The sequence below is a fragment of the Ovis canadensis genome, chromosome 13 (assembly GCF_042477335.2).
Source record: "Ovis canadensis isolate MfBH-ARS-UI-01 breed Bighorn chromosome 13, ARS-UI_OviCan_v2, whole genome shotgun sequence".
NCBI lineage: Eukaryota > Metazoa > Chordata > Mammalia > Artiodactyla > Bovidae > Ovis > Ovis canadensis.
The window spans coordinates 33,075,480-34,228,912 of NC_091257.1; the positions used below are offsets into that span (position 1 = coordinate 33,075,480).

Below are 1,153,433 nucleotides of genomic sequence, written 5' to 3' on the forward strand. Positions count from 1 at the left end.
GTCCCCTGTGTGTGATCACCAAACAAAACTCTGGCATGGCCCAACCAGTTATCTCCTTATCATCCCCTTGGGGGTGGCAAGAGCCGTGCAGGCAGCAGCAGATCCCGTCATGCAGAGACTTCTCAGCCTGCATGTATCTACACGGCTCCCAACCAGCTTTGCAACGCACTGCAGACATTGTACAATCACCTGGGAGGTAATTACTGACTAGTCTTGCCGGCTGCCTCGCAGTGAAGTCAGAGAGAAGGACTTCACAGCTCAGCCCCCAGGATCTTCTTCTGAGCCTGAGTTTAGAACAGGAGAACTGGTGAAGGTGGAAATACAGTCTTCTGTGCAGCTGTCAGGGCCTTTTGACCTCATCTTGCAAAAGCTGCAAAAATAAAATTAAAGTAAAATGGAAGTGAAAAGATTTCCCAAAGCCTTTGAAAGTCTTTTTTAATCAGATGCAGAAATGCTTCTCAGTAAATGGTGAAGTGCCAATGAAGCAGAATCTGTTCTCAGTGGACCTGGGTGGACCTGGGTTTGGTTCTTGCCTTTGCTCCTTAAGAGCTGTTGGGTTCTGTTAACTTACTTCCTCTCTGCAAGCCTGTTTCCTAAGGTATAGGGGACCCGCCTTATCCTTCTTGGGGAATGGTGAACCTACACGCCCAGCAAGCAGGCTGTGCACTCTAAGGGATTAAGCAGGCAGCAGGGCACCACCCCCGTGCCTGCTCCTAGGAGATGTTCATGTCTTCACTCTGGTCCATCCTGTTTTAGGCAAGATTGGGCCAACACCGGCAGACAGATCTTGTTTTCAGATGTGCTTTTAGAGTTTCTGGTAAGAATTCCAGCTCTCTCTCTACTCTATTAGTAATTTTACCAACTGGAGTTCTTAACTTTCAAGATATTTTTGCCTTTCTCAGGTGGGCTATAAATAACAGCATACTTTAAAATTTCCTGATGGGCAATACTGTAAGCATTTAAAGTTATGTGTCTTCATCTCAGCCAGTGTGAGCCTCAGCAAGTTGGAGAGAGAGAGAGTTGATATATATTCTGATATTTTATGATTGTTTAATAAGATGGAGATCCGCAGAATTTGTGTATGGGTTCCACATGAGGAAGCATAATACCTGCATGGACCTCATTTTAGTGTCGGGATTAATTTCTTGGCCAGGTTTTTAAAAGGTGTTCATAAATAAGAAAACTTTTCCAAGATCCTTCCAGTTTCTGTTGAGTGTGTATGAACAGAAATGATACCAGAGAAAATACAGGTATCTCAGCTGCTAAAACCTGTGAGTAATGTGAAAGTAATGGTCGTATTTTGGTAGGAGCACAGTGGAAAAAGAGTTCTCAACATAAATATTGAACAAGCATGCGAGGTGTCCTGTGATTCATTAAGGTTACAGTTATCCTTATCCTTTTCTCTCTGTGCTGCAAATAAGTTCTCCCATTTAAAAAAAAAAAAAAAAAACAAACAAGAAAACAATTCATTCTCTGCAGTAATCAATCAAGAACCTTCTGTGTTCTCCTATATTCAATGTATCTTCTGGCCAAGGACTGCCAAAAACTTACTGTATTTCCTTTCTTATCTGTGGTGTTGGTGACTAGATTACCTGGCGTGGTCCTGTACTCTCACTCTTCGAAGCCCAACAATTTCTGAGTGAAGCCAGGTCAGATCAAAGAAGCAACAGGAAGATGTTTGGGAAGTATCTCATGACTGCATCCCATGTCCATACTGTGCAGCTGTGCTTGAAGCAGAAGGGATTTAGCATAGGGTATTGACTGGCTGAAAGGAGCAGGGGGAGAACGGAAGAAGCAGAGTTGGGCTGAGTGGCCAGCTCCCACAATCCAGCAGTGGGCACAGAGAGCCGGGGGCCCGGCCACATGTGGAAGCTGCCTGCAGACCTGGGAGACCTCCCCTGCAGCGACTGGCCCCAGATTTATAGGATTTGGCTACTGTGCATGCCAACAGGCTGGGGGCTCTATGCCCTGCCTTTCCCCCATATAATTCCCTTCTAAATTCAAGTCTTGCATGAGTGCCTCCAATTAGCAGCAGCTGAACCTCATGTAGAGCCCTAGCTGCCTAGGAGCTCAAGAAGCACCCTCTCCTATCCTAGGTCCCAGGACAGGAGGCACAGATTAGCCCTGGGATTTCTTTGGAAGGAACAATGCTGAAGCTGAAACTCCAGTACTTTGGCCACCTCATGCAAAGAGTTAACTCATTGGAAAAGACTCTGATGCTGGGAGGGATTGGGGGCAGGAGGAGAAGGGGACGATGGAGGATGAGATGGCTGGATGGCATCACTGACTCGATGGATGTGAGTCTGAATGAACTCTGGGAGTTGGTGATGAACAAGGAGGCCTGGCGTGCTGATTCATGGGGTCACAAACAGTCGGACACGACTGAGCGACTGAACTGAACTGAACTGAGCACAAACAGTGAGCAGATCCCCAGTCACACCTCACAGGCCTGCCAGTGTTGTTCCTCTGAGGGATAGGGCTGCAGTGGGCCTTAACCCACTGCAGAATAAGAATAAGACTAAGACTTCCCAGGGCCAGTTGTGGGCGACACTGCTACATTCCAGAAGTCCAGCCCGGAAGACTTCCATTGAGAAATGGAAGGTCAGAGCTGGCAAATGGAGTGAGTGATGCTGCTGAGACCTCAGGTCCCGTCCCAAAGAGTGAAGCGCTGGACGGAGGGCTGAGTGTCTGGGGCCCTATGAGGTGAGAATCTAATTCAAGAGAAGGACAGACGATCTGTTTTCGTTCCCACGTTGCCTGTGATTAATTCTTAATGGCTTCTTGGAGCACTAAATTAAAATTTTTCAGGTTCAGTGGAGAAGAAAGCTGCGATGTATTAGGAATATCTGCTGTAGGCACAGTTAGGGGCGACTTGAGTGTAAAGAAGGAAGTGTGGGAAACTCAAGCTTGGGCTTGTGTCCAAGAAGAGAGAGAGTGGGGAGGTTGGAGGGCCTGAGGAGTTAGAGGTGCTTTGCTTGGAGAGAGAGTGGGCAAGAGAGCAACACGAGGTCCCTCCTTGATGGAGGAGGACTGTACATTGAACCTTACATGGAACACCACGAATGCAATACAAAATAACGCTTGACTATTCATCTTGAAGTTAGCAATGAAGGCTTTCTTATTTTGGTTATAGGATAACCAAACAATTTAAGTGCACACAAAAAAGGCCGGTGGTAGTAACTGGCTTATTTAAAAAAAATTTTTTTTAATTGAAGTTGCTTTATAATATCGTGTTAGTTTCTGCTGTGTGGCTGAGTGAATCAGCTATACGTATACATAGATCCTCTCTTTGTCACTGAAGAGCACTGAGTAGAATTTCCTGTGCTATACAGTAGGTTCTCATTAGTTATCTGTTTTATTCATAATAGTGTATATATCAATCCCAATCTTCCAATTCACCCTACCCTCCTTCCCGGTCTTGGTGTCTATATGTTTGTTCTCTATGTCTGTGTCTTTATTTCTGCTTTGAAAATAGGTTCATCTATTTGTGGTAACTGACTTATATAATGGAAACATCCATCCTGAGTTGATTCCTAGTCTCAAGTGACGTCAGCAGATGACAAAGCCATGTGCTCACCATCCTTAAACCCTGAAGGCAGCAGGTGGCTCCACATCGCTCACTCCATACCTTCCTCAACAACCTTAGGCTGTGGTGCAGTGAGGCTGGAATTCTGCACAACCCAGTTGGACTTTTCAGTTCCGTTAAGAAAAGAACAATATGAATGATAGGCTTTTTAGATATCTGTACAAAATGACTGAAACAAAAGTAGCCCAGAAGTGACTGTGCAGAAATTAACTCTAAATCAATGCTGAGGCAATTAGTAACTGAATATTTCCAAACTGTTTTAGAATGCTTGAAAGGTTATTCCCTAAAGTTGCTCAAACAAACTGCCATCAACCTTATTTTTACCTTAGATTTTCTTTTTCTCTCACTTGTCTTCGCTTTTTCTGTCGTTCACTCCTACATTATGTGATCACGATTGAAAGGGAAATATACAATATTATTGTCAAAATATCATTTTCATTTCAAAATCGACAATGCCATTTTCAAATGCTTGGGACCAAAAAAATCAAACCATAGAAGTATATAAAAAACATAAAAAGAAAAACATGAAACTTCCTCCCCATACTCGTCCCCAAAGGCGCCTTTTGTTAATAGAGGCATATTTGAAAAAATCTTGTCTACCATGAATAGTTTAATGTTCTTTTCTGTGAATATAGAATTTACATTTTCCTCTCAAAGGAAAATTTCCTTAATCCATTTGTTATAAACCAACAAACCAGTAAGTGAGAGAATATGTTTTTAAAAACCAGATTTACTGTCATCTCCAAAATCACTGCAGATCGTGACTGTGCAGCCATGAAATTAGAAGACGCTTGCTCCTTGGAAGAAAATTATGACCAACATAGACAGCATATTTAAAAGCAGAGACGTTACTTTGCCAACAAAGGTCCATCTAGTCAAAGCTACAGTTTTTCCAGTAGTCATGTATGGATGTGAGAGTTGGACCATAAAGAAAGCTGAGCGCCGAAGAATTGATGCTTTTGAACTGTGGTGTTGAAGAAGACTCTTGAGTCCCTTGGACTACAAGGAGGTCAAATCAGTCAATCCTAAACAATATCAGTCCTGAATATTCATTGGAAGGACTGATGCTGAAGCTGAAACCCCAGTACTTTGGCCACCTGATGTGAAGAACCGACTCATTGGAAAAGACCCTGATGCTGGGAAAGATTGAAGGTGGGAGGAGAAGAGGACGACAGAGGATGTGATGGTTGGATGGCATCACCAACTCTATGGACATGAGTTTAAACAAGCTCTGGGAGTTGGTGAAGGACAGGGAAGCCTGGCATGCTGCAGTCCATGGGGTTGCAAAGAATTGGACATGACTGAGCGACTGAACTGACTGATTATGTATCTACTTATCTATCCATCTATCATCTCTATCCACATAGAATACACATATACACTAACATAAATATGTATTAAATATCATACAACCTTTAGAATGATCTTAATTAAACTTTTTGTGGAGTTAGCCTGGTATTACAACTATTATTAGCAGTTATACCCAGAGTTCCTCCATCTCTCCCAGGATCCCCACCACCCATGGCCTGAGTAAGCACACATCAACTCAGGCTTCTGAGGAAGGTTGTCTGCATCTCTTGACATTGTTACTGATATCTGCTCTAATGCCTGCATGCATGCTCGGTCACTCAGTCATGTCTGACTCTTTGACACCACATGGACTGCAGCCCACCAGTCTCCTCTGTCCATGGGATTTCCCAGGCAAGAATACTGGAGTGGGTTGCCATGCCTTTCTCCAAGGGAATCTTCCCAATCCAGGGAACATCTCTTGCGTCTCCTGAACTGGCAGATGGATTCTTTACCCCTGACCACCTGGGAAGCCCACATGCTCTAATATCTGTCTCTTAACAAAGTGTTTATTACTCAAACGAATATGATTTACATTCAATGGAAAATTACTCTTGACTACATTTTAGGGATGGCTCCAGGGTATGAGTGATGAGAAATGTCAGGCTTCATGTGTTGTCCAGGATGAGCCCTGAAGCTCTGGTGAGGGCGTGAGGAGTGCACTCCGTGTGCGGTCTCTCTCGTGGCCTGGAGTCTTGTCTGCTTGCTATAAAATTCTGAGTGCATTTCCAAAGCCCTGAAAATGAATAACAGCACAAGGCAAAATCTTTTGAAGTGTCCCCGTAGATCACAAATCTAATTAGAGTCCAGGCAGCCTTGTGGAGTATTTCTCTCCCCACTGACAGAGGGCCTCAGCATTAAAGGTGTTTCTCTGGGGTTTCTAAGTGACTTCTGAGCAGGTGCCTTAAAAACACCAATGTGTGGCCAGAGGAAGGTCATAGTAAACACAATCTCTTTGTTAGTGTAAATTCTGGAGACGCAGAGGAGGGAGCAGGAACCAGGAAAGCTTAGGTATGTATGTTCCCACGTGACGAGTGGCCAGAGAAGATAAATAAGGTTGGGGAGAAGATACACAGAAAGACCTCGTGTTGGTGGAGGGTCTTCCCAGAGATCACACTCTAGCTTTGCATTCCCTAAGGTCTCTAAACTCTACACCAGGGGGCTGGCAGACTCCCAAAAGTTGCTGTTCCTGTAATGTGGTTTACTGCTTAAAAGATCCTATTGAGTCTAGTTCTGTTGGAGTAGGACCCAGCCTCATACATCTACTTGTTTAACAGTGTCATCTCTGTCCTAATATTCTTCAGCTTGAAGAAAGTAAATTCTGGGTACTAAACGTAGATAAACTGGAACGGTTCATGTACAATTGTCTTGGCTCAAGTTCAAGGGCACTGGGACTCTTGGCTTAATAAAACCTGTAGGTTATTCTCAGCGTCTATAAGAAGATGTTGGTTTTCCGGTTAGTCTCCTATAAGGAAATTAGAAATGAAACATCTTTATTTTCTCCAGAATTTTTAAGTAAAGTTTAATTACAAGGTGTTCACCATACTTTCAAAGATGGGTCACCATCCTGTCTAGCTGTTGGATTCCTCCAAGTGTAGAAGCAAGTAGTGTCAATGTCATTCACCATTTGTACATTGGCAAGGTATATGCTCTACTGCTGCTGCTAAGTTGCTTCAGTTGTGCCCGACCCTGTGTGACCCCAGAGACGGCAGCCCACTAGGCTCCCCTATCCACGGGATTCTCCAGGCAAGAGTACTGGAGTGGATTGCTATTTCCTGCTCCAAGGTATATGCTCAGTGGGGTTAATAGCAAGGAAATAGACGGAACTGTTCTTTTGGCCAATTTGACGATATTAATCTTGATCTGCTGATCTGAAACCATACATGTGAAAACAAATAGAGTCTTGGCTTTGAAGCATGGTGCCCAAAGGACAGTGACTGATCAGAAAAATTCCAGCACCCTTTCTTCAAATATACTTTTAAAAGGAGTTTTGCAATGAAAATACCCATCTTCCTATGGAGGGTGATGCTCTGGGGCCCACTGAGCTCAGCACTGTCTCCAGTGGCCCTTGTCTGGGCTTTCAAGGGCCGGACAGACCCCTGAGGGGTGGCTCCTGTGGCTGCTTCTCTCTCATCAGCATGTATGGACACAAGCCTTGTGCCCCAGTGGTGTGTGCTCATGGGCAAGAGCACTGAATTCCTGAGTGGAAGTTTCACTCATTCATGGGACAGTTATCATTCAGTGCCTGCAGTCTGTTGTTGAGGACTGGGCACTCTCTAGGCACCACAGATAGAACAAGAGAGAATGTTCCTGCCTCTTGAAGCTTATATTTTAGTGAGAAGACAAACAATAAATGAGGAAAGTAAGCAGAAAGGTGTGAGTACTAGGAGGGAATGAAGGTTTATTGAAGGGATGGGGAGCATGGGCATCGTCTAGCATGGCAGTAGGGGGTGTTATTTGCTTGAATGTAACCATTTGTCCATCCTGGCTTGTGACGAGCAGGTGAGCCCTTCCAGTCTCGGGTCCGCCACTTGACAGAGTGCTCCCAACTTTGAGTAGGAATCAGTGTCTGCGAGTTGCATGTCATTAACATGAACTGGGGTGCCAGCTGTCACTGGCCATAATTAAAATGGAGTGTTATGGCCTTATAATTTTGTTAATGCAAAACCATCTTGCTGGGAGTGGGAACAAATGAAGGATGAATTTTATTAAATGCAAGTACTTGCTCAGACAATTCCTTAAAACTCCCTCAAATGCTGCACACAGTGTGCCAGGAGATGTGGGTGGAAATGCACCTCCTTTGATGTGTGGTACAGAGTGGCAGCTGCGCAGAGAGGGACAAAGCTTCCATGCGTCCATCAGATGTCCAGCACCAGTGCAACATACAAGGGATGCGTGAAGACACAGCTGTGCTCCGAGCGGTGGGCATTTAGCAACATCTAAGGGGACGTCTTTGCCTCTTAAATTCATTAGTCTCTTGATAAGACTGTGCAAGTTCTGACTTCTCAGGAAAAGGCAATGAGAACAAAGTACTTGGGAGTGGGAGGTGGCTCTTTCCTGGGGCAGCTGTGAAGTCCTACCAGGGGGTGAACTACTGATTACACAAAAGGAGAGCAGCTGCAGGGGAGCCTCCGGGGTGGGGGGGTCACTGGCCCAGATAGCGCCACCAACCTGGCAGGCCGGGAAGGCAGGGATCTGGGGTTGAGCTGCCAGGTGACAGCTGTGGCCGCAGCCCCAGTGGACCCCCCGGGCCATCCTCCAGGCCGGAAGCTGGGGAAGTGAGGACAGCGACCCCGATTCAGCTGTTTTGGATAATTCCGAACATTTGGCGTCACATCTGGTGTCGGTGATTTGGTTACTTTTCACATATTTCATTTCACGTTGGGTATTAAGGGATGAAGCCAGCCGTCCACAGAGGCTGGGAGAGTGGAAAAAGAGCCCACTTCTGAGCAAGTCCTCAGGTCATGAGGTTAATCCACTCCTGTGGCTCCTGTAAAAACTGCTAATTGAGGCACGGCTCAAGTCCTGGAGCACAGGCGGCATCCTTGCCCTGGCTATCACCACAGCCTCACGGATGCTCCTTCAGCTCCTGGCCCAGCTGCCTTTCCATGGATGCTGTCTGGTACCCGGACCGACATCTCATTTTTTCAGAAACGGCTGTTGGAACATTAAGTTTTTAGTGTCATTTCCCCATAATTATTGGTTCTGTGAAAAGAGAAGAGAAAATCTATAATGTGACAATCGGGCGGCAGTAATAGACCTGTGATCAGAATGAACAGCTGGGTGAAGAGTCACACATGTGAGGCGCTGTCGTTATTACTGGACCACAGGTTGGAAAGGGCCTGGCCAGGAATGACTGTTCCTCCTGTGAGCAGCGGGTCTCCGTGCAAAGAACACAGAGCATTTGGGGTTGAACCTGGGTTGTGTAGGTTCTGCGTCTTGCAAACCGTATGGCCGTGGTCCTGTCCTGGGCTCAGTGTCCCCACCTGCAAACAGGGACAGGACAGGTTTCAGATGGTCATTTGGAGTCGAGTGAGGGGAGTGAGCGAAGTGGACGATCTGTCCGCTGTAGTGGGCAGTGCCAACTGTAGGGCAGCCCTTGTGCTGGGGACACTGGGCTTCCGGGAATCCTTGCTCTGGCCCAAGCTCCGCCCCTCCGGCCCTCTCCCGCGGGCCCCCCCACCCCTCCGCGCTCACGCGCACACGCACACACACACACACACACACACACCCCGCTCTTCCTAGTCATCTTCCTGCCATCTCCACACCTTCCCGCTGTTATCTTGGTCTCCCGTTTCCTCATCACCTTTCAGATCCAACTCTCCCTGAGGCTTAGCTGTGATTGTCCCCCAGGTAGGGTGTCGCTGATTTCCTCCGAATTTCACACTCAGGAGTGACAATGTGTCTCTAACTGCCTGCCACATCGGTCAGTCTGCCTGAGTAGATTCTTAACCCCAAGGGCAGAAATGTGCCATCTGTTTGGTGGAAGTAGCCAGTGGGGAGATCTAAGGAACCCCTGAGTACCTGCTTTTTTGGTCACAAGATAGAAAATGTGGTGTTGACAGAATATAATAGTTTTGCAGAGGGTCCTGTTAGTCTAACCCAAGTTGGAATTAAAGTGACTGCCTTTGATAAGATGGTGGGACCATCATTCCCTGGACAGAAGTGGAGGGAACCCCAGACTGAACATGCAGGGACCAGGGACTGAGGGGAGATGGTCCTTCATGGGCTCAACCAGTCCAGCCCACCTGCATCTGGGCATCTCAGAGTTCCCTTGGGGTTGGGGAGGGGAGCTGGCAGAACCCAGAGAGCTCTTGTGTTTCCAGAAACAAAGGACTTATTATGACTTTTCTTCTAATTCTAAAATATCTATTAAGCTTTCAAATGAGCCAAATACTATTTATAGTGTATCTAATAGGATGGTTCTTGCTCTCAGAGTCAGTTTTGAAAGCACAGTAATCACAGTTTTTTAGATAGTAAAGAAAAAATTTCTCCCTGATATTGGAATGGCTGAGCCCGCCCACGCTGCTGTTTCTAGCCGGGTGGGCCCACAGGGGCTGCCCTTGGCCAAGTGGGGAAGTGGACTGTGCTGGTCTTTCCCACCCAGGTCCAGCTCTCAGGAACCTCCGTCCAGGACTGAGTGTCCGCTGCTCCCACAAACCCCCGTGGCTATCTGGAACAAGCATTTTCTTCCCTGGGGAGCTCAGCATAGCCGTCTTTCTCCCCCTTCGTGGATCACGTTCTAAATAAAGTAGCTTTTCACTACTAGGATGATCCATACAAAATTGAAGGCAGCAGTGGTCAAAAGTCAGCAGTCTCACAGAGTTCACCTAATAGATGTCAGATTGAAAGAAACATAAATTATTTTAACTAATAGCCTAAGGGACCACAGAAGTGATTAGGAATTCAGTTTGAGGAGTCAGAAAGGCCTGAGTTGAAACCCTGATGCTACCCCCTGGCTGTCTAATGTGGGTCACTGTCTCCCTCAAATGGAGGTAATAATACCAAATTCAGCCTTAAAATTCATGATCTGGAAGAATGCTCTTACTAACTGATGGGCGTTTACAGATGAGCTTTGATGATAAGTTGGTAACAGAGCAGATCTTAGGTGGGTGTCCTTTGTTTGGAAGGCCTGCTGAATGCCAAGTGCATCCCAAATGCCCAAGGCTGATCAAAGTGATTGACATGTATTAATGTGTGGAACTCTCATAACAACAACCCTCCAAGGTAGATACTGTTATTATTATTCCCATTTTAGAGATGAGGAAATGGAGGCGCAGAGAGGTCAGGAACTTGCTCAAAGACGCACAGCTAGAAAGGGGCGGATATGAGTTTCAAATCCACCCAATCTGCCTCCAGAGTCTGCACTTGTAATCTCCCTGCACCTGGCTTCTCTCTGCGGCCTATAGTCTACTCTGATTTTACTGTTGTTGTTGCTTTAGTCGCTAAACTGCACCTGACTCTTTCACAGCCTCATGGACTTGTAGCCCTGCCAGGCTCCTCTGTGAGATTTCCCAGGCAAGAAGACTGGAGTGGGTTGCCATTTCCTCCTCTAGGTAATCTTCATGACTCAGGGATCGAACCCATGACTCCTGGATTAACAGGCAAATTCTTTACCACTGAGCCACCTGGAAAGCCCAATCTATTCAGTTAAGAACTGGATTTTCAAAAGACTGTCTTATTAAAAGGTGGGCAAAGGACCTAAACAGACATCTGACAGATACAGACAGATACAGATGGTATCTGTATATGTTCAACACTCAGGAAAAAAAAAATTCCCTAACGTCAACTCAGAGTTCACCAGACTAACACAGCATTTTGCCAAAGCTGTGCGCGTGTCTGTAAGGGAGAACCCCATGTTAACACAGCTCCTCTGAACAAGAAGCTGAGAGGTGAGGGAGTTGTTAGACATTAGAGTTACTGGAATAGTTTCCTGGTAGTTTGGACCCGGGGTTTTCAGGACAAGGCTCTTAAGTGAATGAGATCTTCGACATATTTGTGAGCAAATGGTGTGGGGGCTCATGTTAGGCACCACCTGTGCATGAGTCAGAAGCAGTTTTTTAAAAATTCAAGCTGTTAGTGAAATCACGAAATCCAACACATGCAGAAACATCAACACTATGTCACTCAGAGGCCAGTCTCAGACGCATGTCACGTGGAACTAATAAATTCAGATGCTGAAATAGTCCTTCTGTCCTTGTTTTCTTTCTTGTGTAACGCTTTCGAAACTCAGAACATTGTAGGTCTGCGCTACAGATTGATTTTGACTCACTGTTTCAGGGCCTGAACGGAACTGAGCCAAGCCGAAAGGAACTCGGATTGAAAGAAAAAAGGAAAATACCATTTTTTACGTAGATAGGGGGATTTCCAGGTGGCATCTCTGTTTGCCATCAGTGACAACTTCTACTTGGTCTGCAGAAGGGAAGAAGTAGCTAGAAGGCTTATAAGCCGAAACCTCTAAGCTCTGTCTGTAAGAATCTGAGAAAAGTAAGTCTGCTGAGTTAAAGCTCTTTCGTGGTCTGTGTAGGAATCCTGGTCTTCGGTGAGAGCAGAGGAAACTCATTTTTTTATCCTGTGGACTTCAATTTTCTTTAAAGGGTACATCTTCTGGATCCTTCTCCCCTTGTGAGGTGGTCACACATTTGTAGAAATAAACTTACCATTGAGGACCCACCCTTGCTTTTTGATTAGAGTAGACAAAAGTGTGTCCACTCAGTCATGTCCAACTCTGCAACCCTATGGACAGTAGCCCACCAGTCCATAGGATTTCCAGACAAGAACACTGGAATGGGCTGCTGTTTCCTCCTCCAAGGGATCTTTCCCACCCAGCAATCGAACCCGAGTCTCCTGTGTTACATGCAGAGTCCTTACTGCTGACCCACCAGGGAAGCCTCAGACAAAAGAACACCCCCCGCGAAAGTCTGAGGGCTTTTTCTGGTTTTATAATTACTTGGCTGTAAATTTCTTGGGGTTTACCTTTTGCTTCCATTATTATCCACATAATACTGGACAGTTTTCCATGCTGGCGGGTTTAGTGCTTCCGTTAAGGACCAGTGCAATCCTGTTTCCCTGAATAACTAGTTTTAGAATGGAAAAGAATGGGTAGAAATAACTCACCATCTTTTGACTTCTTCAAAAAGTGCATACTGTCAGTGGGATTGGCCTTCTGGCATAGATTTGCACCTCAAAGGGTTCACAGCAGGCAGGGTTTTAGTTCTAGAGAACGAAAGCAAGTTTTCAGTCTGCCATAAAGAAGCAAGTAAACACCATTAAGATGACTTTCCTGAAAATGAGTTGTATATCTCTGTGACTCTACTTCAGAGATGCTCAAGGAAACAGTTACCATTAGAAGTGCTTGATCATCTCCTCAAAAATGGGCTTCCCTGGTGGCTCAAATGGTAAAGAATCTGCCTGCAATGCAGGAGACCTGGGTTCAGTCCCTGGGTTGCAAAGATCTCCTGGAGAAGGAAATGGCCACCCACTCCAGTATTCTTGCCTGGAGAAGCCCATGAAGAGAGGAGCCTGGCAGGCTATAGTCCATGGGGTCACAAAGAGTCGGACAGAACCAAGCGACTAGAACTTTCATTATTTTTCATTACTCAAAATGGTCAACAAAATTGATCATTTAAGGGGCCAGGTGATGCTTTCCAGGTGCATTTCTCTATTATGCTAGTGTAATTGAACAGATGGAGGCTACTCTGAAAATACATTAAGATGAAGCTAAGGGATGATCATTTTTAATCAAAATGAGACATGTGTGGCCCTTTCCCTCCTCCTAAGCATCCCACAAGCCTGTCCCTCACGTTTGAGGCCAGGTGCTCAGCCATTGGGGAGGAAAGGTCTAGATTTCAGCCTGTGATTCATCATGACAATGCCTGTCACTGTCCCTCCGAGTCCACTTGGAGGAGTTAACTAATTCTCAACCAAACTGGCTCAGCTGGTGGCTGGAGTGAAACTTGGAAGTTGATCCACCTAGATAGTCATCTCGGCGGTTGCCTTTGCTGAAAGCTCATACTTGTGGCGTCTGTTCACCAGGGTTCATATATGGATATGATGTGGATCCTACTACTTGGGGACATAGACAGAGTCCCTGAGTCCTTTCTGGCTGGGACACCCCTGGTGTGAGGGGCTGGTGGCTGCAGAGCCTGGAGCCCTTGCCCATGCCCTGCTAACTCTGGGGAGCGGCTGCTCCAGACACACCATGCTTCCACACTGTCAGTCTCCTCTGAACTTTTGCCTTCCCCAGAACGTCTTCCTCGCGTTGCACTGTTTGGTGTTATTTCTGAATTAGGCTGCTGGCAATGAGTCAGCAAATACTGCTTTTGTTTCCTGGTGATGCAGCGGCCCCTCTTTTCCACTCACTCATCTTCACCTCCAGGCACGGTGTGCAGAGTGCAAAGAGCTGGGCAGTTGGCAGATGCTCAGTAAACAGAGAGAGGGATCAGTTGATTGAGTGAGTGGGTGACTAATTGGTTGATTGATTGGAGCTCCCTGCTTTTTGCTTAGGTCACAGCAGTGCATTCCCCCAGGGACAGAGTGATGGACAATGTGCTTTTGAGGGATGGGCTGCACCCAGCTTAGCCTCAGAGGCCTCTTCCTTCAAGCCACCCAGCTCCAAGACTCACAATTGCATGATTAAATCCAGAGGGGCATCAAAGTGCTCAAAGCCTCAAGCTTTGGTGGAGGTTGGGTAGGGGGCAGGAAAAGAGATTGTATCTGTGGCAGACCCAGGCTTTGCTGTCTTCTCTGGCTCAGGGCTCTCTGCAACCAAATAAAAATAAGTGCTAGAGGTCTGCTGGCTTCTGGCAGAATGAACTAATCAGAAATATGGTCAAAATGCTCCCCTTGGATTTTTCTAACTCCTGCTACAAGGGAGCTAGTGGCTGTGTATATTCAAACAGCAAAGGGAAAGTCTAACTCCCCTAATGTTTATCTTCATCTTTAGGTTTAACCTGGAACACCGAGGATCTGAATTTCGTTATAAGCCAGTGACATTTTTAGCTGGCATCTCTTTGCTTGGAGCTGCCTCCGTATGTGTATGGGTTTTGATTTTTGGAATAACGGTGCCTGGCAAAAATAATTATACAGAGGACTGTTCTTTATTATAAACTCTTCTTAGATAGTAAAAGATAATTTGGTCAGATGAATTGCTAAATTGAGCTTGCCCTAATCAAGCTCAGCTGATTAATTTTAAAGGTTTTTGACAATGGACATTTTAGGAGTGTTTAACCAGGCTAATAAGTGCTCTTAAAATAGCAATCGTATGATAACCACACTGTAAGCTGGATAAGTAAAAATATGCAATGGACACCTCACCCATTAGCCACAAAGGGAAAAATTACAGCTTATACATGTATGCACATAGATCTTCTTTTAGCTGAAATCCTGTAATTTATTGTATATGATTATAGAATAGAAACAAATACAGAAATGGTTTAGGCACTGATGAAATTTTATCAATAAAATATGTTGGAATGGTTTGTGGTAGCAGAGCATAAATAAAGTTTAAAAGAACCCCCCCCGCCAGCCCAATATATAAGCAATGCAGACATACACAGTCTATTTTACTCTGTTTTTGAATTAATAAAATTTAGATACACAGGGCACCTTTAATAGCCAAGGCCTTCTTTAACTTTGAAAATATGGTCCTTTTCAGGAGATTTCAAAATTCACTCCACATATACCTGAAAAACACAAATGCTCAATTGGCTGGTTTTCTTTGTGTGATAATAAAATGATCTGTTCTCTAACCTCTCATTTTTATCGTTGGCAGAAATGTGACTGTACTGTAACCCAAAAGACATCTGTTAGCAATTTGCAGTCTCCAAGCGGCCCATGGTTTTATAGGAGCTTCATCTGAAACTCTGATTCATTTGGTAAGAAGTCAGCTAACAGCTAACCTAAGCAGAGTGGGGGCAGCCATCCCACACTGGGATCTGGGGAGGGGCTGGTGAAGAGTCCAGGCTCTGCCTCACAGCATCTGCCTGATCAGTTCAGTTCAATCCCTCAGTTGTGTCTGCCTCTTTGCGACCCCATGGACTGCTGCATACCAGGCTTCCCTGTCCTTCCCAACTCTACTTTCTCTCACGTTGCCTCTTCCTGGCAGCTCGGTCCAGTAAAGGAGCCCCTAGTTGTGCACTCCCGGGGCAAACACTTTAGTTTCTCGTGGCTCTTTCTTCCAATCTGTACCTTCATATTTCTCACTTTCTCTGCTGTTTTTCATTTCATCACATCCGGACATTTTCTGCGGACTTGTAACAGCTGAGCATTCTCTGTCACATAGTCTTCTTCCTCCCTCCTCCATTCAGCTGTTGTATCTTGAGAGAATTGCACGGATGCAAACTAGTACATATAGGATGGATAAGCAACAGGGTCCTGTTGTATTGCACAGGGAGCTATGTTCACTATCCTGTGTCAAACCATAATGGCAAAGAATACAAAAAATAATGTATATACGTGTATAACTGAGTCATTTTGCTGTACAGTCAAAATTAACACAACCTTGTAAGTCAGCTATAGATCAATAAAGTAAATTTTTAAAAAAGAGAAGGCTGTGATAATAGTGTCAGCATTGTTAGGACCTTGTAATTACTGTGCACTGCTGAGCCACGGAGGGTGCCGTTTCCTTTCTCATACAGCATTTCCCTTTTTCCTGGAATAAATAATCAGGGTTTTGTTGTTATGGTTTTTTGTTTGTTTGTTTGTTTGTTTTGCTTTTTTATAAACTGTTCCCCTCTGTACTGGCCTGGACAAAGCTGTCCTCATAGAAAAGACCTATACTACTTACTGCTGTCTGTATTGAATCCCGCTTCCTAGAGTGCTTTTCTTCTACATTAATGCTCTTGATTTGCAGGGGGAGATGCTTCATTCTTGTGGAAGAATGTATGGTAGGTAAATCTGAGTCTGTGCAAAACTCGTTTTGGAGACTTTTCTCAGGTGCTCTTTGCTCTTTGCCTGTCCATTTGTTCTTGAGAGGGATGTCCTTGGGATGTTCTTTGGAAGCTCTCTATGCAGATGGAGCTTGTCAGCTCAGGAACTTGCTCACTGAATGATTGTGTGGCCTCTTTGTTGGCCCCTAAGTCAGCATTTTCAGGGTGTTAGGAGAAGATTCCTACAACTGCTCCCAGCCTTCACTTTCCAAGGGGCCAGAGGGCATCCTGCTGAGATTCTGGAAGCAAATTAGGAATGAAGGGAGTCAACTAGAAGAATTTCACTTAAAAACCGTGTGTTCAAGCCCCAGGCTCATCCTGCTTTCTATCTACTTCTAGTCTCTTGGCATTTGGGGTGGTAAGGAGGGTGCATGGGTGGGGGTGGGGTGGGGTGAACAGGCTCCTGATTTCTGGGCAGAGTTGGGGGAATGAACTCCACCTCCCACCTCCCTGTCTCCAGTTCTGAGCCTTCCTGAATCCCATGGAAAAAACTGATGTTTTTTTTAGCATCCCCTCTTCAAACTATATGAGCTTCTCGGTAGCTCAGACGGTGAAGAACCTGCTTTCATTATGGGAGACCTGGGTTCTCTCCCTGGCTAAGGAAAATCCCATGGAGAAGGGAATAGCAACCTTCTTCATTATTCTTGCCTGGAAAATCCCATGGACAGAGGCACCTGGAGGGCTACAATCCATGGGGTTGCAAAAAGTCAGCCACGACTGAGCAACTAACACTTCACTGCAAAGTACTGACCCAGTGCTGATCACTATTCCAGTGGTCTATTCTTTCACTCTGCATGTTAACTGCCTGTAGCTTTCAGAAATGTGTTCAAATCTTTCATCTTCTGATGTCCCCTCTACCAAAATCTTTGTCCTTGTGGCTTTGTATATATTTTATTTTAAAGGGAAAGGAGATGCATGTATGTGGCTAATTGATCGCATTTAACCATGAGCCTTAGACACATCAATTTTGCTAAAGTAATTTCACTGGCACCGGTGATGAGGAAGAGAGCAGAGAGTTCCTACACTTCCAGGTGGTGACCTGTCCAGTGTCCACGCAGCACCCAGTGGAACTGGATGGGTTATTCTCCCAACTGAGGCAGGATAAAATTCTGTTTCTGGGACCTTGCTTTCATTTTTTAGACCTCCCCTAAGTTGGTCAGCCCCATTCATGACTTTGGGCAAAAATGATACATCAGAAAGGCAGAGAAAAATCTTTTGACTCACACTTTCTTAACTTGGGATCCATGAATGGTGGTAGTGGGGGGAGTCTGTGGTTAGAATGTGCATGAAGTTGGATGGGAGAAATATCATTTTTTTTTTCATATCTGTATTTGCAATAACTTCTAGTTGAAATTCAATCATGAATGCTGCAAGAAACCACAGAGGTAAGTAATGGAAATATTCGTAATTTCATTACCAACAGAAATCACTGATGTTTTCGTATCACAAAACAGTGGTTGTGGATACGTCTAATTATGATTTGGAAATTATGATCACTGGAAATTATGGTACTCATCAGACCTGTTGGTCTTATTTTTTTAATAGAAGCGTGAGGTAACAACTTAATTTTTTTTTTTTTTTGGTCATGCCACTTGACTTGCAGGATCTCAGTTCCCTGATCAGGGATTGAACCTGGACCACAACAATGAAAATACTGAGTCCTAACCACTAAGTCACTAGGGAACTCCCCTTAAATATTTTAATACATATATTTCCATATATTTGGCTTATTTTGTAGTCCTATGTATCAAGATCATGTTTTTGCGATCACAATATTTTCTGAGAACTTTGGGGCTGGTTTATTTAGTCACTGTCAGTGGGGCTCTCCATTCTTTCCTCCCTTGCAGCCTCAGCAAAAACTCTGACTACTCACCCTGTGTTCACAAGAACATGATGGTAGAGCCAAGCCTCACATCCAGATACGGCCATGTGGGTGGAAGAAAAATGATCATTCCTTCACCTGTGACACTTTTCATAAACAAGAAAGTGTTTCTTAAAATTCCCTCCTCCTTCAGAAGACCTCCCCTTATGACACGTGACCAGAAATGGGCATAGGCACATCCCTAGATAAATCACTGTCCAGGGGACGGAGCCATTAGAACTGGCTTATCCATGAGTCACAGAGAAGCCCAGACACTGTGGCGGCGAAAGTAGGGCTCTCTGGAGAGTTCCCCGGTGATCCAGAGGTTAATACTCTGCGCTTCTACTGCAGGGAGCCTGGGTTTGATCCCTGGTCAGGCAACTGAGATCTTACAAGCCTTGTGATCAAGAAAAGAAAAGAAAAAAAAAGGAGGCAGGGTTCTATCTGCAAAGATGAAATGGGGAGTCGTTCTGGTGGCCAGGAAGCTGTGCGTTACACTGGCTGATATTTCTCCAGTTTGCATAGGGAGCATTTCTGTTCTTGTTAGGATGATGTCAATGGACTTGAATTGCTCCCCTTCCACAGAGAGACTGAACACCTCAGATTTTGTTACTTCCCAAGTCTCCCAAGGCACGTGCTGAGCCTCTGGTTCCATCTCAGGGATGAGAGAGCTGCCTTGGGGCCCCTCTGGCCTGGGCTGTGACGTCAGCCTCCTCCTCTTTGCCACACTTTGTGCGCCCTGACCGGCTTGTGGGCTGGAACCTTCACTCCAATCCAGTGTCCCAAATGGCTCAAATGGTAAAGAATCCGTTTGCAATGCAGGAGATGTGGGTTCGATCCCTAGGTGGGGAAGATCCCTTGGAGGAGGAAATGGAAACCCACTCCAGTATTCTTGCCTGAAAAAACCCATGGACAGTGGAGCCTGGTGGGTTGCAGTCCTTGGGGTCGCAAAGAGTTGGACACCACTGAGCGACTAGCATAGCACATCTGCATCACAGGTCGGGCTCCCCTGCCCACGAGAGGCTGGAGTCCCCCACCCCACCCCACCAAGATTCCTCATAGATGTGTCTTGTGGTGACCAGGTTTATTCTAAACCACACAGGCCCCCATATTGGTGAAAGACTTGGCATCTTCCAGTGGAATAAAACCATTTTTAGTCTCATTTGTTCTTATGGCTTAAACTCAGGTAAGCATTTATCTCAAGTCTGCCGATATGACGCAGAGGGCAGGGCTTATCCACCTATCCTAAGATGTCTTTGGATTTCTTTGTGAAGGCAGTTGAAGCCATCGAAATACTGGAAATCAAGCAACTCCTATGGTTTTAAAATGGAATTTCCCTCTTGTCCCATCCTAGGTGTTCTGATGGGATTGTGTCTCCAGCTTATTATGCCCACAGCCCAGATGTTTAAAGCTGATCTTCTACCACAGTCTCTTGTTTTTCTAATTTCTTCTTCTGCCCACAGTGGCAGAGACTGCTGCAGGAAAGCAGGAAAGGCCCTGGGTAGGCTGGTTTTCTCCCTGTGCCCAGCTGATGTGGTCAAGAGTCAGCCTCCTGTTCTAAAATCCTTGTAAAGCTGAGGTGCAAGAGGAGGTGATGGTCTGTTTGGAAGACCATAAGGTGGCAAATGTTTATGTCTGTAGACCTGAAATCCATTTTCCCCTGAAAATCTCTTTGTGTCCTTCCCCTCTGTGCTTCTAACACAAGTCACTCTGTGCCTGGGGCTATATACACAGACCACAGCTCCAGGGCAGAGGAAGGGTGGACTGCAGAAACTAAAAAGCAAATCAGCAAATATGCCTTGGTGGTGGGTGCTGGGACAGGCGCAGTTGTCCACAGGCAGGCCTGGCAGAGGGCTGAAACTCTGGGGTGTCTGCGGCCCTTCCCTGAGGCCGGATCCCACCTGGCCAAGCAAGTCCAGCCTGAAACAGAGCAGCTTGAGGGGGCTTCTTCCAAAGGGTGGGGACTGCTGAGTCTGTCTGCCAGTCCCTTTCCAGCCTGCTGGATGCACTCCATCCAGGTGCAGGACAGGGAAGGGGCTCTGAGTCAACCTGCAGACTGGACCATTGATCCAGTTTGTCTTCCTTTACTCTGCAGATTGGCCAGCCTTCCACCTGTAGCTCTCAGAAGTGTGTTCACATCTTTCATCTTCTGGTATCTCCTCTACCAAAATCTTTGCCCTTGTGGCTTTGTTTATTTTTTATTTTGAAGGGAAAGGAGATGAATGTATGTGGCTAATTGATTGCATTTAACCAGGAACTGTAGACTTGTCAATGTTTTAAAAGTTAATTTATTTGTTTTAATTAGAGGATAGTTACTTAACAATGTTGTGATGGTTTTTTGCCATACCTCAACATGAATCGGCCATAGGTATGCATGTGTCTCCCCGCCACCAGGTACCTACAAGCCTCGGGGTTCTTTTTCTTAACATGCCGCAGTGTTGCTAGAGCTAAAATCACTTACTCAACCAAAGAGTCAAGGAAATCCACCCATGGTTATCATCGAAACCCTTGTACATGTGTGTGCTCAGTTGCTCAGTCGTGTCCGACTCATTGTGACACCCAGGACTATAGCCCGCCAGGCTATTCTGTCCATGTCCGTGGGATTCTCCAGGCAAGAATACTGTTGTGGGTTGCCATCTCCTACTCTAGGGGATCTTCCCAACCCAGGGATCGAACGTGTGTCTCCCGTGTCTCCTACACGGGCAGATAGATTCTTTACCACTGAGATGGACCATAAAGATGGGTGAATGCTGAAGAATTGATGCTTTTTGAATTGTGCTGGAGAAGACTCTTGTGAGCCCCTGAACAGCAAGGAAATCAAACCAGGCAATCGGAAAGGAAATCAACCCTGTATATTCACAGGAAGGACTGATGCTGAAGCTCTAATACTTTGGCCACCTGATGCAAAGAGTCGGCTCATTGAAAAAGACCCTGATGCTGGGAAAGACTGAAGCCAAAATCAGAAGGGGGCGACAGAGGATGATATGGTTAGATAGTATCACTGACTCAATAGACATGAATTTGAGCAAACTCTGGGAGATAGTGGAGGACACAGGAGCCTGGCATGCTGGGGTTGCAAAGAGTAGAACATGACTCAGCAAGTGAACAACATCAACCTGATACTCAATAAAAATGTAATCACTGCCCCTCAATAGAAAGAAGATAAGAATACTCTATGTGTAGAGAAGAGAGTTTGATACATGTATTAATCAGAGCTATCATATTTACTATATGCTATACAAAAGTTCTATATTATTGATTTCATTTTACCCACTTGACTTATAAACCACAGAGACAAGGGAGGAGGCCAGCATGTTTCTCTTTATTTCTCCTTTCCTCTCCTGTAATTTCAAGTTTATGGGCACTATTGCTTGGCTATTTGGTGCTTTATAACTGTTTTATCTATTTATATTTATACAGACTAATAGTTGTAAATTTATAGCTATTTTATCTTCACTGTGAATCATGCCCTTTAGCTTTATAAGGTGCTTTTATTGGTCTTGCTTAATCACTTTTTTGGCCTGAATTCCAACTTGTCTGAAAAACCAGGACCCCTGCTTCCTTTGGGTGTGCGTGTGTGCTTAGTCACTAAGCCATGTCTTTGTGACCCCATGGACTGTAACCCACCAGGCTCTTCTGTCCATGGGGATTCTCCAGGTGAGAATACTAGAGGGGGTTGTCTTGCCCTCCCCCAGGGACTGAACCCAGGTTTCCCACGTTACAGGGGGATTCCTTACCACCTGAGCCACTAGGGAAGACTTTGGGGACATTTTCCACTAAACTACCTTTACTTACCCTTTTACTTTCAATATTCTGACTTGCTTTAGTTGTGTCCCAGGTATATAGAATTCAGCTCTACTTTATAATCAAATATGAAAATATTCTTTCTCTTTGAGCATTAACCCTGTTTGTATTTGTTTATTGATGAAACTAGGGCATGTTTAGTCTTAGTTCTGTTATATTATTTTATATTATGATTTGCTTTTAGAGTTTCTTTACAAGTCAACATAATTCCATTTTATTTGTTGGTCTGTTTGTTTGCCTTTGTTTTTTAGTGTCATCTTTGTGATATTTAGGAAGTTAATATATTTTCTAGTAGATATCTTTATAATAATAATGTTAACATTCTACTGGGTTGGCCAAAAAGTTCATTTGGGTTTTTCCATCTGATGTGACAGAAAAACTTGAACAAACCAACCCAATATTTGTATAGAAAGTGTCTATTAGTTCCCTAAGCAACTTATCACTGTTACTAATCTCTTCTAGACAGCATATTAAAAAGTGGATACATTACTTTGGCAACAAAGGTCCATCTAGTTAAAGCTATGGTTTTTCCAATAGTCATGTATGGATGTGAGAGTTGGACTATAAAGAAAGCTGAGGGCTGAAGAATTGATGCTTTTGAACTGTGGTGTTGGAGAAGACTCTTGAGAGTTCCTTGGACTGGAAGGAGGTCAAACCAGTCCATCCAAAGGAAATCAGTCCTGAATATTCATTGGAAGGACTGATGCTGAAGCTGAAGCTCCAATACATCGGCCACCTGATGTGAAGAACTGATTCATTGAAAAAGACCCTGATGCTGAGAAAGATTGAAGGCAGGAGGAGAAGGAGACAATAGAGGATAAGATGGTTGGATGGCATCACTGACTCGATGGACATGAGTTTGTGCAAGCTCCAGGAGCTGGTGATGGACAGGGAGTCCTGGCATGCTGCAGTCCATAGTGTCACAAAGAGTTGGACATGACTGAGCGACTGAACTGAACTGGTTATTTCCCTACTACAAGCAATGGCAAAATTAGTATGTTTCCTCTTTCTCATCATTCTACATTTTCAAGCATTTTAGCGCATTTTCAAGCAGCTCATAATTTGATATTTGTTACAATCCATCTTTGTTCTTTAAACAAGTTGCTAGTTTTTCACTTGAGTTGTCAGCTCTTATGTCAGCCAGGGCCTAGGAAAACAGAAACCATGAATAACCAAAGTGACTGGATCAGGAAGAACCCCTGAAGGAGGAAATGGTGGCCCACTTCAGAATTCCTGCCTGGAAAATCCCATGGACAGAGGAGCCTGGTGGGTTACAGTCCACAGGGTCGCAAAGAGTCGGACACGACTGAACGACTGAGCGTGCATGACTATAAACCAAGGAAGTGGGTACACAGGTGGCAGAAATGCTAAGAAGTCCCAGTAAGACTCTGCAGATTAGTAAAAGTGATAAGTTGGTACTTCCCCTCGGGGCTGGGAGGAGGTGATGTTACTGAGTCAGGGACCAGACATACCTTGAGGTGCTGCCCCAGGAGAGATGCAGCTGCTGTTGCCCAAGGCTTCCTGCCCCCACCCTCCAGCCTCCCACAGGCTCCTTCTAGCAATCCAGCCACAGACATCAGGCCCAGGCTGCAGCCACACAACTTGCTGTAGGAGCCAAAGGGCAAGGACTGTACCTGAGAACAAGCAGGCCAAAGACGGAGGGGCTTTAAATGGTGTCCTTTGTCTACTGGTTGCTGTGGATGAACTGAAACATCCAAATACTCCTCTTTATTCTTGGTTTTTAACAGTTTGACCTGGATGTAACTCATAAGCTTCTTTACGTTTATCCTGCTTGGTGTTTGCCTATCGTTTTGCCTCTACAAAGTTCTATACTTCATCCAATTTGGGGAAATTTTGGCCTTTATTTCTTCAAAAAAATTTTTTCTGCCCATTCTCTCTTCTTTCCCTTTTGTGTCCCAATGACTCAAGTATTAGACCACTTGATATCATTTAACTGGTCCTTGAATTTCTGTTCAAACTTTTCAGAATTTTCTCTCCTCTGTATTCTTCGTTTTGAATCCTTTTAATTGACCTATCTTGCATTTATTTCACTTATTACTCTGGTATTTCTATTCCAGCATAAGTCTATTCCTGTGAAATTTTTATTTCAGAAATTTTGAAGGGTTTCGGTTCTAGAATTTCCATTTAGGTTTTTTTTTTTTTTAATTGTGTCAGTATCTCTGATGAGATGTCTTGTTTTCCATTTATTTAAAACATATTTCTTTCACTTCACAGACAATAGCTACAATAGTCACTTCAAAGTCTTGCCTGTGGGTTCCATCTTGGATTCATACTGAGATACGGCTTCCTTGCTTCTCTTTCCTCTTGAGAACAAATTCCATTTTCTTGATTTTTCAGAGGACAGGTCAGTTTGGACCGATCCTGGACACTATGAATGTTAAGCTGTAGAGATTCTGGATTCTGCTATTGTTCTTCAATGAGTGTGTTTCATATGTTCACAGGCGAGTTTTATGGGGTAATTCAGTTTTTCGATATGAATACTGGTCTCCGTCTAGATCTTATTTCCTTAGCTGAGCTGACTTAAGCCTGTTTCACATACACCTAGCTCAGGGTCTGTCAGAGACCAATGGAGGATCCCACCTCCGAGTTTCTCCCTCCTGGGACTCCCCTGTCGCTCTCTTCACCACTCATGATTTCTTGCCTTCATTTCTCTGGCTTCCTGTCTTTATTTATTTATTTTTTGTTTCCCAGGATAGAAAACCTGTGGGGTTTTCCTTGTTTGCCACAGTGCTGCTGCGCGTGCTGCACAGACAAGCCTTAGCCCCTGGCAAAACGCCAGAGTTGGGAACTTACTTGCATGGCCCTCCCCTCGCCTTCCCCAGTAAATGGGTACCCCTCCCCACACCGGCCAGACTCTCAGCTTCTGTTCCGTCTCCAGCACTTTTTGTTTCATGTTCAGATTTCCTACAAGGAGGATGGTTGAGGGCTTGTCTGATTGTGTGTTAGTCCATTAAATCTAGAGATAGAGTCTTTTTTTTTTTACTTTTTTAAGAGAAGAAGAAATTCTAATGAGATTTTGCTACAGAAATAGTGACAGATGGCTGGGAGGACTGGAGAGAGCAGCAGCTGTATTTTCTCCACGCGGGTCGCGGAGGAACTCACGGGAGCCTGGTAATGGCCAGAGGGAGGACCCCTGAAGGCCATGTGGCTTGAGGCGTCTGATATGTGAGAGCGAGAAAGAAGGAATGAGAGAAAGAAAGGAGGGAAAGAAGGCGGGAGGGGAGGAAGGAAGGGAAGCAGAATTCTGATTGCAGGTTTGCTACCAGAATAGACATGATTAGACCTTTAGTACCCAAAAAGGAGACTTCTGGTTATTAACTGAAAGCTAACTGTGAGATCTGTGTGAACTTGTTATCCTAGATAGCGAAAAATAATTCAGCTAGAGTGTATCTGAAAAAAGGGCAGTGGTTTGACAACAATAAAATTTCTCTGTGCTAATTCATTCACTACACTGGCTGTAAGTGGAAGAAAGGATTTAATTTCTACCCTACACACATTATCACTTCCTATTGACACCCTCATCTTATCTGTGGGGTTATATCACAATTTTTATTAAATTTAAATTCATTGTTTATATTTTATGATCATATGTGATATTATTCACGACAGAGTTGCTGGTTCTACTAGGAATACATTTTCTTTCTTGTACTATTTTCCCCTAGTGATAGTAATTGACTTGGATTTTGTTCCTTGGTTCTTCTGAGTTTTTGTTCACTTTATTTCGCATTTACCTATTGCTGATTCACCTCCTAACTTCCACAATAAATCTCTGATATGTTCAGAATCATTAAATAATCTACTTTTTTTATGTTTGTTTTTTCCCCTTGAGGACATGTCTTCTGAAATCCTCCACCTCAGCCTCACTCCCTTTTAGCCGTTCTCCCCACAGTTGTCGTCCTCTGATAGCTCTTCTAGAAATTACTTTCTTTCCCTCCCATCCTAGACTTCTTGTGCCCTGAGTCTCATGTCTTCTCTTTTGGTTTATTCCCTCATTTGATGAAGCATATCCCCTAGGATATTCCTAAGAAAGTACATCAGTTCAGTCGCTCAGTCATGTCTGACTCTTTGCAACTCTATGAACTGGAGCACACCAGGCTTCCCTATCCATCACCAACTTCTGGAGCCTGCTCAAACTCGTGTCCATTGAATCTGTGGTACCATCAAACCATCTCATCCTCTGTCATCCCCTTCTCCTGCCTTCAATCTTTCCCAGCATCAGGGTCTTTTCCAATGAGTCAATTCTTTCCATCTGGTGGCCAAAGTACTGGAGTTTCAGCTTCAGCATCAGTCCTTCCGATGAATATTCAGGACTGATTTCCTTTAGGATTGACTGATTTGATCTCCTTGCAGTCCAAAGGACTCTCAAGAGTCTTCTCCAACACCACAACAGGATCGAAAGCATCAATTCTTCGGTGCTCAGCTTTCTTTATGGCCCAACTCTCACATCCATTCATGACTACTGGAAAAACCATAGCTTTGACTAGACGGACCTTAGTCAGCAAAGTAATGTGCATAGAAGGAAAATTTTTTGGAGACTTCACATATCTAAAGTTGTCATGATTCCCCTTTGCAAATGATTGACCATTTGGCTGGGTAACTCCCTATTGAGTCCCTGCTTTTGTTATGGAATGATACAATGAACCAGAACAAATATATTTATAAAGAAAGGGATAGAAAGAAGAAAGTTCTAGCAGACTTCTCTATCCAGTCAATCAATGGACTTTGCTTTCGTTGAGACTGAGGTTGTGGGTGTGGGTCTGGAGGGACCATGTGGTATTTGTCTGAGAGCACTTCTTAGGAGAATCACCATCCTCTCATTTGTGGGGCTGGTCAATCATGGTGCCCTCCGTCTGACCACAAAGACAGTCATGGGAGCTCAAGCAAGGCCAGTATGGTTAATATTAATAACACATCTGAGGGGGGAAAACCCCTCTGTGCTGCCTGTCTTCTGTTGCCTGTCCAGAGATGTTCTTGTCCTGTGTTTGTCCGGAGAGGCTTTCTGATCTATCAGCCTCCCACTGGACTAAACCTGTGGGGCACTCCCTGGAAACCAGTGAGAGGGCAAGTAAAGGCCAGATAGCCTGGGTTCACGGTGCTCCCCCAAATGCCGTGGCTTCTGCTAGTAAGCCCTCTCCACACCTCTCCCCACTCCAGCTGCTCCAAACCACTTCTTTCTCCAGCATCCTCAGGCCTGGGAATAATATTATATTAATGATAGGTTCTGTGGTTTATAGCACTAAGGACAGAACTCAGTTCAGTTCAGTTTAGTCGCTCAGTCATGTCCGACTCTTTGTGACCCCATGAATCACAGCACGCCTGGCCTCCCTGTCCATCACCAACTCCTGGAGTTTACCCAAACTCATGTCCATCGAGTCGGTGATGCCATCCAGCCATCTCATCCTCTGTCATCTCCCTCTCCTCCTGCCCCCAATCCCTCCCAGCATCAAGGTCTCTTCCAATGAGTCAACTCTTCACATGAGGTGGCCAAAGTACTGGAGTTTCAGCTTTAGCATCAGTCCTTCCAATAAAGACCCAGATCTGATCTCCTTTAGGATGGACTGGTTGGATCTCCTTGCAGTCCAAGGACTCTCAAGAGTCTTTTCCAACACCACAGTTCAAAGGCATCAATTCTTCAGCGCTCAGCTTTCTCCACAGCCCAACTCTCACATCCATAAATGACCACTGGAAAAACCATAGCCTTGACTAGATGGACCTTTGTTGGCAGAGTAATGTCTCTGCTTTTGAATATGCTATCTAGGTTGGTCATAACTTTCCTTCCAAGGAGTGTCTTTTAATTTAATGGCTGCAATCACCATCTGCAGTGATTTGGGAGCCCCCCAAAAATAAAGTCTGGCACTGTTTCCACTGTTTCCCCATCTATTTCCCATGAAGTGACGGGACCAGATGCCATGATCTTAGTTTTCTGAATGTTGAGCTTTAAGCCACATTTTTCACTCTCCTCTTTCATAAACTTGCACACCCACCATGAATAGCCCCTTCATTAGATAACCCTCAAGTCACCTAACTTGGAGTGTGCCGTTTATTTCCTGCTAGGACTTCAGTGGAGCTATTCTTTCCCCTTAAAGGACTTAAGGCTGGATTTGTTAGTCACCACTTGCTGAGTGGGGCTTCCCTTGTAGCTCAGCTGGTAGAGAATCTGCCTGCAATGTAGGAGACCTGGGTTTGATCCCTGGGTTGGGAAGATCCCCTGGAGAAGGGAAAGGCTACCCACTCCAGTATTCTGGCCTGGAGAATTCCATGGACTGTATAGTCCATGAGGTCACAAAGAGTCGCACACGACTGAGCGACTTTCACCTGCCGAGCAAGCAGAAACAGAGCCAAGAGGTAGAGATGAGCCTGATAACATCCTCTGAGCATCTGAACTCAGCTTGGTCTGCAGCTAGCTGTATCCCAGTCTTCCCAGAAGTATCAGCTAACAAACTTTCTTTTTAAAAAAATTAATTTAATTGGTCCAGGATCCATGAAATTTAATGGGAGCCTGCTGGCTGTCCGTGACACACAGGAATGTAGTCCTTAGCTTGACTTGGTGTTGCTTGGCCATGAAAAATCACGTCATCCTTGACTTCATTACCTTTATCTCAGCTAAATGTTTACTTGCCCCTACTGGCCTATTACATAGTCTATTGAAATAAGATCTTCAGAGCCATATCAATTCATATTTTGTGCCCAAGATATTGGCAATGCAGTTCAAGGTTTGAAAAAACATTATTAGAAGAAATATGTATCATATTCCCTCAAGAGACCTAGAACATTACGTAGAAATTGCATATATGCATCCTTATGCTGGTGATTCTGAAGCCTAGGGACAGTGGACTTATTTAAAAAGTAGAAAATGGTTGATATGGCTCATAATACCCTGCCACATTCTTTTCAGCCTTGCAGGAGCAATCTTCTCCTCACTTACTCTTCTGGCGCCTCTTTTGTCAGGCACATCAAATGGTTTCCTGCCTCAGGACCTTTGCACAAGCAGTATTTTTTTTTTTTTTTTAAGCAGTATTCTTTAACACCAGGCTCTCCCCCCACTACTGGTTCTTCAGGCTGTGTTGAAATACCACATTTTTAGAGAGGCCTCTCTAAGCCCCTTATCCAGTGGTATCTCCCTATTATCCTGTCTCTTTTTCACCTATCTTTTACAACCATGGCACTTATCACAATTTGAAATTTTTTTTTTTTTTTTTACAATTTGAAATTATTTTCCCTTCCTGTGTGTAACTGGTATGACCTGCTTCACCAGCTTGGGGTGAAAATTAAGTCACAGTGTTTAATCTTCAAGTCAGAACTGGCTCTGGTTCCATTAGCCAGATTTCCAGGAAGCTTACGCCCTTCCTGAGGTTAGGGGAGATTCTTTTCCCATCAAGTTGTCCAATAACTTCAGGGGTTTACTTGTTTCGAAGGGGCCAGTCCTGGCCCCAAACATCTTGTCAAGAGTATTGTGTATAAAGTAGAGGACTAAGGAGGACCTGCTGTGAAGCACAGGGAACTCTACTCAGTACTTGGTGGTGACCCAAATGGGAAGGAAATCCAAAAAAGAGTGGATCTATATAAACAGAGCGGATTCAATTTGCTGTACAGCAGAAACTAACACAACATTGTAAAGCAGCTATGCTCTGCTAAAAATTAAAAGAAAAAGAGTCAGTTGTAGCCTCTGAAGAGTTCAATAGTTGGCTCCCTTGTTTTACTTTTTATAAAGTAGTAGACTTATTAAAAATTTTTTTAAACTATTTATTTATTTAAAAACAAATAACTATTTATTTAATATAAATTATTTAGTTGGGGCACACAGGTTCCAGCAGTTTCAGCAGTTGTGATATGCAGGCTTAATTGCTTCTCAGACAGCATGTGGAAAGTTAGTTCCCTAATCAGGGATTGAACCCATGTCCCCTGCATTGCAAGGCAGATTCTTAACCCCTGGATCACCAGGGCAGTCCCTGGTTGTAAAAGGGCTGTGCTCCTTGTTGAGAGCTGACCCCATGCACCTTGAGGGGTCAGTGTCCACTGCTGCTGGTCCACCTTCATTGGCTGAGCTCACACTTTGGGGCACAGCGCATGAGGAGGTGTCTGGTATGACTCCAGGGCTCAACCCCGGCATCCCACCCCTGCCCAGTGGCCATGGGTGTCCTGGTTCTATAACAGGCCCAACAGCCGGCATAGCTGCTTCGAGACATTGGAGAATGGGTTCAGGGAGATCCCTGAGGACTCCAGCCGCCTGCAGTGTAGACAGCTTACACTCCAGTGTCCCTTACAGGATCCAGCTACTTTTCCTCCCTCTTTGCCTCTTTGCGGTCCTGCCTCCCACACACAAGCCACACCCTGGAAACATGTACTGATAATCCTTTCACCTCAGGGTCTGTGGCTGCAGGAGGGGACTTGAGACCCCCTTCTCCAAGATGAGCTCCCATCAGCACCCTTGAGATTTTCTCTGCTAGCTGATGGCTGAAACCATCTCATCCTCCAGCCCTATAATCTTCACCCTCTATCAAGGTCTCCTTCCCCTTCATCCCAGGAAGGCCTGGCCCCTGTCTGAGTTGCCCTCGCCTGCTTGCTTGGAGGAGGAGAAGGAGAGCAGCTGCAGACAGGCACACAGACATGGGCCTTCCATCCCCTCGCTCTAGAGTAAAGGTGTCGCTCACCTCCTGTGACCAAGAAAGACCACTCAAGTGAGCCTTTCCAACACAAAAACGATTTATCCCTGAATAACTGAGAGTTTGTCTAGATAGAGACTGTGAGAAACTTTTAAATGGAAGCTCATTTTAGGTTTCAAAAAAAAAAAAAAAGACTCTATCGTACTGCATGGCTGTCTCCTATTTAAGCCTCAGAACCTCAGCTTCATCTGAGCCCATTCATGGCACATGGAGGGCAGACAATCAGTTCTTGCTGAATGATTGTATCACCAATTCCTGAAAAAATTCATGCCAATCAGTAAACTAGGGTTTGAGAACCAAAGGATGGGTGCAGAATGATCTAATAACCCTGTTAAATGCTGCTGATCAGGGATTTCCCTGGTGGCCCAGTGGTAATGACTCTGAGCTCCCAATGCAGGGGGCAGGGGTTTGATCCCCCTGCTCAGGGAACTAAGATACCACATATGACACAGCCTAAAGATAAATAAACTAATAAAAATAAAGTAACAACAAAATGCCATCAAAAAATTAATAATAAAGGAGCAGGAAATGCAAGTAGATACATAAGTAAACATTAAAAATATTTTTAAAAAACTGATCGTGGGTAGAAATGTCAGTGTCCATATACATGCAATTTTATTCACGTTTTCTTCCTTTTAATTTCAAGAAGTGCAATTTTCTTTTCATTTGGAAACTTTCAAGAAGGATTTCAGACATTCAAAATATTGTGAAAAAGAATATAACAAACACCAGGGAACCCAACACAGAATTTAAGAAATAAACCCAAACTAAAATAGTTGCAGACACTTGGGTACCTCTCCTCACTTCTTCCACCAGAGGTACCATTGTCTTAATTTAAAGAAACTTCCACAGCCCTAGAAGCCACAGACCAACACAGGTGTGATCTTGCCCCTCCTCCTCCGGCCGCAAGTGATTAAACCAGGTGGACGCCCCACACACCTGGGCCAATCAGCTGCTGCGTCTCAAGAGTTCAGACGTGAAGGCCTGAGCTGGTGTGCTGTGATGAGCAACACTGACAGGTCTTGCTAGTTGCAGGACTTGGACTCATTTTGGGTGTGGCCACAAGGAGTCTTGTGAGCGAAGGTAAGTGAATAGCGAACAGTGTGAAGGGATAAAAAGAGCAGGTGTAGAGGGAAAGGAGGGGAAGGCTGAGGGGGAAGGGGAGACACCGGGAGGTAAAGAGAGTAAGTGGGGAGAGGGTGTGTCCAAGCAGAAACGCTGCCAATTATCTTGTCTGCTGCTGCGCTCTGTTGTGTCTGACTCTCCGCAACCCTGTGGACTGCAGCCTGCCAGGCTCCTCTGCCTATGGAATTTTCCAGGCAAGAATACTGGAGTGGGTTGCCATTTCTTTCTCCAGTGGTCTTCCCTACCCAGGGATTGAACATGAGTTTCCTGCGTCTCCTGCACTGGCAGGCAGATTCTTTAACACTGAGACGCCTGGGAAGCTCTTTCTGCATCTATCTCTGCTTAAAAGACTCAGTTTAATTTCTTTAGGGAATGATATCTGCTGTTAAAACATGCCTAGTTTTTCATTATCCTTATTTTTATTGGTGTCATTTCTTTGTCCAGTTTGCTCTGATTATAAACATATACGTATACATATATATATATCTCGCTTTGGCTCATCTTTACCCCTGTAATCCTCTCCCTATCCCTGCAGCATAATCGTGATATAAGTTTTAGGGATGTTTCCCTCTTACTCACCATTATTTGTTCATTCAATCATTTATTCATGCTACAAATAAAATGTCTGCTATGGTAAGAGTAACACAGTAATACAGACAGATTTAAAAGAGTGAGCTGTGGAAGAAACCAAAGCAGGGAGGAGGATAGAAGATGGAACTGTCTAGGGTTTCAGTTTAGCACTGGGGTGGCTGGGCTAGGATTCCTGAGGAGGTGACATTTTGTATAGATTTGAAGGATTCAGGGGACTGTTCGCGTATCATGCAGAGCCCCAGTCCAGGAAGCAGAGATGGTAGGTGCAAAGGCCCTGGGGCAGAGAATGAACTGGGGGGCAGCATGAAGGAGAATAAGCAATAACACATGGGGTCACAGTCAGTGCAGGGCCTCAGGGCCATTGTCAAGACTCACTGGCAGACATGGAGGCTTCTGGTGAGAGAAACGGCCCAGTCAGACGTCTGCTATAAAAGGGTTAACCCAGCTGCTCTGTTGGCAACTGTCTGAAGCAGAGCTGTTCTTCAGCCAGGAGGCACTGGGGCCTGGCGTGTGTTCTTGTGTATTTTCATATCACCTTAGTGTGACGGAGGCAAGCATGCATGCAAGGTAACCGGGCAGGGGGCTATGATGACCGTTCAGGTGAGAAGAGCAGGTGGCTTGGACCAGGGAGGGGACAGCAGAGGAGGTGAGAAAGGGTCAAATTCTGGAAAGAGGTGAAGCATAGCCCTTTGCCAATATTAAAAAATTGTCAGTGATCTACATGGGAAGTGTCATACGACATTGGTAGTTTAAACAATTCCTTTTATGAGAAGGAGGACCCAGGAGGCTGGTGTAGATCCTTGACTCTGATGCTTCATCCCAAATTCCACCCCTCTATTTCAACCAAGTCATTCTCTCCTCCATGCATCCCGTTGGCTCGCCTTCCTAAGTCCACGGACCCATTGCCAGTGAGATGTGTTGTCGTTTTTGAGGCCTGCTTCCGAATGGTCCTCCTTCCTGTGTTCCAGCCTCTGGGATTCAGTTTCAGTTTTCAATACAAACTTCGAGAATTTCCAGTATTACTTGGTAATTACTGCATGCTAATTACTGTTGAAATTTTTCTTTCCAGCAAACACCAAATGAACATGCCTTTCTGCTATCATGATCACATTGCAAATCTAATTTAACAACCTGTGGAATAAAAAAACATAGAGATAAATAGTACATTGTCAAGTGATTTTGGCAAGTTAGAAATTGAATCAAGTCCTTGTAGGTGGCAATATTTAGTTTGGATTTGCTCTGTCTTCATGGCACTTTAGTTACTATGATCCTGGGGAACTTTCTAGACAAAAAAAAAATGCTCCCTGTTTTCAAATTCATCGATCCATGTCTTCTTAGTGGCTGTATTTATACATTTATTGTTGTTGTTGTTCAGTCACCCAGTTGTGTCCGACTCTGGGACTCTATGGACTGCAGCACACACCAGGCCTCCCTGTCCCTCATCATCTCCTGGAGTTTGCCCAAGTTCATGTTCATTGCACCAGTGATCCCATCCAGCCATCTCATCCTCTGATATCCTCTTCTTCTGCCCTCAATCTTTCCCAGCATCAGGGTCTTTTCCAATGAATCATCTGTTCGCATCAGATGACCAAAATACTGGAGCTTTAGCTTCAGCGTTCAGCAACATTTACATGTTTAATTGTCTGTAAATAAAGGGTATGGTAAGGGAGAGCATTTGGGACAAGACATGCTTCTATAAAAAAGAATCAGCTTGAAGCATTCAACTTAAATGAGGGTTAAGCACACAGATAATTGTGTTAAATGGTAATGAAATGTTTTATTTTGAAATGTCATTTTGTTACTGCAAACTCAAAGTCCTCCTGTGAAGTACCTCATTAAGCAGAAAACAAGACCAGACGTGAATTAATGTTTTCCTCTGAGCACCTACACTTTCTCTATTCTGAGCTCTTCAAAATTCAAGGTGCTTCCTTTTTTCTTTTTTTATTGATGTATAGTGGATTTACGATGTTGTGTTAGTTTAGGCGGACAGCCAAGTGATTCAGTTATTTACACATGCATTCTTTTTCATATGCATATATTCTTTTTCAGATTCTTTTCCATTATAGGGCATTACCAAATATTAAATATAGTTCCCTGTGCTCTGCCGTAGGTTCCTATTGATTATCTATTATGTTTATATAGTAGTGTATATAAGTTGATTCAAGGTGCTTCTGAAGCATATAACATTTAGATTTTTTTTTTTAATGTCCACAAAATCAGCGAATTCTTTGCTTTTTAGAATTTAACCTTTTGAAAGCAAGTGGTTCTGCTAGGTTTTACTTAACTGCATGAGACTTTTCTTGTATCATTTTTGACGCATTTTCGATTGACTTTCATATATGAACCCACTCGTGTTCTCTAGATTTTACCCAGCACCTTTTACTGAAGGTAAACTTTTCATGGTGAAAGACTGCACATAGAATGAGACTCCTGCAAGATACTGTATGTACATGTGGCTTTTGGACTAACAGTTTCTGCTGTTTTATGTATAGTTCCTGACAGGGATTGAACTGACTTCCAGATACAGAGGAGAGAGATGCAAAGATACACATTCATTAACATTTACGGGTACTTTTTTTCAGAGGAGTTACTCATTTAGATGATAGTACAAGAGACACTTTCTCTTTAATGGCCAAACTACACAGTAAAAGCAAGTGTTTAGAGAAAAGACACCCTAATGAACCATTTCCTGTAGTATCTTGTCGCTCACATGCTCACACGTATTAAGCTCTTTCTTCTACCTACAGACTATCCAGGCTATTTTTATGGTTTCTGAACCCATCTGTTCCAACCTGTACTCACTGCTATTTAGAATACAGATGTTAATTACCTCCTTAACATCTCCCTGCTCCTTGCTAGAAGCCTCGAATGCCCCCAAGCAGCTATGAGGTTCTCAACACCCAAACCTTGCTTCTGGTTTTTCAGAGCAGCCCAACTCAGACTCTTCTCCCCATCAGCCCCGGTTAGAGGGACATGGATATGCCCTCCAGGCAGAAGTACAGACCTGATACTTCATCTCTCTTCACTGAAATCCCGACTAAGGCAGACCTTCTTGCTCTGAGTTGAATAAAATAATCCTAATTCTAAACATCTTAAACATCTTATTAACAGGATGTGTCCAAACACGTCAGAGAGGCTCCTTCTCACCCCAGGTCTGTCCAGCTTGTTTGAAAGCTATGGTTTCTCTCCATGCTGTGTAACCCTGGCTGGGTTTGTTCCCACTGCTGGGCCATCCATAGCTGAAGGCTGGTGCTTCATTATGGTTTGTTTTCATCCTTGGGCCCTACTATCTTTTCCCTCTGATTTTAAATTCCCTAAGGGGCCTAACATTGAGTCTGTGATTCCCATCGGTTTATCAACTGATTTCCCCCCTTTGTTTCTGTGGTAAGCTTCAGAAAGTTGCCACTACAATGAGTGAAATGCAGCTTCCAGTGGGCCTCTGAGAGCACATAGAAACCCCACTTAGAATGAAAACCTCCCTTTCTTTATTTTTTGTTATTTTTGGTTGCATGTTACAGCAGGTGGGACCTTAGTCCCACCAGCGGTTGAACCCATGGCTCCTGTGTGGAAAGGTAGTCTTAACCACTGGACCACTGGGAAGTCCCCCAAACAACACTTTAATATGGGTCATGGAGAATGAGTCAGTTTTACCCCTTGAAAGTAACGCATTTTAGTAGAAATTAAGTATTTGTCATTTGATGAGTCTTCTAGAACTTTGTGCTAATTATAATGCCTCATTTTATCCCCAAAAGCTGTAGAAAGAAGAGCGCCTTACAGCTGCTAAGAACGGATTGTTTTCACGTGAGCTCTTTAAATTTATTACTCTACTCATTCCTTGTAGTTGATAATTGAATGGGAAAGGAAATAAGTCAGAAAACAGAGGAAAAAGAAGAGAGCACACTGCCAGGCAAGAATAGATTCTCAACAAATATTTGCTGAATGAATGAAAAGGAGCCCTGAAAATTTAAAAACAGTCATGATGTAAGATCTCAGCTCCTGGGATGAAATTCAGTTAAAAACATTCAGACTGTTGTGAGCATGAGTATGATTTTTGTCATGAGGAAAGCATGTGTTTCTTTTTTTGAATAAAATTTTAGAGAAAGAAAAGGGGTGAAAAAAAGATGAATGCCAGGAAAATTTGAATGAGGTGAACAGAAAATAAAGGCGAAGAAGAAAAACAGATGAGTTTGGTAAAAGGAAAACAAAAACAAAAATGCGAGCACATTTCTGTTTTTCTTTTCTTTTTTTTTTACAGAGATAAATCTCCCACCTTTATTCTTCAAACTTGAGATCAGACATCTGATCTCAAGATGTGTGATCAAACAGATACTATTTAGTAGTGATAAATATGGACTTCCCTGGTGGCTCAGAGGGTAAAGAATCCACCTGCATTGCAGGAGACCTGGGTTCAGTCCCTGGGTTGGGAAGACCCCCTGGAGGAGGGCATGGCAACCCACTCCAGTATTCTTGCCTGGATATTTTTAATATTACAATGAGCAAATAATTATGGAGGAGGTACTATAGCTGAGTCACTTTATTTTTTTTATGTTTCTTTTTTTTAATTAAACATTTTTTATTGGAGCATATTTGCTTGTGTTGTGTTAGTTTCTGCTGTACCACTGTTTTTCTTTCTTCTTACTCCCTCTCCTTCTTTCTAGTATTTATACTCAGAATTCCAAAGGGAGATTTAAGAATAATTTGGAAATACGTTAAGTAAGACAACACCAGGTGGCAAATAGCAATTTAATTCTCCTTGCCAACAGAGCTAAAGACTTACTGCGCTTTTTATTATTAGTAGAAGAGCCAGGTGGGAGGGAGAGGGGAGGGAGGAAGGAAAAAGCCATTTAGTGTGCGGTGATGAAGGCGACGCGGAGTTGATAGGACCCAGATAAGAAATCTCTTAATGCACGCATGAATTCTCCTTTTCATTCTGCTGCCTGCTAGAAAATTGGGTGAACAGGCATTTAAGACTTTTCTTTTCCTGCAGCAAATATTTGCATGGGAGCCGTGCATTGACACTGTGTGCTTTGGATTTCAGGGAGCAGGCTGATGCCTCTTGGGGCATGTAAGTACAGAAGGCAGGGCCACACCCCTGAGAAGGGAGCTGGTTTCAGAGGCAGTTCCAAGAGTCCTATTTGCCCAAACTGAGTCAAGTGTGGTACTTGTCACTTTGAAAAATAGGATGGGGGTCTCCTTTGAAGTCTTCCATGTGATTATGTCCTGTTTGTTTTTTATCTGATAGAACACTGGATTTTCTGGGCCCCTAAACATATACTATTTCAGTTCAGTTCAGTCGCTTAGTTGTGTCTCACTCTTTGCAACCCCAGGAACTGCATCACACCAGGCCTCCCTGTCCATCACCAACTCCCAGAGCCCACCCAGACTCATGTCCATTGAGTTGGTGATGCCATCCAACCATCTCATCCTCCATCATCCCCTTCTCCTCCTGCCCTCAATCTTTCCCAACATCAGGGTCTTTTCAAATGAGTCAGCTCTTCGCATCAGGTGGCCAAAGTACTGGAGTTTCAGCTTCAACATCAGTCCTTCCAATGAACACCCAGGACTGATCTCCTTTAGGATGGACTGGTTGTATCTCCTTGCAGTCCAAGGGACTCTCAAGAGTCTTCTCCAACATCACAGTTCAAAAGCATCAATTCTTCAGCACTAGGCTTTCTTTATAGTCCAACTCACACATCCATACATGACTACTGGAAAAACCATAGCCTTGACTAGACAGACAGACCTTTGTTGGCAAAGTAATGCCTCTGCTTTTTAATATGCTGTCTAGGTTGATCATAACTTTCCTTCCAAGGAGTAAGCGTCTTTTAGTTTCATGGCTGAAATCACCATCTGCAGTGATTTTGGAGCCCCCCAAAATAAAGTCGGCCAGTTTCCACTGTTTCCCCATCTATTTGCCATGAAGTGATGGGGCCGGATGCCATGATCTTAGTTTTCTGAATGTACTATACTACTATAAACTATTTAGTAGTGATAAATATGGGCTTCCCTGGTGGCTCAGACGGTAAAGAATCCGCCTGCAATGAGGGAGACTTGGGTTCAATCCCTGGGTTGGGAAGATCGCCTGGAGAAGAGCATGGCAACCCACTCCAATATTCTTGCCTGGAAAATCCCCATAGACAGAGGAGCCTGGCGGGGTATAGTCCATGGGGGTCGCAAAGAGTTGGACATGACTAAGCAACTAAGCACAGCACACAGTGATAAATATATACCATTTAACATAAATTAGTAGATCCAGCCACTGTTATTGCTGTTATTTCAGCTTCTGTACCTGGCAGCATCTTTAGCTCCTCTCGCTGCAGAGGTCACCGAAGTTCTGTCTTCATTCTTGCTGGGAGAATGGAAGAAGCCCAAACCCTGTCTACTGACCTGAATCAGAAGGAAGGAAGGTTTTCTTTCTCTTTCTCTCTCTCTCTCTTTTTTTTTTTAATTTTTGAGTCACGTGCTTCTTTTTTGTGAGGTTCAGTAGGTACGAATGGAAGAAGCAGGCAGTGAGCTCTGTTCTCCAAGGGAGCTGAACAGAAAGAAAACCTCTTGCGGATGCATCAAGGTCCATGTCAAGAGCTTTTCGGGTAGCGGGCCCTCGATGCCCTGTCTGACCAGACTCTCATCATGGAACAGGAAGTGGTGCTCCAGGGCAGCTGGACACACCCAGAGAGGCTGGCTGTGCCTTCCCTCTGCCCCATGGACAAACGGGCTGTGTGGATATGGTGGTGGGAGGGCACCCTCGAGTGGGGGACTGCCCGTCTTACCATGGGTTTGTGGGCAGCCGCCTTGTCAGGCTTTAGGATTTGAGTGCAGATCTCATACTAATCGGAGTTTCCTTTTAAAAAAAGCAATGCTGTGAGAGACAACATTAAGATTGTAAATGTTGCTCTCAATAGAGAATTTTTGAGTTCTTTCCCTTTTTTGGGGAGTGGGGGAGGTACAGGATTAAGTTCCAGGGCCCTAACTGGGGATCAGACTGGGGGTTTATTCAGTTTACTTGTCTGTAAATGGGGTTGTCATGATGATTGCAAGAGCTGAGTTAATGTATTTTAAAGCATTTAAAATGCTTCTCTCACAGTCAACCTCAGATGCACTTTAACATTAATCTATTATTATTACTTTTGTTCACTTGCCATGAGGTTTAAACCCTCTTTCACTGCAGGTCTTGCAACATTCTGTGGAGGACAGCCCACAGTCAGAACGCACTTCACATTTCCCTAGAGATTTGTTTTCAAGACCCCATGTTTATTTCTCTAAAACTCTAAAATAGCAGGAACTTTTGCATTTTACTGAGTTAGCCCAGGGGTCTAGATTCACACTGTAGGACAACCTTCTAAGGTTCTGTGTAGCTGGCCCTTCTTGTCAGATGCCCAAGGACCTGCCCCCCACACACAAAGCCAAGCAGAGAATGAAGGTAGCTTTCAGATAGGTCAGGTTAGTGAGATTTATCTGGGAACTTGTTTCAAAGCCCTGGGAACCTGCCTTTTGTAAAGAACTATTTTCTACTTTCCCAGAACACAAAGTCTTAAAACTGTGACTTATCCATAAAGAAAAGAAAAGCAAAAACTCCAGCTTTCAGGTTAGATGGCATCACTGACTCAATGGACATGAATTTCAGCAAACTCCCAGAGACAGTAAAGGACAGGGAAGCCTGCCATGCTGCAGTCCATGGGGTCGCAAAGAGTCAGACATGCCTTAGAGACTGAACAGCAACACGTATTTGTTGAGAAATTATTATGTTGTTTGCCAGGGGTTGGATATCCAAAGATGAACAAGTTCCTTAACTTTGAGGAGCTTAAAGTTAGTGATGGAAGCATGCTCAGTGGCTCAATCATGTCCAACTCTTTGAGACCCCTGGGACTGTAGCCCACCAGGCTCCTCTGCCCATAGAATTTTCCAGGTAAGAACACTCAAATGGGTTGCCATTTCCTACTCCAGGGGGTCTTCCTGACTCAGAGATCAAATCTTAGTCTCCTACATTGCAGACAGATTCTTTACCACTCTGCCACCTGGGAAACCCCAGGTATGCATGTAAGAACAAGGTGATATGAGTGGGTGATATTACTTTGAGGAGAAGTAGGAATTTGTCGAGATGAAAATGGGAGAAAAGGCCATTCTAGAGAGATGCTGTATAGCGTGTGCCAAAGGTTAACCATCACCCAAGACTGCGGATTACTGATCAGACGAGTGAGAAGTCTGGGGTGACCAGGGCACAGTACCCTTCTCTCTCTGCTGAGCAGGTACCCCCATCAGCCACACTACTCAGGGCTCAGCAAAAGATGAGAGCAGCGATCACCCATAACCCTGATGCTCAGATAGGGAGCAGGGTACTAATTCATTTCCAAGAGGGACCACCAAGCTTATGAGGTCCCAGAAACTCGTGAAATGACTCACCTGAGTGGAGGTCATGGTATAACCCCTGACAGCTGGAGGGGAGGGTGAGCTTGAGGGGACTGGTTTGCAGAAGCCAGCCCAGGGCAGCACAGGCACTCTGGCAGCTGAGAGGTGCAAGCTCAGGATTCATGAAGCGCCTTTGATGACTTTTCTGAGGTGTTGCATTCTGCCTTTCCCTGCAGGTGAGGGTGAGCTGGTAGACTGTCTGTGCACTTCTGCAGTGTGGAGAACATTCCGGAAGGAAAGGAGCCAAGACAGGAGGTGATGTTTAGTTAGGAGGCTAGAGTGGTGCTTTTGGGGACCCCTAAGGTCTGAAGGAGGATGGTGCTGGTGGTGAGAGGAGGGGTCAGTAGAACCAGGAGCTGTTTCTGGACTAGAAATGGCAGAATGTTGCGATGCTGGATGAAGCAGGGAAGGAGGATGATGCTCAGGTCGGAGTTGTCCTGTGGTCTCAGGGTTCTGGGTGTGGAGCAGTGCGCGCTCGCTCAGCAGAGCTGAGCTGGCCCTTCACTGGGTTTGTGCCATTGGCACTTACAGCAGCCCCTGGAGGGGAGGATCCCCGGGTGAGAGGTGGACCGGGATGTAGAAGGGTGGGGTGGCTGCCCACATTTACACAGAGGCCAAGCCGCATCTGGCACCCACGTCTGCCCATCTCCTCCCTTCGTCACTGTGTATTGTTTGCTGCCTTTCCAGAAGTAGGAGGTGTAACCTCAGTCTGAAAGTCTGAAGTGTTCCAGCATTTTGGAGAACAGAGTGGGCCGATCCCCCATCTGGGGGACAGAAACGGGCCAGGAAAGGAGGGCTGGTACAGGAGCACTGAATCAAGCAGGTAGTAAAAATGAAAGGTCTATTTCCAGGAGGGCTGTTTAGGAGGCCATGCAGCAGGGGTTGGGGGGCAGAACGCCCTGGCCACCTTGGAAAGACTGGAGGCCCGAGGCTCGGGGAGGATATATGGGTTCTGCAGCCCTTGTCAGGGTGTTTGGAGATGCAGGATTCATCGGGGATGGCTTCAGGGACCAGGCGGAGGAAAATGAGGTCTCTTTTGTAGCAGCCAAGAGGGTTCAGTTCTCAAACAGACCAATGACACTCCTAGGGCTTCTGTGAACCACTGGGACTTCTGTCCACCGCTGGTTCTTAAATTCTGCCAGTGGACAAGGTCATGGACATATACTTTGTTACCGTGACCCTATTTCCCCCTCGGGCAAGTACAGGCAGCTCAGTCCATGCAATAAATAATAACAATGACAGCAACACCTGTGCAACATTTGCCGGCCCCAGGCGTGGCACTGAGTGTTTACATGCACAGTCTTACTTAACCCCAAAATAATGCACAGAAGTTAGTGTCATTGCTTCCCATCCTACACATGACGGAATGGGACAAGAGCTATTCCTGTGTCTGTCCCAAGTTAAAAGGTTAGGAACCAAGGATCCTACAAGCTTACTGTGATCATCACCCTCTTCTTACTCAATTAAAAAGCCCAGTCTCAGGACTTCCCTGGCAGTCCAGTGGTTAGGACTCTGAGCTCCCAGTGCAGAGGGTGTGGGTTTGATCCCTGGTCGGGGACCTAAGAGCCCACATGCCTTGGGGCCAAAAAACCCCCTAAAACAATAAAAATAAAGCAATATTTTAATGAATTCAATACAGACTTTTAAAAATGGTCCACATCAAAAGTCCTAAAATAATAAAAATAAAACCCCCCAAAAGTCCAGTCTGTATGCATCTTACACAAATCCTCAAGCCCAAGTGTTCTCTTTTTCTTCTTCAAGTTTGTTTTCTCAGCTGACTAGATTGTGGGCGAAGTGACATCACCGTCTGATCAGCATCTAAAAACATTTCGGCTAAGTTAAAAAAAATAGAGATCTCGAACGCTCTCCCTTAATTACATTTGACCATTTGAGCAGCTGCGTGGAAACCCCGGGTAGCCGGCCTGTTCTGCACTTTGTTTTGAAAACAAGCTTTTCAGTCTCTCGGCTGCGAGGATTCTGTGTAAAGGGTGTACACTGTGAATCACAGTTTCAAAGGAAGACGACAAACACTGATCTCAGCCAAGTAATTTGTAAAGCTGGATTGCTGACAGAAATTCAGGAAGCAGCAGAAAACAACCCACACAAAGACACAGTCAAGAGGCTGGATGCGACCTGAAGCCATCACGGGAAGAAGCTCCGCAGCGAAGGAAAGACAAGGAGCAGAGACCCCGAGGGGTTGAGAACACGTGTTCCGAATGCAGGATGCCTCGCGTTCGGGACCTGCGCTGCCTTCAGCTGTTCCTAACGTGTGTTTAGTTCCCTGAGGGAACAGGGAACGGAATGTTTCTTCAGTTAGATTTGCAGCTTTCATCATCTTCATGAACTCAATCAGTCCAAATCTCTTTAATGATTACTTCATGGGTTTTGTGGTCTTTTTCTCTAATAATAACAATAACAAAATAAAAATAAGTAACACTTAAACTGAGCTTTCTACCTTCAACAAGTATCAGAGAGACTTTCCTGGTGGTCCAGTGGTTAGGACTCTGAACTTCCAATGCAGGGGACTTGGGTTCAATCCCTGGTCAGGGAACTAAGATCCCACATGCCATGTGACATGGACAAAAAATAAAAAAATGAAAGGTCATTTGGATTCAGCCAAAAAATAAACAAAAACAAGAAAATCACAACAAGTGTCAGAGTCCATTGGGGACTGAATGGATGGATAAACAAACACCTGTTGCACGTCGGCAGGTAGTACTCTCAGGACTTCACTGGTTCATTTAAACTTCATCACTATTCTATTCAGAAGATATCTGTGATTCTTTCTGTTTTACAGATGAGATAACTGAGTTCCAGAGAGGTGACTTAAGATTGTCCAAGGTTACACGGCTACAGGGGCAGAGGCAGAATTGGACTCAGGCAATCCCACCCCAGAGTCCCCTTTTCCAGACTATTGGTCTTCAAGCTTCATTCACTCACTTTTAAACCTCTCCAATTGACTAGACTTCTGAGATAATACAAATGTGAAGTCTGAGTCATATTGAATGTGTAGAAAAGTGCACCACGAAATTGTCAGATCCCAAAGCCCATTGCTCCCCTACAGACTAAACTAGAAGAATCTCTTCCATGAGAAAGCAGTTCATCTCCTACTTTTATTTTTCAAACAAATATCAGGAAACTTGGCTGAATATTTATGTCTCACATTATGAGAGACTTTTCATCAGTTTTCTCTTTTTGTAATTGTAGAAAATTCTTTCTTTGTAAATGCAGACACTTTGGAAAAATACAAACCTTTTTCTTACCAGATAATTTTCATAAGACTAGTTTTGTCAAGTTTCCTTGTTAAAAACATTAGATTTTTATCTTTGATTGATTTTATACTCCTGTGATTGGATCTGAGGATATTTAAGTGGATGTAGACCTCAAAGTTTCTAATCCAGATCTCTATATTTTTAGCTTTTATTGGGAAAACCATGTTCCTTTTCTGCATTTCCCCAATTAATTTAACAGATCATGCCCTCCTCCAAAGACCATTTCCAAATATCTGCTGAGATCTCTTCTCCTTCATATCCTCAGGATCCTCCCAAGGGCCACCTCACCACTTCCCAAAAGCATATATTCACTGACCTAAGATTCATCTCCTGCCCTCACTTTTCAGCTTTTCTTAGGGAGCTTTCTGATCATTGAAAAGAAATACATTCAAAGATGTATTACCTCAATAGAGTTTATATGATAACACCATAATATACAATATTTATATTGAAGTGATACAGTTAAGTTTTTTTTTTTTATAACTGAAAAAACTGTTTTTTTTTTTTCCCGGTAAAGTGAGTTTTATTACAATGTTGTTGATAAAGGGCAAGTGGGAAATACTTGGAAATGTGAACAGATACAAAATAAGAGGCTGGGGATTTTACAGCATGAAGTCAATGGGCTACATCCTTCTTGAGACTCATGATGATTCTCTTTGCAGATGGAAGTGAGACGAGGAGAAGGCTGTGCAGATACGTGGAAGCAATGACTTCTGTGTGCCAAGCATGCAGAGTGAGCCCAAAGGGGAATGCATTGCAAGAAGATGGTCCTGCTCGCTTGGGATGGTTTTATTTTTTTTTATTTTTTTACTTTTTATTTTATTTTATTTTTTTTTAGTTTTTTATTTTTTAAATTTTAAAATCTTTAATTCTTACATGCATTCCCAAACATGAACCCCCCTCCCACCTCCCTCCCCATAATATCTTTCTGGGTCATCCCCATGCACCAGCCCCAAGCATGCTGCATCCTGCGTCAGACATAGACTGGCGATTCAATTCACATAATAGTATACATGTTAGAATGTCATTCTCCCAAATCATCCCACCCTCTCCCTCTCCCTCTGAGTCTAAAAGTCCGTTATACACATCTGTGTCTCTTTCCCTGTCTTGCATACAGGGTCGTCGTTGCCATCTTCTACAGTTAAGTTTTAAAAGAAGACCATGGTAATGAGGTGACAAAAATATTGTTCCTTTATTTTCCAAAATTCCTTGGAAAATGAGTCTACATGGTTACACTTGAAGCATGTTGTACTTTGCAATCACTTAATAAAGCCCTGACTACATCGACATCACTCTGAAAAGCTGGTGATGATAAAAGCCAAGGATATGGTTCCATTATATAGGTTAAAGCAAGTTTCATTTACCTGTCTGTGTATATTGCTTGCTTTTAGTTAACTTAAGGTGTTTTTTTCCTTTGTTAGCCTTCAGATAGAGATACCATCTGCCACCATATAGACTCCAAAGAGTCTGGATAGGGAAATATTCTCATTCTTCCCTTTTTCCTAACCCTTTAATCCAACAAATCTCAGAACTTTCTGATTATAACTACAAAGTATTTTTCGTTTTTGTCCGCCACATGAAGAGTAGAAAGGAAGAAATAAACCTCTTATTATTTATTGATGATATGCTTGTCTACATAGACAATCCAAAAGAATATAAAGAAAAATTATGAAAACCAATAAGCGTTTGGCTAGGCTGTTGAATACAAAATCAACACACTAATGCCAATTGCCTTTTTGTATACCACTGAAAGTAAAAAGTATAATTTTGGGAAAAAAAAAAAAACAACCCAGCAGCAAAAGTATGAAGGAGCAAGGCAGGAATCTTGCAAAATGAGTACGCTCTTTAGGAAAACATTTTAGAGCTTTGTGGACTGACAGTAAAGAAGGGCAAAGTAAGTGGAAAGATGTGTTATATTCACAGATGGAAAGAGTCAATATCAAGTGTTCCTATAATGGTCATTTTAAATCAAGGTCCCAAAGGTTCTGCCCCATCCCTCCCTGACAGAAACTTGACAAAGTGATTCAAAAGTGAATGAAGAAGAGCAAAGCGTGGAGAATGGTTAAGAGACTCCTGAAAATGTGTCTTGACTAGTTACATAAGACCCATCATATGGCAGCAATGACTGTTGGTATTGGCACAAAGCTAGACAGACAAATGGACTGCTGCTGCTAAGTCGCTTCAGTCGTGTCTGACTCTGTGCGACCCCGTAGACGGCAGCCCACCAGGCTCCGCCATCCCTGGAATTCTCCAGGCAAGAATACTGGAATGGGTTGCCATTTCCTTCTCCAGACAAATGGACAGACTAATGCAAATATGGAAGAAATTTGGAAGCTCTATTTATGACTGGAGAGGCATCAAAGATTTGTGAAAAAAAGAGTGGACAACTCAGCAAATGCTATTGATCCAAACAGTCGGCTATCCATATAGAAAAACATGAAGTTGGATTGCTTCCTCTCACATTAAAAATCCATTCTATGTGAATTTAAAGACAAAATCAAAAGGCAAAACTATGAAAAAATTTAAAAGACAATTAGGAGAATATATAAGCTTGAAGTAGGTACAGATTTTTAAAATAAGATGCAAAAAACAAACTGCAAAAGAAAATAAAGATAAGTTGAACTATGTTAAAAATAAAAATGTTTGCTCATTATAAGACAACTTATGAGAGTTAAAAAGAAAGTAACAACCTGAGGTAGGACATTTGCAATACATACCACTGACAAAGGATCAATATACAAATTAATAAAACAAGTAGGTACAAAAATAAGACAGACCACCCAATAGGGAAACAGAGAGAGGCATGAAAATGTACCTCATAGAAAAGGCAACACGGATGGTCCATAAATACATGAAAAGGCGCACAATCTCATATAGCAATCAAGGTAAGGAAAATTGCTGCTGCTGCTAAGTTGCTTCAGTTGTGTCCGACTCTGTGCGACCCCATGGACTGCAGCCCACCAGGCTCCTCTGTCCCTGGGATTCTCCAGGCAAGAACACTGGAGTGGGTTGCCATTCCCTTCTCTGCAGGAAAATTAAAGGCACCAATTAGATACGATTTCACACTCACCCCCAAGTTAAATAGTCTAACAATCCTACATACTGGAGAAGATGTAGAGACATGGAAATTTCCACTTGGGAAACAAATTTGGCAGTGACTAGTGAAGCCAACATGTGCAGGACTTACAACCAGGAAGCCCAACTCCTGAGAAATATATCCTAGATAGTGCTCACAAAGAATCTGGACCAAACTGGGCAAATTCAGGGTAGCTGTGCCTGTGGAGGGGAAGGCAGGGGAGGGAGAACTCTGGGTGATTTTCAGGTTTAGGGCTGGAGCAGATGGCAGTGCCACTTACTGAGATTTGGAAGCCTAGAAGAGTAGGGTGGGTATCCAGGGTTCTTTTTAGATTGCAGATGCCTTTTCTGCATCCAGGATGTAGTATCTTGTAAGTAGATGGAAAAAGGAGTCTGGGAATCAGAGGAGAGCTGGGGGCTGGATTCCTATGCCCATCCTTCTATCCTCCCATCTGTTTTTCTCTCCATCAGAATCAAGATCATGAATGCTATTTAGGCCCATGGGCTGGATGGGATATCTAGGCAGCCAAGAGAAATGGAGCAGATATTGGGACTGAACCTTGCTGTGCTCCACCATTTAATGATTCTTCAGACTTGAAATATCCAGCCAAGGTCATGGAAAAGGAGTGGCCAGAATGGCAGGAAAAAGATCAAAGTGTGTGATATCCTGGAAGCTCCTGAAAGAAGTGCTTCCAGAGGACAGGACAGTGCCAAGTACAAGGGTCAAGTGAAAAAGACCGTTGGACGTGGAAACAAGGAAGGTGTGTGTGACCTTGAGGGATCTCAGTGGAGTTGTGGAGACGGGAACATGATTCAAGCAGATTCAAGAGGAAATGCGGGGGGTGGGGGGTGCAGGCAGGGAGGCCTCTGCGAGGGTCTTCAGGGGCCCCAAAGGGGCTGCCGGGGTTGGGCATCCCAGCAGATGCGTCTCAGCAGCTGATTTCTTTTGCTCTGTGTTGCAGCCTCGCAAAACTGAGCAAATCAAGGACTTCCTGCTCACAGCCCGCCGCAAGGACACCAAGTCCGTCAAGATCAAGAAAAATAAGGATAATGTGAAGTTTAAAGTTCGATGCAGCAGATGCCTTTACACCTTGGTCATCACAGACAAAGAGGCCGAGAAGCTCAAGCAGTCCCTGCCCCCCGGTTTGGCCGTGAAGGAGCTGAAATGAATCACGTACGCTGCTTTGAACTGTATTAAAATTTTTAAAATTCTCCATAAAAAAAAAAAGAAAAAAAGAGAAAATAGGAATGAGAGTGTGGGTGGCTGAACCAAGTCAGTCCTTTACAAAGGCGTGCTCTGAAGAGCAGCAGAGAAATGGAAGTCCTTTCTGGGAGATGTGGGGACAAAGGAAGGTGTTGGGGTTTTTGTTTTTTGTTCAAGATATGAGTTTCTGGAACTTGTGTGTATGCTAATAGGAATGATTTAACAACATAGGGAAATTCTGATTAAAAATTTGGGGACCAATGTTCTCAAGGCAAAAGGATTACATAAGGAACATAGAATTCAGATTATTGTCAACATGCATGTTACTAAAAATGTATTTTGAAAAAAATCATTCTCCCTAACTCTATAAAATAGACTATAAAATAAATATTAATAATAACAATAATGACAGTGTGAGGTAAGAACCATGTTTATCAAGTACCTTCTGTAAGTCAGAGACTCTGCTGATTTAGTCACTGTATTACTCTGACAACACACAGATGAAAAATTTATTAAGATTTTTTTCTTGATGTGGACCATTTCTTAAAAGTCTTTATTGAATTTGTTATGATATTGCTTCTTCTTCTTTTTTTTTTTTTTGCTTCTGTTTTATGTTTTGGTTGTGAGGCATGTGGGATCTTAGCTCTCCAATCAGGGGTCAAACCCACACCCCCTACATTGGAAGGTGAAGTCTTAACCACTGGGCCACCAGGAAAGTCCCCGAATTTATTCATTTATTTTTTGAAATGTTTACAAATGAAGAAGTTGAGACTCAGAGCATTTCATGTGCTGGCAGTGAATAAGTGGCAGATAGGTGATGAATAGATGGCCGGTCTAGGATCCAAATCCAGACTCTTAGCTAATGCCCAGGTGCTCTGACTGCCCAGGGATGTTCAGCTCTGGGTCTGGCAAGCCCCACCACCTCCCTCCACCCTGTGCTTCTGCAAACCCCATAGGCCCTGAGCTGTTGCTCCCATAGAGCAAGATGTACCACAATTGGGAACCTGTCTCACTGTTCTGTTTAGAACATTTTTTCCTATTTGAAATGGTTACGTTATCTCTCCCATGACTGAAATGGTTACCACTGTTAATGCAAGAGCTATTTTCACATACCAGCTATTGCCTGAAAACAAAAAGTCCCATGAGAATAAATATGACCTGTCAGGACAAGTTCTAGCAAGTTGTGTTTAAGGTTATTTGTACTTTCCAAAGGCTCCTTATTTCCAGTTCATAGATAAATGTGCATCTTTGTATGGCAATCTTCTGGAGATCAGGACTTGTGTTTTTCACTGTTTTTATATTTCCTTTATCATTCTCTAAGAGCTTGGTATTCTGATGAGGTGTTCAATAGTGGAGTTGCTGTCTGGTTGATGGCAAGTGTGTGTGGAAATCTCAGACTTACTGAGTTTCCTCCTATCTAGGTCATGAAGAACTCCAGGAAATGAGAACCTTATTGGATTGGATCCTTGATTGAACAAGTTTTTAACATCAACCTGGGGAATGATCAATTGATTGCTAAACTTTGAAAAAAAATTTTTTTGGTGCATGTATGCCATAGAAGAAGCCCTCATCATCTTAGCATAAAAAATTAATACAATGGAATCCACTTCCAATGTGGAACAAAATTTTCATATTAGTTAAAAAAAATTATTGGGGTTAGTAGATTAATAGTGTTGTATTAGTTTCAGGTGTACAGAAAAATTAATGTGTTATATCCACTTTTATTTATATTCTTTTCACACATAAGCCTTATATTAATTAAATTTTTTAGATATTTTTGATTGGGATTTATCTAGAAAAATGAAACGACAGCAAAAAAAACTAAATTGTAAAAAATGTGTATTAAGAAGGTTTAGATTAGGTCACATTATAATATGAACTATGTCCTTTTTAAAAATAATGTTATTTATCTCTCTATTTTTGTCTGTGTTGGGTTTTCATGGCTGCTTGCGCTTTCTCCAGTTTTGGTGAGCCAAGGCTACTCTTCAGTTGCAGTGTCTGGGCTTCTCATTGCAGTGGCTTCTCTTGCTGCTGGGTTTGAGCGTTCAAGAGCTTCAGTAGTTGCGGCTCCCAGGCTCTGCAGCACAGGCTCAATAGTCGTGGTGCACGGGCTTAGTTGCTCCGGGGCATGTGGGATCTTCCTGGATCAGGGATAGAACCTGTGTCGCTCCTGCATTGGCAGGCAGATTCTTTACCACTGAGCCACCAGGGAAGCCCTGAACTAAGTCTCAGAATAAACCCTAAGGAAATTATTTAATCTGAGGAGAGAGAGAACTTTTCTGACACAATCGAATAATCCTCTGCTGATTTTACACTGTGACCATGAAAAGAACTGTTTCTACAAAAATGTGCCCTAGATTCATCAGTTTTCCCAAGGGCCTTTCTTAATCCTTTGATATTCAGATCATTCTTTTCTGAAGCTCCATCTTCATTACCCTTGTGGGACCTTCTTCCGTCTTCAACAGTCCAACCCAGGTGGACCTTCCCTGGTCCACAGCGCGGCTTGTGATGAGGATGTTTGTCCATATTGTTTCCATGAAAACCCAGCTATTTTATGAGATTACAGTTTTGCTCTGTGCACATCTAAACCAGATGTTTATAACCTCAGACCATCAGATTCCTAATGTCTTATGACCTTGGTGACCTAGACGGCAATGGAGACGTGGGCATGGAGCAGAAAGGGACATCATCATGGTTGTGCATGAGCTCCATTAGTGGCCCATTTTGGTTGTTGTTTCTCAAAGTTATGTGAGTTTGGAGTTAAGAGAAAAATATTTGCCCGTCCCAACTTGAAGTGGTGGGATGGAGGGAGAGGAGGGAAGAAAGAAAAAGTAAGGCTTCCCAGGTGGCACAAGTGGTAAAGAATTCACTTGCCAATGCAGGAGATATAAGAAATGCAGGTTCAGTCCCTGGGTTGGGAAAATCCCCTGGAGAAGGAAAAAATGCCCACTCCAGTATTCTTGCTTGGGAAATCCCATAGGCAGAGGAGCCTGGTGGGCTACAATCCATGGGGTCACAAAGAGCCACACATGACTGATCACTCACATATACGGAAGAGAATTCGCTTTTAACTGCCTTTCTCACTTCATCCCATTCAGCTCTCTCAGTGTTCCATATTTCTCTGGAATAACATCCTTCCTCCTGTTTCAGCCCCAAGTCTATTAGCCACAGTTACTAATGTTTCCCTACCACCTACTCTTTTCCCCAACCCCAAGCACTGGGGGAGAGAGCCTAGAAGGGCCTAGAAGATAAAAGTGCTTCTCCAAGAGACATTGGGCCCCTTAAACAATGAGGACATGGATTTAGGCCCTGAGAAAAGGTAGGAGGATTGCACCTTTAGTCCCCATCCCATAATTTAAACTCTCAGCACACCCCGGGGACCAAGGCGTAGCTCCCTGCAGCAGCTGCTCTAATTACAGCCCTTCGGGGAATGCCGTGATGCTCCCTCCAACCTCCCTCTCTACCACCCCACCCACTGAATCACTGCTGCCCAGCCCAGGCCCAGAGCCACCACTTCCAATGCTCTCCCAAGGTCTAAACCAATGTTAGATGACCATCCTTTCAAGAAGCACTGTCTTAAACCACTGTCTTATGTCTGTAGGTTATATGCTATCCAGAGTACAATAATCTCTGCTAATGAGATGAATCTACTTGTACTGATGTGAAAAGCTGCCCAAGATATATTAAGTGAACAAAAATGTGCAAAACTGTATCTGTAACAGAACGTTTTGCTAAATGATTGGTATTGACATATATATTAGTTCACGGAACTGGACATTAAAATGGAAGATTCAATGACATCAACACTGTAGGTAGGATAGATGTCAGATACCATGCAGAGAATGACACAGGTCACCCTGGAGGAATCTTCAAAGTAAATACAGAAAACTAGTTCTGGGACCGTTGAATCCTGGCACCCATTTTGAGAACATACTCAAGTGGAGATGGAGGGCTTTGGGAGAAAGTGAATTTGAAGAGTTCTGCTACCGAGGCCAGGAACAGGGAAGTGCTGGAGCCCCTTGAGGATGGGCTCCTCCAGACCCTTGCAGAGTTGGGTTTGTGTCCCTCAGAGTTGGGGGACCTCACGGATTGGTGCCTGATTCATGCCCGACAAAGCAGAAGCGGCTTGTGGCAGGGCAAAGAGCAGAGGGCTGTTTCCGCAAAGTGACCATGCTCCCATGGATCTGTGTGTATGGAGATGTAATGCATGGCTGTTTCTTGCAGATCCTGGTAAGAGAGCCAGTCTGCTATCACTTAAAGTCCACTGAAGTCCAAAAGGAGGGGTGGGAAAGGCCAGGGCCTCCCTCAAAGAGTCTGAGCCAGGAGTGGATCCTGAGACCTGAATTGGGCAGGATCCCATCGAAGCAGAGGCATCCTCTAGGCCTGAGGGCCTAGCAGGGGACCCACAAGGTGACCCTGAAACACCCCGGGAAGGAGGTGTTGACTGGAAGCATTTTTTCTGCCCAGTGTAGTAGCCAGCAGCTGAGTGGGGTGGTCCGCATCTCTCATCACTTGTGCTCCCCACCCTCGACTTGGCCAAGCCAGCAAGTGGGAATGAAAGAAAGAAAGTGAAATCGCTCAGTTGTGTCCAACTCTTTGCAACCCCATGGACTGTAACCTACCAGGCTCTTCCGTCTATGGAATTTTCCAGGCAAGAGTTCTGGAGTGGGTTACCATTTCCTTCTCCAGGGGATCTTCCCGAACCAGGGATCGACCCCGGGTCTCCCACACTGCAGGCAGACATTTTACCATCTGAGACACCATGAGGAGAAAAAAAAAAAAAGAGAGAGAGAGAGAACCAGATGCACCATTTGCCGGAAAGGAAGTATCTTCTTTGAACGAAAGGCTGAATTGATGAACCAAAGCTTGGACTGGATATCTAGTTTCTGATTTGCTACTGTGTTTTGAGATTGCATGACAGTCTAGTTCCTAAAGACTGAGCAAGAAAATTGAGGAGACTGCCCAGTGATTAGCCAGTGGCAGGGGAAAATTTCCCTGCTGGATCAATTTTAAGGGGCCTTGGAAACAAAAATACAGCAGTGTTATTCTCACACCTCTTCGTTGTGCTTCATGGAAAGACTGGTTTCATAAACAAGGTAAGAGGTCCCAGAAAAGAACCACCAGCTCCGGTTATCTCCAGCGGGGTGGGGACAGGAACTTGCCCCCTTTTCCTCTTATCTGTTTCCACCGTGTTTGAATTATGGAAGCAGAGCATGGGGACTTTTGTAATCAGAAGAGCCGTGATGACAAACATGCCCATCTAAAATACTAGGGCGAAAAGTCATCTCTGTAAGTGAAAAAAAAAAAAAAAATGGTGAGAAAGAGAGCAAGTTGAAAAACAAAATAGCAATCATTGTAGCTAACATTTGTAGAGGCCATTCCATTTTCCAAAAGATTTTCATCTTAATGATCTCATCTGGTTGTTTCAGCAACCCTGGAGATATGCATTTGAATTATTCACATTGTGCAGGTGTAGAAACAGAGACATTCATAATTGTTGGTTCCTTTGCTTGGCCAACAACACTGCTAGTAATAATAAGGCTCAAATTTAAGTCTCTGCCTGTGAGTCCCATATTCCTCCTATTGCATAACATCAAGGGCTGCCCTGAAAGAATATTTAGTTGTCAGGGAGCATTCGCCCAGCCCACTCCCTGTGGAGGGTACGTGGTCCCCTGGTGCACAGGACACGATAAAGCCGTGTTGGCATGGCCTGCATTGACAGTATTTTCCTGAATTATATTCCACTTTCCTCTTTAAAGAGGATCTCTATGTGTTCCCTCCCACCTTCAAACTGATGTTCTTGCTGGATGCCTTGCCTGTCAATGACTCCATCATTTTTCTAGCATCACAGTCTCAAACTTCAGTTTTTTTTTGATTTCTCCACCTCATTTTATTCCAAAGTTGGTCATTTTTAAATCTTTTAGCTTCTCTTCTAGAAGAACTTAGATCTGTTCATAATCCATTTCCATGGATTGGACATCCCCCCTTGGTTCAGACGTTTAATTTCCTACTTGGCTCACTGCCAATTGTCCATTTTTAAATTTGCCCTTTTCTGGAAGCTTTTGTCTGACTACTGAGGCTTCAGCCTCTGTGTTTCCATTTATACACTCTGTGTTATAACAGTCTGTTTACATCGCTCTCTGGCTGTCTCCATCCCAAGAAGAAGGCTGTCCTTGAGGACATGATTGCGTCTTACCTTTTATCACTATTTAGCACAGTGCTTGGCAAAACACTAATTTCCCAATGAAAGCTGAAAGAGTGAATGAGTAGATTTTTTACAAAGGGACATCTTTGAAGCACATGAACTCTGGGTGTCACAAGCGGGAAGAATAGTGCTGGGTGTCAGAGGGAGAGAGACAGCAAGCTGTATCACTGTATGTGGGATATTTCCAGTCCAGGGACTGAACCCATGTCTCCTGCATTGGCAGGCAGCCTCTTAACCGTTGGACTACCAGGGAAGTCCTAAAAGAGAGACCGGTATAAAAGGCCCCTAACACACATTTTCACCCTTTACTTTCAGCCACTCACTTCCAAGAGTTCCACTTCCATAAGGCCTGTCTGCTCATCACTGCTTCGCCCAAAGCCTGGATCATCCTGCTTCTTGCTCAGTGGGACTCCCTTCCTGAAGTTCCTGGGAGCCACCCTCAGGATGCTGGCAGGAATGTCTCCATGCTATCTCTGAGCTGAGCAGAGACCCAGGGCCACAAAGGGCAGCTTGCCTCGGAGAACTTCCCCATCCGGAACAAGCTGGTAGCCTCTGCTGAGATGCTGAGCAGATGACATTCCAAAGCACAGAGAGAGTGAGCTTTTGAAATTGAACTCCTAGCTTAGCAGCATTTTAAGAGGAGGGAGGGAGACTCAGCCGTCTCATGTCAGGGGCAGAGGAGCAGCTGGGCTGGGTGTGTGCTGCTCAGCACACTTGCATTACTGCCTAGAACACCAGCACCCGGGTGCTGGATTGTATCACGGAGCAGCCTTGAGGCCAAGTGGGTCCTTCTGACATGAGCAGTCTGGCTTTGTGGAAGGAAGACTTCCCGTTGTCAGCTGGGTGAGGTTGGGGGGTGGAGGTGGAGAACTTTGGGTGGAGGTGGAGGTGGGGGACTCTGGGTGGGGGTAGAGATGAGGGGCTTTGGGTGTGTCTCAGGTGGGGTAACCCAGGTTGGCCCACTGCCCAGAGGTCCTCGGCGAAGGTCCTGCATGGTTGGTTGTTTTTTTAACATTGATTAATTTGGCCGCATCGGGTCTTAGTTGTGGCATGTTGGCTTAGTTGCCCCTGGACAGGTGGGATCTTAGTTCCCTAACCAGAGATTGAACCCACATCCCCTGTATTGCAAGGTAGATTCTTAACCACTGGACCACTGGGGAAGTCCTGCCGCATGGTTAATTCCACCACAGTGACTGCAATTAAAGCTTCCCTGTCACCCAGCCTCATTGTTTCAAGATTTGAGAATTTCAGACATTTAATCTTGACAAGGTCAAGAAAAAAATATATTGTTCCAATGATCAACCACAATGCATTTTTTCCCTTCTTTACTGAATGAAGCTGCTCAGCCACATTTGCTAAAAAAAACAGTCTTTAAAAGCAGATTCATATCCCCTGACCCAAAGTCCTTTAGAGCTGATTATCTAAGCATGGGTGCGAGGCTTCATGTGAACTCATTTCATCCTTTTCCTTTTAATCATCAAAGATTAAGTATCCTCTGGGCGAGGAGAATTTTTCTTCTTAAGAAATGATTACAATCATTTCCTTGATCTGTTCCCCTTCCTACCTCATTTTCTCAAAGTCTTGGAGTAAAAATAAAAAACAACCAATGACTTCAGTACTTCGTGCTTCTAGGAGAGCCACACCCACTTTGGAGAGACTGCAGAGTGGTCCTCCCAGCTGGGAATCCCAATTCAGACTACGAGCCTCACTTCCTGTGCCTCTGGACTCCTCCAGCTTAGAAGGTCAGCACTCTAGGCTTTGCTGGAGAACTTGACCCAGGACTTTGTTCTCAAAAATTCAGCTGAAAGAACCTCAGGTGGAGACACCTCTCCACACTACTGGCTGCTCCCATCTGCCTTGGGTCAAGTGGCCACTGGCAAGTAGGCAGCTCAGACTGCTTTGCTTGACTCTCCTGCAGATCTGTCTCCAATAGCTCAGTTGGTAAAGAATCTGCCTTCAATGCAGGAGACCCTGGTTTGATTCCTGGGTTGGGAAGATCTGCTGGAGAAGGGATGGGCTGTCCACTCCAGTATTCTTGCGCTTCCCTTGTGGCTCAGCTGGTAAAGAATCTGCCTGCAATGCGGGAGACCTGGTTTCGATCCCTGGGTTGGGAAGATCCCCGGGAGAAGGGAGAGGCTACCCACTCTAGTATTCTGGCCTGGAGAATTCCATAGACTGTGTAGTCCATGGGGTCACAAAGAGTTGGACATGACTGAGTGACTTTCGCTTTCTTACAGATCTGTCTTCCAATAGCTGGGTTTTAACATCACCAGTGGTGCTGCCTTAACTCTGCTCCATGTGTTTCTGGGCTGGCCTTTGAGGACTTGATTGACAAGCTCCCTCATTCTTAGGCTTTGGAGCATGGGAAGCAGAGAGGCATTTGATGAAGGAACCATGGCTCTTGAGCGGTGGATCATGATGCTGGATGGATGGATAGAAGGATGCAGGAGATGGCTTTCTGTAAGGAACTTGGGATCTCTTCCTGCACACTGAGGTTGGGTGACATGGGGGCATCTAGAAGTGGTTTTCCAAGCAAGGTAGTGGGGCTGACACAGCTTCCAGGCATTTCTGGGAACTGGCATAGGACAGCAAGAATATGGTAGATAGTCTGGTGACTACCGATGGACTGGTTGAGGGCAACCTGGACTATTTTGAAGGGAGGACTTGGATGCCCCATGGTTGGGTGTGAAAGTCAACACCACCCCATTGGAAATCACAAGCTGGTGAGTCAGGTGCCTTTTGGATTACACCAGCCTCTAGGGTAAAGACATTGTCAGATGCAAGGGAAAAGGAGATGGGCCCACCGCATCCCATGAGATTTTCTTCTGATCGGAACCAGGTCAATCTGTGTACTTTTCATGTCTGATGATGAGGGATCATTAAGGCTCCTCCTGTTTCTTGTTCTTTTCCTTTTCTTTCATTGACTTATTCTCACCTGAACAATTCGTATGAACTCAAGATTCATTAGAAAAACCACTGTTTTTAGACTTCTGTTTAATGTTGCACAATAGGAAGATCTGTGGAATCTAAATGCCATTCTTTTTTTTTTTTGGCTGAAACTGGGCCTTGGATCTTAGTTTGCTGACCAGAGATTGAACCCATGTTACCTGCAGTGGAAGTGTGGAGTCTTAATCAAAGGACCACCAGGGAAGTCCCTTATGTGCCATTCTAATTTCCCTCAATCTTTGCATTCTATCCTAAACAGCTTTACTATTACAATATTTGTACATATGTTAAGAAACCATCTTTCTCCCATCCCTCTGTATTCATGCACTCATTCATCACACTTAGAAGCTAGTATGCAGATAGCCTTGGGAGAACAATTCTGGGAAAGTGCTGTCAGAGAGGCACTTGTAAGTTCCTCAACAGTGCATGTGGCTTCCAGCCATTAGCAGTTCCATCCTGTAGAGCTTTGCTGTCCAATATGGTGGCCACCAGCCACATGCAGCCACTGAGCTCTCAGAAGGTTAGACACATGCTGGTTACTCAGTCTTTGACGGAAGAGTGAATGCATGATGAATGAATATGGAGGACTGGTTCAAAGGAAGATGTGCTGTATGTTTAAACTATGCACAGGGTCAGGAAGAATTAGTAGGCAAAAAAAAGTATGAAAAATAGTGGTTAATAGACATTTGGTTCTGTCCAAAACTTTCACAGGACATTTGGTCTACACCAAAAGGTTCTCGATATTTGGTCACTTTTCAGTTCAGTTCAGTTCAGTTGCTCAGTCGTGTCCGACTCTTTGCGACCCCATGAATCGCAGCACGCCAGGCCTCCCTGTCCATCACCAACTCCTGGAGTTCACACTTTTGGCCCTGTCCAAAACACCCATGGGGACATTTGGTCCATGTCAAAAGGTCCTTGATATTTGGTCCTGTCCCAAACCACCTGGCATGGATCAAACACGCCCATGATGTTTTGTGTGCATGCATGCTATATCGATTCAGTCCCGTCTGACTCTTTGCAACCCTATCAACTGTCGCCCACCAGGCTCCTCTGTCCATGGGACTCTCCAAGCAAGGATAATAGGATATACTGGGTTGAATAGAATATATCACTGAAATCCATTTCGTCTGCGGCTACTGGAGGATTTATAGTCAGGAAGACGGTTCGCTTGGTGTTTCTCTTGGACAGTTTCGCTCTAGATGGCTTGCTTCCACCCCCTTCACTTCCCTCTCCCCCAGGAAGGGGCACTTCCTCTGGGTACCCTCATCATCTCCATATGTAGCACCTCTCATACCCTGCTGCTAAGCTGCCAAGTCGCTTCAGCCGTGTCTGACTCTGTGCGACCCCATAGAGGGCAGCCCACCAGGCTCCCCCGTCCCTGGGATTCTCCAGGCAAGAACACTGGAACGGGTTGCCATTGCCTTCTCACACCCTAGTGGCTGCCTATGCATGTCTGAAACCATTTCCAGCGTCAGAACCTCTTGAAGGAGGAACTTTCATACCCAGCCCACAGTGCTGTGCTTGTTATAAAATAGACAGACAATAATTAATTGGTGAATACGGATCAATTGCTCCTATTAGACGAAACTTGTGTGAGGCAAGGCATTTACGATTGTTAATGTGGTCTTAAGTATAATACTGCATAGGCATTCAGTATGTGTGGGAAACATTTCAGAGATAATTTCTAAAATACATATGATTTTTAAAATTCCTGGAAATATTTTATTCCTAATTATTAAAACTTTTAAGGGTATGCTGTTAGGTAATTCAATACTGCTCCTACACACATGGGGTGTGTATTTATTTCACACTGTACATGAATGCTGCTGGATAGAGTTGAATTTATGGTCCATGTGGTCACACCTGCCCATTTACAAAATAGGCACAAAACCCAGCTAGATTCTAATCAATTTTCAGAATTCTCTGATGTTTTCAAAACCAATTGAAATCAATCAATTATAAAATAGAGAGATATTTAAGGTAAGAGTCATAATTTTTTTTTAACCAAAATAAGCAGAATTTAAGACAGTAAACACACTAGAAAATATTTGCTTAACGTTTGACCATTAACTGTGATGAGTTTGCTTCTCAGGGGTCTGGGTTTGCTTTTATGCTCATCTCAGGTCGGAAGCAATACAGTCAAACTGAATATTTCGTGGATGTGAGTGCAGTCTGACCCTAATGCATCTTTATGGTTAGACACTAGATAAGTATCTTCGTGAAAACAGGTTTATTGTTTGTGAGAAAAGTTTATGAATTTGACTCAAGACACCAAAGCGTCTGGTATCTAAAACTAACACAGCATTAGTTTTTCATCAGTTATTAATATAGAGGGAATCACTGTATCTAGATAAACTAGGTAGATTTAAAGAAAGACTTAAGGTTTTATCTGGTTAGTTAAATCACATTGTAATTATCAATCTTATGATCACATTTTTGAAAAGCTGTCTAAACATATGAATGATTTAATGGTGGAAGGCATTGATGTACACAAAATGGTACAGGAGTACTTGGATGCTGTCTCTTTTCTGAATTCAGGCCTCCTTCCCCAGTTCAGCTGTAAACACTTTGCTGGCTTGAATTTGTAATGTCTGAATTATAGTTATTGGAGTAGCTATCTTATTTTAAAATCTATATTTTTCTTACTCAAAAAAAAATTCTGCTTTCCACATGGAAGTTCTCTAACTGTGTGTGGGATCAAATTAAGGGAAGTGAGCAGAGATTTGATTGAAGGTCACGAGTCCTGGTCCACACACTAAACAGCTGTATCGCCGATTCGGCAATTTCTCAGAGCCTTGGACTCTTCTCCCAGGCGCTCCCTCCCCCTCAACACCCTCCTTTGGTATCTGGTCCTGACTTTGTTACCGTTCACCCAACTTCATGATGTGTGTGTGTGTGCTCAGTTCCTTAGTCGTGTCCAACTCTTTGTGACCCCATGTACTGTAGCCTGCCAGGCTCTCCTGTCCATGGAATTTTCCAGGCAAGAATACTACAGCCAGTTGCCATTCCCTTCTCCAGGGGATCTTCCAGGCATAGGGATCAAACCTGTCTCCAGCACTGGCAGGTGGATTCTTTACCACTGTGCCACCAGGGAACCCTACATTACAGTAACTGGACTCTACAAAACTATACACTCCCATGTGGCAGCATGCACTAAGTATCTTAACACATTATTTTATCTTAATAATTTATCTCATAATTTATGGAGACCATCAGCCCCACTTTTCAGCAAATAAAACTGAGGCTGGAGAGAGATTGAGTGGCATTTCTAAGGCACAAGTAAATGGTACAATTACTATTTCTACCTACCTCCCAGCATTGTCTGATGTCCTCTGGCTATTCCTGAACTTGCCTTTCAACCAGAACTATTTTGAGAAAGCCCCACTCTAAACTAGTATACTCCTCTCTTTCCAAAGCATTAAAACAGAGACAACATCTATAATTATCAGTAATTGTTGTTGTGGATCCAAGTATTAATACAGAAGCAAGGAGACCTCTGCAAGATTTGTTGTCGTCGCTGTTACAAACTTAATTATTGGGTAGAAATGTTGAAGGTTGCCTCTAAACAGAAGAGGAGTAAGAGAGCCTTTCCCATGAATGCATGGCAGGAAATGGGTTCTCTTTCTGGGTCATCCTCTAGCTTTCTCTGGCTGGCCTTGGGCTAGTGATTTCAACACTCCTTAGCATCTTGGAATAAGATGGGATGATGACACATGGTGCATACTTATTGCACTGCTTTGCCAGGATAATTGATTGTACTGGTCAAGGGTTGCAGAGGAGTGGAAGTACCTTGTGTATGACAAACCGCACTATACCTGGGGCAGTGGAAAGTGCAGGGATCCAAAAAGCAGATTAACCTGTCTAGTTTCCTTAGTTTAAAAAGGGAAGTGGACGGTCACCAACTGTACCTGCTGAAGTTCTCTTAGAGCCCACGGAGCTGTTGATCACTTTCACAAGCCCTAGAGACGCTGGCAAGAATGAATCCACTATCGTTTGGGGCAGACCCGGGCCAGCGATGACTCTGTAGACACTTGCATTCTCTGAACAGAGAGACACACAGTTGCCAGGAACACTGAGATTCCTGCCATAACAGAGGAGCCTCAGTTACTTTTCTTGACGTGGTGTCGGTTCCTCTATTAACTGTCGCGGGTCGCCACACAGGTGACTCCATGCGGCGCTGCTTTCTTCCCCAGGGCTGCGGTGGCCTTCCTAGTGCATTGTTCCTGACTTTGCGTTCAGATTGCTTGGGTTGCCGAATTCTAAGAAATAAAACGATGCGAACTGCTGATGTCGGAGTTGCAAACGACAAAGCGGGTGGGTCACCACGGGGTCAAAGGAACTTCAAGGAAAGTGGTGGCCTGGGGAGAAAGGACACCCCGCAGAGCAGCCCCCTCGCTCCTGGCCTCTGGGGGCGGGGTGGGGGGGAGGTTGGGAGTTGGGAGGGGGTCGGGCGGGAGCCACCCCCCGCGCCCCCCGGACCTTTGGGGTAGTGTGGAGTCAGCCGCGATTCCGCCTGGGCCCCTTCAGCGCCAGGAGGGGGATCCACAGCGACAAAGGAAGCGGGGTGCGGGAGGCGGGGGCCGGGGGCTGCGGCGCCCAGGCTTGCGGGGCGGCGGCGGAGGGAGGCCGCCCCGCGCCCCGCGCCAGGTCTCCGCGTGTGCAGTGTGTTGTGCGCCGGCCGCGCCCCTCCCCTCCCCTCCCCTCCCTCCAGTCTGGTCCCTTCCCCTCCCTCCTGGTCCCTCCCCTCCTCTCCCCTCCCCTCGCCTCCTCCCCGTCCCTCCTCTCGCCGCGTCCCCTCCCCCGCGGCCCGGAGCGAGCGCCGCGCCAGCGCCACACGGCCCGGCCGCCGAGCGCGACGACACACACCGAACAGGTGGCCGGAGGCTGCGGCGCCGCGCGGGCACAGGCGGGCGAGCCCGGGGCCAGGCCGGGCTAGGCGCGGCGAGGGCCACAGGCCGGGCATGCGAGCCGATCGGGCCCCCGGCCGCGGGCCCTAGCCTCGCGCCCCGCGCCCCGCGCCGCGCGCCCCGCGTGCAGTCGCCTCGGCCCAGGGCGCTCCGGGCCCTCCGGCCGCGGTCACCGAGGGGCGCGGGCCGGCCCGCGGCGGCGGCGGCGGCGGCGGCATGAAAGTGACCGTGTGCTTCGGGAGGACCCGGGTGGTCGTGCCTTGCGGCGACGGCCACATGAAAGTTTTCAGCCTCATCCAGCAAGCGGTGACCCGCTACCGGAAGGCCATCGCCAAGGTGAGGGGCCGGGGGCGCGGGCGGGGGCGGGCGGGCGGCCGAGGGGGCGGAGGAGGGGCGGAGGCGCGGGAGGAGGGCAGGCGCCGGGATCAATATGGCGCTTCCTGGAAGGGGAGGCGGCGGCGGCGGCGCGGCGAGGGAGCGCGCGGCGGCCGGCCCGGCCTGCGCCCCCCGGCCGGGCTGCGGGCCGCAAACTTCCCCGCGCCCGGCCCCCGCGCCGCGGCCCCCGCTGTGCCTTCGAGGCCTGGCGGCCGGCGCCCCGAGCCTCCGGGGAGCCGAGCCCGAGCCGCGGCGGGGCGTGCGGAGCCTGCTCCCGGCCGCGGACTGCGGCCCCGGCTCCCCGCCCTGGGCCGCGGGCGGAGGCCGGGCGAGGGAACTTTTCCTGCTGCAGCGGAGTTCGGCCCGCGCGCGGGGAGAGTGGCTCGCTGGTGCCTCTGCGCCACCCCCACCCCCGCTCCTGCGTGCCCTGCCGGGCGGGGGTCCCGGGGCGGGTGGCGGCGCGGCGCCGGGAGCGACCAGCTCCAGCTGGCTCGCGATCGTCGCTGGAGCCCAGCACTTCGGAGACCGAGAGGCCCGGGAGCACAGCTGGCTTCTGGGAGGAGCACGGCCTGGAGATGGGTCACAGGATTCCGAGTGTTCCTGCCGGCACCTCCCCGTGGACCCGTCTGCACCGAGCTCCCTGCGGAGCCCGGGCCGCGCCCCGGCCTCGAATGGAGTGGATTTCCCTTTTCCCGGTGGAGTGATAACATTGTCTCCACTTCCCTGCATTCCTCTACAATGTGTCAGAAGTGAAAAGGCTTTTTGTTAAATTGTTTTATCGTCTGTGTCTGTTTGACAACAGCCCACGCCTCCCAAGTTTCTCTCAAGCACCTGAGGATATTTCCTTTGCGCCAGAGGAACGTTGGTTGGAAAGCACAGTCACTTTAAGAATTCCCGTTTTGTCCCCGATCTTGGAGTGGTTTGAGCTCTGTGGGTCTGAGGGCCACAGAGGAAAAAATTTTTTTACACTCCTGTTTTGAGGAGAGAGGAAAATTAGCCCATGTTTGGCCTTTTAAAGATAATCTTGGGGAAGTTCAAGAACATGACAGTGATGGAAGATGTTGACTTTACTTCACGGCTCTAAGATGTTCCTTACAGTTTGTTGAACTTTTATTGAAAATCAAATAAAATTAGTGGAAATTGGGCACCTGCTTATCTTGAACCACTGTCAACCTCTGAACATACCTTGAGCATTTTAAAGGGTTGTTTATGGGTGACAGTTTGTGATCTAAATGTTCGGTACCAATAATTAGATTGCACATGTACTCAGGAAACCAACAAAATAAACCGTGAGAGGAAAGAGAATAATATATACTTTGCAGTGTGCCCAGGTTCTGAGTACAGAGGAGTGATGGATGTTTCTTGGCTTACATGCTTAAAATGGACCTGCTTAACATTAGTCATTTACATGCTTAAACATTAACATGCTTAACATTAGTCATATTTCCTTATGCACACGATGCATGTGGGTGGAACAGCTTGTTTGGGAGATACAAATGTAGTTGTTTGGGTCATTTGTATGCTCCACAGAAATTCTTAAGCATTTACTGTGACTGAGGCATTGTTCTGGGTGCTGGACATCTGTGAGATCCACTGGCTGCTTGTGGAAATTGGACTGTGAGACTCAAGGAGAGAGGCTACACGGTCCTGCAAGTGAGGGTAGCCAGCCTTCGGACTGGCGAGTTACATGCAGTGGGGAGAAGACAGGCCTCTGGGGTTTTGAGTAGATGGAGTTGAGAGGCCTCGGTGAGGGAGCTGGACTTTGTCTTTAGGTATCAGTGGTGGTGGTTTTGCAATGACTGGGGAGCATGAAGAAGGAAGCGTCGGTTTCTGCAGGGCACCTGGGAAGGCACCCAAGAGAAGCAGCATCAGAGCTGAGTTTTGAAGGGTAGGCGTGAGACTGATTATTGTTCCTGGTGGAGATGGAAGGAAGGAAGGATCATGCTCAGAGAGTGACGGTGTTATTGGAGTTGGATATAAATGACTCAGAGATGATTCAGGGGCTTCCAAAATTGTTTAAATTCTCTTTAAGTGCAATTCACAGTTCAGCAGGTAAATTTTAAAATGGGCTTTGTGGTCTACAAAGTTCGGTCATCGGATCACAAGACTGTTGACTCTCCAGTGTTGGATGAGCTGGAGTTTCTTCCAGGTCCATTTGTATTTTTTTCCTCTTAAATGATTAGGTAGTGGCTAAGATGAAACTTAGTGGTTCTTTCCATTTTGCCCACCTCCTTTAAAATGGTTATGAAGCAAACACTTATTAACACTTGTTTTAACTTTTATCGTCTTATCTCTTCCTTACCCCTTACTGTTGAATAGAACAAGATAAATTTTGTATGAAGAGCTGGGTAACTGGGTAGCTGTAGAGTGGTGTTTGGTTGCTAGGTGACATGTGCCATCCTGAACTCCCATCTGGTGGGGGAGAATGGGGGAAGATCATGTTTATGGCTTTGTATAAAAACCAGCTAAGCTGGAAAAAGAAAGAAAGAAATTAAAGGAAAAAGGAAAGAGAAAGAATGATCCCAAGCCACTAAGACTTTCTCTGCGGTGAGCATTTTGTGGTGTGGTGGGGCTAATTTTTGGCATTATATTTAAGCTGTTTTCAGGTTAAACAAATACGTTTTTCTGGGCAGTGGAGTGGTGTGACTGAATACCAGAAATGTCCTCAATAAACAGATATTTGAAGGCTTACAGTTATTCATAGCACTTTTTTTTTTTCTCCAGTTAAAAACTGTTTTTCTGTTTATGATCCCTGATGGGTGAAAATTGGTTGGCTGTTATTCCCCATCCACCCATCCTCATCCGGACCATCTCTGAGGAGGGTGCCCTGGAGACATGGAGGACCCTGTCATATGGACTGTTCTACTCCTACCTGTGGCCTGAGTCATCCATGGTCCCTGATGGACACAGGGTGCAGAGCACCAACTGCCCGGACTGTATAGTGTGGTCACTTGGCTTCTCAGGGCTTTGCCTGCTCGCTCTTTATTCTCAGTGGATCAGGGCTGGCCTGAGACTTCCCATTTTTTCCTGCTGTGCACCTCAACTCTGGTTAGCAGGAAAAAAAAAAATCTCCATTTTTTTTTTAAAATTGTTTATTTGTTGAAGGGCTACTGTGTGCAAAATGCCATGCTCTATGAAGAAATGTAAGGCTGAATTCATGCTCTCAAGAAGAATGTAATGTGGGCAATAGGGTGAATATATTAAACTATGAATAACAGTAGGCAGTAACATTAATTAGCAACAGGGTGGTGCATACAGAGAGTAGCTGCTTCTGGATTTCAGAGATGGAAGTGGTCATTATAGCCTGGGGGTGGCAATCTCCTGGAATCCCTGGGGTTTGCATATACTAGGCTTAGTCAGTGGGAAGGCTGGCCTGGATTTAGGACGACACTTCCTAACTGGGTAGTGGGGTGACCCCCAAAACCACCTGCCTGGCCTAGGAGTCCTGGTTTGACAGGTGTCCGGTGGGTCCCGGCGTCTGAGTCTGGAGCGTGTTGGCTGCCATGCTGAGGGGTGAAAGGGCGGGCATTGCCGGTGAGCATCAGAGCTAGTTTGGCTCCTGGGCTGCTGTCCCGTCAGATGGCTGCAGGACCAAGCTGAGGAGGGCCAGGAACGCCAGGATGAGACCCGAGGCTTCGTACAGTCTGATGGTCCAGGGGGACTGAGGTGTTTGGGCAGGACTAGTTCTCTTCTGGGCAGAGGACCAGGATCACCTTCAGTCCACAGAAACGCTGTTTTTTTCACCATTTAGCCTTGGGTAGACCAGCCCTACCGAGCCTCATTTCCTCATCTTGAACAGGTTCCTCCCCTGCAGGGTTCCTGTGAGTGCTGAGGGGTGATGAATGGGCAGCTCCTCAGCTCTGCATCTGGATCCCTAATTGGTTTCACTCACCAAATGGTTTCACTCACTTGACTGCCTGCAAGACTTTTCCCGAGTAGTCTGCTAGTCCTGTTTGGGTTTTTCCTCTTTGCTCAGAAGACAGTGTGTAATTTAATTAAAGAATAGGTAGGAATGTTAATATTTGCCTAAGCAACACCACAGTCAGAAGAGCACATTATGTGTGTGTGTGTATAAAGTAGAGAATGTAAAAATCACGGCTGTTACAGCTTTACTCTGGGTTGACTTCTGGGCCTCCATTTTTTGTGTGTGTGTAGGGGCCACTGCTTCTGTTCCTTGAGCATGGAAACCTTAAGAGTTATTTAATAGCAATTTATCTGTGGCTCAGCTGGTAAAGAATCCACCTCCAATGCGGGAGACCTGGGTTCCATCCCTGGGTTGGAAAGATCCACTGCAGAAGGTAAAGGCTACCCAGTATTCTGGCCTGGAGAAAAGAGTCAGACATGACTGAGAAACTTTCACTTTCAGTTTAATGGTATAAAGAAACCCCACAAACATAAATTTATGGGCGGTAACTTTTGAAAATATACTTTTCTTTTTTTGGGGTGAGGAGGACTGTTGATTACCAAAACCATGTAAGTCATGGTTTGTACGAAGACTCTTGTGTTTGGTGTGTGATTTCTTGCGGACAGATGGATGACCACATGTTGTTACACATTCGCAAGGTTATTGAAACTATTAGGAAAATAGGAAACTTTTAGGAAATTGTTGCAGAGTTTGAATGACCGTATTTTTGAATAGTGAAATGAAGTACATTTTATTATTTTGTTAACATTTTCTCATCTTCCTCTTCAAAAGGAAAAAAACAAGAAACATGTCTGAATGGTTGATCTTTCTAAAATGCACCTTTCCATGTACTCTTCTGCTTAAGGACCCCAGTATCAGCTTTCCCCAGAGGCCAGGTTCTGCCGCCTCAGCAGAGCCTGTCCCTTGTAGGACCCCTTCTGCCTCTTCCACCCCAGACCCTCCCACTTCACCCCTACCCATTCGGCCTTGCTTGCACTTTCCTGCCTTTGCTCTGGCATTTTCAGTCCCGCGTAGATCACTTGCTTGCTTCACATCTGCTACTCTCTTGAGCCTCAGCTCAGCTCAGGCTGGCCCCGCACCCAAGGCTTGTGGGGGTCTGCCCCCCCCCCCCCCCCGCCCCCGCTTCCCACAGCTCCCATACTGACCTGGAGGAATGTGCTTTGTTGTGGGTGCTTCAGGGGGTTTGTTTTGGAACAGAACTATGCCCCTTCTCCTCCTGGTGAGGTGCTTGAAGGTGATGGTCCTGCCTCAGTCTTACTGGTGGTATCTGCCACGTAGTCATCTTACAAGCTGAGTAGGTGCAAAATTGAGGATAAATACATGGCATGTATTCTCACACAAAAAGTGCACTTTTGCTTGGAAGACTGTATGATTTTGAAGACTTTAAAATTTGGTATGTTTGGTGTATTAGGACAAAGAGATTGATTTAGTGTGGTTTCAGGGTACCTGGAAGTTATTCTTTGGTATCATTTGTTTTCAAGGAGTTTGGTCCATTTTTCAGCCAGAGCAGAGGAATCATCCTGGGGTTTGCTTCTGGCCTGTTTCAAGGCTGGTGGCCAGGGCAGTGCAGGAATCTGGCCTCAAGACACACCTGTGCTGGGTCTGGCGCTTCTAATTCTGTCAGTTGGGATCCGTGGGTAAGTGCCAGGAGTAAACAGAAATGTTTAGGATCTGAGATTCATAGGGAGAATCTGGCGATGAGACTTGCTTCTTGGCTTGTGGCGAATGTGGTGAATTGGGCACGGGAGGTAATGTGTGCATACGTGCACAGAATCTTCATCTGTGCTGGAAGGTTTGTTCAAGCCTAGAGTTGGATGCAGGTGGGTGGTGGTTAACACTTGAAAGATGACCCGAGCCCTCTGCCCTTTTTCAAGGATGGAAAGAAACATCCATCTTGGAAAGTGCTTAGTCTGGGAAAGTGCTTTCCCCAAGTGGAGGTGCTTTTCCATGGGGTAGAGGTGGGCAGCCCACACAGGTGACTTTTCTCCCACTTGGCCACTCACGTAGCAGTCCAAGTGGCCATCAAGGTCAATGGCAGTGGAACAGGGCTCAGAAAATTTATGTATTTTACCAATTTTTGGTATCTTTTCTATTTTACATGGAAAAGAGAAAAATCTTAATAAAAAGAAATGCAAAGTTCTATGATCATAATAGGAAGGTGATTGTTTTTTGCCTTATAGTCATTATTTTATCCAATTGAAAAATTTTTTCCATTTGGAAGGATTATGGAAAAATGCTTTTCCTTCATGGCTCTGTCTTCCTATATCTGACCTTCCATCTTTATGTGTTCCTGCCATTAAATATTACTTTTGTTTATTCTTTTCTCCTCCATCAACTAATATTGTAACTTAGAAATACAATTTCCAGCTTCTTTCCAAATGACTTGAAATGTGAATTATTTAGTTTTTTCACTCTCAACACTAGCTTATACACACACATGAGAAATTGAAAACACATCATGGAAAAAATATATACATGAATGTCTATGACATGATTCATAACAGCCAAAAAATAGAATAAGTCAAATGCTCATCAACTGAATAAAATGTGGTATATCTATACATTAGAATATTATTAAGCTGTAAAGATGAACGAAGCTGTGATGCATGGCTTACTAGAGATGTACCTTGCAAACAGTATGCTTCGTAAAGGAAGCCAGTCATAAAGGCCCACATACTATGAGTCCATATTTACAAAATGACCAGAATAGACAAATCTGTAGATATAGAAAGTAGACTAGTGGTTGCCAGGGCCTGGGGGTTGAAGAATGGTAGGTGACTGTTCATGGGGATGGGGTTGATCTTTGGGATGATGAAAATGTTCTCAGTTTAGATAGTGATGATGGTGGTATGCCTCTGTAAGTATACTATAAACATCACTGAATTGTACACTTTAAATGGGTGAATTTTGTAATATATTGTTATGTCTCAATAAAGATGCTAAAAAAAAAAAGTCTGCATAAGCCCCTGTGGGCAGAGCTCCATTTTTAAGGTATTTTATGAGAGTCCCATAAAACATGTTTTCTGTGTGAGAGATGTTCAAATGAAGAAGGGCTATTTTTAGGAGTTTTCCATACAATGTGTGAACCTGCTTTCTCGAGGTTGCCTGCTTTCTCCCGGTGCTGTCTGCTAAGCCCCTGACTGCTGAGAATCCGCGTTCCCTAGTGCCTCCGTAAAGGCTTCGCCAACTATCCATTCACCTGTTCTGCCTTGTTCTCCCTCAGCCCAGTCCACCAGCTGCCCTGGCGGTTGATTCAGATGACCTAAGATGTCCATCATGGAAGGACTTTTCCAGTTCTTGGTTTTGAGCTTTGGCAGGTCCCACAAGCTTTGTGCGCATCCGTTTTCCCATCTTCATCTCCCCATACTCAGAAGGTCTGGGCCGGGCTTCTGCTTTCTGTCCCCCTGGGCAACAGCCACCCTGAGTCTGCATGGTTGGTGGTTGTACCCGTGGGACCATCAGGCATGAGAGGCTTTTCAGAGGCGCGAACAGAGTAGATCTCAACTCCCCGGACCCTCCCTATAGAAGGTTTTGCTTCCTTTACTTTGAAATGATGGACTTGACCCACAGGTCAGACGTACGCTGTTTGAAAGTTAGGATGTATTTTGCCTGGACTGTCCCTCAGAATTCCTTACTGTCCCAAGGTAAATATCTTTTAAAATGAATTACATGTTCAGAAGTAACTTAATAAGACTGTGTCCTTTGTGAAGTGTAGCTGAAGGCATGATTCTGCATGGTTCTAAATGTATGGCATGTGTGTACACATACATGCACAAATGTATTCATGAGTTTGGTATTTTTATGGTGATATCAGTTTAAGGGGTTTTAAAGATGACTGTTCCCTACTTTTAATGTTCTTTAATATTCAGAAATGATAAGGCAAGTTTTTGGAACTCAGGTTTATTTTTTCCTGGTGTGTAGTTTTTCTTATTTTTTACTGCATCCCTGTACAGGGATCTGAAAAGACCTCTTAGAGATATTCTATGATACAAAGCAATATTTCCTTCTCTGTTTATTTTAGAAAACAACTCACTATATATAAAAAAACCTAAGGTTCCTAAATACTAAAAATATGTGGTATTAACAGATGAAAAACACAGAAAGGCTGTTTCTGTGTAAGTGTTTGAGATGAGAGTGGGCTATTTTGTTCTAGTTCTTTGCAGTATACAATAAAAACTGGGAAATAGTTTTTCATGTTCATGATTTAATTTTTTTCAAATCTAATATTGAATCCAGAATTTACAAATAATCCATTTCCCAGGGAACACAGGAAGGCTTTTAAGATATAACATTTGTAATTCTTTTTTTTTTTTTTTTTTTGAGAAAGGCTTCTCTAATTTCTTTATTATATAAAGATGAAAATTTGGGGTAAAACGTTTTAACAATGTTACTGAGATATAATTCCCATACCAAACAATTAACTCAGTTAAGTATACAAGTCAGTGAATTCTAGCAAATTAGCAGAGTTGTGCATCCATCACCTGCAGTCAATTTTAGAACATTATTGTTATCCCAAAAAGATACCCTACACGCAGTTAGCAGTCACTCTCCAGTTCCTCCATCCCCCTCAGCCCTGGGAAACCACTAACCCATTTTCCTGTCTCCATTGATTTGCTATTCTGATCATTATAAGTGGAATCATACAACATTTGTAACTACTTTGTAACTAGTTTCACTTAACACAATGTTTTCAGGGTTCATCCCTGTCATGTTATATGGTAATACTTTGTTTCTTTTTATTGCTAAATAATAGTATATTATATGGATATGCCACATTTTATTTATCCATTCATTGGCTGATGGACATTTGGGTTGTTTCCATTATTATGAATGATACTCCTAAGAACATTCACATACAAATTTTTGTGTGGATGTATGTCTTCATTTGTCTTGGGTATATACCTATGAGTGGAATTGCTGGGTCATATGGTAGCTCTGTATTTGACATTTTGAGGAATCCAAGGTGTTTTTCAAAGTGGCTGTACTACTTTACATTTCCACCAGCAGTGTTGAGAGTTCCAATTTCTTCACATTCTCATCAACACTTATTATTATCTGTCCTTTGATTATATCTTAGTGGATGTAAAGTGAAAGTGAAGTCGCTCAGTTGTGTCCGACTCTTTGCGACCCCGTGGACTGTAGCCCACCAGGGCTCCTCCGTCCATGGGATTATCCAGGCAAGAATACTGGAGTGGGTTGCCATTTCCTTCTCCACCATTTGTAATTCTGAAACCTGTTGTGCAAAGTCATATGTGAATAATATTTAGCCAGATTCCTGCCCAACAGGGGTATAGTCTAACCTGAGATTCTCTCATTCCAGCCAGCAGCACCTGTAGAAGAAGGAGGTGAGATGTGCAGGTTATTGGTTCCTGGTGAACCACCATATAGGATATAACTAATCACTAAATCCATGAAAGCTGAATGTAGAATTTGGTATTTTTATTGCTTTTTTAGAGATCTAGGCGGAGAAGGCAATGGCAACCCACTCCAGTACTTTTGCCTGGAAAATCCCATGGACGGAGCTTCACTTTCACTTTTCACTTTCACGCATTGGAGAAGGAAATGGCAACCCACTCCAGTGTTCTTGCCTGGAGAATCCCAGGGACGGGGGAGTCTGGTGGGCTGCCGTCTATGGGGTCGCACAGAGTCGGACATGACCAAAGCGACTTAGCAGCAGCAGCAGCAGCAGCAGAGATCTGGGAAAAAACCGTTCAGGCAAATCAAGGGGCTTGCTACATGAAAGCGCCTCGTTTGGCTTGGTAACTACTTAAACAACTGCATCTGGAAGATGGTGGCATTTCTGCATTTGTACTGCCTGAGGAATATGAAATGAGTCATATTTTAAATTATGAAGGCATATACTATTGGGAATATTTTTTTTCAAGGAAACCTGGAAAGCTAATAAAACCCTGAATTGTTAATAGTGGAGTCAGTTTTATCTTTTGTATTTCATGACCCACTTTTTAAAAACACAGATGTTTGGTAAAACACAATTAGCTGGAGGTGGAAAGTTTGGTGGTGGGTGTTTTTTTTGTTTTTCTCCTTCTAGGAGGCAAGCACGTCAGTATGACACAGTCTGGGCCAGGATTCAGAAGAACAGATTACATCATTTGTGTATCAGAAAGCAAGAACGGTAACTTCTGTCAGCCTAGGGTCCATGTCCTTCATGGGACTGTTGTGAACGTTTAAAGAGAGAATGTTATAAAAAGGCCTTGCAGGAAGTAAAGCAGAGAGCTTGAGAGCTGTTCTGTTCTTTCGCTCTTGCTAAGAAAGGTCACAAGTGATTAAGGCTCACTTGAATAAATGCTTCTAAATTGTTTCTTCTCATCTTCCTTAGAACTGTTCTAGATGTGGAATATTGAATATTTGGGGGGAAAAAAGAGTTCTCCCTTTAAAAGTCTTGAAAGCATTCTGCTGTTTGAGAAATAAAATCCCAGTGACATTGTTATAGATGTTCCAAAGATGTCCATAGAGGAATATCTTTCCTCATTTTTTGGTTTTGGCCATGGTAGTTTTGGACTTTGATAAGTCTCCCCAGCTCTCTGAGCCTCAGTTTTCTCATCTGTAATTTGGAAATGTTTTCTTTAGTCAGCAGTCATGGAGATTAAGGGATTTAATATAGATAATTCCCCTGCCGTGTTACAGACTCTTAGTCAATTTTAGATCTTTTCCTTTCCTTCAAGTTTCACACAGAAATTAGACACAGTTTTAATGGCTAATTCATAAAATCAACTTGATTTTTACTTGATTTATAATTCTAGTTGTCATTTTTCAAGATGGTTTGTCAAAGAGTTAGCACTTTCTTCTTAAAAGTACTATAGAAATTCCAGTATTTAGTTTTCCAGTTTTGGTACTTTTACTAACTCAGTTGGAAATAGGGAAAAAGAAATGTTCTAATAATCCAGTAGCTGGTTCTTTTACAGATCAAGAAGTGTGTTTATCCTAACTCTGTAGCTTTTTCTGTTGTTAGCCTCTTCTTCTTTTTGTTAACTTTATTTATTTTTGGCTGTGCTCGGTCTTCGTTGCTGCCTGTGGACTTTCTCTGCTGCCTGTGGACTTTCTCTGCTGCCTGTGGACTTTCTCAAGTTGTGCCGAGCTGAGGCTACTCCTTGTTGTGGTGCTCGGGCTTCTCATTTTGGTGACTTCTTGTTGCAGAGCGCAGGCTCTAGGGTGAGTGGGTTTCTGTAGCTGCACACTAGCTTAGTTGCTCTGTGGCGTATGGGATCCACCTGGACCAGGGATTGAACTCCTGTCCCCTGAATTGACATGCAGATTCTTAACCACTGAACCACCAGGGAAGTCCTATTAGCCCTTCTTATTTTTAAAAATAATTGCAGCTGCCATACTGCTAGATGAATGGAGATTATGGAACCTTTCTTTGCTATATTTACAATATTTTAAAAGGCACTGGTTACACATTTTTCCATTAAAGAAATCTTATGAAAGTTGGAAAAAGTAAAACTAGAAATTGTAAATTCTGATATTTTAAAAATCCTAGAGATCTTTCAGACAGCTGTTTTAAAGACCTTTAGCCTTTATTAACTAGTAGCAGCAGCAGTAGTTCTGAGAGTACCCTGGAGCACAAAGAGATAATCTGAGTTATAAAAAAAATGCAAAGGTTGACAGTTTTGTGACCCCTCTAATCCTTTATTCTATAGGCCTCTATAACTCACATGCCCATAACACTTCTTCACTCTTTTCTGTATCTTTAAGATGGTGATTTGGGGCAGCTAAATCAGCAGTAAATGAACACCAAACATCTTTTGCTTGGGTAGATAGTTGTAAGGCTTGACAGGTTGATACAGCTTTTAATACTTTGAAGTGAAGTGAAGTCACTCAGTCGTGTCCGACTCTTTGCGACTCCGTAGACTGTAGCGTACCAGGCGCCTCTGTCCATGGGATTTTCCAGGCAACAGTACTGGAGTGGATTGCCATTTCCTTCTCCAGGGGTTTAATACTTAAGTTCAGCGAAAGGCACCCAATGCCAATCACCTGAAGACTTCACCCAAGAGTTGACCTATTTATCATTCTGAACCAGGAGTGGTGCCTGGGAGGCTTCCTCAGGGCTCTGGGTGGGGCTGTGCTAAAATGCCAGACTTGCCAACTCATCAAAACTCAACTGAGTTCATGCCCAAGAGGACCACTTCTTACTTACCTTTTCCATTTCACAGTATTGAGAGTTGTCTTCCTCTCTTTGAGGACTTTAAACACCTTGTTAATTCAAGCTTCCTCCCTCTCTGCATGTGTATTTAGGGAAGTTGCTAGGTAGTGCTTAAAACAATAAAGCTTATCTAGCTGTGTAGCATTCATATTTTGACTTTGATTCCTTCCAGTCTTTGTTTATAAACATTGTGTCAGGTGAGTGCATTTGAAATCCAAAGCTTTTGATTCACACAAGGCCTAAAAAGAGATACAGCAACACGGTTGGTTGGAATATATATATATACTGTTTCCATTGTTTTTGTGCTTTGTAATGAAAGTGATAAATAGTGCTTTCAGAACCTTTCCAGAATACCCCAGCATTTTATAACAAAACTGTAGAGAAATAGCTCTGGGGGAGTTTTTTCTCCCCAGCTTTATTAAGGTGTAATTGACAAATGAAGTTGTAAGATATTTAAAAGTGTGCACTGTTATTTGATACACCTGTACATTGTGCAGACTTCCTCCCATTGAGTTAATTAACACATTCGTGTCATCTTGAGTATTTCTTTATGTTCTCTGAGAACACTTAAATCGTACTCTTTGACTTGGGAGCATTTTAGACAGATCTGTTCTGATGGGTGATTGAGGTGGAGTTTTAGTCTAAAACAGAAGAGTTTTTGGTCCTGGGCTGTTTTCGCACCGATGAGGAGGGAAGCCGCCTCCTTTATAGATTCAGGGGAGTGGTATTTTCAGGTCAGTCTTTTGGTGTCAATAACCTTTTTTAGGTCAGAATGGATGATAGAAAGCTCTTGCACAAGAGGTGCTGTATCAAGGGCGTTATTTATCTGCCTGTCACATTGGGGAGCTGTTGAGAAAGTACCTTTAACAGTGATACCCATCACATCTCAGTCCCAATTTGTTGAGGAGTTTCTGACAGGTAGGAGGGTAACCAGGACACAGTGGTATGTATCAGGTAAGAGTAGCAGTGTTAACACTTATTATCAACAGGCATGGTTAGCACTCTGGGGGCATTTTGTAACATCAGGCCCTAAGTCTGGGCTCATGCTCATTAAACCCATGGAGTGGTAGTGAGGCAACTCTGAGTTTATGGGTGAGGAAACTTGGGCTAAAGAAGATTAAGAAGGTGGCAAACAGTTGTACATCTGATGTGACCCCTCTGGCTGGAGAGCCTGTACTGTTCTATAGGAAAGAATGAACAGTGCCCATTGGAGAAGACAAGTTCTTTTCTGATCTAGGTTTCATCTGGTGGCTCATGAGTGAAGGGAAGAAGTGCACATTTGGGATGATGGAGCTGGCTGGGTCAAGGAGGCTAGATGTCAAAGCCCCTTGCTGCTCAGGTGTGGCCTATGGATCAGCAGTGCTGGCTTTGCTTGGAAGATTGTTAGGAATGGAGAATCATGGACCCCATCCCTGAGAGATGCTCTCAAAATCTGCATTTTAGTCAGATCCTCAGATGATTCCAAGCTTCTCTGGTAGCTCAGCTGGTAAAGAATCCAAATGGCTACCCTCTCCAGTATTGTGGCTTGGAAAATTCCATGGACAGGGAGCCTGGCAGGCTACAGTCCATGGGGTCACAAACAGTTGGACACGACTGAGAGACTTTCACTCACTCAGATGATTCCAGGGGCTTCCCTGGTGATTCAGTGATAAAGAACCTGCCTACCAGTGAAGGAGACTTGAGTTTGATCCCTGGGTCAGGAAGATCCCCTGGAGGAGGAAATGGCAACCCACTCTGCTGTTCTTGCCTAGAGAATCCCATGGAAAGAGGAGCCTGGCCGTCTATAATTGATGGGATCACAAAGAGTTGACCACAACTTATTGACTAAAACAACAACAGATGCTTCAGAGCAGTTGCTCTCAACTCTGGCTGCAGGTAGGAACATCTGAAAGGGTTTTAAGAACTGGATGCTCAGGCTCCCCACGAACCAAGGGAATCAGATCTCCGGGTTGGAGTGGATACTGGTATTGCTCTGAAGCTCCTCGGGGTTTCTCTGTGCTTCCAGGGTGGAGAACCACTGGTTTAGAGCAGCCTCCAGGCCCTTAGGGGTTGTTGTGTTATGTGACCTGGGACCTGCCGCCTTGAAGCTGTACATGGAAATTTCCAGAACAAAAGTTGAGAGGATCAGCCAGGGTGCTCACAGGCTGGTCACTTAAGTGACAATGGCTCCACCTGTACATTTTTATTTCTGACTTTTGAAGTCACTCCCCCACTTAAAAATTTTCTATTTTCTATTGGAGTATAGTTGGTTGACCTGATGTGAAGAACTGACTCATTTGAAGAGACCCTGATGCTGGGAAGGATTGAAAGCTGGGAGGAGACGGGGATGACAGAGGATGAGATGGTTGGATGGCATCACCGATGGCTGGATGGGCATGAGTTTGAGCAAGCTCCAGGAGCTGGTGATGGACAGGGAAGCCTGACGTGCTGCAATACATGGGGTCGCAAAGAATCGGACAAGACTGAGCGACTGAACTGAACTCATAGTTGACTGACAGTTTTGTGTTAGTTTCTAGTGTATAGCAAAAGTGATTCAAGATATAAATATATAAGAATCTATTCTTTTTCAAAATGAAATCACTCTCTTCTCCTGCCTGTTAATTAATTTTGAGTTTTATTTGTGGACGCAGTTGACAGCATCGGTACTAGGTATTCCTGAGGTTTCAGCCGTTAACTCTTAAGGACATCTAGTCTGAGTTTAATGACAGAAATGGCTTAAAAGGTTCAGAGGAGCAGTAAAATTGACAGCCCACGAGATAGAAATAAGGGGGGAAAGGAAAGGTCATATTGAGTCACACATGTGAGATTTGGTGCGAGTCATGGGCTGTCCTCTTGGTGTTTGTGATGTGTAGTGACAGGACAGCTAAGACTTCTGGTTCTGGGTAAAGCAGGCTTGTGAGCAGTGGACTGAGCACTCCTTTTGCTAGAGCTCCTCTTCAGGCTTGTTTGTGGCTGTGCCTGCCTGTGTAGGAGAAGGCACACCCTCACCAGGCCAAAGGGCATTCCTATCACACACATCCACTCTCAGCTTGCTGGAATGTTCCAGTCAGTCCCCACCCCCACACCAGGGAGCAAGGGCAACAGGTGCCTCTGGCCTGAGGCCTCGGGGACCTGAACGCGGGTCAGAGAATGTGCCTGCCCCCCGGGTCCATTTCATTAACTTGGGCATGAAATGAAAAGACGTTTGCTCCTTGGAAGGAAAGCTATGACAAACCTAGACAGTGTATTTAAAAAGCAAAGACATCACTTTGCCAACAAAGGTGTGTATAGTCAAAGCTATGGTTTTTCCAGTAGTCATGTATGAATGTGAGAGTTGTACCATTAAGAAGGCTGAGCAATGAAGAATTGATGCCTTCAGATTGTGGTGTTGGAAAAGACTCTTGAGAGTCCTTTGGACTGCAGGGAGATCAAACCAGTCGATCCTATAGAAAATCAACCCTGAATATTCATTGGAAGGATGGATGCTGAAGCTGAAACTCCCAACACTTTGGCCACTCGATGCGAAGAGCCATCTCATTAGAAAAGACCCTGATGCTGGGAAAGATTGAAGGCAAAAGGAGAAGAAAGTGACAGAGAATGAGATGGTTAGATATCATCACCAACTCAGTGGACATGAATCTGAGCAAACTCCAGGAGATAGTAAAGGACAGAGGAACATGACATAACTGCAGTCCATGGGGTCGCAAAGAGTTGGACATGACTCAGTGACTGCACAACAGCAAAGACAGCAACAAATGGCATTGTAGTCTCTGCTTTTCCTGGCATTGTAGCTCCTTATACTATCCCTACATTTTTATACATTTCCTTTGTTAGTAGGAAAAAGAGGACAGATGACCGGCTGTCATTCTTCACATGGATTTGCCAATCGACCTTCATTTGGAAAGTTTGCACATGGGATGGGGCTTCCTGCCACTCCCCCCCAACCCCCCAACCCCAGTCATAGTGCCAAGAAGACCCAGTACAGGGCTCACCAGCCAGAGATGATAAGGACAGGACATGCTTTCCTCAAGGGAGATTTCAGAGATGCAAAGTGCAATATTTAAAACAGTGTCTTCAAAGGTACTGCAGCCATAAGAACTTACTTACAGACCTGTTAGAAGTTACTTTAGTTAAAGGTGTAACGTGTTTGGGAGCACTGCCCTTGTGAGAATTTTTTTCTTAATTGGCGGTTTCAAATAGCACTTAACCATGAGTTGATTAGTAAAAATGTTTGAAAATTTATGTATGTTTAGGTATTGCTGCTTAACAAACTACCCAGAACTTCATGGCTTAAATCAATAACTAATTATATATCATGATGTAGTGGGTCAGGATTTGGTCAAGGCTCAGCTGGGTGATTCTTCTGCTTCATTTGTAGTTACTTGGGGATATTATATAGCTGGCATGTATAGATGCCATGTAAAGGTCCTAGATGGCTGCATTCATTCACATGTTTGGTGCTGGTGGGGTTGGTAGCAGTTTGAGGTTCACTGGGACTGTTGACCAGGGCACCTAGTTTTTGCATCTCCAGCAGGGAGGGCTTAGGGCTCCTGGAGAGGGTGTCCTATGAGTCAGAAGAGGAAGCTGTCACTCTATAAAGACCTTAATGTGGAAGCCAGCACAAACTCACTAACCTTATATTCTCTGTGCCAAACCCGTCACTAAACAGCAGAGATTCCAGGGCAGGGGATGCTGGCTGCACTTTTCAAAGCCAGGAGAGTCCAGGAACTTGTGACCACCTTTATTCTGCTGTCACTATAGAGGTGTGTGTGTGTGTGTGTGTGTGTGTGTGTACTGCGGATAATATCAAAAATTCAGTCTTTTAATTGTTCTGTGTCATGTTGTAAAGTTCTCCTTTTCTTGGTCTGGGCACAGTAATAAAGTGTATATCCTGAACTGTCAAGGCTGACAAATCTAAGAAGTCATTGGAGTTCCTAATTCATGAGGCCAGAAATCTGTCAGCTTTCTCAGGCTGTACAGCAGAAAGAGATAAAAATAATAACACCTTGGGTTTACATGGCATCTCCTCTGAGAGGTTCAAAGTGGCTATGCTGCTCAGGATTCCTTTATTGGAATGTCTCGTGAGGTAAATTAGTCATATATCTTCGAGTTCATGTACCAATGAGGAAATGAAGTAATTCCATCAGTCTGCTAAGCAACAGTGTTCAGAATGCAGCTCTTCTAATGTTCCATGTACTAATTAGAACTGGAATATGAGTTTACCTTTCTTAGAGGGGATTCTGGAAGATGGTGGAGATGGACTTTTGAACATCTGGTAGTGTTTTGAGTTATATGTCTCCTGCCAAAACCAGTGTCAAGTTTAAAGAAGAGTTAGTTATTTTTCTAATGTGGATTTTTTTGGGGGGAGGGGCGGTAAAAGCTTATGGATATTGCATCACTGGGGTGTTTTACTATAATGAGTTAAATTCCCGTGGGTTCAGCAGATAGGCAGACATTAGGCTTGGTGAAGGCAGCCACTCTCTCATGAGTGTGTGCTGTGGATGGAGGGTGGCTTTGGAAGTGGGAGAACCTTGTCCCCTCTGTGGTGTCCATTCCCGAGTCCTCTCATTGTGGGAGCATCCCCTGGTGCTTATGGGTGATTCAATGGAGTTTTCAGGGGGTAGTTTAACCATATGTTAAGCTCACCATGCTATTTAGTGCCTTACTTTTGGGTAATATGCTGCTCCACTGTAATGCTCTAAATGTGGTGCTGGTTACATACATTCTGTTTTACTTAAAATGAAACACTTTACATGTAATTGATAGGTATCAGGCTTTGGGAATAAAGTTCTCCAGTCACTACTTGTTAAGGACATCTCCTGGTTCATGACTCCCTCACCCCACCCCACCCCACCCCCCCAAGTGTGCAGTAACCCACCCCGCATGTTCCCAGCAGGGAAAGTCCCCAAGGACAGCTTTCATCACAACTCTCTCCAGCTCAGAGAAGTCCATGAGGCTTGGCAGGGCTTCCAGGCAAAAACAACCTGTATCAGCCTGAAAACGGCCCCTGCCTACCTTTCCCCTTGACTCCCACCACCTCTCTTCACCTGCCCATCTTAATAGAATGGACTCTTATATTTCCCCAAAGCTGTGCTGTTTCCTGGTTCCCTAGCCTGGAATCCTCTTGCCCTCATTTCTCTTCTCACTTGGGTTCCCCCATTCTTTCCTCTGTGTTGTTGACAGAGCTGTGCCTTTATGTTCAGATAGATTCAGGGCTTCCCTGTTGCCCCTGGGACAGTATTCCTCCCACCCTCCCAGGGAGGATTCAGGGCTCTGCCCCAGTCTCTGTTTCTCCTTGCCTGGCACCATGTGCCATTGCCTAGACCACTCAGGGTCATCTATGCCACAGACCCAGGTGTGGCCCAAAAGGTACCCTCTGCTCCTCCCCACCCACAAACTAGAGAGATCCAAAAATAGACACATCCGGTTATAGGGATATAGAGCGTCACTAACACAAACATCTTCTTTTTGAAAGGCAGTTACCCCAATAATTTTGACTGTGTTATTACATGTTTTATTACTTGTAAATAATTAGAAGAGGATGAACTTTTAAGGGGCTTCCCAGGTGGCTCAGTGATAAGAATCTGCCTGCCAATGCAGGAGACACAGGAGATGTGGGTTCAATCTCTGGGTCGGGATGATCCCCTGGAAAGGAAATGGCAACCCACTCCAGTATTCTTACCTGGGAACAGAGGAACCTAGTGGGCTACAGTCCATGGGTTGGAAAGAGACATGACTAAGTGACTGAGCATGCATGAACGAATTTTCAAGAGACAGTGTGCTGATACTATCAAGAAGGACCTTTTGAATGTTCCGTTTGCAGCATGGTGCTGGTTCTCCACTGGGAATCCTTGGTGCTGTCCAGATTCCCCTGCTGACAACTGTGGCTTGACATGTTGGATTTACTGTGCTCAGATGTCGCTGTAAAGATTGTGGGTGGATACTCACGTTCCAGGAGGTGGATAACTTTTCCATAAAGTGGCTAAAAGAGGGGGAGGTATGTCCTTAGTGGAAAAACAGTGTCCTTGGAAACTGCACCGCAGCTATGACTAATGCTTGGAATTGATTAAGAAATACTCCGCTGGCAGTGAGGAGCCACTTTTTTTATGTGTCTGTGTCTTTTATCGGGGCTTCCCTGGTAGCTCAGCTGGTAAAGAATCTGCCTGCAGTGCAGGAGACCCCGGTTTGATTCCAGAGAAGATTGTCTGGAGAAGGGCTAGGTTACCCACTCCAGTATTCTTGCCTGGAGAATCTCATGGACAGAGGAGCTTGGCGGGCTACAGTCCATGGGATCGCAAAGAGTGGGACTTGACTGAGCGACTAAGCACAGCACAGCATTAAACTTGAATGAATATTAAGGTTTTTTTTTGTTTTTTTTTTTTTGCGTTTGCTATGCTGAGGAGTGGAGTCTGTGAAGCGTCAAGAGAGGGAGAACAGGTGCTGCTTGATTAATGACTATTTTTGAAGTGAGGGAGGAAAGTGAACTGGTAGCCTGAGCCAGGTATTTGAAATGTTCATCTCTTCTTACCTCAGGTAATTGGCAAGACCCTTTGGACTCTGTTCTATTATCACCCATCTCCTTAGCCCCAGGGTTGGGCAGAGCAGGAGGTACATGCAGAGTGAGTGGTGCAAAGGCACCTTCCAGAATGCTGTGGCTGCATCCCGATGGATCGGAGCAGTTAGACAGTGGGTCAGGGACAGGTAGATGATGGATCAGGGCAGTTAGACAATGGATCAGGGGCCGTTAGATGATGGTGTAATAGAGCATGGCTGGGCACAGACCTTAGCACTGGCCATTGCTGTGCTGCCATTAACCTGTACCCCATTACTGCATGAGTGTTAGTGGTCCGGCTCAGCCATTGATTGGCACAGCTGTGGGCCCCTCCCCCAAGCAACCAACTGTCAGTGAGGGACCGTTAGTGGTCTTGCTCAGCCATTGGTTGGTGCTAGGCCCCACCCACAAGCAACCAACTGTCAGTGAGGGCCCATTAGTGAGGCGTTCAGTCAACTTCCTGTAGAGTGGTGGTCATCAGGCTGCGAGAGAAGTAAGAGGCAGATCCTGGCCTTCTCCCCCCGGGCCCTCCAGCTCACCTGGCCTCAAACCAACAGGTGAGCTGGGGGCCCAGGGAACAGGCTGGGGGCCATGTCCTGCAGGCTCCAGAGCCCTCACTAAGGCCACCCACTAGCTGTGCCCAGGCCTTGAGGTGGTGATGACCCTCTCCTCCATCCCCACCTCTGCAACCTCATGGGATGGGTCACCATCTGTGGGACCTGCTCTTCCTCCCACCGTTGTGTGGGTGGCCTGAAGAGCCTGAGGACTGGTTGGATCCTGTGCCCTTGCTCCCTCAGTGATGATGGCTGGAGAGGGTCTGGGACCTGGCCCTGAGGGAGCCGCCCGCTGAGATCTGCTCATCTCAGCCAGGACTGGACCTTGGAGGTGACGGTTGTGCCTGGGGACCATGTCCTTACTCGTCAGAACAGAGAATAACATTCAGTTGGTGGAGGTTTACAGGAGCATCGTTCCCTTACTGTGTGTGACCTGATCTCAGGAACACAGGCTCTGCCACCAAGACGTTTGCAACAACTTGCTTGCCCTTCCCTCTCCTTCTCTAGGAAAGGGCTTTGCTGAGAGTTCTTGGGGGAGTTTGGGGTTTTTGAGGGCATGAGCCACTCATCTCCTTGCATGACCCTGAAGTAAACCTTTCTCTGCTCCAAACTCTGATGATTTGGTGTTGTTTGGCCTTGCTGTGCATTGGGCCCATGGACTGGTGTTTTGGTAACAATGGGTCAGGGACAGTGAAATGATGGGTTGGAGCAGTTAGATGATGGAACGTTGTATAGGAGAGTTCAGTTCAGTCGCTTAGTTGTGTCTGACTTTTTGCGACGCCGTGGACTGCAGCACACCAGGCTTCCCTGTCCTTCACCAACTCCGGGAGCTTGCTCAAACTCATGTCTATTGAGTCGGTGATGCCATCCAGCCATCTCATCCTCTGTCGTCCCCTTCTCTTCCTGCCTTCAGTCCTTCTAGGCCTTTAGTTTGGTTTGTTTTTCTACCAGTGGAAAGAAAGTGAAAGTGAAGTCCCTCAGTCGTGTCCGACTCTTTGTGACCCATGGACAGTAGCCTACCAAGCTCCTCTGTCCATGGGATTCTCCAGGCAAGAATACTGGAGTGGGTTGCTATTTCTTCTCCAGTGGATTTTCCCGACCCAGGGATCGAACCCAGGTCTCCCACATTGCAGGCAGACTCTTTAATCTCTGCACCACCAGGGAAGTGATGATTGTCTATTTTGTGATGCTATCAACCAGTGTGGGTGCATCATGTATGTGTGTCTGTGTGAGAGGCTAGGGTGGAAGGTGGTTACTGCACCGTGTGAGTTCTTTGGTCAGAGACTTGGGATTTATTTCACAGTCAGAGATGGGCTTTTTTTGTCTTCCAGGGAATAAATACCTCTCATGTAATTCCATGGATTAAAGAAATGCAGTCAGTTTTTGTATGGCTCATTAAATCTTTTAAAAATCCATTTATACTTGGGTGCATTGCTGAAATATTTAGAAAAAAATTCACAAAAAGCTTCATCCCCGCCCCGCCCCCCCGCCAGTTTGTATTAGCTCAGCTGTAACTTGATTTTCCCTGCGTCATTTGCAAACTTATCATTTACTTACAAGTGCTGTGTTGCATGAATGCCAGTTCCACACAGGGCAGAGCCTCCGAGGCCCCCTCTGCCTCTCTGCTCCTCTGTGCGGGTGCTCGGTGCGCCCGTGAAGTCATTTCAGCATCTTTCTCCCCCTCATTTACGCATCAGCATCATTGTGCCTGCCTCTTTGGGGATCTGACTGATTGGTAAATTAGAGCTGGCAGAGGAAGTGGAAGACAATGCACAACTGTTTTACTTAAACAAACACACTCTACAATTTATTTTATTGGATTTTGTCCTTTGAATGAGAACGCCACAAGTAATCCTATTACAGACTAGAAACTGCTTGCTCACACCAGATTACAAGCCTCAGAGTGTGTTGCTTTGCCTTTGGAAGCACATAAGTCTTTAATAAATGAGGCAATTTCCACATTCATCAATAATTAACCAGGAATATGAGAAGTTTTATCCCAATCCAAAGCTGCAGAGAGTTTGAGACAGTCTGCCTGTGCAGATAAAATCTCTCTGAAGCATCTGTGAACACTCAATTCTTCTTCAGAGATGCTGGTTTGAGAGGTGTGATGAATGCTTTCTTGAAAAATGTTTGTTTGCATTAATCATTTACAAGAACATAAATACTTATTATAGGGAGTTTGCAATGTACAGATGTTTTTGTAGAGCAAATTACCTCACCTACAGTCTCACCACCCAGAATAATCTAAAATTTGAGTATTTTCAGTCTGAATTTCTGTATGTTTGTGTGTATATAAATACAGATGCTTTTTAAAAATAAGTTGAAATCATGATGTATGATTGTTCCGACTTTGTTTCCTTGATATGTTTATGTTTTCCCATGTCTTTTTCTTTTTTTGTTTTTGGCCTTGTTGTGTGGCATGCAGGACCTTAGTTCCCTGAGTAGGGACTGAACATGGTCCCCTCCCGTCCTTCTCATGTCTTTTAAAAATTGTCATAACAAAATTTAAAGGCTATGTAGTGTTTCACTGTGTGAATATATACATATTTGCCTGTTGTTGGAAATTTGTTGCTCCCTTTTTCACCATTTAAAAATATTGTAACAATCCTGGTGCATAAAATTTGGTCAGTGGTTTGGATTATTTATTTAAATTAGGTGTGTAATTTTTTTTGCGGTGAGGAAGTCATGAACTTTTCTTAAGGCTCTCAGTTTATGCATTTTGCCAGTTTGCTTTCCAGAAGTTGCACCAGTGTATGCTTGGCTGGCCTGGGAGGTGCTTCCTGATTCTTCTGGGAAGGCCTAGTGGCTTAGGTGGTACACCACACTCACAGCTGTGAGCCCCTGGGCCCAGGAATGAAGTCTGCAGCCTCGTTTTGATCATCTGTTAACTGGGCTGTAATACATCGCAGCTTCTCTGTGAAGATTAAAGAGAGACACTTGTGTAAAGGGTGTGATCTTGAGCTTGTCCAGTGCAGGCATCTGGTGCTTGGTTGCTGTGGAGATGACTGATCTAATGTGCAGCGTTTAGATTCTTCCCTGATGCTAGAGTAAGGCAGTGACCAGAGATGAATGGTAACTGTATCAACTTGTCTTTCAGGAAGAGGCACAAGTGCTTTTCTGAACTGGGATTCTGTGTAAAACAGTTTGACAACCAAAGTTTAATTTAACAAACCGAAAAAAAAATAGCTTTTTTTTCCTGAGAATGCTCTGGGCATGAAATGCAAAGGTGTCCCCACGTCTAGAGCATCTCCCACCTGTCCACATGGACCCCCTGCATTTTACGGACCCCGCGGTGCTTCATCAGTGCACCACGGTGCCCCTCTGCCCTGTGCTTTGGGTGTGGAATGACATTTTCCATAGCTTTCCTGCTAGTCTGACTGGGTTATGACTGCACAGTGTCTGTTTTCCACTTTAAGACTTAAAACATTTCCTTTGCCATTATGGTTTTCTAGGATTCCTTCCATCTTGCCTGAGATACAGAAACACTCCATATCTTCACCATTGTTTGTCCAGCTTACATGCTCCCAGACCTCAGTGAACTGTAAAGCACATCTGGTCTCAGCATTTCCATGACAGCTCTAAGCCCACTCACCTCACTGAGGTGTTATGTGATCAACATTCCATCTTTTGTTCAGATTCTGCTGTTGGAATCATACTTGTTTCATTCTTTTAAGTGTGTCCGATTTCCCCATGATACGGAAAGGACGTGTCCTTGTTATCTACTGTGTTTGGATCAGTCTGTACTACCTTAGTAGTGTTCATATGAACTCAGTTTTATCTTTGTATTCTTGAGGTGCATAATAGATCTATGAGGATTTTTGTTAAATTTCCTAGGACTGAGAAAAGTTGGCAAACACCCAGTAGGTTTTCAGTTACTTGACTCTGAACTGGGTGTGGTGCTAGTTTTTAGACTAATTGCTTTGGAGAACTCTTTGCAAGCCTTGAAGCTGTATGTCCCACTTTTGGGTGTTTGATTCTCCTGATATAATGATGCCCAGCAGTCACATTTTCACTTAAGCCTGCATGATATCTTTGGACTTCTGAAAGCAAATCTGTATGTACATATTGGAAAAGAAATAGACATAGAATCCTAAAGCCCATTTTTAAGTTTCTAACCAGGCAGTGAATGTCAGAAATGGGTAGATTTTAGTGAATCTTTTGGGCTTGTTACTTGAATGGGATAAGAATCTGTGTGTGGCTCTCCTGTACCATTAGACACTGGCAGGCGCCTCTGTTCCTTTCTAATCCCCAGATGTAACAGGATGCCTCTGACTCTTGTTACTTCCAACTGCCATTCATAAAACTGCTGGCCAGTCCTCCCAGGTGGTGGTGGTTCTAGCGCCTTTCAGACTGGCAGAGCCCACTTGCCCTTCCCTTGTGAGACTCACATCACTCAGACCGTTGGGGTGTTGTGTGTTGACTTGGGCTTTTCCAGGATACAATGCTCTAGCATCATGTGGCCACTTTCAGTCAGTGATTATGGGTCAAAACGTTGGCTAGAATCAAAAAATGGTTGCCAGAAAGAGTCTGTTGGGTTACCCCAAGCTGCTCCGTGCATGCGTGCTAAGTCGCTTCAGTCGTGTCTGACTCTTTGCAGCCCTAAGGACTGTAGTCCGGTGGGTTCCTCTGTCCATGGGGAGTCTCCAGGCAAGAATACTGGAGTGGGTTGCCATTTCCTCTTCCAGGGGATTTTCCTGACCCAAAGATTGAATCTGCGCCTCCTCCGACTCCTGCATTGCAGGTGAATTCTTTACCACTGAACCACTGGGGAAGTCTCATCCCAAGCTGCTACTGGAGTATACATTTCAAAGTGCAAAGTTAAGGAAATAAGAAGAAAAATGTTAAAATTACAGATTTAGATATCTGGGTTTCAAAATATGACTATGTGATACTTGTGCTAGTTTGGGAGATTGAGGTCATTTGAGATTAGAAAAACATTTTTTAAACTTTTTTTTTTGGTTGGAGGATAATTGCTTTACAATGTTGTGTTAGTTTCTGTTGTACAAAACCATGAATCAGTTACAAGTATTCATATATCCGCTAAAACCATTCCTTTTTAAAAGTATGAAGTCATTTTTCTTTTGTGTTTAAGTAAAAATGTCACCTGATGTCCCAGGTAGCTTCACTGTGTGAACTGAATGATTAGTGACATTTTTATGAAGCTCTAGCCATTCTTTTCTAGTATGACGCACTTTAATATTCCCATAAATGAACTTAAATAAACTCCAATATCCACTTAAACCATTTCCAACAGTTTTAGGGCAGTGAAGAAGCTTAGTTGGTGATTGGATTTCTGGCACCAGTTTTTAAGAGGACGTTGAGGTGAAGATTGAGAAGAATAAATACTAGGAATTATTACTACTGAAATGCATTTATTAAGAGGGTTTCAACAGTTATGTTCATGTGTGGGAAAGTTCAAGATACATTTCCAGTCCCACAAGGTTAGATAGAGACATAGGAAAAGAAAAGGGAAGACAATCTTAAAAAAAAAAAAAAAAGAAATTGAAAATACCAGGAGAATGCTCATCTCCACTTACACCTGCTCTTTTGTTATTCAGATCTTCTTAGGACAAAGCAAAACATCCTAAAACACTGGAGTCATTTTCTCCTGTCTACTCGCAGGGAACTAGTGTTTTATTTAATTTTTATTTACTTATTGCCTACTTTAAATATTAGAATGATGGTTATAAAAACGGTAGCTGTTTCAGAAACCACTTATAAGATGCACATTTAATACAGAGTTTGCTTGCAAGTAGTTAAAGGAAGGCGTTAGATGATTTGGAACATATCAGACCAACAGCAATATTTGCTTTAGAGTGATGAAATAGGGTGGTTTTCCCTTTTTCTATTCTAAAATTTTTATAATGTGGTTATATATATTTATGATAAATGAAAACTGTATACTCTCTTGTTTTTATTTTAAATGTGCTAGAGGACTTATTACAGTCTCAAATAGTTTACACCCTGAGGCAATTATTCCTCATTAAAACTGAAATCAAATATCTGAAAATTCAAATAAATGTACCTTACAGAAAATATTTAGAAACCAAAATTTCTAGGTGGGAGTTACATCAGACCCAGATTAATGCTTTTTAACTATTGTCCCTTGGATGAAAATAAATTCAACTTGACCCAATTAAGGTTTCAGTTTTAGCACACTGATAAAAATGGCATTTAAAAAATGTTTTAAGCTAAAGTTTAAATGTACAAGCTTCTATATTTAAAATAGATAACCAACAAGGACCTACTGTATAGCACAGGGAACTCTGCTCAGTACTCTGTAATAACCTAAAATCTAGTAAAAAAATTTGAAACGTCTGTGTCTAACTGAGGGCTTCCCTGGTGGCTCAGTGGTAAAGAATCCACCTGCAATGCGGGAGTTGGGGGTTCAGTCCCTGTGTTGGGAAGAACCCCTGGAGGAGGGCACAGCTACCTTCTCCAGTATTCTTGCCTGGAGACTCCAGTGGACAGGGGAGCATGGTGGGCTACAGTCCATAGGGTTGCAAAGAGCACAAGTGAAGTGGCTGAGCATGCACACATATGTAAAACAGTCACTTTGCTGGATGCCTGAGACTAACACAACATTGTTGATCATCTATACTCCAGCATAAAAGTTTAAAAACATGCTTACTGTAAGTTCTTCTTGGAATATAGTTGGCAGGTAGGAGGAAACCTTTGTATGCAAGTCATTGGGTAAAAGTGGCAGGACTGATGTGTTGGGGGCATAATTGCTAGTACTGAAGATCTGAGTATCTGGAAGTGGAGTGGCCAGCTCTTAGGTATGTGGATATCATTGTGAGAACTGCAGTTAGTTATAAAGAACAGATATAGAGCTCACCTCAACACTGGAGATTATGGAAGACGGAGCTCCTCAAAGACCTTTCTCTGTGCCCCAGTGTTGGTTGAGTACCTCGGAGGGTACTGGAGATTCCAGACTTCATCGCAGCCTTTCTAAAACTTATCTCCAGCACCCAGTGAAGGAGGCTGGGTGCTGCCTCTCCTCCTCTAGGGCCTCTCAGGATCTTCAGATGGGCAGATTTTCTCAAGCTGCTTGATCCGAGTGGGCTTGGCTTACACCCTGACCTTAAATCAGGCCTCTGCAATTTGTAGGAGACTTCTGCTAGGATGCAGTTGGGTCCTGAAGCAAGTTAGGATGATATTTGAAGGACAATTATGTGGTAAATAGTGGAGTTAAAGTGCATTCCCTTACTCTGCATTTTACAAGTTAAAAATATCTAAAAAGTATGGCAGGCATTTCACAATTTCTCATAGGTGCCAGATTTAGGTATATCACTTTTTAGAGTGCTTAAGCTCTGTGAAGACAGAATTCCATTAATCATAAAGTTCTGTTTTTCTAATAAGTTAAAAAACATCCCTATTGCTGTCTTGCTGGGACCGTGTAGTTCGGTCCTAGGTGTTCAGAGTGGCTCGTGCGCTCCCCTGGGTTTAGGAGCCCTCTTTCCTCCACGGAACCGTGAGCTCCAGGCCAGGGGTGATGTTTTGTGTCTTTTATACACTGAGTATGGACTGTGCTGAGAGAAATCATTAATTTCTGTCCTGCTTTTACTCCCAGAAAGCCTTGTTTATTCAAAGAACTAAAGTTAAATGTCTTATAGGAGAAGGCTTGATGAATTTAGAGAATCAGATCTAACTTTGTTTAAACATTCTGTTGTAGGATCTTGGTTTTAGGGGTCTTCACCTACCAGTTTACTTTTGCATCAAGTACTAGCTGCGAAAGAAAGCCAAAATCTGGTGGGCCTCTTTATTTCCCCTCCCCCCCTTTTTTTCTCTGCCTCACCCCCGCCCAATTTGGAAACCACCAGAAACCAATAAAAAAGAATGGGAAGTGACTGGAGCAGACAGGAAATACCAGTTTCCCCAGCGAAGCACCGCAGCTCATCCTGAGCCCGAGGTCAGGGGGGAGGGAGTAGCACAGCTGCCTCTGCAGGGGGCGTTCTGCCCCGACCCGCAGCGTCTGCAGCTGGGCGGCCTCTCGGTGTCCCCCAGATTCCTAGGTTGATGCTCCTGTGAGCCTCTGCAGATGCAGGCACTCAGGGAGTTGGGGAGGGGGAAGGTGCTCCCGGGCCCGAAGGGGCAGAGCTTCACTTGGATGCTGTGCTGGGACTGGGAAGCCTGGGATGGGAGAGGCATCTGCCCCACCAAGTTCAAGAAAAGTACAGAGTAAACGGAAGTACTTCCCTTCAAATACAGGAAATCCCTAGTCGCTTTTATGTTTCCCCTCACAGCTGTGTGAAATAATATCTTGCAATTTAGCCGTAACATTGAACTTCAGCTCCTTTTACTGTGTGGCATCCTAGGGGTTGATTTTCAGTATTTCCTTATTACAGTGTATTGTATTTCTCACCTGCATGGATGATTGTTCTTTGTTAGTTTAGAAGTACTGTTTTACCCAGAGAAGGAGAACAGAAAAATAACAGCAATTTTGAATTGCCGTTCTCTCCGTTTTTATTTTTAAAAGATACCACTTCTGTAAAATCTGCAGCAGGAGGAAAGAAGGGGTGTTCTATTTCTGGGGATAAACTAGGCAGGGGACCAAAGGCAACTCCGTTTCCACTTAGCAATGGTTTTATTAATGAATCCCAGTAGACTTTTAACAGCAGAGCAGGATTTCCTGCTATTATGATTCTTGATGACCTCCAAGATAACAATTCTTTAGGAAAGTACTCATATGACTTCTTTCTGATTACAGGCTTGTAATAATTAGATGTTTATCTCCAGAAAAAAAAATACCATAAAATTTTATTAGTAGTGCAAGGGAAATGTTTGTGTACCTTATCATGTAAATTGTTATCTTACAGTCTCCATCATTTCAAAAAATGTACTGAGAAGGCTGTTGACCAAGAGTTCTCCCATAGAGCAGTACTTGGACTTATAGACAGTATCCATCATGTCCACCAAGCGCCTAACAAGTTGTACCCACATTCCCATTGTTGAATAGCATCCAACTTTTTGGGAAGAAATGGGAAACCAGGGACTTATTTGGTGATTGGTTTTTGAGGTTAGGTTAGGTCAAGGGCAAAATAAATGTGTCAGCAACTTTAAAACCATTCATATAAACAATGTAGATTCAAAACAAACTCAGTGTTTCCATGGGGATAGCCAATAGGGATCAGGCACCTCCTGTTCAGAGACTGACGGAGAGAAGATGCAGAGTGTGACGGTGAGTGCTGATTACATGTGTCACTTGTGGCATCAGTGTCATCATTCATTCATTTCTGAGCATCTGGATCCTCAGTTACAAGGGGTCAAAGAAGACGGGGATGCAGGAAAACCACGGAGGATTTGCCCCATGTAGGAATTTCTCTGAAATAAGCACACCTTCCTGAAAGTGCCACGTGAGAGAGCCGGGCTGGGTTTTTTCAGGTGTGACTCTCATCTGGATAGTGTTTGCAGTTTTGCATGACGTGATTGAAATGTTACGAGTATCTCCTCTTGCTTTCACTGTCTATATGTCACTTCATAGAAGTGAATTCCATGGGTTTTTATAGCAAATTCAGAAGAGAATGGTTTACACATAGTTGCTTTATGTTATATGGGTGGTGACTGTAACTTTATCCATAGTAATCTTGATTGATTACATATATTGTATATGCTGTAGGACGCTAGGTTATTCTAAGTCAGAGTCTGTCAGTTTTGACAATTAACTATTATTTACAATTAACCATCCCTCGTGAGCAAAAATCCTGGTTTATCTGCCTCATTTTAAGGGAAAGGAGATGGATTTTAAGGGAAAGGAGATGCATTTTTAAACAGAATGCACTAAGAGGGAAAAAACCACACTAGGTTGTTTAAACAACAGGTTCTTCATTGAAAATATGATTTGTCATTTACATCAGTTCAGCATACATGTGACTACCTGTGTAACTGATAGAATAGAGTGTGGGGTGACTGTGGATCCTAAGAGATGGCTTCTAAGTATGGAGGCCTTCTGAGCACTGCAGACATACTTTCTTCACCAAATGTTTGCCCGGGGATCACATCTGTGGTGATACATTCAGCACTGCTCACAGCAGCCAGTTCAGAGGGTTAAAAACTTACTGGAAAAGTTCTGTTGGCCTGATACCTGCTTCATTTGCATCCTTGGCAATTCATGTTGCTTATCATTCAGCAAGAGAGACAAGTCTCTTCACCTCCATCCGTGACACTGAGATCTGGAAGCTAAGAACCCAACGTGAGAATCAGGCAGCACAGAGATATTGCTGTTTGCCAGACAAGGGACTCCACACCCGCTGCCGTCTTACATTTGTCCTTGGCCAAGGGGTGTAGAATCGAACAGACTGCGAGTCAGACCTGGAGGTTACCTGGTGCTCCCTCCCTTCCTCTAGCCCTCCCTGCCCACTTATGGGGGACACCAGGAGACCCCGCAAGCTTACATGTACTGTCCAAAGCCAGTTGGCTGTGAGCTCAGTGAATTTTGTTTCAGGTTTGTATTCAATAGTGAAAACGTACTTTGATCTCCATGTTGGAAGTTGCTAGCTCTTGTTTCTGAGTGTGATTTCGACCAGGTTTGACACTCAAGGACATTTACTATTTGTTCACGGTTTCACTGTTTAATGTAATAATAGTAACTGGGGAAATTTTTAAAGTACCTTGTTGACATTTGACAGCCATAGTAGGAAAAAAACGACACTAGTTTCATGTACCTGGCCTGAGTGGTCCTGGGGTAGGTCACAGCATCCCTGCCCCTGTTGGGTGTTGAGAGTTCATTGGAATCTAAGGGAGATGGGAGAAGCTTTAGAGACATGTGGACATGGGATTTGGAACCATTTCTTAGCTCAGACAAGTTACTCAGCCACTGAGTTGCAGCTTTTTCTTTTTTTGAAGGTCAGGGCACTCCTTCCCTTGGAAGGATGTTGGAGAATAAAGCTCTAACTCAGAGCCTAAGTGGTCTCCATGTCCTTGGTGAGGCAGCACTGCTCATCTTCATTTTCTGATCTTTTTCCTGGTCTCATGACCATTCTTCAGGGATTCAGTCATTAGTTGATCAATTAAGAAATGAACATCTCTTACTGAGTTCATGGTGTTAGTGATATGAAGATGTCCACTCAGACCCCCAGTCTGGTGGGAAACAGCATCAGCAAGAGTGGGAAATGGGGTAGAGACCCAGGCCCCATGTGTCGTGGGGCCTAGGGAAGGTCTCCTTTGTTCTTCCTGATCTGATGGCAATTAAGAGCCCATCCAGAGAAGATGATGTTGGAAGTGGATTTGGGTGAGTCCTCTAGGGGAAGAGGGACTGACCTTGGAGGGAAGGGGCTTATTGTCCAGCAGAGGAATTTGTACCTGCCTCCAAGCAGGTGAAGGTTCTAAAGTTGGGGAAATAGCACAAAATTACTGAAAATGCTTTGGAAATGTTCTTAGTTTATTATTTTTATTATTTTGGAGTGAGAGAGAGGCTACTGATTTTCTTGTTCCTTTTTTAGCTTGAAATTCTGTTTTAAAAGACCAGTAAGAAATACAATTGGTTAGTAGTAGCCTACACTCTCCACACTTTAGCCTGCCGCTTTCAAGCTCCAAATATAGCTTAGAATCTTACTTTCCTCCTTTAGTTTCTTAAAAAAAAAATGTTCCTGCACTTCAGCTAATTCTGGGGTTTATCTTTCTGACAGAGTTCTTTGTGGTTCATACCACATTTTTGTTTCCTTCTTGGCCATGGGCCTGCCCCTCCAGTTTTTAGATAAACTGTTTTAAAAATGGAACTACTCAGTTAGTCAGATTAATTGCTTTGGGTAATGCTGATTCATCTTCCTCAGATTGTCATGCTTTAGTGTCTTGAGTGCTGCAAAAGCAGTGATTCTTTCAGGTGTGTAATTTTTTTTTCTTGGACTTTTCAAATTTAAGTCTAGAGGTGGTGTCTGCTTAGTTCCTTGTATTGTTATTACTAGTTCCACAACTGCATTCTCACTTTCTTCCAGGGGCCTTGATGGTCTGATCGATGAGTTCCTGTTTGGTCCAAATTATGGGTGAATTTGATTTTCTCCATACTTTCCTAACATTTCTTCAATGAGCTACATTAATTTTGTTAAAGAACAAAGTGTTATTCATTACAAAGAATGAAACTGAGAATGATAGCTTTTCTTACTGCTTCTTCAGAGGCAAGTCAAGAGTTCTTATGACATGCTCTTAGAATTCTAGAGTCATACCTGGAGGTTTCCCTTATGTCTTAATTCTGTGCAAATTTGTGGTTAAAAATAAGAAAGGTTGATATATTACTCAAACTCATGTCCATTGAGTCGGTGATACCATCCGACCATCTCATCCTCTGTCATCCCCTTCTCTTCCTGCCTTCAATCTTTCCCAGCATCAGGGTCTTTTCAAATGAGTCAGTTCTTTGCATCAGGTGGCCAGAGTTTCAGCTTCAACATCAGTCCTTCCAGTGAATATTCAGGACTGATTTCCTTTAGGATGGACTGGTTGGATCTCCTTGCTGCCCAAGGGACTCTCAAGAGTCTTCTCCAACACCACAGTTCAAAAGCATCAATTCTTTGGCGCTCAGCTTTCTTTATAGTCCAACTCTCATATCCATGACAACTGGAAAAACCATAGCTTTGACTAGATGGACTTTTGTTGGCAAAGTAATGTCTCTGCTTTTAAATATGCTGTCTAGGTTGGTCATAGCTTTTCTTCCAAGGAGCAAGCATCTTTTAGTTTCATGGCTGTAGTCACCATCTGCAGTGATTTTTGGAGTCCCCCAAAATAAAGTCTGTCACTGTTTCCACTGTTTCCCCATCTATTTGCCATGAAGTGATGGGACTAGATGCCATGATCTTAGTTTTCTGAATGTTGAACTTTAAGCCAACTTTTTCACTCTCCTCTTTCACTTTCACCAAGAGGCTCTTTAGTTCTTTTTCACTTTCTGCCATAAGGGTGGTGTCATCTGCATATCTGAGGTTATTGATATTTCTCCCAGCAATCTTGATTTCAGCTTGTGCTTCAGCCACCCCAGCGTTTCTCATGATGTACTCTGCATATAAGTTAAATAAGCAGGGTGACAATATACAGCCTTGATGTACTCCTTTCCCAATTTGGAACCAGTCTGTTGTTCCATGTCCAGTTCTAACTGATGCTTCCTGACCTGCATACAGATTTTTCAGGAGACAGGTAAGGTGGTCTGGTATTTCCATCTCTTGAACAATTTTCCACACAGTCAAAGGCTTTGGAATAGTCAATAAAGCAGAAGTAGATGTTTTTCTGGAACTCTCTTGGTTTTTTAATGATCCAGTGGATGTTGGCAATTTCGTCTCTGGTTCCTCTGCCTTTTCTAAATCCAGCTTGAACATCTGGAAGTTCATGGTTCATATACTATTGAAGCCTGGCTTGGAGAATTTTGAGCATTACTTTGCAAGCGTGTGAGATGAGTGCAATTGTGTGGTAGTTTGAGCATTCTTTGGCATTGCCTTTCTTTGGGATTGGAATGAAAAGTGACCTTTTCCAGTCCTGTGGCCACTGCTGAGTTTTCCAAATTTCCTGGTGTATTTAGTGCAGCACTTTTCACAGCATCATCTTTTAGGATTTGAAATAACTCAACTGGAATTCCATCACCTCCACTAGCTTTGTTCATAGTGATGCTTCCTAGGGCCCATTTGACTTCACATTCAAGGATGTCTGGCTCTAGGTGAGTGATTACACAATCGCGATTATCTGGGTCATGAAGATCTTTTTTGTATATCCATCCATCTATCTATCTATCTATGTTTTCTCTGGACAGTAAGTGGCAAATGCTCTTACGAGGGCTTTTTGTCTATTTTGTTTCCTTCTTATTTGCACCCAAATTTCTTCATGCTCCCACAAGTACATCCAATATTTCCCCTTATGATACATTTTCTGAGCAAAGGGTTACCTTTAACTGGCAGCCTTGTGTTCCATTGTCTGTCCAGCTTTGATCCTATAAAGCATTTGTTTTTTTTTTTTGTTGATCAGTCTTTAACGACACATAAAGGTTAGAGTATTGCCATATTTTGAGCAAGTTCTCTGTCGCATAATGTTGAACAACTGGGTACTATGTTACTTCTTTCTGTGTTGTACCAGTCTCCAGAGGAAAGGGATTTTGGAGTTAAAATTGCTTCTCTTATTCCTCAAAGTATGTTTCCTTTATCTGGTTGGTACTTATCTTCAAAGCATAACTTCTGACAAGCCTGAAATGCTGATGCAGAGTATCTCTTGGATTTTTCCATTTCATATACTTTCATTTTTTTAAAAAAAACTAAGTAAACATTTGAATTACTGAAATTTCGTGTCTGTAAATGAAAAATTAGTGTGTGATTTGAGTTCAGTATTTTAACGTCTGGATGTCAGTATTACATTTGGCAGGATTGCAAAACAGTGACAGGTATGTACATGCAGTTGATTTTAATTCAGCTAAAACTGTTTTACCATCATAAGATCAGTGTGGTCTTTGAGTTGGTTGTGGTTTTCAATGGCTGCTTTTAAATGACAAATTAGTTCATTTGACATCATCATTATCCATTTACAGTGTCATTGGGTCATGTGTATTTAACTTAGGCTAATTTAACTGTAAATGTTTGCTTAAAATTAATTAATAGTATATATATATTTTCCATGCAGCATTCTCTTGAACAAGTCAGACTTGTATTTACCATGCTTCTTGTATTCAACAAAAGTGCAGTCTCTTCCAACACCACAGGAAAAACTGGCAGCACTGGTACCACAGGCGAACTGGCCTTTGTGAGACAGAACGCAGTACTCAAAACACCATGCACGCTGTATTGTGTGGCCTCTTCAAGTAATTTTCGGGGATAATTTTGTCCTAAACCTTAGCCTTGGTCTTAGAAGCTCTGCATCAAAGGTTTGCTGTGACTTCTTTGGCCAGATCTATAGGGTGTAGTGATGTACTTTGTCATCAACAGCACTGAAGGACTGTAACTCTTCAACACTGAGAGCTTAAGCTGGGCATGCTTTGCTGCCCAAGCGTGAACCATCCATGGCCCTATTTAAGCAGCTGTATACTTTCACCCTCAGCTTGTCCACAGTGACAATGCATGTTTGTCATTGAGCTTGTTTTCAGTTGAGAAGCAGTGATGGCTGAGAAATGTGGGCTGTGTTAAGTGAATTGGAGAGCCACTGTTTTAAAGCAAAGAGGAGGGAGTCCCTGGGAGCAGCGATGTGTTGTTTACTTCTGAACATTCATCCAACTGCAGTGGTAGAATTAAGTCCCTATCAATCTTTGTCTAACACGAAAGCTTCTCATTGAAAATGCAAGGTGCTTACGGGGCACTTCGACGCCATCAAACTAAAGAGAAGGATATTAAGAGCCCAGTGGATGGTTGGCCAGAGGACTCAAATGAGCAGTTTAAAAGGAGAGAATCAACTAGTAAAAAACCATGGAAAAACATTGAATAAACCTGCTATTCACAGACTCACAAATTAAATTATCATCTATCTTATTAAATTGGTAAAACAAAAACTGCATAACACACTCAGTGCTCCAAAGTCACGGTGACCGTGTGTTTGGATCATCGTGTCATTGCTGGTGCTTTTGTGCAACTGTATATTTCCTCTGAAAAGCAATTTGGCAAGATTATGAAGATCTGCAAAAATGTTCCTACTCTTTCATTCAGTTCCTGGAATATTGTCCTCTGAGATACTGTTTATCCCTAGGAAATTAAAATCATGGGTGAGGATATTCAGCCAGCATTATTTAAAGTCTGAAATCCTCAGCATGACTTCAAAGGTCTAACATCAGGAAAATCATTATGTAAGCCACAGTTTATTCATTAGAAGAAATAGTATGTAGCCTTTAAGTGAATATAAAGGCTTTATAGTAAAGTGAAAAAAGGTTATACTAGGCTTAGTGAAAAAAGGTACAAAATTAAAGTGTACCCTACAGTTAGAAAAACATTAAACATGCTCAGGTAAAACCCGAATGTTATTTGTTGAAGGGTGGAGAGTTAATAGATTTTTTTGTTTGTTTATAATTAAGACCTTCATCAAAGTAAAGAGAAAATTAAAGAATTAGATAAGGCTATGATAGGATGAAAATGAGATGCTGGGATGACTATATTTTGAATCCAAGGGAATGTGTCAGCTTCTTTGGTGTGCCGCCTGGTTCTGCCAGGAGTTCATTTGCTGTCTAAGTGGATTTTGCTTTCTTATCACCTGGGTATGAATGAGAAGTAATTTTGGTAGCTAAATGAACATGTTGAGGCCATATTTTAAAGTTCCAATTCCATCGGCTGAATGTTTTTGCTAAAGGTATTTATTGTGTCTTCCTTTGCTCTAATGAGAATACAAACCAGAGAACCATATAGGAATAGATGTTTTTTTTCTTAAGTGTTTTAGAGTAAATCTTGGACTCATCAAATATTTTGACTCTCTTTTACTCCTCATTTTGGATCATTTCTATTATCCTGTTTACAGAAGTTCTGTCCTACCTTTGAAATGTAATTGATAGATTAATGACATGCTTTTTAGTGAAGTAGTTACTACATTTTTCTTTATACAGATCTCTCAAAGATACTCTATCTTTACCAAGTAATTAAGATCACACGTTTTTGGATGAAGGTTGAAATTTGCACAAATGCTTGTTCATATAGTGTAAGTGGGTCTTAGCCAAAGTGGCTCAGTAGTAAAAAAAAATCCACTTGCCAACTGGAGATGTGGATTCAGTCTTTCGGTTGGGAAGATCCCCTGGAGGAGGAAATGGCAACCGATTCCATTATTCTTGCCTGGAAAATCTCATGGACAGAGGAGTCTCGGCGGCTACAGTCCAAGAAGTCGGATATGGCTGAGCATGCATCCACAGTGTATATTGGTGACCTCCCAGTTGTGTTTTTTATTTTAAAGTGGATTTATAGAGAAAATGTTACAGGTCAGGAGGCAAGTCTGAGCAATGAGGAATCCGCAGGGTATTGTGATCTACATATGACAGGGGGCCCAGTGCACAGAATGGGCAGTTGGTGTCCTGGAAGTTGAGGTGGGAGAGACCTACCTGTGTGGCAGGCTGCATGTGTAGCTTGGCCTTTTCTCCATTATTTCTCTGAGAAATGGAATCTTGTGAAGTTTGGGGCAGATGGGATTCCTGATGCTACCTGAGCAAGACTGTGGGCAGGGCCCTGTAAGGTGATCTCAGTTGCAGGGATTAGCCAGAGGACCCGGGGGAAGTATGTTGTTTTAGGCAGCGAGTGATGAACATCTAACTAAGATGTCAGTGGGAATAGAAAGGGCTAATGCAAGAGACATAGATGCTTCTTTGATACAACGTGCGAGGAGGGAGGCAAAGATGCCGCTTGGAATTTGGACTGAGAGACAGGGATAGAGAATTATTCAATCATAACTCAATTCCAGGTCAGCAATCATTTTTGTAACCCTGCATATCAATTTCCTCACTTAGAGACTACAAAATTAACCTGAAGGTTCCCTTAAACTTGGAAGTGCAGTGATTATCCACTTTTATGTAATCACACTTCCTGTTTTCTGAGGACAGTCCTAGGTTGTGATTGAGGATAATTTCTGACTCCTGAGTTTTGGTGTACACATTTTGTTGGTGGGATATTATAGGAAGACTGTTGGGATTTCATCACTGCCACATGTGGGAGTGATCCTGTTTGATGAGTTATACTGTTTTGCTGCTAATATTTTATAACATTTTTTCCCTGTGGGTTTAATTTTTTCTAAAGAAGAAGTTTCAGTTATTACTGGCTGTGCTGGGTCTTTATCGTCTCTATGGGCTTTCTTTAGCTGCACTATGAGGCATTGTCACTGTGGTGGCTTCTCTTGTTTTGGAGTTTACTGTGTTTTCAAAATGCCATACTCCTCTAGAGCAGTGCTTCTTCAGCTCATCTGCACGCTGGCGATCTTGTGAAAGTGCAGATTCTGATTCAGCGGGTCCAAGATGGACCAAGAGTCTCCACTTCAGACAGGATCCCAGGTGGTGCAGGTGATGCTGGACCTTTGATGGTCAGGCACAGCAAGGCTCTGCAGGGTGCTTCTGCTTAAACTGCATGCTTTGAAGATTACTTTTTGATGATGGGAAGGAACTCCACTGCTTCAGGCTTTTAGTGTTATTTGAACATTGCTGTGAAGGTGGATTTCATTTGCAACCTGATTTCCATATTACTGAAATATCAAAAAGAATCCCCCCTATCTCCCTTCTAGAACTTACATTATAGAAACGTTAATATTTAGAAGAAGTTTTACCTATTAAAATAAACTTGAGGTTTGAATAGTGATACTTTCTAACATTGAAGTAACCTAAGATGCTTGATAGTAGCTTCAGTATATGTATAGTAGTTTCCAAATGACTTTCAGCAACCTGCAGTTCAGAGTAGACACAAGAAAAATGAGCAGGGTTTATTTTAACAGTTTCAAGCAAAATGGCTTCCTTTTATTTTGAATCATGACTTCACAGTGGAATAAAATGATGTCCCATGAGATATTTTGAATTAGGTTAGTGAAATTTTCAACATCACTGTATATCTGTCATATTTTGGTAGAAAATGATTTGAAGCAAAAGTGATTTTAGCTGTTTAAGAAGGTAATCATGATACAGAATGAAATTTTTCTTTCTTTGGGAGGTTAGCTCTTGATTTTATTATTTTTTTTAAGAGAACTATCTATAAATAGGCATTTTAAATAAAAGGAAATACAGAGAAATCAATTTTAAAAAACAAGTTGGGGGTTCAGGTGGGAGGTGACATGTATACCTGTGTCTGATTCATGTTGATGTATGGCAGAGGCCAACGCAATACTGTAAAACAATTATCCTCCAGTTAAAAAAAAGAAAAGGAACAGGTTAAGAAAGTATTAAACTTGTCCAATTTCTAGCATCTATTTTTTAATTACCTGGTATTTTGGAAAATTTTAATCTGTTTATCATTTAATTGCTAACATTTAGGTACTTAAGATACTTCATATCTATAGTTTTAAAGAAATTTTATTTTACTTTTTTGGTCATGCTACTTGCGGAATTCCCCAACCAGGAACTGAACGCATTCCCCTTGCAGTGGATGCACAAAGTGCTAGCTGCTGGACCACCAGGGAATTACACACACACCTAAACGTATATATTTCATGTGTTGGTGCTGCTGCTGCTGCTGCTAAGTCCGTGTCTGACTCTGTGCGACCCCATAGACGGCAGCCCACCACGCTCCCCTGTCCCTGGGATTCTCCAGGCAAGAACACTGGAGGAGGTTGCCATTTCCTTCTCCAATGCATGAAAGTGAAAAGTGAAAGGGAAGTCGCTCAGTCGAGTCCGACTCTTCTCGACCCCATGGACTGCAGCCCACCAGGCTTCTCCATCCATGGGATTTTCCAGGCAAGAGTGCTGCAGTGGGGTGCCATGCCTTCTTCATCATGTATTGGTAATCGACCTTAAAAGGGATCACTTTATTAAACTGATACCTACTTTTTATTGTATTAAGAGTTCTTAAGGATGTGTTTATAAAAACTTGAACAACATCCTTGATGTACTGAGTTGTAGATACACTTCTGAATAGGAAATACAATGTTTTGACAGTCTGGTAATAAAGTCACTTGGATGATTTCCCATTCACATTTTTAATATAATTGAATCTCTCAGGGAACAACTTGATTTTTGCCAACTTTAGTGTAATTCCGTTTGTTCAGATTCTAGTATAGTTATATTTGCCCTGGCTATTTTAAAGAGTTACTGGCTCAACTTCTAGGTGTCATCCGCCTATAGTGGCAACTAGAAAACAATATGTATACTCACGTATAATGCAGGGCAGACATTGCTCCTGCCCCAGTTCTGTTAGCTCTGGCTGCTGCCGATGGACCAGCCTGCCTGCCAACTGCTTTAGCTGCTGCTTCCATAGCAAATGTGGGAAATTTTGCTCCAACACAGAGGATTTCAGAGAGATTAGCTGCCTTGAGAGGGTGGGCTTCAAACCTGATAATGTGTACTGTCCAAAATCTGTTTTTTATCTTTGAATCCTGTTTATATCCAACTTTGTTCATTTGGTTTATTCATTCAGTTCACATGGGACTGAGTGTCTATTTTAAGCAGGTATTGTAATCCAGTGGGTATATTTCTGCTGTAGAGTGGACTGGGGCATTACAGAGTTGTTGGAAAAAACAGAACCCTTTGCTAGTTGGGATGAGCATAGGCAGTTCTGCCTTCCAGGTTGAAAAACTTTCTTGGTATTTGGATCCATGACTTCTTCCCACTGTCAAGGGCTGACCTGAGCTTGTTTCTAGGCATGACCTGTCTTTGTTGGCTTATCCTGTGAGCTGTTGGGAAATACTGTCATTTTAATTTGCTCTATTTCTGTGAGGCTCCATTAAACAAGGTCTGAGCTCACCCCATGGAAAAACTCCTTTGTTTCTGCCTAAAAGGACAGGGCGTTCATTTATATCAGATCAGTTCCTTTAAATATACCAGCCTGGGCATGTGTGTGTCTTTGCTTAAACATCTATTGCTTCATAAGATATACCACAGAATTGGAAGAGGCAGAGAAAACTGTTCCTCAGCTGGCATTAAAAGCAGACACCAAAAAAAAAAAAAAAAAGAAGTAACAAGTTGTTGTAAAGCTTACATGGGTGGGACTGGCTGACATTGCTTTTCTTTCGTAGTTCTGTGCTAATTATTTTTGGCTTTAGAAAATTGTTTTGCACTAACAACATGCGGACTGATGTGCCCTGCTAATTGCACGGCTGTGATCTTGACAGTGGCGGTAATAGGAGCAGCAAATGTCCGTTGCTTGTGCCCATGTGCCAGGTACGGTGCTTCACACAGGGAGACTCCTTCAGGGTCTCCCATCTGGTGGGTGCGATGATTACTGTTGTTCTCAGAAAATGAACCTGGGGGGCCGAGGGATGCTGAGTCTAACAGCTGGGATGGGCAGAGCTGCACCCCTGCCTTTGCAGGGTACCCATCCTGGTGAATGGCTTCATTACTGCTGTGCTTTGTCCACATTTGCTTTCAGAGGCCAGAACACTTAAAATCAAAGGAATATAAACTTAAAAACTGCTATGAATTTTGTGTAGCTTCTTGAAGAAAATCGTGAATGGTTGCATATTTTAAAATGTCAAATTCTATTTTTTAAGCTTTTTTTTTGATGTGGACCATTAAAAAAATTTTTTTTTGAATTTGTTAAAATATTGCTTGTTTTGTCTTTTGTCTTTTTTTTTTTTTTTTGCCATGAGGCCTCTGGGATCTTAATTCCCCAGCCAGGATCGAACCCATACTCCCTGCAGTGCAAGACTGGAGTCTTAATCACTGGGCCTCCAGGGAAGTTCCTAAAATGACAGATTTTAATACCAGGTCTTCCTCCCTCGCCCCCTCCTCCTCATCAGCCAGAAGAGCATTTGATTGTTGTTTGGTTGTTCATTCCAGAGCAACCTCATAGACTTTTAGGGTTTGAGTTCCCAGAGGAACATCGCAAAACCTCCCCAAATCCGGTGACTTTAGACCTTGAAGGTCATGGAGTCCGAGGATGGCAAATCCATGGCCTCTTGTTGCTGCCCAAGTTTCGAATCTGGTGGTTTTTGAGAACTGGTCGCATGCTCTTTGTCTGGAGTCCCCACGTAACCTCAGTCATCGCAGACGCCACCACCGGGACATTGACACTGGAACTTGACATGCAGTTTATTCATCCCCTCTAATTTACTCTCAGAGCAGACATTCTGGGTCAGGTTCCTGTGGTCTGCGGGGTGAGTCATCTGTCCACAGTTACATACCTGGTAAGTGGCAGGCGAGTTTGGACTCCTGGCCTCATGCTTCCCTCTCTAGTAGGCCACCCTGCTGCTCTGCGAGTGAGCTCCAATCACATGATGCACCTGCTCAAAAATGGCTACCCCACATGAAAAGTTGGGTGAAGGATGCTTTATCAAATCCAGGCAAGCCATTCTGTTTGGGGTTCTTAGCAGAAGTGATGGGATGATCAGAGCTCAAAGCTCTGTCTTCAGGGAGTTTACAGGCAAGCTCAGGGCTAGAGGTATAAGTTGAGTTCAGGAATATTAAGAATACTAGGCAAAAGGAATGCTTTTAAACAGAGGGAGGAAATGCTTTTGCAGCTCACATGCTGAAGAGATGATCATTGGCCGAATAACGAGGAAAGATGTTGGAGGGGAGATAGCACTTAGTAGATCTTAATAGAAGAACAGATAAGTGGGCATGTTGGCTGAGACAGCGTTGGCGAGCCACAGAGGTGGCAGAATGGCTCATATCTGAGGTGCAGGGAATATTTGACTGGATGTAGCTGCACGTGGCAGACAAGATGGAAAAACAGCATCTGTAATAGATGGTCTTGAATGTAGGGCCATCAGCTGAAATCTAATTTAGAAGTTATTGGGAGCCACTGAAGATTTTTGAGCAGGGGAATTAAGTAATTGGGGCTATATTTTAGTAAGACAAAGCTGGCTTTGGTGGAAAGGGCAGATCAGAACAGAGGACCCCTCCCCCTCATTCTGAGTTAATGTCATTTAGAGAAAGAGCCACAAGAGACTCAGCAGCTGAGGGTTTAGGCCTTAGAGGCACTTAGGCCTCGCACCCAATTTCAGACACAAATGGATGTTGTCAGTCTAGAAGGAGGATATGCTGGAGTGAGCTTTTTGAAAGTAAATGGCAGCAATTGTGCTGCTGAAGCGAGTGTTAATTAGAAGGCACGGTGTGGGGAGTTGTCATTCTCGGGAGAGTGGCATGGTTGTGGCGTGTTGTGTGTGATGTGGATGGATGTATAATTGAAGAACACTGGGTATGGTTTTAAACAAAGAAAAAATGGACGGGTTTTTGTCTAATGTCATTCTTTAAAAGTCTCAGTAATCAGTCTGTTAGGGTTAATGACTGTGCTGATGTATAACCTAGTTTTTTTTTTTAAAGACCTTTGAGTTATTTGTAGTGTTTTGGTTGTTTTTTCATGGTATGTAAAGTGCTAAAAGTATTGTTCTTTTCTTCAAATGAAAGGACCTGAGAAACTTCGAGGCCTTTTTATTTGTATAATCCTTTCCCAGCTGAAGTAGTTTGATGGAGAAGAGGGCGGTTCTATGTTCTGTTGTGATTTTCCTCAGTGAATCTCCATCAGTGTTTGGTTAAGAAGTCCTTTTTGACCAAACCCATATTCCCTAAATTGCCCCCTCCCACTACCTCCTTAAACACACTGCTCAGTCCTTTTCTCACCCTGCCTCACCCAAGCCTGCTGTTCTCAGGGACCCCTGAGAGTTTCTGGTGTGCTTTCACTGTATGTAGCGTGTTGTTATACGTGCTCTCCCCCACTTGTGTTCCTGTTAGACCATGGTCTCCATGAGAGCACCGACCCTGTTCATCTTCCACCCCGCTGTGTGCGTGCTTGGTGGATGTCACATAACCTGAGGAACCAATATGCACTTACCGTGAAACTCGAGTGGGCTTTTGGGAGTAAAATGAGAGCTCTTGTAATTGTTGGAATATATGCAGACGCTTCCGGAGAAGGCAATGGCACCCCACTCCAGTACTCTTGCCTGGAAAATCCCACAGATGGAGGAGCCTGGTGGGCTACAGTCTATGGGGTTGCTAAGAGCTGGACATGACTGAAGCGACTTGGAAGCAGCAGCAGCAGCGTGCAAACGCTTCAGTATATGAGGGAGGTAGATCCTGTCGAGCATTCCCTCCCTTACGTTATAGATCAGAAGAGTGAGGCTTATAGGTCACCCAGAGAATATCAGAGGATACCGAAAAGGCACTGGTGGACCTCTTCATTTTCGTGTCTAATGCTTGTGAAAAGCCTTCAGATAGATTATTTTAGGGCACTCGTAGGGTTTGGAGTGCTGTGCAAAGCATTGGAGTGTACACGAAAAAGACTAGTCATGCCTTGATCCTGGAAGGGCTGTCACTGAAACGGTAGTGTAATATACAAATGTAGAACCCATGACATTTATGAGAGCGTGTCTGTGGTCCAGGGATGGTCTAATTGAAGAGTCACTGAAGACACTCTGGACAGTGGGCAAAAGCTGGGCTAGCTCTTGCTCACCAGTTTAAGACTGGCACCTTTTGAATGGGGGTGTAAATGTGACTATGGTAGAAAGGGGGCTCAGAATGACTTCAGGGCTGGCTGCGTTCTTCGGTGATGCTGAATTTTGTGTTCAGAGACTTTCAGTTAAATCCGTTGAAGGCAGCCTTTTAAGTGAGAAAAAACTTGGCTGTAGCGGTGGGTCAGTAGGCAGTGATAGCGTTGGTCAGGGTGGGAGTCCCAGCACTGTGGCTGGGGCTGCAGTGTGCCGTGTCCCCGGCAGAGCCAGTCCTGAGGTTCAGCCACGTCCTCACCCCTGTTGGGCAGCTGCAGAGCCTGCCTCAGAGCAGAATGTGGGCCAGTCTGGCTCTGTGGAGAGCCTGGCCTTGTTGACAGTGACGTCAGTTTGAGGTTGAGATGGGATGGGATGATGGACATCATTCAGCTTTGACAGGAGGCTGACATCAAAGGAGTTTATTGAATTTACTGATGGAAGCCTAGGAAGGGGAGGTGACATGCATGCCTCTTCTTTGGTTGATGAGCTGTGAGGGCTGAGCAGAGTTTGACAGTGAACTTGGGTCAGCGCTGAGAACTGGCTATCTACCTGTTTAGACCTAAGGCAGTGACACCTATTAGAGCTCTGTCTCTGTGCCGGGCTGGAGCCACACCCCACAGGTGGTGGCATGTGTGCAGGGCTGCAGCCAGGGCTGGGAGCCAGCGGCCAAGCTGTTTGAGGATAAAGGTGGACCAGGGCCAAGTCAGGGCTCTTTTCCCTTGCCCCTCTGTGGTGACACTCTGAGCGATACTTTGAGGGCTGTATATGGTAAACTTGGACGTCGGAAGGTCCTTTGAGCACTGAAGCCCAGTGAAGTGATGGAACAGACGACATAAGGAGACAAAACAGCTGTGCGTGTCCTTTCAAAAAACAAACTCATGCTTCCTTCAGATAGATTGGAGTCTTATCACCTAACGTTTTGTAGTTTGATTTTTTATTTCTCTCAAATTCTTAGAAATTTGGAGTTCACACAAACATGATTATTTACTACTTTAAAAACATAATTTATCTTCTATTAATATTATTTTAAACATTCTCAAAGCTTACATGTTTCTTTGTATGGATATACTATTTAGTTTTCTTCCGAGATATTTTAATTGTTTTTATAAATAACCTTGCATTGAGCTTGTTTGTATGTAAATACTTACATAAATGTCCAATATAGTCTTTAGATTCTAAAAGAGGAATTATTCTAAAGAAACAAACTGCATATATTGCCGTGTTCTTTTTAGAAGGGCTGTAATTATATAGCCTCATCAACATACCAACATTTATGAAGGTAATGCTTCATTTCACCTTTCTCTACTAGATTATAGCATTTAAATGTTTTTTGCTAGATTTATTCAGAAATCATAATTAAAAAGTCTTGTCCTGGTGGTCCAGTGGTTAAGGCTGGGCTCCCGGTGCAGGGGGCACGGGTTTGTCCCTGGTTGGGAAACTAGATCCCACATGCCGCAACTACAGGATCCACAGGCTCCAGCTAAACGTCTGCACGTGGCAACCGAGGCCCAGCCTAGTAAGTATATAAGTAAATATTTTTTCATCTGCTGTCGTCCTAGCTCTCCCGTAACTTTACCGAGGGAAAGTGTCCCCTGCTACACTTGTGTCCAGCGGTGTTGGACTGCAACAGTAGCAGGGGTGGACATGTTGGTCAACGAGAACCCCAGAGAGAGTGGGAGGCCACTTTTCAAGGGGCTTCAGTTTGAGGTGGCAAGAAGTCATTATTGACGGCCTCGAATTAGTTCAGTTGATTGAGGTTGAATTAAAAAGACATGGAGCTGGTTGACTTTCTTGGGATGCTCAGAGTGCAGGAGCACTTTGCGGGGGCCTGTTCGTCCGTCAGGACCCCTGAGCTGCATTTGTTTCTTGCTTCCCTGCGCCCAGAGGAGCGAGGTGCTGCATTGATCAGCTGCTGGGCTCCTCCTGCCCTTCTGTCTCCTTTCCCCATCTAATTTTTAAGTGCCCGTCTTCCAACTAAAATAATTTACGTCTTTGATTCAGTCTTGTCCCCTTAGGATCCAGGCTCTATTATAACAAGCACTTAGTTTTTTTGGCTTGTGCAGCCTCCCCAGAATCTGGCCTGTAAGCGGTGCTGAAGGAGGCTCCCTGTTGCCCGTGGAGACAAGTGTAGACTGCCACCCCATCTTCAGTTTGCCCCAGTGGCTTTCCCAGAGCATCTTCCTGAATGACACTGCCCTGTGTCCACATGTGCACGCTGCCTGTGGTGCCCTGATGCCCCGTTCACATGGGGCCTGGCAGAGGACTTGTTGTGTGTTTAGCATTCAGCTCAGTGTTTTGCTGATAATCCCTGACAAAACCTTCCCTCACATCCGAACTGGCTCTAGTCTTCTGTGCATCCAGGAAAGTCATCCTGTGTCTTAAAAGTGACTTCCGTGTGTGGATGTCTTTGTGTCTGTAGAGTGGGGACTTCCTGCTCACCCAAATTCCTGGCCCTGCAGTGCTTGGGGCTCAGGCAGCTAAAGGTCCACTGGACTTTTCATTCAAAAGTATTTGTTTCTCAAATTATCTCCCCCACCTCCTCCAATTTCTCAATTTGTTTCTCATTTTACCTCTTTAGTTGTATATTTTTTGGTCCATGAAATAGTTAAAATATTACAGCCGGTGGGGATCTTGGCCAATATCTAGGCTCATTGGAATATGTACCTGTACTGGGGTTTTTCCATTAAGCTTTGCCCCAGGAGTTTCGGATCAGCTTTGGGGCTGGTAGCAAATGTAGATAATTGTTTCCTGATTAGGAGTCAGATTTGACACTTCCTATTGAAATGTTTTGCTGTCTGGGATATGAAGCAGATGGTTGCTTATGACAGAACAGATGTCTGTGTTGAATCAGAGTGTTTTAATCTGCTCTGTACCTTGAGGTGTTTCCCTTGGCAAATGCTCACTTCTGACCTACTTGTTTCAGTTTTGGGTGTTTTTCCCTGCTGAGGGGCTATATAGATCCTTACAAAGAAGTCTGATAAAGTATGAATAGAACATGCTTTAGTATTTAGTATTGGTTAATCCACGTGCTTATCTGAGTGCAAGTCCAATGTCTTGATTGACTGGGTAAGTGGTAATTTGTTGATCAACACACTGTTAACATGAACTACGGATCATAACTCTGAAAACTCATTTCGCTTAAGCATAGTTTGACTCTTCAGATCATCTGCTGAACCCAGGCTGTTGGTGGACTGCCTGGTTTTGAAAGTTAGCTGTGTCGTAAGACCAGTGTAGATTTAGGCATGACCTCGCAACGCTGCGCTTCGGTTTCCTCATCTGTGAAATGGGAGTGAGCAAGGGGGGGTAATAACAGTATTGCTTTTCTGACTGAGTAGGGGTTACATGAGTTTATGAATGGAAAGTGCCAAGAATGCTTACTGGCTCGTAGTCACTGCAGAAATGTTAGCTCTGTCACTAATAGCATCGATGTATCATCATTGCCCTCCTCATCTGAGAAGCTGGAGCTCTCGCTGCCCGTGGGCACAGTACAGAGACTGGAACAAGGGCCAGATCTGAATAAGGAGTGTCCAGCTGAGGCCTCTGTGTGGCCTGCCCAGCTTGGCTTTGTTTCCCTTTGTAAGGTGCTGATTGTGCCAGCTGTTCCCTGGGATGTGTAATGTCTGTGGACAGTTTTTGTTTGGAAGTATAAGTTTTCGAGAGTCACAGACATAGAGAACAGACTTGTGGTCAAGATGAACTTGTTTGTGCCGTTACAATTATGAATGTAAACTAGCACATCTAAATAGCACTGTTAAGTGAACTTGAATTCTCTTTTGTGGGTGTTGTTCATATACATGTATGTGTTATCTTGATACATCTCATGGATTCTCAAGCGGTGTGTGTAAAGCTGCCTATGCATGTGGGAGCAGTTTTTCAAGCACCATCCTGGAGCCCTCTTCCTTCCTCGTTCCTTTATCATGACATCCATCATTTCCTCTGTCATAGCACTTTGTTCCTTTGAGATATCCTATTCTTAAATAGAAAGTAATTGACCTTTTTAGGGAGAGAAGAGCATAAAATACTACGAAGATATCACAGAAGGCCGGCATATGTCTTTGCTTAATGTTGATTCTCTAGGGAAATCTACTCATTTAAGTGTCATGGGAGGGATGCTAGTATCATTTATGTGACTTGGTAGAAGAAATGTGCCATCATTTGCCTCTGAAAATCTAGGAATACTATAATTTGGCTATACTTCTAAAATATTTCACTGATCATTTTCTTAGAGTTAAAGAATAAATCCTAATTGCTTAGTTTTAAATTACCTTAGCTAATAAAATATGTGTGTAACCTTTTTTTTAATGTTTGAAAAATAATAAATTCAAATTAGGATTCTTTTTTTTTTTTCACTAAGGCCATTTACTTGAATATATTTGTGCCTTAAATAAAAAGATGGGTTGGAATTTATGCCCAAATAATGTTTTGTCTTCTATGATGGGCTCTATATAAAAAAGTCTATTAATTATCTAATTTATATAATTTATCTATTGTGGAATAAAAATTACTCCAAACTATAATGGCTTAAAACCCCAGGTGCTTACTAACTTGTTTCTGGCGGGCAGGACTTGAAGCGTGGCTGGTCAGGGGGCTTTGGCTCATCTCTTAGGAGACTGAAGGTGAGAGGGGGACTGGGGAATCTGTTGAGCTCCACTCATGGGGCTGACGGCTGGAGGCCCTGGTTCCTCACTACAATCAATGAGCACCTAACATAGAAGCCACCTGCTTTTTATAACCAATTTGGAAGCGACAGTCTGTTCCTTCTTCTATATTCTGTTCATTAAAAGTAGACCAAGGAGAAGGGACAACACAGGGGCATAAACAAGAGATGAAGATCATGGGGGTGTTTTAGGGTCTGTCTCCCATATTACATTTACTTATATAATGTACAGTTTGCTAGATCTTGGAATTATAGTGAACTTGTTGAAAATTGAATACCTCATGGCAACGTGAAAGATTTTGATGGGTCAAGTTATGTTTCTGAAACTTAATTAAGAATCTCCAAAGAAAATGAAGGACTTTTAAAATTCATAAATGTTCAGAGCTGATCTTGAAAGTAAAGGGGAAACAAAATGGTAGTGGTATATGCAGAGCTTCTCACTATATTAAAACTTTACACCGTAAGACTTGTATTTCATATGTGAACTGACTTGTGGATCACCACTGGCGGTGAGCTTTGATTCAGTCATCTTCTCTAATGTTAGTTTTACCCTGGCATTATTATGTGGGCTGAAATCTGAGCACTTAACATGTTGTTTGCTTCAAAGAGTTTTGCCTTGATTTTGGGTACAGAGTGATGAACTGGCTGCCCTAAATCAGTTCTCTCAATTCTTTTTTAGACTGATACTTTTTCTTTACCCTCTTTTCACTTGCTTTAATTTGGAATATTTGATTGCTAAGTATGTCATGCTTAGATGAAATGTCTGTCGCAGAAAGTTCTAGAAGCTTATTTTCTCTTTCCGCTGGGGTGCTGAATAGACTACAAATCTCCTGGGAGATAATCTGGAGGATTCTAACCAAGGAGGAGATGTTCTCCTTGAGCAGGGCGCCTTGTGAAGCAGGTCTCAAGAGTACGTTGTATCTACTCGGAAGTCCCTTCGGTGCAGGTACAGTATTTATCGGTTACGTTTAGACTTAGTTTCCTCTGAAGATGGTAGTTAGGTCCTAAGTTCAGAGGCTCGACACTGTGGCTGAAATCCTCTGTCAGGTCTCTTTGTGTTCTCTTCTGTGCAGTATGTCTCTGTGGCTTCCTATTTCTGCTCGTAGTACTGAGTGTTGACTAATGGAAGCAGCAGTGTTTCCTCTCTGTTTATTTCAGTCCTCGCTTACCTTCGGTGCGGGTGCGTCCATCGCTTTTCTTCCCTCTCTCCCCTTTCTGCTCTTCTTGCGCAGCAGTATCTGAAAGCATCCCCGTGAATCCTCTGTTTGCATAACCTATTTTGTCTGACACAGCTTTCTGTCATGACTTGGTTTAGCTGTTTCGGTCACACCCTTTATACAATGGGGGATTTCCAGTGCTGTTAAGCTCTCCTTGTCCCTGGGGTCCAAGGTGTGCCTTTCAGAGGGCAGGGCCAGAACTCTCCAGGTCTTATATTTTAGCTGGGAGCTCATCTTAGGGATTGTTTTTTCTGTGAATGAGTAACAGTGAAATTAATCCAAGCTCAGTGCTGAAATGAAAACACATTTGCATATGACACTGTAAGTCGAAGGTCCATAGTACTTAGCTGCCCCAATGAGAAAGTGATTCATCGTCAGGCGTAGTTATGTAGAGAGCACGGCGTGATAGAGCAAAAAGGAAACTGCCGGTGAAACAGCGACTCTGAAATTCGCTCGGCTTCTCTAAAGTCCTTCGTTTTGAAACGTCTCTCCTTCACTTGAGTGTCAGATGGGCCTCAGGGTAGTGGGGAGGTTTTGGAATTACCTACCACTTTGCAGCCACAGTGCTTGGAAAAATTACTTAATCTCTCTGGACCTGGGTTTCCTCATCTGTAAAATGGGGAGAATGCCAGTTTCCTTGAGAGCTTGGCTGGAGGTTCTATAAGAATGTGTGAAATAACATCTAGCACAGGGGGTGGTGATTGGTGGGTATTCCACACTCTCTCCGGAGAAGGAAGTGGCAGCCCACTCCAGTATTCTTGCCTGGAGAATCCTGTGGACGGAGGAGGCTGGTGGGCTGCTGTCCATGGGGTTGCACAGAGTCGGTCATGACTGAAGTGACTTAGCATGCATGCATGCATTGGAGAAGGAAATAGCAACCCACTCCAGTATTCTTGCCTGGAGAATCCCAGGGACAGAGGAGCCTGGTGGGCTGCCATCTACAGGGTCGCACAGAGTTGGACATGACTGAAGCAACTTAGCAGCAGCAGCCACACTCTCTCTTTATTCAGTTGATTCCTTCCGTGTCAGTGCTACAGCCTGAGTTGTGTGAGGTTTTGTTGAAGTGGCACCTGTTGATGATGGTGGTAGCATGTCCAGCATGGTCTAGGCAGCTAGTGAATAACAGAGAAACACCGAGCAGGTATAGCGGGTCAGGAGCAGATGTGATTTAGAAGTAAACAGCAAGGTGGGCTCATAACTGAGTTGACAGTAAGGAGTTAGTTTTAGAAGAGTAGGTTTCATGCCCCCAAACTTCATGTGTAAAAAGGCAGCTTTGCCTTAAAAGAGAGATTTTTAGAACATCTCTGTGAAGCACCAACAGTGAATCCATCCAGGTGTAAGGGCAAAATGAGGCATCACGTGTTGGGTTATTTTATGACAATTGTGAGAAAAAATGTGTCCCTTACAAGGGCAAGAGGGGGCCAGAAGCTTGGGCATGGTTTTAGATTGTCCAGGGGAATTTATAGTGGTTTTCGGGATGTACTCTTTAAGAAAACAGATTGTTGCAGAGTCTCAGTGAGTGGATAAGGAAACAGGAGGTGAGGGACAGGTAGGTCCCTGAGCTCACAACTTCTGTGAATTTCCTTCATCAGATACTGTTGTCTAAGAAGGCAAACTTTATGTATTCATTTATTTTTTAAGTTCATACTAATGTTCAGTTTGAAGTCTCAGAATCCAGGCTGAGAAACTAGCCCTGGAAAGCACATGGGGGCACAGAGGAAGGAGGGCTAAATCATCTTGTTTTTGGTGAATCTTCTACCAAAAGATTCAGCCCAGATCAGTTGTGGATTGTTTAGGTTAGAAACAAAATGCCCACATGCTTTAAATGAAGGCTTTAACCGTGCACAGTAGAACTTGCATTTTGTGGGGTGAAGTCACTGGTGTGTATACCTCATTTGGTGGGTTAGGGTTGAAGGGAGGCGGGACGAGAAGAAAGCATTGCTAAGTCAATGACAATTAAAACATTTCCTTTTACCCTTTCAGTCTTAGTAAAAACTTTGCTTCCAGTCCTCTGCTAAAATTTGTGCAGGCTCTAACTGGTGTCCTGTTACAACTGTTGTAAGTAGCTAAATACTTACCTGTATCCCAACTGGTATTTTGATAGATAGGCAGCAACAAACTACACAATTGCATTAATTAACCAGACCGGGAGTTCCTTTCTGTGTTACTTTTCATGCCACATGGTAAGGTCTCGGAAATATTTGTGCCTTTGGCATTTTGAATGACTGCATTCAAGACTTTACTTACAGTGGTCTGGCCTCATGTGGTGTGGGGGACGTGGAGGTAAAATCGGCGGTGTGTCAGGCAGAAGTGGCAGCCCCGGGTCATGGTTGGCAGCAGCACACGTGTTCTTCAGGGTTTGCCCGGAGCTTGGCTGCCGGCCTCTCCACGGGTGCCTGGTGCTCTTGGTTTCTCTTTCTGTTTGCCAGTCCCAGTGCCCTTGGGGCGTGGCTAGTGTGTCATCCAGTTCTGCCCCTCAGCATTGTGGGTGGAGAGGAGAGGCTTCCTGGGTGCACACCTGTAGCCGGGTTGGGTTCTGAGGCCCGTCCTGGGTCCAGGACCACAAGGCCGAGGCTGCCGAGCGCATCAGAAGGGCTTCACCTGCTGCCCTCATTCCTTTCTTCCGTTATGACGTCTCTTGATGGGACATTCGGAAAAATTGGCTGTGGTGGAAGACGCGTTTCCACTCTGAGTTGGAGACCATCCCTGTCAGTATTCGGATTAGTAAGTATAGGTTTCCCTGGAATGAAAACTTTTGGCTGAGCTATTCTCAGACAGCCCCTGGCCGTGCACTTGGGGAGAACGGCCATCCTGTCCTGCAGGGTGGCCAAATACCAGTCTTTTCAGGTTTAGTGGTGTGACAGGTGACAGCATCCTCCTGCTGGTTAAGGACAGGTGTCATGAGCTGGATCTGCCTCTTGAATTTTGTTTGGGTATTTTGTAAAGAGATTCCACTGAATTGAGAGACAGAAGTAATTTGAGGTCAGTGATTACACTTGACCCCATAAGATACTCTAAAATGGTCTTCACATCCATCAGCTCCAACAACCTCAGTGTAAGTACCTATATATATATATATATTCCCCCCCCCCCCCCACACACACACACCAATACTTTCTTAGCTTTTGCTCTGGTTTCGGGGCATTTAAATGACTTTGTAAAAACTTATCCCTTAAATAATACAAAAAGCTGCCTTAAGTTGGTGGAGCTGCCAGGTCGGAAATGCTATCTGCACAATAATAGGCTGCTATTAATACGTTATTTTCAGGTTGTCTCACTGAGTTTGAATTGGGGACAAGCAGGAGATGGCCTTTCTTGAACATGTCTGTGATTAGCAGATGAGTTGCTGTCTCCTGGCTAAGCTTGTCCCCACTGGTACTTCTAGTTCATGGTCACCTGAGAAATTGGGTTTTTGTTGTTCCACAGAAAAATCTCCCACAAAAATAAATTGTTATTCTCTAAGAAAAGAAAACTAAATTTTAGTTTACTGGGATAAACACTAGATTAACAGATTAGGAGAACTACGTATCTCAGATATGTAACCAATTTGACCTCCCTGTCTTACAAGTGTGCAGTACTTACTACGCAGGGTTGAGTTGCTCTTGTGGTTTTTTTTTTTTTAAATAAAAAATTAATTTTTTCTTTGATGTGCCAGGTCCTAGTTGCAGCACGTAGGATCTTCGGTCTTCCTTGCAGCATGCGGGATCTTCAGCTGTGTTGTGTGGGATCTGGCTCCCTGACCAAGGATCAAGCCCCGGCCCTGAGCACTGGGAGCTCAGAGTCTTAGTCACCGGACCACCAGGGAGGTTCCCCTGCTCTTGCTGTTTTACCCATAGTCCTCATCAGCACAGCAGCTGTTTCCTTCTATTGGGTAATTATGCGCCAGGTACTAGGCTGAGTATTTTTGTGTTTAATACTTAGAGCAGCTCGGTGAGGGCTTTGTCTTTGTCCTGCAGACGAAGTTGCCTCAGCAACTGCCCCAGGCAGCAGCGCCTGGAAGGGAGGGGTTTTGAGCCTGGTTTTGCCTGATGTCAATGCCTGCGCTTCTTCACGTGCCTTCCGCTCCGAATTTACAGTACGAAGGGGTTATAAATAAGATAAGAAAAACGTTTCTTATTTCACCTCCAAGAATAATCCAAATGGACTTAGTGTATAAACATTTAGACAGCTTAATCAGGACCAACAAGAAATAAAGGCTCCTGCTCTAGCTCTCGCCTCCAAATGTAACCGCATTAATTGTGTCTTCTGCGTAGCCTTGCAGCCTTCTAGGCTTTTAGGTGGGAGTGTGTGTGTGTGTGTGTGTGCGTGCGCATGTGTGTCAGACAGAGGAGAGGGGGACGATATAATCCCAATTTTGGTAATACTACAAGTGGGTCTGCTGCTTTCTAGAAGTGGAATTGCTGGGCTATCTTTCTTTTCATAGTCTCTCATTTTTACCTTTGCTTGAAATGTTGTATCTTCCACAAATTTAGATATGTTTATTTCTTTTTCTGTATTCTGTATCTATTCTGTGTATTTTTCCTCCTTTCCACCCCTCAGTCCCAAACTATTGTTAATCCTGGCAAAGCACCTCATGTTACTTTTTGTTTTCATAATTTTTCTCAATTTTTCATTTTTTCTTTTTAAGACTATAACTTTAGACTCATTTTGCCAAAAGTGACCCGCTCCACAGAAACAAGACAAATGGAAATCTATTAATATTGTAATTGAGAATGCATTACAATGAAGGAGTTGAGATCTTTATTTTATTTATTTAATTGATCAAATCTCCAAGTTTGCGAGATCTTAGTTCCCCAACCAGTGTTGGGACCTGCTTCCCCTGTAGTGGAATCTCTGAGTCTTAACCATTGCACTGCTAGGGAAGTCCTGACATCTTTAAAACAGTTAACTCTAACCAAAAAAAAAAAAAAAAAGAGAGAGAGAGAAAAGGAAAGAAACAAAATAAAATCCCGAGAGTATGTGTAATTTACCTTTAACTTAAGTCTTTTTTGGTCGCTTCTTAGAATTCTAAATATCGTGTAAGTCTAATACATTTATTATTTCCTAGGTACTTAAACCCTTTTGATTGCTATTGTCAACTTTTCTCATAATGTTTTTACTTTTTCCTGTCATCATATTTTCATATGGCTATAATTTATATATAGGGAAGAAGTTATTGTATTTAATTTTTATAAAATTTATCATTTCAGTTTTATAGTAATTCAAGTTATTCTTTTGGGTTTTCCAGGTATGTAATTTTATCATATGTGAATAATGATAATTTGGTTCCCTTTTCTGTATTCTTAGCAAATATTTACTTCTCTGTTTATTGCCTGACTAGCACTTTCAGGGTAACGTTAAGTGAGAGTGGTGTTAATGAGCATCCAGTCGACTATATGCCAGACACATAATAATGGTTTTGGTATAAAGGATATCAAGGTCTACCATAAAAATACGTAACTGTTAAATTTATAGCTGTGAAAATGGATAAAGAGAAAGTAAATTGAAACCCAAGTACAGGGCGCAGGTAATAGACTAGGACTAGAATTCGAGGAATAAATAATGAGAAAATCTAATGGAAGAAAAGTAAGGTCAATCCAGGCAGAAAGATTGCACCAGAGGCGTCTGTCCACCTGCTGAGTCAGTCTGGATTCTGAAACCAGCTCTGCATCAGGCTTCATTTCAGTTGGATGCTCTGAAGATGGCATCCTTGTATGAAGTGCCTGTGACAGCGGGAGGCTCGGTAAATGAATGGAAAGGAAGGTGGGAGGAGAGGGAGGGGCTGCTGCTCAGAGGTGGAGAGCTGGATGCAGGTGAACTGTTCCAGATGGGGTCTGGACGGGGGTCCTGTTTGCCATGTGGGGCTTTATAGGGGCAGGTGGATTGGGGGCAGGTGGAGGGCTCCTGGTGGCTGAGATCGGGTTGGAGCCCTCAGGATGAGGGTGGAGGGGCTGGCTGCCTTTGGCTTCTGCACCCACATTTTCCCTGTGTTTCATGCTGTGAAGACAGGAAAGCAGATGGTCCAAGTGCTGCCCAAAGCCCGCGCCTACACTCCAGCTTCGGACAGCTGGTGTCGGGGCTCCTGGGTCAGAGAGCAGTGGGCACAAGGCTTGAGCTTCTCTGTGCACCTCAGGGAAGCCCGCAAGGGCACAGGGTGTCAGAGTGGACGTAGAGCAAGGCATTTGCAGGTCTGCCCACAGAGCCAGGATGTAAGAGTGGACGTGAGCCATCCTCTGACTGTTGGGAACATGTCTCAGTATCTTTCTTTCACGAATGACTCTCAGTCACTGTTAGTCATGGGTCCTTTGATAAAATGAACTGTGAGGAGAGAGAGCCCAGTTGGATGAACATATGATGAAAAGACTGCTTTGAGTTTGGGGAAGAGGGAAGGGAAGAGATGAGACCATCTGTCTGGGAAGTTTGAGGGTGTTGGGCCGGGTCTTGAGGATGCTGCTGGAAGCTCAGAAAGAATGTCAGCAAACTTCTGTAGAGTTGAAAGGTGTAATACTCAGTTTTGGATGAGCAGCGGTGAGGGTGGCAGAGAAGTTAGTGCTATATAAAGTCAGCACCCAGTGTTTGCTTTTATGTTGTTTAAGGATGAAACGTTTGACTTGCATGATTTGAAAATAATGTTTTCAATATTTTAACAACAGTATTAACTGTTTTTTTTTTTTTTAATTTAATTTTTTGGCCGTGCTGCAAGGCATTTGGGATTCCAGTGTTCTGGGGCTGACAGTGGTGTTGATTGCCAGGATATATCACAGTCTAGGGGTTTTGTGTATGTTATTTGATTAAGTCCTCACACTGATCCTATGATGTGGGTGATATTATCCCCATTTTGACAGGAGATGAAATTGAAGCTTGGTGTGGTTAAGTAATTGTCACCGTCTCTCAGAGCCTGTGGGTGAGACAGGCAGGACTGGAACCTAGGAATGTCTGACTGGAGTTCCTAGCTGGGGTGGAGGAGGTCAGGTCTCGGGCTGTGAGGTAATGTGACCACTTAACTGCAAAGCACACACTGCAGTGGTGGGGGCTCACCTTGAGTGGGAGAGGGAGCCTGGGATTTCTCCCTGATCTGAGCACTCAAGGTTCTGTTGCCTGTTCCCCTAGATGAGATGCTGTATACTGAAACTGACCTCTATGGGAGCTTCTCGGAGGAATTGTGGACCACATGTGATCACTTAGCACGCGCTATAAACAGCACCTTCAGGAGACTTTTACGCCGCAACTTGGAGATCTTTGTAAAGTGGGAATATCTGCTAACTGCTGAGAGATTTTAAAAAGTAAAACCTAACGATGCATTTCCCAGTATTTCTCATAATGGGAAACAAAAGGGAGAAACTTTGGCACTTGAAGAAAAGTGTATTGGTCACCTGACGGTTATATTGGGACAGAGAAAATACTTGTTTCTGTTGATGATAAATACCTGACAGTTGCAAACTGTTGGACGTTTTGCTGGCACTATTACAAAACTGTAATCTGCCTTTTTCAAAGCTGCAAAGCATCGGCTCTTTAGTTTTTTAGCCAAAAGTGTCATATGAAATGGCCATGAAACAGGACTACCAGTAGGTTCAAATAGTAGAAATGTTTGAAAGAAGTTAAAAGTTTAAAAGTTGCACGTATGCAATTCCAAAGCTGTTCCTGCTGGAATGAGGCAAATAATTCTATTAGAAGTTCTAGTACATTAGAGAGTATTATTTAGTTAGTTACTGCTCTAGTTTTGATTTTTGAAGAGTTGTAATTGAAGAGGACAAATGAGGAGAGCTTTTTTGCATAGAAAAATTTCAAGGTTAATTACTGTCATGCAATTAACATACAGTAAGTCCCTACGTGCAAATGAGTTCTGTTTCGAGAGCACGTTTCATAAGCCAACCAAGTTAGCCTAAGTCTCATCTAACACAATAAGGCTATATAGGACTGTATTGTAATAGGTGTATAATACTTTTCTCATAAATAATATATTAAAAAACAAAAATTAAAAAAAATTTTAAACTCACAGTACAGTACCTTGAAAAGTATAGTGGTACCAGCTGAGCCTCTTCTGATCCCTGGTGGGGAGCAATGTGGCCTGTGATTATAATGAACATTTGGAGGGAAGTTTTCTAAACTCTCCTCAAATGGTCCTGTTTTTATTTGAGATTTTGACATTTTATTCATCATGGATGTTGACATTAATTTTGACTTTTCCCCCCAAAATTTTCATTAAAAGTGCTTATCACAACTACTGAGATTCTGCCCCCCACCCCACTTAAGTTTTGTCTCCTAGACAGGTCCCCCTTGTCTCACCCCAGTCCTGGCCCTGCTCCAGTCGCAGGCTTGTAAAGACTATAATTCTTTGTTGTTTGTCATAAAGGGTGGTTATCAAAGCCAGGTAATTTGGAGGTGTAGACAAGAGATTTCACTGATATGCTGGTAAACAGATGCCTGTTTATGCTGACTTAGTGGCCAGGCAATAGCAGTTGCAAAACCCTGAAGTGAAGACAGAGCAGTGAGGTGGGCAGTGGTCAGGGCAGCAGTCTCTCCCATTAGTGGTGAAAGGAAACCTTTCAGTCTTTTAATCCTGGAAGGTAAACAGCCAAATATTGGACTAACTTAAAAATGTTATTACTTTTGAGATGGGAAATATAATGGTCTTGCTACTGAATTCCTCTTCGCAGTGAACATTTTTTTTTTTTTAACTGGAATTTCTTACGGCAAATATTTCAAGATTTACATGGATAATGCAAATCTTCCTCCAGCATGACTGATGTTAAGAGAAGCATAGCCACCTGGTTTGTTGCCTTTAACTGTAAAATCGAGCTGTTGTGCTATTTATGATCATTTCGTAGTGATACCGTGGAGGGTCCATGGAGGAGAAGGAGATGCAGGAGTGGGGCTGTGGTGGCTGTCTGCGCCCTGGGATTGCTGTGCTCCGTCTGTCACCAGGAGGGCCCGGGCTGGCTGTTTGCTGCTGCTTGCATGGGCTCAGTTGTGTCTGGGAACCTCTTCGCCGGGCAGAGGCACGCTTCTCCTTGGAGCAGTCTTGCAGGCGGTCCTGAGTGCCAACGGTATCTATGCCAGGTTCCCAGCGCTGCTGTATAAGGCAGGGATGGGCCGCAGTGGGAGGGCCCACCAGGGATGCAGAGCCATGCAGGGGCAGTCATGTAGCTTGCCAGCCCTCAGGTCAGCTCTGTTTTCCTCTTCCCTCCTCTGACCGTGGCACTGACTTTTTTTTTTTTAAACGTGGACCATTTTTAAAGTCTTTACTGAACTGATTACAACACTGCTTTTGTTTTATGCTTTGGTTTTTTTGGCCAGGAGGCATATGGGATCTCAGCTCGCTGACCAGGAACTGAACCCGAACCCCTTACATTGGAAGGCAAAGTTTAACCCTGGACTGCCAGGGAAGTCCCCTGATGGTGGCATTGACTTTGGGCAGCTGATATGCAGGATCAGTCTTCATGTTACCTGCAGCCATCACTTTAGCTTCCAATAGCCACTGCTGGTCAGTGCTGCATGTAAAAATCCATCACAGCTGGTGAGGGTGGTCTGGTGTTCAGAGGACGCAGGTTTTAGGTCGAGGAGAACTTGGCTGCTTGCTTTCGGCTCTGTGTGCCGCATTATTTGGCAGTTTTAAGGGTCTGAAATTTAGAGTTGATTTCAATTCATTTTGAAAGACGAGTGTGAGGGACAGTTCTCAGTATGTCAGGTACTGATCAAGTGGGGTCTTATCAGGATTGATTTATCCTAAATCCAGCTGTTTGTCAGATCTGTCACAGAAGCTGGTCTCAGGCTTCTGTCCTGAGCTGAGGAAGCTCTGCTGGGTCTTTGACTCTGAGCTGTGCAGATGAGAGGACTGAGTTACTGACTAGACCTGTGGCTCTGGCTCCTCAGGAAGCTGCTCTGATGGCTCAATGGGTAAAGAGTCCCCCTGCAGTGCGGGAGGCACAGGAGGGTCTCCTGCGGGAGGCAATGGCGACCCACTCCCGTGTTCTTGCCTGGGAAATCCCATGGACAGAGGAGCCTGGTGGGCTACAGTCCAAAGGGTCACAAAGAGTTGGACCGGACTGACTAAACACACGCACACACACACACATGCACACACACACGCGCACAAGTGCTGAGGCCTGGGTGTGTGGTTTTACACACACACACACACACAAACACACACACGCACACACACACGCACACGCACACGCAGACAGGGGCAGACAAGCGCCGAGACCTGGGTGTGTGGTTTTACACACACACACACACGGCCTGGGTGTGCGGTTTTACACACACACACACACACACACACACGAAGACAGGGGCAGACAAGCGCCGAGACCTGGGTGTGTGGTTTTACACACACACACACACACACACACGGCCTGGGTGTGTGGTTTTACACACACACACACACACGAAGACAGGGGCAGACAAGCACCGAGGCCTGGGTGTGCGGTTTTGTTTGGCTTTTTGTGTGCATGTCCTGGAACCCAGACGTTCCGAGAAGTTTCCTGTTTGGGAGGAAGGTGTAGTGGAGAATAATGAGAAGATGATAATACACTCTAACTGAATGCCGTCTAAGTCCAGGGCACTCTCCTAGACCTCGGTAACCCAGATTTGTAGCCCATGGGCTAGGTGCTATCTTCACATCATACTGGAGGGCCTTTGGCAGTGAGTGGAGCCTGAGACGGTCCGAAGTTGAACTCAAGAGTCAGCGGTTTGAGGAACTTCCTTGGCGGTCCAGCGGTTAAGACTCTGTGCTCCCAATCCATGGGAGGCAGGTTGGATCCCTAGTTTGGGAGCTAAGATCTCACGAGTTGGGTGGTATAGCAAAAAAAATAAAAAACCAACAACACCAGCGATTTGAGACCCCTCCAGTGTTGTGTGCCCAGTGGATTATTGATGTATTCTTCATAAATAGACTTGTAGAGTTGTTTCACATTTTAAACATTTAAGATCACTGTTGAAGTAAAAAAAAAGATACATGCCAATTAAAATTTTTTTTTTTTGGCTCAGAATAAAAATTGGTTTCTGAGCCCTCAGGAGGAGAGGGAAGGAAAGAGATTTTGTTGTTCATAAAATACAGAAGAGGCTGGTAGGGGAGATGATGCGAAGCTTCAGAACAGACTGACATGAATGAGGAGGAGACCCGGGGTGACAGGTGGGGGGAGTGTGAGTGTGAGATGGGGTGGAGCCAAAAGGCATTCTTCTTACAGTCCTGCCAAGAACCCATGGTAAACCTCTGTTTTGTTGTAACTGCAAAGGCGATTGACAGAGAAAGTTGTCTAGAGCCACTGCCACCGATTCAAAAGGCTGGTGACTTTGAGGTCATGAAAGAGGATGAACCCTAGTAGCACATGTATTTCTCAGGAGACAGATCCACTGATACACTTTTTCCTCATTTTGCGTTCAGAGCATCTGTGTCTGCTTGAATCAACTACTGTCTCCTCATCTAGGAGAGCTGTTAGGGACATCTCCTGCCACTCAGCTTGGAGCTTTTTCCAGGGAGATATGTCTGCTTCTCAGCTCTTGCTGCACTGGTGGTCATCTGGAGAGGACCCCAGCCCCGCCCCCTCATCGCCCGCTTGCTCTGGTTTCATGTTTCCTTCCCTCCTGCTTTGGGGGTTGGGGGGCTGACTCCCACCAGCTGCTCTCTTTGTGCTTTCTCTCTTGAGCTAAAGTCTCTGACATCCTCCGCGCTCGCTTTGCCTCCTGTGAGCCCGTGGGAGGTGAACCCTAATGGTTGCTTGTCTGTGCCCCGACTTCTAGCACTGCTTGCCGTGGCTTGTGTTGCTCAACTCCAGGTTTTATTTGGTTTTCACTCATTTTTCCATTAATGTCCCCTTTCTGTTCCATTTTAGTTAGTTGTTGACTGTATATTAATAAAACCTTGTGTTTCAGTGCTTAGTTGTTTTATTTAGGGGGATGGTGATACGGAGAGAAACCTTCTCTTGGGTGTCATCTTTCCTCACTGCCTCTGGTCGGTATTTTGTTCAGGTACATCATCCATAGCCTTTCACTGAACACCCTCATTTGTGTTTGCTCTGGTTTATGTTTTGTAGTAGTGTGTTCTTTAAACACTTTATATTTACAAGTAAAATTAGCAATATTGTGTATGAAGTGGCAACATACTTCCTTGCATTTTAATGAGGTTTGAATACCCAGTAGTTTTGTGTGCCATGGAGCTGATTAAAAGTGGGATTTTATCAATATTTTGTAACAATTTATAAGGAAGAAGAATCGGAAAGAGAATGTGTGTGTGTGTGTGTGTATATGTATATAAAATAACTGAATCACAGTGCTATACACCTGAAACTAACACAGCATTGTAAATCAACTATACTTAAAAAGAAAATCTAGGGTTCTGTTTGTATGATGGATGAGTAGTACCAGCTTTTCCAGGACCAGTGGCACTTGTAAAAGTGTGATTGTTATGTCCAGCTAGCTAATAAAGGTATTTTCCTTGAAATTATAGATGCAGGCATCATGTAGGATAGTTCATCTGGGAGAGGGAGGGGAGTTTGTTTCTTAGTAGGTTAAAACTGGCCTTAAAAATAAAAAGAAAATAGTTGAGGATATTGCATGTAGTAAGACCCATAGCCTTTAGGGAAAATGCAGTCTTCACTCGCCCAGTGAGAGCCCACAGCTGGTCTCGCCTCCCTCCTTGCCCTTAGCCCAGGCATGCACTCTGGCCCAGGCTTCTGCGCGTGCACCCGGCACGCTCATGCCCCTGTTCTCTTGAATGTGCAGCAGACTGCCTTGCTGTGGTTTTGTCTCCACAGCAATATAAGTGTGTTGAGGAAGGGGATCTGCCTTTCGTCTCTCCGGCCTCGGGATAAGTGCTGCTCTGGGGTGTTTGTGGCAGACCTCTTTTCCTTTCCTTGTTTGGGCCAAGATTAAGGGCATGACTTCACCTGTCCTTGAAGCTGAATATAGCCAAGTACCTAGAAGGGCTTTCTACTTTTGCCTATTGTGACTGCCGAAATAGGAACTCCTCCTTGCCTGACCGCATAATCACAGAATAAACTTTGGCTTCTGTTAAAAAATGAAAGGCAAATTGTACGAATGAGATACCTTTGACCTCACAACTGTTAGCTCAGCCACCTAAATACACAGGGAGTCCCTGGGACCAGATCCACGCCGCACACTCCCACTTCTCCCTCTGGCTCTGGTCGCTCACATTTCTGAGCCTGGATTTAGATAACTGCGGTTCTCAGTTGAGATTGTGGAGAGTCTCAGCTATAAAAGGGGATGGAGACATGAGACTGGTTGCTTCCCACGTTCTGGAATGTCTAACCTGTTTCCAACATTTCGAGATCATTCTTCAGGTGTATTTTCTGTAGTTCTCACTTTTTATTGAACATAGACAATAGTGCAGAATTAATTATCTGTCTGCCAGTGTAGGAGTTTCAGGAGACTTGGGTTCAACCCCTGGGTCAGGAAGATTCCCCTGGAGGAGGAAATGGCAACCCACTCCAGTATTCCTGCCTGGAAAATTCCATGGACAGAGGAGCCTGCTGGGATATAGTCCATGAGATTGCAAAGAGTCAGACACGCCATGCAATTATTTAAGTAATCTGTTTCTGTCTGATTTCTTTTATAACACAGTTTGTTAATGAGAAAAATCAACTCTAAATTCAGTCTAACCAAACATGGACTATCAGTGCATGGGGTACATTGACTGTTTCTTAGTTTTACATTTTCATTAGGTTGCACATCCTGGTGGTGTTTCCTCTAATAGCTCTTTCATTGGCTCTTTTAGATTAGAGAAGGGGGGCTTCCCAGCTGTCTGTTTTTCAAAGAATAGTTAATAGCTGTGATTCAGTTCAGTTCAGTCGCTCAGTTGTGCCCGACTCTTTGCAACCCCATGAACCGCAGCACGCCAGGCCTCCCTGTCCATCACCAACTCCCGGAGTCCACCCAAACCCATGTTCATTGAGTTGGTGATGCCATCCAACCATCTCATCCTCTGTTGTCCCTTCTCCTCCTGCCCTCAATCTTTCCCAGCATCAGGTCTTTTCAAATGAGTCAGCTCTTCCCATCAGGTGGTTAGAGTACTGGAGTTTCAGCTTCAACATCAGTCCTTCCAGTGAACACCCAGGACTGATCTCCTTTAGGATGGACTGGTTGGATCTCCTTGCAGTCCAAGGGACTCTCAAGGGTCTTCTCCAACACCACAGTTCAAAAGCATCAATTCCACAGCAGCTGTTGCTCCTGTGCCAATAGCTGTGATTAATCTTATAAAAACTATTCTTTTAAACATTTTTCCTTGCAAGATTATCCCTTTTCCTTTTGTTTTTACCCTGTCAATTCTGAGAAACAGAGACCCCTGAACCTGAGGCTTATTTTGTATTATGCCTGTCTCCTTAACTTTAGTTGACTTAATTCTTTGCTCTCCTCTTGTAAATATTTGCAAATTCGTTACATATTTACTTTCCCTGTGGTTTAAGTGTGTTTTTTTTTTTTTTAAAGATTTTGGCAAAATGTGTGGCATGCTGAAGAATTATTGAAATAGTATTTGGGAGTTGGAAGTTTTTAGATCTTGCTCTCCAGTTAACATTTAATTTTGAGCCTTGACTTTCTCAGTTGTTATTCTTGATCTACAAATTCTTTGTGTTTGCTTAAATCTTAGTGGTTTTAATTGCAAATCAAATTTGTTTTATATTCTTTTATGGCCTAAAAACTGTTATTTTAGGAAGAACCCTGATTTATAGGACATAAAGGGGTTTTTGCGCTGCTTCTAAAAAATCTTGGTACAATACTTCAGGCAGCAAAGTCAGCAGTTAGTGTAAAGGACTTGTGTAAAAGAACCCCTCGCCAAATAAGAGTTGAGTGGAATTTATAGGGGAACTGAAGATCTCATGCTAGAATACATTTTCTTTGCATACAGCCTCAAACTCGGACCTGCTCTATAAGAGAGTTCTTGAAAGAAGATGATCAGTCATCATTTTGCATTCTGACAGTTTTCTGAATCAGAGAAAAATGATAAGCACAGAGAAAATAGTTTAAAGAAATAGCTCAAAGCATATTTTACAGATGTTTATAAATGTATGCATTCACACAGATACAAATACCTTTATGACACAGAAACCTTGCTGATGGCAATTTGTAGCTGTAAAATTCTTAACTTTGGGATACAAAGTTGGGTAACTTACAGTGGTAGAGATATGTAACCAGATCAAATTTCAGACTCCTGTGCCTCCCCCATTGCAATAGATCATTTCCTTTTAATTGGGAGACTGTAAAATAAACACACACATGAAACTCACTGTTGGGTTTATTAAAGAATGGCTTTGAGGACATGAGTTTACTGTGTCTCACACCACATTCATCCTGGGAATCTGCAAGGGAAACTTCTTCCTGGTGACACACACTGTGATGGTTTGCCTCTTACATGTATGCACTCAGTGAGAGAGATTCAGTCCCTCCTAGGCCAGGCTGCTGGATTTCCTCCTAAGCCAGTCTGGAGACTTCATGGAAGTCATTTTGAATACCTTTGTCTTCATTATAGTTTTCCAGATTTGATTTCTCTGCTCTTGATTTTAGATGATTAAAAACATCCTACTGTATTATGCAACTTTGTAGCTGTATGCTGCTGCTGCTGCTGCTGCTGCTGCTAAGTCGCTTCAGTTGTGTCCGACTCTGTGCAACCCTATAGACAGCAGCCCACCAGGCTCCCTCGTCCCTGGGATTCTCCAGGCAAGAACACTGGAGTGGGTTGCCATTTCCTTCTCCAACGTATGAAAGTGAAATGTGAAAGTGAAGTCACTCAGTCGTGTCTGACTCTTAGCGACCTCACGGACTGCAGCCCATTAGGTTCCTCCACCCATGGGATTTTCCAGGCAAGAGTGCTGGAGTGGGGTGCCATTGCCTTCTCCGTTGTAGCTGAATAGTACAATCTAAAATTCAGGCTCATTGATTTCCACACATAGTTAATTTATCCATTAGAAAACAAAAAAAGATTTGGATTTTGGAGAGGGAGAGAGTCTTAAGAGTTGTGGTTGTGGATGAAATCACTTTATATCTGACTGCTTTTATATGTTGCTGGCTTTACTTTGCTAATATTTTGTTAAGGATTTCTGTGCCTGTGTTCATGAGGGAGATAACATATATTTTAATGTCTTTGTCTGATTTTGGTATCAGGTTATGCTGACCTTTCAACATGAGTTGAAAAGTTTTCCTTCATATTTACATAGAGAGTTTATGTAAAATTGACATTAATTCTCCCTTAAATATTTATGAGAGAATTCAGCAGTGAAACCATTCGTATTTGGAGTTTTCTTTGCGGGAAAGTTTAAAATTATGAATCGTTTAACAGGGTTATTCAAATTTTCTATATCTTTTGGTATCAGTTTTGGTAATTTGTGTCTTTCAAGGAATTGGTCATTTCTTCCAAGTTGTCAAATTTATCAGCATAAAGCTGCTTTTAATATTCTGTTATTAACTGTTTAATATCTAGGATTTGTAGTGATGTCCCTTTTGCATTTACAGATATAATCCGTGATTTCACTTTTTCTTTGATTAGTATAGCTAGGGGTTTATTACTTTTATTAATTTTCAAAGACCCAACCTTTGGTTTATATTCTGCATTTGTCCACTTTCCATTTTATTGATTTCTCACTTAACTTTAGTATTTCCTTTCTGCTTGCTTTGGTTTAATTTGCTTGTTTGTTTTTCAAGCTTCTTAAGCTAGAACCATAGATAATTGTTTTTAGGCCTTTTTCCTTCCTTTTTAATTGGAGGATAATTGCTTTACAATATTGTGTTGGCCTCTGCCACATATCAACATGAATCAGCCACAGGTGTGTATATATAACCCCTCTCTCCTCAATCCCCCTCCCAGCTCTCACCCTATCCCATCCCTCTGGGTTGTCACAGATCACTGGACTGAGCTCCTGTGTCACACAGCAAATTCCCACTTGCTCTCTGTCTTGCCATCTACCTTTTTTTTTTTCTTTTTAAAATAAGCACATAGACCTATAAATTTACCATCAAGCTTTAGCTCTAGTCCACAAATTATGATATGTTGAATTTTTATTATTATTTGGTTCAAAATCTTTTAAATTTCCCTTAGCCTTGGGTTATTTAGAAGTATGTCCCTTAACCTTCAAATATCCAAACATTTGGAGATTTTCCAAATATCTTTATCATTGATTTATAATTTAACTCTGTGACTAGAGAGCATATGCTGTATTATTTCAGTCCTTTGAGATTTCCTGAGGCTTGTTGGATAATTCAGCCTGCTGTTGAGTCTGGGTGAATGTTCCATGTGCACTTGAAGCTGTTTTCGCTTCTTATTTTAGCCAGAAAAGGAAAGACAAGTTGGACTGAGAACAAAACAACATCTTTCTCCAGGCTGAGGTGTGGGAGTGATGCAGGCAGCTCTGTTCACAATGACTTTCTTGGTGTATTTTATGTGGGAGGGGATATGGGGTCCCCTCGCTGTATGATTGACCGCAAAACTGTAATAACGAAACAGGAGGCAATTGTAGTCTATAGAAGGAAGATTGCTTAATAGGTTCCTTCCTCAAATTGCAAATTTGCTCATTCTGTGGGCAACTCAAGAAATGATAGGAATAATTCACCTTGCTGAAATTCCATTTTTTAGCAGGAGGGCTTTCATGTAATATTATACATACAACTGTCCCTCAGTATCCATGGGGGCTTAGTTCCTGGAGCTCCTTGGACACCAAGATCTGTGGATGCTCAAGTCCCTTATATAAAATGGTGTGGTATTTGTGTAAAGCACATCCTCCTGTATACTTTAAATCATCTCTAGATTATTTATTAGATTACTAATACAATGCAAATACTATGCAAATATACTGAAAGATGACAAATTCAAGTTTTGCTTGTAGACCTTTCTGGAAAAAATTTTTTCTCAAATATTTAGATAGTTGCGTGAGTCCTTGGATGCAAAACCTGGGGGCACAGACAGCTTAATATACCTGTGCTAAGGATGATAATTTCATATAGGTGGATAACTCAGACTGTTTTGTTGTGAAATAACAATTTATCCACTATGCATCTCCTATTAAAATAAATACTAAAATTTGATGCCTTGAGCCTTTTCTGTCTTAACTTAGGATTCTGTAGCTAGAGTGAGGCAGCTAGGATAAGTTCTCTGGGATAGTCAGGACAGAAATGATCATCACCTCCTCTCATGGAACTTGGATGAACAATGGACTCTGTCAGGTAAATGAAGCTACTTGGCAACATACATTTCGTTTTCTAGGGATACTGACCTAACTGAATTTCACTAATCCCTTAAGAGTGAATGTTTAAAAAAGCATTTTGCTCATACTGAATTTTGATAATTTTAAATTCATGGCAAATCACAACTGCAACCAAAGATTCTACCTCAGTGCTAATGTATTGTTCAGCTCCCGTTAGGGTGAATAAAGGGCAAAGGAGGCACTGGTGTAAAAGTCTGATTTCAACCACTCGTCGATTTATTACCTAGTTGAAAGCTTTGAAATATTAACTATATTTTTTGGAAACCTTGGTAACATTAAATTTTCATTGCCTCTTGGTGTGTTTTCCAGGCCCAGAGTCTCACTCTCAACAGTCTGGCTTTCCCACATCTGTATATGTTTGTCCAGAAGGGCATAATTTCTAAAAGATGAGCCTGAAGATTAGATCTGATACAGGCATGAGAAGTATGTCACATTTCAAAAGCCAAACCTTGGTATTTCTCTGTGCTATGAGATGCTCTGGGACTGATAACACCTATCTTGGGTCAGGATATAGCCCTGAGAAATTGTTTTCTTGAACATTTTAAGAAACACACAAAAATTATTTATGAAATGCTCTTTAGTTCTGACTTAGATGATAAGACCTATTAAAATTCTGTAATACATATTGGAAAGCCCATGGTTTTGCAAAAGTGAGGCAAGGGGGATGTTGGGAGTGTTTTTTCTAAGAAGGATCCTCCCTTCTTTTCCCATCCTTTTAAATTGAATCTCTCCCTGGGGATAGATCACAGATGTGAGCACAAGCGCCAGAGTGAGCACAGTGAGCTGCAGGGCTGCGGTCAGATTCCTTTCTGGCTCCTGTAGAGGGTTGCTCATTGCATAATGAGTGAATTTGTTGTAACTTCCTTAGTGTATTTTTAATTAAGTGAAGTTTTTGTGAACATGTACTGGTCAGATTGGTGGTGATTTAGTTGCTAAGTCGTGTCCAACTCTTGTGACCCAATGGACAGTAGCCTGCCAGCCTCCTCTGTTGGGTGGAATTCTCCAGGCAAGAATACTGGAGTGGGTTGCCATTTCCTTCTCCAGTGGATCTTCCCAACCCAGGAAAAGAACCCGGGTCTCCTGCATTGCAGGCAGATTCTTTACCAACTGAGCTACTGGTCAGATTGGCTTATAGTAAACTTTCTATATTAAGTCAAGTCACACTATTTGAAGATGTTTAGCGTATATTTCACATGCAGAATATTTCAAATCCTTACAAGAGATTTTTATTCAGAGCATTATCTTTTTAAAAAAGGTAGAGTACTTTCAGCATTTGAAGGGTTTTACATTTGAGGATAATTCGATAATTTTGTCTAATGTGAGGATTCAGAACATTGTGTTACAGATGGTGGCGCTAGTGGTAAAAAACCTGCCTGCCGGTGCAGGAGACTGAGATGTAAGAGACACCGGTTTGATCCCTGGGTCGGGAAGATCCCCAGGAGGAGGGCATGGAGATCCACTCTAATATTCTTGCCCGGAGAATCCCATGGACAAAGGAGCCTGGTGGGCTACAGCCCATAGGGTCACATAGAGTTGGACACGACCGAAGTGGTGTAGCACACACACAGGACAAACTATTTTAAACGTTACTGGGCTTCCTAAAGTGTGGAATCTTTGTTTGCTGCTTCTAGGTAATGAGAAAAAAATAGTCAAGTATCAAAATGGTTGTGTTCTATTGGAAAACAGAAACATTTTTCTCCAGCCTGCGATGAAATGAGGCTGTTGGGGAGCATTTAGAAACAAGCAGCAATGTGGCACAGTTACTGTGAACTGGGTAGTGCCTGTGTGCGTGCTAGGTCGCTCAGTCGTGTCCGACTCTTTGCAGCCCTATGGACTGCAGCCTGCCAGGCTTCTCTGTCCATGGGATTCTCCAGGCAGGAGTACTGGAGTGGGGTGCCATTTCCTTCTCCAAAACTGGGTAGTAGCTTACTGGAAATGAATCTTTTTAAAGTGGAAAGGCACTTTTACGTGCGTATGTTCCATTCTCTTCTATTCATCTTTTAGGAGATGTTTCAGGATTGAAGAGAATTTTGCTGCTTCAGTTTCTGACTGTTGCAATCAGTCAGTGGAAACATTTAAGACTGGGACTCGCTGGCTACTAACCTGGCTTTTTGTAATCTGTGAAGATGTTCACTGATAACACTCATTATCGGAGTCTGTTATAAGTTTTATTTGTTGTGTTCCAATCTACAGGTTTCCCAAAGGCTATTTGTATGTATTTGAAGCACTGTATACCTTTATTAAGCATTTGACAGCCAAAATGCGGGAGCATTTTCTAAAAACTGTGCTTTATTGATGATGAGAAATTGAGGAAGACAGATTGAAGGGCTTTTCCTCTGCGTGATCCTTGCCCATGATCTATCATACAAAACACACTGCTGCTGCTCCTGCTGCTGTCGCGTCAGTTGTGTCCGACTCTGTGCAGCCCCATAGCCGGCAGCCCACCAGGCTCCTCTGTCCATGGGATTTTCCAGGCAAGAGTACTGGAGTGGGGTGCCACTGCCCTCTCCAACACAAGACACTACTGAGCCGCAAATTGGTGAAATCTAATCAAATAGATGAAATAAATATGGTCTTTAAACTAGAATGCATGCAGGTGTCTGGTGTTAGAAGGGCCGATGTCAAATGTGCCCAGTACACAGTGGTGATGGAGGGGCATGTGGTGGTGGGGTGGGATGAATACTTCCATCATTTCTAATAGGAAACGCACAGTTGTCAAATACAGTGTTTAACAAGAGGGCCAGAAGAGCTTTATTCTGGCACTGGTAAAGGATCTGGGATGGAGAAAGATGTGATCAGAGGCAGAAAGAAAATAAAAAAGGCTTTGAGCTGCCCATAAGTCACTGATGAAGAGAAGAACTCGGCGATCTCTCTGGTGGCTGTGCTCAGACTTGTTCCAGTGAAATGAATTTTGACCTCTTTCCAAAATACCAGGTGGGAATTCTTTGAGCTTTCAGGCTTAAGCCTGGGAGGACAGGCCTGCTTGGGGTCCCATGGGACTTGCCCTGCCTGCAGGTGGAGCTGGTGTGGACAGCAGGGCATTGATGGCGTCTGCCACGGCCACCTGAGCAGTTGAGAAGACTCCCCCCCCCACCCCCCCCCCATGGCCCTCACAATGCACAGTTTCTCCTGAGACCTGGGGCATCAAAGCAGGAGCAAGCCCACTCCACACGCCTGATTTTCCCCTCCAGGCTGCTGGAACCCCCATCCTGCCCCCATCATTTGCTTTCTCGGTTCTTGTAGTCATGTGCGCTTGGGACTCCTGTGCCAGAGTGTTTAAGCTTGACTTCTCCCAACGAGGGACTGGCCCAGCCCACTGTGAGGGGGAATGGGTGGTCCAGGTTTTGTGGCTTACAGGAGGATATATGTTAAGGGTAGTGGGGCCCTTAGATCTTGTGCTGCTTCTCTGTGATTACAGATGGGGAAATGGCCAGAGCTTTTAATTGCCTGAGCACACACAGCTAGTTATTGGCAAAGCAGGGAGTAGAGCCGACTCCAGTCCGAAGAATCTCATGGAAAGCTGCCAGCCGTCAGGGCTCAGGGATACCGTGGCCGTAAGAGAGCCCGTTCCAGGGCTGGGGTCACAGAAGATGCTGGACAGATGGAATGTTGGCCAGTCCCCTACGTCTAAAAGAAATCAGCTTTTGTTTTAGGAAACCGCCAACTTCTAAGGATAAACGTAGTTATCACTAAGAGCTTTAGGAATGTTATATTACATCTGGCTCAGAGACAGTTGGCTGTTGATGGTTAAATTTAGGCCGAAATCCACGAGGAGCTAATTGATGATCTGTACTGACCCTTAAGCTTGGATCAAATCTCAGTCTAGAGAAATTTATGCTTAGATAGTGCGTCTAGCTGTTGCAGGGCTGAGAATAGAACAGGGGATTTCTTTATAAACCAGGAGTGCACTTACCCAGGACAGCAGAGTCAGTCCACACCAAGGAAATCGTATTCTGGGTTGCACAGAACCTTTTTATTCAGTTATCACCCTTATGGGGTTGGGGGAGAGTTTCCCATGCTCATTTGTAGACCAGATGGTCTGGGTTGGGGTGTTGGGTAGCTAATTAGTAAAGCTCTGTGGGTGTTTCGGATAGTCAGGAATGAGAACTCCTGTGAACAACCTCACTCCTTTTTGAAATAGATTGCCCTAGATATTTGCGCCCCCCAAAGGGTAGGGTTTGCAATGTACAATACCCATCCACAGTTGAGGAAGGAACCTTGGCTATAATAATAGTAACTAAACTTACTGAGCAGTGACTCAATCCCATGAGCTATTTTAACTGCTTTAAAGGTTTAGACTCCTGTAATTGTTTTAACCACTATGTGTGTTGGGGACTCTCTGTTACTCTCATTTCTCTGCCGAGGAGAGTGCTGTGAGAAGAGGGTCAGGAGTCAGCTCAGTGAGGCCCAGAGTCTGGAGGCTGACTCCTGGCTCTGTTGCTTGTTTGGAAGCAGCTAACCCTCCCTTTATATTGATGATCCACAGAAGCCCCTTAGCTCATGAGGCTGATTTAAAGCGTCGGCATTTCTACTGCTTGTGCACTTGCTCCACAGCATGTCTTAGACCATGGAGGCCAGAACTCTCTGTGATGTGCAAGAGTTCTGGAAACACCTGCTGCAGCGTGGGCTTATCCCGGAGTTGTTCTGCTCCATGTGTGTGCGTGTACATTCTTATGAATATATATATATATTCACCGTAGCATTCCTGTGGCTTTCTGTGCTATGTTTACTGTGATTATAATTTTTATTTTTAAATGTTTCTAAACAAATATTTATTGATTCGGCTGTACCCGGTCTTAGTTGTGGCACACGAGATCTTTTTTTAGTTGCAGCATATGGGATCTAGTTCCCTGGACAGAAATCAAACCTGGGCCCCCTGCATTGGGAAGCTGGAGTCTTAGCCACTGGACCACCAGGGAAGTCCCAGTAATCAAGTTATTTAAATAGTTTATTGAGATTAGGAACAGAGAGGTTTATTACATATAATTTAATTTTTACAAGCAATTTTAGAAAAGTACTAATAAATTTAGAAACATTTTACTAACAAATATAGAAATGTATGAGCTTTTTTAAAAAAAATGTAGGGAACTGAAGGGAAATAAAGAGCTTTTTCTCTACCGTCATGAGACAGTGGATGGTCGTACAAGTCTTTCAATGTGGGCGTGATTTGGAAGGACATTTTAATTCCATGGTGAAAGCCATAGGCCACAGTGCAGCTTCTGGATGCACTGCTCTGGGTTTCCCCCACCCTTAAAAAGTGTTTTATGTAGAAAAATGTTTTAAATAGTATAGGATTTATTTTGTAGCATCTTCAAATTGCCTGTTTATTTTCTCACGAACATGAATTTATTCTAAGTTCTTATTAAATTGCTCCCATGCTAAACATGAAGTGTCAGTTAAGAATGCATTTTGCCTTGATTGGCGTGAAGAGCTGTTTCCCTCCGCAGAGGAAAGGAACCTCTGCTCACAGAGTGCACTCTGCTGGTGGCTCTGGGTTTTAGTAGTAGTCACAAAGCCAGCATCCTCTAAGTGACAGAAGGAATGTGGGACTTGAGAGTCAAAGGCACTTTAGCACCCACTCCCAGCAGCAGCATCTCTCTGCCCTCGGGCCTAGAGTGTAAGGCAGCCCCTGAGGAGGGACGAAGCAGCCCCTTCCTGGTCCTGCCTCCCCATCCCCGTCCTGCCTCCCCATCCCATTCCTGCCTCCCCATCCCCGTCCTGCCTCCCCATCCCGGTCCTGCCTCCCCATCCCCGTCCTGCCTCCCCATCCCATTCCTGCCTCCCCATCCCATTCCTGCCTCCCCATCCCCGTCCTGCCTCCCCATCCCCGTCCTGCCTCCCCATCCCCGTCCTGCCTCCCCATCCCCGTCCTGCCTCCCCATCCCCGTCCTGCCTCCCCATCCCCGTCCTGCCTCCCCATCCCGGTCCTGCCTCCCCATCCCCGTCCTGCCTCCCCATCCCCGTCCTGCCTCCCCATCCCCGTCCTGCCTCCCCATCCCATTCCTGCCTCCCCATCCCGGTCCTGCCTCCCCATCCCCGTCCTGCCTCCCCATCCCATTCCTGCCTCCCCATCCCCGTCCTCCCTCCCCATCCCGGTCCTGCCTCCCCATCCCCGTCCTGCCTCCCCATCCCATTCCTGCCTCCCCATCCACGTCCTGCCTCCCCATCCCGGTCCTGCATCCCCATCCCGGTCCTGTATCCCCATCCCTGTCCTGCCTCCCCATGCCAGTCCTGCATCCCCATCCCTGTCCTGCCTCCCATCCCCGTCCTGCCTCCCTGTGGAGTTGCCAAGCCCAGGACAGCGGGCACTTTCAGTGCCTCTGCTGCATCACTGTGGTCAATACTTGAGTGTATTTTAAAACACAACGTACCAGGATAATGCAAAATTTATGAGGTAATTGGGTTTTCCCCCCCACCTCCAAAGCATCAAACTAGCGAAAGTGAGAAGTTTCAAAGTTTTCGTGACATAATAAAGGCAAGATTAATTACTCTGATCTGATTGCTACTTAGTACATTTTGTTTTTCAAGAGATTGCTAGAATTACACAGTGATCTGAGCTGAAAGAAGTTGAAAGACGATCTCTGACAGAGAAGATCTGGGGAGTTAGTAAGGCACTGTGTTTGTTTAAGGGGGAAAAAACTCCAGAAAGTCATAATAGGCATGATGACTTTGCTGCTGCCGCTGTGTGTGCGTTTCAGCTGGCACTGACTACTTTTCCTCTTATGGTTTTATTGAGAACATGTGAATCAAGGGCAGCTTCTGCCCTTCAAGTCAATATATGTATCTGGCAAACAAGACCAGTGAACTAAGAACACCCTGCTCTTGGCTGTGCTTTGTAAAGACGATTCTATTTTGGAAGGGGGTTTTAAACAAGCTCTGCGATATGCCAGATGCAGAAGCAAACAACTTGAAATTAAAAGTTTTTGAGATGGAGGCCTTGAGCACGTGTCCTGACATGCGGAGGAAGTGTGAGTGGCCCTGCCCACACTGGAGATGGAGCAGCCAGGTCTTTCCCTCTGTCCCTGTCAATCAGGACGCCTCCATGGATACTTCTTGTGATTGTGGTTGGCAGGGCTCCCTTGCACTGAACCAATTTATTCTTAAAACATGCAGTTGATAAACTATAACTTGTTTTCTCTGTAGGTGACTTTCCGTGGAAGTGCAAGGGTGAAAGGAAGGGTGGTGGTGGGTGAAATCTTACTTATTACTATTTAGAAAATAACAAAGCCAGTGGTTTTCTAGTGTTACAGCTTATATGATTGCAATTTAATATATGCTTCATTAAAGGTATTGGTATAACCCCAGTACACATTTTTTTTTTCATCTAACGCAGATTGGAAGTAATATTTAATGCTTTGTTTGTATCTTCCATCAGTTACTGAATCCACCTACTTGTTAGATCTCTCACATTCTTCTTCAGTTTTGTCCCGATGGTGAAAGCGTGGCTTCTCACAGCTCCAGGAGATGATGCTCCGGCAGCCTCTGTGGCTTGAGCAGTGGAACCTCAGTGCCTTGCTGTCCTGTTGACCTTGTGGGGATTGAGTTCCCTGATCACTTGCTCATCCCTTGTGCACACTGGACACTCCCAGGGAGGTGGACCCCCCTCCCACCACCTCTCAGCCCCAATCCTGCCCTGCCTCATCCAACTTAGCATGCTCACCCTGTCTTTGGAGAAAAGGGGTCAGTTCTTTTGTGTCCTCCTGCTTGCCGTCTTGCTAAACCCAGGTGCCAGTCAAACATCCCTGCAGCATTAGCCTCCATCACTTTCCTTCTTTTCATATGGTTTAATTTACACTGTATTCTTTCCACAGTTGTTTGACTGTTTTCAAAAACAGCATGGATAGAAAGAAACCTAATTTGAAGGTTAGAATTCTGTTATTTTTAGAATGCAGCCTCCTCAGCCCTGGAATTGATTTCATTTGGTTGTCACTGGTCTTTGTGGAGAGTGAACCTGGCTTAGGATTCACATGTAACCTAGTCAAGTTGCTTCAGTGTTGTATTACTTTGCATAAGCTTTGTCAAGGGGGCGTGAATATTTGCTGTAGATTCAGAGTTAATGCATCGCCCTTCTCAAGGTACTTCCATTGTCCTTCTGCTGTGATGGGGCTCAAAACTGCGTCGAGTGCCCTGAAATCAGTCTGAAAAGTTCTTTCTTAGTGCATAACATTGTGACTTCTCATTAAATGGCAGTGGCAGTCCTTAAAGGCATGTTATCTTATTTAAATTATGATGGATTTTGCTTTCCTAAATAAGTGGGAGCAATTTTAGGACTCTAGTGGCATTTATATGTGTATATATAGGTATTATTTTAGGTGCGTTGAGAAGAATTCTTGACAAGGTACAAAATGGCATCAATTCCAAGGCACTTTTTTTTTTTTTCCCCAAAAAGTAAGGGGAAAAAAAGAAAAGCGAGTGTCAGTAGTCTACGCTTGATTTATATTTACTGTGGGAGCAATGGTTTCCCATATATCTTACACCATAAACTGAAATTTTGGTGCCAGTACCCTGGTGTGCGGTTCTATCCAGAATGGAGACAGGTTTTTGCAGAGATGTCATGTGACTGTGAGATGGGCCCCAGAGACGTTTTGTGTCAAAACAAACACTCACCTGGTCCAAATGGAGTTTGCCCCTTGTTTGTTGATTGGAGATTTTTAGTTAAGAATGGGCTCTGGTGTTCAGATGCTTGGATATGTTGATGTTATGCCGCTTCAGTCTCCTCTGTGCTGGTCCAGGCTCTGCTGTGATGTGAACAGAGCCCTGTCTTGGTGTTGGGAGGTGGTCAGAGGGCTGGGCTGGACACGCCTGATGCCGCCGGTATGTGGGGCTGGTGACTGAAAGGTGGGGGTGCTTCTCTGGCTCACATAGCACATGTCAGACGGGTTTTCTGTTTTCCTTGTGGAGTTTTGTTGACCTGCTTTTCACTTTAGTCTGTTGATAAACAGGAAGTGCTGTTGCAGGGCTGAGAGGGGGTGTCTGAAGGACTTTTACTGTTAAGCCCATATAGGATTTCATTTTAAAAAGAGGAGAGGTGAGGGGTTGGAGAATGTAACCCAAGATAATCCCACAATCCTTAGTTTTGGGATTTTAACCAGTGTGATTTGGGGTCTTTCAAAATGCTTGTTGGATCTCCAACTGTGGGTTCACACCTGCAGCTTCTGTGGGTGACAGCTTGCTTAAATAGTTGTTTAGAGCAAACACGAAGCTGGAGATGATGTTTGGGTTGGGGGCTTGAGTGTCAGTGATTCCCACTCAGGTTTAGAGAGCCTCTTCTGCAGCCTGGCCCCCAGAGTTCCTGTGTGTGCGCCTCAGCTCTCCACATCCCGGTCCTGTGAAGAGAGGAGTCGGGTACAAGACAGGTGCTGAGGGGGTGTGTGTGTGTGCTGTCTGGGCTTTACTCCCCACTGTCCAAACATGCCATGTACATCTTGGCCTCCTCACCTTTGTCTGAAGATGTCCCCCACTTGAGGGGGCGTAATTCCTTTGTGAAGTGTTCTTTGTCTCTATTTGTTTTTGTAATTCCTGTACCACTTGATTGGCATTTAATTTTGATACCTAGGAATTGTTAGTGAACTTTCCACACACCTGTGGTTTGCCTCCCAAAGTTGATTTGAAGTCTTGGAGGGCTCGGGCCTCCATAGACCTGGCTGGACCCCTTTATCCTAAAACACAAGCTCAACTTTGAGACTGAGTGTTAAGGTTTTCACTGGCTGGTGGCATGTCACATGCCAGCCTGTCACCTGCAGCTGTTAAACTGGGTAATGAGAGCACAGTGTTTTCAGTCATTAGGAGCCGCTGAACGGATGTTCTTCCCTATCCTCGACTGTTCCTGCTGGCAGGAGTCTTTAACTTGGATGGGCCTGTGGCCTTGCTCCCTGCTTCCTAGTCTGGATGGTGCAGAGCGTGGTCCTGCTGCCATCAGGAGGCTCCCTGTGTTTGGAAAGGTGGATGGATCGACAGCTCAGAACTCTGCTACTGCTAAGACATGTCTGTAAACACGTGCTCAGCAGAGGATGGTGTAGGTAGGGGAGGTTAGGTAGTTTTAATTTTGTATGATGAGTTGCTTTCAAGATCAGATTATGGTGGTTGTGAAAATGCTTATCTTCCCTCCACTTTGAAAAGGAGAGCTATTTGGAGTGTGTTCAATTTTTGTGTCTGCTTGAGCAATGTGTGACCCTCAGTGACAACTTACCTCCTTCCTTGCTACACACACGGCCTCGAGTGTCTGCAGGTGGGAAATGACTGCATCGTTGGGCCACTGAGTCCATGGGGTCTTTTTTTTCACTGCCTTCTCGTTGTTGCTCTTGGTAGACGGGCTACATGCCTGTGTCATTAAAGCTCTGCCTTTGTGCCCAGTCCACTGGATCTGTACATCTTCAGTGCTTCACAAACCAGCCTTGCTTCTGTTTCGCTGTCTTCCCACCCTGCCTGATAAGTTTATAGTGACATGTCTTACTGTTGTTTGAGGTAGTCCATTTCATGCTTTAATTACTAGTTGTATAATTAGGTTTTGCCTGAGTTCCCAAACAGCTAATTTGTTTCTTTGCATCCATGCAGGATTTTTATCGGAGACTTTAGGTATGATGCAGAATATGTTGGGTCTGTGCCTGCTATATTTCCTGTTTTAGTGCTTCGATTGCACAGCTTAGCATTTTGTTTTGTTTCTTTGGGAACACTGTGCACTATATTTTCTTAGAAGTAATACATTGAAGGCACAGTTAACTAAATTTCAAATGCCTCATAACGGAAAACTTTACAAGGACAGCAAACTGTGTATCTAAGGGATTAAGAAACGATATGGCGTTAACCTCTATAATCTGCTCACATATTTCATAAGGTATCTTGAAGCCCTTTCTTTCAAATTCCCCCATTTCAAATCAATTTGAAATTGACCAGATAAAGCCAGATAAGTTTGTGAGTCACACTAGGGGTTTTCAAGGAAAAATTTTAAGTGCGAACACACTTGGAAACCTATGAGTTAGCAAAGGAATACAAATTGACCTTTGGTATTGGGTCACCAGTAACACCGATGAGTTTTAGGGTGTGGGGCTGTGTTTAAGTGACTTGGGGCTAGGGACCATTTGCTGCTGTAACCCTGTGTCTGTTCAGTGCCTGCCATCGAGTAGATGCTCCTTGAGTGTGTGAATCAGGTCCTGAGGCTTGATTAGGGTGATACTGTAAACATGCACATCTTCCAGACACTGTTGTGAGTGCCATGGAGAGACAGGGCAGGAGACAAAATGAGACTGGAGGCTGCTGCTGTGCAGGGTAGATGTTAGCAGGCACTGACATTTGGGTGAGCTTTCCCCGGGGTTTCCAGGAGGGGCCCAGCGAGCTATAGCAAGTCCGAGTGACAAGGAGACCCCGTGCATTCACTGGCCCGGGTCTCGGTGTTCGTGGTGACTGTGTGGTTTGTCGGTCTGTCGCTCTCTTCTCTGCTGAAAATCATCCTAAAAGCTGATGCAGGTTCCTCGCCTGCACATATGTCTAAGGTAATGAGACTCGGAGAGGACTCTGGTCTCTGGCACATCTTTTGAAGATACCATCATAGCTCCCGCCCTGGACCCATGCTGGGAGTGTCCTGGGAGGAGGAGGGTGCTCCACCTCTGGCATCAGCGGTCCCAGGAAACACTGGGACAGGCCTTTCCACCTCCCGAGTGCCTGCAGTTGGAGCCACGTTCTGAGCACCAGCATCTGCTGTCCCCCATCTTGGGGCCACCCCTGTGATGTGGTGGTGCTGTGGCCTTCCTCGCCGGACCCTGCGCAGCGGGGGCTATGCTGAGTTTGAGTGTAGGGGCCACAGAGTGCGGCTGGATGGCTGTGTGCCCAGGCTTCTAAAAAGGAGACCCCAGGTAGGTGCAAATTATCTATCTATCAAAACCCACCGTTTCCTCACAGTCTCCTCTGTTAGTTCACGAGTCATTCTTCTGATTCAGTCCAGTTGGGTACTGCCAGATGTAAGGAATTAATTGTGGATTTTTAAGCAACTTGAGATAACATCTTTAAAGAAAAACTGGGAGGTGGTTTTTGGATTAAGTCATAGGATGGGGGTGTCGAGAGCTGCTTTGGGGTCAAATTTGGTTGGTTTGTTTTAGAATTTTGCACTATTAGAGTTTATCATGTTTCAGGGAGGCTTTCTTTCTGTCGGAGAAATTCCTTTTTGTCTGAGTCAGCCTCTCTTGTTGGCTGGTTGGGGAGTAAATAGGAGAGGGGAGGTTTTTCTTTTGTGAAGCTGGGTAAGAACCTTGAGGATCTCTTAGGTTGGTTATTTCTTTATAAACAGTAGAAAAACATTCAGCATCTTAGTTCACTTTAGAAGATCTCAGTTGTTGCCTGATGTGTACAGGTGCTGTGGGCTGCTGCTGCCCCAGGATGGGTCTCTGCCCTGAGGGGTCTGAGGCCTGGTTTTAATGGTTGTATGTGTGTGCTAAGTTGCTTCAGTTGTGTCCGACTCTTTGCAACCTAATGGGCTGTAGCCTGACAGGCTCCTCTGTCCATAGGATTCTCCAGGCAAGAATACTGGAGTGGGTTGCCCTGTCCTCCAGGGGATCTTCCCCACCCAGGGGTCTCTTATGTCTCTTGCATTGGCAGGCAGATTCTTTACCACTAGTGCCACCTGGGAAGCCCTTTAATGGTTATGGGATTTTTGCTTTTTTCCCTGCAGCTTGGAATCCAGCACTTCCAGGTGCCGACATGCTTCTTAAATCTGTATGTCTTTATAGGTGACACTGGGGGTGAAACATTACTTCCTTAAACTGAAGATAGTCTAGTCTATATACGTGTAGACTTGGGTTACATATTTTTCGTTATTGTTATTTTTTCCCATTCTAAGTGAAAAAAAAAAAAGAATGAAAGAAAGAAAAGACAAGACTCTATCCTGATCAGATTTTCCCTTCCTCGTGTGTCCTCCTAACAAATCCATTTGATCCTTGTGCAAGAAGCAGTGCGTCCAAAAGAGCAGAGCAGTCACTGAGAAGTCAGAGTGACATCTGAGCTGAAATGCCCTTTCTCTTCCATGATCTCAGACAGGTTGGGTTTCCTGCTCCCCTGGCCTCACACCTGCACATGGAGCCGGAAGCATTTACCTCGAATGAATGTCCTGAAAACCATTGCTGTGTATGAGTGGCCCCATGCTGGCCCCTCGTGGAGTCGGGAGGGTTAGGGAGGCCCAGGGAGGCCTGGTGCAGGCGCCCACCTTCAGCTCTCTGGTGGTCCCCAGGCCTGGAAGGAGAGGCTTGGAGTTGGGGAGGACACTCCTGTAGGTCCATGTTGTTTTTCGGGTCTCAGCCTCATTTACTGTCTCACGCCCTTTCCCGGTGCCTCTGGCCTATCAGGTGACAGTACTGCCCACCGTCTGCCCTGGGCATCCTGACCCTCCCTGGGACGTAATCGGGGAGAACGTGGCTGGCCTCAGTAAGCTGTTGTCTGGCTCTCCTTTACCTAAGTTGTAAGCAGGTGTGACCAGCATAAACTCAACTTCTGCCTGGTCCTCCAGGCCAGCGGTGCTGGAGATGCAGCTCTGCGCGTGAGCATGAAGGTGTTTCTGCAGGAAATTGGGTTCCTTTACATTGGGAGGATAAAGTACCTGGAAGGTTTCTTTCCCCACAGCTCAGGCCATCTGGAGTGTCAGCCAGGATAGTCACACTGAGGTTCTTGAGCGAGCTCTGAAGTCAGAGGATACAGGATAAAGGGAGCGTTGATCCCAATAGGCGCCCGTGTCCATGGGGTTTCTTTTGGTGGTTAGGGAAGCATAAGCCTCTTTGTGGATTCTAGTTTTCTGAGAAAGTCTTGTTGAAATTTCTTTTTTGTCCAATTGGGTTATTTATTATATGTATTTTATACATTATTTGTGCAACAGCATGGTGTTTTGTTCATTGTTTTGTGCTAAAGAGCAGAAGATGATCCCTGCATTTGGGGAACTTATCTAGAGATAAAAAAGTATCTCCATGCGTGTGCAAGGAAACAGGCTATCATGTGACACCTCTGTGGTCTGGATGAACACCTTGGGGTCGGAGGGCATTTCACAGGGGAGGTGGTTGTGATCTCTGTGGGAGAGGGAAGGACAGCCTGGGTCACTGGAATCGTGGGGTGAATGCTCTCAGCTGTGTGGAGGGGAAGGGACCAGTGTCTACTGAGCACCTGCTCTGTCTCGGGCTTGGCTCTGGGTGCCTAGGGTAGGATCCACAGAGAGTCCGGAAAAGCAGGCTTGGAGAGTGTTGAGTGCTTGGCCGAGGACGTTGGGTTTTAGTGGTTAGGATGTAGTGAGTCACTGGAAGTGACTCATCCCAGGGCAGGGACACGATGAAATAGGTGTTTTGTGAAGATGAATGCAGTCTCAGGATGTAGAGAGGATTAAGACAGGAGCCTGGAAGCAGTGAGATGAGTTAGAAGGTGATTCCATTATTGAGAACAAGAAAAGAAGGAAGGGGAAAGGAAGGGATGTATTCACTTGTTACTTAAGGTGATAAAATTATGAAATTATACATATATGTTTCTTATGGAAAATCAGAAGGGTGGCCAATTGAGTTTAGCAGTTCTTTCCCATTGTCTGTGGCTGCAGATTCTACTTCAGACTAAAGATGAGATGCTACCTTTCATGGTGTTCTGTGCACAGCATTTAAATTGCGGTGCAGTATTTCATGGATTATATGTCCTCAATTTCTAATTGTTGGGTGTGTAGCTGCTTTCCTATTTTGTAGTACTGTTTATTAAAACATCTGATTTTCTATATACATCTTGACCATGTAGACAAACATTTTAAATTCCTGGGTCACATACTGATCACTTCCAGGAAATTTTCTGTTAATTAATTCTGTCATGATAAGACAGATTCTTCAATTGTCCCAGCTTTTTTTTTTTTTTAAATAAAATTTCTCTCCAGACGCAGGGTCCACTTCAGTATCATACATTGCATCTAGATACTAGATAATGTGCATTTCAAAAAAAAGAAATCAGTGCAGTTGTGTTATTAAGGTCTCAACTTCTGGACTTGTCTGGTTGTTTCCTTGTGGTGTCATTTGACTTTCTGTCCCCCGTATTTCCTGTGGGGAGGTGAGGTTTATGGCTTGATTAGGTTAAGTCAGAGGAGGATGGTACTGCCAGTAGGAATGAAGACAAAATGTTGATTTTATGGGCAAGATAAGGGATAAAAGCTTCATAAATTAGAATTAAAATAGGACTTGATAAAAATATTGTTTAGTTATCAGTTATTCCCAAAAGAATATCCTTTTATTCATCGCATTAAAATTTCCTGGCAAGTAATCAAAACAAGCTCCCTGGGGAACTCAGACAGCTCCCAAAGTCACGTGCAGTGAGAGAGGTTGATGATTGCATGTCGAGAGAGCTTTGAGGTGAAATGGCTCTGAGAAAGAGTTTGTTTCCGACACTGACTGTGAATACATATATAACCATCTATGTGATTGTGAAATATCTATGTATGTATTCATGGTGATGTTTTGTAAGATGTAGTAACAAACATCTGTTTCATTTAAGAAATGTTCCTGGGACTTCCCTGGCTACCCAGTGGTTAGGATGCCGTGCTTCCACTGCAGGGGGCACGGGGACTCAGATCCTGCATGCCACATGGCATGGGAAAGAAAAGAAGTGTTCATGGGGGCATTAGCCCATGAGTTTATGAGCTAAAACATAGTAATAATAGTACCTAGAAGAAATACAAAGCATTTCAGCCTTGAGAAGTTCTGATTCAGTAGAGCTGAGGTTTGGAACTTCTGACTAGTAGTCAAGGGGTGCTGATCTGGGATGGAATCCTACTTAGAGAACCACTGCTTCAACTAGGATGAGGTTCAAACTGTAATACAATACTTAGGTGAGTGGGTTTTCAAACTTGATTTTTTTAAACAATCAAAACTTTTTTTATTAAAATAAATATTTTATGGACCTACTCACTGTGCAAAACATTAAAAAGTGATGCTATTGGGAAGAGATTGGGAGGAGGGGCTGTAGGAAGACAAACAACTGTGATGCTGCTGTTGGAAACCACCCGTATGGGTCTTAGAAAGGGCTAGGAATCATCGGCAGACCTGGGGCCGTCTTGGCTGACAGCATTTATTAGTTGTGACTTCTTGGCAGCAGTTTATGCTCTCTGAGTCTTAAATTTTCTCATCTGAAAATAGGGCTTATAAACCCTCCCATCATGTTAGATAGTGCGCGTGAATGTAATGCAAATCTAACTCAGGGTTACCACATTCTCATTCTTGCCTTGGCTCTGTCCCAGGCCAACCCTGTGATCTCTGTTAGATGATTTCTATGGAGAGAAGCAGGAATTGGGGAGCATCTGTGGCTCGGGTGATATCTTTGCTGTTGTGAAAGTAATGTCACAGGCACAGACGTCGATCATGGGCTGATCTCCCATACTACTGGGCTAATGTGCGACTGTAGAGTGATCATGTGCTGATTCTAATAAAGCAGAATGCCAGACAGTTATTTCCTTGGGGTTGGAATTCACCTTTGGTTTCAGGCTGCCTTCTTCTTTTTTGATCGACATGTTAAATGCAGCCATCCACCCTTCAAGGGAGGCAGCAGGTTTGTGGTTTGCTCTGTTGTGTTGTGGTGGTGAGGTGGTGTCATGAATGTTGGGTGTGGTTTGGGGTGGAAAAGGGGGGCAGCAGAGATTGATCAGTTGGTCTATAGATTTCAATTGAAAATATTTTTTAAAATCCCAGAAAATTCCCAAAGCATAACTTGAATTTGCCATCCACACAGATGACTCTTTACACAGTCCTTGCATTGTTTTAGGTAGTATACATCATCTAAAGCACACAGGAGGAGGTGGTAGGTCATATACAAATACTACATCATTTTGTACCAGGGATTGAGCATCTGGATTTTGATGTCCCCATAAGTCTTGGTACCCCATACTGTGGGGGGACTATATCATGTCTATCTTGAACTACCAATGTTCATTTAAAAAAAAAAAAAAGAACTTTACAGCATACTTAAAGTTTCTTGCTTTTGGTTTAAGTAGATTGAAAAGATACTTACCAAGATAATCTAGCATGAGGCATCAGTCCTACTGACTTTATATTGCTCTTCTACTGACTTTAAATAGAATATGCTTTCTATTTGTGATGTCATTACCAGTGACTTCATTTGTCTCTGCATTATAACTTTCCTTGGCTCACAGGATGGACAAATGCTAACCTTGAAGCCCTGTGCCACCATGCCCATTATTTTATTTTCCAACAATTTCTTGTCTTTTGGTTTCTGGACACTATAGTTGTGCAGAGTCAAGTGGTTCTACCAGGATTCTCATGAAAAAGAGCAGCATCTCCTAGAGAGTTTGTCTTTTCCAACTTTGTGCCTGGTCCATGCCACATTCTCCTCCATATTTCTGTGTGAACAGTTATGTTACTTCTTCTTTTTGTCTGTCTTTTGACTCAGTGTGGAAGATTGAACCCTGTTTCACTGCCCTGTGTGTGCTTTGCCTCCCTCTCTTGCAACCGCTTCTTGGATTTCTGTCTCTTTCTCTCTCTCTCACACACACACACGCACAAATGTGATGTTTGATGTCACATTATTTTCTTTTAAAACTGCTCAGAGCTGAACCATGTAAGATACCTTTATTGCTTATTCTTGGACAACTTGTATGTTTTCTCTAGAATGAACAATTCACCCCCACCCCCCACCCTCCTTTGGTTGGTCTTCTGTGAACTTGCAGCTAATTCCATCCCTACTTGGCCAGCTGTTAAGTAGTGTCTCATTGTGTTGAGGTGCATGGGGTCCTCTCCCGGCCTCGTCTGACGACAGCTCCCACCATGACCTGCCCTTCCCACCCCTGGTAAGCATCCTGTGGGTCCTCTCACAGGTCTGTCCTGGCTTCACGCGCCACGGTGTCCTCATTCGTGGTTAGGTCTCTGTCGGCACACATCTTCTAGTACCCATCTGAGAAAGAGAGAGGGGAACTTTTTGGCGACACTTCATTTCTGAAAGTGTTGTATTCTACTGGAGCTCATGCTTTACTGATAGTTGGTCGGTGAGGTCCAGAATTCTATGTTGTAGAACATTTCTCTTAGAAGTTTTGAAGTCAGTGTGCTGTTATCGTATAGATTTTGGTGTTGCTCTTAAAAAGGTCCAACCCATTCTGATTTCTGATTCCTTTTCCCTTTGTTGGTGACTTGTATTTTACTTTCTGGAAATTCCTTCCTTTCTTCATTCCGTCCCACCCTCTTCTGGGATCTGATTCTCTTAAAACCTCATTATCAACCTTTCTCAAATGTTCTCACTGAACGTAATCTTTTTCTCTTCAGAACTCACAAAGCATTTTTTTAACTTACTTATTTTTAAGTGGAGGAAAATTGCTTCACAGTATTGTGAAGCCTCTGCCATACATCAATATGAGTCACCCGTAGGTGTACACGTTTCCTTTCCTTCTTTAACCCTCACAAATCATTTTTATGTTTCATTTTCTTATGACCCATGGTCTGTCTGTTTTTTAACTATTTGCGTTTTTTTTTCTTATCTGATACATTTTAATTTTTCACAATAGGTCTTGATTGTTAGTGCTTATACTCAGTTTTTTTTGGATCAATGTGAATTTTCTAGTTACACAAGTCTATTCTCCTTTGAAGATTTGGCAGGGTATAGACCATTACTATACACCGTGATTGAGGCAAGAGTAGGGTACTGTTTCTATTTGCAGATGCTTTTCTTGAAACTCACTTGGGCATAAAATATGTACCACTTGTGTGTCACCACTTGAAAAAGCTCATTACCTTGTTGTATGGTGTGGTGTCTTACGAGTCCCTTGGACTTCAAGGAGATCCAACTAGTCTATCCTAAAGGAAATCAGTCCTGAATATTCATTGGAAGGACTGATGCTGAAGCTGAAACTCCAATACTTTGGCCACCCGATGCAAAGAACTGGTTCATTGGACAAGACTCTGATGCTGGCAGAGATTGAAGGCAGGAAGAAAAGGGGACAACAGAGGATAAGAAGATTGGGTGGCATCACCGACTTGATGGACATGGGTTTGGGTGGACTCTGGGAGTTGGTGATGGACAGGGAGGCCTGGCGTGCTGCAGTCCATGGGGTTGCAAAGCGTTGGTCACGACTGAGCAACTGAACTGAACTGAACTGAACAGTGTGATGGTGCTTTGTGGAGTGGTGAGAGATTTCTTGAAGTCTGGGTAGGAATCATTCTTTCATTATGACTTTCCCTCCCCTGTCTCTCTTCCTGTGTCCTGGGATAGAGTGCGCATCAGAATTCTTTGCAGTTTGCATCTTATCAAATCTCTGCTTTCTTTCTACCTGATCACAGAACTATCCCCTCCATCTTTCCCCAGTCGTCTTGGGTGAGAAGCAATGATTCCGTGTGTGGGTTTGTCTCCTGGTTTCTTCTCTGGGCTCCGATCCATCTTGGGGAGTGTTGCCTGGCGGGGACATTTGCTTCTTGGTAGTCCTCTATCCAGCCACTTGTTGAGAACCTTGTCTCTCATTTCTGGATTTTTGTTCATCATAATGTAACCTTATTGGTACTGTTCAGATCTTTGGTTATTTATATGCACATACTGTAAGTGAAACCTTTTTAAAAAATTGAGTATGTGTCACGTTTGTTTTTTTAATCCAATGACAAGTCTACCGATTGTAGAATTAATGTTTTTGGCATTTTTAAAAGTGGCTTATCACTGCTTTCTGTTCAGTTGTATGTATAAGTTTCTATAGCCAGGACAGCAACAGCAGTGATTTCTGTTATTAATTATTTCTTTTTTTTTTTTTCCAGAAAACATCTGTTTCTGCTTTATTTTTTTTTAATTTATTTATTTTTTTAATTTTAAAATCTTTAATTCTTACATGTGTTCCCAAACATGACCCCCCTCCCACCTCCTTCCCTGTTATTAATTATTTCAAACTTCTTAGTGAAAACTACCGTGAAGTGGAATCAACGAGTATGTGCCAACTTGTTTAGAAAACAAGTTTTTCTCCTGGGTACTTGACCTTTCCTTGAAAATACTGCCAGTCCTCTGGGTATTTAGAGAGAATTGTGTGGACGAAGGCTGTCAGTTAACACCTCCTGAGAGACAGCTCTTCCAAGGAGATGTATTTCTCAGCGGCGAAAAGCATCCTGGTTTTATACTCTTGTGGGAGGACTTTTTTTCAGTGTCCTTTGCTCTGTTGGGATTACTGATGATTCCCACTTTGTGTCTTCTCTCCCAGCTGTTGTTTCCATTCAGCACATAGTTCAGCGTGACATTAATAAGTACCAGCCTGATGAAAGCCTTGACATGGTGTTGTCGTGGCTACTTGGCATAGCTGACCGCTGAATCAGGACTTCTCTAAAGTCAGGAATCAACAACTGAATCTCAGAAATGGACACACCCTGGTCAGGCAGTTGAAGGATGATAAGCCAAGTCTGGAGAATATTTCAAGGAGGAGGGAATGACCAGCAGTGTCAGATTCTGCAGATAGACCAAGGAAGATGGGTCTTGAGAACTCACTAGCAGCATGGAGGCTGTTGGTGACCTCGATGGACAGTTTTGGCACTTGTGGTGGGGAGGAAGCCTGACTGGCAGGGGGCTATAGGAGAAGAAGAATCTGAGATGACAGACCCTTAAAATATTTTGTTGTCAAGGGGATCAAAGTGTGGTAGCTCAAGGACAAAAGTAAGGTCCATAGTAGATTTCATACAATTATTTTAGCATCTGCAAAAATACAGTATTAACAACTTTTGAAGACTCTGAGTTGACAGCTGAGTGCTATTTTCTATGCTGTTATGGTTTTAAAAAATTAATTTTATTGAAGTATAGTTTATTTACACTGTTGTGTTAATTTCTACTCTACGACTGATTCAGTCATATACATATATACATTCTTTTTAAAAAATACTCTTTTCCATTATGGTTTATCACAGATACATTGTGCTATATAAGGGGACCTTGCTGTTTATCCATCTGATATGTGCTAGTTTGCATCATACTGTTAACGGTTTTTAGGAACTCTAACAGTAAGGCTAGAGATAGACTTTTAACCTTTCTTGGGATGTTCCAGTCAGGAGAAGCTCTTGGGGAAGAGGATGGCTGAGGAGTCTTGAGGGATGGAAATGGTCAGCCTGCGGGTAAGTGGGTCTCCAAACATTGGGCACAGTGGGGAGGGGTGCCTTTATACAGGACACAGTGCAGGCTGGTAGAGAGGAAATGGTGCAAAGGAGGCGGGACTGTGGTAGGTTCCCCTGTATCAGTTTAAGAGATTGGGACATCTTTAGGAGGGAATTTATTTCCAGGGAGTACCTCCAAATGTTATAGAAAGGCAGTAGATTATGATCTCATGTGGAAAGAGTGAGGAGGGTCAAGAGGCTTTAAGAATGTGTTTTATAAGTTACGTTTTAGGGGTCAGTTTGCATCTGTGTTGGAGCAGGAAATGGCAACCCACTCCAGTATTCTTGCCTGGGAAATTCCATGGACAGAGGAGCCTGGCGGGCTCCATGGGGTTGCAAGCAATCGGACACAACTGAGCATGCACACATTGCTTTTTGTGTGCATAAAAGTGTTTCAGAAATGAAAGCGGATATTTAAGCTGGTTAGGTCATCCTGCTCGGGGGAAGCAGAGGACAGGGTGGATCAGTGATAAATGGCTGGATATGATGGTAAAGGACCACCTTCTCTTTATTCACCCCCGGGTTATTCACTCTTCCCCATTTCGCTTACAGAGTGAATGCCACTTGGGAAGGAAGAGTAGAAGTACAGTTTGTTTCAGGACTTTGTTCTTTAACAGCTGAACAAATCTAGAAATGAAAAATTCTGGAGCCTGGCTGGACAAACAGCAGCGGGTTTCCTAAGAACTCTCTAGGTGACGTGATTAATATAACCAGGGAATTAGCCGAGTAAGGCCCATGTATGAAGGGGATGCCAAGAGAGGTGTGTGTGTGTGTGTGTGTGTGTGCGCGTGCGCGCGCGCGCTCGTGTGTATTCTAGAAGCTTACTGTCTGTGTTCTGGATGAACAGTTGATTTCAGTACTGAATCTCTTTCTCTTTTTAAATGTTTTGGCTGTGTGGCATCTTAGTTCCCCGGCTGAAAGGGCTGAGTCTTAACCTCTGCACCTCCAGGGAATTCCCTGAATTTCCTTTTAAAGAAGTCCAGATAAATGAGGGTGCATGCAGAGCAACTGTGGAGTGTTGGCGTAGTGGTTTCTGTGGTCGTATTTAATAACTTTGAGAACTGGAATCTGAACGGTTTTCTGTGCTGGTTAAAAAGTGACAGGGATTGATAATACATGTTCCATTGTAATGATTGCCTAGGGCTTTGGAGTCCCTGGCTTTGCCCTTGGAAGGTCTGAGTCAGTAGATATGGGGTAGGGTCCATAGTCTGTGTTTTATTAATAACTGTCATTAATCTTGTGCTTCCTCCACCCCAGCCTTTCCTCTCAGAAAGAGCTGTACCTGACATCACTGTTTAAGTTGGTAAAATAGAGTGTTAATGTGAATTGAACTTTTTATTAGTAATTCTGTGCTATGGATGATTCAGTAGCTAATGGCAAAGGTTATAGTTTAGTGTATTTTCATTTTTGAATATACAAATGAGAATGATTGTAGAAGTTGAAGAACAGCTATGTTTTTTCCTCACGTCATTTTAGAACTTGGCTTGATGTTATATTCTGTGGTATATGTGTTGTGTGTGTATGTGTGTGTGCATGTGTATATGTGTACATGCGTAAGTGTGCACACAAACCCAGGCAGCAGTGTGTAACACTTACAGTGAAGTCCTTTGTCTTCCTTCTTCCCCAGCCCCACCCCTCAGGGATAAGTATTAAAATGTTGGTGTGTATATCTGGGGACATTTTTCTGTGCACACATACGAGTGAGTGTATGTAATTTTGTCTTTATAAAACAGACTCAAGCATGCACGCTGTTCTGAGCTTGCTTTGTTCACTTGTGGTCTTAACATTCTGCATCAGTATATTTTAGACCTGTTTGTAGTGATTACACAGAGCCACCAAGGCAGACAGCCTCCTTTTCTTCAGATAGGCTGCAACAAGAGTTTTTCAGACACACGGTATGTGTTGCTTGCTTATTAGGATGTCTCAATAGATTGGATTGGGGAGATTATGAAGTATTTCGTATTGGACCATGGGAAACTCAGCATACTTCAGACGAATTACTATTTTGTGTGCCGTGAGTTGTGCTGGTGTCTGCAGCTCCTATCACAATAGTACATCAGTGTCTGAGCCAAAGGGATGTACATGCGTGAGTGACCCCATCATAAAAAAGCTAAATGGACTCAAACGTAGGGAGCCACCTGAATTTTCAGTCAAGTGCCGTATTGTTGATGAGGTCAGTTCCTTTTCACGGCAGGAGTTTATCCCGGTTTAAATGGTTGCGTTCCCTTTTGGTGGTGCTAACTTGCTGTATGCTCTCATACAGGATCCAAACTACTGGATACAAGTGCATCGACTAGAACACGGAGATGGAGGAATTCTGGATCTCGATGACATCCTCTGTGATGTGGCAGATGACAAAGACAGGGTGAGTTCAAGTCCAGGGAAGCGGCTCTGGTGCATTTTGTGAAGACTGGGGAGGGTGTGGGTGGAGGGGAGCACTTTCCTTTCTGTTTCAGACACTATTTTAAAGAGCGTTTGGGCCACTCATACTGGTTTGCTTATTTTATCATAAGTATCATGAATCTTTGCTTTCCTGAACCCCAGGGACTCAATACTAGGTTTTGGGAATTTTAAAATTGCAGTGTTTAAATGGAAACATTTTAAGAAGTTTCCATGCCATTCCCCCCTTATTTTCGCCAAACGTAACATCTTTCTTGACAACTCAGGCCTGTCATTATGATCACCATCTCTGTTTTGATCCCAGTGGCTGGCATTCCCTGGCTGCGTTCCAGCGTCCTCCCAGTGGGCTTGGCTTCCAGGAAGCCACCCTTTCCTCTGCAGCTCCTCTTCGGGTTCTGTCATACTGCAACACCATCTTCACTGTCAGCACTGAAGCCATTTCCTGGACCCACCTCCTGTCTGTCCTCACTGACAGAGGGGGCAGAGGAAAGACTCAGGGTGTGTTAGGAGCATGACAGGATGCTGGGCTCTGGCACAGGAATTCAGATTCCGCCCCTCTCAATCTTCCCCCGCCACCTCCGGCTTCATTTTAGGCAGCTGGTTAAACATATGATTTTATTTCAGTATTTACTTAAGTTTTAAATATAATCACAATAAAAACCAAACATTTCAAAAAGTGTGAAGTATTAGAAAGTTAATGAGTGCCATTGATCTTTCCATGCAAACAATCTCTTTTTGCTGAGATAAGCAATACCAATTCTGCAGCTGGCAATATGTATAACGTGATACTCTACCAGAGTTTAAAAATAGGCTTGATCAAGAGATTGCACGTGATACAACTGAAGTAGTGCAGATTCTTGATTGGATGAGGTGCTGACTTGAGCAGGCTGTGGTCATGCCCCTCATGTCTGGCAGTGAGATGATGGGGAGGACTGGCCGCCGCATCCTCACCTGTTCATCATGGCTTGTGATATAGCTCAGGGTGGGCTCTGCAGTGATGTTACCTCATGGGATCAAGGAAGGTAAATCTCCCAGCGATCACTCCTGTTCCTCCCAGGTGATGGATCACGCCAACCACCAGCCCCTTGCCTCCTGGGCTGTGGGCTGCCGCGTCTTCTTTACACCTGCATTCCCGACAGTTAGCATGGTGCCTGGTGCAGAACCAGTTGATGTCTTATGTGTTTTCTTGAAATCTTAAGGAAAAGGAAAATTTCCAGGTACCAGGTATTGTGTAACGTCAAGGTTATTTGATTCACTAGCACCTGCCATAGTGGGGTTTGTCCCCTGCAGCTCCCATGGGCTGGGAGCACATTGTGTTGAAAATACAGAACTTTCCTGCCCACATGTGATTTGCTGCTGTTTCTTCAGGTGTCACTTCTAGTCATGAGGCTCCAGGAGCAAGAGGCTCTCAAGTCCTTTTGCTGCAATCCACATGAAGAGGCCCCTCTCGAGACTCAAATTATAGTCACTTTATTGTGCAGCTCAGCTCCAGAGCTTAGACAACTACAGAGATTTGTGAAGGATTTAAACAGGTGTCCTTTCCCAGTCATAATGCTGCAAAGAGATGAGCTAATGTTGTATTGATCTTTTAATATTTTTTCTTCTGCCTTCCTCTTCCTTCTTTTCTTTTTTTGGTTGTTTTTCTTAAGATAATATGGCTTCTTGTGCAGAAAGAGAAAAATACCAGCAAAGACATAGCTACCCGTGACCCCATTGCTGCCTGAAGCTCATTACTGCTGCTCTTTGAGTGGGCTTTGCTTTTCCTGACACTCTTTTCCTTCAGACACACACACACTGTTTCTCTTAAATAGGAGGGAGTGAGCCTGCCTTTTTGGAGTTGCTTATAAATATATTTCCATGTCTACCGATGGTGGCTTTGCTGACAGAACTGCACAGTGTTCTGTTTTAGGGAGTTTTGTGCTGGTTCTTTCTTCCTGGTTTGGATTCTTGCATTTCTGTGGAGGAGGCCCTGTGGTCTGGGGCGTGTCCCTGCCCACAGCGGCAGTGATGAGCATGCCTGTTTCTCTGCCTGTTTCCTTCAGTTGAAGTATAGTTAATTTACAATTTTGTGTTAGTTTCAGGTATACAGCAGAGTGATTCAGTTATACTTGTGCATATATTCCTTTCCATTATTGCTTATTACAGGATATTGCAAACTGTTTCTTTTCTGCATTGAGCACAGATGTAGGTTTCCCCCAAGTTGGTGCCTTTTCACTCTGTGTTTTGACTTTATGTCCAAGTAAAGAGAGGGAGTAAGAATTGGCTCTGAGACTGCCTCCGTGCTGTGTCTTGCCCTGGTGTGTTGTCGGGACCACGGTTGCCATAGGAGCAGGATGATATAGCACCTGGCGGGTTCATGAAGCACCCCCATCAGCATTCACACTCCAGACACAGTTCACATTCTGAGTTGGTATTGAGACGTAGGTGTTCGGCTATTGGGTTATTGAGACTTATTTTACGGCCCAGTGTATGGCCTTTTTGGTGGGTGTTTGGAGAGAGAGGAGAGAGAGGGAGAGATAAGGAGAGAAAGAGAAGGTGGGGGCAGGGGGAGAGAAAGGAAAAAGAGGGAGAGAGAGAATAAGGCAAACTGATCTAAAACAGTTGCCTATTAAAATCATAGGGTACTTAATAAACTGTGTTTTAGATTTTATAATCATTGTTTTGTTTCAAAGTATTTAAATGTGTGTGTGTGTGCATGTGTGTTAGTCACTCAGTTGTGTCCGGATCTTTGTGACCCCGTGGACTGTAGCCCACCAGTCTCCTCTATCCATGGGATTCCCCAGACAAGAACACTGGAGTAGGTAGCTATTGCCTTCTCCAGGGGATCTTCCCAACCCAGGGCTTGAACCCAGGTCTTCTGCATTTCAGGCACATTCTTTACCATCTGAGCCATAAGAGAAGTCCAGATATGTATATGTGTAAAATTAATTTCAGTTTTTGAAGGAGCATCTTCATGGACCCACTTTAAGTTGTAACTCAAAACATATAAGTAATCCAGAATCTCAGCACCACATGAGTGTTGTTGGGTGATTGTTGTATTATTTTATGTATTATTTTGAGTTCAAAGAAAAGTATATTATTTGAAGCGATAAAATTATACAAAGTGAGGGATTGTGTGTAGTCAGCTGCATGGCTGTTTTCCATGGTTCTGAAATTTGATTCTGTATAATCACCTTGGAGTATTTTCAACTTTTTTTTGGCAGGTTCTCTGACTAAGAATCTTGACACCTATTTTGCTTTTAGGTTAGAAAAGCAATCTTCTAAATAAATAATACATTTCCTCTTAAAAAAAAAAAGTCCTGTTTTTTGGAACTCCTCTGGGCTCCTGCATTTTATACTCTCCACCCCTCAAGTGAGCCAACTCATTGGAAAGGCCCTGATGCTGGGAAGGTTTGAGGGCAGGAGGAGAAGAGGGTGACAGAGGATGAGACGGTTGGATGATCCCTGAAACAATGTGCATGAGTGTGCACAAACTCCGGGAGACGGTGAAGGAAAGGGAAGCCTGGTGTGCTGTACTCCATGGGATTGCAAAGAGAGGGACCCAACTCAATAACTGAGCAACAACTCCTCAAGTGCCCCAGGTGCTGTTTTTGCTCCCAAACTGTGAAGACAAGACTTCATTGGCTTGTCCACCTGGCAGTCCTGTAAAAGGGCAAACTCAGAGATACAGATTTTATACCTGGTCATTGAATTTGTAAAATTATGAAAAAATATTTTTAACAGAGGGAAATTAGGGTTGAGAGGAAATAATTCAAATGATCACAGGAAAAAATTGAAGCATCTATTAGCTGTAATTTTGGTCACTATCCTTTAGTTATTAATGTTCAATGCATAGCACTGAGAAGCTTTCATTTAGCGCCTATATGATTCCAATACCAGGGCTTACCCAAATGTATTCAAAATGGTGTGAGTGTGGGTTGTCTTGGGTTCTTGGAGTAGGTCTGATTTCCTAAGACACAGAATATTCTAGAGTTAGGTTGAGCATGAGGATGTGCCCTATGTGTTCATCTCTTCTGGACAGTGATTCTTCCAGGCAGGGTACAGAGTCAGCCTGTACGTGCTGTTACACCGGTCTGTTTACTCTCAGAATCTGATTCTCAGTCTTCTCATTGACATCCTGCCAAACTGTGAAGAACCATAGTGGCTCTCACGCATTCTCTAGCACGGTTGACAGCAGCTATAACTCGAGCCTTCCTGAATGGTGCGCTGTTCTGTCTGAATTTCTCCCTGATTTGCTGTCCATTATTCATTATTCACTATCTCTGAGCTTCTCTTAGTTCCCTGTCCCTCCTGGCATCCCCTCTGTAAACTCTAGTAAACTGGGTACATAGATGTCTGGGTAAGAATACTGGGCGTTTACTTCTCCCTGCAAGCTGGCACCTTACACTGACTGAAGGGTGGAAATGGACGTTTCAGGCGGAAGTGATCAGCAGTTAGAGCTGGGAAAGGATGCTTTGTTGGGGAGCAGTCAGCAGGAACAGAGTCTTTTTCTCACTCACAGCATTGTCTTCTCTTAAGTCCTTGGTGTTGAAGGTGATTTAAGATGTGGTATCAAGCATTTCCTCTGTCACACTGGGATGTGGTTTTGTTTTGACCAAGGATGATGTCATGTGGTTCTAGCTTTGTGATGACCTTGGGAAATAGCTTTCATTTATCCATATCTAGCTCTTTGTAGGAAGAGTTGGATGGGATAGCAATTTCAACTCTTTGAAGAGTTTGTATGTTTAGAATGGGGTCCAGGTTGTCAAAGGGTTGGTTGCTGTGGAGCCAGCTGTCTGCTGCTTGTTGGAAAGAAGCCAGGATTCTCTGGGGGACAGTCTGGCTGGCCAGTGTCCTAATGTAGAATAATATTGAGAAAAAGAAACTCTTAAAATGTATTGGCATTGTGGACAAGCAACCGTCTCCACTTGTCGGTGGAAGCTAGCACAGAGACATTTGTGGCATAGACAAATAAAACTGTGTTGTTGAACCAAAGCCAAGTGCCCCTCCTGCTGTTGAAGAAAGCTTAAGTAGAGACGTTTTCAAACCAGGGTGCTGAATAATAATAGTAATAATATAATAATAATAATGAAAAGACAACACATGTAATAATTTCCTTTGAAGGATAAGACTTTTGATATATATTTTTAAAAATTATTTTTAGGTAATTTGACCTATTTATTGACTGTGCACCTATTGTGTGTCAGACGTTGTGCTTTGTGCCATGGTATATTGTTGAACACACAAGTAGATATAGTTCCTGCTTTCTTGGGGCTTAGGATCTGTTACAAGAGTCAGACTTACTGATAGATAATGATTTTGAGGAAAAGGAACAGTCTTGTGAAATATGGGATTAAAGTCCCCTGACCATGCTCAGCGGGAAACAATACTTAAAAAAAATGTGAGTGAGCTGGAATTTGGACAGCCAGGTGAGAACAAAGAAGTGTTAGATTTATATTTGAGAAATATCCCTAGCTGAATGTGTCAAGAACGAATGGGTGAACTTCCCTGATGGTCCATTGGTTCAAATTCTGTGCTTCCAAAGCAGCAAGTTATAGGTTCCATCCCTGGGCAGGGAGCTAAGATCCTACAAATCGGGTGGTTTGGCAAAAAATTAAAAAAGGAATGAATGGACAGGAGACATAGTGGACCCAGGGGGGCCAGTTGGTGGGCTTTGAGGGGGATGCGAGATGGGTGGAGGTTGGATCTGGTGGTGAAGTGGGAAGTGGGTAGGTAGGCAGATCTGAGGTAGCTTAATAGGTAAGTTTATTGGTGGGATTATTCCCCAAGGTCGGGAGTGTTGGGGGGGACCCAGGTGGGGGATCAGGATTTAGTCCTGACTTTAGCTGGTTGAGGTGCTCTGGAGGATCAGTTTGGCAGGTGAGTATTTGGAACCAAAGCACAGATAAATGTATGGGTCTGATATAAAATTGTTAAAAAATCAGATTAAAACAGCGTTGAAAGTATAGTCTAATTTTAATGAAAATAATTATACACCTTTGAAAGCTTTTAAGGGACCAATTGAAATAGTTATCTCTGAGGGTGGAATAGGTGAATAACTGGAGATTTTGTTACTTTATTTTTTTTAATTTCTCCGTAGTTCTCCTTCTGCCTAATCCCAATATGAAGAGAGCATTAGTCAGTTCTAAATTTGGGTTATAATAGGAACATCCTTTTTTTTTTTTTTCTTAAAAAAAACTTGTGTGAATTGGCATAGTGATGATTTAAAGAAATAATTAGAAATAATTTGTATAAATAGACTTCATTTAACTAGATGACTTGATTAATTTCCTCCTAGATGGATTTATTTGAGTTAGGTTCTAAATAAGAAAATATTTAAATTAAATGACTGCAGAGCACCAAATGGCTAATTAATTAACTCGAAGGGATTATTTCCCAACATTTAATTATTTCGTGAGTACTGGTTCACCCACTGCTCATTAGTTTGTGGGTGGGTGGGTCGGGGAGCAAAGGGCCAGGTGTATCCGAGGTGGTGGTGGGTGAGGGGAGTTAGCTGAGGGGGACGGAAGCAGTAGGACCTTTGCTGGTGGGGGCTGCCTGTGGAATCATGGCTGGGCAGCTTTTCTGGGGGAGGCTTTGAGGACTTAGCTTGGCTGGGGCCACCCCGTGAGTCAGGGGGAGTGGGGCTCAGTTATCACTGTTACTGGCAGGCTGGGGCTGGGTTCTCTGGGCTGCTGCATGTTGCTTTTCTGTTGCTTCATCAGCAAGGGGTATCTTGGGGGTGGCTGCTCGGGGGTAGCTGAGAGGCTACAGTGCCCCTGTCTGAATCCTGGCCTGACTTCGTATGACCTATGGCAAATCCTGATTCTTTATGACCTGTGGCAAAGTATTTAATCTCTGTAACCTCAGTTTTCCCATCTCTAAATGGTGAATAGTAATTGTATTACCTTGTAAGTTTGTATTAAGTTTAAACCTGAGAATTTGTGTTAAGATTTTAACATTGTGCTCGGCAAAAATAAAACCCCAGGAAACAGTAATCTGATCATCCTTGATCACTGTTGCTGCCACCATCTTTGAATTAGGGAAACTAGAAGGAAATGGCAACCCACTCCAGTATTCTTGCCTGGAAAATCCCACGGATGGTGGAACCTGGTAGGCTACAGTGCATGGGGTCACAAAGAGTCGGACACGACTGAGCAACTTCACTCTCACTTTCATTCATTCTTAAATACCACCTTCTAATGATTTAAAAACAAACATATAAGCTGGGCTATCTTAGGTATTTGTTTTATAAAAAGAATTTCTATAGATATTCATTTTCATTTACTTATTTTAGTATTTCTATCAATTTGAAGAAAACTTGGCACAAAATAGATGCTCGGGAATAGTTGAGGGGGGAAATAGGTTGTTTTCTAACAAACCAAAAGTCTTGACATCAAAAGCAAAGGCAACAAAAAGCAAAAATAAATGAGTAGGAATGAATCAAATTAAAAAGTTTCTGCTCAGCAAAGGAAGCTACCAATATTAGGAAAATGTAGCCTGTAGAATGGGAAAAAATATTTGGAAACCATTTATCTAATAACTCAAATAACTAAAAAAAGAACACCAAAAACAAAACCCAACTGGGTCATGTAATGGACTGAGGAAATGAATAGATATTTTTCCAAAGAAGCATGCAAAATTACCACCGGGTATGCAAATATGTGCCCAACATGACTGATCATCAGGGGAACAACTCAGAACCACAGCATCAGTTCGCACCTGTCAGAGTGGCTGGTATCAGAAAACAGGAGACGGCAGGCTTTGGTGGGGATGTGGGGTAAAGGGGGACGGAGGCCTTGTTCACTGTTGATGGGAATGTAAACCGGTGCAGCTGCAGGGAAAAACTGCATGTACAATTCTCAAAACATCAAAACTAAAATTACCAAAGGATCCAGTAATCCTTCCTCTGGGTGTTTATGTAAATCAAGTGAAAACACTTGTCTTGAAATGATATCTGCCCTCCCATGTTCATTGGACTATATTATTTACCATTGCCAAGGTATAGAAACAACCCAAGTGTCATCCATGGATGAATGGATAAAAGAGTGTTTACACACACACACACACTCACAGGAATATTATTCAGCCATAAGGAAGAAGAAAATCCCATCATTTGTGACAACGTGGGTGGACCTTAGGGAATTTATGCTGAGTGAAATAAGTCAGAGAAAGACAAATATGTATTGCATGATCTCATTTGTATATAGAAACCAAAAAAAGCCAAACCTGAAGAAGCAGAGATTAAAAGAATGGTGGTGACTAGGGGCTGGAAGTTGGGAGAGAAGGGGTGATGTTGGTTAAAGGGCACACAATTAAGATGAATAAGAACAACATAATGATTAGAGTTAGTAATATTGTATTACATGCTTGAAAGTTGCGACGACAGTAGACTTTAAATGTTCTCACCCAAGAAAGATATGGTAATTATGTGCTGTAATGCAAATGTTACTAATACTCCAGTGGTAATTGTTTTGCAGTATAATCAGTGCGTCAAATCAACACTTTGTACACCTTAAACTTATATAATGTCATATGTCAGTTACATCTCAAGCTGGGGAAGGACGGGAAGGAAGGCCTTGTTTATTGTTTTAAAATATTACTTGGCCAACACCCACAGTTCTCCAGAAAAAACAGCACATCTCAAAATAAGGGCTCCTGAATAAATGCTGTGAAAAGGTATTTTATAACAAATTTCATCTTTTAAAGTATTTTGTGTAGGTTTTCCTTTCTCTCATATCTCAAGTGCAATGTATAAAATTCAACTTTTCATGTATATAGTAAACTGTTATCATCACAAAAAGGAAAAAAAAGGAGGAAGGTTGATGACTGTTGGCTTCTTCCTCATTGATATTTTCTGAATAATTTTGGAGAAGTAATTATAAATAATAAACACGATCATCCCATTCATTCATGCAACTATTAATAAAGGATAGAAATCATGTAGAAAGTAGCAGTTTTTTCCCCTTCCTGGATTGTATAGTAAAGAAGGAGGAAAATAGGAAAAGTGTAGATCATTTGACCCTCTTATAATTCCAAAATAAGTCAACTAATGAAACTGAAGCCTCCTGTGCTACATATGATAGCAGGATAGAGATGTAACTTTGCATCAGCCCTGGGAGTCGGGTATGGCAGTGTCCTTGGTTTGAGAAGTGGGAGAACCAAATATACTTTCTAAACCCGCAGATCTCTTTCACTGCCTTGGGATCCTGCCTGGCCTCAGATAACAAACATTTTAATTGCTGGTTGGGGATGGAAAAGAGGCTAGTTTAGCTAGTAAAAATATATTGATTTTTAACTACTATATTTAATTTTGTCAGACTACTTGTATGTAATCTTTTTATATGAATATTCAAATGCCAAGAGTTTTGTTGTGTGTAATTGTATCACAATGATTAATATCACAATGATTGATTATTATCACAATTATTGATGCCCCATGTTCCTGTGTAAGACTAAAATTACAGCATATGTTTGAACAAAGGTTAAGCAGACCTTACAGATTCACTCATTCTTCACTCGTTTCATCCTTCTGATGTTCATTCAACAAATGCTTTTCAGTCTTTAATATACTGGAGAAACAGATGGAGGTGCTGAGGGCATGTTGTGGCGTGATGTCCTCTTATCTCACAAAGCTCTCCTTGCAGTGAGAAAAAGAGACTCTGAAGGCAGTGAGTCTGGGCTGTAGTGGAGCATAGGATGGAAGGACAGCTCTCAGGACACAGTTGTGCTGATTTCAGTGAATGAGAAGGAGCCGATGTGGGAACAGCCGGAGGCAGAGGGAACAGCAACCTGAAATGGAAAAAAGGATGCAGGATCTGAAGGGGATGAGTGTGGCTGGGATGCAGTGAGCAGCTGGGAGAGGGGAAATGGTGGGGTTGGAGAGGAAGGGTGGGTACTGAGGACTATATTAAGCTACTAAATTCAATAGAAAGCCATTAAACTGTCAAACTGAGAGGTGACACAGAGGTATAATTTTAGAATATGGATTTGGGAAGAATGCATTCTAGGTGTGAGGAATGAGGGCAAAGAAGATATATTGAGAATGATTTTAGAGTCTTAACTGGAGCAAGGTGGGTATACAGAGGTTCCATTTCATATACGTGGAAGCTGTCACAAGTGGAATAAGGATTCAGGGTTGGGGACAGTCAAGTATTCTTCCTGTTGAGACACTGAACTGATTTTGCAATGCCTGTGAGACATCCAAACAGAGATGTCAAGTAGGTCATTGGACATATAATTCTGAAGCTCAAGGGGAAGATCGTAGTTGGAGATATGAATTTGGAAATAACTACTACATAGAATAGATGGTATTTAAAGGCGTGTGACAAATAGTGTTTCCATGTGGCAAAGTTTGCAATCATTCTAACCTGGTCACCTTTATTGGTTCCTCCAAGAGTATACACCTTCATCTTATTGCTTGCCTTCACTGTGATGGAAAATACTAGTAACATTTTAATTAGAAATTAGTATTAAAATGTGGAAAAGAAACTCCTTAAATTCTTCTGAGTCAAAACATTTGACTTAGAATAACGAGGTTTAGATATTGGGAAAACAGCTGAGTGTAAAAAGCTATAAAGAGACAGCTCAGGGAGATGACGCCGCAGACACAAGACTGGTAGTAGTATTTCTAAGACATGCACAGAAATTTGTGAATGCTGTAACCATTTGATCTTAGATGGTCCAGACATGATTGCCTCCTAGGAAAGAGCTTATTTAATGCAATAAAAGCACATAGTTAAAATCAGAAACTCACCTGGAATAGCGGGATCCTATAATCTGTATCCTGTATTTCAGAATTTTGATAGTCCCTCCATTGGAATGCCCAATAGATTGCTTAATTTCTTATAAAATATTAAGCAACACTTCTTTTTAAGGGGATAGTCAAATGCTGACTGTGCTCAGGCATTTTGTTATTAGCAGTAGTGTGTAGTGTCAGCAGAGATTTCTCAGTTCTAGGAACTTGAGACTGAAACCTAGCTGCGCTTACATTTTCTTTTTTTAATAACAGTATCATTTTCTTTAATTTAGCTCAGATGTGTTTTTTGAGCACCGGTTCCATGCCAGGCAGAACTTGAGATATTGAAGGGAATAGACAGACGCTTACTTTTCACCATCCGTTGTAAAACAGGAAGATGAAAGTGCTTCTAATCCTATGCGCCATTTCTGACTTTCCCTCTTACAGAGCTGCAGTCTTAAGTAAAGATAATTCTACCTTCATCTGACATAGCAGATGATTGCTTTGTTTAGTATTGTCCCCATTAAAGTTCTTGTACTTGTATGATTTATCAGCTATATATTCTGGTATAATCTAATGTTTGGTTATGTGGTTTTTACGGTTATGTAGTTTCTTTAATGATTGGTATATGTGTGCTTTTAAAAACAATAATGTTACAAAAATGAACTTTTAGGATTATGAGCTAAATTTAAAAATATTGCCTTGACTGCACTTTCTTTCAGTCCTTGGGTTAGGCTGTGTGTGTCCCAAAGCATTGAGTTTTGTGGCAGAGTCTAGTATTAACCATGCCAGAAGCATTCACTGTGTCATGAATATTTGTAATTGAGTTCTCTGGTTTTTCATCTTTCATTTTCCTGCCCCCTCCTCCCACTAAAGCTTCATTCAGTTGGACTTGAGACAAGCTGAAGGTATGATGCTGCCTTTGGAAAGGACGTAAAACACCCTCCTCTCCTTTCTGGGGCAGAGGACAGGTATTCCAGAGTCCTGTTCATTTCTCCTGTGACTCTTTTGTCCTATACTTTTCTGGGTAAAAGTGTTTAAGCATCGGATCGCTTCAGTTCTCATTCATTGGAAGAAGAGCATGTTCAAGGAGTTTAGAAAAACAGTGTTTGCTAAGTAAGAGGGCTCTGACTTTGAGGTAGGGGTTGGGGCTCCATCCTGTCCTGGAACCAGCTGTCTGTTTTGGCAAGGAATGAGTTAAAGAGACTTCTTTGAGCCTGCTGTGTTTACTCACACCCTGCTGACTCCTAGGTGTGTTGTTACACCCTGTGTCACTCCTGACAACTACTTCTGGCCTGTTTAACTGGTGGAGGGTGTTTTCATATGGTACAGAGGAAGCCCTGTCCTTGGTCTCCCTGCCCTAAGCAAAGCTCTCGTCTTCCTGGGGGCTTATATATATGGAAAGGGTTCTTTCCTGTGTTTCCCACCTTTTTCTCATCTGTTGCCCTTTCTAGAGGACTGAGCAAAACACAGGTCTTGTATCTGGGTTTGGGGGATCAATTTTTTTTTTCTGTAGTTAGTTTTGGAACCTGAGTCACTGTGGATTTTGCCTTCTGATGGACTGAGATGGCAGACAGATTGACAAGGAAACCTGCGAAGAGATATTACTCCTTTTCTGGAATCTCTCGGAAAGATTCAGTGAAGGCCCTGAGGTTTTCAAGGTCATTGAACCTTAAAAGAGCCACTTCAGAAATCAGCAAGAGGAAGGTTGGTACAGAAATTTCTGATTCCTTCTAGTTTCATTTGGGGTTGAAAGTAGTTGAAACTTTTGAGAAAAGCTTTGAACATTTGATTTGAAATTTTAATTTGAAAATTCTTTTAAGGTTTCAAAAACATGGCTACTTTCTGCACCATCTGTCAGTTAATGGATGTTTATTATTTATGTGTATGTTTGTTCATTTATTACATGGGTTTAAATTATTCACTGTTACAACACAAAGTTGTCATGGTATCAGAAGATTCTGATTCCTAATATGAATTCTTCTCCTAAAAGTTTGTTTCAATGAAGACTCTCACACTACCAAAACATCTCACTGAAAGGATTAGTTGACTTTTGTGCATAAACGAAATATTACACTGAATAAAAATTAATGTTTATGTACTTTCATAGGAATATTGTTCCATAGGACTATGTGGAATTAAACTGAAATTTTAAAAAAGTATGTTTTATATTAAAAAAATAATTGGAGGCTACTGCTTGGGAATATAAAAAAATGAAAGGAAGCGATTCTGGCTGTGTGCTTTCTTGTTTAGTTTTACTATCTATGTGTTGAGTATGTAACTTAACAGCTGTTAAAATAATACATGTGTGTTGTGTGCTGTGCTGTGCTTAGTCGCTCAGTCATGTCCAACTCTTTGTGACCCCGTGAACTGTAGTCAGCCAAGCTCCTCTGTCCATGGGGATTCTCCAGGCAAGAATACTGGAGTGGGTTGCCAAGCCCTCCTATAGGGGATCTTTCCAATCCAGGGATCAAACCCAGGTCTCTTGCATTGCAGGCGGATTCTTTGCCGTCTGAGCCACCAGGGAAGCCCAAAATAGCACGTAGAATTTAAAAATTAAAGATTCCTCTTCTTAATATTAATATTTCTGGAGCTCCCTTTCAGTTACCAAATAGCAGTAATAATTGATAAAAAGTCAACTAACATCTCACATAGAATGTGATTTTCTTTTTACTTCATTTATTTTTGGACAAGGGCCATGGGTTACGTGTGCCCCCCAGTGGTCTTTTGTAGAATGGTCACTTTTGAGCTCCATTAAGAAGCAGTCGCAATATCCACACCACTCCTAGGGGAAGAATTGTGCCTTCAACATTACAGACAAGTTCTTCAGAACAGCTTTCTTCATGTAGTTCAGACCCAGCTCAAATATGTGATATTTATTTGGATACTTTCTGAAGGATGTGTGTTTGGGAACATCTCTCAGTGGTTTGTAGGAGTGGACAGTGAAAACTCATGTTAATATATGGAAACTCATGTTAATATGTATCATCATGTCGACCCTTATTTTGGACCTAACTGCTAATATTGAGTAATTTTAATTTCTTCTTTTTCCCCTTCTTTTCCTTTTTACCACGAAGAACTTTGACATGTCAGATACAAATCAAATCCAAGACCTTCCAAATCACTAACCATTTTCTCTGGCAGAAATCACAGCCATAGTAGATGTTTGTTGACTAGGGATTCTCAACAATCCTGATTTTCTTTTTCAGTTATTTATGCACAGCTCAGTGTAATTTGAATTGCGGACACAGATTAAAACCTGTTTTTAAGAAATTAAACCTTCTACGTAGAGTGTACAGAAAAGAAGATGAGAAATTAATGAGGAAATCAAGGGCGCTGATTCAGATGTCAGAATCTTTTCTCTACGTCCTCCAGGAAGTACAGAGTTGAAAACTCTGCTTGGACTTGAGGGTGGGACCTGTGTGTCGGCATTCTGTGCTTGAGAATTTCAGTAGGAGCACCCTGTCTTGTCATTAACGATTCCTCGCATTGTTTGCAGAAGTAGGGTGTTCACCTCCAGTTCTCCGCCACAATCCAATTTGTCTAATTAAATTCTGCTGAGCATTTCTAACTTCCTGCCTGAAACACATTCTAATTGCTTGTAGTTCCAGTGGTGATAATAATAGTGATGGTATTCTGCTCTGGTAAACATGTATTGAAGTGATTACATTCCAACCTGTCGGGGAAAATGAGGGATGAAAAAGACTTAGCTTTTTGGAGGATGCATGGGGATGTCAGCTGTATTGGTGATGAGTTCAGATTCCTATGCCGAGTTTCTGGGTCATCTTGTATGTACAGTTGGTGACACTATTGACCAAGAAAGGCACCTACCCTCCCCCCAAGGAAGACACATCGCCTCCTCAGAGCTTTGTTGAAAGCCAGTGTGTGAAATGTCAGCAGCCGTATAATTTCAGATTCCTGCATTGTTTTGCTTTAGGAAAGGTTTCCATAGGTTTCAAAATCAGGGTTTTATATGCTTTTGGTTGCGGGTGGGGGTGCGGTAGTAATGGTTAGGACAAGAGTGTAATACCTTTGAGACTTGTCAAGGGAATTAAGATCTCATATTAAGTGGAAAAAAACTAAGAAAAGCAGAAATGTTCTATATTGGACAGTTTGCTGGGCTCACAAGGCAAAGCAGTTTAAAGTGTGTGTGGTTGAAAAATCTGTCTCAGCAAAAACACAACCAAGGCTTTTGGAGTAAATGGTCAGAGTTTGTACATCCAGGATCTGTGTGTGGCCCGACATGTGGATTTCAGTCATTTGCTATGACACCATCATTGCCGTCATTCATCTGTATGTCTCTGTCTCTATGCTGACTTACTTCTACATCCTGATTACATAGAAAATTAGCATGTAGACTCAGAAGTCAGCAGAATGACACATTCTGCTTAATGATTAATGACGGAAAAACAAGGAAGCCAACTCAGAAAGTTAGATGGTTTTTTAATTCAACAAGAAGGAACTTTAAGAGCCTTAAGTTATATAGACATGTATTTTATCTGCTAAAGAGCCTTCATTTTTAAGTAGAAGGCAAAGACCTTAGAATAAAGTTGCCTTGGTCTTTTAGGGCCTGAAGGTAATTATTTTGGATCCGTTTATTGGTTATCTTCAGGTACAAAGCAAAGGAAATTGTATGGATTTTGTATCCAAACAAAGAAAATTGTATTATCTATAGTGTGTATGTGAAGATAACATGCTAAGTCTTTTTCCATGTTCTGTTAAGAGTGGCTTGTAGAAGGGTCATAGTTGGTGAAAGTGTAGCTCTGGCTGAATGAAGTTGTCTTCTTATACCAACCATTCCTTAACGATAGACAGTGCCACTACTCATCAGTGAGAGATTGCAGTTACGTCCAGAATAATTTGACGTATAGCACTGTTTATTGTAAAACACTAAAACATATGTCCTTGTTCAGTGCTTTTTAGAAAACTACTTTGAAAATATTTAACAAGTTAGGAATATGTAACGGTTCTCTTATTTCATAAAATGTAGCCACTTTTTTTTTTTAAAGAGGGAATGATTTAGAAATAGAATGTATGTGTCTAGATAACTTGGAAGAATTTTTTTTGTTTGTTACCAGAATAGTTCTCTAGTCATAGCAGAAAAGCTAGTGCTGCGGACGTCACCCAGGTGGGAAGAAGCGTGTTCTTGATGAGTTTTGTAACATAGCTTTGCTGTGTACATAATAAAATGTCATCAAGTTCTATTCTCTTTCACTTTTGTGTTGCCAAAGTTGTATATTCTTGGTTTTCTCACAACCGCAATTAATGAGAAGCTCCTAAACGTAAATGCAATTCATGTTTTCAAGAATAGCTTATGTATTTTTTAATATTAGGTTTAGCTTTACCCTATGTAGTTAGGGGAAATGTGCAGGTGGTACTACACAAAGTATCAGTTTAAAAAATACAAACCTTTAGTATTTAATACCCTCACATTATTCTAGGGCAAATACAGTTTCTTTCCAAAACACACTGTCTCCAGATTGAGAGAGTTCTGATTCAGATTAAAGTAAGTTATCTTTAGTTATTTTTTAGGGGTTTGTTCCAGCATTAATTGTACTCCTTAGTTATCCTTTGACATTTCTCGCTTAGGTAGTTTGATCTGAAATAGCAGTCACGTTAAAGTAGGCTGAGATAATTTTGAATTTAAGAATAGATTAATCCAGAGCTTTTAATACATTAGGGGAAGTGAAATGCATGTAGGTGTTAATGATGAAATGTATCATCCTTGAGGTGAGCAAAGAAAGACTGCTGAACAGTGAACTGCTGAAAGAATCAAATGGGGCCAGGGTCTTTAGCTTCTCCTGTTCTATACCCCTTCCTGTAGTTAGCATCTCACCACATCATGTGTGTTAGCTGCTCAGTCCTGTCTGATTCTCTGTGACCCCGTGGACTATAGCCCGCCAGGCTCCTCTGTCTGTGGAATTCTCCAGGCAAGAATACTGGAGTGGCTTCCCATTCCCTTCTCCAGAGGATTCTCCTGACTCAGGGATTGAACCCAGATCTTCTGCATCACAGGTAGAGTCTTTACCATCTGAGCCCCCAGGGAAGTCCTCACCACATCATAACACCAGCCCAAGCAGGCCTTGGTGACCAAGAAAAAAGGACCAGCATGAAATGTGGCTCATTTTGGGTAAAAAATTAAGGCCATGTAGTTGGAGGATGTATGTTCTTTCGAAAGGCAGCAGCTCTTACATAGGGAGTGCCTTCAAACAGGGTAGAAGCAATGCAGCCCATCCATGCAGTGGATGTGATTTATATTTTCTGTACTGTTGGTTATACATGTTCCCAAGGAGAAGTCCTCTCTGTCGGATTAGAATGAACGGTTGTTCCTACCACGTGGGACCTGCGGTTGCCTGGTGAGAGTGACTGGGTGCTCCGCTGGTGGTAAATTCCTTGTTTACCTTTTTGGGCTGTGAACTAAATGTAGTGTAATTTATGTTAATTTGTGCTTTTAAAAGTCTTCAATTTTGTACTTGATCATAAGGGCGGGTAAGAAAGATGAAGAAGTGCGTATGAATAACAGTGTTCCTGGGGAAAGGGAGAGTGGTTAACCTTTTGAATCAGAGTCACAGGTAAATAAACTCAGCTTTTTTTTAAAGTGATATATCGATTGTCAAGCTTTAAAACCACAAAACGAATTGATTTTGAAATTTGTGACCTGTTTCTCTGTCCCTTAGGGACTCTGCTCCTGAGTTCTTAAGCCCTTACAGCTTGTGTGGCTCTTTGTAACAGCTGGAATGACTGACATTCCTTTTCAAACAATCAGTTCTCTCTGATTTGGAAACACATATAATCATATTTTGGCAAGCATGTTCCCATTCCAATTTCTTCTAACCCTGATGTTTTAGTGTCTCTTGCAGCCATGTTAACATTGGCTCTTAGTTTTAAAATGTTTTTGAATTTAATTTTCACATGAAGCTTGAAATACATATTACTATGATGCAAAGAGTAAAACAGGTTTTAAATGGTTTTTAGGACTGTGTTCTAACTATGAAGAGCCAAACAAACTTTCAAGGTTTTGTTCGGTTTGTTTTTGTTTTGTTTTTAGTTTTTTTAACTTTATGGAGGAGTACAGTTCAGTTCAGTTGCTCAGTCATATCCGACTCTTTGCAACCCCATGAACTGCAGCATGCCAGGCCTCCATGTCCATCACCAACTCCCGGAGTCCACCCAAACGCATGTCCATTGAGTCGGTGATTCAATCCAACCATGTCATCCTCTGTCATCCCCTTCTCCTCCTGCCCTCAATCTTTCCCAGCATCAGGGTCTTTTCAAATGAGTCAGCTCTTCGCATTAGGTGGGCAAAGTATTGGAGTTTTGGCTTCAACATCAGTCCTTCCAATGAACACCCAGGACAGATCTCCTTTAGGATGGACTGGTTGTATCTCCTTGCAGTCCAAGGGACTCTTAAGAGTCTTCTCCAACACCACAGTTCAAAAGCATCAATTCTTCGGTGCTCAGTTTCTTTATAGTCCAACTCTCACATCCATACATGACTACTGGAAAAACCATAGCCTTGACTAGACAGACCTTTGTTGGCAAAGTAATGTCTTTCCTTTTTAATATGCTGTCTAGGTTGGTCATAGCTTTCCTTCCAAGGAGTAAGCATCTTTTAATTTCATGGCTGTAGTCACCATCTGCAGTGATTTTGGAGCCCAGAAAAATAAAGTCAGCCACTGTTTCCCCATCTATTTGCCATGAACTGATGGGACCAGAGTGCATGATCTTAGTTTTCTGAATGTTGAGCTTTAAGCCAACTTGTTCACTCTCCTCTTTCACTTTCATCAACAGGCTCTTTAGTTCTTCTTTACTTTCTGCCATAAGGGTGGTGTCATCTGCATATCTGAGGCTATTGATATTTCTCCTTGCAATCTTGATTCCAGCTTGTGCTTCCTCCAGCCCAGTGTTTCTCATGATGTACTCTGCATATAAGTTAAATAGTAGGGTGACAATATACAGCCTTGTCGTACTCCTTTCCCAATTTGGAATCAGTCTGTTGTTCCATGTCCAGTTCTAATTGTTGCTTCCTGACCTGCATATAGGTTTCTCAAGAGGCAGGTCTGGTATTCCCATCTCTTTCAGAATTTTCCACAGTTGATTGTGATCCACACAGTCAAAGGCTTTGGCATAGTCAAGAAAGCAGAAATAGATGTTTTTATGGAACTCTCTTGCTTTTTTGATGATCCAGCAGATGTTGGCAATTTGATCTCTGGTTCCTCTGCCTTTTCTAAAACTAGATTGAACATCTGGAAGCTTAAGGTTCATGTATTGCTGAAGCCTGGCTTGGAGAATTTTAAGCATCACTTTACTAGCGTGTGAGATGAGTGCAATTGTGTGGTAGTTTGAGCATTCTTTGGCATTGCCTTTCTTTGGGATTGGAATGAAAACTGACTTTTTCCAGTCCTGTGGCCACTGCTGAGTTTTCCAAATTTGCTGGCATATTGAGTGCAGCACTTTCACAGCATCATCTTTCAGGATTTGAAATAACTCAACTGGAATTCCATCACCTCCATTAGCTTTGTTCATAGTGATGCTTCCTAAGGCCTACTTGACTTCACATTCCAGGATGTCTGGCTCTAGATGAGTGATCACACCATCGTGGTTATTTGGGTCATGAAGATCTTTTTTGTGTAGTTCTTCTATGTATTCTTGCCACCTCTTCTTAATATCTTCTGCTTCCGTTAGGTCCCTATCATTTCTGTCCTTTATTGAGCCCATCTTTGCATAAAATGTTCCATTGGTGTCTCTAATTTTCTTGAAGAGATCTCTAGTCTTCCCCATTCTATTGTTTTCCTATATTTCTTTTCATTGATTGCTGAAGAAGGCTTTCTTATATCTTCTTGCTATTCTTTGGAACTCTGCATTCAAATGGGTGTAACCTTCCTTTTCCCCTTTGCTTTTCACTTCCCTTCTTTTCACAGCTATTTGTAAGGCCTCCTCAGACAGCCATTTTGCTTTTTTGCATTTTTTTTTCCTTGGGATGGTCTTGATTCCTGTCTTCTGTACAATGTCACGAACCTCCGTCCATAGTTCATCAGGTACTCTATCAGATCTAGTCCCTTAAATCTATTCCTCACTTCCACTGTATAATCATGAGGGATTTGATTTAAGTCATACCTGAGTGGTCTAGTGGTTTTCTCCACTTTCTTCAATTTCAGTCTGTATTTGACAATAAGGAGTTCATGATCTGAGCCACAGTCAGCTCCCGGTCGTGTTTTTGGTGACTGTATAGAGCTTCTCCATCTTTGGCTGCAAAGAATCAATCTGATTTCGGTGTCAACGGGATTAATGCATTATTTGAGGAAATTGGTTTGAAATTCTAATTCACGCTCTTTTAAAGTTTGATTTGTGGGATATCACTTTATTTTTTCCTTATTGAAATTGGCATTTCTATACAATTTGAATATCTGCTGATACATTTGGATTTTCCTCGATTCAAAACTATTTCTTAAATGCAAAAGCAGTGGTGTGGCTTTATCATTGCAACTTACCCTTTCATTAAAGCCATGACTTTAACAGAAATAAGACTCTTAGCTCCTTTAAATTGAAGACCATCTGAGGAGTCTAGACACCTTAGGTAAAATGTGTGTTTTTGGTTTTTTTTTTCAATAACATGATGCTGATCTTGGGAACACTCAAATCACCAAAATGTGGGAAAACTGGCATTTTTGTCAAAGGATCCTGTTTCTTTTCATTCATTCTAAACTAGCACCTCCTTTTCTTACAATGATAGTTACATTAGTAAATATATTATTTCATAAATAAAACAAATCATTTTTAGTATTTTAAAAAAGCAATTTAATACTTAAGCCAGGCTTGAGGAAAAGCACAAAGTTTACCAGGTTACATTTTTTTACTCCCGACACCTCAAGCACCCATTCTGTGCACAAGACTATTCTGGTTGCAGTGAAAGTGATTCTTAACATTATACACCTGATTGCACCTTCTGAAATTGTGTTCTCTCTCTTTGCAGAAAGTAAAAATAAGTAAAATCACTATTGTTTACTACTGTATATGCGTGCTAAGTTGCTTTAGTTGTGTCTGACTCTTTGCGACCCCATGGACTATAGCCTGCCAGGCTCGTCTGTTTATGGGATTCTCCAGGCAAGAATACTGGAGTGGGTTGCCATGCCCTCCTCCAGGGAATCTTCCTGACCCAGGGATTGAACCCGTATTTCCTGCAGCTCCTGCATTGCAGGTGAATTCTTTACCGCTGAGTCATGGGGGATGTCCTTGTTTACTACTTACCTGCCCCAAATCTACTCTGACTCATGATATGTGGTTTCTGTCACATTTAAGGTATTTCAATGAACTCAACTCCAAATAATTATCCCAGTATTATGGGAATTCCCCTCCCCCCTTTTCTGTCTCCCATATTTTCATCTCTGTATCCTCAACCTAGAACAATGCCTGGCACATAGGAAGTGCTCAAATATTTGTTGAATGAATCAGAATAGAGATATTGCCCAAAGTATCTTTGCTTTGAGAAGGCCTGATCATGTGAATACATTTTTTTCTTTTTCTTATCTAATTAAATATTTGCCATTGGCTTCAAATATAACTACAAAGAAGGCTCTGGAGACATTTATATTGTGTGAATTTACAATAAAATCAAGTTTTTATGCCTTGGAAATGGACTTTTTTTAAAAATTACAACCAAGAAGTTGACCCGAGTTGTGGTTTGTCTGGGCCTGTCCTGGTCTTTGTTGTTTTCACTTGTCTTTGTAGGTTAGACTGAGAACAGGTAGTGGTTACTCTTCCACCCACATTCTACCTTAATCACTGCAGGCTACTGGTGAAAACCATGTCCGTCATCAGCTCATCCAGGAAGGTAAAGGACCAAGGAGGGAAGTGCCACATGGCTGTGCGGTACCTCCTTCCTCCCTGGGTTTTTGGAAAATCCATCCATCTCACTCCTTTCTGTTATGACCTTAGAACAGTGAAGAAGCAGGCAGTTTTTCCTTCAGGCCTTACAAATAAGGATGGAACTTACGATAGTAAAGCTTATTATAATTACTTTTAACAAAGTCATCATAGTATAATAAACACTTCCTGTGGAATTTAAGAATAAACATTGGCTACGGTGGCTACTATTTACATTTGGCTTAATTTACCAAGAGCAAGTCTGCCTCGGCTGGGCATTCAGCTGTCAGTCACTGGGTGCCTCCATCTGGACTGGGCTCGAAAGGGGAGCACTCTGGCTTTGTCCCATGACACCCACCTGTGAGCACTTTGATGCTTAGAATTCTCTATTGCAAGCATTTCTCACATATGCGAGATACAAAACCATTTAAAATCAGTGTGCATTTTTCAGTGCTAAAGGCTGGCCAATAAAAATATCTCATTGCGCAATGTTCTTTTGACTCCGTGGTGAATAAGGTGACCTCACTGTGGCCCCAGACTGTCGTGCTGCTGCTGTTGGTGCCCCCACAGAGAATGCTTGGAGGTGCCGGTGGCCTCAGCACCACTGCTTGCTCTGGATGTCGATCAGTATGTCTTGAGGAACTGTGGAATGACGCTGGGAATACAATCCATTCTTTCCTTAGACATCAAATTCTAATTTCTGACATTGTGTAAACAGAAAGTTTGCTTCTTCCAGCTGATTGGCCCTTGGTTGAGTGGTTCATTTTAGTGTTTTGGATTTTATTCTTGAATTTCCAAACCAGTTTCTCAACTTGTTTGTCAATAATTATGTTATAGTTTACCTTAGCGTGTTTCTGAAAGACCTGGAGCAGATATTTTGGTTGTTGGATATGCATATCAAGGTCAGGTATCAAATTAGGTCCAAACAAGGTCTTGTTCAAAACATCCGTCTTTAGTTTCTAGAACTCCCAGTCTTGTGTGATGTGTACATGTCCTCCTCCCACGCTTCCTGCCTTTAAGGATGAGGAGGAGGTAATCAAGTCCAGGAACAGAAGAACAAGAAATGAGGAGCCCTCACTGGACGGATGAATGAATAGGACAAACCTCAGTATTGGAAGTTTGGAGTCTTGTTGAGTGATTCCTATAGCACCACCTAGAGTCTGAGAGCAATACCGCATTAGCTCCTGCTGGCCAGCACCAGGCTTTCCCCTGGCTTTGACAGAAAGAGAGGTTGAGATTCTTAGATCCTTTGTATTGTGTTGGGAACCAAAAGCAGCAAGTCAGCAGCATTTTCTTGCTCCTTGATTAGCCACATAATTAGTCAATATATATTGCATGAATACATATGCTATGGTTTCAAAAATAATTTATGCCTCAGTAATATATTTCCTATATTTAAACTGGGGTTTTTGGAGGATTAACTTTTATTTAAAAGTAAATTAGGCAATTCATCAGAATCTCTACTATAGTTTCATTATCCTCTAGCTTATTTGAATTGCTATACCTGTTTTGATAAAGACAATCTAGAAATCTTTATTATTAATAACTTGCACAGATTGTATTAAAACAGAGAACTTTTCCAGGCAAGTTTTCTTTTTACTCAAAAGATATGATTTTCCTGGTAGTTGTGGTTTTACCTATGTTGTGTCCCTATTTAATGGGATGCCTTTGTAGAAAGTTGCTTATTCTATCTTTTGGGCTATCTGTCCTTCTATCTAAGACATATATGTAAACACGTACATACTTTAAAGCATTTCTGAACTGCCTGCAGATTCTGTGTAAGCTGTTACAGAGAGTAGGATAGAGTGTGCTTGAGAACCCAGAAGTCTTTAGAAAGAGGTATTTAATATTTTGCACAGAAAGACTTGCTTAGGATGAGCCTCTTAATAGCCTTGTCTAGGATGATGGAAGCAGTGGCCACTAATTTGACTAACAAACAGGTTCTGATTGCATTTGCTATTGATACTGACATTGACATAAATATATTAAAAGCACTCTTTTTGGAAAAAAAAGTAGAAAGTGGAGTGTTTTGTGGATGAATAGGATGATACAATGTCTTTAAAACATTTGCCATGCATGGTGCCTCCCAGGCCAGGTGGATCACACATAAGAGCCCACCTCGTGTTAAGTATGCCTGCTTATCACAGCAGTATTTGCCTATAACCAAGTGTCTGGAAGTGGAGAGAGGGGGTGTTTTGAGACTGAGGAAAGCTGATCATACCGTTCTTGGGGTTCTTAAGGCAAGAATGCTGAAGTGATTTACCATTCTGTTCTCCAGTGGACCAAGTTTTGACAAAGGTATGACCAACCTATACAATGTGTTAAAAAGCAGAGACATCACTTTGCTGACAAAGGTCCAAATAGTCCAAGCTATGGTTTTTCCAGTAGTCATGTATGGATGTGAGAGTTGGATCATAAAGAAGGCTGAGCACTAAAGAGCCGACTCACTTGAAAAGACCCTGATGCTGGCAAAGATTGAGGGTGGGAAGAGAAGGGGTCGACAGAGGATGAGACGGTTGGATGGCATCGCTGACTCAATGAACATAAATTTGAGCAAACTCTGGGAGATAGTGAAGGACAGAGAAGCCTGGCGTGCTGCAGTCCATGGGGTCACAAAGAGTTGGACACGACTGAGTGACTGAACAACAAAAGCTGATCTTGGAGAGAGAAAGGGCCACCCTTTCAGCCAGCCTCAGATGTCAGCTTAGCCTGATTTAGAGAAATTGATCACTGGTCCCATGATGTGTGTACCTCCAGGAAAGTGGGGGGCGTGGCTCTCTGCCTGCACATTTTAGGGACTGAGATCAGAGGAGCAAGATCCGTCCCTCTCCCTAAGGGTGTGCAATATTTTCAGGAGGTGCGCCCCTTTCTGTGCACCGCTCCCTCGCTGATGGGGAAACTTAATGCATCAGTGACTATGCCAGCCCCTCCCTCCCGTGAAGGGCTTACCTGAAGGTCAAGGGCTCTTGTCCTTGTCTCTACTGTAGCAAAGTTCACTGACCCTGAGCTCTGTGCAAAGCCATGGTGATAACAGCTCTCTTTCTGTGGTTCTTTCCTCTGTGTCACTGAACTTGGATGAAGGCCTGTGGACCACAACCCAGGCCCAGTTTTGGCTACAGATGAATAAATAGATCCCGTCCTTTGTTTTTTCTTTCCCCATTATTTTATGCAAAAAATGATGCTTAATTGTGGTCACCTACTTTCCTGACTTCCATAGAGAGGGGTTTGTCTCAGTTTCTCTGCCATGACCCTCAAGCCCTCCTTTGACTAGATGTGAGCAGTTTGGGAAAAACCACAGGTCCTTCATCAGGCCACTTCAGGGAAAAAAAAGGTTTGCATATTTGCTGAACAGAAGTCCCAAGTTCCTTTATTCGTTCGTTTTAGGGTGTTTGCAAGTAAGTTTTATTTCCTAAGAAGCTGTTGCTTTATTAGTTACAGAAGAACTAGTTTTATCAGCTTGTTGGGTGAAGGAGATGCATCTTTTCTGTCTCTTGTTTCTCAGGGAGAATAACTGCAGCTTCAATTAAGAAGTACTTTTTGACTTGAGGTGTCCACTATGACCCGAAGGGCTGTATTATGTGTAAAGATGAAAGCATATTTGTTCGACCAAATCTTCACATTATTTCTGTCAGTCCAGTTAGTTATAATCCTAGCCCTTCTGCCACACATAAGAAGGGGCTTTTGGTAGATAATTTAATGTGTGGAAGAACGTCTGTTAGTTCCTTGCCGACGGGGTCAGCAGGGTCCGTTCTTATACACCAGCGCAGAATACGAGGGGCAGATTGGGTTATAGCATCTCCCACTGCGACACTGGCTTAGAATATTGAACTAGAGCACCATGCTTCTGTGTCGTGTTTTAAAATAACTTTCCCGTCTGGACAGAACTGAGGCTGGCTGTGTTGCGTGGTTCAGTTCCTAAGTTCTTGCTGCTGAAGGCACTATCCTGGGTGCTGATTGGGGCTCACGGGAGTCTGGTCAGGCTGGTTCAGCCACAGAAAGCCTAATGGGTGCTGCACCCACACGTGGAAACCCGAGGCTGTCTATCCATGTGTTCACTACTGCATCCTGGGGTCAGTGAGGGAATGACAGTCTTCATCCCCACGTGTATCTTCACGGTGCGCTTTTCAGCTGTGACTTTCAGTGGCTCTGCACTCAGGGCCCACCCCACACAGCTCCCCCTCTACAGGGCTGGGGGGAAGCACCCTGTGCACCCCGTGTACGTGGCAGCCTTGTGCACAGTAAGTACTGTGCACAGAAAATACTGCGACGTTTAAAATGTCCTTTATGTTCTACAGTTTTAATCTAAGTTTCAAATGATCTGTCTTTTCAGAAAAAGAAACGTGCAGTTCAGGCATTTATGTTGATACTGTATGTGATTCAACCAAACTTCTGTCCTATGAGATGCCTTCATTGAAACAAAAGATTTTATAATTATAAAAATTTCAAACACTAGAAGGAAGTTTAGAAATTAATGTTTATCAGGCTCCCTCCTCTGGGGAAAAAACCACAGGCCCAGGTGGTGTGTTGCAGGCAGGACTTGCCTCAGGCCAGGGTCTTCTGGGTCCTCACTCCTTAAAACCCACCTCCTTTTTAGAGTTTGCTTCCTGCGGGTAGTCCACACCCAGGCTATGTGTGCTTTTGCTTTGCATGAGAGTTTTCTATTAAAGTGGATTTTGTGTGTGAATTCTAACCGATGAAGTTATACACATTAAATAACAAGTACTTTGAAAATAAAATAATGTCATGTATAGATTTGACACTTCTCCTGTGCCAGGCATAACTATAAGGACTTTTTAACAAACATGACGCACACCATCTGTGAGTGGGTTCTGGTGTCTTCTCCGTCTCTTCTCCGTGGGTGAGGACACCGCGGCACTGATAGGCGTTCTTTCACACACTGAACTGCTTACCAGCCCCGACCAGGGCGCTAAGCGCTGCACTGCACGTCTTGCTTGCCTGCTGCTCCCTGCCGTTGGTGCTGGAGGAAGTCTAGAAGGAAGGGTGGAGAGGAGGCACCTGGCTTTTCCTGTTTGCTCTTCCTGTCAGCATTGACCAGCCTGGGCAGTTCAGTGGTAACTGATTCTAGTTTTCGGCTCTTTTTCTGGAAGCCCCAGAAGCATCCCAGGAGGCAGCAGCCAGGTTTCCCTCTCAGATGCCCCAGCACGCGCTCTGCTGTGAGCTTCCTCTGAGCTCCTAGGGGCCAGCCCATCCTGCTGTGTCCTTGTTCCACAAAAGCCCTCCACTAAGTGCCCTACATCCCAGCCCCAGCAGGCAGCACCCTCTGCTCTGGCCTGGGTACCAGCTGCCCAGGACCTCCCTCCAAGGGTCTTGGTTCTGCGAACCCCTGTCTCCCTCCTTCTCTAGTGTTCCCAGCTCCAAGCTTACCTGCTTACCCTTCCTTATACTCTCTGTTGTGACTTCTGTTTTCCTTACTGGACCCTGATTGCTCTTTTGGCATATATTAAATAATATTCAGGATTAAGCATATTAGCTCATAAAATAGTTTTGGTGAACTTATCCTAAGAAATATTATAATTTAAACTAGTATCTAATTATGAATTAGTACGAGTATTTATTTTCAGATATTTGCCAAGGGATATAAAACCCAAACCATCTTTTTTTAAAAAATGGAATGATTCCTTTACTGAGCTCCAAAAAAGTTAAAATGAGGCTGGAACAAAGTAGGAAGGAGATAGTTCTCAATTATTAATTAGTGAAAATCTGTGGCTTTGGGGAAAGCTGCTGATCCATTTAGAATAAACAAATATCAGTTGATTTTGATGAACTCCAGTTGGACCTAAAGAAAATTATTTCATCAAATGAATTTCAGATTTCATGATCTTTCATCACAAACCTCTATGTTTGTTCCTTTCTCATCATCCTCAGTTTAAGGAAGCGTGAAGCAGTGCTTGAACGTGTGTGCTTGTTCTTGCTTTTCTTATTTGTGCCTTTGCCAAGACTCTAAAAGACCCGGTCACTGTAGCAAAACTTTAGGGTCCAAGTTTGCATCTGAACATAATCCCTTGTGGAGGAGAAAGTAGAGCTGTGACAGCTTGGTTCTTCCCCCTCAGGCATAGTTTGGAATGTTTAATAAAAGGATGTTTCTGCACACCGAGTTTCCATCAAGCTTGCATGCATGCCTTAGCTTGGTGCTTTTGCAATTTTTATGTAGCATCTGTTCCCCAATCCGAGGGCGCTAACAAGACCTTAATACAGATAGCAGTCAAGACAGCAGGGAGCTGCCCCTGTCGGCTTCTGACTTCTCCTGTGTCTTGAGTTATTATTCATAACGTAAACTCTCTCCCGGTTCCCAGCATGTACATAATTAATGGAAGAGACTATCCCAGGAAGTTTAGCAGCCACAAGTAGGTCACCATTACCAGATGTTTAATTATTGTCATTAGAAAGCATTTGGAAATACCTGGTGAGCTTTCTAAAAGCATAACAATAAGCAAATCCCTTTGGATTTTGACGGATTGGTTCTTCTGTGTTGAACAATGATTAAAGTGATTGCAGGCACAAGCTGGAGCCTTCCTCTGAATATCTTCATCAAAAAGAGGTAATAATTATGTTACACTCAATGTGAAATGCACGCCGTCTTCCTTTTCATTTGTTTCCTGATTTTCTTCAGCTGTGCCAAGTTTTAATTAATGTGCTTCAATAGTATGAAAACTTGAACATCTATAAGTACATATTTAGCAGCAATATTTAAATCTTTACTGACAATACATTTATCAGATAATATTTTCTAGAATTAAGGTCAGTTGTCTGGAACCTCAAGAAAATATTGGAATGGAATGTGTTCCAGATTGTTTTTTTAATTTTGATGGTTAAAAATAAAATGCAAGATAGGAGAGGTCGAGAGAAATCTGTTAGAATGAATTTACAACCATTCTGTTAACATTATAATTTTTAAAATTTTTGGTGGCGTATGAGGTGGTCCTAGTAATGAAACTTGTCAAAGGAAGGACATTTTGAAGAAAATGCTTGTTTATTTGACTTCCTTCAATCTCAAGTTTGTAGGTCATAAAAAATTTTTATTTTTAACTACTATGTGAAAGGGCTGTTGTCAAGCCATCCGTCTGAAATGTTTGTTTCAGAAACACTCACACTGAAGATTACTCTAAAAAGTCCTTTTCTTTTTTGAATTCATTTCTGAGGAGCATAAGGAATTCCTGTATGTTATTCTTTACTGATTATTTTCACTGCTCCTCTTGTTACCCTTAGTATTTTTTCATTGCCTCTCGTGGTTTGTCTTAGTGGAATTTACAGTTTAGTGTTAAGGTAAAGTTTTGGTTTGTAAAGCAAATTTCCTAGTGTCCACTTACTTTGAAAATGGACCCACTGGCTCCCCCTTGTGGGCAACCTCTGTATTGTCACTCCCAAGGCTCTTGGTAAAAGGCCCCAGCGCAAATAACCATATCCTCCGGAGTTCTCATTTCCTTATTGACCCTTCCCAGCATTCTGCCCTATTTCACACATTTTCTAGTAATATCACGCACATGACACCCGTTACCGCACCCTGTGATCAGGAGAAACGCAGACTAGGGCCATTCCTGTTGTTTTTTACAGAGAAAACACACAGAGAAATCTCTGAGAACTAACATGCTGGAAAGATTTATAGACAAACATTGTACAGTGTGCAGATGCTAACCAGGTGAGCCTAGGAGAGACCTTCTCATCCAGTCTTTGTGTTAAGTAGTTCAGGCTCCACTTTTTAGGAGTTTGCAATGGCTTGATAGGAAGCTAAGCTCACTTCTCTTTCGAGTAGTGTCACACAGGTAAGCACCGAAGAATCACTTGATTATGTAAGGGGAGTGGCTGTTTTCGTAACAGGGGTTTGAAGGGCAGATATTGTCCCAAGCTGTGCTTCGTGGATCTTGGGCAGAGTTTTGGGCTCCGAAAGCATTTGTCACGTGCCCTTCTACTTTCATCATAGGAGAGACTAGTGATTTTTATCACAGATTTTATGGTTCTGTTACTAGCCAGTTGGCAGGTGGAAGGGGATGAGCAATCAGGAATGGACTGTGATTTTGGAAAGGAGAGGCCCAGGGTTCACAAGTGTCGTGGGCTCCAGCACTAGGGGAGTACAGCTATGGAAATGCTCGTGTGCGTCTCGGTGGGCTCTGTTTATAGGAAGCAGCTGAAAGGGAAAGTGAAGTCGCTCAGTCGTGTCCGACTCTTTGCGATCCCATGGACTGCAGCCCACCAGGCTCCTCCATCCATGGGATTTTCCAGGCAAGAGTGCTAGAGTGGGGTGCCATTGGAAGCAGCTGAAGAAGAGCCCAAATGGAAGATCTTGAAAGGCAGACGTCAGAGCTGAGTTTAGGAAAAAGTGCCAGGTGCTCATGAGGAAAGGGACGGAGAGACAGAAGGAAACAGATTGGATTTGGTGCTCGGCTTGATCGAATTTAGCAGCATAGCCACCATGGCGCTCTGGTTTTGTTTTTCCCCATCACAGATATTTTTCCATAGAAAGGCTGGGAGTGCATCTTGGAGTCTAGAGCAGAGTCTGGATTCAGATGGCTCGGGTTCAAGTTCAGCCCAGATATCTGGCTTTGTGACTTTGGACAAGTTACCAAAACTTTCCGCCCATCTGCAAAAAAAGGCAGTGATTATAACAGTTCTATTTGCAAGGGGGTGGTTGTGAGGGTGAAAACAGTATGTGGTCTGTAGCATTGCCTAACACACGTGGGTGGTGACTTAGTCGCTCAGTCGTGTCCGACTCTGTGACCCTGTGGTCTGTAGCCCACCAGGCTCCTCTGTCCATGGGTTTACCAACAAGAATACCAGAGTGGCTTGCCATTGCTTCCTCCAGGAGTCTTTCTGACTCAGGGGTCCAACCTATATCTCCTGCGTTGCAGTTCGAGTCTTTACTGCTGAGCCACTAGGGAAGCCCCTTTATATATGTTAGCTGTTATTATTTCATTCTTTTTGTATTTGCATAGCCTTCCCCAGAAACCAACAGTGGCATCATCTTTATGATACTTCTGAACTGTTTTTCACAATTTTACTGGCACCAAATGTGTTTATTTTCACCCAGTCCCTATTAGAACCATGTAATTATATTCATATTTTTATAAAGGTTGTCAGTTTACTATTAGAGCAATTAATAAAGACAAGGTGTGAAATATTCTGTGAGCTCATGCCTCTGTGTTAAGCAGATTTAAAGATTCTACCATCCAGTGAGTGTGTGTACAAGGGTATAAACATGTCTCTTCCAGATTTCTTTCTGCCCTGTGATCGCATCTCCAGGTAACAGGTCACAGAGGATGGACTCTTCCTTCACAGCTGGGTGCCCCATGGCCACCCCAGGAGCTGCGCCAGGGTCCTCTGGGCTTGTCCAGGCCATGGGTTTCATCTCTGTGAGCATCTTTGTAGAGGTGTTCCGTGCATCTGAGTCCTTCATCTCTCCCTTCCAGATGCCCCTCCACGGGCACACCGTGCTATTGTTATGTTTGTTGTGGGAGCATTTTCTTTTCAGAGGAGGCAAAGTTTGTCAAAACCGGGGAAAAGATGAGTAGGTATGATTTTTACAGTCCTTAAACACAGCGAGCAGATCTCTGTGGGGACTGACGACGACATGTATTAGGGGGCGTGTGAGGGGCGGGCTGACCCCAGGTCACAAGGAAAGACGTCGGCTTCCAGTTTAAGTGTCTGACCCTGAGGTTCTGCTTCTCGGGTGGCTCTGCTCCCAAATATCGTCTCCTTTTTAAAGGTAAGAATAATTTGTTCCCTCCTAAGAAACGTAGTCCTTGTACTGGCCCCAAATATTATTTTTCTGATTATTATTCTTTATGTAAGACCCTCCAGATCTTTCTTTTCCTTAAAAGGGAGGATCTAAGCTACCACATTTTCCCCTCTCAAGCGTGTGATTTGTCTTTTTTAAAATTTATTTATGGGCCCTTACCAGCCTCAGAGCTCTAGGGCTTGTCATTTAAATGAGCACTTTTGGTTTAACATGCTGTAGCTCTTCATTCCCTTTGCCTTAGTGACCAACTTTTTATTTGAAATGCAAATCTCTAAGGAACAAGCCAAAGTCTGACCTGCTTATACAGTTTGTTGCTTTCCATGTAGGCTCCTTGTTACAGCTGAGGAGTTTGCACATTTGTTGCATATGGTTGCAGCGAGCCTGGATATGAGTGTGCTTCATTCTCTAGAATCTGAGTCTGTATTCCCCCTCCGGACCTTCTGGTGACTCTGCAAGCTCAGAGCTGCCCTGCCAGCTGAGACAGGACCCATCCCACAAACAGCACACACCCCAGTCAGCCCCCAAGATCCTGCCGCACCCCTGCTCCTGTGTATTACTTGGCAGATGTTGGCCGTTTTGGAGTGTCAGCATTTCTGAGCTGTCCTCAGCATCCATGTGGTTGGTTATTTGTAGAACATCTCAAACCAGGTACCTTCCCTGTTGTCTGGGATCTACTGTTCAGATTTGGCAAAAAGTGAAAGGAAATCTCTGTCTCAAATCCCTTAAGGAAACAGGATTAGAAAAAAAAGGGTTATCATCCAAACTGATAATAGACGGAAGTGTGGGCAAGGGGGCTCCAGGCTGCTTGCCTGTTCTCTCAGAGATCATTTCAGGTTGTGAATCATCTTGGTTGAGCTGGTGACTCACTCATAGCCGGATTATCAAAATAGTCTGTAGGTCTTTGCATAAAGATAGGAGGTTTTTTTTTTTTAAACTTTCTTTTCTAGAAATTTAGGGAAAATGATGTATTTACTTCTGAACTCTTTAGAAGTAAAACGTAGATTTTTAACAAAAAAAAGGAAAAGAGAAAAAAGCATGAAAGCTTCTGGGGCCATCACCTTGTTCTTGTCTTCAGCCCAGACCATCCGCATACACTGACCTGTCTCTCCATGGCCAACAGTGGACTGTGAATTGGCCCTGTGTCTTGAACTTATGCATAGACTGGGCATGTCTACACAATCAGAGCCGGCTGGCTGGTGGCTGTGGGAGAACTGGGAGGGAGATGCCGTTGGTGAGGGGCTGTTTGTTTAGCACGAATAAGTGCTGTGTCTTCTCCTTGGGACTTGCTTCTCTCTGGGGGCCAGCTACCAACCACAGGACTGCGTGCTGAGTGTGACATTTGTGAGGAGGGTTGGTAGTGTGTGCTGCGGTCTACAGTGTGAGTAGGAGATAGGGGACCGATTGGCTCATTTTGTTCTGAAAAAAGCCCCGAACTCTTATCTGAAACAAAAGAGACCCTAAAGTAATTCATCTGATGAACACTTCCTAAAGCCTGTCCGTGTCTCTCACAGTAGTAAAATTGCTCAGCCTCCTGGGTGGTGTGCCTTTGTGACTCAGCAGCTGAGTTTCTGGTCTTATTCACTGAAGGCAGCTTGGTTCCAAAGGATGCAGTTAGTGGCTCCATCACTTGGCACCTCTGGCCAGAGGGTGGTCTCAGTGCTGTGCGGTCCCAGAGTCTGGGAGGCCTTCCTGAGGCGGCTGTGCGGACAAGCTCCCGGGGTCCTGGGGCCTGAAGGTGCTGCCACTGGGTCTGGCCACGGAGTGAATGTCAGGCTCGTGGGGACTTCTCTGCAGGGACCCTCTCAGTGAGGGGGAGCCTTCTCTGAATGGGGGTGGGGAGGGGAGAGGGGGCACTGTCGCTCCCTGTGCAGCTGCCTGGGGAGGCTGGTGGGCTCTTCTGTGGGAGGAGTTCCTGAGAGAAGTAGGGTGTCACATGCCCCCATAGGAGCCGTGTGAGGGCGGGAGTCTCCTTTTCAGAGAGGGTGTTGTTCTCTGCTCAGATCAGTGGAAAAGCACATGGGACGCCTTTGGCTATGTTGATTTCTGCCTTTTGGAGTAAAAAAAAAAAAAAATCTCCTTTTAGTGTCAGTGATGGCGGGAGCAAGTGAGCTATGCCTGTGGGTCCCTGAGTTTGGCTGGGGTGTGGGCGATGCCCTTCCTCCCTGTCACAGCAGGGCAGGGCACCGCGTGCAGACCCCCAGATTGTGATCGTGGTCCTGGGTCCGGGCTTCTCAGCTCTCGTCCCTGCTCCTGTGTCCTCTGACCCCAGTGCTGGTAGCAGCTGCACTGCTGAATGAGTGGATGGTGAAGATAGTTTCTAGGCTCACCCTGAAGGCTCTCCGTTTTCCTAGGCCTTCTTCGGTATGTAAGCACCTTAAAAGACATGCCCTCCCATCTGCGGGGCTGCTCCACCGCCCAGCCAGCGGCTCCACTGTGCTTGAGCTCAGCATTCGAGACACATTTGGCCTCTGGGCGTGATGGCCACTCACGGGGATGCCACACCGGCGTGGGGCAAAGGAGCTTACCGTGAGTCCCAAAGTGCAGGAATCTTCTGACTCAGCCTCTTTACCTCGGAGGATGCATAGCTCCACCGCCATGCATAAAGCCAAGGACATGGCTTCCCATTCTGGAGGTGTCATTGGACAGTGACTGTAATAAGTTCATCCCAGCCGCTCCCCAAGGGCAGTGCCCTGGAAAGTGTGAGCTGATGCCCCAGCCCCTATAAACGTGTCATGTGCTGGGGGAAGGTGCTTGCAGTTGGCGTGGGGCTCCTTAGATCTCCATGTGTCATGGGGTCTTATCACGGGTTCCTCAGAGCGTGGCCGACATGAAAAGAGGAGCTTTCCCACAGCTCTTGGCATTTGTTTTCAGATGAAATGCATCAATATGAAAAATAAAGCATAAAACAGTCATGAAAGTTTTTGGAGCCCTTTTAAGAATTGCTTTGAAGCTGACTTAACATTGTAGCATTTACTCTGCAGTTCAGCTCTGCTTTATAGGTTTCTAATCTTGGGTTCCATATGTGTTTTAAGATGATATAGCATTATATGCAGTTTCAGTCTGTTTATAAAAACCAAATGCAGTCTTCAAACCCATGTGGGTGCCACATGGCAGTATCGGGCTGAAGAATATGTTTCTATTTATAAACAAATATGCTGGTGAGGATTTTAGGTGTGATTTGGATTTGCAGATTGCATGTCTACCTAGGAGCAATCTCTACAGAGTATAGTAATAGTAATGATTCCCACCCTCCTCTCTCGCCACACACATACACCTTGAACCCTATTCTTGAAGGTTTTAGTAGAAACAGCGCTTAAATGCTCTCACTTCCAAATGCAGTTTCAAACAGTCCAAAACTCAGTTTCCAAATATGTTTATCATTTCTTGATTGAATATTTTCAAAATATTTTCAAAAGCTGACATGTCCTAGAATTTCTCTCACATAGGTCTTAGCTGGTCATATTGATTAGAAGACAAAGAGTGAAGGTATGTTATACTTGCTGGCATTTTAGCTCAAACATCACAAGGAAATTAAGGGTGCCTGTCAGCCTGGTTCCGACACTAAAAGGGCTTTTCAGATTTTTTCTGGATTTTTGTGTCTGGTGTAGATCTCCTGGGGGCTTGAAGGGAAGGCTTTAAAGATTCCATTGTCAGCCCCTTCCTACTGGTTATATCTTAGAATACAGAACAGCTATAAGTGGGTGGAATTGTATTGGTAGGGCTGCTGGTTTTGTGAAAGCTTCACCCAGCAGACATTCTGAAGTTGCCTGCTTTATTTAATTTAGCCAGACCATCATTTGTGAGTCTTGTAATGTGTCCTCCAGACGAGGGGCACGGCAGCCGGGGGACAGAGCCCTGCCCTGAGCGCCCGCACGCCAGCTGTGTGCATGGTGACGGAGGGTTGGGGAGGGAGGTGTTGTGGGTGCAGTTCAGGATGAGGTTCCACTCTGTGTAGACAGAACGAAGTTTCACGTGTGAGCAGCTGTCTGGTTACATTTAAAGCAACTTGCCCTCCTCTCTTTCCTCTGAATGTGTGTAGTAGCAGTCAAGGTGGAAGAGTAATTAGTAAAGCTCTCTTAAATAAGAGCAGATACTCCCACATTTCCCAAAAAAGCAGTCCTAAGTGGAAGGCATATGGCTGTGATGCTAGAGAGGACCATGAGAGGTGAATGGAAATTTGGAGAGGGAACCAGTAATCTCATAAAAGATCCTGCAGTTACTACATTAGCAGCATGATGGGGACGTGTTCCCATCTAAGTAATGACCAGAATGTGCTTTATGTGAAGAATATTCTGTGAGAGACATAAAGTCCTAGCAGGGCCCCCTCTCAGGTTATTAGTGGATGATGCTCACACTTCGTTTTATTGCCAAATGACTGTTATGCTCTCTGAGGTATGAAGTGATATTAATGACCATTTGCAATGAGAAATAACACTTTATAGCATTGCTATCATTTACACATATTAAAATATGTTGTAATGTGGAAGAACACCCTGGGGGGGAGAGATGAAAACTTAGGAGTTTAATTTGAAATGCAGTTTGGAAATTATTTGGACAGGAGAGAAAGCTTCAGGGCAAAATTTCAATAAAAGTGTGTTATTTTCTAAACTATTCATGAAAGTCTGTTTTTTTCATGTACCTGGACTTAATTATGGCTACTCACTGTCCCCGCCCCCCCCCCAAAAAAAAAAAAGTTTGGTTAATTTTAATCACTCATATGTACTAATCCAAAAACAAAAAAGAAAAGTTATTAATGTAGTTATTTAGAGAAAACACGATGAATCATTTCACTGTAAGCACTTAGATATTATAATCACGTCCTTAGTATTTTTATCTTGCCTCTTTTGTGAAAACTCACATTTCTGCACTCTTACTGTGTTGGGGGAAATTATGTCCTACTTCCTATCATCTATACTTTTATCAAGCTTCAGTCTTGTCCTAGTGATTCTCCAGAGACCTAATCAGTTAAAGAGATTTTCTTTTCCATTTCAGATTGTAGCCTGAAGTTTTACTCTTCGTAGTCAAATGCTCTATGACTATGTAACAGGGAGAATTAGAACATGTCAAGTACAGTGACACACTTTAATAGTTTGCTCTAAAAATTTGTTAATAGGTAATCTCTGCTTACCTGAATTTCGTCTTTTTCCCCCCTCATTTCTTAGGAGGGCTTTTATTTGCACATTGATCTAATATTTAAAGGAGCCAAGAGGGTCTGGCTGTCCTCACATTGAGGCAGCTGCCCCCTTGCCTCCCCCCTCACTGGGTCCCCTTCCAACCATGAGGCAGGGGCCAAGCTGGACTCGCCCTGGCATCAGGCCTGCTGGGATAATGGGGGGTTGCGCTGGCTCCCTCCCTGAGTGCCTTGCAGAGGCCCAGGAAGCTGCATGGTGCCCCGTCTCTGCTCTCCCCAAGAGGAGGGGAAATGGTAACCCTGAGGGGCTGGGCAGAGTCTCCTTGAACCCCTTGGCTCTAGGGACTGAGACCAGGAGCCCCAGGCTGGCTCATTGCCAGACTGCTATTTCTAATTTGAAAAACTTGGTTTCTTTCTTTGTTGAAATTGAAGTATAGTTGGTTAACAATGTTGTGCTAATTTCTGCTGTACAGCAAAGTGACTCGGTTATACACATGCACATCCTGTTTTCATATTCTCTTCCATTACAGTTTATCACAGGAGGCTGAGAGTAGTTCCCTGTGCTGCACGATAGGTAGGACCTTCTATCCATGATAGTTTACATCTGCAGGCCCCTAACTCCAGTCTATCCCTCTCTCCCTGCCATCTCTACCCTTGGCATCTACAAGTCTGTTCTGTATGTTTGTACGTATGAAAAATTTGGTTTCTTAGTGTGCTGGTGGAAACAACATGCCTGCAAAAAATTCTTGACTGCTTTTAGTGACAATGTTGAGTCTGGAACCCCATTATCTTGGTTGGGATTTATCTTTATCATTATATTTATCAGTATCTTTATTGTCACTTTCTTTAAACTGTATGTACTGTCTGCTGCTCTGATCATGACAGACATCCCCTCTTCCCTTGGAAAATTTGGTGAGCATCCCAGCACCATGAAGAAACTTTGTGAAATACACAGGCTTTCTTTTACTTGTATAAAATATGTATTTTTACCCTCAGTTATTCAGTAAATAAATTTCTTAAAATTCATAAATGGCTTAAGACACTGAATGCCACTTTCCTTATCACTGAGAATGCTATGGCACCTGCAGAGACCCTCAGGCCAAATGGATGCCCAGTCCTGTTGGTCAGGGGGGTATTTAGTGTAAAGAGTGCATAGCTGTTGTGTACCCTGTAAACGGCATCCTGGAAATGGGGTGCGTGCTTTATCCTTATTCCATAGAGGGGTGTCTGGAATGGGCTGCCAGGAAGAATCCCAGGGCCCTAGGCGCACAGCGATGCAGGTAGCATCGCTTGGAACCGGCTGCCCCTGCAGCCACCCTTGGCCGCGCCCGTCGGCACCAGTCACACTTGCATCTCAGTGGTCAGATGGTTGTCAGGGCGCTGAGCTGGGCCCTGGAGACCCAGCTGCTACCTCTGTGAAGCAGTTTTAATATATTAAGCTTGGAAAGCTCCTGCTGAGCTGGATAAAGACTTGGTATCCTTTGGGTCTCGCCTGTTTTATTGGTTTCCGGCTGCAGGGCAGGCATCCCCCACTCTCCCGCCCTCGCCCCCCTCCCCCAACCCTGGCCGAGGTTCAGGCCCTGGGATGTGGAACTGGCAGGTTTGACTCTGGAAGCCCTCAAAGGCACAGGGAGATGGTTCTGAATTTGGCATGTTTGTCTCAGAGCTCAGTACCCAGCCACTGTGGACAGCTTTGCCAGGTTTTGCAGCCTAAAAATATCATGTAGGCAGTAAAAAAAAAAAAAAAAAAATCTGACACACGGACACAACATACATATCTCGCCACTATGGGGTCTTTTGTACAGGTTATACTTCTCTTCCATTTCATTTTATTTTTTTAAAAATTCTCTGTTAGATTTACATGAGGAAATATATTATTCTAAAATGTGGAGAAGGAAATTCAGTGTTATTGTACTTGTAAGTATGAAAGCAGAAAGTAACAGAATTAGAAAAGGTCTCTGTGCTCCTTTGACTTGTTTATTTTATACTTCTGTTAGTAAAGGACACTTTAATACATTTAGGCAATGTAGAACTAAAATGTACACAGAATCTCCTGTTCACTCACTGCATAGATGCTCCCTGAGCTATTTATTTTTCTCCACCTTTATTGAGATGCAATTGACATATAACACTGTAAGTTTAAGGTGTGCAAGGTACTTACATGCTGTATAATGATATCACACTAAGACTGGTTAACACACCTATCACTTCACAGAGTTACTGTGTGTGTGTGTGTGTGTGTGTGTGTGTGTGTCTGTGAGGTGAGATTGACATTTCCTGTCTGTGTAACCTCCATGTATAGGACAATACACTACATCCCCAGAATTTATTTATTCACCCTAAAGCTGGCAGTTTTGGCCTTTTGGCTAACATCTCCTCTCTTCCTCCTTGCCACCAGTCTCTGGTAACTACCAGTCAGCCCTATGTTTTGATTCGTTCAGTTTTTTAGTTTCCACTTATGAGTGAGATCATACAATATTGGTCTTTCTCTCTCCGACTTATTTTTCACTTAGCACAACGCCCTTCAGTTTCATCCACACTGTCACAAATGGCAGGACTTTCTTCTTTCTCATGGCTGAATAATATTCCATTGCACATACATAGCATATTTTCTTTATCCCTTTATCCATTGACAAGCACGTTGTTTTTCCATCTCAGCTGCTGTGAATAAAGATGCAATGAACATAGGGATTCAAATATCTCTTCAAGAGAGTGATTTCATTTCCTCTGGATATATAACCAGTAGTGGGATTGCTGGATCATAACGTAGTTTTCTTTTAATTTTTTTTGTTTAGGAACCTTCATACTATTTTCCATCTAGATAGCTTTAGGGAGTGTAGGCATTTCAATAACATTAATTCTTCCAATGTATGTGTCTCCTTTAATTTTTCACTATTATGTTTCACTTCCTTGGTTTAGTTTATTCCTAAGTATTTTATTGAAATGCAATGGATATTTGTATATTGGTTTGTATGGTGTAATCTTACTGCATTTGTTTACTAGCTCTCACAGTTTTTTTTCCTTTTGGTGGAATCTTTAGGGTTTTCTGTATAATATAGAAATCTTTATAATATATAAATTTTTAGGGTTTTCTGTATAATATAATATAATAATCTTTCGGGTTTTCATGTATAATATCATGTCATCTGCTGATAGAGACAGTTTTCCTTTTCAACTTGGATGCCTTTAATTTCTTTTTCTTGCTTAATTGCCTTGAACCCTTTCTGCGTATGAGCTGTTAGGGGGCACCAGGCCAACCCCAGGCAAAGGACACCCAGGCCCTGCTGTGTGCAGCCCACAAGGCGCCCCTTGCATAGCAGACGCTCACTGTTGAGGAGCTGAGCTTGTGCCATCAGGGCCCTCACATGTTCCCATGACTCCATCCTGGGGGCTTGCCAGGAAAGTCGCCCCTGAGATGCCTACTTTTAGACCAAATGCTTGGGAAGGAGTCAGCAGGTGACTGAAGGTGGGGGGAGGGAAGCTCGGAGGGGGAGGACGGGTCTTTCCTTCCGGGTGGGAAGCCAGCAGTGTTGGAGGGCTCCCCAGCAGAGTGGGAGGGCTCAGGTGGATGGTTAGGGCAGCAGGGCCACCCTGTCCCTCAGCAGACATCTGAGTGACTGCAGGGGCCAGTGCGATCGGAGGTTCAGGGAAACTCTGATCTTCATGTTTGGGGAGCAGGCACGAGCAGTTGTAGAAATGACATGGAGGGCTTCAGGAGGCTTGAGTCCTGACAACACCCGTAAACAAGGGAGACAGAATGACCAGAGGTGGGTGCTGGTCTGATAGGCTGCCTGAGTCCCTTTTCTCTGATGGGGCCACATGTCAGCAGAAGGCGTATTAGAGTTTCTGGATCAGTAATAAGAGCATAGGAAGCACGGAGCGGGCTCTGGGGAGTGACAAGATGTGTCTTTATAAATGTGGTCTGGCTCCTCTGTGGACCATAAAGCAGTTAGGAGGCTCTTGCAAAATCTAGGAGGTGTGGGGGAGGGCAGCTCTGGCCAAGGAAAGAGGGAAGAGCGGGTGGATCTGAAAGGCTAGTTAGGAGGTGGAGTGAGAGGCCACAGTTTCTGGCCAGTACAGCAGAAACCGGGTCAAAGTTAGGGGTGCTGGTGATCATGAGGGACATTTTGGCATGTGCTGTGTTGTGTTCAAATTGCTCTATTGAGCAGATGATCAGGTTTGGGGCCATGAGGAGAAGTCTAGGCTGGGTGGTGAACTTGGGTATGGCTAAGGATCAGGGAGCCGGTCTAGGGAGAGCCTAGGTCAGTGAAAGTGATGAGGTCCCAGGCTGAGCCTTGGGGCCTGCAGCGAGGGTGAGCCCCCCACGTCAGTGGGGACCCTGGGGACAGGGGAGGGTGGGTGGGGAGGGATGCCTGCTGAGTAGGCCTGGGTCCACAGGCTGGGGGAACCATAGTGGGGAGGGGGTTGAGGGAAGCAGCTGGGCTGTGGCTGGGGGTGCAGCGAGGAGCCTGGGAAGGGTTGGTGGCAACAGCACGTTTACAGGCAGCTGGGGGGCGGGTGGGGGAGCAGAGGAGGCGGGGCAGAAGGGCAGGGCTGGTAAGTGGTCCAGGGCGCTGAGGAGGCCGGATGGCTGCGCGCCTGAGACGCAGGAGACCCGGCGCCGCTTGCAGGGACCTGGTGCCCACATGCCACTGAGTCCTCCCAGTCCCGTGGGAATTTGGTGGGGAGATGCCTGCCACCTGGAAGGGAGACCTCGGTGCACCTTCTGGTCCCTAAAGTGCATCACCAGTGCCTCTTGCGTGGGCACTTTTGCTCTCAGCGCATCGCATCCTACACTTAATAACACACAACACAGGATTAAGAGTCAGCAGTTAAATGCCGAGTGCTGCCCTACGACACCTCCCTTCCAGCCTCCCCACTTTACAGACCAGGGGACCGACTTAGAGACGAGGAGCTGCATCCCGGCGGGCCCAGCACTTCCGGTGGCCCTCGGAGCCCTGGACATGGCCTTGGGGCAAGTTGTGCTCGCAGCCTTCTGCTCAGTTTTCTCCGCGCCCCCCTGTCTCTGGGGTGTGTGCTCTGAGGATGGATCACCCTAGGGCCCCGAAACTCTGAGCGAGTTAGATTGTGCGGGTTAGAATCACACAATCTGCCAGCCAAAGCCACTGTCTGGAAGGAGATTGGATGGGAAGGTAGAGATTTTGGGAAGGGAAGATTTGGGATGGGAAGATTTTGGATGGGAAGGATCGAGATTTTGCGCAGAAGGAGCAGAGATGGGCCCGTCCTCCCCCACAGACAGGCTGCCCCAGGTGCCTGCAGGAAGGCAGCTCCATTTAATTGCTTTGTAGTTTTGGCCTCTGTGGTTTCCTTGCCGGCCTTGGATGTGTTTTAGCCCAAGCAGGAATTCAAGATGGGAGTTGTTTTAATTATATAACACAGTGTGCTCATGGTAAGAAAGTCATCCATCACAGGAGAGCGTGAGGAAGCAGCTCGAAGCCGCATCATTTCCGCCTCCTGCAGCAGAAGCCCTTCTGCTCGCTAGACCATCTCAGGGGAGGACCTCTGCATGGGTGGACCTCTGCCCTGAACAGGGAACCTTGGGAGACGTCGTGGGGAGAGGGGGGGAGCTCTGTCTTCTCTGTGTGTGTGGGTGTGCGTGCGCGCGCGCCCGCACAAAAGTCTCCTGTTAAGTGTGGGTGTGTGCTGGTGAGGTGCATGCATGGATTCTCACAATAGCTCTGCTCTCTGGCTGCCGGTTCCCGGGGAGGGGAGGAAGCAGGGCTCTGGCCACTCACCTGTGAGGTGGTCCCTAACGCTGTGCTGTCCCCCATGCAGAAGATTTTATTTATTTTTACTTTATAGAATTATTTCTATTTTTCTTTTTTTTGTCCCCACTGCAAGGATTTATGGGATCTTAATCCCCACCCCCAACCCTCCACCCGTCCCCCTCCATGATCAAACCTGTGTCCCCTGCAATGTAAGTGTGGTATCTTAAACATTGGACCACTAGGGAAGCCCCTCCTGTGCATTTTAAAAAAGAGTAGTGGTCATAATATATGTTGTGTTTTCCTATGCACACTCTTTCAAGAAGAGGCGTTTGTCATCTTTATGTATCCACCTTCATGGCTCATCAGATCTTGTTTCGTAGATTAGAATGACTTTGAAGCCAGAGAAAATCTTAGATATTATGCCAGTGGCACGAGGACCGTAGGCCTAGTAAGAAATATTCTTTGAAATGAACTCTCACAGGCGTATTTCATATTTTATATATTCTCTTCTAAGAATTGGAAAGGAATTTAATTTTATTTTTCCTGGAGGGAGAACCATAAATCACATAAATACTAACAGAGATGTTTGTGGATGACAGAACTCAATTCATAACTGATTTTCAAATCAAAGCAAACCCACTTAAAAGCTAAGCTTTTCAAGTGCTTTGTAACACCCGGTTGAAGGGACTATTATAAGACTAAATAGTTGTGCTGTTTGGTGATATTTTTATTTCAGAATACCCACAAATGAAAGTCAATACCCTCTTGGTTTTCAGGGTGCGATTTCTGGACCTTCCAGCAGAGGGCACTGCCAGTTTGTCATTGAGTTTTACTGCTGGCAGTTCAGTGAACCTGTGTATGTGGTGCTTTCCAGAGGAAATGGATCTGAGTGTGATGTGCAAATAGTTATATTTTATTTTAGGATGTTATCATGAAAATTATTATAGGTGTCATAATAGCGTTTGTAAGGTATCTCAGAAGATGGGACTGTTTCTTATTACCTGAATGTAATGAACATTTTGTAGTTAGCTACCCAATGAGGTTTGACATAAAATTGGTTGGATTTCATCACCGACTCAATGGACATGAGTTTGAGCAAACTCCAGGAGATAGTGAAGGACAGGGAAGCCTGGTGTGCTGCAATTCATGGGGTCACAAAGAGTTGGACACTACTTAGCAGCTGAACGACAAAAGGGGTTGTTACTATGGCTTGAATCTCTACTTAGCCCACTCCCTCCCCTGCCCCCTCCCCCAGCTTGATTTGGGTTTTATAAAGGAAATCTTACTAATTTGAATTCAGGGGATGCATACAATTTGGGGGGTATAATTTTTACTATGTAGCAAAAAAAAAAAATGCATGCAAATTCCTTATTGGTGGCTTTGTGATTTCCTGCTGATTTTTAATTGTTCTTAAATTTCAAGTATTTCTTTACCAGTTCTGGGTCCTGGTGACTGCATCTTCAGTGGAGACTTACATGGCTTTGTTACATCCACTTCCCCACTCCTTACAGTGTCCACGTTCTCTCTCCTGTACTTTGTCTGCCAGACCCGTACAACCCTTGTATTCTGTTGACTTGACTTGCCAGTGTTTTCTCAGCACGAGAACGGTGGGTGCAGTAGATGTCTGTGTGTATATGTGTGTTTTGTCTATGCACACGCATATGGACGCAGATACCTTTTGGCTTAAGTTCTTTGGTGTGAAAAATTCTAAGTGATGTGTTGGCATGTCCATACATTTCTGAGGTTTGAGTATCTTTCATGCTTGTAAAACTTGATTATTTGATGTCCATCAAATGTCGAATTTTTAGGAGAGACCTCTTTATATTTTCTGGGGTTAGCTTGTGTTTCCGTTTTCTTTTTTTTTCCCCCTCATTGATCCAGTTCACAGGCTTTCCCTGCCTGTCTGCCCTTCTCCTTTATAGGCGCTGGGCCGGCATGGTCCGCTGGAGGGCAGCACGACTGCGCACTGCCCGGCAAAGTCTAGCGGCTTTCTTTTCAGTTGGCAGGTGCGAGGGGCACTTGTGAGAACAAAGCACATTATTACCGAACACAGAAACCCCCAGCGACAGAGCATTGCCGTGAATTCAAATACACGATCCGGGAAAATTCTCAGGGTCCCCGGGACTGGTCTCTAGGGCGAGCCTGAGACACTGATCACTTGTAATTAAAGCTCACACTTGTGGATGGGGTGAGCGCCGATGTTACCGGGCGGCTCATTGTGGGGCTTTGGAAAGCTGTGGCAAGCCCGCGGAGCCAGCGCCTCTTATCCCTTGAATACTTATGAGGTACAGAAATAAGAGCTAGTTGGGAGGAGGCTTGTTATCTGGATTCGTCCGTTTGTGAAAGGAATGGAAAATACTCGCAAATAAAGGCATATGGATCACTATCCGTCTTGCAGGAAACGACACTCACAGCACCTGACGGAGTCCTTGCTGACAGACTTATTTTACTTGTTGATTCCTGGGAAATGGACCATTTAACTAGTAAATCTCTGCAAAGGGGTATAATTACAGTATCAGACGTGTTTCTGTGTTACTTGTGTAACTCGTGGCTTGGACTATCATCTTGATTTTAATTTCCTTCTTTAGGTTTCGTGTTTTTCTTTTTTCCCCAACGATCTTAGTGCCTAACATAGAGTTTTGAATGTAAGTCATAGCCAACATTTGTTTGATAGGCTTTTATGTGAAAAACTGCACCATCCTCCCGCCGGCTCAGTTTCCCTTTTAAGATACTTTTCCCTCTCTCTGCGCGGATGCGCCTGCATCCCGGTCTTCCTGCCTGTCCATCACGGCCGCGTGCCACGCCCACTGGCTCTTTCCTTGCTGGTCCCACAGGCAAATTAACGCGGGGACATGGAGCATCGTGAAGTGGATCCGTTTATCCTACTAACTGGTTGACAACAGGCTGACGGGAACTGTGGGCTATCTTCAGCATCACTGTTGCTTTGACTCTGGGTGAGATGACTTGAGGTTCAGGGTGGCTTTGTTTGTCTTCCACCAGCCCTGCAGAAGCGCTTGTGCAGTCACCGGCTCAGTTGCGGCTCAGCTATTTGCCCAAGGTTTTCAAAACCTCCCACCCGCCGGTGTGAGATCGTCTGCATGCCAGTGGTGAACTGGTGTCAGGGGCCGGTAGCGCCCCGTAGCCCAACAAGGTGCTTGCCTCGGGCCTGGTGGAGAAGGTGGGCTCCTGAGGCCACATGGATGGCCTGGGTGGCTGAGACGTGGCTGAGAGCGGAGCAGCTAGGCTCGACTTGGGGAGGGCAGCTCTTGAGTTTGGGTGTCCAGGGACCTGCGGCTGACTATTGGTTTCACTAAAACAAAGCTTGCATATAAATTCGGGCAGAGTAAGAAAGATGAGTACAGAGGTTTGGGGTTTTGCTTTTTTAAAGAACAATGCATAGAGACAGCATCCTCATCCTCATTAGACCAGACCCCATGGTGCTGTGGTGCTGTTCTGGGGGCGTGTGGGCTTGGAGGTTTGGTTTGCTCTTCACCATCACCTTGTGGCCAGATCCTTCCCCGATTTTGTCCGCTGGTGTGTGTGCTCTGTGCCCACACAGCTTGTGGGACAATGTCACATCGTGTTTGTAAAACCCCAGCACGCTGCCTGGCTCATTCCAGCAGGCGCTCACATGTTCTCTCTCTCCATCATCCTTTGCAACTGAATTAATGGAAAAAATAAGCATCAAAACAACATTACTTCCTATGTGCTAGTTGTCTGATCTCAAGGAATGAATAGTTCTGGAGATTTGACTGATGTGTGACCTGGTACCAGGTTCTGAGCGCTTTCTTATCTCACTGAGTCCTTTTAGCCACCCCCATCAAGTTATCACCCTCCATTCACCCCTGAGGTCATTCGGGACAGTCAGGAAGCCCAGGAAACCTTTCTTGAAAAGAAGAGGGTGGGGACTCAGATGTCCCCTGTGTGGCCCAGGGCCAGGCCCCCACCCACAGAGGTGGCCCGGAGCTGACCTCGCGAAAGCAGGCTGAACTCAGGAGTCCTGCTCCAGCACTCCAAACCCTGCACCTGTGGGCCTTTCCTGAAATACACTGGCGTGGCCAGTGGCCCACGTGGCCACTGGCGGCTGCCGTGTGGGAGGAACCTGTGTGGAGGCCAGAGGGGGGCCCCTGGGTCCTCCTCCCCTTGGAGCCATGAGTTTGGTGAAGATCTAGGGTAGAGAACCTGGGGGGTACCCTTGCTGCCTCTTGCCTGCCTCCACCTCTTTCACGTCGGGCTGTCTCCGCTGTGTTTCTTGATCCTTTTGTTCCCAGCACCACAGCTTCAATCTTAACTAGAAATCACCCAACCGACTGAAAAGACTCTGAATTGTGGGAATGGACTTTTCTGGCTTTCACTCCATACGGGAGTATTCGGAAGCACCACCTGTAGGATCTCTGCAAAAAAACAAAGCCATCCCCCTGTTTCACTGGAGGTTGTTACTGTTACTGTTTGTGGTCTGTTACTCCTGGTGCCTGCAAGGGGACTCTGAGCCATGGTGTTCTTTTCTTCTTATTCAACAGAACAGCTCTTAAAAACCCTACTCTCAGAATCTCTCTGTTCCTTTAAAGTCTGAGGGTTTTTTTTCTCTTCCCTCTAAATTGTAATACTGATGGGGAAAAAAAAAGTGTATAAAATGGAAAATAACAAAAAATGCCCTGAATACCACACCCCTACCCTCCCTTGGAGGGAAAACATAATCATGTTTTTTCTGTTTTGGCAGCATTCTTCTAGAAATTTCTGCACATATATGAGCATTTTAAACACACCCCCACACACAAATGGTTTCCTGCTCTACATACTGTTCTGCCAGTATATCTTGGATGTGTTTCCACATCAGCAAATATAGATTGACTTCATCTGTTAGCAGCTCCTTAGTAATTAGGGGATAATTTCTTACAACTCTCCTATCTTTTGGTTCCAAAGCAGGATGCTCTGGATCCGTTCCCATGCTCTCTTTGTGCCACTTCCTGTGTTCAGTGCTCGTCCAGCCCTGCTTCCTTTACGGAGAGTTCCATCTACTAATGTCACCCACTCAACTTTTTGTGACTTTCAATTACTTAGGTATGTTACCAGTTACATTTCTAATAAGAAAGGTATGGGTCTCAGAACTTAAGTTGGCCACCAGAGGCGAATGCAGCTGGACAGGGAATTGGGGATCAAGATGGAGCAATGACCTGTTATGCACAATGTTAAAAACTGGAGCCTCCAACTCAGGAGAACTTCTGGAGATGAAAGCTCTGCCCAGTTATTTGACCAGCGACCTGGGTCCCCCTTTAGGTCTCACCCTCTTTGTCCTTTCCTGAGTTGTCTTTGGCCGTGGGGCTCCATTCACCATTTGAATTCAGTGGGAGATTAAAAAGGCAGTCAAAGAGTGCATTAGAAAAAAAATCACAATTAAAAATATAGACTCCTGAGCATCCAAATCCAGGGCTTGCCTTTGCCGCTTCCACCAGCTGTGCCGGGACCATGTCGACCGAGACCGTGAGCGGCCCCACTGAGGACCAGGTGGAGATCCTGGAGTACAACTTCAACAAGGTCAACAAGCACCCTCCCCCCCCCCCCAAAAAAATATATATATATATAGACTCCTTTTATTTGAACCAGTGTAAATATTATCAATGTTTCTATGACAGTAGAGCCTACTAGGTTCATTTTCTAGAACTGTATGTGACCGAGAATTTGTATTTGTGTATAATCAGTATAATTAGCTTTCAAGTGCTTAAGATTCTTGCTTTCAAAATATGCACTTTTAGCTAATCCATTTTCTAATTTCCCTTTAAAAGCAACATTTCTGAGTGTTAGCTACCTGGTATAAATGCCGTAGAACTAGTGTGAGTACCTTTATCTACGATCATCTGTGTCAAACTATCCAGACCTTCTTATTGACTTTTGTTTTCTGGATGTTTTGCGTCAGGCTCTTAAAGTCAACATTAACTCCTTTATTCTAAGTCTGTCTGAAGCACTTGGGGGAAAGGCAGCCCTCTTTTGACTATGAAGTGACATGAAGGTTATGGCGTCCCCTTGGCATGGATTTTGAGTTGGATTCTGGGTTTGGGCAATGGGGCCAGGAGGAGACCCACAAAGTGGAACAGGTAAAGCCTGCGAAGAGCCAGTCACTGTGGCTGTAGTAGCTGAGGTTTTTCCTTTTTTATAACTGACAGCACTGTGAATTTCTAGGTCTCGCCCAGTGATGTTTGAGGGTGGGTGCCCAGTCATTCGGGGGCTTCCCAGGTGGTAAAGATCCTGCCTGCCAATGCAGGAGATGTAAGAGACACGGATTTGATCCCTGGGTCAGGAAGATCCCCTGCAGGAGGGTGTGGCAACCCACTCCAGTATTCTTGCCTGGAGAATCCCACAGACTGAGGAACCTGGCAGGCTATATGGTTCATAGGGGCGTGAAGAGTCAGACATGACTGAAGTGACTCAGCACATACAAGCACAGCCAGTTATTCCAAGCCCAATCCCAGCCCTGTATGCGTTATGTCAGAGTAGCAGGATTTGTTTGCAGTTCCTGTGATGCTGTGGATGCCAGTTACTGGGGCAGCAGCTGGTGGGAAAGTGGGGTCAGGTCCTCACTGGAACAGAAATAGAAAAACGAGGCTCTGGGATCCCCTGACATCCCCAACCCTGCTGAGGTGTGCGGGCTGACTGCTTGGCCTGGAGAATATTCTCTCTCCACAGCCACCTGCTTCTCACATTATCCTCACCGGTCCACTTGCCTTCCCATCTTTATCTTCCTGGGCCACATATGACTGTGGTTTCATACCATAATCAGAAGGAAACAGCTGGCCGGTGGATGGAGGGCAGCAGGGGGAGGCCAAGCGGGTGCTTTTGGCAAGTTCACTGCATGGGTGCTTTGCCTGTGTCACTCAGCCAGGATGGGAATGTGGGAAAACAAAGATCTTTGTTCACAGAAGTCACCCTGTGTGATTGCTCCTTCCAGTGGGTCCTGAAAAGAGAGAGGCTGAGTAAGGGGCCAGCCTGGGATCCTGGTAGTGTCTTTGGAGGTTGGAAACCTGGACAGGGCGGGAGGTGGCTTCTCTGTGTGCCCGCCAGATCTGGGTAGGGGCTGTGGCCATGGATTAAATCTCTGTCAAACCAAATATGGCCTGAGGGACGCAGAGGGAATCTGTTTTCCAGTTTTGGTGACCTGGGGACCAGCTCTAGGCTCCAGGAAGTTGAAATGTTAATCCCAAAGCCCTGGGTTCCTGTGTCTCCTGTCCCACCACTGGCTCCCCGTCCTCTTCTCGACTGATGGTCTGTATGGTCAGGTGACTTCTGCAGGGGTGCTCATTATGGAGGGGATACAGGCCACTTTCACATAGCACAGTGGGGACAGCTACGTGTATTCCCAGGCATGTTTTATCCCAGGCATTAGATATTTATCTAAATGTCTACATCCTGCATATATTCAGTATCTAAAGATCTATAATGTGGCTTAGTGAATAACTAAACGCTGTGTACTGTTGACCCCAGGAAAATGACAAATTATTTAAAAAATAGTCTTAAAAGACTAATGAGAGCTGAGGGTCTTGAGTATTTTGGTGCTTGTTATTTTAATGAGGTCACTAAACAGAGGTTACGACGACTGGATGAGTGTTTTATCTGAAGCAGTTGAGTGACTGGGTGGTCTCTTTTCCCTGGCTTCCAGATAATGCAATGTGATATTAATTTTGATGGATGAAATATGCTTAGCTGAGGCCCTCTCTGAGAGGCTCTCTGCTAGCAGACTGGAGGTTGCTTTCTTTCTGGGCTGCAGTCAGTAGATGTCCTGAGCAGGAGACCATAGCACTACACGGTCCCCGTGCGCACGTGTGTGTGTGTGTGTGTGTGTGTGTGTGTGTGGTGTGTGTGTGTAAGTTAAGAGAATCCCCCACCCCTGTGCTTTGGGATTACTGCTTTTGTGATGGAGACTGGAAGACTTCCTCTTTTTTTGGCAAGGGCTATAAAGAGAGATCACATTAGTATAACCTTTGCCCCTTAAGGTGTGGATGAGTGCATTGTGGTTAGAATTTAATTTGAACAGGTTTTATCAAACTGCTGAAAGATATTGAAAATGTTTAATATGGAGCTGAGGCAGTAAATTACCCGTGGGCTTGTTAAATCAGCATCCTTGGGGGCGGGCGCTCAGGTCCCTCCCGGGACCCTCATTGCCCCGACCAGCACGCTGCAGTTACCTTGTAATTCTGCGCTATTGAACAGCTGCTGGAGACCGCGGTGAAGGGGGATTTAACACCTTGTCTGCCCCTCCTGGGGGAGGGTTTATGGACCTATTCTTAGATCATTTGGCTTTTCACCGGGATTTTAAAAATCATATCTGAAGTATGTAGACACATCATATTAGTGTCACCTCTGACACTGAATGGTGTCTTTTGACCCCCTCCCATCTGTAGTGCATTTTGCTTCATCTTTTTTTTTTTCCCCTCTCCTTTCTATGCTTTTCTTCCCTCTTTTTGTTGACTTCCAATTTTGTTGGAAGATGCTTAGAGCACAGGTATGGCCATGCTTGTTGTGGACACATTGCTAGTCTCCATCATCAAAGTTGGGGTGACAAACTACAGCCCACGTGCCAAACCCGCCCAGTTGTTGGACCCGGCTGCTGTCCCCATGCGCTGCCCGTGGCCGCTTTCACTGTGCGGCGCTGGGCGTTGCTGAGAAGTGGCCTCAGAGCCTCCAACACCTACTATCAGGTCCTTCTCAAGAAAAGGTTGCTGACCCCTGATCTAAATCAGAGTAGATATTTACTGGAGGAGGCAATGGCACCCCATCCCAGTACTCTTGCCTGGAAAGTCCCATGGATGGAGGAGCCTGGTGGGCGGCAGTCCATGGGGTCTCGAAGAGTCAGACACGACTGAGCGACTTCACTGTCACTTTTCACTGTCATGCATTGGAGAAGGAAATGGCAACCCACTCCAGTGTTCTTGCCTGGAGAATCCCAGGGACGGGGGAGCCTGGTGGGCTGCCGTCCATGGGGTCGCACAGAGTCGGACACGACTGACATGACTTAGTAGAGCAGAGAGAGAGATTTACTAGCCGCTGAGTGAACTGGTGTATGAAGGACTCCCAATCAGGTCCTACTTAGTATACAAACAAATCCGCTGGTCCTAGGTGCTTGGACTCCTGGTGCACCTGTGGTGAAGATCCATCAGAGCATGTGCTTGAGTCCACACAGGTGTGTATCATCCTGTCACGCCACTGTTGAGTGTGAGCATTATGTAAGCTTCTGTGCGGCACCTCTCAGAGGAAAAGGGAAGACTTGGGGAAGTAAGTTTCTGGGCTGGAAAATGTTCCCAGGTAGCATGGATGGGCATCCCACATGCATTGAGGATTAGTCCCTTAGTGTTGGTGGTGCAGGTCCCTGGAGAGTCAGCCAGGTGAGGTCGGAACCAGGGAGATGCTTGCCGTCTATGTGCCTTCAGATGAAAAGACAGGCCATGCCCATAGAGTGAGTTGGTGAACATGAGCTTCAGACATTTCAAAAAACTGTCAGGGCAACTTCTGTGTGTACTTCACGTCCTGCTAAAATCATTGATATTATTTCCCACATGAAACTTGAAAAGCTGTTTTAATCAGAGTGCTTATGGATGCTCTGTTCATTTCGGAGGGATGCTGTAACGGAGGCCCCAGAGCTGGGTGGGTTAAACAGCAGAAATGTGTTGTCTCTCAGTTCCTGAGACGAGATAGCTGGCCAAGGTGTCAGCGTGGCTGCCTTTCCTCTGAAGCCTCGGGAGAAGGAGTGCTGCCTGGCTTGTGGTGCCGCACGTGTTCCTTGGCTTGAGGACACATCATTCCAGTCCTGTGTGTGTTCACGTTGTCTTACCTCGATGTCTGTCCATCTCTGTGTTCAAATTTCCCTGATTTATAAGGATACCAGTCGTGTTTCACTAGGGCCTGCTGTAGTGAATTCATTTCAACTTAATTGCTTCTTTGAAGACCTTATTTCCAAGTAAGGACACCTTCTGAGGTCCTGGGGCTCAGGACTTTCGCAGATCATTTCAAGGGGACACAATTCAATGCATAATAGATGGGTATCTCAGATCAGTATAATTCAAAAGGATGTTTGGCCTCAAAAGTGAAGTCGTACAGAAACACGGCCAAGAAAAGGTAGCCTGTCATTCTCTGAGCTAAGACAGTGTTGGATATGACTGCCTGGGCTTCATAAATGGGCTCATGTGTTGGCTGTGTTGGTCACGACGTCTCTTTCTGGATATGCGCGTTCATATGTTTGGATATGGTTATAAAGAAGGGAACTGTTTTTGAAAGTTTGCCCTGAAATCACAGTGTCCACAAGTGTGTTAGATGTCACGACTGTAACCACGTTCTTCTCATATGTTTTGTCATGTTCTTGGCCAGTTATCAGATATTTGTATCCAAATGTGAGTTTCACCCCTCAAACCAGTCAGAATTTTCTTCTTGATTTTGCATCTAAGCCATAACACATATTCTGTGAGTGCTTCCAGAGACTCTGTACTGCCAGATGCAGAACTGTGAGTTAACCACATAGTCATGTTCAACGACATTGTTCTTTTGGTTGGATTTCCCTCCCCTGTCCTCTCTAGAAAGAAAGAAAGAGATTAGAAAAGACAAGTTTTATTCTTGGAGAGAGAGAGGATGAGAGTCAGAGAGTGAGAAAGACAGAGAGTACCTTTCCCCACGCAGAGAGGAGGAGAGAGCAAGGACGCACACACGGAGGGAGGGTGACTCCAGAAGGATTGCCTGTGGACCTGCCCTCCCAACTCAGCGGGTGGATTGAGAATGAGCATCCAGTGAAGCCTGCTCTTCCCTCCATCCCAGCTCCTTCTGGCCGCCCAGTGCCAGCATCTTGTTGCACTGAATGAATTCCACTGTTTACACAGACACCCCCCTGTGCCAACCCTCCCTCCCCACACCGCACGCCTTTAGACACTTTTGTTCAGATGATAAAACACTGTTGTCCTAGAGGTTTTGATTTCAAATGCCTTGTTCATGATTAAAGTTGAAGATTGAAGTTACTTAAAACTGAACATAATTATATAGAAGAAAGTTTGATAGCCTATTAAAAGATGCCTAGAAAATCCCCATTTTGGTTTAGTTGCACTGTTAAATAATGCATATTTAATGTGCATAAATAATCGTGTGTCTGGAGTAGGCAGGTCTGCTATAAATAGATGCCGTCAGACAGGTTGCGATGCTCTTCCTTCACATGTGGGAACAGCCTTGGGGGCTGTTCCGTGGCTCCCTGCCCCACATGCTGCAGACACAGCCCTGTGAAGTGTCAGTTTTCACTTCTGGGCTGCTTAAGCCCAATGTATATTCCCATATGCTGTTGTGTGTCTTTGTAGAGCACTTTGGAGTGGATTTTTGCTATTTCATCACTTTTCTTACTCTGCGTTCAGGAGCCAGAAACACTGACGTTTCACACGTGACCTGCAAACTCTCAAGCTTCTGACACGGTACTGAAGGGCCAGGAGAAAGAAAACAGTCTATTTGTCAGGAAAAAAAGAAATAAGTGACAGAGCTCCCCCCAAAGCTTAATTCCCACTCTTCTCTAGTGATTTTCTCAGGAGGATTATGAGAAATACTATTAATATGGACTATGCTTGCCCTGGGCACTAAAATCCAAACGCATCCCAGGCAGTATTGTCCTGTCAGGCATTTGATCTTTGCAGAATCTTTCCCCGGAGCTTCTTGTTTTTATAAAAGACACTAAAAGCAGCTGACTGAAGTTTATCCAATTTATTCTCTCAACCCTAATTTATTCAGTGTTTGTATGTAGCCCACTGGGACTAATTGTAATTGTTATCTTGCTTACAGATACAAACTCATCTTTATCTCTTCAGTGGCTCCTCCCTGTCCCCATAGAAAGGAGAAAAAAACCTCTTCTGACAAATATTATCTGTCATCCTTTTGTAAGAATTGAAATGGCTGACATTTTAGGTGAAAATTATAATATAGAATTATTTTCAGAAGCTTCAATAAAGGAAACATAGTTTCCTTTCTCACATATAACTTTCTTATTTGATATCTCTTTTCTATGTTAATTTAATTAATATCTTGAGACTTTGGGTTTTAATTTAAAGCAGCATTGGCCTGCAAATCCAAAGTTGATGTTTCTATGAAATTTATGCAAAATGGGTAAGTCAGAAAAAAATGAAGTTCTTCTGAATAAATGATGATCTTGGATTTCTGTCACTAGAGTATTTTCCAAATTAAGTTCTGTAAATGTATCTTTCTTTCTATATGTTTCTAATAGATTGGTAATGTTGCCCTGCCTAGAGGATTTCTGTTCTTTGTTTTTAGCAAGCAATGTGGTCCGACATGAGTGTGACTTGGGTTAATAAGTAAAAATCTCTAGTTGAAAACAAGTGTGGGAATGGCCACCTGTACCTAGTTCTTCTACTGAATTTTAGGAAAGGTGTGAAAATTGAATAATGATTAAATAAATGATTGGGATTCATGTGTTGCTTGAGAACTCTTTCTCCCTCAGCTGGCACAGAATGTTATATAAACATGAGCACCAGGGTTTTGATACTTATTTCATCCACATATATTTAGGTATGCAAATTATATTTAAATATATAAATTTTTTTTTTCAGTTTATGTACTGCAAAGTAGACTTAAAAATACAAAAGTCTGACACTGAAAAAAAAAGAAAGAAATCTGTGCATCATATGACTGTATTTGTCCTTATTGGTATAGCCTGCCATGGAAACTTCTAGAGCGTAGAAACATACTATACATGCTTCTTTAGAGGGCTTATATTTACATGAAAAAATTAATGTGATCATTTTAAGGAGGTGAGAAGGCAGCTGCTGCTGCTGCTGCTAAGTTGCTTCAGTCGTGTCCGACTCTGTGCGACCCCAGAGATGGCAGCCCCCCAGGCTTCCCCGTCCCTGGGATTCTCCAGGCAAGAACATTGGAGTGGGGTTGCCATTTCCTTCTCCAATGCATGAAAAGGAAAAGTGAAAGTGAAGTTGCTCAGTTGTGTCCGACTCTTAGCGACCCCATGGACTTGCAGCCTATCAGGCTCCTCCATCCATGGGATTTTCCAGGCAAGAGTACTGGAGTGGGGTGCCATTGCCTTCTCCGTGAGAAGGCAGAGGTGCTGTTTATTTCAGGTCATGGTGTGAGTCTAGCATCTGGATTCTGTCTTAACAGTTTTCAAGGGTTTTCTTGAGCAGCTAGGAATGTGCAGGTAAGTCCTATTCTGTTGTTTAATGTTGGAACTATGAATTCTTTAATGGGCCCTGCCTGATTCGATATTTTTTTTGTGTGTGTGCAAACCTAGAATAGAGTGGGATTCTCCTTCCATCTCTGTTCAGAGGTTTCTCTTCATTGGATCATGACAAAGGAGGAGGTCATGCCAGCCCACCTGGGGGAAAGGAGACCATCTGTGGGCTTGAGGGCACTTGCAGGCCCGCAGTGAGGTGCCTGGGCATGCACGTGGCCCTGCTATTCTAGTCTAAGATTGAAGTGCTTCTCATCTCCTGTTGCTTTCATAAAGAATGAGAGCTGGTTCATCATGAATGATTTAACTTGGAATACGAAAATTTCCACTTCTCTTTCAAGCTTTGGAATTAGTTTAATTAAAAAGTGCCCTGAAATTGCAGGGTGAGCTTCTGTCTGTTTATTTGTGAGACTTTTAAGCTGCTGTCTTGGAAGCAGAACAGAAATGCCGAAACAGGATTCTGAGGTAGATGAAACACTCAACCCGTTTTGACTTTTCTGCTGTGTTCATCAAACAGCAGCATTGTTTTCTTCCCTTGTCTTTTTAATAAGAAATGATATATATTCCAAATGAAAAGATAAATTTATGTAAGTCTAGATTTTAGCTTGTCTTTGTATGAGGACTCTGTGAAAGGTTTTTATTGTACAGTGATTCCTCTTGCTCTCCAGTGATAGAGTTTGGAGCAAGTGCGTCTGGAAGCAAGGTGGGAAAAGGTGTGGATGAAATCTGTAGAGCACAGACTTGGTGTGGGTTCAGCTGCTCTGAGCTGTTGATGGCCTGAGTCACCTCTTGGTTGTTAGGGATGCAGGATGCATTGTGTTGCTTTTTTTCTCTTTTTGGTAATAAGTTGGTGGCATTTGAGAAGGAGAAGCCAAAGGGAGGCAAGATGGCATCATGCACGAGTGACTGATGACCTGGGGACACCTCTTGTGTGTGGTTGTCTGAGCAGTGCCTGTTTTTCCACTTGTTTTCACTTCACAAGAGCAGGGCCCATGGGTCTTGCTGCAGAGCTGGTGGGTGCCTGCATTACATCCCCGGTGCCTGGCATAGGGGTGGGAGCTCATAGTAGGTCCTCAGGAAACATTTGATGAATAAATAAATGAAGTCATAACACCTAGAAGCAGGTTCTGCTATCATGCAGATGCAGACCCAGGCTTGCTCGGCTCAGTGCCAGGGGGAACTGCACTGTCCTGTGTTAGGAAAATCTTCTGAGTCAGAGCTCCCTGAGATTGCTGTGAGCTGCCTGGGCGGGGGGCGGGGGGGGGGGCGGGGGGGCGCGGGGACTGCAGGCAGAGTGTGAGTGGTAGAAACAGAACAGAGGGCACTCAAAGAGTTTTAATGGGCAGTTAAGCCAGATGATTCTAAAGTGCTATTTATATTCTGAGACTCCATTAAATATTTGAGCACTCCTGTTTCCATAACAATGTGTGAGTCACCAGGGAGAGATCCCATAGTGTGTGCAAGAGATGCCTACCTAGGCTTGGGTATTCCCAACTGCATCTTGATAGTAAGATAAAAATTTAAAAGTTAAACTTAGTGAATAACAAATTATAAATAGATATGATGAAATTTAAGATAATTTAAACCATTCACTCAATAAAAATTTGAATGCCCATAGGCATTGTAGATACAGTGGTCGTGTTTGCAGTTGGAGAGGACAGCAAATCTTCTGAGAGGGGATGGGGTCTGGCTGACTGTGAAGAAATTACAGAAGAGCATCAGCAGTGGGCAGTGGGAAGTGCGGAAAGCTGGTGCGGGGATGAGGAGGTGCCTCCAACAGTGAGGAAACCTTGCTTAAGAAATAATGCAGGGACACCAGGCGGGAAGCTGGAGTCGCATCATGGTTGACCTCAGGTGTCACCTAGACACTGAGTTGATCCTGTGATCCACTGTGGAGGGAGAGGTGTGTGTGGTTCAAGTGCATTTAGAAAAGTTTTTGCCCCCGCCAGAGAGGAAGGAGGACTAGGTGAAAATGACATGGAGAGCCAGCTGTACAGAGTCCATCAGGGATGTATCATAGCTAAAAAGACCTCTTGTGTTTTGTTGGTGGCTCATCTGTTTGCCAGTTTAGATGTACACTTAGTGCATTTGGGGTCTCTTCTTTTTGGGGTCCGTTTTCCTTTCACATGGGTCCGTTGGCATTCATCACCTTCTCATTTCTGCACTAATTGTGACTGACGGTCACTGTTATGCAAGTGTTCTCACATGCTGGCTTCACTGGTGTAAGATGTCACTTGATGTCACCAGGAGCCGAGAAAAGCTATTTTAAGTGGGGTGGCAAAGGAAATGTATTTCAGGCTTTAAAGGAGCCCCTAAGTTTTCAAACAAAGCTGAGGATTTTTAAGGAGCTTGGGCACTTGTGCGTTCTCGGAACATCTTGTTAAAAGGCTTTGAATTATATTCTGGTCCTTTGTTTCTAGAGCATTTTTGGTGGAACACCATTGGACGTTTATATAAACAAATAGAATCGAGTGTGAAAGCCCTAGTGTTTTAAAGTAAAGGTGAGGAAGCCTGAATTTTAGAGGAAGTGACGGAGGAATTGTGCCTTTCCTCCCTCCTTTTCCTTCCTCCTCCTTCCCCTGCCCATCTAGTGCTATGGCTTAAAAAGGCCATGGTTTGGAGGATCCTGTTATACTATAATTTTGCACCAGATGAATACAGTTGAATATCAGTATTTTTAGAGAAGCCATAGCTGATACTTTCAAACCTTTTCCTTAAAAAATTTTTTTCGAGCTGAAATGCATTTGAGTTTTACTTCTCACAGTTATTTTACCAAAACTGAGAAGTTAAAGAGTTTAAAAATAAAAATGTAAAGCTCTAAGTTTGATCTCTTTAAGCTCTGAGTCCTGGAGACTAGCCCCGTACTCTCTGAGGGTGGCTGTCCCTTTGTGGACCTAAGCGTCCAAGACCAGGCCTGTGAAAAGGCTGTTCCCTACCACGTGAACTCTGCTTCAGTTTGTGCGACAGTAAGCTGATTCGGTTCTGTGGGCCAGATTACCCATTGAAGTGCACTTAAAAATAACTTTCTTTTTTGAAAAAGCTAGGTAAAAATGTTAATTAGTATTAGCAGTGCTTTAAAAATACATGCTAGGCATTTAGAATATCACTTAAGTGATCTGGGTACCTTTAGATTATTTGTTAATAAATGTTGTCATTATTCATTAGTTTTTTTTATCCTTGAACAGCATACTTTTTTTGGTCTCACTCTAATGTTCCTTGAACTTTATATTCCTTTTCTCTCAATCTTCTGTCAGAGAACTTCCTGATGTATTCAAATTTGTCGTCTCCAGAGCTTCAGCTCTTATTAACTCTTCTTCATAGGCAGCTGTGAAATAATTTCCCAGAGGATTCTGTCTCTTCCTGGGAGACCTGTGGTCCTTCTGCCGCCCCACGCAGAGGAGCAGGAGGAGGGGGTCTGTGCACTTGAATGACAGCTGTTGGCTGACTTCAAATGTCACGAACACTTTTCCCCAGAAGAAACAAAACTTTAAAGGAGAAAAAACATTTTTTTCCCCCCTCTCTTCAAATTTAGCTCTTTGCCTTTGAAAGCTGGATCCAGCCAAGCAAACACATCTATATAAACAAATATGTGTATATGAGTATATTTGTTAACACATTTCAGTGTTTATAAACTTGTCCTATTAGTATGGCCTTGGAGTATATTCTTTTATTTTTTTTCCCTTGGAATATATTCTTAGTGATTGCTTTAATTTTAGTAATTTCTATAAGTTGATTCATGAAAGGGAGGATCTGCTGATCAATAGAGCATTATACATCTGTAGCTTGTGATGTATCATAATGTCAAAAAGCAAATTAAAATAAGAAGTGACTGGTTTTAGAAAAAGATGCAAAATGTGTGTGTGTGTTTTATTTTAGAACTACATGGGACTTAGTTAAAGCTTTTTTTTTAATTAAAATTTTTTAAATTAATTTATTTTCATTTGCAAAATATTTTTGGCACTTTGACCCTAAAGGGTTTCCTCCATAAATTTAGAAACTTGGAAGCTGGTCCCTAGAGAATATTGGGCAGAAAACCATTTTTTAAAGGCTTTTTTTATTCTACAGGAAATGAATGTGTTTGCTCTTTTCCTGTGGTGCCATATTGTCTGAATTTCCATTCTGTACTCATAATGGGCAGAAAGAGTAAGAAGGCCACACATTTGCTAATCCTCTTGATGCTGTGTGGTGCTATGCTGTGGGGTTGAATAATTATGATTAATTGTGAGCTAGACCATGTGCATTTCTGAGAGTGGGTTGTAATTAAATAAAACTTAATGATTTTAACATTGGGCTACCGGTACGTATTTATGATACATAGCTCTATTGTTCATATAAGATATGCTTTGTAATTGCACAGATGTTGCTGAGCTCACATTTCACGCCATAAAAATATTCTGGGACTGCTTTCTAATGAAAATAAGGTTTCATGTATCTCTGTGTTTCACAGGTTAGACCTCAGAATGCTGAAAACTGAGAGGTAGGTGAGTGGAAAAGAAAGCAGGTGTCCAGTAGCACACATGTGATGCACTTTAATTGGGATGTGTGTTGGCTTGATTTGTGTGTTGTTTACATACTTTTCTAAACGTGCAAAAGTAAGTTTTTGTGAGTGATTTATTTAAGTCATTTTTTTACATATCTTTATATGTTTTTACATAGTTTTATAAGAGTGCAAGAGTAAGTTTTTGTGAATGACTTAAAACACTTGAAACAATTCAGCCATTGTAGAATTGTTCTGAGCTCGCTTTTGAATTCAGAAACAAAGTTATTTTGTGTGATGGACTTTAAGTTTAAATATTTATTAGTACTTGTACTATAAGTAGCTTTGGTAGAATTGTGGTCACCTATATGGGTTTAGGTTTTATAGCTGCTTGGAGAATTATGTACATTAACTTGAAAGATAAATTACATTAAATTTTCATTTAAGATTGATTATTATTGTTGGCTTGATTGGCTGGCAGAGTACTTTATCATCTCCCCTTCAGCTCGTTTCCAGCCCAAGGCTGCCCAGTCTTTTTGCAACTAGCTTAGTGTCCTGGGTTGTCATTTTTCCCGTAAAGAGAATAAGGAGACTCACCTTGCTGTGTTCTTGTAGTGAGTAGCAATGGATTCCACTCACTAGGTCCAATACTGTGCATCAGAATTAAGAGGCTTTCTGCATCTGTTCTGTCATTAAACCTTGCTACTGCGCTTTTGGGTAGAAACTGTTGCCCTAGTTTTCCCACGAGGGAAATGAATCATGCAGGCTTCCCACGCTTGCCCAGGGTTGCACACAGCTCCTAAGACGCTGTGCTGGGACAGTGCATGTAGAGCACCCAGTACCATCCTCTCACGTCGTTGTGGTTGTTATAGAGCCACAGTAACCACCTGAGAAAAGTGTGTAGAGAGGTGGAAACTAATTTTTTAAATATGACATTGTCTTGGGCATTTTCTTTTGCCTTTTCAAAAATCATGGTTTTCCTCTCCTAAGGGATAATTTCTCACTGATAGGGCAAAAGTCTGTGTGTTTAAGGATTTGGGGGTATATTTGCAAAAGGATTTTATATGTTTTAAAATTTTATATTTTTAATGCATTTTAAACATAGCCTTAGAACACTTTGGTGTATGCATGCAATTATTTACACATATTTCTTACTTCTGTCTATGTTTATATCTTACCCACTGTGTCTATAGTTGTGGACTATATATATGGAAGACTTCCCGGGTGGTGCAGTGGTAAAGAATCTGCCTGCCAGTGCAGGACATGCAGGAGATGTGGGTTCAGTCCCTGGGCCAGGAAGATCCCCTGGAATAGGAAATGACAACCCACTCCAGTGTTCTTGCCTGGAGCGTTCCATGGACAGAGGAGCCTGGCGGCTACAGTCTATGGGGTTGCAAAAAGTCGGACATAACTGAGTGACTGAACACACATTATATTTGAACTACTTTAGTCTAAATGTCAGACATTAAGTTTATTTCCCACTTTTGTGTACATGGATTAAGATAAATTTAACAGTTTTCAGCTGCCTCCCCCTGATTTCATTATGCACAACTGGGGCCTCGAGGGTGGAATTCTTGTGTTTCTTCCAAGATCTAAATTTCTCCCTGGACCTCTTATACTTTTACTCTAATTTGTCCTATTAGAAGTTCATAGGAAAGTAATTCTAAAAATGATATTTTTTAATTTGCCAAGTTAATTTTTCTGGCCATATCTGAAATTTGTAAAGGCATTAGGAGGAAATAGCAACCCACTCCAGTATCCGTGCCTAGACAATCTCATGGACAGAGAAGCCTGGTGGGCTGCAGTCCATGGAGTTGCAAAGAGTCGGGCACGACTGAGCAACTAACATATACATACACACACATAGGAGAATCTAAAATAACTCCCTTATGCTTCTTTTCCTTGCCTTCCTCAATATATGAGTACTCCTGTGCCTTTTAATAGTTTGGTTTTTAATCTCTTCTGTCTTCCAGTTTTGTCCAGATAATGCTTGGTTAGATAATGCATCTCTAAGGGTCTTATTGTCTTGAATTTCTAGAAAAAGTTAAAATTTCACATTTTGGTTAGCTTACCTTCTCTCTATTTTTAGGTTGAGGAATACAGTTGTTTTAACAGTAAACTGACTTAGTTGTTAGGCAAGGTTATGTTCCTAAAATGGTACAAAATTGGGATGGAAAAACATTCATATTTGTATGACCTTTTGTTTTACAAGTAACTAGTAAATACAGAATACCTCTGAAAACTATAATTAAATTTCTTAGCCATCACTGATTTTTACTTTTATGTAAGCACTGAACAATGAATGTAAAAATAAAGTGGTCCTTATTCTGCCTAATTGTAGATTCATGGGTTTCTTCCATTTTTAGTGCTGAATTTGGCAGGCATTGTGGCAATAGGCTGATTTATCTCCTAAATTGTTTAGGGACTAGGATGTTTTCTGCAACACTTTACACAGAAAAGAAAACCATCCATTTTTCCCCCCTTTTGTATGAATGTAGTTCCCTTGGTGCTGCTTACTTTTTAAAGTCATGGAAGAGTTGAAAATTTTCAAGTTTGCTGTCAGTGCCCACACACAGCCTTGTCAACTGGATCTGCAAATATAAATAATCCTTGTGTTAAATTTTAAATAATCAAAATCTATGGCTATTTTCTAGTTGTTCCATTTGGTACCACATTCTATAAAACCTAGAGTTAATCATATACGACATTCAGCAATTTCATTTTACAGTCAATGATGATCATGACATGCAACAAAACAAAACACCTCCTTCCCATCATTAAAAAAACCTCCTAACAGCATGCTGTAGGAGCTCCGTAAATGTTCTTTGGAACATGAATCTAGTTTAACCCTGATCCTATTGGTTGCTTCGAATTTTCCTCCTATGACTTCTCTGCACAGACCTGCCTCTTTTCCTGTGATTGACTCCAGTCTACAGGTAACATTTTGGGGTATATTTGCTAATCCTCTGAGCTGTCCTGGTAGGCTGGTTTCTGCTGAGACTGTCTGCATCAAGATGTCTTGCTTTGAAGAGTGTCCTGGTTGCACAGTGCCCACCAGATTTTGATGAGTGTGGCTCTTTTCTGCCATTTTAAACAAGGACACAGCCTAGCATGCTTTACATGTTCACATGTAGGAGACTCTGAGGAGCAGCCAGAGACTAGTGAGCACCAGACCCTCACTTAAGACCGGCTGAGTAACTTGCTGGGATGCCCCTTGCAGAGTTATTCAAAGTGCCCGGTACTTGATTCAAAAAGTCGCCATTCAAGACATCAAGAACAGAGTGTAAACACAGTGTGGGGCTCTGTGCTGAGACCTGGGTGGGTGCACCCCTGAAGCCCGCCCTGCTTTTCCTCTCAAACAAATGAAGAACACATAAATGTTTCTCCCAAAGCTTTCTCAATTCTAATGCTGGAGGCCTGAGCAGAGTTAAGTGTTAGTCGCTCAGTTGTGTCCAACTCTTTGCATCCCCATGGATGCCAGGCTCCTCTGTCCGTGGGATTCTCCAGGCAAGAATACTGGAGCGGGTAGTCATTCCCTCTTCCAGGGCATCTTCCTGACTCAGGGATCGAAACCATACCTCCTGCATTACAGAGAAATTCTTTCCCATCTGAGACATCAGGGAAGCCCTATTCCAGATCTTGGAATTGAGTTTTCCCTGCTGATTCACCCCCAGTCTTCCTCCAGCTACAGAATGAGCTCTGAGAGGTGCCAGGCACACAAGTAGAAATGTCTGAGAGGTGCCAAAAGAGGAATTCACCTTTCCTTCCTTTTCTCAACACACTTGGAACAGAAAAAGGGTCATAAAAACAGACATCACCTCGGATACCTGCCATTCAGAATTTGTATAATTAGTAGAGTTTGTATAAAACACAGAGGATCCCTTTCTTTTAATCTATTCATTTTCCATTCATACTGTTTTCCCTCCCAAGAATCCCAGGAAGTTACTTAATTATTTAACTGTGCTTCTAGCTGTTACACATTAAGAATTCCTATTGTTGGCACAAAACCCATCACTTAAGCCTCGTCTTGGGAATGCACTCATCCTTATTATTTCTGATATGACCATGAAATGTGGTTTTTAGCACATTTGTATGTACCCTGGAGGGTTGTTTGCAAACACAGATCACATATGTTGTGAATTTATCTATAAAATGATGGAATATTTTTATATGGTTTTAATGTACCTGGAGTAATGACTTTGTGGGTGGGACGAGGTGAAGCTCTGACAGTTTTAAAATGTGTAAAATGCAGACAGCTTGGTCTTGCCTTCTGAGGCACTTAGATGGGCCCCCAAAGATGAAGATTTACGCCAAAGCACATTTCTCAAGTTCTCCTCGCGCCACAAAAACAACACATCTATCTGTGGATCTGGGCCACTCCTTCCGTGTTCCAGCTGTGTTAGGGCTGTCTCCTGGATACTGTTAACTGCCCCGCTAGACCCATGAAGAACCAAAGAACCACCAGAAACGAGAATCCTGGAAATGCATGCCGCACAGCGTGTGCATCTGATGGAGGGAATTGGGTCAGGCGTGTTTTCCCACTTCCGGCTCGTCTGTCTCCACCTCCCCTTTCTCTTGGTTGCTCTCTTGGTTGGAGGCACCCAGGCTCCCACATGTGTCCCCCTCTCCCCTGCACCTGTGAGTGTGAACAGATGCCATTTCTCCTATGGAAACCAGCAAGACTAACAAGAAATCACTTGCATTTGCTGGTTGGCTGGGCACAGTTTTATAACTCTCAGAGAGTATGTTTGGGTGTGTGTCCTTTGCTTTGGGGGCCCTTTTGTGAAATAAGGGAATCAACTTCCTTGTTAAAATGTCAGGGTAGCCATTTTTGGTGGGGGTGGAGGGAAATGAGGTTTTCTGAATTTCTTGTTCTGGGACTGAAGTATCTGGGACCTTATTCCTCCAGAATTTGGATGTAAAGGGGTTGGTGGCATGTCAGATGAATTTCTACGTGTAATTGTCTTTCTCTGAACCTGGAGCGGTGGTTTACACCAGCTTATCATCTTTGCACTTTTTTCTTTTCCCCATGACTGCTATACGTACGTTTTCTAGTATGTTTTTCCTATTTCCATTTCTTCCTTGCTTTCTCTCCCCTGCTCCTTCTACTCCCTGCCTGGTGTGCCAGGTGGATATGATAACCTCCGGTCCTGTTACATGTTTCTGGTTCTGAAGTCTTTGGCAAAGAAATGAGTTGTCTGAGTCTACTCTGCTAATGGACGGCTTAGATAACTGAGATTCCTTCTATGTTTTGAACTCTGATTGACTTAGGAGCCCCATCCTGGACTGCATGTCCACTTTTCAGTATGTTGCCTTTCCCTTGCCTTCCTTTTCTGCATGATTTTGGAGGGAACTAGGCAGAAGGGACAGTCTTCGCAGATTAAACCCAGGCAAGTTAGTGTTGTTGTTGGGCAGAATATTAACCCCTGGGGTTCTTGGAATATGTCAGGTTTTTTCTGCCAAGGGCAGGATGCCATCGAGGACAAAGATGAACTCTTCAGGGAAACAAGGATGCAACTTTATTAGCACTGGAACTGCAAAGCACCAGGCAGGGGGTCCCTTCTAATTTAAAAACTTGTAGCCCACCCAGGCGCCATTGCTTCACTCTAGGACACCTTGACAAGCTGCCAGCAAAGAGTAATTTTCAAAGCACAACAAAATTTTTCGTATACACTCTCTCAGGCCCTACATGCAGTGCTTAATTTTGATAGCCATTTGCTGGTCTAGTATTCAATGGCTCTTTCTTCTTTCCATTCATCTCTTTCTACCAATCACATGAAACGAAACAACATTTTGAATTTTAAAACTACAGCATTACTATTTGTCAACTATTTTAAACTATCACAATTTTAAGTCCTAGTGATGTTGGATACATATTTTACACTGTTCTGAACCTCAGTTTCTCTTTCTGTTCATTGTGGGCATTATATGGACAGTAGAAAAGGCCTTTAAACATTGAAGTATGTATATATCTTAGTTTCCTGACCAGGGATCGAACTCTAGTTCTGGGAGGGAAAGGGCTGAGTCCTAACCACTGAGCCATCAGGGAATTCCTGAAAAGTGTTTTTCTAAACAAATTGTTGTCCCAGTAAAACAAGCAAGAAATATATATGTATATAACATATTACATTATAGAATATATAATAATATTATATAAGCAAAACCAACAAATCAGTGACAAATTATAAATATCCGTCCAGCTTCTCTTAGCAGCCTCTGCAGCCCCTGTTTCTGCCGGCACCACAGTGAAATTGAGAACTCCGCAGTCTTCTCAGCTCTCATTCCAGTGTGACCTTGCAAGCCTATCATAAGCTACTAACTCATGCCTTGTTCCACTTTAGCCCTCCAGGACCATTTCCTTGACCATTCTGTTAGGAACCTAGAGACTTTGGGACTTTCTGGTGTTTCTTTGATTAAGCAGATTCTTGAAATGTCTTTGGCACTGGGAGTGCAAAATCTACCCTCTATCCATTTAAACTCTACAGCTGGGAGCGATTTCTTATTTATGTGCCTAAAGCTAGTCAAATCCCTTCTCTCTTTTGCAGTCTCTCTCTAGATTTATTTAAGATAGAGATAATACATTGAAACACTGCTGGGGCACACCTCTGCTGCTCTTTGAGATTGCTCTATTAAGGGACGCCCTCCACCCCTCCCACCACTTTCTCATCTTCTCCACTCTAGAACTGGGTTAGGCACCTTTGGTGTGTGTTCACATTTCCTACAGGGCTTTGAAAAACGTGTGTGTATGTAATAGAAGGAAAGTCTGATGCAGTTATGTTTAAACAAGCACATATTCCAAAAAGAGGTAAAAATTAGAGTTGGATGAATATTGCTTGCAAACTTGAATGTTCCCAAGGTTATCTGCACAGACATGCCAAATCTCACTGGATCCATCTGACTGTATAGGGTTTAACTGGAATTAGGGCTCAGGAACAAAAGCAATGACTGGAACACTCACTTTTTTTTTTTTTTCTTTTTCATGAAAAAAAATTTAAAGATAAAATTAAGTTTTTATCCTCATTTATTTGATATTTGAGCAAGAAGAAGAAGAAAACTGCAGTAATTCTAATGAAAAAACCAAGGCAGAATATTTTTTGACCTAAATAATGAGCTCTATTTGAGGTAACAAAGTGAAAAATAAAATTTTACTTTGTGTCTTGAATGTTTCAATGGAAAAACTTATTATACTATACTATAATAAATTTTACTTTTTATTTAAAAAAGTGACTTAGTTATGGTGACACACTCTCCTTCCTTGAAGTATTTTAGATGGGTAATTCTGACTACCACCACCACCATAATTGGTATTTGAAATGCCATTGGGTATGCATGAGGATAAAGGAGAAAATGTCATGAAATCAACTTGAAATTTAACCAACTTGGAGACATCATACCTTGTAGGGTGCTTTATGGAGTGTAGCCATGTTTTGTAAAACATTTTGGTAGATTTCAGAAGTTGTATTTGGAAGTGAAAAAATCTTTTATTTCTAAATTTCTGAAGGGTTTCTTTTAGACTCTGAATATTCTGTGAATACTTAGGCCAATATTTTGCAGCAGAAATTTCTATTGTATAGTATTTCATATGTTCAGTTGATTAATCTTTGCTATGCTGAGAGAAAAATCTCTTTCCTTCTCCCGCATTTAACAAGAATGACTTTAAAAAATTTAGTCAAGGCTGATTTGACTTTAAAACTAGAATGAGGAGTGGAGAATTTCACCAGTGATGGTCTGAGTCATTTTTAGGGGATATTTTGATTTTGAAGCCTTAAGTAGTTCTCATATATTCCTGGACCACAGGACTACAACCTCAAGTGTAGAGTTTTGGATAAGAACTGAATAATAATGATGGTGATGACAGCGTCCTTTACTATTATCCTTTACTCTGTGTCTGCTATTTGCTTGGCTCTGTCCTAGGTGTTTTAAATGTTGCTGTTTATTCAACAGGCAAATAACTCCATGGTGCTGATCTGAAGAAACTAAACTTTCAAGAGTTGCTGGGCATTCTTGAGTTCCAGAGTTGCTGGGCAAGATGCCCTGCATTCAAAAGGCCAGTGTTAAAAGCCCAAATCTGACCTATTTTAGGGCCATGTCCTTTCACTGTCCCCATCTGCCTCCAGAGGGGCTTCATGGCCCTCTCTCTCTAACTGTTGGCATCACTTACTGCTTGTTCTCGGGTTTTTCTGTTTTCTAGCAAAGTTGTGTGAGAGGAGAGTTGAAGAGCTTTTTACCCAGGCTTCAGTGATGTATTTGTGTAAATGAGCCTCAGAATCCACCCAAGTACACTTCCTTATGACAGAACTACCTGTATACTATTCTATTGAAGCTTTCCAGTACAAGTTGGAAATAGGAGTTGAAATGTAATAGCCATTAAGTATAAATTGTGGGTCATTTCAAAGACATTGTTTTTACAAATTGATGACAACATGCTAGGTCTTTCATGTAGCAGTCTTGGACTGAACAGTCTTTACCAGCCGCACACGTTCCCAGTGCTTGGCATGGTTCTCAGGGCGTGCGACTGACTGTTGAAGTAATAAACCTTCTCTTTGCTGTCTGAGAGCTGAAAGGGAGGCTGTAGTCTGTTTGGGAAAAGGCATATAAGTCATAATTGTAGGTTGTAATAAATGTAAATCCATGAGAAATGGTTCAGCTTCAGACAGCTAAGTAGCAGAAGCTTGTAAAACCATGCCCCAGTCCTCCTTTCTGGGGCCCAGATCACAAAAGAATATTTCTTTTTTTTTTAAGCCATGAAATTTTGAAGGCTTCTTATAATCTCCAGTCTATTGGCTTCCTGCAAGAAAACAAATATAGAGTCTTAAATGACAGAAATGATTCCTAAATAAGTAAAACTTTTTCAAAATTTTTACTAAATTTGAATAATAATAATGCTCCTTACAGATGATAGCTCAGGCCAGCACTTCCTCAGTGGCGCTGAGCTAACATTCTAAATTCGAGATGGCATTCTCTCTGTTCTGCTGTTGGGATAATCACTGTTGAAACATTAATCATCTCACGGTTCTATTCAAGTCCATTGATGGAAATGCTGAAATGTAATTTAGCTCGAGGAATTGAATTAATGTTTTCTAATAGCCCTGAGGTATTCAGTGATTTATAGGTTTCCATGCTGGAAGGTGTGTGTGTTTGTGTGCAGCAGTTAATCTAAATAGATGGTTAAAAATGATACACATACTATACTATAAAAATATGTATTAACTCTATGGTGAATGTTCGTACAGTTTGTTTGTGCCTGTTAGTGTAACATTGATTATGTTATACACTCAATACAAAGTAGTGCTCCATTAAGAACTGTTTGTTGAGTTTTAATAAGACCTTTAACTATGGATATTCATATGCAGATGTGGACATGAATATCTGTCTATATATATTTGTCAGTATCTATGTTTAATGATTTATTTTCAAGAAAGTTCAGGATTTATTCTTATTTGATTATACTATGAACTGCTGTTATGTAAACACTAGTTTTCCATAATCCATCATTTCCCTCATTTATAGCTTTTATTTTCCTCTCACCCCTCATACTCTCTAATCTATAACATTTTTGCCTAAAACCACGTTAATAACATACTTGTGTCTTTCTCACTACTTGCTTCTTTCAAAGATGCAGTTTCATTTTGTTCACTTTGGCACGTATAGGATCTGAGCAGTTTCTGGCCCAGTGTAGGTATTCACCGTTGAATGAAGGTATTCAGTTTTGGATGAATGCGGAATATGAAGAAACCAGGGCAATGTGCAGGGTCCCAGGGAAGGTTCATTCTATGATTCTGCCCCTTTTGCATCACTTTGGACCAGTTGTTTCCTCTGTTTAGTTCTTTATTTGAAAAATATGCATCATTATACCCATGTCACTGGATTAAGGGTTAATAAGATTATGTAAGTGAAATTCCTTACGTGTTGCCTAGAATGTAGTAGGCTTTCATAGTTGGCTCTGTTTGAATGTTCTGTCCTTGGTGTCCCTATGTGTGAGTGTCCTCATCTTATAAGGAAACAGTCATACTGCATTAGGACCCACCCATATGACCTATTTTAGTTACCTCTTTAAAGACTCTTCAAATACAGTCACATTCTGAGGTACTAGAAGTTAGGATTTTGACATATGATTTTGGGCAGGGTGGGGTAGGGAATATGGGTAGTCTTCTAACACTGCAACACTTTTAAAATGTGATTTGAAGCTCTTGTTAAATGAATTGGGCTTTTCTTGGGGCAAAGGGAAGGATAGACCAGCTCTGCTTAACCAAACTTCTTATATTGATTTCTACAAAACAGAATACTTGATTAATCACATTAAGCTCAGAGGAACTGACCCATTGTCATGTATCCTCCATAGCACAGGATTTTGAAGGAACTTTTAATTACTTCTGACAGGGTAGTATGCCTCAGACTTTAACGTGCACATTACTATTGCAGGGATCTTTTTCTTCCTCAGAGGAAGACCTGCTGCTGGGACCACACCTTGAGAGGCAGGCAGGACTGGCTCCATAGGTGACAGGTTGCAATGCAGAATCAGAGTGTGGTCCCTCGTTTTCAAAAATGATTAATAAATTTGAGACTGTACCAGCAGAGAGTTAAACTAAGTGCATGGAACCCTATGCTGTGACACCATTAAAATGCCCATGAGCCAACCCTGAGCTGCTTTCGAAGCGCTAGTGGAAATGATCTCAGGCCACTTACTCACACTGATCTGTGAAATGATTACCCTTGTTGACCCACATAAAATCTTTGTACTGCTAACCACTGATGGTTTTACATAATGTTTGCACAAAACTCTGAAGATGTGGGGAAGCATGAGCACGTGGGAAGCATAAATAGAGTTGCCCTGACACTCTGCATATCCCTGTGTATAAAACAGAACTTTGTCCCCGCTAGCACAGTGACTGTGATACACAACTCATCCTTCATTTGGAAAGGTGCAAAGGCATCTAGGCCATGACATATGAATTCCTCGGCAAAAATGATGATTCTTCTTTTTTGTCCTTGAGATAGCACTAAGCCTTCTTTTTATAGCTGAGTTTAACTCTAGGAGCAAAATCCATTGCATTTTTTTTTTGAGATGAAGATCATTATAATAATATAAAAATTTAAAAACTTGGGTTACTCGTGTACATGGATTTGTCAATTTTCTGTGGAGGGAACACAACCACCCATGTACTGAGTTGTACATCTTAGAGTTATCTCCCCATTTTCCTGCTTCCTTCTCCCCTCCTCTCCTCTTCATTAAGAGAACTGTATAGGTAGATAATTCCAGAAGCCGAGGAAGTGGTTTTCATTTAGGATTAGCCCAAGGAGAAACCCGAAGTTTGATGAGAATGGTCTGAGGTCTCGTCCTACTCTTTCATTCTACTAGATTTTTGGTACTTTTCCAAGTCCTTGGTACTAGGTTCCTGTAATCAAGTAATTATTGCAAAGACAACGGTCAGGTTTGTATGGAACGATTACTTCTTTTATAGTTGTGTTTTTAAATACTTCTTTCCTATATCTTTATCTCCAGGTATCTTATTTCTGTATGAATTTTTCTAAATTAATTTTTTTGGTCATGCTGTGTAGCATGTGGGATCTTCCTTGTGATCAAGTACTCCCTGCAGTGGAAGCATGGAGTCTTAACCACTGGACCACCAGGGAAGTCCCTGAATTATGCAGTTTAAGGGAAAATAGTTTCTTAAAAAAATTCTGGTAAACGTCTTGTGGAGGATTGTGATTGCCTTGGTCTGGAATGGTAACCTGAATTTTTTGAAAAAGTGCTATTTCCATTTGTTGTTATTCAGTCACCAGGTCATGTCTTACTCTTTGTGACCGCATGGGCTGCAGCACCTAGGCTCCCCTGTCCTCCACTATCTCCTGGAGTTTGCTCAAATTCATGTCTGTTGAGTCAGCGACTCTAACCATCTCCTCCTCCGCCATCCTCTTCTCCTTTTACCTTCAATCTTTCCCAGCATCAGGGTCTTTTCCAGTGAGTCGACTGTTTGCATCAGGTAGCCGAAGTATTGGAGTTTCAGCTTTAGCGTCAGTCCTTTCAATGAATATTCAGGGTTGATTTCCTTTGGAATTGACTGGTTTGATCTCCTTTCTGTCCAAGGACTCTCAGGAGTCTTCTGTAACCATAGTTCGAAAGCATCAATTCTTCAGCGCTCAGCCTCCTTTATGGTCCAACTCTCACATCTGTACATGACTACTGGAAAAACTATAGTTTTGACTATATGGACTTTTGTTGGCAAAATGATGTCTCTGCTTTTTAATATGCTGTCTGTGTTTGTCCAACGGCTCAAAATTCAAAAGGTATGATTGCCACTACCATCCTCAAGCCATTCAGTTCCTTCCTTGAAGGTTCCCCACAGTTGTGTGTCCTCTAAAGTTAGTTTAGGCATGCATGAGCAAATGCGCCCATGCTTCCCTCTAGGAAACTATTTTCATGGTTTTGCACATTTAAAAAATTATCTAACCTATAATACAGGATTTTGTGAAAGGTAATAACGTTCAGGACTATAAGCAACGGAGGTGGAAGATTTGAGGGGTGAGAAGTGTGTGTGCTCAGCAGCCAGAGATCACACCTGCTGCCACAGTCGCCTTTTCTTACTGCTCTTAGGGTTGGTGCTGTTCCTAGGCTTTCAGAGTTTTGCCCAAAAAAGGGGATATTAGAAAAAGTGGTGGGCTTTTGTATTAGAAATAATAAAGAATTGCCAGGGGAAATATAGTAGATTGTTTTTAAAAAGAAAAATTATCATCCAGTTAGTTTAATTTCAGTTCCTAATAGACTGATGAAATAACATTAACAAGAATGTGTAAACATCTATAAAATAATGGAAACAGAACCAAAGACTTTAAAGCAGTAATCATCACACAAAAACCTGATTGCTTTCCTTGATAGCTTTATACAATTACTTGATTAAAAAAAGGCTATATATGTTAAATATCATGATTTTAAGAAAACGGTGTTTTTTGAAATCTTCTGTACCAAATTAACTGAATTGGATAAGAAATGGTAAATGTATAATGAATTATCCAAAGAGATAATGATTATTGAAAACATATCAAATTAAAGAGACCCGCAGGGTAACGTGTATATATTTTTTAATGATCTGGAAGGATTAGCTAAGCAGTGTATTAATGGCATCTACAGATAATGGTGAATGGGAGGGTGCCTCTTTTTTTTTGTATTAGTGAGAATGAAGCATAGGAGTCAAAATGCACTTTCAGTATAACAGCAAAAGGTGAAACAGACTTAATTTCAAAAAACTATTGCATTTGAGAGAAATCATCAAATCAATGGGTCAAGGGAAGGAAAAACATAGTGACCATTTCAGGAGATGGCAGTATAATAGCAGTTCATTATTATGTGAATTTGATAAGATCTTGATGTACAATTAACCTAAAGATTTTTAGTCCATATGATGAACAAATATCAAGTGCTAATCTAGGTATAATATTATACATATTTGTCAGTTTCATTACCATACCATCATTAGATGGCATCTTGACTGCAAAAGCAAGAGGTTGTACTGCAATAAAGGAAAATATTCTAAAAAGAAGTGTCTTTCAACTGAGAAAATAAAGTGGACATACATTGTAGAGACCCGTGAAGACTTGTTGAGGCAGATGACCTTTGTTTTATCGTGAATTGTTGGCCTGAGTTGGGTACCATGTTGCTGTCTTCCTGAAGGAACTGCACACGATCACTTGAGAAAGTCTGGTGGGACCAAGGAGCTAGCCTCTGAATGCCCTTCATCGTAGACGCTGTCCCTTGTTTCACACAGTTGGGCTTTAGCTTAGAGAAGTTGCAGCGTCTTATGAAGTGTGTGATAGACAGTCCCTGGGTGTTTAGGCATATAGTTGTCTCCTGCTTACTAGACTAGAGTCTTTGTGCTGGATTTCCTGAGGTAACATCAGTAGTCCTTCTTCATGTTAGCAAGCAGTAGGGGTTTTATGTCTGCATGGACAAGGAGCAGGATAAGATTTCAGTCTCTAAGGCAGTCATGATGGGTTGCCCTTTTGACTTATAGCGTCTCACAGCAACAAATCCATGTCTGCTTTGGACCAGGAAGAAACAGTAGTTTGAAATCTAATAGCTTGAAGAGTCAGGAGGACATGCCAGTCAGTTTTGTGTCATCAAATTTGTGGATCAAGCATAGATTTTCTAACCTGAGTGATCCTAAGAATTTATCATAGTGCATGACTCGTGTATACCAAAGGCTGTAATAATTAAATACCCCAGAATAGTAGCATTATTGATGTACGTTAAACTGGTAGAGATGCTAGAATTAAGATTAGTCCCTAATTTGCATTGATTTTTTTTTTAAAGAAGACATCAATTTTATGGAAACTTTTGAAGAATTAAAGTGATAGAAAACTGTAAAGCACACCCTCCTTCTGGTAGAAAATGTTCTCTTTCCCCCTCTCCTGATGAGTTTAGCATAGAATCAATGCTAATACTGTTTGTATTGTACTTCAGTGTTTACCAAGTGGATTCACATATATTCTCATATTTCATCTGTGTAACGACCTCTGGAAGACAGGATTTTCTAATTATGTTTTTTTTTTACTGTCTATTTCTTAACTCTGTCTAAAAGCAGATTGATTGAACTCCATTTCCTCAATTTCGAAGGCTGGTTGGATTAACTGTATGATGGGATATTCAAGGAGGCAGAGGAAAGGAAGAGCTAGAGATTCTAGATGATAGAAACCACCCCTGAAATGATTTTGCCAGCAATCTCACTTCTTTTTCCTAAGGCTGAAAACAAAGACAAGGAAAGCAGGGCGCACGTGTGGTTTTGAACTTGGCAGTGGAGCAGGGCCTTCCTGCTGTGCCTTGGGGAGGAATTTGCTTTGGCTGTCTGTTCTGCAAAGTCAACTTGGTTTTTTCTCCTCAGTGTCTTGTTTTACCGGCATATGCTTATACTGGGTTTATATTTCATCTCATTAAAACAAAAATTGAGACTTCTGTATTACTCTTTTCATAATTATGACTTCGTTGGTGGCTCAGACGGTAAGGCGTCTGTCTACAATGCAGGAGACCCGGGTTTGATCCCTGGGTCAGGAAGATCCCCTGGAGAAGGAAATGGCAATCAACTCCAGTACTATTGCCTGGAAAATCCCATGGACAGAGGAGCCTGGTAGGCTACAGTCCATGGGGTCGCAAAGAGTCGGACACGACTGAGCGACTTCACTTTTATTTTCTGACTTTTTAAGTTAGGATTAAGCATTGCAGTATACAACCGCTGATTCCCCAAATAACAGCAGGGTCTTAAATATGCTGAAAGTTTATTTCCCTCTTAGATAAAGAAGTCAAGCAGTCTGCATCCCAGAACTGATTTGTGTGATAGTTCCAGAGGCAGAGAACCAGATGCCTGACTCACTTCAGTGTCATCTTCAGACTGTCAACCTCGTGGTCCAGAGAGGTTGCTTGAGTGTCAACCATCAGGTCCACATTCTAGGCATCAGGGGAGAAGAAGGGCGCCTGATTTCCCTTTTAGGATGGTTTTTTTGTATACCAGATAGCTTTCCTGTTTTTATTCCTGCTCTAGTTAGAGGGCCGACGAGGAACACCTTGCTGCCAGGTAAGCTCAGCTCAAGACCAGAGTTCCTTACTGAGGGAGAGAGGAGAGTGAGTGCTGGTGCAAGGACCTCTCATCTTGCACATGGGATGTAGGGCACCATCGATGAGCAGGGAGGGTGCCTCTACAGTCTGTCCATTGTCTGGCTGCACCGATTGGCTTATAATGATAGGGTCCTGTGACTTACTGCTCTTCATGTAGAGGTGCACATATATTAGAATAATCACCTGATTCATTTAAACTTGTGCCTGTAAAAGGAGAGAGTATTTGTTCTCAGAAGTCACTGAGTAAGGTTAGATTTCTGTACTGTTTCTAATTTTTACATTATTTCCTAAGGCTTCAGGGGGAAATGCGAGCAGCTTGATGCTAGAATAGTTTTCTATGTGATTTCCTCTCCTTTTTCTTTAAAGGAACAATAAAGTGCATAGAGAACAATGGGCAAAATGCCAGCCACTGTGTCTTTAAGGTCTGAGATTTGGCTGTGGAGCATAGAAGAAAATTCCAGAAACACTCTTAAGAAAGTTATTATTTTCTCTTAAATGTGATTTGGAACAGCAAAGGACAATATGTTTTATAGCACAACTTTTAAGACAACTGAATTGGCAATAAATTCACGTAATGAAACTTCCAGCAAGTCTTTATATTTCTACTGGGGAATTCCTTGGTGCTTGGTGTAAATTTTTTAATAGTTAATATCAGCTTTCTATTCTTTCGTTTCTTTTTTCGTAGAGCTAGTGGGAAAAAAGCTTGCTGTGTTACAAAGAATGCCTTTTAGTGAAACTGTGAATCAACTCACGTGTGTTTCTGTGTCAAACATATTAAGTAGTAGTTTTTAGGCACTTGAAGGATTGCCCATAATGTCATAATTGTGAGATTCTCTTTTTTATCCATAACCAAGTGAAATCCTTACTTCCCACCACTGCTCATCCAGGCTCCCAGCCTTCTGGTTTTTCTTACAATCTATTTTCATCAGGTTCAGCTCTAAACCAGCAGAGCAAGTCCTAGCTTCTCAGAGACCTGGATCTTAGTTCCAGATTTGTTGTTGAAGGACAAGGTATAAGTTAAAGCAAACTGATGTGTATTTTGAGGCCTCAGTATTCCCACATTTAAAACAATAACTTGAGTTACAGTATTCTCTTCCACTTATGAAAATCTGAAACTCAGTGCAATGGTTTCTTTAAAAATTAGCAAAAAAATTTTTCTAGAACATGTTTTTCCAATAATCCAAAACATTAATTTATTTTAAACATGCTACATTGAGGTTATTAAATTATTAGCTTTGTAAAAGGAATTGAAGTAAAAAAAAGTTTGAGTATTTGTGATTATGAGCTCAAATAGCTAAGCTTAATTTTTATGATACCTGTATTTTGTGGGGAAAAAAAAGTTGCAGCGAAAATGTTACTTTCAAACCCTAATCATATTCTACATTTTCTGTTAGAAATTTAATGATAAATGTGTTGAATTAACTGAAGTCGGATAAGGAGGAACCATCTCAAAAGCCAAGTAGTCTGTCAGCCTCCTTGATGACATTCAATTTTATTTGTATTCAAACAGCAAGTCTCCTTGGATAAGCAGCTGCCATTGTTCTGAAGCTTGGTCCCTGTCCTGAGTCCAGTGTGTCTGTTGTCTTTGTAAATCATGTGCTTTATGTGTGTGATTACGATTTCAAACTTAAAGTATTTAAATATGGGTGAGTTCAGGTTTTAGAATAGATTTTAAGGAGAACAGCCAGATCAGTGAAAACTATGGGGGTATAGATACAGCCTTTAGAAAAGAAATTTCATTCTGCAGTATTTAGCAAATGGGTTAAAGTGCTTTTTGAGATTCTATCTGGAATGTTTAATTGGGAGATTTAAAATTATTTTTAGTGAAAATGGTAGGTATTATTTACTTAGTATCTACTGTCTGGCAATGAACTAGCCTCTTCACATTTATTTTTTTCATTTAATATCTCCAGAGGGTTCACACCTATTTCACAGGTGGGGAAACTGAAGTCATCCAGAATGAGGCACAGGAAGGCAGAGTTGAGGGGGGCTCACCCTTACCTGAGAGTACTGAGACACCAGTATTTATTGAGAAGGACATTGTTGGTGGCTCAGATGGTAAACCGTCTGCCTGCAATGTGGGAGACCTGGGTTTGATCCCTGGGTTGGGAAGATCTCCTGGAGAAGGAAACGGCAACCCACTCCAGTACTCTTGCCTGGAAAATCCCACGGACGGAGGAGCCTGGTAGGCTACAGTCCATGGGGTTGCAAAGAGTCGGATATGACTGAGCGACTTCACTTTCACTTTCTTTTCAAAGTGGTTTATTTAATATTTTGCTTTCCTGATTAAGCAGATCTCTTGAAATTTTATATAACTGGTATATCTTCCTCTTCCCCTACCTTAGAACTTGTAAGTAATAGGAATTCGGCCTGAACGGATTCAGAAAAAAAAGAAATTAAAAAAACAATTTTTGCCCACATAAAATCTGATTAATACGTTTCCTTGTGCTGTACTGTGCTATGTCTCTTTAGTCATGTACGACTCTTTGCGACCCTGTAGCCCATCAAGCTCCCCTGTCCATGGGATTCTCCAGGCAAGAAGACTGGAGTGGGTTGCCTTGCCCTCCTTCAGGGGATCTTCCCTATCCAGGGATTGAACCCTTGTCTTTTATGTCTCCTGCACTGGGAGGCGGGTTCTCTGTTACTAGTGCCACTTGGAAAGCCCAGTAAATGTACTTGTATGCATCCTAATACTCTTAGAAATGTAAAACATGTACGTTACCTCAGGGACTTAGTGCCTTTGGAGAGTTGCAAATGTCAGTGTGAATTAAAGGCACAGGCTGTGTAGACAGAAACCCTGGATTTGAATCCTAGCTCCACCAAGTATTGACGTATGACCACTTAAGAGCTTCAGTTTCCACGTAAGTTAAACTTACTTCAGGGCTGTCAGGTTAAAGTGAAATGATATGTTTGAATCATAACCATAGTGCTTGGCAATATTGAGTTGCTCTTGCTCTTTTGGGGTATGTTTATTATTTATTGGCATGGGAATGCCTTCTCATTTGAGTCAAGAAAAATAACGTGTTAAGAATTTTAAAAATAAGAAAGGAAGACTTACTAATTAATATTGGGTGTATTTTTTATGTTAGTTATTTTAAAGACTCTATAGAAGTCCTCTAAATAGATTCCCCCCCCTCAGTGAGCCTCAAATATGATTCAGTTAAAAATTAGTTTCCTTTAAAATTTTCAAACATTTTCAAAAAATTTTCTATGATATTTTTATTCAGTAGTAGTTGAAGTATTGAGGAAGTGTTACAGTTTTTCATTTATTCTAGTATCAACTGATACATTAAATGAATGATTCATATCCCTGAACAGTATAAAACTGTTTCATATATATGTGTACACACACACACACACACACACACACACACACATAGTTTTAAACACATGTATTTAAATAAAATAAAATGTTTTGGGGGTTCTTTTTATTGGAAAAAGTTATTTCTCCTTCACATTTTACAGGCAGGGAAGATGAGTCATAAAATAGTACTTACGAGAGCAGTGAGAGTGATGGATTTGCAGCGAAGGAAAGGGCGTGAGGAGGCAGGCATCCTTGATTCTCATTCAAATTGGATTCATTTCTGCTGTGCTATGTGGTGTTTCCAGCATGGCCAGCTTTTTGAAATGTTTTAAATTTTGCTTCTGTGTTGTCATATAGTTCAGTTCTTGTGACTGAAACGGTCTCTTGGGCAAAGATACTAATATAAGAATGTTACCAGTCTAAATTTTCCTAAGAGGATTAAACAAATTCCACAGTAAATAAACGGAAGGTTTAGAAGGTTTTTCCCCCCAAATTAATTTCCGGAAAACACACAGGAATCATTTGCTAAGCTAAACATCAGGTACATGAACGATTCCTGCTTATGTGGATGGACAGTCGTAGGGAACCTCATCGTTAGGCTTGGGTTCAATAGTAGGAGCTGCACAGTTCACAACTAGAAGCTGCTCCTATGTGTCTCTCCTCAAAGTCAGTGAGGCAGCTCCCCTCTTTGCCTGATCATTAGTATGCATCAGCCCACAGCTCAGACTCTTTTCCCTTGTTTTTGTCAGGGAAGATGATGGAGCAAGGTTGCCTAGAAACAGTTAGCCACACTCTCCACGGGAATTATCAATCTGTCCTGTGCGTTCACCTCTGCATGCAGGGGAGAAAATTGAGTTTTGCTGCTGACAACGTTAATTGATTGCAAGTTGTTTTAGATGTTGTGTGATGTTGAAAACCGGAGTCCCTTTCCTTTTTATGTGTTGGATATGGAGAAACTATACGGTGACTCGTTGCACTGAAACTAAAACGATCGCAGAGGCGTCTAAATTTGGATTTGTACGTGTTAGTATTCAGATCTTGACACTGGTCAGCTTACAGAATCCTCTTTGGTTTTGGAGACTGTTTCTGTAGTGATTTCTTTGGTTTCCAATAAATTCACACAGCCGTCTCCTTCAATAGAGTTCTGATTAGCGCAGTCAGGGAGTGACACGTGAAATTGGGGTAGGGGAGAGGGCTGAGATGAAAACCAGCCACCAGCTGATCACCTTTAATTTTTATGGTCCCAAAATTTTTTTTCTTTTCTCCACTCCGTCTGGTAAGATTGTCATCTTCAAAAATGTCTTGCCCTAAAAGGTAAAGGCATGAAAACAATGTGTTTCTGTGGTTGATTTTTTTGGACTTGAATTCCTCTTTAAAGGTTTTTCTGATTTGGCTATTACGAGCTCTTAAAAGCTGAAAGAGGAACAGAGCAGATGAGAGAAAGTTAGATAAACAAGCTGCCACCTCTCTGAGGTTAGAATGGGTTGACCTGGGGTAGGAAGAGGGGCTAGAGGCAAGCCAAGGGGACAAATTTGTTTTGGGTCTGTAGCCCTCTCCTGTGCAGTGCCTTAGCCAGCTTGTGTGCTGAAAGCATAGTGCCTTTGGTCATGAATGTGTTCTACCAAGGACTCCCATTGAAATGAATGCACTGAACTTTGGGGAGGCCCTAATATCTTTAACACACACACACACACGATTATAAAGATGTTTAACACACACTGTGTGGCCTCTGGGATCTCAGTTCTCTGACCAGGGATTGAACCCACGCCAAGGCAGCGAAAGCCTGGAATCCTAACCACTAGGCTACCAGGGACCTTCCAAGCACATTTAAAGATTGATTCTTCTTTCTTCAAGACAACACATAAGAATCACCTGTGGAGCCTGAAAAATCAGTGCTTATTCCTTGTCTTGCTCTTGACAGATTCTGATTTAGTAGAAAAGCAAATTGTCTAAATTCTTATAGGATTTATTATATTAGTCTATAATGTTAACATATATGATGGATTATATTATATGATAATTAGTGACTTATCGTAATAAGATTGCAAATACAAAGGAAGTTACTTATAATGAAAATATTAAAGTCTTATCTACCCAGAAAACAAATGGCCTCACAGTATCAAAAGACCTCTTGACGAGCTCCCTGTTAAGGTTACACTTCTTGATAGTGTTTCATGAAAAGGGGAGGCATGAAGCAGTTCAATCCAGAAACTGCATTGAAGCTGACACTTTGATTTCCTTCTAAACCACAGCTATAATGGATCCTTGAAATTTCCAGTGTACATTACAGAGACTATTTTATCCAAAAATTGTAATACTAGTGTATACTATTACGAGCCCCACAAAATATGTTACATAAGGCAGAAAACATTAGATACCTCCTTTAGTATAGAAATAAATCATCGTTAAAATTTCCTACTACCAAAATGAAATTTATATCACATTGCATCATTAGATTTGACAGCTTCACTATCATTTACTTTTCCTGTGACATCTAGTATTTTATTAAATTTTTTCAGAAAAAAACCATTTTGTCAGATCTTGTATTAGAGATGATGAGCAGAGCAAGAAAGCTGTGAACATGAGGTTGGATATTCTAAGATTAACTCGGTCATAGCTCAGCTTTACGACCTCATGCTGAAGAGGAAGTCTTGTGATTGCGTTATTTATTTATTTTTATGCATTTATTGTTATTATTTTTTTTTTTTGCCAAATGGCATGAGGGATCTTAGTTCCCTGCCCACAGAATGGAACCCCATACCCCCTGCAATGGAAGCATGATTCTTAACCACTGGACCACCAGAAAAGTCCCTGTTTATGTTTTATAGTAAGATGTACAGTGCTTGGTGCTACCTCACAGGGTTATAAAGACCAAATGAATTATATGCATAAAAGGCTTGAAGCAATGCTTAGCCCATATTAAGTGTGTATATTAATGTTAGCTGTTGACATTATCACAGCATCATCATAATTGCACTGTTATCATGATTAATCTGTTAATATTAATCCATATTATCCCTTTAACTTCTCCAGAGGAGAAAATTTAGTCTTCTAAGTGTGTCTTTGCCCAGCTTATAATCAATTAAACACTTTTTAAAACTTTCCTATTCATAGGACTATAAGTGCCTGATGTATTTACTTCTGCTCCTGTGCTGCTTTTTGGCAGAGGGTGATTTTTCTTGGGTTGATGAATCCTCAAGACACTTGATTTAGTTCTGTGGGTTCTCAGTGTGATCTGACAACATTGAAATGTTAATTTCTGAAATGGGGATGTCAACAGGTATACCCCTTGAAGGGCTCCCCCAGCGGCTCAATGGTGAAGAACCTGCCTACAATGCAGGAGATGTGGGTTCAGTACTTGGGTCGGGAAGATCCGCTGGAGAAGGAAGTGGCAACCCTCTGCAGTATTCTTGCCCAGAGAATCCCATGGAGAAAGGAACTTGGCAAGCTACATTCCATGGGCTCTCAAAAGAGTTGGACATGACTTAGTGACTAAATGACATACTCCACAGAAACAAAATCTCTGTGGAGTTTCCACTAACTTCTTAGAGCAGAAATATTCCTGAGGCGTATAACTTTGATCAAAACAGGTGAGGTGTAAGCCAGCGACTCCTCGGTCCCAGGTTATGGCCAAGCTTTGTAGCTCCATTTGCTCCCTGAGGCGTGAGGATAAAAAATTAAAAACCCACTTCAGTATAACTTTTCATAGAATCCCAGGATTTAAATTTTTACTATGTGAAGAGGAGTGCTGATTCTAACTCACATTCATCTAGCTTTAAGAATAAATGACTGGAACTTCATAACCTATTGTAGTTTTGAGTGGAGACAAAAACAGTCCATCACTTCTTAATTTTTCCTGAATAGTCCTTTGTAGCCCACCTTTACCACTGAGAAGGAAAACATTGCTCAGCTCTGTTGTAAACTAACATCAGTTCACTTCAGTTCAGTCGCTCAGTCATGTCTGACTCTTTGCGACCCCGTGAATTGCAGCACGCCAGGCCTCCCTGTCCATCACTAACTCCCGGAGTACACCCAAACTCATGTCCATCGACTCAGTGATGCCATCCAGCCATCTCATCCTCTTTTGTCCCCTTCTCCTCCTGCCTGCAATCCCTCCCAGCATCAGGGTCTTTTCCAACGAGTCGACTCTTCGCATGAGGTGGCCAAAGTATTGAAGTTTCAGCTTCAGCATCAGTCTTTCCAATGAACATCCAGGACTGATCTCCTTTAGGATGGACTGGTTGGATCTCCTTGCTTTCCAAGGGACTCTCAAGAGTCTTCTCCAACACCACAGTTCAAAAGCATCACTTCTTCAGCACTCAGCTTTCTTTATAGTCCAACTCTCACATCCATACATTCAGTTCAGCTCAGTCGCTCAGTCGTGTCTGACTCTGCGACCCCATGAATCGTAGCACGCCAGGCCTCCCTGTCCATCACCAACTCTTGGAGTTCACTCAGACTCACGTCCATCAAGTCCGTGATTCCATCCAGCCATCTCATCCTGGGTCGTCCCCTTCTCCTCCTGCCCCGAATCCCTCCCAGCATCAGAGTCTTTTCCAATGAGTCAACTCTTCACATGAAGTGGCCAAAGTACTGGAGCTTCAGCTTTAGCATCATTCCTTCCAAAGAAATCCCAGGGTTGATCTCCTTTAGAATGGACTGGTTGGATCTCCTTGCAGTCCAAGGGACTCTCAAGAGTCTTCTCCAACACCACAGTTCAAATGCATCAATTCTTCGGCACTTAGCCTTCTTCCCAGTCCAACTCTCACATCCATACATGACCAGGAAAAACCATAGCCTTGACTAGACAGACCTTAGTCGACAAAGTAATGTCTCTGCTTTTGAATATACTATCTAGATTGGTCATAACTTTTCTTCCAAGGAGTAAGCGTCTTTTAATTTCATGGCTGCAGTCACCATCTGCAGTGATTTTGGAGCCCCCAAAAATAAAGTCTGACACTCTTTCCACTGTTTCCCCATCTATTTCCCATGAAGTGATGGGACCAGATGCCATGATCTTTGTTTTCTGAATGTTGAGCTTTAAGCCAGCTTTTTCACTCTCCTCTTTCACTTTCATCAAGAGGCTTTTTAGTTCCTCTTCACTTTCTGCCATACGGGTGGTGTCATCTGCATATCTGAGGTTACTGATATTTCTTCCGGCAGTCTTGATTCCAGCTTGTGTTTCTTCCAGCCCAGCGTTTCTCATGATGTACTCTGCATGTAAGTTAAATAAGCAGGGTGACAATATACAGCCTTGACGTACTCCTTTTCCTATTTGGAACCAGTCTGTTGTTCAGTCCAGTTCCATGTTGCTTCCTGACCTGCATATAGGTTTCTCAAGAGGCAGGTCAGGTGGTCTGGAATTCCCTTCTCTTGAAGAATTTCCCACAGTTTATTGTGATCCTCACAGTCAAAGGCTTTGGCATAGTCAAGAAAGCAGAAAGTAAAAATATGTATTGGTGGCATTAGAATCACTTATTCCTGCATTTATTTTAGCAAAATTTCCATACGAAATATTTAGTAGTGGTATGGAAAATATTTACACGTAGTCTATTTTTAGGCTAGTTGTTTCTAGTTATCTAAATAATAAGGAAAGGCTTGCTTAACCAATTGTCAGCTAATCCTCACTCATTTGCATGGGGAAGAACTTAGTTTCATCATTTTTTCTGATACTACAATTTTTTTCATGTTCTGGTAACATTTCGTGATGGTGACTTGTATTGACTTTAAAAAAAATTACTGTCACTTATAACACAGGATAACATAGCATTGCATATTTATTTTGAATCATTTTCTACCTCATAATTTAAAAATCAAAACCTTGTCTATCTAAGTTTTCTTGTGGTAGTAAGATCAGCCCACCCCCTGCCCTCATTCTTCTGTAGGATTATTTTTCTACTTCTCTATAGTTTCCAAATGCTGATGTTCAAATGTTAGTGCAGTAAAACTTTTCTCATTTTGTACTTGGCTAATGTTGTGTTACTGTCTTTTCTTGTTCTGAAGGTCTCTGGCTGTTTATCTGGCATTTTAAAAGTTTTCATACATTTTCAGATGGTATGAAAAGTAGTATGATGAGTTTAGCTTTTAATATTAATACCTGTTAATGATTAGACATTCTAAGGAATGATTTTTTGTTTTTGGAAGGCTTTATTAACATTTTTATCTGGAGATAATAATACAGACTGTAATTGTAATTGCTTGTGTCAGTTGAAGTATTTCATACTCAATACTATTAGAAATAAAAGTTAGGAAGGGCATTGGGCAATTGACATTTGAGTGCATCCTTCCTTCAGCTCAGGAAATTGAAGTTCAGAGAAGCTAATTGCCTGAAGTCAAACAGCAAGCATGTTCTGGAACAGAACTTCAGAGTTTGACTCCAGTGCCTCTGTTCTTTAACTTGCAAATTGCTGCATCTGAGAGGAACAGAGTGGGTCAACCCCGCTCTGCCACCTCTTAGCTGTGTTAGTGTATTATTAATTGTCATGTTGTTATTCTTATCCTTAGACCTCAGAGTTGTATCATTTGTGAAAATAATCTCCAAGGTTTTTTAAAAATAAAATATTCCCCCATTTGTTATTTCTTAAAAATTTTAAAGATATGATTTGTGTTTCCTGGTGTAATTGGCAGAGAGATACATTTTCTTTTTTATTGTGTATTTTATTGTATATTATATTGTACATTTTATTTCAAATTGAGCAAGGTTTTAATTCATAACAAAAGTATTTAAAATCATAATGAATTCAAGCTTCTTCATAGGGTGTCTCTTTTGCCAATAATGGCACGATTCCTACAGCACTGGCTGATTGTCAAAGTGTGATCATTGTAGTGGAGGCCATTCACATCTGTAATTCTAACTTCAGTTAGTATTTCCAGTTAGGTGAATTTTGATTCCACTCTTCTGTCCAATGATAGTCTCAGCCCAGATAAAATGCAGTTTTTTAGGAAGGCAGTTCCTGAAACTCCTCCTCTATTCAGTAGGAAGTGTAGCTAGCAGGGTGGAAGGTTGGTCCTGATGGTGACTGATGGACTCTGGAAGGGAGGGTGAGGTACAATGTCTATTTGATGGCCCCACAGGAAGAGAAATGCATAGTGAATGGAAGATAGTTGGTTTCCTTGTCTTTTAGCCCACCTATCAGTTCTTTGTCAGGCAGAACCTACTATACTTGGGAGTCAACTACTCGTCCTTACTAGCTAGCTCCTCCAACAATGACACACATCTTACGATCTGAGGACAGATGGCTGGAGCATAAATCTGTAAATGTCAAGTTAAGTCTATTGTGCAAGGCTTCTTGCTAAAATATTGATAGCTTAGTGTCCAGCTGCAACTGCTGGTTCTGCTCTTCCTGTATTTATCTTATTGTTTAAATGAATAATGCTCTTACTACTTTAAAAGCCACTGGAAATTTTAAAATTAGATTAAATTGTCAAAGCACATAACTGATGTTTGCTTCTCTCTGTATTTGTGTTAATGAATGATTCGAGGTAGTACTCTAAGGATGAGTTAATCCTCTGAATGATTGAAATTCTATCTAGGCCGGTTGTTTAATGTGAAGTCAAATCAGTGTAAAAAGAAAATGTTATCAAAGGACTCAGACTTCTTAAGGTTTAAAACTGTTTTGGAAATGTCTTGGGGATTTAAATTTTTATAATAGATGCTACACCCAAGCAAACACTCATATGTATGCCCCCACACATATTTAGTTACTATTTTAATTTCAAATGGTCCTAGTTCTTATCACTATTTTTGACATGAGTGCTTGTCTATATTGACATTGTTTTTTAATTTTTTTTTTTAGTAGGTTCAGAGTTTGTTTTCAGAACATATATTAAATCAGTTCATGGTATAAGAGGACTATGCTCCAAAGATTGATATTGACAGTCTGTTGAATATCTTTTTTCTCTGTCACACGTTAAGTAGCAACCCTGTTTTCAGGGAAGGTTGGCGAGACAAGGTCTCATTAACCTCTTGTTTTCTTTGCGTGGGGCACTGTGCTAGCAGCTATGAATTGCATTTCCTGTTATTAGTTTCCTGTGTAGCAATCTTTCTTAACTAGTCTATAGTGCTCTTTATTTCTAAGTCTTTATAGAGGAAGTAACTATAAATAGAGAAGTTAAATTTTACCCTAAAATACATTTAAAAAAAAAAATCCGGGAAGTATCTGAACAGTTACAGAATTTTATTTTTAAAAAAGTTTACCCCTTAATATAGTACATTCAGAAAACATTTAAAGACATGTTGTTGTCTTAAAGCAATATTGGCTTTATAGCCATCTGAGTTGTTTGGCCTGATGCGGGGTGGATATGCCAATTGCAAAAACTTTTGAATTAATTTGTTTAATTAGTATCCAGATAGAATACCATAAATGAGCTACCATGGGACTTGTACATGACATTTTCCATTGTAAAAGCAAAAGCAGTATATGAAGAAGAAAACACACAACTCATGTTCAAAACCTGCTTTTCTTCTTTGCTTTGACGTTACACAGGTAGATTTTGCACTGTGATCCATTTTGCACCACTTTACCACTTTTGGCCAGACATTCTCACTGCATTTCCTGAATAATGTACTTAGCATACATTTCACTCCTCCTGCCCCTGACTCTCCACCTTGTTTCCCCCAGGATGTTTTTGCACTTGCCTGTCAAAGGGTCAAGTCATGACCTGACTTGGTTTTTAAGGATTTTTAATCTGTATTTGGAATTAGTCACTATCTGTGCTTTTCTGTAAGTTTACGCCTCTTTGCATATGCTTGTAATGACTGTTAGAGAAATGTGCCTTAAGGGGTGCTTTGTGTTGTTTTCACATCATTTTCAAGAATGCACAGCTCTATCTGTCAATCTCTGAAAAAAAAAAGTTCAAAACTTTCTGCAAAGTAGAAATTTTCATACTGTGCAATAGTGTTGACAGGGCTGGCCATTGTTCCCGCACCCACGCTGCAGGGGGTTGTTGACTGAACTTTGAAATCCCCCCCACACACTATGAAGAGCCCGCTTCCTGCTTTTGCCTTGGGGCGACCCTAGGATCAGTGGAATGTGTTCAGTTGGACTTTAAAGGGTCAGTTCATTGGATTTTGTTTAATCTTTGACTGGTATTTTCCTTTTGATAGAGTGGAACAATAGTTGAATCCTGACTTTTATTTTATTTTATTTTATTTATTTATTTATTTTTTTTGTCATCTAGAAAATGGGCCAAATTAGGAAAAGCCAATAATCACGATAATTTGAATTCTACATTTTTTGAAGGTTGTCTTCCTTGCACCAACTCTGGTGCTCTAATTAGTGCTGTGCACTTACGCACACTCTTAAAGGAGAGCACCACTGTCCTTTCCCATTTGAAAAGTGAAGGTCATCATCCATAACAACCCAAGGCAGAGGTTCCCAGGTGTGCTATGCATCAAAATCACTTTCTGAAAAGTCAGGAATTGGGAATAAATAATTTGCAGCACAGAGTTGCTGCAAATAACTCTGTTTTCTTGAGTTTTTTTGAAACAAGAAAAATGGTATTAAATCTTTCAAAGTTATATCTTCTATCTGGCCATATGGTTTTCAATAGTGACCAGATGAAGAACTGTCTTTATATAATTAAACTAGCTCTCCTAATTGAGTATAATTGGACAATAAGTTATCTTGGGTTCCTGCCCAGCAATTAATATCACTGATGGTCTGAATTTGTTTTAATGCTATTCCTTCCACAGACAGTATTGGTTAACAATAATGAGTGGACTTGAGAGCCAGTTTCCTGAACTTAATCTTGATTCATCAAGTTAATACTTCTATGCATCTGGATAAGTTACTTGGCTTTTTTGGGCCTCAGTTGACCTGTCTCTAAAGTGGGGATAAGAGAGATACTTACTGCATAACTTTGTAGTAAGAAATACATGAATTACAGTGAACATTTGAGAAGTGTTAGTTGTTTTTATTCTATCAGTAAATGAAAAATTATCATATTAATGACATAACTATAGACAGATTATTTCATTAATCATGAAATTCAATAATGTTCAATAAGAGGGACTCAGTTCTTTCTTTTCTGTCATCCTCAGCATCTAGGCTGGTTCTTCCCAAAATCACAAAAGAACTGTAGTGGTTCCATCTTGCACATTCCAGCAATGAGTCGGAAGCCCATCTCCAAAGCCCTAGGAAAGCTTCACCTGCTGACCAGTGGGCTAGAATCGAATCCCTTATTCTTCTCTGAGCAGACCTTGAAAATGAAAGGAAACTATAAGAAGTCATAGAGCCAATCAGAGACTAATAGATACTGAAAAATTGGGGTTCAGTTGGTGACCCAAGAGTTTGGAAAGGATATTGAGTAACATTGTTGTAGCATTTATTTTTATATTTTAATGATACGTAAATGTGTACTTGCATGCTAAGTTGCTTCAGTTGTGTCCGACTCTGCAACCCTGTGGACTGTAGGCTGCCGGACTCCTCTGTCCATGGGACTCTACAGCCAAGAATACAGAAGTGGATTGCTATGCCCTCCTCTGGGGAATCATTCCCAACCAAGGGATCGGACCTGCGTCTCCTGTGGATCCTGCAGTGGCAGTGGGCTCTTTACCACTAATGCCACCTGGGAAGCCCAGAGAGCATTTGTCCCACTGAACCAGTCAGGAGACGAACCTGGAATCTTTTGATCCACAGTCAGATGTGTTATAAAGACATAGATAAATAGTATTTATTTATATGTGAACAATCCCCATGAGGTAGAAACTATTAACTCCATTTCATGGATAGACAGGGTTAAGCAGTCCAAGATGGTGGGACCAGGATCTGCTGAAAGAAATGTGGTTCTCTGAAGTTGAAGCTCTTTCTATTATAAAATGCAGTTTCTTATTCCTTTTGGACATCAGAATATTAACTGATGCTCTTAATTTTACTTTATGGTAAACTGATTTACCTTAGTTCTTTTTGAAGACAGGTATGAATTTCATGTATAAACAGATTCTATCTCCAAGACATTAGTGTTCCATATTCTCATATTAGCAAAAATTTTCCTAATGAATAAACTGTTTTAGTAAATGGAAATTGAATATAGAACTTGTAAAATGCTTCATAAGAATCTTACAGAGAATATGTAAGTACATCTGTTTAGTGCTGTGACTCCAGCAACTCATTCTAAAGCACAATATTTTAACTTCTAATTTTCAAGATGTTAAAACAAAATCCCCTCAAAGAGTCAGTTTTGTCTATCCTCAACATATTAGGTTGATAACCTGGGTAACTGAAAGAATGGCAATACAAAATGTGGCTGCATTTAGAAGGTTGAATGGTTGCAGGGTCATGGTTCAGTGCAGTTCAGTCACGCAGTCATGTTCAACTCTTTGCGACCCCTTGGACTGCAGCACACCAGGCCTCCCTGTCCATCACTGACTCCAGGAGTGTACTCAAACTCATGTCCACTGAGTCAGTGATGCCATTCAACCGTCTCATCCTCTGTCGTGCCCTTCTCCTCCCGCCTTCAATCTTTCCCAGCATCAGGGTCTTTTCAAGTGAGTCAGCTCTTCGCATCAGGTGGCCAAAGTATTGGAGTTTCAGCTTCAACATCAGTCCTTCCAATGAACACCTAGGACTGATTTCCTTTAGGATGGACTGGTTGGATCTCCTTGCAGTCCAAGGGACTCTCAAGAGTCTTCTCCAACACCACAGTTCAAAAGCATCAATTTTTCAGTGCTCAGCTTTCTTTATAGTCCAACTCTCACATCTATACATGACCACTGGAAAAACCATAACCTTGACTAGATGGACCTTTGTTGACAAAGTAATGTCTCTGCTTTTTAATATGCTGTCTAGGTTGATCATAACTTTCCTTCCAAGGACTAAGCGTCTTTTAATTTCATGGCTGCAGTCATTCTACAGTGATTTTGGAGCCCCCCAAAATAAAGTCAGCCACTGTTTCCACTGTTTCCCCATCTATTTCCCATGAAGTGATGGGACCAAATGCAATGATCTTCATTTTCTGAATGTTGATCTTTAAGCTAACTTTTTCACTCTCCTCTTTCACTTTCATCAAGAGGCTCTTTAGTTCTTCACTTTCTGCCATAAGGGTGGTGTCATCTGCATATCTGAGTTTATTGATATTTATCCAGGCAATCTTGTATTACTTTATTTAAGTTAAACAAGTCTCATTACTTTTCGTGAGTTAAAAAGACCATATTTTTCTTTATGCCTCTCATTTTCTTTTTTCTTTTTTTTTTTTACTTTATTTTACTTTACAATACTGTATTGGTTTTGCCATACATTGACATGAATCCACCACGGGTGTACATGAGTTCCCAAACATGAACCCCCCTCCCCCTTCCCACCCCATATCATCTCTCTGGATCATCCCTGTGCACCAGCCCCAAGCATCCTGTATCCTGCCAGAAGATGATGATTCATTTGGTTGAAACTATGTTCTGATTGGTTTAAAAAATGGTTTTAATAGTTATATGAATGACAGACTTAAAAAAAACTTTAAATGGTGATCCCTCCTGTGAAATTTCCTATAAAATACTTCGGAGATGGGAAACTGAAATGGACGAATAGAGTAAGCAAGAGATCTGTATGCCTGTCCTTGGAGGAGGGTGTGCTGGCTTCCACTGATGTGTGCCTCCATTTACTTGGAGGAAGACATTTCAACATGGCTTCTACCCTGTACTTGGTTTTACTGAATATGATTTTGGACAAGGATAAATGGAAATTGGAAGTGACAAATTAGATACTGGTTTGAAATTAGAGGAAAAAGGCAAAGCAGTTGGTCAACTTTTAGCAAGATAAGATTCCCATCATTTCATCTTTGCTATTGCCATGATGAACACTGGAGGTTGGAATAATTTAATTCCTGAATACAAAATGTTTGGTAGTGGTAGAGGGGATTTCTTGTGTCAATCCTCCTCTTACCTCACTGCCGCCAAGATTGGAGACAGGGTATAATCTGCATCAGTAATTGGAGTAATCAAGAGTATTTCTGTTCCCTGTCCCCTTCTCAGAATCAGAAACTCATTCGTTGCTGTTCTTAATATTGACTAGCTGTGTCACCTGTTTTTACCAGTTTAATTTGTTTAAACAATACTATTTGTTTAATTAACTAATTTTTAATCTTTTTGTTTGTTTTTGCTCTAAAACCTTACCCTACACAGTGGTTTGAGAAAGCCCTCATCTGAGTACATTCCCAGAAGGAAAAGATAGAGACAAATTTGACCTTAGATTCTGTCATTTTTGCATAAAAATGCTGAGTTAGTTCCAAATGCCTCAGATCAAAAGGAGAGCTGACACTTTATTCCCTTGCTATCCTTTGGAACTCATGAAAACGTGATCAAAATTTAATACTATTGTTTTAAAAAGGCATAAAAGAGCTTCCTGGACCTGCGTGCCTTCTGCTGTTCCCAGTCACTCCCCCAATCCCAAACTAGATGACAGGGTACTGGCCCCATTCTTGAACGGCTTTGTCTCCCTGGAGTTTTAAGCATAAAGTTCTTGTATCTGTTGGCATTAACTTTCAAACATAGGAAAATTTTTTAATACTATAACCATGTGTCAAAAAAAAATCCTTTATCTATGACCAGATATCTAGTGTATTCTGGAAGTTTTGGGTATACCCTTTAGAGAATTGCTTATTAATTTTTTTGTACCATACAAAGCACGTGGCTGTGTTGAGACTGACAGTGTAATGTGCACACATACAGTGACAAACATTTATATTTGACAGAATAAATTTAAATTTTCATCGACTTTGTTACTTTAAAGCATTTTCTACTTGAAATATATCTTTAGTTAATTCTACTTTGATACTCTGCCTGCTGCTGCTGCTGCTGCTAAGTCGCTTCAGTTGTGTCTGATTCTGTGCGACCCCATAGACGACAGCCCACCAGGCTCCCCCATCCCTGGGACTCTCCAGGCAAGAACACTGGAGTGGGTTGCCATTTCCTTCTCCAATGCATGAAGTGAAAAGTGAAAGTGAAGTCGCTCAGTTGTGTCTGACTCTTCGCGACCCCATGGACTGCAACCTACCAGGCTCCTCCATCCATGGGACTTTCCAGGCAAGAGTAGTGGAGTGGGGTGCCATCGCCTTCTCCGTGATACACTGCCTAGTAAAGTGCATTTACTGTAGTTAATGATGTTACAGACTAAGTATACCCTGGTATACCTTGGAAACAGTTGCTTTGTACCCATAAATAGTAAAATATTGTCCTCACTGATTCATGGATTAAAAAGATAAATTTAAAAAATGCATTACTTGGAGGAAACCAAAAAATGAATGTATTTCCATTTAGCAGATTGTTTAGTTTTCTGTGACATTGTCTGTACTAGGCTTGTGTCCTTTTTTCATTATCAAGCCCTACACGTGTAATAACCCCTTAGACTCTTTAAGCATTAGAGATTAAGAATTAGAATTAACATATATAAAAGTATTTGCTTTTGATATTTGGTATCATTAACTTTTTCTGCATGGCCTAGTTTTGAAGAATAATTGTTCTGTGTTTAAGAAGTAGTGATATTACATGCCAATGTGCCAGTACAGAACTTACTAGAAAAAATATTCAGGGTATGGTAAAGTCAGCCTTCAAAAGGTTAGGAAAAGTATCCCCAAAATGCTTCTCTGGACTCTGATTCCTTCTTCAGGAATCATGGTTAGTCACGGTTCCTCATATATAATTTTTATAAATTAAGCACTTTTTTTTCTGGCCTGGAAAGCCAAACATTTACCACTATTTTGAGTTACTCAGTAGAATATACTGGTGTTTCTGATGCACATAATTAGAGCATATGACCTATGTCAGCTTCTAATTCAAGCTTAAAAGTTTTTTAACTTTGCAAACAATATTTTGTTAAAAAACAAAACTCTCTTCACAGACTCATTTTAAATGCCCATTTCTATACAACGTGAACGGAGAAGGCGATGGCACCCCACTCCAGTACTCTTGCCTGGAAAATCCCATGGATGGAGGAGCCTGGTAGGCTGCAGTCCATGGGGTAGCAAAGAATCAGATATGACTGAGCGACTTCACTTTCACGCATTAGAGAAGGAAATGGCAACCCACTGCAGTGTTCTTGCCTGGAGAGTCCCAGGGATGGGAGAGCCTGGTGTGCTGCCGTCTATGGGATTGCACAGAGTCGGACACAACTAAAGCAACTTAGCAGCAGCAGCAGCAGCATACAATGTGAAAGATCTTCATTCAGCTTTCAGGATCATCTTAAAATAAATACATCCATTTCTTCTTAAATGCAACAAATCTTCTTCACTTTGACAAGTGGTAGAAGCCTTTCAAGTATGTTTCTGTTGTTATAATCATTTCTGTTCTCATTAAGTAAGGTCAGATTATATTGCTGTCCTGGGAGTCATCCTTTTTACCAGTTATTGTGTGTCTTTCTTTTCGATGAGTAACTATTAAACAATGAAATAATGATTTACGGAGGAAACTGTGGCATTGACAAGTGGGCATTCACTTAAGGAACCTTGACTTGCTGAGATGTTAAAAAGGCAGTAATATTGTTTTTTTCTTTCATGGGTTTGTATCTATTCTGACTGGTAACTATTGTGACTCAGGTAGAATTTACAACTCAGTGTTTTAGTTTTCTTTTAGAAAGTGTTATAAAAGCTCTAGTTGCTGGCAGTTTACAATAAAATTGGGCTTAAAAACCATTTCTGTCTAATTCTCTAGACTTTATCAGTGAGTGAATGTTAGTCGCTCAGTTGTGTCTGACTCTTTGTGACCCCATGGACTGTTGCCTGCCAGGCTCCTCTATCCATGGAATTCTCCAGGCAAGAATATTGGAGTGGGTTGCCATTTCCTTCTCCACTAGATTTTATGACCCTTGCCTAAAAATGCACAGGTACTTACAAATAGTAGAGAAAGACACCTCAGCCATGGGTTATAGAAAATCATAACAAATTTGCACCAATTAGCCTACAAGCCTTTTTATCTTAGATCCATGAAAAATGCTACTTTGCCAATAAAATCAATTCAGGCAGTTCGATCTCTTGTAAGATGTGCACAATGAGCTGGAGTAGAAGGCAGGGTGTGGGGCCAGGATTAACAGGGTGTGTGGACCAAGGACAGAAGAATGACATGAGGTAGTGTTTTGGGATAGAGGCTCCAGAAAACTTAAGACTTTGGAAAAAAAAAGTCTTAATTCTAGATGAGTTGTATATCTCAGGGAGAAGAAATAGCAAATGTGTGGGTTTGGAAGTGAGCGTCTAATTGATCTCTGCTAAGTCACTTCAGTTGTGTCTGACCCTGTGCGACCCCAGAGACGGCAGCCCACCAGGCTCCCCCGTCCCTGGGATTCTCCAGGCAAGAACACTGGGGTGGGTTGCCATTTCCTTCTCCAATGCATGAAAGGGAAAAGTGAAAGTGAAGCTGCTCAGTCATGTCCGACTTAGCGACCCCATGGACTGCAGCCCACCAGGCTCCTCCGTCCATGGGATTCTCCAGGCAAGAGTACTGGAGTGGGGTGCCATCGCCTTCTCCGAATTGATCTCTGGTTCCCTGTAACTGGAATAAAAGCTCAGCGTGCACACTTAGGGCGAGGGGACGTCCTGGAAGCTGAGGCGCAGACACTGTACTTGCAGTAGACATCTTCACACTCTTGCACATTAGAGAGTCAAGGGGACCATCAGAAAGGAAATAGAACTTGTTCTCTGATTACTTAGCACTTAACATGTTGAGAAAAGGAATTAGTAGGAATGGTAAGAATTTTATCGGTCCTAAAGATGAAGGCAATGATGATAGTTTACAACGTGCTTCTTTTCTATAATTCCATACTCGTAGCTGATAAAACAAAGCAGTATTTCTGTCAAGAACTACAGCTTTGTAACGGCATTCACTCCAAGTGTTTTTGGAGTACTCCAGTCACAAATGCACCTCTGATGTGGGTGTGCTAGATCATTTGGGCTGTAACAGTGACGGGTAAAATGACTCATTCAATACTTCTGAGCAGAGACGTGCAGCCACATGCACGAGTAAGTAGGGGTTGAGAAATGTTTGGCATCTTCTACAGAGAAGTATGTTTTGGAAGATCTTTACCCATAGCTATTTATATGGACAAGTGGTCTAGCGGTTAAGACTGTGTGTCTTCACTGTAGGTGATACAAGTTTGATCCATGGTTGGGGAACTATAATCTAGCATGCTGTGTGCCACAGTCAAAAAATTTTGGGCTTCCCGGGTGACTAAGTGGTAAAGCATTTGCCTGCAATGCAGGAGATCTGGGTTCAGTCCCTGAATTGGGAAGATCCCCTGGAGAAGGAAATTGCAACCCACTCCTGTATTCTTGCCTGGGAAATCCCATAGACAGCGGAACCTGGCGGGCTACAGTCCATGGGGTTGCAGAGTCGGACATGACTGAGCTACTAAACACCAGCAACAACAACACCTACACCACAGTTGTCTGTATCTTTGATTGAGAAACAATCCTGGCATCATCATGCTTTCTGTATTTTCTAGTTATTCTGATTGGTAATTATTTTCTGTGTATGTACTATATTCTACAAGATGGTTTGGGTGCCAAGGATACAAAATTGAATAAAGCAATTTTGAATAATTTGAACTTTATTGAATAAAGTTGAATTTATTTTTTTTGAACAAATATTCAATAAAGTTCCTACTTTTCAAGTAGTTTAGGAATCCTCATCTATTTTCATGCCCAAACCACTCAGAATAAAAACACCTTATAGTGGTAACAGTGACCTCCTTTGGTATGGATGTTGTTTGGATACTCCTCTGTCCTGTGTGAACCTCTGGGTCCTTTAAGCATTGCTGTGCTACAGGCTGTGACAAAAAGTTAAACCGACTGTTATACCTGTTTCTGTCACCCGTCCCTGCTGGTGGGTTGGGGTCAGATATGTGTATGTGTTCAGAAAGATTTTGAATGAAATATGAACTATCAGTGAATCAGAAATGTCCTTGTATAGGTATTTTGGGTGGAACTTAGAAAAGTGAAGGACAGTGGGCTGGGTGGGGAGGGGAACGAGTGTGCTGGGGAGGGATAGTTATCACCCTTGAGATTCATGATCGAAACAGACCTGGACATAAAAAACCCAATCGTAATAATGTTGTCCATCTAAAAGGTCTTAAGCCGCGGGGCTGAAGAGTGGTAGCATGTTGCATATATTAAATCTTTGTTGCACATAGGATGTTAGGGCCTATTCAGTTGAGTTTCTTGATATTCCACATAACAATAGCCAAATCAGACTAGCATAAGAAAAATGGAATTGGGACAGTACCAGAGGGGTTCTTCATGACCTCAATAGTGCCAGAAGTTAATGGGAGCAGAGACTGTGAAGTCCTTAGGAAAACCAAAAGTTCTCTTTTTATGCTGTGATTTCTTGCTTGCTTCTGGAATTCTTCTTTATTTTTCCTCCCCAAGAGCAGCTTTTTTCACTCCTGTTTCCATGTTATTATTTGTCTGTCTCAACATCCACACGTGTGGCTTATATTAGTCTCAGCCCCTTTCAGTCTGTCAGTCCCATATGTAAGTTTCCTTGTAAGTTTTCAGTTGACCTAATTTAGGTCGAAGGCCCACCTCTGATGTCATCCGTGTCGCTGGAAGGGAAGGGTGTGGGTGCAGTGATGTTAGCAGTGTCTGTGGAGATGAAGTAGGCCCACACACCACTTTGGATGTGGTGGGCTGGTGGGTGTGCAGTTGAGTGGAGGTGTTCCTCAGAAAATGAGAGATGGCACTGAACGTGGGCAAAGCGGTCCTGTGATTATAAAAAAAAACACCCTGAAACATCCTGAGGACATTAGAAAATAATAAGGATAGTAAAATAATAATGGAAGGTATGTATTCAGTTGTGAAAGTTTCATGATCCACCTCTTTGGAAAAAAACTTTGTGATAGTTGAAGCAAAACTTGAAGTATTCATTCTTCTTTGATCTTATAACTTTGTTTTGTTCCTTAGTTATTTTGATTTAAATTTTTTCTAGATAATTTTGCCATACATGCAATAGACAAGATTTTGTTTTCTAATGGAATTTTAAAAATGGAAGTATAACTTCCCAACATTCTCTTCAAGTAGAATAGTGGCAGCATTGTTCTGTTTGAATGGATTGGGACCACAGTCCCTGTCTTGAAAGCTGACATTACAGTTACTATTTTTAAAAGACAACAAAACTATCTATCCATTTTCAATCAATTAAATGATCTTCAAATATTTTATTCACTACCATCAAAATATCTTACTGTTAGTAGTCTAGATTTTTCCCCTTGAATGAAAGATTTTGTGATTCATTTTTATTTTTCTCATTGTGAAAGTGTTAGTGTGGTTTAACAAAACTTTATCCGTTCCTACTATTTTTTTTGTCCCAGTCTTAAAGCTCAACACTTAAAAAATGGCCCCCATTCTGTGGTATCCTGATTCCTAACGGAAGGCTATTGAGTTGTCATTGGCCTTAATTGTAAGTTGGTTAACTTGGCATATTAAGTTTCTTTCGATTTATATTACATTTCTTTTTTTTAACTATGGGAATTACTCTTCTTAGAAAATAAACGCTTTAAATGATGAAGAATTTATCTTCTTTTTAGATTGCATAAGAAGGAAGCTTGACAGTAAGCCATGTGCCAGGCACTCTAACTTTCTCTGTTATTTAAAAAAGGCAAGCATTAAAAGTTAGTACAAAGAAAGAACCTAAGCTACCTTTCTTCAAAATTTTTCACCTTCTTAGTTCACTGAAAGCATTTGTCAAGACTTCATCACTAACATGGAGTATAAGTTAATGATGCACTAAGTTTAAAACCTCGTATATTCAATTAGAGGACCTGTTAGCTTTGAAAGCAGTAAATAATAATTGGCATTTACTGAATTTTAAATAGGATCTTGCATTGTAGTTTTGGTTTAGAGCATATATAGCATTTTGGGTTATGCCATGAAACTTGATGTTCTGAGAATATAGTTACCTTTTAACATTTAACCTAAAGTCTCTTCCTGATTTTAATGTGGAATAGTTCCTCTCTTTAATTGCTAACATGTTTTTCAAATATTTACACATGATTTTAAAGGTGCTAATTGGCACTAGAATAGCTGATGGATAGTAAACATTAACTTAAGCACATCCATAATAAGTTTTTGTATCTTGCCCTGGAATTGCTGGCATTTGTGCATTAAATGCATCCTGGTCTAGCAGTAAAATGCATAAAATGGCAGTGTGCAGTTTCAGCTTTTACCTTTCCAAGGCCTTGGATGCCAGCTACAGGGTCTGCCTCGGCAGAATTTGATGGATTCTTTTGTAGAATTGTAAATGTCATGGTGAAGCTCTGTTTTTTCTTTTTTCTTTTTAACAGAACATTGCCTGTTTATGTGTTACAGCTTATTTGGCCCAATGGACTTTATAAAAACAAAAACAAAAACCCACCTTTCTTCTAAAACCCAAATATGTGATTAATGCCGTCTTTTGTTTCTCACTCTTGCTTTTTGTTTCATGCTTGTTATTCTTCACACATTTTCTCCCAGTGTCATTTGTATGATTCATCAAAACATGCATCCTTCAGATGGGTCATGTTCCACTGAGCCAGGCATCTTGTCCGCCTCATCAGTTCATCCCACTTTACCTCTCTGTAGTTTTCCTGAGAATTTGCAGTTTATCCAGTACATCATTTTTGCAATTATTTTGTTATTGTTCAGAGATGTACAAAGGCCTTTTCTCCTCTGAATGTAGAACCTGACTTGGAACCCCCAGCTCCAGGCTGTTTTCTTGTGTATCTCCTGGGACCTGCCCTGGGGACTCAGGTTCCGGGGACCAGAGAGGAGGCCTGGGGTTCCTCTAACCGTGCCTGCACTGGTTTTGACCTGGGAGCCCTGTCTGGTTACCAGTGTGATCACAGTGAGTCATTTCCCAGCTCTGAACCTGGCTGCTGATCAATTCCTAGAGCCAAGTTCAACAACAGCAACAAAACTCATCCCATCACGTATTGCATGGATGCAAGTGTGCATGCTCAGTCATGTCTGACTCTTTGTGACCCCAGCATGGGCTGTAGCCTGTCATGATCCTCTGTGCATGGAATTTTCCAGGCAAGAATACTGGAGTGAGTTTGTTTGCCCTTTCCTTCTCGAGGGGATCTTCCTGACCCAGGGATAGAACTTGGTCTCTTGAGGCTTCTGCATTGGCAGGCGGGTTCCTCACCACTGAGCCAACAGGAAGCCCATCATGTTTTGGTCTTACTATTGTGGATCAATACAGACAGGAGATTCTCACCTTTGTAAAGTGAAGGTGTGGGGCTATATTGTATTTTCAACTTTAGATAAAAGGTGCATCATAAAATCTAAGGCCTTCAGAGGAGGAAATTATTGAACGTTGCCTTTGTTGTGTATTATTTAAATAAAACTTTGTGGTCAAGTGCTCCAAATCAAAGGGAACCATCCGAGTTCTGTTGAGATAAACCCATAGTGTATCCCAGCAGGGCTTGTAATCCAGAGTTTCTTATGGGAGAATCAGCATTATTTGTGAGTTGTTTCCAAGATACTGGATTTTAAAAGATATCACAGTTAATATATATATGGAGAGACATAGTGGCTTGAAGTTTCCATTGTTGAAAGATACCAGCTAAAAACTTTGAAAAGTGTGACTAGTGTGAGGTGAGAGCTATCTGATTGTTGCAGTTTGGTTTTCCAGCTCCTGCTCATCTTCTTTATAGATGTTAGGGTAGTTTGGTTGGTCTGATTCAGCAGAAAGAAGATCCAGTGGTGGATATTCTTGAATCATTTTGCTCCTGGTCAATTGAAAGCTGACCACTACAGATGACCTAACTTCTGAGAGTGATGAACAGGCAAGAGGATTTGGGATATGACAGAGACTAAATAAGAACTTGTAGGGGGCAATCCTGTTCAAAGTGTTTACAAAGTAAAGTCAAGCAAAGGAGACTCTACTACTTTTCTTTAGTTCTTCACGTTGGTCTTCAAATAAAAGAGAAAAACAGCACTTGTTGTTCGGAAGGCTGACGTGTTGAGGAAGATTGTTGATAAACCACTATGCTTAAGGTCAGATTTTAATGCTGTTTGGGGAGGGAGCGTCATCCTCTTTTAAACAGTGGAGAAACTTCTGTGGGAAATGATATTTAAAAATGAAAGGAAGAGAGAAAGATATCGTTTTGAATGACAGAAAACTGGGTTTCCAGGGTAAATCAATGTTATTCCTTTGAAATAGAATTTTAAAGAACAGGCTGGCTAACTGATAAAATCCAAAACATCAAATGGGGAGTTGGTGAGCTTGATCAGTAGAGACTAAGGCCCCTATTGTATAACTTGTTTGTCACCATCTTATTAGCTTTTAGAGCCCAGAAAAGCACAACCACATACATATATGAAGTCATGGGAGATTGTTTATGTTTAATGTCAGCTAATTTTTCAGTAGTTACTAGAAGTGATGGTCAAAGTTTGCTGGTTAATTAGCCATTCTAAACATAGTCATTGCCTGAAATACGTTTTTCTGTTACACAGCATATTTTTTCTCTCATCATTAAGCAGTATTTTAATTTGAGTTGCTACTTGAGCAGTAGATGTCAGGTTATTTGAGGAGAAGAAGAAAACTCTCAATAGTAATCCATCCGATTGCAAACTTAGCATTGCCTTGCCAATCTTTTTTGAAAAAATTTTATTGGCGTAGAGTTGACTTAATGTTGTAAGTTCCTGCTATACAGCATGGTGACTTAGTTACACATGTACATATATCCTCTCTTTTTTAGATTTTTTTTTCCCATTTAGGCCATTACAGAGCATTGAGTAGAGTTCCCTGTGCTAGACAGGAAGTCATCTGTTTTATATATAGTAGCGTGTATCTGTCAATCCAAATCTCCCTGCTACTTCCCCCCCTGGTATTCTTCCTCAGTCTTGATGAGCATTTCTGCGTATTATTCAGAGCTAAACGTGCAATTTCCTAACAGAGCTTAGAAGCTTTATGTCTCAGTATCATAAATCTCTAGGTGAATTCTTGGCAGTGATGCATATGTTCTATGTGTACTGTGATTATCTCCAGCCATAATTATTTAATACACACGGTATATGTAACATTTATCTTCCCAAGGGGAAAAATGATCTGTAATTCTGGCAGATTATTTATATTATTTATCCTTCAAATGTTTGGTAAAAAATTCTATGTATCTGTCTTTGAAACACCCCTACTGTTCTATTTTTAAACAGTTGTATGAAAATAAAGAAACTAAGCAGAATAATCTTGTTTTTACCTATTTCCTCTTGTCAATTACTATAAATGGCGAACATTCATTGAATTGACTGGCTGGTGGGAACTGGCTGACAGTGGTAGTGTCCCCCTAACTTTTTGATGGATAGTTCAATAATATCACCCCTTGCATAAATTTGCATGAAGATTTGAAAGTTTCATTTGCCACTGGATACTAGGAAAATTTCTGCAATCTTATCAAATATTGAATAAGTAAATTTTATAAAAATAACTCTTGTAGTAAGTTAAGCAATTTAAAAATATTTCTTGCTTTGTGTGTTTGAAAACTAGACAGCAGGCTAATAATTTTTTGCCTTTTCAGATAATTTCATTTGTGTTCTGGCAATAATTAGTTCAGTTCAGTTCAGTCACTCAGTTGTGTCCGACTCTTTGCGACCCCATGAATTGCAGCACACCAGGCCTCCCTGTCCATCACCAACTCCTGGAGTTCACTCAAACTCACATCCATCGAGTCGGTGATGCCATCCAGCCATCTCATCCTCTGTTGTCCCCTTCTCCTCCTGCCCCCAATCCCTCCCAGCGTCAGAGTCTTTTCCAATGTCAACTCTTTGCATGAGGTGGCCAAAGTACTGGAGTTTCAGCTTTAGCATCAGTCCTTCCAATGAACATCCAGGACTGATCTCCTTTAGAATGGACTGGTTGGATTTCCTTGCAGTCCAGAGGACTCTCAAGAGTCTTCTCCAACACCACAGTTCAAAAGCATCAATTCTTTGGTGCTCAGCCTTCTTCACAGTCCAACTCTCACATCCATACATGACTACTGGAAAAACCATAGCCTTGACTAGATGGACCTTAAATTCTAATGCGGCCTTAAATTCTAATGTGCTCATTCATTGTATTGAACCAGGAGAATACATTAAATGTCTAAAACAGTATAAAAGGAGAGAAATGCTACTTAGTTAATACAATGAAAACAAAAGCTATATATTTATTTTCAGTGGAACCCTGAGTCTTGTTAATAAAATGCTGCTGCTGCTGCTGCTGCTAAGTCGCGTCAGTCATGTCCAACTCTGTGAGACTCCATAGACGAGTATTGCTAATTGCTGTAATCTGCAAAGTTCTATTTTTCTTCTTTGTACAAAAATGTATTCATCTAGTATATTCAGTGTTTTAGTGAATAATATAAAGTATTAACTTCAGAATTTTAAACAATTTTTTATTATTATGTTGACATCATTCTATATGTTGAATATTTACTAGGTTCTAGAACTATAGAACATGTAATTTACATATGTTATTTTTTCTAATTTTATTTTATCGTAAATATACATTGTACATTAAAACATGCTTGTAGTGTAAGATTGGCTTTGCTTGTTGCTCAGATGGTAAAGAATCCACCTGCAATGCAGGAGTATAAGATGCTGAAAAACAAAGGAATAAAAGCTGGAAAATAAATCTCCTGTAATTCTACAATATCATATGTTGACCACAATATGTTAGTGTTTGCGGGACTTCCCTAGCAGCCTAGTGGTTAAGACTGCACCTCCACTTCCGGGGGCTCGGGTTCCATCCCTCTTTGGGAATGAAGATCCCTCATGCAGCAGGGGGGCAGCCAAAAAATAATAAAAATTATTTTAAAAGCTGTTAATACTTTGGAGTATATCATTTGCTCTCCTTTCAATGTCTGTGGATATATATTTTAATAGCTATATTGGTTTAAAATAGTATGGATGTTCAGCGATTTATTTAAAACATCTCCTACTATGTATAGTTAAGGGTGCGGTTATGAATTTGTGATAGAATTCTTCTCAGTGTCTTCCCTCTCAACATCCATGTGTCCAGATTCTCACGGAAATCTCTTCCGCATATCTGTCTCTGTTGACAAGTGCTTTCCAGCAATGTGATATTTGGTTCCTCACATCTCTCATTTCCTAGATCTTTAGGGGCCTCAGGCTACTTTGAAAGCTCTACTCCCAGAGGGTCTGTTACTTCTGTCTCTCTCAACTCGCCCCTTAAATTGAAGCAGTTGGGATTTTGGTTAGAGGTGAGCGAGTTGTGGAAACCCAGCCTTGATTTAGGAATGGGTGATCACGTTGTAAAGATGGCAAGATGGGCTGCACGTAAGTTACTCTTTAGTCAAGCAATTAAATAAAAATTTGAACGAATGGAAGAGGATTCCAGTGGCTATCTGAAATCCACACCCTGCCTATTTTTGAGGAGGAAGTAGTGTCATGGGTGTGAGACTTTCTACGTGTTATGGAAACTGAAATTACATCCTCAGGAAAGCTATCCATTTGCACAAAGCGGGTGGATGAGCCTGGTTCTGTGAAAGCAGGAAGGGAGGGACACTCCCCGTGTGTGGTGGGCAATAGTGGTTAGCAGTAGCTTTGGTTTCATACTACTTCTTAGAGCCTCAGCCTAGTGTTTAATGTGACTGAGCCAGAGCTGCTCCAGAGTCATGAGAACACAAGTTCCTACATCATGAAACTATCATAAGGGTGAAATGGGCTAAGGTGTGGATGTTGCTTAGCACAGGAAGTCATCTTAGCACTTTTGCAGGTTAGGATAGCGCTTCTCCAACTTGACTTTGGATTAGAGTTGCTGGAGGGCTCAGAAAAACAGACTTCCAGCCCCCAAGTTTCTTACTCAGTAGATCTGGGTTGAGGCCTAAGCGTTTACGTTTCTAATGAGTTCCCACATGGTGCTAATGCTCCTGGCCGGAGATAACATTTAAATCACTTCCAATTTATCTTCTAGTCCCATTTTTTGTAAGTGGTCAGATCTGAATTGTTTTGGATTATTATAGAAATTTAAAGCTAGAGTTACATAGTTACTTTAAATTTTAGAATTTAAATAAAGTCTAGAAGTTTGAGGATTTTGATAGCCTTTAAGTATATACATAATATATGAGTATGTAATATTCTATCAGTATATAATGTGCTCACTCAGTTGTGTCCGACTCTTTGTGACCCCATGGATTGTAGCCTGCCAGGCTCCTCTGTTCATGGAATTCTCTAGCAAGAATACTGTAATGGTTGGCTGTTCCCTTCTTCAGGGGCTCTTCCCAGCCTAGGGATCAAACCCAGGTCTCCCGCATTGCAGGTGGATTCTTTACTGTCTGAGCCACCCATATTGGCTTAATTTTTAAAGAAAATGGTTTAATAAGAGTCATTTTCCTTTGATATGGACTCTGTATATATTTCTGGTGGATCTAGAACATTTGAACATGAGATATTTTCCAGAATTTTAAAATAGGTGCAGAATTTAAAATAATGTTAGACTGTGAGCCTTGATTTTTTTTTCCTTTGCTTCCTTGTGAAAGATCTGCAGGGACTAGGCTCCTCTCGTGGAATTTTTTCTTCCAGCTGTTTAAAGCAACTGGAATCATCTAGAGTATTGTCATGAGTTGCCAGTGATTGGCCATCATCGTGAGAACAAAGCTTCACTTGTAATTTTCTTGATGAGTGCAAGACAAGGGCAGGCATGAATGTATCGTGTTGACACACTTAATTTAGTACTCCTTCCACAAAGCTATTACATTGACTATTAATTGGCCTTCTGATAAAATTTCTGCTTAATGCAAATGATGAAAAAAATGCACCCTTGGATACTAGCTGTTGCTTCTGAAAAATTCGCATGCCCTGAGATCTCATTAGTGACAGAAAACATATCTTCTTTTGAATGTGATTAGGTTTCTTCTAAATATAATGATTAAAATGTATTAGACCGGACTGTGGTTAAAAAAGACTTAACTTGCAACTGTATAGTTTGTGGTTCTGTTGCCTTGTCTCTTTCTCAGCAGTTTGAAAAGCAAAGAGGAGCTTGTCTGTGTTCAGTCCTTCATCAGGCTGTGCTTTTCCAAGGTAGAGCCTGTGTCTGCAGGTGTGAAGTTTAGCAGTTTCAAACCAGAAAACCTCCAGCTCACACTGTGTTTTGAAAAGCGTGAGTTGGAAGCTGGTTTCTGCTTGTGTTTTCCTGGCTTGTTTTTTTTTTTTTTTTTTCCCTGCTTTATTTCTCTCTTTCTGGTCCTCTCTTTCTCACTTCCTACCTTTTGTTTTAGGATTTTTTAGTCAACTCTAGTGACTTACTCTGGTGATTTTGATGATGGAAGGACTGTCAGGTCAAAAAATCTGAAACTGTTGGCTTCTTCACAATGTCTAGAGACTTTTTACTTTCTGAGTAAGGATTTACAGATTATGAAGCTGCCCTGCCTTGCTCTTTTTGTTAGTTTGCCACAAAACCCTTTATTCTCTTTTAGTTTCACACCTCTCTGAAGTGAGCTTCATAGTTTTTATTATTAGGAAAAAAATTGGAACTAAGTTTTAACTGTGTCCATCGAGAAGCTGTTGTTGCATTCATTTCTTAAGTATTAGCAGACTCTGCTTACAGTGGTGCACATATGTGCCCTATAGGAATGACCCTCAGATGGTGTGAGATACAGCTCAGTTAGTGGCCTTGAAACTTGTGACTGTCTCCAGGGTTGGCAGTGGTGACATTTGCGACTAGATTGTTCTTGGCTGTGTGGTCTGTCCTTTATATTGTAGGAGGTTTTGTGGTTTTCCCTGACCTGTACCACCTAGATGTCGATAGCACCCTTCTGAAGTTATAACAACCAAAGTCTCTCCAGACGCTGCCAATGTCCCCTCAACAAATCCCCTACAGTAAAAGGTGCTCTTGGCTTGGCATCCCTGTGAAGGAAAACGTAAACTTGTAAACAACGCATAAGATGTGCATTGATATTTTCTATTCTTTCCTATTCCATTTCATTAGTCCCATACCATTTTATTTAAAAATTCTTGTAAGCATATTTTTCTAGTAGGTCCTGATGGCACTTGATTTGCACTTAAAACTGTATGTGGGATAATGATTTACTAAGGGTTTTCTTAAAGTGAGGCACCAGGCTGAAGAACACGCTTTTCCGGGGCTGCCAGTAGCTGCTCCGGGCAGAGATGGTTCTGAAAAGCCGCACCAGGAGAGGCAGCAGAACTACCCAGGGCCCCTCCAAACTGCGATCCGACGCACACCACCCAAGAGGGATGGTTCTGCTCTAGAACTGTGGCTGCCATTGTTTAGGAGACAAAGTTTATGCTGTCAGCAGGAGAAGGTGTGTTGTTTTGGGCTTCAGGGATTTTGCACACGGTTCACAGTGGAAGATGCCTGTGAGGCCAGAATTCATCTGTTGTTCAGTTGCTCACTCATGTCTGACCCTTTAAGACCCCATGGACTGCAGCACGCCAGGCTTCCCTGTCCTTCACTGTCTCCCCGAGTTTGCTCAAACTCATATCCATTGAGTCAATAATTCCATCCAACCGTCTCATCCTCTGTCACCTCCTTCTCCTCCTGCCCTCCGTCTTTCCCAGCATCAGGGTCTTTTCCAGTGAGTCAGCTCTTCATCTGTAGAGCATCCATAGAACAAGAGAATGTTGTTATTCCTTTAGGGACATAGATTAGATCTTGGGGTAGAAGGCTTTTTGAGTCTCACACCACAACATTTAGTTTCATTTCTCTAAAGGAAGCGTTTATGTTACGTCTCTGTGCTTTGGAAGTTCTTCCCTTCTCTTTGCATTTGTTTTTCTTATGCAAATACTGTGTGTGAAATAGCAGTTATGCACAGTAATGTAGGAGATGATGGTCCTCCTAGGCCACAAATAAGAAACCTTCCAACTGCCTTAAAAATACTGTGTTAAGATTGAAAAAGAAGCATTAACTTTATATCCTGAAAAATCAGCTCCTGCATTTTCAACATTCTTTTGACTGTGTCTTTATGGAATGTTTCAATTATCTAATTTTTTTGGGTATTTTTTTTTCCTTTATAGTTTTACCTGTATCTCAGATTAAAACTAATAGAGCTTGTGAAAAGTTGCTATGATGAATATATATTTAGGCTTTTTTCTCTAATTTAGGAATGGATTTGCAGTCTAAAACCTCATTTTAAAATCAGTTATTCGGAACTGTTAACTTTTTTCACAGAAACAATATTGAAAGTAATATTTAGGTTTTAGACTCAAGCAGAAAACTTACTTAAACCAGAAAGGAAAGGAAAGTTCATATGCTCATTTTTCCCTCATGAATTCTCCAGTAAGAAGTTTAGCAGATGGTTTGTTTGTTTTGTACTTTTACTTACCTTGTTGTTGTTTAGTCAATCAGCCACGTCTGACTCTTTGTAACTCCATGGTCTGTAGCCCGCCAGGCTCCTCTGTCCCTGGGATTTCCCAGGCAAGAATCCTGGAGTGGGTTGCCATTTCCTTCTCCAGGGGATCTTCCTGACCCGGGACCGAACCCACATCTCCTGCTTGGGCAGGAGGAGTCTTTGCCTCTGAGCCACCAGGGAAACCCCATTTCTTACTTTACAGGGTTTGAAATATAGGGTGTATTGAACCACACGGGGCTTTGGAGGATTTATTCATTCCTGTAGTAAATATTTACTGTGTCCCAACTATTTGCAAGGCACTGGTTGAGACCCTAGCATCAAATAAAATGATGCTAGCCGCTTCCCCAGTGCCTGCTGGCAGTTGGGAGCTGACCTCTAATTTCATGCCCTGGGAATGAGGTAGGAGGCCAGGAAGGAGGCTGCCTTGAGGCCTTTTCCTTCAGTGGCTAATGGAACCCTGGAAAAGGGGCGCTGGGGTTCCTGAAGCCTCTGCTCCATCCACCTGGCTCCCAAGTTTCCCTTCTAGCTGTCTGGTATGCACGGGAGCCATTCCTGAGCTCTGCCATCCTGACTCGTCCTCGTTCTTCTTTGTCTTCACAGTGTCAAGAGAGCCTAAAGTGCTGATGTGCTTGTTGATGTCTAACATCTAATGTATTTGTAGTGTTCATTGGTTTCTGCGGTGTGAATGCTTTACTGCAGGCAATTTCAAGAACCAGTGTGATGTCAGTGAGTGTGAGCTTGGAAACACACCGTGCATACCAGTTTGTAGTGTTTCTGCCCTTTGGATGAGGTAGATGTGGTTCCCAGGTGGCTCAGTGGTAAAGCACCCACCTACCAGTGTAGGAGCCAGAGGAGACACGTGTTCGATTCCTGGGTCAGGAAGGTCCCCTGGAGGAGAGCATGGCAACCTGCTCTAGTATTCTTGCCTGGAGACTCCCCTGGACAGAGGAGCCTCACGGGCTACAAAGAGTTAGACTCAACTGAGCACAGATGCATGGATGAGGTAGATATACGTATCCTCAGATGACACATAGCAGTGAAATGCAGTCAGGTAATTAGAAAGGGGTATCTTCCACGAAACTGGCCCCTGGTGCCAAAAAGTCTGGGGACCAGTGATCTGCACAGCCTGCTACTGCTGCTGTTCTCTCAGCGTTTGCAGTATCCAGCTGAGCACTGATGGTGCAGAGGCCACAGCATCTGGGGTCCAGCCCCCGAGCTCATCCTCCAGGAAGTGGATTAGAGTGGACAGCTCCCTCTGAAGATCTGATTCCCAGGGGCAGTTCATTCCAATTGCTTGGAGTTGTGTCTTAACGAAGCTTCTTTCCTTTCAACTCCCAAGACAGCTTCAGTGACATTCTCATCAATCAGGCCCGTTTCCTTGCATACTTGTTTACAAGGAGCGTATGTTCGAGGGACATTATCTGTGGTGGCATCCATGAAGGCGACTGCATTAGGGAAGAGCAGCCAGTCTTCTGGAGTGCCCGTGCATGGTGGCATTCCGATTTCCTGACTCTCTTGTGGTTTTTAAGATTCTGCTGGGAATGTTTGAGAATGGGAACTTTCAACCAGTAATTTCAGAGGTTTTCCATTAGTATTTTTTTATTTACTATTTATTTATTGGTTGCACTGCATGGCAGGCATGTGGGGTCTTAGTTACCCAACCAGGGATTGAACCTGCACCCCTTGCCTTAGAAGCAGAGTCTTACTCATTGGACTGCCAGTGAATTCCCTTCATTAATATTATTTTCTGTGGGCAAACTAATAATTGAGCTGAACTTATGTTTTAATCACTTTATGTGGAAGTTTAATTCAACCTTTATTGGTAAAAATATTATATATTAAGATTTCACAATCTTGGGTCTATTTTATTCATTTGTTACACTTAGCAGTGCCACAATTTGTGAAGTGACTTTTCTCCCTTTTATTTTGCCACTTACCTAAGTGAGTTTCACTGTCTGACAGGATTGAATCAGGCAAGTTTTAAGGTGGCAGCAATTTATAAATAATGTGCTTCTTCCAAAGAAAAAGCAGCAGCCTATTAATGGTTTGTTTACATGAAATTTGTGTTTATTTCTGGCAATTTTGATGCTAATTGTCTCATCAGATTTGTGTTTTACAATAAACACTGATGTGGCCAGTTGAGGAGTTTGTGTTTTCCTATCCTTTAGGCTATTTTGCAAGCATAGGGACTGTGTTTACATATCCGAGCCGCGGCCTTTTCTCCTTTTCTCTCACACCTGTGTAGGCAGACCCTGTGCTCTGTGGAGTCTCTTGTATGTGAGGCGATTTTATTGTCTGAGCAGTCTCCAGCTTCTGGGTCATTAAGACATTTCCAGCATTTTCCGTGGCTTCAGAGATAAAACTGTTGATGAGGTGCGTGGGCGCCACAGCATCCACTGGTTGGTCTGCTACTGGGTCCCAAACACCAAAGTCTCCTCGGCTTGCAGATGGTCTTCTGTTGTTACTTGGTTTTACGATGTCTCTCTCACCTTTCCTTTCAGTCCTTGGGTCATTCAGACTGCTGTGTTAAATTCCTTACATCCGATGTATTGAGTATGTTCACTTCCGCAGAGGAGGGCAGGGTGATGTGCTGGGACGATGTGCCCTTCCAGATGGGGTGAAGAGTCACCACAAAGGGTCCACCCAGGACTGTTGAATCCAGGGTTCAGGCCCCTGCGTGATGGTTGGTTTTCTGGGGTGGGTGCCTTCTTCTAAAAAAAGTGTGAGATCCTTCTGTAAAGGAACCTATGGGAGATAATGGTTCTGAGCTATGTCTCCTTGTAATGCCTTGGTATAGGATTAGTATCTTTAGAAAACCAAATGGTTGAGGCTATAAAGAGCTTAGTTCTGGTTCTGATTGTCTCCTTGACATCTTTATGTCATTGGAGGCATATTGGTTTTGGGAGGGACCGCAGCCCATTTCTCCTTTTGTAGATGGTGGCGGTGATTGTTAATATAGCCTTAGCTTTTCCCTAGATTTTCTTATGTTTGGTAAATTTGTGTCACTTTTTGATTTGAAAGCATAATAGCACTCAGTGATTTAAATATCTTTAATAGACATGCTTATGTTTGAGGGGAGATAAACAACTAGAATACTTAAAATGTTATTACACTATACTGAAACCCTACACGTTGGTTCTGGTTTGTGGAAACACAGGTCGTAACTGGAGGCTGAGGTGACTGGTGTTCTAGATCCCAAAGTGGATCAGCGCTAAGCACTTGGGATGGATTGTGTTTGGAATATTTCCTCATACTTCTGACCACAGGATACTCTACACTTTTATGCTCACATTTAAAGGAAAAACACTAACAATACTAACTTAATTCCTTTACAAAAACTGGTTTGGGTAATTGTCCTATAGATTTAGTACCAATACCAACAAAAATGTAAGCATTTTGAGTTCAGTGTACTCAGATTTGACTTTTTACAGCCTAAGTATATTTTCAAGATCATTGCAAATCAGATGCTAGTTTTTTAAAACTGTTTTGCTTTAACATTGTTCTTCGTGAGTATCTGTTACTGCCCTTAGCAAGGCCCCTTTGCTTGTTGGCCATGATGGAGGGTGTGTCCTGAGCAGTATCCTGCAGGGTTTGAAGCCAAACCATTGGTCTTAAATGCGCATGGGCAGTTCTGCTACATATAAGCAGTACTGGATCAAAGCCAGTTAATGCAACCCTATAGGTTTCCCTTTCACTGTTTGTTTGTTTTTTTAATGTGGACCATTTTTACAGTCTTTATTGAATTTCTTACAATATGGCTTCTGTTTTATGTTTTGGTCTTTTGGCTGCGAGACGTGTAGGATTTTAATTCCCTGACCAGGGATCGAACCTGCACCCCTTATGTTGGAAAGCGAAGTCTTAACCACTGGACTGCCGGGGATATCCCTGCCAGTATTGAGTGGATGCGCTTTGTATTTCAAGGCTAAGAAAGGTCGGTTCAGTTCAGTTCAGTTCAGTCGCTCAGTTGTGTCCGACTCTTTGCGACCCCATGAATTACAGCACGCCAGGCCTCCCTGTCCATCACCAACTGCCGGAGTTCACTCAAACTCACGTCCATCGAGTCGGTGATGCCATCCAGCCATCTCATCCTCTGTCATCCCCTTCTCCTCCTGCCCCCAATCCCTCCCAGCATCAGAGTCTTTTCCAATGAGTCAACTCTTCACATGAGGTGGCCAAAGTACTGGAGTTTCAGCTTTAGCATCATTTCTTCCAAAGAATACCCAGGGTTGATCTCCTTTAGAATGGACTGGTTGAATCTCCTTGCAGTCCAAGGGACTCTCAGGAGTCTTCTCCAACACCACAGTTCAAAAGCATCAATTCTTCGGTGCTATGCTTTCTTTATAGTTGAACTCTCTCATCCATACATGACCACTGGAAAAACCATAGCCTTGACTAGACGAAACTTTGTTGGCAAGGTAATGTCTGTGCTTTTCAGTATGCTATCTAGGTTGATCATAACTTTTCTTCCAAGGAGTAAGCATCTTTTAATTTCATGGCTGCAATCACCATAAGCTCCTGTCATTTAGTATAACTTGGTTGTTATTGCTATTACTGTAATCACATTTTTTAAATAGTTAGGAATTTTGTTTATGATTCTCTTGCTGCTGCTGCTGCTAAGTCACTTCAGTCGTGTCTGACTCTGTGCGACCCCATAGACGGCAGCCCACCAGGCTCCCCTGTCCCTGGGATTCTCCAGGCAAGAACACTGGAGTGGGTTGCCGATTCTCTTACTTTTATTCTAATCCATGTAAAGTAAAACCTTATTTCTAAGTTTTAACATTGAATATTTATAGAGTAAAATGAGAAGATGAAGCAGAAAAAGTAGCAGGGGTGTGCTTCAAGGAAATAAGAATTTGAGGATATTGAGAAGAGATGTACACTCTGATATGTGGTTATCAGAGTGATGTGATGGAACTTACGAAATATGAATGGGTATTTTATTGAATGTTAGAAAATGAGTTTTAAATTCTATCTTCATTGTCTTAGAGGGGAGATCTAGGAACCTGCTGAAATTACATCCAGAATGCAGTGTGTCTGTGCAGTTTTGTTCTGTGGAGAAGGTTGATTCATTCATGGCTTGACACATAGTAGGTGTGTGGTGTGAGTAAAAGAATAAAGCTAGCTTATGATCTTTTATGATCTAGTGTAGTGTTGTATAATCAGCAATGCATTGTGGTCCTTCTTATAGGAAAGGGAGAAATCACAGCTGGAGGGTTAGGGAACATCCAAGACCCCTTGTTTTGCATCAGTCTACTGTCTCCTGGGATTCTAGACTCAGTCTAGTTGAAACGTACTTCTGGCTTCTGAGAATGAGACCTGGATGTTAGGGTGTTGAAAAGCAGGAGGACGATAACGTGGGCAATTGGTCTAATTCCTTGAACTGAGGTACATGCTGCATTGCTCACTTCTCTCCTCTTGCAGGCTGTTTTTTGGGTGTGTGAGCAGAGGGGTGAGGTCAGGGCATGGGGCCCAGAGGACTTGCAGTGACTCAGCTGCTGGTATTAGCTTGCCTACACTTCTCAAAGGGGTTGCAAAATCATTATGCAACATGATATTAATTCATCATGTATTTATTGCAGCATCTTTCAGACAGGAGCAGGGTGGGACACAGAGGTTAAAGAAATAGACCGTTTCACAAACACTCCAAGAGCTGTTTACAGAATCCTCATTTGTTGAGACAAGCACATTATGAAGATGAATTACCTACTTAGTGTTATTTGAGCAAATATCTGAATGTCTATATTTTGTATATCAGTGGAGTAACAATTTAGCTTTTTCCTCTTCTTTTATTATTCATCCCCTATCAGTAAAATTATTTTAGCACAAGTGTTACAGTAACTTTAGGTCCCACTTGTTGAAAATATGTATCGATGTCACCTTCCTTGAGAAAGTGCTAATGTGCTTCCTCATGGTATTTCAGTACTACTTATTGTGACTCCATGATACTCTCCTCTTCCTGGTTTCTGTGAAACCATGTTTCCTTGAGTTTACTTCTATTCACTAGTCAATTCTTAAATTTCTTCCAAAGTGAAATTGGAGGAAGAGAAGAGAAGCCTGCCATCTCAGCTTTGTGCTGGTTTGGTTTGGAGTTCCCTACATGTTCCGCATCCAGATTGGGACCTTAGCTAAACTCCTGGTTTCACCCACCCCCCACTGATGACATCGCCAGTTCCATATCTTTAACCTTGAACTCCCCTTCCCATCCTGGAACCCCATCTCCAGGTGTCTCCTGGGAACTGAATCCAGTGGGTACCTCAATTGAAGGCATCATCTTTTGTCTCAAACTTCTTTGTCCTTGTCCTTGCCCCCTGACCAGCCACCCAAGGCACACAAACCTGGAGATCTCAGGTTCGATCCTCTCCTCCGCAGTGGCACCCATCTACCAAGTACTAAAGCCTTTTAACTAAGTCTCAATTCTGATTTTCATAATTATTTAATTGTCTTTTTACTCCACTGCTCTCCCATGAGTCTAACCTCTCCTGGCTTCCTCATTATTGGGCTAACGTGTTCTGTGTGTTTACCCTTCCCGTCCTTTCTCCAAACTCCTCCAAACCTTTGCAGAATAAATGCAGATCACACTGCTGTGCATTCAGGGTTGCCTTGTGGCAGCCCTCATCTTCCTCCCTTGATAGCCTCAATCTCCTGATGCTCTCTCTCTCAAATCATCAGGGTAGCTGACATTTATTGAGTACTTGTAACCTGCAGGAACTTCCGAGCACTTGGTCAGAATTAAATACACACGAGACAGTCCTGTGCAGTGCAGAGACAAGAGAGAGGAGGAGCTGTCCAGGCCCTCCAGCTGGGGGTCATCTCTGTGAGCCTCACCCATCCCAGGAAACCCATCCGAAACAGGCAGTCTCGCCCTACCGAAATGAGGAGAGGACACTGCACATGAATGGGTGACCTTGGCTCGACCCCTAGTCCAGGTCCACTGTGGGGAAGTTTTCTGTGAGACGTAAATGGAAGCAGAGAGTTTGGCTATCTTTAGAATTCGTTCCCTAAAAGTTAAGCTTTCCAAACTCTTTGTGCTTGTCTAAATCCATTAGGTGGCACTGGATTTCAAAAGATTTCTGTGCAGTTTTAGTATTAAAGTGATTTGTGGATTGGGGGGTATGTTTAACTTCTAAGGTATTTCTTTTCATCTGTCAAATACAGGGGAGAAAGGATTGGCACACAATTAGTATTTATTCTGTGTTCATTTTTTTTAAAGAAAAAAAAAACAGTAGTAAGCAAGTTATATTAATGAAGAGTTGTTATAAAGAATTTTATTATTTAGTTACTTTTTGAATAAACCTGCCAGCTGATTAAAATGAACCTAATTTAATCAGCATTGTGTTGCATACTGAAGATAATTTGGGATAATGTCAAGGACACGTTCTCTCTTCTTTGTGGAAGGTGGTGAGATAATGAGTGTAGCAGAAAGGAGTCAGAACATGTTTGAAGTTTTTCATTTCTGCCTCTGGCTGGATGTTTAAAAATCACACTTTGTCTTTTTGCATGCAAATTAATCTGAAAGGCATTGTGTAATGTAACATTAGAGTTATATTTTACAAAACAAATTTGTTGAACTCTGATCTTTTGCTAATATTGGCTTGTGGTTGTCAGAATGAAGACTGACTCTGTTACGAATCAGCATAAACCTAACTTTGATTCAGAGTTTGGAGGGAGCAGAAGTGATGGGTTTGATGCGTTTTCGGTGGGAAAGAAATCACCCGGAAGCAGCGACTCCCAGTTCTTCCACTGTCAACTTTTCTGAGTCACCTTTTTTCTCCTGTGCCCCCTGCTGCTCCTCAAAGTCAGTGCTGTAGAATCTTCTGAATTTCTGTCTGTTAAAGTAGTTAAACTCTCTTTTTTTCCTACGATGCCTTTTAGTTGGAAGCTATCAGTGGGAGTCTGGTTCAAATTGTGAAGTCAGCAGTTAAGGGATTACTAACCCTGAGTAAGTCCCCTATACAAATGGCAAGTTGCCTTGGAAACAGGCTGGTTCCTTTAGTTGGAAGTGTGATCTTGTCTGTAAATGCCGGGGATGATGGTTTTCACCTTTATTGCACCACCTCTAGGACTAGCGTACTGAGAGGCTTTCTGCTTGACTCCTTCTCAGTGCTGATGCCTTGATGGAGCAAGAGCCAAGTTTTCATTTCTCATGCTTTTAATTTTAAACATAATCTGCAAAATTTAGAACTAAGGAAGTGATCCTTTAAATTTCTATTTTAGGATAGGAAATTTTCCTTTGCTGATTGCCAAAAAAAAATGAAAGCACTATGGCTCCCTGGATTTGACTGGCAAGGAATTTTAGTGATGAGTCATATATTCAACAGTGGGATCAGCGATGGGTGATTAGGGAGAGGATGTGAATGCATTGTTCTGTTAGGTGGTGATTTTGATGAACCGGGTGGGTTTCTCCTGGGAGCCTGGAATCACCTGATCTGCAGTCCGTCGAGCACAGAGTCAGGGCGTAGGTTGGTGGGAGGCTGTGCTTGTGACTTGATGTTTCTCTCATGCTAGGTGTAGGGGTGGGTAGGGCATATGGAGACAAGGCTTTCAGGCCAGTGGAAGAGGCACTGGCTGAATTTAACCTGGCTAAGGAGGTAAAAAGACTAAAGGGCCTTCCTGATGGAGGCCTCAACTTGGCTTCTGCAGGCTCTCCAAGTGGAGGCAGAAGTTCTGAAGTGCAGGATGGTAGGATGAGCTCTTACCTCTCACGACCCAGTGGTCCTGCCTGGGTAATTGTGATGCTGTGTTTCTGGGCTGAGCAATCGCATTGCAGCTGCCATCCCTTAGGGTCTGTGTGTTGGGGTTTGGGGAGAGTTGAGTCTGGCGCCCCAGAAATGACACATCTTTGTGGGACAAAGAAGGGAGGGTCACGCAGGCATACTTACTCCTGAAAGCTCAGGTGGCGTGGTTGGGGCTGTGGGTTTTGGTAGTGAACCTTTAAATCACAGTTCAGAGTAAGGTATTGACGGAAAGCGTCTCTCTGTGTGTCTTTTCTATGTATGCATATGATTTTGGATTACCATTGTGTCTGTCTGTTTCCTGGGTGATGCTGGGCTTTTGGTTAATAACATATATATTTTTAAATTTAGATCCCTAATCCCCAGACCACGGCATTCGTGAAGGAGTCACTATTGGTGGAATGTCTAATTTGTGATTTGTTGATGCAGCTATTCCTGAGTCAATATGTAACACTTATTGATTGTCAAGCTAAATTGTGTACAGAATAAAACAACTTGTGGTTGAATCCTGTTTCCTTACCTTGCTGATTTTTGGAGAGATGTATGTGAGAAGGTTGGAAGAGTGGCAAGGTGGCAGGGGGGTACCCATGGATGAGGACCTGCTGCCTCTCAAATCTTAAGCTCTGGAGCTGGAGGTGAAGACAGATTGAGGTCAAGGCTCCTGGTACTGGGCAGGGAAAGGACTCCCACTCTTTGCTGTTCCTAGCTTAGCCAGGAGGAAAAATAGCTAAGCCTTCAGTGTGCTTATGGCATTTAGAGTTCTTTTCTAAGATTTGGGATCTTTTGTTTTGGTCATTCGTTTTTTGTTGTTGGTGTCTTTTTTTTTTTTTTTGCATCGGACAAGATACACTTAATTCTTGAAATGCTGATGAAGCAGAGAATTAATCTTGCATACATAACATTTAAAGTTTTTCTGTGGCAAACTTGAGATTCTCTGTCTGCCATGAGTTAGCTGTTATCAGCATTACTACTATTATAAAACACCATTGGTGCAAATATATTCTTTTACTAATGTTTTGCTTACTCGACCAGTAAAAACAGTAGCTTTATTTAAATGAGTTTTTAATGAACCATGAGAGCAAGTAAGGCTCAGAGAATGGCTAAGGATTTAGTGTTGCCCCTGTCTTTAAAATGAATTCAGTCATTAGAAAGCCTATGAATTGATTTAATGGGTGGTTTTTTTTTTTTGTCATGTCTACATAATAATTTGTTATTACATCATTACATTTGGTTCTGAGGTTCATATGATTCTTTCCCAATTTTACCATCATCTCTTCAAGGGAAACCTGCCTGTGTTGTAAAGTCACAACAAATGCCACCTTCTCCAGTTTGGAGTCAACCTATATATGTTTGATTAGCCAGTTTCAGGATTACTTTGTTCTGTCTTACTGTGCAGTTTTGCTTTTTTTTTACACTTCAGCAATAGTGAAATTGAGTTGTAACCTCATGGATGGGTACAAATAGAACAGTGGCTCTTGGGGAGGGGCTTGGGAGGGGGAGAAGTTTGCATTGTCTGACAAGTGGGTCAGCCAGCTCCTGGCTACAGCCTTTGCATATGCTCATTGTGGTTTGCGGTGGACATACTCAAGGCTATTAGTTCAGCATAACTCAGATTGGGAATCTAATTAGTCTGAAGGCTCAGTGGGTGACAATGTGTCACCCTGAGGGACAGCAGAATCAAATCCCAGTTCTAAACTGGAAGCTGGGGAGTGTCATAGGTGAATATATATTTCACTGTGACTTCCGATGAAGCATAATATATTTATTAGGCATCTGTGACCAAGAAATGGTACCTTCTTAAGGGATGCTGTTAGCTCTTGTGGGACAGTGACTTCCATCATAGGCAAGTGGGAGCTTCTGATCGTGTTGGTCTCCTTACTCCCCTATGTGGTGTATTGTTTGAAATGGCACTGTTAAATATTTTTCTCGTTAGGTTCCATTTTTGTGAGTAGATAACATAATCTGCTAGTGTCTCTTCGCTTTCTTTTTGTTTTTGGCTGTGCTACATGGCTTACAGGGTTTTAGCTGTTGGATCAGGGAGTGAACCTGGGCCCACGCAGTGAGAGCACTGAGTCCTAACCACTGGGTCACCAGGGACTTCCCTAGTTTTTCTTTTCTTTTATTTGTGTGCCACAGGTTATCAAGTGTGCTTTATGGGAAACAACTGTACGTGGAATATTTTTTTTTTAAGGAATGGATAAAGCAAAATCCAGGAACCTAAATACTTGACCTACTTTACCTTGTTTTTAAAAGTGCCGCCTTGAGTCAAAAGAAAAAAAAAAAAAAAAAAAAAAGTAAAGGTCTTGATTCAATGTAATCTTAACTATAGAAACTCAGATTGACCTAGGAGAAGGAAAAGTCATTTTTGCGATAGTGGTAGTTTAGTATGTTACAGAACAGCCTCACTTCTGTCTTGAAATACATGTATGTCCAACTGCTTGATTTTTCTTGTTATTTTTGGGGAATGCTGCACTGTGCTACAGCTTTGTAATGCATTTTCTCTGTGTGGCATTTATTCTTTATAGGCACATCTGCCTATGAAACCTCCCTGCCATTGTTCAGAGAGGTGTTATGTTACATGATGTCCTCATTACATTGGGGTTCAAAAGCATCATCACCATAGTCTCCTGTTAGGAAGAGTATTGAAAAGTGTGGCAAGCAAAGTTCCCCAGCAGCACGGTCACTGTGTGTTGGTGATTGGTGATTTTGTTTTGATACTGTAGACCAAGTGATTCAGTGAAGTCTGGCTTGCTCATATTTCTTAGGTGAAGAAAGGGTCTTGAAGGCATCTTCAAGTTCCTTGTCATTTCTAGTATTTTTCCATATGCGTTGGACCTTCTCCAGGGCCAGAAATATGATGCCTTTCTAGAGAGTTATAGGTCTTTACTTCAAAGTCAAACAATTCAGTACATTAATGTTGAACATGCTAAAGACATTCATGAGACCCATAATAATCAACTCTTTCTGGATATATGCAGACTGTACATGAAGAAATCAACAGAGACAGGTGGGTTACTTAAAGGCTAGGGCAGTAAAACAGCTTTGGAGGGTGTATGGAGCCCAGGCCCAGAGTCTTGGTGACTTCACTTGGACAGCTACTTAAGTCCCCTGCCATTTCCTGTATGAAGATAGACTCCACAAGATCTTTTGATTCTAAAAAAAAAAAAAAAAATTCTTCTGGGACTTCCCTGGGGCTCCAGTGATTAAGACTCTGTGCTTCCAATGCAGGGGGCATGGGTTTGATCCCTGGGTGGGGGAACTAGGATCCCACATGCCATCCCCAACTCCCAAATAAATAAAAGGCTTTTCTGATTCAAACTGAGTGACAATATCTTTAGCACCGTTACCCTCAAGTATGTTCAGAAACTTTCACATAGTAGTATCAAAATAATGTGAACTTGGTAAGGTGGGATATTATCTGTGGTTTATCCTCAATGAACAGAATTCAATTCCAAGACTTGCAGGTGCTCATAGCCTGGAGATTCCCCGCAGGCCCTGCGATGCTCCAGGGCAGCGAGGTGGGAAGTTAGATTTGAACTTTCAATTTCAGATTCATTGTATACTTCCAGCTAAACTCTAGTCATATGAATCTTTCTGAGTCTCAGTTTTCTTTTCCCTGAAACAAAATGTAAAAAGCTGCTCCGTGTTCCTGTGAGGGGTTGAGGCAGGTTGCAGGGCATCTGCAGAAGAACTTCACTCTGTGCTTATTACGATGCTGAATTTTTCCAGCAAGCCTTCTCCTTTTGTTTTCCTGTTGTTTTTCCCTCTTATTATTGATGTCAAAGAACTTTGCCTCAGCCTCCAGTTACTCTTGGAACTGATCCTCAAAATCCCAGAAGTCTGTGTTCATCAACCACCACGATATCGCTTTAATTTTAGGTAACAGTGAGGGTGCGCTTGTGTTCTGGAAGCTGATGTGCCTTCTCCCTTATGTGTCCGAAGTCCAGGAGGAGAGGCCAGGGCTTCGAGTAGTTTCCTATTGCTGCCACAGCCAATCCCCACAGACTAGTGGTTTGAAACACCACACATTTATTAGTATCTGTCATCATTTTTGAATAGCATTTATTTGGCTGCGCTGAGTCTCCGTTGTGGCATGTGGAATCTTCACTGTGGCACTCAGACTCTCTAGCTGTGGCATGTTTGCTCAGCGGTTGTGGCACACAGGCTCTCCAGCTGCATTGCACATTTTTACACTTATAATTCTGTAGGGTAGGGGTCTGACATAGGTAAAATCCATTCTTTCCTGGAGAGGAGAATTCATCCCCTAGCCTTCCGGAGACCCCCACCTTCCTTAAAACCAGCAGCGTGCTCTGTGTCTAACTATTGTCCCATTTCTTCTCTGACCACAGCCAGGAAAGAGTCTCCATTTATCCAGACTTGTGTGATTAGATGGGGCCCACTGGACAGTCTCCCTGTTTGAAGGTCCTTTATCTGAATCACATCTTCAGGTCCCTTTCACTGTGGAAGAGCGGTACCCACAGGTTCTGAGGACTTGAGTGGGCAGTCATGAGCATTATTCTGCCAACCTCACCGCCATCGTCTTTTGAGATGAGGAGATGTAAGGCTTAGGGATGGCAGAGAGGCCAGTGGATTGGGCCAACACCTATCCAAGAAGTAAGGTTAGAGCTGGTTTTGAGTGTAGTTCTCTTTGATTGTAGGTTCTATGTCCTTAGCCACTTTGCTCCATGCAGTTTTTATTCATAGACGAGGCCACCCTCGATCCTCAAGTGATTTGGTATGCATTTGCATGCGATGTTTATGAAATGGGTTTCCTGCTGTAAGGGTCTGGTGTCTCAGGCCCCTGAAATGACGTGTTCCAAGGGAGGTGGAAATGTGTGGCCAGGTTCGGAGTTTTATTTATCAGTGGGTCGTCTTAGGTCGCAAAGGGTCGGGCATGACTGAACAACTGCACTTTCACTTTAATCGTGGCTGTTATCCTAAATTCCCTCTTTTCTTGTGGACACTTTTTGGGTGAATGGACCACAAGAGTGATGGAATAATAACTGTCGAAATTAAAAATGAACTTTCAAAAACAGTCTACTTCATGGGCAGCAGTGAAGATTCCATCTGTTAAAATATGGGTTTGAGTCACGTTTCACAAATTGAAGAGCAAGACGTTTCCTTTATTTTTTGAAGGGCACGATAGTTTTTTTTAATATGTGATGTTTCTGTGAAGGTCTTGTTTTCTTTTGCTGTGCTACTGGGTATTCTTGTAGAGTAGATTTTCTAAAATTATATATCCTTCCCAATTTAACACAAAATTACTTTATATCTGCACCTGGCACTTAAATTTTGATTTAAAAGAGAGCTGTAGAATTGTATGTTTTTGGCATATTGCAAATCACCAACTGTGATTCTGCCATTGAAATTCAAACAGCATTTGTTCATGACACAGTCCAGATTTCATAATACTTGTGTTTTCTAAAAATGCTGGAGATAATTATTGAAACTAATATGCGTGTGTAAGTTCTTCCATCATGTGTGGCATTTAAAGACTTGTTCTTTGTAATTTTCAATCTCCATTTTCGTTTGCAGAAAGGACTTTATTCTTAGGAGAACACACCATAGTGAAAAGTTAATAACAAAACTTGAATTTCATTTGCTGCCAATTAAGCACCAAAATGTCAAAACTTAATATCTTCAAAATGCATATGAAGCCACACACCTTGTAAGAAGTCTGATGAAATTAAAATCAAGTACAGAAATTCAAAATCCTGATGAAGAGCTTGAAATGAATATTCTTAGCTTAGTAGGGTTACCAAGGAACCTTGACTTTTAGTTTTATTTCCCACACGGAAATTTTTAAATTGGATGTTACGAGAGGGATGAGCAATCTAGTGCAGAATCATCAAAGTATGGCCCGTGGGTTAAGTTTGGTTCATTATCTGCTTTGTAAATAAAGTTTTATTTAAACACAGTAACTGTCATTTATTTATGTATTGTGGATGGTTATTTTCATGATAGAATGCAAAGTAGAATCGTGTGACAGAGACTATATGACTTACACAGCTCCAAAAATATTTAGTCTCTGTACATTTAGTGGCCCAACTCCTCATCCGACTTTAATTTCTTCTTACCACTTAGCCTTCCTTCAGATTGTTTAATCAGCTAATTATATAAGATGCCACAGCAGGATTCTGAGCTTCCTGTTTGTCTACATATCTCTATGACCTTATGGTGGTTTTCTTTTTTGTCTTATGAATTGATGGTTGTAAGTAGAATTAATTAAAACTATAATTATAAATACTTTTCATCATCTGTGAATTCTTCTCTCAGTCTGTTAGCTAAAAGGAGTTGAAAAGACTTGGGTTGGAAGCTGAAGGCTTGGTTCTTTTGGGGTGTGGTCCTGTCTCTTCTTTCCTTGGAAGGCTAAGCTGAGTTTTCTAGGCATGAGATTGGAGGGTGAATGGCCAAGGTGTTCTGTGCCATAGAACTTTTGTCCTCTTTGAGATTTTAAATAAGTGCTGTCACTGTTTAGTTGTAAGAAGAAATAGAGTGAGTTTAAATAGAGATAATTTATACAGTACTTGGTAATACTATATTATGAAATTTTTCAATTTTCAGAAAAGTTACAAAAATAGTACAGAGTGTTTTCATGTACTCTTCACCTATCCCTAATGTTAACATCTGACATAACCATAGAATCTTTAGCAAAGTTAGGAAACGAACAGTGCTGTACATACCACTGTTAGTACCTACCACGAACTAATCTATAGCTCTCATCTGGATTTTGCCTCTTTTCCACTAATGCCTGTTTTCTAGTCCAGGATCCAGGCAAAGATCGCATACTGCATGCAGTTTGAATTTCTCCCCAGTCTCCTCCAAGGTGCACAATTTGGTCAGCCCTTTACTTTCCTGGTCTTGATATTTTTAAAGAATAGGAGTTATTTTATGGAATGTTCCCTAGTTTGGATTTGTCTGATGTTTCCTCATGATTAGACCAAAGTTATGTGTTTTGGGCAGGAGTACCATGGAAGTAACGTCATACACTTCTTGGTGTATTTTTCAGAGAGTACATGCTGTCAGTATGTCTTATTACTTAGCGAAATGCTGTCTGCCAAGTTTCTGCCCTGCAAGATATTATTTTCTCTTTTTAATTAAAAAGCATCTTATGGGGAGATACTATGAGATATGCCCACCTCTGATCATATTCTTGCAATTAATGTTAGCATCCACTGGTAGATCTTGCCTGCAACAGTTCTGACTGTGGAAATTGCCTAGTGATGATTTCTCTTAATTTTTTCCATGTTTACTAATTTGGATGCTCCAGTAAGGAAGAGCTGTCCATTCTCCATCATTTATTTCTTCGATTATTTGATTATATCATTATGGACTTAAGGACGTTTAGTTTTCTCTTGGGTTATAATCTAATGCTATCATTATCTGTTTACAAGTGTCCCAGATGGCTTTGGTGATTCAGAGCTCCTTCAGGTTGGCCCCTGATTCTCTTAGATGTTCTCTTTAGCATCATACGGTGTTTCAGGCTCATCATATATTTTTCTTACCCTGCCCCTGGAGTTAATGGTTTTTCTTCGGGCTTCTAGTTCATTTACTGGAAAATCATATTAGAAACCAAGATCTGGTCATTCGTAGCCATTGAGTCAGTAACTTGTAACTTGACATTGAAGCAATGTCATTGCGTCAAGGATCTCTCAGTGGACAGAACTAGGACATACCTGTGTGGTCTGCACACCACACATGGACTCACATCCACCTGTGCCTGCCTCCCTACCTGCTTATGAAAACCTTGAGTTCACATCGATGCCTCCGATTCGAATCGAATACTACAGTTAATTTCCTTTTTTTTGTCACTTCTGTTTCTGAACTGTGTAAGAACTTTGGCTCTCATTATCCAAAATATTTTTTCCATTCATTGTTGAGGTGTGTGTGGAGGAGGAGGAGGAGGAGAAGCAATGGTAATAGCAGTCATAATAGTAGGAGTAGCATGAATCTCTAAACCACGTGCTGTGGGAAACAAGCTTACTAACTGAATACAATATTTCTGTTCCTGCCCTTTTTCCTTTAGATGTACTTTAAACAGTGAAAATAATTTTCCAGAGTTGCTTAGTTCTTTTCTTCCCCACCCTTTTCTGTGTGGTTGTGTTTTTCATTTGTAACAGGTTTGTTTGTGTTCCATTTTAGATTATCCGGCCTCCAGACCCCCACCTTGCCTCTTGGTTGGTTTCAATTATTTATTTGTTTTAAATAGTTTAATTATTATGATGGCTCTAAGAGTCAGAGTTACAGAAAAATATGTTCAGGAAAGTGTCACCACCCCACTGTCTTCATTACCTGCTCCCGTTCTCTTTCTTTCAGCCTCGTTCCCTCTAACTCCCTGTAGGCTACCAGCCTCGTTAGTTTCTTCTATCCTTCCTGTGTTTCTTATGCACTGTGAGCAGATGCTTTATGACAGTTCATATCCCCTTCTTCCCACATGAAGGGCCCCTTATCACCCTATGCTGTGTATACTACATGTCGTATATATGTATATGCATTTATATATAGGTATATGCACTTTCTTATCCACTTGATATACTATCTACAAAAAGATTTAAATCCACTCGATCCCCTTTAGCCTTCTGTGATACAAAACCATTGTATTATTTTCCACCTGCATAATTTTGGATATGAAATGTACAACTTAGAAATGTAAAAGTATCGAAACCCAGCGTGAGCCTATTTCTCTGAAGTTCCTCTTCCTAAAATGTAACATTCCTGGGTGCGTAAATCTCACTATCCACACCAAAGACGGTGTAAGTTTGGGGTTGTCCTTTTACACGCCTTTGTGTGTAACTGCAGATTCACCTGTCATTTCTAGCTGGTAGCCGTGTTTGATGAGCAAGACCCACACCACGGAGGCGATGGCACCAGTGCCAGCTCCACGGGCACCCAGAGCCCAGAGATACTCGGCAGTGAGCTCGGCACCAGCGTCTCCGCCTTCCAGCCTTACCAAGCAACAAGTGAGATCGAGGTCACCCCCTCAGTCCTTCGTGCGAGTAAGTGCGTATTTCATCTTCATTACAGGGATGCCAACCTCTGTTATTCAGGCATGCTCCTGTGAATGGAATTCATTATCTGTTTAAAACTGATTAAGTTTAGAATCTGCAAATGTCTTTTGCAAGAGAGATAAGTAAGATTCTTTACATTTTTGGATTGAGCTTAGATTACTTTGGACTGGTAAACTTTTAATAGCTCACTAAAGATCAATAAGGATAATATAAGGTTATATTACTTGAAGTTTTCTTCCTATGTATTTTGTCTGAATGCTAGAACAAATGGAAGTAATCAAAAGCCTTCCATTGAAACAAAGCAGAGCATGTTTGATTGACAGTCAACTTGGTTATAATCGTTTCTTGATCTTTATCTGGAGGGGGTCAGTGTTATCTTCAGGGATCTGGAAGAGCTGCTACGAGATACCATCTCAAAGAAAGAAAATATGGGACTTAGTGAGTTTGTAGTAGAAATCCTAGGATGCAGAGTGCCCAAGTTCCAGGAAGCTAGCTTGAAGAATTCTACACCACTCCGGCCATTCCCTCACTTCTTTTACTCACACATGTGAAGAATGTCTGCTAAATATAATATTTAGTGTTCGTAATTGTATAATCTTATCATTGAGCAGTTGGTAAGAGAAAGAAGGCCTATTTCAAGAAATTTATATTAGAAATCACTTATCTTTTAGGCACATCTAATTTAGAAACATTTAAGTTTTCAAGTAGAAAATTTAATCTTGTGTGATATTACTGGTAGTTTTCAGTGGATCTTCACGTAGAGATATGGAATGATATATAAAAGTGATACATAGAATATAGTTAGATAATTTTGAAAATATGCAGTTTTTTCTTGCAAAATATATCTTTGTCCCCGCTTTCTGTATAGGTAGCAGTCTACAACATCTTGGTAATTTGCTTCTAGATGTTTATAAACTATTTCTGCTTCCACTGTCCCTTGAAGATATATAGGTATATATATATATTAATATATAACTATATAATATCTCCATATTTCTATCTATCTATGGAGAATAAGGAAAGAACATCAATTTAATAGTTAACACATCTGATGATCCAAAATGTGATATGATGTGTACCATGTATGGTATATGAAGTAATATGTAGGGTGTGCACAGGTCATTTTCTTTTATTATATACTGATCATAAATCCATGCTTCAATGATTATCTGCTTGGAGCAGATGTGTGTAAAAAATGGATTGCCTGGTTTCAGTTTAAAGAAAATTTTAATGAAATAATATTGTAACTATTCATCGGTGCCTGATGTTTGGAAAGCAGTGTCTTTATGTGAGTAATTACACCAATATATATATAATGAAGTACAGAGTTTTTTTGTTGTATTATTGTTGTAGTTTTTTTATTCAAGTGTTTTATATAGCAAGATGCACCTTAAGTTTAGATATATGCTGGAAGAAAGTCCAGTCCTATCTTTAAGTTAGGAAGAATTTGAATGGCTTGTTGCCCATCCGTTTGTATCTTTTGACTTCACTGATTGAACAAAATTTCTATACCACCACCACCCACATTTGGCTGGCTCTGTGTGTTAAAATTTATATGCTGTTTTCACCCCCAAACATCTCTTTTACCTTGTTTTTATTGAGAAAAGGAAGCTATATTTGAAGTGTATATGTTGTCTTGTAGCCGCCAGTGGGAAAATACACAAATATTAAGAACAAGAAGCTCTGACTTTTATTTACTAAGGTTATTTAGATTTTATGTCCTTGGCAGGCATTGGGTAAAATGCATGTTAAACATGTACTAAATACAAGGTTTGATGACGTTACTCAATACATATGAGTCATTTTCTATAGTATTAATACTATTCATTCAGAAATAAAACAAGGGTCAGTCAGTGCTGGCCAGGCTTTGTGCTAGCCGATCAGAGTCTAGGGTTGAGTTAGTAAGTCTTTGCTATCAAGGAGTTTATGTTCAGTGATCTTCCTCATTTTCAGGTATGAAAGGAAAGAAACCAACAATATGTAGAGATCTGTTCCATCATGTAATAATCAACTGCAGTTAGAGGCATAGTTAACATAAGATTTCAGATAAATAAGCTTCAATACTTATCTTGAAGAAATAAAGTGATGATTTTTCTATAGTTAATTCACTCATCTCTTTTATTCTATAAGGAACTGATGGAAGCTAAGAAAACTCCACAAGTATCATTGTCTTGTGATGTGAGAAAAAAAATGAAAATGTTTTCTTTCTCTCCCAAAGTTTACTTTTCCTCTTCTGATTAAAAAATATCAAGACATTTGGGCCTCCAGAAGTGCTGTGAACCCTGAGCATTGGATCTTCTCTGCCACAGTGGAGAAATCCAGAGGTTTTCAGGCCAACAGAGCCATTTTAAGGAGTGGCAAATGAGGAAGGTGATGATTTCACAGCAGACACTTCAAGCTGTTGTTCTGGGATCTCTTGGCATCTCTTCTGCATTCTTCAGTCATAGATAGGTATACTTTGATTTAATGATAACCAGATGCCGATAACCTGTTCTTTTTTTTTTTTTAACAGACTTTTGATAAGTTTGAGAGTCTATTGTACTTTACACTTTTAACGTGAGCTTACTCTGCAGACACTCCTTTCTAGAACACGGTTTAGAGTATTCATGGTTCAGAAAAAGTAAGGCAAAACCACATCAACCGCGATCAGTGGCCTTGCTCGGCCTCGGTTCCTTCATCTCAGGATACCTGGCCTAGGACCGTGAAGAGTAAATGAGATGCTTGAACTCTTGATAGTGTCTGACACATGATGAACACTAGAGTAATGGGAAATTGTAGAGAGGGGATGGTGATAATGATGTCTCTTGAGTGCAGACCCAGTTCTGGATGTTCTAAAGGTTTGAGGAGTTACAGAGCCCAAGTATAGAGGATGTGTCTTCCTGGATAGAACATATTGCCTTTCTTGGTGGGGTGGGGTGGAGTACTCGCATGTGGAGTGAAATTGGACCTGTGTTCTCCTAACCTCACAGTTCTGTGATAGATACTTAGCTTCCTCTGTTTTTAATGTTCACAAATCCAGATTTAGAGAGACTTACTGTGCTCAGGGGCACAATTTTTGGAGCAGATCATTGAGACCAAGTCTTATTTTTCTCACTCTATGATGTTTTTTTCTTTAAAAAAAAAAAAAAATTCTAAAGGCTGTTTATAGGGCCAGACATTCTGAGGGTAGTCTAGCTCTAGAGTGCTGGCAGCATTCCTTTTCATCCCAGAATGCTGATTTAGTATTTCCTTTGGAAGAGCCAGACTAAAGATTCAAGATACCTTGGCAGTGGCATTTGCCCCAGTGATGGAAAAAGTCCTAGAAATAAAATTGCTCTAGAAGTTCTGAGAAACAAAGTATCTGATTAGATTGACTTTTAACTTTTTTGAGCTATTTTAATTTTATAGTGAATTTTTACCATTTCTGGCAAAATGGTGCTCTGTAACTAGTTGGTAAGATTTTATGAGCTCCCTGGCTTTTAGAACTTACAGAGACATCAACAATTGCTATACAAGCTTGTGTTATGAAGTTAGCCCCCCGGCCTCTTTCTTGAGCTCTAAATGTTTTTTCTTATTCCAGAATATACAGATTGGTTTTCTCTTGCTAGGAGATCTAAGATCTTTGGTTTAGAGATCTAGCCTCTTATCTGGTATTAGAATACTATTTTCCAGATTTAATTTAAATATGTATTGAAAATAGAAATAATATTCCTATTGTATTTCCTTTTAACTTGTGAAGTGGAGCATGGCATACAAATGGCATTCTCAGTATTTCAAATAATTACCTTCTTACTGTGCAAGTTCTATTCAGCCTATAAAACTCATCTAGTTTTGTTGTAGATGCAATCTGATTATTACATGTTGACAAGGTCATATATCTATTAATTGGATTGGAGATGGGATACAAAATTGCTGTAATTATTGTAATTTTCTAGCTAATTGCAGGGTTGGTGGTGAATATTTTACTTCTGCAAAATGGAAAACAGTATTCCATCAGAAGTTGTTCTATGGGGTTTCAGACATTTTGTTTCATATCTTTGGTGCTTTTTGCCCACAAAGTACCTCTTTTGTATCTATTTTTTGTGTATCAGTCCGCCTTTGGATGTCAGAGTGCTCATTGGCAGGCATCAGTGGAAGCAGCAAAGGCAGAGAGCCTGGAGCACTCACTGCCTCTTTGTTCTGGTTGCCACGGTACCTCTATTGTTTATTTATAAATTCGAGCACTCTCCTTTCAGACTTAAAATCAAGGTTGAATGGGTCATATCCAATTGGAAGAGGGCTCCTCCGCTCTGCTCTGTTGTCACCTGTGCACTCAGAAATACTCCCCAAAATGAACAGTCCTCACTCCATTCACATTGTTTATGTTCTTTTTTGGCATGAATAATTAAATGAATTATTGGTCAGCCCATTTCGCACTGTAATATATGGCTTATTTTGCATATCATCTCTTTTTTGTGTGTTTTTTGCTTCATTTAAACTAACCAGCTTTTAAGAGCTGGAAGCTGAATTGACATTTTAAAAATAATGGTGTGTACACAAGGTGAGTGTGTTTGGAGAGTTCCTGGTGGGTGGGGGCCGGGTTACTGAAGGGGGTGTTGGAAGCTCACTACCTAGGATGGTGCAAGCAGGCTGATGTTTATTCCCTGCTGGAGTATAAACTGGAGGCGCAGGTGAAAATTGCCAGGCCTAATGAGCAATTTGGCAGATAAGACGGGCTGTCAGGCGACAGCAGTTCAGCAGCAGGCGTAGTCTGCAGACCAAGATGCTTGTTCCAGAGACAGCATTTCAATACCATAAAGAAAGCTTTTTCGGTTGGTATCTGGTGTGGCAAATATGTTTATTTCATCCGTCGATTTTCCAGTGAAGTAACCAGACATCAACATATGGCTATTTTGGTTGCAAAATTATTGTTAAACTTGCCTTTTCATACGGTTCATCCATTTAAAAAAGAAAAAAAGGCCAATGTATGTTTCCCCCACACCAGCACACAAGAAATGTTAGGTTTTAAAATGGTGATAAAATGTAAGCCATCCTTGCTTCCTTGGGCTGAAGCATTTTGTCTGTGGTCTTTAAGTTGGAACTTAACAGTCAACCAAGAAATAGTGTAGTCTTTTCAGCAAACTGTGTCATTTATATCTGCTTCTTTAACCCAAGAATCCTTTCCTTCCATGCAGCACATGAAAGTCTAGGCATATGGATGGCTTCTCCCTACAGAGGCTCTCAGTGTATTGTAAAAGGGATGCTGGGACAGGTTTCCGTATCCTTGGAGTGCAGGGGCAGTCCCTTGGGAAACCACCAGGTCCCTCTCCCCTACTTTACCATCAGGCATCTGAGGCTCAGCAGAGTGAACTAACAGGCTGTACTGACAGTGGAGTTATTGCTGAAAATGCATGGATACTTACTGTACACCAAGGTCCCTTTGTGACATTTCAAGATACGAGACTTGGAGTCAGAGCACTGTTGTGCTTCCTGTCTGACACCAGTATTTCCCAATATCTTTCAGCAGAATAAACACTTGTTTACTACATTGTTTAATTGCATTTCTGTGAAGTACTTAATTAAAAAAAAAAAAAACCCTCCACGCATCACATGTGTACAATATTTTACCCTTAATGATGACTGTTGACCATGGGGAGGAGGAGTATATTTTAGAACCTCTCTGCCTTGGGTGGTCAGCTGGACTTTGGACTGTAGTCAGCAGGTGATCCTTGGTCAGTGAAAAGGTTTCCTGCAGGGGTCACAGCACCACCTGTATGTGGTCTCCAAACTCTAACCTTAGAGAGCTGGACACCGGTGCATGGAGCTCTCTGTGTCTGTCGCACCTGCTGAAATCTAGGGAAGAGCAGTTTTACAGATTTCCCACCTCTCCCTACCCCCGAGCCCAAGATTTCCCCATGGTCCAATCACCTCTGTATTCTTCACTTCTTTTCGTCCTTGGCTAGTATATTTTATTTGACCCTAAAGTCTTGCCTTGTACTCTTGTCTTTGTATGGGAATATACCTTATGTGCCCAATGTTTATCTGTTTATCATGTACAGAAACAGTTACTGACACTTGAAAATTGGTAAAAGTGATATAGCTATGAATACGTTAAGAAAGTACAATTTAAATCGAAGCAAGAAAGCCCATTTTCACATCGCAATAAGAAGTGCATTACAGAGAGAAAATAATTGTATGAAAATGTTTGAGCAGACACAATTGGATTGTAAACAAGCTTTCTTTTTCATTTTCATCCTCCATTCTAACCAGGTATCTAGATTCTTTTTTCTATTAGCGGATGTCACAGGGAGACCCATATGTGGATTATTTTGTCAGCATGGAAGCCTGGCAGATAACATCTTTTCTTCTCTTCTTGTTGCACTTGATATAGATCTCTTGTATAGCTCTTCTTGAAACGGTGTTTGCTTATTTATTCTTTCATTGCTTTTAATGTCAGAAACGGCCTTGTGTTCCTCATCCTGTTTGCTCCTGTCTGCAGCTAGAGACCGACTTCATCTCTCAGAATCCTTGTGTGAGTCCCAAATGGGGAGGGACCCAGAGGCAGGGTGATTTTTAAAGGCACCCCTGAGGTCGTTACCCCCTTCTGCCTTTTTCCTGGAATGGAAAGCTAGTGATCTCTGTGGTGGCCACGTTTTGAAGAAAAACTAACATGTCTAAATCACTGTATGAATTCATTAAATTATTTTGCATTTACAAATTTCATTTATATTGATGTTTGAGTTAATTGAATTATTGTTAACACTTCATTGCCTACATTTCAGCAAATTATCTTTCTCCTTAACAAAGAGCCTGGGCACTGTAGTATGTGGGCATAGTGGCATGAGTGCTTGTGGCCCCAGACACACATGAGAGAGGACAGTGAGATCATATCTATCCAGCACTTTCTGTGGCTTACAGCTGATGCTTCTGTTACGCAGTTCCCTCCTGTTGGCATTTGACAGGACTTAAATGAGTCCAGAATTTTCATAACAGCAAAAAGGGGACTGTGCATCCGTTTACCAAACCCTCCTGTTTCCCTCTCTTGGTCTCAAAAATGATCCAGACCATGGACCTGGCTTATTTTCAGATACTGTCACCCTGCTTGTTCCTCAGTGGAATGCCTTTCCATTTGTGTTCTCTCTAAAACTTGTAGAAAGCTTTCTATCTCTACATTTTTCTACATCACCCTATGTTTTCTGTCTGTTCTGAAGATTAAGCAATCTCGATATGCTCTTTTTCAGCTCTTTCTTACAGGGTCAAGGGTAAATACAGCAATGACAGCTTGTTGCCTGGGCTGCAGTTCTGTCTCGACAGTATTATATAAGTTTTCTTGTCTTTATGGTGGTACCGTAGTAATAAGTGTATGGTTAGGATTGGCCAAAATGTTCGTTGGGTTTTTCCATACAATCTTTTAGAAAAACTCGAATGAACTTTTTGGGCCCATCCAATACGTACACACACATATATAGCTGATACTTAGTGAGGTTATATGAGGAAGGAGAGTAGGAGTAGCATGTACCTTCAGGAAAATAATCATTTTTGTAGAGATAATTCATGTGTTCAAAGATGGAAGATTGCAGCTGGATCCATCTAGGGCTAATCGTAATATGGAAAGAGCAGGAGCCAAAGGGCATTTCAGACTCCTGCTAGATTAGTTAACCCATCATCACATTTAATTAAAATGTCAATTTGTGCCATAGCTGATCTACTGGTTAATTTGTTATTTAGATCAGCTTGAGAAGTATTTATTTCAAATACAGAATTTGTGTTAATGCATTGGAAAAGAATATTCTCTTGCTTGGCAGAGATGTTACAGCCTAAAGATTTATGATTTAGAACAACAAAAACCAGCTGGTGATCAGTTTGCCTAAGTAGTATAGGGTTATCTGCTAATGCTGGATAATAACTGTTCGTTTTATAACCAGAGTCAGGAAGTTGGGAGTGGGAGGCAGAAGCAAGGTCAATGATGAGTCACTGGGACGTCCCTGGTGGTCCAGCAGTTAGGAGTCCATGCTTCCACTGCTGAAGGCACAGGTTCAATCCCTGGTTAAGGAACTAAAATCTGCATGGCTTCTAGGATGATTACATAAATTAATGGAACTTGTGAGTACTAGATGTAATTTTCATTCTTGAACCTCCATATCACCTCACATCCAGTTCACATTCTTGAGCTCTCCTAGGAGTTTCTAATAATTCTGCTTTGAACAGAGGTGTTGAAGTGACTGAAGACCACTTCTAATAACCCTTCATGGGCTCATTCATCTAAAGACCTTTTATTTTATGTTACCGCATCTTCTTCGTTTGCTTGTAAAGAAGCGGATTGTTAGGCATTTACTAAATTTTTTTAAAAGAAAGAAACACTTTCTAAAACCCAGTGCTCCTTCCTGTTTCTGGGTTTCCTGATATGCTGCTTTATTTTGTAACTGCTTATGTTCCTCTCTGGCAGCTCAGTTGCTGCATAATGAAATGTGATAAAAGATTCTTTATAACTTTGAACATAAAATTTCAACTGATCCAAGTTCAAATGTGTATTTGATCTCTTAATTTTATTTACAAGGGCTAACATTCCTTTAATAGGATTTTTTTTTACACTGAAGAAATGTTTGATAACATTTGCAACTGAACACAATTTTATATATGTTTCAATATTCCTACATTCTCAAAGACTGTAAATTTATATGAAAACTTTGCAAACAGTCATGTGTGGGGCTTCCCTGGGAGCTCAGTTGGTAAAGAATCTGCCTGCAATGCATGAGACTTGGGTTTGATTCCTGAGTGGGGAAGATCCCCCGGAGAAGGGAATGGCAGCTCACTTCAGTATTCTTGCCTGGAGAATTCCTTGGACAGGGGAGCCTGGCAGGCTACAGCCCAGGGGTTGCAAAGAGTCAGACACGACTGAGTGACTAACACTTTCAGTTTTCTTCATTTATATCCTCAATTGGATATGCTTGACGCAATCCTCTATTAGTGTAGAAAATTGAGACCCTTAATTAGAAAAAATATCTACTGAAAACGCATCTAAAATGACCACTCTCTGTTTGGTGGTTACATCATCCATCTTTGTTCTCTTCCTTTATTATCAAGACGTACTGAATCACTGCATTCCTGTTACATCTTACTATAAGACTCAATTGTTTCAGAGGAGAAGTCTGGTTTAGCTATAGGTGGTTGTGGTCACCTTACCAATTTTAAAGACAGAGTATATACTTAGGGGCAAAAACATTTTGAGCTACAAATAGAGTAACTGCTAGTGGCACAGTTTTATTCTCTGGAGCTTGGCTATTGTAGACCTTGATTCCCATTTACTTATTTACAGCAAATGATGCTTCACCCTCATGGGTAACACAAATGTTGGTGTGTGGGATCTACCTTCATATGCAAGGGTCAGTGCTGTCAAGACAGTGGTGTACTACGCATGTCTGGAGAAGGTGTGTGTGTATGTGTGTGATTTGCAGTGATTCTTGTCTTTGTTTTTGTATTTTCACAAGTACTGCCCTTTTGGGCTGACAGAAAACTGAATTTTAATATGGGCTTTTAAACTTCAAATGTCCATAGCAATATTAAAGAATATTACATAACGTGAAGATATTTCTCATAAAACTAATGGGACAGTTTTTTTTTTTAATCTTCTGTATGATGAATATGTTACATTTCTAAATAAATGAAATGTCTGTCTAGATTTTTTTCTTCATTTACTCTCATAAACTCTGCCCTTGGAATAAGTACACATCAGACTTTTGAGGAAGTTATTAATCAGATGAAGCTAATAAACAGTGAAGACTATCTACTTGCGACTGGTTTTTATAATTTGCTTTCAATTTCTATGGGTTCTAAGCTTTAATGCTTTTATGCTACTCATATTTGAAAATTTTGATTTTTTCCCCTGTCTGCTCGTCTGCTAACTATATTGGTAACTGTTACATTTTTGAGCATTTTCTCATAATAAACTTTAAGACATCAAAGTAATGTAAGAATATTTTTCACTTCTCTACCATTACTTACTGTCTGGCACTCCATTGCTGCTTGAAAAGGTCTACTAGGTGTGTGATGGGAAAATGCAACTGCTTTATATCTGGACATTGATTTTGGTCAAATGAGCTTCATCTTTCTGAAAAATGGGAGAAATTAGGCTACAGTAGCCCTTGTTCCTTACCTTTTCAAAATCAAGGCACAGCTGAGTGAATGGGGTTCCGGGGCCACCCCTGGACCCACTGATCATGTTGTTAAACTTCTTGCTGCTTCTTAGCCCTGTACTTCGTGAGAAGCAGCATTTTAAGAGGCTTGACTTAGCAAATCTTTTCGGGGAAACTGAGCCTCTTCTGAACAAATGCATAACGTCTGCACAGTCTGTTTGGAGGAGATACATTCAGTTGTAGTACACAAAATATTAAAGAAACTGTCATGATGAATATGCAACTTTGCATAGATTTTTAGAAAATTTAATCCTAATTGAGAAAAAAAGACTATTACTCAATATCATTACATTGCTTATTTTCACTTGTCTTTATAATTTTCAGTATTGCAAGGTCACTTGTCTTCTGTTCAGTTTTTCATCACAGAAAATTTCAAGCACATACATGATTAAAGAGAATAGTGTAAGGAAATGCCGTGCCCCACTCTCAGTTCTAACAGTTATCAGTTGGTGGCCAGTCTTGTTTCATCTGTACTCCCCCAAATAGCATTATTTCAAAGTAAGTTCTAGATCTTATATAATTTCTTGTGAAAATATTTCAGCACTGTGTTTATTTCTAAAAAGTAAAACTTTAAATATATAACCTTATATAATACTTTCTTAATGCTATGTAATGTGATATTAGTTTTAAAATTACTCTATTTTGTAAATGTAGTTTTTCTCTTTGGCTTGTTTAAATCAGCATCTTGGGAAAATCCATGCAATACATCTGATTGATGTTTCTTTTGGTCTGTGAGTTCCTCTTTCTGTGTGTGTGTCTGCATGTATCTGTACATGGGTATGAGTGTATGTACACACACATACACACACGCACACACACTGCAGTTTATTCCTTGGACAGTTTTTCCTGTGGTTTTCCTCTGCCAAATCCATCATTAGAAAAGACCCTGGTGCTGGGAAAGATTGAAGGCGGGAGAAGGGGACGACAGAGGGTGAGATGGTTGGATGGCATCACGGACTCAATGCACGTGAGTTTGACCAAGCTCTGGAAGATGGTGATGGACAGGGAAGCCTGCTGTGCTGCAGTCTGTGGGGTTGCAAAGAGTCAGACCCAGCTGAGTGACTGAACAACAGTGAATGGCAACATCCCTGGGGCATCTGCTGTATCCTCGTGGACCCTGTGCTTCTTGTAACCTGGTAGTTATTAGGTGTCTTGATTTGTTTCTGGTTTGATTCTCTGACAACAGTGTCTCTGGGTGCTATTGTGTGGTTCACTCAGGAGACACATACAGCCTGGTTGTTGGTTCTCATTTTGTGATATTAACAGCATTGGTAATTTTTGCTTAGATCCATTATTATTATTTTTTAATGTTTGCAGCGTGTTGATATTCCAGTTCTTTCACTTATTGGCCACATTATTTCTATAAAATCTTTTTGTCAACTGGTTTGTTACTCTGAGATACCCTATGTCCAAGAAGAACAGACCAAATACCTAATTCTGTCTCTGTATTAGTTTCCACAATAACATGTTTGTTTCTTTGGTTGGCATTCTCCTGGTTTCATTTTTTCCTGTTTCCCTCTTTAAAAAAGTCACAAGAGCTCATAAACTCTAGTATAGTTCTTGTTTGTGTCTGCTCTGTTATTGTCCAGGTCATCCATATTTGTAGTGATGTGACCTCTCTAAACTGGGTCCTGAGAGCCCTTCATGACCCCATCCTCACTTTCTGCCATGAAATGTGTTCCATGCTCATCTTAGATATTTTCTGCCCCACATCTGCAGTCAGTCACTTCCTGAAGCAGCCTTGTCCTTTTAATAGGGAAAGGTATTCAGAGACTGCTGTGTGGGTACATTGGTTTTATTTTGCTAAGCCTAAAAGTGACTTAAAATTAAGAGCATCCTGGTCTAATTTCAGTTTTCAAAGTGGTGCCTCAAAGTGTCTGATGAGTTGATTATTTGAGAGTTGTTCATGGCAATTCCAGGTTTCCTTTATTTGGGTGGTGAAGTTTTATGGTAACTGTAAGACTGGGATTGTGAGTTTCCTGGTGGTCCAGTGGTTAGGACTGCATGCTTTCACTGCCAGGACCCAGGTTCAGTCCCTGATTGGGGAACTGAGATCCTGCAAGCTGTGAGGTGCAACTGGGGAAAGGGAAAAAAAAAAGGGCTCTGCTGTGTTTCCCTGGGCACTGTGCCCGCGAGTATGGTGAGGTCGTCCTTGGCAGGCGTCAGAAGCACTGGTGGGCATTCTGCTTGGCTGTCGGTAAATGCCAGAACACAGAGCTGCCGGCACGCTGGTATTTGCAGGGAGTCCCTCAAGAGGAATCCAGGGTGTTTGTATCATGATCAGCGGCCAGTGTTTTCATTTTTTTTGTAGTTATTGTTCAAGTTGTGAAGAAGAAACGGCCTCTCAGTTAGTGAATTTGACAGTATCTGTGCCCCTGGTGAAAGTAAGTGGCCAGAGGATGGCTCCAGATCCCTGTGCCATCTCTGGTGGGCACTCTAGGGGAATATGGCCTTGGCCAGGGATGCTGGAGTTTGGAGAGGCCTGTTGTAACTGTCACCGAGGGTGGTGCTGTCCCCAGCTCTCACAGCCTCCACCAGGTTCTGTGACTTCACGACCTGCCTTTGAGCTTCCAAGGATGGTGCTGCTGGTGGTCTCTGCAGTGGGGTCATGACTGGGAATGTAGGGAAACAGAATTTTAGAACTTATCGTTAGTTTATTTTTTACTTTATTGTATTCAAGAATTTACCATTTCTTGTATGTGGTTAATAGTGCCTCTATTAGTTGAGCATGCATTTAATAATAAACAAAGACCTGCATGCTCAAGATTTTGCTGTTAGTGCTCTATTGTCAGGAAAGCAGAGCTCCTGGGCCTCTCTATGGCTGTTCTCTCCTTGTCCTCTGTGGGGCAGCCCTGCAGTCCATTCTGCAATAGCAGGAGTGATTGTTGTAACCCCCACGTCTCATGCATTCACTCCATTGCCTCAAAACCTTCCATGGCTTCCTGATATTGTAAAATACAGTTAACATCAGTAACATCTGCTGCTGCTGCTAAGTTGCTTCAGTCGTGTCCAACTCTGTGCGACCCCATAGACGGCAGCCCACCAGGCTCCCCCGTACCTGGGATTCTCCAGGCAAGAACACTGGAGTGGGTTGCCATTGCCTTCTCCAATGCATGAAAGTGAAAAGTGGAAATGAAGTCGCTCAGTCGTGTCTGACTCCTAGCTACTCCATGGACTGCAGCCTACCAGGCTCCTCCATCCATGGGATTTTCCAGGCAAGAGTACTGGAGTGGGTTGCCATTGCCTTCTCCCATTAGTAACATCACTTCATGGTAAACAGATGGGGAAACAGTGGAAACAGTGGCTGACTTTGTTTTTCTGGGCTCCAAAATCACTGCAGATGGTGACTGCAGCCATGAAATTAAAAGATGCTTACTCCTTGGAAGGAAAGTTATGACCAACCTAGACAGCATATTAAAAAGCAGAGACATTACTTTGTCAGCAAAAGTCCATCTAGTCATGGCTATGGTTTTTCCAGTAGTCATGCATGGATGTGAGGGTTGGACTATAAAGAAAGCTAAGTGCCGAACAATTGATGCTTTTGAACCGTGGTGTTGGAGAAGACTCTTGAAAGTCCCTTGGATTGCAAGGAGATCCAACCAGTCTGTCCTAAAAGAGATCAGTCTTGGATGTTCATTGGAAAGACTGATGTTGAAGCTGAAACCCCAGTACTTTGGCCACCTGATGCGAAGAGCTGACTCATTGGAAAAGACCCTGATGCTGGGAAAGATTGAAGGTAGGAGGAGAAGGGGACAACAGAGGATGAGATGGTTGGATGGCATCACTGACTCAATGGACATGGGTTTGGGTGGAGTCTGGGAGTTGGTGATGGACAGGAAGGCCTGGCGTGCTGCGGTTCGTGGGGTGGCAGTGAGTCGGACACAACTAAACTGAACTGAACTGAGCATCAGTAAGTTTTGGTGGAGTTTGCAAGAACTGTCTTGTGTCTATCTTTTTTACCCTGTAACAGGTTCCCTTGCTTGAGTTTCATGGATGGGTCTCAGGCCTTCAGGGCCCCAAGCTCCCTGCTTCCCCACAAGTGTGGTGAAGCTGTTTCTCTGTCCTCACTGCTCACCTGCCTCACCTCGGCTTATCTCTCAGGACTCTGCTCGAAGTCACAGTTTCTCCCATGGCCTTTCCTGATCGCACAGACTCGCCGTGCAGTCCTGTGGTGTCTTGTGCTTTTCTTGATTCTAGGAGAAGAGGATTGTCTGGTTCTGCAGATCTACTGGTGTGCTGGTAACCTTTTCACAGCTGTGTCTCTGAAAACCGAAGAAGACCTGGCTTGTGGCATTTGCCCATTTCCGTGGTGTAAACATTCTCACTGGCCAGTTTTATGTTCCCAGGGCCATGTCTGTGAGCACAGCATTGGTGAGAGATGCACTACTATACGGTGTTTCCATCATATAGATGCATCAGTGTACCACATGCGTTCATGATAAAAACTTGTTGTAAAGGACTTGGAAAGTGATGTGTTTTGAAGTGAAAAGTGGAAGTCACTCAGTCGTATCTGACTCTTTGCAACCCCATGGACTATACAGTCCATGGATTTCTCCAGGCCAGAATACTAGAGTGGGTAGCCTTTCCCTTCCCCAGGGATCCAACCCAGGTCTCCCACATTGCAGATGGAATCTTTACCAGCTGAGCCACCAGGAAAGCCCCAAAATATTGGAGTCTTTTAATATAATCAATTTAATTATGCATGCACGTGTGGGTGCTAAGTTGCTTTAGTTGTGTCTGACTCTTTGTGACCCTCTGGATCAACACCAATTACTGCAAAGGTTTAAAAGAAGAAGGATGCTGTCAATTGGAGTATCTTTCTACTGGAAAACAAATACAGGGTACTGCAAATTTTTCTCAGTTGGGAAATACAGATAGGCGATTGGAAGTTTGGTGTCTTCAACTTTATGCAGGATTCTAAAACCTAGTCTCTTATGGGCATTTTTTTTTGGGGGGGTCTCTAAATATTAGGATTATGAAAGAAAATGCAAGCTTTGGACAAGCCAAAAACAAATTCATAAAAATTTTGACATGATCATGATGCAGAATAGATGCTAACCTTAGGTAAGTCGGAGCATCAGGACTAGGTGAGGGTTCCTCTGTGATCGTATATGCACGCATACTTAGTCACTCAGTTGTGTCCAACTCTTTGCAATGATATGGACTGTAGCCCACCAGGCTCCTCTGTCCATGGGATTCTCCAGGCAAGAATACTGGAGTGGGTTGCCGTGTCCTTCTCCAGGGGATCATTCCCAACTGAGGGATCAAACCCATGTCTCTTAGGTCTCCTGCATTGGCAGGTGGGTTCTTTACCAGTAGCCCTACCTGGGAAGCCCCTATTTAATTATAAGTTTATATCATTAGAGTTTGAATAATAGTTCTGTTCAGTGACCAACTCTCAAACATTTCTTAAATGTTTATTTTTTTCTCATAAGATGATTTGAACCAACTCTAGACATCCCCTGTGGAAGCACAGACAAGTCACACATTTTGATTTTGATTAAAAACAGTGGGATAAGGCAAGTATGATAGGTATTTACTGCAGATAGTTCCAATTGTGAGGGGCCTGGAGCAATTTTGGGACAAGTCTGTGGAGGAGGAAGAGAGAGTGTTTCAGGTAGATCGATATATAGATTAGCAACATTTGGACACTGCACTGGTTCCGGGGAAAGAAGGGAAAGAGAATGTTCAGATTTTTGGCCATGTTTGTACTAAAAATGTGCATAATCTCCTTCTCCCATGAATGTTTATTTTTCTGTCATCCTTGGCATTTATTTTCATACCGTATTTTTGAACCCTGTGTGATGATTATCCATTCTTGGATATGCATGACATAGCTGATAATGCACTCCTAGTGGTACATGTCAGCCTGCTCCAGTTAATCCTGGTGAGAGGCAAATGTAGGGTTCTTTTTCCTGCTTGCTCTTTTCCAGCGACTTAGTTATCCTAAAAACATAGTTGATTTTTATTTTTGATATTTTAATTCAGTAGGGTTTTGACATGGAGTCAGCTCTCTAATAGCCAGTTTATTCTGAATGAATCATGATTAATTCTGAAAGATACTGAATACTATTTTTTTTTAGATAGGAATTTCTCTTTTTAGAAATGCAAGCATAAAAAGTTTGTGGCTTGTCAAGTCACTGATTAATCCCTTGTAAAGATCTTACACTTAGGTCATGATAATTTTTTCCCCATAATTTGCTTTAGAGCATATGAGAGTTTTTCGAATTTGAGGATTCAAAGATTTGCTGTTACCTTTTTTTTTTTCCCCACAAAGGAAGACCTGTATTCAGTCCCAGGTCTCTTGTGAAATGTGTGATGCTTCATTGGAATATTGTTGCTTGGAATAAATAAATGCCAATTAACTGATTTCTTCAACATATACTTTTTAAGCGTATTAAGTTCTAGATATGTTAGAATAAATTGGTTGTATATATCCTGTTAATTTTGATTCTTTAAAGCTTATCTCCCTTTGTATAATTATAATGTTGATACTGTACAGACTCAGTAATGTTAGGTATGTTCTGTGATTATCTAGCACATGTGGATTTATGTTGAATTTCTAAAAATAACACTAAAAACAATAATTAGAAAATAAAAATAGAGAATTGTGAAAAAGGAAAATGTAAGTTGAAAACCAAGACAAAGAAAATTTTATTTGTATATAATCTATATATCTATACCACCTATCACATAGTAGTTAAATCTACAAACCTTTGGGCTTGCTTCCTGGCAGCTCACATGAAAGGGAAAGAAATCTTTTAACATTTCCTTCCTAATCAAGTTCAGGCTTTGTCAGACTCCTCGCAGACATACATATAATTTCAGTCTGTCTACTCATGAGATTCTTTTAGGATTTACTCTTCTCATTTTTCTTTTCATGGCCAAATCGCTTAAATTTTCTTTCAGCTGATCTTATATGTATCATGTATTAAAGAGCTTATTTCTACGGATGCTTAATGATGTTCAGTGTTCTGAAGAGTAGACAGTTGAAGAATCTAGATAGTAAGATAAAAAGCAAAAAGTAAGGCAATTATAAGTGAACTGAAATTAATTTATAAGGGTATACTTACCAACATGCTGTGCTGTGCTGTGTCTAGTCACTTAGTTGTGTCCGACTCTTTGTGACACCATGAGCTGTAGCCCGCTAGGCTCCTCTGTTCATGGGGATTCTCCAGGGAAGAATACTGGAGTGGGTTGCCATGCCCTCCCCCAGGGGACTTTCCCCACCCAGGAATCGAACCGAGTGCTCCTGCATTGCAGGAGGATTCTTTACTGTCTGAGTCACCAGGGAAGCCCAAGAATACTGGAATGGGTAGCCTATCTCTTCTCCCAGGGATCTTCCCAACCCAGGAATTGAACCAGGATCTCCTGCGTTGCAGGGAGGTCCTTTACCCGCTTAGCTACCAGGGAAGCCCCCACTTACCAATGTATGTGCTGATATTTCACAGAATGTGTGTTGTCTTAACTTTTGAATTATTAACTTTTTCTGTTGTAACTTATATTTCTTTCATTGTAATAACTTTTATATGAGAACAAGTGTTTATATGTAAAAAAAGAGGGAGGCATGTCAGTGCACCCAGATACCCAAGTTGATTTCAGGGAAGCACCTGATTCTGAAATTAAAGGGATCTAATAAAATTCAAGGGTAGGTGATTGGCTTTGGAGAATGAATTATAATATATTAATCTGACTTTGTTGGGTAGACAAGAGAGAAAAAGAAAAACTGTGAACATATTCTTGTTTGGAAGCATCATTTTGCTATTCATTCCCTTAATTCATCAATCGTTGAAAGGTGAATTATCAGAAAAACATTTCAGTGACATTTGCCTGCAGCTACTAAATTGGTAGTTTTGCCTGAATTAGTTGATCGATTCAATGCAAGTTCCTAAATTGACTAAACATTTGGCTGAAAAGACTCTTGGTAAAAATATAGACTATTTCAGAAGCTTGTAGTGACACATTGTGTGAAAATATAGATTATGAGCATCCAACACATTTTAGTTAATCCAAGTAAATGTTCCTGACCTAAATATAAGAGCAAATGCCATCACAAAAGCTGATGTAAGACGTAGACATTTAAATAGCTGTGTAGTAGAACATTTCCAATATTATTTTCTAAAGGTTAGCTGTCAAAGTTTACATCCTGTGAAGAAAAAGTTTTAAAATGGCTTAGAATCTAGCCTTTGTTTGTTCTCAGTGTTTTTAGAAAAAACAGCCCTTCTATACTGTATTTCTAAAAATCAAAAGCTGTTAGAGCCAGAAAGGGTTTTGCGATGGAATCCAAGCCCTTCTTGTTACAGATGAAGAAACAGAAGCCAGGTGAGAATATGGACAGCCTAGTGCTTTTTAATCTGTTTTGTGAAGTGTGTGGTTTGCTATTTGAATTAAGACCTAAGCAGGTATGATGAGCATGTCTTTGTAAAGAAGATGCTCAGACGCACCCTGTATCCTGTGCTACCTCGTCTTTCTGGGTGACTCTCTTCTTTAGTCCGTTGAATTAATGTACGGTCCCATTTGTCGAGAAAACTAAGGAGGCATATTAAAAATCTGTACTAATGTAGGTAAATTTTGTAAAATCAACCAAGATTGATCACCGGCCCTACTTAATTCAGAGCAAAGGAAGGGAACCTAATTTTTCTATTTTTCCACACCTCGTTTGCTGTAATGAAAATGGCTCTCTGCTTTGAATCGTTTTCAGTGAAATGATTTTCAATATTGTTGTCTTTGTGGCATTTTGACAATTAAAATGTATTTCTCAAGCTCACTGGAAATGCTGCAATGCTTTTCTCCTTTTCATTTTTTTCATTGGTCGTATCTCTGCTTGTTGCCTAGGAAACTACTCTTGGGTTGAATTCTGTTTGCTTGCTTGTCAGGCTGTCAGAGTTATGGGTAAAGTTCGTGACTTTATAGTTGGAAAAATGCTTCCTAAATATTAGAAATGTTTTATCTATATTAAAGTGCTTTATCGCCTCAATTAAAAAGCAGACAAGTAATTGTTTGGTTTTCTTAAAATAGTAAATAGAGGATTCCTCCTCACCTCACATTACTATTGGAATTTTCTATGTTGTATACAGATTTGCAGTAGGATTTGAATTGTCACATATATCAATATATATAAAATATATCAATTTAATTAAAAAATTCCAAATATTTAATAAAAAATTCTTCTGTAAATATTTGTTTCTTTGGGGAGTCATGTATTATGAGTCTCCAAATATGCAAATATAAACATGGAAATATTACATAAAAAAGTCCAACGAGATTTTAGAAAATGCAAGTTATTCACCCTCTATCTAACATGTTGAAAGATTTTCTCTTTATAACATTTTCAAATTAAAAAGATGCAGGAGGACCGTTTCACATCTTATCCTTTCTTAGTGATTAGTACTTAATAAAACAGAGAGTATAAAATTACTGATCACTTAATTACATTTTTGTTTAGCTAAACTCAGTATCTGACAGAATTGTTTAATATATAAAACCTTGCGATGGCATGTTTTCCACACTATGGCTAGTGGCTACCTGCCTGGCAGCACAGATGGGGGTCTTCCTAGTCCAAGACACCATTTGGGGCCTTATTAGAAATGCAGTCGCTCAGCCCTGCCCAGAACCTACTGAATCAGCACCTGTATTTTTAACAAGATCTCCCAGGTTAGATGTGCAGTGCTCTCTAGTAGAGAGCAGTGATTCCCCGTCTTGGCTGCAAACAGAATTTCCTGGAGAGCTTGTAAAAGTAATGACTGGACTTTGTCCTAGACCCTAGACCCAAGTTTCAGGATTTCTTTGTGGGGGCCCGGGAACCCACATTTTACAGGATACTCCCAGATCATTTTTAATGACTAGCGATTATTTGCACCCATGGGTGTAACTCAAAGAGTTACAAACAAGAGCACGGTGGGGATGGGAAGACCTTAGTACTGACCTGCATTTCTGACCTTTTATTAAGGTCAGGTATAGCAAGGCTGCAGATGAGAGAATTAGCCCTTGTTGAGTACTTAGTATATTTCAGGCATTATTGTCCTAAACAGACTACATAGTTGACTGAAGAGAGTCTTTCGGCAAATACATAGCCTACATCACAAGGCTGTGGTGACATACTGTGTGAATATATAGATTGAACCTATTAATCCCGCTCAGTGTTCCCTACATAGATATGAAGCATGAAGCATTTAGTTTTACACACACACACACACACACACTCTCTCTCTCTCTCCATAATGTCACCCCACTTCAGTGTGTGCCACTGCCCGTTTCTTCCCTCATATCCCCTAAGAATGAAATAAATTGTGATGAAGTTAAAAGTCTCATTTGTCTGCCAGTCTTAGCTGAAGGGAAATGTCTCAGTCTGAAGTTCTTTCATGACCTTTCTTTTTACCCGTGGAAAGGATTGCAAAGGTCCCAGCATGAGGGGAGCCACTAGTTTAGTGACAGTGGTGTTCCTGCATCCCTGAGCAAACCCACAAGCATTTACTGCTCTTCCTCCAGGTTGGCGGGGAAGTCAGAGCCCTGATCTTTCAGCTCTTGGTGTTGCAGGACTCCATGCTTCCTGGAAAGGGATGTGCTCTCCATGGCTTGACTGGCTTGGATTTGTCTCCACCAGTTAGTGGTAGGTTAGCTTCACCAGTTTCCCTACTTAGTAAGTGGGAGTAATAATGTAACCTGTATTTAGCCTTGTTCTGAGGAGATTATCAATTAATGCAGTAAGATTCTTAGCACACACATGACCCCACAGTAAATGTTCAATGAGTGTTAGTGATTACAGACTTAATTGGCTCATTACAAATGATCAGGATGTATTTACTTTTACATGATTCTTTCCTTGAGAAAAAGGAGGAATGGATTAGATTAGCTCTGAAAGATCTGTGCACTTTGAAGGTAACACAAACAGACACGAGGCCATATGTTTCAGAAGCATCCAGTCTTATTGCCGCCTTGCAGCAACCAGGGCCAAATGGCTTTATGAATAGCCAGGATGTATAAGGCTCGTGGCAAGGAATTAATTTGAAACTGGAACACTCAAGACAGGAAAGTGGATAATGAGCTGTTTGAATGCTTTCTTAGTGCTGCCTTCAGACTCCCCCAGATAAACTAGCATTTCTCCACCTTCCCCAGCCCCTGATTCCTTCCTCAGCTTCACTTTGCAGCGCTGATCACCTTGTGACATTATCTGTTCTTATTTGTTTATCCATTGTCCTTCTCATCACTAGTAAGGGAAACGGGCAAGGAATCTCTCTGGTGATTTGTATCACCAGAGTATATAGTCCTTGAGGGATCACTTACTGGCAGCAACTAGAAGTGTGCCTAGCACACAACACAGTAGGTGCTTATCAGATATTTGTATTGAATGAATGACTTTTGATACTTTCTTGTATAGCTTTTAGTACCATGAACATTCAAGTTCAAGATGAAGAATCTATATATGAGCCTAATGATGTGTAGCGACTCTGATGGAAGTTTTACCACCTGGGTGCTAAGAAGTGCTTTGCTTCTTAGCTGGCCCTTCCAGCTAAGAAATTCCCTCGTGGTCCAGTGGTTAAGATTTTGCCTTGCAATGTAGGGGGTATGGGTTTGATCCCTTTTTGGGCAGCTAAGATCCCATGTGCCTTGTGGCCAAGAAACAAAAACATAAAACAGAAGCAAAATTATAACAAATTCAATAAAGATTTTAAAAATAGTCCACATTAAAAAAAAAAACAAACTTAAAAAAGGAGTTCCTTGCCATTGTGAAGTAGCTGATGACGGTTACTATGCTCATGAAATAATTATAAAGGCTGCTTATATAGAGGACCTTCCTTATGTAACAGAAAGCTGTACTTTCCTTAAATAATAGAAAGGATTACATTCTTAAAGAGTAGAAAGTTGGCTCATGAAATAGGTGAAAAGCTGGTCCCTGGTTAGGAGAAAAATATTATACTTTTGTAGAGTATTATGAAATAAAGGTTAAAATAATAAAGGAATGGGAGAATAATGCTAATCAAAAGCTAACTTGACAGTTACTGAGTTACTTGAATCCTTAATAAAATAATAGAAGACAAATGTCAAAGGAGAAAGGGCAGTGTGCATTTAGAGAGTATCTCTGAAACCATCAATAGGTAACATCAATTTTGAAAGACAAATAACTTGTCAGGTGAAGCTGATAATTTCAAAATTTAATTTACATGGTGGTTGAACTAAATTGGTACAGTGGAAGTCATATAAGGGATCTGATAGATATACATATAAAATTATATATGAAGAACTTAGATTTACTCGGGCTCAAATATTCTCAGAGGAGAGCAAACACTGAGGGAAGAACAATAGTACAAAGTTAATAATAAATAGTTGGTAGAATGTTGCTGAGATTCTTGATGAGAGAGTTTATCACTAATATATCAGTTCCTAATTCTTTGAGCTTCTCCTAGCAGAAACCACCCCCACCCCCACCCCCCTTTTTTCTGGTTTTCTCTGGCCATCTAAGTTCTGTAATTGTTTTTTTCTTTGCTAAAAAGGTTGCCCTTATAATGCTTGAGACAGCCAGTGTGAAGGCATGGAGATGGGTAGTCACATTCATTCATACCACATTTTAGCAAACATTTGCTGGGCTGGGATCTAAGGGTGGAACCTCTGAGATTAACAAGGGAGAGGGGTTAAGAGAGCACTGGTTCTAGTCAGTGAAATTAACACAAGGCGGATTCACTATGCTTTCAGAACCTAGGGACTCCTTAGAGAAGGAGGTGCCCTCCAGGCTCCTAGAGTGGCCAAGACAATGGGCAAGAATGGATGGAGGGGTCTGTGGCCTCTGGTCACTTCAGAGCACTCCAACTGGATCTCGGCATTGGGTGGAGAGGTGCCAGGGCTTAATCTGATGCCTTGTGACCCCACCGGATCAACCTCTCTGAGTTGTGTCGTCTGACATGTACTTTAGTAAAGGTGTTGTGAGTGATATGCAGAGGATGCATTCATGCATTCAGAGGTCTGGGCTGGAGGCAAGGAACACACGAGCTGATGAGAGCCCATCAAAATGTTGTAGCACAGCTAAAGAAAGTTTTAACATGTTGCATAGTGGTGAAGAATCCGCCTTGCCAATGCAGGAGATACAAGAGATGAGGGTTCAATCCCTAGGTTGGGAAGATCCCCTGGAGAAGAAAATGGCAACCCACTCTGGTATTCTTGCCTGGAAAATCCCATCAACCCAGAAGCCTGGGTATAGCCAATGGGAATGCAAGGAGTTGGACCTGACCGAGCGACGGAGCACACACACAGCCCTGCAGAGTCTTCAAGTGCACTGGCGGGAGCAGCAGCCTGGATGTCATGGTTACACTAGAAATGCAGAATTCCATCTTCCGTGACCCAAGATCTGTGGCATCATCTTAACAAGATCCCGCGGTGTGTTGTATGCACATTAAAGTTGGAGAGTTTCTGACTTAAACGACCCTGGCTGGCTCATCCAGGGCTCCCCCTTGGTGTTCACTTTCTCCATCACTTCTTTAACGCTACAGTTTAGCCGCACAAATTTCTTGCAGGAATCAGGGATTTTCTCTTCTAGGGGCCACTCTGGGTCCTGGGATCAGGCATTGAGGACAGACAGAGCTGGACTTGACCCTTGAGCTCTCCCCGCCAGCTGGGCGACTGTCCCTGGAAATAGAGGGCGTGTGCAGGGTCCAACACTCATCTGTGGGGGGAAGCATTACCACTCAAGATAACACAAAATCCTCCCGGCCACAGCATACACCTTTTCCTGTCCTGTCCTGCGTTGTGTTCATTTTCTCAGGAGAGTAGCTCAGCAGTCGCTCCTGCCTGCTCCTGGCTCCCCGTGCGTGCTCTCAACTCCTCTCTTTCGGGTACTTTATTCCCCCCACGTCTCCCCTGCTGCTTTCCCTCAATCCTGCTGTATATTTGTCCTTCCTTTAAACCTCCCTTTAATTGCCTCTTTCTGAATCTGCTGCTGGATCAGACGGGTGTGAGGAGTTGGTCCCCTTTGAGGAGCAGCCGTGGGGGGCCCCTGGGCAGTGAGGACCGGGGTGGGTGGACGCCAGAGGCCGCACAGGAGGGGAGACATGGAGGCATCTGAGCTGGGAGCACATTGTGGGGAGCCATCGGTGTAGACAGTCAGCAAGGCATGTGGCTGTGTGCAGAGGTGAGGAGACTGTTCTAGAAGACGGGGTTAGAAAGATGTCTTCAGTCCTGGTAGCTACAGGCCTAGACCTCAAGACATCTTAACCTGGGGCTTTCTGTTTTTTTGGAAGGGGCTTTTATTTAATATTTAAAATTGAGAGAACTGAGAATCACATGCAGCTGTAAGAAATAATATCTAGAGATCCCTTGTCTATTTCCCTCACTGGTAAGATTTTGAAACACTGAAGTTTTAGATCCTAACAACATTGAGACAACCCATTGATCTTATTCACTTCTCTCCATTTACTTGTACTCATATGAATATTTGGGAGGTTCCTGATGAGGGTGGATGTATTATTTTTTTTCCAGAATGGGAATCCTAATGATTCCAATTTCGTATGCCTCAGAGAAATTATTGGGTTTTTCTTTGTAAATATTCACATGATATTAGAACACTGAATATTTATTTCCCTCTTGAGTCTCTCCCCCTTCCTCATATGTATCTAAGATTCAGTGGGACCTTTGAACTCATTCTCTTATCTATAGAAATGGGTTTTAAACTCAGTCTTCCCAAGAAATCTCCTGTTATTTCTAGTGAAGCGTAAGCATACTGTGGTGGCTTTGACACATCTTAATTCTTCTTGGATAGCACTGTGGTCATATCCAAATGACACGGGATGGGGAGTCCATTGACAAGCACTCCAGGGACAGCTAGGCTCAGAGGGGTAGTGTAACCTTTGACCCAGCTCTATACTCTCTTTCTGGACTCAGTGCACTCATCTGTAAATGTGATCTTTCAATTTATTTCTCAGACACCTTCCAACTATAGTATTCTTTATTTATAGCTTGTAAATTGTGTGTGTGTGTGTGTGTGTGTGTGATAACAGGGTAATAAAATTCATTTTATATCCTTCTCTCTGAGTCATTTGCTGTTTTTTCAAGCTAATTTCCTATCTTGCCTTTCCTCAGATTTCTTCCAAGGATTTTATCTCAGTAAGTGAAATACAGATAAATACTTCTATAAAAAGGGGCACTCTAATAATGAAAAGTGGCAATTCTGAGGTCACGTTTTTCTCCCCATGGCTGGTGTTAATAACTTCTCTCCTCACTGTGATATGTGTCTTTAAGAAATGTAAAACTGCCAAAGATGGTGGAGATGGTTTTCATTTTGCATGAAGCATAATTTTGCTGCTTGCATCATAAGTTCTAATATGTGTGTCAACTGCGTATTATTTTTAGATTTGATTAAATACCTTGATGGCTGGTGTCTGTCTTCTTGGAAAAGGTTTCTTTGTTGCCTTGGGTGGTTAAATGATTTAAAAATCACTGGAAGAATAAAAGAAGAGAAACATTGGGAAAACTGATTAGGAGTAGGGGTATGATGTATAACTGTTAAAAATGTATATATCTGACCTTTAAGTATTTGCTCTAATTCATTATTAGATGTTCCATTTTTTCACTTATTTAAAAGGCCCCTTATCTAGAGAGGCAAATCAATATTTACAGTGCGTTAGTGCCACAGAGAATTTGAAGGTTTATCCCCTCTTCAAAGGAAGGCACACATCAAACAGCCTCTACCACCACCCGGGACCTGGTGACATCGTCCCCATCTCTGGGTGCTTCATCCAGGAGCTTAATTATTGAAGCTCCTCATCTTTGAATTTTCTTGTTAATATTTCAGAGGCCATACTTTGAAAATCTATATATTAAATAAATCAGAAGATTACTAGGAGAGAAAATTTTATTATTGTGTTTTGAAAAGTATTGATTTTCCTAAAATGGATGGTAAGGAATCATAATAATAATGACCAAATTACCTTAAATGAGAAGCTCCCATTATTTCTAATTGCTTGCAAGAATGCAAATTGCATTGGATTATTAGTAATGCTGAAAAATTGTGAGCCCTAGAAACATGAAGCAAATTATAGGCAAAAAGGCTGTTTTTGTATTTTATTTCTCTGAGGCCAAGACAAAATTGAGTCCTTTTATCCAATATTTTGCTTTATCAGGACAGTGAGAGGTGGGGAGCTTGTCAAATGAATCAAGCAGTTGTGTTTCATGCTTCATTTTGTTGAAAAGGCCAGACATCTGGAGTCGTCTCTCTCCTTAGAATCGTGTTCAGGTCATCCAAAGACCTCAAGGCAGTTGTGGCTACTTCTGCATTCTAACACACAACTCTTGGGCAGTTTTCATTCTTCTCTGAGGCAACTGGTAATGATGCTACTTTGAGATGCTTGTATACTTTTTTCTAGTGCCTCTTCATAAATGGTTGTAAGTTCTGTTTAGGATGAGGTTTGGTGGATGATCATCAGTATAGGAATATTGATCTTATATGGAATCATACAGTTTTTAGTTTTAATGCTAAATCTCTGGTTTTATAGATGGGGACACTGAGGTCCAGTGAGGTGGACTGACATGTTGGGATTATACATCTAGGCAGGTGGTGGTTCTTGTTTTTGCCTTTTTTTTTTTTTTTGGCAGACTAATCAATTTTATTTGTGCCTTATAGTTGATATAACTTACTTGATAAACTGTTGTTGGTCAGTCGATAAGTAGTGTCTGACTCTTGCAACCTCAGGGACTGCATCAAGCCAGGCTTCCCTGTCCTTCATCTAGTAGTCCCTAGACTACTAGGAGGGAAAAGGTACAAACCAGCACATACAGTATGAGCCTGTTTTTGTAAAATAAAGCAGAAACACCCTAGGAATACAAAAACTAAAGACGAAGGCTGAAGTGAATGTTAACCAAAATCATAGAAATTATAGCTTTTTATAATTCTTCCTCCAAGTACTTGGTCAGTTCAGTTCAGTTCAGCTGCTCATTCGTGTCTGACTCTTTGTGACCCTGTGGACTATAGCATGCCAGGCTCCCCTGTCCATCACCAACTGCTGGAGCTTACTCAAACTTATGTCCATAGAGTCGGTGATGCCATCCAACCATCTCATCCTCTGTCATCCCCTTCTCCTCCTGCCTTCAATCTCCCAGCATTAGGGTCTTTTCCAATGAGTCAGTTCTTTGCATGAGGTAGCCAAAGTATTGGAGTTTCAGCTTCAGCATCAGTCCTTTCAATTAATATTCAGGACTGATCTCCTTTAGGATGGACTGGTTGGATCTCCTTGCAGTCCAAGGGACTCTCAAGAGTCTTCAACACCATAGTTCAAAAGCATCAATTCTTCAGTGCTCAGCTTTCTTTATAGTCTAACTCTCACAACCATACATGACTACTGGAAAAACCATAGCTTTGACTAGATGGACCTTTGTTGGAAAAGTAATATCTCTGCTTTTAAATAAGCTGTCTAGATTGGTCATAACTTTTCTTCCAAGGAGCAAGTGTCTTTTAATTTCATGGCTGCAGTCACCATCCGCAGTGATTTTGGAACCCCCCAAAATAAAGTCTGACACTGTTTCCATTGCTTCCCCATCTATTTGCTATGTAGTGATGGGACCAGATGCCATAATCTTAGTTTTCTGAATGTTGAGTTTTAAGCCAACTTTTTCACTCTCCTCTTTCACTTTCATCAAGAGGCTCTTTAGTTCTTCTTCGCTTTCTGCCATAAGGGTGCTATCATCTGCTTATCTGAGGTTATTGATATTTCTCCCGGCAACCTTGATTCTGGCTTGTGCTTCCTCCAGCCCAGCATTTCTCATGATGTACTCTGTGTATAAGTTAAATAAGCAGGGTGACAATATACAGCCTTTATGTTCTCCTTTCCTGATTTAGAACCAGTCTGTTGTTCCATGTCCAGTTTTAACTCTTACTTGCTGACCTGCATACCTATTTCTTAGGAGGTCTGGTATTCCCTTCTCTTGAAGAATTTTCCACAGTTTGTTTTGATCCACACAGTAAAAGACTTTGGCGTAGTCAATAAAGCAGGTAGATGTTTTTCTGGAACTCTCTTGCTTTTTCAGTGATCCAACGGATGTTGGCAATTTGATCTCTGGTTCCTGTGCCTTTTCTAAATCCAGTTTGAACATCTGGAAGTTCATGTTCAAGTACATGGTCAATACTATAATATTCCAAGTCATAGCTTCTCCTAATCTGTATTCAATTTTTTATCTAATGGTGTCATTTAATGAACATCTACTTATTTTAATGGAGATTTGGGTCCTTTGCATCACTAAGAACATCTCAGGGAGACTGTTAGGCAAAACTCTATTCATAGTGATCCAGAAACATATTTTTTGTTGTTCACTGAGTTGTTATTGAACCAAAGGTGTCCAGACACTAATGGGTAAGATGAGGCCCCTTGGAACAAAATATGATGGTAGCCCCAAATGTATTCCTCACTTAGCACAGTTGCAGTTTAGAGAAAAAAGCCATTTTATCTGCTATTCTTGATGAGGCAGCAAAATGATAACTTTTAAAAAGCCCTGACCGTGGAACATGCAATTTGATTTTTGTGTAACGACATAGGAGGTAGGCATAAAGTGCTTGTACATATTGAAAGTAGTGACAGTGTTACTCTCTCAGTGGTGTCCAACTTTTTGTTACCCCATGGACTGTAGCTCTCCAGACACAGCTCATCTATCCAAATGATTTCCCAAGCAAGAATACTGGAGTGGGTTGCCCTTTCCTTCTCCAAAGGATCCTCCTGGCCCAGGGATCCAACCCTGGTCTAGTGCATTGCAGGCGAACTCGCTCCCCTGAGCCACCGGGGAAACCACATATTCAGAAAAACTTGTATATGATGATTTGAGTTGTAAGCTAAGATAACCATTTTTAATGGAGCAGTGCTTTTATTTGAAAGAAGAATGGAAAAGCTGTGTTTTTCAGACTTCAGTTCTCTGGCAGGGTTTCTAGAAAATGGATGAACTGAGCCTGTCATTACATGGAAAACAACTTATAGTGTTCATTGCCAAAGATAACATTCGAGCTTTAAATTCTAGTAGAATTAGATTTTGGAAAACTTATATCTCATTGTGAGCACGATAATGTCCCAATACTTAATGATTTTTTTCTGATGGAATTGGTAGTGATATTCACATATGTGATTTTCTGCTGTAAAGAAATATATCAACATTTGGAGAGTTGGTTTAACCTAATTACTAATATATTCCAAGTAATTGTTACAAAATTTTTCATGGGTAGAAGATCCATTCGAAGAGTAAGATGTAACAAGAGAACAAGAAGTTTGCATTCTATATTGCAGCTAACCTTCGAGTCAAGTTTTGGTGTAGTATCAAAGATATATAGTTATCTGAGGAGATTAATTTTTATTTTATTTATTTGCCTGCACTGAGTCTTAGTTCTCTAGGCCAGAATACTGGAGTGGGTAGCCTTTCCCTTCTCCAGGGGATCTGCCCAACCCCAGTGATTGAACTCAGGTCTCCCACATTGCAGGCAGATTCTTTACCAGCTGAGCCACTTAGTTATGGGACATGGGCTTTTAGTTGCTGTGTGTGTTATCTATCTAGTTCCCTGACCAGGGATCAAACCTGGGCCCCTTGTATTGGGAGTGTGGCATCTTAGCCACTGGACCACCAGGGAAGTCCATCTGAGAAGATTATTAAAATTCTATTTCCGGTTGCAGCTGTTTGTGGAGTTCTTTTTTTCTCTGTATACTCGCTCATATTGCAGCAGGTTAATGAAGAAGCAGAAATGAGAATCCAGATGTCTGCTGCTAAGCAACATGTGAAAGAGTGCTCCTCTCCAGCTTCATATGCTTTGTTTTGTAAAATCATCTTCATAAAATTCTGTTGTTTATGTTAACATGTAATAGGTTTATTATTGTTAACTTAAAAATGAATGAGTAAATATTAAAAAACTTTCTTTTCATTTTCACTTCTAGTGTGGTATATGTGCCTAGCTATAACCCACATAAACAAAAATTTTGGGGGTTCTTCAGTAACTTTTAGAGTGAGAAAGGGTCCTGAGGTCAAAGTTGAGGTATAAATATCCCTGTGCCCTGGGGCATGCTTCGTCATCTTATGCATCATACTTCCTTTATTGAACTGGTAGAGATTTTTTATTTTTTTCCTTCATTTTTTTTTCATCTCCTTTTAACATTTTTGAAATTGGGATTCCTCTTGTTTCAGTTTATATGTATAGCTAATGTAATAGTTCTTCAACTCTCCCAAATCTAATGATGCTATTAAAATCTGTGTTTGATTTCTCAGTGTGTGTAATTTTACTTTGAAAACACTGCAGAATTCTTCCCCTTTACAAAATTGAGACTGACATTTATATCTTCAGATAGCTAGAAGTGGAGTTTATTTTTCAGTCAATGGTCGAATGATAGAATCAATTTCATGATTTGGGTGGTGATGGAGTGCTGACCAAGGAGCCTCAAGTCCTGGCCAGATGCATGTCCCCATGCTCTTCTGTCACCTCTCAGGCTCCACTTACTGGTCTGTGAAGTGAGCCACATGTTTCTCCACTGGGCCTGCACACGTGCTAAGTCACTTGAGTTGTGTCCAACTCTGCAACCCTATGGACTGAAGCCCACCGGGATCCTCTGTCTCTGGGATTCTCCAGGCAGAATACTGACTGGAGTGGGTTGCCATTCCCTCCTCCAGGGGATCTTCCTGTCCCAGGGATCGAACCTGCAGCTCCTGCATTGCAGGTGAATTCTTTACCACTAAGCCACCAGGGAAGCCCCCTTCCCACCAGGATTAATGCTTAAAATAAAGATTCAGATTCTTTCAAGTCATTGACTTCTTAATGTTATTTAATATGTGCATGCGTGAATATAAACTGGATGAAAATGACATAATTTTCACACAGCCATAAAACGAAGAAATTATAAACCAATAAAAATGTAAATTGTCACTCTCAGTGTGAGACACTGTCTAAATCGCAGCCGGCATGAGCTGGACATGCGATCTGTTCTGGTGTCTTCCCGTTTGCTGCCCGTGTGCTCTTTGATGACTCTGTTGTTACAGTTCATCAGCTGTGAGACAGCCTGACTTCCAGATCATCATGCTGTCACTTGGTATTCCTTTGCTGAGAACATAGTGTTTACTTTTCAAAAAGAGTTTGATCTCCTGCGGCATCCTTCATCGTGTGGTTTGTGTCTGTGCCCCGGCATCTCGCCAGAAGGGGCAACTGAAAGGTCTGCAGTCCCGCTATAACCCCACCTCTCCTTGAATCCACTTTCTTCCCCTGCATCTTGAATTTTGAGGGTTACAGATGCAGAGAGGTACAAAGTGCTAATTATTTGTGTCTGTTTCAAACTAACAGATTAACACAGCGATCATGACTTTTCGGAAGACGATGATCCCAATTATTTATCTAATCTGAATCGGGTCTGCAGTGTATTTCTCTTGGGGAGAATTTCAGAAGCAAGTTGAGTAGGCTGTTTTATTGTGTCCAATCAAATTCATTGAAATTTATAGTCCCTGAATTTATTTGGGGGTGAAATGTACTTTCATGTACTTTAAAATTTTATCATTGTCTGCTTTTAGTCATTATTTCTGGACCATTTTTTAAGTAGACACAGTTCTTTAACAACCAAGCAATCAGCAACCCTGTAACTGGAGGCGACAGAACCCATATCTAAGGAGCAGTATTGTAATTTCCCAGAAGTATTTTATTCTCCCTCCTCCCCATTCTGTTGCTTTTCTGCTTATTGAATCTGAGAGCAATTTTGTTAATTGGGAGAGAACTTTTTTATGGTAAGAGTGTAGTATTATTAACACACCTGGATCCTTAAAGGTATATTTTTGTGAACTTGTTTTCGAGAGTGACTGTATAGTTCTTTTTTTGTTTTGTTTCTTTTTTTTTTTTTTTGCTATAAATTGTAAGCAATAAGGACTGTCACACGTTTTTTACATACACTTAAAAACTGGAAATTATTCTTTCCTGTAATTTTCCTGTATGTGTTTCTCTTAGCAAATTAAGATAAATACCAATAGTATTAAATGTTCAGCTTATTTTTTTTCTCTGGTTATGTTACTCAGACTCTTTATTGGTTATCAAATCCTCATGATGTGGAAGCAAATGTTAAATGCAACATTTTAGTATGATTCATATGCTTTTCTGATCATTTCATATGTTTTCTCTGATCGTTTCTAATTTGCTTTAACGTATTTGAGACTATTGAATTGACAGTGGTTTAAATGTAGCCGTTAACATGTATAAATCATCTTTCCTTAGTTCCACATCCTCAACTATCTCCATAGCCACACATTTACCAGATGCATCAATATTCCAGAATTGTTTCTCATAGAATAAATGATGAGTTTACTCCTTCTCCACTAAAGCTGTTTTATTCGTGGCTTTTAACAAATATTTACCCTGCATCCCAGGTTTTGTAAACAAGTTGCTCTAAGCATGAATTTAATCTAAAGTCTTGTCGTAGGTTGATCACGCTCTCCGCTCGGTTGACATGTGGGGCTTTCGGTTCTGACTCTCAGTGTCACAGAGGCATGTGCCTCTGCCCTTCTACCTGGTTTCGTAGTGTTTCTCTTCCGTTGTCACAGTGATCACATCTGCTAGCACGTGCCCAGTGCTACCATACGAAGGCTAACCTGAGTTTGTTATTGGTTTTTGTTAGAGTAATTGCAAACAGAATACAGCTGATAAAACACCACCTTTTACGTAATTGTGTACCTGAGTATGTGGCAGGAACTACCTGAGTTTACGGCCAGGTGGCGCAGGGGTCAAGAACCCGCCTGCCAATGCAGGAGATGCAAGAGACAAGAGTTCGCTCCTTGGGTTGGAGAGATCCCCTGGAGAAGGCATGGCAACCCACTCCAGTATTCTTGCCTGGAAAATTCCATGGACAGAGGAGCCTGGTGGGCTATAGTCCATGGGATTGCAAAGAGTCGCACATGACTGACTGACTGAGCATTCACGCTTACGTATTGGTGTTCTACTTTTAAGATTTCATTATCTAAAGGATAAGAAATATGTTTGTGCTTTGTACTTTTTGATAATACTTTGTTGAACAAAAGAAATATTTTATTCAACATATTTCTTTACTAGAAAAGCCAAACCAATGTCGGGATGATATAACAGCAACGGTTATTTTTGTCACTCTCTGTTGAGTGCACACCATGTATCAGGAACTGCTTTAAGCAGTCTATCTCATTTAGTCCTTGCAGTACCCTTAGGTGAGGAGTGATGTTTTATTGCTATTTGTGTAGGAAGGGACCAGGGAGAGGACAGTGAAGCCACTTGCCTAGAGCCACACAGGTAACAGGTGTGAAATGCAAATACACCTGACCGTCTTACCTTAGAGCAGGTCATCCTGTAGATAGGTATTCTTTTATCCTGTAGACATCCTGTTTCTTTCGCAGTGAAGTCTTTTAAAGAAACGAATGGAATATCTACCTAGGATGCTGACCCACTGTCACCTTAAAGTGTTACTCTACGCTTTAATCTTTGGGATTTAACTACCTTTATTCTCACACACAGTTTTCAGGTGTTAGGTTATCTTTTAAAAACACAATGCTTTTTTGTGTTACAGATATGCCTCTTCATGTCCGACGAAGCAGTGACCCAGCGTTAATTGGCCTTTCCACGTCTGTCAGTGATAATAACTTCTCTGAAGAGCCTTCAAGGAAAAACCCCACACGCTGGTCGACAACCGCTGGCTTCCTCAAGCAAAACACTGCTGGCAGTCCTGCAGCTTGTGACAGGAAGGTGAGTGCCTCTCATTCGTGTCTCCTTCACACCAGTGAGGGCTGGCACCCAAGAGCCAGAACTTTGTTTCCACAGCATCCCCACCGTGTCCTCTGTGACCTTCATGCCAAAGTTCCAAGCACTTCCTATTTTGTATTGCCTTTGAATTTTCTGATAAAAATCTGTATTATTTTTCCATTTTTTTGAATTGATAACATGTTCATATGATTAAACACGAAAACGTACAACATGAAATATATGTACTTAAGGTCCCTCTCCAAACTTGTCTCCTGGTTACCCTTGTCTCTGTCCTCTTCAGCAACCCTCTTAGGAGCTTTTTCCATGTGCTTAAAGGGGTATTTTATCAATGTGTAAGCGTGCATTGGCCCCGGAGGTATACTAAAGAAATCACAGCGTATGGACTGGTAAGGATGGGAGTGGACGCTGTCTGTGGTCATTTGCTGTCACAATTCAATTGATAATTTTATCTTCATACAAAATGAAAGCCCACTGTCTAGTCTTAGTAATATTCTCTTCTTTGACCTGATTTAATTTTGTCCATCACCTAATTTGTTTAGTCTAAATAAACATGTTATTTTAGTCTATTTAGCCTACTTTTTTCTACTTTGTATTAATGGTCTTTGTCATGTATTCCTTATCATCCTGTTCTGTTAGACCTCTAACCTTTTACCCGATGAGCTTTAAGCTGTGCTTGTCATTTTCACTGCTGAGTTTATGAAATAGATTCTCAGAGAACATCTGTTGAATAAATTAATGACCATTTTTCAGTGCAGACTGTACCTGAGCACTGTATGTGTTGAGAAGTATGGAAACATATTCAGTTCAGTTCAGTTCAGTTCGATTGCTCAGTCGTGTCTGACTCTTTGCGACCCCATGAATTATAGCACACCCAGCCTCCCTGTCCATTACCAACTCCTGGAGTTCACTCAAACTCACGTCCACCCAGTTGGTGATGCTATCCAGCCATCTCATCCTCTGTCGTCCCCTTCTCCTCCTGCTCCCAATCCCTCCCACCATCAGGGTCTTTTCCAATGAGTCATCTCTTGGCGTGATGTGGCCAGAATACTGGAGTTTCAGCTTTAGCATCATTCCTTCCAAAGAACACCCAGGGCTGATCTCCTTCAGAATGGGCTGGTTGGATCTCCTTGCAGTCCAAGGGACTCTCAAGAGTCTTCTCCAACACCACAGTTCAAAAGCATCAATTCTTTGGTGCTCAGCTTTCTTCACAGTCCAACTCTTGAGTCCATACGTGACCACTGGAAAAACCATAGCCTTGACTAGATGGACCTTTATTGGCAAAGTAATGTCTCTGCTTTTGAATATGCTATCTAGGTTGGTCATAACTTTTCTTCCAAGGAGTAAGCGTCTTTTAATTTCATGGCTGCAGTCACCATCTGCAATGATTTTGGAGCCTAAAAAGATAATGTCTGACACTATTTCCACTGTTTCCCCATCTATTTCCCGTAAAGTGATGGGACTGGATGCCATGATCTTCGTTTTCTGAATGTTGAGCTTTAAGCCAATTTTTTCACTCTCCACTTGCACTTTCACCAAGAGGCTTTTTAGTTCCTCTTCACTTTCTGCCATAAGGGTGGTGTCATCTGCATATCTGAAGTTACTGATATTTCTCCCTGCAATCTTGAATCCAGCTTGTGCTTCTTCCATCCGAGTTTCTCGAGATGTACTCTGCATATAAGTTAAATAAGCAGGGTGACAATGTACAGCCTTGACATACTCCTTTTTCTATTTGGAAGCAGTCTGGTGTTCATTTCCAGTTCTAACTGTTGCTTCCTGACCTGCATACAGGTTTCTCAAGAGGCAGGTCAGGTGGTCTGGTATTCCCATTTCTTTCAGAATTTTCCACAGTTTATTGTGATCCACACAGTCAAAGGCTTTGGCATAGTCAATAAAGCAGAAATAGATGTTTTTCTGGAACTCTCTTGATATTAATCACATATTAATAGTAAAATAAATGTAGCTTAATATTTGCTTCATTTACCCTTTGGGTCTATGTTAAAGTACCTTTTTAATATCTTTTAACTCAGTTTCACATTTCAACAAACTCCTTTTTTGTACTAGTTTGTGTAAAGAAAGAAGAAGAAATATATAAGTTTAAACTGAGAAGACGCTATTAAGAAAAAGCAATGTACTGTAGTCTCTGCTTATTTTGGATGAGAGGTTTAACTGTTAGGCTCATTCTTCTGACCTATTTTATTAGATATGTGATGAGTATCTTATTGAGATTAGCCTGAAAATTTAGAATTTTTTGTCACACAATAAACTATTCAAAGAATCTGGTTTCTGAATAGGCCTCACGACCTTTCATTTATGTTTGGAATAGACCTGATTTACTTGGATATTCACAAATATATGGCTTCCCTGGTGACTCAGATGGTAAAGTGTCTGCCTGCAATGTGGGACACCTGGGTTCGATCCCTGGGTTGGGCAGATCCTCTGGAGAAGGAAATGGCAACCCACTCCAGTATTCTTGCCTGGAGAATCCCATGGATGGAGGAGCCTTGTAGGCTACAGTCCATGGGGTCACAAAGAATCGGACACAACTGAGCCACTTCACTTAACAAATATATAAGAAGTCAAGTTGGTAGTTTAAAAAAATTTATCCTTAGAAAGGTTTTTGCTTAGTTGTAGGATAGTGGGTCAGAACTCATTGAAGAAATGAAGGTTTTGTTTCTAAGTCATTCAACATCTTGTCTGTATGTGTCAGCTTCACTTGTAGTGAAGATAACCACAGGAGCTATTTTAAACACAAAAGGACTTAATATTGAGAATTTGTGTTTCAGAAAATCACTGGAAGGGCCGGCAGGGCAGGCCATAGTCTGGGCCCCCAGCGCTTTCTGGACAGTGTCTGGCTGGTCTCAGGAGTGGGTACAAGACCTAATGTCCCCGTGCCTGCATCTGCTCGGTAGACCTAGCACCATCTCCTCACGTGCTCACCTTGCCTCCTATCACCTGTGTACCTGACCTGAACCAGGAATACGCCTGAAAACACCACCGTCTCCACTGCTTGCCGCTAACAGTAGCCCAAGAAAAATCTCTGTTTCACAATTATCATGAACATCACAGGCCCTTGAATCCAAATGAGCAGAATGAGGTTTGCTCCAGATACTTGTCTCCAGGGGCATTTTTTTTCCTGGGAAATGAACTTTAGTGTTCTAGCCTCCAGAGCCCACAGAGGTTACCCGGAGCAGATGGGGATCCTTCTGGGCAGTTCTTTTTAAAATAACATGTATCTGTCATTGTAAAAATGTGGGCAACTAGTAGCATAGAACAAAACTATAATAGCCAATTTCGAAATTCATTGTAACACAGATGTTAATGATCACACACACAAAGTTAGAGTCATTCTCTGTCTACATAGTTGCATCCTGATGATTTCTACATTTTTTTTCCATTTCCTGGGGATTTCCCCTGGTGTGGACTTTGTTAGAAAATATTTTTGATGAATGCGAGATGTTCCAATGTAGAGTATACTTCATCATCCTCTAATTGTTGGACATTTATTCTATTTTATCACATTATAAATATCAGTGCTATGAGATAAACTTGAATATAATTTTGTTGGTTTTAAAAATGATTACTTTACCCAACAAACTTTTTTCCTATTGGGAGTGGTATTTAAAGTAGCCAGATAGCCACACTATTCCTTAGCAAAGTCCTTGATTCACACACATATCTCTAGATGACATCGTATTCACGTATGGCACACGTTAAAGGTAGTGTGCAGGGAATTTGTCTTTTGAATTATCTTTGGCTTTACTTTTCAATACCTATTTACTAAGTTTCCTTGTCTAGATTTTAAGCTGTTTGTAGTTTAGTCTGAGGAGTGGTTTTTTTTTTTTTTTTTTTTTTAGCATGTATATGTCTGATAAATGCTGTCTTATTTTCTGTAAATGACTTGTGATGTTTACAGTATTAAGGAAGAATGCTTGAAGGAAAGCATACTTGCTTATTGGTATTAAATTTTATTTTTGTTGCATCCATGAGCACTCACTCATGCTGGGCAATTTCAAGATGTTATAAATTCTTATCAGTGTGTAGAGATTTAGGTGTTCTGTATAAAAACATGGAAATAAATTAGTTAAGGATTCACGGTCCTGTGATTCATTGATCTCTGTGCTTATATAAATCATCTCTGTTCTTGTATAATTCATCTGCATATGTAAGTAGTTTTCTATTTTTCCCAGTTAAATAAACAGAATGATTTTGGAGTATCCAATCAGCTAAAGCCTCTTCTTTCTGAACAGGACAGCCACAGTGAATTCTCCCTGGTGGTTCAAAACCACAGAGGAGAGGTGGAGTCTAACCAGGTTAAAGAGTGGTGCTGTGCTGCCAAGTTTAGAGAGCACAGTGCACAGACTTGGATGCTGCTAAGCCAGACGAGAACTCGGAAACCAAGAGTGATGCAGACTTCTGAATTCCTTCAATTGTGTCAGTTTTACCTGGCAGTGAGGCATAGAGGGGGGGAGAATCTTGGCGTTTTTTTTTTTTTTCAGAGTTCTCTGGAACATTGGCTCATTCCTGTTTCTCAACATTTTGTGGCTGACTGCCCTTTCCACCTCTTTGAGACCAATTTGCTCACACTGTATGTGGAAAGTATCTCGCTAGAAGATGTATTGTCCTTTGAGATTTTGTGTGTGCAAATTAATATTTCATCTTGGGAAGAGTCAAGATATTTCAGTCAGTGTGAATATTTGAGTTGTCTTGCCACCCGTTCAGCCATCCTTGTTAGGTCCATATCCCTGTGAATGAAGTGACCATCTAGGATGTGGACATCGTTTTACTCAATGCAGTGTAATGAGGTGCTTATCACAACCAGCATCCCACGGGATTTCAGGGACAAGGTCTCTGTTCTGTTCATTGCTCAGTGGTTATAAGCTGTAGTTTCTTTCTGATGAATAATAAGAGGTGTTGCTTTTTTAAGGTAGAAGTAGATGTTTTTCTGGAACTCTCTTGCTTTTTTGATGATCCAGTGGATGTTGGCAATTTGATCTCTGGTTCCTCTGCCTTTTCTAAAACCAGCTTGAACATCTGGAAGTTCTCAGTTCGTGTTGTTGAAGCCTGGCTTGGAGAATTTTGAGCATTACTTTGCCATCGTGTGAGATGAGTGCAACTGTGTGGTAGTTTGAACATTCTTTGGCATTGCCTTTCTTTGGGATTGGAATGAAAACTGACCTTTTCCATTCCTGTGGCCACTGTTGAATTTTCCACATTTGCTGACATATTGAGTGCAGCACCTTCACAGCATCATCTTTTAGGATTTGAAATAGCTCATCTGGAATTCCATCACCTCCACTAGCTTTGTTCATAAGGCCCTTCCTAAGGCCCGCTTGACTTTGCCTTCTAGGATGTCTGGCTCTAGGTGAGTGATCACACCATTGTGGTTATCTGGATCATGAAGATCTTTTTTGTATAGTCCTTCTGTGTATTCTGCCACCTCTTCTTAATATCTTCTGCTTCTGTTAGGTCTATGCCATTCTGTCCTTAATTGTGCTCATCTTTGCATGAAATGTTCCCTTGGTTTATCTATTCAATAAGTATAGTTTAATTTCTTGCCTTTTTTTTTTTTGTTAATTTGTATTATATTGAGAGCATTTTTCTGTGTCTTGTAAATATTGATAGCTTGCACAATGTTCTGTTATGTAACGATTTTTCGGACTTGTTTATTAACTTTGGTGTTTCTTGTTGTTGTTATTTAACATACTTATATGTTTTCCTTTTTTTTTGCTTTTATAATCTTTAGAAGTACCCTTCAGAGGATATCCTAATATACCAATCAGATGTTGACATCTCTGATTATTTACTTAGAATAGATTCCTTAAGTACAATTATTTGACCAAGGAAACAAACATTTTTAAGGCTATTGATAGTTATTTCCCATAAATTCATAAATGATAAAGTGAAAAGTACTTATGTTATATAAAGAGGTTTGTGATAAGTCCTAGAGGGGTGGGCTGGGAAGTGAGAGGTAGAATGAAGAGCACCCAGAAGCAGCTGGTACTACTTCTGAGTTCCAGTACTTACTCTCCTATCGAATAGCTTAATGGTTCCATTTGACTGTGCATCAGAATTACCTATGGACTTTTAAAAGATAAAACACATTGATATCAATAGATTCATTTATCTGTTTCAGGACATTTGTGTGTGTTTATTTAAAGCTCTTCTGTTGATTCCAAGAGTCTTTTTTTAAAGAACTTGAATCCAGTTCAAAAGGGATGTCTTTGCCTTTCAAGAGAAAGCAAATAATAGTATAATTCTGTTTTTGAGATGTTTTCTTTTTAGGCTAGGTTTTCTGTCTTAGAATAGAATCTGGAACATTTAGCATATTTGATTTTTTGACATTTCACTTCATTTCACACTCAGCTCATAATTATCATTTTTAAATGAAATCTATTATTGAGTCTTTTTCAAAAGTATAACAACACCCCATTGAGATATTAGATCCTATCTTATCAATACAAAGCTAGAACAGGAAATATTTTTCTAGATAGAAGCTTTGATAAAAGCAGTGTTTTTGTTTATTTTTAATTTGTGCATCCATCCTGCCCCCTAATCTTAGTTGAAAGTGCATTTGAACACCTAAGGTCATTTTCTGGGACATCAAATTCCTAGCATTAGAGTCACCAATGCTAATCAGACACAAGAAACCTCCAGAAAACTTCGGCTACCTGTTTTATTGAGAGTGGGAGTAAGAAAACTTTTACAGTTGATATGCAGAGAATAAAATAGCAGTAATCTTTGAATCCTATTTCAGGTGATTACAAAGTAGCTGCTTGCCGGCTCAGTCATTTGTTCATTCATTGTAAAATGCTATTCTATATTTAGCTCTGTTTCGCTTCCTCCTCCTCTTTTCCAACCTTTGGCTGCTTAGTCTGCTTCTGCTCATTTTTCTTTCTAATGTGGAAGACCAGTCATATTGGTAAATTTGAAAACACTAGTCCATTTTAGCAGGAGCCTATTGAAAAAAAGTTGTGCATGCCACCTAGTTACAATAACCATCTAAAACCTCAAAGGATGGGCTAAAAAGTGTTTTAAAACCATGTTTTCTCTGTGTATAGCTGTCCTTAATTTTCTGCGAGATTGTTGTTAAGTGGCTAAGTTGGGTCAGGCTCTTTGTGACTCCCTGAACTGCAGCACACCAGGCTTCCCTGTCCTTCACTATCTCCTGGAGTTTGCTCAAACTCATGTCCATTGAGTCAGTGATGCCATCTAACCATCTCATCCTCTGTCGTCTCCTTCTCCTCTCGCCCTCAATCTTTTCCATCTTCAGGGTCTTTTCCAATGAGTCTGCTCTTTGCATCAGGTGGCCACAATATTGGAGCTTCAGCATCAGTCCTTCTAATGAATATTCAGGGTTGATTTCCTTTAGGATTCACTGGCTCTATCTCCTGGGTATCCAAGGGACCCTTAAGAGACTTATTCAGCACCGCAGTTCAAAAGCATCAATTCTTCATTGCTCAGCCTTCTTTATGATATAGCTCTCACATCCATACATGACTAGTGGAAAAACCATAGCTTTGACTATATGGACCTTTGTTGGCAAAGTGATGTTTCTCCTTTTTAATACACTGTCTCAGTTTGTCATAGCTTTTCTTCCAAGGAGCAAGCGTGTTTTAATTTTGTGGCTACAGTCACTTTCTGCAGTGATTTTGGAGCCCAAGAAAATCAAATATCTCACTGTTTTCACTTTTCCCCTATCTGATTAGCTTTGAGGGAAATCCAGCTGAGACCCAGGTCTATGACTAACCTGGTACAACATTTGTACTTTCTGCAAAATGCCACTAAAACTATAAATATCACCTTTCTATTTTGCATATTAAAAGATCTTAGTTTGAATGTACTGCATTTTTGTGCTTTCAGTACTTATGAATCTACTCATTTCTGCAATAGGCTAACCTCAAGTGCCAAGCTCTACTAGTCTGAGTTTTTAATAACCTAGATTCATCTTCTACTTCTGTGCCACATTTAGGAATGTGATCTTCCTTCACATGCTTTAAATATTATAATTTGTGTTCATAGTTATGAAATCCTAAGGTGCTATGGAGAAAATGGTTAAGCCTCGATGTGATATTTTTAGAGCTCACAAACCATTCCAGGAATATAAATCCAAAGCAATGTCAGGATTCCTGTTTAGCACCCTCAAAGTTACACATCCTACAGATAGATGGAAATGAAGATACTAAACCCATTCTCTTAATTTGAGGGAGGAGACCAGGAACTCATTAACTTACAGTGAAGAAAACTTCCGGTATTCTTTAGACGTGTAAAAGTATTTTGGCCTCATTTAGTCTTTCTCAGTGGTTTCTATTTTTAGTATTTAATACTTTAGCTCCTAAACCTACCAGTTCGGGTCATGAAGTCATGGCCTGTCACTAAAGAGCCTTGGTGGGCTGCTGGGCCTGGGTTCCCTGGTGTGTGCCCTCCGGCTCTATTTTATTAATAACTCGCACGTGTTCTAGGGGCCGTCATGTGGGCTGGTGTTTTTGTGTAGTGTTAAGCCAAGTTGATCTGAGTACTTGCAGGGTGTATTATGTGTTGTATCTCATCTGTTCACTCTCTGAAGTCTAAGTATTGTTGCAATTCATTGATCAAGAGGTAGAGTCTGAAAGGGTTTAAGTAACTCACCTTAGAGTTAAACCAACTGCTAAACAATAAAGTTATTAACCTTGACTATCCAGTTTCGTATTCTGTGCTTTTGATTTTACTACCCGGTTTCCTACATGCTTATAGACTTTGCATATTGCCCAATGTTCATTTAGTTGTATATTTTAAACTGCAAAATATTTCGTAACAACCTCATTTCTGTTACCTCTAAAACTTTCTGTTAGGAAATTAAAATAGAAATATAGGAATAATCAGCATTTGTTATTAAAAAACTGGCATAATTTTTAAAACCTTACCAAGTCTATATTATATCTTAGCATCTTAGTCTTGAGTAAAAATACACTAGCTTCATTAGTGTCACTAATCCTTTTGGTGAGTACCACTGAGCTGTGCAGTTAAATATAGTTAAAATAGTGTGTTTTATATTATGTGACTTTTATCACAGTGGTGGTGGCGGTTTAGTTGCTAAGTCATGTCTGACTCTTGCGACCCCATGGACTGTAGCCTGCCAGGCTCCTCTGTCCATGGGATTCTCCAGGTAAGAATACCAGAGTGGGTTGCCATTTCCTTCTCCAGGGATCTTCTTGACCCAGGAATCAAATCCAGGTCTCCTGAATTGCAGGCAGATTCTTTACCGACAGCTATGAGGGAAGCCCTTTTAATTAATAAACTTTATTACTTATTGCTGATTAGTTCTTATATTCCTTTTAATTGCTTAACAGAAAGTTTTAGAGGAGATAAAAATGATGTTCTATATTTTTCAAAAATATATCTGTGGAGATGCTTTACCCAAGGAAACAATTTCACAATTAAAGGGAAATCTTTACCAGAACTAAATTGTGTTAATAGATGGTCCCTGAGAACTTTTCACAAAAATGACTCAGTTGTTCTGCTAATCCACTCAGTCCATTGAATTTATGATTATAAACAGAAAAATCTAAGAAGGAGCTGTAAATATTTACATTGTCACATCAGTTGTATATGGTGCCTATTTTAGTAAGTTCTTTGGATAAAGATTGCTTTAAAATTAAGGTAAAATATTTTCAGGTTTTAGCACTCTCTTTTACTATAATATATGTTTTAAAATCAAGGTAAAATATTTAGATAGGTAAACCTAAGAGATTCACATTGCACATTTAGGCGGTATGTAACACAGCGGATATTTTGGATTCAGGTGGCCACTCTAAGTGTTTTTCTCTCCCTCACCTCTTTGCATCTGTTCCCTTCCTCCCTTGCAGTTTGCTCCTGATGCAAAATGCGATTGTTACTTGCAATTTTAGTTTGAGATATGAACATTTGGAGTTATGTGTTTTTGAAAGAAAATGAAATGTAGATGGGTATTTTGTACCTTCAAAATAAGAAACAAGTAGCACTTTCTAAAATGTTTGACGATTGTTTCAGATTCAAATTTGTTTTGCAGAGTCAAACAAGTGCCACTTGTCATCTTTATTGTATTAATTGTTTGGAAAATGAGCTAGGCTCTGCAATGTGATCTGACTCACAGCATTTGCATCCTGTTTTTTTCTTATACGCTTGCTCTTGGTGGAGGGAAGATGGTCAGAAGTGGTCACCCCAACCTTACTGACAGTGGGTGCATATGGCTGTAGGCCAGCTGGGTGGCCATGCTGATTTTTATGAAACAAAGTGAAAGAAACGAAAGGGGAGCCGCTACAACTGCTGCTTCCCTGTTAGCTCTTTTCCTTTGTTGCTCAGAATCCAGATGGAGACAGCATCTTTGAAACTTGGGAAAATATGACATTTTCCTCTGCCTCTGCCTTCTCCTCACTCCCTGATGCATATTTTCATAGGATAAAGGAGCTAATCCTAGCTGTATCAGACAAGAGATCATTGCATTTATAACAGTTGTAAAGCAAGCATTTTATTGCTCGTGATTATTCCCAAGACTATGTAGTATTTATCAATGAACCAACCATCTCTAAGATAAATATATTTTGTGATTCAAGAACTTGGGTGGTACGTTCCCATGGGAGAGGGTCATTGTGTAAGAATGGCTGGATATCAGAATTATGTCATTACTCAGGTAAACCACAATTCTGCTTAGATTGGGAGCGAGAGCTTGGAAATGTTGTCTTATAGAAACTGGGCACTGAAGTGGGGAGGTGGAACCTTGGGAGCTGGTTAAGCGTCTTAATCTCCGTACAGTATTTGTCATAACTTCCCTGAATCCCTGTCTCTTCTTTTAGATAGTAAGAGGTTCAGTTGGATGTTCTCTGCCTTTTTCCTTCCAGCTTTTAAAATTCTGTTTCTGAAGTTTTTCATGGCATTCAAACTGTTGAGGTGGGTTAGGAACAGCTGGGGACATTGGTTCGAAGAAGGAGCCTGACTGAGACTGTTTCACTGATCTTTTGCTTTTCTTGGATTTCCTGGTCTGCTCCACAAGCAGATCTGGCCGCTTCCGAGAACCCTGCGTTCCGATGGTCACCTCTGGAAGCATTATGGCGTTCATAAGTAGATGTACCTCCGTGAGAGATTTGAACACCCCCTTTAAGGTCAGATCCTTTATGTTCAAGGCCTGATGCACATCTGTGTTCCAGGGGTTATTTTTCTTACCTGATATGAAGACTATTACCAAGCCCAGTTGTAACTTATGAGATAAAACTATAGCATCAAGCTTCTGGTTTTGCAAATATACCACCCTGAAAGATTTGCTGTGTGACAGGAAACTTATTTGCAAAATTACTTTTAATTCTCAGATGTGTTCTTCCATATTGGAGAGTTCCAATGTGATTTTTTTGGGGGGGGGCATATTTAACATTCCCCAGTGTCCCACTGATCTAAATATAATTTTACAACCTATAAACTATTGCACATATATCATAAAGGCTAGAAAAGATATGAGTTATAGTTAAGAATTTAAGGCCAGAATGAGTTTTGAGAACTGTTTATAGTACTTTTAACATTTCAAGGAAAAAAAAGAAAAACTGATGAAATTTGATGTGCCTTCTAGGAGATATTACTTTATACCTTAATTTAAAAATTGGCTTGAATCAAGTAATATCTTCAATTTTTTTTTTTTTTTTTACTAACTCCTGTTCAATACTTAAACTCAGTTTATCAGGAAAATTAACATAGTTAACAGTAAAATAGTTGTGAAATTTGAGCTGAAGACATGCTAATACAGTTTTGGCATTCAAAATCTTTGGATTTTGACTCTTTAAGTTTAAAATTTTAAACAAGTTACTGTGTAAAGTGTATTTAGTGTCTCTTGTTGCAAATTCTACCACATTTTAGTAGACTATATCATTTATAAATAGATATATAGTCTACTACTAGACAAAATTTTTTTTTGACATAAATAGCATGAATTTTGAATTTCCTTTTTGTCTTGTCATAGTTCTGCTCAGAAGTAGGAACAGATTTTAAACACATATCCTTTTCTTTGTCTCCTCTACCCCTGTTATTAATAATGATTAAGACTGTGAAAGATGGCAATTATAAAAATGGAAAGGAAGGTGTATACATATATGTACCAGTATTTATGCTCATTTAGAGATGGGAATTACTGCTAATATGGAAATGATTGCTTGACCTACCAGAGTTTCAAATAATGCTTTTCTGTTCATTCCACTTGAAAATAGATGTGTGCCTAATATATGTGTGTGCTAAGTCGCTTCAGTCATGTCCAGTTCTTTGCAACTCTATGGACTGTACGTCAGGCTCCTCTGTCCATGGGATTCTCCAGGCAAGAATACTGGAATTGTTTGCCATTCCCTTCTCCAGGGGATCTTCCTAAACCAGGGTTTGAACTTGTATCTCCTGTGTCTCCTGCATTGGCAGACAGATTCTTTACCGTTGAGCCACCTGGGAAGCCCTCAAACAGTGCCTTAATAGGCATGCAGTTGGTTTAAACTGATAGGGGCCGCCAAACTTTCTGACTTCATGTACAAGTTGGCTGTTGAAACTATGTTTGTGTGTGTGTGTGAATCACTTTATTTATCCTCACCTCTCTCTCCTCCTGACCAACCCCCTCCACTCTTATTTATATCTGTGAAGTGGAATGAAGGTCAGAACAGGGCATTGACAGCAGTCCTGTTACAGACCATTTTATGGTTGTCTTTAAACTTCAGCTTTGGCATTGCTTCCAAGGGCATGCTCTGGTGTAGCCACCAAGAGGCACAAAAGATACACTCTGACCCCGAAGGGGACCGGGTCTGCCACACTGACTAGACAATATGACTATTGAAGATTCTAGCAAGCTTGCTGCAGTTAAAAAAGTGGTCTAAGCTATAACTACTCATTTCACTTCAGCCTCATAATCTCAGGTTAGACATCCTGAAAAGAGTTTCCTTTGTTTTCCATGTGTTTTTTCTTGGGGAAACGATAAAGTAGAAAATTGAATTCTCTTGTAAATTTAAAATCTTAAAACCACACAGGAATATTCAAAACCATAGGATTCATAGAGGGTGTAAAAATAAAATCTGTATGCGTTGAGTGTTTAGTGTTTCAAAACGTGGCGCAATTCCTAATGACTTTTTAAAAGACGTTTGAAATTTTTGTTTTGAGATAAAGTGGAAATAGAATTGAGTTTCCTGTGCTAACTTAGAAATATCCATTACTTCTGTAATGCTCATGAAATTTTCCTTTATTTCTGCAGTAGGGATGTAGGTCTGCCAGGAAATCTGACCATCAGCTAAATAGCTGTTTCTGAGAGATAAAGCCTTGAAGCTGCAGCTTATTATGCCAGGAATAAGCCTCTGTCCCAAGGCATTGGGTGGGTTCTGTGTGATTTCTTTTTATTGAATTGTAATTGGCTCAGGAAGAGGGGAGAGGGAACAGCTACTTAGCTTACTCCATACCCAGGGTACTGCTACCAGGGAGCAGCAAATTAATATGCATTTCTCAGCCTGGGTGGCTTTTTGACACCTGATGATGTGGCAGTACATTTAGATGATAAGGAAAATCCCTGATCACAGCAGGAACATCTGGGTTTTTCTGGCAAGAGGGCAAGTTTCCTACCTTGTGCAGAAGCTTAAGTGGCTGTTTGGTCCAGTTTCTTCTAATTTAAAAGGAGAGTAATTCCTTATGGTATTTTTCTTATATAATCTTTTAGATATAAAGTTGTGGCTTTAATAATTTTTTGCTGTTTGCAAATTTAGTACTTATTAGGGCTTTCTATTGGTCTGTTGGTCTATTTCTACTAATATATTGGTCCTACTGCTAGATTTTTACAAGTCTCAAGAAAAAGATTTCATGTTTTGCTTTAAGTTTACCAATATACAGAATTGAGACATTAATTTGATCATAGAATAAAATAGATATAAAGGCCCATTCTCCAATTTATTATAAATTCAGTGTGAAACTATCAATGATTAACATTTTGGTTGGTTTATTTTTTTCTTTAGGTTATGGTATATAAGTTTTGCAAATACATTCAAAAAATATTTTTGTCTTTTATGTAGTTAGCTATAGTTTGGTCCATGGAAAATGTGGTCTTGCAAAGACATAGTTGCTGCTGCTGCTGCTAAGTCGCTTCAGTCGTGTCCGACTCTGTGCGACCCCATAGACGGCAGCCCACCAGGCTCCCCAATCCCTGGGATTCTTCAGGCAAGAACACTGGAGTGGGTTGCCATGTCCTTTCCCAATGCATGAAAGTGAAAAGTGAAAGTGAAGTTGCTCAGTCGTGTCCGACTCTTAGTGACCCCATGGACTACAGCCTACCAGGCTCCTCCATCCATGGGATTTTCCAGGCAAGAGTACTGGAGTGGGGTGCCATTGCCTTCTCCAAAGACGTAGTTAAGAGCACCATAATTTAAAAATCACTGGAAAAAATATTTTCAAGTTGAAAATAGAACACACTATATACATTTCATTTAAAAATGGTGACTGTCCACACATATATTGTAGAAAATACAAGTAGAAACACATAGTGTGCTATTAGGTTTAAGTATGTGCTTACATCATTGAATACAAATCACAGCTTAATAGAACTATAAAGTGTTTGTACTTGATCCAGACTTCAGGCAGGATTTTGAGGAATAACGTTGCTGAAATGCCAGTAGCATGAGATGGTGCAGTCGACAAAATAACAGGTAATGTAGGGTAACAATTGGTAACATGTTTTAGAAATTCTTCACTTACCTGCTGATGACTACGGTGACTGACTGTAACTGGACTTTTCGTAAACACATTAATATATGAGTTTATTACTGACTTTACCATATTAACATTGAATTAGGAAAATTTTTTTTATGAGAGATATATTTTTCTTACCATTTAAAGGCTCAAAGTTGATTCTACTGATAGATCTTTTGATTTTTTTTAAGCCCTTATCTGCCTTAATATGATTACTTTGTGGTAGCCTGCTGCATGAATTACATGTCATAATTGACATAAATGGAGAAATGCCACACTACTTTTTAGATGCAATTGGAAATAATCATATTTTCTGCAGACGTTGTGTGCTGTAGTACTGTAGGTGTGACATAAAATTGAAATAGGCATCTAACAGTAGTATGCTGCAGTTCATGGGGTCGCAAAGTGTCGAACACGACTTAGCGGCTAATACTACTTATACTAAAAGACAGCAATACGTCTTTTAGTATAAATTTAAAAGTACAGTCTTTGTATTTCAGTGAAAGTGCATTTGCACTAAATTTTGTCATGATACCTTTATTAAAGCATTCCATTATCAATTTGATTTTTATTTAAAAAAATTTTCAGTTTTATTTCTTGAGTTGTTTCTGATGTTTCTCAAGATTATTTTATTAATTTCTTATTATGATTATTTGCCGAGCTGTGGCATGTGGGATCCTAGTTCCCCTACCAGAGATAGAACCTGCACCCCCTGCAGCAGAAGCATGGAGCCCTAACCATTGGGATTCCAGGGAAGTCCCTCAATTTGATTTTTAAAACAACTGATAGAAATATTCCTTAAAAATTATGGGATTCTGAAACCCTGTGAAAATAGGAAACATAATAAGTATTCCAGAAAAAGCCTTCCACGTAGGTGTAGGCCACTGAGCTAAGTGCTAGAGTTTAAAGGTGACTGGTGATCTTCTGCCCAGGTGTCACTGTGATCATGAAAATAGCCATTTTAAAGATTAACTAAATTATAAGTTAGAATTATAATTAGCAGTAAAATTGGAATATAGTGATAATAAAATGCATGACATTACTTGTTCTGGTGAGAATCAGGGAATGCCTCTTTGAGAAAGCAGCTTGGACACTGGGTGTTGAGGAGTGGTGAGTGTCTTTACAGAAGAAGCGTTACTGGGAGTCTAGACTCGGGAAGATCCTGATGGAGATGGGAGGCCTGTGGCACTGAGGTCCCCAGCTCGGCCTCGTGTTTGTTGCAGGTATGGCGTGACCTAGAGGGCGTTATAGAAGAATCCTCTGTGGCAGGTTGTTGGAGAGGATGAGGATTGAGTGAGCCTCCAATTTGAGGGCTGCTGTAATCATTCAGGTGAGAGGCACATTGATTCTGTACGAGGGTGATGGCCAAAATCTAAGATCTTGGCCATGAACTCTGGATTCACAAGACCTAGCAACTGTGGGGATTAGGCAGGATGGAAAGAGGTGAAACAGGTGATGCTGTTTTTCAGAAGGGTGCTAGAATTGATACAGGAGTTGGGTTTCATTTTGGTCTACTGATTTTGAGGTATCTTGGGACATCCTGTTGGAAATTTAGATCATGAATTCAGAAAAAATATTTAGTGTTGGTGAGCTGTGTGTAGATATTTTCATGGGTTAGGTTTTGAAGGGCTTCCCAGGTGGCGCCAATGGTAAAGAACATGCCTGCCAGTGCAGGAGACTTAAGGACCATTCCTGGGTGGAGAAGATCCCCTGGAGGAGGGCATGGTAACCCACTCCAGTAATCTTGCCTGGAGAATCCCATGGACAGAGGAGCCTGGCGGGCTGAGGTCCATGGGTTTGCAAAGAATCAGATATGACTGAAGTGACTTGGCATGTGTGCAGATTTTGAAACTGTACACTTTTGGGCTTGTTCAGGGAGACGGTGGTGAGTGGTCCATAGTAAGAGCCCACAGGGGCCATTTAAAAGGTGAGGAATCTCCATCATTATGGAGATTCAAAAGGAATCAAAAGCACCAGCAGCTTCTTGGATTCTAGACATCAGCAAGAGTGTTTTGTAGCATCTTGTCTCATCATTTTAAGGATAGATTTTCCCTTTTGCAAGTGGTATTTCATCATGTTGCATAAACCCTGTTCATTGTCAACTTTTCACCTAACGGTTTTAGCACCCATTAATTATCTTTGCCTGAATGAATGATTTCATTAGGAGTTGAAAATGGTGATTTTTCTAATTCTATTAATTATTCTATTATTATGTGCATTACTCTTCATGTTTTCTGAAAGGACAAGCTTTCCTCCTCAACTATTGGTTACTTTGAAATACCATTTCTACAGAAAAAGCAGGCCGTATTTTTTTAATGCTCTCTGTTTGATTGTTCATTTTCAAAGTAGAGAGTTGGTATAATAATACTTTCTAGTGGTGGGAAATGAATAGCAAAACCAGGTCCCTAGTCAATGGTAGGAGCACAAGATCCTTGATGTAAAACTTGTGCTTCTGTTTCTCCACCCTTCCATCTTTCCTCTCTTCATGGATCTTTTAGTTTCTGTCATTAATAAATTTGTCTGCCTTTTATGACTTATTTGAATGCCTGGTCAGTAAGTTTAGGGACTACCATGTGAAGCATAGATTTGCTTTGTTGTGAAGTTATTATGCTCAAGGAAGGGCTCTTAATATTTTGGGATGCAGTGAACTTTAGTTGCTTCATTTGCTTGATTCCTTTCTTTAGACTTCGTCTGTGTCCTCTACTCTACTTTACCCTTTCCGTGTTCTTATAAGCAGAGTCAGTACTTCATCGTGGACGTGGAGCAGCCGCCTAATCTCACCAGCATTTTCCTTGTACTTGTGGTTGTGCCTCATCACAACTTTGACCCACAGTAACCAGCAGGATACAGAGTTTTTCTAGTAAAAAGTAGTTGCTGCTAATTCTACTATTGTGTTTCTAATGTTTACTTTCTGTAGTTTGGTTATAAAAAGTTACAAAGTTTCACACTACAGTTTATACTGGTAAATATGTATAGATTAAATTTTTTTTCAGAAGTCACAATATTGGCATAGGTCCAGGATGACCAGTTCATTTTTAAGTTTTATCCTCTGATGGAACAGAAAACAGTATCCTGGTCTATTCTAAGGTCTGTGCAGTCAATCCTATTATGTTACATTTTTTGTTTCTGTGTGTGTTTGCTGCTAATGTGGTTTAAATAATGAAGAATAAGAATCAATCATGTGTATGAAGATTTTTACAGCCAGACTACCCTCAACAAAGTTTTTAAGGAAAATATTTGGGTATGTAATATGGGCACTGTTGTTAAGTTAGCTGAAGTGAGGCTAACATTTTAAATTTGTTCTTTTAGAAGATACTTAGATTTAGCTATTGAACTGAAATGCTCAATTTTCCTACCTTATCCTAGCCTTCTCATTTCTTTTCAGAACACTGAGATTAAGCCAAAGCTCTAAAGCCAAAGCAAGTTGTTATAAATTATTATTTGAAAGAAATACCTTGGCTGCTCTGGGGTATATTAAATAACTATTTATCAATCAAAGACATCTCATCTCAAGCATGTTGGGGTGAACAATTATGTGTATATTATGTACCATGTGTCGGGATAGGCTAATTTTTTTCTTTTCCCATTATTTGAATTAATGTTTACAACTAGCTTGTGAAGGAGGTAACTGAAGAGCCCAGAGTCTTCAATCTCTTGCCCAAAGTCGTGAAACTATGAGGATCTAAATAAAGTGCAAATTCATTCATCTTCTGTTATAAATGTTTTTGGAAAATTATAGAAAACATGTCACAACATTATTCTAAGATTGGAAAGAAGAAGAAAAGAGCAATGCCATGACTGAGTGATGTAAAAGTCTACCATGGAAGTATTTTCCTGCAGAGGTTGGCCCAGAGGAGGGCAGCGTGTGCAGTTCTGTCCGCTGTGCTCCTACCCATGGGGCCACAGCCATCAGACTCCCTTTCCCAGGCAGGTGACTGCATTTCTGAGGTCTAAACTGGAGGAAATGACCTCAGTCAGCTCTTTGGTATCGACTAGGGGAAAACATTTCAAATATGTAGAATCATTTTTCTTCTGCTACTTTAGAAAAACCAGGTGCATCATTAATTTGCAAAGTCTGGTTTTTTACAAGACACCTTTTTGTTTCTTTTTGAATAGAAAGATGAAAACTACAGAAGCCTCCCACGGGACACTAGTAACTGGTCTAACCAATTTCAGAGAGACAATGCTCGCTCATCTCTGAGTGCCAGTCACCCAATGGTGGACAAGTGGCTGGAGAAGCAAGAACAGGTAACATAAACGCATCCTTCTGCTCGTGTCGGTGGTATAACTTCCTGGCCTACCCCCTAGGCATTTCCCTCCATCACAGTGATGCTTGGAGATAAGTGGTTCTGCCCAACTGTAGTTAAATACCAGGCTCTGTATCTGAGTGTGTCTAACATAAATGTAGACTGTTTTGGTGGTGGTCCCTGAGCAAAGATTTCTCCTAAGCAGTTGCTGTAGATTCTCAAGAATTACCACCATAGAGCTTTTTGGGTTGTGAGGCACAGATATTTGGTATGAATAATGCAGTTTATAAGTAGACTTTCAAGGCCACCCGTGGGGGACTTCTCTGGCAGTCCAGGGGTTAAGACGTCACCTTCCAATGCAGGGGGTGCAGATAGGTCCCACATGCCTCACAGCCAGAAAAACCAAAACATAAAAAAACAGAAGCAATATTGTAACAAATTTAATGAAAACTTTAAAAATGGTCTATATAAAACAGAGGGGCTTAAAACAATTACCTATGAGTTCCGCTCTCTATTGAGAGGCAATAAAGTCAAAAGATCTGAAGGTTTGAAATAAAAATTTCTATTTCCCTTGACTTCACTTTATGGGAGAAGTAGACATTCTAGTATTGTTTCAGCAATTGTCAGGTCTGGGGGCTTCTCCTTTCACAAAAGACCAAGACCTGTTGGAGGCATCTCTGTTTTTGCAGTTGCTTAGTTCACTCTGCAGAGTAGCCGCCTCCAATTCATAAAATCAAAAATTGGTCACCACTCAGCATACATAATGGCTTCCTATCTTAGGAAGGGGACTGTTTGCCATTTGTATGAAAACTAAGAGGTTTTCTGCTAAGTTTTGATGTATAAAAAAATTCTTGCAGTGTCATTTAAAAAAAAGTGTTAATTGCTTATTGTTAGTTACAGCGTTTTCTCTGTAGTTTTAATAGTATTGATATTAAAAATCTGTGTGTTTGGTTCCCGCATCACTTATTTAAAAAGTTCGTATGGATCACAAACTAGGTGAGTACTCAGTGACAGGATGCTTGGTTGTGTATTTGTTTCAGTAATTTCTAAAATTATTGATAATGTGGTTGCCTAGATACTGGAATAAGCTGTTTTTCAATTTAGATTGATGATATCAGTGGAAGGAAACCCTATTCTACTGAATTCATCTCAGTCTATTTTTTCAGTATAATCTCCTAAAATAGTTCTATGTATGTGGGGTATTTGAACAATGAAAAACGACAGTTTGCCTTTGATGCCTGCAATGATATGATTTTTATCTGATTGTAAGGAGCATAAAACTTTGTGTGATGGAAAATTTTTTAAATAATTAAAAAGCCATTGAAGTTCTAGTAGGAAGAACAAGTGATAAAAACAAATGAAAAACCAGTGGAAATGAAATAGTAATACCGATTAGGTTAAAGTCCACGAGATTATCACTTTGAAGTAAAGTTTTTTTATTGTTTACTTTTTATTTGAAAAAAGTAGTACAATAAATTATAAAGACAGCACAGAGTTCTGATGCACACTTCACATGGCTTACTGATAGCAGCTAACATAAATAACCACATTATCAAAAAAGTTGAAACAACACTATTAACTATTATTTGGTTTCTGCCAGTTTTTACTTGTATTCTTTTGATGTATGTGTGTTAGTTGCTGTCATATCCGACTCTTTGTGGTCCCATGGACTATAGCCCACCAGTCTCCTCTGTTGCCATTTCCTTCTCCAGGGGTTTTGATGTATAGATTTATTTAAAAAATTTTTATTGGAGTGTAGTTGCTTCACAGTGTTAGTTTCTGCTGGACGGCAAAGCGAATCAGCTATACGTATACATACATCCTCTCTTTTGTGGATTTCCTTCCCATTTAGGTCACCACACTGTGTTGAGAGAGAGTCAGCTCTCACTGAAGCAACTTTTTAAAATGAAGATGGTTTAGCTGGGCTGGGGATCAGACTGGCAGCTGCCTGCCGTTCACCTTGTACGGGGTTTGGGCTCTTGGTCATCATGTCTACCCCCAGATTATTCATATAATAGATGAGTTTATCATTAAACCTGCCTCATCAGCGATGTAATACCTGCTGAGGGTTTACAGTCATGCCTGGTACCCAGAAAAACTCACTGTGTCTTAGAGTATTTGCTGGAAAAGCATTGGGTATGAATACAGAATATCTGGATTGTGTGATAAGGAAGCACTCCTTGTTCCTGTAACAAGAAGTCTGGGGGAAGGGCAGAGGGGGCTTCACTTTTGGCCCCGGTGGCCTCCCTCAAGGCCTGGGGTCCCCAGCTGTTCTGGGAGTCTCCCGAGGTCTCCACTAGTCTCTTCCTGCATGATTCAGACCATCACATCCTTGCAGAGGAAGGGGGCCATGCCCTTCTCTTCACTGTGGCTGACTTGAAAGCAGATAAGCTTTCCCTGCCAGCTTGCCTCTTTCCTTACCCACCAGATGCCCTCTGTGTTTTGTTGTTCAGAATTGCATGACTTGCCGGCCCGTTTCTAAATCAGAGGCAGTAAAGTACCTGTGTTGGTTTAGTCTAATCAAACTTGACCTCCTGGAACTAGGGGTGGAAATAAGGGTTTACCTTTCCTGAAACACAGTTGCTCGTCACTAAACACAACCACACACACACACACACACACACACACACACACACACACACAAAATCAGGGCTCTGTTCCAGCAAAAGTTGCTGATTCTGATCGTTTTTTTTTTCTTTTTTTTGCAAGATTCAGAGAAAAAAAGTTGGCAGCCAAGAGTTTCTAAAATATTATACATTTAATTATTTCTAAAAATATAACTTTGTCTTAATGTTGCAGTTGTAGGCCTGTAAAGAAAGTAAAATAGTTTTTCTTTGTAATTTTGGAATTTCTTTTTAAGCAAAAGGAATTCATTGAGAAGCCACACAAACACATCCCTCCACCCCAAATAAGCCTTGCTTTGCTTCTTTTGAAGTTATCTTAAGTATTTGTTCTATGATAAAAAAGTTTTTTTAAAAAAGTACTTTTTCAGTCTATGTAGCCCACTGTAGATGACATTCAGTTCAATTCAGTTCAGTCTCTCAGTCATGTCCGACTCTTTGCGACCCCATGAATTGCAGCACGCCAGGCCTCCCTGTCCATCACCAACTCCCAGAGTTCACTCAGACTCACATCCATCGAGCCCGTGATGCCATCCAGCCATCTCATCCTCTGCCGTCCCCTTCTCCTCCTGCCCCCAATCCCTCCCAGCATCAGGGTCTTTTCTAATGAGTCAACTCTTCACATGAGGTGGCCAAAGTACTGGAGTTTCAGCTTTAGCATCATTCCTTCCAAGGAAATCCCAGGGCTGATCTCCTTTAGAATGGACTGGTTGGGTCTCCTTGCAGTCCAAGGGACCCTCAAGAGTCTTCTCCAACACCACAGTTTAAAAGCATCAATTCTTCGGTGCTCAGCCTTCTTCACAGTCCAACTCTCACATCCATACATGACCGCAGGAAAAACCATAGCCTTGACTAAATGGACCTTTGTTGGCAAAGTAATGTCTCTGGTTTTCAACATGCTATCTAGGTTGGTCATAACTTTTCTTCCAAGGAGTAAGCGTCTTTTAATTTCATGGCTGCAGTCACCATCTGCAGTGATTTTGGAGCCCCCCAAGATAAAGTCTGACACTGTTTCCACTCTTTCCCCATCTATTTCCCATGGAGTGATGGGACCAGATGCCATGATCTTCATTTTCTGAATATTGAGCTTTAAGCCAACTTTTTCACTCTCCTCTTTCATTTTCAAGAGGCTTTTTAGTTCCTCTTCACTTTCTGCCATAGGGGTGGTGTCATGTTCATATCTGAGGTTATTGATATTTCTCCCAGCAATCTTGATTCAGCTTGTGTTTCATCCAGTCCAGCGTTTCTCATGATGTACTCTGCATATAAGTTAAATAAGCAGGGTGACAATATACAGCTTTGACGCACTCCTTTTCCTATTTGGAACCAGTCTGTTGTTCCATGTCCAGTTCTAACTGTTGCTTCCTGACCTGCATATAGGTTTCTCAAGAGGCAGGTCAGGTGGTCTGGTATTCCCATCTCTTTCAGAATTTTCCACAATTTATTGTGATCCACACAGTCAAAGGCTTTGACATAGTCAATAAAGCAGACATAGATGTTTTTCTGGAACTCTCTTGCTTTTTTGATGATCCAGCGGATGTTGGCAATTTGGTTTCTGGTTCCTCTGCCTTTTCTAAAACCAGCTTGAACATCTGGAAGTTCACGGTTCACATATTGCTGAAGCCTGGCTTGGAGAATTTTGAGCATTACTTTACTAGTGTGTGAGATGAGTGCAATTGTGCAGTAGTTGACATTACCTAATTGCTAATTGATTCCTGAGCCCACAACATCTTTTTCCTTAGCTTAAAGAAATGATGATTCATTCATTAAATTTAGTGGTTTACCATCAGCTAGATAATTAACCAACCTGAAAACTACTTAACTAGACAGGAAGAGCAAAAACAAAATTCATATTAAAACTTTGGCTTAAAGTAAGCACAGTTGTTTGGATAGAAGAGGACAAATAAGTTATGCTGGATACACTGGAAATCTAGTCCAGCCATTCTCATTTAATTGTAGATTTATTCATTTAGCTGTTCCCATGAGTCATCTGACTTTAATGGCCTGATTCCTTGTCTGTGGTTTTTTTTTTTTTTCTGCCTTAATTTTTACCATTAAAAATAAAGTAAAGGAGCGGCATCAGGTAGATAAAAGAATGTTTCATATGGTTTAAAGAAAAGTCAGCCCTTGCCTTTAGGATTTGAGGTCACAAGGGTGGAACTGGTATCTCCTCTTAGTTCTGCCATCTGTCCTAAAGAGGTCGGGAGAGTTCCAGATTCTATATGCCAGCACTTGTTTTGTTTTTGCTCTGTTTCCTACTGGAGTGCTTGCCTCTCATTAGCTCTGTTTTTTGAAGGCAATTATGCCCACACCAGCAGTGCCAATGGGACTAAACATCAGGGATGAAAAGGACAAAGGAGGGTGTGAGTGCTGAGCTAGCAGGCACATCTGGAAGCTGAGGTGCTTTCCCTTTTGTGGATGGACCCTACATAGGAGGGCCACTGAATCTTCCTTCCCTCAGTGTTGCTAAGTTACACCTCTGTGACCAGAGGTATGTGGTATACTGACCTCTGACCCAGGAAGCACTTGGAATCAAACTTCACATGATTATGGAATCATGACTGACCTCATTGCTCAGAATAACCTGTAGCTGCATCCTACATCAAGATCATCTCAGAAGGTAGGACTGAGCATCCTTCAAAGGCAACCTTTTCTTACCTCAGTCATTTGACTTCCTTCTTCTGAGAGCATTCAGAGGAAGCACAGAGGATTTGAAGACTAAATCAGTATTTGTTGTGTTGCCTTTAAAAAGTTCTCCTGGGACTTCCCTGGTTGGCCAATAGCTAGGACTCAGCTTTCCCTGCAAGGGGGCATTAGTTGGAACCCTGGTGTGGGCACTAAGATCCCACCCACATGCCATGCAGCCAACAAGTTTTATAAAAATAATAAAATTAGGTCTTAAATAAATAAAATGTAAAAAAAATATTCTCCTGCTTTAAAAATTTTGATTCTAAGATCTAAGTAACAAAAAACGCAACGAAGTCCTTAGTTTTGATGTGTGGCTATGTTTTAAGAAATCTGAATTTCTTTTTATGCTTACCACTTCCCTGACTCTGCATGGACTATAATATTGGCAGATAATAGATCATAAACTGCCTTTGTTCTTATATCCCCATGGTTTATTGCAGCTAATAAATTCCGCAAAAGAGGAGGCAGGATCTTTACAATATGTGATTGGGAGAATTTGGGACTAGAACTGCAGAGGGACCTTAAGGGAAATTTAAGCTAATTGGGAGCCTGCCATTTTCACTACCTTGTCTGGGTGAACAGGCCTGAAGCCAATTAACAGAAAGAGTGGTGAGGTGGAAGGCACATTCCAGCCACCACTTACGCTGTGTTACAGGGGACGACTGCCCTGACCTTTAGAGGAAAGTCCATGCTTTAAGGTTTTTCCCATCAAGCAAAAACTTCATCTAATTGGCAGGTTATACTGAGGGAGGCAGACTCAGGGAAAGCCTTAAATGTGTGGTGATGGCGAGATTCAGGCTTGACATTGAATGTGCTGCCGCCGCCCCGCTGGAGCCTATGAGGCTGTGAGGTTTAGAAGCGCTGACCTGCCTTTTTCTTTCTCATTTTGTGTACTTCTGTCGCTGTCTCCAGACCGGATGCTCTTGCTGCAGACTTTTTCATGTCGACAGGACATTTCTGACTTATGATCACATCTTCCTTCTAAAATGAAGGTGGTTAATCCAGGGAGGGATAGGTTTGTTTTTATGTCAGCCTGTGTTTGTTGAGTTGTAGAGATTATAATGAGAAAATAATTGACTGTTAAATAGAAAACATATGTAATAAAATAATGCCAGAGAATGAATGTTTATCATTGGTCTTATTCGCAAAAAAAAAAAAAAAGTCCCAACATTGTCTGCTTATCCTGATGCTTTTTAAAGGTTTTGAAAATATTTACACATTATGACTACTACTCACGTGCTACACAGTGAGTATATTCACAAATCATAGAAAAGGTAAGTTAGTATGAAAGCGTTTCACTTTTACTTTTCGTTATAATTTGTTTAAGGCCAAATTTTTGAAGATCTGGGGCAGAAGTAAATTTTAAAAATTAGAGCCTGGGGACTTTGCTGGTGGTCCAGTGTCTTAAGACTCCACATTCCCAATGCAGGAGGCCTGGCTTCCATTCCCGATCAGGGAACTAGATCTTCCACACTGCATCTGAGAGTTCTAATGCTACAACTAACACCCAGTTCAGCCAAATAAATAAATGAATAAATAAGTAAAAATAAGCATTAAAACATAAAAGTTACAGTCTGTTTTGGATGTGAATGAGCAGTGTGCGAAGAAACATTTTTAGGATGGATACGTGTGTAGGTATGGCTGGGTCCCTTCACTGTTCACTGTTCAACTGCCATGACGTTGTTAATTGGCTACAAATACAAAATAAAATAAAAAGCTTTATTTAGAAAAAAAAAAAAGAGAAACTTTTAAGTGTATCCAGATTTTTATATAGGGATAATTAAAAAAATGAGTAAGTCAGTCAGTAATTCCTCACAGTCCTAGGTCTTGCCTGTTTCGCCCTGGTGTGATGCGTAACAGAGGCCAAGGGTCACGCCATGGGCCCTGTCTGCACACCTCTCTTTGCGGCTGATTTTCCTTTCATCCACCTGCACAGGGTCAGATCCTCATTCTTTCCCAAGTGCTTAAAAGCCTTTTCTAAACAGGGAAGAAGAAAATTCTCCTTTCAATGACACTTAGAACCATCCAGATGACATAAATAAGTTGTTTTCCAGAATGTGAACTGGGCATACTTTCTTAATGACAAAATTAGGAGGTGGCTTCCTCAGAAACCTGATTACAACAGCTGCAAGCCCATCACTGAAATGACTGCAAGGTCATCCAGTTAGAACCAGGAGTCACGATGGAAATTCTGACCAGGGAACTGGTCGGGCTTTGTGGTCTCTGCCGACATTAACGGAACAGGAGGTAGGGTCTGGTGCTGGCAGATAGTAATTAGAATGTGTTTTGTTTGTTATTTCTTTAGCACATAGACACTGAGGAACCAAAAGACTGGATTGTCTGGTTAAAAATAATCGAAGGTCCTTGCCTCCCAATTCTCAAACTCTACAGTTTTCTATTAAAAGGTAGGGGATCTATTAATATTATTTCCTAGTTGGCAAAGTTTGGCAGAACTTGTGCAGAAGCAAGTATAGTTGTGTTCCCCTCCAGCAGCAGCAAATGGAGAAACAAGAAACATTGATCGTTTTAAAATTAAATTTAGCTTTCATTATAAAATGCCAGAGAGTTTCCTCATAGCAGAAACCTGTCATGTTCACAGTAACACCAAAAATAAAACCCAAACAACCTCTGAAGTGAGGTGTCATGTCTCTTGGATATGCCAAGAGCAGATTGTCTTGGACTTTGATAATGGGGTGCCTACCATAATATGACATGTCTTTACATTAGTTAAGGTTTAAAACATGATTAAAGTGACTTCTGTGTACATGACATATTATTTCTCATAAACCCTACACGGTTTCTACTTGTATTATCAAAGAACTGTGGACTCATAGCATCAAATACAAAATCAGGACTGGAAGGCAAGGGGCTGGTGGACATTTTTCCAAGAAGGGCACACGAGTTTCCTGGAGAGCCTTGCCAAAACGCATGCAGGGCCACTTTCGTGAGAGTGATAAGCTGAATTTTACCCTTATCTAAACTCATAATTCACTGGCGTGGCCTTGACTGGGTTGTGTAAACTCTGCAAACTTCATTTTCACTACAGACAAAATGGGGAAAATAATGCCCACTGTAGGCGTGTGTGCAGGGGAAGTGAGGGGACACACACCCAAACTCAGATCCAGCTTTTGGTGCATTGCAGGCACTTGCTCGGTGCTGCTTTCCTGTCTTAATTTTGGGGGAGAATGGGCTTAATGGTTACAGCTCACTTAACTCTCTCTAGTTTCGAGTCACTGAAATGTTATTTTCTCCTAGCATATTAGGTGTACCACTTGGTGTGCTGGGCTGGTTTGTTTTCATCCCTGGTGTATTCTAATGCCCTCATCATCCTTCCAGAATTGGATTCTTGCTTCCATGGCATCTTATCAGAATTAGAATACAAGTTAATCATTTTAAATCATCTCTGGTTCTTCTCTGAAGAACCTGGTCTGACATAAGAATGACATTAGTGTTAATCGGTGTGTCTGTGTCCATGTTTTATATTCGCTTCTGTTCTTGACAAACACGTGTGGTTTTGATACGATTAGACCTAAGGATACCGTTTGAGATTGCTAAGTGTCTTACGAGGCCTTCTGCTTGGCCACTTCCTGAGCATCTGGGTCCCTTGGTGAATGGAGGACGCTCCGGAGGCATAGTTCTCCTCGTTGGTTTTTGGAGTGTTGGGTTGGGGTAGTGCGGTTTAATGGGAACTAGTCAATTCTCCTGTTCCTTTATGACTGGCCCTTTTTATTGCTTCTTTGGCCTATGGAGCTAAAAGCCTGGGAGCAGCAGGGAAGTGCGTCTGAAATTCTACTGAGTGAAAAATCTTTGGTAGTGTGTGGATTAACCTTCACGGGGTGTCTGTTAGTAGCTGATGATTTCCTTGCCTGTGAATATAGCTGCTATAACTCGATGTTTAGAGCTTGTGCTGTGGATAAAGGCACATTTTCTTTTTTAGCTACGACCCTCAGGTGCCTTTTCATATATTCATTGCAGGCAGTCTTCAAGATTTTTGTTGTGAGCTGCACGATTAAATATGACTATGAAAAGAATACAAGTTTTCTCCTCTCTCTTCTACATTCACTGAGCAGTGAACTGCTCTCTTTTAAAGAAATTTGGTGAAGAAGTTGCATTAAAATCTTTAGCTTACAGTATGTGGTCTTCCCTGCCCGTGTCCTGCAGCCTGCCCATAGCAAGTGAATCCCACATAAGCCGTTTTAAATTGGGGGGTTTTGTGATCTAGGTAGGTGTAGTTTTTCAAAGTCAGTCTCATACAGGCTTTTTCCAGCTACGTTCAACAGGATTCTGGAATGGTCCTGAAAAAAATTGCTATTTTTAAACACTAAAGCATTTTGCTCAATGGTTATATGTTCTTTTCTCCCACTGAGGCCTGAGTATATGTGCCCTGTAGTATTTTCATTGGGTCTGTGTATCTGTGAGCTATTTTTTCCTTCAGTTTTTCCCTCCTTTCTTTCTCTTTCTGCTCTTATGGCTGAAGGAGGTTTTTGATCAGCTTTCTTCATTATCTGAAAAGATTTTAAAGAAGAAAATACTGAAAATAAACATGTAGTTTCCATGATATAAAGGACTTCCCTGTAGCTCAAATGATAAAGAATCTGCCTGCAATGCAGGAGATTAGGGTTTGATCCCTGGGTTGGGAAGATCCTCTGGAGAAGGGAGTGGCAAGTCACTCCAGTATTCTTGCCTGGAGAATCCCATGGACAGAGGAGCCTGTCAGGCTAGTCTGTGGGGTTGCAAATTGTCAGACATGACTGAGAGACTAACACACACATTTCCATAATATAACCTCAATAGCGTTGCAATGCAGCGGGGTTTGGAGTGGGCTTTTGGGTTTCACTTCATGTTTTTATAGAAATACATACTCCTTTGCAATAAGAACATATTACTTGTAGTATTTTTATTTTTAGCAAATCAAGCTTCATAAGATTGAAAGATGGAGTGATGTTTTCTCTCTTTCTCTTTATTAAGCAAATACTGTAATCACCAGATTGTAAGATAAAATGGCAATGTGGATGTTTATCAGGATCAAGTTAAAACTTTTGAGAAGCAGAGTGCTTCTTCCTGCCTGCTGTATTCCTTCACGTCTCTGAAGTCTTTCTTGTGTTCTCTGGTTCCTCCTGTTCCCAGCACCGTGTTTACACACCTACCTTGGCGCGAGCTGCCACCCTCCTCATACCTGGAGGAAATTCCCCTAAGGTCAGCAGCCCTCGCCGCTGCTTTGTCTGCTGTGCCTTCTCAGTCACAGGACTTTGTGTTTATTTCTTCTCTCTGCAGCCCTGAGTGTGTGCACGCGTGTGTCTCTGCACTCAGTCTAGTCAGCAGCTATAGGCTACCCGCTGCCGCATTCCTGGGCTTCCCTGGTGGCCCAGACAGGAAAGAATCTGCCTGCAATGCAGGAGACCTGGGTTTGATTCCTGGGTTGGGAAGATCCCCTGGAGGAGAGCCTGGCAACCCACTCCAATGCTCTTGCTTGGAGAATCCCACAAACAGAGGAGCCTGGTGGGCTACAGTCCATGGGGTCACAAACAGCCGGCCACGACTGAGCGACTAAACCCAGCACACAGGCTTCATTAACACTGGCCCTGTCCCACAAGCTCTTGTCTCCTGGCTGCCCTGCCAATTCACAGACTCAGTTCCTTCCTTCCCTTTTTTTTTAAATTGTGGTAAAAATCACATACTATAAAACATACTATTTTAACCATATTTGATTGTGCAGTTCAGGGCACTAAGTCCGTTCACACTGTTGTGCAGCTCTCCCCATCATCCATCTCCTGAAGTTTCACTTTCTGAAACTGAAGCTCTGTCCTCTTTAAGCAGTAAGTCCCCCTCCCCACAGCCCCATCCCCACCACCTGGCCCCTGGCATCTCCCGATGTACTTTCTGACCATGATTTGACTATTCTAGGTACCTTGTATAAGTGGAATCAAACAGTATTCATCTGCCCCTTCTGTATGTTGGAATGCATTTTTAAGGTTAGCTTAACATACATCCTAGAGGCTTCCCTCGTGGCTCAGAGATTAGAGCGTCTGCTTGCAATGTGGGAGACCCAGGTTCGATCCCTGGATCGGGAAGATACCCTAGAGAAGGAAATGGCAACCCACTCCAGCATTCTTGCCTGGGGAATCCCATGGACAGAGGTGCCTAGTAGGCTACAGTCCGCGGGGTCGCAAAGAATCGGACACGACTGAGCAACTTCACTTTCGCTAACATACATCCTTTCACTTTCATGCATTGGAAGGAAATGGCAACCCACTCCAGTGTTCTTGCCTGGAGAATCCCAGGGACGGGGAAGCCTGGTGGGCTGCCATCTATGGGGTCGCACAGAGTCGGACACCACTGAAGCGACTTAGCAGCAGCAGCAGCAGCATACATCCTACAAACAGATTGCACGTTCTGCCCCCTGCACGCGCCCCTCCTGCCCCTGCTCCGGCCGTGTTATACAGAAGGCTCTCACCAGCTGCCTGTCTCATACGTAATAGTGTACATGCATCAATCCCAGTCTCCCAGCCCATCCCACACCACCCACTTGGTGTCCACAGGTTAGTTCTTTCTGTCCTTTATCTTTCCTGTATCTGCCCCCCTCCCCCCGCCCCTCCCTAATCCTCATGCTTGAAGGAGGGGCACATTCCTGCAGCCTCAGGCTATTGTCTCTTCTTTCATCAGCCTTTTCTTTATTACACTTACAAATTTGAATTTATCTTTGTTTATATCTGTTTCCATGCACCAAAATGGCACAGACATCTTCCTGGTTACTGTTTGTTTGTAGCTCTGACTCATCCCCCATGTGTTTTTGAGTGAATAAGTGTTTTGAGAAATCTGAAGGAGAAAGTCCATAATGATTTTACTTTTCCTGATACCCTGTATTGCAGGTTGATTCTTTGTTGAGTGGACTAGATTGGCTGTTTTTATGCCATAAGATATGATCCTGTGATTTTTATTAGTTACCAGCTAAAAACTGCAGATTATAGGTAAAGCAAAGAAAACCTGTTAAATATTAAGACATGTACATAAGTCAACCTTATGCATGTGGTCATACTTCTGAGTCATCAGTGTTTGGCTACATCCTTGCTTGTTTTGCAAGGGGTGCAAGTTTTACACCAAAAACCAGGTCTGATGGAGAGCTTGGTCTTCATCATTTTCAGACTTATTTAATAACTTCTTACCTTTCCCTGAGAGTGTCTTGTAACTGAACATGGTGTTAAAAGGTGAGCTCGAGCAGTCTGTTACCAGCAGTGTCTCTGCATCCTTATAATTTTCGCTGTATCACAGGTCACAGTTGCCCTGGGAAAGACACCTGAGGCTTTTCAGGCTTTTAAAGCTTTCTAGAGAACATCATGATCACAGAAGGTGCAAGCTGCTGGGACTTACTTAAGGGAGGCATTAGTGGGACATTAAAAAAAAGCCCCCTAAAATGTTGCTCACGTTCCAACATAGTCACCGATTCTATTAGCTGTAAAGTTTTTAATTACTTGAATATTTAAAATATTTAATTATCAGAAAATGTGAAATTACTCTGTGGTTGTAGCTAAAGCGACAGATTAATTTTCCATTTAATTGGAAAACAATATTTGAACAAGTTGTTTGATTATATTTAATATTTTATAAGCAAGTGAGTTGAATGTAATATATTCTCTCCTGAATATATCATATATTTTGTTTGTTTCAGAGCTGCTTTCTTGCAGTTTAAAAATTGTTTTTCAGAGAGTTCTGAGGTTTGTATTGTCATTAGAATGAATATGAATTATAATTATTACTCTTGGATGCCAGGCTAGCAAAAATTTCATTTTCTTTTAGGGACAAATTTGCTTATTCTGGGAACACTGGAGTTTGATATTTACATGTTCAGTGTATAACATGTGGATATTATAAATTCTGAGCCTACCATTAGCATTTTAGATCTAGTATATAGATTTTTTATATTATTTTCTTCATCCAATTCTGAGTAACATTTCTCTTCTTATACATGGATATTTCATATGAAATTGAATTTTAGAAATTATTTTCAAAAAGAGATGTGATGTCCTTTATTTCTTATGGAAAATACTCTGGGCTCATTGGACATCTAGTGAGATGAGTGAGAAGAATTATGGGGTCTTCTCTGTTATCCTGAAAGTTAGTATACTCATTAGACTATATGGGGATTAATTTGATAATATGTACTTCTTCTTTTTTTAAATAAAAATGTTAGGATATGTTATTTAAGTTTGGCAAAGGTGATATATTCATAGTCTACAAATGAAACATTACACATGGTTATTACAAAATACTGCCTTCCAGTGTCCAGCTCTCCTCTCTTTATGCAATCACTGTTACTGGGTTCTTATGGTTCCTTTAACATAGTACCATTCTTTTCTAAGCTAACATGAAAATATATTCTTTTTTCACATTTTTACATAAATACTATCCATCATCTTCTGAGCTTTGACTTCTCTGCTGAGAATGACTGGGCAGTCTTTATATTGAAACATAAATAGTGTCTGTTTATGAAACAGTTTAATAATTTTCCTTTGTACAGATGGGACATTGTCTGCTGATAAGCACTCTGCTGTTCACTGGGCTTTGCACCCCAATGAATAACCTGTGTCCTTAAGCTACTTGGCATTGACTGTCTCGTGGATAGATACCTAAAATTGAAATTGTACATTTGTGGGTTTGTCCGAGAGTATATATACATATGTAACTTTGATAGATGTTTCCAGACTGACCTCAGTAGATATTGGACCAGCTTATACTCCCATCAGCAATACCCAGGAGATCCCCTGCACTCTGTCATTTTACCTTACAACATGAGGTTCTGTGAAATCTGTTCAGCTGACGAGATGTGCCTTTAAAATTCCTCCCTTTCCATGCTCTCTAGAACAGAAGTGTCGACTCAGTTGGCAGCACGTGAGCTGAGAGTGGGCTTCCTTTCCTCTTCAGGAGAGCATGTCACTCAATCCTTGTCTTCCTGGAAGGAAAAGGAAGCCTTAGGGGTAGGGGTGGAGGTTCTTGTTATTCCTTCACAGACAAAAGACACAGTAGTATTAATTTTTTCTGTTTTTAATTCTTTCCATGCTATTCTATTTATTTGTTTTTTGGCCATGCCACGTGGCATGTGGGATCTTAGTTCCCTGAGCAGGGATCGAACCAACACCACCTGCACTGGAAACGTGGGGTCGTAACTACTGGGCTGCCAGGACAGTCAGTGTTTCTGTTGTGGGTGGGTCTTCCTGCTGTTCTTTTACCGACATCCCAGTGCTTTTCCCCTTGCTCCAGCATTGCCAGCTGCCTGGACCTTCTTTGATCTCCAGATTCATGTGGCTCTTCCATCACTGGCTTTTTGAACATGCTGGTTGACTCTCCCTTCCTCTCTTCCTAACTCCTCTCCTCTGGTCAGAACTAGGAGAGCTCCATCTCTGGAGAGGTCCTGACACCTGCCTCCTGTGACCCATTATCCTATCGCCTTGCTTCTGGCCAAACCAAAAGAAGGTGTACCCAGCAACTGCTGATTCCCTTTCTTCCCAACATAGCAATTATGTTTAGCATAGCATAGCATCAGGCTTCATTTTAAATGTGTCTTTTTCTTTTAATGAGAGCATGCCAGTATTTGTTGCTCTGGGTTCTGTTTTTGAGGGAGGCATGCATTAACCTCTGGTGGCATGAAATCTCTTTCACAACCTTTGCCTCTAAACACAACTTTACTTTCATTGAATGCACTTGTAGTTGTAAAGGGCTACCTATTTGTAATTTTTGTATCTAAACAGTTCTTCTCATGAAACATTTTTGTAGCAAACATTCCAATTAAAAAATATACTATTCCTTAGATAGTATATCTTTCCTTACATTGAATGTTTAGGTTTTCAAGAATCTCTTCTAGATTAAGTTGGGGAAAATTTGAAGGGAGGGCAAGGAAAGTTAGATTATATCAGCAGAAATCTAGGCTTTTGGACTTACTCCTATTTTAAGTCCCTGGAGGAACTAATTTTCCTGAGAACTTTGTATTTTAATCATAAACAGACCTGATTCAGTAATACTTTCATAAACCTTTGGCTGAGAGTTTGGCATTAATGTCCTGAACTCATAGAAAGAGAAACATATTTCTGTGGATTGGCCAAGAAAAATAGGTCTCAATTCAAATAAAAATAATGTTTGTTATTTTAAAAAGATTTTTCCACTGAGTTATGTGTTAAACTTTTGCTAATTTGGTTGTCTAATATTGGACATGACTTAGCCAGCAATTTGATATACTTTCTGTGGCTCAGTATAATGACTATTTGAGTTTTTACAATTTTGCTCTTGAGTAGGAGTTAAGTTGAATTAGGGTATACATAATTATTTAATTAACTTTTATTATTTATTTTGTAGATTTTTATAAAAAGAAAAATCCCACATCTTATTTCCTTGAATATGTTGGAAACCGTAAAATATGCAGAGGGTTTTATTGATGGTGACCATGTCTTCTTTCAGGTGTGTGTGCATTTTTCCTTCTGTAAGTGGCTGGACTAGCACTGTGGACCTACTGCATCCCGAGGAAGTCTTTCTCTTGGCTTCTCTGCCATTCTCTCTGTAAACTCACTCACTGTTTTATTTGCAGAAATCCCTTTCTTTTGCTCTGCCTGAGTGTGTGCAGGTCATTTTTCTAAATGGAATTTTATGTGCTCTTCTTTGGCATGACCTTTTAGTTTCTCTTCCCATCCCTCCAGCCTTATGTTACCCACAAATACTAGCGAACTACTTCTTTCTAGATGTCTTTCAGCCATTTTTACACTTTCTTCCAAGCAGAGGGGAAATGGTCCCTAGTCTGAGGGGCAGTGTGAGGTAAAGCCCCTAGTTCTGGACCTGACCTGCCGTCCACATCCAGTTGTGTGATCCATCACAGCCTCTGGATGCTAGGATGACCTCACCCCCTGCAAAATGGTCTGTAGTTAATTTCCGAATGTTTCCTAGAGCTAGAAAATTCTGATTGTTGGTGACTTTCTTCTTTTTTGTCATTTTGCCATGAGTCTCCCAGGTTTCAAACTAATTTTGCTTTCTCTCTTCCTTCTACTGCTTCTTGCTTTATCTATTGCCGGGTGCTACATATTATACCTTTAGTCTGGCATGTATCTGTGCCTTTCTGCTTTCTTTGCACCTGTTCGCACTTCAGCCTCACTCCCTTCGACTGGACTCATGTAACATTTGTCTCCCTCCACTATCTGTCCCTTCCCTAATCAATGCTGCATCTTCCTGTTTGCTTCATCTTTCAAAGCACCATTTGTATTGCATCACCTCCAAGTGTAAAGGCATTAAACATCTCTCCTGCACGGATTTAAAATTAACCACATCAGCTGGGTGTTCCGAGAATTCTGCAATCCAGAACCCTGGTTAACTTTTTTTAGGCTTTATCTCCCACCATAACCTCATGCAGATCCTATGTCAGACTTCTGGGCCTTCCTTTTTAATGAATATTATCTTTCTTCTGCCTCCAGTGTCCCCCCACCTTTAAAGTCAGTGTCAGGTCCTTATTTACTTAGTCCAATCTCTGGTCTGTTTTGTTTTTGGCTGTGCTGCACCATTTGCGAGATCTTAGTTCCCTGGCCAGGGATTGAACCCGGACCCTCAACAGTGAAAGTGCTGAGTCCTAAGCCCTGGACTGCCAGGGAAGTTACGTATGTTTTGGATGCTCACTCTGAGACATCCGCCTGCTTGAGAACAGAGTGGTTAGAACAGGGAAGAGGTCCAGATTGGGTCCTCGTTCATGCTTCTTACCTGGGATCCTAAATAAGATGCTTAATCTCTAGCTTCCCGGAGGGGCGGGCATATCCTGGATGGAAATTGTCGCTTAAGGAAAACCAGTATTCCACAAGCCTCTCTGGAGAACAAGGAGTCTGGTAAATTTTGAGGAACTCCAGATCGTCGATTTCAGTTAACGATCTTTCCACAAGGCACCGGTCAGTGTTTGTCTCATGCATCCGGTGTACTCAGTGTGCCAGCAAATCTGGAAAACTCAGCAGCGGCCACAGGACTGGGAAAGGCCAGCTTTCATTCCAATCCCAAAGAAAGGCAGTGCCAAAGAATGCTCAAACTACCGCACAATTGCGCTCATCTCACACACTAGTAAAGTAATGCTCAAAATTCTCCAAGCCAGGCTTTGCAATACATGAACCATGAACTTCCAGATGTTCAAGCTGGTTTTCGAAAAGGCAGAGGAACCAGAAACCAAATTGCCAACATCCGCTGGATCATCGGAAAAGCAAGAGAGTTCCAGAAGAACATCTATTTCTGCTTTATTGACTATACCAAAGCCTTTGACTGTGTGGATCACAATAAACTGGAAAATTGTGAAAGAGATGGGAATACCAGAGTACCTGACCTGCCTCTTGAGAAACCTATATGCAGGCCAGGAAGCAACAGTTAGAACTGGACATGAAACAACAGACTGGTTCCAAATAGAGAAAGGAGTACGTCAAGGCTGTATATTGTCACCCTGCTTATTTAACTTCTATGCAGAGTACATCATGAGAAACACTGGACTGGAAGAAGCACAAACTGGAATCGAGATTGCCGGGAGAAATATCAATAACCTCAGATTTGCAGATGACACCACCCTTATGGCAGAAAGTGAAGAGGAACTAAAGAGCCTCTTGAGAAAGTGAAAGAGGAGAGTGAAAAAATTGGCTTAAAGCTCAACATTCAGAAAACGAAGATCATGGCATCTGGTCCCATCGCTTCATGGGAAATAGATGGGGAAAGAGTGGAAACAGTGTCAGACTTTATTTTGGGGGGCTCCAAAATCACTGCAGATGGTGATTGCAGCCATGAAATTAAAAGACACTTACTCCTTGGAAGGAAAGTTATGACCAACCTAGACAGCATATTAAAAAGCAGAGACATTTCTTTGCCAACAAAGTTCTGTCTAGTCAAGGCAATGGTTTTTCCAGTGGTCATGTATGGATGTGAGAATTGGACTGTGAAGAAAGCTGAGTGCCAAAGAATTGATGCTTTTGAACTGTGGTGTTGGAGAAGACTCTTGAGAGTCCCTTGGACTGCAAGGAGATCCAACCAGTCCATTCTAAAGGAGATCAGTTCTGGGTGTTCTTTGGAAGGACTGATGCTAAAGCTGAAACTCCAACACTTTGGCCCCCTGATGGGGAAGAGTTGACTCATTGGAAAAGACTCTGATGCTGGGAGGGATTGGGGGCAGGAGGAGAAGGGGATAGCAGAGGATGAGATGGCTGGATGGCATCACCGATGTGATGGACAGGAGTCTGAGTGAACTCCGGGAGTTGGTGATGGACAGGGAGGCCTGGTGTGCTGCAATTCATGGGGTCGCAAAGAGTTGGACACGACTGAGTGGCTGAACTGAACTGAACTGATCAGGTGATTTTCGAGTCAAAGATGTTCTGGTGCAAGGAGGTGAGGTCCTGTGCTTATAGCCACAGGCTCAGACTTGACTTCCGCTTTGAGGGACTTCCTAGTCTGACCACTATGAGCTGCTTTTTCCTTCTCTGGGCAATTAGGGAAATTATTAATACCCCCTCCTTTTTTTTTTACTAACACAGTTTTTCAGAAGCTCTAATGACCTCCTCATAGTGATTGACAGCTTATGCTTCTAAACCCTGAAAAACTATGGTCACTTTGACTGGACTCTTTGACTCTTAAAAATTGTCTTATTTGTAAAATAGTGGATGGTATTCACTTTGGGTCTTGAAAGATGACAGTGGTACCCCTGGTAAAGCCAGGTTACAGAAACATGAACATAGAGGAAGTTTTGTTGGCAAACATCTGATATGCTGGGTTTTAGTGACATGTTTGGATAAGAAGGATATTAGAAGTTCAGTTGGGTCCAGATTTGCACAGGTATTCAAAGATGTATTATGCAAAGGCAACACTGGTGGTGGAGAAAGGGGGTCAAATCTGTCACATTGGTTCAAACAACACATATCTTTAACCATTAAAGTCCACTGCAAATGGATTTGAGATGAGAAAGCTCTATTAAGAAGATAAGAAATAAAGTCTTAAATCCATGCTGTTGCAGCAGAGATAAAAAAGAATAAATTTGACAGGTACCAGGAGGAGAATCTGTTGGTCTTGGTATAATGTGATTATTCAAGGTGTGATTTTCTCTGGTTGAGATATTAAAAATTGCTGACAATAATTTCAGTAGAACAAAGGGCCAGGCACCAGATTTCTAGGGGTTAAGGAATAGTGGATCTCCCCAGGTGGTGCCAGTGGTGAAGAGCCCGCCTGCCAGTGCAGGAGACATAAGAGATACAAGTTTGATCCCTGAGTCGGGAAGATCCCATGGAAGAGGGCATGGTAACCCACTCCAGTATTCTTGCTTGGAGAATCCCCATGAACAGAGGAGCCTGGTGGGCGACAGTCTGGAGGGTTGCAAACAGTCAGACACAACTGAAGTGACTTAGCATGCCTGCACGAGGATTAGTAGAGGGTATAAAATGTGAAAAATTAAGAGAAAAAGAGGAAGGCATTTTGTTTTTTTCAATGATGGGGGGAATGGTTGCCTAGTTGCCTGTTGGTATGAAGAAGTCATTGCTCATTGGGATAGAGCTGTTCACTCAAAATTTAAAAAGAACCTTGATCACCTTGCATTAATAAGCCAGCTTTCATCAGGCTTCATATTTGATTAGTTCCTCCTGGAGTCTTCCAAAGGCCCTCTGGTTTCTCCTAACCAGAATGGTTTTGTGTTACTGGAATTTATCTTGTTGTCTGTTTCTCCCAACAGATTGCTATGGAAATATTAAATAACACTGGGCTTGATTCTTATCTCAAGGGATTCTGACTATTAAAATTTCTGTTCATGCTAAGGAACTTTTTGTTTGGGAGAAAATATGATATGGCTGGTGATTTTGTTTTTTCTTTTTTACCCTCCACATGCTTTGCTCTACGTAATGAGATGATGGAAACTGTTTATCATCAAACTTTATAGCTTCTTTCTTCTATTGGTTTTCTACTATTAGGTAAGAGGCTAACATGTACAAATTAAAATATTGATTTTTTTTTTACTGTAGTTTAGCAAAAAAAATTAGCAAAAATTTTTTAGTAACCAAGTGGTAATAAGGCAGTGGCTCTAGAGGCAAACTTGTATACTATGCTGCTGCTGCTGCTGCTGCTAAGTCGCGTCAGTCATGTCTGACTCTGCGACCCCATAGACAGCAGCCCACCAGGCTCCTCTGTCCCTGGGATTCTCCAGGCAAGAACACTGGAGTGGGTTGCCATTTCCTTCTCCAATGCATGAAGTGCAAAGTGAAAGTGAAGTCGCTCAGTCGTGTCCGACTCTTAGCGACCCCATGGACTGCAGCCTACCAGGCTCCTCCGTCCATGGGATTGAGTACTGTTTACAGAGAAATGTTTGCTGTTGGATAAGTATGTTAATTGTTACAGTAGTAAAAAGTGCTAGAAAGAACCTACTGTTATCCATTTATATCAATTATTTTATATTTGTATTGAGGGATACTATTAGTGCAGCCATTAAAAGAGTTGAGGTAAAAGTATTGAAAGATTTCCAGGATGTGTCATTAAATGAAAAGAACAAGTTTCACAGGGTGTATATTATATGTTTCACTTCACATAAAAATTATACCTGAGTATATGGGCATCTCATGCATATGTAAGTATAGAGAGGAAATTGGAGGGATATTTTCCAAATTGCAGGTATGATTCTAAATTGCAATTGTGAATCATTCTAAAGAGGAAACTTGGACTAGGAGCGTAGTGATGACATGGGACTTCCATGTTTTATTCTGTATACTTTAGCACCAGTTAATCCTTTATGAGATAATTTGATGATGGGGAAATGCTCCCTATGACATTAAAAGTAGTTACTAAGGAGACACGCTCCCAACATTGAGGTGGGTTGGTTTCCCCTGCTTCTGATAATGTTTCTTTGTATTACTTCTATTCTATTCTTCTCTCAACATCCAACATCTTCTTTAACATTTACTTTATGATCTGTTTTAAGTTAATATTTAAAAATTATCCTATTGTTTTTTATATTCAAGTTTATGAATGCATAGTGTCTTTCATTAAAAAGTTTAATGCAAGATTGGAGTTGCTTGCAATGGCACCCCACTCCAGCACTCTTGCCTGGAAAATCCTGGTGGGCCGCAGTCCATGGGGTCGCTAAGAGTCGGACACGACTGAGAGACTTCACTTTCACTTTTCACTTTCATGCATTGGAGAAGGAAATGGCAACCCACTCCAGTGTTCTTGCCTGGAGAATCCCAGGGATGGGGAAGCCTGGTGGGCTGCCGTCTATGGGGTCACACAGAGTCGGACACGACTGAAGCGACTTAGCAGCAGCAGCAGCAGCAGCCCTGTGAAAGGTGGCACATGACCAGATACATGTCCTCGTGTTTTGTGCCCTGATGTGAAGGTGGTCACTCAGTAAGCACTTAGTTCAGTTCAGTGCAGTTCAGTTGCTCAGCCATGTCCGACTCTTTGCAACCCCATATACTGCAGCACGCCAGGTCTCCCTGTCCATCACCAACTCACGGAGTTTACTCACACTTGTGTCCATTGAGTTGGTGATGCCGTCCAAGCATCTCATTCTCTGTCATCCCCTTCTTCTCCCGCCTTCAATCTTTCCCAGCATCAGGGTCTTTTCCAATGAGTCAGTTCTTCACACCAGGTGGCCAAAGTATTGGCGTTTCAGCTTCAGCATCAGTCCTTCCAATGAATATTCAGGACTGATCTCCTTTAGGATGGACTGGTTGGATCACCTTGCAGTCCACGGGACTCTGAAGAGTCTCCAACACCACAGTTCAAAAGCATCAATTCTTCAACATTCAGCTTTCTTTATAGTCTGACTCTCACATCCATACATGACTACTGGAAAAACTATAGCTTTGACTAGATGGACTTTTATTGGCAAAGTAATGTCTCTGTTTTTTAATAAGCTGTCTAGGTTGGTCATAATTTTTATTCCAAGGGACAAATGTCTTAATTTCATGGCTGCAGTCACTATCTGCAGTGATTTTGGAGCCCCCCAAAATAAAGTCTGACACTGTTTCTATTGTTTCCCCATCTATTTGCCATGAAGTGATGGGACCAGATGCCATGATCTTCGTTTTTCTGAATGTTGAGCTTTAAGCCAACTTTTTCACTCTCCTCTGTCACTTTCATCAAGAGACTCTTTTAGGTCTTCTTCACTTTCTGCCATAAGGGTGGTGTCATCTGCATATTTGAGGTTATTGATATTTCTCCGGGCAATCTTGATTCCAGCTTGTGCTTCATCCAGCCCAGCTTGTTTGCATAGAAGTTGAATAAGCAGTGTGACAATATACAGCCTTGATGTACTCCTTTTCCTATTTGGAACCAGTCTGTTGTTCCATGTCCTATTCTAACTTGCTTCCTGACCTGCATACAGATTTCTCAAGAGGCGGGTCAGGTGGTCTGGTATTCCCATCTCTTGAAGAATTTTCCACAGTTTATTGTGATCCACACAGTGAAAGGCTTTTGCATAGTCAATAAAGCAGAAGTACATATTTTTCTGGAACTCTCTTGCTTTTTCTTTTTTCAATGATCCAGCGGATGTTGGCAATTTGGTTTCTGGTTCCTCTGCCTTTTCTAAAACCAGCTTGAATATCTGAAAGTTCATGGTTCATGTACTGTTGAAGCCTGGCTTGGAGAATTTTGAGCATTACTTTGTTAGCATGTGAGATGAATGCAGTTGTATGGTAGTTTGAGCATTCTTTGGCATTGCCTTAGGGATTGTAGTGAAAACATCTTTTCCAGTCCTGTGGCCACTGCTGAGTTTTCTAAATTTGCTGGCATACTGAGTGCAGCACTTTCACAGCATCATCTTTCTGGATTTGAAATAGCTCAACTGGAATTCCATCACCTCCACTAGCTTTGTTTGTAGTAATGCTTCCCTAGGCCCACCTGACTTCACATTCCAGGATGTCTGGCTCTAGGTGAGTGATCACACCATTGTGATTATCTGGGTTGTGAAGATCTTTTTTTGTATAGTTATTTTTTGTGCAGTAAACACTAGTAAATTAAATATTTCTAATCAGGTTAATTTTCTAAAGAATTGTAATCATGGATATTTAAATTGACCATGAATTTATTTGCTCTCATTTATGAAACACTAGATTAAGTCTGATGGAATAACAGTCACCTCCTATTTCCATCAGAAATGTGGACAGTGTCCAAAATAAAGAATGGATAATCACCAACCATGATTACTTTAGTGTCTTGAAGAGTTTCATTATAAACTGGTCAAAATTTGCGTTTTAAATCTCAAAAATTATCACCCACCATCTAGCATGTAGAATTATGGTTTTTTGGGAATTAGTACATTCAAATCTTTGGAAGTATACAATTATAAAATGAATTTATTTTATAGGCTTAAGAACAACCTTTATAAATATGCTCTTAATAAGCAGAAATTGGATTTATTCTTTAAAATTTTATTTTAGACTCACCTAACTGCTTTCCAACCACATTCTCTGAAACCAAACCTTATCCTTCTAGTTTGGTCATTAGTCATTTCCCTCTAAAAAAGTTTATATAATCACATTATAATCTGTTAAAACAAGGGTAATTTTAGTTGTACTGTATGGGAAAGCACCTGTGAAATCTTTGACTAAATGTCTAATCTTTTGTAATGTAAGCTTAACTTCTCTCTCTTCCTCTTTTTTTTTTTTTTTTTTTAGGGAGATAGTTTAAAATATCAGCAAAGGCGAACAGAAGTACATGCATTTGGTAATTGAAAACCATCATGATGTATACTCTTGCCATTTTCTTAGAAAAATTTCTCCAAATTAAAACTAAACCTAGCCAATTGCACTCCATTTTCTATTTTCAAAAACAATTTATTGTCCTCAAGTCACCTTCCAGTTTTGAAAATAAAACATATATGAGATAGACAACAAATGTTTGCAATTAGTGAATTTAGGTGAAGAGTCTGTTGGGTGTATTTATTCAATTTTCTGTAGGTTGGACATCGTCCCCACTCCCGGCCCTCCCAAATCTGGGGGGAAATCAAGTTGCATGTCAACCAAATTTTTTGCATTTTCTTTAAAACAGCAGTTAACTGATTCCTATCTGAATGTGGTCACTGTGGCTCAGGAAGTAAAGAGTATTTCAGACTCAGCTTGAGACCTTCATCTGCAGCCGCCTCTGTTTATAAGTTCCCCGTCCTCACTGTCCGCAACAACGGATGAGCATGTGGATGTTGGTAGACTGGGTCAGGCCTTGTTTTCATTTTCATGGTGCACTTAGTTTGTTACTTTTTTTTTTTGGACTTTATTGGATTTGTTACAATATGCTGTCTTCTTTCTTTCTTTTTTTTTGAGAATGTTTTGTGTTTTTGGCTGCAAGGCATGTGGGATCTTAGCTCCTCAACAAGGGATCAGACCCACACTCCCTGCACTGGAAGGCGAAGTCTTAACCACTGGACCAGGGAAGTTCATAGGTTGTCACTTTAGCAATCCAGGGTGGCCCAGGACTGGCCTCACAAGTAGGATCCTGGAGTCAGGAGCTGAGTTGGATGGTGTGACTTTGTAAAGATGCCCCTGAGGTTCTCTGACCTGGCTCACCAGTAGCTGACTGCTGAATAACAAGTAGGGGTGATTATGGGTGTTCCTTCCTTCCCTGCCTATAGGGTCTTTTTGCATTTCACTTTGTGGTGCTGGGAACATGTGTCTGGGCCCTGCTCTGTAGGAGCTTGCCCTTGAGTCTGGTAGATTACCATGTGGACTGATGGCTGTATAACAAAGGATGGGTCACTTAGTTACTCTGAGCTGCAATTCTCTGTAGAACAGAAACAGCGTATGTATAGGGTCTGGCACATTTGTGGAGATGTTTAATATTATCACAACTCTTAATAAAGTGTTTTCTCTCTTCCTACCCATCTTTATCCAGTGAAGAAAGTACTCTCTATATAAAGTTCTTTTCAGTGTTTCTCTAAAATATCTGTAAGATAAAATATTTATAAGATAAAATAAATGTTTTGTTCAAAATGTGTGCACTTAAGAGGTATAATTATTAAACACTGAAAGCTGATGCTGGGAGGGACTAGGGGCATGAGGAGAAGGGGACGACAGAGGACGGGATGGCTGGATGGCATTACCGCCTCGATGCACATGAGTTTGGGTGAACTCCCGGAGTTGGTGATGGACAGGGAGGCCTGGCATGCTGCGATTCACGGGGTCACAAAGAGTTGGACACGACTGAGCGACTAAACTGAACTGAAATCAATGTCATGCTCAAGGCCATGACCTTTTAGTTGCTTTGCTGAAGGAAAGAATTGGGGTGAATTATAACTTGTGTTTTGCACCCCAAGTTGGACCCTCCAAGGTGATACCTTTCTCTAGGCTCACTTAGGTGCCTCAGAGGTACCAGATGTACTTCGGTGTCTAATCTCTTTCTAACTGGATTTTTAGGAAATTAAGTTACCTTTTCAGATAAGAATTGCGCTTTGCTGTCAGCGTGGTGGTGGTAGTTGTTAGAAATTCACTGGCTTATTGTCCACATGGTTCCCGACTTAGGAATGTTCAGTTCGCATTCATCAGAAACTTATTTCGAATTTTGAATCTGGGTCTAGTCATGTACTGCCGCATTCTCTCTCATGATGCTGGGTGGTGGCAGTGATTCACAGCTCCCAGTCAGTGTGTGATCAGGAGGGTGAGCAGTCAGTACACCAACAAACATCTGTTCTTCCCTTTCAATACAGTGTTCAATAAATTACATGAGATAGCCAACACTTCATTATAAAATAGGCTTTGTGTTGGATAATTTTGCCTAACTGTCAGCTAATGTGTTTGGGCACATGTAAATCAGGCTTGGCCGATGTTGAAGCTGAAACTCCAATACTTTGGCCACCTGATGCGAAGAGCTGACTCATTTGAAAAGACCCTGATGCTGGGAAAGATTGAGGGCAGGAAGAGAAGGGGATGACAGAGGATGAGATGGTTGGATGGCATCGTTGACTCAACAGACATGGGTTTGGGTGGACTCCGGGAGTTGGTGATGGACAGGGAGGTCTGGTGTGCAAAGAGCTGGACATGACTGAGCAACTGAACTGAACTGAACTGAAGCTGTGATAATTAGTAGGTTAGGAGTATTAGATGGATTTTGGACTTGACAATATTTTTGACTTCCTGTGGGTTTGTCGTAGGAGATCTATAATTCATCCGTTAGTTGGTTCAAGTGATAAACATCTGATAGATGAATAGCCCTGTTAGGATATAAAACTAAGCAGTAATCTGGCCAAGTATGATTAACTGTCAAACATGATGCTGGTATTTTTATATTGTTAATATCTGCTATTAATCTGCTAAGAGCTCTTTTTTTTTTCACTCATCCCAGCGCCACCTGGGTAATCATAGATGGCTCCTACTCGAAGGTCATGTGTCTTCCACACTGTTCAGTGACGTGATACTGGTGGTTTGCAGTCTGCCATGGGGGGAGTACTTGTATTGGCAAACATTACAGATAAGATCTTTTTCCTGTTTAACAATTTTTTTTTTTTTTTGAGAGCCAGCTCTAGGACACTCCTAGTCATGGCACATCTTCATGGCATTTTCTAATTTTTTGGTTATCCCTCCAGGTCTCTGCTTTGAGAGCCCATCATTGTATTGAATTATTCTCTAACCTGGATGATCAGGCTTCTGTTTAGCCCAGATGAGTTTCTGTGCTTCATTGCCTGCCTGCACCTTCTCTGCTGGAGCCCCGAAAAGAGCTGTGCTTAGGATGGTTCAGGTCCATCTCCTTGTGATTTTTCAGTGACCTTGCTATGCGTCTCCTCAGGACTCTGACCTGAGGAGAGTGAAAGTCACTCAGTCACATCTGACTCTTTGCAACCCCATGGCCTATAGAGTCCATGGAATTCTTCAGGCCAGAGTACTGGAATGGCTAGCCTTTCCCTCCTCCAGGGGATCTTTGCAACCCAGGTCTCCTGTATTGAGGATGGATTCTTCACCAGCTGAGCCACAAGGGAAGCCCAAGAATACTTGAGTGGCTAGCCTATCCCTTCTCTGGCGGATCTTCCCGACCCCGGAATTGAACTGGGGTCTCCTGCTTTGCCAGTGGATTCTTTACCAACTGAGCTGTCAGGGAAGCCCATGTGGATGTGATATGAAACTAACCCTTTCAAACTTGCAGTCCTGTCAGAAAAGCCAGGCAGGGTGCAAGAATTCTTTGGGGTATCATGAATTAAGTGCCTTGAGAAGACACCTGCTCCTTAGGCGTGTGCAGGACAGTATATGTGTTGCTATTTTTAACATACATTTGTACCTTGATGGTACCTCTTTAGACTGTTAGCAGTGAGTTCTGTGATTGTAGGTCTCTGACTTCCTCAAGCATGTTTGACTCAACTATATAACTTTCATAGCTCCACTAGTAATAGTGTCATTCTAAAGATTCTTTTAAGAAGTTGGAATTTTATTAATATCTGATTGCTATCCTCAAGAATATGTGCAGGCACAAAAACCACCTGCAGTTGTATTTTGACCAAGAATCCTCACGTGGAGATGATTTTCAAAATGATGAAGAATAGACAAAGGCCATTGTGCCCTGAGGAGGCTGGGATTCACATTTAATGCCCAAGGGAGAGAGGAAAGGCACTTCAGGAAGAAGAAATCTGGCCACTAGGGCTCACAAAGAGGCAAGAATCAGGATGAAAGGGCTCTGAGACTTACTTTAGACACTGCGGAATGACAGATTCAGGGTTTTGAATAGGAAATAGTATTTGGTATTCTGGATTTAAAGCTAATCTGAGCTGACTTTACAGGGAAAGTGTGGAAGGTTTCTGAAGGTTTCCCTTGTATTATCTCCATCTGAAGATACTGCCAGTTGTTCGCAAGGGTGAAATAAGTCCTTGCTCTGGGTTGTGATGCTGAAGATAGCTGCTGAGCTTTTTAAAAATACACGGATTGTCTAATACCTTAAATTTTATTTCAGTTTCTTACCAGTTACGAAGTCTGTTTTCTACTGAATCACAGTTCCGTTCAGTTCAGTCGCTCAGTCGTGTCCGACTGTTTGCGACTCCATGAATCACAGCACGCCAGGCCTCCCTGTCCATCACCAACTCCGGGAGTTCACCGAAACTCATGTGCGTCAAGTCGGTGATGCCATCCAGCCATCTCATCCTCTGTCGTCCCCTTCTCCTCCTGCCCCCAATCCCTCCCAGCATCAGGGTCTTTTCCAATGAGTCAACTCTTCGCATCAGGTGGCCAAAGTATTGGAGTTTCAGCCTCAGCATCCGTCCTTCCAAAGAACACCCAGGACTGATCTCCTTTAGGATGGACTGGTTGGGTCTCCTTGCAGTCCAAGTGACTCGCAAGAGTCTTCTCCAGCACCACAGTTCAAAAGCATCAGTTCTTCGGTGCTCAGCTTTCTTCACAGTCCAACTCTCACATCCATACATGACCAAGTAGCAGACAACTTGATCTTTTATGTCAACATCCAGGAGTAAATATTTCAAGAGTCAAACAGTTTCTATTCCCATGAATGACCTAAAATCTTAAATATTTCAAGACTTTTATTTTTGTAACTGAAAGTAACCAGGTATCTGTTACGTTTTCTGTTAATATTTTAATTTGTGCTATCGCTGCTACAATCATTTTATACTGAAAATTGTATAAAATGAGCCTCTTGCTCTGAAGACCTCTCTTTCTGGTAAATATTGATAAGACAGTCTTTAATACAAAATGAGCTCAAGTTTTTTAGGCCATGTGCAAATCACAAATTCTGGTTTTAATTATATCTCAAGGGAACAACCTGAGGAAACCAAAAGAACTGACATAATTGGATCAAATTGTGTAATCAAAAGCAAATGATGTGGTTATTAATCCTAATGAAATGATTTCCCAGCATTTAATTCATTTCTCTGATTCCAGAAATTTTAGTAATAAGTACGTTGAAAAGGATATTCTGAGCAGGTACTCTTCCTAAATAGTCCTTTTCTCCAGACTGTTTTTGGTTGAAATATTTCTGAAGGTTAAACCTTAGAACAGAGAGTCTATTCTATATATGAAGTCACATGCTATACATGAAGTTTTAGTCCTATTTTATTTATGTAGAAGGCAGTATTCCAAGCATTTTATGTTAACTTATCCTCATAGATTATCAGTAGATAGTATTATATTATTCTTCTCAGTTTATAAAATGAGTCAACTAAGTCAGAGAAGTGAGATCATTTGTCAAAACCATTTTGCATGGAGATTCCATTTTTAACCACAAGGCTAATGTGCTCAGCTGGTAGCTCAGCTGGTAAAGAATCCGCCTGCAATGCAGGAGACCCCATTTTGATTCCTGGGTTGAGAAGATCCCCTGGAGAAGGGAAGGCTACCCACCCCAGTATTCTGGCCTAGAGAATTCCATGGACTGTAGAGTCCATGGGGTTGCAAAAAGTCGGACACGACTGAGTGACTTTTACTTTCACTAAGGTTCCAAAACAACTGTAACATGTTTATTAGTTTAAATTAACATTTTTGTTTAACATCTTAATTTTTGTTTGGTATTTGTATCACATTCCAAGCATTAGGGCAATGCAACAATGCACAGCTAATTAGCTTTATTAATGTTAACCTCTGCATTTATTATAAACTTTTGAATCATGATCTAAAATTGAGCATTCAGACTAGTCATCATTGCCATGTACCTTGTTTTAAACATATAATAGGTTTTGTTTTGTTTGAGAATACGATCTCTTGATCCCCAGGAAAGCTACCAACTAGCTTTTGCATCACTGACTTTAACTAGGAAATTGAGGAATTTTTTTGTTTTGGAAAGCTACTTTCTCTAAGCCATTTCAAGTAAGTTAATGACTGTGTTTCATATGTGAATTAAAAGACTTCATTGGAAAGTAGTAAAACAGTACAAACTCTAATAGAGGTTTACATGAGTGGATTTTGTTATGGGACCCATGTGTTGTTCTTCACTTGTTTCTTAACAATTTAAAATAATGAGGTGTGGAACTTTGAGGACTACAAAAAGTTTTTCATAAGCCCTTCAGAGTTAATAATGGTGACATATGTATTTATCATCAAGGGGAAAGGGTTGCATGAGCATATGTTAGTCCCCGTTGGAAGCAATGTGAGGCTTTTATGGACCGCAAAGCTCAGCGATGAACTTGCCTTGTAGGGACTCTTCTTTACTCTTTACTCTTTTTTTTAAATTTTTTTGAAATTGAAATTTCTTCTAATTTATTTGATGTGTCATCTTACCAATCTTCCTTTTTTAAACTTTTCTACTATTCAGATACTACACCAAAATGATTAAGAAAACAACTCTCTGCTGGAACTGATTCAGTATGATATACATTCAGTGTCAATGCGCAGTTCCATCTTATTACTTACATATAATGTTCTAATTTTCTTTCTAGATCCTTAATTCTTTGTAGAGTCACATTTCAAAGGAGTTATAAAGTAGTGATATCAGAGAATAAAAAGCAATTTATGAAAGTTTTGTAACATTAAAAAAAATAAAAATACCTTTTATTTCTAGAAGATTTTATGCTCATTGTAAAAATACTCAACGTTATAAAGACACAGTAAAAATCCCTGCCATCCAGATGTAATAGCTGGTAAGATTTCCTGATGTTCATTGTTTCTATGAAGGTGTGTGCGGTTGGCTCAGTCGTGCCTGACTGTTTGTGAGCCCATGGACTATCTAAGCCTACCAGGCTCATCTGTCCATGGAATTCTCCAGGCAAGAATACTGGAGTGGGTTCCTTTTCCTTCTCCAAGGGATCTTCCCGACCCAGGGATTGAACCTCGATCTGTATCAGCAGGCAGGTTCTTTAGTGCTGTACCACCTAGGACAGCGTTATTTACACGTTTCTCCTAAAACGATGAGATGGTTGGACAGCAACATTGACTCAATGGACATGAGTCTGAACAAACTCCAGGAGATAGTGAACAGGGAAGCCTGGCATGCTGCAGTTCACGGGGTCAGAGGGAGTCAGACATAACTGAGCTACTGACATAACAGCCTAAAATGAAAATTCATCGACAAAAGTATTTTAACGGTAATTCTCACTCTATATGAAAGTACAGTTATTATATGTTCAGAGTTGAATATTTGTTACAACATGATTATCATATTTTCTCACAGACCCTGGCCCTGATTTACTAGTTGGCGAGGATCCCATCCAGTGCTGAATTGTGCTTGGTTCCTCTTCTCTGGGTTATAAAGAGTGAAACCAAAGAACCGCAGGCCATAAGACCATTCTCAAAATCACAGGGCTGCTGCTGCAGAGAAATCTGCAATTTTTTGTAGGCCTAATTTCTCCATAATAAGAATTCCTGCCTTGTTGTGAGGATTAAATGAAAGATTGTATAGGCAGTTTGTTGTGTGTTATAGATGTTTCATAAAATTAGTTCTCTCTTTCCTAAAATCTTTGCTTTAATAGGTGGGGTGCTTTGCATGTAGTGATAGCCATGAATCTATTCCAGCAAGCTCATGACATGGAGAATGTTGTATTTCTTTAATTTGAATTAATGTACTGGGTGGATCCATTACATGTCTAGTTGTAATTTCAAGTAGAGCATTCAGTAAACTTTATTAAAGAATACTTTGCATGTCAGCAACACAGCTCTGTTATCCAAGTTACGTTGGATAATAGAGCTCAAAGAATTGTGAACTTATCACATGGTTACATTGCTCAGTTATAATTGAAAAAAGACTAGCAGAAACTTAATTCACAAAAAAGATCCCATCTGTTTTGTTTACTGAAATATATTTAAGGGTTGTATTGTTGATTAAATTGAGGTTGTATTGAGGACTAGAGAAGTGTGTTCTTTAGTAATTGGCATATCAGAAGTCCTCAGTATAGACCAGCAATTATCACTTTTTGTGAATTAAAATTTAAAATTCATAAGTGCCTTGCCTTTCGAAGAAGTGATTTGTCCTTATGTGTAGCAAGAAATATTTGTTTAGACTTTTTCTTTCTTACTGATTTAAGTAAAAGTTTATTTAAACTAAAGAGTCTTTTAATGAATGGAAAGATTGATGATGAATGGGAAAGCCCTGATGCTGGAAAGATTGATGGCAGGAGGAGAAGGGATGGTTGGATGGCATCATCAACTCAATGGACATGAGTTTGAGCAAACTCCAGGAGTTACTGAAGGGCAGGAAAGCCTGGTGTGCTACAGTCCATGGGGTCACAAAGAGTCTAACACGACTGAGCAACCAAATAACAACAAGTTTCTGCATTAACAAATTGATGATTAATTTTGAAATCATTTTTAAGCCAAGGAGAAATTGACTTTTTGAGAGAAAATAGTTATAAATTGTTTTATAAATATAAATCTAGATATTTATTTACTCATGTATTACACTTATTTCACCCTGAAGATAAAGCATTTTAAAATGTCACCTCCGTAAGGATTAAATGTTAGTTAGAACAGCATGGAACAACAGACTGGTTGCAAATAGGAAAAGGAGTACGTCAAGGCTGTATACTGTCACCCTGCTTATTCAACTTATATGCAGAGTACATCATGAGAAACGCCAGGCTGGAGGAAGCACAGGCTGGAATCAAGATTGCCAGGAGAAATATCAATAACCTCAGATATGCAGATGACACCACCCTTATGGCAGAAAGTGAAGAGGAACTAAAGAGCCTCTTGATGAAAGTGAAAGTGGAGAGTGATAAAGTTGGCTTAAAGCTCAACATTTAGAAAACTAAGATCATGGCATCTGGTCCCATCACTTTATGGGAAATAGATGGGGAAACAGTGTCAGACTTTCTTTTTTGGGGCTCCAAAATCACTGCAGATGGTGATTGCAGCTATGAAATTAAAATATGCTTACTTCTTGGAAGGAAAGTTATGACCAACCTAGATAGCATATTGAAAAGCAGAGAGAGACATTATGTTGCTAACAAAGGTCCGTCTAGTCAAGGCTATGGTTTTTCCAGTGGTCATGTATGGATGTGAGAGTTGCACTGTGAAGAAAGCTGAGCACCAAAGAATTGATGCCTTTGAACTGTGGTGTTGGAGAAGACTCTTGAGAGTCCTTTGGACTGCAAGGAGATCCAACCAATCCATCCATTCTAGAGGAGGTCAGTCCTGGGTGTTCTTTGGAAGGACTGATGCTAAAGCTGAAACTCCAATACTTTGGCTACCTCATGCGAAGAGTTGACTCATTGGAAAACACCCTGATGCTGGGAGGGATTGGGGGCAGGAGGAGAAGGGGACGACAGAGGATGAGATGGCTGGATGGCATCACCAACTCGATGGACAAGAGTTTGGGTGAACTCCGGGAGTTGGTGATGGACAGGGAGGCCTGGTGTGCTGCAATTCATGGAGTCACAAAGAATCGGACACGACTGAGTGATTGAACTGAACTGAACTGAGAACAGCAAAATTGGTCATATCACAAAATCAGTATGTTTCTACAATCCATAAATTATTTTTTTCGGAAATGTTCGAAAGAATCCAATGGATATTAGTCTGATAAGGAAGCCACACTTGAACCAGATTGATTACGCTGGTTAAAATCATGTCATCTAATGGGCACACTTAGCCTTTGGTGTGTGGTAGGGAATCTGAGCAGTGAGAGCTACTTCCTGCAAAAGAAATGACTTCGATATTGTTGAAGTGGTGATAGTGGTCAAGTCTTGGGATAAACATGTTAGGAGTCAGGCAAGTGGGATGCTGGAGTTAGTTATTGAACCCAGTGATACTTAGTAAGGTTTCTTTTGTGTGTCTTGGAGCACAGGAATTGTGGAGGAAGATTCCTGCATATGACTGGATATCAGACTAAGTATGCCTGATAGGATTCCTCAGACCCCCAGTAACTCTAATAATCTATAAGAAGCAAGCTTAGATTTTGAAACTTAATTTCAGGATTCCACTGTGCATGTAACAGGTGCAAAGATACATACTATTTGTTGTTCTCTGTGGTTAGATAGCTTCATAAATCAGCACCATCTGTTCTTCTTCTAAAAGACTCTTCTCTTGCCTTGGGTTGTGTGGAGTCATGTTGTGTATGTTTCAAGACAGGAAATGTTTCATTTCTGTGGGAAATGGAAATTTCATGGACTATGTTCAGGACTGTGTTTGCCATTCCATTTGATCAGTATTAACTTGAGATGAGAGTGTTAGGCATCCTTTTGAGGGTGGGCAACTCACATATAATATTCAGCATCACAGGTACTGAATTATTCTTCATTTAATCCAAAGTTATTTGACATTGAACTCTGGAGTTCTATGGAGCAAGTTTATATTAAGATGAACTGCACTGCCTTTAGAGGTATAAGAGCTATTATTTTCCCTCTATAATATAAGAAGACAGTTTTATTTTTAAAAGTCTTGCTTAGTATCTAGTACTGTCTTTTCTAATTCTTTTTTTTTAAAGTGCTTTTACTCTAGTAGAGTACAATGATCTTTAAATAAAATTATATTACACATTTCCTGATTTTCTTTCTTTAGAAATTTGCTTATAGGTTTATCATTTCAGCAGTGAAATCTCCGCCCCCCACCCCGCCCACTCAAATGTTTTCAATTGTTTTCCACATATGATGGAAAATTATTTTTCCCTGGGGATTAGGCTAATTAATCAAATAGTGGCAACCTTAACACAAAAGCCTTCTGGAATCCAATTTGTGATACTCAGGGGACTTGAAAACAGATTCCCCTCAGAATTTATTTTCCACCAAATGTGATCTGCCAAAGTGGTTTAATTCATACTGTCAACATTCAAGTAAATACTTTCTCTGGAAGCTATGGCTCACTAAGAGTTAATGTATCTCTCATTAAGTTTGGAAAATTTTGGAATTCCAAAACTCCAAAAAGGTGAAAAAGATCATTTAGTTGAGCATTTGTGTAGCAGTGTAATTGAACTGGTTACATTATTTTACATGAAAAATAATAACATTTGAGGAAGAATATTATAAATTTGTTTAGCAAGATATCATCAGAACTTTCTTTTCCTTTCTGCTTCCTAAACATAAAAATCAGATTGGTATGCCAGAAATTTAAGTAAGCAAGTATAACTTAAGTTTTTAAAAAACATTTAGATAGTATGTAAATTATTTCTTGAAATTGTAGGCTTTTCTTTAAAGTAATAGCTATTCAAAATATTTATATCCTCAGAACTCAAGAGTATGAATGCAGAGATGCAGGTGATTGCTTTCTGGGTAAATTTTTATTGTGTTCCATAAAACAGACAATTTTCCTTGTTTTGTAAACAAACCGATTACAAAGCTTATCCTCTTGTATGAATGATGGAAGCAGGATTCAGATTTTAAGTGTTCTAACTACCAATTCTGTCCTATTTTGCAATAGTATCCACTTTTGTTAATGATGTCATTAACAAAAATCTGTGAATATAGAGAAAATATTTAGTGCCCAAGAAGGAAAAAATACAACTAGATAATTTTTAAAATTAAAAAGATAATTACAGATTTAGCCTAATTTCATTTTTTTCTCTCTCCTTTTACTACTTGACTCTTCCATCTTAAAAACATTGCTTAGATCAGTATTATATCACAGATAAAGGGTTAACAAAAATTATTTCCCCCTCTGCCCAAGAGTATAAACTTTGGTGAGGTTTTTGGTTTTGTTTTGTTCCCTTTTCCTGGAAACCTGATAAAGGTTTCCGTGAACAATCTTTGTATGGTAATTAAATTATTCTGATTGGTAAATTGTATCTGGACTGGAAAAACTGTAAATATCTGACAAGCAGCTGTCCCTTTGGTGATGTCATGAGGCATACTGGCTTCTCTGAGGCAGGAGTCTCCTGAGCCAGGGTAGCACTCTGCATCCAGCCTCTATAAGTGTCTTCCTGTGCAACTGAACTGTCATCCGGGGGACCCACAGGAGAAGGTCGTGGGCATCTACCAGGAAGGCACCTGCCAGGGACACGACCACGATACTGCCTTCCTGGCCCGTTGGGTTTCCTATCTTTTATTATTTGAAGTAAACCTGGTGCCAGATTTAAATTAAAATTAAATACAGCATACTCAAAGGCATTTAATGAAAAAACTAGCACTCTCTGTGTTCCCCCAGCCCCTCTCCCTAGAGGCAGCAACTCCCAATCTATGCACATGTTGGTTGGTTCTGGTATTTACTTCCATGTTTCTGAATAAAATATTTATGTTGTTTTGTGGTTACAAGCTATTGACATCTTTTGCTTTGTCATTATGGAAGATGGGGTTTTCCCTTTAATGCCACTTTTACCTTCCCGATACGCCTCCTCTAAGTCTTGTTACATGAAAATTCCAAGTGGAATCAATACCCAGTGTCACATTATATAGCGATGTGAGAACTGCTCACGGTTTAGCCGAGTGGGTTCTCTGATTATGTTTCCTTTCCTACACAGTTTCCTTCGCTATTCTTGGAGCTAATTGCTTTAGCATTTTGACAATTTGGTTTGTTTTCTCTGTCTATATCTTTAATCTGTGTCCCACCCCGTCATTCTCTATCAGGTCTCTGAAAATATCTCCCAAATATTAAAAAATATCAGAGTAATTATTATTATGATTTTTCTCATGGAGACGGACTTCCCAGACCCCTGTGTCCTGCTGCTCTAATCTTCTCTGGACTGTCCCCATATTCTGGACTTACCTTGGGTTCTGTCCATTGTCTCATTGAGTTCTCTGGGTTTTACTGGAAGGCATCCAAAAATAAATTGATAGGAAAGGGACCAGGGGAAGTAAAGACTTTGCTTGTCTGATTTTTTTTTTTTAATACTTGCTTTTTTTTTTATATTTGATTTTTTATACTTTTCTTTTATACTTGATATTTTTTTTTCATACTTGATTTTTGTTTTTGTTTGGTTGGCCATATTGTTCTATGTTGAAAAATATGTTTTTCCCTTGATACAGATGGTTTAACTATTTCATGTAGTAGAATTTAATGTTTTACTGTTCAAAAGACATTCTTATCATAGAGCGTGTGTTAATCACGTTCCCAGTTTTAGTTTGCTAGCAATCATACAAACGCTGTGTGTGTGTACTCAATTGCTTCAGTTGCGTCTTTGCAACCCCATGGACTGTAGCCCGCCAGGCTCCTCTGTCCATAGAATTCTCTAGGCAAGAATACTGGAGTGGGTTGCCATGCCCTCGCCCAGGGGCCTACAGATGCTACCACTCGGCGACGCTCAGATTAAATTCTGTTATTGGGAGATAATTTTCCATGGTTCTTTTGCATTTCTGTACATCTTGAGAATGAAGGCCTTTGTGCTGCACTCTTCTTTCAACGATGTGTGTAGAGCAAACAGCCTTGGAAGACAGACATGGTGTCTCCCTCCGAAGCAGTGAGCAGGCGTGCAAACTGTTTGTGTAAAGGGTTCCAGTTCCCTGGGCTCAGTTTCTCCTGTGTAGACCAGTGTCCCCGGGCCCTCTTCATATCACCTTTGAGAATTTTAGCTTAGGAATCAGTACACAAATGGAAGATACTCTGGCTGATGCCATTGCTGTAATGAACTGTCCTTTGTCTCTGAACCAAGGTGTCCTCTGTGATACCCATGAAGCTATGTGGCAGGCTAACTTAGAGCTTTCAAGCAGGATGGAATCACAGCCCCGTCACAGGTCTTCACATCTGTCTCCTCTCTGAAAATTTCCTCGACTAGCAACCCGTGGTGTTTTCTTTTTCCTGCCATTTATTGGATTGTAGAAGATTCATTGGAAGGACTGTTGTTGAAGCTGAAGCTCTAATACTTTGGCCACCTGATGTGACGAGCCACGTCATTAGGAAAGACCCTGATGCTGGGAAAGATTGAAGGCAACAGGAGAATGGGGCAGCAGAGGATGAGATGGTTAGAGAGCATCACTGACTCAGTGGACAAAAATTTGAGCACACTCCAGGAGACAGTAGAGGGCAGAGGAGCCTGGCGTGCTAATGGTCCATGAGGTGACAAAGAGTCGAACACGACTTAGTGAATGAACAACCACAGCAACACAGCATTTAGTTGTTTATAATTTTTGATATGTTTTCTCATTCTGAAACCCTTTTATGATGAAAGTACTTTGTATACAGCAAAGTGCAAGAAATTATGGGTTTTATGCAACTTTCTAAAATGTATATGATACATTCTGTATTTAATTGAGTGGGTAATATGTTTAATATTAAATTTTACTGCAAGGCATAAAGTATGAAAGGGTGAATATATACTCTTAAAATATCTTATAGTTGTGTAACATTACCCTAAAACAATTACTGAGGTATGTTTTATATGTCACGTATTCACTGTGTCTCATTTCAATAACAGCTGACATTTATTGTCCATTACCACGTGTCAGGTACTGTGTTATGATTTGTGACGTGGGTTTATCTTACTTATTCCTCTCAGTAATCCTAAGAAGAATTAGATGGTTTTATTGTTCCTAGTTTACAGAAGAAGGGATAGAAATACAGAAAGGGTATATAACTTGTTTAAGGAGGTAAAGTTGGCAGATGGCACACTCACTTTTCACATCCAGGTCTGTTTAATTTTTGAAACTGAGCTCTTGACCACTATTCTCTGCTGTAAAATAGACGGGATAGGACAAAAAGTACATTGACTCACCTGAAAAATTTTCTTCACACTGCGTAGTTTAAACTAATACTCTAGGCCTTCCATCTTGATTTGGCATAGTTCATAACCGAGCTTCATTTACTATGGTGACAATGGAATTCAGTGTAGAACTCCTGCTAAAAGTGACTGTGCTCAGTTGCAGCTCTTAAAAATACAGAACAACAAAATAAAGCAGTATAGGAGTTGGTGTGTACACATTCAGAAACTGTAGTTCCCACAGCAACTGCAGCCCAGCCTCAGGGTAGTGAATTTTGCGAAATAACTGAACACCATATGCAGCGACATGAAATAATGTTCTCCATGCTCTTGGGGCCCTGGTAATGGTCACTGTGGGAACAGTGAATGTGTCAATTATTAGTTGCTGTTTCATCACTCTAGTTTGGGGCATTTCCTTTATGTGGCTATTTCCCAGTGCCGCATAGGTGTTTCTGCCAGTTGTATATCGTGGTGATGTTTCAGCAGTGCTTAAATTATTAATGAATCCTGAATCTAAATGTCCATAACCCATAAACTATTTGTATGTTTTCCATCTGATTTATATACTACTGTGTTTCTCTCCTTTCTATCCCAACTCCCAGTGGAAAAGCTTAATTTTGGGAGTTTGTTGTTTACATTGTGAGTGTGACTCTTAGGCAGGTTCAAGATGCTGGTTCACCTTTGAAATGTATTATGTAATGGTGCTAAAGTTGAAACTCCAATACTTTGGCCACCTCATTGGAAGAGTTAACTCATTGGAAAAGACTCTGATGCTGGGAGGGATTGGGGGCAGGAGGAGAAGGGGACAACAGAGGATGAGGTGGCTGGATGGCATCACCGACTCGATGGACATGAGTTTGAGTGAACTCCGGCAGTTCATGATGGACAGGGAGGCCTGGCGTGCTGTGATTCATGGGGTCACAAAGAGTCGGACGCGACTGAGCGACTGAACTGAACTGAACTGAATGGTGCTTAAAGGAGATGAATGACTAAGAAGGACATAGCAGAGCCCCTCAAAGCACAGGATCATCACTCTTCAAGTAGCTTGGCCTCACGCAGTGCTCCACCATTGAGGATGCATGGAGTCTATCTAAACTCATAGAAGAGCTCGGCACATCCAGCTTCTTATTTTGCTGGACTCAGAGGCAATTGGGCATTAGCAACTACCTTGCCTTCATATTGCCTTAGTGACTTGAAATATCATCTGATGCTCTGTCTTGAACTTAGAGCCATTGCTTATCATTTTGTTGATTGATGTCTCTGTTAATGGCTTATACATTTATACTATGAGTTAGAAATATACAATTTTTCTGTAATGGTAGACCCTCATTAGGTGGTTTAATAAGTTCATATATAAGCTCACTGTTGTCAAGTTTATATAGTAGAAAAAGATAAACCTAACAAATTATGGGTATGTAAATTATACACATAAACCTCCAAGATGTAAATTAAATAAATTTTATTGAGTTGTATTTGGAAGCATATTACCCCGGAGACTCCTGAGGGTGATTTTGTTTTCATTAGCAAATACTTGCATACTACCTCTGGGTGTAAGACACTGTGGAGCCAAAGTAAAGCCCACGTGAGCCACTGTGTTTGGAGATTCTGAGTCTTTTCTAAGTATTCTAATTTAGATAATAAAACCGTTGATGTCATCAGACATGTTTATCCTTATTTAGATGATCCTGCAAAGCCAGCATCACTGTTAGTGAACTGCGTAGTGAAAAGATGGTGGACAAGATGACAAAGAGAGGTATATTCTTGGGTGACATTTCATTTACTTTTATGAACCGTCACATTTATTCCACATGTACTTTTTGAAGCACTGGCATATTTATTCAATTTCTACAACATGTTGGAATATAATTTTTTTTTTTTTTTTACTAACACTCTGCCTTTCTGAAAGGAAGAGTGCAATGCTGGGAGTTGGTTAGCTTACTCTTTGTCCCTTTTCATGCACCTGGTCCTTTGTAACAGAAGTAAACAGAAGTCGTTCTTCATGGCTAAGATCTTACTGCCTTTACCTCTAAATGATCGGTCAGTAGGCTTAGGATAACCTTATGTGACATTTCACAGGAGGAAGTGTTTAAGTCTAGGATTGTACTAACTTCATGTTCATTTTGACAACCTATGTTAATAGGAACTAGGGAACTGACAATTGAACTGAAAACTTTGCTAATCTTTAAGATTTACAATGGTCTCAACTGTTTGGATTATTAACATGTTAAATATCTGTCCCCAGTATAATGTACATCTATTCGCATATTATAACGTTGTAGTAATACGTTCAGAGCAGTAGTATGCATGCATGAATGAATGCTTAGTTGCTCAGTCATGTCCAACTCTTTGCAACCCTTTGCCAGGCTTCTCTGTCCATGGAATTTTTCAGGCAAGAATACTGGAATGGATTGCCATTTCCTCCTCCAGAGGATCTTCCTGACCCAGAGACTGAATCTGTGTCTCCTGCATTGCAAGCAGATTCCTTACCTGCTGAGCCATCAAGGACACCCAGTATATAATATCAATAACCTCAGATTTGCAGACGGAGAAGGCAGTGGCACCCCACTCCAGTACTCTTGCCTGGAAAATCCCATGGATGGAGGAGCCTAGTAGGCTGCAGTCCATGGGGTCACTAAGAGTTGGACATGACTGAGTGACTTCCTTTTCACTTTTCATTTTCATGCATTGGAGAAGGAAATGGCAACCCACTCCAGTGTTCTTGCCTGGAGAATCCCAGGGATGGGGGAGCCTGGTGGGCTGCCATCTATGGGGTCGCACAGAGTCGGACACAACTGAAGCGACTTGGCGGCAGCAGCAGCAGCAACAGATTTGCAGATGACACAACGTGAATGGCAGAAAGTGAAGAGGAACTAAAGAGCCTCTTGGTGAAGGTGAAAGAGGAGAGTGGAAAAGCCGGCTTAAAATTCAGCATTCAAAAAACAGAGATCATGGGATCTGGTCCCATCACTTCATGACATATAGATGAGGAAAAAATGGAAACAGTGACAGTTTATTTTCTTGGGCTCCAAAATCACTGGGGACAGTGACTTCAGCCATAAAATTAAAAGACACTTGCTCCTTGGGAAAAAAACTACGACAAACCTAGACTGTATTAAGCAGAGACATCCCTTTGCTGACAAAGGTCCATATAGTCAAAGGTACGGTTTTTCCAGTAGTCACGTACAGGTGTGAGAGAAGTCAGTTGTGAGGTTTAGAACTTTCCCAGTAGTATGAGAACTTCTTTGGTATAGCTGTTCTCCAGTTTGTGACTCGCCCGCCTGGCGGCTCTATTGTGTAGCTAATGGTCACCTCCTTCAAGATGACTTAATGCCATACGCTGGGACTCCCAGGACTGCTGTTGCTAGAGCCTCTGTCTCTGTGGCAGGCCACTGCTGACTCATGCCTCTGCAGGAGACCCTCAAACACTCAAAGGCAGGTCTGCTGCAGTCTCCTGTGGGAGTCACTGCTCCTTCCCTTGGTCTTGGTGCACACAGGTTCTGTTTGTGTCCTCCAACCGTCTCTGGCAGGTATGAGGTTTGAGTTTAAATGTGATTGGGTCCCTCTTACCATCTTGTTGCAGCTTCTCCTTTGCCCTTGATTGTGGGGCATCTCTTTTCGGTGGGTTCCACCATTCTTCTGTATGGTTGTTGGTTGCTAGTTACAATGGTTGTTGGTGGTTGTTCAGTGGCTAGTTACAATTTTGGTATTCTCACATGAGAAGATGAGTGCATGTCTGTCTCCTCCGCTACCTTGGGTCTGATTTTTACGCATTAAATATATCAAAAGGTGGAGTAAAAACAATAAGAAGTTAACATAGGTATAAGTCCTAATGTTTTCTTTCCTTATTGCAGAGGCATCTTGTTTACCCCCTGGGATATACTAACTCGGGAGACTTACTGCTTTAAAATGCAACTTTTCACATGTTCAAACCCATGCTATCACTAAAGGCCATCCTCACTAGACAAGAGATGTAGTTAACATGATCATAATGCCTGTTAGACTCCAGTTTTATCCAGTTGCTTCTCATGCGCTTTCTAAGGAGAAACCTGACCCAGGGTGTGCTTCTCTCTGTTTAGGATGAGGATGTCGCAGAGGAGGACAGCAGTCGCGTGGAACCCGTGGGCCATGCCGACACTGGTGTGGAGAACATCCCCAACTTCTCTCTGGAGTAAGTTACTGACAGTTTCAGCTGAGTTGTAGCTTCACTGATGGCAGCAAGTATTCTGAAAGCGTATGGCATGCGGAATGTCTGTGCTTATTTAAAACACGCTTTGCACTGGTTTGTTTTCCAAAGAGCGTCTTTCATCCACTGAGTTAATGGTATAATATAAGAGCTATAGCATGGAAATTCGCAGGTTCCTGCTGGGTTCCATGCCTTGGCAAATACTATTAAATGGGAGTCTGAAGCAGTGTTTGATTGAAAACACTTGTCATGCTCACGGCATTGTCACTGCTTTCCGTTTGCTTTTGTATGTCGGTGTTTTGTTTGTTTTTCAACTTTGCCACGTTGACAAAGATACTGTAGACATACTTGAAAAACTAGCTGGATCAGGTAAGCATTAGTCATTTTAGTATATGTTTTATTGGCTTGAAGAAATAGAATCTATCAAGATATTTGATGGGGACCTTATAAGAGGTTAGGGACCTTGAACATGATTTTAAGTATCCAAGGTCAAAGAAAAACTTTCATATATTGTCACAGCTTTGCAATTATCTTAAATAACGTCAGGTTTGAATGGAAGATGTTTTTAAGACTTTGAGTTACCTTAGAGCAGCCATTTCTAATTTTTTTCTTTGACTTTGGGTAAAAGTTGGGGATGGTGATATTAATAATTAGACTCTGAATTTTATCTTTTCTTGGTTTTCCAAGAAAGGGTTATAAGAATTTTCTCAGTGAAATTAAACAGACTCCCAAATCAGATTATACTTGGATATTCAGCACCCAGTGCTCTCTAAGTAATTACATTTAAGAAATATTTGTACCGTTGTAATTCTTTTGAGAAAGACTATGAAATAAATAAATGTATTAAAAATACGATACTATCCTTAGTTGACAAACAGACATTAAATAGATGTTCAAATGCTATTAATGATATCTGAAATAGCATCTTAGGACATTCTATGAAAACATTAAAAAATTAAATATCCATGTAAATAGTATTACTTTAGTAAATATTTTGCAATATGACAAAATTTTAATTTAGCTAATTAGGATATTAACTAATGTCCTAAGTAGTGTATATGATTTAATCTATATACATATTTTCAATTTTGATTTGTTTGATATTCCAATCTTTAATTTTCTTGAGTCTTTGTATTACATAACCAGGGCACTTATAGTACATAGGATTACCTCAGGTTTTTATTTAAGGCATACAGTTGAAGTATTGGCATTTTCCGGTGCATAAGAACTGTCCTGGGATCCTGATCAAGTCCATTGGTAGTTACTTATGTTTGTCCAGGTTTCCTTAAACTAGATACCTAATATCTAGTTGAAATAGTATTTCCAAATATTGATCATTGGATCAGTACTGTTTAGATTTCTGTGCCGTGCTCATACCCACAGAAATACCAACAAAGAAAGTGAAATCTCATTGAAATGGTTTAGAAAATTTACATTCTCCAGGTTACACCAATTTGCAGTAAATTTGGGCTTATGATATTCATATTAAAGTACTGTAGTTATGTAGTAGGCATCTGCAAATGAAGTCATGTAACTTCATATAAATAGTGTAAAGACTTTTAGAGTTCAATTACAAACACTCTTAAGGCAATTGTTCGATTTTTCATGGGTGCCCACTGGGGTTATGTCACCGGCATGAGCAGTGAGCTTACAGCAGGTAGGGTGTTAGGAGTAAGGGTGGTGGCATCCTATCTGGACAGCTACCTGCAGGGGCAGAGCTGTGCCCTTACTGGACTGTTGGAAGGATCAATGAGATGACCTGCTCAGAAGCGCTTTGTAAATTATAAAGTGCTGTGCAATGGAAACATCTTTAGCCCGTTAGTCTTCGTAATCCTTGATTAGATATTAGAATGGGAAACTTTCAGTGCAAGTCTAGAGATCTGATTACAAAATGTGGACTTGGAGTATACAGAAGAGCAATGTCCTGGGTGATTTTTAATGTAGTTATTTCTGATGATTGCTCCCTTCCCATGCCATCAGACTAGCGTGCCGGTATGTAGTGTTGAATGTGCTTTCATCACCATGCTTCTCTTCCAGAATGTGAATGTATATGCGTGTGTGCCCCTTGGAATTTTTGTTTTGTCTCTTTTGTTGTTCACCGTGTGTCTGTGCCGTTGCAGTTTTGTGTTTGGTTTGGTTTGGTTTTGGTTTGTGACAGTACATGTTCATGCTCCCTCATTCATCATTGTCTCACAGTGATATGGTAAAGCTCGTACAAGTCCCCAACGATGGAGGGCCTCTGGGAATCCATGTAGTGCCTTTCAGTGCTCGAGGCGGCAGGTAACGTATCTTGCAGGTTTTTAATTGAATCCTAATGTACAGTGTTTTATCTTCATTTATGCTCAGATGTAGAGTAGTGTTGAGTTAGCGTATGCTTAATAGAAGCCTCTTCATTTGCGGGCCACCGTGCCTTCCTTCACACGTATGCATCATAATCACAAAAGCACTTAGGCTGATGAAGAAATCGGGCATTTAAATTATTCTAATAATTTTATTGTTCATCACATCCATGCAAACATTTTACTACGCTGCAAATTGATGATAGCCTTTATTGCCAGAACTCCAGCTGAATGTGCAAAGGTAAGGAAGTTCTTCAAGCATTTTCCTGGAAAACATGTATCCAGTATAAGTTACCTGGATAACATAGAAAATGATTCATTGAAAATTTGTTTATATGTCTGTTTAGTTCTTTAATTTTAAATGATTTTTGTAATTGTGTTCCAAAATTTTTAAGTTAGAGAAGCTATAGATTTATTTCCTCCCATGTGATCTGTGTCTCCTCTTCAATCTGCCCACCCAAATGGCACAGTTTTGCACTGTTAGTATGACTTCATTACTTCATAGAACATGTATCCTTAAAAATGTCAAATGTTAAATGAGTTTCTTTTACCCTGCTGCTTGTTTTCAATGAAAGAATTATTGTTTGTTTTATACATATTCAAATACTAAGAACTGATTTTGCAGCTAATCACATCAACTAATCAAATGTTTGATGAGCCTTTCATCATCCATGAAATACTGCCTCCTCCTGGGGCTTGGGGAGAGGCATTAACCTTTGCGGTTTAATCTCATCCTCTCTTATTTACCTATTTAGTTATTACCAGCTGAAACATATTTATGATCTATTTGGCTTTTTAGTTTGAACTTCTTCCTTTTATTGTTATCCCTTTATCTATTTATTTTTAAACTTCCTTTATGCTGGGAAAAGAAAACAGGGAGCTGGAAAGTCGCCTTAGGCCAGCGAGTGAGAACATAGAACATTCTTTCAACTCTTGCCAAAGAATTATAAGGATCTAGTATGTTGTAAGAGACATTGGAATGTCAATTACAGGCATGTGACTGAATTATCTGTTTCATTTTTTAAAATAAGTGTTTGAACAGCTGTACCACCTTCCTAGTGTATGTTCCTGACCGTGCTGTGTCCAGACTTCATGTTTCTGGTAATGCACATGCTTTATGGAAGGTCTGGAAGCTGATGCATTGATTTACCTAGAACTCTGCTGGAGTAGGAGGCTTGAAAATGAGCGTTATCTAACAAGATGTGAAATTCTCCTGGAATTGAGAGCGGGGTGTTAAATTCACAGACTTATGACCACTTTTACTTTTTTCCCTTCTTTTCTTCTTCTTTTTTTAAAACTCTAGAGAAACATTGAACTTTCATCAAATAACTTTATTTAAATGAGCTCAGTTGTTTTCAAAATGGCCCTTGCCTTTATCTCCTTTAAAAATTATAATCTTAAATGATCTGAGAAGTTAAATCCCTTTTCCATTTATTTCATGAGTAGAAAAATAAGCTAAGAGGGTAAAATGCCTGAATGATAGCTTCCCAATATTAGTGTGCCTTTAACTGCTTGTGGAATATAACTCATCACAACTGAGACTTAATTGTGTATAGACCAGCTTTGAACCAATATTTCAAACATGCTATTTTCTGTCATTTATTACACATATTCTACGGCATTGTGTGAAAGGATATTGGGATAAAATAGGTAAAAAGCCTAAAGCAAAAAAACTGTAAGACAGAAAAATTAATCTACTGCAGATTAATTCAGTGGAAGGTATTTTTACTGGTTACCATGGCATTTCATTTTGATATACAGAACTCATTCAACTAGACAAGGATCCCTTTGCAGAACTAGGTGTCATTTTTAATCCCTGTTGATTTGGCAATGTAATGAAGAAAATCCTGTACAGCATTCTTGTACAAGGGACAAAGAGATTAAGACAATGAGATTCTTTATAAACCCTTTCTAGGCATCAGCAATTTTGAAAACAGAGCAGAATTTTTTCCCCCTAGCACCTGTAATGTGTCTTTGAGCTTCCTCATTGTCTTGACATTCCTGGTTCTCTGGAGTGAGGCGGAAAATGCAGAGAGCAACAGGAGGGCTCCTCCAGAATCCTAGCCGCCGATCTTCAGGAGCCAGACACACCCATCTCCCTTGTTCTCCGAAATGCTGACAAGTACATTCTTCCCAGTCTGTCAGAAACCTTCCCAAGCATTACTGAGTGACGGTTCCTGTGTTAGGTGTTGGGAAACAAGGATGAATGGGACATGGTCTCTCTCCAGGGATGTGCAGTCAAGATGGAGTGATAGCCAGGAACTCACACTATTATAATTATGTGATAAATGCCGACATTGTGAGTTGATGGGGAGGGGTTGTCTGAATTAGGTAACTGAAGCTGGCTTGTTGTAGAAGATGATTTTAATTGAGATGACACTTTGTGAAGGAAGCTACATCAGCTCCATGGTGACTGTGAGGGCAAATTAAGCAATGCAGAATAGTGTAAAGGAGGAAATTAAGTGGAACTCGTGAAGAAATTGCATATGTTATCCAGTGGAAATAAAAGAATACATATTTGTGGGATATAAGTTGAAATTTCTGAGAATAAGTTTCTTTGTGCAAAATTCCAGTCATACTTGGCCCCCTCTCAGTTTTGGAAATGTAATTAATTGAATAACACTTACTGAGTACTTATTTTTCTAAAAGTGACATATACATGTCAGTATTGCTTTCTGATTTCCATTTCAAAGTCAGAAAGTTTTAAGGAACAGTACAGAATTGGAATCACACATCCTACAGAGAAGAAACTCGACGCGAAACATCTCAAATATCAAACATAATTCAGGGAAATAGGAAAAAAATGTGAAGTCAATGTTAGAGAAATTTTTAAAGCTACTTATGTATTCGGTATTATTTTGGCCTGTCGTTAATGAAGTTTTTTGAATAAAGATTCTGCTGGATCAATTTTAAAGAGGCCATTTTCTAGAGTGGGTTGAATGTTCTTTAGTGACAACGGGCTTGTGGCTCCCCTACCCCAGCCATTGCTTTGGGTATTAAAAATGGAGACAAGCGGCTGCACAGGAGACACTGTGTTGATATCCCTTGATGCTCTGTTTTTCTCTAGTTATCGTCCTGTATTTTATTCAAAAATATAAAATTAGCTGATCCCCACCCAGAATTCTTTATTCACAGTTTCGCTACCTTGAAATCAATTTTCACTTCACACATATAATTTCATTTCCTCTTGATTTTAAATGTCAAACATAACCTCCTTATTTAAATCACAAGTGCTACTACTTTCAGGAAGGCTCTGCCAAGTAATTGTCATTTCCTTTGGCAGAAAAACCATGTTTCATATTGAAATTTTTTATATTTCTAGGACCTAGCCCAACAGTATTGCTCAGCGAAGCTTACTTTGACTATCCCTACTAACTCTGCATTGCTATTGAAATAAAATACATATAAAAATAAATATCTAAGGTACATTAGAAATAAAACAATAAGGATGTATCCTGGCTTGATGTTAATGAGGTTTCCCAAGCCTTTCCAATTACTTAGGAATATGATTGTGTTGTAATATTAAAAATTTAGAAAGCAAGATAAAATGTATATTCTGAAATAGGGGCTGGGCTTATGAAATAATAAGATTTTGTAGTTTTAAGGGACTTAAAGTCTAACTGAGAAATATGTACTATATAAAGAGATCTATACTATGTGTCCAAAGAACCTGATGCACGTGTGTGGTAGGATTTAGAGGAAGTGGAGGTTTGAAGCAACGGAACTTCATCTGTTCTTTAAAGGAAATATACGACTTAATGCTAGTGATGTCTGAAAAGATCTTCTTTCCTGGAAGAGGATATACGAAAGGAAGATGTTCCATATAAATGTGTGTGATTTGCTGAGAAATAATGATTCGAAACAGAGTGTATTGGAAATGGCTCTTAGAAAGCACTTTATGAATGGCCTGTGAGACTTCATTCTGTAAATAGTAGAGAAATTGTTGAAGGGTTTCGAGAAATACCATTGCATTATTTTTTAGACTAGCTATTATTCTTCTATTTGGTCCCAGTCTAACTTATAGAAGACATTCTTAATCTTTTCCCGTATGGAAACACATATGGCTAAAGCATATTATTCTTTTTTAAATTAAATTTTATTCTTTATTTTATTTTTTAAAGCATATTATTCTTAATAAAGTGCAGCCTGCTTCTCTGTCTCTTTTCTGTAATGGACATAATTGAATAATTTTTGTCTCAAATAAAAAAGTGTTTATTAAGGTTTAACTATTCTGTATAAAAGTTACTAGACATATTTGGAAGATCTTAAGAAAAATACTCATCTACCTAATAATTCAGTGAAATTCTATGAACTTGACTCCTCTAATACTTACTTGAGTTATAAATAGTGTTAGTTTTAACTCTTAGGTCACTGAACCTTTATTATATTACTTTTTGTTGCATAAGACATCAAAATCAGAAAGCTCATCTTCTTTCTAGAATTCCCAGTTGCCTGTGCTGTCTTCCCTCTTTGTGGCAGACAGTGATGGCCTTAACTACATGCTGAGTCTTCATGTTATTGGCCAAGGGCTTGTTAGGAATAGTCCAGGCTAAGAGATGCATTTTGATGCACCTTTTTTGAGGCCACAGATACTTGGGACAGTTCCTGGCTCTGCCTTTCGAGTAAGTGTGGCCTGAGCAGGTTTCCTTCACTTAGCCTCAGTCTTCATATTTGAAGGCTGGGACACTCCTGTGACTTTGTATGGTTTAAATAAGAAAATGCAGAAACTTACAAAACGCGTGTAAAATTCCTTTAGTGAGGTATTTGGCAGCGGCAGCTAATATAATAAGAATGGTGTTGACATTTCACCTTCCGCTTATCTACCTGTGATGTGCTTTAAGATTACCTCCAAATGCTGGGTGTTCTGGCTGTCTCAGTTCAGCTCAGTTCAGTCACTCAATCGTGTCTGACTCTTTGCAACCCCATGAACTGCAGCACGCTAGGCCTCCCTGTCCATCACCCACTCCACTCCCAGAGTTCACCCAAACTCATGTGCATCGAGTCGTATTGCCATCCAACCATCTCTCTGTCGTCCCCTTCTCGTCCTGCCCCCAATCCCTCCCAGCATCAGGGTCTTTTCCAATGAGTCAGCTCTTCGCATCAGATGGTCAAAGTATTGGAGTTTCAGCTTCAGCATCAGTCCTTCCAGTGAACACCCAGGACTGATCTCCTTTAGGATGGACTGGTTGGATCTCCTTGCAGTCCAAGGGACTCTCAAGAGTCTTCTCCAACACCACAGTTCAAAAGCATCAATTCTTTGGGTCTGGTTGTCTAGGCAAGTGCTAATGAGACTGTATAATAGTGGAATATGATCTCAAAATGATCTCTTCTATCATGAATATGAGATGAAAATTTACTCTTACATCATAAGTTTGAGAATTTCAGTACACACTTATTTAGGTAGTTGGGTGTATTTGTTAATGAAGAATTACAGCCAATTTGAATTTCATGGAAACAGCTCAGGTGTTAAGAATAACTTTATTTGAGACTTGTATGTTTCAGTTCACTTTAGAGTGTTTAAATTGAATATTCACTTTTAAAAGAATAAATATCCTCTTGCACTTTGAGTACTCTATTTGAATTCATTTCCCCCAAAATACAATTTATTTACTGAATCTGTATCCTTTTGTCTGGAAGACTTCAGTTGTTCATTCTTAGGTGCAGATTCATTTTGTTCAAATCAAGGGGACATATTAAATGCATTTGTTTTAGAGAGAAAAGTTGTATTTTATATTTAGACAAAACTTGCTTTTTAAAATGTAGTAGTATGATGTCTATTATTTCTGCCCTTATTTTAAGGAATTCTCTATTTTCACTTTACCATGTTTTGGTCCACTTTATCTCATCCACTAAAGGCTATATTAACTTGGAGTTCTTACTGTGGTTCTGAGGGACTGAGTGTAGGTCATTGCCAGCCCATTGTCCCGGGCTCAGTGAGGGGAGAGGGTCCTGCTGCTGGGAGCTCATTCTGCTCATGCCTTCTCTGCTTTTGCTGTAGTTGTGGTGTTTACACTGTGTCAGCTTTTATTAAGATGAATTATGATCATTTCCATACAGCTGGGTGGCAGTTGTGGGAGTTTACGTTATCAAAGCAAAACTCACACTTACTCAGCCAATTTAGATGTCAATAAAACATTTGTTACTTATTTTCAGTTTTATCATTGGCTGTAATTTATACTTAGGATTGAAAATGTTAACATGTGTGACTGAGTTTGTTTTAATTAAGTGTATAATTAGGCTAATGAACCTTGTAAAAATGTAGTGGTGCAATCCTTAATATAATCTAAGCAGTTAAATTTCTAATTACGCATCCAAAATCATGTACAGAGATGCTGCCTTTCCATGGCTGGCTCTCTGGGGCTGTGTTCTCCTTCTTTGCCCCCTTTGGGGGTAAGAAACATTGTACAGAAGCCATGGTGAAAGACTTCAAAGAAATATGTGTGTATTTACGTATTTTTTAATGTAGGAAATTCATTCAGAAGTGGGATTTGTACATAGCAGACATAGTGTGTTTTCCCCTAAATTTTTGAAAAGATAGAGGGACCAGGGAAGGGTGGTAGTTTTGGGGATGTTTTCAGTTTACCAGAAGAAATCCGCTTGCCCAGAAAGCATCTTGCCAAGTCGGGTTCACATTAAATTCATGCAGGAGGTGGAGAGGTGCTGCCCCGTGTAGCCGGGAGCCCTGATGTTGTGGCTTCCCGGCGCTGACCTCCCTGCTGTGTTACTCATGACCTGCTGGTCCTCCTGCACCTGCCAGCACAGTCAGGCTGGTGCTTTGCCCCTGGTCCTTTCCCCAAGCGACCTCCCCTCCCCACTGCCCGGCTCCTCTTCTCCCTCTCCTGACTCTTCTGTCTTTCGCAAAGCGGTTTCTTCTGATGAAAAGTGGTTGCCCCTAACAAGGAATTCTGGTACTGACTGCCAAGAAGGAAAACCACTCTCTACTCTGGCACAGAGTCATGCCAAAACGCTCTGACCTTCACGACCTTTAATTATTCTCTCTAATAAGAGTGTTAAGGGAAACACAACAGCATCGGCACTCACTTCTTTATTCCTTTAGAGGGAATTCTAGTTGCTGGTTGAATTTGCAAACCAGACTCCTAAAATTTGTTTCTAATTATGAATACTATCTGGGCTGCCTTTTCGTGGGCAGGAGGGGGTGGAGATGTCTCTGCTAGCAGACACAACTTTCCAGGAAGATGAAAATCTCTGTTATTACTTCCCATTGATTTCCCTTCAGAGGGTCCTCTTCATTCTGTTTGGCTTTCATGTTATCAGTTCAATTTTCCTGCGAAGTTTTTTTGATCGTTCCTTCCCATTCCTTTTGTAATCATTTTCACCTAGTGAACCAAATGGCATAATTTTGCGGATTGTACCATTTTCCTTTTCAATTAATCCATTCTTTTGAAGAGAATGATTCTAATAGTGTGGTCAAGTACTTAGAAATCAGCAGGCTACTAACGTCTCCTTAATTCAGTCTGTTCTGTTGCTTCCCTGATCACTTGCTGTGTCACTCAGGGTGAAATTTTTCCCTTTCTGCTCCTCTACCCCCAACCCTCAACCACCCCATCAGCTCTCTAGTCTCTAGTGCTGTGAAAGAGGATTCTGAGGTTTCCGCGACTACTTTAATAGTGTTGGATTCTAAAACCTCATTTAATAAACTTTGGCAATATTTCATGTAAATATGATAGCATACTTGTTTTTGATTTGTAGCATTTTTACTGTATGTGAGGATTACTGATGCAATTGGTTGTATAAGAGGGCTTATATAGAAAGACAAGCCATTCCATGAATGAAGCATGTCAGGCCTTTTTACTGTATGTTATTATCCTGTAATGATTCCCATGGGGCAGGGGTGGGGGGGAAGCAGATTTAAGAAAAGAAAAATGATTATCTAGATGAATATAAATCCATGGACCTATTCATCTAAAGAATATTAATGCCACTTGTAGAATTAAATTACAGATTTCCAAGTTAGATTATTTAAACTGTTATAGATACTGAAAGGTTTTATTGGAAATAAATTCATAAATTTAAACAAATGACTGATACTAGCTACCTGCTAAGTAATTTCCATTAAACTTGGTCTGACTTTCTCCATTTCCCTAAAAATATTCTATTTCAGAATACACAAAGTATTTCAGAATATATAAAAACATAATAATTTTTAGACACTTGAGATCACAGCAATGTTGTAACTGTATTGAGAAATTGCTTATGATCTCACTGATTAAAAACTAATTAACTGGAGTGACTCTTGGTAGGCCATGCTTTTACTCAGGGGCTGAACACATGAACTTGAAAGAACTGTTGTTGGTCCTTTGAGGCAGCTTTTAGCAACAGAAGTGGTACCAAGTCGTGGTTCTGTTAGGACTGCGTGTGGGTGGCTGAGTCATCTTTTCTCTCTGCTGTGCTCTCAGGTGGGTGCTTGGATAGCAAAGTGGCCTCGTGTCTGCTCCTGGCTCCACTATTACCAATAACTGTGATTCAGTTTGATTTCTCTTGTTATTTTGTCCCACTCAACAGAGACATGGGTATATCTTGATGACGTGATGCCTCTGGATAGAACACTTTGTTCACTTGCCCATGCGTGTGTGTGTCCTCAGTCACTCTTTCAGAGCTGACTCTGTGGCCTCATGGACTGTATCCTGCCAGTCTCCTCTGTCTGTGGGATTTCCCAGACAAGAATATTGGAGTGGGTTGCCATTTCCTTCTCCAGGGGATCTTCCCAACTCAGGGACCAAACCTGTGTCTCCTGCATTGGCAGGTGGATTCTTTACCACTGAGCCACCTGGGAAGCCCATAGACACTGACAAATCATAGGGAAGCTTAGGAAGGTACGCTGTGGGCTTGAGTGCATTTTAGGAGTTCACTGTGCACTTTGGTTAGCCCAGTAAGATATCACTTCCTGCCAAGCAGGGACTCTGACAGCTCTAGTCTCATGCAGCTGGGTCAGTATATTCTTACCTTTGAGCTTAGAGGATTTTTATATTGATTTAGTTCCAATATATGATGGCAAGTAACTAACAATGACCCACGCCATATTTTTCACTAGTCACCAAGTTTCTTAGACTCTTACACTAGTGGATGTTAATCCCCTATTATTAACATGACCAAAAGGCAATTTAAACGTCATCTCCTCTTAATTCTTGCGGTAGGTATACTTAACCATAGTAAGACACTGTGCCTCTTCAGTATATTTAATAATAAAAATTAGAATGACATCAATAGTGACTCAGTAAATATTCATCAAAGAAACAGGGTTAAACTGTAGAATAACACCCAAAAAACAAAAGGGCCTTCACCTCAGTGAATTTCAGCTCAGTCCTGTATTTGGTATAAATGATACCATCATGAAAAAGAGGATCTGATTCTGCATTTTGTTTCATTTATTCTATTTTGCAAAAACTTGTTAGGAGACTTGTTTGCCTCAGATAAACCTAAGCACCTATTCATTCAGTTTTCGGTTGTCAAGACCTTACTACAAGCTCAGGCCCATGTTCCCCACTTTCTAGGAGCTGACAGGGCAACAGTAGAGATAAGATGTGTGTGTAAGTGACAGTAACAGGACAATGAGATCAACAGCAACAATTACCTCAAAGGTTTAAAAGAAGGATGCAATCTATTGGAGCATCTACACACAGTATCTACATATAGTAGGTTGTACAGTACATACTGCAGATTGTATTCCGTTGGAAAATACAGATAGGTGATTGGAAATTTGGTGTCTTCAACTTTATGCAGGATTCTAAATGCTAGTCTCCATATGGGTATTTTTTGTGTCTCTAAATACTAGGATTATGAAAGAAAATCTAAGCTGGGGACAAACCGAGAGTAAATTCATAAAAATTGTAACATGATCATGATACAGAATAGATGCTAACCGTCAAGTAAATCAGAGCATCAGAACTAGGTGAGGATTCCTGTTACTTATGAAGCTGTGATCATATGTAGTGTTTGCTATTTCTATGGGGTATATGGAATGTCCATCCTGTCAGTCAAGGAGTTGGTGCTCCAGACCGAGTATGTTTGCAATAGTGTCCCCCATCCCCATCTTGGTCTCTAAAAGTTCACTCAGGCTTTTCTTTCTACTTCAAGTTTGACTTAACTCTGAGAGCTGAATGGTGACTGCCAAGATTGGAACTTGTCCCTGGCTTCCTATTTTCTTCCGAAGGGAATAATGGCAACAAATTACGTACTTCTGGGAGACCTAACAAGTTTTGAAATTCAGAACATGAGGCAATATCAAATTCAGATGCCAGGAATGGAAACTCTTCTATTTTTGAAATCTTCCCAATTCTCCTTCTCAAATGTGCAATGCACCAGGGTGAGCTTCTCCTCCTTACCTTTCCTTTCATGGAAAGATGGGTTTGCCATCAGCACTGTACCAGCTGGCTTGAAACAGGAAACTGCCAGACTGCTCACAAATCCATGCTCATTCACTCTCCCCACTGCCTCAGCCACTGAGCCGTTAGGCCGGCTCTGTTGGGAGCATTTGTAAGCATAGAGAGAAGTGTACACTTTATTTCAGAAGCATGACTCTGACACGCCAGAAACAATTGCTCATATTTATTGAAAAGATCCCTTTCTATGCACCATTTATGCCATTATGATTTTTGTATTGGTGTTATTTTAAAATGTCTGAATAGTGATTTAATGCACCCCTTTATTAGGCAGTCTTTGTAAATATAATACCAACATTAAAGCAGTAGGGTATTGTGCATAGTGGCAATATTACATTTGTAACAATTTGCATTCTTAATGTTCCAGAACCCTGGGGTTATTAGTAAAACGATTGGAGAAAGGTGGTAAAGCTGAACAAGAAAACCTTTTTCATGAGAATGATTGCATTGTCAGGATTAATGATGGCGACCTTCGAAATAGAAGATTTGAACAGTAAGTGTGGGCTGCCTCATTGCTGCTCTTTTCTGTGTCAGGCATGACAGAGTGCAGGCGATGGGAGTGCCTTGGACCACGTGTCTGTGGTCTCTGCCTTCCTGCTGGAAAGGGGAATTTTCTGCCATTCTCTAGCTTCTAAAAATTTCATCAAACTCCAGGTAATCACTACCATTAGACTATAGTCTAACAGCACTTCTTCAGATATTATGGGCCCAGTTTAGGCTTTACAATTTGGCAACTTCCTCACCTTCTAGAAAATTCACCAGGTTGCAAGTTTTTATTACACTTTTAGCTCACACTACCAACTTTTTCACACATAACATGACAAGCAGGCAGATTTTCCTTATCTTGATTCAAGCCCTTATTCAATTAAAAAGCTACAAATTCTCCATTTCCTATCAAGTAAGGCAAGAATGAGCAGGAATCATGAGGACCCGGTTTAAGACCTGACTAGGGATTCAGATGAAACAGAGGAGCTTCTTGTCCTGGTCTTGGAGTTGCTCTGCAACCAACTGCTCTTGGGTCACTGAAGCTGCATTGGCATTCTTGAGGGTTTTTTGCATGTAGAGACTTGGCTTAATTTTTCTGATAAATAAATAGTCACTTTATATAGTTTTCTAAGTGTATTTTTAAGTATGTTTCTTTAAAAACTCGATTGGTCTCCTTGCAAGGAAGTACTTAATAATGATTTTTAAAAGTCCTATTGGATAATGTTGTAGAGAGGTTATATTTAATTTCTCTTAATATTGAAATGATAATACCTCTTATGCTTAAAGCTACAGTGTAACCGAATGATTGACAGTGCAGGACCCAGCATTTCAACAGTAGTTGTAGACAGTTTTGTCATTTTTGAGAATGAAAATTTATATTGGGGTTGTTTTTAGTTTCGACAAAGTCTGTCCATCCTCATTGCTTAATGCATATACTTAATTAAGTTCATAATACCTTCGAGTCCATCAGTCTCTTTTTGCTAACTTTCCATTCTTCCTCAAACCCAGAGCACAACATATGTTTCGCCAAGCCATGCGGACATCCATCATTTGGTTCCATGTGGTTCCCGCAGCCAATAAAGAGCAGTACGAACAACTGTCCCAAAGTGAGAGGAACAATTACTACTCGAGCCGCTTCAGCCCCGACAGCCAGCATGTGGATCACAGGGGCGTGGCCAGCACAGGGCCACAGGCTCTGCCCAGGGCGTCCCGGCTGAATCCCCCACCCGAGCACGCGGACCCTCACCCCCGACTCCTACCTCAGAGCGCACAGCCCTTGGGAAAGCCGCCTGCCGCTCCGGCCCTGGCAGCACACCCTGTGTTCAGTCCCAGCAGTGGTTACAACACCAAAAAAATCGGCAAGAAGCTTAACATCCAGCTCAAGAAAGGTACAACTGATCTTCCCACTAAGTCAGCTTTCTGTCAACTAACCCCAAGCACCTGAAGTCTTATCTCATTATTACAACTGACATAACTTTTAAAGAAAAAGTATTTCAAATTGTGTTGTTTTATGCTTTTCAGATTCCCTTTGCTGTATAAACATTTACATCTACAAGTTCAGAGGATAAGGCTTTAAACCTGATGTTTCTAGGAAAGAGGTAGTGGTTATGACTGCAGTACAATTGTTGACAGTGAAGGAAATGGGATTTAGGATGTTACCATCAAGCCCAAAGCAACAGGGAGGCTGTGACTGCTTTGAGTGCCCCATTTGATGTCCAGGAGAACTAGAGGCCCTTCTTCCACTTTGGGTCTGTCTTGTGGCGATGAGAAGGGACTGATTCCTTTGGAGCTATGGGCGATTCCTGGTGGAATGCTGGAGGCCCCTGGCCCCTTGTCTTCTGTTCTTCTGGAATATCCTGTGGCTTCCCTTTCTTAATGTGCCAGGGAGAGTTGGAGTGGCCCTGGCTAATACTTCACCCATGCCGTATATCAGTGTGTTTTGTAAGGATCTCCACCTGCAGATGAGGAAATCCTGCATGCTGGGTGACGTGTGTGTCTGCTCTGGCCTTCTCCATGACTCAGAGCAAGCAAACTGCTAGGCTCTTTTCTGACTCCCTGTCACTGTCCCCTCCAGACACTGCCATTAATCATCCCTTCTAGCTGAGCATTTTTATGTGTTTTTAAATCATGTCCCTCAAAATGGTGTCACTATAAAGAATGTTTCTCCTTTTATGAGGTCAACCATCTCCCACGGTTAGTTGGAAAGGAACCCAAGAGAGGTTGAGTGATTGCTGCAAGTCATGTGGCCATTGGTGGCAGATTCTTACTAGAACCTTTTCCCTATCCTGACACTGAGACCATGCTTCTTTTCATCTGGTGTAGGGTTTCTAATGCTGTAAACTCTGAGATTCCTATTTCCTTCCTAAATCATACTCTTTAATTGGACTTTATGAGAACCACAAAAGCCTTTTTTCTGGTGACTGGCTTTTTTAACCTCCAAATACTTGGTTGACCTGATCAGGAATTGACAGTCTCACTCCACTTTTGAAGCCCCTTGCAAATACAGAATCATATCAGCTTAAACCTTTTTCCTCCTGTTAATATAGGAATATCAGGTAAATGACAGGACTTGGTTTTTAAGCAAAAGCATATCAAGGAACACGAATAGAGTTGCATACAACATAAAATTCTGCTTGGGGTCTCTCAACAGAGGAAGAATATTTTCCATTGTCAGAGAGATGTTAGTTCATCAGCATCTCTGCCTTTTTACTCTGATATAGGCATATTCATTGTTTAATTATAGTTTCCCATACAATTATTATATTACCACCTTGTGATCTAGTATGAACTTTTTAAATGAAGTGAAATTTTATTTGCCATTAAAAGAATCACTCTTTTGAATACAGAAATGAATATTTTGATAATATTTAAAAGTAAATGATCACATGTATTACAGAAGCTAATTACATATGTTACAGAAGCTAATTTAGAAAGATTATGCTCGATCAACATAAAATAGAAATAATGGTTTTCTTTTAAACATTTTTCTGACCTTGAGTTATATAATTGATATGGAGCCTCATAGAATCTGGCTTGATTTTAATTTATTAAATATGAAAATGTATGGCAAAAGGCAGAAACTGCCTGTGCATTCTGCCAGTACTTACAAATATTTTATTAAAAAAAAAAAAAGCTATGTTCACTCTAAACAACAGTGACAAAGAATGCTCATTGTCTTAGATTAGTACTACATACAGATGCTTCAATGATTTAAGTTGAACAAGCTTTCATTCTAGTTAACAGATACTATTTTTTCTGATTATTATTGTTGCATTTAACATTTTTAAGGAAGTGCATCTAAAACATAGTGTCTGTCAGTGTTAAACTTCAAATTCAGTTCAGAGTTAACTGATATAATTTGAATGACAGAAGCTCTTTATAAACTGAGGTCAATCCTAAGGAAAGGCTTCATTATAATGATTCTTTGGCATAATTCTGGAACTATGTCATATAACATGTCAAAAGAGAATAGCCCCTGTGTACTTCCTTCCATAATTATGATTTCTTAATATTTATTGTCATTTTGGCATTCTCAAGTACCCTGCTCTTTTGTAGAAATTAGCTTTTTAATAAAGTCAGAGGAGAAGGTCAGTAATCTATTTCAGTCAGTGCAAAATGTTTTGTTGGCTTTGCTAAATGAAAATTGATATCTATTTATCTTTGTTTGAAAGGTCATTGTCTGAACTTTTGGCTTACAGATTTAGGGGTTATTGCTGATATTTTAATAGTATTGCGGTTCATATAACAATCAGTCTTTGTAGTTCATAGAAATTAATATTACCGAAGGAGAATCATTTAGAATTTTCTTAATAAATGTTATTGCAAGTCATTAGAGTTTCATGAAAGCACAGAGACATATGGAAAAGTCCCAGCAGAATAATTAGGAAAATTTCATGTAGACAATATGCCATTCAACTCTTCACAAAAGACTTAAGAAATTAACAGTCCAGGCACATTAAAGTGATTTCAGACTTGAAGTAAATGAATGTTTTGTTTGAATTTGAGAATATTTACAGTAGGTTTTGTTATAAGTACCATGTTTTTTTCTCATTTCTACTTTGTTTCTTCTTTAACCCACATTTTTATTCTTACTTATTTCCCCATGGATGTTTGTTTACCTAGAGATTCAAACCCTTACTTCCCATTTTTTACTGAGTGCTACATCCAATTAATGAATTCTTCTATAAAGATTTTTCACCCCTTTACACATCTCTTTATTCTTCCTTTATGAAGAAGTATTTGTCCTCATGTCAGTTTAACTGGAATTGAACCTGATACCTTAAAAAGTAACTCTTTAAGAAACTCTGGTAGAAATTAATCATCATTGGAAGAGATAAAAATTCTGTGAATCATTAGAAATTTGTCATTATCTCTACACTTTATCCTGAGTTATTCTGACTCGCTGCATTGTTGGTTTCTTTGATATTAAACTTATTGCATTGAACTTTTCACTGTGTTGAACTTACAAGGGTGCCTTTTGAGAAAGCTGCCAAAGAGCCTGGAATTGAAATTATACAAACCAGCACAGTGATGGGTAATTGTGTCATTGGTTTCAGTACCTTTAAGCATTAGATAGTGATCCTCAGACCTGGTAGCTATGATGTCAGATGGGCAATTTGCTTTTGTTGTTTTAAAGAAATATACATGGTAAGATTTAGGTGAATTAGCAAAGAATGAGGCAAAGATAATATGGTTTATCCTGTCAGTTTGGGGAGGTCCTGTTATCCATATCTAGAAACATTTCACTGTTTCTTTTCCATCTCCCTGGACTTGTTCTCTTCCTTTTCTTTACTGCCTGCCCTTCAAATCTGAATACCATTATTGCACAATAACACTTGATATTTGAGATGCTATGAATTTTAACAGAAGGGTTTGTTTTCTGTGTGTATGTGTGTAGAGAAATTGTTTATTTTCATAATCAAGGATTTAAAAACATTCAGCAGGCATATTTGTATATTATTTTCACCTGTCTGACTATGTTCCCATTTCTTCTTAGACTAATGAATCTTCATATATGTACCACTTAAACCTGCTACAATTTAGTCTATTTTGAAAATCTATTAAAATTTTTAAAGTATTAAAAGGAATGGATACCTGAGTGAAAATTACAAAATGTCAAGATGAAGTAGAGAATAATAGCAAATCCTTTATGTGTATTTACCTGTGAAATCTCGCCTTTTTTTTTTTTTTGCCTGTTATACATTCAGGTACAGAAGGTTTGGGATTCAGCATCACTTCCAGGGATGTAACAATAGGTGGCTCAGCACCAATTTATGTGAAAAACATCCTCCCGAGGGGTGCTGCCATCCAAGATGGCCGACTGAAGGCTGGTGATAGACTCATAGAGGTGAGTGGCTTCTCTGCATCCCAAGTTCCATAATTCTTGAAAAGCTCTCTTTTTAACAGTCAAGGTTTTCCTAACATTGTCATAAAATTTGAAATTAAATTATATATTTTAGAAGTACTATGCATCTTAAAACAACGTCAGTTTTACATTTCTCCTTGTTATTTGATGAGAAATGTCTTTCATTTAGTTCACTCATAAATTTTTAGTTACTTGGACATTTGGTTTATGAGATAACATAACATTTGTCATTATGTAAGTACAGTGTCTGTTAGGTTATATTTCTGGATGACTTTAAATTTATGTCTGGCAGTATAGAAATGTTATCTCCTCTGGAATCAGAGCAGAGACAAATGAAGTAAATGAAAACAGTGTGTCTTGATGAGAAGAACAAGGAAATTTGGAAATGTCAGCGTGGAGAATGAATTGAGACATAAAAATCAAATGTCAGGGGGAAAAAAAAGATAGTTTTTCAAAGTTTCCTTTCTGTACCTCAAGGGTTTCGGTTCATTGGTCTTTGAGGCTCTCTTTGACATACGTAGGATGGCTAATTTCTGTTTGCCTGAGTTTTGTGCATGTAGAAATTAAGGTGAAGATGATTGAGAAAGAGGGCCCCTTATTAGTGGTTTTTCTTAGTGTTTTCCTTAGAAAACAGTCTGTATTTTTAGTGGTAAGTGCTGTGTTTTGTAATTATTAACTAGCATTCAAGAACTAACGTTAAATATATGGAAGGGGTAAACAGCAAGGTCCTACTGTACAACACAGAGAACTCTATTCAATATCTTATGATAAACTATAATGGAAAAGAGTATTTATTTTATTATTTTAAAAAAATTTTCATTGGAATTTAGTTGCTTTACACTGTTACGTTAATGTCTACTGTATATCAAAGTGAAACAACTGTACGTATCCATATATGCCCTCTTTGGAAAAGAGTATTTTCTTTTTTTGGCTGTGCTGTGCACAGGTAGGATCTTAGTTCCCCAACCAGGGATTGAACCTGTGCCTTCTGCATGGGGAGCATGGCGTTGAAAAAGGTTATTTAAAAAAATAAGGTATATATCTGTATAACTAACTCACTTTGCTGTACATCAGAAATTAATACAACATTGTAATTTAACTATACTTTAAAAATATGCTAATGTTAAGGTAAATGTTTATGATGTTTTCCTTTTTCCTTAACTTGTAGTCTCATATGTAGCTTGAATCTCTCCAGCTCTAGCTCTCCTCCTAAAAATTTTTTGAAAGGTAATGAAACCAAGGAATAGCTTCCAGATTTTTTCCCACATATGCATTTTAGGCCTAGATTCCTTCAATCTCCCTTTTTCCTCTTTGTCTGTTAGTGTGACACCATGTTTTAAAGGGATACAGATAGAAGCCCAATAAAAAGAAAGGTTTGAGTACAAATAGGTATTGTTTGCTGAAAGAACCTCCTGTCCTCAGGCTATGAGTGAGGGTGCATATTAGTCCCCATTTGTAGTTGTAGCTTGTTTCATTTAGAAAGTGTCTCATCTGGGACATGAGCCAGTTATTTTTTGCCCCTAAAAAACAAAACAAAACAGTCTGTTTCCCTGTCCCCCTTGTCCCCCTCTCTCCCTGCACCTCCCCACCACCCCGCCCCCACCCCACCCCACTGCCGCCTTCTTCTTTGCAGAAGGTAATCACTTTATTTTTGTGTCTCCCTTTCATCATGTAATCACTTTACTTGTGACACATTAGAGAGGCTTTTGCTCTACCTTTTGAGGAATGGAAGGGCCTGCGAGCTGTACCTCTTCAGAATTAGGCTTTCTTTTCTCTAGCCGTCAAGCATATTTTAACGTAACTTTATAGTATCTGTAGTTATATCTACAGAATACCAACAGTTCCATGGGCAAAAAGTTTTCTGAGTATCTGGATATTTTTAAGCCTGTACATTTAAAACAAGTATCATGTGATTAATTTTTAAAAATGATCTAGAAAATTTTTGCTTTCTTTAAACCTGTTACTACCGAAAGGTTCCAAAACATATTTTAACTACAGAAAAGTTTTGATGTTACTATTTAAGTGATACACTTAATTGCCTTAACTCAATGTTATTTCTGTCTAAAAAGAGTAGTATTGGATACTTTTTAAAAGAAATTTCCATTCTCATTTCTGTTAGCTATGTCCTGTTGCTGGTAATGTTATTATAATTTCTACAATGATGAGACTCCCCAGGATGTAGTTGTTTAAAATCTATCTCTGTCTTTATTGTTTTCCTGGTAGAATTCTCTTAAAACATTGAAAAATCTTGAGATGAAATACTGCTTGCCCTCTTTTTATTTTGTAGAGATTCTTCTGTGTTTGCTATTTAGTGATAAAAAGTTATTGCCATAATTTTCAATAACATTTCAATGAAAGCTAAGATGCTTTTACCAAAATATTTTTAGTGTGTTTTACTACCCCTGTAAGGGTGGCACTTTTAAATTTTGATATAAGAAAATCTGTGATGAATAAGGGCATCATGGAATCTGAGTTCAACAATAGGAAGTTTTGTGTCAATGTGGCATTGTAGCGATATTTGTATCTCTGGTTACTTGTTAATGTGCTAGTGGCTATGCTTTTGATTTATTGATGAGATCTGAAAGATTGACTGTTTCCTGCCTTGCTTCAAGATAGCTGGTATGCCTTTCATTGTTAGCCCGAGCAGCCTGGTGGTTACCAGATCAGGGCAGAATATGTCATGTAATGAGCCTTGTTCCATGGCAGACATGGTCAGTCTAGAATGTGTCTCGTCTCCTGTTAATCTGTTTGCGTGGTATCATCGCTGAAAACTTTTTGTTTGTTTTAGGTTAATGGAGTCGATCTAGCAGGCAAATCCCAGGAGGAAGTTGTTTCCTTGTTGAGAAGCACCAAGATGGAAGGGACTGTGAGCCTTCTGGTCTTTCGCCAAGAAGATGCCTTCCACCCAAGGGAACTGGTGTGTAACTTCAGAGCAGATGAATGGTTTCCGACACACATGAGTCAGGGATCTGGGCTAGCTACCTGCTAGCCAATGTTTATTAAAGCATTTTCCAAGCCATTTCTACATTTTATGTATCTTTCAGTCTTAACGTAATATAAGCATTCTTTACTCACATTTCCTCCCTTTTGGAAATAAATATCCACAATGTTGCATGCAGAAATATTTGAAAATCAAATTGCAGGAATATTTTCTGGGACAGCAAATGTTTATTACTGAACACTTTTAGATGAACTGATTGAATACAGAGATGTCGATTATTCCATAACTGTCACTTCAAAGGCTGTTGTTGAAAGCTTGCCATATTCTCCACTACATATGACAAATTTTCATATTTCAAGTTTTCATGGTACATGTAGCTAAGCCAAATAAAGATGCTTGCTTACTGTTGTATGAAAAAGAGGGCCTTAATTAAATAGTCTTACTGAAAGTAAAAAGACCTGAGATGCAAGAAGCCCTGGGGGCATTAATTCCTAATATAGACATTATTTGGAATGACATAAAAGAAAAGGGGTTTGTTTGCAAACTATTTATTTCACTTTTTATACATATGTCAATGTATCTAAATATTAGATACTGGTATTTGTGCAGTATCGGTGTGAGTGAAATATGTATATTAAATTGACATGGTTCTTGGTAATATAAGTAATCACCTTAATTTTTTTTATTTTGATGTTGTAGGAAAATCAATTTACTTCAAAAACAAGTGATATTTGGTATATTTCAAAAGATATTCTAGTTGGGTCATTTTAGGGCATTTAATCTGTCTTTCAGATAGCTTTTAGCTTTATCTAAACAATAATTAATCCATATATACTAGAGTGGGTAGGTTTTAGGGATGCAGTTTCAAAATTCTTCTGATTACCCTAATTCTCTTAGGCTAATCCTTCAAATATAGATGTGTCATGGTTAGTAAAAATTCCCCTTTATTATAAAACAAATACCTTTTAGTCATGGAAATATCTCATCCCTTGGTGACACACACATTGACAATTTACTGTGATTTCATGGAAATTTCAGATTGTGATAGGGCTGAAAACTGAACACTTGTGTTTTAAATAGATTTTAAGAAATGACAAAAACTTCTTTATTTCTGTTTAAAAATGTTTAATGCATTATTTCTCAATTTAAATTCAGTTTTCCATTTCCCCCCACTGTTATCCAATTTTGTGCTTAAAATGCCACCTGATCCTAAATCTGGAGTTGTCTCTATTAAATTGTAAATGAGCACTTAAAAAAAAAAAGACTGAACTTTCTATGCAATGAAGCTTTAGTCCTTCCTCAGTGTGTCTGAGCCTGGGTGATAGTTGGCATTATTAGGTTGCCAAAGCTTAACTGCTGCTCTTACAGCCTTTCCTGAGTTCCTGCCAGCATAGACCAGCTTAAGGTTAGTCAGGTTCTCCTGGCCCAAGTTTGATCTGCCAGGCTTCTGTTTTCCCCTTCTGCTGCCTTCTTTTTTTTTTTTTTTCTTGGTTATTTAATTTATTGCTTGTGAGCTTTTCATTAAGGAGTGAGCCAGTAGGCCGTCAGTTTATTATTCACATTGCAGCTGCTATACAAGATTTAAAAAAAGAAAATTCTGAAAACTTAAAGGTGGGGGGTGGTGTTTAAAATGATACAGAACACTTTTCCTTTCTTTGGGGTGTTTGTATTTAAATTCTATGTCTAAAGCAAAATTTATCAATAGGTACCTTTTTAGTAAGTCAACCATATAACTATATTAATTAAATCGACTCTATAGTACATGAAAACCATATCACATTTATAACCTGTGTAATATTATAAAGTATAATGCTTGCGGTTCAGACTGTGGTTCAGACTGTTATTATCTGGCCTAGCTATCAAATTACAATATACTTTATAATTTAGACTTAGTTAGGAAAATTAGAAAACAAAATTAGAAACAGTGCCAGGAATAGAGAAGCAGTTTTGTGGGATTTGTTTTCCTCCCAGTAATAAATTCATGATGTACTCCAAATGAGCAACTAAAAATTTACATCTAGAGAAAAAATTTTAAAGAACCACCCTCCACAGCACACACACACACACACACACACACAAGATAACATAACCATATCAATGAAACTTTGCAAGACAGAGTAATATATCAACCATAATTTGATCACCTTCTATATATTTTGTTGATTTTAAGAAAAAACAATTTTTCCTTGAAAGTAAAGCTTTGTCTCCCTGTGTGTTGAAGATGGCTTTGGTCAGTCTGTATTTATGTTTTTCTTCAATTCTTCTAGAATGCAGAGCCAAGCCAGATGCAGATTCCAAAAGAAACGGTAAGAGCTTTGTCTTTTGCAGGATGCAGAGATGTTGGAAAGATAAATTGAACTAACTTCTTACTAATTAATTATGAAGTTACTTGTCCTCTCTTTTCCTGGCTCATAATAGATCCTACATAGATTTATTAAATCATAAACTGATCTTGCTCTAAGTGACTTATTGCTACTACCCCAAATGAAGACTATTTCATGATTATTTTTGATCAGACAGGGCTAAAAAATGGATGTTAAAGGCTCTCCTATTCACCTGCGTAATAAGAGGGACTAAAATTGGTGAGCTTCGTAATTTCATATACACACACCCACACACACATGCACATATAAGACACACACATACACACATATATGTATATGACACATACATACATACATATATATATATGTAAAGTATTTTATGAGTTGTGAAGTGCTATATTATAACTGGCTACAAAAATGAAAAAAGAAAACTCAAGTAAAAAAAAATAGGACTATAAGGCATAAAAATGTGTCATAAATAGGAAAACTAAAATATGTCAGCAGTTAGACTAAACATATTGTCATAATAACATATTTAATAATTTTTAAATTTATTATCAGTTATTATGACATTTTATATGGGACTAAAAATTCTCCTAACAGAAGTAAGTTTTCACAGCTTTGATTAAAATGCAAAAATAGGTGTTTAGAAGACAAATCTTAATATAGGATGAAAATAAAATAATAGGCAGGCAGTACTAACATAATGAAAGAGAAAGAATTGCCATATTAGTTTCTAAGCTTATCTTTTTGTATATGTGAATGCACTACATGGGGAAAAAAAGAGAGGGTATTTTATATTGACACATGATATCATCCAGTAGAAAATCTAACAGACAGGATAGTTTATCCATTAAACATCACAGCACAAAAACATGTCATTGTCAAACCCTTGTGAAGAAAATGAAAATTTGCAAAACCATATCTACAGTGGGTATGTATTTTTCCAAATTTGGCATGCTAGACAAATAATATGTCTAACATGAATATTTGAATCTGGATGACATAATTAGCACTATTAAAATATAGTATAATTTAATTTTCATTGACACATAGCCAGACAACTTTGAACCTAATAAAAAAGCAAAATATCATTTTCAAATATTCCATTGTTACAAAAAATGGATGAGTAATCAGACTTTTGACAAGGGTCAGGAAACAAGCTGGGGAATATTACACGTTTATAAGTATAGGTTATAGGAAATTCATAGCCTCCATTTTTTATCCATTAAATCAATAGGTCTGTGATAGTTAATCAAAATCACAGTAGTGTGTGTGTGTGTGTGTGTGTGTGTGTGTGTGTGTGTGTGTGTGGTTGTGGGTGGGGTAGGTTGAGGCAAAATCAGACAAATTAATTCTAAAGAATCAAGTAGGGCTTAAGAATGTCTTTTTTATTTCCTATTTTAACAAACAACAATGCTAGCAAAATGCATTATAAAGCTAAGCATTGAAATAGCATGATGTTGTTGTAGGAACAGACAAGTAGATAATTTAAACACATTGATGATGGAAGCGGTCCCAGTGTTTACATGTGTGCACATGTTTGTTAAAGGAGGCATTTCAAAATAGTGGTTTATTTAGTATTTAGAACAATTGGCCATTGACTTAAAAAAGTTAGATTCCTTTGTAAAAAAAAAATTTAGATTCCTTTTTATTCACCATAAAAAATAAATCTCAACTGATTATTAAATTAAATCTAAAAACATACCAAAAAGTATTGAGGAAATATGTGAAAAATTTCTGTTAAATTTGGCTAGTGAATGGTTGTCCTGGCATGACAAAGTCAAAATGTCCTAAGAGAGCAGACTGATGGGTCTGATTAATATGTATTAAAAAACTTGTATAGCAATAACTGCACCATGAAAGAGTTGCAAGATAGATACTAAAAGCAGGAAGTATTTTGCAGTGTGTTCCTTGGGTGAAGAACCACTGTTTGGTGTTTGGAACCTTAATATCATAGAACTTTTTGGAAAAGTGAATGGCGTCACAAATAAGCTGTATCTGTTAATGCCTAAGATGATCTGAGATGGAGAACGATACCATAAGATCAGCGTGTTCTTTTGAAACATGTAATCAGTCCTGGTGTGGAAACTGAGGATTAGCTCTGAAGTTTTCGATCACCACTGGGAAGAAGCGGCCTCGGCTTTAAAGGTGGTATTCCATTGAGAATGCCCAGGTGCCTTCTATTCTGTGCCTCACCCCAAACCTTTTGTGGTCATGATAGATGCCAGAGCCAATACCCATTCAGGCCCCTGAACAAAAGAGATGGTATGTGCGTATGTGAATCGACTTGAGATGGAAATGGAAATGGTTTCTGATAAGGGTTTTTCCAAGCTAGGTAAAGAAAGGTAAAGGGTTGGTTTTTTTTTTTTTTTTTTTTTGGTCTAAATGTTTTGTTTTCGGTTTATTGTTCTTTCTTTGGTCGTCTCACACCTGGGTCTCTCTTTCTAATTTTGATAGGCAAAACCATTTGGGGCTGTTAGAGATTTTATGTTAAAATTACAGTTTAAAAATTGGCTTTCAGGGTCTCTCTCTACCTTTTGGTGGCAAGTCTTAAATTCATTCACGTAGTGAAGTTCTCTGACATTATATTCGTTAAACTTTCAGGTGTTTGTGAGCACCTTGAGAATGGAATGCCCTAAAGCCCAATTAGTTGATTATAATGACTCCCAGAACCGATTAAGTCTTAGAAATTGTAAAAAAGGTCATTTAGGTAGATGAGCCAAGCTGTACCAATGGCTGATAGACCTTTTAAATGTCTGAGACTTGGGATTCTTGTACATATTCTAAATTTTGTCTTAATTAGCCAGAATGGGTAGCTGGAAACCCTACTGAGTTTTAGGTTATCCATTCAAAATTGGATGAAAAGCTGAATTATTTAGCATAGGCTCAAGGTCACTTGGAGAAGGCAATGGCATCCCACTCCAGTACTCTTGCCTGGAAAATCCCATGGATGGAGGAGCCTGGTGGGCTGCAGTCCATGGGGTCGTGGAGGGTCAGACACGACTGAGCGACTTCACTTTCACGCTTTGGAGAAGGAAATGGCAACCCACTCCAGTGTTCTTGCCTGGAGAATCCCAGGGACCGAGGAGCCTGGTGGGCTGCTGTCTATGGGGTCATACAGAGTTGGACACAACTGAAGTGACTTAGCAGCAGTAGCAGCAGCAGCAAGGTCACTTATTCCATGACTTGAACAAACTCCTTGCCTTTGGGAAGTTTCTTCACTTGACAGTTTAGTTTTGTGCTCATCCAGGTTGGACAAGATAATACACGTATGTATTAGCCAGGGTTCTCCAGAGAAACAGGACCAATGGGATGTATAGATAGTTATAGAGAGACTCATTATAAGATATGGGTTTGTGTGATTATGAAGGCTGGGAAGTCAAAGTCTGCATTGTGGGCCAGCAGAGACCTAGGAGAGTCCACAGCGTAGATGAAGTTCAGAGACAGTCTGCTTGAGCATCCCCCTTGCTCAGGCAGGCCTATCTTTCTGTTCTTCTTTAACTGATTAGATGATATGGAAGGTAATCTGTTTTATTCAGATTCACAAATTTAAATGTTAATCTTATCCCAAAACACCTTCCAAATAGACACAAAATTAAGCATCACAAGAAGTAGTGAATTTACCTGCAGGCTCTTAGGCCTTAACTTACCAAAGTACCAATTTCTTCCTTGGGCTTTAAAGGACAGTGCAAAACTGCTTTAGGAAGGCCCCCAAGAACTCTTCTTAAGATCATGTAAGAATATCATTGTATGTAAAACAAATTCAGAGCTACTGGATATAAGTAGGGCTTTAGAAAATAACAGTTTTTAGAGATGATACTAGAGCATATGGATAAGATATGAAACATGCTTAAAGGTCAAAAATTTAACATGCATGGAATCTCCACTTAGGATCCCTTGCAGAGCCAGGGGCATCTCCCTGTAGAAGCTGCAAGGATACACTGAGGAAATTTGAGGATAAGCTAACTGATAGGTTTTAATCTTGATCTGGAAAATTAATGAGCTTATCAGTAAGTCTGGCCATAGGCTTATTAATTAATGGCTGTGGTGGATCAAGTAGAGCCTACCATGTTGACCCCACTGTAAAGTAAGAAAATGATCCCATTTATAATAGGATCAAAAAAAATACTTAGGAAGAAATTTAACCGAGGAGATGAAAGACCTGCACACTGACAGAGATAAGCTGGCGGACTGGAGGATCAGGAGAGTGAGGGAAAGGAGATACTGGACAAAGGGTACAGACTTCTGCTGTTCATAGGATGAGTGAATTCTGGAGGTCTAATGTAGAGCATGGTGATCATAGCTAATAATACTCTGTTGTATGTTCTCACCACAAAACTGTAGTTTTGTGAGGTGATGGAGGTGTGTTAGCTAAACTATGCTGTTGATTGTTTTGCAATATATAAATGTATCAAATGAACACTTTGTACATCCTAAGTTTACAATGTTACATGTCAAATATATCTCAAGAAAGCTGGGGAAAAAATAGCCCAAAGTAAGACAAAGCACATAGCGAGCCTAATGGGGGTTGAATTATGGGTTAGTACTTCTTCATTCAAAGCCTTGTATAAATTCTTTGGGAGAAACTGATCATCAAACATTTCTGATCATCAAACATGGCCTCTCCTGGCTAACACTGATGGAAGAATACAAAATTCTCTAATTTGAGTTTTTGTTGAAAATTTCTATAATCACACATCAATCATATGTTAACCTAATCATATGTTAATCATATGTTAAATTAATCATAATAGTTTGGCTTTGACCATCAAATGTTGCTATTATCACAAATAATTTTATAAAATATGTGCTATTTCTAGTGCTTTAAGTACTCAAGCTTTAAGTCATGATTCAGTAAAATACTTTTCAATTCAAATGATTCAAACTTACTTTAAAACAATCTTATTCCAAGATTGGGATAGAATGATATTTTCCTGATCTTACAAAAATAGTAATGATTTTGTATAATGAATCTGTATCTATTTTTAGGGGAGTCATTTGAAATTCCCTACTTTCACTAAAGTAAGTTAAAGGTTTCCTAATGTTTGGTGTATTTTCCCTTGGGAAATATATCTTAGTTATTTTTTATTGTCTTCCGTTAATGGTATAGTGATAAAAATTATCTTTGAAATTTATTCTTTTTTTTTTTTTTTTTGCTATTGAACTCAGATCATTTTAAAGGTTATTTTGGTAGTAAAAATATGTTTGTTTTAAAAATGACTGTTTTAGATATAGCAATACTATTCTGGATTAATTACTATGTGTAATTTTTATTCTAAAACATCATTCTTTCAGAAAAGTTTCGAGAATAGCCTGAGGAGCACCAGTATATTTGTCCTTTTGTTAATATTTAACCACATTTGATATGTAATTTTCTTCCATTCTTCCCTCCCCCTCCCTCTAATATCTGCATCTTTCCTTTCCATTGTGTAATTTGTTTCAGAATTGAGATAAACTGTAGACGTAATTCCCCTTCATCTGTAAACCTTTCAGTGTGTGCATCCTAAAGAATGACATTTTGCATGTGACCAGGTTATAGTCATCAAGCCATGAAGTCAGCAGTGACTTAGCAGAGTCGTATCACCTGATGTCTCAGTTAGTGTCCTTCACGGTGTGCAGACGTGAACAAACGAATGGATACATATGCCTCAGATTCTGGTCCCGTTTCCACTGTACAATCACGCCTGGCATCTCGTTGTCATGTCTCTTTAGTCTTTCTTAATCAAGAGTGTTTCTTCAGTTTATCTTTGGTTTTCATTTTTGAAGAGCAAATTACTTTGAGAGTGTCCCTCAATTTGGGTTTGTGGGGTTTCTTGGAGAAATGATTTTTCTGACTTCACATTACAGATTAACAACAGTACAAAACCTTTTTTTTTCCTTCCTCAGTATTTGTAGCATCAAGCAAAACATTAAAAAATTTTTTAAATGTTATTTATTTTAGGTCTACTGTTTGAATCAGAAAAGAGCACATAAAACCAGATGTGGCATTTTAACTTTGCTAATAAGAGGAATTAACCTTAAAGTATCAGCCCAAATATCATGCATAAACATTCATCTTGCATATGGGGTAAAATAAAATCTATAGCTTAAACTGTAGAGTTATTCCTTTGTGCAAAAAATATAAACACAGAACCATCTCTTACTTTAAAAAATCCTGCTCTTGATTAAAACTGTAAATGGTTATTATTTGTCTGCTATACTTGCATATTATTTAAACTCTAGATGTTGAATTAGTGTATTCTGTCTTTAACTTGTATGAAAACTCAAGTTAGGCATGAGAATATGATGCTGTACTTATTTTGTAAGATTCATCATAAAATTTTTGGCCCTGCCTGTCTTCCGCATCCTAGCGCTAATCGCTGTCCAATGATCATGTTTTGGCCACATAATATAATCAACTTCTACTTCCTTGCTAGCAAGTTTGCAAATTAACTGCAGGCTCAGAGTGGCCTGTGGGCCAGCTCTGTCCCCTCGGCTATTGGGACTGTTGTTTGGGGCAGAAAGGAAAACTAGGCTTTAGTGCAGATCTCTTGTGGCTGTTTTTCTGTCTTGCTGCACATATGTGTGCATCTATTCTGCCATCCTGAGGATTAGTGGGAAAATAAATAGCCTTCATACTGCCTATACATTAAGTTTTCTGTTTCTAATATGCTTAGCAAAAATGCTCTTTTTTCCTGGGCATTAGAAGGCAAAAATGCCTATGGAGTAATGGCTAAGGGAAAACATGCCAGATTGTACTGATAGAAAAAAATCACGTGTGCATATGAGGGACATGATGTGTATTTGAGTGACATTCATGTCCAAATGGCTTAAGGAGCAAATTAAAGGGAAACAAAATATTTATTGTGTTTCTTTACGAAAAATCTTGACTCAAGAAACAGTTGATACAGTACAGAATCTGGATGGAGTAACAGTTGAAGATGATAGAAAATTAGCTTCTCCTTGTATCAGAATGAAGAGATCCCATTACTAGTAAGATTTTTGGAAAAATTCTGTATAAAGTAGACTTTGAAATAGTTTTTGAAGAGCAAATTTTTAAAAAACATTTTGCTTCTGGAGAATTAAGTTCTAAAAACTGATGTTAATTTCAGTCTTATGTCAAGAGCGAAATGGATTAATAATACAGTATCAAATGAAAAGTACAATCTCTCACTTAAATGTTTTTAATGACAATAATGACTTAAGACTCGATAAGAAAGCTGGGAAAGAGTATTAAACTCCCATCCTGCAGTTTTCATAAGAAATGAAACTTTTCCATGGAGAATACAGTCTCCTTTAAAACAGGTTCGGAGCAGGGCAACATGTCAGGAAATGATTTGAACTTGATTAAAATTTCTGTTCACGTATTCAGTCAGCTCCTTATCTTGATTTTTCGAGTAGAAGAAAAATGAAAATTTTAAGTCTTAGTAGAACATTATGGAAATGTCAATATATTAAGTAAACATTAAAAAATCAAACTGAAGCTACAAATCAGTAAGTGACAATTAAGAAGCTTCCAGATTTGAGGCAAATAAATGCAGTGAATGATCAGACTTAAAAGTGCCCTTGTAAGGGACTGTCTTTGGTTTCTGTGTCTTTTCAAATGCAATTTTCCCAGGAATGTAAGTACTGGTTCTGATTCACAAAGTGAATTTTATCTTTCAGTTTCCTCTGAATTTAAATTAGAAGGGCTCTGTTGTGTTCTGGTATGATTTTGTATTTCAAACATCAGAAACATTTTATATTGAGGTAGCTATGTTCATTCATGCAAGGTTTTTATTTATGTTCTCCAATTGTTTTGAACCATATGGATGAAAATAAAATTTATAGAGCAAAACAAATATATAAAGATACTTTTGCATAGTAAATATGATGTCAGTATTTTAATAGAGTATAATGTTTATTTTTCCCCAATCCATTGATTTTTATTTGAGCTGTAATTATTCTCCGGGAGTATTTTAAATGTAAGAAGGCTTTTATAATGCACAGGTATAGGATTTATTTTGATTTTGGTACTTTGTATAGTTAACATACTATCCCTCTATATCTTCTCAAGTTCTTTTAAAAATATTCTTTATTATATAATTTTCATATTTTTAACATATTAGAGTTTTTTTTTTAAACATACCTTGTCCTGATAACTTTGAGGCTATCTTTCCAGATGGCACACAGAGTGTTAGCATTGACTATTAGTAAGTTAGAAACAACAAAAAAATCACATTATTGTGGATTTGGATAATGTACCTCTTGTATTATGATAATCTAAAAAAAGACTCTTACTGATAAACTCTGTACTTCAAAAATTATTTCATCTGATTGAGATATCTCAGATTGCATGTTAACTTTCCAAATGTCTTTTAACAATTATATTATTATGTTAATTTTGATAATTATTAGAAAATTTTAAAAAATTTGTTGTGATGCAAAGAAAAAAACTGAAGTCTACCCACAGTTCCATTGCTCTGCAGTAGGCTTACACATATGTAACTGAACAGTTCTTAAAAGTGCAATCCTCAAAGCGTGCCTTATAGTCCAGCCTCATTAAGTACCATTAGATGTTTAACCATTCTTCAAGCGTATTTTGATAATCTCAGTGTGAATGACTAGGTGGATGCAGGAGAAATATTCCAAAAGTATGAAAAGAGAAGGAGGAAAACTTGTAAGCTTAGATGAGGCATTTAGTTGTGATTCAGAGAACTTGTGCCCTATGTCTAGATGGCCAGCGTACAGTTGGGAACACTACCAAGGATTACAGAAGGCAGAGGACGTTCTCTCCCAGTGTCCAAATACTTGTATGTCATCACACTGCCTTTAATCAGGTATACCTAAAGCATTCACTTGCTCCTTGCTTTTGGGGAGGAGCTGGGCAAAGTTTGTGCATCTGCAATGTGTTGGGTTCTGCAGCAGTCTTCTTAGGCACTTGATGTCTACTATTACAAAATCAAGGTCGGCATATACAACTCTTTAATTAAATAATATTGCTTGAATACTATCCACCAGCTGCAGTATGTATCATACAGTACTGTGGAAAAAAAAAATCTCTCTAAAGTTGTTTATCTCTACTTTGTCTCACAAATGTTGAAGGTTAAAACTCTCTAGCAACTCTCTGAAAATGAACCCCTTTTTCTGCTGACTGTATTATCAGGATTTGTTGTTGTTTGAGAATAAAATGATACACCCTTAATGACCATTAATCTATTAATGACACTGAAAATTCCTAGGGAAAAACAAAGAGACCAATGAGTTATGTTTATTTATTTTGATTGCCTGCTGTTTCTGGTTTTTCTCCTGTGGTTTAGAATATATAAACAGATGAAAACCCCCCCCGAAAAAGAAAAACAGACCAAAACTCTAAGGGTCTACATGTCTTTAGTCCTTCTGCTTCATTTTTTCTCCTGTATTTCTCAGAATCTGGTTTAGGTTTGTTTCGATATCGAAACAAGTGTCACATAAAAATATTAGCAGCTGGCTCCAGGAATCATCTGGAGGGGGTGCAGTGTGTGCTGTTATGCATCCTGTTGTGGAACTTCCGTGGAAATACTGTGCCTGTTACGATGAAAGAACTGCTCATTAGCAGTCCTTCAAAAGAACAGAAACATTGGAATATAACTGTGCAATTTTGTTTCCTGTTAGAAAGCAGAAGATGAGGATACTGTTCTCACGCCTGACGGCACCCGGGAATTTCTGACGTTTGAAGTTCCGCTGAATGACTCAGGATCTGCTGGTCTTGGCGTCAGTGTCAAAGGTAACCGGTCGAAAGAGAACCACGCAGATTTGGGAATCTTCGTCAAGTCCATTATCAATGGAGGAGCAGCATCGAAAGTAAGCCAATGTCAGTCTTATCAAGCTTGTGTGCACTCACAAAAGTGTTTAATTTATAGCCCTATTCCTTGGAAACATTTAAGTGGTTGGGGTGAAATCATCCCTCTTCCCTATATATGTTCATTTCTGTGGCCTGTGAAGTAAACCGATAAAAAACAGATTAACAGAAGAAAAAGTTTACAAATTTTACTGATGGTAAAATTTCCAATTTTATGTGTATGGGACTCCCCAGGAAGAAGTGAAAACCTAAGGAAGCGTTAGATTTAGAAGCTTGTATACCATTTTAGCTTCCATTTTATACCATTTGGGCTTCCTAGTGGCTCAGAGGTTAAAGCATCTGCCCGCAATGCGGGAGACCTGGGTTCGATCCCTGGGTTGGGGAGATCCCCTGGAGAAGGAAATCACAACCCTCTCCAGTATTCTTGCCTGGAGAATCCCATGGGTGGAGGAGCCTGGTGGGCTACAGTCCACGGGGTCGCAAAGAGTCGGACACGACTGAGCGACTTCACTCACTCACTCTCATACCATTTTAGCAAATGGTGGTAAGTTTTAGAGTAGGGATTAGAAAGACTGGATTGGGCTTCCAGCTGCAGTCAGCTGTGGGATGGTAAACCTCTGAAAGGAACCCCTGGAAGAAAAGTCTCCTTTTATAGGTTTGTTTCTGAGGACTCATCTCAGTAAGTCTCTGTCTCTGTGTGAGGGTCGCCCTCCACTTCCAGGTGAGAGAGAAGAGACCTGACATCTTCACAGCAAGGACCTTCTCCCCTGGGTTCAGCCAGAGGCAGCGAGGACAGAGCCCTTTCTCTGTGTCTGACATTTCTCACTTGCCTTCCACTGAGAATAATCCTTATGCCAAAGTGGTGTGTTTTGGGGTGGCGTATTCTGATCCCCTGTAACACTTAAATGTTTTCTGGGTTTTTGCCTAATAACCTAAACAGGATCAAACAACAGGTGAAATCTCAGTGATGTGCCATTTGGGGATGAAAGTCTTATCTTCAGCTCCTCATTTTTGATCTCCGAGTTCACAGCCCAGGTTCATGCTAGTGAAATGAAGATTATCTTTGCAGAGACTTAGCTCAGGTTCTGGCACAGACCTGCCTGACGGGAAAGGTTAATCCCTCCCTCTTCTCTCCCTTCGCTTCTCATGGGTCACTTCTGTTTCCCAGAGGAGAGAAAATGTCCTGGCTGTCTGTTGGGGGGGGGGGGGGGGTTGCTGCTCTTCTCCGCAATTGTCTAATAGCCTGGAGCTTTTGCATGTCTTGGGTTGTAAATAACCTCTCTGGGTGTCTGTGGAAGCAGGAAAGTAATCACTTTGTGTCCTTTGAATTAGTATGCTATTTTGGTAAACAGATTATGATAATGACTTGATTTACAAATGTATAAATGATTGAAGTAGACACAGGCTGCAAGGGCTGCTTACACATTATTATGCTAGTGTTCAATTGGGCATAATCCATTAGTGTTAAAGCGCCCCCCCACACACACACTTTTTTTTTTTTTTGTCTTTTTGCTTTGTTTTCATTTTATTTTTTTAACGAAGGGGAAAGCAGCTTCTTTTATCACAGACTATTTAATGGCACTTATTTTTACCTGCTCCCTTCCCAGGATGGGAGGCTTCGGGTGAATGATCAACTGATAGCAGTGAATGGAGAATCCCTGTTGGGCAAGACAAACCAGGATGCCATGGAAACCCTCCGGAGGTCCATGTCCACTGAAGGGAACAAGCGAGGAATGATCCAGCTCATTGTGGCGAGGAGAATAAGCAAATGCACTGAGGTAAAGGATGAGAAAGACAAAAGGCATCTGAAATGGCCACAGGACCAAATTCTGTCCTAACACTGGACGAAGAATTACAGGTCCCTGGGCTTTGCCTCAAAAGATTCTCAATTATCTCTGGTGGCTAGAGTTTATTTCATTGTCATTAGATTGTGATTTATTTTCTTCATTCTGTGATCAAAATATTCCTGAGCATGCTGTAATATTTCTATTGCCACCTCAACAGTTACTGCCGGGATCTGGAAGGCGCCTTTGTTTAGCAGGATTCACACCTTGAAAACAGAGCCGCACACTCCTGCTCAGAGTGCAGTTTCTCTGCTGTTCAGCAGTGTTGAACCAGGAGGGAGAAACATCAAAGCAACGATTGCTTGTTCCCTTGCTTATCTAGACTGGGTGCTTCTTGCAAAGTCCCTCAAGGGGGAGAGTCTGTTTCTTTTGTGACGGTCAGAAGTGGGAGCCTCCCTTCCCACGCCTGGCCTGCTTCGTCCTTTACTATAGGGCTGGGCATTTTCCTCTGGAGAACCTGCTTTTCAGTGATATCTGCTACATGAAACCATGGTGGGTTCTGCACCTGTGCTGTGTCTAACCAGGTGTGAGTGGGAAGGTTTTCTTTCCCGAAGGACGTGAGCTTTTGTTTTCCCAGATAGCAAAAACATACCAAGTAGAAACATACTACTTATGTTTCAATAGCAGAGCATTTGAAAATTTAAAGGGAATTAAATATAGGTTTGTTAATAAATATTAGAACCTGAAAAAAAGCCAAACGATATTTTAAAGACATTTTATGAAGTATGTGCCATCTATAGGAAAGAGGTGGGACCTGCTTGCTGAAAGTATTATTTGTTGTTTTTCTCTTTACTGATGTTCAACTCCCCATACTTTTAAATCAGCTAAGAGAAAATGTTTAGCAAATTGCACAAACTGGAAAGTATACCTAACCTGCTTAGGTGTTTTTCTTAATTTTAAAATCTGTGTTTAATATATAAAGAAAGCTTTTCAGGTCATGATGATGGCTCATCCAGTCAGTTAACACAACTGGATTTTGCAACATACCTTTGAGCTCAGGGGGTAGTTAGTGGAGAGGTGACCAATTTTTGAAAAATTATCGACCACAGACTTACTTTTACATTTTTATTTTCCAAATGAAGAATGACTTAATGTTAATTAACAAGTTAATTTCCACGACAGCAAGAGAAGAGTGTCACCTTAACTAGAAACCTCATAGTGGAAAACTATGAAAGTAAAACATTAGCTTTTTTATGATGAATATAAATGCTGCTGCTAAGTCGCTTCAGTTGTGTCCAACTCTGTGCGAACCCATAGACGGCAGTCCAGCAGGCTCTGCCATCCCTGGGATTCTCCAGGCAAGAACACTGGAGTGGGTTGCCATTGCCTTCTCCAATGCATGAAAGTGAAAAGAAGTGAAGTCGCTCAGTCGTGTCCGACTCTTAGCGACCCCATGGACTGCAGCCTACCAGGCTCCTCCATCCATGGGATTTTCCAGGCAAGAGTACTGGAGTGGGTTGCCATTGCCTTCTCCGATATAAATGCGAGGCTACTGGATTGATTTTCTTGAATGGTAATTTTTATTGGTTTCCAAATCATTCCCTGATGTTTTAAACGTAAGTCCTGTAAAGAGCTATCTCCACAGTTAGTTCACAAGATACATTGTTCTTTATTAGGTCTTTTTCAAAAATGAAAGAATTTGATTTTCGCTAAGACTGTATCCATTAGACAGATGCTCACTGAGAAAATGTGTTAGGTTCTGGGGGTATAGCGGTGAATAAAAACCCTGGGGGACTTCCCTGGTGGTCCAGTGACTGAGACTCCAGTCTCCCAGCACAGGGGGTCTGGGTTCGATTCCTGGTCAGGGAACTAGATCCTACGTGCTGCAACTAAGACCCAGTGCAAATAAAAAACAAACAGAACTGATGGGGGTTCCATCCCTGGATGTTCTCCTGGTCAATATATCATATTGTTATCACCGTCTCAAAATTTTCCTTCAGAGAAAAGCATTGAAATATTCCATGGGCACTTTGACTGTAAGAAACAGACCCAAGGTCAGCATCCTGAATCTAGACATGCTTTCATCTGATTCAGGTGATTCCCTCTTGTTCCCCAAACAAACCTGTACTAGCCTGAAAATATTTTGATAAAGGCACTGATTTGATCCCCTGTCACCCTGTAAGATGCATGGAATTGAAATCCCACCACAATATCTTTGTGTCTCATTCACTTCTGCATATGAATTTATGTGAATGAAAATGATTTAAGTAAGGGAACAGTGGCAGTATGCAGTAATAGACTTTAATATTCAATATTCTTTATGGTATCACTTTCATACATTGCTGGTTATTACTATTTCTTAGGATAGAGTAAGCTTATAAAGCAATTAGATAAAAAAAAATCTTATCTCGAGTGCTGTGTTCTCTTTGTAATACCAGTGAAAAGCCTTTTGTACTGACAGGATTTAACTAAAGAATTATATGAAGACAGAAGAGCTCATTTCAGCTTCCCATAAGTCTTAAGACATGATTTTGCTGCTGTTGTACTTATATTATATATTACCTTTGGAGAAACATCTCCCTGAATTACTGAGAGGGTTTGTGTAAATTATGTTACCGTAAATATTGATGTAACCAGAGCGTGTCTTGTCATGCATGAACCTCAACCCAGAATAATGTGCTAAGTTCCCTCCTTCTGGGTCTATCCATCAGCTGTGTAGTCCGGCCTTGGACAGTATCACAGAACTTTATTTCACTGACTCATCTTTAAATCAAGGGTTTGCATACTTAATTTCAAGCTAGAGAAGATGAAAATTTGCAAAAAGCTCATCTTTTGTGCTTTGGCACATCTTTCCTTGCCCTCTCTTATATGTGGGAAGTGCTGTGTGCTATCTCAATATGTTTTCTTTACAAATTAGCAACTCTGCGGAATTCCCTGGGAGTCCTGTGATTAAGATTTGGGGCTTCCAAAGCAGGCGGTGCAGGTTTGATCCCTGGTCAGGGAACTAAGATCTCACGTTCTGTGTGGTATGGCCAAAGATTTAAAAAAAAAAAAAAAAAATCAGCAACTCGTTGCCCTAGGTACATCTTCCCCTGCACTTCTCTGTTCTTTGTTTCTGTACAGCACATTTGAGATATTTTCTAGAAGATGTTCCTCAGTCTCTTCCTCTTCACTTCTCAGGAGTCTGTGAACGCTGCCTCGTTCTTGAATCCTTTCCTGTCAATTCTCTCCGTTTTTCTCCTACTTCAGTCTGGCCCTTCTGTCTCCTCTAAGGTTGCTCTCTTCTGCCTATTCCTTTATTGGTTAGTAGTCTTCAGGGCGTTTCCTAGGCTGTGTCTTCTGCACACGCTCCCTGGGAGACCTTTGTTCCCTGGTGTTCGGGTACTGTGTTCGTTGTGATGAATCCTGTGATCGCGTTACCATCTCAGGGCCCTATTCTAGTTCCAGACCCCCTCTTCAGTGGAGACGTCTACTGGTGCGTCTCTGAGGCACCTCTGCTTTTTCCTCCTTGAGTTCCTCCTCGAGCTCTTCACCTACCTTTGTCCTTCCCCGAAGAAACAGCTCTACTGTTTCTTCAATTGAAGCTGGGGATCTGGGGTGACCCTGACCTCTCAGATGCCTTTCTTGTCTCTGTCACCTCCTCCTCTGGAATCTCTCCTCCCCGAATCTCCTCCATCCCCTGCAGTTGCCCAGTCACCTAGCAGGCCTCTGTGCTGCCGCTCCCTGAAGGATCTCCTCCTCAACCCATTTTGTTTACACTGCAGTAAAGCCCGTCTTCCCACAAAGCAAGCTGATCCTGTTCTATGTATCAAAAACTGTAAAATACTTTGGGATGAATTGAACAATGCAGATAGTCTCTGTACTCATAATTCTATAAAACATTGCTGAAGAATTAAGTTAGATCGAAATTAGTGGAGTGATACATGATTAGCAGATTCAGTACCATTGAAGTATCAGTTCTCTCAACTTGGCCTATAGATTTAATAAGCTCTTGTTAATCATCCCAGCAGGCATTTTTACAGCAATGAATAAGCTGATATCAATTGGGATTATTAATTTTTCATACTGTTACTAATATTATTATTATTATCAACATTATTTAATTTATATGGAAATCTAGAACTGGGAAAACTAGGATGAAAATATCATTGGTTGCTTTTGAGCAAGTTGGGATTGAGTGGGAAATAATAGGGAGGAATTTACTAAGGTAATGGGAATGCCTTTTATCCAAAGAGAGGTGTATGTTACATGGATTTATCAATTTGTCAAAACTTACTGAACTGACCAAGGACTACTTTAAAATGAATTCTCTCTTGCAGTTTAATCCTCTTAGAATTAGAAAGCTATATTAGAATAGAAAGGAGCCTAAGGTATCATTTATGATTCTCTTTATGTGTGAAGAAATAAACACAGGGAAGTCAAATGATGTGCTTAATGCCAGCAAGTAATTTAAGAAACCGAGAAGCAAGGTGTCCATCCCTCTTGGGCGCACAAGAGGGTCTGATGGCGTGTGCGTTGTTTGGGCAGGTGATGCTCTGGCTATGTTGGGAAGTGTGGACAGTAACCCTGAGTCAGGTAGGCCGTCTGTTCTGCGTCTGCCACGTCCAGGCTTGCTTTACACTCTGGTCCTTGCTCTCGACCACATGGAGACGTGATGGTCGTTAGCAATGGTTCTTCATAAAAGCAGAACCCGGAACTGTGCCCTGAAACTCTGGTCACTCTTTTCCAAAGTTAAACCCCATCTTTTTATCCATCGTTTTGTGTTAACTTGTCCTTTGGATATTAGTATTGAGTTGTCCAAGAAGTTCGTTTGGATTTTCCCTTTAAGAGGCATGGAGAACCCGAACGAACTTTTTGACCAAACCAGTATTTTCTACAGTGTGTGATTTTTTTATCTCAGTCAACTTTCTTTTACTTCCAGTGTTGTGCAGTGTCCTCAGCTTTAAGGGCCTGCTTCCGCATGGCCTATAAGTATGATCTCTCGAAACCATTTTAAGGAAACTCTGAGTCATTCACTCAGAAATGAATTTATTCATCCAATTATTCACCCAGTGCCTGCTCTGTGCCAGGAATTGGGGATAAAACAGAATAAGCTTATAAAGACTGAAATATCAGATAATGAGATTGTGCCAATTACTAACTCGGACCCAGATTTAGGCTTGCTGAAGGGGATTAGGGCAGTATCTGTGCCAGCTTTTCACTGTTTATAGTTGAGATGGTGGGATACATTCTCTTTATGGGAAAGACATGATTTGACCTGCTAATGCACACTTACAACAACATGAGATTTTACAAAAAGCCCTATAGATATTGTATTCATTTTTAAAAAGGAACCAATCTTTCACCTTTTCCCAGGAAGAGTAGGCCAAGTGTATAATATAAAGCATATTCATTGGACAGTATCCAGCTTTTTGTTATTAAATAGCACTTATTATTTCCTGATTATAAAAGCCACATATGATCATTTGAATATGTTTTTAAGAGAATGCTGTATTTCCATTGTTTTTAGGTATGGAGTAATTCCCAATGTTTATGCCTTCGTAAATGAAGTTCTGATATTATTGATTGGCATGAATCTTTGTTATTCACTTAGCTTCTTACTTTGTGAGGATAGCAACTGGAAAATGAAATAAAAGGACTGGTCAAAGAGTATAGGCTATTTCTTGGCCCGTGACATGCACTTGCACATTCCTTTGGGAAAAGACTGTATCGCTTCATGCTGACCTCCAGTATAGGTTATCTTGTTGCAGCCTAGAGCTGAATTCTCTTTAATGGGTGAAAAGGCATTCCTATTTTCCTAGCACTGGAGTTGATGGGGTCCCAAACTTCTGCTCCTACTTGGGACTGAATTGTGTTGCATGGAAGAACATTTTTTTTGCAGCTGAAAAGACAAAGTGAAAATTGCAGTCCTTTTATTTTGGTGTCCTCTTGGAATTAAGCTTAATTTGATAAGAGTTTCATATAAGGAAAATATATGGTCTGCCTGGGAGCAAACCATATTGCAGGAAGGCCACCCACTCTTCTAGGAGCATCTTCCTTGGAGCGGCCACTCCCACACTCCAATGTGATACACTCTTCTTTCTTAAACTCTTTGCTTGCAACAACAAAAAGAATCATCAAAAGATTTAAAACAAAACTCTGTACTCCAATCCTTTTTTTTTTTTTAAGAAATTAAAAGGCATTGTATCTTCTGTTAAATATTTATGTAGGAGGCCATTGATGTCTTCATTTAAATCTGTCTTTTGAGATGCAAATTAGACACAGTTAGGGAGGTGGGGAGGTGCAGATGCTTTCCCAGGAAAGTGCTCAAGTATGACTTTCCTAATGAATAGGCATCTTATTGTTTTTCTCTGGAAAGCCTGCGTGTACTATTCTTTAAATGGAATTTTTACTTGACTTTATAAAATTCTAAAATAGCCTCTCGGGATATTTAGGGGTTTCTCATAAAGGTGCTTTATAAAGAGTTTATTATCTAAAAAATTTGCAGTTATGTAGTTCAATTAAATGTATTTGTTAAGCAAACTCACGGATGTGTTGTCTGTCTTATGATAAAATAAATTATTGTGTAGGATGCAGGTTTTGCACGTTGAGACGTATAGCAAGTCTCTTTAATATTGTGCTCATTAAAAATACTCATGCATGTCTATTTTTAAAGATATCAGGTATTTGTTGTGTTTATTTTTGTTTTTACTTCCCCAGAGTCCCTTGGAATTACGGCATCATGTCCTTTCAGAAAATATTTTTTTATTGTTTTTATATCCAAGACCTTGAGTATTTAATTTTCTTTTCAGTAAAGCTGTCGGTTGTAATCTGCAATTAAAAAAAATAAACTAATAAAACAAATCTCATTTCACAAGTTAAACCTTATTGAGTCTAATTCACCAGCACTGCACGTTTATTATTCTCCTGCAGTTTGACGTGCCTCCAGTTGTAATTGTGTTGACCCTTCAATGCATTAAATCTCCCCAGTGCTTATCAAACTGGGCGAGATAAGTCTACAATTCAGAACTTCATTAAATATCTCATTTATATTAAACAGATGATAGCTTCTAACAGAAATAAGAATTTGTTCCAATGGAGAAGCCACAGTTGTGGTTTCCTCCGTGTTGGATCGTGCACTGTTCGCTTTGCTGTGCTGGCGCCCCTGCCTCCATGCCGCCCCCACTACCTAAGTCCTCCCTGCCTCTGGCTGTAGGTAGGCCTTTGCCAAAGCATCAGGTGATGTTAACGTTGGAGCCCCCATTGGGAGGATTTGTATTTATATGTTCTGTTCCCTATTGTTTCATGGCCTTACTAGCATAGATTTCTCTCTCCTATTATTTTTATGAAGTTCATAACTTAAAAGGCACAACTGTTACGCCACTCACTATTTTAATTCTTGGTGATGGGAGTCAACCTATATTGTCTACTTATCTAGCAGATTGTATGTTTGTAAATAGGCGTCTTTGCCTGCTTCATTAGAATACTTAATCTTTACTTCTGTATTGTCAATATCCTAAATAGCTTTTTGTTGTCATTGTTGTTTTTTAAGTCTTTATTGAATTTGTGACAGTATTACTTCTGTTTTATGTTTTGGCTTTTTTTGGCCACGAGGCATGTGGGATCTTAGTTCCCTGACCAGGAATTGAACCCACACCTCCTGCATTGGAAGGCAAAATCTTAACCACTGGGCCACCAGGGAGGTCCCTATCCTATGGTTTATTTTCTCTCTTACTTAGGATTACAATGAGAGAATAGAATTTGTTTCTAATTTCAGCAGAAAAAACGGAGGCTCAGTGTGTTGTTGAAGACACCTGAGCTAACAAGTGGCCTTTAGGTCTTAGATTGTAGGTGGTCATACTCCCCTGCACACACACCATGGTGTGCTAATGGTTAGTTGTATTTACACACTCTAAATGTAAAAAGCAGAGTTAAATTTCAGCTTCCATTCTGATAATGATAAAGCATGTGTTGCACAGGGCAGCATGTCATAAAAAAGTTCTGAATTAAACCATAACTTAAATTGACTTCAACAGATACTTAACCGTCAAACTGAAAAAATAAGCAACACGATAAGTTTGGAAAAAAGCCTTTAATATACATATTTTTCCTCCAGTGCTTGAAATCTGACAGAACTTCATGGGAGGCACAGTGTAAAGTGGCACAGAAAGTTGGTCATTAGGCAGAGCTGTCATCACAAATTATTTTGGTACAGGGTGAAAAGTTCTAGTTCATTTGGTACTCAGTTGGATGCAGGCCTTGGGCAAGTTGTTATAATTCCCCCATGCTGCTCCTGGGCCTCCACTTCTGACTTTGCCTTTCTCCATCTTTCTCTGCAGCTGAAGTCACCTGGGAGCCCCTCTGGACCCGAGCTGCCCATTGAAACAGTGTTGGATGATAGAGAACGAAGGATTTCCCACTCCCTCTACAGCGGGCTCGAGGGTCTTGATGAATCACCCACAAGAAATGCTGCGCTCAGTAGGATAATGGGTGAGTCAGGTACAACCCTGTTGGTCCCATCTTATGTTTATGCTTTTACTGGTTCACGGAGAGGTTATTAATGTAATATTAATGTAAAGGAGTCCCATGTTTTCAAGAGGAAAAGGAGCATGTTTGTTATAATTATTCAGGAAGTGTTAATGCTGAGAGAGGCAATCAATACATTGATTTTGTTAAGTGAGGTTTGGATCCTATAACACATGGAAAAGGAGAAAAAAGAAGGGGATCACACAGAAGTGCTTTCCAGTGATCAAGATATTCTTAGTGTGTCTGAGATGTTAAATGAAGCTGTGTTGTTGTTTTTTTTAATCAAAATTTAGAGGTTTATGGCATGATTTCAAAGTCATATTTTTATAATAGCACTGTTTACAGGGAAAGGAAAAATATGTAAATATGTGTATATGAAATATTCACATTTTGTGGTTGTTATGGACTAAAGTGTTACCCTGTTTTAATTGCATCTCAACTTTTTCAAAGGCTTCATTTGAAAATCCTGAAACCAGTGTTTTGCGTCCTTTGTTTGCATTCAGCACCATTCTGTCTGTGTGGCCCCCAGTGGGTAATGAGGTTATTAGCACTTGCTCTGCAGCCGTTCAGCTCTCTGCTAACAGATCTGGTTAATAAAGACTTGCTCTGCCACCAGAGTGGTTGGATTTACTGAGTTGCTCATCTTGGGATTAGCTTGTGAGAGTTGTCAAATTTAAAATGTAAGATGCTGTTTTGATTAAAATAGCACATGACCTAAAATGCTTTGATTGGTGGTGTGTTTTGCAAGCCTCTAATCTGAAGTACAAGCCTAAATTTAACTCCATTCTCAGCACATTTAATGGAGATTGAATACAGTCCATGTCTCCATTAGGAAGCTTCACTGGGACAGGAATTTGTTTCCTTCATCAGTGTATGTTTATGGAAAGCCTGCTGTTGGCAAGACACTGTATTTACTTTTGCTGTAGATGCAAAGAGGAGTGAGAAACAGTCTGCCTTCAAAGAACTTTCTACCAGGCATGATCAGAAAAATATGTGAACATGACTAGTAGAATTTTCTGTTGTTCTTCCTCTAATCCTTCTAGCTTTCTTATTTGGTTATAGTGCTAAATTCCCCATTTCTAGTTTTATTACACGTAGAATAAAGACATGCCAGCCCTCTGGTTTAATTTTGTCACCATTTTTGTTTGATCGTCTTGGTGGAGTGTGAGCAGGGGAAGAATGCTGAAGGTACTGCACACCTGTCAGACGACAGGCATTGCACATGGTGTGTTAGATTAACCTTCATTTGTTAATAGTCACTCTCCTCACTGCTGTGAGGTTTCCCCTACTTTTCCAGTTTTGGTGTGTCACTTGATCTTCATTAAGCGCTTTTTTTACTGTTGAAAATTCAGACCTCTTAAGAGAGAAAGAGAGTATATGTGTCCCTGGATCTGTATGCATACAAAGTGATTCGCTGTAATTTCCCCTCTATTATAGGAACATAGGACTTGCCATACTGAATCAGACCATTGGTCCACCAGTTCCTGTAACCTGCATCCTGCCTCCAATCCCTGATGCTTCAGAGGAAGGCGAAAAACTAAACCTAAAACACAAACCAAAAGCCCCCAGTTCACCTAGTGACCTTTGGAAATGCTGTATATATGGGCTGAGGATTCCTTCTTTTTCTTCCGTCTCGTGCCCTGCCTTTGTTAGTAATGACCTCATTAGCCCTAAGTTTGCTTTAGAGTTGGCATTGTTTTCCTTTCCCTCTGCTGGAGATGTAATGGACTTTAAAATTCCAGATGCTTCTGCTGGGGTAGCCTCCCTTTCAGCTCTGTGCTTTGTAATGTACTGTGGGCTCTGTTTTGGGCTGGGGGTGACAGACTGCTATTATGGTAGGCCAAACTGATATTGTATGATTTGGATATTTTAAGACTTTTTTTTACAAGTTAGTTGTACTAGAAACTAGGAGTCTCATATATTTTACTCTGAGAAATGTATGTGCTGAATTTGAGTTTTTATCTTGAGTTTTAAAAATTTGAGAATCCTTTAGTCTTTGTCAGTCCCTGTTTCAGCATCATTGACCCTAAGAAACAAGCAGTATTCATAATGCCACTTCCCACTTAAGAGTTAGAAATCTTGCAAAAGATAGTGTTTTACCAAAAGATACCAAAGCAAGGTACCAAATATAAGAAATTAAAGCACTGAATTTCAGTTAAGCTAAACCCGGTAGCACCATCATTTACTAATGGGCGCAGTATTTGGGTGCATGAGAATTTCTCAGACAGATCTTGTTTGGTTAGTGGTTGTCTTCTATCCGTTTTACCCCTGTTTGGACACCCGTGGAGGTGGTGGTATCTGCTTCATGATCTGCTATGATTCAGACAGAACTTTGTATTGAAATTCCAGATGACTACATTAAGAAATGATTAATTTCATGTGGACAGGGTATACTTTCACATAGAATATTCCTCCTGTGGAACTCTAGGTCCGAAAGGAGCTTTGAAGCTGACTCATTTCTATGGGAGCATAACTCAGGAGAGAAGCTTCCAAACAATAGACCAAAAAAGGGAGAGATTCTAGAGCTGGGGACATGTCAGATGTCACCAGCCACACTTTCCCACTTAACAAATAAAAGAGCTAAGCCCCAAGATCCCATGATGATTTTAGTTTTATTTTGTTCTTGGCTATTTCCTCTTTCTAAAAATAGCCCTCTCTGGGGATTAGTGGGATCACACAGTAAGTATTAGTGACATTTAACCTTTATTAACATCCATTTTTAAGTATCCACATTTTCAAGCAACTGGCATTACACAGTCTGCAGAATCTTCCGTCCTGGCCAACACTATGATTTAAATCAGATAAGTTGTTTCAGAGGAAACCACCTTACAAACCATGTGCCCCCACCTACTTAACATCTGTGCAGGGGAATTTTGGACTAAAGAAATTAAGTGACAGGTCTGAAGCCCCAGAATTCCGTGTTCCTGAACCAAAATTATGATGTATATTTTTCTGAGTCATGAATCCCATGTTATTGGAACCTGATTCATCTCCTTAGCTTTTGGTGAGTTCAGCCAGACTTGCAAACAAAGGCAGGAGTTCTCCAGGTATCTTCGGTATTGGCTGACTCTCCACTATCATGGATTTTCAAGGAGTGATCTTGGACACTCATCAAAGAGAAATCTGTATGGAGTCTACGTAGGATTTCTTCCTTTTAAAAGCCTTAAAAGTATTTTACAAATCCTGGACTATCTTAACTACTACTGCTACTACTAACAATAGCAGTAATAGGTGCAGCGAATTTCACCAGCATGTGTGCTTCATAGGACACCATCACATTTGGGAGCATGGAGCCTTAACATGTTTTCCAACATTTTTTATCTGAAGAATTTTTCTGTTTAAAGCACAACTGAAATCTGTTGACTCCATTTTCAAATGTAATTCAGTAGTTTTTATATTCATATACTTGTGGTGAGTTTAAAAAAATTTTTGTTCAGAGTAGTTTGAACTTGTTAGAAATTAAACATAGAGAAATGGAACATTAATGTTGTTTTTTATTGTGAGTCAAATCACTGGCAAAGTTTTCATTGGTTTCTAGTGTCATGCATGGTGCTGCCTCCTATGTAAATACACCAATGAATAAATGTTTGGTAAAGTCATTCTGTATCGTATTGTTTTACTCTGCTACAGTTTAAATCTTAGCTTGTTTTTTTAACTAGTTGTGGAAAGAGGAAAGTTCATTCACTGAAAACCAGATCATAGGCTTCTGAAGTCAGCCATCAAAGGGTTCACATTCAGGATGTGCCACGTACTTGCAGACTAGGTGGAGTTTGGTAGAATATGTAGTTTGGCAACTTATTTATTACCCCCAATATATTCCTGAAGTTGGATCCCAAAACAGTATTCCTGACAAGTTTGTTATTGCTGCAAAGTGGAAAATTGATGGAAAAATATGTATTTTCAAGACTTTTGAAATATTAGCCTCCAGAATCGTGGGTGAGAGAAAAAAAGCTGAGTCCTTGTTTTGCTGTTAATAGGGACAGTTTGTCCTTTTTATTTCGGTATAAAATTTTGGATCACTTAAGGATCAATATTTCTACTCAAAACAGCATGAAAAAGTACCGTCACATGCAGAACCATTCTGTATTTCATATTGCTTGCTAGACTGCCTCTCAATATATTGCATACAAGTTCTCATTTTTATGTTTAGAAATTAGTTTGCTATCATGACACCATAATAGTTTCTTCCAATAAATTTTGCCTGGGTGAGGACATGACATTTAATGCTGTGACATGTCAGTGGTGTGCTATTAGGGATAACTTGTGTTTTTTCATTGTCTACATGTTTTTTTGTGGGGGAAGTATGTCTTGAGTAGGAAATATTTCTTTGGGTAATAGTGCTGCAATGTCCAACCTTATTTATGAATAATATTTTATTGAACAGATTTCTGTCTTTCTGTGCTAATATCCTAAAACTGGAGTGGGCATAAATGAGTCATTTGAATTCAGGAAAAGGAAACAGTAAAGTATTAAATTCGACTCCCATTTTTTATTATGATCATTCATAAAAAGTTCCTCGTTTTTACAGTTTGTCAAAATGGATGTATTTCAAATCAGAATTGAGTATTTTTCTTGATAATTTGCTGAGGAGAGATTTCAGTGAACATATAGTATTTCTGTAATAGAGTAGTTGGTGCTAAGTAATGAATTCATTGGAAATTTCTAGCAATTGTGCTTTGGGTTGTCCTGAAAAACTCTCTATCAACTTTGTTTTTCTCCTTTGTTTAAATGTCTAGAACAATAGTATATACTTAAAATCCTTCAAGTCTATATGTATGCCATCCTCTAATTTCCAAAATGGTGTTAAAACAAAAATGATTATGTACACACTCTTATGAATGTTTAAAAATGAGATCTTAAGACAGATATTAAAGTGTCATGAACTGTCGTCACATTGCTGTTGTGCTGTTTTTAAAAGTAGTTTATCATAGAGGACGAGGACACCCTTTTAAAACAGTGATAGGATTTGGCAAGGGCAGCAGTCCTGCTTATTTGCATAGGAAGCAGGAGAGCTGATTTCACAGACGTGGATGTTGGACTTGCAATGAGCGTGTTTCCATCCTCCTGTGAGGTGAGAGGCAGTGTGTCCATTTTCCTTGCTCTGTTGGAAGAGCCAGACCAGCGTGACCACATCACACTGTGATGAATGTATCTCTGAGGACAGCCTTTCTCAAGATATTCATGTGAACTGAAGCCTCGCCCATGAGTTCTTGCTCAGAGGAAATACGGCACAAGGTTTGGGGAGGAAGCCAGAAGAGCTGTAGGTATCTTGGGGCAGGAAGATGGCAGCATTTGGACCCCAGATTTATCTAGAATGATTCAAGCCCTTGAATTATAATTTTATCCTAAGAAAGATAAACACCTCTCATGCTGATCCATGAACTTGAGCAGATCTCCCTGAAAGAAACTGCTCAATGTGGACAGTTCTGGGTCTTTTCTTACCAAGAACACCATATCCTAATTGAATAAATCAGAATTCACAAGCTCCTGTGTCTTGGCGTGAAAGCCCTCACGGCAGTGAGATCCTAGCCTTTTCTCTTTACGATCACTCCTGCTGTCTCTGAAGTGTCACCGGAGCGCACTGTGAGGTTTTCTCCATCGTGCACTTAAAGACGCTATTGCTGATGTCTGTAATGAATGTCATCATTTCTTCTAGCAGGATAAGTCACAGTCATCATTCAAAACCCCTCTCAGATGTTGACTTTTGCTATGATTTCCAGCATCCTCTGCCTTCAGCCACCAGCACTAGTGAATGCCAGGGTACTTGCGGGACTTCACTCACAGCACCAGTCACTTACCACTGTATCTGGTCTGTCTCCTTCTTCAGGCTGTGAGCCATTGAGAGACAGAGACTGCCTTTCTTACAGATCTGCTAGGTGGTAGGTGCCCAGTGAGTGAGTGAGTGAATGACTGATGTAAGTCTGCAGGGCTTCCCTTCAAATTTCCTGGTAAAAATTTTCAAACAACTTTAACGACTTAGAATCCACATGGCATTTTCATGTTAGAAGACATTCTAGAGATCAGCTCTGGCCTTAGGAAGCATAAAAGCAGAGACGTGGAATACCACACCCAGAGCTCCATAGCATCAGAAGAAGGAAGAGACCAGAGGTCTCCAACGGACATCCATTTATGGAAAATAAGTTTTCTTAATTCTGTTTTGTTCTACCAGGTTGAGACATTTTGGAAATTCAGACTTTTTCTGATGTAGCAAAGTATTAACGTTAATGCATCTCACCCTTAGATGGATGTCTAGAATGTCTCTTTTGTGTTTCCACTGGACAGGTAAATACCAGCTGTCCCCCACGGTGAACATGCCCCAGGATGACACTGTCATTATTGAGGATGACAGGTTGCCAGTGCTTCCACCACATCTCTCTGACCAGTCATCTTCCAGCTCCCATGACGATGTCGGATTTGTGACGACAGACACTGGCACGTGGGCCAAGGTTGGCATCAGCGACTCTGCAGACTGGTAAGGACACTCCAGGGCTGGAAAACATTGGGTAATTGCAATCACACTTGATTTTATGTTTGAATATTCTGTCATTGAGCTCAGTGAGATGGGTGTCTTTTATAGCTAAGTTCTCTTTTCATGATTTTAATACTCAGAATTATCACTCTGAACAAAAGATTTCCCTCAACCTCATAAACCTGCCCAATTGTGTTAGCCTTTCCAGGTCTATGGTTAGGAATTGAACCAAACCAACAAGAGAACTCTCACTAACTCCGAAACCCTACGCATTTATTAAGTTTCACTTTTAATTATTTTGTACTAAGTCGCTTCGGTCGTGTCCGACTCTGTGCAACCCCATGAACCATAGGCCGCCAGGGTCCTCCATCCATGGGATTCTCCAGGCAAGAATACAGGAGTGGGTTGCCATGCCCTCCTCCAGGGGATCTTCTCAGTGCTGGGACTGAACCTGTGTCTCTGTCTCCTGCATTGGCAGTCAACTTCTATACCACTAGCCCCTCCTGGGAAGCCGTTTAATTATTTTAGATCTGTGTTAATTTGATGAATTGTTTTTCTATTCAATAAATAAATTCTAAGCAAATCCCTAATGGTGACTGAGAATTTGTAACAGATAGATAACTTTGGCCAAATGAATAGTTGTTATGTTTTGGGAGTAGAGAAGAGGCTTTTACAGGTTTTCTTTTTAGAGTGTTGTGACTGTTCTAGTCTTTGTACTTCTTTCATCATTATTATTATTTTGGCCTCATGGTGCTGCATGTGGGATCTTAGTTCCTCGGCCAAGGATCAAACCTGCGCCTCCTGTATCCACTGGACCACCAGGGAAATCCCTGTACGTGTCTAACGTCGTGATTTCTGGGGCAGTCGAATCCTACTTTTTCTCCTCTCTTAAAATAGAAGAAAGTATTTGATATTATTGAGTCAGTGGGCGGCACAGAAATGAGGATGTGCCTAGTAATTATATACATCAATTACATGCCTAGTAATTATATACATCAATAAGCAAAAGGACCATCCCTCCTAGGGATGACCATGGAAGGCTTTAGTGACAATTACCACAAACCATGTGAGGCATTAAACCCGAGTTTTCTTACTGCCCTTTCTCTGGGGTCTTTTATGAATCTATCAGCAAAATGATCGTTCATTGTTGTGGCTTCGAGCTACACTCAAGTCCACGTGTAATAGCTTATCTTGGAATGAGTTTTTTGGTTCAGCATAGAGAAAGAACTGCCGTATAAAGGAGAAACCCCACCACTTGAAATCCTCAGATGCTGTCACATTCGCTGCTGCATTGTGTGTCTTTTTCTGAATGTGAATGTGATGACAAAGTAAGGACTAGATATTTGCAATATTTGTTACCGGTACGAAAGCCTTTAAGCTGACACCGTGATGGGGAATTATGAAGGCAGCCGTAGGAATAGATCTGTTTGGGGCCTTAAGAAGCTCTGTATTGGTGAAAATGAGATGAATAACGAACAAGGCTGGAGTGTGGCATTAATATCCCTAAGGGGATTCATAGAATGGTGAGGACTTGTATGATTTTGCTGTGGGGAATGTGCAGGAGTTGGAAAAGAATATGAATGAAGGGTTATCCAAACAAGAATGGCAGCTGTTCTGAATCACAGCAGAAAATGTAAGCTTTTCCAGCCTGACAATATCTCCCTAATCCTTGATGAAAATGTTATGAAAACAAAAGGGCAATAAGGCAGGATTAATAACTGGAATTTTAATAACTTTGGAGGGGGGGACCAGGATATGGTTACATTCTTTAAAGAATCAGCTGTCAGTCCTGCAGACTAGGTTGCTAAGTATGCTAGTGTATTGTTTCTTGAGTTTGAAATTAGTTTACTAGGTATATTGATAGGGCAGAATTAATTATGTTATGGTTTAAGAATTTTTAGTTATTTTAAGATGCTAATTAACTCACAGACTCATTTGACATATTCAATTGTGTATGTTTACAGTTCACTGTACAATTGTGGAAGGTTAAATATGTCAAATGGCTAAACTTTACATTTCTTCACTGACAGAGTATACTTTTATTCGATCCATGAATTGATTTAGGAAACATAACAGACAATGTTTATAAGGTGAAAAAGGTAAAAACAGCATATTCTAATCTTAGTGACAATGTAATTTCAGAGGACAGAAAATTCGTTTAAAAAATACAGCAATATGTGGTTTTCAGTAACAACAATTTGCACACCTTTGAAAAACCATTAGCCAATAATTTCTATTAAAAGTATATTGCAGATTTGCTCTGTCTGCAAATTTGATGCCCACTTGGAGTTCAGGTTTAGTGTAGTGCTCTAAATGTAAATTAATGTCATGTTTTTCCATCGCCTCCTATACAACCAAATTTTTTTTTGATGGACTGTCTTTGTACTCTTTAGTTTAAATATTTCTGAGGAACATATACAGACACACACAGAGACACATTCATACACACAGGTGTGGATGAACTTTGCTGAATGGCATGTCTCCCATTTTCAATAAATGCGTTTGTTTCTCTTTCCTCTTCACGCCAGCTCTTTGAGTCCAGACGTTGATCCAGTTCTTGCTTTTCAACGAGAAGGATTTGGACGTCAGAGTATGTCAGAAAAACGCACAAAGCAGTTTTCAGATGCCAGTCAATTGGATTTCGTTAAAACGCGAAAATCAAAAAGCATGGATTTAGGTAGTGAGTACAATCTCCGTGAATCTTTATCTAAATAAGGTTTTAGATGCTTTCAGATGAAAACTGATGGTCCCAAACACATGTCTGTTTACTGTGAGCAATAAAGAAAATAAATGTGAAATGAGGCAATTTGGCAAAAATTAGTTTTTCTCGAAGTTTGAGATAACTACATTTCTCCTAAGTGGCATGTTTACATCATGTGCAATATGTTAATATATATGTTTTCTGATGAGAAAAGAAACAAACACATGTGCGTATCATGCTCTGTTCATGTATCTCTATTTGAAAAAATGAAATGTTTTAACACTGTAGCTGTTTAAAACCAATTTCATTGGTCTTATGATTTGGTTGGTTGTGGGGATTCTTGAACTAGAAGAAAAAGTTTTGGAGAGAAACCATTATCTCAATCCATGTCTAGAGTTTGGTTACTTCATGATATTTTCCTTCCATCACTGCCCTTTAAGGTTTATTTAATGAAAACTCTTCTGTGTTGATAATTAAGGCCTTTAAATTGGAATCATAATTTGAGAGCATATTTATTGTAAAAAGTATTTGGAAGCAAATGAGAGAAGGAAAATAATCCTAGTTGTTCAATCACATACCAATCAGGTAGTGTCTCATTTTCAATCCAAATCCACCGAAAACCAAAACAAACAAACAAATTAATTAATTAATTATATCCATGCACTGATTGAATGATTAGAAAACCCTTTCTTAATCAACTGTAACGTATTTACGCTGTTGTCTGGTGGCTGTTTTTACTTTGAGACTAAAAGTATTAATTTATCCCATGCATAAATGAAAATTGGGCGATGACTGGCCTGGCTGATGATGATATGCTAACATATCAGTAACACACGTGTCATGAACTGAGATGACTGGCATTGCATGGAGACACGGCTTTTCCCCCTTTTTTGATTATGTTTGCTTGATGTTTCGTATTATTTGCATGAAATATTTAAGAATTCTCACCTAACTGGAAAGATCTGGGAATGGTTGAAGCATGTTGGGCTGTGGGACTAACTGGGCTAACCATTATACATTTACCTTTTAACAGTAGCTGACGAGACTAAACTCAGTACAGTGGATGACCAGAAAGCAGGTAAGAATGGACACTTAGCCTGTTGCCATAGAAACTGTGGTCCAAGGAGTTTATCGTAATTATAGAGCTGCCAGTCATACGGCTGTAAACATAAATATTCCAGGCTGCCATGGATGTTTTCATTGTAGGAAATCAAATTGTACAAGGAAAGGAAAATTTTCTTCACGCAGAAATGTATCAATGTAGTATATACTAAGTGGAAATATAATTTAGTACTTCAGAAATGCTAACACAGCCCAGATTCTGTTAATTATATTTGTGTAGGAATGTTTTGTCACGGTTAAGAAAAAAATCAAAATCCTGAAAGCATGATCTCTTAGGGCTGATTCTTTAAGTTTCGAAGTCATCTAACTGATGCTTAGCTTAACGTCCAAAAAAATGATTGTCAAAAGGTGATCTTGGTTAGGAAGATAACAGCACATATATAAATATTTTCACTGAAGGACAGTGTCCAATATAGCTCTCATTAGTCACTCAGAAAACCTTAGTTCTTTTTCTAACGCAGGCTTTAGTTGCTTGTTACATAGCATTGAATTAGGCTATATATTGCGTCTGTATCTTAACTTTGTGAACGTGCTTGAAAAGCTTTTTGTTTTTGTTTTTAACTATTTAGGACTTGCTGCTAAAATGCTACCTAGATCCTTCTGTAGAAATAATGGATTATGTTGACCTGGGTTTTACATCATAGATTTTACTTTACATGTTATCTTATGACAGTAATCAGAGGAAAATCTTTATGTGTAATTAAAGTCATGTGCTTTGTACAGCTGAGCATTTTGATTTATTATTATAGGTTTGGAATAGAGTTTTAATTATTGTAGATCCAGTATGATGTCGTTATACCACTTAGCACTAATTAGCTTCAATTCACCTTTTTAACCTGCAATAGTAATTAGTTTTAGGCTTCTTGAAAAGTGTGTTTCCCATATACATATGTAAAGATAACTGTGGACATGCCTGGAGTTTTCACATTCTGTAAAGATAGATTGTGAAAACTGCATCCAATAAATCACTGGATTAACTGTAGTGCAAGGCAATTAACAATAGCCTCAGCCCTTATTAAGTAGTTATTTCTTTTATCAAACATAAAATTCATTGGAATTCTGGAGCAAGGCTAAAGAAAAACATTATTTGATAGTTTACATATGTAAATTAGTAATTAATTTTTGGGAGTTAATATTATTCAGTGCTTTTCAAGAAGTAACCCTTGTCCAATTTAATGTTTATAAAAACCAAATTGAGCTGCTTAGGTTAAAGAACATGATTTTATATACTATGCCAATAAAGTGAAAAAAATAGTTAATTTAACCAAATCACTGTTACTAACAGGAAAAGAACAATTTATTGTGATTAAGAAATAATAATAATATCCAGATGTCAACTGAAAACATTAATACCTTTTATGGTGAGTAGGCAGATTTTATCATCTAATTGAATCATCTGCTTTTGTAGTGTTTAAAATGTTAGTTAGATCCTAGATAAAAAGAGCATTTTAAAAATATCATGTGCAATCTGTTTTACTGAATTAAACTGGAAAAACTTAGGACCAAAATTATGACATAGAGGTAGAAGTATTTGCTGGTCTATTGATTTTAAATCTACAATGAATAAAATATCTCCAACATCCTCCAGTATTAGACAGCAAAGAGATTTTTTATTATTTTCCTTTTTTCACTTCACTTGAATTGCTAAGATTATCATGATTTTACAGTTTAGTCCAAAGGTTTTTAGTAGAGTCACAGTGGCATTTTAGTGTAGATTGTCTGTCTAGCCATAAGCCTTTCATAATGAAAATTGAATTCCATTTCCCTTTGCCCTTGCAAAAGACATCCTCTTCTTTTTTTCTGGCAAGAGAGGTATTAGTAGATAAGAGTAGAAAAAGAGACCTAAAGAAAATAGTATGATTATGATTTCCCCTTTTATTCTTGGATTTGGGAATCCTGTATGATAGTTCTAGAGTAAATTTATTTTCTACAGGAAAAGAAAGAATGGGAATAAGAGAACTGAGTTTCTAACAATTTAACCTTTGAATATAAAAATAAATGAAGCATCCTAATGACTTAATAGATTTACATTAAGAGCTTCAAAATATTGTTTAAAAATTAAAGACATTGATTTTGTGTGTGTGTAAATAAAACTAATCTTTTGCCTATACCTTGTATAGGGAAAGACATTTTCAACTTTTATGATAAGTTTATGATGTTATAAATCTCGGTGACCATCATTTAGCAGTCTTACTAATATATTAACGGACTATTTTGTTAAAGTGTCTTTGATGAATATATCACCTTACATGAATGAAATCTTTGTTTTAGATCAGGAGTCAGCAAGCTTTCTATAAAGAACCAGGGAGTAAATACTGTAGATCTTTCAAACCAGGCAGCCTTTGGAACAATTGCTTAATTCTGATGTAAAATGAAGGCAGCCATGGAGAAAATGGAAACAAATGGACCCATGGCTGTGTTCTAGTAAAAATTTCCAGATTTGACCCATAGTTTGCTGATCCCTGTTGTAGATACACAAATAATAGATGTTATGAAAACTTTCAACTATGTATAAATAGAGAGACTGTAGTTTATTAATCTCTCTTATGCCCAATACTCACCGTATTTAATTATCAACATTTTGCCAGAATGTTATACTGTGGTATTCAGAATTAGACAAAAAAGTAGTTAGGTAAGCTTCCAATGATTCCTACAATATAATCTATTGCTTATTTTGTTACAGTTTCACTATTTATTTCTTCCTAGATTTGCTTTGTGTTTATGTTTCTTCAGAAATACATATATACAGATATATACATATCGATACTTACATGTATGTAATATGTATATGTACACTTATTTGAATAATCACGCCATTTCTGAAATTAACTGTTAAAGTTTTTGGGGTGCTGATATTAAATCAAATCTCAGCTAACTTTTTATATATAAATTATGTTTTAATGCTAATCTTTACTGGGAGCATATATACATACGTATCTTTATTGGAGAAATATACATAGATATATGTGTGTATATATATAAACACACACATAATTACACACACATACATACGTATGTCCTTTATGCATCCAAGAAAACACCAAATGTTTGCCATATAAATGTTTATAGGACCTAAATGTAGCTAGTAAGTTATGAAAATTAATAGGCGTGATTTATTCAGGAAAAGATCTTCCCAATGCTAATTCTTGAAAATGTGAAAGTAAATGTCCCTGCCCAGAAATCATCTTTTTCCATTCTCTTTGATTCTTTAATCTCTTACTTTTTCTTTAGCTCTTTGGAACAAAATCATTTTCCTTCCTGTGACATGATTTTTATGGATATTTAAAACATGAACTTGTCAAACATTATAGTGCTATCAAGAGAAAAAGTAAGATTGATTATCCTGGCAAGAAATATTCCTTGTGCATTTTTCTCATGAAATAATCAAATATAGACAAACCTGCATGGAGAAAGTTAAATAAATCATCTTTTTCTCTCAAGCACTCTAATTTATGGAATATTTTTTCTTCATTAGAATCATCTGTCTGCCTTTCTGCCTATGTTACGTTTTGAACAGACTTGTTCTAACTTAAAACTGCTACCCCATTGTGAAGATTATGTGAAAGTTGTCATGTAAATGAATTTTAAAAAGATAATTCTTGTTTTGACTCTCCCAATTTAATTTTTATTCTGTTTTATACTCTGAGCCATGGAACGACCATCTCAGAACTATTTGGTTTCTGTGTGAGAACATATCAAGGTTGCTCCTTAATTAGTGATCCACATATGGGCTGATGGCCCCATGTAGAGATAAGATATCCAGTCTCGCCTCTCCTACTCCTTGCTCTTTTTTTTTCCTTTGTACCTGTCTTTCTAAGAGTGTAAGTGAAGAACTAGTTCTGTAACCTGGATTGCCCAGCTGGTGGTTGCAGGTATTTCCGTCATCTTGAGGCTAAACTCATCTATTTGAGTGCCAGCTCAGGCAATCATTGATGAAGTTGTTTTACCTGGTTAAAGAAATCCATTTCGATTGCCTTCTAAAGCTTGGTTACAATCTTAGTGTTGCTAGATCCTCAAGTCACCAAGCCACAATTTTAGTGCTCTGAATTCTCCTCTACTGAAAATGTCTTGGTAACTGTGATGTCTTCTTCCTTCTGTTCATTACCTGTTTCTCTCTGCTGACCTGGCGGCGTAAGTCCTCACATGCAGTTCTGGCATCTTTCCCTCTTTACTTCTCTCTCGCGACGGTCCTTATGTAGTTTATTTCTATTCACATCTGGTATTGCTCTTCCCAGAGAACCACCATTTTCCAGAAATAGGTTTCTACCTGGTGCTAGGGTGCCCTGTGGGCGACATGTGGTGTCCTGTGCTTTTCTCACTTGCCGAGTTGTCTGAACCTTTGCCATATGAGGACAACTTGATGAAACTTACTGAGATAAAAGTTTCACTTCCATTGTAAATAATTGTAAACTGCTAAAAAAAATGTTTTAAGCTAAGTCACAAAGTGTACTCTTGGTTGCTTCCCTTAGCCATTTTATCATCCTGCTTTGCAGAATGATTTTCTGGGTTATTCTGGTTTTTTTAGATTATTAACATAACTTGAAGCAAATAATTTGACAAAGATTTTATCTGTTGAGCTAAAAATGAAAACTAATAGCTTAAAATGTCTCCTAATGAGAATAGAGAAAATAGACCAAATTTAATACACATTTGGGAAAAGTTAAAATTAGTTACTGTCACTTTACTTTTTATATCTTGCTACCCACGTTCCAGAAGTAGACACTGAACAAATAATTTGTCCCTGATATTTTCTACAATTCACAGATATTCAGCCATGTAATTTTCACCACTCATTCTAACATTTTGTTTTTGCCGACTTCCAAGGTTCCCCCAGCAGAGATGTGGGGCCTTCCCTGGGTCTGAAGAAGTCGAGCTCTTTAGAGAGTCTGCAGACAGCGGTTGCCGAGGTGACTCTGAATGGGGACATTCCTTTCCATCGCCCTAGGCCACGGATAATCCGAGGAAGGGGATGCAATGAGAGCTTCAGAGCTGCCATTGACAAGTCCTATGATAAACCTGCAGTGGATGATGATGACGAAGGCATGGAGACGTGTAAGTGTGCGACGTCTGAAGGAATAGCCATGGCGAGGATCTCTATAGTGAAGCATTGTCATAATACGAAGATGTTATTTACCGTTTTACTCTTATTTTCTCACAAATGCACAGTTGGTTTTTCTAAAGGCAACATATCATGTGATATTGCAAGAGACTAAATGCAGAGCAGATAGAAGAATCTTTTCAACTAGATATTAAAGAGATTTTCCATTGTTCTCAATAATTGTTTTTGGAAAATACAGGTTTCTTTTTTTTTTTTTTAATGTGATTTCTGCTAATATGAAATCTATAAATTTTATAAAATAATTTTTATTTTTAAACTTTCTCAGTTTAAACCTGAGACAGTTTTAGTTCAGTAAATATTGATAGATACAATCCACAGAAAAATTTTGAGTCCTTAATAAATTTTAGGAGTATAAAGTTATCCTGAGACCAAAATATTTAAAAACCACTGCTGTACAGTATATCTGTAATATATCTCAAATGAATATGTGTAATCATCTGTGATTTTGATAACATACATTTGTTTTGTTTTTATGAACTACTCTTTCCTTGAACTAGGCTAGCAAAATATATTTATGTATATGTATTTCCAAATTGCCAAACATTTTAAGCCAAGATTATTGACAGTTAAAGGTTACTGAGAATGAGCAATGTGTTTTCCATAGTATTGATATATTGAGAAAAAAGTAACGTTTATAAATACATAAAATGTATGCTTCAGGGACTTGTTGAAGTTAAACACTTATAAATGAGTATAAAAATACCCATTCAGTTTAAACATAAGAAGGAAACTCAGCATTGTATTTATTTAGAAGAGAATGGACTTGAGTTCTAATAGAAAACACCGTTGATTAGCTTATATTGTTCATAACTGCTGATTCATATTCTAGTTTTTTAACTTAAAGTAACTCTACCCAGCTAACCATCGTAAGAAACACTGTTGGGAAAAGAAAGAAGAAAGAAAGAAAGGATAAAGAAAAGCAGGAGACACCCCTACCCAACATTAAAGCAGAGTTCATTTAGGTGGATTGTAAACGATGACAGTTTAACTTTTGGGGGACCACTTCCATCACACATGCCTAAGGAAGATTGTGGTGGGAAAGGAGAGTTTCAAATGGAAATCACATTCTGAGGAGATATAAAGCAAAATTATATAATCTTTGCCTGTCACATATAATGTGTTTGGGAAGATGAATATTTCTGCTACAATGTAACATGCAAAGCAAAACTTAGTAGAGGAGCGCTGCATTCCCCCGCAGCCCCCACCTAATTCTTGGTTTAAATCTGGACAGCTTTTTACTCCATCCAGCCAGTGATTTCAAATATATGCAGCCCATTCTTGCCAGATGAAGAACATATTTCCTATTTTTGCTGCCAAGCTTGGTCTCCAAGCTCCTGAGTCATATAAGCTTCCAACCCTCTCGGGTTTTTCCTGGAGTCTCAGGGGCTCCTTGCCAGTCTCACCCAGTGTTACTTGTGTTGCCTTTCTAGGGTGGGGACCCTCTATCACTTAGAGATCTTGCCTTTGTCCTGCGTGCACATTTAATAAGGGAGCCAGTGCTCTGGCACCTCAGTATTTTTTGTTGTTGTTGTTTTTTTTAACAAATACAGTTTTTGTTCCTGAGCTTTTTTCTTGTCCTAGTTCACATGTTATTTAAATTCCTTCATAGAATGCAATTTTCTCACATATACCACATATTTAAAATGCAGCAGGGGATGGAATAGCGATCAGTACCAGGCATGTTCTTAATTCTGTAGCCTCTAGAGCTTCCCACCATGTGAACGTCTAAATTTGTCCCTGACATAAACTTAGCTTCCGGTTTTAACTGGAAATAACCGATTTAAGTATTTCATATTAAAACTTTTGTACTTAACTATCATCAAGACAAAACCAGGTAAGTAGATGAACTACAATGTGTGACCCGGAGGGGAAGTTCTAGGTAAGAACTGGGAGACACACCCTGACATGTGCACCTGCAACCACAAAGTGCTGGGTTTCCACAGAGTCCTGACTTGATGGTGTTTTCTCCCAGACCAGTCTGGTGAACTCTGGATATGGCCAGAGAAAGGCCACTGTTGTATATTTCAAATGTCTGCAGTGCGGCTTGTCAAAACTGTACGACTGAAGTGATCTGAGCACTGGCCTGGAGTCCCTCCACATTCTTCTCCCCCACTTGGAATTTGGGTCAAGTTGCTTAAGATTCTTCTTTAATTCCTTCCTTTGTGAAACTGAAGCTTTGGATGCCGAGGCCATTAATGCTCAGATTGTCTCAGTGTCTAGTGAGGAGGCTCGGCTCGGTGGTTTGCGGGAGTTGGGAAATTCGTGGGAGGCTGAGCGAGTGGTCTCTATCAAGGCCACCAGACCCCCCTGCACCCGCTGTCACTGCGACAGTCTTGGGGATTTATTTATTCCCATGAGGCTTGTGGGATCTTAGTTCCCCAGCAAGAATTGCACCCGGGCCCTTGGCAGTGAAAACACCAAGTCTCATCACTGGACCACCAGGGACCTCCTGGTTGTGGGGTTTTTAAATCACTCTTCATACTTTGTGATTCTTTGTCAATTGTAAGTTTAAAAAAGGGAAGTTCACAGTTTGCCAGAGAAAGCTGGAAAAGCTCTGGTTCCGTTTCTGAGTTGCTTTCCAGTTTTAACTTTCCACGACTCTGTGTCCTCCTTCACTTACCCACTGACCTCAGTCCTGCCTTCCTGCTTCGCTCACCGTCCATAAAATCCACGAGGAAAGATGCCACCAAGTCTTATTCCTGCATAACCAGGCTCAGAGCTCGGCCAAATGTCAGAGTCAGTGACTGTTTGTTGCATCAGTGAATGGGTTCCTGCTTGACTAGCGCCACTGCGTGTGTGAGAGACACACACCCAGACGCAGCGCGCGTCAGCAGCAGTGCATGGGGTGGCATTGACGTTTCACTCCTCCCGCTTGTGTCCGACTCTGGACCTGGGCGTCCGAGACCTCCGCGCCTCAGCAAACCCTTTGGTCTTCTCTAAGAAAATATCTGTCAAGGCTGGTGTTACTGCTGGTGGTTATGGGACTGTTGCCTTTCCTTATGGCTAGGTGCAGGCGTGAGAAAGGAGTCTGGCTCCCTCCTCTAGTTGCCTAAACCCCACCCTTTGCAGAGCGGATTCTGGAGGCGCGTTCTGCGGACTCTCTGTCTGCATTCGTGTCTGTGCTCATGCCCTCGCTGTACAGCCCCACCCTGCATCCTTACTGTGTGGGCGCTGTCCCTGGCCGCATGTCTGAGCGCTGCTGGCCTTGTGCTTTGTGGGACCCTGTGGCTGAGGTCCCTTCTTGTATGGAGGTGGGCCTCGGGGGCCAGTTATGGCCGCCACGTCACTGTTGTGCAGCGCGCTGATGGAGGACCCTGTCCGAGCCGACGGTCTCTGTTAGACGGCCGTCCTGTGGGGATGCCGATTGTGCACCCTAGAAGCACGGGTTTGGGGGCGGGGGCGGGCATAACCTGTCCCGCTCAGCCTATGTCGGTCCCATGCAGCCCTTTCCCTCTCTACAGGCGGAAGTCACACACGTGGAGGGCGAGGTTGGTGGTTCTTGCCAGCCGGGTCAAGCTCCTCCCCGGTGACGCTCTTTCAGGCTTGGAGCAGGCTTGCCTCTTCTCAGCAGTGCTGCAATCGCGGCATGCACACGACAATGGGGGCCAAGAGACCCGGGCGGGATCCATGTGGTATCTGGTATCTGTCATCTTCTGTAACACTTATGTGCTTCCTGTGGAGATGGCAGAAGTCGGCGTTTTTGTCTCTCATTTAATCCATCTGGCCTCTCCACGTTGTCTGTGTCTGTCTGGATCAAGATGGAGCTTTGTATTCTGGGACCCATTATCTCTGAGGCCCTACCTGTGTTTGACAGGTCAGGGCATCTACAATCTGCTCCCTCTTCTATGCAAATCATACTTCCTGCCTGGCTCTCAGCGAGCGGCTCCTACAGCCCCCGTCATAAATCAGCTTCTGTTGAAACCAAGAACATGGATGCTACATAACACTGACTTGTTTCACTTTTGAAAATATAGAATACAACCCCCACCCCCGTTTTACCCTCTATTAAAAGTCGTCAAGTCGTCAGCCTTGCTATCAGTTCAGGAACAGCTTTTTGTCGAGGTCGAGGAGGTGATACACAACAAAACCGAAGACTGTGCTATTCATTGTACTTTTGATTTTAAGATCTATCCAGTTTACAATCTTAAATGTGAGAATGGTATTCCTTGAAAACATAGAGACAGATTGCGTTTAAGGAGCTTGCCTGCTTTCTTATAGTACTCTTAACAGGAGATAAAAGGGGAAAAAAGCATCACTCTAAAGTATGCATAACTTAGGTTAGCAGTATGAGATCTGAAGAAACTGAATTTATGTTAGGAAGTTAGCTAATCTGAAAGCTTCAAGATTAATTTTCATTTATTTTGTTAGCTTCAAAATAGCAGATTACACGAGTATCTCAGATTTTTCTACTCTTAGCATGCTCTACATTCCTAGCCATCTTTTGTCACTACTTATTTGAGCAAAAATTATGTAAATTAGGTAGTTATCTTAAGAATCTCCACCAGATTACCATAAATCTATAGTGGAAGAATTCAGTGTATGGTTTTCAGAGTCAAAGTACTTTGTAAAGGATTTACCATTTGGTTAATCTATCTTTTTGGATAATTGGATGTTGATCTATTAAAAATATTTATTCTGAAGTGCCAGGAATAAGGATAACCTGTCTAATCCTCTTATGACAATTTGTATACTTGAGTATCACTTGCAGTTTAAGGAAAGGAGCTTTGGAGAATTTTAGGACATTTCTGAATGCGATGGAAGTATAACCATGTGACAGAGCCAAAGCTGTCAATTCCTTATATTTCTTTTTTTAGGTGAAAAGTAAGTTAAGCTAAAAGTATGACGAAAAGTCACATCTGAAGTGTCTGAATTATAGCTTCCTCATTTGAAGCATTTTCTGATAAGAAAAAAGTATGTAAATATTTGACTAAGATAGTACTTAGGAATTAAATCAGAATGCATGCCTTGTGATTTGCAGTCCTGCGAATTTTCTACAATATTAAACAAACTTCCTAATGGGAAAATCCGTTACATTAAAACTGCAAGAAAGTATTTATGAGTCTTGGGATCTAAAACCTGATATTTAGGCTGTAAGTTCCAGAGAGGCTAAGGGTACTTCAACCCACTGGGCAAACCAACTCTTGAGAAGCAGTATGGTTAATGGTTAAGGGCCACTGTGATGCCCAGGTTACCATGCAGCAAAGCATGGGGCACCACTCAGCCCGCATGGGAGAGGGGAGGGAGGGGAAGCTTCTCACAAGAGGTATGAGTTGAGATGAGTAATCCTGCTTGAGTGGTCTTCATCAGGGTGTGTCGGGAGCTTAGGGAAGGGGGACCATCTCTGGACCACCATTATCCTATCGAGGTAGAGCGTGGTGAGGAGTGAGATGTAAGACATATGCAGAGAACAGCTTGCAGACAGCCTTGTTTAAATAATTTTTGTTCATACTAAGGACCTTAAAGAGCATTTGAAGAATTTCAAGTGAAAGAATATGAGTGTTGGGGCTGTAGAATCGAGGGTGGGTTATTGGGGGTGGGCTGGTAAATAGCAGTGTTGGTGGCAAGATTGGTTCTAGGACAGTAATACAGTAATCCAGGTGAGTAATGATGCTTGGCAAAGCCAGAAGAAAGGGAAAAACTGCATTTACGTGCTTAGCATCTCACACATATAGACGGATGATAGTGATGAGGTTTTTCTCACTAGTACCTCCAGGCACAGAAATTTAGAATTATCATCTCACTGCATAATCCCTCCATTACCAAATTGTCTTAATTTTTCTGCATGAAATCTCATAATTTCACTTCTTCTACCCAATCTAGCCCCAATTCTCATTATTTAATATCTGAAGTTGCTATTAGGATCTCATAACTGGTCTGACTGTCTCTCCATTTGCTGAGTAAGCTCTGGAGTCACACTGTCCTCCCGGTCCTTCAAGCTCCCATGTGCGTTCTCATCCAGACCATGTGCCGTCCCTGAGGTTTGTCTTCTCCTTGCCCTGACTGTCCCCTATGCTCTCCTGTACATGGGACTGTTGTCTTCCTTCTTCAAGACACTTTCCCCGACCTAGCTAGTTTCCCCTTAACTTTCTAGCGCACTGAGTATGGATGTTCCCCGACTTAACAGTGGTTCAGTTTAGGATTTTTTGACTTTACAGGGGTTCGAAAGTGACGTGCTTTTAGTAGAAATTGTACATCTAACTTTGAACTTGGGTCTTTTCCTGGCTAGCGATAATGCAGATCTTCTCTGGAGATGATGGGCGGTGGCAGCAGTCTCAGCTCCCAGTCAGCTATGTGATCACAAAGGAAACAGCCCAAAACCATTCTGGTTTTCACTTTCAGTACTGTAGTTACTAAATTACATGAGGCATTTGACACTTTGTTATAACTTAGGCCCTGTGTTAGATGACTGAGCCCAATTGTGGGCTAATGTCAGTGTTCTGAGCACTTTTAAATAGATGAGCTTAAGCTGTCATGTTTGGTAGGTTAGGTATATTCTGTACATTTTTGACTTTGGTATTTTCCATTTATGTTGGAGTTTATTGTGCCATAACCCCACTAGAAGTTAAGGGAAATCTGTATACAGATGTGTATGAGCCTTCTTAGTGTTTTTATAACATCAAGAAATTTTTGTGAATCTCTCAATAAGGGTTGCATGGCATGGGAGTTAAGAACAGTGACTTTTAGGGGACATTCATTTTGACTTCTCATTAAATAGCAATGCTCCCCCTTCACTGTTCCATCACATTTGCGCATTCTTATGGTGTTCTTTATTTTTGCTCTTGTTTTTCCCACTTAAAAGAGTCAGAACAGTGACCTGGACTCTCTTTCCTTGACACCAAAAATTTTTTGTATATGTTAAAATATACATTGGACCAGTTGAATCCATGATAAAAATAAAATTCTTAGTGGCAATTCCAACAGTGGGGTTTATAAGTGCTACTATTTTCATTATGTAGTCAGTCCATTGGGTCTGTTGAAAGGAAAGCCTTCAGCTTCTTCATACGTTGTTCTCTGTGGACAGGAAACAGTGCCCATTATAGATCATTGTTTGAATGTGAAATTTAACTATACACTGAAAGCAAATTTTCAAAGGTTCAGAAACTGGGGGGTCCAACTGCCCTTGCATTTGTTCTGCTACATTCTCTAGGACAGGGAGAGACAGAGGAGGTGACATTCTACCAAGATCTTCAGCAACATTCTGTTTGAAGGGAGGCATTAAAGGAAACTTCAGAACATAAAGTAGAAATGAAGAATGGTTTTTGGTAATAAGTCTTAATCTCTTTGGAAGTGTGATTTTATTGTTTTTGTTCTCTCTACTCTCCTTACCCCAATGTAATTTCATTTTTTTAATGAAATAAATCTAATTTTAGAATACTGGGTTTTAGGAATCAACTATTTGAATATTCCTCCAGTCACAGAAGCCCCTTCTCTAAGACCGCTGATAAATGTCAACCACTTCCTTCATGCCTTTTTCTCCTTTCAGTCATACTCTCTGTTCTTCATAATATCAGTTATTATTCTCACCCCACATTTTAGTGTAAAAGCTGTTTAATTCTTCATGTTTCTTGCCAGCTTTGTGTGTGTGTGTGTGTTTCAAGTGTTCTGAAAAAGCTAAGTTTTTCCATTGCCAAGAGCTCATCATTCTAATGTTAAAAGTCAGGGTCCAGAAAAGCAGATCCTATTATTCGACACCATCTGTGTCACTAGCTGTTCATTTCCTACATCTTTTATTCCTTTTCCAAAGTCAATATTCCACTAAAATAAGAAACAAAAATACAATATATTTATTAATAATAAAAATTTCTTAAATACTATACTGGACTTTGCAGTACCTGGGAGTTCAGTCCTCATTTATTTTTATTACACTGTATTTTAACTAACATTAGTCAGTAGAAATTGGTAGTGGTCAGTGGATTTGCTAAATCTAGTGAAATTTTCCAGTTATTAATGCCTCATTTTAACTCATTCATTTTAAATTTTAAGCAGGTAGATTCTGAAGACTGCATACTCTTGTGTCCAATTACTACCTTTAATCCTTTGTCTTGCAAAGTAAATTTTAAATTACTCAAGAGTATGTGTTTCTTTATTCGATATTGCTATTACTAGAGTAGCTCTTTCTAAATAGGGAGCAGTAAAGGATGTTTTTCATATGATGGGCTATTTGTTCAATCTATTCAACAAATATTTAATAACACTCTTTTGAGCTATGCCCTCAAAGGAGAGTACTTATTCACTGATCAGTAAGAAGTAGTGTTATCACTTTAATTTTGTATTTGTCTGTTTTTTATTTCTCTGAATATTTGTACCAACTCATTTCACACTAGTAACAAGTCTGAGCAAATCACTTAATTTTAGTAAAATTGTCAAAGCTGCCTAGAGTGATATTAACTGCTAAATCTTCTACTTGTGATAAATAGTAGAGTTGATATTCCACAGCTGCTCTGAAGTTTGATTTATGTAATGTAACTATTAAGATGCTTTCAGCTGCATTTAGTAGAAAAATCACTTCAGAGCAGTTCAAACCTTGAGGGAATACACTGTCCTACCTGGTTCTATAGTTGGGCAGCTTCAGGGGTTACTGATTCCACAGCATAATGGTATTATCAAAGCACTGCAGTCTTTCTGATCCTTCTGCCACGCCATCCACAAGTCAGCTTACCCAGAAGGTAACTGCAGGGCTCAAGATCCGAGTGCTTTCTTGATCCCATCCAAGTGAAGGGAGAGAGTCATCTCCCCAAGCACAGGATATATCCTTTCAGGGTGTCGGGGCCACTTCCATACTAATAAGAGTGGACTGGGGCAGGGACCCATAAGCCAGTGTAAGCCTAGTAATGGATTCATCCCTCGAAGCTGGATCGCATTCCTGAGCACAATCAGAGTTCCATTAGAAAGGAGAAAGGGAGAAGTAGAGATCATTACAGTCCCCCAAATTATATTGCTTCTCAATGGAAAAAAGTGGTGAATGACTGTGTGGCTCAGAGTCAGCTCTTGACAGTGAATTGTGTGTGATGACCAGACTGAACGAAGTGTTTGTTTATGGCAGGAGTTACAGAACTTTGAGGTTCAGTGGACACCTAAGGTCATTTTCCCAATGACTGCTACTGTCTAAGGGCTTAATCTTTTCCAAACTTCATGGCCCAGTGCTAATAGGGTAACTTGCAGAACCCAGTAGCTGAATTTGTCACAGGGAGTAGAAGTTTAATTGCGCTGTATTTGCATCTGTTGAAAATATGGTAATTAGGTATGTCTTAATCACAGAATGTGCTGCCTGGAAGAGAAATAAGCAGCTTCATGTTATACCTTCTTTAAAAAGAGAAACTTCAGAATATCTGCCTTTACAGATAATCACATGGGAAAGCAACTGATAGTATAGTGCACAGAGTGGGTTGAAACAGGCAGGAATGTTAGTCAAAAATAGAAATTTCTATTTGTTTGGAAGGAGGTAATCGTCTTTCTTTAGGCAGACTATCTGCAAAAAGAAAGCAAACAACATGTAAAGAGTAAAATTAAAGAGAAAAAAATGTAAATTTATATAGCATTTGAAATAGTAAATTACCTAAATGTAGGTTTATGATTAGTTCTTTCATTGTAATTTACTGTATGAACACAATAGATCAAGTCATTTGTGCATTATATATCACCAGTGCTTTTCTTCCTTGAAAATTGTTTATCTGAGTATCTTTTGTGTTTTCTCAAGGGAATAAAGTATTTTATTGACCTTATTATAAAGCTGGTATTAATTATACAAAGATTGGTTTTAAAACTGAAAATAATTTGACTAATCTATTAATGACCTTGAATATATACATTAAAAAAAATTAAGCATATGTAACCAATTTATATAAGCTTTTAAAAACCAAAGTAATTCTGCCTAGAAATGGGGTAAAGTGAGATTCTTATTTTTCTCTATCAAATAATTTTAGTGTTTGAAGCATATATAATGTAATACTCTAAAAGAACATCTTATGTTTATACATAGGAAGCCACATATTGCTAAATATTTTTAATTAGTTGGCATTTGAAAGGATTAGTTACATCCGTACACCCCCAGAAGAATTTCTGTGATAGTGTATTATCTAAATCGGAATGTTCAGAACAAGCATAAAGAATTCTCAAATGCACAAGTACGATTGTAAAACAGTCCACTTGCTTTGAGCAGGAAACTGAGTTAGGAGTTTTGATTTTACAAAATGAGGTTACAAAACCTGGTGTTAATAAATGATTTAATACTAATTTTCTCTGCTTCACCCACTTTTGAAGATAAGTTGTATTACATACACCAGGAAATTATTGGGAGTATGAAAGGAATTGGCAACAAATGTGACTTCGGCATATAGTTAGTTATGGAGGCGCTGCCTTTTTCCTGTGTCAGAGCCAAGAGCAGACAGATGCCTCGTGTGCTTCTGCCAAAACTATCGGGCAGAAAACTAGCAGAATCGCTCCTGATCTTCCATTCATGATTTATGGTAATGGTCGCTGTGGAAGACGAAGTCATTCATGTTTATTGAGCTCATTTTTTTGTTTATAGTTTCAGACATTGTGGAGGGTCATACAGTCCATTAGACGGTCTGTATGGCATTAGCAGTAATAGTATAAAACCCTACCAGAAAGTGATGAGATAACCAGGAGCAAGGGCCTCCCTGTGGCTGCTGGCACTGGGGTGCGGCTGGTGTTGTCCGGCTTAATGGAGGAACATAGGCATCGTCCTGAAGTCAGAGGATGGTGATATGTGGAGACTGGGTAAAAGTGTGTCTGGTTGGGATAAAGTCATGAGTCAAGTTCACCACTAACCTTCCTGTTAAACAGTAGTTCACAGGCAGCTTCTATCCGACCAGTGGTCCTCATTTTAGAAGCTTAGTGAAGTCGCTCAGTCGTGTCTGACTCTTTGCGACCCCATGGACTGTAGCCCACCAGGCTCCTCCATCCATGGAATTTTCTAGGCAAGAGTACTGGAGTGGGTTGCCATTGCCTTCTCCAGGGGATCTTCCTGACCCAGGGATTGAACCCGGGTCTTCCACATTGTGGGCAGACACTTTACCGTCTGAGCCACCTGGGAATCCCTGTGATTGTATCATATGAGAAGTACAATAATAAAAGTTTGTGAAAAGCGCTTTGGACGGGTAGGTAAAATGAGTTTTGCCTACAGGACTTGTAGAATATTGACTAGCATCCCTTTATCTAACTTGAGTATATATATAGGTTTTGTAGCTCCTGAATGCTTTTGAGAACTGTCTTATCATGATTTGGTCCATTGCCTCCAAATCGAGGCCACACTCATTTCCCCCAAAGTGTGGAAGCAGTGGTTCGTAACCAGATAGAGCACAGCCACATTCAGGGATGTTTTCAGACAAGAGGCTGCAACCCTGCTTAAGCGATATTTTACATTCTGCCGGGGAGCACCCATTGGAAAAGGCTACACAGTGAGACCTCCCTGGGCCAAGACCGCTATTCTTTCCCTGCTCTGTGTGTACAACAATCACAGTCTTGACTCAGCATTTATTTGTAAGGCTATGGATTTTCTCTAGCAATGTCCATCTGAAAGTTGAAACTGGCTTTCTCTAATAAACCCTCTCAATTCCTATTTCCATATGAATTGACAGTGACTAAAATGGTCATCTTTTGAAAATGCGTGCTTGTCCCTTGAAGAAGGAGAGTGGCTCCCAGTTAGTTACCCCAGTGCAGAGGGAAGCCAGCCTTTCTGCTCATCTCTTTGGTTGGAAGCCTGTCCTTGAGTCCCTGTGCACATCCGTTCGAACTACGGGAGTGATTTCATCAGTAGCAGCTACTAGTCACAGCGCTGGACGACCACACAAGACTGGAACTGGGTTTCTTGAGATATGGTGCTGGCTGCTGGAATGATCTTCTGGGCAGAGAGTGGAGTGACTGGATGATAGATGACCTGAATCCATGCTGTAGGAAGCATGGAATTGAGCAATCACAGAGTTGATCAAAGAAACATGTAAAGGTCTGGCTGAGGTACAACTGTGCCAGAATATAGTACAGAGAGTCCCACACTGGCGGTATGCTGGCCCCAAACCTCTTGTTTCCTTAGCAAGAAATGGAAGATGTTGGTCTAAGTGACTTCCGAAGTACTTTTTGGATTTAGACACAGTGGTATTTTTACTCTTTGGCCGTAGCCTGGGATGGGATGGAAAATAGGTTGCCTCATGTTTTTAATCAAATGTGAAAACGAATTCTACACTTTCTTTGGTTATTAGCTTAATAATTAGCATTAAAAATTTTTAAAAACTTGGTTAAGGTGGTACCATCATTTGTTAGTATCTTCTAAGATCTGTGAGAGTTTAATAGGACACTAAGATACTAAGATGTACTTTTTTTTTATTTGATTTTTATTTCACAATAGAACATAGTTTATTTGCAATGTTGTGTTAGTTTCCAGTGTACAGCAAAGTAATTCAATGATGTATCAATGATGTATATACATATATCCATACTTTTTCAGATTTTTTCCCAGATAGTTTATTATAGAATATTGGATAGAGTTCCCTTTGCTATATAGTGGGTCCTTGTTGGTTATATATTTTATGTATAATAGCGTGTATATTTTACAAACTTCTAATTTATCTTCCCCCCCCCCCCACCCCCTTCCCCTTTTATAATCCTGAGTTTGTTTTCCAAGGCTGTGATTGCTTCTGTCTTGTAAATAAGATGATACTGAGACTGGTCTTATTATACTCGTAATTTTGTGTATTGCTAACTCAAGTTCTGGTGGAGGGGCAAGACTGAATTTCTCTTGAAGTCATATTAACTTGATCTAGAGGTTGGTTCTTTGTGAGAGTCTTATATGGTGCTGTGTTAAAAGAAGCTCAAAAGCACTGATTCCTACTTTTTTTTGTTGATGCAGGGGGCCAGAAATGACCTCAGATTTCAAGAGGTACCCTGGAGCTCCAATAATTCTTACTATATTTGGAAAAACCTTAGGCAACTAATCTGGAAAAGGATTTATGAGGATGGCTGTGCACGTGTGCATCTATTGCATCCTAAAACAGAAATTCCTCAAGTTCTTTCGGAGGTGGAGACTTGTCATTCTTTCAAATGCAAAAAGTTGGGGGTATACCATTGGACCATATGCTGACTAAGTGTTGTTTCAAAGGATGGAATATTGTTAACGCTAAAGTGTAGCTTTTATCTGCAGAGTTCAAAGGACTGTGAGGCTGTGGATTTATGCCTTCATGGCTCCATCCACGTCTGTTCACCTGCCATTGTGTCAACCAAAATGCAACATTATTTCAGATTAGAACATATAGTAACATTGGCTTGTAATGCTGGCCTCACAATAACAATGTAATGACAATATAAGGAAAAAGTTAGAGAGGCTGTGAATACCCAATCTTCTCTATATTGTCACAAACTGACATATTTGGGAGGCTGAGGAAAGAAGTCCTGTGTTGACATTGGTGTGCTTACTAGTGAGTGGTGCAACTGAACAAATTCATGAGGGGCTGAGGTGGAGCTTCATCCCCCTTACAACAAGAGGAAAGGAAGCTGTTGGTGAGAGGCTGCTTATTTTCATTTTGCAAATATGATACTGAGGATCTTTGGGGTCAGCTTTGTGATGAGGGCTTGCTTATCCCCACAGCAGTACAGGCTCTGTATCAACATGAGGGAATCTACTGGTCTGGGACTCAGATTACTATCACTATACTGATACTATACTATTACTAATAATATACTGTTGCTATTACTAATGCTATACTAGTACCATTGCTATTACTGTTACTGTGGCTATCACTCTCTTACCGTTGGCCCATCATCTTCACGCAGGAGTACACACATGTATGGTAGTCATCCACATCTCATGTTCCATTTTAATTCTACACAGGGTAAACAACGTTTGCAAGCCTCATTGGAAATATGGGAAAGAAACCCTCACATGACTTCAACCTCCTTACTTTTATCCCTTTGGTTCCCCATGTTCCTTATCTTTTTTTGTGTGTTTGTTTCCTTTTAAGTGGAAGAAGACACGGAAGAAAGTTCGAGATCAGGAAGGGAATCTGTATCCACAGCCAGCGACCAGCCTTCCCACTCTCTGGAGAGACAGATGAATGGAAACCAAGACAGAGGCGAGAAGCCCGATCGGAGGAAAGAGAAAATAGGCAAAGAAAAGAAGAAAGACAGAGACAAGGAGAAGGAGAAGATGAAAGCCAAGAAGGGGAAGCTGAGGGGCTTGGGAGACATGTTCAGGTAGGTGCTACCGGGCAGGAATGGCCCGTCCCCACTGTGAGTGCCAGGCTAGCGCCAGATGTGAGGACTTTGAGGTCAGCTGAGAGTCCTCTCTAACTCCCAGGTTTCACTGCTGTGTTTTTACTTTCTTGAGGATTTCGCTGGAGCTATTTCAGACCCTTTTAAAGTGCCTGAAAGATGCTATCTTGCCAACCATGTAAATAACTGTTGAGAGGAAGGAGGGACAGAGACAAAGAGCCCTCATAGCCCCTGTTTATTCTTTTGCGTGTGTGAACAATGGTTCATTGTTGACGCTGAACATGGAGCTCAAGTTAGTGGTAGTGCATAAAGGCTCATTAATAACAAGCCTAAAAAAATGTTACAAATAGAGCTTCAATTAAGCTGTGTTGATTAATTTAATACTTATTGCTTCAGTCGGTAAAGATTTCATTAAATGCAGTCTCTGGCTGTTTCCTGACAGTTGTTTTTGTGCCCCTAAATTATACTCTAGGATTACTTAGCATATCATTTTTTTTACAAATCATGGCTACACAATAAAAGTGACAAGTTGTTCAGAAGTTGCTCTGAAACTCTCCCATAAATGTTCATTGGAGGTGATTTATAATATTCAGGTATTTAATGTCAAATATAAAGATTGCTTGATTGTTCCATAAATTAAAACCCTAAACATATCAAGATGATGGTTTAAAATTGAAAACAGATGGTATCACCACTTAACTCTTCAAAAAGTCGTTATCCTGCATTATGAATCCCTTCCTTTTAGCTTTTTTTAATTGCAAAATGTGAACAAGAGTTTTTATTTTCATAGAATTTCCTGATTTATGGTCCGGAGGTTGACCTCAATAACTCAGGGAGTTATAGATAAGTCAAGACCATGAAGTTGAGGACTCAAGCCCAACCTGCAGGCTACACACACACCAGATGTGTCCTGTGGATGGACTCAGCCAGAGCTAAGTCAAGTGCGTGGAGGAAGTAAACTATAGGCATAGATAGCACAGAGCTTGGCCCATGAGCAGTATCAGCTTTAAATTAAATACAATCACATTTCTATATTCAGTGCTTCAAAACATTAGAATTAGCATCTTTTTATACGGGAGTTTATATCTTATTGATATACCATTCCTCCTGAATGCATTTTAAGTCAGATCATCTTTCATCATTATATTTTCACGTCCCAGGTATACTGACGGATGGAATTGCTCTAACTTCCACTTTATTTCTGTTTTGGTGTTAGGCAGAAGGCTTCTCAGCTCATAATCAGTTATCTATATAACACACAGAAATTAGGCTGTTGCCCATCAATTAACATTGAGGGAATTTGCACCCCTGTCTTCTTTGAATCAGAAACTATGAAATAAGAGGAAACCTCCCCTAAAATGTACACATCTGGCCTGGAGACCAGTCCTGCTTCTACAACCCCCTCCTGAGTGAAGTCTTCCTGAAGGCTTGTAGGTTTCCTTCATCAGCCAACCATTATTTGATGGAGTCAGTGCTCTGCTCTCCTCATGGAATATGAAATAAGCAAAATTCTAGTTTGTTTATAAATTATTTTAGAAATCTATACATTACTTTAACTGGACATTATTTTCTTCCTGTTACTTGCAACTCCAGAATAAGGGAGGCTTTATGGTAGAGTTTTCTTTTGGGGGCCAGAGGAATGGTGAGTGTAGGGGCACTTGGCAAATTTATTTTCTTTCGAAGGGACCCTGAATGCAACCCTACACAATCTTTTCTGAGCTAAAAGTTCCATAAAACATGTGGGCTTCCTTGGTGGCTCAGTGGTAAAGAATCTGCCTGCCAGTGCAGGAGACGGGTTCAATTCCTGGGTCAGGAAGATCCCCTGGAGGAGGAAATGGTAACCCACTCCAGTATTCTTGCCTGGGAAATCCCACGCACAGAGGAGCCTGGTGGGCTACAGTCCACAGGGTTACAAAGAGTTGCACACAACTTAGCGACTGGGAACACATACACGAGATCAAATGCTATAGGTTATACCTCTAACCCGTAGTGGAAGCCAGCTCTGTGACGATGACGACTGATTTGTAACTTCAAAGGCCTGAGTGTTCTTGAGAATCACATTTTTTGTTTAAATGCAGGGGCTGAAGTTTTTTTCCTAAAAACTAAGTTCATAGCTTAAGAATGGCTACTGAGAAACACATAGACATTCACACTTTTCTGGGACAGATATGCTAGAGTAAGCTCATGCTGACTTGTGAGAGTTGTTCAATTTTTGGAAATTTTGCCACTGACTGTTAAACCCAGCCATTATTAAAAATTAGATAGCTTCTATGACAAAGATAATGACTACTCAAAACTCATCACTTCCTAATCCTTTTATTATATGCTGTGATCTCTGCTTTTGAGGTGATTTATGCCCACCGTATCGGCAGAGCGCTGATGCTACATGCAGGTAGCTTCAAACTAGCTGTGTCGGGAGTACTTTTACCCCAGGAAGTGTATGAATTCCACAAAACAGTTTTTTTTTTTTCCTCCCAGGAGAGCCACACACCACCACATGGACAATGCAGATATATCCTAACAGGTTGCAGTATCTTGTCTCGTTCCCTAGAATGTGGCCCTCTTCCCTCTGGTTTCCTTTAGGGAAATGATTGAAGCTTGCCGAATACTCCTCCTTGAAAAGGAGTTGAGGACCCTTTATTAGAATAAAATAAACTTTTTCTTTGGTTGTCTATTGGCACTCCTTCATACCATTTTGATATGTCCTTAGTATTTGAGAAGACTCTGAAAACACTGTTAGATTTTTCAAAACATTTTTTATACTGCTTCCGTACCTACTGAATCTAATTATTTGAGACTAAATAGACTTTTGGGTTGATTCTTTTTTATGTTTCCTTTTTTTTTCTTTGGTAACAACAGAGGGGAAGATAGTAAGATTTAAAATGAATCTCTTCCTTCTTTTTTGTTCTATTGAGGAAAATAGGATGAGATTCTCTCAGTGCTGTTGCTTTAAAATACCTTAATCAAGAAGTGTATGTGCATTTAATTTCTTAGAACACTTTGTAAGGAGATGTGGGGTGTGTGTGTGGTGGGGGATGTTACCATTTGTTTCTGTTTTTGGTTAACAGGAAGCAAAGAGTAAGGGTAAGGAGTATTAGATGTTACACGTCTGGCTTTTTAGGCACGTGAACTTTTTCTTTTTAGTCTCTTGAGGGAATGATATGCTTTCCTTCAAATTAGGCTTGCAGGCTCTGCTCCCCACCGTCCCTCTCCCCTGCTCCCAAAACACACACACACACACTCTCTTCCTTTCCCTATAAGTTGTCTGTGGGTTTTGGTTACATTCGATGAGGGCCAAATAGATATACCATATTTAAAAAAAAAAATATTATTGGAGTATGATTCCTTTACAGTGCTGTGTTTCTGCTGTTCATCTGAATCAGTTCTCTGTATACATATATCCCCTCCCTCTCGAACCTCCCTGCCATTCTACCCCTCTCAGTCATCACGGAGCATGGAGCTGAGCTCCCTGTGTGATACCGCAGCTTCCCACTAGCTATCTGTTTTACACGTGGTAATATATATATATATATATTTTAAAACTGTACTGCAGGAATCCATGGCACCTTGAATAGGTATTTTTATTCGTTGGTCTATACAGATGACATGGTTTTCTACTTTGAGTATTGAATAGTAGTCATAAAAATGGTTTAATTATTGATAAACAGCTCTAGGAAAGAATATTGGGAGTCATATTTATATGCCTGCTTATAAATTATGGAGTATATGAAATGCAAAAGCTGCCTTAATGCAAGTGTTAAATCACAAATTTAAATCTATAAGGAATCAAGTGACAAATGTAAAGTGTTCCTTGTTTGTATGAATTTCTCCTTGTATGACATCTTTTCTTACCCCAAAGGCACTCCCACAGCCTTAATTAAAATGGCTTTGGATCTGAGAAACCCACGTTTCTCTATGAAACAGATAAACGTGACTTTGTTGATGTGATCATTCTTTGTGAAAGTGCAGGGCAGAAGGAGGGTCTGATTTAGAGCCTTCGTTCTTTTTTGAATATCATGGAATTGTCTGCCCTCTGATATCACAGATACCGTTGGGTATTCTGGTTCTCGAATGCTTGGCTATTCAAATATAATACCATAAAATGTTTCCTAGAATTCTGCAATTGTCTGAAATTGCCACCAAAGAGGGAACTAAGTCTATCCTTTAGAAGGAGAGAGATCTGTTGTTTAATGTTTTAAATGTGTCTGCTTTTCAAAGAAAGCAACAGCATCATTAAGCAATGTGTTTTTGGTGAGTTTCCATCTCCAGAATGAAATAATAAAAAAGAAAATAAGCTCCCTTATTTGGGACAGTATATTCAGATAATAAGATGTATTTCCCTCCTTTTCACCCTGGAATAAGTGTAATTTGATGCTACTTTGCCTGAAAAATTAGAATCATTCTCAATGTCATAGGATTGTCTGCCGTCTGAAATTGAAGCTTCCTACACGTGACCCCACTCACGCCTTATAAGGGTGCTTCGTTTACTGTTGTGACACATGATGGCTGAGGGTCCATCGCCCCCTAGACCGTGAAAGCAAAAGCCGTGGTGCTTTGTCACCATTAAAACTGAATCCTCCAATTACATTGACAATGATTCCCTGGGTCCCTCCAGCATGGTTTTATCCTGTTCTGTACGAGGTAAAGGATAATTTCGTTTGAAACCGTGTTTGGTTGAAATCAGATATATGGCTGTCATTCCCTTTTCAGTATATAATTGTCTTCAGAACATGTTGAACACGATCAGATCTTAAAACTCGATGTTGTAGTCTGGATCAAACGTTGTAGGCTTATGAGAGAATAGCAAACACGCGTTGTGGTTGTCTGCCTTACCTGTGCTCACTAACCGTGTGTCTGTACCGTGTTTCTTGTTTAGCCTGGCCAAACTGAAGCCTGAGAAGAGATGAGCAACAAGCCAGAGTCCAAATGTCTTGAGAAGCACATATTGCACAGTTTTGTTTTTTTTTTTAAAAAACAATAAATTTACTTTTAATGAATTCTTAGTGGCTGTTGACAAATTTTGTTTACGACATCAGCAGTTTTGATGGTTTCATAATGTTTGTATTAATTGCTTTGGAACTTTTTATTATTATTTTTTTATATTTATTGTTTATTTATTTGGCTGAACCGGGTCTTAGCTGAGACACGTGGGATCTAGTTCCCCAATCAGAGTTTGAACCCGGGTGCCCGGCATGGGGAGCTCAGAATCTTAGCCACTGCACTACCAGGGAAGTCCCCTGGAACTTTTTGTTCTTGATGTCAAGCTCGGGGGTTTACTGCTTGGCAGAGAAGTGTTTTTATCCCCTCTTTTCTCGGCCCCTTTTCATAGTGGAAAACCATCGTCCTCGCTGCTGGTGTACTCAGAGCTCACCCAACTATACCCATCGATTGTGAGATGGGTGCTTTGGGAGGAGGTGATACACTGGTCTGGTTTCATTGAGTGATGTGATGGCTGGGGACACAGGCAGGCAGGAACAGTCTGTGGGTGATGAGGTGTGCAGGTTGGGATAGTCACCCATCCATTGATGGACAAACGGGCCAGTTTGAAAGGCAATTTTTGGCAAAGGTTCATCCCTTGATGGATTATACAGTTTAGACCAAAAAACAAAAAAATTGGGGGTGGGGGAGCTTCTGAACAAATAAATATCTTTGGTCAGGGATGGCTGAACCAGGACGTTCTTCCAGTGTGGAAAAGTAGAGTGATATTGGCAAATAGTGACACCGAGGTTTGCAGGGGCCCCAAGGATGAGGGCACATGTTCCTTTATAAAAACTTTTCCGGACAGAGCTGCCGGCCCAGGTGTTGTCTCACAGGTGTGAAAGCTCTTGCAAGTGCATCTCAGACTATCCTTCCTTTAGAGCAGCAATCCCCAACCTTTTTGCGCCAAGAACCGGTTTCATGGAAGACAATTTTTCCACGGAGTACGGGTGGGGTGGGGATGGTTTCGGGATGATTCAAGCGCATTACAATTATTGTGCACTTTATTTCTATCATTATTACATGAGCTCCATATCAGATCATCAGGCATTAGATCCCAGAGGCTGGGGATCCCTGCTTTAGGGCAGAGCCTTCTTCCATAGCCCCTTGGATTTTCAGAAAGACTGCTGAGTTAGCTCTGTTTCCGAGATGTGTAGAACTGCATCTCACTCAAAGGGAAGTGGGATGATGAAGAGGAAAGCCGTGTCCTAAGTGGTCTTCTTCTGTGAGGAGAAGTCACCTCTGTCTGACCTGGTAGCAGTTTGCAGCCCTCCCCTCATCCCCTCGCCCCCTCCTGAGCTGAGGAATCCCTCTTTGCTGCAGGATGGAGGCACATGCAACAATGTCCATTTGCTCTTGTCAGAAATACCTGGACTTGTGGATTTTTGCCTCAGGCCCAGTTGCCCTGTGGATTAAGGTTAGCGGTTTCTCATTGGTAAAATTGAATGATATCCCTTGCAGCCTGCTGGTGATTTAGGGGACACAGTTAAAATAAATGTGGAGAAAATTAGGCCCACCTAATGAAACACAGGAGCAGTACTTTGTCATGGGGAAAGAAAGAGCTGGAAGAGAGCGAATTCGCATACTTTTGTTTGGTTTTCTGTTTGTCATCTGGGCAGAGAACAGGTCCTTTATGTAAGTACACCTGTTGGGAGGTTTCCTTGGAGTAAGTTCTGAATTCCTTAATCCCATACTTAATATATACTTCTTCTGATTTGAATGGAAACAGAGGTTCCCATTTTTAACAGAGGAAAGTAAGTGACAGACTGACCTGTTAGCAAAGATGAGTTCTTGGGCAGCTGATAGCATCCTTCTCGTCCTCGTTAGAAGCTGAAGCACAGAGCCTCTGACATCTCCAGCACGGAAACTGACTGCAGAGGGAGCCGAGGGGTGCCGAGCGTGACGGCTGGGCCTCGCTGAGACCTTTCTGACGTTCTTTAACGCTGCTTTTCCAGAGAACAGCGGCCTGAATACAGAATGCAAGTGTCAAGGATGACACCTGCTTTATAGTCTCTGTAAAGCAAACCTTTCGTAAAAGAAATTTTTGACAGTTCTGAGATGCTAAGTCAATTTCAATACCAGACTGTGTAGAAAATAGAATCTTTTTTTCTGCGATTGATGTGCAAATTGAAAGCCAGTGACTATTCACTCCTTACTGACATGGGGTAAATAAATACCACACACTATCGGAAAAATGCGCTAGAAGACAAACTTGGCTAATGACATTTACCATCGCAAAGACCGGAAATATTCTTTCTGAATGTTTTTATTTGTTACCATCAGAGAGACTCTATGACTCTCTTACATTAAATGTACTGGATCAAGTACATGTTATTCCTAAATGGATTTTTGTCAAGCCACAGTGTATTATACGAAAGAAACTGTTTGATCCTTTACAACGGTCTTTTAAAGGAGTCACTGGGGAAGTGACCTCTTACATAATTGAATGTTGGAATTTTTTTTTCTGACCTGTGTTTAATAATACTCTATTTAGAATCTAAAGAGTAAAATTTGGTTAGGTTTCCTATCATACTGAGATAACCTATGATTTCCTGTTAAACTTTCTACTTACTTTTTTCTAGGACCCCATGCTTTAAGCTTGCTTATGTCGGGACGTTGCTCCAGCAATGCTTCCTTCTCTCCTTCACCCTGGTTCTGGCCCTTCCCTCCTGGAGCATCCACTCTGTCTTCTCCTCCACTTTAGAGAAAATCTGTCTTACCCCACCTCCCCTTCCAGCTAGTGCCTCCTTTTCTTTTTTACCCAGTACAGCAAACCGTGGGATCAGTTTCTGTCTGCTGCCTGCATTTTCCTGTTTTCTCTTAAACCCCCCTTGAGTGAGGCCCTTGCACCCCGTGGCTCCATAAGGCCTGTTCTCATCTGGCCGCCAGCGGCCTCTCCTGCCGCACCTTCCTGCTGCATTTGCACCCGCTCCTCGGTCTGCGGGAGCATTCGGCACGTCAGTTCTTGCTCTTCTCTGAGATCACGCTCCTGGGGCCTCCTTCCTCCCTGCTCACCCCATCGCCTTCGCCTTTGCCAGTTCTGGTCCTGCCCCATCCTCCAGATATCGTGGTTCCCAAAGCTCAGGCCTCGGTCTCCTTCTGTGTCTCTTTTCTGTAACACAGAATGTTTGCGTTCTTAGGAAACAGAGCCTTAGAACTTAAAGACAGACTGCAGGCAGACGGTTCCCAGCTTCACATCCCTCGCTCGCGTAGCTTCTTTTGACCTCTTCTTCATGCAATCGCTTGGATGCCGAGCAGACATCTGAAACCTAATGTGTGTTCCCCACGCAGCTCAGGTGTTTCTCCGGACTGTTCCTGCCCATTTTCCTTTCTTGTGTAATGGCAGCTCGGTTCTTTCAGTTGCTTAGGTCTGAAAGTTTGGAGTACTCCGATTCCTTTTCCCCTTACACTCCACATTTAATCTGTAATGTACGAAAGCAAAGGTCTATTTGATCTGTTTTCAGCACATCTCTGTAATCCTCGTACTTTGCGGCATCCTCGTCCCTTCCTGGATCTGGGAATAGTCTCCCAGCTACACTCCCTGCTCCTGCCCTTGCTTCTCTGCTGCAGTCTGAACCTTGCAGCTAGCAGTCATGGCATATACCTCCTCTCAAACCCCAGCAGCCTCCCAAGTCTCTCAGAGTAAAAGCTGAACGTACCAGATGCTGGCTTGCCCGGATGCCCCAGCTCTGCTGTGCAGAACTGTCGGTAGCACCTGCAACAATTCCTGCTCAAGGCAGCCTCAACCAGTGACCCAAGAAAGCCCAAGGACCCAAGAATAGCCTTAGGGTTAGAAGGCTGAGGTGTTAAGTCTGTGCCCTTAGCCGTGAATGTGCACGGCAGGACCTGGGAGCCTAGCAGAAACGCAGCACCCCAGGCCCCACTCTGACCTCCTGACGTCAGAATCTGCGCTCATCTGCCCAGGGGAGCCCGGGGTAGAGAGGCCTTCCCTCCTCCAGCTCCCAGAGTTTGTCTGTGCATCAAGCTCCCTGCCTCCAGGCTTGGGAACCATCCTGCCCAGCTGTCTTTCCTTCCTTCTATCCCATCGCCACTTCCTGACCCGAATTCTTCAGCTTCCGTTAGACCACAGCCCCAAACCCTGACTCAGGATCTGCTTCTGGCAAAACCCAGACTAAGATAATGTGTTTGCTGTGTGAACAGATAAATAAGTCCATGAAATTGCTAGAATAAGTGGTGACAGGGCCCGTGAGGAATTTCTGCCTGGAGTGGTTTTGCAGGTGATGAGCAGTGGCTGTGCCAGGGCAGGGCTGTGCTTGTTCCTGCATTTGGGAGCTGAAGTCACTTCCCAAGTCGGCCTGTGACTCAGAAGATGGTCCCCAGGGAGCAAGCCTTTTCATGCTCAAGGAGCTACATCAGGTTCTTTTGTTTGCTCTGGAAGTGACCATTTTCTTTGCTCTGAGTAGCCATAAATGATTTAAGAATTTTCTGTTAACATCAAACTTGCAAAACACCAAAGATGGTAGGATTTCCAAGTTAGGTTCCTCTCGTTGGGTAGACCTGAAGTTTCAGGCTGGGGATTGTCTGGTTGAGGGGGTCATAGATTCAAACAAGGAGTAATTGTTAAGATTGCCTAAGCCTCAAATGTCAGGCTCCAGGAGATGGCGTAAGATCTTGTTCTTAAAAGACGTCGTCAGAACCTTGACTTTACTCTTCACAAGCTGTTCAACCAGCTCTCTGGGTTTTACCCAGAGAGAATGACCTGGTAGCTAGCTTTCCCCCTTCTGGGGCCCACTCCCACCAGGTCAGCTTACAGACAGCCCACGCCTGGTGGCACTCTGGAGCTTCCCCCTTTTCCCTCCCAGCCCCAGGTCTGGCATGGTCCTGACCACTGCGGTATGGCTTGGCCGGGATGGGGAGTGATGCTCACCTCCTCCGTCTCTCCTGCCACAGCATCTGCAATGTGCTTACCTTCCACCTGTATGGAAAACATCATCTCTCTTTCTCACGATCTATTGCTTTCTGTAACCATTCTGGTCCCTAAAAAAAGGAAACTCAACAACTTTACATTCTCTGTCCACACAGAGGAACAGGGACCTTGCACTGAACTGATACAAACTAACTGGAAAACATCCCCACTTTCTGTACTAAGCTCTCTCCATTTCTCCTCTTCCAGTTAATTTAGAGGGATGTCCATCCTCGACCACTTTTTGGCCCATGTTTCTGATCTAGGGGGTGATGGGCTGGTCATTACGACTCTCTCTAAATTAATTCTTAAGGACTCAAGAATGTAACCGTTAATTAAAAATTAACATCTACATCCCCTTGTTCACAATGGACCCTCAAACTTGTCTATTCCGTGTCTGGAACGCTAGTGATGATGATTTTTTTTTTTAAATTAATTTTTATTGGAGCATAGCTGCTTTACGTTTGTGCCAGCTTCACATATACATTATCAGTGTTGTGTTCGTTTCACATATACACTATTGATACTATGTATTAAATAGATGACTAATGGGAACCCACTGTACAACACAGGGAACTACTCAGTGCTCTGTGGTGACCTGAATGGCGATGATGATGATGAAAAGGCCATCTTTCCTCCTACGCCCCCGTCTCAGGATGGCCCGCAGTCCTGGGAAGGCTCTGACTTCTGTTCTGTTCTCACACCTCACTCCCCTTCTCTTTCTTTCTACACACCTTCCTGCTGGCTCCATCACTGCCCTTTTATTTGTTTATTATTTTTATTAAAATAATTTCAAGGCTGTTCTTCCTTTCCTGAGAATAAGCTCTCAGCCTCTTCTTCCTCTCCTAATCCTCCCCCCTCTCTAATCCCTGCCGCCCATATCAGCACCTGCCTGGAGCTTAGAATTGCCCAGCCCTGGGTCCCCACTCTGGGAGGCTGGTCCCGCATCCAGCTCCCTGGGAGCCTCACCCCTGGCCTTGGCAGATTCCCACTGCTGCTTGCGGGGAACTCATTGACCTAATTCCTGCGTTTATAACTGATTTTAGTCCTTAGGAAACCATCTCACCTGTACTTTTGAATTCTGAGAGTTTCAGGTTTCTTTTCTTTCCTTTTGAATTTTGTTTGCTTTTAGAAGACAAGAACATTTTTAACAGAGAAAATGAGAGCATCTACTTACTGTATCTCAGGATAGGCTGATCCTGGAACTGTTTTAAGAAAGTAACAGCACTGTCCTGTCGACAGGCAGTGTCGCAGGCGGGCGGTTTTCCTTTGGAGTGTGTCTAGGAGCCTAGCTGCAGTCGCCTGGCGGAATCAGAGCGCTGACAACCATCTGTGTTGGGCACTCTCTACTGCAGACCTGAGTTGTCCTCAGCACACAGGGGAAAGGTGATTCCCCTCAAATAAATCTGGCTTGATGTGTCTCCATGTTCAGGTAAGTATAAATGAGCAGGAAACCTCCTGATGGGCCATCATATTGATGAGTAGTTCTACTAAAGATTAACTTTCAGGGCTCCTTTGCAAACTGGCAACTGAGGGCTGTGGATCTGAAGCCAAAACAGTCCCGTGAAGGGTAGTGTGCTCCCCAGATGGTGCTTTGGGCAGGAAAGGCAGTTACCTGGTGTGATGTGGCCAGGGGCCCCTGCTCCTGATTGCTTTTTTTCTCTTGGTTTCTTTTTTTTTTTTAACTAAAAAAATTTTTTTAAATTGAAGTATAGTTGTTTTACAGTGTTGTGCCAAACTGCCATACAGTAAAATGACTCAGTTAAACACATACAGACATTTTAAAAAAATACTGTTTTCCACTGATTACTTCTGAAGGGAACTGCCTCCTTCTCTTCCGGTATCTAGTCCCGTCTCTGCGTCCCTCTGTCAGCTGTCACATCACATGACTCAGACACATGTGCAGCCACGCACTGCCCGCAAACGTCACCTGGGCAGTGAAATGAATTCTGAGAATTTTCACTGCTCACCTGGAAAGGGTTGTTTCTGAGCATGAGGGGGTGGATTTTTTTCAAGTCTGTTTATGGAGTGTGTATGATTTTCAGTAACTGAGGGATAAAAGCTTTAATCTGCACATTCCACAAATACTGGAGGCTTACTCCAGGGGAGGCTCCACATCAGGTGTGGAGGATGAAGCGGTGGGAGTAAGGTGAGCAGGAGGCAGGGAGCCAGTGGGAGAGGGATTGTGGAGGTGGGCGATCAGAGCTGCAGGCAGAGTCGGCCTCCTTCCAGAAGATGACCTCAAAACCAAGGACCTAGAGAGGTTGTGAGCTCTGTATCTGATGAGGCTTCTGGGGGAGAGGAGCCTTTTGTATCAAAGGGATTCAAACTCTTTGATATGACCTGCGGCAAGAAACACCTTCCACCTGTAACATGTGTGCGCATGCTCAGTCGCTTCAGTCATGTCTGACTCTTTGCGACCCTGTGGACGGTAGCCCACCAGGCTCCTCGGTCCAAGGGATTCTCCAGGCAAGAATTCTGAAGTGGGTTGCCATTTCCTCCTCCAGGGGATCTTTCTGATCCAGGGATCAACCCGAGTCTTCTGCATTGCAGGCAGATTCTTTACCGTCTGAGCCACAGGGGAAGCCTTATATACTCCAGTAACTCCAGTAAACATTTAAGCAGTGTGATCCTTGCCCTTCCTCCTCACAATGGGCTCTGATATTGAGAGGCAGCAGGGTACAGAGGTCGAGGGTCTGGACTTTGAAGATAGATGGCTCAGGTCCAAATTCCAGCTGTACCCTCAGCAGCCTTGTGTTTGGGGCAAGTTCATGAGCACCCTTGAGCTTTACTTTTCTCAGCTGTAAAGCATGGATCATAACAGTGCCTGCGTCACAGAGGTGCCTGGAAGCTCAAGTGAGTTAATGTGTACTAAGCACTTTAGAACCCCTCCTGGCACAAAGAATGCACTTGATAAATGCTAGCTGTTGTAGTCATTATTATTACTCTATAATTCGTTAAAAAAAATGCTAGGTGAGTCCCACCAAATCAATTTTATGTCTTTAATGGATTATAACACACAATTTGAAAGATGCTGTTTAGATGGTAGAAGTCCTCTAGGTTTGCAAAAGTGTAGAAGGAGGAGCCTGGAGGCATTTGGGAGGCAGGGTGGCCTGTCGTCAAGGTCTCGTGATACAGTTAGGACATTATCCTGAGGACACTATGAAGCTGTTCAAAAGAATGGCTTGACCATCTCACAAGTGGAAAATATTTTAATATACGTTTCTCTATTGAGTGCGATTGGACACTTTCACGTATTACTCCTTTTCTGTGAACTACTAATTCATATCTTTTGCTCTTTATTCTACTGTTTATTTTTGTCATTTAACTTTGCTTAAGGACCTGATCATTGCCATTTCCCCCCCCCCCCCCCCCCCAATTCCCATTGCCTGGCACAGCTTCTGGCACAGAAAATGCTCAGGAAATACTTATGACATAAACCTTGCTCAGTGCCTCATCTTCACTGCAGAGTCAGCACAGAGGATCACGTGTCCTCTCTTCTTTTTGTAAAATTAATATTTACCTTATTTACTTTCATGCTTTCTTCTTTTAATATGGCTAAACTAGATTTCAGTTGGTTAATGTGTTTTTTTCTAATTTTCTATAGATCAAATTTTACATGTGTCTCTTTAAGAAAAAGGAGAATGGCTTGAAAAAATGTACAGTTTTAAAGAAAACTGTAATTTTTAACTTGGAAAACTCTGCTAAGCTACTGTTGTAAAAATCATCACCAGAGATGGTGGTGATCGAGGGGACAGAGATGCAATATGTATTTCTCAGGTGGAATCTAGGGGACTTGAATCCTTGGTTAGATATAAAAAATGAGAGAGAAAGAACAGTCAGCAACAATTCTGTGCTTCGGCCCAATCAGCTGGGTGGATAGTCAGGTGCCGACAGGAAAACTCCAGAGGATCAATTTGGGGAGACATGACATGTTGAAACTGGTGTTTGCTTGTCTGCAGGTAAAAGTAGAGGTGCTGGGGCCACATGGGGAGGCCTGGTGATGTAGAGGTTTGGGAGCCGAGGATGGAAAAGAGTTTGGGGCAGAGTCAACTGAGCGGCTGCCCAGGAAGTTTGTCCTGGTCAGAAGGGCAGAGGCTGAGCTCCGAGGACCCTTCAGATGCCCGAGGGCTCAGTGTGGGGACTCAGTTGGCAGAAGGAGATGCTGGGGACCCAGGAGAGGCCAGTGCAGAGAGAGGAGGAAAACAGAAGTGTGGTCGTCAAAGCCAGGGCAGGGCTGCGTTTCTCTTTTTAAATTATTTTTATTTCTTTTTTAATTACAGTGTATGTGCTGTGTGGTATTCTATAAGTTATAGGATGTCAATATAGTGATTCACAATTTTTAAACATTCTGTTCCATTTATAGTTATTACAAACCATTGGCTATATTCCCTGTGTTGTATAATAGATCCTTGTAGCCTGTCTTAGACCCAATAGTCTGTACCTCTTCATCCCCCACCCCTAAACCCTAAATTGCTTCTCCCATCCTTCCCCCCCCCCCCGCCCCGCCCCAGTAACCACTAGTTCTCTTTACCTGTGAGTCTGTTTCTTTAAAAAAGTGAAATTTTGCCATTTGCAACAGTGTGGATGGACTTGGAGGGCGTTATTGTGCCAAGTGAAATAAATCACAGAAAGACAAATACTGTGTGATGTCACTTACATGTGGAATCAAAAGTGTGCAACGGGCTAGGAGTGTGTTTCTTACTCACTAGAAGGACTTGCGCAACGGTGCTTCCACTGCGGGGCTACAGGTGCTCGTGGCCTTGGCTGCATGGGAGCTGCTGACGACAGATGTCCCTGGGCGCGTGTTGAGTGGTTGCCGTTGTTTCGTCGTTCAGTGTCTCTGTGTGATGCCAGCACAATCTCCTGACACTAAAGCTTATTCCAAGGATATCGTGTATTAACTCCCATTTCAAGGAGCAAAGTTCTTCTCCCCCCTGGCCCCACTCTCTACACAAGTACAGAAACCTGTGCCAGATGTCTGTGTTTTTGAGCAATAGAATTGATGTTTTAAGTGGCATGTTAATCCCAACTGCAGATTTTTACAAAGGTTTCAATCCCTGGGTTGGAAAGATCCCCTGGAGAAGGGAAAGGCTACCCACCTCAGTATTCTGGCCTGGAGAATTCCATGGACTATATAGCCCATGGAGTTGCAAAGAGTCGGGCATGACTGAGAGACTTTCACTTTTCATAGAAATTAGGATACGAGGAATTAGCTTTTTTTTAAAGTAAGTTATCACCAAAATGTAATTGGAGGAAGGAGGAGTAGAGTGATGGAATGATTTTGCTGACTGTGGGATCTCTTTTTCCTTCAGAGGTGGGAGAACTTATCATCTCCGTCTCTGCCCTGTCCCCTCCTGTTGGCAGTAGTGGGGCTGCCGTGCACAGGAACAGAGAGGGTGGACCCTGAGCACTCAGATGCTAAGTGACAATAGGGCCGCCTCCAGCTTTCCCTCACGCTTGCAAAACAAGGCCTGGGGTTGGAAAAAATTGCTTGCTTCATCAAAACACCAGCTCTAAAATTACCTTGTATGAGAGGTGTTTTTTTTTTTTTTTTAAATATTGTGATACTTAACCATTACAACATACATATCAGGAATCCTCATTCTACAGTGCATACATTTTCAGACTGTGTTTTCCCAGGACTGATTTCCCCAATATTTATGAGTTCTGCCTTTCCTGTGGCTTCAAAGAAAATTTAATAAACTGTGATTTGCAGATATCTTTGCTTTTCAAGGCCACACAGCTTCATGTTTCATGTTCCATTCAAGAGGGTATGAAGTTTGGGGTATGTTCAAGCTAATAATGGTTTATATAGACCATTGAATTGGTATATAGAACAGTGCCTGTGATTTTATTTAGTTTGTAGACCTTTCCTGAAGGGTTTCTGGCTGATTTCTGTCTCTGTGCATCATTTGCTAAGAACCTTTATGTTATTTTTTACATGCATGTTTTAATATCACAAATCAATCTATGTATTCTGTACTCGATAACCATTGTTGCATTCAAAAATACTGCAACTAGATTTCTTTCTTGAAATGTATTTCCCAGGAAAGTGTAGAATTATGTGTGTATTTCCTGCTGTGACACAATTTTGCCTTGTTTTATAATTTCAGTAATAAGATATTATAAACTAATTTTTAAGGAGCAGGAAATGTAACTAGTTAGCTACTATTTGGTCATAGTTAGAAACTACTGTGATGCTTTAAAAGGTTTTTTCAAAGCTTTTAGATCTGTCTTCTCAACTTTAATGAACAGATAGAAAAATATATAACATTTTTCCTATGGAACTTTTTTTTTCTGAAAGGTCCCATATTTAAATATAGTTTTATCCATATGGGTCTTATTATCTTCACTGTCAAAGTTTTATGCTTTTTCTCTTAGAGTCGACCCCTGCTTGTCTATTTAGTCTGGCAAAACTCCTTTGAACATTATTATTCTTGTGAGGTAAGAGTTGTAGAATTTTCATATTATTTCCTAGTATTCTGGGTCTGTAATGGAAAAGGATATTTTCTTCTAGAAGTATCCTCCACTGTCCTGAATACACACAGCTGAGAGGTAGCCATCTGATTAGAGAGAAACTCTATTAACAGCCAAATAGAAAGAAGTGTGTGAAGGCGTTTTTGCACCCCAACTGGAGAAATGCCCACACAGCCTCAGGAACAATGAAGGGAAATGAAATCATTCTGACTCAGGGAATGTTTTCTTCTTGTTTATCTGCTGAGAAGTCTTTGTCAGCTGGAATGGTGGTGTTGGCCTGAATCGAAGAGGCTCTGATTGGTGGGGTTTGGGTTCTCAGTTAGTTCTGCTCATTCTCTTTTGGAAGGCTGTTGTCTCCATCCTGCTATTCTTGGCCACTGTGGACTGACTGCGGGGAGAGGCGTCTAGAGAAAACTGGTTGCTGGGAACCGTAGGACCCAACCAGCTGAAGTATTGACATGAAGATGGGATCTTTTACAAAGATCCTCTGTTGGGGAAGCCAAATCCCAGAAAGGAAACTGTCTTTCTTTCCTCCTCACCTCCATGATTTTTTCTGGGAGAAATTGTTCTGGCTGTAGCATAGACCCAGGTAACTATGGTTGTAACAAGACACTGCTTATTTTTCTCTAAAAGGAGTCTGAAGATTGACCAAGACGTGTATGGTGGTCCCAGAGTGTCAGCACTGTCAGTACCTCCTTTTCTATTCAGCCATCCTTAATGTATATTTCTTTATTTCTTAAATTGTAGCAAAGTACGTTATAACATTTACCCTCTTAACCATTAAAAATTTTTTTTGTTGAAGTATATAGTTAATGTACAATGTTGCATTAGTTTCACGTGTACAGCAAAGGGATTCAGTTATAATATACCTCCCAATATACCTCCCCTCTCCGCATCCCCTGTGATAACCATAAGCTTGCTTCCTGTGTCTGTGAGTCTATTTCTGATCAGTTCGTTTGTACATTTGTATCGTGTATTTTAGATTGCGGATATAAGTGTATCATACGGTATTTGTCACCATCTGACTTAATGTGCTCATCCCTAGGTTCATCATCCGTTTGGCTACAGTTGACAGTGTTTCATTCTTTTTTACGGACGAATAATATTCCATGGTGCATGCACACACACACACACACACACCCTCCCACTTATTTATTCACTTATCTGCCCGTGGACATTTAGGTTGCCTACATATCTTGGCTCCATCTTAACCATCTTCATTTTGTTGGGCAACCATCACCACCATCCATCTCCAGAAGTCTTTTGATCTTGTAAAATGCAAACTGTGTCCTTTTTAAACAGTAATTTCCCATTCTCCATCCCTTATCCCTAGCAACCACCGTTCTACCTTTCTGTCTTTCTGAACTTCGCTACTCGAGATTCATGTAAGTAGAATCATACAGTGTTATCTTTTGGTGACTGGCTGATTTCACTAAGCATAATGTTGTAACACATGTCAGAATGTCCCTCCTTTTTAAGGTTGAATAATATTCCACTGTGTGTATAGACCCCATTTTCCTCATCCATAGACACTTTGCTTGCATCTACCTTTTGGCTGTTGTGAATAGTACTGCTGTGAACACGAATCTCCCGACATGTATTTCTGTCCTCACTGTCACTTCGTGGTGACAACTCTGGGTGTCATATGAGAATTCTAAGCAGGAAGAAGCAAGAAGGGGAAGAGGCAGCTGCTAGTGGAGGCAGCCCCCTTTTTAAGGATCTTTCTGGAAGTGCCATCAATTTTTGTAAGCCAGAAATAAAGACTAACAATGATAATAAAATAGTTAATATGTACTGAGTGCTTTTTTGTGCCAACACACAGTTAATGTATAATTCACTTCATTCTCAAAATGAAGCTGTGAGGGTGGTTGCTTTTTAGCCAAGAGATTCAGCAACTTGGCCAAGTGTAGGGAGTCACATAGCTAGTGACAGGCAAAGCTGGGATTCTGACCCAGGAATCTGGCTCCAGTGTCATGCTCTTAACTAATATCTTCTCTTCTTTTTGCAAGAGGCTGGGGAAAATAGTTTTATCTCAACTAGGGGTATTTCCTTTTCCTACCAAATTGGAGCTACCCTTCCAAGGAGAAGTGTATATGTGAGTTGACATCAATGAAGTGAGGTTTACTAATGTACCATGATTATACTAGTTTAGACCAGACAGATCGAACGTCAACCTAGGAAAAGCAACATGATGATATCCTGTAACAGCAGCTGTAAAAGGGGCAACTTGGGGATTTAAACCAATGTGAGTGGTGTTGGCTTCAATTCCAGAAGCATTGGTTGGACACACACACGTGTTCTGATGGAGCCGCACTTTTCCTGTGTGTCTGCCAGAGAGTCCTGGAGCCTCAGACCACACAGCAGGCGGTGCAGACAGATGTGACGGCTCTTAGGAGGTGGGAGTGAGCTGGGATGAGAGAAGTTCCAGGCCAGCGCACAAATCTACAAGTTTTATATTGGAATGCTTATTGAACTCTTTAGCCAAATACGGGGAAAATGGGGTGGTTGACCAATTGTTGGATTTCACGTTGCCCTTCCCAGGAGGAGCATGTTGCGTGGGGTTGAGTCCCTAAACACGCCTCTTCCTCCTAAGCGCCTGCCTTTAGTCCCTGAACCCATCCCTAGGTTGTGGATCCTAGTTACCAGCTGGGTTTTTACCACACTGAGTCATAAGCCGTACTCAGCGCTGCGCTTCCTGATAGAATGAAGCCGCAGCACAGAAGGATGAAGAATCTTTTCTAGCCATTTGCCATTCTTTGGTGTCACATGACCATCTTCTATGTGTGCAGATTCACCAGGACCCAGTAAGAAAGCTGATTTTAACCAAATATGTGACCTTGATGCTTTGTTCTTTAAGAGGATGATGTGAGTCAGTAGACGGCGAGTATGGGCACCAAGGCCTGGGGAGCTGCACCCTCTGAGGGTACCTGCTTATTTTTCTTGGCCTAAGAATTAGGTGTGGCCTCCAGCTCCTGGTGGGGGTTCCCTCATTGCTCAGTCGGTAAAGAATCTGCCTGCAATGCAGGAGACTTGGGTTCGATTCCAGGATCAGAAAGATGCCCTGGAGAAGGAAATGGCCACCCACTCCAGTATTTGTGCCTGGGAGATCCCACGGACAGAGGAGCCTGGCGGGCTACAGTCCACGATGTTGCAAGAGTCGGACACCACTTAGCGACTAAACCACCACCGCCAGCTCCTGGTAATTTGCCTGCAGAGCCCTATTGGGCCTTAAAAGAACATGTCAGCTCCTTAATGTTAAATTTGAATATGCAAATCCACTGAAAGATAAAAAGTTTTGCTCTGTGTCCTAATTTATTCTGCAGAGAGCATTCTCAGAAATGTGAATCAACAGAAACTGTTTCCTATCATCGACAGAAAAAAGTGCTGACTGACACCTTCACTTTATGGATAATGAGCTCTTTGGGGAAGTTTTCATCTTTCAGAGTTTCCGGGAGCTATCCAAAAATCTGTTTCCTTCCTCTCCCTGCCCCCCACCCAAACTCCAATGACCACAGTATCTCTCTGTCTTTGCCTTTCTCACTTACTCAGTAAACATCAGGATATATTGGAGGGTGCTTAAGCTGGCCGTTTCGTTAGGTATCTCTTATCAAGTGTCAAAGCATTGAATTTGATTCGCAATACATATTTAATTAATGGTGAGTATTTCTGACTCAAAAAAGATACCCTGAAGCTGTATGTGTGTGTTTGCATTCCCTTCTAAGCATGTATAACCTGGATACCAGGGTGAGTATCAGATAGGCAGAGGGTAACAGAAATTATTTGGATTATCTATCTTTGTTACTAAATACTCCAGATTCTTTGTCCTAACAGGAAAAAAAAAATGTGCAGTAAAGTATCGTTCTTTCTCACCTTTTCTTCTCTCAAGTGCCCTGTTACATAGATGTGTTTTTTGACTTAGGTCTCATTAGCATTTGAGGAATTGCCTTTGGGGCAGTACCACTTACTAAATTGTTCTGATGCTTTAGGAAAAGGAAAACCATGGTAACCAGATGTAGGGTATGATTATTTGCCTCTAACCTGGCAAAAGTGTTGGGTTTAACAAAAGAAGCTTAATAGAAATGTTCAAATTGACCCTTCTCATCACTTGGACTGCTTAGTGCTCAATCAGTCTCTCATTATTATCAGAGTTATTCGAGCAAAGGCAGCAGTGATAGTGTTTTTCATAATCACTCCTTGAGCCAAATGTAATTTGCAATTTGTAGTATTGTATTATGAAACAATAATGCATTAAAATGAACCATGCAAGAATTAAGAGCACAGTGGTAAAGAAAGGATTCAGAGAAGTAGTTGGGTGGAAGACTCTCAAAAATCATGTGAAGTGGACATGGCTGATTTCAGTGCCAAATTAAGCATTTAGAAAAATCAGAATTGTGTCTTGTTTTTACCTTAAGTGTACGTATGTGTGTGTGTATGTATTATATATATAATTCATTATAAAGTCGATGTAGTAGCTAGGAGGGGAAACAAATTACTTTGCAGTTGCATTTTTGGCGTTTTGGGTTAATGTGGTTTGATTGCCTGTGTGGGTATGTTTTGAAAAAAAAATGAAGTATATCAAACCTTATAAAAATCCTGGTGTGGAGCAGTCATTACTGATTGACCTCTTTTTACAAAGAGAAAATTTCCTACAGAAAATACATTGTATGGTCCATGAACTAGCTGATGTCAGGGAAGCTTTAACATCATAATTAAGATATACTTTCACCCATCTCCTGTCACTTGACTTGAATGCCTCCATGTATAGATTATGAATATTATTTCAGGTTATTTATGTAGTCATCTTGTGTTTTGAAAGATTACTGTGCTTGCTTTTTTCCCCCGCTTAAGACATTATATCTGGATCCCACACTTTCTGGTGTGTGTGTGTGTGTGTGTGTGTGGTTTTGGTTTGGGTTTTAAAATCTTTGGAGTTTCTGATGATTCTGGTAAAGTCAAATTGATGATGTGCTAGGTTCAGTTTCTTAATTGCTTTACTGTCTCCTTGTCTCTATCCTTCCAGGACTCCTGCAGTGTCGGGTTACTAGGCGTATCTGGGCGTCCTTTACTTGATGACACAAGCTCCACTGGGGAAACACGCACTTGTAAGGACACTTAGTGGGAGTCCTAAGAAGGGCACGTTGCCCATTAAGGGACCATCTCACATCTGAAGGCTGTTCTAGCTTGGTTGAGTAAAAGCTATGTTTTCTTTAAGGAAAAAAAAAAAAAAGTCACCTATTTTTTTTCCTGGATGCCAAGCAACACAAATTTCGTTTATTAAATCTAATCAGACTAGCGCTGATGAAAACCGTACACAATCAAATAATGATCCTCAAGTTTGTGAATTTCCTTTCAAAGAGAACCCCCGCTACACTGCACTGGCTTAAAACAGCATCCTATTTGACAAAAGCACTATCAAGTTGTCATGTACACTTTCCAGGGCTGCTTCTCATCATGGTTGATTACCAAGATGTTTTTTGCCTAAATGGGAGCTTTTTCTGCTTTTCCTAATCAGATCTCTCTTCTCTGATTCATCTAGCATCACCACAAACCACTGCTGAGCAAATCAGTACATGATCATGGTAGCAATTTCTTTAAATGTCACTAAAATATGAAAGATCCTGTATCGGAAAGATACATGGGAAAGTCAGAAAGGATTTTTTTTTTTTTTTCCTCATCGATAAAATGGAGGCTGAGGCAAAAAGAAAAAAGAGCCAGAAACCATGAACCCATTATTATACAGAGAAGTACCCCCAGTGACTTCTTGCTGTTTTACCTTCTGATTGGGTGATTTGACCCACTTCTGCTGCGGCCTGGCAGGATTTGCACGTGTCACGCAGACTGCTTTGACTTCTAGAGTGTCATTACAATACTGAGTCATTGAGAGTGTCAGTAGAGTGTCAATAGAAATACTGGCAATGTTCTAGAGATGGGGATGTGGCTGTTTGTGTGATCCTTTCCAATGGTTAGGATCAGACACCCCCCCCCACCTTTTTTTTAAACGTTTTACTTTGTGTTGGAGTATAGCTCATTTACAATGCTGTGATAGTTTCAGGTGGACAGCAAAGGGTTCAGCCTTACATAGAGGTGTATCCATTCTCCCTCAAACTCAAGAAGCAGTTCTTGACCTTGAGTCTGGACTCCTGGCCTCCATTGAAAAGTTCATTTGGGAACAGTGTCTCCTGGACCTCCTTGCTGCTGGCAAAGCAAGATTTATCTCAGTAATTTCAACCAAGATGTTTGAACCAACTACTTTCAGTGTAAAGGCATAGAGTAGCTAGCTGTCTTTGGTTCCTCAAGCTTTGGAGGTGGCTGAGTGTGGTTATAAAGAGAGCCTGAGGCTGGAATCCTGGCTTTGCTGCTCAGTGGCTAGACTGCAGGTGCGCTCAGTTGTGTCCAACTCTCCGCAATGGACTGTAGTCTGCGAGGCTCCTCTGTCCATGGGATTTCCCAGGCAAGAACACTGCAGTGGCTTGCCATTTCTTCTGGGGATCTTCCTGACCCAGGGATCGAACCCAATCTTCTGCATCTCTTGCGCTGGCACGTGGAGTCTTTACCACTGAGCTACCAGGGCATGGCTCTTAATTGCTAGATGACCTGTTAAATCTCTCAATCCCTCTTTGCTTCCTGAGGTTTTCCCTAAACAGGAAGGCGAGAATACCTATCTAATATTCTGGTTGTGGGGATCAATAAGATCAAGTACATAAAGAAGAATTCAATAAATTCTAGTGAAGTGTGATTAAATGAGCAAAAAAGCCTTCAACAGGTGCTCAATTATACGTCTCACATAGGATTTACAGAGTGAACTTCACTGGTTGGGGATTTCATTTTTCTAGAGGGCCCAAGTTCAGAGCCCCCAGGGTCTCTTAAACTCAGTGAGGCAACCTGAACTCTGCTCCTTCCTTGCACGGTGACTTTGGACAGCTCTGAGTGCAGACCTCTTGGGTGTCAGTTTCCTTGACTGTTAGATGAAGACATCAGACAAGGTGGACTCATCTCCGGGCCTCTGTCTTCAGGTAGATATGCACATCAAGCTTCAGTGCACTGGGACAGGAATGCGCTAGAACAGTCTGCAGAGACACATGGCTAGATGTTTATTTTCTTCAGCTGAAGTTTAGAGCAGTTGATTTTTAGGACTTTAAGGCAAGTTGAATTGAGGGAAGTCACTGCTCATACCAAGAATGTGGGGAAAGATTGTACCAGAATCAATCGAAAAAAGACCTTCTAGAGAAACTTGGATCTAAAACCATTTATGAAAAGTATGACTCAAAGGGGGCTTCCCTGGTGTCTCAGACAGTAAAGAATCCACCTACAATGCAGGAGACCCAGGTTCTATCCCTGGGTTGGGAAGATCCCCCAGAAGAAGAGAATGGCTACACCCGCTCCGTGTTCTTGCTTGCAGAATTCCATGGACAGAGGAGCCTGGCAGGCTACAGTCCAAGGAGTCGCAAAGAGTTGGACATAACTGAGTGACTAACACTTTCACTTTTTTCACATGACTCAAAGGACTACAGACGAATGAGGTTAAAAGCCGGTGAGGTGATTTTGCTTGTGTGAACATGTGCCCTGCCCAGGGCATGCAGGCTTCTCATGGTGATGCAGGAATGCAGGACAGAGTCTTCAGTTTTGCTCTACAGGTTCTTGAACTTGGCCCACTGGGTAGCTGGCATCTCCCAGGGATCCTTAGGGCCCTGGCACATTGTTATAGCAAGCAGTGTTCAAAGGCGGTGTAGCGCAATGGCTGTACTACCCAGGTGTCTGCCAGAAACTGGAAATTTCCAGGAAGAGATGCCGAGTTCCTGGAGAAAGGAAGTGATTAAAGCGCATAATGGTGCAAGTATGCAGAAATGAAGGGCAGGGGATGGAGTCCCACACCAGTGCAGGAGTTGCTATTGGCTGGGGACAGGGTCGCGTGGGGTGTGGGCACACAAGGCTTCTGGTAGCTGATACTGAATGTCTGCCATTTTCACTTCTCTCCTCAGCCAAGTAGCGTCATTTAACCTATGCATTTCTTAGGGTAAATAGGAAGACAAATCTTTATAGCAAAGTACTCCTTAGACATGAAGACCTCGGTAATTAGCAGTGAGAAATACCAGATTTCTAGGTGACATTTCAGTGAGTTTTTTGCAAGAAAATCTTATTTTAAAAATTATTCCTCAAAACTTACAAGTTAATTGGTTCTAGTTAGTCTGTGTGTTGATTTTTAAATATTGCAGCAGATTTAAGACTTTCTTTTTCCTCTTGTGTTTTCAAGTATGACATTAGGAAAAAACCTTTCATTACAAAACTAGTTTTATTTTCTTTATAGCAGCCTGTTGTGTGTTAGCGTTCAATCTAGTCCCTCCTAAAGATCTCTGATTTTGAGGTGGATGAAACTAGAGCCTATTGTACTAAGTGAAGTAATTCAGGAAGAGAAAGACAAATATTGTATATTAATGCATGCATATGGAATCTAGAGAGATGGTACTGATGAACCTATTTGCAGGGGAGCAATGGAGATACAGACATAGAAAACAGATTTGGGGACACTGGGGAAGGAGGAGGACGACGAATTGAGAGAATAGTACGGAAGCGTGTACATTACCTTACGTAAAATAGAGAGCAAATGGGAATTGGCTGTGTGAGGGAACTCAACCCAGTGCTCTGACAGCTTAGAGGGGTGGGATGGCGAGGGAGATGGGAGGGGTTTAGAAGGGACGTATGGAAACTTGTGGCTAATTCATGTTGATGTATGGCAGAAACCAACACAATATTGCAGAGCAATTATCATCCACTTAAAAAAAAAATCTCTGATTTTAGTCGCAGTATAAAATATAGGAAGAGTTCCGTGTTATTCATACCACAGAGAGAATGAGGTTAATTTCCTAAAAACCAAAACATTGGTTGAAAAGCACAAACCTCTTGCAGTAGTTAATTTCCCACGAAAGCTCTTTCTGTAAAAAAACAACAGAATTTGGTTGCGAGCCGTTATGACTGCTGGTTTGTGGTTTTGCTTTTTTTTCCCTCCTCCATTCATCAACAAGTGCACATCTTGCCCGTCACTCTTTGCAGTAATAATATATATGGCTGATCTGGCAAACAGCCGTGATCTCATTTGTAGTGCGTCATGGTGGAACCCATTTAGCAGATTACGTGGAGATTACTTTAGCTGAATGAAAGCATTGCTGTATTCTTTGTAAAGAAAGCCATATGTTTAAGCAATCAATTTCACTCTGATAAAATGGGCTTATCCACTGTATCTTTCTGTGAGGGAGTCTTCAATGGCTTGTTGGCACTTTTTACGTTGTACCTTTTGTCTCTATAGGGCAGTACTGATAGAGAAATTTTTCCCCATCAATTTTTTCCTCAAGCTCTCTATTTGTCTTTGTCCCTGTTAAAAAACAAATAAAGGTCATTCTACTCTATTAATATATCATAAGATTTAACCAACAAATTCTTCCAGAAGTGGTGGTGATTTCTCTTTGAACATGTGTATGGGGTAGTCAGAAGGCAGTTCATGAGACTGATTCTTTCCTGGGAATGGGTTTGCTTCCTGGACATACTATTAACATAATATTTTTTCAGTTATTCTGTTCCTTGGAAAATCACCTCGTTGAAATTCATTGGTGGCTTTTCAAAGATAGTAAAATAAATGTAATTGATGTCCTCCAAGTTTCTAAGCATCTTGCTATTAAGTGATTGTCTTCATAGGCTGATTACTGATTTCAACTCTGAAACTGACTGTGTGAGTATAAGTGTGACTGGAATTTCTCGATGACCTACCCGTCCCTCTTTCAGGAAGAATTAAGCAACTGTAAATTAAGATGAACACTAGAATAGATTGGCAATTAGAGTGATGAGGATATAGCTACCTGTTTTTTTTTTCTTTCTTTTTATACTGTAGAATGGTTGGTGTATTTTTTTTTTTTTCATTTACAGTCTTTATTTCCTTCTGTCAAAAAATTACAGCCGAGGGATCTGTTTTTACCCCAATTATCAAGTAATGTGCTATGCTTTTATAGTATGCCTTAAAGAAATCACATAATTTATTAACTAAAGCAGGCATGAAGGGAAATGTCCAAAAGCTAACCTATACACATTTTATCTATGGTTCATTCACTTTTTTCCTATATTAATTTGAATCTATAATTTTAAAAAGGAAGGTATAGCAATTTGATAATAAATTTACAAATAATAAAATATATTCTGATGATTGGCAGCAGCCTGAAAGGTTAAAAAAAAAAAAGTCTGTTGCTAAGTTGTGTCTGATTATTTGTGACCACATGGACTGTAGCCCACCAGTATTATCTGTCCATGGGATTTTCCAGGCAAGAATACTTGAGTGGGCAGCCATTTCCTTCTCCAGGGGATCTTCCCAACCCAGGGCAGGCGATTCTTTACCACTGAGCCACCTGAGAAGCCCCAGCAGGCAGCCTAGGAAACAAATATTTTGCCAACAAATACAATTAAAAGAAAAATGCAGTTCTTAAATGAGTTGGGATTCACAGTTTTTTTTTCTTTTTAATTGTGTATTTTAGATTAAAAAAAAAAAAACAACTAAAAGTTTGTAGACTGAGTTAGAAAACTGAAACTTTCTTACCAAAATAGGACAAAGACCATTGGAAAAAAAATATCTTAACCATAACTAATTAAACTCAGTGTTAGATTGGGGCTGAAAATAGCTAAACTGCTTTAAAACATGAAGTCAACCACCTCAGTCTTCTCCTGGATTGTTAACTCAAAGGGCAGAGTCTTGTAAGATTAAGCTGTATCACCTACTCCAGTATTCTTTGACTTCCCTTGTGGCTCAGCTGGTAAAGAATTTGCCTGCACTGTGGGAGACGAGGGATTGATCCCTGGGTTGGGAAGATCCCCTAGAGAAGGGAAAAGCTACCCACTCCAGTGTTCTGGCCTGGAGAACTCCATGGACTGTATGGGGTTGCAAAGAGCTGGACACAACTGGGCAACTTTCACTTTCACTTTGGTTCAGATAGATGATATTGCTGGTGCCATGGTAGTGTTTCTCAAATATGATACAGGATTGAATGCATATAACCCAGAATGAGAACCAGTACCACAAAAGAAAAAGGTCAATATGGTGACAATGTAATGTTTGAAGGGTATTTATGAACTGAGAAACTATATGGGTAAATGATTTACCTTAAGAATCCCTGTTATAAGTAAATGTGATGCACTAAGATGTGAACTTGACATTTTTCTTGAAGTAGAATTTAATGCCTTTTATATTTCCAGATGCCTCAGTGTTGCAGAATTTTCACAATGGGATTCACATGGGCTTTAAATAACATCTACATGCTAATGACACACAAATTAATTTGTCCAGCCCTGAACTCTTCCCTGAACCCCTTGTAGATGCTCAATAAATTTCTGTCAAATGAATGAACATTATGTTTTAGATGATGGCTCCTCCTGGGATGTGTCAGCTGTTTTGGTTTGCTTTTTTGTTAATTCATTCTATAAAGATAGTCATTATGAAATTAAAAGACTCTTGCTCCTTGGAAGAAAAGCTATGACAAACCTAGCAGCATCTTAAAAAGCAGAGACATCACTTTGATGACAAAGATCCGCACAGTCAAAGCTATGTTTTTTTCCAGTAGTCATGTATGGATGTGAGTTGGACTAAAAGGAAGGTTGAGCACCGCAGAATTAATGCTTTCAAATTGTGGTGCTGGAGAAGACTCTTGAGAGTCCCTTGGACACCAAGGAGATCAAACCAGTCAGTCCTAAAGGAAATCAAGCCTGAATATTCATTGGAAGGACTGATGCTGAAGCTGAAGCTTGAATATTTTGGCCGCCTGATGCAAAGAACTGACTCCTTGGAAAAGACCCTGGTGCTGGGAAAGATTGAGGGCAGGAGGAGAAGGGGACAGCAGAGGCTGAGATGGTTGAATGGCTTTACCAATTCAATGGACATGCATTTGAGCAAACTCTGGGAGTTAGTGACTGACAGGGAAGCCTGGCATGGTGCAGTCCAAAAGTTGGACACAACTTAGCGACTAAACAACCACCGCAAAGATGCTCATTATGTTTACCTCCTATGCATTATTGATATATTGACAAAAACAAAGGAAAGAGAAAGTTTTTTATTTTTAAAGCTTTGTATTTATTAGTTTTAAAAGCATGCTCCATATTTTCTCCCTTGTAAGAAGTCATTAGTTTCTGGGCTTAGGTTTCTAGGGAGGTTTTTTTTGTTTTTTTGTTTTTTTTGTGTGTGCTTTTTGCAATGGAAATGATCTTCTAATTTCTAAATAACATTAAAATTAAGGGATATGTTTGCTTTGTGAAAGTTAATTTCGCAGGCAGTTTTCAATGCCATTTAATGATACAGCTAATTTTAAAGGAATAGCGGTGGTGATGCTTTAACTATTTTCTATTTTAACCTTTTCAAAATGCTTTCCCTTACTCATTTATAACATAGTGTTACTTTAGTGAACACAGGTGGTATTCCTGTGTACTCAATCACATATTTGCAATCACATTTATATGTATATATAAAAAGATGTGTGCTCCCAACCATTCTAGTAATTGAGATTTCTGTCTCTTTTTTTGTTTGTTTTTAAAGATTTTCTTTTTTAAGTGAACCAGTTTTTTAAAAGCCTTTATTGAATTTGTTACAATATTGCTTCTGTATTGTGCTTTGGTGTTTTGACCGTAAGGCATGTGGGGTCTTAGCTCCCTGACCAGGGATTGAAACCATGCTGTCTGCATCGGAAGTCAAAGTCCAACCACAGGACTGCCAGCAAAGTCACTTTTTTTCCTCTCTCTTTATATCAGCTTTGATCCTACCCTTTTACTCTTCTCTTTTTCAGTATGATTATCACCATAAGCCAAATTCCTACTTTGTGCTCAATTGAGAATTCTCAATATACTTTATATACTTGTGAATGTGTAGTTGAGTAACTGTCTATAAAAGAGTTGTTTTTTGAAACATCTGGTGACCAGATCACTCCAGACGAATGTTATTTCTGGGGATGGAGCTCATGCCTTCCAGGCAACATGGTCTGGTCTGGAGAAAAGCAGAAAAAAGGAACAGAGGAGGAAAAAGAATGGATACCAAGTCTGGGGTTTCTGAGGCATTTCGGATACAGAAGGGAATAATATCAGTGTTTTCTTGGGAAGCCTAGAATTCAGTGCCCATCTGTGGAAATGTGTGTGGACTGATTCTGAGTCACGTGTTTGTTCCTCATGTTTGTTTTTGATCGGATACAGATTTCCAAGTCAAGAGATGCCACATTCGGCAGTAGCATTTCATCAGGTTTAGGAACAGTATTTGTTGAAACTGCCTTAAAGCTTTCAGTTTAATAAGCCCAAAGTATGGTCAGAGTGTAAGTTATCCTTTTTTGCTTTGAGCCTTGCAAATATGACCTTGTTTGTCAGCGTTTAAAGTATGACACATATTGCCAATAAACCCGAGTGTGAAAATAAAGAATAGTTGTTTGTGAAGATATCATTAAAACGATGTTTGTGGATTTTCATTCTATAGTCCTAAGAGAAACCCACTCTGATGCAGATTTTTATCCTCCGATAGTCAGTTCTATACATTTGTGGATTGTCTGTTTAATAAGGATGAACCGTAAGGATTTTGTTATTTTTCTGTTGGCTAAAGAAAAACAGCTATGGAGGCCATTTCCAAAGACGGTTTTTCTCTGGAAAGCTGCAATTAAAGCGGATCAAAGTAATCTGTCTGAAAATATTAATACTGGGCAGGAGGCATTGGGGCCTCATTTTGAGGATGCTCACACTTCGTTGAGTGCATAGGTCTTATCCCAGGAGAATGACAATGCGTTTTGTATACATTGACAAGTTAGAATTTTTTGTTATCAACAGGTTTGGCAAACATCGAAAAGATGACAAGATTGAGAAAACGGGTAAAATAAAAATACAGGACTCCCTTACGTCAGAAGAGGAGAGAGTACGGATGAAGCAGGAGCAGGAAAGGTAGATTCCAGTTATTTGGGTGGACCTCATTCAAGGGAGGCGCTTCTGTTCCTTTCTACTCTTTCTTTTTTTAATAGAAAGAAATTTATTTATGAAATTTGTATTTTATGCATTTATTTCTATTTTATCTTTCTGTGTCAGTCCAAAGACTGATGGTTGGGTGAATACAACGTAAAAACAATTAAAAGGAAAAAACCTTATTTTACTTTGTGGCATTGAAATGAATTTTATTGGTTTTGGTTAAGATCTTTGCGCAGAAGATGGTAGGCCATATGAGCATGGGTATTAAGAGAAAATAAATCAGCATTAATGATCACTGAAAATGGCAAAAATATGTAATATTCTGTCTCATTCACCTATGCGTATATAGTATATTATAATAATTTTAAAGAAATGTTCATATGGAAATAAAACTGAGTTTTTATATATCATTTAAAATATTTTGATTTTTAATAAGAATTGAAGAGGCTATTGATTTTTTACTATATTATTTTCCTATGAAGTCAGACATCTTTTTCTTCCTCCTGTTTTGCTATCATATTTTGTATGACATTTTTTCCTTAAATGTTTCTCCATCTCTTCCTGAAAGATTGTTATCGACTGTTGAATCATTTCATGGTGGGGACTCACAGACCAATGAAATGGATGAAAAGTTACTTTGATCAAGGTTATAAAGCTAAATATCATCCATAGCTAGGGTTGTAACCCAGCATCTCTAAAGCTAAGTCGGCTATTCTTACTATAATTCTAGAGTTGTGGCACCTTTGATCTTATTCTTAACAAAGACAGAAAGAAAAGACAGGCTTTTCTGTCAGAAGTGATTCATGTTTGGATATTTTTCATTCATCTTTCTTATACCCCTGAGGGTTATGTTTTTGTGTTTTTCTGGAAAGGTGTGATTCTCTATTTGTAGCTTTGCAGTTTATAAAATATTTAAGTGGGGGAAAATATGTACTTTTTATCTATTTTACAAAATTGAGTCTATTCTTCCAGTTCTCCAATTAAAAAAAAAAAGTCATGGCACCTTTCTTGCTTTTCTGACTCTCTAATCCTCACCAATTTAGACATCCCCAAACTTAATAAACTCACTATTTTTAGAACAGGACGCAGTCTTCTCAGTGTTTGAGTATGGCATTTAAGTGTTCAGTAGTATTAACATCTACCTTAAAGACTTTCTTATCCCCTTAAGGAAGAGTATATACCAGGTAAATGTATGAACACAGATTTATCCACAGGCAAATATGTGATTTAGTTAGAGAATAATTTAATGGGTAGGAAGAAACATTATACTTCTCCCTATCTTGATGCCAGCTTAGGGGAAGAATGTCATTAATCCTGCACCATTTTTCATATTCTAAATATTCCCTTTTTTGCAGTTTAAGATGAACTGCTCTGTTTCAATGTTTCCAAAATCCTTTATAATGTATAGTCAAATTTTTACAGCCAAACAATGGTTTTACATAATGGCTTCACTTGTATTATTAATTTGCCTAAGGCACAGTTCACCTCTCCACTTTGCTTTTAATCTGCATCTCTGTACCTCTAATGATGCAATACTTCTGGGAACTAGGTTGGTCCTAATGAATTTACAACGTACAAGAGGCCTAGAATAAAGAATCTTTTAGGGTCAGGGAACAAGTGAATGGTCCATTAAAAAAAATCAATTAGCCTCATAATTTAAGAAAACTGTTTGACTGCGTGTTTCAATAACAGTTTTTACAAGTATGTTTTATTTAAACTCATGGATCCTGTAACTGAGCAGGGAAATGTATGAGACTCATTGAATTGCATAAGTGGTACTTGTTTAGTGTTGTTATTTTGATAAAGCAATTCTGCTTTTGTAAAACCTCTTTCCTATTCTGTCTATTGGCATTGGCATTGCTCCTTTTAAGAATGAAAACTGCAGCTTCTTTGGGAAGAACCTGACTGGAGGTAATAGAGAAAACGAAATAAGCCACAGCTTATTTCATGACAGCTTTCCTTCACTGCTGATGGGCAGTGAAACATCTCCTGTAATATTATTTACTACTGTAGCTATTTGAGTTCCAAAAATAATTTTGCCTGATTCTATCTAAAAATAGAAAACCTGATATTCCTTAGTTATTAGTTATGTCAGGTCCACATACCAAAATATTTTTTTTGTATCAATCCATGAAGCCCGAATATGATTTGATAGAATATTGAAAAATTAAAAGAACAAGAAATATAATTGAAAATGATTTTTCCTACCATGTTAATATCTATTTAGATAGTGAAAGTAAGTTAGATTCTTCAGAGCAGGGGTCTGAGAAGGAATTTGCCTTCATTCTTGCTCACTTCTCTGCCTTTCTTTCCACTCGTTGCTGTCACTGGGAGCTGGGGTCTTGGATACATGCTGTCTACTTGGAGAAAAGAGGAGAAGGATCCTGGTGTGAGTCTTGTCTTTGGGCTTCACCAGCTCTCCCCTGTCAGAACCAAAGCCTCTTTGCCTGAGGTCTTCTCTTCAGAAGTAAAACAGCAAGGGTGAAGTTTGCTGATCCTGAGATGTGCTATTTTGATTTCCAGTTTTGAGTGCTGAGCCTGGTACCCTACCTGTTCAGTGATGCTGTTGACCACATTTGGTAACCCCTATTAGCTCATTTGGGCTTCCCTGGTAGCTCAGCTGGTAAAGAATCTGCCTGCAATGCAGGAGACCCCAGTTCAATTCCTGGGTTGGGAAGATCCCCTGGAGGAGGGCATGGCAACTCACTTCAGTATTCTAGTCTGGAGAATCCACATGGACAGAGGTGTCTGGCAGGCTGCAGTCCATGGGGTTGCAAAAGGTCAGACACGACTGAGTGACTAAGTACATTTAGGGACTTCCCCCAGTAACTGCAATGCAGGAGATGCAAGAGACGCAGGTTCAATCCCTGGATCAGGAAGATTCCCTGGAGAAGGGCATGGCCACCCACTCCAGTATTCTGGCCTGGAGAACCCCATGGACAGAGGAGCCTGGTGGGCTACAGTCCATGTGGTCACAGAGTCGGACATGACTGAGCAACTGAGCATGCACGCACGTACATTAGCTCATTCCACCTCACAAAAGGATGGGACTCTGATTCCCACATAACACAGGTTCAATTACATGATCTCTGTAACCCTGGGCCCACTGAGCTTCAAGTATAAAGCACATCAATGGATTTTTCTGTTAACTCAGTGGCAGAAGTAATCTTTGGCTTTCTACTGTATTCTTGCTCTGTTGATAGCTTCATTTATATTTTAATGGTATATAAATATTGTGGTTTGGGGTTTCCCAAACAGCATTCATCAGCAGAAAAAGGGCTCCACATGCAAATATATTTGAGAAACACTTGGTTAAAAGCAGCTTATGCATATTTCTCTACTCCATTATTTCTCAACAGCCTAATTCTGTTCATGTACATTGTGAGTCACTAAAATGTGTGTGGGCATGCTCATGCTAAGTTGCTTCAGTCATGTCTGAGTCTGTTTGACACTGTGGACTGTAGCCCGCCAGGCTCCTCTGGAGAATCCATGGGATTCTCCAGGCAATACTGGAGTGAGTTGCCATGCCCTCCTCCAGGGAGTCTTCCTGACCCAGGAGTTGCAATCCATGTCTCACACCTCTTGAGCATCAGCAGGCAGGTTCTTTACCACTAGCGCCACCTGGGAAGCCCACAGCCTAGAGAATCATCACTTCCTAACTTATTCACTCATAGATATATATCCTTCTTCACTATTTTTTCCCACAAAGTACTAGTATCTCTCAGAATTAAGAGTCATTTGGGAAATACTGATGACAAGTAAAGACCATTGGCTCCTAGTTTAGCCATGTCCAGCTCATTTATCTAACTGGCTATAGAAATCAGAATTGAATTTTTTTTTTTATGATGACCACAATAAGTTTAGTGAACATTCATCATCTCATATAGATACAACATTCAAGAAATAAAAATTTCTGGCCTTGTTGCCTCCAGTTTCCAATCACTGGCATTTCTCTTTTCAGTTTTACCAACTGTTTCCAATATCAGCTTTGAGTAAGTTCTTGAAATTTTGATAGGAACTTTTTTGTGGTCTTTGTTAGTTGATAAGATCCTTTTCAGAGACGGCATGTGTTTATTTGTTAGTCTTTGCAGGATTATCATTTTAAAAATATGTATCAGAATATAGCAGTAAGGTTTCTTTAAAGGGCACGAATAAGCATTAGTGAAGTTACCAAAGGAATGAACTATATAGCAACAATAGGAGCATTCCCTGTGCATCTAAAAGAATTAACAATTTTCACTTCTTTTTGGCTTGAAACTTAGGATTCAGATTCCCTGAATTCCGACATCAGAACCCAGATATTCTGGATCATTTTTGCATGCAGGTCACATATTGTCATTCAAATACAACTCAACTTTTAAAGCTTATCCTTTTAATGGAACAATATATTTTTCTATAATTTAGAAGTGTTCTTCATTTTTTCTCTGGCCCCTTAAATCCTTCAGAAAAGTCAGTTCTAATCAATGAGGTTAGCTCATCAGACATATTTTAAGAACTTATTGTGCAGGTGAACAGATTTTTAAAGAATCTATTAACTTCATGGAAGTCCAGAATAGACCAATACTTGGGCAAATTGAAACAGATTTTATTGACAGTCTGTAACTGGAGTAGGAAAGTCCGTTTTATTTTTGATTAGAGCTTTCTTAGATTTGGCATTATAGCATCTCTTTGAGTTGGAAATAATTGTAGTTGATTTGACATTTGTGAAAGCCGGAACGTAATGTCAGTGAATGAGCAAGTATCTGTGAGAGAGAGTAGTGAGTGTGTGTGTGTGTGTGTGTGTGTGTGTTGGTTAGTCAAATATCATTCTAGTGGTTTATTAGCGTAAAAGAGAAATTTTTCTTGTTCACAATATATTAAATAAATAAAATGATGGTATAAAATTTTTATTCTTATTATAATTCTTCCTCCGTCAAGAATTTCTTACCTTTGTTAAGATGGAGAAAAGATTTAAACCTCATAACATTAAAAAATCAACATAAGACATTATAATCAATTGTGAAAGTTGATGACCACAGAGCTTTGGGGAGGAGAGAGGTTGGTGGGGCTGGAGTTAATAAGGAACACTGTACAGAGATGATAACTGGGGTCTAGATCTAGTTCTCAAGAACTCAGCATTTAGCAAAGTGAGTAATTCTATCCCCACGCCTAGACAAAGGGCTGCTGATGGGTATACATTCTTGTAACTGCGTAGATTCTGGAAAAATTGTGGTTGTGTTAGTGGATACTATTGTCTCTGTGAATGCTTTTCTTTGATCTTTTTTTCAACTTTTAATTATTTTATTTTATAAATCTGCTGTTTCCTCATTGTAGCCTTGAGGGATGAAGTTTTGACTCCACCATCCCTAACCTACTATAACCACTGTGGTTTTTAACAGCTGCCTTCTTCCCTTGAATTGGAAATGCATCTTTAAAACAATTGTTCCTATTCAAAAATTTTTTCTAAGAATCCATTCAGAACATGGAAGGCTTTTCCAGTCAACTTTTGCCCCAATACTATAAACATATTAAAATCCTACTTAAAATGATAACTTCATATTTAGTGGGATATCTTCCTTCTTTGGGGAATTCAGCATAGATACTCCATTGGCAGCATACATCTAGGTAGATGGCAGTTGTTTGATTTGCCCAGCAGGGTAAGGTGAAAACTGAAGATTTTTGGTGTCTGCCATTTGCTCAGCTGTTTTGAGGGGCAAGTCAGCATTCAGTCAGTTGACCACAAACCTCTCTTTGGTCAAACTGTTTTTTCCAGTTGCCTTGTTGCTTACATTTCATTCTGCCATGAAAGTAGGATTTTATTTGATGAATTTCTCTAATACCGGTTTTTAGAGAGGAAATGTTGTTGGGAAAAGATCCAGGAACTTTGTTCCCAGAATCAGGCTTCCATATGGTAGTACAATAAGTTGGGGGACAAAATGTTACCCAAAAGAGTTGATTTCAAGCTCTTGAACATTGTTTTGAAGATAGTTTACACTTATCTAATATGTAGCAATCTGAAATGTATTTTAATTTGTATGTTAAAGTAATATTAGTACATCCTGTCTTTTGTAGATGTTAAAAGTGGTGTGTGGGGTTTTTTTTTTTAATTAAAAACATTAAAGGTCAATTTCTGCTTCTTGGAGTTGTAAAAAACGTATTATTGAGAACATTCCATGTATTGAGCCTTCATAATGTTGGAGGTAGAAGTATTTTGAATACAGTAGAGTAATTTAAGGAACCATTGATTTTTCTGTCTTGAGAAGTTGGTTCCTTAATAGTAGTGCTTATTAAGCTTTGTGTCTTTTCTGGATATGTAAGGACTATACTTCATCGTCATAAAAAAGTTATTTTCATTTTACTCTACAGCAATTAGTGTTAAAAGCCATTTATTGTAAAAGCAAAAATTCTAATGAATAGAAATGTTACAAGAACAGAAGTCTTGTGTGTTTTATCTTCATCATGCATCATCCATTTTAATTAGAGAAAAGGGTGGTGAACACTGTGACAAGAGTCTGGGATGAAAATCATTAATTGATGTCAAGCCGAAGAGAGACTGTTAGCATGAATTTAGTGACAGCAGGAAATAAATTAACCTTATTACTTTATTTAGTCTATTACATTATTTTGTGTATTATTTTCTATGCAGGTTCAAGGCAATTTCATTATCATAATGGAAAATACTTTTTTTTTTTCTAACAAAAAAGAAAGGTGTGAATATTTATGTTTGAATATACCAAATTGAAATGATAAATTCTTTATTAACATTTTTAAAGGTCTTAATAAAAAGTTTTAGTAGCTGTTTTCACATTTTTTTCTTAACATTCCAAGAATTGGGAAATAGTGCCTGAATGTGTTGCCCATCCGTGTCAGAACAGCTGTCTGCCATCATTTAAACCTCAGAATGGTTCTCTTGTTTATGGCTCAAAATGACTTTCTGGGCTGCTTACATCAATAGACATTTATTTCTTTGGCTAAGTTTTGTGCTAATCAGTTACTTTTGTCATTGCTGAGATTTGGCCTGAGATAAATTAGATGGATACTGCTAAACAACAACCTGACTATTCAGAAAAACGGATGACTTTTACATCTTAGGGATAATTTGTGACCCCAGGGTCACCGTAAAACAGCAGAGGGGGTGTCCTTTTATAGCATTGACCATCTGGAGCTGTTAAGGGCTACACTGCCAGACACCCTCTTTTTGAAAAGTTTCCTTAAACTACGTGATTTTCCTTAAAACCATTTTTTTTCCTGAACCCCAAGTTTTTTTTTTCTGAAATGAGAAAAATAAACATGAAAATATATGACATGAATATATAACTTCTGGTTGTGTTGTGGTCTCTTTTCTCACTTATAATAAATAAGACATTCAAATGTAAAAGTATAAAATAAAATCATTGTGTGAGTTTTATTGGCTGAATTGTCACTAAAGTGCACCAAAACCACAGTGCATTCCTCGTTCTAAAGCTCTGCTTTTAGTGCTATTGATGCAGCAAGCTTTGTTAGCATCTATTTCTAGGATGAACATTAAAATACACATTTGTTCAGGGTAATTAACCAGATTTGTCAATTCTTTGAGTTCTATCCCACTGTCGGTGGCCACAGGTAAACTGTAGTTTTACATTTAAATTTGTGATCCATTTTTAGTTAATTTTTGTATCAGGGATGAGGTTTAAATTCAAAGTGGGTTTTGCTCTGTTTGGTTTTGTTTTCATTTTTGCCTATGGATGTCTAATTGCTCCAGCACTATTTGTTGAAAAGACTTATTTCATTGAATTGTTTTCGTATAATTATGAGAAATCAATTGGCCATACTTGTAAGCTCTTTCTGAGTTTTCTATCCTGTTCAACTGATCTAAGTGTCTCTCCCTCCATAGAAACCACACCATCAAGTGTGATTCCTCCCACTTTTTTTGTTCTTATCCCAATTGTTTAGCTATTCTATCCTTTGCCTTTTCATATAAATTTAAAAATAATCTTGTTTGTATCTACTAAAGTCATGCTGGAGTTTTATAGGAATTACATTAAGCTGTTTATCAACTTGGGGAGAACTGACTTTACTATGTTGAGTCTTTCATTCATGAAAATTATATGTCTCTCCAGTTTTTAGATCTTCCTTGATTTCTTTCATCATCATTGTATAATTTTCAGCATATAAGTCCTGTATATGTTGTGTTAGGTTTACACCTATGTATTTTATTCATGTCTATAAACAAACCTTTTTAATCAGTGTATTTCATTCTTTTAGTGGATGTAAATGACATTTTAGTTTAATTTTGGCATCTGTATTCACTGCCAACCTATAGAAATACAATGGATTTTTACTTATTAATATTGTATTACTATTCTGTTACCTTACTGAACTTTCCTTTGAGTTATAGGAGGTTTTTTGTAGATTCCTCGCAATTTTCTACAAAGACCTCCATGCTGTCTACAAATAAGAATGGTTTTATTTCTTCCTTTCCAATCTGTATGCCAGTTATTTCCTTTCCTAAGCTGATTTCATTGTCTAGAATTTCACTGTGTTGAGTTATGGTGGTGGGAGCAGATATCCTTACCTTTTTCCTGATCTTAAGGGAAAGCATTCAGTCTTTCTCCATTATGTTATCAATGGGTTCTTTATAGATGCTTTTTATCAAGTTTAGGAAGTCAAGTTTTGCTCTATATAGTTTTTTTGAGGAATTCTCTCATGATGACTACTGACTTTTGTCAGATGCATTTTCTGCATCAGTTGATATAATCTTGTAACTTTTCTTCTTTATCTATTAATATGATGTATTACATTGTTTGATTTTAAAAATATTGAACCAGCCTTGCATTCAGGCAATAAACATCACTTTGTCATGGTGTATAATTCCTTTTATATATTACCAAATTCTATTTGCTAATATTTTGGTAAGGAATTTTGTTTCTATATTCATGAGAAATACTGACCTGTAGTTTTCTCTTTTATTAATGGACTGTGTTCATCTGATTTTGTATCTTTTCTGTATTCTTTTTTTTTTCTGTTTTCTTTTAAATACATTTATGTATCATTTATTCTAGCAGTAGTCTACTTTGAATATAAAAAAGTAAATAACTTTGCAATAAAATATTAAACACAGCCCAAAGTATTGCTTTTATAAATAAGATTTCACTTTTAAGTAAACATTTACATTTATAAGTATGTAATAGAAATATTTTTTCCCATTAAAAGTTATCAAAATTCTATCAAGGGTTGTTGAATTATCTTCAGCTAACTAAGACCAACTTAGCACAATATCAATAGGTTGACTTCAGAATTTGGTTGAATGCATGCCTTCCTGTCCTTAGTCTCAGGATTTTGCGAGCTCTGTATACATCACAAAAAATAAAAGTCAGTATCATTAAACAGATCTTTTGCCACTAATAAACAATAATAGTGTGGATTCATACTTAAGCTTCAGAGTATGTTGAATGTGTATGGTATCACTATAATGAGAAGATCGTACATGTATATACATACATAAATGTATGCAAATACAGTGTATGTGTGTAGAACTTTTTAAAAAATGACTTTTTGCCTCAAAAGATTTCATGAATAAAATGCAAGTGGATGCCTAAAACTATTCCTAGTGGATTTTTAGAGTTAGTTAATAAGTGATAATTAAAAATAAGATGTAAATTATCAGTATGTCTTATTGACATGAGCAAAGCTATCTGAAATGATAATTTTTGAGAATCCATGGTATTACCCTGATAATCTAAAATTAATATAACACTGTTTATCCTATCCAGCTTCTTAGAATTGCATGAAAGAATATGTATTTTGCAATGTATTTTGATGAATGTTCTATATCCAGTTCTTAGGAAAGGCATAGTTTTTCTTGCTCTAACTTATTTTAATTTTACAGGATTCAAGCCAAAACTCGAGAATTTAGGGAGCGACAGGCTCGGGAACGTGACTATGCTGAAATTCAAGATTTTCATCGGACATTTGGCTGTGATGATGAGCTGATGTACGGGGGAATTTCTTCCTATGAAGGTTCCATGGCTCTCAGCACCAGACCCCAGAGCCCAAGAGAAGGGCATATGATGGATGCTTTGTATGCCCAAGTGAAGAAGCCGCGGAATTCCAAACCTTTACCTGCAGACAGGTAGGCTCCAGGAGCAATCAGAGCATTGCTTCCAAATCAGCTATTATATAGTTTGTGACAAGGGAGTAGATTGTTCATCAGTTCTAAAGCAAGAACTGCCTTTTATTAACGGCCTTTAAAAAGCTGTTGTGTCTAAGAGCATCCAGTTTACACAAATCAAAGCCTAATGGAAGGAACAGTAGAGATTTTGATAGCTTGTCTCATGATCCTAGCGTATTTCATCTTGTTCTTAAAATGGTTCAGATGGGAGAACTAACCTGTAGTTTAAAACTCAGATAAAAAAAGTTGAAACTGGTTCTTCAATTTAAGACTTTTTTGTTGTTGTTGTGCAGTGAGCCTCTAGTTATGATAGTTAAATAGATGAGCAATGACATGATTTGTTTTAATTATGGTTTATTTGGGCCTTTTTTTTTTTTTTTGGTGACATGATTTTCATGTCATGAAAGAATTACTGAATGAGATGTATAGTATAGCCAGTCTTCAAACTGCTTGTTAACAAACCACAGGTCTGATTGTGTACATTAGTATAGCACAAAGGAGTGTGATGCTGACACTATATTAATGGTTATAAATTTATTTCAAATTTTATCTGAAACAATTTAGAAACATCTTTTTCCATCCCTCATTTATATATTCAGGCACCATATAAAATTTAGTTCATGAAGAAAATAGTACTCATTTCTTTTTATTTGAAACACTTCCATGCTGTTGTCATAAACAATACACTCATTCCATCCCATCTTATAATGGTGTCATAATCATTGCTCTATGGTGGAGCTATGCTTTGAACATTAAAAATAGTAGGTTTCCCTTCAAACTAGTGGTTCTTTAGCATGCATCAGATACCTGGAGGGCTTCTTAAAACACAGATGGATTAACCCTTTTCCAAAATCAAAATTCTGGAGACATCACAGAAATTTAAATTTTGTGTTTTGTAATTATTTTTTTCAGAGATAAGCTGTCCATTGAACAATGATATTGCTAATCCAAAAAGTTGGGAATTATGGTACCTGTGAAGTGTTTTCTTCATCAACCTGTAACTGAATATGAATTTGGCTTGGAAATAATGGCTTTACCTCCACTGCCTTTTTCTGTCAGAATGAAAGCTGTAAAAAAGTGTTGCTCAGACTAGAGACTTCAAAAAACGATCTCTTGATACTGCCATATAGAATTAAATTGTTTTGATTATAATGTTATTTAAATATGTATAAAAATAAAATAGGGCTGAACTCCTTCTGTTTATAGCCATTATATAACTATAAAACCAAACATCTTTACAAATTAAATACAAGCAAAACAGCAAAACCATTACATGCAAATGAACAACATTACTTTAATGTGGCCAATAATGTTTTTTTTAAAATCTGAAGTCTCGCACAAATCATGAACATGAACATGGTGGGGGATGTTCCATGGCAGATTTGTTTCAGTTTGTTTGCCTCACAAGCCAAGGGCTGGCTCAGTTCAGCCATCACTCTTCTCAGTTAGATTCTGCGGTTCTTTTGCATGTCTGTAGCCAGGGGTCTTTGACCTGTGCACCCTATCCATGTATCCTAAGGCATGAAATTCAACCAGCTTCTCTATGATTAACTCAAGACATCAATGAAAGTAGCGTTTCTTGACGCCTCTGTATGTATAAACATAAATTCAGACAGAGAAATAACATGCAAGGTGACCTAGAATACGGTTCTATTAATTTTCTAAAAAGTGAAATAATGGAAACATAAAACTTGAAACTCCTCAGAGAGAGCTATACCCAGTAAAGAATCTCCCATCAACTAACTAAATTTCACCCAAGTTTGCTGTTGGTGTCAGATGAACTTTGCTATTCAAATTTTTGGATTCCATGGGAGCATCTCCAGTCCATTGACAGTGTGAAGTGTAGCCTGAATCTGTTCTGGGATGTTTATTGTTCAGTAAGAAAGCCATATTCTGAATTTCACTGCTTATCATTTTGATTGATCTGATGGAAATGTGGATTTGGTAGCCCCACATGGAAATAACCAGGGATCATTTATTAAGTGCTGTGAATTTGATGTCAGAATGGGACACTTTGTCCATTTCCACATATTATTTATAAAATACTTTTTTCTAGAATAGCTTCATACTCTGTCCGGCAATATGTCCATGCCTCTTTAATTGACTTGACGTGTGTACTGTTATCTGACTGTACCCTTTGGTCATAGTGTCATTGTTATTACTATTTATTAATGCTCTTGATAACATTCTGTGTTTTCATATTGGGTGGATGCCAGAGAAGCCAGACGTAGTCTTCTGTTTTCTGTGAATGCCAAAGCTCAAACTTACAAAAGTGTTGGTGTATTTAACTTTTATCCTGCTTGTAACCAGATTCTATTGTCAGTGATTCCTAATCCTATGTCTCTTTGGTAGAGTGTATATCCTATTTGATTGCTGTGCCTTCAGAGTGTGATGCAGCTGATCAAAATCAAATCAGAACTCTAATATCAGTTTGTTTAATAAGGTCTGTTTACAGTGAAGCTGTGAAATAATATATAATTTCCATATTGGGTACAGCTTTATCTGGGCATTCATAAATGCCCATTATTCACCTATGACCAAATCATCATTTTATTCAAAATGTCAGCCTGCAGGTGTGTTATCATAAACTTTATTCAATGTTTCTTGACACTCAGCAAAAAGTTTCTTTTTGTAAGTTATACAGTTTCAATCCAGAAGTTTTGTGTGCTTCGAATTCTTAAAAAAAAAAAAATTGATGGAATGGCAGTCAGTATGTTTTTTATTATTTGAGGGCACCAACAATTCGTACTTTTGTAGTAAGATCCCAGAATCTGTAGTTAAAAACTCCAGAGAAGGATAGTTCTAATGGACATGTGCTGACTGTCACCATGCAGTCATTTGCCACCAAGAGGGCACTGTCCTCAAATATAATTGAAATAAAATAGTTACTGTGCTGCTATAAATCTAAATAGCAGGAAAATAGTAGGCTAGACTCCCCCAGCTTGCTGAGGACACCTTAATGGAAACATAAATACCATAATCACAAGCTTTTTGCATGCATTTTACGACTAAAGAGAAAATGCCGATTTTAAAAGAAAAGACCTCTGTGAACTTGTTTTCTCCCCCATTAAAAACTGGAATCCAGTTGTGTCAAAAGGAAGTCTGCCAAACACAGAGCAAACTAATTTTCTTAGCTATGGGCCATTATTAAACATGTGCTCTTTTTAAAAGGTTGGGTCATATGACAAAGTTGTATTTGCTATTCAAAAAGTCAAAGACCATTTTATTTACCTACATTTACTTAGTATATTTTTTAAAAAATCTCTGCTTTTCTTGAGATGTGAGAAAGATATTTCAAATGGAGTCCGTCTCATTGTAATGTGTGTTTTGCAAGTTGATGCCCTTGCTGATGAATGAGCTCTATGCTGACCCCATCTCAGTGTCCCTCCTACCCATCTCTGACCTTGGCCAGCTCCATCCACCGCCTCCATCTGCCTGGACCACCTCTCTCTCCCTGCTCACAGAGGATCCACTTTCCTTCTTCTTGGCCAGCCCCGTGAACACTATTCCAGATCCCAGTCCTACCCCTGCAAGGAGCCTGCTCCTCAGTCCCCCTTTTTGTCCCTTAGCCTGTGTGCCTCTGCTGCCACTTCCTCATAGCTGGTGAGCTTGTTGATGTCTTGATCATGTTGCTTAAAAAAAAAAAATCCTTTTTACCCTCTGGCTATTCTCTGCCCTATTTTCCCTCTTCACTTCTAATCCAAACTTCTTGAAAGATTAATCTAGGATTGATAGAGACTGCTGTTTCTTCTGTCCTGCATCTTGTTCTCTCCATGTGGTAGGCGGAATAATGGCCCCTGCAAAGATGCCCCGCCCTAGTCCCTGCTACGGCTGCTGCTGCTAAGTCACTTCAGTCGTGTCCGACTCTGTGGTCCCTGGAACCTGTAAATAGGCTCCTTCATGCAGCCAAAAGGACGCTGCAGATCTGATTACATTATCTTAAAGTGGGGATGTTTCCCTGGATTCTCCAGCTGGGCCCAGTGGATCATAAGTGAAGGCGAGAGAATCAAGGTCAGAGAGAGACTTGAAGATGCAGACTGCTGCCATAAAGGCAGGAGGGAGCCATGAGCCCAGGAGGTCAGTGGGTTCTAGAAGCTGCTAAAAGCCAGGAAGCAGGTTCTCCTTGAAAGCCTCCAGAGGAACCAGCTCTGTTAACCCGCTGGCTTAAAGTCCAGCAAAATTCATTTCAGACTTCTGACCTCCAGCACTCAAATGTGATAAACTGGAGTTATCTTAAGGCAGTAGGTTTGTGGGCATTGGGTTACAGTAGCCATGGCGTGTTAGTTTCCCAATCCTGGACTCCTGGTTCAGTGAATGCTTCTGTTTTTTCCCTCTGGGTCACTCTGGCCTCCCTGAAGCTCTGTTCTTTTAGTTTTTATGTCCAGTACTGCTATCTCTTGCTTCCTTTCTGACTCTTCCTTCACTGTCTCTTCAGAGATTCTCTTCTGTTTGTCTCCTAATTTGGGATTGCCTGAGGAAATAGCTCTGACCACTGATAATTCCTATGTGTTCCTTTGGGTTATAGCTTTAACTGCTCTGAAGCACTGGTGATGCTCATTCTGCACTAACTCAGTCCTCCATAAACCCTAGATTCTTGGGGCTAACTACCAGCACGTGCTTTCTGTGTCTCCCAGGCACCTAAACCCCATCCAAAACCAGGTTCATTGTTTCTCAGTCCAGACCTCCTCTACTATTATCAGCCTAATCTCAGAGAATGCTGTCACGACCCTCACATTGACTCTAGATGATGTTTTCTTCTGCAGCCAGCCTCCCTCACCAGACATCAGTCAGTGACAGAGGCCTAAGGATTTTACATTCCGAATAATTCCAAACTCCTTCTCTCCTGTTCTTATACACGGATGCTAGCAGTCGTCTCTTAGCTCTTCTCCCAGCCTCCAGTCTTGTTCTCTTCAAATTTCTACAATACCTGGAGTTTTCTATCCAAAATTAAAATCTGACATTTCATTCTCTTGCTTAAATTTGTTCTCCAGCTGCTCATCGTCTCCAAGATGCAGGCCAAGCCCTCAGCATGATGCCTATGGGCCCCAGAATCTCTTGTTTTAGCCTCATCCTTAATTATGTCATATTGGCTCACACCATACTTTTCCTAATAGAGGATCAACCTCAAAGTATAAATCCAACTTCTTCTAATTCATGGATGCATTAAGTGGCTCTTTGGTGTTATATGCTCTGCAAATGTTACATTTTGGTGAGTAAAAACAAGCCATCACCATTCATTAAGCTATTCTAATATAGTTAGAGATGCAGCAATTAAATTAAAGGCTGAGGTGACATAAACAACCCAACAAATGAAATCTTGAAAGTAATGAAGCCATAAATAAGGTCATGGCTAATTTTAAAGACTTCTTGTTTAATTCTTTTTGTTGATTAACATTGCCTGAAACCATAATTTGTTTGGAGAACTAATGTGTAATGGGGGTTGTTTATTTATATATTTATTTTAGCCTTAGAGGAAGTTTAAATATTCTGCAGAAATATGAGGATAAATGGAAACTATTTTAGACCTTGGTATTATTTGGCAAGCAGTCCTCCAGCAGAGTGTGTTCATTTTGTTTGAATGTCTTTCCTTTGGCAAGGCACTGAACTTTGGGGTCTTTGATGATGAGCTGGCCACACTTTTGGAAATTCCCTTTAGCCGCTTGGTATTTCGTTTGATTTTAGCCTTCCCACAGAAACTCTAAAATCCTGCTTTACATGCAACTCATCATGGTAACTCATCTTTTTATTTTGACCCAACCACCTGGTTCTTCTGTCCTTTAGACAGTCCAAACCTGTGGATTCAAGTACCAATCTTATTGGTATTTAGTGGTCTTAGGTTGGTGGTTCTTTCCTTCTTGCTTCTGCACCAAGATGGAATATCAATCAGTTCTTAATATAAATTCATGAGGATTTATGTGGAGCCCTATTGTGAGATGAATTTTCAACTTCTTGGGAGACTTATCAAGATCTGAATTCAAAATCCATTTTTAAATTAACTTCTCAGATGTTCTAGAGCTTTTCCTTGGACACTTCCAGCCCTCACTGTGGATAACTGTTTGATTATTCTCTGTTTGATGCTTTTTCCTTTCTACTTCCTTTAGTGCCCCATTGGTTGATTTTGTGTAACTTCAGTAGTTGATTAGTAATGATGTTTGTTTTCTTTTCCAATCCTTAGTCCTTAGATTCTTCCACTAAAATAGATGTGGAGATAGGAGTGTGAAAATTTCAAACCTGTATTGTCACAGAACAGAAAATGATTAGATAATTCATATATTCTGTGGCTCTGTAGTAATTACTTAATATATACTTCAAATTGCATAAAAGGGACTCAATAAATCTTTGTAGAATGGATGAATGAATATTATTATATACATCTCTGTAAAACTCAAAAAATATTTTAAAAACAATGTTCTTACTTTATACCTTTCATAATTAGTTCTAGCGAATAAACTACACAGGGTTATATTGCTGAATCCTTAGGAATACAGAGTTTTCAAAATATTTGTCTTTGACGTTAAGTACCTTGGGGCCAGATAAGCATCTCCAGGGTGGTTCCTTTCGGTAGGATGGCGGAGTGGGTGGGTAGCTCTTTCAGCTTAGCTTTTTTCTGATGACACTTAGAATTCTTAAAGAAGGTGGGGAGCAGAGATGGGCAGGATGCAGAAGAAACTGGGGCTTACTGGAGAACATGGGGTACCCATGGAACAAGTTAACAGACAGCATGATTCCCGGGAGTTCTGTGGAACTGCCAGCTGTTGTGGACTCGGACAAGGACAGTGAATTCTGGCACCCCGTTTCTTGAGGCATGAGGGTTTTCTCTAAATTTCACAGTCTCCGTGTGGCCTATGAAGGAAAGGAAGACCTAGGAATGACTTTGACTCTATAAAATTCTAATTCTGATGCAAGAGAGTTCTGATTTCAGTTTCGGTTTTATACACTGTGTGGGCATAGCTTAAAAAAAAAAATCACCTGCTTTGTGACAGAAACTAACGCTGAGGATGAATACTTAATTCAAATTATTCTCTTTTCCTTCTCTTTCTTTTTTTCCTTTCACATGGATATTCAAGCTTTGCGAGGCGGTCAAGGGCTTAAACTCTTTGAACAAGCCCTGGATTCTGGTATGGATTCCTCTTCTACCCTCTGTCCCTCCGCGTCCCCAACACTTATTTGGCAGCTACAATGTACAAGGATGTGGGAGGGGTCTGGATACAGAAATGAACAAGAGATCCCCCTCCCGTTTCCTCTCACTTGGTGCCGTGTGACAGACCATGACCTGTGTTATACGCAGAGTGATACGAATTCAGTAGGGAGGGGAAGGCAGGTTGGGTGACACCAGACTGGTTGCCATTCCAAGTGGATTCTGGGGTCTTGCTGGAGTCTCAGGCCTGTGGAGGAATTATGCAGTTTGTGGCCTTAAAAAAAAAACCAAATTATGCAGTTTTCTGCCTAATTAAAAAAAAAAAAGTTGTTTTTTCATGAGCATGATATTGGAGAATTCTCTGTTTTTTAAAAGCATCTTTTGTGTGTGAAACTTCTAGGTTCCTCAACTTAATTTTGTTGCTACAGTTGATGCTGTGGCTTTTTACATTCTATACGGATGCTCAAATGTGCCTGGCTGAGGACATTTGATTGATTTCTGTAATTAACAAGCAACTTAACCTGCAGAAATTTGGTACAGGACTTAAGCTTGAATAGTCACAGATTCATTTCTAAACCAGGGGACTAGGGGTGACAAGGGTTATGACCTTTGATACACAAACGAAGACGGTGAGGGCCTGGGGCTGTGGTCAGACCCTCTCCCAGCCTGTGACGTGACGTGTGGACAAGCTCACCTTTGGAGACACTGTTTGGCTTCCCTCTGGAGGTGTGGTTGGAATTTTTTCAAGAGCATTTTCAATAGCTCTGTGATATATTTAAATAAAAATGACCACTTAATTGCATAATATTGGTATTATAAATGCCTTGTATTCATTATATAATTAATTAAAATAAGGTTCAGTGTTAATATGTAGTAGAGTATTATGGATGTTTTATTTATGGTACACAGGAAATGTCCCTGGTGATTTTTTTTTTTTTTTGCTCCTAGTTTAGAAATGATAAATCAAATATGAAAAGGAACTAATGTTTTTCTTTAATGGTGTGTCTTTTTCTGGCACACACATCCATGTAACTGGCATCAGCTACATAAACGCACCTCAGAAAATCAAGTCTGACTGCACCCAAGGATAGCTAAATGCCCATCAAGGAGTCAATGAATGCATTTGAGTTGTTTTAATTAGCTAGGTGTGATTTAAAGGTTGCCAAAATCAAAAAGGCTTATTCATTTTTCATCAATAATCACTTACCTTAATATTTCATTAGAACCTGCTGATTTGCAGACCTCCTTCTGGGCTTTGATTCATTATGACTGCGGACATAATTTAACTTTCCCTCTTTTTCCCATTCTGTATTGTACTCTTTCATCTGTGAGACACTGTTAAGATGTTTCCAACATTCATGGGCTGCTAATTGATCCGACTTTTTTTTTTCTTCTTTAAACTGTACTTAAAGCTGAGGGTTCTGGGCTATGGAAAGCTCTCTGTGTGTATATATGTATGTGTGTGTGTGCAAAGTCAGTTTTCTTTCATCACTTGAATATCTGGTAATAATGTGCAACTTTTCTGTTTCCTATGTTCTGAGAGTAAGGGCTGATTTCTCATATGCAGAAGTCAGGAAGTAGATAGTTTGGGTGCAGTCTTAGACTGTGCCGTTAATCTGAAAACATCTTGTGTGTGGCACACACGGCAGATGAGACTGTACTCTATGCATATACCTTGTTTTCAAAGCAGTCCTCTGGTTGCTTTAGATGCAGACCCGCACTTCATCTCTGCACACCTTTGTATTCTCAGGTACTGGCATCATCCCTGGCTTCTGTGATGCCCCCTTGGGGGTGCTGCATGGACGCAGGGAGGCTGAGAGATGATCCTCACATTAATATGGCACATGTGTGGAAGACAGCCATTCCTCTTCTTAAACTGTCCATTGACTATGTACCTGATCTTAGCCTTAGACAGTCCATGTGAGAGGTGGGGATCTGATTGGAACTTCTTGAAACCCCAGATTTCAGTCACCTATCCTTAAATGTATAGAAAGTCCTCATTTTTTAGAAGTCATTCCTCTAAAACATGGAAACAGGTTAGATCCCTAACACAGACTGAGATTCTGACAAAAAAGACACATTAATAGATAAATATTTTTACTTTTCCAGATTAACTATAAATACTCTATATCTGTCTCCTATATCCATGTTTAACAATTTGTATAAATTACATATTATTAACATTCACCAACTGTAGCAGTTTTGAGGCTAAGTAAAAATTACTTCATGTAAAGAAATAAAAACTTGTGTGCTTCAAAATTCGGTAAATATACGTTGAATTATAAATATTTTCATTGGACAGGAAGCTTTCTTTTAAATATTTCCTAGAAAAAGTGGTGCTGACTTTCCTTATGTCCAAGATTTCTGTTACAGAAATATGTCTGGAAAAATTGAATGAACCACCAGCAGATATATAGATATCTGCTTATGGAGAATTTAAAGAACACTTCTGCATTTGGAGATATTAGCCACCACTAAAAATTAAAAGTTGTTGTTTGCCCAGAGCTACTCTTTACATCTTGCTTCAGAATGTTTGTTGGAAACCCTGTCCATTAAATAGATTTCTTAGAGTTAACATGACTTGCTCTGGGAGAGTATGTAGAGTTCCGTAATTTTACACTTGGCGTATGAGGCTCTTCACGATTCTGGGAGCAGGTGTGGAGGTGGAGTGGACGAGGTCTCTTTGCTAGACTTCTCCTGTATCTCCGTGATCTTCTCAGCCTGCCTGTCCTGCTTAACAGTCTTTGTTCCTTCTGCCCTTGAATAACAGGCCTGAGGAAGCACAGCAGTTTACATTGTCCCCTGAGGTGGTTTTAGATTTAGGTCTTGGCTCTGCCATTTACTTGAATGGCTGGCAAGTTATTTAACCTCTGTGAGCCTCCTTAAACTCATCTGTATTTAAAATTTTTTGTCCCATTGTTGGAGCATATGTCAGCTGTGTCCTGATTTTTATATTTAGAAAATACATTCTTTATAAACGCCCATTATGATCTGTGTTAGCGACTGTTGGGGGTAAAAGAGAAATACAGGTCCAGCCTCTGATAGTAATGCTTTTCTAGTCTTTTGGGAGAACAACAGACGGATTTAAATAACACAACCGGTTTTATGGACCATGCTGTTTATTCTAATAGCTAGACCAGAATGGTTTGATTGACTTTTTAAAAATCTGGTATGTTTTTTACCATATGGCCAAAGCCATATCTAGGGTGCCAAGCTAATAAGCCTTCTTTTCTCTGCCAGTGAACCATGAAAGTTGTTAGCAAAATGTTTTATTGTGAATTGATCCATTTTCCAAGCTCTTGGTGATATAAACACCATCTTAAAAGATAAAGTGTAGATTACCAAACATTAGTCACTGAAAATTTGTTGCACCAAAGGACCATAGACCACCTGTCTATGGGATGACCCAGAGCGGAAGGTACATAATATGGTTAGGGTGCCTGAAAAATGTGATAAAACTACCCTAAATCAGTTGGCTGCGGGTACACAGTACAGGTTATGTTCTTTTGAATGATGTTGTAACATGAGAAGAATGTAAAAACGTGTTTAGTAATACTTTGCAATAACATATTTTTTTGAATAGGGTTTAAAATAGAATGACTTTGTGCTTCCCTCATTTATGACAACTTTTTCTACAAAGGGCTCAATGTGCAAATTCTTCTGAATAATAACCACTAATTCCTGTGTATAGCAATGTAATGATGTAGTGGGATTAGTTTGTCCTCTAACCGATCAATTCTTAAAAGAGTTCATGGCATTTCTAGCGTCCTCGTACCATGAGACTATTTGTATCTTTCACTTTCTCTCCTCCTCCTGTTCGTGTCTTCCTTTACATTCTTCAGCATATATGCTGCTGCTGCTAAGTCGCTTCAGTCGTGTCCGACTCTGTGTGACCCCATAGATGGCAGCCCACCAGGCTCCGCCGTCCCTGGGATTCTCCAGGCAAGAACACTGGAGTGGGTTGCCATTTCCTTCTCCAATGCATGAAAGTGAAAAGCGAAAGTGAGGTCGCTCAATCATGCCCGACTCTTAGCGACCCCATGGACTGCAGCGCAGCAGGCTGCTCCTTCCATGGAATTTTCCAGGCAAGAACACTGGAGTGGGTTGCCATTTCCTTCTCATATATATCACGTTTAAATTAGCTTCTGAAAAGTCCTTTTGCCTCTTCCATCCTCACAGCCCTTTCAGGATGTCTCTATGAACTGATTTTTCTCCTGGTTCTGGGTCGTATTTTCCTCCTTTTTCTTTTTCTGAATTTATTTAGTTTCGGCTGTGCTAGGTCTTTGTTGCTATGCGGGTTTTCTCTAGTCTCGGCGAGCAGGGGCTGCCGTGTACGGCCTTGCCACTGTGGCGGCCTCTCCTGTGGGGCGGGCTCGAGGCCGCCAGGGCCTCAGTAGTTGCGGCTCCCGGGCTCTAGAGCACAGGCTGAGTAACTGTGGCACGTGGGCTTGCTTGCTCTGCATCATGTGGGATCTTCCCAGATCAGGGATCAAACCCATGTCCTCTGCTTTGGCAGGTGGATTCTTTACCACTGAACCGCTAGGTAAGCCCCCTCCTTCTTCTTCTATCTAATAGTTTTTTCATCAGCTGTCAGATATTTTGAAATTTAGGATGTGGAGGATTATATGTTGTTCTGTCCAGGCAGAATTACCTCCCTAAAGTTTAGTTTGGGTGGCATCAGTTCTGCCCAAAAAAAACCTGACTGCAGAATCAAGTCCAGACTTCTTAGGGTAGCAGTCTCCTCCCAGAGAACCATCAAGGTCTTAACCCTCTGTATCGTCCTCTTCAAAACTCTAATCACTCCAGGATGTTTACCATCCTAGAATACATCAAGTATTTTTCTACCTCACTTCCCACTGCATGTACTTTTATTTGTTTATTTTTGATCAGTCTGGAATTGATGCATTCAGCTCTCTTTATCTCTGTTGTTAAAATCCCAGTTCTCCAAATGCCATCTTTCTGCAGTATAGTACAACTAGTTGGAATGAGTCTGTCCTTTTCCTTGGATTCAAAACAGTTTGTATGTCTACAAACGACTTCCTTAAGTGCTTGGACAGCGCAGTTGGAAACTATCTGTCTCCCTGCTACTTTTTGCATGATTTTTTTGTAACTCCACATTTTTCTATATGTTGTCTTTAGCAATGGTGGGGAATCGTTGTTAAGTCATTCCCGAGAACTGTGGTTAGGACCTGACTGCTGCTAGAAAGTTATCTCAGACATAGGGTCCTGATCACTCATGTACACAGGCTACTTTTCCTGTTAGGAAATGAGGACTTATCTATAAGTAGTTAAAGATAAGGATCATGCTTTATTTAGCCTCATACCTTCGAAATGCTTTTGTTTATGTTTGTATGTAGGATGAATGAATGAAAAAAAATTTGGCTTCAAGTAGTTTAGTGATTTGATTTAGGGATGGGGGAGCCCGGTGGGCTGCTGTCTATGGGGTCGCACAGAGTCGGACACGACTGAAGTGACTTAGCAGCAGCAGCAGCAGCATTTACCTAACATGTGACTTCAACATGTAAGGATAATTCAATTCATAAATGTTAAGTACCTGTAACTTTCCAGTAACCTATCAATGACATAACAGATATTAACAGAATAGATTGCTTTACAAATCCATTATTATACTATTTCTGTTTTTGGCTAGGACTTTTCCACCCAAAATAATTGTAATTCAGTGTTAATAAAGTTGCATATATATTTTTTCTTTGTACATTTCTTAAGCCAGCCAGAATGGTAATTCTTCTACTGATAATGCCAGGTTCCAGACTGAGAAACAAAGAGCTTAGGTTATTTTGGGACCCTTAGGTATCTCTATCCTGTCTGTTTTCTTCCTGTGCAGCTAGCTACTCAAACACTACTGGGCACTATTTAACTAGGCGCAACATTTTGCTGATTTCCTCTAAGTGTTTCCTGATTAAGAACCATTTAATCCCTTAATCAGCTTCTTTTGAGATGTCTATTTACACTAAACACAGTCCTATTCCAATTAGTTTCAAATTCTAAGCAAAAGTTCTGGTAATTAAACATTGTCTGAAGGAACATCCCATTCCTGTACTGCAGCATTGAAATTGAGGTACAGTTCTATTCAGTCGCTCAGTCGTGTCCGACTCTTTGTGACCCCATGAATCGCAGCATGCCAGGCCTCCCTGTCCATCACCAACTCCCGGAGTTCACTCAAACTCACGTCCATCGAGTCAGGGATGCCATCCAGCCATCTCATCCTCTGTTGTCCCCTTCTCTTCCTGCCCCCAATCCCTCCCAGTATCAGGGTCTTTTCCACTGAGTCAACTCTTCTCATGAGGTGGCCAAAGTACTGGAGTTTCAGCTTTAGCATCATTCCTTCCAAAGAACACCCTGGACTGGTTGGATCTCCTTGCAAAAGCATCAATTCTTCGGCGCTCAGCTTTCTTCACGGAGAAGGTGATGGCACCCCACTCCAGTACCCTTGCCTGGAAAATCCCATGGATGGAGGAGCCTGGTAGGCTGCAGTCCATGGGGTCGTGAAGAGTCGGACACGACTGAGCGACTTCCCTTTCACTTTTCACTTTCATTCATTGGAGAAGGAAATGGTAACCCACTCCAGTATTCTTCCCTGGAGAATCCCAGGGATGGCGGAGCCTGGTGGGCTGCCGTCTATGGGGTTGCACAGAGTCGGACACGACTGAAGTGATTTAACAGCAGCAGCAGCAGCTTTCTTCACAGTCCAACTCTCACATCCATACATGACCACCGAAAAAACCATAGCCTTGACTAGACGGACCTTTGTTGGCAACATAATGTCTCTGCTTTTCAATATGCTATCTAGGTTGGTCATAACTTTCCTTCCAAGGTGTAAGCGTCTTTTAATTTCATGGCTGCAATCACCATCTGCAGTGATTTTGGAGCCCCCCAAAATAAAGTCTGACACTGTTTCCACTGTTTCCATTGTTTCCCCATCTATTTGTCATGAAGTGATGGGACTAGATGCCATGATCTTCGTTTTCTGAATGTTGAGCTTTAAGCCAACTTTTTCACTCTCCTCTTTCACTTTCATCAAGAGGGTTTTTAGTTCCTCTTCACTTTCTGCCATAAGGGTGGTATCATCTGCATATCTGAGGTTATTGATATTTCTCCTAGAAATCTTGATTCCAGCTTGTGCTTCTTCCAGCCCAGCGTTTCTCATGATATACTCTGCATATAGTAGAAACGACATTAAGCTTGTTAGCACATTCATTAATTTTATTGATCAACTACATTGAAGGACTATATACTGATATAAAGGATTTTTTTTCTCTCAGACTTCAACATTATGTGACTTTGTGAACACTTCTCTCCTCTTTTGTAAGATTAAGTAACTATATACAAGTAAATAATAATTTTAAATAAATAAATAATAATCACTCTCTTGTAGGTTTGTGTGGGATAAATGAGATAATACAAGTAAATTATTTGATATAGTAACTGCTGGCAGTATTATAAATACATATGTTTAATGGTGGTGGAGGTCAAATTTCATGTCAAACTCTGTTATGAGATGCAAACTATTATATATAGGATGGATAAATAATAAGGTCCTGCTGTAGAACACAGGGAACTATATTCAATATCCTGTGATAAGCCATAATAGAAAAGAATATGGAAAAGGGTATGTATTTATATAGCTAAGTCACTTTACCATACAGTAGAGATGAACACAATATTGTAAATCAACTATACTTTCATAAAATTTTTAAAAACTATATTATGATTAAAAAGTCTTCTAAGTAGATCTTGAAAATTCAGTGAGAAGCAGAGTCACTTGAATAAGCATTCTATTTTAACATATTATAAGATTTTGGGCAACTTCTTGGACTTATTTTTAAATGGAATTTAATCTGTATAAACTGCTAGCCTAACTATGGGATAAAGTGAGATAATCCTTGAATGTGACATAGTTGGCAGTTTACTTAAAATATGTCACATATGTCCATTGTGTCCTACTCTTTGTGATCCTCTGTCTGTGGAGTTCTCCAGGCAAGAATACTGGAAGTGGGTAACCATTCTCTTCCCCAGGGGATCTTCCTGACTCAGGGATCAAACCCAGGTCTCCTGAATTGCAGGCAGATTCTTTACTGTCTGAGCTACCAGGGAAGGCATTCTGTATTTCTCTAGTGTGTCCTGCAATGGTGTTAAAAAGTCAGCATCAGGTGAGATGAGAGTTTTTCAAACCAGGATGGTTGGTAGGTGAACAACTGTAATATTAATTGGCAATAGAATTTATTTTATAATGTGTGTGATTTGTTGCAATGGTAAAATAGATTATTTTTAGATTCCCATGTAAAATTGTTTTCTCACTAGATAATTATAATTGGCTCTGTGTATAACACAAATTTTAAATATTTTATGTTATTAGTAACACCAGCATAACAAGGTAGAAATGCAAATACATTTTCCTGTTTCTTAAACTGTGGCTGCAAACAGAGAATTGGTTCTGTAAATTATTTTTAATGTGCACACTTTTTAACAAGGTTCTTAAAGTGGTAATCATGTTTCAGTTTCCAGCGTCGAGGGGTACTGATGGTTTGACAGCCATACTGTTGCTTTCATGGGTAATGAAATATTGGTTTTCATTAAATTTTATGTTAAAAGCCCTTATTTGGAGTCATAGATTTCTACCATTTCAGAGCATGAAGGAACATGATTTAAAAGCCTCCTGTTTTACAAAAGTGGGGACAGAGGGATAGGGGTGTGGAAGAAGGTGACTGTTTCTTATCCCCATCTTTCCAGGTAAGGAAGTCTTAGTACCATGGCAGGAATACCTGATGGGGATCAGGAAACCTGCAGGCTGAGGTGGGGTGGGGGTGCTGTCCTTAAGTAGCGGCGCTGCCTTGGGTGAAATCCTGATCACAAGCGGCCTGTGTATAGATTTATAGAACAGGGATAATCACTCCTGGTTTGCCACTTACAGAAGAAATATATATTCATCAAATAAAGTATATTTGTGAAAGCATACTTACAAACACAAATTTCTACCTGTATTGTATCATACTGCTATAATTTTGCCTGCCTCTTAACCTCTTCCATGACCTATAGAATTATGTTGAGTGGGTGAGTTAATTCAAAGACGGATGTGAAAGCAACTTTGAGAAGCTGAGTACATCTTACCATACCAGCAGTTCATTGGAATATTCCTAGACTTAGATATAAATACATTTTTATAATAAGCTGGATGGCATCACTGACTCGATGGATGTGAGTCTGAGTGAACTCCGGGAGTTGGTGATGCTCAGGGAGGCCTGGCGTGCTGCGATTTGTGGGGTTGCAAAGAGTTGGACACAACTGAGCGACTGAACTGAACTGAACTGAAGAGTCTAATTGGACTTCACGTGAGGTTTTTTTTTTTTTAAGAGAACTCAAAATGCACCATCTTGAGCATCATAACCAAATTTCCGTCAAAGTTAAATGCAGCAGACACAGATGTGCGTCTGTGAGTGAACAGTGCGTGTGTGATGTGCATGTCTATCCTCCCTTTTGGTGAGAACCTGGTAAGATGCTCTGGCCTGCAACATCCAAGTCCATTTCCACTAAATCCCACCTTGTCATCCTTGCTGCTCCCACTGGCCAGGGAGGTCATGGTGCCTTTGACTGTGTCCAGGGTCCTTTACAGTCTGTTACAGGTTCCCACCTAGTATCTGGGTGTCCCTTCACTGCATGTGGGCCAAGACACATGAAGCATCCTGTATCACGTGTTCCCCTGACCCCTGCTCCGTCCATCCTTTAGTCACCTCGGGGTGCTTCCTCCTCTTCAGTTTGGTTCTTTCATTCCTTTCTCCCTGCCCAGGGCCCCTGCCCGCAGGCCCTCTCTGGCCGTCCCTCTTCTGTAATTCCTTGCGTACATGTGTTCCTCTCTCCCAGATGCCCCCTTTATCCACGTGTCTGATTACTCCTGATTCTGCAGGAGCAGAGACCCCACCTGTTGCACCCACCTGTGTGTCTGTAAGTTCCCACACGGTGGCTAGCAAGCAGCAGGTGCCGTCTGCTATTTGTTTAATGGCTGCATGCATGTGGAAAATTCTGAAAGAGATGGGAATACCAGACCACCTGACCTGCCTCTTGGGAAACCTATACGCAGGTCAGGAAGCAACAGTTAGAACTGGACATGGAACAACAGACTGATTCCAAATAGGAAAAGGAGTATGTCTAGGCTGTATATTGTCGCCCTGCTTATTTAACTTATATGCAGAGTACATCATGAGAAATGCTAGGCTGGAAGAAGCACAAGCTGGAATCAAGATTGCCGGGAGAAATATCGGTATTTTCTGGCGATGCAGCGTGTGGGATCTTAGTTCCCTGACCAGGTATTGAACCTCTGCCTGCAGCATTGGGAGTATGGAGTCTTAACCACTGGACCAGCAGGGAAGTCCCTTAAGCCCTCTCTGTCTTTATGATGCTTCCTGATTCTGGTTTTCAAAGCATCTCCATTCACCAAATCTAAAAATCCTACATTATCTCTAGGCAGCTGCTATATGTAATAGGCTATTTATCAAAGATTTTGCTTTTAACCCTTCATGCATGCCTTCTAAAAATTCCTCTTCAATAATATGTCATGGAGAGCTTCTAGAAGCTGTTAACATGGAATAATACACAGTAAGGGTTTAATTCCTTTCACTAAACCTAAAAGTTATCATACTATTAAAAGTAGAACTTTTTTGTCTAAAACTTGGAAAATGCAGAAAAATTAAAGATCTCACCCCAAGCCAATAATAACCTCTTAAGTATATTCTTTGAACACATAGACTGATATCTGCATATGTGTACCGATACAAAACTAAAAATAGAGTTATATACATACCTCTTTAGGAATCTGCCTTTTAATTAATATATCACAAACATCTTTCCATGCCAGGAAATAGTCTCTTAGAAAACATTTTATAAAATTGCAGCAATATTTCATTTCATGGATTTATCTTGCTCAAATTGATGAGCTGCCCAAGCTTCAGTCTTCTCATGTGTAAAAAGGAACAATAATATTGCCTTAAACAGTCTCAGGGAATTAAACGAGATAACACACAGGAAGTACTGAGAATAATGCCTGTCACAGAAAGTACTCAATTGATTATTCAGTTCAGTTCAGTTCAGTTGCTCAGTCGTGTCCAACTCTTTGTGACCCCATGGACTGCAGCATGCCAGGCTTCCTGTCCATCACCAATTCCCAGAGCCTGCTCAAACTCATATCAATTGATTATTAGTTTCAGTTTATATTTATCCATTTCCTACTGTCTTTCAACAACTTAACATGTCTTATGGTCTGTCGTCTACAATTTCTTGTAAATATAAATATGTTCTTGCATTTCATCCATCAAACGTTTTTAAACTCTATAGATATACATTTTCTTCATTTTTAAATAGTATTATCAAAAGGTGGTAGGGTATTTCTACTGAAGGCAAATCCTGAATTTAAAACAACTTGGGATTTGCCCTACAGATTTCCTTCTGAAAGAAATCCCGCTTCCCTCAGGTGGTTTCATCCTTGGCCTCTGGGCCTCTGTGGCCTCTTTCACCGGACCCTGTGGTACAGGCCAGTGATCCCCTAGGCTGTTCCAGAAAGACACGCTGGAGCACCCCTGCGTTGGGTCTGGAAGCTCCCCACCTGGTCTTTATTTCTTCTCTCTCAGGGCGCACTGGGCTGCTAGCCTCAGAATGGTATTAGGTCAAAGAAATTGTCTATCCGAGTTGAGGAACTCATCAGTAATCTTTCAGAGTGCACGTGACCTTAAATAATTGTTTGATTTAATTTAGATGTTCTTTTCTCTCATTAGGTGAAGCATGAAAGTAAAAAATTTATTAATGTTGGACTATTTTTACAATTTTGGATTTAAAAAAAGTACTCATTTCTAATTCTAAGGAAGATCTAGTCCCCTTTTAAAATATGTCAAAAAAAATTTCTACTCTGAAGTTTTGTATATTAAAAATTCTGTATTCATGGTCGTATAATGCAGTCTGTAGAGTTGGAAAGAAAATCCTGTTTAGGCTTTATTTAGGTTAACGTGGTATATCTGTTATTTTTTTCCTCCATTTCATGAATTAATCTTTCTTACAGGGGGTAGAGTAGTGAATATCTCTTGCCCAGACTCCTGGTATCCCAAATAGAGAAAATTTAAAGTGTTTGCCACAGCATCATCTTTTAAAAGCCTGTTTTTTCTGATTTTGAAAGTTAGTTTGGGTTTTTCATGGAAACCGAAATGAACTTTTTGGCCAACCCATTATTTTTCTTAGGTTTTCTCTAGAAATTACACATCTTCTCCCCCCACCCCCCGCAAACCCCATATTTCTCTTTCTTAGTCTAAACCAAATGTTGGCTGCCAGCTCCTTTGTTCTGGGCCCATATGTGTGGGAGATATTTGAGACTGAGAGAGTTTGTCACCCTCCTGACATCTGTATTATGGAAGTGGGACCCGCCACTGAGAAATGCTAACACAAAGCCTCCGCCATTCCTTTACCGGCGCATTCGAGAGATCCTGACCACATTTCAAAACCGGGAGAGCCTTGTTGAGCCTGAATCTGTTAGACTCTGAAATGCACCCTGGGTTTTGAGGAAGAAGTGAGCCCATTTATAGCTTTAATTACTCATTTGGGATACTACAGGCTGTTGCCAAAGCCAGTTATCATCAGCTTTGATTAGAAATCAGGAAAGGCAGCTGCTGAAATGCGGAGTGAAAAGAATTGTATTGGATTAGAAAGGCGTTCTTTTGAATCTGAAAGAGAAGGCATGCATCTTTAGGAAACATCTGAATATGCATTTATTTTAATAATTGAATAGCTAGAGGTATAGTACAGTACATTGTAGCTTGGAGTGGTTTTCATTATTAAATTAAGTGCCTTTGTTCAGTTCATCTAGATTTCCTATTGGCTGCCCTAGTCTTTTTCCTTTTAGCTCCAATTTAATGCAGTGTTACATCCCAATTTGTGGGTTGAAATGTGTCAATATTCATAACGTAAATTCATGAACCATCTTCCCAATCATTTGGGCTTGATGAAACACCATTTACCAGTGTGAAGCCAAGCCAGGAGGGGCATGTAAAAAAGTGCATTCAAATACTAAGCTTAAAAAGACAGTGTTCTTTATTCTCAACTCTGTGTGCGTGAAATACTACTTTGAGTCCTATTATTTTCATAATGCAATTTCAGATCAGAACATATATCAGAATGTCATAATCAAATGCTCATAAGTAAATCAAAACTTTTGAGTTAAATTCACATGTATGTGTCCATAGCTTGTAAAATCAAAAGAAGTGTCAGGAAGATAGACTTTCCACCTTTTGAGAGCTGTCTGAGGCTTTATCCTCCTTTCTTTAGTTGAACTTTGTTCAATACCAGCATTTCTCCTCTTTCTATAAAAGATGATTACAGTTGCTTAAGGAAATAGATAAACAATATATATAGAAGTGTGCCTATCCCTTAAATAAATGTGTAATCACTAAGAATAGTTGTATTTATATTCATATTTGCAGGAGAGTAAACATTTATGCAAATACACTAAGAGAAATTATCAAACACTTCTTTTCCCTGTGCTCTGGCTTCAAAGTAAAGCTGAGAATTTTCACCCAATTATTTAACTCTAGGCAGTGTAATGCTTAAACAAAACAAAGATAACATTCTGTACCTACACAATGGATCAAAACAGCTTCCTTCATCCTCACTTTGGACCATCTGTTGAAAAGAAACTAAAAACCCTCAGGAAGCAAGCCTCTAATCTGTGGTTAAGAGTTTAAAGACACAGGCTCTTTCTGACAACCCAGCGCTCTGTACAGAGCGCTGTAATAGGTCTCATATTAGCTGTAAAAGGCTGCCTGGTTTGACCTCAGCATCTGTCACTTATGCTTCTCTGCTCTTAGTAGGAATTCTACACTTCTCTTTGTGGAGCATCTCAGTCTACGTTATTTTAACATCCCCTGTTATAAAGATTGGCAATAATATTTTTCCAGGAGTTCAGTTATTCTTAAAGTTTCCAAACGCGTAATTTTTAGCCATCCCTCCCCCACTTGCCGATAACATATTTGCATAATGAAAGTCACTCAGACTGACTGGAGAACAGGCTTGATTGGTGCCAAGAGCATTGTGAAAACTGTGATCCCACATTATTCTTTCTTGAATCCCAATAAAACTTTTGAAAGTTTTACCTTGGCTCAGAAATTTGAGCATCTGTTCACATTTTCTGAACTTCAGCATCACAGTGGTTTTAAGGCCCTTCCCTCCCATGAAGCTAGGGTTGCAAGACAGTCAAGTTGCAAGATAATTTGTACGTACTATAAATGGGAAAACAACAATGGAAAGGCTTCTGCTTTACTAGGGTGGAAGAATATTTTTCATAAATTAAAGCTTTTAATGGCTATTATATACTCATTATAGGAAAATGCTATTATTTTTATTCTTTCATTTGATACAATTAAATAAATTACCTCTGTTTATTAGAATTGTGGGAAAACTTGAGCAAGTGTGTTATTAGAAATGTACTGGCACTCCCCTGGCTGTCCAGTGGTTGAGACTTCGCCTTCTGATGCTGGGGGTGTGGGTTCCATCCCTGGTTGGGGAGCTCAGACCCCACATGGCTCTTGGCCAACAAACCAAAACATAAAACGGAAGCAGTGCTCTAACAACAAGTTCAATAAAGACTTTAAAAATGGTCCACATTAAAAAAATAATAATAATAATAACAACTATGCCTATCAAGCAAGCCTGTAAACAGAGGTGGCTGAGGATGGGGAATAAGAGCACATTTCAGCATCTGAGAGCTGGCATATACTGTCTGGTACTTCATATGGTTTTCTCTGTTTGACATTGTGTCACTGGACAACAGGCTGTGCAGACTGTGGACTCTCTCCCTGTTCTCCAGCCTCCTAAACTGTAGATGACTCTTGTCATAGCTGATCACAGACCTCAACATTGGCCTTGTACTCTAGTTAGATTGGGTCAGGTGTAATGGTCAAGGTCTTTTGTGACTCCGATTCTGTGTGTGTGCATGTGCTCAGTCACATCCAACTCTTTGTGGTCCTATGGACTGTAGCCCGCCAGACTCCTTTGTCCATGGGATTTTCCAGGCAAGAATACTGGAGTAGATTGCCATTTCCTACTTTAAGAACTCTGTTTCTAGCATTTAGGATTTCACCAACTCTGGAACAGATGACACCATCCTACTGGAACCTGGTGGTTGTATAGGATTTTCTTGATAACTTCTGTCTCCATTAATATAAAGACATTTAAAAATGTATGAATGTTTTTATACGGTTAGATTCTTTTAGAAGGGAAAGGTTTCAGCTGGAAAATGCATTGACATGGATGAAGTGAAGTGAAGTTGCTAAGTCGTGTCCGACTCTTTGCTACTCTGTGGCCTGTAGCCCACCAGGCTCCTCTGTCCATGGGATTTTCCAGGCAAGAATACTGGAGTGGGTTGCCATTTCCTTCTCCAGAGGATCTTCCCAACCCAGGGATTGAACCCAGGTTTCCCGCATTGCAGGCAGATGCTTTAACCTCTGAGCCGCCAGGGAAGGCCAGGAGATCGTCAGACATTTTCCCAGGGGTCGAACCCAGGTCTCCCACATCGTAGACAGATGCTTTACCGTCTGAGCCACCAGGGAAGTCCATTTTGACATGGATATCGTCAGACATTTTCTCAGTACAAATAAAAATCACTTAATACTATGTCAGATATAAAAGATGCCAATGCCGAAGCAATGATGGTGACCTACACTCTTGTAAACCTGCACTGTATTTAGACCAACGAGACCACCAGTGAATACCCTTAGTCAGAACTTGGTGAGATCTGGTTTCATGCAGTCACATGCACGCACGGACAGGTTTGTTTGCTTATGTCAGTCATTGGACAGCAGTAGCTAAATGGCAGTGGTAGTTAATGTGCCACTTTATAAACACATAAATGAATCAGAAAAAAGTAAATTATTTGCAAAGAGTGACCATCTGTAAATAATGTCATGTCCATTGCAAAAATACCTGTGAATAGGAAAAAACAGGACAAAGGCCACTAATTGAATGAGAGTAGACAAAAAAGTCCAACTGGGAGACTGGAAGAGGGCCTAGAACCTCCCAGCCCTTGACATCATCTTCCACCTCGGGACTGAATTTGCAAATCTCTTCTCTGCCTCTTCCCTGTTTCAGTATTATATTTTCAGGATAACTTTTTGTGACATTCCAACCTTTGGAATTAAAAGGATGTTTATACTTCTATAACAAAATAATCTTACTTTGAAAAAAAAATGGATGCAGAAAGCACAGCAAAACTTAATAAATTCACATTGAGTAGGAGAAAGACCTAACCAAATTAGTGGCCTGAATTATAGAATCTTAAAAAAATTTAATAGTAATTTAATTACTTTCAGATTCATGGAGTTCCTTGGAGAAATTGCTTTGGTAAGTAGCTAAGAAAAATTTACAGATAGCACATCAGTGGATAAATAAAGCAATATTTCTAAAGAATACACCGTGGACTAGGATTTTTAAGTGGTTTTGCTTCCTCAAGTATATGCATGTTATGAATTTGCCTTGCAAAAAAAATGATTCTCTATGAGACATAGGAGAGATATTCCTGATTTTTAAATTATTTGTGGTATTTGGAAGGCCTTCATTTACTCATTTGTTCTTGCATTCACTCACTGAGCAAACGCACGTGGGGGTCATTGTGCTGGGGACCCAGGGGCGAGTTCAATGTAGCCCCCGCTTTCTCCATCCTGTGGGTTGGAGTACATTTTAATGAATAAACAGGTAGTTACCAATTATGCTAAGGGTGTAATCACAGTGCAGAGATACTTTAGGAAGAAGGAGATTTCTTTGACATGATGCTGTTTGGGCCGAATCCCGAAGGATAGAGAGGTCAGATGTGGAGAACAGAGCAATCTGGGCAGAGGGAGCTGCGTGAGCTGGTAAGAAGCAGGGAAATGGCCAGTGTGTTCCAGAAACTCGAAGGAAGCCAAGGTGATCTGGGATGAAATTGGAAAGGTGTGTGGAAATTGAATCTATCCAGGCAAGGCTTAGGAGATGAGCTTTGTTCAGTGTCACGAGGGAGTTATTATAGAGTTTCTAATTATTTTAACTTACTTATGTATTTATTGGTCATGCCACACAATCTGTGGGATCTTAGTTCCCAGACCAGGGATTGAACTGAGACCCTCAACAGTGAGAGTGCCAAGTCCTAACCGCTGGAACTCCAAGGAATTGCCTAGTGTTTTTACCTTGTGAGCACAATCTGGTTTATCATTTTTAAATACACCAATGGCTGCTCTGTGCAAAGTAGCTTATAAGGTGGGTATATCAGGTATCGTCAGGAAAACAGAACCCATACTGGACTTCTCTAACAGTAAGGGGGCCTGATGACACAGGGGGTACAGAGGAAAAAGACGACACAGAAGTTTCTAGAGATAACAAGTGCAGGAATAACTCTCACAGCACAGAGTAGAGAATAAGGTGGCTTTGGAGCAGAGGAAGATAAATACCCAGCAGCGGATGCCGGAGAGCTGCCTGGTCCTGAAGGCAAAGCAGTGGGGTTTGGACTAGTTTTTGGGATCGGAATGGAGTTGATTTGAGAGAGATTTTGGAGCTGGAACCAGTAGGACCTGTTTTGATGGTGTCGTTTCACTAAAAAGGAAGTTAAGAGCAACTCCCAAGCTCAGACTGATGGATGGAGGTTGGGAAACCAGGAGGGGCAGGTGTGCCGAGGGTGTAAGGATTGATTTTGAACACGTCAAGTTGTTCAGTCACTCAGTCATGTCCAACTCCTTGTGACCCATAGACCGCAGCACGCCAGGCTTCCTTGTCCTTCAGCATCTCCCGGAGCTTGCTCAAACTCATGTCCATTGAGTCGGTGATGCCATCCAATCATCTCATCCTCTGCCATCGCCTTCTCCTCCTGCCTTCAGTCTTTCCCAACATCAGGGTCTTTTCCAATGAGTTGGCTCTTCGCATCAGGTGGCCAAAGTATTGGAGCTTCAGCATCAGTCATTTCAATGAATATTCAGGGTTGATTTCCTTGTCAAGTTGGTATGTCAAGTAAACTGTTGGGTTCTGAGTGAGGTGGTCAGAAGTGACAAATATGGGAATAATTGATTTTCAGATAATATTTAAAAGCTAGAAATGCACTATGTCATCCAGAGCAGCAGTCTCCAACCATTTGGGAACCAGGGACCAGTTTTTTGGAGGACAATTTTTCCATGGGAGGGGATGTGGAGAATGGTTTCAGGATGATTCAAGCACATTACATTTATTGTGCACTTTATTTCTATTATGATGATGATGATGATGTCAGCTTCTCCTCAGATAATCAGGCATTAAATCCCAGAAGTTGTGGATCCCCAATCTAGGGAAAGATGGAGAGAGGGAAGGGCGAGTTCCGAGCCCTGGGGTTCTCCTGTTGTGAGAGGTGAGCACAGGAGTGGGAGAGAGTGAAGAATGAGGATGGCAAGAACAGTGGGAGGGAAATCAAGGCAGGGTGTTTCCATAGAAACCGAAAGCAGAGGGAGGCAGCGGTCCCCCGTTTGTAATGGTGCTGAGTGTGTGGAATGAGGTGCGGACAAAAGGATGGCCGTGGATGTAGCCGCATAAAGACGGCTGACAACATGCTTGATAGGGTGAGCGATGGAAGACGTCATGGAAGGCTAGGACACTCACTCCATGCTGAAACAAAGTGTCCTGAGGGTACGGGGAGGCCATAATTTCTCCAGCTCAGGGGCCCACGTAGAGCTAGGCACGTATACACAGAGGTTATTCCTGGTTGGCACTGATAGATGGGAGTCCTGATAGTCTCCTTGCATTTACTCTCTACCTGCCGTGAGATGAAGACGCCACCTAGGCTTCTAGGTTGCTTTCCCCACTGTATAATGTGACTGAGTCTCCAGTGTATACATTTCACAGATCTGTTACTTGATGCTTTTTATGACCAACTTCATTCAGTTATACTGCTCAATAAATGAGGAAAACTCCATTCACAGGTGAAAAATCCTTGTTTGGAAAAATCAGAAAAGATGTTGTTGGGACTTAAGAGCTAATAAAAGACTTGCCTATCCCAAGGGCCAAAGTGAAGCTGCATTTTAGCAGGTTTTCTAAACTTGTAGGTCTGTTCTGGGATGCCAGAGAGCAGTGTCACCGTAACCTTTTCAAGCTTTGCTGCCTGCTGGTCACAGCCAAGTGAAGCCAGCTTCACTGAATGATCAGGGGGATAAAACTGTCATTGATGGGGTCTTTGGAAATTGACATTTTGTCAGCTTTCTCAGGTCCTAAATAATCCCATCTGGACCAAAAGCATAATTTAGATGTTCCTCTGGGTTTCCCAGGTGGCTCAGTTGTAAAGAATCTGCCTGCCAATGCAGGAGGTGAAAGAGATGTGGGTTCGATCCCTGGGTTGGGAAGATCCCCTAGAGGAGGAAGTGACAACCCACTCCTGTATTCTTGCCTGGGAAATCCCACGGATAAAGGAGCCTCACGGGCTAGTCCGTGGGGTCACAAAAAGTCAGACATGACTGAGTATACACAATAATGCACTTGTGTACATATAAGATGTTTTCTCCAGTAACACCTGCCTCTTCTCTTGGACCTGGATTGGGAAGGGGATTGTTCGCTAAATGATCAATTAATATGGATGTCTTTAAAATGCCTGACATGACCTTGAGAGTTTAGACTCTTATCTCATCTTAGAGAAGTTATCTTTCAGTTTGCTTTGCTGCCATGACTAGGGGGATAAAAGCAGAAATCCTACTTCTTGGTCAAAATGCTACTTCTATAGGGGGACAAAACATGCATTGTTTTACTTCACTTATCAGCAGGCCACACTGCTGTTCACTCAGGTGGTGTTTAGTATGAGTGTTCTCTTGGGCCAAATGTCAAATAGATCCCTAATGAGTTCAGTGACATCACTGAGCCTGCGTGTGTTCCCTGCCAATAGTTGGTATTGTTGGAGCAGATCACATTAGCTGGCGTTCAAGCACAGATGCCAAGGTCAGGGCATTAACCGGCAAAAAAAGATGAAGATTTAAAGCAAAAGTCTGTCCATGTCGGAGAACGGCAGGTGGCTGTTTGTGGAGAGTGCTAGAGACTGTCCGGAGGCCACCCTTGCCTCAGACAAGTTTACCATGTGTCTCCGCCTTGTGAAAACCGTGTTTAAGCAGTGATGGACGTGTAAGATGATCACTGTTAAGCCGCAGCTGCCACTTTGAATGTTGACTTTCAGACCATGCCACAGACAGCCCTGACATTCTAAAACTGATCAAAATTTTATGACCTTCAGAGGTAACTCATATATTTCCAGCTAGTGTGACTTCTGGAAATAATGAAGTTCAGTCACCAAACAGTTCATGAGTAAGTTCGGTATTTGTCTTTTAAGATTTTGGCACTAAGGCTTGTGGCAGATAAAGCAGAGAAAAATCTCATGTTACATACACTTTTTCCGGTTAAGGGTGGAGATGATAATTTCATGTGTACATGCGGATGTGGGGATGTCTAAATCTAACTTGACAAACTGGCAGGTTTCCTTGGCTAGGAGGAGCCTCTCCTTTGCATGCAGGTGGAGGAACCTAAGAAAGGAAACCAGTGTTAGAGGAGACTTATGTCTTTTAAAGTTATTACTTGTACATTTTCTCCTCTGCTTTCTTAACCTGTTGTCATTTTAGGGAGACTAGGAAAAGGAGTTCTTGTTTTGCAGGCGGCTGGCTTGAACAGTTAAAGTTCAGCAAAGGGCACGACAGCCTGATACCGAGTGGATTAAAAGAAACATAACTTCCAGCATACAGCAAAGTGAATCCTTTAAACATAGTCATACATACATTCTTTTTCAGATTCTTTCCTCAGAGAGGTTATTACAGAATCTCCGTCTTCCCTAAGCAAACATAAATATTGGCTATATCCAAGTACCTTTTTACTATTACTTTTTGACATATATAAACAAAATGCTTAGCTTTTACTGGTGTGACTCTAGAAAGAAGTCTGTCTCCATAGAGCCGGCTGGGTAGAGCTAGGGTGAGAATGGAATGGAGATGGAGTGCTTCTGATACCAGCTGGTGCTGTGGCCTGAACTGGGCTAAGCCGGGCGTATTTGTCTCCATCCAGGGAATCGGCAGGTTGAGGTTCTCCTGGTTTCTGTGGCAGGGTGGATTATGTTCTGTTGTGTGTGTTTCTTTGTTGGTTGCAGTCTTTGATTAGTAGTTGTTCCATGTACCAAACAGAGCCCAAGTGCCAAGTTGTTTTCTGTGCTCAGGGTCTTCTGAAGCTGGGCGAAGAAAGGTAATCCATATTTGACATGAATGTATTTCACTTTTCTCTCTCACCTCATAGCTGACCAAATGCGTAATTAAGAAACAAAGCTATGGTATTTTCAAATCACCCAAATGCAAAGAGGAATTAATATGAGAGCCACATGCTAAGTATTGGTGGATAAAGAGTTTGCACTTAAGACTTTCCTTATGTGACCCGGAGTATTCAGGTGGGCAAATCGAATGAATCATTTAGAATGAAAGCAGCGTTTTCTTGAGTGCATCTGCCTTCATCCATTCATTCCTTTGGCCGTTTGCTCTTGGATTGCCCAACAACAAAAATAGTAAAGATGGATTAGGCATGTTTAAAGCATCAGAAACAGGATAGAACAGGGTTTATGATCTTGAGCTTTCAATCCGGTTACACACGCATACATTCCTCCAACTACAGAAGAATAACAAAACGACATGTGAATAATAACAAAATAATACCATTAAAGAGACTTATGTAAGCTTAATAGTCATGGGATGTGTGTAGAAAGAAAGGTGCTAAGCCACCTTTGGAGGAGCAGACATGAATGCCCCAGGGGAGAAGGGGGACAGCCCACTTAGGAAGAGTCCTGGACAGATGCTAAGAAGCTGGGCTTGGGAGGAGCTGCCCAGGGGCTGTGACATGGAGCTGACCGAGGGGCTGAGGCTTAGACCAAAAGGAGCAGGGCGCCAGTTGCTGGGGGTTTTGAGGCTGAGGAAGATGATAAAGAGACACTGCTGGTAACTCTGGGACTTGGGTAATTGGGATATAAAAGGAAGAAAGCACAATCACAGGCAAAGTAAGGTGACTGCAGAAATGAAAGCAGAGGAGAGAGACTTCAGAATAGTCCCTGAGTTACCCTCCAGTCACAAAAGTACATGTTTTCCACAAAGGAGAAGGTGAAAGAGTTCCCACATGATGGGGGCTATTTATCAACATTATGTTGGGGACATGATGTTCATTCTTTTATGTTTCTATTCATTTGTTTAAACATTTTTATCACGCTCCAGGCTAATCAACGGTCATGCTGCCCCCAAATCTTGGCTTCCCTATTTTTCACCCTAACCAATAATTTTATACTTTCTTGAGGTATAACTTACAAACCATAAAATTTACCTGTTTTGAGTGTACAATTCATTTATTTAAAATAAATTAATAGAATTGTACAACCGTCATTATAATCCAGTTTTAGAATATTTTCCCTCATCCCCAAAAGTCCTCCATGCCTGTTGGCAAGTAATCTCTCTGCTCATCCCCAACCCAAGGCAACCACTTACCTGCTTTCTGTCTTTATAGATTTGCCTTTTCTGGACATATCACATTTCATCTAAGTGGAATAACACATTATATTTTTTTACATTTGGTGTCTCTAGCTTTGCTTATTGTTTTCATGTTCATCTATGTGGATCTGTATGGTCTGTGTGATTCTTTACCATCTGAGCCACCAGGGAAGCCCCCTCTATCTGGTAGCATATATTGATAGTTCCTTCTTTTCATTGCCTCATAATATTCTACTATGTGAATATTCTACATTTTATTTGTTCGTTCACCAGTAGATGGGTTTTTTTTTTTTCAGTGTGAGCGTATTATGAATCATGCTGCTATGAACTTTTGCATACAGACTTTTCTGTGAACACATATTTTATTTCTCTTTAATCCCATCCAGGAGAGGGATTAAGGGGTGGGGTTGCTGGGTTATATCATTGTTTTATGTTTAATTTTTTAAAAAACCTGCCACACTGTTTTCTCAAAGTGGCTGTACTATTTTACATTCCTACCAGCCATGTATGAGAGTTTCAATTATTTACATCCCTGTCAACCCTTGTTATTATTTGGTTTTTTGATTATGGCCATCCTCACAGGTGTGAAATAGTATTATGATTTTAATTTGCATTTTCCTAATGACTAATGACGTGGGACATCGTTTCATCTGTTTATTAACCATTTGTATGACTTTTTTTCTGGTAAACTATTCATATCTTTTGCCTATGTTTTAATAAGGCTTGCTGTCTCATTATTGGGTTGTAAGAATCCTTTGTATGTTTTGGATATAAGTACTTGAACAGATAAATGATTTACCAATATTTCTCACAGTTTGTAGCTTGTCAGTTTTCTTAATGATGTCTTTTGAAGTCTTTAATTTTGATTAACCCAATTTATCACTTTTTTCCTTTTCTTGATCATACTTTTGGGGTCACAGCTAAGAACTCTTTTGCTAACCCAAGACCTGAAAGAGCTTCTCTTACGTTTTCTTCTGGAATTTTACAAATTAACTCCCACATTCAAGTCTGTGGTCCAGATGACTTTTGTGTGTAGTGTGACATTAAGAACTAAAGTAATTTTATTTACATGTGGATATCCTAATGAACAATTAACTGAAGATAGATAAGAATCTGCCTGGCAAACCCATTCATTCATTCGTTTATTCATCCTTCAGAACACAGTTGGATAATTAAGTTCTTTCTGATGTATTCAATGTCCTCTCTTCTCCAGTTGGATAGGAACTTGCTTCTTCTCTGTGTCTTTGTACGCTTGCTGCTGTTAAATGTGAACTCCATGTGATCAGAACGCATTTATGTTGTCTCCCCGACTCTTCATCTCCAGAGCCTCAGTGCTGGAAACCTAGTAAGACCTAAAGTATTTGGGGTTGAATTTGATTAAATATCAACCTCCGTGAGACTTGAACATCTCTTTCCCTCTCTTTTAAAATTTGAAATGTGCTCGCATTTGAACCACCAGCAACAATGAAAATAGTCCAGGGAACCAGCTTGTTCAGGAAAAGGAATAAATCATTCTAGCTGACAGGACCCAGGTTTCTGCGGAGCTGCTTTGTAGCTTTGTGAGACAGACATATAAAAAAGGACGGTGATTTGATGGGACTTGAATAGGGTGATGGATAACTGCTACAGACCTAATGAAAGAGTGTATCTGAGAAAGCCTGGAAACCCTAGGACGACAGCAGTCGTGTGACCAGCTCCACCTCTGTTATTATTCACTCGTGGCCCTCCTGTGCTGAGTTCCACTGAGGCCTCCTCATCCCTGCTGATCCAGAGATGCACATTTTTCCACCTCCCTGTCCTGTACACTTCCCACTGTGGCCCCTGACACATCGTTTTTCTACTCCACGAGGTGAGACAACAAGTGCCTTAGGGATTTATTTTAAATTTGCTGCAGTAAAGGTTTGTTGATATTTCTTTGTGATCAGGTGAGACAGAATCTAGCTCATTTTCTCTCCAGATACTTACTGAGGATTTAGCATGTATTAAGCTCTATGCCCTATGGCAGAGACACATGCATACACACGCACTTGAGACCTGGCCCTTCCCCCATGGGGGGTTTTCAATATGTTTGAACGTTGATGAAAAAAGAAGAAATAAGGTTGCAATTCCCCTATGTGCCCCTGCAAAATCTGGCAAGATTTTCCCAAATCCGACTGAGAAATAATCTTTCCATATTGTCAGTGTAAGCAGGATTCGGTGAGCAGTGTATTCTGGATATTGATCTTCTTAACTATGTCTTAGGAAAAGCTTTTAAGTCAATCTCTTAAGGTTTGTTATTTTGAGACGGGAAGGTAAGGGCAGCTATGATCCTAGAATTCTCCCTCCAGAGGCTGACCTGCTCTGGTAGCTGAACATATCAAACAGTAGGGATCAAATACATTCTCACGGTTTAAGAATGAGCTTTGTAAGATCCACCTTTATGTCCTCACCTTTGCTTAAGTTTGAAACATGCCGTGTGGAATAATGATCAGGCTGGGGTTTGGAGCCACGGAGATCTGGGTTGGAATCCTGAAGCTGTGTGTCCTTGAGGCTGTGACCCAAGGAAGGTCTCTGTTTCTTGTTCTGAAGCAATGAGAGGCTGTAAAGACTGACTGAGGGGTACGAGAAGGCGTGTGGACCTAAGCCTTGCACGTAATAAGCTCTTATTAAATGACCGTCATTATTAATATTTTTGACTATTTCTGTGCTGACTCGAGTTTGATTGTTATACCCATAAGATCTCAATATAGCATTCTGTGCTTCTCGTAGTGTCCCTTGCTCTGACTCTCTCTTTTAATGCTCTAGTTTCTTGTGAAAGAAATCACGTATTACAGATATGGTCCAGTGCCCCTGCCATTCTGCTCACCTCCCCTCATAAACACACGAGCAATGTTCTGAAATTGACATCTGCGCTCTAGCCCATTCTTTAAAACTCATCCCCATCTATTAATATTGACTCCATAGTATCTAATGTGTAATCCACATCCAGGTTCCGCCCATTGGTATAGTTGTTTTGATCCAGAATCAGTTCAGTTCCGTGTAGTACATTTGCTTGGACTCTTTCTCAGATTCTTCCCATCTAGAACGTTCTTCCCCACGCATCCCCTTTTCATGTCTGTTTTGACGGTGCCATTTATGCAGTCCAGCTGGTGGTCTTGTATAACGGTCCCGGGTTTCCCTGAGCGCGTGCTTTCCTCGTGGCCCAGGAGCCCTGGGCGCCGATGGGAAGTGCGGCCGCAAACTCAGCTCCATCTCCCTGCTCTCTCTGTGACGTCACATGTACCACCCCATCTCTCAGAGCCTGCTTCGCATCTCAAATGTGGGATTTGGATCTGTTGTGCTGGGATTTGGCGTCCAGAAGGAGCCGGACAGCTGGAGCGTTAGAGCAAGAGAGTGGGGCAACAATTCCAAAGGGCTGCGAGGGCAAGAAAGCACCCTTTAAAGGTGGAAGTTAGAGAAGGCATTGCTGGTGGCTTCTGTTCCCAGAGCCAAACTTCTGGTCCAGTCCTGCTCTCTAGCAGGCCCTTTCTTACCCCAGGGATGCTTGCGGACACAGCGTAGCCTGCAGGTAAGAAGCGCATCCTCTCCCTTCACCACCACCAGGTGGATCCCTCCTCTCCGTGAGTTATTATCTGGTTGTGCCAGAAAGCTGCTGCTCTTCTGCTGCTTCTGTTATTGCATTTATTGCCAGAGCAGTAGGGGCTGTGAAGGGTTCCTGAATCTTTAAGGTGTCTCTCCACTTGCAGTCTGGTGCTGGCAGACCCTCATGGGAGGGGCTCTGCAGTTTGTTTTCTGCAGGCAGGCAGCTCCCCATCCTTGGGGCAAGCCTCAGTTTTTTTCAGGTCGCGCTGGGGACAAAGACTTGTGCTCAGACACCTGGCTGGAGGTCAGGGCCAGCTGTGTGCATGGTAAGGCCTAATGCAAAATGGGGCCCAAGGGGGGGAAAAATGCTGCAAAACACATGAAAATTCAAAGCTCCTTTCTTCTGTTTTCTCTTTTCTGACTTGTCACGATGTTTTTAATTTGTTATTGGATGTTGTTCCAAATAAAGAAACATTGACATTTTAGCTTCTTAGCATGACTTTTACCATCCATTTTTATCTTGTGCAATGCCAGTCTTTTTATTGTGGTCAAAACCACATAACAAAAAATTTACCATTTAACCATTTTTAAGTGTTCAGCTCAGCAGTGCTGAGTACATTCACATTGTAGTGATCAATGCCAGTTTTAAATGCAAATAGAAGAGCATTTAGCTCATGCACAGAATCACTGAAGTTATATAATTTGTTTTTCATAAAGCATGCATGTGCGTGGAGTGCATTGTCAATAGAGCAATGAAATACTGCACGAAACTAACTCAGCTGTTTGTATGTTCCTTTTTTTTTTTTCAAGATTTTTATAAAATATGGACCGTTTTAAAAGTCTTTATGGAATTTGTTACAATATTGCTTCTGTTTCATATTTTGGTTTTTGGCTGCCAGGCATGTGAGATGTTAGCTCCCTGCCCAGGGATGGAACCCACACCCCCTCAATAGGAAGACAACGTCTTAAACCCTGGATGAATGTGTATTGTACCCACACTCCCTGCCTTTGACTTACTGAGGGAGTAAGGAAGAATTAAACGGAGAAGGAACTATGGTCGCCCTATCTTTTCCTTCCCTTCCCTCTGTGCCTCTTTTATATTGTGTTTCATCAGCTCAGGAATTAACAGAAGAAAGGATACAGGGCTTCCCAGGTGGTGCTAGTGGTAAAGAATCTGTCTGACAATGTAGGAGACATAAGGGGCATGGGTTCGATTCCTGGGTCGGGAAGATCCCCTGGAGGAAGGCAAGGCGATCCACTCCTGGACAGAATCCCACGGACAGAGAAGTCTGGTGGGCTACAGTCCTTAGGGCGCAAAGCAGCTGAACACAACTGAAGCAGCTTAGCATACACACAAGAAAGGATACAGTAGGGCTCCCTGAACATTCCTATTTCTTAGGACGCTGTTACCTCCTTTCTGCATTTGAAATAAGTTCTAGTTTGAATGGCAAGCGTGGTTTCTCCAGACCATCAACTCCTGTGCTCTGGGAGCATCCAGAACAGGACAGGGAAATGGGGTGAGAAGGACCCTCACCGGACCTGGTATTGCTAGGATCTCCTGTCCTCACACACATACACACACACACTCTCCATTGTCCCAGGAGACTTCACTTCCACAACACAAGTTCAAAGATAAATCATCAAGGGACTTCCCTGGAGGACCAGTGGTTAAGACTTTGCCTTCAATGCAGGGGGTGAGGGTTCAATCCCTAGTTGGGAAACTAAGATCCCACATGCCTTGGGGCCAAAAAGAAAAAAACAAAAGATAAGCCAGAAGCAAAATTGTAACAAATTCAATAAAGACTTTTTTTTTTTTTCTGGGTCTCTGTTTCTATAGCTTTATTTTTTTTTTTATTTTAATATCTTTAATTCAACAACAACAACAAAGATAAATGACCAAGATAATTGAAGCAGAGCCCTCTCACAGCACAGGCCCTGCGTGTCCGCCAGGTCACACACCCATGGAGCTGACCCCGTCCCTGGTCGATACCGTACACATCGTTGCAGGAGGGGAAGATTCTGGGAATCACACTACTCTTGGAATTTTCTTAATTAAATCAGACCATGCAGAGTCTTGAAATCAGCCTCCTGAAGTCTCACCCTGCCCCCACTTTATCCCCTTCCTCACTTCAGTAGCTCTTTCCCTGGAATTCCAGATGTCATGTGGCAGCTCTAAGAGATGGGCCTGGATGTGCTTTATTAATCAGAATACATTTGAATAATTCAAACTATCTGTGAATCCCAGAACCACAGTTTTCTAAGATGTGTACAGCATAGGTTTTCCAATGAATATTTTATTAAATGTATGCTGAGAAGTACATACTCGCAACTGTGACCTAAGAAGAAAATATCATCAGCCCATTTTACAAACGAGGAAATTGAGGCCCCAGGCAGGTAACATGGCTTTGACATTCCTCATTTACAGTACAGATCCCCATATTCTGATTTCAGAGCTTTGTCAATAACCCCCTAATGTGAGTCCTGAAAGAAAGCTTCCTTCTTAGCCCTGGCTAAGGCACCAGTCCCTTTTAAGCAGTGTTTGAGCATAAAAACATACGTGTAAAATGCACTCTAGGTGTGAGGCACTAGGTGGGATCCACGTGGGGAAAATCACTCGTTAGTTTGAAGGTTGCAAATGGTTGCAAGTGGGACTTTTGAGTCCCACTCAAAAGTGGGACTGCCTCTTTCACTTCCTCCTGAAGATGAAAGTGTACAGTTTTCGCAACATATTTTTTTCAATGGCTATATGAAAAGCTTCATTAAAAAAAAAAATTGCAGCGTGCCACTCCCCATCATCTCTGTAGTTCCCCTGTGGTTGAACATTTTAATCAGCTGTTTTTGTGCTTTAAAGATTTTTCATTTGATTTACAACTTGTAGGAGTGGAGTTGCAGGAAGAATGCCACACAGAGGACAAAAAGAAGGTGAAACACAGCGTTAATAATTTAGATTCAATAACCTTAAAAGGTTTACTGTTCACTTTTAACCTTGTATCCCAAAAAGCAAGCTACTGCAGTGAATCAGAGAAATGTTTCTTTTAATTTGCAAGTCATTTATTTAAGTCTGCTTACAGGGACTGATGTATTTTTTAAACAAAAAGGTGGAGAAGTGACCACAGCTGCTTGTTTCAATGCTGACTGTTTGAGGATGCTTTACCTTTGATAGGAAAGATCTGAGGGTTTAAAGCCTGCAGTGATTTGCTTTCAAAATGCATGGATTATTAGAGTGTCAAATTATTCATTTAATAACATTTTAGTTAGTACCAGGCAAATCACAAGAGACTAACAGGGGTAGAGAGGCAGGAAGGGAGCAGAAGTGATGGCTGCTGAGGGCAGATTGAAGTTTACAGGTGGTATTTAGAATCTACTGTCAAGACTTTGGTTGGGCTGGGGCCAGGATTGGCAAGGAAGTTGAAAACACTTGCCAACTAGAATTTTAACATCTCAGGAGGACTGCTAAATTAACAGAGAGATTTTTCACCCAGATCTCATTACCAGGCCTATTAAAACAATCCCCGTTGCACACTGTACTATGCGTTACCTAGAAAATCGTCAGGTGCATAAAGGTGTACCTTGTTTCATAATTAGGGGGAGATGCATAGTCCAGCTACCATGAAAGAGCTAATGGCATGTTTCTTTGGGGCTTTTCCTGGTCTTTAATTAAAAATACTTTCCATAATAAAGGGGACCAGTTCTTCCTAGGATTCTTCTTTTATCTCTGGTTTTTCAGTACTTTGCTTCCCAGTTTCTTAAGAAGCATCGTGTTTGTATGATTCACCTTGAAGAAAAAGAGAGGTTGAGATTATTTAGAAATCCAGAAGAAAGGTTACTAGACTTTCATTTTGATTTTAGTGTGTTAAATGGACAGACCCAACTGAGAGGGGGAATTAACAATTCCCAATTATTAATTGATTAAAATCCAGTTCCTACCATGGATTTTGGTTTTTAATGCGGACGTGTGAAGCAGTCTTTTCCTTCTTCTCTAGGCCTGTGAATGCTGTATCTGCAGCTCCCCCTCTGCCCTTTGGCCCTCAGTTTGCATTGCTGAAGCTCTCCACGTTCTCCATCATTACTTTTTCCTGGGCTCTTAGTCCTGGGCACCAGCCTTGACATGGTCTCTTCCAGTTGGACTCTCAGCCCTTTCACCTGGATCTTTCTTGAAAGCTTCAGCTCTATGTGAGCTTCCCTTCCAGCCGCCGCTTGGCAGGGCTTCCCCGCTGTCTTGCCGTAGAAAGTATTGGGCTGGTTTAAGTGATGCAGAGGGGCCTTTACTCAATTTTTAAACATAGACCTGATCTTAAAATAGTCTCACACTCTGCCATCCTCAGATACCACTGATCACAGAATGAATCCGTTTTTTTGCCGTTCTCCTTTCTCTTTCTTCTGCATCTGTGATCCTCCTTGCCCCTATCGTCCCATCCTCATGACCCCTCTTCTCCATCCTCCAGGCACTTGTTCCTCATCCTCCATGCCCTCTCCACCCACAAGATGATATCTCATCGCCTGTTTTACTTCCGTTGAAGGTCATTTAAGGGTAATTGTGATAATGAACTGTCATCTCCAGAGGCTTACAAAAAAGTATGGAGACTTGTGCAAATGGAACCTTTTTACACATGTGAGTAGTGGTCTGTGCCCTTCCTGTTTTGACAGTTGAAGGAGAGCTTGCACCAGCTCCTCGGGTGGTATCAGGTCCTTAGCACTCGCCGCCATCTCCCAAGTGATGATGTGGAGAGTGTGGAAAGCGCTCAGTGATAGGAGGGCAGTCAGGTGGCCCAGCCCATCCTGAGAGGGTGAGGTCTCAGGCGGGGCTAGAATTCATGATTTCAGGCTCTCAGCCTCCTTGCCAAGAATGTTCCCTTTTCCCAACGTGCCAACTCTTTATCTTGCACAGTCTTCTGAGGAAGAAGAGTGATGCTTTGATGGGTAATCACTGGAGGTTTCATAACTAAAGAAGTCATTTGTTAGAGAAGAAACAAATCTGTATTTGCAATGAAGAGTTTTATCAGAAGAATGCCATTGGCTGGGATGTGGGGATGGAGTTTAAACATGATGAGAGCTCAGAACATGTGAACCAGAGCAATTTCCTCTAAAATGTGACTGGCTGTGGTATTAATTCCTATGTCCGTGGTCAAGGAAATCACCATTATAGTTTTCACAGGAGAGGGAAGTCAGACATGCCTTGTTTACATTATTGCCATTTATAAAACATTTAAAACAGCCATTCTGCTGAATAAACATTCAAGAGCCTCAAGGATAAGCATATCACCTAAACTTCTTAAGACTAAACTTTCTAAACCATTTCCTGCCAGAGGGACCCAACAGCAAAATTGCAAACTCTGTGCCCTGAGATGAGATAGGCTGAATTAGATTAAGCTGCTTACTGTTGACAAGTCTATTGATCTGGGTTCAGCGCAGTTTCCTGTCCCTGCCAGCAGTCAGATTGCTGTATACAATAACACAGTGGCCTGGTTTATGTGAAATTGGGGACTTCAAGCATCAGTTACTCCAGGAAGGCAGTGGTACTGGGAGATAAGAGTAAGCTGCTTGCAGTGTTTAAGACTGCTAAAATCCAAGCCACATATTTGCTGTCTAAAACGTTGCTTATAAATTTGACAGTGTTCCATTTATAACATTTCCAAAGAGATGATCCAGTGTTATTCTCTGCAGGTAGTAGTACAAAGAGCATTATGAATGATCATTGTTAAAGCAGTGTAACCCACTTACTCAATTTCATGCATATTTCTTATATATGTGCATAAAGAGTTTGAATTGGGTGGCAGGGCAAGGACATGGTGGCACCATCTTGGTCTACGGCTATGCCCACGTGACAGAATGCAGGTAGTGCCAAAAATAAGTGTCAGAACTTTGATGTGCATTCCCTCCTCCCCCCTTTAGGGGGCCAATTGAGTAGATTGAATCAACTACCTTCTTTGTATTTCTACTATCTACTCATGTATTTTCAGAGAGCACTTATTTTCCTAAACACTATATCTTTAAGGCCAAAAGCATGGAGAATACAGAAAAGCACAGTGAAAAACACAAATGTCACCTCTAGTGATAATTATTTTGTGGCTGTGGATAGAGTATTTCAGGTTTTATTTTTGGATACATCTCTCTCCCACTTCCCCCTGACTCCTGCTCATGTATACACACACGTGCAGACATTTCTTTTCTTCACTAAACACTCATTTAATTGTGCATATAATTTGTTTTCATTTTCTTTCTTTTTTTCTTTCTGGATAAAGGAAATGTGGCTTTTCTTGCTTCAAACATAATGGGAAGGAGAGTTGTCAAACGTATGTTTATATACTTCTGTAGAAAGTGACAGAAAGGCATTTTTATAATCTATGAGGTTGGGACTCTTCAAAAATTCTCTATGGGTCAGCTCTTTGAGTCTGTTTACACGAGTTGTTAAGTTTCATACTGAAAATGCACCTCCTTGTTCCTGTAAGAGATGCTCACAGAGCAAATGCCATGCTTTCTGGTAAGATATATGTGCTATGATTTGGATAAAAGGATAAATTTTTTGTAAGTGACATTTCAGTTTGCTTATTGTGACATTTTCTGTATTTTTCAATATACATTTATCTCAGAAATAGCTCCCTTACTTTATTACAGGTAGAAACAGTTTCATATAAAACTTAGGAAATACCTTAAATATGGTGCTGATGAAAACCAGACCTGGAAATCTAACAAGTCTGGACACATTTTACTAACTTAATTGCATTTTCTGTTTTGATCTCCTCAGTCTGGCACTGTCCGCAAGAAGGCTTTGCAACATTCACGCTATTCTTTTCCATTTTATGCCCTCTAAGAATGATGCAAATGAATGTACTTCAAGTGTGTTTAGCATTTATTGGCATAGTTTTAGGTTTTATCTTTTAATGAGTTTTTAATTGGTTTTATTGCAGGATTTATGCAAGGTGCCTGGAATGCCGATAGGCAAGGGGGACCCAATAAGTCAATGGGCTATAAATGCTAATATGATGTCCCTCAGCAAAGCTCATGTGTTAACTTCCTGACAGGGCTGGTCGCTAAGGGAACCCACGCCTGATGACTTTAGGTTTTTCAAAAAGGAGCATAGACTCTTTGACTTGCTGAAAGTTCATCTTGTAGTTTTCCCTTCTTGCAAAGTCCTGACTTTGTCAAGTTTTTAATTATCTTCAGAATGTCATTTTCTGATATTAGATTTCTCCTGAGGAAGAGTTATTCAAGGCCCTTTCATATATTCTATTTGCAGGCATTCATTATATGAAACACAATGAAGAGAACCACAGTTTCTTTTTGTTTTTTTAAAATTTAATTTATTTATTTTAATTGGAGGCTAATTACTTTACAATATTGTAGTGGTTTTTGCCGTGAGAACCACAATTTCTTCCTGTTTGTGTAATGGTGGTGGCAGTGAGAGGGAGGGCTGATGGGAGACCCATGGGCTGGTCTCGTGTGTGTACAGACCAGGCACCCCCACCCCACCCCACTTTGCTTGACACCACAGAGTCCTTTGTGGTCAGTTTAACTTGTCACTGACAATGGGAAGGGAGAATTGCTGAATTCTTTCATTCAAATTGCATGTGTGGCCATATTAATAACGCCAATGGCTTCACTGTGGCTTCTGAAATCACAAACACCCACCCTGCTCCCAATTTGCAGACCCTGAAGAGCTATAAATGAAAGCACTCGACTTAATCAAAAGACTCCAGGTATAGAAACCATCATGAGAAGTTACTGCATAAGAAATCTCAAAAAGTTGAAAAATGGGTCACAGGAAAAGTCAGCGGTTAGTCATCATTGAATGAAAGGTTCTAGGACGCGGAGCAGCAGTGACTGCTTCCCCTTCTGTCCTCTGAGCTGCTGGGTTGTACTTTGCCCTCCTCTGTGTTGTTTACATCCAATCTCCGCCTCTGGACGTGAGTTTCGGAGAGCCTCTCCTGACGTCCCCCGACAACCAGATGGGCAGCAGGTCTGCGCTTAGCATCCTCAGTAAACACTTACTTGGTCATTGACTTGAATCAAGTTAGGCCAATTGGTTTTCCCGGTCTGAATGGAGCACAAGAAATGGGGGTGAAATTATGGTTGGCTTCATCTGATAAAAGACCTGGCGGGGGGGGGGGGGGGGGGCTGTTTTCTAAAGGCCTGAGGTTGTGTGAAGAACAAGGAGAAGCCAGGAAAATTTTAGGTTGATTTAAGATGATTTTAGGAGCAGAATAGAAGAGGAACAATGGAGATGAAAGGGCTTTCGAGAAGAATGTCCCAGTGGGTCTGATGAGCCTCAGGGCTGGAACAAGTGTTGATGGAGGTATATCTCTTTCCTGGACTCTTGCAAGTGCTTCCTATCTGATTTATTCATGAGTTTCTGGTCTCTCCAAATCCATCCTCAATATAGGGATTGCTGATTCATGAATAGCCTTTCTCACTGCTCCTCCCTGCCCGCCCCTGGACCCCCCTGCCATGCCCTGCATTAGCTAAAGGGTCATATCCAGGCATCTCAGCATCTTACAGTGAACTGAGGCCCATCCATGGTCCTCTTCTCTCAAGGTCGTACCTTGCACCCCCTGTGACTCTTCCACCCACCTTCCCATCGTTCCCTTCTCCACGAGGGCTGAAGACATACAAGATATGTCTTGGTCTTGTTTCCCTTATATATGTATACATGTGTGTATATATATATATATTTTTTTTTTCTTCCAGATTTACTGAGATGTGAATAACAAACAGCATTGTATGAGTTTAAGATGTACAGCATAATGATGTGACTTACATACATCATGAGATGATTATTACAATAAGTTCAGTGAACATCCCTCATCTCATATGGATATACAATAAAAGAAATAGGAAAAACAATTTCCTTGGGATGAGAACTCTTACGATTTCCTCTCTGAACAACTTTCATACGTAACGTGCAGCAGCGTTTAATTGTGTTTATCTAATGTTGCATCCCTGAGGCTCCCCAGTGGCTCACTGGTAAATAACCTACCTGCCAATGCAGGAGATGTGGGTTTGATCCCTGGGTTGGGAAGATCCCCTGGAGAAGGAAATGGCAACACACTCCAATATTCATGGCTGGAAAATCCCATGGAAAGAGGAGCCTGGCAGGCTATAATCCACAGGGTCACAAAACAGTCCAATACGACTGAGCAGCTAAGCACACACACACATTGCATCCCTAATGCTTATTTATAACTAGGAGTTTTTACCTTTTGACTGACTCATCCAGTCTCCCCACCCTCAACCCCTGCCTCTGGTAACCATAAATATTATCTCTTTTTCTATGGGTTTGTTTATTTTGGAAGTATAATTGACCTGCAACACTGTTAGTTCCTATTTCACAACACAGTGATTCAAAATTTCTATACATTTCAAAATGATCACCACAGTGAGTCTAGTTACCATCTGTCACCGTACAAAGATACTACATAGTTATTGACTGTATTCCCCACACCATACATTCTATACCTGTGACTTCTTTATTTTGCAACTGGGAGTTTTTACCTCTTAATCTCCCTCACCTATTTATTGTCTCCCTTGTATTCAACATTTTATGGTTTCACCTTGGGAGTTATTTCCCTGCCTAATTGAGGTCCTTTTCTGAATAACTTTCTAGATCTCACTGCCTAGAAGAATATTCTGAGTTTTAATGATGGAAACAAAAATCTTGGAAAACAGAAGGCAGAGGACAAAATAATGAAGCTAATTTGGGCTAGAAGAGATTGCTGTTAGGTGTCAGGCTACAACAATGTGGAAGATGCAGGGTCTCATAGGAAAGCAGCCACGAGGTCCAGAGGAATGGTCCTAGATAGCAGGGCTTCACATTCTGACCTGGGTTCATTAAAGAAGTTTTAAAAGTATATATTGGCCAAACTGTGGGAATCTAGGGAAATAAAAACGTGGGGGGAGAATAATAATTATAAGCATTGGATTCCCCAACATGACTCATCTAATAGTGTCCTCAATTCAGCTGGGACAAGGGTAATTTGAGCACACTGCAATAAGGAGACATGAAAATGGGAGGGGTGGGCAGAAATCTACACTGAAGCCCTCCCCCCCAAAAAAAGAGGTCTAGGGCAACTGTCCCCAACCTTTGGCACCAAGAACTGGTTTCATGGAAGACAATTTTTCCACAGACTAAGTGTGGGGGATGGTTTTGGGAAGATTCAAGTGCGTTTTATTTCACTTTATTATTTCATCAGCTCCACCTCAGATCATCAGGCATGAGATCCCAGAGGGTGGGGACCCCTGGTCTAGGGCACTAACAGATTCTAAAGAAATAACATCTTACATGGAACACCAAAAAGTCACCTTTTGCAGTGATGGAAAGGAGGAAACACAGTCTCCCAGATTCCTGACAGCAGGGGTGGGGAAGGGGCGTTAGGGTAAGTGGTGGGGGGATGCTATTTGATCAGGCGGACTCGTGGGAAAGGAACCCACATCTTTACTCAGTTTTCCAATGGGAACTTTGTTTCCTGCTCTTTATCCTTCTTTCTCCCTCCACCTCCTTTTGCTTTGTCTTTTTCTTCACTCCCCTGCCCCCAGCAGATTCTAAGCATTTCTAAGTGTGTAGTCATTTCCCAATATCAGGGCTCTAATCTTAAAGAGGAAGCATATAGTTGAGGAGGTGACTTGGCAGAGAGGAAAGGGTCTGCCCAGACTTTGGGGTCAGATGGGCCAAAACTGGGCATAAATCCTTACTCAGTGACTTCCTGTCTTGAGGACTCGAGACATGTTTCTGAATCTATGGGTTGGGGGTGATTACACTGGCGTTACAGAAGGGTAGGCAGAGAAGGGTCAAGGGCAGAGAAGGAATATTTACTAGTGCTTATAATGTGCTAGGCAGAGGCCAAAGGGCTATACATATGTTCTCTGTCTCTTTTTATTAATTGATGTAGAGTTGATTTACAATGCTGTGTTAATTTCTGCAGTAGAGCAAAATGATTCATTAATGTGTATGATTCACATGCATTATTTTTTAAAATATTCTTTTCAATTATGGCTTATCATAGAATATTAAATAGAGTTCCCTGTGCTACACCGTAGGACCTTGCTGTTTATCCATTCCATATACAATAATTTACCTCTGGTAACCCCAACCTTCCACTCCATCCCTTCCCCAACTCCCTCCCCCTTGGCAACCACAGGTTTGTTTTCTTTGTCCATGAATTTGTTTCTGTTCCAAAGAGAGTTCCTTTGTATCCCATTTTAGATTCCACATACAAGTGATATTATATGGTGTTTGTCTTCCCCGTCCTCTTTCTTATATCACTGAGTATGATAATCTCTGCTTGTATTTGTGTTGCTACAGATGGCATTGTTTCATCCTTTTCCTGGCTGATTAATATTCTCTTTTCTGTGTGTGTGCTTACACACGACATCTTGTTTATTCATTCACCTGTTGATGGACATTCAGGTTGTGTCCATGTCGTGGCTATTGTGAATAGTGCTGGAATGAACACAGGCATGCGTGTGCATGCGTTCTCAATCCTGCTGACAGACCCATGGAGCAGGCATTCAGCGAGACGACACGTGTGACCGCCGTGACACAGAAAGCAGGAAGCAGGACCTTCTCCTGGTGTTGGGGGGAGGGGTCTGGCGCGACCCCTCACTCCCTTCCTGTGTTGCAAGTCTAAGTCAAGAGGAAATTGTCAGTTTGTGAATGGCCATTGTGCACTGAATTCTAGTTTTCTTGGGAATCAGGGGGTGGGGGTCCTCCCAGACCATCGCAGGCCTTGGGAAAGGAGGCCAGGCCGTGGCTGCTGTGGCGCAGAGGTGGGTCACTCCTGCCTCACAGTCATGATGTCATCTCAGGCCGCAAGTCTGTGATAATTAATATTTATTCCTTCAGTCACAGGACAAGGATAGACTATTGCCATGTTGTACCACTGGCTAGATCTTTCCTCGCTGTGGATGGAGGAGCCATAACGAGTTGAGCTGTTTCCGATGCTGCTGATCCCTGGGCTCCCTTTCTGGAAGGTGGCACCTATCTGAAATACTTTCCGTCTCCTCTGGTCTCATCAAACGCCTCCTCCTACGTTCACAAGCAAGACATGTGGGCGCAATCCATCCATGAAAGAGCAGTGTAGGTTTATATTAAGTCACTGAGGAATGAAACAACCCTCCTAACAGAGAAAAGAAGGAAAAACCAAATAAATATACTTAATGTTGTTCCAGTTTCTCTCCTTTCCATCACCTCCAAACACACACACACACACACACACACACACACACACACGTGCACACAACACATACGCACTCATACACACAACCCATCTGCACATTTACCTTGGTAACAGAAGTGATGTGTGAGAGATTTTCTTATGTTACATGTTGGGAAATCCTTAGTTCTGGTCTTGTATTGACAACATCGTAGACAAAGTATCAGGCAAAGGTTCACAATTTGGTGTGAATCCTATAAAATCTTTCTATCCTTGCAATATGTGCATAATTTTAAAAAGCAACCTATTAAAACTTCAGTGAATCTCTGCCACTAGGGAGGATTTTTGGTAACTGAGGATGAAGGTTACATGTGCATGGTAATCAAACCCGGTACCTATTTTGGATTTCTGTCCATGAATATCTCACCTAATATAGTTTTATCATTACCACAACTTTGTGATAAAAATAAGGATGTTAATGATAACTAATAATAGCTAACATTTATTAAGTGCTTTCTCGTGCAAGAATTTGCATGCATTTTCTCATTTTTTTTTTTTTCAGCACCATCTCTGTGAGATGGGCACTTTTGAAAGCCGTTTAACAGTGCACAGAGACTTAGCAGGGTTACCCAGCCAAGCTCCAGCCACCACTAAAGAGCTGAGGCAGCATTTGAACCTGGGTCTCTCTGACTCAGGTTTCTTTGCTCTTGGTTAAGAAACCTGAGTTAAGAACTCTTTTTCCTGTTTATAAAAGATTCTAGATATTTACTCCCATGGTGTTTTTTTCCCCAATACATTAATGTTCAACATTAATATCAGTTATCTCACAAAGAACAGAATCAGCCAAGCTTTGCTTCTCAAAACACTTCTCTCTCAGGTCCCGACTCTACTCTTGGCACCAACAACATCTCCATGTAAATTCCACCCCTCCTTCACCTCTAGACTACTTAATAGCATTGTATTAAAAGAAGCTAAGTAAGATTGAATCCTTTGGGCTCCTGATAACCAAATAATCCTCCAACTAAATATTCTGCTAGACTTTTGATGAGAAGATGTTTCCTGCAAAATGAAGTTTTTTTCTCATTAAAACAACCAGTGCATTCACATATTCTTCCTCTCTTGACCCAAGAGATAGAATTTAAAGGAATCAGGGATTCTTAGGTTACCGAAGTAGAAAGAAAATCTGAAGCCATTTCCCTCCCCTCCCTCTAGTTAATTTTAAATGACAGGATGAGTTTGCTTTGTTTTACCTCTTTTTCTGGGGGGGGGGGGAGTGTCAGAATATCATATGTGAACATATAGTTTGCATTAAAATGGTTGCCCTCAAATATTACTTTTCTCCTTTAGTAAAAATATTCAAATATATCAGACAAGTTTATTTCTGGAATACAACTGGTAAAGGACTGATTGCTGAGTACACAGCTCCTGCTCACTCCCAAACTGTCCTGAAGGGGTACCTGGGAACCATCACGTCCTGCCGTCTTTGCTGGATCTTTTCTGCTTTGTCTGTTACCTGTTGTTGTTTTTGTTCAGTCGCTAAGTCATGTCTGACTCTTTGTAATTCCGTGGGCTGCAGCACGCCAGGCTCCTCTGTCTTCCACTATTTCCCAGAGTTTACTCAAATTCGTGTCCATTGAGTCAGTGATGGTATCTAACCATCTCATCCTCTGTGGCTCCCTTCTCCTTTTGCCTTCAGTCCCAGCATCAGGGTCTTTTCCAGTGAGTGGGCTCTTTGCAGCAGGTGGCCAAAGTACCAGAGCTTCAGCTTCAGCATCAGTCCTTCCAATGAATATTCAGGGTTGATTTCCTTTAGGATTGACTGGTTTGATCTCCTTGATGTCCAAGGGACTCTAAGAGTCTTCTTCAGCACCACAGTTTGAAAGCATCAGTTCTTCGGCACTCAGCCTTCTTTATGGACTGACTCATATCCGTACGTGACTACTGGAAAACCATAGGTTTGACTCTACAGACCTTTGTCAGCAAAGTGATGTCTCTACTTTTTAATATGCTGTCTAGGTTTGTCATAGCTTTCCTTTCAAGGGGTAACTTGGTATAAAATGAGACACAAGAAATCAGCCATAGGTGAACCTATGCCATGAGGTGTGATATATTAGTAAAAAGCCTTGTTAAAGATGTATTGAAAGGCCTGGCATCCCCTGGTGGTGTTGGCAAGGATTCTGAAAATGGAAGACAAAAGGAATATTGTTAGTAATGTTAGAAGAGAACTCGGAAATATTACTCTTCTCATCTTGAACAATTGAGTAAATAGTCATGTAAAACCTCTGTAATTCGGTGCAGCATCCCACATTCAGGCCACCTGCAGGCAATCTTCACTTACACGTCATCCTTATTGTCAGTTACTTTTTGCTAAAATACTTCTTCTTTAATGAACGCTATTACTTGCATTTTAGAGAATGGCTCATTAGTCCTGATTTGACTTGTGTCCGTGACAAAGATCGAATTTTTTAAAAATGACAGATACAGAGATGGAAAAAAAAAGTAAATCTTACATTCATGGCTATGTGTTTCTAAAAAAAAAAAAATGCAATTCTGCTGATTTACAGCTAAAAGCAGCTCATTAATTAGCAAAGGTACTTACAATTGTTTTACACCATAGAGAATATTCAAGCTTTGAAAAATTGGAGCAGTACACTCTTTGCATGAGAATCCCAGGCATAATTTGTCCAGAGAGAGCTCATTACTTTTTTCTTTTTTAAAAAGTTAGATCACTGCCTCTTTTGACATCAAATATCTATTTTCTGGAAAAAAAGGAGTTTTTTTAAAAAAAAATCAGATATTTGAACTTTTCTGCTAAATCCTCAGTGTCCACTCTGAAGGGAATTGATATCATCTTAAAAACTAAGATCATACTGGTTATTTTTATTTAAAGTTGGAATTGAGAAATCTGAAATGAAACCCTTTTGATAAATATCAATTGGAAATTCCCATAAGGTTTACTGTGTATCTCTAAAGAGTGTGCTTTGGGGAATTTGTAAAAAAAAAGGGGAAGAATCATCTTTTCTTGGTAAAAGGAAAGGTGGAACATGCATTTAAACCTTTGGTGCCTCTAGCCTTATTTATGTAACCAGCTTTGTCCTGAGAGTGAAACTCAATCCATGGTGTCCCAGCCTGCCTTGACCTCTAACACCCTCTCCCTCTGAGGATGGGGGTGGGGGGTTGCTCTCCACCCACTCAGTAAATGCCCTTACCAGGAATTCCATGGCTGTGGTTTCACTTTTTCTATGTCCTGACTTGTTTACATTAAATTCGCTTGCAGAAAATGGGCTCCACTGCCCAGCAGTTAGTGTGAGGATTGCTTATTGAAAACACTCACCGCCCTGCTTATTTTTATTTATTACTTTTTTCTTTTTGCCCAAGAATTGCAAAACAAACAACCATCTTAATGAGAAATAATCAGAAGACCGAATCTTAATGAAGTATAAATCCCTCTATAAGATAAAGGGGGAGGATATAGGAGCAAATTGCTAATGTGAGCTTCATCAGTCTTGTTCTCCAGTTAAACTGTAAGCAGAGAGAACTTACCTGCCGAACTCTCCCAGCAAGCACACCTGTGAGCACTCAGACACCACAGCAGATGGTGGCTTCAAACTGGGTGCAGGGCGAGGGAGGGCTAGATGCCTCTTGGTTGATGAATCTGCGTAGCCTCCTGCATTGCTCCTCCTGACTTATACAGAGATATCACAAGTTTTCTCTGATCTCGGGGAAACTTCCTCCAGTAAGGTCCCTGATCTCAGGGGAACTTCCTACAGTATCATACAAATGGGACAGGCCTGGACCTCAGCAGGGTCCCGGTAGCAGAGGGAGAAGGCATAACCAGGGCATTAGGGGCTCACTCAGGGAAAGTGTCACCTGTCTTCTGCTTTCCGACACCGCTGAATCTGCTGATCTGTCAGGATCTTGCCAACTGCAGGCGCTAACTAGTTTCACGCCCCATGTACTAAGGGCTTCTCTTGTGGCTCAGCTGGCAAAGAATCCGCCTGCAGTGCAGGAGACCTGGGTTCGATCCCTGGGTTGGCAAGATCCCCTGGAGAAGGGAATAGCTGCCCATCTCAGTATAATGGCCTGGAGAATTCCACGGACCAGTCCATGGGGTCGCAAGAGGCGGACACGACTGAGCGACTTTCACTTCACTTCCATATACTAAAGGTCTGCGAGTTACAGCCAGGGGGCGCTAGAGCGCTTGACCAGCCAGCCTGCAATTCCCTCGCTGTCTCTGGGCCGTCAGGTAGGCACACCTCGGTCCTTCTCAGGCACAGCCACCTCTCACACTTGCTTCTGGACCACCCCCCTACTTCTGTCTGAGACTGAGTGTCCAGTGAGATGCTGTGTGGGGTTGAAGGTCAAGCTGTGCATCCGTGCACGCGTCTCTCCATCATCTTGCCCTCCCTCTCACTCCACCCTCCACCAGGACTGCCCTTCCTCCCACGCTCAGCATCAGTCCTCAGCCACCGTCCCCTGGGGTTTGATGACAGCAGCTCACCCAGCCCAAGGGGTGGGAAACTCTATCCAGAGCAAGTGCCCCAGGGTGCTGCCTCCTTCCAGTCCAGGTAGCCACAGAAGAAACCAGGCAGAGAGTCCTTGCAGTCTGCAGCTTTTTCTGGACCCCAGATGAGGTTTAAAAAGTGGGGAGCCCTGAAGAACAGTATCAGGAGGTGAGTCCTTGCTTTTCTCCAGGACCCAGTCCCTGCTCCCTTCATGGCTTTACCCTGACTTTGCCTTCTGTGTCTGGTTACCCTCTTTCCCTGCCTGTTCCCTTGCTTCCTTAGGACTTGGCATCCTTCTCCAAAATCCAGGCCCTTGCATGTGACACCTCACCAGAGGCCTATATGATGAATGTTCGTGGACTTCCTTCTGAAAACTGATCTAGGGAATAGAGCTGGAAGAGTTTTTTTTCTTAACAACAACGACAACAAAGTTAAAAAAAAAAAAAAACTACAGAAAGATTTGAATGCACTATTAACTGTTTTCTAATACTTTGAAAAGTTTTTCCTCATTTACACCCAGCCTATGAAGCATTTCAAGAGAATTTAGGCCAGCATAGGAATATTTTAAACTTGAGTTCAGATGTCAATATAACAGAATAAATATAGTCAGATTAGGCAAGTTCAACACAAAGGTTTCTCAGCTCCTGCTGATATTCACCTGAAAGTTCTAATGGCTTCAGCCTCAGATGATCTTAATTGAGAAATACAAAGATCAAAGTCTTTTTCCATTGTTAAATATGTAACACCCTAATTGATTACACTGGAGCCCTGAGGCTGCTGTTGATGAAATGTGCTTATGATGCAAAGGTTTATAGTATGTTGTTTTCCAATTTTTTTTAAAGATGATTGTCCCCAGACTCAAATTATGCCTTACATTTGCCTTAATAAAGCTGGTACAATCATTATGCTTAATTATGGTTGACTGTCTAAAACTGCCTTTCCCTTGAGTCACTGAAAGTTTTATTGGAGTTCTTTAATATGATTGTAAAAATTAACAAACTTGTACCTAGATATAAGAGAAGCAGATCCAAAATTTGCCAAACAAGCAATTGTTCTTTGTATAAAGTTACATATTTCTGACTATATGCCAGAAATATAGGTGGCATGAGTTGGAATATTTTATGCTGGCTAAATCCACATCAAGAAAGATAATTTGAAAACTAATCCATGTCACTTTTCATTGAAAAGGTAACATATTATCATCATTGAAATCAATGCCATCGATAAATGTTGATATACTAAGTTTTACTTTCCATATTCCTTCTACTTTCTACTTAAGAACTAGGCTTAGTCCATACATTCACTATTCAGAAACCTTGAATCAAGGTATAGAACTCTAACTGAATATTCTAGTTACAATCTAGCTGCCACTGATTTTTAATCATAACATGAGAGGTATCTTTGACTCATTCAGAACATTCTTCAAAATAGATTTGACATCTCCCCAAATTCTGTTGCCTATGAACAAAACATTTTCACATCATCCCTGTTTCATAACTTGAGTATATTTTCTGCTGTAGCAAAACTAGTCTTGGATAGATCAGCAGAACTCAGACTTGTGGATTCCAGGTGGTGATGACTCTGATGTTATTTGGGAGGCTAACTTCAGAAGCTTTGCTAGGCTAGGAGTTAGGGGGAGTTGTACCAGCTTCAGAACCGCCATTCGTTCGATCTGAGTGGAGGATCTCTCTGGAGGAGCTGTTGGCGATTAGTCCCTTTTGTCTTCGTGCTTCAGGTGCTTGGCTCAGACACTGAAGGGTTTTACTCTTCTGTCTCTTGGTAGAGTCCGAAGTGGACAGAGCTCCTTTTTACACTGTAACCACCCCCCAAATGACCTTCAAAAGTAAACTGTCCTGATGTCTTGGCACAGGAGAAATGAAGACGTGTCCCATGGGTGTGCAAATGGTGGAAGGGCCAGGGCGGTGGGAAAGGCGATGTGAGCAATCCCTGGCTTGGTCGTCTTCAAGTGCAGACCTGGGTGGATTCCAGCTCTGGCTCCTCAGACATTCTGTTATAGCCAGGTCGGGATCGCCACTATCACTGAGAGGACCCTTTTATTTTTTTCTGAATCGAAGCCACTTATTGTATGTATCACAATAAGAGAAATCGATCCACATATTGTGGCTTAAATGTTGCCAGGAAAGTAATGTATTAAACACATATTTAGACCTATTTTCCTTCTTTTCTTCTATCATTAAATTGGAGATAAATTCATAAAAGGAATGATTATAGAAAAGGAATATAAGTGTCAATACAATTGGAGATAAACTGATAAACTCACAAATTGGAGATAAACTCATAAAAGGAATGATTATAGAAAAGGAATATAATTGTCAATACAATTATAAGGAATACATATAAGGAATGCCACCATATGCAAAAACATCCTTTGAAATAAAAGGAAGAGAAAATTTATCTTACTGAGTTTTCAGATAAGCTGGGAAGGAGTTTTGGTTTTCTGCCGGGGCCCTGGCTCTCTGTCCACTGTGTGAAGTCTCTTAGTTGCTCTGTACCTCTGTATTATTCTTCATTTATACAATGTGATGTTTCGACAGAGATGATGCTTTCTCACATCTCATCTGTACAGTGGTAAAGGGATGTGTATTGAATATGCTTGAAAAGTCTTTAAACTACTTTGGAAGCCTTCTAGTCCTTCTTACCAACAGCAGCGAGGCTCCAGGGTGGGGATCCCTGTCCTTCAGCTTCACCTCTCTAGTGAGTACCTGGCACACTCAGCATGAGTGAGCATTTGGGGAATGTCGGCTCAACAGACCTTACTTTTCCTCTTTAAATTTTTAGGGTGATGGACTCTGCAGCCTAACTGTAGAGTACTTACACAAGTCTCTTAATGGGTTAAAGCTCAGTTTCAAAATGAATTCACTTTACTTTGAAAATGGATCCATTTTATTTTAAATATATTTTTGGTGTATAAAAATACATTTTATTTGAAAAATTATTTTAATGAATATTATTTTAACATTAATTTAAAATATATTTTATCCTTAGTTTTTTTTTCTTTTTAAATTTTATTTTTATTTAACCTCTTGATGTGTAAAAAATTAATTTTCTGAGAGTGAGTTGACATTTTTGGTGTACAACTCTATGGATTTTAATGCAAAGAACCACAAAAAGTCAATTTTACTCTGTTGATTTAAAATTTAAAAAACAAAGCCTCCCCTTGTGAAAGAGTCATTGTCAGCACTCTGAAGAGATGAACCAGCAGTTGGAATTTCTCTCTCCAAAATATGTCAGCCTTCTTAATATCTGTGGCTTTTTGTTTCTTTCTAAATTTTAAGTTTATATTTCTCTTTGGTTTTCTAATCATTTATTTAAAGTTTTACTTATGCTGAGATAAAGATCTTCCTTTGTTATATAAAATATTGTTTTTAAACAATGAGAGACTACCTGTTTTCTTCCCAGAAGTTTCTCACAGTGGAAATTCAATGTGATTTATCAGCATTTCCTGCTCAGTGGCTCCTAACAATAGCTTTAGTAAGTTGCGTTCACTGAGTATACTGTGTGCATTGTGACTTGGCTTCATCCTCAGAGCTCCTTGCAAGTAGGTGAGTGCATCCTTCACTGACAGGTGGGAGATGCAAAGCGTAATCATCTCTGGGGACAGAGACCGGACTGGAACCCAGTTCTCGCTCTGTCTCCAAGCCCACACCTTTGCTGTTTCAGGCTGCCTCCTCCTGAGAAGATACAGGGATTAGATGACTTGGCCCGTGCATGTGTCTGTTGCACACACAGGCACTTATACATCTATTGGAGGGAGAAAAGCAGAGGTTTGCCAAGAAGCTGCCAAAGAGTTTGTTTGACATCTGTCCTGTTCATGAAATAGTGAAGACTGATGCCAAGTCGGCCACACTGGGCCAGGTGCCTGGGTGGGCCTCACAGCCGCTGAAAATCACTTGCTGTGGTAGCCCTGCTGGCGATCTGGGGCCGTGGTTCCATAAGGCCGCAGGCGCCCCGGGGCGGACAGAGGCAGTAGCCTAATAGCTAATGCTTTGTCTCTGCCTTCCTGTTGTCACTGCTCGGGGTCTATTGATGCTTAGTCCCGTAGCAAGCCTGTTCTTTATCACATATCTAGCTGAGTGGTTGCACCAACCCCAGTGAGCTATTGATGCCTTATTGGAATTCGGTAGGTAGCAAGTCGTATGATGGATGGATGGAAGTTAGCTAACAGTTTCCTTTTTCTAAGACAGGCTGAGACTCCTCAACTAGAGATGAGCAGATAGCAGATAGGCCCCATGTACTGACACAAATTCCTTTCCTGATGTGTTTCTTTTCTAAAGTGAGGTTTTTAACTCCCTCCATTTGGGGCAAATTTCCACAGAGCTGCAGCTATTTTTTTCTAATTTATCTTATCGAAGTATAGTTGATTTACAATGATGTGTAAACTTCTACTCTACAGCGTAGTAATTCAGTTATACATACGTATATATATATATTTTTCTTTTTCATACTCTTTTCCATTATGGTTTATCACAGAATATTGAATATAGTTCCCTGTACTGTACAGTAGGAACGTATCCACTCTGTATATAGTAGTTTGCATCTGCTAATCTCAAACTCCCAGTCCATCCCTCCCCAACCTTCCTCCCCCTAGCAACTACAAGTCTGTTCTTTATGTCTGTGAGTCTGTTTCTCTCTCGTAGATGAGTCCTTTTGGTCATACTTTAGATTCCACATATAAGAAATATCATATGGCATTTGTCTTTCTCTTTCTTACTTCATTTAGTGTGATAATCTCTGAGTCCATCCATATTCAGCAGACATGTTCTTTTAACCTCCCCTCCCAACCAGCGAAAATATCACACATCTCTCAGTAAGTTAACTGTCCACAGGAAATCTATGGTTTCCTTTTCCTGTTGTTAAGAGGTTTAAAAGTCAATACTCTTGGGAGCTCACTCTGCCTGACCCTAACGTTGATAGGTGACGTGAGACCAGTGACTCAGCCTGTCTAAGCTGTACTCCATGAAAGAAGAATTATGGTTCTCCTGTCTCCTGGGGTTGACTTGGAGATTAAGTGAGACAATGCATAAACTGCTTAACATAGCCAGAGGTCAGTAGCAGAGGTCACTGTTTTTGCTATTTGTGACAAAGATCCACATGATCATAGTCTTATAGTTCTTTTATAAAATTGCACTTTTTTGAGCAGGTCTTTACTTCCAAATCCCATCTCATGGCTATCTTGATGATTTCCTTGCCTCAGTGAAATGCAGGATATATGCATGGTGTTCAGGAATCACTAGCCCATTTTTCATGGGTGTAATATTCAGCTTTCTGTTTGGCTACAGTGTTGCTACTCATATTTGAAGGTTGGTCTTTGTGGTTAAAGAACCTAGGAGAATGCCAGGGGAAAAGAACTGGGCTGTAACTAAGAACTCACACCTTCCTTTTGACCATCTACTGAGTCTCCTGTTCTGTAATCGGGAGACTCTGCTCAAAATAGAAAGGTTGCATCCTCTGGTCTCAACAGTAGGAGGGGCCTGCTATTGAGAACCTCTTAGGAAGGTGAATTTTTTGTACTCTGAGTGCTTTATTCTCATGTCCTCATTCGAGCTTCTTCAACATAACAGGCACCTTTGCTAACAGGTAACTGGAGTTGGGGGCGTCCTCGGTGGCTGGAGATAAAGATTAGATCCCGGGGGCAAGAAGATCCCCTGGAGGAGGAAATGACGACCCACTCCAATATTCTTGCCTGGAAATTCCATGGAGACATGAGCCTAGTGGGCCACGGTCTATGGGGTTGCAAAGAGCTGGACACGACTGAGCACATGTGTGCACATCAATGGCTGTCAGCCGAGCAGGCTCCTTGGTCATCAGCTTGAAGCTGTGACTCTGGCCCGGTTAACTCTGGGCTCTGTGTTAACCAGCCAGCGGGGATGGATGTCAGCTTGCAGCACTCATGGTTATCTCGTGGTCCTCCCATCCCTGCTTCTGGGAAGGTCCTCCCTCAGGGCTGCATGAGGTATGTCTACAGCTCCATGGAGCCAGCCTCCATGTCTGTGCTTTCTCCAGGCTGGGGCCAGTACTGTCTTTAAACAGCCCCCACCTGGGGAGCAGGGCATCACTCATGTTAGTCTGAACCCATGGCCTCAAGTATTGCCCCAGTACATTCAAGGTCTGGGGTTCAGCCTAGCAATTTGTCTTTTCCTTTGTGTTTGCGTATTTTGTGACACCTTTTGAAGAAATTAACTGCTTGTGACAATTTTGTCAGCTGTAAAGGGATATTGGGGAGCGTCTGGGTCTCAGTGGATCTCAAAACAAAAAGACAGTCGGTGAAAACTTCCCACCAAATAGAATAATTTTTAAGAATAAAAAATATTATTCTTTATACAAATTTTAAAATGCAGAAAAGCATAAAGAAAAAAATTAAGGTGATCCCATATGCTATCAACACCCTTCTAGGATTATCCTTCTAGAAGTCTCTTTACGTGTGTGCACATGCCAACCTGTGATTTCAAATGTGCATTCTTCTAGATTCTAAGTTAGTTTTGGTTAAAATCGATGCCCAGGTGGAATGTACTGAAATATGATAGATCTTCATTGTGTCACTAATTGAATGTTGACTGTGGGCATTCCTTGGAGAAAGTGTGGGTTGGGTTCTGGACCACTGCGATACAGCAGATATTTCAGTAAATTGACACACCCGAATTTTTTGGTTCCCCAGTGTCTGTGAAAGTTATGTTTACCCTATATTGTAGTCTATTAAGTGTGCAGTAGCACTGTGTCTAAAAAATTTACATACCTTGATTAAAAATATTAATACTGTTGCTAAAAATTGCTAACCATGATTGGCACCTTCAGCCATGGTAGCAGTAACATCAGAGATCCCTGATCACAGATCATCAAACAAGTGAAATTATAATGTAAAAGTTTTAAGGAGTATGAAAATTACCAAAATGTGACACAAAGCCATAAAGTGAGCAAATGCCGTTGGAAAATGGGTGCCAGTACACTTGCTCCACGAAGGGTTGCCACACACCTTCAGTTTGTAAAAAAAGGAAAAAAAAAAACGCAGTTATTTGTAAGCGCAATAAAATGAGGTCTGTCTGTAGAAGGAAAAAAGACCAAAACATTAAACTCATGATTGCTGAGATAACAAATGATTTCTTTTCTTCTTTTTTCTTCTTTTTTATATAGATGTATTATCTGAATTTATAATGGTTCTTTGGTAATCAAAACATAATTTTAAATGTAAGTTGGCTCGAGATTTTGCTTGTGCTTGGCTTATAGATTTTTCCCCCCACAAATTTTAATTACTGCTCCATCTTCTAAAATCTTGTTGGCTATCGTTGGTGTTAAAAATTATGTTGTGAACTTCAGGGTCTAAGAATTTCTCATTCTTTTCATAAAATAATAACAGATTTACATTTGTTCTGTAGTAGGAACTAAGGTTTGTACAGTAAACAATAGTGGAGAATTCAAGCTAATAACTAGTTAATTTATGTACAAGAAAAAAAGTCTCTTGTGTGTTAACCTGGAGTCCTGAATTTGCTAGTTCTGTATGCACCTGGTCTAAGGAGGAGTCGAACTGAGCGATTTTTTTTTTTGGTCCCGAAGGAATTAAACTAAAACTAACTATATTTACATTGTTGAAGGAATCCACGCCAGGAACTTGGCAGTTGGTGGTGGGGTGTTTTTTATGTTTGTTTTTTTGTTTTAAATTTGTTAGAGGTGGGCAGGTGGTCTGCATCTTTTCTTAGAGGAAAACAATGTATCGTCCTAAGAGTTGTCTGAACAGAGCGCTGATGGGACACAAAACAGGAGGTTGAAGGTTTCATTCCAGTTCTGGTCCAATCAATTCCTCAGACTGAATAATTAAAACATGAAGACCATCTGTGTGTACTCAGAAGCCAGCTGAATCCTGAAAGCAAGTGTTTTCCTAAGAATACATAAGTGGTGTTTGGTCACTGCGAGGAGTTGTTCAAGACGGTGTGCTAGATGTCTGTGCATCTGTGTGTGTGTGTAAGTGTGTGCATACACTTCTCATCTCTTGAGTGCAGGTGGGAAAGGACAAGGTGGGAAAGAATGATGGCTACCTGTGTCCAGGCACAACCAGCCATTTCCTGGGAGGGACACACAAAGCTTGTGCTGCAGAGTTACATCAGGAACAAAAGAAGGAGCTGAGGGGGCCCCTCATGGGATGCCCCACAAATACTGCTTTTAGTTCTGGTCTTCCTCTCAAAGCCTTTAGTAATCGGAACAGAAAGTGTACAAAGTATTTGTAACTTAAAAGGTAACACAGGTCAAAAATAAGTAACACAAAATGCCACACCATGAAAATCTATGAGACACAATGAGTTCCAGGCCTCCCTTGTTTCTCTTTTAGAAATCATTTGTTTATGGTGGTTCTGGCTGCACAGGGCCTCTGTTGCTTCCAGCGGTCTTCCTCGCTGCGGTGGCGGGTCCGCTCTTCCTTGCGGTGTGTGGGCTTCTCCGTGTACTGGTTTCTCTTGCTGTGGCTCCGCGGCGCGAGAGCGTGGGCTCAGTAGTTCTGCTGCACTGGCTTTGTTGTTCCTCGGCACGTGGGATCTTTCCAGACCAGCGATCAAACCCCTGTCCTCTGCATTGGCAAGTGAATTTTTAACCACTGGACCACCAGGGAATTCCATTCCCCCTGTTTATTTCACACATTGTTCCACTTATAATGGGAGGTAGGATCATCCATGTAGTGTGTCAAAAATAATCACAAACACAGGAACCAGTCCACGATACAAAGACACTTAGAGACCTTAAGAGTAACAGTGATTTAAAAAAAAAAGGGACTATTGCGTTAGGATGCTGTTTCATGAGATTTGATCGCATATGGGTGGCTGTGATCGCATCCATGCCCTCTGTCTACAAGCTGCGTGTCACTCAGCTCAGTCATCCTGTGTAACCAACACCAAACTCTGCCTGGGTCACTTGTTTCTAGAAAGTATAGAAAAGAGGCTCCCAGGCCAGCTGCAAGGCTGATGATGAGAGCAAATCAAATGACATGAGTGAATAATTGGGCTAAGAAGGGTGAGGTGAGTTTAACGTCAATCAATTCCATTAAAGCTAATATTTCTTGAAAGCATGGTCCGTGTACCAGGTACCATGTAAGTGCTTTACATGGATTCAGGTATCATTTGTCCATTTTGCTTTCACAACAGCTCTGTGTGTGACTGCTATGATCCACGGTGACTGGATCGGGAAACTAAGATTTAGAGAGATGGCTATGAGCTTGCCCAAGTTTTCATAGCCAGAGAGTGGCAAGCTTTTCTGTTTGTGAGGGTGTGAGGATGTGTTTGTGTATACACATAGAGCTTGTCCTGTTCTGTTTGCTGACAGCACACACCTCTTCCTAAGATTCTGTTTGGGATATTTGTGCCCATATATATGACTCTAAATACATTTCTAAGCGTTGCTTCTTCTGGCACCTTCTGTCCCTTCTCTTTCGCATGTAACATATGATGCCTTATATTGTTAGTTGTATAAATAGAGCTTGTCTTCCAAACTGGAACTGGTTTCTTGAGGATGGTAAATGTGTCTCCTGCCCTAGTACATAAACATTCCATAAATGTTTGTTTATGATGTGTAAACTTATGATCTGTCTCTCTTGAAGAAATTTCCTCTGACAGGCACCTAGTGTGTACCATCAGTTAATAGTAGTACTTTGAACTGTGTGTGTGTGTATGTGTGTGTTCATAGCAGGCTTTCTGCGAATGTGCATATTATACATTATATTTACAGAATGCCTGTTCTAAGTGCCAGACATTGCTAGAACAGCTCAGAAAAGAGCAGACACCTTGTCTGGCGTGGTGAAGAAAGTCCGCTGTCAGCAGTCTAAGTCTGAAAATGACATAAAAAATAAATTATATTTTAAGGTTGGGATTAGATAAGATGAAAATTGAAGAAAGAAGCCATAAACATTATGTTAATTGTGTTCAATTCTTTTGCAGCTTATTTGATTTGATTATCAATATGCTTTTCCTTAAGATATCATTTGGCATTATTTATTTGTAAAATAAGACAACTTGGATTCTCCCATTTACTGAGCATGGAGAAATCACTTTTGGAGCATCTTGAAGTATTTGAAGACAATTCAGGAAGTTGCAAAATCAGTACTAGGAATTATTCTGCTAGTCCAAAAGTAGCAAATCTGTTTTATAAACAAGCATATGCTGACATTTTAACTTAATAGATTAAGTTCATCAGATTTTGCTTTCTCTAATGTATGTAATGACACCTGCTGTGCAATTTAAGTTTACAAAGTTTACTTAAAGCCCTAAGATGAAAATGGTATTTCTTTTTTCGTGGTACCCTTCAGGGGCTAGGGTGAGACCTTAGATCTTTCATTCACAATCTGTCTCCCATCACCCACTTAACGTCCCGTTCTTCTTGAGAATGAAGGGAGAAAAGCATTTTTTTTTTTTTAAAAAAAAAAGAACAACAGCAACATGGCTTTGGCATGTTGCAGGATATTCATAGTGATTTCTTGAATTATTTTAGGAAACTCAGTTCTCGCTCATTTCCAGAGACCACAGCTGATGTATAAATTCCCTAATTTGTTTACTTTAGAGAGATCATCTCAAGTGCAGCATCTGTTTTTGCTTTCTCTGTGAGACCTTGGTTTTACATTAGGGGGACTGAGGCAGTGGAATCACATGACCCTCGGAGCCCACACAGGAAGCTGCTGGAGCCTCCTCCAGCCCCTGGGGGCCCCAGCCTCCCCGACTGCTCTGTGAAGGCAGCTTCCACCCTGCCTTTTCCACTGTCTTTCAAGGATAAGCTCCATCTGCCAGTACTCTCATTCTGCTTAGGTACGTCTTCTTTAGGACAGGCAGCTTTCTTTCCCAAAGCTCAGGCCAGTAACCCAGAATTACTCCCAATATGGAGAGGGGAGCACCTTCTGGAAGTGCAGTGGTTATTTATGAAGCTTGGGTGGGAGCACTCCCTGCCACGTTCCAGTGAAATTAGAGAGATAAAATTTTAATGTGGAAGGCACTTATATTTTCAGTGTGTGCTACCATTTTGCTCCCTCTGCAGCCTTGCAGAAATGGCTGCCCCAGGAAATCTCCTCCCAGCGCCCCATCAGACCCCATGCTCAAGGTCACAGGGAGAGGGGCACCCCATATTTATAATGTCAGTGGAAATGCAAGGCATTGAAACCCAGGGAAGTATCAACAGCTTCCATCTCTGCAAAATAACCAACTTGAATTTTCTTGTGTATAGAGTGGCCAGAACCATTCCCCCAGCTTCTCGTAAGGATGTCGGAGTTATTGTGAAGATAAATTTAAGCTCAGGAAGAGAGAGGGATGTGGAGAAAAATCCAATTAACTGGAGTGAAAGTCATATAGAATAAATACCCTGAGCTAGTAGAAACAGTTTTTAAATTGGATGAATCTTTAAAGGAGAATTGATAAACTATGTCCTTATTGTCTGAGAGGATGCACTTGGCAAATAATATTTTTGAGGAGACATTATCTGCTTGAGAATGTTTCACGTTCTTATTAAGGCGATTAGAAGTTTGGAGACTTTTTCATCGTTCTGATTAATTTGCAGGGGAAAATCTTCCTACTGCAGTAGTCATTAAATGGATCTCTTTGTGTGTACAAATATTAAAAGTAGTCTTGAAAGTACTATAGACAAGCAAGAAAGAAATGCACTGTTTGTTTCCTCATAGAGTTGACATTTTTATTTAGGGGAAAAAAATCCACGAATTTACAATCTCTCCCTTTCTAGGTTTTTCAACATTTCTTGCAAATTGTATGTAAATGAATGCAAATAGGCAATCCTCACTCACAAGCTGCTTAGAAGTGTAAAATGCATAAAATTAAGATGCTGAGAGAAACGTGCATCTAATTAAGGTAGCATGTAAAGAAATGTTTAAATTCAAATTAGATAACTTCAGTGGGAAGAATTACTTGTTTAATTCAAAGGATGTTTTGTATAATTCAGGGAAGACTTCTTAGCAGTCTAACCATTTCCTTCAAAAATCAGTTTTAGGAGATGTCACTGGCTCAGCCAAACTTTTAAACTGAGTTTAACCTAAGAGTGAGAATGCCATCAAAATGCATTCTGCTTTTAATGCCTTTCCCCTTAACAGACAGGAGAGTGAGGGTGGAGGTTTAGATATCACTGTTTCTACCCATTTCACATGAAGCTCCTATGACACTTTTGTGCACTGAGCTCATGGAAAGCCTTGAAACACAGACCACAGCTAGCCAGCTACCCCCAGATCTTAAGAAGGTTTTTTTTAAGCAAGACAGGAAGGACGGTAGCCCAAGCCATTCATTCACAGGCATCTTCCAGCCTTGCCAGGGCCAGAAGAAAAGGAGAAAAAATTGATCTCCATTTGGAAGCTTTTAAATAAGTGGAAGACTTGTTTGCAACACATGAAACAAGCAAATAATTGAAAAATGTTTTTTTTTTTTTTGAAAATTTTTATTTTTTATTTTTTGAAAATTTTTATTTTTATTTTTTTGAAAATTTTTATTTTTTATTTATTTATTTATTTTTTTAATTTTAAAATCTTTAATTCTTACATGCATTCCCAAACATGAGCCCCCCTCCCACCTCCCTTCCCATAACAACTTTCTGGGTCATCCCCATGCACCAGCCCCAAGCATGCTGCATCCTGCGTCAGACATAGACTGGCGATTCAATTCACATGATAGTATACATGTTAGAATGTCATTCTCCCAAATCATCCCACCCTCTCCCTCTCCCTCTGAGTCCAAAAGTCCGTTATACACATCTGTGTCTCTTTCCCTGTCTTGCATACAGGGTCGTCATTGCCATCTTCCTAAATTCCATATATATGTGTTAGTATACTGTATTGGTGTTTTTCTTTCTGGCTTACTTCACTCTGTATAATCGGCTCCAGTTTCATCCATCTCATCAGAACTGATTCAAATGAATTCTTTTTAACGGCTGAGTAATACTCCATTGTGTATATGTACCACAGCTTTCTTATCCATTCATCTGCTGATGGACATCTAGGTTGTTTCCATGTCCTGGCTATTATAAACAGTGCTGCGATGAACATTGGGGTACATGTGTCTCTTTCAATTCTGGTTTCCTCGGTGTGTATGCCCAGCAGTGGGATTGCTGGGTCATAAGGGAGTTCTATTTGCAATTTTTTAAGGAATCTCCACACCGTTCTCCATAGTGGCTGTACTAGTTTGCATTCCCACCAACAGTGTAGGAGGGTTCCCTTTTCTCCACACCCTCTCCAGCATTTATTGCTTGCAGATTTTTGGATCGCAGCCATTCTGACTGGTGTGAAGTGGTACCTCATTGTGGTTTTGATTTGCATTTCTCTAATAATGAGTGATGTTGAGCATCTTTTGTTTGTTAGCCATCCGTATGTCTTCTTTGGAGAAATGTCTATTTAGTTCTTTGGCCCATTTTTTGATTGGGTCGTTTATTTTTCTGGAATTGAGCTGCATAAGTTGCTTGTATATTTTTGAGATTAGTTGTTTGTCAGTTGCTTCATTTGCTATTATTTTCTCCCATTCAGAAGGCTGTCTTTTCACCTTGCTTATAGTTTCCTTTGTTGTGCAGAAGCTTTTAATTTTAATTAGATCCCATTTGTTTTGTGTTGAGAAGATATGAGCTGTCTTCTAAGATTGATACTGCTTCCTCCTCAGACACATCCACCCGAGAAGTAGGCAGGAAAGTGGCTGATGCTTGATTTTGAAGCATTCTGCAAAGTTCCACTTCCCGTGGCGAAGTTCTGCCTTCCTGCTGGATTGTGTATTCAGACCAAGTCCTCTGATTGAAATGGAGCCCATGTGTTAGCCCAGAGAATCTATTTCCTGGCTTCAGAGATAGAAATAGTTCCTTGTTATGGAACAGTTTTGATCACATGTCATGTACGAGTCTCTTGGACTTGGGTTCCCTCCTCTGGAATACCTCTGTGTCTGCCATGAGGAATTAAAGGGTGATGGTGATACTGTCGTTGTCCATTTGGGGCGTTGACTGTTCCCTCGTTTCAGCAGTCACAGAAACGCTTCTGACTCAATGCCAGCCTCCTTGAGCCTTCCTCCCTCTTCTTCCCCAGACCCGTCCTCACCCACACCCACCCCCGGGACTAAAGCTCCTACTATACTGAGCCTTTGGGATTGTGAGTTGGAGAACATCTGGTTGGTGATGTCCACTTTTGATCCAACAAGTCAATTTAGGTTTGATCAGAAGGGTCTTGGTTGTTGATGTTCCCTCCTTGGACCAGGGGATGTTTGTGATGTGGAGCTTAGAGTGTGCCTTCCTGTCTGTTTACCTTCCTCTTTCTTTTACTCTGATTCCTTAGTACTCTCAGTGACTGCCTCTCCATCAGTTAGTTGGTTTTAGTGATTGCTACAGTCACAGCCTAGAATCCATCTAGCTGCCCACCTGGAATCCCTTTCCTGCAGGTCCCACATTCAACACAGTCAACCTATCCCAATTCAACTTGGTAACTTTGTTCCAAACTGGCCTCTTCGCTACCTGTCTCTCTGGCTAATGATGCTCCATTTGCTCTCCCCTCCCTCCAAATTGTCCATGACACTACCTGGGCTGCTTTATTTCTTACCTAAATTTACTGCTATAGCATCCTAACTGCTCTCTCCCACTCTCATCCTATGCCCCTTTGTTCTTTTCACGCTGCTGACCAAACAGATTTATCTTAAAACACAAATCATCTCTCACATCCCCAGTGAAAGACTTTCTGGTACCCATTCTCACCTTTTGGGCATGGAATTCAACCTGTCCTCTCTCTATTGTTCCCCACATTCTGTGCTCCAGCTCGTTGTTGCAAATTGGGACTTGTAAAATGCCATGTCATTCATATTTTTAAGCCTTTGCGTATGCTGTTTTCTCTGCCTGAAATGCTCCTTCCCCAGCAGCATCTTCCATAGTCTGCCTGGAAACCTGCTACCCCTCTTCGTGGTCCTTCTGTCACCCGCCTGGGCTGGGCATGTTGTGCTTTCTTTTCTTTTTTTAAAAAATTTTAAGTAAAAATATTTTTATTGAAGTACAGTTGATTTACAATGTTGTGTTAGTTTCAGATATACAGCAAAGAGAATCAGTTATATGTATATGTAAATGTGTAGTATGTAGTATCTTTTTTTTTTTTCCAAGTTCTTTTCTATTACAGGTTATTACAAGATATTGCGTTTAGTTCCCTATGCTATGCAGAAGGTCCTTGTTGATGATCTATTTTATATGTAGTAGTGTGTGGGAGAAGGCGATGGCACCCCACGCCAGTACTCTTGCCTGGAAAATCCCATGGATGGAGGAGCCCAGTGGGCTGCAGTTCATGGGGTCACTGGGAGTCAGACATGACTGAGTGACTTCACTTTCACTTTTCACTTTCATGCATTGGAGAAGGAAATGGCAACCCACTCCAGTATTCTTGCCTGGAGAATCCCAGGGATGGGGGAGCCTGGCGGGCTGCCATCTATGGGGTCGCACAGAGTCGGACACGACTGAAGCGACTTAGCAGTAGCAGCAGTAGCAGTGTGTATATTTTAATGCTAGCTTCCTAATTTGTCCCACTTTCCCCTTTGGTAACGATAAGTTTGCCTTCTATGTTTGTGAGTCTGTTTCTATTTTGCAAATAAGTTCATTTGTATCTCTTTTTTTTTTTTTTCAGATTTCATGTGTAAGTGGTGTCATATGATGTTTGTCTGATTTAGTTCAGATAATATGATAATCTGTAGGTCCATCCATGTTGCTGTGAGTGGCCTGTTTCTTTCTTTTTTGTGTTCTCTTCTGTTGTATGCCGGGCCTCTGGTCACACGCTCGTTGCATGGTGCTACTGAGGCCTTCAAAGAACCTTTTGTTTATTGTGTGGTAAACAGATATTGATATTTGCCATATTTGAAATTTAAACTGAGACATTTATTTATCCATTCCTTTAAAATCAACAATAATTCATTATGCGGTATTACAAAGTACATTTGTATTTAAGATAACTATTCTTCAAAATAAAATGTACTAAGAAGATGGACATTGTTTTATACTTTTTCAAAGCTCTTCATGTTTTTAGAATGTCTGGCTTATTAAGAGAAGACAGCTAGATTCTTATAACTGCCTCTACATTCAACCTGGTTCAGTGGGTGGTTTTGTTTAAAGTTTATGAAGACAGTTCATCTGATTGCGGGTAGTTTTCTACACCAAAGCTGCTGCTGCTAAGTCGCTTCAGTCGTGTCCGACTCTGTGTGACCCCATAGACGGCAGCCCACTAGGCTCCCCCATCCCTGGGATTCTCCAGGCAAGAACATTGGAGTGGGGTGCCATTTCCTTCTCCAATGCATGAAAGTGAAGTTGCTGTCGTGTCCGACCCTCAGCAACCCCATGGACTGCAGCCCTCCAGGCTCCTCCATCCATGGGATTTTCTAGGCAAGAATACTGGCTGGAGTGGGGTGCTATTGCCTTCTCTGACACTAAGGCTGACATGAGGCAATTTCTTTCATTCAATTCTAATGTGAAACCTGAAACCACAGGGATGAACTTTTCTCTGTTACCTTGAAACTATTGATCTCTCCTGCTCTCAAAACCTGTTTTTTATTTATTTATTTATTTTTGAGCCCTGAATGATTTACTTACACCAAGCATTGGTCACTTGGAAAATATGGGTCCACTAAGTTCTAAAGATCTTCCAAATGGTGATAATTTTATTATACAGTAAGAGAAAACAGAACAGAAAGCCGAAAGTGTTAGGGAGTTCTCAAACTCATGGTGAATTTTCCAAAGTTTGAATTGTTACTAAAAAGCCCAGATTTTATCATTGGCACAAATATTGTCAGTTAATTTTCCTCAAAGGGACAAATACACACTTTGTTTATTTTCAAGAAAGTTTCTTTCAAATAGTTAAGTCTGAATAGCAGATTTTTGTTACTTGTTCTTTTTAATTAAAAATGGTGTTTTGTGGGGGAGAGGGGCAAGGCTAGTTCAGCTTGCAACTGAATCCCACAAGTGCTTTTTCTTGAGACAAACATCATACTACAGTCTGTATGTAACACAGTGGCTTTATGCATGCGTGCTTTCTCGAGAAAGAAAATTAAAAAGAGGTATACTTGGAGTCAGATTTGCTAACATTAATATTTACCACTTCATCAAGTTTGTGCCTGAGTGAAAATGGCACTCATTTTCCTTCAAGTGCTTGGACCTGAAGAGCACAACCACCATATTGTTTGGTGCCGAATACCGATTATTGGTTTGTGCCAAATCGCTAGCGGTTTCACCAGCTCCCTGGTGCACTTTTTTGTACCATCACTGCAAATGTTAATCCAGTACAGAATGCAAACAATGTCTTAGTATTATTATAAAACAGTTCTGGACCCTTGGAAAGGGTCTTGGAGACCCAGGAGTGCACAGACTATACTTTGAGTACCATTGGACCAGAGGGTCAGGATGAGGTCCTTGGCAGGGGTGCAGAGTTAGTCAGTGCTGTGCCAGGAAGGACAGGACCGGAGGAGCCACATGGTCAGGTTTGTACTTTAGAGGGACTGTGGTGGCTGCAGGTGGAACATCTTCTGGGGACTTGGGAAATTGGCACTGGGCATCACTGCCAAAATTAGCCATGTTTTTTTGAGTGGCCAAGTGGATGTATAAGCTTGAGTATGGTCTTCATTTTTCAAAACTTTGGAGTGGTGTCTACTCAAGTCATATTCAGTTGCACAAATAAATTAGATTGGAGGTACTTCTGGGTGTTCTCGTATCTACTACGTGGGTGTTACTTGGTGGATGAATCCTAGGCGTATAACATATATCCATGTATGTAAGCTTGGATGTTTGGGCACCGTTGACTGGTTGGCCTCCCAGCCTGTTACTTTGTATTTTATCACCAGCAGTACATTCCTTGGATAATACACATTTATCCTATATCGTATGTGGAAAATGTTTGTTTACCATGGAGACCTCCCACTCAGGGGAAGTGTGGGAGACTCGCTCCTTAGTTAAAAGGTCCAGGTCAATGTATGTGCAGAAGTGATCATGTCATCTTCCCAGGCCAGCAGTGCTTGTCTAGGATTCCATTCTGAAGCCCAGCCTCTCTGTGGACCTCTTTTAAAAATACTAAGCAGAAGACAATGCATCTTCAAACTCAGCTGATTCCATTGTGATTGATCTGAGACAATTTTTAAGATAATTGATGATATTGCCTTAGTTGAGTCTGTTAGTGCAAATAATTATTAATCAATATGCTCTCAGCTCTTACTTCAGAAGATAATTTGAACACATGATTTATTCTGAACATTTCAATTGAGCTACCTTTACAAGAGGAAAATCAATGGGCAAGTGGTCCTGAGCACTTTAATTATCTGCTCTCCATCCTCCTTTCCCAGCCATACCCACCTGGTGGTTTGCTGTCCTACCCTGGCAAGGGTGACAGGAAGGTTTTCATTGCCACGAGAGAAAGAGAATATATAGCTCATCTTTGATTGACTAGGTTGATTCAAGTGATTTAGTTAAATGCCTTAGAAACAAAGCCTGGTGGCTTCACTTTCGAGAGCATAGTTAACACTGCCCTAGAAAAAGAAGAACGTATTGCTAATTTCCTTCCAGTTGGAAAGCAGTTTATTATGCTGGGTATATTAATAAATGTCACGTTAGTTTATCCTGAAAACATGGGGAGACTGGGGTCACAGAAGGAGATTCAGGTGGAAAGCATTTGGGGCTGGGTTTGTATAACCCCCCACATGACTGCTGTCACTGAAGATGCTTTGTGACTTCCTTATGCTAAGACTTTCCAATCTGGAATTGCTTGCTTTGCCTTTCCAGGCAATGTCCTGATGAATGGTGTGGTTTGCTACTTTTCTCCGTGAGGCGAGATGCAGAAGACAATGATCTGCACCAGGGTCAAGCTCGCCTCCGTCCCCGGGAAGAGCTTCCAAGCACCTGTTGGGGTTGTTCTCGTGGAGGGTCCAGGAGTGTATGGGTCTTGGCCAGGAGCTTTCAGACGTGATTCTAACAGATGGGAATTTTCAGCCACAATTCCCTCATTATCCTTGTATTAATAGAAGCGTCGACATGTTCTGTTACAGTTCTTGCTCAGTACCGTGCCTCTTGCTGCTGCTATGGTGTTTCTAAATGACCAGCTGTGAAGGTGTCCAGCAGCCTTCAGGGCCAGTCCTTGAAGTCTCCACTCCCGCCCCCCATGACCTCCTGGGACCAAGACTCCACACACCAATAAACTGAAATCCAGCCTATTGGTAGCAGCTGGCGCAGGGTCCTATCTCCAGAAGGAAATGTTCTTACACATGGAACAGAGTCCATGCTGTCAACTGAACAGTGGAAGGGAGCAAAGGTGGGTTCTGCAAGGACTTGGGATTTTTCAGGAGCTAATTCGCTAGACAGTTTTGGAATGTCTGGCTTGGAGTTAGTATTACATGGAATACCAAGAGAAACAAAGTCCTGCTTCTGGCCCCAGGAAGTCACAGTCCTGTTGGGAAGGGTTGGAGAGAGAGGGGAGACATCAAATGTGAAGGATACAGGAGAAAGGAGCTGACCCCAGAAGGGCAAGGCTGGGGGGGAGGCAGATGGCTGAACCCTCAATATCCAGCAAAGGAGAGGCGGGGGGTCACATGGGCCTTAGAAGTGGGCGTTGCTTATGTGTTTCCCCTTCCCCACTCCCTGCCCAGCAGTCCCACTCAGTGTTCCCTGGGGATAGTAACTCACTCTAGGCTGACCAGAGGGAAACTGAGGCATAAAATCTGGGGCCAGCCACGGTCTCTGGGATGGCTTCTTCCAGAAAGCCTCTCAGACTCACCAGTGGAGGCCAGGGGACCACACTGAGCTGTGACTGAGGGTCAGACCTCATGTTCCAACTTATATAAGCAGATCCATGTAGGAAGGTCTTTCTGACGGACGTGCTGGTGAGGAGCCGGTGTCTGGGAAAGCTGTAACCCATCTCCTTGAACATCCCTGGCCCGCTCCACCTGCATTTCTTCTCTCCTGTGATCTCTTCCTCCATATCATCAGTTGAGTTAGAGTGCGAGAGGCTGACCCCTCTCCACTGCTCCCTGGAGAACAAGCTCCTGGGTCCAAGTCTGGGACATGCACCTTGACCAGCTCTGTGTTATTAGGCCTGTCACCCACTCCTTGGAGGCAGAGCTTCCCTATCTGTTGAGTGGGTGTAGTACTTGTGGGTTTGTTGTGAGAGTTAAATGAGCTCATCGTAAAGCACTTTCAAAACTGTGAATGTCTACCATGGAATATATGATATGTATACACGTGTGTATGTAATATGATAGGTAAGGAGATATTTTACCCTTTCAATCTTAACTGTTCCTCCTCACCTCCTCTGGAGCCTGTCAACGTTCCCATTAACTGTTCTGGTTCTGAGATGAAGCCCTGAGTGGGAGTTGTGGCCACTGCTTGCCCTTGTCACGTCCTTCCATGGCTGAGTTCCATAGGAGAGTTCAATAAATATCCTGCGAAGGAAGCATTCCTTACAGTGATCCTTTTCTTTCCCTTTGCTCCTGTTTCCGTTTTTAACATACAAAAAGACTCATGTAAATCCTTTTCCCCTTCCTCTAGCATGTTTGGAGACCTCTACGGCAGCGTGCCCTAAAGTTGTGTTAGAATGACATGATAGAAAAGAGTGTTTTTCTGTACTAAGGAATGGAATTCTCAGAGACCAATAAAAGTTGCCAAAGGTATTTGAGGATCAAGACCCAGGGTAAGGCTTACATAACCTCCCAACTGTTTTCCTAGGTCTAAAGTGAAAATAACAGAGATAAGGCAGAGAGTACATGTGTAAACACGATATATGAACGGCTCCTCCAATCTACATAGCAAAATAAACCAGGGGTCTAGGCCCTAAAAGCGATGCCATGGTGGTGGTGGCCTGCTCCCCTTATTCCAGAGGAGGGGCTGTGGCAGGTACAAGCAGCGTGTGTTTAAACAGGACCAAGAGAGACTGCAAAACATTCAAGGGCAGAAAGTGGCAATAAATACTTCCCGCGGTTGGAGTGGCTGGAGACCTTGAGGTGAGCAGAATGTAATCACTCAAAGTGGAATTTGGCCAGGGCCTCCCGAGTCTACCAGGGGACACTGCGAACTTTCCAGAAAACCAAGACCTCCGTCTTATCTCCTCCCAGTGAAGAGAAGGGGAGAGCTGAAATTCCTTTCTGGAAGTGAGATTTGCTCTCCATGATGAGTTCTGATCTTTTTCGCAGGCTTCGAGCCTGAGAACCAAAATAGGAACCTGAGTTCCAAAATAGGTCCCCTAGGAAAAAAAAAAAATTAAAAATCCACAAAGGCCTGCTCAGGGTGATGTGCAGAAGTTGGTGATCTGGGTTGTAAATCCACAACCCACTTCACAGAGGAAGACTTAGACAGGGAGACTTGGTTGTCTTCTAAGGCATGAATGAGTGCTCTGGGCAATCTGCCCCTGTGGAAAACAGAATAATGCTAGTAATTTGCATTTATATAATACCCCTCGGCTTGTGGATCTACAAGCACTTTGCAAACATTAATTAATTCTCTAAACCCCCTATGAGCCAGAGGGTGCCTTCAGTAACCAATCACAAAGGAGGGCCAGAGATTCGAGCCAGGGTGAATATCCAAGTCAGTCCAGCTCTGCTGGTTTGGGAGCCGGGGAGGTTGTGTGGAATTTTTAGGAGAAAGAACCACAGACGTAGAATGTGGATCAGCCTGAGTGGGGAATAAACCTGGATTTTATGACTGCATTGAGTGAAGCCTGTCCACTAACAATTCAATTTCTCTCCTGCGACTCCAGGCATTTGTCAGGAAGTGTGCCGGGTGGTTGTTTCACCTCTTGCTGTTCCTTCTTCATGATCCAAGCTCTGCTTGTACTTGGTTTAAAACCTAAGAGTAGGGATCTGGGCTTAGCTCACCTTGGCTCAGTATAGGAGGATGGGCAGCAGCTGGACCATACAGGAAGTCAGTATTTCCCTAGATGTTTTATTTATTTATTTATTGCCACACTGCATGGCTTGTGGGATCTTCATTTCCTGACCAGGGATTGAACCTGGGCCCTGTATCACCTGGATGGGTGGGTAATTTTGAAGTGCTTGAAAGCTGGTTATAGCAGTTGTTTGCTATGATAGATTCACCCATTGTGTTAGATTTTTTAAAAATACAAGTAATTACACAACAACCCTTCATAGACTGGGGCACAAGCCAACTTCAATCTGGCTTTTCCAAAGCTATAAGTATAAACGGAATATGACTTGCTGAGATTTATCCTGTGTTCATGCACATGTAAGTCTGTACTATGGCAAAACCAGATTATTGGAGGGGGGAGTTAAATAATTTTTATGTTACTTTCAGGTTAACTAGTATATAAGGAGAGATCGGCTTGTGGGGATGTGTATATTTTTTTAAGTACTTTTGAGCTCTAGAACAACAACAAAAAAATGAGGCGATGCTCTTGCTTCCAAAGTCCTTGCTGAGCCGGCTGCCAGGACAGTGACACAGGCGTGGACTTCGGGAAGAGGGGAGGTCTGTTTGATGCGTGTAAAAGATCAAACACGCCGGGACTGGGACTCCTCCCAGCAAGACACACGCTTTCTTTCAGGCTGTTGCCAGCTGGTTTTGCTGTGTGGTGGTGTTAAGCTTTGCAGATTGAAAACATCTGGCTCTTCACCAGCCGTGTGTTCTCAGAAGGAGAGCTGCACTGGCCAAAGTAAATTCACCGAATTCTTATCTGACACATTTAGTTGACCCTGATATGATAAGTTGGGGCAATTTCTGAGGATGAATCCTGTTTCCAGCTGTGCGACTTTTCTATCCTTCCCTTGCCTTTGGAAGAATCTGGATTTTAACATTTTCAAATGCAACACCAGCAGCCATGTCTGAAAGTACCCATATTATTTGCATAGAGGTCAAACACAATGTTTCCTGTAGGGACCTCCTGAATTATGAAGCTGCAGAGCAATCCCATGTAAGCAGATGTCAGCATGTTCCAGAAAGGTGGCTTGTTACCTATGGCTGTTAAGACTTCTGGTGTGAACTGATTTGCGAGGGAAAAAAACAAACAAACAAACTTGTAAACTGGAGAGGTTTGTATGTATCTACTAGACACTGATAAACAACTACAAATTATGGTGACGGTATTTACCTTCGGAAAGCATGCTTTCTGGTTTGGTGGATCTTTTCTTCTTCAGCACTTTACAGAAGTGGTCTGGAGATGTTGAAACTGAAGCTTCCTGTAAATCTGTCTCCGAATTTTAGCCTGTGAATGTTTTAACTTGCAAAATGGACATTGTACAGATTCGTATTTTTGAACAGCAATCCACAAACCAAACGTTGCTTAATTGGATCATGGCTTCCCACCGTGTTATGGCTTCAGAGCTGACTGATCCATGTTTATAATTGGTCTGCTCTTGTCATTGGTTTTGGTGCACTAGCTTGAAGTGTCTCGAGAAGTTAATGACTTGTTAAAAGAAAATCCCCAAGAGAACCTTCTTAAAAGAGACTGGTCAAGCCAGGAGTATTTATATCATGTCAACAGTAGTTTAGCACACCTATTGTGTGCCAGGCATGTATCTTCATGATAATCACATCAAGATGGTAGTAATTATCCTCATTTTACATTGAGGCTCAGAGAGGTGAAGCAGCTGGCCCCAGGTCACCCAGCTAGTAAGTTCCTGTGTTAGTTGCCTCCCTGGTGACCAAAACGATGTTGCAGCTTAGGTAATCATCTTGGATTACTTGACCTAGCCCCTTCTCCAATTTGAAAGAGCTCAGAGGATGAAAAGGAACATAACACTCTTGAGTATGCAGGGTGAGTACTGCGCACTGAGCTGAGCACTCGTACCCCTGCTGATGAGGCTTTTCTTGTTCAAAAGTACATTTTTTTTTGTTGCCCCAGGGCCTTTTCACTTGCTGTTTCTTCTGTCTGCAATCCCATTTCCCCAGATCACCATGCACTATAGATGTGGTTTTCTCCTTCTTGGAGAGTCCATCAAACCTCACTGCCTCAACAAAACCACAACTCAGACCTCTCTAGAGATTGCTGTCCTGGTGGATGCTAAGAACTGGCCTCTCCTATTTCTCTGCCTGCCTAGGTTACTGGCATTCTGTCCTAGTAAGGAGTTTTAGCCACAGGCTGGCCTACGTATACCTGCCCCCTGCATTCATGCTCATTCTTCTTTTTCACGTGTTCCCAAAGGAAGCAGTTGAGAAACCGGCTTTATTAAAAATATAGCATGGTTCTCTTTGATGGATATTGTGATTATTTTTGTTGATTTTTTTTTTTAACCCTGAACTTCATTTTCCCCGTTCATAAACCTGAATATGTGCTTTGTGTAGGTTGCTGGATGAGAATCAGATAGTAACTGGAAGGTAATTTCATTTAGGACAGATGTAGTCAGACATGTGGTATTCGGCATGAGTTATGTGAAGAAAGTCAAGTCACGTTATGAACAAATGAGTTCTGAATTTCTTTCGAGTCTGGGGACATTTATTTATCTTGGATTGTTCCAGAGATTTTCTGCACTATTTTTCTGTAATCACCTTGATTAATCTTTAAGTGGTATGTTTACATTTCGAGTTGATTTATGTGAAGCTTTGCTTTTCCTCCACGGAAACACCCAGGTTTCTCGTGTTACCAGATGATAGAAACCACCTCTCGGTTCCATGCCTGCCACACTCACAGGCTGCCTCCAGCTGAAGGATGCCACGTGTCCTCGAGGACTGTTCCAAGCAGCCACCGTCACACAGTTCAAATGTTCCACCAGAGGGCTACCCTTCCAGTCCCCATGCTGTTTATAGATGCCTCCACTCAGGGCCTCTGTTACCTGCAGTAAATTTAAAAATACTCTGTCTAACTTGGTGTGTATGTGGGGATGCTTTAAATGAATCACCTGTGTGTTGTGTCTGTGTTAGAAGGGCAGGGAAAAATATTGGTATCTTTTTTCCCCCCTCCCTAGTGTATTCCTGGCTTTCCTCTCCCTCAGCTCCCATGGGAGGGGGGCCTAGGGGCGGCGGCAGTGTTCTTGCCTGGCTGGCTGGGTGACCTGGCAGAGGCCACCAGTCACTGACAGCTCCAGGACCCTGGTAGCCAGTCCTCATTCCAGTGCTTCTTTCATATCACATTCTAACCAAGTCATGTATCTTCTTTGAACCTCAACTGCATCATTAGTGAAACTTATAATCATCTAAAAGTTATGAAAGCACTGTGACAGCTAACCGCCAGGTAGACTCGGTTCCGTTCAGTTGTTCCGTCGTGTCCCACTCTTTGCGACCAGGCCATGCAGACCATGGGAAATGAAAATGGTCATATATATCCATGATCACCAAATTGTTTTTTCCATTCCTTCTATCCCAAAGCGTTCTTCTTTGGAATTGTGTTCATCCCTCTATAAACGCCAACCCCTATGCATCGAGCATTTAATAACAAGTTTAGACGGAGGCAGCTCTGTCCGTTTCTACATGGTGATTGCAGATAATTCCATAGAAGCCACTCAGTAAGGAAGATCCATGAGGACTACCTTCTTATCCCTGGTTTTCCTTAGAAGTTCTTACACTAAAGGTCAGTGTTTGTGAAGCATTCTCACTCGTGGGCTTCTTTTTTCCACAGAAACATGAAAACTCATTGTCTTGTCTTAAAAAGAAAAAAATTATGTTTGCACCCACATCTCTGTGGGGCTTCCCAGATGGCGCTGGTGGTAAAGAAGCTGCCTGCCAATGCAGGAGACATGAGACGTGGGTTCAATCCCTGGGTTGGGAAGATCCCCTGGAGGAGGCAACGGGCAACCCACTCCAGTATCCTTGCCTGGAGAATCCCATGGACAGAGGAGCCTGGTGGGCTACAGTCTATAGGGTTGCAAAGAGTCGGACAAGACTGAATCGACTTAGCACACATGCACGCGTGTCTCTGTGGTCTGGTGGAAAGTGGGCTGCGGGTTAACCCATCCCCAGGATGCCTTGACTTTCATAATCTTCCCTTTGGCTGCTGAAATCTTAAGTTTTTTCATTTTCTGTCCTTGGATATATGAATAAAAGAAACCAACTTTCCTGCAGGTAATTATGTTAGAGGAAAGTTGATTGGTTGTTTTGTTAGAAAAATCTCAATCTATTCACAATACATCTTTTTATCTTCCTTGTCTCTATAAATGTACAATTTACCGAGATCTGCAACCCAAAATCTATTGTTCTAATGAAATCACTTTGATCAAATGTAAAAATTTTATATATGTTAGTTTTTATAGCAAAGACAATAGAAGATACTTCTGCAGAAATATTTTTCTGTATCCTTAAGGTCAGGGTTCGCCAACCTCTGAGATCTGATGTCTGCTGATGTGAAGTGGAGCTGATATAATAATAATAGAAAGAAATAAAGTGCACAATAAATGTGATGTGCTTGAATCATCCCGAAACCTCTGGTCCATGGAAAAATTGTCTTCCACGACACTGGTCCCTGGTGCTGAGAAGGTTGGGGACCACTGCTTTAGGTTGTGTTATTGTAGTACATTCTCAGGCCCAGTGGTAGTAATTTGCATAAACAGCTTTATGAGGTTGGAAACACTTGAAGAAATCAGAGTGGCCAAGGGCTGTGAGTCCCCATCAGGGCAGAGCTGCCGCAGCAGATGAAGAGGCGAGGGCTGAGGAAGCAAGGACTCCCTCTCCCTGGCGTCGCTCTGTTAACTGTGAGGGCGGACGTCGCAGCATCTTGAAAGCGGCTGTGATGTTCCCCAGCCTGGCGCAGGCTTCCTGCCCTTTCAAGGGAACTCCTTGATCAGGCATTCGACTAAACTGCGGCGGCTGCTGAGCAGTTCTTGTGTTCTAATTGCCCAGTGGGTTGAGGTTTAGGGACAATAAGTGGATATCAAGGAAGGGTCAGGCTTGAAAGCTGGCAGCTCAGTGAGCAGACCAGATTGGAGAGAAGAAAGGATGACTTTTTTTAAACTTTATTTTGTCTAAGATAGAGGTTTTCTTGCTTAAACATTTTGAAATCTGCTTGATGAGTACTTGTCAAATTGATTTGGGAGGTCTTTGTCTTATCTTTTATCTTCTTCCATCAACTCAGGAATGCACATCTCAGCTCTAAAAGAGGTATAGACCAAGGTGGGTCCTCAAGAAGAGTAGCAGTCCAGGAGCTGTGTAGAGGGTGGGGAGGGCAGTGGGGAGAGCACTGGTCACAGCAGTGCCCAGCACTCGGTTATTTCCTGCTCCCCTTTTTAGCATTTGCTGTGCCTGAGTGCAGTGTTCCATATTTGGTTTATTTTTAGAAGACTGCGTGTCCTTTCACTACTTTCTTGCCTTCCCGTATGCGTATATATAATGTCTGTATATATGTTGTGTCTTTTTATACATATGAATACACATAATGTCTCTGCGTATATGTATATCCATACTAGCACTAGCCTTCGATTCGAAGATCAAGACATTTATATTAAAAAAAAACAAATAATGGCACAGATTCCTCCAACTGCACTCTTCTTAGGAAGGATTTTTTAATATTATTTTATTTTTTAAATCTAATTTTTTCATCCATGCTGCATGGCATGCAGGATCTTAGTTCCCTGACTAGGGATCAAACCCATGCCCACTGCAGTGGAAATGCAGGTTTTAACCACTGGATCCCCAGGGAAGACCCTAGGAAGGATTTTTAAAGGAAAAAACCTATATTATGCATAACTGCAGATCACTTCCCACTGACAATCTTGTACCAATGGAAGCACTGAGACTTCAGGTGCTTTTGTTATTTAAGGTTTTATCCTTGGCTCTCTTTCATCCCTATGGCGGGGCTTACCCCTTGCAAACTTTTTTTTTTTTTAATTGTAGTCATTTTCGGATCTGATTGCACCAGCCTTGGCAACACCTAAGTCCCTTAACCCAAGAAATCCAGGCCTCTTCCAAGGTGTGTGATGGTGTAGAGAGTGATCGGCAAGCCTAGGGTGGAGGTGGGGATGGGGACCAAGGCGGCTGGTACAGGTGGCAGGACCTGCCCCAGAGACAAAACGCAACACCACTGGGGCCATTATTTTGGTTGGAAATACGTAAGAAAACCTTTCCTCAAAGTGGAAACAATAAACAAATTATCCACTTCCACCATCAGCTAATTGAGGCTGTCTCTCAATAAACAAGTGGATTTTCTGCTAACAAGCAGTTTTACGAATTTAATCGCCAGCGCTCTGTTGCTTTCCCCCATTTAATTGATGCTTGCTGAAATTTTTCTTAATAACGTTACACATTAGTGAGACTCGCTGTCCCTATTTTTGCATCCTCATGGCTTAAAAGTCTGTGACTGTCATTTAATTGCCAGACACATTTTTTTAAATTGGAATTAAAATTAAATTGATTCAATTCTTTTTTTTTTTATTTTCTTGAATCTAATAAATCAAGTGCCAGCAGTCCACATGCAGACAAGTGCCAGTCATTGTAGGAGCGTGGTGACACCCTCCAGTTTTATAACAACCTCTTATTTTAAAAATCATGTCAAAGAGATAACTTTTAATCCAAAAATCTGAAATAAAATTTTAGAGGGATGTGTTGGTTATTTGAATAAGAGATTGACCTCTTTCTCTACTGATGGGTTGTTTTCAGTCATCCTTGTATGAAGGATGCTCAGTAACTGAAGTCAGTATTTGAAAATTATCTTGATACAGCTAGAGGAAAACAGCGGTGGAAGTATGAAAAATGGAGCGTGAGAACTTGAACACCTGTTTTCTCTTTAGCAATATAAGGGGATTGGAATGAGCTGACACACAGGGATTTAACACTTAAATTGTTAATATTATTTTACTTTAAAACTCTCAATCATCCCATAAATTTGATTGTTTTAAATTCCCTTTCTTTTATCTCCTATATTCGTCACTCTATATTACCTTCTAATACAAGGCAAAGTAGTAGCTTTATTAGGCTTTTTAAAATCCAGAATGTTCATTTATTATAAATTGTCTGATACTTGAACGTCTAAATAAAATATCCCATTGCTTGCCCGAGGAATATTTTTCCCCAAGTGGAAATATATTTTGTTTTATGTGACTGTGATGATGAAATTGCTTGGTACACTTTTTGAATCAAAAATTCATGGAGACAGTTTAAATGTGCGAGTTTATGGTCGAGTCTCCGGGGCCCCTGCACTGGCATATGGAAGCATATTTAAGTTTATTTTTAATTTCCTCTACGGCTGGCATGGTTTCTTTGGGTTCAGACACATGCACATTTGCTCACATGTGTTTGCACATACACACACACACACACACACACACACACACACACACAGGAAGAAAGCATAAACAGGGCTTTTCCAACTTATCAAGGCAATTTTCTGAATGAGTTGCAAAACTGAAATTAATATCTTTCTGTAGTCATCAAGGACAAAAGCCCATCGTCGGCCAGCCCTGCCTGATGCTTAACTCACTGTGAAGTTAATGTGGATGTTGTATGTTTAAGGAAGCAGAAGGCAGTTCTTTTTGACCATGTGCAGTTAAATCCCATGATGGTACATGTTCTGACTTAATTAGTTCTCATCATATCATGTGATGTGGCCAGATTGATATAATTAATAATATGATGCTGTAATAACTTTGCCATCATAGGTACTAGGACCTCCAAGTGTCAAATGAAGCATTTGTATTATTTTTAAAGTACAATGAATTTTAAATTAATCTTGAAGCGAATTTGTATTGTAAAGAAAAGAAAAATACTTGAAATTAATGTTGTTCCTCCCTGTAATAACTAAAAAAGATAGCTCTCCCTTATCATTTATTCTTTTCTTTTCAATGAAGCTATATAGAAACTCAGTACATAGAACTAATCAAAACAGCCTTATTTTATTAGTATGAACTTATTTTTAAGGGTAAATGCATTACATTTATATACTTTAATACAAGTCCTTGAGAATTTTGAGTCATCTCTGTAGCATCTTAGAATTCTGAGGCATTATTTGGAAAGCGTCCACTCTCTGGCTGGCATCCAGACTTTGATTTGATGGTTCTCTTAACTTTCACCACAACCTAAATTCCTACCTGATTTGCCCTTGTTGCACCAGTCAGACAGGTGAGCCTCAGGGTTTCAGGACTGCATCCCTTCAATCTGGAACGCTTTACCTTTATCTTTCTTTCTTCATTTTCCCTGACTTTCAAGACATAGCTCAGAACCCTCTTTCTTTCTTGTAGCTCTTACCATTTCATGACATGAGCATCCTTGGCTCTGTAACACAGCTTAACTGCTTACATGTGTGTTTCTTGTCTTCCCACCTAGACTGCAACCCTCTGCAGTTAAAAGATAAGAAGAAAAATCAGCACTGTTCAAAAACTCAGTCTAGCTTGCTGCTGTTCAACTAACACTTGAAGGGTGAATTTGACATCGTATCTTGGAGAAGTCCATTTTGAACAGTCCTACTCAAATAGATAGCACTGTTATTTCTGTTTGGCCCTGTGTACGTTGGGGTACATTTTCCTGGAGAGCATCATTAGGTTTCATGACCCATGCTTGGGTCAACCAGCCAACCAGCACATAGGACATTGCATCCATGACCAAGTGGCCAACCATGTAATATGCTGCAAGGTGGAAATGGTTCCTATCCCTGCTTGAGGGTGGGCAGCAGACTGTGCGGCTCCCTTGGTGATAGGGGTTGTGGCTTTAGGGTCTCAGCTGCAGAAAAACTCAGAGTAGGGATGGCAACCCACAGCTAGGATTCTGGGGCCACACTGGCTGGTTGCCCTTCTTCAATTCCTGGGAGGACCTTCTGTGTTAGTGCAGCTCAGGTGCTCTTCTGTGGAAAAGGAAGGACAGTGACCAGTGGTTCTTTCAGTGGCAGGTTTGCGAGTGTGTTTTTTCCGAAGCTGGGATTACTTTGCTCTTGGAGATGCAGGCAGAGGTCATGGTTTGGAAGTTGAGGGGCTTGCTCATCTCTTTGCTCATGTTGCCATTGTGGTGGGATGCTAGGGATGCTGCTTCTCTGCTTTCCTTTACCCAGCAGGAGAAAAGTAGCATTCTTCATCTTAACAAGGTTCCTCTAAAGCTGCGTGTATGAAAAATGGGCCCATTCAACCCCAGAGGGAAGAAAGAAGGCACACATTTTTCAATAGCCTTGTGGGTAAAGAGTGAATGTTTTCTCAGAGCATGCGTGTTTCCTTATCCAGCTCCAACATCAGCCCCTGCCCTAATCCCCTCCCTCCAGGTGACAAATAGAACCTGCTTTATTGCGTGCTGAGCAGCATGAATTCTGACGTTGTAGAAGCGGCTATGGCTGTTGGACAGCCATGAAAAATCACCATCTGCGGTTTACCAGGACTCTGTATGGTTATACAGGCCCTGCGGGTGGTTTCATAGTCAACTGAGAAAGCACACTGAGGGTTCTGGGGAATTCAGGAAGGAAGAAGGCAGTCCCCACCCTCGCAGAGGTTAAAAATCTAGTTGTGAAAATAAGACATCTGTATGTGCAAAACCCATGCGTGCAAGACTAGCGGATGCCTTACTAATCAGTCATGTGGTAAACACAAAGTGCTTGAATCCAGAACGGGCTGTCTCTCTGATGTCCGGAATGATTTGGAAGGTTTTGTGAGAGAATTCCCCGTTGGATTAGGATGTAAGTGGTAGCAGAGCTGCTAATGATGAATATTTACTGTTTCTTATTTGTTTCCTCATTGTTCATGTGTCGTAATGAATACATTACTCATTACTGCTAATCAGTGAATATTGTCATGTAAATTTCAGAGCAATTATCTATACCTTTTTAGCAGGATATTTTAATTTTCATTTATGTAATTTTGCTTGGATTTTTTTTTTTTTTTTTTTGTCATCAAACAAATAGGAATCTCAGGCAGCCCAGAGATCTGTTAACATGGTATCAAATGACGTACATGACGATCAGCATGGGGACTTGCTGCCCTGGTGGGGTCCACGGACCATCGGCATCAGCATTACCTGGGAGCTTGCTGTCAGTATAGAATTTCAGGCCCCACCTGAGACCTGCCAAATCAGAGTGAATTTTCACGATTCCCAGACAATACACGTGCACTTTTCTTGGTTTCATTCTCATCTGATTCTGTGAGAGGTCTTTACAAAATTTTGAAGATGGGTGCTTCTCTATATATCAGTATATATGATCACTATATATGTAGCTTTCCCTGAGCATGACGCATTATTGAAGAGAAAGAAGTTGTGGAGTTTTATGGATGACTGATTTCTGGCCGTAGTTAAAAGTCAAAGTGAATACCTAAACCATTTTCCCAGTACTTGAAGTTTTTCAAAACTCAAACCATTCTTTGGAAAACACTGTTTTCCCTTTCATATCTGAGTCCATATGAATTCAATTTTTGTGGGAAATTTAAGCCATATGTTTCTGATTCATTTACACTTAACCCTTGAGAAGGTTGTGTTACAACAGCAATTGCCTGTCCAAAAAAATCTCAGTCTTTGAGTAAATCCTTCGTAAGGGCAAAGAGATGGGGAGAAGGAAATGGGGGGAAATCATTGGAAAGACCTCAGAGAAGTTGGGGTTCGGGTTCCTGCTTCTGAACCTGGAGGCAGATTTGTGCAGCCTCCCCATGTGGACAGTTTCTGGTTTACACACCTTTGATGGGGGTGGGGTTGGAGAATGGTACAGGTGTCCGTGCTGAAAAGAAACAGGACGTGTGTAGGCCAGGCAGCCTAGCCCAAACCCATATTTCTACTAATCATACATTGACATTCCTCTCCCTTTCTTGTACAAATTGAATTTATATCCCTTTGTGAGATTTCTATGATTTGACCCCTGGCAGAGACCTTATCCATATTTCCTATTAGCGACCTCTTAGCCATGCTGACGAAGTGGACAAAGGCTGTGAAGAGGCCCCAGTGGGTGATGGACCTACAAACACAACTTTGGTTATCTTTTTTTTTTTTCTTTTTTAACTTTGGTTATCTTTACTCTGAGTTTTATACTTTGAGCTGATATATAACTGGAAAAACTTTAAAAAAAAATGCATTGAAGCTTCTTTTTGCCCCTTGGTAAAGCTTGAGTTCTAGCTTGCCAAATCATATATTCCATGTGACACCCTTTTCCCCCCTGATTGATGGATATTATGCATAAACACATGTGTCCACACATGAGAATATATGTCATGAATGAAGAGCGAATGTTTACGGGGGGAGAAATCAGTGATCACTAAATCATGTTTTCTGTTTAGACATCTACCCTTACATTTAGTGAGTTTTGTTTAGATAAGAGGACTTGGCTTGATTACAGTTCTTAGTGGCCATTGATAAACAAAAGGGCATTCGAATTCCTTGTCTAACACATTCTTCTTAGGAGCCAGCAAATACATATTCAGATGACAGATGCTGTAATCAAGGCTGAAGGTCTTACTTAAGTATTGTAAAAAGCACCCTCATCTCTGGAAGGCAGAGAGAATGCCAGTTGAGATTGTAATGGTGATTTTGCCAGATTTCCCCTTGCCATAGGCTTTCTCACCATCCTCTTTTGTGATGGCACGTAATGCCTTCCAACACGCCTTGCACTTTAGCTGGGAAGAACCCTTTTCTGCCCTGCAGTCAACTGCCTGACTTTCTCCCAGGATCACTCTGTGCCTGCCTGTGTCCCTGTACCCTCTGTCTAGGTTCAGTGTCTGCCATCTGTGCCTCCCCCACATTCTGAGCTTCCCTCTGTCCTAACATGGGTCACACTGGTGCATAATTAACTGTTTACATGCCTGTCTTTCCCAGGGTGGTGGTGACTCTCTGTTGCTCTGTGTCTACCACCTATACACAGTAAGCATCTGAGTTGTTGGATGGATAAACCGGTGAGTTCAGTAGTATCTTAAACCAAAAGCTAAACATCTTCTGAGGATGCCAGATTTAAAATCTGAGGGGGTGGACTGAGTTTGTGAAGGATTCTGCAAACGAATCTCATGCTGTGGGTTCATATCATACAGAAGCTGAATCTTGATTCCCTGCATCTGATCCGGGCTCCCCTGTGCTGGTTACCTTGCAGACGCTCTCTCTGGGTCAGGGGTTGCTATGTGAAGGACCATGGGGGTTCACTCTGACCATCAAGCATGGAGGAGGAATCCAAGCAGATGGAGACAAGGAGCCTTTGATAATCCTTGGAGGTTAATGGTTGTGGTTGCGACTCAGTACACTCCATGCCTCACTGCCCCATTCTGTTGTTGTTGTTGAGTCATTCAGGCATGTCCGACTCTTTGTGACCCCATGGACTATAGCCCATCAGGCTTCTCTGTCCGTGGGATTTCCTAGGCAAGAACACTGGAGTGGGTTGCCATTTCCTTCTCCAGGGGATCTTACCGACCCAGGGATCGAACCTGCATCTCCTGCATTGGCAGGCAGATTCTTTCCCACTGAGGCACCTGGGAAGCCCACTCCATTCTTTAGGTTGTTGAAAATATATCCCAATTTTAAAGACTCACACAGATGACATTTTCACAGTTTCCTTCTCTAACCTCTTCCATTATTTGTTTAATAAAGTCTCACTGTTGGAAGTGTATTCTTTTGCTGTAATCTAAATCCCTCAATGCCCATTTCCCGCCATTCTGTCTCCAGGAGAGAGGGGGAGACAGCTGGCCACCTCCAAGGGGTCTTCCTTGGCCACCCCTTGGATCATGTTATCATCTCCTTAGGGTTTCCAAAAGTTTCTCATTATATTTATAAAAACAGACTTGAACTTTCAGCTTCAAGTTTATCACCAGAATATCCAGCTTGCTTTGTCATCTCCAGCTCCCCTACGTGTCTTCCTCCCAGACTGTTTTCCTGTCTCCTTTTGTCACCATCATGGGACACCAGACTTACTCCTGTGCTCTGTTCTGCATCTGACCTGCCCCTACAATTGTAAGCTTCTAGAAAGATTGCACTCCTCTTTATATTTCCTGCAATGGGTAGTAAGTCAAAGTTGGGTTTTCAGCAGCTGTTTCTTTGATGTGCATAACATCAGTCTGTCTGAAATTAATTAGGAAGTGTAGCTGGTGGACTTAATTCCTACTCACAGGGAAAAGTCTGTGTAGGGAAGAGGCATTTTAGAAAAAGAAGTTGAGCGCCAGAATGTAACGTGGAAAGCACAATGTGAAACAGGGAAGAGTCTGTGGTGTGCATTTCAGAACTCTTTGTCAACAAGGCAGCAGCCGTTTCTAGGTAACATTAAAGCATATTCCATGAAGGTATTTCTATGATGCAATCCAATATAGAAAGTGGATTTGTTGGTATTATGGATAATTAGGATAACAGTAACACCAATAATTACTCTGGGAGGATTTTGTATGGCATAATTAATGCCCTTAAAGTAGTAGAAAGCCTTGGATGAAAGAAAATGCAGAAGTGGCAGTTTTGGTGTTGAAAAGACAAAAGCAAACCATGTTTAAAATATGTTACTGATGTCATATTTTATGGGCTCAGATTGGCAAAACATCAGGACACAGTTATTGATTATAGATGCTCTCTTTTGTAGCTACCTCGGAGCCAGTAGACCCTGTACAGGGAGATCCTGTCAGGAAAATCAAAGCAAACCACATCACCCTCTAGACGACTTACCAAACCCTATGCCTGTCCAGGAGGTTTCCCTCGATGTCTCAGGAAAGTTCTTTGCTAAATGGAACCACATAGCAATGTGTGGGCTTTGAATATTTAACATCCAAACCAGACTTTGGCAAGACATGTTGGCATAGCCGAAAAACATGCTCTCGGTTCTCTGGGTTAAAGAAAAAAAAAATTAAAACTTAGAAACTCATTTTAAAATGAGTATTCACTCATACACCTTTTTATGCTAACATAGTTTTGCAGAAAAAAACTCACCATTTCAGATAAAAATGTACATCAAAAGAATTATCTACTAAGCTTTCCTACCAAATACAAAACTATTACTAAATAACTACTTCTGAATCGTAGCATATAGCCCATCATGTAGTAAATTATTAACATTTCTGTCAGAGGAGGCAGTTTTCATAAAATATTTAAGCTAAGGGTCTCAGAACTCTATTTCAGCAACTGATACTAAAGCTATAAAGTGAGGATCGCTCACATATTACAGTTCTGTCAAATATTCAGCCTTTTGATTAAGAGAAAAGAAGAGCTGAACCTGAAACCATTACTAGTGACATGACCTTTGCTCCAAAAGATCCATGTTTCAACATGATACCCTTGCACCCCTGGGATCAGTGAAGGCCAGAGGGCAGCCCTTTCTGTTGATGGTGGTACAAGATTTTAGGACAGGGTCAGTGGGTGTTTCAATTAGCACCAAGAGTCTATTATTGTTACCAAGGACACACATGCATCGCTATGATAATAATTACATTAGAAAACAAATGAGAAATTCATGTCTTATAAAACTATCTTCCATTACTAGAGTAGAGACACGTTCAAGCATAAACATGTTATTCTGTTTGAAATTGGTAGAATAAGTTTAGACTATATCACAGATAAATTACCCTTAAGGAAGACATTTTTCTATTTTGCTCAATTCTGCTCCTTTATGTGCTTTCTACTTTTTTTCATTTCAGAAGATGTTCTTTTTTCCATTTACCTGAATATTGCTTTTTTTCCATTTTCTCCTACTAACCAAAGGAGTAATTTCTTGACTTGAAAGTTTGTTGTTGTTTTTTTTTTTTTAATTTTTTCTTTTTCTTTAGAGAATGAAGAACTTTTGTCACTTATGGAGCACCCTTTCTTGAAACACACTCAGTACTGTTCGTAGAGTAGAATGTGTAATGAAAAGGCTTTCCTGGGAGCCTAGCTGTGCTTGGCAAGGCACGCCTTCAGGCGCTGCAGCCCATCACACCAACATGCAAATGCTGGCGGAAGCCGACAATGATGGTGGACCTTCTTAGCGACCCTCAGGTGCTCAGTATAATTTGGGCTAAGGATACTCAATCATAGTTTGTCTTTGGGGAAGTAAGATCTGGATGAATAATTCTTAGTCAATAATATTTAATATGCTGCTGTGGATAAGTGGGAGATTTCAGTAGCCAAACTCAGCTACTCCCCTGCCTGAGGTTACTGCCTCAGACAGACGCACAGACTCAGCATGCCAGCAGCCGAGGGGAAGGCAGCGGAGAGCTTGAGCTGACGCCACAGCAGGTGTAAATCTTTCGTGGTGCGCCAGGTTTATATCATTACTGCCCAGACAAATTGGCCATGCGTTATTTGTTCTCACAAATCACTCTCTTAGTTGGCACCATAGTTTTATGTTTTGATTTTTCTCAAATAGTGGCCCCAACACAATGCATTGCTTCAGATGGAGTATTCGGAATGTGGATACTGAGTAACAGCAGCTGTCCATCCTTAACTAGAAATGGAGGAAAACATAGGTCATCACAAAGAGGGGCAAGGCTTTAGCTTGTTTCTAAACTTCCAGTTACAAGAAAAATAAGTACTGGGGAGGTAATGTACAATATGATCTGTAGAAAAGTTCTTTAGGGAGTAAATCCTAAGAATTCTCATCATAAGGAGAAATCTTTTGTTGTTCTTTCTTTTCATAATGTCTATAAGAGGAGATGGATGTTTGCCAAATCTACTGTGGTAATCATTTCTTAATAAATATAAATCAAACCATCATGCTGTGTACCTTAAACTTATACAGTGACGTATGTCAATCGTTTCTCAATAAATCTGGGGAAAAAATTAAAAGAAGTGTTTCAGAATTATAGGTTGGGTGTTGCGTGTGTGTGTTGTGGGGAGTGTTTACCCAGCGTTTTGTGACTGTCCTCTCTTCTAGGGGGTGAAAGGGCCTCGGACAGCCATACAGAGTCTTTGAGATTTTTCTGAGCTCTTTTTAAAGCAAGTGAAATTTCTGGTGTTTCCATTTGTCAAGATCAAAATAGAATTTTCTGTGAGACTCAGGAGAAGAATTGATATCCACCAGTACTTCTTGAGAAAGAGTATCATCCATACTTTGGAACACACCGTGCTTTATTACTGAATTTAATTTTAGTAATAAAATTATTACTAAATTATAGAACAGAACTATTTTCCATAGTTTATTATTTTATCAACATTAAAGTAGAATCCCTTATTCCTTCTTTATATCTTTGAGTCCAGCTCATCAAGTTTGAGGGAAGAATTAGGGAGAAAGAAGTGGCTGATTTTAAAGACAAAATGGTGGTCATGTTAACCAATATAAGGATGAGAGAAAGAGGGGAAGCTCTAGGTAGAAAAACCTCATTTTTGTTTGGTTGTCCTTCTGTATCCATGGGAGGTTGGTTCCAGGACCCTCCACTTACAGATACCAAAATCCACTGCTGTAAAATGGCATAATGTTTGCATAGAACCTGCGCACAACCTACATGTACTTTAGATCATCTCTAGATGACTGGGTTCTATCCCTGGGTTGGGAAGATCCCCTAGAGAAGGGCATGGCAACCCTCTCCAATATTCTTGCCTGGAGAATCCCATGGACAGAGGAGCCTGGTGGGTTACAGTGCATGGGGTCCCAAAGAGCCAGACATGATTGAGCGACTAAGCAGGGCACAGCACAGATGACTTATAATACCTAAGACAACACTAACACTGTGTAAATAGTTGCCTGCGCATGATAAATTCAAGTTTTGTTTTTTGGACCTTTCTAGAATTTTTTTTTTCCAATTTTTTTCTTTTATCCTCAGTGTGTTCAGTTCAAAGATGGAGAACTCACAGATGCAGAGGGCCAACTGTGTATACCAGGTTAGAGATGCCATCAGCATATGCAGGGGAGATACCCAGCAGGCAGGCAGGCCATTAGAGTAATGGATGTGGGTTTTAGGAGAGAAGTCAGAGCTGCAGGAAGGGAATGTGTCCGTCTAGGGCTGCAGCAAAGATGAGAGATGTGTTATAATCTGGGGTGCTCCTTAACGAATACGAGGGATTCGTGTTTTTGCCAAGTGAAGAGAGGCAGCAGTCTCACTTTGCGCTGGAAATGAGCCCCTAAAGAGGTGTGAGGTGCAGTGGGTGGAGTTGATGCCCACCTGCTGGGTGCTGAGAAGACAGCATGAAGTGGGCATGGGGGATACAGTGGTTCTCAGGCAGCAGTGGACATGGAAGGTAGAGATGGAACTGACCATTTATAACTCAGCTGAAGAGGAAGAAAGGTCAAGGAAATGTTATGAAGCTGAATTAAATCAGCCAGCGATGAAGGAGGCACTGATGATGTAGGAGAAAAATAACTCAGGGCCGTCCTAGTTGCTCATCCAGCATGAGCAGGGGTAGAGAGGGCGGTGTGCTGGCAGGTGGGCGGAGGAGAGTGTGAAATAGAGACCCAAAAGCTCAAGTTAACCTTAGGAAAAATAACGTGGACCATTTTTCCTTTGGAGCCATGATGAAGTTTGTCTCTGAGACAGAGCCTCAGAACATGCTAGATACTTAGTACAGTTTCTGGAAACACAGACTCTGGCTTCTTACATTTCTTATTTTCCTGATTTTTAATAGAAGAAAGTTCTGGTGTGCTGGAGATGTGATGGAAGGCCAGAGTGAAATTTGATGTTTGCTTATCGAAAGGGCCGCAGAGGACTTGGCAGGCTTCACAGACGGGACTGAAGGGCTGGAGGGGAGGCTTCGTGTCAAAGCTAGAGAACTGAGGTTTAACTGAGCGTATGAAAGAGGAAACTGGATGGAGACCTAGTTGTTATTCTCAGAAACACAAAGGGTTTTATGAGGCTGAGTCTGACCAGTATTTTCCTACTCTTTTGAAAGCTAAAATAAGGGTGAAATGAGTTTAAAGATTTTCTTTTTGTCTGTGTCCTAAAATTTAAGGAAATGGTAGGGTTAGATTCTGTCAGGCTGAAGAGAAAAGCCCCCTCTTTTGTAATGAAAAAGGACTTATCTTGTTTTAAATAACTGATACTCAGTTGACTGAAGTCAAGTGTCAAGGCCAGGTGATGTCTTACAAACTTTCCATTTAATGACTTGATAACGTTTATGGATGTTTTCAGTTGGGTTGTTTCAGAAATACTACCATGTGTCTTCAAAAAGCAAACAAAAAGGGCTATGAAATTGAAGTACTATGTGTGTGTGTGTATGTGTGTGTCTCTATTCAATGAGGAGAGAAACTAGAAGTATTACTCTGTAAATTTTGAAAAAGAACAATTTCTTTTTTTAAAAAAAACCTTTTTATTATTCTATATTGGAGTATAGCTGATTAACAATGCTGTGATAGTTTCTGGTAGGCAGTAAAGAAACTCAGTTATACATATACATGTGTCCATTCTCCCCTAAACTCCCCTCCCTCCAGGTGGGAAAAGAACAATTTTTTTATATGTAAGTCAGCTTTTGATTGTTTGCCCATAGTAAAGCTACAAGACGTGTTCAGCAGTGACTGTAAAATGTCTGTAAAACTTGTTGCTGAAATTTACTTAAATGTTTCTCAAAGTTGAAAAAAAAAAAAAAGACTGGTCTGTTCTCCCTGCTTCAGACTGGGATTCTTTGTCTTGCATTGTCCTGTATCTTGGTGAGAAGAATTCAACAGCTGCTATTCTTCATTGAAAGCTTTGGCATGTTCCTTTTTAGAACATTCTGATATATTACAGAATATATTTATGATAAGTGTTCAGTTCAGTTCAGTCGCTCAGTCGTGTCCAACTCTTTGCGACCCCCATGAATCGCAGCATGCCAGGCCTCCCTGTCCATCACCAACTCCCAGAGTTCACTCAGACTCACGTCCATCGAGTCAGTGATGCCATCCAGCCATCTCATCCTCTGTTGTCCCCTTCTCCTCCTGCCCCCAATCCCTCCTAGCATCAGAGTCTTTTCCAATGTCCATGACTTTTCCAGTAATCATGTACGTCTGTGAGAGTTCGTCCATGAAGAAGGTTGAGTGCTGAAGAATTGATGCTTTCGAATTGTGGTGCTCTAGAAGATTGTTGAGTCCCTTGGACAGCCAGGAGATCAAACCGGTTGATCCTAGAGGAAAGCAACCCTGAGTGTTCATTGGAAGGACTGATGCTGAAGCTCCAGTACTTTGGCAACTTGATGCAAAGAGCCAACTCGTTGGAAAAGACCCTGATGCTAGGAAAGGCAAAAGGAAAAGGGGGTGGCAGAGGATGACATGGTTAGGTAACCTCACTGGCTCTATGAACGTGAATTTGAGCAAATTCCAGGAGATAGTGGAGGACAGAGGAGTCTGGCATGCTGCAGTCCATGGGGTTGCAAAGAGTTGGACATGACTTAGCGATGGCAGGACAACAGTCTTAAGGTACTGAATGACCTGAAGTTATCTCTTTTGGGCTAATTCTTGGAAATTGCAAGCATTGTGGCAGTTCACACAGAAGCTGTTTGCACTCGCCAATGGCAGCAGTAAACCGTGATCGTGCTTCAGCGTGTTCCCCAATCTGAACGGCTCAGTGGAAAAACTGCCCATCTGAGATAAGGAGAAACCTTTCCACTCATCTCTCACAAGTTAGTCAAAAAGAGAAGAAATGGTTTTTATGGCCGTCTCATCATTTTCTTCATTGTTTGGTAGCCCGTTGTTGGAAATACAAAGGCTTTTACAAGCTTCTCTGCTTTAGGGAAGGTCTGTCTCAGTGATTTTTGTTCACTGCTTTCCACAAGTCGGCTAAGGTGCGTGCTATTTCATGTAACCATTTTTGGATCTGTGTTTACTCTTTATATATTAAGACTATAATAACTAGGGAAAGTAACAACATGGAGTAATACCCCAGTTGGGTTCCTTTGCTCCTTGTTACCGCTTTCTGTATGGTATGTATTGCTTGGGGAACCCTATGGTATGAATAGCAAGAATCCTTACTTCTGAGTGTTGGCATTACTCACTGGACCCCCTCTCATCTGGGTCCTCCTGCAGGACATTCCTGATTTGACCTCTGCTGTCCCAGTGGCCACCCCCCGCCCCCACACAGCTGTTCTTGAGCAGATCTCCTCTTTCTGAAGTCTTCTAACACAGGATCAGACCAAGTGTCCCACAAGACCCTTAGTATCTCTTGGGAGATACTATTTGTCTATGGTACTTTGTCTCCTGCAAGGGCAGAGCTGAGTGATTAAAACAAACTGGCAAAAAATATTAGCTATATGGCCCTTTATAGAAAAACTTTGCTAGGAATTCTCAATCCCACTGTAAACGATTTGTCCCCTGTGTCTTCCCACTTCTGTCTTTCACTTTCCTCTCTCACCAGTTGAGTATCATGTGTCTCAGCCTTATTTTTGACTAACGTTCCTTTTTTTAAAAAAAAATCCAACCACATCATTATGCCTACATTATCTTTTCCTAGTCTTTTCAAATTCTGCTTCTAAGATCCAACATACGTGTTGCCTTACCTAAGAGGTCTTCTTTGATTCCACCAGCAAGGGTTACTCCACTTTCAGCCTGTGCTGCACCTTATGGTATGTCCTCACCCAGCCCATAGAGTGTCCAGGAGCTCAGGTGTCTCCCCCAGACTTAACTTCTAAGATAAGGGCTCAGCCCTTCCCAGGTGTGGCTGCTCTGAGTCCCAGCCTGAGTGCTGGGCTTACATCCCCATCATCCGTAGTCTAGTGGGTGACAGTCACTTGTTTCTAAAGTCAAAAGTAGCAGATTTGATCACCTGACAATCACAGAAGTATTTAAATTAGTTTATAGTGATATGAAAAGCTACCCTTCAGGGGCATCAGTAAGAACCTGGGCTTGTTTCTGCTCTGGTAGAGTCTTAGCTGGGTTTTAGCTATATGTGCCCTTATCCCCTTACAACTCAACCTGTCAGTTTGAGGAAGCATTTCCAGCTCTGAAATTACAGGGTTTCAGATTCCCACACGGGGGTGACCTCTATCCCAGCAGCTCACCCCAGGGCTAAGGGGACGTGTCTGAATTCTCACAGTCCTGTCAGAAGTGTGTGGCTGGGCTTTAGATGTCCATCTGCAGGCACTGTCATCACTGTGGGTCCTTCTAGCCTATCAGGTCAACATTTACTGGAGTATTTGAAATAATCATTTCAACCCATTTCATCAAGTCAGAGTTCGGGTGGATTCCGTCCAGGTGTGCCTTGTTTTTCTCCTTCCTGGCATGTAACACAATTCTAGTTAAAAATTTTTATGGGCACAGCTACTCTAAAAGGACAGGACACTTACCTGTTCTAGGCATCACTTTTGCCCAGCGCGTAGCACAGCAGACTCTGCCAAGAGGCCTGGAATGACGTGAATAGGTCCACTGGACCTTTCCTGCTCTTGAGACTGTGTCTTATTCATCTTTTATCCTCTATGGGTATAACACTGTGCCTTTCACTCACCATACACCATAGAAATGTGGGAAAGAATCCATTCATTAGCCTCTCGGCATTGAATTTCAGGTGAGTACCACCCCCCAATTCATACTGCCTTTATTTTCTTTCATGATGCTTCTCTCTAGTTTGCATGGGCCTAGGACGTCACGTGGGGTGATAAGGCTTCTCTGTGTGCTCGCTTAGCTGGGCCTGCATCCTAGAGACAGGTCCCAAAGGCACAGCGTTTCTTTACCCATGAGCATTGCAGTCCTTCTGTCCAGCTGACGACTCACTGCACACTGAAAGGCCAGAGCTTCCATACCTGCAATCTGGGGAATACACACCATTGTTCCCTTGCTTTCTTCCTCACTGGAAAACAAGGGTGTGGAACACTGAAGTACGATGACGGAAGATGATGCCTTTGAAAGGCAATCTCTGCACCTCACTCCCCGTGAGAACACAGCCGGCAAGATGGAGTGTGACTAGCACAGCAGTTACTCCCCTTGTTAGATCTAATTTCAGAATGCCTCCTTGGCCCACTATTTTAGCACATTTTTCCAATGTGCCCAACAGCAGTGTTGACACTGCAAGTCTCTTGAAGGCTGTTGTGTAGATGCTTACTGATGGCACCAGACTACAGACTCTTTTTTGAATGTAAGCACGTAGAGGACACTAAATCCAGTCCATTTTGATTTTGTTTGTTTGTTTTAAATATTTATTTATTTATCTAGCTGTGCTGGGCCTTAGTTGCAGCATGTGGGATCTAGGGGTCAACCAGGGATCAAACTGGCCAGGGACCCAAGCGGCCTGCATTGGGAGCTTGGAGTCGTAGCCACTGGACCACCAGGGAGGTCCCCCAGTCCATTTTGTTTGTTGAAGTCCTATTAGTTCTGCATAGCTATTTCGTGCATGGGTTTCATATGTATAGTGAATCTTTGAATTAACTAAAACTTACTGCTTTTCGAAGCTAAAACAGTTCCCTGTATTATCTGCAGTACTGAATGGGAATTCTCCTTCAGTAAATGTGGTGACTCCCTAACTTGCCCCAGCAGTTATTCAAATGATAATTGAGCCTTCCTTAATGATTCTAGGTTATTTATTTGCCTTAATTATTGGGTTCCTAAGATACAAAGAACTGATGGCGCCTATATTAAATCATTTCAGATTGTTGAAATATTTTAGTCTGCTTTTATAAGACTTCTTCCAGAGTCATCTACCGTTTCTCACTTTTACTATTGTGCCTTTGATGCTCTTCAGTTACTGTCTTATTTTCAATACGAGTTCCTGGATGAATACATTAAGATGCCTATTCAGTTCAGTTCAGTTCAGTTCAGTCGCTCAGTCGTGTCCGACTCTTTGCGACCCCATGAATTGCAGCACGCCAGGCCTCCCTGTCCATCTCCAGCTCCCAGAGTTCACTCAGAGTTGTGTCCATCGAGTCAGTGATGCCATCCAGCCATCTCATCCTCTTCGTCCCCTTCTCCTCCTGCCCCCAATCCCTCCCAGCATCAAAGTCTTCTCCAGTGGGTCAACTCTTCGCATGAGGTGGCCAAAGTACTGGAGTTTCAGCTTTAGCATCATTCCTTCCAAAGAAATCCCAGGGTTGATCTCCTTCAGAATGGACTGGTTGGATCTTCTTGTGCAAAAAAAAAACCCCACTCCTCATATAAAGGGAGTTTTGCACAATGATTAAAAGTGTGCGTCCTACCTTTTAATTCCTGTTCTGCTATCAGATAGATAGCTGTTGGTCTTGGACAAGTTGCATAATTTTTCCACTTCTTTCCTTGGTGTCTCATCCGTTGAATGTGCATAATTGTTCTCACTTCCTAGAACTTTGGAAATTAGAAGCCTAGGACAGGCCTCCTATGTGGAAAGAGTTGCATGGTTATGTTAGCTGCTTTTGCTGTGGATACACTCATGTATGACAGGGCACTGAGCCTGGTGGGCTACAGTCCATGGGGTCGCAAAGTGTCAGACACAGCTGAGCATTGAGCACACACATAGCACAGAGAACTGATTTTGGCTAGCTGTACTCTAGCTTTGGGCATTGGCTGATAGGGTATGTAAACTGGGACATTTTTATTCAGATTACCCTATGTCCTTTGAATCATATCAGAACTTCTCTCGAGATGAAATGAGAGATAGAAAACTCTTAGATTTTAAGCCATGGGTCACTTCCCATTGTCAGTTGATAAAATCATTTTAGTAGGTTAGCATCAAAGGTTTTTAAAGAGAAAGAGCAGGAATAGAGTGGAAAACATTTTGTTTTGTTTCATAATTTCTATTTCAGTTATAGATTTATATATACACATTATACAAGTTGCTATGTAAAATGTGCTTTTTATTGTGGGTTGTGGTCAACGTCTGAATAGCCCTGAGTTAGAATTGTAGCTAATGCAAAAGATAGGATTCTTTTTCTCATTTTCCAATGCCCATGTCTGTAATAGTGTTAGACTTGCTTTGTCAAAGTTTATGTCATCTTTTTCTGGATATCACAACCATGAGAAATGAGTGCCTCATTCTGGGTGTGTGTGGTTGGAGTAGGGGATCCTGTCCAAGAAGCACATGATAGTCTGACATCTCAAAACACATAAGTCACGAGTTTGGAAATCTTGGAAATATAGGATGGAAAGAGTTTTGTTGTGAAATTTGCAGATTTGAGTAGAGAGAATGCTTTCTGTTTGTTTTCATGGGGGAAACACTGTGTAATGTACTCACGATATTCTATATTGGGAGGTGCAGGCATGAAATATAACTACTTATCAAAGAAAATGGGAGAGAAGGGAGCATATCCCCGGAAAGCGTAGATCACAGGTTCTCATTCATTCAGCAAATTCAGGGAGCATGCATTTCCCTGGCACAGGGATCAGGGCTATGGGAACAAACATGGAAATGGCAAGGTCCCTCCACTCAGAAAGCATGCTGCCTGTTTCCAGGGAGAGCCAAAACACTAAGACAGCTGGGCGTGGGGGCTGGAGGCGTGCAAGGGTGTTATCATCATCCCTGGGCTTTCCCTGGTCCAAGTAGGCTCTCTTGCCCCATGTCACCTTCATCAGCCTGAGTTTGAGAATATCCGCCCTTTACTAGAGTGTGAAGTTCACTGGGTTCCATGCACAGCCATTCCGAGGATTTATAAGTAGCTATAAAATGAGATTTTAAAATTCAGCTTGAATTTTATTTTTCATATCATAATCACACTTGTGATTCAGCAGAGGGTTTTTTCATGTTGCATTCATACTCAAGGGCTGGGTTTTCCCCCCCTCCTTTTTTCCACTGAAAGAATGCTAACAAGAATAAATTGAGTGGATGAGCCTTCATTGTCGCCGTTTTTCTTCACCAAGGTATTTATAGTAAGAAGATTAAATGCGCCGAAGCTGTTCTTCCCATTCATGTAAACCAAAGAGACGAGGAGTTTCATGAGTGCCTGGGCGGTGGTTTGGCCTAATGAGCATCCCCCGGCAGCCTGGAGACTTGGAGCAGCTGAGCTCAACCCCTGCAGCTCCGGGGGGGCTGCTCCCTCCAGAAGTGGAATTGAGCAGCTATGCTCAATTCCTGGCTTCGAGGAAGCAAGACCTCCTCATGCAGAACCTTGGCTGCAACTTACCTGTCCCTCCTGAGTTCTCTTGAGGGAGCACTTTCCTTATGCCAGGCTGACCAGCTAGGACCAACTGAGAAATCAGGGCATGCATTTTGACCCTGAGCACTCTGTTCATGGACAGAGTATTTGAAATTGTGGCTTTCCAACAATATCTAGGACTTGTAGCTGCTCTATAAAAATAGGAAGTTGAACTATGCAGTGTAATACTGACCCCCTGCCTGCGGACCATGTGGCTTGTGGCTCCTTCCCCTCTTCTTGCTCAAGGACTATCATCAGAGGGAGGCAGCTTCCTGGGTCACAGGGTCACAGGGGTGACTTTTGGACTGTGCTGAGCAGCTGAGTGTCACCCTGCTTGGGCAAAGCATCAAGTTGTACATGGGTGGTGTTGCTTCTACTTCCTACCCCTGAGCAAGATGGTCCGTGCGGATGGTCTCCACACAGATGCCCCATTCTCAGAAGACCTGTCTGTCCACCAGTGGCCACACTTCTCCACTGAGCTTCCTTTCAACGGCACCACTGCTGCTGCCATGGGAACCGAAAATATTAATATAAATACATGTTTGTATACATGCCATGTACACACATGTGTACTCACACACATATCTTTAAAGTGCTTGTGGTTTCTGAGGATGGAGAAAGGGGAAAACTGTGTAAATCAAAAATATCCAAAGAGTCATCTTCTTCCCGGGCTGATCTTCAGAGTTTCCTGGGCTTCAGTTCTTGAGTCCCTCTGGGGTCCTGCAGAGCTGACACTTCGCCTTTTGGTTTTTCTTCCATGAAGGCTCAGCTTTTTACCTTCTCAGATGTGCTAAGTCCCATCCCTTAGCCTTCCAGCTTCTAAAATCTTATCTTTCATTTATTTACTTCAGTCTCCTCCATTGTCGGGCTTCCCTGGTGGTGCAGACAGTAAAGAATTTGCCTGCAATGTGGGAGAAGATCCTCTAGAGAAGGGAACGGCTACCCACTCCAGTACTCTGGCCCGGAGAATTCCATGGACAGAGGAGCCTGGTGGGCTATACTCCATGGGATCACAAAGAGTTGGACATGGCTGAGCGACTTCTACTTTCACTTTCCTCTATTGTCAGTCTTTTTATCCTTTTGGTGTTAAGACTTTGTATTTCTCTGTTGTTATTCTGGAGGAGTTTTGGAAGAGAGCCGAGCTGCCTGTCCTGTTCGGTTGGTGTCTCAGCAGCCTCTCCATAGGAACTTTCAGCATCCAGTCAGGCACTCCTGAGCCACTTGCTTTTCAATCCTGTATCACCTGTGATCCATCTCTCTGCTGTTCCTTACTCCAAGCCCTTCCCAAATCCAGGGAGCCCATGAAAATGCACCTGGCTGGGTCTGCCTTCCCTGAAGAGTTGATTGCCTTCTCTTCTTATCATCATAAAAAAAGTATACATTTATTTTCTGACTTAAGACCTCATTTTCTGTTATGTTACTTGACTGTTGAGTATGCTGTGCTGTGCTTAGTCACTCAGTCATATACAGCTCTTCGAAGTCCCATGGAATGTAGCCCGGCAGGCTCCTCTGCGGGGGTCCAGCCCCAGTGGATCCAGGGAATTCAAAGGGGGGACGGAATTGGCGTCCTAGGAAAGAACTTATTTAATTACAGATATTAAAGAGATTAGAAAAGGATAGTATAGTAGGAAATATTAGTGGAGAAAAGGGGCTGAATAACTTGGTTTACGTGGAAAACCAATAAAACTCCAAGACAAGGAGCTTGCCCCATCTACGTAGGCCACCGGCACCCGCTTGAATAGGGGAGGGTGCCCCGCCTTGGGCTCTCTCTCGCGTGGGTCTTAGAAGCCAGGGCAAGTAAGTAGACATGGCGAGCCTCCACACTCCAGATGGGAATTCAGCCAGAAAAGAAGAGAACAAGAAAAGACCACATGGGGGAAACCAGTCTTTCCAGGAACTGGTCCATTTTCTTTATTTTCAGGTTTGCTTATATACTTTTTGTTACACATAGAGATAGAATACAGAGTCACGTGGGGTCAGCAGACCTGACCCTTGTCAAAATCAGATGCTTCATATAAATGTATACAAAGGTCTTAGGGGTTTTACATCATCTTCTGGCCATGAGGCCTGCTGACATTTTATGGCCCTTGCTGATAACGATCAGTCAACCAGAAAACTTATTTTTTCCAGGGGTGATTTTTTCTTAAACCAGGCACCACCCTCCGAAGGTACCAGATAAAGTTGCATTCCTATAGGGTGAGGGTGCAGGGGGTTGTAATCAAGAAAGGAATTTACTTAGCCTAAGGTGTAACATGATTAATATCAAGGGTTAATACTCATTTCTCCTATATGCTAGTTGTATTCATTAATGTGTATAAGGGCAGGGGATATGGAGACTTAGCAGCAAATATTGGCCCAACAAATGAAAACCGTTCACTACTAATACTATACTAATAATTTTCTAACTTCTCAAAAGAGTCTGTATTTAAGAAGTTTAAAGCATCTCGTGCCTCTCACAGTTGGGAGGCTGTGGACAATCACATGTGGCCGGATGAGCCTGTCAGGCAAGCCTCAGAACTTTCAGAGGAGTTTGTAAGTTGAAACACTCTTGTCATGCCCAGGAATTTTAATTAACTGGAGCTGTAAGTTGACTCCTTCTCCAAGAGAGGTGGTGGGGGACAGCCCCCTGTAAAGTCAGAGGTGTAGGTGAGAGCATGAAGTAGTAAAGTAGGCAGACTCCGGTTTTGGGGGTAGATGCTCAGGAACAGAGGGTCTCCTGAGGCTCAATCCTGCCTTTGGGTATGCCGAGCCTCCTTCCTCATGACCTTTGCCACGGGCGGAGTTCCTCACACTGGCTCCCAGCACTCCTCTGCCTGTGGAAATTTCCAGGCAAGAATACTGGAGCAAGGTGTCATTTTCTACTCCAGGGGATCTTCCTGATGCATGGATTGAACCTGTGTCTCCTGCATTGGCAGGCGGATTCTTTACCACCATTTTTCACACTTCGGTCTTCTCCGCAATTGGCAGGATACCTGGCATCTAATAGATGATTGGTAAATTACAATGGTGATTACTGCCATGGATTACAAATTACAGAAATATGTTATAGCAGTTTTATGTCTCAGCTAATCTTCCCATAGGAACTGGGGAAAATGTTCACCAAAAGCAATGAGGCAGCTACGACCCTGTAGGCATGGTGTTTGGGGGAAGGACGGGGGTGCAAAGAAATAAAACACATGTTCCTGGCACTTCTCTCTCTTGTATTAGAAGGGAGGCCCCTCCTACACTGTTGGTGGGAATGTAAATTGGTACAGCCACCGTACCAACTGGAGTAGTATGAAGGTTCCTTAAAAAGCTAAAAACAGAGCTACCATATGATCCTGTAGTCCCACTCCTCTCTGGACATACATCCAGAGAAAAGCATGATCTGACAGGATACATGCGCCCCAATGTTCATTGCAGCACAGTTTACAACAGCCAAGACGTAGAAACCACCTATGTCCATTGACAGAGGAACAAATGAAGGTGCGGGACATATACACACAGTGGAATGTTTCTCAGCCATAAAAAGAATGAAACAATGCCACTTACTGCAACGTGCATGAACCTAGAGATTGTCATACTGAGTGAAGTCAGTCAGTCCGAGAAAGAGAAATACTGTATGATAGTGCTTATATGTGGAATCTAAAAAAAATTATACAAATGAACTTATTTACAAAACAGAAACAGACGCACAGACAAGGAATGAACTTACGGTTACCAAGGGGTAAGGGTGAGGAAAGGGGATGGTTAGGGAGTGTGGGATCAACATGTACACGCTGCTATGTTTAAAATACATAACCGACAAGATCCTACTGTGTATTATGCTGCTCAGTATTACATAACAACCTAAATGGGAAACGAATTTGAAAAAGAATAGCTGCATGTGTATGTATAACTGAATCACTCTGCTGTACATCTGAAATGATCATAACGTCATTCATAAACTATACTCCAATATAAAATAAAATTTTTTTTAAAAAAGAGGGGTTGTGTGTGAAAGATGGGGACACTGTAGGGAGAGGCACACTCTTGGGGAAATGTGCCTTAGTTTTCCTACCCAGTGAGCGTGGCCCAGGCATTCAGCGATTGGAAATCTTTGCGGCTGCTCTTCTGTCTGCGGTCATTCCTTATTGATGGGGGAAAATCAGGTGATGCCTGTCTGGGACTGTCTGTGTCGTCCTTTGCTCAGAATCCAGGCGGGCTCAGTTCCAGGCATTCTGAAGTCAGTCCATTGCCAGGAAAGCTGTGGGTGCTGAGAGGATTCACCCGCAGCTGTAAATTTGCAGTATTTCTTTTCATTCACACTCACAGAAGAGAGAGCTTCACTTGTATTTGCCCAACACATATTATTGTCATTTTACGTTTCCTCGGAGAGTTTTGCGCTGAAGCCTCACATTCTGTGTCCTGTCCCGCCACCATCCCCACCTCCATACACTCTGTCATGTCAGTGGTAAGTCTGTTTGTCAGAAAACTCTAATTGCTTTATGTGTGAGAACATTAAAGTACGATAAATTTATGTACGCAGCTGCTCCATTACTGCAGAACAAGTTTTATCTCCTAATAAATTGATGTTTCTTTTTAGTGTCAACTAAAACCAAAATTTACACCCGAGGAAGTGAACCTTAACATTAAATAATTACTTCAATGCCACTCGTGGTAAGAAAGGGCCCGCACTACCCAGCTCTAAAAAGGCTGGAGCCAGGGAAATGGTTTTTTCCTCTGTTAATTGTTTCTTGAAAGCATAATTGCACAATGGCTTTAATTGAAATAGGAATAGAAGCTCTGCCCTTTTAAAGCAGATACTGTAAATAGTGTCATCATTTGGTATGAGTTATACCATCAGGGAAAAGACTAAAAGGCTTATTTATGTTGAAGGGTTAGGGGGAAGGAAAGAGATTTGCTTTGGTGGTTTGTCTGCAGTTGCATTTAAGATAATGGGATAGATGCTTAAAATTCACTGGACTTTGATTAATATTTAATTCATCTTTTCTACCAGACTTTGAATTCAACCAACTACTAATAAAAGACAGAGCTTGGACAAAGGGCTCCTATAAATTTGACTGATTTTAGAGGATCCACATTAAAGTGGCCAGAGGCTAGTGTTCTTCTTATTTTTGTGTTTGTCATACCTCAAATATAGTGCTCTTTTAGGAATAATATACATTAAAGACTTTACTTGGTTGATCCCATGTGGAATAAATAAGGAGTAGTTTTATGTTTATTTATTTTTTTTGAATTCAACTCTTTACGGTGGGTTTTCTTAAATTGAAATATAGTTGATTTACAATATATTAGTTTCATGTGTACAGCAAACCGATTCAGTTATATTTATATATATATATATGTATATATATATTCTTTTTCAGATTCCTTTTCCTTATGGGAAAAGAATATTATTATTTTATTATTATAGAATATTGAGTAGAGTTCCCTGATATGCAGTAGGTCCTTGTTATTTAATTTATATATAGCAGTGTGTATTTGCTAATCCCAACCTCTTTAGGATGGATTTCTGTAGAGGGAAGAAACTGTTAAGACAGGGTTTACAAAGGTTGGGCTGTTCTTTCTATTTTTCTTTATTTAATCCCCACAGTGAACCTGCAAGGAAATTCCCACTTCACAGAAGAGGTTTAGACAGTTTGTCATCTGATTCAGTTTACACAACTGACCAGAGATGGAGGAACCCTGATAGAACCCTGCTCTCTGCTTTCAAACCCTAGGCTACGCTCACCTCTAAAAAGCCCCCTTTTCCCTGGATCTGACAGATTGTTTCCAGATCACACTGAGGGCTGCTTCTGCCGCAGTCGATGGTGGGTGGTGTGTGGAGGTCTCAATGCCTAAAGGGTGAGAGCCCTGCGAATACATATGCTTGCTTTAAATTCATATTATGATCTGAAAGTTTATTATATATACATGTGTGTGAGAGAGAGAGAGAGAGAGAAATCCCGTTTGAGTCTGGCACAGATGAGAAAGCTTTTTCTCCAATTTCTATTCATCAGGGAGACAACAGCAACAACAGAATGTTACGACATGGGCCAACCTGGCATAGCCCTGGGCTAAGAATCTGTATATTTGCATCGTCTTGAATCCGCTGTCTCCTGGTTTGTTAATAACCTTGGCAGGCCATTTTATCTCTGGGCCTCAATTTCTTCTTTGATAAAGAGCAGGATCTCAAAGCTACCTTATGGTTTGAGTGTTCTTCAGTTCTTTTAAAGCAGTCCTGTGATGGTAAACTAGAGTCTGCAGTATAAAATTTGTTTGAGCGCTGGCTGTTCATTCCACACTGTGTAAGAAACACTTATGGTTTCCTTTTCTTTGCCTTAACCTTCCCAGCCAGTGTCTGAGCTAGAAGACAGGAAAGCCAGACAGTCCAAGGACAGCCTGGATGTTGTTCTGTGGCAGTTCTACCAATTATCTGGGAAATGATCGAATATTCCTTTTTTTAAAGCTGGGTTTGTTTTTTAAATGGCATTTGAATCAAATGTTAAATGCCATGATGAGATCAGCACACACCCAAACACTTAATTGAACAATCTGTGTTGTCCTGGCTCTAGCATTTTGGAAGAGTTCTGAAGTTGATGACTTTATTTTATTTGAAAGTCTCTGTTAGCTACAGGGAAATTTTTTCAAAGTAACTGAAAGATCCTGTGAAAAATCACATAAAAAGCATGTTGGGTCTACAGGGTAAAATCAAAGGATTTAACTAGATATTTTTCTTCATCTTCCAAAACAAAATCTAATCTTGATCCTCTGTAAAGCCATTTTAGGTAAAAAACAAAAACAAAAACTATTACGATATTTAGTTGGCACATTCATTTGGTGCCAAATTTCTAAAAATTTCTTAGTACTATAGATAGATAGCTATAGCTATAGCTATATATATATTCTCCAGAATCTTGTGTTTTCTTGTATAAGTAATACATGGATCACAGTTAAACTCATTTTATAGTATTTGCAGTCTACTTTTACTGTTAAGCTAACTATAAAGATTTAGAATTATTATATCTTTGCGTATATGAGCCATTGTTACTGTATTGTGGCCTTGTCTGGCGCCAACTCCTTGGTCAGAAACATAACCTACAATTATAGGATTGCTCCTATGGGAAAATGTGATTCACTTTACGATGTGGTTTTTAGGAACACACTGTGGCAAAAAGTTGAGAATGCCTGCCTTTTTTAAAATGTAAGCTTTTCAACCCTTTCTACCATCAGTTACAACATGGCAAGATGTGATATGACTAGGGTTGGAGGTTATTCATGGATTGAATTTGACTAAAGTCTCAGAGCACGCCCCCCCGCAAGTGGATACACAAGGGGTAACAAATGCATATGTCAAACTTAAGCTTTAGTTGGAAAGTTTGGTTTTCTCAGGTGGCTCAGTGGTAAAGAATCCACCTGCCAATGCAGGAGACTCAAGAGATGCGGGTTTAATCCCTGGGTAAGGAAGATCCCCTGGAAGAGGAAATGGCAACCCACTCCAGTATTCTTGCCTGAAAAATTACATGGACAGAGGCGCTAGGGGGCTATAGTCCATATACACCCATGTTTTGAATGAGAGTTTTACTTAAAATGTTATCAAATAAAAGATTTTCTGTAATGCTAAACAGCTTGATCTTCCAAACACAGATTATGGTCATCGTTACTGATAAATCCTGGCTTTTCTCTTAAAAATTCAAAACCTCGTTGTCCTTTTGTGCTCCTTTTGTTCATTAACTAGGCTTACATTATTAGTAAAAAAAAAAAAAAAACACTTTAAAATGATATTTTAATTGCTTCTAAAATCCTGAGATCTTAGTTGCAAGATTAAAAGGACAAAAAATAAAGCTTATTAAGTTTGGGGGAGTCTTTTTTTTTTTGGAAGTGCTTAAATTAATTGAAGTTGTCCAATCAACTTTTTTTTTTTTAAGTCTCCTTCATAATAATATCCATTAGGACTTAGAAGTTACACAAACTGAGTAACTCATCTGTAAATAAATACTGAGAATATAGTGAATGGTAGCCTTCATCAGGAGAGGGCACATACTAGACTCTTTCTTGTACTCTCTTCTTGAAAAGCGTTAACCAAACTCTTGGTGGAGCATACTTGATAACAGATATTCACCTAACATTAAGGAAATGAGAAGGTTAGAGACTTGGGCCTAGGATACTCAAGACAACAGTATATCAGAGCTGTCATGTTTAATTCATTCAAACAAAATTTTAAGTTACTCTAAAATTTCTTTCAATTAGTGACACCTTAGCTCTCATGAAAGGAGCTAGATTGACAACCCCTGAGGACACTCTACTTTGTCACCAGCACAGCAGCAGATGCCACCTGCCAGCAGTCCAGGTATCACAAGCCCGAGGTCCAGCCTGAAGGGAGAAGAGAGGCTAGTGCTTGCACCCGTGGTGATTCCCTGCAATGAGCCTTTAGCAGCAGAGCCTGCCAGGTGACTTAAGGTGCTGCTCAAACTGGGCATGTTTTCATATCATGAGATCCCCCCTTCATAAGCACAATCCAGCCTTCCTTTTTGCTTTATTGCTGCAAAAAGTAAACCTGCTCCTTTCCTAACAATATTTGTTGGATTTATCGTATATATTCATCCTTCTTCTCTTTCAACATGTTCTTTCTGTATCTGATCCACTGTCACGGCTTAAATATGCATGGCATGTGTTGATGGCAGCTGATATTCCCTTCAAAATCACTTCTTTCCTGAGCTACAAGACCAGATGTATAACCTACTCCATGCCTCTCTCAGAAGTCATTGTTTTCAGTGTTTATCAAGTGCCTGGGTTATATGCTTTCTTAGACATCATCTCACATTATTTGCATACACTTATTATTAGCCAAATTTTATTTTTATTAGAAGAGTCAGAATGAATAACTACTCAAACTAGGGAAAGAAAGTCTAGGCTTTATAGTCCACACTCAATAGAGTAGTCATTGTGGACCTCTATGCACTGTCGTTAGTGAAACAAAATTTATTCTTGTAGGAGAATTGACCACGAGATTTCTAAAAATTATTGGAAGCAGTTCTTCGAAATAGTTATTAAGATGAAGTTTAAAAGAACTTGCAAAAGTAAAAGGTATATTAGAAAGTTGAACGAGTAATTTTAATTGGACATTAAATATATCTCAGAGTTTATTGGTAGCTAAGGCAAAAAGGACAGCATGAAAACCATCCTCTATGACAAAAGGAAATGTATGAGTTTATTTGGAGAAATGTTCTCATTAGCACTAAGTTCCAGGAGTCATTGTTAACATACCTACTTGTAAATGAGAAATTGCATAGCAAAATGACCGTTTTCAATGGAAGGGTTGTATGAGATTTATTAATGTTTTTATTATGATCAATTGTGCAATAAATGGAAAGATATGAGGTCATATATAGGAATACCTTCTCCAGTGTTATATATTAGGAGTAATTTCTCACATATATATTTTCTAAAATTTAAAATTGTATGACGAATTGGCTTATGTTTGTATAGGGTTTATAAATATAGGCAGGTGGATTCTTTACCACTGAGCCACCTGGGAAACCCATCCATATGTAAACATATTCTTTTTCATTGTGGTTTTTTATAGGAAATTGAATACATTTCCCTGTGCTGTACAGTAGGGCCTCGTTGTTTATCTATATTATAAATACTAGTTTGTATCTAGTAATTCCAAACTCTTAATTTATCCCTCCCCTACTTCATTTCCCCTTTGGTAACCATAAATTTGTTTTGTTTATCTCTGAGTCTGTTTCTGTCTTCTAAATAAGTTCATTTGTGTCATATTTTAGATTCCACGTATAAGGGATATCATAGAATATTTGTCTTTCTCTATCTGACTTGCTTTGCTTAGTATGATAATCTCGAGGTCCATTCATGTTGCTACGAATGGCGATTTAATGATGTCTTAAATTCAGCAAAATATAGTTATAATTGTATACTCCATGCATACTTCTTATATTTTAGTACAGTTTGCAACACACAAAAAAAACCAGACTATATTGATTAAAAGAAAAGAAAAAACCAACAGCTAGATTCTGGCAACAGAAGAGTAGTGGATCACTTCTCCAAGTTTTTGACATGTTATTGGAAGGATAGAAAATCAACTCCTTAACTGAATCCATGTTTGTAATAAACCCTAGTGATTTGATGGAAACAATTTTGCAAAATTTGCAGTAAGTTTCATATATATTTGTATTTATCAAAAACACCTTCAAATTTATTAAATGTTCTGCAATTTACCTATCTATTCCATGGACTCCATACATCTTCACAAAGTTCTGTAGATAATGTCGTGCCAAGACCATGGAGATGACATTTTGATGTCAAAACAAAATAATGTAACAGAACCCTATAGAAAAATGTTGCAGTGACAAAGTGAAATGTCAGTAGAGGTCTATTGTAGCATAATGTCAAAACAGAATGTCAGCCAAAATCCATGGAGACACTATTGTGATATCAAAATGAAACAATATCAGTGCCAGTCTGTAGAGACATTACAAGATGAGAAAAGACAAAACAGTATCGTTGAGATCTGTGACTCCTGAGACTCAATGAAGCTTCATGTCAGGTTAAGTGCTTTGTAACAAACATCGGTGACATTTTGGTGTATATTTTCTAAATCCTTCTTTTGCCACTCAAGAAAATATCCCAAACTAGTTCTTTAGTATAAATGATTGTGTTAGAAAATTGCTAATGTTTACATCTAAATCTATGTCAAAGTCTACGTCTACGTTCCTTCTGGCCTTCTGTTCTACTATACACATAATTAGTTCTGTTTGGTCTTGGCTTAGCTTCTCTGCACACCAGTACTTGGACATCAGTTGAACATAAAAATATGGGACAGGCGGTGTTACAATCTGCTTGTAAGGGACCATACTGGGCTTTAGCAGCTGCTTTGTCCCCTTTCTTTCTCCTCTGTCCTCAGGTGTAGCTGGCACTACCACTGCCTTGAAGAGCCTTCAAGCATCAAGGCTGGTTTTGAAATGTACAGTTGCATTCTCATGACCTTTGCCCCTCCCACTCATGGTTCAGTAGCACCGTGGCTGGGTAGTTGTTCGGTTTTCCAGCTCTTCAATATTAATTGAAAGATTTAAAAAATTCTGTGTTTATGGCAAATCTTTATTAAAATCTGTAATCATGTTACATTAGGGTTGGTTTTTTTTTTTCCCTAAAGAAAGTTATTTAAATGAGTAGAGTGTCAGGTTAAAGTCTGTGAATACCAGATTAGACGTAGAGAAGTGAAAATGTCACCATATAAATCACCTTATAAAGGTCAACATTTTAGGAATCAGTGAACTAAAATGGACTGGAATGGGTGAATTTAACTCAGATGACCATTATATCTACTACTGGGGGCAGGAATCCCTCAGAAGAAATGGAGTAGCCATCATAGTCAACAAGAGAGTCCAAAATGCAGTACTTGGATGCAGTCTGAAAAACGACAGAATGATCTCCGTTTGTTTCCAAGGCAAACCATTCAGTATCACAGTAATCCAAGTCTGTGCCCCAACTGGTAATGCTGAAGAGGCTGAACAGTTCTATGAAAACCTACAAGACCTTCTAGAACTAACACCCCAAATAGATGTCCTTTTCATTATAAGGGAATGGAATGCAAAAGTAGGAACTCAAGAAACACTGGGAGTAACAGCAAATTTGGCCTTGGAGTACAGAATGAAGCAGGGCAAAGGCTAATAGAGTTTTGCCAAGAGAACTTACTAGTCATAGCAAACACCCTCTTCCAAAAACACAAGAGAAGATTATACACATGGACATCACCAGATGGTCAACACTGAAATCAGATTGATTATATTATTTGCAGCCAAAGATGGAGAAGCTCTATACAGTCAGCAAAAACAAGACCAGGAGCTGACTGCGGCTCAGATCATGAACTCCTTATTGCCAAATTCAGACTTAAATTGAAGAAAGTAGGGAAAACTACTAGGCCATTCAGGTATGACCTAAATGAAATCCTTTACAATTATACAGTGGAAGTGAGAAATAGATTTAAGAAACTAGATCTGATAGACAGAGTGCCTGATGATATATGGACAAAGGTTCATGACATTGTACAGGAGACAGGGATCAAGACCATCCCCAAGGAAAAAGAAGTGCAAAAAGGCAAAATGGCTGTCTCAGGAGGCCTTACAAATAGCTGAGAAAAGAAGAAAAGTGAAAAGCAAAGGAGAAAAGGAAAGATACACCCATTTGAATGCAGAGTTCCAAAGAATGGCAAAGAGAGATAAGAAAGCCTTCCTCAGTGATCAGGGCAAAGAAATAGAGGAAAACAGTAGAATGGGAAAGACTAGAGATCTCTTCAAGAACATTAGAGATACAAAGGGAACATTTCATGCAAAGATGGGCTCAATAAAGGACAGAAATGGTATGGACCTAACAGAAGCAGAAGATATTAAGAAGAGGTGGCAAGACTATACAGGAGAACTGTACAAAAAAGATCTTCATGACCCAGATAATCACGATGGTGTGATCACTCACCTAGAGCCAGACATCCTGGAATGTGAAGTCAAGTGGGCCTTAGGAAGTATCACTATGAGCAAAGCTAGTGGAGGTGGTGGAATTCCAGTTGAGCTATTTCAAATCCTAAAAGATGATGCTGTGAAAGTGCTGCACTCAACATGTCAGCAAATTTGGAAAACTCAGCAGTGGCCACGGAACTGGAAAAGGTCAGTTTTCATTCCAATTCCAAAAAGGCAATGCCAAAGAATGCTCAAACTACCACACAATTGTACTCATCTCACACACTCGTAAAGTAATGCTCAAAATTCTCCAAGCCAAGCTTCAGCAATACGTGAACCATGAACTTCCAGATGTTCAAGCTGGTTTTAGAAAAGGCACAGGAACCAGAGATCAAATTGCCAACATCCGCTGGATCATTGAAAAAGCAAGAGAGTTCCAGAAAAACACCGATTTCTCCTTTATTGACTATGCCAAAGCCTTTGACTGTGTGGATCACAATAAACTGTGGAAAATTCTGAAAGAGATGGGACTACCAGACTACCTGACCTGCCTCTTGAGAAACCTCTATGCGGTCAGGAAGCAACAGTTAGAATTGGACATGGAACAACAGACTGGTTCCAAAATGGGAAAGGAGTACGTCAAGGCTGTATATTGTCACCCTGCTTATTTAACTTATATGCAGAGTACATCATGAGAAATGCTGGGCTGGATGCAGTACAAGCTGGAATCAAGATTGCTGGGAGAAATATCAGTAACCTCAGATATGCAGATGACACCACCCTTATGGCAGAAAGTGAAGAAGAGCTAAAAAGCCTCTTGATGAAAGTGAAAGAGGAGAGTGAAAAAGTTGACTTAAAGCTCAACATTCAGAAAACGAAGATCATGGCATCCGATCCCATCACTTCATGGGAAATAGATGGGGAAACACTGGAAACAGTGGCAGACTTTATTCTTCTGGGCTCCAAAATTACTGCAAATGGTGACTGCAGCCATGAAATTAAAAGACGCTTACTCCTTGGAAGGAAAGTTATGACCAACCTAGACAGCATATTAAAAAGCAGAGACATTACTTTGCCAACAAAGGTCCATCTAATAAAGGCTATGGTTTTTCCTGTGGTCATGTATGGATGTGAGAGTTGGACCATAAAGAAAGCTGAGCACCGAAGAATTGATGCTTTTGAACTGTGGTGTTGGAGAAGACTCTTGAGAGTCCCTTGGACTGCAAGGAGATCCAACCAGTCCATCCTAAAGGAAATAAGTCCTGAATATTCATTGGAAAGACTGATGTTGAAGCTGAAACTCCAATACTTTGGCCACCTGATGGGAAGAGCTGATTCATTTGAAAAAACCCTGATACTGGGAAAGATTGAAGGCTAGAGGACAAGGGGATGACAGAGGATGAGATAGTTGGATGGCATCACCAACTCAATAGACGTGAGTTTGAGTGAACTCCAGGAGTTGGAGATGAACAGGGAGGCCTGGCGTGCTGCAGTCTATGGGATCGCAAAGAGTTGGACATGACTGAGCAACTGAATTGAACTGAACTGAACTGATATAGGTCAAAACGTTCTTTTCCACATTTTAAATGATTTGTCTGGAATTCAATATTATTGATTTTTTTTTGTAATTTGAAAAATCCCTGAAATTGAGAAAGAAAAAGTCAAATGAAAGAAAAGAAGCTCTTCTATGAATGCTATGGCAACAAAAAAAATATTCTTTTCTCATTCAGCTACAGTATAATTCTAAAATGTATAAATATTTAAGCAAATGATACAATGGAGTTTCCATTAGCTAGAAGTCAATTAAGCAGATCCACAATTAGCCAATGAGCATGCAAATTGCCCTTTTTAGGAGAAAGAAATAGGTGCATAAGAAGTGCCATTATGGAGAATTTGTTTAAAAAAGAAGAAAAAAGTTAGAAAGGTGAAAGAGCTTTGGGGGTAATACCTATAGTCAATAGAGTATGATTCAGCTCAATTTCTTCCCTTTTTTCTACTCAGAGTAGTCAGTAATCAGAACTAAAGGCCATGAGACTCTTAAAAGTTTTAAAAAAGTTAAATGATACTCATTTTTCCTTCTTTCAAAGATGATAGAGACTTTAGTGCTTTCTGTAAGGATTTTTGAACATAAGGATTGAAACATACAAAAAAAGATTTTGATAAACTTTTAATCAGAGTATGGACTGGTTCTTCTAAGACAATGATTATTTGGGATCTCATGATAGGTTTTTTGTGGGGTTTCCCTGGTTGACTCAGTGATAAAGAGCCTACGTACCAATGCAGGGTTCAATCCTAGGGTTGGGAAGATCCCCTGGAGAAGGAAATGGCAACCCACTCCACTATTCTTGCCCCGGAAATCTCATGGACAGAGGAGCCTGGTGGGCTACAGTCCATGGGATCGCAAAAGAGACACTACTTAGTGACTAAACGACAACATTCCCCATTTTATTTGCTTATATTAATTCATCTGTAGTAGCCATAAGACTATGCTCTTACCTGGACAATGATATCAGCTTCGCGGTGACATCTGTGGAGTCTAGAGCTGTATTCTAAAAGTATGCTTTGTAGCTGGGGCACGATTGCACAATGGGAAACTCATGACACATTCTTTGTCATGAGTACCAGTAGAATGCTTTTAAGAGATCCAAATGGGAGCTGGTTACTCTTGGGCAGGACAGTTAAGAGTGGATCCCAGAAAATACTGAAGTAGAGGATTAAAGATGATAAATCATAACCACCAGTGGGAGTAAACCTGTATAATAAACATAAAGCCCAACTGTGAATTTCATCACATGTCAAAGAAAGGAAAACCGTTTTGAATGTTAATGTCAGAACATGTGTTTAGGGGAGAAAGTTTGAGGATTTGGGTAAATCATTAAAGTAGGATTTACTTATATTTGGAGCCTTGCAGATTACAAGGGCAATGCTTTAAAAATGGAGTCTCCAAGTTTATATATATATATGTGTATATACATGTGTTATACATATGTATAACACAAATAAAAATATAAGCATAAAACATAAAAGCATCATTAATGATGTCCACCATTAATTGCAAATCAAATAGTCACACATTTTGTGCTTTCTCATAATAATTCAGCTAAGCATGGAATGAGAAGTTCAATTGATTGACATTTTTATCTCATTTATTTCCAGATAAATAATTTGTAAATTAGGTCATGGTCAAACCATGAATAGAAGAAGAGTAAATTGTTAACTAATAATTATGAATTTAACTCAGAGCACAAATAGAAGTAAAAAAAAAATTACCAGTCCAAAAAAATTCTAATGCTCTTTAAAATGTTTGAAAATAACAGATGAAGACTCTCTATCTGGGCCCATCCAGTGTTCTGTTTTTTAGAAAATGAATAAATTTATGTTTCTACTTTTATTTTAGGTATCAAAACCTTCTAGAGTTAGGCACTCATGAAGCCTATAGGCATTATATCTTGTTACATTATTTTCCACTTTAAGTCATTTCAGAAAAGCCATATAGAATTTAACCATTATTTAGAATTATGAGCATTAAGCACTGAATTGCATTAGAATTTTTATCTTAAAAAATCTTAAGTTTTATATAGTATTTTGCATTCATGCTGTCATTAAAGACAGAGAATGCAAAAACAAAGACAATGTTAGTCTTAAATTCTGTGTAATCATTTCATGATTAAAGAATTAAAATAATGGTTCTATAATTAGTTTCTATGCTTGTATGATAAAACCTCTGTAATGTGAAAAAGAACATGATAATTGTTTTATTTTGTCATCAAAACCCATCAGGTTTTGTAATTTAATTTCCATTGCTGTTTTTATTTCAAATTTCCATAATATATTCCTGATTTTCACTCTACTTTTAGTTCTTCAGGGTTTTTGCCTGTAATATTAAAAATCCATTCACTCTTTATTCAGACACTCAAATGTATATTTTAGTTTGAAGCATAGACTTTAACTATAGGTCACAACTCACTAACCTTTGTATTCTCAGTGGTTTTATTGAATGAATAGTATAATCCATAAACTTTCCTCAACTCTGTAACCCATTAGAATAACCTTACATGTCCTTGCCGTTTAATAGACAGTTCAAGAAAATCGCACGATTTATGAAAAGTGAATGCACTTTGGGCATTAACCCCAAATTATAACTGGTTCTTGCATTATGCAAAGAAAAATGACATATGTGGTTTCTTATAGGCAGTAACATTTTATTTTCAAGAGTGCGTTTAAATTCAAAGGTATACCTGGAAAACATTTTCTCTCCCATCATTTATTCATGTAAAGCCGCACGGAGCTGCCTGCTAGGAAGACTCCTGCCTGCAGGACTCTGCTTCTGTCTACAGCTCAGCACTCTTCTCTCACAGGGGCTTATGTGGGTTCAGCATGAATTTCTCCACCATCCTGGGGGTTTAGATTCTAACATTCACCCTCACAATATTCAAGGACCGTTTAGCAAGATTTATTAGAATAGGATCTCTTTGATAATTTTACATTGATGATTTTTTAAAGCTTGTTAAACAATATTACTTTTGATATGGAGTTTTACCATTTTGCCTCACTGGAGGTGTGACTGAAAGACTGAGCAACCCTTTCGGGTAGCAACCAACTTGGATTATTTCTGTGAAATTTACTAGTCAGGAGGAGCCACCTCAAGGCTCACAATGGAACGTCTTTTTTTCGTGTATTTATTGTTGGGTCCTGAAATTATGTATGTTTATGCGTGTGTGTATTCTTTGCAACTGGAGGAATTCCCCTTGAAAAAAGTAAAGCTAAATTTTTCTCACTCCTGCCTGAACCCAGTGACAGGCTAATAAGGAAGAATGATGATAGTAATAAAAGGGGTCGAGGGGTACATTCCTGAGATTCTGCTGCTGATAAAATGATAGCCCTTTTACCGAATGACCACAGAGGGACTTGGGCTCGAGCCTTAGTTCCAGGTCTTTCTGATGGAGAGAGGTGACCCTCCCTCTGACGCATCACATCAGAAGCAGATGCAGTATTAACAGCTTTGGTGACCACCTTTTCAACCTAGAGAACAGAGCTGTATGTTTTTAATTTGTTATGATTTATTACACTGAAATTGGTGTGAAATGGACAACAAATCATAGCTGTCAGAATCTGAAAATGAATTTTATCAGCTGAGGAAAGTAAGTGCCTTTGGGATTTGCATAAGTTTCTCATAATTCTTTTCATATTACAGATGATGAGTAAAACTGTGAAAAGAAACCTAGAATGACACGATATTTCCCAGGTAGCTAATTTCACATGTACACATAGACATATATAAATATAGCCATTTAGTCTCACTGTAGACTTTCCCTGTAATTCAAGGTGATTTGTACCTACCCATAGAAATAGTTGTCTAAAATCCTTAGAGTAAACGTTAAGACTGTTTGTTACATCTCATAAATATCTGGGATTATCTACAGAAAAATGCGAACATTATATTATAACAAGGTATTCACCAACTTTGTTTTTTCACTGTACAAACTTGGAAGAGAGAATTTATGCCAGTATGAAAATACGAAGACTGAAGAGAGATCTATCCTCAAATTTCAGATGTTATAAATACCTTTCAGCATCACACAAAAAAACTGCCCTTGTTAGAAACTAACTTTGCATGCATAATTAATTTGAGCACCACATTCCTACTTCACAACCAGAAGAGAAATTGAATTCAGGTGTTTGGTGAACATATGGAGAATTTACTGTGAATTTATGACCTGTGGTTTGAGTGTAAAACCCCAAGATACTTGCTGATAAAACTTAATGAAGCTTGTGCAGAGGAGCTATTTTTATTTGTAGTTTGGTAATTGATACATTTCTTGGTTTAACCCTCCCACCCTTTCCCCCATTCCTCATAAATCTTCCAGTCTGAGAGGTAAAGCCACAGCAGAAAGCCAGTTCTCAGCGAGGTTGCGCTAAGGCGCGTAGCTAAGCTGAAGTTCAGAGTTGGCTTTGTCATGGCATTTTAGCCTGTTCCTTCCTTCCCTTTTAATTTAGCAATTTATGCTTCTTCGCCTACACAGGGGACAGGAGACAGGGCCTTGGGAGGAAGTGTCTCCAGGTTCCTCTAAGACAGGGTCCCCAGCCTCTGGGATCTAATGCCTGATGATCTGAGTTGCAGCTGATGTGATAATAATAGAAATAAACATGTACATTACCATACGTAAAATAGATAGCTAATGGGAAGTTTCTATATAACACTGGGAGCTCAAGCCGGTGCTTTGTGACAACCTAGAGGGGTAGGATGGAATGGGAGGGAGTTCAAGAGGGAGAGGATGTATGATTACTTATGGTTGATTCATGTTGTTGTATGGCAGAAGCCAACACAATATTGTAAAGCAATTATCCTCCAACTGAAAATAAATTTTAAAAAGAAAGAAAGGAAGTACACAATAAATGTAACGTGCTTAAATCATCCCAAAACCATACCCTATCCGGGTCTCTGGAAAAATTGTCTTCATAAAACTGATCCTTGGTGCTGAAAAGGTTGGGGTGGGGACCACTGCTCTGAGAGAAGCAGAAGTTTTCAGAGGGGTGACACCACTTTGCCTTAAAGAAGTAAAGATGGGATGCAACCCAGCTCATTGTTAAAATACAGGCAACACATTCATTGCCATTTAGAGGGGTTTTTTCCCCCTAGAATAAACATAGCTTCAGGGGCAGGAACCTGCCACGCATACCCTACCATCTCTGCTGCTCTGTCTGCCCCTAGGATTTCACAAAGGATGCCAGGAAAGAGAACGCAGGACACGTGCTCCATTTTACCATACGGGGTGTAATGGGTTTAATGAGAAACCTGTGTTTGCTCACTAATTTACAGCAATTAAGAACTCAGATCTGACATCTGTAGATTATAACTACTTGTCTGGCGATTACAAGATCAGGAATATTTGATGGAATTGCTAATCAGTATGGAAAAATATCTGAGTGAGAATAGTGCTGTAATTTACCTGCAGCCTCTGAACAACATTGGTTCCTGGTCCCTGAGCCAGCATCCCTTGTTAGTTCAGTAACATCCCCACCCTCCAACACTTTAGTCATCCCTGTTCAAGAACTTGTTTATATCCACTTTATCATGCTGACAATCTGTCTGTTTGGAAAGGATTACAACTCTGTACATCCACGCGTGACATCACAGTCAGACATTGCTTAATGATCTGAGACGCTTGTGGTCATCACTGGCTGCCTGTTTCCATAGCTATGTGACAGGTCTGCCCTGCATATGTTTTTCCCAGTGTCACCATTGGTCTGCTCCAGTCCTGGTGTCTGATTTAAGTGACATCCTAGAAATAGTTGAATTTTAGACTTGCCATTGGTATGAATAAAGGGACTGAAAGATTTTCCTTTCTTAGGATGTAGGAAGAATTAATGGAACAAGGGAGGGAAAGAGGCTTTAATTTTTCTCCAATGAAAATGTTTCCAAAAATAACAAGTAATCTCGCAGGATGGGTTGTTCCCATAAGGTTCTGGATCTTTAGTCTTTCCATCTGTGTAAATACTGAGGAAATCAATAAAAAGATACACTTCCCTTAAATAAGTCGACTAAAACCCAGGAACCTCACATGAAGGCTGAGTTGTTACCTGAAGACATCGCCAAGTCTTGGAGAAGACAGACGTCAGCAGAACAGGATCTGAGTGTAAATGAATGGAATCCTGGAAGCTTTAATTTACTTTCTCCTTTCTAAATGTGCTGTGATGCAGACCATAATGAGGGTTCAGCATCTTAACCGTGGAATCCTAGGATCTGGAGAGGACAGGTCTTTGAAGTCCTGGCAGGTGGAGGAGAAAGAGTACCTTCAGCAGAAAAGTTGGCAGTGTTCCCCTCTGGTGTGCCCATGGAATGCCTGCGGGGAGGTGATAGATATGCACCAGGAAAATGCTTTCAGTGTGAAGCTGTATTGTTTCCACCATCTCAAATATAATTTGGAAATTGGCTTTTGCATTTTTTTAATTGAGAAAAAGAATAATATCTTCTTGCATCCCTAGTAATTGGATGCCAAGTACAGGTGTGAAATTCACTAGCATTTAGAATAGAATTTTGTACTTAGGCCAAAAAAGTAAATTGGTAGAGCTGAGAAGTATATAACAAAAATGAAGAGGCTGAAGGTATGAGCTGATATGGTTAACTAAAATTTTTACTATGTACCTATTCTTTTGTAAATTGGGGATTTGAAGGAAATCTGCTACATAGTGCATGCATGCTCGGTTGCTCAGTGGTGTCCCATCTCTTTGTGACCCTATGGACTGGAGCCTGCCAGGCTCCTCTGGATTTCCCAGGCATGAATATTGGAGTGGGTTGCCATTCCCTTCTCCAGGCGTCTTCCCAACTCAGAGATCACACCCACATCTCCTGCATTGGCAGGTGGATTCTTTGCTACTGCGCCACCTGTTACGTACCGAGTCCTTGGCAAATTAAGTAAAACCCATTTTAACCAGGAATATCTCCTTGTGGGTTGTGTGTGACCCACATCCTAGCTGGTTACCAGTCTCTGCCAGAAAGAGAAAACTAGAATGAGTCCTTGAGTTTAGTTTTACCAAACAACCTGGTTGAGGGGTCTGTTCTCACTACACTCTGGGAAAACCCCCACAATGCTGCTTTGACCTTATGAGGGCTGATTACAGAGAGCACAGAGTCAGAGTGGGGTGTTTTGGTGAAGTGATGGGGCGTTTGACAAGAGGAGTCATCCTAAGCCATTGGATAGACTTCCATGGGGCGTTTTTGGCTGTAACTGGTGTTGAGAGGAAAGCATGCTCTGTTGGTTGCATGCATTAAGATCTGGCAGTTACCATCTTTCACTGATATCTTGTACAATTGTATTTACTTTGGGCAATTTTTCTCAAAGACCAAAACTTTGGAGTGACTAACTGTATAAATGGTAGTGGTGAAACTCATTCATAAGTAAGTTTCCTCTCTCTTCCTCTTTTATCCAACAGGCTTTGCAACAGGCAATATTTATTAGGTTGCAAGTGTCGGCAAGGCATAGTTCTGTGTGCCCTTCTAGGCCACTTGATATTTAGTTAGTGTTACAACCCCTTCGCATTGTCAAAGGGTGGTGTGGTGGTGATGGTGGTAGGGGATATGTGTGTGTGTGGAAGAGAGGAAGGTTTAGGGAATTTGTGTGTTATCTTTTGTGGTCACCAGGGGGAGACCCACCATGCAATCGCATTGCAAATCCCTGTTTGCATCGCATCCACTAACATCCTACTGGCCAGATCAAGCCACACGGCTACGGCCATCATCAATGGGTATCTGTTTTCTTGCTGAAGAGCAAGTTAACACAGACTCAGCAGCTTCAAACAGCACATGCTTATTGTATCAGTTTTCATGGGTCTGGAGTGTGACAACAGCTTAGCAGAATCCCCTGCTCAGGGTCTCATCCTGCTGTAGCCAAGATGTCAGCCAGCCTGTGTTCTCACCTAGAGGCTCCTCTTCTAGGGAAGCACCACTTCCTGCTTTTGGAGTTGTTGGCAGCATTCATTTCTTAGAAGCTGTAGGATTCATGGTGGCTTTCTTCTTCAGTGCCAGAAAAGAGAGAGATGGACTAGCAAGATGGACCCTGCATTCTTACATAACCACATACATATAATCATATCTATTTCGTGACCTTTGCCACGCTTCTATGGATAGCAGCAAGTCACGGGCCCTGCACACACCCACTTGTTTGAGTGTGACTTACTCACAAAGGTGTGAAGCCCAGAGACAGGGACTGTGGGACACCTGAAAAGTCTATCCATTATAAATATTTGCTAACAATTTACCCGCTATGGGGATGTGACATACAAAATATATACATGCCAGAGGACAAGGATTATTGAGGAGTTGAAAGGAAAAAATGAACAGGGGCTGCAGTATAAGGAACGGCTTCAAGGAGGTGGAATTTGAATTCTTCGACTTCCTATTAGAAATGGAAAGATGGAAAGAGAAGGAGAGGTTATCTCAGAAAGATTTGAGCAAATTTATCTCCTTTCTTCCTTGGGAGCCTCTCTTCTCTTAGAAACTAGAATCTTCTCCCCTTCCTGAGCCCCTGGATCCATCCCCTCCCTCTGTCTAGCTCCTCTCTTTCCTTTCACAATCTCCTTCCTTCCATAGGGAGGGAAGTGTGTCCCAAGAAGGTACCTCTTTGTCCAGAACCACGAGTGATTTTTCTCCCTTGCCCTCTATTCCAGCTTTCTGGATTTCCCCTGCATAATTAAACATGCAAATGATAAAGTATTTTTAGTCCATAAAGAATTCATCAGTTATGTCACAAACGTGTCTATCTCAGCAAATGCTGATCTGAAAAGATAGGTCAGAACTCAAGCTTGCAGGCCAGTGTGCCATGGGTTAGACAACTCAGGAGCAGAGGCAAGGGTCCATGGACAATGCTAAGTGGTCTTTTTTTTTTTTTTTTTAAATATTTGTTTCTTGGGCCTCTTGCTAGGGATCCAGTAGCCTTATCTCAGTGCAGTGAAAGTAAATAGACTAGAAAGGCAACATACAAGATAAGCAGCATCTGCAGAATATAAAGTAGAGATTACAAGCTAGCAGGCAACAAACATATTTTTTGTCTCACCTAGGACTGAAAAAATAAAACAAGCCAATATTTAAAATTAGGAGGTGGGAAGACTGTAATTCTGACTTCTCTCTCAAAAAAACTTAGAAGGCAGCATCAGACCTGTACTCTTTCAGGACAATAATCTACTGGAATTCAGTAAGGGCCTCCCTTTGTAGACCAAGCATATTTCCCCCAATTGTCACAGCACCGTGGGTTTCCTTCACTCTTTAGTTAATTGCCCTGCAGGCATTGGAATTTGTCCCGACTATGAAGCCTGGCTTTTCATTCTGTTCTTGGGCTTCTCAAGGCAACAGTACTGGAGTGGGTAGCCATTTCCTCCTCTAGCATATTAAAAAGCAAAGACATCGCTTTGCTGGCAAAGGTCCATATAGTCAAAGCTATGATTTTTCTAGTAGTCATATACGGATGTGAGAGTTGGACCAAAAGGCTGAGTGTTGAAGAACTGATGCTTTTGAACTGTGGTGCTGGAGAAGACTCTTGAGAGTCCCCTGGACGGTGAGGAGATCAAACCAGTCAATCCTAAAGGAAATCAACCCTGAATATTCATTGAAAGGACTGACGCTGAAGCTGAAGCTCCAAAACTTTGGTCATCTGACATGAACAGCCAGCTCATTGGAAAAGACCCTGATGCTGGGGAAGATTGAAGGCAAAAGGAGAAAAGAGTGGTAGAGGATGACATGGTTGGATAACATCATCGACTCAACAGACTTGAGTTTAAGCAAGCTCCAGGAGACAGTGAAGGACGGAGAAGCCTGGCATGCTGCTGTCCATGGGGTCGCAGAGTTGGACACGACTTAATAACTGAACAATACCAAGTGAAGCCTGCAGGCATAGTTTTCCAAGCACTTGCAGCACTTTCTAATACATGCAGATTCCTGGGCCTGCAGTGGATGGATTGATTGGCTCAGAATATCTCAAGGGGAGTCTTAATCAGCATTTTTAAACTAGCATTCTGGAGGATGAGATTCATATACAAGACGTGTGTAGTGGTGAGAGCCATGGTTATGAAGTTTTTTCCTCATTCAGGGCACCTAAGAAGACGGCTGGAGTACACACGTCTGTGCAGCATGGGTGGAGGATGGGCTCTGATGCTTACCTACAAATAGGATTGTGGCTGCATTTGGATTGGTGTTTTCAGCTACTTTCATTTGTGAAGCACATTATAGGAATCCAGTCTGAAGGTTTTAAGGCTTAGCACTCTGTGTGATCTACCTCTGATAGGAAAGGGTACATCCCGATGGTAATTGAATGGAAAAGATCTGAGTTCTGTCTAAGTCAAGGTTAGGTTGTACATGGGGTTTAGGGATCTCTATAGTGTCTGATCCAATGTACGCTTTCTTGATTCTGTTAGAATCTTATTTAGTTTAAAATACACACACCCATTCCCTCACACACACACACACGTACATGTGTGTGTGCATGTGTATAAACACCAAGATGCTAAATGCTAGTGTTGAGTGTAAACTGTGTGGATTTTTTTGCACAAAAAGCATCTCTGATTCCTCTCCTTATGAGGGGGAATCAATTATAATTGATTGACTGACTGACATAAAGAGTTTTATTGTTTTACTCACCCATCTGATCAACTTAGGTGATATCTTTATTATATTCCTCACCAAAAAGTAATAATAATGAGCAACTTTAAGTTGGCAATGAACCCAAATGTAAGTTGATTGGGGTCTTCAGGAACTCATCACTAATGCTAATAAGCATTTTAAATTTCCTTTGGCCTTCTTGGCAGAAGAGGTAACCAAAAACTTTAGAAATCCAGATGTGAGTTATTGATGCTTAGGACCTGCCGCAAGAGGCAGAGCTGAGCAGTTGCAGTGTTACATCTCTGGAAGCCAGGGTCTCACCTGCAGGCTGCCGGCTGCTATCGCCCAAGGCTGCTTAATGGGCTCCCAGTCTTTGGGAACTTCCATCCATCAGGAAACCGCTGCCGCCTTCAACCCCCAGGTGCTTCGCTAGTCTCGGGCAGGTCAGTCCGCTTCTTCTAGAGCATAAGAAGAAAGGAAGCGAGGAAAAGAGAGTGAAACAGTGGTCTCGCCAGCAGCTCAGCTTTGGAAATAAGGTCGGAAATGACTTCCAGGATTTGTCTTATCCTGTGAGAAACATGAAGGTCACTAGAATTGAACATTAAGGACCCTGGGTCTACTTCCCTTGTTGGGAGACTGGATGTTCAAGTAATCACAAATAGTCAGAAGAGGTCTGTTTTCACCGATGGCTTGGACTTCATGGACCTAATAATTATGAGGTTAAAACTGTGCTACATGAAAATAAATAATAGGAAAATATTTCTACTTGGACTTGTGAAATACTTCATCAGGCAAGCCTCCTAAATCCCTCTACTAAAAACTGTGAAGTAGGACTTCTCTGATGGTACAGTGGATGGGAGTCCATCGCCAATGAAGGGGCCATGGGTTCGATCCCTAATCCAGGAAGATTCCACATCCTGCAGGCAACTTAAGCCCATGTGCCAGGACTTCTGAGCCCGCACTTTAGGGACCGTGAACCGCAACTACTGAGGCCCTGTGCTGCAGTTCCTGAAGCCCATGTGCCAGGAGCCTGTGCTCCACAAGAGAAGCCACCACGATGAGCAGCCTGCACACCCACAGCAAAGAGGAGCCCCACTAACCGCAACCAGAGAAAGCCCGTGCACAGCACTGAAGACCCAGCACCGTCAAAACGGAAGAACGAAAGAACATTAAAGGAACACTTAGGGGATTCTCTGATAGTCCAGTGGTTAGGACTCCCCCTGTACACGGCAGGGGACCTGTGTTTGATCTCTGTTTGGGGAACTGAGATTCTACAAACTGAGATACCTGGTCAAAAAAAAAAAGCTGTAAAGTTAGCCAGGAACAAAAGAGAGTCACAGCTGGAAAGAGAGAGTGAGATGAATGAATATTTACTCTCTAGTTCTTTGTCTGAGGAATGTACACACATGCCTATACCTTCACAGTTTTGCCATGGAGAGTGAGGAGTTCTGTGGATTGGGCATTACAGGAAAATGTGTGGGCTGGGACAAGATAAGATGCTGTATATGTGACTTAAAAGCCAGCAGGAATAATAGCCTGCCAGGCTCAGGAGTGTGGAGGGGAAGTCTGAAGCAGTGGAAGGATGCCTCATGTGTCAAGTTGCACATCTTACAGACGCATTAACTTTCCATGTCCTCCAGCTGGGGAAACAAAGGGAAGAAACAAAGGGAAGATGAGTTCTCATTGCTGGCAAAATCATCAAATTGAATGAGTCAACCGGCTATTTAAAAAACTCTCGTGAAATTAACAGAAACGTGAAGGTGATAGGAGCCCACCCAGGAGATGAAGTGATGAGAGACAATCCTGTCTTCTTAGAAGGTGTTCATGTTATGGTCCTCGATGTGATCATTTCAAGCTGAGGTTTTTAAACCTATAGAATCCCTCAAAATTTGTGAAATACAAAGACCTATGTTTGAGAATTTATATTCTCTTCTCTGACACATTCTGTTTCTAGGCCACCCCTCACAAATGCCATTACCCCAGAAGCTGTGTGGCCAAGAGAAGTCAGATCCGCTCTAAGTAACCAGGACAATGTGTGTTCCATGAAGGACCCATCCTTCTGTTGGCTGACAGCTTCCCATTCTGCCAGCAGCTTGGAGGGTATATGTGATAAATACAAGACTTGGTTCTTGTCCTCAAGAAGTCTAAAGTTTCATTGGAAAACTGTATACCAAATGTGCTTGAGTAGCTGTCCGGATTGGATGTGATTTTGCGCTACGGAATGGAATCGACCAAAAGCACCATGAGATTTAAGATTGATTTGTGTATACTCAGTCGCTCAGTCATGTCCAATTTTTTGGGACCCTGAACTCCAATACTTTGGCCACCTGATGCAAAGAGCTGACTCATTGGAAAAGACCCTGATGCTGGGAAAGATTGAGGGCAGGAGGAGAAGGGGACGACAGAGGATGAGATGGTTGGATGGCACCACCAACTCAATGAACATGGGTTTGGGTGGACTCTGGGAGATGGAGATGGATAAGGAAGTCTGGAGTGCTGTGGTTCATGGGGTCGCAAAGAGTTGGACACGACTGAGCGACTGAAGTGAATGGACTGTAGGGTCCTCAACAGGCTCCTCTGTCGAAGGGATTCTCCAGGCAAGAATGCTGGACTGGGCTGTCATGCTCCACTCCAGGGGATCTTCCTGACCTAGGGATCGAACCTGGTTCTGTGTTGCAGGCAGATTCTTTACTGTCTGAGAGCAGCTAGAAAATTCTGAATTCTAGTCTCACATTTTCCTACTGGCCAGGGAAAGACTGGAAACAAGTTACTTATCTTCTCTGAATGGCAGTTGATATGTGTGTGTGTGTGTGTGTGTGAAATACTACCTTCTGACCCTATCATAAGCTTTCTGTGAGGATAAAACAGAATTCAAAGTTATCAAAATGAAGGCAACAATATTATTAACTTATTGATTCAATTCAACTACCGCCTGAAGTTGTTTTTAAACTGTTTTTTATTTATGCTGTGAGTGTGAGCTTTTGTGTTTAGACCTCTGATAACTCATAAATAAGAACATCATATAATGGTGTTATGTAAATAATACTGCATGTTTGTGAGGCTGCAATGTATGGGGTTATCTCACTTGATTGTTACAGCTGTGATATTTAGAACAGAAGGGATTCATATGTGCACTTTCTGTATACAAAGAAGCCACAGCCCAGAGGCACTGTGTCTTATTCCAAGAAGGTAGAGGAGCTTGGTATTTATGATTTTTCATGCAATGTCCTTTCTAAACTATGGTTGTTACCAACACCTTACCAGATTACAGCGAGGAAATGAGGCTTTTAAAGAGCTGTGTAAAAAAGGAATGTCTAAAAATACTGCTCACTGTCTTGAATATCTGCCTGAAATCACCTCCATAAGTCTTAATCATAAGAACAAAATGAACACATATTTGAAATGCCTAGATATGGTCTTAAAATTTCACTTCCTCCCAAACAGCACCATTTCACAGCAAGCTGCCATTTTTACCCCCTAGTAACTGCCATCCACAGATTGTATTTCTGAAGAGTGTTCACTGTTGCCCATTTTGTCTTTCAGCAACAGATCAACTCCTAGCAACCATGATCGGATACAACGTCTCCGGCAAGAATTTCAGCAAGCAAAACAGGATGAAGACGTGGAGGATCGGCGACGTACCTATAGCTTTGAACAACCCTGGGTGAGTGTCTGGTGCCTCCACACAGTTGTAGGAAGTCCTACAACTTCTCTGCAGTAAAAGCCATTAATAGCTGTGACCTTGGACCTTTACAAAACGAGACGAGATGGAGCCAAATTCCTTTGACCTTTAGCATATTGACCTTTTTCCTCATTTCCTTCTGGGTTTCATCATTGCTAATTTCATTTTTATATCTTGTTGCACCATCTGTCCATTACATAATAGGTTTCATTTGCCTGACGACAAGACAGAGCAGGAATATTCTGACTCGCAACTATGCCTTTTTTAAAGTTTACTAAATATTTTCTATATACATTTTTCTGAGAATCAGAGCCTAAATAAATTAGTTCTGGGTATCTATGGTGTATCTACTCTGTACAAAGTACAGTATTTAGAGATTCTTGATTCTCCCCCATCCCCTCTGTGTATTTGTTGAACCCTGCCATGTATCTTCCTGTAGCGCAATTCCATTTCTTCCTCCCAAAGCCTCCAGAGTGGTCTTTCTACAGCAAAGCTTTGAATGGGCTTCTCAATGTCCCCAAGATAAGTCCAGATTCCACAGTGTGGCAGGCTAATTAATCCTCCCCAATCCAGCCCCAGATTTAAGCTCTGATCTTGTGTTTTGTCTTAGAGATGATAGCCCATGTGCGGATGTGAGGTGTTGAAGCAGATTTGGGGGTTCAAGATGATGGGAATTGTGAAGACTCTGAAAACTTGAGGGAGAGAGTTAATTAGAAATGAGTAAATAGGCTGCTGGAGGCAGGAGAATCTAGCTGAAGTAATGTATTAGTTAAGTCTAGTCCACATGGTGGTGGGATCATAGCCAACAACACTTTAAGGGCTGGGAATAGAAAAATAATTATCTTTAATTTATTTTATTGAAGTAGAGTCAATTTACAGTGTTGTGTTCATTTCTGCTGTACAGCAAATGATTCAGTTATATTTATACATTCTTTTCACATTCTTTTCCATTATGGTTTATCACAGGATATTGAATAGAGTTCAATATAGTAGGACCTTGTTATTTAGCAAAATAATTTTTTAGATTAATCCCATGATGAGAAATGGCAAGACAGACATGGCAGAAAGTGAAGGAAGGCGAGCCTGGGGAGGATGCTGGTGGAGCACTGCCCCGGCTGGAAAGGTGGTCAGTGCAGCTCAGGGAGGTGTTGCCACGAGAGCCTGAGAGGATGCTGGAGTGGGGGCGGGGTATCAGCAGTCTAGGATTCTGAAGCCTAGGAGGCTGTGGTCAAAAGAGTGTGTTTTTGGAGTCTTGGAACATCTGGATGGTGTTGGGATCAAAGGTGTCCCATCCATGCATGTAAATTCCTAAAGCAGAGGAGTGATTAGGGTCCCAAAAGTAAATGAGTTCAGTTCACTGTGTCAGGAATATGATTACACTCAATATTTGGGAGAATGAGAAGGGAGAATGAGAAAAGGCTGACACAGAACTGAGTGTGGTCATATTGTAGGGAAGGAGAGACAAACATGGGAAGATGGTAGGAGCTTTCCATGCTAGTTGGAAAGTCTGAACATGGATGGTATCAGAACAGAATGCTGGCCCACTAGCCAGGTCAGAAAATAATTTTAATTTTTTTTCTCCAGGCATCAGTTTTCTTATTTGTAAACCAAGGGGATTACAGTAGCTGATTGAGTGTCAGTTACTAAACCTTTTGTTAGAATAAACATTTAAAAGGAAACTGGGTGTGTAAAGCAGCTATCAGTGAGCTCCTCGGTTGCATACAGAGGTCTCCGTGGACCCAGGTGACTGCAGCCACGGTTCAGAGCTTCTCCAAGTGTGGTCCATGGACCACCTGTGAGAAGCCCTGCTCCAGAGTTTAGAGCATTGCTGAGGTCCTCTTTGGACCTAAAATCCAACATGGTTAGTACATTCCACACAAAGCCAGAAACCCATAGACATTATTATCTGGAATTTGGTGATCAAGTTGGAGTTTGTAGAACTTTCATTTTGTGAATGAAAGAAGGGAAAATTGGAGAAGTCATCCCAGTTTGAAGGACCTCCCCTTGGCTCAGGTGAGAAAGATAGGGGCCTTAGAAGAGACAATATGAGAACTGCATCCTGGAAGAAATCAACGGTAGCTGACTTTGAGAGTTTATAAAACATGTAAATACCTATGAAAATCTAATTGTCCTCTGCAACAATATCACTATTAATAATATGTAGTTTATTTTCCTAGATGGTAAGTAAAATGAGTCATTCCCATGTAGCAACAGGATGGAATTATGTTCATTTACTTCTATTGTTTGGCTTAATGACTCAACCTAGTCCTGTTAGGCTTCTTAAAGCCGACCTCTTTGTGTTGTGGGATAAACATCCTTAACTATGTATATTTTCACAAAGGTGCTGAAAGGAAGAATGAGGCCAGTGCAACCTGAAGGGATAGGCATATGAAAATGGTTCTCATACCCCCAGCTCTATAGAGCTCCAGCCCAGCAGGGGCAGCGTTGTGCCATTTTACTTTACCTGGGTGTGTGAATTTCCAAGCAGCATGTTTTATTCTAAAATTAATTATTTAACTCATCAAATTTCTTGAGTGTTCATTATGTTCTGTTTATTATTGTGTTTAGCTTGGGAAAACAAAGAAAGAAAGCCCTTAGAATCCTAGAATCAAGCTGATACAAAAGAAGGGATGCTGCATGCAGTCTTGATAGGGAAAAGAAGGGACATTTGAAGACAAAGGAACCACACCCAAGTTGGTTGTCGGTGTGCACAAAAAGCTTGAAAGAACACATCTTTTAAGTTGAAAGATATTTCAAATATATAACTTTGAGAAACAGAGGAACCCATCTTTGGGACCTAAGATTAATTGGAATTATTTCTGGATAGTAACATCATGTCTCTACAGGTTTGTTGGAAGCGAAATGAGCATTTCCTACTCCTTAGGTCTAGAAGTTTTGTACTGAGAGATGTGGCAACAATTTGGTATCCATTTGATATCTTTCTAAGTTTTCTTTTAATGTAGGACATGAACATTTTGGCATATATTTCTATGTTATCTATTGAATATGAGCAATCATGTTGGAAATTTGAGACTATCTTATATATTAGGAAACTCAACTACTGAAGTTCATAGGCCAAATTAGTGTGTATCAAAAATGCCATAGCAACTTCAGATGGACCACTTGGCTTGTAAGATCTTTTCCTATTGAGCTGGGAATTATTTGGATGACAGGCTGATTACCTTGGGAATGGAATAATTTCCTAAATTGTGGGTCACAAGTTGACTTTATTTATATATTTTTTTCATTTTCAAACAGTTGGGATCTTGCTGGGTACTCCCCATTCTACAGATCATGTAAATGGCTTCAAGTGACAGTAATTCTATGTAGTGTGTTAATTTTCATATCAATTCTCATTGTTGCCTTAGGAAGAGCTGCTCAGTTGTTCAGAATGTAGCATGGTCTATGGTTTTTATTATCTGTTTTACAAAAAGAATTTTGAGTATCTTGGACTGTTTATTCTCTTCTCATATATATTCTGACCTTGAAAGATCACTGTATTTGGAAAAGATGAGACCATGAGCTCACCTACTGGAACTGTTTGAAATCATTTTAGTGTTAAGGAACCACAAGCACATCTTCAAGCTGTGGGTACAACTTAGACCATATTAGCTGAAATTGTCCTGCTTGTTGGAAATGCCCACACGTGCAGTGCAGTCAGATATATCATACAGAAAAATACCCAAGCCAATGACTTCACGCACAGAGAGAGATGCTACAGAAAATTCCTCCAAGTGGTCCTTTTTAACTCTCCCATTTTTCAAAATGTTCTCTTGACTCTAGCAACACAGAATGCACCTGTTCCCGGGCTTTTGTTCAAAATAACATTTGGGCCGGAGGGAGCTGATTTTTGGCACAAAGGGTCTTTAGATGAGCAGAGGCCTAGAAAATTTCCTTAGCTCCATAATTGAAGTGAGTTATCTCCCAAGTTGAGTAAAAGAAGAAGAAGCAGGAAAAGCAACTTCTTCCCCACGAAGTGCCAGGTGCAGCATAAATAAAGCAGCAAGTTGCTTTAAATCTTTCTTAAGATAATGGAACAATAGCTGAGGTTAGGGTTATTATCACAGAGCTCAGATATGGACAGGACTTAGTGTGTTGCTTTTAAAAGAATTAAATTGCAGGCTGCAGACCTAAGTACAGTATGCTGTTAAAACTTTGCAGATACCTGACTGTTGCCCACAGCAGACTCACTGACTGAGACGGTTGATGGATGGGATAATGGAGCCTTTAATAGCTCTATTGCTAAATCCTTTCCATCCTGGGTGGGTAGGGACTGAAAGTAGTTTAGTCCTTCAGATAGAAAATTGATCCTCCACAATGTGAAAATCCTCTTCTCCCCCAAGCTTTCTTCCTAGCTGTCTGTCCTCAGACAAAACAAAATCTGCTCCTTTCTCCATTTTCCCACTTTGGACTTTTGTTTTTAAAGAAACTTCTGTTTTCCGCGTTTATTTACTTACTTGGCCGGGCCAGGTAGTTGCAGCACTTGGGATCTTCTATCTTCGTTGCAGCATGCAGGGTCTTTAGTGAAGGCACGTGGAGTCTGGTTCCCTGACCAGAGACTGAATCCAGGACCCGTGTATTGGGTGCACAGAGTCTTAGGCACTGGACCGTCAGGGCACCCCTACCTTGGACTTTTATTGGCTCCTTTTACCACTTTAGCATCTCACCTGCTTTAATTAGAGGGCTGGTCAGACTGCACAGCCATCCTACACCCCTAGACTGCCTTCCCTGGACCAGGGGAGTTTGAGGAAATGATGGTTCTCTTTTTGTCTTCCTCTTTCTTAAGACTTATAGGCATCTGCTGTGATCCCCTCCTAGCAGGCCTCCACGCGTGGACTGAGGAAATGCCTTCTTAGTTGACAGCCTTACTGTGTGGAGTTTGACTCCAGTTCACATTGGGTGCCCATCACCTCCCTTGGAAATCCACCTGGAGGGAGCCATTCTTGCAGCGAAGGGGTGCCCTGGAGTCGTGGAGGGGTGTCCTTGTGCTGCTGCAGAGCAGCCCTCTTTCTTGGAGTCCCATGACCTGAGGGCTGTTATACCCAAGGAGCCCTCTGGTGGTGAAGTGCGCGAGGCTGCCTGCCTCCCATCAGCGACGCTGGAAGGCTGCTCCTTTATTTTCAACCTATCTGCTGATTCCAACGGGAAACCAGATCCTAGCCGTGGTTAGGAAAGATGAGAAGAAGACAAATAGTGTGTTAAGACCAAAACACATATTTATAAAATCTTGATGAGGGAAATTGGTATGCACTGCCATTTTTCAACCATTACTCACATCATTAGTAGCAATTAAGCTTTTCAACATTCAGAACCCACAGAGTTCAATCGATAGCTGTGTCAGTACAGTGTGTGATGGGTAGAGGGGAGGAGGGCTGGGAGGACAGGATCCAGAGGCAAAAGTTAACTTTGTTTGGATTAGAAGTTGGCAGTTAAGTCCGCAATAGAAAATCATTTACCAGTGTTAGCAATGGCCACTTTTAAACAGAGTCAAAAACTTACACCCTTAACATGATTCAGTGACCTTTTGTTATCGGAAGATGGAATTCATACTAGGATCACAGTATATTTGAATCGCTAAAATGAGAACTTTAAATCTCAAGGGATATCATTGTTCTTTGTGTTATTATTGCCATCTTCATTGCCATCATCTTCATCACAGGTTTTCATCCAGAGCACACAGACTTTGCATTTTATTTTTGCTCTCTCTACATGCCCTGGACATATGTGAAAATTTGAAAAAAAAATTTTTAATTGGAGTATAATTGCTTTACAATGTTGTGTTAGTTTCTGCTGTACAATAACATGAATCAGCTATATGTATATACATATCCCCTCCCACCTCCCCACATCTATCCCTTCTAGGTCATTACAGAGCTGAAAATTTTGTTATTCGTAATTTAAGTAGAAGAAAACCCACCCCAAATAATCACTTATAAGACTATTACAAATATGTGTGAATACATACAAAAGAACACACACATATTCTTATAGGCTTTTTCTTATCTATAAGAAGAAAAATTAGTGTATTTAAAATTATTAAATACTTTATGTAAATGTTAATAGAACTAATGAATTTTATTCATGAGGCACATTTTTACATGAAGCTCTAAAAGTCTTGTAATATCACCTAGTTCTAATCAGTTCTGAAACTTGTAGGGTGTGTATTTATTTTTGTTCTTTATTTAGTATATTAACAGTTTGGGCTTTGTATTTTTATTTTTATGTATTATCTTTTTTAATTTGGAAAAATAAGGATGATTTTACTTAATGGAGAGAAATGCCAAAGCATTTCTTAATTTACTGAAATAGTACACAGAAGAGATTTTCACATTTTGTTCTACACTAGTAAGTAATAGGAGAAGGCTTGCCTGGAAAATCCCATGGACAGAAGAGCCTGGAAGGCTGCAGTCCATGGGGTCGCTAAGAGTCGGACACGACTGAGTGACTTCACTTTCACTTTTAACTTTCCTCCATTGGAGAAGGAAATGGCAACCCACTCCAGTGTTCTTGCCTGGAGAATCCCAGGCAGGGGGCAGCCTGGTGAGCTGCTGTCTATGGGGTCGCATAGAGTCGGACACGACTGAAGTGACTTAGCAGCAGCAGCAGCAGCAGCAGTAAGTAATACCAAAATTATGCAACTTTCAAGGTTTTATGTAATTTTTAAATATAATATAAATAGTAAAATCTCTTCATAATCATGATAAACACAAGTACTTTGCAGCTCATTTACCAAAACAACCTGCATAGTCTTGACTGGTGGTTTTTAAACATAAGCCATGAAGAGAGTCACGTAGCCGTGGTTTTCCAGCATATTGTGTAAGAGATAATCATGTATTTACTTCTGTCTTACAACCTCTATCATTATTATGGCCGTGGCAACCTTGGCTATTTTTTTTCCTTAAAAGGTCATTGCTTGTCACCCGTTTCATCGCAAACAAGGCCAGGGTTATTTATAATTTGCTGTCTTAAAACAGAGCTGCTGTCTTGTTATCTGGTGAATCTCTAGAATCATTACAATGATGCTTTGCCTGTGTGTTTCCCCATATAGATACTGCTTTGTCACTGTAGTTGCCGTTTTATCTGAAAACATTCCCTTCTCTGAGGGGTAACACATGATCTCTTTCTTCATTTCTGTCTTTATTTTTGTGATTTTGGACTCTAGATATTTCTATTTCTGCTGTTTCTGTTTCTGTTCTATTCTCTTTCTGCCATTGGGATGGAAACCACAAAACCCCAGTGTCTTAAAGTCAGGGTTCCTGGTGGTAATACTGTTTCCACAATTCACATTTTTATGAGATCTTCATTGAAATCATGAATCCGATTATTTTTGATGCAGCCTAAGTAGAGAATGGGCCAGGACAAACTCCTTTCACTGTTGCTCTGGGTCCATCATGCGCACAGTCTCCCTGGATATCTGTGGCCCAGTCAACTTTCATCCTAAAGATAAGGGTGATTCTTTCTAATAACCTATTCTTTCACACACTCTGAAAAGAGAGAGTAAAATATTAATAGCAAGGCTAGGGTGTGTATTTCATCAGAGTGAAGCAAACAATGAAATCTGTCAGTTTGCTGATTCCAGACTCCTTCCCTCATTCTAAGTTTTCAGATCCCACTCGATGATAATTTCATTACTGGGATTCATCCAGATGCACTGAGCTATGCCACTGATAAGGTTGGAGGTGAACAGTCCCAGAAAACACACAGTGGAGGAAACAAAAGCCCTTCAATTTTTTTTCTTCCCTCCATCAGTATCATATTTTCAGGACTCTGGGAGAAGCAACTTAAAAATACACCTGAAATTTCTACAAGACCTTGCATTTTCTTTTCACAGCTCCACAAGCAGCGTGTCATAGAACAGCGTGAGCTTGAAAAGCTGGTTAGTAAATCTTGCAGCAGAATGCCAGGTCTTTCAAGACTGTTTGACACATGTGTGTAGCTTAGACTGAGTGTAAATGAAATGAAAATGGGGTTCTTTTTGAAGGCATATTTTCTTGCTTCGCTTTTCCTGTCCACTGGCCCTTCCCCGGGCTCCCCACCAACAACAGATCACCACAGCACTGTTCTGGGCCAGCCTCATCCAGGGTCACGGAAGAAACTGTTTGTCTCCTTAATGTTGTTGGCGAACAATTGCTTCATGCTTTGTTTGCATAAGCAGAACTCATTCGGCAACATGTTTTCTTTGCTGAAGGCACCACGGATGTTATTTGAACCGTGTTGTGGAGTGTGTCTCCGAACACACATTTGTTCCAATGTGTGTGGTTATAAACATCCACTAGTAGAGACTGGGGTATCGTAAAGTCTAATCTCTTCACATATTATTTTTGTATCGGGATATTTTTAATATGCTCGCTGACGATGCCCATATGCTTTGAAATTTTGTCCTGCATATTGCTTCATTATTGCTTACCAACAAATGGGATATGCTGGCTAGGCAGAAGGGGACAATAGAGGTTACTGCCTTTCTCTTTGCACAAAAGCCACCAGAGGAACCACTCTTTAAGGAACAAGCCTACGTGTTATCTTTCCAGACTCCAAATGAGTGCTGAGACTCTTATTTTAGAAAGTGATTATCGAGTCTAAGTCTGCTATTGGCTTTCAGCTCTAAAAAAAAAAATCAATAACTTGTTTATCACAGACATTCTTCGTTTGGAATAAATCTATTGCACAATGTTGCATAACACAAAGAGGACAGAGGTTGACAAGTGCCAAAAAGGGTTACTTAAGAGTGCGTGCCATTGATGGCTATGATCAACCTTTGTTGGGTGTTTGTAAAGATAGAGGCATCGTTGCCTGTTTTGAGTGGAGCTGCTTTCAAAATGTACCATCATAAAGGCAAGCTCAAAGCCAATGGCAGAAGCTAAAGCAGGCACAATGGCCCAGCACCATACACTCCCCCAGTATCTGGTTTCGTTCAGTGGCAGCTATCAGCAGCCGACCTGCTGCATGAAGTGTTTAGCCAGAAGGATTGACTGTTTCTCTGTAGCATATAATTAACCTGGGTAAAAATGCCGTTTCTTAATAACTGAGGCAAAGTGTATTATTTCACAACCAGTTCCAGGAGCTATTAGCTTGCAGATTTATTCTTTGGATAAGCTATTCTGTTTGCATGTGGCTGCCACGGTAGACCTGAATATGGTGAACTGTGCCTGATGCTGCTACTGCTGCTAAGTCACTTCAGTCGTGTCCAACTCTAACTCCTTAGTTGTCTAAGAAACTGCTGCTGCTGCTAGGTCGCTTCAGTCGTGTCCGACTCTGTGTGACCCCATAGACAGCAGCCCACCAGGCTCCCCCATCCCTGGGATTCTCCAGGCAAGGACACTGGATTGGGTTGCCATTTCCTTCTCCAATGCGTAAAAGTGAAAGTGAAGTCACTAAGTCGTGTCCGACTCTTCACGACCCCATGGACTGTGGCCCACCAGGCTCCTGTGTCCATGGGATTTTCCAGGCAAGAGTAATGAAATGGGGTGCCATTGCCTTCTCCGGGTGAACTGTGCCTCAGGTCAGTTCAGTTCAGTTGGTCAGTTGTGTCCAACTCTTTGCGACCCTATGAATTGCAGCACACCAGGCCTCCCTGTCCATCACCAACTCCCGGAGTTCACTCAGACTCACATCCATCAAGTCAGTGATGCCATCCAGCCATCTCATCCTCTGTCGTCCCCTTCTCCTCCTGCTCCCAATCCCTCCGAGCATCAGAGTCTTTTCCAATGAGTCAACTCGTCACATGAGGTGGCCAAAGTATTGGAGTTTCAGCTTCAGCATCATCACCTCCAAAGAAATCCTAGGGCTGATCTCCTTCAGAATGGACTGGTTGGATTTCCTTGCAGTCCAAGGGACTGTCAAGAGTCTTCTTCAACACCACAGTTCAAAAGCATCAATTCTTCGGTACTCAGCTTTCTTCACAGTCCAACTCTCACATCCGTACATGACCACTGGAAAAACCACAGCCTTGACTAGACGGACCTTTGTTGGCAAAGTAATGTCTCTGCTTTCAATATGCTATCTAGGTTGGGCATAACTTTTCTTACAAGGAGTAAGTGTCTTTTAATTTCATGGCTGCAGTCACCATCTGCAGTGATTTTGGAGCCCCCCAAAATAAAGTCTGACACTGTTTCCACTGTTTCCCCATCTATTTCCCTTGAAGTGATGGGACCAGATGCCATGATCTTCATTTTCTGAATGTTGAGGTTTAAGCCAACTTTTTCACTCTCCACTTTCACTTTCATCAAGAGGCTTTTTAGTTCCTCTTCACTTTCTGCCATAAGGGTGGTATCATTTCATGCAAAGATGGGCTCAATAAAGGACAGAAACGGTATGGACCTAACAGAAGCAGAAAATATTAAGAAGAGGTGGCAAGAATACACAGAACTGTACAAAAAGATCTTCGCGACCAAGATAATCACGATGGTGTGATCACTCACCCAGAGCCAGACATCCTGGAATGTGAAGTCAAGTGGGCCTTAGAAAGCATCACTACGAACAAAGCTAGTGGAAGTGATGGAATTCCAGTTGAACTGTGCCTAGTTTCAGCTACTGTCAGTTCAAAATTTAACTGTCATTCTTTAACAAAAGGAAAATCAGCTCCATTGCGTCCTACTGCTATACTAAGATGCATGACTACTGAAAGCTTCACCAGCATGGCCGACCTTCCAGTGTGCAGCCTGGGACTTTCCTACTGTTGTGAATTATTGAAGCAAATTTTTATGTTTTGGGCACTTTTAAAATTGGGTTAAAGTTGCTTTACAATGTTATTAGTTTCTGCGGTACAAGGAAATGAATCAGCCATGTATATACATACATCCCCTCCCTCTTGGCTCCCTTCCCCACCTCATCCTACCCCTCCAGGTCATCACAGAGCATCGAGCTGCACTCTCTGTACTGTGCAGAAGCTTCCCACAAACTATCCTAGTGTTCTGAGAAGGGTTGTTCCCCTATATTTGCTTCCTATACAAGGGATGAAATTAAAAGACGCTTACTCCTTGGAAGAAAAGTTATGCCCAACCTAGATAGCATATTGAAAAGCAGAGACATTACTTTGCCAACAAAGGTCCATCTAGTCAAGGCTATGGTTTTTCCAGTGGTCATGTATGGATGTGAGAGTTGGACTGTGAAGAAATCTGAGTGCCGAAGAATTGATGCTTTTGAACTGTGGTGTTGGAGAAGACTCTTGAGAATCCCTTGGACTGCAAGGAGATCCAACCAGTCCATTCTAAAGGAGATCAGCCCTGGGTATTCTTTGGAAGGACTGATGCTGAAGCTGAAACTCCAATACTTTGGCTACCTCATGTGAAGAGTTGACTCATTGGAAAAGACTCTGATGCTGGGAGGGATTGGGGGCAGGAGGAGAAGGGGACGACAGAGGATGAGATGGCTGGATGGCATCACCCACTTGATGGACTTGAGTTTGAGTGAACCCCGGGAGTTGGTGATGGACAGGGAGGCCTGGGGTGCTGTGATTCATGGAGTCGCAAAGAGTCGGACGCGACTGAGCGACTGAACTGAACTGAATTGACACAAGGGATGTAAACTAGTGTCTGATGTCTATATTTACCAAGCCTCACTAGGCAGACTAGAAAGGTGGATCTCTCAATTTTAAACCATTCTAAGGCCATAATTAAAATTTAGGATGATGGGGTATATGGGGCTCACAAGACCAAAAAGGTGCCTCTTGAGAAAGCTGCACTCAATTTTTAAAAAACTCACGGAGTCACATATTGTTTCCGTGTCAGCCTCTGAGAACTGAAAGAGTCACCAAGTCCTGTGCTGTTCGGAGTTCCTTTCCCATGACCTGTGTTGCGTTCTCTCCTGCAGCCCAACTCCAGGCCATCAGCGCAGAGCGGGCGACACTCGGTGTCGGTGGAGGTGCAGATGCAACGGCAGCGGCAGGAGGAGCGCGAGAGCTTCCAGCAGGCTCAGCGCCAGTACAGCTCGCTTCCCCGGTACGCGCCACCCCCACCCCCACCCCCCGCCCTGTCCCTGTCCCTTGGGAAATCCCTCCTTCCCAGTGCACTGGCTTTTCCACCTCCGAGGAACCGCTCATAGATCGTGGGAACTGTGGCTTACTTGGCCAGACCACTGCCTGGCAGGGGGACCAGGCAGGAAGGTGTTTCAGGAGATGCCAGCATCCCCAGCTGACAGCTCCCTCCTGGAAAGTGAAGTGACCTGCTCCCCGCAAGGACGGGGCTTAGGGGTCCAACCTGGGATCTGGTGTTTGTTCTGTGACCTCCTGTGGGGCCGGAGACAGATTCCTCCACCAGGAAATGGAAACAGAACTTTTACTTTGCACGGCTCGGTGGTAGCTAGCATAAATGGACCTTGTAAATCTAGAGTTCTCCAAAAGGACAGGTGTAACTAGTGTAAAAGCTCAAGGGGCTGTGGTCTTCTTGGCCAAACGTTTGGCTTCCTGTATTTTAGTTGTGTTTGAGATTATTTTTTAAGGGATGGAGGAGAGCTCTCATAAAGTATGTGAGAAGAAGTGAGAAGAGAAATGTCCAGGACTCAAGAAGGGGAGGGACGGGGGTGGGAGGGCCTGGCGGGAAGATAGGGGGAGACCCGGGGCTTCATCCTCAGGAAGAGGATAAGAGAGAAGCAAGTACATCCACTGGGTTTCTCCTGCTCACCTTCCAAAGCTACTCGGTCCTCCAAACCGATCCTTTCATCCTGGCGTACCCCTCTCCATGCCCACTGGTGACCCTCTTCTGCACCCCACCCCGTGCCTCTCTCCCACCTCTCCTCTGAAGAGGACGCCATAGACCTGAGGCTTGCTGCTGTGGGACCACTGCTGTCAGTCAGTGATTCCCCAAAGAAACAGAACTTGCCCTTTGGTCAACTGCAGCTTCCTTCTGGTTAGCCATTCTATTCTGTGTGGATAGGAGAAAAGTAGAAACCTTGAAAAGAAAGAGTGCCGTGAGTTTAGGCGTGCGGACTGGTCGACCTCTACACCGTCTTCACTCCTTCTAGAGAGTACAGGTGTGTGTGTGGGGGGGTGTAATTTGCATGTAACTTTTACAGTAAGTCCCCTACATACAAATCTTCAAGTTGTGAGCCTTCAAAGATGCAAATATGCGTTCCATCAACGATAGGCTTGAGTGAAACTGCAGCTTGCCCTCCGTCTCCTGTTGCTGATGACCCTTCAGCTCTACCATCTCCCAGCTCCTCTTCCTCCTCCCGTCAGTAACTTCTAGCCTGTTCACTCCATGCCAGTCCCTGTATACCAGCTGTTGTACTAAACTACTGTACTTTTCAAGGTACTGTACTGTAAGGTTTAAAATGATTTCTTTATTTTGTGTGTTTGTTTTTTATATATTATTTATGTGAAAAGTATTATAAACCTATTCCAGTACAGCACTACAAGGCCAATTGTGTTAGTTGGGTACCTAGGCTAACTTTGTCAGACTTACGAACAAATTGGACTCCTGAACACGCTCTCAGAACGGAACCCGTTTGTATGTAGGGGACTTACTGTAGTCTGCCCTCCATATCCGTGGTTCCATCCATGGCTTCTCTGTATCCTCAGGTTCAACCAACCACAGACGTGTTGTCCTGAGGTATTCATTATTGGAAAATATCCACGTATAAGTGGACTCATGCAGTCGAACAAACACAGTTCACGGGTCAACCGTAACTCCACAGTGTGCACCTCTGATTGAGGAAATCAGAAACTCGGGGTCTTGCACACAGCTTGGTTCCTTGCAGAGCCACCTCACTCAGCTAGAGGCTGGAGGGAAGTTGAGGGGGCCGTGACCCACATGAACTAGAAGCAAATCCCAGTTTCTGACATATGATATTTTTCAGACACTTGACCTCTGCTCTTTGGATATGGACAATTGACAGAGTTTGGTCTAAACAAGTCGCTGTGGCATTCGATACCAAAAAGATTTCACACACACACACACAGAGTTCAGTTGCAAAGTGGAGCATAAGAGAAAACAAATGGTCAGGACTTGGGATCAGGCACGCTAGATGAGGTGGTTTGAATTAGAGGGCTGTATACTCACCAGAGGGGTTTGTGAAGTCTTGCTGTGATTACGGAGACCTCTAGGCTGAATTCAGGTTCCACTGTGAAATGTCAGTGAGAAACACTAGCCAGGTGGTAACACGAGATCAGTGGGGAAAGGAGACCCGATCAGCCCAACACTCAATCCTTAACTGGAGGCGGATTTTTTTTTTAATTCCTAAATTAGTTTTCTTTTTTCTGTTTTACTCTCTTTTTTAAAAAACCCTTTTTAAAATTTCTAGCTTTATTCCTTAGTATCCAAAGTGTTAAAGTGTTGGTCGCTCAGTTGCATCCGACTCTATGCAACCCCATGTACTGTAGCCCACCAGGCTCCTCTGTCCATGAAATTCTCCAGGTTAAGAATACTGGAGTGAGTTGCCATTTCCTTCTCCAGCGGATCTTCCTAACCCAAGGATTGAACCCAGGTCTCCTGCATTGCAGGCAGGTTCTTTATAGTCTGAGCTACCACAGAAGTTGTAGTATCCAAAAGGCAGCTCTAAATCTGAGCAGTAGAAGTAGGTTGGGTCATAGTCACTGATAAAAAAGTGTATTCAAGACCCTTGGGGGATGTTTTTCTCTCTTCCCTTTTCCCACCGTCTGTTTCCTCTCCAGCTTTCCTCCTGCCGTTGGTGGTTTCTTGCTCATCCTCCTCGTTTCCTGGCTGTGTCTCCGTGCCCTGACTCAGTCTCCCCACCATGCCCATGTATTATGTGTCTCCACTGCTTGTCACCTTGTCAGCCCAGCTCTGTCTTCATCCCCCTGTGCCCTCCTCAATGTGATGCCTGACAGCTTTCCTCAGGTGTGGGGGCTTTTCTGGGTGTCCTCTATGTGAGGGTGGTCTTCAGACATAATCACCAAGAGGCGATTATTGCCAAACCAGGGCGTGGGCTTTGGGTGGCCTCAGGCATCTCCAGCGAGCTCATTCCAGGACCCAACAAACCTGTGTGTTGGTCGTAAAGATTCACTGGAAGAAATGATGCTTTGTTGCCCCCGTGGTTATTGGTGGCCTTTGAGTGACCCTGGGACGGTGGAAGGGTTGCTTCTGGTTCTCACTCTGGGACATGTTTGTGAGTTGCTTCTCTGAGTGAAGATTCTCCAGTTTGTCTTTGGTGCCTTTTTTGCTCCTTGATCTGTACCAACCCTTCTGTCCCGAAAGACAAAATGCTAATCATTTTGTTTATTTTCTTCTTTGGTCAGAAAAATGCTCCCCCAAAACTCAGAGCCTAATCATTGGAGGCAAAGTCACTGATTGGTCACCCATGAGCTGTATATGCTGTACTTTTGTGAGCATTTTACAGATGTGATTTCTTTTATTGCTCCCCATAATCCTATGAGGTTAGAGATTCTGTCTGTTGCATTGAGGAAGCCACCTGAGACCAGAATAGAGAGCTTTCCCAGGCTCACAGCTGCATGTGCAGACCCAGGGCTGGATCCATGTCCTTGGGACACCCAGCCGGTCTCCCACTGTTCCCCATGCCTGCGTGCCTCATCTTCCAGTAAGTGGAGGAAACTTACTGTCTGCTGCTTTCTCGTGTTTCTCTACAACCTGCTCATTTCTTGTCCTGTTCTTTAATCAAGAGCTTGCTGATACACTAGCTTCCTTTCCAAGGTAGTGTGTGTATGTATGTACGTGTCCACGTGTACACATCTGTGTGTATGAACTTTCCCCACATGTCTTACTTCAAACCTCAGGGAGGTGTTCTTCCTTCTCTCTGAACTGTTTAATCTGAAGAAAATTTTATCTACAAGAAATTCTTTTTCCCACTTTGTCATAATCTCCATCCCAAACAAACTGTTAATGAATTTTCAATGTGTCCTAGTACAAAAAGACTCTCTTCCTGGAATGATTCAACTTCTAGTCCATGACCACGTGGAGCAAAGCCTCAGGCTTCATGCAGGGGACCAGGATGGGCAGGACTAGTGGATCCCAGTGGACCAAGGTTGAAGAAGCTTATCTCCAGTTATCCTTAAATTGATAGCTAACCCATGAAAGAATCCCATGTTGTTGCTATAACATCAGTAACAAGTTTGTTGTTTTAATTAAAGTTTCATGATTAATATCAAATCCCTTGGTTTCATGCTGGCACTTTCCATCATTCACAGCTCTGAGCAGATTAATTTATGACTCTTTAAGTGGAGATAATCAGTGCTTTAGGCAAATAAACTATTCCGTCAAATGTAAGGATTCTTGCCTGAGCTGATTGTACCCAGGGCCTGATTCCCATTACAAGGATGAATATACTTTAGACTGTTTAATTCATCATTAAACAGTCATTGCCAGAGATGATTCTGAACAGTAGTTCATCTTCCTTATTGAGAATACCCTTGGCTACATTTTAGGTCGTATGGAAAATGGGCGGATTTCATCCCAGCCATATTGATGGCACGTCTGAATGTTCAGAAATGCAGATGGCTTCATTCCTATGGGAGACCCAGTGCTGCATAGACCTTACTTTTCCCCTACCGAGTCTTTCTGAACACTGCGTCATGTTGTGTGTGTTGATGTGAAAGGCTGAACAATACATACTGTCACTGAATCACTTTTTTATTGATAAATGAAGCAATATATTTTGTTTTATGACTCAATTCTCACTCCCTCTCTTCCATTTTCAAGGCGAAAAAATTAGGGCATGTCTGTCTTTCTGGCACAAAATCATAGCCAATCTTTATCATAGCCAATCTTATTGTAAATTCATAAAAGCATCTAGAGACTTGATAGTAAATTAAAGATGTTTCGAAACAATAATGTTTCCTGAAAATGATGTGCAACTTTATTGCAGAAAGGATAAGAAGTTGAAATTTCTATAGGACTCTGATTTATTTCCCCATCTCAGGATGACAGAATGTGAGTAAGTTACCCTGGCCTTGGATGAGGATACTGTGGGCAGAAAATGGTGCTTACTCCTCACACACCCAGGTTCTGCAATCTTGATGAGCGTGTGTTCCAGAGGTAGTCAGTTGCTGACATATATAACTCGAAAGCCACGGCTTTAAGGGACTGCCTGTTGCATTTTTAATCATAGAGGAGTCTAGACTTTAATCTTTCATAACTGAAGTCATATTGTAATCCATTCCATGTACTTCATATTAGCTAGCATCTCTGGCATGAGGGTGGCAGCTGTGTAAAATATTTGTTTGGCTTGTTTAGAATTGAATTGTAATGTTGTAAAGCGAGCAATTATTGCTGGTACAGAAGCTGCCAAATCTCTAATACCCCTATAGAGCATCCTGCCAATGAGTCTAAATTGCAGGATATATTGTTACCCTAAGCGGAACAGATCACACCCGCCCAGACGCAGGAGGAAGACCCTGTTTCTGAGTAGCTGTGGAGTCTGTTTGCTGTCTCTCCTGGGCAGCCATTGTTCATCCAGGCTTGTCTCAGACTTGAGCTTGCCAGAGTCAGTCACCTTTTCATCCTTCAGCTCCTATCACAATGTCTGAGAATCAGCTGAAGCCCAATACTTACCAGTAACATATGAGTGAGTTCCACTCTGAGCGTGCGTTTGAAAGTCCCATTTGTTCATAAGTCCAGCAAAGTTAGCCCAGGTACCTGACTAACACAATCGGCTATACAGTACTGTACTGGAATAGGTTTATAATACTTTTCACACAAATAATACATAAACAACAAACACAGAAAATAAAGAGAACATTTTTACTCTTAGAGTACATTACCTTGAAAACTAAATTAGTCCAGTACAACAGCTGGCATACAGGGGAATGAACAGGCAAGAAGAGTTACTGACTGGAGCAGGAAGAGGAGGTGGGAGATGGTAGAGCTGAAGGGTCATCAGCAACAGGAGATGGAGGGCAAGCTGGAGTTTCACTCATGCCTGACACTGATGGCACAGGTTCTGGTTCCTTGCTCGATTCAGTTCTATCTACCCTCTTGACAAAACGACCCGGTGATGTCTGCGTACATCCTGGGCCTGGAGTAAAGATGCTGTACTACCATACTCTACAGTACTGCACAGCGAAGTGCACAGAAGCACAGGCGCTTACAGAGGATGCACGCACATGGCAGTGTGCGCCAGACACGGGGACCAACACGCGACTGGACACACGAACGTGCGCTTGCATGTCTGAAAGCTCGTGACTTAAGGTTCATATATAGAGGACTTACTGTGATGTTTGTTGAGATATAGAAATGCTATTCTGGCTTCCCCACCACCACCCCCTCACTCTTCCCCTTCATCTCCCTCCCTCCCCTTTTCCCAACACTCACACTCACCTTGGGCTTTGCTTCCTAGGCAAAGCAGGAAGAACGCCAGCTCTGTCTCCCAGGATTCTTGGGAGCAGAACTACCCTCCCGGGGAAGGCTTCCAGAGTGCCAAGGAGAACCCCAGGTACTCGAGCTACCAAGGTTCCCGGAACGGCTATCTGGGCGGGCACGGCTTCAACGCCAGGGTCATGCTGGAGACCCAGGAGCTGCTCCGCCAGGAGCAGAGGCGGAAGGAGCAGCAGATGAAGAAGCAACCTCCGGCCCCCGAGGGGCTCAACAACTATGATTCATATAAGAAAGTCCAGGACCCCAGTCACATCTCCGCCAAGGGGCCCTTCCGGCAGGACGTGCCCCCCTCACCTTCTCAGGTTGCCAGGCTGAACAGACTCCAGACTCCCGAGAAAGGGAGGCCCTTCTATTCCTGAGCAGGAGGAGAGCGGACACTTCGTGTCATGCAATAAAGGACACTTTCCTACGAAGACTTGTATTCGGGAGTTTTTTTTAACACCCTGGTGGTACTGCGGAGTATTTCTGTTGCTGGTATCAGTGCCTTTAAGCAGTGTGGGCAGTTTGATGGAAGGCCTTAATGTCTTTGCCACTGTGTTTCACATGTCTATTTCATGGAAGAATTTCCCGCCATGTGACAATCACCTGTTCAAGGCATCCTACGCTCCTCCTCTCTTGGGTGCTGGGAACCTGGCCCAGCCTGGGAGACCCCGTGGCTTTGTGTTACCGCCCTGTGCAGCTTGTGGCAACAGATCATCCTGAAGTCACAGGTGATGTTGATCCCTCTTTGTTTTCCCCCTTGAGTTTCTCAGACCAAGTGACATCTCCATCTCTGGTGGATGAAACTGGGTGACATACACCAGAAACTGGGGCTCTGTGGTACTTCCCAGCACAGTCATTTTTAACCCTTTGTGACCAGTATGGTTTCCCTTTTCTTTCTCAGCTCCTTGTAACGGGAATTTTCTTCATCTAAGAGAAGCTAAGCCATATTCCAACACTGTCTGGTTATCAGGGGGGTCCTTTTGTAACTGCCTTATAACTCAGTGTTATCAGTGATGTGATCATTCTGTCTGCATTTATAAATACCCTTGTTTAGTCCTATTCCCTCACACATGAGTTGAGTCATCACAGCTCCGCGTGGAGAACATAGGAGACGGGCTTCAGCCCCAGTGGGGCAGGGGGCTGCTCGCCCGCCAGCCTGGTGTGTGTCATGACATGGAGGGGGCGATAGCTTGAGAAAGAATTCTCCCAGGATGCGCGTCTGGCCCAGTACCTTCCAGTTGTCCTTTTAATTAGTTTTTATTTGATGAGTTGGCAAGAAGGGCATAGTGTGGGACAAAGATCAGGCAGACACTCATTTTGGGATTCCAAAATCTCACCTGCTGTCTCCGGCTTTTAAATTGATGTTTGTCTATTCATCCACCTGCTATCCCCCTGCCTGGTGATGCCATCAGGCTTCTACAGAATTCTGCCATGAAACGGAAAAGGTAAATAAGAGGACAGACATTCCACATCCCACAGAACGTTCTGGTGTCCCCAAACAGTGATAACGAAAGATTGCCCTTGTGTCGCTACGTTAACGTACGTGTGGGTCGTGAGGACCTGGTTTGCTCCCGTGTTTCCATCTTATCTGTTGGTTTGAACATCCTGTTGTAAACCATGGCTGGATTGCTAAAGTGCCTGCGAATCCCGACATGAAAAAAAGCTTGAGATGAAAGCTCAGCGTATTGTGTGTTAACAAAAAGAAAAAAAAAAAAAAAGACATGTACTGATATGCCAATTTTTTTTTTTTTACTGGCACATTGTATTTTTTGTGTCCATTTGTTTTTGGAAAATATGTGAGGGGTCCATCCCCATTCCTGCGTCTCTTTTGCATCTCTGTGTAATGAGAGTTCTGTTTGTTCATGGAGCGTGGCGATGTTGAAATGATATGACCGGTGCAAGCGTGGTGACCTCTGACGACAGCAGCTCTTCCTCACAGCCTCCCCTGTGCTGTGAGGAACAGCTTTCCTGTACATATGAGACTTCTAATAAAAGGCATATTTCTTCCTGTTCTCTGTGTCTCTTTAGTATTCTTGTGAAAACTCACCTAGCTGGGTTTTTCAAAAGTCTATTAGCAGATGTGATTTTTTTCCCCCTATATTTACAGAAAGTTGAAAATTTCCTCGTCTCTATCTGTACAAACATGGAAATGGATGATTGATTGTTTATTTGAACACCTGAGGAGAGAGAGGACTGGGAAGAGAGAAGGACCTAATTAATGAGTTCACTGGAAGGCCCGGGCTGCCCAGAGTAGCTGGGAAATTCTGAATGGAAGGAGCTGATGATACACTAGAATAAATAAAAGAATAATTGGATAGAGAGCAATGTGTTAGTAAGAGTTCCACCATTGCCCTTTGCTCTATGGACCATTTAGACAGGCCAAATGTTCTGACTGAGTCCGCCATGTGTACCAGGAGCTCAGACAGCAGTCCAAATTCAAGCCCACTTTCAACTGGTTCAGTGCTTATTTCCCAAATTATACAATGAGACTTCTTCTCTTTCTTCCAGAAGGACGCTAGTTAATATTTGTATGGTGCTTTGAAGGCACAAAGGGTGCTAGATCCCCGGGTGGGTCCCTGTCCAAAAGGCAGGCTTTGCAAAGACCTGTTCAAAATACCCTCCCATGGAGGGCCAAGCATCAGCTGGTTGTCATAGCTACCCTCATCTTGACACTAAATCCAAATTCTCTCACCTCAGGATTAGTGACGAGAGGGGTATAGCAAGCCAAGGTGATAGATAACACGTCTTTGGTTCTCATATGCCTACAAGGTGTGGGAAAGGAGAAGAGAGAAAGATGGACAGATTTGTTAATTTTCTCACTGACCAGGAGGCCCGCTGCAAATGCCAAAACTCGCAGGTTATTTATCTCAACTGACAGTGAGAAGCCTTGCAGGAGAGGCAGCAGTGAATGTTACAGGGGCCCAAATCACAGATTTGTAGACCAGAACTGACAATCGGAGCTGCACGGAGAAGAGGAGGAGGAATGGATGTGGTCAGCACAGAAATGAGAATATGCCTATGATGCCACCTTGTCTAAAAATGGACTGGCCTCTACTCCAGGGCATCCCACAAGCACTTGCTGGGACCAGTGGAAGAACATGTTCTCACGGAGAAGTCCTGAGTCTTGAATGGGGGTGAGTGTCAACCTCAAGGCACCCACAAAGCTGAGGATCAAGGTGCAGCCACTCAACAGTTCTTCAAAAAGGATGGTCTCACTGTTACCACCTATCTTAGCCAATTGAGACTGTAGAAAGTTTAAATATGTATGTGTAATTATCCATTATAAAAGCAACATTATGTATCGTATGGATAGTCTGTATAACCTAGTCATCATACCCACCTCCTCTTCCTGGGGTCAGGTAGACCAACAACAGCTCAGGGGTGCGTGCACCCCACCACCGTCAGGCTGCCTCACTAGAAGGAAAGAGAGATAAACCCAGGCTTCTCAGGTTTTCTGTCAAGGAAGTCAGATCTATCAATTCTTTTCTATTTTTAATCTATCAATTCTGTGTCAGTAAGCCAAGTGAATTTTGTTTGTTGAGTGAGAGCCTTTGGTTCTACTGCAAACCCTTTCTGAAAATGAGCAGAAAATAAGCAAAGCTTGCTGACCACCACTTATCTGAACCATGAGTCACCAGCATAAGTCTGAACAAGAGGCCAGAGGGAAGAAGAGGCCAGGCCCCAAAGGCTATCTCCATGTGACTTATCCCAAAGGGCTCGCATCTCCTGGGCTGCTTCCCTCCTCCCAGAGCTTTCATTAGGAAGTAGAGTATTCACGTATACATATGAGAGGTACATGCAGCAAGTGTGAAATGCATACGGAATTCTATATTTAGCTGCTTATTTTCATGTGTCGCTTATTTCATCCTTGAAACCCGTCTTAATCAACTGTACTTTAATATAAAATAAAAAGTTAAAAGAAAAGGAATAAAACTACCATTAGTTAGTTAAGTCACTCAGTCGTTTCCGACTCTTTGGGACCCCATGGTCTGTAGCCCACCAGGCTCCTCTGTCCATGGGATTCTCCAGGCAAGAATACTGGAGTGGGTTGCCATTTCCTTCTCCAAAGTGAAAGTTGTGTCTGATTCTCTGCAACCCAGGAATTTGCCAGGTCAGAATACTGGAGTGGGTAGCCTTTCCCTTCTCCAGGGGACCTTCCCAACCCAGGGATCGAACCCAGGTCTCTTGCATTGCAGGCGGATTTTTTACCAGCTGAGCCACAAAGGAAGCCCCAGAAATCCCATTTTTAGCTATTTAGGTTAGGTCAGGTTAGGTTAGGTTAGGTTTAGTCGCTCAGTCATGTCCAACTCTTGCGACCCCATGGCCTATAGGCTCCTCTGTCCATGGGATTGTCCAAGACAAGAATACTGGAGTGGTTTGCCATTTCCATCTCCAGAGGATCTTCCCAACCCAGGGATTGAACCTGGGTCTCCTGCATTGCAGGCAGTGTGTGTGTGCTAAGTCACTTCAGTCGTGTCCAACTCTTTGGACCCCATGGACTGTAGCCCACCAGGCTCCTCTGTCCATGGGATTTTCCAGGCAAGAATACTGGAGTGGGTTACCATGCCCTTCTCCAGGGTATCTTCCCGACCCAGGGATGGAACCTGCATCTCCTGTAGCTCCTGCATTGCAGGCAGATTCTTTACCATCTGAGCCACCATCGAATAGCCACTAGCCACTAGCTACTTAGCCAACAGAATTGAAATAAGCTGCTATTTGAAAGAAGGAAACAAAAATAACCTCAGTAAGTTAAAGTCCCTAACAAATGAAGACAGCAGTTCCTCTGGTATAATAACAAGAATGCCAGAGTTTTGTTTTAACACAATGATAGCTGACTCACAACACAGTGTATATTTTGGTTTACTAAATTTTAAAGCATAAAGGGGTAGCTATAAAAGCAATGGAACACTAATTTAAAAACATACTAAAGTTGTTGAATCAGGATAACAAAAATTCTTGACTCCAGTTAATACCAACATAAGCTTAAGCAGACAGCAATTTGCTTCTGGCTTGCTTTGCTGGTCCTAGTGGAGGAAGTGACTGAGGTTCCATCACGTTTGTCCCATCATAAATGTCCTCCTATGACACCAAGGGCTATAAATTTAAATGTCTATTTAACAGTTCTCTCTCTCTCTCTCTTTTTTTTTTTTTAACAAAGATTACTTCGACAATGACATGTCAGGTAAAGAGATAATCTTCTTTTCTTCAGAGACAGGATATCACCTTAATAAGGCAGCTAATAAGAATGTTCGCAGGTCAGAAAGTGAGAGTGATGGAGACACGTTAATGGAAAACCACCTTCATCTCTGACTAATGATTAGATCACAAAGCTGGCTGAATTAAATCGACTTTTATTTTTTTTAATGGGTGGAGGATGAGGGTTGTAATTCTGAGCATAAGCTTTTTTTTTTTTTTTTTAAACAAGAAACTGATATTTTACTTTAGATTTCATGGAGAAAAGGTGGGGTTATCATTGCACTCCCCACGGAAGGAACTTATTTTCCTGTTAGAAGGTTGTTGTTCCCTCCAAAAATTCATCATCTCCCCAGTCAACATATATGTTCCTCTGTCTCTTCTTTCTTTTCCCTCAGCTTTCATATTCAGCAAAGGAAAAATCAATGGGTGTCCTTTGTCCATAAATTTAGTTTTAGAGGAAACCCTATAGTGGAGAATTTCATTTTTATAAAAGATTTCACTATGAGCCGGATAAGATCAAATGTTTTTGCTAAAGAGGATAATCATGTTCCTTCATGAGTTTTCTTTTCCTTTCTGAGTTTAAATCCCACCGATCAATTTTTATTTCCTCATTTTTAATTTTTTAAAGCGAGTTACCTGTGCATCAGCTTGTCACTCCCCAGGTGTGTCTATTTCAGTCCGGACTTGGGAGAAAAGTGCAAGAAATAAGGAGGAAGGTTTCCCACAGTGAGTTTGAACAGTTACTCATCTTTCATACTTAACACTTATTTCCTCACAAGATCAATTAAATGTGTGAAAAACACGCTTTTTTGAATTGCTCAGCTAACTGCCGAGTCGCCTTGCACCGTTGTTGGCTTAGGAGAGCCACGTGGAGTTTGTTCCCATCCCTACTGTGTTTCCTGTGGAGCTGCGTCTCCTCCCGGGGTGCCGTCAGTTCTGGAAGGTGGTGCCCAAGAGGAATCCTCCCCTCTCTGAAGGCGAGTCGTACTTGCTAGGAGACTCCTCCTGAAGCTCAAATTTGGCTCCATTTGGGATTTTATGATGCAAATATTTTAAGTACAACTTTGAAGATTTTGCCATTAAAAACAGTCTCATGTGGCTCAGGGCCCAGCCGACTGCAAACTAGAAAGGGGGACGTGCCATAAATTGCTGGCAAGTGACAGGAAGGAAACGGCCCCACATGTCTGAATCAGTCGTGACCTTGGGGAACGAGCTGGCTTCAGGGTTCACTCCGTTCCTATCTCCTGCTGTCAGCGGCAGCAAGCTTACCATGGTTGTTTACCTTGGGATGAAATGGGAGCAAACATCAGCCTGACAGCCCCAGAGAGGGCTGGAATGAGGACTCACCCCGGAAGCCAGGTGTTTTGGAATAGTGTAAACCTTTGACCTTGGCTTGCAGGGCCTCCACGCAAGTTTGTTCTGCACGTGCCCTTGACTTGCACCTCCATTTCCTAGCCTCCTTTAATGTTTTCTGTGTGACTGGCGGAGCCTAAAGAGCTCACCCTCTGGTCCAAGCAACCAAAGTGTTAACACAAAATCTGAAGTGGCCGTCCCAGTGCAGAGAGGCCCCTGGCTCCCACATTCCTCGGTGGACTTAAGCGTGCAGGGCTTTTCAGTTTGTACAGCGTTCGCTTCTTTTGCATCCCCAAACCCTGTGAAGCACGTTAGAGCAACGACAGTCCAATTTTACGCATGAGGAAACCGGGCGAGTTTGTGACTTGCTGGCTGGAGAACTGCCCGATTGGAAGGTGGGACCCATTGTCCTGAACCTGTGGGGTTATGAGGGTTTTAGCCAAAGGGAGGTTTTTGTTTTGAATCAATTTAAAATTCCTTACTTGACTGTAATTCATCAACTGGCAAATCTAACACAATAGTATGCAGTAGTAGAGAATTAACAACACTCTCAAAATAAATTTTATTAATCATCATAGTATTTGCATACACTTGAAAATTACATATGTACAAATATGATACACATAGTGTGAGATAAATACAATGGTTCTATAACAGTTTACTTTAGCCCCCAAATCCCTTTTGAAATAGACAACCAGCCAAGCCTTCATGTGGACCTGCAGACCCCACTGGGTCCCTTGTTGGAAACCGCTGTTCCATGCTTTGGATCCATCACTTCACTATTTAAACCTCTTAGACCTGAAAGTATGCATTTCTCAGCCAGGTTTTAATGCTCAGAAAAGAAAGAGTCCTTTGAGATTTAAGACAGTGAAAAAAAAAAAAAATGAGTAGGGTCTGCACCATGGGGAAGGCAGTGTGCATTCGAAGAGAGTGGCCTCAATAGAAAGCCAATCCTAGCAGGCAAGTTTCTGAAGCAGATGCAAAGGAGACCCCCAAATGCTAATACAAAATAGAAAAGATCGCTGGGAGATTGTGCAAAAACACAATAACAATTTGCATTAAATCATCAGCTGTTTTCAGCACAGATGGGTAAAGCCTGTAACAAAATGTTGTAAGACATTTGCGGCAGGTTTCAAGCTGGACAGGCATTAAAAACATTCTTAAGCGTTTCACGTTGGAGGAAAAATGTAAATCATCTTTAGCGAGGCGTTCTTCTTTACCTATCATTTTTCTTTGTGTTTTATTGTATTTTTGGTAAAGAGACGACATACTAATAGCCAAGGGGAAACGATCCATTTACAGAGTTGGATAGATAAAATTTATCTCCAAAGAGGTGGAATATTAATTATGCATAGAAAGGAACTTTTAGCTCTGAAGACATTCCCAGCTTATTTCACTCAAGATCCTAATCAAACACAGTCACAGAGTCTGGAGAGACATAAGCGGTTACTGGGTGTCTTTCCAGGCAATGAGCAGGGTTGGGTGGCTCAGAAGGATGGGATCCCTCTTCCAGGAGGCTCTCTGGGGTTTGTCTGGTGCTTCACCACACAGCTGTGCTCATCCTCTGCTCCTTTAAATGGACTGTGGGGTTGTGAGGCGGAAGCCAGCAGCTGATGCTACAGGGCCCACTCCATTCCCCTGATCTGTGCCCCTGAAGGAGAGACGCAGACAGCCACAGACTCAGCGTCTGGAAGGACTGGCTGGCCCAAGGAAACGAGTTTCCAATAACTAATCCAGCTGTATGAGGCACTTCCCCAGGCTCCGCTCTCCTTCCCGTAAGCCAGGAAATGCTCTCTCTGTTCGTTAAGGGATGGCTCACCAGGGACTTCTAATTTCTGATTGGCTACTTCATACACTCTGTGAGTATCTTCTGCTGCTCATCGTAAGTCCTTTTAGGGGTCCCTCTGGATTAATTGAAAGTCACGGATATCCTGTATGTGTGATCTATTCAAAGTAATTGTAAGCCCATGAAGAGGCCAATATTGATTTTTAAAGAAGGTGCCACTGTCTAGGGCCTGAAACGCACAATGTGTAATGTGGAGTCAGTTTAGGAAAAATCACTTATTCCTTCCTTCACTCACTCACTCATTCGTTTGTAGCTCCTACTGTGCACTGAGTGTTGGGTTAGATGCTAGAAACACTCCAGTGAGTAGCACAGGTCTTATTCTAAGGAGGAATCTGATAATAGTCAGAGGGTGATGCTGGCATGAGGGAAAGGAAGGAAGATTAGGAAGAGAAGCAAAGGAAGCCAGGGGTCTGCTCTTTCAGGGGAGCAGATGGGCATCGCAACTGAGCAGAGGTGCAATAATATCTCAAAAGCCCAACAATGAAAGTCGCTCAGTCGTGTCTGACTCTTTGCGACCCCATGGACTATACAGTCCATGGAATTCTCCAGGCCAGAATACTGGAGTGGGTAACCTTTCCCTTCTCCAGGGGATCTTCCCAACCCAGGGATCAAACCCAGGTCTCCTGCATTGCAAGCGGATTCTCTACCAGCTGAGCCACAAGTGAAGCCCAGGAATACTGGAGTGGGTAGTCTATCTGTTCCCCAGCGGACCTTCCAGATGCAGGAATCGAACCAGGGTCTCCTGCATTACAGGCAGATTCTTTACCAACTGAGCTATCAGGGAAGCCCTCAAAAGTTCAATAAATGAGCTTTAAATGTAGCTTGTATGTGTAGGAGGTTAACTTTTACTCAGGAAGTCACTCCATGCAGATCATGAAAGCTTTAACGTGAAAATTGCTGATATATTTTACTACACCACTTAGTATGAAGAGTAATAACCAAAATCAGAAATATTGTTGATATTATAATAATATCAGTGTAATTATCAATAATACCAGTGTAATAATATAAATATGCCACCGTTTAATCAGTTCCTTTAATTTCCCTAAGGTTCTTACTGTTCCATAATATGTTACAAGAAGCCTGCAAGAAGGAGAGGTCTCGAACTGGGTGACTTTTGACAAAACTTTGAGTTTTCTTACTTATGGACTGAGAATAGTGGAGTCTTATGGCCATTGTACCTGAAACAGCTCCCCTCACAGGTCCTCAAGTTATTGCTAATTTAAAGTCCTTGAAATGTTCCAATTTCTCTTGGCTCAACTTCCTAACTAGCAACCATCCCATGTTCTCTGGGTAAGTAACATTGAGCAAAATTATTTTGCTGCTACTGCCGCCGCTAAGTCGCTTCAGTCGTGTCCAATTCTGTGCGACCCCAGAGACGGCAGCCCACCAGGCTCCCCCATCCCTGGGATTCTCCAGGCAAGAACACTGGAGTGGGTTGCCATTTCCTTCTCCAATGCATGAAAGTGAAAAGTGAAAGTGAAGTCGCTCAGTCATGTCTGACTCTTAGCGACCCCATGGACTGCAGCCCACCAAGCTCCTCCATCCATGGGATTTTCCAGGCAAGAGTACTGGAGTGGGTTGTCATTGCCTTCTCCAAAATTATTTTGACTTCTCTTCAAATCTGCTTGCTCTGTGAGAATTCATTGGTATTAACCAGTGACTTCAGCTAAAAAGGGCTTCCCTGGTGGCTCAGAGGTTAAAGCGTCTGCCTCCAATGTGGGAGACCTGGGTTTGATCCCTAGGTCGGGAAGATCCCCTGGAGAAGGAAATGGTAACCCACTCCAGTATTCTTGCCTGGAGAATCCCATGGACGGAGAAGCCTGGTAGGCTACATACAGTCCACGGGGTCGCAAAGAGTCGGACACGACTGAGCGACTTCACTATTCACTATTCAGCTAAGAAAATTAAGAGAGACTCTTTTCCATTGAGCACATGTGAGAGAGGTTTGTTGTTGTTCAGTCACTAAGCCATGTTCAATTCTTTGAGACCCAAAGAACTGCAGCACACCAGGCTTCCCAGTCCTTCACCGTCTCCCAGAGTTTGCTCAAACCCATGTCCATTGAGTTGGTGATGCTATCTGACCACCTCATCCTCTGTTGTCCCCTTCTCCTCCTGCCCTCAATCTATCCCAGCATCAGGGTCTTTTCCAATGAGTTGGTTCAGGGGTTTGGAAGAGTTTAATTTTTTCCTTAAAAAAAAAAAAAAAAAAGCTGGGTGCAATAAAGTGGAGCCTGAGAAGTTTTCTAAACCCCCAGTTTGGTTCAGCAGCAAAAGCCTTACATACCATTTGCCTGTTTTCTTAATCATCAATTCAGTACCTGGAACAAGTTTACATCTCTTACTATGATGAACTCTTGGCCTGGTCTTTTCTGACTGGCCTTTATCAACAGATTTTAAAGTTTAGTAAGAAAAAAGCACTGTTTAAAAGCTTTGCTTTTACAAATGCTAAAAGTAAGAGCTGTCACTTTCCCACAGGTTGATCTTCAGGATGGAGAGTCCAGTTCTAGTGGGGGAAGAGCATTGGCCATTCTTTACAGGGTGAGGCCCTCCCTAGGACCTCCCTCCTCTCATTTATGACCCAAATCACAGCTTTTCCAGAATGAGTTCAAACAATGACAATTTTTTTTTTTTTTTTGCTAGAACTCAAACTGAGGGCAAGCCAGAGACACAGAGAAGTCAGATAATATGCTGGAAAGTTGAGGTACAAGTTTTCCAGCTCATCCTTGGGGGGATGAAGGAGCTGGGATGAGGAGCAGGTGCTTGGCACATAGGCAGGCCTTCAAATCCTGAGATGACGAGATGCAGAGGGGTCTAGAGCCGTCTGATTACTATTTAATAATGTTGGCCATTAGGAGACTGTCAAAGATTCATGCTCTGCTCAGGAGTGCCAACTTTCCTTTTGAAACTTGGAGAGACTGGCAAAAATGCTGGCTTTGGCAGATGGGCTCTTGGCATGAGCGGGAGTATTGATCACCCTCGCAGGGCAGGAAATGCTACTCTCTCTCTCTGATTAAAAGTTTCTTACCAAGCCAAGCACAAGCCTAAGGTGGTCAGCATGGTTAATAGCCTACATTAAAGAAACCTCTACATTAAGGAGTGTCTGCTGCCAGAGTGGACATCCCAATTGTTGTCACCATGTAACTTTAATGGATCTGACATTCTTCCTTTTCCCTTTCAGATGCTGCGTCTTTCTGACTCAATCATCGTGCATCTTCTCTTTACCCATATTCTTTTAAAAATTTTAATTTAATTTGTATATTTTCTTTTTGGCTGCTCTGGGTCCTTGTTGCTGTTATACAGGCTTTCTCTAGTTGCAGCAGGAGGGGGTTGTTCTCTAGCTGCCATACATGGTCTCCTTGTTTAGGTGGCTTCTCTTGTTGCAGAGCACAGATCTTGGGCCTGCAGGCTTCAGCAGTCATGCTTCCCAGGCTCTAGAGCACAAGCTGCACAGACTTAGTTGCTCCATGGTCTGTGGGATTTTCCTGGATCAGGGATTGAACCCGTGTCTCCTGCATTGACAGATGCATTATTTACCACTGAGTCACCAGGCAAGCTCTATCCATTTTCTTTATAAACCATTCTTTGCGAACATCTATGGCTTTTCCTATGAAAATAGGACCATCAGTTGGATGAAAAAAAAAACCCCACGAATACTAAGATTTTTAGGGACATGAATGTTCAATCCCGTTTTGGTGAATCTGAAGGTAAGATATCGCAACACCATGCAAAGTATCCATCTGCAGGCTGCAGGCCTCGGGTCCATTCAAATCCAAATGAGACTTCGGTTCATTGTTTTAGAAACAGCTAAAGCCCTTGGAGACCCCAGACGTGCACCTGAATCCTGGATTTCAGGTAAGCTCCGAGGCCCCGATGCATGCATGCGTGCTAAGTCGCTTCAGTCTTATCCAACTCTATGCGACTCTATGGACTGTAGCTCGCCAGGCTCTTCTGTCCATGGGTTTCTCCAGACAAGAATACTGGAGAGGGTTGCCATGCCCTCCTCCAGGGGATCTTCCCGACCCAGGGACAGAACCTGAGTCTCCTGCACTGTAGGCAGATTCTTTACCAACTGAGCCACCAGGAAAGTCCCTGAGAGCCGATACTGATGCTTAAATCACCAAATGATATTTTCACCCCATAACCTCAGGGGCTTGTTTAGTCCCAGTGCCATATTTCAGGCTTATTTCTGGCTTTGGTTCACATCTCCCCTATGCAAGTCCTTCTTTCTGGGCTCATCCGTTTGACCAAGCTGCTCAGCCGCATCTCTTCAAACATGCTCCAGCCTTGGATCACATTTGCTGTCCCCAGATGGCACCCAGGACACTGCATCCATCACCTCTGATAGGTTAACTTGGCGAAATTAATTGACCATAAAATTAACCTGGCTTCTCCTGGCTTCTTTTGTATAGTAGGCATTCAATAAATGTTTGTTGAGTGAATGCTTTGCCTGAAACTTTATTTAAAGGACTTTAAGGTTTGGTGGTAGCATCCTTCTGATTTCCTTCTTTGCACTTATGGCAAGTGTGTAGTGTTTCTGTAAACAGTGAGAGAGAGAGACAGAAAGAGGCAGAGCACAGTACGAGAAAAGAGATGGCGGGACTTTCCTGGTGGTCCAGTGGTAAGACATCGCCTCTCAATGCAGGGGGTGCAGGTTTGACTGCTGACTGGGGAACTGAGATCCCACAGGCTTCACAGCCTACAGACCAGACCATAAAGAACAGAAGCAACATTATAACAAAGTCAATAAAGACTTTAAAAATGCTCCACATAAAAAATACTTTATTAAAAAAAAAGGAAAGCGATGTAAATACAGTTGAAGTAGAAAAACTTAAAGAAAGCAAATACCCCTAGACTCTTGAGTGACTGTTAGGGAGTTGTTCCTACGGAGGGGCTCACTGGTCCCTCAGTGGTAAAGAGTCCGCCTGCCAGTGCGGGAGACTCAGGTTGGATCCCTGGATTGGGAAGATTCCACATGCAGTGGGGCAATTGGAATATTGGAATATTGACCCCCGTTTGCATCCCTGAAATGTTGCTATTCCTCTGGGATTTATACTGGGCCCTTTCCTCTTCTCTTCTTTGTCCCCTTCTTGCTCACCCCTTCCACTGCTGTAAACACACAGAGGACACCCAGCCACCGTTTCCCTGGGACCCCCAGCTTATCCATGGTCTTCACTCTGCTTTGCTCCTGTCTGCAGCCCCAAGGAGCCACTCCTTCTGATGGTGGTGCCCTCTATGGACTCAGTAGTGCCTGTGCCTGAGGCCCTGGTCTCTGAGGACCTTCCACCCGTCACTGGAGCTCATTGTTCGCCCCATTGCCTCCTGTTCTGCATAGTATTGTCCCCAGCCTTGCTTGTGACACAATTTTGTGCAATATTATATGGGAGGGGCTTAAGTCAACTGGCCTGAGTTTGGATCCTAGCTTTGCCACTTACTGGATAATCTTCCATTTTAACCTCTGGAAGCCTCAGTGTTCCCATCTGTGAAATGGGGACAGTACCCCACTTCAGTACCTACCTCACAGAGCTGTTAAGAGGATTCATCAATAATGCAACTGCTTAGTCCCATGATTAAAACCTAAGTGCCCCCTGCTCCCTCCAAATGCTGTTTTTCTTTACAGATTTCTTTGTAAGGGTGTCTCCTTCAGTTTTTCCTGGCAGTCCCCTTCTATTCACGCAGCTCAGAAGGGAGTTTTCAGGGACGTTCAGAAAACTGGACCTTAGACAGTCACTGAGCTCTTCATCCTCCACCCACTGATCCCTCTCCTAATCCCTTCTCCCCTCCAGCAGATGTGTTTTATAGAAATTGACTGTTGGAAACTTCAGGCTCTGGTTCATCACATGCTCAGAGCTTGTGCATCCAGGCTGGAACCCTCAACAATCTGCCCAGTGTTAAGTATTCAACAGTAACCCCAGGAGCAAAGGCCACCCCACTCCTGTCCCCAAAAGAGCCAGCTCACTTGCCCAGCCTGCTGGCAAGTGACAGACCCTTGCTTCCTGAGGGCTGGGGGGATCATCAGGATATTTAACTCCTTTTGGGAGTCTGTTATGCTTCAGAGGGAATTTCCTAACATGTTGATAGGGTAGTCATTTAAATAACTCCATAATTTGTTTTCGAAGCTTATTATTATTTAAGTTCCTTAAATGAGTATGATGATCTGGTTTCTTAGGAGGTAGTTGTGTTTTAGAGTAATTTTCTACTGCAGGGAACACTTGGATACTGTCTTGGGAAGGGACACACTAAAAAAACCCATTAAGTCTATTTATTCTTTTTCCTAATTCTCCTGCTCGGTCTCAGGTAAGAGAATATTTGTCCATTACTCAGCTTGCACAGCTGTTACAATAATTCTCAAATGGTTCCCTCTTGCTTTTGTCTTTGTTTTGTTTCTCTTGCAGTAAGAATGGCCCCTCTGAGGACACAGAAGCCTGTAGAAGGAATATTCAACAGTGAGTGAGGAGCGTCCAGTACAGGCGGACATACCAGGGCGAGGAGCGCAGGGGCTAGTCCCTGGTGGTCAGGACCAGGCTGTCCCATGGCCAGAGGGTGACTTGCTAGATTATTCAATGCCATCTGCACTGGGAGCATATGGTTGGGGCTATATCCTGAGGCTAGACCAACCTTCCTTAATCAACATTATTAAGTCACTCTGCAGCTTAAGGGACCCATGGAGCCTCATGGTCTATGACAATACGTCCAACTTTCTTAGCTTGACTTCAAGGCTTTCTGTGGCCCAGATGCGCCTTTCTGACCCTTTCTCCTCTAGGTTGCATCTCTAACTTTCCCTCCTGTCAAACTGCATCCCACCTTCCTGTCTGATTTGGGTCCATGACATTCCCTGGACTGAAAGGTCTCCCTCAGACCTGCCCTTGCCACCAAGAATTCTGCCCGCCTGGATCCTGCTCACCTTTCAACATCCAACTCGACTCCTGTCTCCTTCCTTTAAAACTCTGCCCAGCTGCCCCGTGATTCCCCTGCACATACAGCTCTTAGACTGCAGACACCGCCCATCGAGCACTCCTGCTTGGCTTCTCACTGTTGGTTATGCTTCTTTGTGCTCACGTCTTACTGGTCTCCCTGGTCTGTCAGCTTCCCTGGGGGCAAAGCCCATATTCTGTGTTTCTGTGTTTTCTCAGTGGGCCTTCTCTCCTGGAAGCATCCCTGCCACGTTTTGGATTCATTGATTAACTTAAAGCAAGTCCAGACTCTTTGGGAAACTGTCAGCTCGTCAATCCTGTAATTCCCTGCCTGACAGCGGTGCAGAAAGGCAGTATGATGGAATCCATTTCACTCTGATTGAGGGAGGAGAACTAGTTCAAATCAGTCCAACGGGTGCTGTGGGCTGCACCCTGTGCCAGATATTTTTTTCTTTTTGGCTGTGCCACGTGGCATGCAAAATTGTCTGCAACCAGGGATAAAACCTGTGCCCACTGCAGTGGGAGGGGGGATCTTAGCCACTGGCCCATGAGGGAAGCCCCAGATATTTTTAAAAAAAGAATATACATTGGCTGAGTATATGTGTGTGTGTGTGTGTGTGTGTGTGTGTATAAAATAAAGGATGAAATGTCATTTGCAGCAACATGGATCGACCTAAAGATTATCATGCTAAGTGAAGTAAGCCAGACAGAGAAAGACTACTGTCACATAATGTCATTTATATGTGGAATCTAAAAAAAAAAATGATACAAAGGGACTTATTTACAGAATAGAAATCAACTTGCAGACACAGAAAACAAACTTATGGTTACTAAAGGGGAATGGAGGGGAAGGAATAAATTAAGAGTTTGGGATTAACATGTAGAAACTACAATATGTAAACTGGATAACCAGCAAGAACCTACTGTATAGCACAGGAAACTCCACTCAATTTCTTGTAATAACATAAAAGAATCTGAAAAAGAATATACAAGATGATATATTGGGCACAACAGCTCGCTGTTTAGGAGACATCATTTTCAATAGGAAATTAGAAAATGCTTGCCCCAAAGTAATAGGTCAAATCCATTCAAGTTTTAAATTGATCAAATTCCCTAGTAGTAAGAGGTGTGGGTTCCAAGCTGTGGGGGAGCAGAGAAGGGACCTCAGAGGGCTCCAGAGAAGAGTCAGAAGTTTCAGGGGAGAAGACAGGATGGGGGATGCTTTTGGTCAGAGGGACAACAAATAGCTCAAAACACGGAGTGAGGAAAAGAAAGTGACTGAGTGCTCCTTACGCATCAGGCCTTATGTAGACGCCAACTCATTCATTCCCCGAGTCCCTGCAAGGCTCTCCTTATATTCCGATCACAGAGGAAGAAGCACTGCAAGAGGCTGAGTAGCTTGCCCAACACACAGGCAGGACTGGCTGCTCAATGACCAGCACAGCGCCGACTGCCACTCCGTCGCTGAGGGCGGGGCGGAGTCGAGGAAGGAAACGCCCTCCCTGGAGCAGCAACCCCTGGTTCAGACCCGCTCTCTCTTCTCAGATGCAGTTCAGACGGGAGGAATTGTTCAACTTAGGGAAGAGACCGGTTCTCAGTCGCCTGTACAATGGCTCCCCAGGACCCCTACCTCCTGCTATTCTCCGCCTGCATGAAGCGTGCCCCCCAACCCCAAGCACATGCGGGCTGCCCCAGGTGACATGTTTCTAGTGCGTCAATTACAGCAACAGTGGTGGGCTTTTCCGGGACTAGGTTATAACACACGGTGACCTCAGTCCTGCTGGCACTTTCCCTCTCTGACTTTCCTCGTATGTTCCCTGTAAGACAAGTTGCGGTCCGGAGGGGCCCATGTGGCCAGGAGCCGAGGGCCCCCTCAGTCCAGCATGTGAGGAAGGGATGCTGCCAGCATCTGCTCACCCTCAACCTGCCTCTCGGGAGCTCAGTGACCAGCTCCTAAGTACGGTTCTCTCTGTCTTGGTCTCTCCCACTTACCAGGACAACGTGCCCTGTCCTGGCTTCCAAGTTTCCTGGGTTTAGAGCAAGACCTAGGTATCAGATTTCCTTTTTCTTCTGGCCTAGAACAACAGGTGCGTCACCCTGGTTCCTAGAACACAGCCGGGTCCATTTCCTGGAACAAAGAACCGGACACCAGATTTCACCTCCTTCCCTGGGACGCCCTTCCCCTCTCAATGAGTTCCCATCTCCAGCCTTCCAGGGACCATGAGCTAATGTTCTTAGGATGCAGCCCCTATCACGTGTATTAGCATGCAGGAGGCACAGTAATTACCTAGCCTTGCAGCTGATTTAAGCTTCCAGGTTACACACAAAATGCTGGGAGTTGGAGGAAGGGACTCCAATATCGTTATCTAGAATACCCATTGTGGTGGACTCTTGTGATAAAGGTATAAAGAAAATCATTTTTTCTGCCCTGGACTTTGGCCAGGAGAAATGTGGAGAAATTCTTTTGTGAATAACCATTCACAAATTTCAACAATTGTTCGTTCTTGAGTCTAAAGTCTCTTTGCATGAATGATTTTCTCATCTTTATGCAGAATTTTCCCACATTTTTGTTGACTAAAATATTACTAATCTAATTTCCTATTAAAAAACTCATTTCCAGCATCGCAGAGCTGAAAGGTGCTACCAACCATTTAGTCTTCAATTTACATACAACAAATCCTGTAATCTGATGGGGGCTTTTACACAAGGGTGGCTGCAAGCAATTACATGGGCAAAGAAATATTTCAGTCCGGAGCTGTGTGCTGTGTTAATTTCATCTGTTGAACTCCCATTGCGATTTCGCCTTTTGTTAAATTACCTATTGATGTGGATTTAGAGAGGGAACTCCACTGAACACAGCAATTCAAAATTATAATGCTGTTTGTGCTCTAATATTTTTCTTTTAACTATAATTTGGGAAATTGGGGTTTATTAGAAAAAAAGAAGACTGGAATAATTTATTCCATTTTTCTCCACTCAATGCCATGACAAAATAGAACACTTCCAGGTAAAGTTTGATTTGGAAAGGCCTAAAAAAATTCTTGACATCACAACGGGACTCTGGGTTGGACTGAATCTCATGATGCCTGACATGGAGGGAGCATGGGGTCTGAGCTGCTGGCCTGGGGGGCACTGTGGCTACTGGGAAAGTTTCAAGAGGAGAGTTCAGAAGCTTACTCCAGGTCGTGAGGAATTCTAACCTCAAATGCTGCAGGATCAGGTGTGATGAGGTCATTTTGTGTGTAACTTGGAAGCTTACATCAGCTGCAAGGGTAGGTTATTACTGTGCCTCCTACATGCTAATACATGGGATGTGGGCTGCAACCATCCATCCATCCAATCACCCATTCATCCATCCACCCATCCATCCATCCATTTATCCATCCATCCATCTACCTGTCCATCCATCAATCTACCTGTCCATCCATCCATCCATCTATCCATTCATCCACCTGTCCTTCCATCCATGTAGCCTTCCATCCATCATTTGTTGACTATTAAGCATATATTATCTTCATTCTTTGGTATCTAGTGTTTTAGAAGATGCAAAGTAAATATTTAAAATTCTTTCATTTAGTCATTCATTCAACATTCACTGAACATAACATTCCTGGTGCCACAGTAGGTGCCAAAGATGCAAAAATGAAAGCTGGAGCCCAACTCTCAGTACCACACAAGACGATCAGTCCTTGCAAAATACCCTAAAGGGTGTTATCATAGAGGGATGGAAGGGGGGCATGGTGTGGGCCTAAACAGAGTGTGCGTGTGTGTGTGTGTGGGGGGGGGAATGGGGAGGGGTGGTGGCCAAGTAACCTTCCCAGAGAAGGTGCTCAATGCTCAAAAGATAAGGAAGAGGCAGAAGACTAAAAGACATGGGTGTTTTTAAAACAGCTTTAATGAGGCCTAATTATCATACAATAAACTACACACGTTGAAAGGATGTAATTGATAAATTCTGTTCTGTGTTTCGGAGAAGGCAATGGCACCCCACTCCAGTACTCTTGCCTGGAAAATCCATGGATGGAGGAGCCTGGTAGGCTGCAGTCCATGGGGTCACTAAGAGTCGGACACGACTGAGCAACTTCACTTTGACTTTTCACTTCCATGCATTGGAGAAGGAAATGGCAACCCACTCCAGTATTCTTGCCTGGAGAATCCGAGGGACGGGGGAGCCTGATGGGCTGTCATCTATGGGGTCACACAGAGTCGGACACAACTGAAGCAACTTAGCAGTAGCATTCTGTGTTTACACCTGCAAAATCACCATCACAGTCAAGATAAGGAATATACCCATTAGCTCCAAATTTTCTCGTGCCCTTCTTTAACCTCTTCCTGCTGTCCACTTCATCCATAGGAAACCACTGATGCTGTCAAAACAGATTAGTACGAATTTCCTAGACTTTTACATAAGTGAAATTATGTAGTAATTTGGCAATGTTTGTACCATTTTACACCCCAACCAACAGTGCGGGGGAGTGTAGTTCTTTTGCATCCTCATAAAAGACATATATGGGCTTCCCTGGTGGCTCAGTGGTAAAGAATCTGCCTGCCCATGCCAGAGATGCAGGATCCCTGGGTCAGGAAGATCCCCTGGAGAAGGAAATGGGAACCCACTCCAGTATCGTGCCTGGTGAATTTCATGGATGGAGGGGCCTGGTGGGCTACAGTCCAGGGCGTTGCAAAGAGTCAGACATGACCGAGCACGCAAAAAGTGCAACGCAAAAAGTGTGTTGTCTGTCACTGAGTGCAAAGGGCCTTGAGGCTTCCAGGCCTGAGTGCTGGGGCTGTCAGTCACAGACGGCCCAGCCCATCCTCGTCTGCTGGCCCATCAGGGCACTACCTGACTTTCCTCTCGGCTCAGTCTGGAATAAGAGCAGCCTTGGTGGCTGTGCTGGACGCCTGGCTGAGGGTCCTGGTGGAGATGCAGTCACACAACATGAAGTCCAGGCTGGCGCTTTTGTTAAACAGCCCTTCCCAGCAAAGCTGGTGAGCTCCAGACACTGGTCCATTGTGGTTTTTTCCTCATGAGAGGTTTCAATGCTATCTACCTCTCAGGACCCAAATCCTTCCCAAATGGATGCAAGGAGGATTAGGGAAAACAGCTCCATGACTTCCCAAAGCATCATTCCTGGGGCGGGCGCTGCTCAGCCACCCACCTTGCTTTGTCCTGAAGCTGCTGCATAATCTCGCTCCAGGCCCTGCGGGGTAGACAGGCACATAAAGGACTCCTGCTAGGTCCCTTGACCAGCCTTTACTTCAGAAACCCTTTTAAGCTAATTTTTCCTGACACTTCCAATAGGCCTTTGAAAATGCACTGACTGAGAGAGCAAACATGTGCTCCATAACACGCTCCCGAGTAGGGGGCGTTATTACATCTAATCTCCACCTTCTGCCTTGGACCTGAACCTTCCGGGCAGCAAACAGCTAAGAAGATTAAGAAGCAAACGCTGGAAGGCCGGATGTGTATGTGTCCAGAAAATGAGGCAGTGTGATCTGCCAAGTGCGTGGGCATGAGTTTTCCGAGCCCAGAGCCGGGAGCAGTATTCTTCCTCTTTCACAACTGCCTGAGGCAGTGCGCATCACTCTTTGGCCTCCTCTCCACAGTCCCCTGGCTTCCTTCTTCCTGGGAACTTGGACTCAATGTGTGTTTCTATGTTTGTACCCCAGGGTCTCCAGGGATTAGGTTTATGGAATTATGCTAACAGAGGAAATCAGAAAATTGGAAGTCGATGTTTGCAATCACATGTTCCCTTGGTGACATAGCCTTTGGAAATTGTATGTAGGTCCTGCAGCTGAGATGCAGGAGATTTTGGTAAAAGTGACTCCAACCATCCCCTGCCTGGAAGCGAGCCTGCTGTGATCCTGGCTCAAGAGCAGACGGTCAGGGGTGGCACAGGGAAGCCAAGTGACCAAATAGGCTGCTATTGCCTGCAGCAGCTGTGTGTTTCTAAATTTTGTGGATTTGAGGGGGGGTCAAATTCCACCAAATCTGCCTATTCAAGGGATCCTCACCCTCCTTGATAACGTACTGGTTTTTTTTTCATGTCTAGGTGCAGCGAGGAGGAGAAGGCATCGGTGAAAATCATGGTGACAACCATTAGCTGTGCTGAAAATGTTAGCACTGGAGAAGACCTTGGTGGCCCTCATCAAAACTTCTCATCAGCTGAAGCCCTGGGAGAGGCTCAGTGATTCTCTCAAGCTGGTTGATTGTCAAATGACGTATATAAGACGTGGGCACAACACACTCCGAGGTAAGAGCAAATCCACCATCATAAAAAATCATGACACACTGAGGGCTTCCCAACAGAATACACAGCCCTAACGCGAAGCCCTGAAGATTCAACAGCGTCTTCATAAAAGTCTGATGCTCTGAGCTGACTTGGAAAGGGAGCCGCTGTGTTGTCCACCACGTCCGTACCTTTCAGTGTCTGCTTCTTCAGCCCTCGGCTTGCCATGACCCTGACTCCACCTCCCAGCTCCTTTTATCTCATCCGTAAACACGTGGCGCTCCCGCTGTTCTGGAAATGTTTTCTTTGCACCTTTTCGGGTACTGTTCTTGCTGTTGGCTTGATTTGGTTTCACAGTTCAGATTTCTGATGAGTATGTCCCATGTTTTTTGAGGAGGATCTCACTGACCAACAGAAACACTGGCTTACCTATGGATCATTTGTCTGTCAGTGATCCAATATGACCTGATTGTGAAGAGGGGCTGTATTGTCTTCAGTGAGGTTGTTGAAGGTGCTGTGGGGGCTTCCCAGGTGGGACTGGTGGTAAAGAACCCACCAGCCAATGCAGGATATGTAAGAGACATGGGTTAGATCTCGGGGTCAGGAAGATCTCCTGGAGGAGAGCAGAACAACCCACTCCAGTATTCTTGCCTGGAAAACTGCATGAACAAAGGAGCCTGGTGGGCTATGTAGGGTCCATAGTGTCACAAAGAGTCGGACTTGACTGAAGCGACTTAGCACACATATGCAAGGTGCTGTGGATGGGCCAGGATTTGGAACAGTAATTCCAGCCCCATCCTGTGTGGGGATGGCAGGACAGTACAGCCAATGTCTTCTCCAGGTTTACAAAATGCCCAATGTGTTTGTGAAGAAATGATCTAGTCAATTCTGGGCAGGGGGACCAATAAGAGCCTGGATATATCCATTGCTGGCTGGTAAACTCTAATGTTTTAATCTGTTGGCTAGCTTCTTTTTGGTTCCTAAACATTGCTCAAATTTTCACTCGATTCTTCCTTTTTTCTCAAGAAACAGTCTTTGCGCTCTTTGGCCACGCCCAGAACCCTCGTCTGCTCTGTCTCTCCTCCCAGACAGACACTCCCGAGTTCATGTCAGGAGAAGGATGGCTCCGAGCTCCCCAGGGGAGAGATTCAAGCCGTGGGAAGAACCGAGCTGCAAGGACATCGTGTTACACCCTCTGAAACGGTGTCAGGAAGCTCGGGAGGGAGGTGGCTCCAGGAACAAAGTACAAGGAGGCCTGGGACTGTGTGGGAACAATCTGGGCCTCACAGCTGCTCTGTGACAGCCCGTGTCCTCAGGTCCTTCCGGGCAGGGCCTCCTGAGCCACCCGCAGCACCGCTGTCACCCTTTTCCAGCACTTGGGCTGCTGTTCCACCTGGCCTCCAGACCCCGCAGGGTGCAGCCACACCATGGATGGGGAGGAGAGCCCCATTTGGGGTAGTCACCTTGGACACCTCTTTGCATCCAGGGCAGTGGACCCTGTGTTTGGGGAGAAGTCCCGATTCAGAATTTGGAATTGGGGTTTTGTGCTAACTGGATGCTTTTCTTCTGGCTTCAAAATAATCTTGTTTTGGTTGCTAAGAAACGCTCTTAATTGAACATGGGGCTGAATCGTTCAGTACAATGAGGTGCCGTGCAGAAGTCGGGAGAACAGCGCAGTGCTCAGGGGACGCCGGGCCATTTCTTGGGACAGGCACATCATACGGCACAAGTGTCTTCCCAGGTTTTCCTCACCGGGAGCCAAGGGGCTCATTAGTGATTCCAAACACAGGAGTCCCTGCCTAGTTCTGAGGCATGGTCCTTCATTGAGCAATCTGTGCCTAGAACCCAACTCAGCTTGGTTTTATAGGCTGACGATATCTTGCAGGCTTGAAGAAGGAAATGGTAACCCATTCCAGTATTCTGGCCTGGGAAATCCCATGGATGGAGGAGCCTGGAGGGCTGCAGTCTGTGGGACTGCAAAGAGTTGGACATGATTTAGTGACCAAACAACAAACAACATCTTGCAGGCTGTTGGTCTGAGTGGACCATTCTTCTAACGACCAGATCATTCTAATGGTGTACTCATTTGATGCAGGGCAATGAAATACACTTACCTGCATCGGACTGGCTGGCTCTTGTGGACCTGATCTCACAATCCTTGCTTCACGGAGGTCTCACTTTCTTCTGTAGTGAAGAACAGGAACCTGAGAGAAGATCCCTTTGGCAAAAGGTCTTTAGTGTCACTGAAAAAAGCAAAGATTAAAGTTTAATATTCCTAATAGTAATTGCTTTCTGTTTTGTTTTTCACAGCTGAGAGACCGTGTTTGGCTGAATCTCTAGGGGGAGGTGAAAGAAGCAGGCGAATAACCCTAGCTCTGAAAGCCCTGATAAAATTAATGTGTTCTTTGACTTTAGAGCCAGAGGACGGTCATACACTGTTTTCTGGGCACTTTCCTAGCACATGGATGCCGTAGGCCACAAGCTGGGTTCATGTCTTTTGCTAAGAATTCAGATATGAGTACTGGTGGGGTGGAGGGTGCTGATGAGTACGAGGACTTGAGGAGATGCTCTGCTTCTCACCGTGATGGGCTGAGAGTTGTTTTAGTGTTTAAAACGTGGCCTAAATAACATCAAAGTAGTTCAAAAATTGGTTTTTAAACATCTCTTAGTGGAGAGAATTAGAGTTGTGTTTTCGTTTTAAGAAGTCATCCCCCTCCCCGTTCCCCTACTAGCAGGTGGTATTCCATCTGTGACAGCCAGGGTTCTTTAAGTGAAAGCAACAGCAATGCTGCTGACCTTCATTTGAAAAGGAGTTTATTAAAATGATATTGAGTGGCAAATACAGCTTAAAAAACCATTTGAGCAGCCAGGGATCCAGAAGAGGGTACCTAAAGGACACTGAAATCAGAACAGTGGCTTCTACCATTGCCTGTATTTTTATTACTTTGAGATTCAAATGTCAGGAGAAAGTAATTTGTTCAATTGCTCTGTGGGATAGTTCCAGATTTCCAGTGTAGGAGGGACTCCAACTCTTGGCGAGGAAGTGGAAGTTATCCTGGGTCTTAGAAGAGAGAGAGGAAAAGGAGTCAGGAGGAAAGAGCGGTGTGAACAAATCCACAGGGGCAGGAACCAGCAAAGTGAACAAGGGAGCCAGAGATGGGTGCCTGTTGTAACACAGGTGTGCAAGGGAGGCGCCAGGGAGGGACAGACTGGTGTGTAAGGGGCAGCGAGAGCCCTGGCATTGTGGTACAGGGGAAACAGAGGGAAGGAGGGAGGATTCTAAATAGGGAAATGACCTGAGGGAAGCAACGTTATTAGAAGTCAGGGAGTAGGTCTTAAAAAACCCAGTTCCTATGTCTGAGCTTGGGGAAAGAGATGGTAGAGTGGTATCTGGTGAGGCATCCACTGGGTCATGATGGTGCCACTGTGGGCCCTGGTACAGAGACCTTATAAAGGGTGGCATTTAGGGTTGGATGTTAGTGAGGAGAAGGAATTTGACCATCGCCATGAAATTGGCCCCCCTGACAAAGGCTGAGGCTCCCATTACTGAGAGTATTGGAGCCAACCTGGACATCCAGCCCCTCGTCCTGGGGATGATCTTGGGAGGAAGGCTGAATTTGACTTCAAAGTTCAGTTTAACTTCTGTGAGTCTATGAGTCAATGAAATAAGAAGCCATCCAGATTGTTAAAAAACATAAGACAACACTCATTTCAGTTCAGTTCAGTTCAGTCGCTCAGCCGTGTCCGACTCTTTGCGACCCCATGTATCGCAGCACGCCAGCCCTCCCTGTCCATCACCAGCCCCCGGAGTTCACTCAGACTCACATCCATCGAGTCAGTGATGCCATCCAGCCATCTCATCCTCTGTTGTCCCCTTCTCCTACTGCCCCCAATCCCTCCCAGCATCAGAGTCTTTTCTAATGAGTCAACTCTTCACATGAGGTGGCCAAAGTACTGGAGTTTCAGCTTTAGCATCATTTCTTCCAAAGAAATCCCAGGGTTGATCTCCTTCAGAATGGACTGGTTGGATCTCCTTGCAGTCCAAGGGACTCTCAAGAGTCTTCTCCAACACCGCAGTTCAAAAGCATCAATTCTTCGGCGCTCAGCCTTCTTCACAGTCCAACTCTCACATCCATACATGACCACTGGAAAAACCATAGCCTTGACTAGACGGACATTAGTCGGCAAAGTAATGTCTCTGCTTTTGAATATGCTATCTAGGTTGGTCATAACTTTCCTTCCAAGGAGTAAGCGTCTTTTAATTTCATGGCTGCAGTCACCATCTGCAGTGATTTTGGAGCCCCCCAAAGTAAAGCCTGACACTGTTTCCCCATCTATTTCCCATGAAGTGATGGGGCCGGATGCCGTGATCTTCGTTTTCTGAATGTCTGCACGTATTTGCGTGTAATGAAGATACGCATGCGACAAACAATATGCATTTTAGAAGAATATTTATTTTGTAAGATTACGTACACATTAAACACAATTGAATCACATTTAGTGGGGAGCAGAAGTGGTGATGAGGGCAAGAGGAGAAGGGGACGACAGAGGACGAGATGGTTGGATGGCATCACCGACTCAATGGACATGAGTCTGAGCAAACTCCGGGAGATAGTGAAGGACAGGGAAGCCTGGTGTGCTGCAGTCCATAGGGTCACAAAGAGTTGGACACAATTTAACGACTGAACAAGAAGTGGTATGTGAAGACAAAGGGAATTAATTAATTAATTATTTGAGACTGGGAAAGATAAAGATGAGATCTGAATATATATTTTGAGTGTTCATATAAAAGACATAAAATAGTGGAATGCCAGTTTCTGATTTAGTTGGTAGAATAAACTCCTCAGTAGTCAGCAATCGGAATCTTATTGTTAAGCTCTCATTATTTTGAAGAATACTAGACTTGGGTTGTAAATGTTTCTTTTATGCTGTAACATTATTATTTATTAAACCAATCAAAAGAGAAACACTTCTGATATTGCCGGGTCCCAACCGGCGCTCTACTTGAGAACTCCGTAACTTAAATCACCCAGCCACAATTTGTTTTAGCTTGTTATTTGCAATAATATGAGAGAGAAAATATAGTTGATTTAAAAATTTGTTTTAGTAGGTTTTTCTGGGGCAATTTTCTCAAGTGGTTTTTCACAATTACCTATATCATCAGGGAGAGGCGATAATCCTTAAAAGACTGTGCAGTATACGATGTATGTGGTTTTGTAAAGAGGAGGAAAAGTCTCTCTCTCTGTCTGCAGTGAGATTCACTCTTTCCTGCCACGTATCCAAAGCTGGGTTGCAAAACTGCTTTAATGAGCCATCACAGAGAACTCGGCTTCACTTAATTTAAAAAGAAATGTGAAATTGCTCCCATGTAAAACTTGACATTCAGATTCCTTACCAGTGTGTCCTCAACAAGATCAGTCACTTTCTTGGCTCCGTCTTCTTTCTTGTATCTCAGACAACCCATATGGGATCACTTTCCTTCTGCCTAAAGTGCATGCTTCAAAGCTGTGCTACTGAAAGTGTGGTCCCCAGAAAGACTGCCAGTCTTCAGACTGTCAGTTACCCCCACAGAGTACAGAAAAGTGAGAATCTAAAACTCGTATAGTGATTTAGCCTTGCTGCGTATCCAAGGGAGGACCAATGCGCTCGACTTCCTGAGCAAGGAATAAACCAAAGGTCTTCAAAAAAGATCCGCTCAGATGGGGAGGAAGGCAGTCAGTCAGTTTATACTAATGAACAAAGTTCCCAAAGTAAGACCCTAAATGGTAAAGCTACATCACCAGTGGAATTCTCCATTTTCCAGTAGCATAAGGTTTGAGCATCCCTGGATGGGTGTGTGGAAAAGCATTGAAAGTAGTATCTTGCTGGGCATCAGGTGGTTTGTTACTGAGGAACATCTCTCATGAAAGGCTGGACTGGGATATATATGGGTTATCAGGGATCCCAGGCTGTGGACCCGGTTCTTTTTCCATGGCCTGTTATGAACCAGGCTGCACAGCAGGAGGTAAGTGGTGGGCGAGCGAGTGAAGCTTCATCTACCCCTCCCCAATGCTCTCTATCACTGGCATTACCACCTGAACCATCCCCTCCCTCGACTCTTTGTAGAAAAATTGTCTTCCACAAAATGGGTACCTGGTGCCAAAAATATTAAGGATCGCTGGGTTAAGTGGTCCAAGAACCAGTGAACATTCCTCCTCCAGGCTCTGCTCTCCAGCACCACATGCCTCCTCCAACTTGTTGGGAGTCACTTCTGCATAAGGTGGCACCAAGTTCTCACACTTGGTCATCACCTAGAACCTTACCCCTCAAAGTTGTGATCCAGGGACCAGCAGCATCAGCATTTTATGGGGGCTTCTGAGAAATGTGGGTTTTCAGGTCTTACCCCAGACCTCCTGAATCAAAACTATCAAAATCCCCTGGTAGTTTCACATACCTATTAATAATTGAGAAATGCCCACCTAGAAAACAGATACATTGTTTTAACTGAAAATGTCCTTCCTTAACCAAGTGTGGGGAACTGACCCTGTGGCCTGGCCAGGAAAGGAAATGGGGCCTCTTGGTAAACTTTCTGAGATAGAAGGACCTCTCAACCGAACCCGAGGTTCTGATCATCAGTATTTATATGGACTCATTCTCATGCTCCAACCTGTGAGTTTGGAGTTGCCTGAGGTTTTTGCTTTGATATAATGAGATAAATATACGGTGTTGGATTATCTTACCCTCTCTTCTCTAGACTGTTCCAGAAATAATCATCTGTAAGCCTTAGGGGAGTTGAGATGAAAACTTTTGGTACATGAAATTTTTGGTCCAAATGGGATTTTTTTTTGCTGGTGTTACTAATTAAGATTCTTGTCAAAACTAGGCCAGCTCCATGCCACCAGTTGGCAGTATGTTTAGAATCCCTCTGTAAACACGCAGCGGCTTGTACAAATAGGGAGGCTTTTCTTTCCCATCATAAGGAGGGCCTGAAATAAATCCCAGACAACTCGAGGAGTTTGTCTTTGCCATAAAAATAGTGGAATTCATTGAAAGCTATCTCACAGCACCCAGACAGGATACGGGCTGGCTAGTTAATTGTCCCTGGGAACGCGCTGGCGGTGGATTTCACTCTGATCAGACTAAAAGAGGGAGGTCCCTCTTTTAGCTTTGCTTTCTGGAGTATTGAAAGCTTTGCAGTTAGATGATGCTAGTATCCAGGTAGAGTACGAAGTCCCTGATTTTCATTAATGACTCTGTAGAACTCTTCTGTAGTTGCTCTTCATAAAAAAAAATTTACTCAGCAGATAGCTGGTATCACTGTGCTCATCTTTGAGATAGAAATCTCGATATTGTCTGGGATTTCCCTGGTGGCTCTGTGGCTAAGACTCCACACTCCCAATGTAGGGGGCCTGGATTTGATCCCTCCTCAAAGAACTAGATCCCACATGCTGCAACTAAGACCTTACAAAGCCAAAGAAGTAAATATTTTTTAAAAAAAGAAAAAAGAAATCACGATTGTCAACTCCTGACTTCTGTATGGTTAGTTGAAAGAAAGGAAGAGTTCCATATTCTTTTCTTCATAGACTGGATGGGGAGGACCATGGGTGGCCAACACAGCCGTCAAGCTAAGTAGCTGGATGAAGCTGGGGCTGGAAGAGCCAGAAAGTCACCAGCCACTCCAGCCCAGGGCTTTGAATATTGTATGAGCAAATAAGCAGGTGTGGAGTGAATGACTGAGCAATTGATTCTCCACAGGGACAGAGATTTTATTTGTTGTGCTCATCTCTGTATTCTCAGAGGCAAAAACAGTGCCTGATAAGCAGCAGACTCTCGATAAATCTTTGTTGAATGCGTGAATGGATTCAACCATTTGCCTCTGGAAGGTAATTCTTGCAACTGAGTCCATTTTGTATCACTTAATCATTTGCGTTTCTGCCCATTTCTCACTGCCTTTAGGGTCCCCATACTTATTTCCCCTGCTTCCTTGTTAGGGGTCCTCCAATACCTGAGCTGATCCCAAAACTATGGCTGGGGCTAATGCAAACTGCCTGTTTATCAACGTGGGACATGAAGATAGGACCTGAAATGCAGTATCCGGTTTACAGATTTCTTAAAGACAACATCTGTAGGCATTTCCCTTTGGAAGTTCTCAAGAGGTGATGTGAGGTTTGAGTAGATCTTAATGTTAGATTTAAGTACATCTGACAAAATTGCCATTTTCCTAGCTAGTGGGCCCTGCTCAGGCATTATATAAAGAGCTGATGTGTTTAGGCTTTAGAACAGCTTAGATAGAGAAGCATGTAAGGGCCAGGCCTTCAGATTCTGTCCCATAACGTTTTCTCTGAAGCTAAGGTAGTGAGGGTGTTGACTTCGAGAGTCAGAGAGGCGGTAGCACCATCCAGCATGGGCAGTGGGGATAAGCCTGCCTCCTCCAGGGGCAGGAGGCTGGCGGGCGGGGAGGACTCAGGCTCCCACCAGGTGCTGCGCTGTGATTCCATCAGAGGGGAGGGGGAGAGCTGCACCCTCAGTCTCCTCCCCAGGTTAGATGTCACGATGTGTCTTGACAGCAAAGTGACTTTGCTCAATTCCAAGGTGCTCTGACAGGAGAAAGTGTTGTTTTTCCAAAGTCCCTTCATGTTTTTCTTCTAGGTCTTTCCTACCAAGGATGTGGGGCTCTTCCAACCGAGTGAAGGGTACCTTGGAGGCTGGGCTATCTGGCCTCCGCCCAGGGTCAGAAAGAGAAAGTACTAATGACATTTCAAGCTGTGTGACCTTGAGCAAGAACTTGAGTCTTTCTGAGCCTCAGGTAGACAGGTTATTACCACTTGTGTGTGCTACTCACTCAGTTGTGTCTGACTCTTTGTGACCCCATGGTCTATAGCCCCCCCGGGCTCCTCTGTCCATGGGGATTCTCCAGGCAAGAATACTAAGTTGCCATTCCCTTCTCCAGGGGATCTTCCTGATCCAGGGATAAACCCAGATCTCCTGCACTGAAGGCAGGTTCCTTACCATTTGAGCCACCAGAGAAGCCACTTACCACTTAGGGGGTAATTATATTTCCCTTGATAAATGCCTTGCTGGCATACAGTAATGATATTCGCTGCCATTTATTGAGTACCTGCTATTATTCTGACCTAAACTTTGAGAATTAATCATATAGATTACGGAAGGAGTTATCAGTCTTGTGTGATAATCTGGGTAACATATTATCATATTATTAGAGGAGAGAGAGCAAATGCTTCTTTGCACTAACTCACTTTTCTTTTGAACCTTCACTTGTGTTATATTAATAGGTGCACATAACCACAGGCCAATTCTGTGGTTTAGTAACAGTGTCTCCTTTTTAAAGCTCACTCTGCTTGGATTAGCAGCTAAATTTGGATACTTCTCTCTATGTGTGTGTGTGTGTTTTGAAAATTTTTGAAACATTTCTGTTATGCTTGTTGGCTTAGAATCACTATTCAGAAAGCTACATTGCTGTATTAATTTATGCAAAATCCTTGCAGAATTTACCTATCTTATAAGATTTTTTAAAACATTTTTTGAAAGAATCTCAGTTTTCAAGTTACAAATACAGCAATTCATTTTAACAGAACTGTTTGAGATCAAGTGGCAACCTAATAGTTCACGTTTCTGTACTTCAGTGTATATTTCTTGTAAACAAGAAAGTTTTTCTGTCTAAGCACAGGGCAACCATCAAAATTAGGATATTGAAAAGGGTACATTTTTATAATCTAATCCTCTGACTTTATTCCAGTTTTACCCATTGTCCCAATCCTGTATAGCAAAGGGATCCAGTCCAATAACATGCCCTGAATTTAGTAATCATGCCGTTTTAGTCTCTGTCTGGAAATTTTCTCAGTTTCTGCTTGATGATCAGGATATCGACATTTTAAAAGATTACAGCCTAGTAGCAATGTAGAGCATCACTCACTCTAGGTTGGTCTGTGAGTCCAGCCCCCAGTGAAGCCAACTCTGCATAGCTACTCCCTCACCCAGCTAGGGTTCCTATCCTTAGTCGCTGACCCTTCTGAGCAAATATCTTCCTTATCCTCTGTGGCATCTTCAGCCCACTCTGGGCCACTGTGGCCCCCTCCGTCCAGCCCTTGCTCTGCCTCACCTAACAGCTCTAGGACTGTGCAGTCCAGAAAATGGCCTGAATAGAAAGAACCACACCAGGGTTTTTGGGTTTGGCATATAAGTTTTTCCTTAGTTTGAAAGACCGTCCTAGTTAGATCAATCGCCCTGAAACCTGAGCTGGTGTGAGACCCCTCCCTGGGCCGGGACAGAAGCCCCTGTCCCGCAGCTAAGGTAGGATGTTCTCGCCTAGTACTTGCAGGTATCCCCGCTCCGTGTTCTCTGGTAAGATCGCGGGGAGCAAGGTTTCCGTCCCCAGCCTCACAAGTTCGCCAGCTGCGTTTCTACTCCTCTTGTTACTGTTCTCAGTTCTTGGCTAATCTTCCCAAATCCAGCAAATAAACACAACGTTCACGACCACTGATGCCTTCCACTGATGCAGCGGGAAAAGTTTACAAGATTATGGTCTTAGGTGAAGAAAAAAAAAAACATACAGAGCAAAACAGAAGTCCTTTGCAGTCCAAGTGTTACCCCAAAGACTAGGAATTCACTCAACCTCACTTTCGTCTCTGGTGCTTTTGGGGTCTTACTGCACCCATCCCGCTGGGAGGGGACTTCTAGCACCTATTACCATTCACATCTTCATCCCTTGGGGGCGATTTCACCCAGGCTAGCCCCACGTCTCACACGACTAGAGCGAGGGCGGCTTACTAGGGCCGCCACTGTCCCAGGTCACACCTTCCTGTTTCACGGCAGCGCCACTCACCCATTTCAGAACAGGCTTCCACTTAAAAGGACGGCCTTGGCTACTGGTGTTCGGAAGTGTGAAATCAAAGTAGGTGTTTTGGGAAAAGCTTCCTGACATAATAGGAACTTTTGACTGCCGTTTTCACATAATTCCTTTCAAAAGCATTCCTGATGTATGGCTAAGTGTTGATGTAGGCAATGCCACTTGAAGTGGGAGGGATGGTATTTGAAAAAAAATCCTCTTAGCTGTTGACATTAGCTTCCTGGAATTATTTTTCTTCTTTTAAACAAATCTTAATGGAACAAATGACATGACAAAATACTCTGAAAGCATCTGCAACACGAGCTCCACCTACACACGCCTCCAGATGATCATCTCGACAAGTCTGAATGCCTGATTTCAGTGGGTGTCTCCAGGGCTGACTCACAGCTCCATGCTCCCAGCTCCCAGGGTCTCCAAGCTCATCCCCTCCATACCAGCCTCTCTTTCTTTGATGTAATCGGGCCACGCAGAGCAAGTGCCCTCTCAACTGTTCTGAACCCCTGCACCTTCTTTCAAATGAGTTTGGCTTTTGAATGATGCCTGGAGGGAAGAATTTCCTAGCACTAGATTTACATTATTTTCCTGCTGTGCTTTAGATATCATTTTTAAAATTCCATTCACACGATCAGAGGAAATATTTTCGAGAAAATGAAGGGGTTGAAAATCCATCTCCTCTGCGCACCCGTAATTCCCACTCTGCCCCACTGTCAACGAATCAAAGAATCAGGCCAGCGGACGCTGGCTAGGACAACCTTCTCTAGAGGTGTCAAAGATGATTTTTAAAAAACACAGTAGGAAGGGAATGTGGCTCCTTCAAATTGCCTCATTTTTCTACGTGGGCAGGAAAGTTGCTTCTTGGAGCGAAGTGGAATGCTGAGAGTGGTGGGTATGTGGTCTTGGGAGAGAGACTGCTCTGAAAGCCATTGCTCATCAGAGAGAGAAATCTGGGGGACAAGAAGGCATGGTGAGATGAAGCAGGTGGCAGTAGCTCAGAGTTCATGTGGAAAAGAGGAGCAGATGTACCCAAATCCTTCCTTAAGCTGGGGAAACAAGACATTGAGAACACTGGGACTCAACACTCCCTTAGAGAAGCTAGGACCTTCAAGTCATAATCTTCACAAAGCTAACCTGATAGGATCTATAGATAGCCAAGTGTTTAAATTAAATCCAACTCAGTCAAATGTATCTAGAGAATCCCTCAAAGAGATGCTGAGAGAAGTGATTGATAAGGTCTGATGGAGATTCTTAACAGAGCTGATCTTCAGACTGGTGTGGAGAGCAGACCCTGACAGCTGTGAAGTTGGCCAGCTCATGATCAAGTGTTTGTTCTGTGTGTGAACCAGCTCTCCATGGATGGACAGGGTCAGTCAGTGGGCACAGGTGCCCGAGTGAGCTGGTCCAGCAGGAAGGACTTGCCCTGGACATGCCCACATTGCCAGTCTTATAGACTGGAAAATCCGGGGATATTTTCTTGTCCCTATGGTCTGAATCTTTGATGCACCACCTGGAGACTTATCTATGATGGAAAGATCATGTAATGGGAAGACTGGAAAATCAGCTTCATATGTTTTTTTCTATTGCTCAAGAATAAACACAGGAACCCACCAAACAGCTGATGGTTATCTACCATCACTAATTTGGGTTCAGAAATATCTCTTCCACGGGCCAGCTCTCAAAACTCTACCTTTCTGTCATTAGACAATACTTTCAGTGTTAAGATATCGAAGGCACTACCTAGGTCGTGGAACCAAATCTTGATACTTCACTGACCCTGTAAAGTCAGTCAAAAGTGAAAGTGTCAGTCGCTCAGTCATGTGCAACACTTTGGGACCCCATGGACTGTATGTAGCCTGTGTCCTTGGGATTTCCCGGGCAAGAATGCTGGAGTGGGTGGCCAGTCCCTTCTCCAGATCCAGGGATGGAACCTGGGTCTCTTGCATTACAGGAAGACTCCTTACTGTCTGATCCACAAGGGAAGCCCAAAGCCAGTCAAGGCGGGCCCCAGAACAACAGCGCAAGCAATGGTTTTTGGTCTGGGGGAAGGAAGGAAAGGCATATAACTGGGTCTACAGGAAACCAGCTTCCCAGACAGATGTTACAAAGTATCCTCATCTCTGGAACAGTTGGCTTCCTGCTGGCCTGCCGTGGGCTGGGCAGCTCCCTAGGTCACCCTGTGGCAGAAACTGAAGAAAACTTTGTGGAGTTGACCTGCACCCCCTCCCCCGCCTCTTCCCCCACCCATCTCCCTGAGTGTTTCTTGGCTTGGGGTACACCCTGTGCATTAGTGGTGGGTAGATTTTGCCATGAGAGTGCTTTAGAAATATACATGAACTCAAGGCATCGCATCCTGAGCAGGAAATGAGAACTGAGGTGAGGGATGAAAGCTCTTTTGGAAGGAGAGAGCATTCCCGCAGCTGTCTTAGACCTGCCAAGCCCCGTGTTGTTCTCGGAGCGGATGACAGGACTGATCACGTGTGACTCTGCTCAGAGCCGACGCCCCCACAGGAAAATCTGCCGTGGCTCTAAGTGTTGGAGTTTGGTAACATTTTGCCCTTGGGGTTTGTGTGAAGCGGAAAATCATGCAAAATCTTTTTTAGCCTTGGCTTCTGTGACTCTGTGGAATCTAGGCAGCAGTGCTGAGAATCCAGGGAAAGAAAGAAGAGCTGAGGCAGCGAAGCCTGGGGTGGGGGCGAGGGGAGGGCGGGATGAGGCACAATAGAATTTATTGGGGACTCTGCTCAGCTGTTCACTTTTGTCTCTGAGATCTGAAGTAAGGAACTTTCTCAATGCACTGATGACTTGGATCTGAGAGAGAGAGAGAGAGTTATTGGTGGTGTTTCGAAAACAGCTTTGAACGAGAAGGGAGGGGGTATGGATGTATCATTGTCTGAGTGTTTTCAACCTTGTCTTGTTAATAACGCTTTGGCGTTTTCCCACCCCGTTAGGAACAGTGGACTAATAAGACAACATTTCATTTGAATTGTCCTCTCTATTTTTCATAATCATAGGATGGGAAAATCTCAAAGGCGGAGAACTGCAGCTCTGGGATGGTCTGCATGCTTGAGGCTGGGGCAGCGATGCCCAGTGGGTACCCCAACTCCATCTGTGACGCTGCTGTATGGATGAGACATACACTGAATTTGTGGCAGATGGCCAGACTGCTCTCAGGGTTCAGAGGGAATATATGGATATTTACATATACACAAACATGCCTGGAGCAGCTGCCTGTCCCTGTGTCTCTAGTGAAACCAGAGACAGGGTCCCCAGGTCAGCAGCCCTGGGCCATTGCCACTGCCCCCCCGCAGTTCCTTCTGACAGCACGTTCAAGGTACAAGTCCCACAAGGACCGTCCCCTGAGGGTCCGGGGAGCTGTCCTTCACTCTGTGATCACACAATCTGGTGCAGTTGGAGAGACAGATAGGAGATAAGGCGAGTTAGTGAGCAAGTAGAGTTATTGATCTCGGTGAATTTGAGACTCCAAAGAATGTAACCAGTTGCTCTGTCCAGCACCTTGATTAAAACTAAGATCAGTCAAAATGACCCGATGTCCCTTCCATTCTGCTGCTTTCTTCCACACTAGTGTAGTTTGATGTTAAATTATCTGATTAAAAAATAATAGGTGACAGGAAACCATGGAGAAAAGGGACTTTTATCTAGGATTGAATATAAATGAGACAAATTGACAAGGCTTGTACTCATGAATTTAATATAATCTACATGTAACCTGCTACAGGAAAGATTTTTAAGATGTTTAACAAGTACTTGCTCACCAATGTCCTCATCAAAAATCATTCTGTGGTCTGGGTGGCTCCCCTCTCTGGGATGAACCTGCATGTTACACCATAGTCTCAGCTAGGAATTCACCGCATGGAAGAGATGGCATGGATACTGGTGTGCATGTCAATATCGGCGTACACTGAAATCCATGTTGAACAGTAAACAAAACAGTGTGGAAATGGCGGGAGTTTTCTGGCCAGCTGGTACTAATGTGATAAACACTCTTCTCTTTCTCCAAGTTGCCCAGCACAGCTGCTTCTATGCTGAGAATGAGGTAGTTATTACCTGGAGGAGGGGTCCTGTGCTATTTGGTGGGTGTTTATCTGTTGGGGAGGGGTGGGGGGAGGAGGGGGCTCCCCAGCTTGGATTATAGATTATGCTCAATGGTTGATCCCCTAGTGATTGTTGTTGTTGTTGCTTTAGTCACTAAGTTGTGTCTGATTCTTTGAGACCCCATGACTACTGTAGCCCACCAGGCTCCTCTGTCCATGGGATTTCCCAGGCAACAATACTGGAGTGGGTTGCCATTTCCTTCTCCAGGGCATCTTCCTGACCCAGGGATTGAACCCACCTCTCCGGCATTGGGAGGTGAATTCTTTATCACTGAGCCACCAGGGAAGCCCCACAACCCATACTGATTAGGCTCCAATATTATGGTCCCTTCAGTTCCTGTTCACGTCCCCAGGTACGTGTTCCAGAACACGGCACTGCACTAGCCTCGTGGATCTGGAGGGGCCTGGACTAGTCCATCCTATGACCTTCACCCTTTGCTGAGCTCAGGCCATCAGCGCAGACGCCCTTCCCTCATGGACTTTCTACTCGGGCTCCTTGGCTTCTCTTCTGCCACAGTCCACAGCCAGAGTCCCTAGCCATATTGGCTGGCCTGACCGCTTTTCAGAATCCAGGAGCGATTCTGGCCATTGGCCACGCCCTCTCTACAGAGCCCTCCACGGAGGGTTCAGGGGGGATGCACTCCTCCAGCCTTGAGTGTCTTTCTGGGTCTCCCTTGTGCTTGTGGCACTTGCTGGCTCTGCAATTCTTTAAGAAAAGCAACCCAAGTGACTCCTCTCACGAGAGTGAAGATTAGCTCCAAAGGCACTAGTCGGCTCCTCTTCCTCGGGCGGAAGCAGTGCTGGGCCTTTGTTTAAACACTCTGCCCTTCTCCGTACCTTGTACTGACCCTAAAGGAGCAGGCAGAGCCTCCCGGCTGAGGAACAGCGTTTGCTTTTGGAGTGAATGGATGTAAGTGTGTCTGCTGAGCGCCACCCACGGCGGGCTTCCGGCCCTTATGTGAGCAGGTCCCAGCTGTTCCCGCCCCTCTGCCATCTGTCACAGCCCTGCCCATCTCCAGGGCCCGTGTAAATCACGACCCTCTTTGGGGAACCTCGCTGAAGCCTTCCATCTGCCTCTGAACTGGCCGTGGTGCCTCGCTCCGCATCCCGCCCCCCTCCTTACCTCTCCACTTGCTCGACACCTTGAGTATCTTTCTGTTCTCATCCGGACCCCTTGGAATAGAAATTCCTTGAGGGAGGAAGGACCCTGGTTTGGCTCAACCACGTGTATCTCTCCAGTGTGTGGTATAAGCCACTATTTGACCTAGTGGTTCTCAGACTTAAAGCTTTTTGTTATTTTCCTCTCTTTGGGGTAATGAGGAAAATTCTTTCTCCTCCTCTGCCTAATCTGAGACACAACTCAGCTATCAAATTCTTAATTTCAGCTAATTTATTTTCTTTTTAAAATTGAAGTATAGTTGTTTTACAGTATTATACTAGTTTCAGGTGTAAACCTAGTTCAATATTTTTATACACAATACTATAAAGTAGTATTATAAAATAATGGCTATATTTCCCTGTGCCGTACAGGGTATGCTTACTTATTTTACTCGCAGTAGTTTGTGTCTCTTAATCCCCTACCCCTGTCTTGCCCTCTGCCCTTCCGTCTCCCCACTGGTAACTACTAGTGTGTGTTCTCTATCTGTGAGTTTGTTTCTGTTTTGTTATAACTGTTCGTTTGTTTTATTTTTTTCTATTCCATATATAAGGGTTAAAATATAGTAATTGTCTTTCTTTATCTGACTTCTTTCAGTAAGTATAATCGTAATACCCTTTAAGTCCATCCATGTTTTTTCAAATGGCAGAATTCATTCTTTTTTGTGCCTGAGTAATATTACACTGCACGTGTGTGTTCAGTTCAGTTCAGTCGCTCAGTCGTGTCCGACTCTTTGCAACCCCATGAATCGCAGCACGCCAGGCCTCCCTGTCCATCACCAACTCCCGGAGTTCACTCAGACTCATGTCTATCGAGTCAGTGATGCTATCCAGCCATCTCATCCTCTGTCGTCCCCTTCTCCTACTGCCCCCAATCCCTCCCATCATCAGTGTTTTCCAATGAGTCAACTCTTAACATGAGGTGGCCAAAGTACTGGAGTTTCAGCTTTAGCATCATTTCCTCCAAAGAAATCCCAGGGCTGATCTCCTTCAGAATGGACTGGTTGGATCTCCTTGCAGTCCAAGGGACTGTCAAGAGTCTTCTCCAACACCACAGTTCAAAAGCATCAATTCTTCAGCGCTCAGCCTTCTTCACAGTCCAACTCTCACATCCATACATGACCACTGGAAAAACCATAGCCTTGACTAGACGGACCTTTGTTGGCAACATAATGTCTCTGCTTTTCAATATGCTATAGGTTGGTCATAACTTTCCTTCCAAGGAGTAAGCGTCTTTTAATTTCATGGCTGCAGTCACCATCTGCAGTGATTTGGGAGCCCCCAAAAAGAAAGTCTGCCACTGTTTCCACTGTTTCCCCATCTATTTCCCATGAAGTGATGGGACCAGATGCCATCATCTTCATTTTCTGAATGTTGAGCTTTAAGCCAATTTTTTCACTCTCCTCTTTCACTTTCTCAAGAGGCTTTTTAGTTCCTCTTCACTTTCTGCCATAAGGGTGGTGTCATCTGCATATCTGAGGTTATTGATATTTCTCCTGGCAATCTTGATTCCAGCCTGTGCTTCTTCCAGCCCAGCGTTTCTCATGATGTACTCTGCATATAAGTTAAATAAGCAGGGTGACAATATACAGCCTTGATGTACTCCTTTTCCTATTTGGAACCAGTCTGCTGTTCCATGTCCAGTTCTAACTGTTGCTTCCTGACCTGCATATAGGTTTCTCAAGAGTGTGTGTGTGTATATATATTGCATATATATATATATATATATATATATATATATGCAATATATACACATACTGCGTTTTTCTTACTTGTTCATCTGTTGGTGGATATTTAGTTTGCTTCCATATCTTGGCTATTGTAAATAATGCTGCTTTGAACATATATTTTAAGATCAGTGTTTTTGTTTTACTTAGATATTTATCAAGGAGTGGAATTGCCAGATCAGAGTGCTGAAGGATTGGTGGTTTCAAAGCATGGTGCTGAAGAAGGCTCTTGAGAGTCCCTTGGACAGCAAGGAGATCAAACCAGTCAATCGAAAAGGAAATCAACCCTGAATATTCATTGGAAGGACTGATGTTGAAGCTGAAACTCCAGTACTCTGGCCACCTGATGTGAAGAGCCAGCTCGTTGGAAAAGACCCTGATGCTGAAAAAGATTGAGGGCAGGAGGAGAAGGGGATGACGGAGGATGAAATGGTTGGATGGCATCACTGACTCAATGGACATGAGTTTGAACAGACTCAGGGAGATAGTGAAGGACAGGGAAGCCTGGCGTGCCTGTGGAGTCTGTGGAGTCACAAAGAGTTGGACACGACTTAGCAACTGAATGACAACAACAACAATGATAGTTCTCTTTAATTTTTTTGAAGAACTTCCATACTGTTTTCTATAGTGGCTGTACCCATTTGCATTCCCACTAACAGTGTGCAAGGGGTCCCTTTTCTCTGCATCCTCCCTGAAGTTTGTTATTTGTAGATGTTTTGATGATAGTCTTTTTGACAGGTGTGAGATAATATCTCCTTGTAGTTTGATTTGCATTTCTCTGATGATTAGTGATGTTGAACATCTTTTCAAGTGCCTGTTAGCCATCTGTATATTTTCTTTGGAAAAACACCTATTCTGGTCTTCTGCCCATTTTTCAATTGGGTTTTTTGAAATTAAGTTGTATGAGCATTTATATATTTTGTATATTAACCCCTTATTTGTCATTTCATTTACAAATATTTCTTGTTCAATAGATTTTCCTTTCATTTTGTTGATGGTTCCAGACTTTCTGTTCCTTAAGAAACTCTTAGAAGGACTTCCCTGGTGTTCCAGTGGCTAAGACTACACTCTTCCAACCCCGGGGGCCTGAGTCAGGGAACTAGATCCCACAAGCTGCAACTAACAGTTTGCATGCCAGAACTAAAGATCCAGCATGTTGCAACAGAAACAAAAAACAAAAGAACAAAAGTCATGTCCATTGAGTCAGTGATGCCATCCAACCATCTCATCCTCTGTCCTTCTCCTCCTGCCCTCAGTCTTTCCCAGCATCAGGGTCTTTTCAAATCAGTCAGCCCTTTGCATCAGGTGGCCAGAGTACTGGAGTTTCAGCTTCAGCATGTGGCAATGAAAATTCCATGGGCTGAAACTGAGTACAGCCAAAAAAATGAATTAAACTGTATTAAAAAGCAGAGATATTACTTTGCCAACAAAGACCCATCTAGTCAAAGCGATGGTTTTTCTAGTTCATGTATGGATGTGAGAGTTGGACTATAAAGAAAGGTGAGTGCCAAAGAATTCGTGCTTTTGAACTGTAGTGTTGGAGAAGACTCTTGAGAATCCCTTGGACTGTGAGGAGATCAAACCAGTCAATCCTAAAGGAAATCAGTCCTAAATATTTATTGAAAGGACTGATGCTGAAGCTGAAACTCCATTACTATGGCCACCTGATGCGAAGAACTGACTCCTTAGAAAAGACTCTGATTCTGGGAAAGAGCAAAGGCAGGAGGAGAAGGGGATGACAGAGAACGAGATGGTTGGATGGCATCACCAGCTCAATGGACATGAGTTTGAGCAAGTTCTGAGAGTTGGTAATGGACAGGGAAGCCTGGTATGCTGCAATCCATGGGGTCACAAAGAATCGGACACAACTGAACAACCAAAAATAAAAACATGAAGAGATAAAATTTTTTTAAAAAGCTCATATAACATTAAAAGCACAGATCCTTAGCCTCTCCCACCAAAGATCCTGACTTCATAGGAGTAGGACCTAGAAAGTTGTAGCTTCAAAGGACATTCCTGTGGACTCTGATACTTGAAGAAATAATGACTTAATAAGTTAGGCCTGTTAGAGATATACTTCAAAAATTCCTTCGTGGTCAAGCATATACATTTTTTAATTCCAAGTGAGTAATTCCCTAATGATGGGCATCTACGCAAAAAATTGCTCTCTCACACACATACACACACAGGGACTCACTCACTGGTGCAAAGATAATGTTGTGAAGTGATGAAGGGCTTTCCTACCTGTCACCACACCATGTGAATAGTGATTCCACTTGCATATAATTTTGGAAACAGCAATGTCAGATGAAAACCAAGCACCCTAAAAATAATCAGAACTATTTAATTTCAGTTAATCTAAAGCAGAATATAAAGAACCCAAGTCAAGAGCATCTTCCCCAGACCATGCTGTCCTGACCATCAGAAAAATGTCTGGATTGGATGACCAGACAGAAGAAAGAGTTTTCAAAACTATCTGCATTAGGTCCAGAAAAAATAAAGAATCTTCAGGGCAAGAATCTTCAGTAGACTGCATCAGTGGCTCCCACTTACTCTTGGAAGAGCTTCCTGTAGGCTTAACAGAGATCCAGGATCTATCTAACATGACCTATCTAAGGATCTTGGGTGTGGGTGCATCTTGACTCCCAGCCTTGGGGTCACTGGGACATTCCTGGGTGGACCACATTGAAGGTGACCTCGCTCAAACTTTTGGGGCCATGTCTTTCTATTAGAACAGAAAGAAAACCTTCTGGCACTTTTCCAAAGGGTGAAATATGGCATGAGAACAGTATTACAGTGCCAAGAGACTTTACCGAGAGTTGGGACCTCAGAGGTGGGGTCTCCAGAGCTGGTTGGAGTCCAGGGCAGACTTCACGGAACCAGGTAAGAGACATTTTTCAGAACTGAGCAATTTTTGGAAAGAGACTCAAAAGCTTAAGGAGCCTAAGGAGACTATTTGAGAGATATGAATATACTTAGACTGGATTAGGATTTACAGATGAGGGATGGAATGAATTATCTCTGAATTCCTTTTTCATACAAAAAGTGATTTGCTGAGATATTTCGTTTGCACAATCACTCAGAGTAGTATGTCGTTGGGGAGGAACCAGCCAGCTGGTTGAATGATTGTAATAAGCATTCAAGTTTTATCTTTGTGGAAATATAACTGTATTAATTAGCATCAGATGGATTTACTAGTATTTGCTGGTCTATGAATACCTGTGTTCTGGTGACTTGAATAGGTTTAAATGCCTATAGGAAAGTATTTGATCAATTTCAAGAATTTTGCATTTTATGTATTTTATGTATACAATACATATATTAATAAAACCCCATAAACTTAAAAGAATCTATTTGCTGTAGGATATTTTTGAGATATGAATCAGCTGTCCCCCAATCTCTCTTTCCTTTTTGTGGGAAAAATATCAGAATTTTTTTAATTGAAGTATAGTTGATGTACAGTATTATATAAGTTACAGGTGTACAATATAGTGATTCACAATTTTTTTTAAGTTTACACTCCACTAATAGCTATTATAAAATATTGGCAATATTTCCTTTTTTATTTTTTTCCTGTTTCCCATTCAAGATCTGGACTGATCTGTAACTCTTGACTCTTAAAGGGGAAATGAGAGTAGAAAACAGAAAAAAAGAAAGGTCTTCCTGGATCATTTTTCCTTTTAATGGAAAAGGCAAGGACTCAACCTCGATGAAATTAAGGAGAAGAAAACTTCATGAGTAAAAACAAGGCTCCCACTTGATCCTCCTCCCTCGGCCCCTGCACCAGGATGGAAGTCCAGGCCCAGGAGTGGGGGCAGATGGAGCCAGAGGATGGAGACCATGCAAAGAGATCAGAGAGACAGGAGGGAACCGGGGTGCAGGTCGCCCTCCCTCCCCGGGGGGAGGCTGGCCAGCATCCTGCTCAGCTGCTCAGCTGGTGAGGACTGTCTGGGTGCTCACCAACACCTTCCGGTCTGATTAACTGTGGGCAGGGAGCTCCCCTGAAAATATCCTTGAAAATGTTCAAGAGAAAGCTATGGAGGGGACCTCCCTGGTGGTCCAGTGTTTAAGACCTCACCTTCTGATGCAGCGGGTGCAGGTTCCATCTCTGGTTGGGGAGTTAGGATCCCACGTACCTCGAGGCCAAAAAACCGAGACATCAAACAGAAGCCATACTGTAACAGATTCCATAAAGACTTAGAATATGGTCCACATAAAAATGTTTAAAATAAAAAAAGATGTGGGACTCTGAACACCCAGCCATACAGTGGAAAGAGAAAGGACACGCCTCTCTCGGTATGCAGGTGGACTCAAGGAACCACCTGGAGCCAGGACAATGTGATACACACACCTTTACGTAGCACACCAGTGGCACTTTAATTTTCCTTGTCAGGGTGCCATTTTTGTATCAATACATTGGTAATGGAGGTGAGGGAGGCTCTTCTGGTTCCTTAACAGGTGAAAGTAATCCATTTTATAAAATGCAGATGTCATCGGGTGCTTTCCTGGAGAAGATTGTATGGGGGCCTGCAGGATGTCTCTCAAGCACAGAGGGCAATGCATTTACAGTCAGACCCCCTGCGTTCCTCCAGCCCTCTGGCTCGCCATATCTCTATACACCCTCCACTGAAGGCGCATTGGATCAACCAGGTTCCCCAAGAACTCGTGTGTCTTCACTCTTCCCTGCCTTTGCTGGTGACTTTCCTTTTCCAGGAACCCTGGTCCATCCTTACTCTCAGCCCCACCCAAGGCAACACTCAATATCAATATTTAGGAAACTCTTAGCCCTTCTTCAGAGCCCAGTGAAACCTTGCTTTGTAAATCAACCTCTCCTTGCCTCCATCCACCAGTCCCACCTCAAGGAAGACTCATGCTAGTGAGTGTTAGTCTCAACACATCTTTGTGAATTGTGAACCCTTCCTTCTCCCCATACAGTTGTGCTGCCTGAAAGCAGACCCTGCGTCCCTCTCGTTCTGGTCTGGAATGTAGCACAGAGGTTTGCATAGACCAGTCACTTCATGTTTGCTGAGTTTAACAGAAATGATAGGGAAATAATTCTCTGTTGATTACCCACTGATGTGGAGGTCTTCCCAGTTGTAAAGAACCCACCTGCCAGTGCAGGAGACATAAGAGACCAGGGTTCCATCCCTGGATTGGAAAGATCCCCTGGAGGAGGAAATGGCAACCCACTCCAGCTTCCTTGCCTGGAGAATCCCACGGACAGAGGAGCCTGGCAGGCTACGGTCCATAGGGTCGAAAAGAGTCGGGCACAACTGAAGCAACTAAGCGTGCATGCACACACACATGCAGGGATGTGGACACACGTTACATACCAGATACTGTATTCTTCCCCATGGTTCAAGAGTCCTCTAGTTAACGATTCCAGGATGAATCCTATAAGGATCAGTCTTTTTAGTGATGTTTGAGAATCTATCACAGTTTGTGTTTGGAGGCCAAATATTTCAACACCACCATTTATAGTGTCTTCTATGTGCTATTCAGGATTACCCCCTTTCTCTACTTCCACTGAGACAAGGGAAGGCTGGATTAAAGAAGGGAATGGGGAAAAGTTCAGCTTCTTTCAGTCCCTCATGCTGCCATTCCCACCCGGCTCCCAGTGCCCCACATATTCCAAGGTGAGAGGAGGTTTGGGATGCTCTCCAGGGAAAGAGGGGAGACACCACGGCGCAGAAATCTGTGACTGCTGGCAAAGCTGTGCCCAGAGCGAGGTGGTGCCTTTGTACTCCCAAAAGGAAGGTCACCTGAGGCTGGAGGGGAGATTGATGCTGTGCAGAGTGGGACGTGGGCAGAGAGAGAGACGTGAGCTCTTCCATTCCGCGCTTGGCACGCGGCCCCGGCAAGTGACAGGCCTTCCAGGTCTTTAGTTTAAAACCCGGATGAGTCATCTTTGGCGGGAGAAAAGCTTGGCGGCGGGGAGAATTTTGGCAAACTCCTACACTCCTTTGCCACAGATGGAAGTCATATTTCCATACGTAGAGGACAGTCAGGACGGGGAACAAGGCTAAAGCGCCCAGTCCCGACGTCCACGTGTCCACCTTCAAACGTGCCGTTCCAGGACATAGTTGGCCCCCAGCTCCACACCGTGTGGGAAGTCACTCCCCCTGGATACCGTCCTCATCCTTAAAGAGCCTATGTAACCGATGCAGCGGAAAAGGCTGACGTATGCCAGCCATTAATCAGCCACGACAGTGAATCAAGTCAAGTGCCAAAACAAAAGCTCTCCCTCTGGCTTGCAGGATACAGGTATCCCCCACTTTTTGAAAGTTCCCTTTCCACCACTTTGCTTTGATGAAAAACTTACATGAGCCTGTTTTCACCAGTCAAAAGAAATCTAAAGAAGATTTTCACTTTTATGGTAAAAAAGGTCATTTCTTCTTCACTGTATGCTATCTCCACTTATGCAAGGCTTTGCAAGGAACTCCCTTTGCGGACAGTAGGGGAAACCTGCACCCTGAACTGCAGGGCTGGCCCGAAGATGTGCAGAGCCCCGGGGAGTCCTTGATTCCTTAGTGACAGCTAATGTCCTACCTGCCCTGCAGCCATGCCTGCCCTCTAGGGCCACATGGCTGGACACGATCCTGGAGCAATGCCCAGTGGATGGAAGCCATGAGAGAGGGAAGTGGGGAGACGGTGTCCATGGCCAGGTCTGCAGCTTAGCAGCCACATGCCTCATGGGGGCGGAACCTCTCTGGGGACACTGCTTGTGCTTATACCACTGATGTGACAGGATGGACTGCAAAGGGGAAATGGTTGTGAAATATTTTGGTGATGTTTCTCACTCTGCCATGATGCACTCAGACTCCAAGTGCAATCACCTGTGTCTCTTGCAGGTCTGCAGGTGGATGGGTTCCTGCAGTCATAAGCCAGGCAGAGCGTCCTTGGCCCGTGTGTTCCTGGTTATGTAACCCCCCACCCCCCGCCCCGACTGATTCTTCAGGATTCATTCTCACCTTTCTTCCATCTGTCTTGATCTTCACACTCTTTTCACCAAATTGCCTCCTTCTCCTTTGTTACTCTAGCTTTCCTAACACCATTTTCCTTCCTACTGCTTTCTAAATTTTTCCAGGACCTGATACTTACACTTGAGAACAGAACATGAGAAGAAAAGAGATGTATTTTTAGTCTATGTAGATGGGTCCCCTAAGCAAGTTTGAGATGATCAGTGGAGCAAAGCCGCGTGGACATTGTTCTTGGTTCTAAACCCTAGGGTCGTGCTCAGGGGTGACAGAGGGAACCTTAGTTCATGGAACAGGTATTTGTAAGCCGAATAGGGAAGATTTCTCTTTCTGACCTCTTACTCTTCTTTCTATCAGAGGCCAGTGCAGTTCCCAGGGCAGGAGCAGCTGCTCCCAGCTACCGTGCCAGCACCTGGGAATTCATTCCCAGTAGGAAGCTCTGGGTGGCATTCACAGCCTTGTTACCTCCCTCGTCCCCTGATGACTAACCCCCACAGGGGGACAGTCCCACTGTGGGAGTCAGAGCACAGATTGCGTTGACTGACTCATGTCTACACGACGGCCACCAGAGTGTTAGAGCTGGGTAAATCCCAGGAACTCAGAACCAAGTTTGAGAAGGAAATGGCAACCCACTCCAGTATTCTTGCCTGGGGAATCCCAGGGACAGAGGAGCCCAGTGGGCTGCCATCTATGGGGTCGCACAGAGTAGGACAGGACTGAAGTGACTTAGCAGCAGCAGAACCAAGTATGAACTTCCTTCATGGTAGTTCTCTCCCTGTAACTCCTAGGAGATGAAGGCATGATGCGTCAGTTGGCTCCTTTCTGTCAGAGACACGGAAGGACAGAGAAGGATCCCACGGGGAAGGCCACCGTGCTTATCAACACAGCAACTGAACAGGTTTTTGCTTTGAGTAGATTACTGGTATTTAGCGAACAGTGGATGTTGGCACCAGATTTAATTCCTGAGCTCATTTACTCACTGATTCTGTAAATACCTCCTGAGGGTCTACCACCAAGGAGGTGTCATGCTTTGTATGGAACTTGAGCACACTCAGCAGCGAGTCAGCAACACTGACAGGTAAATAGGGACAGAAGTCAGGCCTGGATGGAAGGGAGAATGTCTGAGCCGTGGAGGCTGATGCTAATGGCCCCAGAGCGATGGCCAAGTGGGTAGGAAGCGCAGGTTTAATGGCACCGATCAGCTACACTGCTCCTTATTATGTACCATCCAACTCTTATAACTAGATCATGACGTCAATATTATCCTCTTTATTTTGGAGATTAAGCCGCTGAAGCTTAGGAAGGATAACTCGCCCAAAACTTTGATGGAAGTTTTGCATCCAGGTGTCCTGAATCCAGAGCTTCAAGCGGCAATCCTCACAACACTCCTGAGAGTGGTTAGGTAGGTGTCAGTGATATATGACATCCATCTATCTATTTATGGATTGATCGATCGACCAAGTGATGGGCTCTGCATGGCCATAGAAGGAAGGCAGGAAAATGGCATTAATAGAGTCTCTTCCCCTCATGGCAGGACCCAGCCAGCCCCAGAGAGGAAGGGAATTTGCAAGAAGGTGACAGGGTGCTAGGATACGGGCTTGAAGACCAGTGGTCACTGGTGGCTCCCCGTTTCCCCGCAGAGCACAGGGAGCCATCCTCTCTTAGTTAAAGGTCAGAAATTCCCAGGACAGCTCAGGTCTCATTCAGTGATCACCCGATCCACATCCCCATTAGAAGAAGCGCTTGATGTCTGGGAGGAAGAGCATCTCCCAGGAGAAACAGAGGAGGAGGAAGGGGGCAACCACCTTGGAGGTGCCTTCATGGACCCGGGGTGGCCCCTGAGGACTGGGATGGAGTTTTCTGATTCACCATCCAGGGCACTTCCCAAGTTTCCCCTTTGCTTCGGTTGTCTGGCTCTGTTGATTGGTATTTCCGTGTCAGGAACACAGCTGATGTTGGCTGGGCTTGAACTGTCACATAGGATACACATGTGTCAGGCCATAATCCGTCTCAGTCTTGTGAACCAGTTAACGCTGCAAAGTCAGAACCATTAACACGGCGACTTACTTTTCTAACATAATTGTCCTCCGGCGGCCTGAGATTTACTGATTGATATTCGACCTAATAAAGCTGACCTGAATAAGCTTCCTGGACTCCAAGGACATGCTTCTCCCTGTGAAGAGTAAAACAAAAAAATTTTCTGTTGTTAAAGTCAGTTTAATGTCTTTACAGGAATACACTTTACAACCTCCTTGCTGGGTCTGACGCATCTGAGCACCTTCTGTAGAAACACAGCCCACAGCCTGAGGACCCGCTCCATCCATCCACTGGGTACAGTCACGGCCAAGAGCTGTCTGCCCTGCCTCTGTCTTCCCCAGCCAATCCCTCTCTCTGGAATGGAAAGATTCAGTGGGTTGATTCAAGCGTCCAGGAGGCTAACAAGGAAAGCAAACAATAAAACGGCAGACAGAAGAAAGGAAGCTAGCAAACAATAAAAAATGGCAGGAAGGTTCCCAGCCCATCTGTAAGCCATTAGAAGGCTGCTTACCATTTTCCAGGATATTTTTTTCCGGGGTTGTTTGCAGCTTCTGTGCTTCTTAGGAAGCGCCCTTTTGGGAACAAGGACAGTGGGACTGAGTGAAGGAACCCCTCAGAGGCACGACAGTCCTAGGAAGTTTCTTTGAAGGGGCTTGCTGGTGTTGTTAGTAACATGACAGATAAGAACAACCCACTGTTAAATGTCTACGTGCCCTTAAACTGACTTCCACAAACTTTCTAAAGACACAGTGTGTTTAAAATTAAAAACAGAGCTTGCTGATGAACGAGTGAAATAGACTTATTTTTTTCTGTGATGCTCTCATATTCTTGTCCTGTTGATAGGCCCAAAGTGCTAAATACACATTTTAGTGAATGGTATGGGAAAAATGTCTTTTAAAATGGTTTCTCATGTGGAGGGTACTTATATTTTGACTTGTAGATCCCATAATTCCTGGTCTGGAAGAAGGGAATTTAATAGGCTAGCTGGGAATAGTTCTGAGAATTTTATCCGAGTCCCTTAACTATTATCGAATTCAACTGGAATAATTAAGAAATATGGGATGAAAGAAATTGGATCTAGGAAGTTAAAATAATGTTTTCTAATTTTTTTAAATGGACATATATGATTTCTGTTCTGAAAAAAGTTAAATTTAGGGAAAAGATTAACAAGAAAATTGCTCTTAAGAGGGATGTGAAGAAAGGATTTTATATTCCTGTTTAAAATGTATGTTTCCATTTAAGTATATTTTAAGATATGTCTTCTGGGAGAAAAAGGGATGTGTATGGTAACTTCAAAAATCAAAAGATTTGGGATTACTTTTGAATCCTGCCAAATGTGATATAGGGAGTGTGTGTGTGTGTATCTATGTGCGCCTGTATGTCTATGTGTGTCTGAGTATCTCTGTCTTTCACTTTCTCAGTGTGCATGTGTGTCTGAGTGCTTGTGTCCCTGTATACATGGTTGTGTAGCTGCGTCTATGTATGTTTGAATGTTTGTGTGTCTATGTATCTGCATGTGTCTGTTTCTGTGTGTGTGTGTGTGTGTGTGTGTGTGTGTATGTATGTTTCTTCCTAGTAAATTCCAGGCTGAACTGCTTGCTGGGGGAAGAACACGTCCATGGGCTGAAGGAGGAGGGCTGCAGGCTCTGGGCTCTGACATCCTTTCCAGACTGCGGCACACTCTTCTACAGCAGTGCGTGTTTCTCCTCGCCGTGGGCGAGCCCCTCAGCCACTGGGGACCACCGGCTCCTTGCCTGTGAAATGGGAAACCCCAGGATGGTTGGAGTGATAACACAGGGAAAGGCGTACACATGTTAGGTCGTAAAGAGTTTTCAGTGAGCGCTGCTGTTACTCGGATCACGACTCTTCCCGTGAGTCAGGACCTCATCTGGGTGGGGGTCTCTGCTGACCCTCATCTGGGTGGCAGTTCTCAGCCAGGAGGCTTCCTCCTCCCCCACCAGGATCCAGCCAGCAGCCACTTCCCTGGGCATGTGGAGATTCCGGAGGGATGGCGCCGCGTTTGGTTTTCATCTTCACTCCTTCCATCCAACTCCGTGTGAGCGGGAACAGCTGCTCCTCCCGCCACCTGTCAGGGAACCGCCTTTGCCAGAGAAGAGGGTCGGCTTCCCGGCCCCGGCGCGCTGCCCGGCAGCTGCTGCTCATTCTCCTCACCTGTGGGGCTTGAGGCCAGGCTCTCTGAGGACCCGCAGGGCCAGGCCAGCAGAGACAGCGGAAGAACATCTGGTCGCGGGGGCGTCCGCTGTCTGAGCATCAGGCTCTGTCTTCCCCGTGGGCTGGTGCTCGGGTCCCAGGGCCTCTCGGGGGCTGCTCCCAGCATGTGGACCCTTGGTCTGTTTCTCTAGCACCATCCCTGCCCTGTGCTGCCATCGAGGATGCTCTTTGCTTGGACTCTGGGTTTCTTGCCTTGCCCTGACTTTCTGAGCTGCGCTCTTGAACACTGTTGGCTCATGGGGTCTCAGAGCATATCATTGTCTAGTTCCCCTTTCTCCTTTCTGTGCTCTTTCCCCAGCCCTTTCCCCGGTCAGAGACATCAGGGTTAAGCGAATCAGTGAGAGATGACAAGGATCATGTGAAGAGAGAGCTTTGCAACCGTGCAGACCCGAGTTTGAATTCTAGCTTAGCCGCTTTCTTGTCCTGGGCACTGGGGGAGATCCTCAACCTCCCTGAGCCCTATTGCTTTCACAGGTAAAGTCACAACAACCATAGCATTATCACCAGGGTCACAGGTATCCTTTGCATGTGGTGAGCACTGCAACCATGCCTCTCCATCAGGGGACTGGCTCAATCATTGATGAAATGTCATTTTTTGTTTTTTCAGTCGGAAAGTTGTGTCTGACTCTTTGTGACCCCATGGACTGCAGCACATCAGGCTTCCCTGTCCTTCACCATCTCTGGGAGTTTGCTCACATTCATGTCCGTTGAGTCGGTGATGCCATCCAACCATCTCATCTTCTGTTGTCACCTTCAATGCAGACCCAAATCTGCAGTGAAAAGAGCGCTGTGATTTGTCCATATTAAATCAAAATTTGTACCATAGCCATTTGCTGTCTGGATGGAAATGCCACGATTCCCTGTGTCCCATTCAGTGAAAGATTCTGTGTCCTGTGTCTACAAAGCCGGCCTGAGGCTATGACCCAGGAGTCTGGGTTGCGTGGCGTGGTGGCATCTGTGTGGTGACCACAGGCAAGTGTGGACAGGCCTCGTGGGTGTTTGCCACGAGCCACGGAGCCCAGCAGAAGCAGACGGACAGTGAGGCCAAGGCTCAGGAAGGGGTTGGCCATGCTTGGCCTCTCCTTTTCTCCTGAGTTCTTTCTTTAAAGCTGTATCTTGTTTCCTATAACTTCCTTATGGGTTGTAAATGGGCCAATGGATCTCGAGTGAACACTTTATTCATTTAGATTGCTTCTATAAGAGAGGTTGAGTGAATATGGATGTTTATAAAAATCTCCATTACTTTAGGAGGCATTCAGAAAGAAGACCCAAAATTTCAACTTTCTTCCTTTTTCTTTTTATTGGGCTATAATTGCCTTACAATATTGTGTTAGTTTCTGTTGTACAAGTGAAGCAGCTATATGCAGACATATATCCCCTCCCTCCTGAGCTTCCCTCCCTCTCCCCTAATCCCACCCCTCTGTCATCACAGAACACCCAGCTGGGTTCCCTGTGCTGTATAGCAGCTTCCTACTCGTTATCTACTAATACCTTACAAATCATAGTGTGTATATATCAATGCTACTCTCTCAATTCGTCTCAGCCCCTCCTTCTTCCTTTGTGTCCACAAGTCCATTCCCGGTATCTGTGTCACTATTCCTACCCCACAAACAGGTTCGTCAGCACTATTTTTCTAGATCAGAATTTCCAGCTTCTGGAACTAATAGTCTCCCATCATCTGCTAGCTGGTTCCACAAATCATAACAGAGTTTCATTAGAGTTGCAGGGTCCCAGGTTCGTGCTGAGCTATTCCAACTCCCTCATTCACAGCAGACCTCACATCCTTCCTTATGCAATATATGGATAGTCTGCAGCCCCTTGTCTCTGCCTCTGTGTGCCCAGAAAGTGGGTTTAGATTATCTCCTCTAGCTGATTAGAAGGAACCCCATTCAGTCAAGCATTTAATATTGGGTTATCACCCAAGCCTGACTCTGAGAAATAGATATCGATCCTACCCCTGAACGTGGCCCAAGAAGAAACAGTAGTATTTTCCATTCAGAGAAGAGCGGGCAGTGTTCTCCAGTCCCTTGTGCTGTGGGGGCATAGAAGTGGCCTCGTCATTAAGCTCCAGGCTGTACCCCTGGCGAGCCTACCACCCAGTCCTAAGTAATGAAAGATGACATCTCAGAACATACTTTTCATTATAATCTGTTTCAAAATTAACACAGATAAAGGTCTCCAAAATCTATCAAGGCAACTTATGACAGAGATGAATGTAAGCAATACCCTGTTAAGTATATCCATTAATCACTATTTTTGGAATTTTTTAACAAGCAAATTTTTTTCTTTTATTTTTTAGTTTTAGTTTGCCTTCCGACAGAGCTATTCAGTCAACTATTTGAGTGAGACTTGATGCTTTTAACGCTTTCTTCCCCATGGAATTGGCCTAGAGTGTGCAAGGAATTCAACCCACATGTATTTCTATTATTATTACATCAGCTCCACCTCAGATCATCAGGCGTTAGATCCTGGAGATGGGGACCTCCATTTTAGACTGATCTAACACCTGATGATCTGAGGTGGAGCTGATGTAATCACAATAGAAACACATGTAATGCACTTGAATCATCCTGAAACCATCCCTCCTCAACCCTGATCTATGGACAGATTATCGTCCATGAAATGGGACCCTGGGGCCAAAAAGGTTGGGGACTGCTGTTTTAGAAAACTGTGTTGGTATGAGTTTTAGTGTCCCACCAGAATCATGAAGAGGCATTCACTTGGCAGCCAGCTGTGTGCCGTGGTGTCTAGCACATGGCCACATAGGAAGCAGAGGAATATTTGCTCTCTGGGAATGTGTGATTGGTTTTACCACTTTTGAAAACCCAGCAGAAGGTGAGGCTTGTACCCCACTGGGGAGTAGACTGCAGTAAGGTTAGTGTTGCCAGATCATGAAGTGCTGGAATACTCGGTTTCTATTTCGCTCCACTTGTGTTCTTGTCAAGCGATGTAGATGAGCTATATTTTGGCTCAGATCATGAGGAAGTAAAATGTGTGTAACAATGTGTGTGTGTGCGCGCACATGCATGCTTGTACAGGGACCTGCAGGAGCATATAAACATATACTAGCTGTGATGTGCTGATTCTGGGCTCTGAAAAGGTAGAAGGTAATAGTGATTCCTCTATACAACTTCTGGAGATCTTAGTCAACGCATGGCAGGACGAGGAATCTGGAAAGCAAGTCCAAGTCTGAGAGGTTCCCTCATTGCAATGGGCTCGAATTGCCCTCGAGCCGTCACGTTGTGTCCTCTCTTGGAAGCATACTCTCTCACTGCCCCTTTATACTTCGGGCTAGGATTGAGCTGGGTGCAGCTCCTGACCTCACGGGAAGCCTCCCTGAAGCTCCTAGCTGGCCCAGAGCTCTGCCTCCACAGTCAGAACCCCTCGGCATCCTCTGGGCGTTGGTGCCTGACACTGATTGTTAGGGCTGTCTACTGCCCAGCCTCACGGTTGTGTGCTTTTAAAAAAAATGTTCAATCGGAGGATAATTGCTTTACAACGTCGTGCTGTTTCTGCCGTACAACAACATGCTTTAGCTACAGGTATACACACGTTCCCTCCCTCTTGAGTCCCACCCCCCAGGCTGTCACAGAGCCCCGGGCTGAGCTCCCTGTTAGACAGCAACTTCCCATTAGCCGTCTATTTTCCGTATGGTAGTGTGTATGTTTCAGGGCCACTCTCTCAATTGTTCCTTCCCCCTGCTGTGTCCACAAATCTGTTCTTTATGTCTGTGTCTCTACTCCTGCCCTGCAAATAGGTTCATCAGTCCCATTTTTCTAGACTGTATATATGTATACATTAATATACAATATTTGGTTTCTCTTTCTGACTTACTTCACTGACTAATGGCCATGTCTTAAACTCAGAAAACTCTGTGCTCTGGACCATCTCCTCACTTTATCCCAACAGTCACAGAAAGGCTGTAATACACAGTGTTGCCTTTTTGACCACCGCGCTGCAATGAGACATCCTTTCTCTCCTGCCCTGCTTGTGCTCCTGTTTGTACTACAGTTAATCTTGTTTTTATGAAGTGTCTTTTGCTATGAAAACTTCCTGAGTGGCATGTCCCATTATTTAGGGTCTTGATTTCTTGGAGTATCACTCCAGGCTGAGTGATAGTCCATCTTTCAGGCCCCCTGAGCCTCCCAAGTCCCTAGTTTCATCATTTACACCCCATCATGTAAATACCTTGGCTATGAGGAAGGACTAAGCAATACAAGGACAGTGATGGACTGCCAGGGGCAACTCAGATAACTTAGCATATCCCTGATGGACACAAATGCAAAAATCCTCAGCAAAATATTAGCAAACTGAATTCAGTAATATGTTACAAGGATTATACACCATGATCAAGTGGGATTTATTTAAGGGACGCAAGGGTGTTGAACAACACCCACAAATCAAGGTGATGTACCACATTAACAATAGGAAGGATAAAATCGTACATTTATCTCAAGAGATGCCACTCAACAAAATTCAACATTCTTTCATTATAAAAATGCTCAACAAACAGTATGGAAGTAACATACCTCAATGCAATAATGGCCATATATAACAAGTTCCACAGCTAATATCATATTAAAAATTTTTTTTCTTCTAGGATCAGAACAAGACATGGATGCCCACTCTCATCATTTTTCTTCAGCATAATCCTGGAAGTTGTAGCCAGAACAATCAGGCAAGAAAAAGAAAGGAAAAAAAAACATCTAAATTGGAAAGGAAAGGAAAAATTAAAATGTCTGTATTTGCAGATGACATTATATTATATAGAGAACCCCCCAAATATTCCATCAAAAACTGTCAGAACTAATGAACAAAGTCTGTCAAGTCTCAGGATGCAAGATAAAAACAAGATAGGATTTTTTGTTATTGAGTTGATAAGCTGTGTCTGATTCTTTACGACTCCATGGACTGGGGTCCATGGGATTTCCCAGGCAAGAACACTGGAGTGGGTTTCCATTTCCTTCTCCAGGGGATCTTCCTGACCCAGGGATCAAACCTGTATCTCCTGCATAGACATACAGAAAATGTGTGTCTCCAGCGCATTGTGTTGTATGGATGGATGATGTTATCTAAGGCATCGGTGTCCTCTGTTAAAATGCAAATATGCTATCTGAAAGAAAGCCTGCCAGAGAGGGCATCAGCAAAGTTGGACTTCCATCCTTCCTAGCTAAGTGACCTTTCTATGGAAGCACAGAATACTAATCACGGAAGGCATCTTGAAGACATGAAGTGATTCTCCCCCCACCAGTCTGTGAAAAAATCCTCCTAAAGCCTCCTCCATGTTTCCAGTGACGTGGGTGGGTCACAAAGTGAGCAACATTATGCGCTGACATCTCCTCTTTCTAAGTCCAGGGCAGTTTTCTGGTGTGGTGCATGTAATCGCCACCTCGTCCCTCTTCCTGCTGAGTCACCCTTTGTTCTTATGTGGGACTGCCCATCCCCAGTGAGTTTATTTCTGTTAAATGGAAGCCACTGGGGCATTCAGGGGCTCATCAGAGGCCACAGGCGCCCTAGGAAGCCTGGAGCTGGGAGCGCCTGTGTTCGCATTAACTGTGGGTGAGCCACGTCATATTTTCATTTCTTTTCAGTTAAAATCAACCAGAGCTTTTAAATCTTTTCCTATTGAATAGTTAAGTCACTCCTCCCCACCTTCCTATAGGGGAGTGGATTTTTGACCCTGAGGGCAGGATTTAAAATGTATCTCAGATACCTTTATCTTCCTTAATGTGGAACAAGTGGCAGACTTTGTTTGGAATCAGTTTTCTCACCAAAGTAATAATAATGTTGCCTGTTCTGTCCACTCACCTCCCTGCTGTGTGAATAAAGAGGTGATGTACGTGAAGGATGCGGGGTGCCTGCCTCAGGGCCAGCTCCGAGCCATTGGTGGCGGCTTCGTGAAGGGCTGTATAGAGATGATTTCTGAGGATCTAGCTGGAAAGAGACCTGTGGTTGATTTGTGATGTCAGCCATGGTGTCTATGTGTGTTCCTGTGTGTGCGTGTGTTACATTGTTCTTGACACAGACTTGTCATACTATACCCATGCAGGAAATGTTATCATTATTAATTCATTAACATTGACCACATATGAATCATTTAACTTGCATTAGAAGGCAGGTGTGTTTTGATGAGAAACGAGTGTAGCTTGTTACTCAGAGAAATTTTAGCACTGGAGGGGAGATGTTGTGGAGGGCACGAGGCAAAGGAACACCATGGTCCAATTCATGTACCCCTCAAATTTGATTTGAAAGACAGTCCTGGGCTAGTAACATTGGTCAATGTAGGTTCTATGGATTGCCCTTGCAAGGACTTGAGAGCAGGGGTTGCAAATTCTAATGCCCACAGGGGAGGCATTGGTTACATCAATGAGGCAGTGGACCAGGGAGGGCTGGGGAGTGGGGTGAAGTGAGGTGTACACGCTCCATCCAAAGGGGGCAGGCTGGCTCCCACTTTAGTCGTATTCTCTCGGAAATGAATATGGGCTCACTGTTGCCAGAACACTCTACTTTTAGAGAAGCTGAAAATCTGGCATTTTACGTAAAATATTCCATTGAAAAATGTTGACTCAATTAAAAAAATAACTGTGGATTCAACAAAACACATCTGTGGGCCAGATTCAGCTTCTAACTGCCAATTTGGGACCTCTGTTCTAGATGCCACTAGAAAAGAAAAAAATTAACTCTTATTAACAAATGCTTACACATGTGCAATGGAATCTCATTAATTCAGGCCAACAGACAATTACTACCCACCCAAAGCTCCTGGGTTAACAGACATGGATTTGGCCTAGAGGAATCTTGGATTGCAGCAGAGGGTGATAATTCCAAGACACAAATGATTATAATTAAGGAAAAAAAAAACAAAACAGTGAGTGTCACAACAGAAGTACAATAGAAATGCTATGAGGAATTTTTGAGGGACTTGGAAGGGACATGTTGATGGAGAGGAGTTGATGGTGAGAAATGTGGGTGTCTCATTTGCTTAGGATTTAGAGAGCAGGCAGAGGAACAGTAAACTAGAAAGGTGGGCTATGGAGTGTCAAGTTATGGAGGGCTCTGAAGGCCTATAGGAGAGGCTTGTACTTAATTCAACAGACAGCTGGGAGACATGAAAACTTCTAAGCAGCAGCATCTTGAGTGGAGCTGGACCGTCCACCAAAATGTACAGCCTGCTGAAGAGACAGAATGTTAAGATGGCCAATGAAAGATCTATTGGCAAAGAGGAAGAGTGGCCTAAACCAGAATGGTGGGTGTGTAATGGGAGGCAGGGAAGGAGTGAGCAAAACTTCAGGCATGAGGTAGATGGGATCTCTCCGCAAACTGGATGCCAGCACCAAAAGTCAAGCGAGAAATAGAACCCATGGTCTCATCCTTGACTTCTCCATCTGCTCATCCCAAATTCAACCAATCAGTGACTCCTCTAGACGTTACCTCGACATCTGAAAAGACCAACCACGTCTCTCTGTCTCCATAGCAACTGCCCTAGCCAAGGTCACCTTCTCCTAACTGCTCTCCTTGGGCATGTCTTGACCGTCTTTCATTAATTATCTACACTACAGTTCATATCATTGTATCATTTTATTCCTCTGTCTTGCATGTGCGTGTGCTCAGTAGCTTCAGGTGGGTCTGACTCTTTGCGATCTAATGGACTGTAGCCCACGAGGCTCCTCTCTCCATGGGCTTCTCCAGGCAAAGATACTGCAGTGGGCTGCTGTGTCCTCCGACACAGGGATGGAACCCGTATCCCCTGTGTCCCCTCTTTTGCAGGTGGATTCTTTACCATTGAGGGAAGTCCTTATTCCTGTATCTTAGGCCACTTCAGTGGGCGTTGCCATCACCCAGAAGATAAATCCAAACTTCTTAATATGGCTCACAAAACCTGGCTGATCTTACCACTGCTCATGCTTGTTTTTCTGGTTTCCCCTTTCCTCCCTCTCTCCCTCCCTCCCTTCCTTCCACCTCTACACCCTTGAATTCCAGTCCAGCTTAAAATTGCTCCCCTAACAACATGCTCTTTCTCACCTCCTCTCTTTCATGTGACCAGTTCCTCCTGACTAGAGAATTTGTTGTTGTTGTTCAGTTGCTAAGTCATGTCCAGCTCTTTGTGACTCCAGGCCTCCTCCCTGTCCCTCACCATCTCCTGGAGTTTGCCCAAGTTCATGCCCATAGACTTAATGATGCTATCCAACCATCTGATCCTCTGCTGTCCTCTTCCCCTTTTGCGTTCAATCTTTCCCAGCATCAGGGTCTTTTCCATTGAGTCAGCTCTTCACATCAGATGACCAAAGTATTGGAGCATCAGTCCTTCCAAAGAGTATTCCTGACTACAGAGTATCCCTTGACAGAACTATCACATCTCGCCAGATGTGATAGGAGTTTCCTTTCTGCTAAGCCCTCAGATTTCAGCTGGGATCTCCTCCTTTGGGAAGATGCTCTTCCTTTGGGAACCACTCCTGAAGCCAGGAGAGTCTGCAGCTCTTCTCTATCATGTGACTGCTGAGTAATGGCTGCTTGTATAATTCTGCCTACCTCTCCTGAATTGTAACCTAGTTTATATGTTTTTCTTGACTCTAGTGGGGAGTATATTGCCTGAAATATAATAGCCCCTTAGTAAATATTTATTGGATTGGCTGTGAATGAGCAGTTATTAATAGATGTGGCAGAGAAAGGATAGACGGTGACTTGAATAGCGAATTCAATAAGATGATTTGGATGTTTTCCACTTTGCAAGATTTTCAAAAGGTTGTGGGTCTTGGGGAAATAGATCAGTGAGTGACTGAAGCCTGAGTTTGCCACTAATTAGCTGGAGTGAAATCCATTTCAGTGATCCAGGCACAGAATCACAGATTATATATATATTTTTAATATAATTTGATTTAGAGCACCAAATGAAACTGTTATCAAAATGAATAAGGATGTATAATTAAATAAGCAATTTGAATCAAATAGATATACTTGAAGTGCAGGGGGGGAAAGAGAGAGAGAGAGAAAAAAAGGAAGTTTTAGCTCATTTTCCCTGAGTCTTATATGTCAGACTCTATTAGTTTTTCAACAAACATCTTTTTTTTTTCTTATACTGTTATACCGTGCAAAGATAAAGCTTAGTATAACATTTGATTGCAAATTAATGAATAAGAACCACAGACTGTTAAAGCTCAGAAGGAATTTAAAGATCATCTAAGTTAAATGCCTGACTGGGTTGTTGAATAATGAAGTTTTGTCTCTCCAACACAATATTTTACCTACACATGTTTAATTAATAGATTTATTGATTATTTACTATACAAGCTATTGTGCTAAATGAAGTTGGGGAGAGTTACAAAAATATATGACCTTATCGCATTATCTCATTTCCAATGGCTCCTGTGTCAACTAGCTTACCTTCTTCTCTGACAGCATGATAAGTTTACATAAACAGACAACTAACCCCACCAGTTAGGGCAAGTACCTAGTGAATGTTCAAGATAAGAGCTTGTGGAGAGGAAAAGAGATATAGGAACTTTGGGCTGGGCTGGTCAGGAAAAGGCCTGAAAATACGAGACATCATTGTAGAGGATGTCAATCCCTGTATTGATCCTTCTAATTTTTTAAAATTAATTTTTATTGGGGTATAGCTGCTTTAGAGTATTGTGCTAGTTTCTGCTACACAGCAAAGTGAATTAGCTGTGCATATACATGTATCCCCTCTCTTCTGGATTTCCTTCCCATTTAGGTCATCGCTGAGCACAGTCGATTCTTTTTTTCCTTGTCTGTTTTCGCTGAACATCAAGGAGACAATCCCATGTTCCCAGGAGGGACTGGAGTCACGCTGAGGGAGAATTCAGATGTGACATTGTGAGTCCAGGGGAAGGGCTTGATGAACGATATGGTTCAAAGTGAACAGTGAAATTCCCCAGGCTGAATCCTTTGTGGAAAGCTTCACTCTGTTAAGGTGTGTGAGCAGCAATCATTAGGATGCTGAGACAGTAAATCATTCTTCTGTTTATAATAGAACTGGGAGAGCTTAATTACATTTCTCATTTTCCTTATTACCTAGGTTTTTGCTTTTTTTTTTAAGTTGATTATTTGGATCATCTGACATGTCAGCATCATCTCTTTGGCTGTTGACCTTTTCTCTCCTACTTTCTCCTCTTCAACGAGAGCTAGAAATATGTTCTCAAGGAAAATGGTTTGCAGCATATTCATCAAATCATAGGTTCCATTTAGAAGTGTATGTGTCTGTCACAGACATAGAAAACAAACTTAGGGAGAAAATAACCAGAAAAGAGAGGGAGAGAGAGGAGGGATAAATTAGGCATATTAATAAGGCAGGAGGAGAAGGGGACAACAGAGAATGAGATGGTTGGATGGGATCACCGACTCAATGGACATGAGTCAGAGTAAGCTCTGGGAGTTGGTGATGGACAGGGAAACGTGGTGTGGTGCGGTCCATAGGGTCACAAAGAGTTGGGCATGACTTAGCAACTGAACTGAAACTGATGGGATCAACAGATACAAATCAGTATATACAAACAACAAGGACCTATGTGACTTATAATGGAAAACAGTCTGCAAAAGATACATAACTAAGTCACTTTGCTGAGCACCTGAAACTAACACACTATTCTAAATCAACTATATTTCCACAATAACATAAAAATGATAGAGGTGTCCATGTCTATACTTTTCTGTCAGTGTGGATCTCTGAGACTTTGTCCTACAGGTCTGCGGAGAGACACGGATGGACCTAGACACTGTCATCCAGAGTGAAGCAAATCAGAAAGAGAAAAACAAACAGTGCATATTAACACATCTATGTGGAGTCTAGAAAACTGGTATAGGAGATCTTATCTGCAATACAGAAATAGCTGCTCAGACATAGAGAACAAGCATATGGATGCTGAGGGGGAACAGGGATGGGAAGATCAAATTCCTCTTTCTCCTTACAGATTGATGCTATGTATAAAATAGAAATCTAATAAGAGCCTATGTATAGCACAGTGCTCTGTGGTGACCTAAATGAAAAGGAAATCCAAAAAAAGAGGGGATATATGTAAACATATAGATGATTCATTTTTCTGTATGGTGGAAACTAACACACCGTTGTAAAGCAACTGTGCTCTAATATAAATTAATAATAAAAAAACCCCATAGGTCTGTGGAATTTGGAAGCCCAGCCTGAGAGTGGTAACGTTAAATTAAGAGATGTAATTGTGTTGGTTGCAAGCGTCATTGTAGAAGCTATGGAAAACATCAGGGAGTTTATTTGTAGGGCTGAAGAGGGGGTAATCCTTCACAGAAACTGAGATTTGAAATACTGGCTTTCTCAAAGACATAATTAACACATCTCTCATGCTCAGCTGTCAAATCTCAATCCTGGGTCCTTACAGCCTCTGTTTGTTTTCTAACCTTGCCATTGGTGAGTTGTCCCTCACATTTTTAAGAATGGCCTTCTTCCTGTAAGTGTTTATTGGGGAAATGCTTAGCATCAGGATCCAGTCTAACTTTATGAATGATTGGTCAGCCAATCATTAAAAAAGATGGTCCCTTTCTATCTTCTTACTTTTCAAATGGAGTTGAGGCTTATATTTGGCACACACAACAGCCTGGCTGGAAGGCAGGATCTAAACATATTTACAGAACAGGGCTGAATTCTGAACTGGTGGTGATGCTTACCTGTCAGCTCTTTGATGCTGAAGCTGTTGAAACAATTTGTTTTCTAGGAGCTGAGTCACCAAATTCCTATTTAGAGGTGGTAGTTTATCTTTAATTCATAATGGTGCAAAACTTAAAACTGGGAAAAATCTAAGTTAGTTGAGAATGTGGTGTTTATTCACAAGTACCCACTGACATGTTGAATAGCAATTTTACTTCACACTGAGAACACAGATCAAAAAAGAAAGAGCCATGTGTCTTAAGACTGTTTTACCCTGCAAAGCAGCAGTGCCGTTCAATGATGGAGCAGGGAGGCTGTGTTAGGTTTTGGGGTTGGGGAGGGGTCCCCTGAGGTGAGAGTTTTGTTGACTGTTAAGAATAGCCATGAGAGAGTCTTTCTTTGGGGCTCCTTGTATCTTTTAAGATCATTCATTTTGTCCTCCCCTTTGGGGTTATTTATGATTGTCCTATTAGATTTTCTTTGGAAGACACCACTCTCTATTCTTAAAACCGTCATACCATACTTCCGGCCCTGATTTCCCTTTTTTCTTTCCTCTGATCTCCTTGACAACATTTGATGAAATCGGATCATTGCCTTGTCCAGAATTCTTGGCTGACACAATGCTATCATAACCTCATCTTCCTTTTGAAGGGTCACACATATTGGGCAAAATTAGCTAGAGAGTTTGCCCTTTGGATCGCTTTTCCAAAAGTACTGATGGGGTTTGGTGAAGTCTTGGTACTGGGTCCCCATGTGACCTGAGATGTTTGCTTGTGAAGCCTCCCTGACTGTGTTTATCATTTCTCCCTCTCCAAAGACAATGAGCCCATATGGGGTTTGACCCTGCCACCCTGACACCATTAGCATTGTTTTTGAAACAACTCAGCTAACCCAGTCACAGCTTTTGTGACTTTGTTAGGCCAGCTCAACTGCCCCAGAGAGGAAATCATTTCCACTCAATTGCTTGTGAATTGCAACTTCTCTGTCCAGTAAAAGGACCCCGGTGTCTATGAGGGTCACTGACCTGCCTCCTAGGTCATCCGTAAATGACAACTTTCAGGCTTGGCTTTGCACCTGGTGTTCAGGAGCTGTACTGGTAAGAGTTAGGAAGTTTTCTGAAAGGTATCACTTCATCTACTTTTTGATCGAACAATATATTCATTATTAGGATCAAATTCCTCTTTTCTTACAGATCGAGTTTATGCCTTTTTATTTGATTCATCTGAGAATGCTTCTGGGTCTTCATATCAAGATCAAGTATGTGTGTGTCTTGTTATATTTGGTGGAATTTAATTCCTTGGTGTAATCATCTTTCTTAACCAGACCATTCATACAAGCTTGTTAAGAAAATCATATTTTACAGTTCTCTTGGGAAGGAGTAAAGCATTTTGAATGCTTGTTTTGAGACAGCAAGCTGTGTGTCTACCCATCCTATCCCCTGGAAAGTTTTCTACACAAGACACTAACGATCCATTTCAGAAGGGAAACCAAGGAGATGGGGGAGAACAAAGGCAGACAACAGGGACGTGGGAGGGGACTTGGTCCTTTCAGAATTTCCTGTGTGATATACAAACTGCTAAGGAGCGGGATGCTAAAGCTGAAGCTCCAGTACTTTGGCCACCTCATGTGAAGAGTTGACTCATTGGAAAAGACTTTGATGCTGGGAGGGATTGGGGGCAGGAGGAGAAGGGGACGACAGAGGATGAGATGGCTGGATGGCATCACTGACTCGATGGACATGAGTCTGAGTGAACTCCGGGAGTTGGTGATGGACAGGGAGGCCTGGCGTGCTGCGATTCATGGGGTCGCAAAGAGTCAGACACGACTGAGCGACTGAACTGAACTGAACTGAACTGAAGGAGCGGGAACAGTCTCTGGTTCAGTGTCACAGTGGGCCTGCCTGATCCTTAAGAGGACTGCGCACGTAGTTCAGCTCATTTAAAATGCTCTGCTCTGGCACCCATAAAATATGGCTTGAGGAGAGGACAGTTTTAATGCAGAGTCTTGCTTGCCTCTCAAGGACACTAAGTGGCTTCTACTTGGCTGCAGTTAGAAGCCACTTCTGCAGGAAACCCTGAGCCACTCCGAACTTGGGTTTCTTAGTCCCCTGCCTCTTCGGAAGGGTCCCTGGGCTCAGCGATGCATCACTACTGCCACATTATAGATGATCCTGGCACTTCAGTGGAGCCCAGCTGATTTTTCCAGCTGGCCACTTTCTCTTGATCTCTCCCACCGATCAGAATGGCAGCAATATTCCGTTTATCATACACTGTTCTGTGCTATCCCTTAGAAATACTCACGCACTCGCCCCGTGAATATTGATAAGATACATTTGGAATGAGATAAAAACGTGGTAAAGGAAGCTTTCCCATGTGATAAGGAACTTTAGAATTTGTGGTAAAATGTGATAAAAAGTCCAACGCTGTTCTTGGGCAGAGCTGTCTGGGGTGTGCCCTGAGCTCGGGGTGTGGGGAACCCCCAGGGGGAGGCTTACACTTTGAATCTGCTCTTTCAAATGTCTGGGGGGCTTTCATTTGTGTTTCTAAGGGAAAAGCTCTTTGAAGGTCATGTTTGAATTAAAAGCTATGTTTATTATCTGTTTTTCTGTGTTATCTATATGACAATTGCCTATCAAGTTCGGAAGCTCAGGATCTCCTGAAGGCAGCTGTTTTCTGATTCCACTTTTATTCTACCCTCTGGTATGGTATTTGTCTGCGCGTGCTTGCATCTGCTGGGGCTGATAAGGTAGAAGTGGCTACCTGACTGACATTATTATAGTTCTCTCCTCCTTCCTCTCCTAGCTGGTTGGAAATGATGCTCACCTCTGGACGCTGGTCACCTGCTCAGAGATAACACGGCCGCTGACTGCAGGACCTCCCCCATCACCTTCCAGTACTGCTGGCTCCGCCTATACTGGCCAGTGGGACACCCTAGTCACTGTCTGGGCAAGAAAGGGAAAGGTCAGCATAGGACTAAAATGGATAGGGTGAGTGCTGGTTTAATAACCAAAAGCCAAGAGCTCACTGCTTGTTCAGATTTCAGAGCAGGCATTTCATCTCTCTCGTTGGAGAACATTGCCTTGTGGACCTTAGTGCTGCTGTGGTCGCTCCCGGGGTCGAGGGCAGCATCCTCAAACAGACCTTGTTACAGACATATTTTCTCAGTCTACCTCACCATTTTAATTTAGGAGAGAATCGTATTAATAAATAACAGCCAATCTTTATTTTAAGCCTGCCACTTGCCAAGCATTTGAGCTCGCTTGACTCTTGAAAACCACCAATGGAGGCAATTCTGGTAAATCCACCATTTTACAGATGTATAGACACTTGCTTAAAAAGATTAAGTACCTACCCTATGCAACCTTGACCTGCCCAAGGTTGCATAGATGTGAGAGGAGAGAGGAGCTGAAGGCATGTAATCCTTGCACTTTTCTCAGTAGAGTATCAGGCTTGGCACCCACTGCACCTAAAAGATACAATGTCACTTCCAAGTGCAGCCTTCCACAGGCATTGGACAAATGATACCTAGGTTTCCCCTACTGCCCCCACTACATTTATGTAACACCGTAAATTTAAGTTGTACAAGTTGATTTGATATACTTCTATATTACAAAATGGTTACCACCCTAACTTAGCTAACACCCACATCACATCTCATGATGTCATTTCTTTTTGTGGTGGGAACATTTAAGATCTACTGTATTAGCCTCTTTCAAGTGAATAATACAGGTTTATCAACTATAACTGCCATACTCTACATTACAGTCCCAGAACTTACTCATTTTCTAACTGGAACTTTGCATCTTTGCCTACTGTCTTCTTATTCCCCTCCCTCCTCTCCCTAGCCCCTGGTTAACTACCATTCTACTCTGTTTCTATAAATTGGGCTTTTTCAGATTCCATATATCATACAGCATTTCTTTTTTCCTGCCAACTTCTTTCACTTAACACAGTGCCCGTAAGGCCCATCTATGTTATCTCAAATGACAGTATTTCCCTCTTTCTAATGACTGAATAATATTCCATTGTATAAAAATACCACATTTTAAAATCTGTCTATCTGGCTGTTTCCATATTTTGGTTATTGTGAACAATGCTGCAGTGAACATGGGAATACAGTAACTCCTCGACATCCTGTTTTCATTTCCTTTTACCCAAAAGTGAGATGGCTGGGTCATATGGTTCACTTCAGTTCAGTCACTCAGTTATGTCTAACTCTTTCCAACCCCATGAATTGCAGCATACCAGGCCTCCCTGTCCATCACCAACTCCCAGAGTTCACCCAACTCATGTCCATCAAGTCAGTGATGCCATCCAGCCATCTCATCCTCTGCCATCCCCTTCTCCTCCTGCCCCCAATCCCTCCCACCATCAGAATCTTTTCTAATGAGTCAGCCCTTTGTACGAGGTGGCCAAAGTACTGGAGTTTCAGCTTTAGCATCAGTCCTTCCAAAGAACACCCAGGGTTGATCTCGTTTAGAATGGACTGATTGGATCACCTTGCAGTCCAAGGGACTCTCAAGAGTCTTCTCCAACACCACAGTTCAAAAGCATCAATTCTTCGGCGCTCAGCTTTCTTCACAGTCCAACTCTCACATCCATACTTGACCACTGGAAAAACCATAGCCTTGACTAGACAGACCTTTGTTGGCAAAGTAATGTCTCTGCTTTTTAACATGCTGTCTAGGTTGGGCATAACTTTTTTTCCAAAGAGTAAGTGTCTTTTAATTTCATGGCTGCAGTCACCATCTGCAGTGATTTTGGGGCCCCCCAAAATAAAATCTGACACTGTTTCCCCATCTATTTCCCATGAAGTGATGGGACCAGATGCCATGATCTTAGTTTTCTGAATGTTGAGGTTTAAGCCAACTTTTTCACTCTCCTCTTTCACTTTCATCAAGAGGCTTTTTAGTTCCTCTTCACTTTCTGCTATAAGGGTGGTGTCCTCTGCATATCTGAGGTTACTGATATTTCTCCTGGCAGTCTTGATTCCAGCTTGTGTTTCTTCCAGCCCAGCATTTCTCATGATGTACTCTGCATAGGAGTTAAATAAGCAGGGTGACAATATATAGCCTTGATGTACTCTTTCTGCTATTTGGAACCAGTCTGTTGTTCCATGTCCAGTTCTAACTGTTGCTTCCTGACCTGCATATAGGTTTCTCAAGAGGCAGGTCAGGTGGTCTGGTATTCCCATCTCTTGAAGAATTTTCCACAGTTTCTTGTGATCCACACAGTCAAAGGCTTTGGCATAGCCAATAAAGCAGAAATAGATGTTTTTCTGGAACTCTCTTGTTTTTTCCATGATCCAGCGGATGTTGGCAATTTGATCTCTGGTTCCTCTGCCGTTTCTAAAACCAGCTTGAACATCAGGAAGTTCACGGTTCACGTATTGCTGAAGCCTGTGGTCATATGATAGTTCTATTTTTAATTTTTTGAGGCATATCCAAGCTCTTCTGTAGTGGCTACACCATTTTACATTCTCACCAATACTGCACAATGGTTCTCTTTTCTCCACATCCTCATCAACACTTATTATCTCATATCTTTTTGACAACAGACATTCTAACAGCTGTGAGCTGTTACCTCACTGTGGTTTTGATTTGCATTTCTCTGATGATTAATGATATTGAGCATCTTTTCATGTACCTGTTGGCCATTTGTGTGTCTTCTTTAGAAAAATATTTGCTGCCCGTATCTTAGTTGGATTGTTTGTTTGTTATTGAGTTGTAAGTTCTTTACATGGTTTTGATATTAACCTCTTATCAGATATGTGATTTGTAAGTATGTTTTTGCCATTCCACAGGTTGCCTTTTCATTAGTTGGCTGTTTCTTTTTCTGTGCAGAAGACTTACAGAGTTTTGAGAAAGTAGGGAAAATTCACAGTGAGTTCAAGTCCTGATGTGTCTCTACTCTGCTTATGTTTAGCTCCCTTTTGAGCTCAGGGATATCAACTACTCATTTCAGTGTGTGATGGACTAAAAAAAAATATTTCTAAAACACACTTCTAATGATCACTGGCTAGAATTGATAAGAAATATGGAATAGTTGCTGAGCACTAGCCATGCCAGGTCACACTGAAGTGAAAGTCGCTCAGTCATGTCCGACTCTTTATGACCCCATGGACTATATAGTTCATGGACTTCTCCAGGCCAGAATCCTGGGGTGGGTAGCCGTTCCCTTCTCCAGGGGATCTTCCCAACCCAGGGGTCGAACTCAGGTCTCCTGCATTGCAGGCGGATTCTTTACCAGCTGAGCCACAGGAAGTCCCCCCACCCCCCATGTAATATAATTTCCATCTTATAGATGAAAGAATTTAAGCCTAAAGAAATTAAGTGACTTAACCAAAGCTGGACGTGAGAAATCCGACTCATGCCGGACACAGTGTCTGGCACAGGGCCTCTGAGCAGTGTCTCTGTCCCTGTGGGGGTAGGGGGGCCAGGGGAACAAAACCAGATGGAGGATGTGCTTTGTGATGGCTGCTGGGTGGATGTAATAGGTGATGGAGTGCTCCAAAACAGCATTGCTTTTTGTCCTGAGAGCTGTTTCTTTTAACATATTTTTCTTTCCCTTGACTATACCTGGAAGAATGGATAAAATTTATATAATCTTGATGAGAATTTTGAGATTAAAAAAAATGATAAAACAGATGCCGGTTTTTTCTTTTCTTAATTAAGCTGGGATTAAGATATTTCCAGAATTTCTGATTGGTGGAGAAAAGTATAGCCACAGTTTGTTCTAATAATAACAGTATGGCTTTGCATGGCCGAGAAAATGCCACCAAAGACTGAAGTATTAGAGCTGCCACTTGGTACAACCAGCAAATGCTGTAGTTTCCAGATCTTGTGTCCATTTTCTGATGAGTTGGCATGGGGTTACAGTACCTACAGGAGGTTTCCAGAAGCCTCAGAGCTGGAGAGGAGGGATTTTTAGTTCCCGCCTTTCCATTCTGTCTTTGCCTTCCACTCAGAAACACCAAAGAGAAAAAATGAGGTAAGGCAAGAAAGGAGTGTATTCCTTCCAAAATACACACACATTACCATCTTGGCCCTGTATACCAAGACTATCTCACTCTACAATCCAGTGGAACTATGGAGTATAGAAAACCCGTGGAGAGACAAATATCTTCAAAGAAAATTCATTTTTCAGAAGAATGCTAAGAGGTGAAGAGTGAGGCAGAAAAAAAAAATTCCTTAAATCTTTGTTTTCCTTTTGACGTCTATTTCTTTTTGCTAAAGATGAAAGAGAATCCTGTCTTCTTTCGCCATTCTTCCTTTGCATTGCAGTTGTTTGCTCATTTGCCTTACATTTTTAGATATAAGGTATTTTGGAAATGCAAGGTATTTGCTGTTAATGTTTATCATTACTTGCATTTGTAATTTTCAAACATATTCATATTTGAATATCTTGTTTATGTATTTTCTTCCATTAGCTCATTTCTGCTTTCATGGCAATTTTATTTCATAATTTAAATTTTCTCTAATCTTTACTACTGAATGGGTTACTTTAATGAAAAATGGAAATAATTACTGCTTCTACTCAAGAAAATATCTTTATTTCACTCAGAGCTGTCACTTTTGCTTATAAGATAAGATGATTTTAAATGGAATGAAATTCTGTAAAGCTGACTGCACTAAGAAATACTGACAAGCAGTGACGAAAGGAAACTTCTGCTTCTGATTGAAATCAAAACATTGGACATATATTTTACTAGCCTTGTAAATAATTTAAAAAGAATAACAACACAAAATTTCCCATAAAATTCTCATTCTCTCTTCTCCACCCTGGAATTTATGGCATCAAATAAACAAATAACATTTACGATACTGAAATAGGTAACAGTGAGAATATGTATAGAATGGATCTTGTACTCCCAGTAATACGAAGAATGAAAAGTATCATTCCAGAGATCTGAAGGATCTGGATCCAGAAGTAACCTATGTTAACAGGTGTTGCTGTGATGATTCTGAAACAGTCACTTTCCTAGAATTTGATTTATCTATTTATCACTCAGGCTTTCTAGGTGGCTCAGTGGTAAAGAATCTGCCTGCCAATGAAGGTGATGTGGGTTCAACCTCTGGGTCAGGAAGATCCCCTGGAGAAGGAAATGGCAACCCACTCCAGGACTCTTGCCTGGAACATCCCATGGGCAGAGAAGCCTGGCTGGCTACAGTCCATGGGGTCTCAAAAGAGTCAGACGTGACTTAGCAACTAAACAACAATATTTGTTGCTCACATTCTTTACAGCAAGCTTCCAGGCTAGTAGAGCAAGGGAAGAACCTGTAAAATATAATGTACAGTTTCCAGTTGCACAGAAACATCATTTAAAATGTTCAATGACACCACCCTTATGGCAGAAAGTGAAAAGGAACTAAAAAGCCTCTTGATGAAAGTGAAAGAGGAGAGTGAAAATGTTGGCTGAAAGCTCAACATTCAGAAAACGAAGATCATGGCATCTGGCCCCATCACTTCATGGGAAATAGATGGGGAAACAGTGGAAACAGTGTCAGACTTTATTTTGGGGGGCTCCAAAATCACTGCATATGGTGACTGCAGCCATGAAATTAAAAGACACTTACTCCTTGGAAGAAAAGTTATGCCCAACCTAGATAGCATATTGAAAAGCAGAGACATTACTTTGCCGACAAAGGTCCATCTAGCCAAGGATATGGTTTTTCCATTGTTCACGTATGGATGTGAGAGTTGGACTGTGAAGAAAGCTGAGTGCTGAAAAATTGATGCTTTTGAACTGTGGTGTTGGAGAAGACTCTTGAGAGTCCCTTGGACTGCAAGGAGATCCAACCAGTCCATTCTAAAGGAAATCAACCCTGGGTGTTCTTTGGAAGGACTGATGCTAAAGCCGAAACTCCAGTACTTTGGCCACCTCATGTGAAGAGCTGACTCATTGGAAAAGACTCTGATGGTGGGAGGGATTGGGCGCAGGAGGAGAAGGGGACGACAGAGGATGAGATGGCTGGATGGCATCACGGACTCGATGGATGTGAGTCTGAGTGAACTCCGGGAGTTGGTGACGGACAGGGAGGCCTGGCATGCTGCAATTCATGGGGTCGCAAAGAGTCGGACACGACTGAGAGACTGAACTGACTGAATGTATTTCCTTAGTTGCACTGCAAATCATTCAGTTCAGTTCAGTTCAGTTCAGTTCAGTCGCTCAGTCGTGTCCGACTCTTTGCGACCCCAAGAACTGCAGCACTCCAGACCTCCCTGTCCATCACCAACTCCCGGAGTTCACTCAGACTCACATCCATCGAGTCCGTGATGCCATCCAGCCATCTCATCCTCTGTCGTCCCCTTCTCCTCCTGCCCCCAATCCCTCCCACCATCAGAGTCTTTTCCAATGAGTCAGCTCTTCGCATGAGGTGGCCAAAGTACTGGAGTTTCGGCTTTAGCATCAGTCCTTCCAAAGAACACCCAGGGTTGATCTCCTTTAGAATGGACTGGTTGGATCTCCTTGTAGTCCAACGGACTCTCAAGAGTCTTCTCCAACACCACAGTTCAAAACCATCAATTCTTTGGTGCAGGAAATACATTAGAGTGTGCTAATTGTCAGGTGTGTCCATTCAAACACATTTTTGGAGGGCTGTGACTCTGCTCAAATTATTGTAAGGCAAGATGGGATGGAAATTACACCCATGTGATTAAATGCTAAGCTCAAAACCTTTAAAAGATCCAGTTGATGAGTATAGTAATGATGTTTATTTTAAAGGGAAAAATAAAGATTTGTTGATTTCAGCATTGGGTGGGGAGATAGACCAATGAGTTCCTAGATCTTTTGGACATTTAATGGTTAAGTTTGGAATGTTTTATACCTTTAATTATAATGATAATTAAAGAAGATAACCTTTACTTGCACAAACGTGTTTCCTTTGGACTTCTCTCCTTCACATATCCTGTGTTTTCTCCCACATTAGTTCTCACTGTCCCAGCCATTTCTGTTCATGATGGGGGAGGATAGTAGCCCATTTAGGGGACAGTACATTTAGCTTCAGTCCTGGGTGCTTTGCTAGTCTTTGCCTCCATCCGTCTGTGTCACTTGTCTCCTTGGTCTGTCCTACAAGTCAGTGAACTTTGAGTGTGGGAGAGATTCTCGTTCCCAGGAAAAAATTTTGTTTTCTAGAAGCATTATACAGACAATTTCTTTTTCAATTTCCACTAAGATGAGATGACCTGGAGAATTTTTTAAATTAATTAATTAATTTGGCCACACTGGGTTCTTAGTTACGGCACATGGGATCTAGTTCCCTGACCAGGGATTGAATCCAGGCCCTCTGCCTTGGGAGCATGAAGTTTTAGCCACTGGACCAGCAGGGAAGTACTGACCTAGAGCATTTTTAAGAGTGCAGTTGCGGTTGCTGTTATTTGTAAACCTATAGACACCTCCCTTTATTTAATAATAAACACATTCAGAAGACTCGATTTTCCTTTGGAGAATACAATGAGAAAAAGAGAAAGAAAACCTCTTGTTTGATATATACCCTTAAGTGAGAGTATTATAAATCTCACCTGCACTTTAGTATAACCATTCAAGCTTTTACAAGTGATTATTTAAAGTTATTCTTTCCCTGGAGAAAGCAGCTGATAGAAAGATTAAATAACCGGTAAAAATCATAGGAAAGAAAATGTAATAACCAGTTATTATAGTGAAAATTATTATTGATTGTAAAACTTCCATTAGGGAGTTTATTAATTTATTCCTTTGATAAACATTTATAAAACACTATTTATAGTGGGGCACTGGGTAGCAAATACAAAGAATCATGTAGTGTGACTCAGGCCTTGGAGTTTGCAGAAATGATGGTCTATTAGGCACAATGTGATCAAATGATATCAGAAAGGTAGACACGGGGAATTCCCTGGTGGTCCAGTGGTTAGGACTCCATGCTTTCACTCCTGAGGGTCCAGGTTCAATTCCTGGTCTGGGTATTAAGATCCCACAAGTTTTGCAGCACAGCCGAAAATGAGACCATAGAGAGAGAGAGAGAAAGGTAGGCACAAACCCTAACTGGAGTTTAGAGGAGAGATGAATTACTGTCAGTGGAGATGAATTGAGTTTACATTAAAGAAGCAAAATTTGAACTGGGTCATTTTTACTGACATAAATATCAGTTATACTGATAATAATAGTTTCAGGTTACGGCCTAACGATTCGATATTTGCATATTGCAAAATCACCACCACACTAAGTCTGGTTAATATCTAACATCATATGTGGTTACAATTACTTTTTTTCTGGACAAGTAATCTGGTGGATAGTTATTGCTTTTCTTCCCAGCACCCATTTCCCTTCCTCCCTGTGGCATCTCGGGGAAATCCAGCCTTTTCTATGCTGCAGGGGAAAAGATTGAGTGCAACTCAGATTCAAGCATCGAATCCCACATCAAAGCGGGATTTAAATCTAGTGCTCCATGATTAGGGACTACCGAAACAAGGCCAGCTGCGAAGGGTTAGTTTTACAGGATGAGTATGGAGGTGAGCTCAGCAGGTTGCGTATGGTTGGAGGAGTGTGTACAGTTAATGAACACCCACCCAAAGGTCCAAATGGAAGAGACAGGGGTCTTGTTTTGGACCACCAAATTCTAAATAGATACCCTAAGTCAGTGGGAATGAGGGTGGACCATGGGAGAGACACTGGGGCAGACCAGGGAGGACAGACCTCTGAAAATTTTTTTCCAAAGTTCCCTCCATCAACAGTTATTGAGTATCTACTTACTATGTAGTAGCGATAACAGTAACAGGACAGCTACTATCAGGCTTCCCCGATGGCTCACCGGGTAAGAATCTGCGTCCAGTGCAGGAGACGCAGGAGACACAGGCTCGATCCCTGGGTCAGGAAGATCCCCTGGAGCAGGAAATGACAACCCACTCCAGTAATCTTGCCTGGAAAACGCCCTGGACGGGGGAGCCTGGTCGGCGACAGTCCAAAGGGTCACAAAGAGCTGGACACAACTAAGCACGTAGTCACCATCTGTGATGTTACCTCCCATAGACTTGTTACAAATGGTTCACATTATTTAACCCTCCTTGCAGTCCTTGGGGGAAGGACTATTATGATTCCCTTTGATAGATAAGGCAGGAAAGCTTAGATGAGCTAAGCCACGTGCTTAAGGCCCCATAGCTGGGATGAACCCGGGTCCATGTGACTCCACGTCGTGCTCTGAGTCATCTGATGATGTTGCTCTGCATGAATTAAACAGCCAGGGAACAAAGATGCATATGACAATTTCTCTTTTATAGGAAGCGGTTGAGGATGGTCTCTCCACATTAACGACTCATTTCAGAACATTTAGGGATATTTTGAGCACTATCGGCCTTGATGTGCTTAGCCCTTTGAAAGCTGTATTCCTTAAGTAATGGCATTCTAAAATATCCTTTTGTCTCTGGTGTTTGAAAATCCAATTCGTTCTCTAGACTGACTATAAACGCACATAGCAGCATTGATTTCCTCATTTCATCACCTCCAGAGAACAATTCATAAAACACGGAAGTTCTAACCAGCCAATCAATAGTCACTACTTAAATCAGAGACTCAAAGAGTAGTTTATTATTATTTAAAAGTGTTCCTCTGAAGATGATGTTAAATGAAAATAAAGGGGCCAATCTGGGCTCTGATCTGTATTCAGCTTCAGGAAATAGTCTGGAGGAAAGGATCCCGTTAACTGTATTTAGAGCTTTTCCTGTTTCTGGTTCCTGCCTGAGGAAAAGTGGGGAAAATCCAATTTCTCAAAAGCCACTTAAGTGATATTAAGCAATTTGTGGAAAGGAGCAGGGCAATGGGCAAGGCTTTCCCCCCACTGTGATGTACAAGTCAAATGCTATCTGTCTCATTTTGGCCTATATTTGACTACAGGAGAAATACAGATCTGCATGAAATGTTCACTGCGTCTACCAAGACAACCAGACTCATTAATTATTGGAAATGCTATTATCCTACCCATTCTGTAATCCTATTTCTGGAGTTAGTTATGTAATTTCACCCGACATAGAAAAGGAAACTTTGACCTGAATTACATTTAAAATGAGCTTTTCACTAAATCAGGAAGAAAGGTTTTTTTTTTCCTTAATGAATCATAAATTGGAAGTCTGTAAGAGGTGCGAATGTGAACTTGGGAAAGGATTCCATTCATTATTCCAAGTAGTTCAAAGATTTAAAGCCATACTTTGTCATTCCACTTTGGGGTTTTTTATTGGGCTGTTATTCATTTTTGTCTAATATTGTGTTCTAAAATTCAAGAGGCTTTATTGCTGGTGGGGATTTTTGAAATCAAGCTCTCCATCTGGGTGAGAATTTTAGATCCTAGCCCAGGAAGAGGAGAAGCAATGGCACCCCACTCCAGTACTCTTGCCTGGAAAATCCCATGGACGGAGAAGCCTGGTAGGCTGCAGTCCATGGGGTTGCTAAGAGTCGGACACGACTGAGTGACTTCACTTTCATATTTCACCTTCATGCATTGGAAAAGGAAATGGCAACCCACTCCAGTGTTCTTGCCTGGAGAATCCCAGGGGCAGGGGAGCCTGGTGGGCTGCCGTCTATGGGGTCGCACAGAGTTGGACAGGACTGAAGTGACTTAGCAGCAGCAGTAGCAGCCCAGGAAGAGGTGGTTTGTTCAAGATCTCACAGCAGCAAGTCCATGATTTGAACTTGTAACTTTGGTTCTTAGTTCAAAATTCATTTCATTCTACTTACTTCTTTCTCTGGGAGTGACTAAAAATGAAGAGTTGATTTGGCTATCAGGTCAACGGAAATTCTGTTGTTCTTTCTCATGCATAAGATATCTGTGGATAAGGAGACCACTGATGTTGTCTGTATTCTACAATTTCTCCTCTTCCTCAGTTCAGGGAAATTTCCTTCAGATAAACAAAGAAAATGTGTTGAGTGTCTTGCCTTCTGTATTTTGAAAAAGCATGGAGAATAGGAATGCTACATGTATAATCAGATTGTGCAACATTTTGCAAAGTGCTATTCTGTAATGTCAAATTGAAATACCTCATCTAATACATACTTATGAGTAATAGCAAGATTTATGCTTAAAATGGAACCATTTGCTGTTGGTTTTTTCTTTCTCTCTTTCTTTCTTTTTTTTTAAATAAGAGTAAAGCTTGACATAGACAGAGAAGCATGGAAGACCATGAAGGGCACTCCTTGGAGCAATCTGAACCAAATAGCTCTTCTCTGGCTGACCATAAGGACCTGAAATCTCAAATTAAGTGTTACCTTTTTCTAGAATGTTAACAATTCCTTGTTAGTACACAAATATCCCTGGAAGAGGTAATTTGAATGTTTTGCTGCATTTGCTATAAACACCTTGGTAAGTATAGGTCTAGCTTTCCCCACTAGGGGAAATTTCTACCAAAGGGGACAGCACCAGCGATAAGTTTTGCCTATTTAACAATTTTGCCTAGTGCTGAACCTGAGTCTAACTATGAATAATAAGTGAAAATAGCTTAAATTCCATTAGCAATATGATTCTAGCCAATAGATTCTACACTAGGAGGGGATGCTATTATAAATCATTATTATTTTATGTTCAGAAAATGAATACACCGGTGTTTCCAGCAAGGGAAAAATGCAAGCCAGCCTTCACCTTTCCTCCTGAGGAAAGTGATGAACTAGTATGCATTTAGAAAATGCATACTCTTCTTGAATCTAACCAACTCTATCCCTCCTAAAACGTCCATATGTGAATTAGGCACTTTGCAGAATTTTTTTTAAACTCAGCGTTTACTGATCTTAAAAAGAATTGCTAGTGTAAAAATATACCTTACCTTTGAAAGAAACCTGTTATAAGAAAAGGTGTGAACAAAATGCATTATGTTTGTCTGACATATTGCAAGTAGCTTACTTCATTCAAAGGTATGCTTTTTCTCCTTTTTCTAAAGTTCAAGTGCAGTGTAGTTTAACAGATGACCAATAGCCTTCAGGGGCCAATTTTTTATGACTTGTCTCTCAACATTCCTTTGCTAAAAGGACTCAGCATTACCTAACCAGATAATGGAAAAAAGAAAGCTTTGTTTTCAGCCATTTGTAATACGGGAATTTTGTGGATCAAAGACCATAGCTTTTCTTCTTACTTTTTTGGTGTCTAGTAGGTGGTAGGTCCTTAATATTTTTGAAACAATTAATTTGATAATTGAATTCTTAAAAATCCAATACGGGATAAATTTCCAAGGTTTTTTTTTTTTTTTTAAAGGTCCATCTATTAAAATCAGGAAGGAAAAATTTAGTATCATTTTGCTCCTCAATGTAGGTTACAAAACAACACATCAATCTTCACTGCGTATAGAAAACCTTTGAGAGAGCTGTGAGATGGCATGAATAAGGTTCTTCTCTGAACCATTTGCCAAAATATGAAAAACTTGAAAACCACAGAACAATTGTCTCTAGGCTAGTGTACCATGTCAGGGGAGGAAAGTGGCAGCCTACTCTGTCCTTTATTCGGTAAATCAACTCTACCTGGAAAAATCAGGACAGACATCATAACACAAAGGAACATTTTGTGAAGTCCTTTTTATGCCCTAAATATTTAGATAGCATATCTCTTGTTTTTTCTTCCAAATGATGCTCACAGTTTGTCTTTGTTGTGTACATGTCTTTGTCAGGCAGACCCTTCCCAAGTTTTGGGTAATAGCTGATTAATATATGGTGGTGTGTATCAGTGATTCAACATAGAAACTCAAGTAAATATTGTATGCAATGATTTGATTTTTTTTTTTTTTAATTTAATAGGATGGAAGTGGGGAGTAGATTCTTCAGATGGACCTTTCGGGAGACATTTTTAGCAAAGACGTAAGTACACAGATTGCCTTAGAGCAGCGAGAATGAAACGAGGCCACCTTGTCTCATTTCATGTGTTGAAGGCAAGATGTTAGCAAGGGGATGCTGAGAATGTTTGTAAATCAACAGGCCAGATAGTCAAACCTGGGAGGCGCCAACCGGGAGAGCTATTGATTCTAGATGCAAATAGCTGATAAAGCCGACCAATTTTATATGTGTCATTTGCACCCAAGAGCCAGCTTCTGTTCTCTCTGTGAGTCATTATTATAATCTATCAGATATCAGAGCATTTCGCACTTAAGGGACCCAAAAACAGGAGTGGAGAAGGATAACATACTCTTTCTCTGCTTTTACTTTTTGTTTTATATGGGAGTCGAGTTGATTAACAATGCGGTGTTAGTTTCAGGTGTAGAGCAAAGTGATTCAGTCATACACTTAGCTATTCTTTTCCAAATCCTTTCCCCATTTAGGTTGTTAAATAATGTTGAGCAGAGTTCCCTGCGCTAAATACTTGGGTATAGCACAGTTTTTCCTGTGCTATACGATGTGTCCTTGCTGGTTACCCATTTTAAATATTTATTAACATTTCTCTATCATGTGGGAATGATTGAAGATGGGAGGAGAAGGGGATGACAGAGGATGAGATGGTTGGATGGCATCACCAACTCAATGGGCATGAGCTTGAGTAAGCTCCCGGAGTTGGTGATGGACAGGGAAGCCTGGTGTACTATAGTCCATGGGGTTGCAAACAGTCAGAGATGGCTGAGCGACTGAACTGAACCGCACTGAAATGAAGCCAAGAAGAGACAGTATCCTCCTTAAAAGAGATAACATTCTAAATGGAACACAGCTCCTGGTCTGGAGTGGGAAGGCACAAGACTCTTATCAGAGAGAGTTACTCATCTCATGTGAGCTGAGATGGTTGGAAATTCTCTGCCGCCTTAAGCCAGTTTGTAGGAAATGGGCGTGGTTGGTTTTCCAAAAAGCTCAGCCAAAAGACTGGAGGAGTAAAACCCTGGTAGCCTGAGGGCAGTTCTGAAAACAAAGGCCTCCTATTGACCCAGTTGAAATGGGTGATGTGGCTCTCCTTCCCTCTGCAGGCTCTCTGTCTGTTGGAGGCTGCGACTGACTGTCAGACTGTCGCCTCTGGGTTGGTCATCTGTCACTCTCCAGGATAACTCTATTTCAGAGGGAGGGAGGGAGGCAGCAGGGCCGCCAGCCCCCTGTAGCCTGATGTCTGGGTCTGACAAGACCCCTGCCTCTCAGCCAGGCATTGACCTGAAGTCCTGGGCTTACAGCCATGACCCAGAGCCAGGATGATCTGCATCTTGTTCTGTTCTATTTTGTATTGAAGTTATGCTCTGCTAAGTAGACAGAGACCATGTGAGAAGCAGAGAAAGAAGAGAACCAGTCACCGTGCAGTTCGAGTGGCATTTAATGTTGAAAAGTATCAGTTCAGTCACTCAGTCGTGTCTGACTCTTTGCGACCCCGTGGACTGCAGCACATCAGGCCTCCCTGTCCATCACCAGCTCCTGGAGTTTGCTCAAACTCATGTCCATTGAGTCGGTGATACTATCCAGCTATCTCATCCTCTGTCATCCCCTTATCCTCCTGCCTTCAATCCTTCCCAGCATCACGGTCCTCTCCAATGAGTCAGTTCTTTGCATCAGGTGGCCGAAGTATTGGAACTTCAGCTTGAACATCAGTCCTTCTAATGATTATTCAGGACCGATTTCCTATAGGATTGACTGATTTGACCTCCTTGCAGTCCAAGGCAAAGGACAAAAATCTGTGTACATTTTCTAGTCCAGTAATTCCCGATTTTGTTTGTTTCTAATATTGTTGGCTTCACCTTGCTTTTCAAGTCCCTGTTTTTTTTCTGCAGGTGCCTTGTGAAACCCATAGTTGCGTGTGCGTGCTCACACACCTGTGGGTGCGTGCGTGCTAGACTGCTTTAGTCATGTCTGACTCTCTGTGGCTCCCTGGACTGTAGCCCACCAGGCTTCTCCATCGTGGGATCCTCCAGGCAAGAGTACTCGGTGGGTGGCCACACCCTCCTCCAGGGATCTTCTCAACCCAGGGATCAAACCCACGTCTCTTACGTCTCCTGCATTGGCAGGTGGGTTCTTACCACTAGCGCCACTTGGGAAGCCTGCTCACATACATACCTAAACTAAAATTAATTTTGTCCAGAATAATTAGAGATAATTACAAAATTAGAGTAGAGCCGATGATATTTTAGTTCATGCATCTCCAAGAAGTTTCCTTGTTGTTTTTGATTGATTGAAGGAATATTTTCTGCCACAAAGTAAATATCAAAGATAGGTTTTTCTTCTCAATGGGGATTTTAAGGCCAAATTAACTTTGACTGGTTTCCTTTAGTTCAAGTACTTTCATTCTATAGCAAATGAAATTTTAATCTATGGGATCTCCCTGGTGTCCATGAGTTTTGTTGACAATGAGCTGTTTGGAAAGAGGGGGCAGTGGGTCACTTGAGATTCTGACAACCATTGTAAGCAGACTTGATCGCTTGCTGGGACACAGGACACAAAAATTCGGGTTAAGAAATAAAAGTGTCTACATCAGCTTTTACATAAAAATACCATTTTCCAGTGAAGCAAAGGAAAGGAGATAGTTTTTCAGAGTGGAATCAAATTAAAGGGGTTGGAGGAGAGAGTCTCTTTGGCTTTAAAAGATAAAATGACATTTGTTTTACTGTAGAAACACAAATTTCATTCCTTCACAATAGGCTCTATCTACCCTTTATAAAAATGCTTTAAACTGCAACATTATTGCAAAGCAAGCCATCACTGGTGTGGTAAAGATGGCCCAGATAATAAATTGCAGACTAGCAGAGGGCTCAACACTACTTAGTACAATTTAAGATGGGTTGATTTCATTGCTTTTAATCCAATATCAGGAACCAGAAATAAACATAAAAAATAAATAAAATTTCCAGGAAAAAGAAAACTGCCAATTAAACTCCAGGAGATGAAAATGGTCATCATGAAAAACCATCTTCATTCAGGCACCTATTGCATTTCCCATGAATTATCACTCCAGACTACTCTGAACCATGTTTTAATCACTGGTTCTGACCTCCAATCTTCCTCATTTGCTTAAACTGCCTTCTGGAACTAGTTAAGCTAGTTACATGTTTACTTGTTCTGACCTCCAGTAGATCCTAGATACCAGCTCCAAAAACTGCTTGCCTTCTATATTTCATATATGTCTTTCCCAGATGTTCTCATATGCACTCAGCTAGCCATTGCAGTTAACTAAAGTGTCTTTGGGACATTCTTGTGAGTTCAAGAGATGGAATGCTGTGTCTGTCTGTGCCCTTTAGCTGTGTCTAACAACCTCCATGGTTCGTGAGTGGAGATGCATTGCTGAGGGAGCAAGGGTTAAGGGGTGGCAAGAAAGTTCTAGAACCATCAGCAACAGTATTGGGATTCCTGGATGTAGGAGGAGGGGTGAAGGAGGTTGAGTATCAAGAGAGAATGAGTGGGCTGGTACCAATTTAACTAGGCATTTTCTGTCTTAGCAACACTCACTCAAGATAGATGTGGGCTAGTATGAAAGCCATGGAAATAGAGATAGGTCAGGTGCTCTCTTGGGCTTCCCCGGTAGTCAGACGGTAAAGAATCCGCCTTCCATGTGGGAGACCTGGGTTCGATCCCTGGGTTGGGAAGATCTACTGGAGGAGGGCATGGCAACCTACTTCAGTATTCTTGTCTGGAGAATCCCCATGAACTACAGTTCTTGGGGTCGCAAAGAGTCAGACACGACTGAGCGACTAAGCACAGCACAGGTGCTCCCTTAGGATTAGCACAAGCTGTTGTCATGATGTGTCTTTCTTTTTGTTCCATTCTTATGATACCAACTGACCATTCCTTGCACGTCTAGCCCAAATCCCCATTCTGGTTGGTTCTCTACCTTGGATGCTGTTGGAGAGGGCTATTCATGTCCCAAAGCTACACTCTGGTGCTGTGGGAGGTCTCCACCCAGCAGTCTCGGAGGGCAGGGACTGCTGGTGGAGCGTAGCTGTGACTGGCTCCGTGAACATCTCAACACTATCCAATTCAGCTTGGATGTGCCACCTTTTACACCAAACAAAGAATGGAGAGAACACAGGTGCTATGGTACTTTTGTCAAAGGAGCAAATGGAAATCTTGGCAATGAAAGAGGTGAGGGATCCTCTAGAGGCTCATTTTGGAAGAAGTCAAGAAGACTGGATGGAGTAGTTGAATCACATTCTAGATTAAAGAAAGCGTAGTTGCTCAGTCATGTTCGACTTGCTGCGACCCTGTGGACTGTAGCCCGCCAGGCCCCTTTGTCCATGGAATTCACCAGGTTAAGAATACTGGAGTGGATTGCCATTTTCTTCTCCAAGATTAGAGAAAGGGAAGTTTAGACCACACTGGGGAAAGGTATTTGAGGTGTGTGTTGCTGCTGCTGCTAGAGGTGAAAATTAAAGAGAGGCACTTAGAGCAGCAAGAGGATTGGAGACAAGGAGCAGAGGAAGATGAGCAGCTTTTCCTCCTCCTCTTTGGAGAAGCCCGTCTACACTCAATTCTCTGCCAGGAGTTCCTACAAAGGCAAGTGGTTTGCAGCCTTATAACAATCTTCCACAGAAATATTGGAGAGAAGGTATTTTCCCTTCTAAGCATCTCGAGGGTGTGGGCTGCGTTCTACAAGGAGATTGGGAAAGGGTAAGGAGTAATATTCCTGAGTGGACCATTTTGACCGTTTTCCTTTGTGTTGCCATTGAGTCATTCCCATGACCTTTAATAGGTGGGGCTCTTCTGTGGGTTGGAGACTTGATTCATACCAACTGCCCTGACTTGCTCTCAAATGAGGAAAAAAAACCATCTGAATGAAGAAACACAAGAGCTTTTACAACCCATCAGGTAACTAGAGCCATCACTGCACACAGGGTCATTTTATTAATATAAAACACTATGATCTTAATATAAAAATGCAAGTTGAACTGAAAAAAATGGATGTCCAAATAACTATATGCCTTTTTGCCTCTTCAGAATATTCCGGGAATGACATTTTTGTGGAGAAACATAGAAACATCATCATTAAAAACTCAGTCTGTACATGAAAACTGAATTCTGAGGACAAAATAAGATGTTTGATGGCATGTGATTTACAGGAAGGCCTTTTGGCTTCCTCAGACACACGTAAGCTCTACTGAACACTCGCTACAGCCATACCTGCAAGTGAATTCTTAATAGATGCTCCCTGGTAGGAAAGTGAAAGTGAAAGTGAAGTCGCTCAGTCGTGTCCGACTCTTTGTGACCCCATGGACTGTAGCCTATCAGGCTCCTCAGTCCATGGAATTTTCCAGGCAAGAGTACTGGAGTGGGTTGCCATTTCCTTCTCCATGGGATCTTCCTGACCCAGGGATTGAACCAGGGTCTCCCGCATTGTGGGCAGACTCTTTACCGTCTGAGCCACAAGGGAAGCTCACAGGGAAGTTCCCTCGTAGGAGCTCTTGCTAAATGTGCAACTACCTGGATTGGCTCTCCTTACATTAAAGTGGAGAAGAGGGATAAATTAGAAGTTAAGGATAAACATATACACAATACTATATACAAAATAGATAACCAACAAGGACCTACTCTAAAGCACAGGGAACTGTTTCAATATCTTGTAATAACTTATAAAGAAACAGAATGTAAAAAAGAACATATATACGTATAACTGCATTACTTTGCTGTACATCTGAGACTAACACAACATTGTAAATCAACTATATTTCAATAAAAATTAAAAAAATAAAATGCAGAACTGTAATGTAGGTAAAATTGCACCCTCCAAGCCAAATGATAAATTGCTTAATATGGTTACACGTGTAATCATTTTCTGGGCATCTTAAAAGGAAAGATATACCATCTGGATGGAACTGCACATGTGTGGGATATAATGTGGGCTGGAACTGGCATCCTTGAATCAATGTGTTCGTATCATTTAATTTTTCTATTTTACATTTTAAAAATTCAGTACAACTGTTAGGAGACCTATTTTTGTCTTCTCTGAAGCCAATTACATTTTAAGCTGGACCAGTTCAATAAAAATGAATTTGAGAAATATAATCAACACAGAAAGAGGAAGCTGAATGTGCCTTCAGTCCCCAAAATTACACATTTCTTTGCTCTGTGGAGAGAGGCTATTGGGTGGAATATTCTTGGCATTTGTTCATTTAAAGATGAGGATAACTCACTTCCCGCTACCTCCACGAGTGGGATGCAATGAAAATTTCATCAGAGGCTGTGTAATTCTGTAAACACGTTCTTGGGAGTTATAGAAATTCTTACCCCTCCTCACATCAGCGATGAGTCTCCTCACTTGTCTTGGATGAATGAAGTCTTTTTCTAATTAAGCCGATAGTTCCATTTTAGAGGAGGACCAGAAGACAATAAATTGAATTTTTTTTTGGTTTGGTTTTTGTCTTGGACAGTGCTAGAATTAGCCCTGGCTAATTCTAATGATTGACTTGTGTCTTCATTAAAGCCCAGTTTGATTGATTCTGCTTGTGCCTTTCTGCAGGGAGCACAGAACAGCTTTGTACACTGACAACATGTTGGATTTGCTGATGGCTTCTGATTCTCTGATATGTTCTGATGTCCACAACCCCCGACACAGAAGTCCAGGTTGCTGTGGATGTGTCTCTCAGCTCCCACACTGACAGAGCAACCCATATTACTTTTCCTTATTCCCTTTGCTGTAATATATTAATATATTCAAATGCAATTACAAAACAAGATCTTATGGAGTAAATATAATGATGTCAGTTTCCATCATCTTAATAGTTTACATAAGAGAGAAAAATCACTTCCAGAATCCCAGCAAGTCTGTGCTGGTTTTCCCCCCCTTCTTTGCCTTTAGCTTCGAAGGCTTGGAAAGTCCTAAAAATTAAATTGGTTTCTTCTAATGCCTACAGATGGCAATGCCTTGTGCCGGGTCCGGCTACCATTTTCTTCCTTTCAAGTGTAGAGGGGAAATTAGGTATCATCAGCTCACCTGCAGCACCAAACTTCCAGTAGGAAAGAGAACGTTCAGGAGAATAAGAAAGGCTGTGAAATGTCCTACATCTGTACAAAAGAAGATAGCCTTTTCTTTTTTGGAAAACAAAACAGGAGTTTTCATTGTCACTCATCACTGGGATTCTTCCAAACACACTTTCAATTCTAGGAAAAAACAACAACAGATTTGTATCTCTGTTAAGGAGATCATCATTTGAAAGCTTTCTTGTTTGCACAAGGAAGGAAGGATGTTTATAGGGTCACCAGGGTACGTTATCTCCCCAAATTTTACAATAAATATACAAAGGGTCCAGCCATTCTCCAGCCCAAGATAGAATCAACCTGTCTCCGGAGGGTCCGTCCATTTCTCTCAGACTGTGTCATGTCCAGCCAGCTCTCCAACCTACCCGAAGTTTACCTCTTTCTACCAAAGGGTAAGGTTCTTACCTTGTCTTCTTAGTGTTTTTTTAAATGGTTATTAAATAAATGCATGAAACTTTTACAGGTAGATAAAGCATGTCACCCACATCATTGTAAAATGTGTCTGCTGTCCTGTGTCATTGAGCAGGCATTCAGAGAAGTCCTCCATACTGGATTTGACTTCTCATTGTCAAGTTCTAGTAAATTCATGGCTTCAAATATGGTCCAAGGTTGTGCATTTTTCACTAGATAATGCAAACGAGGTGAACAGAGAAATGATCACGCTTTGGCTGGCAGAGGGGAGAGCTGCTCACTTAGCAAGCACCTCCGCCAGCAGATTGCTGAGCATTCTCCGAGTTTATTTTGCAGTGTGCGTAGGCCCACTTTGCTGGAGCAAGGCAACGGAGATGCGCTCTGCCAGAAATCTGGAGTAAAGCTTATGTTGGTGCCATAGAGGGAAACTTTCTTGTAGGGCATCATGTAAATCTGTCTTGGCTATTTTTCAAGCGTGCATTTATGCCTGGGTCAATAACAGGAAGAAAATCTGTTATTAATTACTATAATTTGAAAGGAAGTTACGACTGACCTCCGGCAGTCTGGCTTGGCAGCGTAAAGACTTTTACCACTCAGACTTTTGGAACTTGCCTGAGCACAGACATTATCTGCTGACCACAGCGGAAGGTTTCTGTAGAGATATGCCCAGCTCTGGGTAGGCACACTGTTCTAGGAAAGGTAGCGAGAGAAGACTTTTATTTTTTGTCAATGGAGTCCAATTTTAGCGTGTTTAAGAAATGTTCCTTCTATAAAGAGTCAGTTTTATGATATCAGTTCAGTTCAGCTCAGTTGTGTCCAAATCTTTGTGACCCCATGAATCCCAGCACACCAGGCCTCTGTGTCCATCACCAACTCCCAGAGTTCACTCAAACTCGCGTCCATTGAGTCCGTGATGCTATCCAGCCATCTCATCCTCTGTCATCCCCTTCTCCTCCTGCCCCCAATCCCTCCCACCATCAGAGTCTTTTCCAATGAGTCAGCTCTTCGCATGAGGTGGCCAAAGTACTGGAGATTCAGCTTTAGCATCATTCTTTCCAAAGAAATCCCAGGGCTGATCTTTAGAATGGACTGGTTGGATCTCCTTGCAGTCCAAGGGACTCTCAAGAGTCTTCTCCAACACCGCAGCTCAAAAGCATCAATTCTTTGGTACTCAGACTTCTTCACAGTCCAACTCTCACATCCATACGTGACCACTGGAAAAACCATTGCCTTGACTAGACAGACCTTAGTCGGCAAAGTAATGTCTTTGGTTTTGAATATGCTATCTAGGTTGGTCATAACTTTTCTTCCAAGGAGCAAGCGTCTTTTAATTTCATGCTGCAGTCACCATCTGCAGTGATTTTGGAGCCCCAAAAAATAAAGTCTGACACTGTTTCCACTGTTTCCCCATCTATTTCCCATGAAGTGATGGGGCCAGATGCCATGATCTTCGTTTTCTGAACGTTGAGCTTTAAGCCAACTTTTTCACTCTCCACTTTCACTTTCATCAAGAGGGTTTTTAGTTCATCTTCACTTTCTGCTGTAAGGGTGGTGTCATCTGCATATCTGAGGTTATTGATATTTCTCCTGATATAGTAACACAATAAACTGTGGAAAATTCTGAAAGAGATGGGAACACCAGACCACCTGACCTGCCTCTTGAGAAATCTGTATGCAGGTCAGGAAGCAACAGTTAGAACTGGACATGGAACAACAGACTGGTTCCAAATAGGAAAAGGAGTACGTCAAGGCTGTATATTGTCACTCTGCTTATTTAACTCCTATGCAGAGTACATCATGAGAGATGCTGGGCTGGAAGAAGCACAAGCTGGAATCAAGATTGCCAGGAGAATATCAGTAACCTCAGATATGCAGAGGACACCACCCTTATGGCAGAAAGTGAAGAGGAACTAAAAAGCCTCTTGATGAAAGTGAAAGAGGAGAGTGAAAAAGTTGGCTTAAACCTCAACATTCAGAAAACTAAGATCATGGCATCTGGCCCCATCACTTCATGGGAAATAGATGAGGAAACAGTGGAAACAGTGTCAGACTTTATTTTTTTGGGCTCCAAAATCACTGCAGATGGTGACTGCAGCCATGAAATTAAAAGACACTTGCTCTTTGGAATAAAAGTTATGACCAACCTAGATAGCATATTCAAAACCAGAGACATTACTTTGCCAACAAAGGTCCGTCTAGTCAAGGCTATGGTTTTTCCAGTGGTCATGTATGGATGTGAGAGTTGGACTGTGAAGAAATCTGAGTGCTGAAAAATTGATGCTTTTGAACTGTGGTGTTGGAGAAGACTCTTGAGGGTCCCTTGGACTGCAAGGAGATCCAACCAGTCCATTCTGAAGGAGATCAGCCCTGGGATTTCTTTGGAAGGACTGATGCTAAAGCTGAAACTCCAGTACTTTGGCCACCTCTTCATGCGAAGAGTTGACTCATTGGAAAGGACTCTGATGCTGGGAGGGATTGGGGGCAGGAGGAGAAGGGGACGACAGAGGATGAGATGGCTGGATGGCATCACGGACTCGATGGACGTGAGTCTGAGTGAACTCCGGGAGTTGGTGATGGACACAGAGGCCTGGTGTGCTGCGATTCATGGGGTCGCAAAGAGTCAGACACGACTGAGCGACTGAACTGAACTGAACTGAGTGAACAATTCACCTGAGTGTAAACTTGGATTTTCAAATAACAGTTTTACCTGACATGACATGCTTCTGTACTTGAAGATAAATCACCATTTGGTTACAGACACTAGAATTAAGTAATTTGTGGAAATGAATTACCATATTGACCTTGGGAGGATGGCAGTCCAGGGTGGGCCCATTGCCAAGTTTCTGTTTCATGTATGTGATTCGGAATGTACCTCTTCTTCTGATTTATGATCAATCTGCTTTGATAAAACAGATTGTCTGAGTTATATTTAATTGAATGCTCATTTCTTCAACTTTTTCTTTAAAAATGGGTACCATCAAAAAAATCCAAGGGTCTCCTGAAAGGTGGGGTCGAAAGACATTCATCCTTGAGTGAGGTCGTAGACTCAGAGATAGAAAAATCAAACAATTAATGAAGCACAGAGTGGAAGGTTGGATTAGATGGTCCCTAGCTTCCCGTCCTGCCCACTTACTTGTTCTGGAAGAAATGGAAAGCCCACCACACTTAGGGCTCATCCGGTAAATTCACAGGAGCCCAGTGTTCAGTGATGACTCCTGCAAAAGCCATCTTCCCGTCAGTGTGGGCGGGGAGATGACCACATAGACGCCCCAATCTCTTTGTAAAGGTAGCCCGCTTAAGTGGCCCAACAGGTAGGCATGAGCAGAAACGTGACTAAGATAACATGATGTTCTCCTTGTCATCCTGCCCTGCCCTGAACGGTCTCAGCATTTTATTCAAGCCTCCCTTCCAGCATGCCTCAGAGCCTACCCTTCGACCCTTCTCTCCACTGGTCTTTGCACCTTCCTAGGCAGGAGGCAAGTCTCAGATATCCCCTTATTCCTCACAGAGTCTAGGGCAGTTTACCCAGAATAGGTACTCCGGAAATGCCTGAGAGGTTTTGGTTTTGCTAGCATTGCCTTAGGTTTTCTTCACCTTTCTTGCTTTACATTAATTGACAGGTCTTTATTTTTGGCTGCGCTGAGCCCTCCTTGCTGCTCACTGTCTTTCTCCGGTTGCGGCTTCTCTCGTCGCAGAGCACGGGCTCTAGACACAGGCATCATAGTTGTGGCACACGGGGTTCATTACTCTGTGGCGTATGGAAACTTCCCAGACCAGGGATCAAACCTGTGTCCCCTGCATTGGCAGGCGGATTCTCAACCACTGGACTGCCAGGGAAGTCCCGCTTCCTTAAAAAATCATTTGAAATATGTTGCATGGTCATCATCATTGAGATTATGAAAAGACAGCATGTCAAGAACACCAGCAGATTTAATATTGTTCATATAAACCTATTCTCTGTTTCAACTGCACAGTAGGTCACGAGGGCAGATGTTTCTAGTCTCCAGAACAATGCATAGTCTGGCACGTGGTACCTACTCAAGGCATATTAGTTGAATAAGCAAAAGAATTTGGATTGCTCTTTGCCAGGCATGGTTCGAGGTGCAGGAGAGCCACATGAAATGGGTCTTTCCCTAAAGGAATTCAGACTTTACTGGATGATGACAAGGGCATAAACATCTGAGGCTTGTTTAGTGAGAGCTTTAGCTTGTGTTTGTAGAGAGCTACGAATAAAGGTTGCTTTCAATTACTTGGTTTCATTTGATCTCACAACCACATGCGGTTGTCAGCATAGTAAGTTATTTTTCCTGTTTGTCAGAATTTTAGCTCTTCTCCCTCTCCTTAAATACAGATGTTTTCCTGTTATTTCCATGTTTCTTTACCATAAAAAATACAAGAAAAAAAGGCAAGATCTATATCTATCTGTGTGTATGCACACACACACACACAAAACACACAAACATGTATATTCTATATTTTACTTCGAAACCTTTTTCCTGATGTCATCTTTGTTTTTCACATAAACATGGATGAATACCCACAGAGTTCCAGGCTTCATCAGAGGTTTTGGTGAACATAAAATTAAATATGGAGATTTCTGCTCACATACTTGCAGTCAAGAAAGGGAGTCAAAATTAAATCAACAATGACAATGGAGACCTGTAGGGAAGAAAACAACACTTTTTATAAAACCAGAATGAAAGTGAAGTGAGCTTGGGTGAAAATTGGAAGGAAGCCAGATTGAAGGTCAAGAAGAGAGAGAATTTCAAGTATTGAGAGCATCAAGATCAACTCCCATCTCACACCATAGATAAAAATCAGCTCAAAATGAATCAAAGCCATGAACCTTAGGATAGTGGAATTCCAGATACTGAAGAGCCATACACCAGGTTCATGGATGTATATTATATCAGATAACCATGCCATCAGGAGGGTTGAATAGAACTAGGGTGGAGAGCAACATTGTGAAGTAGGCGCCAAAATGCTCCACGGATGTGTGGGAGAAACTGAAAAATCAGCAGCTAACAGTGACGAAGATGGACAGAATGGCCTTGTTGCTTATGCCATCTGTGTAGTTCATTTTCCTAATACTGCAAATGTTTTCCTTGTTGCAATCTACTTTATGCACAGTTATACTTTTGTAACTGAGGATTATATCTATGGTTATAATGTATTTATGAATCTCTTGCTGTATTTCAGTTGTTTTTAACTTTTCAATATTAAACCTATTAGTAACTATAGTTTAGTCTCTTTAATTCTGTATATATATTTGCAACCAAAACTGAAGACAACTTTCAGTTCAAACAATGGTTTTGCCTTTTAATTGAACAACTGTGATCAAATTTCATAATGTCACTTTGTTGACTGGTTAGACTAACTTTATTCCCACCATTCAAGAAGTTGGCCCTGCCCTGGTTATCATTTCAGGTTCTCAGCCCACTAAGAGAATGTAGAAGGTAGATAGGTAGGGCATGCTCAGCACTTTAGATGAACAGTTAGGTATTTTTCTGATTTCCAGACTGAGAATACAGTATTCTGAGTTTCTTCTGACCAGGGAGTTTGTCAGATCTGATCTGGGAGGTAATCTAAACTGTCAATTCAGGCACAAATATGTCTGAGTGTGTGATAGCTGTTTGAAGGTATTTGGAGTGGTTTATGACTATATCTTGATGAGAAATAGAAAGTAAACTTCTGGATTAATTGTTGGAAAATCAGGAATGGTTCTGAATCCCTAAGGGAGGCGTATAAGTCCAGAAATCCCAGTAAATCAATGGAAACCTAGGCTTCAAGGGGGGAAGCAGAAAATGGTGAAAAATGGAAAAATTTGTGTCAGCAGGTAGACCGCTAAGATTACCAGGAAGAAAGTCTCCACTGGAAGCTGGAGGAGTAGCTCTTTTTGTGGTTTCATATTGGGAGGGAAAAGGGGAATGGGGAGAGGATCAGGAGGAGGTTAGCATGTGCTGAGAATAAAAACTGGATACAATTAGAACAGCAAAGGACTAAACCTTCACTGAGAGCCAGCTCTATGCCAGGCATATTAATAAATTACTCTATTTTATCCTCACAATGATTATATAATAGAAGTATTCTCATCAACTAGAATTAGGTTTGGCTGCTGATAAGAGAAAATTCTAAACAAGGCAGGCTTAATCAAACAATGTTTCTTGGCACAGTTATAAGAAAGTGAATGAGTCAGTCCAGGGCAAATGTGACAGCTCCATGGTATCCCAAGAGACTTGGACACTAGCTTTTCTTTTCTAATATTCTTAAAGAATGGCTTCATTAAGATCACAAGATGACTGCCAGAGCTCCAGCCATCCCATCTGAGTTCCAAGCATCAGGAAGGAGGGAATGTGAAAGAGTTTCTTTCTCAAGTAGTCCTGCTCTTAAGAAGTCTTCCCCAAATGTAAACTGGGCCAGCCACTATGGAAAACAATATGGAGGTTTTTTAAAAAATAAAAGTAGAACTACCACGACCCAACAATCCCACTTCTGGATATGTATCTGAAGGAAATAAATCATTATCTCAAACAGCTATCTAGGGGTGGGGAGAGGGCAAAATGGGTAAAGGGAGTCAAAATGTACAAACTTCCAGTTATGAAATAAACAAGCCTTGGAAATATAATTTCTAGCATGCAACTTAGTTAATACTGTATTGCATACTTTAAAGTTGCTGGGAGAGTAAGTCTTATAAGTTCTTATTTCAAGAAAAGAATGCTATATATTGTGACAGTTGTTAACTAGGCTCATTGTGCTGATCATTTCATAGTGTGTACAAATATTGAATCATTATGCTGGATACCTGAAACTGACATAATATTGTATGTCAATTATGCCTTAATAAAAAAAGAAAAAAGTAAGAAAGAGATAGCTGTTCTCCCAAGTTCATTGCAGCATTACAACATCCAAGACATGAAAACAGCTCAAGTGTACATCCACAGATGAATGGATGAAGAAAATGACATTTATATTTTCATATTGCACATTATATACATGTTACGAATGCCATATACACACACACGCAGAAATATTGCTTCATCGTTAAAAAGAAGGAAATCCTGCTGTTTGCAACAACATGAATGGACCTCAAAGGTCTTATGCAAAGTGAAATAAGTCAGATAGAGGATGATGAATACTGTAGGGTCTCACTTATCTGTGGAATCTGAAGAAGAAAAACTCATAGAAATAGGGAACAGATTGATGGTTTCCAGGGGTGAGGGGGAAATGGATATTGGTCAAAAGTACAAATTTGAGTTGCAGGATGAATGAACCCTAGAAAAATGTGTATGGCATGGTGATTACAGTTAATAAGATTATATCTTATACTTGAAAATTTCTAAGAGGGTAGATCTTAAATGTTCTCACCACACATACAAAACAAGATAAATACACGAGGTGATGGGTGTATTAACTAATCTTAATGAGGTGATCATTTTGCAATACATATGTGTATTACATCATCAGGTTGTACACCTTAAACTTGCATAATGCTGTATGACAGTTATGTCTGTGTAATATATATACGGGCCACCCTGGTGGCTCAGATGGTAAAGAATCCGCCTGCAGTGTGGGAGACCTGGGTTTGATCCCTGGATTGGGAAGATCCTCTGGGTATGGCAACCCACTCCAGTATTCTTCCCTGGAGAGTCCCCATGGACAGGGGAGCCTGGCAGGCTATAGTCCATGGGGTCACAAAGAGTCAGACACAACTGAGCGACTAAGCACAGCACAGCTAAACACACAATGGAATCTAAACACACAATGGAATATTACTCAGATGTAAAAAGGAACAAAACTGACTCATTTGTGTAAAGTGTATGACCGTAGAGTTTGTCATACAGAGTGAAGTAAGTCAGAGAGAGAAAAACAAATATAGTATATTAACACATGCCCCAACCAGTAATGCTGAGGAAGCTGAAGTTGAACAGTTCTATGAAGACTTACAAGATCTTCTAGAACTAACACCCTCAAAAGATGTCTTTTTCATTATAGGGGACTGGAATGCAAAAGTAGGAAGTCAAGAAACACCAGGAGTAACAGGCAAATTTGGCCTTGGATTATGGAATGAAGGGGGCAGAGGCTAATAGAGTTTTGCCAAGAGAACGCACTGGTCATAGCAAACACCCTCTTCTAACAACACAAGAGAAGACTCTACACATGGACATCATTAGATGGTCAACACTAAAGTTAGACTGATTATATTCTCTGCAGCCAAAGATGGAGAAGCTCTATATAGTCAGCAAAAACAAGACCAGGAGCTGACTGTGGCTCAGATCATGAACTCCTTATTGTCAAATTCAGACTTAAATTGAAGAAAGTAGGGAAAACCACTAGACCATTCAGGTATGACCTAAATCAAATCCCTTACAATTATACAGTAGAAGTAAGAAATAGATGTAAGGGACTAGATTTGATAGAGTGCCTGATGAGCTAGGGACGGAGGTTTGTGACACTGTACAGGAGACAGGGATCAAGACCATCCCCCCAAAAAAGAAATGCAAAAAAAGCAAAATGGCTGTCTGAGGAGGCCTTACAAATAGCTGTGAAAAGAAGAGAAGTGAAAAGCAAAGGAGAAAAGGAAAGATATACCCATTTGAATGCAGAGTTCCAAAGAACAGCAAGGAGAGATAAGAAAGCCATTCTCAGTGATCAATGCAAAGAAATAGAGGAAAACAATAGAATGGGAAAGACTAGAGATTTCTTCAAGAAAATTAGAGATACCAAGGGAAAATTTCAAGCAAAGATGGGCTCAGTAAAGGACAGAAATGGTATGGACCTAACAGAAGCAGAAGATATTAAGAAGAGGTAGCAAGAATACACAGAAGAACTGTACAAAAAAGATCTTCACAACCCAGATAATCATGATGGTGTGATCACTCACCTTCAGCCAGGTATCCAGGAATATGAAGTCAGGTGGGCCTTAGGAACCATCACTATGAACAAAGCTAGTGGAGGTGATGGAATTCCAGTGAAGCTATTTCAAATCCTAAAAGATGATGCTGTGAAAGTGCTGCACTCAATATGCCAGAAAATTTGGAAAACTCAGCAGTGGCCACATGACAGGAAAAGGTCAGTTTTCATTCCAATCCCAAAGAAAGGCAATACCAAACAATGTTCAAACTACCGCACAACTGCACTCATCTCACATGTTAGTAAAGTAATGCTCAAAATTCTCCAAGCCAGGCTTCAACAATACATGAACTGTGAACTTCCAGATGTTCAAGCTGGTTTTAGAAAAGACAGAGGAACCAGAGATCAAATTGCCAACATCTGCTCGATCGTCGAAAAAGCAAGAGAGTTCCAGAAACACATCTATTTCTGCTTTATTGACTATGCCAAAACCTTTGTGTGGATCACAATAAACTGTGGAAAATTCTGAGAGAGATGGGAATACCAGACCACTTGACCTGCCTCTTGAGAAACCTATATGTAAGTCAGGAAGCAACAGTTAGAACGGGACATGGAACAACAGACTGGTTCCAAATAGGAAAAGGAATACGTCAAGGCTGTATATTGTCACCCTACTTATTTAACTCCTATGCAGAGTACATCATGAGAAACGCTGGGCTGGATGAAGCACAAGCTGGAATCAAGATTGCCAGGAGAAATATTAATAACCTCAGATATGCAGATGACACCACCCTTATGGCAGAAAGTGAAGAAGAACTAAAGAGCCTCTTGATGAAAGTGAAAGAGAAGAGTGAAAAAGTTGGCTTAAAGCTCAACATTCAGAAAACTAAGATCGTGGCATCTGATCCCACCACTTCATGGCAAATAATTGGGGAAACAGTGGAAACAGTGTCAGAATTTATATTTTGGGGCTCCAAAATTACTGCAGATGGTGACTGCAGCCATGAAATTAAAAGACGTTTGCTCCTTGGAAGGAAGGTTTTGACCAACCTAGACAGCATATTCAAAAGCAGAGACATTACTTTGCCAACAAAGTTCTGTCTAGTCAAGGCTATGGTTTTTCCAGTGGTCATGTATGGATATGAGAGTTGGACTATCAAGAAAGCTGAGTGCTGAAGAATTGATGCTTTAGAACATGGGTGTTGGAGAAGACTCTTGAGAGTCCCTTGGACTGCAAGGAGATCCAACCAGTCCATCCTAAAGGAGATCAGTCCTGAGTGTTCATTGGAAGGACTGACATTGAAGCTGAAACTTCAATACTTTGGCCACCTGATGTGAAGAACTGACTCATTGGAAAAGACCCTGATGCTGGGAAAGATTGAAGGCAGGAGGAAAAGGGAATCTCACAGGGTGAGATAGTGGGATGCATCACTGACTCAATGAGTTTGAGTAAACTCCGGGAGTTGGTGATGGACAGGGAGGGCTGGCGTGCTGTGATTCATGGGGTTGCAAAGAGTCGGACGCGACTGAGCAACTGAACTGAACTGAACTGAACTGAACACATGTATATGGAGTCTAAAAAAATGGTACTGATGAACCTATTTGCAAGGCAGGAATATAGACACAGATGCAGAGAAGGACTTGTGGACACAGAGTGGGACAGAGGAGGTGGGACAGTTGAGAGAGTGGCACTGACATCTATGAATCGTCATGTGTAAAGTAGATGGCTGGTGGGAAGCTGCTGTATGGCATAGGAGCTCAGCTCTGAGCCTTGCGATGACCTGGGGGGTTGGGACGCTGGTGTTATGGGAGGTGGGAGGGAAGCTCAAAAAGGAGGGGAGATATATATATATATATATATATATATATATATATATATATATATATATATATATATATGTATATATGATTCACATTGTTTATAGCAGAAACTAACACAACACTGTAAAGCAATTATATTCCAACCTTAAAAAAAGCAGCCCTGGGATTTCTTTGGAAGGAATGATGCTAAAGCTGAAACTCTAGTACTTTGGCCACCTCATGCGAAGAGTTGACTCACTGGGAAAGACTCTGATGCTGGCAGGGGTTGGGGGCAGGAGGAGAAGGGGACGACAGAGGATGAGATGGCTGGATGGCATCACTGACTCGATGGACGTGAGTCTGAGTGAACTCTAGGAGCTGGTGATGGACAGGGAGGCCTGGTGTGCTGCGATTTGTGGGGTCACAAAGAGTCGGACACGACTGAGTGACTGAACTGAACTGAACTGAAAAAAAGCTAGGAAAAAAGTCTTTCTAGGAGTTCCACAATTTCCCCCTACATCTTAGGATTAAGTTTTAATATTTAAGGTCACTTCTAGCCACATTTAACTGCCCAGGGAACCTGACTTTGTTATAACTTCACTTGGTACAATGTTTCCTCAAATGAGAAACAGGGTTCTGCTAGTAAGAAGGAGAGGAGAAAAAGCTTGCAGTTTTAGACGCTTCTTTCTGTTATCTTCACTGTGTCTTTGGAGAAAGTAGGGCTCAGGGCATTACCCAAGGTCACACAGCTGACAAGTGGAAGTGTCAGGATTAGAACACAGGTCTGTCTGGCTCCACAGCTTCCTTTTGTTAAGTGGACCCAAGGCTCAACAGAATAGTCTGCTCATAGAGTGGAAGATGAACCAAAAATGTCAGGGTTGTGCGTTGAGGCCGAGAGATGGTTCCTGCATCCTCACCCCACTAAATGGATGAAGTTAGACTCTGGCCTGCGTATCACTTTTCATCTTCAATATACTCTTGCTTTTCAGTCCTTGAGCCATTCCACTTCTACGAACTTCACATATGGAAATAATTAAAATGGGTGCAAAGATTTATGTGCTAGGATGTTCACTGAAACTTTATTTATAATAGTGGGAAATTAAAAACAACCAAAATACCCAACAAAGGAAATTGGTTAAATTACAGAATGCTGAAGCATCCATATGTTAGAACACATTGCAACCATTAGAAATCATGTTCTTCAAGAATATTTAAGGACATGCATGATAGAGCTCATAAGTTATGTTAAAAAGATTAAAAATAGTAATCGCTCTGATCCCAGTTTTGTAATATATGTGAGTAGAGGAAGAAACCTGGAAGAATAAGCATGTTAACAGTGGTTCTATTGTAAATGACGGGAGTATTCATTATTTTACTTTTTATTTATGCTTTTCTGAATTTTCCAAATTTCTACCATGAATATGTATTACTTTTGTAATCAGGAAAAGCTCACACGTGTCATTTGGAAATATGCTCCCTCCTTTGAAAAACAGTTTTGTTATTCTCAAGTTGACTGGCTAAGATGTTTAGCATCGTCAAAGTGCTAGCATGAAGAAGGTTGCAGCAGATTGACTCCAATAAATATTTATTGAGCGCTGGTGGTATGGGAGCTGCTGTTCTGGGAACTGTGGGAGTGACAGCACACAGGGTCCAAACTACAAAGATGAGCAAGCCAAGCTCCCTGCCCTCCGGAGAAGTCTCTCTCTGAGGACCCTTCTTGCGAGGTGATGGTCATAGTGTAGGGCCTCAGGCCATTGTGGGGTGACAACTGAGGCAGAAAGACATGACCTGAGAGTGTGTTTTAAGAATGCAGTAAACATGTCATGTCATTATTTTTAATTACTTATTTTTTAAATTTTTTGGCCACACCGCACAGCATGTGGGATCTTAGTTCCCTACCCAGGGATCAGACCTGTGCCTTCTGCATTGGAAGTGCAGACTCTTAAACTATTGGACCACCTCATCTAGTTATTATATGCCTAGTTCCCCTTTCTGTATGCCAGGCGTAGTCCATGCAGACTGAAGTCAGCTTGGGCTACTCATCAGCGCAGCTTACTCGCCTGGTCTCCCCACAGGGACCCAAGACCCTTGAAGGAGAGAGTCACCTGGTCAACCCTCCTAAGGAAGAGTCCATCTCACTCCAGACAACAGTAATGCAGCAACAATAATCAGCAAACAAGTGAACCCAGGAATGGGATGAGGTTTCTGTGTGGTTTCCATGTAGTTAATAAAGCATCACTATGCAATGAATGACCTGGTCTGTGCTTGAATCCTGGTCCCACTGTTTATCAGGATCTGGGGGGAAAAAAATCCAATTTCTTCCTAGTTTCAACTGGTGAGAATGCTGAGCCTCCTTTGGGGATGAGAAAGCTTTTAGAATCAGGTGGCATTTCTCTTGCTTTGAACCCATCAGATTTGTTTCTCAGTGGGCCTCTCTGAACTCTGCCTTTGGCCCTAGTATGGGAACTTCTTGTATCAGGGTCCCCCGAACCAGCTGGAAGAGAACCTCAGCCCCTGCTTGTGCTCCAGGTTCACCAAGAGGACAAAGATTTACCCAACATGCGCTAGGGGGCTTTGCGTCTCCCCTGCACTCGCCAATCCTGTGTCACAGTGATGTCTGCGAACGGCCTTTTCTCTGTCTGCGTGGCCCTGCAGGTCTCTCCTTCTGAGTGTATTCTAGGTTTTTGCCCGTAGCTGTGGTGTTTTTGTGTTGTGCTTTGGGTAACAGGAGGAATTGGAAATCTCATTCTTTTGGTTGGATAATTAAGTCCCTGACTAGGTCAGAGCGGAAAGGGTTTTCTACTCGTGCGGAGAGATGGTCACTGTGTAGACCTTTGTCCTCCATCCTGCCTGGTTGTGTAGCTAGGAACTGAGGCTGCTGGTGGCAAGAAGGTGGTGGCATGGATGGTTAACCTTATCACCTCCAGTGTCCAGGGAGTGAAACATTGACCTGCACTTCCTTTTTAGTTTTTTTTTTTTTAAGGTGATCTGGTTTCAGGAAACATCACACCTGGACCAGCCCATCTGTCTTTCAAAGTTATTCTTGAAAACAATCTAGCCAATGCACCACCCTATTCAATACCTTTTCCCTCTAAATATAGAACTCTTTTAGAATCCTTTCCTTCCATTCTTTCTTCCACGAAACTAGACCGTATGTTTTCTTGGCTCAGAGGAGTTCTCCCCAAATTCTCTTTTACAACAAATGGGTGGCTTCCAACTTTCCTTGAAGTGCAGGCAAGGTCCAGGTGTTTATAGGAGGCCAAGGGGCAGGGAGGCAAGGCAGTGACAGTGTAGGTGCAAATGCTGAGTGTGCTCTTGAGAGTGCTCAGGGGATGCGCTGACCAGTGCACCTGTGCAGCTGCGATGCTCTGGAATCTGCCCTCATGAGCCGCAGGGGGGTACCGTGCTTACAGAATGCCCATCTGCATCAAGTGCTGGCAAGGCACAGGGCATTCAACTGGACGTTGTGCTTATCCTGAGACACTTCTTCCATCCATTATGTGGGGAAAATACCCTACAGTGCTGTCGTGATAGTCCACGTAGAAGCACTTAGGAGACCCTGCAGTAAAGAAACAGATTCGGATGCTTTGCTCAAGTCAAGGCAAAAGAAAAGTTGTTTTTTTTTTTTAAGTAAAACTCTGCGTTTCAATAGTCCTAAATATAGCAAATTGCATATTCAATTAAATAAATGTCTATTTCATGATTAAAATATGCTATTTTCTTAGGCTGAGGCTTCCCTGGTGGCTCAGTGGGTAAAGAATCCACCTGCAATGTAGGAGATGCCAGTCCACAGGTTCGATCCCTGGGTCGGGAAGATCCCCTGGAGAAGGAAATGACAACCCACTCCAGTATTCTTGTCTGGGAAATTCCATGGACAAGGAAGCCTGGCGGGCTACAGTTGGACACGACTTGGTGACTTAAACCATCACCACTATTGTTTTCTTAGGCAAAAGGGAAACCTTGCTGCAAGCTGACCTCAGGAGTCCAAACCACAGGGCAGACACATCTGGGGCTTCGGTGTCAGTTACCCTCAATCTCTGTCCTTCTGCCATCTGTTAGGAGTTTGGGGATCTTGGATAAGCGAAAGAAACTTCACATCTCTGTTTCTTCCTCAGTAAAAGGTGTTTTCATTATCTCATCTTTTCTCCCCCAGGGGCCTGGGCTGTGCTATAAACAGACAGTGTCTCCATTGAGAACGCAGCCGGGAACATTCACACCACGGGCTACACCTCAGGTGGGCTAAGTCCTGAAAAAGAACTGCGTCCTGATTGTGGCTGGTAGTTGGGTGAGTCCTCCTTGAAACACGTAAAATGTAGTCTCGGTGGCTCACGGATCAAAATAAACAGGTCTCTCTATTTGATCATAATCAATTCGCGTTGTCCTCTCTCCTTGGGTAAAAGATAAAGAGCATTCAATTTTCATGCAATGTGCTCTAAAGCAGGGAGTGGGGAGGAAATGGGAGAGAGGGGGCCCTCAGGAGGGAATGTTCCCAGTGAATTCGGGTGGAAAAAGCAGCACATGGCAGCCTCGAGTCCCATGTGGCTGCAATCAGAGCACGGTGGCTGTTAGCACTTTGTTTTTTTAAGCTGAGTTGCCTTTCTGTTTGTGTGGGTAGTTTGGTATGATGCTGTTCCACAGCATTTGTTTGAGACATTTCAAACATAGCAATTTAATGAGTGGCAATAAAAATATCTTTATTCAAGCGGCATCTTTGGTTCTGTGTATAGTATAGCTACACATTCATATTTTGGGGCTTTCTGGGTGTGAAACAATCTGAGTTCTGAGTGTAACTGTGGGTACATGCGCTGTGGGGGAGCTGCTGGGCAAAGAGAACAGCCAGTGCTATAACATTGCTACAGATGGTTAATGTGTTTGTGTAGAAAGGTTGCATCTTTGAGGCACCGCAGTGCCAGTCCAGACAGCTCACCTGTTAGGTTCCCTCATCAGGCAGCAATGGAGGTGACTTTTTTCTTCTAACACATCCATTCAACTTGTGTTACAGTTTGTACTATGAATGGATTGCTTTGATATGAGATTTAAAAAAAAAAAAAGAAAGCAATGTTAAGTGAAGGGCGATAGAGTGTTTTTGTTTAATTCTAAAATAAAACATTGGGACTTACATGGTGGTCCAATGGCTAAGACTTTGCCTTCCAGAGCAGAGGATGTGAGTTCAATCCCTGGTTGGGGACCTAAGACCCACAGGCATTGTGGTCACAAAACCAAAACATTTAACAGAAGCAATATTGCAACAAACTCAGTAAAGATGAAAAATGGTCCATATAATAATTTTTTTTGTTTAAGTTGGTTGAATTTGGGGAAGCTGTCATGTGGACAAGGATCGCCCTGGAATTGTGCCATCACTAAAAAGGCTAATATTTATTATTCCCGCTTATGCAGTCTTCACGCCTTCATGACAGGTATCAAGTAGTTAGACGATGCTAGAACCGCAGATCACTGAATAAAACGGACGGAGGGTAAATGCCTAAGTTCTTCATTTTTAAGTGAGTCTAGTGGTTTGGTGCCAACCAGGGATGCATCAGGAAATCCACAGGGGATTTTTCTTGAGTAGTCCTCCTGTATCCACAGTGGGAGGACACAGATGATTTTCCTGATAGCCTGACTTCACAGAACTTGAAGAACTGAGAATTGTGCCTTCTCAGTCTTGGACTGGCCCCAGGGGACGTGGGTGCAGGACTTGTCCCAGGCCTGGAGGTGAAATGGTTCCCTGGCCGTGGCTGGGGATCAACAAAGTCCCCATCTCAGGAGTTTGGGACTGAAAGCTAGTTACTTCGAGTAGCCCTTGCCTACAACTGAGGTGATATAGAGAAAAACAGTGGTGAAATAGCCAGGCAGCATTTTCCAAACTTGTGTTTCATGAAGCCTAAGCGATGCTGAAGAGGAGAGAAAAGGAAAGGGGTATGTGCATGTAAATTTGGGAAATACTCTATGCCAGGTTCTTTTCTTGATGTTCAAAATGAATGCTAACCAAAAAAAAAAAGAAGGTTAACATTTAAGTTTTCCGAGAATCAAATGCAATCAAGAAATCAGTTTTACTTTGCTCAAGATGGTGTTTTCCAAGCTTATTTGACCCAGAAATCTCTTATTTGTATAACCATGTATCAAAATCCTATGGAATGTTCTTTAGAAAGTACTGTACTTTGTATCCCCCATAACGTTAGGAGCAAGACAAGAATATGTGATATCATCTCTAGAACTTTTGGCAACGTAGTAAGTTGGAGAAGGGGTTTGGCAGAGAAGTATAGCCATTGAATGGAGAAATTAAGTAGTCGTTATCTACAGAAACCCCAAGACAATCAACTGGAAAAAAAAATTAGATGTAATGTGCTGATGTGCTCAGTCGTGGCCAACTCTTTGTGGCCCCGTGGACTGTAGCCTGCCAGGTTCCTTCTTCAGGCAAGAGTACTGGAGTGGGTTGCCATTTCCTTCTCCAATTAGATGTAATTGTGAATACTATTGCAAAGTAATGAGTCACAAAATCATTACCAAAGCTGGAAGCTTTCTCCTATATCAGACAAAGTGGTAATCAGGTGAAAAATACATTTGGAAAAAGGATTCTAATTCATAACAAGAAAACACAACTCCTTAAAGTGGGCCTTGCAAGAAGTACATGTGATTTATATGAAGAAGAGAAGGAAATATTGCCAAAGAGGGATAAAAATGGATGTGAATAAATGGAAGGGCAAACTATGTTCCTGATTAGAGGATAAATATGGCACAAAACCATCCACTGTCCACAAAGCTATTCATAGATTGAACTTAATCTTAATTAAATCACAGTGGGCTTTGGATTCTGAATTGATCTGAGAAAATCTCATAGATTATCAAACCCCCTAAATATTTTCCATCTCTCCTACCATCCAGCCAGCTATCATTTCTTGGATTGCCTTCTAAGTAGTCTCCCTTTTCAATCATTGCCCTTGGCAACCTCCATTCTTTGTTTTTTCTTAAACAGTAATAATAAGGAATGTCTTTGATCTTATAACTCCACTGCTTCAAATCCTTCCATAGCTTCTTGCTGTGCTGTACTTAGTCACTAGTCATGTTGGACTCTTTGCAACCCCATGGACTATAACCCACCAGGCTCCTCTGTCCATGGGGATTCTCCAGGCAAGAATACTGGAGTAGGTTCCCATGCCCTCCTCCAGGGGATCTTCCCAACTCCAGGGATCAAACGTGGGTCTCCCACATTGCTGTAGGATTCTTTACCATCTGAGCCACGAAGGAAGCCCGAGAATACTGGAGTGGGTAGTCTATCCCTTCTCCAGGGGATCTCCCTGACCCAGGAATCAAACTGGGGTCTTCTGCATTCATAGCTTCTTATTGCTGTTCAAACACAAGCTCTGTTCCACTGTGGTCCACAGAGTCCTGCATCACACAGCCCCCTCTGACCTCACTCACTGCATCTTGGCTTTTTGGTCTGACACAGGGAGGCTCTGGGCATGTAACTTTAGTCTACAAATTGCTAGTATATTTGCACCCCAAGGTCTTTACTATTTCTTCTGTTTGACTCTTTCTCTTCCCCTGGTTATGTCTTCCTTGTCCTCTAAGAACCAGTTCAACATCATGTATTTCAAGGCAGACTTCAGACCATCCCCTCTTGTTTCCCTGTAGCCCCATACTTCTTCACGTGCATGAAAATTCCAAAGAATAGTTTGTATAATTAACTGCTTAATGGTTGCATATCCTGCAAGAACATAAGTCTCGTGTCTGCAGACCCCCTTGTGTGTTATTCACCTGTGTATTCTTTTGCCAGTCACAATTCCTGGCATGAGCCATTGTGTGGAACACTGAATGGAAACCAGGAAGAAAAATATTAAAAGAGTAGCAGAGGACCTGTAGTAATGGATAACAGTAAAGCCATAGTGTTTAAAACAAGTATTGCTTGTATCGAAATACAAGAAAGATCATTGAAATAGGAAACAATCAACTCTAGGTATCTCTGGGAGATTGGTTCTAGGACCCCCAGTGGATACCAAAGTCCACGGGATTACTGCATAAACTAAAACCTATTTAACATATGGTGCTAGAACAATTCACTAACTCTTTGGATTACAGATACAGAACTCTACCTCCTGAATAACAGCATAAATCCCAAATAGGAGAGAAAATAGCAATTCCTAAACGTGTTCAAAGGAACATTAACTTGTAGGCTGTTAATAGAATTAACATGAAAACTAGTTCTGTGGATACATAAGTTTGGGAAGTGCCAAATTAAACTAAATTAAGCTGGTTTCTTTACAGCAAAAAAAACTCTAAAAATGAAGTTAATGTGCATTGTGAATTCAGGAGCTGCATTAGAAGGCAGCATTTGGCATAATTATGTAGAACTATTTTTATTTTCAAAGTATAATACCAGTTTGGGAAATTTGGATTTAAAAATCTAAAAAAAAAAAAACAAACTAAACTAAAGGGCAGTTCCAAGAAACATTTTTATAATTTTGGTGTTTGGAAGGACTTTCTAGACATAGTATTGAAGGTAGATCTCCAAAAGGAAAATTGTATTATAGAAGATTTTTGGTTCTAAGCAGCAGGAAACCTCTCTTATGAATTAAGCGTAGTCAATATTATGCTAATATTGGTTCCAAATACTCACATTTGCCCACTGGGTAAAAGTTATACCTTTCTGCCTCTGTAACATCTGGCTTGGTCACATGACCTGATCTGATCAAAGAAGAGTAAGCAGAAACAATGGTATGCCACTTCTGGGCAGGAGATTTCAGAGAAGTTTAACTTACTCTTTCCTTTGCCCCTATTGCCATGGACATATGTATTCATATGAAAATTCTGCCAATGTGGGTCCTGATTGGCTTTGTTTTTTTTTTTTTAATTTTAAAATCTTTAATTCTTACATGCGTTCCCAAACATGACCCCCCCTCCCACCTCCCTCCCCACAACATCTCTCTGGGTCATCCCCATGTACCAGCCCCAAGCATGCTGCACCCTACGTCAGACATGGACTGGCGATTCACTTCTTACATGATAGTATACATGTTAGAATTCCCATTCTCCCAAATCATCCCACCCTCTCCCTCTCCCTCTGAGACCAAAAGTCCGTTATACCCATCTGTGTCTTTTTTCCTGACTTGCATACAGGGTCGTCATTGCCATCTTCCTAAATTCCATATATATGTGTTAGTATACTGTATTGGTGTTTTTCTTTCTGGCTTACTTCACTCTGTATAATTGGCTCCAGTTTCATCCATCTCATCAGAACTGATTCAAATGAATTCTTTTTAACGGCTGAGTAATACTCCATTGTGTATTGAATAGCAGAACTTTCTCGACAGCACAGAACTTGAGTGAGAGATGAACTTGGGCGAGGTTTGTCAGGTTCTTTGTTCAGTTACCACAGCATTGCTCTTACTCAGGCTAATTCATTAAGGAAAGGACAGTTGTTGGATTAATATCCGGAGCTCACAGAGTGGATGCCTGGAAATAGGCAGGCTTGGGAAATGTTATCCTAAGGGGCTTCCCAGGTGGCCCAGTGGTAAAGAATCTGCCTGCCAATGCAGGCGATGTAGGTTCAATCCCTGGGTTGGGAAGATCCCCTGTAGAAGAAAATGGCAGCCCACACCAGTATTCTTGCCTGGGAAATCCCATGGACAGAGGAGTCTGATGGGCTATAGTCCACGGGGTCGCAAAAGTGTCAGACATGACTTAGTGACTGAGCACCTAAGAGCTTTGGAGACTAGGAAGTTAAAATCCTAAGATGAGTCTGTAGCAGGAAACAGGGCACTTCAACTGGAGTTGGAGGAACTCAAATCTTTTTCAGTATCTTTTGTTCCCCAGCTCAAACTTTAAATTTCAAAGACGGCATGCACTAAAGGACTAATTTTTATCATGTATCCACGCTCTGGCTAAGAGAGGTGAAGCTTCTAATTACAGTCCCCCTAGAGCAGGAGTCCTCAACCTCCAGGATCTGATGCCTGACAGTCTGAGATGGAGCTAATGTAATAATAATAGAAATAAAGTGCACAATAAAAGTAATGCTCTTGAATCATCCTGAAACAATTCCCCCCACCCTGGCCCGTGAAAATATTGTCTTCAATGAAACCAGTCTCTGGGGCCAAAAAGTTTGGGGACCACTGCTCTAGAGGATATCGAAAGGGAGTGCAGTTAAGGAGGATATCCTTGGTGGTTCAGAAGGTAGATATCTGCCTGCAATGCAGGAGACCCAAGTTCAATCCCTGGGTTGAGAAGATGCCCTGGAGAAGGGAATGGCTATCCACTTCAATATTCTTGCCTGGAGAATTCCATGGACAGAGGAGCCCGGAGGGCTACAGTCCATGAGGTTGCAAATAATCAGATGTGACTGAGCAACTAACACTTTCACTTTGACTGAGGAGGATATGGATACTGGGAAGCCAACATACAAACATTTAGTACCAAAAAACCAGTAGATTTCCCCACTAAAAAGTTCAGTATATCGAAAACACCTTTTAATACAATTAAAGAAAAAATGAACAAAAAATATCTGTAACATGTGAGAGCAAAAGGCTAATATCTTAAATATATAAATGCACAAATGAAAAGTAAAAGAAGATGACATCAGTAGAAGATTATCCCAGTGCAAAAGACATAAGCAGATATTTCCAAAAAATGAACGGTAAACAGCCAGGAAATTTATAAAAAATTTCAAGTCACCAGCGTTCAACAAAATGAAAAATTTTTTAAATGAGATATTTTTCATGTCAGAATTTTCAAAATGGACACTACCCTTTCATTTTAAAGAATGGAGAAATTGCCCCAAACTAATATCCCATTACAGAGAAAACAGTATTTTTCTCTTACTTTGTGGTGAGTGTAAATTACTCAGTCTCTCTAAAGGGTCATTTGGCAGTATATATTTAGTCTCAATAATACATACAACTTTTAACTAAGTAATTCCACTTTGATGAATTTACCCTAAGGAAATAGCCTCAGATTTTGGAAATTCATTAATAGAAATATTTATTTTAGTTTCTTTTATAATAATGAAACATTAGGAAAAAACATCAATGACCAATGACAGAAAATTTGTTAAATAAATTATGGTATAGTGCATTTGTAAACTGAAACAGCCAGTAAAAATGGTCTTCTAGAACACTACTAATAACATGGAAGATCATTTATGTTATATTGATATTATTAATTATGACAAAGAAGCCCATGTTATAAACAGGTATCATAAAATGCCAACTAGCTAGAAAAATATTTACTGGGAAGATACAGCAAAACATTAGTGAATTTCGGACATGGTTTTGGAATGATAATATAAAATTACTTTCTTTGTGCTTTTCTTTTTCCTTGTGTATTTCCATATTTCCTAATTGTTCTATAATGAATTGTAACATTTTCTAACAAAGCCTAATTAATAAATGTTAACAATATGTATCACTTTAATCACACTTTAGGAAGCTATTGATTAACAGAGTAATTTGCACTTTATAGTTTATTAATACAAGTAATAAGCACCAGAATTTTGCTTTGACATGTTCAGTTCAGTCACTCAGTCATGGACTGACCCCATGGACTAGAGCACCCCAGATTCCCTGTTCATCGCAATCTCCCGGAGCTTGCTCAAACTCATGTCCATTGAGTCAGTGATGCCATCAAACTATCTCACCCTCTGCCATCCCCTTCTCCTCCTGCCTTCAATCTTTCCCAACATCAAGAGCTTTTCCAATGAGTCTGTTCTTCGCATCAGGTGGCCAAAATATTGGAGCTTCAGCTTCAGCATGAGTCCTTCCAATGAATATTCAGGACTAACTTCCTTTAGGATGGACTGGTTGGATCTTCTTGCAGTTCAAGGGACTCTCAAGAGTCTTCTCCAACATCACAGTTCAAAAGCATCAATTCTTTAGTGTGCTCAGCTTTCTTTATGGTCCAACTCTCATATCCATACATGACTAGTGGAAAAACCACAGCTTTGATTAGATGACCTTTCTCAGAAAAGTAATGTCTCTGCTTTTTAATATGCTGTCTAGGTTTGCCATAGCTTTTCTTCCAAGGAGCAAACATCATTTAATTTCATGGCTTGCAGTCACCACCTGCAGTGGTTTTGGAGCCCAAGAAAAAAAAAGTCTGTCACTGTTTCCATTGTTTCCCCATCTATTTGCCATGAAGTGATGGGAACGGATGCCATGATCTTTTTAAGGAAGCTTTTTCATGCTCTTCTTTCACATTTATCAAGAGGCTCTTTAGTACCTTTTCACTTTCTGCCATAAGGGTGGTGTCATCTGCATACCTGAAGTTATCGACATTTTCCCCTGAACTCTTGATTTCAGCTTGTGCTTCATCCAACCCACCATTTTGTATGATGTATACTGCATGTAAGTTAAATAAGCAAGGTGACAATAGACAGCCTTGACATACTCTTTTCCCAATTTGGAACCAGTCCATTGTTCCATGTCCAGTTCTAACTGTTGCTTCTTGACCTGCATACAGATTTCTCAAGAGGCAGGTAAGGTGGTCTGGTATTCCCATCTCTTGAAGAATTTTCCACAGTTTGCTATCTATGATCCACACAGTCAAAGGCTTTGGCATAGTCAATAAAGAAGAAATAGATGTTCTTCTGGAATTCTCTTGCTTTATCTATGATCCAAAGATAGATACTGGCAATTTGATCTCTGGTTCCTCTGCCATTTTAAAATCCAGCTTGAACATCTGGAAGTTCTTGGTTCATGTACTGTTGTAGCCTGGCTTGGAGAATTTTGAGCATTTCTTTACTATGTGAGATGAGTGCAACTGTGCAGTAGTTTGAACATTCTTTGGCATTGCCTTTCTTTGGGATTGGAATGAAAACTGACCTTTTCCAGTCCTGTGGCCACTGCTAAGTTTTCCAAATTTGCTGGCATACTGAGTGCAGCACTTTCATAGCATCATCTTTGAGGATTTGAAATAGCTCAACTGGAATTCCATCACCTCCACTAGCTTTGTCTGTAGTGATGCTTCCTAAGACCCACTTGACTTCACATTCTAGGATATCTGGCTGTAGGTGAGTGATCACACCATCGTGATTTTCTGGGTTTTGTATAGTTCTTCAGTGTATTCTTGCCACCTCTTTTCATATCTTCTGTTTCTGTTCGGCCCATACCGTTTCTGTTCTTTATTGAATCATCTTTGCCTTAAATGTTCCCTTGGTATCTCTAATTTTCTTGACGAGATCACTAGTCTTTCCCATTCTATTGTTTTCCTCTGTTTCTTTGCACTGATCAACTTAGGAAGGCTTTCTTATCTTCCTTGCTATTCTTTGGAACTCTGCAGTCAGATGGAACTATCTTTCCTTTTTTCCTTTGCCTTTTGCTTCTCTTTTCTCAGCTATCTGTAAGGCTTCCTCAGACAACCATTTTGCCTTTTTGCATTTCTTTCTCCTGCAGTTGGTTTTGCTCACCACCTCCTGTACAATGTTATGAACCTCCGTTCATAGTTCTTCAGACATTCTGTCTATCAGATCTAATCCCTTGAACCTATTTGTCATTTCCACCATGTAATTTTAACAGATTTGATTTAGGTCATACCTGAATGGGCTACTTTCTTCAATTTAAGTCTGAATTTTGCTTTGACATGTATTCTCCAGTAATTAGAAACTGTGGTCTATAGAAATATTTGTCATCCCTGGAAGATTTCTCTGTGAAAATTAAATTTAACAGGTATATGTCAAGTGTACTTGATACCATGACATAGGATGGTATAAGACATTCCCTTGAGAAACACACAGCAGGTAGGTACGGTCTACCACGCAGAAGAGGATCAGCCTCAGACAGGAAAGAAGAAGCATACAAATTTCACTTGATAGCATACCAATGGAGACCTTTAGAATGCCAACTCCCATTGTGGAGCAGCCAGCTTCTCTGTATGAGGTTTATATGAAAGATCTTTAATTCTAGCAATTCTATTTTCAGGTACTCTCTCAGGAAACTTTTCCTCCAATTTTTAAAAGAAAGATACTGTTTTTTAAAAATGATTGGATATTCATTTTGGTAAGTTGCCTTCTTCTTTGAAGAATACATATAAGCTTGCCATTTATTTCTGGTAGTCCAGAATAATGTTTCCGTGGACTCATAGCTAAATTTATTTTCTACCTCTGTTTTTATGGCTATATGGCGATGGATGTTTCACCAGAGATCTCCTGATTTTGCTTGTTTTTAGGTCACCACTGCAGTCATCATCAGTAATGCAGAAATGCAAGAAAATGTGGCCCATAGTCTCCAATTAGTTATAATATTATGTTTATTGACGTGTGCACACACACACGTATCACACATCCATGAAATAAAGTGCACAACGTTCCAGCTGATAAAGTGTTAAAGAAATGACATATCTGATAAGGACTATGAGCATTCTGAGCAGATGGAGAGTAATCAAAAAGAACTTTAAAGACTATTGCTTCATAATATAGAACGATAATTCAGATATGAAATATTATTACAGATTGCTGTTATACTGAGATAATAAGCTATGTAGTAAATCTAAATTTAAATGTCTATTCTCAAAAAAAGCACTGTTCCATGGTTGGTTCCAGAAGTGAGCTATATTGTCGGGTGGTAGTTTGCTTCAGGCAATAGATGCATTCCTGAAAAGCCAGGTGAAACTGTTATTCGCTGAATTAAAATTATTTCCATAACATCTGCAATCTGGAATAATAACTCTAGGGCTGTTCTAGTAATCACATGTGAATTTAAGAAAGGAGCCAATCTATTTTCATCATTAGAACAGAATGAATATAAAGAACCACAGGATTAAACCTGCTCACTTCTCCTTCACCTTCACTGCTGAGGACTGCGAAGGAACCATCCTTGATGTTTAGCTAAAGCCAGCTGCTCCCTTGGAACACTAGATCTTATCCCGTCTCAAACTAGGACATTGTTCTAACGGTTTTTTTCTCTCCTACACCATCATTCTCCATTTCCAGTGGATTATTCCCATCAGCACATGAATATGCAATTATTTCTCATTTTAGAAAAAATGCAACAAACAGAAAATCTTTCTAGAGAGCACTTCCCCTGTTGCTACTACTCTGTTTATCTTTTTATAAAAACTGAAAGTTTCTTACATACGTTCTCCGTAGTTTCCCTCTAGTCATTCTCTCTTGCATCCTCTCCATCATACTTTTGCCTCACCAGCTTTCCAAACCTCCATCTTCAAGGTCATAGGTGACCTTCATGGTGCTAATCCCAGTGGTCAGTCCTTGGTCATTATTTTACCTGACCTACAAGCACACTCATACATTTATACATATATATTTATATATTATATATGCATTTATACTATATATATATATGTAAACACCATATCTTCTTTATCCATTCATCTGTCAATGGGCATTTAGGTTGCTTCCATGTCTTGGCTACTTTAAACAGAGCTGCTATGAACATGGGGGGGTGCATGTGTTTTTTTAAATTAATTTTCATAGTTTCATACATGCCCAGGAGTGGGCTTGCTGGATCATATGGTAGTTCTATTTTTAGATTTTTAAGGGACCTCTATACTGTTCTCCATAGTGGCTGCACCAATTCATACTCCCACCAACAGAGTAGGATGGTTCCTTTTCTTCCACACGCTCTTCAGTATTTTTATTTGTAGACTTTCTGATGATGACCATGGTGACCAGTGTGAGGCAATACCCCATTGTAGTTTTGACTTGCATTTCTCTAATAATTATCAGTGCTGTGCATACTTTTTTAAACGTGTCTGTCGCTTGACTATATTCATCAAAAATCAGAGATGTTAGGTTGCTTGTTCCCAACATTAAGCAATTCATTCATTTATATTGGGATCCCAAAGGTAAATAAGACATAATCCCTGCCTCAAAAAGTTTATAGTCTATTGGGAAAGATAAACAAATACAGAGAAACACAGTCTTAATTCTCTCACACTATCATTTATATCAGATCTTTACCTCATAAAAGATTTCTATAGTAAAATAGCGGTTCATATTTCTGTGAATGACTTGACTTGCTATTTTTGTCATTTGAATTGTTCTGTGAAGAATTCTTTTGTAAAGTGTAATCATTGTCTAGCTCAATCATAGACTTGCAACTGGATGAACCCCCAGATATGAACGTTTACATTATTGTTGTCCTTCAGTCGCTAAGTCCTGTTACAGGGCTGAAGAATTTGTTGCCTATAAATAATGTCTTAGGAGTAATAATGATACACATTATTTCTTGTATTATGTACCAGATGCTGTGCTAAATGCTTCATATGCTTTATTGCATGTAATGTTTACAAGCGCCTCATGAGTTGTTTACTATTGTTGTGTCCCTTTTATAGATGCAGAAAACTGAGGCCCAGGCAGTACTTTGCTGAAGGTCACACAAATATACGTGGTAGAGTTTCAGTTTAAACCAAGGTTTGTCTAATTGATCAGTTCCACACTCTTGTCAGATGAACGTGCTTAAGTGACCAATGGGCACCTGAAATCCTTTTTCTGATTCCCAGTCCAGCGCTTTCTCTACATAAAATTACTATCTTTGCTTCCAAAGTGTTTTCTATGATGGTTTTATCTTTCGAGGGGAGAGGAATTGACATGCACAGATACACTGAATGTTAAGCAAACAGCTAGGCTAGAAGCTCTACGACTATTGCGTCTCATCCATTTTCCAATGATGTAGGAAGAGAAGAGAAAGTTGAGATTGAGTCACATCTTTGTAGCAATGTCAGTGGCCTCTTTTGTTTATGTGCCATTAACCCAACATTCTGCAGATGAGCCAAAGATCTCCAACAGTCAAACAGTCTAAGGGCAACGAAGGAATTCTATCACATCGATGTATGTTGCCCACAACTCTTTACACACAAGCACACACCTGTGATCGTAGAATAGTTTGCTAGAATCAGAGAAAACGATCATTTAAGTTTTTCCTTCCCTTGCATTACTCAAAAAAATTGTTTACTTTGCTTAACGACAGAACAATCTGTGTATTTTTGCCATCGTTGTAAGTAGCTGTAAAAAGCATTGTGATAAACATCAATAGAAGCACAGTATGGTAATGTAAAATTAATGAGTGAGATGGCAATCTCCTTTTTAGGCAAACCGTACTTTACAGCACAGCACACCCTCTCAACCAGCCTGTTCTCAAGAACCCAAGAATATGGATATTGTGATGAAGTTATTATCTGAAGATGTGGAAGGCGCCAAGGAAGAGGGTTGCAAGTGATGGGTACTATACTTCCTCACAGTGGCTGCTTACAAGGTGTGAAGAGACTATGCCCGATATGTCTGCATTTACTTTTTAAAAAATAAATAAATTTATTTATTTTGATTGGAGGCTAATTACAATATTGTAGTGATTTTTGCCATACATTGACATGAATCAGCCATGGGTGTACATGTGTTCCCCATCCTGAACTCCCCTCCCACCTGCCTTTACTCTTTTTGATTTTTTGATTCTCTCTAGCTGGCCAACAACATGATTGAAACTTAACTGACTTGTATTTAGTATAATAAGTAATGAAATAAAGTAAGTAAACAAATAAGTAAGTGCCACTCCAAGTTTTCCTGCTTTCCAAAATGGTGTAAGTTCGATGAGTACCCGCAAAATTCCGAGAGATCTAGCCTTGCTTATTACAGTAATTAACCAATTTCATCATCAAGGCTGAGATGCAGATTTCCCTGCCTTGTGTTCAGATGCAAATCTCTTAATAAATACTGAACTGGAGTTTGAAAGAGAAGGTCTTTAGTGTGCTTTCTGACTCACTGTTGGGAGGAGTTGAACTGCAGAAAATCAAAAAGATCAAGAGGACTGTTTAGAAAGTGTTAGATGAACACTATGAATTGTGTCTCCTCAAAATGATTCAGGAGGTCCGATCTGACTGAGGCATACAGAGGAGTGAGATGTGATATTTCATTCAGATATGATATAGTTTCAAACAAAGAAAACACAGGCTCTGTAGGACTTGTTTTAATTATCATCTAGTTTTCTTCTCTAAATTATGATTTCTTTTAATATGCCTGTGGGTTCACAGAGAGAGATGTTGAAAATTGTGAATGTAGTCAGCTAACTTTAAAGTGTTTTTTGTTTAAAAATTCTTTATGTGCCAATTGTAGGAAATAGAAAAAATATTTATGTAAATACAATAGAACATTATATATTTTGTTACTGCCCAGAGAAAAGCTTGTAAGTTTGGTATGCAGTCAGCCCCCTGTGTCTGCAGGTTCCACATCCATGGATTCAACCAACTGTAAATTGAAAAGTATTCAGGAAAAAGAGTCCAAAAAGTTCCAAAATGCTATTAAACTTGAATTTGCCACATAGCAGCAGCTATTTGCATACCATTTACATTGTATTAAAAATATCTCTCTCTCTATTTCCCTAGCAGATTTGGGGGCCACTTCTTTTGTGTCTTCCCATCACATGGAGCATGCCTCTGTTAAGCTCCTGTGCCGTGCTGTGCTCAGTCGCTTCAGTCGTGTCCGGCTCTTTATGATCCCATGGACTGAAGCCCTCCAGGCTCCTCTATCCATGGGATGCTCCAGGCAGGAATACTGGATGGGTTACTATGACCTCCTCCAGGGCATCTTCCCAACCCAGGGATCAAACCCACACCTCTTAGATCTCCTGCATTGGCAGATGGGTTCTTTACCACTAGTGCCACCTGGGAAGGCCCTGTAAAGCTCTCTGCTGCTAAGTCGCTTCAGTCGTGTCCGACTCTGTGTGACCCCATAGACGGCAGCCCACCAGGCTCCCCCGTCCCTGGGGTTCTCCAGGCAAGAACACTGGACTGGGTCGCCACTTCCTTCTCCAATGCATGAAAGTGAAAAGTGAAAGTGAAGTTGCTCAGTCATGTCTGACCCTCAGCGACCCCATGGACTGCAGCCCTCCAGGCTCCTCCGTCCATGGGATTTTCCAGGCAAGAGTACTGGAGTGGGGTGCCATTGCCTAGCACCTGACAACTGTCAACTGCTTGGAGGAATAACTAGTGTCAAAGCTATAGACACTAGAAGTGTGCAGACTTTGCTGAACACTGCTGGAGGGGTATTACCCACATGGTTGTTTTAAAAACTCAAATCATGATATTGGTTGCCACATCCTTTTGGGTTTTAAACATATAGAAACATTGGTAATTTGAACATAGCAACTCTGATGCCAGACAGATGGTTCTTCACCCATACAGCACAAGCAGCATCTCAAAATCTCCTTTCAAATGGGTATTATCACAATGGATAGACTTCCATGCTTTTGAGACAGGAAACTAGTCATTTCTGAGCTAGCAATGACCTCCCTTTATCGGTATGCTAGAGCAAAAAGAGGAAATATTTTGAAAGTGCTGTAAATCTTATATGAGCATTTATTAGAATTGACTGTGGAGGTCTTATCTCATTTATAGTTTATGAATTTTTGTATCTATTGTTTTACCTGGACTTAAGTTGGTATTTTAAACTTAGCGGTCATAGACTAATTTTGTTCTAGGAAAGTTGGCCAATTGCATCTAGCTATGATGGAATAGGATTACCCACATGTAGCTACCCCTAGTGATGCTTGATAACTGTGGATTAATTTATCTGAGAAAAACCCTTCTTTCACCCATGCTAAGTACTGTACTTAGAAAAGCAAAAACTTGTGCATGCATCATTGATAGTAACTAATTAATTATAGCCTCATTCACCTCTCAACTCTATTTCTTTTTGTGTGTAGACATCTTTTGAAGCCAAACTACTTGCCTCCCACAAAAAATATTGAGAGCAAAATTTTTAACTGTTTAAAGAATAGTCTATTATTAGCAAAGGTGTTGCCAAGGATGGCTTATTCATTCATTCATTTAGTTGGCTGATGAAAACTTTTCAAATGCCTACTGCATGTGAGACACTATATTTAATTTTGTGATATTTACACAGAAGTATTAGACATCCAGGAGGTGAACTATGTGGAAAAGCTGGGCTATGTGAAAAAATTAAACACAAATATGGTAATTATAATACTCTGGACATGAGACACCATCACCTACTTGATATATAATCTTAGAGAATAAGTATGTGAAAAGGAAGAGACTACATATTTCTGACTGAAACTGGGGGAGAAGCTTAGGCAATAAAGATATAATTGGTTGGGTCTTTAAGAATGCATAGAATTTTAATAGCTGGAAGCATCAGGAGGTCTTCAACCCTAGACAGGATGGTGGAGAGTTAGAATGAGTGAAATATCCTGGTCATCGGGGACTATGATGAGATGGGGAAGTGTAGCTGAAGACATTTGGGAGGGATTTAACCATGAGGCTCAAGATTGGACTCTGTTCAATGGGTAAAGGGAAATCATTCACTGAGCACCTCTGAGTAGGAAATTAAGACAAACACACTGATATTCTGTGACGATTCATTTGGTACCAGGGTATGAAAAAGGTAAGGATTTCAGGAGACTGGAAGGTGGTTGCAGGTCTTAAAATGAGATTAACAGTCTGGTGAGATGGTGAGTGAAAATGAACCTAAGGGGGACTATGAGACTCCCAAGTACAATAGATGTTCTTTTTCTAATGAGAACGGAAATTGAGCCTGGTTAAATATGCAAGAGGGCTTCCCTAGTGGTTCAGTGATAAAGAATCCACCTGCCAGTGCAGGAGATGCAGGTTCAATCCCTGGGTTGGGAAGGTCCCTGGAAAAGGGAATGGCAACCCACTCCGGTATTCTTGCCCGGAGAACCCCATGGGAGTCTGGCGAGCTACAGTCCAGGAGTTCCCAAAGTGGTCACTTAGTGGCTGAACAACAATAACAGTGATATGTAAGAAGTTTAGGGTGTAAGTGAGACATAGAGATGGGGGGCTTTTGGGGAGAGTGGAAGTGAATTTGTGGAATCAGAGCTGGGAGGAAGGCTCCATAGACCCAGGGACAGTGTGGGGCCCAGCACCGTCTCTGAATACAAAGGAGCTGCGTGGGAACCAAGCAGAGGCTGCAGGCCTTGAGTTGTGTGTTTTCCCAGTGTGTTGTATTGGAACACAGAGTATAGCTTCTTATTTTGTCAAAGATGGACTTTTGACTATTGAACTCAGGGAATCCTGAGATATCACAGTGCATCCAGTAAGAATAATATGGTGCGTTTGAGTGTTTTATGTTATGTTTTTATGTGGACACTTCCCCATATACTTAATATTGTTTTAGTGGACTCCATGGTGAAGTGGGGTGAGTTATGAACGCACTTTTGGGAGAGATGGTTCAAGTCTGTCATAAGTGGTCAGTGCGGGGCCATTGATGATTTCATTTTAATTCATACTGGCCATTTCTCCATATCATAGAATCACTAACCATGAAATCTGACAGAAATGGCAATTTTGTTCACTGCAGGGCGAGCGCTCCCAGGGTACAGGATATTACAGATCAGATGTAAAGTGTTTTATTGCTGTTCCCTAGGAAAGTTTGCTGGTACTTAAGGCTATTTTCTGCAATCTCTAATTGATCTGTAAACCTGATAACCATGGCTAAATCATTTATTTTGTTTTATATGGATAAAGATGCTGTTGAACCACAGACTGAATTTGACTAGGAGGTATAATTTAAGGGGTTCAGAAAAGGAAAAAGTTTACCTAAATGACCTCACTATACAGCCTTGAGATTCACACATTATTTACATTTTTGTGGGGTTAAGTTAAGGTATTGGCTTATGAATATGTTGTTCTGATTAGCTATCTTGGCAGAGAACTCCCACCTCGGGGCTGGGTTGAAAGGATATAGATTGGGGACATTTGATGAAAAGAAAGTTTGGGAAAGATCTAGGGTTTGGAATGTTGTGTGGAAGGTGTGCTGTAAGCATCAGGGTGACTATGGGGACCAGAGGACAGTGAGCGCACGGGGCTCCTGGACAGAGGGTGAGCCCCAAAGAGAGGAGGGTGCAGGCGGGGTTATTAGGGAAGCGCCAAGTGTGTTATTTCAACCGACATACTCATCTACTCTTTAGGTTTCCTCTTTCACTCAACTGAATAGGCTTGTCTCCAGTATTAAAAATGCATTTCGATATATTAATACATTAGATACCAATACTGATTCCACTTATGGGGGGTACCTAGAATAGTCAAGTCTAGTCAAGGCTATGGTTTTTCCACTGGTCATGTATGGATGCGAGAGTTGGATTGTGAAGAAAGCTGAGCACTGAAGAACTGATGCTTTTGAACTGTGGTGTTGGAGAAGACTCTTGAGAGTCCTTTGGACTGCAAGGAGATCCAACCAGTCCATTCTGAAGGAGATCAGCCCTGGGATTTCTTTGGAAGGAATGATGCTAAAGCTGAAACTCCAGTACTTTGGCCACCTCATGGGAAGAGTTGACTCATTGGAAAAGACTCTGTAGCTGGGAGGGATTGGGGGCAGGAGGAGAAGGGGATGACAGAGGATGAGATGGCTGGATGGCATCACCGCCTCAATGGTCGTGAGTTTGCTCGAACTCCGGGAGATGGTGATGGACAGGGAGGCCTGGTGTGCTGCGATTCATGGGGTCACTAGGAGTCGGACATGACTGAGCGACTGAACTGAACTGAACTGACTAGAATAGTCAAATTCATAGAGTCAGAAAATATACTGGTAGATGGCGGGAGGTTGGGGGATGGGAGGGGGAGTGGGGAGAGGGGGAGAAAGGGGAGAGGGAGAGCTCATGTTTAATGGGAAGAGAATTTCAGTTTAGGAAGGTGAAAAATTCAGGAAATGATAAAAGTTGCAGAACAATGTGAATGTGCTTAGTGCCACTGAGCTGCACAGTTAAATATGGTAACAGTGGTATGTTTTATATTATGCTCTTTTTACCACATGAAAAAAAAATTGAACAGAAAAGTAGGGTCACTAAGAATAGGCTTTTCTGAACCTACAGAACACAACAGTGGGGGTAAGTCCTGGGAGAAGCCAGATTGGGATTAAAAATCCAGCCTCCAACAGTTAAGTTGTAAAAGCTGAGAAGCGTGCTCCATTCTATGAGTTTCTTTCATAGGTTAAACTGACATACCTTCCTCAGAACATCGTTACTGGTGTTCACTGCAAAAGCAGGTATTAAATACAACTGTCCGGTGTCATGCGTGACACTGATGGATGCTCTTGTCTTCTGGACCCAAACTACTTTCCTACTGACCTAGCAGGATGTGAGGTGAAGGGAGAACAGCGGCCTCATTCTTCTGTCTCCCGTTCCCTGAGACCTCTCCTGGGCACTTGCTCTAGCCCTGTTTGAGAGGGCTTCCTCTCCGAGAGGCGAGCTGGACTTCTGGTGTGTGGGACCAGAGCTGAGAGAGAGGCTGGACTTGATTTCATAGTCCACTATTGCCACCTGGAAATCCTTAATCATTTTTGCAGTAGAGGTTGATGTTTCATTTGGGTTTGGATCTCATCCTTCACCAGGACATTGCTGCTGCTAAGTCACTTCAGTCGTGTCCGACTCTGTGCGACCCCATAGACGGCAGCCCTCCAGGGTCCTCTGTCCACAGGATTCTCCAGGCAGGAATATTGGAGTGGGCTGCCATTTCCTTCTCCAATGTTCAGTTCAGTTCAGTTCAGTGGCTCAGTCGTGTCTGACTCTTTGTGACCCCATGAATCGCAGCACGCCAGGCCTCCCTGTCCATCACCAACTCCCGGAGTTCACTCAGACTCACGTCCATTGAGTCGGTAATGCCATCCAGCCATCTCATCCTCTGTTGTCCCCTTCTCCTCCTGCCCCCAATCCCTCCCAGCATCAGGGTCTTTCCCAATGAGTCAACTCTTCGCATGAGGTGACCATGAGTTTCAGCTTCAGCATCAGTCCTTCCAATGAACACCCAGGACTGATCTCCAATGTTAGCCCTGGTAAAGGATGCTTTCTCGGTGCTTGGCCTGGTCCCGCAGGCACGCATGCGCACTGTTACTCCCCGTTCTAAGGCGATGAGCCCCTTCGAGGCGATGACTGGATCAGCTGCCGGATGTGGGGAAATGACGGAGGAGGATGAGAAAGACTCTCCGGAGCTCCTTTTTCTGGCTTGAAAGAATTAAGAAAAAAAAAAAAAAGGAATGAAAGAGGCATAATTTCTACTAAGGTTTACTTGGTCATTGAAAGCATTGTGGGATGTCAGGGTGAATATTTAAGTCTATTTTCTCTCTCTCTCTTTTTTAACGTTACATATTTGGAGCCTTAAAATATACGTATTCACTTATACTGAAACACAAACCAAATAATACAGCTGCCAAAGGATTTCGATATTTTGGGACACGTTTGTTTCTCTTACATTTTGTTGATGTCTAAACACAGGCCTTCGAAGTGAAAATTCCCTCATCTAGTTTAATTTATTCACATCTTTACATTGACTCCCTGAGCGGTTTTGAGACTGGTTGTGCTGAAGCTTTGTTTCCAACCTCTGAAAGCAAAGACCAAAACCTCTCGGAGTATTTTCACTGAACAGAGGAGACATGGGTGGTTTTCATAAATCTGTCTATTCGTTGTGCTGAACCTGGGCCCAGCCTCCCCAGGAACTGCTCCCTGGCTGAATGAATAAAGGCTAGGAATCACTGTGCTTTGTAGCCCCTTACACTATCCCAGGATTTGGGAGTCAAGTGGAAGCCCACTTGAAGAGAACTGCCAAGAAGGACCAGAGTCAAAATGAGGACTCATGAACCACTTAACACAGCTAATGTGGTTCACAGTGGCACTGACGGCAAATGTGCTATAAGCTATAAGGAGATGCTTTGTCAGAGTGTCTCTTTACTTTCTGTCTGGAGCGTATTGCAAAGGCCTTGAATAGTCAGAAAAAGGCATCAAGATAATGATGAGCCCGGGAGCCTTCTCAGTTCAGCCATTGTTCCAGGTGCTCAGAGACATTGCTTTCCATCAAAGACCCAGAGAGGCTGGAATGGAAGAAGCAAGAAAAATGGGGCTTTTCCCTGGTTCACCACCTATAAAATCAAGCTTCATGTGGGAGAAAGGAAAAAAGGAGCAGAAGAAAGATTCTGATTTTCCTCTGGATTTCTGACCAGGCTGAGGATGGGAATCTCACCAATCTCTACCAAAGTTCAGAAATGTTTCAGCATGGTGTCATAAGCCAAGGAAGAAGCTTGGATGAGCTTCTAAAAGTTGAATTCAATGAATGAGTGGACATGAAAGGATTTTGCAAAGTATAAATTGCCATCTAATTGCCTGGTGTTATTATTATTAATTAAAATCTATTCAACTTCTATTTGAGGCTGATGTCCTTTTCTGAGAAATATGCAAATTGTTCTTAGATGTAGTACTTAATTGGAGGATAAGAGCAGTTTTTATCAGGGAAGGAAAACAAACTGGGGCCTAGTGAGAATGAGGGAATCAAGATGACTTTGAAATTCAGAAAAAAAAAAAAAGTGGTGATAGTTTAAGTCAATTCTCTGGAACTAAAATACCAAACATTCATTCCTAATTTTAAAAAGGTAGTGGTAGGGGAGGAGTTTTGCATTGGAATGCTGACAAACCAACAGGAGGCTATCAACTGGTTTGGGAAATGGAGAGAAAAGTTATTGCCATGTTGCTAGGCAACAGATTTCCAAGCTGAGTTCTCTTCCTTTCTTAAAGGACGGGTGCAATGTTTTAGTTCTGTAAATACTAGCCATTTATTTACTTCTTCATTGTGAATTAGAGGGGCTAGTCTCAGAACAAGACTGGCTAAGCCAGAAAGAGTACAAATGCAGGCAATTAGAATACGATTAGGAAGGCAACATTGTGTATGGAATAAATAAACCATTTGCTCTGTGGAGTGAAAGAGTGGCTACCTAATGCTATTCTGACCAAAAAAAACCCCAAAGTTTTACATGACTAAGATGGTTCCTAATTAGAGCTTCAAGTCTAAGAGAATTATAGTTGCCCAATAAAAATTTATTGCAAAAGATAAAATGACTCACGGGAGACAAATGGCTGAGTGGCTGACAGCAAAGAAAGTGAGAAATTGTCATTTGGAAAAGGATCCCGGATGTGTGTTCAAGGGTCAAGTCCCCCCTGGGGAGGGGGAGAGCTGTCCCTTGTAGGTCATTGCTTCACAAACATGCCAGATTGGTTGCCGCTAGCTCTCAGGTGTGGACTCTGACCCCGCAATGGAGGGGCTCCGAGGGGACAGATAAGGCACAGCCTGATGAGTTTGCTGACTAGGAGATGGAATCCATGGTCTTGGAGATGAAAGCCTTTCCAGGTCTCCCTCGCAACAGAACCACTCCATCAACTTTCCTAATATGGACTCGGACTTCAGGCTAGAGGGCGGGAAAGAAAACACTCTTGGAGCTTGAGAAAAAGGGGAGGATTTGATGAATGTACAGATAGGGAGGAAACCCGTTCTCAGGGAAAAGAATCTTTGATCAATGGTATGGAGAAGCATCTTTTAAAGCCCCCTGAGATTCCAGCCACTTTAGAAGGAACAAAAAGAAGCTGATTCAGAGCCCAGCTGTTGTTACGAAAACCCAAATCAAAACAAGAAAAGGAAAAGAGAGACTTGGCAAAATATCATCGCAAATGGATTACCTGAAATAGCCACAAACGATATTTCTCATCAGAATTCACCTCAAAACCAGAGGGGGAATGTTTGGGCCACTGTGTTGGAATAAATATAGGTCTTCTGGGAGTGCATAGGGGGATTTTGTTATTGGTCTTTTCTCTGTGTAGGTGGATATCCTCTAAAATAGCAAGTTAACCTATCAAAGACGCCTGAGCGCCCAAGAATTGATCCTTTCAAACTGTGGTGTTGGAGAACACTCTAGAGAGTCCCTTGGACAGCAAGGAGATCAAAGCAATCAATTCTAAAGGAAATCAACCCTGAATGTTCATTAGAAGGACTGATGCTGAAGATAAAGCTCCAAAACTTGGCCACCTGACACGAAGAGCTGACTCATTGGAAAAGACTCTGATGCTGGGAAAGACTGAAGGCAGGAGAAGAAGGGGACAACAGGGGAAGAGATAGTTGGATGGCATCACTGACTCAATGGACACGAGTTTGAGCAAAGTCTGGGAGATGATGAAGGGCAGGGAAGCCTGGTGTGCTGCAGTCCATGCGGTCACAAAGAGTCGAACACCACTTAGCTACTGAACAACAATAACTTACCAAGTCATAGGAAGGAGCCTGGCCTCCCTCACATGGATTATCTGATTTAAACAATGATTTTCCTCAGAGCATTCATACTGTATGAAATTGCTGACAGAAAATATGGATCCTCTGCGCTTGTATTAATAGCTGATGGGCAGATGCCTTAAAGGGAGTTGAGTAATCATTTCATCTCCTGTGCTCGATGTATGAGTTTGTCCAAATGGATCCTTTTGAACTCCAACGCCAATTTTTGATATCAGTTTTTTCGAGGAACTTGTTTTATCCCTTAATTATTTTCTTTCTGTTTAACAGCAAAGCATGAATTTAAAGGTTTTGGATGTTTGACTCTTTGGTTCCAATCATATCTATGAAGTATTACACATACATGCAGATGAAACAACAGCAGCAAAAAGCTGTTTGTGGTTTGTCTTACAGGCTTCCCGCGTGGATTAGTGGTAAGGAACCTGCCTGTCAACGCAGGAGACATAATAGCTGCAGTTTCAATCCCTGGGTGGGTAATATCCCCTGGAGCAGGGCATGGCAATCCACTCCCATGTTCGTGCCTGGAGAATCCCATGGACAGAAGGGCCTAGTGGGCTACAGTCCACGGGATCGCAAAGAGTTGGACACAACTGAGCGACTAACACTTACTTTTACCCGAGGAGATATAAAAGCATAGATCCAGGAACATATATACCTTCTCTCTGTGGACCTAGGTGGGTCATCTGTGCTTGGCTGCTAGAATGTTCCTGATGGCTACTTTTCTCTTACTCCTTGATCTTTACTAAAGCCCATTGGTCTAGCACATCTACCCTCAAAACGTTCAACGAGTTTCAGAGTTCTCCAGCAAAACTGCATGATAATTGCAAAGTTTTCTCTCTTATGCCTTTTTACAGACCTGTCCTGTGAAATAAATCCAAGTCTTAAGCAGGCCTTCGCCAGGACTGGAAAACTGATAAAGAACTAGAGAAGGAGATGCTGAATGGGCAGCAACTGCAAGGACCTCAGACTCCAGCCGAGGTGTACCACATCCTCAAACAGAAGGGGCTGCTCAACACCAGCGGGGGGGGGGCCTGTGGCCAGGACTCTGCTATCGAGAATTCTCCGTTGCCACTTGTGTTGCGAGGTGTTCAATCTGCGGGGTGTCTTAGGCTGAGCCCCATCACCTGGGGAGCTGTAGCTGCAAAGATGCTTCGATCCTAGCTGTTGGTCAAAGCAAGCTGTAAGGAGTGAGCGCAGAGGGGCAGGAGCCGCGGCCGCCTGATGAGTGCCCCATGAGCCTACCTCGGGGACAGGCGCCTCAGCTGCTTCAGGAGAGCCCTGTGGCTCACAGACCTGCTTCAGCCGGATGTAGAGTCTGGGTTCCCATGGGGCAGGGTGTGCTGCAACAGGGTTGTGTCCTGCTGGTCTTGAGGTGTGATCCTGGGCCCCTGCTGGTCAGCATTTCCCCAAGGACCCTCTGGTGGCCCTCCACTCTGCTTCTTGGGGCCTGGCCTGTCAGTGCGCTGCTGAGAGGGCATAAATCAGGGATGCTCTCCAGTCTTTATCTCCAGTGAGCATCTCCACTGAGGGAAGGACTGATGCTTCATAACCAAATGCATCGATCGGGGTCTGAGCAAGTCTGGACCTAACGCTATGCTGAAATGGAGTTTGCCATTATGTGTGGAGCTAAATAGCTCATTTTCTGCCATGAGACAGAAGGAAATCACTCAGGGAAGCCTTCGAAGATGGACGATCCCAATAGCTGCAAAGCTATGGAGAAAAAAAAATTAAGTTTTTCAGAATTGATTGCAATATTTCGAAAGATATTCTTTACCTCTTCACAAAAATCAAACTTTCCATTTGGACTTGTCAGAGTCAGCTTTTAGTGAGACCTATTTTTTTTTTTTTTTTAGTTCTTTTGATTAATGGCAAGGAGCCGTTTTTCTTTTTCTTCACTGTAATAAAAATCAAGCTGTCGGAGGGTGCCCTTCAAAATAGAAATCAGGAGATGATTTGAACAGAATATTAATACTGCTCTTTTAAACCCCAGTGTTCGTATCCTGGTTTAATAAACTAAATTTGCAGCCGATTTCTTCTCTAGAAGGCAGGCGACATTTTGTGGAAATATGAGCGTTTCCGACAGAACTTGATCACAATCTTTCATACATTCTTTCCTATTTACAGATAGCAGTGAGAAGAAAGGCTGGGTCTCATTCTTTTGTGCTTGAATAGGCCAGACAGAATGTGTGATTAGATGAATTTGGGCATCTCAATCATTTTATTGTAGCTATTGTTATCGTTCAGAATTCATGGGGCATAATTTTTAATTCAAGAATACAGAGTGGATTTTCTCTTGGGAAAAAAAAAATGATTTCTCAGTTTCCAGCGATAAGGCTCTTTGGAATCAGGCTCGGAGCTAACTGACAACACAATGGAGTGTACTTTACGATGCATTGCTGTAATTTCACCCCATCATGGCCCGTCTTAAAACTTCTGCCAATGACGATGTCTTCCAGAAACTCTGAGGCCCCCTAGGAATCTTCAGCAGGCATTGGATTTATTTTAGTGGTTCTTTTTATCTGAGCATCCTGAGTTTTTTCTGCCACCAAATTTGCATCAGCCTCATTCACTGAAACAATATTTCAAGATTAATGAATTAATCTTCTCCTACACCATCCTGCCAAGATTTTTAGACACCTTTTTTCTCAACTGGGTTTCCCTGGTGACTTACAGGGTAAAGTGTCTGCCTGCAATGTGGGAGACCCGGGTTCAATCCCTGAGTAGGGAAGATCCCCTGGAGAAGGAAATGGCAACCCACTCCAGTACTCTTGCCTGGAAAATCCCATGGACAGAGGAGCCTGGAAGGCTGCAGTCCATGGGGTCGCAAAGAGTCGGACACGACTGAGCGACTTCACTTTCACTTTTTTCTCAATTGCTCCTTTTCCCCATGACATTTTAAGCTTCAGATGTACTGTATACCTGTCAATGTGCTGTGGCCCTCCAGATGACCATTGCTGTTTAGGTGCTAAATTATGTCTGACTGTTTTGCGACCCCATGGACTGTATAGCCTGCCAGTTTCTTCTGTCTATGGGATTTTCCAGGCAAGAATTCTGGAATGGGTTGCTCTTTCCCCTTCCAGGTGATCTTCCTTACACTGGGGTTGAATTTGGGTCTCCCACATTGCAAGTGGATTCTTTACCCCTGAGCCACCAGGGGAGCCCCCAGATGACCATAAACTATTGTATAATGCTGAAATTCTTTTGCCTCTGAAGAATGGATGTAATCACCTTGGGACAGTATTCCCACTCTCTACATACCCTGAAATATACACACAACACTTCTATCAAGTCACTCTTACATTTTGTTTCCTTAAGGCATTGTATGTGCCAAAAACCTATTGAAATGATCGCTAATGATTGAAAAGTACTTATTATTTATCTGGCTATGCTGAGTTTCAGTTTGCTGCTTGTGGGATCTTTGGTTGTAGCTCAAGAACTCTTAGTTGTGACATGTGGACTCTAGTTCCTTAACCAGAGATCGAACCCCCTTTCCCCTGCTTTGGGAGTACAGAGCCTTAGCAACTGGATCACCAGGGAAGTCCTTTGGAAAGTACTTATTACACTTAATGTGTGCTTGTAGTAAAAGATGATACTCATTGAGTGTACACATCCTCTGGGTTAATGTTGACACTGCTGCTGCTGGGCCATAAGGGGCAGTGAGGACTCAGCTGGACTCAAGCTGGACATCCGAAAACTGGTCTTGGTCTATAGGTGTGTCATCAGAATTCAGCCCAGTCCATTAAGGAAGCAAAAGTGCCTTCAGCCACACCTGGTCAGGATACTACGTATTATATTGCGGGGTTTTCACCGTAGTGTGGCTTCAAGGTAACAAAGTTTATCTCCCTCCAAGCCTCTTAATCTCTTCAATCGGACCCTGACACCTTCAACCAGGATCAGCTTCGCTTTCTCCACTTTGGTTCTATAATGTCGTGTTTTTATTTCCAAGAGGGTAAAATAGCAGACTAGGAGAGGAAAAGAAAGAGGAACAACAGGAGGAGACATTGGGAAAGGCATTAGAAAGTGTCTGATTGGACAGGGAAGGACTGTGAAAGTGGGGATTATTCCGAAAGCTTACAGGCACTCACAGAGTCTTCCCAGCAAATGTTTGCTTATCAGCATCCTCCTTCTACAATGGGTGGTATCAATTAGAATGAACGTACTTACCGAGAGGTTAAGTGACTTGCCCAAGGTTACCCAGCTAGTAACCTGCAGAGCCCAGATTTGAATGCAGACAAATGAGTCTTGGGGCTGATCTCATCGTCATGTATGCCGAGAACCTTCCCCGTTTCCCCGGTGGCTCCCTCTCTCTAGGCTCATTTTCTCCAAATTCTCCAGTAATTGGTGTTATAACCTGGAATTATGTGTTTCCAATTATCCTTAGCAGAGCTTTTTGGGTGATGCTATTCAACTTTTACCGTTTCAAAGAGTTGTCCAAGGAGATCATTTAAAACGCAGATGACCATTCTCCATGCCTGCAAGAAGATGATCCAGAGGTTCTAAGTGAAGCCCGAAAAACTGTCATTCTAATAAGCACTCCCAGTGACAGTCTGTAAGGTGACCCCTATACCCTCTTTCCCTGGGCTCACGGTTCCACTTCACTCAAATCAACTCCTTGTCATGTCGGATGCGAAGGAAGCTCATCTGCCATTTCTACAGTTTTCTTTGTATATTAGTAGTTTGATGGAACTGCAGCAAAGCCAATTCAGTGGATGTAATCTAGTCAAGGACCAAAATCAGAGAGCCAGGCACTCTGTTCCCCAGTGATCAAGGATGTATTTGAAAGCAGCTAGACCTTAGGGTAAGTCAGTAAATTATGGCCTGTGGGTCAAATGTGTGTGTGTGGTTGTTTTTTTTTTTTTTGTATTTAGAAGTGATTTTAAAAAGATATTATGGCATGAAAATGATATAAAATTCCAATTTCCATATCCATAATTAAAACCTTATCAGAGCACATGATTCTTATTTAGTCACGTATTTTCTATGCCTGTGTTTGTACTACAACAGCAGTTACATAGTTGGAACAGAATATGCCACTTACAAAGTCTGAAATATTTACTAGCTGGGCCTTTACAGAGAAAGCTAGCCCCTGTTTTAGATTATGCAGAAAGGGATGGACCAACGGAATCTCCTTCCATCTTGTTTTTCTTACAGAGAAAGACAAGGAATGAAGTTAAGTCCCTGATGAGTAGGTAGCGGGGGTGTGTGTGTGCTCTTTTCCTCCTATTAAGGTAGGATAGACTTTTTAGAAGTTTTTTTATTATTTTTCTTGGCTGCGCCATGCAGCATGTGGGATCTTCATTCCCCATCTGGGGACCGAGTCTGCACCCCCTGCAGTGGCAGCGTGCAGTCTTAACCACTGGACCACCAGGGAAGCCCCAAGACAGATATTTTTAAACAGTAGGTTGAGCTGGGGGTAGAGACACTGCCCCTCCTCTAAACTTGAAAAACGGACCACAGGTGTGTGACATGTTAGTGATATAAAACCACCACCGTGAGCACATACCTGCAGGGGAAGAGAAACAAGCTGTTGAATCAGCAGGGTCCTCTGTTACTGAGTTTCCTTGACTATTTGCTATTTGTTCACCCACGTTGTCATCTTCCAGCGTATTGTAACGGCCTTGTGGGGAACAAGCATCAAGGATTTAAGAAAGATAAATGTGAGGAAACCCACTTGACAATCATAACTCCATCCTTTTCCTGGCAGTTGTCTCTGCCTGACGTTGTTGGACACTACTTGTGGAATATTTTGGTCTGGCTTCTGGAGCCCTGTTATTTTAAGGAAACAGTTTGAGAATGAATAGTCTAAAACACAAGTGAACTCTTAAGTCCTTTATTGCAAGACTGGTGCCTGAAATTTTCCAGGGGAGAGAATCTCAAAGTGACTCCATCATCAACCAACAACTATATAATTGTACCACGATAATGATGTTTATACAGTCTGGGTGCCTGGATATGTATGTTCCTACAAGTGCATAATGTGAACATCTCTGACAAGTTTGTTTGGGGTTCATTAGTGTAAGCATATGCCAGTCCCCTGAGCATGAGCCCGTTGAGGTGACAAAATTCCTAGGATGCACTTTTTTTTCTATTGTAAATTAGAAAAGTTGGCTAGGGTTCGTGCTCCCTAATCATGTTCTGAAGGTGAGGAGAAGGCTGTCCTGGCTCCAGTTGTCAATCTGTGTCTAGAAATTTCACCAATAATTTGTAGCCTGGGAGCGCTTGACTTGGGGACCCCTGGAGCTAATTGGATTCACTGATTTTCTGTAAAATCCCCGCCTGTCATCAGCTCAGCAGTAGGTATGATACTGAAGCTCTAATGAACCCAGGGATAGCTTTGAGTGGGTCTGATTTCTTTGGAGTGAATTATTGGGTCCTAAATTTGGATTTTTAGGGAGGAAACTTCTTGTATTGTCTCTTATAACCTTTCATTAGGATCCAAGCTATTTAAGGTGGTGATCAGGTTTCATCCTGGAAGACGCGCCATTCTTGCAGAAAGGTTGATAGAATCAAAGAACTCGTCAGTCAGGTGGAGCTTGGTTAGAACCTGCAAGGAAAATGAATCTGGAATTCTTGTTAACTGGGAACTGACCTGCTCCACAACAGCAACAGAAAAACCCATCCCAGGGAGTGGGGATCCAGCGACCTGGGCTCTGGGTTGCTGCCTGAGTTGTTTTGGTTCGGTAGCTAGTTTCTTTGGTGCTTCCATGTCAGAGCAGAATTCACTTGCAAATCTGTTTTATCTCGCTCTGGGAGTTCCCTGTCTCTAAAAACAGAGACTGTCCTGTCACGGGGTACCGTCCTCTGGGAGGAACAGGAATACATTTGGATGGGCTCCAGCACGCCTGGCTGTTCTTTGATATCACAGATGAGGCCATGGGTCTCCTTTTCTCAGCAGGGCACTCACAGGAGCTGTTTGTGGCGAAGGGGACTGTCTGCAGATAGTCACCGCTTCCATTTGGGCTGAAGTGCTGTGGTCTTTGTCAGAATCTTCTCCTGATGTTATTTTTATCTAGGTCAGAAAAACATGTGTTTACAACCTTATGTTTAGTTAGATGGATGTCATGTAAAATGCCTCCCTTCCCCAAACATACCCCATCAGCCACCTGAAAATCCCACAAGGACCTAAATGTTCTTAGGAAACGTGGGTGTTTATTGTCAAGAAGCAGTTTGCTTTTATGGTGATGGAAAACTTGAGTACCCGCAGAGAAAACACACTTGTATATTGCTATACCCTTGGCCCAGACTAGCAATTTAATACCCTACCCCATCAACCAAGGTCCAATTGATTACGCTGATTTTATTCTTGTTCGAGGAGCCCTCGGGCCCTTGCTGTGGCTCCCACCCAGGGACCAGCATAGATGTGCGAGGAAAGACTTATTAAGTGAGTCACGTAGCCCTATCACCTGGTCCCTCTGGTGTGTCTCTCTGATGCCTGGACTTGCTTGGATTTGAGTGATGCCAGGAAAGGGTCGTCAGTGTCTTCCCTTGGGATTGGATAATATATTCTCTTTTGGATTCAATTTTTTTCCCCACTTCTTGAGTTTTCTCAATCATTCCTGGGAAGCTGACTCTCTTTAGGGCTTCCTCCCTCCTCCTCCTCCTCTGGGTATTTTCTGATATTTACCGACCGAGGGGGCTGAGGCTTGTCTCAGATCTCCAACTCATAGTCATCCATTTGCTCCTCTCTGTTCGCTGTGGATTCCTTTGTGACGCAAGCTTTCCTCCCCCCTTCACTGTGTCATTGCTGCGTGTCTGCACATTCCCTTCATTTTTTCTCAGCCCCTTCGCTCCATGTACTGTGGATGAGTTGGTGTGAGAGAAAGGGAGCGTGTGAAGAGAGACACGTGGGGACCAGGAGCAGCCCTTGCTCGGAACTTCGGGAGCCAATGGTTGGGCTCGGGGCTGACTTGGAGTCAGAGACGCCAATGTGGAGAAAAGACTGGAGATGCTGGCGTTCCGAGATCTGCGATGGAAACTGTGAAACTGAAAAACAGGCTCTTGCAATTCCACCACCTGCCATTTTCTTTGGATTACATCGCTGGCCTGCATTTTCAGCTTGAACTAGTTTTCTTCCAGACCACTGTCTCTTACCTTCACTCTCTGTTCTCTCTGTGACTGTTCTTTTCCATAGCCAGAGATGATGATGTGAGGGGTTGGGGGGGATCTTTGAAATCATCCCATGCAGCCCCTTCTCAATCTGACATGAAGACTCAGGCCCCAGAGTGGTGATGGCATCTTCAAGGTCATGTGGAAGCTGACGGAGGAGCCAGGACCAGCAGCCCAGCTCCCGAATCCCATGCTAAATCTGTCTTCTCTGATGGGTCCCTGGTTCAATCTGTGGAGTTCAGAAAACGGGACTTCTGCTGAAGCCACTGCCTCCAAGCATGCTCAGAAAGTAACAGTGTACATCTATTTGTCAGAGAGAGGTGGCAAAGAAAAGAGCCCACAGCCCTGAGAGACGAAATATCAGAGCAACCTTCAGTGAGCCTTCCTCTTCTGCAGGAACACTGAAATGAACATAGCACGTGACGCCAAATAAAGTGATTCGACTTGAATGCTACCATTATTAACATCTTCTGGGTTTTCTCCCCTTCAAAAAATAAGGTGTTTTCTCTCTTTTTAAACAACAAAGAGTCGAACTTTAAGACAAGTGTTTTAGGCATTATTTAATCATCCAAAATCTCTTTACCTATAATTCTTGAACCAGGTGATACATAATTGGATAATTATAATTTGGAATCTGGAATACAGTCTTTTAAGTAGATCCTATGGTAGGCAGCCACATGTATGACTGATAATAAAGCGACATGCCCTGGCTGTAAATTCCTTTGCCTCTGATACTGTTTATGATTTGCCCTTGAGCTGTCCTGTGGTCTGTTACCCAGTCATTGCTTTTTTCTCGTTGACGTGTGCATGTGAAAATGGGGCTGTTGAGAATGTGCTATAACCTACATGGAAACTCCTCTCAACCATAAATGAGCTTTTCTAGGGCGTTAATTATATAATTTCCTGATTCTTAACCTTAGAATATTATTCACAAATGGCAACATCTCAAAATAAAAGTGAGAAGAGGTACTTATCTTCTATTTTGGTTTGGAATACTTGAAGCTAAGAACCTAATTTATTTCTCATGTTATAAGATGTTAAAAAAAAAAAAAAAGGAAATATCATCTAAAAATTTCTCCAAAGATCTTTGTGACTTCACACGCTAGCTTTGTTCACAATAATAGGCAGATTTCAGGTTGAATGTTGTCTCTAAGGTATCAGAGAACCATAAAGCTGATTGAATGAAGCATCCAGACAAGAAGTCATCTTGGGGTTTGGAGGGTGGTGGTGAAGAAATGACAGGCAAGCATGGAGATTTTACCCAAGATGAGGACGTGCTTTCTAGAGGCTTGGAAGGACCGGATGTCAGTAGATACACGTCACTTTTGCCTTTCATGTGCCTCAATGCCTGAATTGTGTACTTGTGAACATTTCGTATTCACACCCCTCCTTTCAGAGCATCTTTGGTGAGAATCATGTCCTTGTCTCTGATCATAGCCTCTGTAAGTACTTCAGATGTGTGGATAGGGTCGGTTATCCCCCTCCAGGGCACACACCTTGTACATCCTCCTCCATACAGTGGTACAGTTTTATGAAACAGAGATGTATAGCATGATGAATCTGGGAATTGGGTTTGGGAACTAAGAGCCTTGCCAGGTGGTTGGTCTTTTAAAACTTTGTCTCCCTCAGGCTCTCTGTTCTTTGGGTGTGTTCCTATTTTGGGTCTTTCTATTTTACCAGGTATTTCTGGTTTTCAGAAATTTCTCGTTTCTGTGCTTCTGGTTTTCAGGTATCCATACTGGGAGGAGAGCAGCTCAACCCTTGCAAGGCTGCCCTAGAGTAGGCATTCAGACTCCCAACCCTCACAAGGTACATCTTACACCGTCTCCCTGTTGTCCCTGAGCAACCCTGATAACACCCCCACTTTACCCCTCTTCATTGGAAGCACCAAGCCACCACTTTCCTGCCTTGACCAACCCCATTTACTAAGAGTTAATCTGAATCCCATCCTAGGTGACTCCATGGACAGTCATTTGAGGAATGCCTCCTGACTCGCAGTGGTAGAACCACCCCGCCTGGGACTGCCCTCATGAGCACCCCAGAGACTCAGGCCAGACCCCACTCCTGGGCTACAGTCCATGAGGTCACAAAGCATCAGACACAACTTGGCAACTGAACAGCAGCCACAGGCTGGTCATGGCACTGGCCCAGGCACGTCCTTATTGGAAAGCTAGACTCAATAGATTCCTTGAAATTAACCTCCAACTATTTTCTTTGTTTTCCTTCCAGTTTTACTTATTAATCTACAATTTTTAATTTGGTTTTTGTTTTATACTATGGTTGATTTACAATGTTGTGTTAGTTTCATGCGTACGGTAGTAATTCAGTTATACACGTACATATATCCACTCTTTGTTAGCTTCTTTTCCCATGTACATTGCTTCATAAATTTCCCTGTGCTGTACAGCATTGTCCTTGTTGAGTATTTTTTATATAGGAGTGCATAAATGCTAATTTCAAAATCCTAATTTATCCCTCCCCCCATCTTTCCCCTTTGGTAACCATCAGTTTGTTTCTGAAGTCTATGGGTCTGTTTTGTAAATAAGTTCATTTGCATCATTTGTTTAGATTCCATGTGTAAGTGGTGTATGACACTTGTCTTTGTCTGACTTACTTCATTCAGTATGATAGAGCCTCCAAGGATTTTCATTCTTTGAGGAAGATGACAGACCCTCCCCTTCCCCAAGGTGTTAGGATTATATCAAGGATACGGCTGTACTTTGTACCAACACACACAGTCTGCTCATCCTTCTGAACTTCCTTACAGAAACGTTCCATCAAAGAAGAATGTACCAGCCGAGTTGTGCTCAAAGGATGCTTCCAGGTACGGTCACATGTGCTCTTGGGGACTGAGGCAGGACGGGCAGAGACACATAGCATTTCACTCTTGGGACAAATGATGCTGAATGTTTCCAAGTGTGTTTCTGGGGATAATTCTTCACTGCTTTGTGTTACCCATAGTGTGTGTGCCATGTCCAGCTCTTTGCAACCTCAGGAATTGTAGCCCTCCAGGCTTCTCTATGGAACGTTCCAGGCAAAAGTACTGGAGCGGGTTGCTATTTCCTACTCCAGGGGATATTCCTGACCCAGGGATTGAGCCGATGTCTCTTGCATCTCCTGCGTTGGCAGGCAGATTCTCTACCACTGTGCCACCTGGGAAACCCACCTGTAGAGTAAACTGCAAACTCCTTTCCAGGAGGCATATATCTCTTTATGACCGTATTACTCCTAAAACCTTGTTCTTTAACATTCTTCTCCCCCCAGCACTCCACTTTATGTAACAGATGTATAGAAAAACGACGTTAGTCATCAACATTTATTCATGCAACAAGCATCCACTGATGGCACATGGTAAAGCAGGTCTGTGTTAGAACTGGGGCAAGGACTTCCCTGGCAGTCCAGTGGTTAAGATCCTGGGCTTCACTGCAGGAGGCACAGGTTCCATCCCTGGTTGTGGAACTAAGATCCATGCGTGCTGTACAGTGTGGCAAAAAAAAAAAAAAAAAAAAAAAAAAAAAAAAACTGGAGAAAATCAGTGGACAAATGGGTCCTGCCGGTCAGTTGTCTCCAGAGCAGGCTCATCCCTTCTGGGATGCTCTGCTACTTGCTCACCCTTCTCTGATAGACAGCATTTACAACTTAGTGATTTCTCTTACAACCAACCCACTTGTTCCCAGAGATCATCTCTGACCCCGAGCTTTAAGTTTCCACAACCCTCTTGTTCCCAGAGATCGTCTCTGACCCCGAGTTTTAAGTTTCCTTCCTTTGTGCTGTTCCACCATGGAAGGTGTATTTCTGCCATAGCAAGGATCACCCTTATTTTAGCCGATTGTTTATTTCTGTGACCTGCTTTCTCCAGCCCTTCCTTCAGTTCAACACTCATGTTCAGTGTCTTGCAGTTTTAAAGCAAGATCTATGTCTTGTTCACATTTTTTATCCTAAGGACCTTGTATAGCATCTGACACACACTAAACAGTCAATAAATAAGTTATAGAATCGGTGAATGACTAATTAACTGAGGCTACTCTGATTTTGTGTTACCCCGTGTACAGAATCATAGATTGATAAAACGGGAGGCATGAGGGAATGTATAAGACCATTTCTAACCCTCCATGTTATAGATGACACATGTTTTAGTTGAATCACAGGAAGCAATGCAAAGACCAAATACGTAGTATTTGGGGCTGCAGAAAATCTGTGAACAGAAATAATAATAACCAAAGTGGGAGGAGATACTTCCATGCAGCCAGGAGCCTAAGTTCTAGTCAGCACAACAGATAGGACCTTTGTGTCACGATAGATTATGTTGAAGTCTGTTCTGTTTTGAGTTCAAGCTTCAGAGTCAAGGGCCGTCAAACACTTACTCAGCTGTGAGCTTGATGATGAATCATGAGTTACTCATCTGCCATCTTGCAGCCCCATGTGTGCAGAGACGTTCAGCGAACGACTTCAAGGTAGAGGGAGAGAAACCGTTTAAATTTAGGGTAGAACGCCTGAGACAGATTCCAGTGGAGAGGAGGGGGGTGGAAATGGTTTCTATTAGGTGAATGGAGGTGAGACTTGAGTCTGGTGTCTGGAGGAGCTATGAGGCAGGAAGGAAGGGGAGGAGATGGCTTCTCTAGAGGAAATTAATTTTTTTTTTAATCCTCTGATGTATCCTCTTTTCATTATCTCTTGCTTTTTCTTTTCTTTTCTCCTTGTGTTTCTCCCATAGAAATTGCTGTCTGTCTCTGGCAACAGTTCAGTTCTTTAAAATGCAGCCACCTGTGTGTGCTGGGGAGCATATGCTTTTCATCTTCTGCTGGGTTGCCTTTAGAGTTGGTTAAGTTCTACCAGCGTGGAATATGCCCAAGAAAACGTCCACCAACTTGTGGAATGTAATTAAACCTTGATAAAGACAATTCTTTTATTTTTAGATTGAAGTATAGTTGATGTATATTATGATATAAATTATAGGTGTATGAAAGAGCGATTCAGAATTTTTAAAGGTTGTACTCCATTTATAGCTATTATAAAATATTGGTTGTGTTTCTTGTGTTGTACAATATATCCTTGTAGCTTATTTTAAACCTAATAGTCTGTACCTCTTAATCCCCTACCTCTATAAAATTGCCCCTCCCTTGTCCCATTGGTAACCACTAGTTTGTTCTCTGTCTCCATGAGTCTGCTGCTTTTTTGTTATATTCACTAGTTCCTTGTATTTTTTAAGATTCCACATGTAAGCGATGTCATGCAGTCTTTTTCTTTGACTTATTTCATTTAGCGTAATGCCCTCCACGTCCATCCAGGCAAATGGCAAATTTTGCTCTTTATGGCTGAGTAGTATTCCATTGTATATATACACTGTATCTTCTTTATCCATCCATCTACTGATGGATACTTAGGTGGCTTCTATATCTTGTCAACTTTGAACACTGCAGTGCATGTATCTTTTTGAATTAGTGCTGTTGATTTTTTTAAAGATACAAACACAGGAGAGAAATTGCTGGGTCATATGATAGTTCTATTTTTAGTCTTTTGAGAAACCTCTGGACCATTTTCTACAGTGGCTGCACCAATTCACATTCCTACCAACAGTGTATGAGGGTTCCCTTTTCTCCACATCCTTATCAACATTTGTTATTTGTGTTCTTTTTTGATGACAGCAGTTCTGACAGGTGTGGGGTGATAACTCATTGCTGTTTTGATTTGCATTTCCCTGAGGATTAGTGATGTTGAGCATCTCTCATGAGTGATGAGGGCAATTCTTAAGCTAAAAAGTGACTTTTCTCACTGACAGTTCATGACCAGGCCAATTGGATTTTTGAAGCATGTCCTCCACCTGGTGACACGCTCCTCTAACTGGTGGCTACTGTCCGTACTTGGCCTTTTAGTCCATCAGCTTATAATTGTTAAAACTGGCCAAAAAGAGAAAACAAAACACCTTTTTTTAAAATGTCTAATTAAAACTAAAACTCCCTTAGTGGATTAAGGACTTGAACCATGCCCATTAAAAGAAACTTCTTTTCAATATGAAAGTAAGGAGTTAACAAAGCTTCTAATATTTATAAATGCAAAATAATGACTTTAAGTTTAGAGTTTATATCTTCAAGCAAAATTTGCCAAGAAGTACTCACCACTCCAGCATTCTTGGACCTTCCTGGTGGCTCAGTTGGTAAAGAATTTACCTGCAATGCAGGAGACCCTGGATCGATTCCTGGGTCTGAAAGGATAGGCTCTTCACTCCAGTAATCTTGAGCTTCCCTTGCGGCTCAGCTGGTAAAGCATCTGCCTGCAATGTGGGAGACCTGGGTCTGATCCCTGGGTTGGGAAGATCCCCTGGAGAAGGGAAAGGCTACCCACTCCAGTATTCTGGCCTGGAGAATTCCATGGACTGTATAGTCCATGGTCTCAAAGAGTCAGACACGACTGAGCAACTTTCACATTCACTCACCATCACCTGGATGTTCTTTCTCTGGGCCATCTGGCGTTCAGGAGCTGACTACTCCCTTATCCTATTTTATCGTGTGCGTTTGTTTATGGCCTCTATTCTTCTACAACCTTGGAGGTCAAGTCACGCAAATGAAGGTCATTTCGATAGTTACCGTTCATTATCTAGAAATTTGATAAATATTTTTTATCCTAGTATTTTTATTCCAGTAAAATGTTTTATCCCAGTAAACATGCTCTTTCGTGTGTGTACAATTTCAAATGTTTTCTTTTCTCACTTTCCAGATTTCCTTGTTGGTCAGGCAAACCTATATATTAGTAAAAGCCTCCTAATGAATGTTATGCAACTTCTGGGTTTGAGCTTCTGAGAGGAAGAGGAGGGATGGTGAGGAACTAAGTATCTTCTGTTCAGAAAGGCTATCATTTTTTTTTTTTTCCCCGTCAGCGTGAGAAGCTAATGTGCCCAGCAAGGAAAACACCGGAACTCCTTTGTTTCTATATTTCCGACCGTGTTAATCATCATCTGTTTTATCAGAAACTTCTCATTTCCTTGAAATATGCAATTTTAACAGGATTTGGTACATTCTTAAGTATCTCTACTCCATCTCTTAGCAAGTATTTTTTCGTGAAGCCATGTCAAAATTCATAATGGAGTTTGATATAATTTTAAATATTTGATGGATTTTTAATTTTTAATATTTGAATAGCTTATATATGACATAGTAAAATACTCAAAGCCTATAAAGGTTATATATGAAAAGTAAACCTTTCCACATTCCCTGCCTGTGGTTCCCTGTTTTCCAGAAACAAGCAAGATTACTCATTTCTTATGTATCTTCCAAACATATACTTATATATGTAGAGTATTTATACTTGCCCCTCCTTCTTTGGACAAATAGGAGTATGTTACACACTGTTCTGAGTTTTGTTTTCCTCACTTATCTATATATCTCAGAAAATGTTCCAAATTGGTATTTATTGAAGCATCATCTCATTATTTTTGATGTTGTTGTTTAGTTACTAAGTTGTGTCCAGCTATTTTGTAACCCCATGGACTGCAACCCACCAGATTCCTCTGTCCCTGAGATTTCCCAGGCAAGAATACTGGAGCGGGTTGCCATCTCGTTCTCCAGGGGATCTTCCCAGCCAAGAGGTTGAACCCGTGTCTCCTTCATTAACAGGCTGATCCTTAACCACTGAACCACCTTGCTCCACTTTATTCTTGCGTATGGAAATACCATAATTTATTTAACCAGTTCCGTACCGATGAACACTTAAGTTGTTTCCAATAGTTTGCTATTACCCTTCACTCTGCAATAACCACCCTTGTTCATATGTCTTTGTGCACAACTGTGAAACTACCTGTAGGGTGGAGTATTAGACCCACACTGCTCAGTTGAAGGGACTAGAAGCACATTTCAGTTTCCATAGGTGTTGTCAAATTGTTCTCCAAAGACGTTCCCCCAATTTAGACTCCCAATAATGTGGCTTGAGAATATGGGTTTCTTTTTAAAATGTGCACCATCTATAACCTGCTCAATATTTGCCTCCAAGTCTTGCAATCAGCAAGTAAATGAATCTACCAGACACTACATGTAATTAAGAGCCTATTACAGTTACTACTGAAATTAGCCAGTGTGATGCTCCATCTCACCTTCTGCAGCTGATTAAATGTATGCTTAACATCCATGCCTCAACTTGCAATCCCGCCAGCATTTGTGGCTGCACCCAGAGCATTTGACAGCGATGCTCACTGACAGGAGGGAGAGTGTTCTGTGTGTTTTAGACAAATAAAGATCAATGTCTTCAGCCAGATGCTGTTTTGTTAGACAAGTATTTAAACTCTGATCTTATATCTCAAAATTCAGCACAGTATTAACCATGATGGGAAGTTCAGCAGGTGTTTGCTCTCCTTGCCGAAAACTGTCTGCACGTTTGATGTTGGCTCATAATCAGATCGTTCAGAGTCAGCCTGAAACAATTGTGCTTTTCACATGTCAATAAAAATAGAAATGGTTTCCACCTCCAATTTTAGAATTAGGGCTGTTAGTTTTGTTGTTATTATTGCTGGAATAAATATTTTATAGTGACAATTTCTTGTAAGTAATTACTTTTGCATTTTTGGAAATTCTTAGTTGACAGCAGGAGGTTTCTTTTTTCCTCTGTGATGTGTTACAACCACACCCATTACCTTGTCTGAATCCTGAGGTGAATCCTCATACCTTGCTTTGTCAATTTGGCTCAATATTCTGACAGCTCTGGACATCAGCTTGCCATCTACATTTGGGATCAGAGTTTTCTTAATAGGATGTAAGCTTATAACAGCCTGATGGTACAAATCATGACTTTTCACTCTTGTAAAAGTAAAGCAACTGGCAAGGAATTCATTATGAAGGACCTACTCCGTCAATAGGAAGCTTTAACTTTGCTAATTCTAAAATCAGAAGTCGAAGCCAACTTTACTTTTTATTGATGTGCTCAAAGTGGTCAGTATTGGTCAGTGAAATGTCTGTTTCTACGTGTTAAATAAATGCTTCTCACAAAGGAGAGTAGCAATGATCCATAAAATACTACAAAAAGGCGTGATTGCAATTCTTTTTTTTTTTTTTTTGACTGTGTCATGCAGAATGCAGGGTCTAAGTTTCCCAGCCAGGGATTGAACCCACATCGCACACAGTGGAAGTGCAAGGTTTTAATCACTGGAACCCCAGGGAAGCCCCACGGTCACACTTCCCATCTTCTTCTATTTCTGTTCTTTATAATCTACTTTCTTTCTGACTGTTTCATACCCTAGCCTTACTTTTTAATGAGTTTTCACCCCTCACTCCATAAACATCCCGCTTATCCAAGTCAACCTGAACGTATTCCAAACCAAACTTTTGTCCCTCCAAGCCAGCTTCTCCTCTAGAGTTCCCTGTGTCAGCAAGCAGTGTCACATGCATCCATGCTGTGCTGACATCTTCTCCTCCCTCCTCTGCCCATCAGTCACCAAATACTGTTGAGTCCTCCTAATATCTCTCAAATCCATCCACTTCTCTCCCCCTTTAGGCTTACTTGGACACAGCCTCCTAAATGAAATCCCACATTGACTCGTTAATTCTAAGTCACTTTTTAGAAGGGCATAAGGGTAACATTTGCATTGTAAGCCAAGACAAATTAAAATGGACCAGATTTACCCTTTCACTCGAAAAGCTAAAAGACTAGGAAAAATAGGTGAAACAAAAGTCCTCAGGACATTGGACATCAGGCCACCAGGCAATAAAAGGCAGAGATATGAGACAAGGAAAGAAGCCAGGCTGAGTCCCATGAATGACCCAGGGTATGACGTGGAGAATGTTTTCAGGTCATGATGCCAGCTAGAGAAGCTGAACCTCCCCTCAATTGAATGACAGTCCTGCCAGCCACACAAGAAGCTCAGGGGCACCAGCAGGCGGACTGACTGAGAGCCCTGTGATGCTGAATGACCAGAAGAACTCTCTCTCCGCCCCGTGAGGCACTGCCAAGGGGGATCCTGCTGCAAAACAGCGACAGGCCAGGGAAGTGCTCTAATCCCCGCCAGGCCTGAGCTTGGCATCCTCCACCCAGTGTGGCTGGGTGGCACAAATAAAGGGAACCCACCACAATAAGAACCTGGTCCAGGTTGGCTCGTGGCCCTCTTGGACAGAGAAACCCTTCCCTCACCTAAAGGCACTCGATACTTTGAGAAAACTACATCCCATCACCCCAAGAAGTACCATCAGGGACCAGTGGGAGCCCCAGTGGCACCAAAGAAAACAAGCAGACAAAATAATATCACATGGCTCTGAAAACTAAGTTGCACTGGAACCACGGTCTCAAAATTAGGCCAGGACCTGTGGGCTAAACCCAAACGTGGTAACTGCCTAGCATCATGAAAGAGCCTTTAATAAATAGGACCTAGAGTCTGCAAAGGAAAAAAAAAAAGTTCAGGAAATAATTTTATTTATTTATTTATTTATTTTTTTACTTGTTTAGTCATTTGATTTTATTTTATTTGTGTTTTTTTTAAATTTTTAAATTTTTTTATTTTTATTTTATTTTACAATACTGTTTTGGTTTTGCCATACATTGACATGAATCCACTATGGGTGTATACAAGCTCCCAATCCTGAATCCCCCTCCTGCCTCCCACCAAAAGCCATCTGTATACCAAAACCCAGAATTTTAAAGCAGTTATCAGGAGTTCCCTGGTGGTAGAGTGGATAAGAATCTGTCTGCCTATGCAAGGGACATGGGTTCAGTCCCTAGTTTGGGAAGATTCTACTTGCTGTGGAGCAACTAAGCCAGTATGCCACAACTACTGAGTTGCAACTACTGAAGCCTGTGCACCCAGAGGCCTGTGCTCCTCCGCAACAAGAGAAGTCCCTAAAATGAGAAGCATGTGCACCCCAATGAAGAGTAGCCCCTTCTTGCAATTAGAGAAAGCCTGCATGCAGCAGTGAAGACCCATCACAACCAAAAGTAAATTAAAAAAAAAAAAACAGTGATCATAAAAATGCCTCACCAAGGTATTACAAATTCTCTTGAAACAAATGAAAAAAAAAAATAGAAAATCTCAGCAAAGAAATTAAAGTGGTTTAAGAAAGATCCAAATGGAAATTATACAACTAAATAAAGAAATAAGAGAAACAAAATCGAGGTTGAGTATAGCAGAGAATAGCAGAGAATAGAATCAGTAAAATTGAGGACAGATGGATAGAATTTATCTAATCTGAACAATAGAAGGAAATAGAAAAAATAAAAAGGATGACAGGGACCTGAGGGACAATATCAGGAGATCTAACATTTGTATCAGTGGAGTCTCAGAAGAAGAGAAAGAAAGTGGGACTGAAAGAGTATTCAAGTAAATACTGGCTGCAACATTTGGCAAAAGACCACACTTTAAAAGCAAGGATTTCTTTCAATCTCTTTCTCTAACAGATGAGGGATAGGTGGTCCTTCTGGCTTTTTAGAGCATTGCAATGACTACGGAGGACTTAGCACCAATGCACCTGAGTTTTATTCACAGCATTTCCTCAAACTTTTATCACAGAGGTCTCTGAGCTGGCCCTTCATGCTGCCCTTCCTGTGACATGGTTTCCAATATTCCTTCAATTCTGTGACTGTATTGGAAAATTCCTTTCAGCTAATCCCCCCCCCCTTTTTTTTTTGCTTTAGTTATCCAGAGTCAGCTTCTGTTGTATGTGATAGAAAGAACCTACATTAATACACTACGTATAGGCTGTGCATTGGACTTGGAGTGCAAAGAAACATAGCGTATATGCTTTGCAAGAAAATAAGTGCTTCTCCTCCTGGGATGTACCAGTTGAAATATTTTCTTAAAAGTTAACACAGCCCCCTGGCGACTCTGAAATATTCTGCTACAACATGACCTTTCCCCTCATCTTTGAGGCTCCTGTCCATCATTCTAATTGACTTCTCCATTTGAATATCTAATAAACGCGTCAAAGTTTCATATGTCCAAAGCAAAACCTAATCTTCCGCAGCAAATGACACTAGCTTTCATATAGCTGCTCAGATAAAAGCCTGGGAATCACCCCTGATTTCTCTTTTTTTCTTCCCCAAATCTGACCTACTAGTAGGTTCTGTCCATTATGTCTTAAAAATATAGCTAGAATCCAGCCACTTGACATCTGAACTGCTTCATTCTACTCTACACCACCACTTTCTCTCCCTTGGAAAAATGCAACAGCCTCCTAATTGCACTTTCTGCTTCTCCTCTAGGTTTGCCATCCAGTAACCAGAGTCATTCTTTTAAAATGTAAACAAGATTATGTGTCTGTCATGCTCAAAACCTGTCATTAGCTTCTCATGACACCGAGAATAAAAGGCAAACACCCTAACATGATCTTTAAGATCTTATGGGATCTGAGTCCTGGCTGAACCTCTTATTTCAGCTTCCTCCCATCTTCTCCTGGCACACCCTGCTCCAGTCATCCTGGTCCCCTTTCTCTCCCCAGCTAGAGGTTACATCTCTAGGGAGTAACAGAGATTTTGTAGGCTTTACTCACTATTGTATTTTCAGTGTCCGGACTAATGCCTGTCATCAAGTAGATGAAAATGAATAGCTCTGAAATAAATAAGCAATTTAAAAAATTTGCTGTGCTTAGTCACTCAGTTGTGTCCACCTCTTCGTGACACCATGTGATGTAGCCCACCAGACTCCTCTGTCCATGGTATTTTCCAAGCAAGAATACTGGAGTGGGTTGCCATGCCCTCCTCCAGGGGATCTTCCCAACCCAGGGACTGAACCCAGGTCTCCCATATTGCAGGTGGATTCTTTACTGTCTGAGCCACCAGGGATACTGTATCTTAAAGTCACTTTCCAAGTGGCACAGGGATAAAGAATCCACCTGCCAATGCAAGAGACACAGGTTGGATCCAGGGTCAGGAAGACCCCCTGGAAAAGGAACTGGCAACCCATTCCAGTTTTCTTGCCTGGAAAATACCATAGACAGAGGAGGCTGGAAGGCTACATACAGTCCATGGAGTTGTATAGAGCTGGACTCAGCTGAGGGACTGAGTGCACACACATAACAACAATGTATCCAAAGAAAAGCAGAGAAAGAAGAAAAAAGAGAGGGAGAAATAGACAGGACAAATACGAATAAATAGTGAAAAGATAGATAGAATTCAACCATTTAACAAGAAATACATGGGGCAAAAAAAATAAACACGATGGTGGATATAACCCTAACATATCTATAATTACATTAAATCACAATGGCCTCAGTTCAGTTCAGTTGCTCAGTTGTGTCCGACTCTTTGCGACCCCATGAATCGCAGCACGCCAGGCCTCCCTGTCCATCACCAACTCCTGGAGTTCACTCAGACTCACGTCCATCAAGTCTAACACTTCAATTAAAAGGCAGAAACTGTCAGCCACTGATGGGAACAAAATATTTGCAAATCACATGTCAGCTAAGGAACTTAGAATTCAAAACATAGAAAGAAGTTTTAAGACTCAGTAATAAGGCCTGGCAAGGCCAGGCATGCTGCAGTCCATGGGGTTGCAAAGAGCTGGACACAACTGAGCAACTGAATAACAACAAATAAGAAAAACAGCCAAAACCAAAATGAGCAAATTATTTGAAAAGATATTTCATCAAAGAAGACATATGGGTGGCAAATAAACTCATGGAAATATACTGAACATGCTGTGCTATGCTTAGTTGCTCAGTCATGCCTGACTGCAACCCCATGGACTGTGGCCCACCAGGCTCCTCTGTCCATGGGGATTCTTTGGGCAAGAAAAGTGGAGTGGGTTGCCATTCCTTCCTCCAGGGGACCTTCCCAACCCAGGGATCGAACCCAGATCTCCCTCACTGCAGGTGGATTCTTTACCAACTGAGCCACCAGGGAAGCCCATGCTGAACATAGGAAAATGCAAATTAAAGCCTCAATTATATCTTGATGCACACTGATTAGAATGTGTAAAATTAGAAACACTGATGATACCAAAGTTGGCAAGGATGTGGAGAAACTGGAATTCTCATATTCTGCAGGTGGGAATGTATACGCACATAATCCCTGTGGAAACAGTGTGTCCACTGCTTGAGGAGTTAGATACACTTTCTATATGATCCAGGCACTCTGTTCTTAGAAATAAAGATATATGTCCAAAGATTTATACACAAATGTTCTTATCAGCTTTATGTATAATAATCTGAAACTGGAAACAACCGTGATGTCCATTAACAGGTTAATGGATAAACAAATTCTTTTTTACAATCGAATACTGTTAAACAATAAAGAGGGATAGATTATCAATATTTGCAAGAATAGGAATGAACCTCAGAATAATTATGCTGAGTGAAAGAAGTCAAACCAAAAAGTAATTCCTACTGTGTATTTTTAAATGTAAAAATTTTATATAAAATTAAAAAAAAACCCCTAATCTGTAGTGAATAAAGCATATCTGTGGTTGCCTGGGGATTGGAAGGGGTTGAGGGGAAGGGAGGGATAGGGGAGCAGGAAAGGGGATCACAGAGGAACATAGGGAACTTGTCTGAGCGATGGAGATGGTCATTATCCTGGTTGTAGTGATGGTGCATATATGCATGACTCAAAACTTAGCAAATTGTGTACTTCACTTATGTACAGCTTATTATGTGTCATTTATAGCTCAATATATATTTTTCAAAAAGGAAATAGAAGCTGACCTATTTGAATGTCTCATGCTGCCATTTGACCTATGAAAACCCAGCTTTTTAAAAAAGGCTGTATCTCTTTGACTACAATGCAATTGTGAATTTCTGAAGATTATGGATCAAATTTATAATCTTATACAATATACAATCAGGAGACTTTCAGGTTTCAGCATTGATATTTTTTAGGTGAAGAAGCTAGCCTGGATGGGGTAAATTGATGTGCCCTGAATCACATAACAATGCAGTGTGTCTAAGCTAGCTCACAGAAGTGAAAGTTTTGGTTTCCTGCCACCTATAGAGCTAAGTCACTGTGACATTTGAACAAATGGCTAGCATGTCATACTCATGTCGTCTCAAACCTGACTTCCTGATGGTGAAATCTACTGGCTGAAACATTCAAGCAATCTTTTGAATCATTGTTGAATGTAGCACAAAATATCCACGAGTTTCATCTAACCATAAATCCCAGTCAAAATATTTTGGTATATTCTATAGACCATATCAGTGGCTTTAAATTGAATGCATTTAATATATTTAGTATTTGCTTCTGTGCAAATTCGAAAAAGTTATACTTCCTCAGGGTAATTTTCTTTCTGCTCTCAGAAGATTGTCACAATATGCTCTTCTCTGTTTAGGATCAAAGGAGTTTAATCTCATTTGCTGGAGAATTGTTGTAATAAATACATAAATGTATGACTTTTTTCAATCTGAGTGGCCCTCTACAGAGTTTGGCAACAATGGAGGCCCTGGATGTATTTTTATCAGAAAAAGGGAATACAAGGACTTTCCTGGTGGTCCAGTGCTTAAGACTGCATGCTCCCCATGCAGGAGGCACAAGTTCAATCCTTGGTTGGGAAACTAAGATTGCACAAGCCCATGTGGCATGGTGCAAAAAAGAATATGAATAAAATAAAAATAAGGTACAATTTTTAAAAAGAGAATGTACAGCTAATTTATTAGAAGTATAACTGCTATAATTTCAACCAATACATTTAAGTATTATTAACTCTGACATTTTAATCTTCCTCAACTAGTAAGCAGAAGTGTATTCTCATACCAGTATTTGTAAGTAACTTTTAAACTAATATTGTTTCCCTTGAAGTTTTCAGTATGTTTGGGAATTAGGCAAGATCTTTCTCCATTTTTAGGAAGAAGTGCTTCAAACCCTGTCATTTATGAGCTGGATATATGTAAATAAACAAGATCAATTATATTTTAGAAACCATTATTTTTGCAATAATAGTTCTAGTTTAAGATGACTAAGGATGAAGTAATCATGGCTCAGTAATGTGTTTTAGTTAAGACTGAACTCAAGAGAATTTGATTTGCTTCCCAGCTCTACAGTTTGGCCAAGAAAAGTAATTACAGTGATTAATAATAATATTTGATTTTCTGGTCCCCAAGCCCACTCCTCGGAGCTGATATTATCTGGAGGCAGAGAAACAAATTGCAGGAAGGAAATGAGAAGAATGTTCTACCATTTGAATTTATAAGCATTACATGGTCCCGAAGCTGCCTTTGCAAACCCTGCCTGTGTCACCCAGAAATTTTTACAGATTTTCAGCACCTTGATTTCCTGGTCACCCCAGAACTGAGGGCAGAGCAGAGGTGATGATTTTACTCTTTAGGGACAAATTCTAAGGACTACCTGTCACTCAAGTTGTATCTCCTCATGTTGGTTAAGTACTGTTAAGGAATATGTAAATGGTGATGGAGAGTTCAGATTTAAATGAGTCAGGACCTCTGCTTGGACACCCTCAAATGAAACAAAACAAAAATAATACATCTTTTTGTCCTTAAAAGGATCTCAGGCTCTCGTATTCTCATCTATGGCAGGATTTTGAAGGCAAATACAAGGGAGTTCTAAAACACTCAAGATTTAATATAAACAAGCAAATGGAGAAAGAGAGGGAGAAACCTGCCCAGGGCAGGCTGAGTTTCAAGATTCCAGTAGCCTTCAGCTCTGCCACTACCAGCAGGAGTTGCTATGGGAACCATTGCAAAAGATTAAATATATCAAGAGTATACATGATTGTGAGAAATGGGTGGGAAAAGAAATTATATTAATGTTGAAATGATGGTTCTTCTATTTGTGGGGTTTTCACTTTTTTTCCCCCTAAATCACAAAAACTCCTTCCCAAACACAGAACTCATTAACAAGTCTTTGCTGTATGATAAAGACAGAGAAAATAAAATGTTCACATTTCACGTAAGAATTAAAGGATTATGTGTATATATATATATATATATATATATATATGTTTTTTTTTTTTTTGTAGTGCTTGCTTGTTTTCTGACCCAAGCATCACTTTTGGAGTGGCCTTTGCCATCTCCCCTTAACTGGCAAAATAACTTCATAGGGTTGTTGGCACAGTCTCCTGGAGCAACTCATCATGAAGTTCCTCACCTCCCCTCTCATCCTTCCATGGATAACATGCACCATCTTTATCTTGTAGTAGAAAAAAAACAAAAACGACAACTCTATTTCTCATGATAATGCTCCTTAGAAAAAAATCTTCCAGGAGAGTCAAAGCTAGAAGGTGAGTCTTTTAAGAAAATGTCTTGAATAATGTAAATACTCTGATTTGATTCATGAAGTTCAGAATTTTTCAAAAGAAGCCTTCTTCTCCTCCATCTTATTTATTATTATTATTAAGACATCTTTTCAATCTATGAGAAGTCAGTTATCGAATCTCACCTCGCAAGTGGGGAAAGTTGGATCAATTTCAGCAACGACTCCTGGGGTCCTCATCACCCAGAGGCAGAGCTGAAGCTCGGCATTGCCAGGCCACGGCTTTGCCTGTAACCACATGGTCTCTTTGCCCTTTTGAAGAATTTACTTTAGGAAATGAGATTAAAGTGAGCAAAGTCCTTTGTTCCCTCATTTTAGATCAACTTGTTCAGATGAGGTGAGTTTCTAAAAAATGACAGAAAGTGTTTCTCTCTTTTGTAATTATTGTGGGTCACATTTCCAAGTAAATCCCTGTAAGGCAAATATTGCACTTTTTTGTTTATTCTGCCTTTTCCTACCCTTTATTATTGCCATCTATACAAAAACTATACAAAAGCTATACAAGAACTATACAAAAAAGATCTTCATGACCCAGATAATCACAATGGTGTGATCACTCTCTTACAGCCAGATATCCTAGAATGTAAAGTCAAGTGGGCCTTAGAAAGCATCACTATGAACAAAGCTAGTGGAGGTGATGGAACTCCAGCTGACCTATTTCAAATCCTGAAAGATGATGCTGTGAAAGTGAGGCACTCAATATGCCAGCAAATTTGGAAAACTCAGCAGTGGCCACATGACAGGAAAAGGTCACTTTTCATTCCAATCCCAAAGAAAGGCAATGCCAAAGAATGCTCAAACTACCACACAATTGCACTCATCTCACATGCTAGTAAAGTAATGCTCAAAATTCTCCAAGCCAGGCTTCAGCAATACGTGAACCGTGAATTTCCAGATGTTCAAGCTGGTTTCAGAAAAGGTAGAGGAACCAGAGATCAAATTGCTAACCCAGTGGATCATGGAAAAAGCAAGAGAGTTCCAGAAAAACATCTATTTCTGCTTTATTGACTATGCCAAAGCCTTTGATTGTGTGGATCACAATAAACTGTGGGAAATTCTTAAAGAGATGGGAATACCAGACCACCTGACCCGCCTCCTGAGAAATCTGTACGCAGGTCAGGAAGCAACAGTTAGAATTGGACATGGAACAACAGACTGGTTCCAAATCGGGAAAGGAGTACGTCAAGGCTGTATATTGTCACCTTGCTTATTTAACTTATATGCAGAGTACATCATGAGAAACGCTGGGCTGGAAGAAACACAAGCTGGAATCAAGATTGCCGGGAGAAATATCAATCACCTCAGATATGCAGATGACACCACCCTTACAGCAGAAAGTGAAGAGGTACTAAAGAGACTCTTAATGAAAGTGAAAGAGGAGAGTGAAAAAGTTGGCTTAAAGCTCAACATTCAGAAAATGAAGATCATGGCATCTGGTCCCATCACATCATGGCAGATAGATGGGGAAACAATGGAAACAGTGACAGATTTTATTTTGGAGGGCTCCATTTAATCGCTGCAGATGGTGACTACAGCCATGAAATTAAAAGACTCTTGCTCCTTGGAAGAAAAGTTATGACCAACCTAGACAGCATATTAAAAAGCAGACACATTACTTTGCCAACAAAGGTCCATCTAGTTAAAGTTATGGTTTTTCCAGTAGTCGTGTGTGGTTGTGAAAGTTTGACTATAAAGAAAGCTGAGCGCCAAAGAATTGATGCTTTTGAAAGATGGTGTTGGGGAAGACTCTTGAGAGTCCCTTGGGCTGCAAGGAGATCCAAACAGTCCATCCTAAAGGAAATCAGTCCTGAATATTCATTGGAAAGACTGATGCTGAAGCTGAAACTCCAATACTTTGGCCACCTGATGCAAAGAACTGACTCACTGAAAAACACCCTGATGCTGGGAAAGATTGAAGGCAGGTGAAGGGGATGACAGAGGATGAGATGGTTGGATGGCATCACCAGCTCGATGGGCATGAGTTTGAGTGAACTCCAGGAGTTGGTGATGGACAGGGAGGCCTGGTGCGCTGCAGCCCATGGGGTTGCAAAGAGTCGCACATGACTAGCGGGTAAACAGAACTGACTGATTACTGCCATCACAGCTGGCTGAAAAGAGTCGTGTGTCCAGTGAGATGATGATCTCTGCAGATTTATTCTCTGCAAACATTCTGTTCTAGAGAAATAGTCTAACACAGGACATTTATTCTTGAAAACGGTAATATCGACCACATATAAGTGCATTTCCATTGAAGTGTTTAAAATTACGAAGTAGGCTATGGGGATTTCCCTAGTAGTCCAGTGGTTAAGAATCCACCTTCCAATACAGGGGTCTTGGGTTTGATCCCTGGTCAGGGAACTAAGATTCCACACATGCCTCAGGGCAAACTAAGCCCCTGGGGCCACAACTACAGAGCCCATGCACGACATCTCGAGAGAAGCCTGTGTACTTCAGCTAAGACCCGATGCAGACAAAAATCAATAAACAAACATGAAGAGAAGCAGACTGTGTTAAGTGTCCATACTTTGTAAAATATGGCTTCACATTGTTTCAAAAATAATAATTTTTTCACTTGGAAAAGAATAAACAGAAGGAAGAAGAGGGGTCTTAGCCAGGAGGGAGCAGTGGAATCTACCCATTCCTTGAGCCGCCCTTCAGGTTGAGTTTCTAAAAGATGTTTGACTCCTTTCTTTTGCCTGCTGCTGCTCTTTGTCTGTATTGGAAATGTGCTCAGGATGGGAGGGACATCAAAGGTTGGGGATAAAAGATTGAACGTTGTCCCCCTGTGGGCTTCCCTAGCTCTCAGTGGTAAAGGGTCTGCCTGCAATGCAGGAGAGCCCAGTGTGATCCCTGAGTTGGGAAGATCCTCTGGAGGAGGGCATGGCAGCCCATTCCAGTATTTTTGCCTGAGATTCTTATGGTCATAGGAGCCTGATGGGCTACAGTCCGTGAGGTTGCACAGAATCAGACGCAACTGAATGACTAAGAAGCAGCAGCAGCAGCATGGTCTCCTTGCTGGGAGAGAAGCGGTTGTATCTTGGGAGAATTTGTATGAAAATCATGCATAAAAGTATTTTGTTGGAAAAAAAAAGGATCACCAAGTTTTCTTCTATTAACAATAAATAACACTACACAACAACAATATCATCAAGGTGGATACAAAGGCTGCCACTAGCCGTCACTTTTTCTCAGAAAGACGTGAGAAGACCATCTTCCATTCCTGTGAATGAAGGCTGTACACTCATAGAGACTGTATGGCTCACAAGCTAAGGGCGCTATAGACAAATGCCTCCAAGCCACCTACAAATTTTGGGAGATGGCTGGAAATAAGATCAGATAACTGACATGGCCTTTATCTCATGATGAAGGGTCTTTTGAAGGCAGTGGCCAATGACAGCAGCACCCTCCAAATCAAGCATCACCAAACAAAACCAGTTCTTCTCTGCCACCTTTTCCTGAGCGCTTTTGGTCTTTCCAGCATGAGAAACAAGCCCATACTTATTTTAAGATTATGAGAGTTGGTAATTAAATTAACCCTCCCACCACCCTCTGCCGGAGGGCTCTGTGGAGTGTACACACCTTGTTCCTTTTTCAGATTTGCTCTGAATGATCTCACTGTGGAAGGAAACCAAACACAAAGTCATATTTTAATGCAGTTAAGACTCGAGGTTTACATTCAGCATGCTACTGTTTCATTTGTGGGTATTTTCTTCCTCAAGAGCTGTCAATTGCACTTGGTTTGATTCTTCTCAAATGCAGCTTGGCAATAATGCTGACCACATCAATTTCATATTCGCTTTTGTCTGACTCGAGGATATCAGACACTGTTTCATCTTAATGTGGTTCTATTCCTATTACCAGGCAATTTTCCTTTGCTGAATCACAGTGTCCTGTAGTGTCACAAACCCTGTAACAGCAGGCAGGTGAAGAGCAACCTCCACGCTTGTTTCCTAACTAACTGAGCTATTGCTCAGCAGCCAGGTGCCTGGTTTCAAGGTCTTGAGCAAATTCCTGTCCTGTGGGTTTCCCTGTGCCAGGCCTGGACTTGCCCCTCACAGATGCTCTGATTCATGGTGTGAAACAAAGTCTCCTTAAGAGGGTACGACACGTGGCTCGCTTGAAGGGATCCTTGAAGGGAACACATATGAAAGCTTTTCTCTTTGGTTTTTAAGAAATGCCAAAGCAGGCCCAAATTACTATTTTCTCCCAAAAGGATTGTGTTGCTGCTACTGCTGCTGCTAAGTCGCTTCAGTCGTGTCCGACTCTGTGAGACCCCATAGATGGCAGCCCACCAGGCTCCTCCATCCTTGGGATTAGGCAAGAATACTGGAGTCGGTTGCCATTTTAAAGTAAAAAGAGTGAGAGAATTCTGACTTTTCTGCCTAACACAGCCAAGAGAAACTTCTGAGATGAACATTCATGCATTCACTTATTCATTCAATATTAACTGGATACCAAACTTGGAAAATACATTGTTCTATTTGATCTGTGGGATACACAGCTAACAGACTTTGAGTGCTCGATGGGTATGGGGTTTCATTTATGTTGGTATCAGAGAGGTATTTCCCCTGGAGGAAACAGTGTGAGCACTGGCAAAGAGATGGAAGGGCAGAACCTGTATGGGATAAAAATGCTTGGAAAGACAGGATGAGATGCAAAGACGATATAGCTAATTTTGTAAGTAAAAGAAAATAAGACTTTCAAAGTCAGAAGTATACTTTAGAAATCTAAAACTTATTAATAATTCCATCTGAACTATTCTAACTCTTCCCAAAGTGTTGAGACTGAAGGATCTTTGAGTTCAGTAATTCCAGGGGAGGTGCAGTGACCCAGCTTAGGGCAGGAGCAGAGAGAAAGCAGAGAAGGTTGAGATCAAGGGTTGAGATTTCAGGAAGACCATGAAGATGACTGCATTTTTAAATCTCCACAAGTGAAGTGCAGGAGGTGGATTATTAGTTAGTGCTTTACATTGTTCAAAGGCTTGTTTTCAAGATAACTGAAAGGACAGTTGCCTTAAAGATGTGCAATCCATCCATTTTTTCCTAAATAGACCACATTGTCCTGGATTAAGCCAGACCAGGGTACAGTGGATTCTCTGGAATGTTCTGGAATTCTCTGGACCACATCATGGCATTCTCTGATTGAGCTCTCCTCTGCGGTTGAACCACTGGCATGCATTCAGGGATGTATAGAATCCAAGTCTTTTAAAAATCATTATTCTATCAAGTAGGAAAGCTGTTGAGAATACAGAGAATTCTTTCAAAACTGACCCAGGTTAAACTCTTCACTCGGGTCTTGGAACCAAAACCAATTATACTTCTCTTGAGCAATTGCTTTTTTTCCTAATAGTTTCAAAAAGAGTATTTCCTTCTTTGGGCTGGCTGCTAGAAATTGTAGATCCCAATATACAGCAGACTTTTAGTGAAGTGTACTTACAACGATTATTGGTTTTTTTCCCCTCATTTTTTTGGCTTGCTTTTAGAAGTATTGTATGTGCTTACGTAAGTCACAGCAAATCATTTTAAGAGTAAGAAGTGACATAAATAATAACTAAAATATGTGTTACAGAAAATGTTTAATCTTTCAGATATATTCTAGGCTAAGATTTGAACTTTCTCCTCTTTTTCCCCAAGGGTTGAAGCTATGAGTCATAGCATCATTCATTTACTGGAATCTACAGTAGAAAAACAATATCAGAGAAAACTTCTAGACTTGCGGACGGCCAGACATGTTCCCAATTCATATTGTCTTTTGGCGCTGTCTTATGTGACCAGTTCCCAAATAGTTATTTAAAGAAAGTTTTCAAACATAAATATGAATTAGGAAAGAAAGGATTTGGCAACTTTGGGACTCAGGAGTTCCAAACGAAAATGAGGCTAGGACATGAAGTCCTTAAATTTTCTGATGTAGAATTTCTGGTATCAAGAGCTATAAAACAAGATGAATTTGAAAAAAGATGCTTCTCGTTTTTCATGCACAAAGAGACATAGACTATAGCCGGGAGAATCGTTCCACCTTACATATACTTAGACCAATTTTCTTTCAGGCCAATTTGATCAAAATTTTGCTGACACCATTTCTCCAGGAAAAATATAGGCATTAATCCCAGAGTCAGATACATCTGTAAATAGTTGAAAATCAAACAGTTGTGCCACTTACACTGCCAAAGTGACACCCCATTTAAATTTTTCATAAATGTTTTCCAGATTGGCAAATCCTCTTTGATGTTTTAAATTTAATGAACAAGTGCTGAAATGGTTTTACAGTGGAAGTGAGGCTTTTGAACCAATAGCTAAAGTGACTGTCTCATTCTGATCACCTGGGGACACAATTTCTGGATGGCCAAATGGAATATATCTGTCTCGGAGTCACTGACTTTTTCATTTAAAAGTATGGTGTGTATTACTGTAATTTCCCGTGGAGAGCGACTCAACACCAAACAGCCAATATGTTGAGCCATATTAGCTTTTTCCAGAGCTAATGTGATTCTGGGTTTTCTGAACAGGTGTTTAGATATTTCCAAGGACTTCAAATAGGCCTGGATACAAACCATTGCTTCTGAAGGACAGAAAAAAAATCCTGGCCTAAAATATAGGGATTTCCTGAGTTATCTTGAAATGGAGAGCACAAAGAAGCGGAACCACAGAATAGTGAGACTTCCCATTAGTTTAGAGAAGGGCTGGAAAAGCTGTGTACATATTTGAACCAAACTTTTCCCTGAGGCAGAGAAATGACACTTAGTGATGAGCCCTGTCTCTGGTTCCTGAGAGTGTGGGCCCCACTGGACACTCTGTGCTTCTCAGGGATGAGCTAGAATAGACTGGTGCACTGCCCATTAAAGGCACGTGGACACCTCGCTTCCTGTCATAGTCCTGCATAGTAACCAAGCTCCCTTGCAGAAATATATCTATCAACAGCGCCAGCAGTCTTGGCACCACCTGGGAGTTTCTCAGACATGCAGATGTACTGGCCGCATCCCAGACCTGCCAAACCAGAATCTCTGGGACTGGAGGCTCTACCTGCCCTTCCCTCTCCCTCCCAGCAAGATGACAGGTGATTCTGTGGATGCTGAACCCTGATTAGAGGTACCTTCCACTCCCTGGGCTCTTTAAGCCTTGGTGTTGGCCTTGCTCTCAGCCACCCTCAACAGGGGACCTTCATTCACAGACCATGGCATGCTCGATGACTGCTTCCTCCCAGGTGGTGTATCCTGCACCCCCACTGGCCCACCAGCAGACAGTGCAGCGTATCCTCCATTGTTTCTTCCTACCCTGAGGCCGCTTTATGCCTGCTTTCTCTCTGTTGTGCGGAGCGAACCCTTGTCTATTCCTGGAAGCAGAGAAGAAAATCCCCCTGCAAGAAAAGAAATTTTTCCTTTTTATATCTTTCTCTTCAATCAGTTCAGTTCACTCAGTTGTGTCCAACTCTTTGTGATCCCATGAATTGCAGCACGCCAGGCCTCCCTATCCATCACCAACTCCCAGAGTCTACTCAAACTCATGTCCATCAAATCGGTGATGCCATCCAGCCATCTCATCCTCTGTCATCCCTTTCTCCTCCTTCCCCCAATCTCTCCCAGCATCAGAGTCTTTTCCAATGTGTCAACTCTTCGCATGAGGTGGCCAAAGTATTGGAGTTTCAGCTTTAGCCTCAGTCCTTCCAATGAACACCCAGGACTGATCTCCTTAAGGATGGACTGGTTGGACCTCCTTGCAGTCCAAGGGACTCTCAAGAGTCTTCTCCAACACCACAGTTCAAAAGCATCAATTCTTCGGCACTCAGCTTTCTTCACAATCCAATTCTCACATCCATACATGACCACTAGAAAAACCATAGCCTTGACTAGACGGACCTTTGTTGGCAAAATAATGTCTCTGCTTTTGAATATGCTATCTAGGTTGGTCATAACTCTCCTTCCAAGGAGTAAGCATCTTAATTTCATGGCTACAGTCACCATTTGCAGTGATTTTGGAGGCCCCCCCAAATAAAGTCTGACACTGTTTCCACTGTTTCCCCATCTATTTCCCATGAAGTGATGGGACCAGATGCCATGATCTTCGTTTTCTGAAAGTTGAGCTTTCTGCCAACTTTTTCACTCTTCTCTTTCACTTTCATCAAGAGGCTTTTTAGTTCCTCTTCACTTTCTGCCATAAGGGTGGTGTCATCTGCATATTTGAGGTTGCTGATATTTCTCCTGGCAATCTTGATTCCAGCTTGTGATTCTTCCAGCCCAGCGTTTCTCATGATGTACTCTGCATAGAAGCTAAATAAGCAGGGTGACAATATACAGCCTTGATGTACTCCTTTTCCTATTTGGAACCAGTCTGTTGTTCCATGCCCAGTTCTAACTGTTGCTTCCTGACCTGCATATAGGTTTTTCAAGAGGCAGGTGAGGTGGTCTGGTATTTCCATCTCTTTAAGAATTTCCCACAGTTTATTGTGATCCACAGAGTCAAAGGCTTTGGCATAGTTAATAAAACAGAAATAGATGTTTTTCTGGAACTCTTGCTTTTTCCATGATCCAGTGGATGTTGGCAATTTGATCTCTGGTTCCTCTGCCTTTTCTAAAACCAGCTTGAACATTAGGAAGTTCACAGTTCATGTATTGCTGAAGCCTGGCTTTGAGAATTTTGAGCATTACATTAGTAGCATGTGAGATGAGTGCAATTGTGCGGTAGTTTGAGCATTCTTTGGCATTGCTTTTCTTTTGGATTGGCATGAAAACTGACCTTTTCCAGTCCTGTGGCCACTGCTGAGTTTTCCAAATTTGCTGGCATATTGAGTGCCTCACTTTCACAGCGTCATCTTTCAGGATTTGAAATAGGTCAGCTGGAGTTCCATCACCTCCACTAGCTTTGTTCATAGTGATGCTTTCTAAGGCCCACTTGACTTCACATTCCAGGATGTCTGGCTGTAGATGAGTGATCACACCATTGTGATTATCTGGGTCATGAAGATCTTTTTTGTACAGTTCTTCTGTTTATTCTTGTCACCTCTTCTAAATATCTTCTGCTTCTGTTAGGTCCATACCATTTCTGTCCCTTATCAAGCCCATCTTTCCATGAATTGTTCCCTTGGTATCTCTAATTTTCTTGAAGAGATCTCTAGTCTTTCCTATTCTGTTGTTTTCCTCTATTTCTTTGCACTGATCACTGAGAATGGCTTTCTTATCTCTCCTTGCTATTCTTTCGAACTCTGCATTCAGATGCTTATCTCTTTCCTTTTCTCCTTTGCTTTTCACTTCTCTTCTTTTCACAGCTATTTGTAAGGCTTCTTCAGACAGCCGTTTTTGCTTTTTTGCATTTCTTTTTCTTGGGGATGGTCTTGATCCCTGTCTCCTGTACAATGCCACAAACTTCTGTCTGTAGTTCATTAGGCACTCTGTCTATCAGATCTAGTCCCTTAAATCTATTTCTCTCTTCCACTGGATTTCAAGGGATTTCATTTAGGTCATACCTGAATGATCTAGTGGTTTTCCCTACTTTCTTCAATTTAAGTCTGAATTTGGTAATAAAGAGTTCATGATCTGAGCCACAGTCAGCTCCTGGTCTTGTTTTTGTTGACTGTATAGAGCTTCTCCATCTTTGGCTGCAAATAACATAATCAATCTGATTTCAGTGTTGACCATCTGGTGATGTCCATGTGTAGAGTCTTCTCTTGTTTTGTTGGAAGAGGGCGTTTGGTATGACCAGTGCATTCTCTTGGCAGAACTCTATTAGCCTTTGCCCTGCTTCATTCCGTACTCCAAGGCCAAATTTGCCTGTTACTCCAGGTGTTTCTTGACTTCTTACTTTTGCATTCCAGTTCCCTATAATGAAAAGGACATCTTTTTTGGGTGTTAGTTCTAAAAAATCTTGTAGGTCTTCATAGAACCGTTCAACTTCAGCTTCTTCAGCCTTACTGGTTGGATCATAGGCTTGGATTACCATGATGTTGAATGGTTTGCCTTGGAAATGAACAGAGATCATTCGGCCAGTTTTGAGATTGCATCCAAGTACTGCATTAAGTGGCTTTTTCTTGCTTATCGTGATCTAGGTCATAAAGCTTGAATAACTCATGTTCCCAGAGTTGGAGGAGGAGGAGGAGCCTTATCCAGTTTGAAAACACCATAAGACAATCAAATATTCTTCTACACTCAGCTTGACTGTGCTGGTGACTTATTTGACAGAGATCAAGAGCAGCATTCCTCTGGTACCCATGGCTCTCCCCAAGCCAGGGCTGATGTAATTCTGTTTGTGAAAAGATTGGCCGTGGGCTCCTGGTGGCTTTAGCATATGGATATGGGTATCTGGGGCTTCCCAGATGGCACTAGTGGTAAAGAACCTGCCTGCCAATGCAGGAGATGTAGGGACACGGATTTGATCTCTGGGTCATGGAAGATTCCCTGGAGGAGGGCATGGCAATTCACTCCAGTATTCTTGTTTGGATAATCCCATGGACAGAGAAGCCTGGCGGACTGCAATCCATAAGGTCGCAAAGAGTTAGACGCAAGTTAGCACGCACTGGGTATGGAGAGTATGCATGTCAGCTAGCAAGATGGAGGAAGAAATAGACAAGCTAGTGACATCACTGTCAGTAAAACCCCTCTAAGTTCACGAAGGCTAGCGGCTGAGTCTTCAAAGGCAGACTTTGGGGTTTTGGGTAGGATGTGGTTGGCTGCACATTAGGAAGTGAAGGCTGTTTCCTGGTTCTTTTATTAGGACCTCAAGTTTGTCATGGTTACATAGAATGCTTCCAAACTTTTTTTTTTTTCCAAGGATCTTGAAGAATTTACCTTCCCAAAAGAAAGTTTGGACCGAGGTCAGAGAGCTAACTGCATTGCCCTTTTTGAATATACAAATTAAAGAATGCATTTCCCCAGAGCTGGCTTTAATTACTAATCATATGGAAGACTCAGGCTCCTAGCTTGGGAATCAGGATATTACGTCGTCTCTCTATCAGACTGTTTTGAGCCTTAACAGACTGATTCAATTAATTGCTCCTTCCCACATATCACTGTCTTTTGTGAGCCATCATTCTATCTCTTTTGAACTTCTCTTCCTGCTCACCACTCAATCTTCACAATCACACACAGATACTCTTTTCTGCCCCCTTCCCCTTTATCTTGAACTCTTTTGGTTTAAACATCTTTCCAAACCCTTGAAGAAACACTTGAATTGCATAAGGATGTCACCTGTGTGCTGTGTTTCCTAGGGAAAAAAAAAAAAGTGTCAGTTCATTGCAAGCCCCAGCACTTTCTCTGACCACAATTAGCTCATCCACCAAATACAATGAAAACTGTGGTCTTGGTGGCGTCACAGAGCAGCTTAGAAGCCAGTTTTACTTCCCTTTCCTTGTAAGCTTTGAAACAGGCTCAGCCCTGTTTATCTATTTCAGTTCAGTCTTCTCATCCAGCCTGAAGACAAAAAAGTAACTTGGGTAACTCCCAACCAATTGGCTTTGTCCTGACACCTCTCCCTGAAAGCCTGAGATCTTAAGGCTGGCATTTCTGCTTCAACCACTGACCTCAGACCCTTTCCTGAGAGACGGGAGGGAGGCGGGAGCTGGAGGCTGGTGTTTCTGAGACAGCTGGTGAGGGAGACGGGATGCAGCATGGTGAGAGAGAAAAGAGTGAGGGCCAAGACAAAGGCAGCAATTCACACTTTTGACCTCTCCCTTCCCTGGGCTGAGAAGAGGCAGTAGTGGGAAGGATACACACAGCCCACGGGGGCCCTCGAGCAAAGGTCCCTGGGCCCAGCCATCTCCAACAGTGACAGCAAATGGGGAGCATCACAGTTTCCCCGTTGATATATTTTTCAAGGGCAAGTGCATGCCCGCATGCATGCTCAGTCACTTCAGCCGTGTCCGACTCTTTGCTACCCCATGGACTGTAGCTTGTCAGGCTCCTTTGTTCATGGGATTCTCCAGGCAAGAATCCTAGGGTAGATTGCCACGCCCTCCTTCAGGGGATCTTCCCGACCCAGGGATCGAACCCTCATCTCTTAAGCCTCGTGCATTGGCAGCCGTGTTCTCTAGCACAAGTGCTGCCTGGGAAGCCCCAAGGGCAGGAGTTGGAATCCCTCACAAGACTAGCTCTCCATGAGTGTCAGTAGACTCAGTGCAGGGGTGTCTGAGCTGGGCTTCTCCATCTTTGCTAATTCTCTCATAACTGGAACAGATCATTCCTCTGCTCCCCTCTGTCCTCAGGGAAACCACCTGATGGGGCCAGGAAGGCAGAATCGTGGGGACCTCATCCTCTCCGCCTTTGAGGGTTTGTGGCTGTGGGGGAAGGATGGTGGCTGAGCATGATTTTAGATTCCTTAGCTGCCAACTTGGTTGAGAACCACACAAAAGGATGTGAAAGTTGAAAGATGCCTGGACTTTGTACAAATTATTTATGAATTCCAATAGCTGGAATACATTTTACTTTATCTTTGGCAGCTGGGTTGAGAAAATGTGAGACAGACATTCCTGGACTTCACTAACAGAATTGGAATGTCCATCTGTCTATTTATTTATTTACATATTGATGGAAGTTAAATTTTGCATATGGTGGCTTCCCTAATACAACTCCCATCTCCCAGCAAAAGCCCTCCTTTCTACCTCTATCCCCCACCATCACTCCTGTAGCAAAGTTATTTTCTTTCGAAATGAAAGGCTATGATTCTTCCAATTAATTCTTCTTAGTCCTGCAGCCAGGGGAACTTTAGTGCAAGTTATTTCAGATGAGATATTAACCGTGAAGGTTTAGAGAGGACTAACCGTTGATTCAAAGAGGACTCAGATCTAAGAATTGACATCTTAATAATACTCTATTGGTGGAGTATGGCAAGGGCCTCCCCGATGTCTCAGTGGTAAAAAAATCCGCCTGCAATGCAGGAGATGCTGGAGATGTGTGTTCGAGCCCTGGGTTGAGAAGATCCCCTGGAGGAGAAAATGGCAACCCACTCCAGTATTCTTGCCTGGGCAATCCCAAGGACAGAGAAGCCTGATGGGCTACAGTCCATGGGGTCGCAAAGAGTCGAACATGAGTCAGTGACTGATCACACACAGAGTACAGAAAATTTTATTGACCAAGTTCAAAAATCACTAGCATGAAGACCATCACATTTTCTATCTACACTGGTGTTACAAAATAGCTCTAAAACCATCCTCAACTCTCAAGTGAGGATGCTTTGGAAATACAAATTGTTAATATTATTACATGTTCCCATTTCTTCTCTGCCCCTGACAATTTTTTGGACAAGTACACTCAGATTTTCTGCTAACAACCAACCTCTCAAGAAATGAGAAAACAATCGTTTAAAGCGATAGCTATTGTCTATAACTTCACTGCTATAACATGTTGCTAGTTTCAGGAGGGAGTAAACAAACAAACCAAATTATTTACAAAAGTTGATGACCTGAAACATTGTTCTCAATGAGAGATTCCAAAGCTTGGACATCCCATGTAATAAGCCACTTCTGGCAAGCAGGTTGCTCGGATTCTCAAATTCAGAAATACCTACTATTTGGAAAGAATGCCATAGGTCTATTTGACTACGTGATTTACTGAACAGAGCAGTACTCTTGGTACTTTAAAAAATATCCTTGGATTTTGCGAGTGGTTGTTATCATTCATTAGTGCAAGTTATGCTCTGTGATATAATTACATCATGTTATGCCTCTTTTATTAAGTAATTTCTAGATGGCAGGAATGGTTTCAATTTAACTAAGTTTTTTCAGAGCACTTGCTTCCTTGGGTCTCTTGTACTTTCCAGCCTTTATTTGTATCTGAATTTTATTGATTCCATTTTTGCTGTAAGGGGGGGGGAGCTAATGAATATATATTCATATTTTTCTCCCTTTCTCATTCATTTTAGAAACTGATACTTAGGAGGTGAGTAGCACCTTGCCAGTTGCCCTGGGATCTTACCTTATGCAGACCCCATCCCTTCCTCCCACACCACACATCCATCCTCATTTCTGGCTCTTAGCTCATTTCTCTCCTGCAGGCCTGTGTCTTCAAGGCCGGACTTGGACATCTGGTTGTCCCCTCACTGAAACATCTAGGATAGGTTCCTTGGGTCCCTCTTTGGTGACACAGCCTTCCTGGTCACGTGGGCTGTGAACCTCAGAGTAGCAGCAGTTCCTTCCTCACTCCTCAGGTCCAGCTCATATCCAAGTCTTTGATGCATCCTCTGTCCCCTGCTTTCAGCCCCACTCTCACCAGTGACTCAGACCTTCACCTCCCTTGAGGATGGTGCCCCAGCCTCCCAGGTACTGGGCTTTGCTCTTCTGCCTCCAACCCACTTGTGTGGTCAGACTCACCTTCCTTAAGAATACTGCTCTGATTATAACAATCTTTTGCTCAGAAGCCATCAGGGGCCCCCCTCTGTCTGCAGAAGAGTCTACATACTTCCACCCGGAAATCAGACTAGCCAACTAGAGACCTTCAGCTGCCTTCCTGGCTTCTTGCCTCCCCCCTCCCCTTCTTCCCTCTTGCCTTTGCTGCTACTGTTTCTTCTTCTTGTAAGAAGACAAGGGACCGCACAAGTCAGGTGCCTCTGCATAATGAGTCCTTATTCTGCCTCTTCTTCAAAATCTTGCTCAAGGCTTGCCTCTTTGTACAGCTCTTCTCAACTTTTCTGTAATCCAGCATATGGAATAAGCTGAATCTATTTAAAACATTATTATTTGCTGGAGATCTAGTAACATGATATTGTTTTCAAACCAACATGCCCTAGCTTTGTCTAAAATACAAACTTCACTTCTCATTTCCCTCCCATCTCTCTCAACAGGCTGATTTTGACCAGGACAGGTGTCATCCTTTAGTTTCCTCCGCTGGGTCACAGAGGTGATGTTTGCTTTGTCATGATTACCCACAACATCATGGCCACGTGCTTTCACTGTCATTATGAAGCGGGGATGAGGCGACCATTGCCTGGCACACTGCCGGGAGCCTCATGTGCAGAGCAGACCTTGGGGCTAGGCAGGGAAGGAGGGGGTTGGAGTGAGCCAAAGAAGGCAGAATCAGGAGGAAGTTGTGTCTGTGAGACTTTAAGTAGAAATTAAAAGGGAGAGCCAGACAGGAACCGCACAAGTCAGGTGCTGCTGGATAGATGTCTTCTGGGCCGATGAGCTTTGTGGTTATGTTGACTGAAACAAGTCCCCCTCTTAATGGGATGACTCAAATCTTCCCTTCCAGTTCCATCCAGGGGCTTAGAGACCACATCTAGAAAAAGGAGACTCTCGGCTCTTTAACGAGGAGTGTAATTGCTGTGTGTATGTTTCCGCCTATCAGTTAATCACCAGCGATGAGGTAAAATACATTTTGAAGGGATTGACTCAGATGCTCTGAAAGGTGCTCTGGTCATCAGGAACAGTGATCATCTTCTGCAAGTGAGCTGCGTGAGGAAACATGCAGAGTGTCTTGGTCACCCAATGATTTACACAGATCAAGAAAAATACCCAAGAATTATGGATTTAATCCTAGCAACAATAAGTAAAGATAAAATGATGAATGTCTTCTTTTGTTTTTGAATAGTAACCTGAACTGAGTAAATTAGCCAAAGTCACAGTTGCTGTGCTTGTGAAAGGGCCACCAGGATTTCCTTAAGGATTGTTTATTTCTATACAACTATTCTTACAATTTCTCTCAGCCCTTCTTAAATGAAATACTTTAGTAACTTCTACAGATGTTAAGACTGTGTTTTTCAGCTGTCTTCCAAGTGGCAGTGTTGTAGGAAGAGGGGTCCCCTACATGGTCCCAAGAGCAGGCCCTTGTCTAACACTCAGAAAAGAATTGTCCGAGGAGACATGTGCTGACCAAGCAAGAGATTTTATTGGGAAAGGTCACCCGGGTGGAGAGCAGTAGGGTAAGGGAACCCAGGAGAACAGCTCTGCGCGTGGCTCGCAGTCTCGGGTTTTACGGTGATGGGATTAGTTTCCGGGTGGTCTTTGGCAAATCATTCTAATTCAGAGTCTTTCCTGGTGGTGCATGCATGGCTCAGCCAAGATGGATGCTAGCGAGTGGGATTCTGGGAAGTGGACAGACATGAGGTATCTCCTTTAGACCTTTCCCGAAATCTTCTGGTTGGTGGTGGCTTATTAGTTCCGTATTCCTTATCAGGATCTCCTGTCATAAAACACCTCCTGCAAATGGTTACTATGGTGCCTGGCCAGGGTGGGCGGTTTCAATCAGTGTGCTTCCCCTAACAGCAGCATTCTCTTCCTGGGCTTCTTAGCATCCCAGGGGCAACTCATTTGCTATAAAAATTTCTCAATACATTTAGATACTGGCTCTAAAAAAAGCTTATTTTATTTTATTTTATTATTTTTTAAAAACGCTTATTTTAAAATGGTAGCTTTCTGGTGAGGAAGCTAAGTGGTCCACTTTTATATGCATGTAATTGGGCTAAGTTCTCGTAAAAAAAAATGGAGTAAGCTTTGGGGCCCTTCAAACCTCATCAAGTGCATTTGATCTCAGATATTATCTAGCCTTAGCTAGCATAGGAAAATGCCAAAGGCTCGAGTGCTGAGACTCCAAAAGCATTTTCCCTCATCAGGAAGTTGATGAAGCTTGTTATTTGCTGTTCAAAAAAAAAAAAAAAGCTTCAGGTGCTTACTGACCTGGATCAAACTTGAAAACAGTCAAAAGAGAAAAAGGAATGTTTTCATAATTGAAAGCCTCAAGGAAACTGCAAAGTAGAGATGGTCCACAAAGCATAGATGGTCACTTCTTGGTGCAGGTTGGGGAGCTGAGGTTTTTTTTTTTTGCCGAGAGTCTGCAGCCGGAGAAGGCGCATTTCCCATCACCTCTTGAGACTGGTGACATCCGACACCACGTTTACAGAAGCTCAGCCATGTTTTCACACCTGGTTAAGTGTCCATATTTCCTGGCATCCCAACAAGAAGTGAATTTTATACAGATCTTTTCACTCAAGTGTTTGAACTCTCAGGAGAACCATGCGGCAGCCTCGTTCTAGAGTTGCTCAGCCCAAATGTTGGATTTATTCAGTACCCACAAAGGGTCCCGGTGCCTGCCAAGAAAAACAGGCCAGCAGCTGCATCCTTGCTTTCACAGGGCAGGCTTTAAAATATTAATCTTAAAGTCCCTGCTTTGGGGAAGATAAAGAAACTTTAGCCATATTGGTATTTTTAACGGCCAGTTAGTGAAATACTTCCCCCCCCTCAAATTATCACTTTTATCTTCCATTTTGTTCCACTGGCTATGGTTCTCTCAATTGATTAAAAAGCACCCAAACTTTCTTTTACATAGATTACCTCAATTTTCCTACAGAAATTACAAAGATCCCTTATTTACCAGGAAAAATGTCAACAAAAGAATTATTTGAAAGTCACTTTTGGGATAACTTACACTGTTATTTTTATTACTTTATTCACAATTGGATATTGATGGTGAAAACTGATTACCTCACTGTTGTGACTGGGCAAAATTTTTAAATTTGTGCTTTATTATAAAAAGACAGGGAGTGTATCCTGAAGGGTCTGAGGCTGGTATAAAGTCCCTCTTTGCAGCCTTACTAATGTCCGTCTGCAAGGAGCATGGTCTGGGGAGGCAACAGAGGGTGGGGGATCATTTAAAGAACATGCGTGACTTAATCTTCCTATAAAGTATTCGAGGAATCAAAACGTATTTATTTTATTCGGAAGGGCGAAGTTTCTTATCTCTTCTGTGAATTCAGTATTTTTCAACCCAAGAAAAGGTCAGAGATGACATGTGAAATTTTAGCAGCCAAGATAAACAATCTTCTATTCTAAACCAAAATATTTTGTGGGACTGGCAAACCTCCTGAACTCACTGGGAGGTTTACTGAGGCGGGGTGCGAGTGGAGAGTTAACTCAACCAGGGGTTTCTAGCTTGAGGTATTGCCAGCATTTCTGTGTATTAAACAGTTAACAATTCAGGAGCTTTCAGCCAGACAACAGTATTGTTATTAAACCATACTCACATGCTTGCAAAATTCACTGTGTATCTTTTTCTAGGTTGCTCTTGCACTGTGGTCTCATGCAGAAAGTTGCCAAACAATTACCCTTCGCCCATGTCCCCTGCAGGTGCTGTTACTTTTGCTGTTGTGCCTTTGATATTTCTTGGCATTTTTTTTCCCCTCTGCCCTTTCACTCCAGAGTTGAAAGCTCTCACAAAAACCAAGACGTTTCAGTACATGAAGGTCTTCTTTGGGGCACTCCCATCTCTGTTGTATATAAATAAATAAGTAAGCTGGAGAATCCCAAGGGCATGAGAAATATTCAAAAGAGCAGAGATCTCATTTGCAGCCGCAGTTCCAATTCTTTGCAGGAAGACGATGCGGTACTCAGGCAGAATGACGGAAAGACCCAGGAATGGAAATGGACACTTTCTTCAGAAATTTGAGTCTCTGTATTCAAAGGTCAATGGGGAAGGGTTGCCAATAATTCATATTCCAGGCAAAGAAAGGATTTTGGCTTGTCTCAGTGAACAACTCCAGGTTAAGAAGAGGGAAAGATACCCCAATATTTCTCCATCTGTGTCATCCAGGTGAAGTCTTCGCAGCCCTTGGAGCAGCCTCCCTCCTGTGTTTTCTCTGTGAGCTCAGGTCAGAGAATATGCCCCTCTGACTTGGATATGCACAGTCTCCCTTCACCACTTGTGTGTGGAATCGTGGGATGTGTTCTGAGAAGCCATTGTTTGTTCTTATTTCCTTGATTATTTTCCGCTCCACACGAAGCCTTTTCTCTGAGAAGCTCAGGGCCACGTGCCGCAATTAAAGGACTTAATTTGAAGCTCAATTATGCCTTGCTGGGTCAGTGATCTGTGAGCCAAATTATCAAGATCCTGCTGATGACCTGACAAGGAGAAAGCCAACCAGGGTGATTGGAACCAGGAAGAGGTGAAGGAAATGTGTAAATGCGAAGATGGGTTTGCGAGAGAAAGACTTGCCAGGAGCCAGAGGGTTCACAGCGAGGTCGTGGTATAGTCAGGGGCTGACTAGAAAGTGACTGGAGGAAAAGACCAGAAAGTTTGGGGAAAGCCAATGAAAAGGTGCCATCAAGTTGAGAGGGAGAATAGAGAGCTATTCAGAGTCAGGCAAAAAGCATGTGAAATATTCCAGGTTCTGAGTTCTCACCAATAACACTTCTTTTTTAAACTACTTCTTATCCACAGTGGCCAGAGGACATGAGCAATGGTTATTAATAGAAATATTAATGGATAGCCTTATTATCATTGATAATAATGACAATAGTAAAATTGTCCTTATTCAACATCAAGGTGGACTGAATATGTATAGTTCAATAAAAACAATATGCAATGGGAAAACTAGAAAAAGCTTTTAGATAATAGTAAAAAAAATTTAATAGAGAGGGGAAAAATTAAAAATTGTTCAAAAAGTAGAAGAATGAAGATGACTTTTATCCTCGTCAAAAGAGAAAAAGAAGAAAAGTACAGTAAGTAATATGTAAGTATTTTACTTACAATCCAGTAAGTAAAATATCTAATTAATAGGAATTCCAGAAAGATAGAGAAAAAAGAAGGGAGAAAATTATCAAAGATATAATCCAAAAAAAAATTGCAAAACTGACGGACCTGGGTTTCTACACTGATTCGAAAACACTAAAAACAGAAAAATACAAAGAAAAGCACCAAAGACTCATTAATATGAAATTCCAGAGCAATAGAATCACCGCAGACGGTGACTGCAGCCATGAAATTAAAAGATGCTTACTCCTTGGAAGAAAAGTTATGACCAACCTAGATAGCGTATTCAAAAGCAGGGACATTATTTTGCCGACTAAGGTCTGTCTAGTCAAGGCTATGGTTTTTCCTGTGGTCATGTATGGATGTGAGAGTTGGACTGTGAAGAAGGCTGAGCACCGAAGACTTGATGCTTCTGAACTGTGGTGTTGGAGAAGACTCTTGAGAGTCCCTTGGATTGCAAAGAGATCCAACCAGTCCATTCTGAAGGAGATCAACCCTGGGATTTCTTTGGAGGGAATGATGCTGAAGCTGAAACTCCAGTACTTTGGCCACCTCATGCGAAGAGTTGACTCATTGGAAAAGATTCTGATGCTGGGAGGGATTGGGGGCAGTAGGAGAACGGGACTTCCGAGGATGAGATGGCTGGATGGCATCACGGACTCGATGGACATGAGTCTGAGTGAACTCCGGGAGATGGGGATGAACAGGGAGGCCTGGTGTGCTGCGATTCATGAGGTCACAAAGAGTCGGACACGACTGGGCGACTGAACTGAACTGAGAAATAAAGAAAAAACCTGAGAAGCTTCTACATATTAAAACACACACACACACACACACACACACAAAGGATTGAGTTTTAGAATTGTACCAGATTTCGTTAACAACAGTGGAAGCTAGAGAAACAGTATTATAATGCCCTTAAAATTGTAAATCAATTGTTTTCCAACCCGAAATTCTTGAGCAAACCAAATTAGCAAATGAAAGTGAAAATTTTTCAAAGGCTTATTAAAATCTCAAAATGATGGAAGCCACTAGAACATTGCTCTAGGGAGACAAAGGAGTAAAGAGAAAGATAGGAAGGAGCCCAGGAAACTGGATTTGGTACGAAAGGAAGGAAAAAATTAATGTTCCTGGGTTGATGGTGAAGAGAAGGCACAGAACTGCAGCCATTCTTTGGAAACAGAACAGATTAGAGCAAGAGACAGAAGGCTCCAGAAACAGAATCAAAAAAAGGGCCAGGATTTATGACGCTTGTGGGCATATTAGCAGGCCTCATCTCTATCAAAGAATGATTGAGTGACCGGGCATACAAAACAAACCAAATCAGCCAACCAAACTGAGGCAATTGTGAGTGAACTGAAAAAAAGTTTATATGAAGAAGGAAACCTTGTCACAGTTCACTCTGTGATTCAGCTGGAAACAATAATTGCACAGGGTAGCAAATTTGTTATATAATGTTATGGGAGGATAATGGGTAACAGAGAACTCTGTGTGTGTGTGTGTGTGTGTGTGTATTTATTGGTATAAGAGAGTTAAATCCTCCCCTATTTTAAAAGAGAATTGATATATCTGGTCTGAATTTAATTACAACAGTTTGCAACATGAAAGCAAACACTGAAAGAATCAGCGAAAAAGCTGAAGCTCTTGCCACTGGGCAGTAGGACTTTGGTGGAAAGAGGTGTGGGGAAGGGAATGACTCTAGTTATCCATGATAAACTTTGTAGTACATTTCACTCTGTAAATTATGCACGAATATTGATTTCATAAAAACAGACCATCTAACACTCTGCTATGCATTAGTCGTTCTTTTTCATTAACTTTATGTGAGTCACTATGGTCTCTCCTTCCAGGCTGTATTTATGCAATGGTTAGGTAGCTTGAAATTGTATTCTTTAGCATATCAATGTGTCATAAAAGCATGATTCTATTGAGCATAGTAAAAATGTTTAATGGCAAGCCTGAAGAATTTCAGAAAGGAGGGAAACAATGGGAATATGGCTCCCCCTTCTCCTTCCCCCTTTCTTTTCTCTCTCTTTTTAAATTGGAGGATAACTGCTTTACAGTATTGTGCTGATTTCTGTGTATAACAACGTGAATTAGCTGCAAGTATATGTATATCCCTTTCCTCTTGAACCTCCCTCTCACCCCACCCCCCCATCCCACCCCTCTAGATCATCGCAGAACACCGAGCTGAGCTCCCTATGTTATGCAGCAGCTTCCCACTAGCTGTTTTACACATGGCACCCCACTCCAGTACTCTTGCCTGCAAAATCCCATGGACGGAGGAGCCTGGTAGGCTGCAGTCCATGGGGTCACTAAGAGTCAGACACAACTGAGCAACTTGACTTTCACTTTTCACTCTCATGGATTGGAGAAGGAAATGGCAACCCACTCCAGTGTTCTTGCCTGGAGAATCCCAGGGGTGGCGGAGCCAGGTGGGCTGCTGTCTAAGGGGTTGCACAGAGTTGGACATGACTGAAGCGACTTAGCAGCAGAGTATATATGTCAGTGCTGTATGGTTTTAAAGGAAACAAAAATAAAGCAAGTCAAAAGGATGCCTCACTGAGGACTCTGACACCACCGGGCCAGGAGCGGGCTGGAGCTGGGGCCCTGAACCAGGTCCCAGGACCCGAAATGAAGTGTTTGCCCACGTCACACCATCACTCATCTGGGTCACTGCCAAGCAGAGAGCTAGAAATAAGCACTTCTCTGATTTTGTCATTCAGACTGTTGAGTGAATCTCAGAAAATAATGTGACTTCTTTGAAGTCAGGACCATGAAATTGCCATAGAAATCATTCTATGCCTCAGTGGATGATTTTGAATAATTATGAATAACATAAGTGAAAAGCAGAGTGCTAATGCTGAGCATGTCTTAATTGCAGAGTCAGAATGAATACCTGATTTATTTATATCAGCAGATACATCTAGAGGGGGGCTGTGCAGGGTCAGAATTAATACCTTGTTTACTTGCTTATATCACAGATCTTTTTTGGGGGGGATGGTCATTGGTGAGGCTAAATTTTTAAATTTCAGTCGCATGTACTTAATCTGGTTTGTGAGCCAAAAAGGAAGACAATTGCCTTGCTATTGCACAATGTTTGCTGTCAGGACAGCATGAAGGGGCTGTTCATAGAAATCTGCCCTGCCTAGATTTCATAAGAAGACTTAGCAAGATCCCACAACTCCAAAGTGTTGGAGGCCAGGTAGTTGCCACACGCCTGCCTCTGTGTCCACCCTCCTAGCACCCAGGGTTATCTCTGTTGAACCAGCCCTGATTTCGATATTGAATTTTTCAGGCTTACCGCGTAAGTAATTACCCGTATCAACTTTTTAACCCCTGGGCTTTGAGCAGGTCTAGACTTGCCCCTCACAACCCATGTCTTCCATTCTGCCTTCTCAGCAGGATGAGAATTTACACAGCAAGGATCATGTTGTAGAAATCAGATTATAAAACTTTATATACTGTCGGTGACTTGGACTCTATAAAAATCAGTTTTCATGCCCCTCTTGGGTTTGGCATCAGACTAAGAAAAGCTGAACTCCGGGTCCTGAAGAATCCTCTGTGCCATCTTGACCACAAACTCCTGTCCGCTGGAAGCTTAGAAGTAGTAGCCACAAGCAGTCTGATTGTGATACCTACCAACATTTGCTTTAAGCAAGTCCCTGACTGCTTTCATAATTCACTTTTAAAAGCTACATAGTCCGTGTTAAGTCGATGAAACTAAATGCTGTCAGCTGCTGGCTTTCAAGTCGTTTCTCTGATGGTGACCTAATATTTCTGTGTTCTCACCTCCTTCTCCTGGAGGCATGAGTTTGCAGAATTTAGCTATTAGTTCCACCCAAGACTGTAGTCTAAGGCAGACAAAGACAAATGATGGATGCAGGAGACAGATGTTTCTGAAACTACGGTCAAAGTTTTACTAGACTATGTCAAACACCCACTAAAAGGGTTATTATTCTGTTTTGCTTAAACATTCAGCATTTGGGTTCAGGGAGAGTGTGAGATGGCCTTCCTTGGTGGCTCAACAGTAAAGAATTCGCCTATAATGCTGGAGCCGTAGGAGATATGGGTTCAATCCCTGGGCTGGGAGCATGCCCCGGAGGGAATGGCAACCCACTCCAGTATTCTTGCCTGAAGAATCCCATGGACGGAGGATCCTGGTGGCCTACAGCCCATACAGTCGCAAAGAGTCGGTCATGACTGAAGTGACTTAGCAGGCATGCAACGCATGGGATATGGGACACAGACAAGTTACCTGCCCACAGGAAACAGCATATTCTGGCTTCCCTCTCTCTCTTGTGTCTTTCTGTTTCTGCTTATCACTTCATTTCTCTTTTCTTCTCCTGGGAAGAGAGAATAGCTCAAAACTGGGATGCTTCCATTGTGAAAGATTTTCTCTCTTTTTTTTTTTTCAAGAGTTCACTTATGAGCTCATCTTTTAGATTTGTATTTTAAATTGCTTTTCTTTTAATCTGGATCTTGGCTTCATTCAACAAATGAATTAAACTGTAGCATTTGAATAGTAACTCAATTCACATTTAGTGTTTTTTTTTTTTCCCCCAAAACAAGTATTTAATGCAAAGACACTTCTCCCTAATCCATAAAATCATGTGTTGGTTAAAGCTTCCTTTCACCCAAATTAATTTCTAGATCTTCATAATGGCTTTTATTAGTTTCAACCTCTGAGTATTCTTTCCAATGTACTAACAGAGCTATAAGAGAAAAATTTTCTTAGTAGGGGAGATGGAGATTTCTGAGTTTTCTTTTGAATAAGGGTTCAAATTGTTTGTTCAGGTCAGACAGCGTAGAAGACAAAGTTTTGGGTCAGTCATTCTTTGATAAATCCTCTTAATCTCGGCCCCTTGCTTTCCCCACAGCAATGTATGAAGGAGTAGTAAAGTTGAGAACATCGAAACCCAGCCGTGGGCAGTTGTGGGGAGAAGGTAGCAGCCTGTTAGAAAATGTCTGCAGTTACATTTGGAGAAGGCAATGGCATCCCACTCCAGTACTCTTGCCTGGAAAATCCCATGGACAGAGGAGCCTGGTAGGCTGCAGTCCATGGGGTCGCTAAGAGTCAGACACGACTGAGCTCCTTCACTTTCACTTTTCACTTTCATGCATTGGAGAAGGAAATGGCAACCCACTCCTGTGTTCCTGCCTGGAGAATCCCAGGGACGGGGGAGCCTGGTGGGCTACTGTCTATGGGGTCGCACAGAGTCGGACAAGATTGAAGTGACTTAGCAGCAGCAGCTACGTTAAACCGAGATTCTCCGCAAGGGTTGATGCTTTCAACAACAGCGCTGTTTACAGACCTTCTGGATGAAGGAGGGTTGCTTTCATTTTTTAAAAAACCTTTTTATTCTGTATTGGAGTATTGCATATTAGCAAACAATGTTGTGATAGTTTCAGGTGAATAGCAAAGGGACTAGCCATACATATGCAAGTATCCATTTCTCCCCCAAAGTCCCCCTCTCATCCAGGCTGTCACCTAACATTGAACAGAGTTCCCTCTGATGTACAGTAGGTCCTTGTTGATTATCCATTTAAAATATAGCAGTGTGTGATGGCTTTAAATCCTCTCCAATACAGTTTGTTTTCTATGTGGCTACTGCCAAAGATAAAAAAACCTCTGTTATCTAGGGGTTCTTTTCCTCTCACTTATCTCTCACTTCCTCTACATAGGGAAAGCTCTTTTACTAGTACATGTATATTTACTTAAACAGAAGAGAAATGTGTGGTTTTCAAAGATCCACCTTCCTGACCTGTTACCACGAGATGTTTTCATTAAATCTTCCCACCAGTGTCTGTCCCCGTCTTCCAGTTTCGCTGGTTGAGCTGCATCAATACTCCTGAAGACAAAGCTCAGCCTTTCCTCTGTGATAGATCCGCTCCTCGCTGCTGCATGCACTCAGATGCTTAGGCCATCAAGAATCTCTAATGAAGCCAGAGAGGAGAGTCACACTCCGAGGCCGTGGTCACGTGAGCGGGACGACAGGATGCGTGTCATCCTATGGCGGGGGAGCACCAGCGTCAGAGAGAGACTGAAACCAACCATTTGGTTTTAGATGCTAAAATGAGCGTCTAAAAGTAGCCTTAGGTGGAGCAAGAAGGCACGCCAGGCAGCCTGGACAGTTTGGTGCAAAGGATGGAGGGCTGTGTCTTTTCTCCCTGGGTGAAGCTGTGTGCATTTCTGTGAGTTCAGGTGAGAAAGGGGAGCTGGACCAGACCATCCTAAACAACGTGGATGTTTCCACCTCATCTGTTTTCCCTGATGGTGAATTGTGTAGAGCGTAGACAGACGGGGAAGGGTGGAGGGATAAACTGTGCACTAAACCCCCGAGTGGGGGGGGAGTGTGGATCTGGAACGGCTCCTGACGCCTCTTAGCTCTATCCCCACAGCCCCCAGCACTTCCACTGCTCCCGTTAGGTTGTCACTGTCCATTCATCCAGCTGTATTGTTCTGGGGTGAAGTCCAGCCATCGTGACAGTACACACAAAGCCCTTTCTGATCTGTCCGCTTCAGTTCTCCAGTTTGATCTCACAGCTAAGCTTGAGCTGCTCCCAAGAGCCAGGCATTCCCATCCAGTTCTCAGCTCTCCCTCCAATGAGCTTGTCTCACCTGCAGCCTCCTAGACATCCTTTATCGTTTTCTTCCTCCCAGAACCCAGGGTTGGACCACTGCTTCCACTTCTCCAGGAGAAATTTGAACAGACCATCCTCTCCTTGAGATTCTGATTCCAAAAATCCAGAGAGAGACATCCAGGCTTGAGCAGTCTCAAAGGCTCCCCTGGAAATTCTGGAAGTTTGGGAGCCAAGTGTGGACACACTTCTCTGGGAATCTTCCTTTCCACGCTGAACTACAGTGTCTTTGATTGTGTGTCTCTGTTAAACATCCGCTTCATGAGGGCAGGGACTCAGGCTTAGACGTGTTCAAAAATAACCACTGAACTGAATCAAAACTGAGGTGGGTTTCTTTATTCTTCTCTGCTCTTGCTAAAACAAAAACAAACTATTTTTTGGCTAGTTGTTGTTGTTTTTTTAGAAAAGCATGACTTAAAAAAGAAGACGGTAGGTACATTACAAATCTGCAACAACAACAAAGGTCTTACAAAGGCTGGTGATACTGGCCCTTGGTTGGTGTTTAAATGTGAATGATGCCAGGCTCACACTTACTTAAACTTTTTTCTTTTTTTTTTTTAAGATTGACTCCAGTGAAATCCCTTTTCTCATTTTTTCAGTCTTTCATAACATGATGTGGAATATGTCATGTATTCTCAGGAAGAAAACTTACATACTTTGTTTCTATCCTCCTCCAATGTATCCCTTTTCTCTCTCTCTCTCTCTCCCGCACAGGCACCTACGCAATTCTTCATAGATTCTGCCAGGATTGAAACACACAAGTTGAATCATGTGGGATTCTCAAATTTGCAGAATTCTATCATCTTCTCCTGTTCTCCCACTGTGCAGTTTTCAGCCCACCCTCACGTCTACAAGTCTCCTAAAACTGTTAGTCCCTCAATCAGGTCTGTTGCAACCCCATGAATAGTAGTCCACCAGACTGCACTGTTCGTGGGATTCTCCAGGCAAGAATACTGGAGTGGGTTGCCACACTTCCTCCAGGGGAACTTCCCAAATCAGGGATCAAACCCTGGTCTCCTGCATTGCAGGCGTATTATTTACAGTCTGAGCCACCAAGGAAGTCCACAACTCTCCTGAGGTAAATTTACTTCATGGATGCTGAGAAGAGCAATGCCTGATCCTGACTCTTGATTCTCTCCAGGTCTAGAAGACCTGATTTTGTGCTATTAACTGTTATTTTTGTTGATGCGGATGCTGTTATCTGATTTAAACATCGAAGGGATTATTTTATTTTGTTTGTGCCCTGGAGACGTTAGGGGAAAAAAAGGGAAAGAAAAAAGCCAGCACCATTTTGAAAAGGAAAGCATCCAATAATTTAATATACTTTCCCACAGAGCTGAGGAACAGATGTTCCATCTCCTCCTGGAGTGGGAGGGTGTGGACTCAGAGAGGCTTGGACCCAGAGCATGTTTCATAATCTTAAAAAGTCAAGGGGTTTGAGGAAGGTCCCTAAACATGGGAGGTCTGGTTGGGGTAAATTTTTACTTGTGCAGAAACACAAAAGGGAATTTACCACAGCTTTTGGCAATCACGTATTTTTTGAATGTTTTCGCTGAACTCTCAAGATGAGAAAGATTTTTATCACCACAAATTAATAGGGTTTTTGAAATTGAGAGAGAAAAAAAAAGAGAACCTTTTAGACTTGGCTAAGACAGTTTTACTGAATAAATTGTTATAGTCATTTCCTTAACAGCCTACCCAGCAGAAGGAAAGTCAGGCCATGTAAGAAGTGAAGCCAACTTTGGAGGAAAAATGGTTAACAAAATAGATGGAAAGGAAGGAAAATTCTTTTTATTCTATTTTCTGTGAAATGATTCTGAAGGAAAGAATCACCTGAGGAACCTTTCAAACACACTCTTGCCTTATCACCCCTCCCCCACCCACTCTCTCAGCCCCTCCACAAGGACATTTATTTCTTAATTTTAAATTTACTTTTTCCAGGTTTCTCCATTTATTTGGGATATGGAGTATATAATTATCATCATTACAAGTAATGATAAGTTGAATAGCTAAACCAGGGTGTATAGTTCAAACTATTTTGTTGGAACAAAATCCATGAAACGGAATCATTTGGTTAAAGAAAGTTTCATAGTTATATTGCCAAATTGGAGTCCGAAATAGTATGCATCGATTTATATTGCATGTATTCTTTTTTCAACAATCCTTGAAATTTTTGAGAAGGAAGAGAGTATTTCCCCGTAGTCTAATTATTTTATTTTCTTTGACTACTAAATGAAAGTAAACATTTTTTAGTCAATTGTATGAAAGGACATGTTATTTAGAAAGACTCCTGGGTTGATTCTAATATGGTGTCTCTGCTCTACCCTCTCCCTCAATTTTAGAACCAGTGCTACAAAAAGAAATTCTTGAAGGGTGTCTGACTGTTTGTGACTCCAGGGACTGTAGCCTGCCAGGCTCCTCTGTCCATGGGGTTCTCCAGGCAAGAATACTAGAGTGGGTTGCTCTGTCCTCCTCCAGGGGATCTTCCTGACCCAGAAATTGAACCCAGGTCTCCTGCATTGCAGGCAGATTCTTTACCATCAGAGCTGCCAGGGAAGCCCCAAATTCTTGAAGAAAGAATAGCTACTTAAGACTGTTTTAGATGGAGGATGACGTGATTTTTCATCACCTGTGATTACAGGTGATTGATTACATCACCTGCCCTATGGCCACCCTCTGAAATGGCTCCATGGCCCTGATCCCTCCTGTTTGGATAAATCGGCCTCTGAAGATGAAACCACCATTCGCGATTTTCTGAGACACCTGCTTCAAAGTGGAGTCTCGGCTGCTCTTTTTCTGTTCTGTGGCCATGATTAAATTCCTTCTGTATCATTTATAAGGTTATTCTTTTCTGATCTCTCTTTCACTGAACTAGAAATATCTGCATATCTGAAATCTTCTGGAGTGAAATAAATCTCCAAAGTTATACAGTTTTTAGAGTTTGAAGGAGCATGAAAGAGTGTCTCCCACAATTTTGCAGAAATTCATTTTATAGTATTCTAGGTGGTTGCTGCTTGTATATTGCAAAAATTAGGCACCTGTGACTTCATGTGGAAATGTGTTTTATTTTGGGAGAGTGCAGTGTTGAGCCAAAAGAAATGCACTTCTCTTAAGCTTTTCCTGTTGTATGAATCATGCATGGAAAGAGATGGCACATCCTTCTTCAGTAACCTCTGAGCCCAAATCAAGCTGTCAGTCGGCTTAGGAGTAGAATACGCTCCCATTTGGTAATCACAGACGTCATGCCTTCTGCTGAATTTGATTTCTTAGCAGATCCACAATGCTCCTGGTAACTGAGCCGTCCTCTTGGTAAGGAGAGCTCCTTGGAGTCTCCTGGGAAGAGAGCTTGTAAGGGGACCCCAGTTCTCCCCTGACTGCCATCCTGGCAGCAAGAGAGTCTGGGATACTCAAAAGTGGCATCATTGAAAGCCCTCAACATTTAGTATTTATCAAGTGTCTGCTCTGTGCCCGGCATGAAGCTCACTGCCAAGGATGCAGCAATGAAATCAGACGTGGTCCCTCCCTGAAGGAATGCAGTCAGATAAGGGTGCTAGGCTCCCATCAGCGTGAACAGCACACACAAGCAGGGTGCCAGGGTTACTGGGGCAGCATAGAGAAGGGGCACCCAACCCAAAGAGAGGCCTCACTTTCCAGAAACAGAAATGTCTTCAAAGCAACATGGCATAATTGAATCCACTTTACAGATCGTCTCAGCAGGGAGGATTTTGACGTGAGATAAAAAGCTCAGTTATGTAGATTGGAAGGAAAGACCAGTTATCCAGGGTGCAGTCAGGAGTCTCCTGCTGTCTTTGTTTTGGAAGTGAGCAAAAGATGTCCATCAGTCTTTTGAACTTCCAGGTTTAATCTAACGCTCTGCTTTTGCTGTGCCAAGGGAGCTGTGATCATTTGCAGGTAGCACGATGCAGAATGGAATCTCCATTATCATGTAAATCCCATATTTGAATATTCCAGCATCACTGTGCTTTTTTCCACCTAAGTTTCTTTCCTTTCAGATCTCTGGGAGTGAGTAGGTTCTGATATTATCAATTGATTTTTTAAAAATGCAGGCTAATGAATCTAGAGTTTGCTGAGAGCCGCATGCAGAGAGTCCGTGATTATTTGTGAGCTGATGGAAGGTGAGAATCTTAGAGCAGCAACTAATCTTAGAGGCTGCTGACAGGGCAACCCCAGCAGAGGGGCTCCTGGAGGAGACCGAGACAGCAACACACGTGCTCAGAGACAGACCGCTTCCCCGAGTTGGTTTGTGTTTCAAATTGCCCTATTATGGGTTGAGAGATGGCCGAGCCAAGGAAGACTGGGTACTGGAGAATGAATAACTGCTGTTCTCGACAGAAATAATTCCTGGAAGTGGGGGCAGATGAATAGTTAGGTGGAGAAATGGATGACTCAGTGTGTATTTCCCAAAATGAATTGGCGGCCCTATGTCTTTATTAATGTCTAATGGGCTAGTTGTCTTTGTTAGAATTTTATGAGAGAGTGAGTTCAGGTAGGAAAGGGATAAAGACCAAGAGCTCGTTTCAACAACTAAAGGCTCAGATTCTTAAAGTGAACCTTTCTTCTTTGAAGAGGTGCACAGCCTAAATCTGATGTCAAGAGCTTTGGGGAGGTTTTATGAAGCACTTGGCTGATATGGAAACCAGCAGGCGTCTGTGCTGGCCTTGGCAGGACGGACTTCCATCGGGGTTCAAAGAGAGCGCACAGAGAAAGTGTTGGTCTCTGAGACTCTGCTCTAAGACAGGCCGTGTAAACACAAGAATTTCTCAGAAGTCCGGGAAATTTTCGAGGTTAAACTGGGGTGACAAGCAACTTCTAACTCTCAGCAGAGTGAAAAAACAGGGTATATGTTCTGTCTGTGCACTTGTCCATTTTCTGCCTTGTTCCATCTCTGGGATCTAGTCTGATAGAACATCAGCTAAAAAATTGCCAGTTAACTCAACAGAGAGGAAAAAGAATGCGAGTCACACACAGGCTTTTAAAGCTTGCCCTGGCAGGGAGTGTGCCACTCCTGTTCCTTTTCTTGCCAGAGCTGATCACAGGCCCATGCTTGTCTAGGAGGACAAGGAATTGCAGTCCTACTATGTGCTCAGAAGGAACTCCAGGAAGATGTTCTGGACAGCTCTGATGATGTTCACAGCTATAAACACTGCACACTGCATGTGAGCCAACCCCAGAGAGCCGGTTGGGGGGTGCAAAACTCCAGAAAGCCCTTCCTAACTTCCAGTGAGTATCTGTGTGCATGTGTGTGTACGCATGCAAAAGTGAAGAACTAAGACTGACTATAAACAGCCTTATAGAAATACAAATGATACCCGCCCTAGCCCCAGCCCCCGTAAATCTCTTGCGCATCCACGTGTTTAACTACAGTAGAACTGCTTCACTGATGCTCTGAGAACCCCTGTCTACAGAAGCCAGGGCATGGAAGCCACCTAAACATCCACCGACAGAGGACTAGATAAAGAAGATACGGCACAAACATGTACAATGGAATATTACTCGGTTATAAAAATAATGAAATTAGGTCACTTGTAGAGACCTGGACTGTGAAGAAGGCTGAGCGCCAAACAATTGATGCTTTTGAACTGTGGTGTTGGAGAAGACTCTTGAGAGTCCCTTGAACTGCAAGGAGATCCAACCAGTCAATTCTAAAGGATATCAGCCCCGGGATTTCTTTGGAAGGAATGATGCTAAAGCTGAAACTCCAGTACTTTGGCCACCTCATGCGAAGAGTTGACTCATTGGAAAAGACTGTGATGCTGGAAGGGATTGGGGACAGGAGGAGAAGGGGACGACCGAGGATGAGATGGCTGGATGGCAACACTGAATCGACGGACGTGAGTTTCAGTGAACTCCGGGAGTTGGTGATGGACAGGGAGGCCTGGTGTGCTGCGATTCATGGGGTCGCAAAGAGTTGGACACGGTTGAGCGACTGAACTGAACTGAACTGAACTGAGAGAGACATGGGTGGACCTAGAGACTGTATACAGGGTGAAGTAAGTAAGAAAGAGAAAATATTGTATACAAACACATATGTGTGGAATCTAGAAAAATGGTATAGATTATTTTATTTGCAAAGCAGAGATAGAGACACAGATGTAAAGAACAAACATATGGACACCAAGGGGGAAAGGGAGGAGGTGGGAGGAAATGGAAGATTGTGATCAATATATATACACTATTGATACTATGTATAAAATAGATAACTAATGAGAACCTACTGTATAGCTCAGGGAACTCCACTCAGTGCTCCGTGGTGACCTAAATGGGGAGGGAATCCAAAAAAGAGAGAATATATGTTTATGGATAGCTAATTCACTTTGCTGTACAGTAGAAACCAATACAGCATTGTAAAGCAATTATATTCCAATAAAAATTATTAATAATAATAAAGAACCCCTGTCTGCTGAGCTAGAAACAAGCTGGGACAGCTGAGTGTGGTTGAACAGCTTCTCTCTGGAGAGGAGAGAGGAATAGGTCTCAAACAGGAAGCCAAAAGCTGGCCGTCTGCTCAGGACACCAGCAGGAAGCCTGGTGGTTTGGAGAAGAAAAGAAAGGCTTTGCTGGTAGGGAAGCAGTTCCCACCCTCTGGGTTTCTAATCTCGTGTAACGATTTTATCTGTCACAGAAGAAATTGGGGGTCATGCACATCTTTTCTTCCCTTTTCACCCGGAGGATAATCCTTAGAAAGAGGGTGATCTTTTTTGATCATCTTCTCAGCTCTAACCTATCTTTTGCATGATTAGGGCTTTATGGGTGTGGCAAACTCTTCTGGAATCCAGGTCAACATGGGAGCTTCTGCCTCCCAGCTTGCAAATCCTCGGGTTCATGTTAATTACAGCTTCCCACCACCCTGTCCTCTTTCTTTTGTTACTCACATGGGTTTTTGGGAATTATGCTGTTTGCAAATCAGGCTAAATCCAAATGCCACACTCACATCTGAATATCCAGGCCCAGGCCCATTCTGAATTGCTGGGTGCAATGAGGAGGTAATCGGTGGACAAAGATGGCAGGTCTCCTGGGATGGGAGAGCCACACAATTCAGCTTCCTGCAAAATAATTTCAAGAGCTATATAAACTTCCCTTTGGAAATGAAATTTCTGGAAGCCAAATGTCTGAGATGTATGAACTGTAAGTTTACCAGGGTTTGTAGCCGTTTCCTCAAATTTAAGATTTCACTTCCGGGATGTCAACATAAGCAGCTTATTTTGTGTAAAATCTGAGATTCATTACATGGGTGTATGAACAGGGGGAAAAAGAAAGAAAGCGCCTAAAAATATAAAAGTATTTTTTGACATATGAGCCTTACAGAATCTTTTTAATCTGCCGCTCAGATGGTGTTATGTCCAGAGAGCAAAGCTCTACTGTGCTTTATTTTACCCACACAACTCCTCTGTTATAAATTGAATAATTTGTGAAGTCTACTTATATCAAATTTTAATGATTATCCATTAAACATGTTTGAATGAGATTAATGTCAATTTCAAATATACATGAATCAACCTCACCTGATTCCCCCACTAATTAGAAAAATGTTTCAGAGTTCCTGGCTCTAACTTAAGTTGTCCAGACTGATGAAACCTTCAAGACAATTTTATATGTTCACAAATTTATCAGCAAATTCGGAATTTTTTCTTGATAGTGGACATGCTGAACTAGGTAGAAGGCACTGCTGTAAGGAGGTCTTTAGGGCTGTGCTGGTGAGGTTAGGTGGTGGTTGGTGGGGAGTATGCTGGGGTCCTAGGAAGAGGTCTCGGGCTTGGTGAGCCTGTGACTCTGGACCATGAACTTCAAACATGCTTCTTGGCTCCACGGTCTGTCCCTTAGATGGTACAGCATAGTGGGCTGAAGGTGGGTATTTCCCCTCCTGGTGGTCAGTGTGGTCTGATGAAACCCCAGCAGGTGAGGCTGAGCTTAACTAGTCTCTCCTGAGGGCAGCCCTGGTTAACGGAACGGAGTGTCTGGGATATTTCACAATGGTTGCTTTTCCCTCCCAGACTGAAGCACTCAGAGTTTGCTCTGCTCTTCCCTATGAGAACCAGGTAGATCTCCTGGAGGCAAAAACTCACCCAAGGCTAGGAACGTCCTCCTTCATCCCCTCCACCATGACTGGGCCTCCCTGGAGTTTTTAACTCTCAGACTTGTCCACACTGAGGCTCCAGGAATTCAGTTCAAGTTCAGTCCATGACAGCTGAGGTTTCCCTGCTGCGGCACTGGTTCCCAGGAGGGTTGTGGCTTGTGGGTTTCTGCTCCAGTAAGTCATGATTTTCTGTATTCGCCTCTCAGTGTCTCCAATTTGGGAAGCAGCAGTTTGTCCTGTGATCTCACCTCTGCTGCTGCTAAGCTGCTTCAGTCGTGTCTGACCCTGTGTGACCCCATAAATGGCAGCCCACCAGGCTCCCCCGTCCCTGGGATTCTCCAGGCAAGAACACTGGAGCGGGTTGCCATTTCCTTCTCCAGTGCATGAAAGTGAAAAGTGAAAGTGAAGTCACCCAGTCGTGTCTGACTTTAAGCGACCCCATGGACTGCAGCCTACCAGGCTCCTCTGTCTGTGGGAGTTTCCAGGCAAGAGTACTGGAGTGGGGTGCCATTGCCTTCTCCGGACCTCACCTCTAGGCTGGCTCAAATGACCACCGTTGATTTTCAGTTTGTTAAGGTTTTGCTTGCTGTTAGGACGGGGCGATGACTTCTAAGCTCTTTATCTGCTAGACTGGAAACCACAAGTTTGTCTGCAAATTTGAAATCATGTTTACATGCCTGTCTTGCATGGTACGTATGTGCGTGCTCTGTCAATTCAGTCTTGTCCAACCCTTTGGGACCTCATGGACTGTAGCCTGCCAGTCTCCTCTGTTCATGGGATTTCTCAGGCAAGAATACCGGAGTAGGTTGCCATGCCCTCCTCCACGGGCTCTTCCTGACTTAGAGACTGAACCTGCATCTCCTGTGTCTCTTGCATTCCAGGCAGATTCTTTATCGCTGAGCCACCAGGGAAGGTAGACCCATGTTAAAACCCACATCTATAAACAATCACAGCTCTGGATGACTTTTCCCCCATGAGATCCATAGGACTTAGCACTCTGCCCAGCGTCAAACAGTTGTCGAGTCAACATTTGTTGACAGACCAGCTGGCAGATCGGCAAGGATGACTTCCCAACAAGAGATTCTGGCCAGAGGAGCAGGTGATGTTGGGAATAGCCATCCAGCAACTGGTGAGTCTGGAGAAGGAAATGGCAACACACTCCAGTATTCTTGCCTGGAAAATCCTATGGACAGAAGAGCCTGGTGGACTACAGTCCATGGGGTCACAAGAGTCGGACACCACTTAGTGACTGAACCAACGAAACCAACTGGTGACTCTAGGAGGGAAGGAAAAGCAGAGAATGGGAAAAGGAGAGAGAACAATGGACAAAAGGAAAAGAGGAAAAGGAGAAGCAAGATCGAAAAGAATCTAATATTACAGCAAGGTTCCCATCTCCACAGCCACAGGTGGCCTGGGGGCACCACTGTGCCCCCACCCTCTAGCCTCACCGAGGATTTAGCACTCAGGCCCCCAGGCTCTGAACCCCCAACTGGCACATCATTGTCCTCCACATCCTACTATTCTGTTCTCATTTATTCACTTCCCACAACTAAGATTTTGACATCAGCATTGCTAACAGTGTGGTCGTGGAGTCTTATCAGCTTAACTGAGTTACCTTTGAGAGTGTAAGCGGCACTCTTAATAATTACTTAATTATTACATCAGGGCAATTGAGACTTCCTGGAAATCCTGGGAGGTAATGTGACCCTACTAACAGCCCATTCTTCTTGTTGTTGTTCAGTTGCTAAGTCATGTCCTACTCTTTGTGACCTCATGGACTGCAGCACGCCAGGTTCTTCTGTGCTCCACTATCTCCCAGAGTTTGCTCAGGCTCATGTCCATTCAGTCAGTGATTCCATCCAACTATCCCATCCTCTGCTGCCCCTTTTTCCTCCTGCCCACAATCTTTCCCAGCATCAGGGTCTTTTCCAATGAGTCAGCTCTTCACATCAGGTGGCCAAAGTATTGGAGCTTCAGGTTCAGCATCAGTCCTTCCAATGAATAGTCAGGGTTGATTTCCTTTAGGATTGACTGGTTTGATCTCCTTGCAGTCCAGGAGTCTTCTCCAGCATCACAATTTGAAAGCATCAACTCTTCAGCACTCAGCCTTCTTTATGGTCCATCTCTCCTATTCATACATGACTACTAGAAAAACCATAGCTTTGAATATATGGACCTTTGTTGGCAAAGTGATGTCTCTACTTTTTAATATGCTATCTAGGTTTGTCATAGCTTTCCTTCCCATTCTGCCTACAGGTAATTTCCCTTTTTTGGCTTGGAATATAGGTATACCTATTGGTATTCTATTAGGACTGATAAATGTGTGCATCATATAAAATGAAAAATTTGGATGGTTAAATCTTTGATTTTTTCCTTCTAGTACTTGAGAAGCCATATAAATACTCCACAAACATCTTTCTTAACATTCCAGAGTTTGAAACACCCTGTCCCTTCTTTGTTTGCTTTCTTTTTCCCTCCCACTTTGTACTAGAGTTATACCTGCACTCATCTCTCTTTGCCTCTAGATATTATTGCTATTTGAGGGCAAAATCCACATTTCTTAAAAAAAAATCTTTAAAGCTATTGGAAGTACTAATGAAGATTGGATTTTGATAAACATAAAAAGTAAAAAGACATATCTAGGGAAATAATGATTTGGGAATAAGACATCTTATTTACATTGAACTTAAGGGGTGGAGGGGAGGCATTTTGAAATGCCTTCTTTTCTGATGAACCTTTGAAAGTCAATTTTTGTTAAATGAGTTTACATCTAAATTTTCGTTCTGTTGACAGTTAACACCAGGATCTTTTATCTATGCTTAATGTCACTAGCTACATCCTGCCATTGATCTAAGGGAAAAACTCCCTATTGCAATCAATGGGGAGTTCTATGTAAAAATCAATGGCAGGATATGGCTTGCAAGAATGGTGGTTACTACAAGCTTTCGCCTGGGAGGCCTCCATTAATGGTGCTGCAGGGTAGCCCTTTTGACCACGTTCAAAAACACCAGTGAAAAACCCTGCTATTCTTTAGAAGGGGGAGAAAATGGAGGGAAGGAAGTGGCACCTATTTGTTCTGGATGACCTACGTGTTCCCACAGTTTAACAGCAGCTTTGTATTGTCTTTTCAAGATTCTCAAAGAAAAATCCATAGAGAAAGACAAATGCTTGAAAAAAGTCTGTGTTCCTTGGATGGGAAGCAGGCAGTGTCACCAAATGTAACAGCACACATCAGTCCATATGAGTGGAACCAACTGCCCTGCCCCCTGGTTTGTAGCAGCCCCTGGCTCACCTCTTACCCTCAGCTTCAAAGGCTGGGCTGGCTGGTCGAAGACGCGAGAAAGAAGGCATCTATTTGATTTATTTATCTGGCTGTGCCAGGACTGAGTTGCGGCACTCGAGGATCCCCAAACTTCCCTGTGCCATGCGACTCTCAGTCACAGCATGTGGGATCCATCTCCCTTACTAGGGATCGAACACGGGTCCCCAGCACTGGGAGTGAGGCATCCTAGCCACTGGACCACCAGGGAAGTGCATGCCTTAGCCATTTAAACTGGCCTTCTCATAACGAAACCATGAAACTGTGTCAATTTCTCTTCACCATCTACAGTTTGTCTCCCTCCCCCGATTCGTATCTTTGAGTTGAGTAGTATTTCAATAGTCAGGGAGCGGTTGGCTGAAACGGGGGCAAATATTGGCCATTTATACTTTTTACATGAGAACAGGCATTAAGAACCCAAAACTTACACAGCCATGGACAGAAGGAAGGACCAAATCTCCCATTTCATTCTAATTTTTCTCCTGATTCTACCATACTCATCCATTCTGCAACAATTTGAATATTTGCAATGTCCTGGCCATCATAGTAGCCACTGAGATTACAGAGAAGCAAGGTCACCATTAACCCCAAGGAGCCCGTCACCCACATAGAAGCAAGAAAACCAGGTCAGATTATTCCTTGTGAAACAAGGACAGGAAGAAGCACCTGAGGCAGCCTTTGGAGGAAAGGTCCCAGGGGAGAGCTCCTGGAGGAGCAGGGGCAATTTTCCGTCAAACAAGACTTAGTCGGATACAGAAATGCCATGTTAAACAGCCATTGAAGAGATAGAAGTAGCTAGACAGAGTGACAATGGGGACATGACAATGAAGGAAAAGAAGGGGTCTAGGGTAATTCAGATGCAAACTTTAAGAAAGCCTCAAGGATGTGAACAAGCATGGCAGGTCCAAGGAAGGATAAGTAGTTTCTGGAACTTAGCATTTGGTGAGAAAGAAGTCTGGATCACATGATGAAAAAGGCTTGAATGAAAGTGGTCCGCCTTGAAATACTCGAATCCTGGGAAGTAAGCAGGAGGGAAATGATGAAAGGCCTTGAATGCCCATGGAAAAGCAACAGGAGTCATGTGACCCGACTTCCATTGCTCAGCTTACTATTGCTTTGGAGACGAAGGGGCATTTTTGAGAGGTAATTCAGGAGAAATCTTTTGAAAGAGACCAATGTAGCCAAACACTGTAATTGATTCAATGGGAGGCTGTGTAAATGAGAATCTTGACTCGCTGGTTTCTGGCTGGGGCAACTGGAAGAGGTGTTGTTAAGGCAACCAGCACCCTGTGGAGGCAGGAGAGGGTGCCAGCCCAAAGCTCCATGCAGGCACCCAGGAAGAGAGTATGCACTGTGATAAATACATTTCCAGGATGTGAGATGTTCAGGGATTTATGTCTGGTGGCTAGACTCCTCTGTCATTGACAGGGCGGAGCCAAGAGCTAAGGGTGAGGGGGCAGACGGGAATGCAGATGCTCTAAGTGTGGGCCCCCCCCCCCCCTTGGTTTTCCTAAGAACATGCAGGATGGAAAGAGGAGGAGAAGGATGCTTGGACCGACTCAGCTTGACCAGGTAGAGGACTGGAGAGGGTCCACACTGACTTTTTCAGGAAGGCACCCCCTCACAGCGGCCCCAAGGCACCTGTCCAAACCTCATTGGATTGCAATAGATGTTTTTCTCAGCTTTTCTCCACTGAATGGTGTGATCCCTGAAGGTGGGCACAGTCATCTTTCATCTCTCTTTCCTCCTGCCCCCCGAATTAGATCCTTAAGGTTTTGCTGAATGATTGACTAGATTAATACGGAGGAATTTAGAGAGACAACAGTAAGATTAGGAGGTGGTTTAGCACTGAGCTGTTCTTTGTGGTTATTAAAAAGGCTGGGTTTTCGGTGATGACTGTAAGCTTCCAAAGTGTCATGGAGGTTAAGTTCAAGTACCTGTGAGGCTTATATCTGTTGTCATCTGCTCAGCAGTTTCTAAGGGCTGGAGCGGCACGGGGTGGAGAGGCAGGCTGGGAACATGACCTCACTATCTTGATGCAAGCAAGTTACATTTACTGAACACATCACATAAAAATAGACACTCACTATGTCAAAGCACAGGACTATGCTGCATGTTTTAACCTCCATGAGGAGAATTACTGTGTAAGGTTCTGTCCTTGTTCTCAATTAACTGACAGTCTCTCTGGACAGCAAACTGAGACCCACGCCGTGAGTGAAGAAGAAGTTTATATTTCTGTCACCAAGAGTCAGCCTGGCGGTCATCAGATTATCCTCCTTTGTCGCTGACTGTATTGACCTTCAGGTGTGGCCATACCCCAGGGTCTATATGCCAGGGCCTTGAACTGTAAGCGCATAATTTTATTTTTGTGGACCATTTTTAAAGTCTTTATTGAATTTGTTACAATATTGCTTCTGTTTAATGTTTTGTTTTTTTGGCCATGAGGCATGTGAGATCTTTGCTCCCCAGCCAGGGATCAAACCCACACCTCCTGCCTTGGAAGGCAAAGTCTTAGCCACTGGACCACCAGAAAAGTCCCCAAACCCATAACTTTAGTGTTTTGATTTTACTCACAGACTAATAAAGAAAATGATAGAGATCTGACCATGAGCTTCAATTCACTAATACTCTTGGTACTGGGGATGAGAAGTCATGTGAAATAAGAGTAAGAATTAAACATGAGATAAGAATGTGGGGACGGGCTTCCTTGAGGCATGTTGATAAAGAATCCTCCTGCCAATGCAGGGGACGTGAATTCAGTTCCTGGGTTGAGAAGATCCTGTGGAGAAGGAAATGGCAACCCACTCCAGTATTCTTGCCTGGGAAATCCCATGGACAGAGGAACCTGGCAGGCTACAGTCCATGGGGTTGCAAAAGAGTTGGACACAGCTTAGTGACTAAACAATAACAATATCGACAAGAGTCTGGGGACAGGGTAGACAGTGTGGAGGTTCTAGGCAGGGCCTCTGGGACCCAGCAGATAGGACTCTGTTGTCCTACTTGCGGTCTGAGGTCTCTGGGCTCCTGTTCCTTCCACTGTAAGGCAAGCACACTAACCTTCTCATGGACTTATGGTGAAGCCCAAAGAGGTCATGTTGTGTCTGGCGTGGAGAGAGATGTGCGCTCTGAAGACAGCTACAAATACCTGAGCCTGGATGGAGCCTGATGGAATCTTGGTGAGGCAGCCATGGGCGCAGTTTCACACTCGGGGGAATGTTTCTATCTACTGGCCTGAGAAAATGCATCCTTTGCTGAGTGCTGCTGGACTACTACAGGCTGGAATTGAATGTTTGCACCATTTATAAACTAACCCCTTTCTTTATTTTTAATTTCTTATTAATAAAATATAATGATGACCATGAAGATCTAGTGATGTGAAGTACCCAACCCAAACTAGGGGCAGGCTTTCCTTCAGCACCAGTATATTTTGTGTATTTAAAGCAAAATGTAACTCTCAGCTGGAGATGGTGGCTGCCACTCTTGTGGTCACTATTTATTATTTGATGAGTTCCTTTTTTGGCTGTATTATGTGATTGATGCAAAGAAATGAAGCCTTCACCCTGGTGTGATATAATGTGTGTTCTTTCTTTCTTTTTTTTTTGGCTGCACTACACAGCTTATAAGCTCTCAGGTCCCCTAACAGGGATTGAATCCGGGCCCCGGCCCTGAAGGCCCTGAGTCTCAACCACTGGGCCACCAGGGAATTCCCTAGTATGTCCTTTCTTTTTTCATTTAAGGACCCACTGAATTTTCACTCTGGTGACCAGAGTGGTGTGGGAATAACATTAGCTTTAGGAAGCTTGCTTTTTAAATTGTGTGTCAGTGTCAAATATGAAGAAAAATACAAGTGGGTTTGCAGATTAATTTTATAATAATGATGAGCATTCTCATGTGGTTAAAATGATTGTGTACATGCTGGCATTTTAAGATACATTTGTGGATTTGATTTTATGCCTAATACGTTGTTTATTAATTTCATTTACTACCGAAATTAGTGGTGTTATGTTTATGTAAGCCCAGAACTCCTCTTCAAACACTGTTTTTGTAAGGCATGTGTTGGAGGGTTTTTAGAGCAAATTATAACCTAAAGCTGTCTTTGTGATGTTGCCATCTCGAACCCTCGGGGGTGGTATGTAGGGCATACATAAGTACATAAATACATGCTGTCAAACATCCAAATAAAAATATGAAATATTCAACTTAAAAATGAGTATTTTATCTACACAGCCAGATTTTTTGGCTGTCTTTGAATATGGGTGGGAGTGGAGAGGCAAAGAGACAAAGCCTAAGTTGGCTCGATCTCTCTCTCTTTTATCTGGATTTGGAAAATTGTCCAGAGCTGTGTCCTGCAAGCAAGTAGCACCCTTGACTATGGAAATAACTGCACCCTGATGTGTTTTTCTGCCTGGTTATTTTCCTCTGCTCCAGGGCTCCCAGGAAATCGTCTCTCCTGGAAATTGACTCTTTTGTCTCCAAAGAGCAGGAGAACTTCCTGGAGGCACAGACATTCTCACCTGTCTCTTGCGACTGGTTTGGTGGAAAGCTAAGCCTCTGGTGACCTTTCTCTGACAGTGGATACAGGCCAACGTCACTTGCATTTCACACTAAAACTTTTAAATACACACAAATAGATTTGGGATCTCTGATTTCTTTAAGAAAAGGAAGAGTTTGGGTAACAGTTAGGAAATCAAAAGATGGCCTAAATTTAAATTTAAGCAACTTGCTTTTTGCGTGCATTATTTTTTCATATACTTTTTCCTAAGAGATAATGACTAGTAAGTAACCCTAACTGATGATGATAAAACTGAGGCTCAGAGAGGTTAGATAATTTGTTCAAGATCACAGAGCTGGAATATGGTAGAGCCAAGGGTCCATCTGATTGCAAGTCTGCTTTTATTGCTATTTTCTGATAGAATCTCAACACATTTCCACATATGACCTCTAGTCAGACTAGAGGTTCATCTACGGGTGGTAGTTTGTGGAGTGTTCCTTTCATAACCCATGCTCCATGTTGCTCTGAAAAATGAAACCATTGTCCCCTTACTCCCCCTCCCATAAAGGTCCCAATATGTTCCCCGAAGGAGAACATCCCACCTGCCTGAAACTCACCTGACTATCAGCCCAGGGAAGATCTTGTCAACCTTTGCTTTCTTCACATTATGTTGCCAAGAATTGTTTCTCCCTAACATAAACGGGTATTTTATAGCTTTTTGCAATGACTCATAATTCCCCATCCCACAAAGAATTCTGATCACCCTCTCGAGAACTCAGAGACCTCATCCTTATCTACTCATAATTCATAACTCTTGGGACACATTGGCTTAAAACTGATATATGAAGTGTATCATTGAAGCTATGAGAAAAAGTTAATATAACATAAAAGTCTCTCTCCTTCACATGAGCACGGCATACAGAAGATGTTGACTGAGCCAGCCAGCCAAAATTTCACAGGGACAAACGGAATGGAGATCAGTGAGTTGGCATCTAACAGCCCTGCTAGGAAAGCGAAATGTGCGTTCCTTTTATGGTGAGTCTACGGCTAAATGGAAGCATCTATACCATGTCACTTGAAGGACAACAGGATCTCCATACAGCTCCAGGGAACACCACTCAATTTGCTGTGCAGTGCGGAACATATACAACTGTACACAGCAACCCTGCTTACACCAATATTAACTCCAGCTTAGCTCTCTGAGAGGACCTGAGCTTCTATTTTTCAAGATGAAGATATTGTGCCTTATCATAGAAAATATATTTTTTGGTTTGGCTTCAGCCCCCGATTCCTGGGACAGAGGTTTTAAAACTCTTTTAATTTCCTAAGTGATAAGAGCACCAGGATCACCTTTTGTCCTAATGTTTGGTCCTTGACATCAGTTCCTAACACTGAGCTCCTAAATCCCTGGGGATTTCCTGGGTGATAGGAGTGTTTTTTGTTCCACTGAGGCTATTCTAGGTAGACTCCTGACTCAGGGGGCAGTCACCAAAAAGATCAAATCATGATGAGAGGCTTGGAATTTTTAGCCCTACCCACGTCCTCCAGAGAGGAGAGAAGCTGGAGAGGGAGAGCATAGTGATCTGTCTGTGATGGAACCTCCACAATATCCCAAAGGTGTGGAGTTCTGGGAGTATCTAGGTTGATGAACACATCCACGGACCAGGGGGCGACACAGCCCAGGTCCACGGGCCTGAAGAGCCTGCCCTCAGGGCCCTTGCAGAACCGCACCATGAATCTGCACATCTGGCTCTTCTTCGGCATCCTTTTCTCTATCCTTTTGGTGGTTGTTTAGTCGCTCAGTCGTGTCCGACTCTGTGACCCCATGGGTCGTAGCCCACCAGCCTCCCCTGTCCATGGGATTTCCCAGGCAAGAATACTGGAGTGGGTTGCCATTTCCTTCTCCAGGGGCTCTTCCCGCCCCAGGGATCGAACTCACATCTCTTGCGTCGGCAGGAGGATTCTTTACTGAGCCATCAGGGAAGCCCGCTCTATCCTTTAATAAACTGTGAATATAAGTTCTGTTTCCCTGAGTTCTGTGACCTACTCTGGCAATTTAATAGAACCCGAGGAGGACATTGTGGGAACCTCTGAATTGTAGCCAAGTCAGATGGAAGTTGCAGGTAATCTGGGGACCTGCTCTTTGTGACTTGCATCCCAAGTGGGGCTGAGCCCTTAACCTGTGAGATGTGTTGCTACCTCCAGGTAAATAGTATCAGAATTGAGTTAAATTGTAAAGAATCCACCTGCCAATGCAGGAGACACAAGAGATGCGGGTTTGATCCCTGGGTCGGGAAGATCTCCTGAAGGAGGAAATGGCAATCCACTCCAGTATTCTTGCCTGGAGAACCCCACAGACAGAGGAGCCTGGCAGGCTGCCGTCCATGAGGTGCAACGAGTCGGACACAAATAAGCCTGGAGCACATATTGAATCAAATTCTAGGACACGCTGCTGGTGTCACAGAGTTGCCTGTTGTGGGGGAAACACCCACACATGGTGTCTGGAGTAGTTCTTTCCATGGACTGCATAGTCCATTGAATTCTCCAGGCCAGAATACTGGAGAGAGTAGCCTTTCTCTTCTCCAGGGGACCTTCCCAACTCAGGGATCGAACCCAGGTCTCCTGCATTGCAGGTGGATTCTTTACCAGCTGAGCCACAAGGGAAGCCCAAGAATACTGGAGTGGGTATCTTATCCCTTCTCCAGCAGATCTTCCCATCCCAGGAATCAAACTGGGGTCGCCTGCTTTGCAGGTGGACTCTTTACCAGCTGAGCCACCAGGGAAGCCGTGGCTACAGCGGTTTATTAAACAGTTAGCCGTAGCTCACCAGGTCACTTCGCTGGCTCCTGAGACGCCAGTACAGCAGCAGATGACAGAGGCAGCCCACGCGTATTTAGGGGCTCCTGCCCTGTCCTCTCCCAAGGGACTCAAGGGACTTTAGCCAAAGGTAAAAAGCAAGCCTTAGGAAGAGATGGGCATCTTGGTTTCCTGGAAACTAGTCACAAGGCAGTATAATCTTCTTCAATTCCATGACAATAATTTGCAGAACATTTTTCTGTTTTTTTTAGATTAAGTTAAAATGATAGTACAAATTCAGTTCTTTCCTGTAATAATAAGACTGTTATTTCAAAGTGCAGCCAACATGGTTAGACTAGTTCCAGAGTCATTGATTGCTATTTCCATTAAAGAAACAGTACAACTAAAATAATTATTATTTTTCTGTCAAAATGAAGATTGGTTACCTATAAGAAAAGAGACTGATCTTTCAACTCTGAAGCCTATTACAAGGGGTTGGTACAAGACACATGTAAAGAACTTGGTCACTGATAGTCTTAAACTGAGCAGAAAGGTAGATAACAAAATTGATCAGAAGACTTTAATTCGTAAGAAAAATATAAAAAATTATTTTGAGGTGTTGGAATGGTGTGATTGCAGTATCATTTGGAAGAGGCAAGCCAGCTCCACCAGGCATGCTAAAATTATTTTACCAAAATGATTTTAAAATCTTCCATGTATTTTAAATGGCCTAAGTTTTATTAACTTCATTCACAGATATAATAAAGGCAATACAAACAATGTTAAGAGATGTTATGTGGCAAGAAATGATATAATACAGATAAGGAAAATGAAATTATGGTCTTGTAAGATTCGATCCCCGGTACCTCAGAGAATTGGCACTCGGACTGGTTATCAGGCCTAAGAAAGGATGAAATTGCTTTTAAGGGGTTGTACTGCATGGAAACCAAAATGACATCAAGCTTCCATAATTCAATTCCAGGCAAGGCTGAGTGGGATGGCTTTGTTTCCAATAGGGCGCAAGAGAGTTCTGGTCAGTGTCTTAATTGCTGTTTTAGAGTAATGAAGAGAACTAAAACATTTCTCCTCCTATTTGTCCAAAAAAAGCAAAGTCAAATGTAAGTATTTGACAACTGACATGAGGATGCTTTGTTTGGGAAAAACATCAGAACGTAGGCTATTAAGAGCTGGAATAATACCAAAGGGCTTCAAAGAAAGAGAAAGCACGAGAAATTAATAGGCAGAATTGAACTGAGACCAGATAGTGCCAAGGTGTGCCAGACACAATGGTCCTTTTCTTCCCCTGGGGCATTTGAGATTCTAATGAGGAGAACAAGCCCATCCAGCTTACAGCACAGCACAGTCTGGAACATGACTCCAGGGAGAATGTGCAATGGCAGGGAGTCTTCCGCAAAGAAGTTGCGTGGGCAGTGCATTCCCTGCTGCTGAGAGTCCCAAGATCCACGGGAAGGTCTGCTTCTGAGCAGAAAAACCTCAGCTCCTGTTTGCAGCCTCTAATGCTCCCTCTCCCAACGACTCCAATAGACTGAAGGGAAGACAGTAAGTCTTGAAGCATGTTTCCCAAAGCCTCAGGCATTGTCTCCCCCATTAAAGACATTTGGAGTGGTTCGATTTTTAGACTGAATTTGAGTACACTGTTAAAACGTCTAGCAGATACAGCTCCATTGTGACCTTGGAAACACAGGATCTTCTGAGCCTAGGCTCTAACCCTCTATCTGGGATTAAAGGGGTTGTGGGGTGAGGGAGGCGTGGAGTGAGGAGACTTCTGATCAGCAGCTGTTTCTTGAGCTCAGGCCATGCATTCGGTTCCATGGCACAGACAACATAGAAGTATGATAGTTATTTTCAAGAAGTTTGTCACCGGGTAGAATTAGCCTTGCTTTATTGTTCCGGGAAGCATGTTGCCGGCCAAATGGTTGGAATGTTCATGTCAGAAATTTAACCACAAGATCCACCACCCCTTCAATGGAAAGTATAAATGGATGGTTGATGTCCTAACATTCTTTGAATCCTTAGTCTGAAAACCCTCACCTCACTCTTCGTTTATCTGGACTGCTGTACTGTAATCCTAACTTGATTTGAATCAGGGCTCAGCTTTTGTAAAACTTACCTTTGAAACTAAAACTTCAAATCCTCAGTAGGATTCAATCTTCTCTTTTTCTTCCCAAGATGCTTCCAGAACTGTTTGGAGGTGGTACTGTCCATCAAGGCAATAAGTACCAAACTCATCTTTGTCTCATAAGATGTGTTGGCAACTGGATAGACTCAACAAATAAATGGCAGCTAGGCGGTAGGACCAGAATTTCACCCCTGTGAACACTGGTGTGTCTGATCTGAACACTCATTGCCTTAACAGCTACACACAGTGCTTCTTCTGAGTGGGGTTGGGACTCAGATTTCTCTGGGATGGATTTGAACAGAAAGGAAACTTTGGGACCAAAAAGCAAATGGAAACCCCCAAGAGTCAAACCAACACCTGAAAGTTATTCCACCCAGGCAATTTTCTGTTGCATTAGACACAAGTCTGTGTGATTATATAACAGAAAATTGACTCTGCAAAATAACTGTAATTGTACCATCTGACAAGTAAACGACATGAGAGAATAGCGAATTCCTTTTAAATGAATACCTTGTCAAGGGATAGAGGGAACAGCTATGTCCATATAGGCCCCACTTCTGTGCCTTTTTTTTTTTTTTGCTGACAAATACCCTTTGTCAATATTCTCTGACCAGCTATTCATTTTACAAGGCGTTGCTGTTCTCTTTGTTTGTGTCCTGTTTGCCGTCTGGTACAATTACAGAGTAAATTAAGTTGGGTACCATAATATGCATTATGCTCGTCGCTCTAGTGGAAGCTGTAGTTAGGTTTGTAAGAAATTTCTATTGTAACCCCAAGTTTCAGTCCATTGAAACTTTCCAAAACATTATCCTTTGGGGTTAAATTCTTCCTTGCTTCTTTTTTTAGGCCAATTTTTTTTTTTCTTTTCTTTTTGAAACATAAGAGAAAGATTGCCTGCAGCTGCTTCTGAGTTATTGGTGAATTAAATCAAAATGGCTATTTCCATTGTAAAATACTTTGTTTTATAATCTCTGCAAAACTCAACAAAGAAAGTTACCTGAACAGAAATCCTCATAACACTCTAAGAGCTATGTAAAAAGCACATTTATTACTATTAGTTGGCCAGTCTGATTTCCAGGTTAAAAAAACAAAACAAAACAATCCTACCTCAGTAAGATAATAAAGCAAATGACTAATTCAGTAAATTCAAACACTTGGCTTATGTTAAAAAGGCAGCTTTCTTCTCTTACTGACAAATATTAACTAAGTGCTTACTTTGCACTAAATACATTTAATTTCTCCAACAACCCCTATGGGCCAGATACTGTTTTGCAGCTGAATATACAGAAGCATAGAGGGATATAAATTAGAAAAACAAGATAAAATGAACATTTAGTAGATTAATGGAAATTAATTAATGTTATTCATTCAATGAGCATTTATTGAGCACCTGCTCTGTGCCATTGACACCGCAAAGGTGAGGAAGACAGACATGGTTTCTGCCCTCATAGACCTTGTCCCATGTAGTGATTTTAATTCTTGGGCTCGTTAAGAGAATTCCATAAAGCAACCGACATTTTAAAAAAACGTTTGATCTGTAGGGGGCGAAATATCTATAAACTGAAAAACATAGTGCATCTCGTTCTATGCTTGGTTCTATGGAAGATACAGTTTTACTAGGGCAACTCAGGGAATGGACACCTTATATGATACAGTGAAAGGACAATTAACATTGTGATGGGAGCAGTAGTTATAATCTGCACCAAAATTCACATTCGAAATATCTTGAAACAGTCATTTTGGAGAGACATGACCGTGATAAGGCTGAGACTGACCTTAGAATCAATGATGTTAACTTTAGAGCTAGGCGTGATTGCAGACATAGATAGTCCAGTTTTCTCATTTTCAAACTACTTCTAGATGTTCACATAGACCCTTCCCAAGGTCGCACATGATGGGGAAGAGTGTAGACAGAGGAAAGGAAAGCGTGTAGACAGAGGAAAGGAAAGCAGGGGCAAGATGGAGAAGGTTCTGTACTCTGTTTCAATAAGAACAATTCTATGATCTTTTTATATATGCCATTTATAATACTGTTGAAATAAAGGACACTACTGAAAAAAAAAAAAGAGGATGCCATTTAAAAATCACTTATCTGATCTAAATACCTCCCAGACAAACCCTTCTAACTACTCTATCGTTTCTTTCTGTTTTAGGTTGACGACAAAAATGAGAATAATTAGATTAGTGAACGGTCAAGACAAGAATTTCAGATGTGATCATAATTAATGCAAATTGTCCTCCTACAGATCTTACTTAAGAATTCATTTCAATATTGAAGAAGCCAAGAGGATCATACAGATCAAGAGCCGAAGGTTTATTCACATCATTCACAAGGAATTTCAAATTAGAGATGGATCTGTAAGATAAAACTTCATTTAGGGAAGGCCTGGGAAGAAAGAAACTCCCTACTACAAAGGAGGGTCTCCCACACATGCGAATCACTGGACCCAGGATAATCATCTGTCTTGTTCAAAAACATCAAAGGAAACCAACCAGATCACCTTTCTCCATTTTCCAGAGAAAATCATCCACCCATTCTGGTTCAGAAGCCCCTCTGCTGCCAGATAAAAAGATGTTATCAAACCTGCGTATAAAATAACAAAGACCAAGGGACAATTTATCAAGATTAGGAATGTTCTTTAATCATCCAAACCCAGATGCTTAGAAGAATCCACACTCTTCAAGAGACATCAGCCCTCCTGGCAACAGAGGAAGTAGTACTTTCTACAGCACTCTTTGCAGCTCTGGAAATGAGCACTAACTCTTTATCAACTTCATCCATGCTTGCTTACTGTTACCTAGTCCAAGCCCATAGTGCTCGCCACACAACAGACTGATAAATTGAGAGATGAGGAGTTTGGGCAAGGAATAGTGACTTTATTTGAAAAGCCAGCAGACAGAGAAAATGGTGGACTAGCGCCACAAATTGCTATTTTATCTGAGCTAGAATTCAGGCTTCTTTTCTAGTCAAAGGGGAGGGGCTGTGGCTGGTTCTTGCAAACTTCTCCATGCTACAATCCTTTGTTCTTGCACCTGTCCAGATAGATCTGTTCACATGTTTCTGTGAACCTCCAAGACGGCAATAGTTATTCTCTGTTCTGCCATTTTTAAACTTACATATGAATGGAAAAGTGTTGTACCTTTAAAGGCCAGAACCTCAAGGATGGGCTTTCCTGGTTGTGGGCAACATTCTTTTAGGAAAGGTGCAGAGCCAGCATGGCTAAGCTCAGGCAACAGAGCACAGAGTTAGAGCGAAAGGAATACATCCAATATGGAGTCAGGTTTGTTCTCTGTTGCACTATGCCTAGCAGAGACCTATTGAGCTAGTTCTGGGTAACATGCTCTGTGTCTGATCTGTACCAACCAAGGCAATCAGGAGTAAGAGATTAGAACCCTTGGGAAGTCTATGTCTTCCTCACTGTCCCATGTTCATGATGCTGAACACATAGAAAATAAATATTTATTAATGAATCAGTAAACACATAGGAGTATTACAGACCCAGGAAGTTTGAGACACAAGATGAAGGCTGTGGTGGGGAAGGACAGAACAGATAGGGGAGCAGAGGCTCATGCAGTGCACTGAACGCAAGAAACTGGAAGATGAGATAAAGTTCATCTCCCTTGGGCAGTCACACTACACAGTGTGGGACAGGGGTGGGAGGAGCCTTAACAGGCTTCCCTGGTCTTAGCCAATCCAGGCCAGAGGATTCAGAGGCTGTCTTGATGCAGCACTTCCCTGTATTACCAAACTGTCCCCAGTATGAAATAAATCCCCTGTTTGGGGCCACTCAATTAACCTAAACTCTCACTCTAATCTGGTGATGATTTATAGAGTTTTTATCTGGGATACTATTTAAGTCATGCAGTGAAGAGTCATGGGTTAAGAGACTGTACTTGGATTTGGGAAAGCAATATATATTAAAAAAAGGCTGAGTAACACTTAGAAGAAATATGGTCTTGAAGTTAGCCAGGTGGACAGGTGATGGGAATAGAGGTGGAAGAGAAGGACGCCTTTATAAAACAATCTCTCCCCTATTTTTGGTCACATATTCTGAAAGTTCATACCTAAGCAGTGTGGTAAAGCGGTGTGAGCACTGGATTAGGCATTCAATTTACCTGATTCCAAATCCTGGATTTGCCACTGATGAGAGGTTGCCATTGGACAAATTCCTCACCTCTCCAAGGCTTCATTTGGAACATCTGAGAATGATTGCTCTTCAGTAGGGTTACTGTGAAGTTTAAGCAACAGCGTGTGTGAAGCCCCTGACCCACAGTAGAAACTCCAGGCTTTCTGATACTGTTGTTAATTCATTGCCTTGAATTATGATGACAATTTCGTCCATAAAGGCCAAAGTTAAAGAGAGATCAGTGCTTGAACCTTGGTTGGCACCTTGGCCAAGATTAGTCTTTAGTAACTAGGAAGAAGATGCGCCATGGAACCAGGGGTGGGAATGGGGAGCTAAGAAAGACATTGCTCTTTGCTGTTTATGGGTTTCCTCTATTATTTTCCTCCACTTTGCAGGAGCCAGCCCCTTCTCTAGGCCAATTTGCATCCTTCAAGGCAGCAAGGAATTGCACAGATTACATGGGAAGCCACTGCCTCTGGCTCTCAAGCTGCCCTTCCTTCTGCTCGGTGTGTTCCTGTGAAAATACAGCCACCAGGGTCTGTGCACACCTCAGGGGCTGCAGTTCCATTCATGGGAATCTCTGAAACATGACTGGATCCCCTAGACCCGAATGAACTTCACTTCCATTTCAGCATTTACAAAACGTAATAGAAATTCTTAACAACCTCCTAGTTTTTCTAGGGGAATTAGAGTGTACAAAAGCTCTGCTAATAACACGGGGTAAATAAAAATAGAACGGTCATATGTTTCCATTGTGCTAATCACAGGAAAAGCTTGTTTTGCTCCCTATTCCCCTAATATCAATATCTTATCAAGACTTCCTCTTCTGTAAGTTTGGGATACGAACTCTGTAAACCTCAGGAGTCATGCCAGCTCTTTAAGACTGTAAACATGTTCTGAGAGCACGTTTCCCGACAGTGTTACTCTGCAGAAATGCCACTAGATAGGACTCCTGAAATGCTGGTCAGAAAGCTCCTAGAGTTTTCATGTGAGGTGGCTGCCATCTCAAATGCGAACTCAGGAATCTTCTATGACTAATTAAATACAAGATGAGTCAAGTACTACAAACAGTGATCTTGCTTACATGTTCTACATTAGAAAAAAAAAATTCCGTAATGAAATAAATATTACTTTTCTTGCATGGACTCTGTCCAAAGAATTTTGACTCTGTTTGGAGAAATGTTTGAAGTACAATCTGATCATTATGCTTAAGGAGAAGCTGAAATTTTATCTCAGGACCCTAAATGTAGTTTATAGCCTTATCTTACTTAAAAATAATGTAAAATAGGATAATCTTAGAGTACAAATTTTCTGAATAGCTATTAGAGGATGGAACTGGAGGGAATACATCTAAGTAATATCTAAGATAAACTATATCTTTTCTGAGTTTTTGAATTTATAAAAGTAAATGACATTTATAAAATTCCATAGGAATGATATACCAAAAATAGATAGCTTATCCTTCAATTAAACTATGGAAATGTTAGAAATGAAGATTAATAAGGCAGATCTCTGCACACTTTTCAGCTGCTGGTTCGATATTTCCATGTGTACTTTTATCACGCATTGTGTGCCGTGCGAGACTATGAATAAGTTTATGAATATCTTCATTTTAATAGCTTTTGTATCTGTTTATATTTTCACCTGAGAATTGTTTTACCAGGAATGATTGTGATTAATTGAGACTGGAAGTTAACAATGACTATGCGGTTGTCTACATTCTGTTCCATCATTTTATTGTATAAATGTTCATTATTTCATTAGAGGCTTACGAAGAGTAACGATGTATCATTTTATAGTGTGGCTTTTTAAAATTTATATTTGTTTGATTTCAGAAATGGTCTTTTCCACAAGGCTATTCTTTGAGCAGGTGTTCATTTAAGTGGGCTTCATTGTTTTTTGGGTGTTTTTTTTTTGCATAAAATTAAACTGCCAAAGCAATAGACTCTAAAAATGTTTGGCCTCAACATCCTATTTTTAATTATACCTTTTAAATAGGTTTAGATGCAGTTAGCTCACATTTGACCAAAACAAATGTTTAAAGAATAAACATTAACTCAAACTCTGAAAGTCCCCATACCAGTTTTTACTGGAAATTAAAATCCTCCAAAGCCCAAGTAAGATGCTTGTTTGCTTAGTCGCTCAGTCGTGCCTGCCTCTTTGCGACCCCATGGACTGTAGCCAACCAGGCTCCTCTGTCCGTGGAATGTTTCAGGCAAGAATATTGGAGTGGGTTGCCATTTCCTCCTCCAGGGGATTTTCCTGACCCAGGGATCGAACCCGCATTCATTGCATCTCCTGCATTGGCAGTTGGATTATTTACCCAATGGGCCATTGGGGAAGAGCCCTTGTGTGTGAACAAAGAAATAACATTTCCTACTATTTACGGAGAGAAAGCGATTTCTTTTAAAAGTAATGTTTATTGTCTTCTTATCTGGAGAGCTTACTGATTTGATGTTTTCCTAAATTTATTTTAAAAGGACTTTGAAAAGGATTCTTTGTTTGGTCTTTGAATCAAAATTTTATATCCACAAAGTCTAACTGCAGTGTATCTTCAACCATATCACAATGATATCTTTATAACATTGACAGTAAAATAAGAAGTTCAGAATGTTTGATTAATCCTTGAGGACTCTCATAATCCATTTTCTGTATGTGCTTCTTGAGCCTGCAAATCCTTTAATCCACTCATCAGACTTGCCTATAGATGTGAAAGTTGGGTCTCAGTGAGGTCTGATTATTCTAGAAGGTAATTGGGTATTTGCCTCTTGACCTGAGAAATACACTTGCTTTTTGTGGTGGGTGACCTATAGCTCCTTCGTCTCAGGCTAGAATGCCTTCCAGGAATTTGATTGACCTGTTTTTGAGAAATGACCCAACTTAAGAGTTGATCTCTGTCTCATACTGGTAAGAGAATCAGAAGGTTTATTGCAATGGTGTTTGTCACAGTGTAAACATTTCCTTGAACTTCTATGATGAACATGAAGAGCAAGCAGGCAGGCGGTACTCCCTTAGAGCCCAATGCTGGACTTTGCCAGAATACCTGAAGGAGTGTTCTACTATCACTAGACAGAGCGAGGAGGGGATTAGCACCAGACCCTTGCTAAATCACAATGTCACCAAAGTTGCAAAAGTAAGTACGTCTCATCCCTGCTGAGAAAGAAATGATCATGATGCACTTGGTATGTATTTAGCCTAGAAATCTGTGGTTCACAAGAAAAAAAGAATATGGAAGGAGCTATTCTTAGCTTTTAGGAAGGAAGTTCCTAGACTATCTCAGTGGTTGCCGCATATTTTGATTCTCAATTTTTTTTAAGCAGGTGTCTGACCACTTCTTGCCAGGCAGCCTGGCATTTTGTCTTTTTCCTCCCTTTTTATTGGGAAACACATTTTCACATCTGCAACTCATTTGTAACCAAGCGATCAGCATCAGGTTTTCATGTATCTTCTGCCGTTCTTTAACCCATGACAAATACATTGATTTACCGTGACAAACTTCCAAAAAAGTTTCTCCCTTTGGCAATGATTTACAATAAGTTCAACTAACAAAATGCATTCTTGCGGCTCTCAGCTTGAGAGGGGAAAGAAAAAGTTCTTCTCCATCTTTCTGTCCCATGGAATACGGTTCAAGTAGGGACCTAAAAAGTTATGTTAACAGGAATAAATACTAAACAATTTGCCAAATTAGAAAGATCCCTTTTCAATGGTCTTCAGTTAATGGTTTATTATGTTCTTACTTATATCTTTCACTGCTCTGCTTAAAAAAAAACACAAAAAATTGTGGGTTTTATTTTTCATTCTAATAACTTAAAATTTTCTCTTAAGTGTATGTCTAACCAACTTTGTGGTTTGGGACTGAGAATAAACTAATCAAATCAGGTAAAATGGTAGAAACCAGATTGCTTTTCCAAACAACCCTTTGGGAAGAGTAAGCCTGGAGGTTGAAGCTTTTGCCACACAGTTGGGCAATTTTCTTTGAAGCAATGCTCTTCACACAACCTGTATCCAAGTGCATCATGGTTTTCAATGTAGTTCTAGAGTTAAAGATCCCAGAAGATGAGAAAAAACATGGAAAATATGCACTTCTATATATATGCAGTCAAGTTCAGTCGCTTAGTCGTTTTCAACTCTTCGACCTCATGGACTGCAGCACTCTAGGCCTCCCTGTCCATCACCAACTCCTGGAGTTTACTCAAACCCATGTCCATTGAGTCGGTGATGCCATCCAACCATCTCAACCTCTGTCGTCCCCTTCTCCTCCTGCCTTCAATCTTGCCCAGCATTAAGGTCTTTTCCAATGAGTCGGTTCTTCACATCAGGTAGCCAAAGTATTGGAGTTTCAGCATTAGCATCAGTCCTTACAATGAATATTCAGGATTGATTTCCTTTAGGACGGACTGGTTGGATCTCCTTGCTGTCCGAGGGACTCTCAAGAGTCTTCTCCAACACCACAGTTCAAAAGCATCAATTCTTTGGTGCTCAGCTTTCTTTATAGTCAAACTCTCACATCCATACATGACTATTGGAAAAACCATCACTTTGACTAGATGGACGTTTGTTGCAAAGTCATGTCTCTGCTTGTTAAGATGCTGTCTAGGTTGGTCATAACTTTTCTTCCAAGGAGCAAGTGTCTTTTAATTTTATGGCTGAAATCACCATCTGCAGTGATTTTGGAGCCCCCCCAAAATAAAGTTTGTCACTATTTTCACTGTTTCCCCATCTATTTGCTATGAAGTGATGGGACCAGATGCCATGATCTTAGTTTTCTGAATGGTGAGTTTTAAGCCAATTTTTTCCACTCTCGTCTTTCACTTTCGTCAAGAGGCTTTTTAGTTCTTCTTCACTTTCTGCCACAAGGGTGGTGTCATCTGCATATCTGAGGTTATTGATATTTCTCCCGGCAATCTCGATTTCAGCTTGTGCTTCATCTAGCCCAGCATTTCTCATGATGGTCTCCGCATATAAGTTATATAAGCAGGGTGACAATATACAGCCTTGATGTATTCCTTTCCTGATTTGGAACCAATCTGTTGTTCCATGTCCAATTCTAACTGTTGCTTTCTGACTTGCAGACAGATTTCTCAAGAGGAAGGTCAGGTGGTCTGGTATTCCCATCTCTTGAAGAATTTTCCACAGCTTGTGGCGATCCACACAATCAAAAGTTTTGGCATTTTAGGAATCAGCGAATTAAAATGTACTGGAATGGGTGAATTTAACTCAGATGACCATTATATCTACTTCTGTGGGCAAGAATCCCTTAGAAGAAATGGAGTAGCCATCACAGTCAACAAGAGTCCAAAAAGCAGTACTTGGATGCAATCTCAAAAATGACAGAATGATCTCTGTTCATTTCCAAAGCAAACCATTCGATATCACAGTAGTCCAAGTCTATGCCCTGACCAGTAATGCTGAAGAAGCTGAAGCTGAACAGTTCTATGAAGACTTACAAGACCTTCTAGAACTAATACCCCCAAAAGATGTCATTTTCACTATAGCAGACTGGAATGCAAAAATAGGAAGTCAAGAAATACCTGGAGTAACAGGGAAATTTGGCCTTGGAGTACAGAATGAAGCAGGGCAAAGGCTAATAGAGTTTTGCCAAGAGAATACACCGATCATAGCAAACACTCTCTTCCAACAACACAAGAGAAGACTCTACACATGGACATCACCAGATGGTCAATAACAAAATCAGATTGATTATATTCTTCACAGTCAAAGATGGAGACGCTCTATACTATACATACAGACTAGATAACTAATAAAGACCCACTCATAGCACAGGCAACCTTATTCAGTACTCTGTATCCACCTATATGGAAAAGAATCTGAAAAAGAATGGATATATCTATGTGAAAGTGTTGGTTTCTCAGTCATGTCCAACACTTTGCAACCCCATGGACTGTAGCTGTGGCCCACAAGGTTCCTCTGTCCATGGAATTTTTCAGGCAAGAATAATGGAGTGGGTAGCCATTTCCTTCTCCAGGGGTTTTCCAGACCCATGGGTTAAACTCAGGTCTCCTGCATTTCAGGCAGATTCTTTACTATCTGAGCCACCGTATGTATGACTGATTTGCTCTCTGTACATCTGAAACTTACTCAACACTGGAAATCAACTATACTCCAGTAAAAAAAAAAAAAATGGAAAATAGGTAACAGAGAAGGAAAGCACTGACAAGTAAATAATTATAGCTGAAGCTGAGCAAGAAAGGCAACAAAAGAACTGTGAATTTCATTGCAGGGGAGTGAACTAAGAAAGTTCAAGTATCAGAGGTGATACGTCTTTTTATACAGGGTTTTGAAAAGGCCAAGCATTAATTGGTGAGAAAAACATAAAGGGAGACACTTAAATCAGAGATGAAGTTTGGTCAAAATAAATCAATGGTTAATGTCCAGAATAATGAGAAGGATTCATCAAACTTTGAATGTGAGGATGGAGGGGACCTCGTGTTGGGTGGGATGGTGAGACATCTAAGCTGTCACATGGGAACCAGGTGGTCCAATCCTGGAGGCAACAGGAAACTGGGGATCTACATGGGGGTTTAGATGGGAATGTAAAACAGAGGCCCCAGTTCTTAGTCATATTACATATCTAAGTTGCACCTCTGATATGCCCCCAAAGACTTTGCTTTTTGCTGAACAATTTCATCCATTGCTCTCAGGACCTCTAAAGTGGATTAATGATCTTAACTTCCTTCATCTCCCTTTTCCATTTGGCTTTAGACAGAGGAAAATTAAGCTAAGGCAGTAAAAGGCAGGGGTTCCAAGTGCAGATCATGAGTACCTTTTGAAGCTGCCCATGATAAAGAACATATTTAAGCCTACAACTAGCCAGTTTCATCTCTTGAATGTTTGAATACATTATAAGTGAATTTTCCCTGTGATTAATATCTCACCTCAATTTTCGTGGTCATCCCAACTACAAATAAACTACAAATAAACAGAGTCTCACTGCTGATAGCAATTTTAGAGGTTTTTATTGGAGGATTGTAAATATACTATTTTTCAAATGCCCTGAACTAAACTGGAATTTTGCAAATATTTACATCGAGAAATTGTCATTTTTAACTACTCTAAGAATATGATGACTAAAAGCATAATCTTATGCATGAAAAGCCCCAAACTCATGAATTAAATTATAAAAATGTTTTCTCCCCTCTCTCTCACTATATCAGTAGATATCTCTATATACATACATATATATATATATGTAAACCAAATTTTTTCTCCAGTTGATTGGACCACACCAGTAGTATAAAAAGTTCCAGCCAAGAAATAGTCATAGCATTTTTGTTAATAATTCCAAATGTTCTTGCCCAAGGGAGGGAAGGATGCTTTCCAGCCATAAATCTTTCTACTGTACAGTGAAGCTGAAATTGTTCCTTTTGTCATGATAGTACCAAATGCAAGGAGTCTGATTTCATCCATCTTGACAAAATAAAGGTGCTGCATCTACTTCTTTTATGTTTTTTGAAGTAATCTATTTCAGTGGGTCAGTGTTATCTACAGGGGTGTGAAAAAAAGTCATGCAGTGGTGCCATGATTTCTAATGGTTTCACATACTGTTGAAAAATGTGTGGACCACCCCCTACCCCCAAGCTCTTAGAATGAACAAGGGCTCTTTGGATATGACCCTGACATTTATGGCTTCTCTGTGGTCTCCAAAAGAGAGGAAGTGTGAGGATTAGAGAGGATTTGTAAACTATATATTACAGGAATCCACTTGGAATCTCCTATCTAAACTTGAGAGAACTAATGCAACATTTTTCTATGGGTCAGATTTTTGTACATTAAACCTAATACATCAAGAATTATTCTGACCGTCTCTGATATCTCAGTTCATTTCCAGTGTCTCTGTTTAGGTACAAAGAAAGATAGCAGGTGGTGTTCACATGTAGTGTGTGAAAATTTCTGCAACCAAAACAGTCAAGACTTACCTTCTGCCCATTCCATCAAACGATCGTTAATCAAATTTCCCTCTTATCTGTGCCAGAATTTGCTGATCTTTGCTTATGATTCTGGCCAAACTGAAACCTGGATTGTCGTGTTGCCCAGACTCATCAGAGGTCAAAGCTAAATTCCAATTCTTACCACTGGTTGTTGATTGAATAAGTAGGCATGAATTCACCCCAGCCAAGACACTAGGAGATGAAGAAGGGAGGAGAGCATAGGAGGAAAAGTAGAAGTGGAAATGATTATGAAACTTCCTTTCAGTGTGAAGTCATCCACACCTTGCCACTTTTGGAAAGTACAGGTTTATTTTGTAAACCGCTCTCAGTGTGTGTTTATGTGATGTTTCCTTGTGAATAGATTCAAGTTATGAATTTTTGGTAGTAATACTACAAAAAATGAAGCCATATCCTTCTTAGTGCATCACATGGGGACAGGTGTATCCGTGGTCCCACGCTTGGTGATGTTAACTTGGGTTACTTGGTCATGGAGATGGCTACCAGATCTCTACTTGCTGTTTCCTAGGGGGTCTTAATTACTGAATATAAAATTTAAAGACATAACCAAGGAAATTGACACCAAACACTACTGAAACTTTACATGAAAAAAACAAAATTGTTGCATGATGGTTCCATTTCTCTTTAATTCTTTAGGGCAAATACTGAAATAAGGTTATAATAAAAACATTCTGATCTTCCATGGTTACTTTATAATGACTTTTCAAACATTTACTTAAACAAAACGTACAGTTGGTATTGCCATTTTATTTGAGAAAAATGATGAGTTGGAAGGAATTGTTCCAAGGAGTTTGCTGTTTAAGTTTATTCAACTGTGGTTTCCTTTGGCCAGATTGTACTCATGCATGCTTAGGTAATAATGTGTGTCCCACCAGCTGAGGGAGTTTCCCAGTGGAGGAACGAAGGGGGCCCTTGCATACAAGATTTTTTTCTTTTAGCTTAGTATGTGAGTATTTTAAATCATCCCAGGATTTCTAGGGATGGAAAGCACTCAAGAGGTCTGAAGCTTGTTGCCATATTTTAGGTAAGGATTATACTCAAATCATCTGAAGAAGATCCCAGCTTATCCTTAAAATAAAAAGTGTAGAGCAATCTAGAATTACTCACCATCCCTTTGCTGCTCAGCTCTTGTTGCTGACCAAATAAACAAGAACTGGATTCCTTCCTCAAATTTCTCTCTGGCCAAGGACAGCCACAGGCAGGGATACAGAGTCAGACTTGGCCTTGGCAACTTACTGATGGGGGAGAGATTCTCTGGAACACATCTTTTCTGTAGGGAGGCATTTGCTGAGACCATCCAGGGGATTCTAGAGCTCAGGCAATATAGAGCAGTATTTGATTTTATAATCTGAGTTCTGCCTCCCCTCATGGGCATATTGGTCCTTGCTGGTTGATCTGGATATTCTTGGTGCTCAAGTAAAAACCTGAACGTCCTTGACATGCTATTTGTGAATTCTGATTGCTGCTAAGTCGCTTCAGTCACGTCCGACTCTGTGCAACCCCATAGATGGCAGCCCACCAGGCTGCCCCATCCCTGGGATTCTCCAGGCAAGAATACTGGAGTGGGTTGCCATTTCCTTCTCCAATACTAATTGGTGGTCTGAAATAGATTTCTCTATTTCTTGGGGGAAGGAAAAGAGAAAGTATTGAATATCTGCTCTGTACCAGGAACAGTCATCTCATTTAATTCTTAACCCAAGCCTGTAAAGTAGATTTCTTAAATTCCTCCATCGATCCATTAATTGAAGTGTTTAGTGAGTACTTACTATGTGCTGGGCATTGTGAAAAGTGCTGGAACTCAGTGTTCCATGCCTTCTAGGACCTTCTAATACTGTGTATTTCATTTATATGACATGAATCAATTTTTAATTTAACTTGGTGATTAAAATATTTCTGTAATAATTAACATACAGGAAGATAATAAAAATATGTAGCAAGTAGGGTGGAATAAGAAGAGCAAATGACCTGTTTTCTCCATGTTTTTATATGACAAAGGAAGGGAATGTGAACAAAAGAACAAAAACCCACTTCCCTGATTTATTTTTAAAATTTTACTCATTTTCTGAAACGGAATACATTTCACATATATAGCAACTTCTCTGATTTTTTAACTGCTCACAGTAGGCCTGGCAGTCACCTCTGTTACCTGATAATCCTTGGCTTCTGAGATTTTCCCTTAATCATACTCCAATGAACTTTATTTCAAGAGCAGCCTATCTGTTTCACAGGACTGATCTCCTTCCAGACTTCAGATGGGAAATGTCAGCCCTCCTGTCAACATCCCTAAGGTTTAAATTCCTGGGATACCAGAGATAGTCAGAGAGAACAGTCCAGAGTTGGCTATGGGCACACACCACTCTCCCCAATGCCACTGGTAAGAGCCGAGGAGAGGTCTTCTCAACTGTTTTTTTAATAGAAAAATAGGCCAATAAAGAGATTCTACAAACCTGGAACCACTGATCAGGGGAGATTCTTTGGAACACATCATTTCTATATAGGGAGGCATTTGCTGAGACCATCCAGGGGTAGGGGGGTGGTTCTAGAGCTGAGGCAATGGAGGGCAGTATCTGGTTTTATAATCTGAGTTCCACCTCTCCTCATGGGCATATTGGGCCTTGTCTACTGACCTGGATATTCTCGGTGGACCAGTCGAGTAGTGATCTGAACGTCCTTGACCTGCTATTTGTGAAACTGAATGGCGGTTTCCTTGCTGAAAAGTTTAGTGGGCATGTATGAAAAAGAAAGAAGTAAGGTTGATAATTCATTTGATAATTTTTTATTGATAACTTATCAATATTGTAAAATACTTATAGAAACAGTCATTGCACTGTTTTTCAATCCAAAAGCTTAAGGAAGACCTCTTTGTGGTCACACATGGGAGGGATTGACTGGGCATTCTGGGCCTCTTCATCAAAAGGACATCAAATTTACTCCTAGGACACAGTTACCTGAGTGGGGGTGTTTTGAGATGGACTAAGCTCCAAAGAACCATTTCCACAGAAGCACATCCTTCAGCCTGGCCTATGGGGCCGCTAGCATACCAGCCTGACTTTCATATCAAAGGATCCTCCCCATCATTAGGTTTGAACGTGTGAACTTGCCCTGTGATTTCACATGCCTGAGCACCCCACAGCTGACTCAGAAGAAATTCTCGAGGTTGTTTGCTGTGTCTGAAGAATTATCCCCACTCTGGCCAGCAAGCAGATGCTTTGATCTGATGACAGGACTTACTGTAATTGGTGGAGCGCTAAAATTAAGCCTGGCAGCCACCTACAGGGGCAGCAGGATATGTCTTGTGGACCAAGAAGCTGCCCAGAGACACACTGACAGGCAGGAAGCAGGTGAAGCAGAATTTGAGCAAAGATGCCATCTCAGAATAGACGTGAAAAATGGGCCAGATGAGCTTGTGAAGGATTCGGGGGCAGGAGGATGGTGGCGATCTGAGGGTGTGGTATTATGAGAAGGCTCGGGGGTGGGGGGGGGACTGTTTTCCCAGGAGACCGAGATCTGAAGAGACTGCTGAAGAGATTGTGTGTTTGTCACAGCGAGAATAATCAGGACGTTGGCATTTGGACTCCGGTGACGGGGATGAAAATGAGATTCTGTGAAAGATGCATCAGAGTCAACAGGCAGGGGCTTGGCTGTGGCAGGAGGGACGAAACCCAGTGGAGACAATTTGCTGCAGAAAGTGAGATGGCCGTAACTGTCTCGATCCGAGTGGACACCCGTGGTGGGAGCGTGGGGTGCTCAGCAGAAAGCAGGGTGAGCTCTGAGCACCTGGCCAGGCTCCTGGAGGGAAGAGCGGGGCATGGTGTGAAGATCACTGCCCAGAGGGAGACAGTGACACCGGGGTGTGCATGGCCATTGATCCCCACACCAGGCTCAGTTTTTGTTGTATACCTTAACATGGCTCAGCGTGACCTCCTTATTCTATTCAGCTATTATGTGTGACCCAGACGAACCACGGGTGAGGAGGCTTGTACTCAGCACCATATTTCAGCACAGCTCTATTAACTAAAAATAGAGCATGAGCTGTGGTTTACCCGAGGCCAGCCCGTGTGTGAGTCCCGGATTCCTATTTATCAACAGGCTGTGCCTTGGTGCATCGCAAACAATTCAGATCCAATTCTGATGGCGCGTGAGCCAAAACAATGCCCATCTCACATGGGACCATTGGTAAGTGTAGTACCCATCATTCTTCCAGCCCCCAGGCAAGGACACCGAAGAACTCCGAAAGCATCATGTCACTGCCCACAGGAGGCTCTCACAAGGTGGGGAGGGGAATTAGTTTGGTTCCCTCCGCTCTCTGCAGGGGTGAAGACACAGGCTCAGTGCATCGCCCAGGATCAAGCAAGAGTGACGGCTTGCCTCCCTCCCACCTATCGCAAAACTGGGCTTTCTCCGCCCTGATTTTATTTTCTGTATGAATAATGTGCATGGACACCTGTACACTGAGACTGCCTGCTCAACCCAGGAGCTTCTAACAGGCACTAAATGGGAATAGAGCCTCTTGCAAGGGGGCAGGAACATCACTTCTTAGCAGAAAATAAATCCTTAATGGGAAATGCAGCCTGAGGCCACTGGGGTCTGGGGAAGAAAGGGTCCCTGGGAGCTGCTAGGATTAGTACACACAGACACCTTTTTTCAAAAATGTTTAAAAGATCACACAGAGCTCTCAGAGCTGGCAGCCATGAGGAGAGCCTGGGGTTCTGATTTTATGAGCTACCTTCAAGATCATTTGAGAGTCAATTAAAAAAAAACCCTGCCAAAGGACAGGGCACGTTCGTGGAGTAAGGAGAGAAAAGTGGAAAGCCTATCACCAGACAGACATGTGAAGGTGGAATGTGTGAGAAAGGATGGCCGAGTGCCAGTACTTAAAAGAACAAATGATGCCTCTTAGGCCGCAGAAGCCTAGGGCAGAGCTGACGGGTTATGGAAAGGCCAAGCTGCTAGCAACGGCTGTGGTCAAAATTGGGTTCAGTTTCGGAGTAACACAGTAATTAAATGCTGTGGTTGTTTTTGAGCATAAAGTTTACCTACATTTAAAGACCAGATCATTATCCCCAAACCTCCTTAGAAAAAAAGTGCTGCCTGATGAGAAAGGAAGATCGCATTTCCATCATTCTAAATTTGTTTTCAAATATTGTTTAGGCTTCTCTCTTTAAATAGCTTCCTTTCAGCCTTCCTAGCTTCTGCCCTGCCTACAATTCTACACGAACAACAGATGCCGAGACCTGTCTAAACGGACTACATGTTTGGCTTATCTCAGAAGGCCTGTCAATGACACTCAGGGGCAAAGCTACTTGTTTGAGGTGACAGTAGCTCATTTTTTCTAGGAAAATAGATCCATAGGTTAAAAAATTAAAAAAAAAAAAAGAAAGAAAACAACATCATCTAATATAGCTGGTATTTCCAGTCCTCATTTTCTCCCCGGGGAGAAAATCTCTTGCTGATTATTGCAAAAATATGCCAGAGATAACAGAAATCCTGCATGTATTTAGCTTCCAGAGAGAAACCTTGAAGCTGTTCCTAAGCTTTTGTGTGTTTTTGGTCCCTTTTGTTGCTGTTGTTGTTTTAGTCTGTTTATGACAAACAGAGATTCTATCACCTCGAAATGCCAAGAGTGGAAGAAAAGTGGAAACTTGGAGTTTTCCAAGAAAGTGAAAACTTCCAGTTTTCCACACTTTGACTTGGCATATGATACAGCACAGATGTGGGTCATTCGCATGAACTTCTGATTTTACACCTCGGTCCCTGCCCCCACTGGGTTAGATGCTCTTCTGCAGAAAGGCAGGGCTATAAGACCTCCAGGATGACTTGGTCCAAGTGTATCACTCACATCTCAAGAAGGTAAGGACGCAGCTGCCTGGGTTTATATGACCCTGGACAACTTAGTATTCCTGTACCTGGATGTCTCCATCCATAAAACAGGGGTAATATGAGTACCCACCTCCTGTGGTTGTTGTTGGGAGAGTTCATGGGTTAACAAGTACACTAATGTAGAGGTTGGAGATGGCTGCTATCACTGCCATCATTTTAAGTAAATTAGTGTCTCACTTACCTTTCCCATTTATGGCCTCTCTTCCTGTAGCTTTCTGAGCACCTTTTTGGGCTATGGTTCTTTTTATTTTCCTTGGGAGTGTGTGTTGTACAGAATCTAAGTGCTGCTGTGGAAATAAAAGAGAACTTCAGAGCCTAAAAACAGCTGCTCGTTTAATATGTAGCGTAAACTGTTTCAACAAATAATCACAGTTCCCCCATCCAGGCCAAACTTTGCTCTTCACTATCGTGAATGAGGACTTCCCAGATAAACCCCAGCTAAGTCAGAACGTGGATATTTCCGTAAACACACTTGGCCCCACTCATATGTAAAGATGGCTTCTGAGTGCTGCAAGAGCGTCTACGTAAACTTTCTAGAGGAAGTGGACCACAGCCGCTGTGAGAGCATCTGTGTCCTCCCACCTCAGGCCTCATGCAGGGGTTGTGGGAACTACAGTTCATTCTTTCTTGGCCACGAAACAGCTTTATGTAGAGTGGATTATAACGGCCCAGGTCCTGAAAGTCAACACAGTCAAGGCAGAGTGCTGGAGACCGGAGCATCCTTGGAGGCAGTTCTGGGAGTGCCTGGAAAGTAGAGGGCTTGCTCTGGCCTCTCCGGGCCCTGGACCAGCTTCTTCGGCTCTCCTTCTGTGCTTCTTGGTACCCCACCCGATGGCCACCCAGCAAGTGCCCAGGCTCTGCATCTGCTCTGATCTCATTTTCCGTCTAAACAGATTTCCTTTCTTGCCCGCCTTCTTTGGACTCTGCGCTTGGCTAAGAATAACCTGATAAACTCAGCCTAGTTGCCATGAACTGCCTAAGCACGTGTGTGTGTGTGTGTGTGTGTGTGTGTCTTTTTCTCTGTGTCCGTATGCATGTGGGTGTGTTCATGTATGCGTGTGTGTATATGCATAGAAGCACAAGCGCAGGCTTGCAAAGATGTTAGTGGCTGAGCTTGTTGAACTCCCAGATTCAGTTTAAATTTTAGCAAACATTGGTGATGCACTATCGCCAAAAACAGAGTCCTGGGAAGGAGCAAGGAGTCCGGACCAGTACGGAAAGTTGTCTAAGAAAGTCATTTCCTCTCTCTCTCAGGTGCTGCTATGATAGCCTGTATATTATGTTGGCTTTGAAAATAATATTAGAGATAAAACAATACAGAGGCCAAATTCAATGGTCCTGATGCTTCATGACTAGCGATTTAAAATTTTTAATGTTTATTGTTGGAAGAGGACTTTAAGATGTCAGGGAGACACATAGTGTCAGAGTTTTGAAAGCTTTCCCTCTTGCTTTGTATGTTAACATTACTGAAGAAGGTTCCAGTGGCCACAGTGACTGAGCTGTCTTGCCCCTCAGACTCCCGGGGCGTCTTGCTAGGGGGGTAGCTTGAAAAGATGCGAGGTCTTCTGCCAGCTTCTCCATCCCTGGTTGAGAGCCGACCCACACCTAAACTGGAGGGTGCTGAGTCCTAGTTCTGCAACTCACCAGCCAAGGGACTGTAGACAGGTTACTGAACTTTTCTTAGTTTCCTAAATTTATAAGACAGGGACTGCTGCTGCTAAGTCGCTTCAGTCGTGTCCGACTCTGTGCAACCCCGTAAACGGCAGACCACCAGGCTCCCCGTCCCTGGGATTCTCCAGGCAAGAACACTGGAGTGGGTTGCCATTTCCTTCTCCAATGCATGAAAGTGAAAAGTGAAAGTGAAGTCGCTCCGTCGTGTCCAACTCTTAGCGATCCCAAGGATTGCAGTCTACCAGGCTCCTCCGTCCATGGGATTTTCCAGGCAAGAGTACTGGAGTGGGGTGCCATTGCCTTCTCAAGACAGGGACAATACTACCTGATTCATAGTGTCATTGAGATGAGTTGACATAACACAGGTAAATTGCCGGATACATTGCAGGCTTACCTACAATGTTAATTTCACTTTCCAAATGGTCAATTTCCTCTTGGAAGAAATGAGGCTTTGATTTAATCCAGATTTACTTCAGATCAGCACTGACAGAATATTATCAGTGATGGCTGATTGACAAAGTTAATCCTCAACAAACTCCATTTATCATCCCTGCTTTTCCTGGAAAGGCAGTGCGGGCAGGATTCACAGTATCAGGGTAGATGTGAGCTTTCAGGCCATCAGGTTGCAACAAATTATGTCCAACACAAGTATGGTAATTTTGTGACAACTGTTACTCTGCAGGAAGTTGAGATGAGATGACCAAATATATAATTTTCGTGTTTCAACTTTTCTGTACCACCTTATTATCTTTAAATAGAAAATAATGTACAAACGAAATGGTTAGGTACTCTTGTTTTGTTTCCTCTCTTTATCTGTGAGGTCTCTTCAAAATCTTTTAGTCTTCAAGCTGTCTACAAAGTGCTGCTTTCAAATATTAAGGGCCAAAGTTTCAATTGGCCTTCTTTCTCTTGCCTCCTGTTATATACAGGTGCTGATTCTAAATGCAAAAGTTCCAATTTACTAGTATAATTACCCAATTTATATGCATAAAGGTGGGTGCCACTCACAAAAATTAATGCAGTCCCAAATACCACAGGTAAGGCCAACTCAAATGTGATTCTCACTTAACGTATTTAGACTGGGCGGGGAGCTCCACTGGCTAGGTTATTTTAGTCTCGCCACATCTCCTACTGGGCTTCCCCTGTGGTTCAGAGGTAAAAAATCTGCCTGCCAATGCAGGAGACTCAGGTTCAATCCCTGGATCAAGAAGATCCTTTGGAGGAGGAAATGGCAACCCCACTCCAGTACTCTTGCCTAGAGAATCCCATGGACAGAGGAGCCTGCTGTACTACAGTCCATAGGGTTGCAGAGAGTCAGACATGACTGAGCAGCTTAGCACATCTCCTAATTTTGCATTGGTGCCATAATGGGGTTCCGTCTGAGTGCCCAGGGAGGAATCCAGATTGGATCTTGGTGGGGAGCTTCAGTGGGTTCTTCAGGAAGGTGATATAACGGAACTGGAATTTTTGCAAGATGAATCCGTTCACCTGTGCAGGGTGATTGGCGGATCTTGAGATCTGGAGACATAGGAGAAGACCATCACCAGTGAGGCCAGGTGGGCTGGGAACCACCACCTGGGGTGTGGGAAACACATCTGATGGGTGGAGGGTGGATAAAGAAGGTTGGCGATGGCTTAATATTCTTACCGACTGAGATGACTCAGAGCCTCAAGTTGCTCAAGAAAATAATAAATGTCTTTGACTGGAAGGGGAGGTGATTTGGGAATTCCTGCTATGAAATAGATAGCAAGCTTGGTACGGACATGGTCTTTGATGGCAGAGATCTCATCTTCATTCCCATGATCTCTGTAGTATTTATACAGTGTTATGACCTGACCGCATAGATGCTCAGTTAAAAACTCTGATGGAAAATTGACTGAGTGACCTCTGAACATTTGAATAATACAGTCACAGGACAAAGCAGGTCCAGGATGGCTCTTCTACTCAAGTTTATACAACTGACAATTTCCACTGGATAAGATGTCCAGTTAATAGAAGACATGCTAACACAGCTTGTTCCAGAAATCTGGTAGATTTTCACCTCTCTGGCTTCCTCAATCTGCCATCTGTATGTGTTGCAGTCTTTCCCTCATCATGCTGTTAGGCAAACAGCAAAAGTAGAACTCAGGGTCCCTAAACCTGGTTTGGTACAACTGTGTTAGGAGGCAGGGGGGAACCCGTGTCATCTGGGCGCCACATGGATTGAAAGTTGCAAAGTCACACTCATGAAGCCCCATTAAAGCAGAAGCGTTGTGTCCCCTGAACGCTGCTCAGCATCTGGACTGTACATGTTGGTGCCCAGTGATGACAGGAACCCCGGCACCTCACCAGATGACAAGCAAGTGGACGCCTTAAGCCCCAAAGTTATGCAACACTCGTATCGGCGCTGAGTTCACATCTATTAAAAGCTGCCTGAAACTAGAGTAAGCTCTATCTTTGGACCTGGGAAGCTCTTTCAAACTTTTAAAACAACTTGCCATTTAGGAAGGCAAGAGTCCAAAGACTGGGGCTTGAAATGACCGTGAAGGTTGGGTTTGCTTTTTCAGTTGCCTGCAAAGAGGAAATGTTTTATTTCTTCCCTCTCCTTTCTCTCGTCTCCCTCTTTCTTTCTTTCTTTTTTTTCCTTTTGGTTCACCACCATGTGGGCCTATTGCCGCTCATTTATTCAACAATCTGTATAATTTTAACATTGAATGATTAATGATTTCCCTGCCAAATTTAAGGAGACAATTGCACTCAAACCCCTCTGATATCAATGGCATATTTAAAAGTCTAATTTAACAGTAACATACTTGGCGTTTTGATTCCTTTTGATTTGCCTTATCTTTTTTCATCAACTTAGGAGATTTTTCAGCTACAGTCTTTTTAGATCCTTTTTGACTCTCAGGGTATGTGAGGGCCCTGGGCTCCTTCATTCTTTTTTCTTTTTTTAAGATTTTATAAAATTGAAATATAGCTGATTTACAATGTTATGTTAGTTTCAGGTGTACAGAAAAGTGATTTAGTTATATATATATGTGTGTGTGTGTATGTATAAAATTCTTCATTTATACATACACACATAAATTTATTCTTTTTCAGAATCTTTTCCCTTATAGGTTATTATAAACTATTGCGTATAGTTCCCTGTGCTATACAGTAGGTCTTGTTGCTTATCTATTTTATATATAGCAGTGTGTATCTGTTAACTCCCCAGTGCCTTCCAGGTGGTGCTGGTGGTCAAGCACCTGCTTCCAATTCAGGAGATGCAGGTTCAGTCCCTGGGTCAGGAAGAGCCCCTGGAGCAGCACATGGCAACTCGCTCCAGTATTCTTGCCTGGAGAATCCCCAAGGACATAGGAGCCTGGAGGGCTGCAGTCCAGTGGGTCGCAAGGAGTCGGACATGACTGAAGTGACTTAGCCTGCACGCACACATGTTTTCCCCCAAATCCTAGCTTGTCCCTCTGACCCCCTTTCCACTTTGGTAGCTATAAGTTTCTTGTCTCTGTTTGTGAGTCCATTTCTGTTTTGTAAGTTCATTTGCATAATTTTTTTTTATTTCACATATAAGCGACATCATATGATATCTGTCTTTCTCTGTCTGCCTTACTTCAGTTAGTGAGATAATCTCCAAGTCCATCCATGTTGCTGCAAAGGCATTATTTCATTCTTTTTCACAGCTGAGTCCCTGGGCTCCTTCAGAAGGGAACGTGGTAAGGAGAAGGTCAGAATATGCCCTTTCTGCTCTGGCAAGACAGAGATGTTCGCATGACTGGCGTTGCTGAAAGCAGGCTCCTCAACTGGCCTGTTTATCTTCACGGGTCACGTTTGAGGAATTCTTTCTATCCTAGTCGCCTGATAGGGAAAGTGAATTCCAAACCCGAGGCCAATACTTTGAAAGGTTATGGGAAAAATAAATACTTTAGTGTCTGCAAATAATCCCTTCTTGCTACAAGAAAAATATATCTATTAATCAAAAAAATTGTTGGGCAAATATTTCTTCAAAGAAAGGCAATAAAAATGACAAGGTGCTTTACACGAAGGCCTCCAGCCCATGGTAAATGTCCTGAGTTGCTACAAATGCTATGTTAACCCAGGAGTAAAGTACTTGTCGGACATGAGACCATCAGTCGTGGCTCTGGGACGCAGGGCTTGAGTGGAGGGGTTTCCAGAGAATCAAGCCAAACCAGAGGCGAGTTTTCTCTGCATTTGCCTGATGCCTAACTCCTTTACTTTTGGAAGGTCCGAACGAGAGTGGAATGGAATAAAACCGTTGGAGGATCCTGGTTGCACCTGGTAGGTAAATAAAACTCAGGGTTGTCAGTACCTCTGGCATCTTTTTAGGTTCCAACAACCAGTAAGCTTGTTTAAAGATCTATAAGTGAGGAAAATATGAGATGTTAAACATCTTCTCTCTCTCTCTCTCTCTTTTTTTGTATTTGGACCGTTTTTAGTCTTTATTGAATTTCTTACAATACTGCTTCTGTTTCATGTTTTGATTTTTTGGCCCCGAGGCATGTGGGATCTTAATTCCCCAACCAGGGGTTGAACCTGCATGCCTTGCACTGGAAGAAAACTGTAAACCTAAGAATTTCAAATACATATTTATTTTCTAATATAATATGTTTGGGCTTCCCTCATAGCTCAGTTGGTAAAGAATCTGCCTGCAATGCAGGAGACCTGGGTTCGATTCCTGGGTCGGGAAGATCCCCTGAAGAAGGAAATGACAACCCACTCCAGTATTCTTGCCTGGAAAATCCCATGGACGGGGGAGCCTGGCAGGCTACAGTCCATGGGGTCGCAAGAGTCAGACACGACTTAGCGACTAAACCACCAAACCATAATATGTTTATGGTAAAAATGGGAAATACAGAAAAAAATGAAGAGCCTCTCAATAGAACTATTCATAATCCTACCACCTTTAAATACTTTGGGAGTCTGGCAGGGAAATACACACCTATACACACAAAGGAACAATACATACATACGTACATACATACATACATACATACTCACTACAGGGAACAATATTGGCCGTGGGATCAGTGGAGACATCTCTTCCCAGATTTTATCCCTAGAATGAATCTGAATGCCATGAGGAGTATCTATTATGTTAAGGCCCTTTCCCTGCCACAGTGTGGGCTCAGTCACATGCTGGGCTCTGAAAATGGATATGGAGGATACTCTGGCCATCCCTCCTTGCAAAGAATGCACATCCAGAATCCATCAGCTTCCAGTTCAAACCACAGAGAGACTGACTTGCTGAGGCAAAGCCGTGCTGCCTGTACAGTGTAGATGGTCCCGTGAGTGATCCAAGGTTGAACATGATTATCAAACCCCCGCACATTCTTTATATAGATGTGTCAACTGCTTCCCTCCCAAACACATCCTTTCCCTTGTTCATGTGTGGCCAATAAACCCGGATTCTGCACTGGCTGCCATTTCAGAGCTGCTGTTTGAGGGCAGCCTGGGGAACCCACGGTGGCTGGGACTCTATTCTCAGGGACTCCCTGAAGCCCTGAGAATGATGCAATAATTGAAAACAGGGAGGCTATGTGTCTTTGTGACCCAGAGGAAAGCAGATGTTTGCACAAAGTGACCAATGACCCTGGGTCACTGCCCTCCTTTAAACTTTAAGCTAACCTAAGGTAAGATAACCATGTTTTTAACTTTGAAAATCCAAGGAAAACCGACTCCTCTTTGTTGTAAGGATACATTACAGGCACCAACTTTATGTGAGCATATTACTTAAATCGGTACTTAGGTACTGACTCAATTAAATTCACAGGTGGTAAAATCTGAATGTGCTGTAGACAGAGCAATTTATCTATAGATGCTCATGTTTTGCCGAAAATAGAATACAGTGTCTTCTACAGATGCTCTTCCCACGTTAGTTCTTATTTTTTCTAAAGATTAATTGCTTCATGTAGTAGACATTCGTTATCCTTCTCCCTCACACAGAGAGGAAGGACGTTTGAGGGGGGAGCAGTTCACGTAGCTCTCCAGAGGCGGCTGGTGAGCTGAAGGGGAGAGGCAGCTGTCTGCACAAAGTTGACATCTCCCGCCCGCATCTCAATGGCCACCATTGTTCTCTCTGCCCATGAGGAGCTCATTGTGGATGGATGAGCCTTCCTCCAGGGTCCATAATGAACTCTGGGCAGGTGGAGGTAACAATCAGCCTTGGATGGAACCCATTGCTGCCAAGCTCATGGAGGCTTGAGTCTGCCAACTGGTATGATACCCATGATAAATTAAAACTGTTCATTAGGATGGTCCACCCCTCGCCAAAGGAAACTGGCCCCAAATCAGCAGCTCCTGGCACAGATGACTCTGAAAGGCTGACCTGGGATCCAAACTTGGATTGCAAAAATTCTCATCATCTTTGACCTAGTCGGTCTTCTATTAGGCCTTATTCTAAGAAAATGATTTATTTATCCAGCTATCTACACACAAATACATATGCAATTGTCCATTGAAGTAACCCTTTATAATAACTAAAAATTAGAAACTCTAAGTGGCATACAATGAAGTAATATTAATTTGGGGTACACACACACACAAAAAAAAACCTTTTAAAAAATATACCATTCCAGGTAATCTTCCTGTAGAACATCACACAGAATCCTTTTACTCATCGTCATTGAATCAAGGAGTTACTGTGGACCTTGAGGGATCTTCTCTCTGACTTTCTGTCTTTCAGTAAGTGAATGACAAAGTCTCCCAGGACAGACCAGCTTACACTTTCTTTTTAAAGGACCCAATAATGACACCAAGTGTTGGCAAGTGTGGGAAGAAATGTGTTCTCTATACATTGCTGCCTGTAAGTTGATGCTTTCACCATTGTCTGCAAAAAAAATTAAGAATAGCTTAAATATCTATAATAAGGAAATTAACTCGTTAGATCCATATCGTGGAATACTTTGCAAAAGGTGGCTCAGTATACACTGACATGGAAAGATAAGCAAAATGAATATTTTTGAAATGAAAAATATAGAATAACATGTGTAGTAAGATAGTATCTATCATGTGTGAATAGAATACTCCCTACAAGAATATGTACTGGGTATGTGCATGTGTGTGCGTATAAGAAAAAGATCTGGAAAAGGACAGAGAAGATTACCTATTGCATAACACATATTTTGAAACAGAAATCAGGTCTGGGGAAGAGCATGGTCTGGGGGAAGCTCAGCTTTATTTGCAATGTTTATAATTTTTATAAGTGAAAGTGAAGTCGGTCAGTCGTGTCTGACTCTTTGCGACCCCATGGACGGTAGCCTACCAGGCTCCTCGATCCATGGGATTTTCCAGGCAAGAATACTGGAGTGGGCTGCCATTTCCTTCTCCATATAATTTGTATAACTAGTGTTTATTACTTATGTATTTTATTCATGTATTTATTACTTTACTCTTGATATTACACTATGCTTCATTGTAGGATTTACATATTACATATTTATTTATTAAGTATTATTTATTTTTAATATTTATTTACAATTGATTGATGATTGCTTTACAATATTGGTTTGATTTCTGTCATACGTTAAAATGAATTAACCACAGATGGACACAAATCCCCTTCTTCTTAAATCTCTTTCCCACTTCCCACCCATTCTTACCCCTTATTTTTAAAAACGTAGAAGAAAATCTCCTTAGAGCAGGATAGTTGGTGGTCATGCGCGCATGCATGCTGAGTCACTTGAGTCGTATATGACTCTTTGCTGCCCTATGGACTAACCAGTGTAGCCTGCTCGGCTTCTCTCTCTGTGGGGACTCTTTAGGCAAGATTACTGGAGTGGGTTGCCATACTCTTTTCCAGGGGATCTTCCTGACCTAGGGACTGACACTGCATCTCTAAAGTTTCCTGCATTGGCAGGTGGATTCTTTACCACTAGCATCACCTGGGAAGCCCCTGTGTTGTCTTGCTGCTACTGCTACAGCTAAATCGCTTCATTCGTGTCCGACTCTGTGTGAACCCAGAGACGGCAGCCCACCAGGCTCCCCCATCCCTGGGATTCTCCAGGCAAGAACCCTGGAGTGGGTTGCCATTTCCTTCTCCAATGCATGAAAGTGAAAAGAGAAAGTGAAGTCACTCAGCTGTGTCTGACTCTTAGCGACCCCATGGACTGCAGCCTACCAGGCTCCTCCATCCATGGGATTTGCCAGGCAAGAGTACTGGAGTGGGGTGCCATCGCCAAATGTGGTATGCCATTTAAGCATCTCATATCTTGGAGCACAGACCTTCCTTCTGGTAAGTTGAGATCTTCCCCTTTTCGATTGAGCTGATGCTTATTTTTCTGGGTTTCCCTTCCTGTTGGGCATTTCCCTTCCTGCTGGGCATTTTGAAAGTTCAGAGAATGCAGTCAGTGCTTTCTGCCTGTTGCAAGGCCTCCAACTGGCCTGCCTTCAACCAAGCCAGCTTCCCCTTCCCCCTGGAGGGGGACAGTCCTCAGTTACACTCTCAGGGCTGCTGGACAGCCGCTCTTCTCACTGACTGTGCTTGCTTGAACACGAGCATAGACAACTGTGCAGTCTTAGCCTCGGGACTCCTGGACCAGGTCTGTCCACGTCTTGTCAACGGCACACAGGAAATGTCCCTGTTGGTTGAGAGGAAAACGTTAAGATTTATTTTTCTTTTTGAAGGTGATTGACCCTAGGAAAGAGTGCTTGTTTGGAACATGAGCTGTCAGACTATGCTGTGGACGATTAGTTCTCTGCGGCTCATCACATATCAATACATATGTGCAAATTCAGAGATTCAACAACTCAAGCCAAACATAGTTATCTACACACAGTGGGGGAAAATGTTCACAGAAGATTATGTGAACTGTTGATTCAAGTTCTTCTTAACACATGAAAACAGCTGTCTTACTTTCCTCACAAGTCAGCAGCCTGTAGAATTCTATTACCTGAGTCAAATTTAACACAATTTTCTTTTTTAAAGTGATGAGCTTTATGAAGAGAGACAAATAGAAAATACCATCTTTGGTTTGTGGTAAGAAGTCAAGGGCAGCAGATTGAATCTATGGGAAATGGTACAACTATTCACAGAGAAGGTGGGGTGCCCCAGTATTTAATTTCATTCCTTGGACCTATTAGATTTCTCATATCAAATAGTGATGTTGGTCTCACCCCATCCTTGCCAACTGAACCCCAGCATGATATTAAAGTGAAAGCCAGCACTGACGAGTTCTAGAAGCTTTCCCTTCTTCAGTAGTTTCTGAATATTTTTTAAAATGTCTTTCATAGGTGGTTTCCATCCACACAAATTGATGAAAAGCATATGCTGAACAGAACACAGCATCAGAGAATGCAGATCTTGTGAATAAAGCATGAATCATTTGGTCCTCTTGCCTCTGAAATTCTGGATGGACTTCTAGCCCATTGGCTCATCTACCAGCCTCTTGAGTCCCCACAGGAGCTCTACCCCCTGAGTGGGTGGCTGGGTGTAGTGAGAGCAGGGCCACCTGCAGCCTGGGATCTGCCTTCATTCCATCTGTTTCAGGTCCCAACAGAGGGATTCCTAAATGGAACTGAAGCCTTCTCTCTCATGCCTGGTGGCTCTGCTAATAAAGAAATCTGCCTGCAATGCAGGAGACTTGGGTTCAATCCCTGAGTTGGGAAGATCCCCTGGAGAAGGAAACAGCTATCTGCTCCAGTATTTTGGACTGGAGAATTCCATATACTGTAAAGTCCATGGGGTCACAAAGAGTTGGACACGACTGAGTGACTTTCGCTTTCACTCGCATGCCTTCCTCCATCCCAAGGGAGTCTTGAGAAGACACATGCCCACCTCTTCCCAAGTCGGGGTCATCTGAACACTGAAGGACTCCTTCTGCCTGTGAGTTTTTCAGGGTTGTAGAGTTACTTACAAGTAAATTCCTCCCCCTATCAGTTGGAAATATCCTGCTGTCTATGTCTTTCAAGATACTGCAGCCAATTGTAGGTTTGATGTGGCAGGAACGGTCTGTTAGGTCCAAGCCCTGGACCTTGGCTGTGTGTGGGATGTCCTGTTCACAGAGCAGGCAAACAGAAGGGGTTTGTGGCTTCTCCTCCCCTCTTCAAGCTGGGCCACTGCTCCTGCCACACCTCCACTGTCTGAGCTGCCGCAACGGCCTCTGTCTAGATCTCCAGGATTCTCCACTCTTGTTATGTCTCCCATGTTTTTCCTCCACTCCCTTGTGCTGCCTACTCAATAATATTAAAACTATATGTAAATATCCAGTTCATTTTATCCCCCACCCTTGCCACATCCACATTTCTGCTCTCTATGTCTGCGTCTCTATTCCTGCCCTGCAAATAGGTTCACCTGCTCATTTTCCTAGTTCTGCCTATATATGTCAATATATGATATTTATTTTTCTCTTTCTGACATTTCATTCTGTATGACAGTCTCTAGGTCCATCCATGTCTCTACAAATGAGCCGATTCCATTCTTTTTAATACCTGAGTAATACACATAGCTGATTCACTTCACTGTACAGCAGAAATCAACACAATATTGTAAAGCAACTATACTCGAATGAAAAAGCATTATACTCGATTTTAGTGTACAGAGGCCCTTGAGTATGACATGACTTGCCATTTATTGTGGGCTGAACTGTGTGCCACAGTGAGATTCAAATCCTATTTTTGATACCTGTGAATGTGACTCTTTTTGGAAACAGGGTCTTTGCAGATAAAATTAGTTCAAATGAAGCCACCGACAAAGGTCCGTCCAGTCAAAGTTATGTTTTTTCTAGTAGTCATGTATGGATGTGAGAGGTGGACCATAAAGAAAGCTGAGTGCTGAAGAACTCATGCTTTTGAACTGTGATGTTGGAGAAGGCTCTTGAGAGTCTCTTGGACTGCAAGGAGATCCAACATGTCCATTCTCAAGGAAATCAGTCCTGAATATTCATTGGAAGGATTGATGCTGAAGCTGAAGCGCCAATACTTTGGCCACCTGATGCGAAGATCTGACTCACTGGAAAAGGCCCTGATGCTGGGAAAGACTGAAGGCAGGAGGAGAAGGGGATGACAGAGGATGAGATGGTTGGATGGCATCACTGATTCGATGGATGTGAGTTTGATTAAGCTCTGGGAGTTGGTGATGGACAGAGAAGCCTGGCGTGCTGCAGTCCATGGGGTTACAAAGAGTCAGACATGACTGAGTGACTGAACTGAACTGAGGTCATCCTGGATAGTAGGGTAGGTCACTAATTGAACATGACTCGTATGAAGATGGAAAAAAAGACAGGGACATTTATGCAGACAGATGAAAGCCATGTGACTACAGAAACGTGAAACAACCACAAGGCAAGGGGAGCTGGCAGAGCTAAGAGAGGAGCATGGAACAGACTTTTCCTCAGAGCCTCCAGAAGAGCCAGTGCTGCCAGCACCTTGATTTGGACTTCTGATTCCCAGAACCACGAAACAATACATTCCTGTTGTTTTACATCACCCAGTTTGTAGCAGTTTCTACAAGCAGCCCTAGGAAACTAATGCATCACCTCACCTCCCTCCCTATCAATGAATGCAGGGGCATTAGCAGGTGCGTGTCATAAGACAGGGAGCCCCAGAGGAAAGATATCCTCATAGGAAGCCCATCCCTGGTCAGGTTACCTAGGAGTGGACTCATTGACACCCCAGCTGGAGGAAACCCTCACAATAGATAAACTGCTCATGGCTCTACCGTGGGCAGCAGATCAAGCCCATGGTCAAACATGGCTTTAATCTTGAAGGTCAGACTCTAGCTGCAAGGGAACTATAGGAGATGTGAATACATTTCCTTCAGTTTCTTTCTTTTGCTCTCTTTATCCATAAATACTTTCTCTGACTTCAGTTCAAGGACATGCTGTGAAGTTTAAGTCTTTTCCCCCTATCACCTTTGTAATGCAAGTGGCACTGAGGATGTAACAGAGAAGAACAAATCTGAGAGAAGAATAGACTTCCATACTGAATGTATTCCTTTAGCTCTAACGCTGTGCTCTGTTGTCTGGGCTTAGCCATGCTGGCTCTGTACCTTTTATAAAAGAATGTTGCCTATACCCTGAAATACATAGTAGAGCCCATTCTCAAGGCTCTGCCCTTTAAAGGTATAACATTTTCCCATTCGCATAGACACAAAAAGTTGCAGAACAGAGAATAGCAATTGTCTTGTTACAGAAACATTGTGACCAGACCTACTTGGACAGCTGTAAGAACAAAGGATTCCAGCATCAAGAAGTTTACAGTAATCAGCCACAAGCCCTCCCTTTTAGTATAAAAGAAGTCTGAATTCTAACTCTGGTAAGATTGTTCTCTGGGACACTAGTCCACCATCTTCTCTGTCTGCTGACTTTCCAAATAGCAGTACTGTTCCTTTCTTCGACACCCTATCTCTTGATTAATCAGCCTGCCATGAGATAAGCAGTATGAGCTTGAACTTGGTAGCAAGGAGGCATCTATAGACTTACATAGATGGAAAGAGCTGAAATACAATTGAATGAATGAATAAGTGAAGAGAAGCCTTTCAAACCCTAAATTACCATGCTGAAGCTTCTCAACCAGGTTTCTTTTGCAGGGTGAAAGAGCAGGAGAGAAGATACTCGGGTGGGTGGTGCTTCCCTAGAGAGCAGACATGCCCTCTGGGATCTGAGAGGAACAGCATTGCTCCCTCACTCAGCAAGAACAGCTGGTCCATCTTCCCCTGCTTGGTTAGGCAGAAATCATGAAGGGTTTGTCTTTATTAAATTACGGATATTTTTCACATTTGCGTTTTTTTTTTTTTTTAACTCAAGGCTATATCCATGGGATTTGTGAGACTAATTGGAAACAAAATTTCTGATATTTAATCCAGTCAGCCTTTCCCCACATGCTTGCTTCTTCAGAGGGACTAGAGCTTTCTCCAGCTTGTGGACAGTGCAAACTGCAACTTCACTTTAAAATCAGAACTAAATATGGGGTTCCAATTGGCTCTGTCAGCACCAGACACAACTGAGTACACTACCTTTGCACCCACCTCTTTAAAACTGTCCCTTAGCTATTTCTGAACATTGCGGAAACCGCTGCCAGCATGTGTACACACGGGCACACATGCCACATACACGGACACACACACAGAGGTGTGCACAAGCCCCCATGCTGGTTTTCTATAAGGAAATCATTTACTCCCCTTCATGGAATGAGGCTTAATCCACAAATGAACAAGCTGAACCCCGTTTCAGCACCAGGCAGCAGGCAAGGCTGCACAACTGAGCAGCCCAAGTATTTATTGTTGTATTTGTTGTTGATTTAGAAAACAAACAAATGTGTATTGACGTAAAGCGATCTAAAAATTCAATTCAGGCATACTGACTTTTTCACACTTAGGCATCAGAGAGTAGCTGAGAAATGAGAGACTCAACCAATGATGGATGTGTGCCAGCCCCTGGTTGTAAAGCGCATTTGAAGGCTTCTCGTCTTAAGCGTCTATCACAGTATTTAGCACAAAATGAGCGCTCTGGTTGGTGCTTTGATGTCTTAAGGGGAGTGAATGAGCACAAATGCTTGTGGTTTTTTTTTTTTTTCCCTTCTTCAACCCCTTCACTCTATCAGGATATACACAGAGGGATCTCTACAAGAAATCCATCCTCTCTACCTCTGTGCTTCACCAGAGCCCCTCAGAGACAAGTGAACTACTACCTCCACTGACCCTAAAGTATAGCCCATAATTCAGGGTAAACTGGAAATGGTGAGAAATCTGAGAAGCCACTGTTTGGTGCAGATTTCCCAAATACAGATGATGCTCCTTATTAAAAAAAAATTTTTTTTTTAATGTGTACCATTTACAAAGTCTTTATTGAATCTGTTACAATATTGCTTCTGTTTTAGGTTTTGGTTTACTGGCTGTTGAGGCATGTGGGATTTTAGTTTCCCAACCAGGAATCCACCCCATAGCCCCTGACTTGGAAGGCAAAATCTTAACCACTGGACTGCTAGGGAAGTCTTGATGCTCCTTTTCTGATAGACGAATTACCCGGGGAATTCCCAACCTTTGGGTAACTACCACAGTTTGTCGCTGGGGTTCTGCAGGCCTTGTCTTCTAAAAGCATATGTTTTAGACCCATGAGCTAGGGTGTCAGGAAAATTAAAATTATTGTTATCTCTTGAGATAGTTTATAAAAGGGTGCGAGTTTCTGTTGCATTCACTGCAATCATCCCGTCCAGGGTCCACATCCAGGGAGCCGAGCGCTGTCATCTTTTAGTGCAGGAAGACCTTCGTTTTTGTCCTCTTGTTGCTCAGCCATGTGCGACTGTTTGTGATCCCACGGACTCTAGCCCACCAGGCTCCTCCGTCCATGGGATTCTCCAGGCAAGAATGCTGGAGTGGTTTGCCATTTCCTTCTCCAGGGGATCTTCCTGACCCAGGAGTCGAACCCACATCTCCTGCATGGCAGGTGGACTCTTTACCACTGAGCCACCAAGAGCTGACGTTCTGTAAAATGGGGTATCATTTGACACAAGTGTTTCTTTACACGTATAAGAGAAAGCATGGTCCCCAAATTATAAGCAATTCTTATTTTGTGCACTGAGTACACGGAGTAATTACAGGTTCTGAAGAGACAGGGATTGTGGATTGAAGCTGTCTCAGGCTGGGCTTTCTTTTTGTGGAAGTGTTTTAATTATGTCTTTGATGGCTTCGAATTCACAAGAAACTGAAAAGGCAATACACTGATACTCTTCTGGGGGTGTATTGGCTGACTGTATTTGTTCTGTTAAGTGATACAAGGAAATGGTGAAAAGGCTAAAATTCTTGAAGGAGATGCTTATCTCCCTCTGAAACTGGCAGATTTCTAACCTCAGGATGAACCCTGGTGGGTAGCATTTTAGGTTGTTTATGGAGAGGGGCACAGTACCCTTTTTCAGTTTTCAGGGTCTGAAAGATGGAATTCTCACTTTGGTCTTCTCACAAATATCGATTGCAGTCATCTTGCGTAGCTTCAGTAAGTCTAAGCTATAAAATATAACAAGTAGGTTTGTACTGTTGGCATTTTCATAATGAAAAATAGTTGAAAAGCATTATCTTTTACCCAGACTTGAACTTTTAGAAAGAAGCTTAGAAGAAGTTTTTAAAAAGTTTAGAAGGATATCATATTCTTTTAAAGGTTATAAACATGTTCCCTATTTTTGAGCCATATGGATTGCATGATTAAACGAACTGAGAAAACATATAACATTGCCTACAAAATTATTTTTATTGTATTTGATGCATTAAAAAAGAAAGGATATTTTTAAAGGGAGGCTGGTGATGACTTCCTTCTGGAGTCTCCTGTTAGTGTGCTTATCAAATGCCAACCAACCAAGGCAATCTATGAATCAGTCATGTTGGTGGGAAAAAGTGAATCAAACCAATTACTTGGCCTTATATAGCTAAAAGGGTTGGTTAAATGCCTATTTTTTTTTGCTGGCCAATAGGTTAGTATGATGTCTTATTATCATCTAAATTAGTTTTGCTGGCAGAGTAGAGAAAAGATTGAAAAGACTATCTGATTAACTCCTTTGCTTTTTTGATGTTTAGTATTAGTATATTTTACTTGCTCTTCTCTTTGTTGTAAACAATGTGATTCTCCCAAACTTCGGAGGGATGGGCTACCTCCCGACACTCTCCCATAGTCTCATCCATGACAAGAGAACAGAAGAAAAAGTGAAATTATTCCTCTTTACAGATTCATGGAATCTCTTTTTTACTTGCAGTAGAATCATCTAACACCTGCTAGACTTTCTCGCTGGAGATTTGGTATTAGTTTATATAAAAGTGAAATTCAAGGGTGTACAGAAATACTGTTCTCTTCAATTCTTAGCACTGTGACATGGGGCCCAGTTTGGTGACAGTGTCCTGAGGGTGCTGATATCACTCTAGGTGTCTAGTTGCGTGACGACGGGGAATCCTCCTGGGGAAGGTCTTGGCCTGAGTATGTATTGAGGTACGTGGAAGAACATGATTAAGGGCCCTGTAACAACTGTCTCTGTAATATCTTTCATCCAAACCCCCAAGGACTCAGACAGCAGCCCTAGGAAGAGGAAGTAATGACAAAGACCTCAATGTCACAGACAAGCGCTGTTTCCCTGAGAGCCCTGTATCACATGTGAGGAGCCACGGCATCCTGGCTGGCATGAGAGCACAGCGCCAGTGTGGACGGAGGGAATGTTCTCCCTTCCAGCTTGTTGCTGGGACGTGACACAGCTCCAGCAAGGGCCTTTGCCCCAGTAGCCACACAGGTATTTCTGGGTTGGTGCATTTCCATAAGCATTGTAGGCTCTGGTGCCGCCTTGGAAGTACCGCGGTGGCCCTGGACACTTAAGGTGCTGGTGGAAGGATCAGGCTGCTGGCATCACTGTGACAAGTTGAGTGTCAGTAGCGACTGGAGGCATCTCAGCAAGAAGCCAGATCAAAGGGCCATGGAGGGTGCCACTGAGTACCTGAGAGGCCTCAGGCACAAAGGACTAACCTCCAGGGTCCCCTGGGATGGAGCATGAGGATTAGAGGGGCAGGCCATTCTGCCCATGTGTGGCCAGAGGGGAATGAGACAGAAAAGTACCCTTTTGTCACGATGCAAAGGACCTTCCTGCTGTTCTTAGGCTGGAGTGGTCTCACCAAACACCAGCCATGATTCAACAGCTCAGACTAAGTTGCTCGGAAAGACTATGGATTTCTCATATCCCAACCTCTGGGCGAGAACTTCTTGAAAATCGGAAGAGAAATGCTTTTAGTGCAGAGTTGCTGTCAAAACTGTGTTATCTTGTCAACCAGGGTGTCAATTAAACTGGGCTTGAAGAAGCATGTTTGAAGCTCCTCATCAAGCATGGCTCTCGGAGTTTCAGGCGGCAATCCCGCACATAGAGTGCACGCAGCGTTTCTGTCATAATGTGAGAATGGGAATCATATGCTCTGCCTTCCTGAGGGGGAGAAAAATATTCTCTAATGTTTTCCAGAAATGACACTGTTTCTCATTATCTGGTGCGTTTTGTGTCTGTTGTTCAGCTCAGAACGTTGGATTCGCATCCCAGTGGTTGCTTCTAGGGGCTGCGCTGGGGTACAAGCGTTTTCCTCGTCTACGAGTTAGTCAAGTATATATCCATTTCTCTTGAGAAAACAAGACTGAATTCCTCTTCCCTGTCTCTCCCCCTTACCCTCCGCCACCTCATTTATGCTACGACAAGTGTGTTAGCTCTGACTTAAAAACATATCCCCAGAAATACAAAATCAACATCGAAATAATGGACACGGCTAAGGCATCACAAGAATCTTCTTTGCCATAATTTACTGTTTAGACACAGTTCTTGAAGGGATTTTCACAAAATATAATTCTGTATGTTTCAAGGCAGAAGGGGGCCATATGGTCTATACAAACCCATCCACCTGTCTGTCTGATGTTTATACCGTGGAACTTTTGTCATCCTTGTCCAGCTCTTCTTCGAATACACTCACAGAGCATGTTGCATTATTGCCTTAGGTGGATAGCTCTGCACAAATAATTATTCTCTGTGTAAAGAAGGTGTGTACCTTTTTTTATTCTTCCTAAAAGCTGAAGGGGAAAAGGCTGACCACGCCAAACCAGAATCGTATACTAGCAGGTGGGCATTTAATTGGGAAATGAAAGCAACCTAACACTAGTTTGCAGGCGTGTTCAGATTTCGTGAGTAATTGCCATGGAGAAGGTAACTTGGGGGCGGGCTCAGTGGAGCTAAACAACAGACACGTCTAAATATGGCTGTGGTATTTGTGACATACGCTCTTCGCCCAGAGGTGTGAGCAAAAGAGAAGGGTTGTTCCCGGAGGTAAACTTTGAATCAGAAGATAAAGGATATCTTTCAAAGGGGAGTAGAAGCAAAGGGGGCTGCAGGTCATTGCTGGAGACAGACGTCCTCTCTGAGGGGGTGGGTGTTGTATCGCAGTGCTGGATTGATGGAGGTGCTGTTGCCTGAGGCTGAATCTCTCCCACCAAAGCCACGAGAAAGCCTGTAATCTTGAGGGGAGAGTCTGCATTTTACCATCAAATAGCATATGCAAGACCTATGAACATGGCTTGCACCTAACACGTGCTCAACAAACAGGTTTGGTGGAAATATGGAAGTTGTGGAGGCGTGCCTGATAGCTCAGTTGGTAAAGAATCCACCTGCAATGCAGAAGATCCTGGTTCAATTCCTGAGTCGGGAAGATCCCCTGGAGAAGGGAAAGCCTACCCACTCCAGTATTCAGTCCTGGAAAATTCCATGGACTCTAGTCCACGGGGTCACAAAGAGTCGGACACGACTGAGTGACTTTCACTTTCACTTTCATGGAAGTCGTGGGCTTGCAAGTTCGTCTTGTCCAGATGGAAACTTTTGAGGGACCTGGTGTTCTAACCCAGCACCGGATGCCTTGATGAATGGTAAACAATGTATTCACTTTTGAATGTTTCCCCTACATCTCTATCCTCTTTACTATCGACCTTTCACCCTAGTTTGTGTTCCTTTTAAACTGAAGTATAGTTGATTTACAGTATCATGTTAGTTTCAAGGTGTACACCAAAGCGATTCAGTCATATATATATATATTTATTCATATACATTCAGCCATATATATTTATATAAGAATATATATATTCTTTTTCAGAATCTTTTCCCTTATAGGTTATTATTAAATTTGAGTATAATTCTTTGCGCTATATAGTTCAGTTCAGTTCAGTCGCTCAGTCGTGTCTGACCCCATGAATCCAGCACGCCAGGCCTCCCTGTCCATCACCAACTGCCGGGGTTCACTCAGACTCACGTCCATCGAGTCGGTGATGCCATCCAGCCATCTCATCTTCTGTCGTCCCCTTCTCCTCCTGCCCCCAATCCCTCCCAGCATCAGGGTCTTTTCCAATGAGTCAACTCTTCACATGAGGTGGCCAAATTATTGGAGCTTCAGCTTTAGCATCAGTCTCTCCAATGAACACCCAGGACTGGTCTCCTTTAGAATGGACTGGTTGGATCTCCTTGCAGTCCAAGAGACTCTCAAGAGTCTTTTCCAACACCACAGTTCAAAAGCATCAATTCTTCGGCACTCAGCTTTCTTCACAGTGATATTTATTTTATATTTCGTAGTGTGTATGTTAATCCCAATTTATACCCCACTCCACCTTTCTCCTTTGCTAATCATGAGTTTGCTTTCTATGTCTGTGTGTCTATTTCTGATTTATAAATAAGCTCATTTGTATCTTTTTTCCAGATTCCACATATAAGCAATATCATATGATATTTGTCTTTCTCAGTCTTACTAACTTGCTTAGTATGATAATCTCTAGGTCCATCCAAGTTGCTGCAAATGGTATTATTCCATTCTTTTTTGATGGCCGGGTAATACTCCACTGTATATGTTTAACCACATCTTCTCTATCTATTCATCTGTCAGTGAACACTTAGGTTGCTTCCACGTCTTGGCTATTGTAAACAGTGCTGCTGTGAACATTGGGATGCATGCATCTTTTTGAATTAGCTTTTTGTCTGGATATATGCCTAGAGTGGGATTACTGGATCATATGGCAGTCCATGGGCTCACAAAGAGTCAGACACTACTGAACAACTGAACCACAACACACGGTAACTCTATGCAGAACAATGTGGAGGCTCCTTCCACACCAATTTGAATCCTGGATATTTGCATGCTCTCACCCAAAATGGAACTTCATCTTTGACTTGTTCTTGAGGTAACCATGAACCAGAAAGAGCTTTACTGAATTCTTGGCCAAAAGCTGCCTCCTGTATAAGACAGCTTAAAAAATAAGCTAGAAGATCTGTGATGATAGCGCTGGGGTGGGACTCCTTTAGAAGGAATATCTGCTTGAACGCAGTTTGGACCAGAAGCCCACAGCTTAGGGGCTCACATGGTCAGATGGCCCAGAGGCCTGTCTTACATCCACAGACACGTCCCTGCGGATGGAGAGGTGGAGTTTGTAACTCACTGAGCCCTAAACACAAGTGCTGTGTTTGGCTGGTGTTACAACCTCGAATTCTGTCACATAGGGTCAGAGGCTCCTGACTAAGTCACAGCCGAGAGAGGGGCATAGCAGCCTCAAGGAGAGTTTCTCTTTCATGAGTCAGGAAGGTGGTCACTAAGACCAACAGAATGTGTGTAGACCGAGGAAATTCACTTTAATGGGAGTATTTAAGTCATATGGGGAAGCATTTGGAAGAATCACAATTTACTCCTGGCTCCCCAAGTCCCTAAGGAAAAGAAATTCAGGAAAGGTTTCTTTACCATTTGTGAATTGTGAAATAAACGCATCTCCAGGGGGGTGCGTGGGTGTGTGTACATATTAATATTCCAGGGATGTGGGCAATATTGACACTGATGATTTTCTAAGTTATTTGCGATTCCTCCCCGACGGATTCATCTGAAATCGGTGCGCTGCAGATCTTTAAGGCTGCCAGATTCCTTTGGAAAGGAACTGTTTCTTCCCATTACCTTTCAAATCAGCTCTCTTGGGTTTAGCCAAGTGCTGTATTCCAGCGTGGAAAGGAGAGGAAGAGGAAGTCTGCCTCTCGGAGAGGAGGAGCGGGGAGGCCAGGAGAGTAACTGCAGCCACATTAGAGAGGAACTGCGCCTGGTGACTTCGCTGGGGCCCTTGTATCCCCACCATTTACCAACAATTTGCTAAATGCCTTCATTAAACTGCATCTTCTGCTGCTGCCATTGTTCCACGGAACTGAAACAAGCCAGCATAGCATTGTCATCTGTGTCAATAATGGTCACAAAATGGCTTTTTCTCCTTCTGCAGCAGACTGCCTGCGAAACATAAAAGAGAGTAGTGATGCACCCGAGCAAATTACCCTCCCGAGCTCATTTAAATGACGTTTTCCCCTCATCTATGCAAAACTCAGATGAATATTTACAACATCCAGGAATAGGTACCACAGGAAGAAAAAAAAAAACAACGACACACTACCAACCCACCCCAACCCGCAAGTGCAATCATTCTCAAAATGCTCCCCAAACAAATTGTTCTGGCTGCTGTTGCCCGGCAACAATCCCACGGCGGTGTTCAGCCCAAGCGCATGTAAAGCGGGCGTCCTCTCTGCTCAGAGCGTGTACAGTCAGGATGGCAGCAGAGATGGAAAGTGAGATGTGAGGGGGGTCAAAGTCAGGGTCAGAAGTGCAGATGGCCGTGACCCCAAAATCAATCTGAAGCACTATTTGCGGCATTTTCCCCACTGTGTTCCAGTGCTTGATGTCCGTCTTGCAACGAACCAGCTAATCAGACTTCGGGAACCACGGGACCTTGGGGTTTTCGGAGTGTCAGGTCAATTTCTACCCATCAGTGTATTGCCCCTCAATGAGGCAGACCATTATCTTGACTTTGGAGAATCTCAAAGCTGTAAAGATCTGAGTGGAGAGAGGAGAACCTGGCAGAGCTCATCCAGGGCTTTGACTGGAACCAGAGCAACCCGCTCATGGAGGGCAGCCCCTTTAGACAAAGTCTGCCCTGTGTGCAGGGCATTTTTCCTAAGGCATTCTTCCAAAGGTACAAGAAAGTGCTTTTATTCTTCTTTCTAACAGATGCGCATGTACAGAAGGAAAAGGGAGGGATGGTGTAAAATAAGCTATCACCATATGGCACTAATCATTAGTCTTAGGAGAGTTATGGGTGTATGTAGGGGTGGGCTATAGTGGACTCAGGCCAAATCAGGCTTTTACCTAAAGACTGGGGTGATTTCAAATATCGTTAGACCTTTCGTTTTATCTCTAGATATTTCTTAGGTGGTATGATAGAGCTAAGCAACAGATGACTTTATAATTGAGATTTCCCCTTTCTTATCATTATTAATTTGTGATAAAATTAAGGCATTTTATTCAGTATAAATCATTTAGGGAAGCAATTAATTCATAATTGTTTAATCTAAGACTGATCTGAGCAAAACATTGATAGTTCATCTGAAAACTACCACATAAATATTTCCCTAATACCTCTTTGGTTAGGAAGACTCTCCTGCTCAAAGTTCTTTAGTGAATCCTCATTCCTTAGAATAACATTTAAAACCCCTGCTTTAGTATCTTTTCAGCATCACCTGGACTTATCTTGCTAAACCTGATCTCCTACATTTTTCCTTTGGCGATACTGGGTTCCATTAACCCAAGGTGCAGGCTGACAGAGCAGAGACAGCATAGCAAGAAGTCCAGGATCTAAGTTCTGGTCTTGGCTCCCTCCTAACTGGCTGTATGATTAACAAGTGCTTTAATTTTCCTTGGTCTTTGTTTCCTTATAACAGCTGCTGCTGCTGCTGCTAAGTCACTTCAGTCGTGTCCGACTCTGTGCGACCCCAGAGACAGTAGCCCACCAGGCTCCCACGTCCCTGGGATTCTCCAGGCAAGAACCCTGGAGTGGGTTGCCATTGCCTTCTCCAATGCATGAAAGTGGAAAGTGAAAGTGAAGTTGCTCAGTCGTGTCTGACTCTTCGAGACCCCATGGACTGCTGCCCACCAGGCTCTTCCTTCCATGGGATTTTCCAGGCAATAGTTCTGGAGTGGGGTGCCATCGCCTTCTCCGCGTTATAAGAGCCCTGCAGGCATAAGGCCACGGGGTCTGAAGACCCCACACACTCGACCTTACTCCCCCAGAACACTTGCCGCTGCTGTCTACACTCTCATTGTAATCGGTCCTTCTTTTGCCTTTCACGATACCGCTCCCTCCTTGTTTTTCTTTCTTCTGTTCTTTGTGTTTCTCATGAAACGCTTCCCCTGTTCCACTCTGGAAAATTGCAGGTACCTGTCTTTAGCAAGCCCCTCCTTCAGTTTCCTGAATGGGCTCAACTCTGACCACGACTTCCTTTAATGCCCCACCCTGACCTCTGCTGCCTCCATCTCCAGCCCAGAAGGCCCCTGAGTTCCAGTTCCATGTTTGCAACTCTATCAGACTCTGCATAGGGGGGACACTGCACCCCTCCCAACATTTCCATTCCCAAGGAACTTATCCTCCTCAAGTCAGTTTCTCCTTGACTTTGCACATAATGCTCAAATTGAAAGACTTTCTTCTTTCCTTCCCTAAGTCTTTTTCAATCATCCTCACTTCAAAAATCAAGTCCATTTTCAGAAAGAACTTATTATACCTTATTTCTTTTATGACGTGCCTCATATTCTTATCTCTTACTCTGCAAGTAAGTTATTAGAAGGACTTACTTTTAAATTTTTATTCTATATTGGAGTCTAGTTGATTAACAATGTTGTGTTGCTTTCAGATGTACAGCAATGTGTTTCAGTTATATATATCCATGCACTTATTTTGTATTGTCTGCGATTATTTGCCAAATGAGTATGATAAGCCTGTATATTGTCACCCTGCTTATTTAACTTAAATGCAGAGTACATCATGCAAAATGTCGGGCTGGATAAGTCACATGCTGGAGTCTCAGATACGCTGATGATACCACTCTTACGGCAGAAAGTGAAGAGGAACTAAAGAGTCTCTTGATGAGGGTGAAAGAGGAGAGTGAAAAAGCTGGCGTAAAACTCAACATTAAAAAAGCTAAGATCAGGGCATCAGGTCCCATCACTTCATGGTGAATAGAAGGGGAAAAAGTAGAAGCAGTGACAGATTTTCTTTTCTTGGGCTCCAAAATCACTGCAGGTGGTGACTGCAGCCATTAAATTAGATGATGCTGGCTTCTTGGAAGGAGAGCTATGACAAACAGAGACAGCATATTAAAAAGCAAAGACATCACTTTGCCAACAAAGGTCAATATAGACAAAGCTATGGTTTTTCCAGTAGTCATGTATGGATGTGAGAGTTGGACCATAAAAAAGGCTGAGGGCTGAAAAACTGATGCTTTCAAATTGTTATGCTGGAGAAGACTCTTGAGAGTCCCTTGGACAGCAAGGAAACCAAACCAGTCAATCCTAAAGGAAATCAACCCTGAATATTCATTGGAAGGACTCATGCTATAGCTGAAGCTCCTATACTTTGGCCACCTGACGTGAAGAGCTGATTCACTGAAAAAGACCTTAATGCTGGGAAAGACAGAAGGCAAAAGGGGAAGAGGGCAGCAGAGGATGAGATGTTTAGATAGCATTACCAACTCAATCAACATGAGTTTGAACAAACTCCAGGAGATAGTGAAGGACAGGGAAGTCTGGTGTGATGCAGACCATCGGGTTGCAAAGAGTCAGACAAGACTTAACAACTGAAAAACAACAAATTTGCCAAACACTGGTCTTCAGAAAGCATTTCTCTCTGTATTGATTATTGCTAATAATCTTCTTATTAATGCCAAATGTGTCTCTTTGTTTTTTCTAATGCAACTTTTATCCAACTGGAGAGAAGAGAGAACTCTTAACCCTCATTCCTTTATGTTTGTGATAAGAAATGGGGTTGACATAATTTTTTTTCTTTTACTGCAAGTCTTCCTCCCTTATGTGTTTTTTCATATTTAAAGAAATAAAGCAAGATGTCAGACTGACATTATAGCAAATGTTGTCATGACAAGCACTGATAGTGAAGAAATTCTAGTTTTGTTTGTGCTTCCACAACATGTCCATTTTAATTAATCTTGCAAGAGAAACCCATTTTGTTCTCAAAGCAACAATATGAAAAGACAGGCTCCAAATGCCTTGGAATGGTTTTGGAAAGTTTGTGGGGGAGATTTGTTATTGAGATGAACTGGTTACTTAAGAGCTGTTATAATTCAAGATTCTGCTTCAGATGTCTAATATTTTCTGCAGAGGCTCAAGCAAAGATTATTGCTGCATTTCTGTGGTCGGTGGAAAAGCCCAGTGTGAAACCCAAAACTAGGAATAAATGAATCTTTTTAAAAAAACAAGGTTTGGGTTGGGATAAATATCCTACAGTAGGCAGGAAATGTCATAGAACTTCCCTAACCTGCTCTCAGAAGACTTTCAGAACTTCCTGCCATGTTGTGAATACCAAGAGGATGGATTTTCTGGGGATATTTCTGTGCTTCACTTAGGACTCTGACAAAAAGAAAAAGTGCAAATGAAAAATTGTTCATCAGTTTCCTTTGGGCCAGGACAGAGTCTGGACTGAAGTTTAGGGTATGCTGTTTATTTAGCGCTTAAAGTTATAGAACTAAATCATAGTGTTCAATGAAAATTATAATTATAGGGACCTACTGAAATGAAAATAGTTGCTTATCATTTTAAGAATTAACCACTTCTCTAAATGCTTTTAGCATGGTGAGAAATTATTTTTTAAGGAAAGCTTTTACTTACTGGGTCAGTGAGCCCTGAAGCAAATTACTAATACTATTAGATTTTGATAGCCAATGTCAAGTTTTCTGGAGGCATAATTTGTTCTCATATGGTAAAATTTGGGAAGTCATGGGCTTTTTAAAAGATTTTCATTGGACTATAGTTGCTTTACAATGTTATGTTAGTTTCTGCTGTACAGCAAATTGAATCAGCTATATGTATACATATATCCCTCTGTTTTGGATTTCCTTCCCATTTAGGTCACCAGAGAGCACTGAGTAGAGTTCTCTGTGCAATACACAGTCGGTTCTCATTAGTTATCTGTTATGTATATATAGTGTTAGATATATGTCAATCCCAATCTCCCCATTCATCCCATGCTCCTTATCCCGTTGGTGTTCATACATTTGTTCTCTACATCTGTGTTTCTATCTCTGCTTTGCAAGTAAATTCACTTGTACCATTTTCTAAATTCCACGTATAAGCAATTTTATTTGATACTAATATTTGTTTTTCTCTTTCTGACTTATTTCACTCTGTGTGACAGTCTCTAGGTCTATCCACATCTCTGTTGATGGCACGATTTCATGCCTTTTTGTGACTGAGTAATAGTTCATCGTACCACAGCTTCATCCATTCCTCTGTTGATGAACATTTAGGTTGCTTCTATGCCCTGGTTACTATAAATAGAGCTCCAATGAGCACTGGGGTGCATGTGTCTTTTTGAATTATGTCTTCTCTGGATATATAGCCAGGAGTGGTGTTGCTGGGTCATATGGTAGCTCCATTCTTAGTTTTTAAAGTAACCTCCATACTGCCCTCTACACTGTTCTCCAAAGTAAACTGTACTGATTTACTACATCAGCCTCAGCTTTTAATTGAAGAAGATCCAATTGGTCAAATACATTCAGTCATCACTCTCAAAATTACCTTTTAGTCTCTGACACCTCTTGCTAAGAAAATTTACTGGAAGGGTTCAAAGGACATATTGGAAGACATTGAATAGAAGATGTGATGGAAACAGATTTAGCCAAAAAAACACACTGCATTCTGATTTCTTGGGATTTTGATATGCATGAACTTGGTTCAGGAAAACTGGACTTTGGAACTAAATTTTTTAAGCAAAATATATCTAACTTTGCTTTCACTATGTTAAATAAGTAAAATTGATAAAAGCCTCTCACGCTTCTCTGGGCTGACAGGGCTAGGGAACTGAATCCGAAAGCTGCAGCAGTGGATGAGGATCTGAGGAAACCAGACCCATGGTGGGCTGCGAAGTCACAATTGCTGTTCCTGCGTGGACCACGTGCTCATGCTGACACTTAGATGGGCTGGACCCACCCAGCCCCAAGGGCCAGCAAAGAGCTTGGTCTGCATCTTCCAAAATAAAAAACTCAAATCAAGTAATCTTTCCCAATTGTGTTAGTGTATGGCTCCAGGAGATCGCTCCTGCCAACGGGATGTTGCATTTGATCATGACTGCCTCAACCAGTCTTTGGGCAGGTCTAGCCACCATAGCGTGGAAGGCCTTGGCCAAACCCCAGGTAATCCCATGTTGCAGGTGGGGTTTAGCTGTCCTGTGACAGCCACCAGGGTCACTCATCCCTCAAAATGCATGAGATTTGAAGTTCTATTTAAGATGTTCCTTGTTAAATGTCCTTTCATATAGCCATATCAGTGCTATGATATGCCAAGCCACTGCACAAAGTTACTGTGACATGAACCTGTACAATGGAATGTTGCTTCATAAAGTCCCAGATCAAAGGAACAACAACAAAAAAAGAAACCCTTAAATTTTACCTAGGTATCTGGCCAGCCTCCTCCATCACAATTATCTTCTCTTGACTGTTGGGATGGAGCCCATGGTTCCCCTGGCAACAGAGCTCTCCTCCTCACTCCCAGTCTCCCAGTTGACTCCAGGCTGTTTTCCATGTCATTTAGTCCACTCCTTCACTTTGAGTCGCTTTGTTTCACTCTAATGTACTACAAAAAAAAAAAAAATGTTTCTTTCTATATCCAGTTTTGCATATTTGCTTTCTTTCCAGTTTCAGCTCACTTAGTTCTGGCTATGCTGATTCTTAGAGTCATCTAGCTGCACTTCTGAAGTGCTAAAATTGCGTTTGGTTGCACTTAGTAGAAACCACCTCTGAGGAAATCAAGAGAAGGAATTCATTGAAAGGATATAATAGAATTCCAGGAAAAAATGAACAAATAAAACTTCAGAAGGGAAGAAAGAAGGGCAGCTCTAGTGACTTCAGGGACCAAACAGCACAAACTTCCTCTCTTGAGTATCAATGCCAACAGTATTCAGCTGCAAGGAGACACTTGGGAAATTCTGACTTCCCACAGAGAAGAATCTGATAGAGCCAGTTTAGCTTTGGTTGCCCAATGGTCCAGTCCTGCATGAAGGGCTTAGAGCCAAGAGGATGGGTGTTTTGCAGAGACATATCTGCTTTCTCTGGAGAAAGATCTGGACATCAGAAAGAAGAATCCTTGTGAACTAAGAAGAGGTCCCAAGCATAATAAATTCTCTGTAGAGTGAGATCTCAGTCACGCTTGTTTGGTATCACAGTGTAGTATCACTGTGTATGTGAGTGCTCACTCTTGTCCGACTCTTTGTGACCCTGTGGACTGTAGCCTGCCAGGCTCTTCTATCCATGGGATTTTCCAGGCAAAAATACTGGAGTGGGTTGCCATTTCCTTCTCCAAGAAATCTTCCTGACCCAGGGATCGAACCTGCGTCTCCTGCATTGGCAGGCAGATTCTTTACCCCTGAGCCACTTGGGAAGCCCCTTCTGTGTAGTATACACTTGAAAAAAAAAATGTTATTTTCCCTGAGCCAGACTGTTAAGCCCTTGGCTGGGGAAATGGGCTGTGTCCTTGCTCTAGTCCCAATTAAATGGCAAGCTTCCAGTGAAGGTTTGACTGGCCAAGTCAGCTAACATGATGCCAGTTCTTGAAGGGTAGGTTTCACATGGCTGATGTTCCTTTCTAAACCCGACACTTAATAAACAGCCACCACAGCAAGATACCTTCAGAGGCGGGGGTGGGGGAGCGGGGAAGCCGGGGAGTGGAGGGAGGGGAAGGGAGGAGGAGTGGGGACTTAGTGTTTAAAGGACACAGAGTTTCCTTTTAGGAAACTGAAGAATTCAGGAGATGGAAGATGGTGAGAGTTTCACAACAATGTGAATGTACTTAGTTACACTGAAATATACAGCTTAAAATGGTTCCAAGAGTATATATTATGTGACTTTCCCCACAAATTTTTAAAAAATAAATAAAAAATAAAGATAAATTAGACATGATCTCTGTTGTTAAAACAGATAATCTAATAGATTTTCTGTATGATTAATTTTTAGGAGGGAATTGAATCAACAAATTCTTTCTTTTTTTAGCATTTATTTATTTATTTTAATTTAAATTTAATTTTTTTACTTTACAATACTGTATTGGTTTTGCCATACATTGACATGAATCCACCACAGGTGTACATGAGTTCCCAATCCTGAACCCCCCTCCCATGACCCTCCCTATATCATCTCTCTGGGTCATCCCAGTGCACCAGCCCCAAGCATCCTGTATCCTGTATCGAACCTAGACTAGCAATTTGTTTCTTATATGATATTATACATGTTTCAATGCCATTCTCCCAAATCATCCCACCCTCTCCCTCTCCCTCAGAGTCCAAAAGTCTGTTCTTTACATCTGTGTCTCTTTTGCTGTCTCGCATATAGGGTTATCATTACCATCTTTCTAAATTCCATATATATACGTTAGTATACTGTATTGGTGTTTTTCTTTCTGGCTTACTTCACTCTGTGTAATAGGCTCCAGTTTCACCCACCTCATTAGAACTGATTCAAATGTATTCTTTGTAATGGCTGAGTAATACTCCATTGTGTATATGTACCACAGCTTTCCTATCCATTCATCTGCTGATGGACATCTAGGTTGTTTCCATGTCCTGGCTATTATAAACAGTGCTGTGATGAACATTGGGGTACATGTGTCTCTTTCAATTCTGGTTTCCTCGGTGTGTATGCCCAGCAGTGGGATTGCTGGGTCATAAGGTAGTTCTATTTGCAATTTTTTAAGGAATCTCCACACTGTTCTCCATAGTGGCTGTACTAGTTTGCATTCCCACCAACAGTGTAAGAGGGTTCCCTTTTCTCCACACCCTCTCCAGCATTTATTGCTTGTAGACTTTTGGATCACAGCCATTCTGACTGGTGTGAAATGGTACCTCAATGTGGTCTTGATTTGCATTTCTCTGATAATGAGTGATGTTGAGCATCTTTTCATGTGTTTGTTAGCCATCTGTATGTTTTCTTTGGAGAAATGTCTATTTAGTTCTTTGGCCCATTTTTTGATTGGGTCGTTTATTTTCCTGGAATTGAGCTGCATAAGTTGCTTGTATATTTTTGAGATTAGTTGTTTGTCAGTTGCTTCATTTGCTATTATTTTCTCCCATTCCAAAGGCTGTCTTTTCACCTTGCTTATAGTTCCCTTTGTTGTGCAGAAGCTTTCAATTTTAATTAGATCCCATTTGTTTATTTTTGCTTTTATTTCCAGTATTCTGGGAGGTGGATCATAGAAGATCCTGCTGGCAACCCACTCCAGTATACCTGCCTGGGAAAATCCCAAGGGGCGGAGGAGCCTGGTGGGCTACAGCCTATAGGGTCACAAAGAGTCAGACACAACTGAGCACATACAGGCACATACCCAGAAGCTGGGCAGTTTCTACCTGGGTCATCACGCGGGTTCCACTTTAGGCAGATGTTCAGGGGATTGCCATCAAGGGCAGGATTCCAATGGACTGTGTTTTCCAGTTTCCACCCTTAACATAGTATTTTTGTTATCATTCACCAAACCTGCCATTTGGAGCCTATATCTATATCTATAGATATGTATATCTCTAGCTAGCTAGCTATCTATGGGCTTCCCTAACGGCTCAGATGGTAAAGGATCTGCCTGCAATTCAGGAGACCCAGGTTCAATTTCTGGGTTAGGAAGATCCCCTGGAGAAGGGAATGGCAACCCACTCCAGTATTCTTGCCTGGAGAATCTCGTGGACTGAGAAGTCTGGCGGGCTACAGTCCGCAGGATCACAAAGAGTCAGACACGATGGGATTCTCCAGGCAAGGATACTGGAGCTTGTTGCCAGGCCTTCCTCCTGGGATCTTCCCTACCCAGGGATCAAATCCATGTCTCTTTCATCTAATCTGCATTGGCAGGTGGGTTCTTTACCACTAGTTCCACCTGGGAAGCCTATAGATAAAATAATCAAAAAGGGGTTTTCTCCCCCCTCTAACTATCTAAGATAATGGTTGGAAGACTATGTGTATTTCTCCACTTTATTATTTGTATTTTCACACTGTACTTATTGGGCTATTTTAGAGTTGTTATGCTGCTTCTGTATTATGTATGTAAGTGCACTTCTATGACTTAGAGATCTTACTGAGTTTGCATGAAAACTGTTAAAGCAGAAAGAGACTCCAGAGTAAGCCAGACTTGGGTGGAAAGCCTGGTTTCATAGCTTAATAGCTCTCTAAACTTGGGTCAAGCTACTTTCGGATCCTTGGTTGTTTCATCTACACAGTGGGATAATACCTATTCACATGCTTGTGGGAAATAAATGAGATAATTTGTGTGAAAGTGAAAGTTGCTCAGTCATGTCCAACTCTGTGTGACCCCATGGACTATAGAGTCCATGGAATTTTCCAGGCCAGAATACTGGAGTGGGTGGCTGTTCCCTTCTCCAGGGGATCTTCCCAACCCAGGGATTGAACCCAGGTCTCCAGCACTGCAGGCAGATTCTTTACCACTTGAACCACAGGGAAGCCCAATTTGTGTGGAGGGGCCTGACAAATAGAGGAAAATCAGTGTGCATTCTCTCTCCTCCCACAAAGTGAAACCATGAGCTTTCTTCCCAGAGCCTGCCTCCTACCACAGAGGCTGCCTTCTGTGATTCCTAGCCTGCAATGACCAGCTGCCCAAGATGGGGTGGTCAGGTGGGCTTCTGTTACTCCCAGGACAGCCCAGCTTGATTTCTGAGGGTGCATTGCCACAGGCAGCCAAACTCTGACTATCCCAAACAAAAGGCTAAACCTGCAGAACAATCTCCCTGTCACTGCTGGCACAGTTTTGCATGTTCTGTAGAGGCTTACTGTTACTAAACTCAGGTCCGGCTTCTTGCTGCTCAAAAATCAACACAAAGAGATGCAAGTGTTTGTAGCAAGGAAAGTTGCTCTTGATTAGAAAGCTGGCAATATCAGGAGGAGGTGGAATCATGTCCTCCAAAACCAGCTCCGAACATTCTGCTCAGCCATGACAGTTGTTAAAGAGAAACAGGGATGTACGCCCAGTTAGTTACTCATTGAGATAGGGGGTCAGCATCGTCAGCATCCCTCCACTGCGTGCAAGCTTGTCAGCTTCTTGTGATCTATCTTCAGATGTTATCTTGTTCACACAGTTTGTTCATGAGATGACTGAAGAGGAAGCTAGGGAAGAGATCTGGTCCCCTGTTAAACACTTATTCTTCATTTCTACTTCTTTGATCTATGGATATAGCCAACAGGTTAGGCAAGGTATTGTGTGATCAAAGATTAGAAAAATGTGCTAGGGCCAGAGCTTGGGGGTGCCTTATTTAAAAGTTAGTTACAATGTACCTTTGCTAAATTGACAAGAAAAGAGGTTTCTGGCTAAGGGCAGTTTCTTGCAAAAAATAAAAAGGCAATAGTTTTCACTAGTGTGTATTTTGTTTCAATATGGAGATAAAGATGCTAATATAAAAAACTGGCACAGGCTTCCCAGGTGGAGATAGTGGTGAAGAACCCACCTGTCAATGCAGGAGATGTAAGAGATGAGGGTTCGATCCCTGGGTTGGGAAGATCCCCTGGAGGAGGGCATGGCAACCCACTCCAGTACTCTTGCATGGAGAATCCCCATGGAAAGAGGAGCCTGGTGGGCTACAGTCAATGGGTTCACAGAGTCAACATGACTAAAACAACTTAGCACACAATCAGTTGATGGCTCACCTAGTAGTTTTTGCTTCTTGAAACAAGTGGAGGAATGAACATATTGGCCTTGGGATGCCATTCAGCTCAAAGCTGGTGGTGATCACAAATGGCTTTAATAAGTGAAAGAGCTATTTTGGCAGCACCCATTGAGGCAAATAAAGATTAAGGTCCTTGCCAACATCACAGAGTATATTAGATCCTCCACTTTAATTGCATCTTATGAATGGAAAGGATGCAGGAAATGGAATTTTAATTTGTACATCTAAGTTATGTTATTGAAGGAGAAGGTCTTTGTGACCTTATGGATTTGAGGGAAAAAAACCCACAAAACTTTATAGGGCATAGCCGAAACTAGCATAAAAGTTATGTCTCATGGCTGACATTGCTGCTGTTTGATGCTTGCTGCTAAACTGTAGAAAAGCAGGACATGAATCCCTGATTGATTTTTCTGGACATGCATTTGCAACAAACAAGGCTGAGTCTGGCTGGAACCATGTGATGTTCAGAAACAGTAGAAACACAGTTTGTGTCCCGTCCCCTCATCTAGTTCTAGGGCTGGTGGTAGCTTTAATTGTTTTTATATCTCTTGCTTGATAATCAGACACAAGCTACATATTTCTGTGGACAGACTAATATATTCTATGTCAAGACCTGCAACAGGAATGAAGAAAGCCCTGGAAAGGCATTGGCATTCATTTTCAGAACAGCAGGGAGAGGGCATGAAGAGCAAGGCTGGGATGCAGGCTGGGGCGACTCCTTCACTCTGGCCCTGTTATCATTTCCACAGCCCTTTGTTTCCTGCCACACCCCCAAGTGCGTTCTTTGATGACAGAGACTCATCTCCATTTGACTCTGGGTGTTCATGACTTATTCTGTGAATGGCCTCAGCTCATCAGTCCCCCTGAACCACAGCTGCGGTGCAGTCACATCTCTGCCTTTGCTCACATAATTCTCAGACCATCTTGGCTACATGAAGATAAGCAGCTTGATTTGAGTTATCAGGCAATCTAATCTTCTCTGCTTGCATCCCTAATTTCCTAAAATGAGTTCATTCCTCATAGTATATAAATAGATATTTGATATATATCTGACATGTGCCTGAAAAATCCGATACACACAGCCACATGAGAAGCCACATGGTACAATGGGAAAAAAAAAAAAAAAGCGTTAAGCGAAAGAGAAAGCCAAAAGACAAAGGACGTGGCTTCTAACTAATTATGTGATCTTGAATAAATAAATAATGTATTCTCGTCGAACTTCTCCTTTCTCATTGTTGGAATTCACTAACAAGATATTATAAAAATCAAATGAGATAATCTATAAAAGCGTTTGGAAACTATTAAGATTTGTATAAATGGGAGGCAATATTTTACTACATACTTTAACCCCAGCACATTGATAGTCATTAGGAAAAATCAAGAAATGAAAAGAGGTGGATGAACCTAGAGCCTCTTACACAGAGTGAAGTAAATCAGAAAGAGAAAAACGAATATCATACATTAATGGATATATATGGAATCTAGAAACTGGTAAAGATGAACCTAGTTGCAGGAAGGGACAGAGACGCAGGTACAGAGAATGGACTAATCCCTCCCACAGTGGGGGAAGGAAAGAGTAGGATGAATGGAGAAAGCAGCATCAACATATATACACTACCATGTGTGAAATAGATAGTTGGGAAAAGTTATTACATAAAACAGGGGGCCCAGCTTGATGCTCTGTGATGACCTAGAGGGCTGGGTTGGGAGGATGGGAGGGAGGTGATATACAGATAATTACAGCTGATTTGCATTGCTGTAAGGCAGAGGCCAACACAACATTGTAAAGCAATTTTCCTCCAATTAAAAAATAAATTTAAAAAGTCAGCTAATAAATAAATGAAAAGCATACGACCTGCCTTTGTGGAATTTACAACCTACTCAGGAAGATCACACATACACACGTGTACAATAATTAGTCTCATAAGTCACTATAAACTGATATATATATATATATATATATATAATGTAGACAGATGGCATACCACATGATAAGAGTTTAAACAATTGAAATCTATGCATGTAAAATTAGTGCACAAGCATCATGCTATTACTAATAATGAGCATAGGCATCATCTTTACCACTTCCTCATCATGCAGATTACTGTACGGATGGTCTCTGTCCTTCTTTGCATCCTAGTTTAGGTTTGAGATGAGTTTACATTTATATATACTATTTATTTAGTGCCTTTCTATGTCTCATTTACCAATATATCCCAACACCTAGGGCAATATCTCAATAAATGCCATTGAATGAATGGATGAATCAGTTAATCGATGCAGGAGAAAAGAAGCCACTTGCCATTTGTATCCACACATGGTATTTTCTAATTCTGGATAAAGAATAAAAATAGTGGAAAAAAGACTGACCTGTGCACACACACTCACATACACTAGCTTAATCTTATGGAAACACATCGGAATTGAAGAGAGCAAGCGTGAGGTTGGTGGACAGACTGGAAAAGTCACCCAGACAGCTCTGTCCATCTCTCCCATCCACTGAGAACTGCGATCTAACATTTTTAGGGTTCTATCACTCTAACATGGGGTTCCAACAAAATGGGAACCTTTCTTGGACAGTCTACTGCCTTTTTTCTAATCCTTTCAGCTGTTAAGAACCTCATGCCATTAAAACATTTCCTTAATGTTAGTGTGTGAATTCAAGTCTAATTGGATAATCAATTCTTGGATAATATTCTGAGCATAGTTGGAGGTGCATAAAGCAAGCTCTTAACCCATTGATGTTTACCTATTGCGGGTAATGATCTGTTCAGATGGAGCTGTTTTCCATGAAGATAAACTACTCTAATCAGTTTCAGTGTAATAGTTAACCCCTCAGGCCAGAGCATATGGTTGTCATTGTGCAGCTGTGCTGATAGAATAGCTGGGCCCTTCCGAATGTTTGTTCCATTTTTATATAATTGCTGACCACCCATTATCTGTAGAGGATAATCATTTTTCTTCTTTCCTTCTCAGTTTCTAAGGAACAAAAGCTTCCCTCCCTTTCTTATTGTAAACAGTTTGAGAAAAAGCAAAAGGTGAAGTAAATAAGAATGCCTCATTGTCCCATGCCTAACCCAGTGCTGAGCTCCCTATCCTGGACTGTTTTCAAGTATTTCTGCAAAAAACAAAAGGCATTTTCCTAAACCAAGATGTTTCACATGGAAGCCAAACAAATCCTAGCCTTCATGGATAAGGCACTGTAAAATGGCTCACATCTCCAAATGAGAAGAGACATGGTTGGAAATTACAATGATCTTCTTATTTTAAGTGGAAATACCAGCAGATGTCACAAGAAACGTATAGAACTAGGTATAGACGAATAGAGAACACTTTGGGGGTGTGAAGTAGAGAAGAGGCGCATCCACCTTGGACTGTGGAGGAGGGAGACAGTGGACCAGGAGTTCAGCAAGGAGTTTGCTGGGTCTGAACAGTATTAACCATCTTGGAAATTTAAGCATTTCTTGTCAGTCACTTTTAGGACGCTATCCATGATTATATTTATTTCACAATAGGTTGATCCCAGACATCTTTTCAAATGTGCTCACTATTGAATTTGCATGTTGTCATAGGTTCCCTCTTTGAGTTTCGGAGAGAAACAGAAGAGACAGCCAGCAAAATTGGGACAGGGAGACGGTGTCCATCAGCAGTTCCCCCTGCAGAGGTCTCCTAACCCTGTGCCAGCTTGTTAATTTCTTGCTCTTGCCTGTCTGTCAAAAGAATGGAGACGGTATTTTACAGCCCACACATTTTTTTTTAAGCTAAATTTTTATACATTTCCCTGATTTCCAAAAATATGACCAGTGTTATTCTGGCAGAGGTGTTTTTCTCCCCGAGAATGGGAGTAACAGAGTAGATGTTCTCTCACTCATGTGGTACACTGAATCGTGCTCTCATGGGATACCGAGAAGACAATCACAAGCTGTCTTTCCTTAAGTGATCTTTATCCTTCCCAAACAGAGGTCTTCCCCAGTGGCTCAGACGGTTAAGCATCCGCCTGCAATGTGGGAGACCTGAGTTTGATCCCTGGGTTGGGTAGATCTCCTGGAGAAGGGAATGGCAACTCACTCCAGTATTCTGGCCTGGAGAATTCCATGGACAGAGGAGCTTGGCAGGCTGTAGTCCATAGGGTCGCAAAGAGTCAGACACAACTGAGCAACTGCCACACACACAGACACACATACACACATCTTTCCCAAATAGTTCACTGGTGGGGGCTGCAAGGGTTTCTAAACTCTCAAGTTTTGTTTTTAAGGATGAGAGAGCCCTGAAACCCTGACTGACATTCAAGTTGGAGGTACTGTGAATCTGTGGAAAAATAGGATTTTACACACTGACACCACCAATAAGAGTTCTGAAAGGCATGCTTGTCATGAAAGAGTTCCATTTGGAACAGCCCAGACTGTGGACTAAAACGGTCTCCATGTGGCAGAGGATGTTTGTGAATGAAGTGCCTTTCAATGAGGAGAAATCGATTTTAACAGCTCATTTATTGATGAAACCAAGCCTAGTCTCAGCAGTTAGAGAGCTTTCTTGGAACAAGGACTCGAGGATTCATCTGTCTCACCTGAACGGATCAAAGAAAAAGCTTCTCATAAAAGATGTTTATGGTCCCTCTGCTCCTGGAGTTTGGATGAGCTAGTATTTGATAATGAGTTACTAGGGAATTGGGGCGACTAGAATGCCTACTAACATTTCCCATTCCTGTTGGACTCTGTGGAGTTAAGATTATTCAAATACACTTAAAGATGAACCCTCCAATGGCCGAATCGTGGATTCATTTAATGTCTTAATTCCACTAAGCTTCCTTAGCACTACCCTTTGCTTTGGGCTATGCTGGCTCATTTCCTGTTCCAACACGGTGCCTGTCATTTCTCCACCTCTAAGTCTGATCTTACACACAGCCAGGTGGAGTCAGAATCCTTTCTTTCTGCAGCTGTCCACTGCAGGTCAGGTCATGATGTTCCTGTAAGACACATGCAAACCAGAAGATCTAAGGTAGATCTCTTGAAAATACAGGAGCAATCACTTTAGTGACATTATATTGACTGCTAACATCGAGGTGCTCCTGAAAAAACTGTACTTGGACTTCATATCACTAAGTGGGAGCCTCTTTGGGTCTGAGAGATAATATATACAATGTCTGCATGCCCCACTCTAATCCATTTATTAATAAAAGGTGAATTACAAGACTGGGGGGAAGCTACAGAAAAATGTTTTCTGGTCAGTGCAAGCTGAGGATGAGCCATTTATTCAGTTCTCCTGGCCTAGCAGAATTCTGGTGCTTTCAGTTCAGTTCAGTCGCTCAGTCGTATCCGACTCTTTGCAACCCTATGAATCGCAGCATGCCAGGCCTCCCTGTCCATCACTAACTCCCGGAGTTCACTCAAACTCACGTCCATCGAGTTGGTGATGCCATCCAGCCATCTCATCCTCTGTCGTCCCCTTCTCCTCTTGCCCCCAATCCCTCCCAGCATCAGAGTCTTTTCCAATGAGTCAACTCTTTGCATGAGGTGGCCAAAGTACTGGAGTTTCTGCTTTAGCATCAGTCCTTCCAAAGAATGTTTAGGACTGATCTCCTTTAGAATGGACTGGTTGAATCTCCTTGCAGTCCAAGGGACTCTCAAGAGTCTTCTCCAACACCACAGTTCAAAAGCACCAATTCTTTGGTGCTCAGCTTTCTTCACAGTCCAACTCTCACATCCATACATGACCACTGGAAAAACCATAGCCTTGACTAGACGGACCTTTGTTGGCAAAGTAACGTCTCTGCTTTTGAATATGCTATATCTAGGTTGGTCATAACTTTCCTTCCAAGGAGTAAGTGTCTTTTAATTTCATGGCTGCAGTCACCATCTGCAGTGATTTGGGAGCCCCCCAAAATAGTCTGACACTGTTTCCCCTGTTTCCCCATCTATTTCCCATGAAGTGATGGGACCAGATGCCATGATCTTTGTTTTCTGAATGTTGACCTTTAAGCCAACTTTTTCACTCTCTTCTTTCACTTTCATCAAGAGGGTTTTTAGTTCCTCTTCACTTTCTGCCATAAGGGTGGTGTCATCTGTATATCTGAGGTTATTAATATTTCTCCCAGCAATCTTGATTCCAGCTTGTGCTTCTTCCAGCCCAGCATTTCTCATGATGTACTCTGCATATAAGTTAAATAAGCAGGGTAACAATATACAGCCTTGATGTACTCCTTTTCCTATTTGGAACCAGTCTGTTGTTCCATGTCCAGTTCTAACTGTTGCTTCCTGACCTGCATACAGGTTTCTCAAGAGGCAGGTCAGGTGGTCTGGTATTCCCATCCCTTTTTGAATTTTCCACAGTTTATTGTGATCCACAAAGTCAAAGACTTTCACATAGTTAATAAAGCAGAAGTGGATGTTTTTCTGGAACTCTCTTTCTTTTTCCATGATCCGGCGGGTGTTGGCAATTTGATCTCTGGTTCCTCTGCCTTTTGTAAAACCAGCTTGAACATCTGGAAGTTCATGGTTCACGTATTGCTGGTGCTTTAAGATTCTTAAAAAATAAAATGCCCACATGGAACACAAAGCATCTAATGGGATATCACCAGAATTGGGGAGGAAAACATATTTTGAAGAACATATTCTTCTTTTGAAAGAAAGCTTTTCTATACCTGGCTTTAGTATCACAAACTCCAAGCCACCATGTGACTCACATTGCCCACGATGGAGTAAGAATTATCCGAGAATTATCTGATTCCTGTTGGCAGAAAATCAGACATCCCCAGCAGGCCTTCATCACATGGAAGCAATGTCTGTGAGGCAGAAATCAGCAGGTTGTGAGGGTACAAGTCAGTTATATAAGCACATTGCTCACATTCCCGGGGTAACTGCCCTCCTCATCTGCCACACCCTCCTGAATCTGCCCTGCAACCTCCTAGGAGGTCCCATGAAAAGATGGCTACAGAGGCATCATTTTTAAGCCTGGTTTCCAGATGGCTCTGCTAAGTGCAAGTGTGCCGGTCCCACTGGGAAGGGACTGCTGTGTTATTACAGCTGCATTTATCACAGGTGGTCCTGAGGGGAGGGGAGAAAGGAAGTTTTTCCAGAGCAAATAACTGAATAGGAATATCTCAAAGCCACACTGTCAGAAAGGAGAGAGAGCCTGAGATCAGAATCTGTACCAGCTTATGCTCTGGGGATAGTTAACGATGTGGCTCTATAGTTGGATACATGGAGGAAAGATACGGAAAGACTCGCCAGACGATGAGGGAGGGAGAGCGTCATGTGGATGGACCTATTGGAATGGGTCCAGACTGAGATATTCTTGATGCACACAAATGCTCCCCAAAAGGATTCCATGACAGAAATATGTCTTGGCTGTTAGATTTTCAGGATGAGTTATCTCTATGGATGGGGGCTTCCCACGTGGCTCAAAGGTAGGGAATCTGCCTGCCAAGGCAGGAGATGTGGGTTCAATCTCTGGGTCGGGAAGATCCCCTGGAGAAGAAAATGGCAACCAACTCCAGTATTTTTGTCCAGCAAGTCCCATAAGCAGAGGAGCCTGACTGGCTACAGCCCCTGGGTTCACGAAGAGTCAGACTCCACTGAGCGACTAAAGAACAACAATCCTTGTAGATAGCAGCCAACCTTATTGTCCAGCTATTTTAGACTCCTCCGTGGGTGTATGAGCAAAGTGGCCCTGGAGACAGAGGTGAGGCTCAGCATAGCTTCAGCAGCTTGGGCGTTTCGTCAGTAGAGTTTATCTGATACTGCCCTCCCTAAGAGATTTATCAGCATCAGTAACCCTGATACAGTATATTCCTAGGGTGAGGGTGTGGGTGCTAAGTCACTTCAGTTGTGTCTGACTCTGTGCGACCCCATGGACTGCAGCCTACCAGGCTCCTCTGTCCATAGGATTTTCCAGGCAAGAGTACTGGAGTGGGGTGCCATTGCCTTCTCCAGAGGGTATGGGTAGACAGCAGTAAATCAGTGGCAGCCTTTCCATCTTAGCAAGGAAACTATCATTAAGGTCTAATGCACAGTGTTGCTTCTGATCCAGGAATTCACCTATATACAAAATTAAAGCCTGGTGTTCCTTGCAGTCTCTCATATGTACCCTTATTGCTGCAGGCACCTGGGTTTGTAGGATGAAATGTCATCTCCTTGGAGAGATTTCACTGACTACCCAAGTAACTGACTACCCAATAAGATACCCAAGTATCTTCTTCCTCTGTTTTATCTTCATCCCCCTATGTATTTCTATCCAGTTTTAAACATCAGTTTCCCACTAGAAATTAAACTAGATGCAATTGAACTAGCTCATTTGTTCATTGCCATATCTGTAGCACCTAGAACAGTCCTAGGAGCAAAGCCAATGTTTAATAAATATTTGTTTAATGAGTATATGAATAAATTATTTGTTAGAATGTATAGTTAAGACCCAAGACATATTTGATTAACCATTAAGAACTTAAGACCCAAATTACTTAATAAACAGGTAATGATACAATTTCCATTTTAATTGGCTGATTTGGTCCCTGGTCAGAGATCTTATAATTACAGAAATTTTAATGCTAGGGAAGAAATTCAAGGATAAATCAAATCTACATTCATTCTCTGAGTCCATTATTTGCAAGCCATAATGCTAGGGAACATACTATGGATGTGACATGACCCTATGCTCAAGGAGTTTAAAATTGGGAAACACAGAAAATAATAAATAGCAGACAGAAATAGGACACTTGAGGAACTCGTGTGTTTGTATATGTGTGTGTGTTTGAGTGTGTGTGTGTACACATACATGCATGCACATGAAGAGGAAGTAGCCATTTATTCATCTGTCCTAGGGAAACCAGAAAGGTTTTGCGGCAGCAGTAACCTAAGAGCTGGGCTTCCCCAGTGGGCCAGCGGTAAAGAATCCGCCTGCCAATGCTGGAGACGCAGGTTCAATCCCTGGTTCAGGAAGATCCCTTGGACAAGGAAATGGCAACCCACTCCAGTATTCTTGCCTAGGAAATCCATGGACAGAGGAGTCTGGTAGGCTATAATCCATGGGGTTGCAAAAGAGTCAGATACAATTTAGCGACTAAAAAACAAGAGCAACCTATGAGCTAGGACTTGAAAAATCAGCAGGAGTTCAACAGGTTAATCTGGAGGAAAAGGTCCAGGTGTGGAGAACAAGGGATCCGGAAATCACAGAGGGCTTGCTTAATGGAGGTTTGGGTGGATCCTTCCAAGATGCTGGATGTCATATTCAGGTGGTGGCCTTTACTGCGTAGCAGTGTGGAGAGATCAGCAAATGTTTGTGAGAAAAAGTCTAACACCTTCTGATCTGTGATTTTGGCCACACGTTGAAGGATAGATTAGCGAGGGAAGAGACTGGAGGCAAGGACACCGATCAGGAGCTTCATCTGATGGTCCAGGGGTGATAAGAAGCTAGTGGGCTTGAAACAGGCCCACAGCAGAGGGGATTAAGTGAATGGGGTGGATGCAGAGATATTAAGAGAGGATTTGTAACAGGATTTGACCAGATGTTTTATTTTGATGGATTGAGAGGAAATATAGCCTAAAATAAATTCTGTAGTTCCTGTCTGGGTGATTTGGAGAATGGAGGTGATGTCAAGTGATGGGAAGACAGAATAAATCAGGGAGATTTTGGAAGAGAAATTTGGCTCTGTCCAGTCTGAAGATCAATTGCATATCTATCTTCATATGCCAAACTTGCATTTGAAGATCAATGGCGTATCTATCTTCATATGCCAAGTTGGCATTTGAAAATTTAGGACAAAAGCTCAGGATGAAAGTCCAGTACAGTGATGTAGTTTTGAAGTGATATTTAAATATTGCAAAGAAGTCAAAGAGAGAAGACTGTCAACATTTAACAACAAACAGGAAATGCCAAGGTAGATAAAGAAAATGAATGTTTTCCCCAAACAGCATGACAAAGTAGAAATATGTATCACTGAGGCTCCCAGTCCTGTTTTCCACCCTTTCCCCAATATTCTTCATCCTTTTTTTTCCTTTTTAAAAATCAATTTTCTTTCTTATTTCAAATTTATTTTTATTTTACTTTATGGGCTGTGCTGGGTCTTCATTACAGTGTACAAGCATCTCTGATTGTCGTGTGGGGGCTTCTCTCTAGATGTGTTGTGTAGGTTCTGGAGGGTAAGGGCTTAGTAGTGTGGCACACAGGCTCTCTAGTTGTGGTGTGTGGACCTCTTTAGTTGTGGCACTCGGGCTTAGTTGCCCCGAGGTATACAGAGTCTTAGTTCCCCGATCAGGGATTGAGCCCAGGTCCCCTGCACTGAAAGGCGGATTCTTTATCACTGGACCACCAGGGATGTCTCCCTCTTTTTTCCTTTCCCTTTTAATTATAGCTGTCCCATCTTTCCTATGGGGAGAAAAGAAACTCACCATGACAACTTGAAATTACAACTTTGATTAATGTAGTTTTCTACTCAAAAACCATTCATGACTCACGGTTTCTCCTACACCAATGTCCTGACTCTGTAGCGTTTGGCGTTTCTCCCATTGTGGCCACCCTCTTACCTTACACCCAGGACAGTCAGATACACCTAAGCTCCTTGTCAGTTTTTCTACCTCGGGATCTCTGCTCCAGCAGTTCCCTGAAACCAGCATTTCCATCATTTCCTTCTCCACATACATGTCAAGGCTTTGAAACCCGCCCAGTTTTTTCCTACTCAGAATTCTCTCACTTTATCGACTCTTACAGAAGTCCCCCTTCACTTTGGTCATAGCCTTTGCCTCAGTGTTCTTTGCTGATTCCATGCCTTAGTCCCTCAGTAGCCTGCAGCTGTAGAAGATTGCAACTTATTCCCTTTGTGCTTTATACTGGCTTTCTTGATACTCTGAGCACAGCAGTGATTAGACGGATGTTTTGAAATGAGAGAGGAGAGAAAAATAATTGCAGCAAAGCCCATTCCTGCTCTGTGTGTTCCCTTTCTTAGCCTGACTGATTTGATGCGATGATAGGAGACATCATTGAACTCTCATAAACAGGTGTAAAGGTCTCTGGTATTCTCTGGGCTGATTACTTTCACAGAGAGAAAGAAAGAAAGAAACCCACAAAACGTATGAGGTCTGGGACTGGAGGGGACTTCATTATTTTTAATGTCTCAGTAAAACATCTTTTTTCTCTCTCTCTACATTTACCAGACTAATCCCAATAATGTCTTTTAAACAATTAATTCTAGTTTCAAAAGCATTCTACTCTGCAGTTTGTCCAGAATTAAGTGACCATTAGAAGGCATTAGCTTAGAAATGAGTGCCCTAATTACTTCTGAAAGTTAGCCATAAAAGACAGGAAAAAAAGTCCAGATTTCAGAGACATCAGCATCCTTGCAGCGCGGCTGCTTCCTGTGGACCTCTCTGTCTTCCCACCACGCAAAGTGTTGGGTAGAGGAAAACACTGGAGCATTTTGGCACCTGCCGATTTAAGTCTGTATTAGCAAACATTTATCTTTCCCTGATTCTGGAAAATAAAATGTATGGAAAGATATTAAGATGGGGACCGTTTTTCTCTAGATGAACTTTCGGGAATGCCAGGAAGCGTGATGGTGTCGATGTGTACAGATGATGCATGTCCAATTGTGCAGCCACAGAGTTTGTTACCACTTAAGAGCAATGCATATATATGGAATCTAGAAAAATGGTACCGATGAACCTATTTGCAGGGCAGGAATAGAGGCACTGACATAGAGCATGGAATTGTGGGCACAATGGGGGGAGAAGCGGGGGAGCGAATTGAGAGAGTAGCTTTGACTTATATACCCTTCTGTGTATAAAATTAGATAGCAAGTGGGAAGCTGCTGCTTAACGCAGGGAGCTCAGCTCAGTGCTCTGTGATGGCCAAGACAGGTGGGGTGGGAGGGCGGGAGGGGAGTTCTAGAGGGAGGGGATATATGCATACACATGGCTGATTCACAATGTCTAACACAACGTTGCAAGGCAATTACATTATAATTTTAAATAGCTTAAAAAGAGAATGTCACAGGCACAGTAGTTTCCTGTGCTAAGTGCGCTTGTTTCAGCAGCAACATCAATTCACTGTATGGGTTTAGACTTCACAGCTGTTTGCAGAGGCCTGGTGGATACTCTGTCCTACATCTAGGTGTAGGAGAGGTGCTAAGTTTCCAGCACAGTCTCTTTTAAAAGTGGGGGTGGTTTTCACCATGAAGCCCGGTCAAGAATCCACCTGCCAATGCAGGAGACTCAAGTTCCATCCCTGGGTCAGGAAGGTCCCCTGGAGAAGGAAACGGGAACCCACTCCAGTGTTCTTGCCTGGAAAATCCCATGGACAGAGGAGCCTGGGTGGCTACAATCCATGGCATTGCCAAGAGCTGGACATGACTGAGTGACTAAACACACACACACACACACACACACACACACACACTCAGGGGAGCTGTGCCAGCTGTACTTGTGTGGCTCAGGAGACAGAGTTCTCCGGATGGGTAAGTCCATGCATCGTATGTGTGATCAGTCAGCTCACATTGGACGGGAGTGTTGGCAGTGCTCACAGCCTTGACATCCACTTTACAGGTGATTACTTTCAGCTTGCATGTCTGCCCATGGAAAGCAGGTGTTCTCAAAGAGGGTTCTTGTGCTGTGGGAGCGGAAGCTTCTTGTACTCACTGCTGCTCCCTTTCCCTCTGCTGGAGTGTAAGATCTTCACTGCTGTAACCCTTGTGCGCTGAGTTGCTAAGTTGCGTCTGACTCATTGTGACCCCGTGGCCCACCAGGCTCCTCTGTCCATTGGATTTCCCAGGCAAGAATACTGAAGTGGGTTGCCATTTCTTTCTCCAGGGGATCTCTTCAACCCAGGGATCAAAGCTGCGTCTCCTGCATTGGAAGACAGATTCTTTACCACTGAGCCACCAGGGAAGCCCATAGTAACTCTTAGGGGACCAGGATAGGGCTTCCCAGGTGGCTCAGTGGGTAAAAAATCCTCCAGAAATGAAGGAGACCCAGGTTCGATCCCTGGATCAGGGAGATCCACTGGAGGAGGGCATGACTACCCACTCCAGTATTCTTGCCTGGAGAATCCCATGGACAGAGGAGCCTTGTGGGCTATAGTCCATAGGTTTGCAAAGAGTCGGACCTGAAACGACGGAGCAGAGTACAGCACAGCACAGGAGATTATGAATGCTTTAGGAAGGCAGAGTAGTTCTTGAGCTCATTTAGACTTCTTTGCAGAGGTTATGAGGTTTAGAAACAGAAAGAATCAAATGGGTGATTTTTTTCCCTTAGCTTTGGCTCCAAAATAGAGCAGCCTCCAGTCAGGCTCATCTGCCTTTTCCACGACTCCTCACTGATTAGAGGCCCTTGGAAAGAACCCTTGAATGAATTCACAGGCCAGTCTGCTCCGGATTTCTCCTTTCCGCTCCCCGAGTGGAAAGAAGGAAGTTGAAATGGGGACACAGTCTAGGTAAGTGGGGCCCCCTGGGGCTCTGGCAGTGCATGTTCCTTGCTGAGAGATGTTAGACACCTTCCTTACCTGTAAAACCCATCTCACACTCTCAGTGGGAAGATGAAGCGAGCTAACATGGCTGGAGTATTTGACACAGTGCTGAGTGTGTAAGTCAACAAATGTTGGCTGGCATCATAACGCCATCATCATAACGCCAGCAACAGCAATGGGAATTTTGTGGTCCAGCTACCCAGAGCTTCACCAAGGACAGATGTCCATCCAAAGAAAGGAGTACAGAGGGGCAGCATCGCTGTCTCCATATCGCTGTTTCATCAGGAATCTGGACTTTTATCAAATGAAAGCATATTAGCTTCAGAGCCTCACTGTAGTCAGACGCTAGGGACTGTACCTGCTGGCCTAATGAAGGCTTTGATGTGGCTTGTCCAGGTTGTATAGGTACCTACCTTTAATCATGGGAAACCAATGACAGATAGCAACTCACAAGGCTTCCTTTCATCTCAGAGTATTCTTCCAGCATGATTTCAGAAGTAAATATCTAGGCATATTATTTTTGCCTTTATCCCAAATTAGAATCAGGTGAGAGGATGCTATTTTGTGGCCTTTGCCACAAGAAGATGAGCTGCCCCGGGTTGGTGGGTGGGTGGGGGGGGGGTGGAATATGTGTTCTTCTTCAAAATTTATGTATTTCTCTGAACCCGTGTTTTATGAAAGAACTCAGGGCTAGGAATTCTGAAAGTTGTGGAAACTACATGTAGGCTTTGCATCCTGGAAACTGGTTCCCACTCATTCCAGAAAAGTCGTCAAAGGCAAGCAGGCTATGAATTCATCATGCGTTCATCATTTAGCCACACCAGGGGGTTTTCTATTCCTTGCCTTATCTGTCATTGAAAAAAAAATTCACAAGACCTACATTATTCCATTTATTTCATGGTTATAAATAATCAAGTACAATTTGCAACTCTGTGGTTTGTAATGCATTCAGATGGGCTGAGGACGTGATGGAAAAGAACAGGCTTGGTTTGTGCAGGAGGTTTGCTGAGGTCTGACTTCCCTGGGGAGTTCCCTCTCTTTGCAGAGAAGGGCTCAGTTATGTTGTAGGGACCTCTCCGGAAGCCAGGGCAAGGAAGGCCTCTGCTCCCAAAGCATGTCTCAGGGAGCACCCCTGGGTGATACTCTGCAGAGCTGCAGGCTGGGAGAAGAAGGATCGTGATTTCCAACATGGAAATCTTTTGAGTCATCTTGGCTGGAGATTTCTTTGGGTCTCCAAATCCTTCCATGCAAAAAAGAAAAAGAGGGTGAGAATTCGAAACTGAAGATTGTTGCTGTGAATTGCTAGTGACAACAATATGGTCACGGTCTGTTTTTCACAGTTCGGTTCACACTTATTTCAGGGCTGGGGGGAGGGGGGAAATGTGTTCTTGAAATAAATCGGAACTCATTCAGAGATTGTGAGCAGGAGATCTTAATGGAGATTTTTTTTCTTTCTTTCGAAATCATGAGCTTTATTCAGAGTCCAGTCTCCCTGCCTGCCTGCTGAAGATCCTCCAGCGAACTAGAGGCGGATGCCTCTAGTTCTTATTCTCTCTGGCTTTTCCAAGATCAACTTCCAAACATCGTCCCACCTGCCCTGTTGGCTGGAGCGCCCAATTCTGATTAAGTTGTTGCACACTCCGGCTGTCTCCTCTGGTGACAGAGCCATGCCTAGGGAGATTTCTGAGCCTGTGGCAGTGTGTTCCTGAGGCCCCATCCCTGGCACTGAGCTGCTCTGCTCCTGGCATCCTGCCCCTCCTGTGAGCCCATGGGCTTTTTCAGATGGTGTTCACATGAGCCATCCAAGAAAACTTCCACCCTCGTTAAAGCATCAGTAAAGTTTAAGGTCCCCATACCTGACCTCTATCGGGGTGTAGATACAGCTGCTAAATCTTTCCTCTGATAGGTACTGGCTACCCTCTCTGGTCAGACAAACAAGGTCAAAATTAGAGCTGGTCTTCTGAGTCTGCTAACCTTGCTCCAGGGAAGAAGAGAGCCTTGGCCCCTGTATCCTTTATTCGGCCACAGTCCTTGAACTGGTTGATCTCCTTAATCCCTATGCTTTGATTAGACACAAGAGTGTCCTGTCCCAAGAGACGTGGGGCCGGTAGAGTACACCTCAAGCCTCTCTGCATCAATATCTGAAGGAGTGATCTCCACCTATACTGGGAAGATAAGGCTCAGTCATCTTCAGGAATTCCTCCTCTCTGCTTTTTCTTGTCCCTTGAAGTCTGGGTCTTGAAATCCAGCACCGTGATCATCTAACCCAAATGCCCTAGGCCTCACCAGCTTGTGGAGACAAAGAAGTCATGGAAATGTGGTATTTAAGTATTCTTGCCCTCCTCCTTGTGAAGCCGATCTCTCTTCCACCTCCCTCACCTGACGCTTCCTCTGCACCTGTCCATCCAGCCCTGCCGGCAGGAGCCTGACTGAAGAGGTGTGAGGTCCTAGGCTGCCACTTTTCAGATCTACCTCGTACCAGGAATGATGGGCTCTAAGCTCCCTTCAGCTTCGGTCACTAACTTCCCTGCAGAGGACTCCAAGCCCTGAGCCACCGCCCCCTCTTCCCCAGCCTCGTGAAGTGTGCCTTGGGGCAGAGTTAACCGCCCTCTTCTCAGGTTCTTATTTAGTCACTAAGTCATGACGAACCCTATGTGACCCCATGGACGGTAGCCTGCCAGGCTCCTCTGTCCTTGGGATTCTCCAGGCAAGAATCCTGGAGTGGGTTGCCATTTCCTATCCCATGTTCTCAGGTGGTTCTATTCAAATTAATAAAACAGCAATGACATTAACAAAAACATCTCTCCTTCCATTATAGAACACAGCACCCTCCTGCAGGTTGACTTACATTCATGGATACTGACTGGTCAGCAGTCCTCCTGTTCTGGAAGCAGTCAAAATAGAAGCCCCATGGGCTTGGCTAGGACCCTCTGTAGCAGACAACGCCCACAGCACAGGGCAGAGATCACCTGACTCCTTAAAAAGACTCGATCAGCCGGTCCTGTCTCCGGGCGTCTTATGAACTGAACTGAAAAGCGTTAGTGTTAGTGGCTCAGTCACGTCCAGCTCTTTGCGATGCCATGAACTGTAGCCCGCCAGGCTCCTCTGCCCATGGAATTCTCCAGGCAAAAATCCTGGAGCGGGTTACCATTCCTTTCTCTCGGGGATCTCCCCTACCCAGGGATTGAACCCAGGTCTCCTGCATTGCAGGCAGATTCTTTACTGTCTGAGCCACTAGGGAAGACTTGGGCTCCCCTAAATTCCAGGTTTGAAGAACTAACCCATAACATGACTGTCCTCAGAGATGGGCCCATTGAGGGGATAATTAAGGCTCTGTGAGGTCGTAAGGGTGGGACCGTGATCAAATAGGAGTGGGGTCCAGAGATCGCTCTCCTGTTTGCACACAAGCTGTGTGGGTGGAGAGGGCAGCTGTCCTCAAGCCAGGAGGAGAGGCTTCATCAGACCCCAACCCTGCTGACACCTTGACCTTGAACTCCAAGTGTCCAGAGCCACAAGAAAGTAGGTCTGTGCTGTGTAAGCCTCCGTGCTATGGTGTCTTGAGAGGGACCCTCAAGCCTTGCCACTCAGGTGGTGATGGACAGGTGGGGGGCGGGGAGAGGCTGGGCCCCCTGGCAAGGGTGAGCACCTCCTCATGACAGGCTTGTGGCTCCGGGACTGGAGGAACCATAAGCCTGTGCCGTTGTCCTCTGACTCGTCCCTCTCAGACGGCTTCCATGCATGACGTTTCGTTTGGGTCTCATAATACCTTTATGATCCTTTGCAGGCGTCGGAGTGTTTTATTGCTGTTTTACAGCTGGTGAAACTGAGGTATTAAACAGGCTGTGCAATTTATGTAATGTGTCTGAAATTGCTCTCAGAGCTGGTGCTCCAGGCTTGCCGCAGCCTGATTCAGTATTCTCACAATGCAGGGCGTCTCCAAGTGGGTGAGGCCGAGGGACCTCTGCTAGGCTGGGGACAATTTCAGTTCTTTTGTAGTTTTCATCATCTCTAGGATGGCCAACGGCCCCGGTTCCCAGTAGTGGAGTAGCTGGGGAGTAGCTGTGAGGGAACCCAGTGGGGGCCTTTTTATGAGACACACAACAAGCTGGGAACTACAGAAAATCATGATGCTGAAAGACAACCTTGGGGCCACCAAGGGGAGGCCAGTCTGGGAAGCACGAGCAAGTTAAGCATTGGGCATGAGCTGGGGACGTCTTGCATAAGTGTATGTTAAATATACTCAATATATTTAGTATACACTTGATGAAACTAAAACCCACCCACTGAGAGATAGATGCCTCATGTTCTTCATTTCTTGAGGCTGGTAGCTCTACAGCTAAGGCCCCCTCTTCTTCTGAGTTGGCCACTAGCATCCTTACCCCTCAACTAGAAGGCAAGCTTCTTGACAGCTAGAATCTCCTGGGGCTTGTGTGCTAATGGGTCTCCTATACTAAGAATAAAGGAGCAACTATTTTTAATTGACTGGGCTTTCCAAGTGACTCAGTGGTGAAGAATCCACCTGCCAGTTCAGGAAACGTGAGTTCAATCCCTGGGTGAGGAAGATCCCCTGGACAAGGAAAGGCAACCCACTACAGTATTCTTGCCTGGAGAATCCCATGGACAGAGGAGCACTGTAGACTACAGCCCTTGGGGTCACAAAAAGGTCAGGCAGAACTTGGCAACCAAACAACATTGTTAATTGATTATCTGTCAGCCACTACACTTTCTTCCTTGCCAACACAATCCTTAATTTTCACTGCTTCAGAAAATCCAGTCCTCAGCCTGGCCCAGAGGGTGCACTTTAATCATTTTAAGTCAATCTTAGGTCTTCCTATTCTTGTTGCTAGCGGCTGGTTTAGAAATGGACCTGTTCTATGCTTTTGTGACTGTTATCCTTAAAAAGGGCAGTGTGGTGCCTGGATCTGTGGCAACCACCTTGGCATCATGAGGGGCCCAGCTCGAGAACACAAGCTAGGATCCGCTGGTGGCAGAGTGGGAAGGAGAGAGACTCTGGGACTTGAACAACATTGTGAAGCTACTACCAATTAACCAAACTTGGAGCCAGCCCACCTTCAGACTTCTTATGTGAGATAAGGCGTATCTGTGGTTGCTTAAGCCACTCCTGACTAGGTCTTGATCTTCCATAACTGGAAACATCCAGACCCAAGAAGCGTGCCATAAAGGTCTGTTCACTTGCTGACAAATGAAACCTGCTTTAATTCACGTCATATTGGTGAACTAAAGCTCCAAATGTTGACCAGTAGAGGCAGAAAATTCTGGTATAAAAAATATTATTTAAGCAATCAGGAAAGCATTTTTTTTCTGTTGTTTCAGGTCTTGGCTTTGGTGGTGAGGTTGATGGATGAGGAGATTCTAAACCTTGGGAAAATCATATTAAGAGAAAATTTCAAAAACCTTTTTATTTTCACTTTTTAGTTGAATTATAGATTTAAATTGGCCAGTGCGCAAAACACTGCACTTACTAAGGTGACCCTGGAAGGTGAGTTTACTCTGGCCTGTCTTGAGGCAGGATGTGGACTCGAGTGCCATTTTGTGATGTGGGGCTGCTCCCCTGCTTGCCTCCAGGGTTGCCACCCATGAAACTCTGTGGCAGGTACCATCCATGTGGACACATTCCATCAGGTACCTTTGGGACCACTTGCAGCCCAGAGAATCAGCCCATTTTTATTCCCTTTCCATACCACCAGAGATTCCTTTCCTGCCTGCATAATCTGTGGGAGCTCGGAGGATCACAGCACTGCTCCGAGAAGGAAAGCGGGACCAGATAGAAGGCAGAGCCTTTGCTTCAGTCTGTTCCGCTCAACAGAAGGACTTTGGCGACTGGTCAGTTGGATGTTCTTCTTCCTCACCTGGAACATGCAGGGACCTCATGTCTACTGGACTATCTTTTTGTTGTTGTTGTGTAGTTGTTAAGTCATGTCTGACTCTTTTGTGACCCAATGGACTGTAGTCCGCCAGGCTCCTCTTTCCATGGGATTTCCCAGGCAAGAATACTGGAATGGGTTGCCATTTCCTTCTCCAAGGGGATCTCCCACACCCAGGAATCAAACTCTTGTCTCCTACATTGGCATGGACAGAGGAGCCTGGCAAGCTATAGTCCATGGGTTCACAAAAGAGTTGGACACAACCTAGTGACTAAATTGAAACACCCTAACTCTCTAGTTTTGCCGATTCCAGGTCATACCCTACACTGGTCCCCAGAGCTGGTGGTGCCACTTCTCTGCTTACAGTCCTTTAGCAGCACCGCATCCTCTACAGACTACTGTGGGCTCCTTGGTCTGTCGTGTGAGGAGAGGCTCTGGACTCTGCCCTCCTCTTCAGCCTCTTCTCTCCCTTTCATCTGCCACAGACAAAAATCTACCTGCATCCAACTCCTGGTAGCTTCTAAAGCCCGCACGTTCCTGGCACCTCCTTAGCACCCTTCCCCACGCTTTCATCTCTGGATGCCTCTTCACCTTGCCTCTCTGCACCTTGCACCTCTCTTTTTAAGACATGTCTCTGGTGTCCTCTGGGGAACCTTCCCAGATCCCCTGGTGCAGAGTTAGAGTCATCTTTTCCTCTGTACTTCCTCCTCCTCATCACTGTTCACACCCAACACCCAGTCACTGGCTGGTTTCTTCATCTGCCCCTCCCACTACATTCTGAGCATCCTGTGCTCAGGACTTGGTCCTGCCCATCTTTGTATCACTGTGTCCAGCACAGAACTTAGCACACACTGAGTACATACCAGTCACTTTCTGGTTCAAACTGAAGTAAATCAAACTGAAAAAAAAAAAAAATGAGTAGGAAGAAACACCTGCAGCCATTTCTGAGGCCAACAGGTTTGTTTTAGGCGTCTTCTTTTTGTTAGGATCCTGGGAACTCAGAAAATGCACCAAACATTAACTCCTTCGCCGGTTAGTGCCTAGGAGTAGATATCGAACAGAGAAAATTGGGGAGGTTGAGGAAGCAGGTACAGAGAAACACCGTGGATGGACCCTAAAATAACCCCCTGCCCTGTCACCCTCTCATTCTTTGTCCTCACTCAAGTTTTAACATAGTTCCTCTAATTTACAGTTACTCATGGGGTCTCAGACGGGTTAATTCTTTTCATTTCACCCTCAGAAATTAGTGGCAGATCTATGGGGCAATGAAATCGGACAAGCTCCCGAAAATTCTGAATCCTCGACTCATTGGAAGACCAGAATATTTGTTATTCTTTACATAGGGTTTCCTCCATCCCCAACTTGGAAATTACCATCTGCTTCCGTGAGCTCTCCCCAGCTTCCTCTGTGAACAAAAGGGCCAAGTTTTGACTCAATAATTTCAGCAATATCTACCTCCCTTGTTGATGAGTAAATCTTTTCCTGCTTTCTTCAGGGAATTCTGTGTCTCCTTCGGTCACCTATTATTCAATACACGTTCCTGGCCTTTTAGGAACTTTCTCAGGACTGTTGTTCGGATTTATCTTGGACAGAAAGATGGACCTAGAGTCTGGAAAGGCGGTCTCTGAGAGATGCTCTGGATCAGATCCTTCCCTGGTATTTTTCCCAGTGGATCAACAGAATCCTTCTCAATCCTCCATTACTACTGTAAGCGTAAAACTGGTCATTCCTTTGTGGGGAATGGGAGACGGCGAGTAACGGACATTTGAATGAGGTGTATTTGTTCTCATTCCTTTCCTCACGGCAAGCGATTCTGTTCACTTCTGCAGTTTTTGTAAGCTGGAAGAACAGAGGTACCTGATAGTAATTTTATTTTCCTAATCTATACATTTTGAAAAAAGTCTACATTTCCTTTTGCTGGGTTACTATGGCTAAACGTATAATTAGAAAGACAATACGATGATATTTTATATAGAAACATTTGTATTAGTGCCTAATAAAAGAAAGTACAGATAATAGAGGATGTGAAAGATAATTATGCTTTTGTTTTAACTTCATGAAAGAAAGTAGCAGTGATAGTTGCTCAGTCATGTCCAACTCTTTGCAACCCCATGGACTGTAGCCAACCAGGTTCCTCTGTCCATGGAATTCTCCAGGCAAGAATACTGGAGTGGGTTGCCATTCCTTTCTCCAGGGGATCTTCCTGACCAGGGGATCAAACCTAGGTTTGCAGGCAAATTCTTTACAGTCTGAACCACCAGGAGCTGCATGGGATGTAGTTTATTTCTGAAAGGACAAGGCACATATACAGCTGCCTGGCATGGATACAATTAGAAAGCTCTGTGGAATGTCCAGGATCTCTGAGCCCTTCAGCATCTTTAGGAAAGCTACACCCACACGTTTTAGTTTCTTTAATGTTTTACAAGAGACTTTTTACTAGTTTCCTTTGGTGAATTGGTTTCCAAATAGTAGGGGGAAAAATAAAAGTAAGAAACGAGGATGACGAACGGTTGTCATGTGCTTTAGCTCCCAGGCATGAAATTGGGGCTCAAGCCAGCAGGGTGAGTTTTCTTTGGGTCCAGGCCAGCAAAATGAAACCCCAAGAACCCAGGCTTTGGATATGTCATTATCTAACAAGCCAGAGGAAATGGATGACATGATGCTGACTGAAAGAGATGATGAATTCTGGTCTGTAATTTATGTGAACATCCACTCACAGTTAAAAATACTGATTAGTATCAGTACCAAATTGTCCAATCTCAGTATCAAATGAGAACAGAGACACAAAGCACACAGACCCTGCGCAGTAATAAGGAGTTTGGTCTAGGTATCCCGGCAATGATCATTAATTTTGCTATGTTTTGATTTAGTGTTTGTGTTAATGTATTCTAGTACGTCTGAGAATATGAAAGTAACACCTGGTGTGCTCTGTACAAATGCTTCTCTGCTTTAGGAGGAAAGCCAGAGGGGACACACAGCTGAACCCGAAGCATCGTTATAAATAGGCTCCAGGGAATCGGCTCCTCAGATTTCCGAGAATAAAACAAAGTCAGAGAAAATATACAAATATGGGAGCCTTCCTTGTATGCAAGATACACCTTTAAGGAAATACTATGCTCAGAAGTTTGTTTTGGGGCAGTTTGTAAGCCAAGCTATGTTTTCACAGCATAGCTTTGCATGCAAATGCCCACCCACACCCACACACACACCCACTCTTCACAAGCAGAGGCAATGAGGCCAATTTAAAAAACGCTCATGTCCACAGGTTTAATTTTGCTGATATGTCAACACTGTCAAAAGGTGGTTATTCCTTCTAGACTATCTCTGCCAGCGTTGGGCACACTGTTGACTTCATCTTCCTTGAGGTATTTACTCCGGTTCTCAGTGCCTCTGAGATCAGCGTTCCTTTCTCTTGTGTAATTGAGAGCTGGCGACTCACACGTTCAGCTTATTATATAAAGAGTCTCCAAGAAGAACTGACAAGGCAAGAAGCAGTTCTTGCCCGGGAAGACCCAGAAGCACAGCATCTTTGCAGAGAGAAAAGCTACTATTATTACTTGAAATGTATGATATTTCCTAGATCTGCACAAATCTAATAAAGGAAGATAAATTGACTTTTTGGATTTTCTTGTACTAAAATAGCAAAAATCCATTTCATCCTTTTATTCCATTTTTACTTAAAACCTAACAGCTGAGTTTCATTCAAGTCTAGCTTGCTCCTGCCACCCCTGTTCAAATTCATCACGAAGGAGAGGATAAACTAATCACACTGTCCCATCTTCATGGCTATGTTCATCTTACACCCTTACTGGCAATTCGGCTGAACACTAAGGTGTAATATGAGTAAGAGCCAAGCCACCATTTTTCTCCCGACGTCTAGAGGAGCGAATGGTTCCCATTTGCCACAATCCCAGGGCTAGGAGGTCCCACTAGCAATCTCTGCCTTCACCTGGAAGGGAAAGGTGAGAATAGGCAATCCATGAATTCAATACACCCTGAAAAGATATTTTTGGCTCAACAAGAGTGCTGAGTATTCAGCTGGAGTTCTCAGGTGCAGTAGGGAAAATGCAGTGGTCTGTTGAGCTCCCATTCTGGCTGATTGATACACTGCTAAATGCTCTTTGGAGCTCTGCCAGGAGAAATATAAACAGCAAAAGAACTTACTCTATAAGTATCTGCCTTTTTGCCAAATCGTATGAGGAAAATGTGTTTAAGGAAAAAAAAAAAGAGAGAAGGATGTATTTTTATTACATGTATGCTCATCAGACCCCAGCTCTGTAAAACCCATTAAAAACAACATGAAGTATTTAAAATCGTCAGTGATCACCTTCACTGGTTACTAATTTACAAGATTAAGAACATTTGGATCAGAAGATGAAAGTATATAATAAACACAGATTTCTGAAAGAATCCTTGCTGATCTATTTAGAGAGGGGGCTCAACATCTCAAGGAAAAATGTCAGCACGTCAGTGAGGAGAGGGCATTGATACTGGACGATGACACCGAGAAGTGGAGAGGTTTGTTTACCAGTCACTTGTAGAGCCCTGAAAACTATCAGTATTTTTTTTTTAATTTACGTATTTTTGATTGGAGGATAACTTATTTGCATATTGTGTTGGCTTCTGCCATACATCAACATGAATCAGCCATAGGTATACATATGTCCCCCCTCTCTTGGACCTTCCTAGAGGGGACCATTCCACCCCTCTAGGTTGTCACAGAGCACCAGGTTTGAGCTCCCTAAGTCATACAGCAAATTCTCACTGGCTATCTATTTTACATATGGTAATATATATGTTTCAATGTTAGTCTCTCAGTTCACCCCACCCTCTCCTTCCTCCACTGTGTCCCCAAGTCTCTTCTCTATGTCTGCATGCATTACTGCAGGGGCACAAGTTTTCAAGCTAAATATGCGTGACAGGGCTTTCCCAGTGTTAGGGGAAAGGTTCCCTTTATTCCAGGCCTGTTTGGTTTTGTAACTCAGCCCCTGGAACCCAGGAAAGTTCCCACACCAATACAGGGTGCAGTCACCACCAACACCCATACCCACACCCGATGCTTAGTCTGAGCCCCACTCCATTCTGCACGTTTACAGATGCAAACACATTTAACCTTCCCAACAATCTCAGCTAGACCCTCTCCTTATCCCCAGTGGCTAGAGGAGGAAGCCGAAGCTAGGAAAGGTCTAATAGTTCTTGGAAGATGTTCTCACAGCCAGTCCATGGTGGAGACAAGACACAAACCCAGTTGACTGGCTTTCAAAACCAGCATCTGAGAGAGGGGAGCAAGCACCTAGGGCTGTTTTAACATATCAGTCTTGTCCCTTGAGGAGCTCAACTTGACAGTTTCTCCTGTCATTTGTCCTCTCCCCAAATCAATAATTTTGGAGGGAAAAAAAGCTCAAACCCACCAGACCTTTTAAATCTATGTTTTAAGTGAGATAATATGGCGGCTGCATAGCAAATATACGTAAACAAGGAAAGTGGAAAAATAGCAGATGGCAGGTTGTGGTCAGCACTGAGGACTGGATGCCTGATTATAGCCATGTTTACGTGTGTGAGGCTCACCAGGGTCTTGGCATCAGCAGATGTTTAAATGCTTCATTTGCGGGTGGGACTAGAGGGTAGATAAAGGCAAGGGAGTCGTGAAGGCAGGAATGAAACCAACAACAGCTGCACTTTCATCCATTCTTATGCCCCAGAGTCCCTTCCGGGTGAGGTCTCTTCCTCAGTGAGTGCGACATGGCTCCCTGTGATATGTGATGGCAGGGATGTCTGTTTGATGAAACTTCCTTAGGCATCTATGTTTCTTGCTCTGAAGGGTCCTCAGATTTTTAAGGGGTACAGACCATGTGAACTCTTTCTAATGCTGCAAAACCACTGCACCCAGGTGGGCCTGCCCTGACCCAAGAGGAGAAGATCAAGGAATCTTCCACAAGGCTGAGCTGAACAGCACAGGCTGGGGCACATCCCCAGCGTATGTTGCACTCCTGCCTTTCAGATACCACCCAGATATTTGCAAACCAATATGAAAGAAATCGTTAGACTGTCCTTTTGTGCCTTAGTTTCTTTTAGTTTGGCTTTCTAAGTAGGTCCATTTTCAAATACAAGTTGTCAGACAAAGAAAAACTGCTTTGCAAAGCGAGGCCCTCTGTCTCTGGGGCAGCGAGGCATCCCAACAGCCCCTCTGAGGTCCTGGTAAAGCCTCCTGGTTTCTGTGCTCCAGTGACTCAGGTGTTTTATCCAGATGCCGCTCTGTCCCCATGACAACCACTTTCACTCCTGCCTTGGGTCCTGCAGCTTTGCACCTGGACTTGCCTTGAACAGCCACTGCAAAGCCCTTCTGGGCGGTTCAGTGGGCTTTCAGGCACAGCTTCCTCCTGGATGCTGTCTCTGGCTCAACCCTGACATCTAGCCACTGACACCCCCAGGCCTTGGGACCCCAGTCCAGCAGCTGCTGCTCTGAGAGGGAAGTTGAAAAAAATGCACAGGGGCCTGTAGACCCTTCAACTGGGTCCCCTCCTGGCTTTTCTTCTTAAGAGTCACTTTTTCTGTTGCAGAATGTAGAGTCAGTCTTTTTGTCCATGCAGTACTGTGTCTTCCAGGTCACCAGAGACAAGACACAGCTCAGAAGGAAATCTCACTCCTTGATTCTTGGGGTTTGGGCCTCCAGAGTTTGGGCTTAGCTAAAGTCCTGGGTTTCGAAGTACAATATTTCTTCATAGATGCCATCTGGCTTTTTAAACTTGATTTTGTCCAAACAAGAATATTACATCAAAATGGAAAATGTTTGCTTTTGGCATTCTCAAGTGACAAAATGAAACTTCCAATTCTTAAAAATTGCCCCAAATAAAATCTGAATAAAAAGTCAAAGTACTCATGACAAGCCTTTGGTGAACCCAATCCTCCCTATTTTACCTATATTTCAATATTCTGGCATTGCCTGAAGTTCCTTTTTACCTTCAGACAGCATGTTTAAGAAATGACTCTTCTTAATTTTTTTGTAAGTTAACTCACATCAAGAAAATGTGATTTGATGGGTAATTTTTCTATCCAATATCCAACTTGCTCCTCATGGCTTGGAAAAGCCTGTCACGATTCCCAAGTGTGAATGCTAAACCAGCCATAAAGAGAGGCACATGCCTAGGGCTACAGCAAGCTAAACTAATGACAGCCGAGACCAGGCTGAAAAGGAAATATACACACAAGTTAGCACATCGGCACATACACACCATGTGGGCATACACATACCTTCACACACATTTGTTCTAACAGAATAGATATATCTGAAAAAAATAATTTTATTCCCATGCTTTATTTTTTTCTTTTTGATGGGTTTTAGTGGAACTCTAAATTGAAAGCAAATTGGTACAGCTTCTGTATTAAGCAAATGAAATGCCTTAAATGTTTAAAAACCTCTGATGGAAGACTGGCTTCTTAAATTTTCAGGAGTAGCTGTCTTCTCCTAGAAGTTACTGGACTGGAAATAAAGGAAACTGGGTCTCTGACCAGGGTCTGTGAAACATCTAGGCTCAATGGCTTGGTAGGACTGGGCTTGTTTCTTTATATGGGAAATGAAAGGTGGAGGCGTTAACAAAATTTCTAGCTCTAAAAATTTTGTGTATATGTGTGCTAAGTCACTTCAGTTGTGTCCGACTCTGCGACCCTATGGACTGAAGCCCACTGAGCTCCTCTGTCCATGGGATTCTCCAAGCAAGAATACTGGAGTGGGTTGCCTCGCCCTCCTCCAGGGGATCTTCCTGACCTAGGGATTGAACCTAAGTCTCTTTTCCTGCATTGGCAGGCGGGCTCTTTACCACTAAAAACTGAGTCTGTAATTAATAAAAATACACTGAATGTGAATTTTCCTACTGCTGCTCTTCATGGCTGTGACTGGTCCTTTTGGATGTTGGAGGGGCTGTGTGCACTGGTGAGACATTCATTTCCTGTGTCCTGGCAGCTGTGGCTCGGGGCATGAGGCTGTGGGTGGCGATTTTGGCTGGTGGATGATGCCATCAGGGTCTGAGCCCGGGAATCCAGCGTCCCTGCCTCCCACGCCATTGAAGTATTTCTGCCGTGAGGTCATTTGCTCACTACTTAACATGTTAACATTCCATACATCTACGTGGAAAATTGCAAGCACTAAGACCCGAAACAAAGTGCATCATTCAGGACAGCAACAAGGAACAGATGGCTCGCTGGAATTAGGACATTTCAAAGGTTGGTTCACAAAGAGGCCCTTTATGAAAATGTGGGGAAGCACAAAGGAATATGGTAGTAACCTGGGGTTAATAGCAGCAGAGAAGTCACCACGGCTAGGACTGGGGAGACAACGGGAGGGAGGGGGCCAGTGGGGTCTGGAATTCTTAAGTCACTAATAGAGGAGACCTTCCGGAGAGGGGCAGGGACGTTTGCTGGAGCAGTGCAAATAGGCCACGACAATATCTCAGAAAGGGGCCAAGGGTAGTAAATAACCCGAGCTCCTCCCTGCCCTCCCTGCCTTCCGCCAAGCCTGGAGTCAGGGAGTCCATTGACTGAATCCATATCCACCAGCCTTCTGGGGCAGGAAGCAGGGTGGAGAAGACAGAGTGTAGATCTGGAAGATCAAAGAGAAGGCATGGGCACACAAAGAAAACAAATCAACACACCCTAGGGACAAAATGGCTTCAGACACTTTCAGGATGAAACTATAACCCTTAATCACTAGCTACGCTGAAACAATCACATATTTGTTTCAGCCTTTTTGTGATAGGCACTTGGGAGGCAGTCCCTGAGAAGCAGAAGGAAGAAGATGTGAGCATCAAACGATGATATCGACGTCTAAAGGTAAAAAGGGACCAGATGACTTCCTGGTCAGCAGGGCCAGGAAATAACCACTGAGCCTGTGTGCATCTAGGGAGCAATGTGCTGGTCACCAACTCGTGTGAGTGGGTCTAAGGGGCAAGATTTTGGCAATGCTTATTTCAGCACTGGGAGAGAGTGCTCAGGCTGGAGGAAGGAACCAGTCTGACCCGGAGTGGACCCTCAGCCTGTTGCAGAGAAGGACGTACCTGGGGTCACCTCCACCCAGGAAATGCCTTTTCTGGAGTGCATGATGGCGTGGCCGTGGTCAGTACGCCACTCTGCCCTGCTGCCGTGGGATGTGTCTGCCTCTCATGCTGCCCATCAGATTTCCAGTCTGCAAAGCAGACTTGGATGTGGACGTGGATACTCTGGAGGCTCTGGGGGAGTCCAGCTGCCATCACCCTTGAACCTTTGAGAACGTCCACCAGCTTCCTGTCTAATGTCACTTCCTCAAGCACCCTCTTCCGCGCTCTTCATGACAGCCCTCTTAGCATAAGTGTATCGTTCTTTTTCAATGAAGACAAACAGAAGGTCCTAGAAGGGAAGCTTCCCTAGAAGGGAAGCATAGAGGAAGTTTCGATAACCAGTGGGCTGCAGAGCAAAAATGTCATGTCACTAATTGTGACTGCTTAAATGCGTTAAGAAATGAGTCGCAAAAGAGAGTCGGACACGACTTAGCGAGTAAACAATAGCAAATGCACTAGACCTTCTTCTAAGTGTTTTACGAACATTAACTCACCTATTTCTTAACTCTGTGAATGAGGCTGTTATCATCCCCATTTAGCATGTAAAGAGAATATAGCCAGAGTATTAAGTAGCTGGCCCAAGGTCACCCAGATACTCAGGTGAATTTTCAACTCCAGGCAGTCTGAGTCCAAAGACCAGCTCTTTGTGCATGGAGCTCAAGGGACCAGACACAGGGAAGGGAGAGGGTGGGAAAGGCAACGTAATTCAGGTCAAGACAACTGTTAAGGGTGTAAGGAAAGTGAAAATGTTAGTCGCTCAGTCATGTCTATGCCCATGGACCTTGGGCTGAAGAGGCTGGGGTGAATGCACAGGCTGTCCTATCCCATCTCTTGCCTCCACGCAGCGGCCCCTACTTGTGAAGGTCTGGATTGCTCCCAGGGGCCCACGAAGCCCTGGCCTACTCTCTTTTCCCTCTTCCATTTCTCAATGCTCTGCAATCTGAATTCTCCAGGCAAGCATATTGGAGTGGGTTCCCATGCCCTCTTCCAAGGGATCTTCCTGACCCAGGGAATAAACCCAGGTCTCCTGCATTGCAGGCAGATTCTTTACCATCTGAACCACCAAGGGTTTAAAGAGCTCAGATGTTAATTACAGATCTTAACTAATCATTTACTTTCTAACTCTCACAATTAAGTGTTGCTTCCTTGCTTTTCAGATTATCTGAGGATCTAAGTCCTGCCCTTGTTACCCATTGGAATGAACAACAAGGAGGTTCAAAAGTTTAAGTTACTAAAAACAAAAACCCCTGCTTTGCTTTGTTTGGTTTGGGGATCCCGAAATGTCCATGCCCAGTATTTATGGAACCAGGAAGTGCTAATGTCACAGGAATGTGACAGGCAGAGTCATTTGATACCAAAGAAATCAGGAAGTGCTGGAAACTTGAAAAAAGGTGGCTGTTGCAACATTTCAACTTGACTTTTCCCCCCCAGTCCAAATCAAGTGTTGGTGTGTTAGAGGTTTTTGTCAGTGATGAAGCTAGTGGTTCATTTAATTTTTACCCAGGCTGTGGCTCAGCCTAATGGCAGTCTTCTAGCTCATGTTGAGGTCATGGACTATATTTCACTGCCCTTCTTTCTGAAGCAACTCCACAAAAGGGCCCTGTTTATTTTATTTTTTTCATTTCAGAACAAAGAACTAATTTTTACTTGAGTGAGGCTGAAAGATATTGCAGAATTTTGCTGGTTTTCAGTCAGTCATGTCCCACTCTTTGCGACCCCAGGGACTGCAGCACGTCAGGCTTCTCTGTCTTTTACTGTCTCCCGGAGTTTGCTCAAACTCATGCCCATTGAGTCAATAATGCCATCCAACCATCTCATCCTCTGCTGCCCTCTTCTCTTCTTTCCCTCAATTTTTCCAGACATCAGGGTCTTTTTCAATGAGTCAGCTCTTCACATCAGGTGGCCAAATTATTGGAGCTTCAGTTTCAGCATCAGCCCTTGCAATGAATATTCAGGGTTGATTAGGATTGACAGGTTTGATCTCCTTGCAGTCTAAGCGACTCAAGAGTCTTCTCCAGTACCACAATCCGAAGACACCAATTCTTTGGCACGCAGCCTTCTTTAAGGTCCAACTCTTACGCAGAGTAGAATATGCCTTAAATGGCATTATTATGTAGTACCACTGACCACATATGATAATTTAAAGTGATTAAAATTATACACAGCAAGAATTCATTTCATCAGTTGCACAAGCCACCTTTGGAATGCTCAGTGACTCGCTGGCTGTTGACTGGTGCCTGCTGAATTGGACAGGGCCGTGCAGAACAACATTCTTCTTGTCACAGAAGCCACTGCTGGAGAGCCACTCAGAACCTGATCTCGATTGGGAAAAAGAGGCCAAGCATGAAAAGGGGGCTGTGAGGAGTCTTCCCTGAAAGGGGCCGTCTTTACTGGACTTACGACTGGAATGGCAACGCATCTGTAAATCTCAGGGGGCTAGCTGGCTCAGGTGAACTTCAGAAGCTGTGCTTTGGAAAGCAGCCCATGTCCATCCCATCCTGTTTCTGCTTCTCTCCTCTTGCTCTCAGCAAAGTGACTGATGTTAGAGCCTTTATCAACCGCACAACAGGAGCCAAGGAAAAGGCTGTGGGGAACAGCTGATCCAACATTTAGAGGAGATGCTGATGGTGATAGGACTTCCCAGGTGGCTCAGTGGTAAAGAATCCGCCTGTCAAGCAGGAGACCTGGTTCTGCAGGGGAAGATGCCCTGGAGAAGGGAATGGCAACCTACCCCAGTATTCTTCCCTGGAGAATTTCATGGACAGAGGAGTCTAGTGGGCTACAGTCCATGGTATCACAAAGAGTCAGACACGACTTAGCAACAAAATGACAACAACAACAAGCTGATGGTGGTGGTGATGTTAGTAAAAGAGATGCCTAAAGGGAAATGACACTTGGGGGAAGGGCATGGGGGGCCCTCAGTCCTTGGTTTTCACCAAAGGATCACGATCGGATGCACCAAGCCTCACCTGTGGGCACTGTAACCTGGAGGTGTCAGACTGGAAGAGTTCTAACCCACCTCACATTGCACACATTGTGCTAAAGATGGTACTCTGCATGAATGTGGGGATGATGGACCTTCGATGATACAGCTCTGGACCCAGTAAGCACTTAAGGATAAAGAAACCTTTTCTCCTTTCATACTCCCAGATGTCGAGCGATGCTTCCCTGTGTATTGTAGGCACTTATTAGTGCCAGATGGGTGACTGTGAACATTAGTCTTATTCAGGATATCAATGAAGTCTATTTCGCACAGGGAATGAGAGGTCTTGTCATAGGGCAGTGTGATGCAAGGCTTCCCCCAGACACCCAGCCTGCTCTCTGTCTGCCTCCCGGGCCCTGTGTGACTGGAAGAGTCTGAGTGGCCATACAACATACAGGACAGGGCTTGGGAATAGAACCCAGGATGCAGCACCTGGGTTGAACTTGGCCACGATGCACCCTGGGGCTCCCAATATGTGTCTTCCATCATCAGACTGGCTCAAGTTCTAGGTATAGTTGAGCCTTACAGTTGAAAACAGCAGAACTCGAAACTGCTTTAGGAATGACCCAGGAGACCAAGACCCTCACCTCTATCTGCTGCATGAACTTGGGTGCCAAAAGTGTCATTGTACGTCAGTTTTCTTATCTTTAGAATAAGTTGCTGGAGCCGTGTGATTTTAAGGGCCTTTCCAAATATAAAACCATGTGAAAGAACACTTTCTTTGGAAAGCAATCCTTGTTGTTACTCATTGCCCTGTTCTTTTCAAGGTGCTTGACAGATAGATTTTGTGATTATTTTTTCTGTCTTTTTCTCCAACTTCCTACGTGAGAAGTTAGAAGTCCAGACTTTTTCCGGGTCATTTTCTTTCTCCATTTTGAAGAAGAATCTGAATTGTTCCATCCTTGCTTTGGTCAAAAGGAAAAAAAAAATCTTTAAAAGGATAGCTAATGATGCTGAAATTACTCGGCATGTTCTAAAGTGTTTGTAGTTCAAGCTGTCAGAGACTGCAATGGATTCTGTTTCTCTTATTTTGCTACATTTTTCTTTCTTCTATCCCCAGGTTTCTCTGTGTCTAGACTAAAATAGAATAGCTTGACTTTGGGGAAATTTGCCAGCAATTTTCCTCATGCTTTCATCCAGAGGTTCTTAATGCATGGTCCTCTGACCAGCAGCATCTGCATTATGTGGGCACTTGGAAGAAATGCAGAGGATCAGGCAATCTGACCACAGAATAATCAGTCCACGTTTTAGTCTTTCTTGGCTGCACCAGGTAGCAGTCATGTGGAATCATAGTTCCCAGTGGTGGCAGTTTAATTGCTAAATTGTGTCAAACTCTTTGCAACCCCATGGACTATATCTCACCAGACTCCTCTGTCCATGGGATTCTCCAGGTAAGAATACCAAAGTGGGTTCCCATTTTCTTCTCCAGGGATCTTCTTGACCCAGGGATCAAACCCATGCCCCTGCATTAAAAGCTCAGAGTCTTAACACCGGACCACCAGGCAAGTCCAGTCCAAGTTTTAAACAGCCTTAAGGTGATTCTGATGTGTGCTAAATCTGAGAATTTAAGAACTCTTGCTAATAAAAGACAATATTTTCTCTTACCCTTCTCATTCTTAATGTATTTCTCTACTTTCTTATATAATACATTATTTTTCTAAATCTTTCAAAAATAGAATTCTATTTTCTACATGGACTTTTCTTATTTTGGCTGTAAAGGACCTATTAATTTCTCTTCTTTATTGAATGGCTTAGCATCCTCTTTATTGGGCTTTGGCAAAGAATAAGTTTATCATCTGGCATGAATTAAATGAAATGCAACCAAATTGGTGGTTAATGAATTTTTTTAAATAAAACTCTAGAGTCTTGTTACTCCAGGCTGACTGATTCTGCAAAATCTGTCTCCACCCCAGCTCCACTGCATCATATTCTGTATTCTACTAAGATCTCCAGGTCATTTGTCTATAAATTAAAGTTTGTGATACACGACTCTAAAAGACTATGTTAGACCTTCAATGGGATGATTATTTCAGAAGTTGGAATAAAGTCACTTGAAAATTTTAGCCAAACAGTCAGATTTTATCTCCAAGGTAATTCAATTGGTCCTCCATATCTGTGGGTTCTGAATCTGGATATTCAAGCCACCACAGATAGAAAATACTGATGGAATATATTCTGAAAATATTCGGAAAAATTAATTCCAGAAAGTTCCAAAAAGCAAAACTTGAATTTGCCACATGCTGGCAACTATGTACACAGCACTTACATTTCGTTAGGTATTCTGAGTCATCTAGAGATGGTTTAAAGTATATTATAGTATCTCCATTGGTTATATGGAAATACTATGCCATTTTATAGGCTTCCTAGATGGTGCCAGTGGTAAATACCTCACCTGCCAATGCAGGAGATATAAGAGGTGTAGTTCAACCCCTGGGTCGAGAAGATCCCCTGGAAGAGGACACGGGAACCCACTCTAGTGTTCTTGCCTGGAGAATCGTGTGGCCAGAGCAGCCTGGAAGGCTAGGGACTCCATAGGGTCTCAAGAGTCAGACGTGACTGAAGTGACAGCATGCATGTACATATACACACACAGCCACTTTATATGAGACTTGAGCATCCCTGGATTTTGGTATCCGTGAATCTCCCATGAATCCCGAAGGATAGTTGACAACATGAGCTTTATCATGACGAAAGAGAAAAGGTATAGTTAATCTGCAATAAATGGATTACACACATAATAATCAATAAAAAAAAAGGTCTTCATTCTTCTGTGTAAGATTGCGCTAGCCTAAGGGTGAAATCACAGAGAAAAACATGCATGTATATGCAAGGGAAGGCTAATTAGAAAAAATATGCTGGTATTATGATATACCAGACAACACAGCCAAGGAAATGACAAAGATAAAGTCTCTGTAAGGAGATCACAGAGTAGCTTTAGAGGCAGATATGGCTCCATGGAAGTGCAGCGTAGTGATAACATTAGTCCTGCCATGTATTTGGTCTGGTGGTGGTGGTTTAGCCACTAAGTCGCATCAGACTTTTTGCTGAGCAGATCCTAAATGTCCGGCATACTGCTCACTGCCAAGCACTTAACCAGTGTTATCTCACACAGCTCCCATAGCAAGCCCTGAGATAGTATGTTTACCATCCCTCTTTTATAGGGGAGAAACTTGAAGATGGAAGGTTAAAATTAAATATAGCCTTTCATTCCAGGTACCTTTAATTGTTCCGCTGTTTTAATGAGGGTAACATTGGTGGCGTAGTGGGTAAAATCTCAACTCTCAATGGTTTATGAAAAATTCCTTCTTACTTACGTTCAGAAAGGTGTTCCTGATTAATGGCAGACTTTTCTCAAACACAGCTTCAGTAACTCAGCTTCCTTTATCTTTTTAGCTCTGCCACATTTCACATTTGGCTTCCAGGACCTGCCTGCATCTGCATCGCACCAGCAGAAGAAGAAAGTGAGTGGGTTGGGTAAATGGGATTTTTAAAAAATGGGTTGGACTAGAATGGAGTGAATTGCTTCCACTCACGTTCCACTGGCTTGAACTTCAAGGGAAGCTGGGAAGCGTGTTCAGTCCCAGAAAGAAGCCACCTGCCCAAGTTCATACGAGGAGCTTATCCTTGCCAACTTCCATGTACTCATTGGTAAAGGAGAATAATTATATAAGCGTCCTCTGGTAGTTGCTACAATAAAATTGCATAACCACTGTTATTACTGCAATGCAGGGGCTCATAAAACTTTGCTTTTCCTAGCTGATAACTCTCTGGTCCAGAAGATACAGTCTACTTAAGACTCGTCCTGATCTTACTGAGGATGAAGATAGAATAGAGATGTTGGAGTGAAGTGAAAGTCTCACCCAGGAGTCCAGAGGAGCAAGGAAATTAAATATGCAGCAGTTAGGCATAAATATGGGATTTTCGGAAAGCAGATTTCAAAGACTTCAAAGGAAATATGTTATAGCCTCCTGGTTATAGACCATAAATGCGAATGTGGTTCATTAAAGAGGGAGATGGATCTAAGGGAAAAGCAAACTCTGACAGCACAATCATTCACGATTACACTGAGGAAGAAAAAGGGAGGCAGAGGCCAGAGGAAACTTTACTGCTGTTCACAGTGCTCTCTTATAAAAGGATATGTCCAAGATATGGCATACACTTCATGAAATTATCAAGGAGCGTCACATGTCAGGAAAAGCTGGAACCTGAGGCAACAGAAACAACTTCTCCTTTTGCTGAGAGGAGAGGCAGAAAGGAACCAGATCCTGGCCAGAACAATAGTGTGAAGTTCACAGCTATCAGAGGGAAGACAGCCTCCCAGCCCTGCTTTGCTTTCTCGCTCTTCTTCAAGAATTGGAAAGGATGACATCTAGGTGGGCAAGGAGGTTATCTAACCTTTAAAATGAGTCCAGACCTCCAGGCTTCAGTGAAGTTTACCCTCTATGCTTCTGAGAATTTATAGATTGAGAATCAGGATCCTAGAGATCGGCAAACATTCTGATTTTCAAAAAGCTGAGAAAAGGAGATGATGGCAACCCCAGTTTGTAAGCTTACTAGAGACCCACAGGAACCCCTGAAATAGATGATTTGCTTGAGGGTTTGCATGTACTTTGAAAATAAGTGGAGTCTGGGAAATAGTGGACTTCCCTGGTGGCAAAGTGGTAAAGAATCCGCCTGCAATACAAGAGGCATGGGCTTGAGAAGATCCCCTGGAGAAGGAAATGGCAACCCACTCCAGTGTTTTTGCCTAGGAAATCTCCTGGACAGAGGAGCCTGGTGGATTACAGTCCAGGGGGTCACAAAGAATCTGACAAGACAGAGAGACTAAACAACAGCTGGGAAACTGCATGGTTTCACCACATCAAACCCATCTCCCTCCCACTTGGAGAAGGAAATGTGAAATAGTCTTAATTTTAACATAAATCGGTTTCAGCGGAGAATTTAACAATGTTAGTATGGCACTTAGCACAGAATAGGTGCTCAATTAATCTTGGTAAATTAACACAGGAGCAAGATCCTCAGGAAGAGAAAGAAACAGTAATTTGGATTCTGAGGTTAGGTGGACTTGTGAAGTTTGAACAATGGATTTCTATTTACATGGAGGAAGGTCTTTATCAGAGTTTCTGTCTGAGCTCTGTATGGCCTTGGAATGGGCATGAAATGAAGACACAGAATATAAAGATGTCAAATCCAGGAAAGATGTGCCAGTTTAAGGAAGTGGTAGCTCCATGGTTCCCTGGACAGGTTAATTCAGCTGCAGTATTCAATCAAAGTCTGGAAACCACATGACAAGGAACAAACTAGAAAGTTTCCAAGTCGGCAACAGTGAAGATGAGAAGATGGCAGTCGGGCCATAGAAGAGATGATAAGAGGCGTGAGGGCTGTTTAGTCTGGATGGAGACGATTGGAGGTTGGGCGTGGGCATATGCTCCTTCCTCTATGTTCTAAAGATGGAGGAGGGCAGGACCGTAACGGCCATGTCAGCCATCATGGGGATTCCAGTCTTATTTCAACACAGAGAGAGCTTGTAAAAGGATGAGGAGGGACTTCCCTGGTGATCCACTGGTTAAGACTTCGCCTTCCAATGCAGAAGGTGCAGGTTCAATCCCTGGTTGGGGAGTTCAGATCCCACATGCCTCGTGGCTGAAAAACCAAAACATAAACAACAAAAGCAATATTTTAACAGATTCGATGAAAGACTTTAAAGATGGAAAGAATGAGTAATCGCCCCAAGGTAGCCATCTCCCTCTACTCAGAACAGCCATCTTTCAATGATGTTTAGTAGATGACGCTGTTGTTTAGTCACTCAGTCGTGTCCAGCTCTTTGTGACCACGTGGACCGCAGCACATCAGGCTTCCCTGTCCTTCACTATTTCCTGGAGCTTGGTCAAACTCGTCCATTGAGTAGGTGAGGCCATCCAACCATCTCATCCTCCATCGTCCCCTTCTCCTTCAGCCTTCAATCTTTCCCAGCATCAGGGTCTTTTCCAGTGAGTCAGCTCTTCGCATCAGGTGGCCAAAGTATTGGAGCTTCAGCCTCAGCATCAGTCCTTCCAATGAATATTCAGGGTTGATTTCCTTTAGGATTGACCCTAAAACTTCTCAGACCCAAAGCCAAGATGGCTGTAGGCCCCTCTCTGCTCTTTGTCCTCCTTCTTGATTGAGAGCTGAGGTGCTCCGTGTGCAGCAACAGGAGGCACTAGGAAGCCAGGACTGCACGCTTGAAGCTCTGCCTGCCTTGGCTGCCAGGCTGGGAGGAGCAGCACGCACGTGCCGCTTTTGTCTCGGGGAGAGACATCCCTGACAGCTGGCCAACGGAGCGCCCTGATGTCAACTGTCAAAGCACCCAGTAGTCTATGCTTGCAAGCAGGGGGAGGGAATGAGATTTCATTGCAGCAATAAGAGAGCAGACAATATGTTCGACACTTCACCAACCTTAAGTGAGTCCCTTGAATTTATTTGATACTGAGAGTTCTCCTGGGCAAGCTGATATAATTATTGTTAAGGTGATACTTACAACGAATGGCACATCATTAGCATAGTGATGAATATTGCAATCTTTGTGTTTGGTTTGAACACCCAGGGGATATCCTACTCTTCTGTTTATTTCTCTTTAACCACACACACACACACAAATAACCTTCCTCATTTATCACTATCTCGTATTGGTAAAGTGGTTTTTTTAGGGGACCAAAATCAGAAAATTTTGGAACTGGGGAGCTCTGAATGAGTGTTTCTAGATCAAAATGTCAATATTGATTTCATAGATTTCTCACACAGGGGCCCAGCATTGAGCCTGAAGCTGATGCAAATAAGGTAGTGATGTGAGATTCTTACTGGTACCGTGGGTCAGAGTCTATTTCAGCATACCATTAAAAGGCAACAGTGAAGCATTTCAGGACCATTGCACCGCACTCTCCGTGTAATTAAGAGACAGTTGGGAGTCTGGGATGGACATGTACGCACTGCTCTATTTAAAATGGATAACCAATAAGGTCCTACTGTTCAGCACAGGGAACTCTGCTCAATGTCATGTGGCAGCCTGGATGGGAGGGCAGTTTGGGCAGAATGGATACGTATGTATGTATAGCTAGTTCTTTCTCTGTTCACCTGAAACTATCATGAATGTTAATTGGCTATACTCCACTATAAAATAAAAAAAAGTTTCTTAAAAAAAAGCATTTTGACTTTCCTTCTTTACAGGTGTTTCTTTTATGCTTTTAATTCTGTTATTCACCTCAAGCCATTTACCATAACAAGAGACCCTAGAGGGTAAGGATGAAGTTTTAGCCATTCTTCTGTCCCCTACATGGCCTGGCACAGTACCTAGCTCATAGGCACTTAATTATTTGTTGAATATATGGACAAATAAGTGGATAAATGACATTTTATTCAAACAAATTGAACCATAAGCGATCTCCAAAAGAATTAGAGAAACTCGGTGGCTAAATGTTAAAGACTTTTTTTTTTCAATCCCCTCTGGACCATCTCTACCAAACACTTTTCTTTTGAGATACTCACTGCCCCTGTCAGCACTTAGTTCCAGCTTTGGTTGGAATGGATGACTGTGTGTTAAACTCTTCTTTCTATTGATTCCATGTGGTTCCCTGGGGTTTCTCCAGTGGTAAAGAATCCACCTGCTATGCAGGAGCCACAGGAGATGCGGGTTTGATCCTTGGGTTGGGAAGACCCCCTGGAGGAGGGTGAGGCAACCCACTCCAATGTTCTTGCCTGGAGAATCCCCATGGACAGAGGAGCCTGGTGGGCTACAGTCCGTAGGGTCACAAAGAGTCGGACACGACTGAAGCGACTTAGCATGCATGCACGTCTGTGGCTCCCTTGAGTTTCACTCAGAGTGTTCACGGCCCCATCCTTGGATCTGTGCTTGAAGATTCTCATCCACTGTAACTTTACTTCCTTACATATAATTGAAAGCAGTTTTTGTGAAACCCATATGTTTCCATTTTCTGAGTAAATATCTCAGGTTCTCCATCCATTCCCCATAAGAGATCTTTCACAAATACCCTCTAGGCAAGGGATCCCCAACCTTCAAGATGTTTTACCTAATGCCTGATCTAGTGCCTGACGATCTGAGGTGCAGCTGATGTAATAATCACAGAAATAAACTGCACTAATACATTGTAATCATCCCCAAACAATCTCCTGCCCTGATTAATGAAAAAATTGTCTTCCACAAAACTGGTCCCCTGTGCTCAAAAGGTTGGGGACCACTGGTCTAGACCATGTGGGATGCTTCAGTTGGTCTTGAAGAGAAATGGCCAGAAGGAACTCCCAGATACCAGAGAGCAGAGGGGGGCCTCCGATATGCCATCTCATTTTTATTCTTGCTACTTCCTTTCTCTTAGGCAACCTCGGACCACGTTCTTTCTCAAGGCAACCCCCATGGGCTCTTGGTTTATGCGAAACTCACTCTCAACATCTAAGCCTTTTATCCTGTTCCTGGTTAGTTAAGTCACATCTTCTTCATACCATATTGTTCAGGGTTATTCATTTCTTAACACAGATGGAACATTTTGCATGTATCTCTGTTATATTTCATCTTGTGAGATTCAGTTTATTGTATCATTCTGACAAGCACTTATTGAGCTGGTTCCATAATCCCACCTGTTTCCTATCCCTCTAAACCTTGCATGAGCTGCTGAGCAAATAAAGCCACCTTCCATGTCTTCATCTAAGTCTACCACAAAGGACACGACAGTGGCTTTTGAGTCTCTTTTCCCCTTTAAAAGCATTTGGCTGGAATATATGAAGGCATCTTTATTTTTATTCTGTACTTACCTTCCTAGCCAGCTGTTATTTTGTATGTCCCAGTTATTTGTAGATGTAGTGACCTGAAACAATCATCGCTTTATTGATGCTTGCAGATGATGTCTCAGGAATTTGGACAGGGCACAGCAGGGTGGCTTGTCTCTGCTCTGTGATGTTTGGAGTCTCAGCTGGGAAGATGTGAATGGCCGCCGGTGACTCAAAGAGCTGGGAGCCAGAATTATCTGGAGGCTTCTTCACTCACACGCCAGGCACATGGGCTAAGCTGGGGCTGTCCCCTGAGCACTGACATGTGGCCTCTCCACATGGCTCAGGCTTCTCACAGCATGGGACTGGGTCCAAGAAGAAGCATCTGGAGAGAGCGTTCCGAGAGAACCAGAGGAGAAGCTGCCTAGTCTTCACTGACCTAGTCTCACATGTCACAAAGCATCTTTCATTGTGTTGGTTGAAGCAGTTACCAGCCTGTCCAGATGTAAGGAAAGAGGCCCCTGCACCCCATCTATCAGTGGAATAATGTCAAAGAAGTTGAAGTCATATTTTAAAAAACCACATCTAACTGGCATCTGATTAACAGCTTGCCAAATCTATCAAGTCTTATAAAATGAGAATAGATTTTTGTTAAGGCTTTCTTCAGAGAGAGAAAGGATGAACCCATAAAAAGGCTACACATTTGTAATGCTTGACTCATATGGAGCTTCTGTTTGTTTTCACGTGTCAGCTTTGGAGACATGTCTAAAGATCAGTAGAATACTTGAAAGCGTTGCATTTGCTGGTGGTTCAGAAGATAAAAAAATCTGCCTGCAATGCCAGACACCTAGGTTCTATCCCTGGGTCGGGAAGATCCCCTGGAAAAGGATATGGCAACCCACTCCAGTAAGCTTGCCTGGAAAAATCCCAGAGGAACCTGGTGGGTTACAGTCCATGGGGGCCCAAGAGTCGGGCATTTAGCTGACTTAGCTACTAATCCACAACTACCACCGCCAGATCTCACATTTTTAATCATACCGTGAAAGTACCATTCAGGAACCTCCTCAAGGGAGTCTGTGCACATCAGCGACAGCTGGACAGTTTTAGAAGACAACTTCCAAGAGGCCACAGGATCTGCCTGCTGGGACAGTGAACAGGCAGCCTCATCTTCTACTGACCTCTTCTTGGAGACTGAACGAGGATCATGATGAATTGTGAGTTGGCCAGCTCGACCAGCCAGACCTCAGAAATGTGCCTGCTTGAATGCCTGGATGTAAAAATCATTGTTATTTTCCCCCTACAGTTTGTTATATATCGATCCTCAGTGCCACCTAGTCGCTTCTAGACAAATATTCCCCTTGGAGCATATGTTTGAGGGGGAAGGCGTATGTTCCTGAAAAGTTCTGTAATGAAAAAGTCATTTAAGATTGCAAGTGCTCCCTTTAAGAGATTCAAGCTTTAGCAGATCATTTTAATTAAAGTTCTCTAGACAGGAGGCAGAAAAACAAGATTGACTGAAATGAATATAACCTGTATGGAGCAGTGAAAAAAAAAAAGCCCATGTGGAAAGGTAGAGTTCTACTACGTATTTTCAGAAGGAAATCAATATGGAGTCCACAAACAAGGCATGGGTGTCCAAAGATAAAGTTAAAAATATCACATCAGGTGGCTGGAGGCATAGGTTTGTTTGAAGAAATACATCTTTATTGCCTTAGAAATTCACTTTAAACAAGAGATTCGTTTTTTATTTCCCCACTGAAGGACATGCTGATTATTGTCCTGCAGTTTTTCAATTAATAAGTTCACAGTTAACAGTTTTTAAGTACACTGAATCATGTAAATTTCCGTATCTCAGCAGCTAATTTATTTGTTTATTGTGGTATAGCAGGCACTGCATGAATCTGGTTTTGAAATCAATTCCAAGTAAAGTGGATGATTTTTGCAGTACAGATGATATGAAATGAAGAGCCTCAAACCTCACAGCCCAAGCCACTGCATCCCGGAGTGGGATTCAAGCTGCCATCGTGAACTGAACAGGGAAAGAATCCTGTGTTCATAACCCCACTGATAGAGCGGGAGTGTTGAGACCTATTTCTATGTGACTACCTGTGATTCACTTCTATCTTTTATTTATGATTACACAATTTTTGCTTTGAGAGCTCTTAATGTATTCACAGACACACAAACACAAGGATCATTAAGTTACAAGCTGGGTTTATTTACCATTTACAGCGAGCTCAGATAAAATGGCTCTACTGAGCAGCATTTGAAATTTAAGATTATATTAATATGCCAGCATTTCCAGGTCTCCTGTACCCTGTCCCAGGCCCAGGCCTGTACAAGGGATCCTCTTCTGACTTTAGGAAGCTGATTTTTCATAGAATGCTTTAGGATTAATGAAGGATCCTTTTTAAAGACCAGATGCTGCGAAAGTTTCTCAGAGAAGAAATAGGAAATGACTTAGCAGGGAAGTGGTGGAAATAAAGAGAGGGCAGGGTTAGAAAGAGGGAAAGTAAATGGAGAGAAAAGACTCTGATACTGGGAAAGACTGAAGGCAAAAGGAGAAAAGGGCAGCAGAGGATGAGATGGTTAGATATCATCACCAACTCAATAGATGTGAATTTGAGCAAACTCCAGGAGATGGTGGAGACAGAGGAGCTTGGCGTGCTGCAGTTCATGGGGTTGCAAAGAATCAGACAGGACTGAATAACAGCAATGAAATGAAGAGAAGACACAAAAAGGAATTTTAGAAAGTTCTGACACTCTTCTTAAAAAAAAAGAAAAATCTCATAATGATGATCTGTTCCTTTGCAAGGAGTCAACGTATGAGCACTTCAATCAGTAGAATGCACAGACCTTGAAGAAAAAGTGACGCAAAAGCACTGAAAGATAAAATTGAGTAAAACGTCCTCAGTTAATTTGAAGAATTCCAATACACCCTTGAAATTGCTGGCAACGGAAAGAAACCTCACAGCCATGCAAACTGGAATTTTCTTTTCCTGTGAGTTCATGAAGCTGGTGGAATTGCATCTCTGAATGTATATGCTGGTGTTTATACTGGCCTGGAATGTGTTGATCTTGGAGACTATTCTTACATAACTTATTAATGTTAACATTTTCTCCCAATGCAATGTGAGCTACTATAAGCGTTTGAGTCCGAAAGCAGCTTGATTCCTTTGTATTCAGTGTTCCATGAACATAATGAGGAGAGCCCGTTTCTGTCCTTCCCCAGAGCTGTCATTTAAAGCAGCCCCACCTTATACATGTTTGCCCCATCTGTCTCCCTTCAAGTCTGCCTTTGTTTCACAACAGAAAAAAAAAGAGGGGGGGGTGGTGCAAAATGGAGATGAAAAACACAGAAACCACCATAGATTGAAAAATATTTGAATCATGCCCTTAAAAGTGGTTTAATTTGGGATTCTTGGAAAAGTAAAATTCAGATGCAATTAAGCTAAGCACGAGTGGATCTGGTTTCAAGACAGGGACTAGTTATTTCCAGAAAGCTGGACACGCTCTGAGTTGCTCCCAACCCTTGGGTATGTGATGTAGTAGGGTGAATGCCTCCTAGTAAATCAGGCCTGGGGAGTTGCCATTCTTCCTGCAGGCCGTAGGGTGCCAGGACACAACGTCAGCCATCACTGTTTGCATATTAGGGCACCCCATTCTGATTTTGAAGCAGAGATGATAAAATCTGCAGTGGAACTAAGTATTTCTTCAATTAAAGTATACCTGAACCAACATGAAGCCAGTCACAGCTCTCTTCAGTTGTCTTCATCCCACGTCCCTGCTATCTTTGTAGAAAAAAGACTGAACAGGATGATTTGGCTCAGTGGACCTATGCTGGCAAGGAATTTGGACATAAAAGAAATGTCTCTCAGATTCTTTTGGACTCTGGTGTTCTAGAAGTGGAAATTCACTGGGGCTGTGTGTATTGGCTGTTCTTGATCCACTCGGCCCAGGTGCGCTGCTAACGTGAATCGTGACACAGCAGCCTCCTTGTGCTGACCAGCGAGGGGGGCCCCTTAACTCATGCTGCTGCTGATTTGCTCTGTGCGTTCCATCTTGAGAATTCCTGCAACGGTGTCCACTGTGGAAGTGGGGGCTTCTTACACCACCTGCCAACTAGATCCTCCACACAGGTTACCAACTCACATTATATCAGCCAAGACCCAGCCGCCTATAGGCAAGGTGTTGGTGGATCAAAGTCCATCTGGATGATGTCAAATTCAAATCTAGGACGGCCCACTCCATGTGTGTTAAGAGACTCTCCAATCATCTGTTCTAAGCAAGCATTTGTGATGTGAAATTTCAAATTCTTTTGTCTTATATGACTGAATGGATGACTTAACCGTCTGGAGGAGATTCTGTTTTAAAAACGTTTGTTTGTTTATCTTACTTGGCTGGGTCGGGTCCTAGGTGTGCATGGGCTCTAGAGCACACGGCTTCAGCAGTTGCAGCAGGTAGACTTAGGTGCTCCACAGCCTGGGGCGGGCAGAGTCTTAACCACTGAACCATCAGGGCAGTCCCTAGAGGAGATTCTGAATCGAGATTTGGTGTATTTTCATGGGTATACTTTTTAAAAAAATAGTAATTTTCTTCACAATTTTTTATTAAATATATATGGGGGTTTTTTTTTTGCTCATTTTATTTTATTTTTATTTTATTTTATTTTTATAATTTTAAAATCTTTAATTCTTACATGCATTGTTTTTAACTGTATTTATTTATTTCGGGCTGTCCCAGGCCCTCACTGTTGCTTGGGCCTTTCCCCAGTTGTGGCAAGCGGCAGCTACTCTCCAGTTGTGGCTCATGGGCTTTTCATTGCAGCGGTGTTTCTTGTTCTGGAACGTAGGCTCTGGGAATGCAGGCCTCAGTAGTCATGGCCACTGGCTTAGTTGCTCTGTGGCATATGGGATCTTCTCGGACCAAGGGTGGTAGTCATGTCCTCTGCACTGGCAGGCTGATTCTGATGCAGTATGTCACCAGGGAAGTCCCGGGGCATACTTTTCAATGCCATCATTTGCTGTTTGGTGAGTGGCTGGATTGTTAGTGACCTTGTTAAGGTAGAGGTGGATGGCATTGAATAAACACTTCCCAATAACTCAATTTACCCACATCAAATTGCCAACATCTGTTGTATCATAGAAAAAGCTAGAGAATTTCAGGCAAACATTCACTTCTACATCATGACTATGCTAAAGCCTTTGACTGTGTGGATCACAACAAACTGTGGAAAATTCTTCAAGAGATGGGAATACCAGACCATCTTATCTGTCTCCTGAGAAACCTATATGCAGATCAAGAAGCAACAGTTAGAACTGGACATGGAACAACGGACTGGTTCCAAATTGGGAAAGGAGTACATCAAGGCTGTGTATTGTCACCCTGCTTAACTTATATGAAGAGTACATCATGAGAAATGCTGGACTGGATGAAAAACAAGCTGGAATCAAGATTGTCAGGAGAAATATCAATAACCTCAGATATGCAGATGACACCACCCTTATGGCAGAAAGCAAAGAGAGACTAAAGAGCCTCTTGATGAAAGTGAAAGAGAAGAGTGAAAAAACTGATTTAAATCTCAACATTCAAAAAATGAAGATTATGGAATCTGGTGCGATCACTTCATGGAAAATAGATGGGGAAGCAATGGAAACAGTGACTGACTTTATTTTCTTGGGCTCCAAAATCACTGTGGACGGCGACTGCAGTCATAAAATTAAAAGATGCTTTCTCCTTAGAAGGAAAGAAATGACAAATCCAGACAGCATATTAAAACACAGAGACATTACTTTGCCTACAAATGTCCTTATAGTTAAAGATATGGTTTTCTAGTAGTCATGTGTGGATGGATGTGAGAGCTGGACAATAAAAAAGGCTGAGACCTGAAGAAATGATGTCTTCAAACCGTGGTGTTGGAGAAGACTCTTGAGAGTTCTTTGGACTGTTCCTTTTACAGAAATGAGATCAAACCAGTCAATCCTAAAATTAATCAACCCTGAATATTCATTGGAAGGGTTATTGCTAAAACTGAAGCTCCAATTCTTTGTCCACCTGCTGCTGCTGCTGCTAAGTCGCTTCAGTCGTGTCTGACTTTGTGCGACCCCACAGACGGCAGCCCATTAGGCTCCCCGGTTCCTGGGATTCTCCAGGCAAGAACACTGGAGTGGGTTGCCATTTCCTCCTCCAATGTATGAAAATGAAAAGTGAAAGTGAAGTCGCTCAGTCGTGTCCAGCTCCTAGCCACCTCATGGACTGCAGTGCACCTGGCTCCTCCGTCCATGGGATTTTTCAGGCAAGAGTACTGGAGTGGGGTGCCATTGCCTTCTCCTTGTCCACCTGATGTGAAGAGCCAACTCATTGGAAAAGACCTGATGCTGGGAAAGAGTGAAGGCAGGAGGAGAAGGGAACAACAGAGGATGAGATAGTTTAATGGCATCGCTGACTTAATGGACATGAGTTTCAACAAACTCTGGGAGGTGGTGAAGCACTGTGAAGCCTGGAGTGCTGCAGTCAGTGGGGTTGCAAAGAGTCGGATACGATTGAGCAACTGAACAACAGATAACTCAGTATTGATGTGCAGGTAGGGTAGAAAAGGGTGCTCATATGAGGATACAAGAAAGTGAAGTCTCTCAGTTGTGACTGACTCTTTGTGACCCCATGGACTATAGCCTACCAGGCTCCTCCACCCATGGGATTTTCCAGGCAAGAACACTGGAGTGGGTTGCCATTTCCTTCTCCAGGAGATCTTCCTAACCCAGGGATTGAACCTGGGTCTCCCACATTTTAGGCAGACACTTTACCATCTAAGCCACCAGGGAAGTCCTTTGGCAGGTCGGTATAAACCCCTGACGGGGTTTCTGCCATAAGCCATATAAGGTCACCGCAGAACTGCAGAGCAGGGCTCCTCATTTGTTTTGCACAGGGCATGTCATTCATTCACAAATGCTTCCTATGACTCCAGAATAAAGACGTGGTTTCTGCTACATTACTGGGTGAGATTAATGGGAATAAATGAATTTAGTATTTGTACATGGACAAAAGAACCTCTCAGAGTCTTGTGGACTTAAGGGATCAGGATTAGGTGTCCATTGGTAGTCAGGGGAATGAAGACTGAGGCAAACACTCCAAGAGATATAGAATCCAAGATATAACTGGTAGGTTGGTTCAAGAAGCCTAGAAAAAGTGGGAATCAGATAGGCTTATTCTTAGATAACAGGCACTGCCAAGTTCATGACTCAGTCCAGCCTGCATGGTCTTGAAAAAGCTCTTTCTTCTGAGAGTCTGGGATTACAAAATAGGTAACAAAATAGGGATTAAAAATTACTTAACAAAAAAAGTTTACAAAATTGCTGTGAGGATTAAATTTGATGACTGTGAAGTGCATCACACAGTGCTTGACACAAAATAAGGGTGAAGTATTGCTATTGTTGGATGATTATTAATAAGATAAAGTGAAAGTTAGTCACTCAGTCGTGTCTGACTCTTTGTGACCCTACGGACTGTAGCCCACTAGGCTTCTCTGTCCATTCTCCAGGCAGGAATACCAGAATGGGTTGCCATTTCTTTCTTCAGAGACTCTTCCCAACCCAGGGATTGAATCCAGGTCTCCTGTATTGCAGGCAGACTCTTTACCAACAGAGCCACCAGGAAAATCAGATAAGATAAAGCCGTTCTATTAATATAGTCTAAAGACTGCAGCCATGAAATTAAGACACCTGCTCCATGGAAGGAAACCTATGGCAAACCTAGATAGTGTATTGAAAAGCAGAGATACCACTTTGTCAACAAAGGTTTGTATTGTCAAAGCTATGATTTTTCCAGTAGTCATGTAGAGATGTGATCGTTGGACCATAAAGAAGGCTGAGTGCTGAAGAATTGATGCTTTTGAACTGTGGTGCTGGAGAAGACTCTTGAGAGTCCCTTGTTCTGAAAGTAAATCAACCAGTCAGTTCTAAAGGAAATCAACCCCTGGAAATTCATTGGAAGGATTGATGCTGACGCTCCAATATTTTGGCCATCTGATGTGAAGAGCCGACCTATTGGAAAAGACCCCGAGGCTAGAAAAGATTGAGGGCAGGAGGAGAAGAGGGCAAAAGAGGATGAGATGGTTACGTAGTATCACCACCTCAATGGACATGAGTTTGAGCAAACTCCAGGAGATAGTAAAGGACAGAGAAGCCTGGCGTGTTGCAGTCCATGGGGTTGCAAAGAGTCAGACACAACTTAGTGACTAAACAACTACAACAAATATATTATATATGCTATAATTGTATATTATGTATGTTATATATTATAATATAAATGTTAATTATATTAATATACATGATAGGTTGAATTGAAGTGAAAGTTGTTCAGTCGTGTCTGACTCTTTGCAATACCATGGACCCATGGAATTCTCCAGGCTAGAATACTGGAGTGGGTAGCCTTTCCCTTCTCCAGGGGATCTTCCCAACCCAGGGATCGAACCCAGGTCTCCCACATTGCAGGTAAATTCTTTACCAGCTGAGCCACAAGGGAAGCCCAAGAATATTGGAGTGGGTAGCCCATCCCTTCTCCAGCAGATCTTCCCAACCTAGGAATCAAACCAGGCTCTGCTGCATTGCAGGCTGATTCTTTACCAACTGAGCTAATATTATCTAATACATAATACATATTATAATTTATAGATATAATTATTTTATTATTAAAATCATTTTTTACAAGGAGAGAGAATAATAGTTTGGGGGGTTCTGGGAGCATTTCTGACTAAGAAATTTGTTTTTTTTAACAAATGATGGTCACCAGGAAGACTTCTTAGTTACCCTCTGGCTGGATGCTCCTACTCAGCCCTTGCTGTTCACCACTATGGTGAGATTTTGCTCTGAGTCTTGAGTGTCTCAGAGAGAAGAAGGAGCCAAATGAGGCTTTTGGACACATCTGAGAGCCTCAGGGAACCTGACTCATACCGTCTATGGCAAGATGCCTGGTCCGCGGACATTTCCAGGTTGTTTGGAGGCTCCATGTGGGAAAGGAGTCAGTTCTCCTTCCCACAGTATTTAAAACTCTTTCTGTCTCCCAGCTGTGCCTAAAGTGATAGGCCCTGGGATACCCACCAAATACATCAGCTGGCTGCATCCTCCTCTCCTAGGATTTCTTTTCTCCACAGGTGGGGAAGGGAAAAGCCTAAAGATGGCCCTATAGAAATACTCAGTATCTAAACCGAGTAAGGAAACATCCTCCCCAGAATAAAGACCATCTTCCTGAAAGCCAGTGGTGCTTCTCCCATGCTGAGAACAAAGGCATCCCAGTATATATCCCTTACTCCATCAGGTAACCAAAGCTTGTTCATAGCCCACGGCATGATGTTATAGAAGAATCTAGGGTGCTGAGAATGGGGTTGGCATTGTGGCTGGATGGTAGAGGGGATGTGTTACAGGGGATGCAAATAGTAAATAGTCATAATCTCTGCCCTCAATAAAATTTCAATCTAGGTATCCTCTGTAGCTGCAGTGCTCCCTGAAAACCCTAAAGCTTTGTTTTGTTCTAACTGATCCTGCAATGTTAGGTGCTAAATTGGCATCTTCTGTTGAACTTACTTGAACTTTAGAGTCCCCATGTTCAAGTTTAAAGGCATCTCATGTTGTAATCAGTTACCTCCCTAAGATGGGATCCCCTGTCTGTTCATCATGAAGGAAAAACCAGAAACATCTTTAATTCCTTTTCCTCTCTCCACCTAAGTTCAAGCATCTGCCAAGTCTGTAGGTGTCTAGGTTCAATATCTCTTTGTCTGTTTCCAGTTCCCTTATCCTACTTATTACTTTTAATCAAACTGCTCTCTCCATCTTCCTCTTTGATTTGATCCAATTCTACCTACCTCCAAGTGCTAGATTAATCTTTATAAGGAACTGACTAAATATGCTCAAAAAGGAAAAGTCACTCTGCTAAAAGTGAACAATTTACTGGTATGAAAAACCCACTTTTATAAAGTTGGCTTTGTTTGTTGTGGTTGAGTAAGTAAGTTGTGTCTGTCTCTTTGTGACTCCATGCACTGCAGCACACCATGGTTCCCTGTCCTTCATTATCTCCTAGAGTTTGCTCAAATTCATGTTCATTAAGTCAATGATGCTATCTAACCATTTTATCCTCTGCCGCCCCCTTCTCCTTTTGTTTTCAACCCAATCAATTCATCAATGTTTTGCCACCACTGGATGGATGCGTATAGCTGAGTTTCTGAACCCTTAATGTTTGACATATATGGTAACCCCACTGAGGTGCATGGCCTCAGTCTGCGGCACCAGTCCCTGATATTGTCAATTTTAGAGAAATAAATATTTTGATCACAGCACTAAACATGTAAACATTTAGCAAAGATTGTGGTCTGGGGACCCAAATAGAATTAATTCCAAACTCCATTTACGCTGTTTACAAACTTCAGGCTTTGGGAAAACCATTTTGCCTTGATGAGCTTGAGCAATTGTTCTGTTTTTCTGTTTTAATTTATAAAATAGGAATAGTCATGCCTACTTAACGAGTTGTATGCATATACATATGCATATACATAGACAGATAGATATGCTGGTGTACCTAGTATATAGTGGCTGCTTTAATAACAATTATCCTTACAAATATTGCAGTTACCTTTGGGATCACTTTGTTATTTGTATCTTAACCCTGAAATTATAATATTCACTGGGCTTCTCCCCAAATATTATTCTTCCCATGTCAGTTTCCTTTTCTCCCTCTGATCCAAAAACAAGTAGAATTGCTGCAAAAATCTCTTTCAAAGTAAAGGAGAAGAGGCTGTCCGTTGCTGACCTTGGAGTCATCTTTGGCATTTTCTTTTCACTAGAGCAAATAAAGGGAAATACTGAGACACTTTCTTGCAGAACTTGTTTGGACTTGCTCCTCTGTCACCTCTTTCTTCCTACTAATAATCACCCTTTTCCTCTCTAGAGAAATAGTTCTCGCTAAGTGCTTGAAAATGCATTAGGAAAAAAAAAATCCAGCTCCTTTCTCTTGAGCAAAGGACATCAGCCACAGTGAAAACCCAGATCAGTACCAAAGCAAGGGGAGAACATCCTTTTTCCTGAGGGTACCTCCCCTCTGAAGTCATCTTGCCTTCTGGTGAGAGCTCCTCTGATGAGCTCCGATAGCCTGGAAGAAGAGGAGATGCAGGAGAGATGCAGAAGCTTCTAGGCTAGTAGTGAGTGGAGACCTTGAGCTCAAGGCTCTAGTCCCTGATCTCTCTAGGCTGGAGGAGCCCCGGGCCTGGAAGCCGTGCCCAAGCAGTGAAAGATGTGCGTTCAGTCAGCAAGGACCTTCACCAGAGTCCTCATCCTCTTCTGGGCAATCAGGACATGTCCTTGACTTGGCTTCCTTTCAGTTCACTGATGTCAGCGCCGCCTTGTCTTCTGTCCAAACCCCATCCTGCCATCCCACTGAGTCACTATAATTTAAGAGGATGTGGGGGTGGAGACAGAGTTGGGCCAAGGAAGCAGGAGGCCAATGTTCTGTTTTATGCTCCACCGCCGGCCTTCCGTGGGACCTTGGACCCAATACTTAGCCCCAAACCATTCTTGTCTCTTTATCGGCTGCAACAGAGGTCATAGCAAGTAACTCACCCAGCCAGGAGGGTCTCTCTGAAAAGCAGGTGAGCTCATGCAAGAGAAGGTATAGCGTGATGTGCAAGGAAGAGGCGTTTTTATGATGTGCTTTTACTGAAACTGTTTCCTTTGCTCTCAGATGGGACTAATAATATGAGCACTCTTCAGGGGGGTGTGCTTCAACTAATAAACACATGATTCACCCGTTAATGAATAGAATAGGAAGTGTGTGTAGCAATCAGAACCCAGCAAGCACAGTTGCTAGTAGCCACTGTTTAGAAAACAACAACTGGAATCTAGACACTGCAGACCTCTTTAATAAATACCGCCTTAATTTTCTGAACAATTGAAAATCTTAGGCAGAGGAAGAAGTCTGTGGACCAAAGTTCGAAGGGGAGGATGGTCAGGCAGCTGAGTTTCTGAAGATACATCTTTATATAGCATCTTGTTCCCACAGCCAAGTTATAGACACCCAGAGCTCATGCGAAGAATTGTGAGAGCTGGTACAAGAAACAAGAGTGGAACCCTAGCTTCACCATGCGCAGGCCACCTCAAAAGGAAGGGAGAGGATTGAAAAACTGAAAATCAAAATAAAAGAATACCATTATTAGTATCCAAAACATGTAATACTTACAGACAAATTTAACAAAATATATTTAATACCTGTAGACTAAAAAGCATATGACAAACCTGAAAGAAAGGAAGCAAACTGTAAACAAAGGGAGAAATATATTATTTTCATGAATTGGCAGATTTAGTATCATTAAAATGACAGTTCTCCCTATGTTGGTCGATAGAATCAGTGCTATCATAGTACAAATCCCAGTAAGCAAGCGGGTTCTGTTGATATTATAAAAGCAAAGGGCTTAAAAAAAAAAAAAAAACACAAAGCAGTTTTGAGAAAAAGAGAAGAGAACTAGAATATAACTGAAAAACCTACGTTACAAGATTTCAAGCATTACTATGAAGCTGCAGCAATCAGGAACCTTGAACACTGGCATAAAAAGAATATGTATGTCAATGGAAAATAGAGAATCCAGAAATACTCTTACTGTTATATGGCTCACTGAGTTTGAAAGAGGTGCCAAGGTAATTCAATGTGGAAATGAGTTTCTGTTTAAAAAACATATGTATGTGTGTTGCTGTTTAGTCACTAAATCATGTCCAACTCTTTTGCAACCCCATGGACTGTATCCCACCAGGCTCCTCTGTCCATGGGATTTCCCAGGCAAGAACACTGGAGTGGGAAGCCATTCCCTTCTCCAGGAGATTTCCCTGACCCAGTGATTGAACCTGCGTCTCCTGTATTGTAGATTCTTTACCAACGAACCACCAGGGAAGCCTTTTTGTATGTATGTATTTGTGCATTTATGTAAGTAGGTATCTATTTATTTATCAACTTTACTGAGGTAATATTCACAAATACAATTGTGTATATTTAAAGCGTACCTTGGTTGACATAAGTGTACTGCGTGAAATGTTGCCACAATCAAATTAATAAATGTATCTATCACCTCATGTTGTTACTATTTCTGTGATATATTCGGAGGGTTTTAGGAATTCAGAGAACTGGAAAAGCATCCTCAGTTGGGTAGTCAGATAAATTTTTATGAAGGAGATGAAATTTAAGTAAGCTTGGAGCAAACTTCATCCCCGTTAAACATTCTTTCTGGGACCATTAGCCTATCCCTCGGGTCATTTCAGGCTCTTTCCTCCAGAACCCACAGGAAAAATGGGGTTATTCCCTAACAAAGCTGGTGGTGTGAGGGTACACCTGAGAGAGTTGAGTGGAGAAATATGCAAAATGGGCATCTCTCCGGGTCGCAGCTGCAAGATTTTGCAGGGATCTAGAGAACGGAGCTTTGCGCTTTGCAGTTTGTTTCTGTCATCTTGCATTCTTCTTGCTTGCTCTGCAGCTCGCTGTGCCACAGGAATATCAAGATCCGGGAAGTCACAAAAACAAACTCCCAGGAGGCAAGCTTTCTTGCTAGATCTGGTAGAAAGAAAAGGAGTCATGGGTACCAGGAAAGATGGCAAAATCTCTAAGGAGACATCATTCGTAGAGAATACGCTAGAAACACAGCATGCTCTGTCATCTACCCATCGGTTTCATTAGGCTTTCGTCTATAGCAGTCAAGGGGAAAGAACTCTAAATTGAAACTGGGAAAATATATTTTGCCCATTAATATCTACTTTGCGAGTGTATCAAAGCTTTCCAAAGCTAATATTTCTCTTTCTACTGATCATTATCAAATCTGTTATTGGTTGCTCTAACTTAAAAGAGGTATTGATAGCAAAATGGGTGTATCTTCCATTAATATATGATAAGCATAAACACACCTCATCTTCACTCAGTTGTGGACCATTTAGAGTAGCTGAAAATAATTACTGTTGTTCTTGGGAAGGCTTGCCTTCGACAATAAGATAATTCCAAATTTCCACAAAATATAGAAGATCACATCTCCCAAATGACCTACTCTAGTATTCTTATGAAGTCTCAAAATCTCATTAGTAAATTAAAGAGATGTTTATAGGACCTGAAATTAGTTCTAAATACACTACATGGAAGAAAATAACATATTAGTCTTCTCTTAAATTCATCAGAACAGCTAATTTGTCTGATGGAGAGACGGGGCCTGAGAGAAAAGATGAGGGATGCTGACTCCAACCCTGTGTGTTTACACCAACAATACCCACCAATGGGCCAGATTACCGGGAGCCGGAACACTGAGCTCATGTACCATAATCCAATTTGAGAAAATTGCTTAAGGCCCTTAGTCCATGGTGATGGGGATGGCAGTGGTGATTATTGTTCTTTTGCTTCTCTTCTTCCCCCACCCCCTTCCTCCTCTCCCTTGCTTCCTTCTCCTCCTCTCCCTCCTGCTCTTCCTCCTCTTCTCTTTCTCTTCCTCCTTCTTTTTGTTCCTCTTTGTTATTTCCTATTCTTATGTATTTTTTACTCTTTGGCTCTGGTGCTAATACCATGTTTATCTCTTGAGATTAACTTCATTATTCGTTTCCCTGAGTTTTTTCCTTTTAACTTTGTAAAGGACAAGATTAGATTCCTTTTGCACTCTCCCTACCTTGGATTTTTGGGACATGAATTTTAAGCTATTATAGCTCTGGTTCTAAGCACCAAAGCTTGGGCTCAGTTACTTTCCTGGCTCCTTTCTAGACTAGAGGGTAAGGAGCTGAAGACACAAAAGAGAAAGATTCCGAAGTTTCAGAAGGCACTGGAGACATCAGGTAGAAACCTCCCTGTGGAAGCAAGAACATCAGGCCCAAGAGGAGACAGCTGTGATCTGGGATGCCATGTGGATTAGGGTTCTGTTTGGGAATCTGAGCTTTATCACTCAGAAAAGAAAGAGCTGAGTTTTGTCTTTCATATTTCCCCAGTGGTGAAATAAGTAGCTTTTAGAAATGAAAACACAAGCAGAAGGACATATAACAAAAGAAACTATAAAAACAATACCATGCAAAGAGTAAGGTATTTCTTAGATGTAGGAGATAAGCATGATTAACCCTACTCTCTATTTCCTCATCTGTGAATTGTGTGTCATAATAACCATGCAAGCTACTTCATGGGGCAACAGAGATAATCTCATGAAAGAAAGGATATAAATGTGTTTCACAATATATTTGAAGAAGGCTTTAATTTTTTAGTTGGAGAAAAACACTGACTGCAGACTTCCTTTTCTCACATCAAATCCATCATAACCATGGAAATGAATGTATATGCATTGTCTTACTTGGAAAAAAGAGAGAACAGGAACTATGAGAAATCTGAAAAGAATGTAAATGAAAATCTGCAGAGGGACCGTCAGCCAAGGAACAGGGCTGGAGACCAGAACCGGCCTAGGAGGAAGCCGTAACATACAGATGGGAGAAGCACTAAACGAGCTTCCTGCCTGGGGGTGGTGGGAGCTGGAGGCAAGAGAACAAGCAGGAGGGTGATTCATTGTGCTACCTCAGAGGGAGGGGCCAGGTTTACCCCTTTATTCAGGGTTTACCCCTGAATTTTGCTCTCCCCACCCTACAAGCAACAGTAGTAGACGCATCTGACTCATCAAAGGAGAGTGACTGTCAGATCTTATGAAAGAGAGAACTGGCAGGATCTGGGCTGGCTTGCAGCTCCCAGAAAGTACGGAGTTGCACCATATGGAGGATTAGATGCTGAGATATCCTGTGCTACAGCTGTCCCCCACATCGTGACCCCAAATTACCCTGGCAGGTCAAGTCAAGCAGCAATACAATAAAGGCAGCCAGTGGACTAACCTAGAATCTCAACTTCAGAAACAGGTGCCTGGGGATCCTCTAATATTTGATGAAATTCAACAGAATGAAAGAGAAGCAATGGCATCAACAAATGGAAGAACTTAGGCAAAGACTACAGACACAATGGAATCAATAGAAGAGGGCTTGAAAAACATACTAGCATTAGGTTTCCCACCAACTAGATTAAAGCAAATGCTGGGCAATTTCTTGTATGGAGAAGAAATAATTATACATCTGTGTGGCCAACACTGTTGGTTTTCTATATAGTATCTATTTTATTCTCATCTCTTGCTGACTAATAAAATTCTAGCATTACTTAGAACAGCAACGTATGCACTTAAAAATACTCACTTCCCCAAACTCCCTTAGGATGAGGATTGGCCATGTGACACAGAAATAGAAGCAGAAAGTTATTTGGGAGGTGGTTCCTGGAAATAAGTTATTTTCCCAATAAAAAGGACAAAATTGCCTTGTACATGTTTTCCTTATCCTTTTCCTTTTTTTCGGCCTGGAACATAGACTTAATGATTATTGATATGTGAACCATTTATGAGAGTGAGAACTAAAACCGCATGGTGAGGGGTGCAGATTTGTAAAGCAGAAACTTTTGATGACTTCTCTGAGCAATTGCAATAGCATAAGACTTCCAATCTCCAACTTCTTACTGAATTAAAAAGATCTCTATTTTGACAAATCTCCCAAACCAGCCTCATTGATCACATGGCTATTTGTGCAGCCAGATGCAATTCCTAATTTATAGAAGCTAGTCTTCTCTACCTAGCTAAACTATCATTCAAAGACAGACTACAATAAAAAAAAATTTTTTTCAGGGAAATAATGAGAAGCAATGGAAAAAGCAGTTGCATTACTTGCGTAATGTTAAAACCGTTATAACAATACAAAATGATATTAAATTCAAGGTGATTCATAGTTTTACTTGTCAAACTTGATCACTAAACCTTTAAATGATTTTTCAACTATATATACCATGAAAGTGAAATTTTATAGTTAAAAATCCTGTGGTCTCATACAGTCTTATATGGGTTCAAAATATTTAATACATTCTATCTTCCCAGGAAATAAGTTAAGGAGAGATACTGATGGAAAAAGAGAGAGAATGGAGGAGAAAAAGAGGGAGGGAGAGAGAAAAAGAGAAGAAAACTCTGTATTTGCTAAACCCTGAGCTACTCCCCCAGCTCTGTATACTTACTCATCAAAGACTCTAGAGATATTTGAAAGGCTATAATAAAATTTAACATTCATTCATCCTTGACAGCAAACTCAGAAAAACAAAGTGTGGCCTATCAGTCAGATCACTGCTTGGAGACGATAACAAAGATGTGATGAGGAGAAGGGGCAAGAGAGGAGGAGGCAGAGGACAAAGTATGACGGGAGTGGCTGCAACACACTTATGCATGCCAGGCTCTGTGCTTTACAAGCATCGTCGTCTTTACCTGTCCAGAGCCTCTCTGTGCTTTGCAGTTGAGGGTTTGGATCATTCACGTGTCAGAAAAAAGACAGGTGAATTCAACAGTTCAGCAACAGATTTAAGCAAGGATGGGTAACTCTACAACAATTTCTTTGTTGGGAAAAGTTGCAAGACACGGAGGCTCCCAGTTGCTGGGGTCATGTATTGGAGCCTTTTTACTCCTCTGCTTCCCACTTGCTTTTATGCTGGATGATAAATGGGTCTCTTTAAAACTTTGCCTCATGGAGGTCATTAACATCTAGATTCTGCTGATTTTGGCTGACTGGGGAAGAAGAACATGGGCAAACAAGAACAACAGAACAAAGATGAGTAAAGTTGAGTTCTAACGTCTAGCTAGAGGAATATTTCTCTCTGGACTTATGCCCCCCCCCAAAATGCCTGCCAAATTAACTTGCTATATATTTATATATCCTTCTATATAAAACCCAGATGGAAAAAAGGGCGTGAAATACAGCAGAGGAAAAGGTAGAGAGCAGAGGAAAAGTGCAAGAAAACATTTGTTCATTCTCCTTTGCTATTTCTATAGCGTGATACCCCCTTGCTGTTCCTCCTGGAAGATTAATTAAAACTTTATCAGAGCTTCGCTTCCCTTTCTTCCCCTACACTGTCATCGTCCGCCTTCGGCGGGGTGTGGAGACATACCTATGCTATGTTCTCTAACTCGACTTTGCCTAGGTTGCCAGTCATCAACAATGTTGGCAATTTCACACCTGCATGTTAAGGAACTCCTTGATTGAAGGGCAAGTGGTCCTGTGCATTACTCAGAAGAGTCTTGCAACAAGGTTATAGACTCTACTTTTCCTAGTATAAAATTTAAGTTGGATTTAGTGATCTCATAGTCAGAGTAATTTTCCTAAGATTTTCAAGACTACTCCATATTAACCTAACTCTTTCTCTGTTCAGCTATTCATGTTGGTCTTATCTCCTGGTTGCCTGCATTCTTACATCCTTCCCCAGGATACTAGGATCTTACATCCTTCCCCTAGGATACTCTTTCCTTGCTGTCTGGCATTAAGCTTGACTTTCCATTAAGCTGCCTGTCCAGTCCAGATGGCTTGAGTTTTGAGCCCTGATTGACTATTTGGATTTGAGATGCTCCTCTCTGTCCACAGAGAGCTCTCCCAGATTTTCATTCTTTTTTTTAACTCCTATAAAATTAACATGGTGGGGGTAGCTCAGATGGTAAAGAATCTGCCCACAACGTGGGAGACTGGGTTCAATCCCTGGGTCAGGAAGATCCCCTGGAGAAGGAAGTGGCAACACACTCCGATATTCTTGCCTGGAGAATCCCATGGACAGAGAAGCTAGCTGGGCTACAGTCCACTGGGTCGCAAGGAGTCGGACACGACTGAGCAACTAACACTAACACATAGGAGAAACATTGGATTTTGAGGACATCTAGGTTTGAAACATGCTTCTGTATGAGTGGTTTTTAAAAAATGTATTAGGATATAGTTGTTTACACCTTTGTGTTAATTTTTGCTGTACAGTGAAGTGAATCTGCTGTGTGTATACATATATCCCCTCCCTCTTAGACCTCTCTTCCACCCCTCATTCCATCCCTCTAGGTCATCACAGAGCACCAACTTGAGATTCCAGTGGTATACAGCAGTTTCCCACTAGCTATCTATTTTACGCATGGTTGTATATATATGGAAATCTCAACCTCCCAATCAATCCCCTGCACCCACTGTCCCCCACGTCCGTTTCCTATGTCTGCATCTCTATTATTGCCCAGCAAACAAGTACCATTTTTCTGGATTCCACACTTATGTGTTAATATGAGTTTGAAAACTCATTTCACTAATCTGGACAAAGCGCTTTTCTGATAAATGATGGATTTGGCCTGGCTGGGTGGTGTGGAAGATGCCTCAAGCTACAGCATCCTTGGATACTTGTGATTGGTCTTTCTTTAACATGACTTAGTCAAATAGCTTTCATATAAAGGGATTATACAATTAACGTTGTTTCAGAAATGATGCATCCTCAACCCTACTTTGGTTGGAGAAGTGAAAGCGAAAGTGTTAATCTCTCAGTCGTGTCCGACTTTTTGAGAACCCATGGCCTGTAGCTTGCCAGGCTCCTCTGTCCGTGGGATTCTCCAGGCAAGAATACTGGCGTGTGTAGCCTTTCCCTTCTCTAGGACATCTTCCCTACCCAGGGATCAAACCTGTGCCTCCCACATTGCAGGCAGATTCTTTACCATCTGAGCCACGAGGGAAACCCTTAGTTGGAGCAGGGTATGTGTAAATAGGTCTATAAACATAGAGGTAATTCAGAAGTCTTCCTTAAAGAAGCACGACACAATTTTTAAAATATTTGGCATATTGTTAAAGCTAAGGAAAAATAAAGGGAGATTTCGCCTTCTCTTCTCTGCACTGAACAGCTTAGTCCAGAAGAGACCTACAAACTGGCCTCCGACATCGGCATTATTTTTAACCCCAATACCCACTGCACCTTGAATTCTGTTCCATCTTTTTGTTCTCTGGTCAACCCACAACAGATGTTTTGTTGCTGTTTGTATGTTAAAAGCAGAGAGAAAGAATGGAACCTTTGTCAGGCTCAGTGGTGACAACAGAGTGTGCAATTGATGGGTTGCCTGAGAGCCACTTAGGCAAGTTCCAGGGTCCCCTCTGATGGATGGATAAGCTGTGTAAGCAGCATCCCACAGCGGGTGCTCGGACCCAGGCCCCTCTGGGGTCACAGGCAGTCATTCTGCCCAAGAGAACTTTGCCCTGGCAGAGAAATTCCTGCCAGCCTGCCTCAGCGAGAAGTCTCGCTTATCACGGAGCTTAATGGGTCTGCTAACTAGTGTTGACACCGTGTTATTTTTCAGGAGGTGGTGTTCTTTTCTGGACAGCATATTTGCAGCAGTGGACATTGCAGCCTTGGCAGGAGCACCGATGCAGTGGAAGTCCCATCAGGTTCTTCTAGCCTAATGATGGTGGATGCTGGAGGCTGGGAGGCCTGAGGAGAGGGTGGCCATCCCTCTCCCTCCACCGCCCACGTTACCCTTTCCATTACGTCTTCGAGCTTTGTTTCAGACAAGTTGCCTGTGGCAGTGGGCTGGAAGATGACTCTGAAGGGGCTCCAGCCCACATGGGGACATGTGTGACAAATTATCCTGACAGGACTGCCACTCCAATATTAGCAGCTCGTTAGAAGAGATGGGCGAAATTCATCTCGGCTTTGATCAATTTTCTGCTAGCATTTCAGGCTTTCAAAGAATCCCATCTCACCTACCCCTTCCACCCCCACCACTAATTTCTCCTAATTTTTTGTCACTGGGGCCTCACTTGGCAGGACTTCCCTAAGGTTCCGAGAATCTGGCAACAAACCGAGTAGGTCTTGCAAGAGTTTATGCCCCTTGTCAGGAAGGAGAAAGGGAATGTGAGCCATTTGTACTTGAAGCAATAAAGAAACAAAGAGCCTGGATGATATAATCTCCAAGGTTCTATCCAACTCTCACATTCCATGAGTCTATGGAAAGAATCCTAAGGGAGGGTGGGGGAGGGGAAGACCTGTGCTCAGGTATTTCCACTATCTGGGGAATCTGGGAGCTGGGAAAAACCACAGAGAATGGCCAGCCTAGACACAGGATGGGGAAATGCATGTGAGACGAGGTCTGGTCCTCCTGATTTCAGTCCAGCACCCCTCCCACTTGACTGTGCCTTCACAAGAGAAAAAAGCTTCACAAGTGAATTTATCAATTAGGTCTCTCCAGAGGAACCGATAGGAAGTGTGTGTGTGGTGAGTGTATGAGAGAGACTGAGATTTACTTTAAGGAATTTGCTCATGTGACAGTGGGGGTTAACAAGCTAACAGGCTGAATAGATAGGAGTTGACTCTGCCAGACTGAGGTAGAATTTTTTTCCCCCAGGAAACCTCCATATTTGCTCTTAGAGACTTCACCTAATTGGGTGAGGCCCACCCACGCTGTTGAGGGTAATCTCCCCTACTTATTCAACTAATTGTAGATGTTAATCACGTCGACAAAGTATCTTCACAGCAGCATTTAGACTACTATTTGGTTAAATACCTGAGTAACCTAGTTGGCACATAAAATTAACCACCACAGCAAAGAAATGAGCCATCACATGGGTATAAAACCTGGTATAATAATATCTTGTGTGATAATAACAAACACTGTATACGGGACTTACCATGTGCCAGAAAAAATTCTTAGTTCTTAAATGATTGATCTTCATCGTTTGTAGATTCTGTATATGTAAATTCATCTACACTAAAAACTATTTATAATCTCCAAATAAATTAATGTGGTCACTTCATGGTCCTTTGTAGACACAGATGAGAGATTGTTGTCACCACACATGCATATTTCCATCTGAGGCTAAGCAGAGCAACATTCTGCCTGCTTGTTTCAGCTCTGACTGTAAACAGCCGTCCTTTCTGCTGTCTATTTGGTGCCGTGGCTTTGCATCTTTGTGTGTCTTGGTGGTGACTTTGCTGTTTCAAGTGGCTCCCTGACCTGTGCTGAAGCGCTGTCCAGTATCCTAAGCGCAAGAAGGCTGAGCGGTGCTTTACAAAGAAAATGTGGGTGTCAGATAAGCTTCCTTCAGTCATGAGCTACACAGTGCTATTGGCTGTTAATGTGAGTTCAGTGCTAATGAATCAACAATATATAGTAAACAAGGTGGATTTAAAGAAACACATATAACTGGGCATTTATCCAGAAAAAAGGGAAACTCTAACTTGAAAATTTACACGCACCCCAGTGTTCACAGCAACACTATTTACAACAGCCAAGACATGGAAGCAACCTGAATGTCCATTGACAGATGAATGGAAAAAGATGTAGCGCGCACACACACACACACACACACACACGGAAAAAGATGTAGCGCGCGCACACACACACACACACACACACAAGCAGACTCTCAGCCATAGAAAAGAATGAAATAATACCAAATGCAGCAACATGGACAGACCTAGAGATTTTCACACTAAGTGAACTAAGCCACATAGAGAAAGACAAATATCATATGATGTTGCTCTGGATGTGCAAATCTAGAGGAAGTGATACAAATGAAATTATTTACAAACATAAATAGACTAATAGCCATAGAAACAAACTCATGGTTACCAAAGGGAAAGGGGTGGTAGACAAATAAGGAGCCCGGGATTCACGGATACACACTACTATATATAAAATAGATTAACAACAAGGGTCTGCTTTATAATTCAGGGAATTATATATTTAGTATCTTCTAATAACCTTCGATGGAAAAGAATCTGAAAAAGAATGTATATAACCGAAGCACCTTGCTGTACTCCTGAAACGAACACAGCATTGTAAATCAACTATACTTCAGTTAAAAAGTCTCATAAACACGCACATACACACACAAAGTAAGGTTATATATTGGTCAATTGACAAAAATGTTGGGAGCAGAGACTCAGGGAAGCTCAGCCCATGTCTCTTCTAGAGTCCTGGTTCAGTATTCACTAATTCAGAGTTCTTGACAGCTTTATAGAACATAAATACTGCACACAACTGCAGATAATATGATTCAACTGTATGTTCATGTGTTTAATCCCAGGACGACCCTGTTATTTCCATTTCAAAGGTGAGAACTCTGAGGCACAGAGAAGGTAAACAGGGGTTAGAGCTCTGATTCAGTCCGTAGGGTTCAGGGTCCCGTGCTCCTGTTTTCCTGTCGTGTATCCCTGTCAGGACTCTGCTAATATTACAGTTCCATCTATGCATCTCATCTTTGCTGACCCCTTTACATGTTATATCTTATCCCAGTTACCTGAAGTTTAATGTTCTGTGGGCCTTCATTTAAGTTTTCTTTTGGTATTATAATGCTGTTAAAAATGGCAGTAATCAGAATAACGGAAGAAAGATCAAACTGAAAGAAATATGGAAAGTTGTTATTGCCTCTCTTGAATGTTCTGAACATTGGGGGCCTCAAGGACAAGCTAGTATGGAGAACAACGATGAAGGGAGACAGACCCTGATTGAGTTGGGGCTGTTCAGTTAGGTGCAAGAGAAGACAGATTAAAATTGGTTTGCATAGATTCCCACGAGGCATTTTTAATTGTGTGTCACTTAAAATGTAACGTGTGATCTCTCCCTCTTCTTAATAGTTGTCTTTCTGGAAAATGTAAACCAGGCAAAACACAGCAAGGCGGGCTGCTTTCAGAAGATTTCTGTTTACCTGTGTGGGGAGGCACCGTGCAGCGTGCCCACCTTTGAGGATTTTATTGTGTTTGAGGAAATAGGCCAAAAGCAATACTTTTAATGCAGTAGTGGAGGTCTCAAGCAGGGCAATCTGTGAACAAAGATAGAGGGAGCGGGAACGTCCGACTTGTTTCAGAAAAAGCAAGTCATCCATTGCAATTAGAGTACGAAGGTGTGACGGGAGAGGCCACCACTCTGCAGGGTTCCAAAGGTGTCGTCTCACCACCTCCCAGGTGAATAGAGCCTTCTATTGTCCAGTGCACAACCTGAAAATTTGGACAGGGAGGGACTGGGTAAGCTTGGAAAGGGGGGGTCCCTTCTCTCCTTTTCTCTTGTTATGTAGGGAAAGATTTGAAGGGAGAAACGACATCAGATTTTCCCATTAACATTTTTCTTTTAATTTTTATTTATGTTTGGATGTCCTGGGTCTTCACTGCTGCATGAGGGCTGTATCTACTTGCAGAGAGCAGGGGCTAACCTAGCTGCAGTGCTTGGCTTCTCACCGCAGTGGCTTCTCTGTGTTGTAGAGCATGGGCTCTAGAGCGAGTGCTCAGAAATCACATGCGCTTAGCTGTCCTGTGGTATGCAGAATCTTCCCAGACCAGCTATCGAACCCATGTCTCCCGCATTGATAGGCGGACTCTTAACGACTGAACTACCAGGGAAATCCAATGTTCCCATTTTCAAAAGGACAAAAAGCTTTGAATTTTCCTGGATCAGCAAAACCATCAACTAGAGTTAAGGTGTTTGTGACTAATTCCTGGAGTACCTGCTTGAAATATTACTATCAGTGGTAAAGTAAAAATGCCGAGTTATAGACTCTCCACGGATGATCAGTGCTGTGACCTAAGTTGTCAAGAACTCAGTCAGAAAAATAGCCTTTCCGAGTGTTGAAGCCTTTTCAGAATGAAATGCATTAGCCCCCAGAATATGCATAGGCTCTGAGAAAGCTGGATGAACTTTTACAGAAATTCCAGTCTCCTTTATAGATCAGGCCAAATATCTTTGCAAATTCGGTCTTAGGCAACAGCAGAATAAGAGGTGGAGCGCGGGTCCTTGGCTTTAATATGGTGAGATTTCCCCTCCACCAACCTGCCACTAAAATAAACAACAATAATAAACTTTCATGGTCTTTTAGCTGGGATGGAGGGGCCAGGCCAAGCTTTTCCTCAACAATGTTTCTCTTCCATTTTCCGTTGCCTCAATCTCAGGTTTGTACTGGAACTGAGTCCAAACGGATAAAATACCATGAGAAGCTTTGTTGGGATCACTACAAGCTGGCTAGAGACAGGAAATAGTAGAAACCATGAGAGAGCCTGTTCTGATGAGAGTTCCAGCAGAGCTTGGTTCCATTCAAGCAAGCTCCAAAACAAAGGAAAAATCCCTTAATGGTCCGCCAAGATTTTCAAGGTGCTCCTCCAACACAAACAGAAATTTACATCTTTAGAGTCCCCGAGTCTGGAGCCAGTCCACTGCCCGGTGCCCTGGCAGCCCCGCCCCCTGGATCAGAAGAGGAAAGTCAGGGGTGTGCACCTTTGGTGAGGCTGTGGCTTGTCCCAAGCCTCGTAGGTAACTCTGACAGAAAGGGTTTTCCTGAGGCTGGGACATAGGAAACTATTGAGTTTCATTTTTCTTGTGCCAGCACTAATTGACTTGATGCTGTCGTTCTCTCACCCTGTAAAAGAAAATCGCTATAAGTTCACGGCTTCATCTCTGCTCATAGGAGACGTAATAAAAGCACCAGCTCCCCCAAAAGAGAGGTGAGCGCTGTTAATCACTCTGTCAGTGTGGAAAGATTCCTTTCTGCTGCACAGTTGTTCCCTGACCTAAGACGAATTGGAAGAAGAGGTCCAATGCTCATCTATGCTCCAGAGGCCATCTTGTTTTGCAGATGGTGGAATAAATAAAATATTTCCTGAAGAGTGAACACGTGCGGGAAGGAGCAGGGTGTGAGGGTATGCTGCAGGAAACTGGGCTAGCCAGATGTGAGCGCTGACCCCCGCTTGCTGGAATCTGATTGACACTGGGGTTGGATTTCTCCAGCTGTTTGGAAGAGCTACATGGGAAGTCAACTCTTTCCCAAGACTGAAGGGGGCCACCTGCACAATATCCCTTTCGTTGCCATTGGGATTTCCATTGTGTGTATTTCTGGGATCTCAAATCCCTATTTTTCAATGTACAGAAATGTTAGAAAAGGGATTACAGATTTATCAGCAACCAGATCTCTGTACAAGAGCTCTGTGTTATTTCCACCATGCTATGTGCTCAGAGTGTCAGCTGAACCCTACATGTCCATGTTTAATATTTAGCTGCAGGATGATTTGAACTGTGGATGGTACATAATCGAAGCCAACAAACTAACAGAAAATGCACACGTGTATTGCGTGTGTTTATGAAAGTAGATGTGTGCTGTGAACAAGTTCCTGCAAATGGAAACCATCTATAAAGCTGCCCACTGGAGCCAATGGAATGCTCACTAATCAGAATCATTTCTGGAAACTATTGTTGCAGGAAAGGGATCGTTCCAGGAAGCCTTGTAGATTTTATTTATTTATGTATTTATTTATGTAGATTTTTTTTATAACTGCAGCCTTGGCTAAAATTAGCATCACAAAGCAAAGACAGCAAAACTGCCTGTTTTAAATGTGCCTTAAAACTGAGCATCCGTCATAATAAAACATCAGATACCCCAAGTTTCAAAAATCAGCAACCCTGGTAATAGCCACAGAAATTTGGACCTCATATGTGGATTAGTTTGCTGAAATTTACCTTTGTATGAGCTACAAAATAAAGTGTCTGAGAGTAAACTGCAAATGCAAATTAAATGGCAGGCCAAGGTTTAAAGAGAACAACCGGTTTCAAACAGAACCTTCAGCATCTCAGAAGCAGCTGTTTACATATAAGCAATTAATGCCTGAATTACAAATCATTCTTATCAGCTCATTAAAACAAGCTCCCCAAGGACCTCTGCTAAACTATAAAAAAAATTGAGATCTATAAATTGTATACATTTGAAAAAATGAACACATTCCACAAGTTCACCCTCTGCTAATTCAGATTGTCCTTTTTGACAGTCTGAGGGAGAAAGGTTTCCGCTTGCTCTTGGAGTGAGAACAGCTCTTAGTGATAATGCTGACATTGATCTCTGATGTCTGGGGGATGTAGAAAGGACCTCCTCGGAGTGTAAGAGCATGTCACACTTACATGTGACAGAAGAGCCATTTACATGATGTAATTTAAGGGGCCCCTCTTGCCCCCCGAATAGGTCCCCACTTGAGTCTCTGGCATTTAACATTTCTATGATTGAATTCATTTGGATGAAGGCGAATAGCTTTTTCAAGGTGCCCCTGTTTAAATGAACATGCCTTCCTAGTGGAGGGCAATCCATGAGCCTGGAGGGTTCACGAACATCAAGGCAGCCAGGGTTCAGGGCCGGGGGCTCAGACAGAGAACATGGTGATGGAGGGAAGGTCTGCACCTCGGGGCCTTCATTCTCAGGTGGAAATCTCAAGAGCGTAATGGTGTCAGGTGGACGGGGAAGATGAAGAAAAGAAGTATGCAGAACAAAATTGTGATTATGCTGAGTGCCAGACTTGGCTCCAACATGCTGGTTTAGCTTCATTGTCTCTGGGAAGTGATTTCTAAACTCCCAGGGTTTTGCTCTCTCAAGGCTGAAGCCCCAGGCCAATGCCTTCTGTAAGGCTTGTTCTGGTTCCTAGCAAGTCCTTTAAAATCCTGAGTGCTTGCCTGAAACATCTGTATGTTCTCTGGAGAGGAGCTTTATCACCCCTGATCAAGTATGGTTCTCACTTCTGCATAAATCTCCCCACTTCTGTGAGAAAGCTTTCCAAAATTAAAATTCAAGTCCAGGCAAAGTAGTTCTGGGATATCGTGAAATACAGTCAGCAACCCTAACATTTCACATGCTGAGAAGTCAAATACATAAAAAATCCATGCATTTATATGACCTACTGAACATTTACACATTGTCCAAAGATTTTCTTTTAAATGTTATTTTAGCCCGAGGAGATGTATCTACTAAAAACCATATGAAAATACATCCAAGTGGATGTTTTAAAGCATAGTTGCCTATTGACCAATCTTTTCTTTTCCAATTAAAAGAAAAAATAGAACTTCTTTTAAAGGAAATACCATTTTTCCTTGGAGAAGGTAAGTGAGAATCTTGTCTTTTCTTCCATCACAGGTGTTATTGTTCAGTTCTGGAAGAGGTCTCTGTCCTACCAGGCAGCTCTGTGTCAGGCCAATGACAAGTAACTCACTGCCTTCTTTCCTAACTAGACCATTTCTATGAATGACCAGTCCCTACAAATAGTTCACTACTTAAATGATGACAACTTTTGTTTCCATTTACTTTTCCATAAACAGAGCTGTTAAACTTTATTCTTAGAAGGTTTCCACTAGCCGCTTGAAGATCTGTGATTATTTTGAGGGTCATATCTGAAATGTGGGTAGGGGAAGGTAACCTTTATTCGAGAACTCTGGTGTATCAATGTGGATTTTTTTAATGCATAAAATCCTATGCTCCCCATGCATCCCGCAGAGAAATGGTAAAATGAATTTGGGGACTGCTAATCAGGTCCTTTGGAGAAGGCAATGGCACCCCACTCCAGCACTCTTGCCTGGAAAATCCCATGGATGGAGGAGCCTGGTGGGCTATAGTCCATGGGGTCGCTAAGAGTTGGACATGACTGAGCGACTTCACTTTCACTTTTCACTTTCATGCATTGGAGAAGGAAATGGCCACCCACTCCAGTGTTCTTGCCTGGAGAATCCCAGGGACGGGGGAGCCTGGTGGGCTGCTGTCTATGGGGTCGCAGAGTCGGACACGACTGAAGCGACTTAGCAGCAATCGGGTCCTTGGGGCTTCCCTAGTGGGCCAGCGGTGAAGAATCCACCTGCCAATGCAGGAGAGGTGGGTTCGATCCCTGGGTCAGGAAGACCCCCTGGAGAAGAAAATGGCAACCCACTCTAGTATTCTTGCCTGGGAAATCCCATGGACAGAGGAGTCTGGCAGGCTACAGCTCATGGGGTCACAAAAGAGTAAGACATGACTTAGCAAGTAAACAACAATAATCAAGTCCTAAGGACATGCAATTAAGACACTTAGGAGTCTTCAGAAAGAGAAAGACAAATACCATCCGATATCACTTATATGTGGTGGAAAGACTGAGGGCAGGAGGAGAAAGGGCGACAGAGGATGAGATGGTTGGATGGCATCACTGACTCAATGGACATGAGTTTGAGCAAGCTCCAGGAGATGGTGAAGGACAGGAAGGCCTGGCGTGCTACAGTCCGTGGAGTCGTAAAGAGTTGGACATGACTTAGTGACTGAACAACAGCAACAATATCACTTATATGTAGAATCTAAAATATGGCACAAATGAACCTACCTGTCAAAGAGAAAGGGGTGTCCCTCATAACTCAGTTGGTATGAGTTCAGAATCTGCCTGCAATGCAGGAGACCTGGGTTCGATTCCTGGGTTGGGAAGATCCTCTGGAGAAGAAAATGGCAACCCACTCCAGAATTCTTGCTTGGAAAATCCCATGGACAGAGGAGCCTGGCAGGCTACAATCCATGGGATTACATGGGTCAGACATGACTTAGTGACTAAACCACCACCACCACCATGAAACAGAAGCAGACTCAAAGACACAGAGAACAGACTGGTGGCTGCCAAGGGAGAGGGAAGGAGTGGGAAGTTGGCGTCAGCATATCTTAACTTTTACATAAACAGATACACAATAATGCCCTACTGTATACTATATTCAATATCCCCCACAATGGAAAAGAATATTTTTAAAAATGTGCGTGTGTATATACGTATGGGTTTCCAGGTGGCTCAGTGGTAAAGAATCTGCCTGCCCGTGCAGAAGACACAGTTTCAGTCAATCCTACTGTCAAGAAGGTCCCCTGGAGTGGGAAATGGCAACCCACTCCAGTATTCTTGCCTGGGAAATCCCAGGGACAGAGGAGCCTGGTGGGTCACAGTCCATGGCATTGCAAAGAGTCAGGCATGACTGAGCGCATATGTGTGTGTGTGTGTGTGTGTGTGTGTGTGTGTGTGTGTAACTGAATCACTTTACTATACAGCAGTAATTAGCACAACATTATAAATCAACTATGCTATTAAATAAAAACTCTGAAGACTCTGGAACAAAGAGAGAAGTACAGAAGGTCCAACTGGACTATGTCCTCAGAAAGCTGAACAAATGTTCTCCACAGAGAGATTGGAGTGTCCCCTGTTCAGGACATCAGCAGGTGACGAGAGGGGAAACTTTCAGGGCTGGTCCAGTATGATGCCAGCCATGGCAGAGATATCTGCCAGGTGAACAGGTGTACAGTGACGACCACCTGGAAGGACAAAGCAGCCTGAGCCTCTTGGGACCCTTGGTAGAGAGATGTGGAATTCAGTGACGAAGCAGTGTGGGACCCCAGCATGAAACACCACTGGGATTTTCACCTAGGCCCTGGATGATTCCCCGGCAGACAGAGTCTGGGAAACCAGGAGTTAGGTGTTGGACCACATCATTAGATTCAAACATAAATAGAACACGTTTGACTTCAGCGTGTTACCTTACAGCAGATCTTGCCACCTGTTCCTCTTGATCCCCTACAAACCCAGAGAGGCAGTGGGAGACAAAATTCCACCATCCATAAGTGGAACTCTGCTTTTCACTGTCTGCTTGAAACTTTAAAGTGGGCTTTATAGTTTATCACTTAACCCACCCGCCACTCTCAGGAGCAAGAAACTGCTAATCTGATTTGATTCCTCCTGGATAGGTGCTGACATCAGAAGGTCAAGTGAGATCAACTCACTGGTGTAAAACATGCCTTTACAACCCTGTGGAGCTTGATCTCTCCAACGGCTTCTGCCTTTCACCTCATGAGCCAAAGCAGTGTGGACCCTGAGGTTCAGTCTGAAATGTGGATGACCGCCCCAGCCCAGCAGCATCCCCTCCCCACACACATCGTCTGTTGCCCTGACCCTCCCTCTGAACAGTATCTGACTCTTAAACTCTGAGAAGATCTTAAAGAAGCCTAGTCATTAGAGCAATTGCTCCACCGACATTAAGAATGAAATTTCAATGTTAAGATCAAAAACTTCATTTTTCCAAAGTCACTGAAATTTTCAACCTGCCCCAACACCCACCAAAAAGAGAAAATAAACGGTGAAAGCAGAATAAAAAAAAAAAACAAATGTGCTCATTTTACCCAGAGATTCATTGAAGAGCTGTTAAAGCCAGTGACATATGGATTTTGAAATGAGCATCGTTTTTAGCCAAAATCTTCTTCAAATGTTTCTTAGCAGAATGTTTTTCCTTGTCCTCCTCCATCTTTTTCCTAGAAGTTCCTGGTCTTTAAGTGATGTCACTTAGCTCTCAAGAAGTTTGTATGCTAGAAATTATCCTATGTTTAGTTGGAAGGATGTCTTCATTTGATTCTGGGAAAAGTCCAAAGATAATCATGAAGAAAATATCTTGGTTTAAAGACACTTCTGCAAGATTTCTCAGAAATTTCACAAGTTAGTGATTAAGGCAGCCTGATCACAAATTGGCAAATTAGTCATGGTGCCTTGAAGCATATATGGTATAAGAAACAGCAGGGGCATGAGTTCACAGCAGCCAACACTTTAGAAAAGGCAATGAACACTCTATGGGTGTCAGCACCTAACCAGGAACTAGACTGGCCCTGTGTGATGCTGTACAGAAATGTTTAAAGACATTGTCTTCAGCCAACATGGCTCAACCTTTGTTGTCAGCCTACCACACGTAAATAGCAGAAAAAAAATAAAAGTAAGACCCGGGCGCTGGCTCCCTTCCCGTGCGGTGCTGAGGACATGCTAACCTGAGAAAAACCACTGGGCCAGGGCATAAAATGGTGTGTTTATCTGTCAGTGTGGTCATGGTTTTATTGAGGAAATAGATTATCCAGAGAAATGTGTACGGTTTATAGTTCTGTCAGACAGAAGGGTTGTTTCTAGGTCACATAACTTCTTTATTATCAGAAGATGCTCAGCCCCAACAGTCTCCCCAAGAAGATGGCCTGGCTCCCGAAGCCCAGGATCAACTCCATCACTCATCCATCGGCTGTTGACCAAGGCCAGCGATGTGCCAGGACATATTAAAGTCTGATTATACAAGCAGAAAACCAAACAAAGCCTTTCCTCATGGTCTGGCCGAGGATACGGACACAGAGAGGGAGAATTCTTCATTTGAACCATATGAAACATCCATTTTAACGTCCAAAATGATGGCTCTTGACCGTTTCACATGGTGTAAACTTTCAGATGCAATTTGTTGCTCAGTGATAGAAACATGCAAGGCTGTTGTTTGGTTGTTGTTTGCATTTAGCATAAGAAAGGGTGTGCAGCTGAGGGAGCATGGATTGGAAAAGGGGAGGAGGTGACTGGGTGCACTTGCTGGGGAGCCCTGGTCACAAAAGAGGAAGGTATGGACTGTGCACGTGAGAAGAACTTTCTGGAACAGACTGTCTTTAGGAAGTTATCTTGATGAGCCAATTGTTTGTTTAATCAGGGAAGTTGTCCCAAAAGAGCATATTGGAACTGAAGGGCTATGACCTAGGGAGCTGACATAGAAGCCAGCAAGTATCAGAATGACCCTTGATTTCTTTGCTCTTACTGACCCGGAGAGTCCCACACCCTCTATCTGCCCGCCTCCCACCACAGTCCCTGGAGTGGGCTTCCTGACCAGTAATCCCTGTAAAAGATGATGCCCTGGTATTAGACCTTGAGCATCCTACTGATTCACAGTCATCTCATATGTAGAGACCTCCTGCTTCCCAAGGATGGTGTCATCCAGCCAAGGATTTCTGACTCTTGCCTTGGGAAACAGTCCTCAAGCTCAATGTCTGGATTCTAAGCCCAGCTCTGCCGATTCAAAGTTGGTGACTCCAGGCCCATGAGCACTGACATTGGCTGGATTTATGATTGTTCTCACCCTTGCAAAATTTCTTGGTTTTCATTTCCTGAATTTCAAAACATCCGCTCCTGCTCCATCGGGCTCCTGCCATGTACGAAGTGGGCCGCCTTCTCTGGTACTGCTTTTGATTCTGAGCGAACAGCCTCAGATCCTGAAAACCCGGTGTTTTGAAGTTCTAACACAAGAGCATGGAGGACTGGAGCGTACTGAGCATATTGAATTAGACTCCAATAAACCTCTGTAGCAACTCGAGGTTCTCCAAAAGTTCACTGACAGTGTGTTACCACATCCCTGTTTGGGAGACTCTGGATGGTACAGACTGCCAATGGTTTCACTTTACACTCTGCGGCTTACCACACAGACAGCGGTATGGGGAGAGGAACAAGCTTGCAGCCTAATAATTCATTAGAACTGGAAAGTGTGCAGCTCATGAAGATAAAAGTTTGTACACAGACACATGTTTCTGGATTTGCATCGCTGCTGAATGATGAGGCCAGAAATGCGACAGTTCAGAGGAATCACATCCCTCCGGGTAGCTATGGCTGCTCGCTGTGTTCCAGAGAGGCTAGACTTACTGAGCTTAAGTCCTCTTAAGGTTACATCTGATTCCATAATACTGTGATTTGCAAAAGCCGTTTTTTTTCCTCCCCCGAAACATGAAATAGGACCTTTCGTTACCTAACAACACTAAGGTCATAAGACAAATGGGTGCTATTACTGCAAGTTCTCTGAAGCGTGGGCAGCATTTCCGGGGACGTTTTAACTCATGTACTCCCTCCAGCTTTTCATCATTCCAGGAAAGGCCTGTGACCCATTGACAAGAGCAGCAGAGTCTGCTTGTAGAAAGTGGCCCAGAGCTGGATGTTGACGAGCTTTGGCACACAGTTGGCCACGACATCTGGGGCCACTCTACTTGTATTTTTTTCCTGCAGTCAAGGAATAATCCATTTCTGGATGGGCAGACACATTCTGATACCTCATCTGTACCTTTTTTTAGTAAACCCTACTAGGAACTTGTTTTCTGTGACGACAAGATGCATTGCAAATTACTCTAAAGATGATATTGATTTTCCTGCAAATAATAAGTCCAGCCACAGGAGAACCATAAAACTTCAAGTTGTTGCTTCAGTGAGTATTACCGTGTAATGTCAGTAGCTTTGGTTTTTATTTAATTTTGTGATTAAAGTTTTTATTGATTTCCCTGCAGGGTAGAATATATCAATACCTTTGGTTTCAAAGGAGCATTCAGGAACAAGAAAACATAAAAGGACTCAACTACAGAAAACTGGGGCTTTATTTTAAAATTTAAGAAACTGCCACTGGAAATCTCCAAGGTATGTCTTTGGAACTAATTTTGGATGTGGCCGCTCAGCCTTGTGCCAGGAGCTAATCCCTCGGGTTCACGGGCCTATGAAGTTTAGTTGAGAAATGCTTAGCTGGTAGTTATAACAGCTAATACTCTTTTGCAGAAGCTGATAGTCCAGCAAGTGAATCACAGCCCCACTTTACCATAAGTCAGGCACCTCCTTCCTCTTCACCAGAAAGGAGTGGCCTGATGGGGCCCATGTACGGAGGCCCTGTGGGCGGCTATGTATGTATAAGAGAGCTGGTCCTTTGCAGAAGTGCTGCGTCCTTGAGAAACAAGAGACTGTATCTCCAACTCAGGATGGGGCCCACCGTCACTCTGCGGGATCTACAAAACTATACAGGAAGTGCATGATTTCCTTTAGTCCTAGAAAGGCCCACAACCCTCCGAGCCATCCCGTTTCCTGCATGATCTTCTCCTCCACTTCAGATTGGGGGCCAGACAGGGTGCCTTCTATTTTGTGGGATGGGCATGGTAGACATTCTCTTGAGACCAAACTACTTCCTGTTACACAGATCAACAGGTTATGTATCCTTGTCATCATCGTCAAGTTCATTTGTGTCCCCATGGGGACAGGCCCGTGAACCTGAGGGATTAGCTCCTGGCACAAGGCTGAGCAGCCACATCCAAAATTAGTTCCAAAGACATACCTTGGAGATTTCCAGTGGCAGTTTCTTAAATTTTAAAATAAAGCCCCAGTTTTCTGTAGTTGAGTCCTTTTATGTTTTCTTGTTCCTGAATGCTCCTTTGAAACCAAAGGACACTCTTTGCGACCCTGTGGAGTCTAACCCACCAGGTTCCTCTGTCCATGGGACTCTCCAGGCAAGAAAACCGGAATGGGTTGTCATGCCCTCCTTCTGGGGATCTTCCTGACCCAGGGTTCAAACCTGCATCTCTTGCATCTCCTGCATTGTCAGGCAGATTCTTTACCGCTGAACCATCATGGAATTCCCTTTATGTATCCTTAACACTCACAACTAAGATGTATATTTCACCAATGACATTTTATCTTATCCTCCCTGCAGCTCCAATGTTCTGAGTTTTGTCCCACCGAGTAGCAGACTAGGACCTGGAGGGATGTGAAAGGCGTGTTTCATGACCTACAGTTGGCAGAGTGGCAGAGCTAAAAATTACACATAGCTCTCTTGGCTACTGACCCATTCTATCACTGGAAGATGACTCCAGTCAACTTACTTCTTGCCTGTTGACACTGGTGGTTTGGTTTGACAGGTTTTTTTTTTTCTGTCTGAGTTGACTGGTCATTGTGGTGTAGAAGAACCAGGGGGCCTGGTCTGCCCTGCACACTGGTCCACATGCAACCTCTTTATTTCCAGCAACTGGGGGTGCCATACCTTGGAGTAGGGCCTTTTGGCAGAGACTCGGGGCATCCTTTGGAACTGGAGAAATGAACCCAGGCACAAAGGCATCAGCCTGGTAGATTTTGCAAGCTCACCAAACAGTCATCTGTCTGCAGCCAGAAAGACAGAACAGTCTTCCCCCTCTCTTCTTCCTCCTTAAAAGCACGTTCCCCTTTGTTTGAAATTCCAACCAATTTCTAAAAGAATAAGGCAGGATGATCTCTGTAGCAGACAACCCTGAGAGTATAATTGACTGCACTGCAGCCTGGAGAACGCCAGGAAATGGGGTGAGATGGCTATTCATCAATAAAAACAGTATTAGAAAGAAGGCCCTGTCCTCTGGCTAGTTCCTCCCCTATCCCACTTCATCCTGCTTCAAGAAAAGCAAAGAGAAGGGAAAGCCTCGGTGGAAGTTAAAGAGGAAGGAAGTTCACTTTTGATTCTCACTGCTAGAAATCCAATCCCTATTCAGATTCTCATGGGATCTGTTGCTTTGAACATTCATGTTCCCAGGGTAAGGTCCACAGTGAGCGGAGGAGCCCTGAGTAGCTTCAGGGCTTTGCCTCCAAGAATACGCCCCTCTCAGGGCTGAGGTCAGAGCCACACTCAAGAAGAGGCACAGCCTAGTGGTCTAGAGTGAAAGGAATGAGGCCCAAAACACAGCAACTTGAGAAACGGGGTGACTGAGAATATTTGTCTACTCTGTGGCGTTGAAGTTCCCATAGGAAGGACCCCTTTGGATTAAGATGTTGTTGATACTACAGGAAAATGTTAAATGGTTGAGATATCACCTGAGGTTACCATTGTCCATCAACTCTGAATGCCTGTTTAATGAACTGATCACATCAAGTCTTCATTTTCCCCAGAAAGTCCCCAAGGAATTGACACAAGGTAGGTAAAAGAGAAATGGTTTAGAACCTCTGCTTGTAATTAGGGGTCCTCTGCTGACTGAAATCGGGGGCAGGGGGAGAGGACGTGCCAAAGGGAGCCAGGAAAGGGGTCCAAGGTCCAAGGCATATAGTCACAGTTCAGCTCCAGCAAATCCTCTGTTGGGTAGATTTGGATTTCGCTAACTGGGTTAAACTGGTCTTGTTACTTGTAGCTGTTGCAAAACCCTTGGGCTTTTCTCAAAATACCCTAAGAACAAGCCAAAGAAAGGGCAGAGGGTGGTGTTGCTGGGACAACTGCCAAGACAAAGACACTTTCAGATTTCTGGAGACAAGAGGCCATGTGAAAGAAATTTTCCCTTTATACACACACACTCACACACACACACATGCACTCACATACACTGAAATGCCCGCGGAGGGTGGTGTGGTTGGCAGAAATTTGATTAATTCGCTGAGCAGCATCAACTTTAAAACAGTTTCAAATGTAGCAAGAGAAAACATGGATGGGACACAATCTTAAAATGAGCACAGGAATTAGAGGCAGAGCCATTTGGAAAACTGAATCCAGACCATCTGGAGCTGAAGACAGGAAGTCAATGGAGCTGCAAGCATCTGGGATGCTGAGTGTCCTTCTAGGGGAGAGGGTGCAGGGCTGGAAGGGGACCCGTCCACAGGTCTGGGGGCAGGGCCAGTGGCCTTCTAACCAGGTGGCAGCACCCAGGGCTGGGAGGTCAGCAGAACAGCCTGTAGGCTCCCCAAGGACAACAGAAGACACTAGCCCTGGGGTTGCTGGTTCCTCCATCTGCTTCTGACCCACAGATTGGATGCCAAGGCTCCCTGGACAGGAAATGAGTGAGACTCCATGGAGGATAGTTAAGGGATTTGAAAGGAAGCCCTGGCAACAATAGGGAGGGTGGGAGTAGAGGAAAGGTTTGTTTGCTGAACGTTGATCTACTAAAGGTCACTGAGAAATATTTGCAAAGTCCTTTGCATACAAGGAACTTCAGAGGACAAGGGGGAGCTGGAAATGCTCAGAGCTGAAAGGACCCCTAGATACTGGCCTCCCCAGTACACTCCTGACCCTCCCTTCTCCTAGTCAGCCTCTCCCCAGTACTAGACGATGCTTAGCATTGTTTTGTAATTCAGACACAGTCTATGATTTCTTAGCTCAGGCTGGGCAGCAAGAAATTGAGTCCCAGTTTTCCCCAAAGCCTCTAAATGATGCCCTGGACTAGTTACCTCTGTGTCCTCATCTGCAAATTCGACACAGCTTGTTTACAGAACATTTAAATCACTTAGCACCTTACTGGACAGGTAATAACTGCCCTCAATCAGTGTAGCCATTCTATTTCATTACCAGTATTACTATGTATTCCAATCATTTCCATTTTCCTTTGTTATACTGCAGTGAATGTCTTCATATGTAAACTGTCTGGATCTCTGATTATTTCTCTAGTGTAAATTTCTAAAAGCAGTAAATGAAGCCAAAGGATAGAAACTTTTTAGAAGTGTTTGATAACCTGTGTCAGATGACTTCCCATCCTGATTGTACCCACATCTCTCCCCGCTGTCCTGGAACAGGAATGGAGGTAGAACAACCTTGATGATCCCATGTCATGCCATTTAAGTCCATTCCATCAGCACTTATTTACTGTGTGTTGGGTATGCTTCTGGGCTCTTGAGATAATAGCCAGGAACAACAACAGAATTTCCTGTCTTCAAGGCACTCAGTTCCCGTGGGAAGATGGGCAAAAATAAATATATTCACAGTATATTGTTGGTGAAACCATTAGTCCCATGAAGAAAGTAAAGCAGGGTTACAGCTTGCTGGCTGATGCTGTTTAAAAATTTTATTTATTTTTTGGCTGCACCACAAGGCATGCAGGATCTTAGTTCCCTGACCAGGGATTGAACCTGTGTTCCCATCAGTGGAAGTGTGGGTTCTTAACCACTGGACTGTCAGGAAAGTCCCAGGCAGACATTATTTTAGACTGGATCTATCTATCTAGTTTAGATAGGAAATGACACCTGAGCCTGGAACAGGGTGAAAAGAAGCCTTGTGAAGATGCAAGGAAACAACATCCAGGCAGCAGGGGGCCAGGTACAAGGGCCCTGAGGTTGTCCTTGCCCCCCATCAATTTGAGGGCTGGGCAGGTGGCTGGTATGAGCAGAGCAGTGAGAGGAGCTGGGGGGAGTGTGTGCTTGGAGCTGCAGACGGTGGGCAGCAGGTGATAGACTGCTGTTCCTAGTGGGAAGGGAGCCTGGAAATCTCTAAGCAGGGGAGAGATCCCAGGCTGGTGAGGCTCACTCAGCATATCCTGCTAGATGGATCTTAGATGAGACTAAAGGGCCTCCAGTTAAAGCATCACCTGTACATGCGTGCTAAGTCTCTTTAGTCGTGCCTGACTTTTTACAGTCCTATGGACTGTAGTCTGCCAGGCTCCTCTGTCTATGGGATTCTCCAGGCAAGAATACTGGAGTGGGTTGCCATGCCTTCCTCCAGGGGATCTTCCATCACCTAGGGATCAAACCCACGTTTCTTACATCTCCTGCATTGACAGGTGGGTTCTTTACCACTGGCACCACCTGGGAAACCCAACCTACTTGGTGCTAATTTGATAGATGAGAAAATATTTCTTCCTTTAATCTGCATAACTTGTGAGGCTGCCTTTTCTATATTCTTTTTGAGCATCTACATTTAGCTTTCTTGAACTTCACCCTCCTGCAGGACCACTCCTGCCAGGCCATCCGGGATGTATCAGCTCCTGCCTTTAAGAGGGACTTCAGGACAGCACCCAGAAATCTCCATCCAGTTTCGAGTGTAAGTCTCCATGTTGGAGGCATTTGGAAGAGCCTTGTGGTTCTGTTTCTGGCTCTTCTCACTGTTTTCTAACAGCCTACATTTTAAAATATGTCCTTTATTAAGCTGTGATTGCGCAGATGGGGGGATGGGATGAGTTTGGATATATTAAGCCGAAAATTCGGGCTGGATAAATATTACATTGGGATTTACTCTTTTATTAGGTTTTTAATCATTCTGTGAATGCTTTTTCAAGAACTGCTGGCATCTCAGCAGAATCATTCAGTATCATACTCTTTAACTGCTAAAAACTACTAGATAAACGAAATCTTTAAAATAACTAAACGAGAGCGTGCATTTGTTATGCGACACCGCACAACCGTTCCATCGGCACACCTTCCTAATGGCTTCTTTATGCAAACGTTATCGTCTTTGTGTTATTTTCTACTTCTGCTGTTTCCAGTACATTTATTTCAATGAGGGTGGCTGAAAAGCCTCTGAAGGAATTGGAGAGGCTGGCCTTTTTCCTCTTGCTTCAGAATGTGTATTTACTTGACTAACTTGCTTAAATGACCAGCTGAAACCATGAAGGGGCCCCACCATGGTTAAAGTATGCACTTCATCCATTGGCAGAAAGTGCCAAGTGTATGCAACCCATTTAGGAGCTTCAGATTCTTACAGAACTATTTCATTAAAGACATTGAACTGGGGTTTAGATTAAATCTGATCTTGGGAAGAGTTTACCTTCAGATCCATGTACGGATTTAGTAAGGTGGTCAGGGGTAAGGATGCTCAGTGGGTGCACCTCCAGAGTGAAGGCTGAAGAATTTTCCCCCTCTGGATTCTGTCTTCTGTTTCCTCTGTGATGATGAGTTTAAGGAAGACTGAGTAGAGATGTCCCTTTGGGATTCCTCACATCCAGCCCCTTTTCATTTTGTTTAGGGTTCACCAGGTGCTGCTTCATGAAATCTTATACATCATGGACCTTCAGCCTTGGTGCATCTTGCTTCAGCATCTTTACTGGAGTCTGACACTGGGAAAGGCATCGAGCATGGTCCTTGTGCTGCTTTAATGTGTTCTTTCCGCACCATGTACATGAAGACATGGCCACTAGGACTGTGTGGTGAGACAAGAGAGCCACCGGACCTGATGGTGCTGACACTGAGCCTTTGGAAGGAACCCAAGCCCCTGGAAAGTCAACCCATTATCACGATGCACAGAAGTTGATTGCCTTAGTGTAGAATCTCTAATGAGGTTTTTTTTCATGTCTAACACCATTTACCCGAACAGCAAATTCCCACTAATAGCATCTCTCACTTCTGGGAGGCAGGATGACAAAGAGGTTAGGAGCCAGGGCCCTGCCAGCCTGGAGATGAAGATGCAGAGGACTGTTCAGATGCGCAAACTCTAATCAACTAAGTATTGTCCTGTAAGCAACATTTCCACAGAGATCTAAAGAGATTAGAGAGATAGAATATCCTATTTACACATACTCTATAATAATGCGTAACAGACATACTTTTAATTCATGTTATAAATATTAGCTGAAATTCCTTCTATATCATAAATATGCTAAATCATAAATAAAATATGAATACATCTGAATGCTAAGGAATATTACATATCCTTATATATTGACATATATATTTCCATAACATACAGAATTATTCATACTTAACTGCTTGCCCTTTTTTTGTCATGGTTGTCTTTACCCACCAGGTTGTTTAGATAAAGCATCTACCTCTGTCAAAGAATGAAAATCATCTAATCTTTCCTGCAAAAGGTGAGATTTCTCACATTCCAAAATTCTTATATAATGCAAACTGTCTGCATTAATCCCATGGTTAATAGAGGTGTACTAAGGACTGATGCTGAAGCTGAAGCTCCAATACTTTGGCCATCTGATGCAAAGAGCCAATTCATTGGAAAAGACCCTGATGCTGGGAAAGATTGAGGGCAAGAGGCAAAGGGGGCAACAGAGGATGAGATGGTTAGATGGCATCACTGACTCAATAGACATGAGTCTGAGCAAACTCTGGGAGATAGTGAAGGAAAAGGAAACCTGGAATGCTGCAGTCCATGGGGTTGCAAAAAAGTCAGACACAACTTAGTGACTGAACAACAACTCTTACACAAGCAGTAAGTTGACCTTGGATATGGAATGGTAAACACATTTTACTCCTGAATTCAGTAACAAGGTTTTCTTACTGAGCCTCAGTGGACTTTGATTTCTAGTGAGACCCTTATGCTTGGAATAATGGTTTTGAGTAAGTATGGAAGGAGTTTATAGGAATGCCACTTGCTGATAATGAATGTTGTAACTTTTTTTTTAAGTTTCAGAGACACACAGACAACATCAGTCTAAACCAGGGCTTGGCACACTGTGTACCCACTACTTGTTTCTATAAATAAAGTTTTATTGGAACACAGCCACACCCTTCAGTTACATAAATAATGCCCTCAAAGACTAAAAATATTTACTAACAGATCCTTTAGGAAAAACATTTGCTGACACCTGGGCTAAACTGCACTGGGTAAAATAAGATCAAGGTCAACCACAAAAATAAAAAATAAATAAATCACTTTTATTTTGGGACTTGGAAAGGAAATGGAGTTTAAAAACTATAGTCTCCACCGCATTCAGAATTCTGCCCACTGTTGTGGGACAGCTGTTCCCCTTTTAAAATTCCTATTCAACATTCCTGCCTGAGCCAGCCCACATTCATCATTTCACTTCCCTTGGAACTCCTTGGAGTCATCTGTGCAGACTGTAGAGGGTACATAGCCTGCTGGACCCCAGTGTGGGTGGGACGGGTCACCAGGAACCAAGAACATGGAACCCTGTGGGTTCTCTGCTGGAGGCAGAATCATGAAGTCTTTCCTATTTCTATTTCCCAAATCTCAATTACCTCCCAGCAGGGCACCTCTTGTGTTTCCTGAAAACTGCTGCCTTCACTTGCAGCCTAAAGAACTGTTCCATTTTGAAAAACTGGAAGAACTGAAGTTTAAAGTGTTCTTTAGCCGGTGGAGTTTGAACTTCAGCACACCATGCTCTCCCATGGGAACCATCTCTAGATTAAAATCAACCTTGATTGACAGTGAGGAAAGCCTGGCATTGGGACAAGAGGTGGACTTGAAACACTGGGGCAAATGCTCCATTATGGGTTGGCTGTGTGAGTCTGAATTGGTCACTGCTGAACCTCTGTTTGCTCATCTCTCCCTGTTTCTTAACCTGGAATAGTCATGCCTAATTTATCTACCTCGCTCAAATCATTGCCAGGATAAAACGAGATGGTAATCATAATTTTTTGTGCAATAAGTGGAATTACACAAAAGTCCAGGGACCAAATATATTTGATCTGAGGAACCATATAGAAAAGACTTGTTTGATATTAGTTTGGGATGATTCAAGATGCTAGATATGCTGGGACCTCCAGGGACCACCTACGTGGGGCAGGAATAAATATGCCTAAGCAGTGCCAGGGGCTGGAAAGTCATCCCCGATGCAGGCTGGACCCTCCAGAGAAGTCAGTCGCATGCTCCATGAACACAGTTCATTTTCAGTGGGTCAGTGTCTGGATGCGAGCAGAACCATCCCCTCCCAGAGGAGCCTAGTGTTGACAGCTGAGAACTCTCCCTTCAGAGCCAGGGCGAGGCTCAGTATCAAACCAAAGTGAAGTGAACAGTTCTGATGGAGGTTTCTTATTCCAGGCGATGGAAGAGGAGAGACCAACGTGGCAGAAAGCAGGGGAAACAGGGAAACTAGTTAGTGAGTCATCCTGGTGCCCGGGACTGCACCATAGCAAAACCAGCTTCAAATCCCATCCCCTGGAGATCGGAGGCAACCGACAGGTTCCTGCCTTGACTGAAGGGTCCAGAGCTGTCTTGCCTGAGAGGCCTGAGCTGAAATCTCCTCACCCAAATGCGATTCCAGCACTGGCTAACCCTCGTATGGAATATTTCAACATTTTTAGTCTTTTTTTTTTTTTGGTCAGAAAACATCGAATAAAGATAAATCTCCTGGGAGAGAACACGTTAAACTATTAATAGCCATTCTTGCTTTTTACTGATTTTACTTCAATGGGTTCATTCTTGCCGTGGCTATACCCGTGAGGATAGGAAAGAAAGAATGTTGTTGTTTAGCCTCTTCAGCCGTGTCTGACTCTTTTGCGACCCCATGGACTATAGCCTGCCAGACTCCTCTAACCATGGGATTTCCCAGGTGAGAATACCGGAGTGGGTTACCATTTCTTTCTCCAGGAGTTGTCGCCTACCCGAGGGAGACTGAACCCACATCTCCTGCATTGCAGGCAGATTTTTTTCCACTGAGCCAGTGGGGAAGCCAAAATAAAGGATAGGGGGCTTACAAAACACTGAGGACAAACCATCTGTTTACATCTCATGGCTTGTCTTAGGGAAAGGCCGCCGGGAACAGGTGCGTCCCACACAAGCCACCAGTAGACAGGAAATGGCTGCCTACCAGTGACCATAATACACAAAAGAGGATACTTCCCAGAGGGGCAGCTAATTGCAAAAGCTCTACCTGGAGGTGACATCTTTTTCTAAACCTCCCAAACGCGTCCTACAAGCTTGATAATAGCCATGAAGCAAGATGGTCGTGGGCTCTATTGAATGGCTCAGGCCAGCTGCTTTGACTGCAAGGTCAGGAAACTTGGAGGAATTCTGGTTCTTCCAGGGTCCCTCTGCAGACAGTCAGGATTAGGAGAGGAGATTCTTTATCTTTCACTGCCTGGATTTCTTGAGGAAAGGATACTAAGGCTGTCAGAGGTGAGATCAGTCAGAATTGGCCAGCCACTTTCAAAAATCATCTTGCTTTCTCTGAAAGTCTCCAAGTGATAATAAGCATCTCTCAGGATTGAGACTTCGAGAATGAATTTGCAGCTCCCCAGTGATGGGTAAAACACCATCAGAAAGTGTGACCATGCCCTGCAGGTCCAACTCTGTCAGAGGGAAATGGATCACACTCACACAGAAGAAAAAAATCGCAGAGCAGACACCCTGGCATGTATTGCACTCATAACCCAGGAACACCCTCCACCAAATTTTGGTTATCTGCAAACAGTGCACAGGGCTAATTTTCTGCTGAAAGGCAGCATGCCTATACTAAACTAGCTATATTAACTCAATTGGAAAAAATGATTTTGCAATTTGCATGGAGCTTAAGAGTGTAATTAATACAATTCATAAAATGCCAATGGCACTTTGCAGACATTAGCCCCACAGGGGATTGTGCAGTAGTTTGCTTTGGAGAGAATCCTTAGGTCTGCAATTCCAAGGATCAACACAGCCCTGCCTATTTTGCTGGGCCACTCTGATCTTTCTCCCCGTTCAACTAGATTTGTCCCTCCTGGGTCATCCTGCTCTCCCGAAGTAGATGCTTTTGTTTGGATGGAAATTAAAAAATGATTTAAGATTGGTGTTCAGGGGTAGAGGCAGGAAGAAGTGATAACTCTGTGACTGCATTTATCTTCCAGTTTCCTCATTGTGTGTCCAGGTCTTAAGAGTTAAGTTGAGAGGAAGAGGTAGGTTTTCCTTGCCCACAGAGCACCTGGCTTTTAAACAGTGTAGGTCTAACCAAGGACTACCTGGAATTTGGGGAGAAGGCTGAGTGGTAAAGAATAGGTCTGCCAGTGCAGGAGACACGGGACACACAGGTTTGATTCCTGAGTCAGGAAGATCTCTTGGAGAAGGAAATGGCAATCCACTCCCATGTTCTTGCCTGGGAAATCCCACGGACAGAGGAGCCTGGCGGGCTGTAGTTCATGGGATCGCAAAGAGTCGGACTTGACTGCATGACTAACCAGCAGTGAAGGAGCAGTTAGGCGAGGACTTTGGGATCTGAGAATGAAAGGAGGCGGATGTGATGGCTGCTGGTAGGGGAGGACAGGGGAGGTTTGTGCGGGGATCTTTTCCTTGAGAAGTCTCACTTTGATGAGAAGAAAATGTAAATCTGTTTCTATCCTTAAAAAAAATACATTGTGTGAAACTCTGGAACTGAGAGCATGATGTAACCTCCAACGTGAGGAGAGGGTGGGCAAAGATGGCGTTGCCAGGCAGAGGGCCGTGAGAAAGGGAACATGGACTTTAAGGGCAACAAGGGGCACTGAAGGATTGTAAGCAGACGGCGTCCTGATCGAGTAAAAGTTACCTGAAGACCTCTCTGGAAGCCTGAATTCGAATGGTCGAAAGAGAAAAGTACGACTGGGCAAGGCGATTAGGCAGGAGAGCTGGCAGGATTGGCATGGGGAAGATTTAGAGCAGGAAAGGAGTGGAGATTGATGTCCAGCCTCCTGGATTGGCGATGATGATCATTGCTGAGATAAAGACTGAAGAAGGAGAGTAAGGTTCCCAGTTGGGAGGGAGATTTGGGAGTCACACTCTCGGCCTAGGGAGAGCTAATTGCAGGGTTGGGCAGTGGAGACAACGTCTTTCAGGACCTTCACAGTCTCTCTCTTTGGACCCTGCTACAGTTCCAGCAATTTCTGTATCATTTCTTCTGAGGGATTACAACCACAACATACACGTTAAAATAGAAACACTCCTTTGGAAGGAGACCTGCTTTGCCATGACCAACCTTAAATGAGTTAGTTTGAACTAGGTTATCAGCTTGGCCCTCTGGCATTAAAACCCTTGGCATTGGAAGGAAAGCGGGTGATATCCAGAGGTCATGGGTCTTGCTGGTGAAGGCAGGTGAGAACACATCAGGAGGCTAAGGGGGTATTAGAAAGGCATGGCTGGAAGAACCTGACGAGCATGCGCTTGAAGGAAAACATCCCCTAAACAGTGAATGCTCTATTTCTCTCCTGCTCAGCCTATGGAAGAGGACAGGGCCCTGAGCTGGGCGTTATCAGTGCAGAGACTTAAAAAATAGCCACTCTCACAGTTTAAAGTGTCCTCTGGCAAAGTTGCCCTAACTTGTGATAAGAGGGAAAACAAGAAACAACCCGTGGAAAGTGGGCTTTCCCTACAAAGAGCATGAAAATACGTCACCCCCAAATCTACCACTTTGATGTAAGGGTGGTTTTGACCTGAAGAAGTAGCAAGCACTCTGCTCTTTGACCTCTGCCTAAAAGTGGGACATAAATTTCTCTTTGAGAAAGTGTCCTTCCCTCCAATCCCCCACCCTACCCTAGGAGGAGGAAAAACTACCACTATCACAAGAGGCATAAAGTCAGCACATAGATGCTGCTGCTGCTGCTAAGTCGCTTCAGTCGTGTCCGACTCTGTGCGACCCCATAGACAGCAGTCCACCAGGCTCTGCCGTCCCTGGGATTCTCCAGGCAAGAACACCGGAGTGGGTTGCCATTTCCTTCTCCAGTGCATGAAAGTGAAAAGTTAAAGTCTACACCAAAGAACCGTATTAACAATATCCTTATTTTCCGTTAGTTTCCCATATATTTACCTTCCCGCAATTTACTGCTCCTAGAATCCAATTCCCTTTTCCTTCCCCCTGTCACTTCTCCACGAATCTATTGCCCTTTGTGAAAATGACATATAAGCCCCTAGGTCTAACTCCTTCTTTCGAGCTTCACTTCTTTTTTATGATGGCTTCCATGCATGTGACATTAAAATATTAACATCAAATAAGATTTTTATGCCTTTTCTCCTGTGACCCTGTCTTTTGTAAGTTTAATTTGTGGGCCCTAGGCACTAAATGTAAGAGGATGAAGGAAAAGTTTTTTCCCTCCCCTACACTTATAAGAGCTACACACATTATTGGGCTAAAGAACATTGTGGTAAAGAACCCTTCTGTCAGTGAAGGAGGCATAAGAGATGCGGTTCAATCCCTGGGTCAGGAAGATTCCCTGGAGGAGGGCATGGCAACCCACTCCAGTATTGCCTGGAGAACCCCATGGACAGAGGAAGCTGGTGGACGGTCCATCGGGTCACAAAGACTCGGACATGACTGAAGTGACTGACCGCACATGCAAAGCGCATTTCAACAAGAGAAATACCCTATTTTCTTCATGTTTCTATGTACTGACTTTTTTTAAAGTCTTCTCGTTTTTATTTCAAATTTAATAATTTGCTTTGAGTTGAAAGAAAAATAAAAGTAACTCTTAAGACTCCAACACTTTGTTATTAGTACTGTGATTTATCACAGGATTATAAAGTGTCTGGAACCTGAAGAAAACTGAAACTTAAACCTGAGTTTATTTTTGTGGCTGAGTAGGTAATAATTAGCCACACCACTAAATCATGAATGATCACTCATCTTCTTTTCTCTAACATTTTTCTGGCATCTTCTGGAACTTTTCTAGAACAAATCCATTTGCTCGAGTGCTCCTGGTTCTTCTGGCTCTATGACTCACATGCTCACAAGTTCACCCCTGATTTTAGCCACCTGGATGGACAGGCAGTAAGGCTTTCTTTCACTTCCTGCCAGTAACCTTCACTTCAAGCATAAGCTTCCTTCTTCCTTTGTGTCCCCTGCGCTCTTCCAACAGCCGCTGGGACTCTCTGCTGGGACACACCCACAGCCTGGGGTTCACATCCCTGGCCATCATCCTCAACCAGAGGTGAGTGGGCAGCGACAGATGCATGCTGCTGCCTCCAGGCCTTTGGCACTTGCCTGATAGCTCAGTTAGCAAAGAATCACCTGCAGTGCAGGAGACCCCGGTTCGATCCCTGGGTTGGGAAGATCTGCCAGAGAAGGGATAGGCTACCCACCCCAGTATTTTGGCCTGGAGAATTCTAGGACTATACAGTCTATGGGGTCGCAGAGAGTTGGACAACGCTGACCAACCTAGACAGCATATTAAAAAGCAGAGACATTACTTTGTCAACAAAGCTCAAGTCTTTGTCATAGTTAAGGCTATGGTTTTTCCAGTGGTCAAGAACAGATGTGAGAATTGGACTATACAGAAAGCTAAGCGCCAAAGAATTGATGCTTTTGAACTGTGGTGTTGGAGAAGACTCTTGAGAGTCCCTTAGACTGCAAGGAGATCCAAACAGTCCATCCTAAAGGAGATCAGTCCTGGGTGTTCATTAGAAGGACTGATGTTGAAGCTGAAACTCTAATACTTTGGCCACCTGATGCAAAGAGCTGACTCATTGGAAAAGACTCTGATGCTGGGAAAGACTGAGGACAGGAGAAGGGGATGACAGAGGATGAGTTGATTGGATGGCATCACCAACTCAATGGACATGAGTTTGAGTAAACTCCAGGAGTTGGTGATGGATGGGGAGGCCTGGCATGCTATGGCTCATGGAGTCACAAGGAGTCAGATATGACTAAGTGACCCACTGAATTGAACTGAACTGAGCAACTTTCTCTTTGCTTCACTGGCCCTTTGAGTGGATGATTCTGGGAGATCAGGTCTCAAGGATTCAACGCCACTGCAGAGGTGGATGAAACACGTTGCCCACCATATCAGTAAACAAAAGTGGCTGTGGTCATCAAGCCATCGGATGAGGCAGCCATCCCTGATTGTGCACCCTGAGGGGATTCAGGATGGAAAAAAAGCAGGATGCTGAACCTAGATAGCTAAGATGTCTATCAAAGAAGTGATTTCAATGAGCCCAGACGCTTACATCTTCCTACATGTAGAAAAGTGCTAAAGTATTGAGATTTCTGTGTTGTTTTTTTTTTTAATTGACAGTAATCTTTTGATTGGGGGCTTCCCTGGGGGCTCAGATGGTAAAGAATTTGTCTGCAATGCAGGAGGCCCAGGTTCCATCCCTAGTTTGGGAAGAGCCCCTGGAAAAGGAAATGGCAACCCATTCCAGTATTCTTGCCTGGAAATTCCATGGACAGAGGACCCTGGCAGGCTACAGTCCATGGTGTTTACCAGTTTTGTTGCAAAAACTACTATATATCCTGACTCCTCCCTTACCTCTTCAGAGCAGTCCCTCAGAGCAGTCTTGAGTTCTCAGAAAATCCACTAAATAAAACCTATGTCTCAACTTGTAGCATGTGCTTTTTTTTTTCCCCCACTCCCTACTTCTGTAGCTTTTCTCCTGCTCCTTGATAACCTCCCAAATAAACTGTCTGGACAAAGTCCTTGTCTTAGGCTCTGCTCTCAAGAGAATCAAGCTGAAGCATGCTGTGAAAAGTGTGCAAGACTCATTCATATTCAGCAGACCTAGGGTCCAGCTGCTCCATCACTATCATGAGAAAGTCACTTAATCCCCTGGAGCTCTTGTTTCACATCTGTAAAATGAAAGCTTCAGACTAATCGCTTTGGTTCTCATCCTTTCACAAATTCGGTTATTCACTCATTTTTCATCCACACAGTCACGTCTTCTTTCATCCACTCATTTTTATTCTTCCTTCATCTATCCATCTACGGTTTCTGTCATTCACTCACTTTTATTAATCCATCCATCCATTTTTAATTCATTTCCTCCTATTCTTCTTATATCTTTCTTTATTTAGTCATTCATCCATTGATTTTAAAGCATCACTCTTTTATTCCTCTCTTCGTTTTCATCCATCCATTAATTTTTTAATCCATTTATTCACCTAGCGCATCACACATTGATTCTTTAGGCTGTAACTTTTTGTCTTAAAGTTTGTTTTACTCTCCTACCCTTCTATCTTTCCTTCCTTCTTTATCTCTTTCTTCTTCTTTCTCCTTTCTTTCTTCAACTACTGGTTACTGAGAATCTACTAGAGAACCAGTCAGTAATCTATCATTATTTACAATAACTCCTGATGGAATTGCTTCTGTGATATATTACAAGAGGTATGTGAGGGTATATACAGGGTGCTTTCCACACACTATAAATGGGTAAAATAAATGTTCTGTATTCAAGTAGCATCATGTCTTTCTAATAGAGATCCACTCTGTTTAATCATTTTTGGTTATTTATGAAGGTCATAAGAGGTCTCATGTTAGCCAATGAGGAAATGAAATTATTTCTGGTTGTTCCTAAGCCATATAAAAATAATTCAACAGCTTTATGGGAAACTATACTCATATCATCGAAATGTTTATAAATTAAAAAACCAGATGAGTACCCAACAGAAAATGCAAAGTAGAATGTAACTGGACTCATGCTTTCTCCCAGGAGAAAGACTCATTATCAAAAGTACCTATTTACTAAGCTTCATGCAAAAAGTATGAATCCCTAAATATTTTTGTGGGCATATATTTACAGTTAAAAACATGTTGATATATATAATCCAGTGCTGAAAACAGATTTCTTCAGAACTGAGCATTTTACTCAACAGGCTTATATCATAAAGGTTATTCAAGTTATTGAATTGGTGAATTAGCAGCTGAAGGTTTGGATTACCCATGCACCAGCACACTTTCTCCACACACCTACAGACACAAGCCACAAACTTTAAAGAGTCAGGTACAATGTTTGTGTGAATGTGTGATTTTCTAAGCTTTTAAAATTAAATTGCAAAAATCTAATTTATTGTCAGCAATTAGAGAAAGCCTAAATAAGTAGACACAGAGGAGTCACGTATTAAAAGATTAATATTACAGATGTAAATTCTTCCCCAAATTGTTCTATAGTGTAACATAACTCTAGTTGAAACAGCAATAGGTTTTTTTCTCTCTTTTTTGTGGAATTTATGTAGAAAAGCAAAGGCAAACAGGTATAATCGAGGCATTCTTGAAGAAGATGATGATGAAGGAGAAGGAGAAAGAGGACTTGCTCTATCAAGGCTCCTTGGAAACTCAAGCACAAGGCACCGCGGTATTGGTGCAAAGATAAGAATCTAGATGAGTGGAATAGAATAGAAACTCCACAGATAGCCCCTTATACACAGACAGACTTGCTGTATAGCAAGAGGTGATCCTACACAGTCATGGACAAAGGGTTCAGTTCAGTTCAGTTCAGTCACTCAGTCGGGTCCAACTTTTTGAGACCCCATAGATTGCAGCACGCCAGGCCTCCCTGTCCATCACCAACATCCAAAGTTTATTCAAACTCCATTGAGTCAATGATGCCATCCAACCATCTCATCCTCTGTCATCCCCTTCTCCTCCTGCCTTCAATCTTTCCCAGCATCAGAGTCTTTCCCAATGAGTCAGTTCTTTGCATCAGGTGGCCAAAGTATTGGAGTTTCAGCTTCAGCATCACTCCTTCTAATGAATATTCAGGACTGATTTCTTTTAGGATGGACTGGTTTGATCTCCTTGCAGTCCAAGGGACTCTCAAGAGTCTTCTCCAACACCACAGTTCAAAAGCATCAATTCTTCGGTGCTCAGCTTTCTTTATAGTCCAACTCTCATATCCATACACGACTACTGGAAAAACCATAACTTTGACTAGATGGACCTTTGTTGGCAAAGTAATGTCTCTGCTTTTTAATATGCTGTCTAGGTTGGTCATAACTTTTCTTCCAAGGAGCAAGTGTCTTTTAATTTCATGGCTGCAGTCACCATCTGCAGTGATTTTGGAGCCTAAAAAAATAAAGTCTGACACTGTTTCCATGGCTTCCCCATCTATTTGCTATGAAGTGATGGGACCAGATGTCATGATCTTAGTTTTCTGAATGTTGAGTTTTAAGCCAACTTTTTCACTCTCCTCTTTCACTTTCAAGAGGCTCTTTAGCTCTTCTTCACTTCCAGCCATAAAGGTGGTATCATCAGCATATCTGAGGCTATTGATATTTTTCCTGGAAATCTTGATTCCAGCTTGTGCTTCATCCAGCCCAGAATTTCTCATGATGTACTCTGCACATAAGTTAAATAAGCAGGGTGACAATATACAGCCTTGACATACTCCTTTCCTAATATGGAACCAGTCCAGTTTAAACTGTTGCTTCTTGACCTGCATACAGATTTCTCAGGAGGCAGGTCAGGTGATCTGGTATTCCCATCTCCTTAAGAATTTTCCATAGTTTGTTGTGATCCACATCAAAGACTTTGGCATGCTCAGTAAGGCAGAAGTAGATGCTTTTCTGGAACTCTTGCTCTTTCGATAATCCAATAGATGTTGCCAATTTGATCTCTGGAGAAAGGGTAGTCTTCTTAATTACAAAAACTCTGAAACAAACAAATATCTCTATTGGAAAAAAAAATCAGTCCCAAGTAGAGTCTCGACCAAAGTATAAAAGCCAGAACAGTAGAATTTTTAGAAGCTATCCTAGGAGGTTATATGGAAGTATATTTTTATGACCTTAAGGTATGAAATTACTTTTTGAACAATATAGGAAAGCACTAATTCGATAGAAAAGGATTAATAAATTACTCAATGAAGGGCACATTTAAGAGTGTGAAAAGCACAAAAAATAGGAAAAAATTGTAACTATTTTGATTGCAAATCCTTCTGAAAACCATAACAGTTTTTCTTGTGTGTTTTTTTTTTTAAGTAAATGTCCTGGATAAAATATTTCAGCTCTCTATGAAAGCAGGATTCCTTGGTAATTCATATACTTCTAAGATTTCCCTAAGTATTTTCTGGAAGTGCATTCCTCCTTGGAAGATTCTAGAAGCTTCAAGTCATACCTCAATCTATATTTTCTTCTTTTCTTCGATTTATCTCTTTCATCTTTTCTTACAGAGGAGAATGGCAGAGGACTTTCAAGTCTTTCGGCAGCTGTATTCCTCCTTAGAGAGCCACTGACAGGCACACAGTCTTTGGAGTTCAACAAAGAATCTGCCATATTTCTTTCTTTCTTTTTTTTTTTTTTTTTGCTTTCTCGTCTCATCAAGGTTGCAAGGTCTGAAGTGGGTTAGTCAGAAGAGGGGAAATTTACTGACTGTTCCTTTGATGATGTAATTTTTATGAAAGCTAATACACCTGATAGCTCATCAGATGCCCAGAGCCCTGTGTTCACAAATGGGTGATTGGGTGATATAGCCTTCACTGTAATTTTGTTTTTATAAAACCAGACTGCACAGCCGCCATCTTTTGTTTCTGCACATCTGCACATGATAAATTATTTCTATTCCCTTTAATCCATTTTTTATTATTCTTCAAAAATATCTCATGCTTTTTGTCCCTGGCGTTGTTGGAAATAAATCCCTGCCAAGACTCAGCTCCGTTGTCGGGAGGCCAGTATCTCACAGCATGGCTGTTTCCTCAAGTTAATGAATTAGTAAATTAGCAAGTGGTGAGTTGAAATTAGATAATTGCCTTAACTTAAAAATCTCCATATCCACGAAGCCCATTAACTGAAAAAAAAATATTTATTGTCACTGATATCTTCACACACTGGGTGTTTCTGGGCTTTTCTGCTGACCTCTTAAAGGGAAACAGGAGAGGGGCTGGGATGTCTGATTCTCTGCTTATATCAGCTCTGAATGTATCAGCAGCAGCCCCCTTTAGGGGTTTCAGATAACCTTCCACCTGCAGCTAACAGATTCTTATTTCATCTCCACACTGGTGGTTATTATAGCAAAGATTGGGCTAGTTTCCTGCCTTCCAATAGCCAGGTTTTTACTCAATTACCCGGAGCAATGAAATGGATGTTTGTCATTTTTGCCCATGATGGAGAGAAAATTCTCAAACTGCATGACAAATAATAATATTAATGCTGACACAAAACTTCTCTAGTCACTCTCCAAGCCTTAATGAATTAAACCTCACAAACATCTTGTCACCTTGGAAGTTCAGTTCAGTTCAGTTTCGTCGCTCAATCATATCTGACTCAGTGACTCCATTGACTGTAGGGTTCCCTATCCAAAATTCTCAAACTACATGACAAATAAATAATAATACTGATGCTGATACAGAACTTATCTAGTCACTCTCCAACCCTTAATGAATTAAACCTCACAAACATCTTGTCACCTTGGAAGTACAGTTCAGTTCAGTCACGTCTGACTCTTTGCGACTCCATTGACCAGGCTTCCCTGTCCATCACCAACTCCTGGAGCTTGCTCAAACTCATGTCCATCGAGTCGGTGATGCCATCCAACCATCTCATCCTCTGTCATCCCCTTCTACTCCCACCTTCACTCTTTCCCAGGATCTTTTCTAATGAGTCAGTTCTTTGCATCAGGTGGCCAAAGTATTGGAGCTTCAGCATCAGTCTTTTCAATGAATATTCAGGACTGACTTCCTTTAGGATTGACTGGTTGGATCTCCTTGCAGTCCAAGGGACTCTCAAGAGTCTTCTCCAACACCACAGTTCAAAACACCAGTTTTTCAGCACTCAGCTTTCTTTATGGTCCAACTCCCACATCCATTCATGACTACTAGAAAAACCATAGCTTTGACTAGATGGACCTTTGTTGGCAAAGTAATGTCTCTGCTTTTTAATATGCTGTCTAGGTTGGTCATAGCTTTTCTTCCAAGGAGCAAGCGTCTTTTAAGTTCATGGCTGCAGTCACCATCTGCAGTGATTTTGGAGCCCAAAAAATAAAGTCTGTCACTGTTTCCATTGTTTCCCCATCCATTTCCCATGAAGTGATGGGACCAGATGCCATGTTCCTAGTTTTCTGAATGTTGAGTTTTAAGCCAGCTTTTTCACTTTCCTCTTTCACTTTCATCAGCAGGCTCTTTGGACATGCACTTGTAATTATTGGAAAGTTGAGGAAGGATCATTTGGATGAGAGAGAAACAATGGAGTGCATTTTCAAAATGGTCAGAGGATGGAAAAGTTTCAACTTTGTGATCTACGAGATTGATGGTGACTATCTGGGAAAACTGGATGCTTCTCTGAGGACGCCATTCTCTCCAAAATAGATCTGTCCTTCTGCCTAGAACAGCATTCTCTTGAAGCGATGAGGCATTAATAGTTGTCCTCAAACTTCAATAAACCTCCTGAAAACATTCTATGCATCCAGATTCTGGAGCTCTGCCTTTAGAGAGACTATTCGGAGAGTTGAGGCTTGAGCCTGGGATGTTGCATTTTCTTCAAACAAACACCCTGATAAGTCTACTACAAGTGACCCTGAAACTAAGGCTGCCTGGTGACACAGAAGATACCTATCCGATAAAAGACACAGGGGCCTGTGTCTCCATTTAGGGACTGGAGATCCGAGAGAGTGTATGTCCCACAAAATCTGGTGACATGAGTCTGAAAGACCCCTTCTGCCCTTTGCTTGGCAGACTCATGTATGAAGCAAAGTAAAAAACAAAATGGCCAATCAAATCTGAGTTGCTTTGCGCAGCCCTCTTGTGAATGTTTATTTATGGTATAGACCCAGATTAGATGGTCCAAGGCCATTTGGATATGAAAACGCACAAGGTGATGCTCAGTGCATCACTGAATGTGTGTGTGTATCTTTGTGCATGCATGTATTTGTATGTGTGCAGTGTGTGTATGTGTGTACATTGTGTTTGTGTATGTGTGTACATGTCTCTTTATGTGTGTGCGTGTGTGCCTGCATGTATGTGTGTATGCTGTATGTGTATGTATTTATGTGTGTGTACCTATGTGTATCTGTGCGTGTACATTATGTATGCATTTACAAGTCTCTGTATGTACATGTGCATCTTGTGTATGTATATATGTGTGTGTGTCCATGTGTGTGTACATGTGTCCGTGTGTTTGTGTGTATTGGGGATGGGACTTCAAATGCTCTGTGTGTAACACATAACAAAACTTTACTGACTCCTGTTTGATCCAAGATTTTCTTTCTATAAATTAGCATTGAATTATATAACCAATTTGTTTTGTCAGTTTCAATGGTATTATTAATCTTAAACAGAGAAGGCAATGGCACCCCACTCCAGTACTCTTGCCTGGAAAATCCCATGGAAGGAGCAGCCTGGTGGGCTGCAGTCCATGGGGTCACTAAGGGTCAGACACGACTGAGTGACTTCCCTTTCACTTTTCACTTTCATACATTGGAGAAGGAAATGGCAACCCACTCCAGTGTTCTTGCCTGGAGAATCCCAGGGACGGGGGAGCCTGGTGGGCTGCCGTCTATGGGGTTGCACAGAGTCAGACACAACTGAAGTGACTTAGCAGCATTAATCTTAAAAGGATACCAGTGAAGATAAAAATAGACAAGTGAATATGTGTATATACACAGCACACTCTCTCACAGAGATCGTGAGGTTTATATTGCTATTCTTCTGTGGGCATTTATTGATATTCTTTATTTCAACATTCAAGAAGTATTTTCTATATGGCTTGTTGCAGGGTAGTCATACCCTAATTTTAAAAAAATCCATGTTGATTTGGTAAGTTACAATAAGCTCTCTTCTGCAGAATAAAATTGTTATAGTCAGCTATTGTGAAATTATAGGCTTTTTATTTTTAGCAATTTCTTGACATGTTCCCGTGTATTCAGTCAATAAACTGTAGAATCACTTTAACTAGCATCCTCAGCTATACCTCTCAGATCCTCTGTATTTCTTTCTCAGTCTGTATTAGTTTTTAAAAAATCCTCAAGAAAGGTAGGCTTGAATTATGTCTTAGGTAAAGGATTCTCCAGCTGTCATAGCAGAGAGAAACTTCTGGAGCAGGAAGCACCTCCAGGGCTACTGCCCAGGGGGTCTTCCCCTTCCACATTTCTCCGTTCCTCCTCCACCCTCTCTGGACCTGTGCATCAGGCCTTGACCGAGCAGGTGTAAACCGTTTCCCAAGCATGTCAGGGAAGTGTGGCTTCACCAATCTATGCCATGGTTCCCGCCACTCCCTCCATCTATGATAGCTTTCTTGTTTCCCATCCCACATGGCTGCTTGTCATTCAAATTCAGGGCAAGGGTCCTGATGGATGCAGGAAAGAGTGAGTCAAAAGTGAGGTGTGGATGAGGAAACCAAAGCTATGCTTGTTTTCTACAGTCCAAAAGGAGCAGCACCGTGAAGTTCGGTCACCTCGTGTTATTTCCGTGAAGAGTGGCTATGTGCTAAGTTACCAAGCTCTACCTTCAGCTACATGGTGAACTGGGTTAACTGAATTTTACAGCAGACCCATTTTAAAGGTGGGTAATTGAGGTGGGAAGACAGGTGGTGGTGGTTTAGTCACTAAGTCGTGTCCAGCTCTTGCGACCCCGTGGACTGTAGCCCCCCAGGCTTCTCTGTCCATAGCATTTTCCAGCAGGAATACTAGAACAGGTGGCAAGAATACTGGGAATATATCCAATTCCCAGCTACCTTTGCCACACACCACAAAATGTTTATAAGTGATACACAGTGCTTCCTTGAGTTTTTTTCTAGACTATGGATTTCTACAGTTCTGGATTTTGCACATTGTAAATAGTTAATGCATATTTGTTGGAGAACAAATGAGTGGATGGATGCATGCTTGCGTGAATGGATGAAGGCCCTGATGTTGTCATGCATCTCTCAGGAGGAACTTGATTCTATTTCCCAAACATGGACACTTTTGTCATAGTAACAACATTGGAATTAAATTAATATCGCTCCATTATTTGCATCTTTCCTAGGGTCGACTGAGTGCATCAAGTTCAGGTTTTTTAATAGATGGGTTGTTCATAGCGGGGCTTCTTCCATTGGCTCACCCCAGATGCACCTTCATGTTTACAGTCTGCATTCTCCTGAGGAAAAGGTAGTGGTGGGAACTAGTTTTTCTTTTTCTTTTTTCTTTTTACTTTGAATGTTCTTAGGCAGAAAGCAGACACGTGAGTTTAAGGGCACATTATTTATTCCTGCTTCTCAGGGGAAGGAGGACAGCGGTGTGTTTGTGAATGTAATATAACATGGATTAAGGTATGAGAAGCTTTCTATCATAGATAGTCTTGTTACAGATGTTGCCAGCACCTGTTGAGGATGAGCTGTCTTCGAGAAACATCTCGCCAGTTCGCTTGTTTAGAGTTTCTCTTTGCATTGCTATTCTAAACTCTGTCTCCCAAGAGGTTCTCCTTTAGAGCTAAGCTTTGCTCTGTGATGAAACTTGGCAAACAAAACCCTAACTTGGGAACACTCTCTTCCCCTGTGTCTGCATTTCCCCCACTCCCTGTTTATTAACTTCTTCCCAGAACTACCCAACAGCATTTAATTGGGTACACTTCTTGCAAAACCGAAAAGAAAAGAAAAAAGAAAAAGGCAATGAAATCTTGATCCCCTCCTTCATTTTAGACTTCTAATTAAAGAAATGTTTTGATTACTCTCCCCACCCACCAACCCCTCAAAAGAAAAGGAGAGTTTAAAATAAGGGGTGACATCCAAATATTCTGAAATAAATTCCCCTCGGTGAGCTCAGAGTTGAAAGATGGTTAAATCCTATCCTAGTATCATGCAAAAGTCTTTTATAAGTTTTTTAATTTTTCAGATTGAGTTGTTGAACAGCTTCTTAAAATGCTCAGGTCCTGCAATCACTGGATCCCTCCCTCCATGGTCTTTTTTTTTTTTTTTTTAATGTTAAGTATGGTTGATTGGATGTTCATTGGAAGGACTGATGCTAAAGCAGAAACTCCAGTACTTTGGCCACCTCATGCAAAGAGTTGACTCATTGGAAAAGACTCTGATGCTGGGAGGGATTGGGGGCAGGAGGAGAAGAGGATGACAGAGGATGAGATGGCTGGACGGCATCACCGACTCGATGGACATGAGTCTGAGTGAACTCTGGGAGTTGGTGATGGACAGGGAGGCCTGGCGTGCTGCGATTCATGGGGTCGCAAAGAGTCGGACACGACTGAGCAACTGAACTGAACTGATAGTTGATTTACAACATCTTCTGCGCAGCAAAGAGAATGCTATATATAGATATAGCTCCAGTCTTTTTTAGATTATTTTCCTGTATAGGCCATTACAGAGTATTGCATAGATTCCCTGTGCTATCCAGTTGGTCCTTCTTAGTTATATTTTATATATTTGTTGTTGTGCAGTCACTAAGTCACGTCTGACCCTTTGCAATCCCATGGACTGCAGCACACCAGGCTCCTCTGTGCTCCACTATCTCCCAGAGTTTGCTCTAGTTCATGTCCACTGAGTTGGTGATGTTATCTAATCATCTCATTCTCTGCCACCCTCTTCTTCTTTCGCCTTCAGTCTTTCCCAGCATCAGGGTCTTTTCCAAAGAGTCAGCTCTTTGTATCAACTGGCCAAAGTATTGGAGCTTCAGATTTAGCATCAGTCTTTCTAATAAATATTCAGGACTGATTTTATATAGAAGGTGATGGCACCCGACTCCAGTACTCTTGCCTGGAAAATCCCATGGATGGAGGAGCCTGGTAGGCTGCAGTCCATGGGGTCGCTACAAGTCGGACACAACTGAGTGACTTCACGTTCACTTTTCACTTTCATGCATTGAAGAAGGAAATGGCAACCCACTCCAGTGTTCTTGCCTGGAGAATCCCAGGGACGGGGGAGCCTAGCCGGCTGCCATCTATGGGGTCGCACAGAGTCGGACACAACTGAAGCGACTTAGCAGCAGCAGCAGCAGTGTGTATATGTTAATACCAGTCTCTCCATTTATCCATCCCTTCCCTTCCTCCCCTACTAACCATAAGTCTGTGTTTCACATCTGTGACTCTATTTCTGTTTTGTAAATAAGGTCATTTGTGCCATGTTTTTAGATTCTGCATATAAGCAATATCATATGAGAGAAGAGCAAACAGAACCCAATGTTATTAGAAGGAGGCAGGAATCAGTGTGGCCTTAAGCTGGTCTTAAGCTGTCTCTTGTTCTCCTCCTCAGCCTCTCACTCTTCTGATCAGTCCCCTTCGGACCACAGAGTGTGATACTTAAGGAAATAGATTCTCTTGGGAAATTCCCCAAGCTTTCATGCCTCAGCCTTCTCATCAATGGATGATGCGTACAGCGCTTTCCTGCCTCCAAGTGTTGTTATCAAGATGCAATGGGTCAAAACAGGCAAAACCTCAGCACAGTGCTTGGGGGCACAGTCAGAACTTCAGTGCTCTTGTGCCCTTATGACTGAGAACTCTCTTCTCTCTCTTTTGACCTGCTCCCTGATTCTTGGTATTCCCCAGAGTCCTATCTGTACCCACTGTATTTTACTTTATTTTATATTTGCCAGACCATGCAATTTGCAGGATCTTAGTTCCCCAATCAGGGGAGCCCTTGGCAGTGAAAGTGGGGAGTCCTAGAGTCCTAACCACTGGACCGCCAGGGAAGTCCCCTCTGTTCAATATCTTTAAATATCACTGGGGATGACGTAAACTATTATAAGGAGTGTTAACATGTGCCCTCCCTATATAGATGGTGCTATACTTGATGTCATCATATTCACAGACCCCCACAAAGGCTCTGAATTGGGGAACTCAGCTCCTCTAGTCCCGATTGCCTTCTCTGTAACATGGGATTGATATTAGAACCTAGCTGAGAAAGGCTTTTTGTATAAATTCAATGACCTAATACAAAAAAGCCCGTATCATATGGGTACTAGAATTATTCCCAAGTGGTATAAGAAGCAATGAAGCACAGGAAGGTGAAGCCTCTTCCCATGGTTACAGAATGGGAAAACAAGGGCTTTCAGGTCCAGCCAGGCTGAGTCCACATTCACATCAGCAGCAAGGAATAACTTGGGTAGCATCTAGTTTGCAGAGGCAGGAAAATAATCAAGAAGTGGTAAATAGATGAGCTTTTGAAATCGGCCCCGTGATGTCCTCAAATGCTAATAAAAACATTATCATGGCCCTAACTGCAGGCTGCAGCCAGACATGTTCGCTTGGTCCACACAGGCGGGAAATCAAACTGGGCAGCCCTTGACAGACAGCAAGACCATTCCATCATTTTCTAACCCAGCGAAATGTGAAGAAGCAGCAAATAGACTAGATATTCTTCAGGCATCCCTCTCCCCTCTGGGCATCGGGTTCACACAGACTTCAAAGGAAGCAACTGCTGAACTGGAGTGTAGGGAAACCAGACCCAAAAGAATTGGGCTAGAAGAGCATAAATAATGACAAGGCGAAGAGTCTGGGGAAATAGGCTTGAATAATCTGCAGTGCATTTCAGCAATATACATGATTAAGTTTTCCTTGTAAATTGAGATTTTCTTTTCTCTCACAAGTGTCTCCTTAAACAATGTTTTTAATTAGAGCCCTTGTTTTCCTCTTACTTCTTTATTAGGGAAGTTCTACACTTAGCCTGACATTCGAATGTTCTCAGAAATAAACAGTTTCCATAAAAGCAAAATTTCTTCATAAAATCATTACTATTATGTTGTATGGGAAATAGAATAGCCCCTCTGGGAATCGGAGGCTGTCAAGAGTCTATTTCGGTAACATGTGATGCCCTCCAGTCAGTTCACCCTGTCTCCATTAGCTGCTACGTCTCAGGAAACCAGAGGAGACCATCCAATCCTGCCGATGATTAAAATCAAAGGCATCTTCTTGCATGAATAGATAAATTATCTTTTTTTTTAAAAAATGGAGCCCTTTTTGCACATTAGAATGTCCTGGTGCTTGTTGGTTGAAGCTGATGGTCAAAATCGGCCATCACGGTGGAGGGAGAGACATCACTCCCAAAACAAAAAAACTCCCATTCTTTTTTTTAAAAAATGATTTCATGTATTTATTTATTTTGGCTGTGTTGGGTCTTTGTTGGTTCATGGGCTTTTCCCTCTCTTTGTGGAGAGCGGGAGCTACCCTCTGGTTGGAGGTGCGTGGTGTCTCATTGCCATGGCTTCTCTTGTTGCAGAGCACGTGCTCTAGAGCGTGTGGGTTTCAGTAGTTGCAGCGCGCAGGCTCAGTAGCTGTGGCACACCGGCTTAGTTGCCCCGAGGCATGTGGGATTTTCCTGGACCAGGGATTGAACCCATGTCTCCTGCATTGGCAGGAGGATTCTCTACCACTGAGCCACCAGGGAATCCCCCTCTCACTCTTTAAATGGGATTCCAACTTTTCTTTTTCTTTTCGCTTTCATTTGAGGATTTGGAAGAATGAGGAGAGAATCTATCAAGATGAGATAGACGCCTTTTCTATCTCACAGAATTTTAGATATCAGTGGTGTCATGTAGAATCTCTTCTTTCCCAGGAGTCCCCCCAAACCCCCTGACTCTCTGTAAAGGCCATGCTAGGCCTCCAGGTTGACCCACTTGCCACCCCCTCAATGACTCATGTGTAATATAACATCCGAGTGTGAATGTAAGCATTTTCATATGAAAAGGATTGATTTTTGCCACTGACATGGGATTCTAATGATTGGAAACAATATATTGATTTTTTTTTTAATTAAAGCTATCTTCCCACTCATAATGGAAGGTCTTGCCCTTTGTGAAATTTATATCCATAGTCCTTAGGTGATGTCTGCAATTACAAGTCCCAGTGGCTAGCACCACATTTAGGGAGGAGGGAGGATAACAGAAGGGAAATTATTCTCACTCCCTGCTTGGTAACGGGCTTTTAGTGTTGGTCAAAGGTGGCTGATGGAAGGCTGGATGGATGTTGAAGTGTCTTGGCCCCAAGGCACAGCCTCAGACAGACAAATTCCCCAGGGCTTCAGGGCTGCGCCTAATTTATGGGCTTAGAATTCTCTTAATCCTTGTCCTGCTCCTGAAGGCATCTGGAAGTGGCCAATAAAGACACTCCACTTTGAGGAAATGGTTTAAATTTAGTCCCGTTGGTCAAATTGTCCTTTCTCATCGGAGACACCACTCAAACGCTGTCACTGGGATCCCGTCTGCAGGTGGCAAAGACCAGCATCTAGTTCTGACCAGCCTGCTTCAAGACAGGCTGTGAAATGAGGAGTTGGTGTAGACAGACCTGGGACCCACGTCACCCCCCACTGCTCTCAGCCCCCACCTCCCTCCCTCTCACCTCATTCATGCATCCAGGTCTCAACTGCTCAAGACCTCCCAGGACATTGGAGCAGATTTGAGTTAAGTCCTTTGTTTCACACCTGAAGACACAAGATGGTTAAATCACCTGTGCTCGTTGCTGGCAGAGCCCGGCCAGTGGGAGTTCTTTTGTGCTCAGTCCAGCACCCTCTTTCTGATACTGCCTCTCTCCAAGCCCCAAATACCACAGGTTTCTCCCCAGGTCTCTTGGTGACTTACACAGTGGTCCATAGTGGTTCTTTCATGGGGCTCCTTATGTTGACCACTGTTCCTTCCCATCCCTGGCTCAGCTCTCTTCCTCTCCCTCCCCACCCCCCACCTGCAAGTTCAGACCTATGCATCCTCCCGCTTAGGCCAAACCCCTCTCTCAGCATCCTGGCTAGTAGTTTTCCCCTCCCCAACAGATCCCCTCACTTATTCCTCTTTCCTTTCACATGTGTCTACACTTAGCTGTACGTAACGTACGTGGAAGGGCCTATTAGACCTGGTGCTAACCCTGGCTGCCGCATTATAACTTGAATACCCTTTGCGAATGACATTTTTCACCAGCAACAGGGAGATCATATACACTTATTTCTTGGGCTGTTGGGAAGATCAGCTCAAATCATGTTTACGAAAATATATGGAAACTAAGAAATACCCGAAGCATAGCCTGGCCAGCTAATGTGAGAAGCCAAGGCAAGATAATAGGTGTGAGGGAATCAGGTTTTATCCCTCCTGACTGATGAGTTTGTCCTGGAAGCATCGTCTGAAGGAAAGTACCTGCTCAGTGGGTGACTCTAACTGAGGTATGGCAGGCATTGGTGCAGGACTTGAGGAGATGTTCCATGCAATGATTCTAAACTCTAGAAAGTTTCATTTTGAGCCCTTTTATTCTACCATACTTAAGGTAGGTGTTGCCATAAGAGAAACAAAAAGGGAGAAAGACATTAGCTTGAAGATTCACATTCCAGAGGAGGTGAGAATTTTCGTAAAGTAAAAATGTGATCACTGCAAAGGGCAGAGGTGGAGCCATAATCGATCATGGGACCCACGAGGTGTGGGACCAGGTACCCTTTTCATCTCCAGGCTTAGCAATTACAGGTAACTGAAAATTCTGTTGCTCTTAAGTATTGCCTCAATGACAGATCCCTCACTAGCCAAGAACATGGCCAGCGTATAAAGAGGCTCTTACAATCTCAGAAAATACTTCTGAGAGTTAAATCACTTGTAAGGTACTTATTCTCTGGTGCAGCTGGGTTTGCTATTTTATTTCCTTACTTGGTTAGATTATGAGAGATAGGTTGATAGAGCAAAGAGTCTTGGTTCAAAAACCAAGATAGGGGCAGGGGATTAAAAGGTGTAAAATACTATGTATGAAATAAATAAGCTATAAGGATATACTTACAACACAGGGAATATAGCTATATTTTTATAGTAACTATGTTATTGTTGTTGCTTAGTCACTAAGTCATGCCTAACTCTTTTGAGACCTCATGAACTGTAGCCCACCAGTCTCCCCTGTCCATGAAATTTCTAAGGCAAGAATTCTGGAGTGGGTTGCAATTTTGTTCTCCAGGAAATCTTCCCAACTCAGGTATCAGACCCATGTCTTCTGTATTGTAGGTGGATTCTTTACCACTGAGCCACCAGGGAAGCCCATAGTAACTATAAATAAAGCTTAATTTTAAAATATTGTGACTCACTGTGTATTACATCAATCACATATAATATCATACATCAACAATACTTCAATAATTTTTTTTTTTAATAAGGATGATTCCTGTTGCTGATGCCTTCTCCTGCAAGGCAAGCTCCAAGCCTCTGTGGAAGAAAGTGGTTAGTTGCTCAGTCATTAGTCACTCTTTGCAACCCCATGGACCCATAAGGTCCCTCTGTCCATGAAATTCTCCAAGCAAGAATATTGGAGTGGGTTGCCATGCTCTTCTCCAGGGGATCTTCCTGACCCAAGGATCGAACCTGGGACCACCTGCATTGCAGGCAGGTTCTTTACCATCTGAACCACCAGGGAAGCCCTCTACAGAGAGGAATAACAATTAGCCAGATTAAAAGCAGCCTTTGCTGGCTCTTCAGTATCTCTAGCCAACTCTGGAGGCTTCCTGGAAATGAGCTTTTCTGTCCCTCATTCAGTGGGCATCAGACAGATAATGGAGTAATTGAGGGCTTTCAAAGCTTTGGTTTATTTGTGGAAATGGCCAGCATGCCCCCAAGGATCCCTGAAGAGGTAGCAAATCGAAGTGTCTCCCAGCACACAGGCTCAGTGAGTCCTGGGGTCCACTGTTGACACCCATCCATATATCATCACTCCAAGCCCACTGTACAAATCTGCCAAACCCCACTCTAGTTCCTCTTTGAAAAATGCCCACGCTGAAGAGTTTCTTCCTCTTTACTATTCCTGTGTCTCTGTGTGTCTTGCTGACTGAAACATGTATTTTTTTGCTGACAAAAATGTGTTTGCCTAATTTTTACTTATTCAATAAATTCTTTTTCTACTAACAAAGCATAAGAAACATAGAATCACAGACAGCACCTCTTTTAAGGCCAAGTTTCTACGCATATTACTTAACCCAATAGGATTTGCCTACTTTGGAAAATTTTTCCTCAGATCGATATTGACACAGGCAGGGACACGGGACCCTTTGTTGCAATGCTTGCACCTGGACAAACGTCTCCTTGGGCAACAAAATACAAAGAAACTATAAGGTGCTAAGAATAACTGCAGGGGAAAAATTATTCTCCTCCCTCCATCTTCCCTGATCACATAGAAGATTCACCAATGCCACTGTAAGTGAGTCCCTAACAAAGAGACCCGGAATTCTGCTAATTGCAATTTTGTTCCATGAGACTCTACTTCAGAATACAGTGAACTTGGATTAGTTTTGTTTTCTTTTTTTTTTTTAATGGACATTATTGCCTAACATGATGCTGAGGAAACTATTTATCTATTTCTTATAAAATATTGGCTATATTTCCTTAGCTGTACAATATATCTTTGTAGCTTATTTTATACATGGTAGTTTTGTTTTTACTTTTTTGTTGTAAATTTATTTATTTTTAAATTGAAGGATAATGGGCTTCCCAAGTGGCACTAGTGGTAAAGAAACTGCCTGCCCATGTAGTAGATGCTGGGGATGCGGGTTTGACTCCTGGGTCGGGAAGATCCCCTGGAGGAGGAAATGGCAACCCACTCCAGGATTCTTGCCTGGAAAATTCCATGGACAGAGGAGCCTGGGTTAACTTTTAAAGGAGAATCTTCAGATTGTTCTGAGTTTTAAACTGATAGGCAAATCAAGTGGAAACTTGAAATTCCCTTGAACTACTGCCAAATGTGACACAAGCTAGAGAGTGGTGATGGCTTTGTGGGAAGCTGAGACGAATGTCTCTTACAAGTGTTAGAAAGACAACACACTTTATCACTCTCTTTCAACACACAATGACTCCACTGTTTCCCCATTTATTTACCACGAAGTGATGAGACTGGATGCCATGATCTTAGTTTTTTGAATGTTGAATTTTAAGCCAACTTTTTCACTTGCCTCTTTCACTTTCATCAAAAGGCTCTTTAGTTCGTCTTCACTTTCTGCCGTAAGGGTGGTGTCATCTGCATATCTGAGGTTATTGATATTTCTCCCAGCAATCTTGATTCCAGCTTGTGCTTCATCCAGTGTGGCATTTTGTATGATATACTCTGCATATAAGTTAAATAAGCAGGGTAACAATACACAGCCTTGATGCACTCCTTTACCAATTTGAAACCAGTCTTTTGTTCCATGTCTGATTCTAAATATTGCCTCTTGGCCTGCATACAGGTTTCTCAGGAGGCAGGTAAGGTGATCTGGTATTCCCATCTCTTTATGAATTTCACACAGTTTGTTGTGATCCACAGTCAAAGGCTTTAGTGTAGTCAATGAATCAGATGATTTTCTGGAATTCTCTTGCTTTTTCTATGATCCAATGGTTGTTGGCAATTCGATCTCTGGTTCCTCTGCCTTTTTAAAATCCAACTTGAACATGAATTAAAAGACACTTGCTCCTTGGAAGAAAAGCTATGACAAACCTAGACAGCATATTAAAAATCAGAGATATTACTTTACCGACAAAGGTCCATATAGTCAGAACTATGGTTTTTCCAGTAGTCAGGTATGGTTGAGGGTCCCTTGAATTGCAAGGAAATCCAACCAGTCAATCCTAAAGGAAATCAGTCCTGAATATTCATTGGAGGGATTGATACTGAAGCTGAACCTCCAATACTTTGCCTACCTGATGCAAAGAACTGACTCATTGAAAAAGACCCTGATGCTGGGAAGGATTGAAAGCAGGAGGAGAAGGGGACAACATCACCTTGGATGGCATCATCAACTCGATGGACATGAGTTTGAGCATGTCTGGGAGTTGGCAATGGACAGGGAAGCCTGAAGTGCTGCTGTCTGTGGGGCTGTATGACTAAGAGACTGAACTGAACTGAGATGATTTCTTACAAGTGTTAGAAAGACAACCCACATTACCACTCTCCCACTCTCTTTCAACACACAACAGCTCCTTAGGTAGTCCCTGAGTCCCACGATCTAGCCGTGGTTTTCTACACACTCATGTCTTGGTGCAATCATGATAGACAAAAGCGGGAAAACTGGACATGTTGCAGAATGGAGAGTAACATTTTTGCTTGGTCATCATTCTGAAGATTGTACATAATGAGAAATTTGGATTTGGATCCTACATCCACATGAAAAAAAAAGTGTTCATGCAAAGAAGGAATTTTAAATAATTTTTCTAAGCATGAAAACTGAAGCTGAGAACCCCAGGAGCTCGGTGGTGGGAGAAACTTAGTAACTGTGGGAGGGAAGACCGACTGATCCTGCACCTTCTGATCCTGGTGACCTCTGCAGAAAGTGAGTCACTTCTGGAGAGCAGCAGAGGCCATCTGTTAGTGTCTACTGTGTTCCTGCTAAAGGCTGGCGGGGCCGAAGTGAGCTTCTGATGTTTAATTCAAGCCCCACGCACCGCAATTCTCTGCTTATCTGAAAATGGTATCTGGTGGTGATTTAAAAGAGCTGCACAGGTCAGTGACTTTGCACACAGGAGTGACAGATACCCTATGTTAAAGGAGAGTGACTTGGAGTAAAGCTGGAACTGGAAGCAAAGTCCCTTTGATTGGGTTCTCAAATTACTGAGGTCATCTCTTAGTTAAATTCTGACCCTCTTCCTCATAGAAACCTGAGTTTATGAATGGAAATAATGCTCCCAGGACTCAGGCTATGATAAACTGTGGTTGCAGTGGAAAAAAAAAAATCTTGCTTCGGTGTGAATGGACTAGAAGAAATGAACAAAAAGAAGTTGTTTCTGAAGGAAGGCAGCTCTGTTCTAGGGGTAGAGTTTCCTGAGCCTTTCAGAACAAGTGGTAACACATCACGTCATTTCTGCCAGGGCTTTTTCCTCAGGCAGAACCTAGTTTAGGGGGAAGATTTCAGAGAATAAAGCATCGACATCTCAAAGACCTAGATTCTAAACCTTGTATTAGATACTAGGATCTCAGTTTCCTAATCTGAAAAGGGAAAAATTGGACTAGATCATTCCAGTGCAAATGGCCATATGTTTCTCTCAGTGATGTGAATGAAGTTGGCATGATTTGGAACTTGTAAGATCTTTCACCACACCTTCAAACGCACGCTAGATAGCAAAGAACCATTTGCTTAGAAGTAGCGAAGGAGGTTAGCTGCCGTGCCATTCTTTTGGCAAAGAGACAAGCCATGAAAGGGAATGGTATTTATGAAAATGTACAAAAAATGGGATCTGAGGTTTTGCTTCTGCATTCAGTATGTTTGTAGTATAGCCATTCTAAAATTAGGTTTCTCCCCAAAAGTGGTTTCTTACAGAAGGCATCTTCTTTGAATGGAGGATCGCATTGAATAACAATGACGTGGTGAGATTTTGGCAGTGGTTTCTCTCCAGCTTCTGGTGGGCTAATCTTCAAGTGAGAATCTCCCCCATCTGCTGTGCTGAGTAGAAAGAATACAGACAAGAAATTAAGAAAAACCTCCCAAGTCAAGCAAAACCATTCTGGGTGCACCAGAATGGTGCTTTCTAAGTCACTAGAGAAAATGTGGACAGGTTCTCAGAAAGAGGAAGAATGACAGGCATCCTTGCAAGCATATGCTGTCTCAACAGGTATTTCTTCTGCAAAAAGATTCCAAGAATATTAAAAAGCAATGGACTCAGAAATTCTATTTTCTCGTTCTTCATTTCAGTGTAATCAGCTCAGGCAGATTGGTAAAAATGATACATGTTTGGAGGACTGCAGAGTGAATGCCCTCAGTACAGCCCAGTCAGTCTACTATGCTCGCGGCTTAGATGTAGACGCATTCTTGCCCAGCAGAGCTGGAATCTAAGCTGACAAGTCAGAACACTGGAGATAAGTAAGAAAACCATTCTCAAGGTCCTTCTTGGAAGCTTCCATGTAAGCTGGGATTAACGAACTAAATGGAAAATTAATTAACAACATGATTCCTCTCTCTCGCCTTTGAGCTGGTTCTACAGCCACATGCCAGGCTCATCTCTATTAATTTTGCAATTCTTTTCTGCACTTGGAATTTTTGTTTTGCAGATTTTTGACCATTTATATGAATGCCAGGGCTTCTCTGGTAGGCTCTGATAGAAAAGAGTAGGAGTAATGTAACGTAGGAGACCCAGGTTCAATCCTACGTTGCAGTGAAGAGTAAGCCACGTGCCTCTCATCAACCATCAGGCTAGCCTAGGCACCTTTACCTGGAAGAGGCAGGGCCCTAAGGGTAGCTACAGGGCAAGCCCAATGTGCAAGGACTTTTCCAGTGGTTGTGTGTCAGCTGCATTGCTGTTCCACTAGTACAAGCAAACCACACAGTCCAGCCCAACCCATTGTCAGAAGGGGCTACCCAGAGATGTAGAGCCTGTCAATTTCTGCTTACTGGACTCAGATAAACTCAGAAGGAAGGAACCTGGCAGCAGCAAGAAGGACCATTACTGGAAAAATCAACCCAAGCTACATATGATATATACATGGTTTTAAACAAAGAAGCAAAAATGTAGGAGACCCAGGTTTGATTCCTGGGTTGGAAAGATTCCCCTGGAAAAAGGAATGGCTACCCATTTCAGTATTCTTATCTGGAGAATCCCATAGACAGAGAAGCCTGGCAGGCTACAGTCCATGGCGTCACAAAGAGTCAGACATGACTGAGCAACTAAGCACACACACACATATGAATGCCTAGTATTTACTTCTAGTCAAGACTATAAATGTCTTGGGGAAAATTGCTGTCTTCCCTTCCTCTCACTCCTTCGAGCACAGAGATGGTGCTCTCATGCGCACTCAATACACACTTAATGACTACTCATCAGCACAGGTCTGCCTTATCCTATTATCTTTCTCTAGCTCAATGACTCCAAGATGTCAGTCACCTGACCGGGGCCACTCTAATTGAGGTTTCCATTGATCTTCAGTGAAATGAGAAAAATGAAGGCAACATAGATAGCTTTTCACAAAACCAAATTTATTCTGTTTAGAGGACTAGCGTATTCTAAAATGGTGCCTTGTTCCTACTCTGGTATTGAAATGTCCTTTCCTTTATCAAAATAATTGGGATGGTCAATGGTAACTACCTGTGTGTTATTTAATATTCTTTTTCCACAAAATAAGAGTCTCGACAATCCTATGCTTCACTCCCATGTCAAATAACTAAATTTTATTTGTCTGTGAAACTCAAAAGCCTGGGAAGTCTTGCTTTAGAGAGCAGGACCCCTGATTTTTGCTTCTTTGTTTAAAACCATGTATATATCATATGTAGCTTGGGTTGATTTTTCCAGTAATGGTCCCTCTTGCTGCTGGCCAGATTCCTTCTTTCTGAGTTTATCCGAGTAAGTAGAAATGGACAGGATTGACGTCTCTGGGTGGCCCCTTCTGACAATGGGTTTGGCTGGGCTGTGTGGTTTGCTTGTACTGGTGGAACAGGAATGCAGCTGACACACGCAACCACTGGAAAAGTCCTTGCACATTGGGCTTGCCCTGTAGCTACCCTTGGGGCCCTGCCTCTTCCAGGTTAAGGTGCCTAGGCTAGCCTGATGGTTGATGAGAGGCATGTGGCCTCGTGTCCGCCATTGTCCATATGCAGCCAACTACCAGCTGTGTGAATGAGGCTAGTGGAATGAGCCAGCACAGACACGTGAAAGAGCCCAGCAGAGACCACCAGGACCAGGCAGGAACGGCTCAGCAGAACACTGAGCTAATTAAGGGGTGACTTGCTGTTTAAGCCGCTGTGTTTGGGGGCAGTTTATTACATGGCAGTAGATAATTGACACCAAGATGCAGTTTCAAGTCTTTAAAACATTGTGAGCGATAGCTGAGATTATCTTGGATGCATAGGATATGACAACATCTTTTGGCTAAAAGTGAATTTGGACTCTCAGACCTGTGTTCTTCAGGAGGTACACATCTCTTCTTTTCTTTCTCTCTCTCTCTCTCAGTAAGCTCTTCTCCAGAACAGAAGCCTAGGGCTATGCCTGGATTTTAGGATCAACATCTTCTGAACAAATCCAATGCTTGTGATCCAGTCCAGCCTAGCAGTAGGAATGACCCAGAGTGTGATTTGGAGTGTTGCGGGGTTGCAGGGATAGGGGCTGCCTCTCTCTACACATCTCCTTGATGAATGCTTGAAAGCTCAACCTCAGCAATTGGTTCTCTGGGCTGAAGTTGTACTCCCCATGAGGCCTTTTTAAGAATAAACATTTCTGGCTTGGTTAGCATACTGTCATCTCCTTCCTTGGAATGCGCTTATCAGATAACTTGGTCACCAAGGGGTCAAAGTTGGAGTGAAAGTAAACAGCAAAAAGGAGGAGCAATGCTGAAAGAGGGGACAAGACCCCAGGGACCAACAGGATGATGACTCAGCTAATCTTACTGGGGAAACTCCCAGCCAAGAGCGGAATGGCTCCACTGAGGAGAGGAGCGCTGGAATCTGCCTGGCTTTGGACTGTTGCCCTGGGGGCGGGGTGGTTGGATACAAGGACAGATCTGTCACCTCCTAGTATATTCCCTCAAAAGGCCCCCTCTGCTTCTTTGTACCTTGAAGCAGCTTTTTTTTCCTTCAGTACCCTCATGGGGTGCACATCAACCCTACTCTTGTCTACACTTTCCATCATCACACCCTGGATGTCTCTCTCTACTTTCCTTAGACTCTGAATGTCAAATGATTTTGCCAACACACAGAACTCCAGTGACAAAAGGGGACAGGCCGGTTGGATGCATGGCTGGCTGCTGCCAGATTTCTTCTTTCTGAGCATTATCCGAGTTTAATGAGTTGAAACTCACCAGTATAATTAGCACGAGGCTTAAGATACTACTTTCTGTATGTAATTGAATTTAATTTACAGCTTGAACAATTGCATTTACATGTTCAACCAAATGTTTTTGTCTTTGCTGGGAAAAGTCTCCATCCATATTTATCTAAGAAAGCTTAGCAAGGCCAAGGAGGCTTTGTAAAGAGCTAGGGGTAATAGGGCTTCTCTTTGCATGAACTGCAAAGTGCGTTTGTAAAATGCGATCCTTGGAAATTACCTAAAAGACTTTAGGCTTTCTGATGTGAGACACTTACTAGCTTTCTAAATGTATAGCCTTAAGCCTTAAAAGAATGCTGCTCTGTTGTTTAATACAGCAACCTGAAGCCTCCTGGGGTGAAAAGTACTTAGCATAATTAAACTGCTGACTATTCTTGGAGAGGGAAGGTGGGTTTTGTTTTAAGATTACAAGTAGCATTTCCAAGCACTTCAAGTGGAGGCCATCTTGATAGTCTAGGGTCTCTTACATTCTGCCATCCTTGAATTGCCAGCATAGCAAATGAAAAGTGCTTGTAAGAGATAGTGTAATTCCATACACATGTTCCCCAGGGTACCCCAGACATAGATGAAAGTATCTCTTCCCTCCCTCCTCCCATCCCTTCTTTTTAAGCAAAAGCAGAGCGTGAACAAGACAGCGTTTGCAAAACTGAGTTCTTCTTTCCCAGGGACTTCCAGTGAAGACTGAAGACCTATGATCTCATCCTCAAGCTTCCCAGGCAAACATGGAGGACCTACAAGGCTTGGCCCAGCATAACTCTTTGTCATTGGACTTCAGCCAAGACTTCTGTACTGTTGAACTTTCTTTTTTTGTCACTTGTTTCTCACAGTCATGTACAGAGAGACCCTCTTTCTAGAAAAATAATCTGTAGATTTCAGTATTCCTTTATAATGTTACTTAAATAGTAAAACACCTTGCTTTGAAAAAAATCTACAAACAAAATAGAAGCAAACCTATAAAGTCAGTGACATCCCAATGGTCGGCTTTAATTCAAAGGGATGACTGATCTTGTTCTGCAGAAACCACACCAGCTATGTCTCGGTAGGAAGCACAGCTGCCATGTTCTGCTCATGTATCCAAAGCTACAAAAGGAGCACGTGATGACATGGTCCTTGCCTCACTTTACTGCACTGGAATCAAAGTGAATTATTAATTTGTTAGCACTTTGAGCCATTGGCCTTTCATGAAGTGAGTGTCTCTAACATCTGCCTCGGTTCTTCCTGTGCTGGCCCATGACAGTTAATATCATGATGCTCCAGCAGAGAATGAGATTGGGGGAGGGAGACCCTGTTGGTTGCCCAGGCCAGGGACAACTCCCCAGGAAGGGAGCCATGTCTGAGTGAACAAGCTGAGAGCTTTGGGGTCTAGGGGCTCCTCGGTATCTTCAGAAGGGTGAGGGGTTTGGAGGGAGTGATGGCAGACTTGCTCCCTCTTGGTCAGGGCAGCAGTCACAGCCCACAGCTGAAAACAGCCCATTGTGTTGGTGGAGCCCCATCTATTCCCTGTGACAGCAGAAGGCAGATGGCACTATCAGAGTAGCTTCTCTGCTGCAGATGACACCTGGTTTACCCTTGAAGACATTAGTGCCCATGGTCCCCATAAAAGAATGATGCCCACTGACCCATGGTAACTCCGTGATCCCCAGTCTTGGAAGATGTCATTCTCATCCTTCTGGAAGCCCAGTACCACTTCTCACATGCACTGGTCCTCTTCTCTACAGCTTGGGTCCTCCCTCTGCCTCATCTATGCCCACACTCAACGCTCAACACTTACCTACTCCTTGGGGCTGAGTCTCTCAGTCACATACTTCAGAATCCCCATCAACACCTCTAATCCACTCAGCAATTTTTATTATTTCATTTGTGCTGCTGGTTCAGCAACCAGGCCTTGAAGCTCTCAGACTCCCTCAGCATCAATGGTCATTTATCAATCCCTCACTTTAGCCATCTGCTCAGGTTTCTGCTGTTTGCTTTGCCATTGCTCAGAACTCTTTTGCCTCTGAAAGTTTAGCTTTCCATATCTTACCCTCTAGTTGTAAACTTTTACCTTAACACTCACCCTGATCCTTGACTGATTGCTTTAATTCATTCGTTCTAATGCTTTATCTTATCTTTCTATCCTTCCAGTCTAGACTACGTGGACCATTGCTTTAAGCACTTGGTTGCCAAAATCCTCAGTGTCTTTGATCTATTATTCTTCAGAGACACATGCTCCATAAAATTCCAACTCCAAGTTAGCTTAACTGTTTGACTTCCATGTTTCCTTGTATCAAAAACCTCTCAGACTGGGTAATGCTGATTTATAACTTCGATTAGACTCAAAGATGCCCAGTAATCTTTATCTATCTTATTCCCCACGGTGCTTATTTCAAACCTAATCTCTTCTCAGATCTTCTACCTCTGCATGTCTTCTCATACTTTTAGAAGGGAGCTATGATCCTATTTCACTCAGAAAAGGGAATAATTTTCTAGAAACCCCTACCATTTTCTGCTACCCTACCTAAAACTGAGTTGCTCAGGCATCCCATTCTTTCCTTTTTGTTTCCTGATTTAATAGAAGAGAAGAATTTACCCAGTTCCTCCTCAGTCGCACCACGCAAATCCTAGCCTACGGCTGATTTCTCCACGTCTGCCCTGGATCAGCTCTCTCGCTGCCTCTCAAGAGATGTTGATATTTGTCTGTTACCCCCTTGTCTTTTACAGTCTCAATACCTTTCTTTCTATTGGCCTCCTTCCATTAGCATTCAAGCACATTCAAGTTAATACTATATTTAAATTTAAAAAATCTTCCACTCAATCTCATGTCCCTTTTTAGCTTTCACCCTATCTTTCTCCTCTTCTTTACAACTAGATCGATTGGAAGAACTACGTACTCACCGTGTCTTCACTTGATCAATCACCTCCCATTTACTCCTTAACCCATGTACTTCTGGCTTCTACACCCATCCTTGTACCAAAACACTGCTTGCACCTTCTCTTTGTCCCTACATCTAAGGCAGTCTTCATTCCTTAACTTAATGGTCGATCTGTGGCCTGAAACCACTCTCACCTGTTCAACACTCAACCTTAGCTTCTGTGGCTCTGCTCTCCCCTGGTTTCCTTCCTGTTTCTCTGGCTGGCACTTCTCAGTCTAACCTAATTTCTATTTCTTTAACTTTGGAGGTTCTTGGGATTCTCTCTTGGGCCCTCTTCTCTTCTTGCTTTAATATATTGTACAAGGCAGTCTCAACAACAACCATGGTTTCAAGTTGCTGAAGAACTTTGGAAGTAGCAAAGATGGACTTGAATCTAGCCAGGGGATGCCATTCAGAGGTGAGTAATTTCAGCTCTGAGAACATTCTCAAACTGGGCCCAGAGGGTTATACTTCGAGTGACCCACTCAAAGGCACTCTTCTAAAGGAAAGAGAAACTAGGGAGGATTTTGGTGATTACGGAAGGCTGAAATTATATATTAGAGACTTAGGGGGTCTAAAATTGAGGTCTGTTTGTCTCATAGGACATTTATTTAGTTATGGGATGGCATGAGTGAGGTGACTTACAGCTTCTTAGACATTTCTGCAATTGATCACAGGCTCTATGTCCCCTACTGTTGAATCTGGGCAAGCTAAGTGACTGCTTTGACAAGCAAAATGCTGCAGAAGTGATGCTGTAACAAATCCTAAGTCCAGGTTTTAAGAGATTTGCAGTTTCCATTTCCTGCCTGTTAGAACCTAGACTCCATGCTGTGAGAATATCCAAACAGCTCCATGGAGAGGTCCATGTGGAAAGGAATCTCAGCCAATAACTCCAGCTAAGCTCCCAGCTGACAAATATTACCAAATAGCCAGACATGTGTTAAGTTATCATGGAACCAGATTTCACGATCAAAAGATATGATTGTTGCTCTTTTAAGCAACTACCTTTGGGACTGGTTTGCAAAGCAGCAGTAGATAGCTGGAATGAGATAGATGGTATGAAAACAGTGCCAGGTGCTTCTCAAAAACACAGTGAAATTTTCCATAGTCTTAGGAGGTTTATGGAAGAAAGTTCTACTAGAGAGAGATGGCCTGCTTCAAACACCCTGATTGTCCCCATCTCAAGATATGTACTGATGTACAAGATTTCAGAGCCATTGGGAAGAGTTGGAGAAGAGTTGAAGGGTGTTGGAGAGGAAAATAAGAGATATAATAACTAAGTTTAATACTTTTGAAGTACAAAATTTAATTCCCTGCAGTCTTCCAGGACTGAATAGACAGATATCCGTCAGGTTCTTAATCAGAAATCTCAGAAGGGCCATTCCCCTCTTCATCCTCAAAAAAAAAAAAAAGAGGGGGGGGTGGATAAAAAATGAAGTTAGTCACACTAAGACTACTAACTGCTCCTGTGTGAGCTCAATCTATAAGTGGATCACAGTGGTTAACCCATTACCTTAGCTACCTGATGGGAAAACAGAGTAAATACTTACTGGTGAAATATGTCTCCTGGAGTTTTTATGACTTTTTAAATGGATACTGTCCAGAATATTACCAAAACTTACTAGACTAGTGATTAGCAAAAATATGTGACCTATTGTTGTTCAGCCACTCAATTGTGTCCTACTCTTTGAGACCCCATAGATTGCATCACACCAGGCTTCCCTGTCCTTCACTATCTTTCTGAGTTTGTTCAAATTCATGTTTATTGAGTTGGTGATGCCATCCAACCATCTCATCCTGTCATTCTCTTCTCTTCCTGCCTTCAATCTTTCCCAACATCAGGGTCTTTTCCAATAAGATGGCTCTCTACATCAGGTGGCCAACGTATTCAAGCTTCAGCATCAGTCCTTCCAATGAGTAGTCAGGACTGATTTCCCTTAGGATTGACTGGCTTTATCTCTTCAAAGTCCAAGGGACTCTCAAGAGTCTTCTCCAACACCACAGTTCAAAAGCATCAATTCTTTGACACTCAGCCTTTTTTATTGTCCAGCTCTCACATCCTTACATGACTACTGGAAAAATCATAGCTTTGACTATATGGACCTTTGTAGGTATGTCACCTATACTCCGGAGAAAATAAGAGGCAGTAGGAGACCCATAGACATGAACATGATCTCAGGTGGGTTCGGCCTACAATGGCTTAAAGTGGGGCTTAGGTTCCCAGCCAGAAATTGGACTGGGTCATAGTGGTGAAAGCACCAGATCCTAGACACTAGACAAGTGGTCAGTGACAAGGGCCCTGGCACTTCAGCTTTGTAGAAAAGAAATTCCACAAAGATGGAAAGTAGCATAGCAAGTAAAGTATTTATTAGGAGGAAAAAGAGTACAGTATGTGTAGATACACACACAGGCAGACTCAGAGGGAGAGTTCCTGAGTTGCTGAGTCATGCCCTCAAGGTAGTTTGAATTACTTTTATGGGGCATTTCTTCTGGGTTTCCTTTGGGCAATCATTTTGATTTGTCTGGTTCACAGTCCATATTTGGTATATTTCAGGATCCTCCCATGTGTGCACATGCATCTCTTAGCCAAGATGGATTCTACTGCAAAGGTCTATGGGTAGAACATCCCTTGACATGATGCCCCTTTGGCTTCCAAAGAGCCTTTTCTGCACATGTGTGGTCAAGGAGGTCTCCTGACTTCAGGAACAAGAAATATGTGATCTGTGCAGGATCCAGCCTTCTCCCTTAATTATCCTGCTATTCTTGTCTTGGAGTTTTTGTCAATAGAGAGTGAATCTCCAATTATTTTACCCTAGGGGGCCCATCTACCTCCTGACTCAAACATAGAGATAAAGGCTTTAAAGTCACTATTAATATGTTAAAGAAAATATAGCAAAAGATGTACAAAAAAGGATAATAAGGAAGAATATCAACAGCGGATTGTAATCCAGAGAAAAGAATCAAATGGATGGTTTAGAAATGGAAAATACAGTATTCAAAATTAAGCTCTCTTTGGATGTTAAAACTAAGACAATAAAACACAGATTAATGAACTCAAAGATGGATCAATAAGAAACAAAGCGAAGCACACATTTCAGGGGAGTGTGAGAGAATGGAGGAAACAGATAAAGCACAAGAGAAATGTGGGGTTCAATAAAAGGTCTAGCATATGTGCGAATGGAATTCCAGGAGGAGATAGAGAAGAGGTTCAAAGAAATATTTAAAGCGATAATTGCTGAGGTTTTCAAACTGATTGAAGACACAAACAGATAGATTCACAAAACTCAGTGAGCCTTAAGTAGAATAAATTCAGAGAAACTACCTCTATATCACAGTCAAACTTCTATAAACCAAAAACAAAGGAAAAAATCTTTAGCCTGAGGAAAAAGCACATTACATTTAAATGAGGGACAATAAAATTGATGGCTGACATTTCAACAGGAATCATGAAAGCCAGAAGACAATAGAATGACACCTGTAAAATGCGAAAGTAAAAGGAAAAAAAAGCTAAAATTCTATGAGAAAATGGCAGCAAAATGGAGATCAAAACTGAAGGCAAAAACAAAGGCATTTTCAGACAAGCAAAAGTTGAGAACAATTTTCTCTAGGAGTTCTCTTAAAAATATTGAAGGAATTTCTTCAAGCTGAAGGAAAATGATTTCAGAAGGAAGCACAAAACTGGAAGAAGAATGAAGAATGACAATAGTGTCTGTGGATTAACAACACATGGACGTAAATTGTACTACATAAATTATAGGGCTGCCCCCCAGAATCTTTCCTTCATCCCAACCTAAAGGAGAAAATCATGCCAATTCCTTCCTGCTTGACTGTCAAGGTGCCTCTGGGCTATTTTTTGTTTTGTGCCCTGGGACTTGATTCACACACACAGGGATGATCCCCTTCGGGATTTCGTCACCAATTTAGCCATTGTCATCCATGAATGCCTCCATTTAAGTGAGTTTAGCAAATTAGTTTTGGTCTCCTAATGGGCTGGAACTCAGAGATGGTCAGCTTTTGTAGAAAAACAGTAAGAATATAAAGGGGTGATGTAAGATGGTGTTTCTCAGACTAAGGGAGAGATTTGTAGTACAGGCATCCAGTGGTTTTCCAGTGATTTTGTGTAAGACAATGTTGAGCCACTGACTGGAAGCTGGTCTCTTTCATTCTCTTTCAATCTTTTTAATTAAAGATAACTTCTCATTTTAGTTCTGGAAAGTTCTTAACAACTTTGTCACCTGTATGATCCTTCCACTGAAGCCAGGAAAGTCGTCTTAGACACTGGGCTTAGTGTTATCAAAGTATTATCAATACTCCATTTTTCATACTTATTATTGTTGTCACCACAGATTAGTGGCCAGTGATACTAGTTTTTCACTTATTCACTTAACTGAAGTAGAATATCCACTTTATGCCAAGCATGCCATTCTGAGAAACTTGAATTTTCTCCTGGAGAAACCACCATGAGATTTTAAACAGAGGGATCATGTGACCAGATATCCTCTTTAAAAATGACTGTTTTTCTATGAACTTTGCATTTAAAAAGTAAAAACAAAGAAATCTATCAAAGTGTTCTAAAATTGGTGAGAACCAAAAAAACAAAGCTTTTTTTCTTTTCATACCCTTCTGCTACCCTCTAACTTTTTGCTCTTAAAGAGTGTGTCAAAAAAGATCATCCAGACAATGAAAAGTCATAGTTGCTTGCCTGCATCAAACAGATTGCCCCAAGGTGGTAGACCCCAGGCTCAAGCAGATATAGTCTCCTTTTGGTTGCTCCTTCCACGATACTACAGGACCACTACACAAAAACTAACTCTTGTCCACCTGGGCTTCTGAGCTTTGTGGCTTCTTTCCACAGTGCTCCGTGACCGGGATCTCACCCTCTTTGGGGACATCACCTATTGGCCTCCCTTAACGACTGCACTTTATCCTTCCACTCCTCATCCACATTAAAGAATAACTTTCATTTCACATTTTCACGTCAGATGAGTCTTGACAGTGATTTTTCCAGTAGGGTTCAGTAATAATGTCAAAACCTGGCTGTAATGCTCCTGCTTTGGTTAGACAGTGCTTTTCTCTCAGCCTCTTTAGACCTCATTGCAGACCTGGCATTGTAGGGTAGATGCACTTTGCTAAATTTTTCCCCATTTGTTTCCCCTCCTCTGAGAAGCAGATTATCACTAAACTAAATGCTGCGAGCAAAACTTAATTCATTCTGCCAATTCATATCTGTAAAACAAGCAGTGATGTGGAGAGCTGTTTGAAATGAAATAAGAGCTAAGGCTTACACAGTTAAAAAAAAAAAAAAAACAGAAGAAGGCTGACATTCCTCTCTCAGTATGAAGAGCTGAAGATGGGTTTAATTATCTCACCTGACTGGTGTTATTTCATTTATTTTTGTTCCCTATTGTTTTCTTTTTTTTAATAGCTAATCTGATAGCATAACGTCTGATGTTATCTGGATTTCTTCCTTTAGGAAAACTGAAGAGCCCCAGGTTAAAACGTAAAAATCACAGTTCTAAATGTTTCTGAATGTTTGGTGACAAGAGCAGAGGCTTTAGTCACTGTGCTCAGTCATGTACAAATGTCAACAATAACCCGAGACTCAGGATGAAACAGCTTATACTTTTTTTGAGTAAAGCAAATGGGTTCCTAATGTGATCTGGATGTGAAAAGAAAATGTGGTTATTGAAGTCACTGCTGCAACATCACAGAATGTAATATCAGATCCATCCTCCAGTCTGGGCCAGCCACCTACACACAAGAGTGGGGTGTTGGGTCTACAGCAGTTTCATTTGCTGACTAAAATACACATGTGCACTGACACAGAGCAATAATTTCTGCTTCCTGGCCTTTATTCGAAGATGATGGCTGGCATTAGTTTAATATTTGCTGTCCTCTCCTCTCCTCTGTTTGACCTGGCTGGGAGCAGTGGAAGGAATTTTCCATGGTTCTTTCTCTTAATTGCCAAAACCTTAAAATTCTCCTCTGATAAAAACCCAGACAGCAGCCTTGAGCATGCACTATGTTAAGCGAAAACTTGGAGGAGAAAGGATTGAATAATATCATGCAAAGGGGAACCAATCCAGGGAACTAGAATTTATTATTCCAAGGCCTAGGAGCAGAGGAATAAAGTGATACAGGAAAATGGAGGCACTTTGCATGTGCCTGGGGGCTGTCTGGCAGGCACGGGGAGTGGGGAAAGAGACAAGGCCAGCATGAAGCAGGGCAGACCTCCAGGGAGAGGAGACCCCGAGTGTGTGGCCCTGCTGTCCTGCTCTTGGTCACTTTTGCTGGGTAGGAGACTCTTGGCTGCTGCTTTTGTTTAAGATCTATAAGTTCACATGTGCTCAGTCATGTCCGACTCTTTGCAAACTCTATGGACTGTAACCTGCCAGGCTCCTCTGTCCATGAAATTTTCCAGGCAAGAATACTGGAGTGGGTTGCCATTTCCTTCTCCAGGGGATCTTCCTGACCCACCGATCAAACCCATGTCTCCTGTGTCTCCTGCACTGCAGGTGGATTCTTTACTGCTTGTGCCACCAGGGAAGATCTATAAGCCAGAGAAAATTAATGAGCAGAAAATGAAGCTTGTATCAGCCTCTGATAGAACCGGGGCGGCAGTGATGGGTATCTCACCCTGCTCTTGGCTCCAGAGATCCAAGAACAGCTGCAAAACAGGATGTGGTCTTGAGGGGTAAACCACTTGTCTCATGGCTGAGTCACATGTCAAAAGACTGGCCAATGACAATGAGTGACTAGGAGTCGCAAACAGGACACCCCCATCCCAACTGTCCCAGGGCTCTCTGCATCATCAGAGAACACTCGGGGGGAGGCAGAGAGTCTCTCCTCCCTTTGGAGACACCAGAGGAAAATCAAAGAAATGATTTGTAATCTGATCCTTACCACTGAACGCTCTGCTAATGAGGATGATCGAGGGACAAACACATTAGTCTCCACATTAAATGTCTTTTAGGAAAATTAAGATTGAATTAACTGAGCCCGATGATCATGACAGTCTGTAATCAGTGAAACCAAACTTCACAGATAATAGAACTCTGCTTGTCCTTGTCCAGCTCAGGCGAGCCCTGTGTGGACGTGATGTGGAAGGGAAGAGAAATGTTTTAGCCTGCAGAAATGTTCCATCTAGTTCTGTGCAGCCTCAAGGACACCTGGATTTTGTTTCTTGGATGTTGTTCACATTGGTGGACCTACTAGTCAGGATGAGCTGGTTGGTGGAATGTGGCAGCAGTTTTTGGCTTCCAGCTCTAGTCAGGACCCTGGGATCTGGCCACTGTGTAGATCAGGTCTCTGAGTGGTTCTGTTAGCAAGGTGAACACAGGTAAGCACCATATACCAATAAAATGCAGATGAGGGTAGAGGCCATGATCAGATTACTCTCCAGAGTCAATTTATAGCAAATTCAATGCTACTAAATCCCAATGCTGAATATCTAAAGAACCCTATGGGATCTGTCCAAAAGAAAGAATGGATGGTTTAGTAAGCTGTTAGAGGCAGGAAAGGAATTCATGAGAATTAACTATACAGTTTTAGAACTCTCAAATTTGGCTTCTTAAAGACATAGCATTATTTCTCTCTAAATATTTTGTAAATTACAAAAGTTTTTAGCTGAAGCAAAAGGAGTGTTTCCTATTTTCCAGTAGGATTTCCTTGCTTTTGATTTTTTTTTATAATCTTAAAAATATTTATTTATTAGTCTGTGTCGCTCTTGTGGCACACAGGATCTTCATTGCAGTATGGCACACAGACTAGCTAGTTGTGCCTCTCGGCCTCAGTAGCTGTGGAGGGAAAGCTTAATTGCTTCATAGCATGTGGAATCTTAGCTTCCCAACCAGGGATCAAACCTGCGTCCCCTGCATTGCAGAGCAGACTTCTTAAGCACTCAGGGAAATCCCTGCTTTTGATTTCTAAATGTTGGCATCTAGCATAAAAGTCAGAGCGTCCACAGTACAAGGGGCAGCAGAGCAAGCTTACCACTCTGTGGCAAGCAGATGCGTGCCCACCTCCAGCCCCGGGTGAGTCACCTTGAGAGAATGAACCTTAATAAACGTTTTGGATAATAGCAGGTCCCACCTCCGAGGATGCCTTTCAGGCAAGAGGCCCCCACCATGGTCCACATTGGCCTTCAGCCCACCTTTGACAGCTCTAATCGTTAGGAAGCTTTTCTTTTGGTTAAGCCCTCATCAACTTTCCTATGCCTCCCATGTCTTCACAAAGGAGACATGAATTTTAAAATGTCTCTGCCCCGGAGCAAAAAAGCACTCAGATATAAATACTGCATTTACCAAAGTCAGATAAAAGGTGGATGTGTATTCTTGAGTGGCAGTAAACCAGTGTGTCCCATATATGCAGACTCGTATGAACACGGCTGGAGTCAACTTCAGCATTCTATTAAGCAGAACCACATGAAATTGCTAATTTTGTAGGTAGCAAATGATGAGCAATTGGCATCTTTGTACAGTTCAGCCTTATAATGTGATGGCTAAGAATGTGGACTCCCGAGAGCTTCAGTGTAAATTTTTGACATTATTTCCAAATAAAGGTAAACAAGCAGTAATACAGATACACTGACAAGGTTTATGAACTACTATTAATTCATAGTAAGTTATTAATTCCTAGCATTGTTTTTATTATAATATTTAGGGGCTTGTTTTAGCATATCTTCATTTTTAATAAACTTGAACCTCATAAAAACATACAATTGACTGGAATTTCTTAATTTCTGAGAAGCTTTACAGAAGGTTAATAGCTAAAAGGCATTAACCCCTGTGTATTTCTCATGTGAAAATACAAAAAGAGAATATTGCTCAAAGGGTTAAGTTAACACAGTCCTTTCTTGTTAGAACTCTTGACTTCTACGCAGAGTAGGATATTTGGGACGGGAGTTGGTGACACCATAGAATACCTTATATCTCTGCTCATGCCAAGAAATGCAATCTTGAGCTCATTGCCAATGTTTGTTAAATGTTTTGTTGAGAGAAATAACATTTCAGAAAAAATAATTGACGATTACAGAGTGCAGATTACCCTCAGATGCTCTGAAATCTCACCATGAATTAAGACGACTCAGTAAAGAACTGCTTATTTAAAATATTTTAAGGACCATCTCCCCAGTTGCTTCACTGAGTTGCCTGTAAAATGGGGCCAATGTGAGAAAGAGTACAGTGAAATTCGCTGCTGATTATATTATAATAATATTGTTCTGATTTCAAATGGTGTCTGCTTTATAATAGGGGAATTCCTATCTGGACTTAAATCCAAGAACAGTGACTTTTGTAAATAATTAGATTTCCATTTTCAGGATGGCAGTGAGAAATCTTAGAACCAAATCCATGGTTCTTTAATGAATAAGGATCATTTTTCTTAATCTTATTCCAGCTGTACTTTATGTCCCTGCACTTTATATTTGTTTTCTCTTAATTTTTGAAATCAACCTTATTGAGCTATGATTTATGTGCAGTGATTTTCGCCAATGTTAAGGGTAAAAGTCAATGAATTTTGACACACATGCAGAGTTCTGTAACCACCTTTATCCTGATGGTATAAAGAACAACCCCATCACCCAAATAATGTTCCCTAGTGCTCATTTTCCATCAATCTCCATTTACCATCTCCAGGTTTTAGAAGCCACTGATCTTTTGAAACTATATAAGCCACTATAGTTCTGCCTTTTCTAGAATTTCATATAAATAGAATCATACAGCTTTTTATATCTGGCCTTTTCCACTTAGCATGGTCCTTTTGAGATTTATCTATGTTGTTGTGTGTACCAGCAGAGCATTTCTTTCTATTGCTAAATAGTAATTTCATTATGTGAATATATGGATATTCTAAGATACAGATTGATTCCAATTTGGGGCTAAAGCTGCAACGAACTTTAATTTACAAGTATTTGTGTGGACGTATATTTTTCATTATCTTGGGTAAATATTAATACAAAAACATGGAGTCATTGGATCATATGTTAAGTGCCTGTTTAACTGTATAACAAACTGCCTAAGTGGTGTCCAAATTGGTTGTACCATTTTCATTTTACAAGCAATATATGAGCATTCCAGTGTTTGCATATCCTTAGCAACACATGGCATTGTCAGTCTTTTTCGTCTTATATATTCTAGTGCATATGTAGTGGTATATTATTGTGGCTTTAATTTGCATTTTTCCAATAGTTTTTTATATTAGACATATCTTTATGTTATTTGTCATATATAGATATAGATATAAATAAATAAATATATATATATCTTCTTTTGTGAAGCATCTGGTCAAAAGTTTTGACTCTCTTATCTTTTTAAAGTTGAGCTGTTTCTCTTATTACTGGGTTGTAAGAGCTCTTTATATTCTTTGCTTATATATTCTGGATACAAATCTTCCTTAACTTATCATGAGGGTATCTCCCAATAAACCCACTGTAATTTGAAAATATTGTAAATCGAACCATTGTAAGTTGGTGGCCATCTGTATATTTTTGAAAACACTTTCTCCCAGTCTGTTTCTTGCTTTTTATTTTTTTAATAATATATTTGCAAAAGCTTTTAATTATGATAAATTCTAATTTATAAATTTTTTCTTTTACAGTTCTTGATTTTCATCTCCTAAGAAATGTTTGCCTAAATAAGAATTATAAATATTATCTTAGTATATTTTCTTCTAGAGGTTTTGGGTTTTGATTTTACATTTACATCTATGAGCTGTTTCAAGTTAATTTTGATATGCAGTGTGAGGTAAGAGTCCAAGTTCATTTTTTTGCATGTCAATATTCAATTTTTCCAGCATCATTTATTGAAAGAATATCATTTCTTCATTATCTTTGTACCTTAAAAAAAACCAATAGACCATATATCCATGCATTTATTTCTAGATTCTATGCTGTTTCGTTGATTTAGATGTATGTGTGGTTGTGCAGCTTTATAGTTAGCCTTGAAATTAGATGATGTGTGTTTTCAAATTTTGTTATTTTTTTTATCCAAATTATTTTAGGTATTCCTTTACATTTCCATGTACCTTTGAGAACTAGCTCATCACCTTGCGGGGAAAAAAATACTGATGGGATTTTGATTGAAATTATATGGGATCCATGTGGCAGATATGAAAATGTGTCTTATAGACCTCCTGTTGTATTTATTTACAAAATAGAGATACACTTACAGATATAGAAAACAAACTTATGGCTATCAAAAGGGAAAGTGTTGGGGGAGAAGGATAAATTAGGCCTTTGGAATTAGCAGATATACATGACTATGTATAAAATAGATAACCAACTAGGACCTACTATATAGGAGAGGGAACTATATTAGTATCTTGTAGTAACCCTGTAATGGAAAAGAACCTGAAAAAGTTACATATATATAAATTGAATCACTTTGCTGTACATGTAAAACTAAGGCAATATTGTAAATCAACTATAGTTCAATAAATATATTTAAATAATTTTAAAAGGAGTTGATAAGAAATGTTGGTTGTGTGGCAATAGAGATAGATGACAGGATTCAAGTTTAAATAAATACCTAAAAGGTCAACAGCGTATTAAGATAAAGGCTAAATTTCTTTGAAGGAACCTCAGGCCAGCCTTTTTACGTTTTAATCACCAGTAGTTCTCCCTGATTACCCTGAGTCAGTGAATCCTTTGATAAAATTGCAAACAGTGTTTCAGGGTTCCATAGTCACAAAGAAAGCAGGGCAACTATCTAGTGGCTATGTGCCCAGAAAGGGTGTTCCTTTTGGCAGAATGAACCAGAGCAATTTCCAAAGTAGTATTTATTCTTTTCGAAGTTACGCACACAACCAATGTCTGGGTGAACTGACTTCTCCCACCCATGTGCTAATGTGTAGGTAGGCTTATAATTTGGAGCCCTCACTCAGGAAATCCTGAAATGAAGTTTCTTTCAGAAGTGTAGACTCATTACCACAGCATTTTCTCAATATATCCATTTAACACACCAATTACTAATTCTAAATTCCGCAGGTGATTTTCAGGTGAAATGTTGCTTGGCTAATTCTGGTGGGTGTTATTTAGAATTTGGTTTTGCAGTGAAAATAGTTTTGATTTTTTAAAAAGGAAACTCCTAGAAAGGTCCAACAAACTGAATATTTCCTGGATCTACTGCTGTGACCAGCAAAATGTACAAGTCCAGGAGGTTTACATTCAAAGATAGCATTCATCCATGTACACCTTTCACATCTGTACAAAGCAAGTCATTGGCACAAGATAGTTTATGGAAAAACTATTGCTTTTAACCATGTATGTACAATTCCCAGGAAACATGCATGAGATGTACTAGATAATGTACAGGACATACCATAAAGTATGTGTGTATTTATCTCACCAGTTAATTTTTTCCCCAAGATGTTAATTTTCTGCCATGAATGCCTACCCTTTGGCATCAAATGTTAATTTTAACTTAAAACTAATGATTTAAAACTTTCAACCAAAGCAGATACCTCTCAGACAGCCATGTATACAGTGGATTTTTCAGGCTTTTTGTTGTTGTTGTTGTTAGATGCATGCAGAAAACATCCATTTTGAACAGAATTTCTAAGCTCAGAAAAGGAGAACAAAGATAAAGATGAGAATCTGCTTCCTCACCCATCAGTTGTCTGTGACTACAGTTTGGAAATGGGATAAACATGATGAAAGGGAAGGCAGGAGGCAGGCAAGGATATTGGCTGAAGGAAGGCCATTTTTTGTAAATTTACTTGTAAAAGAGTATCAGCTTTCCTAGGCTGGCCAATGGGATGCTTATTCATCAATGGTTATAACATGAAGTTGCCTAAAAGCAAAAATATTTACCACCCTTAAGGTACAAAATGCAGCTATTCACTCTGCATGTGTTGATGTCATAGAGGAACATGGTCTCTCCAATTGTTACCAAATAGAAGTTCATGTACCTGACCTACATTGAGTCCATACAACACCGAAATATCAATGTTGGGAGCAGAGATTTATTGCAGGGCCGTGAAAAAGAATGGGTGGTGCATATCCCTCAAAACCTTGAACTCTTTGAAGGCTTTCAGCAAAACATTTTTCAAGGCAAGGTGAGGGAGAGGGTGTGGTTGGTTGGTGCAGACTTCTTGGTATTGGAATCCTTCATTCGTGCAGCTGTCCATGGAGGTCATGTCATGATGTTCCTGTAAACCTCCAACAGGACAAGTGTTATTCTCTGTTCTTCAACTTTTTATCTTTGTAGGAAGGGGAAAGTGTTATATCTTTAAAAGTCAGAGCCTTGAGAGTGGGCTATCCTGTCTATTTGATAGGCAATAGTAATCGAAGGAAAAGCAATAGAATATAAAGGTAAAGAGACAGATACAATACGGAGTCAGATTTGTTCTCGCCTATGGCGAAATCTCATGGAAAAATCAGCTTCACAATGTGTTAGAGAAAAGAGGTAGTGGATAGGAATGGTCAAGTTACAGTCAATCAAGGTCCTATCACAGATGTGTGGAATTATCCAGCTGGCCACTTATACTGTTTCTCCACCATGATTATTCCATTTGGAAGTTATGAAAGAGGAATTCATGATTCAACTTTGGGGTAAGGCTGCATGAATTTTAAGGTCTCTTCCTAATCCTAGGGTTCTATGAAGCCATAAAAATGCTGCATGTGGCTAAATTTTTGCTGTCACATCCCCTTTATACCACCCTTACCTTTTCATGAGGGGAAAAAATGTTTTATCAAAGACTTCAGTTCAATTCAGTCACTCAGTCATGTCCAACTCTTTGTGACCCCATGAATCACAGCACGCCAGGCCTCCCTGTCCATCACCAACTCCCGGAGTTCACACAAACTCATGTCCATTGAGTCGGTGCCATCCAGCCATCTCATCCTCTGTCGTCCCCTTCTCCTCCTGTCCCCAGTCCCTCCCAACATCAGGGTGTTTTCCACTGAGTCAACTCTTCGCATGAGGTGGCCAACGTATTGGAGTTTCAGCTTCAGCATCAGTCCTTCCAATGAGCACCAAGGACTAATCTCCTTTAGGATGGACTGGTTGGTTCTCCTTGCAGTCCAAGGGACTCTCAAGAGTTTTCTCCAACACCACAGTTCAAAAGCATCAATTCTTCAGTGCTCAGCTTTCTTCACAGTGCAACTCTCACATCCATCCATGACCACTGGAAAAACCATAGCCTTGACTAGATGGACCTTTGTTGGCAAAGTAATGTCTCTGTTTTTCAATATACTATCTAGGTTGGTCATAACTTTCCTTCCAAGGAGTAAGTGTCTTTTAATTTCATGGCTGCAATCACCATCTGCAGTGATTTTGGAGCCCAAAAAAATAAAGTCTGACACTGTTTCCACATCTATTTCCCATGAAGTGGTGGGACCAGATGCCATGATCTTCGTTTTCTGAATGTTGAGCTTTAAGCCAGCTTTTTCACTCTCCTCTTTCACTTTCATCAAGAGGCTTTTTAGTTCCTCTTCACTTTCTGCCATATGGGTGGTGTCATCTGCATGTCTGTTATTGATATTTCTCCTGGCAATCTTGATTCCAGCTTGTGCTTCCTCCAGCCCAGCATTTCTCATGATGTACTCTACATATAAGTTAAAAAAGCAGGGTGACAATATACAGCCTTGATCTACTCCTTTTCCTTTGGAACAAGTCTGTCGTTCCATGTCCAGTTCTAACTATTGCTTCCTGACCTGCATATAGGTTTCTCAAGAGGCAGGTCAGGTGGTCTGGTAGTCCCATCTCTTTCAGAATTTTCCACAGTTTACTGTGATCCACACAGTCAAAGGCTTTGGCATAGTCAATAAAGCAGAAACAGATGTTTTTCTGGAACTCTCTTGCTTCTTCGATGATCCAGTGGGTGTTGGCAATTTGATCTCTGGTTCCTCTGCCTTTTCTAAAACCAGCTTGAACATCTGGAAGTTCATGCTTCACATATTGCTGAAGCCTGGCTTGAAGAATTTTGAGCATTACTGTAGCAGCGTGTGAGATGAGTGCAATTGTGCCGTAGAGCATTCTTTGGCATTGCCTTTCTTTAGGATTAGAATGAAAACTGACCTTTTCCAGTCCTGTGGCCACTGCTGAGTTTTCCAAATTTGCTGGCATATTTAGTGCGTCACTTTTCACAGCATTATCTTTCAGGATTTGAAATATCTCAACTGGAATTCCATCACCTCCATTAGCTTTGTTCATAGTGATGCTTTCTATGGCCCACTTGACTTCACATTCCAGGATGTCTGGCTCTAGGTGAGTGATCACACCACCATGATTATCTGGGTCGTGAAAATCTTTTTTGTACAGTTCTTCTGTGTATTCTTGCCACCTCTTCTTAATATCTTCTGCTTCAGTTCAGTTCAGTCACTCGGTCGTGTCCGACTCTTTGCGACCCCATGAATCGCAGCACACCAGGTCTTCCTGTCCATCACCATCTCCTAGAGTTCACTCAGACTCACGTCCATCGAGTCAGTGATGCCATCCAGCCATCTCATCCTCTGTCGTCCCCTTCTCCTCCCGCCCCCAATCCCTCCCAGCATCACAGTCTTTGCCAATGAGTCAACTCTTCGTATGAGGTGGCCAAAGTACTGGAGTTTCAGCTTCAGCATCATTCCTTCCAACGAAATCCCAGGGCTGATCTCCTTCAGATTGGACTGGTTGGATCTCCTCGCAGTCCAAGGGACTCTCAAGAGTCTTCTCCAACACCACAGTTCAAAAGCATCAATTCTTCGGCGCTCAGCCTTCTTCACAGTCCAACTCTCACATCAGCTCTCACATAGGTCCATACCATTTCTGTCCTTTATCGAGCCCATCCTTGCATGAAATGTTCCCTTGGTATCTCTAGTTTTCTTGAAGAGATCTCTAGTCTTTCCCATTCTGTTGTTTTCCTTTATTTCTTTGCATTGATCACTGAGGAAGGCTTTCTTGTCTCTCTTTGCTATACTTTGGAACTCTGCATTCAGATGCTTATAACTTTCCTTTTCTCCTCTGCTTTTCGTTTCTCTTCTTTTCACAGCTATTTGTAAGGTCGGTAGCCATTTTTTTTTTTTTTTTGCATTTCTTTTCCGTGGGGATGGTTCTGACCCCTGTTTCCTGTACAATGTCACAAACCTCCATCCATAGTTCATCAGGCACTCTGTGAGATCTAGTCCCTTAAATCTATTTCTCACTTCCAGTGTATAGTCATAAGGGATTTGATTTAGGTCATATCTGAATGGTCTAATGGTTTCCCCACCTTCTTCAATTTAAGTCTGAATTTGGTGATAAGGAGTTCATGATCTTATCAGCTCCACAGTCAGCTCCTGGTCTTGTTTTTGCTGACTGTATAGAACTTCTCCATTTTTGGCTGCAAAGAATATAATCAATCTGATTTTGGTGTCGACCATCTGGTGATGGCCATGTGTAGAGTCTTCTTTGGTGTTGTTGGAAGAGAGTGTTTGTTATGACCAGTGCATTCTCTGCCCTCTCCTTTCACTGCTCATCTTATCTCCTTCTTCCATCCCTGTTTCCATAATCCTCCTCCAATTTGTTCTGATTTTAATCAAACACACACACACACACATTCATCCCACCACACTTTGTTATCTATTTTCTTTCCTTTCAAATTTTGCCCATTTCCCCACCTTTCCTGCATTTTTTTTTCTTTCCTGCATTTTATCTCTCCTCCTTCTGCTCCTCATTTTTCAGCCTCAGGTCTTAGAGCCAGGCTCTGAGGACTCATTAAGTATGGAAAGGACAACTTTTGTTGTTCTCCAAATTGGAAAACATTTCTAGTGCTCCCTTTGGGGTAGAGAGGAAACTGAAAAGTCAACAACATTAGTAAATTCTTAGTTCCCAGGAATTAAATTGAAAACTAATTCTTGATACTTAAGACCTTAGAGACTAGGCCTTAGGACACAGCATCAGTGGACACAGAATTTCAACAGATTTATTTATTAGTAAGTTTTATTCACAGATGTCATTCTGGATAGTATAACATTGCTGGAAGCAAGCTTGTTAGTTTTTTAAAGTAAAACTTACATTGAGTGTATTTTGGTGTTTCTGAAGTAGAATGTTTCCCTTTTCTGAGTACCCAACATTTTGCCTTTTTAACAACACTCTGATTTTTTTTTTTTTTCAGAGACTTTCCTCTTTACCATGGGGCACAACCTTGGTGGCACAGATTAGGAGCACGCCTTCCAGTCAGAAAGACATCTGTATCCCTGGAGACTCCTTCTCCCAACTCCTTCTTTGCCCATCACAGCAGAGCTGAGGACCAGGCACAAATCTTGGGCTCAGCTAACTGCAAACTTATTCTGGTGATTCAGTGGGGTGGCGATGCAAAGCTGAAGATTACCTTGTTTCAGTTCATCCATTCCAGTGGAACTGACTGACATTCAAGTAGTTCCTGTCCTGTTTCCACCTCTGCCGTGTAAGATCTGCTGCTGCTAAGTCACTTCTGTTGTGTCCAACTCTTTGTGACTCTATGGACTGTAGCCCCCCAGACTCCTCTGTCAATGGGATTTTCCAGGCAAGAATACTAGAGAGGGTAGCCATGTCCTACTCCAGGGGATCTTCCCGACCTAGGGATCAAACCCATGTCTCCTGAATTGTTAGTTGGATTCTTTACCACTAAAGCCAACTGGAAAGCCCCAGTGTTGGATCTGGTAAGGATTAAATCATGTTAAGTAGCTATAGTAACTAGCATATCACTTTCTCTTAGTAATTGTCCAATAAATGTTGGACATCACACTGTGATTATGAAGAAGATATATTCTGTGCTGGTTAATGAAGTTTTCTTTTGAAAATACAATAAAACACATGGTATAGCTCAATGTTTATCTTCATAATATCTGTGTTTGGGTGTCTGATTTATGCTTCAGGATCTTCATTCAGACCAAAGCCTTGTCTCTCTGAAAACCAAGTGGATGCATTGTAGCAAAACTTAGCATAACTAGAAACAGCTGTTGAGAAACTGACTGTGCACACAGGCTGCTTAGTCTCCTTATAGACTATAGTACCTAGCACCTGTTAACAATTTGATAGCTATGTTTAATTATTTAATATTCTTGTTCTGAATATCCTGTTAGGTCTTAGGGGTTAACCTCTTTGACTTAAATCTTTTGTGTTCTTTGAATGGAGCATTTCAGGGGGCAGGGTGATCACACAATCTGTTTATACGTAGGCTTCTATATAAATGTATTTTGTCCAAATTCTCTCAGAACAATCATCTAGACCGTTACCTTTCTTTTTCCTAAAGTATTCATTGTAGGGTGCAGGGAAATTTGGTGAAGAAGATCAAGGGTCCTAGATAGAGGATGAAGAGAATAAATGGGGCCAGGACAAGAAGAAAGCCCCTGAATTTTTTTTTTTTTTTGAGTGAAACATCTTATTGTTTCATGAATGCTATTGTAGATTTATTTATTTTATTCATTTTTGTCTGTGCTGGGTCCGTGTTGCTGTGCATGGCTGTCTCTAGTTAAGGCGAGGGGGAGCTGCTCTATGTTAGTGCAAGGCTTCTCACTAAGGTGGCTTCTCTGTCCCAGAGTATAGGTTCTTGAGTGTGTGGACATCAGTAGTTGTGGTACCCAGGCTTAGTTATTCCACAGCATGTGGAATACTACCAGACCAAGAATCAAACCACGGCCCCTGCATTTACAGGCAGATTCTTAACCAATCAACCAGCATGGCAGTCCTGCCCCTGATTCTTACAGTTTATGGGAGTCTGTGACAGCCCATGACCTGGTTCCTATATCCGGACCCACTCAAGAACCTCACCTCAGGCCAGGGCTGTTCACACAAGGTATCGCATCCTCTGGACCTGCTGGTCCACCAGGATGCTGGCCTCTATCATCTGGAGGAGAGGTGAGGATAGCCTCCAGACGGTCCAGAGAAAGGGTTGGAGCTGCAGCAGGCCATTAGGGGGACCTTGGGGAAAGCTGGCAGCCCAGGGACTCCTCAAAGCTCCTGCCGTACAGAGACTGCTTATGAACTAAAGGCTCGCTCTAAAAACTTAGAAAATAAAACGCTCAAAGAGAAGGGAACAAAATGAAATCCTTTGCTGAAGCTATGACTCTGCCACTTACTCTTTGGTAGAAACATGATGATAAAATCACAAGCTGCACCTCATATCTCTAAACACTTCATTTCTGAGAACTAATATCAAATATTTGGGGACTGCAATCTTGGCTTCAGTCCAAACTGAAGGAAATGCCAGGTTTCTTTTTGCAATGAGGCTGTCCAGCTTTAGCAATATGGTGACGTAGTGAGAGCACCTTTGGGCAGCCAGACGATGTGTGTTAGTTGTTCAGTCGTGTCCGACTCTTTGGGACCCCATGGACTGCAGCCCTCCAGGCTCCTCTATCCATGGGATTTTCCAGGCAAGAATGCTGGAGTGGGGTGCCATTTCCTTCTCCAGGGGATCTTCCCAACCCAGAGGTAAAACCTGGGTCTCTTGCATTGCAGGCAGATTCTTTACCATCTGAGCCACCAGGGAGGCCAAGAGGCTTGATCATTTCACCAGAGGCTCCTGCTACCTTCCTTGGGGCTGTAGTACTCCCAGACATGACCCCTTGTACGCTCTCTACAGTTAATTCTATATGGATTTGGACATATTTCTCTCCCTATTAGAAGCAAAAGTTTATACAGATTCTTTATTTTTTTATATACTTAGATCTTAAATTTTTATTAAACAGTTTGTTTTAACCCAGCTTTAAGCATTTTGCACAAAGATTCATGTCATACTTTTCATTCACACTTCATGAAATCTCCTACCATTGTTTCTTTATTAATTAACCTATAGTATTTTTACTTGGGTCATAGACAGTATTGCTAAGCTACTATTGTATGCATCTCAAATTTCCCTTAAGCCTTATCTTGATTTTGACGAAATTGAATGGATTTGTTGTCTTACTTGAGAACAGAATCAGGATTATCCTGCAGGTGGTTTTTTACATCATTTTTGTTTTGTTTTGGTCATTTCTAGTTTTCATGCAGCATTTGTTTCTTTTTGCTTTGGCCGTAAGTTTCTTCTTTCATTTTTCATTAGTATATCACCTCATGGTCTGAAATGCCTTCTGTTGCTTTCTTAAATGTTAAACAAGATGATATGCCTGTTGAAGAAGCCTAATGTGTCTGTATTCTCTTCTTTTTTTCTTATCAAATTGGCAAATATATTTTCTTTTTGCCTTTTTTTTTTTTTTTAAAGAACATAGTTGGGAGCTTCCCTTAGGAAACTGATGAAGACTCTAAAATACCTAAAACAAAGTTTTCCAAAAGAGTAACTGCTAACATGTAGAAATCAATGTTCCACATACCAGGTTTATTACAATCAGATGGCACATTGGCTATGCAGGAATATTCCCCATCCCTTCCCTAACCCCCTCTACCCGCTCATCAGGCTTGAATGCTGACCTCAGGTATCTAAAGTCCAAGCCTCAAGAGGATAAAGTGGTCCTAGTGGACTTTCATTCCCTCTTGGAACCTTCCTCCTAATCTCCTCTGTAGCTTTACGTCCAGCTGATCTCCTATGGATCTTTATGTGCAATATGTTTAGGTTGCCTGGTCACAATGAGTTCAACTCTGATTCTTGACTCCTGAGTCAGGTCCAGGAAATCCCTTTTCTTAGTTAGAAGTTGTCTGCATGGATCTTCAGGCCATCCGTATATCACAGGTTTCCTCCATAACCTGTACTCTCGGTTGACCTAATGCTTACCGACCTGGTTAAGTAGTCTAAATCAGAAGCCCTCATGGAGGGCTTGTTTAAAATCACAGATTTCTGGACCCCATCCCCAGAGTTTTGGATTCAGTAGATCTTAGCAAGCGGCCAAGAGTTTGCGTTACTATTAAGTTCCCAAAAGATGCTCAAGCTGCTGGTCAGAGATTACTCTGTGCAATCTGTTGGTCCACAGTCTTGCCATTTAAAATGTAGCTCTTGGATCATCTGCCTAGGGACAATCTGGGAGTTCTTTAGATATGCAGTATCTGGGATCCCATCCTGGATGTACGGAATCTGAATCTTAATAAGGTTTCCAAGTGCTTCCTGCAAGTCAAAAGCACCTCCACTTGGGTGCTTATTAACTTGAAGTATGTACACCCTGTAGTGTGAAGATTTAAAACTTTATTTTTATATTAAAATCAACACTAGTATATGAAGGGATAGAAAGCACAATTTACAGAACTTTTTAAAGTGAAAATAAGAAACTATAAGTAAATTTCTGGTTTATAGAAGATAATTTCAGGTGTTAGCCCCCAAGGATCTTTGGCAGGTACAATATTTACCATCTTCTCTTATGAATAATTACTTCAGAATTTTCAAGAAGCTGTACTGTTTCACCAGTTTCTGAGAGCATGGGAGCCTGATTCTATTCATCAAGATGTGGCTTTTTCCCCCTTAATAATGTGGTTTTAATAGTGGTTGTGTCTTCCCTAGGGCACAACACATGCATTTTTCTTGTCATAACCAGCAGAAGACTTCTCATTTAGTTAGAAGTTTGATAATCTTGTTGGACTGCTCCCTGTTCCCTATTTCTAGCCTGAGTTTCCAGTTATAGCATCTTCTGTGTAGAGAGAAAAATTGTAGTTTAGTAGAAACTATAATATACACTTGTGGATATTAGATTCTAGTTGTTAGCTTTTTTTTTTTTTCCTGAGGTTTTGTTTTCCATCTGTAAACTGAACAATAAACTGAATTGTTCTCAACTCCTCCAATATTTGGCAGCAACTCTCCGAACTAAAGTTTCCAGTTTTTCTCTCACTCTTCTGACTCAGAATCATTGAGAACTAAAGTGTTGTGTTTTTTTTTTTTTTTTGTCAAAGCCACATAAGGTAATGTTGCACAACTTGATATCAGTTTTGAAGAGATCACTACAGTGGCCCACATATGGACAGCCTTCATGCCTCTTGCTGTATGACCACTGGGAAAGACCATACAAGACCTTTGGTCTGCAACCCAGGAAAATCTGTCAGACTGCCACTGCTGGTCTTAAGCCATCTGAAGATACTTCCAGACGGACATAGAGGTAATCATCTGGACTGACTGCCATCAAAACTCAGAAACTGGGATTACGATTTGCTCTGACCATTAACCATTGCTTTTCTTCTGTTTTCACAGAAATGTCTCTTATTAAAAACCTAATGGACACACCTCCCTGGTGGTCCAGAGGCTAAGACTCTGCGCTCTCACTGCAGGAGCCCAGGTTCAATCCCTGGTCAGAAAACTAGATCCCACATGCCAAAATAAGTGTTCTCGTACCACAGCTAAAAGTCTAGGGGGCTGCAGCTAAGACCTAGTATGGCCAAGTAAATAAATTCATTAATATTTTTAAACCTAGTGGAAATACTCACATCATGTAGGACTAACTTTGGGATCCCACCTACCACACCTCCTAAATGAGACACAGTTGTTTAACTAAACTGACTGACTTCCAAGTCTAGGAGACTAGTTCAGTAGAGCAATCTATGGACTCAGATTCAAAGGCAGAGCTGAAGAGGAGCAAAATAAGCCATCTGAAAAGTACAAGTGCAAGAAGGCCACTGTGTCCCTATTAAAGCAGGAACTGTTTCACATGCAGAGGTCTGCTCCCTATACTATGAGGATAAAAGGCATCCTTATCACCAGAAATAGGGAATTCAGTGCCAAGAAGGCTGCATAAACAAACCTTGTTACCTTCTTCACAAATTTGCTACCTGAAGATCAACCCTTCCGCTTTGTCAGTTCTTCGCAAATGTATTGTTTCCTTGTCCAAAAGATATTAAAGTTTCCTGCTTGGGCTGCATTGGGGAATCATATTTCATAGGTGCTCTAAATGGCACCCCACTCAGTACTCTTGCCTGGAAAATCCCATGGATGGAGGAGCCTGGTAGGCTGCAGTCCATGGGATCTCGAAGAGTCAGACACAACTGAGCAACTTCACTTTCACTTTTCACTTTCATGCACTGGAGAAGGAAATGGCAACCCACTCCAGGGTTCTTGCCTGGAGAATTCCAGGGACCAGGGAGCCTGGTGGGCTGCAGTCCATGGGGTCGCACAGAGTAGAACACGACTGAAGTGACTTAGCACAGCAGCAGTGTACACAATTAAATTTGTTTTTCTCTGGTTAATCTGTCTTGTGTCAATTTAATTATGAGAGCAGCAGAAGAACCTAGAAGGGAAAGGTTTTCCTCCCCAACATCTGTAAGTTCTGATGAGACAGTTTCCTCCCTCTTCCCCTTCTTCATTCCCCTCCCACCAGAGAACTGACTTTTTTCAAAATCCTATTTTACTCAGAGTTACAATGTGGAGTATTTTAATGCACGCAGTCATAAAAGCAAACAACGCTAGGAGAAAGGCTGCCCTCCATTCTCACAGTAACTCTAACGTGTCTCCTTAGAGAATTCTGTTGATTCTGCTTTGTTGAACATCTAAAGAGACTGAAGCTAGGAGAGAGACCTTAGAGATGAAGCTGGAAGAGAGTGGCTTATCAGTTCCTTAGGAGACAATAAAGGATGTGGAGAGAAAATTGTGGGGTTTTATATTTAGAGAAGGAGGTAAATGCATAGGAAATGCGAAAAGTTGTATTTGAACTTTGGTGGTGAAATCATACCCAATAAAATCCCTTGTCAACCACCACCGTTACTTTTGAAATTCTGGTTCTACAGACGGAGGAGAGAAAAAAGACTCCATTGCTATGTTGGTCTTCTGGCACATGGATAAGATAACAGCCTTATGATTACTTCTCTTACAGATTAAGAATGCTACCGAGGACTGTATAAGAGCGTCTTTCCAAATGTAGTCATGAAGTCATGAAGTAGGGTCACAATAAAATAATCACAAGGAACTCTGGCTGAAAACACTGTACTTGTTCATTTTATTTGGTCTTGATACAAAACAGCTCAAGTGGTAAAAGCTCTGCTCAGTCGCCAAGGAATAGTAGCTGGAATTTTTTTTAAAAATGTTTTCGACAGTGCTGTGTCTTAGTTGAAACATTCAGGATCTAGTTCCCTGAGCAGGGATTGAACCCTGCATTGGGATCCTGGAGTCTTAACCACTAGACTGCTAGGGAAGACCTGTAGCTGGAAATTTGAGAAGGAAATGCTTTGTAAAGAACAAAGTTTCTCAGGATGCTCTGTATGATACCGTCTTGGGGCCAACTTAGTAATCCAGGCTCCAAGGGAGGCACTTACAAGCCAGTCTAAGCAGCACTATACAGAAAGGGCTAGAATGCTAACTTTCCATCTTTGTCATCATACTTATCAGCCTTATGCTGGGCTTCCCCAGTGGCTGAGCAGTAAAGAATCCACCTGCCAATGCAAGACGTAAGAGATGTGGGTTCATCCCTGGGTCGGTAAGATCCTCTGGAAGTGGAAATGGCAACCCACTCCAGTATTCTGTCCCGGGAAATCCCATGAACAGAGGAGCCTGATGGGCTATCATCCATGGGGTTGCAAAGAGCTGGACACGACTAAGAACATGTATATACTACCTCATGCCCCTTAAAAACTTCCAGCACTTTTATTCTGATGTATATGAATTAAATTGAAATTTTACCATAGCCTACAAGGTAGTTTATATTTTAAAAATTGTTGGGGAAACAGATGGTGCTAATTTATAAGGAACAGAGTGGAAATATATACCAATGGAATTTGCTCTAGAAATTGCCCTGAAGAGGGTGATGGTTTTCTAAGTTTCTGAATTTTTCTCCATGAGAGCAACATTGGCTGGATTCCAAAACTCAAGACATGCTTACCCCACGTGATGCTTGTTTTACAGCAAATAGGTTTGATACAGTCTTTCCCTTTGCATCTTGCTAAGCAGATTTGAAACTGTTTTACTGGCACCCCTCTTCAAAGGAGGGTGTGATTCTGCAGAAAGAATCATCCCCGGGCCAATAATAGAGGCATAAAATCTGACATCCTTGGGATTTTCACATGACTGTCAGAAGGCAAAATATAGAAGATGATGTAAGTTCAGTGGTTATGAATTTTTAGTCAAATTTCAATGCCCACGTTAATACATCAACAGTGATAACTTCATTATATTCTGCACTTATTATTTTGTAACAAAGAAGCAGAGAAATGCTCCTAGAGGGGGAGCGATTCCTTTTGAATAATGAGTTACAGCTCAAAGGAAGCAAAAGTGTTTCTTCTCTACTCACAAGTGCTCTTGAGGGGACCAAGTCTTTGCAGGAGGTGAAGCTGGGTGACCCTGGGCTCAGAAGTCACCTGGGGCCTGGAGGCTCAGAGGTCCTCTCATGGAGGGGGGTTTATAAAGTGTCATCAGAGAGATTTGGATACCATCTATTTATTAAAATAGGCGGTGTCAGGGTCCCCATGTTTCTTGTGGAAAGCCAAGAGGTCACACCCAGGGGGTCCTCCAGAGGAAATGAGAGCAATATAAAACTCGCTGCCCTCTGGCCCCCTGCATGGGTGGTTTGTGCTGTCTCTCCTCTCAGGAAGTCTTGGATCAAAAGTGCTAAGTACAGACAAAAGGGCAGCCCAGCTTCCTGGCAGCTCTCAGGTCTTTGTCTTTCTTTACTTGAATAAAAAGATGGGGACTTTTTGGAGAGTACACTTTGGTGAAGGACAGACTCATTTTCAAACGTCCAGAAAAGAATCTGTAAGTCTTATGAAGAGTCAGATTTTTATCATATATCTAAAAAGGTAACCAAATAATATTATATTAAATCTAGGCTGACTGTATCCTAGAGACATAACAACAATAGTATTTGCCTGAGAAAATAGATGAAAAAAATATATGTGTCATGTGAACCCAGGCCACAGTCAGTCTTTCTGATCTAGTTAAAAACCTTTCAGCCTAGCCCCATGGGTTTGGCTTTTCCATGCTTTCCGGAGGGTATTTCCACCAGGATGCTGGAGTTCTGGGAAGCCTGCCACTGAGCCCAATGTGCTCTGCAATACGGAGCTGCATATGTGGTGCCTGAACCAGTATGACCCTTTTCTCCTTGCTGCTGCCACTCTAATACACTTCACACCACTCAGCAACCTTGGGACGTTATTGTTGTTTAGTCACTCAGTCATGTCCAGCTCTTAGCAACCCCATGCACTGTAGCCCACCAGGCTGCTCTGTCCATGGGATTTCCAGGCAAGAATACTGGAGTGGGCTGCCATTTCCTTCTCCAGGGGATCTTCCTGACCCAGGGATTGAACCTGGGTCTCTTACATTGGCAGGTGGGTTCTTTACCACTGAGCCACCTGGGAAGCCCCAGCATCCTTGGGGTAGATCTTGGTTAAAAGTCATTTCCCAGTCCCCAAATGCAACTGTAACTCACGGGACTGTTATGAGATGGTGCATGACCATCATGTACTGGACAGAGGCCTTAGATTTCATTTGTGAATACTTTTTCATTAAAAACGAGTCATAAAAATGTGAGAAAGATATTGAAAAATGTCATCCTAACACAATGGCTACAATTTCCTTATTGTGCATATTTTACATAGTGACAATCATAGTGTCATTTTTAATTCTGATTTTAAAAATAACTTTATTGGCGTGTAGTTGATTTACAATGTTGTGTCGATTTCAGGTACACAGCAAAGTGAGTCAGTTACACATATACATATATCCACCCTTTTTTTACATTGTTTTCCCTTATAGGCCACTAAAGAGTATTGAGTAGAGTTCCCTGTGCTATACAGCAGGGTCTTAATTTTTTAAAAATAATGTTTCATCACGTTTTTCACATTATTCATATATTCTTCTTAAGCTATTTCTCTTGGTGACTACACATTAATTCATTGTACACTGTACCCATATGATCCTATGGTTGGACATTCAGAGTGTGTCCTTTCCCCTTCATGTTAATGTTTTAGAGAATACTCTAGAGCTTTTGCTTCTACTAAATTATTTTCTTAAGATAAAGTCTCAGGAAAGAAATTACTAAGTCAAACTTTACGACAAACTTCTTTGTTGCTCTAGTCTGTGTCAAATTACTTTCCCCAAAAAGTTTATACCAATTTACAACTCCAACTTTTATCCTTATCCATCAGAGGGCAAACAGAATGAAAACCACGATCACATAAAACTAATCAAACTGATCACATGGACCACAGCCTTGCCTAACTCAATGAAACTATGAGCCACTCCATGTAGGGCCACCCAAGACAGACGGGTCATGGTGGAGAGTTCAGACAAAATGTGGTTCACTGGAGAAGGGAATGGCAAACCACTTCAGTATTCTTGCCTTGAGAACCCCATGAACAGTATGAAAAAGCAAAAGGATATGACACTGAAAGATGAACTTGCCAGGTGCCCAATATGTTACTGGAGAAGAGTGGAGAAAAAGCTCCAGAAAGAATGAAGAGAGAGAGCCAAAGTAAAAACAATGCCCGGTTGTGGATGTGACTGGTGATGGAAGTAAAGTCCAATGCTGTAAAGAAAAATACTGCATAGGAACCTGGAATGTTAGGCTCATGAATCAAGGTAAATTGGAAGTGGTCAAACAGGAGATGGCAAGAGTGAACATAGACATTTTAGGAATCACTGAACTAAAATGGACTGGAATGGGCGAATTTAGTTCAGATGACCATTATATCTACTACTGTGGGCAGGAATCCCCCTTAGAAGAAATGGAGTAGCCATCATGGCTACTCCAACAAAAGAGTCCGAAATGCAGTATTTGGACTGCATTTCAGATGCAATCTCAAAAATGACAGAATGATCTCTATTCGTTTCCAAGGCAAACCATTCAATATCATGGTAATCCAAGTCTATGCCCCAACCAGTAATGCTGAAGAAGCTGGAGTTGAAAGGTTCTATGAAGACCTTCTAGAACTAACACCCCCAAATTATGTTCTTTTCATCATCGGGGACTGGAATGCAAAAGCAGGAAGTCAAGAGATTCCTGGAGTAACAGGCAAATTTGGCTTTGGAGTACAAAATGAAGCAAGGCAAAGGGTAACTGAGTTTTGCCAAGAGAATGCACTGGTCATAGCAAACACCCTCTTCCAACAACACAAGAGAAGACTCTACACATGGACATCACCAGATGGTCAATACTGAAATCAGATTGATTATATTTTATGCAGCCAAAGATGGAGAATCTCTATACGGTCAGCAAAACCAAGACCAGGGGCTGACTGTGGCTCAGACCATGAACTCCTTAAAAACTGCAAAATTCAAACTTAAATTGAAGAAAGTAGGGAAACCACTAGACCATTCAGGTATGATTTAAATCAAATCCCTTATGATTATACAGTGGAAGTTACAAGTATATTCAAGGGATTAGATATGATTTAGTGCCTGGAAAACTATGGATGGGGATTCGTGACATTGTACAGGAGGCAGTGATCAAGACCATCCCCAAGAAAAATAAACGCAAAAAGGCAAAATGGTTGTCGGAGGAGGTCTTACAAATAACTGAAAAGAGAAGCTAAAGGCAAAGGAGAAAATGAAAGATAAATTTATCTGAATGCAGAGTTACAAAGAATAGCAAGGAGAGATAAGAAAGCCTTCTTCAGTCATCAATGCAAAGAAATAATAGAATCAGAAAGACTAGAGATATGGCACCCCACTCCAGTACTCTTGCCTGGAACATCCCATGGATGGAGGAGCCTGGTAGGCTGCAGTCCATGGGGTCGCTAAGAGTTGGACACAACTGAACCACATCACTTTCACTTTTCACTTCCATGCATTGGAGAAGGAAATGGCAACCCACTCCAGTGTTCTTGCCTGGAGAATCCCAGGGACAGGGGAGCCTGGTGGGCTGCTGTCTATGGGGTCGCACATAGTCAGACATGACTGAAGTGACTTAGCAGCAGCAGCAGAGATCTCTGCAAGAAAATTAGAGCTACCAAGGGAACATTTTATGCAAAGGTAGGCACAATAAAGGATAGAAATAATGTGGCCCTAATAGAAGCAGAAGATATTAGAAGAGGTGGCAAGAATACACAGAACTGTACAAAAAAGATCTTCATGACCCAGATAATCACGATGATGTGATCACTCACCTAGAAACAGACATCCTAGAATATGAAGTCAAGTGGGCCTTAGGAAGCATCACTACAAAGCTAGTGGAGGTGATGGAATTTCAGTGGAGCTGTTTCAAATCCTGAAAGATGATGCTATGAAAGTGCTGCACTAATACGCCAGCAAATCTGAAGAACTCAGCAGTGGCCACAGGACTGGAAAAGGTCAGTTTTCATTCCAATCCCAAAGAAAGGCAATGCAAAAGAATACTCAAACCACCGCACAATTGCACTCATCTCACACATGAAGAAAGTAATACTCAAAATTCTCCAAGCCAGGCTTCAGCAGTATGTGAACGGTGAACTTCCAGATGTTCAAGCTGGATTTAGAAAAGGCAGAGGAACCAGAGATCAAATGGCCAACATCCATTGGATCACTGAAAAAGCAAGAGAGTTTCAGAAAAACATCTGCTTTATTGACTACAACAAAGGCTTTGACTGTGTGGATCATAACAAGCTGTGTTAAATTCTTAAAGAGATGGGAATATCAGACCAACTTACCTGCCTCCTGAGAAATCTGTATGCAGGTCAAGAAGCAACAGTTAGAACCTGACACAGAACAGACTGGTTCCAAATAGGAAAAGGAGTGCATCAAGGCTGTATGTCATCACCCTGTTTATTTAACTTACATGTAAAATGCATCATGCAAGATGCTGGTCTGGGTGAAGCACAAGCTGGAATCAAGATTTCTGGGAGAAATATCAATAACCTTAGATTTGCAGATGACACCACCCTTATGGAAGAAAGGGAAGAAGAACTAAAGAGCCTCTTTATGAAAGTGAAAGAGGAAAAATTGGCTTAAAACTCAACATTCAAAAAATGAAGATCCTGGCATCCAGTCCCATCACTTCATGGCAAATAGATGGGGAAACAGTGGAAACAGTGACAGACTTTATTTGGGGGGCTCCAAAATCACTGCAGATGGTGACTACAGCAATGAAATGAAAAGACAATTGCTCCTCAGAAAGAAAACTGTGATGAACCTAAATAGCATATTAAAAAGCAGAGACACTACTTTACTGACAAATATACATCTAGTCAAAGCTGTGGTTTTTCCAGTAGTCAGGTATAGATGTGAGAGTTGGACTGTAAAGAAAGCTGAGCACCAAAGAATTGATGCTTTTGAACTGTGGTGTTGGAGAAGACTCTTGAGAGTCCCTTGGACTGCAAGGAGATCCAACCAGTCCATTCTGAAAGAGATCAGTCCTGAATATTGATTGAAAGGACTGATGCTGAAGCTGAAACTCCAATATTTGGCCACCTGATGCAAAGAACTGACTCACTGGAAAAGACCCTGACATTGGGAAAGATTGAAGGCAGGAGGAGAAGAGGATGACAGAGGATGAGATGTTTGGATGGCATCACCAACTCGAGGGACATGAGCTTGAGCAGTCTCTGGGAGTTGTCGATGGACAGGGAAGCCTGGCATGCTGCAGTTCATGGGGTTGCTAACAGTCAGACACGACTGAGCAACTGAAGCGAACTGAACAATGCCAACAGTAAACAAACGGCAGTAAACGTATAAGCTCATTCTTTTCATAAAATTTGGATAGAAGTTTTTTTTTTCTTTTTTTTGCTAATTCAGAAGCAAATGATTCCCCAAACTTGCTTTGGTATGCACTTCTTTGGTTATACTTGTGAACAATATAAATTATTTCCCTGCATTTCTTACTTGCATTTCCTCTTGTACCAATTATCAGAGTGACATATTTGCAATTTCTCCTATGTGCTGCATCCATCAATTTTATAATGGGGGCTAGAAAACCTGCACAGTGATGAAGTCTTCATAATCTACCTGTTTCTTCCATTACCTTGAGGGATGGCTTCGTAATGATGCTTTTGACTCACAGACATTACTAAACAAATATTCAGGCCAACACTTTATTGAGCTAGAGTCCAGATTTCATCCTAGGGTGGAAAAAAGTGGTCAGTAATAATAGCCTCAAAGCAGTGATTCTAAGGAATCACCAGTGGTTTCTAAGGAATGAAGGTTTTTTAAAATTCCTTATTCTAAGGAATAAAAACAGTTTTATCAGGGAGGCAGGGCTATGGAAACGTTGAGCTATTAAGGTGCATATCTAAGGAGGAGACACTATCTTACCCAGCATGGGAGAGGATCTTATTTAAAGATTTCTTTATTCTGATGGTCTCTCTAGACAGCCTGTGTTTCTTTCCCTTGGACAAAAAAGAAAAACAAACAACTGTCATCTCTCCCAAGCTCAGTCATATCCTGAGTGCCCAGAACAATTCTCAGCATGTAGCATGTGTTTAATAATTATATGTTAAGTAAAGAAATGAAATCATGTGACCACAGCCTAGGCTGCCTGAAAAACAACGATGGTATTACTTTCCTAAGATGCCTGGCTTCAAAGTGCCATCGTATATGTGTTTAGTTCTATTGCTTCTCTTTAACAAAACAAATAAAAAACGAAAAACCCAAAAACAAATAGGACAAGGAAAAATCCTTCTGGAACCATCTTTGCTGAACTCAAGCTGCTATTAAATACACATGGTTGACATCTCCTGAGTCTGTGCAGAGAAGGACCACTGGAGTGAACCGCGCTTGTTGGGAGAAGAGGCTCCCTAGGATATGTCATCCTCTGAGTTGAGTCCTCCCCAGGGAATGGGGAAGGGCCTGTTTCACTGGCAGCTGTTGAGTAAGCCAACCACGTTCTCTGTTTGACTCTCAAGAGAGGCACGTGCCCTCTGAACCTTAGAGAGAGCCTCTGGATTGACAGTGAAGCCAGGGCTCAGGAGAATGCTTCAGAAGAAACTTCTACCAGATAAAATAGGAGCAATTGACCTAGATGGTTGCCAAGGGGGCAAATGCCAACGCCAGGAGGCCTGGGGCGGGCTAGCTAGTCACTGATGGCAGAAGGGGTACTGTTCCCTGAGTAGAGCTAGGAAAAGGGAGGCCGGTCCTGGGAATCTGAGAGGGAGGGGCCGCCCCCTGAAGGCTGCACTTCACTTCCTGTGAGCATACCTCCCTTATATAATTTCCCCCGCGAACCCGCACAATAGGCAAGATGCGTGCTCAAGAGGCTTTCCTTTGCCTAAATAGCATTTTCTGCACACATGATTGGCAGAGCCCTTTCCTCTCAGCCCGAGTCTATGATTGGCCTTGATTACTCGACAACGGGAGGTCAGGGATGGGTTACTCGGCTCCCCACCGCCTCCTCTCCCATCCAGGGATAATCATCAAGATTCTCAAATTCTAAATTCGCTAAGGGCTGATTCGCCACACTTGCCACTTATCCAACCAATTTAGCAGCAAGGCACTCTTGGGGCCTAATTTCTGGTTTGCATCGTGTTCATCCGCATCTTAGAATAAATGGAGACCGATCTGATGGGAATGCGGAGGTTTAGTTGTTGTGAGGCTGGGCAAATCTCGGGTGCAGGATGGATGCGGTGGTGGCAGAGAGAGATGCTGGAGTTCGGTGGTGTCCATGACTCTTCTCCACCTTCATCCCCCTGGAGTGAGTGCCCGCCAGACCTCAGAGGTAAACAAGGAACCAACTGGGTGGCAATGTGATGGCTCGCAGCAGATGCAGAGCTGCAGGAGGCTGTGGCGGCTGCTCCTCCTTTGCAGATAAGGGTGGAAGCTGGGACCCCCCAGAGCTGAGTGTCCTTTACAGACTCAGCGGGTCCCAGTGCTCCGTCGCTGTTCTCACACCAGAAGCCACGTGGTCTGAGTTCTTCTGGGGCCTCTCTGTTAGGAGCCCTGACATTGGGTCCATCAGGATTTCACAGACTTACCTTCTTCAGTCCCTTGTTGCCCATCTTACACCTTCTCTCCTTTCTCGGGTCCTCTACCTTGAACACGGTGCTATGTCATCCACCAACTACACAAACTATTCATCAATGTTTCCTAAAAGCCTCTTAGCCAACAGGAGAATCACTACTTTTACTCCCTGGCAAAATCTTTCTTCAGTATTTACCTGCCTCAACTCAAAGTGCCCTAGTGGGCATTGATCTATCTGACTGACCCTGACCAGATGGTGCATTCCCCTGCCTCAATTCTTTCCTGAATCTGCTTTTAACACTGAAACCTGCCTCCTCTGTATCCTATCCCATCCACCTACCTGTTCCCAGTCAGCCGGCTGTCTGGTTCAATGCAATGCAGTAAGAAAGCTGAGACGTTAAACAACAGGATAGACCTGCTTTAACTGGTGACGTGAGACTTAATCCAAAGTAGGGACTGCAATACCAGGAATCTGAGACTCTCAGGATGACAGTGGGTGGATGGGTCCAAATACACCAGGTCAGTCTTTTCAGAGCCCCTCAGCTCCCACTTGCTTCCTCAGTGCCGCCTACTCAGACCAGCCTTAGGGTAGCTTAGTCATCCCTCACGCACACTTTTGTTCAAACCTATACGTAGGGCAGCTCTTCAGAGTGGTCATGTTTTCCAGTCAGAAGTTAAGATATATGAGCTAAGAAAATGGGCTTCTTAGCTGTAAATTTATTGGCAGAACAAAGAGAAATCTACCAAAACACATTGTTAGAACAAAAAGAATTCTTATTAAAAAGCAAAAAATGATAGGCAATTGGACATTTCTCAGGGTATCTCAGGTACATGTCTGAATGGTTGCCAGGTCAGGTCATAGTGCTACAGAGCTATAAAAATGAGAGCCTCGGGTCTGGAGACCTTTGCTGTCATCACAGTGGCACCAGTAGTGCAGTGAGATGCAGACCGAGTCTTTCAATACCTGCAGAGATCCTCGCCTCATGCTCCAAGGAAGAGAAGAATCGTAGGCTAAGAGTACACAGCTGGTCTGCGGCATCTGACAGACCTCTGTGTTCATCCTGGCTCTGCATGTTTCCAGCAGGGTGACCCTAAGGAGGTAACCTTCCCCATTTCAGAGCTGCAGTTTCCTCATCAGAAATACAGAGATAATGACAGTACTCAGCTCACTGAAGTACACATATTCTGTTCCAGTGCATGGTAGCTATAATTATAAAACTAATACTGTATTGTGATTCAATTCATTGAATCAAATGCTCCTTTCTAGTCAATCTATGTACAAGAGAGAAGTGAAATTAAGGGGGAAGTTTACAAGTTATGACCATGCTCTTATTTTTCCCTCCATTTTTCTCAAGTAATTGAGAAGCAGACTAATACAACTTCCATATCTGGATGACTCAGCCGGTCTCCTTCCCACCCGTAGCCAAAAACATTTCCAGGGAAGAAGTAGGCTGTACTCTTTAAGTGTAATCCCTTCATTTCGTTTCCCTGATGAGCTCTGTCAGGATCCAGAGTCTCCTTCTCTAATAATGACCTTCCCAAGTGAAAATCAAAGCCTCATTCATCTAGAGATGGCCGAATGTAAAATTGTGCTTGTAAAATAACACCAGCTAAATCATCATCCTTCAACTTCGTGGCAAATAGGAAGCTTTAAACCTCAGAACACTTAAGAATTTGGGTTTTAAGAAGCCATAACTCAGAAGTAATACATGAATCTTTTGCAAAGAAACTTCCTGCCATGCTCTTTTGCTGTGGTTTTCTTCCCAGCCACCTAAACCTCATGAAAGTAAAACTAATGATCAATCACCCAGAGTGGTACTTGTCTAAAATAACTGGAGTGCGATAGAAGATGAGTGCTGAGAATGCACAGCAGCAGACACTGCCTATTAAGCCAGGAGATTCCTCACTAATATTTGGCCCAGATTGATAGGCGCTCATCCCCAGAACCCCTGCACTGCTTCCTGACAGTGTGGTGTCCACTTACGCTCTTCAACAGCCACATCAGCTTGAGTAGACCAGTTGTCCGTGCAAGCTGGAGGATTTAGCTAGCAAAGATGGTGAGCCTTTTTTGTGCTCATGAGCCCAAAGAAATCAGGGTAGTGAGCCTTAGACAAAGTTAGTTCATCTTTTTTACTAATCATTTTAATCTTTTTCTTTAAGCATTTTAGAAAAAAAATTTATATGTACCCTCCCAACTCCCTTTTGTAATCATCTTTCCAGCTTGTTGGTTTAAGGATGATGCTTTTGTAGTCTAAAAATAGGAACAAGTGGGGATAACCTTGAGGGTGAGAGATTTATCTGAGCCACTTTGATGCTGGCAAATATGGTCATCCAATGGGTGCCGATGAGTCACGCATGACGTGCAATCCAGGAATGTGCTGAGTTCACCTTCCTCTCCTCTCTAGGCTGCTTTGATGAATTCATTAGACTTACTGACTCATTTGAAAATTATTTTTCATCCAGATGCTAGATGCCTGAGGTAGAAAGATAGGAGATTACAGTCCTTGCCTTCAAATAACTCATAGTCTCCTGGGAGAGGGAAAAGGGAACATAAAAGCTTACACTCTCTCAGTAGGGTGATCCCTAAGGAAGCCAGGGGAGCCCCAGGAAGAGCAACCAGCTTGGAGAAGGACACAGGTGCCTCAAAGAAGTGACATCCAAGACCAAAGAGAAAAATATTCCAGAGTGGAGGGGCTGGTATTTATGGAGCAGAAATCCAGAGTGGAAATTTAATAATTTCAAGCGATCATTTGCAAAATCCATTTACTTCCAGAAGTCTAATCTCTGAAGTTTAGGCAGGGATGGAAGAGATGTTTGTGCCAATGGAATGATGGTGCTGGTCCTCCTGGGAAAAAGAGACTGAATCCCTGTTGGCTTTCTGGGCTGATGTGGAGGTGGGTTTCTCTACTGTGTCATTGATGTTGAACACACCTGGCAAGTAGGTTCTTTCTGTGGGAGGCAGTGAGCAGGACAGGGGACAAGAGTGAGGCCAAACTGGAGTTGAGAAGGGGAAGATGATACTAGACCATTCACGGGCTCTCTAGAGTCATAATCCAGAAAGGGCTTCCCTGGAAGACTGTGGCCATGAGCAGGGGAGACCTACTCCTAGCCCTTCCTCCACCAACCCCCACCCTGCTTCTCGGCTCACCCAGCTGCTTGGGAAGCCAAAATACTGAGGCTGAGACTTACTCAGGTTGCTGAAGGGGGCTCCAACCCTCCTCCAGGAAGAGCCAAGCACATGGACACAATTTGTCATCATTTGTTAAGTTACACCATCAATAAGCACAATGCCCAGCTTTTTGTAGCGTGATGCTCTTAACCCCTAGTTATGTGTAGAATCTCATATTACCCACCTCACTGGGTCGTTGTGAGGATTAAGTGAAACTGCTTTCTCTATAAACTGTACAGCACCATATAAACACAGATTATTCCTGTTATTTTATTATCATCAATCTACACAGAAAATCTCAAGAGGCTGGGAGGCAGGCATTATTAACTCACATTTTTGAGCTGACAGAACACAGAGGAAAGGGAAGAATATGCAGTTCACAGACTCAGAAAAGCTGTGGCTGCTTACTGTTCCGGAAGAAAGGAAATAAAACGGTAGATTTTACAAACTCTTTTCTCATACAACAATTTCAAGTTTAAATAATATGGTTTGATTTCATTTTACTTCTTCTAAGTCTCTAAAAGTTCCTCTGGGAGAATAGTCAGAAAGAGGTGTTTCTCCTTTCAATCTTCACTTTACAAACAGCAAATTTGGTATGGCTACCCATGAGAACAAAGAAGAGCTAAATCAAATGGCTGGGTTTTTATTTTTCCAGTGGAGATCATCTTCAAAAGAAAAAAGGGGGATGTGTGTTTAGGATAGGCAGGTGGGCAGGAGTGGCAACTTCTGAGAACAAAATGTTCACTCACTTTTCCCCGGAGGGCAGGGCAGTGCCTGAGCACCCGAGCATCTTTGTTCCTGCCTACACTCAAGTGGCTCTGCTCACACCGCCATCGATCCCCTCTGCGAAGTGTCTTTGTCATTTGTAGCTCTAAGTGCTGCAGCGGCTGCAGGCTGATGGAGTGGGGCTGGTGTGTTTGGGCGGCCAGAAGTGAGATGAGGGCTAGAATTCCCTGCTGGAGAGGGCCTTATCTTGATGAAAGGAGCCAGCAGCCAGACACCGAGAAGGGGCTTTGCACTTTGCATTAGCTACAGAGCCTGGTGGCATTAGAGCTTGGGGCCTGCCCACTCTCCAGAGTGGCTGGGCCTGCTTAGGTTGGGGTCCAGGGGAGAGGGCTAAAGAATGTCTGGATCTCCATCAGGCACACCTGAGCCAGGAGAGGGGATGCCACACTGGAAATAAGGCAAAGGCAGGAACTACCGAAAGCTTCAGGCAAGACCTCCCTGGGGAGGTGGGACATGACCTTCTTGAGGATGACCTAAGTCTGGGGCTGTCCTAGCTCCTGCTTTTGTCCTCGTGTGATTATAAACAGCACTCCTTCTCACTCTCCCAAATGTCCCTCTCATCTTAGGTGTGTGCCTACGCTGTAACCCAGATGCCCAAGGACACAGTGCAGGCTGACATTTACCCAGTACTTGTCATGTGCCAGGCATAATTCTAAATACTCTTAAAAAAAAAAAAAAAACACCTTTTGCTATTGGAGTATAATTGTTTTACAATGTTGTGTTGGTTTCTACTGTACCACAAAGTGAATCAGCTGTATGTATACATGTGTCCCCTCCCTCACTAGCCTCCCTCCCATCTTTCCCCCACCCATCCCTCTAGGTCATCACAGAGCACCAACTATACAAGCTCCCTGTGTTATACAGCAGCTTCTCACTAGCTCTCTGTTTTACACACACGTGTGTGTGTATGTGTGTGTGTTAGTCACTCAGTTGTGTCTGAGTCTTTGTGACCCCGTGGACTGTAGCCCACCAGGCTCCTCTGTCCATGGGATTCTCCAGGCGAGAATACGGAGTGGGTTGCCAGTTCCTTCTCCAGGGGATCTTCCCGACCCAGGGATCACAGCCGGGCCTCCCGCCTGGCAGGGAGATTCTTTACCGTCTGAGTCCACATGGTAGTGTGTGCGTCAGTGCCACGCTCCCAGTTTGCCCCATCCTCCCCTTCCTCTCCATGCCCAGATGTCTTTTCTCTACGTCTGCTCAAGGCTCTGATTGTACTTTAATCTTCCCATGAGTCCTACCACCCAGGTGTCCTTCTCCCCAGGACACAGCTGAAGACATGGGCTTAGAGTGACTCTAGAGCCACCCAGAGGAGTGGCACTGTCAGAACCCAACCTAGCTCCACCCCAAGGGGCCGCCTGGGCCTGGGGCCTGTTTCAGCTCTTCACAGGGCTCTTAAGTGCAAGACAGAATCCGAGTACACTGTCCTTCTCAGGTTGTTGGCTGACTTCCAGAAACAAGTTTCCCAGGGTTTTCAGGCATAGGATGAACCTTAAGGTCTGTCTTCCTGCTTAGTTTGAAAAAGGAATACAATAAGCAGAAATCACTTGCCTTCAAGTGGGATGCTGGGCTGGATAACAAAGTGTAAATTTCTCCAACTCTGAATGGGAAAGGTATCAAGTAACACCTGTACTTGTAAACTCTTCTTTCTCACAGTGCCACAGAAGTGTGCCTTTGCAGAGTAGGGACCCAATGTGTGTAACAAACAGTGAGTTTTTAACAGGACCAGAGAATTTTAAAATAATACCAACAACACCTTGGGGTGCCCATTTCTTGCCAGTTCTAAGCAACTATCATGTAAATGGGTCTTTAATCACATCCTGGAAGAAGATATCAAGACTTGAAATGGCAATATTTTTGATTAAGTGTTAGCCATTGAATCTGACCTCAGTGAGGATATTTGTTGCCAGTAGAGGTTGGTGTGTGGAGAGCTTTCACTTGCATCAGAAACCCTTCACTTAGTGGCTTCCGTCTTTCAGCCCTTTGTCCTCTGTGAGGTGTTGGCTCTTTCAACCCGGGTTTGTAAACATGAGTTCGCATCTGCCCAGAGGAGTCTCTGCCGCTTTGGAGGTGTGCATCCCCTTCCTGGAATTTAGATGTGAGCAACAACAGACTGGTTCCAAATAGGAAAAGGAGTACGTCAAGGCTGTATATTGTCACCCTGCTTATTTAACTTATATGCAGAGTACATCATGAGAAACGCTGGGCTGGAGGAAGCACAAGCTGGAATCAAGATTTCCAGGAGAAATATCAATACCCTCAGATATGCAGATGAAACCAACCTTATGGCAGAAAATGAAGAAGAACTAAAGAGCCTCTTGATGAAAGTGAAAGAGAAGAATGAAAAAGTTGGCTTAAAGCCTAACATTCAGAAAGCTAAGATCATGGCATCCGGTCCCATCATTTCATGGCAAATAGATGGGGAAACAGTGGAAACAGTGGCAGACTTTATTTTTCTGGGCTTCAAAATCACTGCAGATGGTGATTGCAGCCATGAAATTAAAAGACGCTTACTCCTTGGAAGGAAAGTTATGACCAACCTAGACAGCATATTACAAATCAGAGACATTACTTTGCCAACAAAGGTCCGTCTAGTCAAGGCTATGTTTTTTTCCAGTAGTCATGTATGGATGCGAGAGTTGGACTGTAAAGAAAGCTGAGCACCGAAGAATTGATGGTTTGAACTGTGGTGTTGGAGAAGACTCTTGAGAGTCCCTTGGACTGCAAGGAGACCAACCAGTCCATCCTAAAGGAGATCAGTCCTGAGTGTTCATTGGAAGGACTGATGTTGAAGCTGAAACTCCAATACTTTGGCCACCTCATGCGAAGAGCTGACTCATTTGAAAAGACCCTGATGCTGGGAAAGATTGAGGGCAGGAGGAGAAGGGAACGACAGAGGATGAGATGGTTTGATGGCATCACTGACTCGATGGACATGGGTTTGGGTAGACTCCGGGAGTTGGTGATGGACAGAGAGGCCTGTGTGAACCAGGCCCTGGTTCATGGGGTCGCAAAGAGCTGGACATGACTTAGCAACTGAACTGAACTGAACTGAAACTCAGAGAGGAGAGTGGCTGAAGCAAAAAAAACCCCAGAGTGGCCTTGAAATCAACTTGCCTCTTTCACCATTTGAAACCATCCTGAAAGGTTTCAAAGCCCAAGGGCAGGGAGATGGTTCATCATTTTCAAGGTCTCCATGCGGGGAGACTGACCTTCCCCAGAGCTTACAGCAGATCCAGGGTGGAGGTCGTGAGTGGTTTCCAAAGAAAACTACTGTGGCCTCCAAAATGCTGGCAAGAAGCCACTGAGTTTCGAGGGTCTGGGTCTTCCCATCTGGTGCATGAGGCAGGGGAGGGACTGAGGCAGAAGAGACTGGAATAGGAGCTCAGTGAGGACAAAACTCCACACTTCTTTGGATTTTTGATGACTACTATTTAAGGAAAGAGGAATGTTCATCTATCACAATACAATAATTGATGTTTTCTACCAAGAAATTGTGTAAGGATCCATTTTGAGCAGAATTAACACACAATTTTGATGGCTATTACGATTTAGTCACTCAGTCACATCCAACTCTCTGTGACCCCATAGATTGTAGCACACCAGGCTCCTCTGTCCATGGGATTCTCTATGCAAGAATACTGGAAAGGATTGCCATGGAAATGGTCAATAATTCTGTATATAAAAAAAAAAAAGATAGCTTCCTTTACTTGGTATCAAGATGGTGGGTTAACTTATCTGTTAATGCTAAAAATCTCTCTGGATTCTTTTAAAGTCTATGTCAAGGGCCTGATCCTTCAAGTATTTATTCCAAACTCCTCAAAGCTTAGGAGATTTTCTTTGGTGGTGGTGGTGGATTAGTCACTTAGTTGTGTCCGACTCTTTGCGACCCCATGGATTGCAGCCTGCCAGTCTCCTCTGTCCGTGGGATTCTCCAGGCAAGAATACTGGAAGGGGTTGCCATTTCCTTCTCCAGGGGATCTTCCAGACCCAGGGATAGAAACTAGGTCTCCTAGCATTGCAGATGGATTCTTTAGAAACTGAGCCGCCAGGGAAACCCTGGGAGCTTTTCTTTAAGACTTTATTATTTCACCCGCCATCAGAACTATAGTTGGTGTATATGTGTGTGTGTGTTGGCTGTGTCTGGTTTTAGCTGCCTCACTCAGAATCTTCACTGTGTTCCATGGGCTCAATAGTTATGGAGCATGGGCTTAGCTGCCCCACAGCATGTGGGATCTTAGTTCCCCGACCAAGGATTGAACCCAAGTTCCCTGCAATGGAAGGCAGATTCTTAACCCCTGGACCCCCAGGAAAATCCCAATATGGATAGTATTTAAAGTCTTCTAAGATGTCTATGTACATTTTCCTTTATATTTCTCATTTTGAATGTTTCTTTTCCCCTTCAAGTCTCTGAAATCAGGACATACACTGGTGGTCCTCATAGGAATCTCCTGCGTTTCTGACTCAAGCAAGATCTTTTGGATGCTCTGATTTTGGGATAATTTGATTCCATAAAACAAGGAGACAAAAGAAAGCATATTCATCCCCTCTCCTCCAGCTTATCAAGCAGGTCCTTGCACTGTGATGTTTTATCCAATCTCTGCTTCTTTATTTCAAGATTACAAAATTTAAGGGACCATCTTAAACAACAACAAAAACCTCTACCTACATTAGCAATTATCATTAACTCCCTTTTACAATCATTCCATTTTCCCTCCTGCTGTTCTAGGAAAATCTGAATTAAAAAGCCTGGTGCTGCTCAAGGGCAATTAATAGCACCGAGATGACAAAAGATCTTGGAACAGCTGACAAAGTGGCCCTAGGAGGGAACTGGGCCCTAGCTCAAAGTCACGGTGGGGAGCGTGTACCCCGTGCAGCCTGAGCTTTTATGCGTGAAGAATGAAAGGATTTTCATCACTCAGGATAATGCAATTAAAAAGTACACCACCAGAACCCACCCCATGCCAACTTGTTCAAAATTGGGCCTCGGACCCAGGGGCCTGGAATGAAATTGAAAGCTTAAACATCTCCATTGGCAGGGAGGGAGGGGCGAGCCTTGGTCTGCTTCCTTGTGCAGACAGGTACCTGTTAGAACAGGAGGGACATATGTTCATCGCCCGTGGTAAGAGATGATTGCAGGACCAAGGACAGGTGGACAGAGGGAGACCTGACTAATGTCAGAGAAGAAGCTAATTAAAGTGTGATCACAGGTCTCTTTCTCCCCTTTCTGCGCAGTGTTTCTGACTTACGATGTATGCACACAATTTAACGTCCTTGGTGAGAGGGAAGCCACCATCTCTAATTGCCCGAAAATGACATCGTGTTTGTTGTCCTGGATGTGGAGTTGCCCAGGTGGAAATTGTTTTTCTGATTAGTGTGCTTGCACAGACTCTGCGAGGTCCAGCGTGCAGTTGGGAATTTTTTTTTCTAATCTCACAGAGATGAGCACAATTTAGGCTGCTGATTATTGACACACCAGAGCAATCGGTCTTGGCAATCACTCTGACCCTGGATTGGCAAGAGCCCTGATGAGATGGAAAGGCATCTCCCTACCCAGAGACCCTGAGATGAGCCCAGGCCGGGTTAGGGAGGCCCGCTTTCTGTCGTCCAGCTGTAAGGGCCCCAGCAGCAATCTTGAAGCTGTTTAATCCTGCCTGGTGCTCACTCCACAATATTCCCACTTCTCACTCTGATTCCTAGTGTGGTTCCTATCCCCAAGGTCACTCCTAACAGCACACACTTTCCAGGAGGGAGTCACGCTGCTGTTGGCTGTGAAGGACTCACGTTCGCTTGTTCCCCTGAGACGTCCATGCAAAGGGGCAAGTTCACAGTGCTCTTCTGTCCAATCAGAAAACTTCCCTATGAAGTCAGAGCTGGGAAAGAGTGAAAGGACATGAAGGAACTGGGGGAAATAAATCCACAGAGGCAAAAAAGAAGGCAGACCGAGAGGTTTTGGCTACCTAAGAACAACAGTTGGAGGTGGCCTTCCTGGGTGGCGCAGTGGGTTAAGAATCACTTGCAATGAAAGGTATGCAAGAGACACAGGTTTGATCCCTGGGTCAGGAAGATCCCCCAAAGAAGGAAATGACAACCCAGTTTTCTTGCCTAGGAAATCCCAGGGACAGAGGAACCTGGCAGGCTACAGTCTATGGGGTAGCAAAAAGTCAGACACGAATGAGTAACTGAGCAGCATGCTCTTTTTTAACGTTCATACTAAATCTTATAGGCAAGGTCTTTTATGGTGCCCATGTTACAGATGAGAAAGCTGAGGCTTAAAGAAGTCAAAAACACATAGAAAGTGGCAGGGCCAGAATTCAAACTCATTAGTCTGGCTTCAGACTTGGCCCAAACTCCTGAACAAGCTGAGTGTCCAACTGACACAGAGAAAATCCAAGATTCTGAAGGATAGACACATTTCCAGTTAACAAAACTAGATGAAACCTAGCAACATCTACAATTTGTTATGAATGAGTTGTCTAGCCAAAACAGATAATGGGCAACTCCTAACCAATCTTCTCCTCCATGATGATCCTCTATGGAACAGCTCCTGTGGGGCCTCTGGGCTGACAAGGGTTCACATTTGGAGTTTCTTGGGAAAGACACAGAATTACAGCCTAGAGCACAGGATGGTACTTGTTTCCAGGATGCACAATTCAAAGGGTGCTTGGGAAAGTGGAGGGGTCAAGGAAGGGATGCCATGGGAGGCTGGAGAAAATGGTTTTTAAAAGAAGCAGTTCCTTTGGGAAGAATTGGCATATCCACCGTGTGAATGAACGGTAGTCAGGTATAGAAAGCGGGGCTAATCTAAAAGCTAAAACCTCAGTCTGCTCGGAATGAATAGTCTTCTGGTCTGCACTCTATTGGCAACTAATGATACAGCATTCTCTTATGTCTCTCTTACTGCTGTCTTGTGTTATTGGCTTCAACCTTTATTGTTTACTTCCTCATGTATTATTGACCTGTCTCCCTGCCTTGTTGATAAGCTCCTGGAGAGGGGAAAATGAAGTTTTAAAATTATTTTTAACCCCTGTTGTACCTAACAGAACATCTAGTACGTATCAATCAGCTGATAAAAGAAGATGCTCGTACTCATTTTTATCTCCTAGTGTGACATAACAAGAGGAATTTAATCTAAGACATACTGGAGGGGCTCAGAGGAGAACAGTAGGAAGAGCTTTTTCATCGCAACTCCAGATGCTTCATTCATGCATCTATCCACCCATTCATCTGGTAATCCATTTATTCCACATTCCTAAAATTATACCAACAAGCGGGGTACAAAGAGGAACCAGCATGTGGGCGTGTCCTTCAGGACCTCACAGCACCATAGGCAGGAAGAGAGGCCCATGGCTGCTAATATTTAGGGACGTGGGACTACCTGAGGGTCTCAGGTTGCTGGTAAACATATCCTCATACCCTTGTCTATTAACTCAGTCATTCGCCCAATAAATAGTTATTGAATCTTTACTGGAAACTGGGATATACATGTGAATAAGGTAGAGAAACACATTATACTCATGAACCTCATAGTCTAGTGAATGAGACAGACATTTACAAACTAATGCCAATGACTGTTTAATTGTAAATGCAATGGAAAAGAAGCATGAGTTTATGTGGAAGTATACAATGGGGCTAACCTCAATTTGGCCAAAAATAGTGGTGGTCCAAAAAGTTTCACTGAAGCTGAAACTTAAAGGCTGAGAGGGGTTCACTGAAGAAGGCATGAAATGGCGAAACATCCCAGTTGGGTGGCTGGGAGGTGATAAAGAAGTTGGCACAAAAGAGGAAATGAAATAACATTCGTCAGTAGAGCATGGGTATGAGGGTGTTGGTGGTGCCAGCTGAAGCTAACGAGTGAAGTATGGCTAGGTCACGCAGGAGGCTTGAACTGTTTTGTTTCAGTTCCACCATCTAGCATGCTCTCACTCTTTCACTGGCGGGCATCTCCCACTCTCCATGACATCAGTTGTATCCACAGCTATAATCTCCTGTTACGAAGAGTGAAGCAGAGAGGCCCTTCACCTCCCATCTCCTGGCATCCAAGGCATAGTCACAGGACCTATGTGTGTTCGCTCACACACCCTGGATCACTCTGGTCTCTGGCTCTGGGGACGAGCTGCAAAGTCAGAGGAAGACTGTGGCATTTATTCATGGTGCTGGAACCTCTGGCATCCAGCGGTGGCAGCGGAGCTATCCAGGGGCTGGTCCTTCCATCTGGCCTCTAGAGTCCCCTCCATTCTTCTAGTTTCCCAAGCCAAACAGGGATTCTGTGAGCCTGCTACTGTCTTCACAAACCCCACTGTCTGTCTAAGTCCATCAGAACTCATTTCAGTCACCTATAACCTAGAACCTTGATCAGTGAACAGTGATCAAGAGTGGTTTCTAACTTAAGGACAACAGAAGCCTTAAAAGACTCCATTAGAGGTATAACAAGAATGAAGTTGGTTATAAACATCTCTGAAAGTCCTTTAGTTTTCAAACTTCTTCCACATGACTTACTTGGTTTCTACAGAAACCAGAGATAGTTACTATCATCTCTCCATCTGGCACCAAAATAAGAATGTCATTGGAAGAATCCAAAGTGAAACAGTTGATGAATTAATTACAGAACAAAGGTCAGAGATCAGGGCTTCTGACTTTTTGTATATTACATCTTCTGTTTCATGGCTTCCATGTCAGAAGCAGTAGTGAATCATTTAAGCTTGGTACCTAAACTCACCTATAGAAACTCTTGTACACTCCGTGCTCATCCCCACCTCTATTTATATTAGATACTAAATCCACATGAGAAAGTAGGTAGCAGTCCAAGAACAGAGCTTGTCTGGAAATAATTCTAAAGCACAAAAGGACAGTTAAGAATTTACAGGCTCACAATTTTGTGTAGCTACCCAGTCACGCACTCTCACTAAAGAAAAGTTGGAAGCTTGGAATCACAGGAGGCCAAACAACAGCAAAAAGAGGTGTATTAGTAAAAGGATCAAGCAGGGTATCAGGGAGCCTGCTGGGAATCAGCAAAGATCGAGAGTCCAATCATAAGCTTTGACTTGGGACATGGAGACAATACCTATCTTGTAGGACTATTGCAAGGATTAAACAAAGGAGTTTGTGCAATATTCTTAGCATAAACCTCAACATAAAGAAAATACTCTATTAGATCTTCATTACCTTCCTTTGCTTTCAGAGACATTAGAGAACTAGTAGGAATTTGTCCCCCAAAACAGCGGTCCCCAACTCTTTGGCTCTAGGGACCGATTTTGTGGAAGACAATTTTTCTGTGGACCAGGGGGAGGGGGGATGGTTTTAGGACAATTCAAGTGTATTACATTTGTCATGCACTTTATTTCTAATCTAATGCTGGTGCTGATCTGATGGGAGATACCAGTCCAAGGCCCAAAGGTTAGCCCTAGATTGAGACAATGAGTCACAGAGGCTCATTAGCACAGAGAGCCATGGTCAAATACAAGTTTATTGGGGTGGAGGTGAGGGAGCTATGGAAAGAGACTGGAAGGGCACCCAGAGGGACAGCAAGCAGTCTCTCCCCTCCTTCTCCAGGCCAACCGGAGAAGGTTGTTTGGCTTTGCTTTCCATTAAGTTCTGTGAAATTTAGATGACCTATTCAACCTTCAGGGATGTTAGAAGAAAGAAACCAGTGTGTCACTTGAAATAAAATACACAGACATTAATTCAACTTTCTTATTTCTTTTTCTAAAAACCAATTGATAAAGTTCTTTTCTTTTTTGGGGGGAAGAAACAAAAGAATCTTTTGATAAATAAAGAGTATTTTCTTTTCTATGAAAACCAAATATTTTTCTACAAGCAAATTTTATTTTCCCAAATATTTGACAAGAGCAAGCTGTAAAATTCTGAAGGAGTTTAGTCAGCTGTGCAGATTGACTTTTGAAGTGTAAAATAAACCTTTACTTAACAGATGTCAGGACTGTGACTTTGAGAGATAATGACAGTTTTTATAGTAGGTTGGTGACAGAATTTCTAAGGAAAATGAATAAAGTTTTGGTGCCAAGTCTGAGAAAAAATGACAACATGATTATTAACAATTGACTGAATTGAGGAAAGCAAAAATAAGTGTTCTAATTTGTTTGATTAGACAGCATAAATTGTTCCATAAATACCAGTAAAATGCATTTAACAAAAGGATAGGCTGTACCTTCAGGTAAAAATGAGAGTAACTCAAAGGCCCTACCTCCCTCCAAAAGCTCCATGAATGAAGTTGATGGAAAATCATTTCAAAGGCTTCAGACAAGAGATCAAACAGCCACCAAAGATGTTTTAATAGCTATATTCAGATTCTACCTCTGAAGCAGCAAATAGGAAGCCCACAAAGCTGACAAACACTTTTCAGGTCAGCAACCACTGAAATATTTAGTAGAACAGAAATCTTAGGCAAAATCAAATACCTCTGGGCCTCATTCCACCACTCCGCCATCTTCCCTTCATTCGAAGCTGTTTGCCACTGAGCAACTTCTGGATGCAACTTAAGTCCTATTGTTGTTTAGTTGATAAGTCATGTCCAGCTCTTTGTGATCCCATGGACTGTAGCCTTCCAGGTTCCTTTGTCCATGGGATTCTCCAGGCACGAATACTGGAATGGGTTGCCATTTCCTTCTCTAGGGGATCTTACTGGATCAGGGATCAAACCCGAGTCTCCTACATTGCAGGCAGATTCTTTACCTCTGAGCCACTGGGGAAGGCCCAGCTCAAGTCCTACTGCTCTGCAAAGCCCTCTTGGACTCCTCTGTTCTACAGGTGGCTCTCTTCCTGGATCAAGAGGCCTCTGATATAATCTTCACTGCACTATTGAGCACTGGCCCACAAGAGTCCAGTCCAGCTGCAATCCCCAAACCTTGAATTCCAGTCTAGATAACTCTCGCTGCACTTGGCAGTGTTTCCCAGGAGATAGCATACAGGGACCCCAGCTTCACATAGGGATCCAGTTCTTTTCTGAAAAAGTGAGCTTGGGGAATAAAATAGGTAACTCTAAAAAATTTTACCTGAAGATTTGAAGCACAAATCTGGCCTGAACATCCAGTTCCTCCCTTCACACTTAGTGATTTTTTGAAACAGTTGGGTTAAAATCAACTATCTTGCTGTCTGGTTTCTATTTATTCCATTTGTTCTTTGTTTATCCTCCTTCTTTTTCTGACTTGTCTAGGTTTAATTAAGCAATTATAATTCAATTTCATCTCCTCTATTGAATTAACTTCTTTAAGATAATTGCTAGTGGTTGTCTTAAGATTTACAATATAATTTTTCTATAATTCGTGTTCGATTTCAAATAAATTTTATTGCTTCTTGTTGGGGAAGCACCTTGTTATGGTGTATTTCCAATTCCTCATTCCAATTCTTTGCAGTATTGTCATAAACTTTACTTCTGCATATTCTGTAAACATTTAAGACATTTTCACTATTTCTGCTTTAAACAGGTTATTTTTTAAAGCAATTAATGAGAAAAAAAATGTGTTTTACTACTGTTCATCCCATTTCTACTGCTCTTCATTTCTTTGTGTAGATCTAAGTCTCTGATCTGAAGAAGCTCTGCTACCAGTGCATTCAATCCCTCAGTTTTTGTTTGTTTGAAAAAGTCTTTTTGTTTTTTTTTTTTTGAGTTTATTCTGAAGGCTATTTTCTCTGGATATAGAATTCTGGGTTGAAAGTCTCCTTCAGTACTAAACTGGCCAGACCACTGTCTTCTTACTTGCATGTCTTTTGAAAAGAAGCATGCTGTACTCAGTGCTTGGTCTCTGTTGAAAACTCCTTAAAAGGTATCATCTTGGCATTCAGAAGATTGACGTATAAAAGTCTGCTATATTTAAAATGGATAACCAACAAGGACCTACTCCATAGCACAGGGAACTCTTGCTCAGTGTTATGTGGCAGGCTGGAAGAGAGCAGAGTCTGGGAAAGAATGGATATATACATAATGTACATATATGGCTGAGTCCCCTCACTGTGCACCTGAAACTACCACAGCATTGTTCATTGGCTATGTTGTTGTTTTCAACATGCTCGACTCTTTGTGATCCCATGGACTGCAGCTTTCCAGGCCTCTCTGTCCCTTATCATCTCCTGGAGTTTGCCCAAGTTCATGTTCATTGCATCGGTGATGCCATCCGGCTATCTCATCTTTTGATGCCCTCTTTAGTTCTTTTTCACTTTCTGCCATTTCATTGGCTATACTCCAATATAAAATAAAACATAAAAATAAAAGTCATATAAGCTACAGTGAAACTTTCCTTCTTCATACAACATTTGACCTCCCTGGATTTTCTAATTCCAAATTCAGTGTTGTTGTTGTTTTCTCTTTAGAGACCAACTTGTCTTTACTCTCGTGCTTTTTTCAAGATCTATAAAATTCTTTTTGCTTTAAAATTCTATGATTATTGACTGATGGAATACAAAAGTTAGGGCTTTTTTTTTTTCAAACAGACATGGACTTTATTATTTTCTGTCCATTTTGGGGATGTTTTCATTAGCAAAGTAAGCTGTACCAATTTTGAGGCAATTGCTGTGCACACATGGAGATAAGGGAAAGGATGAATAATTTCTTTTAACTGCTTTACCCCCCTGTGTGAACAAGAGGCTGAGAGGAGTGAGTGCACAGGGCACACAGAGTAGTATTTCCAGCTGCCTCCCCACATATGATGCATGAAAAGGAAACCAGACTCACATTGGCATTTGGGAATTAATTCATGGCTACAGAGGAATGCAAGGTAGAGGAAACCCCAGCCCCCTACCCCTGCAGTTAATAAATTTGTGTTCAGATGAGAGAGAAGGCCAAGCTCTAAGGCCAGACCCACAAAAGCTGTTTCTGATTGTTACCAGGCTAATTTCTTCTCAGTTTCACGATCATGAAGCATTTTCTAACAACTCTATCTCATTATTCTCTTCTAAGGGAACTCACTATGTGAAGGGGGCATGGACTGCCTTGCAGGTACAAGGGCAGTCAATGTCTTCCATGATTCCATCTCCACTCGCTGCAGTGCTAGGGCCTGAGACCATTTAAGCTAAAGCAGATACTAGGTATGATGATGATAATTTTTTTAAAGTTCTTTTCCATGGTAGCTCAGACAGTAAAGAATCCGCCTGCAATGCAGGACACCTGGGTTTGATCCCTGAGTCAGGAAGATCCCCTGGAGAAGGGAATGGTAACCAACTCCAATATTGTTGCCTGGAAAATTCCATGGACAGAGGAGCCTGGAGGGCTTAAGTCCATGGGTCGCAAAGAGTCGGACAGGACTGAGAGGCTAACGCTTTCACCTTCACAAAGATTCTATACCATGATCCTTTCAGTGGCTTTAGAATCGAAGTGATGAGCAGAAATACTGGGTTTGTCACTGATGCAACATTCCTCTAAAATGAAATACACAATTGGAGGTCAGGCATGTGGGTTGATACTGATTTTACTCTCTTAACTGACAGTATTGTCAATAACTAATGACCTAATTTGCATTGCAGAGGATCAGAATGGAGGGAATAGAGAAATAGCCTTTTTCAGTTCTGCATTTCATGAAAAGTATAATACTGTTAGTGAAATATATGACCCTTTTAAACTCTTGTTCTAACATACACAAACCCATTGCAAATGTTCCAATTCAATCAGACCAGTTATTAGATGTCATGAAAATAATGAAAGGAAAAAGATGAGCTGGTTTAAATCACAAATAATGAAAAAAAAAATTAGCTGGCTTAAAATTCTTTTTCTTAACTAGTTTGTGTAATTAGAAGCAGACATGGTCTCTCCCTCTACCAGCTTTTTCAAAAGTCAGAATGTTCTGCATCTTTTATAGCTTCCCATTTTTTACATTCTGAGGAGCAGAAAAATCTATGCAATTTCAACTTTTCATTGGTCAAATAAAGACAGAAAAGTCATTTAGTAAAATATACACATTAATTAAAGTATGAAGTTACGGATTAACTCTGAAACGATAATTGTGAGTTAACTGCTCCTTTGTCAGAGACTTTTCTTTAAAAAACCATCTTTATTGTGGAAATATACCGTTAGATAATTGGAAGAATGTATTTGGCATGTCAAATAGATAGGTATTGCTTCAACTTCCTAGGAATTTTCTTTTACTTGGAGAAATATGGAAATGAGAATGTAAATTGTGGGCTTATATGAGAGACAGGAGGACCAAAAGAAAAATAAAAGAAGAGATTAAAAATAAAAACAGGGCTAATAAGTATTCAGTACTCAAGTATAAAAAAACCTCCCAGTTAATTACAGGAAAAAAAAATTACTCAGTTTTTTACACCAGAATTATATTACGCTCATGCAATATTTTATGATTAACAGCAACAACATAAAAGCCTTCTGGGATGTTATGTTTGTCAAGTGGGAGGTTAAATCCTACTCAGAAATAAACATGAAATAAACAAGAAGCCCCATGTAATCCAGTCCCAGGGCTCTGGCCTTCGAAAGAAAGGGTAAATTAGCGATGTTTTCTGTAGCTTCTAGCCTTGCAAATGGTTAAAAATATTTCTGAAGGAAAAACGCCCAGCAGACGCAACAGGGTCAGCAGCCTGCAGCACTGTCTCGGCTCCGCCCCCTCCCCCAACCATCATGGCCGGCCTGTTTCCCCCGCTCTTTCACCTCCACAAATGAGCACCATGTTCTCCAACTCCCAGTACATCTGTTGTACAAGCTTCAGATCAGAGCGTGGAAGCAGGGGCTAGTGCCACCCACTCTGGGGCACTTGCTGCTCCACCAACTGTCAGCGATCGTGTGGTGTGTTTTCTCCTCTCCCCGTCTCCCAGTTCATGCATTTCTGGAAGTAAGCTGACAGGTAAAGATAATGAAATTCACCCCCAAATGAAATTCGCTAAAATTCACCTCCCACAGTGCATGAAGCTCTTTGCCATTCTTTAGAAATGAACAGAGAACCCAAAGAAAAATATCAAAATAGGAAAAGTGTATCGTAGCACTGCTGCTGCTGCTAAGTCACGTCAGTCGCGTCTGACTCTGCGACCCCAGAGACGGCAGCCCACCAGGCTCCCCCGTCCCTGGGATTCTCCAGGCAAGAACACTGGAGTGGGTCGCCATTTCCTTCTCCAATGCATGAACGTGAAAAGTGAAAGTGAAGTCGCTCAGTCGCGTCTGACTCTTAGCGACCCCATGAACTGCAGCCTACCAGGCTCTTCCGTCCATGGGATTTGCCAGGCAAGAGTACTGGAGCGGGTCGCCAGTGCCTTCTCCGATCACAGCACTAGAAAACCTGAAAATGGAACCCGTGGCCACCTTACCAGTTCAGACAACATCAGACATTCATTCACTCGTTCAACAGGCTGGACTGTGCAGAGCTGATGTTTAAATAGATAGGTCTCAATAGAAGTAATGAATATTAAAGTACAGTTGAACAGGCAGCAATAAATGACAAGTTTCATTATATTACCATATTGTACTTCAGAGCTGAAATCACATCTTGTTTTTGCAGATTTGATCTTTTCCTTGCTCTCAATGATGAGTATTTCAGCATGAGTAAGAAATAATGTCATACATCACTATCTGATGACATAGGGGCCAAAGGTGAAATAGGAATAGGAAAGAAAGGTCACGTTTCTTAGACCATAGCGCCGAAGTGGGATGAAGACAGCACTGGGTAGGCTGAGATGATGGGAGATTGTTGGCAGAAGGAAAGACACAGCCTTGGAGAAGGTAGACTTGCCCCTGTCTGTTTGGGAGGTCATTAAAGTGGCCCATCTCAGGGAGAGATGAAGGCCCTAGGAGGTCCCTGGAGAAGCACAAGAGACTTCCCAGCTCGTGCCTGGAGTGGATAGTGACCACGCATGGTTCAGGACCTCCTTGACTATTTTCATCCGTTTTGATGATCTTCACTAGAGCTGAGTTTGGACTGACCCGCATACGGAGCAGCAGAAATGGAAGAGAACTTGGGCCTTCTTGATATGCAGTCTGTTTATTGTAAGTATGACACTCGGGGAAATGGGATAACTTGCCCGTGGTCACAGAGCAGGTGAGGAATAGCTGATATTTAGACTGCAGATTTTTCACAGACTAGTCTTTTTTTTTCCAAAAGGCTCCTTCACAAGGGTCTTTGACTAAGTGACTCAATACCCCCCTGCCAATTTGGGATTAAGTTTGGCAAAAATGTAAGCACTTAGTTGTGTCATTTAAGAAATAATTGTCTTGGAGTTCCAATATATGCAGACCACCCTTTTGCTTATTCCTTAGCTTAGGTCACATCTGGAAGTGTGCTGGAGCTGTTGTTCCTATTCGCTAGAGCTGATTGTTGAATTTCCAGCAGCTGGGCAAGTCAGATGATGTCATATCAGAAGCTTGATATCCACCCACCCTGAGGGGAGGGTCTTCACCAGGGTCTACACCATGACATCCATGCTGAGAAGCTGGTTGTCAAGCACTTGCCAGCACATCACTGGTTACATCAGTTGCTGAATCTATAATTGGATAAAATATGCGCTACATCAATTTCAAACATTCACTCGATAGACCAACTCTCTCCAGCAATAGCATAATAGTCTGAACATAATTACCACACTTAATAAATATTAAATAATATGAGCCATGGTATTCTTTTCTCCCTGTGAGTCACTTTGAGCATCCTGTGACCTTCCCACTTGCATCATAAAAAGCTACAAGTTCAAGTCAGCATTATCTGGAAGTCTTGGTCTTTAAAAGTGTATGTGCCTACTGAGTTTCTAAATGCTATAAACTGCTAGAATTAGGATGTTTATAGTCATAAATCTTCATCTCAAAGCTAGTCCCTTGCCTTCCTGAAAATCTGAACTTACAGACCTTGCCAGAATGGAAACAAGTTCCTTAAGGGAAGGAAAGACCACTAACTGCTTCCCCACACACACCTGCCCAGTACAGGGAAATAAGCCACTCAAGACAGGTTCACGCCCTGTTTACACAGAAGGTCTAGTCTTACCTGCTTTCTTAAAATTGCTATGTGGTGTAATTTTTGGTTTATAATTATATATGCTGAGTGATCTTGAATCACTACATCTGCTAAATCAGATGATCTGTTCTTTTTCATAGAAGGAACAATTTGAATTCACCATAAAATAGTAGCTCAGAGGAAAATAGTAGGTAGTGGTGGGTGGCTTTTTAAGTCTAAATGTTTTTTCCTATTTGATTTACTTAATTGAGCTAATGGGTTCTATGATCAGCTGAATAGTCCGGTAGCTAAAGTCATCATTAGCTATTTTCTTGGCTAACCCAATAATGACCCTTAAATTGTCTCCAGTATTTCCAATTACCTTTGAAAAACATGTGGAATGTCAGAAGCCCTAATAGGAAACATATATGATATGCTGTTTATTGGAAATCTACTAGGAAAACTTGTCATTTTCACAAAGTCCTTTTAAGTGTCAAGCAGAAATGGTGAAAGAAATTATGAAACAAAAACAGATAAGGATCTGAAGAGAGGATTTTGTTTTTAAGAATACTGGAACCAGCAGGTACTGGAATAATTTAGAAATCCTTTAGCCCAATCATTTCATTTTATGGTTGAGAAAACGAAGGCTGGAGATGATAATTACCTTATAAAGATAACATAGCTAATAAGTGGCAGCAAAATTAGAACCCATTTTTTTTCCCATTGAAAAGTATATTTTTTGTACACATCTATTAAAAATATGCTTTGCTTAAGAGGCACTTAAACTTCAAATTCCAAGTGGCTTAAATCTTTCTTTCTTTCCTGTCTCTTTCTTTCTCTCTCACTCTCCTCTTTCACATAAACATAAATTGCAATTCATTTGCAGGATCATTTTCAAAGCACTGAACTAGCTGCTGAGGATGAGGTGGAGCGATAGAATATCAGCACGACGAAAACTCAGTTCCTACCCTCCCTTTGCAGCCTGGTGAGGATGGTGTGTTGTCTGACAGATGGTGTAAGGTAGTAAACAAGAAGAATTAGGAGCTGGAATAAAATTGCTGAGTGTGGGTTGAGTATGAAAGTAACTTTAGGTTCTAAGGTGGGTCATTAGTGTTGTGACATAGGCTGAAATCTCACATGTAGGCAATTCCTCATTGGAATAGTCAGTTCGGGCTCCCATCTTGGGGTTTTATAATTTTTTTCTTGGTGTAGGAAAATTCAAGGAAAATTATTTTTGTCAAGCAAATTCACGAGAGAATGACTGACTGCACCTAACCTTATCTTGTTAAATCACAGTGTGGAAAATCATTGCCACAGGGTCTGGAATACCTGTCAGCTGGCCATCACACTCTCTACCCTGCAGCAAAATCTGTGAGCTGCTCGGAGCACTGCATATGTGTTATTTATCTTTGGATGCCCAGCACCGACTGTGATGTTTGTCACAGTGATGGTGCTCAAGAAATGTATTGTGAATGAACGAATAAATGATCTAACTACCAGAAGGCTGCTTGTTGAGCATAAATCCAGCAAAAGGAGTTGGATGGTTCTAAGAAAGGGGGTCAGTTCACAATTATAAGTGTACAAAGAGACTGTGAAGGATCTTCACTACACCATCTGCAACCAGTCATCTCAGAGACAATTATCAGATCTCTGACTCCATATTCTGAACCAGGATGTATGAATCCCCCACTCAGAGAGAGTGTAGTGCTCCCTTTCAGGCTCCTAGAGACAGGACTGGAGGTCTTTTTCTGGAGCTTTCTGTGTCTGGTCCTGAGGCCCACTTCTAGTTTTCACGCTGCATTGGGTTTAGGTCAGAGAACATGACAAAGGATGGACAAAACAGTGAACTCTCCACTAGTTCAGCAATACTTCAATTTTAGACGTATTTTCCAATCTGTCAGCTACTAAATGGCAACCCATTCCTGTATTCTGGCCTGGGAAATCCTATGGACAGAGGACCTTTGCAACAGTCCATGGGGTTGCAAAGAATTGGATACAACTTAGCAACTAAACAACAACAAATTGACTTTTCAGAGTCTTCAAACAGCTACTCTGTGCATCCTGCGTGTCACGTGGAATCTTTGTTCCCTGACCAGGGATCAAAACCTTGCCCCCTGCATGGGAAGTGCAGAGTTTTAACCACTGGACCACCAGGGAAGTCCCCAGACTTCCTAATTTGTTTACACTTGTCCCATCTGCTATATTATTTTCTCTCTTTTCTTCTCTCTCTAAATAGATAGTTTTCTTTCCTGAATCATTAAAAACTAAGTTAACATTATGTTTGTTTGATAACTACTTCATTATGTTTCTTACAAATGGAGACCATTCTATATAACCATAGTACAATTACCAAAGTCAAGTAATTTAATATTGACATAATACCACTGTCTGTTCTAGTCCATATTCAGATCTTTGATTCAAGATTATGCATATCATGTATTTTTTGTGTGTCTCTTTAATATCTTTCATTGGTAACAGCTCTTTGGTCCTTTCTTTGTTGCCCTTAACCATCACCATTTGAACAAGGCAAGTCCATTATTTTGAACATCCTCCAATGGGGGTTTACTGATATTTCCTCATGCTTGGATTCTGCTTGTGAATTCTTGGCAGGAATACCACAAAAGTAATGTTCTGTCCTTCTCAAGCAACCATATCAGGAATCTCTTGATGTTGGTTTTTCCAAATACTGTTGTGTTTTTTTTTTTTATAACTCGATTATGGTTGCGTCCACCAGCCTTACCCATGCAAAACTAATAGAGCCTCTGCCCAAGAACAAGTTTGGGGAAATCAGAAGCTGCTTACTCTTGTGAAACTTCTTTCTCTTGCTTTGTTTAGGTTGGTGATTGTTTTGACCTAACATCTAGGGAATGCATTATTTGCATTCTGCCTGCAATCAAAACAAGCCTGAGTTATTCTTTTGCTGCTTGCTTGCTATTCTGGGCTGAGAGCTGTGTCAATGCCTGGGTGGCAGTGGGCCTCTCCCAGCCACCGTCTGGGCAACCAGCATTATTGTGCATGCCTGTGGTACCCAAATGAATGGAGGTTGACCAGCTCTGTGGGTGGAAAGGAAAAGATTCGCAAGATGACAAGGCCCTAATTTTCATGGGAAAAATGTCTATCCGAAGCCTTACTTCTGGTTCTTGAAATAGTCTACCGAAAAAGTGCTTTTTGAAAATGAATTTCAGCCAATGAGCCATTCAAGAGAGTTCAGTTCCTGAAAGCCCTGGCAAACTCCCATCCTCTCAGTTTCCATAGCTCTGCAGTGTGTGATATCACACAAATTGTAGATGAGTTGAGACAAGTCATCAATATTTCATTTCGATATTTATAACTCCACTGAAATGCAAGTCTGACAAAGCAAATGCCCATTAAGGAAAAATTAAAAAAAGAGAGAAAGGCATTTGCACCAGGGCATTTCCTGGATATATTCACACTTATGAATCCAGGCCATATCCTCAAAGAGTTTGTTATATTAAGGAGGGTCCTGGTGAATATTTCCATCTCACTGCAAACTCAGCCATTATCACCCAACTTTCAAAGTTACTGGAGGGAGACAAGGAAGCAAATATAGACCGGAGCCCCTGCCAGGTGAGGAACTGTGGTCTCCACTTTCTTTGGTCCAGCAATTTCAGGCATTTAGAGGATAAATTATGGATTCATCCTTCATCGTGATTCATTAGTCTCAGTATTTTGATGCGCCCTTTTCAGAGACTTGAGTGCTCTAACTCAGGGCCTTGAGAGCAAGAGCCTTGAGCAGCTTACATTCCTGGGATTTTTAGGTTTCTGTCTCCATAGAATCCAGATATTTCCACCCGCTCCCCCCCCCCAAATTATTCACTTGACAAGTGGAGTGGAGAGTCGCCCTGGGCTACAGAGAAAATTCTGCAGTTCTGGTTGCTCTAGTGGCCAGAAGTTCCTCAGCACAATAGAAAAAAGTCTATGTAGACAAAACCATGGGGGTATATATGTATTTTGAGTTAGTGCTTTCATTTCCTTCGAGCAAATACCCAGGAGTGTAATTACTAGTTTATGCAGTGTTCTTTTTTTCTTTTTTTTTTTTTTGAGGAAACACCATAATGTTTTCCATAGTGGCTGCACCAATTCCTTCCAACAGTAAACAAATCTTCCCTTTTCTCCACATCTTCACAAACACTAGTGATTTCTTGTCTTTTTGATAATAGCCATTCTGATGGGTGTGAGGTAATACTTTATGGGACTTTGAGTTGCATTTTCCTGATGATTAGTGATGCTGAGCATCTTTTCACAGATCAGATAGCCATCAGTATGTCTTCTTTGGAAAAGCGGGTGGTATGTTAGATACTCTACCCATCTTTAATAGAAATGTTTGGTCGGTTGTTACTGAGTTGCGTATTTTGGATATTAGCTCTTCATCAAAAATATGATTTGCAAGTATTCTCTCCCTCTTTCAGTAGGTTGCCTTTTCATTTTGTTGATGATTTCCTTTGCTGTGCAAAAGCTTCTTAGTTTGATGTAGTACCACTTACTTATTTTTCTTTCTTTGCTTTTGTTTTGATATCAAATCCAAAAAATCATTGCTGAACCAATGTCAAGCCATTTACTGCCTGTTTTCACCCAAGAGTTTTGTGGTTTCAGGTCTTCTATTCAAGTCTTTAATCTATTTTGAGTGAGTTTTTCAGTATGGTGTAAGACTGTGGTCCAGTTTCTTTTGTAGGGTAGCTGTTCAGTTTTCCCAGGACCCTTTATTGAAGAAACTGTCCTTTCCCCATTGTATATTCTAGGCTGCTTTGTCATAAATTAATAAACACATGTATGGGCTTATTGCTGAGCTCTCCACTCTGTTCCATTAATCTACCTGTCTATTTCTATGCCAACACTATACTGTTTTGATTACTATGGCTTTGTAACATCATTTGGAATCAAGAAGCATGATGATGCCAGCTTTGCTCTTCTTTCTCAAGATTGCTTTGGCTGTTTAAGGTCTTTTATGGTACCAAACAAAATTTAGGATTGTTTATTCTATTTCTGTGAAAAATTGTAAATTTCTTGGGAGCTAGACATATTTTATGTATTTTTTAGTTATTATTTCTTACCAGGTCTCATAGTAATCTCTCTCACATGGTGGATACACAATAAATATTTATTGGTAGATTAATGGAGTCCTATCACCTTGCCCCCAAGATACCCTCTCCTTTACGAGAGGAGACAAATGTAGCATGGGTTGAATATTAGGTTACCTCTTTATCAGTTCAGTTCAGTCGCTCAGTCGTGTCCGACTCTTTGCGACCCCATGGATCGCAGCACGCCAGGCCTCCCTGTCCATCACCAACTCCTGGAGTTCACTCAGACTCATGCCCATCAAGTCAGTGTTGCCATCCAGCCATCTCATCCTCTGTCGTCCCCTTCTCCTCCTGCCCCCAACCCCTGCCAGCATCAGAGTCTTTCCCAGTGAGTCAACTCTTCGCATGAGGTGGCCAAAGTACTAGAGTTTCAGCTTCAGCATCATTCCTTCCAAAGAAATCCCAGGGTTGATCTCCTTCAGAATGGACTGGTTGGATCTCCTTGCACTCCAAGGGACTCTCAAGAGTCTTCTCCAACACCACAGTTCAAAAGCATCAATTCTTCAGTGCTCAGCTTTCTTCACAGTCCAACTCTCACATCTATGCATGACCACTGGAAAAACCATAGCCTTGACTAGATGGACCTTAGTCGGCAAAATAATGTCTCTGCTTTTGAATATGCTATCTAGGTTGGTCATAACTTTTCTTCCAAGGAGTAAGCGTCTTTGAATTTCATGGCTGCAGTCACCATCTGCAGTGATTTGGGAGCCCCCCAAAATAAAGTCTGACACTGTTTCCACTGTTTCCCCATCTATTTCCCATCAAGTGATGGGACCGGATGCCATGGTCTTCGTTTTCTGAATGTTGAGCTTTAAGCCAACTTTTTCACTCTCCTCTTCCACTTTCATCAAGAGCCTTTTTAGTTCCTCTTCACTTTCTGCCATAAGGGTGGTGTCATTTGCATATCTGAGGTTATTGATATTTCTCCTGGCAATCTTGATTCCAGCTTGTGTTTCTTCCAGTCCAGTGTTTCTCATGATGTACTCTGCATATAAGTTAAATAAGCAGGGTGACAATATACAGCCTTGATGTACTCCTTTTCCTATTTGGAACCAGTCTGTTGTTCCATGTCCAGTTCTAACTGTTGCTTCCTGACCTGCATACAGATTTCTCAAGAGGCAGGTCAGGTGGTCTGGTATTCCCATCTCTTTCAGAATTTTCCACAGTTTATTGTGATCCACACAGTCAAAGGCTTTGGCATAGTCAAGAAAGCAGAAATAGATGTTTTTCTGGACTCTCTTGCTTCTTGCATGATCCAGTGGATGTTGGCAATTTGATCTCTGGTTCCTCTAACTTTTCTAAAACTGGCTTGAACATCAGGAAGTTCACAGTTCATGTATTGCTGAAGCCTAGCTTGGAGAATTTTGAGCATTACTTTACTAGCATGTGAGATGAGTGCAATTGTGTGGTAGTTTGAGCATTATTTTGCATTTCCTTTCTTTGGAATTGGAATGAAAACTGACCTTTTCCAGTCCTGTGGCCAGTGCTGAGTTTTCCAAATTTACTGGCATATTGAGTGCAGCACTTTCACAGCATCATCTTTCAGGATTTGAAACAGCTCAACTGGAATTTCATCACCTCCACTAGCTTTGTTCGTAGTGATGCTTTCTAAGGCGCACTTGACTTCACATTCCAAGATGTCTGGCTCTAGATTAGTGATCGCATCATCGTGATTATCTGGGTCGTGAAGATCTTTTTTGTACAGTTCTTCCTTGTATTCTTGCCACCTCTTCTTAATATCTTCTGCTTCTGTTAGGTCCAGACCATTTCTGTCCTTTATCGAGCCCATCTTTGCATGAAATGTTCCCTTGGTATCTCTAATTTTCTTGAAGAGATCTCTAGTCTTTCCCATTCTGTTCTTTTCCTCTATTTCTTTGCATTGATCACTGAAAAAGGCTTTCTTATCTCTTCTTGCTATTCTCTGGAACTCTGCATTCAGATGCTTATATCTATTCTTTTCTCCTTTGCTTTTCGCCTTTCTTCTTTTCACAGCTATTTGTAAGGCCTCCCCAGACAGCCATTTTGCTTTTTTGCATTTCTTTTCCATGGGGATTGTCTTGATCCCTGTCTCCTGTAGCTAATGGAATGTCCCTGAGGAATAGCACGCTAAGTGAAGGATGAAGTCCTTGCCTTTGGTAACCTGCAAGCTCACACTGCCACAGCTAGGGCTGAAGAGGACACCACTTCCTCTGCATATTGGCTTCCCTGTTTGCATGACGAAGATGCAAAAGCTTGTGTTCGTGATGATGAACTCACCCTTTCTCCCTTGGAACACAAAACCATTTCCCACTTACCTGTGGGCCATCTCAGAGATCCATCCATCAGGGCTGGAGACGCCCTATTAAGCCATCCAGGCTGTCCTGAGGAAGGGCTGGCTGGTCCCCACTGTGCATTTTCCAGACCTTCATCCTTTCCACTCTAAGCCCTTCACACTGGATTTACAAATGGGTTTTAAACTGGATCACCTCAAGATGAATTTCTGTGCTCAGTCAGAAGCTAGCAGTGTGTTATTTGGTTTGTGGAAAATGGGAGTTTAGTGAGGTTAATTTCTCCCTCCTCCCCACCTTAGGCTAATTATTGAAGAAACTGTTTGCAGACCTGGAACTTCTCATAATTCATCCTGCCTTCTGTTTCTTTAAAGTCGGGGCTCATAAATCTCTGTTTGTGATGACATAATCGGTTACGAGAGGAATGAGGTGGTACTGCCAGCCAAGAATTACAGCTACAGACAGACTCTAAGCAAACCAAAAGAGACTCATCCAGAGAGATACTCCCCCGCCCTTTTCTTCCCTGACTTGCAAGAGTTGATTTGTTGAAACACTCTCGTGAACAAGGGGAGCCACAACATATTAAAGTAACAGAATTTGATGCCTATTTGAAACACAGACTCCCAAATCCTGATGAAGAGAATAGCAAATAAACATACCCTAAGTGGAACCAGTCACTTCAGAATTTATTGTCTACTAGCAAATACAACATTAAAAAATATCAAATCAACATCTTTCTCTTTAGAGATCACTTAGTTTTGAAATACAGTCAAATAGAATGTAATCTTCTATTTTTAATGTCTGTTTCCCTCTTCTCTTTATAGTGTCTGATTTTACATCTCTTCTGATAAATGTATATATTATGCGTTCACAAAATTATATAAAGAAAGTGAGAACTGTGGTGCATTAGAACTCTAAGAACATTTAAAAGATTTAGTCCAACTCCTAATTTTAGAGATGAAGATGCATGTCTGAGAACCATTTGCTGAAAGCAGGGTTAGTGTCATAGATGGTGTGGGGCCTTGGGTCCTACCCTCATCCCAACATTTTGGGGGCTACACTGCCCATTAGTGAGATGTCAGATGGACACACATTTCCATTCATCTTGGCACAATGCCATTAGTGGTTATGATAATTCTATCATTAGGAAAAATAACTAATATAAGTATTCTTATTTCAAACTCAGAAGATGGAAATGAAACTGGGAAGTATTGAAGTTCATTGCATAGAACACCAAAATCATTCTACCAGCCCTACCCTCATTTACATATATATATATATATATATATATATATATTTTTTTTTTCCCACACTGCACAGGTTATAAGATCTTAGTTTCCTAACCAGGGATTGAGCACATGTTCTCAGCAGTAAAAGCACATAATCCTAACCTCTGGACCATCAGGGAATTCCTTGTCTTCATCTGTAGAATGACTGGGTTGAGTAGCTGATCCTTGCATTCTTCTGCAACTGAAATACTCGAGAATTCTAAACCTTGCTGAGTATTCTGTGAGGTTTGCCTTTTTCCTCTCCTGAAATATAACAGTCCTAAACCTTCAATTTCCTCCAATGCAAAGCAGAGCTAATTATGTTTACCAGGGCAGTGTGACAGTAAACAAGATGATACACATAAAGCACATTTAATTCCTTGAATGAAAAGCCATGAACAGTAAACCACTTAGAGCTGCTCAAAAATAGCAGTAACTGTAGAATATAATCATCTCTGGATGAAGCTTGTATGGATTATCATTTGTTTGGTGGATTATTTTTAGCAAATGTTCCATTTCAGGTTGACTCCCCTGCCACTCAGGATGTATCAGGACTAGTCAGGATGAACTCAAGGAAATGCTAGTCACTTTTAATATTTAATAAAATCATCTATTATTAGAAAGATAATTTGCTATTGCTTTGAAAATATAAATTCCAATGCACTCCAGAACTAGGGTTTAATGGCATTTTGCTTGCCATTTGAGACTATTTATATATGTTTCCTCCATTAGGAGAGCTATGTGAGGGCCAATTATAATGCCTTTTATAAATTTAGAACATGTTTTTCATGTTTTATAATTATATTCTCCTTTATCATCTCACTTGCAAGGGTATCTGCCAAGATACTTAAAACTGATTCATGCTCTTGAATGAACCTGCTGTGGCTTGATCTTGGTATCCAGTGCATAGACAGGACTGCTGCCTTTGTGGACGTGGCTTGAGCAATCTGAAACTGACTCAACGTAGCCCTGAGTCAGCTGATTATTTGTTTTGAATGTGCAAATCCTTCTGCATATAGCTAGTGGCAAAGAGTAAAGTCTGGCCTTGGGAAGGAACATACAAAGCCATTGGCGTGACTTTGCTGTCGGGAATTCCTTTTAAGAAACAGGGGAACACCTGAAACTAACATAGCATGATAAATCAACTATACTCCAGTAAAAGAAAAATGTTAAGGTTACACACAGCATGATTCTATTTACATGTTATTTTTGAAATAACAAAATTACAGAAATGGATAACACACCAGTGGTTGTCAGAAGTTAAGGAGTAAACTGAATGAAGAGAAATGTGAGTGTGGCTGTCAAAGGGCAACATGAGGGATCTTTGGTGATGAATCTGCTCTGTGCCTTGACTGTATCAATGTCAATATTGTGGTTATGATGCTGTACTGAGAGATGTTGTCATTGGGGGAAATGGGCAAAAGGCACATGAATTGTCCCCTGCATTATTTATTATAGATTCATGTGACTCTCTTAAGTATCTCCAAAAAATGCCAAAAATAAAAAATAAAGAAAAGAAACAGAGGGGAAAGAAAGGGTGGGCATGAATTTTTGTCTGTGTGCACGATTTTTGTTCAGTCGCTAACTTGTATCCGACTCTGCAATCCCATGGACTGCAGCACTTCGGGCTTCTCTGTCCTTCACTATCTCCTGGAGTTTGCTCAGATTCATATCAGTTGAGTTGGTGATGATGTCTAACCATCTCATCCTCTGTGGCTCAGACAGTGTAAGCAAGAGCCTGTAACAGTATCTCCACATTATTTCTCTTGCTTATCAATACTTGCCCACCGTGGGGGAGTTAAGACAATATTGTGTAAAGAGTGGAAGTGTAAAAGAAGACTTAATGAACAAGTTAAAATATTATTGAAGCAATTCCCCACTTGACTCTTTAAAGGGGATATAAACAACTGACACGTTTTTGAAAGGGGACAAGCAGACTGAAAGAATTTGTGTTGTCTGAGGAATAGTTGTGAAAATGGGGCTTCGTGTATAACAAAAGTTTGTACGTCATGATGACAGGTCCAGGGGGACATGCCGCTGTTGTTTAGTTGCTCAGTCAAGCCCAGGTCTTTGCAACCCCACAGACTATAGCCCTTCAGGCTCCTCTGTCCACGGGACTTCCCAGCAAAAATACTGGAACAGGTTGCCATTTCCTTTTACAGGGCATCTTCCCAACCCAGGGATCAAGCCTGTGTCTCCTGAATTATCAGAAGAGTCCTTTATCACTGAGGGACATGTTCAGTTCAGTTGCTCAGTCGTGTCCGACTCTTTGCGACCCCATGAATCGCAGCATGTCAGGCCTCCCTGTCCATCACCAACTCCTGGAGTTCACTCAGACTCACGTCCATCGAGTTAGGGCTGCCATCCAGCCATCTCATCCTCTGTCGTCCCCTTCTCCTCCTGCCCCCAACCCCTGCCAGCATCAGAGTCTTTCCCAGTGAGTCAACTCTTCGCATGAGGTGGCCAAAGTACTAGAGTTTCAGCTTCAGCATCATTCCTTCCAAAGAAATCCCAGGGTTGATCTCCTTCAGAATGGACTGGTTGGATCTCCTTGCACTCCAAGGGACTCTCAAGAGTCTTCTCCAACACCACAGTTCAAAAGCATCAATTCTTCAGTGCTCAGCTTTCTTCACAGTCCAACTCTCACATCTATGCATGACCACTGGAAAAACCATAGCCTTGACTAGATGGACCTTAGTCGGCAAAATAATGTCTCTGCTTTTGAATATGCTATCTAGGTTGGTCATAACTTTTCTTCCAAGGAGTGAGCGTCTTTTAATTTCATGGCTGCAGTTACCATCTGCAGTGATTTGGGAGCCCCCAAAAATATAAAGTCTGACACTGTTTCCATTGTTTCCCCATCTATTTCCCATGAAGTGGTGGGACCAGATGCCATGATCTTCGTTTTCTGAATGTTGAGCTTTAAGCCAACTTTTTCAGTCTCCTCTTTTACTTTCATCAAGAGCCTTTTTAGTTCCTCTTCACTTTCTGCCATAAGGGTGGTGTCATTTGCATATCTGAGGTTATTGATATTTCTCCTGGCAATCTTGATTCCAGCTTGTGTTTCTTCCAGTCCAGCGTTTCTCATGATGTACTCTGCATAGAAGTTAAATAAGCAGGGTGACAATGTACAGCCTTGATGTACTCCTTTTCCTATTTGGAACCAGTCTGTTGTTCCATGTCCAGTTCTAACTGTTGCTTCCTGACCTGCATACAGATTTCTCAAAAGGCAGGTCAGGTGGTCTGGTATTCCCATCTCTTTCAGAATTTTCCACAGTTTATTGTGATCCACACAGTCAAAGGCTTTGGCATAGTCAAGAAAGCAGAAATAGATGTTTTTCTGGAACTCTCTTGCTTAGGTGTCTTCAAATATCTGAATTGTTGTCAGGTGGGAAGAATGACTTTAATTCTTCTATTTGGCTCCTACAGCTATAGAAGAGCAGATGTTTGCTAATTAGGAGGACATGTTTTCTAAGGACCAGGAAGATAGGGGAGATTCTGTAGACCATGAGCTCCCAGAATCAGGATTTGGGGCCCAGTGTGGGTGAACACAGGTTAGAGAAGGCCGATGGTGGGGGAAGTTTGGACTTGATGACCCTCAAGGGTACTTCCATCTCAGAGACACTCTAATTTTAACAGAGTGGCTTTGGCTAAATGACTGTTTAGCTCTCTTGTTTGTTCACCTGTAAAATGAAAGATTGTCTAAATCACTAGCTCAGTGTTTGTCACTCATTTTTTTTCAGAATGGTATTGAATCTTCTATTTTCCCCTAAAGGAAATCTTGCTTAGAACTCCAGTGTGAAAAAAGTAGAGGGAAGTTTTCGTCTTTGGAAAAGGGGACTGAAAATCTGGACCTTTGGCCCTCAGCCTTCCCATCTCCTCCACCTCTGCCTCCTCTTGGGCAGCCACTGAGCACCTCTGAGCAATCTGGAAACTAGTTTGAAAACCACAAGATTAAGTGCTCTCTAATATTCTTAGCACTGCTACAATTTTATGATCATCATATAATTCTACAACTACTCTTTAACTAGATTAATAAACACTAAAATTTGTTTTTCGAACTGCTTCAGGCTTGAGGCTTAGAGAAGGGAAACTGCAGCGAGTGGTTAGAAAGATCTACTCCGGGGTCAGAAGAGTTTGAGTCCAAATCTCAGCTCTGTATCTCATTCGTTCTGTGACAGTGGGTAAATTGCTTTGCCTCTGCAAGACTCAGGTGGTGAATATAGACAAAAGACCCATTGATGGAATTTTGGAGAGGATTAAAAGGACTGTTTCTGAAAAGCTCATGTTATGTTTGAAATATGAATATGAAATAAATGCTCAAGTAGGTGGCTGCTTAATTAATAAAAAGAGCAAAATTCTTGCTGAAGCATTCTTGCAGCTGTCTGCCTGTCTGTCTATGGCACCTTCTGCTTCAGCTTACATGGCACCGCTTCTTGGTCTCCAAGCTCCAGCACTAACGCTCTTGCTTTCCCCCATATCCCTGAAGCCTCCCATCCTCAGTGTTTGGAGGAAACAGTCTAACAGGAGGATACAGTTAATATACTTAATTCTTCCCTTTCTTACCTGTCATTTAGGGAGAGTTGATGTTTTCCATAATCTTAACGAATTTAAGATTCAAAACCAATACAGCATTGGTAAGTAATGGATAGTTAGGGGGTTTGGGATTGACATGTCCACACTGCTATATTGAAAATGGGTAACTGAAAAGGACCTTCTGTATAGCATGGAGAACTCTGCTTAGTGTTATGTGCCAGCTTGGATGGGAGGGGATTTGGAGGGGGGAGAATGGATACATGAATATTAATGGCTGAGTCCCTTTGCTGTCCACCTGAAACTATCAAAACATTGTTAATCAGCTACAGTCCAATGTAAAATAAAGTCAAAAAATAAAAAAGAAAGTTTTTAAAAATGTAAGATTCAGTCTTTAGTTGATGGGATTCATGAAAAAGATATTTTCTGCAGCTTTCTATTCTGAGATTTCATCGACCTTTGTTCTGAATTATGGAACCACATATCAACCCTAGCTGACTTAAAAGGTATACAGAGAAAGGCACCTGTAAATGAAAAAGAATACATAGCAAACACTGTTTCATAACTTAACATACAAGCAACACTCAGAAAGCAAATCAAGGGCAAATAAAGATTTGCGGGGAAAGTCTCCCGGGGTGAGTGGGCTTTGTTTGGGTTTGGAAGGAGAGAGTGAGCATATACATACTTGACTGCATTTCTTCCACCTTCTTGGAAGTTTTGAAAGAAGGATGAGAGCACAAATATAGATCAAGACGGTCTGTCTAAGGATGATACCAAAGGTAAGTGTGCTTTGAGGTTTAACATACGTGCTGGAGGCTCTTTACTGACTGGTTACTAGGAGACAGCATGATTCATTCCTCCCTTCTCCTCTGTGGCCAACCTCCCGTCATTTATCACCCAGCACATTGGATCAAGACTGATAGAATCTTTAGAAAAAATTATGGAGTGCTCTGTTCTAGTAAGGAGGCACTAAACTGTGGAAATAAAATGATCCCTGAAGATGAGGTCTACTCAGAAAGCATCCCCACATGTACCCTGTATGCACTGACTGTTTAGGAATTTACTCCTGGTGGAGAGATAAACACAAGATTAAACAGAAACAATATCATTTTTAAAAAGGCCCACACATGGCAGCATTGACCCCTGAACCCAATATGGACAGTAAATACTGTATCTTCCTTAGAGTTTTTCTGCCCAACTTTCTGAATAAATGTACTTAATTGTAACCCGGTGTTTCTAATTTCCATGAAATGAGACACTTAAATATTCCTTTAATAATCTTTCTAAAGAGTTGAATAACTGGAGTAGTGAAGAATGTGAATTCCAAACAGTCAGATCTTCTAAGAGAATTATAAATTAAAATATAAACTATAAGACATATTAAGAAGTACGGTGGATATGAATTAACATAGAAAAAGTTGGTCGTCTATACACTGCCCACTACCTCACGGGCATCAGCTTTAATGTACAATTTGTTGGGGATTTTATTTATTTAAGATTTTTTTTTTGATGTGGACCATTTTTAAAGTCTTCATTGAACTTGTTACAACATTGGCTCTGTTTTTTAATTCTTGGTTTTTTTGGCCGCAAGGCATATGGGCTCTTATCTCCTGGACCAGGGATCAAACTCTCACCCCTGCATTGGAAGGTGAAGTCTTACCCACTGGACCACCAGGGAAGTCCCTGTTGGGATTTTTAATCAAGGAACATTTAAAGCATTTTCATAAGAGCATCTTTTATTGTCAGAGACAAAGCCTAGGCAATATAAGTTTCACCTGACAGGAGAAGAAAGTGTTATTAAAGACTTAAAAAATGGAAAACTATGCCTGCATAGGAAGGATTGCGCCAGGCCAGAGCGGGGACCGGCGGTGAGGCCGATGCCCTGGGTGTGAAGGGGAATGCGGCAGATGCTTATTTTGTGGTATTTGCTGACGTTTTCACTCTCTATATTCTGCCTTTACCTTCTTTACCTGTTCAAGCAGATATCAAGATCCATGCCTGCTGGGGATTTGCAGCAGGGAAGAAAGCAAAAATTGTCAAAATTCTCCAGCCGTTGAGAAGAGCGAGGACACAGGCGAGAGTCTGAGTGCATCCTCTGGGGGATAAGGAGGGGGTGGGAGGACGGGGGACGCGGGGTAGCTGATCTCCCTAGTTCAGGTCCGTGGGGACCTGCTCCCTTCTCTGTGAACCACCTTGAGGCTGATGCGGGGCCTCTGGGGAGGTGGATGGGGAAAACTCTAAGATGCTGTTACCACCCCAAGCTTCACTGGGAAGCTGCAGAGCAGAGCTCACCACGTGACCCGGGGCCATGTGACACCAGGAACACGGAGGAAATGTGGCCACCCCAGATCTCACCATCAGATCCTCAGACTCTGCTCAGACCCCCTGCAGGTAATAAGGAAGCCCCAACAGTGACTGAGTCTTTCTCTCCTCCAGCCCAGGGGCAAAAAGGACTTAGCGATGATGTGAACTTGATCGATAGACAGGAAACCACCTTGACTTTATAGACTCAGATTTATACCTGTTACCAAAGTATAAATCTTTTTTGCTGGGCATCCCAGTGAGCATGTTTTCTGAGAAAGATTGCTGGGCTCTGACCCCAGCTCCACCACTAAGTAGTGGTGTGTGACCTTGGCAAGTCTCTTAACCTCGCTGACCTCAGTTTCTTTATCTGTAAGCCTGGGCTGAGCAGGGGTTCCAGTTTCACATGGCTGCTGCAAGCACAAAGCCAAAGCTTCTGAATCTCTGACACAGAGTCAAATCAATAACCAGCTATTATAATCATCATGAGTGGTATCATCTAGTTTTCTTCTAGAACTGCCCCAGCTGTTACCTAAATGTGGAGGGATTTATACCTTTAAAAAGTGTTTCAATTGATATCCTAGTTATCTGTGGGTTTTCTTTCATCATAGGTTTAACAAATACACAGAAATCTCTCTTTCCCTTTTAGCACCCAGAGGACTACTAAATTATACATTAAAAAAAAAAAAACAAAAACCCTTCAGGGACATAGTTCCTGGGAGAAAGAGATCTTTCCTAGATCTTCAATAGTTTCTTGAATCCTGACTAGGGGCAGTGCCTCCTGACAGGCAAATGGGAGTGCCAGCTCTGAAGGTCAGGAAGTCCAGCCAACTTTATTCTTCCATCCAATGGCAATAAGATTTCTGATACCCAAGGATTCAACAGGCTCCTTAGGGTCTTGGAACACATGCCAGATAGGGGAGGGAAAAGGAGAGTTCTTTCTTATTAATGACATATACTGGAGTGCTCTGAGATGAGCTGGATTAATTCTGTGGGAATTAGTGTTCAGATGGATACAGCAGTCTATGAACTGACTTACACTGGAAGGACTGCTTATGGATGAACCTGTATTGAATTGTTGCGACAAGAGGCAATGGTTGTGAGTGAAATAGTCGTGTGATTTGCTTACTAATTACAGAATTGCCTGAGTGGGACTGAGGGCCCTGAAGACAGCTCCCGAGACACCACAGTCCAGCTTCAGCCCCTGACCTCTAAATAAGTAGAAAGCTAAGCGGCTCTATACCTGGTGGCATGAACTTCCTGGGTAGGTGTGATGCAGGGGGACAGAGGTGGGCAAGTGTGTGCCAACCGCATCTGCAACAATATGTGTGTTCACTGGTGTCTATTCATTCATGGATTTGGGGGCATCACTTCTCTGGGTGGCCCATTCTGATGACACAAACTACAGGCTCCCCAACTCTGCACACACGGTCAGACTCTCTTAGTGCACCCCACCTCCCTCCAGTCCTTTACCTTCCCCATAGCTCTTGACTTTAGCATCTCCTACTTGGCTCCTGTTGAAAGCACTAAGTCTGATGTCTTGAGTCTTCACCTAGAGAGCTGCCCAAGGTCTCCCTTAGAATGCTCCTCAGTCCAGGCCTGGGGAACACAGGGTCAGCCCACTTGCCTCTGCACAGTTCTCACGCTGTTCGGTCAGAGAAAATATACTCAGAGCATTCCTTTCCCTCAAGGTGTGAAGCTGGGCCAGGTCCCTTGGAGGATACAAAGGCTTTTTCTTCCTCCATGGAATTAGATGGCTACAGGCATCTCTGTGGCAAATGGCACAGAAGGGTTAAAAGAGATCCAGGTTATTGGAGGCAGGTGCGGGCGGAGAGCTCCCAGGTGGAGCCTCAAGGAAGACTCTGGGACCTGGAAAGGGAAGGAGAATTGTGGCTGTGTGGGTCAGGTTAACAGGCTGAGGTGAGGCTTGGGATGATAAAGTAAGTATTTGGGAGGCTTTCAATCTGGGTCTGAGGTTCCCTCAGAAAACTAGTTGGGAGACAGCAGCTGAGTGGGAGTGAAGATGTTTTACTCTTTTGCATTCTTTGAAAACAGTAATCTCTAGAAATAGCTCAATAATGATCCTTGAAGAATAGTCAATTAAAAATTTTTTAAAAAAGAATAATCATGGAGCATGGTGGGGTGCGGGCTCAAAGAGCAGAAGCCCCAAATCCACTGGGACTTGAATCTGTCTCCGACGCTGCTTTAACAATTCACCATGAAACAGGAAGCCTAAAACGAAAGAAATGTATTCTCTGACACTCTTGAGGTTCCAAAGTCCAAAGGTGGTATTACTGGGTCGAAACCCAGCTCCCTCCTGAGGTTTAGGGGTGAATGGGTGCTTTGCTCCTCCAGCTTCTAGAGGCTTTGGCTTTCCTGGGCTTATGGTTGCATCACGGCAATCTGCCATGTGGTCACATCACATCGCCTCCTTTGTGTGGGTGTGCGTGTGTGTGTGTATGTGTAGACCCTCCCTCTGCCTCCCTCTTACAAGGAAACATGACTACATCTAGGGCACACTGGGCAATCCAGAATAATCTCTCCATCTCAATATCCCTAAATTAACCACAACTGCAAAGACTATTTTTTGCCATAGAAGATAACATTCACAGGTTCCAGGGTCTAAGGTGTGGATATTTGGGGGAACTAGTTTTCAACAGATCACAGGACTCATTTTTATACAGGCTGTCCTGAATTTCTCAGCAGTCACTCGGTTGTGCTTTGCTGACCCAAAGCAATTCTACCCTTCCCCAAGTGTCCCTGTCCCATTCAGACCTCTGGCCTAAATCTAAAAACTAATGCAGACCCCACTTGGCAAAGTTCTCTTCTCAAACAAAACCTTTCCAGGTCTTACCAACTTCATTAAGAAATGCAGAGATACTTATCAGAAGCTCTTTGTAGACAATTGGGTCTTATTGTGCATAAGAAAGTGGAGAAGCTCTGTAAAGGGATGAGCTTTTGGAAATGCTTTTAGGAATCTAAATAGAAAAGCTTAAAATGTTCTAGGGCTTCCCGGGTGGCACTAGTGGTAAAGAACCCACCTGCCGATGCAGGAGATATAAAAGACCAAGGTTTGATCCTTGGGTCAGGAAGTTACCCTGGAGTAGGAAATGGCAACCTGCTTCAGTATTCTTGCCTGTAAAAGCCTGATGGGCTACATCCATGTGGTTACAAGGAGTTGGACACAACTGAGAAAATTTTAAAAAGAGTAGTATTATGGTTTGACGTTGATTTCTTACCCCCGTCTACCAATTTTCACTTATGCCTTTGTTCCTTGCTTTCTTTATTTTAATGTATGCTGTTGCACAATTGTAAAAAGGAGCCCAAGCTGTGCATTTCAGGGTCATGATTGCAAGTCTTTAGGAAGCTAAAGCCCCCATCTCTGACCGTATGCTTTCTAATACCACCCAAGGTGTGCCCAAATTGCCCACAAATGCACAGTCTGTCAGATCTTATGGCTCAAAGGAGACCCACTTCCACAGTAGGATGAGGAGGGAGGGGAGCGCTCCTGCTCTTTGCATCAGCACTTGTCCTCAGGAAATGCTGAATCTTGACACTGAAAGAAAGTGTAAAAATGATAAATTTGTCACCTAATATGGACCACTGCACTCACAGGACTGCAACTCCTTACATTCATGGAGATTAGGATGTAGCTTTTTAAATTTGGAGCCTCATTACACAGTATAAATAAAAACAGAGCCCCAACTATATCATCTTTAATTGCCTCTAGACAGAATGCTGATTGTCTGCTGAAGTCTTGGCCATGTGTTTCCGGGGAACCAGCAGACTTTGTGACTTGCTTTGAAAGCAAAGGCTGAAAAGATGTGTGGGCATCATTAAGAGAGGGCAGAGAGGGATGCCTATGGTCCTTCCAACGAACATTACAGCTGAACAAAATGTGTGAACAAAAACACGGCCGTATGAAAGTGAAGACTTTCCACGTGTGAGGTTGGGAGAAGGTGTCCGTTCAGCCTCTCTGAGGGTAAGGAGCCATCTCTCCACTTCTATCGGGTTGGACAAAATATTTGTTTGGGTTTTCCATAAGATGTTCCAAGAGTTTGAAAGTAGCCACAGTTTTCACTCTTGGCCTGGCAGAGACCCAAAGAGAGATGCTGGTCCTCAAGCTGTGATAGCTGTCTTTTAGCATCCCTTGGTACAACTGATTAAAGCGATTGATCGATACCAAAGTTGAAGAAAAACTAGTGTGGGTATGTTACAGACGACATCCCATGAATAAATAACTCAGATAATGGCATTTGTCTTACTATCAAGCTCATCCATAATTTAACAAGAATAATACCCGTTAAAAGAACACCTAGAATGATCTCTGCCAAAATAAAGAGTTAATTGGTCTCTATCTTCCGGGAAGTCTGTCAAACAAGATAGGGAAGGGAAAGTGGCTACCTACTAATATAATATAAATGTAAAATAGCACCTGCACCATGCCCTCATCTGCTGGAGACTTTCCTTCAATAGTACTTCAAGTAGCGTCTTTGGGATCCAAGTTCTGTAAGTCAACAGAAGCTTTTAGAAAGGTCTTTCTTCTTCCAAGTAGGGATCAAATCTGTATCACAGAAAAATATAAATAAATATTTATATTTATTTAATATAACTGCTTTAAATAAATTAATTCATGGAGCACTGGGTATAGAGAGCATAAATAAGCTCCTCCTGGGATTGAAATGTTTCTCTAGTATAAATGAAAACACTACACGAGTCACTGCTTTCCATTCTGGCTGGTACGGTCTTCAGTCACAAATAGCTGATGGTGTGTCATTCAGGCGACTCTAAGACTTAGGGGTGGTCAAAAAAGCAAGAGAAGTCAGGACCCAGTCTGGGGTGAGAGTAGTGACGAGATGATTCCCCCAAAAGGCCAGCAGATAGAAACAGTGTGCCCAAGAGCCAAACTATCTATTGAAAACACGGCTCCTGCTTCACAGCTGAAGACATTAGGCTATCTGATCAAGTTGGGAGCCTAGTCAGCAAGTTTATACTGACTTGATGGCTTCTCAATTTTGATGCTAGTCATAGACCAGGTTGTGAAGCTTGATTATTACAGGGGAAAAAAAGGATGACATCTTTGTCAGAGTGCTGATGGGCATCAGCTTTTGGGTCACCAGTTGACCTGTCATTGGGTTTCTTTGAGTCCTTTAGAGTCACATGGATAAGGTTGGAGTGTGTAAAGATTGCTGTTGAAACTTATCATCTCCAAAGACTTATTGGGGGAAAAACCTTGTCTTTCAAATAATGCCCATGCTTATACTGACTCAGTAATTGCTGTATAAAATAAACTTGAGTATGTTCCTAATGTCCTCTAGAGATGCTGTAAGTACCGTTTGCAAGTATTTATGGTCTGCAATCAAACAGGAGTCGAGGCCATAAATCATTGCCCTGAATATAATATTTTTGTTTCATGAAAGTCTGAGCTTTCAACCCCAAAGCAACAAATCAGTCCACTTCTTATTGAGCCTGTCACAGCCCTATCCTTGAGTGCGGCCACATTTATTACCGTTGTCAACTGCCTCATGTGGAGGAACAGGAGAGGAGGGGAGGGGAATATCAATATAAACTGACAAGCAGTGCCTGGGGGAGGGGTGGCCTGGCTGAAAGGAGAGGTAACATGACATGGAGGCTTCACCTCAGGGTCACATTTTTGATGGCCCGTGTGTTGATGTGGTGATCAAGTTTCCATGTCACCAAGAATCTGGCTGTTAACTGTCACCATAGCTGAGAGGCTTGACATGAGGGCAAAGTGCTCACAGGAGTTGGAGGCTGAACTTTCAGCCTTTGGACTGACCCTTGAAGCACTCTGGGCTCCTCTGAGGACAAGCTGGCTTCTTAAGGAACTACATTCTTTCGTCTTCCAAGGGAAGTTGGAGGGACCAGAGACGCGTAGGTATTAGTTTGTTTGTGGAAGAAGGATTTCACCACTAGAGATTTATCTTTGACAGATTTGATGAAACCTTAAAAATGTTTCTTCTAAAATAAGAACCTGATGCTTTCACTCTAGTGGGGAGATCATGGTGTGGGCAGCGACTTTCGGGAGGTCAGTTCAGTTCAGTCACTCAGTCGTGTCCAACTCTTTGCGACCCCATGGACTGCAGCACGCCAGGCTTCATTGTCCATCACCAGCTCCTGGAGCTTGCTCAGACTCATGTCCATGGAGTCAGTGATGCCTTCCAACCATCTCATCCTCTGCTGTCCCTTCTCCTCTTGACTTTAATCTTTCCCAGCACCCAGGTCTTTTCCAGCAAGTCAGTTCTTCACATCAGGTGGACAAAGTATTGGAGTTTCAGCTTCAGCATCAGTCCTTCCAATGAATATTCAGGACTGACTTCCTTTAGGATTGACTGATTGGATCTCCTTGCAGTCCAAGGGACTCTCAAGAGTCTTCTGCAACACCACAGTTCAAAAGCATCAATTCTTCAGTGCTCAGCTTTCTTTATAGTCCAACTCTCACATCCACACATGACTACCGGAAAAATCATAGCTTTGACTAGATGGACTTTTGTTGGCAAAGTATTGTCTCTGCTTTTTAATATGCTGTCTAGGTTGGTCATAGCTTTTTTTCCAAGGAACAACTGTCTTTTAATTTTATGGCTGCAGTCACCATCTGCAGTGATTTGGGAGCCCCCCAAAATAAAATCTGTCTCTGTTTCCATTGTTTCCCAGTCTATTTGCCATGAAGTGATGGGACCAGATGCCATGATCTTAGTTTTCTGAATGTTGAGTTTTAACCCAACTTTTTCACTCTCCTCTTTCACTTTCAGCAAGAAGCTTTTTAGTTCTTCTTCCCTTTCTGCCATAAGGGTGGTATCATCTGCGTATCTGAGGCTATTGATATTTCTCCTGGAAATCTTGATTCGAGCTTGTGATTCATCCAGCCCAGCATTTCTCATGGTGTACTCTGCATAGAAGTTAAATAAGCAGGGTGACAATATACAGCCTTGATGTACTCCTTTCCCGATATGGAACCCGAACTGTTGGTTCTTGACCTGCATACAGATTTTGCAGGAGGCAGGTAAGGTGGTCTGGTATTCCCATCTCTTTAATAATTTAACACAATTTGTTGTCATACACACAGTCAAAGGCTTTAGCGTAGTTAATAAAGTAAAAGTAGATGTTTTTCTGGAACTATCTTGCTTTTTTAATGATCCAATGGGTGTTGGTAATTTGATCTCTGGTTCCTTTGCCTTTTCTAAATCCAACTTGAACATTTGGAAGTTCACGGCTCATGTACTGCTGAAGCCTGGCTTGGAGAATTTTGAGTATTACTTTCCTCGCGTGTGAGATGAGTGCAATTCTGGGGTAGTTTGAACATTATTTGGCATTGTCTTTCTTTGGGATTGGAATGAAAATGGACTTTTTCCAATCCTGTGGCCACTGCTGAGTTTTCCAAATTTGCTGGCATATTGAGTGCAGCACTTTCACAGCATCATCTTTCAGGATTTGAAATAGCTCAACTGGAATTGCATCACCTCCACTAGCTTTGTTCGTAGTGATGCTTCCTAAGGCCCCCTTGACTTCACATTCCAGGATGTCTGGCTCTAGGTGAGTGATCACACCATCATGGTTATCTGGGTCATGAAGATTTTTTTGTGTAGCTCTTCTGTGTATTCTTGCCACCTCTTCTTAAAATCTTCTGCTTCTGTTAGGTCCATACTGTTTCTGTCCTTTATTGTGCCCATCTTTGCACAAAATGCTCCCTTAGTATCTCTGATTTTCTTGAAGAAATCTCTAGTCTTTCCCATTCTATTGTTTTCCTCTATTTCTGTGCATTGATCACTGTTGAAGACTTTCTTATCTCTCTTTGCTATTCTTTGGAACTCTGCATTCAATGGGTCTATCTTTCCTTTTCTCCTTTGCCTTTAGCTTCTCTTCTTTCTTCAGCTATTTATAAGGCCTCCACAGACAACCATTTTGCCTCTTGGCATTTCTTTTTCTTGGGGATGGTCTTGATCCGTGTCACTCCAGGTATCTCTTGACTTCTTACTTTTGCATTCCAGTCCCCTATAATGAAAAAGACATCCTTTTTTTGTGTTAGTTCTAGAAAGGTCTTGTAGGTCTTCATAGAACTGTTCAACTTCAGCTTCTTCAGCATCACTGGTTGGGGCATAGACTTGGATTACTGTGATATTGAATGGTTTGCTTTAGAAAAGAACAGAGATCATTCTGTTGTTTTTGAGACTGCATCCAAGAACTGCATTTCGGACTCTTTTGTTGACTATTAGAGCTACTCCATATCTTCAAAGGGATTCTTGCCCACAGTAGCATATATAATTGTCATCTGAATTAAATCTGCCCATTCCAGTCCATTTTAGTTCACTGATTCCTAAAATGTTGATGTTCACTCTTGCCATTTCAGGGGGTAATGCCACCAAAAGTGAGGAAAAGCCAGATTCCCAAAGGCAGAAAGTAAGATGGAAAGCAGCAAACACCCAGAAGATGCTAAACAATATTTACAAAGACTTGTTGCTAGAGACACAGAAGAAACCTGGTCACAATCTGAAACTTTCCTCTGGAGTATCAGTGAAACCATCATCCTTTGGAGTGGTTTTTCATATGTATAATATTCATTAGAGCGAGAAAAAGCCAAGGCTTCTGCCATTGTCTCAGGTGCAGATATAATGATATATCTTTGATTTCCATCCTCCTCATTCAAAACAAACTCTAACTTAAGCTTAGGGTTTTACCAGGTAAATTATCACACGAGAGGACATTATATATGCAACAATACATACAAAACTGGAACATGAAAGGCAGGCACTATGTCACTAAGGAATTGCATTCAGATGCGTCCAGAATACTTTGCCTTTCATTTAGCCTTCTTTATTCCACCTAAATGGTCCCCGATATAACATGACTAAAGGAATTAATTTTCCTTTATCCTGTTTCCAATTGTTTTGATGATATTGGTTTAAAAGTCTCCAAGGAATCAGAAAACACTCCTCACCAAAAAACTTGAACTGAGTAGTTTTACTTGCAAAATACCAAGTGAACTTTCTTTCTACTTCATTGTGGTTCTAATCATGACACTTACAGCATGCTGCCTCAGGTCGATCTACCCCTAATGATACAAAAATTCAAACATCACTGATGCACTTGGAAAACAAAAAGCCAATATCTTAGTCTAATCTTACAAAGAGCGGGTTACTGTCTTTTCCTTAAGAGAGCAAGTAAAGACAGACACAGCATTGATGTTCAATGAACATTAGGTTGGAGGAAGGAAGGCTGAGTTGCTGCTGGGTCCACGTGATGTCAGAGCAAAGCATCTCTTTTTGCTCCTTATTGATAGTATGTATAACAGTTAACTAATGAGAACCTCCTGTACAGGCACAGGGAACTCTACTCAGCGCTCTGTGGTGACTTAAACTGGAAGGAAATTTAAAAAAAAGGAGAAGGGAGAATATACATATATGATAGCTGATTCACTTTGCTGTACAGTGGAAACTAACACAACATTGTAAAGCAACTAACTATATTCCAAAAAATTAATTTAAAAGAGAAAAGAAACAGGGGGCAGCTCTTCCAGGGGATGTTTTGGACATTAGAACACTGATGCAGTGCACACAAGAAACCCATGCTTGTCCCTCACTTTAACTCAGCTTCAGACAGGCCTGGGTTAAGGAGCTGTTTTTCATTTGGAACTGAACTAAAATGAATTATGGAGAATTTGGACATGATTCAGAAAGAACAGTGAAGATAATTTGATGCCTCTGAAATGAGCTCCATGAGAAAACCAAAGAAACTACAGTATTTGGGGAATAGAAAGATGATTCTGAAATTTAAGGCACACAGCACTCACACGTAGTAAAATGTGATCCATAGAAATTCAATACACACAAATGCTCATTTATAAAGCTTTCTTCAGAAATGGTCAGTGTATCATAACTGATTACAGGTGAACAAACAAAGGTTTGGATAGACTGAATAACCTTTCCATGTTCATGCTGCTAGTTCAATGGCACAACTAAGATTTGGAGCGAGCTCTGTTTGACCCCCAAATCCATGCTCTATGAGAAATCATAAGGCAGAATACATAAATCTCTTGCCCTGAGGGCTGGCACACAGTTAGTAACCTCCACCAGGTATATATTAACTTTCTGAGTCTGTGCCACTATTTTTGCTGGATACCCAGCCACATCGCCACCCTTCCTGTGCTTCCATCAAACTAGTAATCACAGAAGTCAACAAATTAGACACAGGAATGGAATGGCCAAAGACACTGCCTCTAGAATATTGGGGAGACCGTTTGCAACAAGACTTGGGTCTTTCAAACTTGGGTGTTCTGTTCAACTCTTACCACTTCCCCACCCCCCGCTTCCCTTCCCTGTTCCCTTTACTTCTTTGAGATAGTGTGCCAAATGCAGTAGGTTTTTTAGTATTTTAATACCATGCTGTTAATATCATTGTGTTATGTGACAATTTGCACTTTTTATTTATATAGGTAATTTTTTAAAGATTGTTGTGTGTGTGTATATATGTGTGTGTATGCACATATATATGTACGTTTGACATTTCTTGGAATATTTCTCAGGAATCATAGATTAAAGTACTCTAATTACAAATTACAAAAACAAACAAATGGAATACGAAATCTTCAGAGGGACAGGCCCCTGCACATGCTCCCTGCGTGTTCTGTCATTCCAAGCATGTTTAACACTGGATGAGATTTTAGTGATTTAGCAGATGAAATCAGACAGCGAGAGTAATTGTTCTCAATTTGAAGACTATTTAGTAAGTGAAGAGAAGACAGTTTCTTCTTAAACCAAGATCCACACAACGAAGAGTCTTCCAGATTCAAACTGCAATACCCAGCCAGCCTGAGTGCCAAAGAGAAGATGCTGAAAGATCATAAGACAGTCTGTTATTCCAAGACTGCCAGCAACAAAGACGTCTACAGGAGCCTGCCGGAGAGGGTTGAATGTGATCTTCTTAAACTCAACACTTCCACAAATCCATTCTAAGTCCACTTTAGTGAATTTCATTCTGTTGAGAACTGCCGATACCTCAAAATATACCAGCAACAACTATGAAGAATTGCAGAGAATAACACAACACTTAACTGTGTTATTTTTTCATTTGTTTTATTACAGTAAAATTGATACATCCAAAGTTTTAAGATGTCTATTTTTCTCCATCAGCATTGTCATTCCTGTTTCTGTCGTGAATCATAAGTTTTAAGGTGGACATGAAGTGAAATTTGAATATTACTTGAAGACAGGTCGATAGATAGATATAGGTAGAGCCATGAAGATTATCTAGGTGCATGCTCACAAATATATCTTTATACTGGAAATGCTTCTAGAGTGGGCAGCACATGGTTCTAGAAGGTATTTCACCAATGCCTGGTGTTTGCTGGATTCCTTTGTTGATGGAGGTACTTTTGAACACTCAGCTACTTTAGATCACCTCCTCTTTCACGCGCCATCTACCCACAGCAAATTCCCCACTTCCAGATCTGTGCTGCATCTACAAGGTGACAACACAACAGGCCGACTTGCCGGATCCACTGAGTCAGGTCGTGAGTTCAGCGAGAACGGAGACATTGATTAAATTCACCTGGAAATTAAGCGAACCTGTTCAAACATGTATATGCCTTCTGTTGAGGCTGAGTCTTGATAGTTTAATGCCAAGGCTGGATTCCAATTTTAGTTCCCTTCTAAATGAAGGTCGGTGCTCTTGGAACATTAAGGGATAATAATTATTGAGATTGCTGTAATTAACGATTCACAAGTGTAAAAGTTAGGAGAATTATTTTATTGGTTAAATGGTGTTGTTTTATTCTGCATGTTTACAGTTCCTAACAAATAGAAAGAGCTTTGATGGTACCTGTTTTCTCTGGGGATCCCTATGGAAAATGAGGTGCTGTGGCTTATAAGACATTCTTGCCAAATGCTGTATGTAATGCCGTCCCACCCCCCTACCCCCCAAAAATCCATATGGTGCACAACATCTCTCGAATGAAAAGTAAGGCTTCCCAAGGAAGGAGTCTTGGGGGATTCTGAAGTCAAATTGCAAGGAACAAATGTGCTATTTTAATTTTGGCCTTAAAACTTCCTCTCCTGGAATGGTCTCAATCTCACAGTCTCTGTTCAACAGCACACTTGAAAGTAGAAACTCATTGTTTTCTGGTTTGCTTCTCTTCAGGGGAAAAAAACACACACACACACACACATCAGAACTCTGGATGAGATTTGCAACCCTTCCTACACCAATCTTAGAAGCCCGAGAAGATGCTATAACTTAATCCCCAAACAGCCTGCAAAAAGAGGGAATTCTCCAGGGGGGGAGAAAAAGACTTTCTTTTCTTTCCTTCTTCCTCCTTTGTTTGAATTTCTGAAACGTTTTCCTGGGTTTTCCACTGTTTACATGGGTTTTGCCCCTTCTTCTTCCCATCACTGAGAGGCTGCCCGCACCGTGGAGGTGGCCCTGGTGCAGCTGCTCACACTGGACCTGGGAACGTGCATCTCCTTCCAATGGTGCTCCTCAGTGTGACTAAGGCTGTAAGGGGAGACACCGAAGGGCCACATGCAGCTACAGACAATTTGTCCGTCTTCATTATCACAAACTGTGTGGCAGCACCGCTGGAGTGAGGGGTCAATGTGGTTTCCAATTAAAACTCCCTATTGAAGATGGATTTATGTTTGGTCTATTTCAAAACACATTGGGCTGCAACTTATCATTTAAGTTGTCAAGCTGGAAGCACTTTCCTTTTTTAGTGCAAAGGGTTTTAAAGCCATTAATTCATTTTGTTTAAGATGTAAAGACATAAACAAATGAGTTTTTTTTTCCCTGAAAGGGGTTGGGGGGAACCTTTGGCCCAAATGTTTTCTGGATACACTGAAGCATTTAGAATGTGAGTCAAATTTGCAAAGTTTTTGTCCTATTTATTGGGCATTTCTGCTTTTAATGTGTTTACTCTAGAAATGTTCTGGTGAAAAAAAGAAAAACAAACAGCTTCTTTCAGATGATCCTCAAAATCAAATACTAGGAATTTCAAACAGAGTCCAACTCTTTTTAGGGGTGAGTTCCATCTTTAAAGGAGAAACATGATTTCCTGATTTTAAGGATATGCGTTTTTAATAATAATCCTAAACACAAAACCAAATTCATGTTGTGACATTTTGATGATGTCAGCACAAATAAATCAATTACTTTTCAGGAATAAAGATTCTATTAGATACTGTGATTTAAAAAATTAAAGAGAAGGGGAAAAATGGAAATGGGTGAAATGTTTTCAGGGCACATCCTGGCAAATCCGTTCCAAATCAGGTCTGGGGATGATCTCTGTTTTTGATAAATGAGAGCTGAAAGGGGAAGAAGACAATAGCAAGATGGGAGCATGTCTCTTGCCAAGAAAGACCCAAACGTTTCAAACCCAATATGTCTCCACTCATTTATCTTTGGAAAGAGACATCCCTTGACCTTCATCTAATCTTGTTTCATTGTTTTCTTAGAGGGGGTCCTCGCTGAGGTTTTCTTTAGTGAACACTGAAAATCTTTAGATCTGTCTTCTCTTTTTTAAAAAAATTATTTTATTGAAGTACAGTTGATTTACAGTGTTGTGTTAATTTCTAGTGTACAGTAAAGTGATTCAGTTATACATACATATATATATATATATACACATTCTTTTTCAAGTTCTTTTCCCTTATAATTTATCACACAAAACTGAATATTGCTTCCTATGCTCTACAGTAGGACCTTGGAGTTTATCCACCCTATACATAAGAGGTTGCCTCCTCTCTTTTTGATAGCCTTATGCTTACCCTTCTCCAGAACCCGTTCTCACCCCTCCCCCTCTATAACTTGGGCAAAATCAATTAAGCTCACTCACTCCATCTACTTAGCTATATCCATTAACCATGAAACTCAGAGTCCTGACATCCTCAATCCCCATCGGGCAACCTTGGGATGGAAGCAGGTTAATGTAACTGATGATGCTGTCATCATCTGGCACTACTTTGCAGCTGGGGGAACCCTCAGCAGGTCAAAAAAAAAAAGCCCAGAAACACAAGAGTCAGAGGGTGTGCAGAGCCTATGCCTGCTCCCTCATCTCAACTCAAACTCTTGACACCACGCAGGTGGATTCTGCACCATAAAATAATAAAGAACCCCAGTTTCTACCCTCTAGTTACACCGGTATCAGAGGCAATCTGAAAAGGATCTCCTTTGTGTGAGGAGAACTGGGAGATCTTCCCAAAGCCTCAGAGAAACAACCTCAAATGTCATAATGAGAATTATGGAGATGTTTCCTTTTTTAAAATCTGATTGAATCTGGGAAATGCTGCTGAGTTGCATAGCATCCTGTCAAGATTAAAGACATACAGTGAGAACAAAATGATAATCCTAGCTCCTGTTTATTGATCCATACTTACCCCTTGCCACACACAGGATGCTAAGAATTCAACAGACTTGATCTCACCTAATCCTCACAGCAGGGATGATTTTATAATTATTTTTAAAATGAAGTAACTAAGGTTTTGAGAGGTTAAGTAATTTGCCCCCTAGACATAAAATAGTGAAGCTGGGATTTGAAGCCTGAAGTCTGCCTCCTGAATCTTCAGGCTTAATTCTACCCTGAAGTGTGTCAGACAGAAGCCTGGTTATCCCAAATGTGTCCATCGAGTTAACAATTCAGCCATCCCAGTGGTTATCTCCGGTTGAGTTTTCCCATCCCCAAAGGATGTCATCCACTCTGACTCAAGTAAAAATGACTTACTGCCAATTATTAAAGGAAGAGAGAGCATTATGTGTGGGTGACTGGCATGCAAGTTTACAGGGTGGAGAGTCCATTTAGCAAGGAGGAAAAGCCATTGAAAGAGACATTTGAGATCAATTTTGTGTCACAGTTAAGGCCAGTGTATGAATTCCCAGCCAGAGAAGTATAACTGGTTCAGAGCTCCCTGCGTGCCAGGAGTGACCGCCAAGACCTTCCGATAACGGGGCAGCTGGGTGACTCAGAGACAGAACACCTCCCAGCTAAAGTTTGGGATGAGGTAGGTCCTGTTTCTCTCTACAGAATTCTGCTCAGCTTTTCTATCTTCTTTGCCAAATGTGTCAATATTGTCAAGCAAAGGATGCTCATAAATATTGAATAAAATGGATTTGTCTGTGTTCTGTCATGGATGGACCACCTGGGCCTCTCCCCCAGGGCTCTGTTTGTGCCTGAAGAGCCATAGGGCAGAGGAAAAAGCAGGAGATCTCAGTTGAGGGTTGTATTGTTTGTTTTTATTTCCAAATGATTTCGATTCCTTTTTACATCTAAGGCATTGAATTAGCCAAAGCACTGAAATGAAACTCAAACTGGACCTAGAACTAGTAGTTAAAGAATTTTACCTGAGAACAGGTTTGGGGGTTTGTCCCCAAAGCGTCTCAGAATCTGGAGAATGGCTGGCTTCTTTGGCTGTGAAGGTCACGGCTTTGTCCAAGGAGTCCTTGTTTCTCCTCTGGGTAGAGGAAATGAGTCAGACCAGCAGAGGTGCCAGAATGGGGTGGGTGTGTTGTTCAAGTTCCCTTGCAAGATACAAGGGCCCAGGAGAGCAATTGCCTTTCTGTCTTATCAGTCCCCAAACTGCTCATCCATCCAGGCTTTCTTTACACACACACACACACACACACACACATGCACAAACACACACACACACATATATGCGCACACACACACACACACACCAGGCTTTCTTAGGAATCCAGTGGAAAAATGGCAGGATTCGAGCTGTCATCTAGCTTCCCTCCCTTTCTCTGCCCTTCCTCCAACCCCAGTTACGGGAGTAAGGAAAGACAGCCCTTTTGAAACAGCAGCTGCCTCAGGGGGCTGGAGAAAGGCTCTTCCTCCCGGAGTGCCTGTTTGGTGCACATTCGCTGCCTCCCATGATTCAGAACTTGCCTGTGTTTGCCGTCACCTGAGTGTGTTGTTCAGAAGGTAAACAGTCCCTTGGCCAACGACAGTATGATTTTTAATGTCTTCAATCGATGCATGGGAACTGCTGGGATCTCTCATCCAAGACACCAAAAGACAAGTCCCATCTGTGGTCAGTGTGTCTATCACAAAAAAATGTTGTTTAGACGGATGGGGTGTAACCTCTGACTAGGAGGCTCAATCCCCAGAATGGGAGAGGTCCATCAATATCCAGATCATTTGGCCAAGCTTCTCAGATCCTGAAATCAGGATGGAACCTTTATAGAATTCTGTGGGAAAAGACATTTGAAATACATTTTGAATTATCCTTATTTTAATCAGGCTAAAAATACCCAAACATAGCCTTTCAGTATTCTATCATTGGTCTCTGTCTCCTCTGTCAGCAGAACACATCAACAATAAGGAAGAATTAATCTCCCTCTAAATATCTGGCCTCTTACATATATATCATGGCTTGGACTTGGGTTGGCTCCAGTTTTGGGGAAAGATCCAGATTAATGATTTAGTTACTTTGATCCAAACCAGATTTCTCTAGTTGGAATTTGATTTTCTAAGATTTATATTTGCCAGGGAGAAACTTAGAGACATTTCTTTCCATAATTCCAAGTTGGAGAAACACAGTTCAGGAGATTACACTGCAGGAAAAGTACAATGAAAGACGGTTAACAAAAGTTAAGGATGTGATCTCAACAGAGTGTTGGCTGTTAGGAGGTTAATAAATATTCTGCCTGCATATTGACCACTGTATAGGTTTCTAATCTACTCGGAAGCCCTTATCCCATCAACTTTGAAATACTACAAATCTTTACAGTAATGAATAAGCAGAGTGCAAATGAATGCCAACTTATGTTTGAAATCAGTGTGTAATTATTCTTAGGGTTTTTGTTTGGTTGATTTTGGTTTTAGCTAGGGCAATTATTCCCAAGCCTAGATGCACATCAAAACCAGCTAGGGGTTTGAGTGCCAGTAGGTAGAGTCTTTCCCAGTAAACTCTGATATCATTGGTCTGATACAAGGTACTGGTATTCGGTAATGAAAGTGGGATTAAGAGTTCGACAGAGCTGGGTTCAAATCCCAGATCTACTCCTTACTCATCTTAACGCTAGGAAAGTAATGTTCAAAATTCTTCAAGCTAGGCTTCAACAGTATGTGAACTGAGAACTTCCAGTTGTTCAAGCTGGGTTTAGAAAGGCAGATCAAACTGCCAACATGTGTTCGATCATACAGAAAGCAAGAGAATTACAAAAGGACATCGACTTCTGTTTCCCTGACTACACTAAAGCCTCTGACTGTGTGGATCACAACAAACTGTGGAAAATTCTTTTAAAAATAGGAATACTGGACCACCTGACCTGCCTCCTGAGAAATCTGTCTGCAGGTCAAGAAGCAACAGTTAGAACGGACATGGAACAACAGAGTGGTTCCAAATTGGGAAAGGAGTACATCAAGGCTGTATGTTGTCACCCTGCTTATTTAACTTCTATGCAGAGTACACCATGAGAAATGCTGGGCTGGATGAATCACAAGCTCGAATCAAGATTTCCAGGAGAAATATCAATAGCCTCAGATATGCAGATGATACCACTCTTATGGCAGAAAGCAGAGAAGAACTAAAAAGTCTCTTGATGAAAGTGAAAGAGGAGAGTGAAAAAGTTGGGTTAAAACTCAACATTCAAAAAACGAAGATCGTAGCATCTGGTCCCATCACTTCATGGCAAATAGATGGGGAAACAACGGAAACAGTGACAGACTTTATAGTCACTCCATAATCACTGCTGATGGTGACTGCAGCCATAAAATTAAAAGATGCTTGCTCCTTGGAAGAAAAGGTATGACCAACCTATACAGCATATTAAAAAGCAGAGACATTACTTTGCCAACAAAGGTCTGTCTAGCCAAAGCTATTGCTTTTCCAGTAGTCATATATGGATGTGAGATTTGGACTATAAAGAAAGCTGAGTGCCGAAGAATTGATGCTTTTGAAGTGTAGTGTTAGAGAAGACTCTTGAGAGTCCCTTGGACTGCAAGGAGATCCAACCAGTCAATCCTAAAGGAAGTCAGTCCTGAATATTCATTGGAAGGACTGATGCTGAAGCTGAAGCTCCAATACTTTGGCCACCTGATGTGGAAAAATGACTCATTTGAAAAGACCCTGATTCTGGGAAAGATTGAAGGCAGGAGGAAAAGGGGACGATAGAGGATGAAATGGTTGGATGGCATTACCGACTCAATGGACATGAGTTTGAGTAAACTCTGAGAGCTGGTGATGGACAGGGAGGCCTGTGTGCTGCTGTCCATGGGGTCACAAACAGTTGGACATGACTGAGTGACTGAACTGATTCCTTATGAGTATAAGACTTTGGCCAAAATACTAAACTCTTCAAGCATTGCACCAGTTTCCTAGTCTACAAAATGACAGTGTAATAGTGCCAGCCATGCAAGACTGCCATGAAAATATATGTGCAAATACCTTAGAGGAGTGTCAGAAATACCAGGTGTTTTAGAACTCTCTCTGAATCAGTAAACAGAAGACCTCAAAAACGCCTGACCACTCTGTGCTTAGTTACTATATCAGATACCTCCCCTAGTAATACTTCAGAGCTCATCTTCATCTGTCTTGTTCCAGGCATCAAATGGAGGATCATTTTTTCTGCACAGTTTTGGGCTATTTTGCACAACCTTGATGCCACCTTCCCTCATTCTCCTGCCATTGCCTCTCCTCCTCCATCCAAGGAGACCCTGCCCAGAGTCCACACAAAAACAACCTAAAGAATGTGCTTAGCACCCTGGACAGAGTTTTGAGTAGTGTCAGATGGACGTACTGACCAGATATAGTCTATGCAGCATCGTGAAGGATGGACCCAGCAATCAGTCAGTGGAGACCTTTGTATGTTCATTGTATGCTGGCCCTCTTTCTCTGCTTCTCTCCCTTTTTTCTCCCTCCAAAACTTGGTATTTCATCTCTTAATGAAGAAATCAGCCTCTGATTTATGACAAACTGATTTCTGATAAAGATATTAGAAATAGCCTGTTCCATGAAGCTCAGAAGAAGCAGAAGAAACCCAACAGCAAAACTTAATGTGCTGATATGAATGATGTGCTTTAAGATTATTGATGCCTTATAGCCAAACTTTCCAGATGACCATAAAGGTCACTGAAAATTGGAAATCCTGCAGTAATCTATTCTGAGCATTCACAATTGTATATATATTTTATTTATATATAAATACATATATTCTATGCTTACACATAACAGTGACATTGTACAACATAAGTATATGCGATTTTATTTGCCAGTTATACCTCAATAAAGCTAGAGGAAAAATGAACAAATAACAGGAAGGGGAATCTATATTAGGTAATGGTTGTTGTTGCTGTTCAGTCACTATGTAGGCTCCCCTGTCCTCCACTGTCTTCTGGAGTTTGCTCAAATTCACGTCCATTGAGTCAGTGACACCATCCAACCATCTTATCCCTTGTCACCCCCTCTCCTCCCATCCTCAATCTTTCCCAGCACTGGGGTCTTTCTCAGTGAGTCAGCTCTTCACATCAGGTGGCTAAAGCATTGGAGCTTCAGTGTCAGCATCAGTCCTTCCAATGAATATTCAGGGTTGATTTCCTTTAGGACTGACTGGTTTGATCTCCTAGATCATCACAAATATCTTTGCCCAGTAGAGCCACTTAAATATTCCCTTCTACCCGCTTCATCATCAGCCCTTATTGTCAGCCCTTATCTGGGCTGGATATGCAACCAGAATGACTCCTGCCCCAGCAAAATCCATACCAAGAGTCTGCACCACAGGCAGTGTTGCAAGGCTTGCTGCATGTGCATCAGGAATGGAGTTTGTAGATGTTAACAGGTTTCTGACTCTAAAACCTGGGTGTGGGACTCCTGCATCTTTTCCCCTAGCTGCTGAGCCTTACTGTACCATAACTCCTATCCTTCATTCTGACTCCTGACTTTTCACCTGTGAAGATTCCACCGCTTTCTAAAGGCCCACATTCTGCAGGGTTTAGGTTATAACTTCCCCCTGGTCTATGAGGCATCAAAGGTTCCTGACAAAAATGGCAAAGAGAACTCTACTTGACTGCCTGGGAGCCAGAGTCTGCTCCTGAGACTTCTTCACTGGGAGGGAATAAATGGAGATTCTTTTCTATTACTTTTGGTATTTTTTTTCTCCAGGAGGATGAACTTCATGTTGTTCTTAGCTAAGGTTTAGTAAATGTTTTCTTTTACCCACTTCCTAAGTTAACCAGACTCTGAGAAAATGGGGGTCACTAAACAGGATATAGTGTTTCCAGAAAGTATAGAAAGATTTCTTAATTGATTACCCAGAACTGCTACCAATAGATTGAAACTTGGGAGATTCTTGAAGCTTTAAGAGAATGATTATATACCTGGTTCAGGAATTCCAAGATTAGTCAAAATGAATAGGGATTAGGTGATTAAGACTTAGAAAAATAGGTAAGTATAGTTAAGGCCATGGGGTCACAAAGAGTCGGACTAGACTGGGTGACTGAACAACAACATAGTTAAGACTAAATAAATGGGAGAATAGAAGGTAGAGAATTGTTATTTTAAGAAATGGGTGGGCTTCCCACTTATGCTGCTCGCTAATCCTGGAAACTCCATTATCACAGCAGAAAGTCATAGAGAAACAGCCTGTCTATACACTTTTCTACACTGAACCTTGAAAACGCCCAACATCACTGGTAGAAACCATTGCATGAGCAGATAAATGCTTGAAGAACAAAGTATAGATATTTACCAGGCTGCATTTACTGAGTCAAGAAAAAATATTTTTGAGGTAACAATAAATTAATGTCAGTGAAGACTGCCATGGTGACCTTGGGTCATGACATCTATTTTTCCTTCTAGTAACAATACTGATGGCATAAATACCTTGACTGTTTATACTTCAGTAATAATTTTCATGACCACTCTGAGCTCTATGACTTTAATTTGGTCCTAGACAAATAATCTATCTTCTTCTTAAAAAAAAAAAAAGACATTGAATGTGTCCCAAGCTGAGACTGGAGAGCAGCATTGCAAATAAATACATTAAAAATAAGTTGGTCCTTGCAAAGGAACAGTGGCTTAGAAGCCGGGATTTTGGTTCTTGCTTTGGCCTTGGTGCTTACACCAGACCTCAGTGAGTCCTTTCTAAAGCACATTGATGCTTGTGTATTTGAACTTAGAGTCTCTAGATCACATTCTAAACTGTATGTTTTAAGGTACCCATGTTGTATGTGGCTAGACCTGCCAAGTGTCCAGGATACAGTTACTGCTCATTCCAAAGAGTCTTGTACGACTGTATCCAGGAGATGACTTTAGGGAACAGTGTCTTGGAAGCCCCAGGTTTTTGTTTCTTGTGGAGTTCTTTTGACCCTCTCAACTGGGCTTCCCTTGTGGCTCAGCTGGTAAAGAATCTGCCTGCAATGCGGGAGACCAGGGTTTGATCCCTGGGTTGGGAAGATCCCTTGGAAAAGGGAAAGGCTACCCACGCCAGTATTCTGGCCTGGAGAATTCCATGGACTGTATAGTCCACAGGGTCACAAAGAGTTGGACATGACTGAGACTTTCACTTCACACCTGAAACATCAGCGGCCAATGCACAGACCAGCATTATACTCACATAGCTACGGTTCTCTTTGAGAAGGGCTCTGTGTCAATCACCCTGATGGCTTAGAGACTAGTTGCATGCTCTTTCTCTAATGAAAATATATGGGCCACTGTTTTCTTGAGCCCGTGTGTTTCCCTGGGAGTCTAAGTGACACAGCTGCCCCAACACCAGGTAAAGGACATGCCACCTCTTCTCCTCGTCCCTGCCATGTCAGCTTGACTCTAACACAGCTTGGAAAGTGGTAAGATAAGGAGTGGGCTTCCGTTGGTTATCATTCCCTGCCCTTCCAAAATCTTACAGTCATTGGACTTCAGTAAACACACCTACAAACCATTTTATGATAGAGGGTCTTGGGCTCTCAAGTAGCAGAGCAGCAGCTAATTCTCATTCAGATTGAACAATGAGAATGAGTCTGTTGGCGGCTTTGTTAGAAGTAGAATCACTCAAGCATGGCGTGAAGCTTGGGTCCAAAATGAGCTGTCTCCAATGGAGTGGCTCGCACGAACACGGTAAACAATGACCACTCACTGTTCTCTCGGATGCAACCAGAGGATAAGGAGCACTTTATTATTTTAACTAGCATCTAGCTACCCTAGTAGACATCAATCACCAAATTTACACGTTGCAGTGATATCTACAGTAGTGTAGGAGATGAGACAACGATGTCTCTAAGAGTCCCTTTCGTAAAATAAGAAGTCAAATTGAACTTTAATCTTTAGAGCAAAGAAAAGTACATCCTTCTCCCTAGGGAATTAAAAAAAATGTGAGCAAATTGTAAGTGACTTTTAAAATATACAATAAGCCTGCCAGCCCTATTCAGGGGGAAAAAATAATTGGCACTTTATGTCAGCATTTTCCATGAATTATTTGAAAAACAGACAAAATGTGTCATTTATATGGAGCCGTGTCCCACTGTTCTTCAAAGCTCCTTCTCCTGAATAAGTAATCACCTTTCATTGGTGATTGGCACATGTGTATAAGGCCAACTTGGGCAAAATATGTCAGAAAAGCCATAGGTTGGTGTTATATGTAATGCATCCAGAGTCCTTGGGGGAAAGAAAGAAATTGAAAAAAACAAAAGAAGACGCTCAACTCCGTCACCCTGGGGTGACAAACCCAGGTGTCTATTCTTCCTCTGGACACTGAATTTTAGAGACTGGGAGAGAGTTCTGTGCAGATAAAAGCCCCATGCCTGCAGGGGTTACAAACCTTTTTTTTTTTTTTTGGCCTTTGTTTGAAATTTCAGCTCTTAGTAAAACACTTCTCTGACATTTACCCTTAAATTAGATGAAAAATCATCTCAAGATAAGCTAATTTGTTGGAGAACAGTGTGTGTTCCTGGTGTTTCTCATCTTTGTGAGAAAAGCTAAAAACCTAAGCAAAACAATTTCCACCCTCTATAGGAGAGGGGTGTTGCAAAAGCTTGCCAATGCAATGTGTTGTCGATTGTGTATGGAAGGGAGGTTAGCTATCTCAGAGACAAATATTTTGCTATTTCTTGGCAGAAGCACTGGGAGTGGGCGTTTGAAGTTAAAACCCCAAGTCCTGCTTCTAAACGTTTCCATGTCCTTCTTCTTGCAGTCACATGACATTGAAATCTCCAGCAAATTAACCTAATGAGTAAAACATGTAGCACAGTTAGGCAAGCTTAATGTATTAGTACTTCTCTGCTGAAAACCATCAGGAGGTAATATACATATGAGCCACTCCAGAAGTTATTTCATAAAATCTGTCTTTGAAAATCTTCATAAACACCTGAAGCCTACATCTATCCCAAGCATTCGGTTACAAGATATATACCACTTGTGTTTGTTCGTATTCTGAGAACACACGTTTTCAACACATCTCTCTTTACTTTGGCTCAGATGTTATGTGTGACTGGAACTGTTACAGTACTCTCAGGGATCACTCATCTTGTCAGGAAGGGTTAAGAGAGAGACCACCGCTGAGCAGGGAGCATGGTGCTGTCCCCTACCCACAAATACCATTCAGAGCAAGTGGAAGTCCTGATGACCACCTCCTGCTGTCCAGCAGAGGCTGTGTCCTCGGCAACCCCATCTCCTGCAGGCTCGCCTGTGTCTCCACTTCAGAAAATTGCTGTGAACTGGTTGGCACAGTCTGGACCCTGGAACAGCCCAGGGACAATCCCCTCCCCTGACCTTGAGCTCTAGGCTAAGAACTGGACTTCTGTCTTGTCCAATTCATGTTGATTCCAAGGCTGCTTCCTGGCTCCCACTTCTAAGATAGTGCGGACGTGAAAGTGTTAGTCACTCAGTCATGTCCAACTCTTTGGGACCCTGTGGACTGTAGCCAGCCAGATGCCTCTGTCCATGAGATTCCCCAGGCAAGAATACTGGAATGGGTTGCTTACCCCTTCTCCAGGGGATCTTCCCAACCTAGGGACTGAACCAGTGTCTCCTGCATTGCAGGCATTCTTTACCGTCCGAGGCACCAGGGAAGCCGTTCTAAGGGAGGAGCTTGCTTTAGCCTTGTGCCACAGAACCTGGAGCTCAGCTGGAAATGAGGGTTCAGGAACATGCTCCCAAAGCTCCCTGAACTGTCTGCCCGCTTCCTCACCGTGGCTGGTTCCTCTGACATGCTTGCTTGGAGTCTTAGGTGCCCCCTAGTCCTTTGGACTCCTTGGGTGATGATCAACAGTGCCTTTGCTGCCGGGACTCTGGTAGTCCTGGATCACAGCACTGTGCTTAGATGCCCAGTCTGATTACTTGTGTCTCCTGTGACTCAGTTGGTCCCCAGGCTCCTGTCCCATTCCAGTTTGTGTGTGTTTCCACCTCTGGCATGTTATTTTCAAACTACTTGGTGACCAAACCAGCTTGCCTTCTCTGGGACCTGACACCGGACCCACAGCCTCCAGAGGTCTCCTCCACGACCCTGTGCCTCCCTTCCTGCATACACACCACCGCCCACCTCCCACACAACTGGTGACCCTGTCCAAACCAGACCCATCCCACTCTGTCCATGGGATTTGGAAGGGAGAGACGGAGACAGGGATCTGCCGACTGCACACCAAGTCTAGACCCTGCCGCACACTCAGCTGTGGGAGTGACTTCTCTGGGTCTATGAGGTATTCATCATCATCATCACTGCTTTGCTTGATCTCATCCTTATCCAGGTGGAGTTCTTTCCTTTGCAACGAGGACAGCCCTGAGTCATGCAGTTCCCCCGAGATCTAAGGGTCTGATAATTTTTTATAGGAAAACTGCATGAGGCTGGGGAGCACAGACTGGTAGCGGGGAAGGCTGTCCTTTACCCCCTCTGACTTCAATGCAGCACCTCTGTTTTATATGTTTCGTATATCATATGTCATACATTATTTTACTTAAAATGTGGTCTGTTGACTTGCTGTTGCTAAAAAATGAAAACCACTCCCTGAGGACCTGGGGCAACAAGGTTCCTCAGCTTCACATCTCACCACATCTCTGACTGGGAGAATGGCCTGGTCTAGGTAATTCCTGAGGTCACAGAAGACATTGAGATGCTGTGACTGATGGAGCCCAAATGCACATTTTCTCATTTTTAATCTCCCTCTTCTGCCTCAGATCTGCATAAACCTGTGGCATTTCAAGAGTCGAGACCCACGTGTTATATCTAGGTAATACCATCTCTTCTTACAATTGTTCAGACTCCCTACAGGAAATATCACATGACTACCATCACCAATTATCTCATAATTCAGCAGTTTGACAAACCCAGTGATAAAGGCAACACACATGATAAGCCCTCCTATAATAACCTATAAAGTTTTGTTAGAATGGTTTTTATAATGATATTTTGCTCTACCCCTTGAGATTTTAAAAAGGAATAATCTATTGCCTGTTTTAGAAAGTAATTTCATATATATATATATATATATAAAGATTTCTGTAATGGAAATTGGTTTTTTAAAAAAATTATTGGGCAAGTAAGAAATAGCCTCCAATGTTGTTCTGGAAGATGAGAAAGATCCCGGATTTTGTTTACCTGCTATTATCCTTGCAAAAGTCTAGGACTAAATTGACATTCATAGAGTGCCGCCTGAATCCTACAATCTCATTTACTGCTTTTGGAGCTTTCCCATTAGCCTCAGAATTTGGAAAAGTTCATTATAATTGGGGTTGGAGGGTTAGTTCATGCACTTCATTAACTCCTGTGCCAAAAAATCTCTTCACATTAATGATATCTCCACCCAAGTTATTACATTTTTCTCTGAAAATTATTGGGCAATAAATGTTTGAACATAACTCACGTGATACAATAATGGAATTAATGTAAGTAGAGATGTAATGGCTTCTTTGATTAATGGATTCTTGGACAACACGGCTGACTGAGAATATAATACCTTTTAATTGGAAGTGAGAACAATTCTCTCTTTCAAATATTGGTACTGCTTACATGGTTTATACCTAACCACAGGTGAGAATTATTTACGATCTAAATGAAAGTACTTATCTGGCAAACTGAAAGCTGGGTTGTGATCCATTCCCCTGATCCACAGCATAATTTGCCTGCTTTTCTGGTCTATTTTTAAAAAAAAGCTCCCACACTCATCCCTACCCTAAATCCTCAGCTCTCTATACCCAAAACAGAAAACTCCATCTCTGACTTTTTAGATGCCCCACCCCCACCTTTTAAAATCTTGTTTTCAAATTTTTGTCAATACTAGACCACAGTTCTTATCCTGATAAAGTTTTTACACTCCTCATGGAATCTGGCTAACTTTAAAGTCACTTATTTCCTTTTCTCAACTTAACAAGAGATATTTGTAAACGCTTTCATATTTTTATCTTTCTTATTTTCCAGAACATTTCATTGAAGAAAATTGGCATTTTGATCTTGGTTTTGTGGAAGTGGAGTCAGAGGAACACAGAATTAATAATCTTATCCAAGGAACATAGGGCTCAATTGCAAAGAATTAATTAAAACTATCATGTCTTTTCCTTAGTCATTCAGCTGCGAATGTGTCTAACGACCTGGTATCTGCTGTTGGCCACCATCCTGGAAATGCATTCCGAGAACAGGAATATTCTCAGCTTCAGGCTATAAGCCAGAGTGTTTGGAGAGACCAGGAGGCAGTGCTGGGTGGCAGTGAACTGGGAATTGTTAAGGTTTTCCTGCATGGATGTTGTTTCTGGGCAAGAAGTATGGGTGAATCTTAATTAATTGAACCCTGCAGCCAAAGCAGACAAGACCTCTGGTTGGGAACTCAGTAGCCAATGCACACACACGGATGGTAGAGACCACTTGGGCTCATTTCTCCAAGTCTAACACTGACTTGGTACGATCACCCTTATATGCGCCATAGACCCTCTTCTCTGCTCTGGGATTGAGGGACAGAGAAGAGCCTAGTCTACTGTACCCAAGAGATCCAGCAAGCTCCCACAAGGACATTCCAGAGTCTCATGGCCTTTTTCACTGATTACTCTGGAATTAAAATTCCATAGGTCTTAGGAATAGCAGTGATAACAGTCATTGCAGATTCTCTGTTACAACCTTGAATAATTTAACTGGTGGTGGCAGTGTAACATCTCAGGGAAAGTGACTCCTTGGTATGGAGGTCATTCCAAGGACAGTGGCTTTGAATTATTCTCTATCCTGCCTTTTAGGTAAGTTGTGGAAACCCAGTACACAAATCAAAGCCAGCTGAAAAAAAAAATTTAAGTCATTTTTCATGCTATTTGAGGTCTTTTCGTGGGCACGTGAAAAAAATTAGGAAAGCAGAAACAGGGAGATGATAAGTATCCAATGTAAGTAAACTGGAATATAAGAACTCAGCTTCATTCTGCTCATTTTTCTCTGAACCAGGTCACCTTTTCCTAATTATGACTGTAAGCTACTCAAGCATAGAATTATCACAGCATTTAAAGACTGCTGTGTTTAGAGGCTGCCATTGTCCTATAAAAATCTGCATGGAGAATTGAGCTCAAAGCCAGGCATATTTGACCTCCGCTGTACCAAGGGTTCCATTTGCAACCTCCCAGTAGCCCAGTGGCTGTGCCTGATTTGCATTGATATTTACATAAATCTACATATGCATGGTTTGCAGGTTTGGACCATGAGTCGATTATGTCTTGTTTGCTCTAAAAGTTTAGAATTTAAAGCAAAGGTGAAGGGACGAGCTATCCAAGAGAAAAACATTTGTTGTCCAGGAAATCTTTTTTAGGAGTCTCTTCCTGAATATCTAAATATGTCTTTTGCACATGAGGACATAACTAAAACTCAAGTTCTTTGGGATCTGAAAAGCCTTTTAAATGGAATTGTGGTCAATCCTTTGACTTTCATTTCCATGGAGCCATAATGAAACCTCTCATCTATCAATTAAATGTTAAGTATTCTTCAATAAATATTATTAGAGACTGTGTTCTCATCTTGAAAGTGATGCAGGCCACATTTTAAATGATTAGAGGAAAATATCAGAGGAACCTTTGGATTACAGGCCATCTCTTACTGGGAAATCCAAGGTTGGGCCGTCTTAACTGAAGTCACTCCTCCAGATTCTTATATCTCAACCCCATCAGTTTCCCACCCGACCCCACCTCACCTGACCATTAGGTGGCCAGCTTTAAGCCTCCATTTATGAGCGAGATTCACATGGACTTTGTTCTTTGATACAAGAGCATTCCTCTGCCTTATACCATTGTATAGAACATAGGGATTACGAATAGGAGCTCTGAAATCATGTAAGTATAGGCTTGAATACTGACACTGTCAATTATGCCCTGTGTGATTCTTGGTAAGTTGCTTCAATTCTCTATGCCTCAATTTCCTGCTCTGTAAAATAACTTAATGATACCTACCTCAAACAGGAGTTCTCAGAATTAGATGAGATAATGTACATAGTGCTGATCCATAAAGAGAACTCACCCGATCAAGGATGAGTATTATCATTATTTACCCTTACTATTCTTACTTTGTCTTTTAGGCAATTCAGTACTTTTGTAGAATTGGTCACTTTTCTCAAAATTCTGAGATTGCCATCTCCCACTACTCATCATATCTCTTACCAACAATTCCAACAGCTTGATTGGCCTCTGAATAATACTCTTAATATATTAGAGATCATTTGTAAAGGATTTAGGCTAAGCATTCATAGAGCTGGACCAAGGAAATTCCTATGGCATGATCTCAATTTTCCTGCACTAACACCACTTCTTCCCTGCTATTTCTCCATGACTTAAAGTGGAATCCATTCCAACTGGCTGTCTCTGGGATCAGAGCTCAGACCCTTCATCATACTGTAGTACAAGGGCAAGTTCAATGTGGGGTTTTTTCTCTATTTTTTAAATCTAAAAAAAATTTTTTTTTTTACAATGTTGTGCAGATTTCTGCCATTCAACAAAGTATTTCTGCCATATAACAATGTATGTCATACACAAAGAATAATACAGTGGGTTGCCATTCCCTTCTCCAGGGGATCTTCCTGACCTAGGGATCGAACCCAGGTCTCCCGCATTGCAGGCAGATTCTTTACCATCAGAGCTACCAAGGAAACCCTACAACAATGCAAATCAGCCGTAATTACACTTGCATCCCTTCCCTCCCTAGCCTTTCCTCCCTCCTCCCCATCTCTCCAGGTCATCACAGAGCACCAGGCTGGGCTCCCAGTGCTTCAAAGCAACTTCTCACCAGCTATCCATCTTACGCGTCAATGTAGTTTTTATCGAATTACTGTACTCAAACATTGCATCCTGAACAACACTTTTTCCCCCAGACTTTTCGTGCAACTTTACCAGGAACTGTGGAAAAACTGTGAAAAAAAAGTTTAAACTCATTTTTCACTGGCTGAAATGATTTTATATGTAAATTGAAGGAAAAAAAGTTGCGCTGTGATATTGTAGAACTCCTAGGGTGAGTGTATTCAAATTAGACCCTCTCAGGACCTCTAGTTACATTCTATGATACAGACTTTAAGCACAGTAGATCATTGGGATTTGCCAGTGATAAAAGCCAGGACACTTGAAGATTCCAAATTTCATGTTCTGAAGTTCCTACATGATAAAGACAGGCAAAGAACAACAGAATTTCATTAACTTGAAGATGCTCAGCAACAGATTACTTTCCCACACTGGTCAGTGATTTATTCCTATATGTCATGATTCCAATGCCCAATGGAAGTATTAATATGAAGAACTGGAGTCTCTTGCAAGAGCTGGAAGTATAAATGGTATAGTATCTGTAAATTCCAAAAGTCTGCTTTATGGGAAAGGTTTATAAAAGGTGAAAATCAACAGTGGTATTTGAACTATGGCATTGAAATAAGTTAGGGCTTGAAAATGGAAGAAAAGGGAAGAGTTGTTATGTTGGTAAATTGTTATGGCTTCTGTCCTTCAAAATTAAGCTCTTCCATCGTTTTTGATCTTTTTCCCCTTGGGTTTCATTGTCTACTTCTTAAATTATTTGACTCCACAAACAGTAAATCTTCACATGACTAGAAGTAGAAAGAATATGATAATATACTGCTTCTAAAGGATAAATGATGTGTATGCGCACATGTGTACAAGTGACATATTTGCTGCTTTACAACTTCTTTTTCTTTTGGCAAATAAGCGTTTTTTCCTTTTGTTCCGCTTTCCCTGCCAGGGAAACTCATTCCTCTGCTAAGTGAAACAACATGAAAGAAAAGAAAAGATGCAGTGACTTGCAGACCCTTGTTAAGTGATCAGACTAGAGAAGCCTGAGAGGTGGGTGAGGAGGTGGATGTGGTTCTAGGCTTGATCTGGTCTTCATGGAATTGACAGCAATACGAACCCATGGACTGTAGCCTGCCCGGCTCCTCCGTCCAAGCAAGAATACTGCAGTGGGTTTCCATTTCCTTCTCCAGGGGATTTTTTCTGACCCAGATATCAAACCTAGGTGTCCTGCATTGCGGGCAGACTCTTTACCATCTGGGCCACCAGGGAGCATGGGGACTCTGCCTTTAAAGAAGAGCACTCTGTAGATCATATGTCTGTCTATCCCCAAGTTCCTTCAAAGGTCTCAAATTAAACAAAACTGTTCCTTTGTCTACATAAAGCCAAGAACATTTCCTGGCAAGTCCAACATTTGAATATTCAAGATATATTTCCTGCACTGCCAAACATGCACAGAAATCCTACAAAAATCCTTTTCTTTTGGCCATACTCTTTAGATTTGGGTGTCAAAATGTAATAAATCAGTATCCAGTTCAACAGAGAATTTTATTTTGTGTGCAGAGTATTTTATTTTGTGTGTGTTTCTTGTACTCAAACATCTCCATCTTTACTGGAAGCGCTGAGGATTGGCTGGTGTGTCCAAATCACCACATCACTGTTTTCCTCCTTGCCCACAGTTAGCTTTCTTTGCTAGGACAACAATCCCCCTTGGTATCATGTGTCTTCATTTGTCTCACATCATTTGCCTGTTTTTCTTCATTTTGGGAGATTCCATAAATATCCTCTCAATTTAACTAGGCTTGTTGTTGTTTTGTTCAGTCGCCAAGTCATGTCCGATTCTGTGACCCCATGGACTGCAGCATGTCAGGTTCTGCTGTCCTTCACTATCTCCCAGAGTTTGCTCAAACTCATGTCCATTGAGTTGATGATGCCATCCAACTGTCTCATCCTCTGTTGCCCCCTTCTCCTTCTGCCCTCAATCTTTCCCACCATCGGGGTCTTTTCCAGTGAGTCAGCTCTTCTCATCAGGTGGCCAAAGTATTGGACCTTCAGCTTCCCTAACTGGGCTTAGTGAGAAGGGAAAATGAGTTTGACATCCAATTGTAGGAGACATGGTTGCAGATTGCTTTTGTTCAGAATTCTTATTTCTGAGATGGAGAAGGTATGACTCTGAGACAGAGCTCATGGAAAAATACCCATGCCAAACAAACCCACAGGAAGATTTCTTTCTTTCTTTTTTTCTTTTTTTTTTTTAGGAGGATTTCTAATGGCATTACTCGTTGGTGCTTTGATATTGTCACCATCATTTCTCACTTGCCTGGGCTGCTGAAAAAGCCTTCTAGTCAGCTCCCAGCTTCCTCCTTTTCCCCATGAAATAGCCAAAGTGATCTTTTGAAGTAAAAAAAAAAAAATCAGATTGCATCACTCACCATTAAAGTCTTGCTATTACATTTAGGATGAAGTTCAGACTTCAACTTGGCTTCACTGAGGCCCTGTCCTTTTCAGCTCCCAGCTCCACACCCACCTCCTCCCTTGCTTTTCAGCACCTTCTAATCCTACGCCTCCACTGGTCTTTTATGCCTGACATTTCTCTGAATGTCATTCAGGTCTGCACATGGATGTTACCACTCAGACAAATGTACCTTTGTACCCTCTGCTTTCCCCTGCTTTTCTTTTCTTCATAGAATCACCTGAAATTACTTTAAACTCTTAATTTGTTTTTTTTTTTTTTAATGTCTCTCTTTTGAGAACAGGGGCTTTTTTTGGGAATTATTCACTATTGTCTCCCCAGAAACTAGAACCACATCAGGCACATAATAAGTGCTTAATAAACTTTTTCCCCCAAAAATGAATGTATTATTATATACACATTATACAAGCTTCTTATATCCCAGTGTTATTATTCTTCAGAGGGGGAAAGTAAATGTTAATCTCATTTGTAAGATTGAACTCTTTCTGGAAGATAAATTTGGTTATCGGTTTATATGAAACCTGTTCATTCATTTCACAGGAAGCCTCTACATTACCTTCTGCCCAGTGAAGCTGAGGATCCTCAAGGCTGAAAATGCAAGAGTTCATCACTCACCTGACAGTTCTTCACTAACTTGGACTCAACAAGAGGAACTAAGATACAGATGACGACTGCTTGGGTACATGGGAACACGAGAGGAAAGGAGCAGAGGCAGTAGTAGCATATAAATAGATCACCTTTGTCCCTCCTCCATCTGGCCCTAGAAGAAATATGAAGATGCTGGCAGAACTCCTAGTAATTGAACCTTAGACTGCAAAAGCTATGACTGGACGTAGTTGGGGAGAAAAGAGGTAGCTTTCCTCCTTCAATCCCATGTTTATTTATTACAAAATAGATGTGGCCACAGTAATATTTTTCACTTGGGAGAGCTTACTGAAAGATACTGAGAGAAAAATCTAAACTCGAACTTCCTTAGCAATGACCTTTAAGAGGAGAGTTTCTATAGTTATACACAGTATTCTAAGAAGAATCAAAGGGGAAACAATGCTGTTCTCATTTTCAGTGAACTTGAAGAATATTTTTCTCCAGACATGGTTTTGCTGGCATTTGATGAGAATTTACCATACTAAGAATTCACAGAACTTCAGATCTGTAGGACCAGTCTGAATTGTTAGAAAGAATGGTCCTGACTTTTGATGAAATTTATAATTGTCCAGTAGAATTATGCTATGGAACCAGTCACTGAATGGAACCAACCAATCTAACTCACAGCGTTTTTACAAAGGATCAAAATCCACCACAGAGATATTTGCAAGCTCCATATACTCACGTGTTGTTGGGACACTAGATTTTTTATTTTCCCAGTACTTCATTAATTGGTAACTTTATTCAATAAACATTTAGAAAACACCTACCAGCACCAGGGACCCCATCAGGTCAGGAGATACCAACATATATTCCTTTTCTTGTGTCGTTTAGGATCTAATTTATTTTGAACTTTCCTATCATACAGCATAAAGTTTGTCTGGGGAAAAAAATAAGAATTTTCCTCATGGAGAGAAAACAAAACATTTAGAACTCTTGGTGGAAATCAAATGGAAAACAGCAGCTGAGAGACAGAATGAGATATTTCTCATTTTGATTTCATTGTAGTATGGCTCGAACAAGACTAAATAGCGGACCCAAGCTTTAAATTCATCAGTTAGCTTTTTTCTTCCAAAGTTGCATATTTCACCTCTGAAATCAAGCCAGCGGTTTTCCAAATGTTTTTGTACTCAGGATGGAGGCAATGTGCAAAAAGGAAAAGTTGTACCCAAATATTGCATTATTATTAAAAATCACATGCCACAAAGGCACCGGAAGCCCTTCTTTTAATTTGGTAAATTGTTAGTTCCGTAATATTATAAGTGTTAAGTATATTTATTAGACTTCTTGAGTGTCAGCCTTTCCCTGAGTTGGGAAGCCATGTTTACTTCTTCCCACTGCAAAGTAAAAGGGCACAGCATCCTCTGGTCAGGAGTGGACAGGGTCTGGGACTGCCAGACATCAGAGGTATAGAATTTCTGACTTGCACACACCTGAGGGTAATTGCTAACTCTCACCAAGGGGACTAGATTGTATGGATTTCTGTCTCTTTATAGAACAGAGTTGAGAAACTTGCCATGCACACTGCTTGAACTTTTTATACAATCATATAATTTACTAATGTAACTCCCATGAATTAGTCTGCTTTTGCATGTACAGTCTAATCACTGAGAGTCCAGAGGAAAAACTGTCTTTGGCCTATAAAGATGTATGCATTGCATTCTGAAATACACACACCCAAAGCTGAGTTTTCCCCTAATGCTGGTATTTCATTCTGTCCACTTAAACCCAGAACATTTGAAGTATCTTTTTTTTTTTTTTTTAACTAATGTGTCTGTTTATTTATTTCTGGCTGTGCTGGGTCTTGGCTGCTCTCTGGGATTTTCTCCAGTTGCCAGGAGTAGGGGCTACTCTTCACTGTGGTGGACAGGCTTCTCCTTGCGGTGGCTTCTCCTGTAGTGGAGCAAGGGCTGTAGGGTGCGAGTGCTGCAACAGCTGCAGCTCCCGGGCTCTGGAGCACAGGCTCAGTAGTTGTGGCACGAGGGCTTAGTTGCTCCGAGGCATGTGGGATCTTCTCGGATCAGGGATTGAATCTGTGCATTGGCAGACAGATTCTTAACCACTGAGCCACCAAGGAAGCCCTGGAAGGATCTTTAAAAGAGACAGTTTAACCCAACTCCTCCAAGTGCTCCAAGACCGCCCAGTGAATGAGCAGCAGGGCTAAGGCTAGAACTCAGAACATTTGAGTTCCAAACCAACACTTACCTTAGGATGGGGCCTGGTTAACATGATCTTGACCCCTCTAAACACCCATTAACAGACCATTGTGGACCTACAAAATCACATACAGTCTTTATTTTTTGCAGCTCATCTGAAGTCTTGGAAAAAGTTTTCATTAACTTGAGTCATGGTGGAATCTAGTACTTTAATTTGCTTAAGTCCCATGAAGTTCAAAGGTTACAAGTGGAAGAGGGATGAAAGGTTAGAGGGGCCTCTTTTCTCAATCCTTTTGAGTCCGCAAAGTTTACACAGAGAAGACACATAGTGATGATCAATGCCACCAAGCCGCCACTCACCAGCTCTGACACTTTGTTAGGAATCTGTGCCCAGGACAAGCCAAAAAGAAGTGTTGGGAACCAAAGACTGAAGATTTCCTTTCAAGACGAGATAAATCCTTACATTTGGAGTATTTAATGTATTGAAATAGAAGATGCAAGTTTCCAACACTAATTGAGGTCTTCTAAGAGCAAATGGGTTATTTTGCATTTGACAGGTTCCTTGACAATAAGATGAGGGAACTCTGCCCCCATAGGTACCCAAGAAGCCAGGGAGAATGGTTTTCAGTTATTTGGGATTCTGGAATATATTTTATGTCTACTTTTTCAGTTTAAAAAATTTAAAAGGGGGCATGACTGGGGTCTCTGACTCTCTGAGATGGATACTGTTACTTGATCTGATAAGGAAGATTTAATAGTTCATGGCAAACCTTGTGCCCATCTGGGTCCAGGCTCACACTGAGTAACAAGGGCGGGTCAAGTTCAAACATGTGGGTCTGGGCAGGAGTGAACATTAGGTATCCTCCCCAGGTCTTTATGTGACAAAGGAATGAGTCTAGAAGGCTTTTTTCTCCTGACACTTCTGATCTGTCTCCTCTTTCATCCATATCTTTTTTATTCCTGTATCAGAGAAAGAGCTATCCAATTTTTTTTTTTTTTTTGGCCAAGGTCAACTCAGCCTCCTGGCAAACTTGATATGATCCTACCTATGAACCCAGTTCTATCAACCAATCCTCTTCTCCCAGCATCATTTCTCCAGCTCATTAATCCCTTCCTTTCTGAGTACATTCTCACATTTAAGCCTGATTTGAAAGGTCAGGCGGGCTAGACTTACGTAAACCGCGTCTGAATCCTCTGCCATTTGGCAGTTGTGTGCCCTTGAACAGATCATTCTCTCTTAGTTTCCTCATTGTAAACACAGAATAACAATAGAATCTATGCTTTCAGAGTTTTTTAAAAAGATAAATGAAAATGTATACATAGTATATCTGCCACAAAATACGGGGGCTTCCCAGGTGACTCAGTGGTAAAGGCTGCATCTGCCAGTGCAGTAGACAAGAGCGGTAGAGGTTTGATTCCTGGGTCAGGAAGATCCCCTGAAGAAGGAAATGGCAACCCACTCCAGTATTCTTGCCTGGAAAATCCCATGGACAGAGCAGCCTGACGGGCTACAGTCCACGGGGTCTCAAAGAGTTGGATACGATCGAGCAACTGAGCACATGGAACATGATCTATAGCCTTAATAAAAACAGTAGTGATTGGGGGTTTTGGTATTTTATATAACTAATATTATCTCCTGCCACACAAAAATTCTCCTTTAAAATATGGGAGCATTTCTTCTTCACTACTTGAGAGAATCTGTCATAATGTTGTGATGTAACATACCTTCACTAAGTGTTCATTGAGTAAATGCAACCAACACTATGCTACCATGATTTGGGAAGTACAATTTGGCTTGGATGTCCAGGACTATAGCCATTTGTCCTTTCTGTGGTTTTTAAAATTTGTTTCTTAATTGAGTAAGGCTTAACCTACTGATGGCAAGCCACTCCAGTACTCTTGCCTGGAGAATCCCATGGATGGAGGAGCCTGGTGGGCTGCAGTCCACAGGGTCACAAAGAGTCGGACACGACTGAGTGACTTCACTTTCATTAACTTACTTAAGGCAACTTGACAGGGTCTCAGAAGTCTCAGTGGCATAGAAAACTGTGATCCAGGGCATTTAGAATATGTATTTGGTGCTCATGGAAACTAAAAAAGTGGGACTAGTAAGATATCGTTGGGAAGAACAATAGGAGTTTAACACACACACAGATTCCAATTTTTGCTCTTGAAAGAAGAGTGAGGCTCAGCTTTTCATTGTCTTGACTTGAATTACATTAGATAGCACCATGTGGGATCTGGAGCGCACCCTGTAGATCATCTGGGCAGGGTTTCTCAAAGTGCTTCCAAGTATGCTAATTGTTATGCAAAGAAAACAGAAGAAGTCTGTGGCCAAGCATTTGGGGGAATTTTGGCAAAAACAAAAATAAGCAAGTTCCTTTACCACAGGATTGTGAACATCCTACAGGGGACACAAAGTAAAATGATTTCCAAATTCATTTGCCCAGGGAACATCATTTTTTTTAGAATATATCTCGGGATTATTGTCAGGAGTGATCTGCTTCTGGCCTCTTTATTTAATAGATGTGGAAATCAATTTCCAGAAAATTAATTTGCCAGAGATTGCTCAGCAGTAGTGCACAAAGTATCTAGATATCCTTATTCTTATCTGAAATTAGTATTACTGTTTATTTTTGCTTTCTTGGGGAACCAGTAAAATTCACATATGAATTATATCACACTGCCTGTATTTTCTAAACAAGCTTACACTAAAAATATCACAACTAACTTTTGAGAATTAAACATATTAATAGTAATGAAATGATTTTCCCATGAAATTAAGAATACAATTACTTCCAAAGTCCTATTAGGGAAATCTGTGGCTTTTTAAATTTTTTTAACTAGACTTCCCCAAACCAATTTCTTTGATATTTTGCTCATTATTTTTATAATTAGGCATAAAACAATTCATGCTTTATCCGTAATTTAGTGGATCCTTTTGGTTCTTTCCAAATAAGATTAGTCTTTCTGCATATTATAGATAAGCAGTCAGTCATTTGTGACATAAAGCTCTTCCTAAAAATAATTAAGTTTGCAATGTGAAGTTTAGAATTCCTTAAACTGATAGAAAGAAATAATCAAAAAGTCATAAGAAATGTAAAAATCCGCTGTCAATGTGATGAACTAAGAGTATGAAAATCAAGTTATAGTATTTCACTCACTGCAAGACTAATTCTCTAGCTGCACGATTTTCAGTCTTTTAACCAAGAATTGCTAATGTCTACTAGTTTTTCACTAGATTAAAAAAAAAAAACACACAGTTTAGATTTTTTTAAAAAGACAGTTTAGAATCTTTAAAGAAAATAATTGTGCATTGTCATCATTGATGTTCTAAGTGTATTGATCACAGGCCACTGGAGCAGGTGATAAGTATCTTGACATGTATTGGTTTCCCCCACATAAAAACTAACAACTGGAAATCATCAATGGAACTGGCAAATGATAAAGGCTACTTGGGCCTTTGTTGCTGCAACAGGAAGTAGACTTTCCTTACCTTTTCCTCTATTGATTATGAAAGACAACTTTCATCCATTGTTGGAAGCACACAGGTCACCTTTCCAAGCACTGAAGTTAATGACCACAGCCTGGAGGGACCAGTGAGTGGTTCCTTCAGACACTGTGCAGGGAACGGACACTCAGTTACCCAGGCAAGCTTTTGTTCTTCCAGGGAAAGCTGTACCATTACTTGTAAATGAGTGATGCCCAGCTACCTAAGCTAAAAAGTATCTCTTAAATTTTCAAACAAACGCTTGACAGCCAGAGGAAAGCTGTTACATCTGCACTGTTGGCTGGGGAAAATGACTTAGACATTCTTGGGTTTCTGAGAGTGTTTAGAATTCGTATTTGTTTAGAGATTTTTTTGAAGTAAATGTGCCAGAAAAATGTGTGTCAAAGAACAGAACTTGAGATCTGAGGTATAAGAAGGTTATGAGCCTTATGACTTAATACACTGGCTACTGACCAACAAATTACTTCATTTATCTTTAAGTCATCTTCTGAATGTGCACCCAAGTGGGCCAGGTGGATGTTTTTTGGTGTGGTAGCCCTGGTTCGGCTGTTCCTGAATCTCCAAATGAACTAGAGGCAGCGCCCGATGCAGGTCCTGCACTTCTCAGCATCTCTATTTGCTATAGTATTGGGCGCCTTGTACAATCTCAATAAATGCTTGTTAATTGGTTGATTGATTAGCTTCTGAATTCACCCCTTAGCCTCAGTAGCTAAGCTGCTCTCTCAAGTCTCAGGACTCTCTCTAAACTCTATATCTTCCTTGTATTTAGTATTCATCTAGTGTCCCTTCAAACCATTCTGTTATTTCAGATACTGCCGTAGCAGAATTTCTAAGTGCCAAAGACTTTTTTTTTTAACAACATAGAAGGGAGATTGAGAATCATAAGTATGCTGCCAGCCCTGGAACGTTTGCCTAGTGACCTAATTTCATGGGAATTTGCCAGGCCAGCTCCATGGAAGAAATCCAGTCCTATTCCTCCAGACTCCATGGGTTATTCAGCTGACACACTCCACAGCCAGCTTCTTCACATTGTTGTGACCTTCAAGATACTCTCCCCTGTGAATACTGCTCTATTTCAATTTTGCTACATTAAAAAAATGATAAGAAATGAAGGTGCATTCATTTCTGTGGCTTAGACAAATCTACACAATGTAAGGAGCTTAACCCAAATAGTATTTCTTACACTGAATTATGGCAGGCACTTGTTTCCTATTACCCTAGACTTCTGTCGCATGTATTTTGGATAATTCCAGAGGTTTATCAGTGTAATTTATCCGATATGTTATCTAGACCTGTTCCGTAGATGTTAAGTTACTAATAGTCCAACACAGAACTCCATGTACCTTCTTTTCTCTGTTTTGCTCACTAGCTCCTTCTAAAGCCAGATATAAAGCTATTTTAGACATCACAGTCCATTTGACATGGTAGTATATTGATCTGACATTCTCTTCAGAAAACTAATACCAAAGTACTGTGTGTTAGTGCACTAAGAAGTATATGCTAATTCTGTTCTGTCTACAAGTTTACAACCTTTTCTGAAGAACACTCTGTACCTGTTTTGTTCTCCATCTGGAAGTACTGCAATGGCCTTTGGCCAAAAGCAATGAAGTTGTGACTTTCTTCTCTATAGTCTGCCCAGGGACATTAATGAAAGAAAAGTAAACCTACTCCATTTATCCCAAATGGCTTTTTAAACAATTAGGAGATTTTAATAATAGTGTCCCACTGCTGCTCTCAGCTTCCCCACAGGCACTGCAGCCTTTCCGAGGTGAATAAGATGCTTCAGGAGAGAGGACCTCGCTCTCACTACCCATGACCTTCAATTCATACAAATGCTGAAAACAGCACTGGGCATCTCATTACTGAAATGGATTATCTGGCATCAGTGCTTGCAGTTTTGGAGTCTAATAACCATTTTGTGGTGATATCTTTCAGAAAAGAAGTGATTCAAATTTTTAAAGAGGCAGAGATTTTTGAGAAGGTTGGATCTTTGACATTTTGATTTTTTCCAACCTGGTCCCCAAAATCAACGTCCTTAAAAAGTACAAACTCATAACCAGCAACTCCACTACTGAAAGTTTATCCTCAGTAATTAGAATCAATAATACTTGCATATATACATACAAGGAGAATCACTGCAGCGTTCTTTATAACACTGACATCTTAGAAGGAAATATCCAGCAATACAATAATAGTTAAACAATGGAACACACTATGGTTATTATACATATATATATATATATGTATAAGTGTATACATATATAAGTGATACATATACACTTAGTTCCCTGACCAGGGATCCAACCTGGACCGTTGGCAGTGAAAGTCCAGAGTTGTAACCACTAGCCTGCCAGGAAATTCCCTCCTCTTTTTTTTTATTTGCTCTCCTCTTTCTTTTAAAGAAGACTTTGAAGGGGAGTGAAATGCAGTTGTCATAAAAGTGGATAAACAAACCCTGATAAGCCCCTGGCACTCTAACACGAAGGAAAAGGGAAAGAGAGGTTGCTTTGAGGAGGAAAGGGGGGCAAGTCAGCAATCTCTCAGTTTGAACAAAGAAATGCAGCACTTCAGTGCATCTGTTCATACCCAACGCCCGGGGGGTGACTTCTGGAGATACAAGTGGATGGGAAAGGGCCAACAGGTTCTAAATACTATAGCAGAGAACATTTTCAAGGTGTTGGCTTCTAGAAGGAATATCACACCCTACTTTCTTTCCAGTAGTCATATGTGGATGTAAGAGTTGGACCATAAAGAAATCTGAGCACCGAAGAACTGATGCTTTTGAACTGCAGTGTTGGAGAAGACTCTTGAGAGTCCCTTGGACTGCAAGGAGATCCAGCCAGTCAATCCTGAAGGAAGTCAGTCCTGAATATTCACTGTAAGGACTGATGCTGAAGCTGAAGCTCCGATACTTTGGCCGCCTGATGTGAAGAACTGACTCATTAGAAAAGACCCTGATGCTGGGAGAGATTAAAGGCAGGAGGAGAAGGGGATGACAGAGGATGAGATAGTTGGATGGCATCACCGACTCAATGGACATGAGTTTGAGTAAACTCCGGGAGTTGGTGATGGACAGGGAGGCCTGGCGTGCTGCAGTCCATGGGGTCGCAAAGAGTTGGACACGACTGAGCAGCTGAACTGTCTTCTCAGGAAGACATGTACACACACAGGTGACAGCATTTCAGTTTCTCCTTCCTGGAGATGGGAATTTTACCCATTTACTTCTTCACCTGCTCTTTTGTCCTTTTGTACAAAAGAATGAGTTTCCTTTTCAAGAACAATTCGTCCCTCTCTGGCTCTTACCCTGACACCTTCCACCTCCTCAAGAACCTTGTTCTTTAGACCATTTCAGTCCTTAAGCAATAAACTGCTTGGGACTTGTGAACATTCTAGTACCTACAGACATGTTCATCTCCAGAAAAAAAAAAAAGTCTGAATTCAAAATACAAATAATTAAAATCAAATGTAATAAATAACAGAATGTACATAAAATGTAACATGATGTCACCATTGTAAACTTAATATTCATGACCATTCCACTCCATTTGAAAACAATTTGTGAGTTGGATGTTCTCCATTTTCCAAAATCCTTACTCTGCACATTGAGTGTTGATCAAGGAGACTGAATTATAAATTAGTCTGTCAATAGCCAACTCATTTTTGAAAGTAAATTTATAAACATTCTTCAATTATTTCTTTGTGAAAAATGTACGTAACATGAGCAGTAGGTGCATTTTATTATGTTTTATGTGAATTGGGAAGGACTCAGCCTGCCAATGCAGGGGACACCGATTTCAGTCCCTGGTCTGGGAGGATCTCACATGCCGTGGAGCAGCTAAGCCCAAGCGCTGCAACTACTGAAGCCCGCGAGCCTAGAGCCTGTGCTCCACAAAAGGAGAAGCCGCCACAATGGAAAGCCCAGGCACCACATCGAAGAGTGGCCCCTGCGCGCCGTAACTACAGAAAGACTGCACATAGCAATGAAGACTCAGCTTCAAAACAACCGATTCAGGGGCTACCAGTCCTGCTGCTCCACGAGCTACACGCTCATCATGCTGTACCTCTGTTCTCACTTTCTCCTGGCTCCTTTCTTGAAGCAGTTAGACGCACTTTCACACTGTAGAACTGCCATCTATCTACCCCCCTCACCTTTCATCCATTACCCCATTCCTCTACTCCTCTTTCCAGTTTCTCCAATGTGGTCTGCACAGATGGTCTATATTTTCTCCCTTCCCATTCACTCTTTAGCTCACAGAAACATTATTTCTATCATAACCATTTAATGGAAATGGCATGTCCTCACCAAAGACACCAACAACTTTGTTCTTCAATACAGTTCATAAATTTGAGTTCCTTGTTCACCCACTTTCTCTTCCTTTTCTCCAAGGAAACACAGGTGCCTTGGCTTCTGTGATAGTTTTCTCTCTTGGTTTTCTTCTTACTTCCCTGGATGCGGCTTGATCTTTCGTCAGGATTCTTCTTTGTCCCTTGGACGATGGAGTTCCAGGCTTTTATCAAAGGCTCTCTCTCTCCTCCCTCAACATCCTCTCCCTGGGCAAGTCCTCTGGTTCATCTACCATTTATGTGGCAATGATTCCCAAACCTGTACCCCCAGTCTATATCTCTCTCCTAGAGTTCAGACCAATATAGCTGCTGTCTACAAGTCATCACCAATAGAATTTAGACCACAGTACAAAAGGAAATTTATATTCCTCATCCCCTGGTTCGATCTCTTCTCCCTTGTGCTCCTGATATCAACAAATGGCACCAACATCAAACCCGTCAGAAACTGGGCACCAGCTTGGAACCCTCAGCCTTCCCTGACTGCCATATCCAGCAATCTAGAATTTCTAACTCTTGTATGTTCTGTAAATTCACTCTCTCTTCTTCGTTCCCAGTGCTGATTTCTTATCTAGGCCACCATCATGATGCATCTGAATTACGGCAGCAGCCTCTGCCATCAATCATTTTCCCACTCCGCTCCACAAGTGATATTTTTTAAACTATGAAACCAATTAAGAAATGTCATGGCTTAAATCCTTCAATGTTTTCTTCAGTGCTCTTGGGGAAAAGGTCCCAAGTCTTTAACATGGTTTACAAAATTAGCAAAACCTGGTTCTAATATATCCATAGCCATATATCCTTTCCCTTTGCCTACCCTTTCCTGTGAGAATAAAAATCTTGTCCTCCCAAGCACTCCACGTTCTTGCTTCCAGGCTTTCATGCACAGCGTTGCCTTGGCTTGCAACACTCTGACCCCATGTAGCTGAACCCAACCTGCTTTTCAGATTTCAGTTTAGAAGTTTTACTGCCCTATGCCACCCCCAATGCACCAAACCAAAAACAGATGACTCTCCTAAGTGTCACCAGAATATTCTTTATTTCAATGGGGTTTTTGCAGTGTTTACAATGGCTTGGCTACTTGACTATCTCATATTCTCACCAGGCTGTAAACTCTAGGAGGGCAAGGTTTAAGTCTGTACTGTCTAATATAATAGTATAATAAATTTTTGATAAATATTGGTCGAACACGTACATGAGTAGGCACCAGGCAGACATCTGATTGGCTGCCAATTATTCTGACTTCAGTAGAAGATTTCCTGAGTTAGCTTTCTCAGCATAACAACTTTGTTCTTAATCTTTGTTATCATGCTTTCCAAACCATTCAGAAAGTGCTCTAATGTTTACCAAGCACTTTAAAATAGCGAGATAAATGCTCCTGGTGAAGGTGGCCTCTTTAAGACCCGGGTCTGACTGCACAGCACAAAGTGGGCTGCCTTTACTGCAATGATGTCATTCAAGGTTATTGGTTGCAAGCATCGAAATTTACTACTGGTGGGAAGGAAGCCACCAAGTACATCCAGAGCCAAATTCAGACAAGTGCTTGCTGTGCTCGCAGCAATCAGGAAAGCCTCTGTTCCACACGCTTTATTCTCAGTAATGTGGGGCACAGTTGTTGCCACATTTAGGAAAATAAACAAAGAGATTACCTGATTTTCTTCCTAGTTATAACATACAGTCATGATTGAATGGGTTAGCAAATCTTTTTTGCTAATAATTAAGCAGTATTATTTGTGAAATTTTGCACCAGGGCTGTAGCAATGTTAGCTTTTCACCTGATTGCTAGGTTCATTCATAAAAGCAGCAGCAAAGATGACAGACATTCCAGATTACTGTGTAGCCCGCCAGGCTCTTCTGTCCATGGGGCAGGAGTGGGTGGCCATGCCCTCCTCCAGGGCATCTTCCCACCCCAGGGGTCAAATCCAGGTCTCCTGCATTGCAGGAGGATTCTTTACTGTCTGAGCTACTAGAGAAGCCCAAGGATACTGGCATGGGTAGCCTATCCCTTCTCCAGGGGAAATTCCCAACCCAGGAGTTGAACCAGGGTCTCCTGCATTGTAAGCAGATTCTTTACTAGCTGAGCTACCTGGGAAGCCCTCCAGATTATTAGGGTGAGTAATTTGAAGGCAGGGGATATGAAATGTAGGCTTCACCAATAAAGGGACTTCGGGTAGAGTTTGATCAGGCATGCAGATAGTCTCCATTTCTTATTGTGAAAATGGTCTGAGTCCAAAGGATCAAGAAGGGCCTGCAGCTAGACATTCCTGTACTGACATAACTGTGGCTGGGCAGCTGTACTTTTGTATTGACATGAGCACCAGGATAAATTTCTTTAAAATATGAGGTTACTGTTACCTAGGCAGTACTCAAGATTTGTAGGTTAATTCTTTAGATAGAGGGAATATCAGTGCCTAAAAAGAAATCCCAGCCCTTTAAAGTAACAGCGTTTATAATACATATCCTTGCAAAAGAAGATAACTAGAATTTATGATTTTGCTGAAGTCCTCTGGTATAGGTATGACCTCAAATACCTACATAACTGGACACATAAGTAGAGCAGGTTCTAGGTTTAATTCCCACACTTTTGCTTCAAGCTAATGAACTATAAACTTCTTTTTTTTTTTCTTTACATCTCACTTTAAAAATGGTGCAATGGTATTTTCTTGAGGACTGGAGGGCTCACTAATTAATGTTTGCCAAGCACTTTGAAGATCTGAAGCACTTTGAAAGGGTCTACATTAAATCCAGAATTATAACTATCATCATCACAAAGCTCAGTCTAGCTCAGAAATTTGGGAATGATGACTCAGGAGCCCATATTCCAGATTCAAATGAGATTATGTCTGAAAATAGTGAAACCAATTCCTGTAATGATTCAGATGCGAAAGGATTTATGGGATTCAGCAAGACTGTATCCCAAATCATGCATGACAACAAAAATTAGACCGCATTCCGACTCATAATTTAGGAAACAATTTATTAAAGGAATCCCAAGGAGATTTGTGTCTGTGCTGTCTTTGAGGCCAAATCCATACACCATTAGCCAGAAGAGACAGCAATCAGCCAGTTAAGTGAAGGGTGGTACAGGCTGAAGGCGGTGACTGCAGACTGGAGGCAGAAATTGCCAACTGCCCCAGACAAAGCATTTCATAAGTCACAGTGCTAGAAAACAGGGACAAATCCATGTCAGGCAACAATCCCCAGTCCTCCTTTCTCAAAGAGCCTTCCCTGAGCACCATTGCTCAAATTGATCTCTCATTAATTTTTAAAACATTTTTGGAAGAAAATGTTAACTGCAAGTAAAATTGCCCTTAATTTGGTTGAGGAAGTCCCCTTTTGCTCCTAGTCTGCTGAAAAGTTTTTGTTTGTTTTCTAGTCAAGGATGGATGCTGGATTTTTGTCAAGTGCTTTTCTGTGTCTATTGAGATGATTATTTGTTTTATCTTTCTATTAACATTATTATATGTTATAATTATGGCATTATTATAATGGAAACATATTAACATTAGCTTGTTAATATGATGAACCACATTGACTTTTTTTTATGTTAAATCAGCTTTCCTGAGATCACCCCAACTTGGGGGGCTTCATTTGCTAAAATTCTACTTGGAATTTTGCACGTATGTTTTTAAGGATATCATGCTTACACTTACCTTGTTCTGGTAATGTCTTTGCTTCTGATGTTAGTGCAATGCTGGCTTCATATAATAGGTTAGGAAGTATTCACTCTATCTCTGCAAGATTTTGTGTAGACTTGGAATTACTTCTTCCTTAAATATTTGGTAGAATTCACAAATGAAACAATCTGAGCCTGAAGTTTTCTTTATGGGAAGAACAAATCCAATTTATTTAATAGATGTATTATATATTCTTAATTCCAATGATCAATTTTCCAAGCATCTCTTTCTTACTGTTTTCTAATTTCTTTGACTGGTGGTCAGAGAGCATACATAATGTTACTTGGATCCTTTTAAATTGAGTATTGAGGCTTTATAATGATAGAATATATCTTAGTAAATACCATGGATACTTGAAAAGATGGTTTATGCAAAGTCATTGGCTTAAGCTTCCTGTAGATGTCAGTTAGATCCAGGGGTTATAGTATTGTTTAAATCTTCTATATCCTAACTGATTTCCTGTCTGCTTATTTTACCAATTATTAACAGAAGAGTAGAAAAGTCTTTTATTTTAAATGTAGACTTATCTATTTCTCCTTGAATCTGTCAGTTTTTGCTTCATGAATTTTAAATCTCTTTTATTACATGCATAAATGTTTAAAATTATCATGTCTTCTTGATTAACTGACCCCTTAATCATTATGACCTTTTTCTATCCTTATTAATATCTTTGCCTTGAGATCTACTTTGTCTAATGCTAATACAGCCACTCTAACTTTTAAAAATTAGTTTTTGCATTGTATATTTTTGTGATTCTTTCACTTTTAAACTATTTCTGCCTTTATATTTAAAATGTGCTTCTTGCAGATAGTGTCTAATTGGGTCTTACTTTTTTGTAACTTAAGGACCTCTGCCTTTCAGAATATCTAAACCATTTACATTTAATATAATTATCATTGTAAATAAACAAATTTATTATCTTTGTTTGTTTTCTATTTATCCTACTGTTCTTTATTCCTTTCTCTCTCTTTATCTGCTATGTTTTTAATCAACTGCATATTTCTTTATGGTTCTATTACATATCTTTTAATCATTTCAGATTTTTTTTTCCTTCCTGTCTTCAAGTAGTCTCCTCACATGTACACATGTACAACATGTATTGCATGTATAATATGGCCCATATTCAGGTAGAAACCAGAGGAGACCCTCTGCACACCTATAGAGTTTGCTGTCTCTCCTCCTCTCTCTGCCTCCTCCTCGTTCTCTCTCTCTCTGCAGATGTCTCTTAATTGTATAGTATCCTGTGAATTCTAGCTGCATTGATTGGTTCCCTTGACCCTTAGCTCCTTCGCCATAAGGCAGTGAGACCACCAGCCTCTGCCTGGGCTCCCCTTCTCTACACGGTGGCTTGTAGGTGGCTAAGGCGACAGCTGGGACAATAGTTGAGCTTACCTCATTAGTCTGCCCTCCCTCAGGGATCACTGTCCTGTGTTGTCTAATGTCCAATGTTTTGAAACTGTTATTTCACATGTTTTTGTCTATTGAGGGGTTTTGTTTTTGTTTTCTGTTGTTTCAGGCAAAAGGGTAGATCAAGTTCCTTTTACTTTATCTTTTAGCCTGAAGTGATTCTAGATGGAAGGTGAGATACTGTTGATGCAAATTGGACATATTTTGAAACATAAGTCTGATTTTCTGAAACTTTTCATTGAATGTCTGAGAATATTTAAGAAAACTGGTTGGAACTATTTCTTACATTAATTAGCTCCAAAATTTATAGTGTCATTAAAATATTAAAGCAAAGTAACCCAGAAACAAATAGCTGATTCTTGCTCCAGTTTAACAATCTCTGCAAACACTAATGTAACCACGCTCTCAAGGGCTTAGTTAGAAGGAATGCCTGTTAGATTTATTTCATTTTCAGGAAAGAGAGAGGTCATTATGGCTTAACAATTACCCAATTCCCTTCTTGATTTAATCTTAATCTATAAACACAGGCCTACATTTTGAAGACTATTATGCTGAGTAAAAAAACTTATTATTGATACTGGTGGTTAACTGTTTACCCCAATGCCCAGAAGATACATACACAAAGCTAATTTACCACCAAGTGTGACTATCTGAAAATATATGTTTTCCATGTGTTGTAGTCTAAAAATATTTCCTCAGTACTCTGAAAACAAATCTAAAAAATGAATAAACCATACAAATACTTATATTCCATATGCCAATTTTTTAAAGGGCAGCTTTTTTCCTTCCTTGTATTTTTCTCTGATTCTATGGTATCTTTATCATATATCAGCTATTTTCCCTTATTCTTTTCCAAACACTTCAGTTTTCGAGAGCACTTAATATAAACAATACCAATGCCCTAGGTTTCTTAAATTTCTGTGTTAAGAATTCTTCATCTAATATATAGTATATCAAATATTTCAAAAAGATATATATATTCAGTTTTAAGAGTATATATACAAATATTTTGGAGAAGGCAATGGCACTCCACTCCAGTACTCTTGCCTGGAAAATCCCACAGATGGAGGAGCCTGGTGGGCTACAGTCCATGGGATTGCTAAGAGTCGGACAGGACTGAGCGACTTCACTTTCACTTTTCACTCTCATGTATTGGAGAAGGAAATGGCAACCCACTCCAGGGTTCTTGCCTGGAGAATCCCAGGGAGGCGGGGAGCCTGGTGGGCTGTGGTGGTCGCACAGAGTCTGACGCAACTGAAGCAACTTAGCAGCAGCAGCAGCAGCGGCATGCACATATATTAGTTTATGTATTATATATGTATTTTATATTTATTTTCATTTTTGCCTGGAGTTAATTTCTTTGATCTTAAGAAGAGTTTAAGAAGAGGAAAAATAACAATATCCTTAAGTTTGGAGGAACAAAGAACTATCCTGGGAGGAAGGGAAACACCGGTGTCTGACTGGTTGAATTCTCTCTGCATTCCACCGCTTTGAGCTGAAACAGGTGATGTTGTATTACCTGTCATAACACTGACCCTCCCTCCTCTCCTTCCTGCAAACCTGAAAAGAATACAGTCCTCCATTTCAGACCTGCACGCTTCAATTCACGAAACCCGAACTGACCTCCACACTCCTACGATGGCTCTCTGATCCTGGAACGTTCTCAGGTTTGGCCGCCCTAGTCTCTGAACTGGCTTCCGCCGCGCTCCGCATCCCTCTTATTCCTCTTCTGTGATTGGCTCCTTGGACTCTGTGTCCACTTTCAGCTTCTGAGGATTTGTTTTGAGTCTGACCTTCTCATGTGTGTTGATGCTGGGAGGGGCAAATCACCATCGTGACAACTTGTCCCCCAGTTTCTTGAATTCCTCCTCCTCATTTATTTTCAGTTTGCCATTTCCTATTCGCACTGGGCATCACTGGCACACCAAGTGTGTCTTTTTCCCTCTGCGCGTCTCCTACCCCTTCTTAAGAGCCGCGTCGTTGAATGAACCCAAGCCACAGCCAAGGTGGTGGGGAGGCTTAGCGGTGAGAAAACCCGGACCACTTCCAAATTGAAGCTGTTCCCTCACCTGTCTGGCCTCTACAGTGACTTTCTGCCGTTAAATGGGATGAGAGAGGGCTGTGAGGAGACCGAAACAGGTGTGGAAATTGGATTGGAGTAGGAATTAGGAGAAGCAAAAGAACAGATTCTAAAATTTAGTGGAGAAATGATAGAAGATTGAAAATTGAGTCAATTGAAGGAGAGACGCGAGGAAGGAGAGACGTGAGGCAGGAGAGACGGATACATCGTGCAGGGAGCTGGATGTGACTGGATTTTCCTTTTTTTTTTTTAAAGTAAAGAATCATGTTTGGCTGGGACTAGATTTTGTCCATGTTAGGGATATTTCCACACTGCATTCTGTGAAACGCTGGGAGGTACTTTCTTTTTTCTTTTTTGGTACAAATGTTTCTGTAGATGTGTAGGTTTGCTCTAAACTGCTTTCACCATGCAAAAGATATTTCCTGTAACACTTTCCAAGGTACCACATTTCCAAACTCTCCATTTGAGAAAATGGTCCATATGAGGACATTGTTAGAGGATATTTTAACTGAGCAGAGAGAAGTATCTGAGACAGGTGCCGGAAGTCAGGCATAGATGATGCCCACATTTGATGTCAGGCAGTCTCTAAATGTAACATCTTTCACAGTGTTGGGTGCCAGCGAAAGGCAGATTCATATACTGATGATTGTAAGAAGTCACACATATCAGGCTTGATCTTACAGTCCATATGCCTGCAAAACACCAATCAGAATGACGGGAATTTGCTTGTGCAGATCTGGCAATACTGTACACGACTGATATTTATTTATCTCTGTAGCTGCCTCACAAATAGGACACATTATAAAGTCAGCTGTGGATTCCTAGAGCATTTTCTCTGACTTCCTAAGTTTAAATCTTCCACTGTCTCCTCTACTTTGCCAGCCCATCTGTAAGAAAATGGGTGAGCTCTGTTTATGGCATTTCAAGGTATCTTTGTTATTTACTTGTAGCCTTTATTTAGGAATCAGTCAGCTAAACTGTCCAGTATTTATGAATTCACACCATCTATCTATATTAAGTTCAAGTTCCTTTGAAAAAAAAAGACACATCTTCCATTTCTCTATCTCTACCAGGACATTAATAGAGCTGCTCACCAATTGTTTTCTCAGAAATAATGAACTAATTCTCTTCTTCTAGGAGGAAGGGGGTCAAAGAGAAAGGGGGGAGTTTACTGGCCATTAGCAAGGTCATACATCAAGTAGTTAAATCCTAAAGAAAGTTCCATAGCCCTTTAACTATTTCTCTGTTGTAGACTAGCAGTCCCCAACCTTTTCAGCATCAGGGACTGGCTTTGTGGAAGACAATTGTCCACCAACCAGGGTGAGGGGGGATAGTTTTGGATAATTCAAGTGCATTACATTTATTGTGTGCTTTATTTCTGTTATTATTACATCAGCTCCACCTCAGATCTTCAGGCATTAGATCCTGGAGGTTGAGGACCCATGTAGATACAATAGGGGAAAAGGCAAATATAGTCAGTGATAATTCCCTCTTTTAATGCCATCTACCATCACTGACTCAGTTCAGTTCAATCGCTCAGTCATGTCTGACTCTTTGTGACCCCATGAATCGCAGCATGCCAGGCCTCCCTGTCCATCACCAACTGCCGGAGTCCACTCAGATTCACGTCCATCGAATCAGTGATGCCATCCCGCCATCTCATCCTCTGTCATCCCCTTCTCCTCCTGCCCCCAATCCCTCCCAGCATCAGAGTCTTTTCCAATGAGTCAACTCTTCCCATGAGGTGGCCAAAGTACTGGAGTTTCAGCTTCAGCATCATTCCCTCCAAAGAAATCCCAGGGTTGATCTCCTTCAGAATGGACTGGTTGGATCTCCTTGCAGTCCAAGGGACTCTCAAGAGTCTTCTGCAACACCACAGTTCAAAAGCATCAATTCTTCGGCGCTCAGCTTTCTTCACAGAACTCTCACATCTATGCATGACCACTGGAAAAACCATAGCCTTGACTAGATGGACCTTTGTTGGCAAAGTAATGTCTCTGCTTTTCAACATGCTATCTAGGTTGGTCATAACTTTTCTTCCAAGCAGTAAGCGTCTTTTAATTTCAGCCGACCTCAAATATGTAGCAGACAACAAGATTCAGAGACAGGAGGGCTGGGTGGGAAGGGAATCAGGGAAAAGAGCTAATTCTTCCTGGTTTTAAAAGGCCAAGTCTGAGGACAGGATGTGTACACACTGTTAGCTGTACTACATGATTACAACTTTTGAGCATATTTTTATTAAAGGTCTCTGGAACATTCTCTGCTCTGTACACATACCTTTCACAAGTATTTAAAGCAGAGATGAAGATTTTCTGTACTTTTTACAGCATATTGAAAGCTGTTTGAAATTTTTTCTGAAGTTGGTCCAATTAATTAGGATAGGTTCTTAGACACATGGGTTTCCCCAGTGGCTCAGAGGTAAAGAACCCACCTGCCAATGTGGGAGATGCGGGTTCAATCCCTGGTTTGGGAATATCCTCTAGAGAAGGAAATAGTAACCCATGCCATCTTTCTTGCCTGGGAAATCCCATGGACAGAGGAGATGTCCATGGGGTCACAAAAGAGTAGAATACACTTAGTGACTACATAACAACAAATTAGACCCTTAGTTACTAATTTCATAGATAGCTTTTTGGTGGCATGTCCGATGGCTCATCGGGTAAAGAATCAGCCTACAATGCAAGAGCCACAGGAGACACAAGTTGATCTCTGGGTTGGGAAGACCCTCTGGAGAAGGAAATGGCAACCCATTCCAGTATTCTTGCCAGAAAAATCCCATGGACAGAGGAGCCTGGGGGCGCTAGTCCAAAGAGTCACAAAGAGTCAGACATGACTGAACATAGTACATGTAGTCATGCACAGACATGCACATTTTCCATTGGAAGAAGAGCGAATTACAATAAATTTAAGTAACTGTCAGGAAGCATGAGCACAAGGCCAGGCTTTGACATCAGCATGTAGCCTTGAGCCATCACTGAACGTCACTGGGCATGTCTCCTGGGCTGTACAACGGTGGTAGAGAGAAGCCTGGCAAGGAGCAGCAGTTAGTAATGTAGGGCCAAATGAGATCATTCCCTTCAAGATCCTTTACAGGAAACTTGTTTATAAACCCATAGAAGTTCTTTCACTTCGTAGCATTCTGTGACAAGAGGGCTACCTCTAGGAGAATTATTTGGTTTTTATTTGTACCTATCATCCCATCAAATGTTTGTCCAGGTCTCAAACATAAATTGCCTCCAATCAGAATTAAAATAAGACATTATTTGCTAAACAATAGTAACAAACTCTGCAGAAAAAAACTAATTAATTTATTTTTTCAAATTTATTTATTTATTGGCTGCGTTAAGTCTTAGTTGCAGCATGCTGGATCTTTATTTGTGTGATGTGAGTTTTTTTTTAAGTTGCAGCATACAAATCCTTAGTTGTGGCATGTGGAATCTAGTTCCCTGACCTGGGATTGAACCTGGGCCCCCTGCATTGGGAGTGGAGAGTCTTAGCCACTGGACCAGCAGGGAAGTAAAAAAAAAAAATTAATTTCTGAATTTCATAAAATTTTGTTTTCTGAAACACCTATCTTTCAACATTGAAGTCGCTCAGTCGTGTCCGACTCTTTGCGACTGTAGCCTACCAGGCTCCTCCGTCCATGGGATTTTCCAGGCAAGAGTACTGGAGTGGGTTGCCATTTCCTTCTCCAGGAGATCTTCCCAACTTAGGGATCGAACCCAGGTCTCCTGCATTGTAGGCAGAGGCTTTACCGTCTGAGCCACCAGGGAAGTCCGAATGGAACATAAATTTTATTTTTTCAGTGTTTGATGATTGACAAAAAGAATTCAAGTGTATCTTGTTTCATTTTGTCTTGATCTCATGGCCTTTGTCTTAAGCCCAAATGCAAATTAATTTGCACACCAATTCCAAGTACTAAAACTAACTGCACATTTTAAAAAACCACATCTGGGGAACACTGACTGCTTACCTGGAATTGTGTTGTTGACACAGTGTGTCTCATTTTTCACTTTCTGTAGTGTAGTGTCTTTAGTGGAGTTTGTATTTATCTCTGTATGAAGCTGGATTTCACTTTACTTTCTCTTTATGGTCTTATCACATCGTTTACAAACACTTTATCTCTGTTACAGAAAATAAATGGAATTCCAGGCTTTCGATGAAATGTCATGTTGAAACGGATGGTCCAAAAATCTATATTTAGATGACTGACTCCTGTTTGAGGAAGACATGATGAATGTTTCATGCACATACACTGAAGGATGATGGATTTAATGACCATCCCCTAACTGGGGAATGCTATTTTGGAATAATTAAATGTTCCATCATTTGCAAGTCTAAATAGTCCATTGTTAGTTCCTGTTTTTGTCTGTCAACAGATCCTTCCATTTTCTAAAGGAAATTTATCATTAAAACAATTGAACTGATAGCAACATCCCACTAGTGTGTGTTAGCAATAGCACATTTCATAGAACTCTGATTCATGGCTTCAGTTTGGGAAGACTTAATTTATGTATGAGTCTGGTTCATAAATGACAAACATGACAAGCATTGTTTAAAGGCTACTGGTAGATATTTATCTTCAGGTATTGAAGTGATCTTCTGCTCGAAGAGGTGGCTAAGCCTTTTGTCAGATGAAAGAATCTCCTAGAATAAAAGAGCATTCATGAAGTATTTTGTAATTGAATAATAATAATTTTAGAATCTATTTTCTTGCTGATCCTTCTATTTTAAAGGTTTTTATATGCTACATTCCTTTTTAACTCTTGATTATTATTGAGGCATTTGAAGTAATTGTATCTGATTATATAGGAGGGCATGGCAGCCCACTCCAGTATTTTTGCCTGGAGAATCCTCATGGACAGAGGCGCCTGCTGGGCTACAGTCCATGGGGCTGCAAATAGTAGGACACGACTGAGCAACTAAGCACAGCACAGCACAGCATATATACATATATGTTAATATAAAATTTGACATTTAATTCTTCTAGGTCTTGGTCTTTCAGGCTGTAAAGGGCACTAGATAAAAGGAGTGGGGCTAGGGAAAATTTATTTATATCTGAATAATATATTATTTATTTATATTTATATCTGAATCAACATAGGTCAGTCTCATGAAAACTCTTTTTCTTTTTTATAAAACAATGATGTAGAAAAATGTCCCCCGACTCTATCAAAATGTCTATCCTTATGTTTAAGATCTTTATATGCCTCTCCAGGTAGATAGACAGATTCATAGATAGATAGAACACCTATATAAGGGGAATGGCCTAGTTAACACATTACTAATGCATATAAATAACAAAGTACCTAATGGTTGAGTTAATGCTCCTCACCCTTATTACTGACATAGTTATCCTCATATGAATTATGTCCACAAAGCTGCATTGTATGAATGTTTTTGAGAACCTAGTAAAGACTTCACTATTTTCGTGACTAGGTCCTAGAAATCAAAACAACTAGACCCATTTTGAGGAAAGCCTGGCCTCATTGCTAACCAACTTGGAATATGGAATTATTGATTCAGTTGCTACCCAATTAATTATTAAGATGGCTGAAAACACCAGACGGATCATCCCACGACTAGCAGATTTTGATCGCCTTGCCTGTGCACTGTGGTCCGTATGTAGAAGCCAGAACATTTGTAGACAGCAGGACTGGCTAAGCATGACCAGATGGGTTTTGCCCAAGTTGGGAAAATCATGGAACCCATTCAGAACTTACTATGTATCAATCCAATGGAGAGACATGTTGGTGAAATTGATGATGGAATTGATTCAAGCAGAAGCAGTCATGGAGCAACGAATTCATTAGATGCTATGGTCTGCTTTTAAGAACACTACATTGAAGCTTTCCAAACTCTACCTGGACAAAGTGTATTGCAATCCTGGTTAATTATTTTACTTAATTCAAGCACAACCAGCTGCTTCACTGATTTTAAATGGCCTAAAGCAGTTCCCCACACCTGAACAAAACTGTTGGAAGATGCAAAAGTTTCTGTGTCAAGACTGTAATGAAACACAATGATCCAAGCTCATCAAATCTGACTTGATTGATTTGGTATCTTCAGACTCACTAATGACTAAATGTACGGTAGTCTTCAAAACTATTCTTGGAAATTTTAAGCCCACTTTATATATGATTTCTATCATTAAAGATATACTAAATCATTTGCAATTTAGAATTCATGAGAAGTACCAATGATTCAACAGTGTGCCCTCCAAAAGGTAGTCTTATACTGAAAATAAGTTTGTATCAGTGAACATAAATGGATTTTTATGAGTTTCCCTGAGAGAAAAAAATCTTTAAGGCATGTTTCAATAAACATTTTGAAAATAATTTAAGGAAGAGGAAAGAAACGCTTAATCATTAGAAATCAGAAAGATAAAGCATAGTTTAAACTAAGGAAGGGTTGATTTCTTATTTGTTATGACTTCTCTTTTAAGTATTTTTCAATATACTTTATTAATTAAAGTGGTATTATAGAAATTAAAATGTTCAGTTCAGTTCAGTTGCTCAGTCATGTCCAACTTGTTTCAACCCCATGGACTGCAGCACACCAGACTTCCCTGTCCATCACCAACTCCCGGAGCTTACTCAAACTCATGTCCATCGAGTCAGTGATGCCATCCAATCATCTCATCCTCTGTCGTCCCCTTCTCTTCTCGCCTTCAATCTTTCCCAGCATCAGGGTCTTTTTCAATGAGTCAGTTCTTCACATCAGGTAGCCAAAGTATCAGAGTTTCAGCTTCAGTATCAGTCCTTCCAATGAACACCTAGGACGGATCTCCTTTAGGATGGACTGGTTGGATCTCCTTGCAGTCCAAGAGATTCTCAAGAGTCTTCTCCAACACCACAGTTCAAAAGCATCAATTCTTTGGTGCTCAACTTTCTTTATAGCCCAACTCTCACATCCATACAGGACTACTGGAAAAGCCGTAGCTTTGACTAGACAGACCTTTGTTAGGAAAGTAATGTCTCCACTTTTTAATATGCTGTCTAGATTGGTCATAGCTTTTCTTCCAAGGAGCAAGCATCTTTTAATTTCATGGCTGCAGTCACCATCTGTGGATCTTCCCTTTAGTTCAGACGGTAAAGAATCTGCCTGCAAGGCAGGAGACCCAGGCTCCATCCCTGGGTCAGGAAGATCCTCTGGAGAAGGAAATGGCAACCCACTCCAGTATTCTTGCCTGGAGAATCCCATGGACAGAGGAGCCTGGCGGGCCACAGTCCATGGGGTCACAAAGAGTCGGACACAACTGTGCGACCAGTATACTGTATCTGCAGAGATTTTGGAGCCCCCCAAAATAAAGTCTGTTACTGTTTCCATTGTTTCCCCATGAAGTGATGGGACCAGATGCCATGATCTTAGTTTTCTGAATGTTGAGCTTTAAGCCAACTTTTTCACTCTCTTCTTTCACTTTCATTAAGAGGCTCTTTAGTTCTTCTTCACTTTCTGCCATAAGGATGGTATCATCTGCATATCTGAGGTTATTGGTGTTTTTCTTAGCAATCTTGATTCCAGCTGTGCTTCATCCAGCTTAGCATTTCCATATGATGTACTCTGCATATAAGTTAAATAACTATTAAAATGTTGGTAAAGGTATATATACCAAAATCATGCTTTGACTCAAAATATTCTAAAGAAAAAGTCAATCTAGTGTTATCCGTGGCTCACATGTATTGCAGTTCTTGTTTGATTAACCAGAAGTTGGTTATTAAAGAAGGAACAGAAGTAAAATGTACCCTCAAATTTTTTTGATTCAGGGAATCCATATAGATGTGGCTTTTTCAGAGATTAATTTCACTTTAATCATAATCCCAACAATAAATGAACATTAAACCATAATTCAAACTTACAGGAAGCCCACAGAGAAAACTGATTTAAAGAGGAATGGAAAGACATGGTTGCCCTTCATGCAGCAAAGCTTTGGTTTAGATTGCAAGAAATATGGTACAAGCTAATATGAGTTCCTGGAGGAGAAAAAACACGTCTCATTCATCTTTTTATGAGTAAGAAGCAGTATGGCAGTGAGAGGCAAACAGAAGGAGATGTGTTTGGCACATGTTCTGGTGGCAGAGTTAATAGATCTTGTGATGGATTCAAAACAGGGAGTAGGGAAATAAAAGAAGTCAAGAATGACATCCTAGTTTCTCAGTTTGGGCGATTTATTGATACTGGAATATTTTGCTGGCAAGGGCAGACTGGGAATGTGTTTGTGGTAAGAAATCAGGGATTCTGTTTTGAACATCAAATTGAGAGCCTCTGAGACTTTTAAGTGTAGAAGTTGAATATCCAGAGAAGATCAGGACAGAAGTAATAGATTTGTACTTCATTGTCATATAGATGATAGCTGTAGCAACGGGACTTGATAAGATTACCTGGGAAAGAAGCAAAGATACAGAAGAGGAGGAGGCTGAGATTATGACTTTGATATTGAGCAGAGGAAGAGAAGCTAGGGGAGGAGACTAGCGGTATCACAGAAGGGGCAGAGGACAATGTAAGAAAACCAAGAACAGGGACTTCCCTGGTGATCCAGTGGTTAAGATTTCACCTTCCAATGCAGAGGGTGCAGGTTTTGGGGAGCTGAGACCCCTTATGCTTCTTGGCCAAAAAACCAAAACATGAAACAGAAGCAATATTTAACAGATTCAATAAAGACTTTTAAAATGGTCCACGTTAAAAAAAAAAATCTAAAAAGGAAACCAAGAACAGTGTTTCACCAAGTAGGAAATGTTCAAGTGTTTTTGAAAGATTCTAAGAAGTCAAGTAAGAAAAGGAAAAGGAAATGACACTGGTGACTTTTTAAAGACCGATTTCAGAGGATGATGGGAATAGAAGCCTGATTAGAGAGGGCCAAGTGCTGAAATGAGGTATGAAGTGGAGACACACTACAGAAAACTATCTCCAGGGAAGAAGGAGAGTGGGGGATTTAGACAGAAAACCAGAATGCACTCTTTGTTTCTCCTTTTGTCACACAGGAAGTCAAGAGTGTGACTAAAGTGAAAAAAAAATGAGGAAAAGAAAAAACAGTACCAAGTGAAATTTTCACAAAATCAAATGGAAGTAATAAAATGGTTGGTTTTCTTAGATTAAATTTTTTGCATATATATTAGTGATTTATTGAAAAATTTTTATTTGTTTTGCAAAAGAGCTGGAAGACTATGCAACCAATCAGATTTGAGCACCTGTTCATTATTTTTTATTGCTACTAAAATGACAAAGGTGATTTTTAGGTGTATATATAAAGAACTAGTAACATCACTATATTCTTGTAATTTAAAAATTATCGCATGCCAATGAAACTATTAAATTATCATTTTAAGCCATGAAAATGAATAATTTAAAGGCTATGAGGAAAGCTTTCATTTTAATAAGTTCATAAGGTGTCAAACTTCACAATTTATTACAAATTCTTAGCTAATTTGCTGTAATTAATGTGAATGAAAAATATTTCATTGCCTAAACATTCTGTTTACGTATTCCTTTCTAATGATGAAACAAAAGAACTAATTTGTTAAAGATGTTCTTTAATTGATTCCAAGGGGAATACTTAAAATATAATTTGCTGACTGGTTCTGTGCAATTCCTGATTCCTACCACACAATGACATCCATAATTTTATAATGACAAAACATTATAATCGTATAGGAATGGTATTACCAAGCACTAAAGTCCCCAGTTAATTTTCACTATTAATTGTGTGACTTAACAGAAAGAACACTGGTGGTAAGACCCATGTACTTTAGGACTTTCTCGACTATTAAGCAGTTATGCAATCTTGGTTTTTTAGCTTAGTTGAAAACAATTTTTTTTTTTTAAGGTGAAGATAAAAACAGGTTCGTCTGGTGAGGTAGGACCTTTCAACCAAGAATAAAGACCTTGGAGTAAGTAGGCAGATAACTGGATGGACAGATGTACTGCCTTTTACTGCCAGACACTAGCCAGGTTGGGGAGAAAGGAAGGTCTTTTCTCAAGGCTTATAGGTCTGTTCACTCAATTCCAACTGTGGTGGGCACCATTAAGTATTAAAAAGACAGGATTTCACCACCTAAGAGGAAGGTGGTGGCTTTGTCTGATCAGAGGAAAAGTACCAGTTCTGCCCAGCACCTTCTTTTAGGGTCGTGGGTGAGCAGCATCTTGGTCTTAATGACGTGGCAAGAGACCCACTGAATGGGCTGCACAGGCCCCCAGACAACTCACCAGTCCTCTCTGCTACACCCTAATCATTCAAATGTTGAAGCTGGCCCTAAATTTTAGCTACTACACTACAATTTCCTTGCATGTTCTTATTAGTGATTTAGGGTATAAACACTTTGACAAGTCAGGGGATAATCTAGAGGCAGAGTGTTTGCTTGAAGAGGCAGGTCCCATGAAGGTTTATTTGATTTCAATTAGATTTTTAAGCATTTGTCATCTAGGATTTACTTATGTAAATAAATTACCATGTTCTGCACCTCAGTTTGTTCAACGGCAAATCATGATAGAATTAAAAATAACTCAACATGCATAGTAGGATGTCAGTGAGACCCTCAATGGTGCCTGTGAAAGTTCTTAGGTGAGTTTGTGCCGCTTACTCAATAGAACGTTGCTTCACTTTCCATGTTCTAATATTAAAATTGTAATCACATGGGATATTTATTACAATATAGCCAGTGCAAAGGGTAATAACTCCTCAATTCTATGACCCTGAAGAAGAGTGTAGTAATCTGTTCATACAGCCAAAACTTCTCTTAGCTCTGGAAGTCATGATGGGCAGAACAAATGTGGGCCCGTGACATGGTCTTGACACTAGAAAGTAAACATCACGTGATGTCATGTGCTTGGAATATGAAATTTGAAAGCCAAGTCATTCTTTAACCCCATCTGTCATACGTAAGGCCCTTTATTAATGGGCTCTGCCAAGATGGGGTCTTTACTACTAGACATAGAGAATTTGGACTAGATCCAGAGGAGAACATGACAATTATTAATGACTTAGAAAAAGGACCTATAAAGAAAGGTCAGAGAAACTCAGAACTTTTCAGAGAGGAGTTAAATATCTTCACAGTTTGCAAGTGGGTAATTAACCATCAGGGAACACAAAATCAAGAAAAGTAGTCTGGCTGTTCAAGTTGTTGAACGTTATTAGAGGAAGTTTCTGAGAAACAGTATGGAATCTTATCTAGAGGCAACTACAGGTTTTGTGGTCTTTGGCTCGGAGGGTTTCAATCTCCTGTTATCTCAAGTCGTGGGCTTCAACTCATGGAACTCTTGAGACCATTTGGAAATGGGTGGTGAGGCTTATCTGAAGGAAGATGTCTGTTCTCTGTGTCTGACTTAGAGCTGAAAGCAAATGGTTAGAAACTGAGGCTGCATTTTTAATTCTGGTAGCCAAATTGTCATGCCCATGATGTAATTTGTTGAAATAAAAATCCACCCAGCCTTTCCTCTAAATGTTTCATAGAAATAGCACAGGGAATTCTACTTAATGCATTGTGGTGACCTGAATGAGAAGAAGTCCAAAAGGGAGGAGGTACACGTGTATGTATGACTGATTCACGTTGCTGTCCAGTCTAAACTAACACAACATGGTAAAGCAACTATTAATATATTGTTGTTGTTTAGTAGCTAAGTTGTGTTTGACTCTTTTGTGACCCCATGGCCTGAAGTCTGCCAGGCTCCTCTGTCCATGAGATTTCCCAGGCAAGAATACTGGAGTGGGTTGCCATTTCCTTCTCCGGAAGATCTCCCCAACCCAGGGATCTAACCTGTGTCTCCTGCATTGGCAGGCAGATTCTTTACTGCTAAGCCAACAGGGAAGCCCAAAACAACTATATTCCAATAAAAATTAATTTAAAAAATTAATAAATTCAGTCCATAATAAAAAAAAGTCCACCCGGTTCATAAAAAATCATTTAAACATTTTATTGGTTTTAGTTCTTTCCAAGAGGCACTCTATTTAATGTCCCACATGTGCTTCCTGAAGACACCCTGAATTCACCCTATACTTTCTTATATCTGAACATTTTCTTATACGTTCCTCCAGGAATGCTTTTGCTCACCCCTTCCATCTGTTAAAATACTGCTATTTTATTTCCGATTTCTCAAGGCCAATTCAACTGGCATTTCCTCCAAGTAAACGTCCTAGTTCTCTTCTTCCACTCTGTTGGAACTAATCTCTCCCATATGTACATATGGAAGTATAGCTTCTATAGCATTTGGTACCTTTATTTTACTTAAGCTTTTGAAAATAGATGCTCAATTATTTATTCACTTCTCTTCTAGAGACAAAGTATCTCGAGGACAAGAAAAATTATTCATTCTGCTACTCTCCATTTTGCAGTGCATAAAATAAAGAAAAACATTTCTCAGGAAATAGTCTCTGCAATGATGGATGCTGTGAGTCCTTATATGTTCTTTTCTTCATGACAGGGATATGCTTTCTTATCCTAAGAAAAGTTGTCTGGTTTTCTCCTTCAAAACTCTGCATGGGACTTATATTCTCAATTATGAGTTTTAAAACTAATCCCACTGAGACACTGGTTCATATTATTCTAGACTCTAGACCAAAATCTGTATTGGTTACCTATTGCCACATAATAAATTACCGCCAACTTTTAGTGGCTTAAAATTTTTATTATCTCACAGTTTCTGTGGGTCAGGAATGGAGATACAACCCAGCTTGTCTTCTGCTTCTTGTCTCTAATTGCTGTCGTTTTCGTTCAGTCTCTCAGTCGTGTCCAGCTCTTTGTAACCCCATGAACTGCAGCACACAGGCTTCCCTGTCCTTCACTATCTTCCAGAGTTCACTCAAACTCATGTCCGTCGAGTTGCTGATGCCATCCAACTATCTCATCCTCTGTCATCCCCTTCTCCTCCTACTCTCAATCTTTCCCAGCATCAGGGTCTTTTCCAATGAGTCAGCTCTGGACATCAAGTGGCCAAAGTATTGGAGCTTCAGCTTCATCATCAGTCTTTCCAGTGAATATTGAGGGCTGATTTCATTTAGGATGGACTGGTTTGATCTTCCTGTCTCTCCCAGGTTGCAGTTGGGGGTCCAGGGGCTGCAGCATCATCTGAAGCGAGGACTGGGAAAGATCCCCCATGTGGCTATTGGGAGGATTCAGTCTCTAAAGGTCTGTGGGCTTGATGTTTCTCACTGGCTGTTGGGGAAAGTTGCTTTCAGTGTTTTGCTACACAGGTCTCTCTAATATGGCCACTTACATCATCAAAACTAGCAAGAGAGAGTCTCTAAAATGTAGAGCTTTTACCATCCCACTCCCATGCTATCTGTTTGTTGGTTCTCTAGCCACCACACAAGCTAATCAAGTCTGGGGAAAAAAAAAAAATCAGTCAGTCTTTCTCCCTCTGTGACTCCTGCTGGAGCATCATAGTACACAAGGCATGTTTGATAAAAGGGATTCCTTGACACAAGTGGAATAAGTTTGAAAAATGCAACAAACAATATAGGGACTTCCCTGGCAGTCCAGTGGTTTAAAACTTCACTGCCCAATGCAGGGGAATGGGTTTAATCCCTGGCTGGGAGGCTAAAATCCCACTTGCCTCAAAAAACCAAAACATAAAACAGAAACAATACTGTAGCAAATTCAATACTTTTTAAATGGCCCACATAAAAAAAAATGACTCTCCAGACATTTCATAAAACATATAAATATATTAAAAGTTCTATAGTGTGCAAAATTTCCATGGTAAACAAAAAATAAACAAAACTTTATTTTTTCCTGGGTTTCCCAAATTTGTTTGGCAAGGGATCCGTTTAACAACCCACAAAACTAGTGCTCTGCTGAATGCACTTGTAAAATTATGGTGCTATTAATTAATGTAATGAGAAGTAATCACTTATGAGAATGTATCCAAAACATGGAGAAACTGAAAGCACTGAAGAGGCTTTTTATTTCCTGAAACCTACCCAGGAGAGTGGGACAGAAGGCTGAGTGGTATAGTTAGAAGCAGCCAAGATTGGGCAAATGCAGTGAAGGAGTCTGATAAGCAGTGGCTGGATGAGTTCAGCACACAGGTGTATACAGCAGGTACACATCCAGTCAAGAAGCCAAATGATGGGTCTTGCTTGTGAAACCTACTTCAAATCGGTAAATTGTTAACTTGTCCCTTGCAAACCTGACACAGCCTCATCACCCTCCTGCCCCTCCAACCCACCCTCCTCCATGTTTCCTGTCTTAAGAGAGCCACGGGCATTGAGGGAAAGGATTAGAAAGCCGGAGTGGTCATGTGGTAGTTCATTACTATCTCTTGGGCTGTCATTTATAGACAACTGAAAATCAGGACTGTTTTCCTGATGTAAACAATGCCCAGTTAAAATGGGGGCGTGCTGGCGGGAAATTGTGCTGAGCGGATGGAAGCATTTTGCAGACAGCAGGGAATCTGCTGAGCCGTGACCTACTGCTCAACCATGGCTGATTTTATCCTCTAGTGAGACTTCACCCTTTATTCCTCCAAAGTACGGTATTAATAAACTGTTCTGGAAAACATCAAAGTTATTTGAAAAGGTCCATTATGGCATATTATTTCTTTATGCAAAATGGCTGTTTAATAAGATTGCCTCCTTGAACTTTTCACATGAGTAGGAGAGCCAATCTCATTTGCTAATGGAGGCTTTACAGCAGATCTCTTTCCTGCCCTTGTCTCTCTTTACCATTATTTTCTGGATAATAATTTACAATTTGCGTAAGCTGTAGGGGAAAGTACTGGGAGCATAGGGTGATGGCCTCGTGCTGCCATATGGCATGAACATCCCTGAGGTCCGTTTTAAGGAAGTCAGCCTTGTCTTGGCTGGCAGCTTGATAAGAAGTAAGGAAGGGCAGGTAACACTGGCCACTAAGGTGAGATCAGGACTCACTTACAAGATCCTAGTCTTTGCTCAGAAATTCTATGCCTAAGATGCTGTCTGCATCGGTAATCAAGAAGGTGATGAATTCATAAGGAAGGAACTTTACTCCTCTTACCTATGGTTCAGGCGCAGAGAGGATGGTGTGGGTAATGAGGTTTCTGCTGCTGCTAGTGATTATTCAAGTGAATACGGGGACAGACAGCAGTGAACAGTGGGAATATCTTAGCAAGAAAACATGTACTGGATGAAGGGCTTACAGAGCATCCAGGTCCCTCAGTGACCGCCCACCTGAGTTTGGGTACTGGTCAAAAATTGGCTGCTCTTTCTTGAGCTGGTCAACTCCAGAAACTACTCCCTTGACATCATAGGAGATGTTTATCTTCTCCATTTGGGTAATTCTTGTGTAATTTTATGTTCAATGGATGAATTCCCTCAGAGAAGCAAGCAAAGACGTTTTCAATTGCTTTTCAGAAGGGGAAAGACAGGCAGTTGTAGGAGGCAACATCCGAGGTTCCCTGGATGGCAAAGAAGATTGAATTAACTGTGAGGAGTATAATAAGACAGAAAGAGTAGGAACAGGAATTCAAGGAGTTAATGGAATTTAATTTTTTTCAAAGGCGATGTTAGGCGTATTTAAATGACCTCTGGAAGTAATTTGGGGGAAAGTATATAACACAAAAGTTAAGTAATTTAGGTTTTATTTAGTTTTTGGTTCTTCAAGTCGTGAGTACCGAGTAACTGAAAACAACATTTTGAGAAGGAGGGAGGGAAGATTTGGAAAATTACTAGTATGTCAAGATTTTTCATTAGGATGAGAAAGAATGATTAATTCTGTTACAATATGATCTTTATTCATGGATGAGCAGAAACGACCAAAAAAGCACTGGTAAGTTTACTGATTTTGATTTTGCTCATATTATGACCATTGATATTCAACCTCTCTGGTAGTCAGTTTCTCTGACTCAGTGTGAAATATACAGTCCTAGTCAAGAGGCCACCTTGATAATGTAAGGAATAGCAGGCATTCTGAAACTGTGAGCCTTGGGAAGGTGCCAAAGAGAGGGGAAATGTTTCTTTACTGCAATTTATTTTGAAGGATTTGGTACTTCTTCAAGATTAGCATGATGTCAGGACGCCAAAATGAAAACTCAGAGAGCAAAATCTGTCTTTCCTTCTATAGTCAACCTTTATCCTGTGTAGAATTCTTTGAATTCAGAGTTAAAATTGAAAATGGGCAGGCTTGAGAAATTTTCAGTGGTGTGTGTGCATATGTTTAGCCAAAATATCTTTTTTAGCCAACACGGGATTGGGAAGTGCACCCTGAGAGGACTAGAGTTGGAAAAAACCCAGTACCTAATGCTGATGCCAGACCTCCATCAAAACGCCCATGAATGTCAGGCACCACCAGGTAGATGATGAAGTCAATCATAAATCTGCATAAAAAGGCCTTGTGATTAATCAGACAGATGAATACTCAGCAAAATAGCAAAATCACCAGGTCATCATATAATTTTTTACATTGTGTTTCTATACTGCTACAATCAAGAAGCACCAATCACCCATCATATTGGTTAATGCCATGGTTCAAGTTAATTCAAATACTTATTTGGTACCTCCTATGTGTAGGGCTTCCCTGGTAGCTCAGCTGGTAAAGAATCTGCCTGCAATGCAGGAGACCCGGGTTTGATCCTTGGGTTGGGAAGATTCCCTGGAGAAGGGAATGGCAACTCACTGCAGTATTCTTGCTTGGAGAACTCCACGGACAGAGGAGCCTGGTGGGCTACAGTCCACGGGGTCACAGGGTCGGACACACCTGAAGCAACTAACACAACACACTCCTACGTGCAAGGCTTTGTGTTAATACTAACCACTGTGGAGAATTCAAAGAATCGAGCGAGACATAGATCTTGCTCCTAGTTAATAAACATATATGGATATTGCTTTCAGATGAGAACCTTGTAGTATTATTTCCAAGGTGGGGGGTAGCACCTTGACTTATATAATAGGGGTCACCCTGAAGACTTAGTATGTAAATATTCACAAACAGGATTATATTGTAAATGCTCAAGGGAATTTGACTAATTTCAGAAAATCATAAATTATCTTATATGAGGCCGAGAAAAGGAAAAGCAGAGAAAGAAGGGAAAAGAAGAAAAACTCTTGTTAGTTCCAATAGTCTGTTACTCATAATTTTTGAATTTGATACTTATTTTTAAAAGGGCACATCTGTTATCTTGACATGAAATTCTATTTTTTAAACAAAAAGCATAATGTATTCAACCTTTCTTTTAAAAAAAAAGCATGTAACATAAACATTTGCCATTCACAAATGGCAAAAATGCTTTCTCACAGTGTTTACTACAGACACCTCATAAGGAGCAAAAAGGTCCCTTTCACATGAAAGACAATTTGTAGTGCGTGGCATCATAAGGAATATTTCCACTACTTTGCCCATTTAAATAGAATGTATTTTGGTCATCACTTCCCACGGTACTTTTATCCTGTACTGTTAACAAGATAAAGGTATCAGCACACGTTTAGAATCCTGTCTTAAGAAAGGATTCTTGTTTTTAAAATAACATTTTTTCTTTCTTAAATGAATGTGGAAACAGTAAAAATGTAATTTAAATGACCTCTCTTTGCAGTAATCTATTTCCTGACATAATGTTAATTTATACTACCACAGGTTAAAAAAAGAAAAAAACAAGCAAACACTTGCTGGTTGCAGTTTGATATATATATTCAGTCTACAAATCTGAAGGCTCCTGTAGAAGTTTTAATGTGAAAAAATATTAGAATGCTCTCTTTTCATTTATTCTGATGGGCCGTGAGGGTCAGGAAGGATCAATCCACAGAGACCAGGAAAGTTAGGCGTAATTTAATTAGGGTTGTCTAGATCTGAAATATCATCTAATCCACTTATTGCTAGCGGGGAAATATGTGTATCTATATTTGTCAAAAGTGATTATGTACTTTTATAACCTGCAAAGAATTATACCACAAACTCCATGCAGAAGACAAACCTACAGAAAAAAAAAAAATGTAACTGGCAATATTTAATGCCACGCTCAATTTTTTAAAGTACGTGGACATATTTTTCCTTTCTATCTGAAAACACTGCATCACAACAACAGTCAATGGTCAGTTAAGAAGTGTTTGTATCCAGTCCCTTGCCACCTAAAGAAGCCAGCTTGTCACACTCATAAGGATATCGCATGATCTCAGGAACCCTCCAGCAGTTTACATTTCAATGTCATGTTGCTTGCTGATGTCATAGAACCCACCAAGTTCGAGAGAGGCCAACAGGATCCATCAGCCTGCCCAGGGCAGTTCAAGAGATAAGACGTTTCCACTGCCAGATGAATGGGTAAAGAAAACGTAATACACCACGCACAATGGAATACTGCTCTGCCATAAAGAAGAACAAAATTCTGCCGTTTGTGGTAACATGGATGGCATGGAGGGCATTATGCTCCAGTGAAATTAGTCAGACAGAGAAAGATAAGTACTGCATGATATCAAACATACATGGACTTTTAAAAATACAAAAAACTAGTGAATATATCAGAAAAGAAGCAAGCTCACAGATACAAAAAATAAACCAGTAGTTACCCATAGAGAGGAGAGGAGGTTCAAGATAAGGGTAGGGGATTAAGAGGTACAAACTGTTAGGTTTAAAATAAGCTTGTTTACTGTTGTTTAGTCACTAAGATGTGTCTGATTCTTTGTGACCCCACGGACTGTAGCCTGTCAGACTCCTCTGTCCATGGGATTTCCCAGGCAAGACACTGGAGCGGCATGTCATTTCCTTCTCCAGGGGTCTTCCCAGCCCAGGGATCAAACTCGTGTCTCCTGCACTGCAGGTGAATTCTTTACCACTGAGCCACCAGGGAAGCCCATAAAATAAGCCACAAGGATATATTGTACAACATGGGGGATATAACCAATATTTTATACTAACTGTAAGTGGAGAATAACATTTAAAGATTGCAAAGCACTACTTTGTATAATATTGTACATTGGTCATGAGTGTGTGTGTGTGCGCTTAGTCATTCAGTCATGTCTGACTCTGCAACCCCATGGACTGTAGCCTGCCACTCTCCTCTGTCCATGGGATTCTCCAGGCAAGAATACCGGAGTAGGTTGCCATTTCCTCCTCCAGGGGATCTTCCCAACCCAGGGCTCAAACCCGGGTCTTCTGCATTGGCAAGCAGATTCTTCACTGTCTGAGTCACCAGGGAAGCCCTGTACATTATCCTTCAGTTAAAAAAAAAAAGCAAAGAAACCAAAAAGAGAGAGACAGGGCTTTTGGATGAGATGTAATAGCCTGTGAGGCAGAATGAAGACCCTGGGGCTCCAGAAAAGCTTTCAGCTGTCCTAGAATTTTCCTTCACCATTTCCACAGGACCTACAAGTGGGTGGCAGCTCCAGAGTCCTGTGTGATTCACACGGTAGGGGGTGTCCCACCAGGAGGTGCTCAGCAAGGATGAGGACAAAACACATCTGCGCTGTTTCTCCACCTGAATCTCCTGACGCCACTGCAAACAGCACTGTTACGTGGTGGGACGTTTGTTCCCTTATACGCTCTTCCCCTCAGTCTGTCTTTGTAAACACCGAATCCACTGAGAAGCGGGTAAGAGAAATTATAATGAACAATTAATAAATAAAATTCCTCAGCAAGAAAAGTCCCTTATTCCCCAAGGCTTCTAGATCCGTCCGGTGACTAATTACATAAGCAATTCTGTCACCTATGACCTTGCATTAAGACCTCTCATTATGAAGAAGGCTCCACAAAGGTAGTCCATCTGTTCCAGGAATATGTAGTTGATATAAAAGGTCAATCCTGCCTGTAAGAGTTTTCAAAGTTGCATGTGTATGTGTTGCCTAGGAGGCTTCCTTGACAGCTCAGGGGGTAAAGAATCCTCCTGAAATGCAGGAAACACGGGAGATGCAGGTTCAGTCCCTGGGTTGGGAAGATCCCCTGGAGGAGGAAATGGCAACCCACTCCAGTATTTTCGCCTGAAAAATTCCAAGGACAGAGGAGCCTGGCGGTCTACAGTCCATGGGATCACAAAGAATCAGAGACGAATTAGCATGAATATGATCTTATGTTGCCTAGAATTCAGCTCCAAAGAGGCCTGAAGTTTTTATTAAATTATCCAAGTTTCATAGAGCATTTCCCTCAGCCCTGCATACCTCTAGGTGGATATAATGTTGGCCTTACTTTTTTGTACAGGCCTGTGTGGGGAGGGAGAATGAGTCTGGGTGTATTGGATCACAACCCTCTGAGAGAGACACTGCACCCCTAAGCACTATGGTGGGATGGGCTTACATCTTCAGATTTTCATCTCTCTTGTAGCCCTGAGACCTAAACAAGATTTGTCAAGGCTTAGATCTTTTTTTTTTTTTTTTAATGAACCAAGAAGACAGCATTTAAATGGCAAGGAATGAGGGAAGCTTTTTCCATGCTTGGCTTCCAGTGGAGCTATAGGAGGACAGAACTTGAGGGGTTCCTATGAGTTCCAGACTGCCATATGGGTTCAGATAAAAGTGAAAGTCAATGAGTTGGCTTCTTTTCAAATCAGATACATGAAAATTTGGTAGGAACCCAGAGGTGGATTTAAAAAACAGACTTTAATTAAAGATCGTGTGTTTGCACAACTTTTTCTGAATTTAGGGTTGGCAAGTCCACAGTAATGACCCTGGGCAGAAAGAAAAATACTTGCTTCTTATGTTTTAATAACACCTTTTATAGACTTCTCCCTGTGGCACTTTTATAATGATGGTAAAAGGTCTTGAGATGTGGCACCAAACAGACTTGGTTTTGAATCCCAGACCTGCTTACTTACTTACTAATAGGATGTTTAACTTCTAAGTGTCCCCAGTGTTCTGGTTACCAATGGCAGCAAAACAAACCACCCCGAAAGTTAGGGATAAGACAACGATTTTATTACGCCCACAGAGTCTGTAGATCAGGATTTCAAGTCAAGACAAGAAGAGGATGGCTTATCTCTGCTTCACAGTCTGGGACCTCAGCTGGGAAGATGGAATCTGCTACGGGAATCACCCTCTCATGTGCCTAGCACCTAATTTGCTGGCATTGCTACTAGTAGCACCTAGACACGCCCTGGGCTTCCTCACATGGCAGCCCCAGGGTATCCAGTCTCTAACATGATGGCTCCAGGCTCAAAGGGCAATTGTTCCAAAAACCAAGTCAACAGGTGTGTCGCCTTTTAAGACACCTTGGAAGTCACATAGTGTCATCTATGCTGTGTTCTACTAGTCAATGCAGCCATAAGCCTGCCAAAATTCACAGGGAGCAGACACAGACCACGCCTCTCAAAGAGAGTGTCAAAGAAATTGGGGCCATGTTTTAACCGCCTACATGACAGTCTTATAGGAATGCTGTGAGAATTCAGAAAGAAAGTGTATTTAAAATGTTGTCATAGGCCAGGACATTAGCAGGTGATTAATAAATGGAGTCCTGTTTAGTATTCTACTATGGTTATTAAGATAGGAATCTTACCTGCCCAGCTGTGAGCCCATAAGACAAAACAGGTGGGACTTCCATGGGGTTACCCAGTGCTCATGCAATGCCCTGGAACATTCTACACGCACTTAGTTAAACATTCAGGGGCCTGTTCTTGGTTACAGGCCTGAGATGATGAATTACTTAATGCACTTTTTGGAATCTTGTAGGAGGCAATAATACCCAAAGTAGTTTGTTAAGGAATATTGTTTATTCCCCAGTGCACTTAAAGAAGGTGCTTTGGAATTATTGACAAATTATAATTGATATTGATAAATCATGCCAGAACAACAGTTTAATTTCATGAATGTAAACCACATACTTCTTTTTGAAAGCACCAGGACGCCTTATTATCACATATCTAAAGGGTTTACTTATTTACTTAGAGTCTTCAGAACACAAGTTTCCCTTAAGTTTTGGTTTTTTTTTTTTTTTAATCCACACTCCTGAGATTGCACAAACCAAAACCAATAAAAGGAGAGGTTAGACAGGAGAATTTCGCTGGCCAAAATGAGTTTGCACAGCTGTGAGCAATAAAATACAGGAGCCATGGCAACCCTCTCCAGTGTCCTGATAACACATCTGAAATGAGGTTATTAGAATTATTAATTCACATTAGTGGCTATTAAAATTACTACCTGCAGGTCTGCTGCCTGAAAGATCCTTTTGTGTGTGTGTGTCAGAAGAACACTTTGTTTCCAAAGGGATATGGATACTTAAATAGATGCAATCTATTGTGTGTGAGGCGTTAGAGGAAGATCCACGGATAATAAAGCTCGCAGTGAGACGGGAAAGCCTCCTTGCAAGGCAAGGAAAGCAGATGTAATGCTTTGTTCTTCTAAGGACAGCAAAGGACCAAGCAGGCAGGACTGATAACCAGAAGCTCGCCGATTCCCCCCACAAGGTATTACTTACAATCCAACCCAGTGTGGGCTGTTTCATGAACTTCTGCCTGGCATATAAAATATTCCACCTAGGTGAGGCATGAACAACATCAGAAGAAATCAGCTGAAAATGGAAGCCATTTGTCAGGGGGTTTGGGGGATTCTCGGAGAGTCCACGGAGACTGTGCCTGCTCCCTTCCATTCCCCATTAACTCAACCCAAAAAGCAGAAGCCTGCTGTTTAAAGTGAAAGAAGAAACACCATTACAGAAAGACCATGGAAGGAATTCATTGAGGGAAGCAGCCATACAGATGAGAAAGAACATTTTATCTATGGAAATGGGCAGGAGAACACACACAGGAGAGAAAGAAGACATACAGGTGGAGGGAAGTCAGTGATGGGGTGGCCAGAGCCCCCTTGCCTCCCTCTGGCTCACGTGGACCACACAGTTGGGTTGACTGAGCACCTTCAGGAGCATCTTCCTAGTGACAACAGCATCCCCAGTGCCTGGACCAGGAAGAAACCCCCTTCGGCCCCACGCAGGGTCTAACACATGGGAGGCACAAGTGAGAGAATCTCCAGCCCTTTCAAATTCCATTTTTTTAAAGATTTATTATTTATTTGTTTATTATTAATGTATTTATTTGGCTGGCTAGGAGTTTTAGCAAGAGGGATCATCCATCTTCTTTACAGCATGTAGGATCTAGCTCCCTGGTCAGGGACTGAACACAGGCCCTCTTAGTGGGATCACAGAGTCTTAGGCACTGGGCCACCATGAAGTCCCTCCCTTTAGAATTCTGTTCACAGAAATAAAAAGCAGGTGCTTTTAACTTCTGACTTTTTGATCCAACCCCACTGAGTCCTCCGCCCTCTCAAAGGCCACTGGCTCAGCCATAGAGGTCATTAGGCCTCCTCCCTCTGCCAAAAGAGGGAGTTATATCACTCTGCATAAAGCACCCAGGTCAAGGGTCAGGGCTCTGTCTAACCTTGTTCCGAGTCTAGGGAGGCAGGTGAGGGAGCTGGGAGACCAAGGCGGGTGTTGACATTCAATATGTGGCTCCAGGTGCTGTGTTCTCCAACCAGAACTTCAATCACAGGACCTCACAGAGGTCTTAGTGGTGTTTCCAAATTCTCAGAGCCATCTGCGTCAGACACAGTTCAGAAGTCAGAAATGCTGAAACTGCTGGGACATTCCTATGGTTTGTGGGATGGTTTGATGATGGGTTTCAAATCGAGTCTGGCCTAGAAAACCAGAAGATATGTTTGCTTGGAGGTCACACACAGAGAGTTTCCTGAAGAGGAGTCTGTCATGGAGACTGTCCTCAAAGAACCATTAACTTCCGCCAAACAGAAGAGCCTCCATGAGATTTTCTAGTAACAGAGATCAGACCTTAACTGCTGTGTAGAGTACATACCTGCAAAACTCAACTCTCTTCTAAGTTCCACTTCTATCCGATAAGTATCTATCGAGTACATTAAAAATAAATGGTAGTTGTTCTTCGTGTTTTGAAATCACATTGCTTTAAAGTTCTTACCTACTGGCAAAAATGCCCTACCGCTTATGGAACAAGATGAAAAAAGATTTTTTCGAGGATTAACTGCTTACATATTAGGGCTTATTAAGATGGTTTAATCCTTCATTTGGCTTGATTTTCAAAGTGAGCTGGTTTCCTTAATGATAAAAAAGAAATACAGTTTTTCTGATTACCAACTAATTCAAATTTAAAATAATGCAAAAGCATAAAAGTAGAAAAATGGATACTATTCAACATCACTACCTACAGGTACCCACCTTCTAGTATTTTTCCGTGTGCCTGGGTGTATGTGTGGGTTGTTCTTTAAAACTTATTTCTCTGTCTCTTGACTAGTATCCATGGCATCTAGTTGGATTCCAGGCTTCCTAAGGCCTCATCATGAGTCCCATATGGTTCTTTTCTTCACTTTTAAAAATTTGGAAGCAGCCTCAGTAATAGCTTGATACATCTCTGGCTCTTCAAGCCATATATTGTGTTCACTTCTAGGTTATTGATAACTTCATCTGTCAGTTCCCTGCCTGTCTTAACCTCTAAACCTAGTTCACAAATTAATATCTGAAACTTCCCTTCTTGTGGGATCTTCACGCATTAATTCTGCCTTTAACTGCTGAAAAGAATAGGGTGGAAGCTGCCTCTGTTTCTCTAGGACAAGGACAGGAGGCCCTGGCCATCTGAGTGTCGTTTATCCCAAGCATTTGCCTCTGATTCCCTAGGCATTCCTCCCAGTTTCTTCCAGGATGCTTTCCTTTTCCTCTGTCCCTTACCCCGCCCCCCTCACTCGCCTCCCATTAGCTCACATCCTGTCCCCTGTCGCTCCGTTTCTGCTACTTCCTCTGCAGTTTCCAAATCAGTCTTGTGTTCATCTTGTCAAAATCTTATCTACCCTCTATTCTGCCTTCCTTCTGGTTATTTATGAAATTTCATTCACTGTGATTCTTAAGAATTCTGACGTCTGTCACTGGTTTTATTCAAGAGCTCTCCCCATTCCCCCTCCCAAATCCTCTCTATACCTTAATCACCAAAAGTTCATTCTTTCCACCTATAAAAAAGCAGATTCCGCAAGCCTCATGAATCAGACAAAAGCTCAGAAAGATATACAAGCGTAGATGCACAGAAAACAATAAAATCAGGACCATCTCATAAAGCCCCAGCAACCGTGCTCAGAGTCTCTGTTTTCACCTCCTGCTGAATTCAGCCCTTCAGACATTTCTTCTCCACGTGTGCAGTGAGTGGATTCGTCCCCTGGGCGCTTCCATCCCCTTTGCCCTCTGTTTCCTAGACACATCCTCCCTCAAGTCTTGACTTTTGAATGTTTCTCCTCATACATCAAACAACCCACCTAAAAATGAACCCTGTTTGTTTCCTTTTCAAGACGCCCTGGTCCCCTTCTTGACTGTCAATAACACCTCCTCGCCTCCCAAGCTCCTGGGTCTCGAATCATCTATTATTCCTCCATTTCCTCCTCGGCCACACTCACTCCCTGGGGACCCCTGCTCCACTTCCTGAGCAGAAATCTTACAAATTGAGTGCTTTCTTTCTCACTTCCACTCTGACTTTAGTTTAGACTGAAATAATTTCCTGCTCCACCTGTATACAACCCCGACTTCCTACCCTCCTTCTCTGCTTATCTCTTCTCATTCCTAGGAATCTAAAATCTTACTGTGAAAATATTTCCTCCGTCCTCTCCCTAACTCTTCCTCTCCCTCTGATGGACTCCATTCATGTTTTGTTTCTCTCTCTCTCTTAGATTTTTCTTAGATTGACTTTTCATTTTTCAGAACAAAAGTCAGTATTCTCATGGTATTTGTATGACCTGCGTTTTTATCTTTTCTTCTGTCATTCACTGCAGCACCCTGTAACGTCCAGATTTATTTGTTTTAACACACTGCACTTAACGCTTAAGCACTGGGCCGTGCATAGTCTAAATACTGTTTCCCATTCCAGAAACGTGTGGTTACAAAGAGCAAGGAGGCATTCCATTTTGTTACTACATCGCAAAGGATTTCTAAATGCTCTTGTTTGGAATCGCAACAAACAGTGCCACAAGGCTTCATTGTTACTATTGCTTTAAGAACATGACCTTGTACAGGAAATGGGAAGTGGACAGCCCTAGAATAGCCTTGAGGAAATGTTGTGTTATGGAAACTGCTGTGGGGCTAACAGGGCACATTTCCTAAGACCCAGGTAAAAGCAGAAGCAAGAGAAAGACTGTCTCAGCTGCTTCCCAGGGAGTTTTCATGCACTGAAAACCATGAGAGCGTCTGCATGGCTCGCTTCATGGAACAGGTCCCTGGGACCAATTTGCCTAACTGTGGTGTGGTTGGATGGGTGCTTCCTATAAGCACAAGGACAGTGGCTCCAGCAACCTGCTTTCTGCAATCTTTTCATTGGGCCTGGACACCTCTTCTGTGGTGTTCAACTGGAAGATCCTTTTGAATCTTAAAGCTGTGAAGACCCATATTTCCTCCAGTCCAATTTAAATCCAGTCATTCATCATAACCAATACGATGCATTCACTTTCTTCCTTCGACTGGGAACTCTTACGTATCACCTTCAGTTCAGTTCAGTTTAGTCACTCAGTCGTGTCCGACTCTTTGAGACCCCATGAATTGCAGCACGCCAGGCTTCCCTGTCCGTCACCAACTCCCGGAGTTCACTTAGACTCACATCCATCGAGTCAGTGATGCCATCCAGCCATCTCATCCTCTGTCGTCCCCTTCTCCTCCTGCCCTTAATCCCTCTCAGCATCAGAGTCTTTTCCAATGAGTCAACTCTTCGCATGAGGTGGCCAAATTACTGGAGTTTCAGCTTTAGCATCATTCCTTCCAAAGAAATCCCAGGGCTGATCTCCTTCACCTTCAGTATCCTTCAGTACAAAAATGGGCCAAAATGACTGAGGCTGTACAATGGTCACAAGTTAAAACTTGGTTTAAATAGTACTTCCAGGAAAACTTAGTTATTATCCTAATATTGCCCCAGACTGGTCCCCTTTGACCACTCCTGGAAACTCTATCACAGTTGCTTGCTGTTTTACCTCTTCGATTTTAATACTTATCAGCAAAAACTAAATGAGATTTTTCGTGGAGGTAATTTCAATTCCTTCCTGAAGATCAGCAGAGAAAGCAGCATGCCATTCTGGCAGCTGCAGCTTTAGCACTTTGATGGAAGAATGCAAGCTCACTCTTTATCTCTTTATGGATCACAAAGGCCTGAACTAATTAGTTCTTATTAGAAAGCCAATTAGAAATACATTTTATTTTTCCACGTGGTGTAACTATAATACACCAAGGTGGATTGTGGCTGAGATACCCTCTACAGCACTGATACCTACATGCAGACGCCACGTCTGCTGACAGAGGCACACAGAATTGGTGGGGGGTGGGGGGTAGGGGTGGAAATCCACAGATCTGGGAGCAAGACAGTCTCTTTCTCTTCCTCGGATGTTGTGTGGATCCAGTGCGATGCAAATGCTGGGTCTACTGCTAGGATCCATATGCTTTGGGTAATGGATAACCTTCCCCAGTTTTGGTCTAACATCCTAGCATTCCCATGGGCCCCTCTTCTATAGCATTTCCTTTTCATTCTCATTTTCTTCATGCTCAACCTTGCACATCCTGGGTTTTGTTTAACTGACTTCAAACACCAACAGTTAAACATACAAGTCATCTGTTTTTGAGAACCTTCCATCTTCTTCTCTGACGATCCTCTTCTTCAGTTATTGTACTCAAAGCTGCACAGTCAGCGTTGGTGTATCTCCCGTGCTCCCTTTAACCAATCTATCCTTGACCGACCTACCTGTGCCCCCAATATTTCTCTAGGAGACCTTCACCAATCAGCCAGCTGATGAATCCGAAGGATTTAGAGTTATATTCTTCCACAAGTTTCCTATTCAGTCAGTTGATATTAAAATGTTAATGACTATTTACTTTTTCTCAAATGTACAAATTTTAATAGCAACTTATTTGGATTGGGCTTCCCTGGTGGCTCAGGCAGTAAAGCATCTGCCTGCAATGCGGGAGACCTGGGTTCGATCCCTGGATCAGGAAGATCCCCTGAAGAAGGGAGTGGCAACCCACTCCAGTACTCTTGCCTGGAAAATTCCATGGATGGAGGAGCCTGGTAGGCTACAGTCCATGGGATCACAAAGAGTCAGACACGATTGAGCAACTGTACTCGTAAGACTTGGGAGGTTGGAAGGGGGATGACTTTTCCTATCATAGGCTTCTTTTTATTCAGATTCAGTAAGTAAGTCATTTCTGACCCTCCACTTGGACCTAAATATGCATTTAGGTTAAGTGTCACCTCATTAGACTGAATGTTTCTTACTGGCCAGCACCATGTCCATTTAGAAATGGATGTCATAAGCTCAGGAACCTCCATGCAGACAAAGAGTATTTGCTAGTCCTCAGAAGTACTTGCTTAGGACCTTGGTTCTGTCCCGCTGCCACTGCGGAGCTGACCAAGCCAACTGCCAACCTACTTTCTTTGCCTATACACTTTGGGGCCTCCAGTGTGTCGTTCTTAGACCTGCCACTGCTGCTCCCTAAATTGCTTTCTGAAGCTCATCATCTTTATTGCCTTTGTCTTATTGTAGAATCTTGCATTATTTTCATTCTTCACCAGCCTTTGAGCTTAAACAGAATTGGTCCAGTTGTTTGGGTCACACTTTACGGTTATTCAGAATGAAATGAAAGCTTTAGAGGGACAGGGAAGGCTGGCATGCTGCAGTCCATGGTGTTCCAAAGAATCAGACACAACTTAGCAACTGAACAATAACCATCTATTTTATCCAGTAATATAAATGCTTTTTGGGAGGCTGGGATGGTAGGGACAGATTTTCAAGGTTTGTTATTCTAAACAAAAATGCTCAAGAAGTCCTGTTACCCATGAAGTACGAAAGAAACAGAAATCCATAGAAAGGGCACTTCCTTATACCCCCAATATTCCCTTCAGGGCACTGGCTGTTTGGCTGACATTTACACTGGTATTTTCTTCTAGTTTTTCCATGAGATTTGTTTCCTCCCCTCCTACGGGCATTCTCCTTTGTATCAATTTGTTACAAGGAGAAATCAGGCACATGTTTCTTCTTATGAAGTGAAAGTTGCTCAGTCATGTCCAACTCGAAGACCCCATGGGCTATACATTCCATGGAATTCTCCAGGCCAGAATACTGGAGTGGGTAGCCATTCCCTCCTCCAGGGGATCTTTCCAAACCAGGGATCAAACCCAGGTCTCCCACATTGCTGGGGGATTCTTTACCATTTGAGCCACCAAGGAAGCCCTGTTTCTTCTATCAGGTGCCAAATAATATATGGACTTCATCTGTCCCTAAAATCAGTCTTTCCTTTTCATTCTAGGGCATTCCAATATGCTTTTTTATTCCCTCTTCTCTATCCTCATTTTAAGACAATCAAAGGTTTGCACCCATCTCATGTCAATTCATGAGCCCAATTAACGACTTTTGAACAAAAAGGCTGCGACTAGATTTTCAGTCATTCCTATCCCAGGGATGTTTCCAGCATTCCCTGATCCTCAAAACCCTCTCGAATGTGAAGAAGTTTTCAGTTTTCAGGGTTCACCTGCCACAAATTAGAAGTGTAATTCTTTCTGTCTTTAAAGACTCTTACACATTGGATCATTGGAATCTCAAGGAGGTCCCCAGCTGTACAAAAAGTATTCATATCATCTTTCTGTACTACATATTGTTTGTCCTTTTGTTTTTCCCAGCCAAGCTCCTTGTTGTTGTATAGTTCACTGATGCTGTATTTTCTACACATATCTCCAGCCCTAGCCCAGCTTCTCTCAGATTAGTCCTTCCAGCTTCAAGGACAATCTGAAAGTGTAGTGCCTTTTCCTTCCTCACTTTCCTCGGCTGGGTGATGGAAAGGGTATTCCTGGTTTGTCATACAGCTTTCCCTTATCCTCCTGGACCACTCAGATCCAAGCCACTTCTGCTATGAGAATCAGAGTTAGATCTTGAGATAAATATAACTCTTAGACTCACAGCTTTTCTGAAAGCAGGGGCAGATTGTCAAAGTAAGGGTGGATTATCTGATCTCCTCAGAAGTGGGACTGCTGGTGTCCTCTCATTTTCTGAGGAACTAAAAGTGCCTTTTTAGTGTTTATCAAGACATGATTAAACTATAGCTGATCCTCAGTTACAGTTTTGGTATCTAGAAGTGATGCATACTCAGTCATACCTTTTTTGAGATTGAGCTGAATTTATAAATTGACTTGGGAAAACATTACATTCTTATGATATTGAATCATGCATTCGATAAAGAGAGGAGTTAAAAAATACAGCAGAAACTAACACAACATTGTAAAGCAATTGTACTCCAATAAAAATAAATATATGATAACCCATATGGAAATAGAACCTGAAAAAAAGTGAATATGTGTACATGTATGAGTGAGTGAGTGAGTGAAGTCACTCAGTCGTGTCCGACTCTTTGCAACCCCATGGACTGTAGCCTATCAGGCTCCTCCGTCCATGGGATTTTCCAGGCAAGAGTGCTGGAGTGGATTGCCATTTCCTTCTCCAGTGTACATGTGTAGGTGGGAGAAACATCAACAACCTCAGATAAGCAGATGATACCACTCTAATGGCAGAAAGTGAAGAGGAACTAAAGAACCTCTTGATGAGGGTGAAGGAGGAGAGTGAAAGAGCTGGCTTAAAACTAAATATTGAAAAAAAACTAAGATCATGACATCTGGCCCCATTCAGTTCAGTTCAGTTCAGTTCAGTCACCCAGTCGTGTCCGACTCTTTGCAACCCTATGAATTGCAGCATGCCAGGCCTCCCTGTCCATCACCAACTCATGCCAAATAGAGGGGGCGAAGGTGGAAGCAGTGACAGATTTCTTCTTCTTGGGCTCTAAAATCACTGTGGATGGTGACTGCAGCCGTGAAATCAGATGTTTGCTTCTTGACAGAAAAGCTAAGACAAACCTAGACAGTGTGTTGAAAGCAGAGGCGTTACTCTGCCGACCGAGGTCCATATAGTCCAGGCTATGGTCTTCCCAGTGGTCACATAAGCTTGTGAGGTAGAGTGCCAAAGAATTGATGCCTTCAAACTGGTGCTAGAGAGGACCCCTGAGAGTCCCTTGGACAACAAAGAGATCAAACCAGTCAATCTTAAGGGAAACCAACCCTGAATACTCATTGGAAGGACTGATGCTAAAGCTGAAACTCCAGCTTTCCCTGCCATATGAGGTCACAAAGCGCCACTTCCAAAGGGCCTGGGCTCATATGTGAGTCTGAGCAAATTATAATATTAATAATAAAATGGTCTCTGAAGCTACGCAGCCCCTGTAGATATTTATCCTTTCCAGATAAGGATTTCAGTGCAAAGCACCATTCCCCCTTCCCTTTGGCTGCACTCCTCCAATTCCACCTCACGTCGGATAAAGCATCTTTGACAGACCCTTGTTTCTGTCCATCCTAGTAAATGCCATCCAATAACACATTAACAACTTTCTCCTTGGTCTACGTATCAGTATGGCTGCCAAGTCAATGCTATCTTATCCTCCAGAATAAATCAGAGGCTGCTCCGTGTCTAAAACTTACTTTATATTCTAAACTCTCTCACCTCTGGAATTTGAATCACAACTGAAGTGTGAGTGAGTTAGGGCCAGCGTTTGAACAATGAAAGTTCCCAGGATGGCTGCCCCAGGGTGGACAGTCACTGACTTCTCCTTCCAACCTCGTCCAGATGATGAATCAGCTTTTGGCTGTCTCATGATTTGCCCTCTTCCTCCTGGTTGCCCCTTCACAGATCCGCTATCCTATCTGTCAGCCAGTTTTCTCCCTCTAAAGCTTTAGAGGAATTAACTGAGTAACTCTACCCACACTGGAAACATCCACTTCTTAAATTGAGCATTTCCCATCCTTATTACTTCTCCTTCTTTTTCCTTCAAGCAGCAATTTCCCTCAAGAGGTCATATGTACATCTCTTCCCCTGCTTTTCCTAGCCGCCCATTCTGGGGGTGTCTGCCACCTTCCAGGAGGTTCCTTTAAGCCTTGACCCTCTCTGAAGCTCTCCCCTCACTGTCTCCCTCCCCACCCCATCACCCTCTGTGTTTTCTGTAGAAGCTGTCCCTCCCACCTTGCATCATCCAGATTGAGCTCATACATCTCTCAGATTTTCAGGAAATTTGCACAGAAGTATAAAACCTCAACCACACGACTGGCCTTTGAGGGGAAATATTTCTCGTCCCTCCAAAATGATCACTTCCAGAATGGACAGAGAAACAAACAAACAAAAACTAAATTTGGGTGACAAAAAACATTCAGAACCAAACCCCTAAATCTTATAATCGTGTTTTAAATGACCGTGAGAGGCAGTGTAGCAGTGAAGTGAAATGACCAACTCTCTTCCTTCAGGCCGACGGGCCAACAGGCACTGTGGTCCCTTCACCCTTCCAGACACTTAGAATCTCTGCAGTAAAAAGCCATGGGCTGATGGAATCGCTGGCCTAAGCTCCTTTCTTTCCTCATCCATTTTTGCCTCACTCATTCTTTAAGGGAAAGTGGGTGGGAATGTCTGCCTCTCCAGAGCATTAAGAAACACGCTACGGTCATGAGGAGAAGGCAGCAAAGGAACCAGCAGCCTGGCTTTCTGAGTCCCTATACCAACACAGTGGGCCAGTTCTCCATGACGGATAACATCAATCTCATGGACATCATCCAAAACTCAGTAAATCAAAAACCGTATCTCTTTTCCCCGAAAGTTGGTTCATTTGCTCACTTTCCCACCCCCCCTCCACCCCCACGGTACCACCACTCTTCACTTTGCTAATAACTTTATCTCCTTTCCTTAGCCTGATATCCAGTCTGTCCCTGCCTCTTAGATCCTTCTCTTCCTCTTTTTTTTTTTTTTTTTTTTTTAAATTTCTTCACTTCTTAGATCAGAGTCTCATCAACTCACTCCCAAATCACCACACCTACCTGCTGGATGAGGACCTCTGCCCCTCATGTTTCCTGACTCCCGTCTGTAGTATTTCTTGGGTCATCACATTAACCACTCCCAATCCTGCTCTCTTGCCAAAGGATGCAATATGGCTTTATTGTATCTATTACACCAAAATCAAACGCTCTTTCTGAATCCCCAGTTGTACCACTATTTTGTCCCTGCCCACCTCCATCCCACCTAATTTCCGTCACTCTTTGCTTTTTCATCTTTCAAGGCTCTTTGGTTAGGTGAATTCTAACCATCATTGCTCTGACTTCTTTGTTCTTTTAAGTTTTATATAATCCTGTTCTTTCTTCTGTGAATTTTTCTCCCTTAAATTCTGTCTGATTAATATTACCAAACCAAATTTCTTTTGGTAAATATTTGTATAGTGTTTCTTTTTGCTTCTCTTGATCGTTAACCTTTTGGTTGTCTCTTTCAAGCAATACACACATAGGTTTTTGTTATATTATCCAATCGAATAATCTCTTTCAGTTGAAATCAGCATAAAATGAGACTGGGGAAACCCTGGCATTCACATAAGGTGATACTTTATTATCAGGTGTTGGACTCTGAAATGAGATACTTTTGCCAGTTGGATCAGCTGTGTGGCAACCCCTTTTCCAGCGTTAATATTAAATTCTCTATCTCTGTGTCCCCCGCCTCCACTTCCCTGGTCCCCTAGGTCTGATGGCTTGACAGTTTCAGATAACGCAAAACAATGGTAGTTTTCCATCTTTGCCTGATTTGTGATTAGTTTTTCTTGGCTATTTTTGTACTTTAGCACTTCATCTGCCTCCAGAGACTTTGATGCTGGGCACATATTTTATTTATCTGAACTTTAAAATGCTACCATCCTTTGTAAGAAAAGATAAGTAAGAATTCTTTTTCTGGTCCCCCTGCGGAGCTGTTCTTTGTTTTATCAGTAATGCATGTGCTGGAGAACAACTTTAATGGAATCTGTCCGGAGCGTGTGAAGGACATATTTGAATTGGAATTCCTTCCTTCAGAGATGATTTCACCATCCTCGCTGTGTCCATGTGTTAGCCTGTGCACACTGTGGTAGGTTTGTATCTTTTTAAGAGCAGGGTTTTTTATTTGTGGACTGCAGATACTTAGAACAGAGCTAGGCTATGGAAATTAAATGATGCTTGTGCCTTGGAAGGAAAGGTATGACAAAACAGAAACATCACTTGCTAACAAAGTTCTGCATAGTCAAAGCTATGGTTTTTCCAGTAGTCACGTGAGAGTTGGACCATAATGAAGGCTGAGTGCTGAAGAATTGATGCTTTTGAACTGTGGTGTTGGAGAAGACTCTTAAGAGTCCCTTGGACAGCAAGCAAATCAAACCAGTCAATCCTAAAGGAAATCTACCCCGAATATTCACTGGAAGGACTGACGCTGAAGCTAAAGTTCCAGTAATTTGGCCACCTGATGGGAAAAGTCGGCTCATTGGAAAAGACCCTGATGCTGGGAAAGATTGAAGACAAAAGGAGAAGGGGATGGCAGAGAATGAAATGGTTAGATAGCAACACCAACTCAACAGAATTGAATTTGAGTAAGCTCCGGGAGATAGTGGAGGACAGAAGATCCTGGTGTGCTGCAGTTCATGGGATTGTAAACAATCGGACATGACTTAGCAACTGAACAAAAACAACAATAAGACGATGGGAGGAGCTTGATGAAGTCATGCCAGGTGCAAAGACAGATGCTCCTGAGTTATCCGGTCCTAGGTGTGCACCTTCTCCTAACCTTTCTCACCCTGATATTGTCATTATGCCACCATCTGCCCAACGTGGACAGACACCTCTTATAGCACCATCCTGCTCTAGATCCCTGGATCCATTCCAGGATGACTTCTCCCAGGAACAAATGCTTGATAGAACCAACAATCCCAGAACTTCCAAAATGGAAGTGATTTACCTGGATAAACAACACAGAATAATCCCCTGGGCTCACTGAACCACTTGGCAACTTGCAAGCTAGAATCTGGTCTCTGATTGATGTCAGATGCTTGAATTAGTTAACCCTGTTTCCCCTTTAATCAATGAATCACTTACCAAAAAAAGGCAGAATAATACAAATGATTATTTATTTATTGCTTCAAATCCCTTCTTCAAGCACTTTCTAGACTAGTCCATATTTCAGTGCATGTCACCTCTCTTCAATCATTTCTTCTTGACACAAGTTGATTTCTAAATTTGATACTTATTATAGCCTACTGGATATATTGTTCCGTGGATTTTTTTCTTGCTGATAGCATTAAAAATTCTTTTTATTCTTCAATGCACATTTATTATTTTTGTTTAATTAAATTGCAATGTCTTATAGAATTCTTTTGGTTACAATCTATACTAGGGATAAAATCTGTATAAATGCAGTTCATTGTAAGTTTGTTGGAGAATGTGGAGGAAATTTTTCCCCTATGCTTTCCAGTAAGGGTCTTCAATGATTCTGCCCATTCCTCTAAATTAACTGCTAACCTAAGGTTGATCTTATTTTCGTTTAGAAAATTTGTATAAATATTGATCCAGAGACGTAAGATATATGTCAACCGTCTTGAACTCATTGGATAAAAGATGCAAATAGGAAATATAAGACATAGTTCTCAGGAAACACCAGAGGAGATGAAGAGCTGCAGGTGCTGAAAGGTGGTACTTTCTAAGTGAGAAACTTTAGCCAGTTTCCAGTCAAACACAGACAACTATATGACAGTCTTCTGCTCCTTACCGGCCATGTCACCTGAGTGCTTAGCCAACAGTTTCCTTCACAGACGCACAAATAACAAGCTTTATTTGGGCCTCAAATCAGATTTTTTGCTTCAACACAAGTCCCATAATAGTGAATTGCCCTTCAGCAGCTGTATGCAACACAAGATACCTGGAAACATCCGGTGGCAGGATCAGGGCCATTTGTTTCAACAATAAAATAACTTATTTTAAGTGATCTAAACAGAATGTTTGGTGGCTTAATAGGACTTTTGACTCTTTTCCATGGAAAATCTCTTTAGTGAAAACACAAGGTAAATTTTAGACTATTTTCTGGTTAAGCAAATGCACAAGAGGCTAGAAGCACACACACACACAAAAAAGCTAGAATATAAAGATCAAATTAGAAAATGGGCAAAAGACATAAACAGACACTTCACTGAAGAGGATATACAGATGGCAAATAAGCACATGAGAAAAACATATTTCACATTAGTCACCATTAGGGAAATGCAAATTACAACCACAGTAAGACATCACTATACAACTATTAAAATGGCTAAAATTAAAAATACCAAATGCTTGCAAGGATGCTGAGAAACTGGATTCTTCATGCATTACTGGTAGGAAGATAAAATGGTATAGCCACTCTAGAAAAGAGTCTGACTGTTTCTTATAAAAACTAAACACGTGTTTACCATAAGGCCCAGAAATTGTTCTACTAGAAGTTCATTACAGAGAAATCAAAACTTATGTTCCCATAAAAATCTATACACGAATATCTGTGGCAGCTTTATTCCAAATAGCCAAAACCTGAAAACAACCCAAATGTCTTTCTGCGGGTGAATGGGTAAATAAACCATGGTACATCTGTACCATGGAATACCACTTGGCAACAAAAAGGAACTTGGAACAAGTTATCCACAGATCTCAAGGAAATTATGCAAATGTTAAAGTCCATATCAAAAGGCTATATACTATATGATTTCATTTATATAACATTCTTAAATAAAAAATTATAGAAATGAGGAACATATTAGTAGTTGCTGGAGACCAAGGAGCAGGAAAGAGAAGGAAGTAGCCAGGATAATAAATGGTAACTGAGGGATTTCCCTGGTGGTGCAGTGGTAAAGATTCTGCCTTGCAATGCAAGGGACTTCAGTTCAATCCCTGGTCAGGGAACTAAGTTCCCAAATGCCTGGGAGCAACTAAGCCCCTATGTTACAACTACAGAGTCCCTGCATCGCATTGAAAGATCCCTCACGGCACAACTAAGAGCTGATGCAGCCGAATTAATTAATTAGTTAAGTAACTGGAGTAAACTTGTGATGGGACTGTTCTATATCTTGACTGTGGTCAAGATCACACAAATCTATACATGGGATGTTGTTGCTGTTGTTTAGTCGCTCAGTCATGTCCGAGTCTTTGTGACCCCGTGGACTGTAGCTCCCCAGGCTCCTCCATCCATGGGATTTCCCAGGCAAGAATACTGGAGTGGGTTGCCATTTCCTTCTCCAGGGGCTCTTCCCAACCCTGGGATCAAACACACATGTTCTGCACTGATTGGCAGCCAAGTTCTTTACCACTGAGCCACCAAGGAAGCCGTAACATGAGATAAAGCAGTATAAAACTAAATACATACACGGATAAGTAAGTGTGTGTAAAACTGGTGAAATCTGAACATGGTTAGTGGAGAGCCTCGGTGTGTTACCATAAGGAGGACACTGAATGAAAAGTACGCAGGAGCCCTGTGTTACTTCTTACAATTGCTGATGAATCTAAAATTATCTCGCAACGAAAAGCTTTAAAATTGTTAACATTAGAAGAATACCTGTAGGCTATTGATTGATAGGCTTGAGGTTTTAGGTTGGAGAATTGCTCCTCTGAAAGGTAATCACCTTAGGGCAATGTGGCAGAGGAGTAGAAAGTTGGGATATTAACTCAGGTACCAAGGCAATGAATAACAGACCTGGACATCATTCCCACTTTTTCCTTTTCTTCGTCTTCTTCCACAGTTAAGTCATCAAGTCCTGCTTCTTACGCATGCCTTAAATCTTATCTCCTCCTTTGCTTCCACTACCATCATCTTGGCCATCAACCCTCCTTAAATGGACTATCACAATAACTCTTGAGTACCCTCTGCTCTTCCCTGAAGTTCATTTTGTTATCAAAAGTGCCATCAGCTAGGTGCATTTCTCTTCCTGTGGAAAATTTTTACATAGAATTTATTTTAACATTTTTTATTTTTTATTTCATTAAAGTTTTTATTTTATATTGGAGTAAAACCAGTTAACAATGCTGTGCTAGTTTCAGATGGACAGCAAGGGGACTCAGCCTTACATAGACATATATCCATTCTCCTCCAAATTCCCTTCCCATCCAGGCTGCCACATAACATTGAGCAGGGTTCCCTGTGTTAATACAAGAGCTTGCATTTTTATTGTGTACTGGGTCCTGCATTTTATCCCTAAAACATTCCCTTCACTCTAATATCTCCATCTACCTTAGGGTAACCTGCTGCTGCTGCTGCTGCTAAGTCGCTTCAGTCGTGTCCGACTCTGTGTGACCCCATAGACGGCCTCCCACAAGGCTCCCTCCTCCCTGGGATTCTCCAGGCAAGAACACTGGAGTGGGTTGCCATTTCCTTCTCCAATGCATGAAAGTGAAAAGTGAAAGTGAAGTTGCTTAGTCGTGTCCGACTCTTAGCGACCCCATGGACTGCAGCCTACCAGGCTCCTCCATCCATAGGATTTTTCAGGCAAGAGTACTGGAGTGGGGTGCCATTGCAAAATGCAAATCTGTAAAAGCTTTGGCCTCGCAGGGAAGGACACCTGACCACCCCCATCACCATCCCTCCCTGTCTCTCTCCTGCATCCTTCTTGTGTGCCTTTGCTCATGCTGAACCCCGATGAGAAACTCCAGTCCCTTCCCCAGTGCCAGCCTACCTACCTGAACCCTGCTTGTCCCCTCCGGGCCCGGTTAAACAGTTAAATGCCCTCTGTGATGTCTCATGACTTCCCAGGGGATGAGCACTCTGAGTTCCTACTTCACTCTCACGCACTGGGCTATTTTATTGCCTTCTGTTTCCAGTTATCTGTTATACATTTGTTTCTTTTCATCCTAAGGAGATTTTCAACCCCTTGAGGGAAGTGCCTGGGTCTTAAAATTCTGAATTCCATACATTTCTAGCCAGGCAGAGGCTCTCACACAGCCAGGCTACAGTAAATCTGTTGTGAGAATGCATACAGAGGCGAGGCGTGTGGAACAGGCAATCTGGGCTGAGCAACCGCCTCTACAAAGGCAGGGAGGTGGGAAGGAGAATAAGGAACCAAAGGAGGGTGCTAGGAAGGGGGTGGAAGCTTACGGAGGTGACTTCCTGACATGAGCTGGGACTTCTGGGAGAGAAATGGCAGCCTTACAGAAAAGTCACACTTCACCGTATCTAACAACCGTGTCAGAAGGGTTCTTGAATCTTCAGCACAATTTTGCATTCCCACCGCAGTTGCCCCAAGTGCTGTTTTCCTACACTGATCTCCCTAATTGTATCTCACTGCTCATTTAAAATGTGATTTGCAAATCCAGCCCACTGCTTCAGAGCCCAAGCCTGCCACCCATTCAGACGCTCTGTCCCTTTCTTGCCCAAGTCTGCTGCAGGACCTGTCTATCCAAAAAAGCCTTTGGGCCACTCTTTTACAATCATATTTTGGGTAAAATGTTCAGTTTCCTCTTTGTGATTCCAGTCAGACAGAGAAGATCTGAGCTCAGTGTGCAAGAAAGGGCAGAAGATCTGTAATTTTCCTTAAAACGGTTCTTGGCCAGAGCCCTGGTCTAATTTGTATGATGCATCGCTCGACAATGTTACGAAACACCATGCTGGCCTGCAAGGCTAATTTATGGAAATTACAAACATGCATGGATTGGATTCCTTTTTTATGTTATAAAATGGTTTGACTGTTTGAATTTTTGTTGGCTTTTGAGTCTCCCAGGGATGAGTGAGCCCAGAACTTCCTAAGGCTCTCCCTGTACATCAGAATCTTGCTGATCTGATGGTGGTCTGTGAGTCCAAAGGCAGAAAAGCTTTTGAAAATGCCTCCCGCATTCTCTTCGGTGTTGCATTTCAAAGTCTCTTTGAGATGATTTTATTTTTGTGAGACCTTCAGAATGCTGTTTGTGAGCCGGCTGTTTTGTTCACCTTGCTTGATATTTCACGAACATCTCAACAGACAGAACTTCAGCCAAAAGAACTTTAGCTCATACATCAACGAAATCCTTAATGAAAGTACATTAAGAATTTGAGTTAAAGAGAGTCTGACTTAAGTCAGTAGGGACACATTTACACTGTTAAAAAAAAATTAATTGAAA

The 1,153,433-nt window shown here is 41.9% G+C and overlaps 1 protein-coding gene, 1 long non-coding RNA gene and 1 pseudogene across 27 annotated transcripts; 2 read left to right on the forward strand and 1 right to left on the reverse strand.

The window, feature by feature from the left end:
- The first annotated feature begins 48,013 nt into the window (after window positions 1–48,013).
- On the forward strand, window positions 48,014–48,394 carry LOC138417276 (large ribosomal subunit protein eL38 pseudogene; annotated as a pseudogene).
- A 4,956-nt stretch (window positions 48,395–53,350) lies between these two features.
- Window positions 53,351–62,229, reverse strand: LOC138416926 (uncharacterized). The gene is made up of 3 exons (XR_011247900.1): window positions 62,015–62,229; window positions 61,444–61,794; window positions 53,351–53,671 (listed from the first exon to the last, which is right to left on the reverse strand). It is a non-coding gene; the product is annotated as an uncharacterized lncRNA (long non-coding RNA).
- Window positions 62,230–62,339: 110 nt separating this feature from the next.
- PARD3 (par-3 family cell polarity regulator) lies at window positions 62,340–635,070 on the forward strand. 26 transcript variants are annotated; one of them, XM_069546415.1, is made up of 25 exons: window positions 62,340–62,778; window positions 154,397–154,498; window positions 280,128–280,305; window positions 313,976–314,151; window positions 332,983–333,114; window positions 375,928–376,019; window positions 378,231–378,314; window positions 389,141–389,266; window positions 390,268–390,647; window positions 394,467–394,606; window positions 397,413–397,541; window positions 399,833–399,871; window positions 409,505–409,693; window positions 411,299–411,469; window positions 419,794–419,944; window positions 426,263–426,452; window positions 428,978–429,039; window positions 430,184–430,228; window positions 435,097–435,324; window positions 449,365–449,596; window positions 479,820–479,930; window positions 489,799–490,041; window positions 614,657–614,777; window positions 626,604–626,731; window positions 633,039–635,070. In XM_069546415.1, exons 1-25 carry the CDS (start codon window positions 62,659–62,661, stop codon window positions 633,433–633,435), a joined length of 3,966 nt encoding a protein of 1,321 aa, XP_069402516.1. In that variant the 5' UTR covers window positions 62,340–62,658; the 3' UTR covers window positions 633,436–635,070. The 26 variants fall into 26 exon arrangements, with proteins under 26 accessions (XP_069402516.1, XP_069402512.1, XP_069402525.1 ...); XM_069546407.1 differs by having other exon boundaries at window positions 62,350–62,778; window positions 428,978–429,129; XM_069546408.1 differs by having other exon boundaries at window positions 62,601–62,778; window positions 428,978–429,126.
- The last annotated feature ends 518,363 nt before the right edge of the window (window positions 635,071–1,153,433 follow it).

Coding starts and splice junctions, on each gene's coding strand:
- PARD3 (XM_069546407.1), top strand. CDS start 62,659: ATGAAAGTGACCGTGTGCTTCGGGAGGACCCGGGTGGTCGTGCCTTGC. Junction 429,130..430,183: donor AAAAAGCATGGATTTAGGTA/GTGAGTACAATC, acceptor ACCTTTTAACAG/TAGCTGACGAGACTAAACTC. Junction 490,042..614,656: donor AAACCTTTACCTGCAGACAG/GTAGGCTCCAGG, acceptor TTTGTCTTTCAG/CAACAGATCAACTCCTAGCA.